This window comes from Anabrus simplex, chromosome 7 (assembly GCF_040414725.1).
Source record: "Anabrus simplex isolate iqAnaSimp1 chromosome 7, ASM4041472v1, whole genome shotgun sequence".
Taxonomy (NCBI): Eukaryota; Metazoa; Arthropoda; class Insecta; order Orthoptera; family Tettigoniidae; genus Anabrus; species Anabrus simplex.
This window is the reverse complement of record NC_090271.1, coordinates 18021107-19174539: the sequence shown is the minus strand read 5'-3', so window position 1 is coordinate 19174539 and position 1153433 is coordinate 18021107. Positions and strand designations below refer to the sequence as shown.

Below are 1153433 nucleotides of genomic sequence, written 5' to 3'. Positions count from 1 at the left end.
ATCGAGGATATGCTGTGTGGTGTCCTGAGAGACTGCTTCTCACCACTGCGATCTAGTCAGCTGTCCAGCTATTGGAGACGTTTGTCTCCTCTGTGCAGAGTGTCCTGCCCGCTCTGTTTACCTGATATGAACTCGTATCGACAGTCGGCACACCTGGAGTGTGTGTGTCGCGTGCTGGAAAAACCGGTTGGGTAACTGACCTCGTCAGCTCCCTCCCAGAAGTCTCGCTACGTGTATATCGACAGCTACTGTGTGAAGTGTTTTCTTTGCAATTCACTGCTACGCCTGTGTGTGTATTGCATCCCCAATGGACTAATAAAAACATCTGAAGTGTGTTGTATGGGCTTAGCCCAGTTTCAGGCGGGGAGGATATCACAGATATTTTCATTTAAGAAATATTTTCATTTTATATTTAAGAAATTGTGTTACGAGAAACTTCTATTACGCTCTCTCACAAGACTCTTACAGAAACTTGAAGTGCGCCTGCGCTGTGAGTGAGTTTCTACATTGGTTGTTCCCCCTCCTGTCCCTTCCCCTTCCCTTCTCAAACGTAGTCTTGGTGGCTGGTTGCATCCAGCGTTAGACTCTCACTAATTATTTGTCGCTCTCTTGAGCAACTACTGGGAGGTTCCTTTCGAACCCAAGGCTTCTGGGCTGCGAACATCGGAGCGTAAGTCGTGAGTGAATGTTGTATGTGTGTGTAAGTGGATTTGAGTTGTGCTTCTGTGTGTGCTGTGCTGTTTGGATGGGCCGGGTTCGTAGTCCAGGGGCCTATGGCCAGTTGAAGGCCGTTTCTTTTCTTTAATGCTAACTACTTGTCTCTGTTATATTTTCTGGGGATAACAGATCTCCTGTTCTGTCTTATACGTAAGAGGCCAATAGAAGTTTATTGGTTTACCTTTAAAGAGTGTTTCAGCTATAATGTTATACATAATGTTGTACATATGTTGTTGTCAGTGAATAAAAGACGGATGGATTTACAGATGGAAAGCTCCCTCACCTCGGTCCACCTAGCTTCCTCTCTGGGAATGTTCTTATATTCCTAGGCCCTAATGTTAGCACCTTCTCAGTAGCTTCATGCGGTTCAAGCAGTGAGCGACGTTATAATTTTGTACACCGTATCTTTCATTTGTTTTATGTTTCAAAGTATTATTATATTAGATTCTAAATTCTCAGAAGAATAATTAATTTGTGTCGCATCAAGGAGTGCAGAGTCAGTGTAATTGATAAGTTAGCATTTAAGTGAAGAATTTCACCTATCATTATGAGACACTAAATCGGAGGTTGCTGGCTTGCTAAATGCAGCCAAAATGACGCCACAACAATCAACGCAGTTACCACAAAAACCAAACCAAACCAAACCCCATGGCACTACAGCCCTTGAAGGGCCTTGGCCTACCAAGCGACCGCTGCTCAGCCCGAAGGGCTTAAGATTACGAGGTGTCGTGTGGTCAGCACGACGAATCATCTCGGCCGTTATTCTTGGCTTTTTAGATCGGCGCCGCTATCCCACCGTCAGACAGCTCCTCAATTCTAATCACGTAAGCGCGGCTGTGAGCTTGCATCCGGGAGATAGTAGGTTCGAATCCACTATCGGCAGCCCTGAAAATGGTTTTCCGTGGTTTCCCATTTTCGCACACGCAAATGCTGGGGCTGTACCTTAATTAAGGCCACGGCCGCTTCCTTCCAACTCCTAGGCCTTTCCTCTCCCATCGTCGCTATAGGACCTATCTGTGTCGGTGCGACGTAAAGCCCCAAGCAAAAAACTAATCACGTAGGCTGAGTGGACCTCGAACCAGCCCTCAGATCCAGGTAAAAATCCCTGACCTGGCCAGGAATCGAACGCGGGGCCTCCGGGTGAAAGACAGGCACGCTACCCCTACACCACAGGGCCGGCAAAGAGAATTGAGCCAACGGCACGTGGTGTTTCCAAGCGATCACCCATCCAAGTACTGGCCACGCCCTATGTTGCTTAACTGGGGTGATCGGACGAGAACCGGTGTATTCAACATGGTATGGCCGTTGGCCAATGCAATTACAGGTCTGTCTAATTCCAATATGATGTATTTGTAGTTAGAAATGTAAATGCTTGTCCTCTTAAATAAGTTAATGTATGTAGCGTGTGTAGAATTAAGTGTGTTGCGATGATAATTTTGTGTCATATCTACGGAAAATGTACCAGGAAACACTGTAGGTGCAATTTAATTTTTGGCCGTGTGTAGCCGCGAGGCGTAAAACTGTGTTAATCTTCTTAAAATGTGAAATTAAATGTTACAATAAAAATCACTTAAATATGTTCACGCCGGTAAAGTTTTAATAATGATAAAGTAAAGATAACACTTATGAGTGCGATAAAGTTAAATAATAATAATAATAATAATAATAATAATAATAATAATAATAATAATAATAATAATAATAATAATCGCGTTAGAATAAATTGAGATGATTAATAATGCATTCAGCAGTTGCGTGAGCGAGGTTTATAGTTTCATATCGAAATCCAGTGAAGTGAGGTAAATTTTGGCACTTGGAAATTAATTTTGCGACACCGTGTATTGAAGAGAGAGAATCATGCATGCTATTTTGCTGTTGGGGCCTGGGAAAATTTAGAGAAGCTACTGTGAGACTATTATTATGAAGTTGTTTGTACTTAAAATATGATCAAACTCAAGAAATGAATCGGAATATGGAATGAAATATTTATGAGAATAATTAGGAAGAAACAAAATACATTCTTACACACGGTCGAGGTAATACTTGATTGTTGGAAAAACATCACGAATTGGAAACATTGCGGGTGACGAGTGAGTTTACTAAATTAAGAGTTTACCCTGCGTATTGAACCCATGACCTTTGTGCCCTAAGAACATTATGCATAAATCGACAATCATTTAAAAGTTGGATTCTTGATAGCATGGATTTGACACGGGGCGAGGGGATGATTACTTTCGGTCCCACGCTCTGGGGTACGTGACGTCAGCCACACGTGTCAACGGCGGAAGAATCTCAAGTCATTTTTGTGAACTATTTCAAAGCGCATGTACATGGCGTGATCCAAGCCAAGTCAAAAAAATATAGTGCCTATCAAAGGAGGTCAATCATCTCACAAATCGAACCCGTATAAACTTTAAATGTCCATGAACACAACCACCAGAAATGTAGCAAGCATGTAGTCACTTTCAAAACTCTTGAAATTACAGTTTAGATAAGTCAGAAAATTTATAGAAATTTTCTTGGCGCAAAGGGAGAGATCCGAAGAGAGGGGGTAACTGCTATAAATATGAAGGGACGCTATGACGAAGTCTCCTTCTCCGGCATTTGTGATACAAAGCGGACGAAAAATTGTTGAGCTGCTCTGCGAAATCAAACAACGAAAGTAGACTGAGTTCAACTGCAGATTTCAGCCAGTGTGGCCAGGTCTTGAGTCCATGAGGAGATAGTTTTCTTGAGTGAAATAATTGTACCAGATAGGACGGTCAAAGTACTGAATAAATTCTAATGTGATTAAGTAATTCGTGTGCCGAAATAATTATAGTCCATCGTGTGCGCCCAGCAAACAAGTGAAGGGTATTTTCTTTTATTTTTATGCTTTATTCCAGGAAACCTGGAGAAACATAATGGTTTGTAAAGCCATGAATGTAAAAATGGCTAAATAAAATGCCAGGGTCGCAGGTGAGTCCTATGACGAACACTGGCGTGACTACATGAGGTAGGTGACTTTCCATCTTACTACCTCTTATATCTTGTCTCATGATCTCTAAAAGTGTATTTGAATGGGGATATACGTTGCAGTGGTCATCCCTACTAAGTTTTGTAAATGTGAGAGTACGACTAAAAGAGTCATTTGTTTTATTTTCCACTTGGATAAATTTTTGAAGTCTTGCGAGTGCCGTATAATGTTGTAAAAAGTTATTGAATAGGGTTCCGAAGTGATATCACGTCCAATGTAGATCGTCATCCGTGTGAAGTGTACTGCCTATATTTTGTGATGTCAAATTAAGATGTTCATTCGACGTAAATTTTTCCTGTCTGCAATTTGACGTTGTTAATAATAATAATAATCCATGGTCACTTATTTTCAATCGAGTGGAAGCGCGCTGTCGGGTGAGAACCTAGGGTGATGAATTTGGTCACGGAGAGAAACGTTTTTCTATGCCCATTTTAAACTGTGTCTGACTGACAATAAAAAGATCTAGTAGAATGTTTCAGTCATTTCTCGTAAAAATCAAGTTATTAAATACGATATCATTTATGCGAAGTTATTCATGATTAATGCATTGTGCGATATTAGACGTCGAGATTTCTAGTGAGGATTTTATTCCAGTTCTTTGTCGATGATAATTGTGGAGCTGGGAAACAGAGGTTAGTTTTGTTGATATGTGATTTGTGAATCAGGTTGGACCTGTCATTGAAGCCGGGACATGATAGCCCGAGGAATATTTTATAATGTTGAGAATGGAAAGAAATTCATAGAAATCCATAGCGGTATTAATTGGCGACGCGTATAATTAGTGTGGGCATCTTGAAGCATAATCTGTGCATTTTGTTGGTTAGAATATCGTATTTGTTTAATTATGTCGGCAGAGTTTAAAGGGAGCATTTTGAGAAATCAGTCAGGTAGAACGAACCGGGTGTTTCATGTAACTGCCAAGCGAACTTGGGGGTGAGAGGCCTCAACTGTGATAACGGGACAAGCGTGAAATTGAGATTGTACTGTATTCTCGGCCAGGGAAAACGTTAAAATTCTGGATTTAGTTGAAATTCATAGCCGGTAATGATCTGAGTATTGTGAAATACTGGAATTGGGGACGTAATGAACATTTGAAATCACGAACATTGAGTATAAGGAACAGAGTAACCAAATTCAGGGTTGTCCAAAGTATAGAGCGATGGTTGTGATGATCGGTTTGTCTGTGAGGGGTGTGCAAAATTCATAATGGTATGACGAGATATGACATCGTAATTATATGGCGAGTTGTTTGGTTTGTACGTAGATTCATAGGATATCCAAGTTTTAATAATGGTTAAGACTAGATTAGATTTTAAAGTGTGAAATCATGAGACAAGATATATAACTGGACATGAATTATGTAACAATTCTTTTCCAGCCAGATAAACATCGCAATATTGAATTTACATCACAGCTGCGTAGGAATTTGTGAAGAAACCAGAGTCCGCGGACATAAAATTTACTGATCTTTAACATTTCGTTAAATCATTTAAATTTATTTAATTATTAAATTCAGTGAAACCTCATTTTGAAATAACTTTAATCAAGCGAATAACTTGGAGATGCATTCTGGAAATTTTAGTTTGTTTTTCTGGGGGAATATTAAAATATAAAGTAACGATTAAAGGGACATATCCGAAGGAAATGGATTTTACTGCCACAAAGTTTGTGAGCATTGCTATTGTTGTAATTATTGAACTTTGATTGATTGAGCAGTGAATGTGCTGGGGATAGTAAAGTGGAAACTTTGGTCATCAACCGATGTAACTTAATTGTGTTTAGCCTTCAGCCTAGAAACTTGGATGGTCAGGGGTCATCAACATCAGTGACTTAGATTAGGGCCATATGCCATTGTAGCATCATTTCCTAGCGGTCATCATCCACAATGACTTTAAAGTAACTTAGAAGATTAGATGTCGGTCCATGACATAGACGCAGGTCACATCGTTTCAATTAAGGGTCCATGCCGTGGAACCACTGTGTTGCACACACCGATTGGACGGCCTTAATTATACCCAGAGTCCAGAGTTCGTTTTACGAGGACTGGACCATAACGAATCACTATAATGGTACATGTGGTCTCACATGGAAGCCGAATTTAAGGATTTCCAGACTTTCCTTTCTTAAATAATTAATAATTGAGACAATGGTTTCTAGTATGAATGCCCGTCAGGCAGTTACGTTAAAGTCTCACACCAGTGTTCTGACGTTTATGTAAAAATGATTGTGGTGTCCAGTGGACACAATTGACTTCTATGATACCGTTGACATATCGGAATGCTTCAGAATTTTCCTGAATAAATAGGAATCTTTTAAATAGACCTTTCATTCCAGTAGATAGATTAGAATTACTGAACCCTACCTTTACCTCAGCAAGTGACGAAGAACCCGATACGACCCAAGAGACAGATCTCATGAACTTTGCTGATAGGTAAGAAAGGTAGCTATCCCTCAATATGGACCTAAAGGGTTCAGTATGTTGATGAGAATTTACTTCACGGGAAAGTTTACAATGACACACGTTTGGAGTGTTGACATTGCAGGTTTTTTGGAGCCTCACACTCTAGGCTATGCCGCGAATATCTTGGTGGGTGTGATTTTTGTTTTCAGTAATATCACGTACTATCAGATGAGATTTGAGTTTGCTTTTATTTAGCGAACTTTACTGTATGTGTTTAAATTTTAATGAGTGATAAATGAAATGGCGTATATCTTTTACTGCTGGGAGTGTTCGAGGACAGGTTCGGCTCGCCAAGTGCAGGTCTTTTGATTTGACTCCCGTAGGCGACCCGTGCGTCATGATAGGATGAAATGATGATGAAGACGACACATACACCCAGCCCCCGTGCCAGCGAAATTAATCAATGATAGTTAAAATTCCCGACCCTGCCGGGAATCGAACCCGGGACCGTTGTGACCAAAAACCAGCACGCTAACATTTAGCCATGGAGCCTGACAATGAGTGATAGATGGAACTATTCAAACCCGTTATTTATTTTTGATTTCACACTTCATCGTAGGAAAGGGATATAGTTAATATTATTCCAGATTCGAGTTAATTTCCGTAGAGGAGTTTACTCCATGTGTTTGACTCTCTATGAGAATTAGATTGAAATATCCGAACATTGTTTTAAATTCTCGATTTTACCCGACAGTATCAGTGATGTGTAGATACCATAGTGTTGGTTCAACGTTAGGTTCGGGATGCCGTGTGTACATAATTACCGTCTGAGATGTGTAGACAATGTAGCGTTGGTACAACGATAGGATCAGTACGCCGTTTGTACATAGCCAAGTCATAGGTTAGGAATTTTTAATGAATCGACTTGAACCATGGGCGCCCATATGATAGTTTGTAAGTGGTGGGGGGCTAGACCTTGGGGTAATGTAGTATTTTTAATATTTTGGAAGATGAATGGCGACTTGTATTCCACGGTAGAGAGCCACACACGGTATCCCCTACAACTTCTACGTAATACCGATTGTTAAACCATTTTCTTGAAAAAAAGAACCCTGACTAAATTAGATTTTTTCCTTTCCCTGAGAGTTAGTGGAGGGGGGAGGCGTCCCCACCTTGCCCCCAGGCATGGGCGCCCATGATTTGAACGATGAGATCGTCTACACTAGCGGGCAGGAATGGAAGACATTAGCAGATACTATTTAGGCCACGTTTCGGCTTAAGCTGGAAAGTGCTTCCATAAAAGCATTACATCAGCAATGGTTTAAATGTAAGGATTGTCTCACGTGGAAACCTGGCTAATGGAGACTGCTTAGCCGCGTCCGTTCCAGCTCGATGGCCTTTCATTTTATATTTTTCATTGTTTTTTTCTTTTACTTCGAGATTTATAGTTCGGGTGTACGGTATGTTACGATAGTGCAGTGTGTTGACACTTAGTTATTTGTTTTCTATTGGGGAATTTACACTACGAATGCGGTTTCGATTCGTCAGCTGTTACAAATATTTTATTTCATTTTACATTTTTTACATTACTTAGGTGAGACGTTGGTCTACCGATCACTTGTAGTCCAGTTTAAGGGGACAAGTGTAGGTAGACAGATTTGTAATTGTAGTTGTAGTTATGTAGAATTGGAAAGATCTCGTGATTTTTTATGCTGTGGAACTGTATTTTAACTAATTTATCAACGTAATTGTTTCTTTACCGAAATTTGGTTTAGTAAGAAGGAATTTCGAGTGAGTTACCACTTTTATTTAACTTCAGTGTTTGGCGTTTCTTCAAAACACCTAGTGGGTTAATGATTCGCTGCATTTCGCAGTTTTGTTCCTTCAGAGCGGAGTGACGTATGATCCTCTCGGATCAAGTGTTGTTGGTTCATTCTGAACAACTGTTCGGGGTGATGCATATTTCGACATCGGGATTTACCTGTAGCTTAAGGATGTCACGAGATGACAACACATGCTGTGGTTTTATTTCAGATTTTGAAAATTGATGTTAACTAGTAATAAACACCATGCTTTCAAATAATATTTCAAAACCTATCCAGAGCAACGGATAGTTAAATTGGTTCGATTAAGGAACCATTCGGGAGATATTCCAGTATCCGAGAGCATATTCCACCCTTGGATAACCTTAATTAAATGTAAATCTTCAATTCTTTTTGTTGAATGTCAGATGGTCCACGGATCCTGCGAGTTAACTCTCAATTATCGTTTGGATCAATGTTGCCCGATTTTCAGGTTTTCTGTTCCTTTTCTGGTTTTGCTGCGTCCGAATCTTATACTGAGTTTTCAAACTTGAGAAGACACTAAGGTAAATAATTTCAAGATACTTTCGCCGTTCACGTTATGTAATGTGACTGTTTTATAACCTTTTGGGGAAAAATTAATTTGTTCTTTTGGGTTATTCAGAAAATATTATTGTCGTAATTTCGTTCAATAAATTTTTAGTAAACACATTTTCGCTTCTCATTTGATGTAGTTACGTTCTCCTCTGAACACTGTCGATCGGTCAATGAAATGATAAAAAAGAATCCTACACGACCCTAAGTTCTAAGGATCAATATTGTTCCACCGAAGCAACCGAGGCAGACGACCGCCGATGGAACGGTAAGTTCAAGGGTACATTTATACATTGTTCAGTTTCCTCTGATCAAATTACATTATTTTCAGTTCGAATCCCACTGTAGACAGCCCTAAGGATGGTTTTCCGTGCTTTTCCATTTTCATACCACGCAAATGCTGGGGCTGTACCGTATTTTTTTTGCTAGGGGCCGACACAGTTAGGTCTTATGGCGACGATGGGCTAGGAAAGGCCTAGGAGTTGGAAGGAAGCGGCCTGGCCTTAATTAAGGTACAGCCCCATCATTTGCCTGGTGTGCAAATGGGAAACCACGGAAAACCATTTTCAGGGCTGCCGATAGTAGGATTCGAACCTACTATCCCCCGGATGCAAGCTCACAGCCGCGCGCCTCTACGCGCACGGCCAACTCGCCCGGTGTACCGTAATTAAGGCCTCGGTCACTTCCTTACCAGCCCTATCACTTTCCTATTCCATCGTCGCCATCAAACCTATCTGTGCCGGTGCGACGTAAAGCAAATTGTTATACATTATTTTCTATCGCTAACTTACAATCAGAGTTTTAGAAAATGTTATTGTTTGAGAATGATAGCATCGTATGGGTGCACCGCAAGATTTTAAAATACTCCTTTAATGTGCAGCAGGTTGGAAAAAAATTTCAAAAGTCCAGTGAGGAGAAGTTCAACTAGATAACGCCCGCTCTAACATCTAATCAGAACAGAAGAGTGTTCAAATGCAGCTGTGTTGAAGTTTTGGCTGAAAGTGTAGTCGCAGAATACGTCCTGCGTAATGGGTATTGTCGAAATGAGGTATTTAGCCACTATAGGTGTGGAACTCGATTGTTGACAAAATTTATTTCTTAATTTTATGTTCGTGATAACTTTAAGGGAGCATCGTTTTCACCACCATGCAGCCCATGTGCTCCAGCTGCGTGGAGCTTGCCCTTTGACATTCGACATCGTCCATTGTGGAGTTTTTGGAATTCGTATATACTGCTCTATCCTTTTGAGTGCGTTTCTGGTATTTTGAATGCATTTATAATTCACGACATTTTGGGAAAGAAAGATATTTTTCTAAGTTTTTCGCACTACAGTTCTCTCCAGTGTTCGCTACTTGATTATGTTTTGGCTGAGACGAACCAAGCGACGCCTCAGACCAAGCACGTGCGCGGCGATTGGCTGCGTCATTGTTACACCTGATGACGTCGTACCGAGATCAGAATTCTCGTACTATGTACACTGGTCCCTTCTATTGACAGCGATCTATTTAACACTATCCTTGTACGCGTTGTATAGAAATTATTAAAATTATTTATAACTTGAATGTTCCGAAAATATAGACGTATTGTGTGTTCGTCAGTACTATGACATGTAGACACAGCTGAGCGATCCTTATTTGTGAATAATTCGACTCGGATGAGCAAGAACTAAAAGCCACTGTGTTTACTTACATTCTCATTTATGAATTTATTTAATCCGGCTACGTGTTGTAGTGGTTAGTGTGAATAGTTCCATCCCCGAAGGCCCGGGTACGATTCCCGGCTCTGAAGTGTGGTACTGTGACTAGCTCACAAAGACATGTTACTATTTATTAACGAAACAGAATTAGAATATTCATGAAATGAAATATTCAATCGTCGGACTATGTACTTACACTTAGTACTTACCTAATTACTTACGCATGTATTTGTTGATGGGCGCCAGCTACAAATAAATGTAACGATAATAGAATGAGAGTCTTGAATATATCTAGGGTGTGAGATAATAAGCTTACTTTGACAGCATAACATATAGGTTCTGGGAAAAGGACATGGTCGCTTGGATTCCCAATTAAAAATTTACGTTTATTTAATCTACCATTGAAATAAAGCAATTGTCAAACCTAATTTGGTGATGTATCCTTTTACTTTCACAAACGAGATATAGCATGGCTGGAAATTATATTCACACTTCACAATCAAGTTTACGACGACTGACGATTACCGTATCCATATCACTGTTCTATCTTCAACTTACTGACTGTAGCCTTACTCTTCAAATGACTATCCATTGAGCAAGGCTCCATCCATCAGACTAAAACACTCCATAGCAAGTCTCGCCTTCCAACCGACTCCCTGACTAACTGTGGTTTCACTCTCCTTCCAACTGTCTCTAATTGAATAGCTGTCATAAGATACAGCCTTTATGTAGACATTCGTTTTCACATGGCCACGTCAGAGTTAAAAACAGACATGATGTTACTCCCACCCAGCTGCTAACGTTACATGTTGTGTTGAAATAACCTCAGGCAAATTAGGAACTCCCTAAATATTATCTCATCGCCAAAAGCATACTATGACAGTGCAATGACTCCGCAGTTAATGTAACAGTATTACACAATATGTTGCAATGTTTTAAAGTTTTTTCACAAAATATATCCATATCTGATATTAGCCAGCAAATCTCATTCTACGTAAGTTTAATGCTAACATATATATACATAACAAATTAAATACAATAAAGAAAGCGATAATTAATTAATACATAGCGAAATCAGATTACAAAATTGAATCAAACAATACAAACAATAATAGTAGTTACAGTAATAATAATAATAATAATAATAATAATAATAATAATAATAATAATAATAATAATAATAATAATAATAATAATAATAATAATAATAATAATAATAACACAAAGAAACATTTGTAACGGGATTTGAACTGTTACAATTCGCCTCCCTCATAAATAAATCGAAGAACAAAGAATCGATTGATCTATGAACAACTTAATATATAACACTATACTGACACATACCAATACTATTAAATGAGTATACAACAATTATTATTTTAACACATCAATAAATTTATAAAATATTACTTATATGAGAACTTCTATCGCACATTGTCATCATATATGACCGTTAAGTGTCCCGTTCTCTCCTTAGCATACAATTCACATCAATATAGCCGTTATTTTTCCGTGGGCTGGAGTTCGGTGCACCAATACAACACTTGATTCACACGCAAATTCACAGTAGTTAGTTTTTTATGCCAGCTTCTTATAAAAACAACAATCATCTTTTTAATATCTCAACAACTGTCACGTGACGTACTTCTTTAAATTTCTGATGTTGTAAGTATGGACAATATTCCCTTCCTCATTTCGTAAGGAATATGCACACTTCCCGATACGATTCACAATCGTGAAATCCCCCTGAAACAAAAGAAAGAATTTGGACATATTTCCCACCTCGGCTGATGAAGGAAATCGAACCCTGAGTAGCACCTTGACGCCCAAACTGAATTCGTCCAGTTTTGCCCTTATTAACTTACATATCTTAACAGATCACTTCTTATGTCTAATTTACTACTACCATTAATTACTTCATTAACTATGACCACGTCATTATTTAAAATATCTCACTTAATATTGCGTTGGTCCCAATCACACTGTTCTCTCATATATATTGGTACTGCACACTTATTTATACTACTTACCTGTTCAAGTACTACCTTCGGCCGGTCCACGTGACCTACTTTATCCGATCCCCTGAAAGTTTGAAATACTCTGGCTCGATAACTACTCCTGGATATCATTCATATTCGGCCTATCATTATCTCTCTGATAATTCAAACTGACACGCCTCCGATCCTCAGATTGTCTCTGGTAAGTCTACTGATCCCTATCACCATTCAAATTACTATTAATCCCCCGCTGATCATAATTACTACCCCTCCTCTGATAATTATCCAACATGTTTCCCCTTCCCTCTACTGCTCTACTTTTATCAAACATAATGCGTTCTCTCTCACGACCTTGCGTATATTCATCCCAAAACTTGTCAATGAACTTCTCTTTAAATTCTCCTAAATTAGACATATTATTCCGATACACATCAAACCATATTTTACTTTCACGGATATCAACATTCGACAAGAGTTCCAACACGTACTCCCACTCAATTATATTATTCCTTAATGTTATTCCTCAACTTACTTGCAAATCTTTTCTCAACTAGTTTTACAAATTTCATACGATTGAACTGTTTTCCAGAAAACCTAAGTAAATCTTGGTCCCTACTGAACAAACCACTCACTACTACCACTTCTCTAGCCGTCTGACCTCTAAATTCTTGCCTTAGTACACTCTGGCAATTCAAAACTTCTTCTTCCGCTACTCTCTCAGCATTCCCTTTCACTATTCTCATTTATTCCTGTGATGTCACTCCCACCCAGCTACAAATGTTACATATTGTGTTGAAACAGCCTCAGGCAAATTAGGAACTCCCTAAATATTATCCCATCGCTGAAAGCATACTGTGACAGAGCGAAGACTCGACAGTTACTGTAACAGTATTACACCATATGTTGCAATGTTTTAAAGTTATTTCACAAAATATATCCATATCTGATATTAGGCAGAAACTCTCACTCTACAGGAGTTTAATTCTAACATACGCACATATGTATATACATAATAAATTAAATACAATAAAGCTTCGATAATTAATTATTACATAGCGAAATCAGATTACAGAATTTAATCAAACAATAATAATATTTACAATAATAGTAATAATAATAATAATAATAATAATAATAATAATAATAATATACAGAGAAATATTTGTAACGGGATTTGAAGCGTTACAATACGAAAACTGGAACGGGGTCCACTCACCCTTGGGAGGCCAACTGAGTAGAGAGGACTCGATTCCCAACTCAGCCATCCCCGAAGTGTTTTCCGAGGTTTTCTACTTGTTCTCCGGGCAAATGCCGGTATGGTACCTAACTTAAAGCCACGGCCGCTTCCTTCCACCTTCCTTGTCTACCCCTTTCTATTTTCCCATCCCGCACAAGGCCCCTGTTCACCATATCAGGTGAGGTCGCCTGGGCGTGATACTGGTCCTCCTCCCTAGTTGTATCACAGACCTAATGTCTAACGCTCCAGGACATTACCTTTGAGGCGTAAGAGGTGGGATCCGTCGCTGATTCCGAGGGAAAAGCCAACCCTGGACGGTAAACTAATTAAATTATTATTATTATTATTATTATTATTATTATTATTATTATTATTATTATTATTATTGTTGTTGTTGTTGTTGTTGTTGTTGTTGTTTTCGTTTCAGCCATCTATGGGCGGCGATTACGCAACTTCCATTACTTTCTCGAGTTCTTTCTCCTTCCTCTTTCGCCAGTATTCCTTCATCCGTTGGCTTGCTCGTGCTCGTTCTTCTGCCGAGAATACCCTATTCTTCCTCGTTTTCTCATCAGCTAGGTCCTTCACAATTTTCTAAATCTCGGTGGACTTCTTTTACCCATGGGACTTGTGTCTTCCTGTTCTCCTGGAAGGTGAGGATCCTATTGGCGAGTCTCTCTGATCTCATCCTTCTAATATGTCCGTAGAACGTCAATCTCCTCCTTTTCATTGTGGGGGTGATGTTTTCAAGTTGTTGGTATAGTTCTCGGTTTGGTCTCATGCGAAACATAAACTTGTCTGATGATTTAATGGGTCCAAGAATCTTTCTAAAGAACCTCCTTTCTTTCTTTTCCAAATCTGAGAGTCCCTTTGTGGTTATTGTCTGAGCTGCGTATAAACATTCAGATTTGACTATCGTGCTGTAGTGCTTGAATTTGGCCTGGTAGGAGAGTGACTTAGATTTGTAGGTGTTCTGACATAATCTAAACGCAGTTTCGATCTTTCTTACACGTTCTTGAATTGCTTCTTTCTCATTCATGTTTGGAGTCAAAATCTCTCCTAGGTACTTGAATTTTGTAGCTCTTTTTATGTCACCGTACTTCGTACTCATTGTCCAAGTTGGGTCAGTGGTATTTATGTTCATGTACTCCGTCTTCTCAAAAGATATTTGCAATCCCTTTTTGTCTGCTGTTTCTTTGAGGACTTCAATCTGCTATTATTATTATTATTATTATTATTATTATTATTATTATTATTATTATTATTATTATTATTATTATTATTATTATTATTATTATTATTATTATTATTATTATTATTATTATTATTTGAAAGTACAGAGACTGTAGGCCCGATTCAGTACATTCTTAACACACCAATACGTATAGAACATATGTGGTTAAAATAAATAAAAACAAAGACAATTATTACAAGGAGAAGAAGCAGAAGAAGAAGAAAATAGACATGCAAAGAAAATAGTGATCTAAAGTGCATCAAGGTTGTTTCCATACTATGACAATACACGAATTAATAGTTACGGTAAAATCAGACCAAAATTTATTAAAAGACAACAATAATAAAAAGTCTTGACTGAAAACGTAACGTGACGTGTTTCTCCACCGATTGCTCATACCGACGGTGCTACTGAGGCTCTGTGAGAAGACGAGTTCGCGTGAAAAGTTGGGGTTATTTTCGACGTTCCTAACATATCGAAAGATTTCAGTGACGCGAGGTGGGAAAGGGAAATTATTGGGAAGCAAGAAGTAGGTCGTGGTTGTAATTAAGGTAATGCCCTTGCATTTACCTGGCGTTAAAATTGGAAACAACAGAAAACCATATTGAGGGTTGCAGACTGTAGTTTTCGAATTCACCACCATCATGTCTACATACATTCTTTACTTTGAACATTTAGTTCCACTTTCTTCAGCCACAAGTGACTGATAATTAGAGATTATGTTATAAAAATAAATTTTAATATTAATATTTTCCTGGTTCATTAAAGATTACATTGAATTTTTACTGAAATAGATTCATTAATGGAAAGTTATTTTGGTTATTTTTTAATGCAGCGATATTAAATAATCTCAGCATGTGAACTGTTTCGTTGTGGTTGCATTTTAAATGCTTTATTTCATTATTTTTGTCATTAACTGGGACATTATATATTATATATCTGCGGGCTACATCAATTCGCTTGTGCAAAGAGGTTTCTATAATGTTATTTTTATCGTAATATGGATATTTCATTAACGCCTGCACAGATATTCAGTATTTAGGGCAGTTCGGGAGAGAAATTAAAATACACCGCACATCATTTATCGCTGTAAACATCAGTGATCTCCTATTGGGTACCAGCAGTTCTCTGTCCGGCTCAATGGCCACATGTTAAAGGGGTACCGGTATCGATTCCCGGCATAGTCTGGGATTTTAACCTTAATTTGTTAATCCCGATGGCTCGGGGGCTGGGCATGTGTGTTACCTTAATCATTAGAAATCATCCTAGGTAGCGCCCCATCGTTAGAGACGGGCAGCTTGCCTAAACAGCGAGGCCACACGCGATTACTATTATTAGCGTTTCTGTACCTGTTATATTCTGTAACTGAAAGTTACGAGTCGCTACACAAGACACAAAGCACGCGTCACCTAATGACAATAGTTAGACAGTTCTCTGTTCAGCTCACACTCACCTGGTATATGAATAAATGCACCACCATAAATATATCTTTTGGTATTGTAACGTGTCTGGCCTGGCAAATAAATTAGTTTTTTCTTTACAGTTTGAATTTCCGTCGCACCGACGCAGGTAGGTATTATGGCGACGATTGGATAGGAAAAGGCTAGGAGTGGGAAGAAAGCGGTCGTGGCCTTAAATAACGTAGGTACAGGCTGGTGTGGAAATACAGATACCACGCAGGATTGCCGACAGTGCGGTTCGAACCCACTATGTTCAGAAAGCAATGTGGCAGGTACGTGACCATAACCGCTCAGCCAATTGCTCATTGGTAAATAAACACACAAGGGTGGGTAGCGGTAAGTTCGTATGACTAAGATATAGTAATTACTATGAATTGTCTAAACACCGTACAGTGAACTTAAATACGTCATTTCGTTCACCTAACTCAGTCACACTGGTTGTTTACTCAGTCCCTTACAAACTAAAACAATCACATTACACACAGTTATTCTCACTGTACACTATCACAACCACTTTGTTCATAGCTCGTGAACTACGCATTCTCACAATTCTGTACGTCGTACACAGTCCGTACGCTCACAACAGACATTGTTTACCGCCCTTTGTCGACCTCCCCCATGCTGCACCAGAGACCCCCACGTTCATTCACACGACCTGGACACAAGAGACTCGATTTCTCGATGACATGCAGAATAGAATGACAGCTTATGTTCCACTCCCTGCACTGCACTGATTAGCTGCACTGGACTTCACACAACTCAAACTGAACCTTTGAACCCCTTGAGCTCGTCCTATCAGCCTTAAATAGGGAGGCCGGTCCCTTCCGGATACTTCGCGATTTGAGAAGTCTCTAGATTCCTCTCGGTTCCTAGTACTCTGACTTGATTTTCTAGTTCTTTCTACCACCGTTGGGAGGACTTAAGTGAAATAACGGGGTGGTCCCAGAGAGGGCTGTCCTTGTGCACCTGTTCGTTTCTGACTGGTTACTGCACCACGAACCGGTTTGGCTCTAATCTGGTGACGTCACTCGCGACCAGGAACAGGCTAATTTGCTCCTTCCAAGATTTTACAATAAAATTGCAGGCAGCGACACATTATTGTCACTTTTGTTTCGTCCCACCTGTTTTTATTAAAATCACCAGAATAGTGCACTGCAACACCTATGGCCACAGACCGCACAATCAACAATAATTAAATGTGTTGTTCTGATGAAGCCGATAGAGACTGCGGCCAGAAAAGCAGCGTATTTCCATTCTCAGTTGCCGTCAGCCTGGAAGCTGGTTGAATCCTCAGATAGCATCATAAGAAATTATGTGACTGTGGGAAATCACACAAACCAATGTCGGCTCCAAAATGAGACGTAGTAGGCAAGATGAGGAGTGAGGTAGTTTGCCATTGTTTTCCGCACTGGGCCAGCAGACCATCTCTATGAGCAACGCCTTTCATAACACTCAGATACACCATTCATACTCCGAATGTCATTACTCTGCTCCACCCATATCCGAGCAGCTTCCTTTTTGTCGCAGCCATGAATGAGACTGAGACAAGGGTAGAAGCTACATTTTGCTCTAACCTGTGCCGGAAGACAGGCTCGTTTTTCCAACCTGAAAATCATATACTCTGCATGCATTTTACTTGTTTTAAATTTATCCACTTTAAGATCATTGCTTATTTAATTTTGTAGTTATTCACTAAATAGTCACGATATACACAACCCCAGCTTCTGATTCTCCCCAGAGCTCCCCTTATATTATTATAGTTAATTTTTAGAAGTACAGGACATTCTTAATTCTCACATTCAATTTTCTTCCGCCTTGGCGATATTAGTCCTTTCACCCCCGCACAGCTCCACGACTTATATTATGGTTGCTCTTTACCTAATTCTTTGAGCAACCATTCCATCATCTCATTAGTCATTTTCATTGTCGTCATGGTGAACCATGAGTATATTCGCGAAGCATTATCGTGTGCCACAGTTTGTTTCATTTATGGCACTACTGAAATAAGTGCTCCATGGTTAACATGAGACATATTAACTTGCTCACCATACACACATAAATAATGAGAGTACAACACGTGATCCCTTCATTGTTTTCAGACAAAAGTTTATTTAGCGAATTTACAATGTCTCAAATACCTGTTGTATCACTGAATCTACCCCTAACGACACACGATACGAATAAGGCAAGAAACAAATTGTTCATAGTGGAAAATCTCATTAGCACGGTTGAGCAATGGAGACATGCGTGGTGCACAATAGTAAGTTCCTGCACTACACTTACGGTGTGCTATAGCAAAGCACACTGTTCAAAAAGGAAACGTGAACCTGACTGATATTGTGCAGGAGATAAGTGAGGAAGGTACACAGGATATCAAGGTCACTAGTGATGCCACTTCTTGGCAACACCGAGCGAGATGGCTGTGCAGTCAGGATCGCGCAACATTCGGGCACAAACATTGAGCTGTACATATTTTCAGATTATATTTCGAGATAACGGTACCGGTTTTACGTCCCATAACTACTTTATCTGTTTATGGAGGCCTAAGTCGAGATAAATAAAAAGTATGAGGCAAATATTTTACGTGTACAGCCAAAATTACAACTATATTTACAGTCTAGGATATGGAGAAATTTTTTCGACCAACGGGATGTGAATGTAAGGAAAATCACTGCTGCACGTATGAAAACGCTTCGCCAACAATTTCCTACCATATTTAATAAACTAGAATCACACATATTCTACCAGAATAGACGGAGAATAAAAGAGAACAAGGAGCTAATTATTTAGAAATTGCACTTAGTCAAATAACACCCGGTTGGTGTCCATGATTCTTACGGCGACATGGTGGTTAACCGGATCGAATCCCATTGGTCGAAAAAATATTATCCATCAGAATGTTGGGCAGCAGGATAGGAGAGATGGCGATATACACTTTCTAATCACTACATTGCGTGCCAAAACCCTGGATTCAATTCCAAACTTCTCTTACTTACTCCATGGCTCTACAGTCCTTTAAGGACCCTGGCCTCCTTGACCACAGCTCTCCAGTCGTCCCGGTCTTCAGCACGCCTGCGTTACCTCCTGACTCCAACGGTCCTCAGAACAGTCTCTACATCCTCCAGCCATCTCATCCGGGGCCGACCTCTCTTCTCCTGCCCCCAGGGCAATGTTCAAATTGAGTGAGGGCACATGACGCTGTTGATGTTGATCGTTCGTCGGATGGGGACTTTAAGCCTTGAACAGAGCCCTTACTGCTATTCGACAGGATTAGGCTATGTGCTGCACCGGGTTTCACCCCCTCCCTTCCTATCATATATCACGCCATTCATTTCATCTCATTAACTCGTCTGATGTGGTTTGGTATCAAGGAGGTCACCCGGTCGTAAAAACTCACTGCGAAGGTTCATCTCAATTCACACCCGACCCTGCAGAGAATTGGGATAAAGGGAACGTTTGACGTCGCTCGATAGATGGAAATACATGGGAAAACTGTTCGAATCATATTTATAACACCATTTTGAATTTTTTTAAAATGAATTAAGAATTTTCTTTCTTTCTTTCTTTCTTTCTTTCTTTCTTTCTCTTTTTCTTAATCTGCTTACCCTCCAGGGTCGGTTTTTCCCTCGGACTCAGCGAGATTTCCCACCTCTACCGCCTCAAGGGCAGTGTCCTGGACCTTCAGACTCTGGGTCGGGGGATACAACTGGGGAGAATGACCAGTACCTCGCCCAGGTGGCCTCACCTCATATGCTGAACAGGGGCCTTGCGGGGGAATGAGATGATTCGAAGGAATAGACAAGGAAGAGGGAAGGAAGCGGCTGTGGCCTTAAGTTAGGTACCATCCCAGCATTTGCCTGGAGGAGAAGTGGGAAACCACGCAAAACCACTTCCAGGGTGGCTGACGTGGGAATCGAACCTACCTCTATTAATTTGACCTCCAGAGGCTGAGTAGACCCCGTTCCAGCCCTCGTACCACTTTTCATATTTCGTGGCAGAGCCGGGCATCGAACCCGGGCCTCCGGGGGTTGCGGTTAATCACACTAACCACTACACCACAGAGGCGGACAAGTTATGAAATTCCCCAACTTATTCATTCTCTTGAGAACCATGAGATATAACGTGTCGCCTTACTTTCGAAGTAGTGGACAATTTCCTATGTTCAGCACCTAATGAGAGGAAAGTACTCCCGAAATAATGAGCTAACCTAATTAATGGCCCTGGTGATGCTAAGACTTCATTTTTGGAAACTCTTAAAACATATGCTGACGTGTAGCATAGCAACACCCCTCGCAATGATGGTAAAATTAGTAATGAAACGTTCGGACAATAAATATGTAATAGATCTTTATCCAGTGACGGACATGTATGCAAAACCTCTATTGAACCTAACCATTGATTTCTTTAAACATGGACGAGCTTCATTTTCATGTAGTCGGATTGATAGCAGTTAAGCACAGCATCAAAAATCAAATTGACGTATGCACACTACTCCTTTGTCATTGACTTCATAACAGTCACGATGTATATTTCTAATACTCTTCTCTCGTTATGTTTTATTCCTTACAAAACTGTTGTATGAGATGCACCGTAGTTCGACTTAAAGGCGGTTCACAACACGATCAAAACAAACTCATTCTAACATTACTGCATAAACGCAGTTACACATCCTGACTCATATTGAACCCGAGTGACTTAGGCCCAAAGTCAATCATGATTTGATTGATAAAATAATATATGGTACATTTATTGAAATACAGAAGTGTAGTTGAAAATATTTCATCTGTGTCGAAATAGGAGCGAAGGAAGGACGACAGACTGGAGCCTGACGGATTAGCTCGACACACCAATATTTAGCTACTTCACAGCAGGGGATCTCATTAGTTGGCGAACAAGGAAATACAAGTCTACAAATAAGTCTTGGTCAGAAAGAGAAAGGGATAGGTGATACAAAGGAAACTCACAACATGAGTAATGCACTGGGATATTTTTGGCAGGATGGAAATTCCGTGACGTCATGGAAAGCTACAGCGGCTGCGAGGACATTCGCTAGCCTAGGTTCGGGCAGGTGGAGATTTAAATCACGTGACCGCTTGCCGGCCAATCGTAAAAATTTGATGGAAGACTCAGGGATACCATCTTAAGGAATGATGGATGAGATATTCTAGTAACTTCAAAAGTAATCAGTAATAAATTATTGTGAGTACACGGATCGATGTAATGAATTTATTAGATGTCACGCATGGAAAAATAATCAATAATTATTGGCAAATTAAATAAATTGGAGGCTGGATTTCTTGGAAACCAGACAGCTTGAATGTCATTGGCTGGACGAAGACCAAGTTGTAAGGGACGCTTCCGAAGGCGCGAAATGTGAGGAGCTAAATCCAGCCGTATCTCCTAAATCTGTGATCGCCAGGAGTTCATATTTAATCCAGCAAATATGCTAGCGGAGTGGATTAATTTGATGTAAATTTTAACGTCCAATTCGGAGTGCAAGTACCGATATTAAAATTCCACCCCCTCCCTCAGGAGTATGACGTCAATGAATCCGCGGGAGAAAGCATCATCCATATATACGGGACAAGGTATCCTCGCCAACACACTTGAAATGAATCTCTGGAGGTGAACCGTCGGTCGCAGCTAACTTCGAATTTTACGGGCATACAGTAACTCAACATTTAATGGCGCGAGCATCCGCCAGTGTTTGTAAAATGTGATCGCGCTCAAGCAACATGAACTGGAAATAGTTAACGTAGGACAGTGTTTGTCAGTTATAAATATCAGTGAAGTAAATTAATTGCACTGTAAGAGAGTAATATAAATTGTACCACAATAAGTACGTAAATAACCTACCGTGTGACGAACAGTACTTTAAGGGAATAGTAGCCTGTACTTTGCAATATCGAACCGCTATCATGAACACTTCAAGAGTGCCGTATGAAACGGGCGTATCGCGTCGGACGACATAAATCGCGACGGGCGTAAAATTTGACACCTCGTCGTACGTGTCCAGGTCCATTGTGCGGTAATTGGACGAAGATTAAAATAGTGTAAATATTAAATTTTTGGGTCTAGGATATTAATTTGTAGTATAAAAGTTAAAGTATTCAGTGTTAACGTTGTCAATGGTGAAGTTTTGGTGATAATTAAGGTATTAGTGTAAAATGGTAATGTGCCAGGAAATCTTTTGTGGAACTACGCCATCAAGAATGGAGGAGTAAAATGCAGAGAGGGGCCGAAAGGAGCCTCTCATCTGCAAAGCTGTAATGGAATACCGAGAAACTAAGATGAGTACATAATGTATATAATATTTGGGAAATGTTAGCGTGATTGGGAAAAATGGGAATAATTTGATTAGACTTGGTTATCTTCTGTAACAAGATGAGTCGCTTAACGACCCCATCCTAAATTTGTAGCACGGACAGTAGTAAATAATAACAATGTAAATAATCGGGTCTTTTATGTATTCAGTTTGTTGGAGATGTAAATTTTGTAGATATAGGGTAGTACGTTAAGTCATGCATGTATTCTTATTTTCTTTGTATTCAAGAATAATTTTCTTTATATTTGATTTTGGTTATGATAGTTAAATAGACCCGATATGTGCTTTTCTGTTTTGTCATTTTAACGAGCTATGTAATGACACTGAAGGAAAATCCAGCTTCGCCATACCAGTTGTGTTTTGTTGTGATTAGTATGTTCATATTTTCAAAGTGAAGTTGTTCAAATTTGTGAGAAGCGATTATAATAATAATATTCCAAGTAAATCGTATCTGGAGTTGGTTAGTGCCAGAATGAATCGAAATTGTAAAAGGGGTTATGCGTTAAACATATTAAGAGTGGACTACCGTGTAACAGGCGAAAATTATTTTTTTTAAAATTAATAATAATAATAATAATAAATAAAAATAAAACTACTTTTTTAGAAACATTTTTTTAATATAATTCGGAAATAATAATAATTCATGAGATATCGGAAATTTTTAGTGATCAATGCGTAATAATAAAATTTAAGTGATCAGGTGTTGAGCTTGTCGGAAATCATTTAATGACGGGATGTCGTTTTTAATTCGGAATTAAAGTGTGTGATAATTTAACTTGATAAATTAATAATATTGAAATGTAGATCGATGCTAATAATCCGTACATGTTAATGAACGTGTGGTTTAAATTACGGTCCAATATATTTTTTACGTATAAATGTCGTGTCTTAAATTTGCAATTCATTAGCCGGAACACGTAGGACTAATATTACGAAACCATGATTGTCAAATTTTGGTAAATATAATTTCAAGATGTTACGATTATTTGTGGAGAATGAACTAAGGCGTAGATCAAAATTTGATAGAAAAATGTTAAAGAATCTGCAGTCAGATAATAAAAGGTCGTACGATGTCAGAAGTAAATAAATAAGTCAGTTGATAATTCTGTGAGAAATAAATGAAGCAAGGAATATTGAGATAGAAAAGGAAATAAATTCCGTACGAGAGACACTTAGGATATTGAAATGAGTGTAAAATGTACGGGCAGTGTCACAGAGAAATACTGAGTTACGTAGCGGGTAGAATTCGAACCCGTGACAGCATGTACGAAATAAATAGACTGCACAGCTATTCGACGAGATACTACGGATCTAAGGATAATGAGAGTTCAGAGTCCACATAAATGATCGTATATTGTAATCATTGTAATGACGAGCGATGACAATCATGATGTCGTGATAATAATAATAATAAATATTGCAGATAAAGGATTGGACCGCTTTAATTAATTGAGCGTTGATAAAGATGTTAAACGGGAATCTAAATGATAATATGCAACCGATAATAATAATAATAATGTAAGGACGATGTTAAATCATCGCGGTCAGTTTAATAATAATTGTCATAATAATAACAGTAATGATGCCATTGGTTGATCAGTGAAATAATTATAATTGCGACCGATATCTTAATATATTTGGCGGAAGTGACCGGTTCATAAATAATAATAACCTTTTGAGTGACGTGAATAATAATAATAAAATCTGGAGTCACCTATTTAATAATAATAATAATAATAATAACCACAAGAGGGATATACTAATAATAATAACATTAATAACCATTTGTGTTTGCATCCCGCATAATAATGACGATATTAATCAAACGTGACAGTGCCAGGAACCGTTGAGTAATAATAATAATAATAATAATAATAATAATAATAATAATAATAATTTCGAGGGTGATAATTTCATGGATAAATGAATATTTCTGACGATAGTTAATTAATTAATTGGTGACAACATCCCTCGATTCGTATGTTTGAATAATAAGAGTGATAAATATTATAATCATTTTGTTGCCTCGTTATCGTACGGTTTCCGCACGGGACGAGTTACAGTAATACTTGGTGTGTTTGTTTACTTCGCCCGCGATGCGAGGGGAGGTCATTGCCACGGTATTTCCCACCGCTTCTCGTTATCTCATCTGTGGCAGTAGTCTACTGAGGCTACTTTGTAACATTTCAGATCATATGTAAATAAAATGTAAATGCTAATTCTGTGGTATGGCATCAGCTGGACATCGTAAGATAGGAACTGTCCGTGTAATCCATTTTTCGTAATTCACGAGAAACATTACCCAGTCCGAGCACCGGTCTCGGAAAAATGTATATAACCGGAGTACATCATCTTAGTTAAATCGAGAAGCCGACCGTAACATGGGTTATGCTCCGGCTCCCGATAGAAGGAAGCTATATCCTTGAACAACGGTTCGATTCAAATGGAATCGATCCGTAAATTATACCTCAAAATGTCATTTTATTTCAGAAGCAACCCAGCACGATATTGATACCACTTGCGGTATAGCAAGTGATTTGTTTATGTAACATGTGTGGAAAATTTAAATATCGTTGCCAAATGTATCAAAGTTTCGTACGTCGGATGGCGTAATAAACTGCTTTTTTCTGGCAAATTATTTCAAAGGAAACCATTCTCATAATCTTTTTATTGTAGTTAGTTGATGCCCTTTTTAAACTTAACAGTCACTTCCTAGTCCTATCATGGAGTCCTTAAATTCAAGTTTACAATCGAGCCTTCCCCATTTTAATTTTAAATTGCTCCGTTCATTCCCGTGTTCATTGATGCCGCTATATTTATATTTGATGACTTAAATAATGAACCGACACCCCTGAGATAAATGCTAGTCTGGGACTCTGGAGGTGGACGGGTGCAATATGTACACTCGCAAAAGTATATACTACAAAGAAAGTCAACTTTTATGCAATTACACCGACTGCAACATGGCCGGCTTCTCGATTCGACATCTTACAACAATCGAGAGTCGCATTAAGGTCTGAGCGTCTCAGGACTGGAGTCGGTCTTGGTCTTCCATTGCCATTTCATGGAGAGAATAATATCACAGATGTTGACTGTATCATCAGAACTTTGTAACCTCTCTGATGTAGTTCAGTAAGCTCTCAACAGATGACACTGGCGGTCTGAAATCGCGCTTTTGTCACAACTCCATTTCTTTCGTCGCTAGCATTACAGAAACGGAGAATACATCCAAACTGTCTACCCTTCGCATTCCTAGTGTTAAAAGTAAAGCATCACACTTTCACGTACTACATTACATTTAAAAATATACACGCACATCCGCTCTTTCCATTTCAACAAACAGAAGAAGAAAAAATAATATACTCATATCGTACTACATCTTTTATTTACCGTACTTACATCCAGACGAGACTACACTTCTAGACTTTGAACTGTGCGCGGGCATGAATGCCACAAGAAGTATGCTTGTCGCATTTACATCGACTCCTGAAGACCAACCTACTCGAGGTGCGGGAATTATTTACACCCATAATTCCATAACAAAAGTTAGGAGAGTAGAAAGATAGATAAACGTATTCATTGGCGTAGTTAAGGCCATCTCTTACATTAAACCAATTATTATAAATGAGAATGATATCAATGCTATCATAATTAATCAAAATAACTAATACCAAATGATAAATAAATAATACTAAATAAAGCACAGGTGAGGAATGACGAGCAGCTTTGATGTATGAGTCCTTGTATCTCTGTTATGAACATTTGAGAAGTTACGGAAAGGCGAAGAAAGGTAAGAACTCGATGGAGGAGAAACAAAATATGATGGTTACGACGAACATGGAGTCGCGACCACTCTAGTTCTAGTAAAGATGATGACACATGGTCATATTTTTTAAATTGAAATAATAATAATAATAATGATGATAATAATAATAATAATAATAATAATAATAATAATAATAATAATAATAATAATAATAATAATAATAATAATAATAATTGAGATGGCCTTCAGACTGTGTCATGACACCTACAGGTCCAAGTCAATCACCATTCCCGTCCGCTCCGTAGCGTAACAGTTAGCACTATTAGCTGCTGTCCTCGGGGGCCCGCGTTCGATTCCCGGTACTGGCAGAAATTGAAGATTGGCAGGAGGGCTGGTATGTATATGCAGCTCACCTCCATTGGAGGTGCACCACCTCGGTATGAGGACACGAGTTTATTTCCATCTCCATTCAAGCCAAGTTAAATTATCACTGGGGCGTGCGCTCAGGAGCACGCGGCTGTGAGCTTGCATCCGGGAGATAGTAGGTTCGAATCCCACTGTCGGCAGCCCTGAATATATTTTTCCGTGGTTTCCCATTTTCACACCAGGCAAATGCTGGGGCTGTACCTTAAATAAGGCCACGGCCGCTTCCTTCCAACTCCTATCTGTGTCGGTGCGACGTAAAGCCACTAGCAAAAAAATATGTAATTCACAGTGGTCAGAACGGAGTGCCTTTTTGGAGCGAAAACACCGATAAGGGTGACAGACTCAGACCTTGAAAAGAAAAGAAACAAAAAGAATAATCCGTCGAAAAATGTTTGGTCCAAAAAGGGATATTTTGGGGTTGAGATCCAACTAGGAACTCTAGAAAACCGTCGACGACAATGAGGAAAAGGAGACTGACCTTTTACGGACCCATTAAAAGAATGAATCAAGACAGGTTGGCCAACAGAATACTTCTGCCGAAAAAAAATGGGACAGCCTGGGTGACTTTCACAGGTGCACAGGACCTGATGGAAGTGGATGTCAAGGAGGAAGACAGAACAACATTTAGTAAAACGGATTGCAGGAGTGAGTGATGCACTGGCTAAGCCACGGAACATCTCGGTGGAATAGAGAGAAACGAGAAGCCAAAGACGTAAGGAACTTTGGCGAGAGTGCAAAAACAATGGACTTTAACTTGTGATGGTAGAACACGCGTAAATACTACTTTGTTTATGTATGCATTTATTTGTTCCTTCATTTAATTATTTAATTTAACGATGTAATTGTACAGTAGTTATAGGACACAGACGAAGCTGAATTGCCTTTCTGTTCTTTATTTTAAAGCGATAGACCACGTGCGACTATTTTTTAACCTGGATATCGTTAAGAGTCGTGAATCTCTGAGATATATTTATTGTAGTTTTTGTGTCTGATGTCTATTTGTAACATTAGGACTGTTTACGCAGCACTGTAATTGTTTATATATCCTTCTCTTTGCCATAGGAAATAAAATAATGTTTAAAAACGTACAGTAGGGCATTAGTCTGCGTGACAGAAGGGTAGGTTGATATGTAAACATGGTCTAATGATGGTCGTATCCATTACTACTACTAATAATAATCATCATCATAATACATAGGCAATAACGTTTATAGCTGTATTCAATTCCATTCACAATATAAATTTACTCCCACACCTCTCGACAATAATTCATTATAAACGAAGTCTAAACATTGCCACCTTTGTATCCCTCTACTTCTCTTACGTTCGATGGCTGAGTCTATCATTTCCAGTCATTCCACCGGGTCAGGCATGAAATGAATGAAGCCCCCATCTAGCGGCGAGGATAGGAATCCTGTCGCCTGCCCATGCCTGTCCCATTCCTCTGGAGCAAAGATTAATGACTCACAGATGAAATGAAATTTGATAGTGTCGCTAGAATGAAAGATGACTTGAAAAATCTCTGAGTACACGGAGAAAAACCTGTCCCGCCTCCGCTTTGTCCAGCGCAAATCTCACGTGGAGTGATCAGGATTTGAACCGCGGAACCGAGCGGTGAGGGGCCGGCGCCCTGCCACCTGAGCCACGGAGGCTCTACATTATTATTATTATTATTATTATTATTATTATTATTATTATTATTATTATTATTATTATTATTATTATTATTATTATTATTGGACTGGGCTACAAGCTGATCGTAACTGTACAAGACGTAGGAGATTCCGAACATGTGTCTTTGCCCTCAACTGCGAGGAGTAATATTCTAAGCTACGTAAGAATCATGAACGAAAGTTCATTGAAAGGTATGATAAACGTTAGGAACCCTAGAATATTGGTGAATTCGTGACAGATACATAATGTAATTCTCAGCCTATAATAGAGTAATATTCGGAGGAATGACTGCGTAAATCTTTCTTCAGACAATAGAAATGTTAAAAGAAGGTACGAGAGAGATCTCTCATGTCCGATGTCAGTAAATCGAAGAAGGAAGACAGGCCCAGTCCGCTGAGCTCCTGGCGCGAGAGAATCCTTTACCCTGCGAGTTTGCAGTCGAACGATCTAATCAGATGAAGCAGAAATCATTTCGACTGACGAATGGGTGTGCAGGGCTGTGGAATACTTCCCCATTTTGTTACGTCCAAATGCGATTTAAAGGAGGAATGTCGAATGGGATGGGAGGCTCCGACACGAGACTTGTACTGGTGCCAATTCTGTTACAAGCCCCCTCGTTAAGATTACAAGACACTCTTGTTCCATTAGACTACTTTGTTTCCAATACTTAATGAGGCTGGTCACTCTCGCCAGAGAACGACTGCTTTCTCGGAAATTGTCAACATATTTCAGTCGTTCCGCATCAAATTGAACAGATTTAAGGAGCGAAATATATTTATCGGTCAGAAAGGAATTGTATTTTCAAACTTATTGAGGTGTCCGTTAACAATTTTTATACATCCAGATTTTAATGTGTTGATTTCTAGTCCTACATCATTAAAACCTTATATGACCATCCTTGTCAAATTCCAGTGCGAAATCCTTGTCTTTTCCGATAATAACTGAGCCGTCAGCAAATTCGAAGGCTGCTAGAGGTTTCAGACCAGCTGCTAGTGATAAACCGTATTTGGTTCCTACATTTTCTTCCGAATGATCGTTGAGAATGTGGTCTGTAGCTAATTCATACGGAGCGGTCGAAAGGGATTGAGCCTGGCATTACACCTCTCAATAATTTAATGAGTTTTCCAGTTGAATGATTAATCTCGATTTTTGTCTCATTTTCCTTCTTGTAGTGCGGACAGTTAATTTGGAAGGACTACATCGTTTTCCGTGGTTCAGGCGTCAGCACGCCAGCCTCTCGCCGCTGGGTTCCGTGGTTCAAAACCCGGTCACTCCATGTGAGATCTGTGGTGGACAAAGCGGAGGCGGGACAATTTTTTCTCCGGGTACTCCGGATTTCCCTGTCATCTTCCATTCCAGTAACACATCATGTCATTTAATATGTAGTCATTAATCATTGCCCCAGAGGAGTGCGACAGGCTTCAGCAGCCGGCACAATTCCTATCTTCACTGCTAGATGGGGGCTTCATTCATTGCATTCCTGACCCGGTAGAAAAACTGGAAACAGGCTGTGGATTTTCATTTTTATGGAATTTTCCAAATTTTCCAATTTCGTCAAAGTCTTTACGTACTATATATCAACAAAGATGGCTGTTACTAAGGACTTGGTGTCTTTGGCATTCTTTAAAATGGATTGCATTAATACTGTGTTTACGTCAGTGCCTGAGGTATTGGTGAAACCTCTTTGATATTTATGGAATACAACGACTTCACGTAATTTCCGATCAAGGGTTAGTTCGATCACTGAGCAGATGCTAATAGGTCGCCAGTTTGAAGAGCTCTCTGATCTCCTGACTTGTGTATGAAGACGGCCCCGTGCCAACGGAGATCGAAGGAAGTTTACCCGTGACATTTAAAGCCATAACGTCCGCGACTGAGGCCTTAACACTATTGGATCTCACATCAACAAAATCACAAAGATGACCAAGTCTAGAATACCCTACACCCAGTTACAAGATCCCGGCATTTCTCTCCTCACACGGTTTATAAGAACCAAAAAAACCTAACACAAAGATTTCAATTTCGGCTTTTTTGAAATTAAAAAAATTCTTCCGATAATAAATTAGGAATTGTTTCAGAACAAAGAAGACTCCCTAAAAAATTTCAAAACTCAAATTATAAAATTGCCTTTGATAACTCAGTGATGAGGGGGTTTCTTCTCTGATTTGGTACATGACAATCTCTAAAACAGAATGTCTCCCCACCCCCCACCCCCAGCCCAGTGGAAGTGACAGTGATTTTCCGACGCATCGTGTATTCCTTGGAAATAGATTGGTAAAAAATCATAGTTTTTCCTCCCTGGAAATCACAACTACTTGTCCCCGCCACAAAAGAAGGCTGATTTCTCTCTCAGAACTCGCATTCAAATATGCTCGGGACCACGGGATGTACCAACTGCAATCTTCTTTTTTTCTTATGCTGTTTGTTCGGGACGTCGACCCGTGTGGATCTTCTGTCCCTACTGGCACCTTATTGGAATTGGAATGGCGGTAGTGCGGAATGTTCTGTGTGAGAAAAGGAAGATTAAGGACGTCACAAACACCCAGTCCCCAGACCAGGGATATTAATCATTACACTTAAAAACCCGTGACCCGGCCGAGACTCGAACCCGAGACGCGTTGTCCCCTGCACCGCGGGGCCGGACTGCGATCTTCTTAATAGCTGAGCCTATTTCTTCATCATCATCATCATCATCTGTTTACCCTCTAGGTTCGGTTTTTCCCTCGGACTTAGCGAGGGATCCCACCTCTACCGCCTCAAGGGCAGTGTCCTGGAGCTTCAGACTCTTGGTCGGGGGATACAACTGGGGAGTATGACCAGTACCTCGCCCAGGCGGCCTCACCTGCTATGCTGAACAGTGGCCTAGTGGAGGGATGGGAAGATTGGAAGGGATAGGCAAGGAAGGGGGAAGGAAGCGGCCGTGGCCTTAAGTTAGGTACCATCCCGGCATTCGCCTGGAGGAGAAGTGGGAAACCACGGAAAACCACTTCCAGGATGGCTGAGGTGAGAATCGAACCCACCTCTACTCAGTTGACCTCCCGAGGCTGAGTGGACCCCGTTCCAGCCCTCGTACCACTTTTCAAATTTCGTGGCAGAGCCGGGAATCGAACCCGGGCCTCCGGGGGTGGCAGCTAATCACGCTAACCACTACACCACAGAGGCGGACTGAGCCTATTTCTTGCTCGATAATAATGGCTGAGTAAGTTTCATCTAGGGCTATTCTTTCGAGACCTGTGATTGGACGAGTGATTTCGTACGCTTTTATTACTGGTCGATCCCTGGCTGAGTCTGGAGAGTATACGGGTTAAAAATAAAATTATAATCCTGTGTTGTACAAAATTGCCGGCCGCGTGGTGTAGGGGTAGCGTGCCTGCCTCTTACCGGGGTTCGATTCCCGGTCAGGTCAGGGATTTTTATCTGTACTTGAGGGCTGGTTCGTGGTCCACTCAACCTACGTACGTGATAACAATTGAAGAGCTATCTGACGGTGAGATGGCAGCCGCGGTCTAGAAAGCCAAGACTAACGGCCGAGAGGATTCGTCGTGCTGAACATACGGCACCTTTGGGTTGAGCAGCGATCGCTTGGTAGGCCATGGCCCGCGATGGGGTTTAGTTGATTGTATGTCGAACCCTCTACGGAGCCGGTTATGAAGTCCGATGGATCTTCTGTGGCGAGCTTTTATGACCGGATACCCTTCCTGACGTGAGCCTCATCAGAGGAGATAATGAGATGAAATAAAGGACGTGATATATGGTAGCATGAAGGGAGAGAGTGAAACCCGGTACCGGCACATAGCCTACTCCTGTCGAAGAGCACCAAGGCGTCCGCTTAAGGCTTAACGTCGCCACCCGACGGACAACTCACCATCAAGAGCGGCATGTACTCCCATTCCATATGAGCATTGCGGAAAGATATGGAATTGAATCAAGACTTTTGGCACGCAATCTAGTGATTACCACCACCGCCACCAGGCGAGCTACTGAATAACATAGATTAAATGGATATAATAGCATGCAAAACACTCTGACCTATGATACAGAGTAATTATCTACAACCGGAACCAAAAAACCAAATCCCATGGCACTACAGCCCTTGAAGGGCCTTGGCCTACCAAGTGACCGCTGCTCAGCCCAAAGGCCTGAAGATTACGAGGTGCGTGTGGTCAGCACGACGAGTCCTCTCGGTCGGTATTATTGGCTTTCTATTCTATACCAGGGCCGCAATCTCACCGTCAGATAGCTCCTCAATTCTAATCACGTAGGCTGAGTGGACCTGGAACCAGCCCTCAGGTCCAGGTAAAAATCCCTGACCTGGCCGACAATCGAACCCGGGGCCTCCGGGTAAGAGGCAGGCACGCTACCCCCAGATCACGGGGCCGGATATTTTCTATAACACAGGATTATAATTTTATATTTAACTCCTTTACTCTCCAGGGTTGGTTATTTTCCGAACTCAGCCAGGGATCCCACTTCTACCGCCTCAGGGCAGTGTCCTGGAGTGTGAGACTTTGGGTCGGGGAGGAGGATCAGTACCTCGCCCAGGCGGCCTCACCTGCTGTGCTGAACAGGGGCCTTGTAGGGGATGGGAAGATTGGAATAGATAGGCAAGGAAGAGGGAAGAAAGCGACCCTGGTCTTGAGTTAGGTACCATCCCGGTATTTGCCTGAGGGAAGCATGAAAAACCACTTCGAGGATGGCTAAAATGGAAATCGAACACCCTCTACTCAGTGGACATCACGAGGGCGAGTAGACAGTCCTCATACCACTTTTCAAATTTCGTCGCAGAGCCGGGAACATAGTGCGTAAACACGGAGATTCCCTAAATATTAATGATAAAGAATTTTTTCTGATAGGACAATGATCACTGCGTCTCTTCCCAGGAAAAATAATAAAAAATATTCGTACCTATTGGGGAAATTAGGGCTGAAAATCTTAAGTTACTTGGTGACGGACACATGGGTTATACACTTAAGAAAATGGAAATTGCAACACCATGAAGGCATTGGTCGTTTGTATTGATTTTCAAGATATTTAACGATGAGGCATGTAAACGATCGAATTTTCAGACCCATTGGATTGTTGCTACAGGTCTCCCCACGTGATTGGTCGCGGAGGAATCAACTCCAGTATACGGACTCTGGTGTAGCGTAGTTGACTTGCAGTCTGCACAGTGAAGTGTTCCCCGTCAAACATGCCTCGAAGACAGAGAAGAGCACGCTATCACAACTGTCGCCGTTTGAGAGGGCTCGGATAATTGGGCTGCGTAGACCTGGCACAGGCCCAGCGCGACAGACAACTGTGAGAGAGGATCGCCGCATCATTCGGATGGCCCGGATGGAACCCCATGCAACAGCAGCGCAAATTCGAGCAGCTGTGGCACCCCACGTTACACAACAAACAGTTGGTAATCGCCTGCGTGCAGTTGGCTTACGAGCCCGTGTCCCTGAAGAAGGTGTTCCATTGACCCCACAACAGCGACGTGAGTAGTATAATTGGACAGTTCGGCGGCCACCTCCACCTCGGGCTCTCGGAAGAGGCCTCCACCTCCCGCGGGAAATTTGAATTTTGGCGGGAGATTTGAATTTGTAAACAAAGCCACGTGCTTTTTGACAGCTGTCATCGACAACAACGCAACGCTAACCTCACTGCTGCCATCTTGACGGGTCTAAACCTCACTAGTGCCAACTTAACCTAACTAGCGTGAGGTAAACAAACCCACGTGTTTTTTGGCAGCCACGTGCTTTTTGACGGACAACAACGCATCGCTAACCTCAGTACTGCCATCTTGACGGGCCTAAACCTTAATAGTACCAACTTAACCTAACTAGCATGAGGTAAACAAAGCCACGTGCTTTTTGACAGCCACATGCTTTTCAACAGATTTGTAAACAAAGCCACGTGCTATTTGACAGACAACAACGCATCGCTAACCTCAGTACTGCCATCTTGACGGACCTAAACCTTAGTGGTACCAACTTAACCTAACTAGCGCGAGGTAAACAAAGCCACGTGCTTTTTGACAGCCACGTGTTTTTTGACAGCCACGTGCTTTTTTTGACAGCTGTCATCCGCCATCTTTGAGCACGGTGCTGCCCTCTTTCGTCACCTATCATCGGCAGTGCTGCCATCTTGACGGGTCTAAACCTTAGTGCTACCAACTTAACCTCACTAGCGTGAGATAAACAAAGCCACGTGCAGCTGTCATCCGCCATCTTTGAGCATCGTGCTGCCCTCTTTAGCTACTTACCTTTGAAATGTGGTACGTTATCCGCCATCTTGCATCCGAAACCTCAGTGCTGCGCTCTATGTAGTGGCGGCAAATTCCATGTGCTCTTGTTTGGAAACAAAGCCACGTGCAGCTGTCATCCACCATCTTTAATCACCGTGCTGCCCTCTTTAGCTACTTACCTTTGACAGTTGTCATCCGCCATCTTGCATCGCCAACCTCAGTGCCGCACTCTATGTAGTGGCGGCAAATTCCACGTGCTCTTGTTTGGAAACAAATTCACGTGCTATTTTTCTGACAGCTGTCATCCGCCATCTTTGAGCACCGTGCTGCCCTCTTTAGCTACTTACCTTTGAAATGTGGTACGTCACAGCTGTCATCCGCCATCTTTAATCCAGAGAGAACAGTGCTGCAATCTATGTGGTGGCGGCAAATTCCACGTGCTTTACAAATCAACATGCTTTTTTGACAGCTGTCAACCGCCATCTTTAATCACCGTGCTGCCATCTATGTGGTGGCGGTAAATTCCACATGCTTTACAAACCTATATGCTTTTCTGACAGCTGTCATCCACCATCTTTAATCCAGAGAGAACAGTGCTGCCCTCTATGTGGTGGCGGCAAATTCCACGTGCTCTTGTTTGGAAACAAAGCCATGTGCAGCTGTCATCCGCCATCTTTGAGCACCGTGCTGCGAGCAATTTCGTCAGTTGTCTTCCGCCATCTTTAATCTACAGAACACCGTGCTGCCCTCTTTATGGCTACTACCTTAAGCACGTAGTAGCGGGCAATTTGAAAAGTTCTGTTAGCTATCATCCGCCATCTTTAATCACCGTGCTGCCATCTTTAGCTAGATACCTTTGAAATGTGGCGGCGGATAATTTGAAAAATGCTTTTTGACAGCAGCTATCTTTGAGCACCGTGCTACCCTCTATGTGGTGGCGGCAAATTCTACATGCTTTACAAACCCACGCGCTTTTTTTTTGACAGCCATCTTTAAGCAACAGAGTACAGTGCTGCCCTCTTTGTTGTGGCGGCAAATTCCACGTGCTCTTGTTTGGAAACAAAGCCACATGCTCTTTTGACAGCTGTCACCCACCATCTTTAACCAACAGAGCACTATGCTGCGGGCAATTTCGTTAGCTGTCATCCGACATCTTTAATCAACAGAGCACCGTGCTGCCCTCATGCGGGGTAATTTCGTTAGCTGCCATCCGCCATCTTTAAACACCGTGCTGCCCTCTTTATGACTACTACCTTAAGCACGTAGTAGCGGGCAATTTCGTTAGCTGTCATCCGCTATCTTTGAGCACCGTGCTGCTCTCTGTAGTAGCGGGTAATTTGAAAAGTTCTGTTAGCTGTCATCCGCCATCTTTGAGCACCGTGCTGCCATCTATGTGGTGGCGGCAAATTCCACATGCTTTACAAACTCACGCGCAGCTGTCATCCACCATCTTACATCGCAAACCTCAGTGCTACACTCTATGTGGTAGCGGATAATTTTAAAAAGAAAAATTCTACAGCAGCCATCTCTCGACGCTAATTGCACAAGATGGTAGCTATACATGACTCCTTAAAGGTGCTCATGCAAGATGATCGCTATACATAGACGCCCTTGGGATGCTTGCGCAAGATGGCGGTTATACAAGGCTCCTTATGAGGGATGCTTGCGCGAGATGGTGGTTGCTCTTATGAGGCGGCTCAAGGATCCATGGCTAGAGACGCCCTAAGGATGCTTGCGCAAGATGGCGGATGCAAGATGGCGGCTATACATAGCTCCTTATGAGACAGCCAGTACAACATGTGATCAGAACATTGATTGATGTGTTCAGAACACAAAATAAGTAGAATCGAACACTGTACTCGATACAACATGTGATTAAAACATTGTGTGGTGTGTGCAGAACACTAATCGAACGCTGTATTAGGGGATACCTTTGTTTAGATTGAAACATAACAAGACTAGAATTGAACACTGCACATTGATTGATGTGTTCAGAACACAAAATAAGTAGAATCGAACACTGTACTCGATGTCGTTAACTTCAACATGTGATTAAAACATTGGCTGGTGTGTTCAGAACACTACATAAGTAGAATCGAACGCTGTATTAGGGGATACCTTTGTTTAGATTGAAACATAACAAGACTAGAATTGAACACTGCACTCGATGTCGGAAGATCAGATTGAAACATAACAAGACTAGAATTGAACACTGTACATTGATTGATGTGTTCAGAACACAAAATAAGTAGAATCGAACACTGTACTCGATGTCGTTAACTTCAACATGTGATTAAAACATTGTCTGGTGTGTTCAGAACACTACATAAGTAGAATCGAACGCTGTATTAGGGGATACCTTTGTTCTAAGAAGATCAGATTGAAACATAACAAGACTAGAATTGAACACTGCACTCGATGTCGTTACATGTGATCAGAACAATGATTGATGTGTTCAGATCACTAAACAAGTAGAACCGAACACTGTACAACATGTTAGGGGGATACCTTTGTTTAGATTGAAACATAACAAGACTAGAATTGAACACTGCACTCGATGTCGTTACATGTGATCAGAACAATGATTGATGTGTTCAGATCACGAAACAAGTAGAACCGAACACTGTACAACATGTTAGGGGATACCTTTGTTTAGATTGAAACTAACAAGACTAAAATCGAACACTGCACTCGATGTCGTTACATGTGACCCGATACAACATGTTAGGGGATACCTTTATCCTAAGAACCGAACACTGTACAACATGTTAGGGGATACCTTTGTTTAGATTGAAACTAACAAGACTAGAATCGAACACTGCACTTGATGTCGTTACATGTGATCCGATACAACATGTTAGGGGATACCTTTGTTTAGATTGAAACATAGCAAGCCTAGAATCGAACATTGTTTGATGTGTTCAGTACAACTTCAATGATTAACATACACACTGTGCACATATCGCATAGCTAAAAACACACTGTGCACATATCGCATACCTAACACTTCAAATGATTTGCTTAGTACGAAAATAAAAATAAAAAATCTATACCGCGTAGCTAACTCGTTCATCACACTGCTAAGACGCTTAGTAATTGTGAATACACTCATACGAAAATCAAGAAAGCACACTGCATAGCCAACTCGCTCGGCACGAAAAAAATCTATACCGCGTAGCTAACTCGTTCATCACACTGCTAAGACGCTTAGTAATTGTGAATACACTCATACGAAAATCAAGAAAGCACACTGCGTAGCCAACTCGCTCGGCACGAAAAAAATCTATACCGCGTAGCTAACTCGTTCATCACACTGCTAAGACGCTTAGTAATTGTGAATACACTCATACGAAAATCAAGAAAGCACACTGCGTAGCCAACTCGCTCGGCTCACTCGCTTAGTAATTGCAACACACACGGATAAGAATGTTCCGAGATACTTACATGTTTTTTAAGGGGGGTGAAAGATCATAAATTATATGTACACACATGTTGTCTCCTCCAAGTTGTAAGATGAAATAGACGCAGTACTGCGAGTTTCCACTCTAGCTGGCGAACGGAAGTAGCATGATATCTCAGCAAAAAATAAAAATACGCGTGAGCTTGCAAGTCAGACACAATGATGGATACCGCGATTCAAATCCTGGCAACTTATGCCGTCGGGAAGGGTATCCGGTGAGCATCTAGCTGTAAATCCCCGATTCTCGACAGATTCTTAATCCCAGTTCTTTGACGTCAGGAAGGGCAACCGGTCGAATACAATAGTGTATGAAGTAAGAGGTTAGATACTACCAGTTTTGTGTCAGGAAGGACAACTAGTCTTAAAACAAAACAGATTCTTAATCCGAGTTCTTTGACGTCAGGAAGGGCAACCGGACGAAAACTATAGTGTAAGAGGCTAGATACTGCCAGTTTTGCGTCAGGAAGGGCAACTCAACAAATTCTTGCGATTTAAAATCTTAGTCAGGAAGGGCATCCGGCTGTAGTGATACTGCGATTTAAAATCTAGCTGTAAATCCCCCGATTCTCGACAGATTCTTAATCCGAGTTCTTTGACGTCAGGAAGGGCAACCGGTTGAAAACAATAGTGTAAGAGGCTAGATACTGCCAGTTTTATGTCAGGAAGGGCAACTCAACAAATTCTTGCGATTTAAAATCTTAGTCAGGAAGGGCATCCAGCAGTAAAACAATAGTTCGTGATTTAAAATCTAAGAAGTGCATCTAGCTGTATATCTCCCGATTCTCGACAGATTCTTAATCCGAGTTCTTTGACGTCAGGAAGGGCAACTAGTTGAAAACAATTATCGAACACGCATCGCGAAGGCAAGAGTGTGCAGCGATATGCTTGTTTAGACTTGCAGATTACGAAAGAAACATAACAAGACTTGAGTCATAAAACAAATTCTTGCGATTTAAAATCTTACTCAGGAAGGGCATCTGGTAGTAAAACAATAGTTCGTGATTTAAAATCTAAGAAGTGCATCTAGCTGTATATCCCCCGATTCTCGACAGATTCTTAATCCGAGTTCTTTGACGTCAGGAAGGGCAACTAGTTGAAAACAATTATCGAACACGCATCGTGAAGGCAAGAGTGTGCAGCGATATGCTCGTTTAGACTTGCAGATTACGAAAGAAACATAACAAGACTTGAGTCATAAAACAAATTCTTGCGATTTAAAATCTTAGTCAGGAAGGGCATCCAGCAGTAAAACAATAGTTCGTGATACCGCGATTTAAAATCTAGCTGTATATCCCCCGATTCTCGACAGATTCTTAATCCGAGTTCTTTGACGTCAGGAAGGGCAACTAGTTGAAAACAATTATCGAACACGCATCGTGAAGGCAAGAGTGTGCAGCGATATGCTTGTTTAGACTTGCAGATTACGAAAGAAACATAACAAGACTTGAGTCTTAAAACAAATTCTTGCGATTTAAAATCTTAGTCAGGAAGGGCATCTAGTAGTAAAACAATAGTTCGTGATACCGCGATTTAAAATCTAGCTGTATATCCCCCGATTCTCGACAGATTCTTAATCCGAGTTCTTTGACGTCAGGAAGGGCAGCTGGTTGAAAACAATTATCGAGCACGCATCGTGAAGGCAAGAGTGTGCAGCGATATGCTTGTTTAGACTTGCAGATTACGAAAAGAAACATAACAAGACTTGAGTCTTAAAACAAATTCTTGCGATTTAAAATCTTAGTCAGGAAGGGCATCTAGTAGTAAAACAATAGTTCGTGATTTAAAATCTAAGAAGTGCATCTAGCTGAAAATCCCCTGATTCTCGACAGATTCTTAATCCGAGTTCTTTGGCGTCAGGAAGGGCAACCGGTCGAAAACAATTATCGAACACGCATCGCTAAGGCAAGAGTGTGCAGCGATATGCTTGTTTAGACTAGCAGATTACGAAAGAAACATAACAAGGCTTGAGTCTAAAAACAAATTCTTGCGATTTAAAATCTTAGTCAGGAAGGGCATCCAGCAGTAAAACAATAGTTCGTGATACTGCGATTTAACATCTAGCTGTAAAACCCCCGATTCTCGACAGATTCTAAATCCGAGTTGTCAGGAAGGGCAACCGGCCGAAAACCATAGCGTATGATGTAAGAGCTTAGATACTGCCAATTTTGCATCAGGAAGGACAACTAGTCTTAAAACAAAACAGATTCTTAATCCGAGTTGTCAGGAAGGGCAACCGGTCGTAAAACTATGGTGTATGAGGTTAGATACTGCTAGTTTTGCATCAGGAAGGACAACTCAACACATTCATGTGATTTAAACACATTTTTATCCCCAGGAGAATCGAACCCGAGACTACCGGGTGAGAGGCATGCATACTGTAGGCTATAGGTTTGTTCTACTGTCCATGAAGTCGTATCAGCGCAGAGCGAGCAGCGGAATGCGTGTGTTAGCTGAAATTGTACACGTATCTTCCGGCTCGGCCTTGAACGAGGACACTACATGCTGATAAGCGGCTTGTAACTCGCGAAGGTCTTCTTAGCTGAGTACCATTCAAGCTCTTAAAACACAGTACCAATTAAGGTTGTAAAATATTCTGAAATAGTCCTCCTCTGTGGTGTAGTAGTTAGTGTGATTAGCTGCTACCCTTGGAGGTCCGAGTTCGATTCCCGGCTCTGCCACGGAATGTGTAGCATTTAGCCTATGTAAGTTCCTAACGTAAACTATCATGATTGTACGGAGAGGTTAAAACACACACAGTGCCTACTCCTATCGAAAGAACCTGCACGGTTCCGGCATGTAGGCTTCTCCTGGTGAAGGAGCTTGCACATGGTTTAACGCCTCCTATCAAGAGCCCTTACTTAATGCTGGCTTTTTTGCACACGCGCCTCACACCATAGTTTTATACGACCGGCTGCCCTTCCTGACTAGGATTTTAAATCGCAGTATACGCGATAAATTTGTTGTAGCGGGTTTTATAACTAGATATCCCGGTACCGATACATAGCCTACTCCACTGAAGAAGCCTGCACAAGGCTTATTGCCTCCATCCGACAAATGAATCAGCATCAACACTCTTGTACTCAAAAAATAATTTTCGACCGAGTTCGATTCCCGGCTCTGCCACGGAATGTGTAGCATTTAGCCTATGTAAGTTCCTAACGTAAACTATCATGATTGTACGGAGAGGTTAAAACACACACAGTGCCTACTCCTATCGAAAGAACCTGCACGGTACCGGCATGTAGGCTTCTCCTGGTGAAGGAGCTTGCACATAGTTTAACGCCTCCTATCAACAGCCCTTACTTAATGCTGGCTTTTTTGCACACCCCGCCTCACACCATAGTTTTATACGACCGGCTGCCCTTCCTGACTAGGATTTTAAATCGCAGTATACGCGATAAATTTGTTGTAGCGGGTTTTATAACTAGATATCCCGGTACCGATACATAGCCTACTCCACTGAAGAAGCCTGCACAAGGCTTATTGCCTCCATCCGACAAATGAATCAGCATCAACACACTTGTACTCAAAAAATAATTTTCGAAGGAGTCTGCACAAGGTTTAACGTCCCCATCAACAGCCCTTACTTATTGCTAGCTTTTTTGCACACCCCGCCTCACACCATAGTTTTACGACCGGTTGCCCTTCCTGACTAGGATTTTAAATCGATATCCCGACATAGCCTACTCCTACCGAAGAAGGCAGCTTAACGCCTCCATCCAACAAATGAATCACACTAAAACACTCTTCAATCATTCTCGCTACTTCGGATGATAGCGGGTTCGAACTGGAAGCTGTAAATGCTAGGCGTGGGACCTGTGCGATCATCATTACATGATCTAGCCGGATGCCCTTCCCGACGGCATAAGTTACCAGGATTTGAATCGCGGTATCCATCATTGTGTCTGACTTGCAAGCTCACGCGTATTTTTATTTTTTGCTGAGATATCATGCTACTTCCGTTCGCCAGCTAGTGTGGAAACTCGCAGTACTGCGTCTATTTCATCTTACAACTTGGAGGAGACAACATGTGTGTACATATAATTTATGATCTTTCATCCCCCTTAAAAAACATGTAAGTATCTCGGAACATTCTTATCCGTGTGTGTTGCAATTACTCAGCGAGTGAGCCGAGCGAGTTGGCTACGCAGTGTGCTTTCTTGATTTTCGTATGAGTGTATTCACAATTACTAAGCGTCTTAGCAGTGTGATGAACGAGTTAGCTACGCGGTATAGATTTTTTCGTGCCGAGCGAGTTGGCTACGCAGTGTGCTTTCTTGATTTTCGTATGAGTGTATTCACAATTACTAAGCGTCTTAGCAGTGTGATGAACGAGTTAGCTACGCGGTATAGATTTTTTTTCGTGCCGAGCGAGTTGGCTACGCAGTGTGCTTTCTTGATTTTCGTATGAGTGTATTCACAATTACTAAGCGTCTTAGCAGTGTGATGAACGAGTTAGCTACGCGGTATAGATTTTTTATTTTTATTTTCGCTCTAAGCAAATCATTTGAAGTGTTAGGTATGCGATATGTGCACAGTGTGTTTTTAGCTATGCGATATGTGCACAGTGTGTATGTTAATCATTGAAGTTGTACTGAACACATCAAACAATGTTCGATTCTAGGCTTGCTATGTTTCAATCTAAACAAAGGTATCCCCTAACATGTTGTATCGGATCACATGTAACGACATCGAGTGCAGTGTTCGATTCTAGTCTTGTTAGTTTCAATCTAAACAAAGGTATCCCCTAACATGTTGTACAGTGTTCGGTTCTTAGGATAAAGGTATCCCCTAACATGTTGTATCGGGTCACATGTAACGACATCGAGTGCAGTGTTCGATTCTAGTCTTGTTAGTTTCAATCTAAACAAAGGTATCCCCTAACATGTTGTACAGTGTTCGGTTCTACTTGTTTCGTGATCTGAACACATCAATCATTGTTCTGATCACATGTAACGACATCGAGTGCAGTGTTCAATTCTAGTCTTGTTATGTTTCAATCTAAACAAAGGTATCCCCCTAACATGTTGTACAGTGTTCGGTTCTACTTGTTTAGTGATCTGAACACATCAATCATTGTTCTGATCACATGTAACGACATCGAGTGCAGTGTTCAATTCTAGTCTTGTTATGTTTCAATCTGATCTTCTTAGAACAAAGGTATCCCCTAATACAGCGTTCGATTCTACTTATGTAGTGTTCTGAACACACCAGACAATGTTTTAATCACATGTTGAAGTTAACGACATCGAGTACAGTGTTCGATTCTACTTATTTTGTGTTCTGAACACATCAATCAATGTACAGTGTTCAATTCTAGTCTTGTTATGTTTCAATCTGATCTTCCGACATCGAGTGCAGTGTTCAATTCTAGTCTTGTTATGTTTCAATCTAAACAAAGGTATCCCCTAATACAGCGTTCGATTCTACTTATGTAGTGTTCTGAACACACCAGCCAATGTTTTAATCACATGTTGAAGTTAACGACATCGAGTACAGTGTTCGATTCTACTTATTTTGTGTTCTGAACACATCAATCAATGTGCAGTGTTCAATTCTAGTCTTGTTATGTTTCAATCTAAACAAAGGTATCCCCTAATACAGCGTTCGATTAGTGTTCTGAACACACCACACAATGTTTTAATCACATGTTGTATCGAGTACAGTGTTCGATTCTACTTATTTTGTGTTCTGAACACATCAATCAATGTTCTGATCACATGTTGTACTGGCTGTCTCATAAGGAGCTATGTATAGCCGCCATCTTGCATCCGCCATCTTGCGCAAGCATCCTTAGGGCGTCTCTAGCCATGGATCCTTGAGCCGCCTCATAAGAGCAACCACCATCTCGCGCAAGCATCCCTCATAAGGAGCCTTGTATAACCGCCATCTTGCGCAAGCATCCCAAGGGCGTCTATGTATAGCGATCATCTTGCATGAGCACCTTTAAGGAGTCATGTATAGCTACCATCTTGTGCAATTAGCGTCGAGAGATGGCTGCTGTAGAATTTTTCTTTTTAAAATTATCCACTACCACATAGAGTGTAGCACTGAGGTTTGCGATGTAAGATGGTGGATGACAGCTGCGCGTGAGTTTGTAAAGCATGTGGAATTTGCCGCCACCACATAGATGGCAGCACGGTGCTCAAAGATGGCGGATGACAGCTAACAGAACTTTTCAAATTACCCGCTACTACAGAGAGCAGCACGGTGCTCAAAGATAGCGGATGACAGCTAACGAAATTGCCCGCTACTACGTGCTTAAGGTAGTAGTCATAAAGAGGGCAGCACGGTGTTTAAAGATGGCGGATGGCAGCTAACGAAATTACCCCGCATGAGGGCAGCACGGTGCTCTGTTGATTAAAGATGTCGGATGACAGCTAACGAAATTGCCCGCAGCATAGTGCTCTGTTGGTTAAAGATGGTGGGTGACAGCTGTCAAAAGAGCATGTGGCTTTGTTTCCAAACAAGAGCACGTGGAATTTGCCGCCACAACAAAGAGGGCAGCACTGTACTCTGTTGCTTAATGATGGCTGTCAAAAAAAAGCGCGTGGGTTTGTAAAGCATGTAGAATTTGCCGCCACCACAAAGAGGGTAGCACGGTGTTCAAAGATAGCTGCTGTCAAAAAGCATTTTTCAAATTATCCGCCGCCACATTTCAAAGGTATCTAGCTAAAGATGGCAGCACGGTGATTAAAGATGGCGGATGATAGCTAACAGAACTTTTCAAATTGCCCGCTACTACGTGCTTAAGGTAGTAGCCATAAAGAGGGCAGCACGGTGTTCTGTAGATTAAAGATGGCGGATGACAACTGACGAAATTGCTCGCAGCACGGTGCTCAAAGATGGCGGATGACAGCTGCACATGGCTTTGTTTCCAAACAAGAGCACGTGGAATTTGCCGCCACCACATAGAGGGCAGCACTGTTCTCTCTGGATTAAAGATGGTGGATGACAGCTGTCAGAAAAGCATATAGGTTTGTAAAGCATGTGGAATTTACCGCCACCACATAGATGGCAGCACGGTGATTAAAGATGGCGGTTGACAGCTGTCAAAAAAGCATGTTGATTTGTAAAGCACGTGGAATTTGCCGCCACCACATAGAATGCAGCACTGTTCTCTCTGGATTAAAGATGGCGGATGACAGCTGTGACGTACCACATTTCAAAGGTAAGTAGCTAAAGAGGGCAGCACGGTGCTCAAAGATGGCGGATGACAGCTGTCAGAAAAATAGCACGTGAATTTGTTTCCAAACAAGAGCACGTGGAATTTGCCGCCACTACATAGAGTGCGGCACTGAGGTTGGCGATGCAAGATGGCGGATGACAACTGTCAAAGGTAAGTAGCTAAAGAGGGCAGCACGGTGATTAAAGATGGTGGATGACAGCTGCACGTGGCTTTGTTTCCAAACAAGAGCACATGGAATTTGCCGCCACTACATAGAGCGCAGCACTGAGGTTTCGGATGCAAGATGGCGGATAACGTACCACATTTCAAAGGTAAGTAGCTAAAGAGGGCAGCACGATGCTCAAAGATGGCGGATGACAGCTGCACGTGGCTTTGTTTATCTCACGCTAGTGAGGTTAAGTTGGTAGCACTAAGGTTTAGACCCGTCAAGATGGCAGCACTGCCGATGATAGGTGACGAAAGAGGGCAGCACCGTGCTCAAAGATGGCGGATGACAGCTGTCAAAAAAAGCACGTGGCTGTCAAAAAGCACGTGGCTTTGTTTACCTCGCGCTAGTTAGGTTAAGTTGGTACCACTAAGGTTTAGGTCCGTCAAGATGGCAGTACTGAGGTTAGCGATGCGTTGTTGTCTGTCAAAAAGCACGTGGCTTTGTTTACAAATCTGTTGAAAAGCACGTGGCTGTCAAAAAACACGTGGCTTTGTTTACCTCGCGCTAGTTAGGTTAAGTTGGCACTACTGAGGTTTAGGCCCGTCAAGATGGCAGTACTGAGGTTAGCGATGCGTTGTTGTCGATGACAGCTGTCAAAAAGCACGTGGCTTTGTTTACAAATTCAAATTTCCCGCGGGAGGTGGAGGAGGCATCTGGGAGGCCTCTGGCTGAGGTGGAGGTGGAGGAGGCATCTGGGAGGCCTCTGGCTGAGGTGGAGGTGGAGGTGGCCTCTGGGAGCCTGAGGTGGAGGTGGCGGCCGAACTGTCCAATTATACTACTGACGTGTAAGGCTGGCCTGGTGTCGAGAAGGATCGACGTGGGTCGACGAATGGCATAGGGTCGTCTTTAGTGATGAATCGCGCTTCTGTCTTGCCCGCAGTGATCGCCGGAATCGTGTGCGCCGACGTACCGGGGAGAGGGGCCGCCCAGATCTTATTGTCGAGAGGCACACAGGGCCAACACAAGCATTATGGTCTGGGGAGCTATTGGCTTTCATGTGTAGTCACAATTAGTGCTTGTTGAGGGCACTATGACTGCTCGACAGTACGTTGATAGGGTACTTAATCCAGTGGTTGTCCCTATGATGGCGAACATTGATAATGGGATGTTTCAGCAGGACAATGCCCGGAATCACACTGCACGCATCTCCAGAGAAGCTCTCCACGACATCACAACCTTAGAATGGCCCGCCAGATCCCCGGACCTCAGTCCTATTGAGCATGTGTGGGACATGATGCGTCGACAAATGGCCAACCGTCTTCAGCCACCCACAACTCTGGACCCGTGCAGTGCAGCAAGCATGGGCCACAATTCCTCAGGAAGCGATCCAGGGCCTTATTGACACCATGCCTCGACGAATTCATCAATGTATTGCAGCTCGTGGTGGGCACATCCTGCACTGATTGTTTTCCAAACTTGCAGTCAGAGGGACCTGAAAGTGTATCATCGAATCACAACCGAACACTCGTCCTGCATGTTCAATTGCAACAATGTAGCACTAATCCTTCTGGATGTTGCAATTTCCATTTTGTTCAGTGTATACGCAGTCCGCTGAACTCACAGCATTTTGCGCCAACACCACATCGCGCAGGCAGTAATGTGTTGTTTGTCTCTGGCTTTTATGGTTCGTGTTTCACAACCATGTAGAAATATGGAGAAAACAACGCGCAACATTTATGTTGTTTTTATTGCTTTGTTCTTCCAATTCCTATGAGTTTCTTTACGGCAACTCGCCCTGCCTCAGAGTTACTAGTGCTGCAGACAGTTGATACAAGATACGCAAAATCAAGTCTTCTACCTGTGCTACTCGGTCACTTTGCACTTACTGAGGTTGATGTTCAGTCACATTTTACACTCGTGCCATAAGGCGTGATCAAAAGTTTCCGTTTGAGGGCGTTGCTGCAGTGCACTTGCAACGTAGGGTCACTCCGATGCGGGTATAATAGGACAGACATATAGGCAAAGGGATTAGTGTGACAGTCGTGTCGTGCCGAGGTGCAGCCACGTGAACTATGGTGACGTTATTGCCAAATGCGTCCAAACAGGACCAACGGGCTGTTATTCTTTTCTTGCATGACAAAGGATAAGCACAGGTGGACAACCATGAAGACTGAATGGGGACTGAATGAAGACTGTATGGAGCAGCTTGTCTGTCGAAAACCACCGTTGTGGAATGGTGGACCAAGTTCCGTGCGGGTCGCGTTTCGACATAAGACGCCGGTCAATCTGGGAGGCCAGCCTCAGACATTACGTATAACAAGAAGTGGGCGGTGGATGAGGCCTCTAGTCCTGATCACTCCCCATGCGATCATCACGCCTTCGGTCCCCTCAAAAAGGCCTTGATGGGTCGACGCTTCCTGTCGAAGGAGGAGACTGTGTTTTAGCACGCGGAGATCTTCAACCAGGTGCGTCGGTGGGAATTTTTTCGCATCTCATTTATTTACATATAATAGGTAATACATAAAATTATTTTAACTGTTTAACAAACGAACACACATTTAGATAGAGAAAAACACAACAGGAACCGTCTTTATAACTTCTTATAGCCTAATATTCATTAATTATTTTAAGTCTCAGAATATCACAATAATGCTCATCTGTATTTGACAAGAATCAACAAGTAACAAACGAACGAATCACACAAACGTATATCACATTTTTATACAGTCCCTCTTGATTTTTTTAAATGTACATTTACCCTTGGCACTTCTAACACTTCACACTTACAGAACTCTACTTCACTGCTCTACATATTCTCCCAACCATCGCTTCCTCTGCGGACACTGAATGCACATTAAAACATAGTCACTTACCTCGGACATTCTTTCAAGTTCACTGTAAGGCTCAGAAAATTTCAGCACACAGTCGACGTAACAACCTAACAGTAACACGACAGCACTGTTCAGTTGCGGTAGTTGTAAACTAAATACAGGGCGGATCACCCATTCAGGTGCGATGTATGTGTTCGGACGTCCGATGATTCACTTCGGCTTCTGTTTAAATTTATTCCATGTCGGTCGAATCTGCGCACAAGTTGTAAGACGGTGTTGGATTATATCTTTATATTGACAGAAGTTGCACAAATCCATCTCCGTCATATTAATGTTTGTCGGTATAATGTCATGGATTACTTTATACCAGCTTTCTTTTACTGCGTCTGGAAGTATGAGATTGGAGATATTCCTCCATACTCCATTCCAGTTGATTATCATAGCTGCTTCGTTACGTTAGGGGCTAAATACTGTTGAGACAGTATACAAATATAAACCTTTTTCGTTGAGACATCTAGAGATGTGACGACGTCTTTTGGCATATAATTTAGCTCGACTCTCACATATATTGCGTGAGGTGCATGATGATGAATGTCATAATAAGCTGGCGGGTTAATGCATTGTTGAAGCCTGCACCATCTCGTGAGGAAATTCTTCGATTTATGATCCCCTGCTTTGTGAAAGATCTTTATGTTTCTTGCTAGGAACAAGTTTGTTGCTTTCTCTTCGACGTCAATTGGTCCCAGCCCACCCTGGGATTTAGGTAATGTGAGAGTACTTCTGGGAAGTCGTATTAATGATCCTTGCCAAATGAACCAACCAACAACCGAAATTATACATTCACCTTGGCATGGGAAGAATTTGGCTCAGATACCATATTTTGCTTCAGCAGTACATATTCACATACATTATTCTTTGTTACAAGAGGAAATATCGATACCTAACCTGTTGCAATATGCCCCTGACTGAATGCAAAGCATCGGCCCAGTTCTTTTTGGTCATCTTGTGCACACTGTTAAAGCAGGTTATTCCCAGAATTTTAATTTCTTGTGCTAATGTTACACACTCTGGAAGTGCCCATTGGACACGGCCCATTTTCCCAATCCACACCGCCTTTGTCTTCCTCGGATTTAGCTGAGCCCCAGAATATCTTCCGTAATCCTCGATTACCTTGAACAATTGCTGGATATCAATGCGTTGATCGAATATTAAAGTAACGTCATCTGCGAATGCGACAATATCTAGATTACTAGGACTGAAAGTTTACTGTAGATTGCTAAGAAGGGGTTCTAGGGAGAGAACGAAGAACAACATAGACAGCGGACACCCTTGCCGTACTCCTCTTGTTAAATAACCATTTAGGTTAATCTTTGAAGAGCCTCCATTAAGAATTTTGCCCATGAGAGTCATGAATCGAGTGTCAAAACCAAGGGCATTTAGTGTTTCAATTATATATTTGTGGTTTACCCTGTCAAATGCGTGATATCAGTTTATTTTTATTGTTGACCAATGACTCGCTTATAATATCCCGAATGACACATAGAGAATTTTTACACATCTTCCTTGTATCACACCAGACTGGTTTTCGGATGTGGCGTCCTCCATAAACGCAGTTAGTCTCTTTTTGACACATTTAGTTAATAGCTTACAGTCACAATTTAAGAGCGTTATCGGTCTAAAGTTAGATAACTTGGTTGGATTTGTCATCTTGGGAAGAAGGACCACAAGCCTTTTTTCATCTTGTCGATGTTCTTTTCTGGATTACAGGCATCATTCATTGCTGCAACAAGTTCATCTCTAATGATGGACCAGTATGTCATGTAAAAGGCTCTTCCTAGACCATCGGGACCAGGAGATTTGTTCGGTGCGCTTTGTAGTATTGCCTGCTGGATTTTTACTAAGGTGATGTCTTGGGTCAAACTTTTTTGTTCCCTATGCTGAATTATTCCTCTTATACCATCAAAGAATGTGTGTTGGTGATTCATGATGGCGGGCGGCTCTCCGTTATACAAGGACTGGAAAAAGCTCTCCGCCAATTTTTATTATTTCGGGGCTATTCGTTATTTGTCCATTAGGTGTTTCGATGTCATGGATGTATTTTTGACGTCCTTTCCTGCAATTTCTTGTATGGTAACTGGAAGGCGAATTGTTGCCAAGAACATGATGATCTTGCGCTTGAATTTTCAAACCTTCCATTTCTCTTCGCTGTATCGTTAGTAGCTGCGCTCTTGTTTTCTTTATTCTTCGATAGGTATCAGGGTTGGTAGGATCCTCCTTATACAGCTGTCTTAAGCATTTATAACATAATTCTGTCGTTGGGTTTAACTGCCTTCTCCTCTCGGCACTGTATGTCTGCAATGGCCAGGTCGTGCGAGGTTTAGTGTATAACAGCCACCAATCAAGAGTATCTCTATACCGGGGTATGTATGTTTTCCATTTTTACCATTCAGCGCAAAAGCTTTCTTTTAAGTCCATGTTCTTCAAAATAGATTCATTTAACCTTCAAATTCCTCGTCCGCGTCTTGGTCACCACTCAGGTTGTCGGATCTTACAGATAAACGGACAATGGTTTGAAAATTCCACTGGGCAGACATCTGTTTCCCTCATTTGTTCTTTCAGTCCCCTGCTGATATTTATTCAATCTAGTCGAGAAGCGCCACCTTGGTAATAATACGTATATCCAGCTGACCTCTGTGGCTTCACTTCCCATGTATCTTTTAGACATAGCCCTTACATTAAATCAGATAGCGCGGGACATCCCTGGAACTGTTCTGTTTGGTCTTTGGGTGATAATACTGCTTTAAAATCACCCCCAAGGATCATATTGTCTCTATGTGTGCAAATAGGTGGAAGGATGTCTGTGGTATAGAACAGCCGTCTTTGCGTCCTTGCTTGTGAGCCGGATGGGGCATAGATGTTTACAATTAGTAATTCCTGAATACGTATGCTGATTTCTCGAGAATTTGGCAGGAGTGCTGTGTCCGGATATTGTATATTGTCCTTAATGTATATGGCTGTACCGCGTTTGTGCTCGTTAGCATAAATAATTTTATGGTATCCAGGAATGGGAGCAAGATCTTCGGGTGCCACTTCTTGCAACGTAACTATATCCACGTCCTGGTCACGAATAAGGTGTTTAAGAAGCGACTGCTTACTTGCAGTTTGAACACAAGTTATATTTAGTGTCATCAGTGTGCATGTTAACAGCATACTCGTGAAAATATACTTACATGTTTCTTCTCCTAATAAATTCAACGGGGATGGGGGGAGGGACTCTGTCGTCTATCTCCTACTCTACTCCCCTGTAGCCGCGGGTCTCTGCTGTTGTATGGCTTCTGTGTTTCCTCCCTCGAGGGTGTACGCGTTTTTACTTTTGTTTTGCTTTTCGAAATTGCAACTTCTTGGGTTTGTCTTCAAGCTGTCTTGATTCCCTGACCTCGTCTCTTGTATTTCTATAAGATTTGAGGTTTCCGCTTCGATCTCATCGGCCCATTGCATGCTGTTAGTCGTAGTGTCTTGAATAACGCTCTTGTTCAGTGGTTGAATACCTATGTCCCTCTCTCCTGGTTTCTCTAGCGTCCTAGCATTTGTTGTATTCTCCGCTTCAGTGTTGACAGGTGTGTTTACAATTTCTTGTTCGTGGTTGTGTATTAGAGAAAGTTCTGTTCCGACATGACCTTCATTCTTGTGTTGACTACTATCGGATGTTTGTTGTTGCTCTTGTTCGTCTTGTGTTGATAGGTGCATTTGTTGCTGTGTGGATATGTCGTTCGGTGAGGTCGCCTGGCTGACTTGTGTTGGCGATAAGGCATTGGAGTAAGTAAGTGGTTCATCAACTGCGTGTTGTTCTGCGTCCTGTGTTTGTACTGGGGTAGGTTTTTCCGTGTGAGGTATGCTTGTGGGTATTGTGTCCATCTCTAACACAGCGGGTGAATCAGTGTGATGTTTCGTGTTCGCAACTATATCACTGAGTAATCTTGGCTCTGTTTTGTTGTCGTTGTCACCTCGCCGTATGGGGCAATCTTGTCCAAAGTGATCCATAGCGTTGCAGTAAAAGCAAGATTTAGGTTGCCCTTCATATATATTAGCTGCGCTTTATGTCCCTCTATGGCCACGATGGGTTGTATGGCAGATTTAAGTTCTATTCGCATAGGTCTAATACCACTGTAAATGTTATAGATGTAAGTTGAAGACCATCTTTCATTTCTAATTTCCCTGACTTTCCGATACTTGTTAAAAATGACATTATTTTCTCGTTCGGCATTTCTATTGGTAGGATCATTATTCAGACCAACTTACTGTCAACATCTGCACATGTAATAACAACATCAGAGAAGGAACCATTAAATTTTCGTACCTGTGATTTTCCGTTTGTAGTCAAAGTGAAACTCATACACCACTGTAACCAGTATGTGTTCATGAATAGAAATGTGGACAATAATTTATGTTCGCATTTTATGTCTTGAATTATTAAGTCACCGCGGGCTAGTTAGCGTATCCCTTAACTTAGCAAGATATAACAGATTCTTTGTCTATATGCTGCTGGGAAACGTTAATATGAAACTCATAGAGTCCCGCATGGGCAGATAAGAAGGCAGTACAAATGCGGCATGTTTGTGTTTTGACACCACATTCAGTTTGTTGTGGAGAGTTGTGAAGTACAGACACGTTCCGGTGCTCTCATGGGGTTTCAAAGAGGACAATATTCGAGAGAAGAAAGAACTGATGATTTTCCACCACAAGAGAGGAAAATCACTTCGAGAAATCGGTAAACTTGTAAACAGAAGACATGCAACTGTACAGTGCGTTATACATAGATATAAAAGTACACGTAACATTGAAAGTAAAGACGAAGTGAGTGGGAGAAAAAATGTAAACCTCAGGGAGAAACGTTCGATCGTAGGACAAGTGAAGAAAATTCCATCGATTAGTGCTCCGTGACTGGCTGTGATGGCTGAGAAACATAGCAACAAGAGAGCACATGGACGAATAGGTAGGGGGAAAATATTTGTTGGGAATAAACGGTTAAGCTTCGTTAAGGAGTATATACAAAAAAGATTTTGACTTCTGAAAGACCGTTATTTTTGCAGATGAGAGCAAATACAATCCCTTCGGATCAGATGGAAAGGTTAATGTCTGGAGGAAACAAAATGAGGAGTTGAAACTTAACAATCTATGTCCAAGTGTCGAACATGGTGGAGATAGTGTAACTGTTTGGGTGTGCATTGTAAACTAGTGGACCAGGAGAGTTTACTTTTATTGAAGGGACCATGGATCAACATGTGAATGACCTAGTGCTCAAAAGTGGATGTGGCTGCTGTATAATTATCCAAAGGTATTCGAGACACCTCCACAGTCACCATATTTCATATAAAATCTATGGCATTACTTGGAAGTAGCGATAAGAAAACACCGGATTTCATAGAAAGATTGTCTGAAAATGGCTTTATGTGAAGAATGGAAGAAAATAGATCCATCATATTGAGAAAACTTAGTACAATCTGTACATAACCATTTAAGAGCCGTGAAAAGTGCTAAAGGGTATCCAACAAAGTATTGACTGTTAAAAATATTGTGTTTTTAGAGATCGCTCTGGAAATACTTGAAGGTGTATGGGTTTTACTTTAACCTGTTTCATGTATGTTTAAGAATAAGGTATTAATTTTCTTTGTAAGTATGCGAAATAGGAGATGATTTACTTTGTACCTTAATAGAGAAATGTGTATTTGTTAAACCAGAACCAAGACTAAAATAAAGTAATGGTTATATTTTTTGTTGACTCCAAATAAACAAGCTTTCCTCTAGTGTATGAGTTTCATTTTGACTCACTGTATCTTCTCCATCAGTAGCTTTTTGTTTAACTTATTGTAAACAGCGGTTTCCAGATTGTCGAGTTGAATGGCTTCCAGTTGATCCACTGTGAGTTTTAAGGTTTGCTGAATCCACTCATGAATTTCTAGTGGCCCCGGTTTATTTGTCTTGTAGGTAAATGCACATTTTATTGTATTTCTCCTAATGCTGTTGGTTTCCATTGCCACTTTACTGTATTTTACTGGAAAATATTAACGCACCAACGTCACACGCAATGAATGCAGAGTACAGCGAACCGCTCTCTGCCACAGCTCAAACCGGACTCGTGGGATAAGAGCCCCAGTGCTCACGGCGAGTTTCCCTTATTAGTATCCCGATTCAGGACGGTACGACCGTCGAACTTAAACCTTTTGATCGGGCCTTATGCAGGTCAATTCACTGCTAGTGAGGTGAGCAGATCTTATCTATATATATATAAAACTAGCAAGATACCCGTGCTTCGCTACGGTATTATACTGAAATTTATAATTGAATGCTTATTGTTTTAGATATATAATCCGCCGAAATCCGCGATCTGACTCGTTTTCTGTGAGAATCCACCAAAATTCCCGATCTGACTCGTTTTCTATTATTTTACAGCACGTTTCCTCCCATATTGCAATCTTCCTTTCCAGCAATCGATTTTGTACTTCCCGGGCTAGGCTCAGGTATTCCTCCTGGTCAGTTGGGTCCGTAAATCATTGCCATCTTTTCCTTTAATCATTTTTAGTATGGATAAAATCCTTCAGGAGATCCGGCGTGGTGTCATATTGGGTGCCTTAGCGGCACTGACCCCGCGGCCGGACTCCATTCTTAGTCATTACCCGTCCAGGAGCCGTTACCAGCGCGGTCCGCACATTTGACGACGGTCCAGAACATTATTATTATTATTATTGTGTGTTGCTGGAATGGCTGATGACAGGGAAAACCGGAGTAACCGGGGAAAAACCTGTCCCGCCTCCGTTTTGTCCAGCACGGATGTCACATGGAGTGACCGGGATTTGAACCACGGAACCCAGCTATGAGAGGCCGGCGCGCTGCCGCCTGAGCAACGGAGGATCCTTATAAGTACATTAATCACAGTAAAACCAATTGGTCTCACCTCCTTCCACACCCCACCGCCGTTAAGTTTATTTACCGCCACCCCCCCCCCCCCAAATAAATAAAAGAAGGCTTGTTTCTTTATGTTTAAGGGAGATTCCAAACACCAATGTTCACGTCTATTACCTTCAGTTTGAGATATAAGTATCCCCATAAATGTAATTTACTTTTTTCACCTCATTTCACACTACCCCCCCCCCCCAGTGAACTTTCCCGCAAAAAATACTTGTTTCTTTAATAGTAAAGGATCTTCTAAATACCAATTATCACGACTCTAACTTCTTCAGTTTTTGATTTATGTGTCCTCATGAAAGGAATTCAACTCCTTTACACTCCCGCCCTCCAAGATGGTTTCCCGTCCAAAACGCGTTTTTCTTTGTTTTTAAAGGAGATCCAAATACGAATTTTCACGTCTGTAACATCTTTAGTTTTTATTAGATGTATGTATTCTCATACAATTAAGTCAATTAATTTTTCAACTCTTTCATCCCCCCCCTAACCCTTCATTGGATTTTCCGAGAATACGTGTTTCTTTACTTTTAAAGCAGATTGCAAATATCAAATTTCACGTCTGTAACATCTTCATTTTTGAGATATCAGTAGCCTAATTAAAAGAATTCAACACCATTTTCAGTCACTTTAACCCCCCCTTCTCCCAAGTGGTATTTCCGAAAACTAAAAATACACGTTTCTTTATGTTTAATAGAGATACAAAATACCATTTTTCACTACTGTAACATGTTAAGTTTTTTTAGATATACTGTAAAAATTCTCATTTTAAAATTTCACCCCTTTTGAGTTCCCCTTAAGTGGAGTTTCCAAAAACAAATCACCTATGTTTCTTTACATTTTCAGGAGATTCCAAACACCCACTTTTTACGTCTGTAACATTTTACGTTTCCAAGATATTCTGTAGATATAGTCTTTCAAAAAATTCACCCCAATTTGTCACTCCTGTTTAACCGCCATTAATTGGATTTTCCAAAAACTAAAAAATACGTGTTTCTTTATTTTTAAAGGAGATCCCATATACAAATTTTCAGTTCTGTAATATCTTTCGTTTCTGACATATATGCATCCTCATTAAAGGCATTCAACCCATTTTTCACCCTTTTACACCCCTCCTATTGGGATTTATAGGAAACAAAAATACGTGTTCCTTTATTTTCAGAGGAGATTCTAACTGCCAATTTTTACATCTGTAAATTTTAAAGTTTTAAGATGTAGACACACTCATTTTTTAAAATTCACCCCCCTTTCACCCGCCAATATATGGATTTTCCAAAAACGAAAAAATACGTGTTTCTTTACTTTTAAAGTAGATCGCAAATACCAATTTTCAGGTCTGTAATATCTTCAGGTTCTGAAATATAAGTAGCCTCGTTAAAGGCATTCAACCCATTATTCACCCTTTTACACCCTTCCTATTGGGATTTTCCGGAAACAAAAGAATACGTGTTTCTTTATTTTTAAAGGAGATTCTAAATAGCAATTTTTACATCAATAAACTTTAAAAGTTTTGAGATATAGATACACAAATTTTAAAAAATCATCCCCTTTTCACCCCCCCCCCCCCCATTAATTGGATTTTCCAAAAACAAAAAGTACGTGTTTCTTTTTAAGGGAGATCCCAAACACCAATTTTCAGGTCTGTAATATCTTCAGGTTCTGAAATATAAGTAGACTCATGAAAGGCATTCGACCCCTTCTTCAACCTTTTCCACCCTTCCTATTAGGATTTTCCGAAAACAAAACATACGTGTTTCTTTATTTTTAAAGGAGATTCTAAATACCAATTTTCACATCTATAACCTTTAAAAGTTTTGAGATATAGATACACTCATTTTAAAATATTACCCCCTTTTCACCCCCTCCCTTAATTGGATTTTCCAGAAAAAGAAAACACGTGTTTCTTTATTTTTAAAGGAGATCCCAAACACCGATTTTCAGGTCTGTAATATCTTCAGTTTCTGAGATATCAGTAGCCTCATTAAAGGCATTCAACCCTTTTTCCGCCCCTTTTCACTCCTCCTATTGCGATTTTCCGAAAACAAAAAAATACGTGTTTCTTTATTTTTAATGAAGATTCTAAATACCAGTTTTTACATCTGCAAACTTTAAAAGTTTGGAGATATAGATTCACTCATTTTAAAAATTTACCCCCTTTTCACCCTCCCATTAATTAGGTTTTCCAAAAACAAAAAAATACGTGTTCCTTTATTTTTAAAAGAGATCAAATGTACCAATTTTCAGGTCTGTAATATCTTCAGTTTCTGAGATATAAGTACCGGTATCCTGATTGAAGGCATTCAACCCATTTTTCCCCATTTTCACCCTTTTTCACCCCTCCTATTGGGGTTTTCAGAAAACAAAAAAAATACGTGTATCCTTATTTTAAAAGAAGATTCTAAATACCAATTTTTACATCTGTAAACTTTTAAAGTTTTGAGATATAGATACACTCTTTTTAAAATTTCACCCCCCTTTTCACCCCCTTAGCGACGGAATATCAAAAAATCCTCTCTTAGCGAGCACCTACATCTTAATATGAATATATCCCCAAAATTTCATTTCTTTATGTCCAGTAGTTTTGGCTCGGCGATGATGAATCAGTCAGTCAGTCAGTCAGTCAGTCAGTCAGTCAGTCAGTCAGTCAGGACAAGTTCCCCTTGATATTCCGTCGCTAAGGGGGTGAAAAGAGGGGTGAAATTTTAAAAAGAGTGTATCTATATCTCAAAACTTTAAAAGTTTACAGATGTAAAAATTGGTATTTAGAATCTTCTTTTAAAATAAGGATACACGTATTTTTTTGTTTTCTGAAAACCCCAATAGGAGGGGTGAAAAAGGGTGAAAATGGGGAAAAATGGGTTGAATGCCTTCAATCAGGATACCGGTACTTATATCTCAGAAACTGAAGATATTACAGACCTGAAAATTGGTACTTTTGATCCCTTTTAAAAATAAAGAAACACTAATTTTTTTTTTTGAAAATCCAATTAATGGGAGGGTGAAAAGGGGGTGAATTTTTAAAATGAGTGAATCTATATCTCCAAACTTTTAAAGTTTGCAGATGTAAAAATTGGTATTTAGAATCTTCATTAAAAATAAAGAAACACGTATTTTTTTTTGTTTTCGGAAAATCGCAATAGGAGGAGTGAAAAGGGGTGGAAAAAGGGTTGAATGCCTTTAATGAGGCTACTTATATCTCAGAAACTGAAGATATTACAGACCTGAAAATCGGTGTTTGGGATCTCCTTTAAAAATAAAGAAACACGTATTTTTTGTTTCTGGAAAATCCAATTAAGGGAGGGGGTGAAAAGGGGGTAATATGTTAAAATGAGTGTATCTATATCTCAAAACTTTTAAAGGTTATAGATGTGAAAATTGGTATTTAGAATCTCCTTTAAAAATAAAGAAACACGTATATTTTGTTTTCGGAAAATCCTAATAAGAAGGGAAAAAAAGGTTGAAGAAGGGGTCGAATGCTTTTCATGAGTCTACTTATATTTCAGAACCTGAAGATATTACAGACTTGAAAATTGGTATTTGGGATCTACTTTAAAAGTAAGGAAAAACGTATTTTTTTCGTTTTTGGAAAATCCAAATATCGGGGGTGATTTCTTTTTTTAAATGAGTGTGTCTACATCTTAAAACTTTAAAATTTACAGATGTAAAAATTGGTAGCTAGGATCTCCTCTAAAAATAGAGGAACACATATTTTTTTGTTTCCTGTAAATCCCAATAGGAGGGGTGTAAAAGGGGGAAAAATGGGTTGAATGCCTTTAATGAGGATACATATATCTCAGAAACGAAAGATATTACAGAACTGAAAATTTGTATATGGGATCTCCTTTAAAAATAAAGAAACATGTACTTTTTGGTTTTTGGAAAATCCAATTAATGGCGGTTAAACAGGAGTGACAAATTGGGGTGAATTTTTTGAAAGACTATATCTACAGAATATCTTGGAATCGTAAAATGTTACAGACGTAAAAAGTGGGTGTTTGGAATCTCCTGTAAATGTAAAGAAACATAGGTGATTTGTTTTTGGAAACTCCACTTAAGGGGAACTCAAAAGGGGTGAAATTTTGAAATGAGAATTTTTACAGTATATCTAAAAAACTGAACATGTTACAGAAGTGAAAAATGGTATTTTTTTATCTCTATTAAACATAAAGAAACGTGTATTTTTAGTTTTCGGAAATATCACCTGGGTGGAGGGGGGTGTAAAAGTGACTGAAAGTGGTGTTGAATTCTTTTAATTAGGCTACTGATATATCAAAAATGCAGATTTTACAGACGTAAAATTTGATATTTTCAATCTGCTTTAAAAGTAAAAATACACGTATTCTCTAAAAATCCAATGAAGCGGGTGTGTGTGTGTGTGTGTGTGTGTGTGTGTGTGTGTGTGTGTGTGTGTGTGTGTGTGTGTGTGTGTGTGTGTGTGTGTGAAAGAATTGAAAAATTAATTGGCTTAATTGTATGAGAATACATACATCTAATAAAAACTAAAGTTATTACAGATGTAAAAATTCGTATTTGGATCTCCTTTAAAAACAAAGAAAAACGCGTTTTGGGCGGGAAACCATCTTGGAGGGCGGGAGTGTAAAGGAGTTGAATTCCTTTCATGAGGACACATAAATCAAAAACTGAAGAAGTTAGAGTCGTGATAATTGGTATTTAGAAGATCCTTTACTATTAAAGAAACAAGTATTCTTTTCGGGAAAGTTCACTTAGGGGGGGGGGGAGTAGTGTGAAATGAAGTGAAAAAAGTAAATTACTTTTATGGGGATACTTATATCTCAAAACTGAAGGTAATAGACGTGAACATTGGTGTTTGGAATCTCCCTTAAACATAAAGAAACAAGCCTTCTTTTAATTTTTTGGGGGGGGGGGGGAGGGGGCGGTAAACAAACTTAACGGCGGTGGGGTGTAGAAGGAGGTGAGACCAATTGATTTTACAATTATTAATGTACTTATAAGGATCCTCCGTTGCTCAGGCGGCACCGCTCCGGCCTCTCAAAGCTGGGTTCCGTGGTTCAAATCCCGGTCACTCCATGTGACATTCGTGCTGGACAAAACGGAGGCGGGATAGGTTTTTCTCCGGATACTCCGGTTTTCCCTGTCATCAGCCATTCCAGCAACACATAATAATAATAATAATAATAATAATAATAATAATAATAATAATAATAATAATAATAATGTTCCGGACCGTCGTCAAATGTGCGGACCGCGCTGGCAACGGCTCCTGGACGGGTAATGACTAAGAATGCAGTCCGGCCGCGGGTTCAGTGCCGCCAAATCAACCAATATGACACCACGCCGGATCTCCTGAAGGATTCTATCCATATTAAAAATGATTAACGGAAAAGATGGCAAAGATTTACGGACCCAACTGACCAGGAGGAATACCTGAGCCTAGCCCGGGAAGTACGAAATCGATTGTTGGAAAGGAATATTGAAAAATGGGAGGAAACGTGCTGTAAAATAATAGAAAACGAGTCAGATCGGGAATTTTGGAGGATTCTCGCAGAAAACGAGTCAGATCGCGAATTTCGGAGGATTATATATCTAAAACAATAAGCATTCAATTATAAATTTCAGTATAATACCGTAGCGAAGCACGGGTATCTTGCTAGTTGCTAATAAATTCTCCGCGAATTGAGATACCTACTCTTCATCCATTAACACATTTTGCTGGTGGCATATTGAAAGGACACAGGTGTTAATTAGTTGAGGAGAAATAACACATTCCTACCCAAGTCCCTTCCAAACTTTGAAACTATCATTGTACTATTGGAATTCATGTTTTGTCTATCTCATTCAACTCTGGTGTTGAGGTTTAATTTTTGATATAGAGTACTTACAAGATTCTCAAAATCTAAAACGTATAACTGCATCTCATAACTTATATTCTACGTGTATGTGAAATTTCACAATGAAATATGCATCAATAAATTTGCAATACATTTTCGTACCCTGCCAGATGCAGTGTCTGTCACTAGACCACGCTATATGTCACACTGTGACAGAATGTTATTCACCATGGTGTCAGCTGAAAAAAACTGTGTAAACACTAACGTTGAGCATAGTTGAGACAATATTCCTCAGAAGTGAACAACTGTAACATCAGTAAAAGGGGAGTATCGTTTCAAATCGTATTAATCGCACGGATCATATCGTGAACATAATACGTTTTGAACCGTTCACCGTGGTGTACATAATACGATTTGGTCCGAATGATGTTTTTCAGGACTAAATTCCTATGGGAAAGAATACAAATTGACCTTATCTAACTGATGATGATGATGATGATGATGATGATGATGATGATGATGATGATGATGATGATGCTTGTTTAAATGGGCCTAACATCTAAGGTCATGGGCTAGTAATGGTACGAGATGAAGAACATGACACGATAACTAAAATTTTAAAATATCCACTGAATAGAATTTAAAACAAATGAAGATGAATAATGATGGTGAAATTAATCAGAGGATCTAATTCGTAATGGCCTGTTTTCGGTAAAATGAAAGATGATAGGTTTCGGTAGAATAAGACATTGCCTTAAAATGACTATTTTAAAAAACACATTACAATAGACAAACACATACTAAAATTAATTTAATTAATTAATTAAATTAATTAAACGTCATGAACAATAATACAAAAACTAACACGAAACACGACATTTATATACGATAAAACATACCACCATCCCTCGTAAAACGGACGACGAGGTCTGCTGACTGCTGGTCATCCCTCAGGATGACGGAGATGATACTCGGCGCAGATCGACCAGGTCCACGCACACCGCAAGGATGTGTACCGCGGTAAGAGATCGCCGCAAGTTTGTTTTGAAACGATGATCCTTAAATCATTCGAATCAATATACGTTTATTAATTTCTGTTCGTTAAGAACCTTTGGGAGGGAAGCGTGGATTCTTGAAAAATACGAAAAGGACAGGCTAGAAGCAGCTGAGGTGTGGTTCTGGAGATGATTTAGGGCCGGCATTATAATAGGGGTTTAAACTGCTGGTTCAGTTTAAACTTCGGTTTATCTGTTAGTCGTGTATTATAAAACTTAATCTTAAGTTTAACTAGAGATTAATTTTACTGCCACTCATCTACCGTTTAAACTGAAGTTTAAGAATACATAACCGTACAAAATGGCAAAACGAATGGATCTCGAAGATATTTTTGAAGTGTTTGAAGAAATACTAAGCGATGATGAAGAAGTGGTTCAAATTATTGAACGACCACGGGCACCACGAGTTTTTCGAGCAAGGGCACGTCACTTTCATATATGGAATGAAAAATAGTTTTTAAATAGGTTTAGACTTACAAAACAGACTGTCATAACCCTATTTCAGCAAATTGGTGCTAGAATAAAACATGCAACGTAAAGGTAAGAATGTAAAAATGACTTTTTTAAAGGTTTGAATGTCAAAAGTGTAAATTTTAGAAGATAAAGTAATCTCCTTCTATTTCAGAAATCATGTTGTAGAACCCCTACTAATAGCATTGCGGTTTTATGCCTCCCGTACTATGTTTATTACAATGGGAGATTTCGGAGTAATTCATAAGGCCACTGTTTCACGGACCATATAAATATTCCTGTACTAATTGCACAAGCAATTCTATTTCCTTACAAGTAAAATTAGGACAACGTTTATTGCTTTTATTCGCCATTTTACCTACAAGAAGTAAACATACATTATCGATAGTCATGTTTTCTTGCAAGTCACTGCAAAACATTATCGAAAGTCACCTTTTCTCGCAAGTCACTGCTACCAAGATCGTATATTTCCTTCTTCACCTCAGTTTAACGTAGGTCGGCCATTATAAGACTCAACATTGGTTTAAACTCAAGTTACAGTTTAACTCAATCTTCAGTTTAAATGCGTGTTATAATACCGGCCCTTAACCGAACAAGCCGGACTGAAAGAAGAAGACGTAACATCGTAGTGTTGAGAGAAGTCTCATCAGAGGAAAGGAAAGTGAAATTGTTTGGCTTTATAACCAGTCCGCGGAGCTGTGAGCTTCCACCTGGGAGATAGTGGGTTCGAACTCCACCGTCTGCAGCACTGTTGTTTCCCATTTACACACCAGGAAAATGCTGGGGCTGTGCCTTAATTAAGGCCACGGCCACTTCGTTCCCATTCCTCGGCCTTACCTATCCCATCCTCCCCGTAAGAGCTATCTGTGTCGGAGAAACATAAAGCCGATTGTAAAAAAAGCGTTCTTGGAAAAATACGGAAGAGGGAAACCAAGACTTTGATGATGCAAACGAATTGCAACTGCTATAAGGAGATGGAGGTCGCGTCAGTGGATAGAGGAAGTTGGTTGCAGCTACAAGAGGCAGTCTTTAGTAAATAGTCCTTATAGCTTATCTTTCCATTCATAGTCAAAATAAGTGAAGGTCTTAAATATTTTAAGGGCTGCCTGGCCGCGGCGGTAAAGCCGTGCTCGGTTCACTCGGAAGGACGTGGGTTCGATTCCCCATCAGGAGGTCGAAAATATTAGGAAACGAGATTTTCAATTCCGGAGGTGCTCATGGGCCTGAGGTTCGCTCAGAGTACCGTACCAGGTTAGTTTGAAGGGCCGAGCGTAGAGCTAGCCACTCTATCCCATCAACTGCTGAGGCTACGGATAGTGGAAGCCTTTACCTTCCACCCCTCCAAGGACCTTCATGGCTTGTACGGAGATGACTTTGCTTTGATTTGCTTTGCTTAAATATTCTCCCCTAAAATGTACATAGGTTGCAAGCAGTTCAATCGATGACGTAGTTTTATAAAACCACTGGTCTTGTAAAACCAATATTAAGATAATTCTTCTAAAACTCCCGTACAGTTCTTTGTAATTTATGGAGAAAGGTTACCTTCTTTCGTTCAAGTTATCGCTGCAATTACTAAATCTGCATTCAAGCAACCGTGAGATGGTCATCCCATTGCTGGGTGTACTCAAGCTATTGGCTGCTAATAGAACGAAATGAAACAAATTACCATACTTTTCAAACAAAACTACTGAACTCTAGCTTGAAAAGAAGCAAAAGGGCCGATGACCTAGATGTTAGGGCCCTCTGAAGAACAAGCATCATCAACATTATCATCAAAATCAGCAAAAACCTACGATAATAAGTAAAAATTCTCCTCTATGAGGGGCTCAAACGATAGAGCGCTTGCTTTCTAAGCCAAAGCTTCAGGTGGTATTTGAAGGTGCTCAAATGCGGCAGTTGCGTGTCAGTACATTTTTCCTCATGCGTGACAAAATTTCAGAACCTCGGCGCCTCCGTAAATTCCACACACAAAATTAGTGGGAGATAATAACCAATAACTGTTGGTGTTTTGCCACTCTCGGGTGAGATCATCGCTGCGAATTGGCTCGTATATTTGGATTTGGTCCTGGTTTTCATCCGAATAGCCTTCTTGACGCGAGGATGTATTCATTACTATACTGAAAGTCAACTCAAGAGCTGAGGAAAAGTATCCTTCCACATGTGAGCACGTCCCCTCTCGGTTCCCCATCACCGCCACAGCCGTGCGTCTATCTGGCCAGTACTTCATTCTCAAATAGTGTAGCATAAAAAGAAATCACATCCTTTCATATAGTTGCACTTTGATTACGCACCATACCTATTTATTCCTTTCTTGACCATGGAAAACCTGCACATTACTGGCGAATACCGAGGCAAGATAAGCAAGGTTTATTTCATAATATACCGGGCGAGTTGGCCGTGCGGTTAGGAGCGCGCGGCTGTGAGCTCGCATCCGGGAGATAGTGGATTCGAATCCCACTGTCGGTAGCCCTGAAGGTGGTTTTCCGTGGTTTCCCATTTTCACACCTGGCAAATGCTGGGGCTGTACCTTACTTAAGGCCACGGCCGCTTCCTTCCTATTCCTAGGCCGTTTCTGTCCCAGCGTCGCCATAAGACCTATCTGTGTCAGTGCCAAGTAAAACAAATAGCAAAAACAAAAAAAATCATAATGCAATTTGTGTGAGGCTCATGGGGACTTCAATGACAAGTATGACGACGTAAGTATACCATTCCTGTCTCGTGCAACAACTGTCAGTGGCAGTTTCTCACAGTTCAACAAGCTGAAACCCCACCTATGAGTAGGACTGCAAAATACAGTGTTTCCAGGAATTTTGTAAATATTGTAGTCTCTTCATTCGGAAGATAAAATCGCACTCATGATCACCTCATGACAACATTTCTGCAGATAGAGAGCACTTATGAAAGTAAAGTACAAATTATTACTATTTTTATTTCGAGTAAGCTAAACCGTTCCTGTTTTACGGCGAGTGCATAGTTCGAACTGAACTGACACATGGGCCTACTGACAAACAGTCAAACGAACAAACGTTTTGTGTCACATAAATCTGGCATACAGCTTACGTAGTTGAGTTACATTTTGTTTCACTTTCCTTATCGCCTTGATTGCTTGTGTATTTAATTCAGACACTTTTTTTAAACTAAATTTTCAGCGACTTTAGGGAGACGTATCGTCAGAAACCCTCACGAGATATATAAAAAACCACAGGCCAGCATATACGATATGGTACCACAAGAAAACATACGAATTCCTGTAAATTCCGCGCGAGCCATGTAAACAATGTACATAGAAACGGCGGTCAGCTGCGCGGTTTTTTCACCACTTCTTCCACAGTCCACAGCGGATTCTCATCTCGTAGGCTACTGTAAACGTTCATAACAATTTGTTTAGACTTCCTACTTAATTCCCACTCCCTGTTTTATTAGTTTTAAAGTATTGCGCTTGCGACTCAAGCGCCACAGCATCACCCATGTGTTGCTCACAGCCGGCAGACATTAAGAATATTGAGCATGCTATTGCAGCCAGAACTGCCAACCGTTTTCTTGGATCCATCTTCAACGACGTAAAACGTATGCGAACTGTACAGTAATGGAATGAACTCGAACAAAGCTTAAAGTACCCAATGCAATAATATGTCAAACTCATGTTAAATAATTATTTATTTTGTTACATACACTACCGAGAACAATAACTATTCGCAGCCGTCTACGTATGAAATGTAAGAGTTGGTAACAAACCCGAATAACATACAATTTGTGAAATATTTTCCACATTTATACAGCGCAAAAAAATTTAATTGGTCACGTCAGTTCACCATAATATCTAACCAAACTGAGGGAAGCTCCTTACTGCAGCAACAAGCAACAAACATAGGGACTATTTTCCGCTGCGGAAACCTCTTCACTGACCAGAAGTCTGGCTAACATCAAAGGAACCGCGTAGGTCTTGAGTTGACTCTCAGTATACCTTTCTCTCTTGTTGTTGGTGTGTTGCACCCATCAGCCCTACAAGGGTACAGTATGATGTGGTACGTATGTATGAAAGACAGTATGTTCGACATGTGCAAAAATTATTATTATTATTATTATTATTATTATTATTATTATTATTATTATTATTATTATTATTATTATTATTATTATTATTATTATTATTATTATTATTATTATTATTATTATTATTATCTGCTTAAAGTAGATGGCATGTAGTGGATGGAAAACGTGTAGCCATTTAATTTTCCTAATAGCAGGCAGATGGTCTGGTAATAGGAAGAAACATATCGGCAATTAGAGTAACGCGACAGGTGAATAGAGCTGTTCTCGGAAAAGGCCATTTTATGATTAGAACACACATTTCGTCTCTTTCAGCATTCCTCTGAGGGCACAATGCTACGCATCAATCAGTGTGGAGTAGCCAATCTGCCAGCCCTTTGACGAGATGGGAAATATCTCTGCTTTTACATTATCCCTCATGTTACAAACTTTATATTTCCCTATGAGGAGATTTGATTTTCTAAGGCCAGTGTAATAACTGATTCATAAGGAATAACTGGGGTTTAAAGATGTAGTTAGTTAGTTAGTTAGTTAGTTCGTTCGTTCGTTCGTTAGTTAGTTAGTTAGTTAGTTAGTTAGTTAGTTAGATCGTTCGTTCGTTAGTTTGTTCGTTCGTTCGTTCGTTAGTTAGTTAGTTAGTTAGTTAGTTAGTTAGTTAGTTAGTTAGTTAGTTAGTTAGTTAGTTAGTTAGTTAGTTAGTTAGTTAGTTAGTTAGTCAGTTAGTTAGTTAGTTAGTTAGTTAGTTAGTTAGTTAGTTAGTTAGTTAGTTAGTTAGTTAGTTAGTTAGTTAGTTAGTTAGTTAGTTAGTTAGTTAGTTAGTTAGTTAGTTAGTTAGTTAGTTAGTTAGTTAGTTAGTTAGTTAGTTAGTTAGTTAGTTAGTTAGTTAAGGTGGGATGAGGTAAGTGCGTACTATTTCAGTACTTCTTGTGGAACTTAATGGTGCTTCCATCTCTGTGGAACTAACACACTACTTGCTTTCAAATATTCATCCGTGCGTTAGCATATGTAAGCATAATTTCCTGGAAAACCACCAGATTTACAAAGAGTTACCTGTGACCTGAATTTCAAGTACGCACTCTGGGCTGTAGTTCTGTTAATTAACTTACAAATTATTGGACGCAAAAATTACTGAACAGACTCGGATTTGCACTGAATATCTGAGATGTATCCATGCCAAACTTCAATTCAATTAGTCCAGGACTTTGGCACCGTTCAGCGAAAAGGAAACAGGCACAACCTCACTTTAAGCTATTACGCGGATTTCTTTGCAGATAATGCACTTTAACACCGTTAGTGATACGAGTCTTCCCTTTGAGAACGTGTGTCCAAATATTCAATATATTCTGTTGAGTGGTCTGGGCGTGATGTTCTGTCGGATTGATTGATTGATTGATTGATTGATTGATTGATTGATTGATTGATTGATTGATTGATTGATTGATTGATTGATTGATTGATTGATTGATTGATTGATTGATTGATTGATTGATTGATTGATTGATTGATTGATTGATTGATTGATTGATTGATTGATTGATTGATTGATTGATTGATTGATTGATTGATTGATTGATTGATTGATTGATTGATTGATTGATTGATTGATTGATTGATTGATTGATTGATTGATTGATTGATTGATTGATTGATTGATTGATTGATTGATTGATTGATTGATTGATTGATTGATTGATTGATTGATTGATTGATTGATGTTCAGGTTGTGCACTAGGCTGTCTATACAGTGGCATAGCAAGAGTGAGGGGCCAAAATAGCAAATATCAAATTTCTCCGTTAATAACAACACTATCAACATACTGAACATAATAAAAGTTGCGCTAAATATAATTTCAGCTCCATTATCTCTCTTTTTTCTTACCGTGCGGGGAAAGGTAACGGAAATATTTGTAATTATCGTACAAATATGTCTGGAAATATTCTGTCTAGAAACGATGTATTAAAGAAATACAATTTCAAATCTTTTACCGTTAGAACTGAAATCATTGATATATTCAAACTGTTGGATTATGGTTGTTGACTTGCAAGGACCACTGACATTGTTGAGGAATTCGTCAGCGACAGTTAGCACCTACTGCTAGTCTATATTAAAATTATAAAGAGGAATAATTTGTATATTTGTTTATAACGGATAGACTCAAAAACTACTGAACCGATTTTAAAAATTACTTCACCCATAGAAAGCTATATTGCCAATGAGTAACATGGGCTGTATTTTATTTTCGGAACAATTAGAGGTGGGGGACCCGGGGGTGAGATATAAAAATAATAGGGTAATATAGATAAAATATCGAATTTGTCGTACAAGAACGAGACAATGCTGAATTCAATCCAGTTGACGCAAAGAATAAAACTCGGGGAGCCCTACGGGCCCGAAAACCGTGTTTTAAGGTCCTAAAATCAACCGTTACGGAGATATTGGCACCCCACTACCCCTGCTCGAGGAATCGGATAAAGTAATGGACTGCCGTAACCATGGCAACGTCAGCTCCAGGATTCTACAGCAGCAAAATTATCTGCAATATATCACAAAAACATAACATGTTACAGGCATGAAAACTGGTATTTAGAATCTCCTTTAAAAATAAAAGAATACAAATATTCGTTTTCAGAAAATCCACTTAAGGAATGAAAAGAAATAAGGAGGGAGTTGAATTATTTATATGAGGATACATATATCTCAGAAAATGAAGATGTCACAGATGTCAAAATTGGTACTTGGAATCTCCTTTAAAAATTAATATACTTTTTTTTCGAAAATCCACTTAAGGGGGCGAAAAGAATAAAAATGCGGGTGAATTTTAAAATAAGTATCATGTTCTTCTACCGCTTTACCCACACCTGTGGGGTTGCGGGTGCGAACTGTGGTTGGTAATGTGTTGTGTTGTGTGAATATGAAGAGGAGAATGTTGGAACAAACACAATCAACCTGTCCCCGAGCTAGAAGAATAAATCACACGCGATTACAAACCCCGACCTAGTCCGGAATCGAAGCCTGTGAACCGAACACCTCAACGCTGACCACTCAACCAAGGAGTGGGGCAGGTTTTATAATGAGTACACCTACATAAACGTAACATGTTACAGACGTAGATTTAATCTGTAGTCTCCTTTCAATATGAAGAAAACTTATTTTCAACATAATAGAGGACTGTGTCTCACCATAAAGTTCCATGTCCCGTGTTCCCGTGTAGCCTGGTCATCTTAGCCCCAAGCTAATGCCACAGACGTGGATTACAAAGAGGTTCTGGGGTAAATGAAATGCAATTTTTCTGTGAGTTTTTATACTTTAGGGATTTACAGATAATGTCTTAGTTCAGTACCGAGGAACAAGTAATATTTATCGAATTACGAAATCCTCGCGAGCAAAGCCGTGGGTAATAATATATAAAATATTTAAAATAAAGTAAATAACTGTAGCATTATGACCAGGGCTAGGAGTTTGATGACATTGTTCACAACAGATCATAGTTCCCACATTGTAGAAATGCTCATTTATTAGGTATTTTTTGTCATTTTTTGCCATTTCGTATTTTTAGGACAGTTCCTAAATTTATGTCATTATTTGATCATTTTATGAAATTTATTAGACTTTTGAGTCATTTTCTTAAATGTGTGAGGATTTTGAACCATTTACGCGTGTGGTATTGGATATTATCGCAACTTCAAGTGAGGATGAGTACGGAGACTTGAGAATCTTCACAACGCTTTGTCAATCTGGGGACTACAGAAGCTTTGTTCCTTACTTACTTCCTGGAAATGTCCTCATTCCAAGAGAGAGAAGTCTTCCTCGTGAACACGTGAAGACGTGGAGCGAATTTCTCTGCGAAACATAGAGTCTCACTTTGTTTTCTTAACGTGACAAAAGCCCAAATGGTTATTATAATGTCTATAACATAAACATAGGCTATATCAAGTCGATTGATTGTAGAATTTCATTTTAAATTTGTCATTTTTAAAGTTCATTTTGCGTCATTTTATAGATCACTTTTTAAACATTAGGTCTTCAAAATCCTGGCGCTGAGTATGACTATGTTCGGAACAGTTGTTCAGCAGTTCAATAATGATCAGCGTGGTTGAATACATTGTATTGTCATATTGTTCAAATATGCGCCCGAACTTGCAGATGGATTTAATAAACATCACGGAAAATGGTCAGTAATTTCGTTCTCGAAAAGGGGATCGTGAGTGCAAGACGTTTGGGAATCTCTCGCATAGAATGTAAAATCTTGCGGCTAATTAACCTTATTAACCGACAAACTGAGAGCAGTCTGCGGTCCCATGAGGTGTGAGTTCGACTCTCATGGCGCCTGCTCGTTAATTAAGGAGTTGGTGTAGTGCCCGGGACCACGGCCAGTAATTATTATGGTAATTGAAGTAGGAAACGTTAATCCGATATTGCGAAATGAATCGCTGTTTCCTTCCTCCCCCGGTGAGAAGACGAGTGGCCGTTACCGAGGAAGTTGATAATCTATATTCACCACAGTGACCCAGATCGGGCCGCAGGTACTGTTCACCATACGGTTCATCGTTGTTTACGTAGCGCTGGCTCTCTGACAATCTTTAACCCTATAAATATTCTTTTAGTGTGTGAAAATAGCCAGTTACTGTACAAGGGCTGTTCAAAAATTTACATAAATTTGAAAACGGTTTTTTAGGGGGCTTACCAGCAGCCCACCCAACGTTGTCCCTTTCGAAGTACGCACCTCCTCTATTAACACAACGCTCCATTTTAGGAAGCAGTAACGGTAGGAAATTTGTCGCGGAGAGAGGACGCACCCAATTCCTCTTGCGATTTCAATTTGATCTCTTTATGAATGAAGTCGTCGTCCTTTCAGGGCGAATTTCAGTTCGGCAAATAAAAGAAAGTCCGCTTGGGACAAGGTCAGGAGAGTAAGGTGGAAGGAGATATATAGTGGTCTTCGTGTTCGTCAAGATTTGCCCGGTTCTTTGGCTGAATGGTTGGCGTACTGGTCTTCGGTTCCGAGAATTGCGACGTCGGTTCTCGGTCAATCCGAGGATTTTAATTGCGTATGGTTAATTCCTCCGTTTAGGAGACTAAGTATCTATGTTCGTCATAATACGCAACACACTACACTACCACAATGAATACATCACTGTTCTTAGAAAGGGCACTTGACAGTTAAACTGGACTAACTCCACATCAAGAGTCTACCTCAGTAAGTTCGGATTAAGGCATGGAAGAAGAAGAAGTGTTCGTCAAACTTTTACGAATCAAAACGATGCAAATTCATTTTTGCGAAGCAATTTTTCCATATGAATGTGTTCTTTTCCGAAACCTGTCCATACGAAGCATTCTTTTCGAATATATTATGTTTTGTTCAACCATGCTACAATACGCTAATTGCGTGTGAGGTAACTGCACCTTAATGACATACCTTGTCCGAGCAGCTGGCTGTGAGGTTTAGATTACGTAGCTATCAGCTTCTATTCGGGAGGTGGTGTTCCGTGCTTTCCCATTTTCACACCAGGCAAATGCTGGGGTTGTACCTTAATGAAGGCCACGGTCGCTATGCCAACGCCGCCATAAGATTTATTTGTGTATGTACGCCGTAGAGCAAACTGTAAACAAACAAAACAAAAGACATACATTAAAGTACTGTTGTTATTCCAACAATCGACTTCCCGCTATATCGCCGTCAGTGAGTCATGCTGTAAACGTTTATTGTTTGATGCTACCGCAGAATGCCTGCGTGGAAACATCGAAATACAGATCATAGCATAATGCGATCCTACGTGCACAATGTACAAAATATAAATTATCAGATAATTTTAATCAGAATAACATGCAAGAAGCGATTTATTGTCATTCATATAAGCAAGTAATCCAATCTGAAGAGCGCCCTCATGCTTCACCCGCCATGTTGAATCCCTAGCCTCCATGACATCGTCTTCTCGCGCCGTATTGGATCTTTAACCAAAATAGCATCGTTTGTTCACCAAGGCTGGACGGAAACTTCACATCCATTCGTCTTCATTGAGTTGGCGTGGAGCGTGGTAAAGTGATATGTAGCGCGTAATAATAAAACTTGTAGAAATCAGAATATTTACGAGACAGTGGTGAGTAACAGCTGTAATGTGACGTGCCTTGTATCACGTGGTGACGGAAGAGCTGAGATTCTGGGAATCAAACTGTCTCTGCGACAGGGGCGAAGCGTCAGGGGAGACAGCGAGTACCCTTAACATTTTGTGAACGAAATACTGTGTAGTTAATTCAATTATTTTTAGAACATTAGTTATTTTCACATTCATGACATTATCGTATTCCCCGCTTTACTTATTTTCGTCGCACTTCGGCAATGTCAGGGCTCGCGTCAGTTACGCGAAGCACGTAGGCGAAAGTAGACGCTGTCCATTCTGTGTATGTTCCCTTTGATTTCAGATAGAGCAACACTAACGCTATCTGTAGGTGCTGACTGTGGAACCATGACTTTCTTATAGCGAGATTTCTCAGCCCAGTAGACAGACTTACCAGCGTCTCTTCTTGCTCTCATTGGCTAGTATTTGGATCCCAGGTATAAAGGTGCTCTTATTGGCTATCATCTCAGACATGCTTTTAATGTAGTTAATTGGAATTTATTTTATTATAAGACAGTCTAGAAATAAAATAATCATATTCAAATGCGAAATATAGCAAAACCCCCACAACTACTGGCTTACATTCTGAATAATGAACCCCAGTGTGTGCATACGGAAACAACAAAATTGCTTAACTAGATGCCGTATATTCCGTTAACGTCAGTTTCTAGTGAACGCGCTATTAATGCCTTGAAACGAATTAAAACCTATTTAAGGAATTCAGTGACCAACCAGAGACTTCAAGACGAGGGTAATAGATATATTTGCTGAAATGAAGGACAGGCGGATTGAATTTATTTACAAGTACATTGTTTAAGGTGACTTGTACGAAAATCTATTTATTTCTTATTTTTCTTATTAAATCTACATAGCAATATATGACAACTTCCACTGCCCATTTAGTCTATATTTAAAAATAAAACGAGTGCATGTAGGATTATAGGTTGTTATAGGATTTGTCTTTCTTTCAGTCATTAATACAATTTTGAATGTAGATCTGTATGCGTCGAAAACAAAATTCCATATATTCACTAATGTGATTAAAATAGTTTAAATCTTTCAAAAATCTCTGTCTGCCCCCTTACTTACTTCACGCTTTGCCGCTGCTCTGCGATATAACTGTCGATCGTCCTGTCATTAATCCCAATCATACAAGCAACAGTGAGAAAGAGGGGAGAGAGAGAAATCCGACTTGGAAGAAGTTCGTTCCTTACGAGGTTCTAATTAGATAAATTGCGTTTTTAAACTGTCTTTCATATTGCCTTTTCAGAACTATATTTCCCTTCTAGAATTTAATTTAATTTAGATATTAAATATCAAAAGTGTGATTTTTCCTTATATGTGCTGCTGTGAATAATTTATTACGTATTTACATTTTTGGCATAACCTCAAATCGATCAACCTTCCTTAATTTATTTCCTTTCACATCCAGATGTGGTGTAATTCGCTTGTAGTTTATTCCTCGGGGACAGTGAATATAATTTGCTTCGTATCCACCATCTACATGTTGACATCAGTGGCATCCAGTAACATTCTGATGTAATCGTAGCAATTAGACAAAGTAGTGACACTTTCTAGACAACCCCACGTGGCCAGTGTTGCCAACTTAGCGGATTTTCCGCCAAATTTGGCGGAATTAGAAGACTCTCGGCGGAGAAATATATCATTTAGCGGACAGCGGATTTCTTGGCGGAATTCTAGAGTTATTAAAGCGGAATTTAGTATTTTATCCATTTTACGTTTTTTCTAAATTTGTACTCCAGTCTGTCTCCGAGATATTCCGTATTTATTGTCAGGAGCTAGCAGTCACATGAGGAAAACATGTTATTTGGATTTGATATTATGAGATCATGGTATCATAAACTTGTAATGCGTGGGGAAAGGGTACTTATCTCTTAGTTGACGAATGAGGCAGATAATGAAATTGTGAGAGAGTAGCATTTATATTTATGCTATGCAGGAAGACCTGTTCTGTGTGTGGCCCTTGAGGTAGGGGATTCACCTAGTTTGCACCCGGCAGTAATACGCCTACAAGTTCTACCTCGCCGGCTCGCAGGCAGGGGGTTAATCCCAGTGAAACTCAGAGATCAGGTGAGTACAGACATTTACTTTTATTTTTAGTATTATTTATTATTATTTATTATTATTATTGCTCATTATTTGAGATCGGATTTCTTGGCGGAATTTTAGCGGATTTTTAGTAGTATTTAGCGGATCTTGAAAATATAAGTTGGCAACACTGCACGTGGCTCCTGTCATGTGCTCGGAAGTACCAATCAACGCGAACCCCGCGGATGGATACATGATGTTCATTGTTTACATCATATTCGGTTTTCTCGATGATGGCAGAATAACCACATCCATATCGATTAATATCGAACGCTGTAAAAACGTGAAGCCTTGAAAGCAGCGATCCAAAATGGCAGTTATGGCTATAACATGTTTTATCAAGTACCGTGCGGAAAAATAAGATCTAAGAGCTAACGCATCCAATTACTCATGTCAGTTTTCTTTCTTGTTGTTACATTCTCAGCTCATCCCAGCTACTCCCTGTGTTTTAACCACTGCCTCTTCGATATGCACCCGATCAGCTGCAGATCGAGCAGGCAGCGGTTTTAACGCGTCTTGCTTTGAGTTACCATCTCCAAACCACTGCGCTACTCTGTAGCGACCATTTGTTGAAGTAGTCATGGTCAATATACACAGCTTGACAAAAAGAATGGAAGCACCCAGAACAAATGGTTGGACGTCAATGTAACTTCGTACACACCATTGGTGGGTGTGTAAATGATTAGACTTGCAATTTCTCTGTGACACTTAGAGAGGCCGCCAGAGTGCACCAGAGTTGTTCGTGTTTAGTGTTGTTACTAGCCCGGTAGGTTTATATGGGGCGTGAACAGCGTCAGATCACGGTGAAGAATACGCAGAAGCCGCGTTCTGGTGTGAGACACGTAATCTTCACCTGGCAGAATTTGAAAGAAGACTCATTGTAGGTTTCAATTTGGCCGGCTGGTCGAATCGTGCAATATCCAGGTTTATGGGGATTTCGGAAGTGACAGAGACCCGATGTTAGACTGCATGGGGGCGTATGGGGAGCCATACTCGTCGTCAAGGTTCCGGTCTGCCACGTCTGACCACCGTAAGGGAGGGTCGTCGAATTGTGCACCAAGCACACCGTAACACCTTCACATCTGCGTCTGCCATCCGAGAACGACTAATGGACTCCCTGCAACATTATGTGTCATCCCGCTTAATTGGTCGAAGACTAGAAGCAGCAAGACCGCGCAATTACCGGCCCATATGTAGGCCGCCGTTAATAATACGATACAAACAGCTGCGTTTTGAATGGTGCCATGACTGGGAAGCATAGATTGTTAATGAATGGCGTCACATTGTGTTCGCGATGAATCGCGGCTCTGCACTACCCCGGATGACAATCGTCTGCAAGTATGGCGCTAATCTGGGGAGAGGTCCCATTCTTCCAGCGGAGTTACTAGTGGGTTCATGGTGTGGGGAATAATCGGGTATGATTTCAGGTCACGGCTGGTAGTGATTGAGAGAACTCTGGGGGCACAACGTTACGTCATGGACATCCTGAGGCCTCGTGTATTACAGTGGTGCCATTTTTCGACAGGACAATGCTCGTCCACGCATGACACGTGTCTGTATGAAATGTCTGCTTAATGTTGAGGTAATCCCGTGGTCAACATGAACCCCAGATCTGTCCTCGGTAGAACATGTGTTGACCAGCACGGACGTCAACTCCGTCCGAGTGGCAGTATCCAGGATATCAAGGACCATTTACAACAACTGTGGGCCAGTTTGCTTCAGGTGAGGACACAACGGCTTTTTGACATCCTTCATTGCCGAATCAGTGCATGCATCCAGGCGAGAGGGTCTGCAACGCCATACAGATAAGTGAGCTCGCATTTGATTTGATTTTGTATTCACTGAAATAATATCACATACCCTCCCAACACGTGAGGTTTCATTTCGTGTCGTGTTCCCCTTCTGGGTGCTCTGGCTCTGCCATCTGCTGGAATAATCGGGAATATTATCCTTCAAACTTCGAAGCCGTATATATTTCAAACTATATCCCATATGCCGGATAATTAAGTAATTTCTGATAAAACCATTAAGGGTATTTTACGGATATTTATATTTTCAATTCAGAAATGTTCATCTTGTTACGAAGTACTTTTTTAAAAGATTGTTTGTTTCTAGATTATATAAAAGATTTCACAGATGGTATAAACATAGTTCGAATGTATAGTAACAAGGTAACATACATTATGAAACCTCAAAACTCTACTACTCACTTATGGTCTTATCATGAATCTGCTCGTGTCCTAATCTATATATATAAGAGTTTTGTCTGTACATTGCTCAGAATTTTAAAATAATTGTATTTCTGTATCGGTCGGATCCACAGTAACAAGGAAATGTACTTTGTAATTTTCCGTAATTTATGTATGGGTGTATGTACGTATGTATGTATGTATGTATGTATGTATGTATGTATGTATGTATGTATGTATGTATGTATGTATGTATGTATGTATGTATGTATGTATGTATGTATGTATGTATTGCACCCCTCTATAGGGTGCAGTATGTATGTACTGTATGTATATATGTACGCGCGTCACGAGGAAACGGCTGAAGAGAAGTTAATGAAAATCGGTATGTAAAGTCTGGGAATAATTAGCTACAATCTAGATCATAAATAATGTTAATCACGGTGAGTGAAATGGTAGTTTAGGGGATGGCCTAAAATGTAATTCTCGAGTATTTATGTTATTAGTGGTCCTATCGATAAATACTAGATACTAAAGTTATATAGTATTAAATTTCCGATCAGTCTTATACATTTTTACCGTACCGGCTATGATAACTGAGATATTCATGAAGTGGGATTTTTGTTGGTAAGTCGACATCAGCGCCGAGTCACGAGAAGATGGGTAAAGAGATTTTAATAAAAATCGGTATGCAAAGTCGGGAAATAGGGAACTACAGTCTACGCTATAAACAATGTTATAAGATGCCCTAATATCACAGAGTCGGGAGAAAACTGAATGTGGAGGCCTAAAATGTAGCATAATATCGATCAACAATAACATTACATTGACCATTGTTTATTATGACGAGCTTGATATCTTCTGCTACCACTCATCTCCGATAGATGGGATTACATCTGCGTACCGAGTATAACAGCTTTCCTGAATATTGGCCAAAGTAGCTGGGGAGTTATATCTTTCATCTTTAGCTTGCCACTCCTTTCCTCTGGTTCATAAAACTTCAAATACTTCTGGTACGTAACACACTGGTTCATCACAACATTCCAGCTCTTTTCAATCCCTACTCTGAGGTACTGATTAGAATGAGCAGTGTGCACATTTAACGGGATAATGACAGATGAGTGCTCGCGGCTGTCTGTTTCCTGCGCATTCCAGCACTGGAACCCAGGACTGTTAGATCGGCACCACCGAACTACTCTTCGTTAAAAGTGAGAAAATTGTGGTTTTCATTTGATCGAGTATTTTATATAATAACATTGCTTTTAATCGCTATATTCCTACTGGCCTCATTGTAATGATCTATGTTGACTTCAGTTGCGAAAACCACAAAGACAGTTTTTTTCTGAGAATTTCGTAGTGAAGCACGGGTACATCAGCCAGTAGATTTTAAAATAGACTTGTTGGCGTTGTATAATTTAATATTTGAGAATCCTTTCCAAATCTCTGACAGAATATACGAATAACAAACAAGACATTTAAACAACCCGTTATTTAGTTGCTCAAAATTTGCCCGTCTGCTCGGCTGAGTTGTCAGCCTAGTAGCTTTCCTTTCGGAGGGTCCCGGCTTCAATTCCCGGCTGGGTCGGGGATTTTCACTTTGTCTAGTTAATTCCTCCATCTCCAGGGCTGGAGTTCATGTTCGTCTTATTACACATAACACAGCACATAATGATGAGTGCATCCCTCCACGTCAGAAGACTGGGCTAGCTCCGTAATTCGTGCCGAATCAAGGGAATTTGAAAAAGTGTGGGACGGAGAAGAATACCTGATGTTGCATATCCTTGTCCATTTTCCGAAGATTAATTATTAGATTCAAATTACAGTTTAGTATTTCAAGAGTGTAAAAGCTACAGTAAGCACAGGACAGTGAAATGTTCCATAACGGATCTAAACTATTTGAGTTTGGAACGGCGTGGAGAGTGAGGGCAAAGCCGAGACAAGAATGTATAACCCTGCAGGGGTGGAAAAAAAAGGTATTGCTATCGAGTACACCGCTTACAATCCAGACACCGCACTGGCTGGATTTGGGGCCACCACCTCACATTATAATCCTCTACATCGGCAATTGTTATTTAGTCATTTTGTAACGCAGAAGAATTAATGTTAAATGAAGAAAATTTGAATTTAATGAGTTTCGGGAAAAGTAACGTTCGGAAATTTTGTATTCAGTGAAATGCACGGAGCAAACCTTGACCCACAATCGGCGCCTCAATTAGTTATTTCTCCGGCTCCATGGCTAAATGGTTAGCGTGCTGGCCTTTAGTCACAGGGTTCACAAGTTCGAATCCCTGCAGTGTCGGGATTTTTAACCGTCATTGGTTAATTTCGCTGGCACGGAGGCTGGGTGTTTCTGTCGTCTCCATCATCGTTTCATCCTCATCACGACGCGCAGGTCGCCTACTGGTGTCAAATCAAAAGACCTGCACCTGGCGAGCAGAGCATGTCCTCTAACACTCCCGGCACAAAAAGCCATACGCAATTTCATTTTTTTCCACAAATCCGATATTTTATCTCCTGCATTTTGTCTCGGAACTCTCATGTATACGAGGATACTACTCTCGGATAGGAATTCAGGTCGCACAACACCACTGATGTGAAGAGAGACCAACAACACGTATCACGTTGGGCATGACCTGGCGCGCCTTCTTCAGTTCTGGTGAATATTTCCACACCACTGTGTATGTAGTTGAGGCGGTTGTAGTGGTAGTGACCATTGTGCTACCATCGTCTATTAACCCTAATCAGACGAAATGTGGAAAAGATCCGACACTTCGTAAAATGAAGCCATCGGCCAAAGAAAGACAAGGGCCACGAAGGGCGTGAAAATGAAAGACGCCTTAGGGCGACAAACCTACTATAATATCTTCGGAGAAAATAACAAGAATCGGCCAAGGTAGGTCGGATATGGAAGTTAAAATAGAAGAGACTGACATAAGTAAGAGGAAACTATGGCAGGCTCATCTAGGGGACCAAAGTCACTAACTCCGAGTTGAGAACTCCTGGTCGCCCTTCTAATCGCCTTCTAATCTCCAGAAAAAATCCTCCCATCTGGAAGCAGAAGGGAATGAAATTAAGATTAGAATTAAGTGTAGTTATTTCTTATTTTTTGGATACGGTAGTATCTTGCTTGCATTCTTTAGTGATGTGTAATTCTTGTGTATTCCTTTAGATGTTCAGTATTTAACGGCAATTTCTGTTACTCCGTAGTGGGATAGAATATTAAACGCCATTGTGCAACAGCCCCAAAGTGCCTTGGCCTACCAAGCGACCGCTGCTCAGCCCGAAGGCCTGCGGATTACGAATTGCCGTGTGGTCAGCACAACAAATCTTCTCGGCCATTATTCTTGGCTCTCTAGACCGGGGCTCTATCTCACCGTCAGATAGCTCCTCAACTGTAAACACGTAGACTGAGTGGAACTCGAGCCAGTGCTCGGATCTAGGTAAAATTACCTTCCCTGGTCGGGAATCGAACTCGGGTTCTCCAGGTAAGAGGCAGGCACACTACCCTACACCGTAGCGGTAGCAACAGTAATAATTAATATTATTATGCAATACGCCTAAGTAGCATTGTAGTGTATTTATTGTGTAAGTTAGTATATTGCTTACTTTAATGTCGTGTGATCCTAGACAATGTTCCTTTCGTGTCCTTTGAAATTCACATAAGTTATTTTATTTTTGCCATTTTTTTATTTTTAGGCAAAGAAAAGTAAAGAATGGCTAAGGGATGCATGCATGAGTACGGACTGTGAGTGTGAGTAGATAAAAAGGAGTATGAGGGAGGCGTTGGAGAATTTGAGGAAGATGATCATGATTCTCACGGAGGACAGAAAGGAAGTTCTAGGGGATACGATAGGAGTGCAAGAGGGACTGAAAGGAAAGGGTAAGTTGTAGAAGACGGGTGGGATAATGTATTAAGAGGAAGAGAAGAGAAAAGGGCTCTATTTAGGGGCAGACTTCAGGACAGGTATTAAGGCAGAATCCGATTCCAAAAAGGACATTCCGGGAATCATTAATGAATGTGGATCAGCGGTAGAGTGTCGGCCTCCGGATCCCAAGATAGCGGGTTCAAACCCGGCAGATATAGTCGGATTTTTGAAGGGCGGAAAAAAGTCCATTCGACCCTCCATGTCGTACGATGTCGGCAAGTAAAAGATCTCTGGTGACACATTTGGTGTTTACCCGACAAAATTCATTAAATCTCAGCCATAGACGCCCAAGAGAGTTTCGGTTTACTCTGCCTGCCATCTAGTGGGAGCCTAGAGTAAAACGGAACGTCGAAATTGACGAGCAGACAGCCAGATGGCGTCAAATTGAAATGTCTGCACACGGTAGCTGAGGCCATACGATTATTATTATTAATTTATTAATGAACAAGAAGGGGGGGGGTATTGTATGTGAGGATTTATAGAAAGCAGAAATATTCAGTCAGTAGGTATGTAAAGATTTTTGGTTACATGGATAATGCCCAAGTAGATGGTACCAACATAAATGGTCCGTTATTGGACGTTATAAATTTTCCAGCTAACTGATTCCCGGTTGCCAGCGTTTCGCCCTCGTGTACCAGGCTGGGCTCATCAGTTGGCACCCAGCACACCCACCAAGACGCTGGCTAGTGCATACCGTGCAGGCCACTGCGTAGGCTAATTGTACCTGGGCCAGTGCCTACAATTACGAACCTCAGCAGAGGTGTGCCTGAGCCGGAATTTACGTACGGTAAGTGGGCCAGTTACTTTCCGCTCCTCCATTCCCTTACCCCCACCAACAGCGCGTGGCAACCCATCCAAATCTTGACCACGCCCAAAGTTGCTAAACTTCGGAGATCTCACGGGATCCGGTGTTATGAAAGTGTTGCAAACTTGGGACTGTGAAGACTTGGAAGTAAGGAGACGAGCTGTTTGACTAAGTGGCATGTTCTGAGCTGTTAGTGGAGAGACGACATGGAATCACATTAATAGACGAATAAGTTTGGTGTTTTCAAAAGTAGGAAAGATCACAATAGGAAAATAAAGTTGGATTTCAAAAGGACAAATTGTCCAAAATATTATTTTAGAGGAAGTGGAATTATGGATTGGAATAATTTACCAAGGGAGATGTTCAATAAGTTCCCAAATTCTTTGAAATTATGTAAGAAAAGACTAGGAAAACAACAGACAGGGAATCTGCCACCTGCGCAACTGTCCTAAATGCAGATCAGTGGTGATTAATTGAACACTCTGTTTTAGGCAGAGTGTTACAAATTTAACAGTTGACAGTTGAAAGAACAAGTGAGAAGCGCTCAACGTAGCTGCATCTTTGTGAATAAATTAAAACCGGTCTTATCACAATCTATACTGTATGTGTATATTAAACAGTTTACTAGAATCAGCTTTGGCAAATCCGCCCGTACGTCCGTTCTACTGGAGCGATTAGCTTCATTTTTATTTTATTCTCTTCGGAATTACGTGACGGTGAATCAGCAAGCATTGATGGATCTCCAAGTTCAGTCAACTTTGAGTAATCACAATATCAAATCATTAGTTGATCACTCCAATAATTGGAGGCGAAGACTTAGCCTAGCCCGCAATACATTCTCTACTTAGCGGGTTGCATACAGTTAAGGAGCAATCTCTTAACGTAAAGATATCGAAGATAAACCATGAAAAATGATGGTGGCTGTAGGAAAACGTGTAATTATATATATGACTTAATACTATCTGGAGGACATGTAAAAATAATCGAAAACGACACATATTAGCGTTGAATCCATAGTTAACGGTGTGGCAGAGATGATTAGTGTCACTCCGGATGACATTTCAGGTTTAAGTCCAATTTCAGTCACCATCGGCATTGAGGGGATGGAGGAAGGGACGAAAAGGGAATTGTCCAAAATAACCGAAATGATGTATGTGTTTGTGTTCCAGCATAACTCTCAATCAAACTTGGTACACATACATTATGTCTTGCTATCTGGAGCAAAATAATGTGGTCAGCGCATGCAGCAATTTTATATGAAGACACGTTATTTGACCTATTCATAACGAATACCACGGAGCAGCGCGGTCCTCAAGTTTGTATAAACATCAACTAACTATTTAACATTGATAATATATCCTAAGTACTGATAAATAGGGTTTCTTGGGGCGCGCAGCTGTGACTATGCATTCTGCAGATAGTGGGTTCGAACCCCACTATCGCCAGCCCTAATGATGGTTTTCCGTGGTTTCCCATTTTCACATCAGGCTGTACCTTAATTAAGGCCACAGCTGGTTCCTTCCATTCGTCGCCATAAGATATATCTGTGTTGGTGCGACGTAAAGCCAATTGTCTAGACGACTAAATTTGGAAACGGCTGCTTGTTACTGATCTCAGCAGTATGAAGATGACATTAAATACTCCAGAAACAGCTCAGTGTGAATACCAATCACTATTTTAACACAGCGGGTTTGGACTTTTTTCCCAAGGTTTTCTGGTGTAAACGTTTGCCTCCTTTTATTCAGGATATTTGTAGATCCAGAGAATGTCCAATGAGATATATCAAATCAAAAAAAAAAGGTTACGAGGTAAGTGCTTCGTGGTTTAAATTACCGTAGTCAAGTCCTAGTTCGTGAACCCAAGTCAACGACTGAGTGGCCTAGTAAGTGGTCCTGGGAATCGGGGTACCAGTTGCTGTGGAATGGGAGTAGGTATCTCAGACACATTGTGAATCGTGACCCTCCTTGTGCTCAAGCGGCTAGGACCGTACAATCCAACGAGGGTCCCTGACCCGTTAGAACAGAGATACTCTCTGGGACCATGTGTAAGTGATGGTAGCATCCTGCTTCACAGAATTCACCGAGCTCAGTACGTTTCAAGGAAGCCTCCACCTATGGGAGTAAGGAAGTCCCACAGAGGACTCCTCGAAAAAACCTGACGAACGGAATTAAATATTAATGGGGCTTGTGGAAGGAAGAAATTAGAACTGGTTGAGTCAACAACGAGGGTATGTCTGCATGTGTTACGAATTAATGATACTTCCGTACGGGGAGATAACTAGGAGGAGATAAGAAATTATAACGTGATTTCAACAGGTTTTGGGAAGGGAAGAAGTGTGGGGTTGGGCTGTTCATCTGGAATACTATTGAATGCAACATAGTTTATTTTGGGCACGTAAATTATCGAATAATAAGGCGATGTAGGTAATCTGCCTTGAACTGATGTTATATAAAGAGCTAGCTAGAGCGACGCATCAAGTCGGCCGTGTGTTATGCAAAATACTTGGATTTTCAACCGCTAGATATCTCTATCATCGGTTTAATTGCTCCCCACAGCGGGTGGAGCTCTAATGTATTTAAAAAATGTGCATTTTCAAAGTTGGCTAACCTTAGTTTTTGAAGATTGTTTTGTTATTCTGTCAAGGTTGTCAACACTTCTTCCCCCTCCACCTCCTGTATCCATCAACCAATCAGATGTTTTGTGAATATTTTCTATAGTCAATTAAAATTGGGGGATGTGAACAGGCATCTAGCCCATCTGTAAAGAGTTCTGGAAACATCCCCTCGAAATACTAGGCAACAGTCGTTGTTCGTAAGGCCCAGCAAATCAAGTGTACCATTACGTTACATTCGAGGCGCTTATACGAAAGAAAAGGGGTCAGACAAAATTGCGTGCGGCAACTTCAGGCAGTACAAATATTTAAAAATTGTCACCGAAACTCAGATCAATCTAAGTCTAGAAGGCGCAGAATTATAAAGGCCATGCTAAGGAACTTTAAGATGGAACATATATTCTTTTTAAAATAAATGAAACTAATTCATTCTTTGCTTGAAGAAAAAAGGATTTCACTGAATAAGTCGTCGTAGAAGCAAGAAGACGGAATCTGTCGTCGTTGTGGATTAAAATTATAATTTAAACTAGAAGATTGAGGCAAAGTTAGCGAGCTAGAGCAATCAAGACAGGAAAAAGATCTGAGATCTTTAAATTTAAATATTGACGAAAGGTGATATTGAGACAACCGAAAAGAAGAGATGGGAAGGCAAAATTTCGTACTACAGGAAATATAGTACACTGAAGAGTGATTAAATTAGCAATTGAAATCCACAATTAGCCAGATAAAAATATATTTATTAACAAGAAACAATATCTGCATTGTAATAGAGACGCAATTCTACATATAAACAATAATACATGTAGATATATTGAGAGGCTAAATGAATATTTCAATTGTGTATTCTGCCAATACAACGTTCATTTCTACTTTCATGAGCGACTGTGACATCATGAAATCCACCTAAGCTGAGGGAGAATATTACCTGGGATGCCATAACGAGGCTGAGCAGCAGCATGCATTGGGACCAGAGATGACGTCTGGAGAGGTGGAAATCAGCCGCATGGAGCTCGCATAACATTCAAGGAGAAGGCAATAGCCCAAGAGGAGAGACGAGATATAAGTTTCCTGTGTAAAGGTATTTATGCCATTTGCTAGAAATAATTTCAGTCGGTGAAATACACTGACTGACAGAGCAAATGCAACACCAAGAAGGAGTGGTTCGAAAGGGATGAAAGTTGGGGAAAAAACAGAGACGGCACGGACGAATAATTGATGTTTATTTCAAACCGATATGCAGGTTACACAATGCGCACGGCATCGACTCAGTAGGATGTAGGACCACCGCGAGCGGCGATGCACGCAGAAACACGTCGAGGTACAGAGTCAATAAGAGTGCGGATGGTGTCCTGAGGGATGGTTCTCCATTCTCTGTCAACCATTTGCCACAGTTGGTCGTCCGTACGAGGCTGGGGCAGAGTTTGCAAACGGCGTCCAATGAGATCCCACACGTGTTCGATTGGTGAGAGATCCGGAGAGTACGCTGGCAACGGAAGCATCTGTACACCTCGTAGAGCCTATTGGTAGATGCGAGCAGTGTGTGGGCGGGCATTATCCTGCTGAAACAGAGCATTGGGCAGCCCCTGAAGGTACGGGAGTGCCACCGGCCGCAGCACATGCTGCACGTAGCGGTGGGCATTTAACGTGCCTTGAATACGCACTAGAGGTGACGTGGAATCATACGCAATAGCGCCCCAAACCATGATGCCGCGTTGTCTAGCGGTAGGGCGCTCCACAGTTACTGCCGGATTTGACCTTTCTCCACGCCGACGCCACACTCGTCTGCGGTGACTATCACTGACAGAACAGAAGCGTGACTCATCGGAGAACACGACGTTCCGCCATTCCCTCATCCAAGTCGCTCTAGCCCGGCACCATGCCAGGCGTGCACGTCTATGCTGTGGAGTCAATGGTAGTCTTCTGAGCGGACGTCGGGAGTGCAGGCCTCCTTCAACCAACCGACGGGAAATTGTTCTGGTCGATATTGGAACAGCATGAAGAATGCACATGCTGAAGAATGGCGGTTGACGTGGCGTGCGGGGCTGCCACCGCTTGGCGGCGGATGCGCCGATCCTCGCGTGCTGACGTCACTCGGGCTGCGCCTGGACCCCTCGCACGTGCCACATGTCCCTGCGCCAACCATCTTCGCCACAGGCGCTGCACCGTGGACACATCCCTATGTGTATCGGCTGCGTTTTGACGAAGCGACCAACCTGCCCTTCTCAGCCCGATCACCATACCCCTCGTAAAGTCGTCTGTCTGCTGGAAATGCCTCCGTTGACGGCGGCCTGGCATTCTTAGCTATACACGTGTCCTGTGGCACACGACAACACGTTCTACAATGACTGTCGGCTGAGAAATCACGGTACGAAGTGGGCCATTCGCCAACGCCGTGTCCCATTTATCGTTCGCTACGTGCGCAGCACAGCGGCGCATTTCACATCATGAGCATACCTCAGTGACGTCAGTCTACCCTGCAATTGGCATAAAGTTCTGACCACTCCTTCTTGGTGTTGCATTTGCTCTGTCAGTCAGTGTATTTAGTTCAGATGTATCCTATGTGCCAAATTCTAACCGTTAGCGGCAGGTCCTGGTCATAATAACCACGAATATTAATTATTTTAAGTAACATGTGAACAGTAACTCAAATGTGAAGTGAAATGGTTATGTTGATGTTTGTAGTGAGTATATATCGATTTATCATACCAATCTACCCGGGAGGCTATTCAGTTATGAATCTGGAGACATTGGGAAGAATGCATGTTTTATAAAACGTAGATGAGCTTTAGAAGGAAATCAGATTGTCACTCATGACCGCACCTATCTGAAATAACGGAAGAGATGGATCCTATTTGGATTATAAGAATAACGTAGAAGGAGGTTATTAGCGTAACAAATGTGATGTTATAAGGAGGAATAATGAGATGTTATATGAGAAAAATGATAACTAAGTAGAGACGGATTTGAATTGTGTGTTAATAGAGATGTTGAGATTTAATGTTTACTCTCCGAGAGGTTATATGTAAGAAGATGTTACGATGTTGTGTGATACATGTTGATAAGAATGTATTAGCAAGAGACACATTGTGACAGACTATGAGTAGTTGTTAGCCTCCGTATGCTTAATGCTGAAGATATAGGGAGTTATGTCAAGAGTTATCGTCGTATTTAGGATCATTCTTTCTCAAGCCAACAGTAGATTGAGATATTGAGTTAATTCGAATTAATGGCACAGCGGAATATGAAATAAGGTTAAACTATGACTGACGGTAGAATAATATGTGAATATTTGCCACATCTTTTCGTTTACTACACTAGTGGATGATTAATGAAAGGTATATTTAGCTTGTTTATGATTGATAATATTGCAAATGAGTTAATATACGATAAATGAATATTTCATTTTAACAACATTTTCGAGCATATGGCAACAATCTTTTGCCATGTTAAGGAAACTTATCGAAAATCTCGGCTCATACAAATCAAAATAAGTCATAAGAGACCAAGTATGAAAATTTTCCCCACAATAAAAAATAACAAAGATTTGTATAGGAACAACAGGAATATCAGGTATGAATGGATTTACGTGGAAACTAATCAGTTTGCGATAATTATATGTTCAGTAGGGCATCCTATTCACATCATTAGACTTAAATCTTTCGACAGAGGAGTTGAATCGTGATTTGGAAGTCACACGATGATGTTAAATAATTCAGCAAAACGAAGCTCAGTATTAAATGAATGAGTTAGTATAAAAGAGGAGACCCATTTCAGTTATGTTATGTAAAATATGTTTGATTCTATATGAAGCATCTTGTTCTATTCTCAATTTATAACAATTTATTTTCATTTTATTCAGATTAGCATGTTAATAAACTAGTATGATGATAATTTGGAATTATTATTTTTGAAAATAGTATAAGGTATGCAGCGATAAGGTAATATAGTAATTTGTGGTAATAATTATTCACATTGAATGTCGAATGAAGAAGTCCACCGGCAGAATTGGTTTAGTGAGCGATACTTAGAAGACTTGCAAGCGATCTTTCTCGGAACCTACGATGAATGAGTAGGATACTGATGAAATAAATTTTTTCCCTGAGATGCTACCGGGATTATCTACACTCCGACTTGGACGCATGTGGGGTACACAAGGTAATGGCAAAATTTTCTTAACATATGATAGCTCCAGGCATAGCTTGAGGGGAAGGTTTCAAACTTATTTTATTCATGTATAGTTCTAATTTCATAGTTTAGATGTAGAATTTTCGGGAAGTCTGAGGACTCTGTTCAAATCACTGCTAGGAAACATGTAGACTAAGGAAACAAAGCGTGATTCCCATTCAGATTGGTATGGGCTGACTAAGGTTTCTTATCCCCTAATTTTCTTAATACGATTTTGGAATTTAATATTTTTAATTTAGTCGCCCCAGGCGTAGAATAGGCTTAGTCTCTGTATCTTAGGGCCATAAGCCCACTCAGGGTTTTAAAATATTCTAGAAGGAGTGCAAGTGTTTTTATTATCCTAGCCTTTTGTTCATGGCCAATCCTTTTCTTTTACATTAAGGCTGTTTAGGATGGGCACTCATTCCCCCTGTTTGTTCAGTAATTGTTTATGAACCTGCATGTAACAAACTGTTGAGCGATAAATAAGCCCATATCAGGGCAGCGATGTGTAAATACTTTAATTAATTAAGAACAACCTACAGGTTGTGAGTGCGCTATTCAATGTTGATGCGTCTGTGAAGCTGGACGATGATTTAGCTGGAGCCCAGACTCGCTTGTAGTGTGAACGATAGCGAAAATAATGCTCTTGTATCGTTTGTACCCACCAAGAGCAATCAAGCCCTTTTCTCTGGAAATTATTATTTATACTTTCCTTAAGTTGTACCTGACTTTTTTGGACTTTAAGTCATTGTTGTTGGAGCTGACGAGCTCATTGTTATTCTATTTAACTGTTATTTGTTCAAATGTTTCATCTATCAAATTTTAAATTCAAAAGAAAAGGAAGGAAAGAAATAAAATTTTAAAATTTAGTGCATTAACTTATGCTCTGATCAATTCCTTGTCCGCCCATTCACCCCAGCATCTTCCTACACATCTGTGATCCACGAAATGCCCGTGACAATAATAATAATAATAATAATAATAATAATAATAATAATAATAATTTCCTGTGGCTATTCCTTGAACACTTTGTACGGCAGACCCTCCTATAAGAGTGGGCGGCATCTGCCGTATATGAGAAACTGCATGTTTTTGTGGTAGAGAATAGTGTTGTGTTAGACGTGTGACTTCCATGAATGTTGGGTACAGCACAAATACCCATTCCTCGAGCCAGCTCACAATAAGGGGAGCCTGCCCTGCCTATCTTAGCAAAACATTTTGTGCACCTAAAATATAATTGTTTTCAACAGCATAGTTTTGAACACCCTTTTTATATGTAACTTGTAAAAAAAAAACATGAAATTAAAAATACCATGTCAAAATGTAGCTCGTTATCATAATACAGTAATACGTGATAAAAGTTTCATGCTTCTATCACCGATAGTTTCTGAAAAAAAATGTACTGAATTTTAAAATATCAAGCTTTCGAAAATATAAGTTCAAAGAAAACAATCAAATTCTAGTGCATCCCTGGTTCGATTGATGGAGCCTCCTCCATGTCATCAGCTAGTTTTCTTTTGACACTCTTCTCTTGCTCCTAGAAGTCTTCCCTAAATCTCTTTTCGCCCTTTTCGCATCTCGAATCCTCTCTATGTCACAGCGTTCCTTCCAGGTTCGATGCCCTGTTTCCTCAGAGTTTTACATTTCCCTCTATGTCCCTGATTGTGGGATGCTATAGCATCATAGACACCAAAGTGAAGAGTTTTAAACCCGACAAATACATTTTTTTAATACGGCTCCATATTACATTATTCACGCTTTGATTTTGGTTTTGAGTTTTTCCGTGCTTGCATTTCCCCTAGAGAACAGAATCAGACAAAAATCGGTCTTACTTCTTCCATAACAGCAGGCGCTAAGCTGTGGACATGATATACTTGATCTTTTCCTTTGTATCTGCCTGTATTTACACCATGTGTTCGGAGAGGATGGACATTTCATATGTTGAAATAGAATGATATTAAGTAGCCCACACAGCTAATCTCATAGCTTCTCTACTATAAGTATTCTCCCTAATAGCTAACCCATTATACCTTTGCAGTCTATCTATTGCTTCATCTGTCAATCGTCCCTTACCACCAACAGGTTTACTGTCTGACAACAGCCTACGACCAAGTGAAGTTTTGAGGCTTCGTAATCTGTAATATTTTTTAATATGGCCCGCACGTTCCAATTTTATTTATTTTATTTTTTTGCAATATCGGAACCATATGGTTGATTTTCTGAAATTGCTTTGTATGCTTTCGATTCCCCATCACGTAGACAATTCAGTTTTGTACATCTTCTCAAGAACAGTTTGTTGTTTATTGTTTGTTTTTGTTTGTTTTTCGTTTTTTTTTTTTCCTGAAGAAGAAACTCCATCGTCCTGAACAACTTCAGTCATGTTCTCAGGTGAAGTAGTGGGACTTTACGTTTCTGGAATTAGAATATCTTTCGGTTTTCCGACATATCGACGTTTCTCAAAGACCATACCAGTATTTTTGCCCATATTTATTTCAATAAATACATGTGTAAACAAACAAAAGAAATACTACATTTCCCCGCTTATTTGCAATGAACAGGTCGACCACTACACAAAATTTCCCAACAGATGAGCTGGCCACCACACCAAAGTTCCCTCACTCCTCTGAGATGCTTACTTGAGCGGCAAATTCAAACTCAGAGATGTATTACCTTCATCTGTCAAACAGGTCGTCCACCACTCGCACTCATTGATTGCAGTATGTAGTTCAAAAATGAATTCTGAACGTTTTCAAACAAACATTCCGTACAAATTATATGTCAAATTAATCACGAAGTTCGGCACTGCATTTTAAGGCGATAAAAGAAATTGATTCTTTTTTTAATATTTTCAGGGGCCGGCTCCCCTTTAAATTCCTCAAATTGGCTGGAAATGGAACTTGTGTCCCTATGGATTATAGTCGCGGCGCTGAACACTCAGCCACACGTTTAAAGATTACAATAATTCCGGAAAATCTCATCATTAAAATGACCTCCGCTTTCTCCGGTATTATTTTTCCCGCTTGTCGCAGCGTCGTTGACACTGAACATTACAAAAAACGAAAGTCTCTCTCAAGGTAGCGTACAGTAACTGTGTGAGAGCAAGGCAGGTATTATGGTTATTAATGTCATAAGTTTGCAGAGCGCTTCTAATTAAAGTTATGGTCATAACAAACAAAGTCTTATTTCAGTGTGAAGTTCCGCGCTGTACGTTCTGTGACTTGTTCCGCTTGAACTATGAATAAACAACACAACACAGCTTACCCAGTGTGGTTTCAATAATTGTTTACACAATAATACAAATAGTTGTGTAGTTAACTCATCATTACTCACAGACGTTTTAAACTACGATTGATTTATTTGCGTCAGAAGCACCAAAGTCAGCTACGTATAAAGGACAAAGTTTATATACATATTAACAACAACAAACGTAAATGAGAGGAAAGAAAGGGAGCCTAAGGTGTTGGATCTTAACGGGAGCGTTGTCCCATTCCGACAGAAAGAATCTACCCAGGACGACAAACGCGCCGGGTGGAAACCTCAGTGAATTAAGAAATAAGAAGCAAAAGAACCTAAGATATATTATTTTCTTAAAAATGTAGTTCTTTTATACAAAATATTCGTACATGCAAACAATTAACTTCATGTTTATGCAAAACTATCCTATAAATACGTTTTAGAATGGGGAGTAGGATATAATAAAACAACTCACAAAGTTTATTATAGCTATCACAAGTAATTTTTCAGATACAGAAACATTAACTGTAAAAAACGGAAGTCAGAAGTCATTTTGAAGAAATATGCTTAAAATTTAAATTGATACAAACTGACTCATATTTTCAAATGAAGGCTCAAAGCGCCCGGCAGCATAATCAGGATCCTGATCCTCTTCCTCATCCCTCTCCTTCTCTATAAACATTTTTATTTTCCGACTCACCTTGCTTATTCGGTGTTCAACTGCCTTGGCAATTCTTAAATTTTCTAAAATATGAAGATACTTTCCAGTTTGTTTATTTTTTTATATTTTCCCGTCATTAAATGTTAAGAAAGCACCACTGAATCCCCATTTCGAAGTTTTTAAAGCCCACAATTATCTGCATCTGTGGATCAGTGGTAGAGTGTCGATCTCCGGATCCCAAAATAATGGATTCAAACCCGGCAGAGGTAGTCGTACGATGTCGTGAAGTACAAGATCTCTGGTGACACATTTGGTGTTTGCGCGACAAAATTAATTAAATCTCAGCCTTAGACGCCCAGGAGAGATTCGGTTTACTCTACCATCCAGCAAGCCTAGAGTAAGACAAATCTCGAAAGTGACTACCAGACAGCCAGTTGGCGTCAAATTAAAATATTGGCCGTAGGCTGTCGGTATTGCAACGGCCGCAGGGTTTCGAGGGTTTTGTAGAACTACTTATTACAGGGTTATTAGCTTAGAGCGAGTACATACATTATCATTATAGACTGTTATAGCTGCCTCTGTGGATCCGTGGTAGAGTGTCGGCCTCCGGATCCCAAGATAGCGGGTTCAAACCCGGCAGAGGTAGTCGGATTTTTGAAGGGCGGAAAAAAGTCCATTCGACACTTCATGTCGTACGATGTCGGCATGTAAAAGATCTCTGGTGATACATTTGGTATCTACCCGACAAAATTAATTAAATCTCAGCCATAGACGCCCAAGAGAGATCCGGTTTACTCTGTCTGCCATCTAGCGGACCTAGAGTAAAACGGAACGTCGAAATTGACGAGCAGACAGCCAGATGGCGTCAAATCGAAATGTCTGCACACGGTAGCTGAGGCCATACGATTATTATTATTATTATTATTATAGACTGTTATGCCTTTCAGCGTTCAGTCTGCAAGCCTCTGTGAATTTACTAAAAGTCGTCACAATCCTCGAGTAAATATATGAAATTTCATATTCTGAACTATAAGGAATCCTCAAGTGGAAACCAGATATCTTTACTTTTATGAAGTCAGCAATAAAAATCCACCAATAAAAAATTTCATATTACATAACATTTTGATAAAATCTTCATATTTTACGAATATTTTCATATTTATTCATATTCTGGCATTTATGAAATTCTGTATAATTATACATTAAGTAGTTATTCAAATAAATTAGAAACAGACAATACGTGTTTTTTCATTCAAGTTTTTATAAGCAATAAATAAAAAATTGGAAAATAAATTGCAAAAAGAAGTTAATTTGTATAAATTTAGTATTAAACCCAATGACATTAATTATGTACGAAATGTAGAATTGAAAGAATACTTATTATATCTGTTAATACGGATAACATAATTTCGTACATATGTCAATTAAACTTTATATACCATGTCATATTAAAATTTATGTCACAGTTAAATATTAGTGTTATCTGTTTTGAGTACAGTTTTGCGTATGACATAGTATACTTAAAAATAGCGTACCCTATTTCAATTCAGATCCCCGCAGCTGAAAGCGTATCAAAGCATATTGAAAATGTAATACGCTTTAATCCCGTTTCTTTAAATAAACTGAAGAATCAATTCATTGTTTTGAATACAGATGCGTGTATATAACTGGATGGCGTAATATACAAAACAAAATACGTATTGAAGCAAAGTACAATGTTGCTACTTATATATGAAAATTAAAAGGAAACGTGATTCATTGTGGTACACGCTTGTATGCTTTAATACGCTCCGGCTGCTGGGTTGGTAACAGTGTGATCCATTGTTGACGCCTGGCTTACAGTTACTTTCTGCATTCATAGTGTGGTTATCGAGTCGTGAAGATGTCGAAAAGTGGGCTGAAAGTTTGGCTATCGGAATTTAAGTGCTACACAAGTTATGGAACAGTCGTCTTCAGCACCTATTATAACAAAGAGCTAAGTTTCATATATTTAATTTGTTGAAGCATAAATATGCATAAATATAACAATATATGGCTTAAATTATTGACATTAAACTTATAAAATATATTCAGGTGAGTGCTAAAGCAAAATTCCAACTACAGCAGCATCACAAAAAAGTGCAATGCATGAAAAAATTATCTGAGACAAAGGACTTCCAAACAGACATTGCTCACTAATCAAAAGTTAGCAGTCAAAAAACCAATTTGCTGAGGATTTATGTGACGCGCCAATATCACCAAACATCCCAATTAAGAAAACAAATACCTCTAAATTCAGAGAGATTTGCAAAATTACTGTAACAGAGATATTCCTTCAGAATCAACATTAAGACAGAAATATGTGAATGTGATTTACAACAAGCTAAGTGAGAAAAATTTGAGTAAAACCATACTTTCACTGTAATATTACCGCCTTAAATTATATTCAAAGGAGCAAGGATGATACTGGCGACAATGATATATGGATAATAGTGAACGAGACGACAGATGCAACTGGGCGGTTTGTTGCTAACCTGATTGTTGGTAAATTAACATCCACTGAAGATAGTAGGCCCCCATCTCCTGAGCTGTAAAATGCTCGAGAGTGTCATCAATGTAACAATAGCAATTTTTCACAAATGAATCTCTCCAAAAGTATTTATTATTTTTTATTAATTATCTTAATATTAGTTGTCCTCATTCTGGTAGCACATAAAAAATGAATACGAAAATATCTTAGAAATTATATAAATATATATATTTCTAATATGTTCTTTTAAATTAATATTAAAAGTTGCCTGGGTGTTTACGTATTTCGACCGCCTCCCTCATAATTCTTGGCTGATATTGCTTTATACCGGCGAGAACATCCACTTCTTGTAACAAGACATCACGAACAGGTGATTAGGCATGATCAGCAACAGCTGATTTATCAGGTTGGTTGAGTCTGATATATCTGGTACGTTCTTTGATGCGAGTACACACCGTTCTCGAAGTCTGCCCAATATAAACCTTGCCACAAGTACAGGGAACTCTGTAGACACCAGGTTGTTGCAATTTAGGCAAACTATCCTTAGTTGGTCGCAGGAGTTGCCTAATCTTAATTGATGTTCCAAATACAGTTCGTACATGGTACCTACGTAAGATTTTATCAATACGATCCGTCGTGTTATGTATGTAAGGTAAGTAAGCAGTTCTTTTTACATTTTTTCCTTAACAGACCTCCGATTATGTGTAGATTTCAGAACACCTGAGATCAAAGCTCTGCTGTAACTGTTGTTCTCAAAGTTGGTTCTCAAGGTGTTAATTTCTTCTTGTAGAGCTGACACTTCACAAATCCTCCTGGCCCTGGTGGTCAGAGTTGTAAGGATACCATGTTTCTGGACAGGGTGATGGTGAGAATCTGCGTGGAGATATCTATTGGTGTGTGTAGGCTTACGATACACGCTGTGTCCTAAAGATCCATCATCTTTCTTGGTGACGAGAACATCTAAAAATGGCATTTTGCCGTCAGACTCCATTTCCAGGGTGAAACAAATGGAAAGGTGCTGGCGATTAAGGTGATCCAGAAAGTGACCAAGATTGTCTTCACCTTCTGTCCATACGACGAACGTATCATCCACATATCGTCACGACATCTTCGGTTTGCAAGGTGCCGACGGCAAAGCTTTCTCTTCGAAGTTTTCCATGAAGAAATTACCCACAACAGGAGAGAGAGGACTTCCCATGGCCACACCATATGTCTGTTCATAATATTTCCCATTCCATAGAAAGTAGGAGGAGGTCACGCAGTGATAGAAAAGCCTTGCGATCTCTTCAGTAAAAATATCATTAATGAGAGACATAACACCATCAACAGGTACTCTTGTAAACAGACACGCCACGTCGAGACTCACCAAGATATCGCCTGGATGAAATGGTATAGTTTTTAATTTCTCAATGAAGTGTGTGGAATCCTTAATATAGGAAGGGGTGTTACCCAGGTGTGGTTGAAGTAGACTACCTAAATATTTAGAAAGGGCATATGTCGGGGCATCTGATCTGCATTTAGGACAGTCGCCCAGATGGTAAATTCCCTATTAACAGATAACCCAGACTTCCGTTGAATGACGTCAAGTTGGAAATTCATAAAACATCTCTATTGAAAAATGATTCCAGTATCTAAATCCACTTCCTATAACGTAAGATTTGTCCCAATCTGTCCTAGTGAATTGCAACTTTATTTTCCTTATCTTTATGTTTCGTTCATTAATAAGTCACTACTGATCTGCATTTAGGGCAGTCGCCCAGGTGGCAGATTGCTTATCTGTAGTTTTCCTAAATTTTTTCTTAAATAATTGCAAAGGAACTGGAAATTTATTGCAGATATTCCTTGGTAAGTTATTCCAATCCCCAACTACCTTTCTATAAACGAATATTTGCTCCAATTTATCCTCTTGAATTCAATCTTTATCTTCATATTGTGATCGTTCCTACTTTTAAAGATACCACTCAAACTTATTCGTCTATTGATGTCATTCCGCGCCAACTCCCCACTGACAGCTCGGAACATATCACATAGTCGAGCAGCTCGTCTCCTTTCTCCCAACTCTTCCCAGCCCAAGCTTTGCAACATTTTTCTAACACTACTCCTTTGTCTTAAATCACCCAGAAGAAATCGATCTCCTTTTCTTTCGATTTTTTCCAGTTCTTGAATCAAGTAATCCTGGCCAGGGTCCCATACACTGGAACGATAATCTATTTGGGGGTCTTACCGGAGACGTATATGCCCTCTCCTTTACATTCTTACTACAACCCCTAAATACACTCAAAATCATGCGCAGAAATCTGTACCCTTTATTAACAATCATATTTATGTGATTACCCCAATGAAGATCTGTCTTTATATTAACACCTAGGTACTTACAATGATCCCAAAAATGAACTTCCACGCCATCAATGCAGAAATTAAAACTCAGAGGACTTTTCATATTTGTTAAACTCACAAGCTGACTTTGAACCCGTTTATCATCACACCATTGCCTTCTGTCCATCTCACAACATTATCGAGATCATTTTTCAGTTGCTCACAATCTTGTAACATATTTATTACTCTGTACAGAATAACATCTTCTGTAAAAAGCCTTACCTCTGATTCCACTTCTTTACTCATATCATTTATATTGAACCCTTTGGTCCATATTGAGGGATACCTACCTTTCTTACCTATCAGCAAAGTTCATGAGATCTGTCTCTTGGGTCGTATCGGGTTCTTCGTCACTTGCTGAGGTAAAGGTAGGGTTCAGTAATTCTAATCTATCTACTGGAATGAAAGGACTGTTTATTCAGGAAAATTCTGAAGCAATCTGATATGTCAACGGTATCATAGAAGTCAATTGTGTCCACTGTACACCACAATCATTTTTACATAAACGTCAGAACACTGGTGTGAGACTTTAACGTAATTGCCTGATGGGCATTCTTACTAGAAACCATTAACTCAATTATTAATCATTTAAGAAAGGAAAGTCTGGAAATCCTTAAATTCGGCTTCCATGTGAGACCACGTGTACCGTCATAGTGATTCGTTATGGTCCAGCCCTCGTAACACGAACTCTGGACTCTGGGAATAATTAAGGCCGTCCAATCGGTGTGTGCCACACAGTGGTTCTACGGCATGGACTCTTAATTGAATCGATGTGACCTGCGTCTATGTCATGGACCGACATCTACTCTTCTAAGTTACTTTAAAGTCATTGTGGATGATGACCGCAAGGAAATGATGCTACAATGGCATATGGCCCTAATCTAAGTCACTGAGGTTGATGACCCCCTGACCATCCAAGTTTCTAGGCTGAAGGCTAAACACAATTAAGTTACATCGGTTTATGACCAAAGTTCCACTTTACTATCCCCAGCACATTCACTGCTCAATCAATCAAAGTTCAATAATTACAACAATAGCAATGTTCACAAACTTTGTGGCAGTAAAATCCATTTCCTTCGGATATGTCCCCTTAATCGTTACTTTACATGTTAACATTCCCCAGAAAACAAACTAAAATTTCCAGAATGCATCTCCAAGTTATTCGCTTGATTAAAGTTATTTCAAATGCGGTTTCACTGAATTTAATAATTAAATAAATTTAAATGATTTAACGAAATATTAACGAACAACAAATTTTATCTCCGCGGACTCTGGTTTCTTCACAAATTTCTACGCAGCTGTGATGTGAGTTCAATATTGGGATGTTTATCTGGCTGGAAAAGAATTTTACATAATTCATGTCCAGCTATATATATCCTGTCTCGTGATATCATGCTTAAAAATCTAATCTAGTCCTAACCGTTATTAACACTTGGATATCCTAATAATCTACGTACAAACCAAACAACTCGCCATATAATTACGATGTCATATCTCGTCATACCATTTATGAATTTTGCACACCCCTCACAGACAAACCAATCATCACGACCATCGCTCTATATTTTGGACAACCCTGAATTTGGTTACTCTGTTCCTTATGCTCAAAGTTCGTGATTTCAAATGTACATTACGTCCCCAATTAAACAAATTTTACAGTATTTCACAATACTCAGATCATTACCGGCTATGAATTTCAACTAAATCCAGCATTTTAACGTTTTCCCCGGCCGAGAATACAGTACAATCTCAATTCCACGCCTGTCCCGTTATTACAGCTGAGGCCTCTCGTCCCCAAGTTCGCTTGGCAGTAACATGAAACACCTGGTTTATTCCAGTTGACTGGCTTCTCAAAATGCTCTCTTTAAACTCTGCCGACAAAATTAAACAAATACGATATTCTAACCAACAAAATGCACAGATTAAGCTTCAAGATGCCCACACTAATTATACGCGTCGCCAATTAATACCGCTATGGATTTCTATGAATTTCTTTCCATTCCCAACATTATAAAATATACCTCGGGCTATCGTGTCCCGGCTTCAATGACAGGACTCTAACCTGATTCGCACATCTCATCTCAACTCATATAAAACATTCCTCGGGCTTCCGTGTCCCGGCTTCAATGACAGGTCCAACCTGATTCACAAATCTCATATCAACAAAACTAACCTCTGTTTCCCAGCTCCACAATTATCATCGACAAAGAACTGGAATAAAATCCTTACTAGAAATCTCGACGTCTAATATAGCACAATGCATTAATCATGAATAACTTCGCATAAATGATATCGTATTTAATAACTTGATTTTTACGAGAAATGACTGAAACATTCTACTAGATCTTTTATTGTCAGTCAGACACAGTTTAAAATGGGCCCAGAAAAACGTTTCTCTCCGTGACCAAATTCATCACCCTAGATTCTCACCCGACAGCGCGCTTCCACTCGATTGAAAATGAGTGACCATGGATTTCTACATTACTAACGTCAAATTGCAGACAGGAAAAATTTACGTCGAATGAACATCTTAATTTGACATCACAAAATATAGGCAGTACACTCACACGGATGACGATCTACATTGGACGTGATATCACTTCGAAACCCTATTCAATAACTTTTACAACATTATACGGCACTCGCAAGACTTCAAACATTTTATCCAAGTGGAAAATAAAACAAATGATTCTTTTAGTCGTATTCTCACATTTACAAAACTTAGTAGGGGTGACCACTGCGTCGTATATCCCCATTCAAATACACTTTTAGAGATCATGAGACAAGATATAAGAGGTAGTAAGATGGAAAGTCACCTACCTCATGTAGTCACACCATTGTTCGTCATAGGGCTCACCTGCGACCCTGGCATTTTATTTAGCCATTTTTACATTCATGGCTGTACAGATCATTATGTTTCTTCGGGTTTCCTGGAATAAAGCATAAAAAATACCCTTCACTTGTTTGCTGAGCGCACACGATGGACTATAATTATTTCCGCACACGAATTACTTAATCACATTAGAATTTATTCAGTACTTTGACCGTCCTATCTGATACAATTATTTCACTCAAGTAAACTATCTCCTCATGGAGACAAGACCTAGCCACAATGGCTAAAATCTGCAGTTGAACTCAGTCTACTTTCGTTGGTTTGATTTCGCAGAGCAGCTCAACAATTTTTCGTCCGCTTTGTATCACAAATGCCGGAGAAGGAGACTTCGTCATAGCGTCCCTTCATATTTATAGCAGTTACCCCCTCTCTTCGGATATCTCCCTTTGCCGCCAAGAAAATTTCTATAAATTTTCTGACTTAACTAAACTATAATTTCAAGTGTTTTGAAAGTGACTACATGCTTGCTACATTTCTTGCGGTAGTGTTCATGGACATTTAAAATTTTTACGGGTTCGATTTGTGAGATGATTGACCTCCTTTGATAGGCACTATATTTTTTTGACTGGGCTTGGGTCACGCCATGTACACGCGCTTTGAAATAGTTCACAAAAATGACTTGAGATTCTTCCGCCGTCGACACGTGTGGCTGACGTCACGTACCCCAGAGCGTGGGACCGAAGGTAATCACCCCCTCGTCACGTGTCAATTCCATGCTATCAAGAATCCAACTTTTAGTTTAATTGTTAATTTATGCATAATGTTCTTAGGGCACAAAGGACATGGGTTCAATATATAAGAAAAGGTACAATAATACTGCCTTGAGGAATTCCCCTCTTAATTATTATAGGGTCAGATAATGATTCGCATACTCTAATTCTTTGAGATCTATTTTCTAGAATATAGCGACCAGTTCAGTCACACTTTTTTTCTAGTCCATTTTCTAGTCAATTTGCCAGTAGTCTGCCATGATCCACCCTATAAAATATCTTAGCCAGGTCAATCGCGATACAGTCCATTTTATTTCCTGAATCCAGGACATCTGCTATATCTTTTTGGAATCCTACAATTTCACCTTCCGTGGAACAGTGGTACTTTTAAATCACCATTCAAGCTTATTCGTCCACCTATATCATTCCGTGCCATTTCGCCGCTTTCAGATGCTCAAGTATAATAATATTGTATTCATATAAGTTGTAGTTACAGTCAACATTTACCTACATTCAAAGGATTTCAAAGTCCTGGTCCGTGGATAAATGGTTAACGTGTGGGCCACTGCTACAAAGGGTCCCGGATTTGATTTCCGGTCGTGTGGGGGATTTTAACCTTCACTATTGAATTCCGAAGGCTCGGGGACTGAATGTGTGTGCCGTTTCCAGCATTATAATTCACCATAGCTAGGACCCCAGCCTCATAGACGCGCAGGTCGCCTATAAGTCCTGCAGCAGGCCTCTCCGGAGACCTCGCGCCATTATTATTATTATTATTGAAAGATTCTAAATTGTTGTTCTCTCATTTCTTGCACTGTTTCATGTTTTCATGTGACATGTCACTTATCTCGTATGAAGTACGCAAAAACAATTGTTATGCAGTGGACAAGAACACTTTTTGCAAGCACTGACTCTATATAGGAACATAGCGCACATCCTTTGCGTACGAGCACTGCCTACGCAATATTCAGGCCGTACTGTAGAATGCATGTCAAGCCAATCAGCTGATCAACTGAGGCGAGGTAAGTGAATGTTACAAGTTGCACTTGTGAATGCAATTCATAAGGATTGAGAACATTCTTTGGATAATTCTGACTGTGAAGGACAGCACTTTATATTTAAGTATATCGCATGTACCCTCTTTAAATTTATCACATCAGGATTTACGTAAACAGCTGTTATTAAGACAATGAGTCCTCATAGTTGTCAACAACAGGTTACTGGATTTTTCAAGTATGTCTATAGTTTTACACAAGAAGCTTAGATTGGCAGATATAAACGCCAAATCATTTTTCAAAGAGCTGTCTTTTAATATCTCTTGAAGAATCTCAATTGATGACGCGTCGTTTTTATGTAGCACGTTCACAACGGATGCAAAACTTTCGAAATTGTCTGCGTAGTATACCACAGTGCTAAGCCAGGTACCCTACCGCGTAACAATAGGCAGAGGAGGAAGCGCAAGATCGATTCTTGAGGGTGCTTTTACGAAGGCTCTTTTGCCATTAGACACTAATTTATCCACTTGAGGATACTGAGCCCGCACAGTTTCACATAATCTGTGTAGAGCATGAACAACGCAAGTTACGTGTATCTTTTTCGGAAAGCTCACAGAAAGGCCTTCGGCTGCCTTTTTCATGTAAGCTGCACTGTCAGTAAGGAAAAGCAATACATGGTCGTATTTTATACCTTTTGGACAAAGTAAGTGCATGGCTTCATTGAATAGCCTAGCTACAGTGACATGGTTTGCAGCAAGCATTTCTTTACACGCTAGCAAATAAGAAAGTTTGCAAGCAGTTTTGTCATCCTTCAACACACCAACTACAACATTTCCTACTTTTCTGCCACTTGAATCAGTGGTTTCTTCAATGCTCACCCACAGTTTTTCGCTATCACATACTGCCCGAAATCTCTGTAAAGTTTCTTCGTAACATTTTGGGTGAGAGTTTTTCCTTAATGTGGATTCGTCTGGAGGCTCAAAATTAATGTACTTTGTTAGGAAATTTCTCATCCCCGGATTATTTATTTTACTAAGAGGAATATCGGCGGAAACAAATGCTCTCCACACATCTAAATAATACTGGGAATATTTAGATGGGCCTGCATTTGAAGTAGCTGGTTCAGCTATTAGTAATTGTCGCGAACGCACACGCGAAGCAGCCGCAGTATGCTTATTTCCAGACAAATGCTGGATTACTTGAGAACGTTGATCGACACTTACTGTTTTACCACACGGTTGTCAAAATAATACTTTTCCATCGGTAGTGAAAATGCTTTTAAATTCCACTACATATTGTTGAAGACGCGACCTTGTACTTCTCTTTTGGCATTATTTTGCAGGTTACGACACACGCATTTACGGTGAATCACTGTTTCAATAAAAAGAATAGGAGCATACACTGAAGGAAATATTTCTTATAAATCCATACAAAATCACACGACCACGGGAAGGATATATGGACCCGAACAGCTAAGCTTACTCTTAGGAGTGACGAAATTCCACTACCTAATGGTGGGGCAATATTCGTCCGAGTTTCCCACGTCGTAACGGAATTACGTCGCCTTATCTCTCGGTGATTGCCTTTCGCTGATATTCTATAAAGAAAACCCGAGAGGGCTGACTCATAAAGAGTTGGAATGACATCATGCAAGGAAACATCTTGTGCAGCAAATCAAATCGCTGTCTAAATGTAACGACGTAGCCAGTGACCAGCAAGTTTTAGAACTTATGGAGGGAAGTCCATAAACAGCCGAAACATTCAGATACATTATGTTAAATACACTGTTAAAAACAATACCGTAATCGTAAAATGAAAATATGAGCATTGATTTATAACACAGAAGCATTTTAAATTTTATTGATCAACAAATATTGCCGATTTATGTGCTTATTATAGATTTTCTTAAAATATGTATTTACATTTTAAAAATGTGAAAATATGTGTTTTTATGTGAAATAAGATTCAGTTTTTACACTTGGGGATGCACAATAGGAATAATGAACTTCGTAACTTGCGTTAAAACTTACGCAAAAAAATATGTAATTACATAAAAATCCGCTCCCTAGTTATGAGGGTATTTATGGATTGTATTAGGATATAAAGGAGAGAGCGTAAGACCTCAGTGTGTATGGTTCCAGTGTATGTGACCCCACACAAGGAATACGTGATACGAGACCGGAAAAATCCAAAGGAAAGTAGCACAGTTTGTTCTGGTTAATTTTCGACAAGAGTTTTTTGTGTAGTTCTTACAATTTTGCTTTACGTCGCACCGACACAGATAGGTCTTATGGCAACGATGGGATGGAAAAGGACCAGGTATGGGAAGGAAGCGACCGTGGCCATAATTAAGGCAAAGCCGCAGCATTTCCTTGGTGTGAAAATGGGAAACCACGGAAAACCATCTTCTGGGCTTCCGACACTGGGGATCAAACCCCGTGTCTCCTGAATGCAAGCTCACAACTTCGCGACCATAATCGCACGGCCAACTCGCTCGTCGACAAAAGAGTTGTGTTACAAATGTTGGTCTGGGAAGCTTTGGAGTAAGGAGACGACCTGCTCAACTACGTGGTATGTTCCGATCTGTCAGTGGAGAGATGGCGACGAATATGCGATAAGAATAACTTATCAAGGGAAATATTCCATGTTCGAAAACGTTTAAGAAAAGGCTAGTAAACAGTTGATAGGGAAGCTGCCACTTGGAAGACAGCCGTAACTGCAGATCATTGATGAGTGATGTTTCAATGAATCAGGAACAAGTCGCTCATTCATTCGGCATCCTGTCGCCAACATTAAAGATTCATGATTCAATCACTACAGGTGCGTCATTCGGACGGAGCAATGGAGAAACATTTAGTTGAATGTCTTCATCAGTCCTGACTGCACGTCCGCTTAACACGCGATCCCGTACGGAGCGTTTTACTGTCGTGTGGTGATATGTCTCCTCGATTCTCAGTTCTCTTTAGCTTTCAAACGAAAGGCAGAATAAAATGGGATTTCTAGCAACCGATGGGATTCAAAAAGAGAAATAGGGGAATGTTTATCACGTTGTGTCTGTCTCCGGGGAGGGCCCGCTGACGGACATGCTTGATTGATTGATACCACCGGCGAGTTTCTGCGCTGGGGACTGTCCTATCTCTATGACATATGACGCTACGTCACTAAAGACTGCTAAACTGATGTCCAATCATTTCCCAGCTACTCGATGTTTGAGGTGGAAAGATTATAGGAGCTTCTTGGGAACAGGAAGTTCATAAACAACCTGCGAGAAGTGTCTCTCATCATTCGTCAACTTACCGTGCTAGCAACAGCATGACTTACTCACGTGTCCCCTGAACTACCTGACTTACAAAGAAACATTAGTGAAACGGCCTTGATATGACTCCTTACATAAGAATAGATCACCAAACTGAACCCCGATGCCCCAACAAACCCGCTGCTACCTTGCATTTTATTAAAGCATGTCTATGAAATTACAGCCAAACTGCCACATACCAGAGCGACTGTTAAAATTATTCTCAGTAACGAACATAGGAAATATCATTTCAGTCAATCAATCAATGAATCAATCAATCAAAAGAAAATATTACGGCCAAACTGTTTCACATCAGAGCGCTTGTCAAAATTAATTATTCTCAATACCGAACGTAGGAAATACAGTTCTAGTTAATAAGTCACCTCAGATCTCCATTTAGGACAGTCACCCAGTAGACAGATTCTCTACCTGTTGTTTACGTAGTTTTTCTTAAATAACTGCAAAGAAAACCGACCCCATGGTACTACAGCCCTTGAATGCCCTTGGCCTACCAAGCGACCGCTGCTCGGCCCGAAGGCCTGCAGATTACGAGGTGTCTTGTTGTCAGCACGACGAATCCTCTCGGCCATTATTCTTGGCTTTCTAGACCGGGGCCGCTATCTCACCGTCAGATAGCTCCTCAATTCTAATCACGTAGGCTGAGTGGACCTCAAACCAGCCCTCAGGTCCAGGTAAAAATCCCTGACCTGGCCGGAAATAGAAGCCGGGACCTCCGGGTAAGAGGCAGGCACGCTACCCCTACACCACGGGGCGGGCAACTGCAAAGAATTTGGAAATTTATTGAACATTGGTAAATTACTCTATTCCATTCCCTAACTCCTCTACCTATATTTGGCCCCATTCGTCCTTTTGGATTCCAAATTTATCTTCATATTGTAATATTTCCTACTTAAAACACCGCTGAAACTTATTCGTCTACTAGTGCCATTCCACGCCATCGCTCCATTTGATAGCTCGGAACATGTCACTTAGTCGAACGTCTCGTCTCCTTTCTCCCAAGTCTTCCCAGCCCAAATTTGCATCATTTTTGAAACGCTACTCTTTTGTCGGAAACGACGAAGAACAAAACGAGCTGCTTTCCTCTGAATTTTTTTTCCAGTTCTTTAATCAAGTTATACTGGTGAGGATCCCATTCACTGGAAATATACCCCAGTTGGTGTCTTACCACGGATTTATATGCCCTCTTTTTACATCCTTACTACAACCACTACCCTCATAACCATGTGCAGAGATCTGTAACCTTTATTTACAATCCCATTTGCAAGACCTTGCATCCTAGATTAATTATTAACCCATTAATAATTTGATTACAAGCATGAAATTGTGGGAAAATGTTCTTTCGTGTAAAGATGTTTTAAAATGCATTTTTCAGGACGTTCTGCCATAATTTCTCCTTAAATACCAAAGTACTACATTTAGGATCAAAGACATTATATTGGCAGAGAATTCGAATGTCTAGCCAGTTACGCTATGGAGCCGGTCAGTCCCATGCTGGATCTTCATCGGTTGTTCACTATTTTAGGGAGAAATGTTAAGACGCGTAAGCTAGGTCACACGTAGTTTCTGCCAGGCCGAGGAAAACAATTCCCTTCATGAACTTAGTTTTGAATACTCTATCCCTATTGATAACGATTTTCCACCTCATATACTGTATGCGCTGTATTTTCTGACACAGCGAGAAAGAACACAAATGAACGTGTATCATTTCACAAAAATTGAAGTGTAAGTATCATAGATAACGTAAACCAATGAGTAGACCCCTTGGTGTATGGCCGCGGTAGCTTTCTCCGAACTCCTAGGCCTTTCCTATCCCATCGTCACCATTAGATCTATCTGTGTCGGTGTGACGTAAGGAAAATTGTAATAACTAACTAAATAAATAATAAATAAAGGAAGAAATGAATAAATAAATAAATAAATAAATAAATAAATAAATAAACAAATAAATAAATAAATAAATCGTCGCGCTACACAGTGCAAGATTATCTATTGACAAGAAAATGTAGTTTCAGTCATTATGGTATGAATTTTAAAAGTCCGCGGTGGCATAAGTATTTGTGACGAGTTATTGTGTGGAGATTTACTGTGGTATGAGTGAACATTTATCGTGTAGGGGCATCAGTATTAGTAATAATTTTTCGTATCAAATTTCTCATCGGGAAATATTAGTAAAATATATTATTGGGACAGATAACCATAATTATGTTGTGGAATACTATACAGACGATTGTGGTATAGGTCTGCCAATAGTCCATAATTTCACCTCATTTATATAGTACACGCGCTGATAATAATATATTCGCCATCACAATTAGAACTGCTGGTATATAACAGTAACTACATCGTAGCAGAGAAGTTAAATAGCGCAGCTAGAGGCTGACCGGTTACGAACGTCTCCTTCCTTACGAAAACTCCGCTAAACTTGAGGTTAGTTACCTATTGTTTCCTTTTCTCAAGCTTCTCTCTATTTTTATTCATCGCGACGTCTTCCTTCTTTTCAGCTCTTTTCTCGCTCCCTCTGGACTTTGCTCTCAGACTTTGTCGAGCTGGACAGACAGTTTTTGAAAGATTTCTTCCATCTTCTTTTTATTGTGGAAGTCTAATGCAAAACCTCCTATTTATCGTCGGAAAAGTAAGCCAACTCTGAATTCCTTATCCACAACAGATCATTCAAAGAGGCTGCTTTGTTACCTTAGCTTTATTGTAGTCGTTGCTTCCCAATCTGTGGTTCACAAACCACCGCACAATGCGTTATCCCTTTTGGAAGAATTTAATATTTCAGCGCGGCCACTTGTTCTACCTGGTCTAATATTTCTAATGTCTGATAACTCCACATGAAAAGGGATTAAGTCTTCCTAAATACCGTTTCAGATTGCAGTGGTGCACGTCTCAATGGTAGGAAATTGTTTGATTCCCTAACCATCGAGGGTGCTAGGAAAGCGAGTGTAATCTCGTTCTCCTTTATAATCGATGGTGTGATGGTTATGGTTGAACGACATTTACCTTATCGCTCAAGAGTTCTGAACATTTGTAAGGAGCCCGTCACAAAAACACTGATCAATAAAAAATGACTTTCGTCGGATATCTTGGTATCCAACACGCGTTCTGAGACAACTGAAACATGTTGATTCAAAATATGCAAACCATTTGTCTCTATCGGTCAGATTTATTGAGATATACAACGTCAACCATTTACATATGTTTAACATTGTATCAAGGAAAATAGCTCACAGACAGAAGATTGCTACATGGAGTACTAATGAGCATGGCTTTAACTAAGATTAGTGAAAATGCGCGACATGGATTTGTTTGTTTCATAGCCGCACACGTAGTAAAACAGATTTGGTGAATTTACGCAACTTCTAGACAACATAATGTCCACTGGCACTGATAATAAAGAAGATCCAAATGAAAATGTTCGGGTTTGCATGAAAAATAACGAAAAACTATGAAAACAATTCTCGATGAACGCTGTTCTATGAAAAATAAATCTTTGTCAGCATCTTCAAAATTTGACGTCATGGAGCAAAACGGTTTTCAGATTTGAAATCAACATGAGAAACTTCACTAGAAGCAGTAAACATCATGTCAGATATCTTCTCATTGTAAATCAGTGTAATCATCATCATAAAACCCCTCTGGCGTGCCGGGTAGGGTGGTGTTGAACCATTCTTCACCATCGTTGTCTATCCAGAAATACCTTCTCTCTCACCAGTTCCCTCCTCTTCTCTGCACATCCTCTTTCAGCTGGTGTAGCCATCTCTTCCTAGGCCTTCTTCCTTCAACCATTCTTTCCAGGCAAGCATGCGGTGTTTTTGTGCCACGCATTCGCTTTACATATCCATACCATGTCCCTAGCTTCTCTTCTATCGAGTCCACTTTGAGTTCCACTCTGATGTCATTGTTCATTACGTGGTGTGTACGTGTTCCTTGGAACTTCATTTCACATGCTTGCAATTTACTAACTTCTCTCTTTCAGTGTCCATGTTTCTAGACTTTATGTTAGAATGGGCACAAAGTATGACTTATACAGAGTCGTCACGTTCTAATGGGCACTTTGTTATCCCAAAGTAGATGTCTCACGAGGTTATAGAAGTCGGAACTATTAGCCACTCTGTTTACTATTTCTTTATCTGGAGTACCCCTGTTATAAATAATACTCCCGAAGTATTTGAATACCTGTACACACTGAATGTTTTCACCTTCAAACTTTATGTGGCAGCTAGTATATTTCCTAATCATTTTCAGTGCAACAGTTTTTGTTGGCTAACTATAATCTGTGTCCCTCTACTTCTGTCTCTCCCCAGGTGGCAACATCGTCATAAAACACCATCATAGTACAGGTGAACATTCTGCGCCATGTTTTGACAAATGTCTCGTAAAGATAATCTGTCGTTATAAGTCTATTTACTGACGTACTCCAAGGGTTTAAGTTCCCTCTAGTGCTGCTGTTCGTTTTCTATATCAGTTAACTTCAGGTAGATAAGAACGAAATAGGTTCTGAAACAAGATATGCGTTCGTTATTGGCTGAACTACGTTTCTCAGGTTGTAAACAGGTTGAACGCACGAACGTTAACATCATTCGCAGTGTGGATTGGTTAAAACACATGAAGAAATCTTTCGGAGTTCAACCAATAGAACACGTTATATATTTTAGTTCATCTACCTAAAAAAGCCTATTTTGTTCTAATCCACGGGAGTTATCTGGCACAGAAGAACCTAGTAGGGGTGGCGTGAACATTTCTCTTGAAACCTCAGGGGCACGTTAGTCTAAATTTGAAATGGACTAGGGCTTCCTTCGCGGCTGCATTATGCTATGCCGGTTCGATTTCACTCTCTGCCAGATGAATTGCCAATCTCGTGTCATCAGACTGGAACTTCTTGCAGACCACGCAAAGTGAGCCTGTGAATCTTTAGAACATTTCCTATTCCGTCGCTCGGATGAGGTAATAACGCACGGGCAGCACGAAATCGCCAGCCCCCCCCCCCCCCCCATTCTGCCACAGGAAGACAGCTTCTTCGATACCCATTTGGTACCAATCCAGAGATATCTGTTCAGTAACGGAGTCTAGGTAGTACAAATGACCAGAAATTGTGTTGCACTCAATTCTGTTAACTATGTCGCGTGCAGCTCTTTCTAATAACGGGTGTTCTCCTTAGATCAAAACACGACGTTACGAAAATGGGAACTACGACTAATCACACACTCATCAGTGAAGAGTACTGCTTCACAGAACGGAACGATTTAACGAGTTCTATGCTTGCTTCATTCCGCATGTATTTGTCAGCATCACTCAGCCAGTTCTTTGATATTCTACGTTTACCTCTTAACTATTCAATTCCGTCCGCTTTTCACGGTATGGACGCCCGCATTATCATGGCCTCCGTGCATGCTACAAACCTACGTGGCGCCTCATTCAAACCGGTCTCCCAGTCAGAATTATAAAGACCTTGTCATTCTATCGGCATGTCCTTGGAGATAAAAAGCTTAGCTACTGCATAAAGTTTCCATCTGCGAATTATTGTGGTTATTAGATGGCTCCAAGCAAGCGGAATTTTACGGAGCGAGTTGGCCACGGCCTTCCCACTCGTACACCTTTCCTATCCCATCGTTGGCATGCGGCCTATCTGTGTCGATGCCTATTGTCATGTGGAATTCGCGAGCCGATGTACGGAATTTGCGTGGTACTTGCTTTGATGATTGATGTAAACGTTTGGCAGGTCCGTGTTGGAAAGAGTGGTTTATCTCTGCAGAGGTCTTTGGCAATGTTATACAAGAATGGGAACCTGCACAGTGAAAGTTTAACTTTCAAACAGTGCTTCTATCCTTCTCAAGGAACGCTGCATACTGACCTCAGAGCTTACTTGTTTATATGGCTTTTAGTACCGGGAGTCTCCGAGGACCTGTTCGGCTCGGCTGGTGCAGGTTCTTCTGTTTGACCTGCATGTGCGACCTTCCATTCTGCGCGTATGATGACGACGTATGGAGAGGGTGAATAGCGATGTAGGCACATAGCCTATTCCTCCCTAATAGTGAGAAGGGGTCTGTTCAAGGCTTAACGTCTCCATCCGAGGGACGAATCACTAACAAACTTTCTCCACTTTATCACAGTTATTTCTGGGGTCGCTGAAGTCACGCAGGTTGACTTTTAGTTTGGTCGGCCGACCCTCGTGACGCCAATTGAATTTTGCGATGAAACTCTCAACACAGAATCAACCGGGATTCGAACCTCGGGCTTTCAGATGGGAAGCCAGCAGCTAATCCACTGAGCTAACCATGCCCCACACCCACCCAAATCAACGGGCGAATCGCTGTCACTCCAAATGAATAGTGCGGAGAAATTTGGAGTTGAATCCAGGCTTTTGTCATCCAATCTAGTGATTAGAAATTGTATTCCACCACCTCCCCTACCCTGCCGACCAACATTGTGATGGCGATTTTTTGTCTAATAGACCGTGAAGACTTGATGCCTTAACGCTCATAGCCACACGGTAATCACGTATTAGTTGTTTACCTAATCCTTCCTTATATGATTTCAAAGAAGTTGGAAATTTATCGAATTGGTGTAGATATTGTAGGAGGCACCCTTGGTGAATTATTCCAGACCGTATAATTATCTTCTTCCTATAAACCAATACTTGTTTTAGAAATGCATTTATTTGAATGACGTTCCTATTACCATTCGCTTTTAAATATAATAGACCGAGCTCGATAGCTGCAGTCGCTTAAGTGCGGCCAGTATCCAGTATTCGGGAGATAGTAGGTTCGAACCCCACTGTCGGTAGCCCTGAGAATGGTTTTCCGTGGTTTCCCATTTTCACACTAGGAAAATGGTGTACCTTAATTAAGGCCACGGCCGCTTCCTTCCCACCCCCATTCCTTCCGAGTCACATCGTCGCCATAAGACCTATCTGTGTCGGCGCGACGTAAAGTAACTGTATGTTGTTGTTTAGTCCTCAAGCGAAGGCTGGTTGGATCCTCAACAGTTCCGCCATCAGCTGTCATAGATGGCCTAGGCATCACTGAAGAGGCGTACTAGGGAAATGAGGAGTGAGGTAGTTTCCCGTTGCTTTCCTCACCGAGCCAGAAGTTGCTATTACATATCAGTCTGCCAAGCCCACTGAAATACATGCACCATCTGACCCTATGAGCAATATTTTCACACCATTCATAGCAGGGACTGGCTGCAGAAGGAATGGCATTACTAGCATCACTCATACCTCATACCTCAGTCACTAGCAAAAAAAAAATATATATATATATATAATAGCCTATCTCGCACAAAAAATTATTAGAAACATAACTTTGTCATAAATTTCAATTCACTCATTACAATGATTCTGATAATGATTCACGAAACTGCTATACTACATCGGTTTCACTTCAAATTATTCACTGACCTGCGAATTGAAACTTTTCGATCATTGCAACAAGTTTATATAGTGGTCTTTTATATTTCGGGCATTCTGATTCCGGAACTGAAGTCAGGTTTCGCCTATTACATCAGGTTTTCGTACAAATTCGAAATGAAAATGTGATAAATATGCAGCACGCGCACATGCAAGATTACTATTATCACATGTAAAGAACGCTTTCTTATTTTTTTTCACCCATCTGAACACTCCTATCTCACGCTGGTATACTTATGAACATAATATAAAGATATGTAGTCTATTGTGTTAACAGATCTGTGGAAAAACACAGCCAAACGGACCAAAATTTACCACGCATTAAGCCTCATAACGTACTAAGAATGGAAAGTCTACGGTTTCAATTTTAATATGTCCTACCTTAGTATGAGAAATGTCTTCATCTTGCTTTTCGTGTGTGAGGAATAGTTTGACCTTCTCACTTTAGTAACCAGCAGTAATCTGCCAGCATGTTTTTTTTCCATTTCCCTTGATATCTGCGTTCGATTTCCCCTGGATCCTGATGGAATCTTCTTCCTTGCTCTTCGCTCAGCATTCCTAGGTTCTCAGGGAAATAGTCCAGATGTGAATGTAACATGTACACTTTCAAGCTCATTTTGAAGCCTAAATCTTGGAAAGAAACAAGCAATCTATCCACCATTTGTTTGTAGTCTGAATCCTTTGTGTTTCCAAGAAAGTTTTTAATCACATTCCGGAATGCTGTGCATGCCGATCGCTTTGCAGCGCACATAACGTCTTTAAAATTAGCATCAGAAAGAAGTTTTCTCTTATCTGGACCTGTGAAAATACCCTCCTTGATTTCTGTTATCTGGACCTGTGAAAATACCCTACTTGATTTTTGGAATTACTGATGGCCGGGAATCGATGACACAGGTACTGAAAACATTCACCTTCATTGTTTAGGGGCTTAACGAATTGCTTCATAAGCCCTAGTTTGATACGAAGCGGAGGTAACAGTATTTTGCTCTTGTGAACAAGAGTTTCTTGTTAAGTGTCTTTGGACCATACAATCCATTGTCTACATGACCATTCTTTTTGAGTCCAGTGATGTAACCTTGCTCGAACTGTGGCACTCACACAGAAGGCAGGGGTGCTTTGTGTAACCACACACTTGCCACTTTTTTTCCTGGTACTTTAGTTTACACAACAGCATTTCGAGATTTCCATACGATTCTCGCATAATAACTGAATGAGCAACGGGAATGGATCCAAGTTTGTTTTCAATGTGAAGAAGGGAGCACTTCAAAACATGCTTGGAGGCGTCGATGAAAAGTCTCCCGTCAATAGGGTCATACTGTGGTGCTCCTAGTTTTAAGTTAACCTCCGGAATGTTGTTGCAGTAAACCAAGGTTCCCTCTTCAGAAAAGAAGGGTGTAAATTCTTGTTCGCGATGTCTGTACTAATAGTACGTCGTTTCTGGTGCCAACATGTTCCTTTCCCGAAGTCTGGACATGAGTAACACGGCAGATTCCTTTGTAAGCCCAAGATCTTGAACGAAGTCATTTAATACACTTGGCTCGAACATTCTCGGTTCTTTTTCGACAAATTCAGGGGAGAAATCACAGTCAGACTTAGTGCCCGCCATTTCTGCGTCAGATTCAGAAGAGGGACAATCCTGTAAATGTTCTGGACTGTGGTACTGGTGTATCAGGGCTATGAGGAACGGGTAAAATTGCACATCTAATATTGCTTGGATACACAATGTTACTTTGTTGCTGCTGTTAATTCCCTTCACATTCACAGAACCGAAGTCGCAGTGAGTACTGTGGTCTGGGGGTTCTCGCCACACCATTCGAATACCGAATGACAACGCAGTTCGCTTACCGTTCACCCATTGCTGTAACTGCTCTATACAGGTTTTACAAGCCTTATGTGCTGCCCAGGGCTTGTCTTGGTCTCCAAGTTTCAAGCCAAAGTAGACATAATAGGCCTTCCTCACCAACTCGGTTACATTACGCCGCTGTCTCTTCGGCACGAAACTTCCACATACATAGCAGAATGTTTCTGGATTGTTCTTGCAGAAACGTCGTGGCATTTTCATAGATGTACGTTCAATAAAAGTATTAACACAGTACGTCACTCACATATTAGAACGCTTATGAAGACAAAAATCTCTTTTCACAAGCAAGCGAAACACAACTCAGACTGCCGCGGGCGAAGCACAACGAGACAATGACGCCAACCAGCCAAAACCGCGCGTTGCCGGCTCTACACTCTGATAATACAGGACTACGAGATTGCTGGAGGGCGTCGAGTTAATAAAATAAATTAATAAAATAATATGTAAATCTAAATTAAACAACACTCTTCCTAACAACGTAAGAAATGCATTAGTGCATATGGTGAAATAAACATAATATAGGATTTTTGAGAAAATGTGATGCGATTGGGAAAAATTAACATCATATCCTGATTCAGAATGCAGAAGTCATCCTAAAAAGCAATAGAGGATGGTGGCAATGAAACCATCGCAGGACAGTTAATCAATAGGGGAAATGATTTGAAGTTCTCTGGTGGCATATGCATTCTCGTATAAAGCATTATAACACCCAGATCGTTGGCAACGTAAATACGTACTGTAAGTGACAGTATACCTCGTCCTCTAATTTAACAAAGAGAACACAATCCTCATTAACAGACAAAATAAATAGCTTTAACCTCACTTTTTAAAACCTCAGAAGGTATAGTAATTCAGAAATGTACTAGGATAGGCACCAACACAGCTTTTTGGCCTTATCCAAAAAAACTCATCAAGTACACGGAAAACATCATCTCTATTCATAAATGTATACTCAAATCGTTTAATGCAACCTAATAAATTATTTGTAACTACGAAATAATCACAATGCATTAAGTACAGTTGATCTGAATGCGAGTGCATCTGCTTTAATATGAATTACATTCAGGCATACAATACGATCGACACATCCTAATATATCAAACTTTTAAAACCAAATTTCAATAAATACATCTCTACACTAACCTTTCCTAATCAAACCAAACCAACAGAAAGGACTAAAGTGATGATTCGCACATGCTCATGTTTACATTTGAACAAACCGATTGCGGCGCCATTTTAGCTAATATCGATAGCTGCATTAAGGTCTGATATATTGTAGTTGGTCTTGCATCGACATAGAGAAAAGATATCGAGCAGATAATCGATGGCTAGATCGACCTAAGATATTTCAGAGGGATTTCCCGTTATACTTCATTTTGTGGTTGTACCTCTCCACAGGCCTACCACGAGGCTTCTTCATGGTGTCGCTGGTGTAAGGATTTTCATGAAAGCAAATTGCTGGAAGCACCCTTTTTCTCGATGGTGTATGGCTCTCTTTGTATGTGCACTCCAGGATCACCTTAATGTGTCACGCCACGCTGTTTCGCCGAGAATTAGCGTGGTACCACGGCTCAAGCGTCAAAATGTGTCGTGATGAAGAGCCAAGGTGCCGGAATTTTGTTCCGCAGGAGTTCTTTCACTTGCCAGTAAACATACCGACACGAGACTGGCGTATTTGAGCACCTACAAACACCACCAGACTGAGCCAGGATCGAAGCTGCCAAATTGGGATCAGAAGGCCAGCACCTCAACGGTCTGAGGCATTCAACGCAGACAGATGCACCGTAATGGAAAGAGTGCTGCTGTTGGTCGGTGCTACTAATTAACTCATTAATCTAGAATTCTTGCCTACTGCAAATATTTAGAAATTTAAAAAGTGCAGAAGAAGAAAAAGGTAGGGCTTCGTTTACGGCTGCATTATGCTATAGCGGTTCGATTTCACTCTCTGCCTGATGAACTGTCAAGCTCATGGGCACTTTGGAAATAGGAATTCGCTATACTTTTGAATGTTAATGCAACTTTCTTGGTACTAATGCGCTCAACTGCAGCTCGTACCCACATCAGCTGACTCGGTTCACGTGATACAGCTGAACCAACCGTACGGACTTGTTGTCGGATAACATCAGAGACACTTTCTAATATCTTGTTTTTTGGACATGTCAGGTTACTTTTCCTCACGAGGTGCAACACTGTCTTACGCGGGGTTGGTACGCCTGATTGGCAGAGTAGAAGGTGTCCGTTCAGGCCTGCTCATTCACGTTCGCACACGAGGCGTGATCACGCCTAGCCTTAATTTACGTCTGTTTTCGACCGTGATACAACGCTAATGTAAACACCGCTGAAATATTTTTCGAGATGTATGGGAGTACGCCTCAGCCGATGTGTGGTTTTAGCACAGTGGCATTAGCGAACTATGGCTTTAGCATGTATAGCATATCAGCTCGAAGGTCTTGCACAATGATGTGGGCGTCTCTGGAGGCATCGCCATCTGCTATGCTTTGGAGGGAACTTCATGAACTAGTCCTTGCTTGAAATGTACTCCATGATGTTCATAGAATATTCTGGCGAGTTACTTACTGTAATTAAAAGTTCACTCGCGTTTGAGTATATTTAAGCCGACACACGCTCAACCGTGTTATCACACTGCACACCGGCTCGTCGAATCCCTGGTCCGCGCCACGGCTCCTCATGCTCCACAACTGTTCTCAACAGAAAGGCTTGTTGAACTCCGCGTGGCCGTGTAACGGATTCACTCCCCATTAACGACTCGCCACGGACACGCGACCGTCTCGTGATTGCTATTGACGCACTCAAGACTGACTGAGGTCGGAAGATGCAGAGTGGATCTCGGCCCTCAAGTGGCCACGGCTGGTCCGTGGTCCAACAGCTCTGCACTCTGACCGGCCAACTGAGCAGAGGAGCGGTGGCCACGACTCTCACGCGGCTCTACACCTCTATATTCGGGAGACGGGGCAGGGCTGGACTTCACGACTGGCCCCAAACATCGGCTGCCGTGCGAATGGTTTTCCATGGTTTTTAATTCTCCTGCATTAAGGCGAATGCTGGGACAGTTCCTAGTATAGGCCACGGCCGCCAACCCTCTCGCTTTCTCCGTGCAGATCCTTCACAGTACCCAATCTCCCGGCCTGAGAGACGGCGTTACCGTGAAAGAGGCCTGCCTCCCTCTTCAGGATAGAAATGAAATCGCTTTAGTAGTAAGAATGAAATGGCGTATGGCTGTTAGTGCCGGGAGTGTCCGAGGACATGTTCGGCTCGCCAGGTGCAAGTCTTTTGATTTGACGCCGGTACTCGACCTGCGGGGCGTGATGAGGAAGAAATGATGATGAAGTCGACACATACACCCAGTCCCCGTGCCAGCGAAATTAACCAAAGATGGTTAAAATTCCCGATCCTGCCGGGAATTGAGCCCGGGACCCCTGTGATCAAAGGCCAGCGCGCTAACCATTTAGCCATGGAGATGGAAGTTTTAATAGTAGTAGACTGATTGACTTTGCATCCCACGGTTGCGCTCTTGTATAGGCGAATGGTCACTTCTGGTAGCTTCTACCTCCAGATCATTGAATATGGGGATGAACGTTCGTCACAGCAGCAACACGATAATGCTTGGCCCCATATTCGTTCGGATGAAGATGACGGATGAAGCCGGAGCTGGTGAAGCAGCTTAAAAAATCAAAGATTTCTTCTAAGGAAACTATGTACATTGTAAGCACTTGAATTGAACGAATCAGAGACTATGGAGAAAAATGATACAGTTGTGTAGCACTTCCGCGAAAATAAATTGAAAGAATCATTTAAGGTTTTTATTTGAATCGCCCTCGTAAACCAGGAGTACTTGAAACGAGAAATGGAGAAGATCCAAAGGAAAACAGCAGGATTTTTGTGGGGTATTTCCGAAAAAAGAGTAGTGTTAGGAGTTGCGCGACTATGTGGTATGTTTCGATCTGTCAGTGGAGAAATGGCGTGGAAGGACATTAGGATACGAATAAGCGTGAGCGGAGATTTAAAAAGTGGGAAATACCACAATATGAAGATAAAATTGGAGTTCAGCTGGACAAATTGGGGTATATCTATATAAATAATATCGTAACGACCGTGTTTCTCTACATTGACTATTGTGGCGAAATTTCCGTACAGTTGTCCGTTTCAGGTGTAATAATGACCATATGTATATTTTTTAGCTTTGGTGTCTGTCTGTTTGTCTATAACTTGAACACTACTGGATATATTTCTACCAAATTTCATATCTAGAATCCACCTGTCCTTGGGTAGGTTTTAACGCCAATATTATTTTTAATACCTGCACTGACTGGAGGTTTATACGAAAGCGAAACCGTGATTTTGCACGTCTACAAAATATACACAACCAAACTTAGCGGAAATCTACCTGTTTTAATGGAAATCAATTTCTAAATATTTTTTCACACGTGCATCGTTTCGATACGAGGATTAATAAGGGAGATATCCTTAACGGGTCGGTTTTAGGTACAAGTCCACCGGGCTTAACTCAAGAGCGGGTGCGTGTAAAGCGTATTTCTTATAACTTGAAAACTACGGGAGATATTTCAGTCAAACTTCATATCATGCATCCACTTGTCCAAAGGTAAGTTTTTAGGTCCCTTCCATGTCAAATTCCCGGAATGTACTGGGGGTGTATAGGGAATCGAAACAGTGATTTTACTCTCCCACAATATGTACAAGACCAGCCTGACTAGAAATCGACCAGCCATGATGGAAATCCATTTCCAAAACTTTCTTCTCATGTGCATTTCTTCGATAGGAGGATAAATAAGGGATATATCATTAACGGACGGTTATTCAGTGCCGGGCTGAGTGGCTCAGACGGTTGAGGCATTGGCCTTCTGACCCCAACTTGGCAGGTTCGATCCTGGCTCAGTCCGGTGGTGTTTGAAGGTGCTCAAATACGTCAGCCCCGTGTCGGTAAATTTACTGGTACGTAAAAGAACTCCCGCAGGACTAAATTCCGGCACCTCGGCAGCTCAGAAATCCGTAAAAGTAGTTAGTGAGACGTAAATCAAAGAACATTATTATTATTGGTTTTTCAGTACATGTCCCACCGGCCTTAATCAAAAGCGGGTTGGTGTAAAGCGTATTTCTTATAACTTGAAACTACTGGAGATATGCCAACCAAACTTCATATTTAGCATCCATCTGTCCAAAGGTAGAGTTTTAGGTCCATACCATTTCAAATTCCCGGCATGGATTGAGCGTGTATATGGAAACGAAATAGTGATTTTACTCTCCCACAATATATAAAACACCAACCTGACTGGAAATCGACCAACCTTGATGGAAATCCATTTCAAAAACTTTTTTCCTCGTGTGCCTTTTTTCGATAGGAGGATTAATAAGGGAGATGTCATCAACGGTCGGTTTTGTCCAGCGGACATAGCCCAAAAGGTGTTGTACGTAGAACAGATTCCTTATCTATATAAATAAAATCGTAATGACCGTGAGTATGTATGTAAGTTGGCGAAATTTTCGTACAGTTATCCGTTTCAAGTGTAATAATGACCATTTGCATATTTATTGGCTTCAGTTTCCTGAAAGTCTTCATTTTACCCCCCCGCCCCCAAACAGGATTGAGACACAATCTGCGAGACGAGCTCGAAAATTGAAAGTTGACAAAAAAAAATTGTCTTAGCCTGTAATCGCCGGAAAGTTTCCAAGATCTTTAAATATTTCATTTTTTACCTCCGGAAAATATCGGAATAGTGAGGCAATTTTAATGTCTTTGCAGACCTTCGTTTCGAGGTATTTCGCGGCTAAACGGTAAGTCGTATCACAAAGCGGATGGCACAATCTATGTTCAATTTGGAGTGATCTACAACTTTGGTCCTATGACGTTTCATCGTATCTCTATTCCTTATATGTCAGATTTGTCTTTTTTTCTCAATTATACCTAAATTTGCTCTTTGTACACGTATAATACATAGTTCGAATCACTCATACGAAATATAGAACACGAAATATAGAATCTAATGCTGCACAAACATTGGCCCATCCAGTATCCAATGTCAAACACACCAATTCTACATCGCTACAAATCGACTTCAATGAATATACAGTATATAGATCGACATGTTTACAATATTGCAAGCCTTCATTTACAGATTAACTGCTGCTAAACAATACATCATATCGACAAACGGATTGTACCATAAGACGCCACATTTAGCGGTCTGAATGGCTGGTCTTAAGATATATTCTCCTGCCTCATCTATTTATGGGTTAAATTGAGTTACAAATGTTGAATAAAGTGAAATTTGGGTAAGGTTCTCTCACAGTGCATTACTTTCGGGTGCTAATATGACAGCTACAAACACAGAATTTGGCTCGCGTATGGATCCCCCTCCCCACGTGGTTTCCCATTTTCACACCAGGCAAATGCCGGGGCTGTACCTTAATTAAGACCACGGCCGCTTCCTTCCAATTCCTAGGCCTTTCCTATTCCATCTTCGCCATAAGGCATATATGTGTCGGTGCGACGTAAAGCAAATAGCAAAAAAAAAAAAAAAAAAAGAGAAGGATCGCATTCCTACTGCCAGTCAAAGTCGATGTGGAGAGTAATCATTACAATAGCTGACGCCCTCCTGCTGAGAGTCACTATCGATAGGATTGGAATAATTTATCAAGGGAAGTGTTCAATAAATTTCCAACTTTTTGAAAACATTTAAGGAAACGTTACACAAACAATTGATAGGGAATCTGCAGTAGATGTGTTCACGGCCATCTTAACGTTCGAAATTGGTGATTTTAACACTCTCACAGGCTGCTCTGTTTTCTCGAATGCGTCTCCGATAATTCTGAAGCCATTTGTTGTCCATATGTCGTGACATTTTACGAAAGAAAGGAATTCTCTCACTTCTTCGCAGCAGAATTTTGGTGGTGGTGATTATTATTGTTTTAATATTACACCACCTACCTACCTAACTACCTACCTACTTATCACTATGAATCGGTCAAAACTGGCTAGAAACTGCCAGGAGCTGAATTCGGGCCTCTTAGACAAGAGAAAGGCAAGGAGACAATAGCATATAGCAGAGGCACTGCCTTCATAATGTCCAGGCCGTACTGTACCTCTGATGACGTCACGCTTTGGGGGGGACTTGAAGGCGATACGCATACGCTCCGCTTGAATAACACACTCGTTTAAATTACTTAACGAACTGTTAACACCTAATAAAACCAAAACCTATCCTCAAATATTTGTTAATTCTGACATACAATACATATCCTTCTCCGTAACGTTCTATTTCTCGCGTATATACGTTCGTTTGCGTGAGTACAGCCTAACACTTTGAGACATATTCTTGCGATTTTATCCATTTTCTGGTCAACTGGAACATTCACATCATACACACTGACAGAAAACATGCAGCCAATTACCATTACTATTTATTACAAATATAAATTATTTCTGTACCTCACTGTTTCCACTCCATGAACACTGCAGCTTTCCTGGACCTCTTACAGGAAGTTACACCAGAATGGAGTAGGTCTGCTCTCTTTGAAGCACTTTTATGAATACACAAGTCGGTGTGAATTTTGGAAAAGTTATTTAAAAATATATTTACCCAAATATATATAGGCCTACACGGTCCGGCCAGGTCTTCCAATTTCTTCCCGCAGTCACAAATTACTAGGGAATCTGCCAACTGCATTGACTCCAAAGCCAGGGATTTTGTGACACACTTAGGATCGTCTGAATTTAGAAATACCATCTTATATATATATCTGACACCAACACACAAAATACTTTGTACACCTCAATTCCAGGTTCTATTAACATGTCTGATGGATACTTTGTCCGACTCGATGGCTGAACTGTCAGCGTACTGGCCTTCGGTTCAGAGGGTCCCGGGTTCCATTCCCGGCCGGGTCGGGGATTATAACGTTAATTGGTTAATTCCAATGGCACGGGGGCTGGTGTAGGTGTTGTCTTAATCATCATTTCATCTTCATCACGACGCGCAGGTCGCCTACGAGAGTCAAATAGAAATACCTGCGCCTGGCAAGCCGAAGCACTAAAAGCCATACGACATTTCACTTCATTTCATGGATACTTTAAGCCCCCTCGATTTAGGAAATTCAGAAATCTTACTTCTGGAGACAGTTCATAAATAAGATCTGAATCTGTCAGAAGATAAGATTTACATAAATCACACTGCTGTTTGATACTCATATTTTTTTTCTATTTGCTTTTCGTCGCACCGACACAGATAGGTCTTACGGTGAGGATGGGACAGGAAAGGTCTAGGAATGGGAAGGAAGCGGCCATGGCCTTAATTAAGGTAGAGCCCCAGCATTTGCCTGGCGTGAAAATGGGAAACCACGGAAAACCATCTTCAGGGCTGCCGACAGTGGGGTTCGAACCCATTGTCTGCCGAATACTGGATACTGGCCGCAGTTAAGCGAATGTAGCTTTCGAGCTCGGTGATACTCATAAATAAGACTTGCATTTTCAAATACACCAAATTCAGATAAGCCGTAGGTCTGATTACATAAAAATATAGGGCCTACCTAATGTTACCCATGTTTATGACATAATAAAAAAAATTAACTCACCATCTGGACGGGACACTCTTATTTCTCTCAGGATGTGTTTTCACACAACTGTGTTGTGATTAACTATTAAATTCTCCCTGGGAATAGCCTTCTTCCATAACATAACTCGTTCTTCATCAGAAGGAAACACTAATACCGGAGTGTACTCTCCTTGTTTATAATTGGCTTTGCAGCCAGGCACACAGCAACTCTTAGGCATGGTGATTTCCCTCACTGATCATCTTAATTTAAGTATATACAATTCGTGGTTAATAATAAAACACAGAATGCACTAACTCAATTAATTTTACACTATAAATATAACTTTACACAAATAAACTACGAAAATAAAACACTGAAGAACGATCTTCTTAACCTATAGCTTCACATAATACACGCTCACACTAAGTTTTCTTCACTAATTAAAGACTTTCCACTTAATAATGCAGTCGATGACGACTCATTCTCACATATATCTGAGTGAACACGCGGTCATCGTTAAAAATTTCAATAAAACTGCGAAAATCTATGTTTAACTCTACTAACTCAAGTGCTAACTTCCCCCCTAACGATCAGGTGATTGCTTTCCCGCGCTCGTTACAGTACGGCCTGGACATCACGAAGGCAGTGGCAGAGGTCAATTAAAACGAATAAGGTTTATTAAAATAAGCTTGGCAAGAAAAGATTAAAATATGGGTATAGAACAAGTAAAATTGGGAAATACAGGGAGTCGAATGCTCACATACAGGGTTCGCGAAGATATATCAATCACAATTGAGTGGTTTGACTCATCAAACTGGATCTCGTGAAATGTTTACACTGTCGTAACAGAGGCATCGTGAAAGGCGATACAACCACATTCAATAATTACCAAACAGTGGTAATCAAAATTTGGTTCAAAGTATTTCTTTCTTAGAAACCAGACGCTATAAAGAGTTGAAAGTAGCAGTTTTCACGCAAGAAAATATTATCACGGCTCCCCAGATAAAGTCAAGGCCAATATCAATTTATAAAAGAAACATGGCCCCCATCAATCTCCATAAAGACTGTATCCACAGAAATAAAAAACGCCAGTGAAGCAATGCTGGCAGAAAATAAAACAAATATGGAACACAAGGAGGTTAAATAGGAGTTGCCATAGTTACGGAAACGAACAAACATGAGTCAAATTAAACAAGTAAAATTGAGAGTAAAATCCCCATATAAGAATGTAAATCGGCTGAGCAAGCCGTGAACAAAAGTGAGATAAAATTATAATAATGATAATAATAATAATGAAAGCAAATATCCATAAGATACTGAAAAATAACACAAGTCCGGTAATCCTACAACGCCCCCCCCCCACACACACACTCACACAGAGACCAAATATGCGAAGTGGAATAAATAAAAAATATAGTATCAAGACAAGTTACGTAAAAGTATGAAGAATCAGTCGATGGCTCATATGAGCTCGATCTGAGAGCACAGATCAGATACCTGGGTCGCCACAAAAGAGGCCAGGCTCACCCAGTCAACACCATAACCATTAACTTACACGCCGCATCACACACATTCATATGGCATATCAAGGTGAACATGTATCGTACAGCATCAGCGTTAAACCATATTACAGAACATAAGCTCAAGCCAGACGTTGAAGCCGAAAAGAATTAAAAGGTCTCGAATAAAGCCCACAAACAAACTCATCACACACACGAAACAATCGGATCAGTGCTACCTTTCGCCTAACGTAGGAACGATAACATAAAAAGCAGACATGAAGAAAAAGGAAGGACACTGAAATAAGTCTGCAGCAAATAAATAAAAGAATAATACAAAGAACAGGGATCTCTCAATAAACAAAACCAACATAACTATGGCAAGCCAAGGAAGGATAAATAGGATAATTACCTGGAGATTGAAGTAATCAATCGCACTGATTCTAAGTAATCATGTTCACTGACTCTGCATACCAGGTACAGCATGAATCTTTTAAAGAACCGTACCAATTAAATGAGTTGAGAATCATCTCGTAGACTAACGCCTCCATCTTTTTCATGAAAGCAATTATTTCCACTTGAGTCTAGGGAATGTCGAGGAGCAGCCATCATCGGCTTTGCTCGTGACTGCTCGAGAAACCTCGGCGTTTAGCACCTCCTACCTATCATGGCGATTTCGCGCCACGTGTGGAGCAGGAGAAGAAGGAGAAGAAGAAGCTTTGTTTTGCTGTCAGGCATTGTCACTTGAGTCTAGGGAGTGACTGCTCGAGAAACCTCGGCGTTTAGTACCGCCTACCTAGCTATTGCGCGCCACGTGTGGGGCAAGGAGAAGAAGAAGCTCTGTTTTGTTTGTTGTTGAAGTGCAGCCATAAAGCATTTCCGCGAGGTGCAGCCGTTGCAGCTTTTCGCGAAGCCAGTATTGCTTGGTTTGTGATAGTTTACTGTACGAGTCATTACGCCGAGTTATTTTAAATCGTGCTGCTGTGAAGTACAGACTGTAAAAGACGCTTTATTTCTTCTGTTGTCGAAATGCAGCCATAAAGCATTTCCACGAGGTGCAGCCGATGCAGCTTTTCGCGAAGCCAGTATTGCTTGGTTTGTGATAGTTTACTGTACGAGTCATTACGCCGAGTTATTTTAAATCGTGCTGCTGTGTACAGACTGTATTAATAGACTTCTGCAGTATTTGGGGGTCCACTTCATGAAACAGTGAATTAGTTACGTGCATGAAGTGGTTTATTGCGCATTGCAGTGAACTTTTTGTGCTTGCACAATCGACAATTTCGTATGTAGTGAGTGTAATAAATTTTTCAATTACAGGAAAAATTTAAATCATCACGTAAGAACAAAGCACACTAACAAAAACCCTAAATTTTCGTTTGATTTGTGTAGTTTTACCTCTCACACAAAATACAATTAAGAACGACATAAAAATTCACAACATAAGACTGCGAAGTGTGAACAACCTCAAGTAAAATGTCCGCTTTGTGTAGAAGAATGTGCTACAAAATCCGATATGGTGGCACATTTTATTAATTTTCATGAGATTCGTATCGCAAAGGAAAGTTTAAAATTTGCGAATGAAGAGGATTTCCTTAAGTGGAAACGTGAAAAAGAAAATTAGCAAGTGTGTGAATTTGTTGTATGTCGCTCCAAGTACGAATGTAAGATGGTTCCTCTAAAATGAAATACAGGTGTCACAGGGATGGGACCTTTAACTCAAGGGGTAATCATGAGCGTCACCAGAAAGTACTTGGAAGCAACAAGATAAGTGGTCATTGTCCAGCAAATATTGATGTTACTTTTCAGTCTGGAGAAGTGCATGTTTCATTTTGTGCAACACATGTAGGCCACCAAGAAGAGTTAGGTCGCATGAGATTATCGCTGTCGGAAAGAAATGACTTAGCGAGGAAGATTGCGATGAAAATTCCTTTCGATAGAATCCTTGATGAGGTTAGAGATTCTATTGGTGAAACTGACATTGAACGCATTCATCTTCTGACCAGAAAAGATCTATTTAACATTGAGCAAGAGTACAATTTAAAATCTGAAGCTGTGCGGCATGAGAATGATTGTACGAGTGTCGAAGCATGGATTCGTGAAATGGACGAACGTGGAGGAATAGTACGCTTTTACAAGGGTCAAGACATGTCTTCTATGCTGTACCCTCAATTAAAACCAGAGGACTTCGTTCTAATTATAATGAATGAGGCGCAGCAAGAAACGTTACTACGATACGGCGACAAGTTCACTTGTATTGACAGCACACATGGTTTAAATAAGTACGAATTTGAACTAACTACCCTCCTAGTCGTAGATGACAAGTTCCAAGGTTTTCCGTGTGTGTTCATGCTATCAAATAGGACGGATGCATTTGTGATGGAAGTGTTTTACAGAGTTATTAAAGAGGCTCTGCAAGTGACACTACAGCCAAAAGTGTTCATGTCAGACATGGCAGAAACATTTTACAGTGCCTGGCTATGCGTAATGATGCCTGCCAAATTCCGCCTGTTCTGTTCGTGGCATGTTGACCGTGCTTGGAGGCAAACCTTTCTAAAGTTAAAGGCCGAGAGAAACAGGTGGAGGTGTACAAGGAGCTCAGAGTATTGTTGGAGGAAAGAGACGAGGCTGCTTTTTCGAGACTGCTCTATCAAGAAATAAATAAATTAAAAAGTGACCCTTGAACACTCTGCAAGTAGCTGGGCTTATTGTAAATGTCTCAATGCCGGCCTCAACACTAGCATGCATCTAGAGCGCATGCATGGAGTAACTAAACACATATACATGGAGGGTAAGAAGCCTAAGAGACTGGACATCGCAATCCATATCCTCATGCGATTTGTGAGAGATAAACTTTATGACCGCCTTATTTACATGAATAAAGGCAAACTTACAAATAAACTCTCACAAATAAGACTAAGGCATGCCAATTCATTATCGTTACAACCAGGAGAAATTATTTGCGGTGAGGATGTATGGACTGTTCCATCCACGAAGAAAAGTGAACTGTACGAGGTCAGAAGAACGGGTGAAATGAATTGCGGCTGTGACCTGAAGTGTACAGAGTGCAATACCTGCATTCATTCGTACGTTTGTACATGCCACGACTCTTCAATTAAATTTAATATGTGCAAACATATACACCTAGTGGCTAAATATATTGGTGGTGCTAATGAACACATTTTAGAATCAGATACAAATTTAGTCATTCAGGAAGCACCTTCAAATGAAGAAAAGGACATTATTCTGAAGGAACTGCGTAATCCCATGAAAAGAAGGCTAAGTGAGGACATAGAAGAGCGCAAGGCCAAGCTCCGAAAAAAGTTTGAAAGTATTCTCGCAACAATAGAATCACCAGAACATGTAGATATAATTGAGAAACAGCTCCAACCAATAATCCCAACTATACAAGCCCATAGCACAAAAGCAATGATCAGCACACCACCTTCAACTTCAAAGGAGATAAAGTTTGAAACACAGCGACGATTATTTTCCACAAAAAAGCCCCATAAGAAAACTTCTTCGTCCTTGTCAAGGCCTACCGAGAGTGAACAGCAGGCAATTGCTGCAAATTTGTTACTCCAGTAAGAAAAATGTGTTATAGGCCCTCCGTCAGTAGAATAAACTCTTTCTTCCGCTTTCCTCGAAATAAATCAGTGTAAGGAAATTCCAATATTGTGAAATATTAGTGGCGGTGCAGAGATTGCACTCATAGGTTTGACTTTAATTTGGCTTTTTTTATGTTTTAGGTATGATCAATGGGTTGTCAAATTGAGGAGAAATGATCTTGAGGACATCAAGAAAAGGGACCTACCTACATACATACAAGATATGTTGAGATCACTTCCAATCCACAGATTTTAGGAATCCTCGGCACTTTAGTCAGGGGTAAGTCATGAATCAATCACTCAGTCTCTTAATCTGCATTTAGGGCAGTAGGCCAGGTGGAACATTCCCTATTGGTTTTTTTTTCTAGCCTTTTCTTAAATGATTGCAAAGAAATTGGAAATTTCTTGAACATCTCCCTTGGTAAGTTATTCCAATCACTAACTCCCCTTCCTATAAATGAATATTTGCCGCAATTTGTCCTCTTGAATTCCAGCTTTATCTTCATATTGTGATATTTCCTACTTTTAAAGACACCAGTCAAACGTATTCGTCTACTAATGTCATGCCATGCCATCTCTCCACTGACAGCTCGGAACATAACTGAGATTCAGTATATGGACCCAACATGATTTTTATCACTTGTAACATACCACTTAGTCGAGCAGCTCGTCTCCTTACTCCGAAATTTTCCCAGCCCAAACTTTGCATTATTTTTGTAACGCTACTCTTTTGTTGGAAATCACCCAGAACAAATCGAGGTGCTTTTCTTTGGATTTTTTCCGGTTCTTGAGAATCAAGTTATCCTGGTGAGGGTCCCATACGCTGGATCCATACTCTAGTTTAGGTTTTATATGCCCTCTCCTTTACATCCTTACTACGACCCCTAAATACCCTCATAACCATGTGCAGAGATCTGTACCCTTTAGTTACAATCATATTTATGTGTTTATCTCAAATAAGATCTTTCCTTATATTAACACGTAGATACTTACAATGATCCCCAAAAGGATCTTTCACCCTATCAACGCAGTAATTAAAGCTGAGAGGACTTTTCCTATTTGTGAAACTGACAGCCTGACTTTTAACCCCGTTTATCATCGTACCATTGCCTACTGTCCATCTTACAACATTATCGAGGTCATTTTGCAGTTGCTCACAATCTTGTAACTTATTGATTACTCTGTACAGAATAACATCATCAGCAAACAGCCTTATCTTTGATTCCACTTCTTTACACATATCATTTATATATATAAGAAAATATAAAGGTCCAATAATACTGCCCTGAGGAATTCCCCTCTTGATTTTTACAGGGTCAGAAAAAGCTTTGCCTACTCTAATTCTCTGAGTTCTATTTTCTAGAAATATAGCCACCCATTCTTGTTTTCTTCATGGGGCCTCTAAATATTAGTTCCTAATTAGTGTCGACCTCTAAGATCTTTTGCTACCATGTTTTTCCTTCATTCCCACCTAGATATACCTGCTCCCTTCACAAAGCAGCAGGTTGTTCTTATTGGGTCTTCTTGGATTTGTCCTCTCACTTCACCTGGTAGTCCTAGAGTAGAGAGTCTGATTATACCCAACGCCTCACATTCGAAAAGTATGTGTTCAGCTGATTCCTCTGCTTCATTGCATTTCCTACATATGTTGTCTCTTATTACTCCAATTCTATGTAGGTTTTTTTTTCAGATGGCAGTATCCTGTCAACAGTCCTACTACCCATCTTATATTTCCTCTGTTGAGTTTCAACAACTCTTTAGTATGCTTCTTGTTTAGTCCTTTTTCAGTTCCTTTGCAGGCCTGCATCCTGGAGTAGTTTTCCAGTTTTCCATCTGTTTCTTTTGTATGCATTTTCCTATGTAGTGTCGGGCTTGTCCATAGGAAATCCCGCATACAGGTTCCGGGCCTACAAAATGTGTTTCTGCCATTTTCCTGGCCAGTTTATCTGCCTTTTCATTTCCTTCTATACATTTATGCCTGGTACTCATGTTATTTTGACGATGTTGTACTTTGAGAGCTTCAGAAGAAATGAGTGGCAATACCAGACAATTCTGGATATTATCCGGACTGCCTCTAGTGCCTTAATGGCCGCTTGGCTGTCCGTTAAAATGAAAATGTTCTTTTCCTATAGTTCATTTTCAGATGTTCTTCAAGACATGTGATTTATATGGGTTGATTTCAGAATCTTCTGGAGCCTTGCTGTTTCATTGTGTGCTTCCACTTTCTCACAGAACGGTCTCCAAGATTTTCTTTTTGCTTTCCATATCTCTAGGTTATACTCAGTGAGTTTCCTATGATATACGTCCCACATACCATTTCTAGATGATATTCTATACAACATCCTAACCTCTTTTTTCATTTTGGCTAGTTTGTTGTTCCACCACCTTACTTTTTGGTGTGTTTCTTGTCTTTGAGAGGACAGTTGTCATGGAATGAGTCTATTATGGCCTCTTCTAATACTTTCAGTGCCCATCCAATTCTTTCTGTCCTCTCACATTAGTTTGAATTTCTTGTACAGCCTTCCCTAGAATTTCTCTGTATCTATCCCAGTTAGTTCTTTTTTTACTCTGTACATGTCAATCCCACATAGTCTCGCATCTATTGCAAATTGGATGTGCTGGTGGTCTGCCAATCATGGTTTCTCCAGTACCTTCCAGTCTTTAATAAAGTTTGCAATATGCGTAGTGCTGAGTGTAATGTCTATTACCTCCCGACGATTTTTATTTATAAACGTAGGCTTGTTTCTTGGTTTTAGTGTCGTCAAGAGTTCCAATAATAAACTCTAGTAAAGACTCACCTCTTGCATTGCTGCCCCATGCCGTGTGATGTGAATTTCCATCTGCTCGAAGGACTAAGTGTTCGCCTTTCCTCTTTGCGTTGCAAATTAGGTTCTCAACTTCTTCTGGTGGGGACAGATTAGTTGAGTCATATGGGAGGTATGCAGAGCCTATGGTTATATCTCTGGGAGCTTCCCAATTTCCAAGTTTTATCTTTTATCTTGGCTGCCAATAAGTCCTTGGAACAATGTTCCTGCATCAGAAGCATTGTAGTCTTCTGCTCACAAGTAAACATGTTCTAGGCATATTCGATGTAGTATCGTACATTAACTTACCTCCAGATTCCGTGAGTCCTGCTATTCTGCCCTTAACTACCCGTTGCTTGTGTATAAAAGCCACATCGATAGCCTTGGACTTGAACTTCCTGACGAAATTGGCAACAGCTGACTTTTTATGTTGTAGGTTGGCCTGTAGAACTTTCAGTACCATCCTTGCCAACGCTAGGTTTTGTTTTTCCCTTGATTACTTGAAAGTTGATCTGCCCAAGTCCAAGCTTGGCCTTAAGGCCTCTCTTCTTGAGCTCTTCAAAAGCTCTTTCATTAAGGGCCAAAACAGTTATCCTTCCTGTGTCATCAGTAGTTGTTGCATTCAGCACTCTCCACTCTTTCGTCGGAAATTTGGTGTCATGCTCATGTATCCTGAAAGGCACATCATCAACCTTCATCTTGTCATATGGAGGAGGAAACTTGGCGATGACCTTTGTAGTATTCAGCACCTTCTTGACTTCTGCCACCTCCAAATTCTCCCCTTTCCAAGGGTAGCAATTGGCCACTGTCTGTTCCAGCCAGCTTTTAGTTTCTGGATTTACACAGATCAGTACCACTGCTCCACTTTCCAGCCTCGGAGATTCGAGGAAGCCTGAAAGGCATCCATCTGACAGCGGTTTCATTTGCGCTATCAGAGCAAATGTAAGTTCCTTCACGTCATCCTCCTTCAGTTTCCCATCTGGACAGGTTTTAGGTATTATTGCTACCTTGATTGAAGTTACTCTTTCCGAAAAGGACATGACCGTCTCTTCTTTCTGGTTTTTGGCGGGCGGTTTTGTAGCCGAACTTGATGGCCTCAGCCTTTTGGGCATTGTCGGAGGGATAGCCTCTCGCCGATCCCTGTTCCTTGGCTTCTTCTCCGTCCAAGTTCCAGTCGCTATTTTGGCCTCCTTCCTCGCTCCCTTCCTTTCCTTGTAATATGCACTGTTGCGAGGTGGTCTGTCGATATGAAATCTGTTGATTTTCGAGGCAGAAATCTTCAGTTCTGTTTCTATGGACGTTCTGCTTTGCTTGTAGTAGCAGTCTGCTCTACTGGAGCTTCTGTTGCCATTTCTTGTTTTGAGTCAGCGACAGCCTGTCCAATTGGGACTTCTGTCTCCATTTCTTCATCTTGGGCTTGCTCCTGGATATGCTCTATTGGAGCTTCCATGGCTTCCCTTGATATCGAAATTTTTGAAATTGGCTCTTTTTAAGCAAACATATTTCAATCAATCATAGGTTTTTTGGCCCTTCTAGGGTCCTGAGCGTCGTTCTTACCATCCGTGGTGAGCCATACAGCCATACATTGTCCTCCCACAACTTAGGCTCTCCGTAGCAGAGACCACGCCCCTCAGTCGTCCATCCAGCGGTCCGCCCCTGGCCCGAACCTAGCCAGGTTTGTTCCCCCTTCAGTAGGCCTACTCAGGTGGTCTCCACTTGGCATTATCATGACTGAGTTCGGGCCAGGCTACGTAGAGCAAAGTGATGTGTTGGTTCCAGCGCCCCGCAGTGAGCCTTCACCTCAGTCACCAGCCCCACTTCACCTGAACCACCGTATCACCCAGGTGGAGGAACCAAGGATGCCTCTCTAGCATGTGTGGGCGAGGCCTCCACTCCTAGCCTTGACTTGGGCTTGTAACAAAAGCCACCCATTCAGTCACTCTTTTTTTCTAGTCCAATTGCACTCATTTTTTCCAGTAGTCTCCCATGATCTACCCTATCAAATGCTTTACATAGGTCAATCGCAATAAAGTCCATTTGACCTCCTGAATCCAGGATATCTGCTATATCTTGTTGGAATCCTACAAGTTGAGCTTCAGTAGAATGACATTTCCTAAACTCAAACTGCCTTCTATGAAACCAGTTATTAATTTTGCAAACATGTCTAATATAATCAGAAAGAATGCTTTCCCAAAGCGTACATGCAATGCATGTCAAACTGACTGGCCTGTAATTTTATGCTTTATGAAGTTAAATAGTTCTTGTGTATAAAACTTAACTTCCCTTTATTGCTTGAAATAGAGAAAATGAATATTACATACATACATAGCTACAGGCAGTTATGCCCTTCAGCGTTCAGTCTGCAAGCCTCTGTGAGTTAAATAATAATAATAATAATAACTTAGTATTTTATTGCAGTTAATGGTCATAAGATTAAATTACAGTTCATAAATCCTTTAAGTTACACTAGAAAACATGAGCATTATTTGAACATGAATATTTTGCACATTACAGCATAGTATCTTGCAATTTATTATTATTATTATATAATAAAGGCACCAAACAACATTTCACTACTCACAACGGGGAGTAAATATTAGTTGCAGCAGAAACATGTCAGCAATTATTTTCTCTGAGGACAGATAAGTGTGCGATACCTATCACAAGCTCCTCCGCATGGAGCACAGATACACTGAGGACTTGGCCCGTGGTAACTGAACGCTGAAAACTGCCTTCACTCTGTCATTCCGACAATATTTTGCTTTTCACTACCTTTAGAGAGGGTTGTTCCTAGGCATTTCCTTCCTGCTTTTACTGCCGCGTCACTGTATGCCACCCATTCTTTCTATATTGTATGCCTGTATCCTGGACTCCGTTACTTCCATAGGTCCGAGGCTTACTTGAAATGTCCCAAGGTAGGTCGATTCTGTGAAGCAGGATGCTACCTTACTTATAGTCCTAGTGACGACCTCTCCCCTGACGGGTCCTAGCCACCTGAGCACAAAGCAGGCCATGACTTGGAATATGTTAGGGTATCTCGAGTCTGAGGACCATGTTATAGGCAACTCAGCCGTTGCCTGTGGTTCTCGAACTAGGCGGTGACTGCAGTAACCCACACCATGGACCACAAAAAATAATAGTATAATAATAATACATCTTGGGCTGTTACACAACTACTATGAAATTGATTGGTATTTCATAACAGTTCATCATATTCTTGTAATTTATATGCTGTATTATTATAGCCTACCAGTTTTGCATTTCATAGTACTATAGCATGGGCTTATTCAAAAAGCAATGTGTATAATTAATATGAATATTAACTTTGTTTCAATAAACTTTTTTTAGGCTAAAACCCAATTCTGTGCCAACACAGAATCTTCCCAGCAGCAGCATGAAGGGCGCTTTGGGATCAAGAAAAAGAGGGAGTCCACACAAGAGGGAGAGAGAAGTAGAAGAAGAAAAAATGGAACATCTCCACCAGTACTGCTCAGGTGCAGCCAACAATTGTACTGAAGTAGGGCCTATAACACATTTTTCTCAGTGGAGTAACAAATTTGCAGCAATTGCCTGTAGGCCAGTAGGCCTTGACAAGGAAGAAGAAGTTTTCTTATGGGACTTTTTTTGTGGAAAATAATCGTCACTGTGTTTCACACTTTATCCCCCTTGAAGTAGAAGGTGGTGTGCTGATCATCGCTTTTGTGCTATGGGCATGTATAGTTGGGATTATTGGTTGGAGCTGTTTCTCAATTATATCTACATGTTTTGGTGATTCTATTGTTGCGAGAATGCTTTCAAATTTTTCTCGGAGCTTGGCCTTGTGCTCTTCTATGTCCTCACTTAGCCTTCTTTTCATGGGATTATGCAATTCCTTCAGAATAATGTCCTTTTCTTCGTTTGACGGTGCTTCCTGAATGACTAAATTTGTATCTGATTCTAAATAGTGTTCATTAGCACCACCAATATATTTAGCCGCTAGGTGTATATGTTCGCACATATTAAATTTAATGGAAGAGTCGTGGCATGTACAAACGTATGAATGAATGCAGGTATTGCACTCTGTACACTTCAGGTCACAGCCGCAATTCATTTCACCCGTTCTTCTGACCTCGTACAGTTCACTTTTCTTCGTGGATGGAACAGTCCATACATCCTCACCGCAAATAATTTCTCCTGGTTGTAACGATAATGAATTGGCATGCCTTAGTCTTATTTGTGAGAGTTTATTTGTAAGTTTGCCTTTATTCATGTAAATAAGGCGGTCATAAAGTTTATCTCTCACAAATCGCATGAGGATATGGATTGCGATGTCCAGTCTCTTAGGCTTCTTACCCTCCACGTATATGTGTTTAATTACTCCATGCATGCGCTCTAGATGCATGTTAGTGTTGAGGCCGGCAGTGAGACATTTACAATAAGCCCAGCTACTTGCAGAGTGTTCAAGGGTCACTTTTTAATTTATTTATTTCTTGATAGAGCAGTCTCGAAAAAGCAGCCTCGTCTCTTTCCTCCAACAATACTCTGAGCTCCTTGTACACCTCCACCTGTTTCTCTCGTCCTTTAACTTTAGAAAGGTTTTTCCTCCAAGCACGGTCAACATGCCACGAACAGAACAGGCGGAATTTGGCAGGCATCATTACGCATAGCCAGGCACTGTAAAATGTTTCTGCCATGTCTGACATGAACACTTTTGGCTGTAGTGTCACTTGCAGAGCCTCTTTAATAACTCTGTAAAACACTTCCATCACAAATGCATCCGTCCTATTTGATAGCATGAACACACACGGAAAACCTTGGAACTTGTCATCTACGACTAGGAGGGTAGTTAGTTCAAATTCGTACTTATTTAAACCATGTGTGCTGTCAATACAAGTGAACTTGTCGCCGTATCGTAGTAACGTTTCTTGCTGCGCCTCATTCATTATAATTAGAACGAAGTCCTCTGGTTTTAATTGAGGGTACAGCATAGAAGACATGTCTTGACCCTTGTAAAAGCGTACTATTCCTCCACGTTCGTCCATTTCACGAATCCATGCTTCGACACTCGTACAATCATTCTCATGCCGCACAGCTTCAGATTTTAAATTGTACTCTTGCTCAATGTTAAATAGATCTTTTCTGGTCAGAAGATGAATGCGTTCAATGTCAGTTTCACCAATAGAATCTCTAACCTCATCAAGGATTCTATCGAAAGGAATTTTCATCGCAATCTTCCTCGCTAAGTCATTTCTTTCCGACAGCGATAATCTCATGCGACCTAACTCTTCTTGGTGGCCTACATGTGTTGCACAAAATGAAACATGCACTTCTCCAGACTGAAAAGTAACATCAATATTTGCTGGACAATGACCACTTATCTTGTTGCTTCCAAGTACTTTCTGGTGACGCTCATGATTACCCCTTGAGTTAAAGGTCCCATCCCTGTGACACCTGTATTTCATTTTAGAGGAACCATCTTTACATTCGTACTTGGAGCGACATACAACAAATTCACACACTTGCTAATTTTCTTTTTCACGTTTCCACTTAAGGAAATCCTCTTCATTCGCAAATTTTAAACTTTCCTTTGCGATACGAATCTCATGAAAATTAATAAAATGTGCCACCATATCGGATTTTGTAGCACATTCTTCTACACAAAGCGGACATTTTACTTGAGGTTGTTCACACTTCGCAGTCTTATGTTGTGAATTTTTATGTCGTTCTAAATTGCATTTTGTGTGAGAGGTAAAACTACACAAATCGCACGAAAATTTAGGATTTTTGTTAGTGTGCTTTGTTCTTACGTGATGATTTAAAGTTTTCCTATAATTGAAAAATTTATTACACTCACTACATACGAAATTGTCCATTGTGCAAGCATAAAAAGTTCACTGCAATGTGCAATAAAGCAGTTAATTCACATAACTAATTCACTATTTCATGAAGTGGACCCCCAAAACACTGCAGAAGTCTATTAAAGCCGATTATGGCTGCTCCTAGACACAAGTCCGGTATGTTTATTTTGATGATGAGGATCATCTCTGAAAAAATGCTGTCTTCAGTTTTACCCACAATTACTGTACAGTAGTAATGCCTTTATGTAAGTTGTCCTTGATTTTTTGTTTTAGGTGGTTAAATTGTTTGTTAGCTACTGATTAGTTATTAATTTCTTGTTTTTTGTGAAAATGAAGAAATTTATGTTTATATTATTTGATGAAAAATTTAAAATAAAATATATAAAACAAAAAATATTATTCTTCTTCTCCTGTTACTGCTTTTCCCACATATGTGGATTCGGGGGTGTGACATGTCTCGCTTCATGGCGCCAACTCTGTGGAGGGATGTAATCACCAGCCCTCAGATTTTAGGGAAAGACGTATTTTGTTCTTGAAGAAATGACTAAAAATGAAGTTGTATATACACGTTTCATGTATTTATTAAGTTAGAAACTGTACTCCTATTGTGCTTAAAAATGTCTGAATTGACGTTAAAACCTATATAATTCTTATTTTTATCCCTAAATCGGTTAAAAATGCCTTTCAGTATATTTCGAGAAAATAAAATATTTGCTGGCTTATGTTCAGTCTTTACGAAAATTTTAAAATCGGGAAGCTATAAACCACTCTCTCCGAAATGCCTTAAGAACCTCCTGCAGTGAACACTCCCGTAGTTTGTCACAAGGCAGAAGATGACACAGTATCCGTTGACTTCTGGGGAAAAGAACTGCATTTCATTCTGTGAGAATATTTTGGTGTTCCCGTTTGTTCAGTGTATGAATTATGCTGAAAGTGTCAGGTTACAACTCGTCTTTAATTAAAAAGTGGTTACAGGAGTTGCTCCTGTGACGTTTGCAGCAAAGAGGTGAATAAAGTTGTTTATTTCCCCGTAACGAGTTATTAACTGCAGTTAAGAATTGTTTAATTCTTCTGCGTTATTCTGTTTGCAGTAATAACCAGCAATTTTCATCCTGTTAGGGTGTTGTAGGAATTTAAAAAATCACACAAATAAGTAGTATAGTAGTAGCCTATATCAATTAACTTATTAACGGGCGAGTTGGCCATGCGGTTAGGAGCGTGCAGCTGTGAGCTCGCATCCGGGAGATAGTGGGTTTGAACCCCACTGTCAGCAGCCGTGAAGATGGTTTTCCGTAGTTTCCCATTTTCACATCAGTCAATCGGCAGCTCCGCCAACTCGGCACTTTGAACGAACCAGCTCAAAGGTGGTGTTAATGCAGACATAATGAAGCTGAGGAGAGTCTGATGTCCTTATATACCTACGCGGGGTATTAATACTCTTTAAATTATGCAAGAAAGCTTTCTAGAAGCGACCTTTTAACTCTGCCCAATTTCCCCTACCTTATAGTACAACTGAAATCCGTCTGCGAGCAAGGCTAACGTTAGCGCAGCCCGTCGCCAGCCGGGCCAACGTCAGCGGTGCCCGCAGTAGCGAGCCCGGCCCCCGTCGCCAACGGTGCCAATTTAATATATATAAAACAATTGTTGAGGAATGTAAAAATAGGTTTGTACCTTTAAAGGTAGTAAGGAATGGTAAAGATCCACTATATTATCCGCTGGCTGGCTCGACTGCTGGTACGGATCTCCCAAACATACGCTCTCCAGATAGTCGCATGCAGTGTTGTGTTTTGTTATAGTTGGAGACCTTTGTCTATCCTGATTGTTTTTAAATCTTTGATTCTCAACAAACAAGTTCATCTATTTCTTCGGTTGAGTGGTTTATTTTGTGTGTGCTTCCATATACAGTATACTCATTTCAAGACTCATGCCGCCTATAAGACGCGGGCGGAGCAACTTTGGTCGAAGAACTCCACATGCTACAAGCCAAGCTAATTTTCAGTTTAATCGAACTGCACAACAACGTGAAGAGTGAAATGAAACTGAAAGGATTGGGATATTACAAACCCGTGCAGCGCGTCGTTCAGCTAATAATCTTGCAACTTTGAATCGAGCTGCTTTCAGTTACGATGTTTCGATTGACTACAGTGCCTACCAGTGCGTTGCTATTGTATCTATGAACTCAGTGTGCCAATATTGTAAGGCAATGAAATACAAAAATGAAGCCGCTGGATTGTGTTGCGCAAATGGCAAAATGAAATTAGTGCCAGATCACCAGATCCATTGTACTCATTAGTTTCAGGAACAAGAACAGATTCCATATATTTCCTTACAAATATCCAAAAAATATAGACCTGCTGAACAGTTCACATCTATGTTAGTCTATCAGGGTAATTTCTAGGTAGTGATATGCTGTGACCTATTTCAGCATTTCCTTATTCACAATCAAGATATTCATATTGCAGGTAATGAAAATACATTTTTCCAGTAGTTTGTTATTAACTTTTGGTAGCAGTAGAAAATTAACTCATTCGATGTTGATAACGTAATCATTTGCATTATTCTGATTTTTGCGTGCAGTACAGACTGAATTAGAGTTCGTTCCATTGTAATTTATTTTTGTCAGAACAACATTTGTCGGATCAGCTAGTTAAAAATAAATGTGTAAGAAAGGAAGATATAAAAATTAGGACTATTAAGCAGTACCATATGGCTGATAAAACAGGCATGAGGGAGTTTTTAATAAGTAACTATGATTGGTGGGAAACGGTAAATAAAAATGTAAACAGACTCTGGGATGGGTTTAAAGCAATTGTTGAGGGATGTGAAAATAGGTTTGTACCTTTAAAAGTGGTAAGGAATGGTAAAGATCCACTATATTACGGTATAACAAAGAAGTAAAGAGACTAGGAAGGAGTTGGAAAGAGATTGAGTTAGAAATGGCTCTGGAAGTAAGGAGAAATTGAAGGAACTTACTAGGAAATTGAATCTAGCAAAGAAGTCAGCATAATTGACAGCCATACAATTTTAGTGAAAAATGGAAGAGTATGTATAGGTACTTTAAGGCAGAAACAGGTTCCAGGAATCATTAATGAACAAGTAGAGTGTGTATGCGAGGATCTTCAAAAGGCAGAAGTATTCTGTCAGCAGTATGTAAAGATTGTTGGTTCCAAGGATAATGTGCAGACAGAGGAGGTAAGTGATACTAAAGAAGTGTTAAAATTTACCTAGGACAAGAATGACATTTACAGTAAGATACAAAAGTTGAAAACTAGAAAAGCAGCTAGAATTCATAAGGTTTCAGGGGATATGCTAAAGACAATGGGTTGGATATAGTACCATGTCTGAAGTACTTATTTGATTATTGTTTGCATTTAGGAGCTATACCAAATGAATGGAGAGTCGCTATAGTAGCCCCTGTGTATAAAGGAAAGGGTGATAGACATAAAGCTAAAAATTACAGTCCATTCAGTTTGACATGCATTGCATGTAAACGTTGGGAAAGCAATGTTTCTAATTATAAAAGACATGTTTGAAAAATTAATAACTGGTTTGACAGAAGGCAGTTTGGGTTTAGGAAAGGTTGTTCCACTGAAGCTCAGCTTGTAGGATTCCAGCAAAATATAGCAGATATCCTGGATTCAGGAGGCCAGTTGGACTGTATCACGATTGACCTATGGTGGGCATTTGATAGGGTGGATCATGGGAGACTACTGGCAAAAATGAGTGCAATTGGACTTGAGAAAAGAGTGACTGAATGGGTGGCTCTGTTTCTAGAAAATAGGACTCAGAGAATTACAGTAGGCGGAGCTTTATCTGTCTCTGTAATAATTAAGAGGGGAATTCCTCAAGGCAGTATTATTAGACTTTTACGGTTTCTTATATGATATGTGTAAAGAAGTGGAATCAAAGATGAGGCTTTTTTCAGGTAATGTTATTCTGTACAGAGTAATAAATAAGTTACAAGATTGTGGGCAACTGCAAAATGACCTCGATAATGTTGTGAGATGGACAGTAGGCAATGGTATGATGATAAACGGGGTTAAAAGCCAGGTTGTGACTTTCAAAAATAGGAAAAGTCCTCATTTTCAATTACTGGGTTGTTGGGATGAAAGTTCCCATTGGGGATCATTGTAAATACCTAGGTCTTAAATTAAGGAAAGATCTTCATTGGGGTAATCACATAAATATGATTGTAACTAAAGGGTACCCATCTCTCCACTTGGTTATGAAGGTATTTAGGGGTTGTAGTAAGGATGTAAAAGGAGAGGGCATATAAGTCTCTGTTTTTTTTTAATTTCGTGTTTGCTATTTCTAGCCGAGTGCAGCCCATGAAAGGCAGACCCTCCGATCTGCCATGTGTAGGTGACTGCGTGTTGTTATGGCGGAGGATAGTGTTATGTGTGATTTGCAGGGATGTTGGGGACAGCACAAACACCCAGTCCCTGGGCCATTGAAATTAACCAGTGAATGTTAAAATCCCCAGCCCGGCCGGGAATCGAACCCAGGGCCCTCTGAACCGAAGGCCATTACGCTGACCATTCAGCCCACGAAGTCTCTGGTAAGGCTGCAACTAGAGTATGGTTCCAGTGTATGGGACTCTCGACAGGATTACTTGATTCAAGAACTGGGAAGAATCCAAAGAAAAGCAGCTCGACCTGTTCTGGGCAATTTCCAACAAAAGAGTAGCGTTGCAAGAATGTTGCAAAATTTGAGCTGGGAAGACTTGGGAGAAAGGAGACGGACGAGCTGCTCGACTAAATGGTATGTCCCGAGCTGTCAGGGGTGAGATGGCGTGGGAGGACATCAGTAGACGAATAAGTTCGAGTAGTGTGTTTAAAAGTAGGAAGGATCACAGTATGAAGATAAAGTTGGAATTCAAAAGGACAAATTGGGGCAAATATTCGTTTATAGGAAGGGGAGTTAGGGATTGGAATAACTTACCAAGGGAGATGTTCAATAAATTTCCAATTTCTTTGCAATCCTTTAAGAAAAGGCTAGGAAATCAACAGGTAGGGAATCTGCCATCTGGATGACTGCTCTAAATGCAGATCAGTAGTGATTGATTATCAATTTAGCAAAATAAGTATGGTATTTTAATTAACTTAATGCCTATCAAAATACGTACAATTGAAGCTGCCTAAAAGTATTTTAGAAACTACTTGACAGTCTTTTAGGCAGCTAAAATGACCTTTTAACATCTAAATATCCGAAGTCTAGTAATCACTATTGCATGTTTCTGTGGTGGTTGGGAGTGCAGTGTGTGTTGTCTGAATTTAAAAAGCTACCTTCTGTTTTCCTTGACCGGATCAAGGATGAAATGAATTAAGCATATTTAGGCTATTAGTACGATGGGATCGCCACTCCCAAGGTGATTTATTAATGACTAATAGATACTATGAAATGAGAATGGAGAGTGTTGCTGGAATGAAAGATGACAGGAAAAAAGCGTAAGTACCCGGAGAAAAACCTGTCCTGCCTCTGCTTTGTCCAGCACAAATCCCTCATGGGGTGACCGGGATTTGAACCACGTTTTCCAGCGATGAGAGGCCGACGCGCTGCCGTCTGTGACAGGGAGGCTCAGTGTGTTGTCGGAATATTAAGAGAAAAGTGGTGGAACAAACACTAACACCCAGTCTATGAGCCAGAAGTAATTAGGCGTGATTAAAATCTTCGATCCGGATGGAAAACAAATCCGGGACCTTCTGAAATGACGGTCACAGCCAATGATTCGAACAAAGTGAAATCCTTATTGAGTTTTATTAGTATTACTATCAGTATTAACATTCAACTATTGTAATAGAAAGAAGCAAAAATCATTATTTAGTTTATCAATTTTAAACACGTACCGGTAACGTTCGTTGTTCAATCTTGCCGCCTGATTATTTTTTAGGGACTTGAAAACGCTTTAAAAATATAGTTAAGTACCGTAGTTAAAACTCTAGGCTTTAAAGTTATACAAACATGTACGGCGTCTGGAGGGACAGATTTTATTTGTACTATTGCTCAAGAATGAGAGAAATTCATACTTTAAAACGTGGGAGCGGCTCCACGCGCTGCGCTCACGAGACACAGTGCTGGCTTCACGAAAAGCTGCATCGGCTGTACCTCGACAATACCTGACAGCAAAACAAAGCTTCTTCTTCTCCTTCTTCTCCTGCTCCACACGTGGCGCGAAATCGCCATGATAGGTAGGAGGTGCTAAACGCCGAGGTTTCTCGAGCAGTCACGAGCAAAGCCGACGATGGCTGCTCCTCGACATTCCCTAGACTCAAGTATTATTTCCCCTCGATCAGAGATCATACGAATCAAAGATAAGTTAGAAAGAAATGCTTTGACAATCATTCGTTACATGAGGTGCCATCTGTCCAATCGGGATGAACTACACGTCAAGTTAGGCATAGAGAATACTAACAAGTCTCAGCAGACTGATCTGTGACATCGTAAAGGATGCGATATCAGAAAGTAAGATATGAAGGTAAAGAGGAGCAGCACAATATGACGTACATCTCCCGATACACTAGTCAGAAGGAAAGTTGAAGAGGTCCAGACACTTCAGATAATGTAGGCATCGGAAAAAGAAAGACACTAAGGGCGTAAAAATGAAAGACTCCCTAGGCTTCACAAACCTAATACCGTCGGGAACGGAAGAGAGCCAGTGTTGACCAAGGTAGGTCGGATAGGAATGAGCCCGGTAAAAGTGAGTGAAAGCAATGCCACAGCTTTGTCGCCAACACACGCTCCCAAATTCAGAGGCCTTTGTTCCTCTTTTAGTCACCTCTCACGACAAGCAGGAAATACCGTGGACACCACCCTGACCCATAGTACGAACAGTGCCAAGTCTGGAATAAAGTGTGAGGGGAAATCGAACGAAGACGTTCGTTTCCGGAGTTGCTAAAGCCACAGAAAAGGCTGTGGTGCTAATGTCATAGGGCCGCACTGGCCATCCTGTAAAAACATTAAAGAACAGTAACGATCAGGTTCAATATTCAGAATATGAACTCAATCATTCTGAAAATATGGATGGATGGGGACAATATACTGGTTAACCCTGTCTCGAGCACTCGTTCCTCTGGTATCTTATTTAAATGTAAAGCTCCCGGCAGCAATGGATGTGAGCACTTTATTACTCAAACTATTTTCTGAAGGTATTGCAGGAGATTGGATTGAAGAAAATATAGCAAAGGAGTGACTTCATTTTATAAGAGACATGACTGGTAAGTAATAGATTGTGTTCTAGGAGTGCACTTTTAAAAACTTTGTGTCGTAAACTCGAGCTTCATTGATAAATTGCATCCGTCCCGTTCTTTTATGAACTCAGGAAAGAAGCACTGAGACAGACGGCTCATCACGCTTCACGTGCCCTAAAATACAACGACGAACACTGGTCTCTGGACACAAGGAAATATCGGAGACCGCAAGTTTTGTCCCCAGCTAATAATATCTCGTAACTAGCGTCCCAGCGTCCATGTACATTATGGGTTTTTGTTGAATTACTAGTATGATTTCTTCAATTTGCTTTACGTCACACTGGCACAGATTAGGTATTACGGCGACTATGGGATGGCAAAGGCCTAGGAGTGGGAAGGAAGCGGCCGTGGCCTGAATTAAGGTACAGCCCAAGCATTTGCTTGGTGTGAAAACGAGAAATCGCCAAAAACCACCTTCAGGACTGCCGACAATTGAGTTCCAGCCTACTATCTCCCGGATACAATTACTACTATGTAAGCCTCTCTTCGACAGTCAAAAGTACTACATGAAAGGTAACTGGAAATTTGAAATGAACACGTTGAGGTACTCCCATATTACATACATGTCATTTTTTCCGATTGAGGACGAGTATAATACTGTAAGATTATAAATATTATACAATTGTCTTATAAACCAGTGTGTAGTTGTCTTACTTCTGAGATGGAATGTCTGAAGCATGAAAAGAGTTGAGTAATTCAACAGGATAATGTACTTCGTTATTTTACATCATGGCATTCTACGCACGCTGTTCTGGCAAATGTTACGAATCTGTTGGTTGGTGACGTTACTCCTTAACTCGTTCGTTTGTTGCTCATAAAATTGCTACTTTCAGAAAGTTTGATTTCTATTTTTAATGCCAAAAAGAAACGTGTACATCCGTTAAACATGTTTTTGAAAATCTTTATAATGTCGTTTCGACCTATTTCCATAATGCCAAGTTTTAGAAGAGCCATCCAATGCAGTTGGAATCTACAGCTCTTCTAGATTAAAAATAATTTTTCGCCGTAAGAAAGAATATTTTAAACTTTAGTGAACAGGTGTCGGGATTAACTCGGCACTGACGATTTTAAGTCACATGAAGTGGTTCTATTCCTGCCATTTAATGTAAATTTCTGATTTTGTTTCCTTCCTTTTTTGGCTGCAACTGGTTTTAACATCCCGCCAATTCACATCATAATACGGAATTATCATGTTTACTTCGTACACTGAGCAACTGGCCCAAACACGTGTGATGTGTTCTACTTTATTTCGCGTCCTTCAACATGGGGAGACAGAGGTAGATGTGGGCATTTGGGCTTATACCGTGTCAAGAAATTAACGTGAAATTGTTTGTTTTTCTTGACACACTCAGTTTACATGCCTATGAAAATTGCTTCTGTGGGCGGGGAGCAGTAGAATAACATCTACCATACGTAAGAGGCCACAAACGGGGACCAGGGCCTCTCCTGGCATTGCTTTCACTCACTTGTTCCAGGCTTTCTTGCTTCTTAAACGATTCCCCAAATTCACCTTGTTTTATATATCATAATAATATATCATGTGTACAATGACGGGCCGTGAAAACATCAGAGGCGGATGTAGTTCAAACAGAAGCCGATTTGGCGAATACAGCGCAAACAGCTCAGTGAAGGAGACGTTTCTTCTTCTTCTTCTTGATGAGTGAGGGTCATTGTTGACACACTTGTTAGCAGACAAAGTATGGGTCCCCGTACTACGGAAAACGTAAATTAAGCAATTCCCTCAATTGCGCTGAACTTTGAAGGCCTAAATGGTCTTGGATAGCTGTAGCAAACTAAAAAAAGAAGAAATTTCGAAAATCACATCCGGCTTAAGTACAGTCCCGGAAAAACAGCCTAAAATAGCTTGTTTCTTTATTCGTTTTCTTTTCATTCATATCCTAGCCATATTAAGTTATTTGCATATTTTTTCTATATTGTGTTCCTTGGTTCAATACCCTCAGGCGTTTTTGATTTTTAAAGTAGTGGACAGAGTGAAGAAGAGGGAAGAAATCTGGCTCGATTTCTACACAACGGAGGCGATGATGAAGAGAACATGGACAAAGACCGATCAAGACATGCGACATTTCGTTAACTCGATGGCGGTCCATGGGTATCACCATAAACTATGCAACACCGAGTACTTCCATGACCCCGACGAAACCTGTGTTTGCAAGCTGTGCAATGAGCATTGCAGTCGGTATCACGTAATCACATGCAAAAACCGGGGATTATCTATTGTGAACTTTTGTAATAGTGAGAAGTGACAGTACATATGACAAACTTTGTTTATACAATCCACAATTTGTGTGCTGTATCTTTATTAATTATGATGATTAATAAAGTGTTTATTATTAAAAGTAGTTATAAGGGCTTAAGTGAAACTCTGCATTGACTCACCTTAGCGCTCGTAGTGGTAGAAAAAAGGCAACTGCTAATCTAATCGACCGGGTAATGATGATTAAGAAAAGGATTGTAATTTTTAGAATAAATAAAGAATATATTTTGATACTTTATTATATTTTATTTACAAAAAAAATCGTAGCTCATATCCCTAGGATATTTTCAACATTGAGTTGCTCGCCTGTATACAGCCTATTTAGCTATTGAAGAAAAGGAAGAGCCATGCAGGATGTGAACTCCCCAGGCCTCGCAAAGCTAATAACGCGTCGGCATCAGAAGAGAACAAGAGTTGACCACGGGAGGTTGGTTCATCTAATATGTTAATTATTCTGCTGAACAAGTGAATTAGAGATACCTAGCTACTTGCGTGTTGCAGTTCATTTTGCCCTGATGAGGCGTTGCGTTACACTTTACAAAGATACCGGAAGCGTTCGCTTCGTAGATTAGTTGGAGCAGGGCCTAGGGCGCGCACATCTCTCTCAACAGGATCCCAAAATACGCTCGACAGGATTGGATCGGGTGACATTGGCGTCCAGGCAAGCATCCCCATGTTCGTTGCTGTTCAGCAAACCAATCAGCGACATTTCTGGGGCGATGAGGCGGTACATTGTCTTGCTACATGTACACGTTGTTGGAGGTGAACAAATGGGGGGACATGTTCTGAACGCAGGTTCCTGTACAGCTCAGGCACAAGTACCGGGGTCCCATTTCAGTCCCGTACTAACCTGCCCTACATCAGAGCCACGTGGCTAAAACGCAGCCATCCCTTATTCAATGGTTCATCAGTGTGGATTCATTCACCTTTAGTGCTTCCAGACTAGATTATATTTCTTCACAGAGTTGTCTCTTGGTATGTAGCTACAGGAATTCCGTGGTTTACAGAAGTGTAAGGAGTTGCCGCGGTGAATGGGTGGACAGAGAAAAGGTCAAAACATAATTTAAAACACTAAATTCTGAAATTTTATTTATTTCCTAACTTTGTTTTGAGTTTAAGGTTTGATAGATAATCTGAATTAACAACAAGAAATAACAGTTAAATGGAATAAAGATGAGCTTGTAAAAAATCAAAGCAAAGTTATCTCCGTACAGGCCATGAAGGCCTTTGGAGGGGTGGAAGGTAAAGGCTTCCACCACCTGTAACCTCGGCACTTCATGGGGTAGTATGGTTAGCTCTACGCCCGGCCGCCTTTGCCCCCAGGAATTAACCTAGGACTCATTTTTGGTGTAGGCTGAGTGAATCTCAGGGCCATATACACCTCAGGAAGTAAAAATCGCATTCCTTAAATTCTACGACTTCCTGACGAGGGATTCGAACCCAAGTTATTCCGGGCGAACCGAGCACGCCTTTACCACCTCGGCCAGGCAGCCCTTGGTGAGCTTGTCAGCTCTGATAAAAACAATGACTTAAAGTCAAAAATATCAGGTTCAATGGGGAAGATCATACACACAATAATTTACAAAGCTCTAAAGTTACACTATTTCAAAGAGCACAATTGCTCCCCTCATATTCCAAAACTTTTATACAGTCCAGCCTCTCAGAGACACGAGCTTTCTGAGGAATTTTACTCTAGATAGGCTTCAAAACAGTGTTTATTGCCATTTCTGCTCGACAGTCTCTCACACACTCCCCTATCCATAATACAATTTAACAGGGGCAGTGAGCGCCCATAATAGAAGGCCTAGAAGTACAAAAGGGGAGTTTTAAGAGGAACGGCCATGAACAAAACGCTAGGAGGCGAAACACTAGCACACCTTTCGAAATAATCTAGAAATCTACACGGTTGCTAGGTAACATCGCGTCACACACTTTGTGTCGCTAGTTTCAGACGACCCTCAGCAATAACACACAGACTACACGGTTGCTAGGTGACATCGCGTCACACACTTTGTGTCGCTAGTTTCAGACGACCCTCAGCAATAACACACAGACTACACGGTTGCTAGGTAACATCGCTTCACACACTTTGTGTCGCTAGTTTCAGATGACCCTCAGCAATAAGACACAGACTACACGGTTGCTAGGTGACATCGCTTCACACACTTTGTGTCGCTAGTTTCAGACGACCGTCAGCAATAAGACACAGACTACACGGTTGCTAGGTGACATTGCGCCACACACTTTGTGTCGCTAGTTTCAGATGATCCTCAGCAATAAGACACAGACTACACGGTTGCTAGGTGACATCGCGTCACACACTTTGTGTCGCTAGTTTCAGACGACCCTCAGCAATAAGACACAGCCTGCACGGTTGCTAGGTGACATCCTGTCACACACCTTGTATCGCTAGTTTCAGACGACCCTCAGCAATAAGACACAGACTACACGGTTGCTAGGTGACATCGCTTCACACACTTTGTGTCGCTAGTTTCAGACGACCGTCAGCAATAAGACACAGACTACACGGTTGCTAGGTGACATTGCGCCACACACTTTGTGTCGCTAGTTTCAGATGATCCTCAGCAATAAGACACAGACTACACGGTTGCTAGGTGACATCGCGTCACACACTTTGTGTCGCTAGTTTCAGACGACCCTCAGCAATAAGACACAGCCTGCACGGTTGCTAGGTGACATCGCTTCACACACTTTGTGTCGCTAGTTTCAGACGACCCTCAGCAATAAGACACAGCCTGCACGGTTGCTAGGTGACATCGCGTCACACACTTTGTGTCGCTAGTTTCAGACGACCCTCAGCAATAAGACACAGCCTGCACGGTTGCTAGGTGACATCGCGTCACACACTTTGTGTCGCTAGTTTCAGACGACCCTCAGCAATAAGGGACAGACTGCACGGTTGCTAGGTGACATCCTGTCACACACTTTGTGTCGCTAGTTTCAGACGACCCTCAGCAATAAGACACAGCCTGCACGGTTGCTAGGTGACATCGCGTCACACACTTTGTGTCGCTAGTTTCAGACGACCCTCAGCAATAAGACACAGCCTGCACGGTTGCTAGGTGACATCCTGTCACACACCTTGTATCGCTAGTTTCAGATGACCCTCAGCAATAAGACACAGACTACACGGTTGCTAGGTGACATCGCGTCACACACTTTGTGTCGCTAGTTTCAGACGACCCCCAGCAATAAGACACAGCCTACACGGTTGCTAGGTGACATCGCGTCACACACTTTGTGTCGCTAGTTTCAGACGACCCTCAGCAATAAGACACAGCCTGCACGGTTGCTAGGTAACATCGCGTCACACACTTTGTATCGGTAGTTTCTGATGATCCTCAGCAATAACACACAGACTACACGGTTGCTAGGTAACATCGCGTCACACAATTTGTGTCGCTAGTTTCAGATGAGCTTCAGCAATAAGGGACAGCCTGGACGGTTGCTAGGTAACATCGCGTCACACACTTTGTGTCGCTAGTTTCAGATGAGCTTCGGCAATAAGACACAGCCTGCCCGGTTGCTAGGTAACATCGCGTCACACACTTTGTATCGGTAGTTTCTGATGATCCTCAGCAATAACACACAGACTACACGGTTGCTAGGTAACATCGCGTCACACAATTTGTGTCGCTAGTTTCAGATGAGCTTCAGCAATAAGGGACAGCCTGCACGGTTGCTAGGTAACATCGCGTCACACACTTTGTATCTGTGGTTTCAGATGATCCTCAGCAATGAGACACAGCCTGCACGGTTGCTAGGTAACATCGCGTGACACAGTTTGTATCGCTAGTTTCAGATGAGCTTCAGCAATAAGATATACTTATATGAAAATTTCCCACCAAGTTCCACTTTGTGTAGGAAATGGATACGTTCTTGGGCTAGTGGTCTATCTGTTTCCCGATGGCAGCCAATGTTCGTCACCTATACGTTACTGTAAGAACTCCGCTCACGGAAAAGAATACAACAAATTGTCGATACGTATTTTCTCTATCGTCTTTTAAACCCCAATACCTGTCCATGATTCTATGTTTTTCCGTGTAGCCGTGAAAACGTACGAGTGCGAAAGCGGAGGGTGTATAAGTCTCTGGTAAGATCCCAACGAGAGTGTGGTTACAGTGTATGGGACCCTCACCAGGATTACTTTATTCAAGAAATGGAAAAAATACCAACAAAAAAAAAGCTCGATTTGTTCGGTGTGATTTCCTAGAAAGAGTAGCTTTACGATAATATTGCTAAGTTTGTGCTGGAAGAAAAGAGACGATCTGCTCTACTAAGTGGTGTGTCCCAAGCTGTCAGCTGAGGGATGGCGTGGAGTGACATTACTAGTGTGAGTGGTTTCTTTGAAGATTGTAAGGATCATATTAAGAAGATGAGGTTGGAATTCAAGAGGACAAATTTGGTCAGAAATGCGTTTGTAGGAAAGCGAGTTAGGGGTTGGAATAATTGACCAAGGGAGATGTTCAATAAATTTTCAAATTCTTTACAATTATATAAGAAAAGACTAGGTGAACGACAGATAGGGAATCTGGCACCCGGGTGACTGCCCTACATGCACATCAGTGATTGATTGATTGATTGATTGATTGATTGATTGATTGATTGATTGATTGATTGATTGATTCATTGATTGATTGATTGATTGATTGATTGATTGATTGATTGATTGATTGATTGATTGATTGATTGATTGATTGATTGATTGATTGATTGATTGATTGATTGATTGATTGATTGATTGATTGATTGATTGATTGATTGATTGATTGATTGATTGATTGATTGATTGATTGATTTGAATATACACATTTCATTGTTCAGAGCATTATACTCTTACTTTAATTTACTTTTTAAAACATAAATGTAAACGTAAACACGGTTGTTTAAAGGGTAGATCATAAGGAAATGTGAAACCATCTCTGTAGATCAATGAGACATCTAAGTTGCCATCTCCTGATTCAGAAGAACTTGGAAAGAATTCTTGGACTGAGAATCAGAGCCATCTAGCAGCTACACACCGCAAGCTGGAACACTCGCATGAATTATTAACGCAGCTGGAGGCGAGGAGGTTGCTCGAACTATTTACCCTTTGCTGACAGCATGGCCATTCTACAAAGGGCATAGGGTGCAAATAAACTTACTGTATTCCAGGAAGCAGAAGAGAAAGCTGGAGTACAGACATCCTGCAAAAAATTAATAAATCACCGACAATACCAGACAGCTGATGACCAACTACAGAAAATAATCAAGCTCACGAAATTCAAATACCTGGGAGAAATTATCCAGTTGAACACGTCAGAAAATGAAGCAAGCAAGCGAAACTAAGAAAAATTGAAAACTAGACTACTGTGTGACAAGAAACCCATGTCCACAGCAAAATTAAGAGATTACAACACAGTAACTAAATAAAAGTACCCCTATGCAACGGAATGTTGCTACCGCGGTCAGAATAGCGACTTAATGCAGTCAGAAAGGAAGGCCAGGAAAATGGTGCAAAATATCCTTGGGCCAAGACAAGTGGAAGGGCAATCAACATAGAATGAGAAGTCGAGAAGAAATAAATTGTCATATTTCTTACAGAAAGTTTAGAATAGAGCATTACCAATCAGTTGCATATTACGGCACCGTTTACATTATTAGAAGGACTTATTCTAACGTAATTTGAAGGTTAAATATGTCTACAAAAATACTGAGATAACTAGAGTTTTCAGGGCTAGATGCGGACCTGACGAGAATACATTCCAACAGAGTACCCAAACAAGTTGATCACATCTTTGATCAGAGACATAAAACAATCTTGAAGTGGTTCGAAGTGACCAAGAAATATCTACAGTCAATGAACATAAGTTAAAGCGTACTAATGGATACAAATTCATTTAGGAACTTGGAGGGTTTTCAGAAAATTACCAACGCCAACAAAAACTGGTCTGAGGAAATGAAGGACGCTGCTAGTAAAAGATTGCTGCAAGTTTTGTCACTGGGTGGTTTTGTTCTTTCGTAAGACGACACAAAACGAAGGAGAAGAAGAAGAAGAAGAAGAAGAAGAAGAAGAAGAAGAAGAAGAAAGAGGAGGAGGAATACTTCCTTAAAAGTTCCCAGGAATCGAATTACGAAATTTGTTCACAGTCTGTTCCAAACTACGATGTTTGGGGCACAAGTCATAGCAAGTCATTTACATGGCACTACCACACAATGGTCATATGTCCGGGAAAGCTGGACACATCACACGATGACGGTGCGCTGGGACTGCAGTAGTGAGTGATGGATGAGACGAATGAGTTTTGGACTAGGGCGTATCAACCAGAGCTCTGCAGTTTACTTCCCTTGGTAAACTCTTATTCTGTTACGACTCCGTCGATATTAGATTGGCGAGTACTATGCAGCTCCCATTTTTACACCTTTGGCGGTCATTCCCTTTCCTTTTACCTCGGACCACTTCCACTTTTCCCCTGGGAGTGTTAATAGAGAATGGTTGCCCAGGCGTGGTTCCTCTTAAAACAGTAATCACCACCACCACCCCATCTATATCCTCTTCTGATTCATCTTATTCACTTGTTTCAGAACAGTGCTGAAGTTTGAAAGAACTGTCACTAATATTGGAAACTGAATCCTCAGTCAAATACGAGTCCAACATGTGCTTGTAGGAACCGTCTGGAATTTATTCCAGAAATAAACATGAGAGATGGGAAATTAAATAAAAACTGTTTCGCTAAAAAAAATGAATGCAAGAAACAATGACGTTCTTAATTATTCTGAATTAGAGGGCGGCTGTGCTGCATTAGGTGATTAACCCAGTGTTTCTACTCTCCGAGACCTAAGCAGCTGTATGGCAGGCGCGCGCATAGTGTTCGACCTAGCATCAGCAGCCAGTCTCAATCGCAGCTGTTGACATGGTGAGACAGTTATCATTGCAACACGTATGTTCCTCGCTTTGCTAGAGGCTATACGTCGCACCGACACAGATAGGTCTTATGGCGACGATGGAATAGGAAAGGCCTAGGAGTTGGAAGGAAGCGGCCGTGGCCTTAATTACGGTACAGCCCCAGCATTTGCCTGGTGCGAAAATGGGAAACCACGGAAACCCATCTTCAGGGCTGCCGATAGTGGCATTCGAACCTACTATCTCCCGGATGCAAGCTCACAGCCGCGCGCCTCTACGTGCACGGCCAACTCGCCCGGTCGTATGTTCCTATGTAATAGTAGTAGTATAATTGGATGGTTCGGCCGCCACCACAACCACCGGCTCCCAGAGGCCTCCTCCACCACCACAGCCAGAGGCCTCCCAGAGGCCTCCTCCACCACCACCACAGCCAGAGGCCTCCCAGGGGCCTCCTCCACCACCGCCAAAGCCAGAGGCCTCCCAGGGGCCTCCTCCACCACCACCACAGCCAGAGGCCTCCCAGGGGCCTCCTCCACCACCGCCACAGCCAGAGGCCTCCCAGGGGCCTCCTCCACCACCGCCACAGCCAGAGGCCTCCCAGGGGCCTCCTCCACCACCACCACAGCCAGAGGCCTCCCAGGGGCCTCCTCCGCCACAGCCAGAGGCCTCTTCCAGTGCTGCCAACTTAACCTAACTAGCGCGAAATTTGAATTGGTAAACAAAGCCACGTGCTTTTTGACAGCTATCATCGACAACAACGCATCGCTAACCTCACTGCTGCCATCTTGACGGGCCTAAACCTCAGTAGTACCAACTTAACCTCACAAGCGCGAGATTTGAGTCGGTAAACAAATCCACGTGTTTTTTGACAGCCACGTGCTTTTTGACAGACAACAACGTATCGCAAACCTCAGTGCAGCCATCTTGACGGGCCTAAACCTTAGTGCTACCAACTTAACCTGACTAGCGCGAGATTTGAATCGGTAAACAAAGCTACGTGCAGCTGTCATCAGCCATCTTTAATCCAGAGAGCACCGTGCTGTCCTCTTCAGCTAGATACCTGTGGTGGCAGGCAATTCCACGTGACAGCAGCCATCTTTAATCAAGAGAGCACCGTGCTGCCCTCTTTGTGTCGGTGGCAAATTCCATGTGCTTTACAAACTCTCGTGCTTTTTTCTGACAGCTGTCATCCGCCATCTTGCGTCACAAACCTCAGTGCTGCACTCTTTTGCTACATACCTTTGAAATGTGGTGGCGGCAATTTGAAAAATTCCACATGCTCTTGTTTGGAAACAAAGCCACGTGCTTTCCTGACAGCTGTCGTCCACCATCTTTAATCAATAGCTAACCGTGCTGCTATCATGCGGGCAATTTCGTCAGCTGTCATCCGCCATCTTTAATCTACAGAGCACCGTGCTGCCCTCTGTAGTAGCGGGCAATTTGAAAAGATCTGCTAGCTGTCATCCGCCATCTTTAATCAAGAGAGCACCATGCTGCCCTCTTAGGTATATACCTTTGAAATGTGGTGGCGGCAAATTGAAAAATTCAACGTGCTCTTGTTTAGTAAACAAACTCACGCGCTTTTTGTCAGCTGTCATCCGCCATCTTACATCGCAAACCTCAGTGCTGCGCTCTTTAGGTACATACCTTTGAAATATGGTGGCTGATGATTTAAAAACAAAAATTCTACAGCAGCCATCTCTCGACGCTAATTGCACAAGGTGGTTGCTATACATGACTCCTTAAAGTTGCTAATGCAAGATGGCCGCCATACATAGATTCTTATGAGACTCCCTTGGGATGCTTGCGCAAGATGGCGGTTATAAAAGGCTCCTTATGAGAAACCCTAGGGATGCTTGCGCAAGATGGCGGTTGCTCTTATGAGGCGGGTTAAGGGTCCTTGCACAAGATGGCTAGAGACGCCTTAAGGATGCTTGCACAAGATGGCGGACACAAGATGGTTGCTATACACGACTCCTTACGAGACGCCTTAAGAGTGCTTGGGCAAGATGGCTGCTGCTCTTACGAAGAAAGCTAGCTTAGAGGCTAACGTTTCGTGCTAGTTCGATTCATTAAATTTGGGGCTTAAATGCAAAATGATAAATATCTCGAAAACGGTGCATCGTAGAGCAAAACGGACAAAATTTTTCTGCCCAATATTTAGGTTCGCAGTATGAGGAACAAGAGAAACATAGTCTAATGATGGGATCAGCGGTTCGATTCCTACTTAAGCCCTTTGGCATTGGCAGCTATCTAATTCTACAAGACGGTGGCTGCCCTTATGAGACACAAGATGGCTTGAGACGTCCTAGGGATGCTTACGCATGATGGCGGACACAAAATGGTGACTATACATAGCTCCTTATGAGACAGCCTAGGGGTGCTCGCACAAGATGGCGGCTAGTCTTATGAAGAAAGCTAGCTTAGAGGCTACTGCGCAAGATAACGGCTGCTGTTATGCATGCGGTGGAGGGCAATTTGAAATTCTATGTGCAAAATCAACAGAGCACCCTGCTGCCTTCTTTAGCTGAAATGTGGTGGCGGATAATTTGAAAATTTTTTTTGACAGCTGTCATCTTTAAACAATGGTGACCTTACATAGGCTGTTAAAGCCTTATCATTCTCCTCCTCCTCCTCCTCCTTCTCCTCCTCCTCCTCCTCCTCCTCCTCCTCCTTCCCTACCTCCTCCCCCTCCTCCTCTTCCTCCGCCTCTTATGTCAAGGCATAGTTTTATATCGAACAAATTTAAACCTGCATCGCGAAGGCAAGCGTGTGCAGCGATAACATTATTGTGCATGTTTAGACTTGCGAAACATTAGAAGAGTAGAATCAGACGCTGTACTCGATACAACATGTGAACAGAATATTGATTGATGTGTTCAGAACACAAAATAAGTGATCAAGATTAGAATCGAACACTGTACTCAATACATCATGTGTTTAGAACATGTTAGGGGATACCCTTGTTCTAAGAAGATCAGATTGAAACATAACAAGTCTAGAATCGAACACTGTAATCGATGTTGTTAACTTCAACATATGATCAGAGCATTGTTTGATGAGTTCAGAGCAAAAGTACAATTTTAATGATTTGCATAGTGTAAAATCAAAAACTATGGAAAAACACTGTGCACATATCGCGTAGCTAACTCGCTCAGTAAACGATATTGCAAAACTACAACTTCAATGATTTGCCTAGTATAAAAATAAAAAACTCTGTACACATACTGCGCAGCTAACTCGCTCGGTAAACGAGATAGCAAATTTACAACTTCAAATGATTTACCTTCCATCATTCGTTTTGTGTGAAAATCAATCGAACAAATTATCGCATAAACATGTAACATGAAATATCAGTCAATCTGTTGGCATGGGTTACAAGCATGTAGCTTATGGGGGAAGTAAAATTAAACAGAACGCTAGTGCTATAAGAAATACTCTGCTTACATTTAAGTCCCTTAGCTGTTGAACAAGTTATTACATAAATATGTAACATGAAATATCGGTTCGGAAACATATTGTTTCAATCTGTTGACGTGGGTTATAAGCATGTAGCTTGTAAAGGCGAGGGCTACTATGCAAAATGCTGAGCCGAAAAAAAAATAATCGTGATAGGGTATGGAACCCAGGGGTTACGCCTTATCAGAAGGGCAAAAAAGGATGAAAGACTCTTCAGCCTCCGTACTGCACATTCCTTGGCTAAAGGGCTAATGAGCAAAAGGGCTAATGGGCTAAAGGGCTAATAGGCAAAAAGACTAAAGGGATAATGGGCTAAAGGGCTAAAGGAGCAACAACCTCATCGATCGCTATCAGCAAGAACGCTTGTACTTTGTTAAGTGTAGAAAATTAATCTTTATTTGTAAATGGTTTCATGTTCAGAACAAGGAATGGAACCTAGGGGTTACGTCTTACCTAATAAAATCCCCCAGGTGCGATGAGTTACGTTTTTTCGAACTAGTGTTTGGAACACTGAACTTTTCAAGATGATAGCAGAGAGTTTAGCAATGTTCTGTTGTTGGATTATAAATTCCGCGCTACAACATGCGTAAGGTGGCAGCCTTGAGGTTTACCGCCGTAAAGATGACAAGAGTGAGGTTGGCAATGTTCCGCTGTTGGATTTTAAATTCCGCGCTATAACATTCATAAGGTGGCAGCCTTGAGGTTTACCGCCGTAAAGATGCAGCAGTGAGGTTAGCGACGCTCTATTGTCCTTCAAAGTGAGGTTAGGAATCGTCAAGAAGACAGCTGTCAAAAAAGCACGTGGCTATGTTTACCAAACAAGAGCACGTGGTCGTGACGTCACGGTCACGTAATCAATCCTTAGCTCTACATCGTTAAGAGCAGCACTAAGATTAGCTATGTTTAAGAATCTTGGGAACAGAGCAGCAGTAGAATAGCCATGTTTTAAAGCGTGTACACATCACCTATCGATTTCGCATGCATCAAATATCGCACTAATCTTCTTCCGCTATCTTAGCATAACCTATACGTATGAACTTAAGGTACAGAGAATAGCCATGTTTCAAAGCGTGCACACATTACCTATTAGTTTTACATGAATCGAATATCATATTAAAATTTTTCACTAGATTTTACTGCTATCTTAGCATAACCTATACGTATGAACTTAAGGTACAGAGAATAGCCAAGTTTCAAAGCGTGTACCCATTATCTATGATTTTGCATCAATCAAATATCGCACTAAACTTCTTCCACTATCTTAGCATAACCTATACGCATGAAATTAAAGTACAAAGAATAGCCATGTTTCAAAGCGTGCATATATTACCTATTGATTTTACATGAATCGGCTATCATACTAAACTTCTTCCGTTAGATTGTGCTGCTATCTTAGCATAACCTATACGCATGAACTTAAAGTACAAAGAATAGCCATGTTTCACAGCGTGTACACATCACCTATCGATTTTGCATGCATCAACTATCGAACTAAACTTCTTCCGCTAGATTGTACTGCTATCTTAGCATAACCTATACGCATGAACTTAAAGTACGCAGAATAGCCATGTTTAAAAGCGTGTACACATTACCTATCGATTTTGCATGCATCAACTATCACACTAAACTTCTTCTACTAGATTGTGCTGCTATCTTAGCATAACCTATACGCACGAACTTAAAGTACAAAGAATAGCCATGTTTCACAGCGTGTACACATCATCTATCGATTTTGCATGCATCAGCTATCGTACTAAACTTCTTCCGCTAGATTGTACTGCTATCTTAGCATAACCTATACGCATGAACATAAAGTACAAGGAATAGCCATGTTTAAAAGCGTGTACACATCACCTATCGATTTTTCATGCATCGACTGTCATACTAAATTTTTCCGCTAGATTGTGCTGCTATCTTAGCATAACTTATACGCATGAACTTAAACTACAAAGAATAGTCGTGTTTCAAAGCGTGTACACATCACCTATCGATTTTGTATGCATCGACTCTTATACTAAACTTCTTCCGATAGATTGTGCTGCTATCTTAGCATAACCTATGTGCATGAACTTAAAGTACAAAGAATAACCATGTTTCAAAGCGTATACATATCACCCTGAACTTCTTCCGCTAGATTGTACTCCTATCTTAGCATAGCCTATACGCACGAACTTAAAGCACAAAAAATAACGATGTTTAACAGCGTGTACACATCACCTATTGATTTTGCATGCATCGACAATTTTTTACCGCCAGAGTGTGCAACGATCGCATATGTGTATTGCTAACGTATGTATATAAAGTTAGAGCACAAAGTATAGCTATGTTCCAAAGCGCGTACACATCACCTATCGTTTTTGCATGCATCGACTATCGTACTAAACTTCTGCCGCTAGAGTGTACAACGTTCGCAATTGTGTGCTGCTACTTATGTGCGTGAGATTAAAGTACAAAGAATAGCGTGTACACATCACCTGTCAATTTTGCACGCATTAACTCTTGTACTAAACTTCTTCCACTAGAGCGTGCGATCATTGCTTGTGTGTGCTGCAATCTTAACATAACCTATGTGCACGAACTTAAAGCACAAAGAATAGCCAAGTTCAAAGCGTGTACACATCACCTATCGATTTTGCATGCATCGTCTTTCGTACTAAACTTTTTCCACTAGAGCGTGCAACAACCGTATAAGTATGCTGCTAACTTAGTATAACTTATACGCATGAACTTAAAACATAAAGAATAGCGATGTATACAAATCTTGTGAACATAGCAGCAGCAGTAAGAATAGCAAAATTTAAAAAGCGTGTACGCATTGCCTAACGATTATACACGCATCAACTAGAGTACTAAACTTCTCCCGCTAGAGTGTACTGCTATCTTACCATAACCAATGTGCACGAATTTAAAGCACGAAGAATAGTTAAGTTTCAAAGCGTGTACACATCACCTATCGATTTTGCATGCATCAACTATCGTACTAAACACATCCCGCTAGAATGTACAACGTTCACATGTGTTTATGCTGCTACTTTAGCATGACGTATGCGAACGAACTTAAAGCACAAAGAATAGCGATGTTTGAAAATCTTGCGAACATAGTAGCAGTAAGAATAGCAAGGTTTAAAAGCGTGTACATATCACCTTTTAATAATGCATACATCAACTATCGTACTAAACAACTTCTACGCGAGCGTGCAACCATCGCTTGTACGTGTGCTGCTATCTTAACATAACCTATGTGCACGAACTTAAAGCATAAAAAATAGTTATGTGTAAAAATTTTGTGAACATAGCAGAGTGTTTACTACGTAGGTGTAGACATTGAACTTTGCATGCTGAAGCAGCATACTACGTGACCGTGACGTCACGACCACGTGCTCTTGTTTGGTAAACATAGCCACGTGCTTTCTTGACAGCTGTCTTCTTGACGATTCCCAACCTCACTTTGAAGGACAAAAGAGCGTCGCTAAACTCACTGCTGCCATCTTTACGGCGGTAAACCTCAAGGCTGCCACCTTATGAATGTTATAGCGCGGAATTTAAAATCCAACAACGGAACATTGCTAACCTCACTCTTGTCATCTTTACGGCGGTAAACCTCAAGGCTGCCACCTTATGCATGTTGTAGCACGGAATTTATAATCCAACAACAGGACATTGCTAAACTCTCTGCTATCATCTTGAAAAGTTCAGTGTTCCAAACACTAGTTCGAAAAAACGTAACTCATCGCACCTCGGGGATTTTATTAGGTAAGACGTAACCCCTAGGTTCCATTCCTTGTTCTGAACATGAAACCATTTACAAATAAAGATTAATTTTCTACACTTAACAAAGTACAAGCGTTCTTGCTGATAGCGATCGATGAGGTTGTTGCTCCTTTAGCCCTTTAGCCCTTTAGCCCATTAGCCCTTTTGCTCATTAGCCCTTTAGCCAAGGAATATGCAGTAAGGAGGCGGAAGAGTCCTTTCATCCCTTTTTGCCCTTCTGATAAGGCGTAACCCCTGGGTTCCATACCCTATCACGATTATTTTTCTTCGGCTCAGCATTTTGCATAGTAGCCCTCGCCTGCACAAGCTACATGCTTATAACCCACGTCAACAGATTGAAATAATATGTTTCCGAACCGATATTTCATGTTACATATTTATGTAATAACTTGTTCAACAGCTAAGGGACTTAAATGTAAGCAGAGTATTTCTTATAGCACTAGCGTTCTGTTTAATTTTACTTCCCCCATAAGCTACATGCTTGTAACCCATGCCAACAGATTGACTGATATTTCATATTACATGTTTATGCGATAATTTGTTCGACTGATTTACACACAAGACGAATGATGGAAGGTAAGTCATTTGAAGTTGTAAATTTGCTATCTCGTTTACCGAGCGAGTTAGCTGCGCAGTATGTGTACAGTGTTTTTTTATTTTTATACTAGGCAAATCATTGAAGTTGTAGTTTTGCAATATCGTTTACTGAGCGAGTTAGCTACGCGATATGTGCACAGTGTGTTTCCATAGTTTTTGATTTTACACTAAGCAAATCACTAAAATTGTACTTTTGCTCTGAACACATCAAACAATGTTCTGATCATATGTTGAAGTTAACAACATCGATTACAGTGTTCGATTCTAGACTTATTATGTTTCAATCCGATCTTCTTAGAACAAGGGTATCCCCTGACATGTTCTAAACACATGATGTATTGAGTACAGTGTTCGATTCTAATCTTGATCACTTATTTTGTGTTCTGAACACATCAATCAATATGCTGTTCACATGTTGTATCGAGTACAGCGTCTGATTCTACACTTCTAATGTTTCGCAAGTCTAAACATGCACAATAATGTTATCGCTGCACACGCTTGCCTTCGCGATGCAGGTTTAAACTTGTTCGATATAAAACTATGCCTTGATATAAGAGGCGGAGGAGGGGGAGGGGGAGGAGGTAGAGAAGGAGGAGGAGGAGGAGGAGGAGGAGGAGGAGAATGATAAGGCTTTAACAGCCTATGTAAGGTCACCATTGTTTAAAGATGACAGCTGCCAATATAATTTTTCAAATTATCCGCCACCACATTTCAGCTAAAGAAGGCAGCAGGGTGCTCTGTTGATTTTGCACATAGAATTTCAAATTGCCCTCCACCGCATGCATAACAGCAGCCGTTATCTTGCGCAGTAGCCTCTAAGCTAGCTTTCTTCATAAGACTAGAAGCCATCTTGTGCGAGCACCCCTAGGCTGTCTCATAAGGAGCTATGCATAGTCACCATCTTGTGTCCGCCATCATGCGTAAGCATCCCTAGGACGTCTCAAGCCATCTTGTGTCTCATAAGAGCAGCCACCATCTTGTAGAATTAGATAGCTGCCAATGCCAAAGGGCTTAAGTAGGAATCGAATCGTTGATCTCATCATTAGACTATGTTTCTCTTGTTCCTGATACTGCGAACCTAAGTAGTAGGCGGAAAAAATTTGTCCGTTTTGCTCTACGATGCACCGTTTTCGAGATATTTAACATTTTGCATTTAAGCCCCAAATTTAATGAATCGAACCAGCACAGTACGTTATACTCTCTACCATAGCTAGACCTGATCATGTTACGAAGACTTGCTTCAATACAAGCTAAAACAGAGCAAATGCCAAAGGGCCTAAGTAGGAACCGAACCGTCGATCTCATCATTAGACTATGTTTTTCTTATGCTATCATGTTCCTCATACTGCGAACCTACGTACTAGGCGGAAAAATTTTGTCCGTTTTGCTCTACGATGCACCGTTTTCGAAATATTTATCATTTTGCATTTAAGCCCCAAATTTAATGAATCGAACTAGCACGACACGTTAGCCTCTAAGCTAGCTTTCTTCATAAGAGCAGCAGCCATCTTGCGCAAGCACCCTTAAGGCGTCTCGTAAGGAGTCGTGTATAGCAACCATCTTGTGTCCGCCATCTTGTGCAAGCATCCTTAAGGCGTCTCTAGCCATCTTGTGCAAGGACCCTTAACCCGCCTCATAAGAGCAACCGCCATCTTGCGCAAGCATCCCTAGGGTTTCTCATAAGGAGCCTTTTATAACCGCCATCTTGCGCAAGCATCCCAAGGGAGTCTCATAAGAATCTATGTATGGCGGCCATCTTGCATTAGCAACTTTAAGGAGTCATGTATAGCAACCACCTTGTGCAATTAGCGTCGAGAGATGGCTGCTGTAGAATTTTTGTTTTTAAATCATCAGCCACCATATTTCAAAGGTATGTACCTAAAGAGCGCAGCACTGAGGTTTGCGATGTAAGATGGCGGATGACAGCTGACAAAAAGCGCGTGAGTTTGTTTACTAAACAAGAGTACGTGGAATTTTTCAATTTGCCGCCACCACATTTCAAAGGTATATACCTAAGAGGGCAGCACGGTGCTCTCTTGATTAAATATGGCGGATGACAGCTAGCAGATCTTTTCAAATTGCCCGCTACTACAGAGGGCAGCACGGTGCTCTGTAGATTAAAGATGGCGGATGACAGCTGACGAAATTGCCCGCATGATAGCAGCACGGTTAGCTATTGATTAAAGATGATGGACGACAGCTGTCAGAAAAGCACGTGGCTTTGTTTCCAAACAAGAGCACGTGGAATTTTTCAAATTGCCGCCACCACATTTCAAAGGTATCTAGCAAAAGAGTGCAGCACTGGGGTTTGTGATGCAAGATGGCGGATGACAGCTGTCAGAAAAAAGCACGAGAGTTTGTAAAGCACATGGAATTTGCCACCGCCACAAAGAGGGCAGCACGGTGCTCTCTTGATTAAAGATGGCTGCTGTCACTTGGAATTGCCTGCCACCACAGGTATCTAGCTGAAGAGGGCAGCACGGTGCTCTCTGGATTAAAGATGGCTGCTGTCAAAAAGCATTTTTCAAATTATACGCCACCACATTTCAAAGGTAAGTAGCTAAAGAGGTCAGCACTGTGTTCTATAGATTAAAGATGGCGGATGACAGCTGTCAAAAAAGCACGTGGATTTGTGTACCGATTCAGACCTCGCGCTAGTGAGGTTAAGTTGGTAGCACTAAGGTTTAGGCCCTTTAAGATGGCAGCACTGCGGATGACAGGTGACGAATTTGCATCTACTACGATAAAGAGGGCAGCACGGTGCTCTCTGTATTAAATATGGCTGATGACAGCTGCACGTAGCTTTGTTTACCGATTCAAATCTCGCGCTAGTCAGGTTAAGTTGGTAGCACTAAGGTTTAGGCCCGTCAAGATGGCTGCACTGAGGTTTGCGATACGTTGTTGTCTGTCAAAAAGCACGTGGCTGTCAAAAACACGTGGATTTGTTTACCGACTCAAATCTCGCGCTTGTGAGGTTAAGTTGGTACTACTGAGGTTTAGGCCCGTCAATATGGCAGCAGTGAGGTTAGCGATGCGTTGTTGTCGATGATAGCTGTCAAAAAGCACGCGGCTTTGTTTACCAATTCAAATTTCGCGCTAGTTAGGTTAAGTTGGCAGCACTGGAAGAGGCCTCTGGCTGTGGTGGAGGAGGCCTCTGGGAAAGCCTCTGGCTGTGGCGGTGGTGGAGGAGGCCTCTGGGAGGCCTCTGGCTGTGGTGGTGGTGGAGGAGGCCTCTGGGAGGCCTCTGGGTGTGGTGGTGGTGGAGGAGGCCTCTGGGAGCCGGTGGTGGTGGTGGTGGCGGCCGAACCATCCAATTATACTACTAATAGTATATTATGGCTTCGCTTGTTTTACAAACATACTCGTGTCTTAATTACCATTATAGGCGAGTTGCATACGACTGCTTATGCTCGACGATAATTACATCTCTATTTTTTAAATATTCATAATTTTTTGTCGAGATGTCGCTTGACTGAACTGGCGCAGAGCGCATGCTTCGGGGCCGGGTTATTGATTTTCCGTGACTGGATCATAGACCTTGAAAATGTCATATGTTTTCAACCCTTTGTTAGACGCATGTAATAACTTTGTTTTATTTCAAATACGAATTGTTTATTGTACAGTTGGTGAAGTGAATTTGCGGGAAAGTGCCGTGTGATTGTGGAATATTGGAAGTAGAAGGTGCATTGATGTTAATATGTGTGCTCGACATGTTTGATTTTGCTATCCTTACCTAACTGGTCGAACAATATTATAATAATGGCATATGATCGAGAAGGCAGTGACTGATGATGTTCGCGAGTAAATACCTTGCTCAAGTTTTGGTATTTAATAGATGTTCGTAATCGTTACATTAGTGTAAGAGTGATCAGAAGTAAATATTTAGATCACCTACTATATTCTTGTAAGTAAGATACCTGACATTATTTCCGTGGTCCTTGTGTGAAGTAACGAACTATAGAGATAACCTAAAACCCTTTGTTGACCCACTCAAAATGGCCACCTCTCTTGATAGAGGTCGGCATTTATCGAATTCAATGAATGAAAAAATCAATGATATTTTTCCTCAACAGACACCATGCAAGCCAACAAATAATAATAACAACACCGTAAATAACCCTCCACATCCTAACAGTGCATCAGGTAACCAAATGACAACCGTCACAAGTAGGCCTAGTAACGAACGTAATTCAAGGTTAAGCTATTCTGCTGCAATACAGTCGTACCCCTCCAAAGAACAAGCTATTGTAATCGAATCTCATGACGGGATCAGTATCACGGATTATATGCTAGCTATAGGTAAACTTACAACCCCTAGCAACATTCGGTTTGTTTCACGTATATCGAACGGAAGGATATGCATCTTTCTCTCTAGTAAGAAAAATGTTGAAGATCTGATATTGACAAACCCTAAGAACTTAACAAACAATGTATCACTGGAAATACGACCCCTTCTAACAAAAAACAAGCGTATAATATTATCCAACGTCTGTCCTGTGATCCCAAACTATGTTATTGAAGAGGAATTGTTAAAACTCGGTGTGAAAATCATGTCTAGGATTACCCCAATCAGAGCAGGTTTGTCAATTCCTGGATTCTCCCACATTTTAAGCTTTCGAAGACAAATGTACATTCAGAATGAAGACTTTGATAAACTCCCCGAATCCCTTCATCTCGAATACGATGGTACAAACTACTGGATTTACCTATCACCCGACTCACCCAATTGTTTTCTTTGGCATACTGAAGGACATCTGGCCAAAGATTGTCCTAACAACGTATCACTTCCAAAAGATGAATCCTCTTCCAATAATTTTCCTCAGCTCCAAGAGATTTCACAAACAGACATCGGTACTTCTAGCTCTTCTAGCTCACTTCCAAAAGATAGGCCTACTCAAGAAGCCACTTCAATGACCAACCCTGACTTAGCACTTAGCCAAGTCTGTAATGATCCTCCCTCCTCCAGAATTCAAATTGAGAGATAAATTGCAGCACCTATGGAAACACACGCCACCCCTACAACAGTGAATTTTCCTGGATGTAAAAGGCCAATTTCACTAGCTAGCAGTGAAACAACTAATCCAAATCCTCCTGATGGCAACAAATCCATACTGGCCTCTCCTGAACAAATAGAAAACCGTAAGACAAATCACACTTCCAAGAAACCCAAGACAGACACGCAAAAATCAATAAGTGATATGCTCCTGCCAGTAAAACAAGTTTTGGAAGCCGACCCATCAATATTCCCCCTCAGCTACCTACAGCTCCAGTCCTTCTTTGAAAATACAGTTGGTACCAAGGACATATAAGAAATTGCTTCAAACTACACACAAGACTTAGAAGGTCTTGCTAAAGCCCTTCAAAAACTCTATCCTTACTATACCGATAAAAGCATAAAAAACAAAACACTCGAATAGTAAAAAAACTACTGAAATCCGACAGTCAGAGTGAAGACCCAACGCATATCAACGTAACGCCAGACTATTCCAGCGACGACAATTCCTTCCCAGTATAACAATGGAGATAAACCTCGTTCTGCTTTTGATCATTATTATGGCAACATTACTTCAATGGAATCTTAACAGTTATCGATCACAGTTAGAATATCTACAACTCCTAATAAACAAACACCAACCATCTGTTATCTGTCTCCAAGAAACAAACTTTCAGAACGACTTTGCTGCCAATCTAAGACTCTACAGTGTCTACCACAAAAATTGAACTAATGTGAATCATGCGAGTCGAGGAGTAGCTACTTATATCAAAAACAATATCTATGCCAAAGAAATTACTGTTAACACTAATTTGGAAGCTGTAGCAATTTCAGTCCATCTACCACCTTCTCTATGCATCTGCAATGTTTATATTCCAAACAGTTATTTGTTTCAAGGTGACGATCTACGAAACCTTATCCACCAACTACGTAAACCATTCATCCTAGTAGGAGACTTCAACGGCCACAACACGTTATGGGGTAGCCATAATTCTGATGCAAGAGGAAAAGAGATAGAAAAGATACTTGATGAATTTGATTTAATTAATGATCTCTACTGCTCCAACTCGCTTTGACATAGCCCACGGCACCTGTAGTAGTAGTATAGACCTATCCATCTGCACACCGGACGTAGCAACCCTTTTCAACTGGTCTGTTTATTCAACACTCCAAGGAAATAGTGACCACTTCCCGATACTAATCAATAATGAAAATTCTTCTGTCAACTCCTCATTTATTAATAACTCTAAATGGAACTTAAATAAGGCAGATTGGACAAAATTTAGGCAGACAGTCAATAATCACTTAAAAGACTTAACCCCTCCAAATGATTTACCTTCTAAGCACATAAATACCATTGTTCAAGATTTCACAGAAGTTCTTGTTAAATCTGCAGACATGAGTGTTCCAAAAGTAACCTCAAATTCCTTTAAGAAAACAGTACCTTGGTGGAATGATACTTGTAAGGAGGCTATTAAGAATAAGAATCATGCTTTCTACCTCTACAAAAGAAAACCCACACCTGAAAATAAAGCCCAATTTCAGAAATATAGAGCAATCGCTCGAAAAGAAATTAAACTCAGCAAAAAGAATTCATGGCTATCATTTGTCTCCTCGCTAAGTTCCCAAACACCACAAAAGGAAATATGGAATAAACTTCAAAGAATAAATGGCAAATATAATCACTTCTACATTACTTCCCTCAGAAACTCTGTTGATGGAACCTTCATAAACAAACCTCAAAACATCGCTGATAAATTAGCTGACACATTTGCCGAGATCTCTAGTGACAAAAATTATGATCCCGAATTTCTCCATACAAAGAAATCCAGTGAATCCGTTGATCTAAGAAAAGCTATCTCTGACCCTAACTATAATCTAAACGATGCTTTTCAACTGCAGGAAATAATTACTGAACTTGACAAATGTGGCAAATCTAGTCCTGGCCCAGATACGGTCCCTTATGTATTTCTAAAACAGCTTCCACTAAGTGCAATAAATTATCTTCTGGCCATTTTCAACCACATATGGAGCTCTAAGACATTTCCTGACCAATGGCGAAATGCCATTGTAGTTCCAATACCCAAACCAGGGAAATACAACTCAATTGCAGAAAATTATCGCCCTATTGCTTTAACTAATGCGATGTGTAAACTCATGGAGAAAATAGTCAACAAAAGATTACGCTGGTATCTCGAGCACATAAATTTCTTCAGTAATGTGCAAAACGGGTTCCGTAAAGCACACTCCACAACAGACACTTTGATAAGTCTGGAATCTGAAATACAGGAAGCGTCTCTCAATAACCAACACCTAATAGCAGTCAGTTTAGATATTAATAAGGCATATGACATGGTATGGAAAGACTATGTAATCAAAGTACTAATGACACATAATATATCTGGAAATATCCTATATTTCATTTATAATTTTCTTCAAATGCGCCGAATTCAAGTTAGAGTAAATGGAATGCTGTCAAAGGAAGTAGTAATCAACAATGGAGTCCCACAAGGATCAGTTATCAGTGTAACACTGTTTCTTGTGGCACTTAATGGTATAGTCTCTAACATCCACTCACCAGTTAAGTGTTGCCTTTTTGCTGACGATTTGATAATGTTCTGCCTAGGGAAAAACATTACAACGACTCAACTCCTATTACAAGAATCAATTGTAAATATTCAAAACTGGACTAAAACCACAGGATTCAAATTTTCTAAAACTAAAACCAAATGTATTCTCTTCTCCAAAAATAAACATACTATCGCTAACCCTGAATTATATATGGAAGACCATAAAATTGAATCAGTTAAAACTATTAAAATTCTAGGACTTCTATTTGATAACAAGCTCACCTGGACCCCATACCTTAAAAATCTTAAAGACGAGTGTCAAAGAAGAATGAATATCATGAAAATTCTCTCAGCAAAAAACTGGGGAGCAGACTACCATGTCCTAATGAACACATACAGAGCCACAATCAGAACCAAACTGGATTATGGCAGTATAGTATATTGTTCTGCCAGACCATCTACTCTTAAGATCCTTGATACCATCCAATCGTCAGCTCTTCGAATTGCCCTAGGAGCCCACCGCACCAGCCCATAGCTAGTATAGAGATTGAAGCCAACGAACCACCACTTGAAATCAGACGTAAACAGCTGAGTTTGACATACGCACTCAAGATAGCTGGTACAAGTAACCAACACTTGAAAAAACACCTAATTTCAAAGAGACATAAAGGAAAACTAACTGGATCTCAACCCCAACCCTTTAACATCAGAATATCCGATCTTCTCAAAGAAATTAACCTCAGCCTTCCACCCATTTTATTTCCACACAACTCACTAGATACCCCTCCATGGAAAACTCAATTGCCTCCAGTCAACTGGGAATTGAACAACAATCTTAAAGCTCAAACTGACACAGGAAAATTCCAACAGTTATTTTATGAAATTTGTAATAGATACTCATCATATAGTGCAATTTATACTGATGGATCAAAATTCAATGAGAGAAATGGTTGTGCAGTGAAATATAAAGACGATAGTAAGCTATACAGATTACCAGATCTTTTCACAGTGTTTACAAGTGAACTGTCCGCCTCGTTGGCTGAACGGTCAGCGTACTGGCCTTCGGTTCAGAGGGTCCCGGGTTCGATTCCCGGCCGGGTCGGGGATTTTAACCTTAATTCCAATGACACGGGGGCTGGGTGTATGTGTTGTCTTCATCATCATTTCATCCTCATCACGACGCGCAGGTCGCCTACAGGCGTCAAATAGAAAGACCTGCACCTGGCGAGCCGAACCCGTCCTGGGATATCCCGGCACTAAAAGCCATACGACATTACATTTCATTACAAGTGAACTGTATGCTCTTAAACAGGCCATGATTCACATTTCAAAAGCAAGCTACAATAACTCATTCATAATATTCTCTGATTCCAAAAGTGCATTAACTTCAATACAAAATCCATCAACAACACACCTACTTGTTAAAGAAATTCAAATGCTGTACCACAAGATCAAGATTGCAGGAAAAAATGTTATTTTTAAGTGGATACCATCTCACAGAGGAATACCAGGCAACGAATCAGCTGATCAAGCAGCAAAAGAAGCTACTAGTCTTCCAATCAACGACCGTCAAATTGCCACGCCACATTCTGATATCATAGCTTATATCAAAATCAAACTACACGAACAATGGAAAATGAACTGGCTTAAAACTTCCACTAGCAACCTCCAAAAAATTAAAATGATATCTACGAGAACATATCCTCTCCAAAACCTCACCAGACATGAACAAGTCTTAATCTCCCGACTAAGGATAGGACATACGAGGATCACCCACAACTATCTCCTAGAAAAGAAACAACCTCCCACCTGCAGCAAATGTAACTGCTCTCTCACTGTCAAGCATATCATCTCAGAATGTCAACTGCATGACCATTGGCACCAACACCACAACATACACAAGGAAATGGAACTGACACTGTCTTCTCCAGCACTGAGTCATCAAGTCATCAACTTCCTCAAAGACATTGGCTTGCACTCCAAAATGTAATTACATTATACTTATTTTTTTCTTTACATTTTTATAATTACAATATTATTATTATTATTACCATTATTCTGTAATCATATGTAAGAGTCGAGATAAGACCTTGGAGTTAAAGCGACTATAAACAACCCTAATAATAAAAAAATAATAAAATATTATAATAATGAAAATCAGAAATCTCATTGGTGGAGAACCTGTGAAAAAAAACATGAAAATCTGGTTTCTGATTGGTGGAGAATCTGTATCATAATGGAACTTGAACTATAATAAGCCTCGTTAAGATTCAGTTTTCTGGCATATAATACTTATATTTCGGCATCGTCGAGCACAAAAGTTATTTTAAGTACCAGCCGGCTCGACGGGGACGTGATGCGTTTGTTCAACAATTTCTTGGTGAAGTGCCACCTTCACGAGCACAGATTCACGTTATCTATATATGAATCGTTTTTCCTGAAACAGCACATGTCAATAAATCTTAGTTTGGAGATATCCATCTAAAACGTACAGGAACGGTAAACAATATATATACAATAAACAATATACCCGTTGTAAAAACACTATGCTTTATAGGTAGAGAACATTGAAATCTATGTTTTTATTGAAAAATAAGGGAATTAATATGGCAGTAGTTCAGGTTTATCGGAAATTATATCCCCTTGACATGTGCTGTTTCACCAAAAAAAATGGACGACAAAAATTAATTTGTTAAAAAATATCTTTATTTTCGCTGTTTTACAAAACTGTTTGGTCAGTATTCATTCTAGTCATCATCATCATCATCATCATCATCATCATCATCATCATCGAACACATTATCTTTGGTAACTGGCCAATTAATAATCTCATTGTAGAAATCAAGATGCTCTTGTGGAATATACTGCATTGTTTTCCTTATATCCTGTATTTTCTTCTCCTGAATAGGCAGTCTTTCTCCTGGATATGCTAGCTTTGTAGGGAACGTTATGACACTCATTGAATTCCTGATACCTAGATTGAACGTATGTACCACTAGACCGTCAATGAAATCTCGAGCTCGAACAGTATTCGGCATTTCACTTGAGTATGTGAAGTGACTGAAGAACAACATCTGGAACGATTGTTTTTGGTCTCGTGGAAGTCTGCGATTCATTAATTCCACAGATAGGCATTTTTTTTAAAGAATGAAGGCCACCAATATTTGAAGTCAATAATATCTTTGGATTCAACCATTTTAACTGTAAACTTTCTTTGACTTGTGGACAGTACAATCATCTCTGTATAATCTTTGGGAACGTAAATTCTGTCATTTTTCCTTACCACTCTTTTTACTGCAGCAAAATGCCTGTCATTGGGTAAATAAGAGTGTCCTCTTTGAGGAAAATACTGATTAATTGTCTGAAATCTGCCCATAGTCACCAAAGCTAAGAAAAATCGTATGACCGTGTGGTTACGATTTTGTCCAGGGCAAGAGTCTGAAAACACATGGAGGTGTTGTACCGAATTAGGCATTTCATTGTTAATGAAGTCCAAAAGAAAAGAGACAACCTCATTCGGACCTTTATGCCCTTGCCCTTCATGATATGTATAAAACTTCGTCTTATTAGGACCCAGTGAAGTGACGCTAAATATATTCACTGTTAACTGACGGAAGTAAAATATATCCTGCACAAGGATATCTGGCAGGGGCAAATTTTGCATAAAATCGAATGTAATAGCAGCAATTGAATGGTCTTCCAAGCATTTCTCTTTGACGAATTTCATTTTGGAGTAAAATTTTTTTGCCCTCCTTTTGTGTATAAGTAATTCTGCTACTGGAGCTTTCTTTGCTTTGTCATTTAAGGATGGGTTGTTAATTTTTACTGAGAGTTCTTCACAATGGGAACATGTATCCACTTGCGGACGACCAAAGGACAGGGTGAATCTTTCCTTAAAAACATTTCTGTATAAGCTATAAGATACTTTCATGCTAGGATGTTTTTCTTCAAAAAGTTTGTGCATCAATACTAAGTTTAGTTTAGGATTAAGATATTTCACTTCTTTGCTTGTATAATGCGCTATTTTTGTAGGAAAACTCCTGACATGGTCAATTATTGCTTGTATAACATCACCTGGTTTAGCATTGGCTGGAGTAGACTTTCCTCTTCGATCAATGGCTGGAGTTGAGAGAACAACATGGCTACAAATCCTACGTAGTCGTCCAGCGGTGACAGCTAAAATATGCATAAGTGCCTTTTTGCATACCTGAATTCTACCATGAGAAGTAGTTACACTATATACAAACGTGTGTCCTTTCGGTTTCTCCCTGTCCCCATGTCTTGGACGTTTACTTTTAATGTCCATTCTTGCAACAAGCCCCAGCAGAAATGCGTCTTGTTCATCCTTTGTTTGGAACTGCCGGAACTGGGTATGGAGCTGTTCCCTGTCTTCAGGAGTTGTGCGCTGGAAACACATCCCACAGCACCTATTTGAGAACAGTAATATAATGTATTAGATGAGTATAAAGGCATTTAACACGTTATTTATGTTGCACAAAGAATATAACCTTAAAAATCTTACCTGCAATCCCCTCCTGGTTTTCTTTCAGGTACAATGTTGCCTCGATAATTAACATATTCTTCTCCAGAAATCCTAGTCTTTTTAATTACTTCTCGTTTATATATCTTCCTCTTTCTTTTCACATTCATTTCAACGATTTCCGCATCTGCACTGCACTCCATGTCTGTATATTGCACGTTCCCGCTCATTTCAATAATAGGTGCAATGTCTGCCAGCTGGATGCGTGGAACTGCCGATTGGATACAGCAAGCCAGTTCATTTTACGGATAAAGTGCGCATGTCAGTGACAAGTGTTGTTTCTCCAACAAACTGTTATTACCAGGCAGAGCTATCGGATAAAGCAATGCATTGACGTGTGTAGTTTCTACAGAAAACGATAGATCTATACTTAAAGACTGTATTACATGCCTTAACTCAATTTTGGCAAAATCTTGACATGTGTCGTTTCAAAAAAAAAACGATTCATATATAAAATAACTTGTCCTGACTGACTGACTGACTGACTGACTGACTGACTGACTGACTGACTGACTGACTGACTGATTCATCATCGCCGAACCGAAACTACTGGACATAGAGAAATGAAATTTTGGGGATACATTCATATTAACATGTAGGTGCTCGGTAAGGGAGGATTTTTGGATATTCCGTCGCGAAGGGGGTCAAGAGGGAGGTTAATTTTTAAAATGAGGATATCTATATCTCAAAAACTTAAAGGTTTAGAGTAAAAAAATGGTATTTGGAATCTTCTCTAAAAATAAAGAAACAAGTGTTTTTTGTTTTCGGAAAATCCCATCAAGGGGGGTGAAAAGGGGGGGAAGGGTATGAACACCTTTTATGAGGAGACTTATATCTCAAAAACTGAAGAAGCTGTAGTCATGAAATTTAAATTTGGAACCTCCTTTAAAAATAAAGAAATACATATTTTTTTTGTTTTTGGTAAATCCAAATAATATGGGGTGAAAAGGAGGGTGAATTTTTAAAATGATTTGTATCTATATCTCGAAACTTTAAAAGTTTACAGACGTATAAATTGGTATTTAGAATCTCCTTTAAAAATAAAGAAACACGTACTTTTGTTTTCGGAAAATCCCAAAAGGAGGGGTGAAAAGGAGTGAAAAATCTGTTGAATGCATTTAATGAGGATACTTATATCTCAGAAACTGAATATATTACAGACCTGAAAAAAGGTATTTGGGATCTCCTTTAAACATAAAGAAACATGTACTTTTTGTTTTTGGAAAATCCAAATAGTGGAGGGTTGAAAGGGGGGTGAATTTTTAAAATGAGTGTATGTATACCTCAAAACTTTGAAAGTTTACAGATGTAAAAATTGGTAGTTAGAATCGCCTTTAAAAATAAAGAAACACGTAATATTTCCCGGAAAATCCCAATAGGAAGGTTGAAAAGGGGTGAAAAAAGTTGAATGCCTTTAATAAGGATCCTTATATCTCAGAAACTGAAGATGTTACAGACCTGAAAATCGGTTTTTTGGATCTCCTTCAAAATTTAAGAAACGTGTATTTATTGTTTTTGGAAAATCCAAATAGTGGGGGGTGAAAGGGGGGTGTATATATATTGGGTATTCAGCCCGAAGGCTGGTTTGATCCTCTGCACCTCCGCCAACAGCTGTCATAAATAGCCTAGGCGTCACTGACGATGCGTACTAGCGAAATGAGGGGTGAGATAGTTTCTCGTTGCTTTCATCACCGAGCGAGCAGTTGCTATTACATATCAGTCTGCCAAGCCCACTGAAATGTATGCATCACACGACCCTATGAGCAATATTTTCACACCATTCATAACAGGGACTGGCTGCATATGGAATGGTATTACTAGCATCACTCATACCTCAGTCACTTTCATATTGTCAAAGCCAAGGATGAGACTGAGACAGGTCAATGAAAGTAACAAATTTGATATAGCCCATACCAGAAGACATAGTGCACTGTAAACACTACAACTCGCCAGCAAAGGCATGAAAGGGAGAGGGGGGCGTGTATTTAAAAAAATAGTGATTCTATATCTCAAAACTTTAAAAGTTTGCATATGTAAACGTTGATATTCAGAATCTCCTTTAAAAATAAAAGAACACGTATTTTTTTGTTTTCTGTAAATCCCAATCTGAGGGTTGAAAAGTGTGAATAAGTGGTTGAATGTCTTTAATGAGGATACTTATATCTCAGAAACTGAAGATATTACAGACCTAACAATTAGTATATGGGATCTCCTTTAAAAATACAGAAACATTACTTTTTTGTTTTTGGAAAATCTAATTAATGGGTGGTTAAACAGGAGTGACAAACTGGGGTGAATTTTTAGAAAGACTATATCTACAGTATACCTCAGAAACGTAAAATGTTACAGACGTAAAAACTGGTATTTGGAATCTCCTGTTAATGTAAAGAAACAGGTATTCTCGGAAAATCCAATGAAGGGAGGGGGGAGGTGAAAAAATTGAAAAATTAAGTGAATTAATTGTATGAGGATACTTACATCTAATAAAAACTAAAGTTGTTACAGAGGTGAAAATTGGTATTTAGATCTTCTTTAAAAATAAAACGACGCGTTTTGGGGGGGCGGGGTGGCAATCATCTTTGGGGGCGGGTGTGAAAAGGAGTTGAATTCGTTTCATGAGGACACACATCTCAAAAACTGAAGATAATCGGTATTTAGAAGATCCTTTACTATTAAAGAAACAAATATTTTTTGCCGAAAAATTCACTTAAAGTGGGGGGGGGGTGACAGTAAGTGAAAAAGTGAATTATTTTTATGGGAATACTTATATCTCAAAACTGAAGGTAACACACGTGAACATTTCTATTTGGAATCTCCTTTAAACATAAAGAAACACGCTTTTTTTCTTTGGTGGGGGGGGGGGGTAAATCAACTTAACCGCGGTGGTGTGAAAAAGGAGGTGAGACCATTTGATTTTACTGTTCATAATGTACTTATAAGGAGCCTCCGTGGCTCAGGCGGCAGCGCGCCGGCCTCTTACCGCTGGGTTCCGTGGTTCAAATCCCGGTCACACCATGTGATATTTGTGCAGGACGAAGCGGAGGCGGGACAGGTTTTTCTCCGGGTACTCCGGTTTTCCTCGTCATCATTCATTCCAGTAACACTCTCCAACATCATTTCATTTCATTTGTCATTCATTAATCATTGCCCCAGAGGAGTGCGACAGGCTTCGGCAGCCGGCACAATTCCTATCCTCACCGCTAGCTGGGGGCTTATTCATTCCATTCCTGACCCGGTTGAATGACTGGAAACAGGCTGTAGACTTATTCTGATCATAAACCGATCATTTTTAATCTTTCCTGGGTTCATTTTCAAGAGCCATCTTTTCCTTTGGAGAACCTTCTTAGATTACAGTAGATTCTCCTGGCATATAAATAAAAATGTAAACACATTTGAAATAAACGATGGGAATGAGATTGACCGTGCAATTGTTCACCTCTATAATAAGGTCAATAATGCACGGAAGTATGTCATTCGTATCGTCAGAAATCCTGCGCACTTGCCTACGAGCGACAATGATGCTGGTCATACTGTCATCAATGACAATGGCAGCAGATGCAATTTACCGCCAAGTAGCGATCATGCACCTTGCTGTGGGGTCCAGAACATCAATAATAATAATAATAATAATAATAATAATAATAATAATAATAATAATAATAATAATAATAATAATATTCTGAACCGTCGTCAAATTGTGCGGATCGCGCTGGAAACGGGTTCTGGATGGGTAATGACTATGAATGCAGTCCTGCCGCGGGTTCAGTGCCGCCAAGGCACCCAAGATGACACTACCCCAGATGTTCTCAAGGATTTGATCCACATTAAGAATGCTTATAGGAAAAGATGACAAAGATTTGGGGACCCAACTGACCGGGTGGAATACCTGGACCTAGGCCGGGAAATACGAAATCGATTGCTGGAAAGAAGATTGAAAAATGGGAGGAACGTTGTCGTAATCTCTTAAAAAAAACGAGTCAGATCGCGAATTTTGGCGCAATCTCTCAGAAAACGAGTGAGATCGCGAATATCGGCGGGTTATATATAAAACGATAAACATTCGATTATAAATTTCAGTATAATACCGTAGGGAAGCACGGGTATCTTGCTAGACTATATATATAAAATAACTTGTCCTGACTGACTGACTGACTGACTGACTGACTGACTGACTGACTGACTGACTGACTGACTGACTGACTGACTGACTGACTGACTGACTGACTGACTGATTCATCATCACCGAGCCAAAACTACTGGACATGAAGAAATGAAATTTTGGGAATACATTTATATTAACATGTAGGTGCTCGCTAAGAGAGGATTTTTGAATATTCCGTAGCTAAGGGGCTGAAAAGAGGGGTTAAAATTCAATGACGATATCTAAATCTCAGAAAGTTAAACGTTTATAGACGTAAAAATTGGTACTTGGAATCTCCTTAAAAAATAAAGAAACTCGCATTTTTTGGTTTTCTGAAAATCCCATTAAGAGGGGGTGAAAAAGGGGAAAAATTGGTTGAACACATTTCATGGGGAGACTTATATCTCAAAAACTGAAGATGCTACAGACATGAAAATTGAAATTTGGAATCTCCTTTGAAAATAAAGGAACACGTATTTTTGTGTCTTTTGGATAATCCGAAGAATAGGGGGTGAACAGGAGTGACAAACGGGGTGAATTTTCAAAAAGACTATACCTGCTAATTATCTCAGACACGTAACGTATTACAGATTTGAAAATATGTATTATTTTGGAACTTCCTGTAAATGTAAAGAAACAAAAATATTTTTTTTGGAAAATCCACTTCAGGGAAACTGAAAAAGGGGGTGAATTTTTAAAATTAGCGTATCTACAGCATATCTCAAAAACTTAACATGCTGCAGACGTGAAAACTGGTATTTGGAATCTCCTTTAAAAATAAGGAAAAGCGTATTCTTTGGTTTCCGTTAAAAACCCTTAACGAGGGGGGGGGGGTGAAGGAATTGAAAAATTAGTCGAATTATTTGTATGAAAATGTACATACACACCAAAATATCTAAAGATGTTACAAACGGGAAAACTGGTATTTGGAATCTCTATTAAAAATAAAGAAACACGCATTTGGTGGGGGAATCAACTTGTAGAGGGGGGGGGGTGATGAAAACGGAGATCAATTCCTTTTACGAAGATACATATACCTCAAACACGGAAGATGTTACAGACGTTATAATTGTGATTTGGATGCTCTTTTAAAGAAAAGGGTACTGTCTGTTATTGGAAAATTCACTTGAGTTGAGAGTGTGATAGGAAGTAAAAATTTAATTCTTTTTCTGGAAAAATTTATATCTAAAAACTGAAGTTTAAAGACGTGGAAATTGGTACTTGGAATCCGCTTTAAAAATAAAGAAACACGCATTTTTGGGTGGGGGGAAAACCAACTTAACGGGCGGGGGTGGAATGAAAAAGGAGTTGAATTCTTTTCATGAGGTTACTTATATCTCAAAAACTGAAGATGTTACAGACATGAAAATTCGTATTTGTAATTTTCTTTCAAAGTAAAGAAACACGTAATCTTTTGTATTTAGAAAATCCACTTAAGGGGGTGAATTAATTGAAAAATTAGTAGAATACTCTGTATGAGAATACTTATATCTCAAAAATAAAGATGTAACAGACGTGAAAATTAGTATTTGGAATCTCCTTTAAAAATAAAGAAGCACGCATTTGGGGTGGGGGAATCAACTTGGGGACTGGGGCGGTGAAAAAGGACTTTAATTCCTTTTTATGAGGATAGATATATCTCAAAACAGAAGATGTTACAGTCGTGATAATTGGCATTTGGAAGCTCTTTATAAATAAAGAAACAAGAATTTTTTTGGAAATTCACTTAAGGGAGAGGGTGAATGGAGGTGAAAAAATTTATTTTTTATGGAGAAACTTATATCTCAAAAACTTTAGGTTAAATACGTGAAAATTGGTATTTGGAATCACCTTAAAAAATAAAGAAACACGCATTTTTTCGAGGGGGGTCAACTTAACGGACGGGGGTGAAAAAGGAGTTGAATTCTTTTTATGAGGATACCTATATCTCAAAAACTGAAGATGTTAGAGGCATGAACATTTGTATTTGGAATCATCTTTCAAAGTAAAGAAACACGTGTTATTTTGACTTCGGAAGAACCACTTAAGCGGGGAGAATGAATTAAGAAATTAGTTAAATTCTTCGTGTGAATATACTTATATCTCAAAAACTAAAGATGTTACGGACGTGAAAATTGGTATTTGGAGTCTCCTTTAAAAATAAAGAAACACACACTTTTGGGGAGGGGGAATCAACTTATCAGGGAGGAAGGGGCGTGAAAAAGGAGTTGAATTACTTTTACGAGTATACTTATATTTCAAGAACTGAAGATGTTACAGACGTGAAAATTAGTATTTGGAATCTCCATTAAAAATGAAGAAGCACGCATTTGTTTCTTTTTCGGAAATTCGACGTAAGGGGTGTGGAGTTGCAAATAAGTAAATAAGGAGTTGGAATATATTTATGAGGATACTTTACCTTAAAAATGGAAGCTCTTGCAGACTTGAAAGTTGGTATTTTGAATTTCCTTTCAAAATAAACACGTATTTTTTGTTTTCGCAAAGACCACTTAAGGCGGGAGAGGGGTGGAATGAAGAAGAAGAAGTTGAATTAATCTTATGAGTATACATTTATGTCTTAAACTGAAGGTGTTACAGACGTACAGGCATTAAAACTGCTATTTGGAATCTCCTTTATAAATAATGAAACACGTATTGTTTTGTTTTCGGAAAAACCAGTTAAGGGGCTGAAAATAAATTGAAGAGCGGGTGAATTTTTAAAATGAGTACCGGTATATCTACATTATATGTCATAAACTTAACATGTTAGAGACAAACTTGGTATTTGGAAAGTCCTTTGAAAATACAGGAACCTGTACTTTTTGTTTCCGGAGAAGGCACTTAACAGGGGCTGAAAAGGTCAAAAATAGTTGAATTATCTTTTATGAGGATACTTATATCTTAAAAACTGAAGATGTTACAGACGTGAAAATTGGTATTTGGAATCTCTTTTAAAAATAAAGAAACAAGCATTTTTGTTTTCGGAAATTACTCTTAGATTGGGGTGAGGGTGAGGGAAGGACTGATCAAGGGGTTGAATTCTTTTTATGAATATCTCAAAAACTGAGGATGTTACAGATGCCGGAATAAGTATCTGGAATTTCCTTTAAAAATAAAGAAACATGTATTTACTTTTTCGACTTGAGAGAAGACTCTTTCTCATATGTCCAGTTCTATGTCGCATGGTCGTCTTAGCTCCAAAAGGTAATACCACAAACATGGTTTACCAAGAATTTCTAGGGTAAATGAAATGAAAAGAATTTTCAGATAATGTCTTAGTACAATGCCGAGGATCGATTACTTTGATCAAATTACGATATCCACGCGAGCGAAGCCGCGGGTAATTGCTAGTTGTAAATACATTTGAAACTACCGGCTCAGTGGTCAATAAAAACATGCGGGCACACGAACATTTTTATCAGAGGAAAAGCTAGATGGCATTGGTGCGAATCTTCATCGGTCACCGAATAAAACGCTCACAAAATTAGCGCAACTATGGGTTTCGGTTTCGTTTGCACACAGAGCTACAAAGCTGTTACACAGGTTTACACGGGCCCATTGTTTAAAATCTACTGATGCAGTCACAAGAGTGAGATACTGTGAGTGGTATCTTGCATGTTTGAATGATCGTTTATTCAACCCACAGCTTGTAGTCTATTCGGGTGAGGCTTGGTTTCATCTTAATGGTCGCGTGAACAGTCACAACTCTCGCTGTTGGTGTACAGAACATCCTAATCGTGTTTATGAACTTTATCCCTCTTATGAAGGATGGCACTTCCAGCATCTTTTATAAGGTATTTTACCGTACCCAGGGGGTAAAAACCCTCTAGGACGATGCCTCCATTCCTGTATGAACATCCGACTAACTCAGGGTTGGGCAGAGTGTGAGTTGGTTGTCGGTTGGGTCAGGATAAAAAGTCGAAGTTCTACTCTAAAATATCAATCAATGACAGGAAATGGAGGTATAACACGAATGAGAAACAATCATAGGGGGTAAGATAGATTTATTGATAAATATCCCCGATCATATTACGAGAAAACAATTAAATCAAGAACAAATAAGATGTCAAATGAATTCAAATTGTGGAAAATAAATGGAAATTAAAACGTTACTTGAATGATAATACAAAATTTAAAATCAAAAATCAAGTTCAATAACGAACATTATATACATCAAGACTGAGTTTCTTCTTATAGTTCAATGTTTATATTGTATGGCAACAAGTATACGCAAACACTGACATGTGGTATTTCCGTATGGAGTAACACACTATCGCCTCCTTCTGCTGCATTTGAGCGCTCAACAGCGCGGTCATCCGTCATGTACTTCCGGGTAGATCACGAGCTGAAAAGAAATGTTGAACTCAACACTACGCTAAAGTTTGTATTCTGTCTCCCTAGGCTGTCACAAGGAAGTATGGTCTCCTTCACACCTACAGATAAACACAGGCCAGAAATCAGCTTGCCTTTCGCCGGCTACACGGAAGCTCACGTATATTAATTCCTTCTTAGCATGCTTTTACCATTGAATATCATCAGACTCAATAGTCTGGAATTAATACTGTCCATTCTGATCACAATATACACTCAGAAGACACTTAGCAGGCACACATCCTGCACAATATTCAATCTCTTGTCAGGCATACAATCAGCCTGCATCAATACATTATAACTCAGCATGCAATCTTTATCTCATTATTTCTCATAAATCCCATTGGCCTTCCACAATATGAGACTCAGTTCGTGTCCTTTACAGACCATCAGGTAAAACAGAATCCAACTTAACTCAAAGATCTTATTTTAACAACGACGTTCTGTAGCTCCTTCAGTCAGCTTCCGAAAAATCATGCGTCATGCAGAATATCTATACCTGTTTCTCTAAATAACCGAATGAAATGAACTAATACGTATTGAACGTTGTATAAAGATGAACCTGTCAATCTAGCCCTTCTAGCATATAAATATAAGGAAAACTCGGAATATCCTATACTAAGTAACATACGTAAATAAACAACAACTAATCCTATCAATCCCTCATGTGCCCAATCAACTAATCATAAAGCAAAATGAAAATAAAATAAACATGCATTATTCTCGTATCCGAATCTATCATAGTAACAAAATTAAACAAACACATGCCGTCAGGCTTACTTTACATGAAATTAAAAATTCTATCTACACTGCCCTAGTACCTTAACATAATTTAATTTAATAATTCTTAACTGAATTCCATCCGACGACTCTCGAGATACCAGGATAGCAGCTTACATCCCCGCTGATTGAGGGATTTACTCCATGTTAATCACCGCATTAACATGTGGGAATGCACTTCCTTCTTCTGCATGCATGGCCATCATCTTGCTTGAAAATAATCCACTGGAACACAGAAGACTATAGTTGATAATATCTTCGCTGCTTAATGCTGCGAGCCGAAATACCTTTTCTCTTTACAAGATCAGCTAAACACATTGATTCTCATATATATTACACACTTCACTTAAAGGGTGAGAATACAGTTTAAAAAGCAGCACACGGTTCGCTACGGAAGTTCATCGCGAAACGCGCCCGTCGCGGAATAGTGAAACAATAGCACGTTTCCACTACACTTGTTACTCAGCGGTCACTAAACACCGTCTGTATATATTGAAATTCAACTCTGCCAAAATATACTATTCCATTTACTCAAGAACAGTAAAATCTTCCAACTGCACAATTTAAAAGATTATTTAGAACAGTTACTGTTACGGGAATAACACCACGTTAATCACGATCACCAATCAGAGTTTGTGCTTCCGCACTATCCAAGCATTTAACACAGAGTGACGCTCTCCAGAGCTAGGGTTACTGAGGAGGCTTTGGTGACGCCACATCAATACTGGGGTTCCCGGGTGTCTGAACCAACCACCAATCAGAAAATTCGTCATCTATGGTGACACAGTATTTATTGTGATATATTTACAAAACACAGCTCAAACACTAGCAAATCGCTTCCACCAATTTTTATATTACTTTTTTCAAATATATCTGACTTCTGAAACTGTGGAAAACCGATTACCGACAGAAACTGACTTTAACAACTGAGCACGTTGGTCATTCTGGAATTAAGATTTGGCGCGGTGTGGCCTCCATGTTTCCCAAGTCCTTAATTTCCCATTGGCTGAAATATATTGCTTGGTCAGCATCTACTACACGTGTCGATCCTTGCCCACGCTTGGTTACGCCACCTTTTCTCACAGTCGTACAGAAATATGAAGCAATATCCAGCGACTCACTGTCTTGCTCAACATCCGGTATCAACTATCTTGGGATACGATGCTTTAACATGTTAGACTGTAACTTTTATGAATAAATTTTACATATTGGGTCAAATAATACTGTAATTATTATTATGGGCCGGCAGGATACGGCTCAGTATATTTCATATAAGGTTGTATGCACGCTTAAAGCAGGACGGCCGCTGGGCTGAGGCAGCTGCTGTAGCGCACAGTACAAACACCGCGCGCTCGGTCTGGCTTTATAAGAGAGACACGTGTTAAGTTCTGGAAATGCATCTGGACGTGAAGTTAAATTATGGAACTGGATACGAAATATTTTACAAACTTCAACGAAAATGTTGTACGTGACGTGTGTACTACAGTTGTATCTATCTTTGATAACTCTTTCTTATTCACAACAAAGATGAATTACAGAATAACAAAGATTTACATAACTTCTACATCACTCATTGTTTCATCTTTATGTACAGTATATTTTTCAGTATTATCCCCGTTTTCAAGAATAATATTGTTGTAAAATTTTGAGTTCTGCTATAGATTTCCAATCATCTACATAGTACTTTTTCAGAAGTTTTTCTACACCTTTTATGGGGTTGGGCGGAATCCCTAAACTGAGTACCAGTAGGCCTACTTCAGGTCTAAAAGTGGTAATTATTCTTCTATGTTTAGAAAGACTGTAACACCAGAGTTCCTCCTCAGGACCCACTGCTCTTCACACGAGGGACAACCTTATAAGGAGGTAGATAGGTGTACTGGTCTGTAATTTCATACGGCGGAAAATCAACAGCCGCCCATCACATCGCAGTGTAGTGCTTGATAGACTACAAACATCATAACAGAAATTGTCCCTCTAAGATTAATCTTTATATAACACGCAGGGACAAAGTTTCGGGAGTGCATATTTCAAACCTGAAATCTTTCAATATGTTGTGGATGCCATGTTAGAAATTCCAGAATTGCTGTTATCTCAACTTTCACTGGTGGTGGATATATTTAGTTGTGGAAATGATGTACTCAATTGTACTTAACTAATTTATCTTTAATTTGCTATAATGCATTTTGGTTATTATACCATTTCTTGCATTTACTCAAACTGAATAGCACGTTGAAGACTTGTCGGGTGACAGACGCTCATACGAACAATATCGTATGCATTACATTGTGTGTTCTCGTAAGGTGTTCATAGAGTGCACTGCGGTGCCCATTCCCGTCCTTGCACAACAAACAATGGAATTACACTTCTATATTTATCACCCCGTTTATGCAAATGTCGAAATTCAATAAGTAATGGCAAGGAAAATAATGTGAATTGGAGTCTATTATTGCTTTATTGCTACATAATATAGTTATATCACTTCAGATATTATTATAATACACCTACGGTACTCCATTCTCCTTCGCTCACTCTGCGCAGAAATCAACGACATGAAAGAATGTCGTTGACAGAATTACATGACCTACAACTTAGAATTTAGTTCTCACCACACAACTGTAAACTCCAAGGAAAACTTTGGATGGCGCGTAAACAAACCGCACAACGCAGATGACAATGTGCCACAACAACAAAGAAAAGTATGCATATTCCTAGTCACTGCCTTCGTGATATAGAGGTCGTACTGTAGAAAGCGCGCTAAACCCATCACCTGATCGATTATGGCGGCTAAACGAATATTATGAGTTGTATTTGCGAATATAATACATAGTGATTGAGAGCATTCTTTAGATAATTGTGGCTGTTCAAAGACACACCATTAGTTTTAAGTATATTGCATGTCTGTTTTCTATATATTTCACTTCAGGATTTACGTAAACAGCTCTTATTGAGACACTGAGAACTGAGAGTTTAGGTTAGTATGTTGTCTTCACGTCGTGTGTAATTAAACTTCAAGGGACGTAATGCTTCTCGTGAAATTTATTCAGTGAGTTGTTATTGTATAGGACGTTTTTGTGTAAATATAATGTGTTTTGAATTTAAATAAATTGTCACAATACCAAGAAGTTGTATGCACCACGACGAAAATCCAACTACCGTATACAAATGACTATACACCAATATTCATATTTCCTTCGAATGATGGCAGGAAACATATATGCAAGAAGAATATCCTAACCAAAAATGTAACTATTACGAGTTTCACTCATTTTTCCTAGCTGATGGTGAGTTCTACTTTTGAATCTCCTATTCTTTTAGGTACAAATTTATAGCAGTGCGATTTTTTGTGGATACATAACAAGTCGAATCGACATTGTTGGATGAGCTTGTGAACGGGCGGCTGTTGAGAGAGCCCTTGCATTATTATAATGATAAAGTACCGGTAGTTAAAACCTATTGACATTGTTTGATTGTATATGTGTGTGATCCATTTACTGTTATTTATATATTGGTGTTTAGTGCTTGTTGGTAGAAATAGGGAGTAGTGATATTTATTAGAATTTTATAACAAGTGCGCCATATTTCATGGCACGTTACTCATTACTCGTGTTCTGGTTCGTACTCGAACCTGTACACGCTATTTGTCTTATGCTTTACTCAGTCACTCTACAAAACTCAGTATTTCCTAGTTTTGTCGCCAGATGGCAATTCTACGCCATCTTTAATTTCCAGGCCATGCTTCCTGTCGTAATGATGCAATGATGGTTATTCCTTGGTTTTTTAAATGGGATCGAGTGATAAAAACAACAAGCTGGACTCCAAACTAAACGAGACAGCTTTTCTGACCTATCAGAAAGTTTTCAGCAGATTTAAACTGCGATAACCCCTAACTGACTATTTTATTGTTCCTTTATATTTCTCAGGTACGTGCATTTTTATTTTACCTTTTGGTGCGTGCTGTTCTGTCCTCGAGTGCACGGTTGTGTGTATGTAGATGTGTCGGGCGTGTTATTTGCCTATCTGATGTACGGTCCCATTGCTTCGAATTTATGTGCCTCTACATTTATTCTTCGATTACATGAGTGTTGGTCATTCGTGTCAGATCCTGTAAAATTGCATCTGTACGAATTGTGACCTTGAACACACCGTGTGTCTTAGTTTGCCTATCGCATGAACCTTGTGTTCGATGCTTCTCATTTCTACGGAATGCTGTGTCCCTTATATTGAGGCAGTCTGTTTTGGTAGCCCGGCTTGATCGGGAGACCGTTGTATGTGAAACTGCCCTTTGGACCGACCGATACCCTCGAGCCACATATTTATTATTGTGTTCTGGTGAGTGGTTGTGTGTGCGTGGGTGTTGTGTGTATGAATGGGACGGAGCAGAAGCAGAAGCACTGTGTTATATATATTTTGCCCTTATTAATTCATGTGATGTTTTTGTTTCTATGCTCCTCCATTTGTGCTCGTACCTGACCGGGCCTTGTGTATGACATAATTTTGATGGCCGGCATTTTATTTCTCATTCCCGGTTTCATTTTTCTTACTCTTCTGCTTACTTAACTGTTGATGTGCACAAACAATCTCGTGGTTTCCAGCCACAGAAGTACAGAACTGATTTTCTCGGCCCCTTTGTCCCTTTTGACGCATGTTTTTCTCGTTTCTGATGGGTCATCTCATGAATGCTATAATGAACTAAGAGTAACAATATAAGTAAGTGAACATCGACCGTGGGGCGTATTGGGAAAAATGGAGAGAGAGAGAAGCATAATAGTATTGTGTAATTGAACGTTTTAATTTGAGCTTTATTACCGTTCACTATTTGGTGGGAAGCTTGGACGTGAAAAACTTGGATGTCGTGCTCTCTGTGTAGGTATTTCTTTTAACATTTTTGTATTTCTTTTTAACATTTGCTATTCAATATCCTACTTGCATGTTCCGTTGATTAACGTTTTCTTCTCAATTTACTCTTTCAATAAACTGGGAATTTGTACGCTAATTCGCTTTTAATTTACATTAGCGTTGGTCCTTTTGTATTATTACTATTATTAAGTGACTGATCTCCAGTTCAAGGCTGATAAGTTGTCGCCTTTCCCTATCGCGATCACCGGACCTCGTGTTACTGAGTGCACTAGTTTCCTCGCGTTATCCCGTATCAACACTCTCCTTTGCCCTCTTCTTCCGGGATACGAGTGCAGGTATTGGCTCAGAAATGGTAGCAGAGCGTGGTTGATGGGGATGTCTCTTCCGTAATTGCATCGGACGGGGCAGAGCTGGAGATCTTGACGCTACAACTAATGTATCATTCTAACTTGGCAGTACTGTTCTGTTTTACTAAGTGTTATTTATATTCCTTCATTTGTATAAATGGATTTCTCCGTTCACGCATTTTGAATTGTTTCTACGTACGTTGAGCATTTATGACATAGATGTAACATCGGAAAATGCTGACGATATGAGTTTGAGTAATGAAAGTGAAATCTTTACAGGGGAAGTCTTATGTTGAGAATGAAAAATGGAAAAAATTACCTGTTTGCGACAAAGTGCTTGTATCGAGACACGACAATGTTGAGGAAGTTCAGGGTAACGGTGCTGCACATTTTGGGAGCTACATGTTAGTTGAGGGTCCTGCGGGCACCGAAGAGCCCATGTCTAGTTCAATCTCTGAACGAGTCCCCAATGTAAATCCCATTTTCAACATGGTTTGGAAGTGGAACTTGAGTTTCACGGGTGAGGGAGACAGTTCAGCGTTTTGGAATTTCTGGAAAGTGTTGAAGACATTGCCGATTGTCGCTCCCTACCCCCTGACCTTTTTGTTCACGTCATCCCCGGAATTTTCGGTGGCCCCGCTCTAAAGTGGTTTAGGTCAGTCAAGACAAACATCCGGACGTGGGACGATTTCGCAAACCAAATTAAACAACGTTTCGGGTTAACTAACATAGATTATCATCTGAGACAGGAAATATACCGGCGAACTCAGGGGATAAACCAGAGCATCGATGATTATGCAACTGGAATCCTAACCCTCTTTAATCGACACTGCTCGAAGATCCCTGAAACTGAAGTTTTTGACCAATTTTATAGGAATCTCGCCCCCAGCTACAAACTGTACATAAAAAAGGTCCCAAGTTGATAGTGTCGATCGATCCATTGAACTAGGGCGGGAGTATGAATACAGCATCTCCCAGAATAAATTGTATCGTCCCCCTCCCTCCCCATCCGACTGCTCATTTCCTGACGTAGCTTTTCGCACCTTCTCTAAAAGTGTTTCCTTTTCCGAGGACCCGCCGACATCCCGTCGCCCTCGATCCGTTGGGGGCCTTTCTCCTGACCCATTTCCCCGACGAGGCGTGAACGCCATTCAACCCTGTGGCTCCGCCACAAAGGAGGATTCCGTCGCTAGAAAATGTTGGCGTTGTGGCAAATTAGGACACATCTCGCGGCATTGTCGGTTACAGACCTCTGTAAAATGTCGTAATTGTGGTTTACTTGGCGTCTCGTTAGATGTGAGTCCCAGATGTAATCCTCAGAAGAAAAACTAGGAGCGCGCCCTCTCCTACTCCCTGGGCCAAGATATTTTGGGGTTCACGCGTTTTGTACGCGTTGCTTGACACCGGGTCGTGTTTTTCATTCATTAATCAATGCTTGGTATCAGAACTGAAACTGAAACAGCTTCCCGGTTGCGAGAGTTCTAATCGACTCCTGTCTGCTGATGGTCGACACCTGCGTCAAGTTGGACGAGTAGTTGGACATATTCAAATTCACAATCCTTTGTGGAGGTGGACGTTTATGGTGGTGCCCGAATTGTCCGGTCTTGTCATCCTTGGAATTGATTTTATGTTGGCCACTTTATAAGTCGCACCTTTGCTTTCCGATTTAAGTCTGGAACAAACAATACCTTTGAGACTCCTTTCCGGCGAGCAACTGTTTGCTCTGTCCCCGAATTAAAATACCTTAACGCCTCTTGTGATTTAAACGACAATCAAAATCTAATGCTAGGCTGTCTACTGGAAGAATTTTCTGATGTGCTAACGACCGAGTTAGGTTGCGCAAAAGTTTTCACTTAATCTATTGAACTAAAAGATGATACTCCTGTGAGGTCCCCTCCCTTCAGCTGTTCTCCCCCTAAATTTTCTGCTATGTGTGAGTGTGTAAATGATCTCTTAGAGAAAAAGGTCATCAGCCCCTCTAAGTCTCCTTTTAGCAGAGCGGCGTTTCTCATGCCCAAAAGGGATGGTTAATATCGTTTTGTCGTCGACTACAGAAAGGTAAACCGGAACGTGATCTTCGATAGTTTCCCATTGCCCACCATAGAAAGCACCTTCCAACAATTCCACTGGGTTAAATTCTTCACGGTGTTTGATTTCAACTCCGCCTACTGTCAGATACCCTTACATCCCAAAAGCCATCCGTACACTGCTTTCGCTACCCCATTTCGAACCTTCGAGTTCAACAAAGTGCCCATGGGAATATCGATCGGGGGCCAAGCACTCAGTCATGTCCTTGATTCAGTCCTTGGTGATCTAAGGTTCTCCTTTGTCTTTAGCATAGTGGACGATCTTCTCGTGTATTCTGCGACCTTCGAGGATCACCTTGTTCATCTCCGTGAAGTCCTCAGTCATCTACGCAAATACCGATTCAACATCACCCCTAGCAAATTATCCCTCTGTTCTAAACGACTAAATTTCTTGGGGCAAGTTACATCTGATACCGGCATTGCCGTGAATCCTGATAGAATGAAATGTATTCAAGAATTCCCTCAGCCCAAAAATGTCCGCGGTGTGAGGAGGTTCTTGGGCATGGTAGGTTTGTATAGCTGCATTATTAGTGAATTCTCGCACATCTCGGCTCCCCTAAATTTGCTTAAGAGTAAAAACTGCCGCTTCGTTTGGGGAGAGGATCAGAACCGTGCTTTTCATCGGTTGAAACAAGCTCTTTGTGAAGCTGCTGTACTTCAGAGTCCCGATTTTTCAAAGGAATTCGTCCTGCAATGCGACTCGAGCGACATTGCTATCTCGGCCGTGCTAAATCAGAGAAACGACGACGGGAATTTGGCCCTGATACCGTATTTCAACAAACTTCTTCGCGGAGCTGAATTGCAATACTCCTTATACGAGAAGGAATGTTTGGCTGTCGTCTTGGGGGTAGAACGATTTCATTCGTACTTGGAGGATCGACATTTCGTCGTTCACACTGATAATCAGGCCCTGTCATGGATGAGCGCTAATGTCATGAGTCTCAGCAGAACGGCTAGATGGATTCTCCGGATGTCGGCCGATAAATTCACTATAGCACACGTCCGCGGTAAGGATAACGTGGTGGCCGATTCTTTGTCACGCATGCTCGATGGCGCCCATTCGTCTGTCGGCGACAGCCCTGAGGAGTGCACGCCCCTAAAAAGTATTGCTATCCTCCAAAACTACCCTTGATCATTTACCGACATTACTGTGCTTCAAAATGAGGATGATGAATGTAAAAAGTTGTTGGATAACGTCGCCGCTGGGTCCACTTCTGAAAGCCCTTTTTCTACGAAGGATGGGTTCACCGCAATCAGAAACATGGCAATGATAAAATCTACGTACCCAAAAAACTCAGGATCATGAAGATGCACTACTTCCACGATTCATATCTTGGAGCCCATCTTGGACAGTACAAAACCCTGCATCGCATATCACGTGACCATTACTGGCCTAGTCTCAAAGATATGTTTGGGAGTATGTCAAATCTGTGATATTTGCCAGCGTTCCAAACCTGCTCAGAATCTGCAAGTCGGCTTTCATTCTGCCGATGTAGCCTCGTGTCCCGGGGGAAAATGTTTGTCGGTTATTTCGGTCCCCTTGTCAAATCAAAATACAATCATATTGGTATTTTTTCCGTGATCGATTGCTTTTCTAAATTTGTCTGGTTATTTCCTGTTCGCCTGATCAACTCAAAAACGGCCATTCGAATTTTATCTCAACATATATTTGGGGTGTACGGGCCACCTAAAATTTTGGTCTCTGACAATGCCTCCACCTTTAGCAGCCACCAATTCCAAAATTTTTGCTTTGAATGGGGGTCAATCATGTGTTTCTGAGTCCTCATCATCCTCCGGGCTCTCGTGTGGAAAGATTCCACTGAAATTTGAAGTCCTGTCTTTGCGCTTTCCACAGTGATAATCAAAATTGTTGGGATACTAATCTATCCATTTTGATTTTAGCCTTCAATAATGCGGTGCATGAGTCGCACCAGCACACGCCTGCAAGTCTGTTTTTAGGGAGAGACGCGGCCGGTCCTCTACACTTAAAGTGGAATATTGGGTACCTTTCCCACCCTTCCAGAAAAGCGGACGTGGAAACCAGATGGAAAGAAGCGCTGGAAAACCTGAAGGAAGCCCGTGATAGAGTTGCTGCCAAGTTCAATCGTGGAAGGGTAAATAATTCATTGCAAGTTGGAGACCTCGTAGTCACGAGGGTATTTTCCATCAGCTCTGTGGCGACTTAAACGGCCGCAAAATTGTGTCCTCGATGGTCAAAACCCAAGCGAATTGTTCGAAACCTTGGACCTGTCACTGCTCTACTCGAAGAAGTTGGTACCAAGCAAGTGTCTAAAAGTCACGTGTCGATGTTAAAAGTTTATCACCAACGGCGCTCGTAAGCCTTAGTACCCACTTCTTAAGTTGTATGAACAAACTTAATATGATTACGGTAGGAAAAAGTAAAAAATGCTGTGCTTGCACTTACTAAATTTTCTCCTTTTGCAGGAAATGGTACGAAATATATACTGAACTGTGGAGACCTCGCAATATGAGCTAAGTGTACAAATGTAATGGGAAAGAGAGCAGGGCACTGAGGTACAAGCTCACAATATCTAATGAAAATCGTGTAGAAATGACAGGACTTCATCTATTTGTGAATGTTCGACAGTCTTGTCTACTAATTATTTCAATGACACTACTATGAAGACTGATATGATAATCCCTTAATTCGTTTAGTGTTTAGTGCATGGACCTTCCTTCTGTGGAGCTGTTTAATTTCGTCTTTCTGTGATTTTTGAACACAATTTCATGTAATTTTGTATTTAAGTAGGTTTTAAGGTATGTTATTTGAATTTTTGGGCTTTCTTAGGCGCACGTCGTTAAGTTTTATATCACTCATTGAAATGTGTCCGTTTGCCAGATCACCAAAATACCACACATTTCAATGGAGGGGGGGGGGCAGTCGGATAATGCGCCATTGTTTATGGCACGTTACTCATTACTCGTGTTCTGGTTCGTACTCGAACCTGTATACGCTTTTGTCTTATGCTTGATTCAGACACTCTACAAAACCCAATATTTCCTAGTTTTGTCGTCAGATGGCAATTCTACGCCATCTGTAATTTCCAGGCCATGCTTCCTGTCGTAAAGATGCAATGATGGTTATTCCTTGGTTTTTTAATGGGATCGAGTTAGAGATGGACACTATCGACTGAAAACTACTATCAACTAGTCGGGCGATAGTCCCTTCAAACTATCGACTGAATAGTCGAATGTTTTCAGTCGAACAAAAGTATTCATTACTTCCTGTTGAGAAGACTGAACAGTCGAATGATTTCAGTCGAAAGAAAGTATTCATATAACGCAAGCAGTCAGTCCATGAAAAACATTCGAATGTTTCCAGTCGAAACTCTCCGTATCAAAAGTGGAGAGTCGTACTTTTACGAATTCGACTGATTTTAATGCAATTTACCAATAATTAGAAATCACTTGTATAGACACCCATTAGAACAAAAGTAATGTTATATTGAGTGACTTACAAATTACACCACTCCACATTAAGAATAACAAGCTGCACCACCTGGATATCCCAGGTCCGTATTCCATTCACTGACAGCGGATACCATATCCTTAAAGCAGTTTTCCATGGGGTTTTCTACATTCATTCCTGGCAATTGCCACAACATTACTGTACCTAGGGCGCATACCCCAATCCCAGACTAATATAATCACACTATCGAGGAATTCGCAGTTGCGCAGGTTAAAATCCGATTTACGTACTCGTCCGTACACGGGCCTAATAAATAGGGAGATGCCCTTTACGAATCAGCATCATAGGAATGGCCTTTCTTGGTGCTAAATGGACAGTGACACATAGAAAGACGACAACGAGGCTCTATTCCCGAACAATGCTAGCAATAATAAATAATATGTAAAATTTGTTGCTGTAGTACACAATCAAGATATATATGAGAATAGCCAAACACACTACTACTGTATTTTCTAGATTATTATTATTATTATGCTTATGCAGATTATTTTATAGTTATGCCTTATTTATGAATAACGTAATTAATATAAACAAATATGCAACGAAATAAAGAGCACATAAACGACAAGAGAAAATCGCCACATTAATTATGTACATATAAAATTAACATATTATATATTACATATCCGAAATGACCATAAACTGATAGTTCCATTCGCTTCCGCGTCGCTGTGACGGGAGTACGACTGAATTCAGTCGACTTGTTTTTTAAAGTAGTCGACTGTTACGATAGTTTAAACTATCGACTAGTTCGATAGTTATCAGTCGATAGTGCCCATCTCTAGATCGAGTGATAAAAACAACAAGATGGACTCCACACTAAACGAGACTGCTTTCTGACCTATCAGAAGATTTTCAGCAGATTTAAACTGTGATTATCCCTATCTGACTGTTTTATTGTTCCTTTATATTTCTCAGGTACGTGCATTTTTATTTTACCTTTTGGTGCGTGCTGTTCTGTCCTCGAGCGCACGGTTGTGTTTGAAGATGAGTCGGGCGTGTTATTTGCCTGTCTGATGTAGTGATGGGCATATCGAATGTTTCCTGCTATCGATTGTTAAACGATAGTCCAGGAGCACAACCGAATGTTTTTATTCGATAGTTTTCGGTTTCCGAATTGCTGACATTCGTTACGGTAGTTACTAATTACTGCAATATGCACGCTTGTTACAGTGTACGGTCTTATATTTACTCTGATCCTTGCAATTTCGGCTCCCACAAGATCTGTGCTAATCATTAGGAACAATTTATTGAATACTCATTATTAACATTATGGACACTGGGACCACGTAGGCCTACTTATTTTAATATGAAATATTTAATGGTGAACTTTGGTCAGTTTTAGATTAGGTAATCTCTCTTCGTAGGAGGAAGTACAGTAAAATACATTTTTATTTATTTAACTGGCATTATGTCAAACAATACACATGTGCAAACAGCCGTTAAACATAGCTCTCTTCAAAGCTGTCATAGATTTTCAGATACTTACATTATATTTTCAAAATTGCATTTTAACATGAACAAATACAACCAAAGCGCGAACTAAATGAAACACACATGTAATAGAACAATAAGCATTTATATGTGCAGTCACTAATAATAGGTCGTGGTAAAAAAGTACATAAAGTAGTGTAACGGTTCAAATCCCGTTACAAGATGATATCTGTATTTTTATTATTGTATGATTTTATCTGTATTTTATTATTATTATTATTATTATTATTATTATTATTATTATTATTATTATTATTATGTCAGTATTATTATTTTATCTGTGATATTGTTACTATTATTGTAATTATCAATCTTATTTAATTCGATTTTGCAATTGCCTGTTGCTTGCAAGATTGCACTTAGATGTATGCATATATACGTATGTGTAGTATAACACTCAATACCTGTACAGTGAGAATTGTTGTATATATCAGAGATTGGAAGTGACGTTGTTATATTGCTATACCAGTGGAGATTCTGCCAAGTCATCGCCGCGCCATGGCTACGTCATCGTATTTATTTAGCAATGCGCGCACGGACTCAGTCGCCGCGGGGCTATTTCACCACTGTATGTAATATCTGTCGCGTAGGTGGGAGTATGTCATTGTTATTTCTGGAGATTACGTAGCTGTGTCAACCAACGTCTATATAAGGTGGATGCATATTGTAGCGTCAGTCATTAGTTATACGGATGCAGTACAGTGAAGTAGTCTACTAGATCAAGAGGCCTTAGTTGGTCAGTCAACCAGTGTGAACGAGAGATGGTGAAGACTCAGTGAGCCATTATTGGTCATTGAGAGAGTGAGACCAAATGGTTGGTCCGTCACTTAGTGGAAGACGCGGACGCAAGGCTTACCAAGGAGTCAGAGAGGGCAACCCTGGACCTGCCAAGAGGTCATACCATATTGACTTACAAAGAAGTCAGATGATATGGAGAAGAAGCAGTCTCAAGGATGTATCACCACGTTAGGCGTGACACATCTACAGTAAACACCAGATCAAAGGAATATGTCGTAATTACACTAAAAGTGTTGAAGGTACAGTCAAGTGAATCAGTGAGGGAAATATTTCGTATAAATTGTTAAATGTCCGGTCAAGAAGAATTCAAATTCATACCTAGTTTCTTTCAGTTGCAATGTCATAATTTCATATTCTCATCTGTTTTATCGCAACAAGACTCACTATTTTTTGATATATTATTTAAAGAATATATATTGTTCAATCAAACGAGTTCAGAGTTTCATTTCATTGACAGTAAAATATCTTAACCTCAAAATGAATGGGGAAACCGAACGCCAATCTCCTTTTCCCAGAACTTATATGGTATGTTGTCAAAAGTAAGCTTATTACCCCACACCCTAGAGATGGTCAAGAGTCTCATTCTATTATTGCTGTACTGAGTGACAGCTGGCGCCCTTCAAATAATGTATGTGTAAGTAAGCAGGTAACAAGTAAGTGTGAGTACAAGATCCAACAAGTGTGTATTTTATTTAATGAATGTTAATTTTCATAATTTCCATTTTAAATGCAGATATTTAATATTTTTCAAGTTAAATGCAGATTTATATGTTTGTAAATTTAGTCAGCGACTAAGAAAAGCCTCAGTAGCTAGATCAAATGTTTTCATTCTGTGCACATAGAACAGGTTAGGATAACTAAAACAACATATCAAACTTGCAGTATAATTAATCAGCCACTTAGGCTACCACTGTCTTCCTATAATCAAAGATTTTTGTTCAGGAATATTAAAAGATCTAAATGTTTTGCTTTCAGCCTGTTTCTTCTTTCAGTCATCTACCCAGCTTTCGAAAATATTCTTTCTGCTGGAACAGATGTTGCAGGAACTGTGAGATATTTCTGTGACAATGTGTATAAGAGTTCCATGGCAGATTTGTGTTTCCTCCAGAATTCTGCTGGACGGTTTTTTTGCCCATGTAATGGAGGGAATAATATTTACGGACCATCATTGGATAATGTTTAAAATACGCGCGCGATAGTTGCTTTCCTAGACCGTAATACTATTGCATTGGTTCCTATCGTTTCCGTAACATTCGACTTACGTACTATCGTTTTGAGCGAAGTGGGAGCAACTACTGCAGGAGAATTCAGTATCATACAGACCGAATGAAACATCGAATGTTGTTGAAAACAATCGAATGAAACGGTAGTTTGGGACTATCGAATAATTCGATAGTTTTCATTCGGAATGCCCATCGCTAGTCTGATGTACGGTCCCATTACTTCGAATTTATGTGCCTCTACATTTATTCTTCGATTTCATGAGTGTTGGTCATTCGTGTCAGATCCTGTAAAATTGGATCTGTACGAATTGTGACCTTGAACACATCGTGTGTATTAGTTAGAAAACTGTGTCCCTTATATTGAGGCAGTCTGTTTTGGTAACCCGGCTTGATCGGGAAACCGTTGTATGTGAAATTGCTCTTTGGACCGACCGATGGCCTCGCACCACATATTTATTATTGTGTTCTGGTGGGTGGTTGTGTGTGCGTGGGTGTTGTGTGTATGAATGGGACGGAGCAGAAGCACTGTGTTATATATATTTTTCCCTTATTAATTCATATGATATTTTTGTTTATATGCCCCTCAATTTTTGCTCATACCTGGCCGGGCCTTGTGTATGACATAATTTTGATGGCCGGCATTTTATTTCTCATTCCCGGTTTTCTTTTTCTTATTCTTCAGCTTACTTGACTGTTGATGTGCGCAGTCTTGTGGTTTCCAGCCACAGAAGTACAGAACTGATTTTCTTGGCCCCCTTTGTCCCTTTTGACGCATGTTTTTTCTCGTTTCTGATGGGTCATCTCATGAATGCTATAATGAAGTAAAAGTAACAATATAAGTAAGTGAACATCGACCGTGGGGGCGTCTTGGGAAGAAATGGAGAGAGAAGCATGATAGTATTGTGTAATTGAACGTTTTATTTTGAGCTTTATTACCGTTCGCTATTTGGTGGTGTACCATTAAGTTACATTCGAGGCGATCGTACGCATAAATAGTAGCGGACAAAATGGCGCGCGGCGGATTAATGCAGTTGCTAATATAACTCGGTTAGAGGGCGGAGAGTCATAAAAGACCATCGAAAATTAGTTTCAAGATGGAACAACTATTGTTTCGAAAAATAACTGATAATCATCTAATTCTTGATACCGTGTGAAAGAAGATCGCTGTTAAAAATATAATACACTTGGAGGCAAGAATAGGCTGTTATTCAGTGAACAGGAAGAGAACTGCGAAGTAAAATACAAATATTTACGAAGGATTCGATCATACATAGCTAAAGACTAAATCAAGTCGTGAAGAATCGAGTACCTTTCAATTTAAGATATTAGAGAGAAGGAACATACGGGCCGTTACTAGAAAACGTAAACGGACGATTTCCTGCACTATAAGTGACCAACCATAGCCAAGAATATTTGAAATTATAACTAGAAGCAGTAGTCATCCTGAAGAGGCAGAATTATTTAATAAAAATAAGTCAGAATTGAATATATATAGAGGCGCAGTTTTTAAATATAAAACTCTAGTATTTATCCATATCTGTTTAAAGGCTTAAAACTGATGGAATTAATTATTTGTTCAGCCCATGTAATATCGTTTTCTTCTTTCAAGGACTCCCGAAATATCACGAGAGCCACTTAAACTGATGAGAGGAAGATTGCCCAGGCTACCATGACGAGGACCAATGCTGCCTGCCGAGAAACCAGCCATGACGTGTCCGGAGCCGGAATCTAACTACACAGAGATGGCATAACAGGCGAGCAGAAGCCAGCAGCTGCCGGAGACGAGACGAGATATGAGATAAGCTTCCTTTATTAAAATATTAGTATTTGTTGAAGTAAATTTAAATCATAGGAATATTTCCTTTAAATGAATTATACGTGCCAAATTGAGAATGTCAGTGGTAGATCCTAAGCATTTAACCGCAAGTGTGTGCCAATTTAAGTAACAGATATACTCAAACATGTAACCAATGATAGGGTTATATCAACATATGTGATGTGTGTATATCGATTTCAACGTACCAATCTACTCAGAAAGTTTAGTTAACTATGAACTTGGAGGTATTGAGATGTATACATGAATTGAAGAGGTTAGTCTAGTCTTGAGGAATCCAAATCGACAGGCATGGCCGGAATTAATCTAAATAAATAAAATTGTAGGGGGTCCGCTGTCTATAATTTCTTTTGTTTTCAGATATTTATTCGTTTTAGGTCAACTCAAGACCGAATCGGTGGTTTTTACGTTTCGTGTCTGTTTGTCTGTTCCACCATCACGTCGAAACGGCTGGATAGATCTCAACCAAACTTCATATTTAGAGTAAACTCATCCCGGGGAAGGTTTCGATATGCATATCGTTTTAAAATCTTTGAATACACGGGGGGATTATAGGAAAACCAGAATGGTTTTTCCACCATCACGTCGAAACGGCTGGATAGATCACAACCAAACTTCATATTTAGAGTATACTCATCCCGGGGAAGGTTTCGATATGCATATAACTTTAAAATCTTTGAATACACGGGGGTTTATAGGAAAACCAGAATGGTTTTTCCACCATCACGTCGAAACGGCTGGATAGATCACAACCAAACTTCATATTTAGAGTACACTCATCCCGGGGAAGGTTCCGATATGCATATCATTTTAAAATCTTTGAATAGACGGGGATTTATAGGAAAACCTGAATGGTTTTTTCCACCATCACTTCGAAACGGCTGGATAGATCTCAAACAAACTTCATATTTAGAGTATACTCATCCCGGGGAAGGTTTTGATACGCATATTATTTTGAAATATTCTGGTTTTCCTACATTTTCTCTTATACTATTGATTTTCTGTAAACCTGGTTTACCGTACCTGAAACGTCTCTTCATTATAAACAACTTTCGTTATGTTCATAATTTACCTTACTCTTCACATGACGGAGAAATTTACAATTTTCCGCTGGTATCATGCTCTGCATTGAGTGACCGACAGACCGACAACGAACCTACAGGTTACCATGGCAACGTCTCTGACTGCGTGCCAGCAGGGAAGTAACGTATTGCCATTTTCCTCATCATGCCTTTAAATTCGTGGTTGTTCCTTGGGTAGAAGGCAAGAGAGGCGTCAATCGGCCTATCTGCGGGATATTGGCGGAATACCGTTGGATGTTATAACCGCCCTCGAATAGATTAAGTAATAACACCATTAGTCATCTTATTATTATTTGTTTACCTAAGAATCACTGGACCTAAATTTCTCCTCTGTTACCGCTTTATTATATCCATAACTCACACTAGCATAATTTATTGAGGGGCATTTGATTTTCCAATACATTCACTTGGCATTTACATATTTGTCGTCATCCGGCTGTCCTCAGTTATAATCCATTTTTTTTATTACTTTCAACTTTCTTAACTGTATTATTTTCTTCCTTAATTACGCCGTATGTACGCGAGTGCTACAAACGACTGGACGTATTTCCACCAAGACTCATATTTAGAATACACCTGTCCTTGATAGGTTTTAGGGCAAATATTGTTTCTAAATCCTTGAAAACCGGGCGAGTTGGCCGTGCGCGTAGAGGCGCTCGGCTGTGAGCTTGCATCCGGGAGATAGTAGGTTCGAATCCCACTATCGGCAGCCCTGAAAATGGTTTTCCGTGGTTTCCCATTTTCACACCAGGCAAATGCTGGGGCTGTACCTTAATTAAGGCCACGGCCGCTTCCTTCCAACTCCTAGGCCTTTCCTATCCCATCGTCGACATAAGACATATCTGTGTCGGTGCGACGTAAAGCCCCTAGCAAAAAAAATCCTTGAACTGACTGGGGGTTTATACGAAACCGAAACAGTGATTTTGCACTTCCACAAAATATACACAACGAAACTTAATGGAAATCTACCTACCTTGGTAGAAATTAAATCTAAACCTTTTTTCTCATGTGCATCATTTCGATACGAGGATTAATAAGGGAGACTTAACTCACGAGCGGGTGCGTGTAAAGCGTATTCCTTACAACTTGAAAACTACTGGAGACATTCGAACCAAAACTCATATTTAGCATCCACCTGTCCAAAGGTAGGTTTTAAACGTAAATAACATTTCATGTTCCGGAATGGACTGGCGGTTTATAGGGAACCGAAATGGTGATTTTACTCTTCCACAATATATACAGAACAAGACCAACCTGACTGGAAATAGACCAAACGTGATGGAATTCCACCTCTAAACCTTTTTTTCATGTGCATTTTTCATAAATGGTCACTTTTGCAGGTTACGTCCAGCGGACATAGCCCAAAAGGTGTTTTACATGGAGCAGATTCCTTATCTATATAAATCAAATCGTAACGACTGTGTGCCTCTACACTGACTATTTTGGCGAAATTTTCGTACAGCTTTCCGTTTAAGGGGTAATAATGACCATCTCCATAATTTTTGGTTTAGTTTCCTGAAAGTCCTAATTTTTATCCGCCTCGCCCAAAATCCAGGTTGCGGCATAATCTGCCAGAAGAAAAGGAAGATAATTGAAATTAGACAAAATTATACGTTTTAGCCTGTAGCGAACGGAAAACATCCTAGATCATTAAATTTTTCACTTTTTATCCCCGAAGAATATCGAAATATGCAGGCAATTTTAATGATGGTGCAGACCTTCGGAAATTCCTATCACATAACGGATTGCACAATCTCCGTCCAATTTGGAATGATCTACAACCTTGGTCTTATGACTTTTCGCCGTATCTGTATCCCTTTTACGTTTGATTTTTCTCTATTAGTCGATGTTAAGTCAATTTGGAATTTTCACATGCATAATTCATACTTTCAATTACTTGTATGAAATACAGAATCATCAAACTCTTCACGAAAATTGGCCCACCCAGTAGCCATATGTGAGCCAAATGCTATGTATGTAGCTGTCACATAATTATCCGAAAAGTAATGTAATGTGAGACAATCTTACAAAACCTTCACCCTGTTCCACGTTTCTAACTCAATCTGACCCAAGAATAGATGACATAGCATACGACCAGCCATTTAAGCCACTAAATCCGGCGTGTCTTATGGTATAATCCTTTGTCGACATGACGTACGTTTAGTAGCAGTTAATCTGTAAATGAAGGTCTTCAATATTGTAAACACGCATATACTTTCGTATGTCAATCTTTATATATTCACTGATGTCGATTTTTAGCGATCGAGAAAGGGTGGGTCTGCTATTGTAATCAGTACTCCCCACACCGAATTTGACTGGCAGTAGGAAAGGGTTCCTTCTCCAACTCCTGTGTAACTGTCATTAGTAAGGAAGGCCTACAATTGTAATGAACAGTTCCCTTCTCGATTTGACTTGCAGAAGGCAAGTGAGCATGCAGTTTTGTTTAAAACTTCCCTACCCGATTGTGTTTGGCAGTAGAAAAGGGTGCCCGCCATTATAAAGAAATGTCCTCATCTAAAAATAATGTGACTGGCTTTAGGCATTGTGGCCTGCTATTTTGATGGAAACTCACCAACTTGGTGTGACTGGCAGTAAGCTGGCTGGCAGTAGGAAAATGGGCCTGGCATTATAATGATAACTGCACAACTCAATTTCGAGTGATAGTAGGGTAATTGCCTGCCATTATAATAGAAACTCCTCAACTGTAATCTGTCTGGAAGTAGGAAAGGGTTGCTGCCATTTTAACGAAAAATCCCCAAATCGATTCTGTCGCGTAGTAGGCAATGGGGCCAGCAATTATAATGTAAACTTTCCAACTCGATTGTGAATGCCAGTAGGCAAGTGAGCCTGCCGTTATATCACAAATCCGTAACAAACACTTTACATTGGAAACAACGTACGGGGACCTCCTCATGCCCTTTCTCGGATAACGCTAAGAGACATGCAATTTTAAAACAATCTTATTTACTGCATTTACACTATTTACTTAGATATTCGAATACAATGTAGAAAACCGTAGCGAAGCACGGGTACATTCGCTAGTATATTAATACGAAGAAATGGATCATACTGGGAAATACGTATTATTACGAAGATTATATCGTCGAGGGAGTATCGAACCGTAACAAAGATGATATTTAAAGGAAGCGAAATGAGAGTATATATATTCAGAAGGATTAATAAGAAGAGATGGATGTGAAATATGTGGCAATGAGAGTATTGAGATGTAATGTTTGTTTCGTCGTAAGGTTAAATGAAGGAAGTTGTTGTTACGTATTCTTATTGATAGATATTGGTAATGCGTGGTAAATACAATGAAGGTTTTAAGGTTAGGTCATGTTGAGATGAACATAGAGCAACAGTCCAGCTGGTATAATGTCAATTTGTGACATATCGTAACAGATTGAATATAGTTATTGAGTTTTAGATAAATATTGGTGTAAATGTAGGGACATTAAGAATTATCGTCCTACAGAGAGTAAATGTCTCCCAAATAAATGGTTGATTGAGAAATTACATCACATTGAACTATTGTCACAGCGGTAAATGGAACGAGATTATTCATCATTAATGGTAGGATATGTTTAAATGATTGGCACAATTTTTCAGTGAATATCAATGGATTATTTCATGAAAAGCTTGGATTGACCATGTATATGGTTTCTACTGTCGTAAAAGAGTTGATATAGCAATGTCTAGTCAGTATTTCTAATTATGATATTTTTAGAGTGTGGTAACAGTTAATAGCCAAAGAAAAGGAAACTTGTTGAATATCTCGTATCTCGTAAATTTCACACGAACTCCCAAATATGAATATAAAATATGAAAATAAAGAAATTGATCTTGTAAGAAAATATCCCCAATGACCAATTATCAAATTATGCTAGGCATGTTTGGAACATTGGATGTTATTAGTCATGTTACCCACATGGTTAAACTTTAGCTTTTTCATTGCTTCGAATGCTATATAAGTTAGGAAGGCAAATGGTGGATTCAATTAATTTAAAGAGGCATTTATTGACAAATAGTGTATATATATATATGAGATCAAAAGACCCCATTTCAGCTATGTTGACTGCAAGAATCACTGTACATAAAATGATTATCAAATGTCCATTTTCTTTTGTACAAGAATTATTTCACTTTTATTTTATTTTATTTTATTCAAAGTTAGCATGCTAATAAATTAGTGTAAGGAAAATTTCTGAGTTTTATTTTGAAATATAGGTAAAGATATGTAGATGTAAGGTAATATAACAGTCAATGATAGGAATTATTCATGATATTTGGTGAATGATGAAGTCCACCGGCAGAGTTTAGGGATTGAATATACTTTAGAGGATGTATCTTTACTCTTCAACGGAACCTGCGAGATTTTTATATTAAGAGCGAAATTAATATCTTACCCTGAGGAGCTTCAGGGAATTTTTATACGAATGCCTACTTGCACTCGGGCAGGTGAAGTGGGAAGCTTGGCCGTGAAAAACTTGGATGTCATGCTCTCTGTGTATGTATTTCTTTTTAACATTTTCTATTCAATGTCTTTCTTGCACGTTTCATCGATCAATCTTTTCTTCTCAATTTTCTCTTTCAATAAACTGGGAATTTGTATGCTAATTCACTTTTAATTTAGAGTAGCGTTAGTCCTTTAGTATTATTACTGTACCGGGCGGTACACCTCCACGCTGCTTATTTAAACCTTGCGCCAGTTGAAACTCCCCTACTGGAAGAAGTCTGAACTTTGTCTTATGTGTTAATTTTCAAGTTACCCTGAAGATGCCACTACTTGAAAATTTTGAAGTTTCTGAACTGTGTTGTTTTCGATGTAATTTTGTTTTACTTGTAGTAAGAAGTTTGAACTTTCTCTTCTAGAGGACACTCTTGAAGAACTACAACGGTGCACCCTAGTGCGAAGTGAAAGAACTGTTCTTTTGGAGAAAATTTAATTTCAAAAGTTTGTTCTTTGCTAAATTTCTTTCAGTCATTGTTTAAGTTGGCAATATTAACCCTTTCTTTCCCCTTGTTTTGAATCTAGCCAATCCCGAATTTCTTTAATTAATTTTCCACCAATAATGTGTTTCTTCTTCATATTGTGTAGGGGTTTTCTTTATCCACCAATAAAATTATTGTGGGCGGGTGTTTTCCTTCCTGAAACGCCTCGAACTTTCCGTGAGAGTATATAAACTGCTGATTTTAGGGTCTCTGCGCCACTTCAGTACCATCTTTCAGTGTGTAAAGTACATAGCAGGGGGCGGGAAGCGCCTCTTTCTTCGGGGAGCAGTTCTACTCCAAGGTAATGGCCTTTTAATAACTTCTTTTCTTGCTAGCTCAGCAGTTTAACTCTCGGGGCGGGTCCGAAGCGTTTCTACCATGTAACCTTTTCCTAAAATATAACTACTCTTAGCATCTATTATCTTTTAAGGCTACATATTGGGATAGAGAGTGCTTAACCCTCTCGAGCTCCCACTCATTTTGTTTTGAGGTGAACTTATTTCTCACAACCGATTCTTCCTTAATGTAAAGTAAATTGTTCTTTTCTAAAGTCACCTCTGTAGTATGGGATTAGCCCTTGCATTAGTGGCCTAGAGCCAGATTAGGTTTTAAAACAAATGCATTAGGAGTGCAGATCGCCTCCTCTCAAATTGTTATTTTAGAGGTCATGTAATTAACTTTCTTCTCATTTAATAGACCTCAGTAGGTTGGGTATTTTACCCCTGTGTATATGTCCTTAGAGGACAGCTTGAAGGTGGAATTAGGTGTGGCCTTTGACAGGCCTGAATTTTGAGAGCAAGTTGCTCTTTTTTGAAAATTTTGTTTTCTGCGCGCCTCAAGGAGGGCTTACTGTGTAATTTGGAGCAAGTGCTCCTAGGCATGAATGGGGTTTTCTGCCCCTCTGTTGAAACTTGTGTTTGGGGTAAAACTGGGCTAATTGCTCAAGAATTGTGAGGTTGGGGCTCGAAGCCCAAATCCTGTAAATATTGTAATTGTATTTTTATTGCCTTGCTACTCTGTACCTGTCTTTCGTGTTATTTCTGAATTTTGGAAAGAGAATATAACCTTGTTAATTTTACATTAACTTTAATTTCGTAGTTTGAGACCCGTTCACACCCGCACCTTCTTTCACCTCAACCTACCACAAAAAAGCGGTAACAATTACTATTATTAAGGGACTGATCCCAGTTCAAGGCTGATTAGTTGTCCCCTCTCCCTATCGTGATCACCGGACCTCGTGCTGTTGAGTACACCCGTTTCCTCGCGTTTCCCCGTATTAACTCTCTCTTTTGTCCTCTTCTTCCGGGATACGAGTGCAGGGATTGGCTCACAAGTAATTCAGTAGGTGTTCAGTAGATTACGTTTTCTAGGATAAGTAGGCTAGCGAGGTGTACCTTGTTTCGAATATAGGTTTAGGAAATACTTTAGGTAATAATATTAACTTCAAAAAATATTTTTAAATATCTGTAGGTTCGTTGGTATAATACTTACAAAGGCAGAATATCATAAGGAGTTGTACTTCCGCCGCAACTTTTCCGGTATTTCTTATAGATATCCGTTCAAACTATCACGATGGCAATAATTTATTAAATTAAATAACACGATACGCCTGTAAACTTCGATTTAAAAAGAAGTTAAAGAAAATACACGGTAATTTCACTGGATAATTACGGTACTTAACAGTATTTGGATTGTTGACGATTGTTGCTACATGTACATGGTAGTTGTGTAAACAAATACAACATCAGCTGATTACTTTATTCCGATCATTTGTAGTCTAAGTTTCCGGCATACTTTGTACTTTGCACCTTCGTCTATTCATCGAGTCAAAGTTAATAATTAAATTTCTATATCCTAATAATATTGCAGTTCAAGCCCCCGCCTTGTTTTGACAGAAATTATTGTAGACACCCTCTTATTTTTCAGCATTTAAGGACACCTGTATTCTCCGTCCCGCGCAGTAGGGAAAATAATAGTAATCCACCAGCGGTAAAAATCATAAAACCACAGTTCAATAATTGAGAATTGTAGTGTAGATTCGGTATATTTAGATAGTACCTATCTTGCCTGCTATATTCGTGTGTATCTTTGTGTGTGTATCCTTCGTGTGTATCTATTAGAGCATAGTACTAATAATACTCTGTTTTTGTCGGTAATCTTTGAGTACAGTAGTTCTTGCAAATTTCAAACTTGCAATTTTCACTTCTTTTCGTGCTTAATAGTGACATACGGTACCGGTATGATAATTAGGATACGCCTGAACGTAGTTTAAAATTATTGTAGTGTACTGTACAGTAGTATACGAGTAATAACTTATTAGAATTTGCTTCCTTATTTTATTATTGTAAAATATTTGTGTAGCATAGCAGAGGTATCTGTAGAAACTCTCTTACTAGAATTCTGTTGTTGTAATTAGGATAGGCTTAACTGCAGTTTAGAAAATTGTGTAATTCTTGTGAATTCCTTTCGGTATTCAGTAACTAACAGCAGTTTTTTTACCGTTAGGGTGTTGTAGGATAACAATAGAGTACGACTAAGTGGTATTGTAGGGTAGTAGTATATTAATTACCTTATTGTCGTGTAATCTTTGAGTACTATCCTAGACAATATTTCCTTCCGTTCATTTTTTTTGCACATAAGTTATTTTATTTTTGCTTTTATTTTCATTCTTTCCGAAAAGAATGGCTAAGCAGTGCAAGTGCAGGTACTTTTGGTGTATGAGGGAGGAGTTGGAGAGTTTGAAGGAGATAACTAGGATTTTCACAGAAGCCAGGAAGGAAGGTAGGCCTCTCTCAAGCAATGTTACAGTAGGTGAAAAAGAGGGATGGGAAGCAAAGGGGGGAAATTGTAGAAGATAGGTGGTCTAATGTTCTAAGGGGAAGGAGATTGCAGGGCTCTATTCAGGATCAGAATTCAGAACACATGTCTGTGAGAAATCGATACGAGTCACTCCAGGTAGAACAACAGAGGGTAGATGAGGAACAGAGAACTGTTGTGTGTAAGTAGGGGGAAGGGAAAAGGTAGGAAAGGGAAATGTAGAGTAGATAGGAAAAGACAGGTGGAACAGGGTCATGGGAGGGAGAAAAGGGAGGAGGGAGTAGCTTCTGCAGCTATCAGGAAATAGAGGGCTGAGCAGCAGTGGAGGGGATCAAATGACGTGGGTAGGGTTGAGGGTCATGGTGGATTCCATCGTTAGACATATGGGGAAAGTGTGTCGAGGAAAGGGAACCAGGGTAGAGCGTTATCCAGGAATTAGGTTGGGGCAGATGTTTAGGAAAGTAGAAGAGAAGGAGGAGGGGAAGGCGAAGGTGGTAGTATTTCACGTTAGTACAACGTAAGGCAAGCTGGTATAAGTACCAATATAGTTGGGGATATGTGGGGTCTGGTAAATGCAGCACGGTTGAAGTTTAAGGAAGCAGAGATTGTTATCAGTGGAATACTCTGTAGGAGGGATACTGACTGGAAGGTGACTGGAGATTTAAATGAGACTGGAGTGGGTATGTGGTAAACTGGGAGTGAAAGTTCTAAATGCTAATGGGTGGGTAGGAGACAGGGGTTTGCGCTCAGATGGCCTTCACTTAAACCGCAGTGGTACGTACAAGTTAGAAAATTTGTTTGGAAGGGTAATAGGGAGGTACATTTAGGGAAACGAGGTGGTCTAGGGAGCGGTGATAAGGGTACACAGATCTGGAAATCAAGTAGAGATGACATAAAAAAAGTTAGTGCTGAACTGTTTAAATATTGTAAAGAAAGGAATAGAAATACGTAATTTAATAGATCTATACTTACCAGATATTGTAATAGGAGTTGAATCGTGGCTGAGAAATGATATAATGTATGCAGAAATGTTCTCACGGAACTGGAGTGTGTATCGCAGAGACAGGATAGGAATGGTGATAGGGCGAGTATTCATTCTGGTGAAAGAAAAATTTGTAAGCTACGAAAATGTTAAAGATGACAAACATGAAATTCTAGATGTAAGGCTCGTTTCTAAAGATAATAGGCAACTTGATATCTGTGGAGTGTACAGACCGGGAAAGGGTAGCGCTGACACGCATTCAGAATTATTTGATAAGCTATGTGGGAAACGACATGGAAAGGAATGTGATTGTAGGAGGAGATCTGAATTTACCAAATGTCAATTGGGAAGGAAATGCGAACGACAGGAAGCATGACCAACAAATGGCAAATAAGCTGATTCAGAAAGTGATGAAACCAAGTAGAGGGAAAAATATCCTGGAAGTAGTACTGGTAAAACCAGATGAGCTCTATAGAGAAACCGAAGTAATAGATGGTATTAGTGATCATGAAGCTGTTTCTGTCGTAGTTAAAAATAAATGTGATAGAAAGTAAGGTCTTAAAAATAGGACTATTAGGCAGTATCATATGACTGATAAAGAAGGCACGAGGCAGTTTTTAAAAAGTAAAGTACGGTAATGTAAACAGACTCTTGGTTGGGTTTAAAGCAATTATTGAGAAATGTGAAAACAGGTTTGTACCCTTAAAGGTGGTAAGGAATAGTAAATGCCCATCTTATTATAATAGAGAAGTAAAGAGACTAAGAAGGAGGTGCAGATTGGAAAGAAATAGAGTTATAAATGGCTGTGGAATTAAGGAGAAATTGAAGGAACTTACTAGCAAATTTAATCTAGCTAGGAAGGCAGCTAACGATAACATGATGGCAAGCATAATTGGCAGTCATAGAAATTTTAGTGAAAAATGAAAGGGTATGTATAGGTACTTTAAGCCAGAAACAGATTCCAAGAAGGATATTCCAGGAATAAGGAATGAACAAGGGGAATGTATTTGTAAGGATCTTCAGTCAGCAGTATGTAAAGATTGTTGGTTATAAGGATAATGTCCAGATAGAGGACTTAATGCTAAAGAAGTATGAAAATTTACATATGATAACAATGACATTTACAATAAGATACAAACGTTGAAAACTAGAAAAGCGGCTGTAACTGATAAGATTTTGGGGGGTGTACTAAAGACAATGGGTTGGGATGTAGTACCATATCTGAAGTACTTATTAATTATTGATTGGTTGAAGGAGCTATAGTAGCCCCTGTGTATAAAGTAAAGGGTGATAGACATAAAGCTGAAAATTATAGGCCAGTAAGTTTGACATGCGTGGCATGTAAGAAAGCATTTTTTCTGATTATATTAGACATGTTTGCGAAATTAATAACTGGCTCGATGGAAGGCAGTTCGGTTTTAGGAAAGGTTATTCCACTGAAGCTCATCTTGTAGGATTCCAGCAAGATATAGCAGATATCTTGGATTCAGGAGGTCAAATGGACTGTATCGCGATTGACCTGTCTAAAGCATTTGATAGGGTGGATCATGGGAAACTACTGGCAAAAATGAGCGCAATTGGACTTGACAAAAGAGTGACTGAATGGGTGGCTATATTTCTAGAAAATATATCTAAGAGAATTAAAGTAGGCGGAGCTTTATCTGTCCCTGTAATAATTAAGAGGGGAATTCCTCAAGGCAGTATTATTGGACCTTTATGTTTTCTTATATTTATATAAATGATATGAGTAAAGAAGTGGAATCAGAGGTAAGGCCTTTTGCGGATGACGTTATTCTGCATAGAGTAGTAAGTTACAAGATTGTGAGCAACTGCAACATGACCTCGATAATGTCCTGAGATGGACAGTAGGCAATGGTATGATGATAAACGGGGTTAAAAGTCAGGTTGTGAGTTTCACAAATAGAAAAATGTCTTCTCAGTTTTAATTACTGCGTTGATGGGGGTGAAAGATCATTGTAAGTATCTAGGTGTTAATATAAAGAAATAATTTCATTGGGGTAATCACATAAATGGGATTGTAAATAAAGGGTACAGTTCTCTGCACATGGTTATGAAGGTATTTAGGGGTTGTAGTAATGATGTAAAGGAGAGGGCATATAAGTCTCTGGTAAGACCCCATTTAGAGTATGGTTCCAATCTATGGGATCCTCCCCAGGATTACTTGATTCAAGATCTGGACAAAAATCCAAAGAAAAACAGCTCGATTTGTTCTGGGTGATTTTCGACAAAAGATTAGCGTTACAAAAATGTTGCAAAGTTTTGACTGGGAAGAATTGGGAGAAAGAAGACGAGCTACTCGACTAAGTGGTATGTTCCGAGCTGTCAGCGGAGACATGGCGTTGAATGACATTAGTAGACGAATAAGTTTGACTGGCGTCTTTAAAAATAGGAAAAATCACAATATGAAGATAATGTTGGAATTCAGGAGGACAAATTGAGGCAAATATTCATTTGGAGTGGAATAACTTACCAAGTGAGATGTTCAAAAAATGTCCAATTTCTTTGAAATCATTTAAGAAAAGGCTAGTAAAACAACAGATAGGGAATCTGCCACCTGGGTGACTGCCCTAAATGCAGATCAGTATTGATTGATTTGATTTGTCCAAAAGTAACCCAGATGATTAGTAACCAAGTGAAAGTATATTTGTGTCATTTCTTGGATTAGGTAATACTGAAAACGTGCGAAGTAAAAGCAAAACCTGGTGTAAAATGTAGAACTACGCGTATTTTATGAGATCCAACCTCGTGTTAACCCTCAATAGACACAGCGTTACATATGTAGCCCTAACTGAAATTCAATCTGAATGACGCGTAGGTTTCTTTGGTAATAATATCTTAAATAGCAGTATATGTAAATATTCTAAGCCAAATTTGAAGACCATATGTAGGTTTTCCTTTTGTTGAGAAGAGAAAATGAAACCCTTGAAGAAAAATTTGATTGCATCTCACACTAAGGGTAATCTACCATGGAACAGACCTAAATACCTACATTAGAACATATTTTCATGGTAGATAAATAAAATCAATGTCTGGTTAAAAATCTGTCTTAGAGTTTCTGTGAACATTTTAAGGAATTTTAACACCCTATCAAAGCAGGTATTTCTGTATCGGTAAATTGTGCATCACGATCACGTTCAAACTTGTCTCTCAATTCACCTATATAAATATGTGTCGCTGCGGTAATTTATAATATATTCCTATCTATAAATGTTCTAAATATTCACGTTCAGTTTTCACACTACGAGCAATTCCTTTAGGGGCAGGAAAGTGCACGATCATTTGATGGGCTCTTGTACGCACACGGATGATCCCTTAGCCAGTTGAAATTGTCCTTGCCAGTGACTCATCTGGGATTATGTCCGACTCGTTGGCTGAATGGTCAGCGCACTGGCTTTCGGTTCAGAGGGTCCCGGGTTCCATTCCCGGCCGGGTCGGGGATTTTAACCTCCATTGGTTAATTCCAATGGCCCGGGGGCTGGGTGTTCGTGCTGTCCCCAACATCCCGGCAACTCACACACCACACATAACACTATCCTCCACCACAGTAACACGCAGTTACCTATACATGGCAGATGCCGCCCACCCTCACAAGGGCTGCACTCGGCTGGAAATAGCCACACCAAATTATTATTATTATTATCTGGGATTATTGCTGCCGGTGCCTGCATCGTCATTTGTCGCTGGACACCTTCCTCACTGCTTGTACCTTCTTCATATTCAGTTTGGTGTATTTCGTGTGTAATTATACCGTGTTCACTACCGTCACTATCACCGCTAACAGTACTATAATTACTTTCATCTAACCACTGACTGTTTTGAAAGTCATCTACTTGGCCGCCTGCCCGGTGACGTTTCCTTTGCTCGCTCACTGTGAGCACTGAAACAGCAATACTCGCGCGGGCTACTATTGTAGCCCAGACCACTTCTAATCCGTCTGGTGCCAAAATGGCGAGCCTAGTTAAGCCGGAAACACACTCGCCAGATAATTGCAACATTGACAGGCAGCTATAGAGAGTGTAAATATTCCTAGCAGCTAATATACTCTGTACTACGCCGAAATAAATCACGCGAGTATCCGAGGCTTAAATGATTTTGGCCTTAATATACATACACTTTGAATAAACTAAATTGAAGTGTTCCTAGTAGACAATACTTAGGTGTAACAAGCAATGCAACTTAATTAGTTGAAGGATAGTGGTAGAAGTTCCAAGAAAAGAAACCCACGAAAATATTTATGATCATCTGGAGGTATGGTGGCAAAACCTTATTATTATCAATTATTTTGGTACGTTCGTTGTCTCCATATTTTATTAATGCACAATAATTATTAATTGTTTGGTGCATCGTGGGGTAAATCATCGTTATGCATTCCCCAATTTGATCACAGTTTAAGCCTACTTCTCCTAAAATTAGCTAGACGTAACTTACGACATATAAAACGATTACAGGTGTCAGTGACCTCACCTGTTAATTGATACAACATTTGGGAATATTTCTTGACTATAAGGCACAATCGTAGCATGTGCTTGCACTGGGCGGGTCGGTGGGAAACTGTTCGCCTTTTTGCGTGACGTCATCGGAGCTAGAGTACAGCCTGTACAGTGTCCTAGCCCATTACAATCAGAAATACGTACTACATATCGCATTGTAGCAATTTACCACTAAAAAGCAACTATTCACCTCGACGTTAACATGTTAAAGAAACAAACCTTTTTACGTTAAACAAATCTAACAAAATTAAGATCATGAACAAAATCATCGCTACTTGCTTTTCCCGACTCTTGCTGCTATGAAACTCTCCAACAGACGCAGCTGCAGCTGTGAATATATATTCCAGATAAGTATAACTTAAAGAATGTTTAATGATCATTATCTATTTTTGTAGGTTCGTTGTCTCCATATTAATGCACAATAATTATGAATTGCTGGGTGCATGGGGTAGTAAATCATCGTTTTCTGTGCAAACCACACTGCACTGAACCTAGCAGAGCACCTTTACCTATCCAGCAACTTTGTTGCAACTAGACCCATAATGAGAAGGTTGTTGTTCGATTCTCTACAAAGATTATCATGTCAAAAAGCTTCTTTTTAAAAATTGTGATTTGTTATACGCAAACCAAACGCAGGCATTTCCATAGTGCACTGTCACTCGATGTACATCAAATGAGGCCTGTGGTGGTGTCTCAACGGCGTGCTTAGAGGCGTGGCAATCCAACTGACACCGTCACCCTAATTCCTTGTTGATGTTATACTTTTAATTGGTGAAATTAAATTATGATTCCCTGTGGGAACTTAATTGTCAGTATAAAGGGTTATATTTTTCACATCTCTGACACCAACAAAACATCAGTATGTTTTAAACTAAATGTAGAATGCCCATTGAAGCAATTCGAGTGTCTAGCGAGAGTATTGAACTGACGTCCTACAGTATACTTTTACAGACTCTCCATTAGTCAGCTGTTACCTCTACTCATATTGTCTCACTGGTCTTCTTCATACAGACATCGTCTTTAACAACAGAATATCTCCAGATATTTGTTTGTCATCTTCCAGGTGGTGACTAGTTAAAGATTCTTTAAATATATCGAACATCTCCATCCCACCTTAAAGATCGAGCATCACAAGTTCCTCGCTACGCCTACAAACTCTTTCCTCAGTTGATCCAGGAGAATATCTCATACTCTTGCGTATGCAATCACTTTCAACTGCCTCAGTATTGCCCGTTGTGTATCATACAATGTCCTACTGTCTGATCTACATACCAATAGACTTCCGACCACCACATGAACGAGTACTGGTACCCTATTTGTCCTCTATGGTATATGCTGACTCCAAATATTCCATTCAGATATCTTATGGCAACCATTGCTTCACATATTATAAAGTGCACAGGAAAAAGTTTTCATATTACGATTTCACACGATATACACTGGCGGAAAGAAATAATCCAAACAGCAAGAAGGGATTGTACTAGGTTAACGAACGTTGGTAGGCGTGTTTATAAATCTGAAAGATGACGTTGATTCAAATCTCCCGCAAATCGCATTAGCATGGCGCTAGTAGGGCCCCCATGATGTTGTCTTTAAAGAAGGGCTGTACTGTGGGAGAACGTTAGTTACCTGTGAGATTGGACGGAGTGACTGTGGGTGGGTGAAGAAAACCTTTACGACGACGAAGGGGCCTTTGTCAATAGCTCATTGCGGTTGAACGAGGCCGTATAAAAGGGCTACGTGAAGGTGGCTTTTCCTTTCGCGCTATTGCAGAACGACTTGGCAGGAATATCTCCACTGTACATGCGAGCTGGCAGCAGTGGTCAAGAGAAGGTACGGTCGCAATACGACCGGGCTCCGGACGTTCCCGTGGCACATAAATTGCTAGGCGACGTCCGTGATTTCTTTATAGTGCTTGTAAAGCTCTTGGTTGGGTCATCTTTTGTATCACTTCCCTTCCTTGACTGGTCCTAATTTCTTCCTCAATATTCCCCTGGATGATTTCGAGCTTGTCCACGAGTCCCTTCCTGTTGAAGGGAAGCATATAGGGCTTCGCGGCGGATGACTGTCTGGTAGTGCTTTATTTTAGTGTTACGGAAGATGCGTTTTATTGCAGGCGTTCTTTGTCTGTTGGTATGCCAGTTCTAGCTATTTAACTCGAGTTGATAATGCTACTCCTTCGGAGATATTGTCCGGTTCCATAGCTAAATGGTTAGCGTGCTGGCCTTTGGTCACAGGGGTCCCGGGTTCGATTCCCGGCAGTGTCGGGAGTTTTAACCATAATTGGCTAATTCCGCTGGCTCGCGGGCTGGGTGCATGTGTCTTCATCATAATTTCATCCTCATCACGACGCGCAGGTCGCCTACGGGAGTAAAATCGAAAGACCTGCATCTGGCGAGCCGAACTTGTCCTCGGACACTCCCAGCACTAAAAGCCATACGCCATTTCAATTTTTTTTTTTTTTTTCGGAGATATTAGCTTCTACCCATTCTCCCGAGAACTTAAACCTGTTGGTTTTCGCGATTGTTCCCTGCCCTAGATGCAATGTACAAGGTTATTCACTGGTGTTCGTGATGTATTATGTTTCTCAAGTGAAATGTATATCCTACCTTTGCTGTTTGTTGTCTGAGAACATTGGGTTGTTTCACTGAAGTTTCTATTGAATTAGATAGAAGTGCCAGGTCGTCGGCGACTGCTCGGGAATCAATATCGAGTCCATTGCGCTTCTGTCCCAGAGAAGCCTCTGTCTTGGTATCTCCTTTCGCCACTCTCTTATTACCTTTTCAAGTGCACAGTTAAAGAGAGATCGTCTCCCTGTCTTTCTGAGAGCGTTCCTCCGAACTTCACTCGTGACCTGGTGTTATTTAAAGTTTGGTGGATATGGTTATCTCCAGCCTGCTTCAATAATTCGGCTACTATTGACTCTTCTCTCGATGTTTTGCTGATTTTCAAGGACTGGATGATTGTTATCACTTCTTTAGTCGGTGGTTGAGAGTTTGTTTGCTTGTACAGTTCTGTTTCTTGCAGGATTTTCATGAGAGTAGGTCTGTCGCTTACTCTTAAGTCGACAAAGACAATGATATATTTCTTACCAGCCATTTTTACCTGTCACAGCACTGACTTCAGGTTGAGTATCTGTTCAGTACAAGAACACCCGTTTATGAATCCTCGTTGGTATTCTCCCAGTTGTGGATCTAGATAGGATTCAGCTCTGTTTAATAAGGACCTGGAGAAAATCTTGCATGTGACGGTACTAACTTGGTTCCTCGATAATTATGTTTAGTCTCCTTTCTTGTGCAAGGAATGAATCAAAGCAGGAGTCCATTCACTAGGCGAAGTTTCATTCTCCCAAATGTTTTGTAGGATCTCCGTCCAGTTGTTGACAGACATGTCTCCAGCCTGCTCCCACAGTTCGGCTACTAATGAGTCTTCTTCCGATGCTTTGTTGGTTTCCAAGGACTGAATGATTGCTATCACTTCTTTAGTCGGTGGTTGAGAGTTTGTTTGCTTGATTGTGTCTTGATAAGCGAAGAATGTATCAGGCGATTCAAAATTAAGGAGATTCTCAAAGTAGTTTGCCACAACGTATCATTATAAGCAATCTTTCCATCTGACCCTCTGATGTAGAGGCTGGATGGATTATAGTGGCTAGGGTTCCGTTTAAAGCTTCTGTAGAAGTTTCTGCAGTTGTTCTTCTTGAAGTCTTCATTCAACTGTATAAGTTGATCCTTTGTGGACTGATTTTGCTTGTATAATGGTCCTGTCGTTCTATGAACTTATCCCTATTGCACTGAGTCCTTGTCTCCACTTTTTCCCAGGTATTTGTCCAGTAAGCATGTTTCCCTGTTTTAACAATGGAGCAGACTCAATGGAAACTTTCACTATTTTGTTTCTTAATTCATTCCAATTGATACATTCCATTGCTTCCAATTTCTCTGTGAGCATGATGCAAGTTGAAAGCTTCTCTAAAGAAAACTTAGTAAACTTGAGTGACTTCGTTTTCTTAGAGTTCGTAGGTTGGAAAGTTTCATTTTGGAAAGGTAATGGTATTATTATTGTTGTTGTTATCAGTATTATTACAGTATTAGATCTTTAGAAATGATTTTAGGATAAGATTTTCAGTATACGTCAAAAACTGCTAGGAGAGGAATAGACAATTGGGTTAATCTTTCGTAGATATGAGCAGGCACATGACCAAGTACTAAAGCAAAATATATTATCCGTAATGAGGGACAATGGAATTAAGGTGAGGTTATTATAGGTTATCAAAGACAATTAGATAGACAATCGAGCCGCAGAGTAAGGTAGTTACAAGGGTTAGATAATTTTACTCCTTCACTGTTCAAACTATTCAGGGATCATTTACTGAGTGGTTGGATTCAGTTGGGTGGAAATGCAGTAAGCAGTTTGGTCTATGCCAAAGATTTGTCCTAATAGCAGGCCGCGCTGAAAACCTGGAATCGAACATATTGGAGCTTGAAAATATGTGAAAATTAGCACTGCCAAGACTAAAGTGCTGCCAGTAGGGAAGAGACTTAAAACAGAATGGAACGTCAAGTCGGAATTCAAAACTGGAACAGGCGAAACATTTTTCAAGTATTTAGGATGGTGTCTCCGTGGCTCAGGGGGTAGCGCGCAGGCGCTCACCGCTGGGTTCCGTGGTTCAAATTCCAGTCACTCCATGTGAGATTTGTGCTGGACAGTGCGGTGGCGGCACAGGTTTTTCTCCGGGTACTCCGGCTTTCCCTCTTATCTTTCATTCCAGCAACAGTCTCCAATATCATTCCATCTCATCTGTCAGCTATTAATCATTGCCCCAGATGAGTGCAACAGGCTACGACAGCCGGCACAATTCCTTTCCTCGCCGCTTGATTCCTGCCACGCCTTAATGAGTGGAAACAGACTGAGAAATTTTCAGAATAATAAGTTAAATTGAATCAAGGTGAACAAAACCTTATGAAGTGAGCTCACAGTGTTGTGATCAACCTTATTCTAAAGTCAGTTCCTGGGTGAATTATTATCTTTACAACGATCTCTTTTCAGACCTACCTCGTTGTACGGAAATGAAAACTGTGTAGATTCATGATATATTTATGCATAAATTAGAAGTAACAGCTATGAAAGTAGTGAGAGTGACTGATGGTACAAACATGTGGGAACAATGGCAGAAGAGTACTTGTAATGAAGAGTTAATACTGTTAGAATAAACCGAACTGTACCCATAAACTGGCCTGTATGAGGGGAGAGGGGATCATATGAGGCGAATAGGGGAGGATACGTTACCTAGGAGAATAGAGGACTCGGCATTGGAGGGTAGGAGAAGTAGAGGGAGACCAACCCAACAAAGGTTAGACCCAATTCTTAATAATTTAATGAAATGAGGTGTGAAACTAAACGAGATCACGAAGACAGTTGCAAACAGATGATTATGGATATCTTTAGATAATTCACTGAAACATGAAGACTGAAAGCATAACAGTCCATAATGAAGATGTTATTATTATCGTATGGCATTTACACGCATAATGTGTAAAAATATACAATGAACATATAAGTTAAAGTAGAGAAGTAATTGAAGTAGAATGTCCAGCTTCGACAACCAGTCCACTGCACTTGGTGTCAATTCATGCAGAGCCCGTAAACCGTCCTTAAACGCTGACAGTGGACAGCAATGTCTCCTTCTCAGCACCACACTCACACGCAGCACTTTCACAATATCCACACTTTTTCATCATATATCGGCACCTGCCGTGGCCTGTTCTGAAACGGTTGAGTTTTGACCACTCCTGTCGAGGAAGATCGAAACCTGGCACTTTCTTCGTTGGGTCTTTAATCAGAAAGACGTTGGTGGGTGGATATTGTTCCCATCGCTGTCTACATTCTGCTGTTACATTGAATTTTTTATAGGAGTGTAGATCAGTCCAGAGTGGATTCCGGGATTTTAACCTCATCACAGGTGGATCTCGTAAGGCATTGAACAAGAGTGAGTTCCTGTGTGCAAAGGTCTTCTTGAGCAACTGTACTTTTGTTGCTTTTCTCCTCAGATCTGGAGGAGCAATGTTTGCTGAAACAGGCAGCCACTGAGTAGAAGTGGACACTGTACCAGTAACAACTCTCATGGTTTCATTGAGCTGTACATCAATCTTGCTCGAATGTACACTGTTTTCCCACACAGGAGCGCAGTACTCACCAGCCGAGTATGCCAGAGAAAGTGAAACAGTGCAAAGAGTGTTTGCATCTGCACCCCAGGTGCTGCCTGCTAGTTTATGTAGCAGATTTACTATTGTACTCAGCTTCTTTGACAGATTCAAGCAATGCTGTTTGAACGACAAGGATCCATCCAGTGTGACACTCAGATACTTTCGGAAGAAGTTGTGGGAGACAATGAAGATGTGTGCATGTATGATGAAAATGTTTTCAATCGGACTTTAATAAAAATCAAATAAACAAAAATCTGATTTATGTGATTTTTAACAACAAAATCATATCGCTTAACCAACCCTGGAAACTGGTATATCAACCGGATGAACTGTGTAATACAGTCCTCAACATCTTCTTGTAGTGTTTCACATTTTACCTTCAAAAACAGCACGATCCATTCCAGCGACCGGATGAACATGAAGATCTTCCAAGTACACATTCTTGTAAAAGGTAGAAAAGGAGCAGGTCAGGAAATGAGAAAGTAGACTGAATATTTTTCTTAAATATATTTTATTGTTATTTTTTAGAGTTGGCAACTTTTCAAGAGGTTTATGTACAAAAGAAACAGTATATACAGATACGTGGGTACGAATACAATGATTTTGAAAAATAAGAGAAGTTCCCTGCCTACGTAAATATACATATAAACAAAACAAAGGGAACTTATCACGCTGCCGGTAGGGTTGGATCACAAATAGAAAGACTCATTCTTCTCTATTAGGGAATAAAAGAAACCATTCTCCTGCCATAAAAAACAGAGTGAAGAAGGATATAATTTTGAACTTCACTTCTGACATATGAAAGAGTTATTATTTGAAAAGAAAACAAAAAATACCTGTTCGGTTAAGGCACTCATTCTCCAACAATATTCAACATAAAACAGTGAAACTTATCACGTATAGAGAATAGTATCCTCTTAACCCAAAATGGTGCGCATCCATGTTCTTGGAACATGATACTTAAATTTCACAATTAAAATGATTATGATTTCTAGGTACACTTCTCTCAGAAACCTGTGAATCTATTGATATATTTCTTGTGGTTATCCACAGGGTTCACTTCTATGTGGCAGGTGAATTATATTTTGATAACTAATATTCTGATAAAGTGTTAAATGTTAATATCAATAAATGGTTTATAAAGAACATTTTTTGTTTGAATGACCAACTTATATAACCTTTCACCTACTGCATAAAAGACAGAAGTCATAGGTCTGTTAATCCGGAGAAAGGGCACCAAAAACATTTGTTGATTTCTGTAGCACATTCCACTTACCAATGTATTTGATGAGTGACATTACGTTCATTGCCTTAAAACCTCAATAAGTATTTTCGGTAATTTTCTTTAATACGCGACTGTTTTTATGCTTCCATTAAGCATTTTAATATTTTCTGCACGTTGCATTCTCTAAATTGGGGAAGCCTTACAAGCTAATAAATATGCATGTGTACAAAGTTTCCTAAATTTCTGTTTGTTATTTTCTGAGAAAAATGCTCCTAGAAATTAACGTACATTTAAAATATTTCTATTTGGAATTTAAAAATATTTTTAGGAACGTGGATGCAGCCATCATTTCCATATTTTTTGGTTTTGGGTTAGGAAGATACTATTTGGTGCAAGCGTAAAGTTTCACTGTGGGAGAATACGAGCCTCAAGTTAACGTGTATTTATGAGCTTGGTTGAAGTCAAACTCTTCCATGTGTACTTAAGAACAGAATAATTGCACTGGACGATGTTTTAGAGTCTTATCGTGACGTCACTCTCAAGTAATACAATAAACAAGTAAAATAAAAACAGAAAGAAATGAATGATAACATTAACGAAGATTTCCAAGCCAGCCTGGAAATATTCGCCAGTCACGAAAATTGTTTCATTTTTTTACTCCACAATAATTAGAAGGAACACACTTACTTACACTATGTTTATTTTCAGATTTATAGAAAAAAGCTAAAATTTAATGGGATATTTATATATTTTTCTGTGTATTGCTTTTCAATTAAGGCGAGGCAAACATGAGAACAGAAAGCGCAGACTGCAGCCAGGTTCTCATGCCGTACGATCAAGAAGGGGGACACCATACGCGAGAAACACAAATATATTTACAATTATATTACAGCACACTGTGGAGATAAGGATTTAAAGGATTACCTGACGCCTAAAACCTACAAAAAAACAGACTGACTATGATGTGATGTAGTCCAAGCTATAGCGCTGCCAGATCCAACGAAATTTTGGAAGACGTTCCGATTTCTGAACAATTTGTACAGAAAAAGAAATTAGATGAGAATTACGAATAAATTTCCGTCTTCATTTCATAGATACACGGGACTGAGTGGAAATATCATCTATCATAGATGACTGCACTAATTTATGTTTCCAGAAATGAAGTGACATCTGCCTACTTACCTAATCATGTCTAAATATCTGGGCGCACCTGCTCAGAGAGAACTGCCACATGTATAATTATGTTCTATTTCAAACTATTTGCAACATTATTTCAATAAATCTTGTATTGGTTTAAAACGAGATACTATCCATTTCTTTCTCCCTCAGCCAGACCTAAACTACGGAACGAATCGAACTGAAATGTGGTATGAATATAATTTGGATATTCAATTCAAATGCAAGCCTCTGCTACTTATTCAATAGTTAACTGTTAATGTACTTTCCGCAAAACTTTAAGTTATACTTCTTTCTACGGTGTTGAGAGGCCTGGTTCCGGTATTACTGACAATGGAATGAAACCGAAAACTAAACTGAAGCGATATGCTGAAAATGGCGTCGGCTTCACCGAATTATCATTGTTTAGCGTTCTGTGATGAAACCTACTTATTCCAAGGAATAAGAAGCGGCCCTGAAATATGAAACTCTTGTGTTTCCGGAATTGCCTCAGCCATTGCAACATTTTTGAGAGTTCAGCTTTGACCTGTATTTATTTGCCATGCTGTATGAATAATGACAGCGTTCGAAGTTTTGCGATTATACCGCCAAATGCCACGGCGATGCATAATCGACTCATCTTTGGTGTTGCCATTCTAGATAACAGAACACTAGAGAGCCGCAGTATCAAGTTTCGCGAATAGTAGCAATTGACTCAACTTGCAAGTCTTTTAACCGCTAAAACCCAAATTAATGGGCAAAAGGTTAGTCCAGCATATATACTTAAAATTCCGTTTTCTACCCAAACTCTTTCGATTCTCCAGTAAATTACACTTTTACCATTCAGGGTCTCTAAAACAATTCAACAATAACATTATATTGACTGTCTTTACTGCCGCAATTGTACTAAACTCGCCCGTTCGAGGTAACACCAGGTACAGCAACTGGTGTAATATACTTCTCTTCAGCTGTTGACGCTCGTAAGACAAAGCTGGTTTGTAGGCATATTGTTTTGACAATAAGTTATTTAACTGTCAGTAATATGGATATGTACTCTTAAATACCACCCGACTGTCCCGGGATATCAATACAAGACCTATGCTGTCATTCGTAGAGACACTGGAAGGAGAATATAAGATATAGAATTTCAAATATAGCGCGAAGTTTTCCCGTCTGATCGAAGAAACACATCCCTACGGTCAAGTAGGAAAAGGAAGAAGCTAAATGAGTGTAAGTTATGTTTTCCTATCCCTCAAGGATAACTGAATGACTACTTAATATCAACATTATATTTCTAAACATCTGCTGAAATTCTGATATTCTTCTTCTAGTGCCTCCTCCTCAAAGAAGGTTGTCTACAACTGATCGAGGTTCTGCGCCCAGAATTTTTACCAATCTTCCGAAATTTCAGTCTTATCTGTCGGAATATTACTTTTGGATCTGGAAACACTCGCAATGTACTTCCATGGATATAAGAAGTTGCATAAGCATGGCAATTCCCTGCCTCTTACTTTTTCATTCTTTATTTCCCACGCAACTCTTTTTAGATAAAATGTTCTGTCTGTTCTTTTATAGATTCTTGGATTTATCTGGGTATTTCAGGTACATGTCCTTCTTCTAATTTGTTAAAGAATAGTTACAAGTAAATTTTCTTTCAATAAATAGTAACAGAAAAGTCAGTAGGTACTTGATTCGCAACAAATTGAGATATTTTGTAATATGCCGAGGTACTTCCTTACAAATACCAACGTTTAAAAATTGCCCGTTTTCTTAAACAGGTCCAAAAATTTCAAAGTTAACAGGTAGTAACAGAATATAAACAGTGAATAGAGGAAGAGCCACCGCACCGGGTCGGAAAATAAGTCATGTGAACATTGAGAACAAATGCGGAGCACTGATCGCAGAATATTGAATGTTCTGAATTGTAAAGAAAAACAGCTCAGGTCTCCACAGCCAGAATCACGATGAAGACTACAATTTTCCGATTCTGTCGGTCATCGTACAATTAGGTTTTGATAACCAATCTTCGGAGAAATTTGATCGTTGAACATGCCCTGCACAGTACTCTTCGAAACGTTGGAAACTATACCCTAAATTGGACCACGGTCTAGAAAACTATTATAAGCATAGTGTATTTATGAGCTAAATTTCCAATTTCAAATTTCAAACTTCCTACGCACTTGTTACACATAACAGGAGAACATAGAGCCGATAGTACGACCTAAGTAAAGTTCACATGTCGGTCCGCAGGCTGGTGTGGAGCTCGTTTTTACTGACCAAGAAAGTAAAACTTCAAACCATATCTCTTTTTTTTTTTTTACTTACGCAAGCTGCTAATTTATGTTTAACTCGTTTAATTTACATCATGTAGACAAGGCGAAAAACACTCAAGAAAGTACAAAATATTGTGATTTGTCTATCAGCTGCTGAAATTCTGTAAATGTTATCCAGTGCTTGAATTATTAGATAACATATTCAGTTTTAGATTAACCAACGAAGTACCCCTCTTTCCTCATTGACAGGCATCCACACGTAATTATCCTTCTCAATAATTTAAGTTTAAAAATATTCATATTAAACGGTGTGAAAGTAGATTAGTTAGTATAGGAAACAAGCACCAACATTTCCTCAGATAGTCGTCAAGGAATAATTATTTATGATACAAGTTCGCAAAGTAGTTGTTTTGCTTTACCCAAATGCGATGCTTAAAGTTCGAGGCAAAAGCCCAGTTCCTCAAGCGCATTATCAACGGGGAAATTCAGGTACCAGCGAAATATGTATTTTCTGAACTGATTCCAATTAAGACCACGATAAGTGTATAGACTGTCACTATTTTAAGCATATTTGGTGACTTTACGCACTACCGTAGAAAAAAGACAATTATTACTTAACTTATCCATTACAAGAAGAAATAAGACGCAGTAACTGAAATACCCTTTACATGTCAATTCTTGTGCGTTCATACAATTCACTGGGAGGTAATGGAAACAATTACATCGGGAGAAGGATGTAAATAAACTTCACTAGATTGGACAGAATCCCTGCCTTAAAATCCACAGACTACTCTCGTATCTTTTGCTATGGACATGTTCATTTAGCTCCATTATGTAGAGTACCAAAATCCGGCGATCCTCACATCTATACTGTTTGTTTTTAGACGAGGTAAATGACAAAATTTAGTTCAACAGTAGTCTATTTGCACGATGAAAAACATTTCACAAATCTTTCATTCCAAACTGAAAATAAACTGGATAGGTTTTGAACCCATCATACAGAACAACAGATACAACATACAAACAGGGAGAGTTTTCGTTTGTAGCCCTGAAATGCAATAACCATACGAGTAGAAAGTCGCGCATGACATTTGGCCATTTTCACCCATTGTCATGCTCGGTACACGTACTTTTATATTAGGAACAATGCAAGGCTCAAATATGAGGATATGTCAGCAGAATATAAATATTATAATATTTTGATATCACAGTCACTACGAAAACAAATCGTGGGTTGAGCCACGAATTCATAAGATACAGTTCTATTAAAGTAGGCCTACACAAAACTGAAACTTTAATATGACAAAGGAGTAGTTGCCATTGTATTCATTAATTTCTATTCGTTTTATTGCATCCATTACCTCCTAGAGAACCGCAGAAGACCAATGAATCATACAATACCACAGCTTTCCAACAGCATCTTTCTGTAAAACAATCTCACTGACAACACAATTCTTGACGAAGGAGGACAACAGGGAAGGGAATACATAGTATGTGAGGCCTTTTTTGATTAGAACGGTGTTCTCATCACAGTCTTCTTTAAGAAAAGGGTAGTAACATTGCATTGCGTTCACCCCACGTGGTGGTCAACTAATGTGATATGATCTGTTCACGACAGGATGTGCATGTTGAAAGACAGTATACTTTGACAAGTAGGATTATCTCCGGTAAAGCATGAGTATACATACGGTAATGCAAATTAGACAGCGAAATAAAATAAAAGCAAAATACATGTTTTATTAATGAAATCGATGGTCTTGCGCTAACCTGAACCAAGTGGCATTTTTAAAAGTAGTTAGTGACACTTTCTTACGCCAGAGAGAACCCTCTGTTATTTGTACTCCAACAGAAGGAAGTGCGACCACGCCAATGCAAATTAACCTAAGATTCAGACACACAAGGATATTTAGTTTGCAGTGTCAGTGATATTACGAAACATAATTCAGTGATTCTAAAGAATGGTTTCACTTTTCTTTGATCACTATTGTTTATGTTGACATGTACAATATGAATGCGTAATTCTTACAGCAATACTAAATATGTGCACTGCAATACACACTACCTGCTCAGAAATGTTGTGTAGTTTACATGCTGTATATCATTAATACATTGATCATAAACTAATTAAAATCAAGCACAATTTCGTATTATTAGCGAGGTGTTCCACAAATTCTGTTGTATGTAAATGAGATCGAAAAAATGGCCGAAGTTCTCTTCAGTTTTTCTGGAAATCATGTTAATGTCACTTGGTTCCTTTTAGCATAAGATCATCCACACAGCATAGTCTTGGGGTGGCTGCATACGTCAACAACGTGAAGCACACGCATCTTAACATGATATTTTCGATACTCAATTAGCTCTCAAAGATGTGATATGGCAACATTCCCTAGTGTACATCAGAAATAGTATCTTGAGATGAAAGACTGGGACCAGATAATTTTATATACCTTGCACATATTACTTCTATAAATATCTGCGAAACTATACCAGCTAGTCAACACCGGCAAAAATAAATTACTTTCTATCAAGGGAAGCTGGAACTTCCGAAATGAAAAATGTTGATATTTTTTAAAATTCCACCCACGAAGAATAGGAATTCCCTTTTTAAATTTGTATGCATGTTAAGTCTTCAGCCCTACGGCTGGTTGGATCCTCAACATCTCTACCATCAGCTGTCATAGATGGCCTAGGCATCACTGAAGAGGCGTACTAGGGAAATAAGGTGTGGTGACCTAATTCACAAGCCCACTGCTACGTATGGAAGAAACGCTAGTAATTTCACGATTGGAAAAGCCTAAAAAGTTTGAATACTTTAATTTTTGAAATGCAATATTCAGCAATCACACGCCCCTCCACTCCAGGTGTCGTCGAAGCCGAGAGGAATCAGGTCTTTCCCAAGGTGATTTATCCAGCGTAGAATAGGCCTACACACTCTCAAATTAGGCCCATTCCTAGTTATACATCTATTTGTGGAAATACTTTTAGAAGGTCGTCAAACGTTAAAAGACGCCGGATTCCACACACTGACAGTAGGCCTGTCCGGTATATTCCAGAAACATATTTTTGAAGTCTGAGAAGTTAAATCAATTTTTTCAAGTACTTCTCTTGAAACGTCAGTATTTCCAAAACCAAGTGACATAGAATGATATCGTCTCAACTAATTTGTAGAAACATCTCATTTATTTATTTAGGTACCATGAATAAGTTGTGGAAATCACGGTCTTCTCTGTCACTTGCTTTTTATAACTCAAGATTTCAAGAGGAGCATGTGAAAAATGAAGTGACGTACACTGTGAATTAGTAAACATTACGAACTTGTCTCTGGACGAGTTTCTTAGTAACTGATACACCAATTTAATAAAAACATTAACTTTATTTACGAAAGGAAAATCTAGACATGACCGAGCGATGGTTCGAACTCCACAGTCGGCAGCGATGAAGATCATTTTCCACGGTTTACCATTTTCACACCAGGAAAATGCTGGCCACAGTCATTTCCTTCTCAGTTCTAACTCTTTCCTACCGTCGCCATAAGGCCTGTCTATGTCGATGCGACGTAAAACAAATGTTCTAATGATCCATTTTTAGGAGATTATTTCCTTACTTTGATTAAGAATTTTGTAACACTGGTTTTACATTTTAGATTCTTTGCTTTAAACGTAAGTCTAAGTGTTATCGTGCTTTGCTGTCCCCTGAATATCCCAAAGGAAGAGAATTTTTCTTCGAAACACGAAAGAGGCCGTGTCTCTAACAGAACCGCAATGGTTGTTCAACGCGTCATCAGCGTCCGTCTTTTCAGTTATCAACGAGAAATTGACTACTCTCTTTTCTCTCTAGGCCTAATGTCAACAGTAAACCTAATGTAAAAGAACCCCTGCAGGACAATATCCCAGAGCCTCGGCGTTAAAGTACAGTAGTTAGTGGGTCGTAAAACCAATGACATTATTATTATAATCATCAATCTTCCTCACGTTGATAAAACGTTATTTTTACTCTCCCAAAATTGCAATGCAAGATGGGAAAGTGAATGATGTAGATTTTTATAGAGCAATGTATATCTGCGTTAATACGGTAGTGCTCAAGAGCGTGCAATGTAGGCGGACCCGGCACTTTAAGGGGCCCCGCAGATATATATAGCCTATTGTCACTCTGCACGCAAATCATTCCAAATAGTTTGTTTTACAATTTGTACGTAGAGGAATTGCCGTGGTTATTACAGCACAGTTGTTAACAATACTCGCCCTTGTTCTCTCACGCAACACGTTCCTCACAAAAGACCTGCACCAAATCATTTTAAAACAATTACAGCAATGAAAATTGATACCAAAATATCATATTTTAATTAGAAAGTTATACTTTCTTGACGTATAGTGCATGTAAAATCGTATTATGCACAAATGTTGAGCTTCGCACGAGCGCTTTGCGCGAAAGGCTTATCAGTTATCACATACGCTGTTTGATATTTTTCAAACTTTACTTGAACAGTTTTTAATTTAATTTTGTTCGTATATTTTTCTGTCTTATAATGGAATAAATGATTATAACTGTGACTTCGGTATCGGTTAAACAGTGAAATTCCGTAGTTACTATAAAAGGAAACCAATTTTAAGTTCGAACAACTAAGTGGTGAATGGTTCAGGAGCTTAGTCGTTAAACCAGGGAGGCAGCCAAATAAAACAAACTTATGTTTAAAAATCTTACAATAGTAAATACCCTTTGTTTATATACCTGTAACTTGACGATATAATGCATATTATCTACCTGCTGTAATTAAATTTACAGTCGAACCTTGATGCATTACACGAATTTTCATTATATAATTTGGTGTAGCTATTTCTAGCCGGGTGCAGCCTTTGAAAGGCAGACCCTCCTGTGGGAGTGGGCGGCATGAGCTATGTATAGGTACTGCGTGTTAGTGTTGTGGAGGACAGTCTTATGTTTGGTGTGTGAGTTGCAGCGATGTTGGGAACAACACAATCATTGGAACTGACCAATGAAGATTAAAATCCCCGACCCGACCGAGAATGGAACGTGGGACCCTCTGAACCGAAGGCCAACGAGTCGGACGAATTTTTAGTACCTCGAAGTAACTTACATTTCCCGGCTGTTTGTCCTATTCTTCACGTGTATTTATTTATCTATTACTCGAAATTCGGCTAAACGAATTTCTCGATTTCTAGAAGCAAACATTTCCTCACTTGAAGCAAAAATTCTCTCTGCAACTGGAATTTTGTGCAACGTAAACTGTGCAATACTGCTTTTGTGGTTTGAGAGGAACAATTTTTTCTATTTGTTTTACGTCGCACCGACACAGATATGTCTTATGGCGACGATGGGATGAGAAAGCCCTAAGAATGGGAAGGAAGCGGCCGTGGCCTTAATTAAGGTACAGCCTGGTGTGAAAATGGGAATCCGCGGAAAACCATCTTCAGGGTTGCCGACAGTGGGGTTCGAACCCACTATCTCCCGATTACTGGATAATGGCCGCACTTAAGCGACTGCAGCTATCGAGCTCGGTGAGAGGAACAGTGATGCTTGGGAGCTAATACGACGAGAACCGAAAACCTAAAACTTCGAAAATCGGCGAAACTTCTTGGGTGTGAATTAATTACCGGTCACGTACGAAAGCAACCCCCGAAGTCGCGGATGACAAGCTCAATTTACGAATCTCGACAGCGTGGTATCGACGAGAAATTTCAACATGAAGGGAGTAAGTGTTAACAAACAGACGCGACTAACTGATTTTTTCCAAAGATGTGAACAGAGGTATGTTTCTTGCTTCACTACTGTATGTACTGTATCCTGTCTTCCAGAAAGTTACTTTAATAAGGGTTGTAATTAAAGTGATGCCGTGAAACAGAGTTTGTTTGTGTATGTTTGAATACTGTCAAATACAATATATCGTCGCTGCCGGGACAAAACCTCCAATGTGAAATATTTTAGCTTAGAACTTTGGCCGGTAATGTTCTGTCATCTAAGGTGCAATATTGTGTGAATATTATCAAGGCATTCTCGCTCTTCATTGCATACCGTGGTTCAAATCCCGGTCACTCCATGTGAGATTTGTGCTGGACAAAGCGTAGGCGGGACAGGTTTTTCTCCGGGTACTCCGGTTTTCCCTGTCATCTTTCATTCCAGCAACATTCTCCATTATCATTTCATAGCATTTATCACTCATTAATAAATCACCTTGGGAGTGGCGATCCCATTGTAATAACAGCCTATATATCTTTCATTCATTACATCCCTGACCCGGTCAATGACTGGAAAACAGGTTGTAGGTTTTTCATTTCTCGCTCTTCATAATGTATGTGGACCGAGCTCGATAGCTGCAGTCGCTTAAGTGCGGCCAGTATCCCGTATTCGGGAGATAGTAGGTTCGAATCCGACTGTCGGCAGCCCTGAAAATGGTTTTCCGTGGTTTCCCAGTTTTCACACTATGCAAATGCTGGAGTGTACCTTAATTAAGGCCATGGCCGCTTCCTTCCCATTCCTAGCCCTACCCTGTCCCATCGTCGCCATAAGACGTATCTGTGACGATGTGTCGTAATGAAAATTGTAAAAAAAAAAAAAAAAAAAAGACTAGGTAAAAAAACTGCTAGGGAATCTACCACCAGGGGGCGTCCTAAATGCGGATCAATGATGACGGTCAGATAGATCGCAACACTGATCTGCCAGCCCAACGTCTCTTCATCAGTAAAGATTGGATAGGAAGAGAATACCTTCAACTAGCAGAAGCAACGTATATAATAGCGGAGACACCGTACAAGTCGTTAAAATTTGGAGCCCATTAGATCAGTAGTTCTACTGTTTACGGCACACTTACTTTGTGGCGAGTTAATACGGTTCGATTTGGCCACAGTACGGGGTGCTGAGTCTTCCAGCGCGCACAGATTGCACTGAGCAGTTCGTAGCCTTGTAAATGAAATGCGATTTCGTCCATGTTCCAAGGTTTAAGTTCTCTGTGGATAAATTTCTAACTGACAGGAGAAAATCTTAACATAAATCACCGACAGTAATAACGAGAACGAACTATTCCAGGTGCGATTGTAAAAGTTAGAGGAAATGTGTGAGCACAACAAATTAAACTTTTGTGCAAAAGCAAGCTCGAGTTTCTCATAAATAATTCAAATATTTAATCAAAGGCCTGGATCAACAAATCCCCATTAAAATAACTACATTTAAAACATTGAATATTGCTCTCTTGTCCCTTTATAAAACGAAATTCCCCTCCCCCATAGCACTATAGCCCTGATGGGCCTTCACGTACCAAGCGATCGCTGCTCAGCCCGAAGGCCTACAGATTACAAGGTGGCGCGTGGTGAACGCGACGAATCCTCTCGGCCGTTATTCTTGGCTTCATAGACAGTGACTGTTATTGCACCGTCAGATAGCCCCTCAGCTGTCTCCTTTAAGCTCGGTGGAATCTCGAACCAGCCTTCATATCCAGGTAAAAATCCCTGACCTCACCGGGAAACAAACCCGGGTCCCCTAAACCGCGAGGCTGCCAAACCAAAATAGTCATTTCTTTTATTTTACCAGTATCATAACAAAAGCGAATCTTGCGGCGCAGTACTGTACTGTTGAGAACCACCGCGTCAGAGCTTCGAATCTGCTTCATTTTATGGTTATGAAATGGAATATGGACTGTTGTCAACAGAGTGAGAACATCAGGACACCCAGTTGAAACAACCCAAGTCTCCAGAATATAGAGGAACTTCGACGATATTGCTACTTACTGCTAGCCACTTCCTATCTATACCTGCGTGTCGTATAGAGAAAAGTACGAGCCTTTGGGCAGTGAATATGTAGGGAATCTTGATCAAAGTGTTTACAAACCAATCACCATCACGGGTCAAAATAAATCACGCTGAAGCATCCCAGCACCACTCGACCGAGATACTGAGAGTTGCCGCAACGCTCTTGAACAATCGATGAATATTCCCTCTCTCTACCACTCAGCGCTAAAATACGACTACTTTTATAATCCAGCCATCTATCTTCACCATGTGAAGCAGGAATTCCAAAATATTAGCGAGGTAACGTTAAATGGTATCCGTCAGTAACTGATGTTACCTTTACAGTCCCAAGGCCGAGTTTGCTCGAATTATAAGATCGCTTTCTCTCCCAGTCACGAATATCGTGTGGCGCTACAGTTCTGTTGTTGAATACGAAATAGTATCATCTGACATGTTTGTATCTGTCTCCTGGCATAGGTCAGATCAAAATGTAGCTTCCACTGAAGGCTGTCTCAGTTATGGCTATGAGGGTATGGAAGCTCAAGAGCACGACTAGTGCGTCTAGATGTTCGTGCTGTAATAGCACTTTCTGACTCAGGAAGTAAGCTGCCTCATTCGTCGTCAAGTCTAGTACGGCTCATTTCGACACCGCTAAAAACGCATAACATTTGAGGATCAAAGCATCCTCCGGGTTGAGGACTGCACAGAGAGACGCAATGAATAAAGATGCTGTTTCTAGAATCATTTATCGCCAATGGCATGGTCTACATCTTCTTCAAGTATAAGTTACAATTTACATCTAAGAAAACAAGACATACACCACGATAAGGTAGCTAGTAGCCTTCGCAGACAAATGATAAACTGTTTCATGGGCAATTAAATATACAACTCGCGCCTCAAAGCCTACACGTGCGTCGTAAAACGCCGTGTTAGAGGTAGCCACGGGCCGTTAATAGTGCATGTCAGCCCAGCACCAGTTGAGTCAAGGATCGTCTTTCCTTTGACACGGAAAACAACATCCTGTTACTTTCACTCACCAGAATTACATGTTTTATGTACAGGTTTTGATATGCTGCACTGAGGTATTACGTTCAACCACAGTCACCCTTAAAGTAGGCCATGTTCTGCGAAAGGTGGCAACGCTGCGCTCAAGTCCTACAAGGACAAGCTATTAGCATGCTGAAAGATGACGCTTTCTTCAGGACTAGACACATTATTGGAATTTTGGAGTTTGGAGTTTGCAGTTTTAATTCAATTTTCGCGGAAATGGCCAAATGTGAATTAGAGATCTTTAACAAGCCGGCATCTCACGACATGGAGTAAAAAACTGGACTTCGTTGCGCCCTACATAAATCCGACTGCCTCTGCCGGCTTTGAACCCGCGGTCTCAGGGTCCAGACGCAGACACAGATATGGTGTCGTTTCTGACATTCCCAGGCTTGTTTTGTCCTAGACTACACGTTGCTACTCCATCAGTTACTTAGTTTTGGATTACCCAGTATAACGGTAAGCTTGCAGACTCGGAGTTTTTGGTGCATATTTGGACATTTTATGAATAGCTTTTTCATACATATTTTAGAATTGTTAGTGCATATAAGATTCAACACTAGGAATACCGTGCTAGTTCACAGCAGCGGAATTAGCTACACATTACACAGCCGGTAGGTAGTCAGATACACAATATGATAGGTCTATCCCGGAGCAGTTCGGACTCGCAGCTCGGGGGCCTGCTCCTGCATCTCACAGCGGCCAACGATCGATATCTTCAGCGACTTAGCTTGCTTCAGCTGTCACGAAGGCTCTAAGTGAAAAAGAACTCCCGTCCGTGATTTTTATAGCAATTTCATATCGTTCTCCCACACAGCTCACTCAGTATGAATTCCCTGTAAATATTTCCTCCTGCACTTTAATTAAAAGTAAATACGATTAACATTCTTCCAAAGAACACTAGAAATAAAATATACATGAATCAAAATTATATTATTGCGACAGTTATTAAAACAATAAATGTTTAATAATAATAATAATAATAATAATAATAATAATAAAGACTAGGGGGCTAGTGGTTACACAGTAACGGATGGTTGTGAAAATGTCCCTTATTCTTCGGAGATAGCTACTTCTGTGGATCATTTATAGTGTCGAGCTCTGGATCACAAGATCGTGGGTTCAAACCTGCCAGAGGTAGTCGAAGTCTTCAAGGGGGTAAGATGTGGGCTTGTAAAAGATCTCTGGTGAAATATTTGGTATTTAACCGACAAAATTAAATAAAACTCAGGGCTAGACCGTCAGAGATAAAGATCATTTTCTCTAGCATGTGGTAGAGCTAGACAGAGCTTCCAACTGACTGCACTCAGATGACCGAAATGGCGCCAAATCAAAATGTCGGCACACGGTAGCTGAGGTCAACGTTATTAGGTTTACTATTATTATTATTATTATTATTATTAATATTTTAAAAGGATATTCTTTGAATGACAAAGGGGGAAATTTTTCTCGCCGAATGACATCATTTCCCAAAGTATGAAACATTTAAAAATCTACATACTGATGATGAATGGTAAATACTAAAGCTCACCCTTGAATGTCATCCCACTGAAAGACGAAACATTGGTACACCCATGAAGAGGAATTCAGGGGGAAAATTCGACGGAACTTGACCATGAACTTCAGGGAAGTATATCTCTAATTTACCGGGCGAGTTGGCCGTGCGCGTAGAGGCGCGCGGCTGTGAGCTTGCATCCGGGAGATAGTAGGTTCGAATCCCACTATCGGCAGCCCTGAAGATGGTTTTCCGTGGTTTCCCATTTTTCAAACACACTGGGGCTGTACCTTAATTAAGGCCACGGCTGCTTCCTTCCAACTCCTAGGCCTTTCCTATCCCATCGTCGCCATAAGACCTATCTATGTCGGTGCGACGTAAAGCCCCGAGCAAAAAAAATATCTCTAATTTTTAAGGGAACACCAAAAGCTGGTCTGAGCGACAGATTAACAGACGACTTTGTCTTTAAAATTTAAGCAGTTCCACCTAAAGTTCCTCGTGGACATATCGGGAAGAAATACGTGGAGTTCATGTAGTAGGCCAAGTACAGGAATGGAGGATACTCAGGAACGCTAATCGCATTAGGGTCGGAAGAAACCAAGAGTTGACAAGTCGATCAGATCTAATGAAATACGAGCAGACAGAAATTTTTCCTTCATCACATCCTCATCTTGTCAGCCGAGGGAGTCCTTCCCTTTCTTCTGCCGATAACTTTACTTTTCGAAGTGTCGGGCCTCTTCCACTTTTCCCTCGGATTACTGTTAACAGAGGATGGTTGCCCAATTGTACTTCCTCTTAAACCAATAATCACCATCACCACCTCATCTTGCCAGTCACGAAAGTCCAGGTAGGCCAAACACAGGGATGCCAACCTGTACGATACGTATGGGGCCATGTGAAAATATCGATGTACCCCTAGCAACGAGCTAGACCCCTAGGCTGCACGATACTGACGATAATTTTGAGGTTACGATATTAGGTTGTTCAATACTGACGAAACGTAGAAACGATAATTTTGTAAACAGATGATATCATCGCCCATGAGTTTTCGTACGATTTTATCTTATTCGTACCCTTAGGGCGGTCAGGTGGTTGATGATTACGGCGATGTAGATACTATCAACATCAAACACCGAAGGAATCAATGGCAGTGGCAACGGCAGCCCTTAGCTCTTGCTTTCAATGACACTGCTGAGTTCATCACTGCGTATCTTCATCGGTGATTAATATTTTAAAGTATTTTTTGACAACTGTACTTCTGCCGGTAAGTGTTACAAAATCGTGAAAGTTTTAATATCGAAATATAATTTCAAGTCAGCACGTGGGATAACAAATCTCATTGTTAAGAGGAAGGGCCTTCTTCCCTCGGTATGACGTCATCGCGCCGCCATGTTAAGTTACTAGGATGGAACGGTTTGTCAGAATTCCTTAGAGTCCAGAATCACCAGTTCCAAGTGTCAAAAGGTTTATCAAGGCGGCCGAACGTTTTGAGGCGAGATCATCACTACTGTAGTCCCAGGGGTGACAATAGATACCATATTTCGACAATACCTAACACGATACGTATGACCCCAACACAGCTTCCTTCGATTTCCTTCTAAAACGTACAATAATATTCATTAAAAAATCCATTATATCCAAAACTCAGTACGATACGTTCGTAATCCCAATTAGTCAATCCTTACCAGATATGCACATAGAGTGGAAACTTCTAGGATGGTCAGTTTTTGTCCGGTCCGCCTTGCCCTGGTTCAAGGATTCGTAAAATTACTTCGCAATACACTCATAATAATCGCGTGCTCGATAACAGTATATTACTGAAAAACTATGGAATGTGAGGCGAAAAGGAATCCAACGATCCAATAATCCAACATTTTGACAGAGCTGGGATCTGTTTAGCGCACAGACCAGCATAGGATATCACCCAGCCTTTTCATTTTTGACTGTAACTATAACGCTTTGACATTCATTTGTTGATCGAACCAATCGTAGCCTCACAAAAAACAAAAATGTAATTTCTGGGCATGAGCCGTGACCGTGCGATCGCCGGAAATACAAGCCGCACTGATCCAATGGTGACGTCACGTGTGCATTGACCTATGGCTGTAGTGCTGGCATCAGCTGGAGCCATGTCGATACTGCAAACATTTCTCCAATGAAAGGGCTCCTTTTATCTTCAGCAAGGACAGCACATGTCGCTAGACGTACTGCCAACTCATTAGATTCAGAAATAACTCGGGCATAGACGGATGGCTTATTTGGTTTCATTAACAGCTTGGTCCATATTTTTAGAAAACAGAACTCAGAGAATTAGAGTAGGCGAAGCTTTTATCTGCCCCTGTAATAATTAAGAGGGGAATTCCTCAAGGCAGAATTATTGGACCTTTATGTTATATATATATAAATTATATGAGTAAAGAAGTGGAATTAGATATAAGGATTTTTGCGGATGATGTAATTCTGTACAGAGTAATAAATAATTTACAAGATTGCGAGCAACTCGATAATGTTGTGAGATGGACAGTAAGGCAATGCTATGACGATAAATGGGGTTAGGGCTGAGTTGCCCAGACAGTTGAGGCGCTGGCCTTCTGACCCCAACTTGGCAGGTTCGATCCTGGCTCAGTTCGGCGGTATTTGAAAGTGCCCAAATACGTCGGCCTCGTGTCGGTAGATTTACTGCCACGTAAAAGAATTCCTGTGGGAGTAAATTCCGGCACCACGACGTCTCCAAAAACCGTAAAAGTAGTAGACGGTCGTAAACCATATACATCATTATTATTATTATTATTATTATTATTATTATTATTATTATTATTATTATTATTATTATTATTATTATTATTACTATAAACGGGGTTAAAAGTCAGGTTGTGAGTTTCACAAATAGGAAAAGTCCTTTCAGATTTAATTACTGAGTTGATGGGATGAAAGTTCCTTTTGGGGATCATTCTAAGTACAAGTGTTAATATAAGGAAAGATCTTCATTGGGGTAATCATATAAATGGAATTGTAATTAACGGCTACAGATCTCTGCACTTGGTTATGAGGGTGTTTAGCGGTTGTAGTAAGGATGTAAACGAGAGGCCATATAAGTATCAAGTAAGACCTCAACTAGAGTATGGTTCCAGTGTATGGGACCCTCACCAGAATTACTTGATTTAAGAACCGAAAAAAAGAAAAAAAAAAGAAAAGCAGCTCGATTTGTTCTGGGTGATTTCCGACAAAAGAGTATCGTTACGAAAATGTTGCAAAGTTTGGGCTGGGAAGACTTGCGAGAAAGGATGAGAGTTGCTCGACTAATTGGTATATTCTGAACTGTCAATGGAGAGATGGCGTGGAATGACATTAGCAGACGAATAAGTTTGAGTTGGGATTCAAGAGGACAAATTGGAGCCAATAATCGTTTACAGGAAGGGGAATTCGGGATTGGAAGAACTTACCAAGAGATGTTAAAAAAAATGTCCAATTTCTTTGCAAACATTTAAGAAAAGGCTAGGGAAACAACAGATAGGGAATCTGCCACCTGGGCGACTGCCCTAAATGCAGATCAGTAGTGACTGATTGATTGATTGATTGATTGATTGATTGATTGATTGATTGATTGATGGTAAAAAAGCAGAAAGCCTGCAATCTACAGTACTATCTTGGAGCTTAAAAGAGGTGCTGAGAGCATGATCCGAATATTAGCATTTCTAAGACGAAAATGATCTGAGTAGGGAAGAAATCATAGTGAACTGAGTGAGGAGCCGAGAAGACAAAACCGCAACAGGGGGATCATTACAAAAGTGTTTGGGGTGTGATTTCTGCCGTGATGGTAGTACAATCAAAGCATAGCAAATCTAATGCAGTGAGCTCGCAGTTGCGATCACCGGTATCTTGTAACAAAAATGTTAGCTCTTAACGAAGCTAATTTATATCGATCTATTTTCAGACCAATTTTGCTTTACGGGAGTGAAAGCTGGGTGGACCAGAATATCTCAGTCATAATTGGAACGTAACATGTATGAATGTATCAAGAATGATTGCTAGAACAAATAAATGGCAACCATGGGAGGAAGGTACTCGGAATGAGGAGATTAACGGCTAATTTAGGAACATTCTTGTTGTACGAAGCTGTACGTATATACTGCGTTCAGTGGTGCGGTCATGTGAGGCGAATCGAGCAGGATAGCTTACCTAGAAGAATAATGGAGGTTAAGAAAAGTAGAGGGAGATCAAGGCGATGACGGCCAGATTCAGTTTTTAAGGATTTACCAAAAGATATGGAACAAATCGGGGGCATAGAACTACATATATTTAAAGGATTGTTGAGGAGCTTATTCAGTTCACATAAGTTGCAGACTTAACGCTGAAAGACGTAACAGTCTATAATGGAGATGATGTATGTTTTTATAGTATTGTGGAATAGCCACGCAAGCAACTCTCGCACACGAGAATAAATTGTTTGTTATTCATTAGACCCCATCTGCTATATGACTCGAGTCAGCCTCCTTCTCAAGGCAGATCTGTTTTCTGTTATGAACCAAGTAAATAAGCTGAATGAATTTTTGTATTAAATTATGTGCTGATCATTAGCCAATATCACCATGTGTGATAATATAAACAAACACGAATCGAAATAATTGCTTACCTTAATGACCATAGCGCTCCACCCTTCAAAGGAGAGGAACTTCCTACCTCGTTGATATGTAATAATAAACAGGCCACTAAGTCAGGCCAGAGCCCCCCCCCCCCCCACACACACAATTGTGAGGGTATATAAATATCGATGTAAGCTGTATATGACCGTTCAGTGTACGAGCAGGTCTACGGTACCTCGTATGCTGAGAGGACTTCAATTCGTTTTCTAATAAATCATCTGTACCTTTCATCTTTAATAAATCTTATTATTCAGAAGCCGTCAGAGTATCATAAGAGCTGCGAATACGTTAGGTATCACGAACTTGGAACTTTGAATAATAAGATCACCATTCTTCGACTTGTGATTTGACATCTTCCATTGGTTTTGAGTTACGACTCAGGTTCGAACCCAAGAAACCTTCATTCGAGACATAATTCAAAATTGATTATCGTCGCACCTTCGGCTACGCGACAAGGGGTTTAGTCAGTTCACGGAAGTTTGCAGACTGAACGCTGAAACATGTAACAGTCTATTATGGAGATGGATGTATGTTTTAATAGCATCATTTTAAGAGCCCTGGATGTGAAACCTGCATATTTTAGGGGACAACTCAGGGAGGAGGCAAACGTTAGCACGTGGAAACCTTTGCCAAATTCTTCCAAAGAAGTATGAATTCAAACAGTTCCGCAAATTAATACATTTGTAAATCTATTTTTAAAAGCCACGGGAGAGACTTTAAATGGAAGTCTAGAAACGGAGCTTGGGACAGGATGCCTGTCCTAATCAATAATGATCCCATTACGAGAGACTGCCCTTGCCCTTAAAACTAATATCTTCTGTCTAAAGGTTGAGTCCTGTGCAGCAATAAGACATCTCTCTATCCTCTAAAGCCTTCCCCGCCAAGCGAAAGAGATCTTTTCAAGTTCTCTTATACAAAATCAATTAAAGGAATGGCGTACTTTTTCTTATATTTTACGTCATCCAAATATTAAAAAAGAACTTTTAATTGATGGAGGCGGGGGAATGGGAACAAGCCACTTGCTTTTAATATTAACAAAAGACGAACTTAGCGAGAAATAAGGAAAGTATGAGAAAGTTTTGTTAACTGTATTTGATAGAAAAAGCCTGTGTAAACAAGCAGATGTTTACCCTCAACTCCAGCAACTGCAGTGAATGGAGTTCATATCAGTCTCCCCGCAGACTGAACATTTAGTCATCCACTTTCCCTATGATTAGTAACTACACAGTAATCACAGAAGAAGAGAAGGAGAAGAAGAAGAAGATGTAAGCATTTCCTTTAACAAAACAGAATATATGGACTCGGACAAAATAAACCCTGGGGACATCAATCATGTTTAGAAATGTAAATACCTGGAATAAATTCTCATCTGAAAAAGAACTTGCCAAGCCATACACGTCTCAACATCTCAGTGGAAGAGTGAAGCAGGAGACGTAAAAAACTTAAGGGCATTGATGACTATACGTGATAGAAGGGAAGGTAGATTGTCTAAACGTGGCCTGCAGATTGCTGTAACGATGAATGAATGAATGAATGAATGAATGAATGAATGAATGAATATAACAGGACTTTCAGAATGTGAATACAGAGAGAAGTCGGCGAGTTAGTCAAATGAGAACGCTGGGTATTCGAAAAGGTTAAAGGCAACATAAATGTTGTCAAGAAGGTGCGACTAAAATATAAGGAAAAAGATAACCAGAGACATCATCAGATTATTGACTAAGAAAATCTGGAGTCTCGCATAGCCCAAACTAGCAAAGTTGAATAGTCCCAAGAGGGTGAGTAAGATCTGAGACTTGGGTATGCTAGAAAATAAAATCAACGTCAGAGAGGAATTTAGACAGATGGTCAAAAGTTAAAGCAGCTTTAAAGTGGAATCCCAAACCAGCAGGTAGGGGAGGGGGGGGGGAAGGAGGAGGCGGGGTTGCCACTGCCAAAGGGCAAAAGAAGGCACTGACAGGATGTCAAGGTCAGCAGACGAACAACATCTACAAAGTCAAGATTAAATTGGTTGTCAAACACGTAGTCTAGAAAGGTTCAAATTGAATGTAAGATTAATAATAATAGTTCGCTAAATAGAAATTCCTATAAACTAAAATTAAGTTTTATCTGTATATTATGAAAATGTTCGCTTTGTTTGACCAAAAACTTCTTCGAAGTCGTTTAATGACGTTAGAGATCAGCGGGCCAATGTCTGTCAATATTATTGTTCGAGTATCACGTGAAAACAGAAGGGTCTGCTTCGACACTGAATTTATAGTTGTGGAAGATGCTGTGTTAGTTGGCATTATGATATTCAAAGGCGAAAGGGCGTTGCTATGGTTTCCTGCTGTTATTTTGAAAACGACCAGCTTTACCGCCACTAAAATTGCTCACAGTCTGAGTAAAACCAAGGACAAATTGTCCTCACTTTTACATCCTGAGGTATACGAAATTCCCTGTACGTGCGGCAAAGTATACATCGGCCAAACATGACGGTCCATTGGTACCCGTATCAAACTACATGAACGTAATATTCGTCACAACCAACCTGACAAATCGGCAATAGCTGAGCACGCTCTATCGTCGGGTCATGATGTCATGTTCCAAGGTGCTCGAGCTCTTACGCACACTAGACACTACAGGTCCAGGATTATACGGGAAGCTGTGGAAATACGTAGAAATCCTAACAATTTCAACAGGGACACCGGCTATCAATTAAGTAATACCTGCTTGCCAGCCATTAAGAATTTACGTAGGTAGTTCCCTCCCCTGCCCCTTCACTATCGTTATTTCGTCTCGATGTTTTTTCCAAATTCGTACGTTCCTCGTCGCCAGATGTTTCATTCCAGTCTTATGTCTATGTCTTACACCTGTCATATGTCACGCAAACACGTTATGTCAACCACTTAGTCTGATTGTGATAGTTCGGTCAGCTTCCGCTTCGAACGCTAGCGTTGTGCCACGTCCTGGGGGGCCATCTGGTGGTGAACGAACGTACCATTTCCACTTCTACTTCTATTATAACGTTCCAAATTCAAAAGTGTCATTGTTTAAGAAGCCTTTCTCGCGGACAGTCGAGAATTCTTCTGAGGACGCAGAGCACAGTTTTCTGCGAAACGTTAAGAATTTCACCTTATTTTCTTGACACGGCACAAGCCCAAAAGCCTATTTAATATCATGCCTATAAATAATGTCATTGTTAGTTGATGAAAAGACAATTATGTATTTGCATACAAATCCCAGTCCTGTTGATAACTTATCGGCGATTTAGTTACAGGCGTGTTAAACAAGCTACATCATTCTCGTAGAGAGTAGAACAAGAATTGCCAACGCAGAAATAATTTTAATGACAATGCTGTTTTTTACGTCCCACTAACTTCTTTTTCTACAGTTTTGGAAGACGTCGTTCTTCCCCAAAATAGTTCTTTTAATTGATGTTGAATCTTAACTTCACGAAGCCGGTATATTTGGGCACCTTGAAATATTAGTAGACTGAGCCGGGTCGAACCCGCCAACTGTCTGAGCCACTCAACCCGGTGAACCTGGGTGTCCGAAAAATGCCGTGCGATGTTAGCAGGCGGTGATAAAGGGGGTGAGGACAGCAAACAGCCCTCTACCCCGGAATTTTCACCCACACTCAAATGCGAAAACGTAATGTAGTTTTAGGCCCACCTGCTTCGAACGGAGCCTCCACGAGTAATGTTGCGAAACCCGCTTTGATCCGCGTCAAATGGTCAACAAAATTCAAGATCCGCCAAAAGTTCGATGTCAAATTTTGCACAGATACAATAGTCCTGCCATAGTTCGAACTGAGACCAAGCAGAGACTCCCCACCTGGTTGTAACGTTCCTCCATTTGACTATGAATGAAAACTGTGAGTTCGGTGCATAGTCCTTTTTCTCATTCAAACTGCTCTGAACCCATTTAGGACGGTCTATTCCCGACAGCATTTTTGCAACACTGCATTCAAAAAAATTTTCGACCTACCCTCATTACAACATTGAGTGTATTTTAACTTGCAGTATCGGTTTAAATTTCGAAAAATAACAAAAAAGGGATGAAAGAACACGCAGCTGAAAGACACTTTGGGAATACCGCACGTCAATACCAAAGACCAAGACGTTGTTGACGGCAGCCCCTTAAGTAAAGCAGGTTTCAATCAGACACAGAACTGCAATTAACCACAAGTACTGTATATCTAGATATGAGTGTGTTTACTTAATGCTTGTTTTCACGTGAATTGAATATTGAGGGAATGGAGAGAAAAATCACTGGATCACATAGACCTATTTCTTTTACACAAAGAATGTAGAAAACCTGATCATAAATAGTATATCACTTCACTTGCGTAAAAAGTTCCCTCGAATACACTCGTCCTGCATAGATATCTTTATTTAACAATGTTTTAGTGTATTTATATATTTACTTATATAGCATACCATTAAACTTCTTCATACAAATCGACACAAGCTTTGTTGCTCCCAACTACAAGTCACCGAGTTCTGTGGTGGGGCGCGAATTTAGAAATACTTGTAAGGAAGAGAGATCGGAGCCTAAAAGTCTTATTCCGCTTCAACGTGGCACACGCTCACTACTACCAGGATACGGAACAGGAAGAATGAGAAACTTTTCCTCCCTAATGTACACTCACATTTCACAGCGTGTCATGTTCGAGTGATGATGGTCCACTTGCCAGTTGCTCAGTTCGAACCTTCTCATCGTGGTGTTTGGTTACACATTAACCTACAAATTCTACACAACTCTACAGTACTTTCATTTAAGTCTCCAGTTTATTTTCATCTTTAATGACAGTTAGTTTGTCAGACTAGTACAAACTCCAAAACACTGGAGTCTCGTGGAATGAATTCAAAGAATTAGTGTTAGTTATTTTGGATGGCAAAGAGAAGAAACTGTTCGTTGTCAGGGCGCTATTTGCGATGGCCGTTGACATAGTGATGCTCTGGTGCTAATTCAAAGTGGCCATTGTTGAGTGGATGACACTTGGCTCTGCAGACGTCGCCATTACTGGTGCCGCACGAGAAGCCATTAGCTGCCGGGCCGCCACTGCGATTGCTCGAGGAAGATCTGTGGCTACTTCGTGGGGCTCGCCTCCCTGTGCCGCCCCCCGCTCCATCAGCCCCCTGCAAGAAGAATACGCTGGGGGTGGGCGTAGGGCTGGAGGCGAATAGCTCTAGCTACAGTTCCGTAACCGGTATAGGCTTGAGATTCTGCTGTTGGGCAGCACGGACGATGTACTCGTCATCCGAGAAAGTCTTCTGGTACTCGTGTTCCTTGCGGCTGATGGCGCGGTTGTTCCACTTGTAGTCTTTGAGGGCATCCTGTACGCGGCGCCGATAGCGGTACAGAACCAATGCAAGGATGGCCACCAATGCCACCCCACTGCCACACAACGCTCCTATGATGGCCTGCTGCCGTGTATCGTGCAACGCACACCCCAGCTCATCTCCAGACAGCGACTTGAGCGGTCGCTCCTTCAAATGGGGAGGTGACGCACAGAGAACTTGGCTAGCGTTCCGTCCCGCTAGTAACTCCTTCAACCACATAAGAGTACACCGGCACTCTATCGGGTTCTCTGCCAGATCTATCTTGCGTAGTTCCGGCCATGTAGCAAGTGACTCCGGGAAGGTAACAAAAGCATTATCCCTCAGGACCAGATGTCGAAGATTTGGCAAACCTGTCAATGCACCTTCTTCCACAGAAGATAATCTCTTGTTACTGCTCAGTACTAGCGTCTCCAAGTTTAAATTGTCCTGAAACGTCCCTTTTTCCACCCTCTCCAATTGGGATGCCCCCGTAACGTCCAGTCGGCGAAGGTAAGTAAGTCCTTGAAATGCGTGAGCTTCAAGAGCGGCGAATTCATTCTGGCCCACGGTAAGTTCCTCCAGTCTTGAAAGTACTGCCAACTGTTGGGTGGGTATACTTTTGAGACGATTGTCTGCTAGTCCCAGGCTTCGGAGTCCTGATAGTCCTCGGAAGGCATTCTCACTAATATTCACCAAGCCTGCGCCGCTGAGGTCCAGGACGGTGAGTCTGTTCAGACCCTGGAATGCATCATCAGGTAAAGTTGTAAAAGCGTTCAGGCCGACGTGTAGCTCCGCCAAACTATCAAGTAGCTTAAAGGACGGCGTAGGGACAGAGCGAAGTTGGTTGTCATCCAGGTACAGAACTCGAAGAGAGGCCAAGCCAGCAAATGCGGCAGAATGAATGCGTGATATGCGGTTTTGCCCCAGGTCTAGTTCTTCGAGATGAGGAAGAGAACTAAATAATCGTTCTGGCAACTCTTCAAGGAAGTTTTCCCTAAGACTAAGCACTGTAAGGGCTCGAAGACCTACAAATGTCTTGTTATTTACGGATGATATCTTGTTACGGTCAAGATGCAGCTCTACTAGCTTGCGCTGAGCCTCGAAGCTGCGAGTGGGTATGCTCACTAGATGATTATAAGATAAGTCTACATATTGCAGTCCACCGTAGAATTGGAAAGCTGCGTGAACAGTCTTTATACGGTTACACTTGAGCACTAACCGCTGAATGGCGGGGTTCAGAGTTATGGGGATCACGTCAAGATTCGCCTCGATGCACGTCACCACCAAAGTGTCGTCATCGCAAGTGCAGCCCGAAGGGCAGAAGTCTGGGGAGCGCGCCGCCGACGCCAGAAGGGACGCCAAGCACATCAGAAGCAGCAGTTGGGCTCCCACCATCCTGCTAGCGACACCACATCTCATTCTCGGTATTCTCACCTGGAACAAAAAAAAAAAAGAAGATTAACATCGACCATTCATGAAAAATTGTACAATCAGTAAAACACAAAGTGATGCTTAGTTCACGTAGCACTCTTACTGATGGCCCTAAATGGGAACTATAACTTCCGATTTACATGAAATTCGAGGAGTTGATTAACATGGAACGCGGTTCTGTACGCGGCCGAGAGGATGAAATTAGGAAAGCATGGGCGGAGCAACTAGAAAAACAACAAAGAAAAATCCTGAGGAAGATACTGGGACCAAATGAGGAGGTGAAAAGTGGGACGAAATGGGACCGAAACATGTGAGGACGATCTCGGAAGAAATAAAACTCAAAAGAGCAAGATTGGCAGGACATGTGATCAGGATGAATATGGAGAGAATGATCAGAAGAGTATGGGAGACAATGGGTAGGATGAGAGGAAAGACGGGAACAAAGTGGGATGTCGAACTCCGGAAGGAATGGACTAAGGTGGGGACCAAGCTGGAAGGGACGACAGAACTGGAGAAATAAATATACAGCAACCAATATGCCAGAGCTCAGTGACAGAGAAAGGATAGAGAAGCACCAGTGAGGGAGACAAAAGAGGACACTGCAAATCTCAGCTGAAGAACGGAAGAGAAGATGGAGAGCTGCTGGGAGGAAAACAAGAACACTCAAACCATGACAAAGTCTTTATCACTCCAAATATCCTAATTCGTAAACACATAACAATAATTTAACTCTAGCTAATGAAAAGACAAATATGTATTTACATTTTAAAAATCCCAGTTCTCGTCTCCGAACTCAAGGGCTCGAAGTTCAGTTCCTGGCAGAATCGCATAACTTTATCAATATACGGTTAATGAAGGGTACAATGTATATAAACTATAGAAGATGTGTCAGTCTTCAAGGCATAGTGGCATAGCCTGGTGCAGATGAGAGGAGGTTACATTCAACCAAACAACGCGTCAAGTTAACAGTCAGTCCGTATGGCACTAGCTAGTATCGCCACTCTTTTCAGCAAAAATAAGGTGAAAACATCTTGATTTGCTCTTTGGATGAAACAATACTCATGTTTCTCTTAGATTTCACATGGAGATGCCAGTCATTGCGTCTTCCATGTTTAACTGTAATGTCACGCTTGTATGTTTCACAAGATACGTGGTTCCGTAAAATTTGCGATGGTTCTGTTCAAGAAAACTCTTCGGTATACTGCTTTCAGTAACGCTGATTTGTCAACGGTCACTGGGTTCTTCATTGTCTCTACGTTATTTAACGTTGTTCTTCACTTCACCTAGCCAACGGCCGTAGCCGTGTTGAAACACCGGATCCCGTGAGATCTCCGAAGTTAAGCAATATTGGGCGTGGTCAGGAGTTGAATGGGTTGCCACGCGCTGTTGGTGGGGGGTAAGGGAATAGAGGAGCGGAAAGGAACTGGCCACCCTACCGCACGTAAACTCCGGCTCAGGAACACCTCTGCGCAGGTTCGGACCTGCCTTTGGGCAGAATAACCCTTACCTCACTTCACCTAAGTAGGTGCTTGACTTTACGTCACACTGCAACAAAAACAAGAAAAAGAAGTACAAAATCAGTTTGTTGACTCATTATTGAATCAGAGGTAATAAAACAGAAATTGGAATTTGCATTCTCTGAATGTTACGCTCACGGTCAATGATTGTAGACAAACGTTGCTATCTCGTTTTTTTTTTTTACGAACGATATTCTAACAGCGAATCTCCACCGAACGAAACTTCTTTTCATGTTAGCAGGAGAAATGGAGAATTTATAAAGAGCATTTCAAATTCGTAAAATCCGCAGTAATCAGTACCTCTTTCGTGTTGATGTGAGAAAGCCGTAAAAACTACGGAAAGTCCTTAGTAGTTGGAATCTCTGAGTACAGCTTAAAATAAACTGTAAAATTAGAGCAGCAGGTCACAAGGATCACTATCTCTCATTGTTTTGTAGAAAGACCGTCGATAAGAAAGAAAGCATTTACTGTGTGAGTTCAGTGAGCCGCGCGCCTGGGACACGGAAGTAGGCCATGTATTTCACGATATGCTGGTGAGAAGTGAAATTGAAATTCTTGGAAAGCTGACAACGTACTAGGGATGATTTCTTCAGGGATATAGAAGTGAACGACACTCCCGCGTCAAGCAGGAGACAAAGTCTATTGATCCAACTTGTATCTTGGTTAAGTCATGCGGGAGAACATAGTCTAAGTTACTGTAGCAAGTAAGTTCTGTTTGTATCGCCGTAAGGAGACATAGTGTTTGGGTTCAGAGTTCGCTGTTCCAGAGTTTGCAAGTCTTGGCTAAGTTGTCGACCCCGCACCCGCCCGCGGCACGCCCCAGCTAATTGCTCTGCCACACACCATTGCGCATGCGCTATCTTCGCTACTTATTACGGTGCCACATGACAAGGCCAACAGTAATTAGCGAACACTTAAACTATTGTTAGCTAACTTCACCAACCTGCCTTGTTTCATCTCTAATTCATGGTTTTAAACAACTTTCTCTCCGCCATAAATATAAGCTAATGGGGGCAATAAACACAAGTCGCAGCTCGATTGCAATACGTCGTAAGGATTAACAAGTATTATTAAGTGAAGCGAATATGAATTTTCCTAATGTAATTTGGGGAGAAGATTGACGAAATGTTAAGTAAGTAAGTAAGTAAGTAAGTAAGTAAGTAAGTAAGTAAGTAAGTAAGTAAGTAAGTAAGTATTCCGTCTTTATTCAGCTATACAATTATATAATAGAAATAGTAAAAATGACAACAAATCATTAACATTAAATAATATAGTAGTTGTGATTGGAAACATAGAGATAGTAATAAAAATAATTCTAGAATGTACATGTTAATATAAATGAATATAACAATAATTTAAAAAGTAACATTAACAGAAGGAGATGGGTGCAGAATCAGCAAAACAAGGAACTGTACAGTAAAATAGAGAGCATTACAACGGCTATGGGGAAGGGAAAACTAATGTTCTATGGTCACATAGTCAGGATGGGCAGCCAGACACTCACTTCCAAGAATCTTCAACACTGTATCTAGAGGGAAAGCAACAAATGTCAAATGGACGAATTTAGTTCTGAAAGACCTACAATACATAAACATTGATCACACTGACATTTACAACCCAGATAAGTTCAGAAAGATAATCAAGACATCTGACTCTCTCCAGTCACAGATAATCACTTCGTCCAGGAGTAGGAGTGACATCATAGTCTCAAGAAAGAAAATATATGCATAGCGCTAAAATGAAGGAACAGTGGGCTAAGAAGAAGAAAAAAGCTCACCAGCGTTAAGAACCAAGTGGTCCATTGTAGGCCTAAACGAAGCAGAAGAAGAATAGAAGGAAGTGCAGTAAAAACCTGTAAATAGCAAACAAATTGCTAATTTTTATGGTAAATACGCTCATGCACACTTCACTCAGTATACAAGTCAGCTGGAAGCATTCAGCAAGTGATTACGGCAATCCATCGATCGTTTGCCATGATAATGATAGATGAGATATAATTAAAATTTGAAGAAAGACAATTCGGAGATTGAGACGCACGTACACAGGTGCTTAAACTCCATTCGAGCATCTTATTGCTGTCTTGAGATATGTCTGCAAGTACAGTGTCGCAGTAGTCCAGAGCAGGGAAGAATAGGGATTACATCAGTTGTATTTTAAGGTGTTTGGGTAATATAGTAAAGTAGCGTTCAAGACGTAAAGGGATTTTTGAATTTTACGGTATGTGTCACTTGATCGGTCCAATTTAGCGTCTCAGTCTTTATAACACCTACGTTTCTTACAGACGTACAATGGAGCACGAGAGTAGGCCTACATGCCTAGTTTTTAATGAGTTGTTTCTTTTTTGTGCCAAATATTACAGTCTTAGAGTTGTTAGGATTTATCAACAAAACTGTATGTTTGATGTAGGCACCGAGTCGTCGTAGGTCAAATTGTAGTATGTCAAAGGCTACAAGTACGTCTTGTTTTACATACATATGTCTTATAGCTGGGAGGTCATCGAAAACTTTGTGTAACGAAACAGTGTCACGTTACGAAATGTGTGACGCCATGTTACCTGACAACAGTACCTTGAAAGCTGCACAGGCCGTGGATCTGTATAAAGAGAGCTGCACAGGCCGTGGATCTGTATAAAGAGATCTGCACAAGCCACAGATCAGTATAAAGAGGGCTGCACAGGTCGTGAATCTATATGCCATGGCCATCCATCACATCACAGCCTGCACGACTGCTAGGTAAACAATTTATTTCAAAGAAATATTTATGATTACTTGATTTTCCCAAAGGAACTTTCACGATACGACAAAACGACCGTTCAACTGAACGGAAATCGTGAAAAGTGCTGCCAACATGCGAGTTAAAATCTAACTGAAATATGCTGTATCGGCAAGTAGTGTTCGGGTTCCTATGCAATTAAACAGTTCTAAAATAACAGTAAATCACTAGCCTTGGGAGCATAGGGGAGAAATGGTGAAGCTTCTTCCAAAGGGACAACTTCGTATATTCTACAGAATTCGATTTCCTTTGTTAAATATTCGGCTGAAATATTCCTTTTTAATTTAAAAATGTGGCCCACGAAGTCGATTAGTCATCCTCTAATAGCATACAGTAACACTACTTAAAGAAACCGTTTAGCCCCGGTGTGTCCAATAAAACAACAACAAAAATTGAACACTTCTATTACAGTTAAAAAACTAATCAAAGGATCGTTCCACAAAATCCATTCTCAACTCTGTGCTCTCGTCAAGCGATTAAAAAGTGCTACCGAGCACTTTCAAGTCAAACTTTATTGCTATCCATCCAGAACAATATTTTCGCGATTTAGTAATGTAGGTGTTGCTGAATTGGTTATGTTACTGGCAGTCTGGTTTTATCAGAAAGATTAAAAAGAAAAACCTGAATGATACATTTCTACAGCAAAATAACAATTAACTGTAACAATCCCCAGAACTTGTGCACACACTCTAGTCTTAGCCGAGCCTTGTCCAGCTAGCAAATCGAGATTTTTCTATTTTGGAAGTAGTTATTTATTGTTTCAATTCAGTGTGGACTTAATCTGAAAAATCAAGGTTATTCGAGAGGATAACACGGCTGCTTATGCCGAAGTTCAATTGATGGATCTCGGTCCTGTAAAAACTGAAATATCGGTTCGAAAAGGAGAAATACAAAGTCTTTTGGGGAGCAGAAGATAACAGAGGGTTCTAGATACTGCGCAGTGTTTCTCTCAAACCTCTGACTATATTCGAGACGACCTAATTACCTGTGGGAGAACATTTTCTCACATTGAAGTAGCTTATCTACAAAGCACGGTCACGATTATCTGATTATATGCGACTTCTGCCTGGTTATCATTGATATTCTAAGAAAAATTCAATTAAATAATTCAGTTAACGTGATGAGTGTTTTTTTAACATATTTATTTTACAAACCAAAGGCCGTAGCCGTGTTGAAACACCGGATCGCGTGAGATTTCCGAAGTTAAGCAACATTGGCGTGGTCAAGATTTGGATGGGTTGCCACGCGCTGTTCATGAGGGGCAAGGGAATGGACGAGCGGAAAAAAACTGGCCAACCTACCGTACGTAAATTCCGGCTCAGGCACACATCTGCGGAGGTTCGGACCTGCCTTCGGCAGAATACACCCTTCTTTATTTAATAAAGGTAATTCACTTATTTTCATGGTGCTCGCATATGGGCAGTGATCGCAATGTTTTTGAGATATAAAAGGAAGCCAAAATACACAGTAAACGTACAAGGAAATTCGCTGCCGATATTTTCTCCTTTGGTTCTATCTTGACTTACAGATGGCAACGGAGACATATTAAACACAACATTTAGGGGAGAGGAGATATTATTAATTTCTTTGCCTTTGACACAATATTACTAGTTCTAAATTGTAATTTAACTCTTTAAATTCATGTACTAGGAAATACGAATACCGAATACAACGAAAGGTCTTCGAAGATGAATAGGCTACTGAATTACAATTGTTTTTTTCACTTTGTTTCCTAACGGTCCATCTCTTTCAGGTATCCTTTAGGCTTTGATTAAACTTAAAATTACCGGCCTGAGACGATAGAAGCGCACGCCTTTTGATCCCTAGTTGGCAGGTTACTGGCACAGGACTATTTGATGTGCTCAAATTCGTCAGCCTTGTGTTGGTATATTATAATGATAATGGCGTGTGGCGTGTGGCCTCCGAAGAGGCCCGTATGCGACCTGCGCGTCGTGATGAGGATCAAATGACGATGAAGACGACAAATACACCCAGTCCCCACGCCAGTAAATTAATCAATCATGATTAAAATTCCCTACCCCGCCGGGAATCGAACCCGGGACCCTTGTGACCAAAGACCTGCACGCTAACCATTTAGCCATGGAGCCGGACGTCGGTAGATTTATCAGCGCGTAAAAGAACTCCTCTGGGACAAAATTCCCCGACCAAAGGGTTTCCAATATCTGCAAATATACCGGTAGTTAGTGGGACGTAAAACTAAGAAAATTATTATTAAACATCATATTTTTACGGCAATGCAAAGTAGTTAGGAGGTATAAGTTAGTAAAATATCTAGCCTTCTTCCAAAATAAATTGAAATCCTATCAGGGAAGAAATAACTCATTTACGTTTTTTGATAACGGGATTAAAATTTGAAAATTCGTCGAGCTGAATGGACTCTTCAACAAGAACTCGTCTTCGTAGCATTAAGTATACAGTGTGTAAAGGAAAGTTATATCGAAAACGTGGGGGTATAGGTGTATTTAATATAGTATGGCACAGCTGTCGACATGCTGTTACTGTCCTAAAGGACATGAGTCGATGTTTTCCGTTTTGTTTTACGTCGCTGGCGTGGAGAGTGCACACAGGTAACCGCTAAGACAAACAAGCATGGCACAGGTATCTGTGTCTATAGCACAAAGCGAGTGTTTGTAAACATCAAGTCGCATAACCAGTTGATAACTTTGTTGTGATTTACTCTACTACTCTGACCTTTGTCCAGGTGTGTTGTGTTAGTCGCTTGCCCTTGCGTCTGCAGTGACACAGCATACAGGAGCAAGCCAGTGTACTACAACGCATGATCTTGCCTACTGTATTACCTTACGTAAAAGTATTCAGCTTTATGCTTCTCAACCGCACCAAAATAGGCCGACAGAGAAATATTTAATTTTATACATTCTCGAAACGCGAGGATATTCGTAAACTGTGGCTAGAATGTGGCCGAAGGCGTGATTCCTACCACATGCACAATATGTTCTTCCTATTTCAAACAAGAGAATTTTGAAAGAACGTCATCTTCTGCGACGCCATTTTTCGTGAGCTGGAGTATAGCATCACAATTCGTAACAGTATGTCCGACAAATAACAAAAGGTTTCCATATACGCCTTGCAAATTCTCTCTGCTATCCTGTATGACCGCGGTACAAAATTCCCTTTCGCCCTTTATATGATTCTGAATATCTGAGAAATTGTGTGGAGCTGTTGGAACTGACCAAAATACTTAGCCCAGTTTTACAATGCTTTGCTGTAAAAAGGTTTTGGAAGTCACGTAACGAAAGAAAAATGGCACAAAATTTCTACGTCAGCAATGCTTAACGATAATGGACTTCGTTGTAAAAAATTAGTTCTAAAGCGTTTCCGGACCCATGTTCACATAACATGTGTTTCTCTTCTATGCGTGAGGAATTTATCCTGAAAGGTTGTTCGTACCAATTGCTACCGATCTTCGAGAAATTTTGCTAAGACGTTGTATCAGAGACAGAAATTGAACTGAGTGTTGCATAATTAATCCCAAATAAATACGAACCTTGAGACAAAAGTTGGGGTACAAACAAAATTACAATTTTGCTTACATGGACAAGCGGCCTGAAATCAAACAACAAACACAAGAATCCAGCAAAACATTAAGAACAAATAATCGATTTAATGGACGTAATTAATGTTTCTACCACTGAATGACTCACAGTTCAAGCTACAGACTTTCTACGGAATCTGTTATCAAAATTTAGCCTTGTTATAAACAGCATAGTGTGTGGTGAAGGAAGGGTACGAAGAGGAGGGACTAAATGCAGTGCTGAAGAGAGGAAATAACATGGTGTAAAAATATCTCACCTTACTCGCAATTCATACAACGAACAATTCTTTTCGCATTCCTATTGTTTTGAAGATCCTGACAAGCAAGTTATTTGAAATTCAAATAACGCATTCACCAAGTATTTAATACTCTCAGGGAGGAAAAGCATGAGAATGGACCGCTCCTTTGCATTACATCATTAGTTATGAAATTTGAAAGTGTAATGAGTGCCAGCCGCTAATGTTAAATGAAATTAAATCTGACATCAGAATATTTTGAGGGATATTACAGTCAGAATATATTAATTTGCCCAAGACACACTGACACATAAACGCACATTCGGTCGCCGACGCTTCATAATTTCTGTAATTATTTCACTTGTCTTCACAGCTCCACTGGAGGTTTATTTTATGCAATGGCAAACACACCACTGTGCCCCTGTTTTTCTATTATTAAATTAAGCGTGAATCTTCAACACGTTTCTTAATAACTACCGCTATCAGACAGGGCTGAGAGTTAAAGAAAATGCTTAACTCGGGCGAGATTCCCATCTTCACATCACTTTTGCCACGGCATTGGAGTTACAGCAGTCACTAAAATAACTACGAGAGCCAACATATTGTTAATAACTGCTCTCTTAGCATAAAATAATCCATGAAACATCATTAACTATCTTGAATATACTGGACAGTCCCCAAAATTTCCTGAATGCTTTAAGATACCGAAATGAGATTTTCACTAAATGATAGCATGCAAAGGGACACGTAATTTGTCATTATATACGGAAATTTTTTAACTAATGTACTTTTGTTAATAGAAGCATGCCTTTTTCCCAAAGCACCTCGAAGATCTTGATATCGCATTTGCAATGAATATGTCTTAGCAGAGCGTGCAGGATGGGGAAGGTGAGTTTACTTTCTTTTATAAATAACACACTCAGAACGTAATCGTGCTGTGTCCATCCCCAATTAGAACCCCTCCCTCCCTCCTTTACGCTTTTTCCTTAATTTGCAATCGTTGGGGAATTCCAGAACCTTACATGGACAAGATCAAGAGTTTTCTGCTGACTTGCTTTATCTCCTACATTCGTTACCTTTAGAGTATATAACCTAGGATGGACCTACATGTACATCAATATCATTGCAAAGTGTCCAGCCCCTGCCGAGTGACGACAGAACAACTGTATACAACAGGTTTCGACTACTCAGAACCAGCCTGCTCGGCTTTTAGAAGGGGCGGGAGCAAGTACGCATGGAAGTGCGTAATGTACTGTTGAGAAATGACCTGCTGGAAACAGGTTAAATAGAATCGTTCTGCTGTCCTTTCCTTACCCATCGGCGCTACAGCTCATGAAGAACCCGGGCCTTCCCAATCACAATCGTCCATGCTTCGCGGTCAAGAGCGAGTCTTCTCCACCCACGAACTCGCAGTTGTCGCACGTCCGCCTCTACTTCATCCAACCATCTCTTGCGCGGTCGTCCTTGCTGTCTTCTTCCTTCAGGATGTCGGTGGAATACCTGGCGTGCTTGTCGCTTCTCCTCCATCCTCTCCAGGTGTCCTGCCCATCGAAGTCTTCCTCTTCTTACTTCTACTGATATCCGTGGTTCTCCATACAAGTCGTCTTTTCTAATAAACGGTGTATAACTTTTATACAAGGTTTATACACCGTTTAGGTGAAATTCGTTACTAATAAACCGCGTATAAGCCTCCTGTGTATACATCTGTTATAGTTATTCATTGAACTGCTTATACAGACCAAGACCCTTGTATAAGTGTTGTATAGCAGCGAATAGCGGAAAAAGAAACGAGTGAGTAGTTTATTTTCGTGGTATTTTTGTCTACAGTAATATAATCGTGGTGAAATATTCGACTTATCCATTTAACATTGAACAAAGATTGAAAGAATGGACGATAACGTTGATGAACTTCACGATATTTTAAACATAGAAGACATACAACATTCAGAGGTTATGGAGGCTAGAGATCTCCGTAAAGTAATACACTTTAAAGAGACGGAATGACAATGAATAACTATAAAAGATATGGTTGGGCGTATTTTTGTGTAATAATGTGTTACTGCTTAATAGACTTCTGAAATTGCGATTTTACTGTACATTATCTGCCTGTACAAAGTTCTCAAATTTGAGTATAAAAAGGGACATATTGCTCGACATAAAACACGGTATAACTTGAAAACCGTACGTAATATGATTTCCATACTTTGTAATTGAATACGCAGAAATATAATGTACAAATGCCTAATAGAAACATTTTTGATCAAACCTTTCTTTTAAGCTACAAAACAGTTTTTCCTTTCTCCTGAAAAGTAAGGATTTTGGAATGTGTACACTTTTCAACTCGCCGATTCCATTACAATTGCTTACGTTTTCCGAACTATCCCAGTTAGGAGCTTTTGATCTTTTCTTAAGCTTTTCCATGTCTTTTTTTGGCGTTCATTACACAAACAAGCTAAAAAAATATTGATATCTTCCAGCTGTCTCACGGAATGACAATGAATAACTATAAAAGAAATTATGGTTGGGCGTATTTTTGTGTAATAATGTGTTACTGCTTAATAGACTTTTGAAATTGCGAGTTTATTATACATTATCTGCCTCTACAAAGATCTTTCTCAAATTTGAGTATAAAAAGGGACATATTCCTTGACATAAAAAATGGTATAACTTGAAAACCGTACCGTACGTAATATGATTTCCATACTTTGTAGTTGAATACACAGAAATATGATCTACAATTGCCTAATAGAAACTTTTTTGATCAAACCTTTCTTTTAACTACAAAGCTGGTTTTCCTTCCTCCTGAAAAGTAAGGATTTTGGAATGTGAGGTACCCATTTCAACTCACCGATTCAATTACAATTGCTTACATTTTCCGTACTATCCCAGTTACCGAGCTCGATACCTGCAGTCGCTTAAGTGCGGCCAGTATCCAGTAATCGGGAGATAGTGGGTTCGAACCCCACTGTCGGCAGCCCTGAAAATGGTTTTCCGTGTTTTCCCATTTTCACACCAGGCAAATGCTGGGGCTGTACCTTAATTAAGGCCACGGCCGCTTCCTTGCCATTCCTAGGCTTTTCCCATCCCATGGTCGCCATAAGACATATTTGTTTTGGTGCGACGTAAAGCAAAAAAAAAACTATCCCAGTTAGAAGCTATTGATCTTTTCTTAAGCTTTTCCATTTCTTTTTTGGCGTCCATTGCACAAGCAAGCTGAAGAAATGTTGATATCAGTATAAGCCAATTTCCAGCTGTCTCACTTTGTGTTGCCATTGCCTTTTCGATATGCCGTGCTACTGCGCGATTTTCCGGAAAGATTTGCTCGTAGATAACCCGCAGAAGCGGTCATAAAGGTTCCGTATGAGTTGCGCTGAGTAAAATTTGCGCCGTGGAGATTCCCCGACGGGAGTAGAAGTGGTTTGACAGCTGTCTTAAGTATCTGCTACCTGCGCTGCACCGCAGGGGGTTATTTCCAAGTTCAAGGAATGTCTGTGAATATCTGTAGTACTGAGATTTTGAAATTAATATATAAAAAATATTATTCACGCTATCTTTTTTTTCTTGCTAGTTGTTTTACGTCGCACCGACACAGATAGGTCTTACGGCGACGATGGGACAGGAAAGGGCTAGGAGTGGGAAGGAAGCGGCCGTGGCCTTAGTTAAGGTACAGCCCCAGCATTTGCCTGGTGTGAAAATGGGAAACCACGGAAAACCATTTTCAGGGCTGCCGACAGTGGGGTTCGAACCTACTATCTCCCGAATACTGGATACTGGTCGCACTTAAGCGACTGCAGCTATCGAGCTCGGCATTTACTCTATCAATGTTGGTTTCTTGCACATTTAGAAAACCTGCATCGTATTTATATCAGTGGGTGAAATGTGTATAACTACGTAGTTTGACTTAATTTACAAAGCAAGTGTGGAAACATGGAATCAGTCTTTCAGTCTTATGAAGAATATCCACAGCCTGTTTGTAGCTAACTGACAGGGTCAGGAATATAATGAATGAAGAATGAAATACCGCTAAAGGAAGAAAATACTGCCGAATGCGAGATCTGACGTGCTTTTGCGGACAAAGATTAATGAATAGCAAATGAAATGTAGCGAATTTGTTGAATAAAGAATGACCAGTGAAAATAGAAAAACACTGTCTCACCCAACGTTTCCCCGACATGCACCCCTTATGAAGTGATAGGGCTCAAGAATGAACCATAGCTATCGCCAAAGAAAGGAAATTGTGTGCCCTGGCGAGGCCTGTCACATTTCCCTGGGTTTAAAAGATTAATAAATGACAAATTAAATTGTTTCAAACAGTGATGCTGATATAAATATGAAGAAATCAGAAACAATATTTTGAACGCCAGCTTTGTCCAGCATTAACGCTATCTAAAGTGATCGTAGATTTAACCCCCGGAGCAGTGATGGGAAGCCTACGTTCCATCAGCGTCATGAAGAAGCTAAGAACAATAAATGAAATTTACAGTTTTCCGTCGCAAATGTTGATTCTATCCGCGTTGTTTGATTCCCTGTGGAATTCCCAAACAAGACCACGGCGCAAGTTTTACTGATTTTAACACGGCGCAACTTTTACTCGGCGCAACTCATACGACACCATCATAAAGCCGGTGAACGTGCGAAATACGTCAGTGAACTGCAGGAAGAGATTCCTACGCCTTGGAACGAGCGTATAGGTGCTGTATAGTAATACAATGCGTATACCACGTTTATTAGTACGAAAAATATACAACGCTTATACAGCGTTTACTCACTGTATAACTATACAAGTGTTAAACAACTGTATGAGGACTTTTTATTAGTAAGAGGGAAGCTGTATAAGTCTCTGTTATTTCGTATCCGCCAGATTCCATTTTCCTGGACTGGACCGTAAATCTTCCTAAGAATTTTGCGCTCCCACGTATCCAATGTTTCCTCACCTCTTTTGGTGAGCACCCATGTTTCACTACCGTACCATGTGTGACAACCGGCCTAATTACTGTTCGATAAATCCTTCTTTTGATCTTACGGGAAACTGTGCGTGACTTTAGTACTTTTAGAAGGCTAAAATATCTACGATTTCCATGCGCAGTTATCTTCCTGATTTCAGCCATTGCATCATTATCTTTAGTAAGTTTTGATCCTAAATGCTTGAAATTATTAACTTTTTTTCAAACTGTTTTCCGTTGATAATCATCTTAATTTCCCTTCTCATGCGATAGAAGCATATATTTTGTCTCTTCAGTGTTAACATTTAGGCCTGCTTTTCCTGATTCTTTTTCTAGCTCTTCATATGCTGTGGTTATGGCTCTTACCGTTCTTCCCAAGATTACTATATCATCAACATAGGCTAAATATTGCACTTCCTGATCATACAGCGCCCCGGCTTGAATAGGGTTTCTACCACGGTTATATCGTGCCAGCGCACATTCCCTCACATCAATACCTCGTACAACTCGTTCCAAAGTAAGACTGAAAACTAAGTACGATAGGGAGTTACTTGCCGGAGCCCCTTGTTTGTTTGGGATTCATTTGAGAATTAATTTTGGGCTGTAACTTTACAACTTGAGATGTTCAGTGCCATCCTTACTAACCGCGTCAGTTTCCTTGGTATTCCCAACTCCTCCAACGTTTCATACAGGTACCTTCTATCAAATGAGTCGGATGCCCTCCGAAAGTCAATATATAGTTGATGGATAGGTTTATTGCATTCATAGAACTTCTCTAATATACATCGTAATGTAAATATATGATCGGTTGCGTTTAAATCCACTTTGATAATCCCCAAGTATCTGTTCCGCGTATGGCTCTATCTGTCTCGCTAGGATTTTAGTGAATACTTTGTACCCCAAATTGAGCAATGATATACCCCTATAGTTATTGCAGCACACTTAGATCCCTTCTTGTGTATTCTTCTGGCATCTGTTCCTCTCACCATCTCCTTTTCATCAATTGGTGTATCTGCCACCATACTTTAGTAGCTCTACATTTATATTGTCTTCTCCGGGCGCCTTATTATTCTTCATTCCCTTGATGGCTTTTTTGTTTCATTCAAACTTAGTTCTTGCATCTCTAAGTCAGGTCGTGGCAGATAATATTCTTCTTCTTGATCTTCTTTCTTACCTACTCCTTTCAGAATCTCTTGAAAATATTCCTTCCACCGCTCAAGCACTCTTCTTGACTCAATAATCAGATTTCCATCTCTCTCCTCTTCCTTCAATAGCGCATACATTTGTCTAAAATCCTTTACTCTTGCTGCCTCCTCCACTTTCCCATTTTCACCTTTTCCCATTCCCTTTTCTTTCTTGTACATGTGTGTTTTCCTATTCTTCTTGCCTCGATATATTGGTTTCTATTTCCTCTCGTATCATTTTGCAACATTTTAATTCTCGCTTGGTTTCTGATATTTATCATCCGTTCACATTCCTTATCAACCCATTTCTCTCATCTCTCTGGCTGTTTGTATCCTACCACATTTTTCGCAGTGCCCTTAATGGCCTCCTTAATACTTCTACAATGTTCATTTATATTTCCTGCTACATTAAGATTTGTCAATAGTTTCCTTTCCAAAGTCGTTGCAAATTCATCTGCTATCTTCTTGTCTTCGATTAATTTCTGTCCATAATTTTTCTGTACTCTATCTGTTCTGCTATTCTTAATTTTACATACGCGTTGCTTCTAGCATGCCTTAACTAGAAAGTGATCCGAATCTATATCGGCACCTCTATAGGTCCTTACATATTGTATATCACTTCCATGCCTCGCATCTATTATTATGTGATCAATCAGGTTCCTAGTGAAGCCATCTTGTGACCGCCACGTAGCCTTGTGTATGTCATTTCTAGGGAATCTTATACTAGTCACTATCATTCGTCTACTCACAGCAAAGTTTACCAGTCGTATCCCATTCCCATTACATTTTTCATGTAGGCTGTTTCACGCAATGATATATCTCAGTTCTTCTTCTCTTCCAAGTTTAGCATTAATATTACCTAGTACGATTTTAACGTCATATCTAGGCGCTGCATCGTATTCCTTCTCTAGCTGTTCATAGAATGTGACCTTGTGACTTTCGTCCGTCTCTTCAGTAGGGGCATGTCCACATGTAAGTGACAGAACATATTCTCTCATTTCCTGGCTTAAACTCCATCACTGCATTCACTATGTTATTACTCACTATAAACCCTTTCATCATGACTACTATAAAAGATCGTAAAGTATTTCCGTTTCAATATATCTGCACCTGTCTACCGCACTTCCTGGATTGCTACGATACTAATGTTATATTTCTTCATTACATCTATCAAGTTATCCAGTGTTCCTGCTCTATACAGGCTTAGCACATTCCATGTCCCCATATTCAGATCATTGTCCTTGACACGCAAGAGTCGTGTTCGTTGATCCGTCCGGTTATCTTGTAATTGGGATTTCATGACAATTGGGTTTTCCGTTGTGAGGACGTCAACCTTCTGGGGGCTGCCCCACTCAGCACTCCGGATTGCTGCCCATTAACACCGGGGTGGGTCCCCCCTACATACTGCAAGGCAGCACTTGATGACCAATGGTTCTTCCACCTTTTCCGCCGTTGGAATGTTATGAGCCATCCTCCTCGGCCTTCCTAGCTGTTGACCCTAAGGTTCACCAGAGCCCCGTTAGCCGTTACTTTTCAGGGTTCCTGTAAGGCTTCCACAGCTACCGTAGCGGTCCCGGGGCACACACAGTCCCCACTGTACTTCGCCCTTACAGGCTATCCCCTACTTCATACCGTTGCCCGTCCCTCACGACGTGGACGACGGGTTAGACTCACGGGGGACTCTGTTGTACTTTGCAACTGGAAAAGATCCAAAGGAAAGCAGCAAGATTTTTTCCTTGGTGACTTCCAACAAAAGAGCAGCTTTACGAAAATGTTGCCGAGGAGACGAGCTGCTCGACTACGTGGTATGTTCCGAACTGTCCAGGAGAGCTGGCGTGGAATGACATTAGTAGATCAATAAGCTCAAATGGAGATTTTTAAAAGTAAGAAGGCGAAATTGGAATTCAAGACGAAAAATTGATGCAAATATTAATTTATAGGAAGAGGAATTAGGAACTGGAATAAATTGTTAAGGGAAATTCTTTCAAATCATTCAAGAAAAGACTAGGTAAACAACTGATAGGAAATCTGAACCTGGGCGACAGCCTTAAATGCAGGTCAATGATGATTTTTTTTTTTTGCGTGTAGCCTTCGGAGAGACCTGGTGCAGGTCTTTTGATTTGACACCCTTAGGCGACCTGCGTGTCGTGAAGAGGATGAAATGATGATGAAGACTGCACATACACCCAGTCCCTGTACCAGGGGAATTTACCAATTATGGTTAAAATTCCCGAACATGCCGAGAATTGAACCCGGGACCCCTGTGACCAAAGACCAACACGCTAACTACTTAGCCATGGACTGATATACCGACTGAAATCTGTTTCTTATCCATTGATCTAATTATGTTAAAAATGTCGTACGTTGTATGTTGGGTATTCAGCCCAAAGGCTGGTTTGATCCTCTGCAACTCCGCCAACAGCTGTCATAAATAGCCTAGGCGTCACTCAAGAGGCGTACTAGGGAAATGAGGAGTGAGGTAGTTTCCCGTCGCTTTCCCCACCGAGCCAGCCGCTGCTATTGTATATCAGTCTGCCAAGCCAATCGACCCTATGAGCGATATTTTCACACCATTCATAACAGGGACTAGCTGCATAAGGAATGGTATTACTAGCATCACTCATACCTCAGTCACTTTCATACTGTCAAAGCCAAGGATGAGACTGAGACAGGGCAATGAAAGTAACAAATTTGATATAGCCCATACCAGAAGACATAGTGCACTGTAAACACTACATTTCACCAGCAAAGGCATTAAAAAATACCAACAGTACAATTTGTTGTCCTTACTTGGCATTCTCTCCGAAGCCACTTAAAATATTTTACACTTCTATGTCAAACAATGGGAAAAGTTGGTAAGAAACAGTTTCCAGAACAAATATGGCAGAAATCATATTTTTTTTGTATATTTTCTCTATTCCAGACCTATTCCAAAATGTGCTTTAAAGAAAAAACGCACGAACATCTTCAGGGCTCGGATTTTCATGACCCAATAAAATATCGAAGAATAACCAAAAAAGTGACATTAAAATCCTAAAAAAAAAAAAAAAAAAAAAAAATAATAAACTGAGCGGCAACGTACCGGCCTCTCACCGTTGGGTGCCGTGGTTCAAATCCCGGTCACTCCATGTGAGATTTGTGCTGAGCAAAGCGGAGGCGAAACAGGTTTTTCTCCGGGCATTCCGGTTTTTCCTGCCATCTTTCATTCCAGCAACACACGCCATTATTACTTCATTTCCTCTGTAAGTCATAAATCACTGCGCCGAGGAATACGATAGACTTCGGCAGCCAGCACAATTCCTATCCTTGCCGCTAGATGGGGGTTTCAGTCATTCCATTCCTGACCCAGTCAAATGACTAGTAACAGGTTGTGGATTTTCTTTTTCTTTAGTAAATGTGTGTACTGTCCACATTACCTTTAACTTGTAATGGAGTAGATGTCATTAACTCATTAATAAGTGCCATCAAATAATAATAATAATAATAATAATAATAATAATAATAATAATAATAATAATAATAATAACAGATATAGGAACACCCAAGATAATAATATTTCAGTCCTTCTTTAAATGCACTTCTTCATGCCTTTGTTGGCAGGACCTAGTGTTTACAGTGCACTATGTCTTCTGGTATAGGCTAGAGCAATTTTGTTACTTTCATTGACCTGTCTCAGTCTCATCCTTGGCTTAGACAATATGAAAGTGACTGAGGTATGAGCGCTGCTAGTAATGCCATTCCTTGTGCAGCCAGTCCCTGCTATGAATGGTGTGAAAATGTTGCTCATAGGGTCGGTCGGTGCATGCATTTCAGTGGGCTTGGCAGACTGATATGTAATAGCAACTTCTGGCTCGGTGAGGAAAGCAACGGGAAACTACCTCACTCCTCATTTCCCTAGTACGCCTCTTCAGTGATGCCTAGGCCATCTATGACAGCTGATGGCAGAGCTGTTGAGGATCCAACCAGCCTTAGGGCTGAAGACTGAACATACACACACACAACCAAAATAACTGAGCATCATTATCATTATCATTATCAGGATATTATTCAATCAATGCAATCCACTGATATTGTGGATACCACGTGTTTGTCGATACCATCGTATCCCTGAATAGTAAAGCTTTCCGCTGCTGTCCCTTTCACTACGCATATTTCTCAGTAACGTATCTGACCATCTGTACAAAAAAATAATAATAATACTGTCGGCAGCCCTGAACATGTTTTTCCGTGGTTTCCCATTTTTACACCTAGCAAACATTGGAGCTGTACCTTAATTAAGTCCACGGTCGCTTCTTTTCAACTCGTGGCCATTTCCTGCCCCATCTTCGCCATAAGAACTATGTGTGACAGTGCAAAGTACAGCAAAATGTTAAAAAAAAAAGTCCTTGCCGAATTTTGAAATCATATTTTTTCTTCAATGGACTTCAAATAGCCTTACGATTGGTTGTCTAGAGGTACGGGTTTTCAAAGAGTACTTTGAAGGTTTGTCGAAGTTTACGTTATATCACGGTATTGATCATTTTGAGTATTCTCGTTTACTGGAAGCTTCGACAATATTAAAATAAGTTGACGACTCTACTGAAAAAAAAAAAGACTTAAAAGTGAAAAAGTGGCAAATTGATGAAAAATGACTTAATAATTGCGTATTTCTGCACTCAGGGTCCATGAGAAGGATTTAGGTACAAGTTAGCAATATGTGTGATTCAGCAGTCAAAAATTCCAGGCTTGGTTATCACGATGCCCCAAAGTCCCTTATTTCAGAGCTCAATAGCAATGTCAACATAATATTACCTATGTTTGAGACTTGGTCAAATATAAGACTGAATACAGCGGGGTCACGTTAAACCTATTAGAAAACATGGAAATTAACGACAGCCGGTAACTCATGATTATGTTATCCTCAAAAAGAAAAACACATATTCTGTTTCCGTCGGGCAGCATTATACTCTGCTTTTTTCGTCTGCTCTAGCGAATCTGATGGATGGGAGTGTAAAGTAGCTCAATGCTAGCCTTTCGCAATCTGATAGCGAGCTTCTCTGATTAAGAGCGAAGATATTTCTGCTTGTAGTGATCCATCTAGCTCACAATGCGCGTCATTCATTCTGTCTCAAGACATTATCGGAAAGTTTTCTCTTTTCTTCCATTACCAAATACTTTTTCTTTTAATTCAAAGCCATCCCATTATCTCTACAGGGCATACTGAAAACGTCGGTCAAGTATTCCATTAGCATAAAGACATTTATCGTTCAGGATTCAGGATCACAGAACTCGTTCATTGAACAAGCAACGAACAGAATGGACATCAGGCTGGTGAACTTATTTTTAACGGGATATAGGTCGCGGTGGTGGTGATTTTTGTTTTAAGAGGAAGTACAATATTAATCAGAGGGAACACATGGAAGCGGTCCGACACTTCGAAAAATGAAGGTATCAGCCAAAGAAGACAAGCGCCATGAAGGGCGTGAAAATGAAAAATGCTTACGCCTCGAATCCTCTAATTCCATCGGGGTCAGAAAAGAACAAGAGTTAACCAAGGGAGGTCGGATAGGATACATGGAAGTGAGGAGCCTGGCACAAGTAAGTGGAAGCAATGCCAGGACTCAACTAAGGGCCCCGTAGTAGCCAACCTACGCTCCCGTGTTAAGAGCCCCTGGGACACGGGATATTGGCCTACTGGTACTTTTTTCATTGCTTATGATGCTGTCTATATAAAATTTTGAAATATATAGCATGAAGAATACGAAGAAAGGTCAGCGTCGCGACCTAAAGTCCAGAGCGTACGGGGTACGCGTCCCCTGGCTCGGGGACTGGGTGATTTTGTTTGACTCGTGCATATTTCTTCAAATACACACAATACGCAGCACCACATTCCTCCACATACGTTTGCGTCAGAAAGAGCATCTGCAGGTAAAAGTGCACCACACAAAGAACTTGAAGATGTTAGTTTGCCTTCCTTTGTGACCATATTTCTTTCATTATTTTTCTGTGGCTTTCTTTTCTATATGGTTAAGTTGTTCTGGTCAAATTGGCAATGGTGATTTTTTAATCTAAAGATATCTCTTGTTTGATTCATGGGTCAGGGTTCATTATTTTGATGAGCCCGTAACAATTTTATATTCGTGAATGTCCGTGTATTGTTTTATGTCTTGTCTGTTTCTGAGACAGTTTTGTTCACTTGTAAGATCTGGCTCTACAACATTCTTTGTGATCTGACGCTTTTGTATGTTTTTAATGTCTGCTTTTCTAGTGTTTCCGCCGAACCGTAGATACATTCTGCTTCAATGGCCGTATTGTATTGTCACAGTTTTGAATTCTGAAATGCAGTTTTAACGTGGATATGTTAACATGGATGTTGAATGGTTCTGAATTAAAATTATTATTGCCTAATATAATAAGAATGCAGTGTTTGTCCGTACATTAGCTCTTTGTCACCTATTTGAGAGGGTAAAAACGATGCTATGAAGAGACGATATTCATCAGTTTTGAATGTCTGTCTGTCATTCGTTTTGGAGTGAATAAATACAACGGACAACTCATTTTTTGTGAATCTTGCCAATATTAAAATATCTGTAAATGTTCGTTTTACAGTCAGTCGGACCTATTTTATGATTTTTAAACACGAAAATATTAACAAACAGTTATTCTATTTTAATTATGTTGTTTATCTTTCAGAAAAAATATGTTGTTGAATGTTTTCTTTTTAAGGTATTTTCTAAACAGTTATATCATAAATTAGTTTTGAGAGACTGAAGAACCGAACAATTATATATTAATTCAATCGAAATTGAAAATAAATGACCTCCACTATAACTAAATATTAGAAGAGACACCTTCGGAATTTCCCTGCAGTTATTATAATTCAAATCTGCTAATTAGGAGCTGAGAAATACCTATTTTAACTTCGAGAATACCGCCTCTCGGCCACAGAGAAGCGAACAATCAGATAGCAGCTTCCGTTGTAATACCAATAAGTTGCGTAGGATGTGCATTCTATTGTCCTGATCAATATGAAGCTCAAGGTTTTCGTTTGCCAGAACATATTTCTATCTATGCAGCAGAAGCTATTGCCATTATAGAAGCGCTCAAATATGCCAGACGATTCTACCGCTAGAGTATCACTATCCTTACAGATTCATTGAGCGTCCTTTCCACACTATCTACACCGCTTATCCTCCAGAAACCCAATATCTACCACATCAGTATTATTCAAAAATGAACTCCAAAGATGCGGTTCAAGGGTAAACTTCGTATGGGTCCCAGCCCACATCGGGATACCACATAATGAATATGTAGATGACTTAGCGAAGAAAGCATGTGTCAGTGGACAGGTCCTGGATACTCCCAGCAACTTCGTGGATTATACAGTGATTATGTTCCAACGAGCCTATAGTCAGTGGTCACAGAAGTGGGAAGAAACAAAGAAGTTTTAGAAGTCACCTTTATCGCATAAACGTAGTGGACACACTATACTGTTCCTGTGATGGTCAGTCGATTCAGGAACTAAACCATCTCTTTTTTGCATGTGCTCATTACCACCAACAACAAAATGTGTCTCTTACAGCTCTGCTTCACGCTAAGCAACAGTTACCAACCTGTGTAAATACACTACTGGCGACCAAAAACAGAAAAGTGTATACTATTATTGGGAACTATTTAACAACAACTTGTCTACAAATTTGATTGATTTTTTGTGAAATTATGTGATTTCAATGTAATGATGTGCAACGTCTATATCTTTTATATGTATATATTTCACACTGTGACAATTACTTGTAATGAATTGTAAAGTTCAAACCAGCGTACTGTAATATCCAGGTGGCTGTTTGGTCTGTAACTGATCTAAAGCCAAATACATTTTTTTTAAAAGCTTCCGTTGTGTGCCAGCGATTACACACCTAGCTCTACTGTTTTAGCGGTTGCGTTTTGTACTTTCTTACCCTCTGCGCGCTGCATGGAATTCTTAGTTGTGCGAAGAACCTTATTCTAGTATTACACACGGTTTGAAACCTCACTTCTAGTTGTGTGCTACTTGGAAGCGCCGATCGTCGTGAGTCACGGGCTCAGCTTTGTTTTCGAAACAAATCAACAGAAACCAACATTTTAAAACATTACAAAAATATATGGAACGCTTCCAGGATTCACCAGTTCTATAATTGGCCATAAAATCAGATTTCCACACATGAGAAGTGTCGGCGGATGCGAAGGTCTCAGCCCACAAGTGGCCACTGCTGGTCCGAGAGACTCTGTATTCGGAAGACAGAGAGGGGCTGGTCCTCACCGTCGGCTGTCCTGAGAATGGTTTTCCGTGGTTTTCCATTCACCTGCACTAAGCCAAATTCCGGAACAGTTCCTAGTATAGGCAAACCCTCTCACCTTCTCCGATATAAATCTCCTGGCCTGAGGGGCGGCCCGCCTCCCCCTTCAGGAGAGGTATGAAAACATTAAGTACTAATAGTACATGAGAAGCAGCGAACAAAAGCTATTTATTATTATTTGACAGTATCTTACTTCAAAAGGAGTAGTTACTGTGATGTAAAAAGCCCGATTAAAGGCTGACGAGCATCTCTATGCGCCGGATATTATCGCTCGCCGGAGATGAGAGTCTGCGTGTCCCGAGGCCAGTTTTCAGCGGAGAAGTAATTACGTGCTCTTTAAAACTGTTTTCAACCAGCGTAGCGCGATTGATTCTGACATTCACTAAAATATTTACGTGGGATTCGCAAGATATACGGCGCTTCTGCAGCAGATATTTGAGCTTGTGAATTTCGCCGCCTAGCTTTCAGTGAACCCGGCTTAACTGATATAAAACGTTCCAGTTCAGCAAGATCATCAGAGAGTGGACTGAGATTTTTAAGAGAATGGATTTATTTCGTATGCGCTAATTTACCGAGGAATCCCCTTTCCCATTCACGTCATAGCACGTCGTGATCCAAAATATTCGCCCTAAAATTGCAGTGATGCAGTCTATTTTGGGTACATCTTCGGAATGTCAAGTACAGGGTGACTGAAAAGGTTGTTCAGAAACTGAGGTAAAGGGGATAATACATAACACATTTCGAGTAGAACGATGATGATGATGATGATGATGATGATGATGATGATGACGACGGATTTTTTTAAAGGTGTCTAACATCTACGTTATTGCCCCTCGAGTAGAAATAAATCCTTTGTAGATGTGATGTCTGGTGGTGGGTTACAGTTCCAAGAGCTTTATAAAGAACATTCAGTGTTAAAGTTCACTTTGTATACTAACAACTGGCACTTCATCGTCAATTCTGCGTTATCGAGGAATGTAGAGCATTGTCCATTATATTGGTCCTGACATCCCCAGGTCTGCGTTCTTAGACTACATGTTCTTATTCTAAAGTTATTTAAAAAAAAACACCCCAGTATGGGCTTCCTCAGTTTGTACACAACCTCTTGAATCACTTGGTAAAGTACGATGCAACTGATCACAGAAGGGAAACGTGGACCGGGGCGGGGAATCTCCTGCAGTGTTTCTACCTCCACTATACGACAACCTGGATACGGAAACACAAAACTGGAAGAATCACGTATGATGACCGCCAACCTTTTGCGAGGAGACGGTATCATTAGAAGAAGAAGGAGAAAGGTTTATGAATTCCGTTAATCCAATATTTTTTCCTGGATCAGTCCGATTATATTTTAAGGTGTTCAGATAGGTCAGCATCGTGTCCGTATATTTACCGCCACGTAAAAGAACTGACACAGCGAAGAAATATACACAAATATAAATTTTCATCTTTTTCCTAAAGATCCGAGTTTAGGGGACAAATGGAGGCTTGCTATATCTCGACAGGGCAGCAGAAAAGAATCTCTTTGGGCTCCTATTGATAACTCCAGAATATGTAGCTTGCACTTCGTCGAATCAGATTACAGTGTAAGTACAGTGAGGGGAATTCTGCTCCCCGACAAAGTGCCGGCGCAAATTCGTCTTCTTCTAAAAATGTATTAATATTTACAACGCGGGCGTTAGGATATCTTGTCCGAATGCTGAAATTCCTTACCGCTCCAAAGTTTAAAGAGACGTTTCAGTGCCGCGACTGTGATCAAGCACACATCACATACGTTATAGAAAAATTTTCAGGCCTGTTCTAATGCAAAGAAAGATAATAATGCAATGAAAGTGACTAAAGACTGTGATTTATTAAACAAATTCAAGAGCAAGCCTCTGAGCAGAAAAGTGTTGAAATTATAGAAATAGCTAAAAATCATGTAAGTACTTCTATTTAGGCCTATTTCCCTATTCTTTATTCTGGTGTGATAATCAAGTGCTAAATAAAATATATATATGAAGTGTAGTGTGTTCTAAGTTGTTTTATATATTTATATCTGATTCACACCGGGCATAATGATAATAAAATGTATTATTTCGCGTTATTGTATGAATCTTCAATATAAAGATATAGACAGAACATGAGAACAACAGAACATAAACGCGATCCAAGCGGCCATTGCCTGAACTACTTTGTTCGCCCAGAAATGTGTCGGCTTGTCCAGGCCTTCTATTATAGCGTAGGCAACGATAAAGTTGACTCTTTACCGACCATGGCCACCAAGTGAGCTGTTCTATCTCATGCTTATCGATAGACATAAAGCCTAAGATGAAAAAAATGTATTCATTTCACCGAACAGTTTTTTAAGTATGATGGTCATCATTGCATTGTTCTTATAACCCATAACTGGCAGAAGTTTAAGTTTCTGTGGGGGCCGATGACCTTAGATGTAACGTCTCTTTAAACAACAAGCATCATCAAGTTTCTGTGGAAGGCAACAGAAGTCAGGATTTACGCAGTTCGACATCATGCCGATAGATATAGCTGTGTACCTACGACATCATGGCGAATATGCGACAACGACTTCGTAGATAGAAATGTATATTTATTTTTAAAGTACAGAAGTCTTGGTCGTGAGAGGTTTATTGTACATTTCTTGTCTGTCTGTTAGATCATCAGCTCAGAGGCTGGTTGGATCCTCAAATAGCACCACCAAAGGTTATGCGGTTATAAGGAAACCCCAAAAACCAATGGCAGTACCAAAATGAGGCGTACTAGGCAAGATGAGGAGTGAGGTAGTTTGCCAATACTTTCCTCACTGAGTCAGAAAGTATTATTGCAGCACGACTGACCTATGAGCAGCACCTTTCATAACACTCAGATGCACCAGCCATGCTCTGAATGTCATTACTCAGCACTACCCATACCCCAGCAACTTCCATATTGTCACAGCCATGGATGCTGACTGGGACTTCAGTGGAAGCTACACTTTACTCTAGCCTGTGCCAAGAGATGGATACAAAAGTACTGTATCCATCAAGAAATGACAGCAGGCAGAAAGAAGGCATAACAGTATATAACTGGTACCAATTTCAGCTGTTGGAACCTCGTTTTCTCAACATCGCTGTGAATGACAGGCAGAATTAGGGATTTTATATAATACAGAATACTGTAGATAGATAGGTCTAGACATGTCTCTCGGTCATGGCCGTCTATCCACGGTTGCTAGGTAACACAGCGCTACACATTTTGCATCACTAATTGCAGATGATCCCCAGGTGCTAGCAATAATGCTATTGGTTTGCAGACTTACTGAAGTGATACCTACCAATTTGGATATTCCCACAGTCCTGCAGTCTAGTAACGAAGTTCTACAGGACGGTACCCATGAGTCAGTCAATTTCATTTTTTCAGGTGACACTGTGATGGAGTGGATCACCCTTCAAACATCGACTACCTCAGCCGAGCCCACAAACTTGGAACTATGAGGAGGAACGGTCTACCACTGATTCATCGAAGAAGCGTTGAATTCGATGACGTGCAGACAAGTTCTTAGTTGAGAGCTACTAACAACTCTAACTGCGGCAGGCTCTAAACTACACTAATTAGTAGAATCGTGACTTCCTAGTCTGAATGAAACAAAGAAACTGGCAGTGGGGAGATCAAACTCAGTTCTAGTGTGTGGAATTAAAACCCTGCCTTCGATTCTGCCAACCACATGGCTGACCTGTCAACGTCTTGGCCTTCGGTCCTCAGAGCCCCGGGTCCAGTGATTTAGATCGTAAGTTTACTTTCCTTGGCTCGGGGACTGGGTATCTGTGATATTCCTCATATTACTCCAACTCGCACACAACACTATCCTCCACTACGTTAATATGCAGTTTTCTGTCAACAGCAGATGTTACCCACCCTCGCCGGAGGGTACTACCTTACAAGGTCTGCACCAGGCTAACAACAGCAGCATGCGATTATTATTATTTTAGTTGAACCTCAAAAACCAATGACACACGAGCTGTGTAACCTAGCTACTTAACGAATCGGGATCGAAATGTGGCGCAGCCGGGTCACATCTAAAGGCGCATAATCGTTAGATACTTGATCAGTAAATTTACTGGCATGTTGAAGCCAAAATCCCGATATATAGGCGTTTTATTATTATCATCATCAACAACATTCAAACGCAGCAACAGTCATCGGATTTCTGCAGGGCAGGAAAAGGTATATTCGTTACTACACGTCGTACTCCGGCATTATGGGTAACTCTTCAGCATGCTGTCCTTTGGTCCAAAGTGTTCCCAGTCAGATTCCCGGCCGGAGTGGGAATTTTAACGTTAATTGGTTAATTCCTCTTGCTCGAGGACTGGGAGTGTGCCGTCTTCAACGTAGAATTCATCATAGGTACAGTCCCATCTTCGCAGACGCGCAGGTCGCCTGCTCGAAAGACCTGCACCAAGCCTGTCTGGACCCATACTCCATTATTGTTGTGACGACGGCATTTAGTGTTTATCCGACAAAAATAATTAGAACTCATCCGCGCATAGATCACACAACAGATTTCCAGTTTTTCTGCCATCTGGAGGGGTAATAATAATATTGTGTGGCTATTTCTAGCCGAGTGCAGCCCTTGTAATGCAGACCCTCCAATGAGGGTGGGCGGCATCTGCCATGTGTAGGTAACTGCGTGTTATTGTGGTGGAGGATAGTGTTATGTGTGGTGTGTGAGTTGCAGGGATGTTGGGGACAGTACAAACACCCAGCCCCCGGGCCACTGGAATTAACCAATGAAGGTTAAAATCCCCGACCCGGCCGGGAATCGAACCCGGGACCCTCTGAATCGAACGCCAGAACGCTGACCATTCAGCCAACGAGTCGGACATCTGGAGAGGTAAAAGGAAACAACGAAACTGACACACCGGCAGCATAAATGGCACCAAATCAGCATGTCTGCATCACGCACCAGTAGTAGCAACAGTACTATTAGTGGTAGTAGCAGAACCGAGCGACTTGGCCGTGCGCAGCTGTGAGCTTGCATTCGGGAGATAGTGGGTTCGAACCCCACTGTCGAGAGCCCTGAAGATGGTTTTCCGTGGTTTCTCCATTTTCACAGCAAGCAAATGCTGGGGCTGTACCTTAATTAATACCACGGCCACTTCCTTCAAGCTCGTAGTCATCTTCTATCCCATCGCCGCCATAAAACCTATCTGTGTCGATGCGACGTAAAGCCAATACTGTAAAAAAGAAACATAAGAAGTCCAATACGCTATATAACTTCATTATTTAAACGTCGGGAGATCGGTTAAGATAATGAATTATAATTATGATACTTGTTTTAAGGGGCCTAACATCGAAGGTCATCGGCCCAATGAATTATAAACAGTCTTGTTCGCCCCAGGCCTATACAAGTATTTAGGCTCATCAGACGAAAGCCATCGTATATGCCAATTCCAGCCATTAACAGTCCAATCCTGGATGGTGATTTCTGTAAAATTTACGACGAGCACCTCGCATGTGTAATTAACGATGCTGCCTGTATGTCCCTCAATAAATATGTGGACGGAAGGGAGATTTACGATCCTATTCAATTAAAAGATACATCACCCAGCTACAGCTTATCTGGGGATCACGGGGACAATCAAAACTAATCCCATTCTACATAGGAATCATAGTACGGTACTTAGTTTATTAAATACCTGCATGCTCCTCCGGGATATTAGGGGAGTTTTCTTCTCACCTTAACCCTGTATCACTATGAACACATGTTAGTAAGAATATTTGTTGTCGACCTGAGTAGTCCAGACGGTCGAGGCGCTGGCCTTCTGACCCCAACTTGGCAGGTTAGATCCTGCTCAGTCCGGTGGTATTTCAAGGTGCTCAAATACGTCAGCCTCGTGTCGGTAGACTTACTGTCACGTAAAAGAACTCCTAAATGACGAAATTCCGCCATCTTGGCGTCTCCAAAAACCGAAAAAGTAGTTAGTGGGACGCAAAGCCAATAACATTATTATTTGTTAGATTCAACCCGTCTCTTTTAACTCTAAAGAGGTGTGAAAATAATTGGAATAATTGAAATCAGCCACAACCTATTTGCTTCGTCTCGTAATCACATGCACTATATGAATTAGTTTTATTTAAATCGTTAATAGTATTAGTGCTTAAGTGTCTACGCCTCTGTATTAGGAAGATGGAGACGAGCTGGCCCCACCGTCGGCTGTCCTGAGAATGGTTTTCCGTTGTTTTCCATTCTCCTGCACTAAGGCGAATGCCGGGATAGTTCTTAGTATATGTCACGGCCACCAATCCTCTCTCCTTCTCCGATACAAATCTCGTGGTCTGAGAGACGGAGTCGCCGTCTAAGAGATCCGCCTCCTTCTTCAGGGAAGGAATGAAAACAATTTATTATTATTATTATTATTATTATTATTATTATTATTATTATTATTATTATTATTATTAGAAGTAGTAGTAGTAGTAGTAGTTTTCCTTTACTTGAGAATGCTTATACATGCTTTATGTTACTTAAACTGTGCGTTTCAATCAGCCGATTTCAGAAGCGATTTTACGCTATAATTTCAGTTCTTTTACGGGAAAACAACTTAAAATTGACAAGAGCCCATATCTACACCCTCCTGATAACCTCTGAGCCATTCTGAAGAGGAAATTCAAGAAAACTAACACTACAATGAATACAGTACTTTGTTTCCTTATTATTGACTGTGATTTATATCTTAAACTCCTCCATAATATAATTATTTATGCCCAATGCTGCCGCACGTACATGAAGCATTCTTGTCAAGCATCACACTTCAAAGGAGTCAATTCTCTTCAAATCTCATCACGAAGAGTCCACGTTTCGGGCCCGTACAGGAACAGATCTAACTACCCGCATTTCTAGTTCAATAATGATAGAGCATGGAGAGCTGCATCAAACCAGTCTGTGAACTCATGACCCAAACAACACAAACAACAAAGGCGATGCTTCCATAAATTAGGACCATAGTGTTGGCAATTCTCTTCCCGATTTCAGTAACGCAGTTACCATTACTAGAGGTTACTTTTTTCACTATTTGCTTTACGTCGCTCGGACACAAAAAGGTCTTATGGCGACGATGGAATAGGAATGTGAAGGAAGCGACCTTGGCCTTAATTAAGGTACAAACCCAGCATTTGTCTGGTGTGAAAACGGGAAACCACCGAAAACTCCCTTCAGGTCTGCGGAGAGGGGTAGAGATACCTGAACCAAGTTAGCCTATGCCATTTCTGTGAAAGACTATTTCCTCGAACACCGATAGGAAATCCACGTATATGAGTGAACAAATTATACTAATTGTCACATTGTTGAAATATGCCTATGAAATTGACGATACAGGATTATACAGCAGGGAAGTGAATGGAGGATGCCATTAATTTCAATGCTGTAGAGACGGTCGTGTGTGGAAGAAGTTCGTGAACGGCTGGTCTAAATCATGCACGTTAATCCTCGTACACAAATATTGGATATAGAACTACTGTATGTACAAAAGTCAGTGGGATCCAGTAACTCCAAATAAACCTTATTCGCCTAATATATTACGTTTGATTGTTGCACTGACATGCTCTGAAACAGTTCTCTGGAATTTCAGCATAACTTATTAAGAAAGGAAATGAATTCTTCCTCCAACAAGTTTCGCGACGGGAAAACTGATGGCTGTGTACGGACTTGTGTATGAAAGGTAATTTTCAGGTAGCACGCAACCCGCAGTAAACAAGCAAGGAACGGAACGCACAAAATCGCTCCATCATCAGCCATGGACGACTCATGTCCGAGTTCACCACGCGAACACGAGCTCCATTCATGTGTCTGACGACAGATTGCATCTCTGTTGCTGTTAGAAGTTCAACCGATCCTGATAATGTAAATAATTGGGGTTTCCTGTCTTGAAAATCCTAATTACGGTAGAAATAGCTCGCTTATCCACTAGACTAGAAGGGAATAATCGTCCCACCATACAGTACAAAACTGAAACTACTGAAGGTAATAAATCATTGTTAAAAGGGAATACTTGCAATTGTGTTGGTATTTCCATAAATACATTAATATTTAGTTATGGACACTAAAATCATTATTTGTTTTCAGATGCAAGCATAACATATTCACATTTATGTGCAACCGGTCAGCTAGTTGTTATAAATTCGGGAAATGACCTTCCCGATATGTCCATCTAGACTCTAGAAAAACATTGCATGACCTTGAATGAATTCCGGTTTTTTCTCTTTTAGAAAGGGATACAGACAGATTCGTTGTATTACAGCCTTGAATGGGCCTTCTGGGATATTTGTCAATAATCGATATCAGAGCCTCGCCTGCCTTCAGCACTTTACGCTACAATTTCAATTCTCTTGGGCATATTAGTTCCATAGCTCTCACTTACTGGTAGTTCGATACTACACAGGTGATTTGCCGCCCCGTGCAATATTTGTAAGTACCATCCCAACCCCATCCCACTCACACGCAACCTATTATTTATCCGCAGTATTACACTGTTTAATAACAATGTTTTTGTTTGTCCCACTTCTCTACGGAGTCTGGTATGGAGTGAGATGAATCTGTCGTGGCGGGTTGTTATGACCGGATGCCCTTCCCGACGTCAACCTTATAAGATGAGTTAATGAGATGAAATGAATGACGTTATATATGGTAGTACAGTAGGAAGGGAGAGGTTGAAATCCGGTGCCGACTCATAGCCTACTCCTGTTGAACAGCACCAAGGGATCTGCTGAAGTCTTAAGGTCTCTGTCCGACGGACGAATCACTATTAACAGCGTCATATGCCCTCATTCCATACGAGCACTGCGAAAGGAAGCGGCCGTTGTCTTAATTAAGATATACAGCCCTAGCATTTGCTTGGTGTGAAAATGGGAAACCACGGAAAACCATCTTCAGGACTGCCGATAGTGGGGTTCAAACCCTCTATCTCCTAGATGCAAGCTCACAGCTGCGCGCCCCTAACCGCATGCTCAACTCTCCCGGTAAAATAACTCATAATATAGAAAGTATTTATACTTGCGTTTTAAATAATTTGTTACCAATACTGGGCAATTTCAATTTTAAAACAGATACATTAGATCTCTTCTCTGCAGTAATATAACAAGAGCTCTAGAGAGAGTAGGAACACAAGTTGTACTCCCTTCTACAACTTAGTAAATAACTAGAAAATTAAAATAGTAATAAGTTAAAAGTGCACAGATATGAAACAAATCAAATTCATAACCTATACAGAGTACAGATATATATACTGTTTTACTTTTGCATTTATACTATTTGGGCTGCAGTCTACAAATATGTAGGTTTCATCAGATTAACACTGTTACGCCCTGTTCTTTGAGTGTATTACTGAAGATGTTTTGGTGCGCTGTTCTGATGAATTTATGTGCAAATCATTACAACAAAATGAAAATAACATGAAAACCATCCAACAGTGGTGAGAGACAGCTGAAAGTTCCTGATATAGCGGATTGATCATTGGAGGCATGATGCAAATAGTCATTTTAACTATGTATGTTGTAGTTGTTCAGCCATTTGTTTGAATATTCCCTCCTGTAGATCTAGCTCACAACTTTTCAGCGACATTTTAACCCAAGAGCTCGCACGGGACAGTTGGTCACCAGTTCAGTGAGACAACCAGCTGTAACTGAAGAATCAGGTTCACGAGTAAGGTCAGCCACAGCCCTGACCGAGGCCTGCACAGAGACCACTGAAACTTGTCTGACTGCCGAGATTCCAACACGTTTTTCCTCCTAGACGGCTGCAAGGCCAGTCGGCCTCAAGGCGCACCTGTTCTCCACATGCAGTCTCTCCATAGAACAATCAATATTCATTGCTGTTCATACTCCACATTACATGTTAAATTAAACGTGAAACGTCAACAGCTCACCAAGAGCGAGTCTCCTTGTGGGCCGTCAGTGGTTATTACGTTGTCCCACCCGAGTGCTACTACTATCATTCCCTATGACGGCTAGATACTTGTGTACTTTCTTAATATTAAGCTGAAACTGTCGTTCTTAAACACCAGAAACGGTAAAAACTATCCTATGTCGTAGTCACTTTAATTTGTGCCTCGTAATTTGTATGTTACATCATCATGGTAAACTGCATAGGGGGACGTTGACGAAACTTGGTATTCAAGGGCGAGTGGGATCTCACCTATATGCTGTTGGACAAAAGCAGCACAAGGGGGGAGGGGGATTCGAAGGGAGTCTAAGGCACGGCTCCCATAAGACTGCTAGACAAGCATGCATCCGAATATCTCCCTTTGGATACAAGAGCATAAATCACTTCTGTCAGGATAAACCAAGCAATACTTTCAAATTCGCCTAATGCGACCCGATCGCTCTGAAACGTCTCGTAGCAGGTATACATTGTCCGGCACTGTAGGCCTATCCTCTATTCTTCCACGACCAAAAAACAAAACCCCATGGCGCAACAGCCCCAAAAAGCCATGGCCTACCAAGCGACCGCTGCTCAGCCCAAAAGCCCGCAGATTACGAGGTGTCGTGTGGTCAGCACGACGAATCCTCTCGGCCGTTATTCTTGGCTTTCTAGACCGGGACCACCATCTCACCGTCAAAGCTTCTCAATTGTAGTCACATAGGCTGAGTAGACCTCGAACCAGCCGTCAGATCCAGGTAAAAATCCCTGACCTGACCGGAAATCGAGGCACGCAACCCCTACACCGCGGGACCGGCTATTCTTCTATAATAACATCTCTCCTAATACCAGAAGTGTAATGTTGCTGCTAACACGTCTGTGCCCACTAGTGTACCCAGCACAGCCAACACGAAGCGGAATAAAAAGGCTACACGAGAATCGCTATCTGAATGTTAACCAGACCCCAGAAAAGCTAGTAGCAAGCGATGAAGGCAATAATGAAGCTAGCCATAATAATGGAATGGAACATGTTCCTTTAAGGTATACGGGTACAGAGCAGGATTATCTGTAAGATCACAGCTGTAAAGCATTTCGCTACATATTTATGAAGTGACTCAAATCTGTATACAGATTAACACAACATTACCATAACGACTTACCTCAATACGTTAACGAGCAGAGCAATCTTCTTGGCAGTATAGTTAGCAATAAGGTCAGACCTACGATTGTCGTATGTACTTTATATCGCTTCACGTACAGATCTGAAGTCTTTGAAGAAATGCGCTGTATCTCTGTCGATGGATCCAGTAAACGTGCACACATTGTCGCAATTGACAGGAAAAGAAATATCGCTGTTGTTATTGATCCAACAATCAGGTTTCAGGGTAACAATTCACAGGCCAAAGAAGTTAACTCTGAAAAGAACAACACTACCACCGCCGTCTCAAATATCTATATACTGTCTGCTCTATGCTATGGCGGTTAACATACAGCCAAATACAGTAGAGACAATCGCGACACTTCCGGATTTAGCCTTGTTAAAATGGGAGGCAATTCGCAAGTGGCGCTCCTAGTGGCATGACCTGAAAATTCGCGCTAAAACCAAATATCAATGGAAATGTATATACGGAAATTACGTCTAGAAAGAAAGTGTTGCTAAAATATTAACTTCAAAGTTGCTAAAGCAATTCTAAAGACATGAATGAAGAATCATTTAACAGGTTATCATTTAAAGACTGAAATTAAACATATAATCAAGATGTGAAATAAACTGCTGTGAAAGGGCTTGATCTTTCATTTATGCATTACTTTTTCAGCTTTAGCATACCTGCCTGAACGTTCACGGCTAGATTTATCTTTTTTTTTTTTTTTCATTTAAAAGCATCGTATATCGTACATCACATTAGGACACTTGTTAATAAAAATATCGGCGCATTCCTTACACACATGATTCAATGAATTTACATTTAAGAGCTTTCCTTTTAACTTGAAGCCTTCTAACAGAAAGAAAATCTATAAATATAGCCGCAAAATCATTCACAATTTCCCTATAAGCAATACTTGGCATTACATTAGGGTAAAGCAAATTTGCATCATCATCGTCACATTTCTTAAATCACGCATATTTTCTTCAGTGCTTGACAACGCATTACGGCATTCCAAATAGGGTAACTTGGAACACAACCAGTCACACACATATGCATATGCATTTTACTGAATTAAATCAAAACCCACAGATCACACCCACAACAACACATTGGTATTGAAGGTTAACTGCTGCACTAATACAATAAAATAAGCTTATTATATTTTAAGCCAGTTAAAATATGGGTCGCGTAGGTCAGAATTTTAGGAAGTAGGCCTTCTATAAAAATGTAACTAGAATATATATATATGCAAACACAGTATTTACATTTTCTTGTCACGAGGGAAACGGAAGAAAGATCGCGATTCCTTCTGCACTTCACAGTTATTGCTGCCAAACGCAGCACTTATTTTTCCACTCATATTGACAAGAGATATAAAGGAATGATACACGCTACTATTTACTTATGTCAACTTGCAAACGCATAAATAACCCCAACAACTTCACAAACAAATACACGTGCTCTTATGACAGAATCAGTAACTCTCAGGTCACTCCGCTAGACAGAGCTCTAATCGCTGTCCCGCGATATCTCGCAGAGTGTCGCGTCTTGTCTCTACTGTATTTGATACAGCTTAGCGTGAGCGCTCAGTATCACAAACCTTCGCTATAGGCGCCAGGTAACGCACACAGCTTATCTCCGTACCGACGTTCTTGAGTCCCCGCGCGTTTACTTCGAATATTTATGTGTGTGTTTCTGGCTGTAAAATGGTGAATTGTTGTGTTCCCCTCTGTAAATCAAAGCAAGGTAATCCAAATTCTTCAGGTGTGAGGTTTCACGAAATCTCCTCAAGTAAAAGACTTCGGAGAAAATGGCTTAACACACATCAAGACAAGGATCAAACAAGGGTAGTGAATGGATTCCGTACGATTGTTCACGTGTTTGTAGCCTGCAGTTTAGTGACGGAGATTACCGAGAAAACTGTTAGAGAAAGATACTGAAGCCAGATGTTGTACCTAGCCAGTTTTCTAAATTATCCGTATTACCTTCAAACCAGAAAAGTACGTAAACGAAAGACCAGACAGCGATTTCTTCGGAACAAATCCTTGAGGGAACAAGCTCGTCAACTATAGGAAACACATTTGATATCGAGCGCAAGATCCATGTGAACAATGATGTCTCAATCCAAGTCGATTTCCCAACGAGTAATAATGACAGCAGTCATCAGAAGATCATCCATCAGAAGCTCCGATAGAGAATTCTGAGATTGCTAGAAAAGCTGATGAAGAAGGACAATGGACTCAAAAGACTACAGAGAAAATTCTAAGACAACCCAGAAATTGATCATAAAGGTGGTAAAGATAGTTTTTATTATTATTATTATAGTTTTTTTTTTTTTGCTTTACGTCGCACCGACACAGATATGTCTTACGGCGACGATGGTATAGGAAAGGTCTAGGAATTGGAAGGAAGCGACCGTGGCCTTAAGTAAGGTACAGCCCCGGCATTTGACTGGTGTGAAAATGGGAAAACACGGAAAATCATCTTCAGGGCTGCCGACAGTGGGGCTCGAACCCACAATCTCCCGATTACTGGATACTGGCCGTACTTAAGCGACTGCAGCTATCGAGCTTGGTAAGATAATTATTAAAAGACCGTTTATCATTTAGATCAAATCAGTAATTTTCGCAGGACAATACCCGCGTTGTCAAAACAAACCATAAGGTACCGTGTGGCGTGGAGAATAGTATCCCCAAAAGGTTACGAATAGAGAGGACTTAAGTCTAGTGTCAGCTCCATCGCGAAGTACTCTGGACAGGTAAACGGGAAATGTTGAGTGTGTTGTCGGGATTTCCCAATTAGTGGCCTAAATTCGAATGTGAAACTCTGCAACCAACAAGAGAGGGTTGTAACAGTGATTGCCGTTGAAATGACTATTAAGGAACGGTTCTTCTATGACCAAACCGGCGATAAGTTCGTAGGCGTGGTCAATGCTGAGGGTGTTAACGCCATAGATAGTTACTGGAAAATCTCCTGCATTCGCGAATAAACTGTTGTTTTTTATTGTAAAAGGTCATGAGAAGGTCACTATTCCTTCTGCTTACCTCCAGTGGGCTGATGTTAATGTAGCCTACCTACCGTAACTGGTAAGATTTTAAAAATATATTTTACGTTTCTATATCTTAAATCAGACTCAAAGATCAAATGTTAGCTTCAGTATGTGCATTATTTTCTCAATTAGTAGCATGTTAAGGATTATTTCTCATTTTATGTTGCTCTTACGGACGAAGTCTCATTCAACTAACACATTATGTTCCGGGTGCGGTAAGTGCTGCCATCTGTAATGTCACTGTAAACACAATTCTCGCGGCACAGAACAGGCAGTATATACAGATTGAGACGGCGGTGGACACTACGAACCCCTGTTGGTTTTAAGTACTTAAACAAAAGTATTATCCGCCAGTTGCTGGGAGTTGATTAGGTTACTCTTCGGTGCGCGAGGATGAATTTTTAAGAAATCAGGTTATTTTTTTCCGTTTCGGTACTTCCGTTTCGTTTTAAAAATATATTTGTTTAGATGTTTTACGTAATTCACTGTCAACATTAAATCACCATTTACACTGTATATGCCAAGAAAAAAAGCTGTTCAACAAGGAAATTCCAGAATTAAAAATATATAGCCTAAGCTTATTTTATCCTATAAATAGTGCGAAACATTGAACATTACTATCACTTTGCCCCTTGTTCTAGGGCAGCTATTTCTTGTGAATGTTCTCTCTAATAACGAGCTGAAGATGATGAACTTTGTTTGAAATTATCTCGCACTGGGGAATGTTCTTGGGTAAGATGTTGGCTACCAACCCGACATCTCCTTGGAGATCGAGCGGGAAAAAACATGATATGCAATTTCACAGGTATTAAAACACATGTTTTATCTTATGAGTCGCCCTGGTCCCTAAGGACCATTCAGCTTACGGCAATTACGTTAAATGAGTCTATTCGAATAACTTTGCAAACTACAAGTTTGTTTAATTTGATAGCAGTTAATTGAGCGTAAAGATAGTCTGTGTTAAATAATATGACAAACATCCCGTGCAATGCTCTGGATAAAGTATAATTCGTATCAAAAAATATGTGTAAAACATTGAACAACAGCAACGGCCTCTAGTGCACCTTCTGTAATATCTCGAGCACCTCCTTGAGCCCATTGTTCACAATAGTATCACTTTCTTCAATCTCTATGCATGGTCACTTCCGCTTTATTCTTAGAAGTGAGCTGGCCTTACCGTAAACATTATCACCCCGTCACCAAGCAACCTTACTCTCTCTCTCTCTCTCTCTCTCTCGGCGTTCTTCTCGCCTGATTGCGAAGTCCGCAGATGTGCAATGTCTGCGTCACTTATTACGGTTAACGGGATCCTCGGGGATGGCATTCGCTTTCTTCATATCTTCGTTAATTTGGTCCATCTACCCGCTTCTCTGGCCTTCCGCATGATCGCAATCCACTGGATGTGCTGTGATGTGAAGTATTGATGGATGGCCATGACTGAGAGACATCAGAGAGCACTCATCTCATGACACTCTAGAGAAATGATCATTTCATTTGTGGCTGTTTCAGGCCTGAGTCAGCTTCCCCATTTCAGTGCTCTGAATCCTACACTTGTCGAGATGTCCCTCGAAAACGATTCGTTTGATGCAAATAAATTAATCGCTATCAATTGAGTTTAATTTATCGAAAGACATATTTACAATCATTTGATTTACCTCAAGCGAATTTAGGCACCGTTTAGAAACATTAATAACTATAAAGAATGTTTTGAAAACGCAGAGAATGTAAAGAAAGGAAAGGAGTGTAGAAAACGCGACTCGAACCTGCGCACACTGCATTATACAGCGAATCCCTTAAACCACTATTTTTTGGGTAGAGTGTGAGGTTTGGGAAACGAATCACACATTTCTTCTACTACACTATAGTTTCGAATTAAAGGAAAATTAACATTATTTTAAGTTGATTTTCAAACTGTAATTTCAAGTGTTCATGGTGATCAATGGGACAGTTATGAATTACTCTTCTTCCTCTTCTTCTTCTTCTTCTTCTTCTTCTTCTTCTTCTTCTTCGTTTTGCCTCATGACTGAGGCGTCGTGGCTATCATAATATTCAGCCCTCTAGCCGATGAGCCATACTCCGCCATTCTTCCCTACCTAAAGCTTTCAATGTGGTTACTCTGAGAGAACACTGTAGGGGGCCGCTCACCATGTCAATCCAATAATTTCCGATAATTTCGTTTCTAGGCTGAAATATATGGTCTCGTCCTAAGGGATGAGCCAAAAATATCCCTAGCTATAGTCTTTTAGAATCTTCATATAAAATATAGTATTATAATTATCATCAATATTTATTTTGCAGTACCATGAAAACAGACTGGCGGGAGCTGTTTTAATAAGAGTGAGAAGACCAGAATAGCACTATGTCTCCGACAGTCCAATTTATGCAGCAAATTAAAAGTCCATTTGATTCATTTCCTGGCCGCATCCCTTTCCCCCCACCACCACCCATTTCCCCACTAACCCCTTCCCATTCCACCGAACGTAATAAAACAGGGGGGAGAAGTAGGTTTATTTACTCTTCAGAAAAAAAACTCATAATCAATTTCGCATTTAAACTCGGTAAAGTATGACAAACTAGCAGTGTATATTCCAACCCTGAAGGGGTAGGCTACTTTCCCTACTGCAGACTGAAAGGCTGAATGACAACAACAACAACAACAATAATAATATGTTTTTCCATTGGATTTACATCGCACCGACACAGATAGGTCTTATAACGACGAGGGCATAGGAAATGCCTAGGAGTGAGAAGGAAGCGGCCATAGCCTTAATTAAAAAATGAAAATGGGTAACCACGGAAAATCATCTACAGGGCTGCCGACAGTGGGGTTCGAACCAACTATCTCCCGGATGCAAGCTCACAGCTGCTCCTAACCTCACGGCCAACTCGACCGGTAGAAGAAGAAGAAGAGGAAGAAGGCTTTACTCGCGAGTCGTGTAAGAGATGTAATGCTTACTGCTGGCATTCTTATGTATGATGATGACTCTATGAATGGTTCTAAGACATAATTCATCAACGTTTTATCCCTGAATTCCACAGTATCTAGAGGATGGTTGCCTATTGTACGTCCTCTTAAAACAGTAATCAAAACCACCACCATATCTAAATTGAAAAACATGGACTAGTAATAAAATTACATGTTTCTCGATCCTTCTTCGTTTTGTAAATTATGTTTCTGCTTCGCTAGATACAGTGGTTCAATGGAAAAGAATTTAACACAGTAGACCACGAGCAACGCAGAAAACCATCGACCACAAGGATCAAATATGAAGCCGATATTATTTTAGTTGTTCAATGACGACCTTCTGAAAGCTGCAGAAAGTTACCCTACACGTAGATCAATGAATGAACTAAAAATGGGGAAAATAAACATTTTTCAGGCTGGTTCTGAAACGGTGGTAGTAGTGTACCGATTGCTGAGTGGACAAAATCGAAAAAACAATTACAGGCTAAGTACTAAAACATTTACGGCAAAGATGTACATTACCAAACTGAAACATAAGTAATATTTTTAAGACAAAATGGCAGTCGGATCGAGAACACAGTCCCAGTTTTCCTCTCGTGTCGTGGACCATTTCTTACTACGGGAGCATATACAACTTACACTACTGAAAAGAAGAACATTTCTATACACTTTGTTTTTGTAATTGTACAAGCCCTATTTCAACGAAATTCAGTTGCTCTTCAATCCATAGAAAAATCTTAAACCTTTTTGACTGCTATATTTTTGAAATTTCCACTGTAAAATTTGCATTAAATCAACATTTCCAAAATTATTATTACGATTCTTAACATTTAAGAGTACTTTCTTATTTGTTCTGAAGTATCCAGGGAGATTAATAACCTGAACCTCAGTGGTTTGAGATATTTGCACTGTAAGAGAAAAAATGTCCTTTTAGAAGTTTATAATTATGACATAATTGATCACAATTTTTTTTATACAAAACTTTCTCCTATAGATGGGTTTAAGATTGAGGTTCGGGTTATGGACAGTACTAAAAAGGACTCAAGCATCATTTATGTGGTTAGAAAGAAATACAATTTTGAGAAAACAAGCGATAAATGTAGGCGGACCGGGCGAGTTGGCCGTGCGGTTAGGGGCGTGCAACTGTGAGCTTGCATCCGGGAGATAGTGGATTCGAACCCCACTGTCGGCAGACCTGAAGAGGGTTTTCCGTGATTTCCCATTTTCACAACAGGCAAACGTAGGGGCTGTACCTTAACTAAGGCCATGTTCTCTTCTTTCCCACTCCTAACCATTTCCTATCCCATCGTCGCCATAAGACCTACCTGTGTCGGTGCGACGTAAAGCCAATTGTAAAAAGAACCTGGCGTGACAGCTGGACTTGGTTTAAATGTTTACCGACTATGATCACAAGGGAATACGTTTTGATACATGACTCGATCAGTTTTATAGACACGTGAATTAGTTTCGCTGATATGACTCTTTGATTGAATGGTTAGCTTACACCCTTCGGTTCAAACGTTCCGGGGTTCGATTCCAGGGCGGGTCGAGGACTTTTAATAGCTTGTGATTTATTCTTTTGACTTGGGGACTGGCTGTTTATGTCTGCCCCAACACTGTACACTGGCTGTTAAACAGGACCAAATCCATATGTGCGACGCAGGTTCGCAACCCACAGAAGTGGGAAACGCGCTAGAAGAAGAGGTTAGTGTTAGAAAAGCTGTTTTCAATATCGCGCGTTTAGAAGCGAATACTTCTCAGAAAAACGGTCTGAAAGTTTTCACTCTAGCTTTGGCAATATCTGCTCTGTCCGATTCGTTGGCTGAATGGTCAGCGTACTGGATTCCCGGCCAGGTCGGGGATTTTAACCTTCATTGGTTAATTCTAATGGCTCGGGGGCTGGGTGTCTGTGCTGTCCCCAACATTCCTGCAACTCACACACCACACATAACACTATCTTCCACCACAATAACACGCAGTTAACTACACACGGCAGATGCCGCCCACCCTCATCGGAGGGTCTGCCTTACAAGGGCTGCACTCGGCTAGAAATAGCCACACGAAATTATTATTAATATCTGCTCTAAAAGAAATAACGATATTTATCTTGAATAGTATGCAACAGGTTTTTAGAGAACCGAGAACAGCGCTGAACTGTATGAATACCTGTCTTGAGACTTTCATGAAGATGCAAATTAGAAAATTTTGTAACCAAAGCGACCTCATACCAGTTAACGGATATCGCCAGTGAACAGAGCAAAAAAATAAAAAAATCACTTAGGGAAGTGTGAAAATGTCACACATAAAAGTCGTTGAGGTTTGCTTGTAAACCCACGATATGTAGAATATCTTGCCAACCCAACAAGCATACGGGAAATTCGTTAAAAGACCAGCGAAATGACACATGAGATGCCCACCCACGAACTTGAACAATCCGTGGAAAAGGTAGAATTGTCGGTCGGTAAAGCATCGTTTAGCTGCGAGAGATAGAGGGTCGCCGCAGAGACAATATTCAAGACCATCTTCACGAACTTGAAACCGTACTAATTTGAATAATTAGTTCCGAGTTAATTGCTTCCACGGCAAGTTGTTGCTGCAAGTAAATTATCCCACGACGAGTCTGTGGCTGAAGGTGAAAGGTTGTCTCATTATTCCCAAGGTCTCGGTTACTCCCAGAGACAGTCAACTGCAACGCCAGGGAACCACAACTTGTGACAGCCGAGACGCACACTTGGAGCCGGGCTGAGTAGCTCAGCCGGTAGAGCGCTGGCCTTATTCGCGGGTTCGAACCCGGCTCAGACCGCTGGTACTTAAAGGTCCTCAAATACGCCAGCCTCGTGTTGGTTAATTTACAAAGAAGTTAAAGATCTCCTGCGGGACAAAATTCCGAAATCTCGGCCTCTCCGAAAATAGGAAAAGTAGTTAGACAGTCGTCAAATCACTAACATTAGGAAACAGTAGCTGTTTTCGTACTCCGGCAGTCTCGGAGGCCTATTGAGCCACTTTTCCGCTTTTCACGAGATACACCCCTGGGTGTGGGGACGGTAGAATACACTCACGTGAAAGTCGTCTAAAAGGGGGACCAGGTTCTCTCAATACGAGAGCGTGGCTTGGCAAGCACCGTTCCGCTAGATGAGAGTGGCGTTGCTTCCACTTGTGACAGGTCCCTCTCTGTCATCTTTCCTGTCCGACCCGCCTTGGTCAACTCTCGTTCTCTTCCAACACCGACAATATTAGGTTTGAGAAACCCAAGGAACTTTGCATTTTAACGCCCTTCGTGTCCCTTTGCTTTTTTCGTCGATACCTTTAATGTCCGAAGGGTTGTGGCTGTTCCTTTCTATTAGTGTTAACTGAGGACGATTCCTCAGCAGTACGAGGTACCGTGATACGAAAACTGCAATATTGTGACGATACACAGTTAATGATTGGTTGATGTTCTTGACATGTCCTTTTTTTACTTTCCAGTCTGCTTTACGTCGCACTGACAGGTCATATGGAGACAGTGGGATAAGTAAAGGCCAGGAGTGTTAGGACTTACAGCTTTCCTGGTCAGTTAATACAAAGAGGCTCATCTATACTTGGTCAGTAACAAGGTGAAAGCCGGGCTGAGTGGCTCAGGCGGTTGAGACATTGGTCTTTTGACCACAATTTGGCAGGTTCGATCTTGGCTCAGCCCGGTGGTATTTGAAGGTGCTGAAGTACGTAAGCCTCGTGTTGGTAGATTTACTGACACGTTAAGGAACTCCTGGGGGGCTAGATTCCGGCACCTCGGCGTCTCTGAAAACCGTAAAGGTAGTTAGTGAGACGTAAAGCTAATACCATTATTATTTAACGTGGTGAAAAACTGCGCTTTTAAAACCAGTTTAAATTACATCATTCGCAACAAATTGTCGTAAATGCAGTTTATCACTTTCCTAACATAAAGGAACTACTCCGGAGAGGTCTCATAGGCCACCTGCGATGATGAATTCCAATGCTGAGGACGGAAACCCGAGGGATCGAAATTAACCAATGCAGGGAATCGAGCCGGAGAGCCCTTGCACCAAAGGCCAGCAGCTAACCATTTAGTCATGAAGCCGGTGTGTCACTTAAGAGTTGCCAGGTGCCTTTTATCTCGAGTTTCGGAGCATATTCTGAATGCCGTATTTGTCAAAACAAAGACGTACTTAGTGTGTACCTGGGTAGGTAACTCATGCAATATCCAATGCCAATGGAAAACGTCGTTTACGTTGGAACTGCGCACGAATTGTTACTTAATGTTTAATTTTATGTGCCCAATCGTTAGCGCAACCTCAAATTTACTCTATTGCGATATATCGTTCAAGGATATTTATTGACGGTGCCAGCACAAGAAGCGGCTGGGTGCATGACAGCACGGCGAACTACAAGGCAGCGCGACCAGGGGAGCTGTACTGTCACCGGAATAGAACCAGCTTTTGGGTGGTTAAGGCGTGTGCATTATGCAGAGTTTCGTCCAGACGTGCCATTTGGGCTCATCAGTTGGATTGGCATGCCCTTCCAAGACTCTGCTTAGCAGTGGCAGACCAACTGCCTGGTCCCGCCGTGTTAGCAAAGAAGAAGTGAATTCTCCGTTCTCAAAAATATGTAGTCCCCATTGTACTGGTACCGTATGAACGGAACTCCATACTAAACAAATCTGAGGTTGCTCCATCGACTGCGGACACAAAATTGCACTTTAAATAACATTTAATTTGCAGTGGGAATATGTTTTTTAAAATTTGCTTTACGTCGCACCGACACAGATAGGTCTTTTGGCGACGATGGGACTGGAAAAGGCTAGGAGTGGAAAGAAAGCGGCCGTGACCTTAATTAAGATACAGCCCCAGCATTTACCTGGTGTGAAAATGGGAAACCATGGAAAACCATCTTCAGGGCCGACAGTGAGGTTCGAAACCACTATCTCCCGAATACTGGATACTGCCGCTCATAAGGGACTGCACCTGTCGAGCTCTGTCCGTGAGAACTTAAACGATGTTTTCCGTTGACACTGGATGTTATTATGACGTACAAGACGAGCAGTTCTACTTTGGGCTGACTACCAACACCTTACAGAAAGTAAATTGAAAATATCTTCCGATACACCAGAGAAAAAGCAGCTGACGAATTTTAGGCGACACACCCAGTATACCGGAAAAACTCGACTGCCCCTAAGTACACTCTCCAAATTGAAAATTTGTTAAACTGCGTTTTGTATTGCAAATTCTATGTGTATATTGGCCTACTTTAGTGCAATAGGAAGAAACGCCCTAGAAAGCATCAACTAGCGTAAACAAGCAACATAATCTGCCGACAGTATGCAGCAGTTCCCACGTAATTGCATGAAGATTAAGAAATAATTTACAGTTTCCAAAGTACCGTATATGTAGGGACAGTCGAAATGTATAAGATATGAAATACAGTATTTTATTGCGAGAAAACATAGAAGTCAGAATCTTACCCTAACATCAGTCATTGTGAGAATTTAATCTTGTCTTTCGTTTGTGCTAGATAGACAGGAATTTCGAAGGAAGTAGTCAACCATAGGTGATAATTCTTCATCTAAAATACAATTCCCTTTACTCTTTACGCTCGACGGTGATGAGATATAAATAAAGGAGGTAGCGAATGTTTTCTTTATTTTATTTTTAAATTAGTCAGTTTAGCGTCAATTAGGGATCCCACCTCTACCGGTTCAAGGGGAGTGTTCTAGAGCCTAAAAAGTATGGCCGAGGATACAACTGGAGAGGAGAACAAGTACATACCCAGGCGGCCACATCTCCTGCGTTGGGAGATGGCAAGATTTGAAGGGATAGGCAACGAAGAGCGAAGGAAGCGACCGTGGCCTTAAATTACGTACCATCCCGGTATTTTCCCGGAGAAGAAGTCGGAAACCACGAAAAATCCCTTCGAAGATGGCTGAGGTGGGAATCGAACTCCCTTCTACCCATTGTCAGTTGAGCTACCAAGGCTGAGTGGATCCCTTTCCAGTCCTCGTTACACTTTTCAAATGTCGTGGCAGAGCCGGGAATCGAACCCGGGGCTGGCAGCTAATAACAGTACCCACTACTCAGAGAGGCGGACGGTAGCGAATGGAAAGAGCCAACACCCACTCACCTACTCTTTCGAAAGGTAAATGTTTACTGTAACACAGCTCATTTCTCTGATAATAAACGTTGTCAGTGATGATGTAAACATGGGAAAGTGGAACAAGGACGCTCGCATACGTTATCACTTCCCAGTTAACAATACCGTCTCTAGAAGCAACTAAACGACTTCAACACATTCCCCTCACAAGGAAACCGTCGGGGTTGGACCAGACATCGCGGCCGAATGATCAATCATTTAATAATAATAACCAGTCTACCGTAAAATAAATGTCGGTGTTATAATTCATACCTGAATTATACAGGATCATAAAAATAATTGCAGAGCCGCAGCTATCACTTCCCGCCCTCCGGCAATACTGACTAATAAATTATAATGCACTTAAGTACGCACACCTAATTTTTCGCAATGAAGAGGATCCTCAAGGAGCATACTGGGTTTTCCGGCACTCCAATATCGACTGTTTTGAGAATTTATTTAAACACATACGTGAAACTACGCTTCGTATAAAAAGGTAATAAGATTGGGATCAATTTCTCGGTCATGCACAATATTCAAAATCCATTCACTAAAACTAATCCCACACACAGGATCACAGGATGTTCTATGCATCACAGTGCATTTGTAGGGTTCTAACTTAAACTTCGTAGGTCTTTTTACGGAAATGTAAGAAATCCCCGTTTGCTGAAAAAGACGGCTAAGAGTTTTCTTAGGAGAATTTTTGAGGCGTTGTACAGTGTCCTCAAGACTTTTTACATCACAGCCTGCACGATTGATAGGTAACATTGTCGGTCCATCCTCTTCATACTTAACATCACTGCCTGCACGATTGATAGGTAACATTGTCGGTCCATCCTCTTCATACTTAACGTCACTGCCTGCACGGTTGCTAGGTAACATTGTCGGTCCATCCTCTTCATACTTAACATCACTGCCTGTACGGTTGCTAGGTAACATTGTCTGACCATGCATCCTTACCTTACATCACATGCTGCACGGTTGCTAAGTAACACTGTCTGACCATGCATCCATACCTTACACTAGAGCCTGCACGGTTGATAGGTAACATTGTCTGATCATGCATCCATACCTTACACTAGAGCCTGCACGGTTGCTAAGTAACACTGTCTGACCATGCATCCATACCTTACACTAGAGCCTGCACGGTTGCTAAGTAACACTGTCTGACCATGCATCCATACCTTACACTAGAGCCTGCACGGTTGATAGGTAACATTGTCTGATCATGCATCCATACCTTACACCACAGCCTGCACGGTTGCTAGGTTACACTATCTGACCATGCATCCATACCTTACACCACAGCCTGCACGGTTGCTAGGTTACACTATCTGACCATGCATCCATACCGTACACTACAGCCTGCACGGTTGCTAGGTAACACTGTCTGACCATGCATCCATACCTTACACTAGAGCCTGCACGGTTGCTAGGTAACACTGTCTGACCATGCATCCATACCGTACACTACAGCCTGCACGGTTGCTAGGTAACACTGTCTGACCATGCATCCATACCTTACACCACAGCCTGCACGGTTGCTAGGTAATACTGTCTGACCATGCATCCAAACCTTACACTAGAGCCTGCACGGTTGCCAGGGTTATATTTCCGTCACACATTTTGCGACACTAACTTCCGTAGCGCAAATTTTCAGATGACCCCCAGCCATAAAACACAGTTATGTAAAAAAATAGTTGTCCAAAGAGGGCGCAATGAGATGGCGAAAATGAGCAACCTCTCCTAGGAAACGAAGTGTAAACAGAAATAAAGGTAAATATATAATTTGCATTCAATGATATATTTTTAAAAAAGGAAGAAGAAATAATACATAGATGATTTTAAGTCCGAAATGGACACACTCATACATACCAGAAGATCCCAGAGCAACAGGATAGAATATATATCCACTTTCACATATACGGTGTCATCGGCTAGTATGAGTTGGAGTGTTTCCGGCAGGCGGCGCTAGCGTCTGAGGTCAACCTTGAAATGCGACAAGGTGAAATTAGAACCATTTCAACACACCGTACAGGCCTTTTTTATGTATTTTTTAAGTCTACGACAGTGTTACTAGCAATGGCTCCAAGTTAAACGTAAACTTACCTAGTTTAAGCGTATATAGGCCATTCTCAGCGTTGGAGTAAGAACTCATGACAAATTTTAAAGCACTTGAATGAAAACTGTTCCACGCCAATGGTTCGTTTCAATGTCTGCTCGTATTAATCAACTGAATACAAGAGAATGATTTCCGAATCTAATTATTCCATTTCAAAACATCAGAAGCACTGTTCTGTCACCACACTTATGTTTCTGAGTTATTTCCCATACATTTCATGGAACACCATTACCGGTTTTCATTGGTTCGCGAATGCAGCAATTCAGTTTTCACTCAGGTGTGAATTAAACTGGAGTGACAAATTGGGCGCGACAATTCTTTTCCACACTGACTGAACATCACATCGCTTTTATTACGACCGAATGCAACAAGCTCCGGAGATGCGAAACGGTGTGCATTACAACTGGTCACAATGAAACTAATAATTCTGAAATCTTCTGAGCGGAAAAAATATGATCGTTCAACTGTTACACATTCTTTCCATAAAAACCGAAGTAAACATATCAATGAATCCTTAACAACACCAGGAAATTGAAAAAAAGAAGTATTCCATTTAAAGAACAAAGTATTCGCGCTATTCAGCAACTTACAAAAGAAAGGAAGCCAACCTTAAGTATTAACCATGCCAGGTGATCAGTCTGGGTGCCTGGTAGACACTTCTATCTTTTGTATTGTTTTACGTCGCAGATCTTGTAACAATTATGGATTAAGAAAGGGCTACTTCTGTTAAGAAGCGGCTGTGGCCTCAATTAAGGTTTAGTCCCAGCATTTGCCGGGTGAGAAAATGTAAAACCATGGAAAATCATCTTCAGGACAGTGGCGTTCGAACTCGCAAGCTGAGAGGTAGCAACGGATAAAGGACAAACCTCTGGTCGGACAGCTCTGCATTCCGACCGGCCAGCCGAGTAGAGGAGAGGTAGCCACGGCTCTACCGTGGCTCTGCGCCTCTGTATTCGGGAAACGGAGATGGACTGGTCCCCGCCGTTCGCTGCCCAGACAATGGTTTTCCGTGGTTTTTTCCATTGTCCTGCTCTAAGGCGAATACCGGGACAATTCCTAGTACAGGCCACGGCCGTCAAACCTCTCACCTTCTCCGATCAAATCTCCTGGCCTAAGAGACGGCGTCACCATCTAGGAGACCTGCTTCCCCTGATGCAAACTACTATTCTAATTCTTCGCGTCCTTACAAAGGCATTTGACTGCGTAGACACAGGCATTTTACTAGCGAAATTAGAAATTAAGAAATCTGAAGCGAATGACAGACAAATATGGACAAAACCTTCAAAAATTACGAATACTGCCTCCGGATCAATCCTCTGAAAACTGCGTCAAAAACAGACAAAATATTCGCAACTTCGTCTCGAGGTCATTCGCCAATTTTTTTAGACACCCGAGCAAAGTAGGTGAATTGGGTGAACTATTTTAAGCACATGCCAGCACTGCTCCCAATCTTAAATTTCTGGCAGTGCCGGGAATCGAACGTGGACCAATGAGAACTGCATCTAATACGCTGCGGAGGTAGACTAATACAGTGGCTACTTTCAGGACCTTCATTATTATACGTGATATCCTTCCGGTTTTTGGCGTGTGGTAGAGGGAAACAGCAGGGAAATCACGGGTCTGAAGTGTTCTTACAGAATATTTAGATGACTGGCAAAATACACTCCCTGTAATGACAAAATAAGAGTGGTTAATAGACATGTTGAAAACGTGCAGTGAAGTGCAATGTAGGCTGTCATTTGGTGGTAACTTTCTGAGGTGAGATCCCCAGTGAAGAGAGCCAGCCTGGCCCGCGGCTCTTCCAGATATCAAGTTGAAAAGTTAAAGACGACCCCCAAGACGGCCGGGAAGCAGATTACTTTGGTAATCTCCCGAAGAGGCAGCCACATCACATAACATGCGGGGAGTTCTCTCGAATTAATAATGAAGGATATATGTCCCAGGTGAATGTTTAGACTTCCTCATCTCAAGAACACTCCAAATACAGTGATCCTATTGACTAAAGGCGATCGCTAGTAACAGACTTGGGAGGCAAGTCGATTTAACTTCTTTGTAAGAAGCCTTCCCGTTGAACAGATATAATGGCAGGTAATTTTGAAAAATGCCATGCCCGAAATAAAATTATTAACAGATGAATTAATCTAAATTTCGGGGTCATGCAGGAGCCATGCACACTGCTCTGTCAAATGTTATTTTCTATGTTTTATTTTCAGAAAAAGTCCACACGCAAGCAACTGAATGCTGAAAACATCCTGGGGATATGAGCTACGAATTTTAGGTAAATAAAATATTATGATATATTCTTGATTTATTCCTGAAATCTATAATCCTTTTCTTAATCATCGATTAGATTAGAAGTTTGGCTTTTCCTACCACTACGAGCGCTAATGTGAGTGAATGCAGAGTTTCACTTAAGCACTTATAACTACATTCGGTGTGGACATTTTGTTTTTCAAAAACCAAACAACGCGTGAGGGCATTGAACCAAGGAACATATTACAGAAAGAATTATGTAAATAAGGTAATATGGCTAGGATTTAAATCAAAGAGAGAGCGAGTAAGGAAACAAGCGATTTTAAGCTGTATTTCCGGAACTGCATTTAGGCCCGCAGAAATTTTTGAAATTTGTTCTCTTGGTTTGATAGAAACTTCCCAAGACACAATTTGAAACCTTTCTGGGCCTTTAGTCCTTTAACTTCCGGTTGTGATAAGTGGTTCAGTCATGAATCCCGTTAACTAACTGAACATATAAACATTGTATTCTCACTTGTACTTCACACAACAGTCCGTGTCAATTAAATCTGTCGTAAGTGAGAAGGGCTGAGTGGCTCAGTGCTGGTCTTCTGAGTCCACCTTGACACCTCCAAAAGCCGTAAAGGTAGTTAGTGCTATGTAAAACCACGGATGAACCGTATCGCACATATGGATCTGGTCGGGTTTTTTTGCGGTCGGAAGAGCTTCCTGACACAAATTCTGTGTGTGCTCGTATGGCTTTCGAAGATCGTTGGTACTGTGGTATGTGTGTGTATTGAATAGATATGTGCAGAGAAAAAAATTATAAGTACCCAAGCCACAGGAATTAATCAAAAAAGCTAAAATCTCCGACAGGACCAAGAATCGAACACAGAATCTTCTGAATCGAAGACTGTTACGCTGACGCTTTGAGAGATGTATATCCACAGTAAATATCATGTTGTGCCCTTAGTCTGTCATTTCGGCTGCCTGTTTAACAAATTCTGGTTTACTCTATAAGATGACAAGCGGTGGTGGTCGTTTTAAGAGGAAGTACAACTGACCAACCATCCTCATTTACAGTAATAAGAAGGAGAATGGAAGAGGTCCGACAATCCAGGGATGGAAATATCAGCAAAAGAATGAGAAGGAAAACAAAGGGCGTGAAAATGCCTCGCAAACCATTGGGGTCGTAAAGGGACAAGGTTGAGGAAAGGAGATCGAATAGCAAAGGTGAGGAACCTGACACAAGTAAGTGGAAACAAGCTAGGAGCCCTGTGGACGCTAAACCACGCTTCCAACTTGAAAGCCTCTCTTACAACACCGACCCTTGAACTTCAGTCAATTTTATCGAATAATCACCAGCGGACATCGTATGATATGTAATATTGAACGGACTATTTTCCAACCTTCAAAAATTCGGCTATCTGTGCTAGATTTGATCCCGCGATATTTGGATCCAGAGACACTCTACCACTGATGCTTGGAGGGAGCTGCGCAGACCTTTCAAACACTAAAATACTGCGAGAAGAAGACACGCTGTATGAAAGGAGAAAGTGGTTCGCCCGCGGAAAGGCAACACATCCCGGTTCAAAAGAGTTGTCTAAGGCACACAGGGTAGGGAAGTTGAAAGAGAAACTTGATACGAGCAATTTGAACCAATTTCAGTCCTACTCACTGCCCACATCTCATCTATAATGAGTCGCTTGCGGCTGTAGTACGCGTATGTGGCTACAATCTCCTGGAATTTATGGAGTTCAGACGGCAATTCCTCGTTAGAAAAGTTGTACCTGTTCTGGGAGAGCATTGGAAACATTAAATAGTTCGCAGGACTGTTAAACTAAGTTAGTACGGGAACAGTTTACTTGTTAATAATAACAACAATAATAACTATTATTATTATTTAAGCTGAGTAACGTAGTTGATCAGTTGCTTTGCCAGAAGGCATGACTGAAACGATAGAGTGACTTGGCATGTGATAGAGGTTAAATGCAACAGATCTTGTCAGTGGAACCCTTCTCGACAGCAAAATTCCGGCACTCAGACATATCTTACGACTGACATTAAGCACACTTTAAGAAACAGAACTAATTTTCTTCAAGTGCCGTGTAAGTTATGTGAATGATTTACGCTCACCGAAATAAACGTGGTCCCTTATTCTTCTGAAGCAGCCAAGAGGAAATAATTAATGGAGGTAAAATATTGTTCTAGTTGTTATCTTGTTGGATTTGGCCTTGTTTTTAATGAGTGTTCCGTGGTTTGTCCCTACTCCTATCTTGGTCGTTCACCCTCATGACTCTCATAATAGCTTTCGTCCCCTTCATTCCTGCTCTTCCCTTTCGTTGATGAGCGGGGGCGGGAGTAGACACAGCTTGCTTTCCTTCCAAAGCAAAACGCGGACGGGAAACTGCACGATATTTGAAAATATATAATATTGAAGATGGCGCACAAGCCTCTGTGCCTGGTTTGTTATAAGGTGATCACTGAATCGTTGTTCTTTTTGCGTGTATGAAACCTTGAGAGCGTGATGATTAGGGCACGGAAGTTGAAGACTTATAAACTGCCTAGAAAGAAGACATGCAGAAAGACCCAAAAATATTCAAAAGATGACCTAAAAACTAGTAAAATGGAGGTATTAATGCGATCCAAATTCATTGATAACTTTAGTTTTAATCCTTCTTCTTGTTCTTTTCCTACCGCTTTTCCCACACCTGTCGGTGTGCAGATTCGACCCTGTTTTACGGCCGGATGCCCTTCCTGACGCCAACCCTGTATGGAGGGATGTGATGTTTTAAAATGCAAAGTTCTGGTGGTTTGCAACATACAAACCAAACCCCATGGCACTACAGCCTTTGAAGGTCTTTGGCCTGCCAAGCGACCGCTGCTCAGGTGTCGTGTGGTCAGCACGACGAATCTTCTCGGCCGTTAATCTTGGCTTTCTACATCGGGGCCGCTATCTCACCGTCATATAGCTCCTCAATTCTAATCACGTAGGCTGAGTGGACCTCGAACCAACCCTCAGGTCCAGGTAAAAATCCCTAACATGTCCGGGAATTGAACCCGGGGCCTCCAGGTAAGAGGCAGGCACGCTACCCCTAGACCACGTGCCTGGCGGTTTGCAACATACAGTCCAAAAAATATATGAGTGAAATACTTCTTCTTTCAAACATATATTTTTAGATTAGCATAATGTAGAAAAAGAAATTCCGTCTTTGTTGAAAAAAGTACTTGCAGAATTTAGAATGAAAAGCTTTTACCATCAAGAATGAATTCACCCGCAATGGACATCCTGGAGAAATAAATTGAAATTGGTATAAATACAATCATATTTGGCTTAGCCGGTGTAGGGTTTGGAATTAGGAAACCTTACCTCAGTTGGCTTTGCAGTGTATCACAGTAGTCATCTCCAGGTTCTTAAGTGTAAACGATCATCGGTTTACAGAGAGCACGTTGCTAAACATGGAGAAACTTCTCTCCACAACAACGGATTTTCCGGGTTCATACTTGAAGCAAGTAAGATCTTCCTCTTCAAACACACGCACTTCAAAATATTCTCCTTTCAATATTTCTCTTATCTTGCACATAAATTGGTACACCTGGTTTCTTTCAAGCACTACTTTCTTATTTTAATTTCATTTTCTCCCTTACTAAAGGAAAGATGTTTAAGAGGTGATGGATGAACTGAGAATGGGCAGTAGTCGAAGGAAGCTGAATTTGCAACAAAAAAAAGGGCCGTTAAAAGCTAAAATAAGGCTAAAAAAGACAAATCAAACCGACAATTTTCTGGTTTACAATAACCCAGAATGAAGAGATATTACGTTGGGGCTCGTCTTCGAACACTCGAGAATCCGAGCCCTAGTGATCGTGAGTTTGTTTACCTCGCGGTAAACCGAGTGGCATTTTCTTACCGAGTGAGTTAGGGTCACACAGCTGTGAGCTTGCACTCGGGAGATAGTGGGTTCGATCCCCACTGTCGGCAGCCCTGAAGATGGTTTTCCGTGGTTTCTCCATTTTCACACCAGGCAAATGCTGGGGTTGTACTTTAATTAATGTCACGGCCCCTTCTCTCCCACTCCTAGCCCTTTCCTATCCCACTGTCGTCATAAGACTTATTTTTGTCGGTGCGAAGAAAAGCAAGTTGTAAAAACAACAAAAACTATCACATTTCGGCAATATGAAACACGTAGAATCTTTCGCTTTCAACCAGCAGAACGCACAATGAACGCTACTTCCCAACTGCTTCATCTCAAAATATGATCTGCAAGTTTAAGATAGCTAGGAGCAGAATACTGTATGCGATATAATAAGATTCATTTTACTTGTGCCTTAGAAAATGTCAACAGAGAATCGAGAAAAGCCCTCGAAGGAAAGGAAGTACAAAGTGGACTCAGTTTTAAGGGACCTGATATTAAACTTCATACAGACTGCCTGGCTTTTGCAATCCTAGCACCATCCATTCAAGAAGATCAGCTACAGATTGAGGAACGTTATAATCAGACAGGCAGAATAGGTCTCAAAGTCTCGACTGAAAAAAAACAAAATATATGGCCAATGTTAAGGACAATCCATTTAATATTTAAAAAAACACATAGCGATGTTCGAAATGTTGAAGTTGAGATATTTAGGAGAGTGGCTAGATATGAAGAACGATGAAAAACAGGATGTGAAGGCAACATTAATGAAAGTGAAGGGAGTATACCTGAAGACTCTTGAGATATACAATAAGAGATCATTATCATCCGACACTACCAGACAGTCGTACGACCAAAAGTTTTATATGCATCAGAATCACTGAGCTTGAGAAATAAAACCTCAAAACGAAAACTGGAAAAAATACAACGAAGGACCCATTAAAAGGAAGTAAAATGGAAGCGCATAAGAAATGCAGATGTGCATAACAAGGTGGGCAAAGTAACAGACATCAGGAAAAGGAGGCTGACTTTCTTTGGTCATGTGTTCCGTATGTCTGAGGAAAGAGATCCTAACACAAGTCTGGAATCCCAAAGGTAAACCCAGATGGCACCAAGGAGACGCTGACGATTTGAGGCTGGGCGTGATAACAGAACAAGACGTTCCACATAGACACATCTTTAAACAGAAAACCCAGGATTGGAGGATACCTGAAGATGAGGTCAAACCAGCGAAACGACTTTCCTGGTCAGAGGACAGAAGAAATGCTAATATTAAGAGAATAAAGAACATGTGCGCAAGGATACGTAAACACGGTTGTAAACCTAATTAATAAATGTGGTCCAGTGAGGCCGTAACGATGTTTAAAAAAAGATTCGACAAGGCTGAAGTCAGTTCCTCAAAGATCTTAGCCCAAAAAAATACACTGAGCGGAAAGTACGGATACTGATTAGCAAACTTAGTGCTTCCAAATTGGTACCAAGAGTGTAACACTTTGTCTAGTTATGTGGATACGGCGGTAGAGCTGGCTGAAATAAGCCCTTCATTGAAGAAGTAAATAAAAAGAAGAGATACGACATGCATAAAGATCCGGCTATCTCTTTTCCCGACGAGAACAAATTTAATGTTTTCGACTGAGATAGCAAAGTGTGTGTTTCGTGGCAGCCACCTGAAAATCTAGAAAACAGCAGCCACAATAGGGACAGCATTGTGATCTGGGGCTGCATATTATCAGGTGGAGTTGCAGAAAAGATCTGAATTGATGGCACTATGAAGAATAAAGACTATATCAGCATTCTGAAAGAATATTTGCGTGAAAGTACAGACAAACCGGGCGTGAGAAGCAGTCCCAAATTCTATCACAAAGGCCGAAATAGCAAATCATTAACTGTGTAAAGTTCGCTATTGAACAATAGTCCGCACGTAACTGAAACTCTTCCCCAAAGCACACATCTCAACCCAACCGAAAATCTATAGACTGGGCTGAAAGAAAGGACGTGCAGTACACCACCATATTCCAAGAATAAGCTAGGAAGAATTCTGTAGAAATGATATCGTATTCAGAAAACTGTAACTTCAAAACTACCATAAGTCTTACGGGAGGTCATGCGCCGAAAGGAATGTGCTAAAATATAATAGTATACTATTCACAAGAAGATACATTTATTTTATTTTATATTATGCCTCGAGAAGAATGTTTCGTACACTACACAAAGCCAACCAAAATTCAGTATCCTAATTTGACACGTGGCCGACTATAAAGCAGAGTCGATGTATCAACAAATACATGCGATCAAGTACGAGGTCCTTGACTGTGCAGCACGTCACACTCTTCAGGTTGGCGGGTAGCATGCTCCCCAAATGTTCAGGCGCTCCGTATTCGCTGTTGCGGATATTCATAACATTTCAGTTGGCAACATACGTACCGAGGGTAGACGGAACATAATAGAACAATTTCGAATGGGGAGCATTAATTTTTTAGGTAACCGTTTTAAGACCGAATTCTGCGTATTCGCACATCAATAGTGTGCTACATTTGCATATCTTAATGTGGTATCTGCGACACAAGAGCCATTAGTACCACGAATTCGTTTACTGAAGGAAATAGCGTTTGGGAGCAGTGGCATGCAGACCAGCTCACATCGGGTCTTATTTATCCGAATCCATCCTCGATTCAAAATGCTGTCAGTGCTAGAAAATGATGATGAGATCCCTTATGGATTCTTCTTCCTGCTGTGATCTCCGACGCAGTTCTACATACCAGCAACACAGCTTCGATTTTACTCCTCCATTTACTCACTGCGTACGTAACTTCTTCCAGTTTTCGAGATTTGTTACTTCCATTTGATCCCATGTACGACCTGCTTTGAATGCCAAGAACCATATGGATAAGTCTCATTCTAGTGTATGCAGACAATACCGCAAGGCTGCCATCTTCTTTTAACAGTAATGCGTCTCGGCTTTCGGAGGCAATCACATTTCTGACGGCCAAGAAATATTCGAATTGGCACTTGTCGGTATTTAAGAGTTCGCTATCGAGCTCGATAGCTGCAGTCGCTTAAGTGCGGCCAGTATCCAGTAATCGGAAGATAGTGGGTTCGAGCCCCACTGTCGGCAGCCCTGAAGATGGTTTTCCGTGGTTTCCCATTTTCACACCAGGCAAATGCCGGGGCTGTACCTTAATTAAGGCCACGGCCGCTTCCTTCCACTTCCTAGGCCTTTCCTCTCCCATCGTCGCCATAAGACCTATCTGTGTCGGTGCGACGTAAAGCAAAATAGAAAAAAAAAAGTTCGCTGGTGGTGACACTTGAAGTTCACTCGAGAAAATGAATTAAAGTTCAGACATAGGCCGCCCAGTCGTAGGCGTAGCGTATCTGCCTACCATCCGGAGGCCCCAGGTTCGATTTCCGACCAGGTCAAGGATATTTACCCAGATCTGAGGGCTGGTTCGAGTTCCATTCAACCTACCTGATTACAACTGAGGAACTATCTGACGGCGACATAGCGGCTTCGGTCTAGAAAGCCAAGAATAATGGCCGAGAGGATAAGTCGTGCTGACCACACGTCACCTCGTAATCTGCAGGCCTTCGGGCAGAGCAGCGGACGCTTGGTAGGTCAAGACCCAGCAGTGCTGTAGCGCCATGGGCTTTTTGGTGTTATGATTATTATTATTATTATTATTATTATTATTATTATTATTATTATTATTACAATTTTGCTTTACGTCGCACCGTCACAGATAGGTCTTATAGCGACGATGGGATAGGAAAGGGAAGGAAACGACTGTGGTCTTAATTAGGGTACAGCCCTAGCATTTCCTAGTTATGAAAATGGGATACCAGGAAAAACCACCTTCAGGGATGTCGAAAGTGCGGGTTTATTATTATTATTATTATTATTATTATTATTATTATTATTATTATTATTATTATTATTATTATTATGTAGTATTACAATTTTGCTTTACGTCGCACCGTCACAGATAGGTCTTATGGCGACGATGGGATCGGAAAGGGAAGGAAACGACCGTGGTCTTAATTAGGGTACAGCCCTAGCATTTCCTAGTTATGAAAATGGGATACCAGGAAAAACCATCTTCAGGGATGTCGACAGTGCGGGTTTATTATTATTATTATTGATGCCAGGGCATCTATTGCAGCAGTTACTGCGCCATCACACTGAGCACAACTAGAGACATGGATCCATAATCTAACACCATCTGACATTGCATATCGATCAGATGATCGTAAAATAATGTGAATGCAAGTCGCACTATGAATTTATCACAAACTTGTAGAAGGGAGTTACAAAAAATCTGGTGCGTCAACCAAGGGTTTCTCTGAGTTAAGAACAGCAAATGAATTAGCTATGAATGTAAGACTTTTTCACAAATCCGTTCTTAGTTCACTTTCAGATGAATTACCACAAAAAACATCGGGTGAATATTTTTGAATAGTGGGTGTTAGCATCGAATAGCATTGCGCAACTGGTTTATGGGGCTTAAGTCAGTGGAGTGAGCGCAGTGTACCATTTCTCCGTGTAATCCTGAAATCCATTCAGCATTAACCCAGTAGTCGACTTGGGAAACAATCGGGTCCGCGTGGGACTTGCAGCACGCTGTCACTGAGTGGAGCTCATTTCACGGTTCACGAAAACACCACCACAACTCGCATCTTGTATCAATTTTGAATTCTCTAAGTTAGAGGCACAAAAATTAGGGGACTCCCCTGAGAGACTAAGTTACGGACGAGGAGTAATTAAATTAGCAAGCTCCGCAGACACCTGCGACAATTCTTTTACCTGAATTTATACTTCGTCATATAATTACGTTTCATCTCCTCGCCAAATTCAGTCTTACGAAGAAGACTATTCAGGTCAAAGATAGATGACGTACAGCAAGTTTATTTCACACAAAGAAGCTCCTCCTTTTTCAAACTAGCTGTAGTATGGTCGGGTTCTTTCCTGAATTTTTTATTTTAGGATTTGTTTTCCCTGCTTCAAGCGAATACTTGTAGATTTCTTTATTAGTAAATAATAGTAATGTTATTTGCTTTACGTCCTACTAACTACTTTTACGGTTTCCGGAGACGCCGAGGTGCCGGAATTTAGTCCCACAGGAGTTATTTTACGTGCTAGTAAATCTACCGACACGAGGCTGACGTATTTGAGCACTTCCAAATACCACTGGACTGAGCCAGGATCGAACCTGCCAAGTTGGGGTCAGAAGGCCAGTGCCTCAACCGTCTGAGCCACTCATCTCGGCGATTTCTTTATTGTGTAGTTAGTGCGTACTTAACGAACTTATTCTTAAGTGTTTCATTCCAGTTTGAGGTAATTTAGTTTAGTTTCGCGTTAAGTATTGTCCTTGTGACAGCTGAGATTGTCTGAGAAGAAGCTGGCCCTGAAGTTAAGTTATCACTGAATATATTTACACTTTGCGCTATAGATACGGTGTACACGATTCCAGCCGACACTAAACCTGTAACCAATCAGACAAGCGACCCCGAAAACTTGGTATTTAACACTTATATAAGTCATTTAGGGCATTTTTTTCAACCCTTCTCAACACCATGCCGAAGGAGCCTGACGTGGACATCTAAGGAGTGTCCTTGTCCCACAGTATTTTCTGCAGATAGTAGGTCATATTTGTACCATGTTTGGTACTGAGATATGCTGGAACATAAATCCATAATCTCGGTCATTTATGGACATTTTCCTTTTTCACCCCTTCTCACCTCCCAAGCCGATGGGGGATGAACTTTGATTTAAACGACATCCGGACTGTCACTTCTCATCTCAGTGACTCCGAAAACTATGGACGCAACACTATTTTAATATGACACCCCCTCCCCACCACAACTCCTAAGGGTGCTAGGGGTAGCTTACCCCCACAGAGCTCGTCTCCAGATAGAAAATCATAAGTGTACCAGGTTGGGTTGAAATTGCTTCTGTGGTTTAGGAGGAGATGTGGCAATTACATACATACATACATACATACATACATACATACATACATACATACATACATACATACATACATACATACATTATGTAGATGGTTTAATGCCGCACTAACAACGCAAACGTTTTCTGTGAGGTTAGAAAAGGTTAAGGACTGGGAAAGAAGCAGTTGTGCCGTTCATTCCGAAACACTGTGAAGCAAGTCCATCTGACCATATTCGAAGCCTACAAGCTTTTAATAGATTGTTAAGATAGCAATGGAAATATTACAATATTAAAATAATAAACCATATAAGTAGAGCCTCCGTGGCTCAGGTGGCACCGGCTTCTCACCGCTGGGTTCCGTGGTTCAAATCCCGGTCCCATGTGAGATTTGTGCTGGACAAAGCGGAGGCAGGATAGGTTTTTCTCCGGGCACTCCGGTTTTCCCTGTCATCTTTCATATCATTTCATTTCATCTGTCATTGATTAATCATTGCCCCAGAGGAGCAAACTAGCTCGCCGCTAGATGGGGGCTTCATTCATCCCATCCCTGATCCGGTCGAATGACTGGAAACAGGCTGTGGATTTTCATATCTAAATATAAAAAATGGCAATAAGAAGAGAAAACTGTCAAGTTTAATGAACACTGTCATCTCTCCTATCCGACCTCCCTTGGTCAACTTTTGTTCTTTTCTGACGCCGACGGTATTATGTTTGCGAAAATTAGGGAGTCGTTGCCCTTGGAGGCTCTTCTCTTTCTTTGGCCGATACCTTCATTTTAATGTTGAAAACATTTCTTAGCAGACAAAGTAGGGTCCTCCACACTACGAAAAACAGCCTAAAATCGCGTGGTCCTTTATTCGTTTTCTTTTTTATTCAAACCCTAGCCAAATTAACTTATTTACATCATTCTTTCTGTAGTGTTCCATGGTTCAATGCCCTCAGGAATTTTTTTTAAATATGTCCACATCGAATGTAGTTATAAAGGCTTAAGTGAAACTCTGCACTGGCTCACATTAGCGTTCGTGGCGATGCTTAAGTGAAACAATGCACTAACTCACATCAGCGCTCATAGTGGTAGAAAGAGGCAACCTGCTAATCTAATCGAGTGAATGATGATGATTACGAAAAGGATTGTAATTTTTAGGAATAAATAAAGAATACTTTCTCATGCTTTATTATATTTTATTTATCTAAAATTCGTAGCTCATATCCCTAGGATGTTTTCAAAACTGAGTTGCTTGCCTGAAGGGGCAGAAGTGTGGATTTTTGAGTGTCGGACCCCTTCCTTTTTCTCTCTCTGATTAGTGTTAACAAGGGTTGGTTGCCTAGCAGTACTTCTTCTCAAAACAATGATCATCACCACCCCCACTCTATTCTACAGTTAAAGATGGTATGACGAATCTCTTCATCCCTCATGTCCCTCAGACGTAAAACTGACCGTACAATGTTATAAAAGTCACCATCAGTTCACTGACGAGACCAAATAACAATGGAGTAGTATTTTCACATTAAGAGTGTACTCATAATATTCTGTAATCAACTCCACATGCATTGTTTGCTGTTTGCATTTTCCTTTCTAAAGGGAATTCTATGACATTATTTGAGACAGAATAAAAGAGTTATTGAAGCACATTTAATTGCAGCTGAATGCGTACAACGATTTTTTAGTAATTATATCCTTTTGCGTCAGCAGTCAGTCATAATAGTGTTCGTTAGCTCAATAGCACGTTATCCCTACAGTCTGTATCGAACAAACTATCACCTCATGCTGTTTATGCGGCATTTTTCTCTTCATCACGTTCTGACTTTTATGAAATATTTAAAATAATTATTGAGATGATCATGACGAAGATGGTAATGATGACTGGTGCTCAGAATTCTATGACCTAAAAGCATTGGAATATGTACGCACTTATATCACATACAAATTTGAAAATGTGACGTGTCCAAAAATTGCTGAAGAGACTATCTTTCTACAAAATAATTTCGGTGAATATTAATTAATACTGGCCACAGAAAATAGAACGGACTGAATTATTTTTTCCAAGAAGACTAAAAAATATATTTAAGTGAATTCACAGTGCTCTGCAGAGAAGATGAAAGGATTCTGAGAGCAAATATTTGTAAAAAAAAAAAAAAGTCCAACGCCTGTCTTCTGCACAATTATATAGAGTACGTACGAATGGCCTTTTTATAGAACTTGCTTTACGTCGCACCGACACAGACAAGTCTTACGGGGACGATGGGATAGGAAAGGCCTAGGAGTGGCAAGGAATAGGCCGTGGCCTTAATTAAGGTGCATCCTCAGCATTTGGCTGGTGTGAAAATGGGAAACCACGGAAAACCATCTTCAGGGCTGCCGACAGTGGGACTCGAACCCACTATCTCCCGGATGCAAGCTCAAAGTTGGGCGCCCCTAACCGCACGGCCAGCTCACTCGGTCGTACAAATGACGCCGTGTTTTAAACACGTTTCCACATGATACATGGTAAAGACCTGCATTAAAGAGGTATAAGAAACTGGTGCTGTTACCACGCAGCCATAAAGTTACTAGTTATTACACGCCACTGAAATATTCCACAGTGCATAAAATCCTGTTCCTCGGGGCACAGATATTCCCACATGCCGCTATCTTCATCTTTCATATCAGCACCATCGCTTTCATCTCGCGTGTGCACTGCTCATAAATGTCGCCACACCCACCAATTTTCATATCCGGTGCACAGAAAATTCTATGCAAAATCTAGATATTTCCACCTCCAAATACAAATGTCTCGAAGAAAATAACCACTGTAATAGGTCTTCCCAATAGATGTATTCGTGATGGATCTGTAATCTTTTCTAAAAAAAAAAAAAACAAAAAAAAAAACGATAAACTTTTCGCTATGCGAAAAGCTAATGATCAGAACTATGTCCTTCAATAAAAGAAACTCAGATATTCATAACGAACGATTTATTTGCATCATTTCACAGAGATGGAACTAACTTCTAGCCGCAGCATCTTTGGCGACCAAGGTCTACGGTAGCGACTAACGTGACGTCACTGACGGTACACTTTCTATTTCAATACACGCTATTTACACAAACATACAGCCACAGCATCTTTGGCGACCAAGGTCTACGGTAGCGACTAACGTGACGTCACTGACGGTACACTTTCTATTTCAACACACGCTATTTACACAAACATACAGCCACAGCATCTTTGGCGACCAAGGTCTACGGTAGCGACTAACGTGACGTCACTTACGGTACACTTTCTATTTCAATACACGCTATTTACACAAACATACAGCCACAGCATCTTTGGCGACCAAGGTCTACGGTAGCGACTAACGTGACGTCACTTACGGTACACTTTCTATTTCAATACACTCTATTTACATAAACCCACAGCCACAGCATTTTTGGCGACCAAGGTCTACGGTAGTGACTAACGTGACGTCACTGACGGTACACTTTCTATTTCAACACACTCTATTTATACAAACCCACAGCCGTAGTATCTTTGGCAAGCAAGGCCTACGATAACGACTAATGTGACGTCACTGACGGTCAAACATTTTGTCGCGTCACGTCACAAATTTTCGGATGACCCCCAGCAATCAGCCATTCCATGTCAAAATAATATATCACAACTGTTGGCTCCAGAATATCGTAACGTGAAATCGAAAGGGTCTGTGTGGTCGTAGTCTTGTTTGGAAGTGCTGTGATCAAGAGGATGTTGCTTGTGCTCCGTAGTTGTCCTGTATTTTTATGGTATTTCCTTGTGCCAGTGCTACTTCAAGAGTATATTAATGAAATGTAGGCACTTTCGTTGATTTTTTTATATATGAAATAGAGCAAACGAGCGGTTATCAGTGTAAAAATGTCTTAAATGAGATTTAACAGTGCATTTGGTGCGTATGTAAACACAAGTGCTGCCAACACCTATATCATTGAACTGCTCGGAAGTTATAGCGGAACTATCGATAACCTGGTTCAAGATTTACTATCTCTGCGTATTGGACAGGGGGAGCAAGTGTTCTCATTGCGATATCTCTCTCCCTTTATCTTTTTTTGTTGTTGTTGTTGCCGTTTCTTTAAATTTTCATCAATATGAGTATCTGTGCAGAATGTTCTAAGTCAGTATCAGGCCATGATTTAAATGCCAAAATTCAGTGTTGTGATAGTAGTCAGTGGTTCTATGGCACATGTGTACAATTAAAGGAAGATGACATTAAATTCTTACGAACTGAAGAAAAATCTTGGCGCTGTTTTAAGGGTTTAAAATCTGTGGGTGAAAGTGGAAATTGTGAAATGTCGATTATCGAGGGTGAATTGGAAACTGTTACAATTAACGAATTATACAAACTGCTTCGTTCCATAGACCGTGAAGTAAAAGTAATAAAAGAATCAAATCGCCGATTGGAAGAACTTGGAAAATCAATTCAAGGAGCACATGAAAAATTAGATGAGAATTCTGATCTTCTGAAAAAGTAAGCTGAAACCATCGAGGTATGTTTAATTTCTATAGAGAATTTTAAAAGCGAGAAAGCTTCCCTGAAAAAGGAGATATGTGAGTTAAGATTGCAAATAGATGACCAAAACAGTATGGAAGAAGAAATGCATTAGAAATTTATGGAATTCTTGAGAAGCCAAATGAGGACACTTGTGACACAGCGAAAAAAGTAGGACAGGCATTGGATATTTTTATCACCAACGACACGATTGATGTTTGTCATCGTTTGAAGAAAAACCCCGGTCAGACAAGCAGAGGAATCACCGTTAAATTCGTCAGACTCAGTGATAAAGACCAATTTCTTCAGAAACGTAAAGTGAAAAGAAATCTAAGCACAACTGGCATTGGTTTCAGTACTCCCTCGCCAATTTATATCAACCAAAGTCTCGGCAGAAACAGGAAAATTATATTTGCTAGTGCAAGAAGAAATACGCCTATCTGCGGGTAGACCATACTGGTGCTATTCGCCTAAGAAAAAAGGAGTCTGATAATTATGTTTTCACATTAAGGACACTGGATAACGTGAACTCTAAATGTAAAAATGTTTTCTGAGAACAAAACTTCATTATTGTATTATCAGAATATTAGAGGTCTAAATTTCTCTGATTGTTCGGGAATATTTTGGTAACGAAAGATACGTATACACCTTGAGGACGGTAGGAGATGTAAAGGGTCTGACGGTATAGATGCTCTAATGAACGAAATTAAGGATAGTTTATTAATATATTATCTGTGAATTCCGTGCATAATTCATATATACTTCATTTTAACAAGTTTGGCCAGTATCACAAATATAACCAGATAATTTTTTCCTTTAATACCTGAAGACCGTTACCATTCTGCTCTGTCGGTTGAATTATCTATTGAACGAACCAATTCTCCCATTAAACCTCAAATGGTTGAAGGTTTCAATTTTCATTAGACTAATTTTTATAAACTCTATGTTCAACTACGAGAGGAATCGTGGAGGGAATTGGACAACCTCAGAGATCCAAATGAGGCACTTACTTGTTCTTAAGAATAATGGAGAATGCTGTACCAAAGAAAAGGTTTTATAAGAGAAGAACTTACCCATGTTGGTATACTAATGACGTTATTTCTTTATTAAAGCTGAAAGAATATCACAGAAAGCGATCTAAATTTTCGGAGCATCGTTTAAAAAGATACAAGGACATCATAAGAAAATCTAAATCTCTGATCCAATATGCATATATTGCCGAATCTGAGAAAACATCAGAACTTGTCCTGAAGATTTTTGGAATTTCATTAAATACAGAAGGAAGACGAATATGCTTCCAGATTCAATGACATTTAATGAAACATCACTAAATAATAGTAAGGAGATTGCAGAGAACTTTGCTGAGTTTTTTAAAAGTGTTTATTCAGACCTTCTTACGATATTACTGAAACAGATAAATTGCAAGTATCTCACATTTTGTCAATATATAGACTAGTATCAGCCAGTGTAAGTATAAGAAGGCAATTAAAAATCTAAAGTCTAGTAAGTCAAGTGGACCTAATGGTATACCTATGCATGAATTAAAAGGAAGTTCTGAAATACTTATGAAGCCTTTATGTAAAATATATAATTTAATTATAAGTACTCAAATATATCCGGATTTACGGAAGCTTAGCAGATTATGCCTTATCATATGGTAACATTTCCGAGCGGCACAACTACAATGCCGCCACGGTATGCAACCCGCCTGTCCGCTGCTCTCTTGTCACGTGACTGACAGCCGTCCCGAGCGGAGCAAGTAACACCGGCTCCCTAGAGCAAGTACGTGATGACGTCTGGTGAAAATGACTGTCAAAACGAAAACAAAATCGTGAAGGAAAGAACGCTTGAAAAATAAGACAAGTGGGAGTCAAGAAATTAGGAAGAAGGACTCCCTTTACACGGGATGCCCTAATATCACAACGTCGGAAGAAAACATCCTTCTTTCTTTCTTTCTGAAATCCGACGAGACACTGCGTGGCAATGTGTGTTCAGGTGTACTTTGCAGTTTCGTCCGCGCTGCACAGTCCTGCACTACTCTGAGGCCAACGGCGTCTTAATGAGCGCCCGCACGTAAGCGGCGATGGAAAATTGGATGTGATACACGACTCCAACGGGTATTTAAATAGCATTATTATTATTATTATTATTATTATTATTATTACAGTAAAACCTGTCTTAACGGACACCTCTCACCGGCGGACACCCCTCATTGGCGGACGATTTTCTAGGTCCGTAATTAAATGCCATGTTGTGTATGATTAATTTACCCCTCTTATACGGACACCCTTTATTACGGACACGGACACACCATAGCCACGAGAAACTCCAATTAAACCTCTCTTAACGGACACTTTCTTTTTCTAAAAATTCTGTATTTATGTCCTGTACAGTATGTATTCGCTTACTTTTTGCACAGGCGGTACTTCCAAGAATCACAGACACCGTAACTTTTGATTCAGGCTGTACACATTATTTAAAGGCAACACTAAGCTACGCTATCACTTCCGGAAGTTGTGTGATCTGACATGCTCGACAGCGCTGGAATTCGTACCTTCACTGTCAGGTTACTTTTCATTGACTCGTGGGCTTTTGATGTGTTCAAATTTACGTTAGTAAGTTGGTGTAACCATGGCTCCGAGGAAGTTTTTAACTTTAAAAGAAAAGGTAGGCATAATAGACTATCATAAACGTGAGAAGTGTGGTGTGCGTAAACTGTCCGAATTGTTTAAGATTGGAAAGACACAGGCAGCTGAAATTGTGAAAAAGCAAGAGGAACTAGTGGAAGAATGGCATTTAAATGGCAACGAACAGCGCATAAAACTGTTTCAAAGTGGTAGTGGAGCTCTCATTGACACGGCAACGCTAGAGTGGTTCGCTAAAATAAGAAGTCAGAATGTCCTGTGTCAGGACCAATGATACAAGCAAAAGCGTTAGAATTCGCGACAGAATTAGGTATTGGAGATTTCAAAGCCTTAAGTGGCTGGCTAGAAAGATTCAGAAAGCGACATGGTGTCAACTTCAGAGTGATTTGCGGAGAATCATCCAGTGTTAATATGGAGATTGTTGACAACTGGCAAGAAAAAATACCTTCAATCATAGACGGGTATGCTCCGGAAAATATTTTGAATGCCGATGAAACTGGATTATTCTTCCGTGCTTTACCCGACAAAACTTTGTGTTTCAAAGGAAATCGTTGTACTGGTGGAAAAGTTGCGAAAGAACGTCTTACGGTCTTGTTATGTGCAAGTATGAGTGGAGAACGGGAGGAGCCCCTTGTGATAGGAAAAGCTGCAAATCCAAGGTGTTTTAAAAATATGGACGTTACGAAGTTTGGCATTCAATGGAAAGCGAATAGGAAAGCATGGATGACCAGAGAAATAATGACAGAGTGGCTAGGACAATTGGACAGAAAAATGATACGCCAGGGGCGAAAAGTGTTATTATTCCTCGATAATGCAGCATCGCATCCGGATACAATTAAGTTGCAAAATGTGAAGATCGTCTTTCTCCCACCAAATGTAACATCAGTTTCTCAGCCGCTTGACCAAGGAGTGATCCAGAACTTCAAGGTTATGTACAGACAGTTAGTGATGAAGCACATAGTATCAGAACTTAACGGGAATGAAGTAACCCTTCAAACACTGACAAAGGGGCTGAATGTTCTCCAAGCAATTTCATGGATAACCAACGCATGGAAAAACGTCACGGCCTCAACAATTCGTAACTGCTTTCTGAAAGCTGGGTTTCCCGCTAGTGGTGGACATCCCGACATAGAATCGGATACCCTTCCTGACAGCATGGAAACAACACAAGAGTTGATTAATGCAGCAGGTTACAGTGTACAAGTGAACACCTATATCGAAATTGATTCAGATATTCCAGCAGAGTGTGAGAGTGGAGACACGAAAACGATTCTTCAGTCAATCCAAGGGAAGAAAGACAAAAATGAAGATTCTGACGAAAGCGGGAGTGAAGGTGATGCCAATGACGACTTTGAAGAAAATACGGAAATGAATGTGCTAACAATAACTTCGTACAGTGAGGCTCTCGGCTTTGTTAAGCGACTGAAAAAAATTATATTATAAACAAAACGATGAAAAAGGTGTAAATTTGACCCAGGATTTAATTGCACATAGTGAAAACATCATTGCTAAACCGAAATGGACAAAACAAACGAACATTAAGGATTTTTTCAAGTGCAAATGTTTTACTGTACTGTGCTAGAGATTGCTACATCTACATACTGATTTGAAGTTTCAAAAACTCATACGTTCTTCTTAATTTTAACATGGTGTACGGTAATAGTGTACAGTGTGCTCAATAGAGGTTTCCATAGAAGTGTTTTTGTCTCTTTAATACAGTGCATCGCAGCTGCAGCATCCCATCTACAACTTTCTCATGTGAGTACAGTGCAGTATATTGTACAATACTGTATACAGTATACAATTAAAGGTACATTTGCGAGAATTGTTAACACATACATTACATGGGTTATTGTGTTCCAACTTACGTTTAATGGTACCGGTTTCATAACCTCTCGCGGGCGGACACCCCTTCATAACGGACATTTTTGTCGGTCCCGAAGGTGTCCGTTATAGGGAGGTTTTACTGTATTATTATTATTATTATTATTATTATTATTATTATTATTATTATTATTATTATTATTATTTTTATTCGACAGTCCCATTGACGTTCATATTTTGTACTACTGAATACCACATCCTCGTTGCTAAGTGCCGAACGTCCAGTATAGCGTGCGCCGAGCTACCTAATGATCGGTAAACACAGAGGGCCTTGGCAAACAGGCGCCATTGATGAAGCAATGCGATGACATCGTGGGCTACTTTCGCATCATGTCCGTGACTGAAAGAAGGTAAAATAACGGCTGAGAAAGCTGGAGACAATTAAGTTTCACGGCCGTTGTCACAGGAGATCGGCGATGAGTGGTGGTGGTGGTGATTACTGTTTTGAGAGGGACTAAAACTGGGCAACCATCCTCTATTAACACTAATCAGATGGAAAATTGAAGAGTAGGCCTCGAATAATGAAGGAGTTGTTAAAGAAAAGACAAGGGACACACCCCAGGCCTCGGAAACCTGATACCGTCTGGGTTGCAAAAGAACAAGAGTTCACCAAGGGAGTTCGACAGGATAGATGAAAGTGGGAAGCCTGACACAAGTAAGCGAAAGCAATGCCAGTCCCCTGGTCGCGAACCCACGCTCCCAAATTAATCAGCCCCTGGGGCACTATTTTGTCACCACTTACGGCAGGCAGGGGATACCGTCGATATTATTATACCACCCCATCCACAGGGGTCAGTAACTGAGCTCACACAATCGTTACTGCTATAATAATAATAATAATAATAATAATAATAATAATAATAATAATAATAATAATAATAATAATAATAATCATTGACAAAAATAAGACCGAAGATGTAATTGTTTATTGTACACGTAATATAATATGAAAATGAAGTATTCGAACTGTACAGATAGCAGGATAATTGTACACATATAAATAAGTTGGAGCTCATGAAAATACAGTACTATAATTACTTTGTCCCGTGAATAACTTACAACGCATGCGATGCGATAACCGTTATAAACTTGGCGCACAAACTGGGAATAAAACAAGAACAGAAAAATACCGCGCGCTTAACTTACAGAGAGAAATTATAGGACTAGATAAATACAAAATATGTAACAGCAGTGAACTCTTCCGTGGCCCAAAGTGGTAGACATATCCTGAAATAAGGACACTCTTTAGCCACTTACCATTTAGGCGAAAAACATGGGAGGCCACTTTTATCAAGTAAAGTACTCCTATAAACTTAGAGAACATTTCTCGCTTATCTCATGCCATTGCGGCGAGTTGGTAGGACAGCGCGAGGTTGGCTGCCCTGCTGCGGGCCCTCAGGCAATTTATTTTCATTCCGTAGCGCGGGCACCATCTGGGGAGGACCTCAGTTCGCCCGCGTTACACTATTCCAATACGACAGACAAGCAGGCAGAGCGCGGAGGTCACTAACAGTAGGAACACCAACACTGTGATCGGCCTCATGATTGACATCTCATGTCTCCATTAGAAAGGCAGTCACACTTCAAATCACTTGCTTCCGATACTGTCATAAGCATTTCTCAGACACACGATCTATTTTTTACAAAGCTGAGAAGTATTTCCATTCGCTTTAACCACAGTAATGTTATCTTGTGTTTTTGTTTGAGTCATCAGGCCACAGACTACTACAATCTAATCTGCTTGTCATATTCATACCTTGGTCTACCCCTACCGTTCATACCGCCTACACTTCCCTCAAAAACCAACTGTACAAGTCGTGGGTGTCTTAAAATGTGTCCTATCATTCTATCCCTTTTTCTGGCCAAATTTATCCAAATCGATCTTCTCTCATCAATTCGATTCAGTATACATTCAATCGTGATTCGATCTACTCATCTCACCTTCAGCATTCATCTGTAACACCACATTTCAGATGGTTCTATTCTCTTTCTTTCTGAGCTACTTTTCATCCATGTTTTACTTTCATACAATGCCAATTCTTACATGAATGTTCGAAGTGAGGAAATTTCTTTTCCTAAGAAAGACTTTCCTTGCTTGGGCAAGTCTGCATTTTATGTCCTCCTTACTTCTGCCATTGTTAGTTATTTTACTACCCAAGTAATTCTTACCTAATTACACATTCGATTCCTTTACTCGCTCACAACTAAAAATGAAAAATGTCGGCGAATTGTGATTATACCTGAATTTCATTTTATATACGTTAGTAATATTTCATATGTTTTACATATTATGTGAAGAATGTAACATTTTTGTACTTATCTAAGTAATTATTTAAAAATGTTTAAAATTTGTGCCAGCTCGTTTAATTTTCAGACTAAGTACAGTCAAATAAGTGACGAATTTCATCTCATATATAATATATATTTCAATTGCTGAAGTAAGCTTTAAAATGCCTTAACAAGTGTTATTTCTAACTCTTTGCATGTGAAATACAGTAGCACCGAGAGCCTCAACTGTGCTAATCCTGTCTCATAATCTTGGATGGGTACGTGGCTTTCATTCGTCTAACAAACTCCTCGCTGTCTTGAAACGAAACCTAGATTATTCGAACTCTCTATCTGTTTGCAAGATCATTAGTGGCGAACAAGAAGAGCCGCGAAATACATTCCACTCAACTAGATTTTTCTTTTAAAATATGCACCGGTGACTTCCTGCGGTGTTCAATGGTCCTTCTCAGCCTACAAGGAAACATCGCAATGGAAAACATGAAGAAGTTCTTGGTGATACACTGCGCATCACGGTAATACGTTACCGTACCGTACTATTTGTGTTACTTAACAGGGGTTTAAAGACAGATTCTATACTAACTTTATTCAGTAGCATTCATTTGTTTCATTTTCAGAGCATGAGGGCAAGTGGAAGTTATATACAGCCATACACTGTGTAACACACTCTGCGATTTACAGTGCATAACATTACTTTTAAATATCTGAAGTATTTTGATTCAGTTTGATTGTTTAGTACAGTCAAAATTAGAAAACGGTAGACAAAATAAATGATCTAAACCAACAACGATCACTTTGTCATAAATTTGGAGGAATTTTAAACAACGTCAATTCCTCATATCATAACTGTAAGTTATAATAAAACGAACATACGGACAATTTCATAAATTTAGTGCATTAATACTATTAGATTAGAGAACAAATGGATGAGAGATCACAGAGAGTTACCCTGTTCGGAATGGAGAGAGGCCATCAAGATGACGGCGAATGTGTGCGCCGTTCGCTCCGTCCCGGGAAGATGCCAGGACAGCACCCTCTGCCGGCATTGCCAAGGGGAGCACGAAACCCTTACCCATGTTCCGGGTGCCTGTCCCGCCGTCATTCAATAGGACACATGGTCGCGACCTCACTGAGAGATCACGGTTTGAGAGTGCACGAAGAGGTTTCTGGCCCGGCTACCGATGGGACTAACAGGACCGATCTTAGATCCCACAATACGCTTCGAGTCGCACATTGGCCAGGCCGAAGAGGTGGACGCCGAGAAGAAGTCGATTTACCAGCCAACCGTAAACGTAAAATATTATGAAGGCAAATACAACCTAGACTAATGACTATAGCTCGAGGGACAATCCCTAATTTTCTTGTACAGTTGTGGGATTATCTCGGTCTGAACCGGACACGAATTCAAGACATCGCTATCGCCGTAATACGAGGTTCAATAACCATACTCCGCAATCATCAAGCCACATTCCAAATTTACTTCTCAGCCTTTTGATTGTCGTTATTTATATCTGACACACTATCATATTCACCAATGACTGGGAAGACACAATACTATGTCCTTGTAGCAGCCTCATCTTGGGGGAATTTGTATTAATAATAAAATCATGAATATCAAGTACATATGTTTAGAATATTACATATTTCACGTACATTCACTTACACATTTCGCACTTTGAAATTACATAAAAGTGTGCGCTCTAGTTGTGTTATGAAAGGCGCTGTTCATAGTCGGTCGTGCTGCAAGAGAACTTTCTGGTCCCAGTGAGGAAAGCAATGGCAAACTACCTCACTCATCTTCGCTTTGGTGGTGCTTGCTGAGGATATAATCGTTCTCCGGGCTGATGAATTATGAGACGGAGTAAAACCGACTCTATCTGCACTGAGATACCTTCTAGTGTCAGCTACAGGAAACTTGGTACTTTGCGCTTTCGCTTTGACAATATGAAACTCACATCCAGTTCTTGTGATGAATAATTTGAATGAGTTAGTTCAGAGGTTTGGCAGATCGATATGTAGAATCTGGATTTTCAGCCACTAAAAGGTTAGAATGCACACTTACTGAAGGGAGTAACGAGTATACTCTCTCCTGCATATGCTATGCTATGAGCTTTGCATAAACATCAGGAGTGCATCCCAACAGGACCCCTCGCTACATTACGGAAGAGGGAACTAGAGGATAGCCCCTTCCAAATTATTTTGCATTCTAGACTGATCTATTACTCCTTGAAAACTCAGGGTTTAATGATATGCAATACCAGCTTCTGGTTCTGTGTGGAAAACAACGGAAAACTATTTCGCTCTTTAATTACCTCGTATTGCTTTTCAGTGCCACTCAGGCTATCTGATTGCAGATTGTGGAACTGTTCGGGATCTAACGAGCCTCGGGGCGGAAGTCTCAGCTTCTAAATTATGTGCGACAATTTGAACAAAATCTGTAGATATATTTTAGTTGCAAGGGTAAATCTCGCTCACACTGTTCAACGTATTGGCGAACGTTTTTGCTCCATTGTAACCGTACAATAGGGTTACAGATTCCATTCAGTATTTATTATTATTATTATCATTATTATTATTATTATTATTATTATTATTATTATTATTATTATTATTATTATTATTATTATTATTAACCAGATTCATTAGATTTTATATATTCTGTTTCTCATCACTTAGACTGTAATAATTAGGTATCACGTATATTATTGTATTTAATCATAGGTTAAGTGAAATATGTTTGTAATTATTCTGTATTGTAGTAAGTGAGATTTGTTGGTTTCATATTGTCATGCTGTGGCTTGTAACTTTGGCTAGATGAGCTGGCATAGTATTTTGCAATCGAGGCTATGTTTAACTGGGAATGTTGTGTATAAGGAGATTTCCCGGTGACGCATTCGGTATAGTCATTCTCGGACCGCTTGGGTACGCTTAGACGACACATGACTGATGACATCAGTGCGTGGACACGTGATTGCGACCAAGTGTCAGTATTCGCCAGCTACTGTATGTGGAAGTGGAAGGGATGAACAGGAGTAGGGAGAGGAGTCGTCATCGCGAGGTTATATAAAGTCAAGGCGACGGTGGGGAGAGGTATTCTGTTCTTACTCAGTTCATAAGCAGTTGATATCGTGCAGATCATATGTTACAGTCAGAGGTATCAAATGGAAGAAGTGGTCTTAGTGTGATGGTAAGAGCTACGAGTTGTGTTTTCAAGAGGTCCGGTAATAATCGAGGAGGTCTACAAGTGGTGCTTGTATCCGAGCAGAGACGGGTACTATGCTGATAAAGAAACATCATCTTCTTGTGAGGATGGACTTCACAAGATGTCTCCATAATATTTTCAAATCTCTTATAATATATTGAGTGGACGTAATTACATTGGAGCTCCCTACACGCGTACATGGTATGTAGGCCAACTCCTTGTTATATAAGAAGATAACAACAGACGGCTCCCGACTTCAGCTCACAGGTTTTCCCAAGAATTTTCAAGTTCAACAGCGGTGTATGCAGACAACAGGTAATTAAAGCATCAGACATGTTATGCATTCATAACATGAAGAAGAGTGTAATCAGCGGCGATATCACATCTCACTTCAAGTTCATGCCAATAGCTTTTTTTGTTTAGATTAACTTTTCCTTTTCTTTGTACCGCAAATCTCACGATATATTTCTTTTGTTAAATTAAAAGACGTAAATGATTGTTCATTGTGACGTAAATTTAGTCATAAACTCAGTTTTATTTTTAATTATAATAAGTGATTCCAGTTCCATGTACAATCCTCAATTGTGGAAATGCAACAGTAATTTAATATTGTCCTGATCCATATCCCTGTATATTGCCAGATATGTGAGTTTATCACCTCACGCCTTGAGATAATTGATATAAGAGGTATGCTTTACCGAATTTTGTTGTTTTTCTTAAAAAAGCAACTGGCGCTCAAACAAATGTTATGTATATTGTGTGAAGGAGATGTAAGTATAAGAGTAGTGGTCAGAGTAGCCACACCATAGCTATTTACGTGCAGCTTTTCTCTGTGCAGTGCAAATTAGATTTGTAATAACTGTAATAGAATTGTTTGCTCAATAAATATATTCATGTATGTGACCAGCACGTTGTGGAGAGGGGGAGTTGTGAACCTGTACGAAGGGCTAATGTTTGCGGTTCCTATATCACAGGGGCTTAAGTCTCGACGGTGAGGGAATGGAAAACCACTTCTCACCTTCATCGCGCGTATAAATCAGCCACCTGCACAGCGATGACTGTACAATCCAATCTGTAGCGACCAGTTTTACTTTCCTATCAGCGGTTCATATCGGATGCTTACGATGAAAACATCCTACTTTTTTTTTTACATGCATCTTTTCGAAACAAATCGGTTATATCACCAAGGCCCAGTTCCTTCAACGAACGTTAAGTGTTAACACTGCTGGTAAGGACACTTAACACATAATTTAACAAAATGGCCGTCTCATCAAGAATATTGTTAATAGACCTACTTGTGTTAAATTAAGATGACAGCAGCCCTCTGCTTAACCTCTTAGCAACTGTTAAAATTTCAAAATGGCAGTATGTCCTGTAGAAGACGTAAGTTTCAAGGTATGAAGAATATTTAAAACTGAAGAAGGCAAAGGATGACCCAAACTAAGAAAAAAACTAGTTTTTAGAGATGTCAGAAGAAAGTTTTCTCCAAAGATACCTAATTACCAAAAGAAGAAATTGAAAGCAGTTTAGAGTTTCCCACAGACTAAAACTTATCAGTGTCTCCAGTACAGTAGTTGCTTATACTTCTTAGATATTATGCTTCAGACTGTTTAAATGTAATTGTAGGCGGCTACGTTCAGAAGTGCAAGACAAGAGTGTGTAGAATTCTGCAAAGAATTCCTGCTACCTTTGCAGCATTGGCAAGGCAATAATGTATTCTAGATAGTATTCCTCGCGGTAAAAAAAAAAAATGCTCGAAAATCATTCAAGATATATCAATTATCACATTTTCCCGGAGATGTAGGAACCCTAAATTGCACTCATATAACAATATATCGAACGCTGTGATATAACAGGCAGTTCTTTTATTTTTCAAGCACACTTGCATACTTTCAAATTAAACCTATAACAACATTTGTCTCGCATTCATCATAATAACGCTTTTGTTGTCTCTTACATGATATGTTTACGTCTTAGTGTCTGGCTCCATGGCTAAATGGTTAGCGTGCTGGCCTTTGGTCACAGGGGTCCCGGGTTCGATTCCCGGCAGGGTCGGGAAGTTTAACCAACATTGGTTAATTTCTTTGGCACTGGGGCTGAGTGTATGTGTCGTCTTCATCATAATTTCATCCTCATCAGGACACGCAGGTCGCCTACGGGAGTCAAATCAAAAGACGTGCACCTGCCGAGTCGAACTTGTTCTCGAACACTCCCGGCACTAAAAGCCACACGCCATTTCTTTCTACGTCTTAGCGGTCTCTGATAACCATAAACTTTAACCTGTAATAATGTCAACAACGTGCGACAAAATAGTATTCTAATATACCGCTAGGTGCGCTTTATGCAAAGAAACAAAAGACGCTCACTGCCAAACGCCTTTAGAAATCTCACGGAAGCGTGTTAATTTGTCTTTAATAATTGTTTCGTAAAAAAGGAATGTGTTCGTGAAACAGGGTACTTTTAGCCGAAGTGTTAAATTAATAACAATTGTTATTTAACATTTGTTAAGTAAAATTTAACACAGAGTTGAAGAAACTGAGCTTAAAGTTTGAAAGTAGGTTTCGGTATGACGGGTGTTGCAGACTATTTGGTAAGTCACTGTTTTATTTCGGTACTCGATCATCAGACTTGACAAAACCAAACGATAAACTATTTCTAGCATTCGCTGCCTGCACACAAAACTTGCGAGTTGCCAACGCTGGGAGAAGGAGTGGACTGTTTAATGCGTATGTTCTATCTCCACCTTATAAGTCCTACAAGTACTGTGTTTCTAGATAGAACACACGTTCTCTCAATGTAGATGGTCGGCGAATAGCACTCAGCTCCAGAACACATATAAAGGGCAATTGACGTGACGACCTCAAATACTGTCCAGATGATACTGTTGCGCAGTATTGTCAGCTGGCGAGGTAATGCGGGGGTTTAAATAACTGCGAAGAGGCGTCAGAAAGCTGGCACACCTTCAAGGTTGATACCTGCGAGCATTTTAACTCGGCCAAGTGCAGTGTATAGCGTTCATCTCTCTTCAGACAGAGACTTAGGTCGCTAGGCACTCGGGAGCGACCAACCCTGATGATGAGGTTCTTCATACCAGGACGATGTCTTCGAAACAAAAAGAAAAAAATATTAATTATAATAATGCACCAATAATTATTTTCTCATTAAATGTCTTTTTTACTTAGAAAAAGACTGAATTACACTTTGGTCTCAAATGTTATTTCCTAGGAAAAGTACTGAAAAAGATCGTTCTCCAATTTATCGTGGGTATTTTTGACGTCGCAGAGCCACTCGGCTCAATGTGGGTTTAAGGACGGATGCACAGCCTGATGCCCAACATTTTTCTAGCTAAAACGTGCTGACCATTTTCTGAATGTATGTACACAAGTTTAGTTTGGCTGCTGCTGGTGGTGGTGATGACTACTGTTTTTAGAGGAAGTACAGCCGCGCATCCATCCTCTATGGCTACAATGGTCAGAGTTACAAACTTCCGTTCAGAGGGCCCCACGCTCGATACCCGGCCAGTCAAGGGATTTAACTGCGTATGGTTAATTCCTCTGGCTCGGAGACTGGGTATTTATGTTCGTCTTAATGCATATCTTCATGCAACACATTACCACAAAAATATCAAAAAAGAGTTAGCGTCAGGAAGAGCATCCGGTCGTAAAACTGGGCCAGAGTATTGGAAATGGCCAAGAAGAATAGAAGTGCGCTAAACTGGCGGGCAAAGTGTGCAGTTACACAAATTTATGTATATTAAATAATGAAATGATAAGGGAAGGGGACAAGGAGTACACTGCCGGCCAAGCAGTGAACTGTTAAAGAATGGACTGAGATTAAAGGAAAACTACATAGCTATGCAAGGAATTGACATATATGTGTTATAAAACTAATATTTTACAATAAAACTAGGTTTTTACATTGTATCTCAGCAACAAATAGACAATATGTACACATTTAATCACCAGAACATATCAAACTCTCTTCTCATCAAAGAAACCACGCTTTGCTGCAAGTACACTATTCTCGGCATTCTCAGAACAAGCTTTTCTAACACTGATGCAGGTATACTTTGCCAGGCATTCTGCAGGAGACCCCACAGTTTTTTCGATGAAGAAGGACACTCTTATCGGACTTGCCGATCCAATCCTCCATAGCAGCTCATTTAAATTTAATTTCGTGTTTGAAGAATGCAAAGGTTGTTAATATGTCAATATCGGCAGTGAGTTACCAAGAGTAGGGAGACGGTGGAAGAGAGAGCGTTGTTGTAAGTTTATACGCAGACGGAACACATTATGAGTGGGTATGCCGGTTGCGTGTTGGGGGGGGGGGGGGGCGGGGAAGGGGACGTGTATAAGGAAGTACGTTGGAAGAGTACTGCATTTGGTACAGCCATTGATTATTTTACGTAGGTAACAAAGTTCGAAGAACAGCAAACGACTTCACAGGCCAAGTATCTTATACCCAGGTAGTTCAAGATGTTAAATTTAGTTGTGTTCTTAAAAACAGGATTGCGATCTTAACAATGATAATGAAATATTACCTGTATATTTAGTATTGAAAAAGAACTATTTGAAATAGAATCAATATTTCAAACAAGGAATATCTTGTGCACATACGGGTTGAAACGATAATCACTCCCACTACTCGTAGTGTATATAACTATTGAGAAAGTTTCAATTGGAGCAGATATTCACGCTGAAGACATCGACAGTCAGCAACTAGCGCGGTAATTATCTCATTTCCCCTAGATTTGCTTGGAGAGAGTATGAAGCGCAGTGGGGGATCGTACCAAGCTTTATAAGCTGGTTCCAAATTGCTGGCTGGCGTGCCAGTGCCACACACAGGACAATTTGAATCCTCTCGCCATCCTCCCAGTCCGCGCGGCGTACAATCTCGGTTATGTCCCCCACGTGGGCTGTAAGCTCCTTACCACCGCCGAGCCGACGTGCTTGACGTCAGCCTATTTTTCTTCAGACCTGTCAAATGAATTTAAAGGAATCCCTTCTCCCTGAGCTCCAGAGAGAGAGAGAATTTGGCAATTATACGATTGTAGCCGAGCACTTCCATTAATTACAGGAAGACCAAACATCGTATATCTAGCGTTCCTCTGGACACTTCCACGCAGGGGTGGGTGCTACTTCGAGTCGTGGGGACAGCACCTGAACACGATTTTTGATTTCGCTTCAGAAGAGAACAAAAGTACTTCTTCTTCCCTCTCTCTCCCTATCTCCCAACTGTTTGGGGTCGGCACTACATGTGCTTTAAATCCAGTTTAATGGCCGGATGCCCTTCCTCGGGCCAACTTATGAAGAAGGGTGTGTTCACTATACACACTCGGAACTGGTTATAACGAGTCCGAATGGACCGCCAATTAATGCTCGTTATAGGCGATAGTCGCACAAACCGGTGTTTTATTTGTTTGTTTGTTTGTTTGTTTGTTTGTTTGTTTGTTTGTTTGTTTGTTTGTTTGTTTTTGCAAACATTGTCATATCTGTAATTATGTTTTTGACTGCACACTTGTATGGCTAAATAACAGAATAATACTTCAACAAACATACGTGAATTAAGTACTGTGTTTGCAATACAGTATTTGAGGAATGGGACTGGGAGGTAGTTTTCTTCTAATGTTTACACAGTAATAATATGTCAGCAAAATATAAAATAATGAGTCAGGAAAGAGGCAGCAACAATGTAAATTGATCAATAATGTCACACACGGTCCTGGCTAATAAATTGGATGTTCTCTGTGGTCTTCTGAATACGCCGTTAAGAGCGATGTCGACTGTATTTACAATTTGATTTAATTCGCAATGACACGTCTTATGGCCATGATGGGATAGGAAAGGGAGAGGAGTGGGAAGGAAGCTGCTGAACCTTAATAAAGGTACAGCCCAAGCATTTGCCTGGTGTGAAAATGAGAAACCACCGAAAACCATGTTGTTCGAACACACTGTCTCCAGAATAAAAGCTGAAAGCTACGTGACACAAACCACGCGGCTACTTGCTTCTGCAGTGGTTGGTAGTGTAATACGTTGTGTGTACAGAGAGTTTCTCTTCTCGGTTGGCCGTCTGGCGTGTCCAGCTTATCTGCCTCCCGTTGACTCCCCGTTACACAGCGCAGGGACAGCACGGGAATTCCCGCACTTCGCAGTTCAGGTCCGTGCTTAGGACGTATATTAAGTGTTGATGTGTCGCTCCAACTGTTCTCGAGATGTGAAGTCCACATGAGTACATGGTTGGGGAAAGGGTACTTATGTACCATAATTATGTGAAAAGAGAGTCTTGCAGGGAATTCTTTGGGCGATTTGTAACATAATATTCACGTGAACGCCCTCAACATACAGAGACCCTGCGGAAAGTCGCAAACAAGTTGAGAGGAACTTGTTCTTTACTCTATAGAAAACGAAGTGTTAATAACGTGTACTTAACGAGGAAAAAGTAAATGAGATAGGAGAAAGATTAGAATCCCTAAGATGACTTGGATGAGAAGCCGACGTTTCGAAAAGCTCCGTATGGCGGGCTACGAAGATGTTAAAATTGAAATAAAGTGTATGCACGAAACCCTCACACTTTGGATGAACTTAAAGAACATATCTGGAGATATTTAGCCTCAATTAAGGAAGATGAACTTATGCGTGTGAATCGGAGTTTCCTGAGACGATGCCAGAAATATGTGGATGCAGCAACATCTCCTGTCATAAAGTACGAGCTTATTTTCTTAATTCTTAATTACTAATTTTCTTAATTCTTATTTTCTTAATTGTAACTGTTATCTCATGTTATGCACAGATAAAGTGATCGAAGTGCTGTCCTTGTTGCTATGACGCGGAGCGGGCAGTGATGAGTCAACGGGAGGCAGATAAGCTGGGCGCGCCTGCCGGCCAACCAATTAGAGAAACTCACTGATGGGTGTGTTGTCCGCCCCCGTAGCGTAACGGTTACTGTTTTTAGCTGCTGTCCTCGGGGGCCCGGGTTCGATTCCCGGTACTGCCAGAAATTTAAGAATGGCAGGAGGGCTGGTATGTGGTTAAAATGGTACATGCAGCTCACCTCCATTGGAGGTGTCCTCACTTCGGGATGAGGACACGAGTTTACTTTTACTTATGTGTAGCGATCACAAACATTAAGGCTCTGAGCCTAAGGAATGAATTAGAGGCGGCTGAAATCCACAGCCTGGCAGGAATTCGAACCTGGCGGCTTATGAACCAAGTCCACAATTGTGAACACTTAGCCAAATGTAATTTTATTGATAGTGCATTAATATCTTGGAGGATGAAAAGAAATGCAGTGAGTCATCATCACGGAATTCCTTCCAGCGAGCTGGAGAGGATGTTTAAAAACGATGTGCCTCCATTTATTACGTCTTGGTATGCTTCATTTCTCTTTAGGGCATCCTATGTTTCTCCTCTCTTCTCTAGGTCTTCTCTTATCCGATCTAACCACATTTTCTTGGGCGTCCAATTGGTCTTCGTCCTGGAACGATGTTTTCAAAATACCTCCTTGGTGTTCGAGTCAGCTGCATCCGTTCAACGTGTCCTAGCCACTTCAGCCTGACGCAAGTGTGATAAACTGATATAACTTGAAAACAATATTATTTAACCCATGGGTAAATAATGCAAGTATCGAGCTCGAACTATTATTATTATTATTATTATTATTATTATTATTATTATTATTATTATTATTATTATTATTATTATTTACGTTGTCAGATGATCGCATTGTTTGTGAGGTTATGTCGTGAAACATGTAATGTATATAGACATTTATATGAGTTCAGTTAATGTAAGAACCTGTAATTAATAGTATATAATGTATTATTACCTGTATATATGATTTGTAATACCCTACAGTATTGTGAAACACACTATAACATCCAGAATGGCACTAGGTAAGATGAGAACTATGGAGAATATTCTTTACATTATACCTGGGCTTTAAGCACTCTAGAACCTACGAGAAGGTCCGTCTTTCTAAAAGCCTGGCCAGGCACATATATAAGGAGGTGGCCTTGATGGTGGAGACGAGCTAGGGCCATTTTCTCCAAATCGAGTTAAACCTGGTATAAATTAAACCCGTTTAACTTTAGTACCTAGTTTAAAGTTGCGTCCATTTTCTCCACCAATTTCTGACACTCGTTTGGTTTAAACGGGCGAGCTGTCGTTGGCGCTAACGTTGGCTGCACTGAAGGAATAGTCGAAGGCATGGTCGATTGGAATTGGCCAATCAGAGCCAAGTAATTCAATGACCGACATTTTTGTAATAATATCAGCTGTTTGTGGCGAATTAATGCTATCGTACGTAGTGAATAAAGAACAAATTCGGCGGGATATTAGCTTTACTGATAAATAAATTGTTTACATTTGTGCGAAGTGTTGTATCATATAATTCTACCTATTGCTGTCTGCAGTTTATTGGAACGCACTTTTATTTCTTATTTTTCTCTGTCATGTTTTACCATAAACAAGTACCGTGGGCCTAATACGTGTCTTTTGATGTCTGTATTGTCTTACGGAACACCCGGGAACGTTGAAATATTAAAATCCTGGTCTTTCAGCAATAGGCCTACGGTATTCCTTTCCTCAGAAAATCAACATTTATGTGAATTTCAAGTAAAATTCCAAGCATGCTCGGGATCTATCTCCTATCAAGATCCAGCGCCCTCGGCCGGGATCAATCTCACAAACCTTGGATCCAGCAGACAGACCACTGAGGATGTATAATTTGGAGATGTATTACTTGATTCCATATTCGTTTATAACATAACCAAGTTCGCGATACGTCGTACTGTATGCATAATACTCTTCTCCCTATAGCATTAATATTTCTATTGCTGGTATGCTGGCAATAGATACGATGAAACATTCTTAACTATAATCTATTCTATTACAAGTTTACTAGCAAGCATGAAATACTTTATTGTTTTTCTGATCCTATAAATATATAATCTAACGATTAGAAATTGCATACCACCGCCTCTCCTACCGTGCCGGTCAACATTCTGATGGTAAAAATATTTTCGACAAATTAGATTCGAACCGCCTTGTCACGGATTCGGACGATGCTGACTTCACGCTTTAGCGACCACAGCCACCAGGTACCGCATGAAGAGCGAACGTATTACACGACTTAAGTAGGAATATTTTTATGCTTCACATTACAGTATTCATACCACGAACAGTATTTTACAGTATATAATATTATAAGGAGACTGCAATTTAAGATCTGTGGTCCCCGTTGTTAATGAAAAAAATGCCTGCTGCATCATATCTTAAAGCAACCAGAATCATTGCTTCTAGCGAAATAGCATTATTTCGTGCAGTTGACGTTTTAAATGAATCCTTCTTCGATACTAGACAATCCTTGCTGTTCGCTTATGAATTATAAATCCATCAAAGAACTCCGTTACATCCGATTTTCCAAGATTGTAAACTTTTGTTGGAACGCGGCTTCTTAACCTCTCTTGCACATCAAAATTATTTCCTATTTAACCAAAGACTTCAATAAATTCTCCCATTTTTCTAATGCTAATACTAGGTTATAATTTTAGTACGTTTTTCATTAAAGTGCTGCAGTACTGGTAGTCAAAACTAATCCTTCTATTAGGAAAATCACAGATACGTTAATAAAATGTCAAGAAAGTTGAATATAAACAGCAGTTTAAACCAACAATATAGAAGGTTTAACTCTGAGCCAGGTTTAAACTTGATACAAAGTTTAAACCAATATGGGGAAAATGAATGTTAGTTTAAACTCAGACTTAAACCAGATTAAAATAAACCTAGTTTAAACTCATTTGGGGAAAACGGCCCTTACTGTTAAGTAAGAGTTATGTATGGTTTAACAGGAGTTATACTTGTGAGCTCGTGTTGTGGCGGATATGCCTGTACGCAGTCAACTGTTTTAAGGTCGATTCACACATCTCCGGGACGTGACGGCGCTTTCCGTGCCGTGACGGCATCTTCCGTGAAAATAAAATATCGTCGCCATGTAAACGAAGGGATGAGTTCATACACTTCCGTTGACGTCATTCGCCGTGACCTTCAGTGCTTCTCCGTGATCCGTGCCGGCAATACGTATTCGCTCGCCAACGATATTTTCTTGTTTTCACGGACGTGATTTCTCTCATCGCGCCTTCCTGCTTCTCTGCTTTCGTAGAGTACTGAGGTTATCTGTGTACGTTTGAACTTTATCTCCCAAAATGAAGGACGAACTGCTGATTGAATTAGTGAAGGCACACTCTTTTCTATATAATTTAGCTGATTCGAAATATATGGATAGTGGTTTGAAGAAGCGTGTATGGGAGGAAATTGGCGAGAAAATGGAAGCTGAAGGTAGGTAACCAATTTTTTCTGCTTTTAAGATTAAGAAAATCAGTCTATCTGTACATAGGCACCGACTTTATCGCGACAAGGCACTTCCTGCCCCCAACCTACAAAGTCAGAGGCATTAAAAATTAATCAACAATTTCATGTATTTCATTTTTCAAGTAATTAAAAGCAAATGTAGTGTACTAATACCATTAATACCTTCTTCTCTAGTAGTTGTAGTAAATAATTTACTAATACCTCACTCTATTGCACAACCCCCCCCCACCACCACCACCACCACTTTCTAAATGTTTAACAAGTCGACGCCTATGTACCTGTGACAATGTGAATATCAATCCAAATTTAATATAGTTATAAACATAACATTATAAACAATTGTTATAACAATTATACGAGTATAATCATATACAGTAGGCCTATATAAAATAATATAATAATCATAATATACTAATTATGTTACTAAAAATTGACATTCTCAGAACTTAATATACTAGCATATCGGAAAGGTCTTCAGCCACTCACTAAGTGACGTTATCGACATCTTTCATATGTGTTCTTGCCACGGTACTGAACCAGCTTCTGAGCAGAAATAATCTTTTAACTTATCCCTTATGCAGAAAGCCTCTCTGGTCGAATTCCCACCACGAGGGGGTAAGTTTTGGAGCTGTGGATTGACAAACTCTTGGTTTGTGGAATCACTTGTTCCTTCCTCTCTTTCTCCTCTTCATCCAAGATTATAGCTATCATTAACAGTTCATCATCACTAAGAAAACTCATCATGGAACACTTGATTGCCGACTTATAACTGCACGGAACTGAAGTGTGAGAACAGACGTGAAATATTCATGTCGGAAAGGACGGATACGGAAACGGAGAGCGCCGTCACGTCCCGGAGATGTGTGAATCGACCTTTAAGGTTGCAATCTCCATGTGGCATGTGTTTGGTGATAGGCTGTTTTGTTGTGACAGCAGTTGATTAGGTTATGTGCCTGTTTAACGTGTAATGTGCAAATGAGTTCTAAATACATAAGTGTACCAACTGACAGCAGTCTATGTGCGTCTTTGTGGAGACATCAAGCCTTGCAAAAATCAGCCTTTTTCCCACGGTCAGGTTGACCTCTTCGTATCTGATAATTCCTCACGGCAGTAAAGGCGTAAAATGAAATGCAGCGGGTATGATATGGAAATTACCTTTTTCCAAGGCTTAAGACGACTGTAGAACGCTTATAACACACCGAAGAGGGTAACAATACGGTACCACAAAATTTTCGGGACACAATTCTCACACGTAGAAGGACATAGGACCTGAAATGGTTTGTTTCCATGTTAGAACACATTTCCTACAACTCTACGTTAATCTTGGGAAAGAGAGAGGAACAGAAGATGGTAGCATATCATATGAAATGTTCAAACTGCCCTACGTTAGCATCGACACTCAATACTCCAGGGATACAACAGAGCATCAGAGATTCACTGCTACGCCCTGATATTTCCTATGGCCACATATGCCGAGGAAACATGAACCATAAAGGACGCAGACAGGAACAAGATCGAAAATTTTGAAACGCACGAACTATAAGGGGCGATCAAAAAGTTTTCGTTCGACGGCCGTACAGTCCTGAATCGGGATGCCAATGACCTAAAATAGCCGTGAACATTGAGGAACTCATCCGTGTGTGGCAAAGCACAGTGTCCTGCTGCGTGAAGAAGTCCGCAACCGCCTGCTGAACATCCTCATCCGACAGGAAGCGTCGGCCCTTCAAGGCTTTTTTGAAGGGACCGAAGGCGTGATAATCACACGAGTGGTTGGTTATACGCCGGTCCGCCCTAATCGCCTCATGCACCGCCCGCTTGTTGCTGCCCGTAATGGACGAGGCTGGCCTCCCAGACCGACCGGCGTCCTGTGTCGAAACGCGACACGCACGGCGCACCATTCCACAACAGTGGTTTTCGACAAATATGCTGCCCCATACACAGTCTTCATGGATGTCCACTGATGTTTGACCTTCGGCAGCCAACAACAGAATAACAGACGTTGGTCCTGTTTGGACGCATTACGTAATGAGGTCGCCAAAGTTCACGTGGCCGCACCTTGGTACAACACGACTGCCACACTAATTCCTTTTCCTACATGTCCGTGCTTAGATACCCGCATACGTTGCATGTCCGCTGCAGCAACGTCCTCAAACGGAAACGTTTCGATCACGCCATATAACGCACTAATTCTCAAAAATCTTCAAGTGTGTGATAGGTTCATTAGAAGAAGAGACCATGCGTGTCTGAGATTCTTCGGACTCATCTCACGAAGACAGAGTACCATGTAAACCATGGTGGCGCATGGAAAAGAGGGTAGATGTTCCAACAGACGGGTTGACCAGCTGAAAACCTTGATTTGAAAATCACTCCATGAGACGACACAGCTGACACAGAAACAGAGAAAATGGCGTTTGCACTCCAATATCGCATGACATGCCGCAACATTCCGGCAAGGATATATGGACTGAGGGGCGGTGAAGTGAAATGGCGTACCGTATTGTTTTTAGTGCCAGAAGTGTCCGAAGACACGTTCGGCTCCCCAGATGCAGTCTTCTGATTTGACACCCGTAGGCGACCTGCGCGTCGTAAATATAATTTCGCGAGGCTATTTCTGGCCGAGTGTAGCCCTTGTACGGAGACCCTCCGATAAAGGTGGGCGGCATCTGTCATGTGTAGGTAACTGCGTGTTATTGTGGTGGACAATAGTGTTACGTGTGGTGTGTGAGTTGCAGGGATGTTGGGGACAGCATAAACACCCAGCTCCCGAGCCACTGGAATTAATTAATGAAGTCCCCGACCCGACCGGGAATCGAACCCGGGACCCTCTGAACCAAAGGCCAGCACGCTAACACGCTAACCATTTAGCCATGGAGTCGGACTGAGTGTTGGTGATGATTAAGAAGAAGTATAACCACGCTTCCTGTTAACACTAATTTAAAGGCAAATGGAAGGGTTCTGACACTTCGAAGAATGAGATTATCGGCAAAGAAAACAAGAGTCACGAAGGGAGTGAAAATAAAAGAGACCTTTAATAGTTTAACACGTGGTCACTCGCTTCGCAGTATCGTCGCCAGAAATCTATGTTAGTGCAGCGACACATAATGCCCGTGATTTGGCAAAATTCTCGGTAGACACTATTTGATATGTATGTCATTAAGTACCATTATGTTATGTAAAATGTATGCTTCTGATACGAATACGAGGGATTGCAGGAAGGAAGGAAAGGAGATGGTGGAGAACTACTTCACGTATTCCGCTGTGAAAGCATATGTGGTGAATACCAAAGCATGTTTATGATGGAGAACGGGCAGACTTCATTAACATACGAACAAAGGTAGATATTTAAATATGCAGCCCAGCTCAATCTTCACGTAGCTTGTTATTATTAGTAGGACTTGCATGTAAATATCTCGGTGTCATTGTTGAATATCTATACAGGGATTTAAAAAAAAACTACGGTAAGCTCAGAACAAACGCATGCATGTGAAGTGATATTTCATTTAATGCGAACAGAGAACAACAAAACTGTCGAAGAAATTGCTATTTCTTTAAAAAGATGTGATAGCAGATTTTTTGATACCGTACTTCATTCTTACATATAAAGGCTGTTATGCCTTTCAGCGTTCAATCTGTAAACATTTGTGATTTAACAGAGCACCTCCACAATACTCTATTTGCAACTAGCTCTGTGATCTAGCTACAGTAGTTCCACAGCTCGTATCATTAAATCATTACAAACTGAGTCTGATCACCGTCGCCTTGATCTCTCTCTCTCTCTGCTTTCTTTACGCCCCATAGCCGAATACGTGATTCTCCTACGTATTATCTTTATTCCATGGCAGAGTCCATAATTCTCCTTGGTATTATTATCATTATTCCATGGCCGAGTCCATAATTATCCTAGATATTATTATCATTATTGCCAGTGGCGTGCGGTGAACATACTCATTACCCCAGCTGCTAAAAGGTTTTTTTTTAATATAAACAACCGTAGCCCCACTACACACTCTAATGTGAACATCACCATTTTATAAGGCTGTGTTTTTCGTGCAAAGGTATACCTGAAAAAGATCTTTCAAGAATATTTTCAACCACACGTTATTTGCTTTTAACTTAAAAAGCCTAATCTAAACTAATCATCAAAATTTAACTGGTATTTTACCGTCGCTGAAGTTTTAGAGTTTCACTCGCATATTGAGCGTGCGTGCATCAACGCAAACGAGGAAAAATATTTGTCACGACGTATAACACACGTTATATTCATGAAGAATGCCACAGAACTCGCGAAACCTCCACCTATAATGCAAGAGGAACACTACAAAAAGTCACTATATACCACCATCACAGACAACCATTCGCGCTTAACTCTATGTTCATGCTGGGCAACCTGCGGCTATCGGAACACATACTCTGCACGTGCCATCAATGAATTGCTCGAAAAAACTGTTTACATGCCGAAACCCAAGACTAAAATATATACTTCTATATTACAATTGATTACATATACTGGCTCTTTTTTTTAGCAAAACAATGTGCAAGTGGCTATACTGTTAAGATGTTGATATTTCTCTTGCAGTCTGTAGTGTGTGGCGCTCAAGACTTCCGAGTGCCAAGTATTAAAACTAACATTACGTTACCTAAGCTCGCTGGCCTGTCGAGGAGTGCTCACAACCCCGCCCCGCTCCCAGGACAAGGAAGCTTCAAGTGCATGCGTCATCCAAGCGACCTTAAATTTCGCTGGGGTAGCGCTCGCTGGAGAAACTGAACTGCGGTAGTGCGAGCGAATTGTCAAGACAGCTGTACTTGGCTTGGTTTAGATGTTTGCAATTTTTTAAACATCATGAAAAGCGTTCTAAGGAATAATTAGAAAATGTTAATACCAAGTTCATTACCCCAGCAGCGCTGGGGTAGATGGGGTTCAGTGCACGCCACTGCATTATTCCATGGCAGAGCCCGTAATTCTATTCCATTACCAATTCCGTAATTCTCCTATAAACACTCCTGTTCATAAAATCCAGAACTTCTTGAAAGACTAGAGATAAGAAGTTCATATTCACAGGGCATGTGCATTAGTATGTTCTGAAGAAAGCGTTTGAACCATGTCGGCCCTCAGGTTCAAGGTCCACATCGATATATCTGCGCATCACCACCGACTGGTAAAATGTAACCTGCGGTTCTGGTTGTCGCTATAAACCGAAGGTAATGGATCAGTGTGACTTGAGCGGACATGCAGGATGCCTCGCAGACGTATGCGAGAACCATACTGTCAAATAATTGCCTTTGAAAGAGAGCGCATTATTGCCATGAGAGAACGTGATGCATCCATCCAGGAAATTGCTGCTCGTGTGGGACGAAGTGTGTCGGTAGTGCAACGGGCGGGTACAGAATGGTTCATAGAAGGGCGTAGAACACAACGTGATGATTCTGGTCGCACCACCCAGACCATCCCGCGAGAAGATCGACACATCTTCCGAATGGCATTGCAGGACAGATCTACGTCCTCGTCGTCTCTGGCGCAACAGTGGAGCAGTGCAACACATCGTACACTATCAGAAGTGACATTCCATCGCCGTTTATTATGGTCTGAGTACCGGCGCGTCCTCCACTTCTCCGCCTGCCTTCGACTAATGTGCACAAACATGCTAGACTGCATTAGTGTAAGGAACGACGTCACTGGGGACAAGAATGGCAGCAGGTAGTGCTTTCGGACGAATGCAGGTTCTGTTTTTTTTAAAAAAAAAGTGATGGCTGCATTTTGGTGCGCCGCAGACAGGGGGGGAGTCACCACAGTGACTGCATTCGCACAAGACATACAGCACCCAATAGCACCCCACACCATAAGGCCACAAAACACAGTTGATACGTGTCCAGGGTACTGTGACCAGTTTGACCTACGTGAACGACATCCTGCGACCCGTAGCCATACCCTTTCTGCACGACACCTTAGGCGCCATATTTCAACAGGACAATGCGGGACCACGTGTTAATGCATGAACACGTGCCTTCTTGTTGTCACAGGATGTCAGACTGTTGCCGTGGCCTGCCCAATCACCGGAGTTGTCGCCAATCGAAAATGTGTGGGATGTGGTGTAACGACGGATTCGGCGCTGTGATCCGACCACCAAAGATGAACAGTGGAACCAGGTGAATGCAGCATGGATGGCTGTACCCCAGGACGCCATTCGCGCCTAATATGCGTGAATGCCATCAATCACGCATGGAACAAGTTATCAGTGCCCATGGAGGACCCAGTGCATACTAGGCAACAGGACACATGCTGAACCTAGGTGATTAAAATGCTAATCGTTTCTGCAGAACATACTAATGCACAAGTCCTGTGAATATGAACTTCCCATCTCTAGTCTTTTAAGGTGTTCTGCTTTTTATGAACATAAGTGTATTATTATCAGTTTTCCTTAACCGTATCCGTAATTCTCCTAGGTATTATTATCAATATTCCATGGCAGTCCGTAATCCCCCTAAGTATTATTATCACTATTCCACGGCCGAATACGTACTTCTCCTAGGTATTATTGTATCATTATCCCATGGACGAGTATATCATTCTCCTTATTATTATTATTATTATTATTATTATTCCAAGGCCGAGAACATAATTCTCCCAGGTATTATCATTATGCCATGGTCGAACACATAATTCTCCCAGGTATTCTTATCGCTATTCCATGGCCGAGTACGTAATTCTCCCAGGTTTTATTATCACTATTTCATGGCCGAGTACATAATTCTCCCAGGTATTATTATCGCTATTCCATGGCCGAGTACGTAATTCTCCCAGGTATTATTATCACTTCCATGGCCGTGTACGCAATTCTCCCAGGTATTATTATCATAATTTCATTGTCGAGCACATAATTCTCCCAGGTATTGTTATCACTATTTCATGGCGGAGTATTTAGGTATTATTACCATTATTCCATGGCTGAGTCCGTAATTCTCCTAAGTATTATTATTCCATGGGCAAGTATGTAATTCTCCTAGGTATTATTATCATTCCATGACCGAGTATGTAATTAGGTATTATTATCATTATTCCATGACCGAGTCCGTAATTCTCCTAGGTATTATTATCATTATTACATGACCGAGGGCCGGTTCTACCATCTGCTGGTAAAGTAGCTGGCAGCTGCCCGGGGAGTAAACTACCTGGGGGTGTAAATCAGCTGGTACTTTGCCTTGCGTGCAACCATCTCCGCGCAAGCGCTGGGTAGCTATCCGGAGTTAGACACCGATATACGGAGTTGGCTAGACTGATTTTCAGCGACTTCTCGCTTTCGAGTGTGGTGCTATCTATCGTCAGATGTATGAAGCTCATTTCGATTGTCTTATTTTCCTGTGCTTCCATCTGTTGATTATCATCAAAAAGCCTAATAAGGAGACTCTTAAGAGTTATGGACAACGATTTATGTCAAGCTTTCGTGATTTTAATTTATGAGCTTCAAAATTATTACCTAATTGGGATTAAAATCTCGAGATTACATTTTCTTACGTCAGTTATAACCTGTCATATAAGGCAGCGTTTTTGGAAAGTATTCTCTTAGTAGATTGGTAAAGTCGCTCGCTCCGTAATAGAAGGTACGCTGGTTTTCATCGTCTTTCTAATTTACATTAAAAAATTTATTTTCGTTCCCTGCCGTTGTTCTTAACTCTTTTTCTTTCACGTGCTTCTATATACGTATATACACACACATCTTCCTAACGGACTTTTTGCCTATGATAATTCTATACGCAGGCTTCTGTGAATTGATTAAGTATCTCCAACATCCTCTATTTGCAACTAGCTCTGTAACCTCGTTTAGTTCCACATGCTTCCATTTATTTATAATGCATTTCCTTCTAATGTTTAACTTTATGAAGATAAAGTTGGAAGGTACCGGTACTGTTAAAGAACTAATCGGAGTAAATATCCATCATAGGAAGAGGAATTCAGGAATAGAATAATTTCCAATTCCTTCGAAATCATTTATAAGAAGACTATGTAAACAACTGGTATGGAATCTGCTACCTGGGCGACAGTCCTATATGCTATATTAATCGTAACATCACTTTCTATAAGAAGCACACATATAAAGCATTTTCCTAGCAGATATAATATTGTGATTAAACATTTCAATGAAATATATTATTAGCGAAAGAACGCATGTAAAGAGGCATACAGATTAATACAACGCTAATAATGAAAATAAAAAAAGATTCGTCATAATCAAGACTCGAACCTGCAAACCTCGTATTGTGAACTGAGTGTGCTACCCATTGCGCTACGAGAAACCTTGGGGTGTTTGTGATACTTAGGACTATCTGAAACCAGAAAACGTAGAAAATTAAATCCCATTTGAAATTATTTCCGAATAGGTTTTGATTTTATATCCTTTTAGAGTTTTTTCGGAAGCTTGACGTATAAATCAATGCGAGAGGCTGGTGTGACCGTTGCAACTCAGAGGAAGCAATAATGTTCAAAACCCTGCAATACAATATCGGTCACTGTTGCAGTATAATGCTTTTTTCAGTATACTAAACTAATTTGAGTTGTATGTCACCACAAATGCAGCTAATAATGTTCAGCTCTCAAAACTTGCCCGGCAGGTAAAATCTTATCGGGCCCTTAAAGTGGCCGATAAATTACGCACCGGGTAACGACGATACATGCTGCCGATAGTGCTACCTGGGTGTGGTCGAACGGAAACATCCTTTTACGCGGAGGGCAAGTTACGCGCTACTTTACCAGTAGGTGGTAGAACCGGCCCCGAGTCCGTAATACTCCTAAGTATTATTATTCCATGGGCAAGTATGTAATTCTCCTAGGTATTATTATCATTATTCTATGGCCGAGTCCGTAATTCTCCTAAGTATTATTATTCCACGTTCAAGTATGTAATTCTCCTAGGTATTATTATCATTGTTCCATGGCCAAGTATGTAATTCTCCTAGGTATTATTATTATTACTCTATGGCCGAGTCCGTAATTCTCCTAAGTATTATTATTCCACGGCCAAGTATGTAATTCTCCTAGGTATTATTATCATTATTCCATGGCCGAGTATGTAATTCTCCTAGGTATTATTACCATTATTCCATACCTGAGTCCGTTATTCTCCTAAGTATTATTATTCCATGGCCAAGTATGTAATTCTCCTGGGTATAATTATTCCATGGCCGAGTCCGTATTCTCCTAGGTATTATCATTATTCCATGGCCGAGTATGTAATTCTCCTAGGTATATTATCATTATTTCATGCCCGAATCCGTAATTCTCCTAGGCGTTATCAACATTATTATTATTATTATTATTATTATTATTATTATTATTATTATTATTATTATTATTATTATTGCCAATTTCAAGGACAGCTTCTGAGAATTGTTTTCGAATACACTTGCGACTCAGCTATAATCTACTATATAAAGTGAGTAGCTTATCTGTTCTTTGAAGCAAAATGGAACCCAATTGTGTAATGAAAATGTCAAGCGTAGTAACAGTCGCAGGAGACCTCGACTGAATGCGCTGGCCAGACCAGCTGCAGGTTAGAATCGAATTGTCGACGTACGTCATCACGTCTTATCCCGAGGAGGTGCAATAAAAATCTGTTCTCCTGTTTTAATTAAAAACGTGGAAACAAAAAAAATACCTTGCAGAGTCTTTTTATGCTTCCTCCGTCTCCGTTTTGAAATGAAGTCTTCGCCCTGGCGGAGCAACGTTATCGTAGGAAATGTGACGTCTGCTCGTTTATTCCTCCCCGTTGTCATATCCGCGTGGGCTGAGTGACACAGCTGATGATCGATGATTCTCTTAAGTAATTAATAATATTAATTAACCACACGGTCCGCCTCTGTGGTGTAGTGGTTAGCGTGATTAGCTGCCACCCCCGGAGGCCCGGGTTCGATTCCCGGCTCTGCCACGAAATTTGAAAAGTGGTACGAGGGCTGGAACGGGGTCCACTCAGCCTCGGGAGGTCAACTGAGTAGAGGTGGGTTCGATTCCCACCTCAGCCATCCTCGAAGTGGTTTTCCGTGGTTTCCCACTTCTCCTCCAGGCGAATGCCGGGATGGTACCTAACTTAAGGCCTTGCCTATCCCTTCCAATCTTCCCATCCCTCCACAAGGCCCCTGTTCAGCATAGCAGGTGAGGCCGCCTGGGCGAGGTACTGGTCATACTCCCCAGTTGTATCCCCCGACCAAGAGTCTGAAGCTCCAGGACACTGCCCTTGAGGCGGTAGAGGTGGGATCCCTCGCTAAGTCCGAGGGAAAAACCGAACCTGGAGGGTAAACAGATGATGATGATGATGATGATTAACCACACGAGGAAATAAACAACAAAATTTTATTTGCTTTAATGTTGACGTGCATTTCGTCTGCAGGAAGTTACAAGAAGTGAAGGCTGTTTCTACTCCCAAAAAAGGTCAGTAATATTAATGAACGTAGGTTTTCGTGGCTCATTGTCTTGCTTCATATGCTTCATGCTGATGAAAACCAATTAAACTTGGCAGAAAGCACGGCTTATTTTGTTAGATTCGTTAATTAAAAGTGGTTTTAATCTGGATGTGATTTCTTTATTTAACTCGTTTATAGGAAGAGGAATCGGCGATTGAAATAATTTATCAAGGGAGATGTTTAATCGGCCTGCTGTCATTTATTGATGGATACAGTACTTTTGCATCCATCTCTTGGCACAGGCCAGAGTAAAGTGTAGCTTCCACCGAAGTCCCAGTCAACATCCATGGCTGTGACAATATGGAAGTTGCTGGGGTATGGGTAGTGCTGAGTAATGATATTCAGAGCACGAATAGTGCATCTGAGTGTTATGAAAGGTGCTGCTCACAGGGTCAGCCGTGCTGCAATAGTACTTTCTGACCCAGTGAGGAAAGCAATGGCAAACTACCTCACTCCTCATCTTGCCTAGTACGCCTCATTTTGGTGCTGCCATTGGTTTTGGGGGTTTCCTTATAACCGCATAACCTTTATTGGCGCTATTTGAGGATCCAACCAGCCTCTGGGCTGATGACCTAACAGACAGACAGATGTTTGATAAATTTTCAACTTCTTTGCCATCATTTAAGAAAAGCCTACATGAACAAATGATAGAGAATCCGCCACGTGGTCGACAGCCCTAAATGCAGGTCACTGGTGAATGTCTAACTCATTGATTCATTGTTTGATTGCCCTGCAACTTATACCTGAGAATATTTATAAAATAACTTAAAGCACAATTTCATAACGAAAAAAAAAATCCTTTTGCGAAAACCTAATGATCAGGAATATGTCCCTTGTAGCCGGAGCATCTATGGCGACCAAGGCCTACGGTAACGACTAATGTGATGTCGTTATTCCATTGCCGCACCCGTAATTCTCCTAGGTATTATCACTATTCCATGACTCAGTCTGTAATTCTCCTAGGTATTATTATTATCATTATTCTATGGCCGTGTTCGTAATTCTCCTAAGTATTATTGTTCCACGGCCAAGTATGTAATTCTCCTAGATATTATTATCATTATTCCATGACTGAGTGTGTAATTCTATGTATTATTATCATTATTCTATGGCCGAGTCCGTAATTATCCTAAGTATTATTATTCCATGGGCAAGTATGTAATTCTCTTAGGTATTATTATCATTATTCCATGACCGAGTATGTAATTCTATGTACTATTATCATTATTCCATGGCGGAATAAAATAATTTTCAGGGCTGCCGAAGTGGGGTTCGAACCCATTATCTCCCGAATGGAAGCTAACAGCTGCGCGCCCCTAACCGCACGGCAACTAGCTCAGTATTTTAAACACGAATGAAGAATATTTGAATATTATATTTTGCCACGTTACCCAAATGTTCGATTGCCGATACTGTCAGACATTTAAGACGGACAGGAGGGCTACTATGTGGTTTTAAATGAAAGGTAGTATCTTTTAAAATTTGCTCTACGTCGCACCGACACAGAAAGGTCTTATGGCGACGACGGGATGGGAAAGGCCTAGGAGTGGTAAGGAAGCTGCCGTGGCCTTGATTAAGGTAGAGCCCCAGCATTTGCCTAGTGTGAAAATAGGAAACGACGGAAAACCATCTCTAGAGCTGCCGACAGTGGAGTTCGAACTCACTATCTCCCGGATGCAAGGTCACAGCTGCGCGCCCCTAACCGCACGGCCAGCTCGCCCGGTAAGGTAGTCTTTATGACGCTCTGCTAGAAAAGAGCTGCACCATCTCGCGAAATACAAGTATAAGAGTATTAGTTTCACCTACCACGAAAAAAAATAAACACGCAATCGTCAATTCATCCCTCCACACAGGGTTGACGTCAGGATGGGCCTCTATGGCATTCCTTACAAATGAAATGGCAGGCAGGCAACGCAATGAAAGGACAATTCCACTTTAGATTTCAGAGAACTGAAAATGGATGGGGCCCTTGTGTACAGCAGAAATGTATGGAGAAGACAAGTGAGAAGAAACACTTTAGACAGGAACCTGACTAATGTTACAGTACCACAGGCCAGCTCAAACTCTGGATTGCAGGGAGACACTGTGTGATACGCAACCGGTCGTGGTGCTCCGTTACAGAAAGGAAAGGAGAGATTCCTGCGTCAAATATGCCGGCCAGGCATCCTCAGGTATGCTTTGAGATCAGAGGCTCACTCCCTTGACAGGGCTTCTCATTCAGACAGTTGCTGGCACACTTCTTGGACCTAGGCAAAATTTGCGCCACACGAAATTGATCTTCCTACTTCATTCTCCACTTATGCGTCTCTATAAACACCAATTGTAAAAGAAACATTAAATAGTCAACCACATTTAAATATTCTAGAAAAGTGTGAAGTTGGGGATTACATAGACAGGGAGATGAAACATTCAGAAACTTTTTCTACGCACTTTCATATAAACATGTTTTCTTTCTGAAGTTTCTCTGCACAATTTATTACTAAATAAAATGTGAAACATTTGATGAGTAAGTAAACAATAGTCCACCACTGCGGTGTAGTGGTTAGCGTGATTAGCTGCCACTCCACGGAGACCCGGGTTCGAATCCCGGCTCTGCCACGAAATTCGAAAAGTGGTACGAGGGCTGGAACGGGGTCCACTCAGCCTCGGGAGGTCAACTGAGCAGTGGTGGGTTCGATTCCCACCTCAGCTATCCTCGAAGTGGTTTTCCGTGGTTTCCGAATTCTCCTCCAGGCAAATGCCGGGATGGTACCTAATTTAAGGCCACGGCCACTTCCTTCCCTCTTCCTTGTTTATCCCTCCCAATCTTCCCATCCCCCCACAAGACCCCTGTTCAGCATAGCAGGTGAGGCCGCCTGAGCGAGGTACTGGTCCTCATCTCAATTGTATCCCCCGACCCGATGTCTGACGCTGCAGGACACTGCCCTTGAAGCGGTAGAGGTGGGATCCCTCGCTGAGTCCGACGGAAAAACCTATCCTGGAGGGTAAACGGATTAAGAAAGAAGGAAAGAAAGTAAACGATATAACACAATATAATTTAACACATTATTGTGATAAACCTGAATTAATTTATAAATTAAACCTACATTTATTGTTGAATATAATGTTCAAATATTCTTCATTAGTTTTTGAAATACTGAGCCAGTTGGCCGTGCGGTTAAGGGCGCGCAGCTGTTAGCTTCCATTCGGGAGATAGTGGGTTCGAACCCTACTGCCGGTATTCCTGAAGATGATTTTCACACCAGAGAAATGCTCTGGCTGTACCTGTCACGGCCGCTTCCTTCCCACTCCTAGCCTTTTCCTATCCCATTGCCGCCATAGGCCTTATCTGTGTCGGTGCGACGTAAAGCTAATTGTAAAAAATGAAGTGTTTGAAATCGCGTAAGTAAGGATATTTAAGACCAGCCCTGCGGTGCACGGGGCAACGCGTCTGCCTGTCACCCGGCAGCCCCGGGTTCGATTCCCGGCCGGGACAGGGGTTTTTAATTGTAAATGAGTAATATCCCTGGCCTGAGGACTGGGTATTTGTGTCGTCCTTAACGTTCCTTTCCTCACATTCAACACTCTACACTTCCACAATTCCAATTACACGCAGATTAATATCATATGGTGCGAGTAGTGGCAAAAGATCTCTGGAGGTCGACGCCACGAACAAATATCATTTTTTAATTAAAAAAGATATTTATAGTCACTCTAGCAAAAGCTGTAACATTTTATACAAGTCAATTACATGCATCCATCACTTCTTGAATAAAAATTCCAGTATTACAACAATTAATGATCGCAGCAGAAATTTTGTGGTATTTACTTATTATAAAAAGTTGTAGATGGATTTGTACAACAATTACTCCGAATCAGGGAGTTATGTTTCGACATTATTTAAAGTCATCCTCAACATTTTGCAGTGAGGAGGTTTGCCGTCAACACAAACTTTCTATAGATCATTCCACGTTAAGAAAACAGTATTGCTCATATGGACCTACAAGGAGTGAGCACACCCCCTCTGAGACACCCGTACGTAATTCATCGTGATTATGGGTTATTATACCGTACTTTATAATGAATTATGAAACACAGATAAAAGGGATGAAACATTTTTGCCCGTGAGTTATTAAAATAACCTCTGTGGTGTAGTGGTTAGCGTGATTAGCTGCCACCCCCGGAGGTCCGGGTTCGATTCCCGGCTCTGCCACGAAATTTGAAAAGTGGTACGAGGGCTGGAACGGGGTCCACTCAGCCTCGGGAGGTCAACTGAGTAGAGGTGGGTTCGATTCCCACCTCACCCATCCTCGACGTGGTTTTCCGTGGTTTCCCACTTCACCTCCATGCGAATGCCGGGATGGTACCTAACTTAAGGCCACGGCCGCTTCCTTCCCTCATCCTTGCCTATCCCTTCCAATCTTCCCCATCCCCCTACAAGGCCCCTGTTCACCATAGCAGGTGAGGCCGCCTGGGCGAGGTACTGGTCATACTCCCCAGTTGTATCCCCGACCAAGAGTCTGAAGCTCCAGGACACTGCCCTTGAGGCGGTAGAGGTGGGATCCCTCGCTGAGTCCGAGGGAAAAGCCGAACCTGGAGGGTAAACAGATGATGATGATGATGATGATGATGATGATGATGATGATGATGAGTTATTAAAATAAATACATAACATTTTCTTTTTCATAAATATATTCTTAGGGAGAAAGCGCAGTGGCAGGAACAGCCATCGCTTCGTTGCCTTCCTTCATTTTCCGTCTGTGTTGCTCTGGTACAAGGCTAGTGTAGTCCCCCACTCTGTGAACCGCCGGCAACTCAAACTTTTGTATATTATTTAAAGTCATCCTCAGCCTTCTGCAGTGTGGAGGTCTGGCGTCAACACAAACTTTTGTACATTATTTAAAGTCATCCTCAGCCTTCTGCAGTGTGGAGGTTTGCCGTCAACTCAAACTTTTGTACATTATTTAAAGTCATCCTCAGCCTCCTGCAGTGAGGAGGTTTGCCGTCAACACAAACTTTTGTACATTATTTAAAGTCATCCTCAGCCTTCTGCAGTGAGGAGGTTTGCCGTCAACACAAACTTTTGTACATTATTTAAAGTCATCCTCAGCCTTCTGCAGTGTGGAGCTTTGACGGCAACACAAACCCAAATCCCTGAATTGGAGTAACTTGTGGTGAGAACTACGCCTAAAACTTATCACACACACTACGTTATTAATTATTCCGGCTTTTTTTTCTCACAAATTTACCATTCTTGACTTCGGGAGTTTTAAAAATTAGGAACATAAATTTATCGATGTTCGTAAATGTGGCATCAGCCCTGTAGTGAACAAGTAGCGAGTCCGTCTTTCATTCCCAGTGGTGGTAATTGTCTTTTAATGAGGAAGTAGAACTGGGCAACCATCCTCTCTTAAGGAATGGGCTACACCTTTGATTGACTGAACATTCATTTATATTTTATAACAATATTAAATGTTATCTTTCAATCAGTGCAAAAACTTATTTGGTTTCTATAAAACGCCTGGAGTTCTGACATAAAACGTGCAGTGGAAAATCAAAAAGGTCTCCACCTCGCTCGGATATTTCTTTTTTCAAAATCGTTTTCCTAACATCATTTATAATGCAGTTTTTTATGCATGTGTTATTTTGTAAAGGAGGACAAAATGCTCCAGAATTATCGCTTTAACTCTCGTTGTTAACTTCAAAAAAATATGTTATGCATGAAAACCCAAACAAAAATTGATTTCTTGATAATACTTCGTCAAAAAATATTTGTTCTTCAAAGAATTTAATTTTTATACTACAATTTGTAGCTATAGCACTAGTGAGTACAGTGTAGAAAAAAAATGAAAAATGTTGATATTCATGACAAATAAACTGCGAAATAATAAACTATGCAAAATTACACAGCTACGATGTTTAATAGATATTTTTCTGTACAATTCATGGTAGGCGATGTCTAAATGCTGAGAAAGCATTGGGTGTTTCCTATAGAAGATTTCTGTTACAGAGGATGCCGGGCTGAGTGGCTCAGACGGTTGAGGCGCTGGCCTTCTGACCCCAACAGTCCGGTGGTATTTGAAGGTGGTCAAATACGTCAGCCTCGAGTCAGCACATTTACTGGCACGTAAAAAAACTCCTGCGAGACTAAATTTCGGCATCTCGGCGTCTTCGAAAACCGTAAAAGTAGTTAGTGGGACGTATACCCAATAACATTGGTTTCTTTTACTATTTGCTTTACGTCGCACTGACACAGATCGGTCCTATGGCGACGATGGGATAGGAAAGGACTAGGAGGTGGAAGGAAGCGGCCGTGGCTTTAATTAAGGTACAGCCCCAGTATATGCCTGGTGTGAAAATGGGAAACCACGGAAAACCATATTCAGGGCTGCCGACAGTGGGAAACGAAAGCACTATCTCCCGGATGCAGCTCACAGCTGCGCGCCCCTAACCGCACGACCAACTCGCCCGGTTGTTATTATTCTGTTACTGAGGTAAGAAAGGTGAAATACTCCCTATATTTTCACGAGTTAAAGGTATAGGTCGCCCCTTGACACTCAGAAGGGCAAAAAGGAAGACGTCAAAAATTAAGGTGACACCAGAGAAAGGCAAAAGCCACGAAGGGCGTGAACATGAAAAACTCCCTCGGCCTTGCAAACCTAATACCGTCGGGGTCGGAAGAGAACAGCAGTCGACCAAGCGAGATCAGACAGGAACGATGGAAGTGACTGGCATTAGCAAGTGAAGGTAATGCCAGACTCAGCTAGGGTTCCGCTTCCAAGCTGAGATCCCCTGGAGACATATTCTTTTAGTCGCGGCAAGGGATATCGCGGATTCATTTTACCGCCCCCACCCACAAGAGTATCGGGTGTTATTATGCCTTGAAGGTATTCCTAGACTCCTATTAATAGTTCTTTCTGAGCTTCTTGACTTATCCGTTTCTGAAGAAAAGTTGATGAGATTCAAAGACAACGTGTCTTGTTACTAGGAGAGAAACTTCCTCAGATCGAGATGGTGTTCACATCTTGAGCGCTGTTAGCGAAGTTCCCAGCTTCACTCGCTCGGCGCCGTATTGAGAATTTTGCGCTAATGACATCTGCATTAGAGGCGAGTTTTAGCACCGTACTTCATTTCCGATCAAAATACGAGTAGTGTTGTGGGCTTTACAGGTAAGCCCCTGGCATTTCACACTCTGCGAGCATCAGCCAATAAATTCTCGTTAAGAAGACGGAGGAAGGTAGTCGCCGAACACAATACACACCTCCAAGCTACAAATATTAATGCAACTTTATAAGCTCCACCCCATTTTCGATATTCCAAGCCAACACGTTCAATTTTATGTCCTGATTTTCACGATAGGTAAATCGAAAATCCATATCTATAAATACCAAATTATATAGTACTTTATAATATTTGAGCTTTTGAATCCATACAGTTCGGATGTAACTATTTCTTGATAGGTGCAGTATTTCTGCAGAAGAAAATGTAGCTTCCCCGAAGTCTCATTTCGACAGTTCAGGGCACTATCGTACCTAGCATTTTTACATCGACAAAACTTCCGTATCTGCTGATCAGCATGACCAGTATTCACCAATTGTATGTACGAAACAGCGTCTATTCACCCGGAAGGACGTGGGTTCGAATCCCCGCCAGGGAGTCGTAAAATTTAAGAAACGGGACTTCCACTTCCGGAGGTGCAGATGGCCCTGAGGTTCACTCGGCCTACACCAAAAATGAGTACCAGGTTAATTCCTGGGGACAAAGGCGGCCGGGCGTAGAGCTAACCACTCTACCCCATCAAGTGCCGAGGTTACGGATAGTGGAAGCCTTTACCTTCCACCCCCGCAAGGGCCTTCATGGCCTGTATGTGGAGATGACTTTCCTTTGCTTTTTTTCATGAAGTTATTTTCAATTAGTCAATTTTTCATTGATTTTCATTTGAAAATATTGTTTTCAAACTTAACCAATGAAGTTAGTTCAATAATTCTAGCACATATTCTTCTTCTCTATGAAGTATACATGCATACAAAATTTCATTATAATATCTTTAAAACTTTCAGAGTTATCAGGGAAACGGTTCTGAAGAAAAAAAGTTACGGGAAACGAATGGCAACGTTATCGATAAAAGGCTTGCTTGGGTGACAGGGCTTCACGCTTTTGGTCACAACTCTGAAAGTATTGGAGATATTAACGACAATGCTGCACTGTTATAAAGAGAAAAGTTCAGTCAAAGGTGTTGGTCTCCCCTTAAATGGTATTGAACGAAAATGTTCGCGAAATTATTATTATTATTATTATTATTATTATTATTATTATTATTATTATTATTATTATTATTATTATTGTTTTAAACGGCGTCGTGAAAACATAAACTATACTGTACGATCGTTAACGAAGTGAGAGGCTTTAAAAAGACACGTTCCCATGGTGGGTTTAAAATTTCATCACTCCTCCCACACCAGAGCCGAGAAGAAATAACAGTGTTCCCACAAACCACATTCGCTGGCGCTAAGCTCTTTCACGAAATTATGGCTTAGGTACGTTTGAAGTGGCCTAGAACCAGGAGGAGAAGTTGGTGACACGGCAAACACTTGGTCGTTAGTATGCAAGTACTTGAGCTGATTTCTCTCCCAGTTCTTCTCGGGGGTTAATCCATTTAATCAAAGTGCAGTGCTGCTCTCTAACGCCACTTCCAGCAATTACTGCTACTACCTCGCTCATTCACTTGTTTTCCTACCAAACAAATCCTACAGGCAAATCAAAGGAGAAAAAAGTCAAGTTACATTGCAAGAGGAACTGTAAAACAAATGGGAAAAGTCCTGGTTCATCTCTGTATAGCCAGGAAAAGAGAAGGGCATGGTGTGGCAAATGGCTCGCTGCTTCTGATCCCGGTCTATACAGTTTTGACGTGAATACTTCTCGGGATGTCAGTTTCAAAAATCTCAGCAAGACGAAAATAGGGACCGGACTGAGTAGCTCAGACTGGCCTTCAGAGGTCAAGTTGGAGGATTCGATTCTGGCTCAGTTCGGTGGTATTTGAAGGTGTTCAAATACGTCACCCTGGAATTGGTGAGTATACAGCTGTGTAAAGAGCTTCAGTGGAACAAAATTTCGGCAGCTCAGCAAACCGCGAAAGTAATCATTGGGACGTAAAACAAATAGCATTGTTATTCGAAAATAGGTAAGATTTTAATGGAAAAATATCCACAGCCTGTTTCCAGTCATTCGACCGGGTCAGGAATGTAATGAACGAAAACCCCATGAAGCGGCGAGGACGGGAATTGTGCCGGCTGCTGAAGCCTGTCGCACTCCTCTGGGGCAATGATTAATGACGGACAGATTAAATGAAATGATATTGGAAAGTGTTGCTGGAATGAAAGACGAGAGGGAAAACCGGAGTACCCGGAGGAAAATCTGTCCCAACCCCGGTTTGTCCAGCACAAATGTCACATTGCGTGACCGGGATTTGAACCAGAAAACCCAGCGGTGAGAGGCTACAGAGGCTCAGGGAAGATATCAATATGGTATAAAATACAAACCGCGCATAGCACAGGGTGCATCTACATTTTTGTTGTCGTTGTTTAATACACTGAAGGTTTTCGGCGACGCAAGGATGGGCAATGGCTGGGGTTGCTTGCTTTGAAAATGGGAAACCACGGAAAACTATCTGCAGGGCTGCCGATAGTGGAATTCGAACCCACCATCTCCCGAATGCAAGTTCACATCTATGCGACCCTAACTCTACGGCCAACTCGCTCGGTTTTGAGCGTTCACTACGCAGGCCAATAAGAAAGGTTTTTCAAAACATTAAGTTCACAACGAGAAATTGTCGTTCTCATCGAGCGTTTGGTGTTCCATTCAGGGTGGTCAATATACTTTGAGAAAACGTAGTGAACACATTCGATAACGTGAAAGAAAAGTCATCTTGTAAATAATAATAATAATATGGCTTCAGCTACCCAGTGCAGACATTTTAATTTGACGTCATCTGGCTGTCTGCTCGTGAATTTCGACGTTCCGTTTTACTCTTGGCCCACTAGATGGCAGAGTAAATCGAATCTCTCCGGGATGTCAATAATTTTTTTTATAATTTTGTCTACTAAATACCAAATTTCTCACATTCCGGCCCCGCGAGACGTGGAGTGTGGAATGGAGTTTCTTCCGCCATCCAACTTGACTACCTCCGCCGGGTTTGAACCCGCTATCTTGGGATCCGCAGGCCGACACTGATCCATAGAGGGAGCTCCAGAATGTACACAATACACTTCAAGAGTTAAAATTAATGTGATGCAAAAACACAAAAATTAGAGTAAAAATTTCACAATGCATATGGCGGAATTATACGTGCGGAATTTCACAGAACGGCAATCAGAAGAAAAAACAGCTCGTGGCAGTCCCAAATAAAGGTGTCATTTGCCGGTGCCGAATAACACTCACGGTATCCCCTGCCTGTCGTACGAGGCGACTAAAAGTGTTCCCTCCGGGTCCTTAGCTGAGAAATGACATTGCTTCCCCTTACTTGCGCCAGGCTTTCCAGTTTCATCTATCCTACCCGACCTCCCTTGATCAGTTCTTGATTTTTCCGACCCCTGTTTTTTGCTAGTTATGTCTTGCGGCGACGATGGGACAGGAAAGGGCTAGGAGTGGGAAGGAAGTGGCCGTGGCCTTAATTAAGGTACAGCCCCAGCATTTGCCTGGTGTGAAAATGGGAAACCACGGAAAATGTTCAGGGTTGCCGACAGTGGGGTTCGAACCTACTATCTCCCGAATACTGGATACTGGCCGCACTTAAGCGACTGCAGCTATCGAGCTCGGTTTTTCCGACCCCGACGGTATTAGGTTTGCGAATCCTAGGTAGTCTTACATTTTCACGCCCTTGCGCCCTTCCTCTGGCCGACACCTTTATATTTCGAAGTGTCGGACTCCTTCCTGTTTTGCCTCCGTTTAATGTTAATAGATAATCTTTGCCCAGTTGTACTGCCTCTTAAAACGATAATCACCACCACTATGACTCTAAAAGTGAACGACCTTTTTTCCAATAACATTATTGGCTTTACATCCCACTACGACCTGACTACTTTTACGGTTTTCGGAGACACCGGAATTTATTCCCGCGGGAGTTCTTGTACGTACCAGTAAATCTACCTAGGCAAGAGTGACGTATCTGAGTATCTTCAAATACCACCGGACTGAGCCAGGATCGAACCTGCCAAGTTGTGGTCAGAAGGCCAGTGCCTCAATCGTCTGAGCCACTCAACCCGGCGAAAGTGTGTGTTCCATTCAGAGTGTACACCCTTCATTCCTATCAGGCTCTCAACAACACAGAAATCGTAAATATTTCCGTTATTATTTGTAAAAGGATCAATTTTTCCTGCACTTAAGTTTGAAAATGTTATTTCTGCAAGTACTATGTAGCATTTACCGATAGGACCAGTATTAACAGAAATATTTAATCCATCTTTTACTGTATCACACAGAATGAATATAATAAGTTAGCGCAGCCTAGATTGTAGTGCCTTCTCCCTTGACCTTAAATACCGATGTTCAATAAATTCCATTTAGCCGTTTCCTCATGATGATCATGCATACACGCATACATACGAAACAGACAGACAGACAGACAGACAGACAGACAGACAGACAGAGGGAAATTTAAAAACTGCCTTTCCTTCTTACATTAGACATGACCGACACAAATATCAATTTTTTAATATTCTGACCAAACAACAGATGTAACTCTCATGTTGTTTATATAGAGAGACGGCTTTCGCTCCACCCAATATTAGATGCGATCTTCATGTAAATGAACTTCCAAATTAACTGCAAGTGTCTTAGTTAGCAAAATGTCTCCGCTCCCTTAACTAATATAATCTCACGCTCAGAAATGGAGAAACGCTGCAAGCTACTGCTAACTTACTCTAATTTCTTGTTCTTCAATTATAGCCTCCATATCCACATCTAGTTGGTATTCAATACAGGTTTACAACCTAAACGATCCCGAGGGGACCGAGCGGCCGATCTCACAACTTATCTCATTACATCCCCAGTTCTCACGGCATGATATTCGCAACATTCGCCTCCGCTACACCGGGATCTTTCTCTTCATTAATATACAGAAAAGTACGGGGTACTCCTGATAACACATATACGGGTACGGTTCTATTTTCGTGCATCATTTGCCTCCCTAAGTGGTGCTTCTGAAAGAAGTGGAAAGAGAACATAAATGAAATCCAAGACCCGCCAATTTTGGACACATCTTCGGAATAACAGAGTGTAACTGGAAAGAAGAAAAATCAAAATTAGAATAACGAATGTCAACAGGTATTACATTTTTCTTTAATAAAATTATACTGTCCAAAAATAATTACCGGCACATGTTTCTGGTAAATTACAGTCATTTTGACACAAATGGGATAAGTGGGCTTATTGCACCTCGCGCGGAAACATCTGAATCATACTGCCTCTATAGCGCAGTGAAGTGCCAGGAGATCCCTCAAAACAAAGTGAATACCAGTGTGTCAGCGTGTCGTAGCGACGTTAAACAGACTGAAGTTGTCATTTGCGGAGTTCTTATAGCTTCCACTATGTACAATGAGGTAAGTACAAGTCGCTAGAACAGTCAGTTTCATCCAGGAAAGTGAATTTGTCGTCGTAAACACGAGGACTTCAATGTCTCCCCGTCTGCCATTTATCGGTTATGGAATAGATACTGCGAGACAGGTCTGTTCACCAGGCAAGTTGGACAAGGTCGTGAACGCATCACAACCCAAAGTGACGACCGATATCTGGTCATATCAGCGTTGAGTCGTCACACCGCCAGTGCCAGAAAACTGTGGGGAGGCATCGGATCAGGCTATAAGGAACAGGTCAAGCGAACGGAACTTACGACACGGACGACCTGTTCGAGTTCCTCGCTTACCGCGGCAACATCAAGTAGCTCGCCTTCTGTTCGTCCGTAGCCACATCAATGGGCAACTTCGCCACTGAAGAGCTGAATTGTTCACTATTTCCCTGACTCAAAGTGATGGCCGTGCACGTATATCGCCAGGTTCTGATGAACGTTACTCAAGTGTACAGCATGCGGGCAGATTCGGGCAAGGTTCTGTGATGGTATAGGCTGGAATGAGCCATACAGGTCTTGTCGTCCGTGGCCACCGTACCGGCAGGGAGTATCAAAAAATACAGTAGAGACAATACGCGACACTTACGGATTTAGCCTTTTTAAAATCGGAGACAATTCGACGGTGGCGCTCCTAGTGACTTGACCTGAAAAGTCGCGCTAAATTTAAATATCAATGGAAATACATATACGAAAATGGATAAATAAATCACGTCTAGAAAGAAAGTATTATTGAGATATTAACTTCAGAGTTGCTAAAGCAATTCTGGATAAATGAATGAAGAATTATTTAAAAGGCTATTATTTAAAGACTGAAATTAGACATATAAACAAGATGTGAAATGGACTGCTGTGAAATGGCTAGATCTTTCATTTATGCATTACTTTATTTGCTTTAGCATTCCTGCCTGAACTTTTACGGTTAGATTTTTTCTCATTTAAAAAAACATTGTATCATTATATTAAGACACTTGTCAAAAAAAATATCGGCACATTCCTTACACACATGATGAAAGTAATTAACATTTAAAAGCTGGGCAATTTTCCTCTTAACATGAAGCCTACTGACAGAAAGAACATTTATAAAATCCCGGCTTTAATCTGATTTTATCATTTAAAAAAACATTGTATCATTATATAAGACACTTGTCAATAAAAATATCGGCACATTCCTTACACACATGATGAAAGTAATTAACATTTAAAAGCTGGACAATTTTCCTCTTAACATGAAGCTTACTAACAGAAAGAACATTTATAAAATCCCGGCTTTAATCTGAGAAGAGGGATAAAAGAAAGAAAAGTATGAAAATTTTGTCGTTAGTGATGCTTTGAGAAATATTTACGTGCAATTAGAGTAAAAATATAACAGACCCATGGCTGTATAGTGTCGAGTATTTCTAAAGTCGCTGGCCTGGAAATGATCTGAACAGATCTTATAATTCTTATATATGCGTAACGTCCCTACTTTATCCAAATCACTTCTGTGACATTTTAAAACCCACAGATCACACCTACAACAACACATCGGTATTGAAGGTTAACTGCTGCACTATACAATAAAATATGCGTATTATATTTTAAAATAAAATATGGGTCAAGCAGGTCAGAAGATTATGAAGTACTATAAAAATCTCTTTGTCACTGGAAGAATATATATGCAAACACAATATTACTTACATTTTCTTGTCACGAGGCAAACGGAAGAAAGACCGCGCATTCTTCTCTAATTCATAGTTACTGCAGCCAAACACAGCACATACCTTTCCCCTCATGTTGAGAGGAGATATCAAGGAATGACACACGCTACTATTTAATTATGTCAACTCACTGAAAACGCATAAATAACACCAAAAACTTCACACACAAATACACGTGCTCTTATGACAGAATCCGTAGTTCTCGTGTCTACCCGCTAGAGAGCTCTAATAGCTGTCCCTCGATACTTCGCTAAGTGTCGCGTATTGTCTCTACTGTATTTGGTATCAATTAGATCTTGTTAGACCATGTGGTGGATGCAGCATTCGGTGTTGGCAATGAATTTTCTCTCATGCACGGCAATGCCCGGGCGCATGTAGCGGGCGACGCCAGGGACGGCCAGCGGTGAATCCCGATCTGAATCGCACTGAATACGTGCGCGACATGTTTGACAGGGGTGTTCGTGATGGTCCTGTTGCACCATACACTCCCCAGAAACTCTCACGGGCTCTCAATGAGGAATTTGAACGGATAGCGCAGAGTGACTCCCGCAGACTTGTCTCACATAGGTGTCAGGCTATGAAAAATGCTTACAGACGTCATACACGATACTAAACTTGTCAAACTCGTAAGGAAACCAAACTGAATGACCGGATGAGCAGCTATTCCCACTTTGTTTTTGACTAATTTATAAGGCATATATTCTAGCACCGCTAGTTGTAAATGTTTTTTCTAAGCAGTATGGAATACATTCAAAAACGTTTTCACTAATTCTTGTGGAAAATGCATTAACTTCAACATTATTGTCCTGAAATACAACATTAAGGTTATACAAAACAATTAACGATGCTACTCTTTGGCTCATTCCAATCTGCCAGGACAGCATTTTGACCTATGAAAGAAACAAAACCTGAAAACTACGCAGCAATCAGGTCGTATGAACGTTACTCTGATATAAGCACCATAATCCGTAGTAGACGTCCGAAATGGTCTGAACGTATTCTGCAAAATTGGATGTTTTTTGGGCTTAGAAGATGAGAGAGCAAGAACAGATTATTTGGTTGCTCCCCTCCTAGTAGCCTCTTACGGCAGGCAAGGTGTACAGGTAATGCATTCTTTCACTCCACCCATAGGGTAGATAAAAGTGTTGCGATAAACAGAAAGAAATGTTTAACATTCTGATCTAGTCCATCAATATGGCACACAATTGTATGGCCATAAATATTCTCAAGATACGTGTTATGAGAACACTTGTGCAGCCTTCGGTGACGTTACCTGGCGTAAGGGGCTTTGCTGTGATCTAGACGAAACGTCAGTCAAGGGCAGTGGAAACTCGATTAAAACACGGCGCCATTTGTACCTACTGTATATAGAAGGCTGTGTTCTGGCGCACGTGAGGAAGAACATGACGAACACTCTTGTCTGGTTATCACGGTGTTGGTTCAATGCTCACGCTAAACTGATGACTCTAATTCCAGATAGGTCCCCAGTTCACTACCATATTCATCTTAACCGTCGTTCTATCTGGTTCTTAAACAAACTGTTCTTTCCCGTTTCTGTATCAGTAACTATTCAACGTCAAAAAATGCACTATGAAGAGAAAGAATGGCGAAGATATTTCCAACCGATCCAAAGTTATGCGACAATAAAGTTAGTAGTTAAATCTTCAGCACATTCACCGCCACCGAGACACAACGCCAGTACCTAACATGCAAGAATAATGTAGAACATCCATGAAAATTGTTTAACAACCGCGGCCCTGAAGTCTAGATGACACAGCCTACCCCAATATTGTGACACCGTAGAAAACGCTCTATAACAGTGAAAAGAGGTCTACATCTGAGCCAAATTTCAAGAAAATCCGTCAAATATTTGCTGAGATGTTTTAGGAAATCACGATCCGCAAGTGTAAAGTCACTTAAATTTCGGACAAAGGGTGCTTTCTTCTTAAAACATCCTACGACATGTTTTTGTCTTGACAACGGGACAAACTCCGTTAATTGGCACGTACGCTCTCGCTGTTTCCGACATATTATGTACCGGGCGAGTTGGCCGTGCGGTTAGGGGCACGCAGCTGTGAGCTCGCACCCGGGAGATAGTGGGTTCGAATCCCACTGTCGGCAGTCCTGAAGATGGTTTTCCGTGGTTTCCCATTTTCACACCAGGCAAATGCTGGGGCTGTACCTTACTTAAGGCCACGGCCGCTTCATTCCTATTCCTAGGCCTTTCCTGTTCTATCGGCGCCATAAGACCTACCTGTATCGGTGCGACGTAAAGCAAATAGCCGACATATTATGTTCAGATTCATTCATCATTTAGGTATAGAAATAAAGTTGAAAAAGAATGGAGATTAACCCAAATATAATTAAAATATTTCACTGGACACATCACAATGATAATTAGTTTAATGGAAAATATCACAGGGTTTCAATGTGGACTGAAAAGTAATGTGAACAACATGGCGCGCTGAACTCAGCGACCTTGCGGCTTTGTGTGAGTCGAATCCCTCTTAATGCCAAATTCGCCCGTTATTTGTAGCTCTTTTTGGCAGTACCGATTTTTGTACCTCTTCTCTATGAGAACTATCATTTTATTGCAAAAGACAATACTGATGGCGGATTTTTAAAAATGTCTATCTTCAATTTATTTCTATACTGAAGTAATCGTTTTAATTTAATCCCTTATTCTTCTCTGTTTTGAATTTTGGAAGTTTTGTAGCGTACATTTGTGATAAGGTCATTACTACAAATATTCATTCGCATAAGAAGTTTTTGTTTTAAAAATTGCGACATTATTGCCCTGTAGAACGTCGTTTTTCTTTTGTTTTTTCACTGGGATCGAATATAAACAAAGGGAGCTATAAGCGTTTCAAATTACCCCTGTTCCCATAACACTGCTAGAGTCGATGTGTGTGTGTGAGAGTGCGGGGACTATGGATGTACGTTTTAAATTACATTCACATTTCAACAAGTGATGAACTTAAATTTGTTCTTTGTAAAACACTGCTAACTGTAGTAAGAAAGCTTACCCCGACAATGTTCAATTCTGTATTAGTAAGTTTCTGTCTTGAAGCTTGACAAGTAAGTGGTAATATTTAGTCTGGCCCGGTGTTCTGTGAGCTTCAGAAACCGCTGTAGAAATAATCGCTATGCAATAACAAGCAGAGCTGGCCACTTTCTTGTTCTCGTCTCGCCACAAGACGGCCTGCTCCGCAGCCACTGTGGCCTGTTCCTGGAACTTGCTTCCTCCATTTCGTCTCCTCCAGTTGCAGTTCAGATCTTGAGGTTGTGGTTAATCTACTGGCATCGTCCTTAACCCTCCAAATGTTTTGCCATTCATCTCTGTGGGAACACGCACTGCCTGGAGAATTATTGTAGAGCCATGTCACCACGAAATGACCTACAAAGTACAAATTTTGAAACATCTCTATGTAAAACGCGCTTCAACCTGCACAGTAGATAGATGCCATTATCGCTTCATCCAATCAGAAGGTATCTTCCTCATATTCCATACTCTACGAAGCGGCTTCAGACCACAGAGTGCTTGTCAATTTCTTGGAAAATGCCCGGTTCCTTTACTGAATGGTCAGCGTAGTGCTCTTCGGTTCAGAGGGCCCCGGGTTCGATTTCCGGACGGGTCCGAGATTTTAACATTAAATTGTTAACCCTCTTGGCTCAAGGACTAGATGTTTATACTGTCCCCGACATCCCTGCATTTCACACACCATGGACGACACTATGTATCCTCCACTACAACAGCACTACTATTCGACAGATTGCGCCCATCCTCGTCGGAGGGTCTGTCATACAAGGACTGCACCACGCTAGAAACAGCCATACAAAATAAGTATTAGTTGAAAAATGCTACTAGAAGATGCTACGTAGATCTAGGGAAAGCTTATGACAGAGTACCAAGGGAAAGATTGCAGGTTACGTCATCAAAGGTAGGACATTAGAAGGGAATTCCTTAATACCGGAACTCAGTGTGTGGTTCTTGATACGTTCAGTTCTACTCCTGTTATGGTACACTCTGACGTCCCACACGGAGTGTCTTTGGTCCCCTTCTTTTTGTCCTATTTACTGACGAACTCGTTAATACTATATTCTGCTTTTCTTGTGAAATTCTATTATTTGCAGATGACTGTAAAATACTCAAACAAATCGATTCTTTATCAGACGCAAACTCCTTACAGAGAGCACTTCTCTCTCTCTCTGAACGGTGCTCTACATGGTGTCTGAAGCCAAATCCTGCCAAGTGTTTCTCTGTTTCGATCACACTTCGTATTCTTAGTAAATACTCCCTCCTCGGTAACCCCTTCCCAACTCTAACAGAACATAATGACTTACGAGTGTTGTTTGATAGTAAATTGTTATTTGTTCCCCATATACAAAATATAACCTCGCGAGCAATGTCACTTCTCGGTTTGTTGTATAGATTTCCTGACATCACCGATATCCAAGCCCTCAGAGCCTGCCGATAATTGAATTCGCGCCTCCAATTCGGTCTACCTCTTCACCCACTAATCTGAATCACATTGACTGCGTGCAGTCATTCTTCTGTGCCACTGTTAGAACCCGAGTATCTGATTGTCGAAACCTGAGCAGCAACCAGAAACCTTCGCCCGTTATCTACCCGCAGAAAAGTAGCCAACCTTAGATTCCTGTATAACGCTGTTAACGGTTTGTTTCGTTCTCCTGAACCTGGATTCTTCTTTTCCCTATATGTCCGAAAACCAGGATAAATCCACCCCTTCATATTCGGTATTCTCGCCTCTCCCTTGTTCAAATAACTTTATTTATCCGCATTCCAACCCTCCTTAACGCTATCTTCTGACAGGAACTTCGACGGTTTTCTTCGTATGTCTCCTTTAATCGATTCTCCCATAACCTAGCTCATTTTTTTCATATTCCTGTCTGTCTCTTCTCATTGCTGTCTCCTGTATTGTACACAATGTAATATTTATGTTTTATTGTACTACATCGTTACTTACGTTGCATATCTGTATTTATCTTACTCTCTTCGTTTTACTTTCAATATTTCACTTGCCTCGTTCTTTTCTTTTGCATTTATGTTTTACTGTTAACTGTTGTGTCTCTATCCGCCTCATGTGATCTGCCACGCAAAGAATGGGAAGAAAAAACATTGTCAGCTAGTTGTCGGTGGGGAAAACATCTGATCCACGAGGCGTGGCTGGGAGTGGTGTCACTGGCAGGATGGGCAGGTTTCCTTACCACGGGGATACCACGACCAGCCGGTTCTTTTAGATTAGTATTAGGCAATAGAGATTTAGTTAGGGGTGGTGCCTTACATGATGTCTAGTATTCCGCCCGTGTGAGGGGCCACCAAGTTAGTTGTAAGATTAGAGGGTGGTAGGGTGGGCCCTTACACATGGACTGGTCATCCGCCCGTGTAGGGGTCCGCTTAGTATTAAGTTTTAGACTACATTAGTTGTAGATTTAGTTGTAGTGAAGCAGTTAGTCTAGCCATGTACTATTCTTCTTTATTTCCTTATACCGATATTTGTAACTATGGTGGGGTAATAAAGATGTAATGTAAAAAAATTTAAATGTTGTGTCTCTACAGTTATTCTGTTAGTTTTTAATTTTCTTCCGCTACTTTTGTCATTAGATGATTTTCTTCACTGTTCTTTCATTTTGTTTGTTTGCATTCTGCTACTCCATTGTAAATAAATGTTTCAGTACGAAACTCTGTAATTCGGCTTCTCGCTGTTTTGGTTTCCCAAATAAATAAAATGCGCTAAAAGTTTTTAAAATATTTGCTAAAATGAATAAAATCCCTTCATTTCTTTTAACATAACCAAGTAAGTTATAATCCGGAAAAAGTGTGTAAGTACTCACCAATAATGGCCCGTCACTTGGCTGTTGTAATATTCTTCTCCATCCCCAGCTTCCCACTATATTTCACCATTTCAATTATAGAGGTAACTCACTGATCAGTAAACCAGGCAAGGCGTTCACAGGCATTTCGGAAAGTGGTTGCGAGTAAGTTAGATTAAAACAAGTGTGGTTTCATACTGCAGGACAAGATTTTCAGTATGCGTCAAGGGTGGTCGTGCGGCCGTGATTACTGTTCTAAGAGGAAGTACAAGATAGGAGTCAAGTAACTGAAAAGTGCCTCGAGAGAAATAGACACTTACGTTAATGTTTTGAAAATCTAGATAAGGTATATGACAGAAAGTTGTGGGATTAGGTGCAGGCTGTTACAGGCAATCAAAACGCGTTTATGCTGACAATCGGATCACTGTGCGAATGACTTCGTGGTTCAAAGTAGTTACAGAGATTACACTAGCTGATAAACATGAACATAACAGCTGACTGCTGCCTCTTATGGCTATTATCGGAGCTAGCTTTTTGGAAGAAGTATTACAACTAATGATACCTATCACATCGAACTATCTACAGTCCTTGTGGCATACTTCCTAGTAGAGGACATTAATGCAAGGTGACCCATTTGATATCTGTTCAGACAATTTCATGCAGCGAGCCGTTCGAATCTGCAGCGAAGTACACGTTCTAATTCATTCCATCGGTCTCAATGGATTTACGCCAAAATGCTGTTTACTGGAGGTCAACAAACGATAACGAAAATTATGGCAGTGGTTTCGAGTCACTTCACAACTAGTGCTCCTCGACAAGGGGTACATGGAAGAACAAATTACAAGACGCTTTTAGTGTTTAGGAAGAACGTATATATCAACGAGAGTATTTAACTTATACATCTCTGTGGTGTTGTGGTTAGTGTGTTTAGCTACCACCCCTGGAGGCCAGGGTTCGATTCCCGGTTCTGCCACGAAATTGAAAAGTGGTAAGGAGGACTGGAACGGGGTCCACTCATCCTCGGGAGGTCAACTGAGTAGAGATGGGTTTCGATTCCCACCTCAGCCATCCTCGAAGTGGTTTTCCATGGTTTCCGACTTCTTTTGCAGGCATATACCGGGATGGTACCTAACTTAAAGCCACGGCCGTTTCCTTCTCTCTTCCTTGTCTAACCCTTTCTATCTTCCCCTCCCCCAGAAGGCCCCTATTCAGCACAGCAGGTGAGGCCACCTGAGCGAGGTATTGGTCTTCCTCTCCCGTTGTATCCCCCTTCCCGAAGTCTCACGCTCCAGGACACCGCCCTTGATGCGGTACAGGTGAATCCGTGGGAAAAACCAACCCTGGAGGGTAAATGATTAAAAAAGAAATAATAGTCTTTCTTTCTTTCTTTCTTTCTTTCTTTCTTTCTTTCTTAATCTGTTTACCCTCCAGGGTTGGTTTTACCCTCGGACTTAGCGAGGGATCCCACCTCTACCACCGTAAGGGCAGTGTCCTGGAGCGCGAGACTTTGGGAAGGGGGATACGACTGGGGAGGAGGACCAGTATCTCGCACAGGCTGCCTCACCTGCTATGCTGAACAGGGGTCTTGTGGGGGGATGGGAAGATTGGAAGGCATAGACAAGGAAGAGGGAAGGAAGCGGCCGTGGCCTTAAGTTAGGTACCATCCCGGTATTTGCCTGGTGGAGAAGTGGGAAACCACGGAAAGCCACTTCCAGGATGGCTGAGGTGGAAATCGAGCCCCCCCCCCCCACCAACTCAGCTCTCGTGCCACTTTTCAGATTTCGCGGCAGAGTGTGGAATCGAACCCGGACCTCCAGGGGTGGTACTTAATCATGATAGCATAGGCAGAAAAACGTTGACTTGTTGTAAGCTGTCTGGGAATACCTGCTAAACCGCCTGCCACTCTACCACCCTCGATCTGAATCTCTCTTGCGTATTGCAAAAGCAACCGTCGTTGTTGGGACCTAAGGATCATTCGGCAAGCATTGTCTAAGTACACGTAAGATAATAAAAGTAAAGGTTCATTTACTGTCGTGTCGAGATGTTCCTTTCTTGTGAATGCACTCATAGCGCATGACAGACTTCATGTTTGTCTGCACACTCCGCGCAATTTCCGTGAAAGACTAGGTAAAATGACGTCTCACTTTATCAACTTTAATTAGTGCATAAAAAGGATTAATTAAATAACTCTACTGCATGCTGCACATCGAGCAATTAGAAGTAAAAGCTCCATGTTATGGATTACATGTGCTCTGACTACAACCAGATCTCTCTGTTGACTGTTCACTGAAAAGCAAGGGAAAGAAACCTTAGGCTTAATTCTACCATCACTTCAGTGCTATTACACGCGTCTCTATTTTATAATAATAATAATAATAATAATAATAATAATAATAATAATAATAATAATAATAATAATAATAATAATAATAATAATAATTGAGTTAGACTTGTATATCTTGCAGGGAATACAAAATCTGGGCAAGCAGTGAATCTTTTCAACTATTTTGGATTGTAGTATAGCAAGTGAAAATTAATCAAGGTGTGGAAAAGGAAACAACGGTTGAAACCAGCAGTAAGGTCCAGCCCTGCTCCGTCTCACGAATGCACAGGCGTAGAGCCGTGACCACCCCTCCTCTGCTCCGTTAGCCGGTCGGAGTGCAGAGCTGTTGGACCACGGACCAGCCGTAGCCACTTACGGGTCGAGACCCACTCTGCATCTGCCGACCTTGATAAAATCTGAGGATGTTCTTGGAGAACGAAACATATCATTCTTCCTGTAATAACGTGTATTTCTTACAGGTATGTTATAGTTTTATGCTTTATATTGAAATTGTGTGTTTGACAGACTGGATAACTTTTAAGTTACAGAAAAATGTCAGCTCCCGAACACAACTATCTTTAGACAGGTATATTCTCAGACCGACTTTGCTGGACGGAAGTGAAATTCGGGTAGACACAAATTGGGAGTAACGGACATGAAAGTAGTGAAAATGATTACCGATGTATTTTAAATGGTCTGTACAGACTGTGGAGTCTCCTATAGAAACTGAAGCCCTTTGTGCCCAGGAATTAACCTGGTAGTCTACTGATTGTTGACGTAGGCTGAGTGAACCGCAGGGCCCATGAGCACAACCAGAAGTGGAACACTCACTTTTAAATATCTCCTGGACGAGGAGCTAGAATAATGCGTGAACACATTACATGTCTCTCTCGCTCGATGTTATTCGTATCATTTTAATTTTCATGAATATGTACATCGAAATGGCGGCATAATCTTATACGTCCTCCGAAATGTCCCAGATGCTATCTTCCAAAATATTAATTTTTGATGAGGCATCGTAGGTCAGAACATCATAATAACAGCAGCAACAACAACAAAAACAACAAAAGACCAGCACAATGTGCTGCCAAGCTTAAAACAAAAAGGAATATAAAAGGTTTCTTACTTGATTCGGTTGACCTGGAAGTCTTCTCACTGCTTAAATGCGGAATACACTCTTCTCAGGGACAACGCTGGAAAAGAAACGAGAAGAATAATTATTAGTAATGCTCTATCCGTAATCTAAATTATTTACATTTTAACACATATTAACCATCTATAAAAAGAAAATTATTTTTTATGTATAATTCTAATTCTTGATTCATACTTCGGACATACCTCGAATTAGGTATTAAAGAAGTCAAAAAGAGTTTCGCCCTGTTTGTTTGTTTGTTTGTTTGTTTGTTTGTTTGTTTGTTTGTTTGTTTGTTTGTGTTGACATCGCAGGAGAGCGACGAAAGCGAATTTCTTGAAAATCGTTAAGTTCACGAATATCCGAGGAGCGCAGTGGCAATATTAAGAAGCGAAAATAGGAAATGTCAAATTTATAACTTAATATTAACAGTACCGAAAAACTGTATATAATAAAAATTGGGTTAAATATAATTTTCTATATTTTATTTTTCGTGCAATTTTACCGTACGCGGAATAGTAATGGAAATATCGACATATTTGTATTTTTCACACACTTCCAAGTTAGTAGGCCTATCTCGAGAACTGCCAGCTCTATCTAAAAGGTGTACGCTAAATAACATTATCCATTTCTACACCATAATAACAGAGATGGTATAGTCGTATTTGGTTTCTGAAGGCTGCAAAACCACGTGGTCATTACCTCCAATTGGCCAGAAGGTCATGAAGAAGACAAGAGTAATAAGGAGAAATAACTCGCAACAATTAGGGAAAAAGGAATCCTAAAGCGTGAATGCCCTAGCATCGCCGGAATAAACCACCAAAATGTGATGCCTTACTGTGTCCTGAGCTCCATAAGCTTATCAACAATAACATGCTTGTCTCTCATCTCCGCTAGATGGCATTACTGCTGCAATGACGAAAAAATAACCCGTCAAGTACGGGTAAACAGTGTGAGTCATGTAACTGCATATTTGCACAGTGAAGAAGGTGAGATCAAATCCACCGAGCCAATGGTATCACACATTCACATGACGCTCCATTTCTTACTGTTGCCTGTTGCCGCAATACTTTTACATGTCTCTTGGCACCGGCCGAAGCAAAAAGTAACGTCCACTGAAGTCAACTACCATAACAAAATTGCATTTCCCTTTTAGAAAAATCGTAAACAACCATGCAGGCTATGATGTAAAGTACTGATGGATGGCCATGACATACTGATCCACGGCCTACGAAGCTCTAGGTACTGTTGCTAGGTAACAGCGCCTCACACATTTTGTAACATAGCACTACTCCGTTACACCGAACGAGTTCGCCGTCACGCTGAGCTTCCATTCGGAAATAGTGGGTTCGAATCCCACCATCGGCTGCCCTGGTGGTTTCCCATTTTCACACCAAGCGAATACTTCCCATCCTTCTTTGTGTTAGTGCGACGATAAACCACCTCCACTACTTCCTTACACAAGACCCCCAGCTCTAGCTGTTTTCGAAACAAAAGTGACCTTCTCAGAACACTCTGAAAAAACATTATTTCATCGCACTTTTCATGGCCTCCTCTACCACGTCACAGCCTTCATAATTCGCCCATAAACATCGCAACTGGTACTTAATACCCTTTGTAACGTACTTAACTGTTCCTCCGGACAGTTCATGGCCGACTCTACATTACAGCTTCAGAAGTCACGGAATAGTATGATACATAAGTAAGTCTTTATACTTACTATATAGACGTAAACGTAGAAATTCTAACAATTACAATATGTCAGGCACAACCTTACTGCTTTTGACATAAAGGTCTTATCGCTGGGGGTCACCCGAAAATTTGTCCGACTCGTTGGCTGAATGGTCAGCGTACTGGCCTTCGGTTCAGAGGGTCCCGGGTTCGATTCCCGGCTGGGTCGGGGATTTTAACCTTAATTGGTTAATTCCAATGGTCCGGGGGCTGGGCGTTTGTGCTGTCCCCAACATCCCTGCAACTCACACACCACACATAACGCTATCCTCCACCACAATAACACGCAGTTACCTACATATGGCAGATGCCGCCCACCCTCATCGGATGGTCTGCCTTACAAGGGCTGCACTCGGCTAGAAATAGCCACACGAAATTAAATTAAAACCCGAAAATTTGTGTAACATGACGCGACAAAATGTACGATGGAAGTGTAACCACAGTAGGTGTAGGGCGCAACGCGTCCGCCTGCCACACGGCGGCACCCGGTTCGATACCCGGCCGGGTCAGGGGTTTTTTATCGTAAATTATTAATATCCCTGGCTGGGGACTGGGTCTTTGTGTCGTCCTTAACATTCCTTTCCTCACATTCAACAATGTACATTTGCGCAATTGCACTTATACGCAGGTTCCTACCATATGGTGAAAGTAGAGCCAAATATCTGCAGAGGTCGACGCCACGAACAAATATCATCTGAAATTAGCAGCCATCGGTGAATGGCCATTACCAGAAGAGATATTTATGATCATTTTATTTTCGCCATTGAAAAAGTGGTTTATTTGTAATATGTTTCTTTCCTAATAACTAATACGTTTGTTACGATGTATGTTCAACGCTTGTCCCATTTCTCTGCGCGGTCGTTTTACGACCGGATGCCCTTCCTGACATCAATCTCATCAGATGAGTTAATAAGAAGAAATGAATGACGTGATATATGACGGAAGGAAGCGAGAAGGCGAAACCCGGTAAAGGCACATAGCCTATTCAAATTATACTTTGTGACGACAAGATATTAAATTATGTATGCAATTTATGCGACGTAAAATGTTTGCATTCGTGTAGTTTAAGTGTCTTCTACTTATGCAGTCCGCTGTCCAAATTGCATAAATAAATATTATTTCTGTCACTGACAGTCGTCGAAATTCTATGGCAGAGGTTGTATTGTTGTAAGAGTGACATCACCTCAAGGGATCACAGCTACCCACACACTGTGGTACACCTTTCAGTTCCTCTCCCACGTACGTACAGACTTGAGAACGAAGGACGGTGCAGCAATTACAACCGAGGTCACCCAAGTGTGAATGTAGCAACGAACCAACAGAGAACCAGTTTTTTCTCTTAAAAAATGTTCAGCCATTTCCTGTCTTTTTTCCGAACTTTACACTCACCGACGATTTATTTTTATCGTGTAACTGTACACAACACCAATAACAGAGATAAAGCCACTCAGGAAGTTTGCTGGTATCGTCTGTGTTTGCATTTGATGACTCACAGAACAAGAAAACATTCTCAGCGCCTGTTGATAAAACCATTTCGTAAACCGACTTCCAACGAATGAACTTACAGGTCAGGTGTCAGGGTCCCGTGAACACGACTACCGCATTTAAAACGTCCGCTGTAGTAAAGGAAACACCACCATCTCCAATTAGCAATAATCGATACTGTTCTAGGTCTTCCCCGAATGTAACACAGAGAAACCTGCCTATAACACGCCTTGAAGAACTAGGAAATCTACCTTAAATAAAATACTCTTATTTTATTTTATAGCATGATGCTACAAGGAAACAGTAATATACAGGAGACAAATGAATGAATCAAGCAGAACGACACCTATGTAATCCAATAAATAATTGATATTCTCGGGCGTACAAAACTCACATCACATGCCTTTCTTCACTAACTTCAATTTAAACCTCATTGGAGCTGCGTTAGAAGTTACACCTAAATCCGAGAGAGGGGAACGAAAATAGTATGGCAACCTCTGGAACTGCTCACATGCTAGGTAGGTGCCCATTAAGTAACTGTAACTGTTGAATACAGAGTTTTCTATAGTAGAAATATATCTTCTTTCCAATCATCCTAGTATTCTTATCAAGCACGCGATATATTACTACTATATTCTCGAAAAATATAGAGGAAGACATATAGAATAAAATTAAGCAGTAATTCACTATTTTATTTTTTAGAAAATGTTAAGAATTTTGTAAGCTATCATTGACAAAACAGATATGGCAGAACATTTCTGCCGACGTTAGTTATTGTTGCTGTGAATTATTTATTTTGTGCGGTGGGCAGAAGAACTTCGTCCATTAGGCCCGTGTTGGGCCTGAATTTCAGTAACGACAATGTACGGTGTACTATAGTTTCGAATACAAGCTTCCAAACATTTCAGTAAGAGTTTTCGGGGTCACCTAATTCCTGTTTAGAGAGGTTTCATAGAAATTACAAGAAGTATCAATATTATCAGACATTTTACGTTACTGAGTGGACCCTGGATTTCTTTCTGCATATTTCTTCAGTGTTACCAATGTTCATATTGTATTACTTAAAACAGATAAATATTAATTTCTTTCACTCAGTAATTGTCCAATTGGGGAAGTTTCATATTGCAAAAGAGTTCGTCTGTACGGCATTGGCATATGTCATGAATAGTTTTGTATTTTCCTGCTCTGACTCGAAAAATGTGAAGCTTTTCAAATGAAGCAGCGTACGTTCTCAAGGAAAACACTCAGACCTCGAGATAAGGGAATTAACGTGGTTTTTTATGTTGTACAGACACAGATAGGTCTTATGGCGACGATGGGACAGGAAAAGCTTGGGAATGGGAAGGGAGCGGCCGTAGCCTTAATTAAGGTACAGCCCCAGCATTTGCCTGGTGTGAAGGGGAATTACCTGTTCACGATTCAATACCAAGACCCAGTTCGAAATCGAACCCATGACCCAAGGTTCAAAGATGAAGTCGATGACCCGACAACCTCGGTGTCAAACATGTGTATTAGAATGATAAAAATACACTAAAATAATAATAATAAATATCGTGTGGCCTCAGGTACCGTGAACAAGTTTTTCGATTTTACGCGATCTAAGTAGCTTGCGTGTCAATTTCTATCTCGTCTTTTACTCTACCAGGTTCAGAGTTTAGCGAATATCTGCTGAGCTATGTATGATAATTAATGTTGCCGCGTAAACACCAAATGTGTCAGCGAAGATATTTTACATGCCGACTTCTTATGACCTTCAAAAATCGGACAACCTCTGCCCGGTTTGAACCCGTAATCTTGGGATTTGGGGGCCGGAATTATATTATTTATCCATAGACACTAATTATTAAGAAGAATTACAGAGCACGAAAGTTGTTGTTAGCTGTTTAGCGGAGTAGGTCCTATTATTATTATTATTATTATTATTATTATTATTATTATTATTATTATTATTATTATTATTATTGCATACTTTTAAGAAAGTTCGTTTGTTTTCTGGAGTAGTTTATATCATGCGTGTTTAATTCTTCAGAATAAATCATACTTTTGGCTCAAGAACTTTGCTCAGAGAGATAGTGGGCGAGTTCCCACTCGATCGTCGAACATTATCACGAACTGAACAGGGTCGAACTTCTCTGGTGCAGCACATCTGGCCAAGGATCGCAAGAGATGGAGACAACTGAAGGAGAGCCTCGTCGGAGATCACGATCCTCAGCACTGAGGGAACGATAAGAGAGAGACATGCTTGAAATATTTATTAGAGCATTCAGTAATAATAAGCGAGCTAAATTCCCGCCCTGACAGAGCGCTTAGCCATCTTTTATCCGAAGATCTCTTCTTAGGGAGAAGTTGTTTAAACTGCAGTTTATGAACACCAGCTCATTACGAATATGACTCGCGCAGTCCGGGGGTATTTTACCAGCGTACAAAATAACTCGTATAAGACAAAATTTCGACATTTAGTCGTCTCCCCAAACCATGATAACGGGATGTTATTTTTATTATTACTCATTATTTTCATTATTTTATTGCCCTCCCGGTGGCCATATTTATCGTTTGACCCCGTGGTTAGCCGGTTCGAGTCCCACTGGTGAAAAAAATACCACCATCACAATGTTGGCCGACGGGGTAGGAGTGATGGCGGTACACAATTTATAATCACTAAATTACGTGCCATAAGCCTGGATTCAATTCCAAATATCTCCGCAGTCCTCGTATGGAGTGAGGGCATATGACGCTGTTGATTGGAGACGTGAAGCCTTGAACAGACCCTATGGTGCTATTCGACAGGAGTAGGTTATGTGCCAACACCGGTTTTCACCCTCTTCTACCCGGTTATCTTCATCATACATCCAAACACGGAGGTTACCCAAAAGCGTCAAATAGAAAGACCTGCGCCAGGGGAACCGAACATGTCCTCGGGCACTCCCGGTACTAAAAGCCATACGCTAAATAAAAGATACAATTCTTCTTCTTTCTTCGTTATGCCCAATTACAGAGCGCGTTAGAACTTGTTAGCTTAGTCAGAGGGCTTCTTCTCCCAGAATCTCTTCACGAATTCGCTGTGGTGTTTATTTTTTCGTTTTTGTGTCTACTGCTTTCCAGTGGTCGTTTTTAGCATTTACCACGAATGTGTGATTCGCAACCAGAATTTCACAAAGACTACGATTTTTATGGAATCGTCTGTAGCGCTTATTTCTTGTAAATCTGTTTTTCAATTTCTTCCAAACAATTGATTTTTACTTTCTTTGAAATGATTATAGTTAATAGGTTTTTGGTAAATCTATTATCACCCATTCTACAGCTGTGACCACAGAATTTCAAGCGTCTCCTATGTAGAGCATCAGTGACCTTATCTGTTGCTGTGCACAGGTCTGCTGTTTTTCTTGTAATCCAAAAGCCATTTACATGAGTGAGACCATATTTTCCTAAAATACAAATTATCATCACCATCAAGGTCATATTCATGGGAATGTCAATCCATTAGCCCCTGTCAACCATTAACTTCAGTTTTGGTCCCTGTGTTTGTATCGGAAAATTCTCCTGCAAAATAAACGACCCCAAACGCCTGAAAAATTCCGCCAAATACAATAACATTGAGAAGGAAAAAAAAATTTGTCAAATGGCGTGATCCTTCATCAGTTTAACAGCACATTAAATGCAAACGCGTATCTAATGGCAACTTAATTTCAACTATAATCTTCTACAATTAATGTTTAATACCTTCCACCATTCATAACAAAAACACAAGTCTGTACACATCATCTGAAGAGAAATAAAACCACTTCATTATGAGAAAATGTTTGTATAAGATCCGCTTCGTCCTTAATACAGTCATCAACAGAGAAGCTGTCATGCCAGATGCTCACAGAAGAACAATCGCCTTATTCATGGGTATCAGTATCGTGAATGAGCAACGCAATGGATGGGGAGAAGTTTCATTGAGCGGAACATTTCTTCCGCAGCCATATGAATTTCTAAGACATGCTCATAAGAAATTTCAGTCTAAAGCGTGCTACCATTGCTGGTCGAAAATGATCCCTTTACGAAACATTAGCTGCAGATTTAGCATGACTCTGGAGCCATTAATGTTCATCGCGACAAGCAAGTGATGTTTTTTCCCGTAGTTTTTAATGTCGCATGACCACTGGTTGGTTATCGTCGACGTTGGAAGAGGATAGGGCAAGGAATAATAATAATAATAATAATAATAATAATAATAATAATAATAATAATAATAATAATAATAATAATAATAATAATGCCTTGTTTAACGTGCTACAGGGATTCGAAGTTGACAAGAAAACAAGAGAATTGATGAAGCAAACGTTGAGCGACACAACATTGAAAGTAAAATTTTAGGAGAAATTTCTGAACTATTTGAAATCAAAACAGGATTCAGACAAGGGTATGCGTTATCTGTCTTACTGTTTAATTTAGTTCTGGAGAAAGTGATTAGGATAAGGTAACACAAAACTAAAGTTATAAATATTGGTAGATGTATCCAAAAACAAAATTTACCTTAATTGCCTAGTATTTGCTGATGACATTCCTATCCTACCCAACAATAGACAGGAAGCAATCCAGTCCGTAGAAAAACTCCCTGAAATAGCAGCCAAAACAGCACTCCAAATTTCTTATGAAAAGACGAAGTATATGGGAGGGACTAGGTCAGGTTTCAGCAGTCAACCGTTAATCACCAAATATGGAAATATCGCTCAAGCAGACAAATTTAAGTATCTTCTTCTTAGAGTAATTCAGTCTAATGATTGGTTTGATTTAAGTATCTGGGTGAAATTACTGAAGCAGCAGGGTTAAATCAGCGAGCTAACAAAGAAAGACTTGCAAAGCTTCAAAGAGCATACAAAATTAGTTGGAACAGATATGTCGCGTAGCCGAAGGTGCGACGATAATCGATATTCTTAGTTATATCTGGAATTAAGGTATCATGGGTTCGGAGCTGAGTCGTAACTCGAAACCAATAGAAGATGTCAAATCACAAGTCGAAGAATGGTGGTCTTATTATTCAAAGTTCCAAGTACGTGATAGCTAACGTGTTCGCAGCTCTTATGATACTCCGACAGCTTCTGAATAATAAGACTTATTAAAGATGAAGGGTACAGATGATTTGTTAAAAAAAGAATTGAAGTCCTCTCAGCATACAAGGTACCGTAGACCTGCTCGCACACTGAACGGTCATATACAGCTTACATTGATATTTATATACTCTCACAATTGTGTGTGTGGCCTCTGGCCTGACTTAGTGGCCTGTTTATTATTACTAAGGCTCGGAAGTTCATGCCCTAAAAAACTAAGAAATATGCATGCAAATATGCCAATAAATATGCACTATTAAAATGAAAAAATGGCTGTAGACAAGTCAGGTTAGTATTGATAATAACAAACTTACATTAATTTGTTGGAGGTTGAAGCAGAAATAGTCCCACTGTCAATGCTGAGTGATGAATTGCAGTTCACTTTGCACAAACTTTCAACTGTAAAACATCATCTCTTGTCTCGCAAAACACGTTTGTAACGTGAAAAACTACTTTCCACATCACAAGATGTATTTGGTGCATATTAAATGATGATAACTGCTCCACAGAAAGAGGCAAATCGATCTCCCAATGGGAAAGAATTGCGTATTGTCTCAGCAATGCGATTAAGAGCATGTGCCAAACAAGTTATATGAATTAAGTTAGGAAAAATATCTTTCAGTGTTTGTCCAGATTTTAACATATAACTACCTGCATCGATAACAAATAAAAGTAGCCGGTCGTATTTGATTCCAGATGGCCATAATAATTTCAATGAGTCCATCACACACTGCGTTACAGTTACATTGTTAGTGGCCGGCAATTCACACACATTAAGAAGATATGGTATCGTCTTTTGTTCCTTATTTAAGGCGCCCACAATTACTTTAGCAGTAAATCGGCTCTCAGGATCAGTGGTTTCATTAATAGACAACCACACAAACTGATCCGCTCATTCAATTTGACAATCGGTTATTGTAACAACGTCCTACGTAAGTCTTACGCAATGTACTTGCTTCAGGCACATGTTGTCGAGTGTATTTGTCAAGAAAATGTTTTAATGTGGCGTTATTAATTTTATACAAGGAAATATCAGCAGCTAAAAATGCTTGGCACAAGTCGTAAGAAAATTCACTAATCCTACTTCCAACTTTTTGAACAGGCTCTTTATTTGCGAGTTTGTTAGTTAAATTCTCCTTATGTTTTACTGTTTTTATGCATTGAACTATTTTAAACCTTTTCTCACTCCCTATAGTTTTCTCACATGCTCCACAGAGCAGTACGCTATTATCTGTAGATATTAAGTCACCTGAAAACTCCTTCTGTAAATGAGTTAATCTACAATTCGAAGCTGCTCTTATTTTCAGCATTTAAATAACTGTTTAACAGACACTTTATACGCGAAACATAGTTTAGTCACAACCAGTTCGCAACACAGTTACACGACTCTATGGACAGCCAGTCGACACCTAGGCACAAAACGTGAGGGCAGATGATGAAACAGGGGATTCACTACGTGACATCATAACTCCTTACCACATGACAAGTTGCGTCATAATGCGCAACATTACTGCCAACATCAACCATACGAAAAAAGCTGATTTAAAATACTGTAAAAACCATTAAACTGATTATAATATGCCACATAGGCGCAAAATATTAAAATCTGATGCATTTATGAAAATCACTCAAATATGCAGTTATATGCACCATAAAAACACGTTCAAATGACTGAAAATTCCATAATTCGTGCATATATTGTATAAGCATACATTTTTAACCCCTACGAAAAAACATGCAAATGCATTAACTTCCGAGCCCTAATTATTACATATCAATCTGGTAGGAAGTTCCTCTCCTTTGAAGGGTGGACCGCTACGGTCATTAAGTCAAGCAATTATATCGATTCGTGTTTATGTTATCACACATAGTGCTATTGGCTAATGATCAACACATAATGTAATACAATAAATACTTTCAGCTTCCTTGAAAAGGAGGCTGACTCGAGTCATATAGCAGATGGGGACTAATGGATAACAAATAATTTATACTTGTGTGCGAGAGTTGCTTGCGTGGTTATTCCACACATACAATAAAAGTACTATATCAAAAAGGCAAAATTACGACATTATAACACAGTAGTTGAAACAGGAGCATCGAAACTATTATAACTGGTGGTAAATCTCGAATAAAGGTGATCGAAAAACAAGAAAGAAGAATCCTCAGGAAAGGCTTAGGACCGAAGTGCGAAAAAGGAATTTGGATGAAAAAGAAATCACATGAAGTGTATCAAGTTACAGAAAAAACACAGATACAATCAGGAATCGGCGATTCGAACTTTATCGTCACTTATACAGAATGGCCTCTCTAAAGAACCAGAGAAACAAGGAATGCCATTTGGTCCTTGTTTCAATGACGGTGAAATCCTGACATTCACCTCCCCGCGGTAGAGAGGGGGCAACGACTGCATATAAAAATAATATTTTATAAAAATAATATTTTATATGCAGTCGGCTAACGAATGAAGGGACCGATTATCTCCCGGTATAAGGAGATCCCCTATACCAAGTGCCAACAGTCTCTTTGAGAGTGGATGAGCGGGTATGGGTAAGGGCACTATTGTCCTGGGGACAAGAAATTGTTCCCAAAGGCGGAGGAACCAGTTTGGTCAACGGCATTAGGATGCAGAAGGCAACGGGAAACCACTGCATTAAAGATCCTGAGAGATATTCCAATAAACTCACATGGCATGGCTGCAACGTCAAGGACGGAGCTGGCGGTGTGGATCGTCTACCTCCGTTTGGAGACGACGGCTTAAGAAGAAGAATACAGAATGGATAATAACAGGCTCACAAAGAACATTTTAAACTTAGCCTTATCAATGAAAAATCACAATAACAGGCTAAAAGAAATCAGTGAAGACCTAAATGAAACTGGAATTAATGAGAAAATCATTCACAATAGAATAAAAATTCAGAACCTTAATTCACAAACACAAATTTTCTGTAAAGCCACCCGACTAAATAGAGGATGGACTGAACAACGTAAAAAAAGAGCACAGCGAGAGGATGAGGAGATATTGGGAAGAGAAAAACAACCAAAAAAGTGCTAATAAGTTCAAAAGTGCTCCGTAGCTGGGCATAACGAATTAATAATAATAATAATAATAATAATAATAATAATAATAATAATAATAATAATAATAATAATCCTCAGCTACCGCGCAGAAGTCAATTAATTTGACGCCATTTAGGCTGCCCCGTGTCGATTTCGACGTTCCGGTTTCCTCTACCAGATGGCAGAATATACCACAGCATGTCGACCCTGACCATGGGGTCTGGTTGGATCTCCAACTGTCAGCAATGATAGCGAATTTAGTTTTCACTGAAATCACATACTCGAAATATGAGGAGTGAGGGGTGAGCTTGTTTTTAGTTGTTTTCCTTACCAGGCTAGAATATGCTACTACATATCAGTCTGCTAAGCCCCACTGTCGGCAGTCCTGATGATGGTTTTCCGTGGTTTCCCACTTTCACGCTTTAATAAAGGCCACGGCCTTCCCACTCCTAGGCCTTTCCTATTCTTTCGTTGCCATAAGACCTATCTTTGTCGGTGTGACGTGAAGACAATTGCAAACATTGTGCTAAGCCTAGAGAAATGCAGACACAAACTCGCGGAATATTCGTACCATCGATTACAGGAAGAGGCTGCAGGCATCATTAACATCGCCCATACGTCACACAAAGCTTTGCAACTGACGAACTTCCCTGAACCCAAACCAGAAAATACAGTGAACTGCTAGCACTGCGTCTTATCATAGTTGGACAGTAATGGTGTGTAAAAGGGAAAATGCAGAAACTCAGTTGTCTCGAACGTAAATGCCACTGCTACACAATCTATACCGTGTAGGCGACTCATTCGATTAAACTCTCTTCGTTGGCCCTGCCAATGTACCAATGCTGTCGCTAGAGACCAAAAACTTCTGGAAGAATAAATCACGTCAAAGCTTCGACTTAAAGACATTAGAAGTAGCTGGACTTATGACACGGGCGTGCACAACATTAGCTGATATCCTGTTTCATTGCAATTTCATTCATGAATTGAACTGAAGTAAGGAATAATCCAGAACTTCATCTGAAGTAATGAAGGGAAAAAAGAAAAAAACGAAGAAAAGGAAAAATTAACGCTTAGTATAGACAAGATCGGAGAGAATCCCGATCGAGAGAAGTGTGCGACAGGGTGACACCATGTCTCTGAAATTGTACGCCTTGGCAGTCGAAGACATTTTCAAGATGCTCTCCTGGGAGGGGACGGGCTCAGTATCGACGTCGTGGTAATCAGCAACAATCCAGAGGAACTGAAGATCATGCTCAAGCAACCTAACGAAGCGTCACCTAGAGTCGGCCTGAAGATGAACCTGAAGAAAACGAAGATCCTAAGTCTGGACATCGATCGAAGAGAAGTGGACAACAAAACCCTCGAAATAGCCGACCACTGCGTTTACCCTAGCCACAATGTCGACCTTGATGAAATTAACCGAGATGGAATACCTGAAATGGGCGACTTCCGGGAAACTCGGGTTCATCCTCAAGAAACCCGCCATGACTACCAACCTGTGTTCTGTGTACTGCCGGTCACCACAGATGGTCTTGAGACGGCAACACTCAAACAGAGCAATGTCAAGTGCCTAAGAGCTTGCCAGCATGTCATGGAGCGTGATATACCTCATGCGAACGAGGGGATCCGGGGGTACACTGGGGTAACAGACATCGTGCGACGCATCGCCAGCCTCAAGTAGCGCTGAGCGGGACACATCGCAAGACGGAGCGACGAGCGGTGGACGAAGAAGATCCTCTAGTGGCAGCCGAGGACGACAGCAGCTGAGATGGCGAGGTGCCATCAGGACAGTCATATGATAAGCGATGTAGGAGGCTCACGTGCAGGAGTGGACGGCTATGGGCGGCAGACGACGACGGTAAAATGATATAGGAAATATCAAATACAGTATGACACAATATATTGTATAAGACAGGACAGAAGGGGAAACGCGAACGTGGACATTATGGACCAAGAACCTCCGACAGTAGTTGGACAGTAGTAGGGCAGCACAATCCTGATTCCGGAAGCGCAGAATAGGAATTATTACTCTATGACGTTTGCCAATCTCCCGTGATAAGATGGCACTGGAGGAAGAACTGACATACGAGGATTCTGTCTAGACAACATTCAGTGCTCATATTCAAACTTTTAATACGGATATATTTCTGGACTGGGGGTCAATCTGGAATTTTAGTTGGCAGAATACCGACAGCGTGGCAACTATGGCAACCAGTATACGCCATAGATCTGTACTAAGCCTCACGTTATTAGCATGTACCAGAACACAGCCTTCTATATACAGTAGGTACAAATCGCGCCGTGTTTAAAACGAGTTTTCACTGTCTTTGACTGGCGTTTCGTCTAGATCACAGCAAAGCCCCTTACACACGGTGACGTTACCGAAGGCAATCGTCTTCAGTGCTCATATTCAAACTTTTTAACACCGATAAGTTATGCTTTAGGACTGGGAATCTGCGGGGAATTAGCGTGGACAGAATACCGACACTGTGGTAACCAGTGTTCGTCATCTTCTTCCTCAAGTTACTTTCGTGTGCTAGAACACTGCCTTCTATTTAGTACAGTAGGTACAGACACTCGCACTACACGGAGAAGCATATAATTGTCGATATGAACTCTGTCCCTCATCTTCTAAGCAGAACAATATATCCACGACGTTCATCTTTTCCGTGCTTATTGGATTGCCGTAAAGATGTCCGACTCGTTGGCTGAATGGTCAGCGTACTGGCCTTCGGTTCATCAGAGGGTCCCGGGTTCGATTCCCGGCCGGGTAGGGGATTTTAACCTTCATTGGTTAATTCTAATGGCTCGGGGGTTGAGTGTTTATGCTGTCCCCAACATCCCTGCAACTCACACACCACACATAACACCATCCTCTACTGCAATAACACGCAGTTTCCTACACATGGCAGATGCCGCCTACCCTCATCGGAGGGTCTGCCTTACAAGGGCTGCACTCGGCTAAAAATAGCCACACGAAATAATTATTATTATTATTACCGTAAAGATATGAGAGAAACTCAAAATGCCACGGGAAACGATTGCAAGTAGTCCCAGGGGAGATTTTTCTTTTAAGGGGAAGTGCAACTAGGCAACCATTCCCTTCTGACAGTAATCAAAGGAAAAATAACAAGATATTCGACTCTTCAATGGATAAGGTTACCGCCAACAGTTTTTTTTTCTAGTTGCTGTACGTCGCACCGACACAGATAGATCTTATGGCGACGATGGGTTAGGAAAGGCCTAGCAGTTGGAAGGAAGCGGCCGTGGCCTTAATTAAGGTATAGCCCCAGCATTTGCCTGGTGTGAAAATGGGAAACCACGAAAAACCATCTTCAGGGCTGCCGACAGTGGGATCTCCCGGATGCAAGCTTACAGCCGCGTGCCCCTGACCACACGGCCAACTCGCCCGGTACCGCCAAAAGAAAATAAAAGGCTGAGAAGGGCGTGCAAGTGAATGACAGCCCCGCCCTCAAAAATCGAATAACTTTGAGGTCAGAAAAGAACAAGCGTTGACCCAGGAAATTCAGATAAGAGACATAAAAAAGAAATTCATTGCACAAATAAGTAGAAGCAACATCAGACTCAGCCTGGGGCTCCAAGGTCAGCAACACACTCTCTCAATTTGACAGCCCCTCGAAAACCAGTAAGCCAGAGCAAACTATACGAGAGGTCTAGCGACAAATAATTAATCGGATGAATAGAATTACCATTAAATGTGTTGTTTATTCGCAGAAAGTAGAATGGTACTATTTTAAACACAAGCAGGGGCATGGTATATAGATTTAATAAAATGAGATGTGAATGAATGGGTATAAAACCCGCACGCTTGCTTTCATTACGGCCCACAAACCGTAAAACAATTACAGCATGTGTAGGCTATCGTGGTTACGACCAAATCCAATGTAAAGGACTCAAAACACGAAATGTCGAAAACGCTAATAATTAACTTGAATATAGCGCTCTTTTATTTTATTTTTACGGTAGCACACAGTTTTACAATGGTCAAACATCACACAGTCAGTTTACACAAAAACTGCGCGTTGGGCATCCACCAGGGACACAAACATTGAGAAACCGGGCGAGCTGGAGCGCGCGGCTGTGAGCTTGCATCCGGGAGCCCCACCGTCGACATTCCTGAAGAGGGTTTTCCGTGGTTTCCCATTCTCACATCAGACAAATGCTGGGGCTGTACCTTACTTAAGGCCAAGGCCGCTTCCTTCCCACTCCTAGGCCTTTCCTATCCCGTCGTCGCCATAAGACTTTTGAGTACTGGGCGAGTTGGCCGTGCGCGTTGAGGCACGCAGCTGTGAGCTTGCATCCGGGAGATAGTAGGTTCGAATCCCACTATCGGCAGCCCTGAAGATGGTTTTCCGTGGTTTCCCATTTTCACACCAGGCAAATGCTGGGGCTGTACCTTAATTAAGGCCACGGCCGCTTCCTTCCCAGTCCTAGCCCTTCCCTGTCCCATCGTCGCCATAAGACCTATCTGTGTCGGAGCGACGTAAAGCCCCTAGCAAAAAAAAAAAAAAAGACTTTTGAGTCAATAAACAGAGATCTTGAATGTAGAGGATTTTGTTCGAGTGTGTACAAGGTGTCAAATGGATAACCATCCTCTCCTAACAGCAATCAGAAGGGAAAAAAGTAGCCGGGCTGAGTAGCTCAGGCTGTAGAGCGGCCTTCTGAACAGAAGTTGGCGGGTTCGATTCCGGCATACTCCGGTGGAGGGGCATACATAGTGCTGGGGAGAAAGTTCCGGTACCTCGGCCTCTCCGAAAAGCGCAGAAGTAGTTAGTAGGACGTAAAATGAACAGCATTCTTCTTATTCTTATTACTACCATTGTACGCGCACTTTTTAGTGATAGATTTTTGTACTGGATTGAGGAGTAAGGAGGGAGCACTGTCGGTTCCGGTAATACTGCCAACTGAATGGAAATGAAACCTGAATTGAATCGATAATATGATCGATCGATATGAATTTTCTTAACCTTCATTATCTTAGGCCAACAACTGTGTCACACACAATATATATATATAAATAATAATAATAATAATAATAATAATAATAATAATAATAATAATAATAATAATAATAATCGTATGGCCTCAGCTAGCGTGTGCAGACATTTCGATTTGACGCCATCTGGCTGCCTGCTCGTCAATTTTGACGTTCCGTTTTACTCTAGGCCCACTAGATGGCAGACAGAGTAAACCGGATCTCTCTTGGGCGTCTATGGCTGAGATTTAATTAATTTTGTCGGGTAAATACCAAATGTGTCACCAGAGATCTTTTACATGTCGACATCGTACGAGTGGACTTTTTTCCGCCCTTCAAAAATCCGACTACCTCTCCCGGGTTTGAACCCGCTATCTTGGGATCCGGAGGCCGACACTCTACCACGATCCACAGAGGCAGCTCCATAATATATAATACTGTATTATATAACATTTCTCGATGCGAAACTTGTTCCTAGCATGGATTCTATAGTTTGGCTTTGCTGTAAACAACAGTACGAGTACGTAAAGTGTACGCCAGATGTCGCACAGCGATCATAAGCGGTTCTTAGTTTGTGTTTCAAAGGTTGCCTATACGAATCTCGAAGATAACCGAGGTCGACCGATTCAGCACTAGTGTGTCCATCTATCACTAAAAGGTGCGCGTACAGTAGTAGACACGCGCTGCATTGGTCAGATACTCGTCTTGATACGTCTGTCGTAGTCCTATTGTTTTGTGCCCTTTTCAATGGTTTTATGAGCATTTAATATAGGTATACAATAACTAATTCTTTCTATACAATATTCTCCGTGCTTCGACCATTCAGCCGTATTTGGATCTTAACATTTTCGAACGATCTTACCCGTGATAATGCAACACACAGTTGGCGGTGGCTGAATACTGGTTCGAGTAAGTAGACTACCAACTGCGCTTTAGTAATGGTCATACACAAGGCTAGTCGACTTGATATCTTCCCGTCTGTGCGTAGTCGACAGTTTTCTCCTAACAGCATAATAAGTTATTAGGAACGTTCTACCATTTTTTGAGTATAATTATTTAGAAGCTTGGGAAGATTAGAGAATCAAAGAGTATTTAGCAGAAAATAGCATTCTTCGATGATCAGAGGACAGGCTTGACAGGTAGTAGTCAAACATGGCTGCATGCAGTCACATTACTAAGGATGAAAATCGCACATAATATAAGAATATTAAAGAAAGTGTTGGTCGCTTAGCAACCCGCTATGTACAGAAAGTATTACGGGCTAGGGTAAGCCTTCGCCTGCAATTACTGGAGTGGTCATTTAGTGATTTTATTTTAGGATAAGTCACAGTTCACTGAATTTAGAGACGTATGAATGTCTGATGATTCAGCGGCAGATAATTGCGCAAAGAATAAATAATGAAGCAAATCGGTCCAGCAGACAAATCTGGACTGGACCATATCTGCTTTTAGTACACATTTTAAATATATGTTATTATTATTATTATTATTATTATTATTATTATTACGGACTTATCCGTGGTAGTTAGATGTGAAAGAAGGTGCGGGCGGGAATAGGTCTCAACTACAAAATTAAGGTTAATTTAAAACTTTAACAAAGGTTATATTTTCAAAACTTAACAATGATGACATAGAATTTGTAAACTTAACAAGTCAACAACAAGCCAAATTTAGATACAAAGAAATCACAAGATTTAGGGGGTAATTACAAGATCTGGGCTTCGAGCCCCAAAAATAATTTCTGAGCTCTCAGCTCACAATAACAAGATACCAAAGGGCAGAACACCCTTAATTACATGGAGCATTAGCTCCCAATTTTACATCTCAAGCCTCTCTAAGGCACTGTTACCACAACACTATAAAGAGCTGTCCCGCTCTCGATTTTACAAGCCTATCAAAGGCTACCACAAACTTCATTTCTATCTGCCCTTAAGGCACACAAGGAAACAGGGGTAATTAATACCCAACCTACGGGGCCTTCGCATGAAGAAAACAAACAGGTTAAGAAAAATGGCCCAAAATACAAAATGCATGGAGGCGATAACTTGCACTCCTACATCAAGGTTTTGTCTAAAAACCTATGTGGCGCTAGTCCGATGATACAGGGGCTAATCCCAATCTATGGAGGTGACTAGTCGGGAAAATAAGTTTAAAACTTTAAGAAGGAAGAGAAAAACGGTTGCGAAAACATAGACACCTCAAATTCAAAATGAAGGGGAGTTCGAGAGGGTGAAGCACTCTCTATCCCCGCTTTACAGATTTGTAATTTGTAGATAGACAGAAAAGAATTTACATTTTAAAAGGGTAGGTTACATACTAAAGGTTTCGAACCCTCCCCGAGAGTTAAACTGCTGAGCTAGCAAGAAATGAAGATGTTAACAGGCCATTACCTTGTAGATGAACTGCTGCCTTGGAGAAGGAGGTGCTTCCCGCCCCCTGCTACCTATCCACACACTAAGAAAGATGTTACTGAAGTGGCACCGAGACAAGAAAATCAGCAGTTTTTATACCCTCGTGGAGAATTCGAGACCTTTCAAGAATGAGTAGACACACCCCCTCAATTTTATTGGGTCGCTAAAAGTTACACATCAACATCGAGAAGGAAAGACACTATTGGTCAAAAATTAATTACAAAAATTAGTTATTGGTTAAATTCAAAACAGGCGGAAAGAAGGATAACTGTTGCCAACCCCCCAAACCACAGAACAAAATTTAGTAAAAACAAAACTTATGAATGCTAAATTTCTTCAAGAAAGTTCATTCCTTTACACCAGAGTGCGTTATCAACGTTTTGGTAGAGACATCTGTTAGAGAATGTCAAAACTTCTTGATACGGAGCAAACAAACACAAATCAAAATAGACACAGTTCAGAACACTTCAAAATTACCGAATTTACAATAGTGACATCTTCCGAAAAACCGTTGAGTTAATTCAGTTTATTAAAGTTCAGGCTTCCATATAGGGTTAGCGTCTGGAAAGGTATCCCGTCGTAAAACGGGGCCAATCAATACCTGTGACACAGTTCGCACCCGCGACCCCTAATGTTTGGGAAAAGCTGTAGAAAAATAATTATTATTGGAGAAAAAATAAGAACCCCGACACTTCAAAGAATGGAGGTATGCGCAAAGAAAAGTAGCCTCGAATAAGACTCCACAGACGCAAACCTAATACCGTCGGCGTCTGAAGAGAACAACAGTTGACCAAGGGGGGTCGGATACGAAAGATGAAAGTGAGGAGCCTGACACAAGTAAGTGGAAACAATGCCTGTCCCAGCTAGAGAGAGAGCCTCGTGGTCGCCAAAGTTGAGAAACTCTTTTAGTCACTTCTTACAGCAGACAGGTATACCCCCAAAGTATTCTTCACCCCGACTCAAAGGGCAAACGATCATATTTGTTATGGTACAGCTCGGTCTTCAGTGGTAGCTACACAGCTGATTGCCCTAAGTTATTCCGTAAATTGAATCAAGAAATGCATTCAAAATATTAACATGAAAAATATCTAGATCTCACCCGCTAAGACAATCTTGGAGGTTTACAAATGAACTTTTCGAAACCTGATTTTATTCAGCCAAAGATGAATATTTATTTTCAGAAATCAAACAGCCCTCTAAAATTCGGTAATTAATAATAACTAAGGTTCTTATTTCTACCACATGCCTTACTTTATCCTGGTCTCTTGCTAACTTCAGTTAAATAAAACGCGAATACGGTGGCTCGGCTTTCATTGATCAATTAAAGGCATATTGTAATATATTTTATCGCACCAATAAAAGCACATTTTGGTCATACAATGGTTTTAACCATCATTCCCATGTTTCATGCTGATAATGCCACGTCTTTGGTTATTTTGGATTTCCTTCCATTAGAAATAATTTTGTTTAAATCAAGTTTGATGGTGACGGATTTCGCGAGTTATCAAATGTAGGGGACCCACCGTGGCTAAGGCGGCAGCTCACCAGCCTCTCACCAATGGGTTCTGTGGTTCATATCCCGGTCACTCATTGTGAGATTTGTGCTGAACAAAGCGGAGGCGGGACAGGATTTTCTCCGGTACTCCCGTTTTCCATGACATTTTTAATTGCAGCAACACTCTCCAATATCATTTCATCTGACAATCAGCAGTGCGACAGGCTTCGGCAGCCGACACATTTCCTATCCTAGCCGCTGGATGGGGGCTTTATTCGTTCAATTCCTGACCCGGTAGAATGACTGGAAACAAGCTAAGGATTTTTCATTTTTGACGAATGTAGGATGGTGGCCGAATTTCTGCTGCTCTTCTAAACAAATTTTGGACAATATTCAAATTCTTTTGCGTTATATTTCCAAGTTCTTTTGTCATATTTGGGTATATTTGGGGCATACGTGCTTGCATCTTTCCAGAGATCTATTATCATAGAAATCCCGCCCTAATAATAATGCTAATGCTTTTACGCTCTACTAACTACTCTTTTCGTATTTCGTACACGCCGAGTTGTCGTAATTTTGTCCCATATGAGCTTTTTTATCTTCCAGTAAATCTACGGCCATGACCCTGGCGTATCTGAGCACTTTCAAATACCACTGGACTGAACAGGGATCGAACCCGCTAACTCGGAGTCATGGTGTCAGCCCAGCTCACTTTTGTTTCAACGTTGCTTTACGTCGCACCGACTCAGACAGGTCTTATGCGACGATACGACAGGACAGGGCTAGGGGTGTGAAGGAAACTGCCATGGCCTTAATTACGGTACAGACCCATTATTTTCCTGGTGTAAAAATGGGAAATGGGAAACCACGGAAAACCATCTGCAGGGCTGCTGACAGTGAGGTTTGGACCCAGTATCTCCCGAATGCAAAATGTTAACTACGTGACCCAAACCGGACAGCCACTTGCTCGGTCTACGTACACTTTAACGACTATTGGGTTTGCATAGGTTAAATTACAACAGTAAGTTCTAGCAGGCTGGAACAAGCCGACAACACTGAAAATACGATCATATTAATTTTACGAGGTGTGGACAAAAGTATTTACTCTCCTCTTTTACAATCGAGATCTGACGTATCGCAGGCTGCCGTGCTCAGGGGACCACCAAATCACTCTCGGACATTGATAGTAGCGCCGACAGCCCCACGGGACCACTACTGCACTAACTCATTGCTAATTGAGTGAAGGAGATTAACGGGTATGTCCATTAGCGAGACCTACACTTGGCGTTACATTTTATTTCACGCGTAATCGCTTCATCCAGTAAACTGATGCCACTGTTCCAAAATATACAGAATTAATAACAAAGAAATAACTGTGTGCTTTCGACAGTGATTTATACTCCGAGGACTTGCCGATTTGCCTTCCATCTTAAACTACAACCCTCTTCTTCTCCTTCATCCTCACGACAGAGCTATTCCCTCCAGTACGCTCGTCCATTATTGATGCCCGGCATAAATTATGTTCTTGGTCTTACCTTTCTCCTTTTGGCCCCCATGCTTAGCCTACTGATCCAGGGTATTTAGAGCATGTGGCGCCGCCACCACCACATTTCAGATGCTTTAATATTTTTTTATCCCTGTTTAGGAGTGTCCAGCTTTCTGCGCCATACAATCGAACACTCCATACAAATGTTTTAGTGTATTACTTGCGAACGTCTATGCTAGACACCTTAGATGTCAGCAATGATTCTTTTCTTACTGAAAGCTTACTTGGCTTGTGCTATTCTGCTTTTCATCTCCTTTTCGCTCCTTCCATCAGATGAAAGTAAAATGCGAAAGTAAGGGAAATTTTTCACTTGTGGCAACTTTTACGTGTCCAACCTCACTTTTGCTTTCCCTTCTCCATTTGTGGTACATTTCATTACTTTTGGTTGATTCTTTTTTTTTTTTCAGTTTGCATTTTTCGTTGAAGAAGTTGTTCAATATTTCTAAAGCGATCTCCATATCACGTTCGATTTCTATAACCAGTGCAATATCGTCTGCAAAGCAAATTACAGCCTAAGATGTTGAATACATCTTCTTGGAGCCAATAACAGCCAACTGTTACCAGCTTCAGTTTCCTTAAAGTGCATATTTTGTTTACAAACGTCACCTTCAACTAAAAAATCACTTTAAACTGTATTCTTCAGTATTTCCTTAGTGAATATATCATGTAGATTTTTAACCGTAAGTGGACACAAATTAATTCGGATAAACTATCGGAGTTTTTTTTTAATATTGAATTTTCACGACCGCATTGTAATCGAAATCGACTCTCAACCTAGTGTTACATACACTTAGTACGAGTCGAAGAGATATTAAATACAGAACAAAAATGGCCAACCGGACATTAGTGGGATCCGAACCCACAACCTCCCGCTTTCGCGTCGGTTACTCTTCCAATTGAGCGATTACAATGCGGTCGTGAAAATACAATATTCACTGACTTGGCACACAACGGGCGCCTTGCACACACTCTACAGTGTGACAGTAGTAGTGCCAGACCCGTAGCACGGCCGACTGGATCCCTCGCTGCGCTAGAGCGACGCATCAAGTCGGCTGTGCCTGTAGCTTAGATCCTTTCCAATAGAGCAAAGATGACGTAGGTCACCATACCTCAATGGGTAGAGCTACGGACGCGAAATCGGGACGTTGTGGGTTCGGATCTCACTGGTGTCCGCTTGGCCATTTTTGTTCTGTACGTAACATCTGTTCAACACATATCAAATGTACGTAACACGACCTAAGAGGTTGAAAGTCAATTTCGATTATTGGATTTTTTCTCATCTCTATTTACTTTCCCTAACATCATCATGCTGATATGTAAGTGGCCAAAAGTGACGTGCCTCGCTGTTCGCGAGGTATTTCCTGAACAACGTGGTTTGGGGAGCAATCTTGCGCGGGGTTTCTGAAAATACAGTGCGTTTTAAAACTGCCGCACAGTCCTACAGGAAGTAGGCTAGTAACAATACAACAGTCTCTTAAATCAGTCAGCTGAACTTGTGCAGTGAGGTGTCAGAGCAATGTTTACAATCTGCTTTACATCGCACCGATACAGATAGGTCTTATGGCGACGATGGGACAGGAAAGAGATACGACTAGGAACGAAGCGACCGATGCTTTAATTCAGGTACAGCGCCAGCAATTTGCCTGGTGTGAAAATGGGAAATCACGGGAAACCGTCTTGAGGGCTGCCGACAGTGCGGTTCGAACCCACTATCTCCCGGATGCAAGCTGATAGCTGCGTGACCCAAACCGCGTAGCCACTCAAGCCGGGCTGAGTGACTCACACGGTTGAGACGCTAGCTTACTGACCCCAACTTGGCAGGTTGCATCCTGGCTCAATTCGGTGGGTTTTGAAGGTGCTCAAATACGTCAGCCTCGTGCTGGCAGATTTACTGGCACGTAAAAGAACTCTTCCGGCACCTCGGCGTCTCCAAAATCCGTCAAAAAGTAGTTAGTGGGACGTAAGAACAACAACATTATTAGCGATTCTGTGCAGTGTTTACTGGTACCAACACTACCATCGGTGCACTGCAAACTAAACCAATCGGAAATGAGCAATGAACTTCAAGAGGAAGACAACCTACACCACGAGTCCGGCTCCACGGTGTAGGGGGCAAAGCGTTCGCCTTTCACCCGGCGGCCCCGCGTTCGATTCCCGGTTTTTATTTATAAATGATTTATATCCCTGGCCTGGGGCTGGGTGTTAGTGTCGTCCTTAACGTTCCTTTCCTCAAATTCAACACTTCACACTTCCGCCATTTACAAAATACACGCAGGTTCCTCACATATGGTGCAAGTAGGGACAAAAGATCTTTCTAGGTCGGCGCCCCGAACAAATAGTATTTTTTTTAAACCTACATCACGAAATACTGCAGTTACTCGTCACAAGTAAAGTGGCCCATATCTCAACAGGTATTGGTTTCCGAACATACAATTATTATTGAAGTAACATTTATTCTAGTACGACCTTCCGTAGGAAAATGGGAAATTTTTTTAAAAAAATTCTTGATATTTACACATGATAGGAATCAGGTTGCATAGAAACGAAGAACGTTTTTAGAGCAGAGGTTCTCACACTTATATAAGATTGTACTTCTCACTCATAACTCACAGGTCAATATACCCCCACGAAAAATCTCTAAAAGATAGTTTCAAAAATATCAGTACCTGGATAATTTATTAAAGCAGTTTTAATTATATTTTAAATACACATGGTAAACAGGACAAGATTGTGAAATGCAATACAATTTTTATAGCACATCATAAGAAATTTGTGACAGCGTCAAGTGTTACGCAATGATAGTAAAATTACACAGCATTCCCTGTTTGTGTAGAAGTCTCAATATCATAATAAAAAACTAAGAATTAATATTTTAAACCTAAATTCTGGAATTCAGTCATTACGCGCATGGTGAGACAGTTTTCTGATGCCTGGTTCCCCTTGGAAAATCTTTCAAGCGAGATATGACCGAAATTTAGCTTACTGAGGTACCGTATTTATTTTTAGGTGCACCCTGGATAACAAAAAAAAACTTCTTTATCGATAGTTTATTGAAAAACAGGTCATGAATTTGATGACGAGCTCAGCGATATGGGGGAGTTTTAAATAACTATTTCCTTCAAATTTTTCCTTGAAGGCTGCTCGCGTAGCACAGTTTGAGAACTGCACTGTGCAGCTGGGACAAAGAGGACTATGTCACATATTCAGCGCAGGGTGAAATAAATACTGAAAACATTACAGATATTATTCTTTTCACGCCATCCAGGCAGCTTGCGTGTCGATTTCTACGTGTCATTTTATTCTGCTAGAAGGTATAGAAACAGGAAATCTGTTCCGGGCGATCAATGGCTGAAGTTTAATTATTATTTTCAGATAACACCAAACGTGTCACTAGAGATCTCTTAAATACCAACATCGTACGACGTGGAGTGTGGAATGGACTCTTTTCCCGCCCTTCAAATATCCCACTACCTCTGCTGGATTTGAACCCAAGATCTCGGGATACGACACTTTACCACTGATCGACAGAGCGAGCGACGATAATAACGAAGAAGGGGAGGGTTATTGTTCCATAGAGGCTAAGCGACGTAGCGGAGACAAGTGAAGCCTGATTTGCGTATTATTAGGTAATGCATGATGACAAAAACTAAACAAAAACGTGTATCGATCAGTAGCGTTCTGCTTGTCCACATGAACGACATAGCTGGCGTGGCACACAATGAACAGGGCACCACAGCCCGCTGGGAGGAATCAAATGAACGTCATATTCGCCTGATCCTGTTCCCTGTCTCTGATCAGACCAGTTATGAGGCTGGCTTTGTTGACACTCATGATATTTAAATATACTGATCATAAATATGTCTTTCAACAAATGTAACTCAAAAATTGATAACGATAGCCGCAGCATCTTGAATGACCAAGGCCTACGGTAACGACTAATGTGACTTCACTGACGGTACACTTTCTATTTCGACACGCTCTATTTATACAAATCCACAGCCGCAGCATCTTTGGCGACCAAGGCCTACGGTAACGACTAATGTGACTTCACTGACGGTACACTTTCTATTTCGACACGCTCTATTTATACAAATCCACAGCCGCAGCATCTTTAGTGACCAAGGCCTTCGGTAACGACTAATGTGACTTCACTGACGGTACACTTTCTATTTCAACACGCTCTATTTATACAAATCCACAGCCGCAGCATCTTTGGCGACCAAGGCCTACGGTAACGACTAATGTGACTTCACTGACGGTACACTTTCTATTTCGACACGCTCTATTTATACAAATCCACAGCCGCAGCATCTTTAGTGACCAAGGCCTTCGGTAACGACTAATGTGACTTCACTGACGGTACACTTTCTATTTCAACACGCTCTATTTATACAAATCCACAGCCGCAGCATCTTTGGCGACCAAGGCCTACGGTAACGACTAATGTGACTTCACTGACGGTACACTTTCTATTTCGACACGCTCTATTTATACAAATCCACAGCCGCAGCATCTTTAGTGACCAAGGCCTTCGGTAACGACTAATGTGACTTCACTGACGGTACACTTTCTATTTCAACACGCTCTATTTATACAAATCCACAGCCGCAGCATCTTGAGTGACCAAGGCCTACGATAACGATTAATATGACGTTACTTCCGTCACACATTTCGTCGCGTTACGTTACACAAACTTTCGGACGACCCCCAGCCATAAGAAGGGCTGACGACTTAGATATTAGGCCCCTTTAAAGAGCAAGCATCAGAAAATATCAGGATGAAAAGCATGTCCTCGCATGACATGTATATCTGATATCTATCTCGTCGTGTTCGTACTTATCGTCTAAATTATTTCCATTGGCTATTTGCTCTCTTTCCACGTTGCCACTCTTAAGTGCCCTATAATGCCTTTCAGTACTTGGAAGTCTGAAGATTTCGTCCTTTGACAACGTCGTCAATCTCCATGGAACCCCAGAATCCTTCTTACTTTATCAGACAGAGTAGAATGGCAGTTAAGACTCCACAACACTGCTTCAATTGTGCCGGGAGAAGTCTGTCGCATGGTCGTAGTGATGATGAAGAGGAAGTACAACTAAACACTCATCACAGGAGAAAACGAAGAGTTCCAAGCCTTCGAAGAATGCAAGTATCGGCATTAGGAACAGAAGGGACACGCACGGCGTAGCAAACCTAACATTCTTGGGGTCGGAAGAGAACAAATATTGATATTGATCAACGATGTCAGATAGTAAAGTTCTCCGAATTTCAGACCTCTGTTTCACACCTCGTTGGCCTGAGAGATGGCGTTACCATCGAGGAGGCCCGCTGTCCTCTGTACCCACCCGCCTTCCCACTTTTAATGAAGAGTTATACGGGTCAGTAATGCGTAAGAAGTTCAAAACCGTGAGCGCATAGAAAAGATCACTACGAGTTGACTGTTTGGGCTATTTGCTTGTAAGAAAGTTTAACTAATAGTGGCTTAAGGTTGTATCTTGTGTACATGATAATTAACAGAAATGTGTACTTATGATTACTTCTCCTTGAATTGATTTGCATTCGTCTTGTTTTGTCGTCTTTCTTTTTCTTCTTTCTTAATCTGTTTACCCTCCAGGGTCGGTTTTTCCCTCGGACTCAGCGAGGGATCCAACCTTTGCCGCCTCAAGGGCAGTGTCCTGGAGCGGGAAACTTTCGGGCGGGGGATACAACTTGAAAGGAGGATCAGTACCTCGCCCAGGCTGCTTCACCTACTATGATGAACAGGGGCTTTGTGGGGGATTAGAAAATTGGAAGGGACAGGTAATGAAGAGGCCGTGGTCTTAAGTTAGGTACGATCCCGGCATTTTCCTGGAAGAGAATTGGGAAACCATGGAAAACCACTTCCAGGATGGCTGAGGTCCAATCAATTGACCTCCCGAGGCCGAGTGTACCCCGTTCCAGCCCTCGTAGCACTTTTCAAATTTCGTGGCAGAGCCGGGAATCGAACCCGGGCCTCCGGGGGTTGGCAGCTAATCACGCTTGGAAGATGACGGTAACGAATTCAGCGACCCACTAATTGACAAATTTACCGCAATTCAAAAGAAACTCTACGTGGATTCCAACGAACCCAGTAGTTTTCGGTAAATTTTGACACTTACCAATGGGGCTAGGCCTCAAGAGATTGTAATTAAAACTAGTTTTAAAAGTACTTACAAAATGGATAACGGATATGAAAGATCTTATTGATTTATGATATCAAAATAGCGGATTATGAAAACCTCGAGATTTATAGCCCCTTGAACTACAGTATTTATTTCTAGATCACGTGTTCACCGTTTCAGCTATGCCCCTATCTAGTCCGTATTCTGTGTTACTTTCAGTTCCTTGTCGATATCGACCAAAATTCTCGCGCCTGCTCCAGTGATTGCAGTAGCAGGTAAATCAGCTGATCCGCACGTGGTGGCGTGGCCTCAAAGCACTTGTCATTGACTGCCCCGCCCACAGTTCACTTTGCATATTCCACTTCAAAGTATTGAGGTTGTAAATATACTGGGAGATTAAATCTCCAGGGAGTTCAAGTACATACTCCGTGTCTCTGGGGCACTAAGCTGGACTAAGTTATGTCGGCGCTTGGGATTAAACTCTGACCGCAGTACTTTGGTCTTAGGGGACAGGAAATTCATGGAGATTCTCTACTTCCTCTTCTCCAAAGCAACCAAGCTTGTAGCTTTACGTGGCTGTTGATACCGTGATGGCCACAGGACCTCCAGTTTTACGTGCAATCCGAACCATAGCAACAACACAACATTGCCTCATTTATTTACCCCAAGCTCTTCGTCTTCAATTCTGTCCGCATTCGTAGCGTAACGGTTAGTGTCTTTAGCTGCCGTTCTCGAGGGCCCAGGTTCGATTCCGGGTACTGCCACAAAATTAACAATGGCAGGAAGGGACCTGCACCAGACCTCTTCGGAGGCCACACGCCATTATTTACCTTCGATTCTTTCTTTATTCTCGTTGATTTCGGTTCGTCAGTCACACAGAGTCTTGCATTTTTACGCCCGTCCTTTCCTTTACTCTTCGAAGAGTCCGACTTCCACATTTCTGCACTTCCGAGTAACCTCAAATGGCACAAGAAATTAAATTAAGCCGGGGTGAGTAGCCCAGTAGTTGGGAGGTTCGATCCTGACTCAGTCCGGTGGTATTTGAAAGTGCTTAAATACGTCAGCCCCGTGTCGATAAGATTTACTGTCACGTAAAAGAACGCTTGCGGGAAAACATTCCGACACCTCGGCGTCTCAGGATTTAGTTGGACTTAAAACCAATAACATTTTTCTTCTCCTTTTCGTTTGGGCCTACTTAGAATCGCAGGGCTCGTTTTGACTCTGCTTCTTCACGGCCCAGCTGGCTGTGTGCCAGTTTCCTCTCCTCTGTCCACCTCCGTATGGTGAGGGACACTGGGAAGACGCCCTGCATAGTGTTTAGTGGAATTTCTAATTGTTCAAGGCCCGATTTCACTGCTGTAATTTATTTGTTACTGGACGCTTTCCCTCTACGTACTGCGCTGAAGATGCTGTTGGTGATGCTGCAGGGGGTGCGGGCCAGGTGGTCGTTGAAGGCTATTTGCCTTTTCCTCAAGGATGTCTTCCTGATGAACATAGAGTTCATTGTTGTGCTTGATTGTACATGTGTCATCCCCTTCTCTTAAGCCTCCTAATATCTTCCTTAAGATATTCCATTCCATGAGGTCCTTCTTAAGCTCCTTTTCGCACATCCTCGCGGAGTCGTACCTCACGACAATTTCCAGAAAATTCTCATCCTAACAGACTGATTCAGCGTTTAAAACAACATGACTGGACCACTAGGACCAAAAAGTATATCTTTGACATTCTGCAATTAGTGAGAAACGCAGAACTCCGAGGAATAACAGTTCACTTTCTATGGATCAAGGGTCATGCCGGAATCGAACACAATGAAACAGTAGATGTCCTTGCTACACACAGTACAACTTCAGCCAAGTTACTGTACGAGCAATCCAACTCCCTTATACAGACTTTCTCCCCATTATCCGTATGAAAGCTCAAAGAAAATTGTCAACGGAATGGAATACATAGGATCTGCACAAAGGATTATATTATGCTGATATTATCCCTAACAAACTATGGTACGACAGCATCAAACTCTCCAGACGTCACATCACATCCCTCGTACGCATGAGACTCGGATACGGATGTTACACCAACCATCTCTACCGTATAAAAGTGTTGGGCTCTCCCACATGTGAGTATGACCCTCCGTGTGTGTCGCAGATTTGAACCGCGTTGTATTTGTTTGTTCAAGGTACAGTGCTGCACGAGCAAACTGATTAAAATTGGATTTCCATTTCTTTCTCTTGTCAAACATGTTACAAGTGAAGTATGTAGTGTGAGTGGAATGAATTTTTTTAAGACTTTATTGGCGAAGTACTATATAATGTTTTATTTATTATGACCTAACCTGTACTGTTATTTACGTGACATAACTTTTGTACAGGGTGTGTTACTTTGTTTGGAATGTATTCTAGAAAATATTTCTGACTGTTCTGGAAATACGATATTCGCGATCAGGCGTATTCTAGAATGTTAGTCAAAGTTCGCGATCGAAAGTAAGGTTGTGATTGGTGAGTCTAGGTGGCGATAGGGAACTCGTGCACGCTGATTGGCTGCCTCCAAGGCCGGAATTTCCTATATATAGTGAGCGAGGCAGTGTTCGAATTAATTCGCTATCCTGAGTTCTGTCAGTCTTGGTCTATCTGTCTGCGAGCAGCCTATCTGGTTGACGTCCCCCGGTTTCCGGGATGGCACTCTCCTCGGGTAAGCACTCTTGAATTCCGTTCCGCTAAAATTTCGGTAATGTTCCGATTTGCTTTTCATACAGGAGTCTGCCCTAACCTCGCCTAGATTTACCAAATTAGTTACTTATGACGGCTTAGTTTTTTCAGCTGGACTTACCTGTTCCTTTCTGAGGCATTCCCATTTCTTGTTTCACTAAAATACGTAGGTTGTAGTTTAATATTATTTCCCTTGGGGTTTGCCTCTGGTAGTGTTCTGTATCACTTGAGGTACGCTAGATTTTGGAGAAACTTTTCCACTTCACTGTGTATTGCATTGTACAACTGCTTTGGTAAATAGATGTATAGTTGATTTGAAATTTGAATTTACACTGCTACGAAATAAGCTATGTATATCATTGAACTTATAGCTCGTATCTTGGAATCGTATGTGAAATGTATTTGTAAAATTATTTGGTAACAAAACAGAAAGTATATGCGATTTCAGCCCGAATTCTCAAAAATAGTTATTTGAATATATAGTTTGTGTCTTTTTTACCTCTCTTATTTAATCATACATTTGTATTGATTTTAATCATATTCAAAAAAGAAAAAAGTGCAAATCATGAATTGTGAATGTCAGAACACCCAGGGAGTGTGTGGTGAGAAAGAAACTGTTTCACGTGATTTTTTCTGCCTGCCATTTCTGTCATTCCTTTCCTGTGTCTGTCATATTTACATACGCGTTGTTGTGTGTCTTGTACATTTTTAATGTTTTGCTGGCTGTATGGCTGATGGGGCCAAAAGCCAAGTAAATAAATTTAAAATGTGCTCGTGATGTCGTACGTATGGAATGACCTACCCGACGCCAGCTGTATGAGGAGGGAAGTATTCACTATTACGACACTGAGGTGCGCTGTGTACATTACGATGAATACACGCTCTGTCCCCAAGTCATAGTAATGACTCAGATGCGGCTAAAATCCTCGCCCGGCCGGGAGCCGAATACGGGATCGAAGACCGCTACGGCGACCATTCAGCAAAGAAGCTGACCTCATTTCAGACGGTTCATATGCTATTAAGAATGTCTCACAACATGCCGAGAAACGAACCTCTTTTCCTCTTGGCTACGGCTATTATAAATGAGGAAGGCTGTTCGCACCTGAGCACGTGCTATGGAATGGAACACAGCTCACGTCTCCTCGTATAAATCCTCCACAACGAGCCTCTCTCGCTTTCCAACATCGATCGTACGCACAACCACACAACAAGCTTGTTCTATCCTGGAGCAGAATTCTTCAACCTCCATCAAGAGAAGGAATGTCTTGGATCAATATCTATGAGCGCGGCGGCCGCCCTCTAATAACTGATAAGCGAGAGTAATCTACTGTAGATGTAACTCGTGGTCACTCTATACCACCACTGCCCAGTCAGTTACCTATTTTCTTCCAAGCACGAACTAAAGATTAGACTGGCTCTCATTGAGAGGATAGTTTCTATAATTTCAACAGTAATGCTATCTAGCGGAGATGAGCGAGAGCACAAGGGACAAAGCACACATCATTTAACAACATTAGCCGGTCAGTGCACTGTCATTGTTGGTAATCAACTTGTAGGTCATCACATTTTTTTTTCTTCTCACTCGGCGAGGCCAAGGATTTCAAACCCCTCTCTTAATTAATTAATTAATGCCTAAGAAAAAAAGCGAAAAGAGGAGATATACCTCCAGAATTCTATGGATCTGAAGCCATGATGATAGATCGGACGTAGATAACACCCAACTGTGCGGTGAGACACATGTTTACAAGATTGGCAGTACACGGTCTTTACCATATTATTTGTACGAATACATCTTACCATGAACCAACAGACATGTGGACATACGTGTGAACGCTTTAGAACTCTGCACCAAAAGAACAAAATCAATTACAGATTATACAAAACAAGGCGTAAGGGCAAAATTTTCGTGTATTCTACCTCTCTTTTTATGGCTATTTGACTCCACTGAAAGTATAATTATTTTGTACCCTCATTCTTTGAGTGATCGACCGTTCTTATTATTTTTGTTGTCGTTTCGATAGTCATCTTCATTCCCGACGAACTGAGGCAAAACACGCGGTTTTGCAGCATACAAAAACAACAACAACAACAATCAACACGATCACCAGTTTTTTTAACGCTATTTGTTCGGGGTCTCGACCTAGAAAGATCTTTTGCACCTGCGTGTATTTTGTAAATGGCGGAGGTGTTAAGTGTTGAATGTGAGGAAAGGAACGTTAAGGATGACACAAATACCCAGGCCAGGGATATTAATCATTTACAATTAAAAACCCCTGACTCAGCAGAGAAGTGTACCCGGGGCCGCCGGGTGACAGGCGGACGCGTTGCCCCCTACACCGCTTAGCAATGAATGATAACTTAAATTCTTGAAAATCTCCATTGAATATGTATTCGCTATGGTAGTGTAAGATGGTTTCCCCACTTCACACCAGGATGTACCTTAATTAAGACCACGGTCGCTTCATTCCCACTCCTGGCCTTTTGCTACCCCATTGTCGCCGTAAGATCTGTCTGTGTTGGTGCGACGTAAAGCAAATTGCAATATATACCAGTCGGCTCGCCGTACTTTCTACTTATAAATGTCCCCGCATACACAAATGATGAATGGGGTGTCTACTAACTGATTTCACACAGGCATTACTGCCAGCAGGCAGATTACGTCAGAATATGACGAGATAACCGGACGGTCGCTTGCAGCATGTTCCTCAGCGCTACCCGTCTACTGCAACCCCTTGGATTAGTAAACCTCGTTTACGACCGCATAATACTAGACTGGTGTGTGTACAGCAGCACTACATTTGCTGTCTGCATATCGGCAATGGCTTATGTGTTCAGCAACGACGAATACACAGACATCATTTTAATATATGGAGAATCTGGTCGGAATGCAGCCGAAGCTCCAAACAGATGTCTGCTTTCTAAACACGTATTTTGCCCAACAGTATAAGATTTTGTTTCATACAAACAATTCTTTTATAGAGTGGAATGTCTACACGTGTATAAATGAATAAGTTATTAAATTTTCTTTTCTGCACCTTAGGCGTATTTACAAGTGCACCCTGTTATTGGAATTCATTGAATGTTTACGTGATAACTACTATTTGTTCCATAACATCCACAATACAGCACGTTGTAGTACTCCTTCGAAAACAAGTGGTTAGGCATCCCATGCACCACTAGTGCATGCGGGACAATTGTAAGTAGAAAATACGGCGCTCGCGAGCCGTCTGGTATATCCAGGATGGTCGGAAACAACGTGAACCTGGTATTGTTACCATTATCATGTAGTTTCTCGATACAGCTAATATTACCAGTGACTTTTACGTTTCCTGTTTTGGTCCGCCTGTGGTTCTGGGCAACAGAATTCACCCACTGTATCCCTAAGAGCTTCCGTGCCTCGAGCGGCAGCGCGCCGACCTCTCGCCGCTGCATTCCGTGGTTCAGATCCCGGTCACTCCATGTGACATTTGTGCTGGACAAAGCGGGGGCGGGACAGTTTTTTTTCTCCGGGTACTCCGCTTTTCCCTGTTATATTTCATTCCAGTAGCACTCTCCAATGGCATTTCATTCCATCTGTCATGCACTAATCATTGCCCCAGAGGAGTGCGACAGACTTCGGCAGCCGACACAATTCCTATCCTCGCCGCTAGATGGGGCTTCATTAATTCCATTTCTGACCCGGTCAGATGACTGGAAACAGGCTGTGGATTTTCATTTTCACTGTATTTCTAGTCTCGCGAACCTAATACCATCGGGGTCGTAAGAGAACAAGAGTTTCCCAAGGAATATCGGACAGCAAAGGTGACTGGGAAGAGCCTGGCACAAGTTGAGCAAATATTTCTACCTTTCATGTTTTCTGCATTTTTCGTGTACGATGAATATTAAAAAAGGAGGTATTCACGATTATTGCATTTTGACAAACTTTCTACATAGAACAGTTGGATGAGAAACCACAGGCAAATAGGCAGATAAGTCATTGAAGGTACTGCTTGTTTATAATGTTTTATTATTTCGTAGCGGAGCACTGAGCTACAATAAAGCCATACCGGCTGTGGACTTCACCATGTGCACCACACGTCCTTGATTACTGAACGAAATGCACTGAAGAAAAGCCAATTAACAGAACTTCTCCACCCAATGTCCGTCTGAATAAAGAGTTAAGGAGCACACAAATAACAGGAAGAAGGTGCACGGGCTTTCAGCGTTAAAGTGGACCAGCAGGTGTAGCGTGTAACAAGGAGGAACGCCCTCACTTCCGCTCTGCATGAGGATGTAACAACTTGTGTCTTCAACCGCCAACACACACAGCATGTGCGCTCTGCTTTGAGGAACTAGGTTCGAAAAAGAGGACTATATATCGTGAAAAAAATTAGAGGTCACTCTTTACGGCGTTTAGCTAACCACAACTGACATACAACGTTTACAAAGGCATTTAACAAATGAATTACAAAAACAAATATGAATATTATTAATAAATAAATGGGTATAATAACGGAAACAAGATTGCATTAATTAAACAAAATACAAAGTCCCTTCCTTATTAGAATATTTGTGGATTTTATCTATCTCATTTCTGACGGGATATCTCAACAACAGCACAAGGGTGAACTATAACAAACAAACAAAATTTAGTAGTAGTAGTAGTAGTAGTGTTATGTGTATTTATTGTACCATCTGTAACTGGAGTAGTAGAGAATCTGCTGATGTTAAATATTCACTCCGAAAACCGTAAAAGAAAAGTTAGTGGGACGTAGAGCAAATAACATTATTATTTAATAAAAGTTAGTGGGACGTAGAGCAAATAACATTATTATTTAATAATGGTATTTGCTTTACGTCCCACTAACTACTTTTACGGTCTTCGGAGACGCCGAGGTGCCGGAATTTAGTCCCGCAGGAGTTCTTTTACGTGCCAGTAAATCTACCAATACGAGACTGTCGTATTTGAACACCTTCAAATACCACCGGACTGAGCCAGGATCGAACCTGCCAAGTTGGGGTTAGAAGGCCAGCGCCTTAGCCGTCTGAGCCACTCAGCCCGGCAAACATTATTATTATTATTATTATTATTATTATTATTATTATTATTATTATTATTATTATTATTATTATTATTATTATTATTATTATTAAAAATAATATTAGCAACACTACACATGATGTGTAGCCCACGTGCTATTGGCCAGAGGAGGAGCGGAAAGGGACTAGCCACCCTACCGCAGGAGAACTTTCGCTCAAGATGCCTCATCGAAGGCTTCTTGCCTAACCGAGGGTAATGAATACGCCACCACCGTCCTGGTTTGGAAAAGACACTTGGTTATTATTAAATGGGGTTTGTACTATAAATACTGGAATTCATTGAATGTCTGCGTGATTCTGTTGTTGAAATTCAAAGAATTATATCAGAAAAATACTTCAGAATGTCTACGATATTCCTGCATTAATTCTCACACAACGTTATCCAAGTTTTGCACTGCTCTTTAAATTAAATTAGATCTACTTGTATTTAGCCACAGGACACCTCATAATCTGCACGTCTTCGGGCTGAGCAGCGGTCGCTTGGTAGGCCATGGCCCTTCGTGGCTGCTGCGACGTGGGGTTTGGTTGCTTGTATTTAGATTGATACATTAATTGGTCAGAAAACAAGGTGAAATTCTCAAAGTTTCGCAGAGAACTTGAATCCGTGTCTTCAGAAGAAAATCTAGACTGTTCAGGAGCAAGACTTCTCCAATAATGAAGGTTTGAATTTAAGAATGCTTTACCATTGATCTATAGTTTTGTCAGTAGATGGATCACTGTGCATTAGACTTCCGAGTGGGAAGTAGTGACACCATCTGAACTCCAATTAAGATGTTTCTTGTTCCATCGTGTGTGCGTGCCAAGTAAACAGCAAGCTCATCAGAGGAACTGCGGACGAATGTGATAGAAGAAATAAATAAACTAAGATGAAGAAATATACAATAAAATAAAGTGCAACGAAGGACTCACAAGATAGAAAAGTAGAGCCGAAGATGGAAAAAGAAGTGTATAACAGAAAGAAAGAAAAAACGAGAAAAATGTGTGTGAGTCAGGCATATTTACAAGCTCGTTGTACAACGTCCCTCTTTCCGCGTTAGGGAAAACTGATCGTGGTGGTTGTAGTTTTAAGAGGAAATACAACTAGGCAACCTTCCTCTATTAACTCTAATCAAGGAGAAAAAGCGGAAGTAGTACCGACAAATTGAAGAAAGGAATTAAGAGAAGGGTCACAAAGAGCAGGAAAATGAACTCCCTAGGCCTTCTAAACCTGATACTGTTGGGGTCAGGAGAGAACAACAGTCGACCAACGAGATCATATAGGAAGTAAGCAAGTAGGTAGAAGCAATCGAGACTTAGCTAGAAGGACAGTCTCCCACTATGAGAGCCCCTTTACGTCACATCTTACACTTGGCTGAGTGGGTCAGACAGTAGAGTACTGGCTGCTAAACCACGTTGGTGATTTCCATCCCGGTTCAGTCAGGTGGCATGTGCTCAAATCGCCAGCCTCGGGTCGGTATATTTATTGGCACGTAAAAGAACTCCGGCGGGACAAAATTGCAGCACCTTATCTCCGACAACTGAAAGAGGAGTTGCCCGGACGAGAAAACGATATTATTATTATTATTATTATTATTATTATTATTATTATTATTATTATCATCATCATCATCATCATCTCTTACGACAGACAGGGATACCTTAGAGTAATCCCCCAACCACAGGGTATTATGACTGGAGGAAGAAAAACAATGAGTATGAAAATCGGGCTTTGCAAAAGCATAATAGGACCGTCTAAAAATTGGAGGAAAATGCCCGCCATTCGTCATCAAGTTTAGAATCCATGTAAAGTTCTTCGTATAATATCAGAGCTTCACAATATGACACGCTTTATACCACGTGGTATAGCTGGTTAATACCTGGCATTAACTGAGAAATGGTGTAACGTGGAAGTCCTGGCTTCTGAAGTAATAAACAGCAAGGTGTTGTTTACCGCGGAGCCAGTCCATATCAGACGGACAGTTATTAAGCATTAACTCACACAACTACTTTATGAGGTTATAACATGATTTAATATGTTGTTTATTTAAGGTTTAATGGTTTCAAAATGTACAGGAATACAGGGGGAAAAACCATCACAATAGCGGAATGTAAATCACAAGACTGTTGATGTCATAAAAACAGTTTTAAAACACTCGTTTATCCTGTGACTTAAAACGCAACATATGCGCGCCGGATTAGCAACTGACGGGGGTTTTTGTTATAGAGCCAAGGAGAGTCTTTGTGCTCGCCAATACAACACACCAAAACAAGAGTTGGCACCGGACTGTGCGCGTGACAATGGCGGGTGGGAACAACCCTCCCTCTAAAACATGAAAAAGTCCGCCCATAAAATATCCACCTTTTGTACTGATAAAAAAAAGATGAGGGGGTGAGAGAGATCTCCCTTTTGTACTTCTATTTGAAGTCAATGACGAAAGAGAGGAAGAGGAGGGGGTTGACGGCATTAAACAACAGGATGGACAAATGTTGTACACGGACGTACATGCCACAATGATGATGCCAATTCGAAGAGATTTTACATTCGAGCTTATTGTTCACACAAACTGAACTGCACACTGCATTGGATGATGGAGTGCGCCTGCCTGATGCAACCCGCTTTACAACACATACACACCAGATGCAGTGATTCACTGGCTCAGAGCGCGCTACAGAGTGCTAAGGAGGACCATGCCAACACACACACATAATAATAATAATAATAATAATAATAATAATAATAATAATAATAATAATAATAATAATAATAATAATAATGTCCGCCTCATTGGTGTAATGGTTAGTGTGATTAGCTGCCGCCCCTGGAGGCCCGGGTTCGATTCCCGGCTCTGCCACAAAATTTGAAAAGTGGTACGAGGGCTGAAACGGGGTCCACTCAGCCTCGGGTGTTCAAATGAGTAGAGGGGGTTCGATTCCCAGCTCAGCCATCATTGAAGTGGTTTTCCATGTTTTCCCACTTCTTCTGAAGGCAAATGGCGGGATGGTAGGTAACTTAAGGCCACGGCAGCTTCCTTCCCTCTTCCTTGTCTATTCCTTCCAATCTTCCCCTACACACGCAAGGCCCCTGTTCAGCATAGCAGGTGAGGCCGCCTGGGCGAGGTACTGGTGTTCCTCCACAGTTGTATCCCCTGACCCAAAGTCTCACGCTCCAGGACACTGCTCTAGAGGCGGTAGATGCAGGGATCCCTCGCTGTGTTCGAGAGAAAAACTATCCCTGGAGGGTAAATAGATTAAGAAGGAAAGACAGAAAGAAAGAAAGAAAGAAAGAAAGAACGAACGAAAGTAATAATAATATGGCGTCAGCTACCCCTTGTAGGCATTTTAATGAGATGCCATTTAGACTGCGTGCGCGTCAATTGCAACGCTCTGTTTTACTCTACTATAACTTTTTTTTAAGATTTGCTTTACGTCACACCGACACAGGTCTTATGACGAAGGTGAGGTAGAAAAGGGCTAGGAGTGGGAAGGAAGCGGCAGCGGGCTTAATTAAGGCATTTACCTGGTGTGAGAATGGGAAACCATCTTCTGGGCTGCCGACAGTGGAGTTTGAACCCACCATCTCCCGATCGCAAACTCATAGCTCCGCGGCCCTAACCGCACGGCCAACTCGCTCGGTCACTCTAGTGTACCAAATGACCGAGTAAACCGGATCTCTACATGGCGATCTATGTCTGAGTTTTAATGAATTTTGTCCGGTAAACACGATATGCGTCGTATGGCGACACCATACGATGTAGAGTTCCAAATGGATCTTTCTCTGTCTTCCTTTACCAATTTGAAGGCGCTGAAGACTGGTGGTGAGAAGGAAGTAACCGTCCTCTCTTACATTAACAGTAATCAGAAGAATCACATTTTAGGAGGACGCACACTACAACTGGGGCTCCCTTAACACTAATCAGAGGGGGAAAAAGGGGAGAGGTTCGTGAAAATGAAACTCATTAGGCCTCGCAAACATAATAGGGCGTACCGTCAGGATCGGAAGAGAACAAGAGTTGACCAAGTGTGACCAGACTGAAGTGAGGAGTCTGACGCATGTAAGTGGAAGCAATGCTAGTCTCAGCTAAGGGCCCTGTGGTAGCAACCCATGCCCCCCAGTTTCGGTCACCTCTTACGCCAGGCAGGGGCCGCGAATGTATCTACCAACACTAGTAGGCGGAGTGTCCCCAAAAACTACATGGATATGCTCAGGGATAGTTGCGGATATGTTCGCAGACTGTGTTTGATGAAATACACAGAAGTGCTAACAGAGAGTTGACCGAGAAATATATGAATGTGCTTGCAGAAAGTAGTCGAAGAAATACATAAATGTGTTCACAGACTGTAGTTGAAAGAATATAAAGATATGGTCATACAGAGTGGTCGAAGAACCATATAGATGTATCCATAGATTACATAATAAAGAGGTCCCAGTAGAGGGCTGTGAGGGCTGTGAGGGCACGACGAAACTACTCTGACACTTATACAAGTGCCGCGATCGATTTGAAGCCTACACTGACGATTATATGCTATGTAAATTGAATATTGATACCACAAGTATGTGGCTTGCAAAACTATATTAGGCACTATAGTATATCCCCGTAGAAAACCGGGCGAACAACCAGGACTGAAAAAATATCTATAATAAATAAAATTATATTTTTGTCTGTAGACATAAAAAGTTTACCTCATACTTCGTTTTTATCTCGGATTTGCTCTGTTTGTTTGTTTATTTGTTTGTTTGTTTGTTTATTTATTTATTTATTTGTTTTGATATTACTGGAATTCCTCTAAATTCGATATTTACTTTCAGAGGTATCTGGGTTGTCCGTTAAGCTACATTAGTTTTCAGTATCGTAGGAATATTACTTCCATAACAAAATTACCTCTTCATTACAGACCGTTATGCTCTTCAGCGTGCAAGCACCTGTAAATTTCTTAAATGCCACTACAATTCTCTATCTGTAACTAGCTTTGTGCCTTCGTTTAGTTCTATACATCTTTAAATCGTTAGAATCATTTGGTCTCCCTCTAATTGTCTTACCATCCGTGGCTGAGTCCATTATTCTCCCAGGAAACCTATCCTCCTTCATTCGCCTCACATGATCCCAGCACCGAAGCCGGTTCATGCGTACAACTTCACCAGTCGAGATCATTCCTAACTTAGTCGTTATCTCCTCATTCCGAGTACCCTCCTCCTATTGTTCCCACCTGTTTGTACCTACTATTGTTCCTGCTACTTTCATGTCTGTTACTTCTAACTTAAGAATAGTTCGCGGTGTGGGTTGCTGTAGTCTCGTCCTAGTTCGTGAACCATCGGGAACGGCTGAGTGGCCTAGTAAGTGGTCCTGAGAGTCGGGATACGAGTTGATATGGAATGGGAGCGGGCATCTCGGACATAGTCAACAATCTACCGGTGCTCCCTTACCCGTTAGAGGAGAGATCCTCACTTGGACTATGTGTAACTAGAGTAGCATTCTGCTTCACAGAATTTTCTTAGATCTCAGAACATTAATATTCTAAGCAAGCCTCGCACCTAGGGAGTAACGGAGACTCAGGGACTCCTTGGAATAAAAAACATTACAGGAAATTCAACTTTCAGTCTTTTATGTCTTGTAAATTTGAATCTCACGAACCATAACAATACAGAAAAATATTTTTAATTTATTGTGCCTAAACAATCAGCGGCGAGCAGCTGATCCAGCACACAACATTCCCATGTCATGTCACAAGATAGCTCCACCTATCAAGATCTACGTCCAGCAATATGGCAGCTGATCCAGCACACAACATTCCCATGTCATGTCACAAGATAGCTCCACCTATCAAGATCTACGTCCAGCAATATGGCAGCTGATCCAGCACACAACATTCCCATGTCATGTCACAAGATAGCTCCACCTATCAAGATCTACGTCCAGCAATATGGAAGCTGATCCAGCACACAAAATTCCCATGTCATGTCACAAGATAGCTCCACCTATCAAGATCTACGTCCAGCAATATGGCAGCTGATCCAGCACACAAAATTCCCATGTCATGTCACAAGATAGCTCCACCTATCAAGATCTACGTCCAGCAATATGGCAGCTGATCCAGCACACAAAATTCCCATGTCATGCCACAAGATAGCTCCACCTATCAAGATCTACGTCCAGCAATATGGCAGCTGATCCAGCACACAAAATTCCCATGTCATGTCACAAGATAGCTCCACCTATCAAGATATACGTCCAGCAATATGGCAGCTGATCCAGCACACAACATTCCCATGTCATGTCACAAGATAGCTCCACCTATCAAGATCTACGTCCAGCAATATGGCAGCTGATCCAGCACACAACATTCCCATGTCATGTCACAAGATAGCTCCACCTATCAAGATCTACGTCCAGCAATATGGCAGCTGATCCAGCACACAAAATTCCCATGTCATGTCACAAGATAGCTCCACCTATCAAGATATACGTCCAGCAATATGGCAGCTGATCCAGCACACAAAATTCCCATGTCATGTCACAAGATAGCTCCACCTATCAAGATCTACGTCCAGCAATATGGCAGCTGATCCAGCACACAAAATTCCCATGTCATGCCACAAGATAGCTCCACCTATCAAGATCTACGTCCAGCAATATGGCAGCTGATCCAGCACACAAAATTCCCATGTCATGTCACAAGATAGCTCCACCTATCAAGATCTACGTCCAGCAATATGGCAGCTGATCCAGCACACAACATTCCCATGTCATGTCACAAGATAGCTCCACCTATCAAGATCTACGTCCAGCAATATGGCAGCTGATCCAGCACACAACATTCCCATGTCATGTCACAAGATAGCTCCACCTATCAAGATCTACGTCCAGCAATATGGCAGCTGATCCAGCACACAAAATTCCCATGTCATGTCACAAGATAGCTCCACCTATCAAGATATACGTCCAGCAATATGGCAGCTGATCCAGCACACAAAATTCCCATGTCATGTCACAAGATAGCTCCACCTATCAAGATCTACGTCCAGCAATATGGCAGCTGATCCAGCACACAACATTCCCATGTCATGTCACAAGATAGCTCCACCTATCAAGATCTACGTCCAGCAATATGGCAGCTGATCCAGCACACAACATTCCCATGTCATGTCACAAGATAGCTCCACCTATCAAGATATACGTCCAGCAATATGGCAGCTGATCCAGCACACAAAATTCCCATGTCATGTCACAAGATAGCTCCACCTATCAAGATCTACGTCCAGCAATATGGCAGCTGATCCAGCACACAAAATTCCCATGTCATGTCACAAGATAGCTCCACCTATCAAGATATACGTCCAACAATACACTGAGCTACTGATATGTCCTGTTGCCACTCATATCCAGCACCCAGCATTACTGCTGCAGTTGTACAGAAGGTCACTGACGGGTTCAACGCCTAGTATCAGATAATTCTTGCTCGTTCCTCACTCATAATAAGTATGCGGTAGGTAAAACTAATTGTTAAACACGAACACCTGGGCACGCAGTTCGACATGTCCCGAGCGATGAACTCCGCGATGGCTGGGCAGATGGCACGCACCGTCGTACCTGCATCCGGAGTAGACTACACCTTGGCTAGAGAGCGGAAGTGGAGTGCGTGGTCAGCTTGAGGTAGGCTGTCTTCGTTCTAGAACAAGTGGCTGAGAATTGTCTCATTGTCAGTGAGTACAATAGCAGCCTACTTCCTCTCTGCTCACAAAACTGGTGTCCCGATCCTTTCTGAAGACTCTTTCGAGTAACCGGAGAGTTCCTTAACATCAATCAGAAACTAGTGAGGTATTCAGATGTCGTCCAGTCAGACTGACGGTTCATATTAATGACTACATGAAAAAACATTCGCTTTTGGCGCCCAGGGAGGAAATTCAATACAATTTAACAAGTGGAACAATAAAATGCCTAGTATAAGTCTGTGTGGTGCTGGTGTAGAGAGGGTGATAATTGCTTTAAGAGGAAGTACTACTGAGCTACCCTCATCTTTTAACACGCATTAGAGAGAAATATATGTAAATTTCCCTGCTACACAGGAAAGCATAGAATCATGGGTATGGTTTTCGGATTAAAAGACGACAGTGCGAGTACAGATTATGTGGTTGTTCCCCTCTTAGTAGCCTCTTACGACATGCAGGTGGTACGGATAACGCATCCTTTCACTCCACCCACAGGGAATATTAAGACTTCCGATAAATAGAAAGAAATGTGTAATATCATGGTCTACGTCCAACAATATGGCAGCTGGTGCAGCAAACAACATGCCCATGTCATGTCACCTATCAAGATCTACGTCCAACGATATGGCAGCCGATCCAGCACACAACATTCCCATGTCATGTCACAAGATAGCTCCACCTATCAAGATCTACGTCCAGCAATATGGCAGCTGATCCAGCACACAACATTCCCATGTCATGTCACAAGATAGCTCCACCTATCAAGATCTACGTCCAGCAATATGGCAGCTGATCCAGCACACAACATTCCCATGTCATGTCACAAAATGGCACCACCTTTCAAGATCGACGTCCAACAAAACGGTCACTGATTTAGCACACAATTTTATGTCTACAAATATTCGCAACATATGTATTTCAACCCTCCAGTCCTGTTCACGCAGCGTTGGTACCTTAGATCACCACTTCCATCGCCTACATATACGCGCGGTATAACTGTCGGATGTTTATTTCTCGCGGACGACGTGATCACCCCATGCACAAGGCTGCCAACTTGTCTACTTGGGAAGGGTTTTCTTTGCTGTGCGGACAGAATGGACCGCGGCCATATAAAAGAGTCTCCCGAAGGGAGTGTGGCCGCCAACGGGCCACTGTTCTCACGACAGAGATTAAATTGGCCTGGTGGCCTGCAATACAAGCGCGTTCTATGTAGACTAGTGGTGAAAACCTTAATTGATTTAGAATGCCGGATAGTTACAAAGCCTACTAAATAGCACCTCGAGATCGAACACGGCACCATTTGTACCTACTGTGAATAGAAGGTTCTGGTACACGGTAATAAAGACGACGAGCAATGAGGAACGGTGTCGGTTTTCTGTCCACGCAAAATTGATGACGATAATTTCAATTAGACCCCAAGCCTATAAATCCATGTTATAAAGGAAGACTTCTGATACTTTAGTGATATTTTAGTTGCTTTAGTTATACTTTAGGTTGTAAAAATTTCATATGTTTAAATTTTATGTAAAAATATTACATTGTATGTACATGAAGTGGTTAAGTGTAAGAAAGGGCCGGGAGCCCTAACTTCGCCACAATAAAGACGCTTTAATAATAATAATAATAATAATAATGAAGGATCGCGTAGTGCCACGAATAACCTCGCAACCTAATGCCGACGGGGTACGAAGACAACGACAACCGACCGAGGAGATCGGATAAGAAAGACAGGAGTCTCATTCAAGCAAATCGAAGCAATGCCAGGATTAGTTACACCATCGTGGTCAGCAACCCACACTAGAAGTTCAAGCCAAAAAGGGATGGCGTGCTTTAGTATCCTCTTACGACAGGCAAGCGATACTGTGAATGTATTCTCTGCCACGGCCCGCATGTAAGTAGAAAATATTAATGCTAGAACGCTTAGGAATATCAGTAGTAGTAACGAACTTTTAACCCAGCTACCGTCATGTTCCATGTAGCGGGAGTCGGATTATATTTAACTAGCACTGATAATTACGTTACTGATAACACATACTGTGTACCCTAAAATTGTTTGATATCCTTCTCCTGCACATCCACCAGTTCGAAGGATATGAATTTCATTATGGGGAACAGAGACCCTCCCCAATAAATGAATTGGAACTATTTTATTCTAATCATATACCATTTGTTTATGTCCGCCTCTGTCATGCACTGTAGTGGTTAGGTGTGATTAGCTGCAACCCTTGAAGGCCCGGGTTCGATTGCCGGCTCTGCCACGAAATTTGAGAAGTGGTGCGAGGGTTAGAACGGAGTCCACTCGCTCTCGGGAGGTCAACTGAGTAGAGGGATCGGGTTCGATTTCCACCTCAGCAGTCCTCGAAGTGGTTTTCCGTGGTTTCCCACTTCTCCTCATGGTAAATGCCCGGACGGTAAGCAAGTCCACGACCCGTTGTTACCCTGTTCCTTGTCTATCCTTTCCGATCTTCCCATTACTCCACACGGGCCTTGTTAAGTATAGCAGGTGAGGCAGCCTGGGCGCGGTACTGGTCCTGCTTTCCAGTTGTATCCCCCGATTCAAAATCTCACTCTCCAGGAAACTGCCCTTGAGGCGGTAGAGGTTCGATCCCTCGCTGAGTCCGAGGGAGAAACCAACCCTGGAAGGTAAATGGATTAAGAAGGAAATACTATTTGTTTATTCTTTGCGTTACTGTGCCTACGCTTCAACATGACGGCTACATATTCGCCCACAACTTAATCACTGCAATCAATGGACAAATATGCCATAAAGTGTTTATAATTTTTAAACAGACTGCAAAAAAATCAAATTAATTTTATAAAAATACCCATACATTTTAAAATAAAATAAGGTGTCAAATTTCCAGTGCGAAAATCAAGTGTATAACGATTAATTTATTTGCATCTAATGATCGTCTTCGAGAGACATGTGTATGGAATTCAGTGCATCGAAGAATTTTTCACGTCACATCCTGCAAGATCACATCGACCACGCTCCTCTTTGATAATACGTCTCTCAGTCCTTGAAGAACAGATTGGTGATGTGCTATTAGTGATCTAGATGTAATACGGATTTCGATAAGAGTGTGGTAATTATTCCGTGTGGTATTTATTTTTAATAGCACCTCATGGCTCGAGAGAGTGTCGTTATTGGTAAGATGTGTGTGTGAGCATTATTCAAAGAATATCTTTCAGTTAATGGAGTCTCAAAAATTTAACAAGATTTTTTAAATTGTCATAATCATTGTGATAATTTTAAATGTGTCATCATTAACATACTATGTACATTTTAACATCTAAGACATCGTACAAGGACTGGATATTATAATATGTGCACCATAGTTTATTCTATGTTTTTAATGCTGATGATGGCTCAAAGTTCACCTAAAAGCATTAACTAAATCAACCAATAGATTATTCCATTGTATATGGTATTGAATAGGTGGAAATGATACACTTTGTTGTAAATACCAGGACCTTGTAATCGGCTCTAAGCCATGGGTCCTGAATCTGAACTACAGGTAGGTGACTTTTCATTTCAAAATTCTCACATGCATTCTCCGAGAATCGAACTGAGGCCGCCTTGGCGAGAACCCACTCGATTATCGCACCCTCCCCCAAAATGTAAGACACAACCTTCATAGAGGACATAGTTAATTCTTCCAGAGATCCTCCAAAATAAAAGCTGCAATCCGAAGTGTCGGAGAGAAAATAAAACTGAGGGAGAATTCCATTCTCATTTTCTGGAAGCCCCACCATTAACAGCGCTGCTGTGAATTCATGCCACTCTGTCTCACCCTAATGCTATTACAAAGCCAGTTGGAACTCTTTCACTCACCCTAAGTTGCAATTGGAATAGCACAACCTCCTCTTTGACGCGATTAAATTTGCGAATGGTGCAATGTAGTTAGAGAACAGAATTGGAAATTAATTTTAAGATTAGTTGAGTAATCTCTAGAACAGACGATCGAGGAAGTTTGAGTGAATACTTGAAGGGAGTTAGTTATAGGGAGCAATTGCTAGCCACAGCGATGCAGTTCGACTGTCGGTTGTTTGTAAACACAAGAAGGCGACGAGGATAATGAATTTGCTTCAGTCGACTGAGCTGAGCATCGAAGATAATAATAATAATAATAATAATAATAATAATAATAATAATAATAATAATAATAATAATAATAATAATAACTAATAAAAGCCACGTACATGGAAAATCTACATCAAAATAGCAAAAGAACTCCGCTAGAGGTGAAAAACGGCAGAATTCCACAGGTGTCCTCCTTCAAATACCTTGGAGAAATCACACTACGATCGGGACTAGGCAGTAGAGCCAACACAGTGACACTAAACTCAATAAGGCGCACAGACTAACGTAGAATTACAACAAGAGAGTCAAATCTCGTAATGCAAAATTACGACACTACAAGACAGTTGTTTTGCCGAAAGCTTTATACGCCTCTGAAACCATATCCCTTGGAGGTCATTCTAAAATTATTATAGAAATTGAAAAAACAAGAAAAGAAAAAGAAAATTCTCCGGAAAATGTATGGTCCCACGAGAGAAAATGGAATGTGGATTAAGAGGAGAACAGCAGACCTCTACTCATTAACTGACAGGTTCACTGACGCTGTACGCAAGAGACGACTGAAATTACATCGCCATTTTCATAAAATCGACAGCGACAGACTCACCGAAAGATAATTTAAAGTAATCAACTCAAAGAAGGTCAAAACAAACTCGCTAGAAGAAACTAAGGCGGACCTCCAAGAAATGAACATCAGGGGCGACATCACAGAAGATCGTGGAGCCTTTAAGACAATAGTAGGCAAGCACAAATTCGTGGAGAAATCCAAAAAGAAAACTGGTAGGAATAGGCCAGAGAACGCAAGATGCAACACAGTGCATTCATGAAGAGATTCTGGGAGGATAAGAAGGCGAAAACCATCAGCCAAGGAACAAGTTCAAACGCGTTCTTTGGGTGGGCATAACGAAGAAACAATAATAATAATAATAATAATAATAATAATAATAATAATAATAATAATAATAATAATAATAATAATAATAATAATCAGAGAGTGGAGAAAAGCAGGTGCACAATGTCTCCGAATATGACCAAAAATTAAGGGTGTTGACATAGACTGTCTAGCGTTTGCTGATGATATGGCACTAATAGACAAAGATATCTCTGGTGCACAGAAACAGATCTCTATACGGGAAGAGCAAGCAGAAAAAATGACTTAAAATCTCATATGGAAAAACTAAATTTTTGACAAATATAAAAACTGCTCCAGTTCAACTTACCATTGATACGAATAAACTTGCACGCTTAAGGAATTTAAGTACTTAGGTGAATGGCTCGCTGGAAATGGCAATGGAAATAAATCAGTAGCTTCAAGAATTCAGAAAATGGTCATTTCTTTTTAACACACAAAGAATGTTATTACAAAAAATGATTGTCCTGGAACAGTAAAATTCGTCAATAATCGACAGGGATCAAACCTGAAACTCTTTATGCTTCAGAAACACTCAATTTACATCATACAAATTTAAAGGAACAATTATTAGAGATTAGAAAAGGAAAATCATGATACAAATCTTAGGGCCAAGAATTAAAAATGGAATACATTACCCGAAACCCAACTCGGAAATACATTTCAAAGTACAAAGTACCGATACAATGAAACTGCGACGAATTCAATTTATAAGGTATTTGGAGAGAATGAATTACAACAGACTTGTGCAGCTCAAACGACGAGATCGAAATGGTATAAGCAAGGATCACCAAATCTGCAGGATAGGAATACAACCAGGAAAATTGTTCACACAAGGGGATTTGAGGAAGATGAGAAGAAAGCAACACGACGTACTTGGTGGAGGAACAGAAATTACAACAATCGATGAAAATAAAGAACTAATGGACAAGGAGGAAAGCTCGACAAATGTGACTCATTCCGCAGAAGAAGAAGTGTCAGGTACTGAAAATGAAATGGCGTGTCTGGAGTGTCCGAGGAGAAGTTCGGCGCACCACATGGTCTTTTGATTTGACACCCGTAGGCGACCTGCTCGTCGAGATGAGGATGAAATGATACTGAAGACGACACATACACCCAGCTCCCGTGCCAGCCAAATTAACCAATTATGGTTTAAATTCCCGACCCTGCCGGGAATCGAACCCGGGACCCCTGTGACCAAAGGCCAGCGCGCTAACCATTTAGCCATGGATTCGGACGTATCAGGTACTGTGCGTAGGTAATAATTTCGTGTGGCTATTTCTAGCCGGGTGCAGCCCTTGTAAGGCAGACCCTCCGATGAGGGTGGGCGGCATCTGCCATGTATAGGTAACTGCGTGTTATTGTGGTGGAGGATAGTGTTATGTGTTGTGTGTGAGTTGCAGGGATGTTGGGGACAGCACAAACACCCAGCCCCCGGGCCATTGGAATTAACCAATGAAGGTCAAAATCCTCGACCCGGCCGGGAATCGAACCCGGGACCCTCTGAACCGAAGGCCAGTACGCTGACCATTCAGCCAACGAGTCGGACTGTGCGTAGGTGTTTCGATATGACGCCATTTAGGCTGCTTGTGTCCCAATTTTGACTTTCTATTTTATTCTGCTAGATGACAAAGAAACGGATCTCTGTTGGGCGACCTATGACTGCATGCTATTATTTTGATTATTTTACAAGTTTTTTACGTCGCACCGACACAGATAGGTCATTTGGCGATAAGATAGGGAAGGCTATCAGTGCGAAGGAAGCGTCCGTGGCCTTAACTAAGGTCTAGCCGCAGCCAGCATTTGCCTGGTGTCAAAATGGGATACCACGGAAAACCATCTTCAGGGCTGCCGATAGTGGGGTTCGAACCCATTATCTCCCGAATGCAAGCTCACAGCACGGCCAACTCACTCGGTGACTGAATTTTAAATAGTTGTGTAGGATAAACACGAAATATGTTACATGCTGACAATGTACGATACGCATTTCCATGCGATATTTTTCTGCCCTGTCCCACGACTGATCCACTGAGGAAACTAAAGAGTAGAGTCTCTGGACGTTGGGAATTTCTTTACCGACTAGTTCTTGGCAACCATTCCACCCCATCCAACATAGATTTACAACTACGGTCGGCTATCCCCTGATGCAAGGACTGGAATTTGAAACTCGCTGGAAGCAGCTCTCACAGTCACCTTAGCGTTCCGACACACGGCAGGTGATAGGAAGAACAGACGAAGCCTGTTCTCCAAACAGCAGCTGAGTAAACAGACGAGTCTACTTGCGACTGGCCCACTTCCTACATCACCACTATTAATAAGCAATACAGGAAATGCCATGTCCAGCCACATATTTTGTCCATTATGGCGTCATAACAGGAAAGATTCAATGACAGTATTATTCCTGCCAGAGCCCCACATGCACATAATGATCGTGCAGGATCTCTTTTTGATCAAATGTGGAAGATGAAATATTGCCAGTTAAAATTAACAGTTTGCTTTGGCATTATTTTTGTTGTACAGATTAACTACTGTTCACGGTGTTTGTTTAACAAAATAACATCTTGTCAGTAGTCATTTTCTCACCTCACTCAAAACTGGATAGAACAGAACAGAATCCACCCTTCTCTTAGTTTGTAAACACCAGAAACTGAGGAGAGAGTTTATTGTAATCCAAATCGTTTTGATACATGCGTTTTATGATAATCATTATCATAATAGTCTGCCTCTCTGGTGTAGTGGTTAGTGTGATTAGCTGTCATCACCCGGAGGCCCGGGTTCGATTCCCAAATCTGGCACGAAATTCGAAATGCGGTACGAGGACTGGAACGGGGTCCACTCAGCCTCGGGAGGTCAATTGAGTGGACGGGTGTCCGATTCCCACCTCAGCCATCCTCAAAGTGGTTTTCCGTGGTTTCGCACTTCTCCTCTAGGTAAATGCCTGGATGGTACCTAACTTAAGGTCACGCCTGCTTCCTCCCTCTACCTTGTCATCCCTTCCTATCTTCCCATCCCCCCTCCTCCAAGGCTCCTGTTCAGCACAGTGTTACTGGGCGAGTTACTGGTCCTCCAACACAGTTTCATTCCTCCACCCAAGGTCTCACGCTCCAGGACACTGCCTTTGAGGCGGTAGAGGTGGGATCCCCCGCTGAGTCCGAGCGAAAAACCAACCCTGGTGGGTAAACGATTAAGAAAGGAAGTAAGATTATACCAATAATAATTAATTATAATCATATTATGATACAATCATTATTATTGATGTGATAAACTAGTTTATTTGTAAAAAGTAGCGGCAAGGAGGCTCTTTATGGAACTAACCGATCTGTTTACGTACACCTAATATTAACTTTCTTCAGATTATTCCTGTCACTGGACCTACCTTTTTTTTTCTGGGATTTTAAGGCCGGATGCCTGACGCCACGAGATTATTGAGATGAAAATCTCAATCCAGAATGAACCACGATTCGAATCTCAGCCTTCCGGGAGGAAAGGCAGCACTGAGCTAAACAAATAAATATTTGTGCCAATTACTACATTACAATTAGATTTCGCGAAGCTTACCTAGGGTAAATAAAATGCAAATGTTGCTATACGTAATAGGAGATTGCTAGGATAAAGACATCCCGAATAAAGAAAAGTAAGAAGGTAACTGCAAGAGTGAAACATATTGAGAAACAGGTGATCATGTCAGAATTTAAGGCCGAAAGAATGCATGCATGTATGTCCAACCCTTGTCCCGTTTCTCGAAGGGGTCGGGTATGAAGTGAGTGTAATTTTCGCGAGGTTCCTGACATCATCCTCATCAGAGGAATTAATGAGATGAAATGAATGACGAGATATACGATAGCAGAAAGGGAGAGGGTGATACACGATACCGGCACATAGCATACTCCTGTCGAGTAGCATCATGGAGTCTGCTCGAGGCTTTCCGTCCCCATCCGACGGACGAATCACGATCAACAGCGTCATATGCCCTCACTCCATATGAGCACTGCGGAGAGGTTCGGAATGAAATCCAGCCTTTTGGCACGCAATCTAATGCTTCTGACGTTGCCATAGTTCCGGGCGGTCTTTCTTGATTCGATTACTAGAGCGGAAGGTAATTTGGAACGAATATCTCCAGAACGGTTGGTTTTAGAGCCTTAAAACGCGGTTTTCTGGGTGCCTCTTGGGATCTCCCGAAATGTGTTCCTACCGGGCGAGCTGGCCGTGCGGTTAGGAGTGCGCGGCTGTGAGCTTGCATCCGGGAGATAGTGGGCTCGAATTCCACTGCCAGCAACCCTGAAGGTAGTTTTCCGTAGTTTCCCATTCTCATAACAGGCAAATGCTGGGACTGTACCTCAATTAAGGCCACGGGTACTTCCTTGCAACTCCTAGGCCTTTCCTATCCCATCGTCGCCATAAGACCTATCTGTGTGGGTGCGACGTAAAGCCACTAGCGAAAAAATGTGTTCCTCGCGAAGTGAGGCTTAAGATGAGTTTTGTCTCACCCTTGTACGACAAATTCGGTATACCTCCTATATTAACGTGTGCTAAGTGCCAAAGGGCCTAAATCAAGGACTGGAGAGTGCTGTCCAAATATCTTGTAGACAGTGTTACCCGCAGTGTTCTAAAAGGTAAATAAACAAAATTTGCTTCACATTTGTGAAACGGTATCGATTTGTATAACAGATAGTAAGACACATACTTTCTGCAGAGAGAGAGATCACAAATATCTCCGTCATCATTCTTCGTACGGTAAAAATGCATGAAACATAATCGATCGTAAATATTATTATGCACAATTTTTTGATTTTTCACACTGTCTGGTGGTAGTGGTGATGGTGATTATTGTTTTAAGAGGAAGTACAATTGGGCAACCATCCTCTATTAACACTAACCGGAGGGAAAAAATGGAAGCGATTCGACACTTCGAAAAATGAAGGTATCGGCTAAACAAAGACAAAGGCCACGAAGGGCGTTTCACACAGTCATTCGGTACAGATAATAGTGACGGAAAAGTATGACATTTGCTTGGTATGCTAAACACCAATGAAGTAACATATAGCCTAGTGCCCAATATGGCCACCCCTCATCTTAAATACGGAGGTTTGATAAATAAGTATGCTGTTTTCCCGTGATGTCATAACAAACAAACAAAAACTGACTTTAACCTACTTTCGACTTTTGCACATCCAATGCGAGATATAAACAAAGTGAGCACCACCAATCTGAAGTGTTCTGACAATAATTATAATTTTATTTGTACAGAAGATGTGAATTGTTCTGACGAAAATTGTAATTTTATCTGTACAGAAGATACAACAATCCACCTGTCTTAAGTAAAGCTAAATCAGTAGTGAAAATTAATACAAGCTTTCCCTCTTTGGTAGAATTATCAGCGCACTACTATTTTTCTCCCTCCCTATTAGTCAGTTATTATCGTTAAGTTAGCGAGTGCGCGCCAGGGGGCCTCATAAATACACCGTACGTGCGACTGTTATGACTCCTGGCGCTGTGAATATCGTAACTAATTATCATTTATCCATTTATGTAGAAAAATAGTTCAACTGTAAAGGAACCGACCGCAAATTTATCATAGAGAAATATCACAGCAAACCAAACAACATCAACGAAAATAATCCGTAATGTCAGCGCCCGCCATCAAAATTCATATCATGAAGAGGAGGAGACGCACCCACATTTCATGTTTATCACAGAAATAAATTCGGATTCATTGTGTAGGTGATAACTCCCCCGTGACACTCTACTCCATCCCGTCAATGAATTTATCGCTCTCCATGATACTGAAATGGTTCTACTTAATTGGGTACCAATGCAATCAAATATGGACGATTTATTTTTCATTGTTCCTCTATTTACGACTGTTTCTGAAGAATAATACGCACAGTTTACCGTACGACGGACAAAAGAAATTTTCCTTTGTTCCGCCCAGTCCTCAATGGAATGCTTAAAATACAGAAAAAATATATATAATTGAACTGTTCCGTGATATTTATAAAACATAAAAGCTTACTTCCATATATACCACGTTTGAAACACAAACCTCCCTCTGCTAAATATCAATATTTATTAAAGAAGAACTGTGAAGTCACAAAGCCTGAGCAAGCGACTTGACGAAGAGGTTCGGGCGTCGCCGACCTGACTTTAAACTACAAGCAAAAAAAAAAAAAAAAAAAAAAAAAAAAAACAATGAACATTAACCACGTCTCACTTGTGGGCTCAGTAGCCCAGTAGACGTTTTTCTTTGGTTTTCTCCGATATTGTTCATCATTATTTTTGCTGTTGTTCAGGTCATCAATCCGAAGACTGGTTAGATGCACCTCTCCCTGCTACCCTATCCTGGGTAGGATTTCCACGAAAATACTACATCATACCGATTTTTTCTCGCATTCATATCTTGCTCTACCGCTACTGTTCTTAATCCCCTACACTTCACCCACAAACTATAAATGGTCTATCAATCCATGTCTTCTTTCGGTCAAATTTCTACAAATTCGATTCAGTATATCCTCAACTGTGAACTCATCTTCGCATCCAATCTTCAGCATTCTTCTGTAACACCACATTTCAAAAGATTGTACTACCTTTCTTCCTGCACTAGTTACTGCCCATGTTTCACTTCCATACAATGCCACACTGCACAAAAGAGTCTTCAAAAACATATTTTTAATACGGATATCTATATTTAATGCAAGCAAATATATTTGCTGATAAAAGGCCTTCCTTGCAAGTACTAGTCTGCATGTTATATCCTAACTCCATCCATCGTTACTCATCTACTACCCAAGTAACAATAAACACCTGTCCATTTACGGCTTTGTTTTATAATATAATAATTTCTACATAACCTGATTGGATTTCGTTACTTTTATTTTTGATTTCATTTTCATCTGGTACTCCTTCATAAAGAAGGTATCTAGCCAATCAGCAATTCTCCAGATCTTCAGCACACGCATATAAAATAATAAACTGAGTATGGTTAATTCCTACAGCCCGAGAACTGGGTGTGTGTGTGTTGGACCTACAAGAGCTCATATGAGGCATCATTAAATCCAAGGGAGGATGCTTCGATGAAAGCAAACTAGAATGTTTTTGGTTGTATTGTGTATGCCTCATTCTGTATTATTATTGTTACATTCCAGCCCTGTGGTAAGCCCCTTTTGGTACTTCCTGGAACTAGTTTTTGGTACTTCCTGGAACTAGTAAGTCAGACGACGAGGGAGCTCCCTGCCGGCCTGAAGGGCATGGCCGGGGTTTTAATGGTCTCTTCGGTTGGTTTCTCCGTGCGTTTCTGGAGATGCAACGAGAATGCTCCGTTTCTAGGCACATTGCGAATATTCCGGTAGTCGTCACCGGAGCTAACCGCGAAGAGTCAGCCAAAGTTGGGGTCAGTGTGTTGGGGTGAGTGTTGGAGTTCAGTGACTGGGCGCCAGTGTGCTACCGGAGCCTGAACGAGGAGCTGTTGTTGCGTCCCTGTGTCGAGTGAGTAACTGAACTGAGGACGTCTGCAGTAGTGGTGGCAGCCGCCAGTGTGCCACCGGAGTCAGAGTATCGTCGCGTATGGAACGGAATACTGTGAGTACTGCCTTGGAGTACTGCGTGTGTGAAGCAGTGATGTTAGTAGAAATGGAGCAGTGTTAACAGCCGTTTTCTTGCGGAATATTGTAGTGCTGTTGAGCGGTTGGTGTTTGGTTGGCAGTAATAAGTAGCTCACTGTATCTGGCTGTGTGAATTACTGGACTGTCTCTCAAGTCGAACCAAGGAACAGTCATCGTGAGTTGTGGGGATCAGCAGTCTTGTGTTCAAATCTATCTTTCTGCACGCAGCTGCTGCACGAGGTGACTGACTTGCGAGACGAAGTGAAAGTAACGTGATCTTATCAGTGAAAATTATAGCCGTCTCAGGAAATACCAACAAGCCGGACTGTCTGCTCTGTGAACAGGACAGCGACTTGTAAATACAATTTAGAGAGTATGATCATTCATGGCTGAATAGATTTGTGTGTGTGTGTGTGTGTGTGTGTGTGTGTGTGTGTGTGTGTGTGTGTGTGTGTGTGTGTGTGTGTGTGTGTGTGTGTGTGTGTGTGTGTGTGTGTGTGTGTGTGTTTATAGGGTCATCGTGGAATACATTAGACTGATAAAACAGTAACATGATTATTCGTAACATTATAACTGTTATAAAAGCAAAGTCATCTCCGTACAGGCCATGAAGGCCCTGGGAGTGGTGGAAGGTAAAGGCTTCCACTATTCGTAATCTCGGCACTTGATGGGGTAGAGTGGTTAGCTCTACGCCCGGCCGCCTTTGCCCCCAGGATTTAACCTGGTACTCATTTTTGGTGTAGACTGAGTGAGCCTCAGGGCCATATGCACCTCCGGAAGTGGAAATCTCATTTCTTAAATTTTACGACTTCCTGACGGGGATTCGAACCCACGTCCTTCCGGGCGAACCGAGTACGCCTTTACCGCCTTGGGCAGATAGCCACTTTATAACTGTTATGGTGTATAGAATTTAATGAGCGACAGTGTATGTATGTATGTATGTATGTATGTATGTACAGTATCTATTTGCCAGACGTATAACTTCCAAACAAAATTAACAGACCACTGTTAGTACGAGTAGTTGTTTGTTCGTCTTCAAGGTCCCTAACTGATTCGAATCGAATGTTTTTGAATGCAGAGAACACGGCATGTGCGTGAAGGACGCATATCGCATCTGAAAGGTGCCTTAGCTTCCGTGCGTAGCTTAATTACGTGCAGCTCAAGTATCGTCATAAATATGTATCGCACGGGACGAGCCCTATTTCATTTCCATAACCACACAGCTTCGTGCCGTCGTGGATTCTACTTCTAAAGCACGTGGCGATGGAATTGGAGTTTCTCCTTTCTAATTAGGACGGAGAGGTGTGAAAATGAATATCGGAACTGACTGCCGTCATTTACTTAGGTCTCTCTGTTATTATACAACACAGCAAGTGTTATTTCAGAGCGGTTTCTTTCTTGTTGATGTATACTAAGGGGCATTAACCTCAGGATCACTAGCTCTTTCGCTGAGGAAGAAAGAAACATGGTCTCCTCCTCGAGTAAAGAAAGGAAAGAGATATTTCCCCAGCTTCGTAGACAACATGTAATCAGATCGGAGGGAAAACGAATGTTAAACAAAATACTGTTCTCAGGATGTCACACTTATGGCCAGGAATTTGAGTGGGAGGTACTTTCATAATGGGTCCCATACACTAGAACCATTCTCTAGTTGTCTCTACCTAAAAATCCACAGCTCTAGCCCTTGAGGCAATCAGCTCAATGAGCTACGAATGTTAGGTAAATAAAATATAAAAAAGTATGAGAATATATTCTTGATTTATTCCTAGAAATGACAATACTTTTCTTAATCTCGTTATCTGGTCGATTAGATCACGGCCGACTTGATGCGTCGCTCTAGCAGCGCAGCGAGGGATCCAGTCGGCCGTGATTAGATTAGCAGTTTGCCTGTTTCTACCACTATGAGCACTAATGTGAGTCAATGTATTGTTTCACTTAAACACCACTACGAGCGCTTGTGTGAGTCAATGCAGAATTTCACTTAAGCCCTTATAACTACATTCGGTGTGGATATTTAAAAGAAATCAAAACACGCCTGAGCGTATTGAACCAAGGAAAATATTACAGAAAAAACTGTGTAAATAACTTAATTTGGCTAGGATTGGAATCAAAAAGAAAACTAGTTAAGAAACAAGCAATTTTAGGCTGTGTTTCCGGTACTACATTTAGACCGGAAGTGATTTACGCGTATTTTTTAGTTTGATAGAGCAATCCAGGACTCACAATTTGAAATCTTTCCGGGTCCTTTACTCCTTCAACTTTAGGAACAATTGAGGAAATTGCTTAATTTTACATTTTTTGTAGTAGGGAGACCCCTACTTACTCTACTAAGAAATGTTTTCAATATTAAAACTGATCTCACAAAGAGCATTCGGTCTCAAAACTCAAAATGGGCCAGGGTAGCTCCAGTGACTCCAGAAATAATAGGGAAGAGCTGATGAAAGCTTTACTCTGTCGTCATATGCAGCAGTTTTTTTACAGAGGATATTAATAAGCTTTCACAATGCACTGCCTCTCTGATCGTAATATGCTATTAAATGTTCTATTAATGGCGTATAAGGCTTCTCAAATATAGACCACATGCAACTTTTACACATTAGATAGATCTACAAATTTTCACTACAACAATATTCTCGAAAACACTCGATCCGGCGCAACAGAATATATATAATTGCCATTCTTAAAAAAATGTACGTTTTAGGTCCACTTATTCAATACAGTCAGATGTTCACTACTTCAACTGAATGTTTGTACAATCATAACATCTAAAGGACATGTTTCGACCTTGTGAATGTTCATCTTCAGCTTATAATGTACCAGCTGAAGTGGTGCATAATGTGATTGTAATGAACAGTTGTACCTAAATAAGTACATTCTTTTTTTCAAGAATTGGCATTATATATAATCTAGTCAACACGGAACCAAAATGAAATATATCACTAGTCAAAACCGAATTTTTTGTAACTGTAATTTTTGGGATCCAGATTCAAGGAAGATGCCCTGCGATGTACCCTGCCAGCATTTATGTAAACAAGCTTTGATAGTTACGTCAAATCCGTTCCAGATGGACGACTTTCGATTCCAAAACACTCACCGCTATTCGAACGGCAGACGCATTCCTTGGAAGCTAGCAATTACCACTTAGCTATTTAGCAAACTATGCCAGAACCAATCAGGTGTGCGCGTTTTGGCCAGGTGAAGATGAACCCCGAGGGACCAAGACACTCAGAATAGCCGCTGCCAGCCCCGGGATTCGCACCCTGAGCCTCCCAGCGGTGCAGGGACCCAATCCTGCAGAGGAGCAAGCTTAACTCCGCGACCATTTATGGTCAAACGCTTAAAAGATCATTCAAGGAAATGGAAGCAAATGAACTAATTTCATCATTAAATATTTTCCTTCCTTCTTGGCTCAGACTAACTCGGGTAAGTTTTCGAAGACGCAGGCAAGGGAAAGCCTTGTATTGGCACGGTATTTGTTTGGTATAGTAAGCCATGGAAAACTTGCACCCCCAGATGCTTAGAAGCGGGACGGGGTGATTGGTATTTTGTAACGAAGAGGCAACCAACCTCCATTAACACCAATCAGAGAAAAAGAGTAAGACGAATGAAGTTACCGGGAAAAGAAAGTCAAGGGCCACGAAGGGCGTGAAAACGAACAAACCTAGTACCGTCAGGGTCGCAACCCACAAGCCCCTGAACTCCCTTTTAGTCGCATTTTACGACAGATAGGGGATACCATGGATGTATTCTTCCGCCGCCGCACACACAGGGGGATTAAACGTGGAAAGCGCATTTGTACAGGTCACTGACAACTTGCTCCTATAGTATCAGAATTTATGCGAACACGGAGCTTCCCCTGAGGCTGGCAATATATGTAGTTACATGTGACAGACTCCTCTCATTCATCCTTCCATCTTTCCCTCTCCCTTGGGCCAGTGTTCTTAGACGCCACAGCGAAGAGTATGAAGCCGTTTTGGTCCGCCACTTCCTTTAAGCAACGTTCCTATTCTAATAAGAACCTAAACTCTAGCTATTCTTTCAATCATTAATACTACAAAGGCCTGATAATTTCATTGCTTTATTCCTTAAAATAAAAATCCGCATTACCACCATCACAATGTTCGCACATTTTCAGACCCACAGCACACACACCAAGTCCCCGAGACATCGGAATTAACCAATGAAGTTTAAACTCCCCTATCCGGCCTGAAATCGAACCCGGGACATACTGGACGAAAGGCCAGGACGCCAACCATTTAGCCAAGGAGCCGAACATTCAGGCTAAGACATAATATAGCAATTACGGGTGGAGTTCTTAACGACCCTATATTCATCGGTACGTTATTTTAAGTTGGAACATTTTCTAGTTTCGTAATCTCACTATGGAATTGCTACGCACCAGTTCTAGCAGCCAAGGGAGTTTTTCAGTCATGGAAGTGTTACACTTACCAGAATTGTTAAACATCTTGCATTAAGCAATGTAAACTATGTTCTTTATTTGAGATGTGAACATTTTCAGGCACTGGAATGTTAAGCAGTCTATATGTAGTAACTGTAGCGTCAAGTATAGCTTCAAATTTCCAAGCATTGAAATATTGCTGTGAACGGTGAAATTATAAGCCATTCTGGGTTTAGCAAATAAACGCGAATTGTTTAATTCACGTTCGAACATTTCCAGCGATTGAACTGTCACCGTCAACGATGCGATTGGTAGGCACCCTATCCCGGTGGTGGTGGTGGTGGTGGTAGTAGTGGTGGTGGTGGTGGTGGTGGTGGTGGTGGTGGTGGTGGTGGTGGTGGTGGTGGTGGTGGTGGTCGTCGTCGTCGTAGTGGTGGTTATTGGATTAAGAGGAAGTACAACTGGGCGACCATCCTGGTCGTCAACCCACGTTCAGAGCTGCTGGACCACTTTACGACAGGCAGGGGACATCGTGGATGCTATTCTACCACCCCCACCCACAGCAGGACACCCTATATTCACCTGATCGAATAATTTAGTTCAGATTCGAATCTTCTCAGGGACTCAGTTGGAGCTGTTCACGGTGTTGTAGCTAGACACCTAATATTTAGCAGACAAAGGTAAATTCGTTACTGCAGGCACTGATATGTTACTGGTCAAGTGTGAGCGTACATCCTCCCAGCTATGATGATGCATCACAGCATCACTAATCCAAGATTTACACTGGCAGGGCGGAGGAAATGCAAGCCAAGATAATCTCCATCAATCAATCCACAAGTTTAACTCTATTAAATTCCTATCTGAGACACTAACGATGACGGAGCCACTCATTAGTGTGATTTACTGTAAGGTCCTCTCCGTCGCCTAACAGCTTGCCGCTCAATAGACATTCGGTACGTTTAAAAACTCTATATAGTTCATCACTGTAGCTGCAGACCTTAAGTTTTATAAGTAGTATTATTTAAATAAAACTAGTTTATGTGATATCTGCTCGCTCTCCAGAAAGAAGTGCTTTTATAAGTTCGACCACCCTTAAAAATCGGGGCATCGAACCAGTGAATATCGTAAAATATAACACACTACATACTACCGAGCATGTTGCTGCGTGGTTTGGGCCACGTAGCTAATAGATTGCATTCGCGAGGTAGTCGGTATGAACCCCATCCTCGGCAGCCCTCAACATGGTTTGGTGTGGTTTCCCATTTTCACACTAGGCAAATGCTGGGGCTGTGCATTAATTAAGGCCAAGGTCGCTTCCTGCTCACTCCTAACCCATCCCTATCCATCGTCGCCGTAAGACCTACCTGTGTCCGTGCGACTTAAGGGGGGACCTACACCTCTGATCATAAAGTAGAAAAAGGACGTGTATTAAACTCTCTTTTTCCGCAGCACTGGAAATGAACACTAAAAAGAAAATTAGTATGACAAACACATTATTCCTTAATAATATGCCTACATATTTTGAAATCATATAAACCTATGCCATTATATATAAAAATTATTCAAAATGGCGGTGTATCATGGCCACTATTTTGCCGTTCCCCTGATAATTTCCAAACACATGAATATTTTTCTATGATTCATTTCTTATTATAGTTAGTAATGTTATAGCTACAACATGGCCTTGAATCAGTGAAGTCGAACAAGTATAAATATTTTTTTTCATGAAGTTATTTTCAAGAAGTCAATTTTTAATTAATTTTCATTTGAATTTTTTTAAAACTTAGCGAATGAAGCTAGATCAATAACTCTCATACATCTTCTCTACGAAATATACATACACGCAAAATTTCATCTTAGTATCCTAAAAATTTCGGAGTTATCAGAAAAACGGTTCTGAAAACCAGAAATTACAGGAAACGAGCAACATACTTACCGATAAAGGGCGCTTGGGTTACAGGGCTTCACGTATTTGGTCATAACTCCAAAAGTATTGGAGATATTGGCAAACATTTTGTACTGTTATAAAGAGAAAAGTTCAATTTTAAATGAATAAAATTAATTGAAAAATCGAATTTATTGTTGGTCAAAGGTGTTGGTTTCCCTTGAAACAAATTGTAAAATAATAATAATAATAATAATAATAATAATAATAATAATAATAATAATAATAATAATAATAATAATTGGCCTTTTGCAGTGTCAATAAAACAAGGTGAAATTCTTTACGTTTCGCAGAGAACTCCAGAAGAACACACCTGTTCTCTAATAATGAAGGCTGATCTATTGTTTCGTCACTAGAAGGCTTGCAGAGCGCTAGCCTTGTGAACGGGAGATGATGACACCATCTCAGCTACAATTAAGTTCTTTATTGTTCCATCGTATGAGCGTTGCGAAGTAAACAGCAGTTACTCTCTTATTCTTACTCCTTTTCACTCCCGTGTCTGCAACGTCTTTGGAGAACGTCGTTCTTCCCCCGTCTGACTCACACTCTTTGGGCGGATGCAAAGTGAGTCTCAGCCACGGCTGATCCGTGGTCCGACAGCTCTGCACTTCGACCGACCAACCGAGCAGAGGAGGGGTGGCCGCGGCTCTACCGTGAATCTACGCCTCTGTATTCGGGAGACGGAGAGGAACTGGACCTCACGGCTTGCCCCAACCGTCGGCTGTCCTGAGAATGGTTTTCCGTGGTTTTCCATTCTCCTGCACTAAGGCGAATGCCGGGACAGTTCCATCTCCTTCACCGTAGCAAATCTGCCTGGCCTGAGAGACGGCCTTACCGTCTAGGAGGCCCGCCGTCCCCTTCAGGGATGGAATGAAAACATTTCAGTAGTAGTAATCGATCTTCAGCTATCGATCTCATCCTATCAGTCTTTCCTTACACTTTATTTTATTTTTTATTTTATTTTATTTTTATTTATTTCTTCTACCACATTCTTTTCTCATTCGTCTAATGAGCTTACTGTTTACATCGCAACGTGTCCGCGGGCACACCCTGTACTAAAAGCCACACGATAATTAAATATATTATGAATCACAATCCAAGGAGAGGAAATCAAAACCCTGAGATTTGCGATGATATTGATACTTTATATGAGACTGCAAAAGATCTGGAGCTGCTGAATGGTATGGACAAAGTCTTCTGTAAGGAGTACAAGACGAAAATAAATAAGTCCCAAACAAAAGTAATGGAGTGCAGTCAAAATCAGTTGATGCAGGAAATATTAGATCAGGAAATGAAGTCTTAAAGGAAGTGGATAAATATTGTTACTTGGGTTGTAAAATAACTAATGATGGCAGAAGTAAGGAGGACATAAAATGCAGGCTAGCACAAGCAAGGATGACCTTTCTTAAGGAAAGAAATGTTCTCACTTCAAACATGGACGATAACTAGCTCAGAAAGTGAGAGAATAGCTTTTGAAATGAGTTGTAACAGAAGAATGCCGAAGGTGAGATGGATAGATCGAATCACGAATGAAGAGATGCTGAATCGAATTGGTCAGAGGAGATCGCTGTGGCTAAATTTAACGAGAAGTAGAGATAGAAAGATAGGACACATCTTAAGACACCCAGAACTTGTACAGTTGGTTTTTAAGGGAAGTGTAGTGGGTAAGAACGGTAGAGGTAGACCAAGGTATGAATATGACAAGCAGATTATAGCAGATGTAGGATGCAGCAGTCATGTAGAAATGAAAAGGTTAGCACAGGATAGGGTGGCATGGTGGGCTTTATCAAACCAGTCTATGGATCGATGACTAAAACAACAAGAGCAACAACAACATCAACAATAATAAATCCACGCAACATGAAATGGCTACCGGGGCCGATGACCTCGATGTTAGGCCCCTTTAAACAACAATCATCATCATCATGAAATTGCTACCAAGAGGCCAAACAATACACACTGGAGTGAAAAAATAATATAAAATGCACCATTTATGCAACAAAAAATCCTACTTGCAAACATTTAAACATATATTATTAAAATGAATGAATCACACATACCCATGGTGTTCCTCACATAACGGTACTACTCACAGGTAACGCATCCCATGGTGTTCTTCATATAGTGGTACTAATCACAGGTAATGTAGAAGGTAATGTGGACCCATTGTGTTTCTCATATAGTGGTACTACTCACAGGTAATGTAGACCCATGGCGTTCCTCATATAGTGGTACTAATCGCAAGTAGTGTAGACCCATGGTGGTCCTCATATAGTGGTACTACTCACAGGTAATGTAGACCCATGGTGTTCCTCATATAGTGATACTAATCACAGGTAATGTAGACCTATGGTGTTCCTCATATAGTGGTACTAATCACAGGTAATGTAGACCCAGGGTGTTTCTCATATAGTGGTACTAATCGCAAGTAGTGTAGACCCATGGTGGTCCTCATATAGTGGTACTACTCACAGGTAATGTAGACCCATGGTGTTCCTCATTTAGTGGTACTAATCGCAGATAATGTAGACCCATGGTGTTCCTCATATAGTGGTACTAATCGCAAGTAGTGTAGAGCCATAGTGGTCCTCATACAGTGGTACTACTCACAGGTAATGTAGACCCATGGTGTTCGTCATATAGTGGTACTAATCACAGGTAATGTAGACCCATGGCGTTCCTCATATAGTGGTACTAATCGCAAGTAGTGTAGACCCAGGGTGGTCCTCATATAGTCGCACTACTCACAGGTAATACTGACCCATGGTGTTCGTCATATATTGGTACTAATCACAGGTAATGTAGATCCATGGTGTTCCTTATATAGTGGTACTAACCGCAGGTAATGTAGATCCATGGTGATCCTCATATAGTGGTACCAATCACAGGCAATGTACACCCATGGTGGTCCTCACATAGTGGTAATAATCACAGGTGATGAAGAAAGTAATGTAGACCCACGGTGTTCCACATATAGTGGTACTAATCGCAAGTAGTGTAGACCCATGGTGGTCCTCATATAGTGGTACTAATCGCAGGCAGTGTAGACCCATGGTGGTCCTCATATAGTGGTACTACTCACAGGTAATATAGACCCATGGTGTTCGTCATATAGTGGTACAATCACAGGTAATGTAGATCCATGGTGTTCCTTATATAGTGGTACTAATCTCAAGTAATGTAGACCAGTTGTGTTCCTCATAGTGGTACTAATCACAGGTGATGCAGACCCATGGTGTTCCTCATATAGTGGTACTATTCACAGGTAATATAGACAGATGGTGTTCCTCATCTGCCTAGAAGAGTGAATAGTTTCAGTTCTTTTAATACACAAACCAACACTAACGCCCTTGTGTTAAGAAATCACAACATTTATTTGCGAAGAAGTTAGTAACCTCAAGTCTTTATCAACATTCTTTCAGTTTTTCTTCCTTTAAGCTTTTGTTTCTGTCAAGACCATTTTCTAAACCTGCTAAAATCATATTTTATAAAGTTCTTTGACGAAGGAAAGATAAGGAAGGATTGGTAGCCTGTTAATTATGATTTCTTTCCTTTGATGTTTCAGGATTTCATCTTCCAAGCACGTCTCGTTAATGAAGTACTGGCAATCGGAACATTACTGAGTCGTTCTGTTCCGGTGAGAAATGTTTCCGGTGCGGAAGAAAGTACATTTTATATTATTTTCTAAACTTCATCATGGAGGAAGCAAATTAACATTTTTTTTTATTTTATAAAAAAAGGAGGTCCGGTTTGATAAATAGCTTTCATAAATCACACAGAATACAGAGAGCAGCGAATATTGTGGGTTTGTTTATATAAAGCTGGCCTGGTTCCGCTACACAGTCCCTTTGTTGGTGGCTGGCCAGGCCTATTCACCAGTACTCGTGTGAAAGGAGGCAAGGGCAATGACGAATGGCCGCTTCTCGGACTTAACAAAGGCCTGTTCCTGGCCAGGACAGTCGTCATGCCATGTTCTTTCGCGAATGAGAATATATTCGATCTTCTCTACTGTGGCATTTCTCGACAGCTTCTTTCTAGTACACTTGATTTCTAAGGCTACACTAATAAAGAAGCACATGACAAACCTCGACAGGCTTTTAAACACCTAGATCGATGACCTTCACTATGAATCGGAAATGTCTGCATTAATGTTCTCGTCGAACAATGTCCGAAAGGAAATAAAGGGAGAAGTCAGTATTCCCTGAATAGTATAATGTGAACACACACATGCAGGCTTCAAAATCCATACTGGGACACCCACATCACGTCGACTGCTACAATGACGTACGCCAGGGAATTTTCTCCGCAACGATCTGATCTGCTGATATAGAAAGCATTAAGTTGGCTGCAGAAGCTATACCGGGTTAACAGCAAGACCCTGACAGACAAAACCAAAGGATATCATATTATTTACGTCCCACTAACGACTTTTACGGTTTTTGGAGAGGCCGAGGTGCCGGAATTTAGTCCCGTAGGAGTTCTTTTACGTGCCAGTAAATCTACCTACACAAGGCAGACGTATTTGAGCACCTTCAAATACCACTGGACTAAGCCAGGATTGAACCTGCCAAGTTGGGGTCAGGTCAGCGCCTCAGCCGTCTGAGCCAGAATTGAACCTGCCAAGTTGGGGTCAGGTCAGCGCCTCAACCGTCTGAGCCAGGATTGAACCTGCCAAGTTGGGGTCAGGTCAGCGCCTCAACCGTCTGAGCCAGGATTGAACCTGCCAAGTTGGGGTCAGGTCAGCGCCTCAGCCGTCTGAGCCACTCAGGCCGGTCCAAAGGATATGTGCAGGGAAGATTGTTTCAGTGCAATGTGCGTGTACTTAATCACAAAACTGGTGATAGTGCGAGAAAATGCTGGCGGTAATTTAAAAAGAGCGTTATTGGTGGACACGTTTTCCGCGAAGGTACCAGTTTACCGAAAATATGAAACTACAGTTTAGTTCGTGTTTTCATAATTCCAGCTGTCTAAATCGCGATACTACGCTTGATTTGCTACGCAAAGTTCTCGTGGCCGATTCAACTCACGACGAACCATGAAGTGACAGGGGTACCATTCTGACAAAAGGACATAAAGGATCAAATTTCGAAATTAGCGTTGCGCAGTCCTATGAAATCAACTCCCAATTTATAATACGCCTCCGGAATTTGTAACGGTCTAGAAAGCCAAGAATAACGGCCGAAAGGATTCGTCATGCTGACCACATGACACCTCATAATCTGCAGGCGTTCGGATTGTGTAGCGGTCGCTTGGTACGCCATGGCCTTTGGGGGCTGTTGCACCACGGGGTTAGGTTTGATTTTACCGGTTTTTGCAAGTGTACAGTAAACAAAGCTGTAAGAAAAGAACTTCAATTGTAACCCTATAACATTACTTTATTCAACAAATAAAACAAAAGCGAAGATGTCTCTGAAGAAATTATTGCATCGACATGATGCTATGAACGAAACTTTCATCACGGACAAGGCATTGTGTTTCACTTAACCGGTAATGTAAACTTTCGAAATTCAAGGATATGGTCTTCAGACAATCACAAAGCATAAGGGAAATGCCATTACATTAACAGAAATTCGGCGTTCTCATGCGTGAGGTAGTGCTACCAACATACTCCCATACAACTGGACAGATCTGTACAAGTGCCTCGAACTTCAATCCATTCTCAATGCCTGTAGAAGGTCGGCAATAAAGATGGTCTATAAAGGCTTCACCGGACTCATACATGGGGATTACTCTAGAATGCGCTGCCTTTAAGATGATGTCCAATGTAGTCCGGAACAGAATATTTGAACGATTAATGGAGGCCATGCCAATAGAACAGTATCGTTCTTACCAGGGACGTCAACAGTACAAGCAGTGAACAGTGTTATCGTCCGCCTCCGTACCGTAACGGTTAGCTGCCGTCCTCGGCGGCTCGGGTTCGATTCCCGGTACTGCCAGAAATTTAAGAACGGGAGGAGGGCTGGGATGTGGTTGAAATGGTACATGCAGCTCACCTCCAATGGGGGTGTACCTGAAAAGAGCTGCACCACCTCAGGATGAGGACAAGAGTTTTTCGTCCGGCTCCATGCCTAAATGGTTATTGTGCTGGCCTTTGATCACAGGGGTCCCGGGTTCGATTCCCGGCATGGTCGGGAATTTTAACCTTAATTGGTTAATTCCCCTGGCACGGAGACTGGGTGTATGTGTCATCTTCATTATCATTTCATCCTCATCACCACGTGCAGGTCGCCTACGGGTGTCAAATCCAAAGACCTGCACCAGGCCTCTCCGGAGCCACACGCCATTATTATTATGCCGTGTTATCAAGTATATTACAGCCTCAAAAAGTCAACCAAAAGGACATGTGTACGTGGCTTCCCTAGACTACAAGAAGTTAGGATCGTGCGGAGAAAATTCCCTGGCGTACGTCGTCATAGCAGTCGGCGTGATGTGGGTGTACCAGTATGGATTTTGAAGTCTGCGCGTGTGTTTATATTATACTATTCAGGGAACACTGATTTCTCCTTTTATTTCTTTTCGGACGTTGTTCGATGCATACATTAATCCATACATTTCCGATTCAGTCGATCTAGGTGTTTAAAAGCCTGACAAGATTTGTAAATAGAAACATCCTCATCCAGAAACTTGAAGCGATCGTAGGTCCAGAAGACTAATTCCTTAAACTCATAATCAACACCATGAAAAAAAAAAAATTAATATCAGTGACGGCCTGCTAGAATCACCGAATACCACGCAAACGAACGTTGTCATACAAGGTGATCCTGCAAGGCTTTTTTTTTTTTTTTGCTATGGGCTTTACGTCGCACCGACACAGACAGGTCTTATGGCGACGATGGGATAGGAAAGGCCTAGAAGGTGGAAGGAAACGGCCGTGGCCTTAATTAAGGTACAGCCCCAGCATTTGCCTGGTGTGAAAATGGGGAAACCACGGAAAACCATTTTCAGGGCTGCCGATAGTGGGATTCGAACCTACTATATCCCGGATGCAAGCTCACAGCCGTGCGCCTCTACGCGCACTGCCAACTCGCCCGGTTGCAAGCCTTTTAATGTTCAACGTAGTTAGACGTGATGTAATACAGAAGATGACAAGCAAAGACATCAAAATGTACCCAAATAATAATAATAATAATAATAATAATAATAATAATAATAATAATAATCGTATGGCCCCAACAGTGTGCAGACATTTTAATTTGACGCCATCTGGCTGTCTGCTCGTTCCGTTTTACTCTAGGCCTACTAAATGACAGAGGAAACCAAAACGCTCTTGGCTGAGATTTCATGAATTTTGTCGGGTAAACACCAAATATGTCACCAGAGATCCTTTACATGCCGACTTCGTACGACATGGAGTGTCGAATGGAATTACTTCTGCCCTTTAAAGTTCGACTACGTCTGCCGGGTTTGAACCCGCTATCTTGGAATCCGGAGGCCGACACTCTACCACTCATCCACAGAAACAGCTACCCACATGGTAGCCTTATACCATAGCCTTATGGTCATTCTAACTAACAACAGCACATCAATACAAGAAGCGCTCAACAATCTAGAGGAATGTCTCAAGCTAACGACATAATAAACCAGAATAAAACGAAGGTCATGAAGTTTCTTAAAAGAGGAAAGCTGGCGACATATGGCACTCTCGTCTGTGCAAACCAGAGACTAGAAAGAAGTGTCGTTTACATGTTTAGGTGTGAGCCTACAGGTCACGAGAGTTACTTTCACTTAGGCGACCTGCGCGTCGGGATGAGGATGAAATGATGATGAAGACAACACATATACCCAGCCCCCGTGCGAAATTAACTAATGATGGTTAAAATCTCCGACCCTGCTGGGAATCGAACCCGGAACCCTTGTGACTAAAGGCCAGCACGCTAACCATTTAGAAATGGAGTCGAACAGGTTCAGGATGTGGAGAGAGAATGAGCGGCATACATGGATACTCTAGTAGAAACAGCAAGGAAATGCTTAATAGCAACTGTGTGTAAAAAATGGGAAAATGCTAACATCTTGGTGGAATGATTAAACGAGAGCAGCTTGTAAGTGTAAAAAGAAGGCGTATCAGAAATGGCTCCAAACAAGGACTGATGCAGACGGTAGATGGAACAGACCGAAACAACTGCAGTAGTTGAGTCGTGAAAACGCTAAGTCAAGCAGCAGGGAAATCATTCTGGACAGTGATAAGGAATCGTAGAAAGGGAGAGAAAAAGGGAATGAATAGTGCGTTGGGTAAATAAGATGAACTCATAGTAGATCCCACGGAATCAGTGGACGGATGGAAGGAATGTTTTGAAAATCTTCTCAGCGTAAAAAGGAAATCTTCCTGTTGACGTCGCGTACAAACAAGTTCACGGGGAGGAAGATAATGATGTCGGTGAAATTACGCTTGAGGATAAGGAAAAGATGGTAAATAAACTTCATTGTCATAATGAGTAGGAATAGATTAAATTAGACCTAAAATGGTGAAATGTAGTGGAAAGGTAGGGATGAAATTGCTTCATAGAGAAATAAGATTAGCATGGAGTGTTGGTAAAGTACCTTCAGGTTGGACAAGAGCAGTAGTGCGATCAGTGGTTGAGAGTAAGTTGGATGAAAACCAGTGTGGATAGCCCACATATTTTAAGTATGTGCCAGGTAATTGAAAAGTGCTGCGAGAGGAATAGACTTCGCTGATATAGAGGTATTTCTAGGACGGGCATTGCGCTTACGGCGGGCAGGATTTGACACCCGTGTCTTACAGTAAAGCAGATGAGGTGGATGGAATGCATATCAAACTGAAAAGAATTCATTGTGTGTACGCCGCAGGTGAAGTTTGCCTTGATCATCTGCATTTTCCGTATCGCTGATTTGTACAACATCTGTAGACTTAATATCTACAACCCAGGGTTGAATACCACTGCCCTAGACAATCGAAAAGAAGAGTTAAAAAGAAGGAAGAGGCGTAATATGTTTCTGAATTCAGCAAACAGTTGAATACTGGAGAGATTTAATTAAAGAAGCAGTGTCCAGCAACAAGTACTGACAAATAATGTGAGGAGCGCATCATCTCTGTAATAATGGCTGGTGCTTGTTGCGAGGCTAAGCTACTTAATGTTCGCTAATGCTCCATTTACGATACATCTGAGACTCATTTAGCGAATGCTTTTCCACCCCTAATCACAGTAAAGGTTGACTTTACTCGCTGTGAAATATTATTCCTACCAACAACATATTATCAGCAGCGCTTATCACTCAACGCAGAAGTAGTAGTATCAGTAGTATCAGTAGTAGTAGTAGTAGTAGTAGTAGTAGTTACCGAATGGCTTTCGGTGCCAGGAGTGTCCGTGGACATTTTCGGCTCCCCTCATGCAGGTCTTTCGATTTGACGGCCAAGTGGGACCTGTACCCCTAGCTATGGGAAGATGATGAAGTAGAGAGAGGGTGAAACCCTGTTTCGGCACATAGCCTACTCCCGTCGATTAACACCCGAAGATCTGCTCAAGGCTTAACGTCACAACCCGACAGACGAATCACCACCAACAGCGTCATACGCCCTCACTCCATTTCAACACTATGGAGAAGTTTAGAACTGAGTCCAGTTTTTTTTTTTTTTTTTTTGTACGCAACCTAATGATTAGAAATTGCGCACTACTACCCCTCCTATCAAGCTGAGCAACATATCGAAAACTGTTACTAATTATTATTATTATTATTATTATTATTATTATTATTATTATTATTATTATTATTATTATTAGCGGCTCCATGGCTAAATGGTTGGGGTGCTGGCCTTTGGTCCAAGAGATCTCGGGTTCAAGTCCCGGCCAGGTCGGGAATTTTAATCTTTATTAGTTATTTCCTATGGCTCGGAGGCTATTTTTCGCTTTTGTTTTTATAATCGGTTTAACATCACACCGACACAGACGGGACGGGAAAGGCCCAGGAGTGGGAAGGAAGCGGTTGTGGCCTTCATTAAGTTACAGCCCCAGAATTTTCCTGGTATGAAAATGGGAAACCACGGAAAACCATATTAACGGCTGCCGACAGCGGAGCTCGAACCCACTATCTCCCGGATGCTAGCTGATAGCTGCACGCCCCTAACCGCACGGCCAACTCGCCCGGTGAGGGTGGGTTTGTGTGCCGTCTTCAGCTTTTAGAATTCGTTATAGGTACGACCCCATACTCACAGACACTCAAGCCGCTATAAGGTGTAAACTCAAAACATCTACACCAGGCCCCTCAGGAGCCCTCACGCCAACACACCACATTACAAACTATCACACAAACACGCATTAGCGGATGCATTACTCGACATGGCGTTGGAGTCAGGAAGGCTAGGCAACCGTAAAACAAGGCCAAATCCACAGGACCTGCCGAGATCAAGTAAATGGGGAAAAGGCGAGGAAGAACCAGTTCAGGAGATACCAAATAAATCAGCAGCTGTTTCCATCACGAAGCCCCCTGTGGGTTGGATGGTATCGCCAACACTTCGTATGATGCGACGTCCAAGGATTCTGAACATGTGAGGCCCCAGGGGCTCTTAACCTGGGAGCGTGGGTTGGAGACCAAGGGGCCCTTTGGGTTTGCCCCGGCATTGCTTTCACTTACTTGTACCAGGCTCCTCACTTTCATCTATCCTATCCGACTTCCCTTGATCAACTTTTGTTATTTTCCGACCCCGATGGTACTAGAGAGTTTGAGGCCTAAGGGTCTGGCATTTTCACGCTCTTCGTGGTCCTTGCCTTAGAAATTGTACACCACCGATAACTTCAATTTTCTAGGCCTAAGTACTGGATCCCTTACATTTATTCTCTCTGATTAGTGTCAATAGAAGATTGTTACCTGGTTGTACTTCCTCTTAAAACAATAATCACCACTCTCAACATGTGAGTCTGGTATTGATTCCAGCTGCTTGTGCTGTGTTGAAAACGTTCATTTTATCCTGCCCAATGCATCCGGATGATAGTGGGTTCGAACCCCACTGTCAGCAGCCCTGAAAATAGTTTAGCGTGGTTCCCCATTTTCACACCAGGCACACGTAGTAGGGTGCATCTTAATTAAGGCCACGGCTGCTTCCTTCCCACTCCCAGACCTTTCCCATCTCATCGTCATCTATCTGTGTCGGTGTGACGTAAAACAAATTGCAAAATAAAAATTCTATCCAAACTGTCTAATTAAACTCTTGTTATTTTTTCAACACCTAAAGTATTAAATTTGTGAGGCCTCCCAATTGTTACATTTTCACGCCCTTGGTGGTCTCCTGGCCGGCCTCGCGGTGTAGGGGTAGCGTGCCTGCCTCTTACCCGGAGACCCCGGGTTCGATTCCCAGCTAGAACAGCGATTTTTACCTGCATCTGAGGGGTGGTTCGAGGTCCACTCAGCCTACGTGAATAGAATCGAGGAGCTACCTGACAGTGAGATGGCGGCTCCGGTCTAGAAAGCCAAGAAGAACGGCCGAGAGGATCCGTCGTGCTGACCACACGACACCTCGTAATCTGCAGGTCTTCGGACTGAGCAGCGATCGCATGGTAGGCCAAGAACCTGCGGGGCTGTTGCACCGTGGGGTTTTTTTTTTTCCTTTCTTCTGTCAACACCGTTCGCGTCTCCGAGAACCGAAAAAAGTAGGCAGCGGACGTAATAGCAATAATATAAATGACTAGAAATGCGACGAACGGGTTACCTTTCCCCACTCAGCCTCGTGCACCATCTCCTCTTCAAGCGAGCGCAAGCATCTGCCGTGCAGGAAGTGCGTTAAACACTCCGTACAGCGATACTACTGATCGAAAATCCGTATTGTAGCATTTATTATTGATCATTATTAACTGGAACTGGATAATGAAAGAAAATACGGGTACAGACAAGGGTCCGAGCATTTTTACTGACTTTCCGACACATGAGGAAGTTCAAAATGTGCATCCTAATTCCCTCTACATTGTAGTTGTGCTTAAAAATATTAGAACTCCGAAAATTCTCCAGAAATTCTTTAAACAATAAGATGTTCGGTGCTCTCTCGCAAGCAGATTGTTCCGCCAGTTGACTCTTGACTACAGCTAAAGCGAGGGCTCTTCGCTATCAGGTGACACAAGCGTGCAGTATTCATTCTCCTTGCCTTGTTTTCATAGAATGTGTGAACCAATATTGTAAAAACAAACTCAAGATCTTCAGATAATGAACTGCACAATAAGCGGCGGAATTTAATCTACGCAGTAAGCTTTCAACTGCCTGGCCTTCAGGTTGATTCTGCCAGTCTGTTATAACGCACCAAGACAGCACTCTGTCCTCACGTTCATCACATCACCACGACTTCCGGAAACACTCACAGGAGATGGTGGTGGTGATTATTGTTTTAAGAGGAAGTACGACTAGGCAACCACCTTCTATTTTTAACACTAATCAGGGAGAAAAAATGAAGGGATCCGACACTTCGAAAAATGAAGGTATCGGCCAAAGAAAGACAAGGCCACGAGAGGCATGATAATGAATGACTCCCTAGGACTCGAGTGCTCTAGTAGCGTCGGAGTCGGAAAAGAACAAGAGTTGACCAAGTGAGGTCGGATAGGATACATAAAATTGAGGAGCCTGGCACAGCAATGCCAGGACTTAGCTGAGGGGCCCGAGGTCGCCAACCCACGCTCCAAATTTCAGAGTCCGTGGGGTCCATTTTAGTCGCCTCTTACGACAGGCTGGGGATACCGTGGGTGTCATTCTACCAACCCCACTCACAGCGGATACCGTGAACGCTGAAGTCCTCATCGGACTTTCAAACTAAGCACATCACTGAACTTATCGCTCGATTCTTGCTTGTTCTGCTGGGTGAAAAAAACCGAACTTATTACCGGTTTCTTAGTAATTACGTACACGATGGAGACAAAATGGAAAGAGGTTTGTGAGTCCCTCAACGTAATTTAAGCATTTTAAAAGAGAATGTCTATATCTTTAACAGACCAGAAGATACAGTATTTAAGGTGGACAACTCAGCTGGATAACCCTGTATACAGCTTATGCCAATGTCGAAGGGCGATCTCAACCGCAGTTTGTTTAACTGTGGCCTCTCGAAGCCGCTATCTGAACTATACCATCTACAAGTGCCGTTCTCGACCAGCGCTGCATTGGTGTTGCAAGGTGAAAACAGTTCAGATCTTAATGCTGTGGTGGACATTTTGAGAACCGCGGATATAAAAATTATACTTCGTGCTCATCGCATTGTTGCCAGTGTTTTGTTTGTTCTCCCCCTCTCCTCCCGGAAAAGAGATTCAGTGTGATTTTACGTACTTGATGGATGTGGACGATTTGGTTTTTATTTCTTATAAGTACTTTGCGCTGACAATTAATAGTTTTGTAATGTATGCTATGAGTGTTCATTGTACATGGAGGATGACCAAATGTTGTTGAAAAAAAAAAGGTCATTTAAATAAATACATAAACATAGAAATTAGGTTTGTGATGGTTAAAGAATTCCTGAAATCCGTAATGTGATCCTTCACAGACAAAGAGACTCAGTATAGATGTGTCCTACTATCGATCACTGTTCAGCATCTCCGATCTAAACGAAACCGTGAATCTGGTTAAGTTCAAAAGGTCGTGAAGTTGGCAGCACTGGCCGGCCGCAATCGGAACATATTGGTTCCATTCAATTGCACTTTAACTCTGGCTAGGCTCCAAGCTGTGTCTTGGTATGTTACATGCCAAATTAGATATCAGGTCAAGATGTTGGGTCGGGCTAATAGGAACTCTAAACCATTGAACTACAGTCATCAACTCTCTCTCAAAGTTCATGAAAACTTTTTACATTCAATTCCTTTGTCTAACTCCTCGAGAAGAACAAACTGGCATGGTTATGAACAAGAGAGAGACTTGATAATAAATTCTTGCCTTCTAGAAAGTGTTAAAAAGCAACTAACGTGGAGGAAGGGAATAAATCTCGCTGGCCATACGAGGATAAGTCGAAATAAATATTCGGTTTCATTTTTCATTCTGCTGATCCCGTTTCCAACTCCGTGTCATACAAAGGCGCAGATTAAGCGCTGTGTGTGTACAGCGAGGGTAGTGCGGTGTTAAGGAGTGTCTGGGATCTGTTTCTCCCCAAGGAGCTCCCTCTTCAGCTAGAAGGATGATGGATTTTCTCGTTATCGGAAATTATTAGGGTTCGTTGACGATCTAAGGGATGTCAATAACAGAGTTTGCAAGTAGCATTTGAAAAGCCTGACGATGAAGTTGTTCATGTGGCTGTTTGATCACATAATAATAATAATAATAATAATAATAATAATAATAATAATAATAATAATAATAATAATAATAATAATAATTTCTTTGTTAATCTGTTTACCTTCCAGGGTTGGTTTTTCCCTCGGACTCAGCGAGGGATCCCACGTCTACCGCCTCAAGGACAGCGTCCTGGAGGGATGGGAAGATTGGAAGGGACGAAGACGAGGCCCAACATAAAAATGTTCATTCTGGGTCACTGTAGGCCAGAAGACGTTAGTTTTATTTGTCCTTGTTTGCCTTTTTCGGCGTATTTTAACTTAATGGTCTTGTTCACCCTTTGTTTAAATCTTAACGGCTTTTTTGTGCAACTTCACCTTCGTTCGACTACATTTTTACTGTCATTCTCAATTCAAATCATCATGAGTACATCGATCACAGCTTAAACACCTCTCTAGTATATACACTACGTATATCTGAACCGTATCTGAAAAAAGAGAAAATGAAATGAAAAAATAAAGTAGTGCTTGCAATAAACTGGGGGGTATCAAGTTGTGTGTAAGATAAGTGAAACACTGAAAGGAGAAAATCTGGATGTGAGTATTTTTTAAGAGAAAGATCTCATCCGATGTTGTCGAGGGAAGTTCCTCGATGATTTGCAACGTGCCGTCTGAAAACCGACGATCTTCTATACCCAAGACCCTGCAGATAACTATTGTGATATACTGCAAAGCCAACTGAGGTAAGGTCTCCGAATTCCAATTTCTGTGGTTAAGCCAAATATAATTCCAGTTATAGTAATTTCAATTTTTTTTTTCTCCAGGATGTCCATTGCTGGTTCCCTGAATTCATTCTAGATGGAAATGATATTTCATTCTAAATTTTGCAAGTACTTTTCTTAAACAAATACGGAATTACTTTTTTAAATTATGTTCATCTAAAATATATACTGAATGAAAGAAGAAGCAACTTATTTCACTCATATATTTTTTGCACTGTACGTTGCATACCACCACAATTTTGCATTTTAACACAATACATTCCTTCATTAAATATGTAGTTTAAATTATGAACGAATTCGCATTGCCTTTTTTACATCTTTTTTGCTAGTTTTTGGGTCCTTTTTCGATATTTTTAGATCTTTCTAAAGGTCTTTCTTAGGCAATTTAGGTCTTCAACTTCCGAGCCACACATAATAGTAATGTCGCAGTGTAATTGTAACTTCAGCCCTTTTTACAATCAGCCGCCTATTTGTAGAAAAAATGTCGATTACTCAATTAGACTGGCAATTCTTGGTCTTTTCACAATAATTTCTTACGATTTAAAGATAAGAGGTATAGAACTGAATGAGGCCACAGCACTAGTTGCAAATAGAGGATTGTGGCGAGTTTTAGCAAATTCACAGAGGCTTTGCAGACTGAACGCTGAAAGGCATAACACCGAGCTCGATAGCTGCAGTCGCTTAAGTGCGGCCAGTATCCAGTAATCGGGAGATAGCGGGTTCGAACCCCACTGTCGGCAGCCCTGAAGATGGTTTTCCGTGGTTTCCCATTTTCACACCAGGCAAATGCTGGGGCTGTACATTAATTAAGGCCACGGCCGCTGCCTTCCCATTCCTAGGCCTATCCCATCCCATCGTCGCCATAAGACCTATCTGTGTCGGAGCGACGTAAAACAAATAGTTGAAAGGCATAACAGTCTATAATGATAATGTATGTATGTATGTATGTATGTATGTATGTATGTATGTATGTATGTATGTATGTATGTATGTATGTATGTATGTATGTATGTTTCACAATAAGCCTCATGCACTCCAGCCTAATTTTAAAACACAGTCGCGTGTAAATGACAATTGAAAAATTTATTTGGAAGCAGTATTATCGTTATATTTACTATGATGATGAATTACTAATTTCACTTTTTAACTTGAATCTCCTTTGCGGGTTCTATAAAATAATAATGTAAAATATTCAGTAAAGATTAAGAAAATTAAAATCAAAACAACAAAATGAGTAGCAAATGACAGGTTTCGATTGAAACAAATCCAGAATATAACTTACATTATTATTAATCAATAGTAATAATAATGATCCGCCCATGTGGTGTAGTGGTTGGTGTCATTAGCTGCCATCCCCGGAGGCCCGGGTTCGATTCCCGGCTCTGCCACGAAATTTGAAATGTGGTACGGGGAATGGAACGGGGTCCTCTCAGCCTCGCGAGTCAAGTGAGCATAGGTAGGTTTGATTCCCACCTCAGCCATCCTCGAAGTGGTTTTCCATGGTTTCCCACTTCTCTTCCACGCAAATGCCGGGATGATACCTAACTTAAGGCCACGGCAGCTTCCTTCCCTTTTCCTTACCTATTCCTTACGACCTTCCCAATGCCCCACAAGGCCCCTGTTCATCATAGATGAAGCGAGGTACTGGTCCTCCTACCGAGTTGTATCCCTCGACCCAAAGTCTCACTGCCCTTGAGGTGATACAGATGGGATACCACGCTGAGTCCGAGGGAAAACCAACCGTGGACGGTAAACAGATTAAGAAAGAAAGAAAGAAAGACAGAAGGAAAGAAAGAAAGAAAGAAAGAAAGAAGTTATTTTAACAGTGAAATCTGAAATGATTTTTCTAAAAGACATTTTGAGTTGCATTGGATATATTTTGAAACAAGCATATCGATTTTTAGCAGGTTTGGACCAACACTTTTGAAAAGTCTGTCCACCGAATGGTAACTGCTTTGATATTGCTTCTCTTAAAGAAGAAGGCCTGTCTTGAGTTCAGTGCAGCGAATACTGTATTTCGTGGCGTGGAAACATGTTTTTAATAATTCCCGAAGTGGTACATATTCAACACACTCCATTCCAGAAATCTACGACCTTTCCTACAATATTCTATGCTACTGCCAATTTCTATCGGCTGGAGCTGCAAAGAACTCATTTACTAGTGAATCGCCACGTGCGGACAAGAAGAGAAAACACGTTTTACAATTTGGCTACCCATATTAGGATAATTATAACAGGGCTGAGATCGCGTTCGCCTTTTTGTAAGTTCTACAATTAGGCTGCAATGCATCAGGCTTATTATCAAAAGACCAAGGCTAGCCTTTTTATAAAAAGGCTGAATGTACAATTATCCTGCGACAGTAATAAAACTTTAATTCTTATATTTTATTATCAGGCTTCATCAGGAATCGGGTGAGAAAGTGAATGGAATAGTTCTCAACAACAATAAAATTTAGGTTTTTATCCAACAAGATGGTGGATTATAGGAAGAAATAAAGAGCCGGGAAGAATGCACATGGCTGAACTAGAGAAAGGTGTTCGGTGTATCGAGTGACAGTAGTCAGAACGGCTAAGATGACATGAAAATGGGCTGATAGTCTGAATGTGGCAGAGATGATAATGCTAAATTTTGTAACCGGACAGGAAGTAAGAGACGAGGTAGTAAAAGGAAGTCTGAAAAAGTCCGTGAAGCTTGGTTCAGATCGTAAGGGCGCGTCAAAAGAATGTACCAGGTCCTATGTGGGAAGCAGTAAGCTGGAAATCCTACCAACAGGAAGAAAGAAATAATGGAGCATCACAAAAGACGATAGACCGACGGAATTCAAGACATCACTGTGGAGAAAATGGTTCACGACAGACCCTTTCGGAAGAAGAAAATCTGCACCAGTGACGAATTATATTTCTACGGTTTTCGCAGACAAAGAGGTGCCAGAATTTTGACCTGCCGGAGTTTTATTACGTGCCTATAAATAGAGCTCTACGCGGATATACAAAATAATATCCGCATCCGCAAATCGTTATCCGCGGACATTGTAAATATTTAACTACAGTATATTACACCCAAGGTACTGAAACGGATAGATCTGTTAACATAATACAATAGGCCTGACACCTGGCACCAGGACCCCTACAGTCGCAGGTTTATGAGAGATTTTCTATTGCGACAACTACCGACGTATTGACATTTGTTCCTTCCTTCCATTAATTGCGAACAGGAGTCAGGTAGACTCAGGTCAGATTTACGGCTTTATGGTCTCAAGGCTCTTTATATATCGCCTAACCACAAGCAAAAAATAAGAGTATACCTGACTGGAAATCAATAAAAGTCATTATTTAGAAATTATCAGCAAAAGTATCCGCACTGCCATAGAGTCTGATCCGCCAAGACACTAACTACGCGGATATATGCAGGGCTCTACCGACAGCATTCCGGTAATGTCACGAATTGTTTCATTTTTGTTTAGCTTGATCAGTAATCACTACTATTATTCCATGCACTAACAGAATTACAGTGTCCCTCATAATCACAAATAAATAGGGACATTATCTTCTCAAAAGTGTTGTACATCTTATGTTACTATAATAAGTTTTGAGTGTGAAGTGCTGAAGTTCGAAATCATTTGTACATTAATCACAAAATAATTAAAATTAATAATTAGCAAAGCGTTTTAAAAGTTTTGTTGTGTGCAAAAGGTAAGTAAATCCTACTTCTACAGTTGAGTGTACTGTAAGTAAATAAGAGGGGCTGCCTGGCCGAGGCGGTAAAGGCGTGCTCAGTTCGCCCGGAAGGGCGTGGGTTCGAATCCCCGTCAGCAAGTCGCAATTTAAGAAACGAGATTTCCACTTCCGGAGGTGCATATGGGCCTAAGGTTCACTCAGCCTACATCAAAAATGAGTACCAGGTTAATTCCTGGGGTCCAAGTTGGCCGGGCGTAGAGCTAACCACTCTACCCCATCAAGTGCCTTTACCTTCCACCCCTCCAAGGACCGCCATGGCCTGTATGGATATGACTTTGCTTTGTAAGTAAATAAGTTGTAGAAATGTGCCGAAGTTAACGATAACGTCACTTCGTTCGCTTTAGAGTAAGACCATCCATGTTATCACAATGTCGACATAGTAGTTTCAGACTGAGGCATAGAATGGTAACTTCTTCAAATAAGAAACATTTCCAGCTTTTAGAAGCCCAAATGAAGATTTAATCAGGTTATGAGTGCAGGAGACAGTTTATAAATACTTAAATCCTCCCATTTAGAAACCTCTTTATCACACAATTCGCCCTTAATGACATTAGTAGCAGTAACGAGCGATTCAATACGGTTTACTGAACACAGTGAATCACCTCATCTCTCCCTCAGGGCGAGCTCAGGGATTAATACGATTTCGCTGAATCACAAAACAATTTCAACTGAATCGATCTTCCTTTCTTGTTGCTCGGTTCACTCTCACACCCCTTCATAGCCGAGCGATGTGGGACTGGAAACTGCCCAAGGATGTTCAACATTATGCTAGGATATATACCTCAAGCAGTCTACACCAGCTGTTTCCAAACTTTAAATGCCACCATCCCCTGGACTTATAAACTCATCGTCATTGCCCTCTACCTTACCTGACTACACCCTAAACTCAGAAAAGGAATTCAACAATGCACAAGGAATGATGATAACAATGGCACCGATCATTTTGCACGTACTGACATAAGTATGTCTTACAGCTGGAGGCCATCTGAACATTTGCGTAAGGTCACGCTACAAAATGTGTGACGGAAGTGTAACCAGAGCAACCGTGCAGCTTATGTCTTATGGTTGGTTGCCATAGCAGCCGCTGACGGATGGCCATGGCCGAGAGATATATTTATGATCATTTGATTTTCGCAAAGGGAAAAGTGGTTTCTTTTTTAATGTTGAAAACATTTCTTAGCAGACAAGGTAGGGGTTCCCATACTGCAAAAAACGTAAAATAAAACAATTTCCTCAATTATGCCGAAAGTTGAAGGGGTAAAGAGCCCGGAAAGGTTTCAAATTGTGAGTTTTGGATAGCTCTGTCAAACTACAAAAACAAATTTCGAAAATCACTCCCGGCCGCAGTTGCGGAAAAACAGCCTAAAATCACCTGTTTCTTTACTCATTTTCTTTTTTATTCAAATCCTAGCCAAATTTATTTACATCATTCTTTCTGTAATGTGTTCCTTGGTTCAATACTCTCAGCGCATTTTTTTTTTGAAAAATGTCCACACGAACTGTAGTTATAAGGAACTTATGCGAAACTCTGCATTGACTCATATTAGCGCTCGTAGTGGTACTTAAGTGAAACAATGTTCTGACTCACATTAGCGCTCGTAGTGGTAGAAAAAGGCACGCTGGTAATCTAATCATGGCCGACTGGATCCCTCGCTGCGCTCCTTATCGGCCTTGACAATCGCTTTTGAAGCCCAGCATAAAGCTGCAATTGGAAAGTTTCACCATAATGCCGCTGGAGCGCTGGACTCCTAGTCACTGACAGGAAGCTGTATACCGCAAACTGCCGCATTTCCAGTTTTATTTGTATCGTTTTGCTGTCGTAAATGTTGGCAGTGTGTTCGCAATGAGGTGCTTGTTGGAGTGATATTGAGAGCTGATAGCTGGCGCTAGTGAGTTTAATTTGTGTGTAGCGTGGTGATTTTCGTAGTTTTTAAATTATGTTTACAAATCTTGAAATTTGTGACATTATTGTGCGCTTTTTGGTACTTCGCAGAAATTTTCTGTAAACAAGAACAAATGTAATGAGTGGCTCAAAGTGATTTCTCGGTGTAACTTCGTCCTAAACAAGAATTTTAATTTATGCGTAAATTCGTTTTTTAATGGTGTAGTGATTTGCTTTTCTTTAACCGTGTTTGGAAATATTCGAATATGTATTGCTGTGTGCCTTTTTGTATTTCGAACAGGAGAAAAAGAGCAAAGGGATACTATCATTTCACGAATTCTCTGTAGACCAGGACAAAACTACGGAATGGCTCAAAGCAGTTAGCACTTTCATCTTGGTTTTCCGTTTCTTTTTCGGGTATATTTATCTTCCTTCCTTCTTTCTTTCTTTCTTTCTGTCTTTCTTTCTTAATCTGATTACCCCTCCAGGGTTGGTTTTTCCCTCGGACTCAGCGAAGGATCCCATCTCTACCACCTCAAAGGTAGTCCTGGAGCGTGAGACTTCGGGTCGGGGGTACAACTGGGAAGGATGAACAGTACCTCGCCCAGGCGGCCGCAACTGCTATACTGAACAGGGGCCTTGTGTTGGGGATGGGAAGATTGGAAGGGGTAGACAAGGAAGAGGGAAGAAAGCGGCCGTGGCCTTAAGTTAGGTGCCATCCCCGCATTTGCCTGGATGAGAAGTGGGGAACTATAGAAAACTACTTCGAGGATGGCTGAGGTGCGAATCGATCCCCCCTCTACTCAGCTGACCACCCAAGGCTGAGTGGACCCCGTTTCAGCCCTCGTACCACATTTGAGATTTCGTGGCAGGGCCAGGAATCGAACCCGGACCTCCGGGGGTGGCAGCTAATCGGGAATTTTTACCCTGAAATTTTCTTTCATTGAATTATCCTTTAGGCGGAGTCGTTTTTGCCATATGACAGCAACACAACACATTTTTATCCAAGATAATCTGAACTTTAACATGTAAACACTGATAAGTAAGAACCATTACTGTTATGACGGTAAGGCCAACGTATGAAGTGTTGTTACATGAGTAATGAACAGTTAAAAATGTATTTACTCAAAATACTTTTCTCTCACTGAATTGTTATTTAAAATTCTTCTTCTTTTTGCTCTTTTTTTTTTTTTTTTTTACGTCGCACCGACACAGATAAGTCTAGCTAGAGCGACGCATCAAGTCGGCCGTGATCTAATCGAAAAGGATTGCAACTTTTAGGAATAAATAAAGAATATATTCTCATACTTACTCTATTTTACTTACTTAAAATTCGTAGCTCATATCCCTAGAATGTTTTCAACTAGGGATGGCGAAATTTTTAAAAATGCCGATGTATTGATATTGCGATATACTGAAAACTTATTTTCGATAATCGATATTTATTGCACATAATATATCGGTATATTCAAACGATATCGATATATCGCTAATGATAATCCAAGAGTCCAAGACCTCAATACATATATATCAATATTGGTCTATTCTGCCTGTGCACGCAATTGGTTGGTTGAGTTTATTTTGCTACTGGAATTCGCGGTTTAATTATCCATGGAATATATCCATCAACGGCTGCTAATTTCAGATGGCCACCAGCCTGCTAGGGTTATACTTCCGAAACACATATTTTCATTGTCCCCCAGCCACAAGACTTATAGGCGCTTGCAGTCGAGGCGCAGGTCCTGAATAAATGGCTTTTTGAAATAAATAAGTACATCTGTAAAAGAGAGTGAAAAAATAGTGTCAGTAATGTTTGATAAAGTTCATATAAACCGCGTAAATTAGTACGAATGGTTGAAAATAGTTAAGAATATGATGCCGCATCTACCGCGCAAGTATTTAGGGCTTTATCATTGCATTCTAGGAATAAAGATGTCATTGGTCTTTTTTCTGGTGAATAACATTAGCTCAGACACTTAAAGTGTTAGAATTTATTGTTGAATTAGGTTTTGATGTTTTCTACTTTACTGGTGATACCATTTTACACAACATATTTCGGTCATTATATTATATATTCTTTTAATTATCTTGTTTTTCTTGGAACTGCCATGATCCCCATTTTATAGAACTTCAATATAATTTAAAATCCTTGTATTTTGGAAAAAAATATACAATTTGATATCGAGATATATCGATATTTTGTTCTGATAATAGGATAATATCGGCATGTCGATATCGAAGAAAATATCGATATTTAGGTATATCGGAACAAGACCTACTCCAATCCTCAGACCTTAATGCTACTCTCGATCGTTCAAAGATGGCGAATCGAGTAGCCGGAATTGTTTGAAATCTGGGTTTGTTTTGGTTTGTTGTTATCGTATGGAGTCTGTATAATTTCATGAAAGTTGACGATAAATGTCAGTTTCTTTGTAGAATATAAGTATGCGAGTGTATTTATATGAGTCAGTGGACACATGTGATCTCTAATTTATACGCAGTAATATGAGAATATGCTTGTTTTAATCGTTTTTTTTTTTTTTTACCCATTAAAAAACATAAGTGCACTAGGTGGCAATGTCTCTCATACAACTATTCTTAAGTTTCCTACAGAATAGAACATTAAGATAGAAATGGATTAGGAATATACATCGTAATTATTTTGAAGTCCATGACAAAACTGTAGCGCGGATACTTCATTTTGAGAATAAGTCTATGGTTAGGGAAGCCATTTCTCTACTTCCAAACTATTCGTGTTCCTCGAAAACTATTAATTTAGATAGAATATAATTGATATTGTGTTATTCCGTCAGTGTCTATGTGCTTCAAAGTGTCGAGTGATTTAGATGCAAGTTTATTTTACAATAATCTGTGCTTTGCCTGCGGAAATGTTTGGCTGGAGTTTGGAGTACAACAAAACTTATAAGTGTGACAGTTGGAGCAATCTGTATACCGTTACACAGAAGAAATAGTGGCTTAGAGGGATTAGCTGGGTTTGTAGCGTAGGGTTTTACACTGCCAACACCTTCCGATTCATGCTGTGGTTATCTGTTTTCAAGCAGATTGCGCCGAACTGAAGCTCGTGCATGTGGTTAAATATCAATGTTTAGTCAATAGAGTTTTTGCACTCATGTTCTTTAATGGGTTAAAACCTATTATGTCTTTAGTGTCTGAACGTTTCATTACTACGGTTACTATCATTGTGTGAAGTGCTGTTAGGTCATATGTCAACATTATGTTAACATTATCAGAGCCGTTCATTGGGTTAACGGAATCATTTCGGGTGTACTTGGGTTGAGTGACTCAGACGGTTAAGGCGCTGGCATTCTGACCCCAAGTTGGCAGATACGATCCTAGCTCAGTCCGGTGGTATTTGAAGGTGCTCAAATACGTCAGCCTGGTATCGGTAGATATACTGGCATGTAAAAGAACTACTGCAGGACTAACTTTCGGCACTTCGACGTCTCCGAAAACCGTAACAAATGTAGTTAGTGGGACGTAAAGCCAATAACATCATTATTTCGGGTGTACTTCCTATTCGTTGGGTGCTGAATTTAAGAAATTGTCCACCACTTCAAAACTAAAACAACAAATTGTGTTTCACAGTTCTCATGAGAGTGAATAAATCGAGGAATTTCATACCTTAATTTATTTTGAAACATTCAAAATGATGTTAGAAGTATCATTTTAACAGTTTTATCGTGTATTTTCATCTATCCAGCGAAGTGAAATCTAAGAAAAAGCTTTATTTGACGAATTGAAATTTCTAAATAATCAGCTTGTTGGTCTCTTTTCTAGTAGAATATATGTGATTCTTGTTGGTGAAACGTTTTCATACGTGCAAAAGTGATTTTCCCTATGATGTTACATTTATCATGTTAATTTACCGCCGTTTATATAATAAAATATGTACGTGATATTTTCGTGTTAGCCAATACCAGCAATCCGTCTACTTCGGCCGCCATGTTTTTTTTAATATTACGGTTTGAGGATTGGAGTCGGTCTTGATCGGAACGTTCCTAGGTGTTATCGTTGCCTACGAGAGAAGTCAAGGCCTCTGCATGCACGGTCTCTTCAAGTACTGAATTGACAGAGTACCCCCGCTGGATGTCAGGTTTTCCCTCCATTCCTCAGCACGATTCCAATTGGCCTTACAAGAATAACTTGCACATAAAAGCACATTACAAATATAAAACATTGCGTTTTGAGTAGGAAAGTGATATTTCTACGCCAAGTGGGTCTCAGCCCACAAGTGTCCACGGCTGGTCCGTGGTCCCACAGCTCTGCACTTCGACCGGCCAACTGAGCAGAGGAGGGTGGCCACGGCTCTTCCGTGGCTCTTCGCGTCTTTATTCGGGACGGAACAGGGCTAGACCTCACGGCTTGTCCCCGGTGTCGACTGTCCTGAGAATGATTGTGCGTGGTTTTCCATTCTCCTGCACTAAGGGAATGCCGCGACATTTCCTAGTATAGGCCACGGCCGCCAACCCCCTCACCTTCTCCGAGCATCTCCTTCACCGTAACAAATCTCCCGGACTGAGAGACGGCGTCACTGTCTAAAAGGACCGCCTCCTCCCTCAGGGGACGAATGACAACATTTTAGTAGTAGTACATAGCCTAGTCTTGCCATGCAAATACGATGGATACCCTGAAAAAGTGTTGGCATTCATTGCGGCTAGTTTTAGTAGAAATGCTAAAACAGGTGCATTCAAATAATGTTCACTACATACTACAGACTTCGAGGAAGGTTGCCACACACTATTTTTCTCGTCACCCCGACATGATATCATTTTGACCCATTTTTCTCGTAGTAATACATTTGCTCGTGGAAAGAAATGTCACTACCTTTCTGAAGTTTACTATGGCAGAATGGTACACAGCAATAAACATCATGTGAATAGAATATTTATAACAAAAACTCTCTCGGCTCTTGTATATTTATCAATATGCACAAAACATTTTCTTAATGTAAATCCATAGCTAGCTTAGTCATTTGATCGGGTCAGGAATGGAACGAATGAAGCCCCACCTAGCAGCGAGGATGGGAACTGTGCCGGTTGCCGAAGCCTGTCGCACTCCTCTGGAGCAATGATTAATGACTGACAGATGAAATGAAATGTTATTGGAGAGTGTTGCTGGAATGAAAGATGACCGGGAAAAATCGGAGCACCCGGAGAAAACCCTGTCCTGCCTCCGCTTTGTCCAGCACAAATCTCACATGAAGTGACCGGGATTTGAAGCCAGCGGTGAGAGGCTGGTGCGCTGCCACCTGAGTCATGGAGGCTTCTATTTTCTTAATCTTACGCTTAGGTATAACCCGTATACTCACCACAAGCTGAATGCACAAATCAACGCCTCTCATAATTAATTTTAAGGCTTATCTCAACTTTGAGGTGCTTGCCTGAAGGGCTAGAACTGTGAATTTTTTAACATTTAAAATATAGTTATTCCTTATCTTACGTAATGTCCAGCAATAACTCGCTGGCCGAATTGGCTTAGGAAAAGAGCTTTTATTTTATTTTGTATAAACTGAATTTCAAGCAATATACATACATGCTGGGCTAATCTTTTGCAAATCAATTTGGGTTTTAGCGGATAAAAGATTTGTAAGTTTAGTAAATTAGTACTAATCGCGAAACTTTTTAATGATACTGCGGCCCCTTAGTGCCCGAATCGGAAGGACTGTTTGTTATCTGGAATAGCAACCTCTTAACACGAAAGATAAATCGATTATGCATCGCGGAGGCATGTAGCGGATTAATCGGAAAACTCAAACGCTATTATTATTTATACAGCACGCAAATCAATAGGCCTACAGGTGAAAACTGAACTTTGAAAACATACTGAAATGGCTGAGGCAATTCCAGATTACCTCAGGAACACCTTAGTACATGTGAGTTTCATACTTCAGTGTCGTTGTCCGTTCGTTGCAATAAGTAGAGAACCCTTAAAACTAAGATGGCTCTGTGATGCAGACGCCATTTCCAGACCTTCGAGAGGCATACAGACAGCTGACCACTAAGAATAACATAAACATGACGGCGGAAATAGTGAAATGGGAGGAGAGCATATCCATCAACCGTACAGTACCATCGTTTCAGTTCAGTTTTCTTGTATCTATGAAGTTTGAAACAATGTTCCCAGTCATGAATGATCTTAATCGTGAATGTGGTAAAGATGGTGAAGCAGTATCAGTGAAAATAAACAAGTTGTTAGATAAGAACGACAGGTACAAAATATTCTGTTCAGCTGGCAAAATTTTATCAGGTGAAAATCGAGAACTATGCTGGAACATAAACACATTCATCCGTAATTTCGGTCAATTTAGACATTTTCTTCCTCATCCCTTCTCACTCCACATTCCGATGGGACTGAACTTCGACCTAAGCGTCCTCTGGAGTGTCACTACTCATCTCAGCGACCGCGAAAACTATGGATTCGGCACTATTTTCGATTATTTTATGTCACCCCTGTCCATCCCACCATTACGGGTGCTGGAAATGTCTTACCCGCAGGGTTTTCTTTATAGTAAGTAATATATTGTCCTAAGTTTTGTTGAAATTGGTCAAGTGGTTTAGGAGGAGATGTGGAACTAACCCACATACTAAGATATAAGAACTGCAACTTAAGTCGCCTACCTCTAATGTGTGCAGGCACTTCGATTTGACGCCATAAACGCTGCATGTGTGTCAGTTTCGACGTTCTGTTTTACTCTATCAAGTGGCCGAGTAAACCGGATCTTTATTGAGCGATGTGACTTGAGTTTTATTTAATTTTGTCTTGTAAACAGCAAAAGTATCACCAAAGATACAGAGATCGTACGACATGGACTGTTATTCACTCCTCAAAAATCCGGCTACCTCTGACGTGTGTGAATCTGCGATGTAGAGATTCGGAGTTCGACACTCCATTATTGATCCAACATATGAGGTAATGTTTAACTAAATGTTGAGGAATCCTGTCTGCTTGACACATGTTTTAACTTGGGGCAAAATAGTGGTAATATTACTATATTCTTAGTTAAATACTTCTACAGTCTACCGAAACAGGAAAGGTTTGGAGCTTTCAGAGCTCACTGAGATAGCACCTAGAACGTCAAAGTAGCTGTGGGACGGAAATGCACCAAATCAGCATTCCATGATATTGTCATTTCACTAGCCCCAATAACGCACAGAGTGAGGTTAAGACAGGGTAAATGGGATCTTGGCGGATTACGCATTAATGTTTCTGGTGCAAATGAAAACGGAGAAATCCCAGCCTTATCGGTTTTTGGTCTTGCAAATGCAGCGACATTACTACTCGTCTGCAAATGGAGACATTCCGACGGGCCCGGAGGTAATGGCCGTTCAGCACAGCAGTTTACATAGGAATAGGGTCCAAAGTAGCGAGCCTCTGTAATGACTGGGCTCAATGGAAATTACTTGCAGCCAGTGAACAACGTACCCGTGTAGGATCGAGTGACCTGATAAGGGGATATGTCGCAACTGAAAACGACAGTCAGTAATACGCCGCAGATCCCTGTATACGTAATGTGGCCTAACGATCACATTCTAAAAATAGCACGCGTTATTACAGTCAAGTCCATAAATCTTATGAGTGATAGTCAAATTGAGAATACCCTTGTAGGTGGGGAAAATCCACAGTAAGAGGCGACTGAAAGGGAGAACTGCTGTGTTTCTGGTCTGTGCGATACACAGGGTGCTCGGAAACATGTACGTTATAGGGTTGGTCATACTGACAAAACCAACGACATGAAAGATATAGACTGCTAAACATACTCGCTACAGCACCCCTGGTTGAAGCAAAGCGAACTAACTTTTGCCTGCAACTGTCATGGCGGCTGCCACTTCTTGGTCTTGAGAGCCCTTGTCAGTTCAATGAATTGATGAAATTATATGTTATTGCAAATTAAAGATTTATTTAAAAATAAACACGACATTTTCAAACATGCTTAATATTGCATTGATGTTATAATGAAATAAGCGCAGTGAATATGGTGAGCATTTGCTTGGTTAAAACAAGAATTACGTATGTAGAAGAATGGATAATTCGGCGTCATGCACTAACAATAAAGTCATTCACTACAGAAAGACATGTTATAAGTACAGCAGTTCATTGAGGAATTCACACGCGTAGAGAAAGATACCACTGCCTTTCCATGACATACCTTCAGTGTCACTCTGGTATAATTTTTGAATTTTGCTTCTTTGTCTGGTTTATTATGTTTTATGCTTTTTGCTACTTATGGCTACTTTCTAAGAACTGCTGTGCGACATGCAGCACATACGTCCGCTGGTTGCGGTGTAGAATATCTCTACGGCATCCTCTGCCTGTCGTAAGGGGCCACTAAATGGGGTAACCACAGATTCTAAAGTTGAGAACACCTGACCCCTGGTGGAGTGTAGCATTCCTTCCACATACGGTATCCTACCAGCTTTACCACTATAATATTTCTACCGGACCTCTCTTGGTCAAACCTCGCCTGACTTCATTCTACTAAATTCATAGCTTACATTTCTTTCTTTCTTTCTTTCTTCATTTATTTATTTATTTATTTATTTATTTATTTATTTATTTATTTATTTATTTATTTATTTAGTTAGTTAGTTAGTTAGTTAGTTAGTTAGTTAGTTAGTTAGTTTAACCTTGCACACCTCTCAAAGACTGTACTCCGTCCCACAACAACTTCTGCAGATCCTTTCTATGGCAGATTCAGAAGAAATAAGCATGTTTTGCCTGCAAGTGTCATGGCTGCCAGTGGTTCAAGTAGATTCAAAGATGGCCATCATATTGAAAAAAATGAAAAACCTACAACCTGTTTTCCAGTCATTGACCGGGTCAGTGATGGAATGAATGAATCAGATATAGGCTATTAGTACGATGGGGTCGCCACTCCCAAAGTGATTTAGTAATGAGTGATAGATGCTACGAAATGAGAATGGAGAGTTGCTGGAATGAAAGATGACAGGGAAAACCGGAGTACCCGGATAAAAACCTGTCCCGCCTCCGCTTTGTCCAGCACAAATCTCACATGGAGTGACCGGGATTTGAACCACGGTATCCAGCGGTGAGAGGCCGACGCCCTGCCGTCTGAGCCACAGAAGCTCTGGCCATCAGATTAGCAGTCTATATTTTTAATGTCGTTGGACAAAACGAATTCGACATCTGGCGCAGTTTTCATTATATTTGCTTCCGAGTTAGCCAATCAGGTCGCTTCGCGGGCGAATTCAAGTAGGCTTTGAGAGGCGGTGTTGCTGAATCTGCTCGCGACGTAAGAAAAAAAAAACATGTAATAGAGAAGGCAACATAAGCAGTAATGGCAATACATGAATTAAGATACATAAGATCTCTCAGCCAAGCGGCTGACATGATGTCATTATGCCAATGCTTACGTATGGTATAGAACTTATCTGGCCACACCTTACTGTAAATAACCCGTCCACAGAAACAGTGAAAGCACTACACATCAAAAGAGTTATTGGAGTTTCAAACATTACAAGATCCAAGACTCGTCTACCTTCTGGCAAGAAAAACTTTCCTTATTGAATACCTCAGGATACATCTGCATCTTCCCACCACCAAAGCCAAAGCATCACTACAAGTACGAAGAACAGAACTTTGGCCAAAATTCTAAGGCACAGGAGTCAGAAGAGACCAAATATTGATAATGGCTAATTTTGAGATGATATGTTTTTATCATCTCATTCTCCGGTTCCTCAGTGTAGTCGCCTTCAGCCTTCCCGGCAGAGTCGGAGATTTTAACCTTAAATGGCTAATTCCCTTGGCTCGGGGACTCGATCTTGTGCTGTCCCCAACATCCCTGCAACTCAAACACAACACTATTCTCCACTACAATTACACGCAGTTGCCGCGCATGCTCCTCGGAAGGTCTGCCTTACAAGAGCTTCATCAGGCTAGGAATAGCCACACGAAATTATTATTATTAGCTCATTTGTAAAATCTCATTTTATCTTTCGTTCTTTCTTTCTTAATCCGTTTACCCTCCACGGTTGGTTTTCCCCTCCGACTCAGCGAGCGATCCCACCTCTATAGCCTCAAGGGAAGGGGGATAGAACTGGGCAGGAGGACCAGTACCTCGCCCATTGCTGCCTTGCCTGCTATACTCCACAGGGTCCTTGCGGGGGAATGGGAAGATCGGAAGGGATAGACAAGGAAGAGGGAAGAAAGCGATCGTGCCTTTAAGTTATCTACCATCACAGCATTTGCGTGGTAAACCATCGAACCCCCCTCTACTCAGCTGACCTCCCGACGCTGAGTAGACCCTGTTCCAGTCCTCGCACCACTTTTCAAATGTCGTGGCAGAGTCGGGAATCGAACCCGGGCCTCCGGGGGTGGGAACTAATCACGCCAAACACTACACCACAGAGGCGGACCTCACTGAATAATGAACCAGTTATGACGTGTAAATGTCAATTATGCGGAAAGTAGTGCGAACGCTATCATAAGAAAGCAAAATCAGTAGCGGATATGCAAATCAAAGAAAAGAACATATGTGTACATGAACGTAATTTTCAAACGAACTTAACTTGTAGCCGCAGTATTTTTGGCGACGAAGACCTACGGTTACGACTAATGTGACGTCACTGACGGTACACATTCTATTTCAACACACACTATTCATACAAATCCGCAGCCGCAGCATCTTTGTCGACCAAGGCCTACTATAACGACTAATGTGACGTCATTTCCGTCGATATTTTGTTGCGTTACGTTATTTTCGGATGATCCTCAGTCAAAAAAGAGAGGAGGGGAATAATCCTTCGGAGAATGAATGACATGAAAAGTAGACCACCTAGGCCTGGCAAACCTAATATCGTATCCAAGGGATATCAAATAGGAATCAGAAAGTGAGGAGAAAGTGGAAACAATGTCAGGGCCCGGTTATTGCCAACGCACTCTTTCAAGATGACAGTCTCCAGGAATACCAACTTGAATTGGCTTTTACAACAAGCAGAGAATACCCCCTCACCCACGACGTTCGGCATGTCAGTGTACACCTTACACCTTCCTTATGGAGAGGATCAGTTATAGATTGACGTTAATTTTATGATCCATCTTTATAAACGCGGAAGCCTTCTAAATGTCAACTTGGTGATCCATCTTCATACTGCCCACATTTACATATAATATAAAAGGCACTGCAGTAATTCAGAGAAAACAAGCCTGTATATTAACGGGAATGTTGATACCGTGAACTTGTCCGCCTCCGCAGCATGACGGGGCTCGGTTCACGGTACAAACGGCAAGAGGGCTGGTTAAAATGATACATGCAGCTCACGTCCATATGAGGACACAAGTTTATCGTGATCGTGCCTACGCGACCTGTAGTTTTACGTGCGATTCGAACCACAGGGACGTGAATTTTTATTTCAAAATTCTTACGCACAATGGCCTCGATTCGAACCATTACCACCGCGGTCAGAATCCTCTGGCAATGCCACTCAGCTATCGTGTCCCTTTCTGATAAAACAAATGTGCAGATACAGTAAAGATAGCGCATATTATTCAAAGTTCGTTTGTTCATAAATGGTCCGATTTCTTTCACTCTAAGAAAGGAAGTCTCCAATAATATGCAACAGCTAGGAAAGACGGAAAAATTAACATTGTCTATTAATTTTAACATAATTTTAGGGAGCCTCCGTGCCTCAGGCGGCCTCTCGCCTCTGGGTTCCGTGGTTCAAATCCCGATCACTCCATGTGAGATTTATGCTGGTCTAAACGGAAGCGGTACACGTTTTTCTCCGGGTACTCCGGTTTTCTCTGTCATCTTTCATTCCAGCAACTCTATCCAACGCTTTAACATTTTATCTGTTAGCTATTAATCATTGCGCCACAGGATTGCGACAGGCTTCGGCAGCCGACACAATCCCTCTCCTCAACGCTAGATGGGGCTTCGCTTATTCCATTCCTGACCCGGTCAAATGACTGGAAACAGGCTGTGGATTTATTATATTAAACATAATTTTAATATTAAGAAAAACCAACGATATGATTAGAATATACATTCCTATCTTGACCATTCTTTCAAAACAGGTTTCGATCCTAATAATAATAATAATAATAATAATAATAATAATTCCTGTGCAGGCTCCTTCATCATCCAGTTCCCTTTCTCACCCTGAAGGCAAGCATATGGGATATTAGATGTAAAATTTAAGAAATTGGGACAGTCACGCCTCGTCACTGACTGGTTGACGCGCGAATTGGCCGTGCGAATGGAGGCGCGCAGCTGTGATCTTGCATTCGGGAGGTAGTGGGTTCGAACGCCACTGAAGGCAGCCTTGAAGATGGCTTTCCGTGTTTTCCCATTTCCAAACCAGACAAATGCTGGGGCTGTACCTTAATTAAGGCCACGGTCGCTTCCTTCCCACTCCTAGCCCTTTCCTACCCCGTCGTCGCCATAAGACCGATCTGTGTCGATACGACCGTAAGGCAAATTTTAAAAAAAGAAAAGAAAAAGAATACCCTATGAACGCCTAAAGCAACCTTGTGTAAATAAATTAATGAATAAATAATACATTAATGAATTAATCCCACGCCTGAAAATAAAATCAATTTTCAGAAATATTGAGCAATAGCACGAAATAAAATAAAATAAAGTAAGAAAGCCTCCTGGTTAACATTCGTCTCCTCCTTAACTTCCCAAACTTCACAAAAAGTTATGTGGAATAAAGTCCAAAGAATAAGTGGTAAATACAATAAATTCTGTATTACTTCTCTAAGAGATCCAGTCGCTAGGTCAATTGTAAATGAACCTCAACAAATAGCTGATCAACTGGCTAAATCATTTTCAAACATCTCTAGCGATAACAATTATGAACCTGAATTTCTTCATATGAAAACAACTCGAGATCCAATAGACGTAAGTGAAACTGTACCTACACCGAACTATGCTTATAATGATACTTTACAGTTACAATAAATTGTTACAGAACTCAACAAATGCGGCAGATCTAGTCCTGGCCCAGACACCATTCCATATGAATTTTTAAAACAGCTTCCACATAGTGCACTCAATTATCTACTTGCTATTTTCAGCTATATATGGAGTTCCAAACTATTTCCACATCAATGGCTATTGTAGTGCCTATACTCAAACCAGGAAAGGACATTTTGATCCCAGATAATTATCGTCCCATCGCCTTGACAAATACAATGTGTAAGCTAATGGAGAAAGTTGTTAACAAGAGATTACGCTGGTATTTGGAACATATACACTTTTTAAGTGATGCACAAAATGGTTTTCGTAAAGCACGTTCAACAACAGATACTCTGATATGTTTAGAATCAGTAATCCGAGAAGCTTTCCAGAATAATCAGCACCTCATAGCTGTTAGTTTAGACATTGAGAAGGCATATGACATGGTGTGGAAAGACTATCTAATTGAAACATTGATGAAATAAAATATTTCAGGAAACATGCTTTACTTCATTTATAATTTCCTTAAAGATCGCCGAATTCAAGTCAGGACAAATGGAACTCTTTCACATGAAGTAACCATTGACAATGGAGTTCCCCAAGGATCAGTCATCAGTGTCACATTATTCCTCGTTGCAATAAATGGCATTGTCTCCAACATTCACCTACCAGTAAAGGCTTGCCTTTTTGCCGATGATTTGACTATACTAAGTGCAGGAAGAAATAAACTAACTACTCAACAGCTACTTCAACAATCAATTGATAATATCCAAAAATGGGCTAAAGTTACAGGGTTCAAGTTTTCCAAAGCTAAAACCAAATGCATACTCTTCTCCAAATGTAAACATACTGTACACGACCCTGAGCTGTACATGGACAATCACAAAATTGAAACAGTAACAACCATGAAAATCTTAGGAGTTTTTTTGTTTTTTTGCTAGCGGCTTTACGTCGCACCGACACAGATAGGTCTTATGGCGACGATGGGATAGGAAAGGCCTAGGAGTTGGAAGGAAGCGGCCGTGGCCTTAATTAAGGTACAGCCCCAGCATTTGCCTGGTGTGAAAATGGGAAACCACGGAAAACCATCTTCAGGGCTGCCGATAGTGGGATTCGAACCTACTATCTCCCGGATGCAAGCTCACAGCCGCACGCCTCTACGCGCACGGCCAACTCGCCCGGTCTTAGGAGTTTTATTCGACACTAAGTTAAGTTGGATACCTCACCTGAAAAACCTTAAAGATGACTGCTTGCGAAGGCTGAACATAATGAAGATCCTGGCAGCAAAGAACTGGGGGACAGACTACCAAGTGCTAATGAACACGTACAAGGCCATTATTAGGGCTAAATTAGACTATGGCAGCATTGTATACAATTCCGCAAGAATGTCTTCACTCAAAATCCTTGATTCCATCCAGTCCACAGCTCTTCGAATTGCTCTAGGAGCCTTCCGTACCAGTCCAGTAGCCAGCATTCAAATAGAAGCAAATGAACCACCACTCGCAATTAGACGTAGACAACTAAGTTTGACTTATGCGCTCAAGGTAGCAACCATGAGTGAATCAAGAATTAAGTTGTATGCTTTTCGTAACAAGCACCAAGGTACACACAATAAATCAGGATCACAACCACAGCCCTTCAATGTCAGAAAAGCCAAGTTTCTTGAAGAATTAAATTTAAATATCCCTCCAATACTCCTCGCAGACAACTCTCTTAATGTCCCACCAAGGACTATTAACCTTCAACAATTAACTTTGAAATAAATTACAGTGCCAAAGATGAAATTGACAGATCTCACTACCATCAATTATTTCTTGAAATTTCTAACAAATACCCAAGGCACACTGTAATCTTTACTGATGGATTAAAATGTGAGGAAAGAAATGGATGTAGGATTATATATCCTGAACGTACCATGCTATCCCGATTGCCTGACTACTATACAGTCTTCTCTAATGAGCTGTTCGCAATAAAGCAGGCTATGCTACATATTTTGAAAACCAGCACCTGCAATAACTCCATCATTTTTTCTGATTCAAAAAGTGCATTAAATGCAATAGAAAGTCCGTCATCGAAACACATCCTTGTACAAGAAATACAACTGTTGTTTAACAACATCATGAAAGAAGGCAAACAAGTCATCCTTGTGTGGATACCCTCTCATAGAGGTATTCAACTCAATGAATCTGCTGATCAAGCAGCTAAAGACGCTACTTACCTCCCGCTAGGCGATCTAACAATAGCTACCCCTCACACTGACATTATTGCCTATGCTAAAACGAAATAATACCAATAGTGGAAGATAAAAAGGCTTCAAACTTCAAACAGCAAACTCCACGAAGTAACAACGAAATCTACAGTACAAAACTATCTTCACAACCTTCACAGGCAAGATCAAGTCCTAATATCTAGAATACGGATCGGCCACTCCAAGATAAGTCACAGCTACCTCCTTGAGAAGAAACTGCCTCCCATCTGTACAGCATGCAATAGTGTGTTGACTGTGAAGCACATTATTACAGACTGTTCACTTATGACAAATGGCGCCAGTACCACGGTATACCTAAGGATATTAAGAGGGCACTCTCATCTCCTTCACTGTGCAAACAAATTATCAAGTTTTTTAAAGACACCGGTCTGTATTAAAAAAAATAACTGTTCATTTTAAACTACCAAAATATTTTATATTCCTTTCATTCTTCAGTCTACTGTAATTTAATGAAAATTCTACAGTTAGAAGTCACGATAAGACCTTAGGGTTAAAGTGATTCTAAATTAACTTAATTTAAAAAAATTTAATACAAACTATACTAATTAAGTAAATATTCCTAGGTTGAAAGTGAGAGGGTGAAATTATCAAATATTTGGAATATTTTCAGAGCATTAAAAGCATATAGCTGCAGCGTAAAAATTGTCACACAAACTAATAATGAATGAATGGAACAATATTATCTCTCAGAAAATAACCAGAAGTTGAGGAGAGAACATTCGTTTACTGCTATCATAACCAGTATTATGTAATTAGATTTGAGTACAATATACTAAACATATTCCAAGTAACAAAATGTTACAAAAATAATTAGAATATAATTTACTAATATCCTTATAGCCTATACAGTGGCCACCAAATATACGGCAAACTCAAGCGAGGCGTGGAGAGAGAGCTGATGGGAAGGAGAGGCTTGTATACCCCAGAACCCTACCCGTTCTTCCCGCTAGAGATGGCCGCTGTTCTCATCAACGAGAATAGGAAACAGTTCCCCATTTTAAAAAATACACAAGAAAAATGAAAAGCATTTTCCTTTTCCTATCTTAATGTCAGAGCAGCGAGATAACACACTCCTGTGCTAAACTGCTAGAAGGTTTACGAGAGAGCTAACCTGAAGTTTGGCTCGCTTATCTTCAAATTTTTCGTCCGTTAACACCGTCTTTTCTGTTTAAGATCCGGCACTTTCCAAACAAAACCCGGAGATATGGCCGCTTCGATTACGGTATATAAAACCTTCTCCGGAAATCGTTTCCAATACTTACCCACACACCTATCATGCGATTTCTTTTTTTAAAGATATATGTATATTCTCTTCCACACAGAAAAGTATAGACTCATGGATATGTTCGTTCCCCTCTTAGTAGCCTCTTACAACATGCAGATACAGATAATGTATCATTTCACTTCACCCACAATGGAGGTAAAGAGTTCCGATAAATCGAAACACATAATATGTAACATAATGATCTACGTCCAACAATATGGCAGCTGATACACACCCTTACCTTGCCTTCCCATCTATACATTGTTTAACAGATTTTACTCGTTTCTTTACAGTATTTTAGTTGGTGTGTTACTTCTACCACTTTATTGTATAAAACGCATTGATTTACCTTTTTATAAATTAATTTTTCCATTATGCTTTTATTCTTACACAAGCATGCACCTGCGGCTTCACCCGCGTTTATTAATTCAACCGTTACATGTTTTAAACAATTTATTTAAACGCAAAATTAAAAGCAATGTATTTTTGACACACACACAGTTTTTATATAAATTGTATTAATTACATTATTTTTAATTATACTGTTACTTTCAATGCCGATGAACCCGGGTTGGTGGATGCTACAAATAATATTAAAAAAATATAAAATATCATATTGTATAAAAAACAAAGTATTATTTCCTTATTGAGCTTCCCGATAAACTACATTAAGTGTCCTTCCATTTGGAGCTAAGATGTAGGCTATAGTGTTGGCCTTTCCAACTCTTGAACAATCCACGCACAGTCGGCCATGGTAGAAGATCGGAGTCCTTGTGCCTTGTTGATGCGAAATACAAACGGACGGGGAACTGCAGACATCTAAACTAAAACGGTATAAGTGAATATCGGGTAAATATTGAGCCTTACACTTACATGCAATTCGAAGTATTTATTTGCAAAGTCGTTGCAACTAAAAGATATGGTAATGAAATGTATATCAGGTAAATATCAAATAAATAAGTGAAACGATGAAAAACAATAAATAATGAAGACAGGTCTTTTACCAGTACAAAAATTTATCTAAGAATACGCCTCTGTTAAAAATTTCAGATCTCTGCCTGCTGCAGATTTGGCTGGTCATCGCACACATACACACAGACAAACAGTTCCGGATATTACATACTGAATATGGTTCCTCGTGTCGGGGACCAAAAATGGCTTCATCGCCATGGATTTAAAATGGCTCCTTGACTTGTGTTCTCTACCTATCACGTTGCCTAGCGACAGCGAACCTATGGATTTAATATTCTGGTGACAGCACGTTGGAATGGCATATCCCGATACCTACATCTTTTCTGTCAGTTTTTCGCTCATAACTCACCAACGAAAGCGAAAATTAAAAATCCGGCTTCGAGGTTCATTCGGAACCCCTTCCAGCTACCTATGTTAAAAATTTCAGATCTCTGCGTGCCGTAAATTTGCCTGTGCATCGCAAACACACACGCACACACACACACACACACACACACTTCCTTTTATTATTATAGATAGAAGATAGATACTCCTATCAACCACCATCTATTTGTTAACATTTCAGCCCTTATTGCCATATCTTACGAGGTTGACCGTACATCAGACGACTATACGACGAACTTGTTCATTTCGGAGCCCAGAGTCCTGCCCACCCCCAATTCCAGTGTGACATTCCCCGAGACCAAGTGCCGTCCTATTGAATTACAAACAAATTTATTTATCTTCTCCGTAAAACTTGAGACAAGCAAATGACCCTCTCTTCCAGCCCCTCTTCCCTTCTTTTCTTTTCTTCTTTTCAAGCAAGCCCACCGGAAAGGAAAGAAAGAGCGACGCAGTGTAGTAGTCACTTGTTTGATGAATAGTGGGAGGGAGCCAGCTCAACTTACCGCCGTGAGATGTCGGAATACAACTTCTCGGTCCCTATCAATATGAACTTCCCACGTAAATGTGTTTATCACCCCCTCGTGAAGTGTAAACTCAGTCGCTCATCACAGGTATGCAAAACCAAGACGCGCACGAATCTTGAAATGATGCAGCGCGGAACGGCGACGTCAACTTTATCACACAACGGAGTTCTACTACAAATGCTTGCGAAGATCCAAAAAAATCCTTTAACGTATCAACGCATTAACTTAACAGTGCCCCGAAAGAAAGGAAAAGGGGTAAAAGAAAAAATCCGCTCCAGAAATGAACATAACAGATCTACCGAAGTACCTTCTCTATAGTAAGAGTACAAAGATGACAATATCGTCAGAAGAGCATTCAGAAACTCGGAATACCGTCCGAAGAGGAGAATGCGAGCCATCCGGAAGTTAATTAAAGATGCTGCTGAAAGCTATTTTTAATCAGTTTGAGGAGACCTGACATTAGGATGTAAACCCAAACCAAACTAAACCCCATGGCGCAACAGCTCCGAAGGACCATGGCCTACCAAGCGACCGCTGCTCAGCCCGAAGGCCTGCAGATTACTAGGTGCCGTGTGGTCAGCACGACGGATCCCCTCGGCTGTTATTCTTGGCTTTCTAGACTGAGGCCGCCATCTCGCCTTCAGATAGCTCCTCAATCGTAATCACGTAGGCTGAATGGACCTCGAAGCAGTCCTCAGCCTGACCTGGCCGGGAATCGAACCCGGGGTCTCCGGGCAAGATGCGGACACGCTACCCCTACACCACGGGGCCGGCTTTAGGATGTAAACAATCAACATACATTATTTGATGTCATCCGAGGAAAAGTAATAAATCGCCAGGAAGAAAGTTTATTTTTTATTTTACAATGGACTTTGCGTCTCACCGACACAGATAGGTCTTATGGCGACGATGGGGCAGGAAAAGGCTACGAGTGGGAAGGAAGTGGCCGTGGCCTTAATTGAGGTGCAGCCCCAGCATTTGCCTGGTGTAAAAATGGGAAACCACGGAAAACCATCTTCAGGGCTGTCGGCATTGGGGTTCGAACCCACCATCTCCCGAATGCAAACTCACAGCTGTGCGCCCACAACTGCACGGCCATCTTACTCGGTGGTGAAATTCTCAGAGCCCACCTGAGCAAGGAAAAAATTAACGAAGCTATCCGAAAGAACTTAACTAACAAATCACTACGCCCTGGCACTTTCAGGCCAATTACACAAGAACTCGTCCGTGCTCTAAATGATGCACTTGAATCGAAGTCAGACATAAAACACCTCAATGATGGACTAATTGTACCGACACCAAAGAAAGATCTCTGAAGATGGAAGTTTTTAGAGCCATATTCATACTTAACTTTAATTACAAAAGACTAGATGCGTGAAACAAAGGCTACCTACATTCATGGGAGGCGCCGTATTTTAACACCAATCATGTGAAGTCCCGCGTAGATCCATCAGTGTGCGTCATTCGAGACAAAGTGAGCGAATCCTCGATCAAAAGGAAACAATCGCTCTAGACTTTAATCATGCCTTTTTACCGAGTCGATCATGCCTACTAATTGAAACACTTAAAGAGTCCCAGGATTTGCAGAGAAATTCATCACAGCCAGAAGGAATGTCCTGCAAGAAGCATCTTCAAGAGTCCGCTTCAACGGTTACTTTGCCCGAGCTATAGACATTAACCTCTCGCCCGGACGCCACGGATTCGATTCACGGCCAGGTCAGGAATTTTTCTCTCGACCTGAGGGCTGGTTGGAGGTCCAATCAGCCTATGTGATTAGAATTGAGGAGCTATCTGACGGTGAGATGGCGGCCCCGGTCTCCAAACCCCAGAATAACGGCCGAGAGGATGCGTCGTCCTGACCACACGACCCCTCGTAATCTGCATGCCTTCGGGCTGAGCAGCGGTCGCTGGGCAGGCCAAGGCCCTTTCAAGGGCGTTAAGTGCCGTGGGGTTTGGTTTGGTCATAGACATTAAAGACAAGTATGCCCACTGTCAATCCTCCCGTTTGTTTTGTCTCTTCAGCCATTACTCTGTGGTCTCACTTCTACACGCTGCCCTTACACCCTGGGGTTTTATGCTTATGCAGATTGCGTCACTAAAAGGTTGCATATGCCAGCACTAGATGGCAACAAACGTAGAAAATTCATCGAGCTGGCTTAACCTTGAGGAAGAAGTGAAACTTTTAAGGTTGGCATTTTTCAAGCGTATTCAGAAACTGATACTGTGAAACTGGACAAAGAAACTAAATTCACTCAGAGGTCTATTTCCTCGGGAAAAACAGCTCGTTGTCACTCCCAGACAGAATGTCAATATGTTTGTCGTGAGCGAGATACGTTACTTTGCCAAATTCTTCCTATGGCCCGCATGATAAGTGCCACGGTTACATCACCTATAGGCTGGTTTCTCTGACAAGGCTCACTTTTAAGAATAGCACACAACTCGTTCGCCATTGAGTGGTCTTAGTATTATTAACGTTGTCATTCACGTGAGGTTCCTTGTTCTAAAGATAAACATCATGGCATTGAAAGACCTAGGCCATACGGGCTCTCAAAAATGTGTAGAATGGTGCAATCTCCGAAAAAAATGTCTATCCCTCAGCATACGACGACGCTTATCACCTAGCTCCCAATGTAAGAACTTAGCCACCTCCTTCCTGATATACTGACTACTGGGAAAACTTCCGAAGATGTCTATTACTTCACACAACGTAATAATTGCATGGCATCAAGAAACATGAAGAGTGCACTTGTCGTGAACTGGAATCGAGTCTGGAGGAACATTATTAATGAAGTCCTTCCAGGCATAGTACGCGAACACTGCTATATGGCAGTGCATGAATCGATCCCAACCAAGAACAAATTACATCGTATCCGTATCCAAGTTTCACAGTGTGCAACACAGCGCTCACAAGTTCAACCAGAGTGGCGGACGGTGGGATCCTCGCCAACCCGAATGGATCATACGATCTAACTTCAGCCTGCACAACTCCAGGCTCTCCTTGGTGTAAGATCTTATACTCGATCATTTATTTTGGAGTAATTAGCAATCCCTGGAATGAGATGCACTCTGGCTTTGAGTACAGTCTCATTAAAATCAAGCGAGACCCCAAGAGTGGACACACACTTTCCCGATGGCATTTAATTTGACAGAAACGAACCAGAACATATATTCAGAACATTTTAGTGAGAATAGCTGTGAAAGGGGCCTGAAGTAGGATTTCTGAAATTGATTCCTAAGAGGAAACTTAAAAAGATTATATCTTCTTTTGAATTAAATAACGAGAAGAAATTATAGAGTCGCGAATGCAGTGTAAGCACGTCCGTAATCGAAGAAGAGTGTGATTATAATAAAATTATAACAGAACAAAATTGTAACTGGTGTTCGCAGGAGGAAATATGAAAACGTTTTACAGCTGGAAAAAATAATCGAAGAATTTCACTCTTAAACTGAAAAGTGGTGAAAACGTTCATTCGACAAAAGAACATCCATAGGAATCAAGTGTCAATACCAGTGTCAACACAAATGAGCTTACAAGAGAGGGTTGAATATTCAAACTACTCACAATAAAATGTAAAATATAAAATTTTAAGTAAAGCTCTTGAGTACTTTGTGTAGACGTACACGCTCATAAACAATGACGATAGGGGTACATAATATCTCACATTTCTCTTCCGCAACTTGGCAAGTTTAAAGCTAGGAACACAAACTGCGCTACATCTTGTTGTTCCTGTCGTATCCATCGTTTGTTACTTTGTTAACATTTTCCTGTTTTATGTTGTTTCTTTTTTTGGTAAATATATACACATATGTTTGTGTTTCTCTTCCATTCTACCAGTAAATTGTTTAAAGTAATTCCGAACATGACATCTGTCATTCAACTATACACTGGTTTGATGTATAATATGTCGGATTTCTACAGCTGCTGTAACATTTACTAACTGCGTATAATTCTGAAATCAATGGTTGTAACAGTTTGAATGTTATGATTTTATAATTGTCAGTGTCTCTCTGTCACTTCGAGTTCATCCGTTTGTAGCAGTAATTATTATAGGAGCTAAACTACATAATCGGCTCTCGTTACTTCTTAACATTGGTCCCGCTCTGCCACCGAGGCAGCACTGTTCCCTGGGAAACAGGTGTACGGCCCCGTCAACCTCCAGCTGGACGTGTATGACTGCCTGGTCAATTGTACAGGATATCCAGATAAGAAAAGATTTATAGGTGACAAACTGTACGAACTTGAAAATGAACAGGAAAAATAGTGAAATGAAACAATAGGGGCTCAATCATGTTTTCGTTGCATTGATTTTCTGCTTTTTTTTTTTTTTCTGGCCCCAAACCGCCCGGTTCTTAAAGAATACACCTGATCGCAACTGTGCTGCATTAGCATTCTTTCATTCGATTCCATTTACTACTTCCCCAGCCTGACAGAATTAATTTCTTTCCTAGACTTTTTCTAATCACCTTGGGTCGGCTATAATGCGGGTTAAGCCCAATTTCATGACCGAATGCCCTTCCTGACGCCGATGTATTCGCAATCGCGTGTTTCTGTGGTGCTTGGTATTGTGGTTTGTTGCCCGAATATTAAGATATGTTTTAAAACTCTCATGAACATCTATTTCCCGAACTTGATGAATTAATTATAAACCGTTACAATCCTCTACCCGTTACATTTTCATTTTCTCTATCTGGCACTGGATCCTCATAGATTTCTTTCTTGCGGGGAATCATACCCATCTCCAAGATGAGCCCGCCTCGTGGCCACGATCGTTAAGGCTTAGCCGGTTCGAGTCCCGTTGGTCGAAAAAAAATCACCATCAGAATATTGGCCAGTAGGGTAGGAGAGGTGGTGGTACACAATTTCTAATCACTAGATTGCGTGCCAAAAGCATGGACTCAATTGCAAACCCCCCGCAGTATTCATATGGCTTGAGGATATATGATGCTGTTGATGGTGATTCATCCGTCAGATGGGGGCGTAAAGCCTTGAGCAGACTCCTTGGTGCTATTCGACAGGAGTAGGCTATGTGTCGGCACCGGGTTTCCACTTCTCCTCTCCCACTTTCATATATCACGTCATTCATCTCATTAACTTCTCTGTTGAGGTTGACGTAGGAAGGGCATCCTGTCGTAAAACCTCGCTATGAAGAGTTCATCCCACTTCATAAACGACCCCTGAGAGAAACAGGACACTCACCTCCAAGATATTATTATTATTGTCCGACTCGTTGGCTGAACGGTCAGCATACTGGCCTTTGGTTCAGAGGGTCCTGGGTTCGATTCCCGGCCGGGTCGGGGATTTTAACCTTCATTGGTTAATTCCAATGGCACGGGGGCTGGGTGTCTGTGTTGTTTTCATCATCATTTCATCCTCATCACGACGCGTAGGTCGCCTATGGGCGTCAAATAGAAAGACCTGCACCTGGCGAGCCGAACCCGTCCTGGGATATCCCGGCACTAAAAGCCATACGACATTTCATTTCATTTCATTTCATTTCATTATTGTCCGACTCCTTGGCTGCGTGGTCAGAGTTCAGACCTTGAGTTCAGAGGGTTACGGGTTCGGTTTCCGACCGGGTCGGAGATTTTAATTGCATCTGAATAATTCTTCTGACTCGCAGACAGGGTGTTTGTGCTTGTCCCAACACTTTTCTCTTCATATTCATACAACACACCACACTACCAACCACCACAGCAAAACCAATTACGATTACATCTTTCCATATAGGGTTAGCGTCAGGAAGGGCATCTGGTGGTAAAATAGGGCCAAAACCACATTTGCGATACAATTCGCAATAATAATAATAATAATAATAATAATAATAATAATAATAATAATAATAATAATAATAATAATAATAATAATAATAATATTTTAACGTCGATACGGCATCACTGGACCACGTGCATTTAAGTTTCCAACCATGTTTACGTATCCTTGCCCATATGACCTCCATCGTCTTAATATGAGCATTTCTTCTGTCCTTAGACCAGGGAAGTCGTTTTGCTAGTTTGACGTCTCTTCAGGTGCCCACCAGTCCTGGATTATTGTTTGTTTAAAGATGTGTCAGATGATTTTTTGTGGTTTCCCATGTTCTCACCAGGCAAATGCTGGGCTGTACCTTAATTAAGGCCATGGCCGCTTCTTTTCCACTCCTAGGCCTTTCATACCATAAGATCTATCCGTGTCGGTGCGACGTACATCAGGTGTACAGAGGACATGAGCCTCAAATCATCAGCCACTGCTTCTTGCCATCTAGGTTTGCCTTTGAGATTACAAACTTCTGTTAGGATCTGTTTCGTCAGCCTCCTTTTCCTGATGACGTCAGTTACTTTGCCCACCTTGTTATGCAATCTCTCATTTCTGAGTTTCCATGTTCCTTTCTTTTTAATTGATCCTAACATAGATCTTACGAAGTACGACTGATTATTATTGTTGATTCGTTATGGCAACTAATGAGCACGCTTGAACTTAGTAGCACCTTTTTGTTTTTCTTCTTCTTCCCTTCCCAGTATTTGTTCATCCTTTCGTTGTATTCGTTTATACGTTCTTCAGCCCATCCTGTATTTAAAATTTGTGTTTGTGAATTAAATTTCTGAATTTTATTCTGTCCTTTCATTTAGGTCTTCCCTGATTTCTTTTAGCCAATCATTGTGATTTTTCATCGATAAGGCTAAGTTTAAACTTTCTTTGTGAGCCTGTTTTATATCCATTCTATACTTCTAAGACCTGCCCTATATTAAAATGTCGCAATCGAGGACATTGGTACTTCGAACCTTAGAAGTTATATTATATATATTGAAGTTATATATATATTTACTAATGCACCAAGACCGGTTGTGATAAGAACATAAGAGGACATTCAGGGCTGACATCTGGTGTATTTGGTCCATGTGACATTGTGAGTGGAGCGAAAATGGCAACACGTAAAATCAGATGTAATAAATCCATGTTTTTATTCGGTATTTCTAAATAATTCAAAGAAATATAATAACTACGATCGTTTGTGTGTTTTTACTGCTGTCTTAAATTAATTTAACAGTGTGATTAATGATAGTAAGTGATAAAACAAAAATGTGTCCAACTGAGGACACTATAATCAGCTCGCTGCAGATGAGATCTTCGACATCATTTACAGTGGAGAGGTGTCAGGTTTTGATAGTGAGTTGGAGCAGGAGAAGGAAGAAGAAGGTGATGAGTGCCTGGAGATAAATACGAGGTATAATGGAAGAAGAAGGAGGAGGAGGAAGAAGTGAAGACTTGCAACAAGCAGAAAGTGGCATTGTCAACTCAGTTCTATCACCAGAAATGCCAGTGAAAAGAAAGAAGTGGACGAAAAGTGAATCATTTTCTTCTGACATTCCTATCCGTGACGAACCCATTAGAGAAGCCTAAATTCGTAAAGATTGGACACCACTACAGTACTTCTCACAATATGTAAGGGAACTCAACCATTTATAATCTTACAGTTAACATAAACATAAGACGTGTGCAGGAAAAGGGAGAAAGTTTGACAGTAACAAACTCTAAAATGAAAAAGTTTATTGCAGTCGGCGTAATGACGGGAAGTTTACGACTCAGTATACCTGGGTCTTACAAAGGATAGAAAGTGCTTTGTTAGCTTCTATTCCCAGTAATAGATTACTTAATTTACTTAATGTTAGTGAAATAGCGCAATTTTTGTTGTTAATCATCCAATAAAATGATTCTAAAACCATATCGATGGACAAAATATTTTTGTAACTTGTGACCTAACCTGCTCAATTGAAGGCATTACAAAAATGTGTATTATAATCTGTTGGAATGGTTTACTAATTTATAAGGTGGTGGTGTGGAGAATTCATAGATCAATAAAAGATAATTTGTTAAGTAACAATATATTAGTAACAAAAGCATATTCAGGTCCCAGGAGACTATATAATTGTAATCGTCGTTTCCTGATTGTATCTGTGGTTTTTTCTGTAACTTGATAGATTTCATGTGATTTCGTTTTCATCCAAATTCCAGTTTCTGCACTTTGGTCCTAAGATCATCCTGAGGATTTTTCTTTCTTGTTTTTCGATCATCTTTATTCGAGATCTGCCACCAATTATAATAGTTTCAGATGCATAAAGTGCGTCTGTTTTAACTGTGTTATAATGTCGTAATTTTGCCTTTTTTGATATATTTCTTTTATGAATTATTATTATTAATTGGCGTAATCCATTGTTATCGCCGCCCGGCACAGAGCGGAGAGTGTCAGAACAGTTTAAATGTCCCGACCACATGGTTGGCTCTTATTAAAGCTTTTCTATTAAAATGTAAATACAAGTACTGTAGGCCCACATGACAGGACTCTGGTTGTCAGCATAATAATATACGACTTGTGAATGGCTCCAGCGGGGTCACAACAAAAACTACTTTCATGTTAATAATGAATAGTCTGGATTGCTAAAGCCATGTAACGCATCACTGGGGCGATTTAAAGGACGATAATAATTCATTTGTCCATTGATTTAGTGGCCCAGAGTTTTGACCACTCTGCCAGTGGCTAGCGAGCGACAATTACGGTTAATATTTCAATTCAGAACAGGCGAGTTCGCAGATTTTTTTAGTATTTATTTTCTGACAGCCGAGACTCGTAAACTAATGAATGAGGGAAGCGTTTGAGATATGAGTAGAGGAATTCTAAACACAGTACTCCGGTCCTAATGGCTGATCCGGGGTAGTTTCCTGGTGAGAACTGAATAAATGCTACGTATTCAAGTTAGAGTCTGCTTTCAATAAATACCTACAATGGCAGGGAGGGGTTCATTTTGTTTAAGAAGTAGTAAGCACTTCGCGCTATATCGACGACTTGGTCTTAACGGTGGACTGTGCTAAAGTATACTCGTGTCCTCGTTCCGAGGTAGTGTACTTCTTTTTAGGCACGCTATCAATGAAGGACAGCCATTTTTAAATCTCTGGTAATACCGGGAACTGAACCGGGGCCTTCAAGGATGGTAGCTAATAGCGCAAATCGTTCCGCTACAGAGCCGGACGCAGACTGTGCTGAAGAACCCGTAATCTTAATATCTTGGAATAAAAAAACCCATGGCCTTGGCCTACTAAGCGACCGCTGCTCAGCCCGAAGGCATGCAGATTACGAGATGTCGTGTGATCAGCACGGCGTGTCCTCTCGGCCGTTATTCTTGGCTCTCTCGACCGGGGCCGCCATCTCACCGTCAGATAGCTCCTCAATTGTAATCACGTAGGCTGAGTGGACCTCGAACCAGCCCTCAGGTCCAGGTAAAAATCCCTGACCTGGCCGGGAATCGAAACCGGGGCCTACGGGTAAGAGGCACGCACGCTACCCCTACAACACGGGACCGGCATCTTGGAATAATAAGGTGTAATTAAACTAATGCAGCGAACTCACAGTTGCAATCAACGATAGCCTGTAAGAAAGAAGTGCCCTTTCGGACAAAATTTGATTTATATCGGTCTGTTTTCAGATCGACTTGGTTCTACGGGAGTGAATGCTGGATGGAATCAGTCTAAGCCCATCGGTCTAAGGTTAGTCACCCTAGTACGCACGCACAGATGCATCGTTAAACCTGTTGAAGGCGCAGCAAACAAGTCCCGTGCTCTACGTGAGTACAAGGCAGTAGCGATCAGTGAGACATTCATGTTTCAAGCGGACAGTGTACGTCAAAAGGGTAGATGTAAGGGTGTGACAGAGTGGCTAAAAGGGGCAATCGTGTTTGGCCGTGCCCATGGTCATACGGTGCGTGATGTTGCTGGATTTGCTGGTGTTCCGCAGAGGACTGTTCAACGGCTCTTCAAACAGTGGTGTATTATACGTGGCCATGAAACACGTTGTCAGAGTTGTGGTCGGAAGGAGATCCTGACTCAGAGGCACCGGAGATGCGTTTCACGGGTTGTAAATCAAAATCGCTTCCAAACCCGACAGGAATCACTGCAGTCAGTCAGTGAAGGCCCATCCAAACCTGATACCGAGAGAATATTGCTATGGAAAGTGCGGTCACCTCGCGAGAGACCATTGCTCCCCAGGCATAGAAAGCTGCGCGTCTTCAATGAGCTAGAAATCATCGGACGTGGACAGTAGCTGACTGGCGAAACGTAATGTGGTCTGACGAATCACAGTTTGGCTGTACTCCAAGGAAGCACGAGGTCGAGTGCACAGAAGACCAAATGAAGCATGTCATCATGGATGTGTGCAAGGTCAGGTTCAAGTTGGAGGTGGGTCTGTCATATTTTGGGTCCGCTGACTGAGGTGACCACAATATGAACCCGCATGTTTATTTAAACATTCTGGATGATCAGGCGTTTTGTCTTTCAGCCAACATCTACATGATGAGTATGGAATTGATATCCTCATTTTTCAATCTGACAATTGCAGAGTTCATCGGGCTGGACGCATATGTGGCTGGATTTATGAACACTCACCTACCATCTTACATCTCGATTGGCCTGCAAAATCACATGACTTGAACCACACTGAAAATCTGTGGGACATGTTGGAACAGCGATTAATAATAATAATGGCGTATGGCCTCCGGAGAGACCTGGTGCAGGTCTTTTTCTAGTAAGCGACCTGCTTGTCTGTGAAGATGAGGATGATTTCTAAAGTTGAATACGTCACATAACCCGCCGTTTGGTGGGAAATCCACGATCAAATCTTCAGCGAGTGGCTTAACCTGGATGCGATGTACCTGCACAACCTTGTGGACTCACTTCCTAACCGAATCCAGGCGGTTATCAAGTCCAGAGGAGGAGTTTAACACGGTATTAATTGTTGCTTGTAATGATTTCTCCAGGAATGGCTAATTCTTTGTCCGGTGAGCTTTTCTTATTCACAATTTGGAAGTAACATATATCAAAGTAGAGATAATAACTGTGGGTACAGACAAGTGGGAACAATGGAAAGAGGGTATTCGGAATGAGATAAAAACTAAGTTGGGAATGATCTTATTGGCTGAAGCTGTATGCACACATCGGCTTCAACGATGGGGTCATGTGTGGCGAATGGGGAGGACAGGTTAGACGATGATGATGCTTGTTGTTTTAAGGGGCCTAACATCTAGGTCATCGGCCCCTGGTGGTACGAAATGAGACGAAATGCAATGACAAAATAAAAATCCAAAATCCTCCAATGACCAGAATTCAAAGCGTGAGGACGAAAAATGAATGGATGGATATGAAGTTAAAAACAATCAGTGGAGCCGACCCGCAATGCCTCAGTCTCAGAAACTGACGGAAAAAATAGTAATACTGACCAAGGGACTACTTCTATAGCTCAATACTGATTCGATGATGCTTACAAGCTAAAGGGGTCCAAAATATAGGTAATCGGCCTCTCATAATGGTACTTATCGCTTGGAAAGTAGAACCATGGTATTTAACATGGTGCGGTACTAATCAAAAGTATCGTAGACTCGCGGTATTCCACAAATTATGGTACTACTCACAGGTAATGAAATTCGCACATGTAATACAGACCTATGGTGTTTCACACATAGCGGCGCCATTTACAGGCAACGTAAAACCTGTGGTTTTTCATCACATAAGTATACTAACTACAGGGACTCGTACTATCCCGCGGTGTTTCTTATATAGTGGGTACTAATCATAGGCAAGCCAGAACCCTGGTGTCGCTCATATAGTGCTACTAATCTCAGGTACCGTAAAAGCCTGACCGCACAGTGCTCCTGATTGCTACTAATCACAAACCTATTTGGTACCTAACATAGTGGTACTACGCGCAAGTAATAACGACCAATGGTGTTCCCCGCGTGGTGGTACTAATCACAAGTAGTTTCATGGTTCTAATCCAATCTCCCTTGGTCGCCCCTTTTAGTAGCCTCTTACGACAGGCAGGGGATACCGTGGGTGTATTTTTCGTCTGCGTCCCCCACCCACCGGGGGTTGTGTGTTTGGTCCGCGAGAGGTATTTTATTTCCCTCAAGTCCGCCGCCAAGCCGGTTAGGACCCCCTATCCGCCACCTGGGACGCGCCACGTGGGAGTATCACCTCTCCCCCTGCTACGCCAGCGTAGTAGGTTCGTGGAGGACAGGTTAATTACGAGAATAATGGACTCGACCATGGAAGGTACGAGAAGTAGAGGGAAACAAGAAGGTAATGTGACTATTTCGAGTTTTTAATGATTTAGAAAGGTCACGCAGCGTGGCAAAATTTGATTCACGATTACATTTTGACTCGGTCTTATATCCTCACCACCCCAAACCCCAACTCCCTCTCTGGCCGATAGCAGACCTCGTTTTCATTTGTATTTGACGTGCTGCTAGTGGTCAGACTGTTGCCGGGATTCCTCCCTGTAGACAGGTGCCATGGACGTTGCAATACGAGGGGAAACAGTGACTAGGCGCACTTGCTTTGTATTCCTCCAGAAATATTGGCTAAAAAAATTAACTGCTCCAGCTATCAGATTCTTTACAGCGCCTTATCCCGACTCTCGCCATTGCGAGCTAGTACAGTACTTACCGAGTGGTGCGCATTCGACACTTCGTAAAATTTAGAAGCCGCCAACCCGAAGCGTTTACATATTGAAACTCATTTTACAAAACATGTTGAAAATTAACGAGAATTCGTCAAGACGAAAGTTCGCTACGAAAGCTTCAAGCTTGCCAACATGAAAAGAGAGAATCAAAGATGATAAACTGGAAATACCAATTGTTGACTTTGGAACGATGATCTTTGAATGATGCTGAAATGTTAGCACAAATAAATAAATACATAAATAAATAAACAAATAAATAAATAAATAAATAAATAAAACTTTCATAAACAGGATGGAAACCATGATCAAATACGTGAGATGGGTAAAATAGGGAAAACCAGTAAAATACAGGAGACCCGGTAACCCAAGGAACACTGCTCCGAAGGCGTGGAAATAGGTACAGTAGGTACAATTTTCTCTATTTTATAAAAATTTATAAAAAATTTTTGATTTCGTATAATATTGTTTTTATATCATAATAATTGTATTTATACATTAATAAAACCGCTTCAAATGATACGTTTAATTTTATAGCCTACAATATGCAGTTCCGTCCAAATGGAAAGAAGATACACAACTGCATAAGCATCTCACACTACATGGATGGAATTGAAATATTCTCTTTCAACTCAGATGAAAATAAAATGTATTTCTTCCTTAATGTTCGCTTCAGAGGAAAATATTCGTTCCCTTGGATAACGAAGAGTGCCAACCTCCTCGCTTTAATTTTTCCTATCGAAGGTGCCTTAGTAAACGTCGCTTCTCTTCAGCACACCGATGTTTAGGAATGCTTTCAAAATTACGCCTTTCACAGACCTTCCTTTTCTTCAACAGATATATTCTTATTGACATAAAATATGTTTTGTCGGGACACGGGCAGCGAAATAAACACGACAGCAGTAAAGCGCATGCGTGTGGTCATGGTTACCATAAACCATTGTTGACAGCAACCAGTGTTAAGCATAACTTCAGGGTGAGAAAAATAAACATATTAGGGCCCATATCCCACCTTTCGATTATCTATTTCAGTATTTTAAACAGTGTAAGAGCAGATTTGAAGTCTTTGAAGAAGTGCACTGTATCTCTGGCGAAGGATCCAGTAAACGTAGAGATATTGTCTGGATTGATAGGAAGAGAAACATCGGCGTTGTTTTTGATCCAAAAATAACAGTTCACAGGCCAAAGAAGTTGATTATGAAAAGAAGAGACACTACGAACCCTGTTTTTAGTCCTTCCACTTTGGTATTCCTGTTTCGAGAGGTTTGTTTAGACGTTTCACGTAACTAGTTGTCAATGGTAAATCACCCTTCATACGGTATATGTAAAGAAAAATAGTTTTCCTGTTCGGGGATAGCTGTGCAACAGGGGAATTTCAAAATTTAAAAATATGTAAGTTCACTTTATCCTAAGATAAATAGTGCGAAAATTACTATCTATTTGATGCTGTTACCGTACGGTACCCCTTGTTCTAGGGCTGCTATCCCTGGTGGATTCTCTCTCCAGTGTCTATGAACACATTGTAAATAGTTACATAATATTAGTTAAACAATAAAATCCGAATTTAATCACTGATCAGTTCATACTTGGGATGAGAGAAGTTCCTCTCAGAAGGAGTGAGTGAAGTCGGATCAAAACAGTTGTTACACGATCAAAAAATTTGCGCAACAAAGGGTTTGTGCAACGTCCTGTTTGCGCAAACTTTGGTACATACACGTTGCAGTGGTTTGTGTGAACCTCAGTTCATTTTTTGAAGTCCGGCTCCATGGCTAAATGGTTAGCGTGCTGGCCTTTGGTCACAGGGGTCCCGGGTTCGATTCCCGGCAGGTTCGGGAATTTTAACCATCATTGGTTAATTTCACTGGCACGGGGGTGGGTGTATGTGTCGTCTTCATCATCATTTCATCCTCATCACGACGCGCAGGTCGCCTACGGCAGTCAAATCAAAAGACCTGCATCTGGCGAGCCGAACATGTCTTCGGACACTCCCGGCACTGAAAGCCATACGCCATTTCATTATATTTTTTTTAAATTCTCGGGAGAGGATGTCCGACACAGAAGCTGCTTGTGCCGCGATAGTTGTTGCTTGTTTGGCGGAAAAGGAAGCAACAAAGCGAAAAACAAAGCAGAGAATATGTCTGAAGGAATGGTTGAAGAAGTGGAGTGACTTTAGCCATGACCGTTTAGTAGCAGAGCAGTAGATTACAGAAACTATCTTCGAATGGATTTGCATTTGAGTCTCCTGGTCCCTCAGAAAATCCATATCGGTGAAATACCATAAATTGGGTTCATACACATCTTCACTTCCTGCACCGGATTTTTTGCTGCTATTGAGTTTCTTAAGTTCTCTACGGTACGAAGTACGAAAGGTATTAATTTTGATACCCACTAGGGCCCTACCTGCTTTGGCATCAATCTCCTCCATCTTCTCCAGCAGTTTCTCATACGCCGCATCCTTCATATTCCTATTTTTATACACCTCACTCTTCACTTTCCAACTCGCGATAAACTGAGATGAACTCTCGCGAGAATTATTTATTATCATTTTTTGTTGACGCCATACTAAACCGGACTCAGGTAGATAAAGGAAAGGTCACACGGCCAACTGTCGTCAAACACTGCCATAGACGTTCAAACCGCTTGTCAAGCAAAGAGTGTTACGCAAATTATTTCGGCCTCTCTCGATTTCTTTCAAACAGTTGTGCAACTAGTCAATCCGTGCCATAACACCATCAAAATGTTTGTGCAAAATCCTTTGTTGAGATGTTTACGAGGAATTTCGAAACGGGTAACCGTAAACCTATCACTTTAGCGTCTGTTACGGACAATATTTTGTTGCATACTATGGTGAGTTTACGTATTTTAAATGAAATATATTTATGTATACATAATTTTCACACGTCACTTAAATCTTCCACATTTCACTCATGCAGTGAAGTGTTTTTGTTTTGTTGGGAGTACACTGCTAAGGAAGACATAAGAGGTGTGTACACGGAGTTACATTAATACGAGGGCAGATCAGAAAATAAGTTGCACTTTCCAGTTATGATCATTTATTACACCACCTATACTACAGCAACACGACTATAACGACATGCACTGTAACGTCACTTTTCCATATAGTTTCCAAGAGACTCCAAACATTTCTGCGAACGCACAACTAACCTGTCGATGCCGGATGCATAGAAATTTCCTCCAGCGTTCTGCAACCACTCGAAGACAGCGGCCTTCACCTCCTCATCGGTCTGGAAACGTCGACCACCGAGCTCCGTTTTGAGCTTAGCGAACAAATGAAAGTCACATGGCACTAGTTCGGGACTGTAGGGGGGATGTTGCCAGACCTCCCACTTGAAACGCTGCAGCATTTCTCTCGTTTGGCGGGCCTTGTGAGGTGTTGTGTTATCGTGCAACAAAATCACACCGGCGATCAATTCCCCCCCCCCCCCCGCGGCGCTTCTCTTTAATCGCTTTACGCAACCGGTGCAACGTTTGACAATACGACGCCGCGTTGATCGCCGTTCCTTTCGGCATGAATTCCACGTGCAGCAAACCCTCCATGTCAAAGAACACTGTCGCCATAACCTTAGCGACTGAAGATTGAACCTTGGCCTTCTTTCGTTGTGGTTATGAGGGGTGCACCCATTCCATTGATGTTCACTTCGTTTCGGGGGTGAAGTGGTGGACCCACATTTCGTCGCCTGTGACGATTCGCCGCAGAAACCCGTTGCCGTCTGCGGCATAGCGTTGCAAAAATGCCAGGGAGGATTGGAAACGTTGTCCCTTGTGCTCATCGGTGAGAAGACGTGGGGCCCATCTTTGACACAGCTTACGATATCCAAGGTCCTCGTGAACAATGGCGAACACACTGCCATACGACATGTTCAGCTGCGTCGCGATTTCTCTCAGTTTAATGCGCCGGTTCTGCCTAATGATTGTATTCACACCGTTGACCTTTGCACGGGTCCTGGACGTTGCGGCCTGCCTTCGCGATGGTTGTCCGTGATATCCGTGCGTCGCGCTTCGAATTGCTGACACCACTTTACGATACCTTGCCGGGAAATGGCCCGCTCCCCATACACAGCACTAATTTCACGATGAATGTCCGTGCAATTCTTCCTTTTGGCCCAAAGGAATCGGATTGTCCACGCACCTCATATTTGGGGCGAACGTCCAGTTGACGCGCCATTGCATTTGGCCGCTATTCCCACATTACTAGACAAGACACCACAGCGACCTGTCTAACAGACGTGTGGGCAGTGTGTGCCCCTTTCTCCGCTGTGCCCACGTTTGCGACACACAGCGCGCTGCTGCGACGCGTTAGTGCAACTAACCTTTTGAACCACCTACGTACATTAATATTATTTGAAGCAGCGAACAGTCCACGAAGCTACCAGAGTCATAAGCATGGTTACCCGGTCCTGGACGTACGAAATACACGCGATATTTATCTGTCGGAAATGGATTAACCAATACATTAGTCAACGTGGTGATGGCGGCAGTTTGGAATGCAGACATGCTTTTTCTGCTGCAGTTGGATACGGAACGACGGTGCAGCAATCAGACGGAGAACACTGCAACAAGGTTAAGTTTGGACAAATACAGTAGAGACAATACGCGACACTTCCGTATTTAGCCTTGTTAAAATGCGAGACAATTCGCAAGTGGCGCTCCTAGTGGCGTGACCTGAAAATTCGCACTAAATTCAAATATTAATGGAAATGTATATACGGAAATGGATAAATAAATTACGTCTAGAAAGAAGGTGTTGCTAACATATTAACTTCAAAGTTGCTAAGGCAATTCTGGATACATGAATGAAGAATTATTTAAAGACTGAAATTAGACATATAATCAAGATGTGAAATGGACTGCTGTGAAAGGGCTTGATCTTTCATTTACGCATTACTTTTTTAGCTTTAGCATACCAGCCTGAACTATCACGGCTAGATTTGTCTTTCTTCTCATTTAAAAGCATTGTACATCACATTAGGACACTTGTCAATAAAAATATCGGCACATTCCTTACACACATGAGTCAATTAATTTGCATTTAAGAGCTGGACAATTTTCCTTTTAACTTGGAGCCTACTAACAGAAAGAAAAATCGATAAATGTAGCCGCAAAAATATTCAAAATTTCCCTATAAGCAATACTTGCCGTTACATTAGGGTAAAACAAATTTGCATCATCATCATCATCATCATCATCACATTTCTTAAATCACCCATATTTTCTTCAGTGCTTGACAACGCATTACGGCATTCCAAATGGGGTAACTTGGAACACAACCAGCCACACACACATATGCATATGCATTTTCCTGAATTAAATCAAAACCCACCGATCACACCCACAACAACACACCGGTATTGAAGGTTAACTGCTGCACTAATACGAAAAAAAATAAGCTTATTCTATTTTAAGCCAGTTAAAATATGCGTTGCGCAGGTCAGAGGTTTAGGAAGTAGGCCTTCTATAAAAATATCTTTGTAACTGGAAGAACATATATGCAAACACAGTATTTACTTGCATTTTCTTGTTACGAGGGAAACGGAAGAAGGACCGCGAATCTTTCTGCACTTCATAGTTATTGCAGCCAAACGCAGCACATATCTTTCCACTCATACTGACAGGAGATATAAAGGAATGATACAGGCTACTATTTACTTATGTCACCTTAATGCAAACGCATAAATAACCCTAAAAACTTTACAAACAAATACACGTGCTCTTATGACAGAATCAGTAACTCTCAGGTCACTCCGCTAGATAGAGCTCTAATCGCTGTCCCTAGATATCTCGCAGAGTGTCGCGTATTGTCTCTACTGTATTTGGTTTGGATGTTCTCTGATTCACGATCTCTACGACTGTCCGTGTTTACATTACTGTGAAGCGGATTTCAACCAATCCGACGATTTCTAATGAAACAGTGAGAACACTAATTACAGTGATGTAAAGTGACCCTTCCCGTACTCTTCTGAGTACGCAATTACGTCGTTGTATGAAATACAATATTATAAATACTGTGACTTTTTTCATTTACATGTTTTAAGAAAACATTCTCATTGAAAATTGTTTAATTTTTTGCGAAAATTTGGACCCCTCTCTTCTTTAGTCAATAGAGGCTGATGGTCTTTTGGTCTGGTTCCCACAAACAACAGCCATAATTACATTACTCTCGTATGCATGTAACTGTCGAGATTTTTCCGAACTTGTTCCCAAACGTGGTGTTTGGGATCAATTCCCTGTTCGGCAAGGAGCAATATATTGTAGAAATTGGTATTTATACGACGAGTAATGAATGCAATACATCAGTCACTTATACCTGGTGTCCTGTTATTTATATCGTTCTAAGCGTGACAGAGTGCAGGTGTATTTCAATGATGTATTGACCGTGTCTCAGGTTTCACGTGATTGAGGGGCCGCTTCCAAACTTTGGAGGGGTGCAGTGATATACGGATGTCACAAAGCGCGCAGTGTTCGTTCTTTCTATCTCCCGGTTATTTGTTTACGTTTTGCCATAAACAACAGTTCGCTGCCATTCGACATGAATTTGTGATTATAGTAACAAATCATCGTTACAGCCTTTTGTGCAGAAAATATTGCGAGGATGATGGGCATTCTAAACGCTGCCCCGGCTGGCAACGCCCAACGGAAATGTTTGCTGTTATCTTTATCCTTGTCTTACTTGCAGGTCTAAACTGGATGTTAAAACCTCTTGAAATTAAATAAATGCTTTCCTGGTAATAGAAGAAATTTATGTCGATATTAAGTATTTCCGAGTTAGTATATTAACATTCAATTATCACACATCGAAGCAAACTAGATGCCTGCTTTTGTAAAAAATAAATTTCAAGTTATCTATTCAACCAGATGTAACGTTCAAGTAATACATTAGTCTAGTAAGAAGCGAGTTAGAATATAGAGAGCAATAATTCCAGATCTGTTTCATAAAGTTCAAATTTATTTGATTAAAAATTGTACAAAATAATGTTTTAAGGTCTTGTAAGGCATTTGATACATTCTGTCCACATGACACTTCCTACCCACCCGTTAAAAAATATTTTTTAAATTTAACTCATTGAAAAACAGAAGAACAATAATAGCAATGCAAACATTGAGGACAGTACTTCCTGGCAAAATTCATTTTTCAGAATTGCTCAGTCTCATCGCTTTTTGTGTTGCTCATGTGGGCTCAAGCCAGGAGATTTTATTTTACATCCCGAGATGTAGATGTGCATATCATAAGAACTCCCCACTTCTGAAAATTAATTCATTTTACGACACTGTAAATACTAACATAGAGTGACACAGTCCATACAGCTCTAAAGTGTTACGTTTGAAAATAACAAAACAGAGATTCCATCTCACTGGATATTTGGAAGTTCATATAGCCTATTGCTTTTTTGTTTGATTTCCACATTAGGTACTTTATTTAAGTCAACAGAGTACTGTACTGTTTGCCATTTTTGAGTTTCACTATTCTTACCTTGTTTAATCCAAGTTTACCTTGGGAGACAAAGTCTACCAAAAATTATAAATGTGAAGGTACAATATTAGGGAGAAAAGAACGCTCTGGAATTTACACCACATTATCAGGAAAGTAAAGGTGGCTCCAAAAGATGGTGATTGTGTACCCGTTACTTAATTAAGTCTATGTTCTCTTGTCTATCGTCTGAGTTTGTCTCCTGAGGAAAGGGTGTAAAGGCTCGTCGAAATGAAGCTTCCCTGCAGTTTGTATCTTCCACGCGGCAAAAACGTAGACATCATGTCTACTCCCAAATATATTTTCCTAGCCATTTCAACAAGGCAAGAGTTGGCAATCCTCCCAACGAAACTGCAAGTTTATTTTTGTTAAAGTTATTCACACATCATAAACACAAATATGTATGGTACATTTTATGTATTCATTTGTATATACCGGGTGCTTCACTAGCACCTCATTTTTTCGGAGACAGGCAAACCAAATAACGTGCAAAAGCTAAAGATCCTTATCATTTAGTTTTTTGAACACCAAATAACTTGAAATTTCCCTTGTGATCGATAAGGCTCTCCCCTACCTCTGTGTCATCGGTGTAAATTGATCCATGGACCTAGCAAAGGTAAAACTACTATGCACAAGTCCGAGTCAAACACTAAGGACCATTATGCAAACATGTGATTTATTGCGCCTTGAAATAACGCAGGTACCCGCAATACGATCGATAGAATAGGTTATGCCACGTGCTCTGTAACGTAGAAAAGTTAAATGAACACTGTAAACCATCATTGAAGACTTTGGCACGGATATTAACTTTCGAGGTAGAACGGCCATACTTAAGTACTAAACCTCTAGCAAGCAGCATGTTAGCCTACACTGACTTCGTGTCCGAATCGGTTAAGGGTTGGTGGACAACGAATGTGAGTATCGGTACCGTAGTGGTTCAAATCCAGCAAGATGCATATCTTATTAACGACAGAGGCGCTCCATTTGAGCGGGAATACATAATAATAATAATAATAATAATAAATTGCTAATGATTTTAAAGGGTGCGCTCTGATTTGGCGTCTTTCCTCTAAGGATAGTTTGGGAAGGAAATAGGCTTTGGTCTTTTATTAAGGTACCATCCCGGCATTTGCCTGGAGAAGTGGGAAACCACGGAAAACCACTTCCAGGATGGCTGAGGTGGGAATCGAACCCACCTCTACTTAGCTGATCTCCCGAGGCTGAGTGGAACTCGTTCCAGCCCTCATACCACTTTTCAAATTTCGTGGCAGAGCTGGGAATCGAACCCGGGCCTCCGGGGTTGGCAGCTAATCGCACTAACCACTACACCACAGAGGCGGATCAACTGAAGCAATTTGATTTGGCTTCACGTCCCACTAACTACGGTTCCCTGTGACGATGCAATGCCGGAAGTTTGTCCCGCAGGAGTTCTTTCACGAGCCGACACGAGGGTGCCGTAATTGAGCGCCTTCAAACACCACCAGACTGACTCCTCAGGATCGAACCTAACAACTTGGGCTCAGAAAGCCAGCGCCTCAAACGTCTGAGCCATTCAGCCCGGTTGTTCTTCTTTTTCATATTATTACTAAACTAATAGATATAGGATGTCCCCAAAATCGATGTGAAACAGGGAATAATTCAAGAAATGTCTTAGGCATATGGTTCTGTCCAGTTGTGAAATTATATCTTCCGGATACTGAAAATATACCGTCTTTCTCCTCAACGTTTGACGCATCCAAGCAAATAGTTTAAGAAGGACTAAGATATTCAGAATTATATTTCGTCTTCTTCGTAAATTTTTCCAGTTGTCTTGGGTGGTGACTTTGCACGAATTGCGTCCACTTTTACGACCGTATGCGTTTCCAGATGCCAATCTTAAACGCCGGGATATATTCAATGTTACGTGCTTTAGTGGTAGTTAGTAGAGCTATGTGTTGAATGTAAATGAAGGTAAACACAAACACCCAGTCCCCGAGCAAGAGGCATCAACCAAATGCCGTTGGTAACCCCCGGCCGGGCTTCGAACCTGGGGATCTCAGAACCGAAAGCTAGTACGTCCAAGAAGAGGGAAAAATATTCTTCACCTTATCCCGGTCACTACTATGGTTGCTGGAACCCTCCAGTTTCATCCGGATGCCCTTCCTGATACCAAGTGATTTTTGTGATGAAAATCTCAACCTACAATCGACCAAGATTCGAGCCTCAGCCTTTTGGGTGGAAAGCTTGTAGTTAAGCTACTGTGCCAATCACAACCCCTAGAACTTGCTTTACTACATAATTCTGTAATTATGTAAGCACTTATGCACGCATACCGCCATACGATCGGAGCTCATTCTGCAAATTTGATACGACACGTTCACCGTTCACTATAATTCTATCGACAGCCCTGCTAATCTCATACTTTCTCGTATTAGGCAAGCAAATCGCCTTCTCTGATGACAACATTATTATAAACCCGCTGGGTAATCAGGGCCTCATTATCATCCACCCATCGCGTCACCACGGATCAATGCGGGGATTTCAGCGATGATGAGATCCGTGTGTAGGCACTAGTTCCTAACCGATCGCTTGGCTCGCGTGCATCACCTCTGTCACTCCCGAAATATCTCTACATATGACCTGTATCAGGGTGCTTGAAAAATCACCAAATTTCCACACTACAGTAGAGCGGAACTCTCAACGATGGAGTCACGGCCCAGTAAACATGGGATGCTGAAAATCCTTAAAACACTTCTTTCTTGACTCCAAATTATAATAGTATATTTCCTACACTAATTGGACACTTAACTGTAGAAAGGTGCAAAGTGTCAAATTTATGAACACAAGTTATTAAAAATAACTGTCTGTAGTGCATTGTTTTAAACCTCTACTGTATGAATTACGTTTAGTTTCCATTTGGTGAAGAAAATTTAAAGTTTTAAAGATCAACTTACGTTCAGTATTTTAGATATACCAACAATTATTAACCTTAACACTCTTATGTGATGTGATTTGCCATAACGGAATATATATACGATTCTTCGTGATTTTACCCTAAGTTTTGAACATTCGAAGACAGAACATTACTGCCTACTGGCCATGGGTATGTACGACAGTAGGTCGGAAATGTCTTCGAGGTGACAAGTTATATGTTCCTGATGGCAACATTATGCAAAAGAGGGCCAATCATTTACTCCTCAAACGTTTCAAAGTTACAAATGAGAGTTTATTATCATACATTATTGGCAGTTTCATGACAAAGTTGGAATATTTTGGTGCTGAAGGAAATTCAAACTTAGACATTTATAAAAGGTGCTAAGTCCCATCAAATTATTCTAGGTGCTGTGTTATCAGTCACTCTTCACAGATCTGCATTTAATATTCTTTACGCTCATTGCTTTCCAGGTAAGGGATCATAGCCTTTAAATCCTTTTTTTTTTTTTTTTTTTTTCGTCTGTAATTGAGTTCATTGAAGAACTAGATTCAAGATAGCAGATTGAACGTTTCTTGGATGTTTCCCTTGTTTGAGGACTTTCACCTCACGGACCCTTTCTTTGTCGGTGTAATATTCTTTTACTGTTACACTTTCTACATCTGATGAATAGTATGTGATGCTGACAGCTTTTGGAATGTTCAGACTGTTTGCAGATATCATCTCGTCTGTCACAGCTTAAATGTTTAAAAAATATGAACTATTCACGGATATCAGTGTGAACGATTTAACAACTTCGACGATATTGCGGAGGATACTGAGTACAAATGCCTTCGTCACTAATTTCCTTCTCTCTATCAAGGCAAACTCAGAGTCACAGGAAATATTTATACACATACCTTGTAATTTGAAGAGTAATTTTTTTTCTAAAAATAGGACAGAATAGAAGTATATGCATACACTTATCACGCCAGGAAAGAGAAACAAAAATAATTGAATAGCATTGCACCATTCTTAAGAAATCATCATGCAACTTAGCACTATTGCCATCTAGAGGCGGCATTTATAACCGCTTAGAATTCTCAAGCGAACAAAGCCCTTTTCACATGTAATCTTCCTCGGTATCCTGCACCTTTCAAACTACTTGTCACATTTTCATGAATTTGGCACTTTACATCTTTCTACAGTTAAGTATCGAATTTTAGTTTTCATTTTTTGTACATCTTGCCTAAAATGGGAAACATTGAAAACAAAGTACTTTATCTTTTATCACCACAAAAGCAGGGCGTTTCCTACACACTTTTGAATTTGACAAGTAGCCCTTTCTTGTGAAAGAAAAGTATTTTACCGCACATTTCATTGTCTATTGTACTTCATCGAAATGGACGTATATCACTAAGTTAGTGGTTATTTCCTGTTCAAATAAAAAAGCAGATAACACATACCGTGACCAAAATATTGACATAATAAAGGAATATAACTCAACAATTTACCCAAACTGCTTTACAGTGTCTATACACTGAAGAAAAAAATGAACATTTCGTAATATTATTGTTCTACTCGACATTTCTTGGTCTACTATACATCACCATGTGCTTCAAAAGACCCGCAATTATGGCATATTACCTTAATTCTTAATACAAATGTTTAATAAAAATAAATATTTGTGTTATAGTAACAGATAACATTATTTATGCAACTTGTGTGGCTTGAACGTTTCTGCACTCGAGTAATTTATGCACGAAGCATTGTATATTCACAGAATAATATTATTATTCAACTTATGAAGTTGAACAATATTCACAGAATAATATTATTATTCAACTTATGAAGTTGAACATTTGGAGATGCAACTTCCTACGTTTCTTCTTCTTCAGTCATTTTTCAATATAATATGCATGCTTTCTTCTTACTCCAAGCTTAAGTTCGAATAAAGTGGTTAATAGAAATGAAGTTAAACTCAAAAACCTAGTCCAAAGAAGTCCGTAACAACTAGTTTTTTTATCGGAAACGTCACGTATGCAACACATTTACATTTCGATGTTTGTTATATAAACAGAAATTTAAAGAATTTATTCAAGTAGCAAATTATCTCTCTCTTTATCTGTTCACTCTCCAGGGTCGGTTTTTCCCTCGGACTCTGCGACGGATCCCATTTCTACCGCCTCAAGGGCAGTGTCCTGGAGCTTCAGACTCTGGGTCAGGATACAACTGGGGAGGATAACCAGTACCTCGCCCAGGAGGCCCCACCTGCTATGTTGAACAGGGGCCTTGCGGGGGGATGGGAAGATTGGAAGGGAGAGACAAGGAAGACGGAAGGAAGCGGCCGTGGCCTTAAATTAGGTACCACCCCGGCATTTGCCTGGAGGAGAGGTAGGAAACCAAGGAAAACCACTTCCAGGATGGCTGAGGTGGGAATCGAACCCACCTCTACTCAGTTGACTTCCCGAGGCTGAGTGGACCCGGTTCCAGCCATCGTACCACTTTTCAAATTTCGAGGCAGAGCCGGGAATCGAACCCGAGCCTCCGGGATGGCAGCTAATCACACTAACCACTACAACACAGAGGCGGACAAGTTGCAAATATTTTTTTTTTTTTGCTTTACGTCGCACCTGGACCTGTAGTGTCTAGTGTGGGTAAGAGCTCGAGAGGATTATACGGGAAGCTGTGGGAATACGTAAAAATCCTAACAATTTCAACAGGGACACTGGCTATCAATTACGTAATACCTGGTTGCCAGCCATTAAGGATTTACGTAGGTAGTTCCCTTCCCTGTCCCTTCACTGTCGGTATTTCGGTGTTTTCTTATCGCCAGATGTTTCATTCCGGGGTAGTGGCAATGTCAGAGCTTCATATGAATGCGTACAACTGTTTTATTATGTGACCCTCGCAGGCTGATTCTGATGGTTCCGTCAACTTCCGCTTCGAACGCTAGCGCTGTACAGCGTCCGGAGAGCCATCTGGTGACGAACGAACACACCATTTCCACTTCTATTACAACGTCTAAATTCAAAGCCTTTCTGGTGGACGGTCGAGATTTTCTTCTGATGACGCAGAGCAAAGTGCTCTGCGAAACGTAGAGAATTTCACCTTATTTTCTTCACACGGCATAAGTACAAGAGCTAATGGATCGTTCAAGACACATAGCACATACAAGGAATTTTTTGGTAGAGTTGAATGCCTGTATAATTAAGGAATAAATTATTGTTTGTATCTTTGGTGTTTATAAATGCACCCTGTTACAGAACGTGTGTGGTAAAATGACTGCTATTCGTTTCACATCCGAAATACAGAACGTTGTAGCACTCCTTTGTAAACCAGTGATTAGGCATCCCGTTCATCATTAGTGTATGCGGGAGACTTATAAGTAGAAAGTACGGGGCTTTAGGGCCACGTGGAATATAATGGTTAATTTTCAGATGACTTAGAAACTGTGCAGTCAAATAGAAGAGTAGAATGTAGACATAAGAAAGGAAGGGCAAATACAAGAATGAAATGAGACTAACAAACAACATGGAGATAAATTTCAACAGTATAAGATTTATAAGAAAGTATTGCATACCCATTCAATTTTGGTTTTATTAATACAAAATATATAAGCATTATATATAATTCATTATAATGTTTGAGAATTCTACTAGCAAATGTACCCGTGCTTCGCTACGGTATTCTACATTGTATACGGATTTCTACGTAAATTACTGTACACGCAGTGAGTAATATTTTATTAAATTGCATGTCTCTTAGTGCAATCCGAGACACAACGGAGAGGACCCAATACGTTGATTTCGATGTAAGGTGCGTGTTGGGTAGTTTTGATGATAGTGGCGAGCCACATTTCCTACTGCCATTCAAAATCGAGTTCGGGAGTTTCTACTATAACGGCAAGCTCACTTGCCAACTGCCGTTCAGACAGAGATGGGGAGTTTTCATTATAAAGACAGACCCATTTTCCTAACGACACTCACAATCGAGTTAGAGATTTGATTACAATCGAGCAATGCAGCTCTATCTAACTTATAAAGAATCGAGATACGACCAAAGTTGAAGATCTCCCCAAATTGAGCGGCGATTTTGTAATCTGTTTTGTGATATGGCCTACCATTTAGCCAGGAGTTACCCCGAAGTCTGCACTGTCATTAAAACTGCCTCCATATTTCGATATTTTGCTGGGCCAAGGAGTTATAAATTTCAATAACTTGGAATCATTCTTCAAAGGAAAGAGTGTCCAGGTTTCCGGATTAGCAATCGCATACATACGGATAGATTAAGGAAGAAAATAATAGAGTTAAGAAAGTCGACATTAACTGAAAATAGGATAATAACTGAGGACAGCCGGATAGGACAAATATGTAAATACGAAGTGGGTGTATTGGAAAATGAGATGTCCCTCACTACGAGTTACGGATTTAAGAAACCAGTAACAGAGGGATTCTTAGGTAAACAGATAAGACTTTTGGTGTTATTACTTAAGCCTAGGGAGGAAAGGCAGAAACAAGGAAATGAAGCAGAAAACGGAAGTAGAAGAGAAATACTGTAAATATTATAGCAATTGCCAGAAAACACCTTATGGTGTGAAGTAATGGGCTACACTTCGCGGTGGAGTGAAATGGCGTATGGATTTTAGTACCGGGAGTGTCCGAGGACAAGTTCGGCTCGCCAGGTGCAGGTCTTTTGATTTGACACCCGTAGGCGACCTGCGCGTCGTGATGAGGATGATATGATGATGAAGACGACTCATATACCCATCCCCTGTGCCAGTGAAATTAACGAATGATGGTTAAAATTCCCTGCCGGGAATCGACCCAGAGACCCCTGTGACCAAAAGCCAGCACGCTAAAAATTCAGCTATGGAGCCGGACACACTTTGCGGTACTGTTAAAATATTAACAGCTCCCCCTTAGTGGTATTCGAAGACGATTTTAACCTCCAATGGAATTTCGCAAATACCCCGCAGAATGGCTGCTTGACGTCTCTCTTCCCTTCTAGCCAAGGAACAGCGACGAGTTTACAGGAATAATGACGAAAATGGCGTGATGCTACTTCCCTGCTGGCAAGCAGCCAGAGATGTTGCCATAGCAACCGGTAGGTTCCTTGTCGGTCACTCCGTGGAGAGCATGAAACCCGCAGAAAATAGTAATTTTCTCCGTCATTTGAAGACTAAGCGAAATTATGTACATACCAAAAGGTGTTTAAAATGAAGGGCGTTTCACATATGGTACACGGATTTTATAGAAAATCAACAGTATAACAGAAAATTGAAGAAAACTGTTCTGGTTTCCCTTTAAACCCCCAGTCTATTCAATGATTTTTTAAACCAGATGCATATGTAAACCTTCCCCTGGATGAGTATACTCTAAATATGAAGTTTGGTCGAGATCTATCCAGCTGTATCGCCGTGATGGTGGGACAGATGGACAGACAGACAGATAGACGGACGGACAAACAGACACGAAAGCTAGAAACCACTGATACGGTCTTGAGTTGATCTAACACGGATAAATATCTGAAACATTGGCAAAAAAAAAAAAAAAAAAAAAAAAAAAAAAAAACGATATTGCAGACAGCGAATTCCTTACAAGTTTATTTATTGGGATTAAGTGGAGAATTCTTATGGGCTTCCGAGTGGCACTTTTTAATGTAAAATACATTCTTGAACCAGCACTATTATAACGGCTCATAACTGGTGTTTGAAAAACAAAACGCGGAACGTTCGAAATTTGAAGCTCATTCGAGAGTTTTCAAATATGTTTTGATTTTTTCCCCCCTGCAGATTAACCTCAACAAAATGTGGCACCCCCATTGTAGACTCCCCTTGCAAGCCAACAGCATTCTGAAGTTCAAGAACAGAGGAATTCGAACTCGTGGTCACAATACAGGAAGGTCATGACGAGAAAGTCCCACGATCACGACGAGTACCAGTAACATGACAGACGCCGAGGAATGCGACAATGTATTGCAATAGAACGGCATGTCATTGGGACGAGGTCATGGGAACGCACTGTCCTCTATTAATAAACTTATTCTTCACTTTATAGACCGCTCTAATGAAACGGAACCAAGTCGAAAGGGAAGAAGCAATTATCATTGAGGTGGAGTACGGTTCATAATTCTTGGAGAACACACACACACACTCCACGAACCAACCCCATCCCGCACGTCTCAAGCCTATAGAAGTAATTGAAAGGGAGGAGGAGAAAAAACTAGATAAAAGAATTTCATCGTAAGTAATGCCTTCCTTCGTAGCTGTCCCTCCACTTACAGACAATTAAACGGCCAGTTCTTATAGCAAATGAACTGCGCGCGTTATTTCTTCCCAAGCGTGCTGTGTATTTGTACGCAGAAAAGGAAGACGGAATGGATCGTTCCTTCTTCTTGCAATAGAGTCTGCTGCTCTTTCAAGAAACTTGTGATCATCAGTTCTGCGTAGATGGAAGCTTTCATTTGTCAATTTACAACACACTAAGATTTGACCAGAGTGACCTCTCGTGTTTAACGCGCCTTCGGAGGCGAGTGGGTTCGCCTGTCCTGACAATGGTTTTCACTTCCAGGGAAATGCCGGGATAGTTCCTATTCATAGGCGACAACCGGTTACTTCCACCCTGTATCGAGTTTCATTCACCATCATTCTTCATCTCCTAAACTATGGTTGGCGTCAGGAAGGGCATTCGGTCGTAAAACATGCCTTATAATTTCATCTCACCTCATTCCCGACCCCGTTACAAGCAAACAAGGATTTGGTGACTTAGATCCAGCATTCCTACCCAGCTCAAGAACACAAGTGTAAGGCTATGTGCAAGCTTCGAACATATCCAAGTGAGTGGTTTAATCACAGGAGTTCGGGGTAGCATTCCTCTTAGCAGGTCCAACCATAACTGTGGCTTCCGTACCTCTGTGTCTTGTATCCTTTCCTTAATCATTGCATATCCTTCCTTTCCTTTTCTAATAATGTAAGCAACTGCGAATTCCTAACTCCACCATTAAGTGAAGCATTGTCCTAAAAGGGACCTACCTTGAGTTATCATTTACGTGAAGGATGTTTATTAATATCTCGGAGGTTCTTTTTACGGTTACCCTATTGTACTCTGTTTAATAAGCCAATAATGTTCTACACTGTTCCCTACTTCAGACTGGTTTTTGTTATGTTTTTGCTTTATTTTGTTCATTGTCTTTTGAATGAGTTTTGTTCCGTCGTTCATAGTAGAAAGCATCTATCTTTTAACATTTAAATTCAAGTAGTATAAAATGTTATGCTTTGTCCTTCGTTCTTTCTTCTGCCGTTCTTCGCACACCTGTCGGGTCACGGGTGTGAACTGAGTCGCACATGTGAACTTTGCCCTGTTTTACGCCCGGATGACCTTCCTGACGCCAACCCTTTATGGAGCGATGTAATAACTATTGCGTGTTTCTGTGGTGATTGGCAGTGTGGTGTGTTGTCTGAATATGAAGAGGGAAGTGTTGGGACAAACACAAACACCCAGTCCCAGAGCCAGAAAACTTAATCAGATGCGAATGAAATATCCGACCAGGCCGGGAACCGAACCCGGGAACCTCTGAACCGGAGGCCTCAACGCTGACCATTCAGCCAAAGAGTTGGATTAAAATGTTATGCTTTAACAATCTTGGCAAAATTTATAAATCAAGAAAGCAACGAAATAATAATAAGAAGAAGAACAGAATGGATTTCTATAGACGCGTCGAAAGAATGCATCCAGAATAGATAGCAAATATGATCTTCGTCATCCAGGAGAAAAGATACCCCCGTGGTTGTTGGCGGTAAAAAGGCCGCAGGGGACTCTCAACTTGGGAGCATGGGTTGGGGACCACGGGGCCCTCAGCTGAGTCCCAGCATTGCTTTCACTTACTTGTGCTAGACTCCTCACTTTCATCTGTACTATCCGACCTCCCTTGGTCAGATCTTGTTCCTTTCCGACCCCGACGGTATTAGAGTACTCGAGGCCTCGGGAGTCTTTCATTTTCACGCCCTTCGTCGCCCTTTCTATCCTTGGCCGCTACTTTTATTTTCGAAGTGTCGGATTGTTTTACTTCACCAGATGGCAGAGAAATGATTTAAGACTGTGTTTTATTTTTGTCAGGTAAACATCAAATATGTCACCAGATATATTTTACATGCCGACATCGTACGACATGATATTGGTACTCTCCCCCTGTAGTGAATGTTCTGTGAAAATTATACAGGAAAATGAGAGCAGTTCAAATGAAATTTGAAATTCAAACTTAGAACATGTTAACAAAATATTCGATAAAATGTTTCTTACGATCATCAAATCGATGGGGTCTCATTCTTGGTCTGGTCAGTCTGAGTAAAAGTTACAACACCGGAGAAAGTGTCGCCCAGGTAATGTTAGCGAGAGAGGTTAATAAGTTAGAGCAGGTGAGTGTTCTAACGACATCGCGCACTTGCTTTCAGCAAATTTAAATTGTCCTCTTTAAGTACATGACAAGTGAGAGAGTACCATAATGAAGTCCATTAGAGGCCAGGCAGAGTAATTTCGCCATTAGCCACGCTAATTGGTCATTCACTGGATATAATAGCTGTACTCTCAGAATACGGTATCTTTCAATAGCAACTTTCTCCTAAATATTATCGCCTTCCGACGGGAGGCGTAATTCAAGTCCACCCTCATTAAGAGAGAACTTTTTTCTGACACAGTGATTTCACTCGGTCGCCTGAGTAATTATACATCGGTCGGCACAACGTGAATTACTGTATGTCTTCACGTCCTTTCACTACGAACTACAAGCAATCAATAAATTCCGTGTCCGTCCCTCTCCTATAGGCTCGGAGTGATGTCCACTGTTGTGCTGAATGAGACGCTTACGCCAGCGGTTCACCAAGTGCGGCCCACGACAAAGTTTTAGGAGTTCCGCGGTTGACATTTACTAACCAAAGTACTAATTTCAGAACCTAATGCAACGTTTTACATAGCTGTTATTTGACCAGTAACGAATTTCAATAGGCCTACATAGATCTTCCTTGCTTATTTATTTCTGTCGTCGGTGCGACGTAAAGCAAAAAATAAAAATAAAAAAAATTCTGACACATACCTGTAACAGAGTTGCACTCTAATTACAACAGACATTAAAAATATTATAATAATAAAACTAACCCCATGGCACTACAGCCCTGAAGGGACTTGGCCTACCAACCGACCGCTGCTCAGCCCGTAGACCTGCAGATTACGAGGTGCCGTGTGGTCAACACGACGAATCCTCTCGGCCGTTATTCTTGGCTTTCTAGAGCGAGGCCGCCATCTCACCATCATATAGCTCTTCAGTTCTAATCACTTAGGTTGAGTGGACCTCAAATCAGCCCTCAGATCCATGTAAAAATCCCTGACCTGGCCGGGAATCGGACCTGGCACCTCCGGGTAAAAGGCAAGCACGCTACCCCTACACCACGGGGCCGGCATACAGTAGCTAATGCAAATTAGGAAAAAATCACGATAACATTAAGTACATATTTTAAAAATAAAATACTTAAACTTATTAAAAAATGACGAAATCAATAATAGGTTTAAACAATATACAGATCAGGATTATATTCTATCACGTTGCACTTACTGGCTCTGATAGTGAAAGTGAGAAATAACTGTGCAGGCAGTCTGCCCGGTGACGTCACTATGATCTGACACTGTGGGTAGGCACCCTTGTTCTTTTCCGACCCCAACGGTACTAGTCTTCGAGATGAGATGAAATGAATAAGGAAAGGAGAGGGTAAAGCCTGATGCCAGCACATAGCCTACTTCATTTTCACGACCTTCGGCGATATCATAATTTTTCGAAGTGTCAACCCCCTCCTATTGTCAAGAGAGGATGGTTGCCTAATTTTACTTACTCTTGAAATATATACCGCCACCACCACTAGGCCACTCGAATCTCGTTGGAGGAGAAAATTTCCACCATCAGAATGTTGGCGGCCGAGTTAGGAGATCATTAGATTGAGTTGCTGAAAGCCTGAATTCAATTCTAAACCTCTCCGCAGTGATCAAACGGAGTGGCGGCATATAATGTCTAATTCCGTAGCGTAACGGTTAGTGTTCTTACCTGCCATCCTCGGGGGCCCGCGTTCGATTCCCGGTACTGCCAGAAATTTAAGAATGGCATGAGGGCTGGCACATGCAGCTCACCTGTGCCTGAAAAGAGCTGCACCACCTTGGGATGACGACACGAGTTTACTTACGGCGTATGACGCAATTGACGGTGAATGGTCCGACGGATGGGGACGTTAGCCTTGAGCAGACCCTTAGTGCTATTCGACAAGAGTAGGCTATGTGCTGGCACCGAGTTTCATCCTTTCCCTTCCTAACATCACATATCACGTTATTCACTTCATCTCATTAACTCCTGTTATGAGTCTGACGTCAGGAGGGCCATCCGGTCGTAAAAAACTCGCTATCAAGGTCCATCTCACTTCATACCGGACAATACTTGGCTATCGGGGCAAAAGACGTGGAAGTGTATGATGCTTGTTATTCAAAGGGCCTTAACAGCTAGGTCATCGGCTCGATGATGGTGGTATAAAATTTCTAATCAGTACACGGAGTGCCAAAACCCTGAATTCAATGCCGAATCTTTCCTCAGAGTTCAAAAGAGTGAGGTCATATGACACCGATGATGGTGTCTTGTCCGTCTTATGGAGTCGTTAACTCTTGAAGGGAACCCTTAATATCATTCGACAGGTGTAGACTAAGTGCCATCGCCGGGTTTCACCTTGTTATCATCACATCACATCCAGACGCGCAGGCCGCCCATGAGCGTCGAATAGAAATACCTGTACCATGCGAGCCGAACACGCCCTCATACACTCCCGGCGCTGATAGACATGACCTAAATATAATAAATAAATAAATAAATAAATAAATAAATAAATAAATAAATAAATAAATAAATAAATAAATAAATAAATAAATAAATAAATAAGAGTATATTGCTGTCTCTTAGCGCGCAGTATGCTCGCTTTTGTGAGTTAACTATATACTAACATTCACGAAAAGGTTGGCAACCTTCATGGAGTGACTTTCCTACTTTGCGCTTCTCGTACCAGAGTGGATGTGCAACCACTGTCGGACGTTCCACGTCCAGGATAACCTTCTCCTTTCTGCCTTCCATTCTAGGATCACTTGCATCAGGCTGTACTATCACTTCGGAAGATGTGAACGAAATAGCTTCCTTTCCTGCGTTTTTCGCGAAGATGAGGACTTCGTACGATTTTCTGCCACGGTGGAGTACCTGCTTGCTTCTGACGTGTTCTACACATGGGAAGTAGACCATTCTGCGTTTCACCCTTGTTGAAAAGATCTACAGTCGGTTCCTTGACGAAACCTTTAAGGCTGATGCACACTGTACGTTACATGCTTTTCCGTTCGCATTCCATAACCCTTCCATTAAAATGTGTTCTGACATCACAAGCTGAGTACTGAATTTCTGGAGAGATAGAACGTATGGTGAACCTAAAACTTAGTGCTTTGTGCAATCTTTTTGGACAAGGAAGAACGCAAGAGGTGAGGACCGAAAAAGAAACGAACAACATGAGTTCATAACATGTTGGAAGAACGAAATAAACGAAGGAGAATATTGTATATTATTCAAAGAACTGACTGATGATAGAAACAAACAGTATTTTCCAATGTCCACATTTTTGACACGAATATTTCTTAGGGCTGGGGGTCATCCGAAAATTTCGCGACATGACAACAGTGACCTTCAGATGCCCACGAGCTGTAGATTTGTGTTGACATACAGTAGAAGGCAGATACGTAGTGCAGTACCACGGCCAGCTAGATCTACGCTGCATCAAGTCGGCCATGGTAGTACTGACATTCAGATCAATGGCCTCCCTCTTGCCGTACATACAAGAACCCATACCTAAATCCACAGCCACCTGCTTAGGCTATGTCTTCTGGCTGGCGGTCACCTGAAATTAGCACTCGTTGATGGATGGCCATGACCGAGAGACAGATTCACGAATATTTTGATTCTCACGAAGAGAAAAATGCTCTCCTTCTTCTTCACATTTACTATCCTTGTATTTACTACACCGCTCGTTGCTCTTCCTTGAAGAATTCGGTAGTTTTGCGTCTGTCTTTCGTATGGGTCAGAAAATGTTTTAACTTCCATTAAAGTCTCAGTCACATTTAACTGTAACGGTATGGAGCTGTTGAAACATGACGTGCAGATTTACAGAACATAAGAAGTGTAACTGGATGTTATGAAAGGCACTACTCATAGTGTGAGCCATGCTGCAGCGGGACTTTCTGGCCCAGTGAGGAAAGCAATGACAAACTACCTCACTCACGTTTTTGCCTAGTACACCTCATTATGGTGCAACAACAGGTGTTTGTGGTTTTCCTATAAGTGCATGACCTTTGGAGGTGTTCTTTACTCCCCTGTAGAAGGGGGTCGCAGAACACACCCACGGTATCCCCTCCCTCATGAGAGATGATATAAGTGGGAATCAGAGGCTCTTAAGTGGGAACGCGTGTTGGCGACCACGATTCTCCTAACTGCGTCTGCCATTGTCTTCGCTTAGGCCTTCCGCACGTGGAGCTTCACGCAAGCTGCGCGACACGGGAGCGAATTGCTAGCTGTCTGAAGGTAGGCTACAAGCGACCTACTTTTACAGCGTGCATCCGCCAATGGAGCACCACAACCTGGGAAGTGATCGTTAGATTTGTGTATTTCCGTCTTGTAATTTGTGAACCTTGTCCAGTGATCTTCCGGATTCTTGATCATGTCCAGTACATCTAGTGATGAAGAACATATGGTTTTCTACTATAATTATACTCTTTTACGGCGGTCGGAAAGGAAATCAAGAAAATACTGTGTTCACCCCTACTTAAAATTGAATGTGCATTATAGGCTATTCGTAGCAGCCATTAGTAAGCATGATACGTTTTGATAATAATAATAATAATAATAATAATAATAATAATAATAATAATAATAGTAATAATAATGTTATTTTGCTTTACGTCCCACTGACTACTTATACGGTTTTCGGAGACGCCGAGGTGCCAACATTTAGTCCCGCAGATGTTCTTTTACGTGTCAATAAATCTATCGACACGAAGCTGACATATTTGAGCACATTCAAATACCACCGGATTGAGCCAGGATCGAACCTGCCAAGTTGGGGTCAGAAGGCAGCGCCTCACCCATCTCATGCATTCAGACCGGCGCATGATACAATTTACAGAATGCACAAGCAATATGCACATTCTTAAGAAACAACATTTTCATGTTTCATCTCTGTAGAAAATGTCCCTCTTCTCAACTTCCTGGTGCCTGACGTAATGCTTGACTCCAACGAGCTAGAGTATCATTATATGACCAGGTGACATGGAGATTGTATTTTCAATATTTTTCGTCATTCGAGAGCCAGCCCACTAGCTTACGTGACAACTTAGAACATCTTATTCTAGTTCGTTGCTTGGCCCAGAACACGACAATCAAGCGGAGCGCATTCGAGCTCGCGACTTGCACTGCATGTAGTTTGTGACGCGCATCCTCCTCTTCGCCTCCTGCATCCTCGACCCTCCTAACCGCGTGCATGAAGCGCCGTTGACGGATCCCCGTTCCCTTAACAGAGGAAGCGTCGCCAGAATTCCGCTTGCGCGAAACTTCGTGTGCGGAAGGCCTTACTAGTGTAAGACTCCTCAATTTCATCTTCCCTATCCGACCCCCCTGGTCAACTCTTCTTCTCTTCTGATCCCGACGATTTGGGAGGCCTGGGATGTCTTCCATGTTTATGACTTTCGTGGCACTTGCCCTTTCTTTTGCCGATACCCTCATCCTTCGAAAGATCGGACCCATTCAATTTTTCCTCTGATTGGTGTTAAGAGAGGACGGTTGCCCAGTTGTACTTCCCTCCGTTCCTCTTAAAAGAATAATAACCATTACTATCACTTTTTCCATTTCCACAGAAGACAAATGCCGCTACCTTCCCAGTCGTAGCCCTTTCTCATACTTGCACCGCCATTGTTAAGGCAATGTTAAACCACAAAACAAACAAAACACTTTTCGAGTAGGAAAAATTTACGGACTGTAGTAGATATTGAACTACAGTAGGTTTCGGCTCTAAAAACAGGCAGGACGAAGATTTTTAAAGATTATAGAACGCATACGACTATTCCGCACCAAGACACCATCTAGAGGCAAGCCACAGGTTTCTGCTCAAATTTCTCGCTTTGGTAGAGCTGCGCACTAATGATTCAACAAGCAGCTATTAAAGTAATGAAAGAGGATTTATAATACTTACTGTTAAATGTGCCCCCTTTCTTCTACTCGGGACCTGGAACGAAAAAAGAAAACCAGCCATTAGCTACATTTAACGGATATCTGCCCCTTCTCCTCGGTAATGATGATGATTTACTGGCCCACCCGGGGTTGGACCCGCCCCCTCATCTCTTGATGACACAGCGGTCACGCAAAGCTCAGTGATACCAACTCTATAAAACAAAATGCATAAGAACATCTGCAGTCACTAAGGATACGTAAGATGTCAACTAACAACAATATAATTTGTAGCAAGTAGTTCAATTTCTACGAGAGTGGCTTCTGGCACGTAATAAATTTAAGATACTTCAAGTAGACTTTCAGCTTATATTGTGCTGAGTACATATAATAATAATAATAATAATAATAATAATAATAATAATAATAATAATAATAATAATGGAAAGGTCTGAAGTACCTGCTTCCAGACTTTCTGAAGTGGTGCTGCTAACCAATTTCGACATTCTGGCTGTGTTCCTGTCTATCATTTCTCCTCTGCACTTAACAGTTGCTACTGTAGATCAATAGTAGAGTGTTCGTAAGTTCGTGGGTTCGATCCCGGCAGACAAAGTTGGTTTTTGAAGGACGCTGAAAAAACTTGACAGAGCACGCTGTAATTGTTGGGATGTTTGAGATCATGTTTGTTTTACGTTGCAACGCCACAGGTCCTACGGCGACGATGAGACAAAACAGGGCTAGGATAAAGAAGGAAACGACTGTCACCTCAATTAAGGGCCTCCTGTGAAAATCGGAAACCACGGAAAACAATCTTCAGGACTGCCAACAGCAAGCTCATAGCTACGTGACCCAAACAGGGTAGCCAACACCTTCGTTGATCTCTGGTAGCGCACTCAGTGTCTCCCACGAAAATTAAATTAACTCAGCCACAGGAACCGCTCTGTAGAATTCCACTTCCGTTGCTAGATAGAGCACAATCAGAATACTGAACTGACAAGAAGGCTACCAAGGTGGCATACTTCAAAAGGTCTGCAAAGGACACCTGGTCATTGTTATTATTAATGTTACAGATTGTACGCCCGACTAACTAGTTCTACGATTTTCGAAAACGCTGAGGTATCCGAATTTTGCCCCGCAGGTGTTCCTTAACGTGCCAGGAAATCTACTAACACCAGGCGTCGTCGGCGGTTGTAGAGTAGGCATCGCCCTACAAGTAACCACGGCTGGTCCGTGGTTCAACAGCTCTGCACTACGACCGTCTAACCGAGCAGAGGAGCGGTCGGGAGACGGAGAGGGGCTGGTCCCCACCATCGGCTGTCCTGATAATGTTCTTTCCATGTTTATCGTTTCTCCTGCGAATATCGGACATTTCCCAGTATATGCCACCTTCTCAACACATCCCCATGATACTACGAATCTCCGTGCCTGAGAGACGGCGTCACCGTCGAAGAGGCCCTCCTCCCCCTTCAGGGAAGCATTTAGTAGTAGTAGTGGGTGGCCCCGTGGTGTAGGGGTAGCGTGCCTGCTTCTAACATGGAGGCCCCGAGCAGGTCAGGGATTTCTACCTGGATCGGAGGGCTGGTTCGAGGTCCACTCAGCATACCTGATTAGAATTGATGAGCTATCTGACAGTGCGATAGCGGCCCCGGTCTACAAAACCAAGAACAACCACACGACACCTCGTAATGTGCAGGCCTTCGGGCTGAACAGCGGTCGCTTGGTAAGCCAAGGCTCTTCAGGGCTGTAGTGCCATGGGGTTAGTAGTGACGTATTTGAGCATTTTTAACTACCATCGGACTGAGCCAGAATCGAACCTGCCAAGTTCCCTCTGAGCTTCTCAACCCGGCATCATTATTATTATTATTATTATTATTATTATTATTATTATTATTATTATTAATATTATTATTATTATTATTATTATTAGTCCGTTTACCCTCCAGGGTTGTTTTTCCCCCGTACTCAGCGAGGTATCCCAACTCTACCGCCTCAAGGGCAGTGTCCTGGAGCGTGAGATTTTGAGTCAGGGATACAAATGGGGAGGAGGACCAGTACCTCACCCAAGCAGCCTCACGTGCTATGCTGAACAGAGGCCTTGTGGGGAGATGGGAAGATGAGAAGGGATAGAGAAGGAAGAGGGAAGGAAGCGGTCGCGGCCTTAAGTTAGGTACCATCCCGGCATTTGCTTGGAGGAGAAGTGGGAAACCACGGAAAACCACTTTGATGATGGCTGAGGTGAAAATCGGACCCCCCCCCCCTCTACTTAGTTGACCTCCGACGCTGAGTGGGCCCCGTTCAAGCCCTCGTACCACTTTTCAAATTTCGTGGCAGGGCTCATTTCTGTTGTAGGCTCGGTGAACCTCAGGACCATGTCCACCCCCCACAAGTGGAAGTATAGTTTGTATATATATTAATGAGTTCTGTTAGGCAGGTGTTCGTTTTAAGAGGAAGTTCAACCATCCCCTATCAACACTAATCAGAGGGGAAAATGGAAGGGGTCAGACACTTTGAAAAATGAAGGTATCCAAAGACAACGACCGCAAAGGGTCTTAAAATGAAAGATACAAACCTAATACAGTAGGGGGTGGGAAGAGAGCAAGAGTTGAGCAAAGGCCGTGCGGTTAGGGGCGCGCAGCTGTGAGCCTGCATCCGGGAGATAGTGGGTTCGAATCCCACTGTCAGCAGCCCTCAAGATGGTTTTCCGTGGTTTCCCATTTTCACACCAGGCAAATGGTGGTGCTGTATCTTAATTAAGGCCACGGCCGCTTCCTTCCCACTCCTAGCCCTTTCCTATCCTATCGTCGGCATTAGACCTGTCTGTGTCGGTGCGACGTAAAGTCACTAGCAAAAAAAAAAAAAAAAAATGAGCAAAGGAGTTCGGATAGGAAAGATGACATTGAGGATCCCAGAAGAAGTAAGCCGCAGCAAAGCTCGTAGCCTGCTAAACTTCCACTGTCAAAATACATTCTTTAGGTATTATCGCTTCTAAACAATCAAAATAAAACACGTAAAACTTTATACATGGCAGCGAAACAAACATGTTCAATGGCTGAGCAAACAGTCCTTCACAGTACAGTATTTGCTGTTCTCTCGATGGTATTGACAAATAAGGCAAGCACGACTCTCCGGGGAGCGTGGTTCACCCCGTGATATTTTTCCATATTCATTCGAGGAATACCCGGAATGTATTTTATATGAATTTTCAGGAGAAGGCATTTTCACAACAACTTTAAAATGTACGAGTATTGTTCTTTTGTTATTGTGTAGCGTCATTTTATGAATGGTTTCTCAGAAGAAAAAAAAAGTCGGCGTCTTTTAGGAGGACATATCATCTTCGTGCCTTGTACAGAAAGCTTCCGATCAGAGTGCCGACTCAGTCATGAGTTTAAGACGCTCTGAGACAGGGTGAACTCAACGCTGACGAGCTGCATGATCTCAATGGGAAGCAACATAGTTCTCGAACAATGGCCTAGCGATGGAATAATCGAATACTTTTAATAATCGGATAACCTCCATCCGATTATTTAAATAACCAAATAAATAACTGAATAAAGTAATGAATTTCAAATATCATTCACCTGTATCGCATAGAATAATTGGATACGTCATGAATAAAGTTTTCGGTTTTGAGCTCGATAGCTGCAGTCGCTAAAGTGCGGCCAGTATCCAGTATTCGAGAGATAGGAGGTTCGAATCCCACTGTCAGCAGCCCTCAAGATGGTTTTCCGTGGTTTCCCATTTTCACGCCTTAATTAAGGCCACGGCTGTTTCCTTCCCACTCCTTGCCCTTTCCTGTCCCATCGTCGGCATAAGACCTATCTGTGTCAGTGCGACGTAAAGCAACTAGCAAAAGAAAAGTTTTCGGTTTAAGTGTGTCGGATGGATAATCAAATGAAATAAACGAATAGATGAAATGAAATGGCGTATGGTTTTAGTGCCGGGAGTGTCCGAGGACATGTTCGGCTCGCCAGGTGCAGGTCTTTTGATTTGACACCCGTAGGCGACCCGCGACGAATAGATGAATTCGTATGAAAAATATAAATAGAAAAATAAAAATACAGGATGGTTGTCCAGTTGTACTTTCACTTAAAATAGTAATCACAACCATCACCACCACCACCTTGCCCTTCATTGTTTACTACCGACACTGTTTTTTATTGACCATTTACACATTTTCCTGGCTGGGGAAAGAACCACTATCCCAACTTTAGGGATCTGGAGTCTTTTTGAAGTTATTTAGCGACAGAATTTCAAAGATAGCGACTAACGACTTTGCCAATTAAATACAATTCTGGAATTCTGGTGAATTTTAATTTATGACTAGACAAATTTGGTGAGTCAAGCAGTAACGCTTCGCGTAATCGGGTGAGCGAGTGATGCAACATATTGATCCGTGCACTTTATTTATTATTTGGAAAGCATTCATTTTTCGATTGTCTCATTCATTCGAATGGATAACCGATAAAATAATCGAATCGAAATAAATAATCGAAAAATGAGATAATGGAATAAGGGATTACTTTGTGTTCGATTATGACATCGCTACAATGACGAAGATCTTGAAATTCATCACACAGTAAATAGGTTAGGAGCCTCTCTCATGGTCTAGGGGTAGCGAGGCTCTAACTTCGACTGCTGATGAAGTAATGAATTTTTAACTAGTCTGACAACTGAGGAGTTATCTGACGGTGAGACAGTAGCTCCATTCTTCAAAGCCAATAATAACGGCCGAGAGCATTCGTTGCACTAACCACGGGTCAGGCCTTCGGGCTGAGCAGCAGTCGCTTGGTAGGCCAAGGCCCATCAGGGCTGAGGTACTATGGAGTTCGTTCGTTCGGTTCGCTCGTCTTGTAGTATCAGGCAGATTTTCTCATAGTTATATAGTAGTGGCTATTTGTAGCCTCTTGCAGGTCCTTGTAAGGCAGGTTCCCGACGAGGGCGGGCGGCATATGCCGAGTATAGAAAACTATCTGTACGTTTATTGTAGTGGAGCGTAGTGTTATGTGTGGTGTGAGAGATACAGGGATGTTGGAGACAGCACAAACACCCAGTCCCAGAGCCAAGGGAATTGACTATTTATGATTAAAATCTCCGACCCTGGCGGGAATCGAACTCGGGGCCCTCTGAACCGAAGAGCACAGCGCTGACCATTCAGCCAAGGAGTCGGACTTCTCATATTTGAAACTATGTAAAATTTCCTTGAAAGTGATATGACAAGACTACCAACTGGAATAGTTATCAGCCATGATCGTTAAGGCCTGGTCTGTCACAATGTTTAGCCGGTCCGAATCCCGTTGTTCGAAAAAGATGTCACCATCAGAATGTTGGCCGGCAGGGTAGCAGACTTGGTAGCACACACTAGATTGCGTGCCAAAAGCCTGGATTCAATTCCACACCTCTCACAGTAGTCATATGGAGTGAGGTAATGGTAATACGTCCGTCGGATGGCGGCTTAAAGCCTTGAGCAGGCTCTTTGGTGCTACTCGACAGGAGTAGTCTATGTGCCGGCACCGGGTTTCACCTCTCCCCTCCTATTATACACCACGTCATTCATGTCATATCGTTAACTCCTCTGATGAGATTGAGGTCAGAAAGGGCATCCGGTCGTAAAACGTCGCCATGAAGATTATCAAACCTGACCTCGTAGAGAAACGGGACAAGGGTTGGACGTACATCATTAATTCAATGCAATTAGCAATAACGGAGATTCACTTGCGTGAGTTCATTATTAATGAAACTTAAGATGTAATCCTACACCAGCCAGGTTATGAATCACATTATTCGTACATGACGTCAACTGAAGGTTCCATTAGACTCATTGATAGGAAATATAACAACGGCGTCATAATCGATCCAACAGTCAGATTGCAGCGAGATGAAAAGCAGTCCAAAGAAGAAAAGGCACTATAAGCCTTGCTTTCGTTACTTGCGACGCAAGTATAAAATTAAAGTGGGAAATTATTGGTATGTTGTTTGGTGATCGGGGAACAATCACGAATCTCTCTGTGAATATTTTCAAACGGTTTCGACTCCCTAGTACTGTTCTACAAGAAATGTCAACTGCGATTTTTTGAGATTAATTCCAAATAGTACAAAATCATCTGTAGGCTATAACTTGTAAGTAATTTGAATTAATAAAAGCCATCAGAGGTAGCTGCCCTAAAATTAATAAATATTGCAATATTAAAAAATCCATTGAAATTTAATTAAAAGTATTTTCTTATTGTCCTTGTGGAATGATCAGTAGGCGGAACGTGTGTGGATTTCCTAGTATTAGGGCAGCTATCCTAAGTGGATTTTCTCTCTACCTGCTCTTCCCTTAATAGCCTTACAATCCTACAGGCCAGGAAAGAAAATGTTAATCTATTACACTCCGAAATGTGGCAGCAGTGACTTTCATAATACAACGTGCACGTTGACAATATACAAAATGTAAAGACAGATGACGAACACAGGTTGCCCACTCTAGTTCCAGACATATTCCGGCCCTAAAACATAGCCGTGTTAAAAAGCTGCCAACGTGTGAGTTGCAAGGTAGCTACAAGATCTTGAATCGGTAAAACTGGGTCTGGTGTCAACGAACAGTGTAACCAAACAATTCGAGCAGAACTTTCTTTTTCTTTTTTTATATGTCGGAGCGACTCAGACAGGTTTTGCGGCAACGACGGAATATAGCAGTGCTAGGAGTGAGAAAGAAGCTGTCGTGGCCTTCATTAAGGTAAAGCCCCAACATTTGCCCGTTGTGAAAATAGGAGACCACGGATAACAATCTGGAGGGCTGCCAAAAGGGCGCTTCAACCCAGAATGTCCTGAATACAACGCATCGAACCGCGAACGCGAACGGCATTCCCTACTCACTCAGTTTCGAATAGAACTGTACGTCACTAACTTCAGTATTAACGTGGCAGAAATGATAAGGTTTCACCTTTATGCATGGCAAAACCAACCACACGTGACTTCTCTCAAAAATCCACAGTTCTACCCTTCAGGCAACAACTCCTAGGGATATGAGCTAAGAATTTTAGGTAAATAAAGAATATATCCTTTATTTATTCCTGGAAATTACAATGCTTGTCTTAATCGTCGTTATCCAGTCTATTCGATCAAGGCCGACTTGATGCCTCGCTCAAACTAGCAGGAGCGCGGCGAGGGATCCAGTCGACCATGATTCGATTAGCAGTTTACCTTTTTCTGCCACTACGAGCGCTAACGTGATTCAATGGATTGTTTCACTTAAGCATCGCTACGAGAGCTAATGTGAGTCAATGCAGAGTTTCTCTTAAGCCCCTTATATCTACATTCGGTGGGGACATTTTTTAAAAAATCAAAAAAACTGAGGATATTGAACCAAGGAATACATTACAGGAAGAATTATGTAAATAAGTTAATTTGGCTAGGATTTTAATAGAAAAAAGAAAATGACTAAAGAAATAATAGGCGATTTCGGGCTGCTTTTCCGGAACTGCATTCAGGCCGGATGGAATTTTTGAAATTAGTTTTTCTTCGTTAGTTAGAGCTATCCAAGACTCACAATCTGAAACCTTTCCGCCTCTTTAGCCCATTAACTTTCGGCACAATTGAAGACATTGCTTAATTTTACGTTTTTGGTAATATGGGAACCACAACTTCGTCTGCTAAGAAGTGTTTTCAACGTTAAGAATAGAGGCAGTGTATTTTATGGAGCCGATAGGACTGAAATAACGGTACACTGTCAGTTACAAAGTAGGCAATTCGATACACACTTTTGTTGCTGAAACAGTGTGTGTTGGTAGCAGTTTTGTAGGAGGAGATCTTACAACACTGTTACTGAAACCAATAACACTGTGGCCTCTACGCTGGCCAGCAACTGTGTCAAGTTACTAATTGACGGAAAATCAATATTTGACTGTGGAACATGAAAATGCTCCAGTTAAAAATATGCTGAGAAAAATGTACATCAAATATCGATAGAACCGCGTTGTTTGCATATTGATTATACTGTGGAGCTGTTCCCTGCAACGAATCGTTGTAATCTACTGTACATCAGAGAACATTAAAAATGAATTAAATAAGAATTCGCTTCAGCTGATGTGTCCTCAGAAGTACTTCTGGCAAAATGAGAACATATTCCAGCATTGGTTGCAAAGAAGAGCATTTCGCAGTTCTGTGTGAAGGAAAGTATCGTCTACGAGTTGCGGGACAAAAATATTGTCACCATAGTCATTTAAAGCAGTAGTAGCAAATTGTATATAACCACAAGCACTCAGCGTCCAAGGATAGTTATCAACAGAGCTGTGTTTTTGATGGAAAGTCGTCTTCTTTTGTGAATAATCTGATGTACGGTCATGAAAAAAATTAGCAGATGGTTTTGTATGTTCCCAGCATTTAATATTTTATTAGACTTAATTGTAATTGTTATCAAAATATCATCCGCCTCCCATGCCGATACAAACCCTGTCGATACCCAAAATTACAGGCAGAATGCTCATGGGAAGAATACAATTCATGTAGACGTAGAAAAAGTGGACTCCAACAGACCGACTCACAGAATGTACGCATTCTTAAATAACAAAACCACTAGATCAAATTGGTTCAAACAGAGAAAGACGTGAAGAAATTAGGATCACCAACTCTACTGGAGCGAGATGAAATGAGAAAACTTACACTCACATGGGGTTTTGAGGATGATGAGGGAAATACTAACCGACATGTATTTATTCCTTCTTCGTTTTCTTCTTCGTTTAGGCCTACAATGGACCACGTGGTTCTTAACTCTGGTGAGCTTTCTTCTTCTTCTTCTTCTTCTTCTTCTTCTTAGTCCATAATTCCTTCATTCTAGCTCTATGGATGCCTTTTCTTTCTTGAGTCCATGTCACTCCTACTCCTTTCTTGCTATTTGTTTTACGTCGAACCGACACAGATATGTCTTATGGCGAAGATGGGATAGGAATGGCCTAGGAATGGGAAGGAAGCGGCCGTGGCCTTAAGTAAGGTACAGCCCCAGCATTTGCCCGGTGTGAAAATGGGAAACCACGGAAAACCATCTTCAGGGCTGCCGACAGTGGAGTTCGAACCCACTATCTCCCGATTACTGGATACTGGCCGCACTTAAGCGACTGCAGCTATCGAGCTCGGGACTCCTACTCCTGGACGCAGCGATTTAGCTGTTAGTGACTGGAGAGAGTCAGATGTCTTGATTAACTTTCTGAACTTATCTCGGTTGTAAATGTCAATGTGATCAATGTTTCTGTACATTAGGTCTTTCCGAACTAAATTCGTCCATTTGGCATTTGTTGCTTTCACTCTAGATTACAGTGTTGAAGATGCTTGAAGTGAGTCTCTGGCTCTCCATCCTATGTAAACACAGAACAGTAGTCTTCTGCTCCTCATAGCTGTTGTAATGCTCTCTATTTTACTGTACAGTTCCTTGTTCTGCCTTATTCTATACCCATCTCCTTCTTTAATGGGACCCATAATCCTTCTGAGGATCTTTATCTCTTTCAGATCCAGGTTTCTGAGTTGTCCTTTCCGGGTCATGTAGTGTCCAAGATTCATTGAGAGGGATTTAGACTTGTATATGTTCTTACAAAGATGATAAGCTCTTTCTATTTTAATGCGTCTACTCTTCATTGCAAGGTCCTCCATTCTCCAAGACATATGGTTGAGTTGGCCTTTCGTATTATTTTGTCGCCTGAAGAAATGAACTGGATGCTTCTCTGAATCTGGTCAGAAATTCTGTTTTGTTGACAGCGATCTTCAGCCCTACTTTAGCTGCTATGCGTTCGAGGGAGGATAGCTGGTACGTAGCTTCTTCCATACTTCAAACTAAGAGTGTGAGGTTATCTGCGAAGGGTAAGGAAGTGACTGTTAACTCGTCTTTTTTTGTAGCCGATTTTTAATCCAGAGTTGTCAGCTAGTGTATACGTCCATTCCCGAATGAAGACAGTTAAACAGGATGTGGGACAAACCATATCCTTGTCCAACACCTGTTTTGATCTCGAAGTTTTTTGATAATACCCCTCTGAATTTGACTTTGGACATGGTATTCGTTAGAGTAGCCTTCGCAAGATTCAAAGTCTTCTTATCCAGTCCCATTTCAGTTAACGTCTCAGAGCGGGACTCTCTGTCTACCGAGTCGTAGGCCTTCTGGAAGTCAACGAAAATTGCTACATAGGGTGAGGCGCTGAGGTTTTTGTAGGTAAAGATAGTTTTGAGGTTCAGAATCTGCTCTGTGCATAACCTTGACTTCCTAAATTCAGTTTGGTGCTCTCCTATGCAGGAGTCTACTTGTGGCTATTTATTTACTAGCTGATGTACCCGTGCTTCGCTACGGGATTCTCAGAAAGACTGACTTTGTGGTTTTCTTAACCTGAAATCAACATAGGTCATTACAAAAACGTAAGTATGAATGTAGTGATTAAAAGCAATGCTATCATATAAAATACTCGATCAAATGGAAAGCCGCATGTTTTATCACTTTTAACGAACAGTGCTGCGGTTAGATTGCGGTGCCAATCTAATAGTCCGAAGTTCCAGAGCTGGGATGACCAGGCCGCAGATTGCCATGAACACTCATCTGCCATTATTCCGCTAAATATGCACACTGTTCATTCCAATCAGTGCCTCAGAGTAGGGATTGAATAGCCCGAATGCTATGATGATCCAGTGTGTTACGTACCAGTAGTATCAGAAAATTTATAAACCAGGGGAATGGCATGCTAAAGAAGAAAGTTATCTAACTCCCCAGCTACTTCCCATCAATATCAGGCAGGCTGTTACACTCTGTACGACTGGGCGGGTTGACCGTGTGGTTAGCGGTGTGCAGCTGTGAGCTTGCATCCGAGAGATAGTGGATTCGAACCCCATTGTATTCAACGCTGAAGATGGTATTCCGTGGTTTCCCACTTTCACACCAGTCAAATGCTGGGCCTGTACCTTAATTAAGGCCTAAGGCACTCCTGGCCCTTTCCTATCCCATCGTCGCCATAAAACCTATCTATGTCGGTGTGACGTAAATCAAATAAAAATACTCTGTACGCAGCAGTAATCCTATCAACCGGAGATGAGGGGCAACAGAAGACACAATGCACATCACGCAAACAATGGTCAATGTAATATTATTGTTGATCAATGTTATGAGCTTTCTATATTGTAGGCCTTCACATTTAGTTTTCTTTCGACTCTGTGATTTGTAAAATATTTTATACCATAAACTGTAGTTTCTTATTCTCCGACTTTACATACCGATTTTCATTAAATACTGTTTACCCATTTTCTGGTTACTCGGCGCTGATATGGACTTAGTAACAAAAATCCAAAATCATGAATATCTTTGTGATCATAGCCAGTACGGTAACAATGTATAAGACATGAATAATAGGAAATTTAACACTATATAACCCTAGTTATGTAGCATTCATCAATTACACCTCTAATAAGAAATATTTGAGAATTACATTTTAGGCCTTCCCCTAAACTACCATTTCACTCAGCGTGAATAAAATAATTTACAGCCTAGACTATAGCGACTTATTTCCTGACTTTGCATACCGATTTTCATCAAGATAGGACTACTAATAACAATATTTGAGAATTATATTTTAGGCCTTCCCCTAAACTACCATTTTTCTCAGCGTGAATACAATTATTGACAGCCTAGATTGTAGCAACTTATTTCCCAACTTTTCATACCCATTTTCTTTAAAATACGACCACTAATAACATAAATAGTTGAGAATTCAATTTTAGGCCTTCCCCTAAACTACCATTTCACTCAGCGTGAGTAAAATGATTTAGAGCCTAGATTGTAGAGGCTCATCCCCCGACTTCACATACCGATTTTCATTAGACTACTAGTAACATAAATAGTTGAGAATTCAATTTTAGGCCTTCCCCTAAACTACCATTTCACTCCGCGTGAGTAAAATGATTTATAGCCTAGATTGTAGAGGCTCATCCCCTAATTTCACATACCGATTTTCATTAAATTCTCTTCAACCGTTTTCTCGTGATGCGTGTACATACATACATACATACAGACAGACAGACAGACAGACAGACAGACAGAAATTACGGAAAAGTAAAAAGTGCATTTTCTTGTTACTATGGACATGACCGATATAGAAATAGCATTATTTTCAAATTCTGAACAATGTACAGACAAAACTCTTATTATATATATATAGATTTATTTATTTATTTATTTATTTATTTATTTATTTATTTATTTATTTATTTATTTATTTATTTATTTATTTATTTATTTATTTATTTATTTATTTATTTGACTTTAACAGTAGCGAAGTTAGGGCTTGTGGCCCTGTCTTACACTTAACCTCATAAATTACAAGATATGAAAACCTACAACCTGTTTTCCTGACCGGGTCAGGGATTGTATGAATGAAGCTCCCAACTTGCGGAAAGTATAGGAATTGTGCCGGCTGCCGAGGCCTGTCGCACTCCTCTAGGGCAATGATTAATGACTGACAGATACAATGAAATGATATTGGAAAGTGTTGCCGGAATGAAAGATGACTGGGAAAACCGGAGTACCCGGAGAAAGACCTGTCCCGCATCCACCCCACATAAATTTACATATATTAAAGAGATATACTTTTGTATTATAAAATGAAGGAGAACTAACCTAAATAACACGTCTAGATAATATATAAAGAAGAATGAAAGCAAAGATAAAAAAAAACAAGAGGAAAAAATTCCCAAGCATAAAAGTAAGAAAGAATGAGAAAAGGTTATATACAAACTGAAATACATGTGCAATGCATAAACAGAACACAATATATAATAATGTAACTGAAATACAAGTGTGACAATAAACAGTGATCAATGTACATGAGTTAAAAGCTAAATATTATGCACATTTACTCTATAACAATAACCTAATATTAATTATAAGAACAAGAGTGTTCTTCAGCTGTACAGTAAAATGGCCTACGTACCATAATCACACAACCTATCGAACGTCATTAATCACACGAAACAATCAGTGGCTTCGTAATCTCTGCATGCAATTTTAAATGTTCTTGTTCAGTTAGAGTTACTAACAGAAGCTGGAAGCGAATTCCAAAGTCGTGCCTGCGACAAAACACATGCTACGTATGAAGGAATATTGGGCTAAAAGAAAAAGCCAACAAATGCTGATTCTAAGAGACCCATTCGCAACGAAGAGTTATCACATATAAACATCCTCAAGTATTTGTGTTTTTACCACCGACCTCGGCGAGGTTCGAACCCTCAAACGAATCATATATAATTTGTGATATCTACAGCCATTTCTTTCCACTTTCGACTCAGTTTTAGGTTCTTCAGTCTGTCATAAATAATTTTTGTCGGTGATTTCCGGCACCTTAAAGAACTGTGGGAAAAAATTCCTGCATCCCGGCGTCTCTTAAAATCAGTAACAAATGGGTATACGTTGAACAACAGAACCTTATAAACAATTATATTCCTCAATATTTAATTTTAAATGTTCGTTGGTTGCGGCGAACCTTCGTCCTCGTGGTAACTCGGAAACTACGCCGAGTTTTTTCTCATGCTTTTTAAAAATATTGCGTAACCTTAATCCACCGTGAAGGCTGCGTCTTCACTTACATTTTACACCATTTATTCATTATTTAATTCATAAAATGGTAATGTAGGCTGCGATATATCACAGCCTTGGTAAGCCCATTGTAATTGCTATCACCCTGGAACAGGTTCTACAACGCCCACGCAAGCAGATTAAGTGTGCTCGCCAAATTCATAAGCTATTCAATAGGCAAGACGGGACGTTCATAAATCGGAAACAAGTTCAGAAATCAGGTCTGCTCTCATCATTCTGACAGTTATTCTTTCTTTTTTAGCCTTCTCAAACATAGCCACCATTAATAACCTCGTATATTCTTCACCACGCATCTACCCTTTCTTCTTATTCTACTTTCCCCCTTTTCTCACCTTATTTATGTCCAGCTCCATGGCTAACCGGTTAGCATGCCGGCCTTTAGTCCAGTGAGTCCCGGGTATGATTCTCGGCAGGGGCGTTTTAACTTACGCTGGTTATTTCTTCTGCCTCGGGAACTACTGTATGTATTTGTGCCGTGGTGAACATTAGATTTCATCCTAATCAGGGCCCCATCCTCGCAGACGTACAGATCGCCCACAGGTGTCAATTTGAAGGACCTACACCAAGCCTCTCCAGAGTCCACACGCCATTAATGCCTATATGCTCCTTCTTTCTATCATTACTTTCTTCTTCTTTCATATTCTTCGTATTCAATTCCCTTTCTGCCATCCTTCCTGTTGTCAACGTGGTGCCAGTCGCATAACTGTGAATTTGTATTCGGGAGATGGTGGATCTGAAACGCGCCTTTTTTGTGGCTTTCTTCATTCATACCAGCCTGCGACCACGGTAGGGCAAGAGGTTAGTCATTGTCCTTCTGTCCGGCTCGATGGCTGAGTGCTGTTCGTTTTCGATCCATGAGTCCTAGATTCGTTTGCCAGCCAGGTCGACTCACACACAACACACAACTACCCTCCTTTATTGTCACATGCGTGCACGGCAAGGGTTGCACCCGGGTAGCAACAGCCACACTATTAAAAATATATATACTCGTGCCCTTCTATTGCCAAGATATTGAGTTCTACCACGGTTGTCCCTAGTCATGGCCGGATTGTGCTAAATGCGGCTCTTTAGCTACCATGGTGTCTGCGATCATGTGCACATTTTATAATCATGGTCAATAGCTGTGCAGTGCGGGGAGGGGGGGGGGGTATCAACTACGATGTGTCCGTAAAATTTGAAGGCGACTTTGTCATGAAAACCCAGCGGACAGTCTCTTCGCAGTCCATTTTCCTTAAGACAAATTCATAAACGAGACTTCCGTTCCCAGCCTAATACAGAAATAAATACCCGGTTAATTCCTGGAGGCCAAAGTGGCCGAGCTTACCACTTAGTGCCCGGATAGTCGAAGCTCTAAGGATTGTTACGGCCTGCGCTGAGATGGCTCTGCTCTTATTAAATCGAGCCTAGCTCCGTGCCCCGTAAGTGTGTTGTCTCGAGGAGAGCCGGCTCTTTATTTCCCCTTCATCACGTTGTTAGTTCCCAGGTCAGCTGTGTGTGCGCTATAGTTCCTCCGTTAGGTAGGTCGTCCATCACGGTAACGTATGCCCGTGCGAGAACACAAGTTAATTGCAACGCGAGAATAAATCCATCCTCTCTAGAAGTAAATCAGTACGGGCTGGCTACGGCAGCCCACTGGCCTCTATTTTAGCAGTAACAAACATGACTAAATATAAAGTACAGTGGAATGAAAACAGGAGTGTGAAATACACACCTAGTATAAGGGTTGTTCAATAGAAACACCGACAGAGCTGAAAATAACTAGCAGGACACGCTCAGTCTCAGACTGACAGTATATCTGCTAAGAAAAGGAAAACACTGAAACAAAATTCGTATTTAATAGTTTGGTTCAAACGAATATGATGATTCCAATTCGTGTGCAATGAAGGAACATTGACCAATAAACCTGTCACGAAGTCTGCTTGTGCTCGACGACAATGAACGTCCGCACGCTGTCCACGGAGCAATGGGTAGTGGGTGCCGTTTTCAGCGGGATCGTAGGGATCACCCGCGTTAGGCCAAGATCTCTCCTTGCAACAAAACATAGGGCCTATATCTAGTCCGCTGAAAGGGGAAGGTTCAAAAGAGACAGGAATTCACTGTTACTCAAGTGGTTCGTGATCGTGTGGAATAGTGGCTCAACCAGCGGCCTTCACTGCAGACGGTAAGTTATAGAGAAACATTATCAGCGCTGGGAAAAGTACCTGAACAGTGGCGTGGTTATCAGCGGATCCTGTTGAATTCTCGCCAGCATCTTGCTGTTGTGATACGGTGATTTCAAATATATACAGTGAAAGACCCTAGACACTACTTTATCTTTCGATTAAACAACCATTATACTTCCGCATGCAATATGCGGCATGAACATCAAAAACGGTCGAGAAGTGACCCGTACCAAGCAAGGTATACAGATTGCGAGGTACCGTGTAGTCTGCACGCTGAATACTTTCGGCCGTTATTCTTGGCTTTCTAGACCGAGGGCGCTTTTCACCGTCAAATAGCTTCTCACTTGTAATCACGCAGACTTAATGGACCTCAAACCAGCCGTCAAATCCAGGTAAAATATCTCTGATCTGGCCGAGAATCGAACGCGGGTCCTTCAGGTAAAAAGGCAGGTACGCTTGAGGTATGCTTCAGTTATAATGAAATACACTGCTGTTTGTAGAAAGTGAAACACCAAGACTGAGAGCTGTGATCACAATACAATTTATTCCACATATTAGGGAGATGACAAGACACAAATGATTACAATTACAGAACTGTACATGTACGGTGACCGTGGAAATTCAGTACGGTGTAGCGCCACAATGCGCTGCAATCAGAGCCCCTAGACATCGAGGCATGCAATCAAAGAGCACCTGAATATGCTGCTGGGGAATACTCTGCCACGCGGTTTGTAGGCGCGTCCATAAATCAGCAACAGTGGCTGCAGGAGGACCTGAACGAACAAGGTGCCGACCGACCATATCCCAGACATGTTCAATGGGTGACATATCCCGTGAACGGGCAGGCCAGGGAAGCAGTGGTATCGGTCGTTCTTCGAAGAAGGCTTGCACATTCCTCGCCACATACGGCCGGGCATTGTCCTGCTGGAATATGGCGTCTGGAACGGCCTGCAGGAGGGGCAATGCTTCGGGCTGTCAAACCTCTCTGATGTAGCGGTAGCTGTTCAGATTGCCCTCAAGACGTAGGAGGCGAGATCGCATGTTATACGCAATTGCGCCCCCAAACCATCACACTTGGCGTTTGTCCGCTGTGCCGCTCAACAATACAGTCTGCCTGATGGCATTCACCACGGCGGCGTCTAACGCGTATGCGACCATCACTGTAGGACACGTTGAAGCGGGACTCGTCCGAAAACACCACATTTTGCCACTCAGCACGCCAGTGTCGGTGTTCACGTGCCCATTGCAGTCTATGACGTTGGTCGTTGCTGGTCAATGGAAGCCGGCTCATTGGCATGCGTGCCACCAGTCCGGCCCTCAGAAGACGGCGTCGAACCGTCGATGCAGACATCCTCACACCCGTTGCAGTGCTCCAACGTCGATCCAACACCGTGGACGAAGCTGTTCTGTCCGTTACGGCCAAGCGGACAATATGGCGGTCACCTCGCGCTGTGGTCACATTGTGTCGTCCAGTACCCTGTCGGCGCTGTGTAAAGCCCTCTTCTTTCCACTGGTTCCACACACGCCTCACTGTTGAAGCAACGTACACTGTACGAGCCGCAATATCACGGTACGACAGACCCATCTCCCGGAGCCCTATCATTCTGCCCCGTTCGAACGCACTCACATGCTGATATTCCCTTCTGTGATGTCGGCGAGACATAGTGGCACTGAGGTACACGTTTCCACTTCGTATGACGGCTCCGCACTGACTGAGCGTTGCGTAACACTTCCCTGACCGGTTACACACAGAAGAGCACTGCTGGGCCTACGTGCACGCCATCTCTCTGCAATTTTAAACACTTATTATGGTTCCACTGTTCTACACGTCTTCTGATTTTGGCGTGTTTCAGACCATTGCTTCTGAGTGTTTCACTTTCTACAAACAGCAGTGTACTTAAAATGTTACAAGGAAAGGTTTTTAAGGATCGTGCTAAATAATCTCCATTCCCTTTCATATATTTATGTCGAATGTATCGTCCTTTGCTTCTTTATATTTCCAATGTTTTTTATAGCGTAGATCAGGGCCTCTCAAACGCCCAAAATCTCACGCGTGCAGAGCGAGGCGCAAGAGCTCCGTGCACTGTGCATCGGTGTCGCTCGGTGCCGCTCGGTATGGCTCGGATCAACGCTTCGTCTCTGGGCTACTCGGCTATGCTCGGCTCTACTCGGCTATACTCGGCTCAACTCAGCCCGGATTTGGAGCGCTACGGCGCAAGTGGGGGAGAGGGAGACAGGCGGAGCGAGCGAGAGAGGCGTGAGGAAAGAGAGAGAGAGCGCTATTGCTCCAAATCGAGGAGTGGGGGGTCTGCACTCTGGTCAACCAAGCCAAGTCGTCTTTTGCACCGTGCACAGTGCATGCACCACGCGCATGCACCCTGAGAGGCCCTGGCGTAGACTATATAGTGTGTTTTTAGTGTCTGATATTTATAGTTATTTATCAGACGGTGTTTAATATTATACTGTGTGTTTAAATTTATTTTTGTTACCTTTGTTATAAACTTTGTTCGTGTAGTAGTCCAGAATGTCTGGAACGTCGCTGAGTTTCTAAATAAACAATGGCGTGTGGCCTCCGGAAAGGCCTGGTGCAGGTCCTTCGAATTGGCGGCTATAGACGACCTACGCGTCAGTGAGGATGGCGCTCTACCGAGGATGAAAACTAACACGGCACTAACTCCCAGTCCCCGAACCAAAGGAAAGTTAAAATCCCCGAGCCGGTCGGGAATCAAACTCGGGATGCCTTGAATCAAATGTCAGTATACTAGCCAGTAGCCATGGCGCTGGACAATGCTAGAAGTAGTGTGACGGGAATGACACAAAGAGACTGGTGGAAGGAAAAGAGCACATTATCTGCTGTGTAGGCCTACAATCCGTATGGGAATAAGCCGGCTTGGGGAGAGTTGAGCAGAAAAGCGCACGGCCGATCATGATTATTCACGTTAAGTGATTCAATCTCATAAACCAGCAACAGTTCCTATTTACCGTAGTTACGATTTCCCCTTGTGAAGAAGTTCAAAATTCAGAGCAGGCTTTCCAGTCTACAACTAATACGAAGTCTCTGCCGGCTGGATTAAACAGACTCAAGAAAATACGTATTAAAGTCAACGTTTAAGAATCAAGAAACGAAGAGGGATGTAAAACTATGGTACTTGTACATACGATTGAAGCAAGTAATCCGCACCTGAAAGCAATCATTCCGTACTCATTCATGGAACTGAGGTTAATTTCCCAGAGAATAAGTCACTAGTTTCTATCATAGAGCAGAATGCAAGGATGTACCAACGAAGAGTAGTCTTGTACCTCTATGAGGTTTGACTACATTCCTTGCTAGTCTTTCTACGTTCCATGCTTTTCGTGTGTCAAGTCTGTTTCATAAGAGCTTTGGTATCAAAAATGGCGTCAACACATAAATTCTTCTACCCGTATATCACATTATTATGACCACTTATTAAATATTTGATGATAAACAACCTCTACGACCCGAATATCTCATGAGCATTGATGCCAATTTTACTACTGATCAGTGGCAGCGTGTAGATTTGTATAGCGAACAAACAAACTTACTTTTGATTTTATTGCTTAGTATTAATTCAAACTGTTCTTAATGAACTTTTCAGCTGCTCTTAAGACACTAATGAACACATCTTGGAGTATGTAAATTTAACATTTGAAAAACAAAGCACTATACAGTATATATATTGAAACTGAGGTTGCACTGAAACTAAATCAGAGACTATTAACACCAATTTCATCACTGTTCATCTTGAGAGAGCACTGAACTAAGGCAGTAATGAAACTTCATTTATCCTTGTTCAGCTTCTGAATCAGTTGCGGGGAGGACAGGGGCGCAGCCGAGGGAGGATTACTGGGGGTTAGAAACCCCCCCCCCCCCGCAAGAAGTTTTCAAAAAATAAACTGAAACTGACGATAAACAAACATTCAGAGACATAATATTGTAAAATCAACGGATCTGTTGAATCTATTTTCTAAGAAGCCTCGAAAATTGCATTTAGATTGTAAACTAAACATACAATTAGCTGTAAAACTGTTGACCTTGGTCGTATTGTTCTTGTTCTGTATTTTAATATAAGATTCTGTAGTGTATTGCACGAACATAATTCTCTTGTATCAGTGTCCTCATTATGACGAAACATGCATGCGCGTGCCTTCATTATGTTCTATCAGCATTTTGTAACTACACCCCGCCATCGCTATATTGGGAGGGAGACGAGGATTCAGTCGATGGCAGGTTTTCGTTTCAAGTCCAAGCTCGTAATACGTAGCACCAGAGACATTTATTACTGTGGAGAAGAATTTTTGAGCCAGTTTACGAATGTCTCTCCGAGCAACAATGCACCAGTAATGTAGTTTTTCACGGGATCACCAATCATTACCGAAATACATATTCCGATAAAAAAGGTAAAATTAATTAAATTTTAATTACAATAAGTTAATGTACTTAATAGCCATTAATCATTGCGCAAACGACTTTCATTAAAGGCTCGCCTGTAATAATTAATACTTGTTGAACCTGTACAAAGGAGTAGGTTGTATCGGCCTACGCTCGCCACAACAGGTTTTAGCGCTTGTGTTCCGGCTGCCTGCCTGGGCACGGCCCACCTCCCACGCGCTCCAAGTCTACCTGCACAACTCACTCAACACACGCCACTTTCAGAAACGTAATAGAGATCGAACTTTCAACACTTATTCCGAATGGACCTTCTGAATCATTTTATGCGTACAGAAATCCTGTCTTAAGTTACATGCATTTCATTTGGCACATTAAGTCACCTGCAGACCCGGGCGGTAGTAAATTTCACTGAACAAGGGAAACGTGCGCTGGAAAAATAAGCGAAAAATGAATTACCATGTAAACTGCATTGGAAAGCGAAGAGTGATAAACGAAAATTGCAGTGAGGAAACATACTGATACATTTTCCACGGACTGTAATTTTGTCTGTACCTTCGAAACATAACAACCTCAATGAATTTCACTTCCAAAATAAAAACCAATCCCCACGGCACAATAGCCCACAAGCGACCGCTGCTCAGCCTGAAGGCCTGCAGATTACGAGGTATCGTGTGGTTAGCAAGACGTATCATCTCGGCCATTATTCTTGGCTTTCTAGACAGGGGCCGCTATCTCGCCGTCACGTAGGCTGAGTGAACCTCGAACCAGCTCTCAAATCCAGATGAAAATCCCTCACGTGACCGAGAATCGAGTCCGGGGGCTCAGGGTGTGGAGGCAGGCACGCTACCCCTATACCATGGGGCCGCCTTTAAATCCACTTCAGTAATATCAATTATTTAGAATACATAATAGCCTACAGTAATGGTTCAATAACTTATGATCGCTGTTTTCTTTTCTTTTTTCCTTACTATTAACAGTATCATCATTACTATTATAAATATTCCTGTTATAATTTCTGTCAATTTCTACTTAGGTATTATACCATTATCGTATTCAAGAAGTAGTATGTCATTTTTGTATATAATATAGGGTTCTTATTACAATTTGTTTTACGTCGCACCGACACAGCTGCCACCATCTCCCGAATACAAGCTGACAGCTACACGCCCCCTAACCACGTGGCAAACTCCCTCGGTTGTACACAATCTGACACACACACACACAGAGTGCTTTGTATACGCGTGCCCTGTTATGGTCTTTCATAAGAAAATATTAAATGCCCAATTTTTAATGTCCATTTGTCCAATACACGCCGGCCCCGTGGTGTAGGGGTAGCGTGCCTGCCTCTCACCCGGAGGCCCCGGGTTCGATTCCCGGCCAGGTCAGGGATTTTTACCTGGACCTGAGGGCTGGTTCGAGGTCCACTCAGCCTACGTGATTAGAATTGAGGAGCTATCTGACAGTGAGATAGCGGCCCCGGTCTAGAAAGCCAAGAATAACGGCCGAGAGGATTCGTCGTGCTGACCCCACGACACCTCGTAATCTGCAGGCCTTCGGGCTGAGCAGCGGTCGCTTGGTAGACCAAGGCCCTTCAAGGGCTGTAGTGCCATGTTTTTTTTTTTTGTTTTTTTGTTGTTTTTTTTTTTTTTTTTTGTCCAATACACCCGTGTTAAATGCCAGCAAAGTCACTTCATGACATTAAAAAAGTATGATACATTCATGGAGAATGCTCTTGCTGAATACTGGAATAAGAGAAACCTTCATGGCTGCAGAGACACAAACAGGAAATAGTCGTTCGAGTGTTGTTCACGTTGTGCCGTTTTATCCCACGCAAGACGGGATCTCACACTCGTTAGAAGAATAACAGTCTCAGCTTTTTCTGTAGGCTGCATGGCGAGAAAGGCAAAGTTCTGCACAGAAGAAAAAGTTGTTCTAAGTATACAATGGGTCTTCTAGTTGTATCCGCTCTTTTCAGGAAACATGCAAATTACTGCTATAAGATGTACATATTTTTGTAGACATCGGAATACATAATGACAGAGAATTATTTAGAAATACTCCCAGTGAGGTGAACCGTTCGTGCAAGATATTTTCTACACTACTTCCCTTTATCACACAACAGTTTAGCAAACTTTATCAGTGTGTGTGGTAGATAGGATGAGCTCAAGTTTGGAATAAACAATAATGAATCCCCTTCTTGGGGGGCAGGGAAAGGGGCCATAACATACACCCTCCGCCTATTGTAACAGGCCGCTAAAGGTGCCTCTCAACCTGGGAGAGTGGGGTAATGATCACGAGGCCCATAGCTGAGTCTCTTACTACTTGTGCCAGGCCTCTTAATTTCACCTTTCCTATGCAATCTGCTTCTCTTCTTCCGAGCCCCACGGTACTAGGTTTACGAGGCCTCGGGTGTCTCATTTCCACGCCCTACCCAGTTGTCTTCTGCTCCATACTCACCCTAATCTTTCTCTTCCTCTTATGGTCCATTTTTTCCCTTCTTCTAAATTTCCCTTCTGATAATTCACCTCTGCTCGGTGGATCAGTAGTAGTGTGTCCGGCTGATGATCACAATTTCGCGGGTTCGATCTCTGCTGACTTTTGAAGGTCCGTCAAAAGTCCTCCAAAATTATGTATGCTAATATTCATTCAATTAATAAATGTACTTATGTTTAGATTATGTTATTTTAGTCTTGCAATCATTTACTCCAATTAGATGTTTTAATGTATGGCAGGTTTTTATCGTTAACTTCTCTAGGTTAGACTCTTCTACCAATAGTATTATTATTACATCATTTGTCATGTTTCTTTTATTATCACATACATTATTTTGTTGTATTTGTTACTAGTAGAAGAAGAGCCTGCGTGGCTCAGGCGGCTGTGTCTCATCGCTGGGTTCCGTGGTTCAAATCCAGGTCACTCCATGTGGGATCTGTGCTGGACAAAGCGGACGGAGACAGGTTTTTTCTCCGGGTATCCCGCTTTTCCCTGTCATATTTCATTCCAGCGACACTCTCCAATATCATTTCAGTTCATCTGTCAGTCAATAATGATTGCCCCAGAGGAGTGGGAGAGGCTTCGGCAGCCGGCGCAATTCCTATCCTTGCCGCTAGATGGGGCTTCATTCATCCTATTCCGGGTCCGGTCGAATGACTGGAAACAGGCTAAGGATTTTCATTTTTTACTCTTTTCAAGCACACCCCCATTGGAGGTGGGCTGCGTGTACCATTTGAACCACATACCAGCCCTCATGCCATTCTTAAATTTCTGGCAGTAGCGGGAATCGAACTCGGGCCCCCGAGGACGGCAGCTAATAACACTAACCGTTACGCTACGGAGGCGGACATTTTTTACTGGTAGAAGTGTATTAGGTTTGGTCTTACTAAGTGTAAGGAAAGGAATACGTCCCTACGTTTGCCAAAATAAAGAAATAATTATATCTAATTTTAGTTTAAATTTTTCCCACAGTATTTGCAGGCTCGTACAAAGAGAAAAAACCAGTAATAATTTTAGGGTTCTTATGCGTGCTTCCTCAAAATGGGGATTGAAACTTTTACTATGCTAATTGCAAGGGCAGTGATGAAGATTTTAGAAGTCTGAGCTGCTAACTGAAGTCTGCAGAAGGTTTGGGGATAGTGCATCTCGCTTCAGCATCAAACCAGTGACTGATACGTCTGTAAGGTGATACTTCTCTTTGAAATGTTTTCAATATATATTCCACTTCAAGAACATCGAAACAATAAGTTAAAATATGAAACGTGTTAGTGCTACAATGCTGTCTTGTTCGGATTACGGCGCTCCTTTATTTTTCAACTAACTTAAAACCGGCACCTCATGTCACAGCCTTCTAAATGGCCCTAGTTCAAACTGCTCCACAGAGCAATAAAGAACAGAAACCGCCCTATCAGTGTTTTCACACCTGTAATTCATTATTTACCCACCAGGACACCGAGCCGCAGGGTGAGTGATGTAATGAGATAGAGTTACACAGCAATCTTGGCACACTTGAGCAGATCAATGATGTCAACTAGCGAGGCTAAAAACAAGGATAAGTTGGAGAAAATTGATATAGTGTGCGTGTATCTCGAGGAACTTGGCAACGGTCCGTTTGAACATCATAAATTCCACTTTCAGTAAGGAAATGTATCCGAGAGCGCATAAATCACACACTGGATATTATTCGTAGCACAAAAATACGGGCCATGAATGAACTGTAAGAACGCAATGAAATGGCAGTACACATTCTCAAGAGCTGAGCATTTAAAATGAACCTAAAGTTAAAGAAATGAGTAGGTTGATCAAATTTACGTCAATAAAATAGTCTGTGTAAATTATAATTTTATCAGTGCATTCAAAATTTATAATCTCATACTGATCTCACAAAAATCGAAAATAGGTTGAGTTAAACTAATATTTGTCTTTCTTTTTCGTAGTGATGGTGACTTTTCTTTTTTTTTTGGCTTTGTTTTAAGTACGACTTGGTCTGTTTGTTACCTAAATGGAAAACGGCTTAACACAGGTTTTCGAGACTCGGTATTAAAATTTCACAGATGACGAGTTCGAATCCCACCTTTGGCAGCTCTGAAGGCCTTTTGTCGATGTTTCCCATTTTCAAACTAAGAAAAATGCTGGGGCTGTACGTTAAATAACGCCATGGCCGCTATTTGCCCAATCCTAACCATTTCACATTTTTGCGCCACTGAAAAACTTCCATGTGTTAGTGCGTCGTTCAAGCACTAGAAAAAAGCAAAAAATAAAAAAATCACGGATAGCCGGGGTGTGCATTGTACGGCCTAGACTACATATATTTTCTAAGTGTACAGTGGAGTAGCAATGTAAAAATGGCCAAAAAAAGAGAGCTCAAATTTTTCTGTTAATATTAGTGGTATCGGAAAACTGTACATAACAAAACTTGTGTAAAACGTAAGGTAAATCCGGGACAGATGCCGCCCCGGTAGAGATGCCGCATACACTGTAGCTAAAGGTTCCCATCGTTACAGCTAGATGGCAATATGTGTGATTTTTCAGTTTCGAAGGAAGAACTACTGTCTGCGAGTGTGACGAAATTTGCTCGTATATTACGCCAATTATAGCCGATATTATGAGGCGAGTACATGTTTCCTCCTGACAAAGTTTTTGCGTGTGTTAATTTATTGTATATTAAGTTGGCTTCAAATGCTTAAATCAGACGTTTTTAGTACAGTAGACGTCAGAAACATAACTGTAGTTGAGAGTAAGCTAATTTTGGGCCATGATAGCCTTGAGGTATGAAAACAGGAGGGTGCGGCGTCTCTCCCTGATAGTTGGCCTTCGGGCTGAGCAGCGGTCGCTGTGCAGGCCAGAGCCATTTCAAGGGTGTTAAGTGCCGTGGGGTTTTATATAACACAGTGAAGAATCCATTGCACATGCACATTTATAGTAAATCGAAATTAAAATATGATTTTAATGTTGTAAATTATCTGATAGATTTTTTCCATTGAATGATTATATAATGTGGATATAATTGTCTTGTAGTACGTTCTAGCGTTCGGTTATATTAAAGTTGAAGAAATTGGCTTAAATTCGATTTTGTCATTAATTATTTTACTCTCGGCATCTCTCCCGAGCAAAGTCGGCATCTATACCGGGATCCAGGGAGAGACGCCGCAGATGCAACAATTCCTTTGTTCACTCCTTTCTCCCATTTACTTTCAATTGCCAATATTTTGTTCATCCCTGATCAAATGTACATGTTTTCAAATTATGCTCGATGAATTTGCAACAATTTTTAAAGTAAATATACCGAGATATAACAGAAGACATAAAAAGTGCGGCAACTCTCCCGGAATTACCCTAATTTCCGATCTGTTCAGTTTCATGCATTTTTACAAATATCAAGTACCTTTGGAAGTATTAATTGTGTCTGAAACGTGTTTACCGTACGATCCATAATACTGGAAATATTCACGAATTTAGATTTTATTACCAAGTCCATAGACGGCGAGCGTTCAGTGGTTACGGTAACAAGCGGTGGTGACGGCTGTTGTTATTGGTTTCACGAACCACCAACTATTCTTTCGGAGATGCCGAGGTTCCAGCAATTTTACCGTCAGAATTTCTTTCAGGTGTCGATATATTTACCGAGCCTAAGCTGGCGTATTTGAGCAGCACCAAACACCACTGGACTGAGACAGGATCGAACCCACGAATTTGGATTCAGAACGGCAACGCTTTACCGCCTGAGACACTCAGCCCGACATATCATTATTATTATTATTATTATTATTATTATTATTATTATTATTATTATTATTATTATTATTATTATTCTTCTTTCGAATGCGCCACCAGAGGACCACGTGCCAATTTCAATTCCTTCTTCTTTGTTCTTTCCTTTTCTTCCAGTACGCTTTCATCTGTTCACTATGTTTCTTCTTTCTGTCTTCAGACCACTTTGAACCAGTCTTTTTTACTTTCCTACCTTGGAATCCTTCTATTTTCAATACTTTTTCCCGAAAGCCTTCTCTATTATTTATTTCTTCTGTTGTTATATTGTTTTTTTCTAAATCCTTTCTTACTTCATTGACCCAGCTTGTCGTTGATTTCTTACTCCACAAATATCTGAAAATCTTACTGGTTAATCTACTATCTTGCATTCGATATAAATGTCCAAAAAACATAAGTCTCCTTTTCCTAATTACATCTGATATATTTTCTATTTTTTGATATATTTCAGCATTACTTCGTAATTTCCAACCTTCTGCTGTGTTTTGTGGGCCTAATATTTTCCTCATGATTCGCCTTTCTAGTATTTCTAGCTTATCTAAATTATAGTTTAATGCCAGACACTCGCTTGCATATAGGCATTCTGGCTTCACTACTGTGTTGTAATGCCTTATTTTTGCATTTTTGGATAGGCATCTTTTATTGTAGATATGTTTGGTGACACCATAAGCTCTCCATTTTATGTACCCTCTCCTCTACTGCAGATTTTTCTAAACCATTTTCTTGGATTATTTCCCCTAGATGTTTGAATTTTTTTTACCCTCTCTATTTGGCCAATATCTGTTTTCAGAAATTTTGGTGCATCCCAAATATTTGTTAAAAATTTTGTTTTTTCTGCAGAAATTCTTAAGCCAGTTCTGCTGGCGATTCTTTCCAAGACATTTACTTGGGTTACAGCAGATGTCACATTTTCAGAAATTATTGCAAAGTCATCTGCAAATGCAAGACAATTTATTTCAATCCTTTTGTTTCCTCTTCCTAACCTTATCGGTGAAATGTTGAGTTCAATAAGTTTTTCGTTCCAAATTCTCACTATTTTCTCTAGGACAAAATTAAAAAGAATTGGGGATAGTCCGTCGCCTTGTCGTACACCAGTTTTTATTTTGAAAGGCTGTGATATTTCTCCCAGAAATTTCACTTTAGAGACTGTGTCTGTAAGTGTTTCACGGATTAGATTTGCCAGTTTAGACTTTATGCCAAATTCTCAAATTATTTTATATATAGTTTCTCTGTCAACAGAATCAAAAGCCTTTTTGAAATCTACAAACATGACTACAATGTCCTTTGAATTAAGTAACCTGTAGCGAACTATTGACGTAAGATTAAATATTTGTTCTGAGCATGATCTTCCTTTATTATTATTATTATTATTATTATTATTATTATTATTATTAATATTATTATTTCTCCGTTAGGGTCTTCTAGGGATCACAAGATGTCATCCTTTGTTGTTCCTTCTTCCTCCTCAAATACTCCTTCAGCTGCTCACTGTGCCTCCTTTTCCTCTCCTCGGACCATATTGAGCCTGTTTTCTTTCCCTCACGACCTTGGAATCCTTCCATTTTAAGACTTCCTTTGTATAAATATTTATCTCTGTTGGTTCTTCTTCCTCTTTTTCTGATTATTATTATTACCGTATTTACGCGAATAATCCCCGCCACCGAATAAACCCCGCACCCTAACTTTAGGAAGGCTGATTTAGAAGAAAAATGCCAACATTGATGCAAATAAAACCCGCACCCCAATTTCGTGCCTCATTTTTAATGTGCGGGTATTATTCGCGTAAACATGGGTATTTACGCGAATAATCCCCGCACCCTAACTTTAGGAAGGCAGATTTTGAAAAAAAATTCCAACATTGACGCAAATAAAACCCGTACCCCAATTTCGAGCCTCAAGCTTTTTTAAAAATATGCGGGTATAATTCGCGTAAATACGGTATTATTATTATTATTATTATTATTATTATTATTATTATTATTATTATTATTATTATTATTATTATATCTGAACCTGCGGGTGACTGGCCCGTCTGCATGTGGGGATGACGAGAATGAGATAGACAGATGGCACATAGCCAGTGGGTCTGATCAAGGGTTAAAATCCCCATCCGACGGACGAATCACCATCAACAGCGTCATATGCCCTCACTCCATACGAACACTGCGGTTAGGTTTGGAATAATGAATCCAGGCTTTTGGCGCACCATTTAGCTACCTATTAGAAATTGCACATCGCCATCTCTCCTACTCTACTGGCCAAAGATCATGGCCACCTGGTGAATAGTGCGGACACACTTTTGGAGAAAGATGACATCTGAAACTGTAGTAATGGAATCCAGTCGAAGGGAAACAGTTATGGAGAAAATGTCTAATTAGGAAATAAAGACATAAATAAAATACGGTGGACAAATGCATGTTATTTCCTAAGGACTGTTTTGCCCCTTTCTAATTTTACTTTTATAAAGTTTGACAGTTCATCAAACCTCCTATATGTTAACATTTTTGGAGATATACTGACCCGCAGTACATACATTATGAAGAGCGAGAATGCCTTGTAACTGTCACACAATATTGCACCTTAGATGACAGAACCTTAGCGGCCAAAGTTCTAAGCTAAAATATTTCACATAGGAGGTTTTGTCCCGGCAACGACGATATGAACACATTAAATTTCATTTTACTTACAAACATATGCACAGTCACTAGAAGAACATAAATGAGCGCATGGTCCTGTATAAGTTCCTGAGGGTACACTTTTTTCAAAGGGAACTGAATCTATACTTGTTGTTGGTATCCAGAAGGTTTGCACCAACACGGGAAATTAATTCTATTTTGATAGTAATTAAAGTTTGAAAAATATAAATGCGAGGATCATACAATATCATGCGCTCATTTTTTGAGCGAGTGCCCAAATATAAAAATAAAAAGTAAAATAAAAAATAAAATGACAAATTAAGTCCCCGATCAGTAAAAATATAAACTGTCACAAATCAATGTCCAACCAGCATATTTTTAAACAAATGCATCATCGTCCTTAGCATCATTAAATTGTTGAAGTTATCAGTCCATTGCGATTGGTCTGAGCCCCGTTAGCACAATCACAGTGAGGATTCTCGGATACTTTGTACTGATGTTTTCAGTAATTGCATCTACCATGCTGTATTCTCATTCGAAGCGTGCAGGCTGTGATGTAAAGTATGTATGGATGGCCATGCAATGTTACCTAGCAGGCTATCCCTTATGGCCGGTAGTCATTTGAAATTAGCAGCCGTTCGTAGATGGCAATGACCGGCAGATATATTTAGGATCATTTGATTTTCGCTAAGGGAAAAGTGGTTTCTTTTTCAGTACCGTTTGTCCTCGGAGCCAAGGAGCTGACAGGTTTCACAAAATTGGTATCCAATGCAAAGATGAGGACTTAACTTGTCAATTAAGTCCGGGTCCTGCTCAGTGATATCTCATCCCTTTCCCTTACACAGGTGGCGAGCCATCTTCAGAAGAATGATGGCTCTCAGGTGTAAAGGTATATTCTTTGTTGTAGACTTTACAAGGCGTGCCAGAGGACGTAGGAGTGTCCCGTTGCTTGCGACGGGCGGATCACGGTTTTGCGTTGCGGCCAAGGACATTGCTCGACCCAACCCAGCTGTAAGATCGTTAAGTCCAGTGCACTTACAAAAAAAACTGTTGCCTCATATTTTCTCCATGTTTTGCCGTCGCGACTTCTGCACATCTGGGGCACAATGCCACTGTACAAATGTGATCGGTTTTTGCGAAGTACGAAAGCGTGAGAGATGTACAATATATATTGTTCTTTGTAATTCTCGCTGTTCCAGTTGTAGTAGATACAAACGCCACGATAGTCTTATAGTTTCTACAAAATGGAAAACCTTATTATTGGCTAGATTCAACATTGTCTCAATGTACGGAAAAAAGGACCATCCACATCGCGTGATTCAATAGTTCGCGCAGAAATAGAAGTCCATAGATCGGTCAAAATACAACTTTCAATAAGTAATAATAATAAAGCCGTGAGGCTTCGTGTAGGTGACTCCTTTAGGAGACTTGCGTGTCTATGTGGATTGAATTGAGTGAGTTGGCCACGCAGCTGTAACCTTGCATTCGGGAGATGGTGGGTACGAATCCCACTGTCGGGAGCCCTAAAGATGGTTTTCCATGGTTTCCCATTTTACACACCAGGCAAATCCCGAGCCTGTACCTTAATTAAGGCCACAGCCGCTTCCTTCCTACGCCTAGCCGTTTCCTGACGCATGTCTGTCTGTCTGTTAGGTCATCAGCCCAGAGGCTGGTTGGATTCTCAAATAGCATCACCAAAGGTTGTGCGATTATAAGGAAACCGCAAAAACCAATGGCAGCACCAAAATGAGGCGTACTAGGCAAAACGAGGAGTGAGGTAGTTTGCCATTGCTTTCCTCACTGGATCAGAAAGTGCTATTGCAGCACGACTGACCCTATGAGCAACACCTTTCATAACACTCAGATGCACTAGTCGTGCTCTGAATGTCATTACTCAGCACCACCCATACCCCAGCAGCTTCCATATTGTCACAGCCATGGATGTTACTGGGACTTCGGTGTAAGCTACACTTTACTCTGGCCTGTGCCAAGAGATGGATACAAAAGTACTGTATCCATCATGAAATGGCAGCAGGCAATCCTGTCGCATAGTCGCCGTATAACCTATCTGTGACGGTGCGACGTAAAGCGAAGTGTAAAAAGAAATAGAGGATTTGGCCCCGTCTGATGAATTCCAATGTTGAAAAGGGCATACACATCCTGCGTCCGAGCCAGAGGAACTAACCAAGTAAGATTAAAATCCCCGACCCGCTTAGGAATCCAACTCGGGACCCGCTGGAGCAAAAGCCAGCCGTGAAGCCGAACAACGTTGTTACAGGAATGCATAGTCTAGTACGAAACTCCAGTCTCGAAATGCCAGGAACGACACAACGGTCAATTTATTTTACCAAATTGCTCTGCATTTCTAAACAATTCTGAGCTGAAGATAAATGAGGTGATAGTCGTTCATCCACACCGGGAAGTTAGGCACTGAATTAGGTTTACCAAAGGTGATCGAACTGTCGTTGCCAGTTTCGAAAGTAAGCTGTTGCACAAATATTATTTTTATTGCGGTACCGAATTCTTATTTTTTCAGTGAAGAAAACAGGAAGAAGTTACGGAAACAGGAAGGTCTCGGTAAAAAAAAAAAAAAAAAAAAAAAAAAAAAAAAAAAAAATGCAATTTTGTATTTGTATGAAAGCAACCCGCTGTTCCTCATTTATAAAGCACTGTTAAATGCCAACTGTCTCAGCCTGGAACTTCGCAGAAATCAAAGGGGATTCTTCACAATGATGAACGCAGGTTTCTGTGAAAGATCCGAACCGATCTGGCCAGAGCGAAGGCGTTACCTTCTAGGTCACCCGCTTCATACCCTCAGGGAGAGGAATTAAATCTTGTAGCTTAGGTCCGAATCAAATGGATTACAAGCCCGGAAAAAGTTTAGCAACGCGACATCGGCTGCGAAAGCTTGAACGGTTCCGCTCCCTACTATCCTCAATAGTAAAGAGTTACCAAGAACTCTTTGCGTTCTTAGAACAGCCGAGAATTGAATCCAAGACCTCCTTGTTAATATCCCATTTCATTGTGCTCTCTACTGCAACTGACTTCCACTATAGTCGTAATAAAGAAAGATGCATTCTGACAGTTCTTACAATAGAGGGAGGTCCGTTTACAGACTGTCTGGGTGGGAAGAAGTGAGTAGGGGGTATGGTTGCCATGTAAACGTGGGCACTACTGCGGTTGCCATGGAGATAAGCCTGCTGGCGGGGTCGAGTTGCTCGGAGTTGCCAAACCTCTCACTTCTGAGTCACGTACGACAGAACACAGCGGTCTGAACGAACACAAATGAGCTGGAAACGAGGGGATGGAGAACGGAATACATAACTGTGGCAACACCGTACAATCCTCCTCCCTCCAGCCCTATCTGTCAGAAAGCTTCTTTAAATATTACTGGCATAATATTGGAGTTAGCAGACCACTTCTAGATCAGAATGACACTTAAATCCAGATAGTGCCTTTACGTTAGTCAGAATTGGAACTCCACGAGATATTCTAGACATAGCGCTTATTGCAGCTGTAATTATCCCAGTAATTGCGTTTCTTAAACGAGTTGTACATGGTTCTCTTATGAGTCTGGAAATGTCTTCATGATCTCAAGATTGTGATGTCAGCGAAATAAGATTACAGACCAAAAGAAGTGGTTACTGCAGTTTCTTGAGTTTGCCCTCCTTTTAACTACGAGTGGCGCAATTCTCACAAATGAGAAGGCAAGAGAGGAACACACTAGTTGAGTCAAAGCCCTGCTATTCCAGGTACAACAAGCCAATTTCTTAGAGGACAAATGGTTATCCTAGCCGTACATTATTGCCATGGAGTTAGTTGGCCCCGTCTTGTTGAGATCTAGAATTGCTTCCTTGGATCTAAATTCCCCAGAGTGAGAGACCAATCTCCCCGCCCTCAGCAGCAAACATCACAATCATGAATAGTAATTTCCCAGATAGGATGCCAAGACGCTGTATATGAACTGAGTCACCGTGCTCAAATGCCTCGTCCTTTTTGGGTTAAAAGTATCTATTGAATATATTTCATCCTCCCTAAGTTTGACTGTAATTATATAATTAATTTCGTGTGGCTATTTCTAGCCGAGTGCAGCCCTTGTAACGCAGACCCTCCGACGAGGGTGGGCGGCATCTGCCATGTGTAGGTAACTGCGTGTTATTGTGGTGGAGGATAGTGTTATGCGTGGTGTGTGAGTTGCAGCGATGTTGGGGATAGCACAAACACCCAGCTCCCGAGCCACTGGAACTAACCAATGAAGGTTAAATTCCCCGACCCGGCCGGGAATCGAACCCAGGACCCTCTGAAGCGAAGGCCAATACACTGACCATTCAACCAACGAGTCAGACTTGTAATTATATCAAGGATATATTTAAATGTTTCGTGGCGTGATTAGCTCAGTGGCTTAGTGCTGGCTTCGGGCCCAGAAGACTGAGGGTCGAAACCCGGTCAATCCTTGGTTGAGATTTTCTTCTCAAACATCGCGTGGCGACCGAACGAAACCAAAATGAGCCTGGGTAACTCCAGCACCCCAGAAACTACTGGGTTAATTTGAAGGAAGAAAAGTAAGATTCACAGTATTTAATTTTATCTTTCTTCTTCTTTTCCTTCTCCTTCTTCTTCTTCTTCTTCTTCTTCTTCTTCTTTGTCACGAATAGGTCACTAGGATCTCGCGGAATCAAAATTTGTTGGCGTTTCCTTTTAACCCAGTATTCCTTCATACGTAGTGAATGAGTGTGTTTTCGTTGCAGCGACAATACATGTCGGTTAGTCTTTCTACCATCATCCTCAAAACCTCGTGTGGGTGTGATTTTTCTGATTTCATCTCGGTCCAGTATTTTTGGTGATCCAAATTTCTCCAGGTCTTTCTCTGTCTGCTTATATCAATTTTATCTAGTGGTTTTATTCTTTAAGAATGCGTAAAATTCTAGAATCAGTCTCCGTTTTCATACATTCAGTCTTCAACAACTGGCTTTACGTCGCACAGACACGGATAGGTCTTACGGCGACGATAGGGTAGGAAAGAGATAGGAGTGGGGAGGAACCGAACGTGCCTTTAATTTAGGTACAAACCCAGCATTTACCTGGTGTGAAAATGGAAAACCACGGGAAACCATATTCACAGCTCTCGACAGTAGGGTTCAAACCCACTATCTCCCGAAAGCAATCTCACAGCTGCGCGACCCTAAGCGCACGTCAATCTCCTTCAGTCTTCAGGTCAAAGGCTGGGATCCTCAACAGCGTAGTTATCAGCTTAGGTGCCACCTGAAGAGGCGTATTCGGGAAATAAAAAGTGAAGTAGTTCCCCGTTGCTTTCTTCTCTGAACCAGGAAGTACTGTTACGTGATAAGTCTGCCAAGCCCATGGAACTACACAAGCCAACCGACCGTATATGTGACATTTTGACACTTTTCCTCAAAGAGAATGGCTACATGTATGTACGCTCAGTCCTCAGCGCGAAGGCTGGTTGGATCCTCAACAGCACCACCATAACCTGCCATATATGGCCAAGGTATCAGTGAAGAAGCATACTAAGGAAACGAGGAGTGAGATATTTTGCTTTTGCTTTCCTCACTGAGCCAGAAGTTGCTATTACATAACAGTCTGCCAAACCCACTGAAAGACATGCACCGACCGATCCTATGAGCAACATTTTCACACCATTCATAGCAGGGACTGGCTGCATAAGGAATGACAGTATTAGCCTCGCTCATATCAGCACTTTCATATTACGAAAGCCTGGGATGTAATTGAGACGGGTCAATGAAAGTAACAACTTGTTCTAGCCCATAGCAGAAGACATACACTACTATACACACTGTCTCGCTGGAAATGGATCTGGAACTACATGAGAATTAGGAGTCACAATATTAGAAGCAGAGAATGCCTTTACATCCTTCCTATTGATTTATGGAGTTGGAAACAGAGTTGGCAGCCAACTCAAAAGATCTAAGGAGGAACGAGCGCTGAATAACATACAAGAAGGAGCCATGAATCACTCGGTTAGACATGTGTTTTTTGAGTGAAGTGTTTTCGTTTTGGAAACAGTACAGCAGATACTCTTCAAACTAAAAACCAACCATTCAGTCCATAATCACACACGCACGAAGACACATACGTTTAATCCTTGCCGATCGCAGTATGTATAACAGGCTCTGAAATATGTTGGAAATGGGGAAGGGTTCCACGTTCCGTAACCTCGGTGCTAAGGACGGAAATACCTGAGCTCGAGAGCTCCCAAGGAAGGGCATTACTTAAGATGATTTGTGCAGTGCTGTGGCTCTTGTCACATGTGGTCATTGTTACGGTGCATTGCGCTTCAAAGACTTCACTAAAGAACCTCATCTTCATTTTAATACTGATTGGAGATGTAGAGAGACGCGTCTCGTCCCTATCAACACTAGAGTACGTAACCGCCTTATTTTGAATTAAATGAATTATAAATAATTTCGATTTGTCGCGATGCAAGTCCTCAATGTTTGATTCACGTACTGACGTTTTCTTGTTTTGTCGTTCGTGGCGCGCTTTGAAAGAAATAGGAGATGTGTACACGGGGTTACGTTGTAATAAAACGGCAAAAGTAATGTTATTTGAAGTAGGGAACAGTCCACTAAGCTACCAGAGTCATAAACATGGTCCTCTGGGCCTGGATCAATGAAGGAAATACGAACTCTATGATATATGCTGTATTTATCTGCTGAAAATGGATTAATCTGCACATTAGTTATAATGATGGCGGCAGATTACTTGAGCTGGGAATGCAGAGACGCCATTCTTTTGTGCAGGTGAGTTCGGAACCACGATGCTACAATCAGGTGAAGAAACAAATCAACAATGTTAAGTTTGGTCTTCTTCGATCTGTTACCAGTGTTTACATTACTGTGAAGCGGAATTCAATCAATCAGTCAATCAAACAGAGATTATCTATATATATAAAATAAGAGTTTTGTCTGTACATTGCTCAGAATTTGAAAATAATGGTATTTCTGTATCGGTCATGTCCGTAGTAACAAGAAAATGCACTTTTTACTTTTCCGTAATGTCTGTCTGTCTGTCTGTCTGTCTGTCTGTCTGTCTGTCTGTCTGTCTGTCTGTCTGTCTGTCTGTCTGTCTGTCTGTCTGTCTGTCTGTCTGTCTGTACACGCATCACGAGAAAACGGTTGAAGAGAATTTAATGAAAATCGGTATGTGAAGTCGGGGGATGAGCCTCTACAATCTGGGCTATAAATCATTTTACTCACGCTGAGTGAAATGGTAGTTTAGGGGAAGGCCTAAAATTGAATTCTCAACTATTTATGTTATTAGTGGTCTAATGAAAATCGGTATGTGAAGTCGGGTGATGAGCCTCTACAATCTAGGCTATAAATCATTTTAGTCACGCTGAGTGAAATGGTAGTTTACGGGAAGGCCTAAAATTGAATTCTCAACTATTTATGTTATTAGTGGTCGTATTTTAAAGAAAATGGGTATGCAAAGTTGGGAAATAAATTTCTATAATCTAGGCTGTCAATAATTGTATTCGCGATGAGAAAAATGGTAGTTTAGGGGAAGGACTAAAATTTAATTCTCAAATATTGTTGTTATTAGTAGTCCTATCTTGATGAAACTCGGTGTGCAAAGTCAGGAAATAAGTCGCTATAGTCTAGGCTGTAAATTATTTTATTCACGCTGAGTGAAATGGTAGTTTAGGGGAAGGCCTAAAATGTAATTCTCAAATATTTCTTATTAGAGGTGTAATCGATGAATGCTACATAACTAACGTTATATAGTATTAAATTTCCTATTATTCATGTCTTATACATTGTTACCGTACTGGCTATGATCACAAAGATATTCATGAATTTGGATTTTTGTTACTAAGTCGATATCAGCACCGAGTAAAGAGAAAATGGGTAAACAGTATTTAATGAAAATCGGTATGTAAAGTCGGAGAATAAGAAACTACAGTTTACGGTATAAAATATTTTACAAATCACAGAGTCGAAAGAAAACTAAATGTGTAGGCCTACAATACACAGTAGAAAGCTCATAACATTGATCAACAATAACATTACATTGACCATTGTTTGTCGTGATGTGCTTTGTGTCTTCTGTTGCCCGTCATCTCCGGTAGATAGGATTACTGCTGCGTACAGAGTATTTTTTATTTGATTTACGTCGCACCGACACAGATAGGTTTTATGGCGACGATGGAATAGGAAAGGGCTAGGAGTGCCTTAGGCGTAAATTAAGGTACAGTCCCAGCATTTGACTGGTGTGAAAATGGGAAACCACGGAATACCATATTCAGCGCTGCCGATAATGGGGTTCGAATCCACTATCTCTCGGATGCAAGCTCACAGCTGTGCACCGCTAACCACACGGTCAACTCACCCAGTCGTACAGAGTGTAACAGCCTGTCTGAATATTGATGGGAAGTAGCTGGGGAGTTAGATAACTTTCTTCTTTAGTATGCCACTCCCCTGGTTTATACATTTTCTGATACTACTGGTACGTAACACACTGGATCATCATAGCATTCGGGCTATTCAATTCCTACTCTGAGGCACTGATTGGAATGAACAGTGTGCATATTTAGCGGAATAATGGCAGATGAGTGTTCATGGCAATCTGCGGCCTGGTCATCCCAGCTCTGGAACTTTGAACTATTAGATTGGCACCGCAATCTAACCGCAGCACTGTTCGTTAAAAGTGATAAAACGTGTGGCTTTCCATTTGATCGAGTATTTTATATGATAGCATTGTTTTTAATCGCTACATTCATACTAACGTTTTTGTAATGACCTATGTTGATTTCAGTTAGGAAAACCACAAAGTCAGTCTTTCTGAGAATCCCGTAGCGAAGCACGGGTACATCAGCTAGTTTCTAATAAAATACTGCAGAACGTAATCACAGTACGGTAAAGTGTCATTTTCCGTACTCTTCTGAGTACGGGAAGAACGTAATTACGTCACAGTATGAAATAAACTATTATTCTACTATTTCATGCGATGACTGTTTTCTTGACAAGAACTTGTGACTTTCGAAACATGAAAATAAAAATCCACAGCCTGTTTCCAGTCATTCGACCGGGTCAGGAATGGAATTAATGAAGCCCCTATCTAGCGGCGAGGATAGGAATTGTGTCAGCTGCCGAAGCCTGTCGCTCTCCTCTGGGGATATGATTAATGAATGACAGATGAAATGAAATTATATTGGAGAGCGTTGCTGGAATGAAATATGACAGGGAAAACTGGAGTACCCGGAGAAAAACCTGCCCCACCTCCGCCTTGTCCAGCACAAATCTCACATTGAGTGACCTGGATTTGAACAACGGAACCCAGCGGTGAGAGGCCGGCGCGCTGCCGCCTGAGCCACGGAGGCTCACTTTCGAAACATATCCCTTTTAATTAGAAAGTGCTCTTCAAATTTTTCAACAAGGTCCTCAAAGAAAACATTGTCTTCATCTACACTAAAAAGATTTAATTAATTGTAGAACTTTCACCGATTAAACGTAGTAAAATGGCTACTTAACGTAGACCGGAATCTTCACTATTCCAATTTGCCTTCATATAAAGTTTAAATGCTTGACACCTTCCATTCGACGCCATCGGAAACGCTATTTAGTGATGAGAAATTTATTACAACCACCTCTCCTACCCTTCAGGCCAAATTACTGGTGGTGAAAGCATCTTCCACACACAGGACTAAAAGCGGAATGAGACTTCAATGGCCACCAGTCGGATTTACTGTTAAACGTTCGCTTGCTCACTAGCGATAAGTTAATATTCAACTTTTCTGAAAACGTGTCTGGTAATAAATTGCTTCCCCGTGCATCAGTGTTAGCGTGTCGGCATCCGTACTCAGAGATCTTGAGTTCTAATCCGGCAGAGGTAGTCGGATTTAGTTTGAAGACGTACCGGTATCTGCTCAACTGTTTCCAAAACGGAAACACTTCACTCAGAAACACATGTCCAACTGAGTGATTCATGGCTCCTTCTTGTATGTTATTCAGTGTTCTTTCCTACTTACGTTAGATCCATTGAGTTAGCTGCCAACTACGTTTTCAACTCCATAAATCAATAGGAAAGGTCTAAAGGCATTCTCTGCCTTTAATACTGTGACTCCTAATTCTCATGCAGTCCCAGAATCATTTCCAGTGAGGGCACATGTACTTGAGAAAATCGCTCCTTTGAAAATCCAGCGTCTTTCGTGGACACTATAGGGTCTAATACGCGTTACCTAACCTCAAGAGTCTCGGAATGATAGCTATCGTGCTGGCAATTATTTGAGTGCAAAACTAATAATCCCACTACTTCCGCCGGGTTATAACCATGTGACCTTGGAATCTGGAGGTTACTATTCAGCCACAGAGGGGGGGGGGGGCAATTTATTAACAGTCACGTTTTCAAAACAGTTAAATATTTATTTATTTATTTATTTATTTATTTATTTATTTATTTATTGTATGGCGTTTAGTGCCGGAAGTGTCCGAGGACATGTTTGGCTCGCTCGATGCAGGTCTTTGTATTTGATGCCCAAAGGCGACTTGCGCGTCTCGATGAGGGGGGATAATGATAATGAGGTGCACCAGATGTCAGCACGTAGCCTACTCCCGTTGAATAACACCAAGAGATCACTCAAAGCTTTACGTCTCCATCCGACAGACGAATCGACATCAACAGGGTCATAAGTCCTAACTCCATACGAACACTGCGGAGAGGTCTGTAATTGAATCCAGGCTTTAGACATGCAATCTAGTGATTAGAAATTATATACCAACAGCTCTCCTACCCTGCCGGCCTACGTTCTCATGGTGAAAATTCGTTCGACCAACGGGACTCGAACCGGCTAACCTGTCAGACTTCACGCCTTAACGATTAGGCGGGCGGTTGAATATTAACTTGACGTAAGTAAGCAAGCAAACATTTAAAGCAGTAGGTCCGACTGGTGGCCAGGCTTGAAGTTCGATGCTCTGAGAACGCGGTAATCCGGTTCAAATTCCGTATGCGGGAAATATTTTCGCCATTAGAAAGTTGGCTGGCAGGTTAAGAGAGGTGGTGGTAAACAGCATCTAACCATTAAACAGCGCGCACAAAATTCCAGAATTGTCCATAATGTTCATATGGATTAAGAGCAAATTATAACACTGTTGGTGGTCATTCGTCCGTGAGATGGACCCGTTAAATCTTGGTGTTATTCGACAGGTGTAGGCTATTTACCGACACCAGGTTTCATCCTTCTCCTGATTCATAATCATCACATACTACACAGTAATTATACTGTACACAGGAGCACAATATACACTTGCGTAATGATCTTCTCTAAGGCAAGGGGCAAGATAAAGGGTCCGTGCATAAATAAATGAAGGTTGCAAACCGCCCATCATCACGACCAATGGAATCGAATCCAAGTGCTTGACCATAGCAACAGCAACAACAACAACAGCAAATTACGCACACACCGTTGGTGCTACAACCCTTAGGGGCTTGGCCTACTAGGCGACCACTGCTCAGCAGATTACGAGGTGACATATGGCCAGGGCGACGAATCCTTTCAGCCGTCATTCTCCCTGCCATGTAAGGGCATACACTAAGGGTATTCTACGCTATTAATACTGAAGGTAGTGATTTATAGTTATTTTCTAATCGTTGAGTACGATTCAGTGTCGCTAACCAGACAGTCACGGTTTATTTCGTGACTTGAGAAAATTACAGTAAGTATCGTCACTACCGTATTGTCAAAATCATTAGTGTTACATTTGCGGCCATAATTAAAGCATATTTTCTTTTTCTGTGGGATTGTAAATCTGTTTGGGTAATACCAGGTGAGTAGAATTGTGGCATGTTCGAATAATGCATTTAATAACAACATAGTTTGTGTGAAATGACGTACGAAACATTTTATTAATTAGGTCTTATTTAGTCCAATATTTAAGTACAGAATTCGGTTAGAATATCTAAGAAGCAAGAATTCCTCCGAAAAGGAAAGCAGCATTACCACCTCTATAAAGATCAATTCAGTTTAAATGGAAGGAAATTTCGTTACCAATCTAAACTTCTCTTGTCACGACTTTGGTACGTTTTGCCTTTCTTATTGACTTACTTGTAATATATTTGCTTGTGTGTATCATTACAGCGTGGTTTCTCTTCAGTCAGACAAGTAATAGCAAATTTCAAGAAGGGAGCTGAATTATTTACACCGGGCAAACACCGAAGAATACGGTTATAGCAATGCGTATATCGAAATAAAGACAGAAGTATATAAGATGAAATTGAGCGAGGATGACAGAGTGTGTGTGCATTTCCTTAATTCCTCATTAAGCTTGAAAAACGACATAATTATGAATATCTTGATCGATCATGTACTGTACTTGGGTAACGGAACCTCTATTATTGATAGTTATATTGATGTTAGTTTGTTGATGTTTACGTCTCGTGACTTCAATATGTACCTAGTCAAGTTGGCAGCAGTGATGAGCCATTACAAAGAAAAGAGAATAGGACGGCCATATTTGCCCTTTAGCCTTGCGAGTGCTATACTCTTCGCTTTCTAGACTGCGGTTGATATCTGACTGTTCTCACGAATGCTGACTGGACCTCGATCCAGCCCTGAGATTCAAGGAAAAGTTCCTGTTTTAGCTTGAAATCGAACCAGCAGCATCCCGGTTGCTACCCATAAACCACGAGAGGGACAACATCTAACATATACAACATACATATAAAAGTAGGGTTCAGTACGAATTCATGTATCTTAATGTGATTTCCAACACACATTCAGATATATTAAACATGCAAATTCTAGCAATCAATAAAGGCTAACCCCAGTATGTGCAAATTCGATAGAATTATATTTACTTACTAGATTTATTTGCGAGCCAGGCACATTTTCTTCTATTAAAAAAGGGTGTAAATGCTAGACATTTAATATTGCACAACAATATAGCTAAATGCGTGTGGAATCCTCCGGATATTCTCGCCAGCACATGTTGCATTACGACCACCATGTCGTTATCACATCGCATGGCTACAGCATGTGGTACACTAATACGCTGCTACGGCAAAATTGGTCGCTGTTCCGAGTCATTCCTGAAATCTACTTTAATCCCGCCCTCTTCTTTTTTTATACAGCTATACAATTTATTTTAAATTGGAGTGTGTGGAAATGGTGTTCAGAGATGGAAAAGCTGTGTTCTGTACTGTTTTCATATGCAGTAGCACAATATTTGTTAATGTGTTCTCTATCCAGAATATGAGGCGTTTTCTAAATATCAGTGAATAAAATAAGAACTGTCTAAGAACATACAGAAACTCCCAACAGTCTTGCAAACAGTAAACACTGATCGTATCTTGCGACTGACACTCAATAGCTGCGAACAAAGAATACAATCATTGGTTTCAATTTCAATGGAGTTGAGTATATTTTCCATTACTTTTCTCACGCTCCAGAATTGCAGTTATCCGCCTTTAAACCTACACTTCCGTTTTGTGACTATACGCATGCAACGTTTTATCTTTAACCTTCCCAATTTATAGAATTTTCACAACGAATTCTGTTCGCAAGACTTGAATCTATCACATAAAGCTGACCGTATGATGCTCGGCAATGTTCAGTAAGCAGTAAACCTGAAATGTACCTATGAATCATCCCCTGAATCTTGAAACAGTAAGGGCCTAATCCTGGTATGTGGCTACGGTTATCAGAGAAGAATGCAAAGGACTACCTTACATGGATCATGAAATCATTATTATGTAGCATAATTTACCATTTCCGCAGCGAAATGTCGTGTTTGGCAGTGCATACAGATATCATTTAATACCCCTACACTGAATAATTCAATACAAGTTTCGTAATAAACAAACTTTTTGAAATAGTCATCTATCAGACTAACATAGAAGTATCTGCATAGACAACTTTCACAGAGCCATCTATCGGACTGGCATAGAAAGATCAGCGGAGACAACTTTCACAGAGCCATCTACCTGCGGATACAGTTAACTGGAAGGACCTAAGCATTATATTATGCAAATATATATATTAAAAATAATTATGAAAACTAAAGTCAGTCAGTCCGGCCATTCTATCCGGTCGATTTCCTTCATTTCTCGCGCAGGTCGCCTACGGGAGTCAAATCAAAAGACCTGCATCTGGCGAGCCGAACTTGTCCTGGGACACTCCCGGCACTAAAAGCCATACGCCATTTCATTTTCCTTCATTTTTTTAAACTGAAAGGTATTCATCACAGATTTCTCACCAGGTACTATAAATCACTTAACTTCCGCCTTCCTCAAATTATTTGATTTTTTAAATTTTTTGTCTCTTTGAAGCAATCATATCTTCGGTTCTAATTGAGGTACGGAGTTCGTTTTGGCCTAAGAACACTCAGTGGATCAAGCCCTTTCATTTCAGCTCTTAACTATTCAAATTGGTTGATTCTGAAGAAAGTTATGAGTGCACATTCAATTTTACGTCTCATTTCTTCAACATTTTTTCTCATTGAAGCAATCATATATTTCGTTCTAACTGAGGTACGCAGTTCGTTTTGTTCTAAAACCACTCTGTGGATCAAGCTCTTTCTTTTGAGGTAATAACTACTTAAATTGGTAGATTCTGAGAAAAGTTATGAGTACACTTGTCTCCATGACGAAGATCTTTGAAGGACTATTAACAATTCGGCGCGTAGTGTTGTTCCAAGGAACGTTTAATTCAATGTATTTCTGTGATGTATTTTCAAGTGTTTTGTTGACATAATATTACATTCTCAAAGATCTTCGTCATAAAGCACATGCTCTTTATTTCATTAACTCGAAACTTTGCAAATAGCCTACATCCGTGAGGATAGTAACGAACAACACCATACTTCGAACATTGCGGGCGGAGCCAGCGGGAAACGGCTAGTAAATTATTTAACTTTAACAGTGGACAGCCGATACAAATCTTTAATTGTTTCTACCTACTTTACTATGTTGCCAGTTTTAGGTGCCTTAAACATACTTCTTTATCATACCTAAGCTGCGTAGGTCTGGCGATCTTCATCAATAATGAGAACGGAGTCTGTACGTTGGTTATTTGTTGTTGTTAGTCGTTTGGTCGATTCCCGCTCTCCGTGACCCCATAGACGAAAGTGCGCCATTTTTTTCCTGTCCTGCACTATTTCCCAAAGACTTTCTAAACTGAGATCTATGACTTCCTTGATCTACCTCATCCGTTGCCGTTCTCTTCTCCTGTTACCATCAGTCTTCCCTAGTATTAAGGACTTTTTCAGAGAATCATTCTTCTCATAATATTGCCGAAGTACTTCAGTTTTGGTTTTATTCAACGAGTTAGGTTTTAGTATTTGTCCTTCCAAGGAGCAGCATGGATTGATTTCATGTAATATGGTTTTATTAGATCTCTTCGCAGACCACGGAACGTTTAAGGAAATTTTTCCACCACCATAGCACGAATGCGTCTATTCTTCGACGTTCAGCCCTTCTTATTGCCCAGGTCTGGTTTCCGTACATCGCTACTGGGGAGACCACAGCCTTAAGAATACGGATCGTTGCTGTTGAAACAACTGTCGAGACTGGCCACTGCCTCTCTCATGGCTGCGGTCACCGTTGGCAGTGACCTCGCATCCTAAGCAGATGAAACTAGGAACTGCCTCCATTGTTTCTCCCTCTACATACCATGATTTTTCGTTCTTTTTTTTTCTTTTCTTTTTCTTTTTGACATTCAATATTAGTTGACCCTTTGTAAGTTCTTCTTTCACCTTCAGCAGTGGATATTTGAGCTCTTCTTCACTTGCTGCTATGAGGGTCGTGTCATCTGCATACCTAAGGTTATGTAATTTTAATTCCGATTTCTGTTTCATCTACCTTGATGTTCCTCATAATATAGTCTGCATATAAGTAAGTTTGTATCTAACGAAATGATGCTGTTCGAAGTCTGGATTCTTAGCTAAACGTTAACACCGCGGTCTTGGGTTCAGAGGGTCCTGGGTCGACTCCGGGCCGGTCTGGGGACTGACTGAGCATCTTCATTTACACACAACACATCACACTATAAGCTAACGCAGAACCATCCTTCCACTTGAGATCTGGCCGTAAAACACATTAGCGCCAGCCGTAGATAACTGTGGAAGGATGAAGAAGGCCACTAGTATAAACAGATATTTTAAGGAGAATTATGCTGAGATCGAATGAACTGTCTTCCTCGAGTTAGTCTAATCTACTGCACTAATTATGTGAGGTAAACGTGAACATCATATTGGTTCTGCTGAGGCAGAGCAATTACTCTTGGAATTGGAAGTCAAGTCGTCCTTGCGGAGTGGAGGTGAGTTAGTTGTGGGCACTGAACTCTGAATACCTCATTAGCATTACAAATTAAGAAGAGTTTACTCTGTGTGTACCGACCAGACTGGTTTACTCGATACTCGGCAGACAGATTATCGACCGGAAGTGAGCGACTGGGCTCCACTGGCCCCGAAAAGTCTTGGCTTACTAGCTGCACATGTCAATCAGCTGAGGAAACAAAGTGGATCAATACTGGCATGTCAACTGGCAGTATCCCCTCCGCCGAGCGATTGGGAGGCATTGTCAGCCACTCGAGACTGACATATCAGCAGTTGCCAGCTTCTTAAAGATTAGAGAACAAACAGCGGTTTCCAAGAACTTCCGTCGAGTTGTAGAGAGCGACTTGGAGAAATACTCAGAAAATCTAAAGGAGGCACTAGACACAATCTTAAGTTACGAGGAAATGTTTGTTTAACATGGCATTCCGAACAAAACTGTTGGTAATGAACGTAAGTGAATAAATTAACTTATTCATTTCTCTTTCTTTCTTTAGCCTTCGGGCACATTTACAAGTACCGTGCGTAAATAAAATTTAACAGTGTCGGTATATATAAGTTGTCTGCCATTATTTCGTTTCTGAAAATCTCGGATTAGGTACAGAAATGTCGATTGAAGGTTCAGTTAGGGTCTAACTGTTTGTTCGTTTGTTTGTTTGTTTGTTTGTTTGTTTGTTTGTTTGTTTGTTTGTTTGTTTGAATATCAAGGGGAAAAACGGCGCAAAAGAACTTCTCGAAGCTCACTATTTCATTTCAGGGTATACAGTGTTGTGACAGTATTAAGCGGACAAAAACCGGAAAGATCACATTTCTCCGTCAATATTAACTTTATCGAAAAACTGTACATAAAAACTATTATGCCATCTATAATTCCGAACCTTTAATATTGCATGTATTTTTACCGTACTATGAACTCCACATAATACGATGTTTGCATATAAAAGATCTCTGGTGACTAATTTGGTGTTCACCCGACAAAATTCATTGAAACTCAACCGTAGACGCCGAAGAGAAATTTGGTTTGCTTTGCCATCTAGTGGGCCTAGAGTAAAACGGAACGTCGAAATTGACGAGCAGGCAGTCAGATGGCGTCAAATTAAGATACGATTACATTACTACTGTATTAGGAATAACAAAGGATATATTCGAAATTAGTACGTTTATCACAAACTTTCAAATACCTACGGAAAAATTGGTACATAACAAAAATTATAGGCCTCCGACTTCCATTTTCTAAAATTCAATTGCTTAACACTACTGCTATAGCCTAATAAGCATCATCTCGGCAAGAAAGATCATGGATGAATTGAAAGCAGAAACATGGAAATAAAATCACTCATGTGAGACGATGCAGTTAAAATGACAAATTTAAGACGGCCTTGGTTTCGATCAGTTGCTGTCCTTAAGGAGTATCTACTGTAGCACGATCATCAGACAACGCCAGTGATGATAGCAAACTTTGATACAGTGGTAACTACACTTAACAGATGGCATGGATGTAAGCATAAATCATCACCAGTAGCATGATGTCCTGCATTATCAATGGCTTTCTGCCATCCCTGGAGTTATTTTTCATTTCCACGCCTGAAGAAATCTACTCTTTTGCCGTTATACGAGACGAAAGGTCAAGTTTGAAAGTCATTTTCATCATGCACAAAGCATCCTTGTAAACTGTTCGTTAAATAACAGAAACGTTGAAAATCGGAAGGGGCAAGATCGTAAGAATAAGTGCGGTGTGGGTGAACCTCCTAACCAAGACGCTGGATAACAGTTTTCGTCACGTTAGTCGCATGAGGGCGGGCATTATCGTGCAATAGCAATGCCCGATGTCGTCCAGGTCGGTTTCCTTGCATTATGGTCGCAAGACACCCCAGTTGCTGACGATAAACATCAGCCAATAACGGTAACATTTCTTGGAAGCAACTTCCAGAACACGATACCCTCCAATAGCCTTCCATTACGAGAATTGTCTTTCAGATCAAAGACACCCCGTTTAAACCATTTCCGTGCCGCACTCCCCCCGTACACAGTGAAAATAGTTCGAGCCGCATCAGCTGTTTTTGTTCCACTGTTAACATCAAGCACGACAATACGTAGGAAATAAAATCGTATTGGAGCTGACGATAGCCTATATCGATTGATTTAGCTCGAACCTGCCACTGTCGATATCAAGCAATAACTCCCATGATGTTTGTTATTCCTGTCGTCAATGATAAATCTCGGGGAATACGATAATATGCAGGAGAAATATTCCCGTTACAACATTCCTCCTTTCAAACGTCGCTCGGTTCTCTGCTCAATGATCATCAGCGAGGCCTTCGGTTCGATTCCCAAACGAGCCGGACTCTTTAGCCGCATTCCGCAATAAGTGAGAATGTGCCCCTCGTTTCCTGATAAAGAACGTTGCAAGTTTATTGCGTAGTACAAGACTGTATATTATTACAATGATCAGCAACGACGATAATAATAATAATAATAATAATAATAATAATAATAATAATAATAATATTAAAGTACACAATTTAGTTTTCAAATCCGAAGGAATTAAAATAACACTTATATGATACGCACGCACGCACGCGCACACACACACACAAGAAATGTATATTCCAATGATAGTAATCACGACAGGCTGGCCGTCACAATATTAAGAAATAATCTCGTTCCTAGAACCAAACTATTTACAACGCAGCCATCCATCGTAGGCCTACTTAGCTACGCTGACTGCCGAGAATTATAAACACGCTCGAAACTTCAGTATTTAGAGTTTAGATGAGGAGGATGTCCTTGTTCCCGCATCTTTGCTGAGTACTGACTTCCCTGAACTGGCTAATTACTTCAAAAGCCTTGTTGATTGTTGTGAGTGGCAGCAAGGGAGGGTTATTATTGGAACAAATTGGGAAACCCACATTCTTTCACAAATAATTACCGTATTCATATCAACGAAAGCAGCTCTGCACTACGACGGACAAAGTTTGAAATAACCCTGGCTATGTAATGCAAATAATACTGTGTTGTGTGCTGTAGCTCTGTCAATATGTAACTCTTCAGCTACTGAAGTAAGAAACAGTCATGTGCCCCCCCCCAACCCCAATCCCACGGGATCTGCGGGGTCCTTATCGCCGCTAATGGTGATTGCGATCGTCTTAATGTAGGCCTCATCCTCATACACACGCAACATATCAACCACCAGAGAAACATACAGCACCCGGCATAAGTTTGGCATCAAGAGGGACATCTGACCACAAACTGAGCATAATCTACATTGCTGCCTATCCCAGATATCTGGGAAAAAGGCCGTTGAATAAGAATGGTTTACATTCTTCAATAATCACTTTTTTCTTGGAATGAAAATATTACTGTCTTCCTTTAACTGAATTTGTATTCAAAGAAACATATTACAACATCTGTTTCAATAAAAATATTTTTTATTCTGCAGTAGACTGTATAATTGACCGAAATAACCCCACATACAAAGGCAATACCTCTCCGAGTTGGTTTATTTAAGTTTCCTATATAAATTAATTTACTAACAAATAACATAATTAGATACAATACACGTAGTCGTATGTGCTGGACCGAGCACGGTAGAATCAGTGCAACTGCAAACAAGTATTCCAACACCAAATAAAACTGAATTACCACGAGAGTGAAAATTTGCATGCTGTAAAACAATAATACGCAGCGCGAACGCATGGGCAGTTTAGGTCCGAGCTGTACAGTAGCAACAAGAGCCACAAAGGGATGCCATAAGCTATTCTTTATAATATCGTTTTACACCGCCAGAGTGAGAAAGAAGAGGCAGTGGTGGTAGGGGTATCCCGTTCAAACAATCCCGTCTGTACGGTTCAGTTGTCATGATTAAATGTCACAGTTGATTGAGCAATTCTTTAATCGCAGATTAATTTCTATCGCTTGATCGATGGACTAATGAAACCAATTTCGTATCTAGAGTTACACACACAACCACTAACACTCCAAGTATGTGTGTAAATACATATATGCAATTATAACCACAGTGAGGCAAGCATCCATCAACATTGGAAAACTATCCGTATGATACGTGCCCTTAGGATAAAAAAATACAAGCTGATCTGTATCAAACCCACGTTCATCACTGAGGCGCTGCCATAAATATGTTGAATTGAAATCGAAACTTCACAGACGGGAACCGAGAACATACACACGAAATGTAAAGAAAATGAAGTAAGTCAAAGGAAAGGCAAAGCACTATATTACTATAACGGCTGCACTGGAATTGTAAATAAATAACTGTAATTTCATATAGCTAATTCAGTCTGCAATTATAGTGGGCGGCGTCTGCCGTGTATGGGAAGCTGCGTATTATTGTATTAGGACTGGCAATGAAAATAATTGGGGGATTTTGACATAAATATGTCTTTTGGCTTTTAAATTTCATTCCACATCGTTTAACTTCCTCTTCCTGCGCATCTAACTGTTCTTGGATATCCTCTTCCTTTTCTCCCCAAACTAACAAGTCATCTGCAAACATCATCAGTTTCATTTTTGCTTCCCCAATTGTCCTTGCCACTTTTGCCATTAGCTCGTCCAATATTACAACGAAGAGCAAAGGTGACAGAGCACTTCCTTGTCTTAATCCACTTTTTTTGCTTAAACCAGCCTGTTCTCTCTCCTCCTGCTTTCACGCAACTGACACCCCTTCACTCTTTCTATTGTCTGTTTCTCGACACCTTTTATCTATAAGGCTTCCCCATACCTTACATCTGCACACATGATAATAATGCTTTCTTAAAGTCCAAGAAGGCCATCAGAGGGATAATGCTTGGAGGGAACAGCTTGGGAAGGTAGAGAGTTTCAAGTACCTGGGACGTATCATAGAGGAAATTGGAAAAAAAAATTATAAGGAAACAATCGAGCGTGCAAGATATGAGCATTCCTGAAAAGTGTGAGAAGCCTGATTTGGAGCAAGGATGTCCCTCAGAGAAGCAAAAGAGTGATATACAGGACGTACTATGTACCTATTTTGATGTATGCAGCAGAAACTTGGGTAATGATGTAGACAGCCGTAACTAGGATACAGGCAAGTGAAATTTAATTTCTGAGAAGCAGGATAGGAGTGGCAAGAATGGATGAGAAACGAGAAAGTTAGAGATATAGTAAAAGAAGAGCCACTACAGAACTGGATAGAGGCATCTAGACTTAGATGGCATGGCCACATGAAAAGGAAAGGATACCGAGGAGGATGCATGAAATGGAGATAACAGGAAAAGGACCGAGAAGAAGACCAGGAGACAGGTGGCTAAAAGGAGAGGAAGAGTGTGTACAGAGAAGAGGAGAGGACTGGGCAAGAGCGACAAGGGAGAAATGGTGGGAAGACAAGAAGAGGATGTTCAAAGCAGACCTGGCCAGCGGCTGGAAACTGCATATGATGATGATGACGACGACGACGACGATGATGATGATGATGATAATGTATTTTGGCTGGGGGGTCATCCGAAAATTTGTAACGTAACGCGACAAAATGTGTGGGAGAAGTGTAACCATAGCAGCCGTGCAGGCAGTGATGTAAGGTGGTCAGACAATGTTACCTAGCAACCGTACAGGCAATGTCTTATGGTTGGTTGCCATCTGAAATTAGCAGCCGTTGATGGATGGCCGTGATCGGGAGAAACATTTATGATCATTTCATCATCCCAAAGGGAAAGATGGTTTCTTTTTTGTTGTTTTCGGTGTTGGTTTATTTGGAATATGTGAATATTCAGGGAGTAAAGAGCGAAGTATGGGTGAATATAGTCACCTTGTCGGTTGAAGCAAGTGTGTCAGCGGTCCATATTATGACGGATACCCCGACTACTACTAAATCCGTGGTTGGCGAAATAGCCATTCTTCAACGGCGTCTCGGAACTCTAGGGTTGCTTACGAACCGGCATCACTTGATTGTCTACTTTTCTCATTTTCTCGCCTGGCTGGCAGAGAGCAGCATGCCGTTACTCCCAACAGAATAACTGAAGCTTGGCAATTCTGGGCGAATTCATGGCAAACCCGTACCTAGTCATTTAACTTCCTCACGGTACCAGATTTCTTCCTGATACACGTAGCCATCCACCGATACACGCGCAATGTTTCCTTTCTTCCAACAACGACGCTCGTACTGAGCTTATAGTGCAGTGAGTGGTATACCAGTTGCAGGAATATTAGGGAGAACACTAACACCCAGCGCCGAGTCAAAGGAATTAACTACTTACGCGTAAAATCCCACGACATAGCCGGGAATTGAACCCGGGGCATCGAGATCAATATACTAATCACTCAGTCGTGGTGTCGAACAACATCCACTAAATCTAATCAAAATGCTACAAGGTTATAATGTCTTAAAAAATCCTATCTTAGTTATTGTTCGTTCAGGCAGCCGCGTCCCCCTGTTGGTGGGGGCGGAAGAATAACACGCACGGTATCCCTTGCCTTCCTAAGGGGCGACTAAAAGGGGCTCCGGGGCTCTTAACCTACGAGCGTAGGTTGGCGACCACGGGGCCCTCAGCTGAGTCCTGGTATTACTTCCACTTACTTGTGCCAGGCTCCTCAGGTTCATCTATTCTATCCGACGTCCCTTGGTCAACTCTTTATTCTTTTCGACCCCGGCGATATTAGGTTTGCGAATCCTAGGGAGTCTTTCCTTTTCACGCCCTTCGTAGCACTTGTCTTCCTTAGGCCGATATTTTTATTTTTCGAAGTGTCAGATCCCTTCCATATTTTCTCCCTGATTAGTGTTAAGTGCCTAGTTGTACTTCCTCCTAAAACAATAATCACCACTACCACCACCACCATCAGGGGATCGCGCCCGTTAGATCGAGCAGGAGCCTTCCAGATATAAGAATCAGAAAGGGATAGCATAGAACGCCAAAATACTATTATGTGTTAGCAGGATTTTTAAAATTTATTAAAATTTCTACTCGCAGAGGAAGAATCTTTTACTATCCACTAAATCCATTACACTACTAATACAAGAGTCGCGTTTGGCTCCAGGAACGAACAAGGTATTCCGAAAGTTTCTAATTTTGACGTCAAAGGGTGTTTCACTGTACAACGAACAGCCTACTGCTCTATGACTATATATCACCAAACAATTCGTCACATATTTACTGTCTTTGACTCTATACCTCACTTGTTTGAAATACGCCCAATTCACTCCCCTCCTCCGTACGGCTCTTGTGATGGACCATCCGGGCGCACGCTCACTACCGGCTGAGTGACTGTTGTTACCTGTTTGTTTGATTCGTTTTGGATGTCATTTCAGAGGTGAATAGGCATACACTCCACAAGAGGTGATAACTTGTGACAATTCTGTGTTACTAATTCTAAGTGAAAGTTGATTCTTCAGGGTAAAAGTGACCGTTGGGGTCTATATCTCTCTCCCTATTGTATGGATACCGCTGAACATATTTAGACCTCATCAAGCCAAACAGGATGGTGAAAGAATCATCGATATATCTCCATTCGTTCAAGAGATATGGGCTCAAAAGTTTTATAATAGTTCGTCCGACGCTGACATGATATCACTTGTAGCGCCATCTTGTTACACGCCCCGCTTGTCCACTACAGTGATGCGGCGATGCTGAGCGAATATTGTGTTTCATTCAACTGATTTCGTGACTTACGAATACATGTGTTACATTCGATACGTGCATTTCATTTCACTAGATGCTGTCACGCCTAAAGCTTGCAGTCTGCGCGATTTTTATCGACTTCATGAATGGGAATCAACCATACAGAAGGATAAACATTTTATCACAATGAGTGCTAAAGTAACATATTTCATTTTAACACAAAAAACAGGTCGACATATGTTTTTCATCGGAACTATGAGATTCCACACCACGCGCGGTCAAACGTAGAACGCACAGGCTAATAACGGTCTACTATATAGGTACCATTCTCCATAGCCAACATCTGCCCTCACTTCTTTAATGTAAAAGACATTATAGTCATTCCCCGGCTCCAGTAGCTTAAACCTCTTGATACGACAAAAAGCAATAACACGAAGAATGTGACACGTAACCTCCCCCCACTGCGCCTTCATCTACATGCAGCGGCTCCCTTTGATGTGCTGCCCGTTAGAAATCCAACTCCAGTTCGGATTTAATCCTTTCACACACCGCACCGCCAGGGAGCGCTGCTCTCCTGAGAGACACATGCGCGTCTGGTTTGGCGCTAACGTTCAAGTCCCCCGGGGATGGATCCTGCAACCTCAGTGCTTAGGGATAGCCACAAAGAGAATTTGAGATGACAGCTGCACTAAGGCTCCGCACAAATGTGCATATTCATGATCGCCAACATCTAATAATAATAATAATAATAATAATAATAATAATAATAATAATAATAATAATAATAATAATAATAATAATGCAATGCAGTCTTAGTAGAAATATGGGAAAATGAAGCGATCCCGCAGGATTGGAAGTGCGCATTAATACACTCATTGCACAAGAAAGGAGACAAGGCGGATCCAAACAACTACAGAGACATATCCCTTCTAACGATCACATACAAATTTCTTTCTATAGCTCTCTTAAACCGTTTAGAGAAACACACAGATCATCTGATCGGCGAGTACCAAGCAGGTTTCAGGAAAGGTCGATAATGTGCTGAAAAATATTGAATTTGAAGACGATATTAAGGATCCGCCGAGGTAGCAACACGGTCGTCACTTCTGTGGACTTTAAGAAGGCGTATGATTCAGTGGACAGACAGACAGTTGTTGATACTCTAGAATAACTCAAAGTGGACAGGAAGACCAGATAACTAATCCGGCAAACTCTCACACATACGACTTCTGAAGTGAAATTCCTTGGGGACATTTCTGAGCCTTTTGAAATATATACGTGCGTTCGTCAAGGTGACGGCATCTCCCCTACTCTGTTTAACTTAGTTCTAGACAAACTCATTAAAGAGTGGGAAAGGGACGTCAAAGGTGTGAGCATGGGAAGCAAAGTCAAGGTAAAATGTTTAGCCTTTGCTGATGATGCAGCAATCGTTACTAAGATCAGAGATTAGAAACCACAAACGCCGAACAGAGATTACACAATATAGCATCAAAGGCAAGACTCCAGATGTCGCTCAAAAAACCCAGTTTGTGGAAAATCCACATCAACATAGCAAAAAAAAAAAAACTCCGCCAGTTGTGGAAAACGGCATAATTCCACAGGTGTCCTCCTTCAAATACCTTGGAGAAATCATACTACCATCGGGACTAGACAGTAGGGCCAACACAGAAAGTGATACTAAACTCCATAAGGCGTGCAGACTAAGTAGAATTACTACAACAAGAAAGTCATATCTCGTAATGCAAAATTACGACGTTGCAAGACAGTTATTTTGCCGGAAGCTTTATTCAGTGTTGTGTTGATGTCTGCAATTATGGTTCTCACAACAGAGGGGGTCCGACTCGTTAGCTGAACGGTCAGCGTACTGGCCTTCGGTTCAGAGGGTCCCGGGTTCGATTCCCGGCCGGGTCGGGGATTTTAACCTTAATTGGTTAATTCCAATGGCACGGGGATGGGTGTATGTGTTGTAATCATCATTTCATCCTCATCACGACGCGCAGGTCGCCTACGAGCGTCAAATAGAAAGACCTGCACCTGGCGAGCCGAACCCGTCCTGGGATATCCCGGCACTAAAAGCCATACGACATTTCATTTACAACAGAGGGGAGCTGATGATATAGATGTTAGGTCCCTTCAAACAACAATCATCACCATCAGCCGGGCTGAGTAGCTCAGACGGTTGAGGCGCTGGCCTTCTGACCCCAACTTGGAAGGTCCGATCCTGGCTCAGTCCGGTGGTATTTGAAGGTGCCCAAATACGTCAGCCTCGTGTCGGTAGATTTACTGGCATGTAGAAGAACTCCTGCGGGACTAAATTATGGCATCTCCGCGTCTCCGAAAACCGTAAAAGTAGTTAGTGCGAGGTAAAGCCAATAACACTTATCATCATCACAACAGAGCAGAAGGTGTTTGTCATAGAACATTATTTCTGGTCATGCGGAGTGTGACGTCATAATGGGCCGAGTTTACTTCGCGTTAAAGAACATTACGAGGAGCGATTTAATAAGGACGAACTAAATAACAGAACAATGTTAGTTCCGTTATCGAGGTCAGTCAGTAGACATTAGCTATATCCGGCAGAGCAAGTTCTAACCATTCTTATAACCATCTAAATCCAGTGAAGAACATAGTTTCTACTCTATAAGACAATAACAAGTGAATGCCCGATGATGGGCGACCTCCAAACTCACCGGCAGGGTCACCCAGAGGAATTTACATTGAATATGATGCGCGTGGGATCAGCCCTTCCTGCTTGCTTTAAGACTCAAGCAGGCGTTCGACCGGGTCTCACTTTCTGCCACAACAAACTCTCATAACCTCCGACTATGGACTAAAACTCTCCCAAGGAAAAGTCGCTGACGAACTAATGTCCGAGAAGCTCTTCAGTTGGTTCTTTCAACAAAGATGCAAATTCTTCCATGTTCAACGTCATCTGTTCAATTAAAATGAGAATTTAAATGGAAAACGCATGCGGCACTGGACCAATTTGTTCTAATTGCTTACCACGGATATACATATATATGTGTATGTCTACCCCTTAGAACCTTTTTTTCCTGATACGGGGTTGCGGTTAAAGTGAGATGAAATTATGTGGCATATGTTTACGGCGGGATGCCCTTCGTGACGCCATCCTCACTTGAGTAACTAATGAATGTTCTGAATTAAATTGGGTAACGAGGTGGAAGGAATCGGCTGTGATCTATGAACAGAAACTGTCCCTGCATTTGCCTGGAAGTGTAAAGCATTCTCAGGACAGCCGACGGTGTGATTCGAACGCATACACCCCCGCGAATGCTGAGGTTGGCTCAACAGCCGTAGTGCGTTAACACGCGGCCACTGGGAATATACAGGGTAATAATAATAATAATAATAATAATAATAATAATAATAATAATAATAATAATAATAATAATAATACGTAATCTACGGCGCACGGCACTAATTCGCTCAGAAATACTGCACGGAAGACTCATTTTCGTTTCACTTTACCCCACCACTAAAGCCAATCCATACACACATTTACATCCATCGAGTTCTTTCATTCTGCTGCTTTCATATCCAATATTTCCAGTTTACGAATAAGACTAGTGACCCTGGCTTTTCAATAGCCTATTGAATTCATGGCGATAGGTCTTATTAGATATTGTTATAGTGCATTGAACGCCGGCCCCCTAATGTAAGGGTAGCGTGCCTGCCTCTTATGGGAGGCCCTGGCTTCGATTCCCGTCCAGGTCAGGGATTTTTACCTGGACGTGAGGGCTGGTTCGAGATCCACTCAGCCTACATGATTAGAACTGAGGAGCTATCTGACGGTGAGACAGCGGCCCCGGTCTAGAAAGCCAAGAATAACGGCCGAGAGGATTCGTCGTGCTAACCACACGACACCTTGTAATCTGCAGGCCTTCTGCCTGAGCAGCGGTCGCTTGGTAGGCCAAGGCCCTTCAAGGGCTGTAGGCCATGGGGTTTGGTTTTTTAATAGTACTTAATATTTACAGCTCATCTCTATTCACGTTTGTCATCCGGGTGGCAGATTCTTAAATAATTTCGAAGAAGTTGGAAATTCATCGAACATATTCGTTGGCAAATTATTCAGATAATGCTACACTTATTCTAATTCTCTAAGTCTCATAGCCCTCATTTTGCCTCAGGAGTCTCCCATGATCAAAAGCCTTGGACAATTCAATAGCGATACAGTCCATTTCGTGTCCTGAATCTGAAATACCTGCTATGTCTTCCTTGAATCCTGTACTTTGAGCCTCACTTGTAGATGTCGTTAGATGTTTCTCTTCTAATGTATATGCGCGTTCACTGTCCGTTAGGTCATAAGCCCAAAGGTTGGTTGGAGCCGTTGATGGATGGCCATGACGGAGACATAGGTATTTATGATCATTTGATTTTCGCAAAAGATAAAGTGGTTTCTTTTTATGATGATTACTTAATTAATCTCGAAATGTGTCTTCTAATTTTAAGGTTAACCTTTTAGAGCAATAAACAACATGAAACTCTTACTGCGGGCTACTTTTACAGGTAGGTACACACCGTCATGGACTCATTTGTAGGTCCTTTTATGGTCAACCATTTTCCATACGTTTCGAGTGTTTATAGTTGATGGTTTGTACAGGGTAAGCCACGAAAGCGCTAGGATGGCCATGTTTTCCTGTGACGTCCTTCACTAAATTTACCACTACTCGGCTCCTTTTTCTCGTAGACTTCTTCATACACACGAACCTCGCTTGATAATGCTCTTTACAACAGTACAAAGCGCGTCAAAATCCGTTCTGTGGTTATGGGGATTAGCCGCACAGGCTGCAGGGTCAGGCTACGTTTTCCTTTACGTCGCATCGACAGATAGGTCTTACGGCGATGAAGGGATAGGAAAGGGCTAGGAGTGGGAACGACGCGACAGTAGTCTTAATAAGGATACCGCCCAAGCATTTGCCTGTGTGTCTATAGTTATGTGACCCGAAACACGCAACCCCTCGCTCGGTGATAGGCATATTCTAGGGACTTCATTTTGTAATATGTGTATGTCTACCCAGCTTTCCCTACAGTACAGTCTAAAAACAGGACGATATAAATATGATTTCGTCTGAGGGCTCACTTACTCTCTTGTATAATATCGTTGTTCTCAAGTGTGAGCTCAGTGTATTAACTTGGTACCTTCATTCGTTTATTCTTTTTTTCAATGTAACACTGTATTTTAATCCCTCGCGGAGAGGAATAACCCTGAAATCTGATCCGCTCCAAGTACAGTAGTCAAGTTAAAGGCCTATGTCAAGGCACGACAGACAGAGAGGTCGCTGACCGACCCTTAACCCAACCCCTGCTGCCAGGATAGCGATCATTCCAGGCCGCCGCGCACCACTAACTCCGAAATTAATTTCTCAAGGCAGCTTATCCCTCGCTAAAAATAACCCTACCACTATACCCTAAAGACAGAGAAGCTCCAGCTGAAGAATTACATTTTCATTCTGTGGTTAAAAACCGAGATAACCATTGTTTTTGTTTGAGAACATACTAAGGTTACTGCTTCACTTAAAATACATAATTACTTATTATTATTATTATTATTATTATTATTATTATTATTATTATTATTATTATTATTATTTCAGTAGCTCAGGCGATAGAGTGCTGGCCTTCTGAGCTCAACATGACGGGATCGATCCTGGCTGAGACTGGTGGTGTTAGAGGGTGCTCAAATACGCCAGCCTCTTGCTGGTAGATTTACTGGCACGCTAAAGAACTCTCGCGCGACGAAACTCCAGCACCTCGGCGTCTCTGAAAACCGTAGAAGTAGTCATTGGGACTTGAAACTATAACATTTATTTACTTATTTATTTATTTATTTATTTATTTATTTATTTATTTATTTATTTATTTATTAATCGTATGGCTTTAATTGCCGCGAGTGTCCGTGGATATGTGCCGCTCGCCTGAAGCAGGTCGTTGTATTTGACTCCCATGGGCGATCTGCCCGTCTGGATGTAGGATAATAATAATAATAATAATAATAATAATAATAATAATAATAATAATAATAATAATAATAATAATAATAATAATAATAATAATCTGCTGCCTCCAGAGAGGCATGGTGCAGTGCAGGTCTTACTGTGTGACGCTTATAGGCGTCCTGTGAGTGTGTGAGAATGGGGTAGGAGTAATATTTTTTTAAGGTAAAGCCCATACAGTAGGTACAAATGGCACCGTATTTTAAAAGAGTTTCCACTGTTTTTGATTGGCGTCTTGTTTAGGTGCGGGAAAGCCCCTTACGCATGGTAACGTCACCGAAGGCAGCAGAATTGTTTTCGTAATACGTATCTTTGCAAATATTATTATGGCCATAAATTTGTGTGCTATATCAGCGACCATTTTGCTAGACGTACATCTTGATAGGCGGTACTATCTTGTGATATGGCATGGGAATGTTGTGTGCTGTATCAGCTGCCATATTGCTGGACATAGAGCTTGATAGGCGGTGCTATCTTGTGACATGGCTTGGGAATGTTGTATGCAGTATCAGCTGCCATATTGCTGGACGTAAATCTTGATAGGAGCTGATATCTTGTGACATGGCATGGGAATGTTGTGTGCTGGATCAGCTGCCATATTGCTGGACGTAGATCTTGATAGGCGGTGCTATCTTGTGACATGACATGGGAATGTTGTGTGCTGGATCAGCTGCCATATTGCTGGACGTAGATCTTGATAGGAGGTGCTATCTTGTGACATGGCATAGGAATGTTGTGCTGGATCAGCTGCCATATTGCTGGACGTAGATCTTGATAGGAGGTGATATCTTGTGACATGACATGGGAATGTTGTGTGCTGGATCAGCTGCCATATTGCTGGACGTAGATCTTGATAGGAGCTGATATCTTGTGACATGACATGGGAATGTTGTGTGCTGGATCAGCTGCCATATTGTTGGACGTACACGTATTTCTATCGATTATTCGGAATTCTTCATTCCCCCTGTGAGTGGAGTTAAAGAGCCTAATAAGAGGGGATCAGCCAAGGAATCTGCATTCGCTCTCTCGCCCTTTAAGCCCCAAAACATATCCACGATTCTATGCCTTTCCTTGAAGCGGGGAAATTGAGTGGACAGATCTTTCGAGTTGTCGCCGTATAAGCGAGGTGCTCGCTGTGAGGATGGAGTCCTATCTATGATGAATTCTAATGTTGAAAATGGCAGAAGCACCCAGTCCCAGAGATGGAGGAATCAACTAATAAAAGTTAAAATCCCTGATCCGGTCAGGAATAGAAAATCCCCGATCCGGTCGGGAATAGAACCCGGGCTCTGTAATGGTGGAAGAATTGCTGAAAGCGATTTGGTGGTGCCCAAGAGTATTTTCCGCATATAAACTCCCAAATTGGCTCTCTATGATATTAGTATAGATTTGTGTAGGATAATATTGTACAACTTCAATTTAAAACATACGATATTACGTTCGCTATAGCTCTTGTCAACTCAGCTCATTGACTACGGCTTTTACGTCCAAGTCTTCCTTCAGTCGTTTTTAATACGATTTAGCGTTGAGACTCCCTCGTCTCACTTGTGATCTCATCGAAATGAAAGGAGATGATGATGATAATGAGCGCAATGGAAAGGGAAGGTACATTAAAGTAGAAATATCGAGAAGAAGTTGAACAAAGGGAAATTAACGAACTAAGATATCTGTAAGGTTTAAGTAATTGAATGTAAATGATCAAAGGAATTAGGAGGAAGAATTTAACTGTAATTTTAAGTGCTGAAAGCAGACGTTAGAGTGCGTTCTAGCTTCTGGCCGGCAGCAGTGGGAGATTCCGAGAAGCTCCCGCTGGAGTCTGACTTCATGGTGCTGTACAAACATTTGGGGTGTGGCTGGCGCAACACGCGCCGTCAATTAACAGAGTTGCCAGTTTGATGCACTGGACTGAGTAACGGCAATCACTAACAATAAGTGAGACACTGTTTATTTATTTATTTATTTCTGTGATTTGAACTGACTACAAAACTAAATATTAGCTTGAGACTCCCATTCTCCCACAATATTCAGCATAAAACAGTGAAATTTTGCACATGCAATAAACAAATCTCCTCTACCTGAAACCAAAAGTATGAAATAATGCATACCGGTACATCCGTGTTCCTAAAAAATGATTTTAAAATTAGCGCAGAGAAACCTTTTAAAATTTGATTAAGATGTCTAGGTACAATTTTCTCACAAACTACAGAATCTATAGATATGTTTGTTGTGAGTATACGTAGTATTTATATCTACATGTAGGTGAACAATATTTTGATAAAAACAAAAATTAAGTCCGATAAAGCTTAATGTTGGAAAATTATTACCTAAAATGATATAGCAAGGATAAACATTTTAAAGGATCAATTTATAAAAAATAAGTACAATCTCTCACAAACAAATTGAACTGAAGTACAATAAAGTAAAGTTTAATAGGGGAAGGTTTTCGTATATCGGATACTGTTTTCAAAACTTCATTTTTGACATAAATATGTCTTATGGCTGAGGTCATCCGAAAATTTGTGTAACGTGATGCGACAAAATGTGTGACGGAAGTGTAACCATAGCAACCGTGCAGGCTGCTTTATGACTGGTTCCCATATGATATTAGCAGCCGTTGATGGACGGCCATGACCGGGAGACACATTTATGATCATTTGATTTCCGCAAAGGGAAAAGTGGTTACTTTCTTCTCCTTTACCCTTGGACATTAGTTATATATTTGTTTAAGTAAAATGTGTATTTTTATATTGCAAAATTAGCACGCTACACGGCTTAGTAACAATATTTGCAGCACTTTAAATATTTCGCATCTTGGTACCTTTAGACAAGACCATCTTAGGGGGAGAAATAACTAAAGCCTAATATAGATTATCCGACTGCCCTTTAATGTGGGAAACCACACTTTAAATAATAAACAACTAATAAATGCATATATACTTTACGTATACATAAGAAATGAGTTATATGAACATATCTGAAATGCAAGCATTAAAACTGTATATAACAGCAAAACCGTAAGTATTTACATTGAGTTGATACCTTCAGATTCACTAAGAGCTGCAAGTTTCAACTGCGTCCACTCAATGACTGCAGTATCACTGCAAAGAAAATAGTTTTATCTTGAAAGCAGAACAAAACAAAGCAGTCATCGACTTTTCTGCGGGAATGCAGCACGTACTGGATAAAGAATCTTACTATCTGATATTCAGAAACCACCGGGCACTCTCCCCTGAGGAAAGGGTACTTAGAAATCAAAACAAATTACAAAAAGTATTTTTCGTAAAATTTAAAATTCATATTTCAGGGACATGTTTCATCTTTTCATATTTTTGGTTTTGTGTTAAGGAGACACTAAATGTGTGAAGTTTCATTGTTTTATGTTGAAAGTTGCGTGAGAATGGGAGCCTCGAAGTAGCCTAATATGTATTTTTGTGCTCAGTGCAAATCTCAACTATTTACTTTGTTTATTTATGTACTGTGTGTCTGTGAACATTTCGAATGATAATTATATAGTAAAAGCACGATACAGCGCCGCAGATAACAAACAGTGTTCGTAGTACATGAGGAAAGGGCATAGTCGTTTAGAGGTAATGCAGAATTATCTGGTATTTTTAAAGAAGCAAAACACAAAACAAACTTTCATTTCTCGACTTGGGCTGGTTAAAATCTTACAAAACACTAATATCACCTCTTTTCTTCTTTCTTTTTTTTTTTTTTTTTTTTTTTTTTGCTAGTTACTTTACGTCGCACCGACACAGATAGGTCTTATGGCGACGACGGGACAGGAAATGGCTAGGAGTGGGAAGGAAGCGGCCGTGGCCTTAATTAAGGAAACCACAATTAACTCTAAACTTTCTTCAGCTTACCCCAGGTAGCCACGTGAATCATTCTGGGTTTTGGCCAGCGATTTAAGGCCGGATGCCATTCTTGACAGCACGTGATTTTTCAGGTGTAAATCTCCAACTCGTATCGACCGGGAATCGAACCTTGGCCCTCAAGTTGGAAAGCTAGCAACTAAGCTAATATATTAATCAGGCCCCATCTCCTGTTTTATTTTAATTCTAGCTGGATGAAAACTGGGTGAGTTCCAATACTTTGAAGAATGAAGGCCATGAAAGGTCTGTGAATGAAAGACGTCAGAAACCTAATGTTACAGGGCGAGTTGGCCGTGCGGTTAAGGCCACGCAGCTGTGAGTTTGCATGCGGAACGCAGTGGGTTCGAACCCCACTGTCGGCAGTCCTGAAGGTTGTCTTCCGCGTTTTACCATTTCCACTCCAGACAAATGCTGGGATTATACCTTCATTAAGATCACGGCCCCTTCCTTCCCATTCCTAGATCTTTCCTGTCCCATCGTCGCCATAAGACCTATATTTGTCCGTCCGACGTAAAGCAAATTGTACACTGAAAAAAAATCTAATATTGTCGGGTTCGAAAAATGACTGACGTTGATCAAAGGAGATCGCAAAGGAAATGCGAATGTAAGGAGGTTACAACAAATGGCTGGAAGTAATATCAGACCGATCTAGGGGCCCTGTGGTCGTTAACTCAATCACTTAATTTGGGGGTTATTCATCACAGTAGCCTCTTACGACAGTAAGGATATGCCGGTATGCCATCGATGGATTCAATGCCCAACCTTTAATAATAATAATAATAATAATAATAATAATAATAATAATAATAATAATAATAATAATAATAATAATAATAATAAACCTGTCGGTTTAATGAGAACCGTGCAGTTTCCTAAGAAGGAACACTGAAGCTCCAGGCAGCCTTCTAACACACAATAAGAGGTTCAAGCATTCTGCACGGAGTGTACATTTCCTTCCATTTATCGCCACATAAAATTAATAAATAACACACTGATTTAAATGACCCTCCGAATTATTTCTTCCTGCACTACAACATACTCATCAGTTCACTGCCAAGCTTGATCATTTGACGGTAATCAGCCTATTGTTTTGCCGGGGAGACTAGTAACTCATGTCAGGTGTACCTCAGATGGTAGACAACTCATAGGGCATTCACCTTCCATCCGCTCGAGCACGAATATCATGCACAGGAAACTTTGATCACACAGCACGATGATAAATAAGATCCTCTGCTGTGAGATTACAGATAATAAATAAATAATATGAATAAGCATACAGTTTTTTTCTTCTAAAGGATGGTAATAAAGGAAGAAGCAGACTCACAAATGCAGAAGTTAGAGGTATGGTGCTCAGTTCAAATCTCAGCTATTAACTTTATTTATGTGCTGTGTGTCTGAGCAAATTTCGAACGATAATTATACAGTAAAAGCACGATACACCGCCGCAGATATACAGACGTGTTCATAGAAAAGGGTGGAAGGTGGTGCTCTTTGAGGAATAAACTTTTTTTTTTTTTTGCTATGGGCTTTACGTCGCACCGACACAGACAGGTCTTATGGCGACGATGGGATAGGGAAGGCCTAGGAGTTGGAAGGAAGCGGCCGTCGCCTTAATTAAGGTACAGCCCCAGCATTTGCCTGGTGTGAAAATGGGAAACCACGGAAAACCATCTTCAGGGCTGCCGATAGTGGGATTCGAACCTACTATCTCCCGGATGCAAGCTCACAGCCGCGCGCCTCTACGCACACGGCCAACTCGCCCGGTGAGGAATAAACTAGCCTCCGGGCTGAAGGCATACAGTGATATACCACACGTCGTTCTTCCGGAAATAAGACACCACTTTTCCCTTTGCGCAAATCAAACGATCGCGGTCATGGCCATCCATCAACGGCTGCTAATTTCAGATGACACAGACACAGCCTGCACGGTTGCTAGGTAACACTGTCTGACCATCCATCCATACCTTACATCACTGCCTGCGCGGTTGCTATGGTTACATTTCCCTCACACATTTTGTCGCGTTACGTTACACAAATGTTCGGATAACCCCCAGCTATGAGATATATTTATGTCAAAATAGTCGTCAGTTCAGGTGTCCGCTAGCTTACGGTTGAAAAAATTTGGTGTCGGAGAAGAGGTAAGTTATATTTCGTGCCGCAACAGCCCCGAAAGACCTTGACCTACCAAGCTACCGCTGCTCAGCCCGAAGGCCAACAGATTATGAGGTGTCGTGTGGTCAGCACGACGAATCCTCTCGGCCATCATGATACCGGACTAGAGAATGACATTTTCTTAGTTCTCTTGATTAACACTAAAATATTTCAGCGTGATGTGCACTGTAGTATTTTCACGTCTCTTTTTACCGGCACATGTTTCAAAGATTTTAAAATGTTAATTCAGATGGGACCCTGTATTCTTGTCGTACTGGTAATAAGCGTAACAGTACCATCTTATCAAAACATTATTACAACCAAAAGCACCTCGCCGCCTCATTCAATATCACAGATAATGTATATGTTGTTCTACTCAGAGGTGCCAACCTTTGAAATGGGTTATCAGTCATCACCCTCCGCCCCTTAAAAAATGTTCGAGTCAAGTCCAAAGCATGCTCCTTCCTTCTCGATGATACCCCCTCTTATCCCTTCCCGTCAGCAATCTATTCTAAAGTAGATCATATTTCACGTTTGCACACTGCCTGTTAATTCAATGAAAAAACATTGTGACTTGTTTTGCACCCAGCAGCTGCTTTTCTCTGTAGGTATCTTGAAGCACCCCTTCCCGTGTGATGACATTTTCGTCTTCTGAACCACAAGTGACTCCAGTGTACCTACCTGTGCTTTATGTAGCCCTCATTTCTGTAAATTCAACATTACTCAAGGATTTATAGTGGAGAACAGAATAGAGCACCTTCATTCACACAATGAATTTCACAACGCTTGTGGGTAGCAAAAGTAAGTGACGATCTAATATAAATATCAATGCCAACTCACAGGCATTGAAACGAGGAAGGTTGAGCAGAAATGCTTTCCTTCTTTAACAAATTATTTTTTGTGTTAACGTAACTTTTCCGTAATAATTTCCCCTTTGATCGTAACGCAGTAATCATAAGATGAAATCCATAACAATTACGGATAACCCGTAATAGTCCGGCACCTCTGTCCACGGTTCTGTAGATTCCGTGTTGCTTGTTCGATAGCGGATGATGTCACTGGATGACGGTGATAATACCAAAAATAACCTTTATTTAAAGTTCCCTTCAGCTACTAATGGTCTTAAGAGATGCCAGACTATTGGAATTTTTACCTGAAAACCTGTTCTACGTGTAGAATGATGCCAGTTGGAAAGACATCTAGGAGGAAGTAGACAGCAAATATAAAAATGGAACACGTGGATCATTTTCAAGTACTTAGGATGTCAGCTTTTTTGTTTTGTTTTTTAACAATTTGCTGTATTCGATGGGGTAGGAAAGGGCGAGAAGTGGAAAGGAAGCGGCCGTGCCCTAAATTGAGGTATACCTGGGGTGAAAATGAAAAATCACGGGAAATCAACTTCAGGACTGCCGAGAGTGGGGCTCGAACCCACTATCTCCAGAATGTAAGCTGATAACTGCGCGACGCTAACTGCACGGTCAACTCGCTCGGTGGATGTCAGTTCTCCCACGGCCATAGTACAGGTGCAGCAAAGTTAATACAGAGAGCTCGCAGTTGCGATAACGGTACTCTGTCAAAAGAAACAACGTTTCTCTTTGCGAAAATCAAATCATCATAAATATATTTTCCGGTCATGGCCATCCATTAACGGCTGCTAATTTCAGATGGCAATCAGCCATAAGACATAGCCTGGTAACATAGGTAGCAGTGTCTGACCATCCATCTGACCATCTGACATCACTGCCTGCACGGTTGCTAGGTAACATTGTCTGACATACTATACCGTATTCATAACTTGGAAGTATCAGATATGAATGTAACGAGAAAATTACAAGGTGGGAACAATGGTAGGAGGGTAGTCAGAACTAGGAGAAAAAACGTCAGTTAGGGTGAACTCCATGGATGGAACTGTGCATATAAACAGACTTCGGAGGTGGGATTATGAGAGGCGGGTGGAGGAGGACAGGTTACTTAGCAGAATAGTAGACTCGCCATGCAGGGTAAGAGAAGTAGAGGTATTAAGACGACGATGGTTGGAGCCAGTATTTATTGATTTACAGATAAGAGGAGTGGAACTAACCGAGGGCGCGGAGTTAGTGGCAAATACATATACTGTATGTGCAAGCGCTGAAGTAATACACAGAGGCGAGCAGACTTCAAGCTGAAATGCATAATAGTCTACAATGAGAATTTATACAGTATGTGTGTTCTTCTACGTAGCAATATTTTCATCGAGGCGGTCTCTCAGATTTCAGCACACTTAAATGCCAGCCGACTCTGCCGGGATTTCTATCCTGCAGTCTTGTATATTCGAGGCCAGCGCGAAGTAGCTATGATTTAACAGACCTGGTCAGTTTTCACTATTAGTTACCAGAGACGAAGTATCTTTATCTCGCCAGTACAACCTTTGTGAATGTTTAGACAATTTAAAGCAGACGTATCATACCGGTGGAGCTAAAAGGTGCCTGACTAGCTCTGTTCGAGCAAGCTCTAAGTATGTCAACACACCGCAGGATTCTCCTCGACGTGGATATGTAATTATAGCTAACACGACGTTGTAATGAGTTCTGTATCAGTTACGAAGTACGTGGGAACTCAGCACATGGCTCCGTGTTTGTTCTGAAGATGGAAAACCTGGCTCAATAACGAAGCGAAAAACATCTCCAATCATTTATAATCTCATTTTTATCGTCATTACATGTCGGCAAATAACATGAAAAATGGTGTAGCCTCCTTATGAGACCTATTCCCTTCTTCTGATTAATACACTCTGTCAATTAATCTCCTCTTCCTAACATCGACGTCGCTAAAGGTAATGAATAGCTTCCAAGCTCATTGAGGATGTAATGAAACATGTGACGTATTCTTCTTTTTAACAGAAGCGCTGAACAATAAACCGACAGTTGCCAATGGAATTCGAATCACAAGCCTATACTAAATGTTAAAACACCCACTCCTTTACATTCTTATGTATTTATTTTATCATCGAAATGGTTGTAAAAGATTGGACTTCTATATTTTCATTTTTCACGGAAGCAAACTACTGGTTTCATGTGCTTTCAATGAGATAACATGTGAAATTTAGTAAAAATGCGATATAAAACCGACACGGAAGATTTCTTCGAATGAAACTTTATTTGTGTTGTTTCTTCTGGAAACAGCTTCTGGATGTTAAGTTGAAAATTCACAGAAGATGATTGCCTAGTTGTACTTTCTCTTAAAACAATAATCACATCTACCACTGCTAAGCTCAAATATCCAGACCTTGCCCAAGCAGCTCTGCAATTTATTTCGGTTCTTACCAACAGTAGGTGTTTTAGCAAATATAATTTTGTTGTAAGTGTTACGACAGCATGAATGGTAGAACAAAATTTTCAGTATAGTCTGTGATTTCCTTCCGCAGTGTCACTGTTTCTTGAAAGTATATTTTACTTTTTGCTATTCTGATTTTGATATAAAAGTATTCTTTTTTATGTTTTGCTTTAGCCTGTATGAGTTTTAAAAATGCATAATTACTGTATATTATACTTGATGCAATTTTATTTTAACTCTATTCGGATGAGATTTTAATTTCACATTAATATTATCATGACAGTATATATTCATCAAAATTAACTCTAAATCTATATTTTCTTTATAATACTGTAAAACGCTAAATTACACATATCTAAGCGCTACAAAATGCTAAATATACAAATGAAATCACTACATTTCTTTGTTCAAAACTCACTAATTAAATACATCTTGTTTTACATTTGCCCAAAACACACTTTGTGTAGTTCTGTTTTGATCGTCCCTATGTAACTTATGTTTGTTTGTGAAAGCTTCCTTGTCTCTCGGATTAGGGCGAGGAACAAATTCAGCAATCCTTTTGAGTGAATGAAAGGCCACGGCGAAATAATTTTGAGGACTGCAAAACTTCACCGCCTATGAACGAACCATGTAGAGAACGATTTTAATCCCACTGGTAATCACTGCATGTGGCAATCAATAAAAATAAATTGAAACTGCTCCCAGTATGCTGAGTTGAGCCTCGAAAAGACGCTCACAGTAAGCCTGTTTTCGCTGACATGAGCGTCTTGTTGATGTTATTTAGAACTAGGAAAATACAAAGCTAATCACAGGGCTGCCAAGTAATTATTAAACAAAAAATAAGATTTTGAACACTATATCGACATTTTAAATGGAATTCGAATCACTTGGTACCACCTAGTATCAAGACTCTTTTGCACTTAAAATGTATCTATGTAACGTACAGATGTACAAGCTAAATTTCGTTAGGACAATGGTTTTGAGAAATGATCCAACTTTTTTTTAAGTCGCACCAGTACAGATAGGTCTTATGATGACGATGGGACAGGAAAGGACTAGGAGTGGGAAGGAAGCGGCCGTGGCCTCAGTTAAGGTACAGCCTGGTGTGAAAATAGGAAACCACAGAAAACTATCTTCAGAACTATTATTATTATATTCGATAAGGAAACGAAGATAAAATTTCTACGGACCTGATAAAAATATAAGGAAACAAATCTTTTAAATACTAGATAACAGGAGGTCGAGAAGGACCTGAAGAGAATTCGCCTAAATCAAAAAAAGGCATTTCAAAATCAATAAAGTACATATTACGCATGATAAATTTCAAGGGCTTGCAGGAGAAAAAGAAAACAAGAGCGGATGGACAGAGGGTAGGAAAGAGTCTGCCAGAGACTGCGATTTTGGGCTGCAGAAATTACTTCGAAAAATGTAGAGTATTTAACATGATTTGTAAATGTCTACCAATACTACTACTACTACTACTACTACTACTACTAATAATAATAATAATAATAATAATAATAATAATAATAATAATAATAATCGCATGGTCTCAGCCATCGAATTGCAGACTTTATGAAGTGGTGCCCTCTATATGTTCTCCCTACCAATTTGGACATTCCGACAGTGCTCCTGCCTAGCAACGAAAAAGGTGAATTCCACTGGACGGTTCTAATGGCCGAATTACCGCCGTCTCAATCTCTAGGATTGAGACGGCGGTGGGCCGAATTGATATTAATTTTTCGACCGGCACTAGAATGCGCCACCAGAGATCGTTAACATGCCGACGTCAACGACGTAGAGAGCTAAGAATTTTGACAATAATAATAATAATAATAATAATAATAATAATAATAATAATAATAATAATAAACGATTATGTTTGCCGTGTTGACTGACTGAAAAATCTGTTAGTAAATATGGCCGGACAACACCACGTGACAAGAAGTTCGCCCTAAAAGTGCCTGATAGCCTATCGCCAAGCTGAGTGACTTAGACGGCTTTCAGAGCCGAAGTTAGCGGGTTCGATCCCGGCTCGGTCCAGTGGTATTTGAGGGTGATCAAATATACCAGCCACGTGTCGGTAGATTTACCACCTTGTAAAAGAATTCTTGCGGGACAAAATTCCTACACATCGACACCTCTGAAAACCGCAAGAACAGGTTTATGATTAGTATTATAGTAGTATTATTATCGATAACGTTTTCTGTCCAAATGTAGGTCTTTTCCACCGCTTTTACTGATTTCTCGACGAGTTAGAACTTCAAATTTACCATATGTGCAACCTCTGCATTGTCGTTTTGCTCAAGAATAACGAAACTGCCGAAAGTTTGAAAACATTATTTCAGTACTAGGGAAAACTCTGAGTACATCCCTGTCTCTCATTTGCCGTTCCTTCTGTCTCGCTTCCACGCAAGTTATTGCCTTGCCCTGTTACCTATTGTATTTCCTCTTCCCTATCAGGCGCCCCCAGCTGAAGCGAGCAGTTTTTCATTCTGGGCCTACCAAGCGACCCCTGCTCACTCGAAGGCCTGTGGATTACGAGGTGTCGTGTGGTCAAACCGACAAATCCTCTCGGCAATTATTATTAATTATTCTCGGCTTTCTAGACCGGGGTCGCTATCTCGCCGTCAGATAGCTCCTGAATTGTAATCACGTAGGCTGAGTGGCCCTCGAACCAGTTCTCACATTGAGGTACAAATCCCTGAACTGGCCGGGAATCGAATCAAACTCCTCCAGGCTAAAATTCTGGGTGCCACTAAAATGGACAGTCCACTCCTCTAAATACTCTGCCCAGGTATCCTTACATCAAAAGGTGCTTTGCAGATGCTTTCCATCTAGAAATATGGGACTGTTTGACGTCGCGACAAAATAATGTTTCCGGGACAACCGGACGCTTCGTCAAAATACGGAACACCGGGCGAGTTGGCCGTGCGGTTAGGGGCGCGCGACTGTGAGCTTGCATCCGGGAGACTGGCTACGAATCCGACTGTCGGCAGCCCTGAAGATGGTTTTCCGTGGTTTCCCATTTTCACACCAGGCAAATGCTGGGGTTGTACCTTAATTAAGGTCACGGCCGCTTCCTTCCAATTCCTAGGCCTTTCCCATCCCATCGTCGCCATAAGACCTATCTGTGTCGGTGCGACGTAAAGCCACTAGCAAAAAAAAATTGTAACTGTCCCTTACATATGCAAAGCAAAGTCACCTCCGTACAGGCCATGAAGGCCCTTGGAGGAGTGGAAGGTAAAGGCTTCCACCATTGTTAACCTCGGCACGTGATGGGGTGGAGTGGTTAGCTCTACGCCCGGCCGCCTTTGCCCCCAGGAATTAACCTGGTACTCATTTTTGGTGTATATAGCACATATGGCCTTATCAGTTTGCTAGTAAGGAACATTCAATACTATGGATCTCAAGAACACAACTGAATATTGCCTGTTACTAATAAAATGTGTATCATCTTCATATCTCGATTCTAACTTCCCAAGCAGTCCAGCGACAACGCCAGGGGCTTGCCCGCAAAGAAGCGAAGCTATGTGTCTTGCTTGACAGCTGACAAATTTTCTATAAGAAAAACAGCAGGCACAAGAGTACAGCAAACGGAATAAAAAGCCAGAGGGGGCTACTGTTTGGGGTTCTACCGCGGAGCACGCCCCGCCCCTACACAGGCGAATATATTGCACTTGGTTCCCTAGGGGGCCACACTCCCTGACTGAGCATTCATCTTCATAAAATGAGAGTAGATAAATAATATGTAAACATCAAAAAATATAAATAATCTCCCCGCCACAAACCCTTCCAAATTGTAACCACCAGCCATAAACCAAAACACAGCTACAATATTTGCTTCGATTACAGCAGAGAGGAGTACAGTTTATATTCACACCACCATTCACCCCAATTTCATCTCGACATTGGAGGGTCGGACACTGCCGTGCGATATGCGGCTCCGGCCCTGGAGTGGACGTATTTATCTGTCCTCCAGCGAGTGGAGGGAAGCGCTGTTATTTTACAAAAATAAAGGAGAAAGAGGGGAGCACGAGGATACACCTTGAATTGAGCGAGGATACAGTTCCTACCACCCAACCTCATTTATCCTTTCATAATTATATTAGGATAGCAGAATGGATATATGTGTTCATCAGACAGAGGTCACAGGAACCTATTTAAGGGGTCGTGTTGATTACATTCATCAAACATGTGAGCTGCGAGTCGCATGCTGTTTGACACGATGCTGAACAACCCAATCACAGCTATTCAGATGGAGTGTAAGTTATCAAAGGAATACAAGATGAATAATATATCCCCTCTCAAAGGCAATAACCACGGATAGGATCTCCTACTGAGAGAAGGGAAGCTCATATCTCGTCGCTTAAGAATGGAAAACTAACGAAAAACAAGATTTAACATACTTTGGACCATCTGACCAAGTAATTCATCCATCATCTCCCTATGGATGAGGGCGGTAGAATAACACCCACCGTACTCCCTGGCTGTCGTAAAAGTCAACTAAAGGGGCCCCAGGGGTTCTTTACTTTGAGGAGTGGGTTGGCGACCACGACACCTTTACCTGAGTCCTGGCATTTCTTCCACTTACTTGTGCCAGACTCTTTACTTGCATCTATCTTATCTGATGTCCCTTGGTCACATCTTGTTCTTTTCCGGCCCTCACGGTAATAGAGCATTCGAGGCCTATTAGAGTATTTAATTTTGACGTCCTTCGTAGCCCTTGTCTTTCTTTGACCGATACCTTCATTTTTCGAAGTGTCGGGTCCCCTCCATTTTTTGTCCCTCTGATTAGTGTTAATAGAGGATGGTTGCGCAGTTGTACTTCCTCTTAAAACTCACCACCACCACTTTCCGCAGTGTTCATATGACGCTGTTGATGGTGATTCGTCCTTCGAATGGCGAAGTTGAGCCTTGGTGCCGTGGTCAGCACGACGGATCCTCTCGGCCGTTATTGTTGGCTTTCTAGACCAGGGCCGCCATCTCACCGTTCAATAGCTCCTCAATTGTAATCACCAGCCCTCAGATGTAGGTAAAAATCCCTGACCTTGCTACAAATCGAACTCGGGGCCTGCGGGTAAGAGGCAGCCACGCTACCCTCCGGGATTTCACCCTGTCCCTTCCTACTACCATACATCATCTCATTATTATTATTATTATTATTATTATTATTATTATTATTATTATTATTATTATTATTATTTTGCTACAGCTTTTCCACACCTGTGGGGTTGCGGGTGCGAACTGCGTCGCACATGTGGATTTAGCCCCGTTTACGGCCGGATGCCCTTCCTGCCGCCAACCCTATATAGAGGGATGTAATCACTATTGCGCGTTTCTGTGGTGGTTGGTAGTGTAGTGTAGTGTGTTGCGTGAATATGAAGAGGAGAGTGTTGGGACGGACACAAACACCCAGTCCCCGAGCCAGAAGAATTAATCAGAAGCGATTTAAATCCCCGAGCCGGCCGGGAATCGAACCCAGTATCCTCTGAACCGAAGGCCAGTACGCTGACCATGCAGCCAACCGGTCGGACATTTCATCTTATTAACTCCTCTGACGGAGTTGACGTCAGGAAAGACATCTGCTCGTAAACACTCGCACGAAGATTCATCTCACTTCATACCCAACCCCTTAGAAAAACAGAGCAAGGGTTGGACACACTCATTAAATTACGAGGGGGGGGGGGGGGCGGGTAGCACAACAATACTACAAAGCAATCGCATAGATATTCAATCATAACTTAAATAAGTGAAGTATCTTACCACTACAGTAGACTGATCGCATAATGACTTACTGCTAGCTTAACGTTGTATTTTCAACATTACCACATGCAAACATAATATACAAAATTACGAGGATATTGCACTCCTTTCTTGTAGCATCTAAGACTACAGACGTGGCCAAATTATTAGAATAAATTCAATTTCAGTCTAATGGTGCCTAAAATGGCTGAATATGCCCATAAGTAGATAAATGGCGGATTAATTCTGATAGGCATAATGGTACTTGATATATTTTCTACCTCTGAGATACTTTTGCTTGACAACAGTTGGCAAGAATGAAGAACAAATGAATGAGGAAGTGCACATGTTGTTCAGCTGAGATTTCCCGCCCTGTGACTAGTGCTGAATGTTCATAGCTTTTGTGTTTCTGTTCTTTTGTACTGCAATTTAATCATTGTTTTTGTGTAATACAGTTCAACTAAAAGGTATTTTGAAGTATTCAAAGTGTGTTCTAACGCTGATGAGACAGTGGTGTTCCATTATTGTGTGACTGAAATATTTTGAGGTTATGGGGAAAAAGTGTGACCTTTCCCCAAGAAAAATTGGCATAGTAAGGACCTTACTTGCTGAAAAGTCTTACACACAACAAGCAATAGCCTAGAAATTAGGTATTACACAAATTCAGTGAACAGAATTTTTAAAAATGAAAATGGTGGACAAATATACACTCAGGACCGTGCAGGCAAGTGTGGACGGAGCAAGATTTTGAGCCCCAGAAGCACGAGAAAACTTAAGAATCTTGTGATTAGTAATCATAAACTCACAAGTACTGACCTGAACAAGACAATGGAACAATGTGGGGTTAATATATCCCCCAGATCTGTACGAAGGGAGTTGTTCAACAACGGCTTGAAAGCAAAGAGACCACGAAAGAAGGCTAAGATTACACCTTTCATGGTTTCCCAGCGACTTCGATCCGCCAAGACGCATCAGAACTAGCCGGCGGATGAATGGAAGAAGGTGTGTAGTATTTCAGAGGTTTTAATCATTTTCTGAGCTAAAACCTGCTAATATATTCGATTTAATTTTATGATTATATGGAATACAAAAATACCTGCCATTGTTTGCTACATTTTGCAACACTGTAATGGACAAGTTATTAGAGGAAGCTTTATTTCTTTCATCAGGTATGCTTCAGCGATGAAAGTATCTTCTCCATCGGAGAAGAGACCAGCCAATGTGTGAGACGAAGGGAGGGAGAGGCATTCTAGGTCGACTGTATACAACAAACTATGAAAAATCCTACGGCAATTATGGTGTGGAGTGTCATGTCATGGCATGGTTGCGGGGAAATCTACTTTGTTGAAGGGACAATGAAACAGGACCAGTACATAAAAGTGCTGAAAAACAAGTTGATACCGCAAATGGACCGGTGGTATGGGAGAGAAGACTGCAGCTTTATGCAGGATTGTGCCCCATGCCATAGAGCAAAATAAAGTCGGGGACTTTTTGACCAGAAGGGCATAGAGTTACTGGATTGGCCTGGAAATAGCCCAGAAATTAACTCCATTGAAAATCTATGGATTATTGTCAAGAAAAAATTGAGAAAGGCCAAAATAACAACACAGGATGAGCTCATTGCTAAGGTCCAAGAAATCTGGTTTGAGGACGATGACGTCAGAAATACATGCCAAACACTAATTAATGGGATGCCAAGACGAATCAAGTCCCTCATTCAGTCTAAAGGGTGGCATACAAAGTACTGACACAACAATCTTCCTAATTTATCAATGTAACAAAAATTTATGTCAATAAATTTTGAAAATCCAATTTTATTCTAATAATTTGGCCACGTCTGTACTGCAGGTACATGTCTCATGGCCGGCGATCATCCGAAAATTTGTGTAACGTAACGCGATAAAATGTGTGATTGAAGTATAGCCGTAGCAACCGTGCAGCAGAGATGTACGGTATGGATGGATGGCCAGACAATGTTACCTAGCAACCGTGCGCAGTGATGTAAGGTATGGATGGATTGCCAGACAATGTTACCTAGCAACCGTGCAGGCAGTCTTATAGCTGGTTGCCATCTGATATTAGCAGCCGTTGATGGATGGCCATGACCGGGAGACACATTTTTTTTAAAAAATTAATTTATTGGCTTTAGGTGCCAGACCAAACAGCCAGCTAGATATACATTAGATAACAAAGCATATACATTAAATATACACTTAGAATACATATACACCTATGAATCTTCCACAGTATTATAATGGTATTACGTTCCGAGCCTGTACAGAATGCGCGCACACACATACGAAGAGAGAAAAAAAAAAAAAAAAAAGAACAAATTGGGACACTGCAACTGTAGTATGTTTGCGTAGTTTTTCTGAAGTAGTATCACATCAAACTTTATAATCTTAAATCAGTGTCTTTTAAGAATATGGCGATTGCATTATACGCTTCTGGTTGTTGGGATGATAAAATGCACTGGATGTTGAGTGGTAGTTGGAAGTTCAATGAGAGTAAAGTTGTTATAAATTTTTCCTGCTGTACATTATAAAGATGGCACGAGAAGAAGATGTGGTTGAGGTCAGCGATTGCTTGGCGGTCACAGGAACAGTAGGGCGAGTTTAGGACTCCTATCCGATAGAGATGATTTGCAAAACTGCCGTGGTTGAACCTCATGCGAATAAGAGAAGTGATGTATCGGCGACAAGCATTCCATTTGGAGAACCAAGGTGAGTGAGGAGGGTATGGTTGGACTGCAGCGTATTGTTTTCCCCGTTGCCCTTTTGTAATATACCATTCTTCTTCAATTTGCGTCCAGGAACGCTGCTTGATACGTGGCACGTAGTCTCGAATAGACACTGGTGGATCTAGCCGTTCGCCCAAATGCGTTGCTGCTCTAGCGAGCCGGTCAACATACTCGTTGTGTTTGATACCTTTATGACTAGGTATCCAAAGAAAGTGTACAGCAATATTGAGACGAGTAAGTTGTCGAATTCTCTGAATGATCTGAATTTGATGAACCGTTAGTTTGTATGTAGCAGGTGACTGTAAAGTCTTCAAGACACTGAGAGAGTCAGTAATTATAAGAACTGCAGAAGGTTTAACTCTTAAACTGTATGCTAGAGCTTCAGAAATAGCGACAGCTTCTGCTGTAAAAATAGACCAGTCATTTGGTAAAGTGAATAAACGAGATTCTTCAGTTGCGGGACAGTAAAAAGCGCATCCCACTGCAGGTGGTGAGGGTATTTTTGAGCCATCAGTGAAGATTTGAAGAGCATTGGGCCACTGTCTTTGAGTATATTCCACAAAGTAAGATTGAACTGTGGTTAGAGGAAGTAAGTCTGTTGTAAAAAGATGTATTGGAACAGAAAACAATAAGTAGGAGTACGGAATCTCAAAAGCAAGGCAAGACTTGTGGGGTGTTGACGATGGAAGTATGGGGCGTAGAAACTGAAGACTGTTCAGAAGGCATATATTTTTCATCCATTTTCGGTGTCCGTGTTCTCTCATAACTGTTTCTAAATCATCCAGACTGCTGCAGATTGGTGGTTCATTGTTGTGCATCCTGGATAATACAAATTTGTCTGCTAAATATTGTCGACGTACAGCAAGAGGAGGTTCGACGCACTCTAGTAACAACGCATTTGTTGGGGTCGAAGCCATTGCTCCAATGCAGGTTCTGACACAGCTATATTGTATTCTGTCCAGCTTGCGCAAAGAGATTTTGCTTCCGTTATGATAAAACATACTCCCATAATCCATTTTGGATCGGATCAAACTGCGATATAGGAGGAGGAGAACACAGGGATCAGCCCCCCACCATGTTCGGGTGAGAGCACGAAGAATATTCATAGATCTTTCCAGTTTTGGTGTAAGCTCAGATATATGTGGCGACCATGTCAGTCGAGTGTCATATGTGAGACCTAAAAACCTTGCCTGAGGTTTGACTCTGATGTTGTATGGACCCAAGTTCAAGGTTAAGGGTAGGACTCTCAGGTATTTTCGCGTAAATATCACTACTTGAGACTTGGAAGGCGATAGGGATAAATTATTTTCAAGGAGCCAATGGTCTAATTGATATACAGCTAAAGCCATGTGGGCTTCTACAGTCTGGAGAGAGCTTCCACTAGTATATACACACACATCATCAGCATATTGTAATATTTTAATCCTGGGTGAAAATATGGTCTCTAGATCACTGGTGTAAATGGTGTAGAGCAGGGGACTAAGCACAGCACCTTGAGGCAGACCTTGTGAGACTTTCCGTGGGCCAAGTAGTTTGTCATGATAACGCACATATATCCATCTGGTGTGTAGAAGATTGTAAATGCCCTTGATGAGCGGATGAGGAAGGCCGAGGTCCATCAATTTAGATAATAATTTTGAGATATCAACATTGTCGTATGCAGCAGAAATATCCAGAAAAAGGGCAAGCATATAACTGTTCGAAGCAAATGTCTTATATATGTCTGTAGTGAGCAGTGCATGACTATCATAGGTACTTCTTCCTTTTCGAAAACCATTCTGAGTTCGTGGTAGAAGACTGTGAAATTCTAGCCACCATTCGAGTCGAAGTTTAATCATACGCTCGAGGGTTTTCAGTATACATGAAGACAAGGCGATAGGACGGTAAGCGTTCGGATCCTCTGGTTCCTTTCCGAATTTGAAGATGGGTATCACAATCTGTGTTAGCCAGGATAATGGAAATTCTCCTTGAGACCATATTTCGTTTATGATCCGAAGCAGCCACTGTAGAGCATGGATTGATAAATGGGCCAGCATCGGGTAACAAATATTATCAAAACCTGGTGCAGTACTGGAGGACTGTTTTATTGCATTTTGCAGCTCAGCCAATGTGAAGGGAGAGCATAAAAAATGAGTACTCGGGTTCGTGTTGAACTGAAGGGGTTGAGAATCAACAAACGGTGGAGCTATTTTGTCAAAGAATCCCTCTATACAGGCTGGTGAGATCGTATGGGATCGTGGACTATGATCTTTGTGGCGGAAGGCTTTGATTTTGTTCCAGACGTCGGAGATGTTGGCATTCCTATCTAATGATGCACAGAATTCCTTCCAGCTGTGTCTTTTCCTTTCTTTCAAAAATCTCCTTACTTGAGCTGTAGTGTGCAGACATTGCTGGTACCTCTCAAAAGTGGGTTGTTCCCGGTATTGCCGAAGCGCTGTCCGTCGTCGTGCAACAGCTCGAGAGCAGTCTGGGGTCCACCAGACAGCTGGTCTTCCCGTGTGTATAGATCCAACTTTCTTCAGGGGAATCGACTCGGATGCAGCTTTCTCCATAGCGGAGATATAGAGGTTGTAGCTGACACCACTAGGATTTTGCAGTGGAAGGCGTAATATCTCTTCATCCATATTGGCTGTAAATACTGGCCAATTTGCTTTAGAGCAGTTCCATTTTCCTGTTGACACTTTCTGCTGATGAGGTGGAGGAGAAGTCTCTATTGTGATCAAAATGGGAAAGTGGTTGGAACCCCCAGAATCAGTAAGGACGGACCAGTTGGTGGACAAGGATAAAGAGGGGTTGGCAATAGTGAGGTCAACTGCCGATTTCTGCCGATTCGGTGAAGGAACCAATGTAGGGGAATGATCATTCAGGATGACTAAATTATAATGTTCGACCATATTGACTATATCATTGCCGTAGCGATCGGTGGTTGGACAACCCCATGCTGTGGAGTGAGCGTTGAAGTCTCCACAGATGATCTGTGGGGGAGGAAGTTGCGACATGATTTCTTGCCAAATATCCAAGGTGACTGCTGTTCTCGGTGGGCAATATCCAGATGCTATCGTAAGAGTTCAAGAAGGTAGTTGTATACTAGCTGCAATCAGTTGAATTGGCGATGGTACACTACGTTGGATAGTTAGCTGTCTGTAAGATAATGTCGTGTGTACCAGAATAGCAACGCCACCATATCCATCATCACGGTCTTCCCTTAAAATGGTATAGTTGCGAAAATGTATATATCTTTGAGGTTTGAACCATGTTTCTGACAGGACAACAACGTGAGGGTTTATATTGTGAAGTGTATTATCTAGACTCTCTTTGTTTGAAATAGCCGATCGTGCATTCCATTGAAGAATTTTAAATGCCATTATGAGCTTGGAAAATCTGTCGCAGAATATACTTGATCGCCATGGGTTGTAGAGAGTCAGATGGTTGAGACGAAAATAGTTGGATCAGTAAAGTAAGTAGCCATGTCCCAGATAGTGCGATTATGGATGCATTTTGGCTTTGAATCTCACGCTGTAGAACACCTCTGTTCGAGATCACCGACCGGCCGTTCCACTGTAAGATTTTAAAGGCCATTTTCAGAGGCGAAAATATTGGTAATCATGTCGCGGATTGTTGTTGGATGAATGTTGCTGGATGCTGAAGATTGGAGCTGACCTACGATGAGCATAATAATATTGAATATATGCTCAATGAGTTGTTCGTTGTTTTGAGCAGGATTTGATGTTACGCGATGGGGTTGGGGAGGGTAGGGATTGTGAGTAATCGGAGTAACAGGTAAATGTGGAGGAATATAGGCCAGTTGAGAAATTGGTGGGAAATGGGGTTTGAAAGGTTGTACCGGACGTCTTGACGAGTTTACAGGAACTGAAATTTTACGCTGAGAGGCGAGTGGATGGTCGAGTTGTTGGTTAAATGTTGAATGGGGAGAGATCTGTTGTGTGATATTCCATGGGGTATCTTCCTTCATTGGTGGCTCTGCTGTAACACTTGGTGTCAAGGGCTCATGTTGTTTTGGAAAGTTTCTTGCTGTTGACATGTTAGAGGTTGCAGAAATATTAGGTAGCGGGGGAAATTCCACCTGATTTTGATAATTAACTGGTGGGCGTGCCGCTGAGTCCGCGTACGCTCTGTTGTTATAAATATCAAGCGCAGCCACTTGAGAGATATTGTTAAATGCCATAAGTTCCCGAACAGAAATCCACTTTTTATATTCTGTGCAGTTTTTATCAGTGGAGAGATGAGCTCCTTTGCAGTGAACACAACAGGGAGTAATTAAATCTGAACACTGACTAATATCGTGAGGCCCTGAGCAACGGCTACAGCGTTGAGCACTTCGGCATTGCAGGCTAGAGTGATTGAATCTGAGGCATCGTTCACATAATCGCACAGACATCACAAATGGTTGCACTGGGCACCTAGTTCCGAGTAAGTGGATATATGCTGGCAGTTGTTGTGCCCGAAAAGTTAACAGACAAACTGGGATAGGCCTTCTCTCCCCGCGAATAACCTTACTGAAGCGCTTTACACGAACAACTGGTAACGGGGTTTGTATCTCCCGTAATATTTCATCTTCACTAAGTGAGGGGTCGACATTTTTAATTAAACCTTGTCTTTGAATAACACTAGACGGAATGTAAGCTTCTAGTTTTTGTTTACGAAAAAATTCTGTTTCCACTAGTAGATTCGCCACTGCTCCTGAAGTGGTTTCAACTCGAAGTCTGTTTCGCCCTATGGGTTTTATGTCCAGGATGTTTTGACGGCTAACGACCTGCTCGTTAAATAAAAGCCTACCAAGCGCCATTGGATGGAGACTACCTACGTCTTTGTTTACACTTTCAACGATAACAACGAAAGGGCCATGATCATTGGGATTGTATCTATTTTCGATACTATTGCGATATATAACTCTTTGATTAGTGTTGGGCTGATTTACAGATGAGGATAAAGTATTTATTTCTCCCACATCTGCACCATTAGAACTATTCGTGGTATGAGTTGAACCGGAACTGTTTGTGACATCAAGGATCATGTCAGACTCCTCAGTAGGACGGGGTTCACTTCCACTAGGACGCATTTTTTTGCACTGGGGATTGAATTCACTTAAAAATTCAGAGTCAGAATTACCTGATTTGTTGGCTGGTTGTGCTGATGCAATGGATACTGGTACCTGACCTCTTTGAAGTAATGCGGCAGATGCTCCTTGCATCTCTGTTGAGTAGGTGTTGACAGGTTGTTGAGTCGACAGAAGTTGATGTGGATTCGGAGGAATTTTAGCATTTAAAGTAAAGTCTGGAATCATCGATGGAGAGTTGCTGTAGCATGCTTGTAAGGCAGCGTTAATTACCTGACCCGTGTCAGGAGGATCGTTCATGATGCACTCACATAAACACACACAAAAGGAATTTTCAAGCTGCTGTTATTCTATTTACTGCAGTTGAGATGATAGTAATTCCTCAAATTCGCGTAACTTCTACTTTCCCGTGAAAATGGATTAATATTCTTCAAGCTTTCTACTATTTCGTTTGCAGAAAATGAAACTTCTCTCTTCTACCAAGGGGGCTATCTTGTGACATGACATGGGAATGTTGTGTGGAGACACATTTATAATCATTTGATTTTCGCAAAGGGAAAAGTGGTTTCTTTTCCAATTACCAGTTGCGCGATATAAAGGGATATTCACCACAGAGTGTTTCGTGGTCCTTCTTTCCCAGTCGGTTGTGCAATTCCCCTGAGCTGACTTTCTCTCCAGCCTCCAGCGACTCCAACCGAAGATTCTGAATAAACATCCTGAGATTAACTGAATTCGAATCCTTGAACAACATTAATTACTTACCGGATCTCTTAAAAGCTTTTGTTGACGTATAACCTACACTGAGCGAAATTATCATGACTAATTGTTACTAAACTTATCAGAGATTTTTGATCCTGAATCAGTTCGACTTAGCGGTTTCTTGCAACGCAGAGGGAACATCGTGAGGTTACTCTTTATCCCTCGTCTAAAGGGGAAGAATATACATCAAAAATGTTTTATAGTCCATGGAGGACATAAAATACAAGAAAAGTCATCCTTGGCAAAGCTATATTTTTCAATGAAACTTTCTGAAGATTTACCGGTTCCAATGGATCCCTCCTTCCCTTTATCCGTCTATTCTGTTGCAGAGGCATCATTTTCTATTCACGTATTGGACCTCCTGCTGTTCTCGAAATAGAGGGAAGCATAAAAATCTCCCCGAATGGTAAACAGGCTATAAGGGATATAATTTCAAAATTTCATCAGAATGTTCGTCGCGGGACGTCAAACAATTGAGAGTATAACAGTTTTCTTATCTTTGGATTATTTTAGAAGGAAAATCTCAATACACATTCTTCATCTGAGTTAACAACGTCTCGAGGATTTTGCATGTTCTCTGTATCTACCACGGGTACACCGACGCAAATAACAAAATACGTCATGGCAATTAACGTATCGTATAGCTACGGCTAAGTATCAATATACAAAATCATTTTTAAAAATATGAATAATTTTAGGAACTATTTTTGTCTTAGTATGCCAGTCAATTTCAGTGTCACTTTATCTACATCACTTTTGATAACTTTCCAAATTAAAACCTTTCTGGATGTAGTAAAATGGGTGAGGACAATGGCAAGAGAGGCTAAGATGCTATACTCACAATCCGGCGCCGGTGGTGAAGTCATGTCGGGTGAATGGAGGAGGACAGGATTTAATGGAATGATTTAAAAATAACAGGCGTAGAATTAATCGAGGCCACAGATCTACTTGCAAACAGAGGATTAATTGTAGTGGTGGTGATTACTACACTCATGTTCATAAAAAGTAGAACGCCTTGAAAGATTAGAGATAGGAAGTTCATATTCAGAGGACATGTTCATTAGTATGTTCTGCAGAAACGATTAGCATTTCAGTCACCTAGGTTCAGCATGTGTCCTGTTGCCTACCAGGAACTGGGTTCTTCATGGGCACTGATAACTTGTTGCATGCGTGATGGCATCGATGCGTATAAGGCGCGAGTGGCGTCCTGGGATATAGCCATCAATGCTGAATTCACCTGGTTCCACAGTTCATCTTGGGTGGTTGGCATTGGGTTACAGCGCCGCACCTATCGTTTCACCATATCACATACATATTCGATCGGCGACAAGTCCGGTGATCGGGCGGGTCAGGGCAACAGTCTGACATCGTGTGACAACAAGAAGGTACGTGTTCGTGCAGCAACATGTGGTCGCGCACTGTCCGGCCGAAATACGGCGTCTGCGGTGTTCTGCAGAAAGGGTATGGCTACGGGTCGCAGAATGTTATTCACGTAGGTCAAACTGGTCACAATGTCCTGGACACGTACCAACTGTGATTTGTTGTTATACTCACTAGCATCCCACACCATAAGGCCTTGAGTTGGCGCGGTATGTCTTGTGCGAATGCAGTCAATGTGATGCCTCACCCAATGTCTGCGGCGAACCAAAATGCGGCCATCATTTTCAAACGAACTGAACCTGGATTCGTCCAAAAACACTATCTGCTGCCATTCCTGTTCCCAATGATGTCTTGCATACATCATTGCAGTCTAGCATGTTTGTGTACATTAGACAAATGTAGGCGGAGAAGTGGACGACGCGCCGGTAAGCCAGACCGTAATAAACGGCGACGGGCTGTCACTCCTGACAGTGTACGATGTGTTACACTGTTCCACTGCTGCGCCAGAGCCGAGGAGGACGCAGATCTGTCCTGCAATGCCATTCGAATGTGTCGATCTTCTTGGGGCGGGGGGGGGGGGGGGGCGGGAAACAAGACCCATCTAGTCGTGTTCTACGGCCTTCTGTGAGCCATTCTGTACACACCCGTTGCACTGCCGACACACTTTGTCCCACACGAGCAGCAATTTCCCAGATGGATGCATCACGTATTCTCATACCAATAATGCGCCCTCTTTCAAACTCACTCATTTGACGGTACGGTTCTCGCATACGTCTGCAAGGCATCCTGCACGTCTGCTCAAGTCACACTGATCCATTACCTTCGGTTTATAGCGGCAACGAGAGCCGCAGGCACATTTTAGCAGTCGGTGGTAGTGCGCCGAGATGTCGATATGGACCTTGAACTTGAGGATTCTTCAGAGCAAACTAATGCACATGTCCTGTGAATATGAACTTTCTGTTTCCAGTCTTTCAAGGTGCTCTGGTTTATATGAACATAGAGTGTATCGCGCAACCATCCTCTACTAACACTAATCAAAAGGAAAGTTTAAGAGGTCCAATAGTTCGAAAAAGTCGGCAAAAGAAAGGGAAGGGTGTGAAAATGAAAGACTCACAAACCTAACATCACCAGGGTCGGAAAAGAGCAAGAGCTAACATAGGGAAGTCACATAGGTTAGTTGAAGGTGAGGAGCATGACACAAGGGGAACCAATGCTAGACTTAGCCAAAGGACCCGTGGTCGACAACCCACGCTCCCCAGATGAGCCTATGGGTTCCCTTTTAGTCAACAGACAGACTACGAACATTTCTAAGTATTGCGTAAAGTAATTTTCTCCTGGTACCTCTGAATTCAGTGCACTTGCTCAGGGGTACACAAGGAAAATAAATTGGTGCTCTATCGTGTTATCATCTCATACTGACTCTTCGCTTCATGCTCCACTATGAGAGTTACCCTAAAGACCAACAGCATTCTCATCAAATGGCGCACTGACTTTTATTTCGGTAACAATATCAGATTAATTGTATTTACTACGCAATTCCTGATTAATCCTTATACGCCAACCACCGTTACCTTTAAATGATCCGGATATATTCCTTATGATTCTCCACTCCTATGATTTGAGCACTTCTGCAGTTTCCCGTCACTATTCATGCTTCTGCACCGTATACGTCTTATTACCGTCTTGTATAACTATATAATTATATATATATATATATATATATATATATATATATATATATATATCTTACTTAAAACATTCGGCAATAACAGTAGCGTCTATTACCAGCTTTAATTCTATTTTTAACTTCTTCGTTGAGTTCGGCCCTCCAAGTTACCACTAAATGCAAGTATTTAAGTTTCCTACGAGCTCTTCTCCTGGCCGAGCAGCATTCTTACTATAACCACATACCCACAGTATTGTAAGCCGTAGTGTTAAGCACTGCAAATACTTAAGTTGTGTGTGAATTTGTATATGATGATGCTGGATTTAGAATGATAAACTAGTAGTATTTCTAGTAATATTTTCTTTCTACGGAATTGTTGTTTTTGTAGTAGTAGTAGTAGTCGTTGTTGTTGTTGTTGTTGTTATTGTTTTGTAATTATGTTTTAACTTTCCTTTATTGTCACTTGTAAAGTTAAGCTAGTAGTAAGCTCAACCTATAGTATTGTAAGCCGTAGTGTTAAGCACTGCAAATACTTAGGTTGTGTGTGAATTTGTATATGATGATGCTGGATTTAGAATGATAAACTAGTAGTATTTCTTGTAATAGTTTCTTTCCATTGAACTGCTTGTTGTACTCTTGTTGTTCAGTTGTTTTGTTGTTGTTGTTGTTGTTGTTGTTGTTGTTGTTGTTGGGTAATTATGTTTTAACTTTACTATCACATTACTGTAGGTGACCATTGCCATCGAGATTTGTTAATATATATTATACACTCAGAATAAAGAATAACTACAGTAGGTAGTTCTGGTTCACCACCGCTCTTGTGGTTCACAACACAATGGCGATCACTTTCGAAACGAAGTATGAAGTGAAGACAGTTCTAAGTTAGAGACAGTGGACACTGCTTCGCGTGAAATGAAGTCGGTCTTCGCTCAAGCCTGAGAGGGACTCCTGGAGAACACTCGTCTCTGTGTAAGCACTTCACATCAAAGAGAACTCACAAGCATTCCTTCAGAACACTAATGATGCGCGCTGTACAAGTGTGACATCTTTGTTTGCACTACGAGTTGGGAGGAAGTAAGCCACACCCGACAGCAGTCACAGTACGTCCTGAGATTACTTTGGCTCATGAAGAGGTACACAAACTATGGGTTCTTCCATGTGTTTTTAAAGTAGAATACAGCATGTTTTTTCCGATGATATAATTGGTCGAGCCACACACATTATCCCTGTATAGAACATGCTTGTGCTCTAGTAGAGTAGTAAAGCTACCGTGGTACAAAAACAAATGAAAGCGTAGACAACTGTATTTTTCCTAGTACAGTAAAACACCTCACTTTGGACACCCCTTTTGAGTGGACATATATTGAATGCACCGTTCAATTCCCTGTACATTTACATGTTGAAAATCATCTGTACTTAGACACCCTGGACATCGGACAGCTATTAAATGACAATGTGGACAGTTTCAAAACTATTTTGTTTTGTGTTCTACAATGACATCGGGGTCCGAAAAAGAACAAGAGTTGGCCAAGAAAGGTCGGATGGGAATGATGAAAGTGATGAGCCTCGCACAAGTAAGTGGACGCAAGGGATCCGTGGTGGGCGCATGATAGCTTCTGGTCCCCACTCCTCACGACTGGCAGGGAATACCCTGGAAGTGCTCTATGACTCCGACCTACAGGTGATCAGCAGATTTAAGACATAACCTTGTTACACTCAAGATATTAGCTGCAAGGGTCCCCAACCTGAAGAAGGAGAACTGATTACCACACTTCTAATTACTTGAATCAGGCTACATGCTGTAATTTCCTATCTGACCTCACTTGGTCAAATCTCCATTTCTTCCTACCCTTGCAGTATTAGGTTCACGAGGCCCAGGGGATCTTTCATTTTCTACCCAAAACACAGAAATGCAATTTAACATAAAAATGTCATCCGAAAATTTGTGAAATGAAATAGTGTCATGTAACAAAATGTGTGAGGCGATGTTACCTAGCGACAGCACCTTGAGAGCTTCATAGGCCGTGGATCTGTATAAAGAGAGCTGCACAAGCCGTGGATCTGTATAAGAGAGCTGTACAGGCTATGTATCTGTATAAAGAGAGCTGCACAGGCCATGGATCTGTATAAAAAGCGCTGTACAGGCCGTGGATCTGTATAAAGAGAGCTGCACAGGCCATGGATCTGTATAAATGGAGCTGTACATGCCATGGATCTGTATAAAGAGGGCTGCACAGGCCATGGATCTGTATAAAGAGAGCTGCACAGACCGTGGATCTGTATAAAGAGAGCTGCACAGGACATGGATCTGTATAAAGAGAGCTGCACAGGCCATGGATCGGTATAAAGAGAGCTGCACAGACCATGGATCGGTATAAAGAGAGCTGCACAGGCCATGGATCTGTATAAAGAGAGCTGTACAGACCGTGGACCTGTATAAAGAGAGCTGTACAGACCGTGGATCTGTATAAAGAGAGCTGCACAGGCCATGGATCTGTATAAAGAGCGCTGTACAGGCCATGGATCTGTATAAAGAGAGCTGTACAGGCCATGGATCTGTATAAAGAGAGCTGTACAGACCGTGGATCTGTATAGCATGGCCATCCGTCAATATTTCACCTCACAGCCTGCGCGACATCGCATCACACATTTTACTCAAAGACTTACTTATGATCATTTGAACTTCCCAAGGGAGTTTTAATCGTCCTTCCGTTATCATGACTATTTTGTTTTATGAAATTTCTCGTTTCGATGCAATTTCTTGTCATATATTGTTTTCATGTAATTGTTTGTTGATTTTTCCCTGAAAAGTTGCTAGAGTTAGGAAGTAAACGCGTATGAACAGTTTTTGTAAATTGCTGAAGTCTAACCGTTTGGGTAGCATATTCGCCTCTGTCTCAATCGTACATTTTTCTCTGACTTGCTTCACATCGCTGCATGGCCCCGTTAAGAGACAGCGTGATAGAAAGTACCCTATAAGTTATCCCAGATAATAATCTTAACTGTGTGTGGAATTCAACCCAGCTGCATCAAGTCATTCAGATGTGGTAGTGCTACAAACATACAAACATGTTATTAGTAGTGATCATTGTCCGGCTGCGTGGCTGGCCTTCGCTTAAGAGCGCACAGGGGTCTATTCCCGTCCGGATCGAGGATTTTAAGTTAGCATATTTAATATCTCTAGCTCGGGAATTGGATGTTTGTGTTTCTATGAATACACATCTCTACATATTGACACACACACACAGTTCCAAGCACGCAACAGTGTATACACCCCCCCCCCCCGATAGGGAACGCATCCAGACGTAAAACTAGGCCATATCTACATTAGTTGCAGACAAATTGGGGTAAAGGCCAGTAAGAAGATTAGCAGGAAACACTGAGCGTCTCGTAGACATACAGCAGCATGTTGTTATTCACTATGTGTGTGTGAGGGGGGAATTTCTGGGACATGATTTGAAGGATGAGATCTTAGTCTATGAAAGAACCGAAAACCCATTAAAAGATGACCTAGTATAGAAGTATAACCCTGACTCTCGGTTCAGTCGTCGAACCCGCGAGCCAAACTGGGACCAATTTGAGCAGGAAACTACATTACAAGCACGTAGTCTACTAGGGCTCCATAATTCAAAACCAAATGTTACTTCTTTTCTACCAGACAGTTTTACGAACAAAGCGAACACTTTTACTACTATTTGAATTCAAACTTTACAACGTGATGTATTTGAATCTATTCGAGAGAAGCACAAAGAAGTGATATACAAGGGTACCACGACACCTACCATTTTTCAAACTGCACATTAAGCTCCTGAGAGGCAGAGAGAAAAAAGAACATTCCGTTTTCCCAGAATATAGGAAAGTCATTATTATTGTGAAACTGATAAGATAGACGGTGCCCAAAGCCAAACATTAACATTTTATCGCGGGGCGCCACGACAAAGGAGAGCCATGCATTATTTTACAACCTGCTCTACACAAATTAAAAGGTGCGTTTCTCTTCGAAAGCAATTTGAATGATGAGATCGGCAATGCGAGCACGCCGAGCTAGAATTTTCTCCGCCCCCTTTCACCGACCACATCAATATTCGTAAAGAACTTCCACATCTATGAGTGTGAGTACGTGGGAGGTCCTTCCCTCCGAGGCACGATTGAAACAGAAAGTTAGCTATTTATCATTCATTGAAATATCATCCGTGTTAACCAGTAGGGAACAGCGTTTCCATACTATAAATTTCTTATAGAAATAAAACTTTATGACTCTCTATCTCTTAATAATAATAATAATAATAATAATAATAATAATAATAATAATAATAATAATAATAATAGTGCGACTCTTTGGCTGAATGGTCAACGTTGAGCCCACGGTTCAGAGGTTCCCGGGCTCGATTCCAGGCCGCTTCGGGGATTTTAATCGCGTCTGATCAATTCTTCTGGCTCGGGGACTGGGTATTTGTGTTTGTCCCAACACTCTCCTCTTCATGTTCAGACAACACACCACACTACCAACCACCACAGAAACACGCAATTGTGATCACATCCCTCCATATAGGGTTTGCGCCAGGAAGGGCATCGGGCCGTAAAAGAGGGCCAAATCCTCATATGCGACACAGTTCGTACCCACGAGCCCACAGTGGGAAAAGCAGTGGAAGAGGAAGAAGAAGTATAAAATGGTGCATGATTGGTCCACAAGATCAAACAACTACATGAAGTACGTGGAGAAAGATCCTAAGGTACTGACTAGGACCGTACTACTCATACAACCTGGCTGAACAGCACATACGAGATATACCGAGACTGACAGAAATGTGGTACATAACAGATCAAATGTCACTCTACGGGACCGCGCTGTCTAACTTGCTTCATACAATAATCACGAATATATCTGTATCGCACGGTAAAAATGTGTGAAACATAAAACACCCGAAATTCAATTTTACCCAAATTTTGTTGTGTGCAGTTTTTCGGCCCCTTAACAATTCTACCCACTGAATACAAATCAAATAGTATATAACCTGGTGCGCACCTCATCTATCACTGAATCCAAATACCGAGCTGTGAGAAATTCTGTTTAGCCGCTCCCCGTGATGTCGACACAAACAAACAAACATAAATTAAACTGAACTTCATTTAGTAGAGACAAATAATTTTATTTATATAGGCACGGAGCCCGGCCTTGCAATGCCCTGAGAGTAAACTTCATAACTGGAAAATAAATGAGCGAAATTATGCCAGCTGTGACTGTGAAGGTCTGAACAGTCCTCCCTAGCAATCATCTTCCCACAGAGGTATAGTGAGACTAAACTCTGAAGGAGACACACAGTTACTTCCGGGAAGGCGCACTCCTCGTCACTGTGTTCAATTGGTTCAAGGTAGCCTTTCCGTGTGTTACAAAAATTAATAGTCTCGAGATTTGTGCATTTATTAATCTACAGATGACAAGTGTGGTGACAAACACGAGGTGAGATAATTTTCCAGAGAGGAAACAACATCTTGCTGAGTGTCGGTATATCAAACAAACCTCAAACGAAGTTCCATGCGCATGGAGGAGGGTCGCGCTGTCAGCGTGGAACAGTGCAGTCATACGTATTTACTATCTTGATCTCTGTCTGCCAGTGGTATTTTTATCTCTTTTCAATTCTTCAGTTCGTAGTTCAAAAGAATTAACGGTTAAACTGATAGAACTCTATAGGAGCGTGGATAGTAACCTGAACCTGAAGAAGAATGACTCTTGAAATGAAACAGCAACAGAGATTTCGGTCGACGCATCGCATGAGATTCCAATCAATGAGTACCTTCATACCATAATAAAATGAACACGTTCATACCTGTACCTAGTCCTTCAATTAATGTCCGCAAACTTCTAACACAATACTGCTTACTGCTTGTTTTGAAATCTTAGACTGATTTATGAATCCCCCAAAGCAGGAAAACAGACAGTCACGGCTAGCCTTTCCTGTAAGGATATGGCTTCTCCCATGACTGAAATTGACCGTATAATTTTTGGTCGAGTTCCATTCAACAGGATATAGAAATGACAGGACTTAATTATCACAGAATTATGAGAATGCCCACTCAAATCTTGTGTTCTCAAGTGATGTAAGAAAGAACTTCCTCCTAACACTAATAAATAATAAAGCGTATGGCTTTTAGTGCCGGGAGTGTCCGAGGACATGTTCGGCTCGCCAGGCGCAGGTCTTTTGATGACCTACGCGTCGTGATGAGGATGAAATGATGATGAAGACGAGACATACACCCAGTCCCTGTGCCAGAGAAATTAACCAATTAAAGTAAAAATTCCCGACCCTGCCGGTAATCGAACCCGGGACCCCTGTGACCAAAGGCCAGCACGCTAACCATTTAGCCATGGAGCCGGACCTCCTAACACTGATCTACACGCACACAATCGAAGCGATGCGCCGAATAGGAGTCTAACCATCAAAATCTCTATTATGAGTTAATTGTGAAAAACGCCATCATGGACTGAAGTTAGATCCCTTTTCTGCGCGAGACAGAATTTCTCTACCCTTTAGCACAGCAACAAGTTCCAAATTCTTCCACATGACTACGCCACTATGCAGGAACGGCCATATAGATCCTTATTCCGATGAAACCTCACTTTCAGAAAATAATGTTGGTTAGATCCCTTTTCAGCTCATCGCTTCATTTGAGTTTGGCACCATTTTCTTTGTTTCTTAAGAATACTTTTGTTCTTGAAGGTTTCCAGGAAGATGTCCACTCGATATAATGGCTCGGTTGAACTAAATGGAAGAAGATGAGCCTCGCCATCTTCTGTCCCTGGTTCGCGGTACCGTTCACCGTACCGCTCGCGCTCGGCTCGGTTTTTCAGTCGCAGGTGTGTACGCGGCAATAGATTTACCGGCACATCAAAAAACTCCTACGGAATAAACTATCCGGCAACTCAGCGTCTCCGAATACCGTAAAAATGGTTAATTTGGCGTAAAAACAATAGCATTGTTATCATCATCATCATCATCATCATCACTTGCGAATAAGCAAAATCAGGACCACACAGAATACTTGGAGGCGTTTGTTTGTCGCTTTTAATGCCCATATTTTTTTTCATTCTTTTGCTGTAGTTTATTTTCTTTCTTAGGTCTAAGTTTCCTTCGGTTTGTCCTCTTGCTCAACATGCTATTTGTACAGTTCGAATTTAAAAATCTCCCTGTTCTTCTTGTGTGATTCGTGCCCATTTAAGGCCCCCTTTCTTTTTCACTGATCTATTTCATACTAATTATTATTATTATTATTATTATTATTATTATTATTATTATTATTATTATTATTACTTTGCTGGCGGGATGTAGTGTTTACAGTGCACTATGTCTTCCGGTATGGGCTAGAATAAATTTGTTACTTTCATTGATCTGTCTTAGTCTCATCCTTGGCTTTGACAATACGAAAGAGACCGAGGTATGAGAGATTCTAGTAATACCGTTCCTTATGCAGCTAGTCCCTGTTATAAATGGTGTGAAAATATCGCTCACATGGTCAGTTTGTGCATGCATTTCAGTGGGGTTGGCAGAGTGATATGTAATAGGAACTTCTGGCTCGGTGAGGAAAGCAATGGGAAACTACGTCACACCTCATTTCCCCAGTGTGCCTCTACAGTGACACCTAGGCTATCTGCTACTGGTGGAGCTGTGGAGGATCAAACCAGCCTTCGGTCTGAATACCCAACATACATTATTAGACCCTATTATTATTATTTCCACTTAGAATTAGCAAACGAATACCACAAATTATCTTGTAGGTCCAAATAAATAAGAAATGTACATACTGTAGATTCCTTTGACTCTTCTCCAAAGCAGCTATACGTTTTGTGATGTGATAACTATTGCGATGTAGGAATATTGGTCCGGGATATTTCTCGCTCCTTCCTCGTCACAGACAACGGTTAGTTATATTTGTCGACCATTCCCCGAGCTCAGAACTCGCCTCGTCTCAGCAGGTACAACGCCTGACAAATTACACTGACAGTGCTCTGACGTTGTTACAGCTTATCAAAGAAGGGCGTGTTTGAGAGGAACGTACTGTGACAACGCTGACGGACACTGGACAAGGACAGAGAAAGCTGGAATTAACTTTGTGTTCGATAACAAAACCTGGGATCAGCCTTCTGCACCATCGAATAGAACGCTATCAACAAATGCTCTACTTCGGAGGTACAACACCTTGAAATTAAAACCCTCTTAGCGAACACAAACGACCACACTACAGACAGGCTAACCGTTTTATGAATTGTACGGTAGTGGGTTCGAAGCTCACTGACGGCGGTCCTAAAGATGGTTTTCCGTGGTTTTCCATTTCCCTTAACTGACCCGCTTGATGTTGAAAGGAGACCTCTGCAGTCCACATCAAGGCTGTGCCATGCTTCTGAAATATCAGTGTGATGTTAAATGGAGACGTCCAGTAAATATGCCTAATATCAGTATTGCATTGGCATTACTTCATTAAACTGAACTGCTGTTATTGGAATTGCCTTCTGTGTTTCAATGATTCGTGCATTGATATTGCACTTCATTTTCATATTATTGTCCGGCTCCATGGCTATATGTTTAGCGTGCTGGCCTGTGCTCACAGGGGTCCCGGGTTCGATTCTCGGCAGGGTCGGAAATGTTAACCATCATTGGTTAATTTTGCCGGCACGGACGCTTCGGTGTATGTGTCGACTTCATCACCATTTCATCCTCATCACGACGCGTAGGTCGCATACGGGCGTCAAATCAAAAGACCTGCACCTGGCGAGCCGAACATGTCCTCGGGCACTAAAAGCCATACGCCATTTCATATCATATTACTATTAAGTTAGGCATTACTGCTTCACTCTTCATATTGAGAACTGGATTTATAAATTTCGAAAGCAATAACAACATATTTTGTAATTCTCTGCCCCCGGTAAATAAATGAACTTATCTGGTTAAACACATAATCAGATATCTAAAAATGTAGATGCATACATTCTCTGTATGTGATAATGTGAAGGGTGAGTGCTAACCTGTTTATGCACAAATGTGGAGGATGTATAGGAGAATAAATTGGTGTAGATATCTCATTTTTGCTAATGTGACTTATCAGCTTATCCATTGGGGTCAGATAATTCGCTCCATTTCATGTACCTTTTGCAATAATAACAATTTATTTTTTAATTCTATGAATTGCATGTTGTATCTTAGTGCACTGAAGTCGGCATAAGTACAGACATCATGCACTGGCAGAAGCGCAAAACATAGATTAACACTTTCCATCACCTTTTCCCTCCCCTGTAAAATTTAGATATTGTCAGAGGTCCCCCCCTTCAACATCAAGAGATACAATTAAGGCCACTGCCACTTCCCTCCCACTGCTAGCCCTTTCCTATCCAATCGCCGGCGTAAGACCTATCTGTGTCTGTGCGACGTAAATGAAAAGAAAAACTACAGCCTGTTTCCAGACGTTCGAACGGGTCAGGAATGGAATGAAGCCCCATCTAGCGGCGAGGATAGGAACTGTGCCGGCTGCGAAGCCTATCGCACTCCTCTGGGGAAATGATTAATGAATGCCAGATGAAATTAAATTATATTGGAGAGTGTTGCTAGAATGAAAGTTGACAGGGAAAACCGGAGTAGCCGGGGAAAAACCTGTCCCGCCTCCGCTTTGTCCAGCACAAATCTCACATGGAGTGACCGGGATTTGAAACACTCATAACTCTACTGTAACACAAAGGCTCAAAATGCCACGTGGCTGAAGGAAGCAGACGGAGATAAGTTGACAGCAAAGAAGTGCGGTAGTCTTTTTAATAAGGTACGGAGGCGGAAAATTTTTAAGGAAAGAAAAAGAAGTCCATCATCATCATCGCCATTTCCCTTTATCCAGCTGTAGCCGGGTTCACTTCTCCTCCAACACTGTGCCCAGTCCAGGTTTTTCTATAATACTGCGTTGGACTGACTGTGCCCTTCCATCTCAGTCGTGCTCGTACACTGCCTCTCCTTCCTTGCATTTGCATTTCCATCACCAGTTTTTGGCATTCTTTCGTCAAGCATTCGCTTCATGTGCCCAAACCATCTTAGTCGACTCTTCTCTATTCTATCATTCATTTTTTCCACTCCAATTTCTTCCCGGATTTTCTCATTCCTTACTTTGTCTCTTCTACTCTTCTGTATCGTACTCCTCAAGAACTTCATTTCGGCTGCCTGTATTCAACTCTCATCCTTCTTTGTCACTGTCCAAGTTTCTGCTCCGTAAGTTGTTATGGGTACGAAATGTATCTTGTACATAGTTTCCTTTGCTTCCATTGGCACATCTTTGTCCCATAGCATGTTTCTTACACAATGATAGAAACAGCTTCCAGCTTGAATCCTCTTATTAATCTCAGCATCCTGTCGAGTATTCTCCATTAATTCACTCCCCAAGTATTTGAACGTCTCCACTACTTCCAGGAGCTTGTCTGCAAGTCTAATTTGACCTTTCCCTTCTTTCTCCCCTTTAGTCATAACACGAGTTTTATTTTCTACACTTATTTTCAATCCATATTCTTCGATTTTCCCATTCACCACATCCAACTGTTCTTGAACCTTCATGTCCTCTTCTCCCCAAATCACAATATCATCAGCAAATAACAAAATGTTCCTTTCTCTTCCTCCACATGCAGCTTTTGATGTTCTCATGATGTCATCCATTGCTATTGTAAACAGGATTGGCGATAGAACACTTCCCTGTCTCAGCCCACTAGTTATTTTGAACCAACTTGTCCTGCCAACTTGTGTTTGCACGCAACTACAACATTCCTTGTACATTGCCATGATCATTTTTATTAATCCCTGTCCAATTACTTTTTGCGCCAGACTGTCCCAAACTTTAGTCCTGGGGACACTGTCATATGCCTTTTCAATGTCAATGAATGTCATCACCATATACTCCCACTGCTTTTCCATTAGTTGTCTCATAATGAAAATGGGCTCTATTGTTGACCTTCCACTTCTGAAACCCAACTGATTTTCCTGCATCTGATTTTCAACCCTCAACCTAATCCTAGTTTCCAGTATCTTTTCCATTATATCAGCAACATGGGATATTAGAGTAATTCCCCCGTAGTTCTTCAATACTTTCTTACCGCCTTTCTTGAAAATTGGGATGATTATTCCTTTTTGCCAATCCACAGGGAACTCCTTATTCTCCCAGACAATCCTGAGAACTCGACATGTCCACTGTAGGCCTACAGCTCCAGCTGCCTTTATCATCTCCACTGAAATTTCATCTATTCCAACAGGTTTTCCATTCTTCATCTTTCTTACTGCCATTTTAATTTCATTCATTGTAATTTCTTTATCCACATTCCTTCATCAACTAATTGCCTTTCCTGGTCGTCCACTGAACGACTGTTATCAGTTCTTATGTTCAGCAACTTCTGGAAATACTCTCTCCATCTATTTCTTATTTCTTTTGGCTCTGTTAATATTATGCCGCCTTCATCCTTCACAAATCTGGTGTTTACTTGAACTCTCTTTTTGTTTCTTAAGATACCATACAGTAATTTCTTGCTGCCCTGCATATCATCTCTAGTTCTGTGCGAATAAGGCCCAGCTTTTCCTCTGTTCTTCCTCCACTACTTTCTTGGTCAAATTCTTTGCCTCCACATAGTTTCTACTTTCTTCGGCCTTAGATGTTTTCCATGATTTCCAAGCCATTTCCTTTTCCTTCATTTTAATCTTTACCCTATCATTCCACGAGTGTGTCTCTTTGTCTTTCACATTTCCTGATGTTCTACCACATACATTTTTTGCACATCCAACTAGTGCTTCCTTAAATCTTTTCCATTCATCTTCAACATTCCCCATCTCCGTCCTGGGTACCAAGGGTATTATTTCCCTTTGAAATTCTTATTGTATGCCTTTCTCCTTCAACTTCCATATTTTAATTCTTTTCTCTCTTCTTCATGAGGTTTCTTCGATCTTTTCCACTTTCAATTTTCCTATCACAACTCTTATGATCTCCACCAACGGCTTCTTCAGGCATGGCTGTAACATCTGAAATGTTTGTGCGGTGTTCTTTCTCTATGATTATATAATCAATCATGGTCTTTGTTCGTTTGTCTCCCCAACCATTACCTTGTAATCTTCTGACTGCTCTTCTTCCTAAACCAGGTGTTTCCAACAATCCTCATGCAAAAATTCACCAACAACTCGCCTTCTGTATTTACCTTTCCATATCCAAAGGGCCCTACAACATCTTCCTTTCCTTGTCTTTCCATTCCAACTTGTGCATTTAGATCTCCCATAGCACTTCCTTATTTCTATTTGTCTCTCCACTTCCTCTAAAAAGTCCTCTAGATCTTCATCTATGCAAGCCGTTTGTGGGCCATACAACTGGAGTCTCATCACCATCATCCTATCGCTGACGCATTTTATATATTCCACATATTCTTGGATTTCTTTTCTAAGTATGATGGCCACTCCATTTTTTGTTTCAGGTCCTCCCACATCCTTCTTTCAGAGGAATCTCACCCGTACACCTCTTCTTAGTCTCACACAGTCCAAGTATGGCTATATCTTTTTCTATCATGAAGTCAACCAGGTCTTCTGTCTTTCCCGTCAGTGTCAGGACATTTACTGTCGTAATCTTGATGTCGTTTGGTGCTGTTTGCCCATTTCTCACAGTTCCCCCAGCAGCCGCAGAGCTGCGCATCGCTTTTAGCAGGGGACGCCCTAACCTTTTCCGAGGCACCATATCTGGTTTGTCGATATAGGCTATTGTTACGATGGGTTCGCCACACCCAAAAAACATTTTATACCTGCTGTCAGATTCAAAATTAGGCCGCCCCTAACATGGAGACAGCCGCCTTTCGTAGCCGTCCCTCTGGAGTGCAGCCTTCCGCCATCTCCACCGTACCGAAGTCCAGCTTCTCCGCCGTAGATGCTATTGAGATCTTCACTCGTAATTCTGAGCTGGGACCCATACTAGACATTACACACCGGGTCAATCAGAAGTCCAGAGATCGTATTTTGGGGCTATTATTCGCATAATGTTAATAATTATGACTTATTCTTATTTGCTGTGTTCCATTTCGTTTTCTTTCGGTAAGAAATACACCTCGTCCGCCTTTGTGGTGCAGTGGTTAGTGTGATTAGCTGCCACCCCCGGAGGCCCGTGTTCGATTCCCGACTCAGCCACGAAATTTGAAAAGTGGTACGAGGGCTGGAACGGAATCTACTCAGCCTCGGGAGATCAAATGAGTAGAGGGGGTTCGATTCCCTCAGCCATCCTCGAATTGGTTTTTCGTGGTTTCCCACTTCACCTCCAGGCAAATGTCGGGATGGGACCTAACATAAGGCCACTTTCTTGTCTATCCCCTTACGAGCTTCCCATCCCACACAAGGACTCTGCTGAGCATAGCAGGTGAGGCTGACAGGGCGAGGTACTGGTCCTTCTACCCAGTTGTATCCCCGACCCGAAGTCTCACGCTCTAGGACACTGCCCTTGAGGCGGTAGAGGTGGGATTCCTCGCTGATTCCGAGGGTAAAATCAACCCTGGGAGTAAATGGATTAAGAAAGAATCTTAATTTCGAATGATTTACCCATGTAATGCACAGAAGCCGTTTCCTAAGCATTTCGACAATTTTAAAGTTAGTTTTATCGCAATCACAAAATTAAAAAAAAAAGCCTCTATATGTTGAATCATTCTACTTTGGCTCTCGAATCCTCGCAAATCGGTACGCACACTTTTGAAGGTAGCTTCACTTTTCGATCGTGGCAACCTGCCATAACGTTCTCCAACTGTAGAAGAGTTAATTACCTTTCACTTACCGGTTCAGGAATGGAGAACAACAGGAGTCTCTTCACTGACACTCGCAAGCTTCTCTCCATGTGAAAACCGATAACACGTGTGCTCTCTCTGCGGGATTTAATTGTACTGCATCCGTTTGCTACAAGATTCTCCTATTTGCGGTTAATGCGTAGCATACCATTACGATCGTGTATCAGAGAAACATTACACTTCCTTAAGCATACCTACCTACACGAACTACACGGCTGGAATTTGTGTCCGACAGAGAAACACGCGTCGTCTCGCGAGCGGATTCTCATAACATTCCTAAAGACAGCCAGCATCAATACCCAACATACCTGACAAGCAGTCTCGGTTCAGATGTCTAAGACCATCCTTATAGGACATTCTTTCGTAGTCGTGGAAAAGCGAATGTTTCCTTAAGCCAGCACATATCACAATGGCACGTCGTATAAAGTGAATTTACACATTTGAGTGCCCACTTTCACCGGGCAAGAAGTCGCTAATGGATCACATTACACTTTATTTTACAAGTTCTTTTACGTCGCACCGACACAGATAGGTCTTATGGCGGCGATGGGGCAGGAAAGGACTAGGACTAGGAAGGAAGTGGCCATGACCTTAATTAAGGTACAGCCGCAGAATTTGCCTGGTGTGAAAATCGGAAACCAAGGAAAACCATCTTTGGAGGGTTCAAACGCACTATATCCCGAATACTAAATACTGGCCGCACTTAAACGACTGCAGCTATCGAGCTCGGTTTGATCACATTAGAGCCCAAGCCATGACGTAATGATACCCCATCTGAAAACGTCTCTTTTTTTTCCCTTCAAAAATACATTTTAGGGAAACTTACATAGTCTGAGAATGCGAAAAAATACTTTTAAAATATTTCTGTCAGACGTAAGAGTGCGATGTAATGCTGCTTATTTTCCCACATTTTGGGCTTTAAATGGTTTGATTTCGCACCCAGAAATCATCGGTAAAATGTAACTGTAGCAGATTCAGGATATAACCAGTCGAGAGGCAAGCGGAAGCTATGCTCACTCAAGATAGACTTAGGGCCGGTATTATAAAGAGGGTTTAAACTGAAGATTGAGTTAAACTGTAACTTGAGTTTAAACCGATGTTGAGTCTTATAATGGCCGGCCTAAGTTAAAATGAGGTGAAGAAGAAAATATATGATCTTGGTAGCTGTGACTTGCGAGAAAAGATGTCAATCGATAATGTTTTGTTTACTTCGTGTAGGTAAAATGGCTGATGAAAGCAATAAACGTTGTCCTAATTTTACTTGTAAGCAAATAGAATGGCTTGTGCAATTAGTACAGAATTATTTATATAGTCCGTGAAACAGTGGCCTTATGAATTCCTTCGAAATCTCCTATTGTATATAAACATACCACGGGAGGCATAAAACCACAATGCTATTAGTAGCTGACTGAGAGATTCTACACTATGATTTCTGAAATAGAAGGAAGTCACTTTATTTTCTAAAATTCACACTTTTGACATTCAAACAGTTCAAAAAGTCATTTTTACATTCTGACCTTTTCGTTGAATATTTTATTCTAGCACCACTTTGCTGAAATAGGGTTATGAGAGCCTGTTTTGTAAGCCTAAACGTATTTAAAAACTATTTTCATTCCATATATGAAAGTGACGTGCCCTTGCTCGAAAAACTCGTGGTGCCCGTAGTCGTTCAATAATTTGAACCACTTCTTCATCATCGCTTAGTATTTCTTCAAACACCTCAAAAATATCTTTAAGATCCCTTCGTTCTGCCATGTTCTAAGGTTATATATTCTTAAACTTCAGTTTAAACGGTAGATGAGTAGGAGTAAAATTAATCTTTAGTTAAACTTAAGGTTAAGTTTTATAGTACACGACTAACAGATAAACCGAAGTTTAAACTGAAACAACAGTTTAAACCTCTATTGTAATACCGGCCCTTAATCAGGTCTAGATCCGCTAAAGTAAATTTTCCATTTAAAAAATATTTCAAATACAAATCACAAATTAGGTTCAATTTTTTAAAATAAACGTCATTGGAACAAAATTTTCTGTGAGGCGTTGGTATACAATTTCTAATCACTAGATTGCGTGCCAAAAGTCTGGACTTAATTCCAAACCTCTCCGCAGTGCTCATATGGAGTTTTTTTTTTTTTTTTTTTTGCTTTACGTCGCACCGACTCAGATAGGTCTTATGGCGACGATGGGACAGGATAGGGCAAGGAGTGGGAAGGAATCGGCCGTGGCCGTAATTAAGGTACAGCCCCAGCATTTGCCTGGTGTGAAAATGGGAAACCACGGAAAACCATTTTCAGGGCTGCCGATAGTGGGGTTCGAACCTACTATCTCCCGAATACTGGATACTGGCCGCAATTAAGCGACTGCAGCTATCGAGCTCGGTCTCATATGGAGTGAGGTCTGTAGAAAAGAGATGGTTATTCGTCCGTCGAATGGAGACGTTAAGCCTTGAACAGACCCCTTGCTACTATTCGATAGCCCAAGCAAGTTGGCCGTGCTGTGAGCTTGCATTCGGGAGATACTGGGTTCGAACTCCGCTGAGGGGCTAAACGCTGATTTAAGCGGCACGGTCACTGATAGCGACAGACAGGTCAGCTGATAGGGCAATTACCAGCATGGAAATGTTGGCAAGACAAAGGACGAAATATACTAAGAGAAAATTAGGTGTGTTCGTAGAGCATGAAGAAAAACCATCCTATGCAGCTGTTATATAGTAAAAGTTAATCTCAAAATGTGTCGCTTGATTCCTGAAAACTTACATTTTGTTGCATAGTTTACTTTTTCTCAGGATATTAATGGATTTGCTTCAACTCTTTGTAAGGTAAGATTACCAACATCCTCTCCTTACGTTAAACTGATCCCTAAAACATATCATTGCTGAATTTGCTCGACAGAGTCATAAAAATCATATCAAATTATCATAGAAGCAAAAATCATAATACATAATGAAAAAGACGCATTAAAAGTCCTCATTCTCTTAGAACATCGATCTGTATCCTGTACAAATTTCAATCTCACATTCCGAATAATTTCCGAGCAAACGTACGCTGTGTAAGTATTGTGTCAAACATTGTCATAATTGAGATTTTCCGGACCCCTTTAATAATATGTCAAGCGCTCTCACGTGCACCGGTATAGTTTGTGAGGCCCTGGAATATGGCACAATTTGTCATCCAGAGTTCCGTGATCACTGCACATAAAATGTATAAAACATAACATTTCCGGTTGTATTAATTTACAAACTTAAGTGAGACTGTCACGTTTTAGTGAGTGAATTACGCGGTCTATGATTACAATAATAAATAGAAGGCAGGGTTGCAATAATATTTTTCAGTGAGTCATCGCGTGTCAAGAGGGTTACTCACGATGACATATTTAGCTTGATTGAACTCGGTCACGCATACTACTTTCATCAACTGCAGATGAGCACTATTTATCCCCGATATCCACCAATCTCACGGAGTGACACTCACTCGGTCAATAACAACTCAGAGTTCATAATTAATAATAATAATAATAATAATAATAATAATAATAATAATAATAATAATAATAATAATGTTATTTGAGTCATCAGTCCGTGGACTGGTTTGATACAGCTCTCCATCCCACCCTATCCTGTGCTATCTTTTCATTTCTACATAACTCCTACATCCTACATCTGATCTAATCTGCTTGTCATATTCGTACCTTGGTCTTCCCCTACCGTTCTTACCGCCTATACTTCCCTCAAAAACCAACTGTACAAGTCTTGGGTGTCTAAAGATGTGCCCTGGCCAAATCGATCTCTTCTCATCAATTCGATTCAGTAACTCTTCATTTGTGTTTCGATCTATCCATCTCACCTTCAGCGTTCTTCGATAACACCACATTTCGAATGCTTCTATTCTCTTTCTTTCTGAGCTAGTTATCGCCCATGTTTCACTTCCATACAGTGCTAAGCTCCACACGAAAGTCTTCAAGAACATCTTTCTAATTCCTATATCAACGTTCGAGGTGAAAAAAATTTCTTTTCTTAAGAAAGCTCTTCCTTGCTTGTACCAGTCTGCATTTTATGTCCTCCTTACCTCTACCATCATTAATTATTTTACTACCCAAGTAACAATAGTCATGTACTTTAAGACTTCATTTCCTAATCTAATATTTCCTGCATCACCTGACTTTGTTTGGAGTTACTTATTTCATCTTGTATTCCTTGACTAATAATAATAATAATAATAATAATAATAATAATAATAATAATAATAATAATAATAATAATAATAATAATATTGGAGGCAGATCACTATGAAGACAAAGAAAAGGAGAAAAGAAAAATCCTGAAGAAAATCTTTGGCCCTCTCTGCAGATAGAAAATATGGATGAAAAGGAAATCTCGCGAGATATATCGGTAGCACTTCCACTGATCAACAGTGGATGAAAAATCATAGAAAAATGATATGAAACGATTTGTGAAGTAACGAGCAGGAGAGATCCCTTCTTTATGCCTGCCAGAGCCCCATCAATTCGCCCCTGGAAGTATTCTTACTTATGTAGAGGAATGAAAACGGAGACTGTGCAAATCCGAAAAATCCGACCACTTTCTGTGTTTCTATTTGCCGGCTTGGGTCAGCTGTGATGAACAATTAATTCTCGGTTGCCTTCGATAGATTTCGCATCATACCTGGCCACAGGGCTGCCACATTCGATAAAAATAAGAAAACCGTTCAGCTTGAATTTGTCATATCGTGCGCCACATACCCTTACTTTTTGTCAATTTCTAATTTTTGTCACATTTTAGCTGAGCTCGAGGGACTGTACAGGCTTACGCTCCGAGGCCGCCATCTCTCGCCCCGAGACCAATGACCCTGGTCTTGGCCAGAACGTTCTTGCACCATAATCTGAATCATCTGTGTATCTCCTACACCATTAACGTGTCCTTTGTTTGTTTTTCAGATGAAAGTGATGGAGATTCAGTATTAATTCTAGTGCCATGCATCCGACGAGATGAGCACATGACGACGTTATAGGCAACATTAACTCGAAATATTACTACCATCACCAACATTTTTATTTACACAAGGAGGATTTCTTATATACAATGATTTTATGTAAACTTCCTTCTCCCAAAATGCTTCATACGACCCACTGTGTAGTAAGAATGCAAAAACACAACTACAGCAGATTACTGTTTACAGACAAGGACGGACGCTGCCATTGTTGCCAAAACCAACATGAAGAGCGCGCGCTTTAGACAGCTGAACTTCTGTGCGTTCAGAAATCTATCTCCAATAAAATTTGGGAGTTCTAGGTATTAATGATAGACCATTCACGATGCAGCATAGCGATATATGTTTCAGAGAGTGCTCATTTTTTCTTATTTTTAACGCATGGGTGTTCTTTTCATCTTAAATATTAATAAAAATTGAAAATTATAATTGCGATTTTTTAAACTCGTAAAATGTATCGTAAATTCCTCATTTTTTCTTATTTTTAACGCATGGGTGTTCTTTTCATCTTAAATATTAATAAAAATTGAAAATTATAATTGCGATTTTTTAAACTCATAAAACGTATCGTAAATTCTTGAATATTAATAAAAATTGAAAATTATAATTGCGATTTTTTAAACTCGTAAAACGTATCGTAAATTCTTGTCCTCGTCCTGAGGTGGTGCAGCTCATTTTCTCAGGTACTTCTCCAACGAGGTTGAGCTGCGGGTACCATCAGCCCTCCTGCTACCACATTAACCACTACACCACAGAGGCGGGCTATTATTATTATTATAAACTCCATTGTCATAAAGCAGCAGGAATATATGAAATTAGACCCGAAATGGCAAAGTATAGTTGGAGGACAAGGGATGAAATGGCTTTATAGAGTAGTAAGATTACCATGGAGTGTTGGTAAGGTTCAGATGTTGGGATCATTGATAAATAATGTTTTATGAATCCTGAAGCAGCAGAGCAAATATCCTTCCTCGATATCAGGCAGGGACCAACCTACCCGCCCCCAAAAGTATTCTTACAATTAAAACAGAAACAGCCTGAAACTAATTAATGCCACCATTTTCTTAGTTCCTATGGTCTTGTCACCAGCAGGACTTAACCAATCCAGACCAACAGTCTGTAGCTCTAAGCTATCTTTACCGTTCACCTTTTGTGTTATTCAGTATCTGTACGCTGACGTTGGCAAGCCTGTTTAGTGCATTGCGAACCAGCACTATGTTGGATTTTTGATATTTAGAGAACCAACGTTATACATGGATGAAAAACAAGTATTTTGCAGAGTATGCGATAGTGCTTATTTTGCTGTTTTAGTGCATATACCAGTCCGCTCTCTACTCATAAATCTCTCATAAATCTCATCCCAGCAGCGAATATTCCGGTTTCGTTTCTTTATCACTGTTCATCCTTCACGGCCGTGTACATGTGCAGTCATGTACTTTCTCTGGACTCAGAAAAAAATAACACAGAATTGAAAGAATACACCTAAAAATTAGAAATAACAATGAATAACGAGTAAACTAACTAACCTAATGATTACATTTTCTGTAATCTAGGAGCCATGATTTTTCATATCAGTCAGCAATGCCGACGATGAGCCAATTAAAAGATATGTCATCACAAGGTCCTACTTATGACAACATGAACGTGATTTGTTTGTTTGTTTGTTTGTTTGTTTGTTTGTTGCTAAGATGGAAGCCGTTTTTTTTCAGTGTACATTCAGTTAATACATTTTAAAAGTTTTTCAGCTGTAAAAACGTTATCAACAGAAACTGGGAGAATTCAAGCTCTACGGCTTTTTCAAACGCGAAATTAGCAGCCATTCGTCCGAGTGTGGCAGGCTCAATATTTGAAATATAAACTTTGCTGATATGCTTTCACAATTCCTCCAGCGTCCGAGCTAAACATTTAATTAATTTTCAAAGTTATAAAAATCAACTCAGATTACATGAAGTTATTCAGGGTGAAAACTGTAACAGAAACCTGCCTGGTGGCCATCTGATTTCACCATCAGGATGTTCGGAGGCACACCGATAATTAAATTACCTTCGAAAAGCCAGGGTTCAATTCCAAACCTTACCGCAGTGTTCATGTGGAGGGATAGTGATTCGTCCGTCGGACGAGTATGTTGAGCCCCTGGTATTAATCGCCAGGAGTAGGCTACATGCCACCACGAGATTCACCCTCCCCCTACCTCCTTTCCACCACCACCGCACACCTACACATGGGCCTGCTATCTGGCGAGCCGGACACTCCCGGCACTAAAAGCCATATGCTACCTAATTAACTAAACAGAAGTGTGACGTCCCCGACGAAAACAACTGCTGTCAAATGTTCCACACACGTGTGTTATGTTGAGAAACAAACAGATTAAACGGGGGTCGTCTGAGAATTTGTGTAACGTAATTAGCGATACAAAATGTGAGACGCGATGTTACTTAGCAACCGTGCAGGCTGTGATGCGAATTGTTTATAGATGGTCATGGGTGAGAGACATATCGTCGTTGCACCTGCGGTGTTACCTAGCAACCGTGCAGGCTGTGATGTGAATTGTTTATAGATGGCCATGAGAGAGAGACATATAGCCTAGTCGCTGCACCTGCGGAAACCGTTATGTGAAACATTTCAGCTTAGAACTTTACCCGGTAAGCTTCTGCCATCTAAAGTTTGATATTGCGCGAGTACATTCAAAGAATTGTCGCTCTTGTACTGCGGGTCAGTATTTCGCCCAACACAGCGATTTTCACAGGCGCAACGGAGACATTATCAAAGAGGGGCGTTGGTTGACTGTGATCGTGCAGGCTGTGATGTGAAGTATTGGTGGATTGGTGGAGGGCCATGACTGAGAGACATATAGAAGGCTCTAATAATAATAATAATAATAATAATAATAATAATAATAATAATAATAATAATAATAATAATAATAGAGAGACATATAGAAGGCTCTAATAATAATAATAATAATAATAATAATAATAATACTGTTTTACGACCCACTAACTACTTTTGACGGTTTTCGGAGACGCCGAGGTGCCGGAATTTTGACCCGCAGGGGTTCTTTTTACGTGCCAGTAAATCTACCGACACGAGTCTGACGTACCGAATTGAGCCAGCATTTCATCATACTCCAGAGATTTAATTACAGTATTTCATTCGTGGTAGTTTCACGACCCTGAATCAGTTTCTCCTTTTCGAAGCATTTTCCTTTGTTGACTCCCAGTTCCATACGGATGTCTTCCGAAAACGATTCTCGTTAGATGCAAATAAATTAATGGTTATCAATTTCAGTTTCATTTATTGAAAGAAAAATTTTCCCAAAGGGGAATTTGATACCATCATACATATTATTTTATTAGTATAGATCCTTTTGGCGGCGCTCACAAGTAACCGATCGTGACCAATTAGCATTCAAACGAAAGAAAATAGACATTAGTAGTGACGAATTGCACTCTCATTTCATAAATATCGATAAATAAAGAAAATAAATTTCGTGTGGCTATTTCTAGCCGAGTGCAGACCTTGTAAGGCAGACCCTCCGATGAGGGTGGGCGGCATCTACCATGTGTAGGTAACTGCGTGTTATTGTGGTGGAGGATAGTGTTATGTGTGGTGTATGAGTTGCAGGGATGTTAGGGACAGCACAAACACCCCCCCCCCGGGCCACTGGAATTAACCAATGAAGGTTAAAATCCCCGACCCGGGCGGGAATCGAACCCGGGACCCTCTGAACCGAAGGCCAGTACTCTGACCATTCAGCCAACGGGTCGGACATAAATATCGATCATTTCTTTTAAAAATTAGTATAAAAATGTTTACGAAGTGTGCGATTTGCAAATACTGTTGATGTAGGAAAATACGCGCCATCATTCCTGTCCACTTCACATTCTGGCCGCAAGAACGCCTGTTTTATGTCATTATAATACCAGGGGGCTACTCCACCACATATTTATGAACATGCAAGATTTCTCGCACGGGTCTCCTACTTTTTCATATAATTGCTGCAGCTGTGATAAAATTGTCAGCAGTACATTTTTTGTTATTTTATATTCTCTCTCTTCAAAAAAAACAGGAATCAGCCATTTAAAATATCGTAGTTTTATTATTTTGTATCGAATAATATGGAAACCCGTTCAATAAACACCTAATGAGCACATCCAAATATGCAGTATTTTTGAAGCATTGTTTTCTTTGGGTTTTTTTAATTTCGTATTTTTTCTCTTTCCCAGATCTTGTGCCCATTCCAAAAGTATTTAAGAAACGAAAGAAAATATTCTGGTGGGGAGGAGAGAAATATAATTATTGTAGTGCTTGTGTCATTCTCATCCTGAGGAGGTGTGTAGAGAAGCACACAGTGCCGCAGTATGGCACGAATCTGAAACCAAAGAGCGACTGGAATGTTAGCGCTAAGCATACAGTAACATCTCCACAAGTACGCCCCTTGAACAGGAGAGACACGACTCGAATAGCCCAATGTTATTTGGAAGGAATGCAAAGCTAGCAGAAACGTCGACCAGAACAAGGGGATGAAATTCAGGACTGGTATTTCATCACACCACCACCTCTACTCTCTCAGGAATGTACTGCAGGGCTCACAACCAGTGAACCCTCTGTGGGTGGGTGCAGCAGAAAATATATCCCCTGTCTTTTTTTTCCTTTTACAAGATGCTTTACGTAGCACCGACAAGGATGGTCACGATGGGATAGGAAAGGCCTAGGAGTGAGAAGGTAGCGGCCGTGGCCTTAATTAAGGTACCTCACAAGCATTTGCCTGGTGTAAAAATGGGAAACGACGGAAAACAATCTTCAAGGCTGCCGACAATGGGGTTCGAACCCACTATCTCCCGAATGCAAGCTCACAGCAGCGCATCCCTAATCGCACGGTCAACTCGCCCGGTATAACCCCTGCGTGTCGTAAGAGGCGACTTAACGGAGTAAAGGTCCACTCAACTTGGCAGTGTGGTTGGAGTCCGACACTGCTTCCACTTACTTGTGTCTGGCTTCTCACATTCTTCTTCCCCCATCTGACCTCTCTTTGTCAACTCGTGTTCTTTTCCGACCCCGACGGCATTAGGATTGCGAGGCCTAGGGAGTCTTTAATTTTCACTCCCTTCATGGACGTCGTCCTTCATTTACCGATACCTTCGTTGTTCGAAGTGTTGATTGGGGTTGTACTCCCTCTAAAATAATGACCACCACTCCCAACCAGTGCCATTTAATTAGGTTTTGTTGAACATGTGAGGTCAAGGATTTTTATCGGGATCTCAGGGCTCGTTTTGAAGTCCACTCAGCCTGTGTGAGAATAGGCGAGGAGCTATCTTACAACGACATAGTGGCCCCGGTCGTGAATGCCAAGAACAACGGCAGAGAAAAATCGTCGCGCTGGCCATCCATCACTTCGTAATCTCCAGGCCTTCGGGCTGAGCAGCGATTTCTTGGTAGGCCACCATTAGGGCTGTAGTGCCGTGGGGTTGGTTTTAGGGACACCTTCTGGCTGGAACACCTAGTGCTCGAAAGAAAACGTGTATCAGCCACGTAGAAGCTGATGCCAAGAGACTGATGTCAACGACAGAACAACTGAAGGAAGATGAAGTTTTAAGACCATCAGGCAGGGGCCCTGTGCCTCTCTGGAGAACACTAACACTGTGGGTGGTGGAATCTGTAGCTGTTGCTTTACTTCAACGACGGGGTAATGGGCGTTGTGTTTACCTATCACATCTCACTACTAAAATGACGAAGAGGATTTCTTCCTTGGTGTGTGCTCATTACCAGTCTCTTTACTTTGGCGCACAGTTAATCAGCGGACGCGCCCCGACAGCATATCCACTAATACCGACTTCTTTTCATTATTTTCTACTATGCGTGAGTGCGTCCGGCTGTCAGCCAACCCTCTCTCCCTGTCAGGTAATTTCCGGGCCCCAGCAACATACACGTGAGGTAAGGGGATCTCCCCAACACAGCTCACCCTTCCAGTGCAGCCAACGCACGAAACTTGACACAACTTAACAAGAAAACAACTAATTTTCTCTGGGAATAAGTTCGCGTGTGTTTGTGATTTGAACTTGAAAACTTTTGTTATATAGTGTTGCTGTGTGCATGCCTTCGTAGTCAGGCTGGTGTTACTGCTCTAAGCCGCTCGCGTGCTGGGAACACGTGTTCGTGACTTCGCCCATCACAAGGCACAGTAGCTACGTCTAGGCGTTTACAGTTCATTTTTCTCAGAATTACTGTGCCGTCAATAGAACCTGCTGTAGATTTTTAATCACTTCCCAGCTTTTCCTTTTCGTTTTTTTCTTCTCCTTGTGTGTACATGCGGCCTGAAAGATGCTTGCTAATAATTTACGGCTCATACGCATGAATTGTATGCGTGTCACGCAGTCCCGAACACAATGGCGGCACTGACAGTGTTTGACAAGAGGATTTCGACGCTCCATCTCCCCGACCCGACCCCTCCCCAGTTTGTGAGCGGCTGAATGAAAGCATCGCGAATCTTTTATCTACCGTACGTCCGCTTTAAGTTTGCCTGTCTTATGAAAGGCTAGTCGTGAAATCTAATGATATTTTTCCTGCTTAGACAGGTTGCAGTCGTGGTGCGCATTTTAACGAAGTTCAGATGAGAATGAAATGCCGCGTAATGATGCGATAAAAGAACTTGAAATTTTTTGCCGTACTCACATGTGTTCATTAAAAGCGTGTAAGAGAGTATACAAAAGTTCCAGTGTCAAATGCTACGCTCTTCTAGGGGCTGCCTATCTGAGGTGTGTTCGGTTCATACGGAAGGACGTGGCTTCGATTCCCGTCAGGAAGTCGAAAGAGGTATTGTCGTAATCACGGTCACGTACAATATGTACCGTGTGGTAAGCGGAGTTGCCAGGTCAACTAGTTGTAAAATAAGGAAATTCCATTACGAATAAAAAGTAGATTGCAATAGAATTTCGAGCTGACTCACCTAATAAAGATGATAACTTTCTATTTATAAAATATACTTCGGGGCGGGAACTTATGCATTTCAAACTGTACAGTGGAACCTCGTTATCTCGAATCGATTTATCGAAATATAGAGAATATCGATTTTGAGCCTATATAGAGCATAACTGAATCATACGCAAGGTCTTATTTTACGGCCTCGTTATTAAAGCCACTTCTTTAGAAGATAGAATACAGCACATACAGTAGTGAAACAAAAATATACCTTCGTTAACACCTTCGGAAAAAAATCGTTAGTCTCTTCCATTTTTTGAATGAATGTTCTCTTCTTTTCCTGGTCAATTTCCTTGGTTTGAGATAAGTCTCTGCTGAACCGGATGGTTGGATCACGAATAACAGCTGTCCGAGTCTGCTGGTGGATGGTCTTCTGCTGGACCCCGTGGAAGAGCTACAGTGTACTTCTTCATAAACTCTCCACTTCAAGAAGTTAAGGCTGCTCTCACTTTGTGATGACGGGTGTTCCTGACCAATTGTCCTTTGCGGCAGTAGACTATCCTAACAATACAGACGGAAATGCAATATTACGTCTTTAATTTTAGTCCATCTGCTAATCGGTTTTAATAAAATTTAGAATGCACATAATGCTGGTAGACCCTACCCTGATTTGAAAACAGGTCGATAGGTGCCATCGCATGTACTTAGTCTTAAGTGCCAGTTTGTCGAACCAAGATATCAATACAACATCGATCGCGACATATTAAGTGGAATGTCGAAGATCTAGGTTTCAAACTTGGAAGAGTTTTTTTTTTTTTTTTTTTTTTTTTTTTTTTTTTTTTTTTTTTTTTTTGCTAGCGGCTTTACGTCGCACCGACACAGATAGGTCTTATGGCGACGATGGGATAGGAAAGGTCTAGGAGTTGGAAGGAAGCGGTCGTGGTCTTAATTAAGGTACAGCCTGGTGTGAAAATGGGAAACCACGGAAAACCATTTTCAGGGCTGGCAATAGTGGGATTCGAACCTACTATCTCCCGGATGCAAGCTCACAGCCGCGCGCCTCTACGCGCACGGCCAACTCGCCCGGTAAGAAGAGTTTCTACGTCTGACGAAGAATTGGATCTATAAAGACGGAGAGTTCAAAAAAGTTGCCTAGATTAATGAGTACAAATTATGGAAATCAGTCTTTCAATGTTGAGTATGACTATTTAGTTTTAAGGTAAATTTTACAATTTGCAGTCTATCGAACACAGAAACAAATTTATAGAACACTAGTACATACCAGCTCACCATTCCGCCAAGGAGTCAGTCCCAAGAGAACAGGGATGATGATAATAATAACATATCATCACTGATGTTCAGAAGACACATAAGTACCGAGATTTATTTGCCTTTCCGGAAAGCCTGCTGACAGAGATCCGAGTCAGGAAGCGAACAAGTAGCCACGAGATCGAGAGCATGATAATAAAGATGTCACTTCAAGTTGTAGTCGATTAAAATGATCATCTCGACTGCCAGTGGAAACTAATCAAAATTCATTCCGAACACAGCGACAAGACGTGTGTCAATAACACGTCTGATGTCAATACCACATGGTGTGGTGCTTTGTCCGTGCAATGAGCAAGGTGGGTGTTATTTACACTCTGCCTGCAGGAGTTCAGAAGCTATAACACAAGACAAATATCCGCGGAAGACAAAATTTAAACTCAAAGACGTGGCAAGGACTAAAGATATATGATACAGGAATATAAGGAAGGAATGATTCACTTAGGGGAGGACGTAGATTAAATTTTCACAAATAGACATTTTTTCTTTGGCTCTAAAAATAGTATGTACGTTTAACTTTATAATGCCAAAGTTTAATTTCCGTATTCGAGTTCTACGTGCATAACAATGAAAAACAACAATATGGTGCCACGCCCCTATTTTGCTGTCACCTGTACAGCTTGACATAAATTTGTAAAAATCTTGTTACTCTGACAGTCATTTCTGGGATATATTTGAAATTATCGTTCAAAAGGCTGTGGACAACATGGCTGCACTTCCGGTTTCCTTTCAATGTAAACAAAGCATGGATACCATGTGTTTAGTACAAATTGTTTACTTGTGAGAAGTGCTTCTACCAAATATATTTTGTTCTAGTTGTGGTTTTGTGTCTTTTAGTGGTTTTTCTTATGAAAAAGGGAGAATTACTGGTAGAGTGTTCAAGAGAGTGAAAAGGAATAGGATTCAACGTGTAAATATTGTGAAAGTCGTCCCACAAATTTTGATAGTAGTGCATCTTTAAAAAAAATCAGTGAAGGTATTTTACCAGACAATACTTCGAAGGAAACATATACTGGCTTCAGACTGAGAGACATCAAACTACTTAGTGATGCAATTCTAGTGCATCTAAAAGTGTTCTAGACAGCCAGCCCTATGGCCCAACCTGCAGTATTAAAAAACTTGAATATGTACGGCACATACAGAAGAGAATGGGGGTGGGGGCTGGGGAGTGGGGGTGGATGGGCAGACTCTTAAAATTAGAATTGAAAAAGGAAATGGGTAAGAAAAGACTTGCAGATGGCAAACCAATAGGGGGTCAAGGCAGACTAACTGCCAAAGAAATGCTGTACATAAACTTCAGATCTACTGTGGAAGTGTTATAAGAAATAACACTGGGGATGTAAAGAAAATGCAGCATGCTGTGTGGGCCACATACTTTCACAAGCTGTCAACTGATGATAACCCTGTGTGACATTTCATGGTGTGGCTATAAAAAGGCACAGGCTGATGAGTAAAATTTTCACCACAAGAGCCTGCCAGAAGCAGTTTTAGATGTTGTGAAACCAACTTACCAGTTCTTGGCACATCCAGACCTTCTGAAGAAATGTGTACATGGGACGACACAAAGAGCTAACGAGAGTTTCAATCGATTGATCTGGATACGTTGCCCCAAAACATCATTCATTTCATCAAATGTACTGAAAATTGGGGCTTATGATGCCTGTCTTGTATTCAATAGTGGAAATATTGGCAGGATTCAAGTATTAGAAGACCTCGGGGTTACACCAGGTGCATTTACAAATATTCTGAAAGGCATCAACGAGGCGAGGATAGAAAAAGCAGACACTGCAGTGGATGTTTCGAAGGTATATGCCCGTTAGAACCAACAAACAAACAAACAAGCAAACAAGGAAAAAGGAAATGGTAGATTCAGAAGAAGATGAGGAGTATGGGTATGGCCAGCAGTGAAAACTTTAGCACCAGGTCCAGTTATTTCACTGCAATCTCAAATTAAAACTTTAAACCAAGATTCCCGTAACTTACATTTTGTTTACATATTTGCCGCATTTTCTCAGAAACTACTGCATGTAAAACAATGAAACTTGGTAGTCTTCTTTAGAAGGGCACTGTACACTGTCTGAAATTAGCAGTCGTTCGTTGATGGATGGCAATGACCGGGAGACATATTTATGATCGTTGATTTTCGCTAAGAGGAAAGCCGTTTCATTTTTTTTTTTCGCTTTACTTTTTCTTTATCTTCTAGTTTCTCGCTCAGTCCTTTTCTACTCATTGCACGGTATCCTTAAGGCCACCACAAACGCTACGCAACCCAACGAAAAAATCGCTCCAATGAAGTTACATGGAAGATTGCTACGTTAAGCGACGCTAACCAAAGCAATGCCAAGCTAAATTTTACAGAAGGCGATTTTGATAGCATGCGCACGGTCACTTTTTTGCCCGGCGTCTAGCAAACAGTCATCTGATGTGTGTGGCATTCGTGAAGTACCTCAATAGAGCAGCTATAATATTGCTTAATTGTTTCTGTGTTTGTTAATTATCATGGAAGGCAGAGCAAAGCATTAAAGACTGACTGAAGATACAAAAATATACAATATCAGATTATTAGAGGCAACCATGAAAGAAAACTGTTGGCAACAAATAAATTAACCTCTGGAAATTGATTGTACATATTCATTTATTGCGTTTACATACATTTTTACCCTACATTCTATAATTTGGGTACTTTATGTTTTCTATCCTAAGTAATAGAGGGAAGTTCATGAACCTGTTCCTGATTTCGATGAAAATAGTGTTTAATTCTTCATTATTCCCATGCAATGACTGAATCAAATGATGGAATTTGCCATGAATTATTCTTTTTCCAATTTCACATATACAGAAACTTCTCTTTCTATTTCTTTCTCCTTCTTCATATTTCCACGATAGCGGCAAATAAAGAGGGGCTCCTCTTCAATTAATCCGCCATGTTTATACGCTCGCCTATCATACGTAGTTTAGCTTAGCTTTTTATTCGTGACACAGCACAACATAGCTTGGCATCATTTAGCATAGTGTACCTTAGCTTTTTATTCGTGACACAGCACAACATAGCTTGGCATCATTTAGCATAGTGTAGCTTAGCTTTTTATTCGTGACACAGCACAATATAGCTTGGCATCATTTAGCATAGTGTAGCTTAGCTTTTTATTCGTGACACAGCACAACATAGCTTGGCATTACTTAACATAGTGTAGCTTAGTTTTTTATTCGTGACACAGCACAACATAGCTTGGCATCATTTAGCATAGTGTAGCTTAGCTTTTTATTCGTGACACAGCACAACATAGCTTGGCATTACTTAACATAGTGTAGCTTAGCTTTTTATTCGTGACATAGCACAACATAGCTTGGCATCATTTAGCGCAGTGTAGCTTAGCTTTTTATTCGTGACATAGCACAACATAGCTTGGCATTATTTAGCGCAGTGTAGCTTAGTTTTTTATTCGTGACATACCACAACATAACTTGGCATTATTTAGCGCAGTGTAGCTTAGCTTTTTATTCGTGACATAGCACAACATAGCTTGGTATTACTTAGCATAGTTTAGCTTAGGTTTTTATTCGTAACACAGCACAACATAACTTGGTATTACTTAGCATAGGTTAGCTTATCTTTTTATTCGTAACATAGCACAACATAACTTGGCATTAATGAGCATTGTTTAGTTTAGCTTTTTATTCGTAACATAGCACAACATAGTTTGGCATTGCTTAGCATAGCGTAGCTTACCGTAGCTTATCTTGCCTTTCTGTGTGTGGCGGCCTTAATGCACACAGGACTTCCGGCTGACGGTGTAGAAGTGTCTGTGCTTGGCGCTGAGGGACACCGATCATCTTTGCTTACGGGGTGTGTGAATTCTGTCTTGTTGTTCCGTGATGTGAAAGCCTATTTCTCAGATACGTTGGGTTGCACCCACTTATCTCCTAAGGACTTAAATTTTTGTGCTCGCTTATTTTTTTTCCTAACAAACATGCAGTTCTTTGGATGCAGACTTGATATATGTTTATTGTTATTATTATCATTATATAAAAGTTGTGTTCCTTCAGCTTACAGGAAGAAAATTCCCACGCTTCGCCCATGTATGTTAGAAATGCAGAGAGTCGTAGAGCCCAAAGCTCCTGTCTTTAGTAATTAGTATCCACCATGCATTCCCTTGTGTCGTAAACTTAAACTTCCCTTTTAATGCAATAATCGTACAGAAGTTGGTAGGCAAAGACTGGAGTTGTTTCTCTGTTCAGATACCAGCATCAACAGAGTTGAATTTAAATACATACGGTTGTTAGAGAGAAATGTAAAAGAAAATATTTTGCTTTGACGATCAAAACATCTTTAAGCCGTCCTGTTTTCTTGGAACAATCTCCACCTCCCTCCCCTTCGTCGACACTCGGTTCGTTACATACCGCTGTCTAATTCCAGGAAATTTTAGTCAACACGAAATCTTCTGTTCTGCAGTACGCTAAAAACACTCCACTCTCACTAGTATTAATTATGAATGATATAAAGTTGCCGCAAATACACGAGCACGTTTACAGTAACAGGAGCGGAAACTTTGGAGCACGCTCGCAGCCTGTACGTGGAATATCTTCTGGCAAGAGGAAGGAAGAGCAGTGTTCCTCTTCGCGTGACTGCAAAGAGGAAATTATTTTTTTTTACTAATAAAAATTGTGCTTTTACATTAGTAACGAATTACTTTTAATGCATACATACAGAAACCCCGTAAAATATATGTTCCGGGCTTGTAGGTCGTGGTCCACTTCCAAGGTTTCCCAGGAAACTCAGTCCGGCATTAGTAGTTCCCGAAATATTGCAGATGGCTCCCCCTTCCTAAGCTCAGTAAATCTTATACCGAGCTCGATAGCTGCAGTCGCATACGTCCGGCCACTATCCAGTATTCGGGAGATAGTAGGTTCGAACCCCACTGTCGGCAGCCCTGAACATGATTTTCCGTGGTTTCCCATTTTCACACCAGGCAAATGCTGGGGCTGTACCTTAATTAAGGCCACGGCCGCTTCCTTCCCACTCCTAGCCCTTCCCTGTCCCATCGTCGCCATAAAACCTATCTGTGTCGGTGCGACGTAAACCAAAAAAAAAAAAAAAGGAAATCTCATGCTTTGCTTCGAAACAGTATTTGAGAATAATGGAGAATAAAGGGCACGAATTGAAAATTCAAAATAGTGCATTAACTAAGCTCACAGGATACGGAAACAACCATAAAATATGTGCCGATTGGAAAAATATCTACTGGACGACTAAGAATGTAACAGAGGATGATGACGAGGAAGAAAAAGAGAAATTAAAAAAAACCTACTCACTCACAAATGTAATGTCGTATACATATTTAGGTAATGTATACATTTATCAGGTTACATGTCCCATTTTTCTTCTGAGTAAGTAAACTATAATTCTCTCACGCCCCACCGAGCTTCCCCTCCCCGTTGGGAGCCACCACTGCTCTACATTCATCCTACAGAGGCAGTCAGATTTGTTCAGTGTAGAAAGAAGTCCATTCGGCAGTGTACGTTGTAAGATGTCAGAATGTAAAAGTATTTTAGCGACACATTGTGGTTTAGCCGACAAATTTAATAAATTAATTTTTAAAAAAGCATTAGGTGACCAATAGAACGCTCACTTCTGTCATCTGGTAGGCTAGAGTAAAATGGAAAGTCGACACTGACGAGTATTATAAATGGAGTCAAATAAGAACGCCTGTTCTTAGTGGCTAAGGCCATAGGATTATTTAAGAAATAGATGTTGTGCACTGGTCGTTGACGGGTTAACTGAAGCAATAATGCCCAGTGACGGCAGAGGAGACAGGGCACAATTGGCAGTGTTTGATACGTTATAGGAGCCAAGACACTGCAGTTGTAGGCTCTCACATTTTGTTTGTTCTCTCTCGCTCAGTGATAATCGAGGTTTTGGCTACCCAACATCTCTAACCCCCCCCCCCCCCCCCGCAACACACAGAGATACACACTCATCTTTATGATTTTTTTTGCCCCTAAATCTTCCAGTGAGTGTTCCTTACAGGTTGTCTTTTCATTTTGACAGTCGTCATATTTATCTTCCTGATCAAGTCTTGCTGCTTGTACGAACCACTAGCTAGTTCGTCACCATGACGACTGAACAATATTGTCCACGTCAGCGATGCTCGGCCTTGGTAGACTTATCTATCAAAAGAGAGATTTACTAACGAAATAAAGCGTCCACCCTCCAATGAGGGCCACCGTTCAGATCCGGAATACAGTTTAAAAACATCAAAAAGTGGAAACTGAATTGTTAATGCTGTTATTACCTTCTTCATTCCAGGGGGATTGGGGGAGGAATGTTAATCACGTTCTGAGGTAAGGATGGAAATGAATCATTTTTATTATGATTATTATTAACAAATACATTGCAAATGGGAAATATCCCGGTGGCAATGGCCACTTACAGTAGTGTAATAACAAAGTAAAGTTAACATAATTACCCAACAACAACAACAACAAACAAACAAACATAGAGTACAACAAGCAAATATACGGAACGAAAATATTACAAGAGTTACTACTAGTTTAACGTTCTAAATCCAGCATCATATATACAAATTCACACACAAGTAATTCTAGTGCTTAACACTACGGCTTACAATTTGTAGAGAGTCCCTCAGTATCTGTATTACTATTTTTCCTATTTCGCAGAATGGAACTTTTAAACGTTGTACGAGAGCTGATCAACAAAGCCTAAGACTGACCTTTTTTCACAGATGTTTATTACTCCATTTCAATGTTTAAATGATCTTTTTCAAAGTAGTACCCTCCTATTTCAGTGCGCTTTTTATAACGTTTCTGCCAGTCCTTAAACTCATGCTGCAGACCATTCTTTGTCAGGTCCTTGAGAATCGCCTCACTTTTCTTGAGCACTGCTTCAGAGTTCTCAAATCGAATGTCCCTGGCTCTGCCTTTAGTGATGGGAATAAAAAAATCACAGGGTGCAAGATCAGGTCTATAAGGTGAATGCGGTTCACAGGTAATGTTCAACCGAGAAAGCTCTAATCGTTTCTTTGCAATGTGCTTCCTCCGATGATCCTTACGGACAATCACAGCAGCTGTGTTGATGTTGACTCCAGTCACAGCAGAAGCCGAAACACCAGGCCTACCTTGCTTAACACAGAAAAGTTGGCCTTCTTTGGAGTCCTTGAACCACCTAAACACTGTTGCACGAGGTAGTGCATCTTCACGTTTCTCGCGTCACCTCCATTGTCTGGTATGCGAAATGCACGTACCGTCTACACAATAGAGCATTACTACCAACCTACCGATAAGAGAGTGCTGCCGCCAACGGACATTATACATAGAAACCCGCTCTTTCCAAATATTTGTTACAGATAGGATACTATCACGGAAGCTACAGGAAAAAACCAGTCTCACTCTGTGTTGATCAGCCTGCGTAGTAACGTCGATGTCTGAGTAGGGAGGGTGCTTCTTGATCGGACAATCCACCGATCGATAGGTATTGTATATTTTTAGATAGGTAGGGCAAGCATTGTCGTCACTGTCACCGTTATTACGACTCGCACGGTAAAATGTGTCACATATGATTGCAAACTGGTTATTCTATATTTGTGACCCGTTGCGCGGACCTAAAGTCGGACTATTCATTTTTGAGATTTTCCACGTTGTGAAAATGGCACAAGATACTGTACTGAGCATTATAAAAAAGAGTTCATGCTTCCCGGTGCAATACTCGCCCAAATAGCATGTCTGGGCGAAACTCTGCAAATGTACACGGCCTAACCACTCAAAACCTGGTTCTATTCCCGTGACTGACTGTTTCTATTAAGGAAACTGCATTGCGAGAAAAACGTAGTTACGGTTTTGACTAATTTTCTTACCAACTGTACAATGTTTTCATGACATCGACTGGCGAAGACTCTAACTGCTGCGTAAGTTAGTTTGTTAAGAAGACCATAGGTAGCGCAAGAAGACAAAATATGGGAGTCCAACTTTTACAATATAGACTCTTTGGTTCAGCTCAACTGCAAAATTTCCATTGCCCACTTTGGGTCCCTTTTCGCCTAACGAGTCACATTTTTGTAACGTACACATTTTAAACGTAACTAATACTTCGGGCGATTTTGGAAGTTTGTTAATAACTTTGTTATTATTCCTCGTAGAGTACAAATGCATGAAATACTGTATGAAAGATTTGAAATTATATTTTGCGAATCTTTTATTACCAACAATTGTTCCACACAACTAATATTAACGGAGAAATTCGATATTTCCCATGTTGGTCCCCTTCATATTGCTGCGCCACTACGGCACTACAACCTGGCTATCCCTGTATTTAAATAACGAGCTTCGAGAAATTCTGCTCATTTGTTTCTCCGTTAAGTCGTGAAAAGCAGAGACAAACAAACAAAAATGCACTGAGTCTTAAACGAGATGAAATGAAATGAGAATAGAACCAGCTTTTCGGTGGTTACGTTGTGTGCATTTGCAGAGTTTCGCCCAGACACGCCACTTGGGCTCATCAGTTGGATTAGCACGCCCCTCAAGACTCCGATGGGCCCAAATAGCACGTCTGGGAGAAACTCTGCAAAATATACACGGCCTAACCACTCAAAAGCTGGTTCTATTCCCGTGATTTTAAGACATGCGGCCTTGAAAGCCATTTCTGAAACAAAATCAAGTATGACAAAAAAAATGAAGTGTACCAATAAAATTATAAGTTTATGTACTGTAAATAGATATTTCTTTCTTTCGTTCTTTACCAAATCTGTTTACCCTCCAGGGTTGGTTTTTCCCTCGGACTCAGCGAGGGATACCACGTCTACCGCCTCAAGGGTAATGTCCTGGAGCGTGAGAATTTGGGTCGGGCGACACAACTGGGAAGAGGACCAGCACCTCGCCCAGGCGGCCTCACCTGCTATGCTGAACAGGGGCCTTGTGGCGGGATGGGAAGATTGGAAGGGATAGACAAAGGAAGGAAGCGGCCGTGGCCTTAAGTACCATCCCGGCATTTGCCTGGAGGGGAATTGGGAAACCAAGGAAAACCACTTCGAGGATGACTGAGGGGGGAATCGAACCCTCCTCTCCTCAGTTGACCTCCCAAGGCTGAGTGGACCCCGTTCCAGTCCTCGTACCACTTTTCAATTTTCGTGGCAGAGCCTGGAATCGAACCCCAGCGTCCCGGGTTGACAACTAATCATGCTAACCACTACACCACAGAGGCGGAGACTGTAAATAGATATTATTATTATTAATTCATGGAGAATTAAAAGTATGAGGCATTTCAAAAGATATTTGGTTCAGATTTGTGTGAAATTGTAAACGTGCAGCAATAAAGAGAACTGATCAGGAAGGATGATCACATATAAAATCAGCACAGAGCAAATGTTTGTAAAAGGATGGAACGTAGCTAAAAGCATGCTATAATTAATGCCTTTGGTTATACAAACAGCGTGCAAATCAATTGCACAAATATTAATCCAATGAGCACAATAAACGAAAAGGGAAAAAACTTCAGTGAACCACGCAATATAATCAGGTATGAGAGATATTTTCTAATGTAGTTTGTATCGTGAACATGAAAATTAATGCAGTCACATTATTGATGAAGTGTGGTACCTTCGTTATATCACAAAGATTTTCTTGTGAACGTCAATACGTTTTGAGGAGACAACAGTCTATGAAAAGAAGATCTGTAACGTGACAAAAAATAAAAGCTTGAATAGGATTAAAGAAGTGGATGAGTTGTGCATTGAAAGGATAGAAAATATTTTACGTACTCTGATAGCTCTACCTTGAGGTGGGATGAAAGAAAAATGACAAAATATTATAGTTATATCAATAAACAGATTTACAAGGGAAATTATTCTCTATCATTATTACAGATAAATTCTAGATTAATCAAGTTTTTGAAAAACAACTGGCATTATGGGAAATATTTCTCCTGAAATTATGATCCTCAACTTAAAATATACAGTAGGTATAAAAATAAATTAAAAATTCTTAAGAAATACTGTATTCCTGTGAATAATATCTTAATTGAAAAATATCTTAACTCATAAACTGTAATCTAAATAAATATAAGTTTTGTAAATTCAGAAATACAAAAAAACTAGAAACGATTTTATTCAATTAAATAATATCATGTAAAATACCTATGTTACCTTTTTTTGACATAAATATGTCATGGTTGGGGTTCATCAGAATTTGCGTAATGTAACACGACAAAATGTGTGACGGAAGTGTAACCCTTGCAACCGTACAGGCAGTGATGTAAGGTACCGGATGGATGGTCAGACAATGTTACCCAGCAATCTTGCAGGCAGTGATGTAAGGTATGGATGGATAGTCAGGCAATGTTACCTAGCAACCTTGCAGGCAGTGATGTAAGGTATGGATGGACGGTCAGACAATGTTACCTAGCAACCTTGCAGGCAGTGATGAAAGGTATGGATGGATGGTCAGACAATGTTACCTAGCAACCTTGCAGGCAGTGATGAAAGGTATGGATGGACGGTCAGACAATGTTACCTAGCAACCTTGCAGGCAGTGATGTAAGGTATGGATGGATGGTCAGACAATGTTACCTAGCAACCGTGCGGGCTGTGATGTAAGGTATGGATGGATGGTCAGACAATGTTACCTAGCAACCGTGAAGGCAGTGATGTAAGGTATGGATGGAAGGTCAGACAATGTTACCTAGCAACCTTGCAGGCAGTGATGTAAGGTATGGATGGACGGTCAGACAGTGTTACCTAGCAACCATGCAGGCAGTGATGTAAGGTATGGATGGACGGTCAGACAATGTTACCTAGCAACCGTGAAGGCAGTGATGTAAGGTATGGATGGAAGGTCAGACAATGTTACCTAGCAACCTTGCAGGCAGTGATGTAAGGTATGGATGGACGGTCAGACAGTGTTACCTAGCAACCGTGCAGGCAGTGACGTAAGGTATGGATAGACGGTCAGACAATGTTACCTAGCAACCGTGCAGGCAGTGATGTAAGGTATGGATGGACGGCCAGACAGTGTTACCTAGCAACCTTGCAGGCAGTGATGTAAGGTATGGATGGATGGTCAAACAATGTTACCTAGCAACCGTGCGAGCTGTGATGTAAGGTATGGATGGATGGTCAGACAATGTTACCTAGAAACCTTGCAGGCAGTGATGTAAGGTATGGATGGACCGTAAGACAGTGTTACCTAGCAACCGTGCAGGCAGTGATGTAAGGTATGGATGGACGGTCTTATAGTGTTACCTAGCAACCATGCAGGCAGTGATGTAAGGTATGGATGGACGGTTAGACAATGTTACCTAGCAACTTTGCAGGCAGTGATGTAAGGTATGGATGGATGGTCAGACAGTGTTACCTAGCAACCATGCAGGCAGTGACGTAAGGTATGTATGGATGGTCAGACAGTGTTACCTAGCAACCGTCCAGGCTATGTCTTACGGCTGGTGGTCATCTGAAATTAGCAGCCGTTGATGGACGGCCATGACCGGGACACACATTTATGATTTCCGCAAAGGGAAGGGTGGTTTGTTTTTTCTTTCTTTTTTACAATTTGCTTTACGTCTCAACGACACAGATAGGTCTTATGGTCACGACGCGATAGGAAAGAGGTAGGAACGGAAAGGGAGCGACTGTGGCCTTAATTATGATACAGTCCCAGCATTTGCTTGCTGTGAAAATAGGGAACCGCAGAAAACCATCCTAACGGGTGCCGACAGAGGGGTTTGAACCCATTATCTCCCAAAGGCAAGCTGATAGCTACGTGACACAAACCGCGCAGTCATTTATGCTGTCATTAAACATTTCATTCAATAAATAGAAATTATCGGCAAGATGAAACACACTCGTTGTAATACCGTTGAAAATAAGTGTTTTTGTAAGGCATGTCTTACTCTGTTCTATATCCTACTCCTTGACAAAACTTTCATTGTTTTATTTACTATTAATCGTAGCTTTTTGTTGAATACAACCAAATGCGGTTTTTCATTACAGCTTTTCTCTGTATTATGAAAAAGATGTAAAATAACCGACTATTAAAATACACAATTTGTATTTTTTGAACACGATGTGCTGCACGATGATATAGTAGGTCTCCGGATGTAATACGATACTGAATGATTTGATGGATTTTGTGTATATATATGTTATGCAGCCTAATAAACCGGACGTTACTCCTAGGTGTAGGGGTGGCGTGCCTGCCTCTTACCTGGAGAACTCAGGTTCGATTCCCAGCCAGGTCAGGTATTTTGACTTGGACTTTAGAGCTGGTTCGAGGTCCACTCAGCCTACTCGATAACAACTGAGTACCCATCCGATGTGAGATAGTGGCTCCGGTCTAGAAAGCCTAAAATAACGGCCGAGAATATTCGTCCCACTGACCACACATCAGCTCATAATCTGCAGGTCTTCGGGCTGAGCAGCAGTCGCTTGGTAGGCCAAAAGCTCCTCGGGGTTGCTTGCGCCAGGGGATGTATGTTTTATTTAATTAAAACACCGGAACAAAGGAAGACGGTCTATTCTGGTCATTTCAATCTTCGGAGTTCTTCCTGACATAAGAACAAGTGGCTGTGCGGTTTGGAGATAGTGGCTTCGAACTCCACTGTCGGCAGGTCCGAAGTTGATTTTCCGTGGTTTCTCATTTTCACACCAGGCTGTACTTAAATTAAGGCCAAGGTTGATCCCTTCCCACTCGTAAACTTTTCCTATCACATCGTCGTCATAAGACTTATCTGTGTCGATGCGACCTAAAGCAAACTGTAAAACCTACATACTACGTGAGTGACTTTATCACCAGATGCACAGACAAAATTAGATATAGTTTATAATTTCAGAGTACGTTGTAACAGTTTGCCCTACCTAAGAAGGAATCTTAGGATCTGTAAAAATAATCATAGGTTCTCTAAAACGCTGCATTTATCCAAAACTTTGCCTTGCCAATCCCTTCAATAGATGAATTCGTTGAGAACCTATTTGTTCGCTGGTGATGTGTCCATTATTGCCTTATATTGTGAAAGAAAGTCAAGGCCTCATGTACTCGTAGGTACAAACGGCTGATAGAATCTATTCATTATTGTAATCATCGCGTCATCATGGTGATCACATCACAGTGTTTCCTAGATACGGTATCATTCTTTTACTTTTAAATAATGATTTAGCATCCAGATTTTAAATGCTTACATTTATTTCTGTCCACGTCGGAGTCACAAACTTCCAATTAAGCCATGACGGAATGAACGGAGTAGGAATAGCAATATCAGATAAAAAAATAAGCTCAGCACAGTAGTGTCACGCTTTCTGCTCTATAGTTTCACTAATAATGCTGCGTTCCGTATCACAACCTCAACCCTGCATATCCTCTATTGCAGTGCTCATATCGCACATACTTTTGGTTGAATTGAACCAGCCTTTGTAAAGTTAAACGAGATTCCCAATAAAATTTGGATTCAAATATTCGTATCGAATATAACAGTGTGATTAATTTATTTTAAGCAGTAATTTGATTGAATTCATTTCATACTCTTTTCTCACATATACGCAATACAGTACTGTAAAGTTTCTCTGCAGTTTCATTATTTCACAAGGTTAAAAAATATCGTGTCTAATACAGTCAGGCGTAATGGCGAAGAACTGAAATGAATGTCCACTTGTATGTCTGGATGTGGGTCTATCTGACAGGTAAGGCGAGGATTCACAGGTACTAAAATAGCCAAAATAGGCAGGCAGAACAGGCACTAAAATTTGCAAAACTAGGCATTAAAAACCAACCCGAAAATACCATCTCCTAAGCATTTAAAATTACTCAGCAGATGTACATATATTATGCCACTTCGTTCTCAGCTAAAGGTTATACGCCAAGGATAAGTGGTCACCAAAATCAGGAAAAGGTAAAAGCAATAATAATTATTATTATTAATACAATTGAAGACACTTAACTCTTCCAGACAATAATTATGCCAACAGGACACTTCAAATGAATCTTAGTCAGCACATTTTACAATAGACAAGCAGATACTGTTCCAAATTTTGAACAGTCAGCTAATATATTTTTAAACTGAAAAAAATGACCTTTCCACTTCACGTGAAATTAGCGGACAGTATGTAAGAGCTGGGGTGAAAGCAGGTCTTTCCCTGCGAGAACAGCAGCAATGGCCAAGCATCCTTCCAGCACGGAGTCCTCTGCATTGTACTGTGAAATCTGGCACATATTTCAACTCCTATCCTTTCTTTAAGGTTGGCAATGGTCGCCTCTGCTTTACGAACAATCCCTACAGCCTTGACAAGACGTAAATTTCTCTTTTCCAGGTGCTTTATTTTGGAAGGTAGGTGTTCAAATTTGGAAGAAATGTACGTGAGATCGCCGAAAATCTTGTCGTTGGCCAGTGCAGGGTGCAGATTCACGGCCAGCTCTCTGTAAGTAGAATCAGAGGACGGAAAGAACGCCGTTGTCCTTTAATCACATTTAAGTGCCTATCTTGGGTAGCTACCTGCAACGAATTCCTGCTTTCAGCGACTATCTGGTAAAGAAAGCTAAGAAAGTAAAGACAGGTGGTAAAATCTATCTATATATATATATATAAGGGCTAACGTGTCCAACCCTTGTCCCGTTTCCCTACGGGGTTGGGTATGAGGTAAGATGAATCTGTCGTGGCGGGTTTTATGACCGGATGCCCTTCCTGACGTCAACCTCATCAAAGGAGTTAATGAGATGAAATGAATGACGTGATATATGATAGTATGGAGAGGGTGAAACCCGGTGCCGGCACATAGCCTACTCCTGTCGAATAGCACCAAGGGGTCTGTTTAAGGCTTAACGTCTCCATCCTACGGACGAATCACCAACAACAGCGTCATATGCCCTCACTCCAAATGAGCACTGCGAAGAGGTTTGGAATTTAATCCAGGCTTTTGGCACGCAATCTAGCGATTAGAAATTGTATACCATCACCTCCCCTACCCTGCCGGCCAACATTCTGATGGTGAAATTTTTTCGACCAACGGGACTCGAACCGGCTAACCTCGGTGTCAGACCATTTAGACTTCCGCGCCTTAACGATCATGTTTCACAAAATCTTCCAAATCGTCTCAATAGAATAGGAAAAATCTTGCATTTGTTGAAAAGTCTACGGGAATACATTTATTTTCAAGATGAAATAGAATAGAATCACGAAATGACCATTCCTATAATCGCAGGCGAAGGCTTATCCTAGCCCGCAAAACATTCTGTATTTAGCGGGTTGCTAAGCGACTTCATTAGCATTCTCATAAAATGTGATTTTCATCCTTATTAATGTGATTGCAAGTAGCCACGTTTGATTACTACGACTGTAACTACAGAGTATACTTTCTATGATCACTGAAGTATACGATTCTCTGCTAGATACTCATTGGTTCTCGAATCTTCTCCAGTTTTTAAATATACTCAACAGATTGCGAAACGTTTCTAATAACTTACATGCTGTCAAGAGAAAACAATCGACGTGCGCTCAGACGGGAAGGTATCAAGTCGGCTAACCTTTTGTTTGACCATTAGAGGTGCCGCAATCGGTTACTTCTGTGAAACTGCTACATCTGTCACTGCTACAATAAAGTAACTGTGAAAAGTAACACCTCAAAATAACGTCCCACGTTACTCGCCTTTTTTTTTTTACAAGTTGCTTTACGTCGCGCCGACACAGATAGGTCTTCTGGCAACGATGGTGTAGGAAAGGGCTAGGAGTGGGAAGGAAGCGGCCGTGGCCTTAATTAAGGTACAGCCCCAGCATTTGCCTGGTGTGAGAATGGGAAACCACGGAAAACCATTTTCAGGGCTGCCGACAGTGGGGTTCGAACCTACTGTCTCCCGAATACCGGATACTGGCCGCACTTAAGCGATTGCAGCTATCGAGCGTGGTACTCGCCTTTTATTGGTCACAGCCTGGTCACGGCTTCAAGCTTGTCTGTGTTGCGAAATCCCATTCATTCACTCGCACATGCCCGCACTCATTACTACACTGTGCAGCAAAACACTCATTCCTATTTGCTATAAAGCAACGGATGAAATGAGAAGACAACATAGCGTCTTTTTGAAAGCTAGAGGAGTGAGTTTGACAATGCCCCGATCAAGGATAGAAGACAAGTAAACATGATGATCAGTCTGCCAAACCTCGACACAAATCGGTACAAGAGGATCGATTAAGTAAAATGAAGTAATGTTATGTTATCTATAATATCAATATGGAAAGTTAGCATTCTAATTTATTTATGGTGCGTGATGTCTGTGCCCCTGAACAGTTGAGTATGTCATAACAGTTTACACTTTAGTTACCGCACGACAGCAGAAACTTAAATACACTATAGAGTATATTACACACTATAGTGTATTTGACTTAACGCAATCTCCTACGAAAGCGCTCTCACTTGGAACACATGCGTACTATCTGAACACTGAAGATCACGTTCTGCCTGTGAGCTGCTACTAGTGACAGTTATCAGTGTTATCACTTCCCAGTTACTGTTTTCACTAGTACGTTATTCTATTGTCGTTACTCGGTAACCTGTTATTTTTTGTCCTCGTTACATTTGTAACAGTGACAGGCATGCAGCTGTGACAAAGTAACTGCTACGTTATTTTTCAGCCATCTCAGTTGGTAGTCCACTTACCCGAACCAGTATTCAGTCACGGCTAGTTGTATGTTGCACTCTCTCGAGCAAGGTGTTTGAAAATGTTAAGATCCAGGTACGGCCGAATGGTCGAAGCACAGTGATTATTGTATGGAAGGAAGTGTTATAAACTAAATTACGAGTGAATCAGTTATGTACCTGTATTAAATGTTCATAAAACTATTTAAAAGGACAGGTAAAACATCAGGACTCCTACAGAGATATCAACACACGTTATCTGACCTATTTATAACGACGCAAGCGTCAACTAGTCCTATTTAAAAACTAAATTGTTGTCATTTTAGGCATTTAACATGCAAATATCTTCAAGATTGGCATTAGTGCACGAAAAAGGTATTTACTGACACCATAAAACCTAACTATTTCATTCACAAATCGACTGAAACAGATTTTAGACTTATGAGCCTGCCATTTTGGGTTGAGGATAAAAATAGGCATTTATAACGAAATCCCCCCCTCTAATGATAGGTACAGGTATCGTCAGTATGACACTAGTTCCAGACAGAACCCCAGCCCAAAAACATATCCATATAAAACCCATAATTTTGTCTGTAAACCTCAAATTTTGATCTTATGCTTCGTTTCGATGTCGGGTTAGATATTCGCAAGTACGGGTAGTTTCAGTTCAAATTTTGTCGACCTGTCTGCTTGTCATGATAGCACGGGAAAATGGCTTAACATCCATTTAAGGCTGTCACGAGAGAGCATTGCGGTATATTTCCTCTTTGAAGTATGCGGGGCAGAGCAGGTGGTTCCCACCCTTGCGCACCTGCTCACACCTACCACTCACCGTTCCTAAGTTCTACGCTGGCCATGCGGCAGAATGGGCAGCTCATCGGCGCTATGACAGCGTTAAAAAGAAGAAAAAATCGGCCATAAAACTATCTCTCTTCTTTCTTAATCCGTTTACCCACCAGGGTTGGTTTTTCTCCCGGACTCAGCGAAGGGCAGTGTCATGGAGCGTGAGACTTTGGGTCGGAGGGATATAACTTGGGTGGACGAGCAGTACCTCTCCCAGGTGGTCTCACCTGCTATGCTGAACAGGGTCTTGTGGGGGAATGGGAAGACTGGAAGTGATAGACAAGGAAACGGCCGTGGCCTTAGGTTAGTTATCGTCTCGACACTTGCCTGGAGGAGAAGCGGGAAGCCACGGAAGAAACACTTCGAGGATGGTTGAGGTGGGAATGGAAACCCTCTCTATTCATATGACTTCCCGAGGCTGAGTGGACTTCGAATCAACCCTCTGATCCAGGTAAAAGTAATCCCTATAATGGACAGGAATTGAACCCCGGGCTTCCAAGTAAGAGACAAGCTCGCTACCCATCCACCGTGGTCAACCCTTGGGCGTGTGACCACGTTTTCGCTTACAAGGTTTGTGAAGGTAAGGAATACAAACTAGGGCTGAGGTTGAAACACCACTTTTTGGATTCATGGATCCGCGGGTACATACACTCCGTGTGAACACGAACATGCACTGAACGCGTAAATACAATTTCACTCTCGTTCAGGAGCGAGCCAGTTGTCTCCAACGTTCTTACCATCCATAACATTGTTGGCCTGGTTGGAACATTACGCACACCGAACGCCCTTTCTGTTTCAGCCAAGGAATCTGCCTTCCACCGAGCGAGTGGCTGAGCGGGTTCCAGTCGCATAGTCGGCAACATTGAAGATACTTTTCCGTAGTTTTTCACTTTCATACCACGCAAATGCTGTAATTTAATTAAGACCAGGGTCGCTTCCTTCCCACTCCTAGCCCTTTCTTGTACCATTGGTGCCATAAAACCTATCTGTGTCCGTGTCACGTAAAGCAACTTGTAAAATATGTATTCCAGTACGTTTTCAGATTATAAGAAGCTGCCGAAGAGAGCAGCAAGTACAGTGATTGGGAAAATGTAGAAACTTTCAGCTATAGCATTCATACAAGAAGCTAAGTATAATAACTGGGAGGCGTATATAACAGTTGACACGAAAATAAGTGTTTGAAACTATGAATGAATGTGTAAAAATAACCATGAAACCTTTTACATCATGTGTCATGCGAGTACAGTTAACTGAGGAACGGTAGCTTATTACCCGTATACATGTTTATTCGTACGCATGAATAATCAGGAACTCTAATACAATCCGATGTAAGTTCGACATTTAAAATACAGTATAAAAACAATTCCAAATACGTTCATAACTTCTACAAAATCTACAACTAGCTCGCCGGACTCCGCCACCACTCTCTGGACAGACAGCGCCGCATGGTCCTACGAAAAAAAATCGCAACAGCCCCGAAGGGCCATCGCCTACCAGCTCGAAGGCCTGCAATTTATGAGGTGTCGTCTGGTCAGCACGACGAATCATCTCAGCCGTTATTCTTGGCTTTCTAGACCGGGGCCACCATCTCACCGTCAGGTGGCTTTTCAGTTGTAATCGCGTAGACTCAGTGGACCTCCAACGAGCCCTTAGATGCAGGCCAAAATGCCTGGCCTGGCCGGGAATCGAACCCGGGGCCTCCGGGTAAGAGGCAGGCACGCTAGTCCTACACCACGGGATCGGCGGTCTTTAGCACACAAAGGTAAAATGCCGCACCATAGGAAATGTTTAAAGCAAAGGTGGTTAAATAACGTTCTGTGATGGAAATTTAATTTAACAGTACCTTAATCTCTTCTATAATGTACAGCATACTGCAACTGAGTACTCACCTGTAAAAAACAGAGAAAAATATATAATTAAGAACAGCTTATAATAATAATAATAATAATAATAATAATAATAATAATAATAATAATAATAATAATAATAATAATAATAATAATTGTACCGGGCGGTACACCTCTACGCCGCACATATAAATCTTGCGCCAATTAGAACTCCTCTACAGGAGAAACACAGAACTTGGAACTAGATCTACTTAAACGTTCCTCAGAAGATGTCACCTCCTTAATTTTGTGATTGTGAAGTTTCCAGTACTGTATGAAATTCTACGTGTTTTGTTTACCATTTATCAAGAAGTTTGGACCTTCTGCAACAGATGTCACTACAAAAACTATGATCATGTACCCTGGTGCGAAGTGAAGGAACTTTATTTGAAGAAATTTTGTATTCATAAGTTTGTTCTTTACTAAATTATGTTCATTCATTTTTGGGTTGGCAATACTGATCTTTTCTTTCCGCCAGTTTTGAATTCAGCCAATCCCTAATTTCTGTGATTAATTTTCGGCCTATCACAGGCTCCTTCTTCGATTTGGTGTGTAACTTTACGCTAGCCAATAAAAGTAAGAGGGTGTGGCTTGATTATTCATGAAAGGTCTTGAACTTTCCCCGAGGGTTTATAAACTGCGGATTTTCACGTCTCTTGGCCATTTGATCAACATCTAACTTAGTGTGTGTGTCAAGCAGGAGGCGGGAGCCGCCTCTTTCATCAGGCCGCAGGTCTTTAGTAAGGTAATGGCCGTCTAACATTTTTATTTCTTACTAGCTCCGCAGTTTAACCCGAGGGACAGGTCCGAAACTTTTACCATGTAACCTAGTTTTCTAAAAATGTAATTTTCTGCCGGCTTATGTAAAAACTTCATAAAACCTGTAACTGTAATTCGGAGATAGGGAGTGATTTACCCTCTCGAGCTCCCTTTTATATTGGTTTGAGGTAACTACGTTTTGTAACTGGTTTTCTTCCTTTCCGTAATGTCTTAAATTATTCTTATACGAGTCACCTCCATAGTTCGGGAATAGCCCCTGTGTCACCGGCCTAGTGCCCTTTAGGTTTTAAGAAGTCACATCGAGGAGTGCAAGCATTCGCCTCCTTTCATTTTGTATTCGGGCCATTTATTTAACTGTTATTTCTTTTACACGAAGGCCCTGTAGGTTGGGTACGAGATACCCCTGGTTCATTTTTGTAAGTTGTGCCTTGACGGCAAGTAATTGTAAGGTTCTGATATTGCCTTGAATAGGCTTGAAAAAAACTGAGAGCGTGTCAGCTCTTTTCTAATGTTGTAAAAGTGCCTCTGGGAGGCTTGATGTTAAGAATTGGGAGCAAGTGCTCCATGTATTGCGGAGTGTTCTGCCCTTGCATTAAATGGTGATCTTTGTAAAGCTAAGTGTGTAGCTCAGGAATTGTTAAGTGAGGACTGTTTATACCACCCATCTTGTCTTTACTAGACTTGTTTTTGCTATCGGTACCTGTGACATTGTTACTTGTTGGTTTTGTTTTAAAAGAGGAAAACAAAAAATATAACCTTTGTTACAGTTTTAAATTAACTTTGGTTTTGTAGTTAGACCCATTCACTCCGGCACCTTCCTTAACCTCTTTCTGCTCCACGGGTATCCCCGGAATAATAATAATAATAATAATAATAATAATAATAATAATAATAATAAAATGCACGAGGGGATCAGTTGGTCTTAATGGCAGACTGTGGTGAAAGTATCCAATCTAATAACTTCAAGCGTGAAATGAGATGCAACGAGTGTATTTCCAAGACAAAAATGTTGTTGTGTGCTAGTGCTCAGTGACACTTTTCTATCTATTGCCCAGTTAATCTTTAGTTATTTGTTCAAGGAAATAGGCCTACACTTTGCTCGAAAAGTGTTAATTGGAAACTGGTTAATCCCCTAAAAGTTAATTTTGTTTTTTCTTGTATCCTTATGTAATTATATTTTGAAATGCATACGTCCTACGAGTGGGCGTCATCTGAAAACTCGCATCAAGAAATTAATGATGCAAAATGCGTGACGTGATGTTACCTAGGAACCGTGCAGGCTGTGATGTGAAGAACTGATGGATGGCCATGACAAGATACATAATATTATGGAAGTGGGGCGTTAGAATTCTGATTGTCAATGTAGTGGATGGCCATGACTGAGAGGCATTTAGGAGGCTCTTTCATCAAAGATGCCTCATCTCATCATTCTCTAGAGAACTGATCGTGGTAGTTTTAGAGGTCATGGGCCAGTTTCCCCCTTTTGAAGCACTAAATCCTACACCTGTCAACTCCAAATTTCAAACAGACATCTCTCGCAAACGATTCGATACATGCAAATAAATGAATCGATATCAATTTGAGTTACATTTTGCAAACACATTGGCTATTTATGATCCTTTGATTCTCCCAAAGGGAAACATGACACCACTTTTTACCGGTCGCATTAAACTGAGAAGACTGGCGATTAAATACCATCAGTTTTAAAGTATTTTTTCTCATTCCTTGTCTTTCCTAAGTCATCACGTTCGAGGTCCATTAAAGCTAGGAATGTTAGAACAAATGTTCTTCGTAGACTTTCTCATTACTCATCAGTACACTTGTCACTATTTCAACAACGCACCTAGAACTCTGAGAGAGATTCGAGGGAATGCATTTACTTGGTACACAGCTGCAGAGAAAGGCATAGTAACATTTCACACAGTATCTGTGATCAAATAAAGAGTATCACCTTCCAGGACATTCACATTTAAATGTTGGCAAAGAAACGAGATCGTTAATCCAGCAGCGCACAAGTTACGTCTAGAAACTCGATTATGCAAACAATTTCGAGTGTTTCTCTATTTAAATGTGATGGTTATGTTAATACGTTCATCCGTCATGTTGTAAGACCCGCGTTACAAGTTTGTGTAGAGGTAAATAACAACGCAGTATCTTCTCCATCTCTTTACTGGAGCAAAACAGGAGGGAGCTTCGTCACGTTGAAAACTCCATTCAAAGAGTGCGGAACAGTCCCCTGCGTAAGCGTCTCTTAACATTGAAAGCAAATGAAGTGATTTACAAATATTATTATTATTAGTATTATTATTATTATTATTATTATTCCGGTTCTTTAACTGAACCGTCACCGTGCTGGTCTTCCGTTCAGAGGGCTCTGGGTTCGATTCCCAACCGGGCCGACGATTTCATTTGCCTTTGGAGGTAGGACGATTGCGTCCATCTTAATGTACTTCTCACTATCTATAGACTATACAACACATCACACTATCAACCATCACAAAAAAATTAGTGAATACATTATTTCTCAACGTAGGGTTGGCATCGAGAAGGACATCTGGCCGTCAAACTGGGCGAAATCACCATCAAAAGTCGACCTCAAGTAATTGAGGAAAAAGCCTAGTAATTATTATTATTATTATTATTATTATTATTATTATTATTATTATTATTATTATTATTATTATTATTATTATTATTATTCTATGACTTGGTCTTAATGACAGAGTGTGCTGAGAGACTACAATCTAATATCTTGAACCTTAAAACAGCGCAGCGAGTATAACATAAAAATTAGTATTTCTGTCCGCCTCTGTGGTGAGCGCTTAGTGTGATTTGCCGCCTCCCCAGAGACCCGAGTTCGATTCTTGGTTTTGTCACAAAATTTGAAAAGTGGTACGAGACTGGAATGGGGTCTACTCAGCTTCCGGAGGTCAAATGAGTAGAGGGGGTTCGATTCCCACCTCAACCATTCTCGAAGTGGTTTTCCACGGTTTCATACTTCTTCTCCAGCAAATGCTGGGATGGTACAACTTAAGCCACGGAGGCTTCCTTCCCTATCCCTTCCAATTTTCGCATCCCCCACAAGCCCACGTTCAGCATAGCAGATGAAGCCGCCTAGGCGGGGTTCTTGGTCCTCCTCCCCATTTGTATCCCCGACCAAATTCTCACGCTCTAGGACCCTGCCCTTGGGGCAGTAGAGGCGGGATCCCTCGCTGAGTCGGAGGGATAAACCAACCTTGGGCGGTAAACTGATTTAATAATAATAATAATAGTAATAATAATAATAATAATAATAATAATAATAATAATAATAAAAATAAAAATAATCATCATCACCATCATCATCATCATCATCATCATCATTTCTAAGACTTATTTAGCGTATGGCTAGAGATACAGCATCTATTGTTATAAGATCTACACTATACAGACTACGCATGTCCAAAAGCACACACTGATGGATCATTTCAAGAATATACGATGCTACTATGTTAAGTGACACTGAATCAAGGTGCAGTAAAACTAATGCAGTGAGCTCGCAGTCCGGCTCGATGGCTAAATGGTTAGCGTGCTGGCCTTTGTTCACAGGGGTCCCGGGTTCGATTCCCGGCAGGGTCATGAATTTAACCATCGCTGGTTAATTTCGCTGGCACGAGGGCTGGGTGTATGTGTCGTCTTCATCATCACTTCATCCTCATCACGACGCGCAGGTCGCCTACGGGAGTCAAATAAAAAGACCTTCACCTGGCGAGCCGAACTTGTCCTGGGGCACTCCCGGCACTAAAAGCCATACGCCATTTCCATTTCATTTCAGTGAGCTCGTAGTTGCGATCAACGGAATTCTGCAAGAAATAAGTGGACTCTGGGGCAAAACTATATTTTCATCTGTCTGTTTTCAGACCGAATTTGATGAACGAGAGTGCAAGCTACAGTAAAATAAATTCTTGTCCTCATCCCGATATGGTAGAACTGAGCTGCGTGTACCACATGACAGCCTGTGGGTAGGTGCGGTAGAATACCTCCACGGTATCCCCTGCCTGACATTAGAGGCGACTAAAAGAGGAGATCAGGGACTTTCAACTTGGGACCTTACGTTCGGGACCACAGTTCTCCTAGCTGAGTCCTAACGCTGCTGTGTCAGGCCACTCACCTTCATCTTTCCTCTCCAACCTTCCTCTGTTAACTCTTGTTCTTTTCCAGCCCTGACGGTATTAGTCTAGGGAGTCTTTCATTTCCCCGCCCTTCGTGTCCTCCCCTTCCCTTTCTACTTCCAAGTATCGGACCTCTTCCATTTTGTTTCTGATAAGTATTGACAGAGGATGGTTGCCCAGATGTACTCCCTCCTAGAACAATAACCACCACCACCACCACCAACCTTTCCGGAATCGTAAATGTATGGCAGTAACGGGATTCAAACCCGCCCCGAGGATAGCAGCACCTAACAGTGCTAACAACTACGGTACTAGTCCGGCTCCACGGCTAAATGGTTAGCGTGCTGGCTTTTGGTCACAGGGGTCCCGGGTTCGATTCCCGGCAGGGTCGGGAATTTTAACCATCATTGGTTAATTTCTGTGGCACGGGGGCCGGGTGAATGTGTTGTCTTCATCATCATTTCATCCTCATCACGACGCGCAGATCGCCTACGGGTGTCAAATCGAAAGACCTGCACCTGGCGAGCCGAACATGTCCTCGGACACTCCCGGCACTAAAAGCCATACGCCATTTCATTTCATTTACTACGGTACTGTAGATTACCTCCTTAATATTTTGCAAATTTCCTTGTACACTTTTTCGGAGTCTGGTGATAAAATTAATTCACACTTTCAGGTAATCATCAAGCCGACGAAACCTATAGGTCATCGCTTAGAAAAAAAAAACCGTTCAACACTGGCTGAAAGATGCGTATGCTGGCGTGTTTCTCTTGGTTTACTTTTGAGCTCCAATTTCGATTCCGCTCACCCCTTTTAATTTCGCTTGAGTGGTCCCAAGTTTTAAAAAAAATGTAGGATATCTGGAAGTGCCACGTTAATTCTACGTCTATTTTTATTTTTATACCTACTTGCATGCATGACAACAGTTCGACTTCCGTATACTGTATTAGTATATTTGTTTTCAGCAGACTGGAATTTTTTTTCGCACTCTCTATTTGTAAGTCACACCGATCAATATAATTAAATCAGAACGGCGAGCTCAGAGATTTTGATGTTAGTCTTGAAACACCTTTATTTCTCACAAAATCTTCCATGAGAAATCAACCTGTGGTCGTTTTGGTGGAAAGCAGCGCCAGGTACGAAGCGCCGGCATAATTACCTAGTCTTTTTAAAAGAGGCAGGCTACTCGCTGGCTATCCTCCCGAGGCCGTACTGCTGCAGCCAGGTGCAAATGACGGCACGGGCTCTCTCTACCGTCACTCGTCACAAACAAAAACAAATTAATGCCTCTCCTTATTTGCGTGCTGTTGTGAAATCAACGGCGACAATGTTAGCGCTTAACGAGAGGTTGCGGCGTAACCTGAGGTGCACCCAAGAGTTGCAGTCAAGGCCTGTCGTTTCCGAACAGTACCTGCGCTGACAATTCGGTACAGACAAATCAATCATTTAAAATGGAAATCATTTCTACAGAATACGGGCAATGATGCCTAGTTTTCACGATACCAGTTGATGAGACGATTGTCAGAAGACTGTTATTATTGGCTACATGTGAACACTTCGGTCCACTTGTCTAGGCAATTGCCCTCACAATTGCCCAGGCAATCAATTGTCCCCAGGGGTAGACTGAGGACAGCCAACTGGGCCCAGCTACAACAGCCCCACCCGGAGTTCAGTATTCGCATACCTGCCAACTTTCAAAAAGAGAAATCCAGAAAATGCTAAGCGGAAAATTTTTAACAACACGCGCATGCGTCGCAAAGTCTTGAGACATAATGAAAAAAGGATGGCAAGGGGGGAAATTATAAACAGTACTAATACAAGTCAAATATGTATGTTATGATCACCGCTGAATTTAAATACTGTACTTACACAAAGTTAGACCTTGATGAGTGCTCATCTGTTTCCACTTAACACTGGGAACACTTTCCATGATCGTATAAAACAAGGAAATTAAGCAGAACATGCCTCCGTAAAAGGCTGATAATATCGTTTCTTAGCTGAACTCATTAGGAACACCACTAAAAACACTAAATCGCTTACAAATTCGTCACACAATTCCGCGAGTTTCAGAACTCCCGCCAATGTTACTCACACCCACGTATGAACAAAGCCTTTCACAATTGCTAGGAAGCACGATGCAGTTACTAAAGTTGTATATAAATTCGCAGTCTGCTACTTTTCATGGATTTTCTTCAAAATAACAGCCTGCTACTTGTTTGGGAAAATCTGAGTGAATTACGTACCAGTTGAGGTTGAACAGGTGACAAAAGCACGGTGATAATCGATAATGTGATTATCGATATATTTACCGGTCGAATTTCAAACACTGCATCTCGTATTATCAGCTACTACCGAAAGTCAAACCAATCCGATTCGACCGCAGAAAATAATAATGTTATTTGTTTTACGTCCCACTAACTACTCTTTTACGGTTTTCGGAGACGCCGAGGTGCCGGAATTTAGTCCCGCAGGAGTTCTTTTACGTGCCAGTAAATCTACCGACACGAGGCTGACGTATTTGAGCACCTTCAAATACTACCGGACTGAGCCAGGATCGAACCTGCCAAGTTGGGGTCAGAAGGCCAGCGCCTTAACCGTCTGAGCCACTCAGCCCGGCGACGACAGCAGAAAGCGAAACCAAGCGCGGATATTCAAAATCCGTTCATAAACGTTGTTCATCCGTACAACCGTAAAACACACTCAAAATCCGTACATTTTACGGAAAAACCGGAATACTTGGCAGGTATTGAGACAGTTGCCCTCTAGTGAACGTGACAGGCCGGTAGCTGTATATTTTGTGCCAGTTCGCTAGTGTCAACAGCTACGGAAGGTAGCGGCTGTGGTCTTAATTAAGGTACAGCCCCAGCATCTGCCTGGTGTGAAAATGGGCAACCACGAAAGGGAGGCGGGACAGGTTTTTTTCCGGGTTCTCCGGTTTTCCGTCATATTGCTTTGTGTTCACCGCACGCCACTGTTGTAATCACCGTGTACAGGAAAGTTGCCATAAGCAATGAAGTACAAAATAATAGGCATTTATCTTTTAGGAGCTTAACTTGCTGAACTCCCCTATGAACATTTATGAAGCAGAATAATACCGATATTATGCCGGTATCCTGGGTTCCGTGGTTCAAATCCCGGTCACTCCATGTGAGATTTGTGCTGGTCAACGCGGAGGCGGGACAGGGTTTTCTCCGGGTACTCCAGTTTTCCGTCATATTTCATTCCAACAACACTCTCCAATATAATTTAATTTCCTCTGTCATTCATTAATCATTGCCCCAGAGGAGTGCGGCAGGTTTCGGCAGCCGGCACAATTCCTATCCTCGCCGCTAGATGGGGTCTTAATTCATTCCATTCCTAACCCGAGGTCAAATGAGTAGAGGTGGGTTCAATTTCCACCTCAGCCATCCTAGAAATGGTTTTCCGTGGTTTCCCACTCCTCCAGGCAAATGTCGGGATGGTACCTAACTTAAGGTCACGGTCGCTTTCTTCCCTCTTCCTTGTCTATCCCTTGGAATCTTCCCATCCCCCCCACAAGGCCCCTGTTCAGCATAGCAGGTGAGGCCGTCTGGGCGAGGTACCGGTCATTCTCTCCAGTTGTATCCCCCGACGCAATGTCTCACGCTCCAGGACACTGCCTTTGAGGCGGTAGAGGTGGGACCCCTCGCTGAGTCCGAGAGAAAAACCAACCCTGGAGGGTAAACAGATTAAGAAGAAGAAGAAGAAGAGTTAGCAGTGCGGTTACTCGCGCAGTTGTGAGCTTGTATTCGGGAGATAGTGGGTTCGAATCCCACCGTTAGCAATCCATAAAAATGATTTTCCGTGGTTGCCCATTTTCACACCGGGCAAATGCTCTACCTTAATTAAGACCACAGCCGGGCGTGATTTCAGAGGTTCTGGTGATGTTGAGAAAGAGCTGCACTCATAAATTTTAATTTGACAGCTACAAAAATGACTAAGTACTAAAGTCTCCGAGCTAAAGGGCACAGTATCCCCGAGCTCTCAACGCGGTAATATTCCAGTGTATGGATATAATATTTTTATCCACCGAAAATTTAATTAAAACGTGTGGGATTAATGTCTGAGTCTCTCTTGTTAGAGAATCGCAGACTTAACGCAGGCTGATGATGTGGGGAGTTGGATATGACGGGACAGTCTGCGGGCATGCATGACAACTCCTTTCAGCGGGGGGTGAAAATGTGTTCATTTAATTTTATATATAAAATGAACACTGAGTTTACCTCTTTTTTTATTAAATGCCAACACAATAAAAGCGTAGGAGAAGATTATTAAGCACCCTTCATACAGCCCCAGGTTACATGCATGTTACCTAGTAACGGCTTAGTGGTCTGCGTAAACCCGCCTTTGTAACCGAGCGAAGCTGTCTTGCTTCATGATAGGACTAGTGGAGCAACCGACCGGCTCAACACTGCAGCTTCCCCGCGAATAGACCGGGTTCGAATCCAGAGATAGTTACTACCGGTGACGGCACAGCCAAGAATGGCGGGTTCGATCTTGGCTCATTTCGACCGTAAGTTTTTTGAAGGTGCAGATATTATAGCACATAAAAAAACTTCTTTACGGGCCGATGAGGTAGATGATGTTAGGTTCGTTCAAACAACAAGTACCATCATCATTATCATCATCAGAACTTCTGGGGGCCTAATTTCGGTTCCTAGGCGGTCTCCGAAAAACATAGAAGTATTTAATGGGACGTAAATTGATACCATTTATATTTTTATTATTATTATTATTATTATTATTATTATTATTATTATTATTATTATTATTATTATTATTATTACGGCCAGGCTGAGTAGCTCAGATGGTTGAGGCGATGCCCTCCTGATCCCACCTAGGCAGGTTCGATCCTGGCTCAGTTCGGTGGTATTTCAAGGTTCTCAAATACATCAGCCTCGTGTCGATAGATTTACTGGCACGTAAAAGAACCCCGAGGGACAAAATTCCGGCACCTCGGAATCTCATAAAAATGTCAAAAAGTAGATAGGGGGACGTAAAAAGAAGATTATTATTATTATTTCAGTCCTCACAACTCAAGAAAAATCTCCATGCGAGTTAAATGATAGAATGAGCAAGCAGGGTGTGTTCACTGTACGGGAACACGAGGGTTGATCAAGAAGGATTCAGACGGATTTTACTTTCACAGCGGGTTTTCCTCACGTTGTGCTTTCCGTCCTGCGGCCACACAGCATTCAAGTGGGCGGCGTTCAGTGTGTGTGCTTCAGCCACAGTGACGTTGTGCTTACGTCAAAAGGCATCAAAGTCAATGCTGGAAGAAAGTCGGCCAGTCAGTTTCGATCATCCCGAGTTCGAAATGGATGCACAAACTAATGAAAATTAACCCTTTCGTATCTAACTGCAGAGAGCCAGTGGGAGGAACGATACTTTATTTCTGTGCAAATAGGAGACTGCGCAAATGTCTACTATATGGGCAGTCGGTTAAATCGAAAAGGTATAATGCAGAACGCCGCTATAAAACGAAACCTACCAATTCACATCAGGCAGTTGTAGAGGATGGGCGAATGAAAACGGTTAGAGATAAGTTTTAAATACTACTGTCTGAAACTCAATGATAAAACTGCTCAAATCAAGTATAAAACTTGTTGAATTAAGCATTACGTTTTAATGAATAAATAACAGGAGTTTTATATTTTAGTGGAAATTCCGTCGTTCTCATCAAAGAAGTTGTAAATCTTAGCTTGCACACTTCGACACCGTATCTTTGCAACCCCCCCCCCTCCCACCACCACCACCGCCGAAAAAAAAAAGCACATGGTGTTGTTTAAGTAGCTCGCAAGTACAGTACACTACTTTTCTGACAATCAATCGAATGTATAGATACGAGGGTCGAGTCATAAGTCATCGCAGCTACTTTTTTTTTTCTCGCGAACAGGAGACAACACGGAAAATCTAAGATATGCATTTGGAAATATAGGGCATGTGCTTATGCATAGTGCCCGGACACACATTCTGACTTCAGGAGATTCTCGTAGGAAACTGACAGAACACAGGCCATTGGTAAACATTGTTTTATTATGGTATAGACAGCGAATACACAAGACTGCGTATAAAGGACGGGTCTCCACTGGATGCAGACCTTCGAAATAATCACCCTAGGTTTCCACTGTGCGTTGCCAGCGGTGGGGCAGGCGCTAAATACCATTCGCTGCATGTGCATCGCTAACGTGTGACACCTCTCTCCGAAATGCTGTTACGATGTCATCTTTGTTAGCAACCCGTTGTCCATGTAATGGCTTCTTGACTTTGGGGATTAGATCATAGTCACACACCTAACGCTTCCCGCAGCTCTGCATGGCATTGGCGTGCATTTCTGCGGCGGAGAACTGCTATTTTAATATACGATCGTAGCTCCTGCTTGTTGACTTCCATTTTGTGACACTCTCACTCAATCACTGAACTTGGGGACATGCTTAGACCCATACTGTTGTTTACATACACCATCTAGTTGCATCATACGCAAGTACATACCGTACGTTTCCAAATGCATATCTTAGATTTTCCGTGTAGTCTCCTGTTCGCGAGAAAAAAAATAGTTGCCATGACTTATGACTCGACCTCCGTATAATGTTCTTGTGGGTGTCCACAGGGCAGCTGAATTTGATATAATACAGTAATTAACATTCTAGCCCTCAATTCCTCAATACAAGGCAATATACAACTTAGAAAGAATAAATGTATTGCAATTTTCAAACAAACAGACAGACAAGTTCTAGTTTTTCAAAATCAAAACTTCAGGAGGCTGCTCATTAACAGAAGCCATTCATTCTGTAGCATACAAAGGCGTTTTAAGTCGTTCCGTTCTTATGCTAAAATGGTAAATATTATTAACTGAAAGGAACACACATACCATCCGCTTACATTTTTTAGTGATAACAGATGGAGTCTTCTGATTATAGGCCTACATGAGATTATAAAACCGTTATTCGGACGTCTGAGAGTTTACCTGTTAGATGAAGCCGTTACAGACCATGAATCTATCCAGAGATTGACACGTTAAGCTTTCTGACATTACACGGGACAATTTTCTTAGGTCACGCAAAGTTCCATAATCATCTCCAAGTGTCATGAAAGTTAACTTTGGCGTTAGGCACGTCACAAAAGCGCCACTTACAGACAGGGTAGATAAAAAATCATCGCTCTCTAAACTACTCCCATCCCACACCCAAGCCTTAATGCAAGCTGTAACAGCATTACCGTAGGAGATTGTATTATCGGCTGCCATCACCACCTCCAGGTTCGCAAGAGTGGAACACAACACGAATTACGTGAACCATGGATGTAGTCGTAAATTAATTCGCGAGCACAGAGGGGCTCTGAAATTATCCAGTTCTTTTGATAACATTGTCAATACAGCATCAAAATATCGCAACTGTAAAGAAGTTATATTTTGTTACCTTCCTTTTTGGTAACAGGGGCTATTCTGTAGCACACACAGCCTTTGAAGTCATCCCGTTCTAGCCCTAAAATCCTCAATACAGGGTGATATATACCGTATAAGGAATAAAAGTATCGCAATTTTCAAGCAGACAGAAAAATTCTAGTTTCTCAAACGATGCAGTGTCACCTGCTCGCTTACTCGAGTACGAACTCACTCCTGACGGGAAAAATGATGTAACACATGCGTTTCAGAAAGTTCACGCCAAACTTGTAGAATTATAACTACATAATAAATCTTACAAGATAATACGAAGCTTCAAAAATCCAAATGTTCACTGTATACTGTAATGAACATTTTTCGGCGATTTTCTTTTAATTAAAAAACTGTGGTGCAAGCAGCTCTCTAGGGTGGTGGTGGTGCTCCCCAGTTAAGAGACCCTGAGGTCTCTTAAGCGGATAAAATGGATGTTATTCTACTGCTCCCACCCACAGCGGAAACCATTCTCCATTAAGAATTATCAGAGAGGAAAAAGAAAGTAAAGGCCATGAAGGGCGTGACATTGAAAGACTCCCTAGGCTTCGTAAACCTAATACTGTCGGGGAAGGAAAAGAACAATAGTTGACCAAGGGAGGTCAGGTGGAAAATAATAAAGTGAGAAGTCTGGCACAAGTAAGTGGAAGGAATGTCAGGACTCAGCTATGGGTCCCGTGGAGGCCAACCCACGCTCCCCAGTTAAGAGACCCTGGGGTCCCTTTAGCGGATAAAATGGATGTTATTCTACTCCTCCCACCCACAGCGGAAACCCCTTTAAGGCCTGAGCTTGGCAAGACGACTGGAAATTGTTTGAATTTTATGACCGAGTCCAGTGTCTCTCATATCACGCAGCTCCCCCGCTGGCCTCATAAGGCTGATGGAAATCCGTTCCAGCCCTCAGTCTGAAATTAATATCCTTGCAGTAACCGGAAATCGAACTCGGAGTCGACGGGTAAGAGGCCTTACACCACGAAGATGACCATTTTAAAAATCATTAACTACAACATTCATGAGCAGTATATCGATGTTTCTGGCGAAGAGTTTCGGGCAGTTCTGAGGTAGTGTAGACGCGGCAAGCATCGAGTCACCAGAAATAGGAGTGAGAACTGCTTATGGGTACTTAGAGAGAAACGAGAGGGAAAAGTAAAACTCCTCCGTTTGTTTCTTATAACCTAGAATCAACACACTGTGCTACGGCAGTAAATTCCAGTGGGAATGTGCCTTCAGTTCGCACTTTACCGTCTGATCGCACGCGAAGAGTGGGTGGGGGAGAGACCAGCAGAACAAATGTCTCGCGGACCCGCCTTTCTCTAACACGCGCGAAGAAACTCCCTTTACTTCATCCATTTCTGTCCCTACATCGGTAATGATCAGACCTAAGGGAGCAGTTCAGCTTTGTACCAGGCCAGCCAGGAAGTGAGAAGGACCAGTCGGAAATATTTTGTGGAAGACATCCTATGAGAACTAGAACAGTAAATGCGTAAGATGGTTCCAAAATTGACTCCGTTCCCGTAAATTTTGTGTACATTTCTATGTCGTGGTATCCAGTTTAAATGTTAGGCTCAAACTACAGTAAGTCGTAGTGTTTAGGCATTGGAAATATTGAAGTTTTGTGTGAATTTGTATGTGACTGTCTGCTTTGTACTTACGTTAGGCTAATTGTAAGGGAACATTTTCCACAAATTTCGCATTAGTTTCCTTACGATTGCTTTCAATTTTAATGTTACACTAACCCTATATCATCCTTAATTGTTAGTTTTTGTTCCTTGTTTTAATGTACTTCCTTGTTTATTATTTCATGTTTCAATATATTTTTTGTACTATTTGGTTTTCATGGAATTGTTTGTTGTATTTTTGTTATTATTGTTGTTGATGTTGATATATAATGTATAAAGTAAGTAAGTTTAGCAAAGAATTTGTTAATAATAATAATAATAATAATAATGAAATGACTTTAGACGAAAGTGTAACAGACTAAGATAACTTTAAAGCAATATTATTTAACCCATGGGTAAATAATGGAAGTATCGAGCTCGAATTATTATTATTATTATTATTATTATGATTATTATTATTATTATTATTATTATTATTATTATTATTATGACTTGTGAGGTATGGCTATGAAGTGTTTACATCCATTTATTACTATGAGTATTATTACAATTATTTACGGACGATCGTATTATTTGTGAGGTTATGTCACGAAACATGTGCAGTATATATTATGTATAATCCACTACAATATTGTCCAACACTGTAATACCCAGAATAACATATCTTTGGCACTAGATAGTTGTAGAAAGTACTTTACATTATAACTGTATGAGAAAATATGTTGCGTAATATTTTTCTAGAAGCTTGGCCAGGCAAAATATATAAAGGGACAGTCTTGTGAGTGAGAGTTGAGTTGTTTTTGTGAACTCTTGTGATTCTGTCGACATGCTCCTGTAACAGTCAACTGTTTGAAGATTGCAGTCTAGTGTACGCAACTGACAGCATTTTGTGTGCTTCTTTGTGAATACATCACTTTTAGTGTCTGGAGTGTCCAAGGACATGTTCGGCTCGACAGGTGTAGGTCTACTGATTTGACGCCCGTAGGCAATCTGCGCGTCGTGATGAGGATGAAATGATGATGAAGACGACACATACACCCAGTCCCCGTGTCGGCGAAATTAACCAATGATCGTTAAAATTTCCGACCCTGCCGAGAATCGAACTCGGGACTCCTATGACCACAGGTCAGCACGCCAACCATTTAGCCATGGAGCCGGAAATAATAATAATAATAATAATAATAATAATAATAATAATAATAATAATAATAATAATAATAATAATAATAATAATAATAATATTAAATACTCCAAGCTGGGCAAATCAGATTTATTTTAATATACTACTCGTTTTACCCGTCGTGAACAAGCTAGTTGCAGCCAAAAGTCCACAAGACCACAAAGCGATTTCCAGGATAACCAAGCTAGGGGAAGATTATCAGCACACAGATGATCACACCATACTTATGCAGATAAAATTTAGGAACTTTAAAAATGGGGTAACTTATTTACGAGTAAATTTATGTACAAGAAAAGGAATTTGTCCGGCCGCGGTCTCTCAAAGTTTGGGAGGGAATGGCTAGCTTAGTGCACAACCTGGCTTCCCCTCAATTTAAATACCGAATTTCAAGAAATTCTGTTCAACCATTTTCCTGTGATGTCGCAACAAACAAACAAACAAACAAACAAACAAACAAACAAACAAACAAACAAACAAACAAACAAACAATAGAACTCAGCCTTTTTTGTATACCACAAAGTATGAGGCAACAAAATTGAATAGTACAGATACAATTATAATTGTATTTGCATAGATTATTATCTTATAAAAGGAGGAATAATTGATATCAAACTGCTTCACAATATTTACATATATATAAGCGAATCTCGCTTGTGATGAACTTTGCGACACTAATTTCAATTAGTAAGTATCTCCGTTCAGACTGGTTCCCTCAAAAAGGCTGCCATGATATAAAATGCTCAACGTTAAATTCAAAGAAAGTCTTGTTTGGAACTTTTCAATGTAAAGCTATTTTCGAAATATCAGCAAGTAATAGCCTAATTATTTCAACCCCTCCTCTAAGCACCCTGTCTCCTTAGAACATCGTGTGCCATATACCCCAACGTCTAAGGTAACACAAATGTAAAATTCGTCCAGTTTCATGAAAGAATGCCCAGAATTTTCATGGAAAACTTTAATACCAAGTGCGAGTCTCACAAGGGGGCATTCCCTACTCGTCACCACCGATTTCGCTCGAATTTATAGAACATGCAGGGCTTGGCTAGAAATGAAAGTACCCGAAGCGGGAACTCCAGATGGCCAAGCGTATAGAAAATAAAAATAAAAATGTTGACGCGGCTCTCGCACCGTGTAAGTCTCTTACGTTAGTGTGCACGCCGAGCAGTAGTTGGCGTAGCGGTAAGAGCTCGGACGGATAATTCGATGGTCGTAGATTCGACTCCCCGTGTGGAGACTAGCTTTCCTGTCAACTTTTATTTTCCAATTACGCAAAGAGGTGAAAAATTCATTTTATTCATTTATTTATTTATTTATTTATTTATTTATTTATTTATTTATACGCAAAAGGCATAGAAAAAGTAAAAAGAATGGGATTTCATTGTCATTGTCTACCTGCGCCAAGACTCTATTGTTTGTGTACAGCCGCCAGGAGCAACCTTCACTTGTCAGGTGAAAACGAATCTTACAGCGAAACGACTATTCACGTTTATGGCACATTCCCCAAGGAGGGGAGATAGCCAATAAAGGAGAAAAAAAGAATTTCTGTTTGAACACGTCGGGAAAATTCGCAACTTCAAGTTTTCTACAATTGTGCGCTCATTAAAAAAATGACGTCCTATATGCCTTTTGCAAATAAATAAGTAAAGTAAATTAAAATAAATGAATAGCATAAAAAGTGAGAAAAATATTCTCCACACGGGGAGTCGAAGCCACAACCATCGAATTACTAGTCCAAGCTCTTACCGCTACGCCAACTACTGCTCGGCGTGCGCACTAACGTAGGTGGCTTATACGGTGCGAGAGACGCGTGAACATTTTTAAAATTTTCTATACGCTTGGCCATCTGGAGTTCCCACTTTGGGTACTTTCATTTCTAGCCAAGCCCTGCATGTTCTATAAATTTGAGCGAAATCGGTGGTGACGAGTAGGGAATGCCCTCTTGTCAGTCTAGTTGCCGGTTATTCACTGGGCCGTGTCTCAGCGAGTGGATGATGCGATAGCTGTGTGACGCAGCCAGCCTGCGATAAGCTCCCGTACACCGTTCAGCGTGATTGCCTATTCCACAGCAGTAATTGATCAATTTAATGCTTTTCGTGGCTTCAGAATTAAGTGTTGAACAACGTATATTCGCGTGATGTTGATTTTTAAGTAAAATTAACACCGAAATGTTGAAGAGACAAAAGGCTGTATTGCAGACAGTGAACCAGAATATCATCAGGCGCTACAACGCTTTATCTACAGACTGAGCGAGAGCATTTTCAACTCTTACTGTATTAGTGCAAGTTTTATTGGTTTTCAGCCTGATTTTCAGTCTGATCGAAATTGACGAATTTTCTACGGGCGTACAGGAACAATGTGACGGCAATCGCGGTCTCGCTTACAGGCAGGCACCGTGCAAAGAAGAACGACAACCTTTGTGGGACTCGCTCTATACAGACAGACAGACAGACAGACAGACAGACAGACAGACAGACAGACAGACAGACAGACAGACAGACAGACAGACAGACAGACAGACAGACAGACAGACAGACAGACAGACAGACAGACAGACAGACAGACAGACAGACACAGCGGAATTGAACCTACCAACTGAGTAGGCGGGGCTCACTTGTGACTTCACATTTGGGAGACTGTGCGTTCGAATCCCCCGAAGATGGTTTTCTATGGTTTCTCCTTTTTCACACCAGGCTATACCTTAAGCCTCCGGCCGCTACCTTCGCAATTATAACCCTTTCCCATCTTTATGTCGCCGAAAACCTTCGATGTGTTAGTGCCACGTTGAAACATCAGCAAAGAAAAGTTTTCCTTTGCGAAAAGCTAATCATCCTGAATGTGTCTTTCAATAAATTAAACTCAATGTTATACTGAGGTGAACTGCAACTCTACGTCAAAGGAACTTAACTTGCAGCCGCAGCATCTTTAGCGACCAAGGCCTACGGTAACCACGAACGTGACGTAACTAACGGTACATCTCCTACTTCAACAAGCTCTATATACAAATCCAAGGCCTACGGTAACGACTAATATGACGTCACTTCCGTCACACATTTATCGCGTTAAATTACATAAATTTTCGGTTGACTCCCAGCCATAAGACATAATCATGTCAAAGAAATCAATCAATTTAAACTGGAGCTAACCTAGTCTTCTTCTTCTTCTTCTTCTTCTATCGCTTTTCCCACATCTGTGGAGTCGCGTGTGCGAACCGAGTCACACATATGTGGATTTGGTCCTGTTTTACGGCCGTACGCCCTTCCTGACGCCAACCCTATATGAAGGGATGTAATCACTATTGCGTGTTTCTGTGGTGATTAGTAATGTGGTGTATTGCCTGAGTATGAAGAGGAAAGTGTTGGGACAAACACAAACACCCAGTTCCCGGGTCAGAATAATTAATCAGACTCGATTAAAATTCCGGGAATCGAACCCGGGGCCGTCTGAACCTAAGGCCTCAACGCTGACCAATCAGCCAAATGAGTCGGACTAGCCTAGTCTGCCTAAAATTGAATTTTCTACAAAAATATTCGCATACAATTTCTGTATAACTCTAGCAGTTTTCCACGAAAAAAAATAATGTGTGTCCAAAATTAGTAGCCAGGAATGCTAGTATCTCTTCACACAATCAGAAGTCAATTAAAGCATAACAGGACTCACTTTCTTACCGCAACAGGATGAAAAGCGGCCTGCATCTCTGAGATTATCACCTCAAGAAGAGAACACGAGGTAAGCCTCAGTTAAGACGAAGAGCAGCACTGTACTATCTTCTTGGCACACTGTATACACACGATGTGTTAGCAGGCTTGCAATCAAAACTGTAATGCAAGGTAATCTATGAGGCTTATTGTGGCGCAGGTAATTGTAGCGTAGACGTGCTTCTAACATAAACAGCTTATCAGACCACGCAGCCAGCCTCAGAGGGGAGGTAATGCGCCACCCAATGATTGTTTATTCACGACGACCAGCTACTCGAGATACTGTACAGAACGTGGACTAACAACTCTAAACTAGTGAGCTAACCTAGACTTCATACTTCCTTAGAATTTTCCTCCACAACATTCGAACAGAAATAGGTGTAATCGAATCTTTGTAACCACTGCGTTATTTATAATCGAGTTACTTCTATAACGTTGGAATTCCACACAAAACTGGAGGTCCCATGGCTATGATCACGATATAAAGTCACATATAACTGGAGTTCCCATGGCTATGGTCACAATATCCACAGTCCACATAAAACTGGAGGTCCCATGGCTATGATCACGATATGAAGTCACATATAACTGGAGGTCCCATGGCTATGATCACGATATGAAGTCACATATAACTGGAGGTCCCATGGCTATGATCACGATATAAAGTCACATATAACTGGAGGTCCCATGGCTATGATCACGATATAAAGTCACATATAACTGAAGTTCCCATGGCTATGATCACGATATGAAGTCACATATAACTGGAGTTCCCATGGCTATGATCACGATATAAAGTCACATATAACTGGAGGTCCCATGGCTATGATCACGATATAAAGTCACATATAACTGAAGTTCCCATGGCTATGATCACGATATGAAGTCACATATAACTGGAGGTCCCATGGCTATGAACACGCTATGAAGTCACATATAACTGGAGTTCCCATGGCTATGATCACAATATCCACAGTCCACATAAAACTGGAGGTCCCATGGCTATGATCACGATATGAAGTCACATATAACTGGAGGTCCCATGGCTATGATCACGATATAAAGTCACATATAACTGGAGGTCCCATGGCTATGATCACGATATAAAGTCACATATAACTGAAGTTCCCATGGCTATGATCACGATATGAAGTCACATATAACTGGAGGTCCCATGGCTATGATCACGATATGAAGTCACATAACTGGAGGTCCCATGGCTATGAACACGCTATGAAGTCACATATAACTGGAGTTCCCATGGCTATGGTCACAATATCCACAGTCCACATAAAACTGGAGGTCCCATGGCTATGATCACGATATGAAGTCACATATAACTGGAGTTCCCATGGCTATGATCAGGATATAAAGTCACATATAACTGGAGTTCCCATGGCTATGATCACGATATGAAGTCACATATAACTGGAGGTCCCATGGCTATGATCACGATATGAAGTCACATATAACTGGAGGTCCCATGGCTATGAACACGCTATGAAGTCACATATAACTGGAGTTCCCATGGCTATGGTCACAATATCCACAGTCCACATAAAACTGGAGGTCCCATGGCTATGATCACGATATGAAGTCACATATAACTGGAGTTCCCATGGCTATGATCAGGATATAAAGTCACATATAACTGGAGTTCCCATGGCTATGATCACGATATGAAGTCACATATAACTGGAGGTCCCATGGCTATGATCACGATATGAAGTCACATATAACTGGAGGTCCCATGGCTATGAACACGATATGAAGTCACGTATAACTGGAGTTCCCATGGCTATGATCACGATATGAAGTCACATATAACTGGAGGCCCATGTCTATGATCACAATATCCACAGTCCACATAAAACTGACATAAAACTATAAAAACGTTTCTTCTTCTTCTTCATCATCATCATCATCATCATCATAATCTTCTTCTTCTTCTTCTTCTTCTTCAACACTTACTAAACTGAAGTGTTTACCACTGGGCCTGAGAGCGGAACTCAGGAATGAGTACCGGTAACGGGACTTGAACTAAGCTACCACTACCAAAATATTTCCCTTGCGTACCCTGAAGGGGTACGGCGGGCCTCCATAGGGCTTCTCTCAAGGCATGGAGATTTGAAGCGCCGATCTGAGCTGCGGTGAACGTGAGGGGTTGCCAGCCTTGGCCTATAAAATGATCTGTATCGATATATGATATAGTGCAGGAGAAGAGAAAACCACGGAAAGTCATTCTCAGCACAGCTGACGGTGAGGACCAGCCTCTCCACGTCCAACATGCAGAGCTGCAAGGCTAGTTAAAACCAGCCGCTGTTATGAACAAGAACATCTCAACAAATGTACTCAACAATTCGGCCACATTCGGAAACACTGCAGTCGTCTTACGCATTGCCGTGTGCTGCTCTCTGGTTACGAATCATGTCTGTTACGACACGCGACTGAACTTCTGAGGTATCTTCGGGCATCAACTACAGATTACAACTGAAGAGTTTCTGGCAAAAACAACTGTCAAAGATATGAAATGTTGAGGAGAAACTATAAACTGTTCTGTCAGAATGAAACCACGCAAAATTTCCATAAAATTTCTGGTAACGGGGCTCGAACTAAGCTACTACTATCAAAATGTTTTCATTACGTACCCTGAAGGGGTGTGGCGGGCTTCCTATAGATCTTCTCTCAAGCCAGAGGAGATTTTAAGCGGCGATTAGAGGTGCGGTGAACGTCAGGGGTTGTCCGCCTTGGCCTATAAAATGATCTGTACCGATATATGATTTAGTGCAGGGGAATAGAAAACCAAGAAAGAAACAGTTTGTCCATGTTTTTGATGTTGACAGTATGAAACTGTCCTCTTAAAAAAATAAAAGATATTCTGATAGTTCTTTTTGTCCGAAATTGTCAAAACAAACATAACATTATTTACATTAAATTTTAATGCAGCAGAATTTGTCCTCACAGATGCATAAGTCAATGGCAATATTATCGCACTTTGTGAATTAATATGTTTGTGTTATAGATATTTGTTAGTTTTCTTTGTTTACATCACATGGTATTGGAAACGGATTAAGAAAATAACACAGTAATGTCATGGTTCTCTAGAACGTTTACACTCGGAGCATCCATCACTGTTGTCATCTCTATCTCCAATATCACTTTGAGCAACACATTCCGGGCTCACTTGCAGCTGTATGTAGAACAGCCTACCCTATCGATTCTGAAGATATGCAGGCAATCGTTTTTAAGTCCTCCAACTTTGCTGGTGGAAGGGGGGTGGGATCTTCACACAACGGGGTTAATTCTACACTGTGTCCTACACGGTTTTGTTGCGAACGTTACACTCGTCACTCTGGTCACAATACGTATCCCGTTTCAAAATAAAGGGGCAGTCATCTGCAGTAACAATGATAGCCCAAACACAAATTGTGTAAAATGTTATGATTTGCAAGCAAACACAACCAATGCCATTTGACTCTGGTTGTTCTTGCTGGAAACCCAAATGACATTGGTCGTTCGTACAGAAGTCACCTGTAACTGGGTGACTTCGGCTGATTTTGTGGAATATGTGATGAGCATCTTGTTACATTCTATTAATAACTCATTTCAGGTAGTTTTTTACATTGCGAAAAAACCCTTAAATTCCTCGGGATTGAATTAACGAATTACATGGTAACAAATTCCATTATTAATCTCTTTTCCCTGCTTTAAATTATGATAAAGATAATAGGGTGTTTACAATTAAATTACGTAAGTTTGTGTTCAAAAGTACACTCCTGTTAATGTTTTAATTAATTGTACAGGGTGGGCAAAATAAAACTTCCCCTTCTTTTTCTACCGCTTTCCCCACTTCTGTGGAGTCGCGGGTGCAAGTGGGAACGCACATGTGGATTTGGCCCTGTGTTACGGCCGGATGCCCTTCCTGACGCCAACCATATAAATAGGGATGTATTCACTACTGCGTGTTTCTCTGGTGGTTGGCAGTGTAGCGTGTCGCATTGAATATGAAGAAGACAGTGTTGGGACAAACACAAACACCCACTCCCGACCCGGTCGGGAATCGAACCCGCGACCCTATGCACCGAAGGCTTCAACGTTGACCATTCAGCCATGGAGTCGGACGAGACGTGCCCCCATTCCCCTTCCACCAGTGCCCGACGAGCCAACTTTCAAAAGTCAAAAATCAGTTTTTTGTAGCATATCCCGACATGATATGACACATCATTGATGACACAACTTTGAAGATCCTAAAATACTGCATTTATCTCAGCTTTAGAACACATGACACTTCATTGTAACTGCCTTAGGCCTCTTCATAAATTTCTGAACTAGATTTATGCTCGAAGCACTGGCTTTGTTGAACTGTTTTTAAGGTTCAATATTTTTTCCAGAACCCTTCTTCGGGAAGCTTTGACCTGAAGTGAGTTTATGTCCTTGTAAATATGCTAAAAATAGTTACACAGTCGGCATTGCTATGTGGAAATGATAACATGAAAAGCATTTCGTTAGAGATTCTGTCACATTTAAGAACACCAGCTAATTGCATCGGTCTTGCCGGTGCCTACTGACCTTCAACTATCTTCATATACTTAAAGAACGAGGAAAAACCTGGGATTTTCAAAAAATATAGGAATGCTAAATCTGTTCTCAAAACAGGGAGATAAGTCTCTGCGATCAGGAAAGAGGGAGGTAGGACTAAAAATAGGGAGTCTCCCAATTAAATCGGGGAGTTGACATGTCTGTAGCACTAACGCGGCATTCACCCAGCCGGAAATGCTGGAAATGGCCTCATCTCAAGAAATAAAGTCCTGACTCACTTCACTCCGCCAGAACTCAACACGCGAAGCCTCCTCTGGACGCTTCAGCGCATCCACAGCAGTAAATTTGTAAGGATACAGATGCAGGTCCTTTTTCATGTTTCGACACGACGATGTCTTAATTCCCACTTACCGGGCGAGTTGGCCGTGCGCGTAGAGGCGCGCGGCTGTGAGCTTGCATCCGGGAGATAGTAGGTTCGAATCCCACTATCGGCAGCCCTGAAAATGGTTTTCCGTGGTTTCCCATTTTCACACCAGGCAAATGCTGGGGCTGTACCTTAATTAAGGCCACGGCCGCTTCCTTCCAACTCCTAGGCCTTTCCTATCCCATCGTCGCCATAAGACCTATCTGTGTCGGCGCGACGTAAAGCCCCTAGCAAAAAAAAAAAAATCCCACTTGCACAGATAAACGGCGTTGAGGTTTCCTCGGACTTCGTTCCAGGCTTTCATTCACTCGAGTAATATTTTCTTGTGTTCGAACTCTTTTCAGAGAGTTACAGTGTTTATTCTCGTTTACGCCATTTTGCATTGCAGACTTTCCTGGAGGTTCTGCCGAGACACTCTTAAGTTTTCCACGAATCGTGCAACTCTTTTATCGTGAGCACCATTTTGTGTTGCATTCAACTGGTCGCCAAACACGTCTGCTCCTCTCTCTCATTCACGCTAATGACACAGTGACGTACTCGGGAGATGCGCATGCGCATTATGTGGCAGCAACCAAGGCACCATTTCCTGTGGTCGGCAGTTCTCCTGTTCATTAACAAGTGTCAATTCAGCGTCAGTTGGGCCATTTTTATATTGCCCATCCTGTATATACTAATTTCATGAGCCTATCTTTTCATGTTATGTCAGTGAAAGTTGTTTTTCAAAATTATTCCTTGTTGTTTAAGAAATACTGCCCGTGGTAAGAGAGAGCGATACAACTTGCCGCAATAATAATAATTAACACAGCATTTTTATCTAATTATACGAATAAGATGTTGGAGTTTGCCTTAAGGTCTCGCAATGAAGAGCTGCTAAAAGCAGCAGTACATGGTTTTATAAACATCAGGAATTTCTTACATTAAAATTATTTAATTAGCGATGCTTGTCAGTTAATATAATACGTGATAAAAGAATGTGCTCGCTCGTTAAAATGCTACACAATCCACTCTAAATATTCACCTCTTGTTTTTAAACAAGTCGAGTTTGCATGCCGCTTGTACAAACCTCGCTGGCTTTCTTCTCAACACGCACGAGAAGGCAGGCACTGGGAAGGGAGTTCTTTAAATCACGGCAGGTTCTTGCGTCTGGGAAGTCAACGCCCAGTTTTCTGAATTTATCAGACAGTTAACCCGCACCGGAGATGTTCGTAATAATGTTAGAGCTACGCTGTTATTAGTCACATCTTCCACTGAATCAATGACAAAGTGAATAGTTACAGTAGAGAATTGTGGTGCTGGTTGTTTTAAGAGGAAGTACAGCTGGGCAAACATCTCGTTATAACAATAATCAGAGGAAAATGGAAGAGGTCTGACCCTTTGAAACATGAAAGTATATCGGGGAAATAAAGGAAAATGCAATGAAAGACACGCTGAGTATCACCGTCAGGGTCAGAAGAGAATAAGAGTTGAGCAAGGGAGGTAAGATAGGGAAGATGAAAGTGAGGAGCCTGGCACAAGTAAGTGGAAGCAATGCTAACGGAACCGTGGCCGCCAACGCAAACACCCATTTTGTTCTTGCTACTAGTCGACGGGCTGCCTGACCGAGGCTCCGTTTGCCCGGAAGGACGTGGGTTCGAAACCCCGTCAGGAACTCGTGAAATTTAAGAAACGAGATTTCCACGTCCGGAGGTGTACATGGCCCTGAGGTTCACTTCAGCCTACACCAAAAATGAGTACCAGGTTAATTCCTGGGGGCAAAGGCGGCCGGGCGTCGAGCTAACCACCGAGGTTACGAATAGTGGAAGCCTTTACCTTCCACTCCTCCAAGGACTTTCGTGGCCTGTACGGAGATTACTTTGCTTTGCTTTGCTAATAGTTTAACTCGCACTAAAACATCCCAGATTTTCGGCGACACAAGGAGAAGAAAGGTAGCAGCCGTAGGCTTTATTAACCTAGTGTGAAAATGGGTGAATATGGGAAAACACCTTCAGGACTGCCGACGGTAACATTCGATCCCAATATCTCACGACCTACTCGATTGGTACACTCCCAAGTTGACAGCCCCGAGTCCCGTTTCATTCGCCCCTTGCAGCAGGCAGATGATACCGTAGGTCTATTCTACCGTCCCCACCCACAGGTGGCGCATATAGTACAGTTAGTGGTAATTATTGCCTTACGGGGTAAAACAACCAGATCTTTTGCCCATCTTAACTCTGATCTACACTGACACTATAGAGAGAAAATGTTTGTTTGTTTGTTTGTTTGTTTGTTTGTGGAGGTTAATCTCAAGAACTACTCGCCCGATTTTACTAATATTTCAACATTAGAAATATTATTTCTTTCTAATTACTAGCTTCTTTGGAGAAAAATAGTTCTAAACGGCGAAGGAAGTGGAAACCTGAACTGTTAATCCTTTTAAAACTGGAGCTCACGTAATGTGTCTAGAATGAAATTTTCTACAGTTTTTCGGAAAAAAATGCCTTCCTCTGCTTTTGATACATGCTTCATCCGATAAACCAAAATAACTGGTAAACTATTGGTAGTATCAAAAAATCCACAGTTCTTCAGGCAAGCAACTCAATGTCGGAAACATTCTTGGGATAAGAGCAACGAATTTCAGGTAAATAAAATTTAATAAAGCATAAGAATAATATTCTTTACTTATTCCTAAAAGTTACAATCCTTTTCTTAGTCATCGTTAGCTGGAGCGCAGCGAGGGATCCAGTCGGCCGTGATTAGATTAGCAGTTTTGGCAGTTTACCTTTTTCTGCCACTACGAGCGTTAATGTAAGTCAATGCATTGTTTCACTTTCGCACTACTACGAGCGCTAATATGAGTCAATGCGAAGTTTAACTTGAACCCTTATAACTACATTCGGTATGGACATTCTTCAAAAAATAAAAAAACACCCGAGGGAAGGAACACATTACAGAAATAACTATAAATAAGTTAATTTGGCTGGGATTTGATTCAAAAGAAACCGGGTAAAGAAACAAGCGATTTTAGGCTGTTTTTTCCAAAACTGCATTTAGGCCGGTAGTCATTTTCGACATTTTATTTTGATATTTTTTATTTTTACTTTGATTGCGCTATCCAAGACTCACAATTTGAAATTTTCCGGCACCTTTATACTTTCGGCACAATTGAGGAAATTTCATAGCATGGGGACTCCTACTGTTTTTAAAACATATCGACATTAAAATCAAGGGATGGCAGTTCGCAACCAATGATGAGTCTGAGACACACATACCAACTGGCGAACACACCAATGTCGCGCACGCTTCAACAGAAACACTACCGGAAGTCGAACACAATAGCACTCCACCTCTGCCTCCGTCGGCGCTGATGGAAAACATGGCTTTACAAATTCTCGCATGGAACGGAACGGGAAAGTGTAGTTAAAATGTAAACATCTTATGATGAATTTGAATTATTTATCAAACGTACAAGCGAGCAAGAAAGCAAAGAGGGAAGAAAGCAGGCACGCTGGTAAGACGGGCTGTGGAATAAGGATACAGAACCAGCTGAGCTGATCATTACTATTTAAGCCTCAAACACGCAGCGCAGCAACTCATATGCACAAAAGAGAATTTGCATCCACGTTACACAGTCGAGTATTGTTACAACAAAATGAGACATGAAAAGTGATAGGTTACTTTCGATCGTATGATATAGCTGTGATAAATGATTGGATTTTTGTAAGGAGCACGAAATACATCGAAGCAAGCAATTTCAACCAGAAAAAGTTAATCGCATTGGTCTTGCGCGAACCCTGTGTTAGATTGGAAAATGGAATTTCTAGCGATAGACATCACGTTCGGACATCACTGAAGAAAAGAGAGCAAAGTTACGAGTCCTTGTATATGGGGGTAACCTAAACCTTCTTCGAATGGGAAAATTGTAAAGAGAACCTTGAAGGAATATTGTTTCAGGGCTTTGCATGATACTTTGCCGGAGAGAAGTGTAAAGATAAAATCTGAACTAAAATATTGATTATCTCAGAACAGTGACGAGCATGGGATAGAACTGTACGGTAGTAACACAGCTTTGCAGTGCTAAACATTCAAACCTCGTCATATTTTAACTTCGAATTAACATTTTTTAAATCCTCATTACTACATATAAGTTTTGTAATTACGAAAATAATGTTAAAAAGAAATAATAAACTGCGCATTTAACGTTAAAGTTTCTTAACTTGCCGAGGAAAAAACATAGGCAATAACTGTTTACGTTTCCTAGATCAAGGCAAGTCATATGACGGAGTACCAACGGAAATATATAGATGATTTGAGAAACTAAGGGTTTCGGAGTAAGTTATTATTGCGGCTGGTGGTAGTGGTGATTATTATTTTAAGAGGAAGTAAAACTAGTTATGCCTAACCATTCTCTTTTAACACTAATCAGAGGGGAAAATGAAAGGCGTCCGACACTTCGGAAAATTAAGATGGCAATTAAAATATTTTTTTAAAAAAATAAGGGCAACGAAGGGCGTGGAAATCAAAGACTCCCTAGATCTCGAATACACCAGGGCTGGGATTTCCACGTAAATAAATATTTGTTTTATTATCAGCAACAGTTTAAAATGTTGTCATGTTTAGGAATTTGGAGTGACTAAAAACATGTTATTTTCCACATTTGAGTAAAACGTACATATAACATGTTACTTCAGAAATGCTCACCAGGCTGCCCTTCCGAGTCCAACTTGGCAGGTTTGATCCTGGCTCATTGTGGCGGTATTTGAAGCCATGCCACTACAGCCCTTGAAGGACCTTGGCCTACCAAGCGACTACTGCTCAGCCCGAAGGCCTGCATATTACGAGGTGTCGTGTGGTCAGCGCGACGTATCCAGTCGGCCGTTATTCTTGGCTTTCTAGACCGCGGCCGCCATCTCACCGTCAGATAGCTCCTCACTTCTAATCACGTAGGCTGAGTGGACCTCGATCCAGCCCTCACGTCCACGTAAAAATCCCTGACTTGGCCGGGAATCGAACCTGGGGCCTCCGGGTAAGAAGCAGGTACGCTACCCCTACACGACGGGGCCGGCAAAAGTAAACTCGTGTTCTCATCCCGAGGTCGTACAGCTCTTTTCAGGCACAGGTGAGCTGCATGCACCATTTCAACCACATACCAGCTTTCCTCCCATTCTTAAATTTCTGGCTGTACCGGGAATCGAACCCGTTCCCCCGAGGACGGCAGCTAATAACACTAACCGTTACGCTACGGAGGCAGGCGTCAATAGGTTTACTCGCACTTGCAAAGAACTTAAGAAAACGCCTACGGGACAAAACTCTGGCACCTCGGACAAAACTTTGGCACTTCGGCGTCTCCGAAAACCATAAAAATGTAGTTAGGGGGAAGTAAAACCAATAAATAAGCTCCGTATTTTGTGGCTTTTGTGAGAAAACCATTCAAAACTTAATTTGCTAGCATCAGTACTTCAAAGCTGGGTCCCGCTCCGTGGCTGAATGTTCGTAGTGTAGCCTTCGGTTCGGAAGGATCCAGGTTCAATGCCCTGCCGGTCGGGGAGGTTAACTGCGCAAGGTTAATTCCTTTCGCTCGGGAAGTGGGTGTTCGTCTCGGTCTGAATACGCAACACACATCACAGCACAAACAAGCACAATTACATACAACAGCGAATCCAGTGTTGACGTCAGGAAAGGCACTTGGCCGTAAAACTAGAGCAAATCGACATCAAGTACCGACCCAAGGCCTAGATGATGATAAAGAAGAAGAATATTTCAAAGCTGGATTCTGGTACTTGTATGAAAAGTGGAAAGCGAGTTCTGCACATTCTTTTCTTTCGTGTTGGCTTTGGCCTTGTCACTGAACCCGCTGACATCGATATCAAAAAGGTTAAACTCTTGTTCTGTGACTTTCATTGAAATTCTTATTTTGTGGCTTTCATATTTAAGAAAAATTTAAGGAAAACATCTTTAACTCTTTTCATTTTATAAGTTTGCACATTTGATACAATCTTTCATCAAAAAGAATTTTATGGTCATTTTGCAAGGTGTTGGAAATATATTGTGTTGTTATGCCATTTAGAGGTCATGAACGACTAAGTTTTAAGATTATTATAACCTTTCCGAGAGCCTCCGTGGCTCAGGCGGCAGCGTGCCGGCCTCTCATCACTGGGCTCCGTCGTTCAAATCCCGGTCACTACATGTGAGATTTGTGCTCCACAATGCGGAGGATTCTCTGGTTTTCCCTGTCATCTTTCATTCCGGCCACACTTTCCATTATCATTTCATCTGTCAGTCATAACATATTGCCTCAGAGGAGTGCGAGAGGCTTCGGCAGCCGGCACAATTCCCACCCTCGCCATTAGATCGGGGCGTCATTCATTCCATCCCCGACCCGGTCGAATGACTGGAAACAGGATGCGGATGTTCATTTCTTCTGATAAGCATAATACTAAAGTCTATAATGAAGTAAGTTTACTTTTTGAAAAAGTGTACAAAAGTAATTTTAATAGTGTACATTATTTATTTCTGGCAATGGCATTTGAGAGCCACACGAGATCTACAAATCGATATCTGCTCGTCCCTTAGTCTAATCTTCTCCCGGCCGATCAGTGTCGTGGTAGGTTGAGTTCTTCGCCCAGTAACTTATATCTGTCGGAGACAATCTCCTGGCTCCTCGATAGAGAAGTCAAATAAACGTCACACACCAAGGTAAATATGACAGATGTACGCAATGCCCAGTGTGGTGACGTTCAAACAACACACACACAGTCCGCTAATAGACTGGTAAACAGCGAGGCGCCACTCGCCTTGAAGTTCAGCCTCCACTGCATTCAGTCTACACAACGGCCATCGGTTACAGTAACCTAGAATGGATATTTGTCATTCAAATGTGAGTTGGGGGGGGGGGGGGTCCTCAAGCGAAAAATTGATGAAACGCTTTTCAAGAAATATTTTAAAATATTATAGCTCAAAAAGTATTACATACATAGTTTGTGTATTATTTTGAGAGCAGAAGTATGAATGCAGAAGATGTGACAACGGTATCTGACTTAATCCTCCACATGACGTCTTCCTGGCAGTCGGTTACCGCGTGATGTAGCTTGCACAGGCAAGTGAGGTGTCACCTGACTTGTATCGACGAGATCTATCAGGAAAATTAAAATGTGGCCGCAAATAAATAAAATGTTAACGGTTTTCTGACGAAAAATTGACCAAGTCTTAACAGATTCGTTACTGAGTTTAGTTTCCTCACTTATACGTTTTGTTAGTATTTTGATTTGGATATTTTAGTGATGTACGCGACCGACTCGTTGGCCGAATGGTCAGTATACTACCCTTCGGTTCAGACGTCCAGAGTTCGATTCCCAGCTGGGTCGTGGATTTTAATCGCTTCTGATTAATTCTTCTGGCTCGGGGACTGGATGGTTTTTGTCTATCCCAACACTCTCCCCTTCATTATCAGACAACACACCACACTACCTACCACCACAGAAACGCTCAATAGAGATTACATCCCTCCATATAGTGTTGGCGTCAGGAAGGGCATCCGGACGTAAATCAGGACCAATTCTACATGTGCTAAGCAGTTCGCATCCGCGACGCCACAGGTATGGGAAAAGCGGTAGAAGAAGATTTTAGTGAAGTACACTAAAATTCGTCAATTTTTTGTCACAAAAACTTAAACATTTTCCCAAAAACAACACACTATAACAGAAAAAACGAAAAAATTTATTTCATACTATGACATAGTTGCCTTCTTTCTGTACTCAAAAGAGAACGGAAAATGAGGGCTAAGGTCTCCCAGTTGTTAACAACAAGGCTGTGATGTAAGGTATGGATGGATGGGTGTTACCTAGCAACGGTGCAGGCTATGTCTTATTGCTGGTTGCCATTTGACTTTTTTCTTCTTTTTATTACATGCTTTACGTCGCACGGACTCAGATAGGTGTTATGGCGACGATGGGATGGGAAAGGCCTAGGAGAAGGAAGGAAGGAAGCGGCCGTAGCCTAAATTAAGGTGTGCCTGGTGTGAAAATGGGAAACCTCGAAAAACCATCTTCAGGGCTGCCGACAGTGGGGTCGAACCCACTATCTGTCGGATGCAAGCTCACAGCGGCGCGCCCCTAACCGCACGGCCAAGTCGCCCGATCCGTCTGAAATTAGCAGCCGTTGATGCATTGCCATAACAGAGAGATATATTTATAACCACTTGATTTTTGCAATAGGAAAAGTTATTTCTCTCTTTTTTTTAAGACATCTGCTGTACAGATCATAAAAGTATAGTTGTCTCACTCTAAAATGTAGTTTGTAAGACATAACATTATCTTTATACACTAACGCAACGAAAACTAGGCGTTTTCTAAACAGCTTTCGGTTTGAAAAGTAGGCACCTTTTCGATAATGCGAGATAAAGTTATTTCACCACATACATCATGAACTACTGTATAACATCACTACCTTCACTATTCGGCCATAAACATCTCAACTCAAGCGGGCGCTTGTAACGCACATAACTATTCTGTTCCTCTGGATAGTTCATGGCCTTCTATACATCACAGCACTCTCCATGTGTTAAAAAAAAAACCTGTAATTCTTCTTCTTCTTCTTCTTCTTCTTCTTCTTAATATGTTTACCCTCCAAGGTCGGCTTTTCCCTTGGACCTGAGTCCGATCCCACCTCTACCGCCTCAAGGGCAGTGTCCTGCAGCGCTAGACATTGGGTCGGGGATACAACTGGGGAGGAGGACAAGTACCTCGCCCAGGTGGCCTCACCTGCTATGCTGAACAGGGGCCTTGTGGAGAGATGGGAAGATTGGATGGAATAGACAAGAAATAGGGAAGGAAGCGGCCGTGGCCTTAAGTTAGGTACAATCCCGGCATTTATCTGGAGAAGTGCAGTCGCTTAAGTGCGGCCAGTATCCAATATTCGGGAAATAGCAGGTTCGAACTCCACTATCGGAGTACCTCAATTAAGGCCACGGCCGCTTCCTTCCCACTCGTAGCCCTTTTCTGTCCCATCGTCGCCATAAGACCTATCTGTGTCGGTGCGACGTAAAGCAACTAGCAAAAAAAAAATGGGAAACCACGAAAAACCACTTTCAGGATGGCTGAGGTGAGAATCGAACCCACCTCTACTCAGTTGACCTCCGAGGCTGAGTGGACCCCGTTCCAGCACTCGTACCACTTTTCAAATTTCGTGGCAGAGTCGGGAATCGAACGCGGGCCTGCCGGGGTAGCAGCTAATCACACTAACCACTACACCACAGAGGGGGACTTAGCGCAATTTAATCAACTTAAATATTTCAGGTCATGTAAAAATGAAGTACATTTTATGCACAAGTTGCATAAATAAGTATTAAAATATCAATCATAACCTAATTATAACTAAAAATGTGCAGTAGCAGAAACATTTTAGCAGAGCCCCGGGAAACTACAATGTGAGAATAAATGCCACAGACTGAACTGCGTTACGTTACACTGCAAGAGATACGTAGCATACGTTCAAACATTTTATGAAAAGTTGTGTCCAGAACAACCTCGAATAACATAACACAAAGTGAGTTCGAGGTTACGATTTACTTTGTTTCTCCAGTGCTCTTGTACATCAGCGCTCCCAGGTATAGCCTACATGTAGCGACGACGCCAGCAGTTGAAAGTGAATGAGAGCATGTCAGAAGTAAAATAAAATGTAAGTTATACTGTTTGAAGTATTAAATTGCCACAAGCGGAATTACCTGTTCCTCGCACAGGGGCTTCACAAGAGCTTTGTTTTTCTTTTGCATATAAGAAAAATTATTCTTGCTTTTAGGATGTCACAAGAAACACCAGAGGAGTTGCCATGATTTAGTTCTTTCTGGGAGTTATCTTTTACTCCACATTCTCCGCCAAACCGTAATGAGTAGCTCAGATGGTAGACCAATGGCCTTCTGAGCTTAAGTTGCAGGGTTCGATCCCTACTCAGTGCAGTGGTTTCGTATGTGTTTAAATACGTCAGGCTCCTGCCGAGAGACATACTGCCTCGTGAATGAACTCGGGCAGGACAAAACTGCGAGACCTCAGCGTCTCCGAAAATGGGAAAAGGAAACAGAACGTAAAACAAATATCATCGCTGATGCGTAAAGTGTTCTGCTACGCAACATTTGAATAAATAATACTGTGATATAAACGAGTACAATGCTGTGTAAGTGAGTTAAAATTTGAACAACCATTTTACTGCTCTGTGGTTGATGACTAATTGTTATTGTCTATGGTATGAATTACAGTGTTGAACTTCACAGAATCACTTACTGAGTCAACAAGAGGTTTGCTACACATGCACTGGCGTGTAAATGGCTTTCAAGTGCATTATTCATGGGTTGTGACCACATAGCAATGTTAAACACGTGTCCATATGTGAATCCCACAAGATATAATAACAATCCAATCAGCTCGACAGATAGACGTGCATCACAGGTATACAGAAACGTGCTCCGATTTCCCAAGATAAGTTTTAGTTCCGAAAAGAAAAGAAGAAATTTAACAGCCTACAGAGAATCTCTGTTATACAGTGTTAAGAATGAAGCTTTTTTAAAATTATTTTTAGGGGCTTTACGTCGCACCGACACAAATAGGTCTTATGGCGACGATGAGATAGGAATGGCCTAGGAGTTGGAAGGAAGCGGCCGTGGCCTTAATTAACGTACAGCCCCAGCATTTGCCTGGTGTGAAAATGGGAAACCACGGAAATAAGAATGAAGCAGCAAAATGAAAATTATACAGAATGAAACGAAACCCCGGGGCTAACCGTCAAGAATGGACATCTCATGTAAAGAGAATCTTTTCTTTATAACGACCTGGGTTCGGAAATGCATAATTACTTGAGTTATCAGACTTTATTCGTGGTGCTCTCCAACACATCTTACTGATCAGATACTTAACATTACGTGAATGATGTTGCACTGAATACCACCAACTGGAATCCCCCTGTGGATGGGCGCGGTAGAATATATTCACCCCCCCCACCCCCGCCCGTCGTAAGAGGTGTTTGAACGGGTCCCCAGCGACTCCCAACTTCGGAGCGTAGGTTGGAGACCACGGGGCCACCAGTTGAGACTGACACTGCTTCCACTTGCTTATGTGAGGCTGTTCGCCATCATCTTTTCTATCCGACCTCCCTTGGTCAAATCTTGGTCTTTTCCGGCCCCAAAGGTTTACGAGACCTAGATAGTCTCATTTCTACGCCCTTCGTGGGCCCTGCCTTTCTTTCAGCATACCTTCATTTTTCGAAGTATTGGACCCCCTCCATTTCCTTTCCGGTTGGTGTTAAGAGTATGATTCCCCTGTTGTTCATTATGGCAATATTTTAACTACTTGTGGCGTCTTTAGGACATTTTTTTGCCGGGCCGAGTGGCTCAGACGGTTAAGGCCCTGGCCTTCTGATCCCATCTTGACAGGTTCGATCCTGGCTCAGTCCGGTGGTATTTGAAGGTGCTCAAATACGTCAGCCTCGTGTCGGTAGATTTACTGGCACGTAAAAGAACTCCTGCGGGACAAAATTCCGGCACCTCGGCGTCTCCGAAAACCGTAAAAGAGTAGTTAGTGGGACGTAAAGAAAATAACATTATTATTATTATTATTATTAGGTTTTTTTTTTACAATTTGCTTTACGTCGCACCGACACAAATAGGTCTTAAGGCGCTGATGTGATAGGAAAGGGCTAGAAGTGGGAAGGAAGCGACTGTGGCCTTAATTAAAGCACAGCCCCAGCATTTTCCAGGTGTGAAAATGGAAAACCATCTTCATGGTTGCCGACAGTGGAGTTCGAACCCATTATTTCCCAATTCGCAGCTGCACGCCCCAACTCGCTCGGTTAGGAATCCTCACGTGCCTTAAATTATATTATATCAATGAATATAAAGGAGGTATTCAGACAGGTATGAAGTGTGTAATGTAAAAATCAGTTACAAACATAGCAGAAAGTGAGCAGACTACAAATGCTACAGACCTACAGTTCGTCTGGAGTAAGTGTGGGTGAATGCTTCCATATAATCTAAGGCCTTTAGAGCGCATTGCTATCGAAAGAACCTTCGAGAAAAAGGCACTCAGACTTATATCAATAGCAATAGAAGACTGCGCGGTTTATTATCTTCATGTTGTCTCATGGACGACCTTACAATGACCGAATTATCGCTTTATTGAGAAAGCGCTGATTACACTGTAGACGACAAAAGCGCCGTATCAACACGAGACGACATATACGGTTAAAAGAGCTCGCTACTCTACAAGTGCCATGTTTATGTTACACTTTTCTACAGTTTGCAGTTAGACGGATACAACTGTAATTATCTAGTCGTAACAAAAGTCTGATGTTAAAAATGTTAGGTGGATGAGGGAGAAATGGCACAATTAGTTCATCACGAGGAATCATGAAACTTAGAGCGAACTAGCGCCTCGTCGAAACTGGGATATGCTTAGCGACCAGAATTAAGTATTTAAGGAGACTCGAGTAATGAAATGACAGCGCAGAGGTCAGCGGATTCCTCACCTAACATCGACTCCAAGTAGAAATAATGTTCTGCGCCCTCTGAGGGTTAAATGTATTCGATGACACGCACAATAGTGAATTATAACTCTCAAGTCGAGTTATGTAAGAACGCTTCGGTAAACAAGTTAACAATGTCAACTGTGACGAATGACCCTCCAAAGAATGGATTGCTCAATACTATTATCTGCTGCATTCTCTCTCCCCACACACCAACAAGCTGCAGAGATTTACAAGACATTTTGATTCGTAATGTTGTGATGGTCTGCCTCTATGGTGTAGTGGTTAGTGTGATTAGCTGCCACCCCCGGAGGCCCGGGTTCGATTCCCGGCTCTGCCACGAAATTTGAAAAGTGGTACAAGGGCTGAAACGGGGCCCACTCAGCCTCGGGAGGTCAACTGAGTAGAGGTGGGTTCGATTCCCACCTCAGTCATCCTGGAAGTGGTTTTCCGTGGTTTCCCATTTCTCCTCCAGGCAAATGCCGGGACGGTACCTAACTTAAGGCCGCTTCCTCCCCTCTTCCTTGTCTATTCCATCCAATCTTCCCATTCCCCGGCAAGGCCGCTGTTCAGAATAGCATGTGAGGCCGTCTGGGCGAGGTACTGGTCATCCTCCCCAGTTGTATCCCGACCCAGAGCCTGAAGCTCCAGGACACTGCCCTTGAGGCGGTAGAGGTGGGATCCCTCGCTGAGTCCGAGGGAAATAATAATAATAAGAAGAAGAATGTTGTGAAGATGTGTAGGAGAGACCATTGAACCGAAGAATACTTTTCAACTTAAAACAATAATAATTGAGAAGTAATCTAGTTCTTATAATAGTATAAATGCTGACATAGATTTCGATGGTCCATTTATAGCTTTCTTTTAATTGAAGCTATACTGTATGAACCTGCTTCGGAGGTGGGGTCATATGAGGCGAATGCAGGACGATAAATTTCTTAGGAGAATAATGATTCGCTCATGAAGGGTAAGAGAATGAAAGTGAGAGGAAGGCGACCACGTTCGACTCAGATTTTAGTGATTTAACGATAAGAAGTGTGCAATTAAAATGATACCACAGAGGTCGTAGCAAACCATCGTCGTCAAAAGACCTAAAGACCTAAATGAATTGGTTCAATGTCACAAAAGGTCACCTGGAAAATTATTATCATTATTATTATTATTGCTACCCGACTTATTAAGCATATCAGGTGAGACAAATAAGAAAGTATTCACCCCGTTCAAACTCTTGAACTGGTACAGTAGAAATAATCTACGCTGTGAAAGGGATTCAAACCCGGGGTCTTCAGCGAATGATAGGCATCTAACCGTAAAAGCCATTGAAGGTTTCCATTAGCTACAGATTTCCCACGAGGTCAGTGGAGATAAGTACGTAAACAACAGTTTGTAACTGTCAATGAGAACACTGTTCGCCACATTGCCTTGCCCAGCACGCAGCCTTGTGCCGAAAGATCGACCAGCAAGTCTGACATCACGCACGGCGCGTGTGCCTGGCATCACGCAAAGAGGTACACGTGCGATGTATGTGCCCCGCCTTTCGAGGGGCGAACGGGTTGAATGGAACAAACAAGACCCAATAACTAACAAAGCGTGAACAGGGATCAAATAGGAGGTAATATGTGCAGACAGCTGAAATCTCACGATAATATTTTTCTGGATATGTTTAACGACATTGCAATTAAAATAAGAATAAGTTATCTTCGGAGGACCTACTGTATGTGGTCAATCGCGACAACCGAATATGGCATGCGTGTACTCAACCGTGCTCATACAGTAGTTGAGTAAACTTCGGAGTGTGAAAATAAGCCTATTATGTTAGATATTTCGTTTATCTATGTGTGTACTTTAACCCTCTACTGCAATGTATAATTTTTTGTTCCCATTTGGCGAAGAAAATTTGAAGCTTTAAAGTTCACTTACGTTCATTGTTTGAGATATACCAACAATTGTTAACTGGGGCAAATACCTTAACACTCGTATGTGATGTGGTTTGCCATAATGGAATATACATTATATACGATTTTACGCGATTTTCCTTCCCCATCTACACTCTATACGTCTTCGCTTTAGAAGCAATTAACCTTTCCCCTCTCTTACAAACCAACACTTTTATCAAACACCTCTTCCCACCCTCGTCCTCAACCCACAGATAAAGCTAAACGCAAAATAAAATTATGGACCACTGGAAATCGCGCAGCTCTGAACGAGGTTCTTATTCCGGTTATTTTTCTACTGCCACCTTACACATTTAGTGGAATTAATGGCGACACCACCGCCATCTCCGACTACATTAGTGTTCAGTGTATGTGTGACCTTCTCTCAGAACTTATGACGACTTGGCTTCTTCACTTGGACAATAATATTATGCCATTGATTGTATATTTAAATTTAGATATTGTTCATCATTCCATATTCTTTCACTTCAAGAAAAGCAATTTTCGCTGTTCTTTAGTTAAGTTTGTAGTGCTTAGTACTTCAAGAAAAAGGCTTTCATTTCTGATGACGTGTTCTACAAAAGAAGATTGTTTTTAATTTTCGTAAAACAAATATTTGTACATGTCATCGGCCAAAGAGTCCCTTTGTTGGACTGATGGCCCACTCCCCTAACGGGGAGAATGAAATAATTATTTGAATTTTTTTAAAAAAATCGCGATTTTACGCTAAAGTTGGGTTTGTATTTCAAGGTGCAAATATACTTGCACGACCGTAGGTTGATAATGTCTTTGAAGTTGAGCCAGAGGTACTCCTGAAGCCTGTGGTAATGTGATGGGGGAGGGCCCCACGTAAAATAAACAGTGGTTGGTACGCGTGGATGTTGACGGGGTGAATTGAAGGAGTACCTTTGGTTGTAGGGTTGTTTTGTCATCTGTTATTTTAACGATAACAAGGCATCACTGATATATGTGTTTGACTGTAGAGTTGAAGGTGCCATAACATTATCTCTGTCCACAATCTGTATCCATTCAGACAGGTGAAAAGTTATATGTTGCCTCATGGCAACACTCTGCAGTAGAGGGTTAAACACTGTTACAACAAATAATATTGTAATAGTTATTTAAATATTGCAAATCTGGAGTAACCTTTAAGGTTTATGCGAATCGGTAGGTTACAGATTTCGGATTATACAGCCTGCACTTCCGATGTTGTTTGCAATTCATCCTATCATCCACATTAGACGGTTTTCTATCTTCATATTTTTGTTGAGAATGCCCATCCGCCGCTGTTTCCGTCTCCCTTGAGGTCTTTTTCCCCGTACTCACGAATTCAAAGCTGTTGTTGGCATACTGAAATGGGTTGTTTGTTGTAGTCGAGTGTGACGTCAGTTCTGGTCAGCCCTAAATAACGCAATCCATTATTCATTTATTTTAATGTGTCGTCCTCTCTTTTTTTTCCTCCCTTACGTGCTCACGTGCGCGTATGTTTGTTCCGCATGGTTGCATGAAGTTGCATGTCAGAACGCCAAAGTAACATCCCCCATCCCACCCCCTTCAAACACATACAGCTGTTAAAATTAATTTTGCTTTGATTAATTAAATCAAATTCGTTTCCCGTCAACGTTCCATGCGTTTTTTAAAAATTCAGTGAATCATTCCAACTGCGTGATGCACACAAAGGATTTCCTCTCCTCTCTACCGGACAGTGAAAGCTAATGTTGTCATCATTTCTGAGTAAAAACTGGTACAGATTTATTTTATTTCAAAAATTCTATTTACTGTCGCTTTGTTGTCAATTTAACAGAACCGTAATAGTAAAACATTATTCGAGCATTCCGACGTACAAAATATTGGAAAATTCCTCAGCGTCCCATCATAGGTTGTCGCAAAACTGACACGGTAATGTTTAAACCGCGACGGGAAACAAAATACTTTCGAGGAGAACGTTCAACTACTCGTAGTTGCCGCAGATGAAAAATTCGAACCCAGAAGAGGAGACTTATTTATTTACAGTTATATTTATTTGCCGGCCCCGCGATGTAGGGGAAGCATGCCTACCTCTTACCCGAAGGCCCGGGGTTCGATTCCCAGTTATATCAGAGATTTTTACCTGCATCTGAGGGCTGGTTCGAGGTCCACTCAGCCTACGCGATTACAACTGAGGAGCTATCTGAAGGTGAGATGGCGGCCCCGATCTAGAAAGTCAAGAATAACGGCGGAGAGGATCCGTCGTGCTGACCACACGACACCTCGTAATCTGCAGGCCTTTGGGATGAGCAGCGGTCGCTTGGTAGGCCATGGCCCTTCAGGACTGTTGCGCCATTGGTTTTGGTTTGGTTTCTATTTATTTATTTAATTAGATACTCGGTGCTCCACCTCATATTTTTCACTTCTGATATTTTGTGGTCCGTCTCTGTGCTGAAGTGGCTAGTTGATTAGCCGCCACCTCCGCAGACCCGGCTTCGATTCCCGGCTCTGCCACGAAATTTGAAAAGTGGTACGAGGGCTAGAACGGGGTCCACTCAGCCTCGGGAGGTCAACTGAGTAGAGGAGGTTTCGATTCCCACCTCAGCCATCCTCGAAATGGTTTTCCGTGGTTTACCACTTCCCCTCCAGGCAAATGCCTGTAGTAAAGAAAAAGCCACGGTCGCTTCCTTCCCTCTTCGTTGTCTATCCCATTCAATCTTCCTATTCTCCACAAAATCGCTGTTCAGCACAGCAAGTGAGGCTGTCTGGGCGATGCACTTGTCCTCCTGCTCAGTTGTATCCTCAACTAAAAATCTCACGCTCCAAGACAGTGCCCTTGAGGCGGTAGGGGTGTGATCCCTCGCTGAGTCCGAGGGAAAAACCAGGCCTGGACGCTAAATGGATTAGGAAAGAATGAATGAAAGATATTTTGTGACTACTGATACAGACTGGCAGTTTTCACCAAGCTGAGTGTGTGTCCTGTGCTTCGTCTATAGTAGATATAAAATAAGAGTTTTTTCTGCATCAGTCGTGTCAACAGTAACAAGGAAATGAACTTTTTTTTTAAATTTTCCGTAATGTCTGTCTGTTTGTCTGTACACGCATCACAAGAAAAGTGCTGAATATAATTTAATGAAAAATCGGTATGCAAAGTCAGGGAATAACTCGCTACAATCTAGGCCAGGGCCTCTCAAACGCCCAAAATCTGACACGTGCAAACTGAGGCACAGAGTTCCTGTGCACAGTGCATCGGTCCCACTCGGCTCGGCTGGGACCAACGCTTCGTCTCTGGGCTACTCGGCTAAGCTCGGCTCAACTCTGCTCGGATTTGTAGTGCTACGGAGCAAGTGAGGAAGAGGGAGACAGGTGGAGCGAGGGAGGCAAGCGTGGGGAAAAGGAGAGAGAATGCTATTGCTCCAAATCGAGGAGTGGGGGTCTGCACTATGGTCAACCAAGCGAAGTCATCATTTGCACGTTGCACAGCGTAATGCACTGATGCATGCATCCTGGGAGGCCCTGATCTAGGCCATAAAAATTTTTACTCGCACTGAGTGAAATGGCAGTTTAGGGAAAGGCCTAAAATTTAATTATCAAATATGTATATTAGCCTTTCGAAGACTAAATTGATGTTAGTAGGTAAGAAATTTGAGAGAAATGAATGTCAGATTGGTGATACAAAGCTGCAACCGGTAGATAATTTCAAGTATTTAGGATGTGTGTTTTCCCAGGATGGTAATATAGTAAGTGAGATTAAATCACGGTGCAGTAAAGCTAACGCAGTGAGCTCGCAGTTGCGATCAACAGTATTCTGTAAGAAGGAAGTCAGCTCCCGGACCAAATTATCTTTACATCAGTCTGTTTTCAGATCAACTTTGCTTTATGGGAGCGATATCTTATTCATAAGTTAGAAGTAACGGACATGAAAGTAGCGAGAATGATTGCTGGTACAAACAGGTGGGAACAATGGCAGGGGGTACTCAGAATGAGGAGACTAAGGCTAAGTTAGGAATGAAATCGATGGATGAAGCTGTACTCATAAACCGGCTTCGATGGTGGGGTCATGTGAGGCGAATGAAGGAGGATAGATTACCTAGGAGAATAATGGACTCAGTTATGGAGGGTAAGAGAAGCAGAGAGATATGGAGGGCCAATCCATGGTCGTAACGTCGCTGGAGTGCTCCTCCAGCTACCTGAGTGCCTCCACAGAACGGTGACATGGCGCAATGTCCTGTTGAAACATGGCATCTCCACCAGGGAACTCTTGGACCAGAGAGAGATGCAGATGGTCTGAAAGAATGTCCACATAACGTGCACCTGTCAGCGCCTGCAGCCGGACATTGGGGCCTAATCGCGACCATGAGAACGCCGCCCAGACCACAACTGTGCCACGTCCCGCCTGGACACAACCTTGTTGACATGCAGGATCCATACGCCACACTCTAACGCGCCCATCAGCTCGATACAACAGAAACCGGGATTGATCGGACCATACCACACGCCGCCCCTGTCCCATGGTTCATTGCCGATGTTCGCGGGCCCATGCACGTCGTTGAGCTCTGTGTCGAGGTGTCAGCAAAGGGACAGGAGTTGGTCGACGGATGGTGAAGCCTATGTGGTGCTGTTACCTCTTTACAGTCCTGGTAGAAATGGGTTCCTGACTCTCAACATTCAACTGGGCGGTGGTCTGACTCACAGTAGTCCTTCAAGCGCCCAGTATGGTTCTGCGGAGGCAACGTTACGTCCGTTCGGTAAACACCTGTGGTCTTCCCGTGTGGCGGTTTACCCGGGTGGTAACATTATCTCTGCGATATTGAAGATCCACCCTCGACACTGTTGACCACGGAAACCCGAATTCATGTGTAATCTCCGCAATGTTAAGGGCCATGCGCGGTGTGCCGATGATCATCCCACGTTCAAAGTCGGTTAACGCGCGACTTGTTGCCATCTTCACGACGGTGGTGTCTGTGACAGACTGCTCAGCTACGCCGCAGCTAACCGCAACACTCAGGGGTCATACATGGGACATTTCCTGATGGGACACCCCTTCCCGTGAATTTTGGCCACTTAGCACATATTTAAATAATAACAAGAAAGGGAAAATCTTGGTAACAGTTTTGAGTGACACCACTGCAGTCAAAAACAACGCGAAAACGTCAAAGATTTCATCCGCCTTCTATCAAACATCCAACGAGACGCAGAATCCCAACCTGAAATAAAGCGTCACACAGTCTTTTGCTGCAGTGACATGCAAATTATGGACAAATAAAGATATAATTAACGCCATCGTCTTCCCCTTCACAAACTATGACGATGAAGGAAGGAGAAGACTCCTGTTCATTGCGTCGGCCGCAAAAATCGTCCTTGACCGCATCACACCAAGGATGTCTCCAGAGGGCTGAATAACAAAACAACGGCTCTCGTATTTCGGCCAGAGCTTCACTCGAGTAATCAATTATGCTGGGAGAAGTCAGCAGTGAACGAAGACGAGGTCACCCAAGAACCCACGGGATTTACACCAACTAAGCAGACACCAAGGTAGGAATGGAACAACTGAAAGATCGCGTGCAAGACAGAGCAGCGTGGAGAATCATGCTCCTTCAAGTGTCCGAGAGCTGACCTCGACAGAGCGGATGGTGATGATAATTATTATTCCTAAATTAAAAAGCCTGGTGAAAACTTTACATGAACCAAACCAAACTAAACTCCATGGCGCAACAACGCCGTAGGGCCATGGCCTACCAAGCGACCGCTGCTCAGTTCGAAGGCCTGTACAGTAGATTATGTGGTGGCATGTGGTCAGCACGACGAATCCTCTCGGCCTCTCTAGACCATGGAAAACTGTACATACTGCTCTATAACTGTACAAGCTAAAGTTACTTTACTAAATTTAATGTTGCATTTTGTTATATTTACACTCTCAGCCCCAATTAAGTTTTGTTCTGCACTATTTTCCACCTCACTCGAGAAGCAGCATTTACGTCACTCGTTCCTTCACCAGGTCCGCTTTTCTTCAAGTTGCTTTAGGTCGCACCGACACAGATCGTTCTTATGGCGACGATAGGATAGGAAACGGCACGGAGTGGGAAGGAAGGAACTGTGATCTTAATTAAGGTACAGTTCGATTCAGTACTTTTTCATTCGTAAATCGATCGATCTACCCATCTAATTTTCAGCGTTCTTGTTCTATTCTCTTTCCTTCTGACCTAGGTGCTGTCCATGTTTCATCTCCATACAACGCGACGCTCCAGACGAAAGTCTTCAAAAACATATTTTTAATTCCTACATCAAAGTTCGGAGCGAGCAAATTTATTTTCTTCAGAAAGGCCTTCGTCCATTTCATGTCCTCCTTATTCCTGCCGTCGTTAGTTATTTTACTACAAAAGTAACAGTATTCATCTACTTCCTTTAAGACCTCATTTCCCAATCTAATATTTCCTGCGTCACCTGACTTGATTCGACTGCACTCCATACTCTTATTTTCGATTTAAATATTTTCATCTTGCACTCATCTAAGACTGGAGAACGAGAAAACCGAGAAAGGTCTGGTATATAAATCGAAGTCAATATTTAGCCCTTCGAAGTCTTGAAACATCTTCGAAATTTGACCGGCTGCATGGGGTAGCAAAGCGACTGTGCTGCTCTCACGCGGCCAAATTGCTAACCTCTCCTTCCTCCTTCACACCTAGCCACCACTGAGTTCGGCGCGCAAGACAGGAGTGCAATCGGCCAGGCCTGGTGAAAGTAAATTATATCTGGACACAAAAATGTAGAAGTGATGTAAGTAATTACCTACGGTACAGCGGCTTATAAATACGACCTCTTGTAGGCTACATTATTTTTTATGACGGCTAGGTACAATTTCATAGCTATCCTCTTACAATAGAAACACGTTTATGATCGTTGTATATTGAGTTATAAATCTGATATAGGGATCGAGTTAATTGCGTATGCCGCTCTCTAAAGTGCAGGTCATAACACAGATGTGATGTATAACTGCCTTTCTGTTGTTACGGTATTCCTGTCCCCGTCCACTCGCGGACAGCAAATAAAAGATCACAGAAATACCACCAGTGAATAGATCGCTCAAACTAGATCCAATGCCGTTATGTCGGGACATGTTTACATTGCGAAATTTCATTACGCGTGAAAACCCAAGACTGGAGCAAGCACGGTAAGCTTGCGTCTTTATGTGACTATTGATACTGTTATCATAGAAATGGGAACCTGTTGTTTTACATGGAATTGCACACGTGTGGCGGCCATGATCAATTCTAGTCCCGCTGGAGGGACCACCATCAGAATGTTGGCCGACAGGACAACTAGGTTGCGTGCCAAAAGCCTGGATTCAACTCCCCCTCTTCCAACTCCATCAAATCCTCCAAGCCCGCTAAATCTGGCCAGAGAGAAGGCGTAAGCTTCTAGGTGGCCCGCCCCTTCCCTTCGGGAAGAGGAATGAAAACTTTCCCCTTAGATTCAATTCCAAACCTCTCCACAGTGGCGTTGTTGACGGTGATTTGTTCGTCGGATGGAGATGTTAAGCAATGAACGTACACCTTGGAGTTATTCACCAGGAGTAGGCTATCTGCCGATATCGGGTTTAACCCTGTACCTCCCACATCATCACCATTATCACATCACATCCACATGCGCAGGTCACCCATGGAAGTCAAATAGAAAGACCCGTACCAGGCGAGCGGAACATGTCCTCGGACACTTCCGACAAGAAAAGTCATGCGTCCTACATGAAATTCGGACGTGATTTTTCATTTTAAAAATCATCCATGTACTAATAATTTTGTGTGGCTATTTCTAGCCGAGTGCAGCCCTTGTAAGGCAGACCCTCCGGTGAGGGTGGGCGGCATCTGCCATGTGTAGGGAACTGCGTGTTATTGTGGTGGAGGATAGTGTTATGTGTGAGTTGCAGGGATGTTGGGGACAGCACAAACACCCAGCCCCCGGGCGATTGGAATTAACCAATGAAGGTTAAAATCCCCGACCCGGCCGGGAATCGAACCCGGGACCCTCTGAACAGAAGGCCAGTACGCTGACCGTTCAGCCAACGAGTATCCATGTATTGATCAGGAGTGATGTCCATATTTATTATTCATTTTATTGGCTTCGCGGATTTTCCATTTAAAAATTCGGTAGGCTTTGTGGACAGGCCACTGGATACTGTGGTACAATTTCCCGGTCACTCCATGTGAGATTTCTGCTGGACAAAGCGGAGGCGGGACAGGTTTTTCTCCGGGTACTCCGGTTTTCCCTGTCATCTTTCATTACAGCAACACTCTCCACTATCATTTCATTTCATCTGTCAGTCATTAATCATTGCCCCAGAGGAGTGCGACAGGCCTCGGCAAGTCGGCACAATTCCTAACCTCGCCGCAAGTTGGGGGCTTCATTCATCCCGTCCCTGATCCGGTCATTGACTGAAAAACAGATTGTACGTTTTCATTTGTGGAAAGACTCGGCCTAGCATGATTGTTCGTTATACATGATAAAAATGAATAGGTAACTGTACTAATAAACTATATGTACGTACAACCAGCCCCTTGGTGTAGGGGTAATGTGCCTACCTCTTATCCGGAGGCCACGGATTTGTTTCCCGACCAAGCCAGGGATTTTTACCTTGATCTGTTGGCTCGATCGAGGTCCACTCAGCCTATACGAGGAGCTATATGACGGTGAGATAGCGGCCCTGGCCGTCCACACGGCATCTCGTAATCTGCACGCCTTTGGGCTAAGCTGCGGTCGCTTGGTAGGGCATGGGCATTCGGGGCGGTTGCACCATGGAGTTTGGTTTGGTTTAGTACTGTTTGTTACAATATATAGTTTCGTCATTCGATATAAAAATAAACAGATAAACAGGTAAATAAGAGCGTGAAAGGGAATTGGCCTCTAACCTAAGTGCATAAATGTACTGTACCTGTATGATTATCCGCAAATGATTAATTACAGTGGGTGACTGTATTCTTCGACCGAGCCAGTGCAACAAGTTCACCGGTCTAATCTCTAAAAACAGATAATAAGCATTACAGATGCAGCAATGCAAGTCAATCTTCTTGAAAAGACAGCCAACATGACAGGCTTGAGAATCTCTGCCGAAAAAACAAAATTTTTGACGAATATAAAAAGTGCCCCAAAGTTTTTAGTAACGGATATTGGTCAAATAGAAAAGGTAAAGAAATTAATTCAATTATATGGGTGAGACAATTCAAGAAAATGGTTTAGAAAAATCTGCTATAGAGGAGAGGATACAAAAGATGGAAGGAGCGTACGGTATAACTAAGAATACTTACAACAAAAAGTGCTTATCAAGAGAACTTAAAATAAAGCACTACAACACAGTAGTGAAACCAGAATGCCTTTATGCCAGCGAATGTCTAGCACTGAGCTACAAGCTTGATAAATTAGAAATATTAGAAAGAAGAATTATAAGGAAAATATTAGGTCCTCTAAGAATTGCAGAGTTTTGGAAATTAAGAAGTAACAATGAAATTTACCAGAACGTAGAAAACATATCAGAAACAATAAGAAAAAGGAGATTGCTATTTCTTGGACACATTTACAGAATGGATGACAATAGACTAACTAAACGAGTCTTCAAGTACCTTTGGGAAAAGAAATCAACTACCACCTGGATTCAAGAAGTCAAGAAAGACCTGGAAAGGAACAACATACGAGAAGAAGAATTATTGGAAAGAAAGATTTTTAGGAAGAAAGTCTTACAAATGGAAGGATTCCAAGGGAGGAAGGAAAAGAAAACAGGCACAAAGTGGACTGAAGACAGGAAAAAGAAACACAGTGAAACAATGAAAGAATACTGGAAGAAAAGGAAAGAACAACTAAGGAGGAACAATTGAAATTGTAACGTGGTCCTTAGAAGGCCGGAACGCAAGAATAATAATAATAATAATAATAATAATAATAATAATAATAATAATAATAATAATAATAATAATAAATGATAGCCAAGAAGACTTAGCTTAAAATTTCTGTTGAGAAGACTGAGTTCATGACCGACATTAAAGAGGTCCCTCAGCTGCTCAAGCTGGGAGATGGAAATATAAAGCGAGTTAAGAGCATTAATTATTTGGGAGAAAAATTGTAAGAGAATGAGTCGAAAAAGAACGCCAATAAAGAGTGGGTGGAAGAATGGAAATGGCATTTCAAGTGACGAGGAACACCTATAACAAAACGTTTCTATCGCATGGGGCTAAACTATGGCATCTGAACGCTGTTGTTAATCCTGGATGTCTGAATGCAGCAGAAACACTGGATATGATTGGTAAAGGTAGGCTTGAAGATATTCGGAAGAGAGAATGAAAAGTTTTCCGAAAATTTCCAGGCCCAAATGTAAAAAATGTGGAGAGGAGACTCAAATCTAGAACACAAGAAGTGGTGCAATTGATGAGGAAGAGATGGGTACGGTTCTATCGTCACTTGTTGATGATGCATAATAACAGACTGACAAAGAGAATCGTTGAATTATTCAAGAAGAGGGAAACAGAGCTGGAATAGTTACGTGAAGTGAGGTTGGACTTCACTAAGAATTGATTTAGACAACTCGTCAAAACGTTCCGCACCGGGCGAGTTGGCCGTGCGGTTAGAGGCACGCAGCTGTGAGCTTACATCCGGGAGGTAGTGGGTTCGATCCCCACTGTCGGCAGCCCTGAAGATGGTTTTCCGTGGTTTCCCATTTTCACTCCAGGCAAGTGCTGGGGCTGTATCTTAGATAACGCCAAGGCCGCTTCCCATTCCTAGGCGTCTCCTATCCCATCGTCGTCATGAGACATACAGTATCTGTGTCGGTGCAACGTAAAGCAAAGTGAAAAAAGAAATGTTCTGCAGTTTCCAAGAGACTGGGGGGATACTTGTGAGGAAAGGGAGGTCCTGTACAGAACAAACGTAGTAGGAAAAAGGCTAAAAGATACTGGCACAGAGCGAAGACAGATAATGCAAAGATTGTCGAACGTTGTCCATAGATGGCCGAAACAAAATAATAATAATAATAATAATAATAATAATAATAATAATAATAATAATAATAATAATAAAGAAAATTACCAAAGATAAAATAAAGAGGTTTCAGGACAGGGTGAAGCCCAAACGACTATACAGACTTTCTGAAGAAGAGAGGAAGGCAAGATCTGAAAGGATGAGAATGTACTGGGAGGACAGGAAAACACGGCTCGCTAACCGTTGATAGATATATTGTACCCCAAAGAGGATGAAACGAATAATAATAATAATAATAATAATAATAATAATAATAATAATAATGTTTAAGCTAGGATCTGTAATCATTCCCACATCGGCTTTGTGAACTTCAGATGAAGGAAAACATCATGAAGAAAGGTACATCAATCCAGCTTAATGGTTCATCGCACAGAGAACTTGAGAATATCCCGGAAGGACAGAAGAAAAGAAATGTTTTATTGTGCACGTCAGGACTGCCGACGGCTAGTGATGTGAAAAACACTGGTCTTAAACTAACACTGTAAGACCTACGCTCTTATCCCCTCCTATGACAATTTCAAGGGAAAAAGCGACAAGAAAAAAGCGAACGTCTTTACATTTGCCGACCTAGAGCGATGAGTGCAGATAACAGCGAGAATGAAGTCGTTTGGAAGAAGGCAGCAGAGAAACACAAGTGACAAATGAAAGACACGAGGTAAACAGAATTAAGATATTTCCATAGATAAATAAACATTTTAAGGTGATGCATTCCAGCAGCCGACAGTAAAGAAAAAAGGAAAAGTATATTTTAGATCTGTTGACAGTGACAGTAAAAAGGGGCTCAGTCGTAATGGAGACTTCGTGCCCAGAGAAACAGAAGGAACTGTTCACCTCTGCAACAGAGCGACAATAATCAAACACCAAGATTATAAGGGTCACTAAAAGAAGTGCGCGTCACTTTAATAAGAGATGTTAGAATGTTGATCTGAACAGTAGAGCCGTCAAATCTGTGACACATATCTACTGCCTTGTCTTCACAATTGACAGTAAATAATTTGGCGATTGTCTTATTCGACTCCTGGGCGAATGGTCAGCATACTGTCCTTAGGCTTAGAGGGACACGGGTTCGATTCCCAGCCGGGTCGCGCTTTTAACCGAGCATGGATAACTCTTCTGGCTCGCGAAGTGAGTGTTCGTGTCCGTCTCAAAACACTTCCCTTCATCTACATACAACCACCACAAAAACACGAAACAGTGAATGCATCCCTCGACATAACAGCTGATGCCAGGAGGGGCATTCGGCCGTAAAACTGGGCCGTATATTAATTATCCCAAGTGAATGGGAAGAAGAAGAAATAGGCGATTTTATTTAGCTTTAAACTCTCTACAGGGTTAATTATCCCACTTGCAGTGTGTCATTCTGAGCTTACAACATTATATTCATACCAATAATATACGGTAATAGTATTCTAAACCAATAATACTAATAATTAAAGATTATACTAATGCTAATAATATATTTATTTTTACAAGTTGCTTTACATCGCACCGACGTCGACGATAGGACAGGAAAGTGCTACGAGTGCGAAGGAAGCGTCCGTGACCTTAATTAACACCAGCATTTGCCTGGTGTGAACATGGGAAACCACGGACAACAATCTTCACGGCTACCGACAGTGGGGTTCGAACTCACTGTCTCCCGAATACTGGATACTGGTTGCAGTTAAGCGACTGCTGCTATCGAGCTGGGCAATATATTAATATGTTTTATTGTTGAATGTACATTAATTAATATACTAACAACGTACATTACATTATATACATTTTTAGAGGAATGTGGAGGAATGTACTGTACAATAATTCATAAATTTGCAAGTGGATGAAATACTTCTACGATCTTTTAGAAGCTGTGAAGTGTATTGTGAAAGCTTTGAATGATTAGCTGAAATCCAGTGAGTCGTTTGAGTTCCGTGGCGCGTTTGAGATGGCATTGCGCGGTTTCTGGTATAGCGCAATGGAGCAATGAACCTCCAGTTTATATCAAATTGTACTCAACTACTTAATATTCATAACTCCCTTGTCAATCTCGAAGCTCTTGCTTAGCTCATCTATCCGTAATATACTCGTATTGGCTTTCAATTCATGTGAAATGCGCACGTTCCGTGGCTGGATACTTGTCTGGAATGAAACCCCTTGGAAGGCGATCTCTCCGTCCGTACCTGGGCGAAAGAAGTGGCCAGGTGCGGGGGGACATCGGCCGGCACGTAGAAAAGACCAGGATATCGCAGAAACAGATACAGAGCTTTACGCATGCGCAATATGCCACTCTCTCAAGTCGTGTTGTCGGGGCTGTTGGGGTAAGTATGTGCCTGCCATCTGTTGCCCTTACAGGAATTCAACTACGTAGCAGGAAATACTGCACATAATTAGCGCTAGTGTTGAAGAGCATCATTACTGCCAGCAGTCACATTAAACTGCCAAATTCCAATTGATGTCTTTTCCCAAATACATCAATACTTACTAAACATCTATTCATTTGCCTTCTTTGGAATAATTACTTTTTGGAGAGAAAATTCAATTAAAAGTCACCGAGGCAAAGAGTAGCGGGAATGTAATACCAATGAAAACACTAATTGCCTAACCATAGGAGTTCTTAAAATTGAGTTACCAACATTGTGAACAGTGCGAACATACATCCCTGAAGTTTACTCGTGTTTCTCAAGTGTGATGCTAGTGTTTACAAAAGTTTGCAATAGTTATCATAATTCATAATATTATTGTACGCTGTGCAAGTGTGTGAGTTTTTCTGCACTGTTGTGCCGTTCAGAAACTTAATTTTTAAGATATAAAGAAGTTACAATATTTTGTCCGTGTGTGTATTTTTGTGCACTGTAGTTGCGTCCATAATCTTTGTTCCCGGGAAAGGTAAGGAGCTACATAACGAGTTTGAACAGTGATATGATACTTAAGAAAACAAACTTTTCTTCTCTCTCTCTCTCTCTCTCTCTCTCTCTCTCTCTCTCTCTCTCTCTTGAGCGTAAACTTAAGATTAAGGATGCCCGACGCGCAATGCCTGATCTTGATGTAACGAGGCATCCTGAAAGTAATGAAATCGTGCGTAAATTCAGAATGGATATATATAAAAGAACCGAGTGGATCTGTGGGTGCGAAATTACTAACATGTTGATTTGTTTTACTTTGTTGTAAAAGTTATTATTATTATTATTATTATTATTATTATTATTATTATTATTATTATTACAATTTGCTTTACGTCGCACCGATACAGATACCTCCAAAGGCGACGATGGGATAAGAAAGGGCTAGGAGTAGCAGGGAATCGGCCGTGCCTTAATAAGTACAGCCCCAGCATTTGCGTGGTATGAAGATAGGAAACCACGGAAACCTTTCTTCAGGACTGCCGTCAATGGGGTTCGAACCCACCATTTCCCGAATGCAAGCTCACAGCTGCGCGATCCTAACCTCGTCGCCAACTCGCTCGTTACTGACCTCGATGAAGAAGGCTGGTACAGAACCACGAGCTACAAGCATTCATTAGTCCTATTACCTCGACCTCTTCAAGATGGTATTTTCCTTTGTAGTAAGGAATCGTTGGGTTCTATACATCAACTTTTTCGGTGTTTAGTTTTTTGGGCTGGCCTAGATGATGTTCAAACCTGAATGTTGTCAGGCTGCCTGGCTTACTGCCTTCGGGTCAGAGGACCCCGGGATCGATTCCCAGCTGGGACAACGATTTTAATTATGTATGGTCAATTTTTCTGGCTCGGGGGATGGGTAATTTTGTTCGTCTTAATCACTTATCTTCACCTACATATAACACAATACACTATTAACCATCTCAGAACACGCAATACATCCCTGAACATAGAGTTGGCGCCAGGAAGGGCATCCAGCCATAAAACTTGCCCACATCCACAACAATTGCCGATTTAGCAAGTTCGGAAAATGGCCAAGAAACAGAAGAATTATTAGTATTCTTCTTCTTCTTTATCTGTGTACCCTCCAGGGTCGGTTTCTCCCTAGGACTCAGCAAGCGATCCCACCTCTACCGCCTCAAGGGCAGTGTCCTGGAGCTGCAGACTCTGGATTGGGGGATACAACCGGGGAGGATGACCAGTACTTTGCCCAGGCGGCCTCACCTGCTATGCTGAACAGGGGCCTTGCGGGGGATGGGAAGATTGAAAGGGATAGACAAGGAAGAGGGATGGAAGTGGCTGTGGCCTTAAGTTAGGTACCATCCCGGCATTTGCCTGGAGGAAAAGTGGGAAATCACGGAAAACCACTTCCAGGATGGCTGAGGTGGGAATCGAACCCACTTCTATTCAGTTGACATCCCGAGGCTGAGTGGACCCCGTTCCAGCCCTCGTACCACTTTTCAAATTTCGTGGCAGAGCCGGGAATCGAACCCCGGCTTCCGGGGGTGGCAGCTAATCACACTAACTACTACACCACAGAGGTGGAGGAATTATTACTATTATTTTCATGTACATTTTCATGTTATACATTGTAACACGTAGTGGTCTATCATGACTGATTGAATTCGCGAGATACTGGCTTCGTACCCCACTGTTGGCAACACTAAAGATCCTTTTCCGTGGTTCCATGGCCACTTCCTTCCCTCCCTAGCTCTTCCCTATCCCTCCATCGCAATAAGACCTATCCGTGCCGGTGCGACATAAAGCAGACTGTGAAAAACAAGAATATTACTGATAGATGCTATATCTGCTTCTTGGCACAGGCCAGAGACTGAAGTCTCAGTCTAAGTTATGGCTTGGATAGTGTGGAAGCTAACATGTCTGGGTGTAATGAAATGTGTTACTCATAGGACCGACCATGGTAGAACAGCAGGGAGGAAAACAATGGCAAACCACTTCGCTTCTCAACATGTCTTCTAACATCTCATCATAGGACCAGCACAGGTTACTGCGGGTCGCCAGTAACAGCATAGCCGTTGGTGATGATATTTGAGGATCCAACCAGCCTCCATTTTGAAAACCTTAACAAACGTAATCTGAAATGTTGTATATCCTACTGGTTCAATCAATCAATCAATCAATCAATCAATCAATCAATCAATCAATCAATCAATCAATCAATCAATCAATCAATCAATCAATGATCTGCATTTAGGGTTGCCGCCAAGGTGGCAGATTCCCTATAAATTGTTTACCGCTTTTTCTTAAATATGTTCAACGAACTTGGACATTTATGGAACATTTCCCTTGATAATTTACGCCAATCCCTTACTACTCGTCCAATAAATGAGCAGTTGGTCCAATTTGTTCTCTGGAATTCCAACTTTATCTTCCCTACTTTGTACAGCACCACTCAAGCTTATTCTTCTACTAATGTCATTCCATCGCCGACTCACCACTGACGACTCGAAACATCTCGTCTTCTTACTCCCAAGTCTTCACAGTCCAAAGTCTGCAACATGTTCGTAACACTGCTCCTTTGTCGGAAATCACTGAAAACAAATCATGCTGGTTTTCTTTGCATTTTTTCCAGTTTTCGTGTGAAGTAGTCGTGGCAAGGGTCCCATACATGGAGCCGTACTCTAACTGCGGTCTTACCAGAGACTTATACGCCCTCTCCTTTACATCCTTACTACAACCCTTAAGTACTCTCATAACCACATGAAGAGAACCTCGTTACTATGAATAGCCCAATGGAGATCATTCCATATATTAACACCTAGATACTTACATTGTTCCCCATGAGGTACTCTCACCCTGTCAACACAGTAATTAAAAAAACTGAGAGAACTTTTCCTCTTGGTAAAACTTACAACCTGACTTGTCATCCCAATTCACAATTATTCTGCAACTCACTCACTACTCTATACAGTATTACATCATCCGCAAATATCCTTATCTGTGATTCCAGATCTTTAAGTGGTCAAATGTAAGAGGGGCGTAATGCCCTAACTCACCACTATAAACACCTTATCGATATCTATCTCGCTTATTGAACCAATCTCGCTTCTGATAGTCCAAGGAAAGTGGAAATGCCACGGTGTTCTTCATTTAGAGAAATTCACTAAAGTCCAAATAGAGCTAAATATCGTGATATTAATTTCACGCTGCGGATGGAATCCTTTGGTAATGTTATTATGGTACTTGCCGTTGAGAAGTTCATTAAGATATAACGAGGCCTGTGCATTAATCTTCTTGCTGCAGAGAGAAAGGCCAGTCCAAAGGGAACTTCGTCTCAATAAAGAGAAGCAAAGTAATACTTTCTAAAACCGTTCCTGGAAAACATGGCTGTTCCTGAAAGCTTTTTCCCTGCTGAATTTGAAAATGTAATTTTCTTTTCTGTTTCAAGTTCCAGTTATGAGAAAAAAACGATCATTTGTGGTTAGAGAGTTTACACTTACGAAGAAACTGTTTGGATTGTTCGGGGTGAGTAGCTCAGGTAGCCCAGCTTGGCAGGTTCGATCCCTTCTCAGTCCGGTGGTATTTGAAGGTGCTAAGGAACTTCTGCGGGACATGATTTCAACACCTCGGCATCTCCAAAACAAGTAAAACTAGTTAGTGAGACGTAAAGTAAATAACATTATTACTGTAGCGTGTCAGCCACTGAGCACACATGTTTCGTATGACAGGTGAGGTTTGAAAGCTTGTGTGATTGTGGTATGTACGCCAGTATAATGATCATGATTCTGTACAACTAAAGCAGCCTATAAAATAATATTATGTTATTACTGTATTATCAGTGGTAGAGTGTCGGTCTCCGGATCCCAAGATGGCGGGTTCAAACCCGGCAGAGGTAGTCGTATTTTTAAAGGGCAAAAAAAAAAAAGAGGCCATTCGACACTCCATGTCGTACGATATCGGCATGTACAAGATCTCTGGTGACACATTTGGTGTTTACCCGACAAAATTATTATCATTAGCGAATTCTCCCAACATTGGAAGCCGTCAAGCAAATAACTCTCAATCAATTCCTCTGTGGGTTCTTCTTGTTGTTTCATTCTTTCCGAGGCGGCTTGTTGACGTTCTTCGGACCACTTTGGTCTGTGCTGGTTTTGTTGTGGTTGCTTACTTTGTGTCTAAATATGTCTCTTTCTAGAATGTCTGTTGAACTTATGTTTGCGTTCTTGAGGTCCTTAAGCCAGGGTGTTGAGTTCTTAAGTGAGGTGTGTACACACATGTTCTGAAGGTATGACATTTCACACATACCCTGGAATGAATGGAGAGTGTTGTTGGAATGAATGATGACAGGGATACCCGGAGCACCCGGAAAAAAGCCTGTCCCGCCCCCGCTTTGTCCAGCGCAAATCTCACATGGAGCGACCGAGATTTGAACCACGGGACCGGGCATTGAGAGAACGGCGCGCTGCTGCCTGAGCCATGGAGGCTCACGGTAAAGTGATTATCACGATTTAATGTATCATATGCCAATTTATGATTCCCCCAAGTTTCATTGAAATCTGTACGCTGCAACCCCAAACATTTCCTTTGTGAGTTACCTGCTACACAGAACGCTCACCATGGCACCAAAAACACAAACGTCGCGACGGCAGGACAAAGACGCTCCGTGTTGGGGAGGGAAACCTGACACTGCCATGTTAATTACAGTAAACTGAGGGAAGTGTCAAGCTTTGGGCCCTAACAAGCTGCAAGACGGCCACACCTTCTGATTGGCCCCTCAACATGCGAGGTACAAACTAATCCTATTATAAAGCGCACCATGTCATTAACTTTCCTCAATAATTCAACACGGCCATCGCGAACACAGAACACAACGGCAGCAGTGGCTATTTCTCGTTACAAGTACTACAAATGTGCCTTGTATACCATATCAAACACGGTGTCCGGAAAATTTTCGAATCAGGCTACACCGCGGAGTTACTGAAAAAAATTGAAAGTTTACTAGAACAATACAATTTCAAGCCGATATTTGACTGCGTCTCTCAGAAATATTCAGCTCCAATCAGTACAAACTGCATGTAATGGATAAACTGTTAATATAAACAGTTGATTCTACACTCGGTCAACACGTGATAAATTTACAAATTATTTGTTGATGACAGACCAATTGAAAGAGGATGTTTACCCTTCCTCTTAAAATAATAACCACCACCGCCACCTCCACTGACGAAGTGAAACAACCGTGAAACATAGGCAACGGCAGAGTGGCCTAAAAAGTGGTCCTCGTCCTCAGAGTCGGGATGGCAGTTCCTATGGATTAGGAGTGGGCATTCCGGACACTTTTTGAGTAGTGGCCCTCCTTGTGTTCAGGCACTTTGGGCTGTACAATCCAGGACGGGTCCCTAAACCGTTAGAGGAGTAATAATTATTCTCACTGGGACTACGAGTAAGTAAGGCTAGTCTGTGCTCTACTTCACAGTAATTTGTCGAGAACACGCGGAATGTTTCAAGCAAGCTTCGGATCTATGGGAGCGACGGACTCTCATTACCATTTGACAGTTCCAGGACTCCCTGAAAACCATTCAGTGAAGGTAATCGAATGCGATGGTGTGCTATCAATATTAACAGGGGTTATGAAAGAAGAAAGTATAAATGGCTGAGTCAGGAAATACGATGCGACTCGATGTGTTAGCAGTAAAGGGAAATAACGAGGAAAGGAAAGGAGATTATAGTGTTTCTAACAGATGTTAAAAGGGTAAAGTTAAGAGTGCTAGGTAGGACTGTTCATCAAGAACGCCATAGCACACAACACAGTTTCTGTTAGGCATGTAAATGAACGAATAATATGGACAGGTTTAGCGGCTGCAGAGATTAGGATGAGAATCGCTTTAGCGTATTCACCATGTTAGGGATAAAATGACGATGAAAAAGACTAGTTTTATGTAGCACTGAGTATAATCATCGTAGTCGGGGTCAACAGCAAGGATAGGATATGTGAGAATTGAAAAAAAAGTTTTAAACGTGGAGAAGATATGAAGTGGACTCTTCTACTAGTATGGGAGTAGCGGTTGCCAATTTATTCTTCTCTGAAGAAGTGACTGTGCGGTTTGGGTGACGAACCTAACAGACTGCATTCGGGAGATAGTGAGTTCGAACCTTCCTGTCGGCGCACCTGATTTCCCAATGTCAGACCATGCAAATGCTGGGGATGTACCTTCATTAAGCCCACGGTCGCTTTCTTCCCACTCCTAGCCGTTTCCTATGGCATCGTCGCCATAAAAGCTGTCTGTGTCGGTGCGATGTAAAGCAGTTTGTTATTAAAAAATTTGGAGCATAATCTTCACTGTTATACATCGGAGGGTAGGGGAGCAGATCCATATTAGATCACGACAGATTTCGAAATGAGAAAATATTTCATAAATGTAGAGGTTTTCCGCGGTATTTTTCTATTACTAGACCTAGGATAGAGAAAGTGAAGTCTGTCTGCAGATTGATAAGCGCAGAAAAATTACACAGGGGTCCATTGGTATGATTCCCGGATAGCTCCAAGGAAAGTTCAGGATATAGGAAGAGAACGGTTGCCGCACGGGGTCCACTAGCTATTTATGGAAGTTCCATCAAACTTTCATAACAGATCAACAACTTCTGTTATTTAAGATCCTTGACAGCGTAGCAACACACTTAAACTTGTAAAATATGCAAAGTTATCGCTACAGATGTGGGAATAATATCTGACACAATGGCCGAGGACGAAAGAGTGCCCTCGTCTCTCCACACTTCCCTGGAGCACATGGAAGGCGAGTGTCAAGATCAGTGCTGTGTTTCTGTGACAAGCGCTCTTCAGAGCTTTTTGTTCCTTGTTGTGTCACATGACGGACACCCGTCACCACACATCCCTCACTCACACGCAGGTGATGACTGTCCATTTTTAAGAGGAAGTATAACACGGCTCTAAGCGGAATGGAAAATTGGAAGTAGTCCGAACACTCGAAGAGTGAGAATATAGAAACAAGGAAGAGAAGGGCGTGAAAATGAAAGACACCCTCGGCCTCGTAAATCTAGTACACCGAGCGCGTTGGTCGCGCGGTAAGGGGCGCGCAGCTGTGAGCTTGCATCCGGGAGATAGTAGGTTCGAACCCTACTACCGGCAGCCCTGAAGATGGTTTTCCGTGGTTTCTCATTTTCACATCAGGCAAATGCTGGAGCTGTACCTCAATTAAGGCCACGGTCACATCGTTCCCACTCCTAGTCCTTTCCTATCCCATCGTCGCCATAAAACCTATCTGTGTTGGTGCGACGTAAAGCAAATAGTAAAAATAAAAATAAAAACTAATACTGTTGGGTTCGGAAGAGAACAGAAGTTAACAAAGGGAGGTCGGATACAAAACCGAAAATGGGAGCCCGCACAAATGAAGCAACGCCAAATTGACCTAGCGGCTCGAGGTCGCCCACCCCACGCTCTCATACTGAGAGCTACTGTACTCATGGCAGGCAACGAATAGCCTACCGCGGATATTATATTCTACCGTCAACGGGTAGACCTCGCCCATTATTTCCACGCTGACCAGGGATCAATTCTTCGGATGCGTGGTCTTAGGTAAGGACATGAAATTTGAAGGCAGAAGGCAGTAGTATCCAATTAAAATACTTTGATCGCCTCTAAGTTTATTCCTCACAAATACAACCGAAGTTACAAAATATTATTTTCTATTCTACAAGTGAAAAAGATCAAAACACATTACGATATACAAATCGAAATAGGTTATATCGACTCCAAATGGGGCTGCAAATTAACTGCCGTTATGGTTGATAGTCCCACAAACTGGTTTATCTTGTTGCTAAAAGTGTCATATCTGTAAGTTACAGGCTGTACACTATCATGGTTAATTAACAGGATGAACTTGAAACTCCTAAAAATGTAAGTGAAATAAGTATTTTATTTGGAATACAGTATTTTTGAGTGGGACAGCAGAATTTTTCCTCTAATGTTTACACAGTACGTACAGCAATGACATGAAATGGCTTATGACTTTTAGTGCCGGGGCCTGTTCCACGAACGAACTTTGCAACTTTTCACTTTGCACTTTTCAGTTCAGATTTTGTTCCACCATCACTTTTCAGATTTAGCTTGCAAAGTGAAAAGTGAAAAGTTAGGAATCCTTTCACTTTTTAAGCCTGTTATGTTCCTCCATTGGTACAGAAATGCAAAGTGCAAAGAAATGAAGTGAAAAGTTTTCATAAATCTTGCAAAGAGATGATTCCCTTTTCATCTGTTAATTAACAAGTATGTACACTAGTTTCTCGGCGTAGAATTTTGTTTAGTGCTATAAACACGTTACGACGTGAGCTTTTGTTAGCATCAAGTGAGGACAGTGATGATCTGATTAAGAATCCAATAAGAGAACGTACAAAGACGAGATTAATTTTCATAACCTCACTTCGAAGGACTTTCGCGAATGATTTCGTATTACCCTAACACAGGCTGACTATATTCTTGAAATGATCGGTCATTTATTGAAACATGCAACAAAAAGAAGTCAATTCCTTTCCGAAAAAGCACAAATTCTTATATGCTTATATACATGGGTTAGTATATGGTGCCCAGCTGCACGGTGTAGCACCAATGCATGGGACATCAAAATCAATTCTTTGCACAACTGTTACCAAAGTCGTAGATGTTACAGTAAATGCAATATTTCCTAACAGTACGTTGGCCTGATAATCCACATAATATAGCGACGGGATTTCTAATGAAGGGTGAATTTCCTTCTGTGTGTGGATGATGTGTATCATCATTTGAGAGGTTATCTTTAAAGTTGTCAAAAAGGATGTCACGTTTCTCCTTGACAACTTCCAGCACAGCCAGCTTCTTCTAATACTAACCTTACTATCCCATGATAAGAACTTAAACGGTACCACAATCATACCGTCAAGTTCGCCGCGAAAAGTAAAGCATTAAAATCATAGAGTATTAGGCCTATACAGTTTGCTCATGGATCACTCATTCGCAAAGACTTTTCACTTTGCGAAGAAATTGAAAAGGACAACCTAGATCATGGTGGAACAGAAAGACTTTGCACTTTGCAAGAATTGAAAAGTGAAAAGTTGCAAAGTTCGTTCGTGGAACAGGCCCCAGGTCTTTTGATTTGACTCCCGTAGGCGACCTGCGCGTCGTGATGAAGATGAAATGATGATGAAGACGGCACATACACCCAGCCCCCGTGCCAGAGCCAGTGATGGTTAAAATTCCCGACCCTGCCGGGAATCGAACACGGGACGCCTGTGACCAAAGGCGCTAACCATTTAGCCATGGAGCCGGACCGTACAGCAATAATATGCCAGCAAAATATGAAATAATAAGTGAGGAGAGAAGTGGCAACGATATAAATTGATCAAGAATGTCGCAAACGATCCTGATTAATAAACGAGATGTTCTCTCTGTCCTTACAAATTGTAGGATAGTTCAGCCTGATACACTCAATTTCTTCGCGATGCTGACATTCGTTTCACTGTGTGCGATTTTTCTTCAATAAAACACTTCCGCTTTCTTTTGCGACAAGTTCACAAGGATGCCTGCCTTGACTATTTATCGGACAGACTCATTTGAAATGTACAATCTACTGAAAACAAAAGTTCGAAAAAAGTTTACATTGTTGTCAGCATTTGCAAACGCGTAACAATATTGGACGTTATAGTCGATACATTTCTCCGAAAATGTGATAAAAAAATACGTCGCTTAATATGTTGTAATAAGCGAGTTTTTAAAATACAGTGTTTATATAGGATTTAGACGGGACCGTTATATCCAATACATCGTCGGAATAAACGGTTCTCGACAATTTTAAATACGAGGTATTCTAAAACATAACGATGCTAGGAAATACAAATCTTACAATACAAAGAGCACTTCATGTTTGTAAAATGTACAAAATCACTGCAACAACGCTGGGCACACAGTGGGCGGGAGAACGAGCGATCAATGTGCCCGCTTCAAGAGTGAATGTTCATTTGAGTATTACGGGAATAATGGCTATTTTTCAATGGACAGAAATCCATATAATTTTCAATATAACTTACATTATAAGAAATTAGTTATTTCTTTTCTGTTTACGTATAGTCATCATCATCATCATCATCATCATCATCATCTGTTTACCGTCCAGGTTCGGTTTTTCCCTCGGACTGAGCGAGGGATCCCACCTCTACCGCCTCAAAGGCAGTGTCCTGGAGCTTCAGACTCTTGGTCGGGGATACAACTGGGGAGTATGACCAGTACATCGCCCAGGCGGCCTCACCTGCTATGCTGAACAGGGGCCTTGTGGAGGGATGGGAAGATTGGAAGGGATAGGCAAGGAAGAGGGAAGGAAGCGGCCGTGGCCTTAAGGTAGGTACCATCCCGGCATTCGCCTGGAGGAGAAATGGGAAACCACGGAAAACCACTTCCAGGATGGCTGAGGTGGGAATCGAACCCACCCCTACTCAGTTGACCTCCCGAGGCTGAGTGGACCCCGTTCCAGCCCTCGTACCACTTTTCAAATTTCGTGGCAGAGCCGGGAATCGAACCCGGACCTCCGGCGGTGGCAGCTAATCACACTAACCACTACACCACAGAGGCGGACTGTTTACGTATAGTCACTGGATATAATCAAGGCTTTGCCGTACCTCAAGATATGTTTGTCTCTAAGGAATGAATTACAACATTCACTATTATATTTTAAAAGGTGTATGCTTTAGAAGAGCCTCCGTGGCTCTAGCGGCAGCACATCGGCCTCTCACCGCTGGATACCGTGGTTCAAATCCCGGTCACACCATGTGAGATTTGTGCTGGACAAAGCGGAGGCGGGACAGGTTTTTCTCCGGGTACTCCGTTTTTTTCTGTCATAATTCATTCCAGCAACACTCTCCAGTATCATTTCATTTCATTTCATTTCATCTGTCATTCATTAATCATTGCCCCAGAGGAGTGCGACAGGCTTCGGCAGCCGGCACAATTCCTATCCTCGCCGCTAGATTGGGGCTTCATTCATTCCATTCCTGATCCGGTCGAATGGCAGGAAACAGGCTGTAGATTTCTATTTTCATGCTTTAGAAAGAATCCTAATGCAATAAGGAGTAAAGCGGATAAGCTGTGGCTTGCTGTTGCCTGAGTTTAAACGATCTGATAAGACTCAGCAGCAATCCAATCGTGTTTACCGAGAATAACATTTGTTAGATCATTTATTTGAGGGCAATGCTAGTTATTGCGTTTAAAGTGTTGTTGTAATAGGATAGTAAATAGTGATGGAAACTCACTCAACAATTAAATGCTAGCAATTATCAAAGGATGTCTGATGATAAGTTCTAAATACTATTTTTCAAAAGCTGAATTAACAGTGAAAGTCACAGCATTACAAATTGCAAAAGCATTAAACTTGTTGAGATATGTAAATATATAACGTTTTACTGAATGAATAACGGGAATTTTATTTTTGTTAGTGGTAGTTCCGTCATTCTCGTCCAAAACATTGTAAATTGTAGCTTGTACACTTCAACCCGGCATATTTGTACGTTGTAACGTGACAGTTTTCTTTGTATGTGTAAATATAGGAAAATAAAACCATATATATAACAGTAATATCGAGCGTAGTAAAAATCAACTCCGAACGTTTTAAAATGTCTTTTTTGTTGCAATTATTGTGTCTTTTTTAAAATACTGTACTCCTATCAATGGTGAAAGTAGAAATTCGTAGTCGCAATCGAACGTCGCTGCTCCTCTCCAGTACCGAGTCAGTTCGCTCTCTCGCTTGACTGTGACGACGCTTGGCAGGTAAGCTGCCCGCATTTCAGGGAAGCGAATTCGGTTGCACTGGGCTAGCCTCAACCGGCGCCCAACTGAGCAAATGTGCTATAAGACGTGAAACAAAATAACATGCAATACTTATAATAATTCTCGACTTTATTGAGCAATGAATTAGCAAAAAGTACCGCTAACGAATGATTCTTATGTCGAAATACAGTATACGTGGTTATGTTTGAGACATGGTCAGGAGTTTCACCAATTTATAAATTAAATAGATACACAAATAAGTGATAAACCAGACACGTAAACCAAATAAGAATTCGCTGTCGACATTTGTGATCCAATAGGCTTATTTTATAAATACTCTTTTATTTTGAAAACTGCTTAGCGTCACACTTGCACAGTTAGGTCTTATGGTGACGATGGGATAGGAAAGGGCTAGGGATGGGAAGGAAGCGGTCGTGGTCTTCATTAAGGTACAGCTTTAGTATTTGCGGGTGTGAAAACTGGAAACCACTGAAAACCATCTTCAGTGGCGTCCAAACCTGCTATCTCCCGAATACTAGCTCACAGCTGCGCACCTCTAACCGCACGGCCAACGCGCTCGGTAAATATTAAAACTTGTTCGTCTGTATCGAATTCTAGCGACAGTAAATTTCGACCCTTGTAGACTTCGGTGTTCGTAATATCCTGGCAAGAGCTCAACTATTCTTATTACAAACTTCAGTGATATTCTTTCGCTATCATTGTATGACGTTAGGTATTAAAACATGCTCACGAGTGTACTGCGCACTACTACGCAGTGACCTCCTGCCACGATTGTAATGAAGTGCTATCTTGCAATGACTCACAATCAGCCGGGTAAAATCTGCCATCTGCTTCCCTCAGAGTGACGTGGCGGGACTTAATTCTCCATCATAATCAGTAGATAAGTTACATCTGTTGGGTACATCAGCACTAAATAAGCCATTCGCTGGCGCAGAACGTGTGTTAATGTATGGTAGTTAATTTCGACCAAGGCCTCCACCACAGCAAGCACACTAACGTCCGAATATATCGGGCGTTGATGAGTTACTCTCTAATGACATTGATTACAACGGTTCACAACCAGATCTTCGATTTTGGTGCATGTAATCTATTAACTGGTGCATCGTAGACAAACATCTTCATTATACAGGGTGATCGGAAATAAAGTGAACCAGATATACGAGCGTTATAGGGTTGGTCATACTGATGAATTCTAGTCAGTTGAACAGAAGAGGCACGTGCAATTTTATGAACACACAGCACAAATGGACAACTCTCGACTGACCAAAAAATCTTTCTCATCATTAACAGAAACCGACAATCCAAAATACTCTGGTTGGTAGATACTCAAGGCGACCTTGCAGAAATTAATATTGACCAACTGGCAACTACATGGACCACATTAAGACAGAAAATCAATTCACATCCAAGAAACCAACAGCCAGGGAGTTGAAGCTGGACACAAGAGAGAAGACAAGCCCGTAGTGAAAGGATGAGGAAGACAAGAAGAACAAGAAGTCCAGTTCTACATGCTGCTTAGAAGGCAAAACACGTTCGACTACACACTATTACTTTTGTTTTGTCTGCCTCCGTAGCGTAACGGTTAGTGTTGTTAACTGCCGTCCTCAGGGGCCTGGGCTCGATTCTCGGTACTGGCAGAAATTTAAAAATGGTAGGAGGGCTGGTATGGTACATGCAGCTCACCTCCATTGCGGATGTGCCTGAAAAGAGCTGCACTATCTCAGGGTGAAGACAAGAGTTTATTTACTTTTGTTTCGGACTTGTTTAGTTTCATCTTGTATTCCTTCCCCAAGACTCTGTCCATACCATTCATCAATTTCTCCAGATCTTCTGCAGACGCAGATCAAACCACAATATCATCGAAAAATCTCAGCGTTTTGATTTCGTCTCCTTCGATTGCGACTCCTCTTTCCGAATTCCCCTTTGACTTTCTTTACCGCATGTTGTATATAAACACTGAAAAGGAGGGGAGGGGGCGGGGAGGAGGACAAACTTCAGCCTTGCCTCCCATGTTTCTCTTCCTAACTGACATCACTTTAGTTTTGGAAATTCTAAATTTCATATCACAGTCGCTGCACAAAGAAATAAAGTAAATAAATGTCTCCCCGAACAATACATACATTCGGAGCAGTCATGTGACAGACAGTGCATGCGAAGCGGCGTTGAGAATAACAAAAAAGTATGTTTGTCTTCTGAATTTAAAACCGGAAGGTCCTCATCGCATTGTCGGCATTAGACCCACTACTGTGTACACGATCACGTCTGGGATGCCTGTCCTTACAAGAAGACCCATCAGAGAGAACCGACACGTCCGTAAAAGGAAAACGGGTACTAATGCTCTCAGAAACATGAGATGTTCCGTGGGTTGAATGCAGATGAAGTGTGCTGAATTGACATCCGTCCTGACCTAACGCCTGCCAGAGGACTAGCCCTACCATACGCTCATGAGACTTTCATTAAATATGTTTTTAAAACGACATTAACTCGTAAACCATACATGCTGTAAAGGGTAATAATAATACGATTTTTGAGGCAAATAAACAATTTATTTTGATAACGATTACTTAATTCAGCACAAAATATCGCTTCTAATTTTTACTGCAAACTATAATTTAAAAGCGCACATTGATTGCTACCCTTTATAGTTGGATGTACAAGGTATTTCTTATAAAGCCAGACCGTTCAGCGGCGTTTTTGCTCTCCGAGACCTAAGCAACTGTACGGGAGGCGCGCGCAAGGAGCGTGCATGTGCTGGTTCTACCATCAATAGCCAGTCTGAATCTCAGCTGTTAACATGGTTAGACAGTTACCATTGCAACACCGTATTTTCATATGTGAAAGTTATTTTAAGTACGACTCGGCTCGACAAGGACGCGCTGCATTTGTTCAGCAATTTCCTAGTGAAGTGCCACCTTCAAGAGAACAAATTCACATTATTGTAATTAAATTTGAAACTACTGGCTCAGTGCTCAATAAAGAACACATGTGCACACGAACAGTTTAAACAGAGGAAAAGCTAGATGACATTGGTACGAATCTTCAACTGTATCCGAATAATTCACTCACAAAATTAGCACAAGTAGCGGTTTCGGTTTCTTCCGCACACGGAGGTACAAAGCTGTTACACATCAAACCGTACAGGTTTACACGGGCCCATTGTTTAAAACTTGCTGATCCAGCCGTAAGACTGAGATATTATGAGTGGTATATTGCATCACTGAATGGTCGTTTATTCGACCCTCAGCTTGTGTTCTTTTCGGATGAGGTCTGGTTTCACCTTAATCGTCGTCCGACTCGTTGGCTGAATGGTCAGCGTACTGGCCTTCGGTTCAGAGGGTCCCGGGTTCGATTCCCGGCCGGGTCGGGGATTTTAACCTTCATGGGTTAATTCCAATGGCTCAGGGGCTGGGTGTTTGTGCTGTCCCCAACATCCCTGCAACTCACACACCACACATAACACTATCCTCCACCACAATAATACGCAGTTACCTACACATGGCAGATGCCGCCCACCCTCATCGGAGGGTCTGCCTTACAAGGGCTGCACTCGGCTAGAAAAAGCCACACGAAATTATACCTTAATCGCCGTGCGAACAGTCATAACTCTCGCTATTGGTGTGCAGAAAATCCCAATGGTGTTTATGAAGTCCGTCATTATGAAGGATGACACTTCGAGCATTTTTTAAGGGAAGATTTCAAATAGAACTGTATACGCGCTTAAAGCAGCGCGGCAGCGCTGAGGCAGCTGCTGCAGAGCAAAGTACAAACACCGTGCGCTCGGTTTGCGTTTATAAGACAGATCCTGTGTATAATCGGGGGCTTTGCTGTAGAGCACTTTATGTTCAAGAATATTATTTCTCCACGTACTTGGGGTCTATCGCTGACAGATTAAACAGCTTTCACTGAAATTTTCGCCAATCAGTTTTCTTTTGCCATACATTAATTTTCCATATTCCATAAGTTTTCATTAGCCTCCTCATAAGCTTATTATATAGCATGATTTGTTTATATACCTGTTTCTGTTGTAACACAAAAGGACTACCCATAAGCCGGTTATCGACAAGTTTAGTGCATTCCTAATCCCATGATGAAGTTTGGCTGAGGGCTAGGGTGATCTCTTTAGAACGGACACTGTGGAGTGAAGCTCTTAGGGTCTGTACCTCTACGCAGCGTTGCTGTGACCTTTCTAAATTTCTTCCCGGGACGAAATTTATTCCCGCACTGTGTTTCTGTTTAATTCTGTTTGCTAGGAAGTAATATACTTCGATATAATCAAAATGTGAATATCACAACGATGTGCCAACATTCCAATCCTCATTAATCGCAAAATATGTCAAGAATTTCAGCAAAGCTTCTTCGAAGCAAAATTTCTAAACTTATTTCGCGAAAATATGAGGCGCATCCCACGATTATATTGTTTAAATTCACGTAATCTGGAAAGAACAACTAAGAGAACATAGGAAGAATAGAAAAATATATATATTTCTACCAGCTAACTCAATATCAATATTACAATCAAAATCGTAAAGCTCTGTGCTCCGATCTCATGACTTTCCTGTACTATCCACACTGATATTTTAAATATTTTCTCTGTGGCTGATATCTCTGAGCGAGATGGGCATTCTTCTAAATTAAACAATCAAAATAATATTTTTGATTAGTAAAGAAGACATGGACCGCCTCTTTGGTGCAGTGGTTAGTGTGATTAACTGCCACCCCCGGAAGCCGGGGTTCGATTCCCGGCTCTGCCACGAAATTTGAAAAGTGGTGCGAGGGCTGGAACGGGGTCCATTCATCCTCAGGAGGTCAGCTGAGTAGAGGTGGGTTCGATTCTCACCTCAGCCATCCTGGAAGTGGTTTTCCGTGGTTTCCCATTTCTCCTCCAGGCAAATGCCGGGATGTTACCTAACTTTAGGCCACGGACGCTTCCTTCCCTCTTCCTTGTCTATCCCTTCCAATCTTCCCATCCCCCACAAGGTCCCTGTTCAGCATAGCAGGTGAGGCCCCCTGGGCGAGGTACTGGTCAACCTCCCCAGTTGTATCCCGCGACCCAGAGTCTGAAGCTCCAGGACACTGCCCTTGAGGCGGTAGAGGTGGGATCCGTCGCTGAGTCCGAGGGAAAAACCTACCCAGATAAAGAAGAAGATTAGTAAAGAAGACAGTATACAAAGTCGCAGTAGACGCAGCGTCTGGACCAGACCATGAAATAGTATGTGCGATCAAAGACGGGATAGATTATGACATCATAGCTTGTACTGCTTCCAGGATGCTCAACACCAGGAAAGATCCTGATTGTTTCAAAATATCTCCAACTAGGCCTATTCTTATATAAGGAGATCCGGTACAACATGGAATTTGGCGCCCAATTTCGGAAAGTTCCGTTGTTCGCCGTCTCGTTGTGAAAATATTTAATTCTCGTACTAGGAATTATGTTGTTTTCAATCAACATCAAAAAGGATTCACATCGTCACTCAGCACACATCTTAACACCTCTATTCTTTCTGACGGAATTTTTTTTAAAGTAACAGCGCCTGTATTGTGCTATTACACATAGAAACTTACTAATACTGTAATGGCTTTGGAGGGAGCAAATCAAACACACATTCTAACTGCCAGTGGAAAATCTACAGGCCACCACACACAGAAAGCTAAGGTAAGCGACGCTATGCTACGCAACCCAACGAAAATATTGCTCCAATGAAGTTAGATGGAGCGGCACACAAACTGTTATGCTAACCTAAGCAATGCTCAGCTAAATTTTACAGATCGCCCAGGAGACGATTTTCATAGCTGTAGCTATGACCTTAATAGTAAATTCCCTGAGAAGGACATCTTATAGTCACCGAAGACGTATTCAGAATTGCCGATAATGGTAGCAGCAGTACTGCCGATTAGGGTCGCACCTACGCACTTTGTGGGGGAAAATTAAATTAAATGTTATTAATTGTATTGTTTTAAATACATAATTAAATAATATTATTTAGCATAAGCAATATACCTAACGCAGTATTTTGTATTATTCCTTGCACATTTTGTAGCGTAATAAGATATCAATCAAGGTCTTGAGTAGACTTATTGACTGGGCTTTGGCAAATTATCAATTTTTAGAGTAAATTTTCAACAAGTCATACTTTTGAATTTTTTTTTTTTTTTTGCTAGGGGCTTTACGTCGCACAGACACAGATAGGTCTTATGGCGACGATGGGATAGGAAAGGTCTAGGAGTTGGAAGGAAGCGGCCGTGGCCTTAATTAAGGTACAGCCCCAGCATTTGCCTGGTGTGAAAATGGGAAACCAGGGAAAACCATCTTCAGGGCTGCCGATAGTGGGATTCGAACCTACTATCTCCCGGATGCAAGCTCACAGCCGCGCGCCTCTACGCGCACGGCCAACTCGCCCAGTATTTTGAAATTGTTACTGATCATTTGTGAATTCTCAAAGTACTTCTATTTAACTGTAATACATGTAGTACACGGTGAAAGTTTTATTGTATAGTATTAATCAAAATCTCAAAAAATTCTATTACCGCAGCTAAGGTGGTAAACTGTCAACTTATCTGTAAAACTTCGTTCAGAGAGCATCGAAACCTTACTATTTTGTAACTAGTTTTCTTCAAGTTTGTTGTCTACTCCCCCATACCCTTCGTACTTTTTGTTTATATATTGTTCTCTCCCCCCCCCCCCCCCCCACACACACTTCTAATTCCCAATCGCCACCACTGAGTAGCAGTAGATGAATTGTTACCAACCTACAAGCAATCAGGTGGGTACAGGATATGTAATATATACCACAGTTCGTTTTGAAATCTCATCAGACCAGCCAGAAGACGTTGCTATAAACCGACCACACCTTATTATAAAGATAAATTCGTATTGAGAGACATGAAAGTGATAATATTAATGGTACGGGCTCGATGGACTATTCCTCGATTCATTATACTTTTTGGAAGCAATTTAATTTAGACTTTTCAGAATTGCTAACTATAATCTTTGACCGTTATCTTTACGAGGTTTGATTTCGTTGCACAGAAATCATTGCTATCAGTTATAATTCTTATATTTTACGATATTATGAAAATAATGTAATAACAAATTACAATAATAATAATAATAATAATAATAATAATAATAATAATAATAATAATAATAATAATAATAATAATAATAATAATGGCGCGTGACCTCCAAAGAGTCCTGGTCCAGGACTTTCGAGTTGAAGCCGTATAGACGACCTCCTCGTCCATGACGATGGGGCCTTACCTATGATGAATTCTAATGATGAAGACGGCACACACCCCCAGCCCGCAATTAAGGTAAAAATCGTCGATCCCCCAGGAATAGAATCCGGGACCCCTAACCATTTAGCCATGGAAAAGGACAATTACCAAAGTAAGCCGAAATTATAAATTGTATTGTTTCTTTGCCACTTGTGGCAACCTTCAACTAAATGAAGTTTTGTAAATAAATAGGATTATTTAATCACAGCCTGAACTTCTACATTTAAAACACTGTTTATGGAACTATAAGCACGGCAGAATACACGCTATCCGGTATCAAAAGTATAAAACGTTGAAAGTTAAATTTAAAGCAAGTTTTATCTGAAACACGTCTAAATAAAGTGACAGCGCTCGGCCGACCAAATGGGTGGATCCGACGCTGTGCGCCCTCTGTTCCAGGAACACGAGTTACGAACTAAAGATGAGGATGAGTCATCTTGTATGTTTTGACATATTAAAGAATGCCTCATATATATTTTAGAAAACCCAGTGCCTGTGGTTCCTGGCAGCAGGCTCCAACGTAACAATTGCTCAGCTTTTCAAAAGAATGATCGCAGACTTGTAGCTTAGTTGTTGACAAAGAGCTGTGTGTCTTTATGCCCACGGACACAAGTTTCAATTAACGCCGGGTAATTCTTTCCCCTGTTTCACTCCCCTCTTTGTGCTTCCCATGCCCGGTGGATACGCACACAATCTGATCAACCATTTACAATGACTTGCCCGAAACCCATCACCGCCTCTCCACCCCCTTCCACCCCTACAATATCAAGCCTTCATTTTGTCCTTTTCACCGGAAAAGTATACGAAAACATAATTGTGAAATGATTCATTTCTCTTTTGTGTCGAAGGATGAACCGTCTGTGGAAAGAAGGCCCTATGTTATAGTGCTTTCTCAGAAGGGAAGTTGAGAGCATCTCTATTAATAAATTTTATGCTCTGTCCATACATTTGAAAATTATCACATATTTGGTCAATTGATAAGAACTAGCATCCTTCTCCTCCAGCAGCTTTGGAATCCTTATTTGCTAAGTAGGTAGGACGCGTAGAGGCGTGCCAGTTCAAACTGACGAGCCCAGCGGCACGCTCCGGGCGAAACACTGCACACACGGACATACACATGCATTACCTAATAATCCTAAAAGTCCTTTCCTTTTCCGTGATGATTTATCTGTGGCCGTAAAAGCCTCAACTGGCAACATTTTGTTTGATTAAAAAACAATTGATTGAATTTTTATCTGTCTGTCTGTATGTGCGCGTTTGTATGTCTTTGTTTGTTTGTTTGTTTGTTTGTTTACGCATCACGTGTAAACGATAGGGCATAAACTCGACATATTGTATATTTTACAATTATATTACCTAACTATTAGATGCTGGACTAATTGGAATTACAGTATTCAAAGGATGAATGGGGGCTAAGAGGCGGTTTGAAATGGTTCCTTACTGATCATTTTGGTTGATATAAATATGTCTTTGAGCTGGGGGTCATCGGAAATTTTTTTTTAACGAAATAGTGTAATGTAACAAAATGTGTGAGGCGATGTTACCTAGCAACAGTACCTTGAGAGCTTCATAGGCCGTGGAACTCTATGTCATGTAACAAAATGTGTGAGGCGATGTTACCTAGCAACAGTACTTTGAGAGCTTCATAGGCCGTGGAACTCTATGTCATGTAACAAAATGTGTGAGGCGATGTTACCTAGCAACAGTACCTTGAGAGCTTCATAGGCCGTGGAACTCTATGTCATGTAACAAAATGTGTGAGGCGATGTTACCTAGCAACAGTACCTTGAGAGCTTCATAGGCCGTGGAACTCTATGCCATGTAACAAAATGTGTGAGGCGATGTTATCTAGCAACAGTACCTTGAGAGCTTCATAGGCCGTGGATCTCTATGCCATGTAACAAAATGTGTGAGGCGATGTTACCTAGCAACAGTACCTTGAGAGCTTCATAGGCCGTGGATCTCTATGCCATGTCACAAAATGTGTGAGGCGATGTTACCTAGCAACAGTACCTTGAGAGCTTCATAGGCCGTGGAACTCTATGTCATGTAACAAAATGTGTGAGGCGATGTTACCTAGCAACAGTACCTTGAGAGCTTCATAGGCCGTGGAACTCTATGCCATGTAACAAAATGTGTGAGGCGATGTTACCTAGCAACAGTACCTTGAGAGCTTCATAGGCCGTGGATCTGTATGTCCTGGCCATATCAATACTTCACACCTTAGCCTGCACGGTTCGGTTGCTAGGCAAGATCACTTCACACGTTTTACTGAAAAACGTATTTATGATCATTTGATTTTTCGAAAGGGAAATTCTCCAAAACACTTTTCTAATACCTGGGGGTTGAGGGTAGTGTTTACCATGAAAGTATAAGTGGTAACACAATGAAGTTAAGGGGTGTGTGTGCCGTCTTCAACACTAGAATGCATCGTACGTAGGGGCCCATGTTCACAGAGGCGTAGGTCACCTATGAGGCGTCAACTCTACACCAGGCCTCTCCAGAGGCCACACGCCATCATCAGTGTAACTGGTTGTCGTCGGAACGCTGACCTCAAAAATTTCGAACAGCCCTTAAAACTGTCTTAACAAACGGGAATTATAACCATCATTATCGGTGACCATCTCCAGTGTGGTGTACTCCCTCCATCACTGGCTGTCTCTTAAGCATTCTCTTGTTTCACAATCCTCTCCCAGTTGTGTCCTCTCACCTCAATGTCCTTCTTCACTAAATTAGGACATTTTTCTCTAGGGTTGTCCAATGGTCTCTTGCTCTTTACTTTTTTTTTTAATATTCCTTTATTTCAGTACTGCTGAATCGTCTCATTTAGGTGAACAGAAACAGTTCGGTGATGGCTGTTGGATCCTTTGTAGATCGTTTTAAAATGTAACTTACTACTATATTTGTATATAAAATGGGCTGTTTCTTTAGAAAAATCTGATCTTCTACTACCTTCATTAATCTTGTGACGGGACTGAGATAAATAACTATTCAAATAAAACCAAAATGCCTCTAGAGATTTCGTGGGAATTGGTCACCAGCTACACTCCTCGGGGTACAAATCTGCTCTGTGTGCTCAGCATCGTTATTGTCGGTTCCCTACGCCTTTCCGGGCCAGAGAACTCCAAAGTCGTCCCCACGTTGCAGAGTGCGCTCCAGTAAAGCAGCCAGCAACACTGACAGGATCGTGTTTATAAGGCACATGTTATCGTGAACCAACCTCTATGTGGATAAAGTAAATGAAAAAGAAATCTGATTTGTGGTTGGAATGATTATTATGATCGAATGTTGTTATTATACGAAATGTAAAACGCACAAATTCCCACTTTTCGCTACATACACTTGAGATTCTTCTTTTTCGTGATGTTTATGGGTACACTTGAGATCTGCGAATGCCAAGTTCCAACGCTGAAATCACCTGGCCACGGGAAGCGTTGAAGATTGCTCTGCTGTGTTCTGTTCAGTGTGTGAACTCCCCAATTCTATCAGCGTCTTCACAGCTCGAATAATATGAAGGGACAGTGAGTAACGTGCCAGTGGTTCTAAGAAGAGATATGATCCAGAGAAATTGCAAGAAAAGAAAGAAAAAAATGTAACCGCCCAGTTCCCCCCCCCCCCTAGTATTCCCTGCGCTCGTTCCAGTTGACGAGGTAACTCCCCTAGATCGCGCTTCATGCCGACTTCCGCTCAAGGCCCACTTTGGGACAGAAAATACATGTCTCGGGACGAGTAACCTTTTTACTACGATAAAAATAAAAATGTAATAGGCTTGGAAAATCAGAATATAACAAAGAAATCTCCAAAAAAAAATAGCATTAACAAGCAAAGGATGAAGGAAGTAAATAGGAAACGTGAAATCATAAATATTTTCGTCAATATTCGTCGTAGGATGAATTTGTACCACGCATAAGGTTTTGTTTCTTAAACTTCTATTATGTAGTAGGCCTATTTATCGCCAGGACCAGTACTGGCGGCAATATTTAAATTTCAGACCTTGGCCTAAACCACCCAGCGTGAATAAAATTATTTATGTATAGTCTAGATTGTAGTGCCTTCTCCCCTGACGTTTGAAACCGATTTCCATTACATTCGGTTCAATCGTCTGCTCGCGATGAATAAACATACACACATATCAAATCAAACCAAACCCCATGGCGCAACAGTCCCGAAGGGCGATGGCCTACCAAGCGATCACCACTCAGCATGAAGGCCTGCAGATTACGAGGTGTGCTGTGGTCAGCACGACGGATCCTCTCGGCTGTTATTCCCGGCTTTCTAGACCGGGGCCGCCATCTCACCGTCAGATAGCTCCTCCGTTGTAATCACGTAGGTTGAGTGGACTTCGAAACAGCCCTCAGATGCAGGTAAAAATCCCTGACCTGGCCGGGAATCGAACCCGAGGCCTCCGCGTAAGAGGCAGGCACACTACCCCTACACCGCGGGGCTGGCATACACACATACATACATTCTCGACAAAGACCATCTTGTTTAAAATTGTGCTTAAAGCACAACAAAATTATACTTTTATTTATATAGATGACCGCCTCTGTGGTGTAGGGGTTAGTGTGATTACCTGCCACCCCCGGAGGCCCGGGTTCGATTCCCGGCCCTGCCACGAAATTTAAAAAGTGGTACGAGGGCTGGAAAGGGGTCCACTCACCCTCGGGAGGTCAACTGAGTAGATGTGGGTTCGATTCCCACCTCAGCCATCCTGGAAGTGGTTTTCCGTGGTTTCCCACTCCTCCTTCAGGCAAATGTCGGGATGGTACCTAACTTAAGGTCACGGTCGCTTTCTTCCCTCTTCCTTGTCTATCCCTTCGAATCTCCCCATTCCCCCACAAGGCCCCTGTTCAGCATAGCAGGTGAGGCCGCCTGGGCAATGTACTGGTCCTTCTCCCCAGTTTTATCCCCGACCCAATGTCTCACGCTGCGGCACACTGCCCTTGAGGCGGTAGAGGTGGGATCCCTCGCTGAGTTCGAGGAAAAACCAACCCTGGGGGGTAAGCAGATTAAGAAAGAGAGAAAGACATAATTTATATATAGATACTAAAGCAAAGATTCAACGGAAGTTTTCCATATTTTAGTCCAATTATTTCTTCTGTGACTCTGTAGCCGAAGGCAATAGTCGTTGTGGCAATCGTATGACGTCAGTTTTCATGTAGGTGCAATAAGCCAAGGACGACTATTAACAACTGACCTTGACGACCACCACTTCACATCAATACTAGTAAGTTCAGTTTCCTCATTTATTAACTTTACACAATTAATATAACACATATTTTAAAGCAAGACTGAAAATACCATAAATGAATTCTTTTTATTACGAAAAATAATCGACACTGCAAAAGTGCGGTAGAAAAATGCTAGACAGCTCATTTTGTGCTAAACCTCAGAGCCCATAAGGTGGCATAGTTACTAGTAAGGTGCCGATGTTCAGAAAAAAGATATATGCAGTTTTTTAAAAAATTCCTGTATTACCTTTTTTTGTTGGTGGCTTTACGTCGCACCGACATACATAGGTCTTATGGCGACGATAGGATAGGTAAGGCCTAGGAAATGGAAGAAAGCGGCCGTGGTCTTAATTAAGGTACAGCCCCAGCATTTGCCTGGTATGAAAATAGGAAACCATGGAAAACCATCTTCAGGGATGCCGACAGTGGGATTCGGACCCACTATCTCCCGGATGCAAGCTCACAGCCGCGCGCCTGTAACCGCACGGCCAACTCGCCCGGTGATTCCTGTATTAACAGGCTGCTAAGAATGGCAAAATAACAGAGATCACATGTGATAAATAGAAACATTACAGACGAATACATACAAAAATAATGCAATTTCTAAAGTATAACAAACCTAAATAAGATAATATTTTCCCCAGTAACGAAATTATGCGTTAAATATAATATGGTACCCATGTCTTAGGTTTTAGTCAAAATTCAAAGCGATCTCTCTTAAAGTAAAAGCTGCCTCAGACCCATGTGGAATAAAGTGGCCACTCCAGGAATTAAACTGGGAGGGTTTGGTGTAGGCTGAATGAGCATCAGGCCTTTCTACCAGTAGAAATCTCGTCTCAAAATGTCTCGATTTCTTCTCGTACTCACGTCCTCTCGGTTAAAACGAGCAAGTTTTTAAGCCTCGGTACGCGGTCCCTTAAATCCATGATTAACATTAAGTAGATCATATAAACGTCCGCCTCTGTGATGTAGTGGTTAGTGTGATTAGCTGCCACACTCGGAGGCCCGGGTTCAATTACCGGCTCTGCCACGAAATTTGAAAAGTGGTACGAGGGCAGGAACACGGTTCACTCAGCCTCGGGAGGTCAACTGAGTAGAGGTGGGTTCTATTCCCACTTCAAGCATCCTGGAAGTGGTTTTCCGTGGTTTCCCACTTCTCCTCCAGGCAAATGGATGGCACCTAACTTAAGGCCACGGCCGCTTCCTTCCCTCTTCCTTGTCTATCCTTTCCAATCTTCCCATCCCCCCGCAAAACCCCTCTTCAGCATAGCAGGTGAGGCCGCCTGGGCGAGGTACTGGTCATTCTCCGCAGTTGTGTCCCCCTGAGGCGGTAGAGGTGGGAACCCTCGCTGAGTCGGAAAGAAAGAAAGATGATATAGACTTTAAACCATATATAAATGTATAATTTAGTCAGTTTCATTCCTTTGGTCATAATTCACATTTTAGTTGTACAGAGTTACGGAAACGCACTCTCGGTAACTGGACATTCCCTAAAACTCGACATCTGCACCGTTTCTTATTTATTTTCTTCACCAAATCATGTAGTAAACTAGTAAATCTACCAAACACCATGGCCAAACAGCTCCGAAGGCTTATGGCCTACCAAGCGACCGCTACTCAGCCGGAAGGCCTGCAGGTTATGAGGTGTCATGTTGTCAGCACAACGAATCCTTTCGGCCGTTATTCTTGGATTTCTGGACCGGGGTCACCATCTCACTGTCAGATAGTTCCTCAATTGTAATCTCGTAGGCTGAGTGGACCTCAAACCAGCCCTCACATGCAGGTAAAAGTAACTGACCTGGCCAGGAATCAAACCCGGGGCCTCCGGGTAAAAGGCAGGCACGCTACCCCTACACCGCAGGGCCAACTCGATATGGCATGTAGTAGCTGCAAGAATTTATTTCAAATAAATTTTACGTGGATTGTACTTTCCATTTCTAAGTGAATCGTTGTGCGGGGAAGCGTCCATATGCTGTGCTGTTTTCTTCTTCTTAATCTGTTTACCCTCCAGAGTTGGTTTTTTCCCTCGGACTCAGCGAGGGATCCCACCACTACCGCCTCAAGGGCAGTGTCCAGGAGGGTGAGTCATTGGGTCGGAGGATACAACTGGGGAGGATGACCAGAGCCTCGTCCAGGCGGCCTCACCTGCTATGCTGAACAGGGGCCTTGGTGGGGAATGAGAAGATGGGAAGGGATAGACAACGAAGAGGGAAGGAAGCGGCCGTGGCCTTGAGTTAGGTACCATCCCGGCATTTGCCTAGAGGAGAAGTGGGAAACCACGGAAAACCACTTCCAGGATGGCTGAGGTGGGAATCGAATCCACCTCTATTCAGTTGACCTCCCGAGGCTGAGTGGACCCCGTTCCAGCCCTCGTACCACTTTTCAAATTTCGTGGCAGAGCCGGGAATCGAACCCGGGCCTCCCAGTGTGGCAGCTAATCACACTAACCACTACTCCACAGAGGCGGACTGCGTTCTTTTACTAGTCAAAATGTCCGCTGAAAAGAGGAAACAAAACAATATGACTATGAAACTGAACTAAAGAGACTGGATAAAGGAAAATGAGTATTTTAATATAGTCTGAAACGAGTTGCATATAACGAGTCCGTAAAACTCGACATCTCTGTAAATAATAATAATAATAATAATAATAATAATAATAATAATAATAATAATAATTGTACCGGGAGGTACACCTCAACTTCGCTCATTTAAAATAAGCGCCTTGATGAACTCCTCTATCGACCAAAAGGTGAAACGGATAATACATGAAGTTGGAACTTTAATCGGAAGATGTCACTATTGAAATATTAAGTAATTGTGTTATGGTAAAGTTTCCTAAACTGATTGAATTTCTCCTTGTTTTGTTTCGCTATACATGAAGAAGTTTGGACATTTTTCCACAGATGACACTACCAAAAACTCTCATCATGCACTCTGGTGCAAGGTGGAAGGACTTATAACTTAAAGAAGTTTCGTATATTTAGGTTTTCATAACTGAATCTATGTTCATTTATTTTTGGGTTGGCAACACTTCCTTTTCTTTCCGCCAGTTCTGAATTTGGCCAATCATGAATTTTGTAGTTAATTTTCAACCAATCCCGCATTTCTTGTTTACTTTGAATTAACCAATACAAATTGAGAGGGTGTGTCCTGATTAGTCCTGAATTCTCTCGAACCTTTCCTAAGGGTATATAAGTTGCGGCTTTTCGAGTTTCCTTGCCTATTGATCGTCGTCTTTCTGAGGGTGTGTGTTAAGGCAGGAGGCGGGGCGTGCGCTGACTACGAATTAGTAACTGTTTTTTTAAATGTATTAAAGTTATTTCCATGCGAGCCAACTCAGTAGTTTGGGACTAGCCCCTGTTTCATCGGCCGAGAGCCCTGTAGGTTTTTAATATTTCATTATCTGGGAGCGCAGTGTACGCCTCCATTCAGCGTGTGTTCGGGCCGTTTATTTAAGCTGTTCTTTTCCGCAAGGCCCGGTAGGTTGGGTACTAGATACCTCTGTGTAAAACTATTTCCATTTGTAATTCGTGCCTCCTGAGGCCAGAGAGTGTAATATTTCGATGTAATGTTGCCTTGAGTGGGCTGTAAGAAATCGAGAGCATGTAAGCTGTTTTCAAAGTTTTGTAATAATGAAGAGTGCCTCTGGAAGGCTAGATATTGTAAATTTAGGGAGCAAGTGCTCTTGAATTAGAGGATTTTTGCACTTTAAATTATTCCTCATTTTGTAAATTTTGTAAACTTAAGCTTGTAACTCAGAAATTATAAATCGAGGGCTTGAAGACCAAAATGGCGGAATCTTGGATTTTTCCAAGTCTCGTTTTAAGATTGGCATTGTACTTGACACTTCATTGTTATTCTACCGAGTGGAAATTTGTTAAGTTTTTATTTTTTCATAATAAAAGAAACATAACCTTTGTTAAACTTTTAATTCAATACTTGGCATTGTAGTCAGACCCATTCAAGCCCGCACCTTCTTTCACCTCTGCGTTCCACAGATACCTCGGAATAATAATAATAATAATAATAATAATAATAATAATAATAATAATATAATCGTTTTTACGTCCCACTAACTACTTTTTGACGGTTTTCGGAGACGCCAACGTGCCGGAATTTTGTCCCGAATGAGTTCTTTTTACGTGCCAGTAAATCTACCGACACGAGGCTGACGTATTTGAGCATCTTCAAATACCACCGGACTGTGGCTGGATCGAACCTGCCAAGTTGGGGTCAAAGCCAGCGCCTTAACCGTGTGAGCCACTGAGCCCGGCGACGTTTCTGTAACTCGACACCCTCTCGACACTCGATGAACTCAAAAAATTAAATGTCTTAACGAAACCGAAACCGAAACGAAACTCTCTTCCACTTTAATAGAGATGGGGAATCTGATTCTTTTAGAAGAACCGATTCATTTGAACCGATTCACTAAAATGATTCGTTCATTTGATTCGTTCATTTAATTCGTTCATTCCAATACCACGTGACGGAGAGCCGAAAGCGAAACCATGGACTCAGATGAACCATTCCGTTATGTTCTTTATTACTGCTACTGCTTTACATGTTTGCAGGTTACAAGAAGTGAAATGTTCAAGTTATAATAATAATAATAATAATTGATAGCATATTAACAAGAGTACTATCCTTTTTTAGAGGTTACAGTCGAAAAATGCTACACAACTGTCTGACTAATCCTTTCCAAACTTAAGTAGCTACCATTCGAAACTATAGGAGAATCGAATTTGAAATTTATAGTAGATATGAACATTTTGTCGCCTTGTTTCACACGTTAGTTCAGAGAACAAGAACGTGAACGGGAACCTTGAGATAAACTTAACCTAACATTTCGCAACGAGCTGGAAGTTGAGTGTATATTAAAGTTCCGAGAAGTGTGTGACTTGAAACTACGTGATAATTTATTATTTAAAAAATATATTTTTTCCTGTAAGGTTAGGTTAGGAGTATTTGACTTGTGGACCGGACTTTTAGTTCAGATTAAATAAAAAATAACAGAGTCGTTCTTCACAAGTAGTCATTGATTCAAAAATGGTGGATACCCGATTTGGCGATATGAATCAGAACGAACGAGGAACCAAGGAACGAGTTGCGGCTGCCATCTCTCGATTCAGATTTCGATTCACAAACGAGTCGATTCATTTCGTTCACTGAATCATGATTCAATCGTTCAGTGCAATGATTCGTTCATTTTGAATCACTCGTTCAGAATCTCCCCATCTCTACACTTTAACAAACCATTCACAATTGCCATATCTGTATGGCGTGGTGATTCACTGTGTGTTCTACAGAACACCTGGTCTATAGAAACATGGTACCTTAGCAGCTCCACACACGGTCCTTCTATACGTTCCGAAATGGAATCTGGCTTTTGTCTGCATTTAACTCCGTAGAGCAATATCCTGACTTTATAGCACGCACATCCTGCACAAACATTCGATAGGAAAGCTGAACAATTAATTGTTGGGTTGGAGCCCCATGTAGTGCACCTCACTAGGGGGCGGCGCATGAATACTTCTTGTGACCTCCTTTCAAGGGTGTTCGCTGAATGAGGGGAGGAGCCCAATATTTCCATCAGCACAACAGGCCAATTATTCTTCGCTGCAGGATTTAACTCTGAATACTGCAGCCATTCTAACGCATTATTAGTCTGAAAGAAACCTCACAAACTTTGGCAGTTGCTATTATTCAACAATATAGCCTTTACAGAACTTCATTCGGGATGCCACTTTGAACTTGCAAACGAGAACCCGCTGTGTTGCGTCACTTTGAATTACTGTATTCTTATTCTAATTTGTTCCGGCCAGTTATAGAGCACATCACTCCAACTGCTTCCTTCCTTGAGCTTTAACGTTTACTCAGTTTTCGGTGAGCACCTGTTCCTTTTTCACTCCACGTCTTGCCTGTTTCCAGCTGTCTTCTCCTGGAAAGCTTGGTATACTTGAAGTTTCTTCCTCATTAGGACTACGTCCCTGGATGTCTTTAGTCCTGATACTATCTTCCTGCAAGTCCTTCTCCAACTCGGTGCACCGAACCGCCCCTCCTCCTCTCCACCTCGTTTAGAAAGTAGAAAATATGCGATTGGTCTCTCCGGGTTCAATCGTGTTATGTGCCCATAGTACGTAAATCATGGTCGTTACTTTCCCCACGTGTGCGTAGCTCGTGACTGTGCCATCTGTATTCACCATTCTCTTTCACTGGGCCTAAGATTTTTATCATGATCTTTGTTTCCTTAGCTTCTATGTTATTGTTATTATTATTGTTATTATTATTATTATTATTATTATTATTATTATTATTATTATTATTGTCCGCCTAAGTGGTGTAGTGGTTAGCGTGATTAGCTGCCACCCCAGGAATTCCGAATTCTATTCCTGGCTCTGCAACGAAATTTGAAAAGTGATACGAGGGCTGAAACGGGGTCCATTCACCCTCGGGAGGTCAACTGAGTAGAAGGGGGTTCGACTCCCTCCTCAGCCATCCTCGAAGTGATTTTCCGTGGTTTCCCACTTTTCCTCCAGGCAAATGCAGGGATGGTACCTAACTGAAGGCCACGACCTCTTCCATGTCCATCCTTTCCGATCTTACCATCCCCCACAAGACCCCTGCTCAGCACAGCAGGTGAGGGCGCCTGGGTAAGGTACTGGTCCTCCTTCTCAGTTGTATCCCCGACCCAAAGTTTCACGCTCCAGGACACTGCTCTTGAGGCGATAGAGGTGGGATCCCTGGCTGAGTCCGAGGGAAAAACGAACTCTGGAGGGTATGCGGATTAAGAAAGAAAGAAAGAAAGAAAGAAAAAAGATTATTACTAACGATCTTTATGCTAAAAATAACTTGAACTATACGGACAGTTTTAACCATACAGTAATGTGAAGAAAATCCTCACCAACTGCTGAGTATTATGCTGATTTTGCTTATTATGCCCAATTCCTAACCCCACAGCACAGCTCCGCGCGGAGTTTTGGGAATTTTCGATTTTCCTAGGGACTTTAGGGGTAACAGATTATCTGGGAGCGAGTTTTAAGTTTCTCATTAATTCAGGTTTATTTTCATGTTTTATATTTTACTTTCCTTCATAAATCTTTATATTTTGACTTTCATTTTTCATTTATTACCCCCACTTCATGGAACTGCAGCCCTGATGGGCGTTAGCCTATCAAAAGACCGGTACTCAGTTCCAAGGCCTGTAAATTGCAAAGTGACGTCTGGTCGAAGTGACGAATTCTCTCGGCCATTATTCTTGGCTTTCCAGGCTGGGGCCGCTATCTCACCATCAGATAGATGTAGTTCCTTAATTGTTCGCACGTAGGCTAAGCGAACCTCGAACTAGCTTTAGACCCATGTCAAAATCCCTGACATGGCTGGAAATTGAACCGGCACCTCTGAATGAGAGGCAGGCACACTACTCATTGAGCCGAGCTCGATAGCTGCAGTCGCTTAAGTGCGGCCATTATCCAGTATTCGGGAGATAGTGGATTCGAACCCCACTGTCGGCAGCCTTGAACATGGTTGTTCATGGTTTCCCATTTTCACACCAGGAAAATGCTGGGGTTGTACCTTAATTAACGCCACGGCTGCTTCCTTCCCACTCCTAGTCCTTTCCTGTGCCAGCTCTTTGACCACAGAGCCAGAATACAGATTATTCTGGATCGACACTTTTGGATGCTCACTGTTAACAAGTCCGCAGATTTTCAAGACACAAACTGTTTCGGGATTCAGACTTACGACCTCTAAAAGCGGCAGCTCTCCTGTTGCATAGTTGAACGGACTCAACACTTGCAGAAGAAGCAGCAGGCCCCCTCCTGTGGGCTAATGCCCGCCCAATATCTCAACCAGCGCATGCAGTAAATATTTCATGGCTAATGAGCCAGGCAGTCACGCAGCACCTATAAATCCAATACAGCATGAATACTGCAACACTGATGTGAAGACACAATATCTCATGACTGTGAATGTTGTCAATAGGATGTGCAATACAGAGACACTTGATCGAAACACTAATTCTGTTTGAACAAGCGAACGAACTTTTTCTGATCGCAAGGAGAAGGAGCGAGACGACAACACATGGTGTAGGGATTAGCCTGCGTACTTGACCTTCCTAGTGTTATCTGAGGATTACGTCTATCACTTCCGAGTAGACCATATGAGGCAAAGCAAGAGCTAAAGAGGAGGTAGCCGTCATAGCCTGTTGCCCAATTTCCACACCCTTGAATATGAAGAAACTTTCACCGAGCAATTTGGCAACGCGGTTAGGGTCGCGCAGCTGTGAGCTTGCATTGGGAGATAGTGAGTTCGAACCCCATTGTCGGCAGCCCTGAAAATGGCGTTCCGTGGTTTCCCATTTTCACACCACACAAATGCCGGAACTGTACCTTACTTAAGCCCACGGCTACTTCCTTCCCACTCCTGACCCTTTCCTATCCCATCGTCGCCATTAGACCCACCTGTGTCGGTGCGACTTAAAGCAAATTGAAAACAAAACAAAATATTTTTCTGGAAATTTATAAAATCGAGTAGGCTACTTGCGATGTGTATTCTCCCAGGGTGGTAGTATACTAAGTCAAACCGAATCTAGACTCAACATAACTGATACAGTAAGCTTGCAGTTTCAATTGACCGTAAGAAGGAACTAGATTGTCGGACGAAATCACATAGAGCTGTTTTCTGACAGACTTAACTGAACAGGAGTGAAAGTTGGGTAGACTCGGGATATCTTATTCATAAGTTGGAACTAAAAGAAGTGAAAGTAGCGAGAATTGTTTTTATCATTCTTGATTCGTTATGTCCAACTAAGAAGCGCGTATGACTATTTAGTACAATGCTTCTTCTTTTCTTCCTTTCTGTGTTGTACTGTCCATCCTGTATATTTTCTTTTAGGTTCATCTGCAAATTTATGTTCACTCACTAAGCTTCTAAATGTTATTGTATCTTGAACAGTTTCTTCGGTAATACCAATTTCTTGTAGATCTTTGTTTTTATTTCCACTAACCGGTTATCGCATTCATTCAGAGATAGTGATGTCATCCTGTTGTTATCCATTATGTGGAAGTATCCATAGAATATTACTCGCCGTTTTCTAATTGTACCTCTGATTTCTTTCAGTGATTTCATGAATTTATTGCGGTTTCCTTTTCATCCAAATTCGATTTTCGTATTTTGGTCCTACGATGTTTCTGAGAATTTCCCTTTTTTGTTGATGTTTTTAATTTGTGACGTGTCACCAGTTTAAAATAATGTTATTTGCTTTACGTTCCACTAACTACTTTTACGGTTTTCGGAGTCGCCGAGGTGCCAGAATTTTGTCCCCCAGGAGTTCTTTTACGTGCCAGTAAATCTACCGACACGAGGCTGACGTATTTGAGCACCTTCAAATTCCACCGGACTGAGACAGGATTGAATCTGCCAAGTAGGGGTCAGAAGACCAGCGCCTCAACCATCTGAGCCACTCAGCCCGGCTATCAGGGTTTCGGATGCATAAGGTGCCTATGGTTTGATAACTGTGTTGTACTGTCGTAATTTTGCATTTTTTTGCATAGATTTTTTGTTATATCTGTTCCAAGGGATTTTGTAAGCTCTTTGCAGTTTAGCAGTTATTTATTTATTAGCTTCCTGATGTATCTCTGCTGATTAATAATTTCGTCTAAATACTTGCATTTACCTACTGGAAGACGTTGCTGAACATAGTGATTAATGGTTGATTGTCGAATTATTATTATTATTATTATTATTATTATTATTATTATTATTATTATTATTATTATTATTATTATTATTGGTTGAAAGGCGAGCGTCAAGCCATTCGGATCAGTCGGTCCCAGGTTGGATTCTCGTCCGGGTCGGGGAATTTAATAGCCTCAGTTTGATTCCTCTAATGTGAGGACTGGTGTACATGTTTGTCCCAACACTCGTACACAACACGCCACAACATCCCCCACATATGAGTGGCGTCAGGATGGGCATCCGGTCGTATTACAGGGCCAAATTCACACGTATAATACAATTTGCACCCCACAAGGGTGTGGCAAAGGTGGTAGTCGAAGAAGATATTATTATTATTATTATTATTATTGTTACGGAGATATCCGTGGTAGGTAGAGGTGAAAGAAGGTGCGGGTGTGAATGGGTTTCAAGCTACGAAATTAACGTGCAATGTAAAATTAATTTAAAATTTAACTAGGTTATATTTTCTTTTCAAAAACAAGAGATAACAACCATAACAGGTACAGAGTAGCAAAAATGTAGGTACAATATTACTGGATTCGGGCTCAGTGCCCTTACTTCATAACTCTTGGGTAATCAGCCCCGCCTTACTCCAAAAAAAATTTTAGCCAAGGGGCAGAAAACCCCATTCATGCCCAGGAGCACTGGCTCCAAACATTACACATAAAGCCTGCACGAGGCATACAGAAACAAATTTCAAAGAGCGATCCGCTCTCAAAATTGTAAGCCTATCACAAGGCCACACCAAACTCTACCTTCAAGCTGTCCTCTAAGGACGTATTCACAGGGGTAAAATACCCAACCTACGGAGGTCTATTACATGAAAAGAAGGTTGATTACATGACCTCTAAAATAACAATTTGAGAGGAGGCGAACTTGCACTCCTAATACACTTTGTTTTTAAAACCTAATCTGGCTCTGGGCCGCTAACGCAAGGGCTAATCCCATACTACAGAGGTGACTTAGAGAAGAACACTTTACATTACATAAACGAAGAATAGTTTGAGAAAATAAGTTCACCTCAAAACAAATGTGAGTGGGAGCTCGAGAGGGTTAGCACTCTCTATCCCAATATGTAGCTTTACAAGAAAAAGATGAAAAGAGTAATTACATTTTAGGAAAAGGTTACATGATGGAAATGCTTCGAACCCGCCGCGAGTGTTAAACTGCCGACCTAGCAAGAAAAGAAGTTATTAATAGGCCATTACCTGGTGTTGAACGGCTGAAGAAGAAAGAGGCGCTTCCCGCCTCCTGCTATGTACTTAATACACTGAAAGATGGAACAGAAGTGGCCCGGAGACCCCAAAATCAGCAGTTTAAATAATCTCGCGGAAGTTTCTAGGCGTTAGGGGAATGAAAACACCCGCCCACAATGTTTTTATTGGATAGGACCCCGCAACGGATACAAGTTGGGGGAAGATACACCAGATTGGTCAGAAATTACTAAAAGAAATTCGGGATTGGATAAATCTAAAACAAGGGGAAAAAGAGGGGTATACAGCCAACTTAAACAATAACAGAAAGAAATTTAACAAGAAACAAACTTTTGAAATAAAAATTTCTCCAACAAAATAGTTCTTTGACTCCGCACTAGGGTGCGCTATTGTTGATCTTCAGTAGTGTCCTCTAGAAGAGAAAGTTCACACTTCTTACTTCAAGCGAAACAAAAACACATCAAAAGTGACACAGTTCAAAAACTCAAAATTTTCCACGTGGTGACATCTTCTGAGAAAGTAGAGAATTAATAGAATAGATAAAGTTCAACCTTCCTCCAGAAGAGGAGTTTCAACTGGCGCAACTTTTAAATAAACGGTGTAGAGGTGTACCGCCCGGTACAATTATTATTATTATTATTATTATTATTATTATTATTATTATTATTATTAAGTCTATTATTATTGTTCGACTGCTTGGCTGAATGGTCAGCGTTGAGGATCCAGGGTTCTACTCCCGGCCGGATCAGGGATTTGAATCGCCTCTTATAATTCCTCTGTCTCGGGGACTGAGTGTTTGTGTTTGTCCCAACGCTTTCCTCTTCATATTCAGACAACACACTACACTACCAACAACCACAGAAACACGCAAGAGTGAATACATCCCTCCATATAGAGTTGGCGTCAGGAAGGGCATCTGGCCGTAAAACAGCGTCAAATCCAAACGTGCGACACAGTTCGCACCCGCGACTCCACAAGTGTAGGGAAAGCGGTATAAAAAGATTATTATTATTATTATTATTATTATTATTATTATTATTATTATTATTATTATTATGGCACGAATTCTTATACGTGTATGTAAATCAACTGACGACAGGCTGGCATATTTGACCCCCTTCAAATACAATCGGACTGTGCAAAGGACACATGTCATCAAACCACGCTTCCAAACCGAGAGCCTTTTAGTCACCTCTCACGACAGGCAGAGCATATCGCAGATGTATTCCTACCCCGATCCACAGAGATAGTCCAGGCACGCCCTGTAAGTTCAGCTGAATAAAAACAACAAAATACAAATCTAATAACAGTGTAATTTAGAAAGCAGGACGAGCACATGAAAGGAGCACATGCGGGTAGTTAGTAATTCTGTCAGGACACTGTTGCTTCCCTCGACAATACACAACAGTAACACGTATTAACATTATACAAGTAAACACAGGATTTATCAGCAGCAGAAAAAAATAGAGACGCTTCAGCAATCCCATCCATTATCGATAACTAATAAGAGGCCAGCGCTGTGGAACACAAAATCACAAGTACGCAAAGCAAACACGCGTCCAATCAACGCTGTTGACGCATTGGGTTCGAGCAACCGTTAAAATTTGTTTTTTACATGAAAATAGCCGAAGCGGCTGGACACGGCGCATTACTGATCAACTCTTTCGCAAGAGCCAACTTGGAGATTGATTTCATTATAGCGGAAATGCTCACAAGATTATTATTTAAGCCGAACAATGGAAGCAAGCCTGGCAAACACCGAGAGTGGACTCGAACATCTGTGTGACGCCAAACCACCGATATGTCAACTCATCTAAAGGTAAGGATAAATAAACAACCCTATGGTCGAATTTTATTTTGATTACTTGTCTTCATCACGAGCATTATATTCTCTTGCCCCATTCAAACCGTCATCCATTCTGCTACCTTGCCTGGAGTATATTTTCCAAGGGGATCGCCGTATCATTATAAAAGAGTTCGTGAAATAAAAATAATGTGTATAGAAAAGTTTTTACTAGAAAAACGAACACACAACAAAATACACATATGGAAAATACTACATAGTTCAATTTGTAAAGCTCTGTAAACTCTTTAAGAAATCTAACGCGTAGCGTTAAGAGTACCTAAGATGTGCAAGCCACGTAAGCTTGTAGGATAATTTCAACAAACTCACGCATCACATTTTTTATAAATGGGACTTTGGACAGCAATGTAAAAATTAACGTGTTTTTAGAAATGCATTTTTATAAATATAATTTTAACAATATTCATTAGCTGACACATTCAATGTAACGGTAAATTCAGATAGTAAACAACGTTAAATTATTTATGTTACTTTCGGAGGTTGCACAATAATAATAATAATAATAATAATAATAATAATAATAATAATAATAATAATAATAAATCTTAAACATTACAACTCAGTAATAAGACCCTCTGTGTTCTACGCCTCTTAATGTCTGGATGACCAGAAAGGCTCCTTGGAGGAAAATGAGCTCAAGGAACGGAACATCTTAATTGAGGATATTAGGATCCATAGGGTGCCTTTGCTGGTGGGACCTAGTGTTTACAGTGCACTATGTCTTCTAGTATAGGCTAGAGCAATTTTGATACTTTCATAGATCTGTCTCTGTCTTATCCTTGGCTTTGACAATATGACAGTGACTGAGGTATGAGCGATGCTAGCAATGCCATTCCTTCTGCAGCCAGTCCCTGTTATGAACGGTGTGAAACTGTTGCTCACAGGGTCGGTTGGTGCATGCTTTTCCATAGTCTTGGCAGACTGACACGTAATAGCGATGTCTGGCTCGGTGAGGAAAGCAACGGAAAACAACCTCCTAATTTTCCGAGTACGGCTTTTCAGGGACACCTAGGCCATCTATGGAAGCTGATGGCAGAGCCGTTGAGGATCCAACCAGCCTTCGGGCTGATGTCTATACATACATGCATACATACATACATACATACGTACATACATACATACATACATATATACATACAAGAGAAGAGAATGGTACCTACAGAATCAGGCACGACAGTGAGCTCTATGATCATCAGGAAGACATAATCATACCATTGACGAAAAGGCAAATTGCCTTCTACGGCGACTTGACCCTCATGAATCCCTGCAGGCTCACCAACAAGATCTTCAGCATGACATGTAGAGGGAAAGTCTGCAAGAACAGCAGTAAAATCGGTCCTTGAACAATTAGAAATTCCACTAAACACTATGCAGGGCGTCTTCCCAGTGTCCCTCACCAACACAGGGACCACCAGACCGAAGTAGACAGAGGAGAGGATGCTGGCACACAGCCAGTTCGCCTCTGTGGTGTAGTGGTTAGCGGGATTAGCTACCACCCCCGGAGGCCTGGGTTCGATTCCCGGCTCTGCCACGAAATTTGAAAAGTGGTACGAGGGCTGGAACGGGGTCCACTCAGCCTCGGGAGGTCCAGAGTAGAGGTGAGTTCGACTCCCTGCTCAGCCACCCTCGAAGTGGTTTTCCGTGGTCTCCCACTTCTCCTTCAGGCAAATGCCGGCCGGAATGGTACATAACTTAAGGCCACTGCCGCTTCCTTCCCTCTTCCTTGCCTATCCCTTCCGACCTTCCCATCCCTCCGCAAGGCCCCTGTTCAGCATAGCAGGTGAGTCCACCTGGACGAGGCGCTGATCCTCCTCCCCAGTTGTATCCCCGACCCAAAGTCTCACGCTCCAGGACACTGAGCCCGAGGGAAAAACCAACCCTGGAGGGTAAACGGATTAAGAAATAATAACAGTGACAGTTGTGTACCATTCTAGTCTACTAGATCTCAGAGAAACGTTTCCCCGATGGGAACTACTTCAATTAATTTTGTCGTCCAAACAACTGATATATCACCAGAGGTCTTTCACATGCCCACATCATATGGCCTGAAATACTTCTTCTTCTGAGTGGCATTACTCCACTTTATTGGGGTTGGCACTTGATACGAATTCGGCCCAATTTTCTACTGGCGGATGCCCTTCCTGACGCCAAACCTTCCGTATGTGGACGGATTGCGTGTTTCTGTTGTGGTGTTTCGTGTGCAGATGAAAATAAGTGTATCAAAGCGAACACAAGCACCCAGTCCCCGTCCACAGGAATTAATACACAGTTAAAATCAGCGGTCCCATCAGAAATCGAATCCGGATACCTCTGGACCGAAGGAGCGGGAGGAAGTGCGGAATATACTTGTTTCCACTCTTTAACTCAGATCGTGAAACACATTACACATAGGAAGCTGAAGATGGGAGTGTATCCTCGGTACACCGTTCATGTCGATAAGCTGCAGTCACATCGCTACATTAACAAAGTAACGTTATTAAAATGTAAATCTCACACGAGCTATGCTATGCTGCGAGCAATAATTTCCATGTAAAATAAGGAACAACTTTCACACATTTGTGTAGGTAAGGAAACTGACGAGGTCAACGATTATGTTAATTGCTTCACCCATTACCAACTCAACTGCCTGCTTGTATAATAATGAACCGAGAGAGTGTTCCCCGGTACTTGAAAGAAGCACACCTAGTCTCAAAACAAGTGGACTGGGAGGCGTGTCTTATAACTGTTCGCAAGTGTGAACAGAATATCTATACGCACCTCCTTGAGTTCGGGTACGCGAGATGACCATCTCCTGAAACTCGGAGAATAGTTTAATTATTTATCCAACGCGAAGACGTAGATAGGAATTAACATTAACGGACAACAAATCCACTGTATACGGTTTGCCGATGACATTGCACTAATTGCAGATTCCGAGAGAGAAATGAGTAAAACGCTACAAGTTTTAACATCAACACTACAAGAATCAAAACTGAAACTGAACACCTCGAAAACAAAAGTATTAGTTGTCAAGAAATCAACTGAGGAAATACCAATAAACATTAAGGTAGGCGATGAAAATGTACAAGTAAGTCAATTACTCAGGACAACAGGTGCACCACAGAAATCAGGAGGAGGATTGCTCTAGCTAAACAAGCCTTCAGTAACAAGAAACAGCTTCTGACAAGCAGGAACATTAACATTAAAGTGTTTGTGTGGAGTGTTTTGTTGTATGGTTGTGAAACATGAGTCTTGGCAAAACAGGATATAGAACAACTGGAAGCAATGGAAATGTGGATATGGAGGAGGATGCTGAAAATTAGTTGGACAGAGAAATGCCAAACAACAGGGTCCTTAAGGAAATAGACGAAACAAGGGAATTGATCACCACTATAGAAAAGAGGAAAACCAAATTCCTTGCCCACACACTTAGACATAACACATTCCTTACGACTCTGCTGGAAGGAAAAGTTCTGGGTAAGAAGGGAAGAGGAAGGCCGGGGAAGAAGTATCTGGATTCCGTCATGGACAGGCTGAATTTGAAAAAATATGTTGACCTGAAACGCTCAGCAGTGGAGAGACAAATGTGGTTGCAGCGACAAGGTCTTGCCTTTAGGATATGAATGAATGAATGACGAATGAGACGTAGATTGTAAAATGAAAGTAATTACTTCGAATTGTGAAAATTATTTTAACTTAGTAAAGAACTGAGTGTTTTTAAAATTAGAAAATAGGTTTTTATTATTTGCTTTACATCGCACCGACACAGACAAATCTTATGGTGACAATGGGTTAGGAATGCGTTAGGAGTGGGAAGTGCCAGTAGCCTTAATTTATATACAACCCTAGCATTTGACTGGTATGAAAATGGGAAACCACGGAAAGTCATCTTCAGAGCTGCCGACAGTGGGATTCGAACCCACTATCTCCCGGATGCAAGTTCAGAGCCGCGCGCTTCTAACCGCACGGCCAACTCGCCCGGTAGAGAAATTTACCTCGACAACAACGGATATTACGAGTTCATACTTGTAGCAAGTGAGATCTTCCTCTTCAAAAACACTCGCATCAAAATGTTCCTCTTTCAGTATTTTACTTATCATGCACATACTGTAATTTGATACCTCTGGTTTCTTTCAAGCATCAGTTTCTTATTTCCATTTCATTTTTTCTCTTACTACAGAAAATATGTTTAAGAGGTGATGGATGAACTGAGAATGGGCAGTACAAATGTAGTCGAAAGAAGGTGAATTAACGTTAAGACCTAAAATAAGTCTAAAAAGGAGCTGTTGTTGTATGTTTGGTATTCAGCGCGAAGGCTGGTTTGATCCTCTACAGCTCCACCAATAGCTGTCATAGATAGCCTAGGTGTCAATGAAGAGGCACCCTAGGGAAATGAGAAGTGAGGTAGTTTCCCGTTGCTATTACATATCGGTCTGCCAAGCACAATAAAACGCATGCACCACAACCGACCCTATGAGCGATATTTTCACACAGTTCATTACAGGGACTGATCGCATAAGGGACGCTATTAAGCCAAAAAACGCTCATAAAGTCTAAAAAGGACAAATAAACCCCACCATTTTCTGGTTTACGATGACCCAGAATGAAGAAATATTATGTTGGGGCTCGTCTTCGGACACTCGAGAAGAAAAGGACTTTACCTCAACATCCGAGCCTTAATTATGACAAATGATAACGAAATTAATTTGAATTTCAAAAAATATGAAGATCTACTCATATTAGTGAACTAGTATTCTGTCATTGCTTTTATTGTACTGATAGTTATATCCAGAAAAATATGTTCTAAATTGGAGATGGTATGGTGGAAATTGTGTCCATTTGATATGGAATGAGCCTCCGGTTTACACGATGGCCAGTGAATTATTTGTCTCCTTGGTCCTTCCTGTTACTCGAGCTGTATCTCAGTGGTGTGCCAGCAGGAGTGCCGGGTTCCGCCAACTCCCATTGGAAATCCCATGGCGGCGGGCTTGCAGGCAGGGGCGATATTTCAGCTAGTCTCTCGACCGGTCGATATAACGTGGACGACAGACACCCCGGGTGGTGTTGCCATGACGATGGAACATCCAGTAGCAAGATCCAGCCACTTTCTCCTAAATTGCCACATTGCCAAATACTCTCTCCGACTTCCCCCGTCTCCTCACAATACGGCATTGTCTGCGCAGAAGACAGACTACACGTGTCTCCTGTTGTTGTCTAAACACAGCGCACATTTCAACAGCAACTATTACTCTCAAGTGTTTCCCGAGGATTTCAAACTCACTAGGTCGAGTCGTGAATGAGTGTTCTATGACAAAATACTCCATGGAGCAGGCCATGTCTTCTCAGGTCTGGCCGAGTGACATCGCGGCTGGTTTCACACCAATAAATGCAGTGGGAACTTTTCAATTATATTGAACAACTGTTGTGTACAGTAATGGCGGCAGCAACGGCTTCTACCGGAGATGTGTGAGCGCACACCTCAACTAACAATAATAGCTAAGACAGTGAAATGTTATAGCTGATAAGATTTTGGGGCTTAGGTCATTGTAGGTCGTGTAATGCATCGTACTGGACAGTTGACAGACAACACAACCACTCCGACCCCTCCCTTTCCTTAGCTGTTGTCTAGGTACGAATTGATAACAATAATAATTTCGTGTGGTTATTTCTAGCCGAGTGCAGCCCTTGTAAGGCAGACCCTCCGATGAGGGTGGGCGGCATCTGCCATGTGTAGGTAACTGCGTGTTATTGTGGTGGAGGATAGTGTTATGTGTGGTGTGTGAGTTGCAGGGATGTTGGGGATAGCACAAACACCCAGTCCCCGGGACATTGGAATTAATCAATGAAGGTTAAAATCTCCGACCCGGCTGGGAATCGAACCCGGGACCCTCTGAACCGAACGCCAGTACGCTGACCATTCAGCCAACGAGTCGGACGGTACGAATTGATAATATAATATAATATAATATAATATAATATAATATAATATAATATAATATAATATAATATAATATAATATAATATAAAAAATTTAATTTCGTGTGGCTATTTCTAGCCGAGTGCAGCCCTTGTAGGCAGACCCTCCGATGAGGGTGGGCGGCATCTGCCTTGTGTAGGACACTGCGTGTTATTGTGGTGGAGGATAGTGTAATGTGTGGTGTGAATTGCAGGGATGTTGGGGACAGCACAAACACCCAGCCCCCGGGCCATTGGAATTAACCCAATGAAGGTTAAAATCCCCGACCCGGCTGGGAATCGAACCCGGGACCCTCTGAACCGAAGGCCAGTACGCTGACCATTCAGCCAACGAGTCGGACAATATAATATAATATAATATAATATAATATAATATAATATAATATAATATAACGCACGCCTGACTTTGGCTTCGCATCTATTTCTTTCTAAATGTTGAATAACTAAAAAATGATCACAAGTAGTATGACTGATTATTATTATTATTATTAATAATTTATAATAATGTCCGGCTCCATGGCTAAATGGTTAACTTGCTGGCCTTTGGTCACGGGGGTCGCGGGTTCGATTCCCGGCAGGGTCTGGAATTTTAACCCTAATTCGTTAGTTCCGCTCGCATAGGCGTTGGGTGTATGTGTTGTCTTCATCATCACTTCATCCTCATCACGATGAGCTGGTCGCCTATGGGCGGCAAATCAAAAGACCTGCACCTGGCGAGCCGAACTTGTCCTCGTACACTCCCGGCGCTATATTCAACTGCCATTGACGATTGTTCTAATGCCAAAACATTATAAACAATCGACAGCGCTCTTTCTGCCGACCAATGATGCTATTGAAGATGATCCTGTACAGACCCATTAGTTCAAGGAAGTGACTTGCGAACAGCTATTTCTCGTCACAGTTCCTTTAAAACAGATAACAATCGCTGCCACTCCATTTGAAAGGTGGCCGAGAGCTAGTATTATTCCGCAATTCATAAAGAAGGTGAATGAATTAATCAGGAAGAAATTCCAAATTTGAATTATTTTTCGGGTGACCGCGACAGACTAACTCGAATGTTTCTGGACTATGGTCACCGTAAGTAGAGCCTGAAGTTTTCAAATCTTCTTTTCCATTATTCCTTTTCCCCAGTCATTCCTCGCGTTATCATTACTTCAAATTATCTTTTTCATTCTGATAGTCATCTTCATATCTTCCTGTCCAATGATCACACGGTTTCGAAATAATCACGACGACGCCAACGCCAGATAGTTCGTAACCATGACGACCGAATTATAATTCCACGTCAGCGCTGTCCGCTGTTGGTGGACTTAGCAGTAAAAATCTAAATTCGTGAGTATCTCCATTATTATAAGCTCCTGCATATAGTTCAGGTTATAAACGCCTTCCAGTACAATCTACTTCAGGTCCTAAACGCCTTCAACTACAAGCTACTGTAGTTCAGGAACGAAACACCTTCAACTACAATCTACTTCCGTGTCTAAAACGACTTCCAATACAAACTAGTTCAGGATCTAAACAGCCTACTGTAGTCTAGGATCTAAACGCCTTCAACTAAAATCTACTTCAGTGTCTGAAACGCCTTCCATTACAATTTAGTTCAGGAACGAAACACCTTCAACTATAATCTGGTTCCGTGTCTAAAACGCCTTCCAATACAATCTAGTTCACGATCTGAATGTCTTCTACTACCATCTCGTTCAGGATATAAAACGCCTTCCACTACTATCTCGTTCAGGATCTAAATGTCTTCATTCATCTCGTTCAGGACCTAAGCGCCTTCCATTACTATATCGTTAATAATTTAACTGACTGGTGTTAGGAAGAAATTTCTAAAATACTATTTGTATCGCCTGAAATAGACTAGGACGTGGGTTCGAATCCCCGCCAGGAAGTCGTAAAATTTAAGAAACGAGATTTCCACACCAAAAATGAGTACCAGGTTAGTTCCTGGGGGCAAAGGCGGCCGGGCGTAGAGCTAACCACTCTACCCCATCACGTGCCGTGGTTAACAATGGTGGAACCCTTTACCTTCCACTCCTCCAAGGGCCTTCGTGGCCTGTACGGAGGTGTCTTTGTCTTTTGAAATAGACTAGGCAGTCTAACAGTGGAACTGGTGAATGGCAGCAATGGGGATCAACATTTACTGTACCCAAAAATATGTATAACACATCAAGTCTCAAATTCCATTCTTTGTAACTATAGGAAAAACAGAATATATTTGAAGTTAACTTACGAATGTCAGTCTACTTCAACAGCGATGAGACAACTTACCTGGAAAGAAAAAAACAAAACGTATTAATAAACACATTACAAACAGTTCAATAAGATGGAGGTATTTTACAAACCAGAGACTGTGAAATATTATGGTGACTAGAGGAAGGGTTGGCACAGGGGAAACTGAAAGAAAGGAAATAAATCCTAGTTATGACTTGACGAGTTAACATAAAGTTAGTAAACAACACAATACAAATGATGGATCAGTGGTAAAGCGCCGGCAGTGGTAACTAGATCGGAGCGAAAAAATGCAGGGTAAAGGGAGGTAAGTTCGTGATAAATCTTTGAATAAGTTTCATGTATCTGCTAAACCCATGAAGACCAATGCAAGTGGCTAGAGACATCTCTTGAGAACTGAGGGAACTAGTAATAATATTGAAATAGGGAAGGTCATGATACTCTTATTCAAATATTTATCACGATCTTACCTGCATCACAAACATAACTCCGTTTACCCTACATAGCCTGACCAGCAGTATTGGGGTAGCATGCTTGTCTCATAAGTTATGGGGGCCCTGGCTTCAATTCCCTGGGGGTTGAGGCTTGGAAGGAGGTTCATTTCTTACTTTCCGAAACTCGTTGGCGTGCCATTAAGTGTTACAGGTGATGCTTTACGGTGTCAAAGCCTGGGCACTATAGGCTTCACCTATGCAGCGACTGAAGGGTATGTTGAAGCTCCAATGTGTAGACCACATTACCAACGAGGAGGTACTCCGCACTGTCATGTTATCACGCGAAGTATTTATCCGAGTAAAAAGCAGAGAAGCAGTGGTTCGACACCCAACATCGGCAATCATGATAAGCGAAGCGCAAAGTAGGAAAAATGAATCCATGATGGCCGCCAACGTTCTTTGAGAAGACTGCACAAGAAGATTAAGAAAGATAATAATACGAAGAAAACTGCTATGTTTTCTTTAGACAAGCTGAAGTGTAGGGATTATTTATCGTGTCATTAAATCCAAGAACGCAGTTATCTCGCACTCCTAAATGTCAACTAACCTGTTTCGAGATGTGATTCCACTACCATCAGTAGCACCTGACCTCCCAATATTCTTACTAATCATATGGTCTTTCTTTCTTTCTTTCTTTCTTTTTTTCATTCCTTCTTAATCCGTTTACCCTCCAGGGTTGGCTTTTCCTCCGGAATCAGCGAGGGATCCCACCTCTACCGCCTCAAGGGCAGTGTCCTGCGATACAACTGGGAAGGAAGACCAGTACCTCGCCCAGGCGACCTGATCTGCTATGCTGAACAGGGGCCTTGTGGAGGGAAAGGATAGGCAAGGGAAGGAAGCGGCCGTGACCGTAAGTTACGTACCACTCCGCCATTTGCCTGGAGCTGGAGAAGTACGAAACCACGGAAGACCGCTTCGAGGATGGCTGAAGTGGGAATCGAACCCCGTCTACTAAATTGACCTCCCGAGGCTGCGTGGACCCAGTTCCAGTCCTCGTATTACTCCTGAAATTTCTTGGCAGAGCTGGGAATCGAACCCGGGCTTCCGGGGTTGGGAGCTAATCACACTAACCACTACCACAGAGGTGGAAACCATATGGTAATACAGGACACGTTTGTTGGCGCTACTGACGCCTTTCCACCATAGGATTACCAAGCTCGATAGCTGCAGTCGCTTAAGAGCGGCCAGTATCCAGTATTCGGGAGAAAGTGGGTTCGAACCCCCAATGTCGGCAGCCTTGAAGATGGTTTTCCGTGGTTTCCCATTAATTAAAGCCACGGCCTCTTCCTTCCCACTCCTAGCCCTTTCCTGTTCCATCATCGGCATAAGACCTATCTGTGTCGGTGCAACGTAAAGCCAACAGTAAAACAAACACAAGATTTACTCAATCATCGCAAAGTTTCTATAAGATTCTGACAAAATAGTATGAGTTCCCAGCATTCAGACACAATACAATACGAAGTGCGTGACTGTGCTTCCTTATAAGAGCAAGATTATTCATTTCAACTACTGCAGTGTCCGCAATCAATCAATCAATCAATCAATCAATCAATCAATCAATCAATCAATCAATCAATCAATCAATCAATCAATCAATCAATCAATCAATCAATCAATCAATCAATCAATCAATCAATCAATCACCACTATCTGCATTTAGGGCTTTTACCCAGGTGGCAGATTCCCTATCTGTTGTTTACCTGGACTATTCAAGGGGAGTAAGTTTGGTGAAATTGGACAGGAAGTGATATTTTCTTAATTATTATCTCTTAATAATATTTGATCTCTCCAGAATAATTTGACGTATTATTTGTCGAATAATTCCAATTGGATGTGTAGGTTTGAATGATTTCAAAGTTAATAGTGCAAGTGTAAAAAGTCCAGTCGTTCTGCATTGACTTGGTTAAGTATCTCTGGAACTAGTCAATCTAAAAGGCTGTGGTTTTCAGCTAGTTATTCCTTGATTTCATGTTGATGTTCATATTAAGAGGTTGGATGCACTGCGTAAAGAGAAAGGGTGGTATTTCAGGTGCATCTTGTGGATTTACTTTGTGCTTCTAATGTTTTATAGGTATTGAACTATAAACATAGTGGTTTGTGTACTTTTACGAATTCTTATACCTCTTTTCAAAATGACGCAAAGAAAGAGTTGTTTTAAGAAACGACTTTTCTATGGAAATCAGCATACGACAGGATATTAATCCAGTGCTGATGTTTCACAGTAACAAGGTACGCATAGTTTAGGTTATGTTTTAGTAAATTTGAGTGTGTTAGGACAAGTTTTACAAGATGTTTTCATGTATGCCTCTATATGTAAGCTGCTACGAAGTGAAACTTTAAATTTAATTTCTTGAAAATGACTTTCTTTTTAATATTTGACCCATTATCTCAAGAACTATTATAGATATATATATATAATTTTACACTGTTTACCTCTTAGTGTACTGCAGCTACTGAACCACCAAAACATTTCTATTTCTAACGGTTACGAAAAATAAGTGGACTTTTAAAAGAAAATACTGAACATAACTTTAAACAAGTAATAACTAACAAATTATTTGTCTGTATATCCTGATTCCGGTTCAGTAATCAGAAAAGGAGTGATAATATACCTCCAAAAATGTCAGATCTCTATCTATCAAAGATTCTGATATAATGGGTTATCAGTATTGCAATTTTAACACTGTAGGTATAAGGCGTATATACTCCCCGTAAATGATTTCAAAGAAATTGGAAATTTATCAAACACCTTCTTTTGACGTGTTAATACAATCACTAATTCCTCTTTGTAAAACGAATATTTGCTCTTGAATTCCAACTTTAACTTTGTATGGTCTTTCTTACTTTCAAAAACTCCACTCACTCAAGCTTACTCTGCTACTAATGTCATTCCAAGTCATCTCTCCATTGACAGTTCGAAGCATTCCGCTCAGTCGAGCAGCAGGCCTCCTTGTGTGTATCTACTGTAGTTGCATTTCCGTATGCAAAGATTAATCAGTGTCATACGTGTTAATGTTGTCCCTGGCAGTATGGTCGATTGGCCAAAAGCCATATAGTATTACGAGGTCTACTTAACATTTTATTTCCACATATTTCATGACACCATTATTTCTTCACATATACCTTCATTCTAAGAGAGACAGAACTATTACTTTTTTTCCTTCTCACATTACGGTTCACAAGGGTTGATAATCTAGTAGTTTTGTACCACCACATTTGAACTATACTTCCCGGCTTCCCTCCTCACACTGGTTCAGACTAATCTGGTGAACGTACATCGGCTGCAATTCAAGAACGCTTTAATGCACACAAATAGACGACGCAACAACAGAACAGCACAAAGCAAAGTTCGGTGCATGTTATAGAGAATGGTACATTAAACACTGTGCCACAACACCTGCAGCATCGTCACTGAACTCCACCAACTCAGTAGCCTCATTTCATCCATGAAACAATACGATATTTTTTAAATATTGAAATCATGCACAATAAACAGCCGGCTCCACGGTCTTGGGGAAACGAGCTTGCCTCGTACCTGAAGGGCACGGTTTTGATTTCAGTCCAGGTCAGGGATTTTAATGTTGAAAACATTAAAGTAGAGGACACCATAGTACGAAAACGCAAAATTAAGCAATTTCCTCAATTGTGCCGAAAGTCGAAGGGCAACTCTATCAAACTAAAACAAATCAAATTTCGAAAATAATTTCCGGCCTAAATGCAGTTCTGGAAAAACAACCTAAAATCGTTTGTTTCTTTACTCGTTTTCTTTTTGTTGCAAATCCTAGCCAAATTAACTTATTTACATAATTCTTTCTGTAATATGTGCCTTGGTTCAATGCCTTGAGGCATTTTTTCATTTTTTTAAAACTGTCCACACCGAATGTAGTTATAAGGGCTTAAGTGAAACAATGCATTGACTCACATTAGCGCTCGTAGTGGTGCTTAAGTGAAACAATGCATTGACTCACATTAGCACTCGTAGTGCTGCTTAAGTGAAACAATGCATTGACTCACATTAGCGCTCGTAGCGGTGCTTAAGTGAAACAATGCATTGACTCACATTAGCGCTCGTAGTGCTGCTTAAGTGAAACAATGCATTGACTCACATTAGCGCTCGTGGCGGTGCTTAAGTGAAACAATGCATTGACTCACATTAGCCTTCGTAGTGGTGCTTAAGTGAAACAATGCACTGACTCACATTAGCGCTCGTAGTGCTGCTTAAGTGAAACAATGCATTGACTCACATTAGCGCTCGTAGTGCTGCTTAAGTGAAACAATGCATTGACTCACATTAGCGCTCGTGGCGGTGCTTAAGTGAAACAATGCATTGACTCACATTAGCCTTCGTAGTGGTGCTTAAGTGAAACAATGCATTGACTCACATTAGCACTCGTAGTGGTGCTTAAGTGAAACAATGCATTGACTCACATTTGCGCTCGTAGTGGTGCTTAAGTGAAACAATGCATTGACTCACATTTGCGCTCGTAGTGGTGCTTAAGTGAAACAATGCATTGACTCACATTAGCGCTCGTGGCGGTGCTTAAGTGAAACAATGCATTGACTCACATTTGCGCTCGTAGTGGTGCTTAAGTGAAACAATGCATTGACTCACATTTGCGCTCGTAGTGGTGCTTAAGTGAAACAATGCACTGACTCACATTAGCGCTCGTAGTGCTGCTTAAGTGAAACAATGCATTGACTCACATTAGCGCTCGTAGTGCTGCTTAAGTGAAACAATGCATTGACTCACATTAGCGCTCGTGGCGGTGCTTAAGTGAAACAATGCATTGACTCACATTAGCCTTCGTAGTGGTGCTTAAGTGAAACAATGCATTGACTCACATTAGCACTCGTAGTGGTGCTTAAGTGAAACAATGCACTGACTCACATTAGCCTTCGTAGCGGTGCTTAAGTGAAACAATGCATTGACTCACATTAGCACTCGTAGCGGTGCTTAAGTGAAACAATGCATTGACTCACATTTGCGCTCGTAGTGGTGCTTAAGTGAAACAATGCATTGACTCACATTTGCGCTCGTGGCGGTGCTTAAGTGAAACAATGCATTGACTCACATTAGCCTTCGTAGTGGTGCTAAAGTGAAACAATGCATTGACTCACATTTGCGCTCGTAGTGGTGCTTAAGTGAAACAATGCACTGACTCACATTAGCACTCGTAGTGGTGCTTAAGTGAAACAATGCACTGACTCACATTAGCCTTCGTAGTGGTGCTAAAGTGAAACAATGCATTGACTCACATTAGCCTTCGTAGCGGTGCTTAAGTGAAACAATGCATTGACTCACATTAGCCTTCGTAGTGGTGCTTAAGTGAAACAATGCATTGACTCACATTAGCACTCGTAGTGGTGCTTAAGTGAAACAATGCATTGACTCACATTAGCCTTCGTAGCGGTGCTTAAGTGAAACAATGCATTGACTCACATTAGCGCTCGTAGTGCTGCTTAAGTGAAACAATGCATTGACTCACATTAGCACTCGTAGTGGTGCTTAAGTGAAACAATGCATTGACTCACATTAGCCTTCGTAGTGGTGCTTAAGTGAAACAATGCACTGACTCACATTTGCGCTCGTAGTGGTGCTTAAGTGAAACAATGCATTGACTCACATTAGCACTCGTAGTGCTGCTTAAGTGAAACAATGCATTGACTCACATTAGCGCTCGTAGCGGTGCTTAAGTGAAACAATGCATTGACTCACATTAGCGCTCGTAGCGGTGCTTAAGTGAAACAATGCATTGACTCACATTAGCACTCGTAGTGCTGCTTAAGTGAAACAATGCATTGACTCACATTAGCGCTCGTAGCGGTGCTTAAGTGAAACAATGCATTGACTCACATTAGCGCTCGTAGTGCTGCTTAAGTGAAACAATGCATTGACTCACATTAGCGCTCGTGGCGGTGCTTAAGTGAAACAATGCATTGACTCACATTAGCCTTCGTAGTGGTGCTTAAGTGAAACAATGCACTGACTCACATTAGCGCTCGTAGTGCTGCTTAAGTGAAACAATGCATTGACTCACATTAGCGCTCGTAGTGCTGCTTAAGTGAAACAATGCATTGACTCACATTAGCGCTCGTGGCGGTGCTTAAGTGAAACAATGCATTGACTCACATTAGCGCTCGTAGTGGTGCTTAAGTGAAACAATGCACTGACTCACATTAGCCTTCGTAGCGGTGCTTAAGTGAAACAATGCATTGACTCACATTAGCCTTCGTAGTGGTGCTTAAGTGAAACAATGCATTGACTCACATTAGCACTCGTAGTGGTGCTTAAGTGAAACAATGCATTGACTCACATTAGCACTCGTAGCGGTGCTTAAGTGAAACAATGCATTGACTCACATTAGCGCTCGTAGTGGTGCTTAAGTGAAACAATGCATTGACTCACATTAGCACTCGTAGTGCTGCTTAAGTGAAACAATGCATTGACTCACATTAGCACTCGTAGTGGTGCTTAAGTGAAACAATGCATTGACTCACATTAGCGCTCGTGGCGGTGCTTAAGTGAAACAACGCATTGACTCACATTAGCACTCGTAGTGGTGCTTAAGTGAAACAATGCATTGACTCACATTAGCCTTCGTAGCGGTGCTTAAGTGAAACAATGCACTGACTCACATTAGCGCTTGTAGCGGTGCTTAAATGAAACAATGCATTGACTCACATTAGCGCTCGTGGCGGTGCTTAAGTGAAACAATGCACTGACTCACATTCGCCTTCGTAGTGGTGCTTAAGTGAAACAATGCACTGACTCACATTAGCGCTCGTAGTGGTGCTTAAGTGAAACAATGCACTGACTCACATTAGCACTCGTGGCGGTGCTTAAGTGAAACAATGCACTGACTCACATTCGCCTTCGTAGTGGTGCTTAAGTGAAACAATGCACTGACTCACATTAGCGCTCGTAGTGGTGCTAAAGTGAAACAATGCACTGACTCACATTAGCCTTCGTAGCGGTGCTTAAGTGAAACAATGCACTGACTCACATTCGCCTTCGTAGTGGTGCTTAAGTGAAACAATGCACTGACTCACATTAGCACTCGTAGTGGTGCTTAAGTGAAACAATGCATTGACTCACATTAGCCTTCGTAGCGGTGCTTAAGTGAAACAATGCACTGACTCACATTAGCGCTTGTAGCGGTGCTTAAATGAAACAATGCATTGACTCACATTAGCGCTCGTGGCGGTGCTTAAGTGAAACAATGCACTGACTCACATTCGCCTTCGTAGTGGTGCTTAAGTGAAACAATGCACTGACTCACATTAGCGCTCGTAGTGGTGCTTAAGTGAAACAATGCACTGACTCACATTAGCACTCGTGGCGGTGCTTAAGTGAAACAATGCACTGACTCACATTCGCCTTCGTAGTGGTGCTTAAGTGAAACAATGCACTGACTCACATTAGCGCTCGTAGTGGTGCTAAAGTGAAACAATGCACTGACTCACATTAGCACTCGTAGTGGTGCTTAAGTGAAACAATGCATTGACTCACATTAGCCTTCGTAGTGGTGCTTAAGTGAAACTGAACCGTGTGTTTGGTCTCCTCCCGCCTTAAAGGACTTGGTACCTGTGCTGTGCTCCTAGCGAGCTCATTGAAAATTTACTACCATCATTGTGCGTATTTCTGAATGTCCTAGGCATTGATTGTGTAATAAATGTGTCTCTCCCTGTTCCTCACTTATGGCTCCATGGACAAGGAATTCTTTCCGTCCTGGGGCGTCCCTCCGTATTTGCATTTCTTTCGTATGTCGATCGTCTGCCATGCTCCCTCGCGTGTACTTACCCCCTCCCGGCTTCTCCGAGAGAGGGGCGTGATGACGTTGGTATCGGGACCTACCCCTCCCGGCGAGCCAGTGTGCCTCGCCGGGCGGTGGTCCGTCTCACTTACCTGCTGCTCTTTGTGGAGAGCACTACTCTTGGGTCGAACCAAGGACCGTGAGAGGGGCATGGGAGGTAAGATCTACTGGCTTGCTATGTGTTGGTAGGATGATGGGAGGAACTAGGAACTTGAACAGTTATGTAACGCCATGTATCTGGTGGTAATTGATAAGGAACGGCTTGGTGCCGAGATATTTTGTGAAAGTAACGTAAAGTAACTTAAGGTGTTGTACGTTTCTTGTAACATGAAAGAAAGGTTCCAGAATGTTCTGGACGTGTAGTTAGGAAGTATGCGTGTCATTGTGAGTTCACTGATAGAAGAGTTTTCCTTACCTTGTAACTGGCGAGCTGTATATACGTTGTAGCGCTGTAGTGATTAGTAAGACTTTTATTTGGTACCAAGGTGCGCAGCTTACGTTATGTTAAACCTTTTATTAGAGGAGTGGAATTCCTCTTATACTTTACAAGGATGAGAAATGGAAACGGGTTAAAACCCTTCTTTAGGTATGTTATGTTGATTTTCGTGCGCTTCCGAATTGGTTTGTTTTACATTGTCTATGAATAAAGTTGTTGTCAAGCTGTTTGAATTGGGACTTGACATTATCCTCTGGGTTGGACCTTACACTTATATCCAGATCCCTGGCCCGCTCTCCTTTGGGTCATCCTGCCGGGGGTACGGCATAGTGGTGGCAGCCAGGAGCGTGGTTCGATCTGGATTTCCTTTTTTTTCATTTACTTGCGAAATTTGAGCTCCCAGAGCTCTCTCGTCTCGGTGCTTGTAATTTTGCCTTGTGTGTTGTATCATTTACACGATGTCTGCTCGCGACATTATTTATCCGGGAGCTTTGCGGAAGGAGGAATTGCTGTATGAGTTAGCAATACGTAATTTGGAATCGAAAGGGACAGTTAAGGCCGATGAACTCTTGTTGAGGAACAATTTACATCGGAATGTCTCAGCGCCCTGTTATACCGAAAGCGAGGTCACGAGTTCGGTATCCCTTATTGAGACTAACCTCTCTGATATCGCCTCAGTGATGGATTTTCTGGAGAGCGACGTCGCTTCGCCCCATCAACTTAAGAGAGTGCAGGGTCGTTTGATGCATTATGTTCATCGTGTAGGTGATTTGCTGTCATTAGACTTAAAGGAGGAGGTGTTAAATCAGGTTCAGGATTTACAAGTCAAATCTTCTACGCTTTTAGAGAAAGTTGAGACTTGGCTAGCTGACCCGTCCATCAAGACTAAGCCAGTGTTACCTTCCACTGCGGCGGTGGTAGGCGAGTTAAACCAACCCACTCCTGACCTTGGGCCTGACGGGCAGCGAACTTCCCTCGAGCCGCATTTCTCATCTTTAGAGCGTTCTTCAAGACAGACTACGAGGCAACAGCCACCTTTGTCGCCGCAGGTTTCACCATTTTCGAGTATTCCTCACCCATTGAATAACATGCTGAAGGACAGCCCGCGCTACTCAGTGAATTCGGCGAGTGATGTGGTTGCATTTCTTCGTTTTCTTGTCGAATTCTTGGATCACGCTCAAGTATTTGGGTTGACGCATGCACAAATTTTACAGGTGATCTATCCGCATACTGTCGGAGTTCTTTCTGATAAGATTGTTAATGCTATATCGGAACAATTATCGTTGCATCAGTTTCATGCCCATATACTAACTCACTTTATCCCCGCTAGGGCTCTTAATTCCTTGGTGCAACAATTCTACTTTCGTGTGCAACGTTTAAATGAGACCTTATCAGAATTTATTTCTGACATTAAATTTTATGCCAGGGTATTCGCACTTGATTATACGGAGGAGCAGGTGGTTTCGACTATCGTGGAAGGGATTACTCCGTCGTATCGTTCTTGCTTGTGTTTTGTGTCTCAGCCTCGTAACTTTGCCGAGTTGGAAGCTATGGTCGTCTCGGCGGAGGGCATTCGACATGCCGACTCGCTTCGCGATCCTGGTCTTTCTTCTGGCCGGGGTGTATCTGAGCGTGCTGTTACTCGTAAACCCGCCCCGTTAAAAATATGTTTTGGCTGCGGCGCGTCTGATCATCTCCGTAATAAGTGCCCTTCTCGATCTCTTCAGGCACAAGGGCCTAGCCGTGGTTCGAGTACCGAGGGGCCGCCTAGGGTTTCGAAGGTTGTATGTTTTCGCTGTGGGACCCCGGGTCATGTAGCGAGGGATTGCACGAAAGGGCCGAAAGGTATCTGACTAGACCGGCAAAAGGCCAGGGACAGGCTCATTAATTCGCCGTCGCCTAGTCAAAATCATCGTACGACTCCAGGTGAACGTTTGTCATCCTGTCCTGCCGAATGTTTGCAGATAACGACCGAGAATAAGGGGGTAGCTCCATTTGTCAAGGCCGAGATTAATAATGAGCCAGTGACGGCACTCTTAGATACTGGAAGTGTTGTTTCCTTTGTAAGCGAGAAGTGGTTTGGTCTGCATAAATCTGTGTGTAAATTTCCCGTCGTCCACCCGGTTTCCTTTTCCTGTGTGGCTGCTAATTCTTCTAGAGTTGAAGTCTTGGGAGTTGTGAAGTGTAAGATTCGTGTTGCTAATTTTTCGTGGAAATTTCCGTTGTATGTGGCCAAAGATTTACCGTGTCCTGTAATCTTTGCATCTGATTTTTTCGCTTACTCAGGCTTGGTTTTGGATGTACAGGAAGGGTCCTGCTGGTTCAAATTTTGTCGTGATGTTCGGATTCCTGTATTGCGGTCTAACTCGAGTTCTTCTTTTGCCGTGGTGCCCTCTGAGGACGAAAAGGGCTCCGATCTTAGCCATTTGCCCGAGGATCAGGCCAAGAGCATTAGGGAGTTGTGTGATGCCTTTCCCGAGGTTCTGACGGAAAAATTGGGGATGACTAACTTGTTGGAGTACAAGATAGAGGTCTCAGATTCTATTCCTGTTAGGAGTCCGCCCTATCGTCTTTCTCCCCCAAAAATGCGAGCATTGAAGGAGATCATCGATAACATGTTGCAGGAGGGAATAATTCGGCCTTCCACGTCCGCTTACTCCTCACCCATATTTCTCGTGCCTAAGCCTCAGGGAGGTTACCGTCCAGTTTTGGATTATAGGTCGTTGAATAAGAAGGTGATATTGCAATCTGTTCCGCTCCCAGACTTGCATTCCTGTTTTTCGTGGTTCAGAAAGGCTCGGTATTTTACCGTCCTGGATTTAAACCAGGCATATTATCAAATCCCTTTGGCAGAGGAGTCCCGTCATTTGACAGCCTTCGCAACCGACTGGAACCTCTACGAATTTTGTCGATTGCCCTTTGGCATTTCCACTGGCGCTGCGGTGCTTAGTAGGCTTCTAGATCAGTTGTTTTCGGATATTAAATTCAGTTATCTTTATCATTACCTCGACGATGTCGTCATCTATTCGGAAACCTTTGAGGAGCACCTTGACCACCTGCGCGAAGTGTTGTCTAGACTGCGTAACGCTGGCCTGACGGTTAAATTGTCGAAGGTTTCCTTTGCAAAGCCGCAGATGTCCTTTTTAGGCCATATAGTGTCATCTAATGGAGTTTCAGTCGACCAGTCTCGCACCCGGGCCATTGATGAGTTCAGACCCCCTCAGGACGTTAAAGGCGTCGCCCGCTTCATCGGGATGGTAAACTTCTTCCGTAAGTTTATCCCTAACCTTGCTAAGCGTGCTGGGCCTCTTAACGCCCTCCGGCGTAAAGGGGTGAAGTTTGAATGGGGTACTTCACAACAAGCAGCCTTCGAGGATCTGAAGTTGGCTATAACTAATGCTCCCATACTTGCGATGCCCGATTTTTCCAAAACCTTCATTGTTCAGACCGATGCTTCAGCCTCGGCGGTTGCAGCTGTCTTAATGCAGGAATCCGACCTGGGCCGACGACCTGTTGCTTACGCTTCCAGGACCTTGACTCCTCTTGAGAGTAAATATTCAGTCTATGAGTTAGAGGGTTTGGCTGTGTTGTTTGCCCTAGAGAGGTTTCGAATGTATTTAGAACATGTAAAATTCGAGCTTGAAACCGATAACCAAGCGTTGAGCTGGGTCCTGGGTAAACCTAGGAAAACGGGCCGTCTAGCTCGGTGGGCCATAAGAATATCGGCGTTTCAGTTCGATGTACGGCACATTCGAGGCTCGGACAATGTTGTGGCCGATTCGCTTAGCCGCATGTTCACTGGTCAGCCTATTCTGGATGATGACTCTTCTGACCCTGAGGTCATAACTTCCTTACCCCTGGCTGGAGCGATCTTGACTGATGCCCCGTTGTTATACCATGATCTTGCAAAATTCCAAGTGGAAGATCCTATCTTAGGGCCTATTGTCCAGCAGTTGAAAGAAGGCAAGATTGTTAACCCATATGTGTTAAGAAATGGTGTCCTTTGCTGTCCCTCCCGCTCTGATCACAAGATGAAAGTTGTTGTTCCATCGGTATTAGTACCTATGATATTTAAATATTTCCATGAAACTCCTTTGGCTGGTCATCTGGGAGTGTTTAAGACCAGGGAGAAAATTCGCGAAAACTTTATTTGGAAGGGGCTGGATGCTGAAGTCCGTGAGATGCTCAAAGCGTGTAAGATTTGTAGGATGAGCAAGCCTGCCCTTAATACTCGGGTCGGCCTGTTGTCTTCTACCCAAGCTACGCGACCCATGCAACGTCTATTTATAGATTATGTGGGACCCCTCCCCAAGTCAAGGACGGATGGCAATAGATTTATATTTGTTTGTGTCGACGGCTTCACTCGTTTTTCTTGGTTTTTTCCGACGAGGTTAGCCACGGCAGAGTCCACCATAAGGTGTTTAAAAACCATATTTTCTTCTTTTGGTCCGAGCCAGTACTTGGTGTCCGATAATGCGAGGGCGTTCACGTCGAATTTGTTCAGAAAGTTTTGCTTTAGCCTGTCCATTACGCATGTGACAACGTCCCCGTACCACCCCCAACCCTCTTATGCAGAGAGAGTCAACCGCAATTTGCGGGCCGCTCTCATCGCCTTCCATCATGACGATGTTTTGAGATGGGACACTTCGTTGCCATGGCTGGCTTTCGCATTTAATTCTGCTGTACATGAAGCGCATCAGTTTTCTCCTGTGTCTCTTATGTTCTCCTTCGTTCCCAACTCTCCACTCAGTAATCTCTGGAACATTGATGAACTGTTACCAGAGAGGATTGACCCCCTTAACATCAGGGCAATTTGGAAAAAGGCTAAGGAAAACCTCAAGGTGTCCTATGAGAAGAAGAGAGAGCGTTACAATGAGGGGCGCCGACCGACCGATCTCGCTGTAGGAGATAATGTTTTTGTTAAGAATTTCGTGCCTTCCGGGAAGCTCGCTCCTAGATTCCGTGGACCGTATGAAATTATTGATTTCTTAACGCCGGTCACCTTGTTGGTAAAGGATCCGGAGACGGAGAGAGTCTTCCGAGTTCATCTTTCGCAAGTAAAGCCTGCTTAGCGTTTCAGCTACGGGTACCTTGGTTTCATGTGGTATGAAGCTTTAACCTGGTTATCTGGAGAGTTTTGACTCATTTCCATTCTTGTCGGAGATATGCTCTTCCCTTAGTTAGTTTAAGTTTGTTCTTTTTTAAGAAAAACAAATCTGGATGTATTATTTATTTATTATGAATGATTTAATGTGAGTCCTCCCGGAGTCCTATCGCACCCGTTCTGCTCCCATGCCCCCCGGTCCGGTCTCCTACACTGCAATGGCCCCCTGTACCCTGTACCGGTGGATGGATATCTTTCGACATCTTTGCTGGCCTTCTGCTTTATTTTACAGTGGACTGGAGTATCCACCTACGCCCACTGCTCCATGAGAAGGGCCCCTCGTGGCTGCGATTCCTGGCGATCATTGACTCCAGCCGCCGTGTCTTACGGCTACCGAGTTCAGAAGGATTGGGATTTCCAGCGTCTGAGTTGCCTAAGGAGGCTCCGAGACGGTCCGCTACTGTGACCGTTGTCCTGCATGCATGCCGCTCAAGTTTGGTTGGGTTGTATCCCAGCTATGATGGTTGCCGGCCCTGATGGCCCACCTTTCCCCTGGCGATTGCTGGGGACATCTTCATTGAACTGAATGTTGCCATATCCCGGGATATACTTGTCAAAGACTCGCTACTTCATTATGGTGTATAGTAAGAAAGTAATTTCAGTGCTAATCTTGGCAAGAACTCGCTATTTCATTTAATGTACAGCAAGAATGTAAATTCAGAGATAATCTTGGACTCACTACGTCATTTTGGTGAACAGCAAGAGTATTAATTTTATATATTATCTGGGCAAAGACTTGTTTCTTCATTTTTATGTGCAGCAAGATGTTACTTTTGTATATAGTTATTTATTGTAAAGCAAGAACACTATTGTATATCCAGCAAGTATTCAAGATAATGAACTTTATGCGGCTGATCTTTATGTAAGGAAAACACTTTGGTCAACCCTGGGTTGGTGTTTTGGGGGGGAGGTCTGAACCGTGTGTTTGGTCTCCTCCCGCCTTAAAGGACTTGGTACCTGTGCTGTGCTCCTAGCGAGCTCATTGAAAATTTACTACCATCATTGTGCGTATTTCTGAATGTCCTAGGCATTGATTGTGTAATAAATGTGTCTCTCCCTGTTCCTCACTTATGGCTCCATGGACAAGGAATTCTTTCCGTCCTGGGGCGTCCCTCCGTATTTGCATTTCTTTCGTATGTCGATCGTCTGCCATGCTCCCTCGCGTGTACTTACCCCCTCCCGGCTTCTCCGAGAGAGGGGCGTGATGACGTTGGTATCGGGACCTACCCCTCCCGGCGAGCCAGTGTGCCTCGCCGGGCGGTGGTCCGTCTCACTTACCTGCTGCTCTTTGTGGAGAGCACTACTCTTGGGTCGAACCAAGGACCGTGAGAGGGGCATGGGAGGTAAGATCTACTGGCTTGCTATGTGTTGGTAGGATGATGGGAGGAACTAGGAACTTGAACAGTTATGTAACGCCATGTATCTGGTGGTAATTGATAAGGAACGGCTTGGTGCCGAGATATTTTGTGAAAGTAACGTAAAGTAACTTAAGGTGTTGTACGTTTCTTGTAACATGAAAGAAAGGTTCCAGAATGTTCTGGACGTGTAGTTAGGAAGTATGCGTGTCATTGTGAGTTCACTGATAGAAGAGTTTTCCTTACCTTGTAACTGGCGAGCTGTATATACGTTGTAGCGCTGTAGTGATTAGTAAGACTTTTATTTGGTACCAAGGTGCGCAGCTTACGTTATGTTAAACCTTTTATTAGAGGAGTGGAATTCCTCTTATACTTTACAAGGATGAGAAATGGAAACGGGTTAAAACCCTTCTTTAGGTATGTTATGTTGATTTTCGTGCGCTTCCGAATTGGTTTGTTTTACATTGTCTATGAATAAAGTTGTTGTCAAGCTGTTTGAATTGGGACTTGACATTATCCTCTGGGTTGGACCTTACACTTATATCCAGATCCCTGGCCCGCTCTCCTTTGGGTCATCCTGCCGGGGGTACGGCACAGAAACAATGCATTGACTCACATTAGCACTCGTAGTGGTGCTTAAGTGAAACAATGCATTGACTCACATTAGCGCTCGTAGTGGTGCTAAAGTGAAACAATGCACTGACTCACATTAGCGCTCGTGGCGGTGCTTAAGAGAAACAATACATTGACTCACATTAGCCTTCGTAGTGGTGCTTAAGTGAAACAATGCATTGACTCACATTAGCACTCGTAGTGGTGCTTAAGTGAAACAATGCACTGACTCACATTAGCACTCGTAGTGGTGCTTAAGTGAAACAATGCACTGACTCACATTAGCCTTCGTAGTGGTGCTTAAGTGAAACAATGCATTGACTCACATTAGCGCTCGTGGCGGTGCTTAAGTGAAACAATGCACTGACTCACATTAGCCTTCGTAGTGGTGCTTAAGTGAAACAATGCACTGACTCACATTAGCACTCGTAGTGGTGCTTAAGTGAAACAATGCATTGACTCACATTAGCGCTCGTGGCGGTGCTTAAGTGAAACAATGCATTGACTCACATTAGCCTTCGTAGTGGTGCTTAAGTGAAACAATGCACTGACTCACATTAGCCTTCGTAGTGGTGCTAAAGTGAAACAATGCACTGACTCACATTCGCCTTCGTAGTGGTGCTTAAGTGAAACAATGCATTGACTCACATTAGCACTCGTAGTGGTGCTTAAGTGAAACAATGCATTGACTCACATTAGCCTTCGTAGCGGTGCTTAAGTGAAACAATGCATTGACTCACATTAGCGCTCGTAGTGGTGCTTAAGTGAAACAATGCATTGACTCACATTAGCACTCGTAGTGCTGCTTAAGTGAAACAATGCACTGACTCACATTAGCCTTCGTAGTGGTGCTTAAGTGAAACAATGCATTGACTCACATTAGCACTCGTAGTGGTGCTTAAGTGAAACAATGCACTGACTCACATTAGCACTCGTAGTGGTGCTTAAGTGAAACAATGCATTGACTCACATTAGCACTCGTAGTGGTGCTTAAGTGAAACAATGCACTGACTCACATTAGCCTTCGTAGTGGTGCTTAAGTGAAACAATGCATTGACTCACATTAGCCTTCGTAGTGGTGCTTAAGTGAAACAATGCATTGACTCACATTAGCGCTCGTAGTGGTGCTTAAGTGAAACAATGCATTGACTCACATTAGCCTTCGTAGCGGTGCTTAAGTGAAACAATGCATTGACTCACATTAGCACTCGTAGTGGTGCTTAAGTGAAACAATGCACTGACTCACATTAGCCTTCGTAGTGGTGCTTAAGTGAAACAATGCATTGACTCACATTAGCACTCGTAGTGGTGCTTAAGTGAAACAATGCATTGACTCACATTAGCCTTCGTAGTGGTGCTTAAGTGAAACAATGCATTGACTCACATTAGCGCTCGTAGTGGTGCTTAAGTGAAACAATGCATTGACTCACATTAGCCTTCGTAGCGGTGCTTAAGTGAAACAATGCATTGACTCACATTAGCACTCGTAGTGCTGCTTAAGTGAAACAACGCATTGACTCACATTAGCCTTCGTAGCGGTGCTTAAGTGAAACAATGCATTGACTCACATTAGCCTTCGTAGTGGTGCTTAAGTGAAACAATGCATTGACTCACATTAGCGCTCGTAGTGGTGCTTAAGTGAAACAATGCATTGACTCACATTAGCCTTCGTAGCGGTGCTTAAGTGAAACAATGCATTGACTCACATTAGCGCTCGTAGTGGTGCTTAAGTGAAACAATGCATTGACTCACATTAGCCTTCGTAGCGGTGCTTAAGTGAAACAATGCATTGACTCACATTAGCCTTCGTAGTGGTGCTTAAGTGAAACAATGCATTGACTCACATTAGCACTCGTAGTGGTGCTTAAGTGAAACAACGCATTGACTCACATTCGCCTTCGTAGTGGTGCTTAAGTGAAACAATGCACTGACTCACATTAGCGCTTGTAGCGGTGCTTAAATGAAACAATGCATTGACTCACATTAGCGCTCGTAGTGGTGCTTAAGTGAAACAATGCACTGACTCACATTAGCGCTTGTAGCGGTGCTTAAATGAAACAATGCATTGACTCACATTAGCCTTCGTAGTGGTGCTTAAGTGAAACAATGCATTGACTCACATTAGCACTCGTAGCGGTGCTTAAGTGAAACAACGCATTGACTCACATTAGCACTCGTAGTGGTGCTTAAGTGAAACAATGCACTGACTCACATTAGCCTTCGTAGTGGTGCTTAAGTGAAACAATGCACTGACTCACATTAGCCTTCGTAGTGCTGCTTAAGTGAAACAATGCATTGACTCACATTAGCACTCGTAGTGCTGCTTAAGTGAAACAATGCACTGACTCACATTAGCCTTCGTAGTGGTGCTTAAGTGAAACAATGCATTGACTCACATTAGCGCTCGTGGCGGTGCTTAAGTGAAACAATGCATTGACTCACATTAGCGCTCGTGGCGGTGCTTAAGTGAAACAATGCACTGACTCACATTAGCGCTCGTAGTGCTGCTTAAGTGAAACAATGCATTGACTCACATTAGCACTCGTAGTGGTGCTTAAGTGAAACAATGCACTGACTCACATTAGCCTTCGTAGTGGTGCTTAAGTGAAACAATGCATTGACTCACATTAGCACTCGTAGTGGTGCTTAAGTGAAACAATGCACTGACTCACATTAGCACTCGTAGTGGTGCTTAAGTGAAACAATGCATTGACTCACATTAGCGCTCGTAGTGGTGCTTAAGTGAAACAATGCACTGACTCACATTAGCACTCGTAGTGGTGCTTAAGTGAAACAATGCATTGACTCACATCAGCGCTCGTAGTGGTGCTTAAGTGAAACAATGCACTGACTCGCATTAGCGCTCGTAGTGGTGCTTAAGTGAAACAATGCATTGACTCACATTAGCACTCGTAGTGGTGCTTAAGTGAAACAATGCATTGACTCACATTAGCGCTCGTAGTGGTGCTTAAGTGAAACAATGCATTGACTCACATTAGCGCTCGTAGTCATAGAAAAGAGGCAAACTGCTAATCTAATCGATCGGATAACGATGAGTAAGAAAAAGATAGTACTTTAGGAATAAATAAAGAATATATTCTCATACTATATTATATTACATTTACCTAAAATTCGTAGCTCATATCCTTAGGATGTTTCCAAAATTGAGTTGCTTGCCCGAAGGGCTAGAACTGCGGATTTCTACCTGTATCTGAGGGCTACCTGACGGTCATATAGGGGCAACGGTTTAGGTCACGAGAAACTACCGAGATAATTCGTCGCGCTGACCACGCACAACCATATCGTCTACAGGTCTTTGGACTGAGCAGCCGTCGCTTGGTATGTCAAAGTACGTCACGGGGTTGTTTGTACTGTTTCTATATGCAAGAACATTAACAGAAAGATTCGTTTCCATTTTTCTTGTTCATCTTCATCCTCAGTCGCTTCTTGGTTCGTTATGTGTCTCATTGAACATGAACCTATTTTACCACCTGGTACCAGGCGAGGTGGTGTTTATTGTTTTAATAGGAAGTACCAAGCATCCTCTCCTAGCACATATCAGAAGTCTGCCTCCACAGCTGACTGGTCAGCATACTAGCCTTTCGTCTGGGGGTCCTGGGTTTTAACCTTCATTGGTTATTTTCTCTGGCTGGGACTGGGTGCTACTGTCCAATATAGGGCTCGAACAGATCCTCAGACACTCGCGGCGCTAAAGGCCGTAGGTTAAATAAGGACAGTAAAAGTACAACTCAACCTTTCGTCCTTTGAATGACGAGCCCGACGTCAGGCTCCATAACTTGTTTTGTATGTAGTTCTAGAACAACGCTGCACCTATCATGACGGAGTGGAGCTAGGTGGTCTGTGCACGGGCAGTCAGGATTGGGCAAGATGTTGCCTTCTCGTTTACAGGTTGAGATATGAAGAAATAATGTTTACACTGAAAATTAAAGGAATGGAGGAATTACGAGTTGTTTTTTTCAGGCTTCTAGCTAACGGTGAGTTAAGATTGCTGAATAAAACATCACGTTATTCAAACAGAGGGATTATTAGACGCTTAATTACCGACCAAGTGGCTGCGAGATTTGGGTCACGTAGCTATCAAATTGCATTCGGGAGATAGTGGGTTCGAACCCCACTGAAGATGGTTTTCCGTGGGTTCCCATTTTCACACCAGGCAAATGCTGGGGATTTACCTTAATTAAGGCCACAGTTGCTTCCTTCCCACTCCTAACCCCCGCCCATGGCACTACAGACCTGAGGGCCTTGGCGTACCAAGCGACCGCTTCTCAGCCCGAAGGCCTGCAGATTACGAGATGTCGTGTGGTCGGCACGACAAATCCTCTCGGCCGTTATTCTTGGCTTTCTAGACCGCGGCCGCTATCTCACCGTCAGATAGCTCCTCAATTCTAATCACGTAGGCTGAGTGGACCTCGAAACAACAATCAGATCCAGGGAAAAATCCCTGACCTGGCCGGGAATCGAACCCGGGGCCTCAGGGTAAGGAGCATGCACGCTACCCTTACACCACGGGGCCGGCTCTCCTTCCCACTCCTAGTCCTTTTGTATTCCGCCATCACCGTAAGGTCTATCTGTGTCGGTGCGATGTAAAAAATTTATTATAGTAACTTTTGTTGCAGGAGACAAATTAATGACGTGAAATAAAAGTACTACAGACACACTTTTAGAACAAGCAATCCGCTAACGTAATGCTAACGTCAAGCGCAGAACTTGTGTTAATCTCTGGAGAACGGAAATGAGATGAAGTTATTGTTACAGCCTGATTCAAGACAGATATATTTGAACAACTACCAGGACGCTTACTTCCTTTATCTTTCCTGGAATTATGTCTTCAAGTGGAAAGAGAAAATACACTGTTTGCAGAGTGAGATTGTGGGAAGAACGTTGACACTGCTGGCGGGCGTCGATTTCATTCCTCCGAACATTTTAGCTTCATGATGCAAGATGATGTTATATCAAAATGTTTTTGGCACGGCTGAGTGGGCAAATAGCTTTGCTATTATTAATGCCATTGGCTCAACGTCCCAATAACAACTTTTACAGTTTTCGGAGACGCTGAGGTGTCGGAATTCCCGCAGGAGTTATGTTACGTGCCAGTAAATCTAACGACACGAGGCTGATGTATCTGAGGACCTTCGAATTCCACCGGACTGAACCAGGATCGAACATGTCAAGTTAGGGTAGGAAGGTCAGCGCCTCAACTGTCTGAGCCACTCAGCCCGGCGATTCAAGATCAACTGGTAGTATTTAAGTCTTCACCAGTCATTAAACTGGTCAATCTACAGTACGTTGTTCTTGTCCTGACCATTATTTGGCAGGTGGTAAATGGAGATAAAGTATAATGAAAATCCTCAGCCTGTTTCCAGTCATTCGACCGGGTCAAGAATTGAATGAATGAAGCCCCCATCTAGCGGCGAGGACGGGAATTGTACCGGCTACCGAAGCCTGTCGCACTCCTCTGGGGCAATGATTAATGAATGGCAGATGACATGTAATGATATTGGAGAGTGTTGCTGGAATGAAATATGACAGTGAAAACCGGAGTACCCGGAGAAAAACCTGTCCCGCCTCCACTTTGTCCAGCACAAATCTCACATGGAGTGACCGGGATTTGAACCACAGAATCCAGCGGTGAGTGGCCGGCGGTGCCGCCTGAGCCACGGATGCTCCCAGATAGAGACTAATTGTATCGTAGACAGGCTAACAAGTAGAATTTATACGGTGAGGACAAGGGATCCCGGGTTCGATTTCCGGCCAGGTGGGGTATTTTAACTTTCAATGTTTATTTCCTCCGGTTCGGGGACTGTAAGTTTGTGCCTTCTTCAACACTAGATAGGGTCCCATTCTCATAGATGCGCAGTTCGCCTATAGGGCGTCAACTGGGAAGACCTTCCCGGAAGCCACACGCCATTTTTAGTGAAACTCTAAACTTTGTACATACATACATACATACATTACATACATTATTATTATAGACTGTTATGTCTTTCAGCGTTCAGTCTGCAAGCCTCTGTTTGCAACTAGTGTTGTGGCCTCATTTAGTTCTATACCGAGTCTAACCATCGTCGTCTTGGTCTACCTCTACTTCTCTTACCCTCCATAGCAGAGTCCATTATTCTCCTAGGTAACCTATTCTCCTCCATTCGCCTCACATGACCCCACCACCGAAGCCGGTTTATGCGTACAGCTTCATCCATCGACTCTAAACTTTGTGCGGCGAATATTTTTATCTAACATTTCCAGTACTCTTCACACTTCACACGGTGATGACAAATTTGGAGATACTGCGTATGGAGTATTATTGTGTACAGCTATATATTGAGTAGTCTGTCCAAGAGCTCGGTGGATCCCAGTAGCTCCACAATCACCTCCACAGACAGTCTAGGTGTCAATGAAGAGGCGTACTAGGGAAATGTGGAGGTAATTTTCCGCCGCTTTCCTCGCTGAGTCATGAATAAGTCTGCCATGCAAACTCAAATGCACACACCAACTCATCCTGCATAATAATATGGCCTCAACTACCGCGTGCAAGCATTTCACTTGACGCCATCTAGCTGCTTGCTCGTCAATTTTGACGTTCCGTTTTGCTCTAAGCCTGCTAGATGGCAGTGTAAATCGAATCTCTTTTTGGTGTCTACCGGGCGAGTTGGCCTTGCGGTTACGGCGGAGCAGCTGTGAACTTGCATCAGGGAGATAGTAGGTTCGAATCCCACTATCGACAGCTCTGAATATGTTTTTCCATGGTTTCCCATTTTCATATCAGGCGAATGCTGGGGCTGTACCTTAACTAAGTCCACGGCCGCTTCCTTCCCACTCCTAGGCCTTTCTTATGCCATCGTCGCCATAAGACCTGTGTCGGTGCGACGTAAAACAAATCGTAAAAAAAATCTTTGGTGTCTATGGCTGAATCTTAATTTAATTTTGTCGTGTACTGGTGGTGGTGATTATTGTTTTAAGGGGAAGTTCAACTACACAATCATCCTCCCTTAACACTAACCAGAGGGAGAAAAATGGGAGGAGTGGGTTCAAACCCGGCAGACGCACTCAGATTTTTGAAAGATAGAAAAAGTCCGACGTAAATGCGTATATATTATACAAACATCACGGTCATAAGATAATATTTTTCTGCGTATTCTAGGTACGATTTAAACAGAAAACATGTTTTCCTTGATACTGATCAGAGAGTAGACGAAGCTCTTATTCTATTAATGTAGATGGAGACTACGTGTGTGTTACATACCCCTGTATTCCATCGTTCACGAAATGTTATGGCTCCATGACTGCTTCTCGCACGATCTGCACCACCTGTGTTTGAAATAACAAATTGCCTGCTTGATATTGGCCTGTTAGTCTCTCGATAAGGCAGCATTGGTGTCAGAACGTATCAGACAAATAAACACAGGTCAAGCCCAAGGCTCATAAAACGGCGAGCAGTGCTCGTAAGCTTCCAGAACATCCGTCCAGAGAGAACCGCTAGTTCTTGTATTAAACGTAATGTGTGTATGGCACGGATGACGGGTTCCAGGGAAAATACGAATATTCCCCAATATCAGACTTCCAGCTTTCTTTCAAATGCTGTTTCACCTCTCAGCTTTTACATATAAATCTTCATTATCAACTGCTACACATTTCAACGCAAAGTCTGCAACCCTCTGTGAATTAACTGAGCCCATCACAATCATCTATTTGCTATTAACACCGTGGCTTCGTTTAGTCATACAGTACCTCTTATTATTATTATTATTATTATTATTATTATTATTATTATTATACAGCCTCCGCAGCTCAAGCGGCAGCCTCTCACCGCTGGGTTCCGTGGTTCAAATCCCCGTCACTCCATGTGAGATTTGTGCTGGACAATGCGGAGGCGGGACAGGTTTTTCTCCGGGTTTTCCCTGTCATTTTTCATTCCAGCAACACTCTCCATTACCACTTCATTTCATCTGTCATTCATTAATCACTGTCCCAGAGGAGTGCGACAGGCTTCGGCAGTCGTCACAATTCCTATCCTCGCTGCTAGATGGGGCTTCATTCATTCACTCCATTCCTGTCCTGGTCGAATGACTCGATTTTCATTATTATTATTATTATTATTATTATTATTATTATTATTATTATTATTATTATTATTATTTAATCAGTTTACCGTTCAGGTTTGGTTTCTCCCTCGGACTCAGCGAGGGATTCCACCTCTACCACTTCATGGCCACTGTTTTGGACCGTGAGACTTTTGGTCGGAGACAAAACTGGGCAGGAGGACCAGTACCTCGCCAAGGCGGCCTAACCTGCTATGCTGAAGAGGGGCATGGTGGGGGACGAGAAGACTGGAAGGAATAGACAAGGAAGACAAGGAAGGGAGCAAGGAAACAGCCATGGCCTTAAATTAGGTACCATCCCAGCATTTACCTAGACAAGAAGTCAGAAACTACGGAAAACCACTTCGAGGATGGCTGAGGTGAGAATCGAACACCCTCTACGCAACGCAACTGACCTCCCGAGGCTGAGTGGACCCCGTTCGAGTCCTCGTACGACTTTTCAAAATTTCTGGTACAGCCGGGAATCGTACCCGGACCTCCTAGGGTGGCAGGTAATCACACTAATCACTACATCACAGAGGCGGACACTATTTATCATTAAATAATAAAAAACTGAGTTAAAACACCGTCACTTTTGGCGACCTTTACTTCTCTTACCCTCCACGGTTCAGTCCATTATGTTGCTAGGTGAACTTTCCACTACCGTTCTCCCCACATGATCCCATCACCGCAGCCGGTATATGCATCATCCATCGAGGGCATTCCTAACTCAGCTTCTATATCCTCACTGCGAACATCCTCCTGCTATTGTTCCCACCCGCTTGTACCAGCAATCATGTTCACTTCTTTCATACCTAATACTTCTAACTTACGTAAAATATATTCTTAGCCCACCCAACTTTTACTAAATTCGGCGAAGTCGGTCTGGAAACAGATCGATATGAGGATAATTTAATTCGTAAACTTCCTTCTTACGGAATTCAGCTGATCGCAACTGCGAGCATACACCATTAGCTCAGCTACGCTCTCATTCGACTTCACGTAGTATATTACGAAAACCAAAAAGTAAACCCCATGGCCAAACAGCCCCGATGGGCTATGGCCTGCCAAGCGACCGCTGCTCATCCCGAAGACGTGCAGATTACGAGGTGTCGTGTGGTCAGCTAGACGAATTCTCTCAGCCGTTATTCTTGTAACAATGTAGGCTGAGTGGACCTCGAATAAGCCGTTATATCCAGGTAAAATCTCTGACCTGACCGGGAATCGAACCCGTAAAGTATACCGTAAAGTGCAAAAATAAATTAGGGAAATACTTCTTCTTTCAGACATTATACATATTATGATTAACATAATTTCAAAAAAAGGATTCCGTGTTTGTTAAAAAAATACTTGCAGAATTTAGAATGGAATGTTTTTTCCACCTAGAATGAATTCAGCGAAATCGCAATGGACTTTCTAGAAAAATAAATTGAAGAGGCAGACACGCTATCCCTACACCGCAGGGCCGGCATAGTATTCAGTACTACCATCGTAAGGAAATATAGTCTAAATCATAAGAACTTGAAATGATCTACCTGATCATGTTCTCTATGTAACCTTCAATCTTAAGTTTCTTCTTTACTGACATCCCTTTAGTCTTGGGAATATTCGCAGTACTTTGTTTCTAACTCCAAGATATTAGATCACTGACTTTCAGTCTTCGATACACTGTTTACTACATTTTCATTCAACTGAATTCTTCTCTGCCTTTTTTATGCCTTTCGGTCTGTGCTGATAAGACTTGGTGTTTATAGTACACTTCAACTTACGAGCCTCAGTCTCATCCTTAGCTGATAAATATGAAGGTGAGTCAGGCATGAGCGAAGCTAGCAATTCCATTCCATATGTAGCCAGTCGTTTGATCGCTCTGTGGATCCGTCGGAAGATAGCAGGGATAATTTCCTGGCGATGGCCTATACGAATACACCGGAATAAAGTCGTAGGGACGCTTCTCGGAATCCATATATTCGGGGCTGCTATCTCACCGTAAGCACGTAAAAATGCGATCCAAATTCATTTATAATTGTAGTTTTAATTACATATTTAATGAGGAATGTGATGTTTTAAAATGCAAAATTCTGGTAATAATAATAATAATAATAATAATAATAATAATAATAATAATATAATAATAATAATAATAATCGTATGGCCTCAGCTACCGTGTGCAGACATTTCGATTTGACGCCATCTGGCTGTCTGGTCGTCAATTTCGACGTTCCGTTTTACTCTAGGCTCACTAGATGGTAGACAGAGTAAACCCGATCTCTCTTGGGCATCTATGTCTGAGATTTAATGAATTTTGTCGGGAAAACACCAAATATGTCACCAGAGATTTTTACATGCCGACATCGTACGACATGGAGTGTCGAATGGACTTTTTTCCGCCCTTCAAACATCCGACTACCTCTGCCGAGTTTGAACCCACTATCTTGGGATCCGGAGGCAGACACTCTACCACGGATCCACAGAGGCAGCTATTGTGGTGGTATACAACGTAAAGTGCAAAAATAAATTAGGGAAGTACTTCTTCTTTCAGACATTATACATATTTAGATTAACATAATTTAAAAAAAGGGATTCCGTGTTTGTTAAAAAATACTTGCAGAATTTAGAATGGAATGTTTTTTCCAGCTAGAATGAATTCAGCGAACTCGCAATGGACATTCTAGAAAAGTAAATTGAAATTATAACTGGAATCATATTTGACTTAACCACGGTAAAATTACAGAAATAGGAATTCGGAAACCTTAGCACAGTTGGCTTGCATTGTATCATCCCCAGCTTCTTAGGTGTGAAGGATCGTCGGACTGCAGACGGAACATTGTAAAACAGCGAGAAACTTCTCTCCACAACAAAGGATGTTACGGGCCCACACTTGAAGCAAGTGAAATCATCGTCTTCAAAAACACTCACTCACATCAAAATGTTCTCCTTTCAGTATTCACGTATCTTGCACGTAATTTGATGCTCCTGGTTTTTTCAAGCTTAGTTTCATTTTCATTTCATTTTATCTCTCACTACAAGAAAAGATGATTAAGAGGTGATGGATGACCTAACGATGATTCGAACTGAGAATGGTCACCACAAATATGGTTGAAAGAAGGTGAAGTTACACAATAAAGCTGTCAAGACAGAAAAAAGGCTAAAAGCCAAAAAAGGCAAAGAAGGACAAATAAAACCCGCCATTTTCTGGCCTACAATAAGCCAGAATGAAGATATGCTTTGCTTTGCTGGCGAGACCTGGTGTTTACAGTGCACTATGTCTTGTGGTGTGAGCTAAATCAAATTTGTTACTTTCATTGACCTGTCTCAGCTTTATCCTTGGCTTTGACAATATGAAAGTGACCGAGGTATGAGTGATGCTAGTAATACCATTCCTTATGCAGCCAGTCCCTGTTATGAATGGTGTGCAAATATCGCTCATAGCGTCGGTTGGTGCATGCATTTCAGTGGGCTTGGCAGACTGGTACGTAATAGCAATTCTGGCTCGGTGAGGAAAGCAACGGGAAACTACCTCACTCCTCATTTCCCTAGTGACATCTAAGCTGTCTCTGACAGCTGTTGGCTGAGCTGTGGAGGATGAAACCAGATTTCGCGCTGAACACCCAACAACAACAACAACGAACATATATTATTCGGACATTCAAGAAAAAAGGATTTTTCCACAACTTCCCAGTCCTAGTAATCATGTAAGCTGAGTGAACTTCGAAAAAGCCCTCAGATCAAGGTAAAATCCCTGACCTGGCCAGCAATCGAACCCGGGACCTGTTGCTAATTTTCGACAAATAATATGTTAAATGCTAGAATTGTATGGTTTTTAAAACCACTGACCACGATGTCACATTTCTCCTCTCCCAAGATAAAGTCCTCACCATGTAAGCTACAATCTTACCCTCTCTCCCCTGCCAATAATGAAGGTAGTGATTTATAGTTACTTTCTGACTGTTTAGTTCGATTCAGTGTCGCTAACCGTACAGTTTAGGCACCCTACTTACTGATACGACGTCTTACAGTACTGTTAATCTTGCAGGTTAGCACTATCTAGTCACGCGATATTATACGTACTGCCGTATAACGAACATCACTTGCGAGAATAACTGAACCATATTTTATTTTTCTGTAGGATTGTAAATCTTTTAATGGGTAATTACAGCTAAGCAGAATTGTGGCATCTAATAACGTATCTGGTCTTAAATGACGAACGCAGCATTTTATCAATACGGTCTTATTTCATCCAATTCCTATGTTTAGAATTCAAATAAGGATGTATAAGAAGTAAAAACAATCTGCAAGAACTCCTCCGAAAGGGAAAGCGACGTTACCTTCTCTATAAAGATCAGTTCGACTGAAATGGAAGGAAATGCCGGGATTAACCTAACTTAATCTAATCTTGTCACGTCAGGACTTTGATACAATTTGCAGATAGCCTTTGTGTATTCTTACTGACTTCCTGTCCGACTCGTTGACTGAATGGTCAGCATACTGGCCTTCGGTTCAGAGGGTCCCGGGTTCGATTCCCGGCCCGGTCGGGGATTTTAACCTTAATTGGTTAATTCCAATGGCCCGGGGCCTGGGTGTTCGTGCTGTCCCCAACATCCCTGCAACTCACACACCACACATAACACTATCCTCCACCACAATAACACGCAGTTACCTACGAATGGCAGATGCCGCCCAACCTCATCGGAGGGTCTGCCTTACAAGGGCTGCACTCGGCTAGAAATAGCCACACGAAATTATTATTACTGACTTCCTTGTAATATATTTGCTGGTATGTATTATTACAGCGTGGTTTCACTTTAGTCTGACAAGTAATAGCAACTTTGAAGAACGGAACTGAATTATTTACACCAGGCAGACACCCAAGAATACTGTTCTAGTTATGCGAACGTCAAAATAAAGGCAGAAATGTATAACATTATATTGAGTGAGAGTGAGCCAGAGTGTTTGTTTCCTTGATTCCTCACTGAGCTTGAAAATTGACATAATTATAAATATCTTGATTGATCATTTAGTTAGGTACGGGAACTTCCATTATTGACACTTACATTGAGGTCAGTTGTTTATGGTCATGTTTCGCGATTTCAACATATAACTAGTCAAGTTTGCAGCAGTGATTGCTTTTTAAATAGTGAAGTTTCCTCTACAATTATATCATGCAACTCACGTACTGTTTGACGAAAGAGGAACATATTTACGTACCTGCGTGCTGTTGCTTTTTGGGGAAGGCACACCCTTGGCAAACTCCCCCCCCCCCCCCCCACAGCCATACGACACACTAATCAGCTGATAGAAACACACATCTGCTCCCTAGCTTTCGCAACCAACTGCCTAATTTCATGGTTAACTTTCAAACGAGCTCATTGTCAGATGATGGGTGGCAGCCGCAGGCATATGGAGGGATAAGGCTCCAGACGTCACACAGTAATGAAGGTCTGAAACCTTACACGGTACTCCCAGCCAACAATGAGGAAGCTGATTCACTCACTGATAGAAGTCAGGACACTCCATTAATACTCACCGTACCCTGGCCATACCCCTCATGACGACAGATGTGCGATGTATTTGTCAAAAATGATTGTAGTTTTAAGGCAGGATGATGTTAAAATGGCCAGTTGGAAAGAAAGAAAAGAAAGAAAAAAAAAACTAACCGCAAGGGAATGTTGCGTGATCCTGCAGATAGCTTCATCTGAACTATGAGGGACAATGACTGATTGATATACAGGAATACCAACACTGGCGCTATGCTCACCAGTATCTTAGAATGGGATTCAATCTTGCAACAAAATTCAAATACATTTATTGTTACTGTATTATTATTTATTCATTCTTCCTTTCTTTCTTTCTTTCTTTCTTGATCTGTTTACCCTCCAGGTTCGGTTTTTCCCTCGGACTCAGCGAGGGATCCCACATCTACCGCCTCAAGGGCAGTGTCCTGGAGCGTGAGACTTTGGATTGGGGGATACAACTGGCGAGGAGGACGAGTATCTCGCCCAGGAAGCCTCACCTGCTATGGTGAACAGGGGCCTTGTGGGGGAAATTGTAAGAATGGAAGGTATATACAAGGAAGAGGGAAGGAAGCGGCCGTGACCTTAAGTTAGGTACCATACCGGCATTTGCCACGAGAAGTGGGAAACAACGGAAAACCATTTCCAGGATGGCTGAAGTGGGAATCGAACCCATCTCAACTCAGTTGACCTCCCGAGGCTGATTGGACCCCATTCCAGCCCTCGTACCACTTTTCAAAGTTCGTGGCGGAGCCGGGAATCGAACCCGGGCTTCCGGGTGTAGCAGCTAATCACGCTACACACTACATCACAGAGGCGGACTGTATTATTATTGATATGCTTATGCTTTTGAGTTGGCCTAGTAAATAATGACTACTGAATCAGTACAGATGTTTAATGTTTTTTGAGACTCGTGTAATTTTTACAATACGTGACTAATTTTGTTCCTTTTGTTTTCGACGTTGGTGACGGCCCCGCGATGTAGGGGTACGTGTCTGCCTCTTACACGGAGGACCCGGGTTGTTCGATTCCCGGCCAGGTCAGGGAATTTTACCTGGATCTGAGGACTGGTTCGAGGTCCACTCAGCCTACGTGATTACAATTGAGGAGTTATCTGACAGTGAAGTAGCCGCCCCGGTCTAGAAAGCCAAGGATGATGCCTGAGAGGATTCGTCGTGCTGACCACACGACACCTCGTAATCTGCAAACCTTCGGGCTGAGCAGCGGTCGCTTGGTAGGCATTGCCCCTTCGGGGCTGTTGCGCCATGAGGTTTGTTTGTTTCCGACGTAAAAAAAGAACATTTGAAGGTTTTAAAGAGTACTTCCGGATATATAATTTCTGAAACGGTAAGCCTATTAAATAATAATAATAATAATAATAATAATAATAATAATAATAATAATAATAATAATAATTAGAGACCGGATGTTTTGACAGTAAGAGGTTAGAATGACAACTTACTGAAGCGAGTAACAAGTATACTCTAGCCTGCACAACGGCTACGCTATACGTTTTGAATAAACAATAGGAGTACGGCCCCCAGAATTTATGTAGCACTCGTTGCAATACGGAAGAGCGGGCTAGACGATGGTGATGTTTATTGTTTAAATAGGTCTAGCAGGTAGGTAAACGGCCCCAAAAGGTACGCGGTGCAACGAAATGAAACGATAATTAAAACTTCAAATTGTATCCACTGACTAGAACCTAAAATGAATTATGGGGAGATATGACCATGGATTGCCTGCTGCCATTTCTTGATGGATAAAGTACTTTTGTATCCATCTCTTGGCATAGGCCAGAGTAAAGTGTAGCTTCCACCGAAGTCCCAGTCTCATCCATGGCTGTGACAATATGGAAGCTGCTGGGGTATGGGTGGTGCTGAGTAATGACATTCAGACCACGGCTAGTGCATCTGAGTGTTATGAAAGGTGTTGCTCATAGGGTCAGTCGTGCTGCAATAGCACTTTCTGACCCAGTGAGGAAAGCAATGGAAAACTACCTCACTCCTCGTCTTGCCTAGTACGCCTCATTTTGGTGCTGCCATTGGTTTTTGCGGTTTCCTTATAACCGCATAACCTTTGGTGGTGCTATTTGAGGATCCAACCAGCCTCTGGGCTGATGACCTAACAGACATGACCATGGAATCCAAACCAATCAGTGGATCCAGTTCACAATGCCTTATTTTATGGGATGATGCTTGTATTCCAAAGTGGTCTAAACTCCAGGTCACCGGCCCCTCCTAATAGTACTGATCACTGGTAAAGTAGAACGATGGTGTTCCTCTTACAGTGGTACCACTCACAGGCAACAAAGACCCATGGTGTCCTCACATTATGGTACTACTCATAGGTAATGGACTGGCGTATGGCTTTTAGTGCTGGGAGTGTCCGAGGACATGTTCGGCTCGCCAGGTGCTGGTCTTTTGATTTGACGCCCGAAGGCGACCTGCACGTCGTGATGAGGATGAAACGATAATGAGGACAATGCATACAGCCAGTCGCCGTGCTAGCGAAATTAACCAATGATGGTTAAAATTCCCGGCCCTGCCGAAAATCAAACACGGGACCCCTGTGACCAAAGACCAGCACGCTAACCATTTAGCCATGGGGCCGGACAACTCATAGGTAACGCAGAGCCATTCTGAACATAGTGCAACGAACCCCGCTCGGCACCTATTCCCACTAGACGCTAGCCTGTGCAACCGAGCGCTGCGCTCTCCTGCCTCGGTGGAATGCACACAATGGTGGTGCTCTTAGGTATCGTAAACCCATGGTGTTTCTCACAAGGTGGTACTAATCACAAGTACTCTCATGGTTTTATTTCCATCATCCCTTGGTCGTCCCTTTTAGTCGCCTATTACCACAGGCAGGGGATACCGTCTCCCACCCACAGGGGGTTAGACGACATTTCCCAATAACCAAATTAGTTTGCATTCTAACCTGTTACAGTTTAATAATAATAATAATAATAATAATAATAATAATAATAATAATAATAATAATAATAATAATAATAATAATAATAATAATAATAATATGATTCGATAGACAGACCCTCACTATTCCAAATTCTAGAAGAGAGAGGACTAGATCCCAAAACCCTAGAACTCATAAGACAAACACTAACGGGCACAAAATCTAAAGTGAAATTTATGGGAGAAATTTCAGAACCCTTCGACATTCAAACAGGTGTGAGACAAGGTGATGGACTCTCTCCTATTCTGTTCAACGTCGTCCTAGACAAGGTTATGGAAGAATGGGAGAAGGAACTCAAGAAACGTGAATCTTGGAAACCGATCCGATTGGGCTTTCCCAAAAATCACCTCTACGTACCATACCTTGCATTTGCGGACGATCTGACGATTTTAACAGAGGATGAGGAGACTGCCATCAAGCAGCTTGAGATACTTAAGGAATCTGCAGAAAAAGTGGGACTACAGATTTCATTTGAGAAAACTAAATTCTTCTGTTCAAAGACAGATATCACGAGCCTGAGAACAAAATACGGTAAAATCGACCGGGTCTCGTACTTTAAATACCTCGGAGAATTCATCGAACCGACAGGCCTTGAGAAGATCTCACAGCAAAACCGTCTCCAAAAAGTCAAGAAGGCATTAGGGTTAGTTCAAGACATCTACAACAAAAAAATGCATGTCAAGACAGACAAAAATTCGGCATTACAACACAGTCATAAAACCAACAGTCCTTTACGCAAGTGAAACATTGTCACTTAACAGTAAACAAGAATTAGAAGAAATAAAAAAGCAAGAGAGGAAGATCATCAGGAAAATCCTAGGAGCAAGATATACCCAAGATGGTTACAGGCTACAATCAATCAAAACAACAGAAAAAGTTTCAAACATTGAAATTGACATTAAGAAAAGACGAATGAAATTCTTTGGACACCTCACAAGATTACCAGAAAATCGACTGTCAAAAAGAATATTAAATTATGTTAGCTCACTTAAGAATTCAACACCTTGGCTGGACGAACTTCGAAAGGACCTCAAAAACGCAAACATATGTGCAACAGACATTTTAGAAAGAGACACCTTCAGACACAAAGTCAACAAGTGGGAAGTTACATCAGAGCAACCAAAGCAAAAACAGTGCAGACCGAAATGGTCGGAAGAACGTAAACAAGCCTTCTCAGAGAGAATGAAAGCCTATTGGAAGAACAAGAAGAACTCAAAGAAAGCTTGATTGAGTTGTTTGCTTAACGTCTTCCATTATTGGGAGAATACGCTAATAATAATAATAATAATAATAATAATAATAATAATAATAATACTAATAATAATAATATAGCGTCAGCTACTGTGGATGTGCAGGCATTTGGATCTGACGCCTTGTCCGAGTGTTGACTGTGACGTTTCTTGTCACTGAGATGGCAGTGAAACTGGACTCTAGAGGACAGTGGCTGAGTTTTCATTAATTTTGTCGGGTAAATACCAAATGTCACTAGTAATTTTTCACATGCTGACATCGTACGTCATGGAGTGCCGAGTTCCTCTCCCGCGCCCGATCTGGAACCCGACACTTCACAGCTCTATCGGTAACTGAATACTCTAACATGATGGCTGAGTGTCGGTATTTCAGCGAACCGTCAAAGGAAGTTGCACGCGCGTGTTCTAACTATTGTGGACGGGGTTCGCGCTGTCAATATGTTTCTGAGCGTAGGATGGCTGTGTCATACTTAATTACAATGTCTTTGTCTTCGAGTGGTATTTTTATTTGTTTTTAATTCTTCAGTTCATAATGCACTGCAGTGGTCAACTTACACTGTCAGAGCTCTATAGGAGGGCGCAACGTTTCTGGAATCCGAAACATAAGGGCCCTTTTAATTATATTAAAAGGAATGACTCTTGGAATGAAGTAGCAACAGAAATATTGATCAGCGGATGGTGTGAGATAGCAATCGATGAGTGCCTTCATACCATAATAAAAATAACACATCTATACCTGTCCTTCAGCACTTCAACTACAGCTCCACACACTTCTGGCAAAATACTGCTAAGTGTTTGTTTTAAAATCGCAAAACAATTCCTCAAGACTGGTGTATGAATCACTCAAAGCAAGAAACCAGAGAATCACGGGTAGCCTTTCCTGTACGGATATAGCTTCTCCCATGATGCAAACTGCCCGTGTAATTTCTGGTCCAATAGCATTTAACAGGAAATCAAAATTAAGAAAGTGTCCACTCAGTTCTTGTGCTCTCAGGTGATTTAAGAACGAACTTCGTCCTAGTAACCTCATGTCCTCATCCCGAGGTGGTGCAACTCTTTTCAGGCACATACCAGCCCTTCTGCCAATCTTCAAATCTGGCAGTACCGGGAATCGAACGCGGGCCCCCGAGAACACTAACCGTTACGCTACGGAGGCGAACAACTTCCTCCTAACACTTATCTACTTGCATACAATTGAGTTCGCAACCATATTCTTCGTTTCATAGCAATATGTCTTTTCTCCAAGGCTAAATGAATGTCGCAGCTTCCAGGGACATGCCAACTCGATACAAGGGCTCGGTTGAACGAAGTGGAAAACAGACCAACACCCCAACTTTCATCTTTGGTTCGTCGTACACTCAACGGACCGCTCGGCATCTGACACTGTGTACGCAGCTTTAAACTCCATAATTCTTTCATGGACCGTCATATATAGTTCGTTTTCTCTCTGCTTACTGAAGGTTACGCCAAAAAATGTGGGTACAATATACCCCTACCCACTGGCCTTGAACCGTACTCCGGCCTGAACACTCCAACTCTTCCTCTATCACTTTTGCATTACATTTCGGCACATTATTTCTTCTTTTACCTGGCCATTATTCGAATTTATTTAGGCTGATAGTTGGCGATGATTTAGCACACTTTTACTTCTGATGGTTTGTGGTGTGTTGTATGTAGATGAAAGATGACGAAAATTCTATTAACACAAACACCCAGTCCCCGAGCCATACGTTAAAGTCTCTGGCCCGGTCGGAAATAGAATCCGATGCCCATTGATCATTCAGCCAAAGAAATCGACTAATTTCCTGTAAAGGTGACGCACATAAATTTACATGCGCACAAGAGCAACCTGTGAGGGGTTAAACCAATAAATTTCTGTTCATGTATCTTAAATCTCATGAGAAATTGTACACTAGAACCACGGACTTCAGGATAATCAAGTACAAAATAAAGGAAGAAGAAACTGGTCTTCATGCTGAAGTATGTGACGTACCAATGCTAAAAGAGTGCTGACTGCTAATCTCTGGCCAACAACATGACCTTCAACGTCTATTTAGTTCATTAAAAACAAAAACAAAAATGTATGCATTCACGAGCTCGAGCGATCCACAAAGAAGTATGTCCCGCCTTGGACCTTGCTCTACTGTATTTCCACAGCATGACTCACGATGCGTATTGCCAGACTCAGGAAACCCATCGAAACATTATCCCTGCATCGATCTAAAGTGATCAGTCGTTTCCAAACTTTTCCAGCTGGCGTTCCTCTATGCAAGCTCTGCAAATCCCAGCACCGTAATTACAAAACTTTATTTCCCAGAAACCGAGCGAGTTAGCCATGCGGTTAGGGTCGCATAGCTGTGAGCTTACATTCCGGAGAAAGTGGCTCCAACCCCACTATCAGCAGCCTTGGAGGTGTTTGATTTTCCGCGGTTTCCTATTTCACACTTTTTTTTGCTAGTGTATTTACGTCGCACCGACACAGATAGGTCTTATGGCGACGATAAGATAGAGAAGGGCTAGGAGTGGCAAGGACGCGGCCGTGGCCTTAAATAAAGTACAGCCTGGTACTGGTGTAATGAGAAACCACGGAGTAACACATTCAGGGTTGCCGACAGTGGGGTTCAAACCCACTATCTCCGGGATGCAAGATCAAAGCTGAGCGGCCCTAAACGCAAGGCCAGCTTGTCCGGTAAATTGTAAACTAAATAAATATATATATTCTCAGGAATGCTTATATACGAGTAATGTAGAATAAACGAAGGGATTTCAAAACTCGCAATAGTACAGCAAGTGATTTTAACAAACACTAGGATGTTTGGCTGAAACCAGAATGTAAATTGAAATCATTACTAATTTGTACAGCTTATAACACCTGAAGCCACCCAGGCCCATTTTGGATTTGGTTGGATGCCCTCCCTGGCCCCACATGATTTTTGAGGTAAAATTTCAACCCAGGACTGATCGGGATTCGAACGTCAGCCTTCTGGGTGGGAAGCCAGAAGCTAAGCCACTGAGCTAACCACGCTTTGCGTAAATTGAATTAATTATATAAAAGTATTCCTACATCAACAGAACGTCCATTACTGAAAGTTGGCCTCAATCACAGAGATATATGCACAATGTTCGGCTGTCCTCATCAGTCTACTCGAATCTAGTCCTGTCCAATCCCGTAAGATTCTCAAGCAAGTGCGTTTCCTTCGACCGCAACCTCTATGTTCATCAATTTTAACCAGCATGATCAGTTTTAGTCGGTTGTACTTTTTAATCCTCATAATATGCGCATGGCAGGCTGTTTTTCTTCCTTGATTGTACACATCATCAACATTCGTCCCTCCTCATCTGCCTCAGTGCGACAGCATTGGAGACGTGAACAGTCCACGAGATCCGTAATATCCTTCGGAACACCCACATCTCGAAGACATTTATTCTCTTAATGGTGTTACATTTCAGAGTCCATGTTTTAGCTCCTTACAAAAGCACTGAATATACATAGCATCTGATGAAGTTGTGACGTGTCTCCAAGCTGAGACTTCAGTCACACAACAGAATTTTCATTTTCAGAAAACTACCACGAGCCATTTCTATTCATACACGGGTCTTTAAATCTTCGTCCAAGTCCTCAGTAATCCCGCTGCCAAGGTATTGAAAACTACTGCATCAAATTCAAAGTAAAGAAACTAAATTAATTAATTCCACTGGCGTTATTTTATCTGATTTGTAATTGCATTCCAGAATTGAACCTATGCTTCAGTACATCAACACTCAGAGACAAAACTGAAGGAGACATGTTGGGAGAATGTATAAAAGGTGCATACGAAACAACCCTACAATATGTGTCCATTGGCGAAATATTTATTTGACGTCAAGTACACTCTCAGCAGCCATTTTCCTGTTGTTTGTTTTCAATCTCCTCTTACTGGCAAATTTAAATGCCACATGTATATTAGACTAACTTCTCTATTAATGAGGTCACATGCTTCTTCTGATGAATCCGTCCTTATCCCCCTTGCAAATCACAGGGGCCACGGCCCGCAGTCTGGGAAACATGGCCCTAAATATTACAGGGAAAAGAAAAATAGAGGGAATAATCTATGACCTGCACGAAGGGGCGTTTAGGATGTTACTCTTCGCCCACCAAACAGTTGTTCACGAACGATAACAACAACACGCCAACATCACGTAAGATATAGTAATAACTCCCAGACTAAAGATATGACTCAAGGTTGCGGCTGAATAACGTCGTTATCAGAGACTTTTCCTCTGCTGAGGAACTCCTCTTAAGGAGGAAACGGAACATAATTACATCTCCACTCATATCCGCCTGTGCATCAATCATTCGGCGACAAGCCTCCATCGTCATCATCATCATCGTCATTAATCGGTGGATCACAGAATGAACGTCCAAGTCGTCATTCCAAGTTTGCCGGTTTCATTGCGTCCGATATAAATAGTCATTTTTAGTTTAGAATTTCTTCTAGAAATATAACTGACCATCCGAAAAAGTTACTTACTCAGCGTTAAACACTGTGCAAAAGAGTCCCACTATTTCCCACTAGATGACAGTTCAAACAGCTAATCGGATATAGTACGCAGGAGGCCATGCAAAATTCACCGGTTGCGTGCCAGATGCGACCGTGCCGCATGCGATCTGTGCCACTAGCGACCGCATAATCTGTAACCGTGCCGGATGCGACCGGCGTTGACAAACAAATTGTCATTTGATAAGTTGTGTCATCACCCAAGATAAGGTAAGCTAAACGAAGTGCAATGCCATTTCAATAAATCCTATAAGCAGCTACTGCCCCTACTTTACATAACACTTCTGGGGGAAACTTGTTTTACAACACGAAATATGGTGATGCGTTTACGTTTTTACCGGGCGAGTTGGCCATGCGGTTAGAGGCGCGCGGCCCTGAGCTTGCATCCGGGAGATAGTAGGTTCGAATCCCACTGTCGGCAGCCCTGAAGATGGTTTTCCGTGGATTCCCATTTTCACACCAGGCAAATGCTGGGGCTGTACTTTAATTAAGACCAGGGCAACTTCCTCCCCATTCCTAACCCTTTCCTATCCTATCGTCGCCTTAAGACCTGTCTGTGTCGGTGTGACGTAATGCCACTAGCAATAAAAAAGATCCTAATTCTCTGAAATTATTTACGACTTAGGCCTACTTATTTATCGTATCCTATTAATACTAGGAGTGTCCGAGGACGTGTTCGCCTTGCCTGGTGCAGGTCTTTCTACCAGACTCCCTTGAGCGGCCTGCGCGTCTGGATAGGGGTTTATAATAATGAAGTAGGGAGAGATGAAACCAGGTTTTGGCACGTAGCCTACTCCTCTCGAATAATACCAAGGGGTCTGCTCAATGCTTTACGTCGCCATCCGACGGCCGAATCACCAACAACAGCATCATATCCCCTCACTCCATTTGAACACTGCGAAAAGGTTTGGATTTGAATCCCGGCTTTTGGCATGCAATCTAGTGATTAGAAACTGTCTACCACCAACTTTCCTACCCTGCCGGCCAACATTCTGATGGTGAATTTTTTTTTTTCATTCAGGCTAAGTGGCTCAGACGACTCAGACGGTTGAGATGCTGGTCTTCCGAATCCAACTTGGCAGGTTCGATCCTGGCTCAGTCCGGTGGTATTTGAACGTGCTCAAATACGTCAGCTTTGTGTCAGTGGATTTACTGGCACGTAAAACAAGTCCTGCGGGACTAAATTCCGGCACCTCGGCGTCTCCTTAAACCATAAAAGTAGTTACTGGGACGTAAAGCCAGCAACATTATTGTATTTTTCTTTCGACCTAACGCACTCGAACCTGCTAACAACGGTGTCAGACCTTTATTTTAGAAAAGACCAAGTTAGCTACTTATAAGCAATCTGCCACTTGGTGACAGCCCTTAATGCAGATCAATTGTAAGTGATTGATGGGTCGCATGCGGCACGCTGCTTATCCGCTCGGTCGCTATTGGCACGATAATGGCCGGGTCGCATCCGGCACGGTCGCATGTGGCACGTAACCAAATTCACCACCATTTCAACAGGAAGTCTGTAACAAACTAGGTAAGCCCATAGATTGATGGATATACAGTAGATGATGATGATGATGATGATGATTATTATTATTACTATTATTATTATTATTATTATTATTATTATTATTATTATTATTATTATTATTGTTCCGAGGTATCTGTGGAACAGCAGAGGTGAAATAAGGTGCAGGGGTGAATGGGTCTAACTACAAATGCCAAGAAAAGAAAAAAAAATTAAACTTAAACTGAAGGTTATATTTCCTTTTTTTTAAAATTCAACTTTAGCAAATGTTATAACAATGAAGCGTTAGGTAAATGACAAGGCTTTAACCAAAACAAGAAAATCCAAAATTTAGAGACAATTTAACAATATGGGCTTCAGCCCCAAGTTTTATAATTTCTGAGCTCTCAGCTCACAAACACATATTGACCAAAGGGCAGAAATCCCCTAATAACATGGAGCACTTGCTCCCACCTAGCAATGTCAAGCCTCCTAGAGGCCATATCCAATACTTAAAAGAGCTGACCCGCTCTCAGTTTTCCAAGCCTATTAAAGGCAATACCAGGCTTTACACTACATTGCCATCAAGGTACAACTTACACAAAATGAAACGGGGGTATCTTGTACCCAACCTACTGGGCCTTAGTAGAAAAAGAATAGGTTAAATGGCCCAAAATGCAAAACTGAATGGAGGCATGAATTTGCACTCCTACATGAAACTTCTTAAAACCTAGGAGGCACTAGGCCGATGAAACAGGGGCTATTCCCAAACTATGGAGGTGACTTGTATAATGAATAAATTTAACATATTAAGGAAGAGTAGAAAATCAGTTACCAAAACGTAGTCACCTGAAGTCAAAATGAAGAGGAGCTCGAGAGGGTAAAGCACTCTCTATCCCCGATTTACAGTTACAGATATATGCAGTTTTTACATAAGCCGGCACAAGTTTACATTTATAGAATGGTAGGTTACATTGTAAAAGTTTCGGACCTTTCCCGCGGGTTAAACGGCTGAGCTGGCAAGAAAAAAAGATGTTAAGCGGCCATTACCTTATTGAAGAACTGCTGCCAGATGGAAGAGGCGCTTCCCGCCTCCTGCTACACGTCCATACACTAAGTTAGATGTTGATGAAGTGGCCGAGAGACAGGAAAATCAGCAGTTCTTATACCCTCGGGGAAGGTTCGAGACCTTTCATGAATAATTAAGACACGCCCATAGGCGTTTATTGGGTAGCTTACAGTTACACATCAAAATCGAAGAAGAAAGACACGATTGGTCAAAAATTAATTACAGAAATTCTGGATTGGCTAAGTTCAAAACTGGCGGAAGGAAAGATTAATATTGCCAACCCACAAATGAAAGAACGAAATTTAGTAAGGATAAAACTTAGGAGTACAAAATTTCTTCAAATAAAGTTCCTTCACTTCGCACCAGGGTGCATGATCATAGTTTTTCAGTAGAGACATCTATGAGAGAATGTCCACTCTTCTTGATAAATAGTAAACAAAAACAAGTCGAAATTCACACAGTGACATCTTCAGAGGAAAAATTTAAGTAGGTCCAGTTTTAAGTTCACTGTTTCTCCTGTAGAGTACTTTAAGGCGGAAAATTCGAATGTGCGGCGTAGAGGTGTACCCCAGTACAATTATTATTATTATTATTATTATTATTATTATTATTATTATTATTATTGCTGCTGTTGTTGTTATGGGTACAAGGGCAGAAGAGGGGAAGAAGTGACACGGCCTAGGATTCTGGACAAATGACCGCACAAAAATCTTTAAAGTTTGAGTATATTTCCTAAATATTTGTTTCTATTCTTTTCACCCAAAAACAATACCAATGTTTTTTTTTTTACTATTGGCTTTACGTCGCGCCGACACAGACAAGTATTATGGCGACGATGGGATAGGAAAGGGCTAGGAGTGGGAAGGAAGCGGCCATGGCGGTAATTAAGGTACAGCCCCAGCAATTGACTGGTGTGAAAATGGGAAACCACTGAAAATCATCTTCAGGGCTGCCGACAGTGGGGTTCGAACAACAGTATAGGAATTGGTTGCGTCCTCATCCAACATGTGAAGAAAGGGCAAAGTCTATGTTACATTTTCTTACTTCTAGTAATACGTTTCAGTTAAGTATTCCTATTTGATGTTATTGCTATTTGCTAATATTAGTACTGTATGGTTTTAGAATAAAGAATGCGGTTTATTTTGAATTTCTGTACCGTTTTTCAATTTTCGGATGTCGGAAACGTGGCTTAGAACTGGAAATCTCACTAAATGTTACGAATGCCGGACAGTAAACTGGCCCACGTCCTTCCACGTAAACTAAAAACAGCTTTATCACAACGGCCACAATTTAACTGTTTTATGCTTAATATTCAGATCGAATGCAGGTTAATTCCTAAACAGCAATATAGATGGCCTAGCCATCACTGAACAGGCATACTTGGGAAACGAGGGTGAGGTAGTTTCACGTTTCTTCCTCACCGAGCCAGAAGATGCCAAGCCCACTGAAATGCATGCATGCACCAAACCTGTGAGTGACATTATTCATAACAGGGACAGGCTGCATAATTAATTATTGCATTAAGTAAAAGCCTAGAGCCAGAACAGAATTACTTTCCTGCTCTCACGCTGTTACCTTGGATTGTTCGATAAACAAACTCCATGGCGTTCCAGTCCTAAATCACTCTGACTTAACAAGTGACTATTACTCAGCCCAAAGACCTGCAGATTGCGAGGTAACCCGTGGTCAGCGAGACGAATCCTCAGAGGCTCTCTGACAGACTCACGGGGCTGGCAGTATTGCTCAATTAACTTCCTTAAATTCCACAGAAGCTAACATTAGAAATGTGATAAACGACTGAATAAAATGCTACGTACAGTAACATCTGACCACGATGTTTCCGATGACGACAGTGCAGTCCCGTAACGAGCACAACGGAAGCACGACCCGCCTCCACATCTACAGCCGTGATGTAATCAAGGGAAGTACTTCAGGCACTTCACTTCACTTCACGATAAAGTACAATTTCTCCACAGGAAAAATAACACTGCTCTGAACCTACGATTTTCCGAATGTTTCTGTTTTGATTGTTATCACATCACATTTTCCTGAAAATAAGGACAAACATTCGGGCAAATATTAGAGACTGGAATAGTTTACCACGGGAAATCCTCAATAAATGTCGGTTCACCCGGAAGGACGTGAGGGTTACGTGCCAGATGCGACCGAGTGGATAGCATCGTGCCGCATGCGACCCATCAATCACTTACAATTGATCTGCATTAAGGGCTGTCACCAAGTGGCAGACTGCTTATAAGTAGCTAACTTGTCTTTTCTAAAATAAAGGTCTGACACTGTGGTTAGCAGGCACGAGTGCCGTTGGTCGAAAGAAAAATATAGTAATGATGCTGGCTTTACGTCGCAGTAACTACTTTTATGGTTTAAGGAAACGCCGAGGTGCTGGAATTTAGTCCCACAGGACTCTTTTCTCTCTGATTACCGTCAACAGAGGGTGGTTGCCCAATTATACTTCCTCCTACCCCACTGTCAACAGCCCTAATGTTTTTCCGTGGTTTCTCATGTTCACACAAGGAAAATGCTGGGGCTGAACCACGTCATAAGTTTATTATTATTATATTATTATTATTATTATTATTATTATTATTATTGTTGTCCGCCTCTGTGGTGCAGTGGTTAGTGTGATTAGCTGATACCCCCCGAAGGCCCGCGTTCGATTCCCGGCTCTGCCTCGAAATTTGAAATGTGGTACGAGGGCTGGTACGACGTATACTCGGCCAACCTCAAAGTGGTTGTTTCGTGGTTTCTCACTCCTCCTGCAGGCAAATGCCGGGATAGTATCTAACTTAAGGCCACAGGCGCTTTCCTTCCTCTTCCTTGCCTATCCCTTCCAATCTTCCCATCCTGCCACAAGGCGCCTGTTCAGCATACGAGGTGAGGCCGCCTGGGCGAGGCACCGGTTCTCCTCTCCAGTTGTATCCCGACCGGAACTCGCCCTGGATGGTATACGTATTAAGAAGAAAGAAAAGTTTATTATTGTTATTATTATTCATATTATTATTAATATTAATATTATTATTTGGTTGTATAATCGCTCCGAAGTATTTCAAACTGCAGACACTCTTAATTCTAAGGCACTCAGGCTTGATGTATTATTATTAGCACTAGTAATCACGTAATAAGCCGTCAGGCCGAAGTCTGTATGCAATGATGAGAGATGGAGCACTCGGTCGGTGAATGAAACACGTGCGAGGCCACATTTATTACTTCATCACGAATCTAATAACGCTGCTTATTTTAATTAAAAATGCAATTAAAATAGATATCTGTATGGAATAAATTATGAGCTGTTTTCCCTTTGTCTAGCTACATCAATTATTTCCGATCAGTGAGACGGCGAGTTGTGACCAACATTGTTTTTTTTTTTTTTTTTTTTTTCCTGTTTTAAGAATTAACTTTCTACAAGGCCAAGAAACGAAATAAAAGATCTTTAAAATGCGTCAAATATTATTACTACTAGCTCTTGCTCAAAAAGAAAAGTAAGTACCGAGCAAGCTGGGCGCGCAGCTGTGAGCTTGCATTCGGGAGATAGTGGGTTGGAACTCCACTGTTTCCGTGGTTTCCCATTTTAACACCAGGCAAATGCTGTGGCTGTACCTTAATTAAGGCCAAGGCCGCTTCCTTCCCACTTCTAGCCCTTTCCTGTCCCATCGTTGCCACAAGACCTATCTGTGTCGATGCGACGTAAAGCCAATTGAATCATGAATTGTTAAAAGGGCGTAAGTCTATTGAACCTAGTTCTGAGGAAACTTTGAAAAAGTGTTTGTATCCTGCGTATTGCATTGCGGAAGCAAAACCTCTTGTAATAAGTTCGCTAGTTCTGTCCGACCTACTGTATATTACTCCAAAAATTGAATATAATGTTCACTTTTTTCATATTTTTATGCTTAATGTGCATTGAATTAGGTCCAATTAGTAATTCATTGAGTTTTGCTTATTGCATTTTCATTTTAAAAGTGCCATTCTTTGAAGATTAGCCTTTATTTGGGATATGAAACAAAGTATTTATTGGTAATTGTAGTGTACAATGCGTTTACATAAACTGAAACACAGTCAGTCCCTGAATATTAAAAAAATACTTTTTTTTCTTCAAAGTATGAAGTTTCTCTAAGCCAACAAGTGTTTACATTATCACATACTAAAGTATCACCAGAAGGGATAGAAAGAAATCAAGGAATATTTACATTAACCAAAACTCCTTAACATCTATACAGAATGTTTTTTTTAGTGTTACCCTCTTTATTAAGGGGCTGCCTGGCCGAGGCGGTAAAGGCGTGCTCGGTTCGTCGGAAAGGACGTGCTTTCGAATCCCCGTCAGGAAGTCGTAAAAATTTAAGAAATGAGATTTCCACTTCCGGAGGTGCACATGGCCCTGAGGTTCACTCAGCCTACACCAAAAATGAGTACAATGTTAATTCCTGGGGGCAAATGCGGCCGGGCGTAGAGCTAACCACTCAACCCCATCAAGTGCCGAGGTTACGGATACTAGAAGCCTTTACGTTCCACCCCTCCAAGGGCCTTCATGGCCTGTACGGAGATGACTTTGCTTTGCTTTTTACCCTTTTATGAGTCTCTGTGGCTCAGACGGCAGCGCGTCGGCCTCTCACCTTTGGGTTCCGTGGTTCATATTCCGGTCACTCCACGTGAGATTTGTTCTGGACAGGTTTTTCTCCGGGTACTCCGGTTTTTCCTGTCATGTTTCATTCCAACAACACTCTCCGTTATCATTTCAATTGATTTGTACGTCATTAATTATTGACTCAGAGGAGTGCAACAGGCTTCGGCAGCCGGCATAATTCTTATCCTCGCCGCAAGATGGGGGCTTCATTCATTCCATCCCTGACCCGGTCATTGACTGCAAAACAGGTTGTAGGTAAAACCCTCTTTTCATTATTTTAAAACTGGCAATTAAAACCCTGGATAATATAATCAGTCTTCATCACACTCATCCTCCAAACCATCCACATTGTTCCATTTTAGAATATCTTTAAAAATCGTTTTCCTCCTTATCCTGAGGAATGTATGGTAGGAGCTGCTCAATATCATTCAAAGTTTTAGTGTGGATGGGAACAGAATCCTCAGGGTAGGCCAAGTTATGTGCAAGCGTAATGTCCCCTACACCTGGCTGAATTAGCTTAAATGTGTGTTTCACAAAACTCCCATTGTAGGGAGAAACAACAACACACCTAGGACTTACTACCTTTTAACACTCCATGAAAGAACTGACTAGCCCGAATAAGCTTGTGATTGTCCCGGATTTAATGCCGTTTAACACTAAAGGATGAGTATAGCCCAGAGGAAGGGATTCATATATATACGTGAAAACCGCCAAAAATGTTGACTTAGGCCCTTTTAGCAATTCATGATTCAATTTTTTAAAGCAAGTTGTGGCAAGGACAATGACTACCAGTAGAGTAAAGATGAATGCACATTTGGTGTCAATACATACATCCAATATGTTACAGAGTCTGAAAGTATTAATGTACAAAGCGTAACAATGAGTTAAACTTAGAGGACACATTCCTCTCACGTACAAGAAGAAAGTACGAGGGCTGTAAATAAAGTGTCAAGACTGATAGAATGCAATATTTAATGAACTAACACGTACATTCCTTCAATTTAGTCACCCGCACTCGCCAAACTTCAGGAAGTCATTGGGGACCGATGGCAAGGCGTTGTCTGATGATGACAGCGACAGAGCGCCCTACTGCGCGGAGTACAGATGCCACGTCAGGAAATCGGCGGCCTCAGAGGGGTTTCGTTAACTTCAGAAACAGGTCGAAGTCACAAGGACTCATGTCTGGTGAGTACGGAGGGTGTTCCAAGACCTCCCTCTGCCACCGTTGCAATAAGAGCGTCGTCATGCAACACGATAGTCCGATCGTCTCGTAATAAACGTACACGTTTGCGCCGCATAGCCGGACGCAAATGTCGCTCCAGAAATTGAATTTAATCCATAAACGCAGATCAACTTCTGAAAACATGCGTTAGAGCGGTGAAATCGACACTCCTCACTGCAACGCCACACAGCAACAACACTCCCAGCTGGATGCCCATCAAATGCATAATACACATTGACAACAGCGCCACCTTACGGTCTAGATCGCAATTATAGGCACGAATAGGTTAGAATGCAGACGTATTTGAACAAGGCACAAGTATCATCTAGCCGCTTTACAGTTATTTAGTTGCATAAATTGTAGGGGTTATGATAGTACAGATCGCTAATATTTATGCACATCTCACAGCAGAACCGTTGTGCGGGTAGAAGACACGTTAGGGGTTCTGATAGTTCAGATCGCTAATATTTATGCAAATCACACTGCAGAACCCTTGTGCGAGTAGAAGGCACTCCAGGGGTTCTGATAGTTCAGATCGCTAATATTTATGCACATCTCACAGCAGAACCGTTGTGCGGGTAGAGGACACTTTAGGAGTTCTGATATCTCAGATCGCTAATATTTATGCACATCTCACAGCAGAACCGTTGTGCGGCTAGAAGACACGTTAGGGGTTCTGATAGTTCAGATCGCTAATATTTATGCAAATCTCACTGCAGAACCCTTGTGCGGGTAGAAGGCACTCTAAGGGTTCTGATAGTTCAGATCGCTAATATTTATGCACATCTCACAGCAGAACCATTGTGCGGGTAGAAGACACGTTAGGGGTTCTGATAGTTCAGATCGCTAATATTTATGCAAATCTCACTGCAGAACCCTTGTGCGGGTAGAAGGCACTCTAGGGGTTCTGACAGTTCAGATCGCTAATATTTATGCACATCTCACAGCAGAACCGTTGTGCGGGTAGAAGACACTTTAGGGGTTCTGATAGTTCAGATCGCTAATATGTATGCACATCTCACAGCAGAACCGTTGTGCGGGTAGAGGACACTTTAGGAGTTCTGATAGTTCAGATCGCTAATGTTTATGTACATCTCACAGCAGAACCGTTGTGCGGGTAGAGGACACTTGCGCCTTGGTTAAATACGTTTGCATTCTAACTTATTAGCGCCTATAATTCCCATCTCTACTTATCGCTCCCATATTCTATTTGCGCATGCCCGATCTCCTGAGAGTGTCTGGATTACGTTGCCACTACTTTACTTACAGCCCTCGTACGTTATATGATATGCGTCCGAAAACGCTTCATTTCCATGTTAGAACTCATTTTCTACAACTGAGCTTCGGTTTACTCGGTCTGCCATCTAGTAGGCCTAGAGTAAAACGGAACGTCTAAATTGACGAGCAGACAGCCACATGGCGTAAAATTGAAATGTCTGCATACGGTAGCTGAGACCATACCATCGTTATTATTATTATTATTATTATTATTATTATTATTATTATTATTATTATTATTATTATTATTATTATTATTCCACACAGTACATTAATCGTGGGGAAACTCTCAGGATAGAACCAGCATACGACATGAAACTCTTTCTTATCTGGAATGTCAAAAACGCCCTCCGTTAGCATCAACCCGCCGTGGCATTGAATCCAGAATCCCTCGATGCATGTGGAATGTATCCCCTGAAAGTTCGGCTACACCTTAGTCCCGTTTCTTGTTACGGGGTCGGGGATGAGGTGAGATGAATTCATACGATATGTTTTACGGTCGGATGTCCTTCCTGGCGCCAACCTCAATTGGGGGCTCCCTGTGGGTGCGGGCGGTAGAGAGTAACGACCACGGTATCCCCTGCCTGTCTTAAGAGGCGACTAAAAGAGCCCCAGGGGTTCTTAAGTTTGGAGCCTGGGTAGGCAACCACGGGGCCTTTACCTGAGTACTAGCACTGCTTCCACTTGTGGCAGGTTCCCCACTTACATACACCCTATCCTTTTCCGACGGCGACGGTATTAGAGCATTCGAGGCCTAGGCAGTCGTTCATTCTAACGCCCTTTGTGGCCCTAGTCAGTCTTTGGACCATACCTTCATTTTTCGAAGTGTGAGATCCCTTCCGTATTAGTGTTAATAGAGGATGGTCCTCTTACAACAATAAACACCACCAGCACCATCTCACTTGAGGAGGTAATGAATGATGGTGAATGAAACTGGGTGAGCAGGTAGAATGAACTTCTTTTTTCAAGTTGCTTTACGTTGCATCGACAGAGATAGGTCTTATGGCAACGATGGGACAGGAAAGGGGTTCAGATTGGGAAGGGAGCGGCTTGGCCTTAATTAAGGCACAGCCCCAATATTTGCCTGCTCTGAAAATGGAAAACCACGGTAAACCATCTTCAGGGCAGCCGACAGTGGGATTCGAACCTACGCATCTCCCGAATGCAGAGCTTGGCTCCATAGCCGTAGTCGTTAACAAAGTCAATATGAATAGTCTAATTCACCACCGTTTATTCTTGCTCCAATCAGAAGATACTAGTTTCTAGGTGGTATTCGTATTCACGTTTCTTATTTTCGTTAACCGCTTCAGGATGAGTTCGTGTCACTAGAACCGGATAGGCCTAGTTGGGTCTATTATATGCCACTCCCGCAAAGTCAGGTTTCAAAGCTAGAATGTCAGTCCTCCGATTACTGCCTTCTGTACAGAGGAAGTGGCTGCCCGGTATGCGTCACGTAGCTAACAGCTTATATTCGGGATACAGTGGATTTTTATAACATATATTGTTTTAAGTCTTTATTGATATTTTCTTCTTTTTTCTCATTTCCTTGTTTTCCTTTTTATTTTTCCTAATTTAAAGACGACACTCATACCCAGTCCCCGAGCCGGTGGAAATAACCAATTAAAGTTAAAATCCCCGACCCCGGCCGGGAATGGAGCCCGGGGATTCGAACCCCACTTCGGCATCCCTCAAGATAGATTTCCGCGGTTTCCCATTTCCACACCAGGAAACTGGCCATGTTATTAAGGCCATGTTCACTTCCTGTGGGTGGGGGCGGTAGAATAACACCCACGGTTTCCCCAGCCTGCCGTTAGAGGCGACTAAAAGGGATCCCACGGCATGTGAACTTGGGAGCGTGGGTTGGCAACCACGGGGCCCATAGCTGAGTTCTGGCATTGCTTCCACTTACTTGTGCCAGGCTTCTCACTTTCATCCATCCCATCCGACCTCGCTTGGTCAACTCTTGTTCTTTTCCGACCACGACGGTATTAGAGCACTCGAGGCCTGGGGAGTGTTTCATTTTCACGACTTTTGTGGCCCTTAACTTTCTTTTGTCGATACCTTCAATCTTCAAATAATCGGACCTCATGGATATTCCCAATGATTGTTATTAAAGTGAGGATGGTTGTTCAATTGTATTTCCTCTGAAAATAATAACAACCACCACCACCACAATGACCACAAAACGTCATCAACCGAAGGCTGTCTGATATAATAACAGCACAAAGCACAACACAATATAAGAATCAGTTTCGAGTAGTTTGGCAAAGAAAACAAGAGTATGCATCGCATGTGGGTTTAATTGGCGCGTCTGTAAAATCAAACGCCGTCGCTAGAGACAACACAAACAGTCCTGGTAGACAAACAAAAATCCTGTGTACTTATGCTAATGACTTAAATAGCACAGTGCACAACTCACAGCATGTCACCACACAGATTTACCCACCAACACCACCTGATAAGCTAATGCGGCGAAAAAGGACGTGCACACACTCGTACAGGGTGCTTCACAAAGGCGTGCAAAAATTGAACACGTAATAGTTGAATATTTTGGGACAGGTAGTCCAGGGTGTGAGAAGCCAGCTTAAGGAGATACGTTTATTACTTGGAAATGAAGGTCCGAAATCCCAGGGGAATCCAGGTCTTTTTGCACTTCTTGAGCCAAACGTTTTCAATCTTATACATTTTTGCAACTAATAATAATAATAATACACATTAAGTGAAGCGTCTTATCATCTCTTTTACTGACGGTAGATGCCGGGCTGAGTGGCTCAGACGGTTGAGGCGCTGGCCTTCTGACCCCAACTTGGCAGGTTCGATCCTGGCTCAGTCCGGTGGTATTTGAAGGTGCTCAAATACGTCAGCCTCGTGTCGGTAGATTTACTGGCACGTAAAAGAACTACTGCGGGATTAAATTCGGGCACCTCGGCGTCTCCGAAAACCGTAAAAGAGTAGTTAGTGGGACGTAAAACAAATAACATTAATTAATGACGGTAGATGGCTCCGGTCCCGCAGTCCCCGGGTTCGATTACCTGGATCTGAGAGCTGGTTTGAGGTCCACTCACACTAAGTGATTACAATAATTGGGGAGCTGTCTGACAGTGAGATACTGGCCCCGTTTCAGAAATCCAAGAATAACGTCCTAGAGGATTCGTCGCGTTCACCACGCATCAGCTCGTAATCTGCAGGCCTTCAAGCTGAGTAGCGGCCGTTTGCTAGTTCACAGCCCATCAGGGCTGTAGTGCCTGGGGTTTGTTTGTTTGTTTGTTTGTTTGTTCACAGAAGAAGGCGGCTTAAGAACGCCAAATGACGCGTTAAGCAATTGTGACGGATCTACGGGTATGTCTATCAAAAAGCAAAGAGTTAAAAATGAAATCGTTCTCGCGAATCGATAGCGAATTCTCCTCCATTAGGACCGTCAGTGGACGAAACTTCACAACACTCACAGACTTCAGGTAAAAGGTCAGAATTTAAAAATTAAGTCAGATATTTCTGATTGTCAAATTAATAATTTAATGTGCACATAAATAATCGCTCATTTTATACACTAGCACTTTAGGAAGTGCAAGGGGGATAGGGAGGGGAAGGGGTAATAATAATAATAATAATAATAATAATAATAATAATAAACATGGCGTGTGGCCTCCGAAAAGGCCTGGTGCATGTCTTTAAAGCTAACGCCTTATAGGCGACCTGCGCGTCTGTCAGAAGGGGTCCCAACATATGGAGTATTCTAATATTGAAAACAGCGCACACACCGAGCCCCCGAGAAGTCAGAATTAACCAATGATGGTTAAAATCCCCGAACCCGCCGAGAATCGGTCCCTTTACCCCTTAGACCAAAGGCCAGCACGCTAACCATTTAGCCATGGAGCCGGATGGGGGAAGGAGGGATTAGTGTAGTGGCGAAGCTCCTAGGTAGAAGTGTGAATTCCAGATAATTCTAGAGAGCCCAAATTGAGCCAGGATAGCGCAATGGTCCCAGAAATAACTGAAACAAGTTGAGTATAGGTTTGGTATGCATTGGTCCCCTAGAAAATATAGGGTTTAACTACAATGAATGACAAATGCAGCTTCTTCCTCCCTCTGCAAAACACAGCACACTTTTGAAACGATGATCATATTAAAACATGACGCAAATACAAATACAGAGCCATAATTGTTTTGCAGCCATTCATATTCTTAATACCCAGAGTCTTTAATAGCAACCGCTGTTGCTTCTTGCGGCGGCATTAGACAATAACCGGCAAGAGGTCTGCTGAGAAATCTCATTTCTGCTGTCTTCATGATTTCTTTTTTCCCTCCTCGCTCGAAGCAGCCACTTCCATGCAATAACAGCCTGTTCGGACACGTCATTATTCAGCGCTACAAAACATTGGCTCGTGTAATTGCACTGACGTAGGCGGCACTTTCTTGTAACCTAATTTCAATCTCTGCCGACTTAGTTATGACGGAACGAGGGGCAAGAGGCTCTGTTATTACAATAACCAACTTTTTGCACCTTTCTTCAGCATCGTTATTGTTATTATGCCCGGCTCCATGGCTAAATGGTTAGCGTGCAAGCCTTCGTTCCAAGTGGTCCCCATTTCGGGATCGGGGACTTTAACCTTGATTGCTTCATTTCGATGGTTCCGAGTGTGTGTGTGTGTGTGTGTGTGTGTGTGTGTGTGTGTGTGTGTGTGTGTGTGTGTGTGTGTGTGTGTGTGTGTGTGTTTGTTTACCATTAGGTAGGTTCACATCCTCTCAGATGCGCAGGTCGCCTGTAAGCGTCGATTCAAAAGACCCGCACCAGGCCTCTCGGGAGACCACAGTCCATTTTTATCAGTAGCTAGGGGTACCTACCTGCCTGCCTCTCGACGGGAGGTTCTGTGTTCGATTCCCGGCTGGTAATGGATTTGAAATCGGGATCTAAGGGCTGTGCGAGGTCCATTGAGCTTAAATGATCACAAGTGAACGGCTATCTCACGGTGAGTTGGCAGCTCCGGTCTGGAAAGCCAAGAATAACGGCCGAGAGGTTTCGTCGCGTTTGTCACGCGTAATCTCGTAATCTGCTGGCATTCGGACTGAACAGCGGTTCGGTGGTAGGCAAAAGGTCCATCAGTGCTCTTGCGTCATGGGGGATTTTTTTATTTTACTTTTTTGCTATTTGCTTTACGTCACACCGACACAGATATGTCTTATGGCGACGATGGGACAGGAAAGGCCTGGGAATTGGAACGAAGCGGCCGTGGCCTTAATTAAGGTACAGCCCCGGCATTTGCCTGGTGTGAAAATGGGAAACCGCGGAAAACCATCTTCAGGGCTGCCAACAGTGGAGCTCGAACCCACTATCTCCCGATTACTGGATACTGGCCGCACTTACGCGACTGCAGCTATCGAGCTCGGTATTATTATTATTATTATTATTATTATTATTATTATTATTATTATTATTATTATTATTATTATTATTGGGGCTTCCTGGTCGAGGTGTAAAGGCGTGCTCGGTTCGCCCGGAAGGACTTGGGTTCGAATCCCCGTCAGGAAGTCGTAAAATTTAAGAAACGAGATTTACACTTCCGGAGGTGCATATGGCTCTAAGGTTCACTCAGCCTACACAAAAAATGAGTACTAGGTTAATTCCTGGGTGCAAAGGCGGCCGGGCGGAGAGCTAACCACTCTACCCCCATCACGTGCCGAGGTTAACAGTGGTGGAAGCCTTTACGTTCCACTCCTTCAAGGGCCTTCATGGAGGTGACTTTGCTATTATTATTATTATTAATATTATTATTATCATCATCTTCATCATCGTCATCACCATCACATTCCAATGTATTGCATATTAACAACCAATTTCATTTTCATCGTTTAGATCTTGTTCGTCTGCCGTTCTTGACATCCTCCCAGTTTCTCAAGTTTCTTATGCTCTTCACATAAGGTCTAAATTCAGCCATGTCGCTGATTTTGGTTTCAGGTATACCGATCTGTCTCACATCTTCCTCATATTCCTAGAACCAACTCAAATGTGTTGTCTCAAATTACAGATTTTCTTAGTCGGTCGGTCACTTAACATATGAACCATTACATTTTTATCGAGTTCTCAAGTTGTTCACGATATTCTGAGGGACGTCAGCGGCTTATCATGAAAAACTCGTTCCCGCCTCTCTGTAGCCTTCGGAGGTTTTTTTTTTTTTTTTTTTTTGTCTTTTCAATTTGCTTTACGTCCCACCGACACATAGCGAGGACGGGATAGGGGGATAGGAAAGGTCTAGGAGTTGGAGGAGGCGGCTGTGGCCTTAATTAGCGTACACCCCCAGCATTTGCCTGGTGTGAAAATGAGAAATCACGGAAAACTATTTCCAGGAGTGCGGACAGTGGGGTTCGAACCCACTATCCCCAGAATGCAAGCTGAGCATTTTCTGTTTGCTGTTCAACAGAACAATCATTTGACACGAACTGCTTACGATTTTTAATAATTACGCACACAAGTCAGAAGAAATGTTTGCACCCCTCAATTCGCTTCGGGTCTCAGGAGGTTTTAAATCTGGCGGGCTTTCTTCTTAGCCCAATACTTTCTCATCCTCGTGCTGTTTCGCCTGTTAGTGACCGGAGAGAGTCTGGAGTTCTGATCAGCATTCTGCACTTATCTCTGTTGTAGATTTAATGGCGACCATGAAACAACACCTTACCTTCGGATAACCACACTAGCCTTTTCCATAACTCTCGCAACATGGAGCAAACGATTAAAATAGAAACATTCAATGTATAAATAGGCTTACATTCCGAAGTTATACTTAACAGTGGTTTATGGTATCAATGACTGGGACAGTAGCATGTTGCTATTTGTTGATGAACGCAGTATTTTGACATAAATATGTCTTACTACGGCAGGGGATCATCTGAAATTAACGATACGAAACGTGTCACGCGATGTTCCCTAGCAACCATACAGACTGTTATGTGAGAGGGGCGTTAGCGTACAGGTGGTCGATGTGATCTTGTAGGCTGTGATGTGAAGTACTGATGGATGGCCATGACAAAGACATTTTATAAAAGAAGGGCGTTAAAGTACATAATCGATGTGATCTAGTAGGCTGTGATGTGAAGTATTGATGGATGGTCATGACTGAGAGACATATTATCAAAGAGGCCTCATCTCGTCATCTTTCTAGAGAATGATTTACTTCTTTCGTGTTAGTTTCACAGACCCTGAGTCAGTTTCCCCCGTTCGATGCAATGAACTCCTACACTTGTCGACTCCAAATTCCACCAAGATGTCTCTCGAAAAGGATTCGTTAGTTCCAAATATCGGTATTCTACTGAAAGGCACATTCATGATCATTTGATTTTCTCCCAGGAAAATCTGACACCATTTCTTTTATTCGTCTCTTGGCTGAGGCCAAAGCTGCTGAGGTAAAGGTTATTGAGGGCACGACTAGAGTGTCTGGATGCAATGACAGATCTACCAGTTGTGCTGCAACAGCTTTTTTTTTGGCCCTGTGAAGAAAGCAACGGCAAACTACCCAACTCCTCACTATGGCGCCACCATACGTTTTTCCAGTCTCCCTACAGGCGTATAACATTTTGCGGTGCTTTTTTGAGGATCCAACCAGCCTTCAGGCAGAAGACCCACCAGATCTCGACAGAGTGAACGCATGTGTCATACGGCTGTTGATAACGCTGCCCGTAAGTTGCGTTTGAGTAAACCAAACTGAAAACGGAAAACTTCAGATGGTGGAATTCGAATCACCATCACCCGACTGCAAGGTCACATCAATCCAAACCACTTCTCATTACAAAAATAATGCATATCGATTGATCGATCTTGTCGAGATGTAAACCAGGTGAAGCATTACACAAATCGAGTATCCAGTTATGAGGAAGCCTGATTGAACTCTCACTTGAGCTGTACCTGGGCAATGCTCTGAAATAAACTGGATGTTATTGTCGTGCGCTGAAGGCCGAAGGCTGTGTTGCTAGCCGGACTGGGAGACTGCAGACATACACACAGCCTCAAGGTGACACGAGAATATCGCTCCCCTGCTTTCCAAGAGTCTCACGTGCCCTGCAAGTGAGCTGCAGCATGAAGCGCACATATGGTCGAATGCAGGCCTTATTTCATACAAATTTAGTTGTCGGTAAATTCTGTACACTATGCGGAAGAACGGAATGGCGGCTGACGAAGTCGAAAATCTTGGCACTCCTCGCTGAATGGTAAGCGTACTGGTATTCGGTTCAGATGGCCCTGTGTTCGATTCTCGGCGGAGTCAGAGATTTTACCTGCGTATGGTTAATTACTCTAGCTCGGGGAATAGGTGTAGGTGTTCGTCTTAATATACATCTTGTATGAGCCGTCTTCATCCTCATCACGACGCGCAGGTCGCCAACGGGTGTCACACGGCATTTCATCTCATCCACACACAACACACCACCAATCACCATATAAACACCCGATAGTGTATAAATCCCTTCACATACGATCGGCGTCAGGAAGGGTATTCGGCCGAAAAACTAGGCCAAACCCACTCAAATTGCCGTAGCCATGAAATTGGGAAAATTGGCAGGAAGAAGAAGACGCCTAATCATTGTCTGGTGGCACACTTAACTGTCGTCCGACAAAATTAAATTAATTCAGCCCAAGACACCGTCCAGGCCGCTCCGCTGTTTAGGTGTAGCGTGCCTGCCTCTTTCACCGAGGAGTCGGGTTCGATTCTCGGACGGGTCACGGATTTTACGCCCGGGCTGAATGGCTCAGACGGTTGAGGCGTTGGGCTTCTGACCCCAACTTGGCTTGTTCGATCCTGGCTCAGTCCGGTGGTATTTGAAAGTGCTCAAATACGTCAGCCTCGTGTCGGTAGATTTACTAGCACGTAAAATAACTCCTTCGCGACCAAAATTCCGGCACCTCGGCGTCTCTGAAAACCGTAAACAAGTAGTTAGTGGGACGTAAAGCAAGTAACGGATTTTACTTCGATTTCAGGGCTGGTTGCAGGTCTACTCAGCGCATGTGAGAACTTTTGAGCAGCTATCAAATGGTGAGATAGCGGCCCGCGTCTAGAAAACCCAGAGAAAGGGCCAAAACCATTCGTCGTTCTGACTTCGCGTCACCTCGTAATCTGGAGGCCTTCGGGGACGAATTTAGTCAAGCAGTTCTCACAATAATGCCGTGGAAACAAACGTTCCAAGAAAGAAGAAGTACAATCAGAAATTTTGATGAAGATCGTTGTGGGCATCTAGCTACGAATGTAAATGAAAGCGGATAGGATGAGAACCAAGCGGTCCAAGACCTTGTTACAAGATCATTTATTCTTGAGTTAGACGATGAAGATGATCCAGAAGACCGGCAATTTTCGGTGAGCGACTTCATTCTTGCGATGTTCTTATTACTTTCATATTACAAAATAATAACAAATAATAATAATAACAAACACACTAAGACATTAATAATGTTGTCATTAAATCAGAATGTCTCTATAGGTTTGGAAAACTAATTTATAACATCAAAGACTATGAGAGAAAACAGAACGTAATTACAAGGAAAACTGTGGTGTCAAAACTCAGAGGGGAACACTGCAGACTCGGACACAAACAGGAAATGTAAACAATACACAGACATTCACAGTGACACTGGAAATTACAGATTAAATTTCTGCGGACACATCAAAAGGACGAATCCTGTCAGACTCACAGAATAAACTGTTGAATTCTATGCAAACAGAAGTAAGGACGTAACAGACACTATGAAATGGATCGGCGATATCGAAAACTACCTTAAATTGGCAGGAATCACACGAAAAGAATAAGCAGATGTTTAGATTCAAAATTCACAAATGACAAGTTGACCAAGAGAAAAACCGAAGAAAAGGACGGTCCAAAAGGAAAACGAAGTCCACAGAATAATAATGAAAGAAATATGGAGAGACGTACGAACAATTCTGTGTAGTCTGAATGGGCTTATGGACAAAATACGACAAAGAATTCTGTGTGGTCTGAATTGGCTTATGGACAAAAATATGGCTAACTATTCTGCGTAGTCTGAATGGGCTTATGGACAAAAATATCACAAACAAACAATTCTGTGTAGTCTCAGGGCTTTTTGGAATAATAATAATAATAATAATAATAATAATAATAATAATAATAATAAATTAACGTCCCTTCAATCAATTAACATTTGTTTTACGAGTTACAGCGATGTCAGCAGATGGTTAGGAGTTCGTTAGTGTGTTGGAAGATAAGGCAATTGTCTTACTGAAAAATTATATCCATTTTAGGCAGAATCGAACCCGCTGCTTTAGGAACAGAATACCAGCGAATTCTACCCTAGAGGTCTGGTATAGCAGTTCCATTCGTCTACATTCCAATCAGGGCCGCTAGAATTTTGTCCATGTGGCGATTGTTTAAATAAATGTAACGGCATATAAAAAAAAGGACCCTTAAATTCTGACCGACCATTCAGTGATTCGATCCCACGATGTCAAACCTTTAGGTGCTGCGCCAGGGAAGTGACTCACCTACTAACAACTACAGTATACCTGGCTAAAGATAAAAGAAATCCCTAGCCTGGAGACACCCACGTATACATTCTTCAGTTTGTCAACACTGCATGACATCAGCATGTCAATACAGACCAAGACTCACGAATGACGAAGGTAAACAACGTTCTCATCCCGTGGAGCAGCAACGTGCGCCAGCAGTGACTGCGTAGGGACTTAAGTGTCTGGAAACTTCCTCTTTGTAGACTACACTGTGGACTTCGAGAACTAAACTAAAGAGATATTCAATTTGTTATATTTTAAAAAATCATGTTTTTATAAAACTTCATACATACGTAGAATACCTATTTTCAATAACAATGAAACGACACACATATAAATGAAAAAATGTGCTAACAGACTTTCACTCCTCGCACGTATCAACTACCATTACTCACACATTTCCACAAATTTTGTAAGAAATTTAATTTGCATAACCAATTTATTAAGGACATTGGGTTAGCAGCTCCGAAAGGATCGTTAGCAATAGTCAAAAATCATCTATACTCTTAGCTACATCTTTGTCCTATGAGGAATCCCTCATGGATTTCAAAATTATAGACTGATACACATTTTTAATTACTGTATTAAGTAGGCTTTAATATAGTATACCTGTCATTTATGGACATACTACAAACAACCGTTGTAGTTATTAACCAAATTTTCATGTAAGCTTTGTCTTTTTGGCAACCTCCAAGTGGGGGAAGCAGAAATAAAAGCATTTCTCCCCCTCAAGATCTGATATTACACAACAATTTACAATGTGTGTAATTATTACCAGTACTATTATATTCTAAGATTTGCTTTGCTTTAACAACTCTTAAATAGCACATATAGATGAATGAAACATGTAATATACAAATGGGCTTATTTTCCACTTAACAATGGTCTATGGTAACTGTGGCCAGAGCACAGTGCACGCACGTCCTGCACGACTGCTGATAACGCTCTCAGTGTGCCGTTAAAAGTTCTCAGATCCGGGAAAATGTTTGTAGGCTACACCACAATCTACGCCGTACACATTCCAACTGAATGTCTCAATTGGAAAACGCCCCAACTCCAGGAGACTACCTTTTTTTTTTTTTCCAGAAGAAAGAACGAACGTACATTTCGCAAACCACTTAACATAAGTAGTAGTTGGGGGGGGGGTCTTTCGTAACAGCGGTAAAACGTCAAATGTTTACAAAAGGTTCTATTTTTGTATTTTCTTTTCTCACGACCTTGAAACAACTTTTAATGTGTTTTGAAAATTCTGTAAAATACAAAATTTACTTAAAGAGCGAAATGTACACTAAAAATGCTATATAAATGTGAAACGGGCCTTTTTTGTTTTTTAAACAAGGCTCGATGTTTTCTTCTCGAAACTTAAGCCGAGAGTTTGAGCAATACAGTGTACAGTAAGTGATAGGAACACATGAATGACAGAACAAACAATTCAGGAATGCACTATACTTTCCTTCAACAGTGTCAGTGATTTATGATCATGATTTTGTATTTGTTTTCTATTAAGCTAATTTTGCATCAGTACACACTTCTTTTTTTACAATTTTGCTTTACGTCGCACCGACAAAGATAGATCTTATCACGACGATGGGATAGGAAAGAAAGCGGCCGTGGCCTAAATTAAGGTGAAAATGGGAAACCACGGAAAACTATATTCATAGCTGCCAACAGTGGGGTCGTACCCACTATCTCCTGAATGCAAGCTCAAAATCTGTTTGTTTTTTCTTTTATGCTTTAGCTTATACCAGTTTTAAATAAATGTACAATTGTATTATACTATATGCATTTTTGTTTTACTACTAACTCTATGCAAATGCCATTTAACTCTACATTAATATTATCAAAGGAAATTACAATTCAAATTCTGTCTTTCTTTAAAAACGTGATAAGACGCTAAGTTACAATTGTACATTATCAGTATTACAAAATGCTGTACGTACAAAGCAAAATGCAAAATCTAAAAATTAAAAAAATGAGTACTGTACTTCGTAACTGGGACCCGTTTGTTTATATCAGGGCCTCTCAAACGCCCAAAATCTCACGCGTGCAAACTGAGGCGCAGAGTTCCTGTGCACAGTGCATCGGTCCCACTCGGTTCGGCTCGGACCAACGCTTCGTCTCTGGGTTACTCGGCTAAGCTCGGCTCGGGTTTGGAGCGCAACGGAGAAAGTGACGAAGAGGGAGACAGGCGGAGCGAGCGAGACAAGCGTGGGGAAAGAGAGAGACAGCGCTATTGCTCCAAATCGAGGAGTGGGAGTCTGCACTCTGGTCAACCAAGCGAAGTCGTCTTTTGCACCGTGCACAGTGCATGCACCCTGAGAGGCCCTGGCTGAATGTTTTTTGCAAATCTTACATTTACTCACCTTCCTAAGTACAAGTTTAGATGCAAAATTGTATAGTCAAATGTTTTTCGTCCAGAAACGACTTATTTCATGATTATCTTCCATCAGTTCGTGTGTTGTGCACAGTGTACGACTAAACGGGTGCTGCATTGTTTGACTGTACTGCACTTCCAACGCTACTCGAAGTCTGAAGAGGAACCTCCAGATTTCCCAGGCGGTAACACGGCCTGCAGGAAGATATTCTTTAGCCCTCATCCACTCTGACGCAGGTCGAATGGTGAATTGTCATTAACCGTATCCTGGCTAGTCTCCGAGTGAGGACTGTTGGGATCAGTACAAAGCCTTGCCTTGATCTGAGTCGTCCTCTTGCGACGCTGAACGACTAGTAAGAAATCATAACTCAGACGTAGAGAAGAATAGATATTTCGTAGAAATGTGTTTTTAAAAATTCCTTCCTACAGACCAGTGGTTACCAAAACCTATACTCTTAATTTTCCTTCGTGCCAAGAATATTGTACAGTTTACAGATGCTGTTTGCTTTACATCGCACCGACACTGATGGGTCTTACGGCGACGATAGGACAGGAAAGGGCTAGGAGTGGGAAGGAAGCGGCCATGGCCTTAATTAAGGTACAGCCCCAGAATTTGCTTGGTGTGAAAATAGGATACCACGGAAAACCATTTTCAGGGCTGCCGACAGTGGGGTTCGAACCTACTATCTCCCGAATAGTGGATACTGGCCGCACTTAAAAGACTGCAGCTATCGAGCTCGGTATGTGTGGCCTTAATTAAGGTACAGCCTGGTGTGAAAATTGGAAACCACGGAAGAGTTTAGAGATGAACCGACTATTTTTACGACCGCAGATAAAGCAAATGAAAAAAACAGCAATCTCCACAAACTGTACATTTTATTTTGTGTGTTCAAGGAACATGAGCATGACCCTCCGTGTGTCACAGATTTGAAACACAATGTATTGTTTGTTCGAAGTACAGTGCTGCACCAACAGTAATGAGGTGGAGTTCCATTTCCAACAAGCGTGACTGTACTTCTATTTCCTGTCAACCAGAGAATATACGTGATTTTAGCCGAATTTCTCAAAAATAGTGATTTAAATACATACTTTGTGTACTTTTTGCCTCTCTTATTTGATCAAAAATTTGTATTGACTTTAGTCACGTTAAAAAAAAAAAAAAAAAAGTGCAAATCATGAACTGTGAATGTCAGAACATCCAGGGAGTGTGTGGTGTTAAAGATACTGTCTCAGGTGATACTTTCTGTCTGCCATTTGTCATTTCTTTCCTGTGTCATATGTATATACGAATTGCTGTACCTATGGCTGATGGGGCAAAAGCTAAATAAATGAAAAAATGGAACGTGAGAAAATATAACAATTGGGAACGACAGCACCGTTTCTATGACAGCTATCGAGACATTCATACAAACACAAACAGATCCCTGTTTCGAAGTACTGACGTCACTTCGCTCAGCAGTAATAAAAACTCCCGATCCCAAGAACGCGAGCTCAAATGTGAACTGTTCCGAAATGCCACCAATAAGTGCGAAAGAAGGAGATAGATTGTGTAATCCTCTCCATACATCAACGGAATACGAGCCATTCTTGCTGGTTAAACGTTATTGTAATTTCTCTCTCAGTCTCTCTCCTCAAGAAAATCTCCTTCTTCGAGCGGACGCAACAGTTTCCCTCTACTATTGAGAATTATTCTCAACAGGCAACACGTAATGAGTCAGTTTCTCTTTCAAGTGGTCAATTTAAACAGAGAAGAAAAAGTGGTTCACATTATCGAACCGTCAGCCCTACTGTAGTGGGTAATTCAGTGAAGAAGCAGCCGGTATTCTTATAAACGTTCTACGATAATTGCTCAGTGTTGAATGGTAGTAAAAGAAACACTCAACTCTCTTAACACTGGCCTAATTCTTGAAATAACTAGGCTGCACGCCATCACTTAACCAAAGAGAACTACTAACCGAGAAAACAAGAGCCGCTTCGCCCCTTACCACAGGCAAGAGGACACGGAGTTTTAAACATGTCACTGATGTTGATGGTATTATTGTCAACGAGAATGATAATAATTAGAACCCCTGTGAGTGGGGACGGTAGAATAATATCCACCGTACCCCGACTGAAAGGCACCCCAGGGAGAGTGGATTGGTGACCACGGGGCTCACAGCTGACTCCTGGTGTTGGTTCCACTTGCTTGTGCCATATTCCTCACCTTCCTCTCCCCTATTCGACGTCAACACTTGTACATCTCATCTGTCCTCGACAATATTAGGGAGTCTTTCATTTTCACACCCTCCGTGGTCCTTCTGTTTCTTTTGCCGACACATTCATTCTTCAAAGTTTCGGACCTCTTCCATTTTCCCTCCGATTATTGTTAATAGAGGATGGTTGCCCAGTTGTACTTCCTCTTAAAACAGTAATCACCGGGCGAGTTGGCCGGGAGCTTGCATCCGGGAGATAGTAGGTTCGAATCCCACTATCGGCAGCCCTGAAAATGGTTTTCCATGGTTTCCCATTTTCACACCAGGCAAATGCTGGGGCTGTACCTTAATTAAGGCCACGGCCGCTTCCTTCCAACTCCTAAGCCTTTCCTATCCCATCGTCGCCATAAGACCTATCTGTGTCGGAGCGACGTAAAGCCCCTAGCAAAAAAAAAAACAGTAATCACCACCACCATGACAATTAGAGCTCAGAGATCTAATATTTGTCACATTTTGGTCCTGTTTGCTTCCTTGTCTGAATGGTCAGCGTTGAGGCATTCTGTTCAGAGGATCCCGGGTTCGATTCCCGGCCGAGTCGGCGATTTTAATCACGTCTGATTAATTCTTCTGGTTCGGGGACTGGGTGTTTGTGTATGTCCCAACACTCTCCTCTTTATATTCAGACAACACACCCCACTACCAACCTCCACATAAACACATAGGGTTGGCGTCAGAAAGGGCATCCGGGCGTAAAACAGAGCCAAATCGCCATATGCGACAAAGTTTTGGGGAAAACCGGTAGAAGAAAATAAAAAAATAAAAAATATACTTAGTGTAAGAAAAGAATAGAAAATAGCAGACTGCTGCACTGAAGAAAGTAAGAAAGAAAGAAAGAAAGAAAGAAAGAAAGAAAGAAAGAAAGAAAGAAAGAGTAGAAAAAGTAGACACGACCAAAATGAGTACATGTCCTCTTTACGAAATATCTCCACGTTTTCATTAGGTTATGAGAGCACGTATAAATCCAGAGCCATAGAAAGCCGATGTTTTACCGTTAAACATTAAAGTACTGTGCATGAAGAGCAGAGCCCTACAAGCCGCGCTGTGGCAGCGAGCCGTGTTAAAATAGTTTTAGTTACACTCACGCACGAACGGCACGAAATTAATTAGTTTCGTAGCAATATTTTACGGTGAGTGGATGATGGAACCAATCAATCTGATGGAGACTGATCAGAGAGGGGACGGACTCTTCCTGTTTATTTCCTCTACTGTGAGGTCTTAAAACGCTCTGGCCTGGACATTACACGGGATCCTGTTTACATTCATATCGGTGTGCCAATTGCAGCTCGAATTCCAAACTCTTGTTTTTCCTAGCGGTTTAACGTCGCACAAACACATCGAGGATTTGCGGTGACGCCAGGATGGGAAAAGGTTAGGACTAGGAAGGAAGCTGTACAACCCCAACATTTGCCTGGGAAATAATAATAATAAAATCGTATGACCTCAGCTACCGCGTTTATTTTCATTTGTCGCCGTCTGGCTGCTTGCTCGTCAATTTCGGCAATCCACTTTACTCTAGGCCTCCTAGATGGCAGAGTAAAACGAAATATGGGTTGGGCGTGGAAATGGGAAAGCACGGAAGACCAGAAGTATGACTATAATGCGTTCAGAAGGAAAACTGCTTCTAGGAGAAGAAGACAAGGCAGAAAGATGGCAGGAACATATTCAACAATTGCATCAAGGCAAGGAATTAGACGATAAGGTTCTTTCCTTATTCTTTTTACAAGCTGCTTTACGTCGCACCGACACAGGTAGGTGTTATGGCGACGATGGGATCGGAAAGGGGTAGGATTAGGAAGAAGTAGCCGTGGCCTTATTAAAGGTACAATCACGGCATTTGCCTGGTGTGAAAACGAGAAAGCACGGAAAACAATCTTCTGGGCTGTAGGCAGTGAGGTTCGAACCCACTATCTCCCGCGTAGTGGATACTGGCTTCACTCGGTGATAGAAGAGCCTGTTGATGCTAAGGAAATGGGAGGTCAGAATACGACAGAGATTTGAGAGATCTAAATAGGAACAAGGCACCTGGAATTGATGACATACCTTCAGAATTACTGACTCCTTTAGTAGAAACCGGCATGGCAAGGTTAATGTATTAGACAGAATGTTGTTATACCTATTGTCAAGAAAGCAGGTGCTGACAAGTGTGAAAATTACCTCACCATTAGTTTAGTACCTCGCGCTTGCAAAATTTCAACACGTATTATTTATAAGCTGGTTAGCAAATGCAAGAAGCGTGAAACAATGCTGACTTTACATTTGATCTTAGATTTTCGGTTTAAGATGGACAAGCCCACGTACATGGCATTCGTAGATCTAGAAAAGGCATTCGGTTATGCTGATTGGACCAAGCTATTTGACATTCTGAAGGCAATCAGGATCAGACACAGAGAAAGAAGGATGATCTACAATCCGTACAACAATCAGGCTGTAGCGATAAGAATCAAGGGCTGTGAAAAAGCAAAAGCAATCCTCAAAGGAGGGAAGCAAGGATGCAGTTTGCCTCTCTCCTTTTCAATGTTTATATAGAACAAGCGGTGAAGGATATCAAAGAGGAATTTGGAAAGGGAGTCACAATCCAACGAGATGAAAACAAAACTGTCAAGCTTGACGATGGTAAGATTATTTTATCCTGAGTCTGCAGAAGACTTGAAGATCTACCTGGATGGTATGGATGCAGCCCTGGAGGAATACAAGATGAAAATAAATAAATAAATAAATAAATAAATAAATAAATAAATAAATAAATAAATAAATAAATAAATAAATAAATAAATAAATAAATAAATAAATAATTAATACAAAACAAATGTCATGGCGTGCAGTTGAACGAAGTCAGGTGTTCCAGGTAATATTAGATCAGGAAATGAAGTCTTAAAGGAAGTAGATTGTAACATACAAACTTTCCATTCTGTCAAACACACACAAATTTCAATATAAATTACAACACAACGTACACACTATTATACAAAGAATGACATGCTTGGGGACAACGGACTAAACTTCGGCAGTCTAGATAAGTTCAGACGTTTTTCATTATGTTAATACAGTGATGTTGAATACTTAGAATATCATTACTTGTTAATGTATTTGTTAATATTATCACCTAACTGTATCACTGACAAGTTTACGCAACGTAAACAACACTGAAGCCTACATATATACACATGATTTAAGTGATTTGATAGAACCTGAGGATGCCCTTGTAGAACGAAACTTTGTTATTATTTGTATAATAGTGTGTACGTTTTACAGGTATGTTTATAGTGTTATAATTTATATTAAAATTGCTGTGTATTTGACAGACTGGAAAATTTTGATATAACATTTTACTAAGTCGACACTGGGAAGTATGGCCTCCTTCTTAACAAATTAAAGGAAGTAAGTTAGATGGATATTGTTACTTGGGTGGTAGAACTACTAATAATGGCAGAAATAAAGAGGGCATAAAAAGCAACGTAGCACAAGCAAGGAAGGCCTTTTTTAAGAAAAGAAATTTGCTTACTTCGAACATTGATACAGGAATTAGAAAGTTGCTTTTGAAGTCGTTCGTCTGGAGGGTGGTATTGTATGGAAGTGAAACATGGAAAATAATTAACTCATAAAGCGAACAGAAGCTTTTGAAATGTGGTGTTACAAAAGTAATTGTGCAGCTAAGATTAGTAGATCGAACCACGAATGAAGAGAGGAAAACGATTTGGCGCAATTTTAGCAGAAGAAGAGATCGAACGACAGGACACATATTGAGACACCCAGGAAGTAGTTTTTGAGGCGGTAGGAACGGAAAGGGTAGAGCAAGGCATGGATATGACAAAGAGATTAGAGTAGTTATAGGATGTAGTAATTACGTAGAAATGAAAAGGTTGGCATGGAATAGGGAGCAATGGAGCGCTGCATCAATACAGTCTATGTACTGATGGTCCAAGCTACAGCTATATAGTGACGACTCAGACAAAAGCAGGATCTACTTCCTCCCTCCCATTTCCCATTACTTGAGGCTGACAGTAACATGTTTAACTTAAGCCCAGTTTTACGCCAAGCTTATATGGAGGAATGCGCGTATCTGTGGTGGTTTGTAGTGCAATGTGTTGTACATAAGTGAAGACATGTGTTAAGAAGAGCACAAACTCTCCGCCCCCGAATTAAGCAGACGCGGTTCAAATCTCTGGCCCTGCCTGGAATCGAACCGAGGGCCAGTGCGCTGATCATTCAGCCAAAGAGCCGGACACACAGAAGCAGTATATGGAAGCTGTGAGATGCCATGTACTCGGTATGGACTTCAGAGGCCACACAGAGCGTCCTCTCTAATTTGTATGCCCATGAGCTCTGACTCTCGACTGAATATTCTAAAGCTACCACACGACTGCTGAAGGTAATAAGTTTGTATTGCCGGCCGTACCGTTCTCGATTAATCGATGTGCCCCGCTATACCTCATCCGCTTGAATCAGACAAGGACCACTTGTGGGACAAACGTTCAATCGTACGATGTTAGATATTCCTGGCGCGACACTACTACCACGAACGACAATGTGACTGCCAAGGAATACATCAACAGCTGATCCACTCTGCTCCTATATAGCTCTACACCCCGCTACACATACAGTAATGTCCCTTTGTCTGTAAAGCTGAATTTCTGCTCCATAATTAATTTTAACATGGATATGTTTTGAGCTCGGGATCTATCTGGAATTAGAGTAGACAATTTAACGTGGACATCGTGGTAATCAGGCAACCAGTGTTCGTCATCTATAGTATATGTCTTCGTCAGAGCTAGAGCACTGCCTTCTATATACAGCAGGTACGCCGTGTTTAAACGAGTTTCCGCTGTCTTTGACTAGGTCTAGGACACAGCAAAGCCCATTACACACGTTAACGTCACCGAAGGCAACAGAAATGTTCTCATAACACGAATCTTGCAAATATGTATGGCCATAAAATTGTGTGCTACATTAGCGACCATTTTGTTGGACGTAGATTTCTTGATGTGGCATGGGAATGTTATGTGCTGGACCAGCTGCCATACTGTTGGACGTAGATTAAGATGTTGCATATTTCTTTCGATTCATAGGAACTCTTTATCTTCCCTGTGGGTGGAGTGTACCCCCTGCATGTCGTAAGAGGCTACTAAGAGGGGAACAACTCGCTCTCTCGTCCTCTAAGCCCAAAAAGATTTCCATGATTCTATGCTTTTCTGTGTGGCGGAGAAATGAACATTGGTATATCTCTTTTTTTTAAATCTCGGTCTGACTCCTTGGCTGAATTCTTAGTGTACTGATCTTTGGTTCAGAGATCCCTGGGTTCGATTTCCGCCTTTGTTTGATTCTTCTAGCTCGGGGACTGGGTGTTTATATACAACTTTATTCACAAACAACACGTCACACAATCAACCACCAAAGAAATACGAAAGCGTAAAAACATCCCTCCACTTAAAATTGGTGTCACGTAGGGCATCCGCTGTCCGTTCAACCAAGGAAGGAGTCAGACAAAACTTTCTTTTATTTTTGGGATCAATGGGGCTCGTTTAGGTCGCCACATAATTTTTGAGTATCGACGGGAATTCGAAACTCTGCATTCCATGTGGGAAGTCAGAAGCTAAACTACTGAGCTAATCACAGATCCAGTGATTGTCTTCAGCTGCACCATGAATTAAACTTGTCTTTAAGAAACGACAGGATGTTTTGTTAATTAATTACTCCGTCGGGAGGTCCTAAATGATCTTCCTTCCCTTGGGCCTAGAGTCTAGTAACCCAAATAGGTGACTTAAGTATCAAAGAATTCACCAATAGTGTTACAGATCCCACCACATGACTAAAAACGAATGTGTGGTTTGGACTGAACCGACTGGGGTCAGATGCAATACTTCCTTGCATAAATGTGGACTCAGCACTCCCCTTCCTACGAGCAGACTGTACGTGCCCACCACGGGTTGTTACAAGACCTCATCAGTGCGACACTCGGCTGCAGCTGCCACATGTCAAGTTATGATGTATTATGTCTGTATTGCTATACCATACTGTTTCGTTTATTTCAGAGCTGTAGTTCTGCTATACGTTAAATAAATAAATAAATAAATAAATAAATAAATAAATAAATAAATAAATAAATAACATCTGTCCGCCTCAGTGGTGTAGTGGTTAGCATGATTAGCAGCCACTCCCGGAGGCCCGGGTTCGATTTCTGGCTCTGCCACGAAATTTGAAAAGTGGTACGAAGGTTGGAACGGGGTCGACTCAGCCTCCGGAGGTCAAATGAGTAGAGGTGGGTTCGATTCCCACCTTAGCCATCATCGCAGTGGTTTTCCGTGGTTTCCCACTTCTCCTCCAGACAAATGCCGATATGGTACCTAACTTAGGCCACGGCAGCTTCGTTCCCTCTCCCTTGTGTATCGCTTCCAATCTTCCCATTCCTCCACAAGATCCCTGTTCAGCATAGCAGGTGAGGCCGCCTGGGCGAGGTACTGTTGTATCCCCAGACTCAAAGTCTCACGCTCCAGGGTACTGCCCTTGAGGCGGTAGAGGTAGGATCCCTGGCTGAGTCCGAGGAAAAAACCGACCCTGGAGGGCAAACAGATCAAGAAAGAGAAGAAAGAAAGAAATAAAATCTATTATAGTAAAACGTAAGACAACAAATCCGACGTAAAATAAATGTTACACTTAACCACTTTCAATATTATTTACAAATTTCAAATAAAAATAAAAGCAAGACAAAAACTAATTACCAGGGACAGACAACCAGTATTGTTGATACTTAATACTGTACAAATAATTTTATCTAAATACATGCACCAAACAGTCAAGTGAAATGAATTCATAATAATATTCTTATAAGTGATAGCAGGAAATATAAACTTCTAAACTACAGCTGAGTGTTTTGCACCAAACAGCATGATGTTGAAACAGTTTGATGAATACTAATAAATAATAATAATAATAATATATCATAAATAAAAATATCTGAATAACTTAATAAAATCATAGGAATAATTAAATTAATAAACATAATTAACCAAAATGTCCGTAGTATGGGCACCAGAGTTCACCAGAATGGATCCCTCGAATTTAGATAGAGCATGATAATTCTTTATATCCCAGGGCGTGTACATAAAAGCTGCGTATTGGTGCATCTGCTACAGGCCTTACCTAACCTTCTGAAAACGACTAAATAGGTAGGAACTGCACCTAGGTTCATCAATAACTCCACTGATTCTAAAATATCTAAGTATCAAATCGATATCATAATAGACTACTGCGGCACACCCGCTGAGAACCACTGATGACAGACAGACAGTACATGGTAAGGAGAGTCACGTCTGAGAAAGATGATACACTCTCTCCGTGTGGGAAGAAATGTGTGACCCGCTGGCAAGATACTTAGGCCAGTTTGGGGGAATTGTCTCCGAAACACGTTGCAAAATTTTTAAATCACAACTTTTACTGATTCAGGGGTGAACAGAGAATGTTTAATATCAACTCCTTCTTCTTGTAAATTTCTCACAATCATTTTATTAGGTGTAGTGTGTTGGTCGTCATGAGATTTATCGCAGTTCAGTTTCTAGAACATGGTAAATGTCACTTACAGAAGGATGATCACGAGGAAAAGATTTCATTCCTTTCCTTTACTCATCAGTCCACTGACAATCACAGAAGACTTACAACACTTATTTGCGCAATAAAAACTAATTTGACCATTCTAAGCTATATATTTTCCTAAATTTATAGTTATAACTAAACATTTCTTTCATAATTTTGTTAAAGTTACTCTCTCTATTTTTAAGTCCATGACGTCTTTGCTTTGGCTCGCTGGATGTGTTGTGCAGAAACGGATTACGTCCAACTGTGTCCTCTCATCACCACTCTCAGTCGAACATGTGCCTTCCGCAAAACAACTGAAATGCATGTTGCGTAACGATCGCCAATATTCTTCAGCCCTCTTTTCTTTGAACAATCGTGACGGATTCCAGTGTCTAAGAGTAATTTTCAAAGTTTCGCAAACGATTCCTGCACATCTGTCGCTACCGTATAGAGTTTTTATCTCCATGATGAGCTGTCCTTTCGAAAATCTAACGTCCCCACTTGGTAAAAATTGAATTGGTTAATTAAGAAAGGGAATAAATCAATTTTTGGCGAAATAGAGTTTTAGCTGTTAAACGCTTCTTTGCTTGTAAAGGCATCTTTTAGTTGTGAAAAGATGTAAGTCTGACCCTTCGAAGTGTATGAAACCATCCGTCTCTTTTTTTCCGTTTATTTATGTAACGACTTAAGTCAGCAGACTTATGTGCTCATGATAGGGAAGATTAGATCTCCACTCTTATGTTGCTTTCCGTTTCACAGCTGGAGGTACTGCTAAATCTTCTGTAATATGGAGGGAATCATCGTTAAGTTTACTGAATGTGTAGAAGTATGAATTTTAAACTTACAGTTTTGTTGTCATTAATGCTTTCACGGCCTGTACTTATAGACATGATATTGTATAGGCTTTTGGGCTTGTGCCGTGTCAAGAAAATCAGGTGAAATTCGTAACGTTTCGCAAAACTGTGCTCTGCGTCTTCAGAAGAATTTTCAACTGTCCACGAGAAAGGCTTCTTAAACAACGACACTTTTGAATTTGGAACGTTATAATAGAAGTAGAAGTGGAAATGGTACGTTCATTCACCACCAGATGGCCCCCAGGACATCTTGCGTCAGAACGCTGCGTTGTGGCACGTCCTTGGGGGCCATCTGGTGGTGAATGAACGTACCATTTCCACTTCTACTTCTATTATAACGTTCCAAATTGAAAAGTGTCATTGTTTAAGAAGCCTTTCTCGTGGACAATCGAAAATTCTTCTGAGGACGCAGAGCACAGTTTTGCGAAACGTTACGAATTTCACCTTATTTTCTTGACACGGTCCAAGCCCAAAAGCCTATACTTAAGCTTTATTTATGAAAAGGCGTAAGCCAATTATTCTTCAAAATTGTTTAGGCCTGTATGCTTCTGTTATTAAACTGCATCGTTGAGTTACAAACTTGAGTTGTTAAAACTCACCAAAGACGTGAACAAAAGTTAATGGTAATAAATTTATAATTCATTTTAAACAAAAATATATAGGTTTATTTATGAAAAGGCCCAAGTCACGCATTCTTCAAAAATTTTATATGCTTCTGTTATTAAGCTACATTGTTAAGGATCAAATGTCACCGTGCAAATTCGCCAAATATGTGACGGGAAAAGTTTACGGACTTTGTTTTCATCAATGATGATCGGACGATTTATTAAGGGTTTTTTTTTTTTACCATTTCCGAGCAGTTGACGTTTTGGCTTATCATCAGCATCAGCTAGCCCAAGGACATATTACACTGAAAATAGCCCTGCCTAGCTCTCAACGAGCAGAACGTCAATATGGGGGATTTTATAATAACGATTACCGCATCGGCGCTCGAGGATCCGTAGTCACTAATGCGGTAATGTAGCTTGTTTGGTTGGTCTGAGTGGGTAACCGGCGGCCACGAACTGAAGGAAAAGTTGGACTACTCTATCTCCCGAATCTGAAAATTTCCTCCCTGTTGTCCCTCTACTTCTGAAATTGAGCATCCGTGAATCAGGCGGCAGCGTGCCGGCCTCTCACCGCTGTGTTCCGTGGTTCAAATTCCGATCATTCCATGTGAGATTTGAGTTGGAAAAAGTGGGGGGCAGGACAGGAATTTCTCCGGGTACTCTGATTTTCCCTGTCATCTTTCATTCCAGCAACAGTCTCCAATAACATTTCGTTTCGCCTGTCAGTCACTAATCATTGGCGCAGAGCAGTGCGACAGGCTTCGGCAGCCGGCACAATTCCTACCCTCGGCCCTAGATGGGGGCTTCATTCATTCCATTCCTGACCCGGACCACGAACAGGAAGCAGGCCGAGGATTTTAATTTTCACTTCTGAAATCACTGCAGCTACAATTTCGAAATATTTAGACCTGTTTCTGACATGTACACTAAGTTCGTTAAAGCAGAATGAAATGAGCTTTATATCTGAATATGACGTGCGATTTCAATTGTTTAAAGGTAGTTTTTGAGAGAGAAATATTATGAAAGAGTGTCAAATTCAAGAGTTCCGTTCCTGGGCTGAATGGTGTGTCCTGTACTTTCTACTAGTTAGTTAGTGACTTTAGGTCTCACCGACACAGATAGGTCTTATGGCGACGATGGGATAGGAAAGGCCTAGGAGTTGGAAGGGAGCAGCCGTGGCCTTAATTAAGGTACAGGCCCAGCATTTCCCTGGTGTGAAAATAGGAAACAACGGAAAACCATCTTCAGGGCTGCCGACAGTGGGATTCGAACCCACTATCTCCCGCATGCAGCCACGCGCCTCTAACCGCACGGCCAACTCGCCCGGTCCTTGCACTTAAAGAAGCGCACTTGGCCCGGTGTAATTTCTAGATAACAGGAGTGACGGTGTGTCGACAGTGTTTAACAGCTAATTCTACAGCGAAAAGACCAAAGTGATATTGTTGTGGAAAAAGAAAAAAAAAAAAAGAAAAAAAGGCCTGTTTTACACCATCAAATGTTTGTCCAATTCGAGACTTCACAAGACTTCACACGTTTACTTTTCAAATCTCTTCGGAAGTCTTGAGAAGTCTTCAATAGTCTTGGAGGTGAATTATAACATGTTCTAATCGATCAAAGAATTGACAATTTTTTGACAGAATTGACCAATGGAATTCGAGCTTTAACGGTGCGCTAGACATGCTGTGATTGCTGGGAATGAAAACATCAAAAATGGCTTTGTCTTCATGAACGAGGGATCTTGTGTATGTATTAATTGTTAAGTGTAAGGTACATCTCTGCCTATATTCAGAGGACTCCGTAGAATACCAAAATAAAGTGAATAAAACGGCTGCATACGAAGACATTGCAAGAAGTATCTCCAGGAAGTGTTTCCTTTCCGTACGGCGACTTACGTTATCAGCAATGTTCTATTTGTGCCCATCTTCGCATGTTATTATTATTATTATTATTATTATTATTATTATTATTATTATTATTATTATTATTATGGAATTCCTAATATGTCTTCATGTAATAAGACATGAGTTTCCGTGCATTGCTATCAGTTTTACTCAACTCATTGGACTAAATACAATTAGCCTATAACATAACCTCTGCAAATGATGATATTGCAGTAAATACATTGATTTCTTTTTGTTGAAGACAACCACATTAATATTTTCCCCATGCAAATTATGGTTAATTGCGCGTTTCTCTTCTTTTTAAGAATAGTCCTATTTCCTACTGGTAATCCTAAAATACACAACTGCTGTTTGCCTTTCCTCCATGTTGAAACAAAATGCTATCAAACCTTGCCAAATCTTGTCAAACCTTCAACAATCTTTGACAATTTTTCTTGTGAAGCCTTGAATTGTAAGAACATTTTGATGGTGTACCACGTGCATGAGAATGTAACGCATGCAATCCGTGCCTTCAAGAAATGTTGATAGTTGTGTTAGTAACGGTTTTCTTGGTCTTCGTCCGCGGTGTCGCTTTCTCCCAACTGTATTACGAGCTTGGTTTTGTCACTCGTAGACTGTCACATATGACTCATTGTCCTTACTTGCTTAATATTCTTGCTACATCCCGAACTTTCCTCGCCTACATCGTCTCTCGCACTACAAATTCTGGATCCCCTTCACGCAGATAGTTTGCAGCACTGTGATTATTATCAACAACATTCTCATCGTTGCTATTTGTCACGCTGTCATTTATAGGGTCTTAATGGAACGGAACACACTTAGAGCACCCCACAATCGACTACAAAACTTTCTAAGCAACTTCTCTGCTGAAGAGCTCACTACTCCGAAGGTTCATTGTTTAAGGCTGACCTCATTCAGTGTTCGCTTTTGCAGACATCGGTTTCCTGTTCCGCACATGTTGCAATAGCGGCTACTCTTGAGGGAGACATACACCTGTCATATGAGTCAGGCTACGACGACCGAGTGTGATTAGTGCGAAGATAGGTGTCGTCTCAGAACTCACGAAACTCACGAGTATCAAAATTCACGAATTTCAAGAAGAGGATTGGTAAGAGTAGGTTTCTTTAGCTGGGCCAGTCTCAGAACTCACAAGCCGGGCCAGTTCTTCTTTGAGTGGATAAATGCCCACCCTACTCACATAACTTACGTAGATATTTGAAAATGTGAGCGGATTTGTGTGAAAAGGTCCACTGTTAGCGCCAGCCAAAACTGCCTGACCTCTTGTAATTGGCACCTCTCTCCTGTTGTGTAGCCTCGCACAAAGTATACGCGACCGGGGGTTGAGAGACCCACGCACGTCAGGTACACACCGGTGACCTGTTTCACTTAAAACGCTATTGTCACTTGCAATATAACTTTACCGGGACATGCGGATGGCAGTCTTTTATGACAAAACCATACTATTTCACACGACTAGGTTTTTTTTCGCTGCTTATAAAACCTATAACAGATGTACACTAAATTGAGCTTACCCTTTTGCGAAGTAATGAATTCTATGTTGTGCACTGCTCGATGACACTAAGCAGAATCACTGATAAAGATCAATGTTATACTTCAAGAATTTGGTCTGTGGTACGACGATAACTCCTGTTAACAATACATCGGATACCCCATTCTAAGAGTCGGTGGATAAACATGGGTTGAAGGGCAGGGTGAGTCACCGCGAACCTCATCGCTTCTGCGGTCACCTATAGTTTGTAGTCGTGGATTTTGATAGTATTTTCTACTAATTTTACCTCGTGAGTTTTAGAGACGTAACCGCGAAGGTACGAAAGGACTCGTCGTCAACAAAAATGCAATATCAAAAGCATGGTAAAGTTTTGGGTGCGGCGATAATACCCAGCAACAAGAGACTGATCCCAGTTTGACGTCATCGGGTGACACATTGTATTAAAATCGTTGTGCCGCGCGGCTAACAAGTGTAGCTCTGGACTCCGGCATGGTAGCAGATCGTGTGAGGAGTCATTCGATTAATTTCAGTGAGTTTTGCGAAAACAAATCAAACAGACAATATTTCACGAAAATATACCACGATGGAGTGAGAAAAACGTCTGATTTTCGCGAAAGTAACACTGCATATCGACAATAAAATTACCGAAAACGCACTCGAGGGGATAGAAGGGCTTGTCAGAATTCGTCTCAGAGTCGTCAGGCGAGTTCAGCGCAGCTGTCGAGCGCATTTACAGATATGGTGTCACACTGTTCCACACCAGGCGAGGGAGTGGAGGAGTAGTGCTGAAGGCCACTCCATTACCGAAAAGGAAGGGAAGGGAGCGAGCGGGTAGTGCTGAAGGTACACTGTGTATATTGCTATACAGTACTGTACATCCACCACTGTGCCTATTCTTTATTTACATCGTAACACCATTTCTGTGCACTCGTGTACCAGAAGTAAGTTACATGAAGTAGAAAATATCACCTGAAACTGTCTCTTTCACACTACAAACTCCCTGAATATTCTGACATTCACAATTCATGATTTGCACCTTTTTTAATTTGACGAAAATCAATGCAAATAGCATCCTTGCTTGATAGCGGCTACCTGCATGCAAACCTACAGCTTCCTAGTCTTAGAGATCCTTTGTCTGGCCAAGGGAACTGGCTATTATGATGTTGTTTGTGTCATCAGTTCAAAGACAGCTCCATTCCATCTCGTATGGTATTAGCCGTTACATTCCTACATTTGTCATACTCATGCCTTGGCTCAACCCAACTATTGCTACAAAATGCATTTCGCTCAAGAACTAACTGAATAAGACCACGGTGTCATTCTACTATCACCTGTCCGACTCACTGTCTCTTCATACGTGATTCGATCCGCCCACGCCACATTCAAGATTCTTCCGTAACACCACATTTCAAAGCCTTCTACTGTCTTTCTCTCTGGGCAAGTTTTTGTCTATGTTTCACTTTCATACAATACCACACTCGATAAAAAAAAGTCTTCGAAATATAATGTAAATTATATCTATGTTTGATGTGAGCAAATTTCTTTCCTTAAGAAAGACTTTCCTTACTTTCGCTGTCTGCACTTTATGTCCTTACTCTTTTGCCGTCGTTGGTTATTCTAGTAAGCAAGTAACAATATTAATTCCATAATCTAATACAGTAATTCCTGTATCAGCAGATTTAATTTACCTAAATTCTTTTATTTTTGTTTTAATTTTTAATTATTTACTTATTTTCGTTTTGTACTCCTTCTTAAAGAATATGATCATACTATTCAGTGATGTCTACACATCTCCTGCAGACCCACATAAAGTAGCAATATCACTGGCAAATCACAGAGTTTTGATTTTTTTCTCCTTGAAACGCGATTCTTTTAACAAATTGCTCTTTCATTTCCATTACAAACTGTCCTGTGTAAACAACGAAAAGGAAGCACGCGGTGGGGGCCACGACACAAACTACAGCCTTCCCTCACTTTCTTCAGATAGTTACTTCTTTTCCGTAACAGTTATTAAATTATTATTATTATTATTATTATTATTATTATTATTATTATTATTATTATTATTATTATTACTATTTCTTCGCTAGGGCCGTCGAAGACCACGCTAAGTCTTGTTACATTTGCCAGTGAACTTAGGTTTCTTTGAGCCCAGAATTCCCTCATTCTTTCTCAGTGGGTCTGCTTGCGTTCCTCTGTCTAAGGGACGCTGTGTCTTCTTTTCGGTTGTTCGTCTCGGTTTAGCCCGTTCGTCACTATCTTTTTCGAAAAAAGATCTCTGTCAAAGGCGTCTTCTAGTTTGATCTGTAGCACTTGAAGGTCGTCTTTGGTGTTTCTAAACCAAGGCTTGGTGGTTTTAAATTTTGAATCAAATAGGTGAAAGATCTCTTGGTTAACCTGTTTCCGTCCATTATTATTATTATTATTATTATTATTATTAACATTTCACATTTCCATCGCAAATCTGCCACACCCTGATACCCACAATCTAAATGTTAGTCGAGTTCAGAGAGCTGATGGAACATTCGACACACCGCGGTGTGACTAATCTCCAGAGAACGCGACTAATGTGAGCCATCATATTTTCTACTTCCCAGTTCATAAGCAATTATCTTCGCCTCTCAGTCTTTGACCGTGTAATAAACTAGCCAGTCTATGAACATTCCTGAGAAAAAAAAAGTCCTTTTTACTTGGTGAGGAGTCCATTTTTCGACTCCTGGTCTCGGCAACCGAGTATGGCCTGCATGAGTGGATCATATGTTCTCTTTTCCTGCTCTAAACTCCAAATAAATTGCTGGATACGGAAATTGTCGGAGATTATTTGTTACAATGCAGAGAGAAATTAATTCTCATTTTAGGTCTATCTTCTACATATATAAAATAAGAGTTTTGTCTGTACATTGCTCAGAATTTCTGTATCGGTCATGTCCACAGTAACAAGAAAATGCATTTTTCACTTTTCCGTAATTTCTGTCTGTCTGTCTGTCTGTATGTATGTACACGCATCACGAGAAAACGGCTGAAGAGAATTTAATGAAAATCGGAATGTAAAGTCGGGTGATGAACCGCTACAATCTAGGCTATAAATTATTTTAATCACGCTGAGTGAAATGGTAGTTTAGGGGAAGGTCTGAAATTTAATTCTCAAATATTTATGTTATTAGTGGTCATGTCTTAATGAAAATCGCTAAACAAAGATGGGAAATAATTCGCTACAATATAGGTTATACACGCTGAGAAAAATGGTAGTTAAGGGGAAGGCCTAAAATTTAATTGTCAAATATTTATTTTATTAGTGGTCGTATCTTCACGAAAATTGGTATGCAAAGTCGGGGGGAATAGGTCGCTATAATCTAGGCTATCAATAATGTTATTCGCACTGAGTGAAATGGTAGTTTAGGGGAAGGCCTGAAATGTAATAATCTATATATATAAAATAAGAGTTTTGTCTGTACATTGCTCATAATTTGAAAAGAATGGTATTTCTGTATCGGTCATGTCCACAGTAACATGAAAATGCATTTTTTACTTTTCCGTAATTTCTGTCTGTCTGTCTGTCTGTCTGTCTGTCTGTCTGTCTGTCTGTCTGTCTGTCTGTCTGTATGTATGTATGTACACGCATCACGAGAAAACGGCTGAAGAGAATTTATTGAAAATCGGAATATAAAGTCGGGTGATGAACCGCTACAATCTAGGCTATAAATTATTTTAATCACGCTGAGTGAAATGGTAGTTTAGGGGAAGGCCTGAAATTTAATTCTCAAATATTTATGTTATTAGTGGTCCTATCTTAATGAAAACTGGTAGGTAAAGTTCTAAAAATAAGTCGCTACAATATAAACTATAAATAATAAGTATTCACTCTGAAAGAAATGGTAGTTTAGGGGAAGGCCTAAAATGTTATTCGCAAATATTTATGTTATTAGTGGTCCTATCTTAATTAAAATAGGTATACAAAGTCGACGAATAAGTCGATACAATCTAATAATATTATTCACGCTGAGAGAAATGGTAGTTTAGGGGAAGGCCTAAAATTTAATTATCAAATATTTGTTATTAGTTGTCCCATCGTAAATAAAATCGGTATGCAAATTCGAGGAATAAGTCACTACAATGTAGGCCATAAAGAAATTTATTCACGCTGAGCGAAATGGTAGTTTAGGGGAAGGCCCAAAATGTAATTCTCGAATATTTGTGTTATTAGTGGTTTTAGTGACAATTACTATATAAATAAAGTTACATAGTATTAAATTTCCGATCATTTATGTCTTATACATTTTAACCGTAACGGAGATATTCATGAATATGGATTTTTGTTGCTAAGATCATATCAGCGCCGTCACGAGAAAATGGGTAAACAGAATTGAATGAAAATCGGTATGTAAAGTCGGGGAATAAGGAACTACAGTCTACGCTATAATTAATTTTATAAGACGGCCTTATATTACAGAGTCGAACGAAAACTGAATGTGAAGGCCTACAATACAGAAAGCTCATAACACTGATCAACAATAACATTACATTGACCATTGTTTGTTGTGATTTGCTTTGTGTGTCCGTTGCCATTCATCTCCGATAGATGGGATTACTGCTGTATACCGAGTTTTTTAAAATCTGCTCGACGTCGCGCCGACACAGATAGGACTCATGGCGACGATGGGATACGAAAGGGCTAGGAGTGGGAAGGAAGCAGCCCCTATGTTAAATACTTTACAGCCCCAGCATTTTCCTGGTGTGAAAATTGGAGACCACGGAAAACAATCTTCAGGACTGTCGACAGTAGAGTTCAAACCCACTACCTCCCGGATCCAAGCTCACAGCTATGTGCCCCTAACCGCACAGCCAACTCACCCGGTCGTACCGAGTATAACAGACTGCCTGAAAATTGGCGGAAAGTAGCTGGGGAGTTAGATAAATTTCTGATACTACTGATGCGTAACAAACTGGTTCATCATAGCATTCAAGCTATTCAATTCCTACTCTGAGGCACTGATTGGAATGAGCAGTGTGCATATTTAAAGGAATAATGGCAGAGAAGTGTTCACGGCTGTCTGCGGTCTGGTCATTGCAGCACTGGAACTTTGGACTGTAAGATCGGCACCGTAGTACTGTTCGTTAAAAGTGAGAAAATATGCGGTTTATTAATTTTGATTGAGTATTTTATATAACATTGCTTTTAATCACTACATTCCTTCTGACGACTTCAGGTAGGAAAACTACAAAGACAGTCTTTCTGAGAATCCCGTAGCGAAGCACGGGTACATCAGCTAGTCTATATATAAAATAAGTGTTTTGCCTGTGCATTGGTCAGAATTTGAAATGAATGATATTTCTGTATCTGTCATGTCCACAGTAATAAGGAAATGCATTTTTTACTTTTCCGTAATGTCTGTCTGTCTGTCTGTCTGTCTGTCTGTCTGTCTGTCTGTCTGTCTGTCTGTCTGTACACGCATCAATAGAAAACGGCTGAAGAGAATTTAATGAAAATCGGTATGTAATGTCGGGTGATGAACCACTGCAGTCTAGGCTACAAATTATTTTATTCACGTTGAGTGAAATGGTAGTTTAGGGAAGGCCTGAAATGTAATTCTCAAATAAGTTATTTATGTTATTAGTGGTCGTATCGATAAATACTACATAACTGTAACTAACATAACTTTAGTTATGGCGTAAGTTAGTAGTAGTTATGTAAGAAGTTATTAAATTTCCGATCACTTATGTCTTATACATTGTTACCGTACCGCATATCATCAGAGATATTCATGAATTTGGATTTTTGTTACTAAGTCCATATCAGCGCCGAGTCATGAGAAAATGGGTAAACAGAATTTAGTGAAAATCGGTATGTAAAGTCTGAGAATAAGGAACTACAGTGTACGATATAAATAATTTTGTAGGACACCCCAGTATCACAGAGTCGAAAGAAAACTAATGCGAAGGCCTGCAATATAGAAAGCTCATAAACTTTATCAACAATAACATTACATTGACCATTGTTTGTTGTGATGTGCTTTTTGTCTTCTGTTTCCTCTCATCCCCGATAGATAGGATTACTGCAGCGTAACGAGTTTTTTTAAATTTGCTTGACGCCGCACCGACACAGGTAGGTCTTATGGCGACGATGGGATAGGAAATGAATAGTGGTATGAAGGAAGCGGCCTTGGCTTTAAGGTACTGACTGGTGTGAAAATGGGAAACCACGGAATACCATCTTCAGGGTTGCCTGCATTGGGGTTCGAATCCACTATCTCCCGGATGCAAGCTCACAGCTGCGCGCCCCTAACCACACGGGCAACTCGCCTGGTCTACCGACTGTAACAGCCTGCCTGTATATTGGCGGGAAGTAGCTGGGGATTAAGATAACTTTCTTCTTTAGCATGCCATTCCTCTGGTTCATACATTTTCTGATATATCTGGTACGTAACACACTGGTTCATCATAGTATTCGAGCTATTCAATCCCTACTCTGAGGCACTGATTGGAATGAGTAGTGTGCATATTTAACGGAATAATGACAGGGGCGTGTTCACGGCAGTCTGCGACCTGGTTATTCCAGCTCTGGAACTTTGGACTCTTAGATCGGCACCATAGTACTGTTCGTTGAAAGTGAGAAATTATGCGGTTTTTCATTTGATCGAGTATTTTATATGATAACATTGCTTTCAATCGCTACATTCCTACTGAGGTTTTTGTAATGACCTATGTTGAATTCAGTTAGAAAAACCACCAAGTCAGTCTTTCTGAGAATCCCGTAGCGAAGCACGGGTACATCAGCTAGTATGAAATATAATTTTCTACGCACAGAAAGTGCGTTGGGTGTCTACTTTACTACGGCGGTATCAAATACCTTTACCGAGAAAGGCGCAAGGCAAATGCTGCAGACAGCACATCTGTTCGTTGAAAACTCCTGACGTGTTCCAAGTGAAAAACAAGTTACCACTGCAGTTTTTATCGCTCTCCTACGCGCTGATTGGCTCACGGCGCATGAACTGGCGAGTGCGTGCGTACTAAAACAGCGTCTCCTCCTCAATTACACGGCATCAGCTAAATTACAGTTGGAAGCTCGCATTCGATGTTTTAGGTTATAATTGTGACCACCAACCTAGAACACACTAAACATTCTTATAACAGCACGTAATTAGCAGACACTTCTGACCGAGTCCATAGGCTTGCAGCAATAACTGGACTGTCGAGGGCCGATTTTGACACATTTGCATTTGTTTGTTTCAAGATATAATATGCACATAAGAAATAAAGGCGATTCATACCATTTGAAGTCGAATGGCTAAGTTTTATATTCCACGTTGTCTGTTGCATATACACGCATAAATGTAGATTTTATTATTATTTATGTATAAAACAACATATAATATTGCATATAAATTTTATAAAATCGGTATAACAATGCAAGGATATGAATAAATGTAAACCGAGCTCGATAGCTGCAGTCGCATAAGTCCGGCCAGTATCCAGTATTCGGGAGATAGTAGGTTCGAATCCCACTGTCGGCAGCCCTGAAAATGGTTTTCCGTGGTTTCCCATTTTCACACCAGGCAAATGCTTGGGCTGTATCTTAATTAAAGCCACGGCCGCTTCCTTCCCACTCCCAGCCCTTTCCTGTCCCATCGTCGCCATAAGACCTATCTGTGTCGGTGCGACGTAAAGCAACTAGCAAAGAAAGAAAAAAATGTAAACATTGCTTTCGCTGCCGGAAGCCTTTACAGTGCATTGTTTGTTGACAGTCGGCAATATCAACAAGATCTTGAAAATGTATTATTTTTACGGTGGCGTTTTGGTATTCGGTTCGGATGTTGGAATCATAGAATAATAATGTTTCACGAGACCTGAAGTAGCGGAGAGGAGAGATCCTTTCTCGATCCTAATTAAACAACATTCATGACAAAACGCTGACACAAAACTCCAACAAAAATATCTAAAAATCCAGTTCTAGAATCTCCAAGCGAAAGTTCACATACAAAAAAGTACGTCTACCGACAAGCGGCTGCACAGTTTCGGTCACGTAGCTGCGAGCTTGCATTCGGGAGATAGAGGGTTCGAACCCCGCTGTCGACAGACGGGAAAGATGGTTTTCCGTGGTTTCCGATTTTCACACCATGCTACACAAGTGAATAGTAGACAAAACAGACTTAATGAACATTTATACAATGTGGGAACTATGATCAGGATTTCTGCACAAGTTGCAATGTTTATTGTGAAACAATTAAAAGATGAGCTGTCATCAAAATCCTAGCCAAGGATTTTCTGGCCACCAACGACCTTCTGTCTGTAGCAATACACAACGATGTTAATAGACTCGTCCAAGTTTATGTAATAATATTAATTAATTAATTAATACTTCATTTAAAAACTGTGTGCATTTAAATTCCACCCAGGCTTAAGTATTAATCTGTAATGCGTTCACACACCGACTATCAATCTGCTGATTGTGAAATTTATTTTAGGGCATTCATTTTCTACAATTTGAATAGAATGGCATTTCATAGTTTCCGGGCTAATCTACCTGGCAAGTAATTAGTCAAATAGAGCGACTGGCATAATGGAATCGTGTGCGCCCTGGAAATTAAAGGGGTCAACGCAGGCCACTCAGGTGCCTTTGATATACGGAATTAATTAACAGTAAGCAGGCAAAGACAGTTACTGTATCTCTCTCAGTGCATGAACTGAGAGCATAATGCTTCAAACGTCTCCCTTCACAAGTGGCGCTAGGTAACCCTGCAATAATATGAACATTTTCAGAGGCCCTTTAGGGAATCCTCCCGCTATCATTCAGTGAAAAATGTCCCTACAAAGTCAGAAACCCCTTCCCTGTAGATTTTTGCAATTTACAGCTCAGCAAGTTAAGGTAATACATTCATACCTGCAACCATACGCTCCTGGAATACCCTTCCCGCTGTAATTTGACATACTAGAAACAAAGGAATAATATTTGGTCCTCATTTGTGCTGCTGTCTATCGCCGGCAGGTAGCACTGACGGTAGTTTCGATTTATGTTAACAAACGTGGATGAGGTACACAAAACAAAATGTACAAGTTTAATATTTCCCTCGTTTTGTATGCTCTGTAACAGAACAATGAAACAGTCACCTGCTGTGTATTCCTTACCATCTGATGTGTGAATTTGTACACTGACTCCAATGATAACTTCTAACTTAGGGAGTCATATTTGCTGAAACGTGCATCTTATTGCGCCACGAAGGACACAAAATCGTGTACCATTGAATACGCTATCGTTTCTTTCTTTCCTTTCTAAATCATGTCCAGAAGTAAGTCGATTCGGGTGTCTTGAATTGAAGAAAAAGGGTAAAGTGGCTACTCTAGAAAAAAAACATTTCTAACAGAAAAGCTCACAAAGTGTATACTGTTAAGTTAGCTACTCCGGGAAGACGCTTGCAAAAATTTCAAATTTGTGAAGCTAAAACCTTCCGCTATAACCCAAAATCTGATAGCATAGTTGTTAAAACAAATCGCAAAAATGAACTACGATTTGACCAAAAACAGTATGAAGGAACTGCCCGTTCCAACAATAAGAACTGCCCCGAGTTGTGGAATAAACAAGAAATAGATGGGCCAAAGGGAGGGAAAAGCTCCATTTTTGATTTTTACAATTGCAACTGAGAAGCAGTTCACTTTATATGTTTTAAAAAATCGTGTGTTTTTAGCCAAATATCATGTATTTATATATTTCTGAAAAGTTTCATCACAATGGTTAATGATGAATAAGCATGATTTCAAACATTTACTTACACACGGAGCCAGTGGCCACGCGCATCAGGACTGCCGACAGCGGGGACCAGCCCCTGTCCGTCTCCCGAATACAGAGGAGCAAAGCTACGGTAGAGCCGTGGCTACACTTCATCTGCTCGGTTGGCCAGCCGGAGTGCAGAGCTGTCGGACCACGGACCAGCCGTGGCCACTTGGCCACATAGCTACCAGCTTGCAATCGGGGGATAGTGGCTTCGAACCCCACTGTCGGCAGTGCTGATGATACATTTCCATGGTTTCCCATTTTCACACCAGGCTGTGGTCGCTTCTTGCCCGCTGCTCGTCCTATCCTATCCCATCGTCGCCATAACACCTATCTGTGTCGGTGCGACGCAAAGGAAACAAAACACCGAGGTATTCATAATACGGAAATGAAACTGCGTTTATTACACTGACTCTCTGCTGCGTGTTTCCTATTATATGATGAGTTCAGCGATTTGTTATATTCCCTAACTTACGGAGCGATACATCCCATTGTGCCAGGAAACACACATCATAGTATATAAAGTTCCATGAGTTCTCTACGTTCCAAGTTACATGATCATGTCGCTATTACTAAAAAAAGTTTAAAATATTTCAGAGTACAACGGTTCGAACAAATTGGTTGCGCATTTCGGGTAACGTAGTTGTATGGAGATGAGGGATTCGAATCCCACCATCGGCAGCCTCGAAGATGGTTTTCCGTGGTTTCCTATTTTCACAGCACGACCGTTACCTTGTCAATCCTAGCCCTTTCTCTTCCTAAAATCGCCTATGTGTTAGTGTGACGATAAACTCGTAGCAAAAGAAAATCGTATGAAATTTAGATTAAATAGAATTAAGAACATCAAGACGTTGTTGTACAGTACTGTAGGTGTAATAAATATGGCTTGATATAAGAGCAGGTTTGAAGGCCTGGGCCACGTTAATTAAAATAAGTCGATAATAAATAAAGTACAGTGAATAGAAAAGAATATGTATTCTTCATATCTGACATATCGCTGGTTAGCCGCCGTGAGTGTTACCACACCCTGGTCATTGCTCCCACCGACTCGCACCTGCTTCAGTCTCTGAAGAGTTCTATGAACGCAAACACATTCAGTGATTTCAAAACTGTCAAAAGACCTTCGAATCCAAAAGCAGCACAGGAATGTTATGAAACTCCCGGAAGAGTCATTACAAAAACTGAGTCAACTATGACGAGTAAATGATTTTACCTAACCGCATAAAACTTGTTTAATCTACATCTGGTGGTGGTGGTGATGATGATGATGATGATTAGTAAAAGAGACACGACAAACTGAAAAATGAAGATATCGGCAAAAGGAAGGTAGTACCACGAAAGGGGTGAAAAGGAATGCCGTCGGAGTCGGAGAAGACCAAGAGTTGACCAGAGATGATTAAACAGAAAACAGAAAAGTGAAAAACCCGATTTCATCATCATCAGTGTATCTGTCTGTAGACAGGCATCAACGAAACTGCGCTCTCCAAACGCTTCGATCTTGGGCGCCTTCTTTCAACTGAGCACACAGTAATCACTCCAATTCTTCTTTGTCCTCGACCTTTCTTTACCTTTGTTTTCCCCTATACATTAGCGTTTGCATACTACATACCTGCCAACTTTACAAAACCAAAAATTAGGAGATTTTGATACGAAAATCGGAAAGTTCTTGAGATACAATTGGTCAAAACGGCTTATTCTACATGTCTTGCACAATACAGGAGTACTATGGTATTGTCTCAAAAACCCGTCTGATGCTCTACGAGGCTACAAGGCTAAAAATGACACATCTCTATTTCCTCACTGGGAGTATGTGAGTGAGATGATCGGTATCTGATAAGCCTCCCGTTAATAGCATGTTCTCATGCTCGCCACGTCATGAACTTAGATGCCATTACTTAGCAAATGCATGGATTAATACATTGCATCACGAGCCCAAGCGATTATATTAAGCCCAATGTATATCAAGTAATGTACATGACACATCTCCGAAACCACTGGAGCAAAATAAACGAAACTTGGTACACTCATAACTTTCTATCTGGAGACGAGCACTGTTGGGGTGGGGGGGTCAGGGGCGTTATATATAAAATTAATCGAAAGTAGTGTGGACCAGCCTATGCTGTTTCTCGGATATCGCTAAGAGACATGGGATTTAAAAAATCTTATTCACTGCATGTACAGTAATTTACTTCGATATCCGTATACAATATAGAATACGTAGCGAAGCACGGGTACATTTGCTAGTCAAGTAATAAATTAAAATTCGCCAGCATTGTCTCCAAATGGCTCCTAAAATCTACAGAAAAATCACTAGTCGCTATCTTTGAAATACTGTCACTAAGTTACTAAGAGACTCCAAATCTAGCGACTAGTCTCTAAAGTCGACTAGACTGTGATGTGAACGAACACGAACATAGCACGCGAGAACGAGAGACTGAAAATTGATATACAGGTTTCAATAAACATCGCACATTCGCGCGCATTTCTCGTATTAATAAACGTGGATATGTTATTTGAAAGCGGCCAATGAGCGAAGGACTTCCGACCACTGACGTACCAAGCTGAAATGGCGGGATATGGAAACAAATGTTTGAAGTTCACTAAAAATAAGTTAAAATCGGGAGAAATAAAAGAATAATCGGAAGGTGGGGGAAACTGTCGAAAATCGTGAGGCCCCCCCCCCCTCCTAAATCGGGAACGTTGGCAGGTATGCTGTCCTATCCAACTAGCTTTCCTTTTTTTCTCACGGCCTTCAATATGCTTCTTTCTTCGTTAATAAACCTCTTGAGAACTTCATCATTCCTCCTCTTATCTGTCCATTTTATTCTCCCCGTCCTTTGCGATACTCACATTTCAAAGTTTTCCAGGTATTTCTTTCCATTTTTACAAAATTCTACATTTCTTTACCATACGAAGCGACACTCGAGAGTAAATATTTAACATATCTTCTCCGTAGCTTGAAGTAATCCTGCTTCCGTTAGTTCTTTCACTTTTCCATGTGAAGATAGATAACATCATTTATTCGTGGCCAAGTTAGGCTCAAGTATCTCCCTTACACTTACCGACAGCATTAAAATATTGCAAATCTATAACAAAAATGGTAACAATTACATATTATAGTACTATAATATTAATAGCAAACATGGAGATAGTAATAATTATAGTTACAGAATGGGTATCATAACTATATAAATAAAGTAAACAACAATTTTAAAATGAAAATACTATTTAATAAAAGAAGAAATTGCAGTATAGCCTACTGTAAATCTATAACAAACATTTTTTTTTCTAGTTGCTTTACGTCGCACCGACACAGATAGGTCTTATGGCGACGATGGGACAGGGAAGGGCTAGGAGTGGGGAGGAAGCGTCCGTGGCCTTAATGAAGGTACAGCCCCAGCATTTGCCTGGTGTGACAATGGGAAACCAGGAAAACCATTTTCAGGGCTGCCGACAGTGGGATTCGAACCTACTATCTCCCGAATACTGGATACTGGCCGCCTTAAACGACTGCAGCTATCGAGCTCGGTAACAAACAAATTAATTTCTAATTTGTAAGAAAATATGCTAATTTAGTCAGTCAAAGACACATCACTCAACTGGAAGCACTCAAGCAAATGATTTCGGCGATCCATCTTAAATTTCCGTCGAGAACGTAAATCTTTGATGGTGGCAAGGAGGGGGTATTCCACAGTGGTTGTAAGCGCTGGGAGTTAGGAGCCTGACTGTGAAACGAGGGGAGCTAAAACGTCGCACCGACACGGATATGTCTTATGGCGACGATGGGATAGGAAAGGCTTAGGAATTGGAAGGAAGCGGCCGTGGCCTTAATTAAGGTACAGTCCCAGCATTTGCTTGATGTGAAACCACGGAAAACCATCTTCAGGGCTGCCGACAGTGGGGTTCGAACCCACTATCTCCCGATTAGTAGATACTGGTCGCACTTAAGCGAGGTAAAAGTTTGAAGAGAGGTAATTCGGTAGACCTGAATGGGACATATGGCGCTTTATTTGTGCTGTACAGTTTCCATTCCATGTTGCAACACTTCCCAAATATTTAAAAGACATTCTATCTCCTGAGGTTATATTGCGATTTTCATCACTTTTGACTAGTGATCTTAATCTTCATTCTGCGTCGCTCGTCAATTTCTCGCAATTCTTCTTCACTTTCCGCTGATCATGTGCGTAGTTGATAGCCGTTATTCTTTTTTTTTTCCGACTACCACCTCACCAAAGCTTTCCAAGGACTCTTCTATCAGCACAGCAGACAAACAACTCCCTTGTCTTACACCTCCTCCACGGGAAATGTGAAGTAAAAGAGAACGCCATTATTATTCATTTATTTAGCGTATGATGAATACACTATTATGTACAATATGTATAACAACCATCTTAAGCTCAAAATTAAAGTTCCATATCAAAAGTTGAGAGCCAGAAAAGAGATATTATGGGCATCTCATCGCAGCGCTTCTCTGAACATTCTAAGAATAGCAAAGGTTTCTGACATGGCTACGGGTCAAATAAAAACTTGCTTTACGAAATTGGCGATTAAAAATGTGTGACGCGATGTTACCTAGCAACCGTGCAGGCTGGGATGTGAAGTACTGATGGATGGCCATGAGTCAGAGACAAATTATCAAAGAGAAGCGTTAGAGTACAGATGGTCGATGCGATCTTGTAGGCTGTGACATTAAGCACTGAAGGATGGCCACGGCTGAGAGACATCTATTTTGTTTCCTTTTGTTAACTTACTTCTTATATTGCAGAATATGTTTCAAAAAATATTTTTTAAAAACACTGCGAAGATCGGGTAAATTTTCCCCATGGGTAAGCAGATCAGAAACTAAAATCACATGTGCCCCACCTGCGTCACACATATACGAGAGGCGTTGTCACACCGGCATATGGAACACTACACAAAGGAAATACACGGGGAGAGCAGAACTGCATCTGTCAGTTCAAAGTTAGACACATGCCAGAGCAACAGATATCGCAGAACTAATTACAGGACGTCTTAATAGCAAGCGAGGAATGTCCGGCGGGAACAGAACAGATGATGGACACGCAATGAAGTAAATTGAGACAAATAACAAGAAATGACGTACCAGAATTTGACAAAGAACTTCAAGATTCTTTCTAGGAATATGAAATGGAAAGGATTTTTTTTTCTTTTTTTGGGCTACTTGTTTAACGTCGTACTACAACACTGAAGGTTCTCGGCGACGAAAGGATGGCAACGGACTGGGACTGGGAAGGTAGCGGCCGTGGCCTTGATGTACAGCCCCTAAATCTGTTTGGTGTGAAAATGGGGGAACCATGAAAAACCATGTGTTGCCGACGGTGGGGTTCGAACCCACTATCTTCCGAATGCAAGCTCACAGCTGCGCGACCCTAATCGCACGGCCAACTCATTCAATAGGAAAGGACTCAGCCCGTTGGCTACGCAGTACGGTGCGTACATCTTATAGGCTTATATTCGAGAGATGGAGGGTTCGATTTCCACTGTCAATACCCCTGAAGATGGTTTTCCGTGGTTTCACACCAGCTCTATGTTAACTCGTCAAATGCAATGTCTTCTTCTGCTCATTTTATAATTTAGTTTACAACTTATGAAATGGATTGTATCGTCACGAAGTACATTTTCTGTTGAGTGCTGTATGCCGAACAGGTTATGTTATAATTACATTATTTTATTTGCTTACTAATTATTCGCAGGAACTGACCGGGAGTCCAATCCATTAGGAAGAGCTACCTATTCCAGACATTCTCTCTTCTTGTATTTCTTTGCTTGCACATTTGGTAACATAGTGGCATGCGTGACTAGAATTGCCTTTAACCAATACAAAAAATAACGACTCCGAGGCCAAATTATGCCTGTTGCGCCCGTCAAGAAATGGCAGTATTTTTTCATCTGTATGTTTGTGCAGTGCAGAGCAAAATGTAGCTTCCACCGAAGTCTCGGTCTCATTTATGGCTGTGACAACATGGAAGCTTAACGGCAGGTGTGGGCGGTGCTAGGAATGTCATTCGGAGTACGACTAATGCATCAAGGTGTTATGAAAGATGCTGCTAAATGCGCCGGTCGTGCTGCAATAGCTCTTTCAGGCACAATGAGGAAAGCAATGACAAACTACCTCATTCTCCATCTTGCCTCGTATGCCTCATGTAAATGGCAGCATGGGATTTTGTGGTTTCACCACCAACCCGAAGACGTAACAAACAAGGCCAAATAAATTAAAACTACTACCACAATGTGTTTGAATATTGATTTTCATAACTGAGCAAGTTGGATGTGCGGTTAGGGTCGGGTAGCCGTCGACTTGCATTCGGGAAGTGGAGCGTTCGAATTCCAGCGCCGCCAGCCCCGAAGATAATTTTTTGTAGTTTTCCCATTTTCACCCCCTTTATTAAGGCCACGACCGCTACCTTCCTAATCCTATCACTTTCCCATACTTCCGTCGCCGTAAACCTTCCATGGTTGGGCTGAGTGGATCATACGGTTGAGGCGCTTGCCTTCTGACCAGAACTTGGCAGGTTCGATCCTGGCGCAGTCCGGTGGTATTTCAAAGTGCTCAAATACGTCAGCCTCGTGCTGATAGATTTACTGGAACGTAAAAGAACTCTTATAGGACTAAATTCCGGCACGTCGGCGTCTCCAAAAACCGTAAAAGTAGTTAGTCGGACGTAAAGCATATAACATTATTATTATTATTATTATTATTATTATTATTATTATTAATTTTTCGTTGCAGCTGTCTATGGACCACATTTGACAACATTTGCAGTATTTTTAGCCTTCTCTGCCTTCACTCTTTACCCGTATCTTTTCATTCTCCAGCTTCCTTTTTCTGCTCTTTCGTATAGGACCTCCCTTTCCTCATTAGCTATTCCCCAGTTTCCTGGAAACCACGGAACGTTTTGACGAGTTGTCTAAATTAATTTCTATCCACGATATAACCTTCCGGAACCCCGATCTTCTTGAAGTCTAACTTCACTTCGAGGAACCATTTCAGTTGTGTCTTCCTCTTCCTGAAGGACTCATAAATTCTCTTCGTCACTATGTTATTATTATTATTATTATCATCATTATTCAATGTGTTAATACAACGTTAAACAACTAGCAAAATGTTTATTTTTATTCATAAATCGATAAGTTCATTACGAAAGTACTTTGCGGCGTTGCCCCATTCAATTCGCCCTTTAATAGGTTCGTAATTTCTTCTCGACGGAATTCAGTCGAACGGAAAACCGTCCATCATTTACTCCAAAAGCAAAGGCAAATAACCACAAAAAGAAAAATCAACAGACTTGATTTCTTTCAAGGGCTTTCTTCAACAGGTATTCGATAAGCTGAACTGATTCTAGACCTACTTCAAAGATTTTAAAAATGTCATATAGTTAGAGCGTTGTCGTCGAACTAACTCAGAAATGCTTTCGGTGATGATGGGATAGACAAGAGCAAGGACTGAGAAGGAAGTCTCCTAATAACTATTTTAAGGGCTGCCGATGGTGGGGTTCGAACCCACCATCTCTCGAATATAAGCATACAGCTCCGCTGTCCGTACCGCGCAGTCAACACTCTCAGTACATTCATGATATTCCGCAAACAGAAAATCATCCAAGCTGTTATCATCCTGGACACAAAGAGACGCATTTCAAATACCCAGTTTACTAACTGATACAAGAATCATCCGGATGTAGAAATCAAATTCAATACACAGCAATTGTGTTTCTGAAATTAAATCATCTCGTGTGTAAGAGTGACCGATCTTTAGAGTGACGTGAAGTGTCAAGTTATCGGTAGGGCCTACGGTATAACCATGTTGAAGGAAAGATACTAAAATCTTCCACAATTAACTATGTGCAGGCATTCGAAACGTGCACGTATCGCACATTGTTGAACACATTACCAACGAGGTTCTTCGTCGCGCGGGAAATCACGCGACGACTTAAACCTCGCAAAACGCAGCAACAATCACATTCTCCTAAATGACAAACTGAGCCTGATATTATGAGTTTAGAATCATTCGGAAAAAGAAAAAAAAAACTCTTTGCGAAAATCAAATGATAATAAATATGTCTCTCAGTCATGGCCATCCATCAATGGCTGCTAATTTTAGATGACCGCCAGCCATACGACATAGCTGGTACGGTTGCTAGGTAACATTGTCTGACCATCCATTCATACCTTACATCACAGTCTGCGCGGTTGCTATGGTTACACCTCTGCCACACATTTTGTCGGGTCACGTTGCACATATTTTCGGATGACACTCAGCCATAAAACATATTTATGACAAAAAAACAAACAGAACTAAACACCCTATGTGAAAGATGGCGACCGAAGGAAAAGAAGAGAAGATTAATATTACTTGGCGTATATTTCCTAGGGAATACCTATTCTTCTTCTTCTTTATCGGTTTACCCTCCAGGGTCGGTTTTTCCCTCGGACCGCCTCAAGGGCAATGTCCTGGAGCTTCAGACACTGGGTCGAGGGACACAACTGGGGAAAATGACCAGGCGGCTTCACCTGCTATGCTGAACAAGGGCCTTGCGGGGGGATGGAAAAATTGGAAGTGATAGACAAGGAAGAGGGAAGGAAGCGGCCGTGCCCTTATGTTACGTGCCATCCCGGCATTTGCGTGGAGGAGAAGTGGGAAACCTCGGAAAACCACTTCCAGGATGCCTGAGGTGGGAATCGAACCCAACTCCACTCAGCTGACCTCCCGAGGCTGAGTGTACCTCGTTCCAGCCCTCGTACCACTTTTCAAATTTCGTAGCAGAGTCGGGAATCGCACCAGGGCCTCCGGGGGTGACACGAGGCGGAGTCCTAAGAAATACTACAACACATTTTCCGGGACAACGCTGAAAAACGTAAACTCAAGAATATATCCCATACTTGGAATCACACTACAGTAGAGTCCCGCTTAAACGACTTTCACTTATCCGACATTGTTTTATCCGAGACAACTTGCAATTCGTGGAGAGATTTGTTAAGTGAGGAGAAGTCAAAGAAAAACAATTGACAGTGGAGACAGTAGCGTGGTAGACGTGGACAGTATGTTGCCATCGCTGAAACAAATCCCTGGATGTGCAGATGTAACGGATGAAGACATTGTCAGCATTTTTAACAATGACAAGAAAAAAGAGGAAGTAAATGTAGTTGAAAAAGTTGTGCGAAAATAACACACAATAAAGGTTTCAAAGACCTTCAAGCAGCACTGAGAGTAACATCCCCAATAATCCGACGTCCCGCCGGCCTGTTTTTACACGCTGCTTTATGTCACTCCGGCACAGATAGGTCATATGGCGACGATGAGGTAGGAAAGGGCGAGGAGTGGGAAGTAAGTAGCCATGGCCTTAATTAAGGTACAGCCCAAGCATTTGCCTGGTCTGAAAACGGAAAACCACGGAGACCATGTTCAGGGCTGCCGACAGTGGGAATAGAACATACTATCTCCCGAATGCAAGCTCATAACATAAGTGGGATTCTACTGTACTATAATACTGATGTGAGGCCTCCTGACAGGACTAATGCTGGTCTTTGGAGTTGATACCTCTGGGCAATCTGCGAAAATGTGAGGATGGGGCCCTACCTAGGATCAATTCTAATGATGAAGATGGTAGCACACCCAGTTTTCGACTACATCTTTGGCTGTCAAATACGGCAAATAACAACATATATTTTCAAGATCCTTGAACGAATAAGCATGAACAAAATATGGTCTGACAATAATATAACATTCTTACATCGAAGGAAGTCGCTAAATATCTTTCTGACTGAAACTAACTGAGCAAAAGTGAAATACGACATGTTTAACTTACAAGTGCCAGACCAGATCCATCGAACAGCTTGAACTTACCTGAAAAGAGAAGACACAAGATTAGTTAAATTACTAGCAATAATAATAATAATAATAATAATAATAATAATAATAATAATAATGAAACATACTTGATACAGAGACCTTCATGGCCAGAGCAAAAAAAAAAATGGAGGTAGCTTTCCAAGCCTCCCGGAATATATTTAACTAAAGGGGCTTTTCTACTAATACCAAAATTCATCATTATAACGCTGTCGTTAAGCTGGTATCTCTCTATGCGTCTGAATGGCTCATCCACTCTCAGAAAAGGGCGCTCGCTAGATTAGAGCAAAAGGAGAAAAAGGTTCTCCGCTACATACTTCGCCCAATCTAAACAAAAGAAAAACGGGATCTACATCAGAAAATCCAGACAAGAAATTTACTCTACGGTCAGTTACGACGGATGGACGACTCTGGATGGACAAAACGCATTTTTTAAACAATGCCCTGGCACGCCAACGTCAAGGAAGACCTCCAAGAAATTGGCCTACGACGAGATAACGCGCATAAACGAGACCTTTGCAGAACAAGCACAGTGACTTGACTAAGCCTCAATGGCTCAGGCGGCAGCACATCGGCCTCTGAACGCTGGGTTCCGTGGTTCAAATCTCGGTCACTCTATGTGAGATTTGTGTTGGACAAAGCGGAGCCGGCACAGATTTTTCTCCGGGTACTCCGCTTTTCTTTGTCATCTTTCATTACAGCAACACTCTCCAATATCATTTCATTAATCATTGTCCCAGGGGGGTGCGACAGGATTCGGTAGCTGGCACAATTATTATCTTCGCCGCTAGATAGAGGCGTCATTCAAAGTGACCTGGGACTTCCGGATGAGAAGTAGGCAACTGGTGCAAAGTGGTCGCATGAACGCCGTGCTGGACACAGCGAACTAATGGAAACCTTCTGGATCAATCGAAAATTGAATAAACGCCAGAATGTATAATGGAACTTGCTGTGGTCCCTAGTTGGCCGATTAGCGAATAATAATAATAATAATAATAATAATAATAATAATAATAATAATAATAATAATAATAATAATAATAATAATGTCCGCCTCTCTGGTGTAGTGGTTAGCGTGATTAGCTGCCACCCCCGGAGGTCCGGGTTCGACTCCCGGCTCTGCCACGAAATTTGAAAAGTGGTACGAGGGCAGGAACGGGGTCCACTCAGCCTCGGGAGGTCAACTGAGTAGAGGTGGGTTCGATGCCCACCTCAGCCATCCTGGGAGTGGTTTTCCGTGGTTTCCCACTTCTCCTCCAGGCAAATGCCGGGATGGTACCGAACTTAAGGCCACTGCCGCTTCCTTCCCTCTTCCTTGCCTGTCCCATCCAATCTTCCCATCCCTCCACAAGGCCCCTGTTCAGCATAGCAGGCGAGGCCGCCTGGGCGAGGTACTGGTCATTCTCCCCAGTTGTATCCCTGACCCAAAGTCTGAATCTCCAGGACACTGCCCTTGAGGCGGTTGAGGTGGGATACCTCGCTGAGTCCGAGGGAAAAACCGACCCTGGAGAGTAAACAGATTACGAACGAATAATAATAATAATAATAATAATAATAATAATAATAATAATTTAAACACTGAGTACAACGGTTGAATTGAGAGAGTCACCCAACATGGTTCCGTTTCTCTGTCATCAGGTAGAGTAAAACACAACGTCGAAACTGATGCGCAGGCAGATTAAATGGCATGAAATCAAAGTCCCTTCATTCGGTAGCTACGTACCTGCCAACCTCCGAACACCAAAAATGAAGAAATTGTGGGATCATCGCTTTTAGCGCTACGCAATGTCGAAAAGTCGCACCGGCAAATAGTAGAGAACAGCGTTTTTCGGTTCATTAATAAATGAAAACAGTTCAAAAAACCGTTTCAGAACAAGGTAATATCAAATGCCACGCCGTATCGTAATGATAAGCAATAGGGTAAATTAAACTGCTTCTTACAAGAAAAGTAGCTCTGTCGCCGACTATTACATGAACAAACACTTGTTAAAATAAAACAACTGATCACAATAGCCACTCTCTGAACAGTACAACAATAACGACCACGTCAAAAAACACCATGCAACGCAATGGAGAGAACCCCCCCCCCCCCCCCCCAGCACATTCACTTTTCATTTCAAAGCTGTCAATAATGACAGGACTTCCGCTAAAACGTCAGCTAATAAGAGACGCGCCTTCAGCTACTCACAGATATCGGTAGGAGAAGAACTTTCGGCATTCACAGTGACCCTTCAGCCACTGAAGCAACATCCTGTAAAGGTGGGAGTTTCAAAACATTCTTAAAGTTCTGCAGTCATTAACTTAAAATCAGCAGAAATAATTAACTTATTGGAAGATCGGGAATAATGTAAAAATCAGAAGTCTCCCACATAAATCTGGAGAGATGGCAGGTATGCATGAACGTACTATTATTATTATTATTATTATTATTATTATTATTATTATTATTATTATTATTATTATTATTTTATTCATTCTGACACCAATACATGTTTGCCAAAAGGCACAGAATAGCTCACACGTTCTCTGAAAAAATAATTGAATTGTTGGCTTTGTAAAAGAAATATCAATGTTGTTCAGAATATGAACATTTTAATGCTGTCAGGAGGAAGTTAAATACTATGTTTTTCATACAAATGGTTCCGCACTATTGTAACTGAGAATTTTATAACTGTGGTAACAATTTTGTCTAAATTTCTAGGGATGGTCCCACTAGCACCCAGAAGCAGCCTTCTTACTGGTACGTTCCTGACGCTGTAGATTCTCTGGAAGAAGGGTATTGTTGGTGCATATATATCTTGTTTTTCTTGATCTACGTCATCTGGCTGGGAAAGAAACTCTTCAAACCTTATCGTAGGGTCAATGATATTTGCTTTGTTTTGTCTCCGATTCATGGCAATTATAACAATACGGCGGTTAGTTCCACCTTCTGCTACGCAGTGGACTTCTACATGAACCTTAATTCTTTATTATTATTATTATTATTATTATTATTATTATTATTTCGTTATGTCCATTCATAGAGCACGTTGGAACTTGTTCATTGGCTTGATGACTTTCGCCTTCCTATTCTTCCAAAATCTCTTCATTAACTCACTGTGTTGCCTCTTCCGTTCTTCTGACCTCTTTGTACCAGTCCTGCTGCTAGTTTTTTATTATTATTATTATTATTATTATTATTATTATTACTATTACTATTATTATTATTATTATTTCGTTATGCCCATTCATAGAGCACGTTGGAACTTGTTCATTGGCTTGATGACTTTCGCCTTCCTATTCTTCCAAAATCTCTTCATTAACTCACTGTGTTGCCTCTTCCGTTCTTCTGACCTCTTTGTACCAGTCCTGCTGCTAGTTTTTTATTTATTATTATTACTATTACTATTATTATTATTATTATTATTATTATTATTATTATTCAGCCCGAAGTCTGGTTTGATCCTCAACAGCTCTGCCATCAGTTATCATAAATGGCCTAGGCCTCATTAAAGACATACTGGGGAAATGAGGAGTGATGTAGTTTCCCGTTGCTTTCCTCACTGAAGTTGCCATTACATATCAGTCTGCCAAGCCCACTGAAATGCTCGAACCAACTGACCCCAGAGCGACTTTTCCACATCATTCATAAGAGGGACTGGCTGCATAAGGAGTGGCATTACTAGCATCGCGCACACCTCAGTCACTTCCAAAGCCAAGGATGAGACTGAAATAGGTCAATGAAAGTAACAGACTTGTTTCGGCCCATACCAGGAAACATACTGCACACTAACTCTCACCAGCACAGTCATTTTTATTATTATTATTATTATTATTATTATTATTATTATTATTATTAGCATGCAAAAGTTATCTGGTAAAACATTCAGTTTCTTCCCTCTTTTTCTTAATCTGATTACCCTCCAGGGTTGGCTTTTCCCTCGGACTCAACGAGGGATCCAGCAGTTATGTACCATCCCGCCATTTGCCTGGAGGAGAAGTGGGAAACCACGGAAAACCACTTCCAGGATGACTTAGGTTGGAATCGAACCCACTCTACTCAGCTGACCTCCCGAGGCTGAGTGGACCCTGTTGCAGCCCTCGTAACACCTTTCAAATTTCGTGGCAGAGCCGGGAATCGAACCCGGGCCTCCGGGGGTGGCAGCTAATCACACAAACCACTACACCACAGAGGCGGACTTCAGTTTCTTTACCAGGTAAAATTAGTTAAAAGCTGAGCAAAATTATATAGTTCCCGTTTCTTTTGGTCTCTGCTGGAGTAAAATAGATAATCTCAATCAACACGCAGGCACTCTAGACTAAAGGTCATCATAAAAACAAACAATGCAGCGCCCCAAGACCTATCGTGGAGGAAGGCGAATGAAATCCAGACGATGACACACTCCGCACCGCTCACAAAGCAAGCTCCTGTTTTCTTCCTTCCTTTTTCTGTCGTATCACAATGTTTATGAGAAGACAAAGGGGATTATACTACCAGCAGATGTTGGAACACTGTACCAGGTGACATGACTCTACCCACACTGCTCGTGAATATTCATTAAATCACAGCATTCCGCCCCGAGAAAGTTGGCACTTCTGTGGGCGGAACTAGTTTCTGCCACAAACCGTCATGACGAAATACCGTTTGCACCATAAACTGAACTCCGTTTGAAAATTCAATACGCAGTCTCCTCATTCAATCCAAGAGTTCGCTGTAGTAACTCCGTAACCCTGATTAGAGGCTTTCCCCCTTTATTTCATCACTGAAGTCCTCTTATCCCAAATAAACGAATAAAATATTTCAAAATTATACTATTAATATACAGAATGCTTCGTAAGTCACTGTCATAACTTCGTGTGTGTTATGTGGAGGCAAAAATAAAACGAAAATGGTATATGCAACTTTGTGTGAAACTACTTTATTTCAGAATTACGCAACAAACAAATAAACAAAAAACATTCCTTTTGAGTTTTTTAATATAAGCACCAGAAATTAACCAAGATACTGTACGTAATATAAACTTGGGGTAAAATCATTCTGTCGAGAGCACAAACAAAACGAAATCAATTCCTCTCAGAGTTCCACTATACAAAAAGTTCACGAATTCAATACAAACGACGTACAGTACAGTACATTCAAAATATGTTCTGACGCCCATGGAAGTGATCCTCGACGTACTGCTCTTGGAATGTCACCGACGCCGTTCATATCTAAGTATACGAAGCCCTTTCCTGTCTAAATCAACTGTGCATAGTAGGGTGAACAAACATCTACTGTACCGCAGTCGCTAGTGAGCGAAACAAGCTCTTTAAAAAAATTAAACACAATGAACAGGTGAAACCCAACAGGGAAGATTTTAATTGATGTTACATGCATTCTGGCCGTGCAAGAATTCTCTTCTACAGGCCACGCGAAGATTGAGCTTTTTAGCAAGTTTGAATCGCTATGTAGATAAACATGGCACGTTCGAAGGCTGTACTGGCCCACGTTCTTAGTCTTATTTTTACCTTAACATTACACCCAGAACGTTTATATACTGACATGAATCATTCTGTATAACGCGGAATGGGTTATTTTGTAGGTCGCAAAATAAAATAAATGGTGAATATTTGAGAAAATTATGATGGAAGGAAGTGCGAAAATATTTTCGTTTGTTAAATGTCGTGACATCTTTTTCCTAATCTTCTTACCCTCCAGGGTTGGTTTTTCCCTCGAACCTCAGCGAGGGATCCAACCTCTACCGCCTAAAGGGCAGTGTTCTGGAGCTTCAGACTCTGGGCCGGGGATACAACTGGGGAAGATGACCAGTACCTCGCCCAGGCGGCCTCATCTGCTATGCTTCGTGTGGGGAAAATCATTTGGAACGTACGGTTTCAAAGATACGTAAATTTGTTTAGGATTGCGAAGTAAAATGTTAAAAATAAAATTTCAAATTCATACTGACTAAATATTTTACTGCGACGTAATTTTACAGTGCGTCAAAACTTTCGGCTGTGACCCTGACACACTTCAGTTTTTATTTCTCTTAATGGAGGAAATATGGACTTCTTAATCAACGAAACTGAACAAGTTGTTGAACAAATGTATAAAATTTTTGAACAAAAAGAAATGCTACCGTTCGTCATACATTGAGAGAGTTACGTACAGGTAACTCTTACAGGAATTGAGGATGGGTGACCCGTTGTACTTCCTCTTAAAACAGTAAGCACCACCACCACTCTTACTGAATTTTTTTTTTTTGCTAGTGGCTTTACGTCGCACCGACACAGATAGGTCTTATAGCGATGATAGGAAAGGCCTAGGAGTCGGAAGGAAGCGGCCGTGGCCTTAATTAAGGTACAGCCCCAGCATTTGCCTGGTGTTAAAATGGGAAACCACGGAAAACCATCTTCAGGGCTGCCGAGAGTGATTCGAACCCACTATCTTCCGGATGCAAGCTCACAGGCGTGCGCCTCTAACCGCACGACAAACTCGCCCGGTACAGATATTCCATTAACAATTATCAGCCAAGGGTAGATATCTATAAACCTTACAAAATAAAGTCCCCGGTAGGTGCCTGAGTTTATGCAGGCTAATCTCGAGAACTACACATTGGATTTTGATGTAGTGTTCATTGTTGTACAAAACAGTTATCGATGAAGATTTAGGTGCATAAAATAATAATCTACAATAAAAGGGAGCCGAGAAGCGGCAGTGTTTGTGAAGGAAATATATAATCCAATACATTTCTTAATATTTTCAATAATCTTATTAAAATACCCTTTACAATATGTAATTTGTATGAATGGTTTAGGATTGGCACGAGGTCTAGCATGTGTTTGAATAGGTAAATGTAGCTCACCTCCATTTGGGGTATGCATAAAAAGAGCTACACCACATCGGGACGACGATACGAAAATGCTTGCTTAGTTATCATTGAATCATTAAAAACTTCGTAGCCCTGGTCTCCCTGTACCCACTTCTCTTACCCTCAATGACCGAGTCCATTATTCTCCCAGGTACCCCACGTTCCTGTATTAGCTTAACATCACCCCGATACCGAAGCCTTTTATCCATCAAGTTTATTCTCAGTTTAGCCTTCATCTCCTCATTTCGATGCAATTCCTCCATAAAAAAGTCACCACCACCACCATCATCACCGTATCTCTCATTTCGAGTACGCTCTTGCGATTGTCTCCACATGTTTCTACAACCAGCCCTTCTCACCACTTTCATGTCTATGACTTCTAACTTATGAATAAGATATCCTTCTACCAAGCTTTCACTCTCGTACAGAAAAGTCTGTCCGAAAACAGACCGGTGAAAAGATAGTGACGTTCGAATTCTCAGTTATTTGTTACAGAATACTGTTAATGGACTGCGACCTCGCAACATCGACTCTGTTGCACGCTGATTCAATTTCACTTGTTAGGCATATACAAAACTACCATCCTGGGAGAATACACATCCTAAGATCCACCTGTTCTGGTGTATTCCCGCCCTACTTTCAATCCTCTTAGGTTGTGTCGCTACTGACGTAACTTCGCTTTTGGAAACACTAATTTATGTCATACTAGGTGCCCTTCGTTTTCCAAGCTAGATATTAAACTGCAGGCTTTCAGTATAATCTGCAATATCGTAGATGGCCATGTAATAGAATAATTCTTTCCTGAAAAGTACTAAAAAGTACTAAAAGTGTAAGTCAAAATTTATCCATTTCTTTATTAAGGTAGCTTTGATTTAATATTTTCAGTTTTTGTTATCCTAGGAGTACAAGTCAGTGTTGCGTGCCATTGTTGATATACTGATATAACAATGTGTGAAGTGGCTTCTGCTGACGAATTAAAGTTTCAAATGGTTCTCCTGAAAAGTCAATTTTTTTAAACTAGTACTCTTAGTACTTTCCACGATAGAATTTTTCTGTAGTCCCTCCTCGAACTGAAGTCCATTTGAGATACATAAATGATCAAAATGTACCGTTTTCCTATTCGTATGTCACATTCGTTTCAGCGGAATTCTTCTCTCACATCTTAAGCCCGACAGAAATTCAGCAAACCATTCGGAAGTCCATCTGGTGGGATACAAAGGCACAATATGAACTCCCAGATTAATTTTCATACATCTGCAAATGGATGCTAAAAGGGGAGGATTTATCAAGGAGGTACAGACTCTCTATGAAAAGTGAATGTTACGTACAATCTAGTGAGCGTGGAGCCCTGCAGTGATATATGGACCGACAGTTCGCAATAATCAATTAACCATGGTTTTTTAATTCCATCATAAAAATAAAAGGAAAGGCCATTGACAAGACTAGCACACAGTCTATTGTGAAACTAATTAAAGTGCCAGTGTGTAAAGGCTTACTGACCCTTGACCGGATCAGCCCTGATTGGAAACCGATCGCTAGCCTCATGAAGACCTCGCCAATTACTAGGCTGCCATCAGTTGTTTGTATTCCGAAACTTTTCAATTACACGGCTCTAGCAAGAGAGTGTTCTGTACCTAACCTGGGACTGATGGCACCATCAAGACAGCGAAACACAGTCTAATCACCGATCCGATAGTAGTAGTCCCAGTAGAACATAACCAACATTGTGATTTTTTGAAGAGTAGAAATTGAACCAATGACCAGGCAGCTAAGGCACGCGATTAGCGATTCTTATGTAGCGTGCCTGCCTCTTACTCGGAGGCTACGCGTTCGTTTTCCGGCCAGATCAGCAATATTTACCTGGATCTGAGGGCTGGTTCGAAGTCCACTCAGCCTATGTGATTACAATTGAGGAGCTGTCTGACGATGAGACAGCGACCCCGGTCTAGAAACCCAAGAATAACGGCCGAGAGGAATAGTCGTACTGACCACACGACCCCTCGTAATCTGCAAGCCTTTGGGCTGAGCAGCGGTCACTTCGTAGGCCAAGGCCCTTCGGGGCTGTTCTACCATGGGGTTTGATTGGGTTTAGTTTGGACAGCCAAGTATTTTCTCTACAGTGTCCGTAAATAAACTCTCATTCATCAATTTATTTATTTATTTATTTATTTATTTATTTATTTATTTATTTATTTATTTATTTATTTATTTACTTATTTATTTATGGCTTTTAGTGCCGACAGTGTCCAAAGACAGGTTCGGTTCGCCTCGTGCCGGCCTTTCTATTCGACGGCCGTGGACGACCTGGGTGTGAGATGATAATGATGATGATGATGAGGTAGGGAGAGGGTGAAACCCTCCTGTAGAATGACGCCAAGGGGTCGCCCAAGCCTTAACGTCCTCATCCGATGGTCGAATAACCAACAGCAGCGTCATAAGCCCTCACTGCACATCAACAGTGCGGGCAACTACCTGTGACACTGTCCACAAAGGGGACTTGAACCAGCTAACTTCGGTGCCTGACCATTTGGTCCTGGAGACCATGTACACTATGAGAACAGTGCACGATTTAAAACTTTCAAAATCGCCGTAGGGAAAGCCAAGAGAACCCGAATATCTGACGGCTTTTAAAGGAACAGGGCGACTCACGGGAAGCGAACGAAGCATATCCGAAAACATGCCATTTTATGGAGAAGTACAAATGAGATCTTGAATTTGCAATGTTCATACCTCTAAGGTTAGGTGTAGAAAACAGTTCAGTTTTTAAACAAAAGTTAGTTTAGTGATGTCAGGAGATGGTACAAATTTACCGATGGAGATGTTCAATAAATTTACAAGTTCTTTGATACCATTTAAGAAAAAGTTAGGTAAACAAATGATATAGAATCTACTACGCGGGCGACAGCTCGAAATGCAGATCAGTGGTGAATGACTGACTGACTGATTAATTGACTAATTGGCAGTAAGCGCCACTAAGCTTCATTCGAATCACAGAGCGCATGCACAGTTAGTCCATGTTTCATTTTCAACAATTTAAACGTTTATGTAACTGCATTATTCTCAAACAAGCACAAACTGACTCTGCCTATCTCTCAGTCAGTACAGTCTCATTAGCGATTCTTGAATTTCGAACTTGGGCAAGGTTTCCTAGTGTATGGTAGAAACTCCACCCTCAACAAAATATTAACACTCGACTAGCTGTTGAAATATCCCTTTAACCAGCAGGACGAGGGAACTGTTTGGACACACAGTTGCATTGTGCCCGACAAATATGTAACCATGTGTGTACTTTATTTACATGCACGGAGCTAGAATATAATATTTAGATTTTTTACAAACATGACTGATCGTGTTCAATTTCACAGATACAGTATATTGTTACTGCGGAGTTCGCATGCACACAATATGTCACCAGTCTGTGATTTCACATTTTTAATATACAAGTTATTATTAGTGATTTGAAACAAAAACACAGCTACATGCTTCTTCTATTCTCAATGTGCTCTCGCGTAATTAACTCCCAGGGAGCGAATACATGAATACAGTGAAGTGTTCTCGTTACTAAAGACCCTAACAAAGCACCTTACTTCTATAATTGTAATGGAGTGCATCCGCTGGGAACAGCTATGTAGAATTCGAACATTACATTTCAGTAACGTCGATTAGATCTTTACGGACTCCCGTCGTACTGATACATACAATATATGCGTACATACGCGGGTTGGGGCATAACTTGTGACAACTATTTTTGACATAAATACGGTATGTCCTATGGCTGGGGGCCATCCGGAAGTTAGCGTCATAAAATGTGTGATGAAAGTGTAACCCTAGCAACCGTGCAGGCTGTCATGTAAAGTATGGATGGCCAGACGATGTTACCTAGCAACTGCGCAGGCTGTGATGTAATGCATGGATGACCAGGCGATATTAGCAACCGCGCAGGCTGTGATGTAATATATGGATGGCCAGACGATGTTACCTAGCAACGGAGCAGGCTGTGATGTAATATATGGATGGCCAGACGATGTTACCTAGCAACCGAGCAGGCTGTGATGTAATATATGGATGGCCAAACGATGTTACCTAGCAACCGAGCAGGCTGTGATGTAAAGTATGGATGGTCATGCATGTTACCTAGCAACCGAGCAGGCTGTCTTAGCAGCAGTTGATGGATGGCCATGACAGAGATTTTGGCAAAGGACTGGTCTCAAAATTTCACGATGCTACCATACAATTGGTCATATGTAGTGGTAAGCACGACACTCATAGTACATGGACACAGCACGAGATGGCGGTCCATTGGACGGGCACCATGCACAGGGCGGTGAGACAGCAGTAGTGAGTCATAATCCGTGGAGAATGGATATGACGAATGCATTTTGAGCCAGGGCGTATGAACTAGAACTCAGATGACAGTTTGCAGAATGGCTACATGCAGGATCACCACGAAGACAGAAGTTCCGGCAAAACCCCTTCCTCGGTGAAGCTGATGATCATTGTCGCTCAAGTCAGAGGCATCATTGCGTGTCACTTCGTTCCACATGGCTCAAAAGTGACAACAATTTACTACATAACCTTCCTCAGAGCCAATAGGGACAACCGCGGAATCTTCGCAACAATGTCATCCTCTCCATGACAACGACATGCAGCAGAGGCTCTACGGAGACAACTTCAACGCTGGGGGGCGGGAAGTACTGGAACGCCCACCATACTCACTGAACTTGTCTCGGTTTATTTTTGACTTCATCCCCAAAATGAAAGAACCCTTGCATGAGAGACGGTTTGGGACTTCAGAGGACAATGCCAACGCTGTGAAACATTAGACTGCAAAATTCACTCATAGTGAGGGGAGTGGTATCGGACGTTGGCAACGTGCTGTGGACATTCCAGTGTTTACTGTACTCTCTGAGAATAAACATTACGTAACTGACAGTTTCGTCGCTTATACATTACACAGAACCTTACGTTCCCCACCCCTAATTGTATATTTCCATTATTTCTTTTGGTACCGGTACTTCTCACATTGGTGTGAGAAAAATAATGTTGCCATGACTGATGCCCCATTCCTCGCACGTGTATACATACTGACCGTATGAAGATCTTCATTATACACGGTTATATCTTACAGAGTTCAGTCTGCAAACGTCTATGAATTAACCACCTGTCTCGACAATCTTTTGTTTGCAAGTGGCTCTTTGGTTTCGTTCAGTTCAACACCTCTTAGCATTTCTTTCTTTCTTAATCTGTTTACCTCCAGGGTTGGTTTTTCCCTCGGACTCAGTGAGGTATCCCACCTCTACCGCCTCAAGGGCAGTGTCCTGGAGCATGAGACATTGGATCAGGGATACAACTGGGGAGAATGACCAGTACCTCGCCCAGGCGGCCTCACCTGCTATGCTGAACAGGGGCCTTGTGTGGGGATGGGGAGCTTGGAAGGGATAGACAAGGAAGAAGGAAAGAAGAGGCCGTGGCTTTAAGTTAGGTACCATCCCAACATTTGCCTGGAGGAGAAGTGGGAAACCACGGAAAACCACTTCCAGGATGGCTGAGCTGGGAATCGAACCGACCTCTATTCATTTGACCTCCCGAGACTGAGTGGACCCCGTTCCAGCCGTCGTACCACTTTTCAAATTTTCGTGGCAGAGCCGGGAATCGAACCCGGACCTCCGGGGGTGGCAGCTAATCACACTAACCACTACACCACAGAGGCGGACACCTCTTATCATCAAATCATGAAAACTAAGTTTACAGCTATCGTCGCCTAGGGCTTCCTGATGTAAAGATAATTTCGTCCTAGAAGGCACTTCTTGCTAACAATACACAGTTGATCGAACTCACTGCATTAGCTTTCCTACAACTACATTCGTTTTCACTTACTATATTGCTATCATACCGGTAGAGTACACATTAGATTGCAAGCTTTTATTACAGTATGTCATTAAGACAAAGTCGTCGGCACAGGCCAAACTGCTTAGTAAATTTCCATTGAACTGAATCTCTCCCTGTCACTGTATCGCTGTCCGACTCCTTGGCTGAATGGTCAGCGTACTGGCCTTCGGTTCAGAGGGTCCCGGGTTCGATTCCCGGCCGGGTCGGTGATTTTAACCTTCATTAGTTAATTCCAATGGCTCTGAGGCTGGGTGTTTGTGCTGTCCGCAACATTCCTGCAACTTACACACCACACCACACATAACACTATCCTGCATCACAGTAAAACGCAGTTACCTACACATGGCAGATGCCGCCCACCCTCATCGTAGGGTCTGCCTTACAAGGGCTGCACTCGGCTAGAAATAGCCACACGAAATTAAAATTAAACTGTATCGCTTTTAGTAAAGGGTCCTTATAAACTATGAGCAATATAATAATAATAATAATAATAACACCTGGTACTAAACTATAGATTAGATAAACTTGAGGTACTAGAAAGGAGAATCATGAGAAAAATCTTAGGCCCTGTGAAAACAGCAAAGTATGGAAATTAAGATCTAATGATGAAATATACAGGAACATAGACAACATAATAGAAACAGTAAGAAAAAGTAGATTGCAATTTTTCAGACATATTTACAAAATGGATGATTCCAGATTAACAAAAAGGATTTTCAAGTACCTTTGGGACAAAAGGACAACAACTAGCTGGATTCAAGAAATAAAGAAACATTTAGAAATAAATAATGTAAGAGAAGAAAATACTATGGACAGAGACATTTTTAGAAAGAGGGTAGTAAGTATCGAAGGATTCCAAGGAAGACTGTACAAGAAGCTTGGTGCGAAGTGGTCCGAGGACAGAAGGAAACAGCATAGTGAAAGGATGAAAGAATATTGGAAGGAGCGGAAGAGAAAACAACAAAGTATGAAGAACTGAATTGAAATTGGCACGTGGTCCTTAGCAGGCCTCGCTCCATGGCTAAATGGTTAGCGTGCTGTCCTTTGGCCACAGGTGTCCCGGGTTCCATTCCCGACAGGGTCGGGAATTTAAACCATCATTGGTTAATTCCGCTGGCCCGGGGGCTGGGTGTATGTGTCGTCTCATCATTTCATCCTCATCACGAGGCGCAGGTCGCCTACGAGAGTCAAATGAAAAGACCTGTATCTGACGAGCCGAACTTGTCCTCGGACACTCCCGGCACTAAAAGCCATATGCCATTTCATTTCATCGGAAATAATAATAATAATAATAATAATAATAATAATAATAATAATAATAATAATAATAATAATAATAATAATAATGTCCGCCTCTGTGGTGTAGTGGTTAGCGTGATTAGCTGCCACCCCCGGAGGTCCGGGTTCGATTCCCGGCTCTGCCACGAAATTTGAAAAGTGGTACGAGGGCTGGAACGGCGTCCACTCAGCCTCGGGAGGTCAACTGAGTAGAGGTGGGTTCGATTCCCACCTCAGCCATCCTCGAAGTGGTTTTCCGTGGTTTCCCACTTCACCTCCAGGCGAATGCCGGGATGGTACCTAACTTAAGGCCACGGCCGCTTCCTTCCCTCTTCCTTGTCTATCCCTTCCAATCTTCCCATCCCCCTACAAGGCCCCTGTTCACCATAGCAGGTGAGGCCGCCTGGGCGAGGTACTGGTCATACTCCCCAGTTGTATCCCCCGACCAAGAGTCTGAAGCTCCAGGACACTATCTCTGAGACGGTAGAGGTGATATCCCTCGCTGAGTCCGAGGGAAAAGCCGAACCTGGAGGGTAAACAGATGATGATGATGATAATAATAATATTGTTTTTTTTTTTTTTTTTTGCTATTTGCTTTACGTCGCACCTACACAGATAGGTCTTATGGCGTCGATGGGATAGGAAAGGTTTAGGAGTCGGAAGGAAGCGGGTGTGGCCTTAATTGAGGTACAGTCCCAGCATTTGCCTGGTGTGAAAATGGGAAACCACGGGAAACCATCAATAATAATTTATTAATCGTATGGCTTTCAGTGCGAGAGTGTCCGAGGACATGTTCGACCCCCTGGTTTTCATTTAACGCCGATGGGCGACCTGCATGTTTGGATGTGGGGTGATGGTAAACAGGTCGGAAGTGTCGGTACAGCCTACTCTAGTCAAATAACACCAAGAGGTTTGCTGAAGGCTTGCTTTACGTCCCTATCCGACGCACGAATCACCATTAACAGCGTCATATGGTCTTCAGTTCATATGAACATTACGGCGAGGTTTGGAATTTAATCCAGGGCCTTGGCACGCAATCTAGTGATTATAAATTGTAGGCCTATACCATCACCTCTCCTACCCTGGAGGCGCACAGTCTGATGGCGAAAATGTTTTCCACGAACAGGACTCGAACCGGCTAACCACGTTGTCAGACCTACGACCACAACCGTAATAATAATAATAAGAAGAAGAATGAGAAGAAGAATAAGAAGACGACGAAGAAGAATTATATGATTCGTGTTCGATTCCGAATCAGTCTGGTTGTATTTGAAGGTGGTGAAATAGAGGACGCCAATCTCGAGTCGGTTGATTTCCTGGCACGTAAAAGAACTCCTGTGCGACAGAATTTCGGCAGCCCGGCGTCTTCGGAAAGAGTAAAAAAGTAATTAGTAGTAGGCCTACATAAAACCAATAACGTTATATATTTATTTGATTATTTGATTTCTTGTTCAGGAGCCTCCGTGGCTCAGGTGGCAGCGCACCGGCCTCTCACCGCTGGGTTCCATGGTTCAAATCCCGGTCACTCCATGTGAGATTTGTGCTGGACAAAGCGGAGACGGGATAGGTTTTTCTCCGGGTACTCCGGTTTTCCCTGCCATCTTTCATTCCAGCAACACTCTCCACTATCATTTCATTCCATCTGTCATTCATTAATCATTGCCCCAGAGGAGTGCGACAGGCTTCGGCAGCCGGCACAATTCCCGTCCTCGCCGCTTGATGGGCCTTCATTCATTCCATTCCTGACCCGGTCGCAGGACTGGAAACAGGCTGTGGACTTTCATTTCTTGTTCAACAGTCATTGTGTTCACTCTCAGAACATTTCCCACGTCATAGATAACAACAATTTAACTTAAAAAATATTATATTCTAAAATATATGAAACTTAATGAACTACGTACAGTGGTGTGTGTTTAATTGGTATATTTTAATGTTTTTGAACATATCGCTCGTGGGCTTCAAAAGCAGCACAACTCAAAAATAAAAATAAAACAAGTTCGGAAATAAATGAGTGTAACATTTCTGACGGACTGCAGGCAATAATTAAATTTTTCTGCAACACAGGCACAACTTACACTACTGATAAACAAAATACGCTACGCAACTGCCGAGCTCCAGCTAGCTGACTGATAAAAGACAATATTGCAGCCAAAGTAAACAACAAACCAGAGAATGCAACAGCGGCAATCCTGCCATTTGTTGGGGGGGAATATTGAACTACAAGATAGGTCGGCGTTGCTGCTGGAAGGAAGATTAACTGCGATGCTGCAGAGTGCATTAACTCCAAATTCGTATTTTTTGGGTTGTGCCACTATTACAGCGCGCGAGCGATATACAGGCGCATCTTAAAACGGGATTAAATGACAGTACTCCAAGAAGTAAAACTATACATATTAATGATATGCAAGGATATGTATATGTTTAATTTACGTCTACTCTTTGCGGGAGTTCCCTTCTGACTGTCCACATTTGGTATTTTAACAATTAGCTGATGCATGCCATTTAAAAGTGAAGTCAGATAGCGATGTGTGTTTAAACTTTTAATAACGAAATTATTTCTCCTATTTCCAGAGGGTCCATTTAAATCCAATTGGTGAGATAATTCTCGATTATCTACCTTACATTTGAGAAGTCTACAGTATGTATAAGACGTGATCAAAACCTTTCCGTTTGAGGGCGCTGCTACAGCGGACATGCAACGTAGCACGACTCCGATGCGGGTATACTGTAGACAAAGGAATCAGTGTGACAGTCGTGTCGTGCCGAGGTGCAGCCACGTGAACTATGGCTACGTTATTACCAAATGCGTCCAAACAGGACCAACGTGCTGTTATTCTGTTCTTAGCTGCCGAAGAACAAACACCGGTGGACATCCACTGGGGAATAAAGACTGTGCATGTCTGTCGAAAACCAACGTAGTGGAATGGTGCACCAAGTTCCGTGCGGGTCTCGTTTCAACACAAGGCGCAGAAGGTACAACTCAAGTGGGAGATACTCGATCACTCGCCCTATAGTCCTGATCTCTCCCCATGCGATCATCACCCTTCGGTCCCCTCAAAATGGCCTTGAAGGGTCGACGGAAGAGGATGTGCAGCAGGCGGTTACGGAATTCTTCACGCAACAGGACATGGTGTTTTACCACATGGGGATCTTCAACATGGTGCGTCGGTGGCATGCGTGCCCCAATACTCACGGCGATTTTGCCTGATTGCTATTCCCATTCAGGACTGTACGGCCATCAAAGGACATTTTTGATCACCCCTTATATATTTTTTGTTTCGTCAATGTTTCCCTAGTATGCAGTTCATCTACATCAAAAGTTTGTGTTTTGCCACAAATTTTGAATTAGTTTTTGAGACGCAGAAATAAAGATATCTTAGAAATTTGGCTTGGACATTTTAGTTTCTTTTATACTGTATATTTATTAAATGATAGATTCGAGACTATGGATTCAAATACAGTATTGTATATTATTTGGGGGCTCTGTTTCCTCCAGCGAGCTAAATTTAATGTAATGTACGAATTCCAAATTTCTATTGCGTTTTAAAATAATAAACTAAAAACACAACGGAGGAGGCAAATCTTATTTCTTTGAGACTTTTGAGTAGCTTTGAAGATTTTTAGCACTCTTGAAGTTGCCCAGGTCAGTTACGAAAGATAATTTACTAAGGAATATTTGTGGTGAAGGATACCTGTACATAGGTCGCCATACTTTCACCGCTCTCGGCAAACCACAGACTAGCAATATGTCGGCTATCTGCTTCATGTCAATGAACTTAGGTTATTGCTATGTTCACTGCTTATTTCCGAGTAACCAAAGCATACTCACCACAATAGCAAAAATTACAAAAACAAGGCATCATACCAATGACCCGGACTAATGACCATATTCATCTTTAACTCCTAAAATATCACCGTCATTCCCACCCAAGCAATTATATTTACATCCAAATTCTCCGCGCAATGAGTTTCTTCCAATCAGGAGCACAGATACGTTTAAAAAAAAACATTTCGCGTGTCTTAAGTCGTTTCACTGAACAAAACAACCGGTGGGACTGTTTTCTTGGGCAGAGCAACCGCCGTTGGGACGCACCATCGAAGTTTCATTGCGCTCCTCGTTATGAATTTATGCAAAATTACCCCCCAGAACGCTCCTGACACACGCTAAATCAATTTACCCGTCAACTGCAAACTTGACCGATGTGTTGACTCACGCTCCAAAGGTGACTTCAATCACCGCAAGTGGTAATAAACCTTACCTTATCACAAATTAACCAAACAAGGTATAATGAGCTTGATCAAGATTATTCAGCTAAATGTACTTCTCTCTCGGACACACAGTTTGACGAGTATTTAACTAACAAGAAAATGATCACCACTTAATTTTTTTAAAAGCACAGAGACGCTGCGAGAATGAGATTTTCAGTATGCATCAAGTAACTGAAAATTGCTACGAGATGAAGTTTATGTTTCGCAGATGTATAGAAAATGGATGGTAGAGTACCAAGGGAAAGATGCTGGGAAACTGTTGGGAAACTGATAGTTAGTGGTAGCTTATTTATTACAGCCAATCAAAAGTATTCATACCTGCAATCAGCGGTGATGTCCCAAAATGTTTACAGGGTCAGAGTGTCCGACTCCTTGGGTGAATGGTTCAGCGGGAACAGGCTTCGATTCCCGGCTGAGTCGGGGATTTTGATCGACTTTGATTAATTATTCTGGCTCGGGGCCTGAGTGTTTGTCCCAACACTTTCTTGTTCATATACAGACAACACGCCACACAACCAACACCACAGAAACATGCAAAAGTGATCACACCCCTCCACATAGGAAGGGGATCTGGCCGTTAAACAGGGCCAAGTCCACATTACGACAAAAGCTCGCATACTTGCCCCTACAGATGTGGGAAAATTGCCAGAAGAAGGCACTAAGTCAGAGCATGATAAATCCAGGATGCCAAACAACCCTGTGGTCTGAAATTAGTGGGTTACAGCTACAGTACTGGGTCTGTCTTACAAACCCAGACAGAGCGCACTGCGCTACAGCTGCCTCGCGCGCGGCCGCCCTGCTTTAAGCGTGTATACAATCTTATATGAAGTCTTGCCTAATAAAAGATTCTGGAAGTGTCCTCCCTCATAATGAGCTTCATAAACACCATTAGGATTTTCTGCACACCAATAGCGAGAGTTATGACAGTTCACACGACCATTAAGACGAAACTAGGCCTCATCCGAAACGAACATAAGCTGCGGGTCGAATAAACGATCATTCAATGATGCAAGATACCACTCACAATATCTCACTCTGTGGCTGGATCAGCAGGTCCTAACAATGGGCCCGTGTAAACTTGTACGTTTGATGTGTAAAAGCTTTGTAGCTCTGTTTGCAGAAGAAATCGAAACCCCTACTTGTGCTAATTTTGTGAGTCATTTATTCAGTAACCGTTTAAGATTTGTACCAGTGTCATCTAGCTTTTCCTTTGTTAAAACTTCGTGTACGCGCATGTTTTTTATTGAGCCAGTAGTTTCAAATTTATTTACAATTACGCGAATCTGTGCACATGAAAGTGGCACTTAACCAGGAAATTTCTGAACAAATGCAACACGTACCCGCCGAGCCGACTCGTACTTAAAATAACTTTCACATATGAAAATACGATGCTGCAAAGATCACTGTCTGACCATGTTAACAGCTGAGATTCAGACTGGCTATTGATGCCAGGTCGAACACGTGCTCGCTCCTTGCAAGGTCAAGAACTATGCGCGCCCCACCCGTACAGCTGCTTAAGTCTCGGAGAGAAGCAATGCCGCTGGACGGTCTGGCTTTATAAGAGAGATCCTGTATTTCCCTCAATTTGGCATGAAGAGGGCATATAGAAGATGAGAAAAGAAGAAATATGTGCTTTAATCCACTAGTTTGCGTAGACAGTAGTCTTCTATTGAACCTACTTCCACCTATTTAATTTTTAAATAAGCTCTCAAGTGTGTCTTTCTATTGGTGATCTTGCTTCTCACTGGAACAAACTCTTGCAATGGCGTGCGTTGTTGCAGTGGTTTTTCAGCCTCGCCTTTCGCATATTGCACAGGCTTAAATCGGCCAACTGATGGGGCAGTTGAATCAATAAGGTGGAGGCGTAAGCAACGAACATCGATGATCTTAAATCAGTGACGAACGATGTTCGCGATTACAAACGTAGTCGGAGAGTAAAACTTCACCGACAGAACTGTAAAATAAAAAAAGAAACCAAAGCAGAAGATATGCGTAAGAAATCAGAAGGCATACTCTAACGAGTGGAGTTAAGCAGAGGGCATATACCGTCGACTACACCCTTGCCTACAATCGGCCCGCAGTAAGAACTGAATGTAGAATGAGTTTTTGGTTCAAAGTGGTTAAAGGGCACAGACAAAGTTGTAACATTTCAAGCTTATTTGTCATAGTATACACGGATCATTTACTGAAAGATGTAAAATGGGAGGGGGGGATTCAGTTGGGAGGAAAAGTGCTATGTCGATTACTTTGTTTTAATAGCAGAATGTGATGAAAGCCTGCATTGGTACGTCTTGGAGTTGGAAAAGAGGTGCAGTGAACGTTTCCAAGACTAAAGTGATGTCAGTAGAGAAGAAACCTAAAGTAGCGAAGAAGAAACTGGAAAAGGTAGATAATTCAAGCACTTGGAATGTGTATTCTCCCAGTGAACTCGCAGTTCTGTAAGAGAGAAATGAGCTCTAGGAAATTTTACATTTAACTTTGGCTTCACCTGTCATCTTTCATTACAGCAAAACTCTCCAATTTCATTTCATTTCATCTGTCAGTCGTTAATCATTGCTCCACAGGAGTGCGACAGGCTTCGGCAGCCGGCATTAACGGGTTGGACAGGAGGGTACTCGGGATGAGGAAGTCTCGCCCAAGTTAGGAACAAACTTCGTGGATGAACCTGTACGCATAAACCGAGGAAGTACAACAAGGCAACCATCCTCTATTAATACTAATCAGAAAAACGGAAAAGACGTCCGACATTTCGACGAATGAAGGTGTCGGTAAAAGAAAGGGAGGAGCCAAGAAGGGCGCGAAATGAAAGACTCGCTGGGGCTCGCAAACGTTGGCCAATGGCGATCGGATAGGAAAGATGAAACTGAGGAGCCTGACACAATTAACTGGAAGCAATGCCAGACTCAGCTAGGGGAAACGTGGTCGCTAACCCACGCTCCCATGTTCAGGGCCCCTGATCAACCCTACTTTAGTCGCCTCTAACGACGGGAAGGGGATACCGTGGATGTATTCTACCGCCGCCTCTCACAGGACGGAGGACAGGTTACCTCGCAGAACAATGAACTCGACCATGGAGAGAAAGAAGAGACGATGGTTAGACTGGGACTGAAAGAGGATACAGAACCAGTTTCGGAAAGGACTGCGCGGGTTCTTAGGCAATTCACACATGCTTCCTAACTGAACGATGAAAGGCAAAAAACTCTATAACCAAGATGAATGTGTAGTCCAGAGCATGGAATGGTGATAATAGTGTTCCCTTTTCTAATGTTGGCAGAACCTCCTTATCATTTGTCGGGCACATCAGACCCCTGATGAGCCAGTGCCTTATTTGTTTGTAGAGCGCGATTACTATCTGATGGCACAAACCTTTGTTGCGCACTAAATGAGTTTCGTATACGGACAAGTCCATGCGTTGCAGGGGACGAACGCTCACTTCACTGGTTGCTACAGTAGTGTTCACGTCGGCTCCACGCTCCTCCTTCAGATGTCAACAGGCCAGCCGGCGACTAAATTGGCGTGACAAGTCTTTTCGCTCATAGTAACACAGCAGTAGTTACCTCCTCCACAACCTCCAACCCTCCCCTTCTTTGCCACCAAGCTCGTGGCGTCGCGCAGGTTTGTGCCATCAGATATTAATCGCAGTCTAGTAAATTCCAGGACACAAACACTAAGCTACGAAGAAAGGTCAGTTCTAGGCGAGAAATTAAAGGCGAGGAGTAATCACAGTGGTTGAAACGCATTGCCTTGTAAAAGTCCTCCCTACCAGCAGTAGTAGCGAGGTCGACTGTAGCAGTGGCGGATTCTAGAGTCACATGAGTTATAAACCTACCCTTTATTTAGGACTTAATACTTAGGATGTATTATATTTATTTTAATCATTACCTTTCTTCCACAACAAATCGTTCCTAACGACAGTTACAACTGCTTCTTCTTCCTCCTCCTCATCTTTTTCCTATTATTAATTAAGGGTCGCTATTCCTAGCTTTCCTCTTCCATTTTTTCCCTGTCCGGTGCGGCCTCCCTTATCACTTCTGCACGGCCTCCCTCTTGTTCGTCTTCCCACCACCTGCAGGCTGCTTACAATCCTCCTGTCTCCCCATAATGTGTCCAAACCACAACAGTCTTGATCTTCCTTGATAGAGACACAACAAACACTGCGGTTTTCTCGTATTGTCTCATTCCTTATCCTATCCATTTGTGTCTTCCCAATCTTCCACCTAAACATCCTCATTTCCGTCACATTTAGCTTTTTCTCTTGGACTTTCTTTACTAACCCTGTTTAACTGTCTTATATCTTGGCTGGCCTCAGAAATGATTTCCGTATCCCTCCCTTCGCCCCGCCGACCTACCAACACACCCGTCGTCTTCTTCCAATATCTCCATCCAACCTCAATCCTGTCACTGATTTCTCTGACCAATCATCCATTCTCCATAATGTACGAACCCAGTTACCTAAACTTTCTGTATCATGCCAGTCTATCCCCTAGTAGCCTTACATGTTCGTCCCCGTCCAAACCACACGTATTGAGTAACATACGAACTAAATTCAATGAAAATGTATTTTCTCATCTTATAAATTAATAAAACTATTCCAAATTATTAGTTTAATTCTTTAGGCTGTATTCAAGCGCGTCCATCCCGAATGGAAATCAAACAGAGCTTTTCACACTACATACAGGGGATTGAAACACAGTGTTTACTTTCAACTAGTTTTCTTGCAAACCACCTATCCACTTAAAGGAAGATATATGAATAATTATGAATATTGGTTACGGTTTCCAGTCTATCAAATTGTTATAACTTGATGGTTTGGCTATCTTGATCTCATTAAACCGAGCGTGGAAGAAAAAGTGAGGGTATGCTGCCAGTCAACACAAGTGAACTGCTAGACCCAGATAACAGGTTGGCCCTGGGCGGGGCAGAGATGTTGTAAGATTCCATTACCAACATAAACTGCTGTTTCATTTTTCGGCAAAATTTCGTGGGTTTGGCTGGGCGGGTGTATGTTATTAAGAAGAAGTTAAAGAAAATCCTCGTACAGAGAACAGGGTATGACGGCACTGTATATTCTGTAGTTCGATTACGACATGCTTCTATTCTCGTAGGAATACACTTGCGTCTTGTAATAGTCTGTTCCCGATTCGAGGATGACGGACCGCTTGGCACTGCTACCACGATGAGCGGCTGAGATAGTGGTAGGTCAAGGCTGGAGAGTCTGGCAGCCACAACTTTCTGACTGGTGCCAGGACCAACTCATAGCAGAAACCATTCCCAAACCATTCAGCAGAGAATTCCCTCAGCGACAGTGACTTTAGGACCCTCCATAATTTAAGTACACGATGTCATTTCAGAGATGGCACAATCAGAGTTGGAATTATATTAGATATCGTCTTTATGACACTTAAATTGCCACATTCAAACAACTACAGTAAGAGGGACCGGTGACCTAGATGTTAGGTCCCTTTAAACAACAAACATCGTCATCACTAATAGTAAGAATAATAAAAATAATGTTCATAATAATAGAAATGAAACGGCGTATGGCTTTTAATGCCGGGAAATTCCGAAGACATGTTCGGCTCATCGGGTGCAGGTCTACTGAATTCACGCCCGTAGGCCACATGCGCGTCATGATGAGGATGAAATGATAATGAAGACGACACACATACCCAGCCCCCGTGCCAGAGAAATTAACCAATGATGATTAAAATTCCCGACTCTGCCGGGAATCGAACCCGGGGCCCCTGTGACCCAAAGGTCTGATTAATTCTTCTGAATCAGGGACTGGGTGTTTGTGTTGGTCTCTTCACATTCAGAAACACTCAATAGTGGATGCACCCTACAGATAGGATTGGGGGCCGATGACCTTAGATGTTGGGCCCCTTTATAGAAGAAGCAAGCAAGATAGGATTGGCGTCAGGAAGAGCATCCGGACGTAAAATAGGGACAAATCCACATGTGGGACACAGTTCGCACTCGCGACTTCACAACTGTGGGAAAAGTGGTAGAAGAAGACTTTAATCTATTCACTTGAGTAAGACTGTATGTACCCAAGCTATTAACAGAATAACTAAACAAATGGAATATCAATTTGCAGTTGCGGTGGTAGGGATGGTGCACCGTTTGTTACGAAGTCCAGTGCGAAGTGCGGTGCTCTGTTTCGACCGCTACCATTTAATAACACGTGTCATTTTGTGAAGTGGGGGACTAACGGTTGTGTGCTGGGTCCGATCTGCTGTGTAGATGGCGCAGTACATCGGGCGCTGGTCTCCACACGGCACAATCTGCTCAACCTGACCTGGCGAGCCCTGCTCTAAAACACGCGCGATCATTTTGTAAGTTTAAAAAAAATAGGAATTGCATTGACTTTCTTGACACCGAGCCGGCCCCGTGGTGTAGGGGTAGCGTGTCTGTCTTTTACCCAGAGGCCCCGGGTTCGATTCCCGGCCAGGTCAGGGATTTTTACCTGGACATGAGGGCTGGTCCGAGGTCCACTCAGCCTACGTGATTAGAATTGAGGAGCTATCTGACGGTGAGATAGCGGTCCGGTCTAGATCTAGAAAGCCAAGATTAACGGCCGAGAGGATTCATCGTGCTGACCACACGACACCTCGTAATCTGCAGGCCTTCGGGCTTAGCAGCGGTCGCTTGGTAGGCCAAGGCCCTTCAAGGGCTGTAGTGCCATGGGGTTTGGTTTGGTTTGGTTTTTTCTTGTCACTGAAGTCGATACGAAAGAGAAAAAAATATTGGGCTAAAAGTGGTCATTACAGAGAATTTTTTTTAGACAAACGTTATTAAAGAACCAGAACCATTCGATTTTAGGAAAGGATATCGACAACCGCCCTACACACGACCCAACTTGCAGAATGTCGCAACAGTGAGTTGGGGGATTGTGTGGTCGCCCCGATTTGTCCCGACAAGCTCACAAACCACCCGATCGGCAGGGATCCTGCAGATCAGGCCCAACAGATTGGATAGTGTGTAGGGGCTTTAAGAACGGTGCAAAGGCAGGTGCGTAGCTTGTTACAAGAAGTGCTGTGCTCTGTGAAAACTGTCATGATAATGCGCCTGATCTGGTAGTTAAGTGCGATGCCTCACAGGGGAGGAGACCTCTTTAATGATGACCAAACCCCATGGCGATTCAGCCCTGATGCACCAAGTGAATGTTGCTCAGGCCGGAGAACTGCATATTACGTCAGCGCGACGAACCCACTCGGCCGTTATTCTTGGCTTTCTATACCGGGGACGCTATCTCACCATCAGTTAGCTCCTCAATGGTTCTTCAGATTTCGGTTAAAATCAATGACCTGGCCGGTAACAGAACCCGAGGCGTCCAGGTTAGAGGAAGGCTCACTACCGTTAAACCGCGTGGCCGACGTGGGGTTTAACAACACAAATACAATCAAGCAACATAATTTTTTTCTTGATTGCGGAAAAATGAAATATTCCCATTCCCCATTACATTCGATAATTACGTAGCCTAAATTGTAAAAATATGTTACTCCACACAATTTTGGTAATAATTAATTAACATTAAAATATTACTCAATTTACTCTTTCGGTCGCGCAATCCACCGCGACAGACAACATAGCGCCGCACTCTCACACGTGACTCCCGACCATGGCTTGTTTTTATATTCAATTACCAACTAGTAATTAACTACGCAGCTCGCAGGGTTGGCGACGCAATGAAGTGGCGTGTCAAAGTCTGTTTATATTGTAGTAGCTGCAGAACAGGTGTCAACTTTAGAACCACGAATACGTGACACGTTCTAACCCGGAGGGGTCGATGACCTATACCTTAGGCCCGTTTTAATAATAATAATAATAATAATAATAATAATAATAATAATAATAATAATAATAATAATAGATTCTCCGTGGCTCAGGCGGCAATGCGCTGACCTCGCACATCTGGGTTCCGTGGATCAAATTCCGATCACTCCATGTGACATTTCTGCTGGACAAGGACGGGACAGGTTCTTCTCCACGTATTCTGATTTTCCCTCTCGTCTTTCATTCCAGCAACACTCTCCAATATCATTTCATTTCATCTGTCAGTCATTAATGATTACCCCAGAGGAGTGTGACAGGCTTCGGCAGATGGGGCTTCATTCGTTCCATTCCTGACCCGATCGAATGACTAGAAACAGGATTCACCGAGCTCGATAGCTGCAGTCGCTTAAGTGCGGTCAGTATCCAGTAATCGGGAGATAGTGGGTTCGAGCCCCACTGTCGGCAGCCCTGAAGATGGTTTTCCGTGGTTTCCCATTTTCACACCAGGCAAATGCCGGGGCTGTGCCTTAATTAAGGCCACGGCCGCTTCCTTCCACTTCCTAGGCCTCTCCTATCCCATCGTCGCCATAAGACCTATCTGTGTCGGTGCGACGTAAAACAAATAACAAAAAAAAAAGAAACAGGATTCGATTTTCATTTTTCAATAATAATAATAATAATAATAATAATAATAATTACACACCATCATCACCATCAACATCATTCCAGTCTGGAAGAATAGGAGTTCGATTGCCGGTACTATATGGTACTAGGGAAGTACAACTATTAGTAGGTATCGCCCACGAAGGGCATGTACATGAAGGACTCTTAGGCTTGTTTCGTCTTGTTTCAGCGTTGTTCTAGTTCGACGGCGAACGAAGCTCCGGGGGGCCGAGCACGGCTGGCGGCGCGATCTTACAACAGCTACGTCACGAAATTATTATATTATCCTCTTCAGTAGTTCGCCCGGAAAAGTTCCGTGATTGACGTTTATGCCCAACTTGAGGTCGTCCGGAAAAATTCCGTCCACAGCGCAATGCCGTATTTGTCGGCGCTCCAGAAATGCCTGTTCACATGGTTCTTAGATACCTCTACAAAACCATATCTCATTTCACTGTCTTCATAATCTCGTTACGATAGATTTGACACTTATACCGAAGAATGTTTCTAAATTAGAAATCAACGGACCAAGCCCACAAGCCAGGTAACAGAACAAAATAAAAATCAACAAGAAGGATTCTCGCGTATTTAGAGATGGGTTGCAAATCTGATAGCCTCGTATCGGTAGATAAATGGCAGCTAAGAGAGCAAAAGGTGGATCAACAGGAAAGATTCTCGCGTAATTAGATATTGGTTCTAAATCTGTCAGCCTCGTGTCGGTAGAGTTATCGGCACGTACAAGAAGTCCTGCGAGACAAAATCCCCGGCACCTCGGTGTCTCCAAAATTTGTAAAAGTATTTAGTGAGACGTAAAACAGCTAAAATTATTCGTGTTTCGACTTCAAAACTGTGAGCCCTATGAGTGTGTAATCCACTTGGCGTTAACCATGGTTAAGTTTATGTGGTGCGAGCAACTATTTCATGAGGTGCGACCTGGCAATTAGGGGTGCTTAACCCAGATCACGGAGGAGGGAGTTCAGTTCACATCGTCTAATCCGCTGCTGCTGATTTAAACTCCACAAGAGATGAATGCTTATTAGTCCTTGTATGGTGCGACCTTAAATCCAAAATCGATATCACTGTAGCGAGCATGAATATCGCGCTCCCTCCTCGAGAGTTTGCGGTCTTATCTCCTGTGATGGGGCCATAGGGTCAGCGTGCTGTATCTAGCGGAACACGACGTGAGAAGTGTTCTTCACTCCTCCATTTCTCGCCAGAACGACTCGACTTGTAAGTGTGTTAGTGAAAGGGTCAGGAAACAATCCTAGCTAGAGGGGTCCGATCACCACAGATAAGTTCAAAGTGTTTGTGTTACAGTGTCATTTCTTAACTACTACGTTTCAAACACATTGACAGTGTTTTTTTTTAGGATGTTGTGGTAATACGGTATGCGCAAAAAAAAAAAAAAACCCACAAAGTATTGCTCATCTGCTGATCACGTTTCCCTAGCAACGAAGTATTTATTTATTGATTGTAATTGACATATTGTGAATTCAGTGTTGTGTTGATTTCTGCAATTCTGGGTCTTAACATCAGAGGAGAAAGTGTTTATCTTTGAAAATTATTTGTTATAAATATGTCGTATGGCTGGGACTATGTGAAAATTTGCGTGATGGTAGTTAGCAACCGTGCAGGCTGTGATGTAAGGTACGGGTTGTTGGCCAGACAAGGTTACCAAGCAACCGTGCAGGCTGTGATGTACGGTATGGGTGGATGGCCAGACAATGTTACCAAGCAACCGTGCAGGCTGTGATGTACGGTATGAGTGGATGGCCAGACAATGTTACCAAGCAACCGTGCAGGCTGTGATGTACGGTATGGGTGGATGACCAAACAATGCTACCTAGCAACCGTGCAGGCTGTGATGTAAGGTATGGGTGGATGGCCAGACAATACTACCCAGCAACCGTGCAGACTATGTCTTATGGCTGGTTGCCATCTGAAATTAGCAGTCGTTAATGAATGGCCATGGCCGAAAGACATATTTATGTCTTTTTCGGCTACAGAGTGAGGCGTCAGTTTGCTTCACGTTATAAAACAGTATAAGGAGCGACTTTATAACAAGGCAAAAGAATGTTAGCCATCGACATCAAGTTCCGTCATACACGATCAGCCTTATTATCTACGAAAGGAACAAGAGGGCGCGCAAGAACCGTCACCACCAACGAAAATCATCGACGACTTCTCCAACAGGTGCTACAGCCTCCAGAGCGCAGTCTGCATCGAACATAGGTTTGAGCGATGTTTAAAGAGCTGAGTTGATTTGCATACCGCATTCAAGTTCCTCAGCGTCTAACAGAGACCTCACTATTACCCCATTCGTGCGGGATGTGCACCGTTTTTGTCGCATCAGAAACTTACCCCCTCTAACGACAAGGGACGCAGCAAGATGGAGTTACAGTTTACACCGCGGGGGAGTCACTTACCGTCCTGCAACGGCACTGAGGAGATCACCTAGTTTCCCGTATACTTCATGCTAGTACCGTAGGCCCCGGATCTTACGGCTCCTCATGCCTAAATATAGGGCATGTTGAAAGAATCAGTTTTTAAGACAGACGGAACAACCTACAAATGTTTTGTGCCACAGCTAAGTAAAAAGTAGCTGCATTTCAGGACATACGTTTGAATTTTTAAAAACGGAGACAGGATTAATTGTAGACGATTTGAAATGAATACGCTTATATCAACATATTTCAGAAAATTGTATTTTCATTTTGACATGAATATTATGTCTTATCGCTGGGAACCATCCGAAATTCTGTGTAACGTGACGCGACAAATTATGTGACGGAAATTACGTCACATAAGTCGTTACCGTAGGCCTTGGTCGCCAAAGATGCCGCGGCTGTGAATTTGTACAAATAGTGTGTGTTGAAATGACAAGTGAACCGCCAGTGACATCACATTAGTCGGTAACGTAGGCCTTGGTCGCCAAAGATGCCGCGGCTGTGGATTTGTACCAATAATGTGTATTGAAATGGCAAGAGAACCGCCAGTGACATCACATTAGTCGGTAACGTAGGCCTTGGTCGCCAAAGATGCTGCGGCTATCGTTATCAATATTTGAGTTTTCTTTACTGAAAGACATATTCGTGATCATTAGCTTTTCGCAAAGGAAAAAGTTTCTTTTTATCAGAAACCCATCACATAATTTTCACTTAATGGTAACTGAAATATTTGTTTATAGTTGGGGACAAAACATGACTACCTCAGTTCCTAAAAGCGAGCTGGAAGCCAGTAGTCAATCACACCATGCACCCTGCTGAGTTAACGAGTTTTAAGTGATCCTTGTTTGTTTTGGAGAGGTTTCCAAACCACTTTCTTCCTCACTCTCTCATGTAGAGTGCAGTAGCCGATTTGGCAACACTGGCTGCAGTAGAGGTAGTAAATCCGTTAAGTCGCTAATAGACACCGAGCTGTCGCTGGAAAGTAGTGACCCCAACTATAACTAGCTCCAGTTTAGATTCTATAAATGTGAGTTTATATTTAATAATCGTTTTCACTTCACCTAACTGTTGAAAATGAATCAGGGACTTATACTGTGAAGAGCCGATATTACCTGTTATCTTACTCCCTAGCACGAAAGGTGTATTCAATGTGAATTAAGCTCTATTCTTTTCTTTCTGAGGAAGAAAACAGGGAAACTTCTCTTACTTTATGAAGTCCAGAAGAAAAAATCCAAGGCAGGCGTAGGGATGGGAACCACAAGCTGCTTTGCAGGCCACGCCGTAATGTAAACAGGCAAAAGCGTGATCGTCCATCGTTTTCACTATTTTTCAGTAAATCCAGAGGTTTTGTGTTGAGTAAAATGTGTGTGCCCTGCAACGTCCTCTAGCGTAATGGCAGTTTAAAAATTATCTTTCTACACAGTTTTAATATCTATCAATTAACATAACACATAGAGCTGGCATTGTAATGACTGGAAATACGTCATCGTTTGAAAAAATCACACATATATTCATCGTTTAGCGACATGCATTTACAATTTAAATGATATGGTTACCGATAATGTATGCATGCGATGTGAAATATATATGCGCACATGCAGCAATGATTTATGAGTACGTAGCAACAGGCTGCGAAATATCACCGCGAGAGAATAATGGCGGGATGGCGTATTTCATACCAAGATACTCTAGCTTCAGACGTAGAAAACTGCCTAAAATTACAGGTGATCACAAGAATCATGCAACAAATTTATATATATGTTTCAGGTTCCATTAAGGTCCAACAAAGAAATATACAGCAAGATAGAACCAAACATTACAGCAATTAAATAGAGAAGATTGCCATTTTAAGGGCATATATTCCGTATGAATAACGAACGATTCACACACAAAACCTGGAATTTTCTGAATCCAAAGGCATCTAAGTTAAGATGTTTCGTAGAGTGTGAGAAAGATCTGCGAATTATAGATATTTCGGAGGATGAAATCACTGACTGGGATACTTTCAGGAGGACTGTGAAAAGACATCATGGATTTATAGTGGTCAGAACCCAGAAGACGGAAAGGGTCTTTACCAGGAGAGCGAAAGAAAGAGCTGATTGATGGGTTCAAGAGATACTGGCAGGATGTCAAAGTCGGCAGACGAACAAGATCTACTAGAGGTTGGCTGTTAACACGCAGTACATAGAGGCTCAATTGGAATGTTAAAAAAGCAAGGGATTGTCCTAATGAAGCGTTGTTATTCGAAGAAAGAGAGCATTGCGCATGCGTCGATGAATGGCTACATATGTGGGAAGAAATCTAGAATTGTCGCATTTTAGCGTGCTGTTTGTACGTACGGAAGCAAAGTAACAAGGTATTGTTTCCCCATGAATTCGTCCAAAAACACCTAGCGTGAGTTATTCAGTTTATGTTAGCCGAGCAAACATTTACCGTCCTATGAAGGATCTATTCTTTTCTGATCAGCAGATGAGCACTCCGTATAGTGTTCACGTGGTGTTGGGAATTTCATTATGGGCGAGTAAAGACGTGCCAAAACAGGTCAGGCACAGTGCGCCACATGGCGGGAAAAAATGAAAACAATCAGAGGATGCCGGTTAGCAAAAATGGTGAGTCCAAGTCGCCGTTGGAGAATGATTCCGCCGCCAACCACGGACGTTGAAACAATAAACCATTAAAGAAACCAATATACGTCTTTAAGTTTAATTTCTACATCCCCTACATTAACAGCCTGCTAGACCCGTGCAATGAGTGAGTCTGAGTTCACTCTGTCTTCACTTCGACTACCCGGATCGTTTGTACAGAGAACAAGTCTGCTGCTAGAACGAACAGGAAGAGACTCATGAATGAACGAGTCTCGACAGACTCACTGCTGCGCAGTCAAAATGAGCTGTCGAGTCCACCTAAACTCAGAACACGGTAACAAGCTCAAGCACAGGGGAGATACATCGAAAGAAACATGTAACTTCATGATCTGCGTCCAACAATATGGCAGCTGATCCAGCATACAACTTTCCCATGCCGTGTATCCTATCAAGATCTACGTCCAACAATATGGCAGCTGATCCAGCACAGAACATTCCCATGCCATGTCACCTATCAAAATCTACGTCAAACAACAACATGGTAGCTGATGCAGCATACAACATTCGCATGCAATGTCACGTACCAAGATCTACGTCTAACAACAATATAGCAGCTGATGGAGCATACAACATTCCCATGCCGTGTCATCTACCAAAATCTACGTCCAACAATATGGCAGCTGATCCAGCATACAACATGAGTCAGACAGTCGAACTTCCGAGTTCGCGAGCTGCTCGATCTGTCCAGACTCGTTAATTCTCACTGTGATCAGACAGCATTGACTGTTCGGCAGACTCATTTGTTTAGTGAAGTTGAACACCTTTACGAGTTCGGTCCTTCCAAACATTCACTGAACACAGTGCTTAAGCAAAAACTCTGAACTCATTTCTTGTGAGTTTGAGCGAGTCTGCACGCCTTTTTGCACAACTCTATAGCCTAAAACAGTTATGTACAAAGGAAATGAAATACGAAAATCCACAGCTGTAGCCCTTCAGGCAAGCAACTGAGTGTTGAAAATATATTAGGGATATGAGCTACGAATTTTAGGTAGATAAAATATAATAAAGTATGAGAATATATTCTTTACATGTTCCTAAAAAATTACAATATTTTCTTAATAATCGTTATCCGGTCGATTAGGTTAGCACTTTGCCTTTTAGTACTACTCCGAGCGCTATTGTGAGTCAGTGCATTGTTTCACTTAAGCACCACTACGAGCGCTAATGTGAGTCAATCCAGAGTTTCACTTAAGCCCTTATAACTACATTCGGTGCGGACATTTTTCAAGAAATCATAAAACGCCTGAGGGTATTTGAACCAAGGTATACATTGCAGTAAGAATTATGTAAATAAGTTGATTTGGCTCGGATTTGAATAAAAAATTAAACAAGCTCGGGAAAAAGCGATTTTAGGCTGTTTTTTCGGAACTGCATTTAGGCCGGAAGAGATTTTCGAAATTCGTTTTCTTAGTTTGATAGAGCTATCCAAGACTCACAATTCGAAACCCGTCCGGACCCTTTAGCACCTTAAACTTTCGACACAATTGAGGAAATTGCTTGATTTTATGTTTGTCGTAGTATGGGGACCCCTACATTGTCTGCTAAGAAGTGTTTTCTACATTAAAAAGAAATGTATCATTCGCGAACCACTGAGTGTGTAAGCGTGAAGATGTATGTGGTGATGGTGATCGTTGTTTTAAGACGAAGTACAACTAGGCAACTGTAAAGTGAAACAAATCCACCCAGATTGTTAAAATTAATTTAACTTCATTGTCAATGCTACCTGTCAGCAAGGACAACTGAACTTCACAGGATAAGAATCGCTGATAGCGTCTGAAAAGATCGAAAATAAAACAAGAAAATAAATGTTGTCAGTCTTACCCCAATATGATTTACGAAGTGCGAACACAACAATGTAATATACTTTTTTTAGCTCCTATAAACAACAGAACATCATGACAGCAGGTATATGGCGTAATGAGTCACAATAAATCGATCGGTCGGCGCTGCTGCGCTCACAGAAAGGACGATCACGCGACCATTAAATAATTTGCAGGTTCTTTTTTGTGCTGACACAAATTTCCTCTTTCGTACCACCTTTATAGAAAAAAGCGAACGATCGATACAATACTGTCTTGCCACGCAGGTCTAACAACAACAACAAGCAGTAACCCCTAACTACCATGTTGATTTGAAAATTATACAACAATAAGGTCATGGGATCGATCCCAATACAGTGATTTTGCTTACCTCACTCCTGCTACTCCTACTGACTTAAGGAGTTCTTGAGCACCTTCCCGAGATCATACACAGCCTATCACGGTACATTCGTGTATCACCGATATCGTTGTTGCTAGAAATTCTTACGCCTTCAGCACACGGAATGTTGAGCGATCTGCGTACCGAGTAAATTGGATACAATAAGGAGACGAGCATATCCAAGCGGCATCAACGTGAGCCGTCTCGTCTTTTCGAGCAGGAGAGTTAGCAATTCCTACGCTACAAGGGAAAGCATAGAATCATGGATAAGTTTCTGGGCTTAGAATACTTTGGTTGGTCCCTTCTCAGTAGCCACTTACGACATACTGCATCCTTTCACTCCACCCACAGGGGAGATACATCATGGCCTACGTCCAACAATATCGTAGCTGATCCAGCACGCAAAATTCCCATGCCATGTCACCTATCAAGATCTACGTCCAACAATATGGCAGCTGATTCAGCACGCAATGTTCCCATGCCGTGTCATCTTCCAAGATCTACGTCCAACAATATGGCAGCTGATCCAGCATACAACATTTCCATGCCGTGTCACCTATCAAGATCTACGTCCAACAATATGGCAGCTGATCCAGCATACAACATTACCATGCCACGTCACCTATCAAGATTTACGTCCAACAATATGGCAGCTGATGCAGCACACAACATTCCCATGCCATGTCACCTATCAAGATCTACGTCCAACAATATGGCAGCTGATGCAGCACACAACATTCCCATTCCATGTCACCTATCAAGATCTACGTCCAGTAACATGGCAGCTTATCCAGCACACAACATTCCCATGCCGTGTCACCTATCAAGATCTACGTCCATATCAAGATCTACGTCCAACAATATGGCAGCTGATCCAGCATACAATATTACCATGCCACGTCACCTATCAAGATTTACGTCCAACAATATGGCAGCTGATGCAGCACACAACATTCCCATGTCATGTCACCTATCAAGATCTACGTCCAGCAATATGGCAGCTGATCCAGCATTCAACATTCCCATGCCACGTCACCTACCAAGATCTACGTCCAACAATATGGCAGCTGATCCAGCATACAACATTCCCATGCCGTGTCAATTATCAAGATCTATGTCCAACAATATGGCAGCTGATCCAGCATACAACATTCCCATGTCATGTCACCTATCAACATCTACGTCCAACAATATGGCAGCTGATCCAGAATACAACATTCCCATGCCACGTCACCTATCAAGATTTACGTCCAACAATATGGCAGCTGATGCAGCACACAACATTCCCATGGCATGTCACTTATCAAGATCTACGTCCAGTAATATGGCAGCTGATGCAGCACACAACATTGCCATGCCATATCACTTATCAATATCTACGCCCAACAATAAGGCAGCTGATCCAGCATACAACATTCCCATGGCGTGTCACCTATCATGATCTACGCCCAACAATATGGCAGCTGATCCAGCATACAACATTCCCATGGCGTGTCACCTATCATGATCTACGTCCAACAATATGGCAGATGATCCAGCATACAACATTCCCATGGCGTGTCACCTATCATGATCTACGTCCAACAACATGGCAGCTGATCCAGCATACAACATTCCCATCCCGTGTCACCTATCATGATCTACGTCCAACAATGTGGCAGCTGATCTAGCATACAACATTCCCATGCCGTGTCACCTATCAAGATCTACGCCCAACAATGTGGCAGCTGATCCAGCATACAACATTCCCATCTCATGTCACCTATCAGGATCTACGTCCAACAATATGGCAGCTGATCCAGCATACAATATTCCCATGCCGTGTCACCTATCATGATCTATGTCCAACAATATGGCAGCTGATCCAGCATACAACATTCCCATGCCGTGTCACCTATCATGATCTATGTCCAACAATATGGCAGCTGATCCAGCATACAACATTCCCATGCCGTGTCACGTATCAAGATCTATGTCCAACAATACGGCAGCTTATTCAGCATACAACATTCCCATGTCATGTCACCTATCAACATCTACGTCCAACAATATGGCAGCTGATCCAGCGTACAACATTCCCATGCCGTGTCACCTATCAAGATCTATGTCCCACAAAATGATCGCTGATTCAGCATACAACATTCCCATGTCATGTCAATTATCATCATCTACGTCCAACAATATGGCAGCTGATCCAGCATACAACATTCCCATGCCACGTCACCTATCAAGATTTACGTCCAACAATATGGCAGCTGATTCAGCATACAACATTCCCATGCCTCGTCACCTATCAAGATTTACGTCCAACAATATGGCAGCTGATCCAGCACACGACATTCTCATGCCATGTCACAAGATCTACGTCCAACAAAATGATCGCTGATTCAGCACACATTTTTACGGCCATTAATGTTCGCAACATACGTACTATGAGAACAATTCTGCTGCATTTAGTGACGCCATCGTGTGTAAGGGGCTTTGTTGTAACCTAGACGCAACGCCATTTGTTCATACTATATACAAAAGGCAGAGTTCTGGCGCACGGTAATAACGTGAGGAAGACGATGACGACTTACTTGTAAGAAACATGCAATAGTGAACGCATCCCTCCACATAGGGATAGCGTCAGGAAGGGTACTCAGCCGAAAAACTAGGCTGAGACAGTTCATACCCGCGACCCCATCAGATTCCTGTAGAAGGGAAGGAAGAACAAGGTTGGTTAACCTACTCAAAGTGTGACATTACTTGTTTGTTTACCGCTCAGTACTGCTCCTTGATATGGTGTCGGGGATGATGGGATATGATTTTATATAGCATGGCTTTACGACTGGCTGCCCTTCCTGACGCCAAGCTCACTTGAGGAGCTAATGAAGATGACATGAATGAAATTCGGTAAGGAGATGGAAGGAATCGAGTGTGGCCCATGAATAACAACTGTGACTGCATTTACTTGGAAGTGAGAATGTGAAACCACAGAAAATATTCTCGGGACAGGCGACGGTGGGGTTCGAACCCACGCGTCTCCCGAATGCAGAGCATGGCTCCATCTTCTTAACTCTAATGTGGGGGAAATCCCTATGCCTGGCCAACCTAAAACCGTCGGGATAGGAAAGAGAAGTCGGAGAGGATAGGAGCCTGGCACTATGTCAGACTCTGCCCTGGTCTCCGTGGTCGTTTACCCACCTTCCCAAGTTAAAAGCCGTTCATTTGCCTCCTGTGGCGGCAGAGGATGTTGTGGAAGTATTTTATCTACGGACCGTGGAGTATTACTTTCAATATCGGGCGCTAACGGTCTCTACGGAAAGGAAATGTAACACCGCAATTGGAGTAATTAAATTCGCAGCCCGTTGCATCTGAAGCGCCAACTGAACTCGAACCAACATCCGTTCTACGTTCAAATAACCGTAGGAAACAATCAAAGTAGCCAATAAACAGACTAGTACTGCCCAAGCGTGAACCCGCTCTGCATTGCCCAGGGCTATACTAGAACGTGGATACTTTCTTCATTACACGTGTTCCACAGGTCTCACTTCGGAAAGCGTCGCCAATGATAATTTAAAATCACCTCCCCGTAGTGATTAAAAAAAAAGATAAGAACTTTGCTTTCGTGTCCTACAATTTCTCCGCTACACAGAAAAAGCAGATAATCATGTACATGACTTTCGGATTAGAAGTCAAGAGAGAGAGAGAGAGAGAGAGAGAGAGAGAGTACAAATTATTTGGCTGTCCCGCTTACTCATGGGATAATCGAATACAAAATAATCGATTATTCGATTATTTCATTTTATCCGATATTTCCCATTCGATTATTTTTCGATTATTTATTCGAATGAACGAGGCAATTGAAAAATGAATGCTTTCGAAATAATCGTATGAAAAGTGACGTTATTACGACAGTTGATTCACTTATTTAGTTTCAACATTTGGAGACACGTTTGGAAAAAGGCGTATTTCTATTTTTCATAAGAGTTGATCTATTCGCTTATTTCAATTGATAATCCGCCACACACTTAAATCGAAAAATCGATTCATGACGCATCCGAATATTCAATGTGATACAACTGAATGATATTTGAAACTCATTCGATTATTTTATTCTATTATTTACATAATCGGATGGAAGTAGCGTCTTACGACATGCAGGGGCTACGCGGTTTTGGGTCACGTACCTATGAGCTTGCATTCGGGAGATGGATTCAAACTCCTCTGTCGGCAGTCCTCAAGATAGTTTTACGTGGTTTCACATTTCAACACCAGGCAAATGCTGGGCTTGTATCTTAATTAAGCCCTTTTCTATTTCATCGTCTGCGTCGGTGCTACATAAAACTAATTTTCTTTACATGATGCTTTACGTCGGAGCCACGCAGTTAGGTATTATGGCGACGATGGGATATGTTGTAACCCAAAGATGAAGTTTACAAAACACAACTTTTATTGCTTCACTTTATGATATTTACACAAATAACAGAAATTTATTTTGAAGCAAAAAGGAATATTGAATCTTGAGAAAAGGCTGTCTTTATACAATATGTACAGGTTTGCAGTCTTTATATACACTTCTATCTTGAAAAGATAGTCTTTGTGAATTGACACGTTGATAGTCGAGAACTATCTGGCACACTAACATAAATGTCTTTGAGAGTCCTTGTTTGTTGAAGTGCCTGAATTCTTAAAAAGCAAGTTCAATTGATTGAAGAAATTCCACCTAGCGAAACTAAGGGAGCTTGCGTAAATTAGGGAATGACAATGGCTTGTAAAAGAATTACGGAACATAGGCAGTGGAAACAGGTAAGGGAGCGGTGACCAGAGGTGAAACCTCGTACTGCCAGAAATTCAGTCCACCTGGTCGAAGCACATTTTCAAGAGGAGTAGCCTCCGTGCTCGACGTAGGGTGTATTCTGGAGCTGGACACCGGGGCAAGTGGGCAATTGAGCAGGCAGGGAGCTCCTATTTATAGTACACTCGATGGTCAGGCACGCGCACTGAGGGCTGCGCGTCGAAGCTAGCAGAATGATACACAGGCGCGCGTGCAGCTGGCTGGTGGAGCGAGAAAGGGAGCGCCGGACATACAACACCCTCCCCTCCTAAATACGCCGGTACGGCGTGAAACGGCGGCGGCGCTGGCGGCGACTGCGATGCTGGGGCGGAGCTGCTGATTTCTCTGTTGTATTGTCCGGGGCTGGAACTGGGCGGAGTGGCGCTGTCTCGTCCTGAAAGGAACCCATTGTTATTAAATGATCTAAAGCTCGTTCAGCAATAGATTTATCAGGTTTAGCAATAGCATCAATAGCTGGACAGGGGCGGTAGCGCAGACGGATCTGATCTTGATGGCGGCAGATACGTTTCTCCGTAGTCTGTATCTCGTATAGACGATGACCCAAAGATCTGCAGATGACTCCAGGTATCCAGAGTGGGTTGGATTTGAATGTCCTGGTGTAGACCTTGTCGTTGAGGGAGAACTTCGTTGGTGATGTCTTATGCTGGGCCGGAAGAGGCTGTAACAGAGAAAGTAAAGTTCTGTGAGGTCGTCCATGGAGCTTCTGTGCAGGAGTGATATTATCAGCGCCGGGTAGAGTTCTGTAGTTGTTTAAGAGTTGGAGCAAGGCTTGGTCTTTAGTTAAGCCTGAAGAGACAGCTTTCTTCATACTTCTTTTAAATGTTTGTACGAAGCGTTCAGCTTCACCATTAGATTGAGGGTGAAAAGGTGGTGCTAGGATATGACGAATGCCATTATGTGTACAAAAGTTCTGAAAAGCAGTAGCTGTAAATTGAGGTCCGTTATCCGAAATGAGTACTTGCGGTAAGCCTTCTGTAGTAAAGATTTTCTGGAGAGCACGAATGGTAGCTTCGGTTGTAGTAGTCGAATGCATATCCACGACATATGGAAAGTTTGACAGTGAATCGATGACTATTAACCACATGGAATTGAGGAAAGGACCTGCGAAATCGATGTGAACTCGTTCCCATGGAGTAGTAGCAGGAGGCCATGAAGCAAGATCAGAAGACGGGGCGTTCTGATTCGTTTGACATTGCTCACAATGACGTATTAGCTTTTCGATGGCGGCATCAATACCGGGCCAGTAGCAGTGTTGACGGGCGAGTTGCTTTGTTCTGGAGATACCCCAATGGCTTTGGTGTAATAATCCGAGAACTTGTTTCTGTAGGCTAAGTGGGATAACCACTCGGAAGATGGTGCCTGCTTCTAGTAATACAACTCCGGCACGAGTCGTGAGACGATGCTGCATACGATGATAAGGTGCCAGGTGGGCAGGAAGTGTGCTCTGAAGAGGCCAACCGTTGCGGATGTAAGTACGTACAGTAGCAAGTGTACTGTCCTTATCCGTAGCTTTAGCTATGCAGGTAGCATCAATAGGAAAACTGGATACAGTATCTTCAAGTTCTATGTCCAACTGAAGACATTCAGATTCCTGAGAATCGAAGGCAGTATCAGGACCAACGGGTAAGCGGGAGAGGGCATCAGCATTACAATGCTGGGATGTGGCTCGATAGACAATCTGATAGGAATAATCAGAAAGGAACATGGACCATCTTTGAAGCTTTCTGAGGGAATTCTCTGGGATCTTATTACCAGGATGGAATAAGTGTACGAGAGGCTTATGATCGGTAATGATCAGGAAATGGTTGCCATAGAGATATTCATTGAAACGGCGAATACCAAAGATGATGGCTAAAGCTTCTTTCTCTATCTGTGAGTATCGACGTTGATGGTCATTAAGTGTTTTCGAAGCGAAGGCGATGGGGCGTTCTTGTCCATGACGATCCTTCTGGGAGAGAACGGCACCGACACCGTAGTCTGAAGCGTCAGTAGCTAGCGTGATGATCTTGTCGGGCTGAAAATGAGTGAGTTGTATAGCTTGAATTAAGGCGTTGTTGATTGTTTTCCATGCCTGTTGGCATTGCGGAGTCCACTGAAACTTAACACCTTTTGTACGTAGAGCGTTTAATGGAGCTGCCACTGTAGCGAAGCGTGGAATGAACTTATTATAATAGTTCGCTTTGCCTATGAAGGACTGAAGCTGCTTGAGGTTCTGAGGGGCTGGCATGTTTACTATCGCTGAGACATTCTGGGTACTAGGACGAATTCCATTCTTATCAAGTATATGTCCTAGGTAGTGAACTTGAGGCTGAAAGAATGTACATTTAGCGAGATTCGCTCGTAGGCCATTGTCTTTCAATTTCTGGAGAAGGAGGCGTAGATTGGTTAGATGTTCCTGATGATCTTTTCCAGTAACAATAATATCATCCAGGTAGTTAGCACAACCGGGAATGGAGGCGGTGAGTTGAGCCAAATAGCGCTGAAAAATAGCCGCTGAGGATGAAACACCGAAGGGGAGTCGCTGGAGCTGTAGCAGTCCGAGAGGAGTGTTGAGTGTGAGAAATTTCTTAGATTCTTCGTCTAAAGTAGCTGGAGATATGCTTCTTTAAGATCAACTCGAGAGAAGAATTGTCCACCAGAGAGACGACGGAATAAGTCTTCTGGACGTGGAATAGGAAAGATATCTGTGTCGAGTTGTGCGTTGACTGTAGATCGAAAATCGCCACAAAGTCGAACATTACCATCAGGTTTCTTGATTACCACGAGTGGAGTAGCCCATTGACTGGAAATAACTGGTACAACAATTCCAGTTTGTATCCATCTTTCTAATTCTTTCGTGACCTGGTCTTGAAGTGCTAGGGGTACTGGACGTGCCTTGAGGAAGCGAGGCTTAGCTCCGGATTTCAGCTGTATGTGAGCTGTGTAGTCTGTGGCTGTTCCGAGCTGAGAGTCGAAGACTTCAGGAAACTGCGCTAGGAGAGCGGTAACGTCAGAAGTAGGATGCAAAGTAGATACGACGTTAATGTTGTCATGTATCTGGAAACCAAATAAGTTAAATAGATCCATGCCCATAATGTTTGATGCAGTGTAGTTGTTAACTACGAGAAGAGGAATGGCCTTCTGAATTCCTTTATAACTAGCCTGAAGCTTGATTTGACCTTTGATGTCAATTTTCTTCATGTTAAATGTCACGAGCTGGATGTCAGCTGGAGAGCATGAAGGTGAACCTAAGTCGTGGTAGGTAGTAAGGTTAACAATAGAGACAGGTGATCCTGTGTCTAATTGAAAATCGACAGATCGATCAGAGAATGAGAGAGGAATGATGATTTTGTGAGAATCCTTTGTGGGAAGAATAAGATTGATCTGATCAACTTCCATGTCTTGGCGGGGCTGTATATGCGTCCGGCGTGCTGCAGTAGTCTTAGCAGGGCGGAGCGAACTTTGACAGACAGTCTTAATGTGTCCAAGTTTATTACATCGTTCACAAGTAGCTTTGAAAAAACGACAGTCACGACGTTCATGATGCTTGAAACAGCCTCGGCAGGAAGGCAGGAGTTTCGAGGTGCTTTTAGAATTGGGCTTCCGTGGAGCATTACGAGAGGGAACCTGGCGAGAATGCTTGGTGGAGAGCGCCTTATCCGTACGGTTCACTGTAGCAGAGGACTTGCGGGCCTGAGGCGAGACTTGTGCAACTTCGTGTGGAGAAGCTATGGCTGCGGCAGTCTTGGTAGTAAGCTCATAAACCGTAGCAATACGCTGGACGTCTTCTAAAGAAGGGTTACTCTGCTTGACAGCGTCAAAACGTATTTTGTCTTCAGGAGTATGTAATATTATCATGTCCCGAATGAGAGAATCAGTGTAGGATGAACCACAACCGTCCTTGGAGCAGATGAACTGGCAGGGTTTAGCTAGACCACGCAATTCAGTTATCCATTCAGTATGTGTCTGATGGGGTTGCTTTCTGCACTGAAAAAATTTATAGCGAGCAGCCACTATGTGAGGAGCTTTGGCATAGTGTTCCGTGAGACGGGCCAAGAGCTGCGTGAAGGGTACCTCAGATAAGTGTTCTTCCGGACTTAATTTACGTAGTAATTCACACGTAGCATTGCCAACCGAACTAAGAAATAGTGCGCGGCGGCGTTGATCATCTGTGACAGAATGGCAGATGAAATGCTGTTGCAAGCGGGCTAAATAAACTGACCATTCTTCCTTAGCCGGATCAAAAGCAGAGAACGGAGGAATAGCTGATGGCTGTGTAGAGACAGAAATAGCTTGAATAGCCTGAATTAATGCTGCCTGTTGTTGTTGCATAAACTGTTGTTGTTGCTGCTGTAAGGCTTGGAAGACCGTAGCGAGTTGTTCCGCAGTAGCCATTGTGAGATGCGTGCAAGAAAGAGTAAGGTAAGCTGTGTGTCAGAACTGGTTGGAGTGACGTTGTTGTTTAGCACGTCGCCGTAGAGTTGACAACTGGGCCTGTTGAATTGTAGTGTCGTGTTTACCTCGTTGCTATAGAGTTGGCGATTGGGGCTGATGACGTGTAGTTTGTTGCTTTTTTTTACCTCGTTGCGATAGAGTTGGCAACTGGGGTCGAAGAATTGTAGGGTTGCTGTTTTACCTCGTCGCCATAGAGTTGGCAACTGGGGTCGAAGAATTGTAGGTTGTTGCTTTTTTACCGCGTCGCCATAGAGTTGTGTTGTAACCCAAAGATGAAGTTTACAAAACACAACTTTTATTGCTTCACTTTATGATATTTACACAAATAACAGAAATTTATTTTGAAGCAAAAAGGAATATTGAATCTTGAGAAAAGGCTGTCTTTATACAATATGTACAGGTTTGCAGTCTTTATATACACTTCTATCTTGAAAAGATAGTCTTTGTGAATTGACACGTTGATAGTCGAGAACTATCTGGCACACTAACATAAATGTCTTTGAGAGTCCTTGTTTGTTGAAGTGCCTGAATTCTTAAAAAGCAAGTTCAATTGATTGAAGAAATTCCACCTAGCGAAACTAAGGGAGCTTGCGTAAATTAGGGAATGACAATGGCTTGTAAAAGAATTACGGAACATAGGCAGTGGAAACAGGTAAGGGAGCGGTGAGCAGAGGTGAAACCTCGTACTGCCAGAAATTCAGTCCACCTGGTCGAAGCACATTTTCAAGAGGAGTAGCCTCCGTGCTCGACGTAGGGTGTATTCTGGAGCTGGACACCGGGGCAAGTGGGCAATTGAGCAGGCAGGGAGCTCCTATTTATAGTACACTCGATGGTCAGGCACGCGCACTGAGGGCTGCGCGTCGAAGCTAGCAGAATGATACACAGGCGCGCGTGCAGCTGGCTGGTGGAGCGAGAAAGGGAGCGCCGGACATACAACAGGATAGGAAAGATCGTGGCCTTAATTAAGGTACAGCCCCAACATTTGCCTGGTGTGGAAAGCTACATAAAACAAACAAGTATATGTTCAACTTCCTCTTTTGAACCCCCTGAATATTGCTACGCCACTGTATAATATTTATTTATCGTCTGGCTTTAAGTGCCGGTTGGTCCCGCGAGTGTCCGAGGGCATGTTCGGCTCGCCTGGTACAGCCCTTATAAGGCGTAGGTGGGCAGCATCTACCGCGTATGGGAACTGCGTGTTTTTGTAGCGGAGGATAGTGTTATGTGAGCTGCATGAATGTTGGAAACACGGCAATAACCATTTAAGGTTAAAATCACCGACCCGGCCACGAATCGAACCTGGGACCCTCTGAAGCTAATGCGAATCCACTGACCATTCAGCCAAGCAGTCTTACGTATTATTTATTATTATTATTATTATTATTATTATTATTATTATTATTATTATTATTATTATGACAAAGAGATTAGGAGGCGTATCACCTTAGGGCGTGTTGCCATGAGCAAACTCACAAAAATATGGCAGAGCAGAGCAATCACAAACAGTACAAAGATTAGACTAGCTGATTCTCTTGTGTTCTCAATCTTCCTTTATGGTTCTGACACCTGGACCCTCAAGGCAAGACATAAGTACCGCATCGACGCCTTTCAGATGTGATGTTGGAGAAAGATGCTTCGTGTACCTTGGGCGGAAAGGAGAACTAATGCATCTACTACTGAAGAACTATATATTTCCGATGGTCTCTGTTTTGACGTCATACGGAGAATCGTCCAATTCTTAGGGCATATTTTAAGGCGGGATAGTGAACATGTGGAGAAGTGTATCATGGAAGGCAATGTTGTTGGCAGAAGCCCACGAGGAAGGACATCGAGCAGGTGGATTGATCAAGTTCTGCGTAACACCGGTCTGACTCTTCAGCAGGCTTTAAGACAAAATGAACATCGTCAAAGCTGGCGCCGCTTAATCAAGAATATTGTGTGCAGTCAAATGGGGTCACGACGTTCAGCAATGAGTTACGCGACTCATGATGATGACTATTTATTATTGTAATGCCGCAACCCTGCACGATTAGTTTTTCCCTGGGACTCAGCGAGGGATCGAACTTCTGTCGCCTCAAGTGTAGTGTCCTGGAGTGTGCAACATTTCGTCGGGGTTGAAACTGGAGTGGAGGACCCGCCTAGGCGGCGTCACCTGCTATGCTGAACAGGGGCCTTGTGGGGGGGATGGGAAGATCGGAAGGGATGCGCAAGCAACGGCGAACGAAGAGGCCGTGGCCTTAAGAAGGTACCATCCTGGCATTTGCCTGAAGGAGAAGTGGGAAACCACGGAAAACCACCTCGAGGATGGCTGAGGAAGGAATCGAACGTCCCTCTACCCAGTTGACCTCTTGAGGCTGCGTGGACTCTGTTCCAGTCCTCGTACCACTTTTCAAATTTAGTGGCAGAGCCGGGAATCGAACCTCCGGTCTCCAGGAGGGGAAGGGGGGCGGTGCAGCTAATCACACTAACGACTATACCACAGAGGCGGACTTTTCTTTTTCTCTTTATAACACACCGTGGCATTTGTAAGAGACTGAAACATTCCATGCAGACGCGAGGAGGGATGCATGGGGTGCAGGTAATGTGAGGTCACAGCCCAGTGTTAACGCTGCGGCTCGGGGTAGTCATGTGTTACGAGGTCCGAACCCGGAAGAACGAGCAGCCAGCTGGTGAGGCAATGTTGAACTTGGCCGATTACGTCACGGATCACTTGTTGGCCAACTTTCCTTCTCCATCCGCAACTACGCGGCTCACGACTCCGGCCAGCTAGTTCCAGTTCGCCTCGGCTCGATACATGCTTTACATCAGTGTACACTTAGCCCCGTGTCATGCTACGGGTTCGAGGATGTGAGACGAAGTTTACATTGTATGCTTTTACGGCCGGAGGCCCTTCCTGACGCCAACGGAGCTAATGAATAAGAAATGAATTATGGTGTACGAATTGGCTAAGCAGGAGGAAGGAATCAGCTGTGGCCAATGAATAGGAACTGCCCCGGTATTTGCCTGGAAGGGGAAATGGCAAAGTACAGAAAACCATTCTCAGGACAGGCGACGGTGAAGTTCGAAGCTTGGCTCCATAGACGTAGCGCATTAACGCGCTCGGCCATCACATAGCTCGATTTACCTACAGTATTATGAGTAATAATAATAATAATAATAATAATAATAATAATAATAATAATAATGCATCCGGGAGACAGTAGGTTCGAATCCCACTATCGGCAGCCCTGAAAATGGTTTTCCGTGGTTTCCCATTTTCACACCAGGCAAATGCTGGGGCTGTACCTTAATTAAGGCCACGGCCGCTTCCTTCCAACTCCTAGGCCTTTCCTATCCCACCGTCGCCATAAGACCTATCTGTGTCGGTGTGACGTAAAGCCCCTAGCAAAATAATAATAATAATAATAATAATAATAATAATAATAATAATAATAATAATAATAATAATAATAATAATAATACAGTCAAATATCGATATCTCGATATTCCATTACTCGAATTTTCAGTATTTCGATATATAACTTCAATTTCCCGGCCGTTTTTCATGTGTATTTATTTCCCTATTACTCGAAATTCGCTTACACGAATTTCTCGACTTCTCGAAGCACAACTCGAATTTTGTAATTTTGTAATTTTGCAATACGTGGGTTGTGGGGAACAGTTAACACGTAAAGAAAGGTTTACAGCGATGCTGGGAGGTAATATGACCAGAACCGAAAAACTATTAGGCTACTTCTAATGATCGGAAAATGGAGGAAAGGTTAACAGTAACAAACAAAAGAGAGTGACGGATTTTTTCCAAAGGTGTTAACCGAGTTCTTGTTTCACAACTCTATGTACTGTATTCTGTCTTCTAAAAAGTTACTAGAATAATGGTTATAATTAAAGTGATGCCGTAAAATAGAGTTCTTTGTATTATATTTTAAATAATGTCAAAACTAATGTATTCAGTATAAGCCCGTAGATATGATTCAATTATGTGCTATACATGCTCAAAACCAGTATTCTGTATATTCGAAATAAAATAAAATTTAGCTGCCGAGCTGATTCGAGATATCGACGTTCCACTGGAATAATAATAATAATAATAATAATAATAATAATAATAATAATAATAATAATAATAATAATAACTAGAAAACTCCACTACACGGAAGGATCTCTTCGTACCTAGATGAACAACCAATGAGAACCCAATATGGCACAATATCCCGAGTGTCTAAATTCGAATACTTTTTTTTCTAGTTGCTTTACGTCGCACCGACACAGATACGTCTTATGGCGACGATGGGACAGGAAAGGGCTAGGAGTGGGAAGGAAGCGGCCATGGCCTTAATTAAGGTACAGCCCCAGCATTTGCCTGGTGTGAAAATGGGAAACCACGGAAAACCATCTTCAGGGCTGCCGACAGTAGGGTTCGAATCGACTGTCTCCCGAATACTGGATACTGGCCGCACTTAAGCGATTGCAGCTATCGAGCTCGGTAAATTCGAATACCTAGGAAAAGTGATCCAACCTTCAGGACTCAATCATCAAGCAAACAAAGAAAGGATCACTAAACTACAAAGAGCGTGCAGACTCACTTGGAACAAATATAATAACAAATTCATATCCCGAAATGCAAAATTAAGGCATTAAACGTCCGGCTCCATGGCTAAATGGTTAGCGTGCTGGCCTTTGGTCACAGGGGTACCGGGTTCGATTCCCGGCAGGGTCGGGAATTTTAACTATCCATGGTTAGTTTCGCTGGCACGGGGGTGGGTGTATGTGTCGTCTTCATCATCATTTCATCCTCATCATGATGCGCAGGTCTCCTGCGGGAGTCAAATCAAAAAGACCTGCATCTGGCGAGCCGAACATGTCCTCGGACATTCCCGGCACTAAAAGCCATACGCCATTTCATTTCAAGGTATTAAACACTGTAATCATGCCTGCAGCACTATATGCATCTGAAACACTGTACAGTGGAGGAAGATCAGTGATCAAAAAGCAAGAAAGAAAGGATCTTAAGTAAATTTTTTGGACCAGTCTGTAAAAGGGGACTCTGGATGATACGGAAATCTCGTGACTTATAAAACACCCAGAGAAAACTTCAGACACATTTAGGAAAACACGTTTGAAATTTTAAGGACATATTCTCGAAATTAATAATCCTAATCAGAGACTGACCAAAAGAATTCTGAACCTTGCCCATTCAATGAAAGTTAAAAAAAAAAACTGGCTGCTTGAAATTGGAAAAGATCTTCAGGAAATAGGCAACGCAGATGACTTTGCATTAGACAGATCTAAGTTCAGAAAATTAGTCGACAATCACGCTTTACACACCATCGAAGCACTATCACCAAAAGAATATGGACAGAAGATCGTAAGAAAAGCCACAGCGAGGAGATAAAAGAGATTTTGGGAGAAGAAAAAGGCAACGCGTTAGCTAAAATAAGTTCCATCGCGTTCCTTAGTCGGGCATAACGAAGAAAGGAATAATAATAGTAATTTATTTATTTACCGTATGGCTACACATTACATTTAGGCATGCAAAATTAATAATACTTCTTTTACATAATAATAATAATAATAATAATAATAATAATAATAATAATAATAATAATGATAATAATAATAATTTCTTCTACCGCTTTTCCCACACGTATGGGGTCGCAGATGTAACCGTGTCGCACAAGAGTATTTGGCCGTGTTTTACGGGTGGATACCCTTCCTGACATCAAGCTTATGTGGAGGGATGTACTCACTATTGCGCGTTTCTGCGGTGGTTGGTAGTGTGGTATTTGTCTGAATATGAAGAGGAGAATGTTTGGACAAACACAACTACCAAGTCCCCGAGCCAGAAGAATTAATGAGACGCGGTTTAATCGAAAGGGAATCGAACGTGGGACCCTCTGATCCGAAAGTCTCAACGCTGACCATTCAGTCGGGGAGTTCGATAATAATAATAATAATAATAATAATAATAATAATAATAATAATAATAATAATAATGAGAAGAAGGTATGCTTATCACGAAACACCAAAGTTTGACATTATGTCATCAAACCAGAAACCTTGTATGGATCAGAAACATGGTCTTCCGCAGGGAAAGTGAACTAGAAAAGATCACGAAACTAGACAGAAAAATTCCAGGATGCAATAAGACAGAAGAAGGATACAACTGCGGAGTAGACAGGACGCCGAACAGAAATGGAACATAATACACATGTTGAAACGTCGACTGAAATGCTACGAGCATATCAACAGAATGCCGGACATCCGACTGACTAAACAGACTACAAAGTATGAAGTGGGTCGCCGAAGTCAGAGAAGACGTGAAGGACGCTGGTATAACAGACTCAGACATACAAGACAGACAAACATTCAAACACAAAGTACGCAACTGGAAAGTAAGCCGAGATGTCAAGGAATTGAAGAACGAAACAACTTGGTCTAAAGAAAGTGCACAATGAGAAGATTAAAGAAGTGTAATGCCTGAGAAAATCTCACATTATGTAGACCCTTCTCGCCGTCCATTTACCGGCTCATACGTGTCATAATAATAATAATAATAATAATAATAATAATAGTCCGCCTCTGTGGTATAGTGGTTAGCGTGATTAGCTGCCACCCCCGGAGGTCCGGGTTCGATTCCCGGCTCTGCCACGAAATTTGAAAAAGTGGTACGAGGGCTGGAACGGGGTCCACTCAGCCTCGGGAGGTCAACTGAGTAGAGGTGGGTTCGATTCCCACCTCAGCCATCCTGGAAGTGGTTTTCCGTGGTTTCCCACTTCTCCTCTAGGCAAATGCCGGGATGGTACCTAACTTAAGGCCACGGCCACTTCCTTCCCTCTTCCTTGTCTATCCCTTCCACTCTTCCCCATCCCCCGCAAGGCCCCTGTTCAGCATAGCAGATGAGGCCGCCTGGGCGAGGTACTGGTCATTCTCCCCAGTTGTATCCCCCGACCAAGAGTCTGAAGCTCCAGGACACTGCAGTGTAGGCGGTAGAGGTGGTATCCCTCACTGAGTCCGAGGGAAAAACCGAACCTGGAGGGTAAACAGGTAATAATAATAATAATAATAATAATAATATATCGAATAGGGCCGCTGACCTAGACATTAGGCTCCTTTAAACAATAAAAGTTGCTGTATATTAGAGGGTGATGGTAGTACGAACCATCAAACGATAAATACGTGAATTAAATGTTACGTACATCTAGTCTTCAGAAGACAGGAATTACTGGTTATAAGTTTTCAACACACGAATAACAGGATATTGATATGCCTTGAAAAAAGAAGAAGAAGAGGCACAAAAGTGAAAGCTATCCCATGATACAGTGCTTGGCCCGTCTCGTAACCTGCTCACCCAAGCTGTACTCTACAGCTACTATCCCCTCAGTCTAGCCTGCCACACTCCCCTATCTACAGACCATGAACGTGAAGTTCATCGGACCGCGAAAGATCCCATAACCTGCCAAACCAGTTGCTTTAGCGTGCGCCCGAGCCACAGAGTCAAAGTCAGGTTAGCTTCGTATCAATGGCACCAAGCAGTAATTCTCATAAGGAAGGGTATGAAGGGACCACACCCTTCCTCGTTGTTTTCCCTTTCCAGTATTGCTTATTCTTTTCTCCTCAGAGAACTTTCCACCGGGTTTCCTTTCATTATTCCTTGGAATCGGTCCATTTTAAAATCCTTCTTTTCAAAAGTAGCTCTTCCCATAGTTTTCTCTTCTCTTATTTTCTTTCTTTCTAAATATTTTTTGACGACTGGGCGAGTTGGCCGTGCGGTTGGGGCCGCCCAGCTGTGAACTTGCATCCGGGAGATAGTGGGTTCGAACCCCACTGTCGGCAGCCCTGAAGATGGTTTTCCGTGGTTTCCCATTTTCACACCAGGCTGTACTTTAATTAAGGCTACGGTCGCTTCCTTCCTATTCCTAGGCCTTTCCTATCCCATCGTCGCCCTAAGACCTATCTGTGTAGGTGCGACGTAAAGCACAAAATACTTTCTTGACGTCTTGTACCCGCCTCGTTGTTGACCTTTTCTCCCAAAGATACTCGACTCTCTGTTTTGTCAATCTGTTATCATCCTTTCAATAGATATGTCCAAAAAAATATAGCAGTTTCCTTTCCATTATTGTTTCTGTTATACTTTCTATGTTCTGGTATATTTCCTTATTACTGTTTTCTTGTTTTCATTGGACCTAAGATTTTTCTCATTCTTATTTCTAGCATTTCCAGTTTATCTGAACTATAGTTCAAAACTAGGCATTTACTTGCATACAGACATTCTGGCTTCACCACTGTTGTAGTGTCTCATTTTCCGATCAGCATTTCTTGTTGTAAAAATTCTTAGTGATGCCACATGCTCTTTCCATCTTGTGTAACCTTTCTTCTACAGCAGATGTTTCTAAACCAATTTCTTGAATTAATTCTCCGAGGTATTTGGATTTCTTTACTTTCTCTATTCGACCAATGTCTGTCCTCAAAAGTTTTTAATGTTTGTGTTATTTATTTGCCGGTCTAGAAAGCCAAGAATAACGGCCGAGAGGATTCGTCGTGCTGACCACACGACACCTCGTAATCTGCAGGCCTTCGGGCTGAGCAGCGGTCGCTTGTTAGGCCAAGGTCCTTCAAGGGCTGTGGTGCCATGGGGTTTGGTTTGGTTATTCATGTATTTATTCAAAGAGATATCACTTCACCTAGACTAAATGACCACATGTATACCAAATTTTAAAGAGAAACCTGTCGGAGACTGCATAATAAAGAACAGGGCTATTACTAATCAAATTACTGTTGTTGCAGCCCTTTCACGTTCATATTCTGCAAAACACTTCCCGCGATATTGAAATGTTGCTCCGAAATACTAAGTACAGCAGTAGACGAATGCTGGTTCATCCCGCATCACTCGCAGAGTGTCGGCTTCCGGTTCCCAAGATCGCGACTTCACACCGCAATCGAACCCGCACCCCCGAAGACGGCAGCCAACAGCGTTAACCGTTAGGCTACAGAGTCGGACAGGAGGTTGATAATCCCTGCTGTATATGATGCTAGGTTATGCATTCATCTGCAGCTATATTTCGCTTCCTATAGACGCAGAAAATATTTATGTAAAGCCTCTAACAGTAGGGACAGACAGAGACAGCGCCTGTATGGATGGCAGAGCCCAGTGATTAACGCGCGGGATAGTCTTATCGTGTTTTAATTTATCGAAACAAACGACCCGAAAACCCCACCCCCCTTGACTCTACTCATCAATTTTCGTTGACGTGCACGGCTTCATAAATCAATTCGCCGAGTGACAGCCACGATACAAGGTTTGCTGAACACTGGCCAGCTTCTTGGTTACAGCACCCTAAATATTCACCTCACACGTTTATCGAATATTGATTTGCCCGAGCCCCATGCTCTCATCATACTAAATAGGATTCCCAGACGCGCGCTCTTCGAAGGAACAGCGCATTTTTGTTCCGCGGGAGGTATAAAGTAGGTAAAAGTTCCTTGTTTTTGGTGTTCCAGATAATAATGAGAATTATTTTTTAAATATTTAAATTCATAAACGGAAAAAATACATTATCTTGACATTTTCCATTAAAAAGCGGACAGGCTGAGTCAGGTTTATCTTCTAGAGTACGCCTTTCTGACAGAAATGAAGTAGATGTAACTACAAAATGCAACTTGCCAAGTCCTGTCAAACTCGACGCGCCTGCTCCGCCAGGGCTGCTGGTGGTCGTCCCAGTCCACAGAGTACAGGGCGCGGTGGAAGTGCTAGGCTGGAGGGCCCACTTCGCGAACGAATCCACCTTGCTGCGCTGCCATTCTGCTTGGCGATTACTCAGATTTCCCTCTATCCTCCTGAACGCGTTCACGCTAGTTTCTAATCCATTTAGACCAAAGGCATTTAGAGATTTCGCAAAATTTAGCACAATTTTCAGAATTTCAATTCAACTGGTCACGAATTTATGGAAGTTGTGTTCAGTAGTGGTATGATAGAGAACTTCGAGACAAATGTAAATATGCCACTTGCAATATTCTAGCGCCAAGGAAGTATGCTAATTTTACAGCGATCCGACAACCTCGAATTCAACACACGGACGCCCCAATCACTCGTCATGACGTCACCAATTATTGAAATTAATGTCAAATAACATTTCCATCCTTCGCCTTTTTAAAAGCACCTGCATTCAGATATTTAGGAAGCACAATCAGAAGTGATCTATATTGTTTGGACGAGGTGAAGAGCAGAATCGCAATGGCCAAGGAAGCAAAGGGTACTGATGAGTGCATGATTGTTGTTTCATACTGGTGAGTGGGAAACTGAATATGAACCCACCAAGCTCGATAGTTGCAGTCGTTTAAGTGCGGCCAGTATCCAGTATTCGGGAGATAGTGGGTTCGAACCCCACTGTCGGCAGCCCTGAAGATGGTTTTCCGTGGTTTCCCATTTTCACACCAGGCAAATGCTGGGGCTGTACCTTAATTAAGGCCAAGGCCGCTTCCTTTCTGCCCTTTCTCCAGTTTCTTTGGTTCGGCACTTCATGGGGACTCCAGCCCAGTTTTACAGACTAATGCCCTTGCTACCCTCAACTCCGTGAGGAGGGATACATTCACTATTGGATCTTAGGGGCGCGCAGCTGTGAGCTAGCATGCGGGAGATAGTGGGTTCGAACCCAATTGTCGGAAGCCCTAAAGATGGGTTTCCGTGGTTTCCCTTTTTCACACCACGAAACTTTAATTAAGGCCACGGCCACTTCCTTCCTACTCCTAGGCCTTTACTGTCCCATCGTCGCCATAAGACCTATCTGCGTCGGTGCGACGTAAAGCAAATTGCTGAATGAATAAAAAATACTCAGTCTCCTAGTCAGAGGAAATAAATATAACCATAAATATAATTCATAAGGTCCCGGGTTCGATTCTCGCCCGGGACCTTCTGAATCGAATGCCCCTATATTCGTCATTAAGCCAAAAAGTCGGACAAATATTATACACAGATATAATGTAGAAAACAACATCATCTTAGAACCACGTCACCGGGCGAGTTGGCCGTGCGGTGAGGGGCGTGCAGCTGTCAACTTGCGCCCGGGAGATAGTGGGTTCGAACGTCATTGTAGGCATTCTTGAAGATGATTTTCCGTGGTTTCCCATTTTCATTTTCACACCAGGCAAATGCCCGAAGGCAGATCCGAACCTCCGCAGAGGTGTGCCGGAGTTTACCTACGCTAGAGTGGTCAGTTCCTTTCCGCTTATCCATTCCTTTACCCCCATCAACAGCGCGTGGCAACCCATCCAAATCTTGACCACGCCCAATGTTGCTTAACATCGGAGATCTCACGGGATCCGGTGTTTCAACACGGCTACGGCCGTTGGCCAAATGGTGCGACTGTATCTTAATTAAGGCCAGTAATCGGCCGCTTCCTTCCCACTCCCAGGCCTTTCCTATCCCATCGTCGCCATAAGACCTACCTGTGTCGGTGCGACGTAAAGCAATTACAAAAACATGTCCTCTAATAACCAACCGAGTAGGCAGAGCGGTTCGAAGCGTGTAGCTGTTAGCTTGCATTCGGAAAATGTGGCTTCGAACCCCCATTTGTGAGCGGCTCTGAATGTTGTTTTCCATGGTTTCCCATTTTCACAGCAGGCAAATGCTGGTAGCCATGGTCAGGGTCGCTTCCAAAAGTCGATGCGACCTATAAGAGAGAGAGAAAAAAAGAACCCCCTCCTCCTTTAATAGGCTAGATGTATAAAAGCTGAAAACTCGTAACTGGAAATTTTAATCTTCAGACATAATAAATCACGTCTGGGTCCTTATCCTGAGATAAGGTCTTGAAATTGGCCGCCTAGACGCCCGAACGTATTGACATTTGACCTTCACTGCTGCAGACATAAAAAGCACTTGTTTGGACAGCCTTGACGAAGGGCATGTCGCTTATAACGCCGGCACAATTGGTAATTAGTCTGCCACTTGGTAACTTGACACAGGCACAACCTTGTTGGTCTTCATTCTAGCGCGCGCACACAATTTGCGGTTCTCCCAGAAATCACGTGGCAAACCGCACAAAATTACAACTCTCTTCTGCTTCATGGAACATCCATCCATTCAGGCAATATTTCCGGGTTTGAATCAACCATTTCAATAATTCACCAATATGAATTAGGTACAATCGTTGGCAATTACTTGCTTCTGAAAAGCCGACACGTTAGAATATCCACCGTGTGGAAATTGAAACGGACGGTTCCATTAGAAAGGTTATTCCATATATTCTCCGTTTATACGAACGGTATATATAGAAAACAAATCTACATGATTCTATTAAGAAGTCCGACTCGTTGGCTGAACGGTCAGCGTCCTGGCCTTCGGTTAGGAGGGTCCCGGGTTCGATTCCCGGCCAGGCCGGGGATTTTAACCTTAAATGGTTAATTCCAATGGCACGGGGGCTGGGTGTCTGTGTTGTCTTCATCATCATTTCATCCTCATCACGACGCGCCTATGGGAGTCAAATAGAAAGACCTGCATCTGGCGAGCCGAACCCGTCCTGGGATATCCCGGCACTAAAAGCCATACGACATTTCATCTATTAAGAAGTCGTGCGGTGTCCTTCTGTGTCTCCATCTGCCAGCCTGAGTGTTCTAACCAGTGCTAGATTTATATGAAATAAAAATGGCTAAATATATACATACCTAACAGGGGAGAAAATAAGCGGTCGCGCAAACGCCTCGGGCGTGTAAATTATTTCCGCGGGGCCCTAAGATTCCAATAACACGGGCGACAGAATTTAAAAGAAAATCGCCGAAAAATGTACATCCTACAATAAATGTTCCGAATCTTTTAAGCTTCGTATTAGCTCTAGATGTCTATTAGACTATATACTGTATTTATAATTCTACAAGTTAGACCGGAAGTTTCTGATAGGCGTGTGTTACATCATTTTCTCCGCCAGAAATCTTGGTCTACTATTGAGCGCGTACTGGAGTAAGCGAGCAGGCGATAGACAGGCTATTGCGTCGTTCGTGCCGTCTCTCTCTCACGAGTTTTGTTTAATACTTTACGTATACCGAGTTAGTTTCAGTAATCAGCAGTGACATCAAACAAACATTGTTGTCCATCTTTGGGAAGAGGCGAAGTAGAAAGCACTGACTTAGTAACTGTGCCAGATAACGTTAGATAAGCTACATCGTCAACGAACGGATGGAAAGCTTTCAGGTCGAAAGTACTCTACCAGTAACGGAGGTAGGCCTAGACAGATGCAAAGACTCGGTAAAGAAAATTGATTGGCTTGAAGAAAATAAAAATCATTCAAAACTGGTATCTCAAGAATCACTATAAGGAGTAAATCAGGTACGGAAAGTGGGCCTGTAGATTTTTTTTTTATTTTATTTTTTACAATTTGCTTTACGTCGCACCGACACAGATAGGTCTTATGGCGACGATGGGACAGGAAAGGGTTAGGAGTGGGAAGAAAGTGGCTGGCCTTAATTAAGGTACAAAGCAAAGCCACCTCCGTACAGGCCATGAAGGCCCTTGGAGGAGTGGAAGGTACAGGCTTCCACTACCCGTAACCTCAGCAAGTGATGGGGTAGAGTGGTTAGCTCTACGCCCGGCCGCCTTTGCTCCCAGGAATTAACCTGGTACTCATTTTTGGTGTAGGCTGAGTGAACCTCAGGGACATATGCACCTCCGGAAGTGGAAGTTTCGTTTCTTAAATTTTACGACTTCCTGACGGGGATTCGAACCTACGTCCTTTCGGGAGAACCGAGCACGCCTTTACCGCCTCGGCCAGGCAGCCCCTCTTAATTAAGGTACAGCCCCAGTAAAATGGAAAAATGAGAACCCGCGGAAAACCATCTTCAGGGGTGCCGACAGTCGGGCTCGAACTCACTATCTCCTGCAGATTATTTGCCGGGCCTCTAAATATTCTATGCTGATTTGCATTGCTGATACAGAGTGATTCATAATATGTGGGACGCAAGTTACCAGGGGATAGGAGACACCAAAATGAAGAGAAACTCTAAGTTATATGAACCTGTGATCAACTGGACCTTGGTTCCGACAAAAGCATCCAGGACCCTCTGGACCAAAGGCCAGCACGCTAACCATTTAGCCATGAAGTCGGACATAGTTTGTGCTGCAACGACCAGATGGCGCAAGTAACGCCAAACATTTCTTTCTTTCTTAATCCGCTTAACCCTCCAGGGTTGGCGTTTCCCTCGGACTGAGCGAGGGATCCCACCTCTACCGCTTTAAGGGCAGTATCCTGAAGCGTGAGACTTTGGGGCGGGGAATACATCTGGGAAGGAGGACCAATACCTCGCCCAGGCGGCCTCACCTGTTATGCTGAATAGGGGCCTGGTGCGAGATAGGAAGATATGAAGGGATAGGCAAGGGGGGAAGAAAGCGGCCGTGGCCTTAAGTTAGGTACCTTCCCGGCATTCGGCTGGAGAAGAAGTGTAAAACCACGGAAAGGCACTCCTAGGATGGCTGAGGGGGGAATCGAACCCCCCTCTACTCAGCTGACCTCCCGAGGCGGAGTGGACTTCGTTCCAGTCCTCATACCAATTTTCAATTTTCGTGGCAGAGCCGGAAGTCGAACCCGGGCCTCCACGGGTGGCAGCTAACCACACTAACGTTTACAGCACACAGGCGGGCCATTAGGCTCTGTTTAGATACGCGGCCCTTCACTAGTTGTAACTGAGAGCCGTGCAAGCAGCTGTGGGCTGTGGCTGAGCTACAGCGCTGATCATTGAGATGAACTGTGGCCGCGTTTGGTCGACGCCACCCTGGAATGAATCGATATCATTCAAGAATGAGTCGAAGATGCACTGCCTCGCCCACATAATGCAGTGCAGCCGCCTCTTAAAACAAGCACTGAAGAAGGTTTCTGATGATATGCGTTTATGCTTGTTGAGTGTGGTAAGTAAAGGTCCGCTTTCTAAGAGTTTAAACATATGAAATTCGACGAAGTATGAAATAAACGGAGGTTTCCAGAAAACCCCGCCAGTGCCTCTGATAGTTGCAATATGGACATCCCGCAGATGCTCACAAAACATAACCCGCACCCAGTTATCTGCTCCGGCTCGGGGAGGAGGCTTTTCAGTTTCTCTCATTGCATAACTCACAGTGGCGTAGGCTGGGATCAAGACGTGGGCTACCACTAGACTTAAGTTATCCCTTTTCGATAGTTGGTTTAGTGAACGTCAAGCCTTAAGCGTTTTGAGCTGCAGCCAGTAGCCTGCTGTGTTGTGAAGGCTGTTTCACAAGCTACTGCTCTGGCCTCTGCTACTGTCAGTAATCAACACCTGATCACTGGAGATGGTAGCCTAAGGTTTAGCAAACTGAAGTCCGGTTTTGTGTTTAAATGGATAGAATGCTTGCCTTTGTTCCGATGGCCCCGGTTCAATACTCACAATCAACCTCTTGTACTCTTTAATTCCCCTGGCTTGGAGTTTGGGTGATGGATGTCTATACAGATGCTATGCACTATTATTATTATTATTATTATAATAATTAAATTAAAAATTTAAATATTACAGTATTACCAGCGGTCTTATTCATCGTTCATTGGTTTATTAGCTTCCTCGAGAGATCAGCTGTGCTGTCCGGCCCCTGATCATGGGTTCTATTCCAGTCAAAAAAGAGGGCACTAAACCTGAAATATTGCATTTCATTTGAGCAGATCTACTTATTAAAAATCTATATCACTCCTATAAGAGCAAGAATGTAGAAGTAAACGGGAGTGAAATACCAACACTCTGTTACGTATATAATTAAGTCGGAAGTATGAGGTGAGGAAGTATTACGATGAGTAACGCATGGTTGTTCGTTAGCAGTGGTGATCTGACGGAACGAGGCCTAGCACCTATCGGACATACAGCAGCGTGCCACGCGAGGTGGGGCGAGGGGAGAGGGACGCAGCGCTTAGAGTCCAATATCAGTCTCCGATGCTTTGCTCTCAGAAATACGTGCGACGTTTTTCCTCATTGCTTGCAAGTTTTGTAAATGGAACAATATGTCAGATGCTTACATTATAATGTGCTTTAGATTTCAATCATTCTCATTTGAGACATGATATAGGCTTTTGGGCTTATGCCGTGTCAAGAAAATAAGGTGAAATTCTTTACGTTTCGCAGAGAACTCCCTCTCAGACTGATTCTGTTGGTTCCGTCAGCTTCCGCTTCGAACGCTAGCGCTGTACCGTGTCCGGTGAGCCATATGGTGCCGAATGAAAGTACCACTTCCACTTCTATTGTAACGTCTAAATTCAGACCTCATTCTTTGAGATACCTTTCTCGTGAACAGTCGATATTTTCTTCTGAAGACGCAGAGCAAGTTCTTTCGAAACGTAAAGAATTTCACCTTATTTTCTTGACACGGCATAAAACCAAAAACCTATATCATGTGTGTAAGTCCGGGACGTGAAAGCATCAATGGCAACATCCTCATTTGAGGTTTGGGCTTCACCCATAGCCTTGGTAGCCCTCAGTATACGCCACTGAACACTTCAAACAGACTACACACACCAACAGAACACACTGCAAAGTACTATAGAAACACGCAATAGTCATTATATCCCTTCATATAGCGTTGGGGTGCTTGATTTATTTGTTACTAGCTGATGTACCCGTGCTTCGCTACGGAATTCTAAATTTTATACAGAATTCTAGGTTAGGTAGTGTAAACGTTGTGAGCAGGATTGCATTAAGTTGCATAGCTCTTAACGTTGCCCTAGAAGCACGACGGGCAAGTCACCAATGTCTTTTCTCATATGAAGACTGGGTTGGGTAATTTTAATTGTAATGGTAGGCCAGCTTGCCCACCGTCAGTCACAATCAGGTTGGGGAGTTTTCATTATAATGGCAGACACTCACTCTCCGCCTGCCTTTATAGATTCTCAGAAAGACTCTCTTACTGGTTTTCCCAACTGAAATGAACATGGGTCATTACAATGACGTCAGTAGGAATGGCGCAATTAAAAGCAATGCCTTCATATGAAATACACGATCAAATGAAAAACCACACATTTTCTCACGAACAGTACTATGCTGCCGAACTAACAGTCCAATGCTACAGAGCTGGAATAACCAAGACGTAGACATCCGTGATCCGGGAACAATCTTCTTCCCTTTTTTCGGTGGGGGGGAGGTCAAATAGTGGAAAGTCCCAGGGCAAAACTATGCCCGTTTACTTATCTGTTTCTTGGGAGTACCCGATTAGTCGGAAAATCTCAATTCACTACACTGGCGGAGGAGAGAACTATCTGACGCGGAGGTAATTTTTCCTCCAAGCCAGAGAAGAAACCACGTCTTCGCTGCTAATTTAGAATAAAATGTATGTAGATTTAATGAAAGTGAAGAGGAAGAAGCTTTTCCTAAGAAACGGCTCTTTTCAGGGTTGAATTTTGAGTTATTTAGTGAATTGTAACAATGTATCCTCATGCCATACGAAATATATATATTTGGAATAGGGCTAAATTGTAATTCTAGACCAGTTCATACTACTACTGCTACTACTACTACTAACTGAGCCACTGACTTAAGTGCGCACACTGCTCATTCAAAACAGCGCGTCAGAGTAGGTATCTAATAGCTGGCATACTATGATGAACCAGTGTGTTACGTACCAGCAGTATCAGAAAATATATGAACCAGAGGATTGGCATGCTAAAGAAGAAAGTTATCTAACTCCTCAGCTATTTCCCGCCACTATTCGGTTAGGCTGTTATACTCGGTACGCAGCAGTAATCCCATCTATCGGAGTTGAATGTCAGCATAAGAGACAAAGAACATTACAACAAACAACGGTCAGTGTAATGTTATTGTTGATCTATGTTACGCGCTTTCGATATTGTAGGCCTTCACATTATTAATTGTCTTTCGGTTCTGAAATACCACTCTTATCATAGTCGGTACGGTAAAACCGAATAAAACAGAAATGATTGGAAATTGTATTCTCTATAACTTTTGTTATGTAGTACTTTATGTAGTACTTTTCCATAGATATTTAAAAATTAAATTTTAGGTGCCTTCCCCTAAACTACCATTTCACCCAGGGTGAATAACATTGTCTATAGCTTAAACTGTAGTTTCTTATTCCCCCACTCTATATACCGATTTTCATTAAATTCTGTTTACCCATTTTCTCGGGACTCGGCGTTGATATGGACTTAGCAACAAAAATCCAAATTCATGAATATCTGTGTTATCATAGCCGGTACGGTAAAAATGCATAAGAAGTAAATGATCAGAAATTTAATTCTATATAACTTTAGTTATGTAGTATTTATCGATATGACCACTAATAATATAAATATTTGAGAATTGAATTTTAGGCCTTCCCCTAAACTACCATTCCGCTCAGCGTGAATAAAATAATTTATAGCCTAGATTGTAGCGGCTTACCCCCCGACTCTACATACCAATTTTTATTAAATTCTCTTCAGCCGTTTTCTAGTGATGCGTGTACATACATACATACATACAGACAGACAGACAGACAGACAGACAGACAGACAGACAGACAGACAGACAGACAGACAGACAGACAGACAGACAGACAGACAGACAGACAGACAGACAGACAGGCAGACAGAAATCACGGAAAAGTAAAAACTGCATTTTCTTGTTACTGTGGACATGATCGATACAGAAATACCATTCTTTTCAAATTCTGAGCAATGTACAGACAAAACTCTTATTTTATATATATAGACTACAATTTGGCAACCATCCTCAGTTAACACTTATCAGAAGGCGAAAAGGAAAAGATCCGATCCTTCAGAGAATGAAGGTATCGGCAAAGGTAAGGGAAGGGACGCGAAGGGCATGAACATGAAAGACTCGCAAGGCCTCGCAAAACTAACATCGTCGGGCACGGAAGAGAACAAGGCTATACCAAGAGAGGTCGGACAGGAGAGATGAAAGAGTGGAGTCTAGCACAAGTAAGTGGAAGTAATGCCAGACTCAGTTATAGGGCCCACCGCCGATCTAAGCTTCCAACTTGTGAACTCTTGGTTCCTCTTTTAGTCGCCCATTAACAAGTACTCCGTCAACTACGTGACGGTCGCTTATTGTCATAGTTTCAAGGTCGTGAGACCAGCCTCTTTATATCCGTGATGTCCGACTCGTTGGCTGAATGGTGAGCGTACTAGCCTTCGGTTCAGAGGGTCCCGGGTTCGATTCCCGGCCAGGTCGGGAATTTTACCCTTCATTGGTTAATTCCAATGGCCCGGGGGCTGGGTGTTTGTGCTGTTCCCAACATCCCTGCAACTCGCACTCCACACATAACATTAGATATCCTACACCACAATAACACGCAGTTACCTACATATGGCAAATGCCGTCCACCCTCACCGGAGGGTCTGCCTTACAAGCGCTGCACTCGACTAGAAATAGCCACACGAAATTATTATTATTATTATCATCCCTGTTATAGCATATAGAGGGATTCTCAAACGGCCGATTCATAGACCCTATGTGAAACCTACATTATAGAACATCGGACGAAACCGTTTGACGAAATAAACAACATTTTACCAGTCGCAATCCAAATCTAAAGAATGAATTTCAAGACACTTATAGAGGAAAGCGGTAGAAAATAATTCATTGTATAGTATTAGGATAATTCTCTACTTGGAGAATCGTGAATGAAAGACTAATTTCACTACAAATTAGTTGCTGAATGTCGTTAGTTGCGCGGTCTACAGAATATATGAGCATAATAGCTCGTGAAAATGGTCCTAATTACGAAGAAGTTGGCAAACAAGCCATTTCCACAAACGTTTTAATTCTAAAGGTGCCACTTGTATGTTGTTTTAAGCGAGCGTTTATTACTATAAATATGTCTGCCTCTACAAGAGTTCCGTTATGTTATGACAAGTGAAACAAGCCACTTTAGCCCATACGAAAGCGGTGATATTTTACATGTAGTTCATGCCAATATCTCAGCAGGTCCATGTTAAAAATACCGATTTATGTTCCCGAATGCTTCAAAATTCTCCACTTTTTGGCGATACCCTACTTTATTGTACCAGGATTACGTTATCATTATGCTTTAAAAGAGATGAATGTTTTTCTTCTTACCTAAAACTATTTTTTTAAGGGAATGCATATTGTATCTCTCTATTTCAGGTATTTAAAAGTAATCTACTCTGACACCCAAAATAACTCTCCGTATACAACTTCAGGCACTGCAGCGTCTCTAAAGGCCGTAATTAGTAGATACATAGGACTGTAAACTACTACTAATAATAATTGATGACGATAAGACTTTGAATCGGACTGACACAAATCACGAAAACTGTCATGAACTGTGTAACTAGTTAGGTTCAGTGCAAAGGAAGGTTAGTAGGCTTTAAAGCCACAGAGTTTTGTTTCTTTGTGGCTCGGCCGGAGTTGGAAATCGTAACTAAACAATACGAACTCAAATAATCCATGTTTAAACAAGGACGGAACCATATCTGAGTTGCGGTAAATTAAAGCTGACGTACATGGGTCTATTAATACGACAGGGTGGTTGGCACTAATTGCACAAATCTGACCAAGAAGAGCGCGGATCTAAATCAGTCGCAGGAGGGGCTGATGAAGGCAGCTTCTTATTTCTTACTCCGAACAAACCCTCGCCTCGTTCATCCAAGCGGCACATAGCTGACTCATTCATTCATTGTGTGTACATTTCGGCTCCCCTAGATCGATTCTGAACATAGCCAGGCTCTCTCTTTGTTTCGCAGAATTCACGGTATTTGTAGAACAAGTTTAAAATGCTTGTGAACCTCCATTCCGTATTTCCGTTGTTAGTTTCAGAGCAGCAAATTCAGTATTAATACTTGCTTTTACGTCCCACTAACTACATTTTCAAGGTTTTAGGAGACACCGAAGTGCCGGAATTTTGCCCCACAGGAGTTCTTTGACGTGTCAGTGTACTCACACGAGGCTGAAGTACTTCAACCCCTTCAAATACCACCGGAGTGAGCCAGGAAGTACTCGACATGGAGGCATTATTATGACGAACGGCGCAAGTAGAAGAATGCAAACAAAATGAGTAGCAGGAAATAATTACAGAATAAAGTAGATTAGAAAGTGCAAAACAGCTAAGGTGGAATGAATGAAAGAGAAGTGCAAGGATTTGAAGGTTGTATGGGTGTAGAAAAAGTAGATTTTTTTTTTTTTTTGCTTTACGTCGCACCGACACAGATAGGTCTAATGGCGACGATGGGACGGGAAAGGGCTAGGAGTTGGAAGGAAGCAGCCGTGGCCTTGATTAAGATACAGCCCCAGCATTTGTCTGGTGTGAAAATGGGAAACCACGGAAAACCATTTTCAGGGCTGCCGACAGTGGGGTTCGAACCTACTATCTCCCGAATACTGGATACTGGCCGCACTTAAGCGACTGCAGCTATCGAGCTCGGTAAAGGTAGATGGTGCATACACGAAAATCAAAGAAACCTTTAGAGAAACGAAAAGTGAAGTCGAAATCCTATATAAACACTGTATTTTTAAAAAATCGCTTAATACGACATATCGTATAAAACAACTCATTTTGATGACATTTTCCGACAAATGTAGCGGTTATAACGTTCAATGTTGATTTTTGTTTGTTACGTATTCGGGGATTGCTGACAACAATGTAACTCCTATTATTGTAGATTTCAAATCAGTCTGTCTTTTAAAACAGTCGCTGTGAAGGTGTCGCAAAAGGAAAGGAAAGTGTTTGATATTGAAGAAAAGTCACACCTAATATGGCGTCTAGAATATCGGGAAACAAGTGTCAGCATCTGGAAGGAAGTGTGTGTGTATCGTACAGTTTGGAAGGACAGATACACTCTCTTTCAAAATCAAGAGGGTCATATCATCTGACCACAAAGTTAAGATGGTTTAAGCAGCAAAGAACAAAATAACAATGGGCCAATCAATGGACGTACTCTTCAAGGGAAAACCAATGGAATTCCATGCACTCCCACTCCACTAATACTGCACTGTAAATGAAAATGAAAACCTACAACGTGTTTTCCAGTCAGAGACCGGGTCCGCGATGGAATGAATGAAGCCCCACTCTAGCGGCGAGGATAGGAATTGTGTCGGCTGCCTCCTCCGAACTTGCAGATGAAATGAAATAATACTGGAGGGTGTTGCTGGAATGAAAGATGACAGGAAAAACCGGAGTACCCGAAGAAAAACCTGCCCAGCCTCCGCTTTGTCCAGCACAAATCTCACATGGAATGACCGGGATTTGAACCACGGTATCCAGCGGTGAGAGGCCGGCGCGCTGCCGCCTGAGCCACGGAGGCTCTACTGTACTGTACATACAGTACTTAATTCAATTACCGGTACTTTTTTTTTTCAAATTCTAAGTTAATTATGTTCATCAACTAGGTAAATATACAGCCTAAAACTTACAGATATGACATTTTTTGCTTAAAAAACAGTTTGTGCGAGTATCGCCTATAACGACGACTGACCGGCGGTCGGTCACTTCGGGTTTTCGTCTGTAGATGTGAGCTCAGGTGGAAAACCACTTCCAGAGAAAGAAGACAAGGCAGAAAAAGGGCAACAACAAGGAATGACAAAATTTTAACTTTAGCTAATAAAAAAATACTTATGTGTTTACACAGAAATCCGAGACCCTATTCATATTATAGCATGGGTTATACGTTACTTCATTCGGACTTCTAGGTGCATACATTTATTTCGTAGCCATAATGATCTTCCATTCTTCTGTATATAACAATCGTGAGCTGTCAACCTCCACAATACACTTACATTAATCAAATCGCTACTGACTATATCCCTGTTCGTTTAGCCGGGCTGAGTCAGTCAGACTGTTGAGGCGCTGGCCTTCTGACCCCAACTTGGCAGGTTCCGCCCTGGCTTAGTCCGGCGGTATTTGAAGTGCTCAAATACGTCAACCTCGTGGCGGTAGATCTACTGGCACGTACAATTAACTCCTGCTGAACTAAATTCCGCCACCTCGGCGTCGGAATTAAAGCCAATAACTTATTACTATAATCACTTCGTTTATTGAGAATAAGTGGATCACATTTTTTTAAAGGATTAAAAAATATACCAAGAAATCCAATCTGCAGGATTTTATTGTTACTGTTATGCTTTTTTAAAGTAACAGACGAGACGGCGCCATAACTCATGAACGTGCCGGTTATTTCCTAATGGACTGTATCAGTAATTAAGTCATTGAAACCAACGTTTAACATTTATATAACAGGATTTGCATACTTGATTTAGATTGGCTTTTAGCAAGCTAGACCTTGTTAACACCACATGATGGATAACTTATATAGCAAACACTTTGCAGTATTGTTCTCGGTTAATTTCTAGTTGCGGCTCAATTAGCTGCATCTATTATTCGTACAACCACGTGCATTCAAGTTACACGTGAAACTCTACATCGTTGTTTTGGAGGTCTGTTTAGTAGTTATTCAGAATACAAGAGGATCAAACTCAGACTGAGAGTTCCAATAATATCGTCAGGATTTGCTATGAAATTTACAGACAGTAGATAATAATAATAATAATAATAATAATAATAATAATAATAATAATAATAATAATAATAATAATGCTGGGCTGAGTGGCTCAGACGGTTCAGACGCTGGTATTTGAAGGTGCCCAAATACATTTGCTTCGTGTCAGTAGATTTACGTAAAATAACTCCTGCGGGACTAAATTCCGGCGCCTCGGCGTTTCCGAAAACCGCAAGAGTAGTTATAGTGGGACGTGAAGCAAATAACATAATAATATTAATAATAATATGAATAATAAAGCTTACAGTGATAATTTCCTGTCATTCGCAAAATACATTTTTGCCAGTAGTTAGAGGTTTTAGAGCTTGATTGGAGACGAGGGTTTTTAATGTCGTGGAGTAGGTAACCCTGGATGTGAGTTAGAGGGCGAGTGGTTCTCGCTCGTGAACAAGCAGGGAGATGGGAACGTAATAGAGAAATCAACCAGCGTGTTAAGAGTCCAGTAATGAGGATGTAAGCTGGACAGTAGTGTAGAACTACACAAGGTACTCTCAACTCTGCATTTTTACTGCCCGACGACGGAAAGAGAGGATCACTCCGAACGATATTTTACATTTTAGTGCTGGTTAAATACGAATAATTTATCACTGTACACAGATTTTAAATCTGGCCTGACTACATACCGAGTGTAACAAAATTCAGTACTCAAACTTCCATGGATAATCCAAGAGACCAAAACAAACACGTTTAATAACACAACTGTATATCGAAAATTGATAAATGAAGTACATTTTGATTTGTTTGAGAATTAAATGATTAAGTTTCAATTTTATGGAAATACCATTAAAAATCTGTTCCAAACTGCGACCTCCTACTGTAATAGAAGCTCATTCTACAGATACATCCCGCTAGACATTCTGTGAGGGCAATTGAAGAGTCCGGTGTCTGAGACTCAAACTGAATCAGAGGGAGAACTGGTCGCTCGCAAGATTTCAGTTACTTAAACTCTACAGTATTAGCCACGATTTTCTGAACAGGCTTTGGGACATCGTTGCAGAGTAGTAGTAAATGTCTTTTTTTTTTCGGAATTCTTCGCTTATTTCCAATCCAATAATCTCGAAAGGGTGCAATACATATCAAGCATACCAAATAAAAAGTACCTGATTGTAATGAGAATCGCGGATTCGCATTAAAACTCAGCCAGGCATGGATTAAGAGGCAAGGATCAGAATATGGCAAGTCATAAAGACATGGTTATACAGCTTGTTAATTGCTCTTTACAGCTTATGATTGTAAAAAAAAAAAAAAAAAAAAAAAAAAAAAAAAAAAAATCGCAAGTCCCCTTGCACAGTAATCATGCATCTTTCACTATTAGTTCCTTTGCTCACAATGTTTCACATTACATTCCCAATCAAATAAAACCTACATATCTGTGGTAACGTGTCCAAGGCGTTGGCGGCTAGTGCGCTGTTGAGACACCACTGCAAGTCTCCTTTGTACGACGACACTGTGACGGTGCATTACGGGAGTATACACCTCCAGTTGCATGAATATCTGACTTTGTCAGTTCAACTGACGAGGCCACTGCCACTATGGGGAGAAACGCTTGTAATTTTAGGACTGAAAAACCCCGAAGTCTTGAAAACATGAATATTCGATATCGATGAAATTAAATTATGCTTTCCGTCTGCGAATTTAATTTGGTAAAGTAAAAACACTCGTTAAATACAGTATACAGAATAATTCCATGTGGCTATTGCTAGCTTGTAGCAGTGCTTGCAAGGTAGACACTCCGGCGAGGGTGGGTGGCATCTGTCATTGATGGGAAACTGGCCTGACTACATACCGAGTGTAACAAAATTCAATACTCAAACCTCGATGGATAATTCAAGAGACCAAAACAAACACGTTTAATAACATAATTGGAGGATAGACTTTTGTATGGTGTGTGAGTTGCAGGGATGTTGGGGACAGCACAAACACTATGTCTCCAACCCAAAGGAAATAATCATTTAATATTAAAATATCTCGACCCGGTCTAAAATCGAACTTGGGGCCCCGAGGACTAATGACTAAGACGCTAACCACCCAACCACCGAGCCTACGGTTCCTTAAATCATACATACATACATACATACATACATACATACATACATACATACATACATACATACATACATACATACAAAGCAGCCACCTACATGCATGGTAACAGAAAGGATTACAAGTATCGAGTATTTCACTGATCAGATTGTAAGGGGGATCCAATCAGTGGAGGAGAGTAAGCTGAATGACAACCAGCTTGGTTTGACACCACAGAGGGGTTGTCAGGATCATATTATCAGTATGCTTCAAGTAACTGAAGAAAGAAACCACTTTTCCTTTTGCAAAAATCAAATGATCTTAAATGTCTCCCAGTCATGGCCATCCATAAACGGCTGCTAATTTCGCATGGCAACCAGGCATAAGATGTAGCCTGCACGGTTGCTAGGTAACACTGACCTTCCATCCATACCTTACATCACAGCGTGCACGGTTGTTATGGTTACACTTCCGTCACACATTTTGTAGCGTTACATGACACAAATTTTCGGATGATCCCAAGCCAAAAGATATATTTATACAAAGTGCTCATGATTCGTAAATTTAGAGAAGTTATATATGACAGAGAACCAAGGGAAAGGATGTTAGTTGTACTGAGAGATTACAGGAAGGTTATTACAGTCAGTATGTCAGTCAGACAGTCAAATACATTTATGTTGACAATCGTAGTGAGTATTGACAGTAGAAAGACTTCTTGGTTGAAAGTAGTTGAAGGAATATAGAAGGCTATATTTTTCCACCTTCGTTGTTCATAGTATATTGTACACGGATCTTTCTCTGAAATGTATAAAATGGCAGGTAGGGATTCAGTTGGATAGAAATGTAGTACGCAAGTTGCCCTATGCCGACGACTTGATTTTACTGGGAGAATTAACTGAAATTCTGCTATCTAATATCTGGAAGGTAGAAAAGAGGTGCAGCGAATATGACATGAACATACTTATCAAATAAAATTTCCCCCACCCTGATAAGGTGCCCATTATTTTCTACTTTTCTTCCTTACACATTTTCAAGTCCACTAACTGTAGTGATCTGTTTGTGATTTCCTTGTAATTGAAAGCTCCACACTTCACTTAACGAAGAGGACAGGTTAATAATGATCTCCCGACTGCTGGGAAACTTCCGAACTCATGTTGACATTATTCTTATTTAAAGCGATTAACTGCACTGCCCCCTTGAGTCAAGCTGACGACAATTAGAAAGGAAATTCAAACCTACATGCAATCCGTTTCAGGTTGAAGCTCATTTCGTAACAGGTGATGGTGGTGATTGTAGTATTGAGAGGAAGTACAACTTGGTAACTAATCTCTCTTAACAACCTCATTGTAAACAAACTAATTATATGTTAAATGGATGAATTTTGAAAGAATGTTTTTTTACATAAATGAATTTTAAACGGGCCGAAATGGACACTAATACATTAAAAGGTAACGAAGTACCATGAGTAAATGAACCATTGAAATGCAGATAAATTTGAAAGCAGTAAATAGTTGAAGCATAACAGCGAAGAGGTGGTGGTGGTCATTATTATTGTTTTAAGAGGAAGTACAACTAGACAACCATCCTCTTTTAACGCTAATCAAAAGGGAAAAGGGAAGAGGTTTGTTCCTTGGATGAAAGAAGATATCGGCAAAGAAAAGCGAGTAAGAATGTTATTGGCTTTACGTCCCACTAACTACATTTTTACGGTATTTGGAGCCGCCGAGGTGCCGGAATTTAGTCCCGCAGATGTCCTTTTACGTGCCAGTAAATCTACCGACACGAAGCTGACGTATCTGAACACCTTGAAATATCACAAGACTGAGCCAGGGTCGAACCTGCCAAGCTGGGGTCAGAAGGCGAGCGCCACAACCGTCTGAGCCACTCAGCCCGGCACGCGAAGAACCACGAAGGCGTGAAAATGAAAGACTCCTACGCCTTCTAAGCTTTAACATCCAAAGATCGATATTACAGCCAGGGGTACGTATTGTAAAGGCAAGTATACTTGCTAGACCGGAGGCCTGTAATGTATTTGAGGTTGATGCCGGATGTACAGTACTTCTGAAGCCTGTGGTAATTGAATGGGGACGTCCCTCGGAAAATGCTCGTGGACACTGACTGGGTGGAAGGATGTACGGCTGTTATGGAAAAACAAGGCATCTTTGGCTGTACAGTTGAAGGTGTGCCATAATCCGACTAACAGGAAATCTATCTAAAAATAGTTGGGCTTTAGGGGATTATAGAAATTATGGTTTATTAGTATGATATATTGCAAATCTTCCTTTTCTCTTTCGTAATAGGCAGATCACCTGGATACAAAGGAACGACGTCAAAAACTGAAAATATCTCACTAGTTATCACATTTGATCACAAACCACCTGGATGATATTTAAACAGAATTTACTATATGTGTTGTGGGACTTCCTGACGTATGCCAACGTTACTTGTTCAGCATTTCCTTTTCGTCAGTCTGTGTACAGCACTCGGCGACAACTTTACACTACGATTATCAGTCTCGTCTGATTGCAAGTCCATTTTGTTAATGAGAAATGATGTCTTGACTAGAGTAAGCATGAAAAGCTATTTTCACTTCGTAACACTGCTGTAGTAGGTTGCTAGGAAAGCCTATTTAACACAGATTTTCCGTGCCCAGTTTTCAAAAGTGCATTTTCCTGCAGAATACTCACGCTAAATCTTGCAATATGCTCAAACTAAGTGCAAATGTAGATCAAGGATACATTAAGGATACACATTTTCTTCTGGTGCCGTTTCCCCAAACAAGGTTGGCGACCATCATCGAAAACGTTTTCCTATCTTGTTTCCCGTATCACCCCGACCTCGTTTCTCTTTTGTCTTGTCACCTATGATCAGCTGTATTACATAGTATTTGTCATTTAGGAAGGTAGGACCGAAATAGGCTGTTTTGCTGCGTTTAGGGAGGGTTGAGGCCGTGCGGTTAGGAGCGCGCACCCACTGTCGGCAGCCCTGAAGATGGTTCTCCGTGGTTTTCCATTTTCACACCACTCCTAGGCCGTTCCCGTCCCGTCGTCGCCATAAGACCTATCTGTATCGGTGTGACGTAAAAGAATGGAGGATTAAGATTTCATATGATTCCCGGCACAACGGAGTACCTCCTCGTTGGTGGAGTCTTCAACATTCCCTAGTACATCCACACTTCAGAGGCGGTTCACTGGTCAACTTTCGACACTGTAAAGAAGCATCGGTGACATATGACTAGATTTTTAGGCAGTAATATTTTACAATACAAACTAATTTGGTTATTAGGAAGAGTCGCCTAGCCCGCTTTTACGTTATGTAGTGAGAGTAACATAAACTTTAAGGGTTCTTCTGTGCTATACCCCTATGTTTACGTAAAACCGTTGTGTAGAGTTGTTACCCGCTTTTAGTCCGACACTTCACGACACGCCAGCACGTCTCTGATCAAATGTCATTGCTGCACACAAGGCGTTTGACTTTCACAAACACACTCTTTGTATCGCAGATTCTGGTTTTGTTTTCTACAACCGGATTTTATTTTAGTGTTCACCAGCATTCCAGGCATTTGACTTGTGGCACTCTTTGAATGATTGTTGTTGTTTTTTTTTTTTACGTCGCACCGACACAGATACGTCTTATGGCGACGATGGGATAGAAAGTGGCTTGGAGTGGGAAAGCAGCGACCATGACTTAATTGGGGCACAGCCCCAGCCAGCGTTCGGTCTAGTGTGAAAATAAGCAACCAGGAAAACCCATCTTCAGAGTTGCCGACGGTGGGGCTCAAACTCACTATTTCCCGAATACAAGCTAGACAGCTGCGGGATGGTAACCGCACGGCCAACTCGCTCGGTCTTTGAATGACTTGATCACTTTCTGTTTGCTGATTATCATGAATTTAATTTTCTGTCTAAGGCCAAACACCTATGACCCGTGTAACGTCTCGGAAACCACAACTCTGAACTGTTATTGCTTCGTAATTGGGCTTTACAAAATAGGCTCAGAATCAACCCTGAAGAGACTCACATCATGGCGAGGTCAACCACTTTTTAACTTACTGTAGGCTAGAAGCGGGAACCCACCTGATGTGGCATCGCACGACACACAATTTTCACTGAGTAAAACAGTAAAAACTCTGGGGGTCATGTCTGATGAAGTCCTCTCGTAGCCAGAGCATACCTGTTCACGAGTGTATCGATCCCTCCATACGATGCAAAGCTCAAATAAATTTCTACCTCCAGCAACAAAAACCAACGTAGTCAAAACTCTAATAAATGTTCCTACTTGATTATTGTGATGTTCTATAAAGTGACCTTAAATCACAGTCTAATATATATAGTCGCGAAGCTCTAATAAGAGGAAGGTTCATCCACTTGACAGCTGGAGCGACATTAGCACCTCTAGCGGCGAGGTAGAGGCAACTTGCTAGCAGACAACAGAGAACGAATTACCACCACAGTCTAAAACGGTCATAAATTCTGAACTATTCATGCAAATAATGTCCAGACAAGGTCATTGTAATCCTTATGAAATAGTGGAGGAGGTCAAACAATTTATTTCGATGAGAAGTTCGAGGATAATATCGAAATATTTATTTAATCCTAAGGAGTTATGTTTTTTCACCGCGGACTATAACCTAAAATCGCTTCTAGAGGCCAACCGGTTCGAAATAGGTATATACCATCGCCGAACTTTTTGTAGAGGTAGAGGAAGTGACCCACCATGGTAGAGCGCTGGCCTTCTTAGACCAACTTGGCAGGTTCGATGTCGGTCGGTCGGTCACTTGCTTTCTTGGCTCACGCTGCCTGAACCGTCAACGATAGACCCCCAAGTGTAAGTGTACGAATTGTAGAGCATAGAAACCTATACAAAAAAGTCCGGGATGGTATATACTTATTTCGAACCGGTTGCCCTCTAAAAGCGATTTTATGTTATAGTCCGCGGTAAAGAAAAATAACTCCGTAAGATTAAATAAATATTTCGATATTATCCTCGAACTCCTCATCGAAATAAATTGTTTGACCTCCTCCACTATTTCATAAGGATTACAATAACCTTGTCAGGACATTATTTGAATGAATAGTTCAGAAGTTATGATTTTAGACTGTGGTGGTAATTCGTTCCCTGTTGTCTGCTAGCAAGTTGCCTCTACCTTGCCGCTTGGAGCGCTGTAGTCGCCTCGGATGAAAAATATCATCAGAGCTTCGCGACTGTTATATTAGACTGTGCTTAAATCACAGTTAGCCAGTACACCACAGAAAAATAAAAATTCCTACATTCCTTTAATCTTCCCGTGAGACCACGTCAACATATCACCTCCATATCTTAAAATTTAAAAGCTAACCTTGCAAAGGAGAAGGCGCCGGGCTGAGTAGCTCAGACGGTTAAGGCGCTGGCCTTCTAACCCCAACTTGGCAGGTTCGATCCTGGCTCAGTCCGGTGGTATTTGAAGGTGCTCAAATACGACAGCCCCGTGTCGGTAGATTAACTGGCACGTAAAAGAACTCCTGCGGGACTAAATTCCGGCACCTCGGCGTCTCCGAAGACCTTAAAAAGTAGTTAGTGGGACGTAAAGCAAATAACATTATTATTATTATTAAAGGAGAAGGCAACTTCATATCCAGTGTCAACTACACAACATTATAAGTTTGTCTACACCTCTCTACCTAACGTCCAGGTTTACCAATCTCTCAGAGACTCATTCATACAATACCCCCTCCCACAACAGAAACATCAAGTCCATCCCCGCGCGGTACACTCCTTCCCAGTGGCGCTGCGCGGGTCTGGAACTCGAGTCGGGCTCGTCGCTCACAAAACAGTGTAGGCCTACTTACTTTCCATTTACTATTATTACTGTTAAAATACAACTACAACTTCTGCTTCTCCCAACGCTTTCTTCCCACACTTATGGGATAGCGGATGCGAACTGTGTAGCACACGTGGATTTGGCCCCTGTTTTACAACCGGATGCCCTTCCTGACGCCAACCCTATATGGAGGGACGTAACCACTATTGCGTGTTTCTGTGGTGGTTGATAGTGAGGTGTGGTGTCTGAATACGAAGAGAAAAGTGTAGGGACAAACACAAATTACCCCAGTCCCCAAGATAGAAGGATTAATCACCCGCGATTAAAATCCCCGAGAAGGCCGGGAAAGGAACCTGGGACCCTCTGAATCGAAAGTCTGAACGCTGACCATTCAGTCAAAGAGTCGGACAAATTATGACTACGACTACCATAATTAATTAATTAATTAATTTGACTTTAGCACTGGCGAAATTGGGGTTCGTAGCTCTCTCTTACACTTAACCACGTAAATTACAAGATAATACAAATACGGTATTAAAAAAATGTACTAGGCCTATTCTATTATACAATCAAAGATAACTAAGTTAAATTACAGATTTGACGAATATATTATAATAAAAAAGCAAGTAAAGTTCGAAAAATGTATTATTGTTACTATTAACAACATCAAATCGTAATAGAGTTACCTTTATGTTGTGGGTCAGTTCTTAAAATTATTTCCTAGTTACTTCAGTTTCAGGGCCGATGTCCTAGATGTTAGGCCCCTTTAAACAATAAACATCACTTCAGTTTCATGTAATTGTTAACCTCGGTTTAACGTAAGAGAAGGATTTACAGCCTTTAACTACGCCAAGCAAAACTAAACAAATACATAAATACAACTCCTTGCCTAGGGCCGATGAACTTCGATGGTAGGTCCCTTAAAACAACAAGCATCATCATCATCATCATCATCACTCCTTACCTACTTCACTGTGCTGTTCATAAGGAACTGAAGTTCTTCTAAATTGTCTGAGAGTGTCACGGTGACACCTGCAAGATGTTTATTTGCTTTACGTTGATCTCGATTCGTTTATCAACTTGAAGAGTGATTTGAAAAATGAATGTTTCTTAAATAACTCCATTTTCACAACAACGTAAATGTTTGTTCGCGCATATGTTTCAGTTCTTAATAGCCGTAAAGTGTTCCGACACAACAAGTACACTACGCTGAAGGTCGGAGGTTAAAGTTAAAGCAGTTTCACAACTGTCTCTGCTATTGCAAGGTCGTACGTACAGTAATGCGTTCTTTGTCACATCAGAATAAATCAGTTCTATGACATCACTGTTGCGATACCGTATTGAAAGGGCATGAGAACACATGGCTGCGTTCAGAACAAAGTAGTTCGCTCATTTCATAGCAATAAACATTCCGGTCATTCCTACCATTTCAAGAGCAATCAACAAGAAGGATTTGAAGGCCAACAGGAAGTGTCAACACATTAGATGTTTTTAACACAAGCAAATGTTACAATTTATTTTCATGAAAAGAGCTGCCTCTGTGGATCAGTGGTAGTGTCGGCCACCGGATCCCAAGATAGCGGGTTCAAAACCAGCTGAGGTAGTAGGATTTTTGAAGCGCGAAAAAAGTCCATTCGACACTACGGTGACACATTTGATGTTTACCCGAGAAAAAAAATTAATTAAAACTCAGCCTTAGACGCCCAAGAGAGATTCGGTTTATTCTCCCATCCAGTAGGCCTAGAATAAAACGGAACGTCGAAACTGAAGAGGAGACAGCCAGATGGTATCAAACTGCACTGCACACGGTATCTGAGGCCGTTCGAGTATTATTATTATTATTATTATTATTATTATTATTATTATTATTATTATTATTATTATCAACCACCTCTGTGGTGTAGTGGTTAGTGTGATTAGCTGCTACCCGCGGAGGCTTGGGTTCGATTCCCGGCTCTGTCACGAAATTTGAAAAATAGTACGAGGGCTGAAACGAGATCCACTCAGCCCCGGGAAGTCATCCTCGAAGTAGTTTTCCACTTCTCCAGCTAGGCCTAAATGCCGGGATGGCTAGTTGCTTTACATCGCACCGACAAAGATAGGTCTTATGGCGACGATGGGGTAGGAAAGGAAGCAGCCGTGGCTTTAATTAAGGTACAGACCCAGCATTTGCCTGGTGTGAAAATGGGAAACCATGGAAAACCATCTTCAGGGCCGCCACAGTGGGGCTCGAACCTATCTCCCGGATGCAAGCTCACAGCTGCGCACCCCTAACCGCACCGCCAACTCGCCCGGTAAATGCCGGCATGGCACCTAACATAAGGCCACGGTCGCTTCCTTCCCAATTCTTTGTCTACCCCTTCCAATCTTCCAATCCCCCACAAGGCTCCTTTCCAAAATAGTAGGTGAGGCCGCCTGGGCTTGGAACTGATCAATCTCCTCAGTTGTATACCCGACCAAATGTGTCGCACTTCACAAAAATGCCCTTGAGGTGGTAGAGGTGGGATCCCTCGCTGAGTCCGAGGGAAAAACCAGCCCTGGACGGTAAAGGTAATAAAAATATTATTATTATTAATTATTATTATTCCTATATGTCCGGCCCCGCGGTGTGGGGGGCAACGCGTCCGCCTGTTACCCGGCGGCTCCGGGTTCGATTCCAGGCCGGGTCAGGGGTTTTTAATTGTAAATGATTGATTTACTCTTAGATTGATTTACTCTTGGAAGTACCCTTAAATTTTAGATTATTGAGTTAAATGAATAAAATGTCAATGTAAGGTTAGAAACATTATAGTTTATATTTTTCGAGATATAGCTTTAATAATAGTAAATATTATAAATTAATTTTAAAATGTTAAAATGATTTTTATGGTGCTTTACATTTCATACAAATTACATTTCACATTAACTTTAAATTATAATTAAATTATTTTTTAAGTAGTTATAATGTTCAGTATATTATGTTTATGCAGGTGCATAATTATATGGTTTGGCATAATAGCAGGCTTCATAGCCTGAGCCCCGCCATGTACAGAAAGACATAAATAAATAAATAAATACATAAATAAATAAATAAATATCCCTGGCCTGGGGGCTGGGTGTTTGTGTCGTCCTTAACGTTCCTTTCCTCGCATTCAACACTCTACACTTCCGCAATTACACTTACGCGCAGGTTCCTATCATATGGTGAAATAGTGGCAAAAAATCAGCAGAGGTCGAAGCCACGAACAAATAAAATATAAAAAATATTCCTATTTATTGAATTTGGAACCAATGAGCTCCGACAACTTAAAAAAAAAACACGCGTTGAGTCGAATATAATGTAGATACCAAACAAAGGACAGTTTGCTTACGTTGAAGTTCAACCGAGACAGAAATCAAGATGCGAGATAAAATCTATTGGCTGTCCAGGAAGTAAGGGGCGTTTTTGACATGTTCGATCGTTCGATATGCAGGGTACGGTTTAAAAATGTTATTACGGAGCATTATATAAGCAACTGAAAAGCAACGTTTGGAAATAATGCTCTGTTGCGAAGAGTAAAATTTGGGCATTTTTATTCGACTTTCCAATACAGAGGATGTTCCAATATTCAGAGGGGAAGTAGTATGCATGAAAACAAGAAATGAAAGTCCTACAAACATCTATCCTATGAATAATAAAATAATGTTATTTGCTTTACGTTCCACTAACGACTTTTACGGTTTTCGGAGACGCCAAGTTGCCGGAATCTAGACCGGCAGGAGTTCTTTAACGTGGCAGTAAGGCTACCGATACGAGGCTGACGTATTTGAGCACCTTCAAATGCCACCAAACTCCGCCACGATCGAATCTGCCAAGTTGGGGTGAGGAGGCCAGCGCCTCAACCACCTGAGCCACTCAGCCCGGCAACATCGATCCTATATGCAACTACACAAGATAAAATGTAAAGGAAAGATTCACTTGAAAAAGCGCCCTTGTATGTGGTTAACTGGCATTGGCAGTACACACACGAAATACTGAAGCATTAATGAATTAGCATTAGATAGTCCTAACTATGATAACCAGTAATATAAGTGTGGAAGGAAGGAGCTCAACTAACATTAACAATTCTTGGATAAGACGAGAATCGAATCGAGAACGGCAGGCACAGTTTTTCTATACCAAGAGGCCATTGCTGAAATATTATAAAAATCGCAGGAAAATGAACACATTTCCATCTCCTCAGAAAAGGCCCGTGCCAACAAAGCAGTGTTGTGTAGCTTCCTAACGCACTGCTTCTGTTCCTAGAGGTGACCTGCCTTCTCAGTTCAACGCCCACGTATTACTTCTATGGGCTGTGTTGCATTTGAGCTCAAGTTTCAACGATCAGCATTACATTGCGAACGATCCTCACGCTGAAACCATCCTTTAAGGCGTCTTGGTTTACTATCAGATGAAATCAACCCCAGGGCAACTAACAATCTGTTCTCTGACCCTTCACGTAGTTCCTCTCCTCCAACCATTATGCAGCCTGTGAGAATGAGGCCTCACGAAATTCTACTCCCGGGCTGAGCAGCTCAGACAGCAGAGCGCTCGTCTACAACTTAGCAGGTCAATCCTGGCTCAATACGTCAGCCTTGTATCGGTAGACTTACTATCACGTTAAAGAACTACTGCGGGACAACATTGTGGCACCTCGGCATCTCCCCAAACCGTAAAAATAGTTGGTGGGACGTAAAAACAATAACATTTTTTTTTGCTAGTTGCTTTACGTCGCACCGACACAGATAGTTCTTATGGCGACGATGGGACAGGAAAGGCCTAGGAGTGGGAAGGATGCGGTCGTGGCTTTAATTAAGGTACAGCCCCAGCATTTGCCTGGTGTGAAAATGGGAAACCACGGAAAACAATTTTCAAGGTTGCCGACAGTGGGGTTCGAACCCACTATCTCCCGGATGCAAGCTCAGAGCTGCGCGCCCCTAACCGCACGGCCAACTCGCCCGGTAAATCAATAACATTAAATTATTATTAGAAATTCTACCATGTACAGTGAGCCTCGATCAACTACTGAGCAGGGGAGGAAAACTTTCTTTCAGAAAGATTCTGCTAACCTGTGGGCTCCTAATTCCTTTTCTCTGCGACACATGCCATCGACTTACATAATATCGTTTACTTCTTGCTTTCGCCAATAACGTTGAGAAGAAATGCTGTATTGTAGACAAAATGACCGTACTTCGTTTAGCGCTGGTCTTATGAGCTCACACTCGAATCTCAGCAAAGACGAGTCGACTGGCATTAGAGAGTCCTAAGTTGCGATGGACAAATAACAGCACAGCGAAATAAAGGAACTAAGTCTGCCTCTGTGGTGTAGTGGATAGTGCGATTAGCTGCCACTCACGGAGGCCCGGGTTCGATTCCTGGCTCTGCCACGAAATTTGGAAAGTGGTTCGAGGGATGGAACGGGGTCGACTCAGCCTCAGGAGGTCGACTGAGTAGACTTCAGCCATCGTCGAAGAGGTTTTTGCGTGGTTTCTCACTTCTCCTCCAGGCAAATTCCGGGATGGTACCTAACTTAAGGTCTGGCTGAGTCCGAGGGAAAAACGAACCCTTGAGGGTAAGGGGATAAAGAAAGAAAGAAAGAAAGAAAGAAAGAAAGAAAGAAAGAAAGAAATGAAATGAAATTAAAAGTTGTATTGTAACATCTGGAATTACAGCCCAAGACTTACCAAGACCACTGTGCACAGGCTGTGCTGCGTAATGAGCGGGACGAAATCCAGGGTCGTATTGCTTGGCTCTGTAACCAGATCCACCGGATCTCATACCAAACTGCAGGTCAGCTGAGTGAATCCCATTCCAGTCCTCAGTCCAGAATTAAAATTCTCGGCTGACCGGGAATCGAAACCAGAGCTTCCGGATAAATCGCAATGCCAGGGACAGGCATAATCATCACTAGGGTCCGGATGTTTGTGACATGTCTTATTTTATTTCTTGATATTATTTCCATGGAAAATACGAGTTAAGCATTATTTTATCTAGGGTGACTAAAAAATTATGCATTTTTCACGGGTCTTTTGGCTCTTTTAACAGTTTTTGTCATTTTCCAATAATTTTTAATATTAAAGTCATATTTCGCCGTGAACTTTCATCTTTTGTCTTATTTCTATATTTTTATTCCATTATCACAAATCTGCTTTCAGTTGTCTCAAAGACGGATTTTTCACATCCCTTAATTGTTGTCTGTAATTTTCTACAATTATCTTTCTTACACGAAACAAACCAACAACACGCATATTTTCAACTGAGGGAAGGGCACGACGATTGGAGCGTCTGAAGAAGTCTGGGAGGACCGCAAAGCCCGACCAATCCCTTCAAAGAGACCCCTAACGATGGACTGTCTAAAGTGATCCTATGCGGTCATAAAAGAAGAAGAAATGTAAATTTATGTGAATTAGGGGAATAAGCTGTATAAAAAGAGGCAGATACGTATAAAGCGACAGAAAGGTGAACCTCAATATAGAATTCTAATGCTTTGACATATTTCAAACATGGCCCACTAATATCGTGTGATGTTGAACGGTGTTTTTCACGTTACAAGTCAATGTTGTGTGAAAATAGACCATCGTTCCTATCTGAAACCTTTAAAATATATGTAATTTGCTATTGTAATTCTACCTAATCGCCGGTCTGAGTGGCTCAGACGGTTGAGGCGCTGCCCTTCTGACCCCAACTTGGCAGGTTCGATCCTGGCTCAGTCCGGTGGCATTTGAAGGTGCTCAAATACGTCAGCCTCGTGTTGGTAGATTTACTGGCACGTAAAATAACTCCTGCGGGACTAAATTCCGGCACTTCGGCGTCTCCGAAAACCGTAAAAGTAGTTAGTGAACGTAAAGCAAATAACATTAATTAATTATTTCTAATCACCCATGAAATCAGTCTGTAATGAAGAAGTGTGTATTGTGTTTAATTTAATACAAATTAAGAGATTATTGCTTGTCATTTTTAATTATAAATGCTCTATTAGTTTTGTGCTTTTATGTCATTTCATTATACTAAATCTAGGTAACCTCCAATTATGGGGAAAGCGGAATGAATGTTTATAAAATATGAAATATGGTGTGCTATCATTCGCCTCTGTGGTGTAGAGGTTAGTGTGGTTAGCTGCCACCCCCGTAGGCCCGAGTTCGATTTCCGGCTCAGCCACGAAATTTGAAAAGTAGTACGAGGAATGGAACGGGATCCACACAGTCTCGGAAGGTCAACTGAGTAGAGGGGGGTTCGTATCCCACCTCAGCCATCCTCGCACTGGTTTTCCGTAGTTTTCCACTTCTTCTCTAGGCAAATCCCGGGATGGTACCTAACTTAAGGCCACGGCCGCTTCCTTCCCCGTTCCTTGTGTATCCCTTCTAATATTCCTATCCTTCCACAAGGCCCCTGTTCAGCATAGCAGGTGAGGGCGCCTGGGCGAGTACCGACCCTTCTCCCCAGTATTATCTCCCTGACCCAAAGTCTGACGCTCCAGGACACTGCCCTTGAGGCGGTAGAGGTATGATCCCTCGCTGAATCCGAGGAAAAACCATCCCTGGAGAGTACACGGCTTAAGAAAGACAGAAGCGTATGATCACTTATGCCATCGAGAAAGTCAAAGAACAAATGAAACCCTTTCCTACTTTCAAACGTCACTTCTTACAATAATTTGTCATGAAAATACGGTATTTGGTAGACTACCAGTAATTCACAAAATGCAGACTACAATATGTTGTATATAACTTTCACAGATACGATATTATCTGATTGTACATAATGTTGAACGTATGACGTGCTGCTATAAAGCAATGGGGGATAGAGAAGGTCAGCAACTATCTCTGAACACTATGTCCGGCACGCCCTTCATGCCGTTCTATCACCAGAAGAAACGTTACTCTTGGTTCGCCTGATGGCCACGATCGTTAAAGTCTGACACCGTAGTTTCCTGGTTCGAGTCCCGCTGTTGGACAATATCTTCACCATACGAATGTTCGCCGGCAGCGTACGCGAGGTGATGGTATACAATTTCTAAATACTGGATTGATTTCGATTGCAAACCTCTGCGAAGTGTTCATATGGAAAGAGGGCATTTGATGCTGTTGACAGAGATTCTTCCGTCGGATGGAGACGTAAAGCTTTGGACAGACCCCTAAGTAATATTCGACAGTAGTAAGCTATGTGCCCACACGGGTTTCACCCTTTTCCTACCTCACTGTTATTACCACCGCACACCCAGAGGCGGAGGCCGCCCGTTGGGCATCAAATAGAAAGACCTGCACCAGGTCTCTCCTGAGGCCCCATTCAATCAATCAATCAATCAATCAATCAATCAATCAATCAATCAATCAATCAATCAATCAATCAATCAATCAATCAATCAATCAATCAATCAATCAATCAATCAACTTGACACTTTGTTCACGTCAGTAAGCACGCAGGGAGCATCCAACATTCTTAACGCGATTTATTGCGAGTGCTTCAATCTAGATAAGGAATTCAGGATGATATCTGCCAAAGTCTTTGCTCGGAGCACGTTACTGAACGGAAATGAGGTTGTACAAGTAGCTAAAAGGACAGAACATAACAAGAAGCTTTAGATAAGTGGACATGACACGAACAGAAAGGAAAACAAACATCGAAGTGTTCAAAGAGAAGAGAAAATTGCTGGACATAATGGAAAAGAATGGACCGGATGACGATGATTAAGAGAAGGATTATAATGTTTAGGAATAAATAAAGAATATAATCTCATACTTTTATTTACCTAAAATTCGTAACTCATATCCTGAAGACGGTTTCAATATTGAGTTGCTTGCCTGAAGGGTGGATTTTTTCGGTGACAAATCCCCCCAACGTATTTCGAGACGAGGAACATTTTCAAAGTGCCCTCCAGCTTCACCACCACAACTGCCACATATTGTACGACCTTGATATGCATCCAGAGAAGTGTGGTGCACATAGTGACTCAGCTACAAGTGTTCTACCACAAATAGACGATATTCGATAGGACGTTGAAATTTAATTTTCACTTGAAACAAGATAATCACAATACTATCCGGCGAAACTCCAAGGAGGCAGGGTTGCTCCAGAGAGTGGAAAAATAACTGGGATGACCTGAGCAGTAGTTGTGGTGGTAGTGATTACAATTAGGCAATTATTCCCTCTTAACACCACAGGCAAAACTTCAGCATATTGATATCGGTAAAAGAAGGGGAAGGGTCAAGAAGGGAATGGAGATAAGACTCCCAAGATCTCGTAAACCTAAAACCGTCGAGGTCGGAAGAGAATATGTGTTGACCAAGATAGGCCAGACACGAAAGATGGAAAATAAGGAGACTGACACAAATAAGTCGATACGATTCCAGACTCAGCGCATCAATTCACCTTCCCAAGTTCAGAGCCCCAGGTCCCTCTTTTAGCCTGCACTTACGACAGACAAGGAATACCGTCGATGCATTCTATCACCCGAACCCTCAGGGAATAGTGAACTGAAGAAGGTTTATTGCTACATTTCCAGAAAGAGGATGCGGGACCCGCTCTGAACAAGGAATCAAACGTAATGAGCATGTGGCCAGCTTGCAACGTAATCAGAGAACATGCAGCAACACCTCCCCAATTCAGTTCATGGAACGTGCTCGATGGAACCAGAAATGGACATCATCATTAACATTGGAGGACGCTATTACTGTACATCTATAACCATAACACAGCCAAGTCACGGTTTCCAAAACGGAATTCAAACAAAAGATTGATCAAAACTGATACCAGGACGACCTTCAATCATGGTAGCTTTCCTAGCCACTTCTATCGCATAAATGTTGTACGATCTCTGTGTGGGAAACAATTACAATCTGAGACATTAATTACTTGTTCTTCGTCAGCAGAACATTCCAAAACAACAGGAGAAGTTCAAGAAATTAACAGGTTAACATTAAGAGCAGTTCTCAACATCGATATCAACACTACTTGCTCCACAAGACAAGACATACCTAGCAATAATTCAATATCTCGGAAATATCTTTTATTGCATTATAAACGTTTCTTTATTTTCTCTTCACCTGAACTTTATTGTTAAACTTTAGTGTGATGCTCCTTTTGTAGGAACAAACTAATTAATTTTGTTGGTGGCTTAACACATTCTTCTAAAAAAACAGTCATTCATGTCAACAGAAATTTAGGAATATAAATTTCAAATAAGTGTAGCTGGATGTACGGTCTAACCGTCAACTGCCAGTAAATAAAATAAATACTTCCAAAAGATAATAGTGAAAAATAGGATGCATTGCACTAGGTTCAGTTGTATCACAAGCTATGCTATTATGCCTAGTGCAGATCATGTTTTGCAGTTATAGCTGTAGTGACCAGTAATAGCCATAAAAATTCGCATTCTTTGAATAAACAGCTAATTACGCAAAACACCTGCATTACACGGCGCTTTGTGTGTCTGGCATGCCCCGATACGATACTGCCACAAGCGAGCTGCAACAAACGGAACGCCAGAGGGCTGTAATAGAGCTGACATTGAGACACAAATGAGACGAGTTTTCTCTGTCTGGCGGATTATACCGAGGTGTAAGAGCGCCAGGCAGGGCGACGACGGATAATAAACATCTCGCGATCTTAAAAAGCTGCTTCCGTAAGCAGCACACAGCTTCTGAAATGCTAAGGGAGGGAAAGGAGAGTGGTATTCAACTAAAGGTATGTGAAGACATGTCAGGGTGTACGCACCTAGTTTTAATACCATTTCACTTCGCCGGTCCGACAAGGAACATTCCCGAAGTGACTGGCTGATAATGGTATAAAATCAAATACGACGGAAAGTTCACCTGTAATCAATGTTTACTGTCCAACTGAGGTAGACAGATATTGTTATAGCTATTCATATAATACTCATAGACATGGCGCTGTATAGGCTTTTGGGCTTATGACGTGTCAAGAAAATAAGAAGCCTTTCTCGTGGACAGTCGAGATTTTCTTCTCATGACTTAGAGCACAGTTCTCTGCGAAACGTAAATAATTTTACCTTATTTTCTTGACACGGCATAAGCCCAAAAGCCTATGCAGCATCATGTCTATAACTACGGGCCGTGAAAGCATCAATGGCAACATATAATACTCGTTCCTTATTCGTATCAGAATACTAGAATATGGAAGCATAAACAACATTCTGTACAACATTAAAATATAGGACGGTCGGAAACAACGTGAAGCGGATATATGAGCGTTACAATGTTGGTCATACTGATACGTAATATGAAAAAAAAAAAAAACATCGATATCTCGCACCGTTCTCATCACCTGATGAATTTAACCAATCAGATCGCTTCGCGGGCGAATTCAAATGGGCTTTACGAGGCGATGTTGCAAAATCTGTACTTGGCTTGCTCGGGCTTGAGAGCCATATCGAGAAATGAGCATCAAACACTAACACACCGCGGATTTCAGCCAATGCCACCGTAGTGTGCTTGGTTTGGGCCAAGCCTATCAGCAGGGAGGTCCTTGTTCATGTCCATCCCCTAGAAAAGGTTATTTCCTCTGTTGGCGCTATTAGGCCGGCCATAAGCTTGGGGTGAAAATTGGAAACCACGGAAAACCATCTTCAGGGCTGCCGACAGTGGGATTCGAACCCACTATCTCCAGAATGCTGGATACTGACCGCACTCAAGCGACTGCAGCTATCGAGCTCGGTGGTTTAATATGTAGATACCCTGGGGAAACAAGCAGCGGAATGAAGCCAACCTCTGAGACGTACCTTACATCCACTGGATCTCATTTTTAGGGCAAAACGAGCATACGACATGGGGAAGGAAGATTGGAATATATCCAAACAACATCGTGGACATTAGTATTACCAGATACAGACTCATCTACCGCCGAACCCTGGTTCTGTACATTATTATTATTATTATTATTATTATTATTACAACTGGCTTTATGTCACACCGACACAGATAGGTTTTATGGCGACGATGAGATAGAAAAGGGCTAGGAGTGGGAAGGAAGCAGCCGGGGTCTTCATTGAGGCACAGCCCCAACATTTGCCTGATGTGAAAATGGGAAACCACGGAAAACTATCTTCAGGGCTGCCGACAGTGGGATTTGAACCCACTATCTCCAGAATGCTGGATACTGACCGCACTTAAGCGACTGCAGCTATCGAGCTCGGTGGTTTAATATGTAGATACCCTGGGGAAACAAGCAGCGGAATGAAGCCAACCTCTGAGATGTACCTTACATCCACTGGATCTCATTTTTAGGGCAAAACGAGCATACGACATGGGGAAGGAAGATTGGAATATATCCAAACAACATCGTGGACATTAGTATTACCAGATACAGACTCATCTACCGCCAAAGCCCTGGTTCTGTACATTATTTATTATTATTATTATTATTATTATTATTATTATTATTACAACTGGCTTTATGTCACACCGACACAGATAGGTTTTATGGCGACGATGAGATAGAAAAGGGCTAGGAGTGGGAAGGAAGCAGCCGGGGTCTTCATTGAGGCACAGCCCCAACATTTGCCTGATGTGAAAATGGGAAACCACGGAAAACTATCTTCAGGGCTGCCGACAGTGGGATTTGAACCCACTATCTCCCGAATGCAAGCCCACAGCTGCGCCCCAATAACCGCACAGCCAACTCGCTCGATGGTTCTCTAAACTGAATTCGAACAGACGATGCATTACAACCATCATCAGAATCAGATTCAACCATGGTAGCTTTCGTAGTCGTCTTGCCGACGCTCCGTATTGCTCGCCTGACAAGAGTGTCGATGGAGAATTCAGATATTATATTTCTCCAGTGCAACCGATTTCCTTCTCAGCAACAAACATTTCTAAAGACCATAGTAGAATTACATGAGGAATACATGTCTCTGTTTATAACATACTCTTCGATCATTTCTTATAATACACTCGTCAACCTGTATGCAAGCCTAGGACCTCAAGCATGACTTTAACAACAAGAGCTAACTGTGTATATTTTATGTGATATGTACCTCTTCTGTTCATTTTCTGTGTATTTTGATGTGTTTCAGACTATGCATCTGTGCTGGCTGTACAGTAAATATCAGGCCAAAAGTCATAAATAAACTGAACACACACACAAAAAAAAATCCGGGTTTCTCCACATGCACACAGTACAGTATCGTCATTTCCCAGATATCCCGATTTCTTAGTCTGTTTGGGGTATAATAATGAATACGACAGGAAAGTCAGCTACAAATAATGATTATTCTATTCATTTTAGCTGTCCTTGCATACACTTAAAATACGTTTGTGGGTCTTGACGTAGAACTCTGCTAAGCAAAAATGTAATCGACAATAAGCACACTGAATGAATGATGCATCTCTGCAGTTAGGAGTTGAGCAACTTGAATCTTCGGTGTCCAAGATAACATTGTCAGGAGCATCAAAGGCATCACATACAACTGGAAATGTAGCTTTATTCCAGGCATGCTTGATCATGTCACTGAATAAGGGAGCACTGAAGTTACTATGGATAAGCGCTTGAAGACTGATGACAGTGCTACGGAAATATTATACATCTAAAGGTTAAACAAGGTAAGTTGGACCAGGTGGAATGCTTGTTACCCTGTATGTGTTTATCCCGAATTAAGAACAGATGTTGATGAAGTGGAAGTGATCGAGTCAGGATGGGCAGCTAAAATTTGCGTTTCTGTACTCCATTTAGTCTGTTCCCCACCGGGCGAGTTGGCCGTGCGGTTATAGGCGCGCGGCTGTGAGTTTGCATCAGGGAGATAGTGGGTTCGAATCCCACTGTCGGCAGCCCTAAAGATGGTTTTCTGTGGTTTCCCATTTTCACACCAGGCAAATGTACCTTAATTAAGGCCACGGCCGCTTCCTTCTAACCCCTAGGTCTTTCTTGTCCCATCGTCGCCATAAGACCTACCTGTGTCAGTGCGACGTAGCCACTAGTAAAAAAAAAGTCCGTTCCCCATGTTAGGGACGGCTGAATCACAGCTCACCAACACGTCTGGCAAGCGTGGTGTTTTATTGCCGAAAACCTTCCATAAACTCCTATGACTTCGAATTTTTAAACGAAACTACCCCAGGTGAGTAGAGTGAAAGAAGACTCCATTTAGTGGAACATTTACAAAAGACCAGATAAATACCCGCCAAGCATTTTGAGTATTTTGATTATGTTTGTTTATAAAATTAGAAGACTGAGAATTATATTTTGTACAACTTGTATTATGTAGTTTTTTATACAACTAATATTAACAGATACATTTTGACATGTCCTATCTTTACTCCCTTAATGTTGCTATACCACTGTCAACTAATCAAATGACGTAAAGCCTAGTTCATAACCCAGTATTTCGAGATTTGCAGTTAAGCGGCTTTCCAATGATAAAACGAATACAGACAGACAAAACTTGAACTGAACCTACTTGCGATTTTTACATACCGAATCCGAGATACGGAGTGGCGCAAACATTTCAAGTAACGTTATTTATAATATACAGCTGTTGAGCCCGTTGTTGACTGGTTAGTTCTTATACAATTGCAGCAGGAATGCCAGTAATGGCAGCCAGAACACTTAACGACCTTCGGTGTAATGTTATTGTTGATCAGTTCTATGGCTTAGAACGTTTCCTTCCAGCTCGGCGATAATAGGGCATGTGAGGTCAAAGGAGTTCTTCATTTCACCTCCTTTTATGAACTCCCTTTTCTCGTATTATTATTGTTCCCATTCTCATTTCGATGGTTATCGTTATCACGTACCTGATCAGTATGGGCTCGTTACAACTCGTTACAATGGCAACTGAATAGTATTTTCATGTCAGCGATATTCCGCGATGATAAAGTTCCTGCTCTAAATGTCTAAATTAGAAAATATCGCTGTTATGTGGTAAAAAATGTATGAGACATCATGGTGGGAAATTGTAGTTTTATTACTTCTGTTATGTAGACTTGTTTAGACATAACTAATATTTCTGCAGATATTTGCAAGTTTGTGAAAAATGTAATAATCACGCACATCTTCCTTATTAATTAACCCACAGTAAAATGTGTGAAAGGCAAAGTATGAAACGTATTATTTTGCACAGCTTTTACATGTACAGTTTTTCGATATAGCCAATATTAATAGAAAAATTTTGACATGTCCTATTTTGGTCCACATCTCTGTATATAACCTGTCCCATCGTCGCCATAAGACCTATCTGGGTCGGTCCGACGTTTGCAAAAAAAAAAAAAAAAAAAAAAAAAAAAAACCCAATCATAGTGCAGCTGACGAATAGATCCAAGGTTAAATATAAAATATTTAGTTCGAAGACGATATTTTCCTTCCAGCTATCTACAGTATGAATATTGGCCTGCGGCGATCATCTTACCGTGGTACACATCCTTACGGAGTGTGTGGACCTGGTCGATCTGCGCCGCAGTATTAACCTCCCGAGTACAATCTCCCTTATCTTGCGAGATGACGAGCAGTCAGCAGACCTCGTCATCCGCTTTATGAGGGATAGTGGTCTGTTTTATCGTGTGTAATGATGCCCTTTGTCCTAGTGTATTTGTGTTAATTGCGCTTTTATCCCATTGACTTCATTTTAGTTTGTGATGCGTATTTTAATGTGTTATTTTAACGTCTAATGTAAATTATGTATATATATCTGTACTACTAGGCAATGCCTTATTCTTTTGTTTCCTGTATTTTCTCTGATTTTATTAGAAAATAAGGCATTGCGAATTAGATCCACTGATGGTTTTCATCTCATACTCATTTTTCTTCATCAACATTTTTTTAAACTGTAGTCAGTGGATACATTTTAAAGTTTTAACTATCATATATCGTGTCGTCCATCTCGTTCCATTAGGGGCTGATGACCTTCGATGTTAGGCCCCTTAAAACAAGCAGCATCATCATCAATACTGGCCATTAATGAAAGTGTGAATGAACAAACTGTTTTCTTAAAATGAAGACTGAGATGAAAAACACATTCAAAAATTATTTTCTCGAAAACTAGCGAATTGGGAAATAGCCATTCTAAACAGAATAACAATATGTTCAGTCAGCTCTTAACAGATATGAACTCTGTTAAATCCACCTATACCTGTATATGTCGCATTAATTATCTCCAAAAGTGTGGAGGTTACATACTAAACGCAGTAATAGTGGTTCACAATAATATGGGAAATCATGATCTAGCACTGGCCAAGTTGTAGGCAATCCACATGCATTTTCTTCAAAGTTCGATGCTTTTTCATAACCAAACCCAAGCAGTGTCTTCCCTATTTTAACATCACTATCTCCATTTCCAACACTGTTCTAGTTAACATGAAGGATACATTCGCCTAGATTATATTCTTTAACGTTTTGTAATGTCATAAAGTTTATAACATCAAAGTGCGATCATCATTCTTCCGTTAATTTAATGAGGTAATCCGATATACTGTTAAGCTATTAGAGGAACCGACGAGTTGTTCCATCAGTCAAGTATTATGCGTAACGAAATCAATGATATTTCACTTAACTGGCAACGCAATCTCATCCGATTTCATTTCCGTAACTCGCATGGGAAATGATTAATTTTAGAATACTTCGTACTTTATTTTAATTCAGAATTGTTATTTCTAATAAACCCTTTATAAGTTATAAACCCATTTCTGATAACTCTTCTTGAGCATTTAATGTATTTGCTAAATTGAGTTAAAACCATTAAAATATATCGCAAATACAGGGAAAACGTGTCAAAAGCAATCTCAGATATATTCAAAGATAAATTAATATAAATCACGGGAGTAAATACAGTTCGACTCCTTGGGTGAATGATCAGAAGAATTCCGGGTTCGATTCTCGGCCAGGTCAGGGATTTTAATCCTGTCTGATAAATTCTTCTGGCTCAGTGCCTGGCTTTTTTGTGTTTGTTCCAACACTTTCCTCTTCATATTCAGACAACGCACCATGCTACCAATCAGCACATAAATACAGAATAGTGGTTACATCCCTCCACATAGGGTGAGCCTCAGGAAGGGCATCCGGCCGTAAAACAGGAGCAAATCCACATGTTTGACACAGTTCACATACGCATCCCCATAGCTGTGGGAAAAAGAGCCGTACAAAATAAATTATCTAACACGGAGGATGGCAAGAAGATTACTTCAAGTTCTCTATGGTCATCTAGGATAGGTGTAACTTCGCTAGTAAATTACACTGCTGTTAAAATCACAACGCAATGAATGCATTTTCGATGCTGTTCTGCAAACAGATTCACGACAATTTAAACAGACCATTGCTGACATCGTTATTAATTTTAAAATGTCCTGCTGCGATTATTTCTGGTTTTATAGTATAATGAAAACCAAATATCTAGGTTATGTCATGATATAAATACAAGTACGTAGCCTACTAATTTCTTGCTGAATGACTTCGTACAGTAATGATGACCTAGGTCATTTCGTTAGAAATTCCCGCATACGAAGTTTGAAAACGAAAATCAGACTTTCCCCTTTTATTGGGCGAATACAGAGAAATATTATACCTACACACTATGACCATCATTGTTTATTGTTAAAAGCTGTCTACCACGGAGGATTGCTAGATGAAACCAGAAACATGTAATTCTGTTTGCAAAATTAACAGTGATCATCTACGAGGTTTTCATGTTTAAATTCACTAGTATATTATATTCCTGTTGAAACTACAACGCAGAGATGTATTTTCAAGTCGTGTTCGGAATGTGCTCGCTGTACGCTCGCTAGCTACATATATACACAGAATCTCTAAATTTTATTCGATACATGACTTACTATTTAATAATGTTTTAGAACACAGAGTTTATATACACAGAGCGAAAGAATGATGTGAAGAAATAATAACAAATGACGAAGGGAGTAAAAGATCTCGATAACATTTTTCTTCGATGTAATCATGAAAGATAAACGCAATTCGAACATTAGCGTCAACATGATCTTAAGTTATGTCTCCCAATAACATTTACGGCCGTAACGAAGATTTTTCATGGTTTCACAACTGGCCGTCAACCTCAGGAGAAAGCTGGGTTACGTTCACTTGTACAGAAACAACATCCGACTGGACAGATTCCTAGGATACCAACATCCTTCTACAGTATGTTCATTATCTCAGGTGAACACGAAAGAAAAAACGAATTTGTCTGTAAATTAGTAACGTCTTGCGTAATTCTATGTGAAAGTTATTCATCACGGGGAAGTTCAAAGACTAAACCTGACCAAGAAGATATTCTACAATCAAAATTAAAAGCTAGACAATCACTGACAATAACTACCAGCAATGAGTGGTAGATTCTGAGATGTCCAGTTACTTGGCTGAGTGGCTTTCGGTTGAGAGAGCCCTGTGTTCGATTCCCAGCTGGGCCGGGGATTTAACTGCAGATGGTTAATTCCTCTGGCTCGGAGACGGTGTATTTGTGTTTGACTCAATACACTTGTCTCCATTTACATACAACACACCACGCTACCAATCACCACAAAACCACACAATAGGGTATTAAAACCTCCTTCCATAGTGGGTTAGCGTTGGGAAGGGCGTTCAGCCGTAAAACTGACACCTCAATTGCTGACCCCAATGAATTGGGGACAAACCTGATAATAATAATAATAATAATAATAATAATAATAATAATAATAATAATAATAATAATAATAATAATAATAATAGATTCTGAGTTGTTTTCAGTACAACACAAATGCAATGTGGAGATTTATTGTCACATTAAAGCACTTAAGAGCTAAACTCCAACATACTGCAGATTCTTTAAACTATCAGCTGTTAGAGGGCTGGGTGTTTGTGTGTGTCCCACCACTTTCCTCTTCATATTCAGACAACGCTCTACACTACCAGCCATTACAGAAACACGCAATAGTAATTGCATCCCTCCATATAGGGTTGGCGTCAGGAAGGGCATCCAGTCGTAAAACGTGGCCAAATCCACATCCTCGACACAGTTCGCACCCGCGACCCCACAGATGTGGGAAATGCGAAGGAAGATGATTATTCCTCTCTTTCTCAATCCGTTTACCCTCCAGAATTGGTTCTTCTCCGAACTCAGCGAGGGATCTCACCTCTACCGCCTCAGAAGCAGTGTTCTGGAGCATGAGACTTTGGGCCGAGAGAATAAAAGTGGGAAGGAGGACCAGTACCTCGCCCAGGCGGCCTCACCTGCTATGCTCAACAGCGGGCTTGTGGGGAGGGTGGGAAGATTGGAAGGGATAGACAAGGAAGAGGAAAGAAAAGTGGCAAACCACGGAAAACCAGTTCGAGGATGGCTGAAGTGGGAATCGAACCCGGACCTCCAAGGGTGGTAGCTAATTACAATAACCTCTACACCACAGAGGCAGACTATTATTGTTATTATTATTATTATTATTATTATCATCACCATTCCTGGGATGCTTCTGAGTTGTATAGCAATATAAATTAAAACTTATATACATTATTATTATTATTATTATTATTATTATTATTATTATTATTGAATATCCTGTTACAAACCCATCACATTAATGGTGAAAGTATATTATTCTATTATTTCTTCCTACTTGTAACAATTATCATATCATGATCATTACATTGCATTCGGGAGATAGTGGTTTCGAACCCAGTGTCGGCAACCCTGAAGATGGTTTTCTGTGGTTTCCCATTTTCAAACCAGGCAAATGCTCGGGCTGTACCTTAATTAAGGCCACGGCCGCTTTCCTTCCCACTCCTAGCCTTTTCCGATCCCATCGTCGCCATGTAAGACCTATCTGTGTCGGTACGGCGTAAAGCAGATTGAAAAAATCATCATTACTGTAATAAAAAGTAAGCAATAAAGCAGTAGTAGCACTGAGCTGTGGTTCCCTGTTTAGTTATCCTAATCCCGATCTATATTTTGTAATATTTTTCGCTAACAGCTGTAACACCCTCCTCATCGTGGGGAATTTCTGGTATTGGACATTACATTCTAAACAACAGTCGGGTTATCTAGATTATTACTATTGTACTTTATTTTATTTTAATTTCTTCGTAGGTATTATAATATTACCGTAGTTAGGAAGCAAAATATCCATTTACTTAATATTATGTAGTATATCCGATATTTTATATACGGTAAGATAACACAGCAGCATAGTAATTTAGTTTCAAATTTTTATTTCATGTTATTTATGTATTCACTGGTTAACTGTAAGACAGTGACAAGTGCCCCGTAACTTTGCCATCTATCCAACACTTTTTTTTTAAATACCAGGAAGATGAAGAGGAAGGTAAATTCATTAAAAAAAAAAAAAAAAATACCGAGCGAGTCAGCTACGCGGTATGTCTCGTCTAGCTGTAAGTTTGAAGGCAGAATATGAGGGGTTCGAATCCCACTCTGAATAGGGTTTATCCCCGGTTTCCCATTTTCACACCAGGTAAATACTGTAGCTGTGCCTTCTGTAGGGTCGCGGCTGCTATTTTCCCCCTCCTATTCCTTATCTCATTGTCGTGGAACACCTGTACGAATTAGTGCGTCGTTATAAAAATGGAAAATATTCGGCCCCTTGGCTGAACGTGCAATAGCAGTGTAGTGGCCTTCTGTTCAGAGAGCTCTGGGTTTGATTCCCTGCCGGGCCGAGGATTATGTAGCTGTTTAATTCCTCTACCTCGGGGTCCGGTGTTCGTGTTTGTGTTCATTTACATAGGCCTACTACAAACCACCACAAAAACATGCAGCAGTGAAACATATCCCTCAACGTAGGGTTGGCGTTAGGAGGGCATCGGGCGTAAAACTGGGCTTCAACCAGATGAAGTGCCGAGCCAGATAATTGAGAGAAATGTTAAAACACAACAAAAATTAATTCTCAAATTATATCACAACGAGAATACCAGGAAAGAGGAAGGTGGTGATGATCGTTGTTTTCAAGAGGAAATCAATGAGAATAATGGTTCCCAATCAAGAGAACGACGAATTTCCTATATGGGAAAGTATTTTTGCGGTGGCGCCTTCAACGCATTAATATTACGTGAAAATCCAAGCAAATGTATCTTAAATTTTAAGATATATGCCGGATATAATTTAAGGTAAAAACGAATATCAACTGATACAATAAACAACACGACTGGTGTACTAAAGGAAAACATTACTGACATTTAAGGGTATTGTTTGAGCAGTCGTTGTCAACCGCAGTTAAGATCGGCCAGCGCTGCTGTTGTTATTGTTGACGCTGGTGATCGCTCGCTAATCCCGTGGAAGGGGAGTGTGGTAGCACGACCAGATTTACAAATAACAAGACAATGAATCCAACAATGCGATAACTGTTTCCTGATCACAAGTAGATAACAGTTGTTCGCTTCTAGGTTTAATTGAATAGATCAGGATGTTTTTACCTTACTGTCCACAGCATTCCAAAACATACACGATTTGAAATGATTATTTAGATTTTTAATTTTTTAATACACTCGCTTAACCTTTCTCATGTCATCATTTCAAATCACGCAGTTAGGATAAACAAATCTCTCGAACGTTGTGAAGATGATAAGGTAAACAAACGAGAATTTCAAAGGAGGATTTTAGTTTCAGCAATGAATGGATGGAAACAAAATTGCAATTTCTTCAAAATAAACACTGCGCGGACTGAGTTCGTCTCTTTCTTTTCGAGAGTTTTTAACCGCAAGCAAAGCCATATTTCCGATATGTGAGATTAAATACTGAACTTGCAGTAACACTTTTTAAGCAGATTTTTTCTTCGATTCGTAACACGTAAATTTTAAACTCACCACATAACTCTCTAATCATGGGTTGCACAAAAAAAAAAAAAAAAAAAAAAAAGCTCGGCATCTTCCTCCTGCTCCAAATATGATTTCTTCCGTCAGTGCAAGATTTATAGTAACTTAACACTTGTTTTCCATCGTACACTGGACCAAAACATAATACGAAGTTCAGAAAATATCCTGTACTTACATATATTTCGGCATTTCGTCCATTTTCCCGAGTCGAGAGAGTGTTGATGTTAAGTTGAGTATCCGTTTCTGTTGGAGTTAACACCCTGCCGAGGCGGGGTAAGTTAGAAGAAAAAACACATCCATATCCTATGAGGAGCACCAATTATTATTGTTGTATTGAAATAATTCACTTTTTGCACCGAGTATAATGAAGTAACACGAGTTATAACCTAGCACACTGTAGCAGTATATAATAACAAAACACAACCTGCGAGCGAGATAGAGAGTGAGAGAGACAAAGCGAACGAGCGATGATCAACCGCTCACGTCTGCAGCCACTGGACTGGTGATACTGAGCTGAAGTGTGCACTGGAGTGGCGGGTTGGGCCTACCTCCTTGTGGCGTTCGTCCGACCGCTACTCCGCCTGGCGGATGAGCGCGTAACCTCTCGCCTGCCCGCGACTTGTCCTGCGCACTGTTGCCAGATCCACTCCCTGCTGCTGCTGCTGCTCGGAATGCACCGTAATATGAGTCATCTGGATGCATTGAAGATCACACAGCAGCTAGCGCGGTGGCTCAGAAGTAACCTTCCTTCGCAATAACGCATACATTTCCTGATATGAACAGTCTGCTAATGTACACATCGCAGTACAGTTGCAAAAAACAACGTTTTTCAGGAGTTTATTTACGTCCAGCAATGGCTGATTAACAGGCTTACTCTCTGCTGATACTTTCTGCCTATATACATGATATTTTTTTTGTATTAAAATAATAATAATTATTATTATTAATCAGGTTTTCTCGGATTTTGCCCGGAAGTTTAATTTTAAAATCATCACATAACTCTCTAAAGTACGGCTCCATGGCTAAATGGTGAGCGTGCTGGCCTCTGGTCACAGGGGTCCCGGGTTCGATTCCCGGCAGGGTCGGGAATTTTAACCATCATTGGTTAATTTCATCGGCACGGGGACTGGGTGTATGTGTCGTCTTCATCATCATTTCATCCTCATCACGACGCACAGGTCACCTTCGGGTGTCAAATCAAAAGACCTGCCCCTGGCGAGCCGAACATGTCCTCGGACATTCCCGCCACTAAAAGCCATACGCCATTTCAATTTACTCTCTAAACAAGGGATGCCGATCGAAAACGCTAGACATCTTCCTTCTGCTCCAATGATTTCTTTCGTCAGTGTGGGATTTGTAGATTTATATGCGCGATTAATATCCACACCCAGTAACATTCTGAATGTCTACATTTAAGGGTCCTTCGAAACCTCATTCAGCATTTTCGTCATAATGTTGCAGGTTTCTAAAAACCACTGTCTTCTGCAGCTCGATTGAGATCTTAAGCTCCCGTCACTTTTGGAACTGCAACTCTATCATGATACCAAATCTCCTGTGTTTCATTTGCCAGAGCAGGTACTTGTGGACTATTTCTCTGATCTGGATGTTCTCAGGCCATTATTATTATTATTATTATTATTATTATTATTATTATTATTATTATTATTATGTGTGGCTCCATGGCTAAATGGTTAGCGTGCTGGCCGTTGGTCCAGAGGGTCCCGGGTTCGATTACCGGGCGGGTCGGGGATTTTAACATTCATTGGTTAATTCCAATGGCTCGGGGGCTGGCTGTGTGTGCCGTCTTCAGCATTACAATTCATCACAGGTAGGGCCCCATTCTCATAGACGCGCAGGTCGCCTATACGGCGTCAACTCGAAAGACCTCCACTCGGCCTCTTCGGAGGCCACACGCAATTATTATTATTATTATTATTATTATTATTATTATTATTATTATTATTATTATTATTATTATAGCCCGCCTGGTGGCCATGATCGTTAAGGCGTTGAAGTCTAAACGGTCTGACACCGTGGTTAGCCGGTACGATTGCCGTTGGTCGAAAAAAATTCACCAACAGTGTGTTGGCCGGCAGGGTAGGGGAGGTGGTGGTATACAATTTCTAATCACTAGATTGCGTGCCAAAAGCCTGGATTAAATTCCAAACCTCTCCGCAGTTCTCGTATGGAGTGAGGGCATATGACGCTATTGATGGAGATTCATCCGTCGGATGGGGACGTTAAACCTCGAGCAGACCCCTGTTTGCTATTCGACAGGAGTATGCTATGTGCCGGCACCGGGTTTCACCCTCTCCCTTGCTACTATCATATACCACGTCATTCATTTCATCTCATTAACTCCTCTGATGAGGTTGACGTCAGGAAGGGCATACGATCATAAACACCGCCATGACAGATTTATCTCACCTCATACCTGATCCCGTAGAGAAACGGGACAAAGGTTGGACAAACAAACAAACAATAATAATAATAATAATAATAATAATAATAATAATAATAATAATAATAATAATAATAATAATAATATCGTGTACATGGGTAAATAGTTAGCATGCTGGTCTTTGGTCCAAGGGATCCACGGGTTCGATTCCCGCTCGGGTCGGGTATTTAAATTTTCATTAGTATTCCTCCGGCTCGAGGGCAGGGTGTTGTATCGTCTTCATCATTAGAATTCATCTTAGGTAGGGCCCCATCCTTACAGACGCGCAGGTCACCTATAGGAGGTCAACTCGAAAGAACTGCACCAGTCCTTCCCGGAGGCCACGCGCCATAATAATAATAATAATAATAATAATAATAATAATAATAATAATAATAATAATAATAATAATAATAATCTGACGTTGCCATCATGCTAGTAAGTTGAAGAGAACCAAAGTTCGAAAACGGAATTTGGATGAAAAAGAAACCACACGAAATTTTTCAATTCACAGAAAAAATCACAGATACCATCAGAAAGAGACGACTAAAATTCTACGGACACCTACACAGAATGGATAACAACAGGCTGACAAAGAAAATTCTAAATCTAGCTCTAACCCTGAAAATCCGCAACAATTGGTTAGCAGAAATTCATGAAGATCTACAAGAAATGGGTATTGAGGACGAAACCATTCAAGATAGAATGAAATTTAGAATCTTAGTAAACAAACATAAATTTGCAGAGAGATCAACAAGAAAAAAATACAGGCTGGACAAAAACACGCAGAAAGGAACACAGTGAAAAAATGAAGAGATATTGGGAAGAAAAGAAGAAACATTGTGCAAAATAACGCGCTCCACAGTTGGGCACAAGGAATCAAAAATAAATAAATAATAATCTGCGAGCGAGAAAGAGATGGATAGGGTCAGAGTGAATGAATGATTGAGATGAATTTCATTATCCGTTTACCCTCTAGGGTTGGTTTTCCCTCGGATTCAGCGAGGGCAGTGTCCTGGAGAGTGAGACTTAGGGTGTGGGAGATAAAACTGGGAAGGAGGACCAATACCTCGCCAGGCTGCCTCAGGTGCTACGCTCAACAGGGGCCTTGTGGAGGGATATGAAGATTGGAGGCGGTGACAAGAAAGAGGGAATGAAGCGGCCGCAGCCTTAAGTTAGGTACTATCCCAGCTTTTGTCTGGAGGAGAAGTGGGAAACCACGGAAAATCACCTCGAATGTGGCTGAGGAGGGAATCGAACATCCTCTTCTAAGTTGAACTCCTGCGGCTGAGTGCACCCCGTTCTAGTCCTCGTATCACTTTTCAAATTTCGTGGCAGAGCCTGGAATCGAACCCGGGTCTCCGGGGGTGGCAACTAATACGAATTAATTCTGTCCCAGTCACGAACGATAACCAGCTTCATTCTGATTAGCTCCGCCATGTTTTAGTCAAATGTCCAGTCAGCTGATTTAAACGTCTGTATTCCGCACAGGGTAAGGTCACTCTTTATGCAATTTCAACGAAGTACAGGCTACATGTTTTAACTTTAATACTACCTAAAATATGTTTTTATTAAACACGGAGGATTATATAGTATTGTTAGTTTCGAAATGTGTGTGAATTTACGTATTTCTGAGATCTGAGTTTTGAAGAAAATTACGCCAGGCTGTTGTGCTTATGGATGCAAAAATAGGCCCGGAAAGGATTTTAAAATGAAATTGGACAATTGGTTGTTTTCAGCTCTGAAATAGCACGTTATAAGATGCTTCCAGCAACGAGTAGAGTTGTGTCATGCATTATAATGGAACAATAATAAGAAAATGGTCCTGTTTAAAATTTTATGGACTGAGCTCGATAGCTGCAGTCGCTTAAGTGCGGCCAGTATCCAGTATTCGGGAGATAGTAGGTTCGAACCCCACTGTCGGCAGCCCTGAAAATGGTTTTCCGTGGTTTCCCATTTTCACACCAGGCTGTACCTTAATTAAGGCCACGGCCGCTTCCTTCCCACTCCTAGCCCTTTCCTGTCCCATCGTCGCCGTAAGACCTATCTGTGTCGGTGCGACGTAAAACAACTAGCAAAAAAAAAAAAATTATGGAGGTCAAGGCATTTCTCCGTTAATATTCGCCGTATAGAAAACCTGTTTTTGTGGAATTTTACCGTGTAAGGAGAAATAACAGGCATGTTCTCGATTATATCTGTATTTTTCACAAATTTCCAAATATCCCCGAAAATATATGTTTTATCTAAAACCTGTACATAAGAAAAGTTACAGGAAAGGTCACTCCCGACCATTTTCACCGTATAAGATAATGATTGATATATTCTCGAATTCAAACTTTTATGGCTATTCATCTCGTAAAGGACGTGGTTATAAGTGCCGCTTAGTATGAAGTTGAGTTTTCCCATATATTATAACGATAAAAATAATTGTCCGACTCCGTGGCTGAATAGTCACCGTACTGCCCTTCGGTTTAGAGGGTCCCGGGTTCGATTCCCGGCCGGGTGGGATATTTTAATAGCTCGGGCTTGGGGACTGTAATCTTGTGAATGTTCCAACACGCTCCTCTTCATATTCAGACAACACACTACAAACCAGCACACAAACATGCAATAGTGATTACATCCCTCCATATAGGATTTGCGTCAAGAAGGGCGTCCGGCCGTTAAACAGGACCAAATCCGCATGCGTGACGCAGTTTGCACCCACAACCCCACAGTTGTGGGAAGAGAGGTAGCAAAAGAAGAAGGCAATGAAAACAGTAATAACGTGTTAGCAAGAGCGATAGTAGCAAAGAGAAGGTTTACAATAGAGCGGATATCTAGGGTGATCGGTAACCGAGTACTCCGGGACCAGAATAACTGCTTGTTTTCACCACTAAAGAGTAGCAGGTTTTCCATTATTATGTATATTAGTACAAGGAGTAGAATGGTACAGTATATTAATGTTAACTTATGTTAACATAAATATGGAGCTACCCACCGCTTAACTAATCATATTATTTTCTATCTTCTGTGTGTGTTAAGAGTATACACATACCCATAAGTAATACATAAGTGCATTTCTATGCATAGTTTGATGATACTGCGTTGTATATTTTCATATGTAAAACTATGTAACCTGGAAGGCAATGTTAATTTTTTAAATTTATGAATTTGTGTGATGACTGTAAAGTAACACCTGTCATGGCACGCATTCACATTCTACTATTTGCAGCACAACTTGGCAATTCCTTTATTATTTTGCCAGATTTACTTACGACTGCATCCAACCATATAATTCCATCATACACTCCCCAATATTCTGATCCTTACAATAACTTTGCTTTAACTGCTGAATTAAATTCGTTTTTCTGAACTCCATATTCCATGTTTGGCATCTTTGTACCCACTATGTTTATACTAGCCAAAGCACTTACTACCTTCATTTTTGTTCTTATTGCTCTGCCCATCGACCACTGCCGGTTATTCCTATCCCTAAGTATTCAGTAATTTTAACAACTACATTATTGTCTTTCCAATCTACCGCTGCCCTAAATTTGAAAACGTGTCACCCCTTTCTCAAACCATGGCTGTGGATTTCTGTGGATTAACTTTAAATTCCATTCTTTACAACAGTTTTCTACTTCATTAACAATATCTTGTATCTTGACAGGTGTTAAAGTGAGTAGAAGAATATTGTCCGCGAAGATCAGTCACCGAATATCTTGGTTCTGGAATTGTGGAAGGCCCTTTTCTCAATGCGTTCCGATTGGAGGATATATAAGTTTTAAATTCTTCAGCTTTTTCCAGTTTTTCTGACGTCAGTGAAGCCATTCAGGCTTATTTTGGTTTCGACGGGATTGCCATCCTGATGTCACGTGATTTTTGAGATGAAAAATTTCAACCCACGATCGACTGGGATTCGAACCTCAAAATTCTGAGTGCAAAGCCATTGAGCTAATCAGGCCTCGCAGTAAGACATCACTATTAAGGAATAAAAATTATGTTGGTGACTGTTTGAGATCCAGGCTTGAAAATATTTCTCCCCCAACTACCCCATCTTTCACTTCGATGGAATATTTGAATTCCGAATACGTATTTTCAATTGCTCTTAGCAACTTCCTTGATATTCCAGTCTGGTTCAACATATGTACAACAGCCCGTCTACTCACGGAATAAAGAGCTTTCTGTAAATCAATTTGCCGTGATGTAGTTTGCCTCTTTCCTTCTTCATGTATTTATCCATTATTGTTTTCATTACCATTATATTAACAGTTGTCTTTAGTTTCTTTGTGAATCCTGGTTGGGGTCTCGACAGGATCGAGCATCCCTCTGCCCAGTTCATATGTTTTTTGTTGCTGCCAATATCCATGTATACAGAATGTCCTTGAAAACGTTTCCAATAATTACAGAGAAGTCAGCACGCAACAAACGAGAGAGAAACGGTCCTATGATCATTGGTCGCAAATCCAATATCTTCGCAGTTATGTGCGTTGCCACTGGCATGATGTTGCAGTAATCTACGGAGGGGAGTGTGCAACAAAAGACGGAAATACGTTCTACCTAAACATTGGTTGTACATGAATGATGAGGCACCGGCCCATTTTCATCCTGGGTTTAGGTGACACTTAACACGGATTTTCCATGAGCGATGGGTTGGTCGGGCCTGCCCGCTCGCTAGATCTTAACCCTTCAGATTTTTGGCTTTGGCGACATGAAAAGTCAATGGTTTATGTGGTCCCCGTAAATGATGCGGATACACCACGGGAACGTGTGTTCAATGCTTGTGATGCAATCCGGCACCAGTCACGGATGTTCCAACGAATGCGACGAACGCTGTGTTGCAATGGATGGCAGTCACATGTTGTGAAGAGTAGTGGTAGCGGACCGTAACTCCGAAGATTCTGGGTTTGCTACCAATGTATATACGACCTTTTTTCCTTCATTTGTTGTGTCTATCCCCTCTGCCAATACTGGAGCCTTTTTCAAGAACAACTTGTATACACTGCACAGTCTATTTAACGACGTTATCCCTCCACAGTTTCTCCGATTTGATCTTTCACCACGTTGCTGTTGTATACAAGAAACTTGGAATACAAGGCACAACATAAAAGTTTATTGCTTCAACACATTTATACAATATGTACATAAAATAGAACGAAACTTTTCTTGAAGCTTGTTGACTTGCACACGTTTAATGTTAATATAAGGTAATAGGCTGAGGGCCTGAATGATATTTACATAGGTAAGAATTGGGATTCCTATATACATTCAATCTTGTCTTGATGAGACAGTCTGTTCAAATGAGAGAACGTTCTTGATAGTCGAAAACTATCGGCCATGTATAATAACAAGTGTAACTTGTAGAGAGAGTTCGTATTAGCAGAATGCTAACAGGAGGCGTATAACTTGCAAGGAACTTGCGTCTAGTGTTCATATATAGCAGAATGCTATTGTTGGAGTCAGAGCACTGTACGGGACTTGAGTAAGTAGCAGAATGCTTGGATGGGTGCTCGACGTGGCTACGGGATGCAGGATGAATGAGGCAATGTCCAGAGGTGAAACCTCACGGCCAGGAATCAGTCCACTTATTCAGAACACATTTTTAAGAGGGTACCTCCGTGTCTGACTTGCGGTGTAGTCTGGTCGTTGGACACTGTAGGAGTCCTGGAGAGGCGAGAAACGTTGCTCCTTTTATAGCGCTGGGTGACGTCACAGACGATCACGGCAGCGCAGTGCAGGCCGCCTCTTGGTCTCTGGAAACGTCGATGTGTCGGGCGGGCTGCGGAGATTGTAGGCGCGGAGGACACACACAACAGTTGCCTATGTTTATGGTAGATGAATTCCTCCTGCCATGTTTCTTGCAGTCTCACACCATCGAAAATCTTATTGAAAAATTTCACTATGCTTTCAAGGAATAAGTTATTCTTACCTGCTTCCTCCCATAATTCATTATTGATGCATTTTTCACCCTTTCTCTGTTAATTATCTTACACTTTCACAGGAATTTCCTCGTCTACAGTTGGCAGGTTGCACTCCAGTCCTGGTTTCCAAGTATCCTCCCCTGATCTGCTTTCAGGGCTCTCGTCCAGGTGGCCGATTTCCTAGTCTTTTCTTAAATAACTTCAAAGATGTTGGACATTTATCAAACACAATCCTCGCTAAATTCATTTACTCTCTTCCTATGAACGGGCATTTTCCCCAATTTGTAGTCTTGAATTCTTCTTCATCTGTTTACCCCCAGGGTCGGTGTTTCCCTCGGACTCAGCGAGGGATCCCACCTCTGCCGCCTCAAGTTCAGTATCCTGGAGCTTCAGACTCTGGGTTTGGTGGATACAACTGGGGAGGATGACCAGGCGGCCTCACCTGCTATGCTGAACAGGGGCTTTGCGGGGGGATGGGAAGATTGGAAGGGATAGACAAGGAATAGGAAAGGAAGCGGCCGTGGCCTTAAGTTAGGTAACATCCCGGCATTTGCCTGGAGGAGAAGTGGGAAACCGCGGAAAACCACTTCGAGGATGGCTGAGGTGGGAATCGAACCAGCCTCTACTCAGTTGACCTCCCGAGGCTGAGTGGACCCCATTCCAGCCCTCGTACCACTTTTCACATTTCGTGGAAGAGCCGGGAATCGAACCCGGGCCTCCGCAGGTTGCAGGTAATCACACTAGCCACTACACCACAGAGACGGACGAATTCTATCTTTTTCTTCATATTATGATCCTCCCAACTTCAAAAACTCCAATCAAGCTTAATCGTCTACTGCCATTCCACGACATTTCTCGACCGACACCTTGCTCGTCTTCCTTCCTACCAAACATTATTGCTTTGTCTGAAATCACCCAGAAAAAATCGTGCTGCCTTCATTTGGATCTTCCCCAGTTCTCGTATCACGTTATCCTGGTGAGTGCCCCATACATTAGAGCAAAGTCATTCACGTACAGGTCATGAAGGTCCTTGGAGGTGTAACACGTGGGGAACGGTGGTCATTTCTATACTCGGCCACCTTTGCCCGCAGGAATTAATCTGGTACTCATTTTTGGTGTAGGCTGAGTGAAGTTCAGAGGATGTGCACCTTCAGAAGTGGAAATCTCGTTTTCTTAAATTCCCGTACACTAGAACCATACTCTAATTCGCGCCTTACCAGTCAATTGTACACGCTCTCCTTTATTATTAATACTATTATTATTATTGGCTTTACGTCAAACGTAGTACTTTTTACGGTTTTCGTAGACGCCAAGGTGTCGAAATTTAGTCCCACAAGAGTTATTTTACGTGCCAGTAAATCTACCGACACGAGGCTGACGTATTTAAGGACTTTCAAATGCCACCGAACTGAACTGGGATCGAACGTGCCAAGATGGAGTCAGAAGGCCAGCGCCTGAGTCACCCAGACCGGCCTTCACCTTCACATCATTCCTATAACCGCTAACAACTCTCATAACCATGTGAAACCCTTATTTTCAACCTCGTGTGAAGTGTTCCATCAGTTTATCATTACTTTTTCTTTCTCTACAGATTTTATTCTATTCCACACTTCTGTTCGCTCCTTATTTTTAGAAAATATGTTTACGTTATCAGCTCGTTTCTCCTGTCATAAGTACTTAGTAATTCCCAATAGTTCTCTATACTCCCTTCGCTTGCTGTTTCTTTCTTAATCTGTTTACTCTCCAGCGTTGGTTTTTCGCTCAGACTCAACGGAGGATCCCACCTCTATCGCCATAAGGGCAGTGTCCTGGAGCGTGAGACATTGGGTATGGGTATACAACTGGGGAAAATGACCAGTACCTTGCCCACGCTGCTATGCTGAACACGTGCCTTGTGGAGGGACGGGAAGATTGGAAGGGATAGACAAGGAAGAGGAAAGGAAGCGGCCGTGACCTTAACTTAGGTACCATCCCGGCATTTGCCTGGAGGAGAAGTGGGGAACCACGGAAAACCACTTCCAGGATGGCTGAGGTGGGAATCGAACCCACCTCTACTCATTTGACCTCCAGACGCTGAGTGGACCCCGTTCCAGTCCTCGCACCACTTTTCAAATTTCGTGGCAGAGCCGGGAATCGAACCCGGGCCTCATGGGGTGGCAGCGAATCGCACTAACCAGTACACCACAGATGCGGACTTCTTCGTTTGCTACAGAATATAATTTTTCTTTCAAGATCCCCTATCTTCCTACGTTTTTAACGATTTCGCTTTTCCGGCTCCATGGCTAAATGGTCAGCGTGCTGGCCTTTGGTCACAGAGGTCCTGGTTTCAATTCCCAGCAGGGTCGGGAATTTTAACCATAGTAGGTTAATTCCACAGACACTGGGGCTGGTTGTATGTGTCGTCTTCATCATCATTTCATCCTCATCACGACGCGCAGGTCGCCTACGGCCGTTTAATTAAAAGACCTGCACCTGGCGAGCCGAACATGTCCTCGGACACTCCCGGCACTCAAAGCCATACACCATTTCATTTTTTTCCCTGACAGCCTCATCCATTGCACATGCATATTGAGTTCTGCTATCAATATTTTTCTCTAAGCTCTATAGTCGCACCTATTTGGTTATTTTAACAATAGCCACTCCTATTCCTAACGTGATAATTTCAAAACTTCCCCATTATTTAAATTAATCCTTGCCTTCTTCGCTAAGGTTTTTCTTTCCATCTATACAGCGTGATTCAGCCTCCCTTTCCAATGTACAACCCACAATATTCATTCCGCCCTGAAAACATCTGCCCTGCCGGGATGCTCAGACAACACAACCGGATATCTTGGTATTTACCCCGTCATCATGATAGAATGCCGCAATGCTACACTCGTATTAAACACCGGAAGACATGCATGTGCCTTCTAGATCATATGAACGTGACACGCCGGCGAATAATAATGTCGTATGGCCTCCGGAGATGCCTGGTGCAGGTCCTTTTCTAGTAGACGGCCTATTAGGCGACCTGCATGTCTGTGAAGATGAGGGCCCTACCTAGGATGATTTCTAATGTTGAATAAGCCACACACACCCAGCCCCCGAGCCATTGGAATTAGCCAATTAAGGTTAAAATCCCCGACCCGGCCGGGAATCGAACCCGGGACCCTCTGAACCGAAGGCCAGTACGCTGACCATTCAGCCAACGAGTCGGACAGTGTCCAGTGTGCTGTTCGGAACCGCAGTGTAGTTGGAAAAGGGGTGACGGAGCGGGCTTGCATGTCAGGTGGGAGATTCAAGTCCGGGACGAATATAAATTATTGAAATATTTGTTTAATACGTACCGCACGCTATGTAAGTTTCATTCAAATTGTGTGTGAATTAATGTGTTTGTGTCCCTAAGAAGGGCCGATTAGTTAGCAGGCCGCACCGGAAGTAATAAGAATACAACTGCCCTGACAGTGTTTTATCCCAGCAACTGCTCGATGTGATGATCATTTGGTTTATGCACATTCGGACACGATGTCCAATAGATCGTCTTGAGCACTGAAGTATTCCAGGTATAATTACTCGGAAGGCGTCCGTGATGAGTTGCCGGAGCTGGTCGGGGTTTTCCGGTGCTTGCGTGTAAACGACGTTCTTCAAATGTCCCCCCAAGAAAAAGTCGAACGGCTTTAAATCCGATGATCTGGCGGGCCAAGGAATAGGGCCTCCTCGTCCTATCAATTTCCCTGGCAGTTCCTCGTTCAGATGGTTACGAACGGGCAAAGTTGAATGTGGTGGAGCTCCATCCTGCTGAGAATACATCGTGAAACGACCGTGCAAGGGCACATCCTCCAGCAGCAGTGGGAGTTCCTGACGCAGAAAGTTCAGGTAGCGTGGGCCCGTCCAATGGCGCTCAACGAAATTAGGCGATCAGGCGATCCCCCAAGATTCCGCACCAAACATTCACTCCCCTTCGTATATAATGGGCCGCCTGGCGCACTCAGTGAGGATTGTCCGGACTCCAGTAGTGCATGTTGTGGCGATTGACATTCCCATTATTGTGGAAGCGCTATTCTTCCGAGAACAAGATGTGCGATACGAATGCTGCATCATTGTCCAGCCTGCCTAATAGCCACCGACACAACTCCACTCGATCTTCGAAATTCCGGCCATGGAACCCTTGGTATAGTTCAAGATGGTATGGGTGAAATTTATGTTCATGCAGTATTCGCCAGACGGACGACTGGCTGGTGTCCTGTATTATTCTGCTGTTACAACAATATATAATATAATGACATGACATAATCATTCTGCATCGTTATGTTACTTTAACCCTAAAATTATTTACATTACTCATAACTATCTGTGTGGTCCACTAACCAGCCAATAAAAAATACGTATAAGTCTAGCCGCAATCATTACGTCTTTAACAGATCACTACTGTATAACTCCAACACCCTGATGGGCGCTCAGACAACCAGAACTGACGCCATCTAATAATTAAACCAAAATCCCGATTGTGGGTGCGTGACAGACGAGTGCCGTCATTTACCCGTACCATTCGATAAATTCGCCACAACACACATTAACAATCTACTGCCGCACTAATTGTGTCAAGATTTCGCCGTAACAAACTCTTCCAGATTTCAGAAACCACGAATCCAGTATACAAAATATCATCTCTATCAATTACGAGGTTTACATAATATTATTTCCTTCGACCGTCTTAAATCTTCCAGGCAGTCGTCTGATAACGGCTCGGAGTATTCTAAAAATATCTCACCCTTCCGGCTAGCGGTTTGTCCGTCATCCCGTTACACCTGTCATGTTTCTACCTGCGGTGAATACACATGGAACAAGCCAGATTATAATATACTCGTTTCAATTGAATTTATCTCTCATAACATCCAGCCTTCTGAGATCACATAATTCTTGAAACCAAACGATTCTCGAAACCTGGACATTACACACGCCTCCCACGGCATTCTAACACATTATTTCCTCGGGGCATTTCCTCCTCCCGGCATTATAGCACATTATTTTCTCGGGGTATTACATCTTCCCGGCATCAACATATCCTGAGTTCGATTCTCTCTCGGAGCATTTCCATTCCGGAATCTAACTGAACTCATTTATTTTAACATTGTCCCCTGCTGGTTCGTCATTTCGCATCATGGCTATTGGATGTCTATATGATATCATATTAATTTCTCATACAATGTTATATGGCCTAACTTGATCTCATTTTATTTTACACTGACTTAGCATATGTCACGTGATAGTCACCTAATAGCGTGTGGGGCCATCTCTGGCCCTGCGAACTGCAGTGAGACGTCGTGGAAGTGAGTTGACGAGTCCCTGGTAGTCCTCTGAACGCAGCTGACACCAAATCGTTTGCAGAGCGGCTGCCAATGCTGGTCTGTTCGTGGGCGCATGATCCATGGCACGGAGCCTGCGTTCCAGGACATCCCAGATATGCTCGATAGAGTTAATTTCGGGGCTCCTGGGTGGCCATGGCAGTCGTTGGACCTCCGCTGCATGTTCCTGGAACCATTCCCGGGCGACGTGGGAGCGATGTGGCGGCGCGTTATCATCTTGAAACACCGCAGAACCGTCTGGGCGCTAGAAGGCCAAAAATGGGTGGAGATGGTCTCCGAGCAGCTCAACATACCGCGCATCATTCAAAGTCTCTTCCAGAACAACTAGGGGGCCCATTCCATACCAGGAAAATGCACCCCAGACCATAACAGAGACACCAGCGCCCTGGACCACACCTTCGAGGCAGGCAGTATCCATCGCTTCATGTGGTCTGCGCCATACATGGTGCCTCCCATCGGCATGGTGCAGTTGAAATCATGATTCGTCCGACCATATCACGTTACGCTATTGTTCCAGTGTCCATCCCTGGTGACCGGCGACAAATCGCGTCGTTGTGCCCGATGACGTTGGGTTAACAGTGACACCCGTGTGCAGCGCCGTCTCCCATACCCCATAGAATCCATGTTCCTACGGATTGTCCCCTGGGAGACGTGTCTAGCACGGCCTGTGTTGAATTGAGCCGTGATTTGTTGCACGGTTGCCCGTCTGTCACTATTGACAATCCGTCCCAGATGTCGCCGGTCACGGTCATCGAGGGTGGCTGAACGGCCGGTCGTTCGTCTGTTGTGGACGGTGACACCCGCATTCAACCATTCACGATACACCTTGGACACGGTTGATCGTGTAAAGCCGAATTCCCGCACCACTTCCGAAATAGCACTTCCCATCCGTCGGGCACCGACCACCATACCCCGTTCGAACGGTGTCAGTTCACGACGACGTTCCATGTCACACCTGTCACATGCACAGCCACTGCTCAAAAGGTCTCCTATACAACTGCCGCTGGCACAGGCGGCATTTGGTGCGCAGACAACCCACCTGCGCATCAGTGCTCCGCTATCCCATGACATTTGCTCAGTCAGTGTATATTTCATTTAAAATCCGTGGCTTATTTCATGGATTCATCATCGAACTGAAATTACGTAAGTATTGAAACAAACTTCCAGCAAATATTAAACTTTAAATGATGGGAAAATAACGCCGACATTGACTTAATGTAGATATTACGATATTTCTACCCGATACCCACAAAAATAAATTTTCCTACACTGAATTATATTTTACTTTATGCTTCGACACGGAATGTTGACACACAAATTCTATAACGACAGATTGGCGTAAAACGTATATTTACCCCATACCTTTTTTAAATCCGTTTTAACATAATCGTCAGAAATTTTGAGATTTCAACATAAAATGTGCGTAGACTTCCCATAATATCTCTGTGCCACACGGTACTTCATATTTAAACCAAAGCAAAGCAGAACAACAAACTATCGGCCTAAAATTTCGGCCCTTATTTACACAGAATATTACAATGCAGAATACACTTTTAAGAATGTAAATCATGTCACCCACCTGGATTTCTGCTGAACAATGGCATGTTCACAGATATTACCATTCGCCGCACGCTGAATTAAGGCTTAACGCACCATGTCAATACGCACTATACAAACTTCACACATTTCTTCTCGGAGATTCTTAATTAACAACATTATTTAATTTTATTTTCTTACATTCTACACACTTAACAAATATATGTGAATATTCAAGTTTATATCACATGTCTCTTCTTGAATTCTCTTACCTTTATATGGTATTTTAATGAAACACTGTATATTTACCACCTAGATTTTTTTTTTTGCTATTGGTTTACGTCGCACCGACACAGATAGGTCTTATGGTGACGATGGGACAGAAAAGGGCTAGGAGTGCGAAGGAAGCGGCCGTGGCCTTAATTAAGGTACAATCCCAGCATTTTCCTGGTGTGAAAATTGGAAACCACGGAAAACCATCTTCAGGGCTGTCGACAGTGGGGTTCGAACCCACTATCTCCGGAATACTGGATAATGGCCGCACTTAAGCGACTGCAGCTATCGAGCTCGGTCACCTAGAAATTATTATCAATTCACTTCTTATTCATATTTCAATATTTACACCATCTGACACATTTAACAGGCAAAGGACTATATTAATCTCACCGTGCCGAGATATGCAGTTAATTTACCGTTTCATCACCAAACGCGGGCAGATTTTATATTCACACGAATGTGATTATTTATTTTATTTCACATACCACTAGTTCTTACCATAGACTAGTATTTCACTCTTACCAATAACCAATTTTGGATGTTCAATTTGCCGACCGCACATGAATTATTCGCCCAGAGCGACACAAACTCGCGTATCACCGAAGAAGTAATGAATCTTGCTCTCTCGTCATCCTTAGTGTATCTGGGCTTTTGGCGAATGTAGCCTGATAACTTCATCCTCTTCATAAACAGCTACACTCATGTTGATAAAAACTAGAACACCTTGAAAGACTAGAGATAGGAAGTTCATATTCGCAGGACATGTTCATTAGTATGTTCTGAAGAAACGATTAGCACTTCAGTCACCTAGGTTCGGCATGTGTCCTGTTGCCTAGTAGGCACTGGGACATCCATGGGCACTGATAACTTGCTCCATGTGTGATGGCATTCAGGTGTTTAAGGCGCGAATGGAGTCCTAGGGTTTAGCCATACATGATACATCCACCTGGTTCCACAGTTTATCTTTGGTGGTTGCCATTAGATCACAGCACTGCACCCGTCGTTTCACCATATCCCACACATTTTCGAATGGCGACATGTCTGGTGATCGGGCAGGCCAGGGCAACAGTCTGACATCCTATGACAACAAGAAGGCACGTGTTCGTGCAGCAACATGTGGTCGCGCGTTGTCCTGCTGAAAAATGGCCTCTGGGGTGTCGTGCACAACGGGTAAAGTTACGGTCGCACGATGCCATTCACGTAGGTCAAACTGGTCAGAGTGCCCTGGACACACACCAATTGTGATTTGTGGTTGTACCCAAGAGTACCCCCCACACCATAAGGTCTTTAGTTGACGCTGTATGTCTTGTACGAATGCAGTCAATGTGATGCCTCTATCCCTGTCTCCGGCGAACCAAAATGCGACCATCATTTCCAAACAAACAGAACCTGGATTCGCCTGGATTCCGCTGCCATTCTTGTCCCCAGTGACGTCGTTCCATACACTATTGCAGTCTAGCATGTTCATGCACATTAGTCAAAGGTAGGCGGAGAAGTGGACGTCGCGCCGTTAACCCAGACCGTAATAAACGGCGACGGACTGTCACTCCTGATAGTGTACGATGTGTTACACTGTTCCACTGTTGCGCCAGAGCCGAGGAGGACGCAGATTTGTCCTGCAATGCTATTCGATGAGGTGTCGATCTTCTCGGCAGGTGGTTTGGGTGGTGCTACCAGACCCATCTCATCGTGTTCTACGTCCTTCTGTGAACCATTCTGTACACACTCGTTGCACTGCCGACTTACTTCACCCCATACGAGCAGCAATTTCCTGGATGGATGCATCACGCCCTCTCATGCTAATAATTCGCCCTCATTCAAACCCACTCATTTGATGGTACGGTTCTCGCATACGTCTGCGAGGCATCCTGCACGTCTGCTCAAGTCACAGTGATCCATTACCTTCAGTTTATAGCGACAACGAGAGCCGCAGGTAGATTTTACCAGTCGGTGGTGGTTCGCTGAGATATCGATGTGGACTTTGAACCTCAGGTCCGACGTAGTTCCAACGCTAATCATTTCTTCAGAACATACTAATGCACATGTCCTGTGAATATGAATTTCCTATCTCTTGTCGTTCAAGGTGTTCTTGTTTTTATCAACACGAGTGAAGCTATTTATGAAGAGGATGAAGTTATCAGGCCACATTCGTATGTGCAAGTAATATTGGTTCGGGGATTGTTCACGCAGTGGAGGTTATCACCGGACAAAACATTTTTCACACTAGTGCGCACGCTCAGAAGGGTCGTTAAGCCTATACAGATGACTCCCGTACTCAACTACGTGACCATAGGGCAGTGATCAGTGAGACATTGATGTTTCAAGTGGACAGTGTACGTGAGCATGTATAGATGTAAGGATATGACAGAGTGGCAAAAAGGGTCCATCGTGTTTGGCCGTGCCCATGGTGGAATTGCGCGATCAAATCCTCAGCGAGTGGCTTAAACTGGATGCGACGTTACTGCACAACTTTGTGGACTCACTTCCTGACCGAATCCAGGTGGTTACCAAGTGCAAAGGCGGAGTTACTTGGTATTAAATGACGCTTCTAATGACTTCACGGTGCTGTTGGTGCTGATGTGAAAATCTACAGTGACCTTTAAGATACTGTGTTCATATTTTTTAAAACGGGAAGATTGGTTGCCGGAAGTTTACTAACAGTCAACAGAGAGCAGACGTGACGAATATTCAAATAAACGTAAGAAAATGTCCAGTTAACGAAAAATTTTATGTTATGAAGTTATCAGGCCACAGTCGTATGTGCAAGTAATATTGGTTCGGATATTGTTCGCGCAGAAGAGTTGAGTTCATTCACAGAAACTTTCAGCCTTACTGTTCTTGCGCAGTTTGTACTGAGGCGCAGGGTCACAAACATTGAACATGTTAATTAGGAACTCGAAATTTCTCTCATTTTACTTAAAGGACTCGGTAAGTATACATCTATGTTCCTGAGGTATCTTTCTTTTGTTACTTTTTTTACCTCTTGTTCCCTGCTTTATGATTTTGATGTGAAAAAAATATTTGTTTAGAGTGTCTTCTCTGTTCTAGAAAGTAAATTGCCAAAACACATTCGAACATGACGGCAGTCAATCAACAGCGCGTTGTTATTAAGTATAATTTGTCGGATTTCTACACCTGCCATAACATTTATTGATTGGGTATAATTCTGAGAGCTAGGGTTGTAACCCTTGTAATGGTTTGTATATCTGTCATTTCATGCATTTATAGCTGTAATTACCGCGCTGGCTTAAATACACAATCGGCTGTTGTTACTTTTTGCGATCGACTTTACTGTCATAGCAGAGCAGTCCCGCTTTGGTCTGGCAGAGCTGTTTCCAGGGGCCTTATAGTAACGCGGTAACCTATATTCTACTAGTGTAGCATGTCGCCAGCGAGGAGGTACTCCGTCGAGCCGGAAAATCAAGTGAAATCTTAATCCTCACAAAAAGTAGGAAAGCATCCTATTTCGGTCACATCTTGGGAAATTGTAAAAACAGCCTGATACAACTGATCAAGACAGAAGAGAAACAACGTGCGTGTAGCAGACTGTCCGGTGCGCAGAACCTCCGACAGTGGAGGAGAAGAAGAGTTGAGTTCACAGAAACTTTCAGGCTTACTGTAATGGTAAAAGGCTCTACAAAATCAACTTGTAGTTTTAGTGACTGCTTATGTCGTGGTGCCTCCACTTTTTACGAGAATCCAAAACCAGAGGGACGTGAATTTTCATTTCGAACATTCCACGTACATCGGCCAGATTTTAACTACGATCGCACCGCTGAGAAGTCAATCCCTAACCCATTTGTCTATCACAGACTCGAAAGGATTACCAATTCATAACAATACAGGGATGAATGTAAAGTACCTGTATATTATACTGTATTTTAAGATTTATGTGGGGGTACTTTTTGAATAAACAAATATGCTTTAGCCGAAATTATTAGCATAACTCTATTCGCCTTCAAAAATCTGGTATTAAAGCATCAATAGTTAATCATTTATCATAAATAATAACATCGGTGCGCGGCCACCAGTTCGAACTCACACACTCTAACTCCAACAGCTGCAGCTTACAATTTATGTCATATTTTATTTCCTATTTTATGCCATTGGCACAGTATTTGTATTGTTACAAATAAAACACTGTCTGCTTTATTGATCTCATTTAATCTAGCATAACCAATTAGCACGTACACAATTATACTTGGCAATTCATGACAACAATTCATTATTTAATAACTATTTACAAAGGTCTCTTCTCACAGCTGGACAGTCTTTACCTGGAATGAGTTATTCTTTCATAACCTTCTATGACAGGCGTACCCTTTCACTTCGCTCTGCCAGTACTACAATCACTTCAAAGGGCAGCCCCGTTAGAGAGGTTCGAACACAAATCCCTTGACTATCATAGCACACAACTGCTGTTCACTTACGTAGGCTCAAGGCAAAGCCGGTACCTCGCACAATTACACGACTGCTGTACACTCGGCTCGAGTCCAAACAAGGCCCGATAACTTTCACAATCACTCTTCACTCAGCTCGACTCCCGATAAGTCCGACAACTCGCACAATCACAGGACTGCTGTACAGATGGCTCGACTACAGACAAGGCCGAAAACTCACGCAATCACACGCCTGCTGTACAGATGGCTCGACTCCAGAACACTGTTCACTCGGCTCGAATCCACATAAGGCCGGTAACTCACACACTCACACGACTACTGTTCACTCAGCTCGACTCCAGACAAGGCCGATAACTTGCGCAATCACCCGGACTGCTGTACAGATGGGTCAACTCCAAACAAGGTCGATAACTCGGACAATCTCGCGACTGTTGTACAGATGGCTGGACTCCAGACAAAACCGAAACCTCATACAATCACACAACTGCTGTACACTTGGCACGACTCCAGGCAGGCCGACAACTCACACAGTCACTGTTCACTCGGCTCGAATCCATATGAGGCCGATAACTCACACGACTACTGTTCACTCAGCTCGACTTCAGAGAGGGCCAATAACTCGCACAATCAATTCAACACAGTTAACTAGTAATAAATGTGACTGCTCAGCACTCGAAACTATTCAACGCATATAACTCAGCACGACCACACTCCAATACACTCAACGTTGCTCTCTAACATCACTCGAGCAGTCCACCACAACGACATTCTCTCAGCACTCTCACACTGACTCGCTCTTATTCGCAGCTAGCCTCCTTTTACATCCCTGGTGAGGAAGTATTAGAATCTTCGGGGTGCAGCTTTCCAGAAAGTCCACATGCCAGCAGGCGGGCACCTGCCTGAATCACTCATCCCTTACAGGAAGTAGTATAGGGGCTACAACAGCGGTGAGGGTCACAAGGGCACGTAACAGTATTATATCCGTGATATATCTCATTATATTTACACTACCGAATGATCTGTTCAGAGCGTCCTGCATTCGATTCCTGGATGGGTCGGACATGTATTGTATATGCGGTTAGTTCCTTTACCTCGGAGACTAAGTATTTGTGTCAATGCACGTACAAGCTCCCTGTGCGGATCAATAGTTGTGTGTAAGGTCCCGGGTCCAAACTCAGAAGAGCTTGTGGGATTTTTGTTGGGCAGAAGGAAGTCCGTGTGAATGGAGTATGCGATGCGTATGTTGCGAGAATCGTGCAAGGGGTGTTGGTGGAGAAGTATTGGGAAATTCTTGACCGCCCTCACTACAGCCCTGACATTTTATCTTCAGACTTCCATTTCCTCGAGCTTCCGAGGAAATTTCTGAAGGGAAAACATTTCTACGACGATGATGAACTCAAGGTTGCTGTACTCGAATGGTTCAAGCAACAAGTACGATCCTTTTGGAAGGTATTCGAAGCTTGGTGATGCAAATGAATGCGTGTCTGAACGCACAAGGTGACCTTCTCCTTGCGTTTCCTTTGTATCTTTTTACACATTTACTTTGTTTCTTTTTATCGGTATGCATTGGTTCATAAATGCGCCGTGGAAGGTTTCAGTTGATAGTGCCTCAGCATTTAACATCTTTTGTGTAGTCATAACATGTAGTACATGCCTGTGATGAATCATTCCCAATCACCGTTGGTGTACTTCAGGGCTCAGCATTATCTCCTATCTTGTTCATTCTTTTATGGATTCACTCACTGTTAGCACCCATTATGTTGATCCATGGACACTCCTGTACTCCGATGATGTTTCCTCTCACCAAGGAGACCCGGCAAGAACAGGAACACGGAGTGCAGGGGTAGCATGTTCAGTTGTAAGAGTACGGCATGCGCTTAAATCTAGTGAAAACGGAGTATACGTATATGGGTCTCAAATTAAAAAATAGTACAGTTGACACTTGCAGGAGAAAACTAAGTTTAAACAAATTGAGGGACTAAATTGGGGTGCGGGTTTTATTTGACATTTATTTGGCATTTCTTTTTCAAAATCAGCCTTCCTAAAGTTAGGGTGCGGGGATTATTCGGTGGCGGGGATTTTTCGCGTAAATACGGTATCCACTTATCAGTGATGGCCTATATCAGGCAGAATGTTGGCCTGCAACTGTGAGACATGCTCATGGAAGTGTGGATGCTGTGCTGGACCCTGGGAATGAAGACGTACGGAAGTGGGTGGTGATAGCATCTACTGATGAGAAGATGCGCGAGAGGAGGTCATGTTATCAGAACCAGTCAGACTACAGTTGCGAAGACGGCGTAACACATGTCATCTGATAGACAACGTCCGCGTGGTCGGCCTAGAAAGCGATGGCTTGACCGCTGCATTGAAGGCAGGCGTGCGATGAATCTCAACCCCGACGACGCCTTGGATTGATTGAAATGGCAGAAAGCAAGCAAATAAGCGGACCATTTGCCTGTGAGGGATATACGCCAGTAGGAATAATAATAATAATAATAATAATAATAATAATAATAATAATAATAATATGTCGTGACAGACAGGATTTGAGCTTATAGATGAGCTCTTAGGAAAAGTCAGATTGGTTGGAAGGTTGGTTGGATCGTTCCCGAGCGGTTGGAACGTATAAGGTTGGGAAGTTTCAACTAAGGTGCAGATCAGGAGGAAGACGAAGTGGATTCCCACGAAGTTAATATATTCTGATACTGAAGGTTGACTACAATATGTACACTATGTACAATATAAAATAAAGACTTATGTTGGCAAGTCTTGAGCGAGAAGTCTGTCTACTAGTCGTCCGTTGAAGTATATAATACTTATTATTATTATTACTGATTGCGTAATCGTCCTACCGACCGGCAGGGATTCTGCTGACAACTGGTCCGCGAAGTGAATAGTAGAAGCCCTGAATAAGGGCTTACTTGCCTTTATATAGCCTCCGGGGCCCACGCCCAATGTTCTCGAAGCTTGTCGTAACCTGCGTACGTGACTGCTTCATCTTTCGAGATTCTGGCCAATCAGAGCCCGTGTCCAAAAGACCTTTCTAGTATATTCTACTGCGTCTATGCGGCTGAACCATGCCCTGTCAACATGAGTCACTTCCTGTATGACAAACTTCTCTGCTACTCAAGATTTCCTAACATGTACGAAACATGATTTCCACTCTTAACTGACTATTCAGTTCCATGAATATAATTATTTTACATCTTTTAATTATTATCAGGTACGCCCATTAGGTATGCTTATACCTGACTCCTAGCCTCTTATGACAGGCTAATTCCTAATACATCAGGTACAGCTATTCCTCCTACGTTCCCTGGGTTCGATCCTCGGAGGGAATAGCAGTCCTGGGTTCAAGTCCCTGGGAGGACACGACACCTCCCTCCCCTAGGGAGAAATGAATGCAAACATCTCTTGCATTCATTTCGCTACTCTCAAACTGTATTCTTTACAGCTTATGAATTACAACCTTTTGGAGCTTACTCTCCTACTAGTGGGACTACGCTGTGCCAATATCTCTTCCGGTAACACCCTTGATTCCGGTGTTTCTATTAATTCTAACTCTGATTGCAAATCAGGCTTACTGGGGGCCCTTCCAGTAGCCCTGTGTTGCTTAAATTGGACGGTAATGTCTTCGTCCGATACCCTTGCCTTACTGTTGGCAGTAATTACATTTTGATAGATACAGAGATTGGGGCAGCGTTCCTTGTAGTCCTCAATACACTTGGGTTTATACTTACAACTTTTACAACAGCCACAGCAACAACACAATATTACTATCATTATGGTTAAAACACTCCAAGTTACAATTTGGTATACACTTATATATCTTAATGCTATATTATGCTTGAGTTCAGTCTCTTGCTGCTGCACTAAGCGTTCGACCTCGCTTACTTTCTGGCTTGTCCATTTCAGATCGTTTACATGATTTAATAAGTTACCTACAGTCACTTTGTTTAACTCAGGAATTTCACTGAGTTTTATATTACTATAACTTGATTCACAACAATCATATTCCAACGCAATTTCTGGTATAATGTCCTTTTTCATGGTGGAGTTTATACTCCCGGAACTTTGTATCTTACTATCTACAGAATATACAGTACACAAATCCATGAAACTTATTATACCTAGACCATATAATTTTACATCACTAGTTGATTCCTTACAAATGCATGTCACTTGGGTTTCATTAGGGGATATGTAAATGTATTTATTATCATTCACAGGGATCCAAGTGAGCTCGAAAATTGGCAATACCCTCTTTTCACAGTCTTCGGGAAGGTGATTTACACCTGTTAACAAACTAATTATACAAGGTCTCTTGGTAATTACATTTCTTAGAGGAAAATTATATTTACACAACCTTTGATTGTCCTCTATTAATTTGCACTCTTGCACTTGTTCCTTACCTAGTTGTGCGTAAGTTTGCTTCTCTTTGTCTAAGATTACATACTCTTTTTCTTCCTGTAGGTATACAAAATGGTTGGGATTGTTCTTTATTTTCGTAGGGAAGGGAACACATTTATACAGGGAATATTTAATTCCGTTTGTCAATGGAAGCTTTAAAATATATACCAAAGAGTCTTTTGTTAGGTACACGCTCACTGTTGAAATTTGATATGTGAGATACCCATAACTTTCTCTTATCTCTATTGGCAGGTCATAACCTTTGGGAAATTCCCCTTGTACCTTCTTGTAAGCCTTTAAAATATCATCTGGACTAAGTATTCGTACTTGTACTAGTCCTAACCTAGCATTTATAATACTATCTAAGATTATCTGATAGTGTTCATGCAGCTGAAGTAACACACCTTGCAATTCAATCAGGTGTTTATTTAACATTATCTGTAATTCTGAATGTCGGAAGGCCTCTGAAATTTGCAAAGTTTCATTCTGTACATATGTCTTTAGCTGCTCAAAATTTTCGCTCAATTTCAATTCGTTAGCTGTGACATCATATAGCGTGCTGTTAACCGACTGGAGAGTAGATCTCACTACTACTAATTGTTCCTTGGTCGATTTTATAAGGGATAATTGTTCCTGTTCTAGCTCATTAATTTTACCTTGGTAAAATTTTGCATCCTCGTCATCAAGGGTTCCAAATAATGTTTTAGCTATGGTTCCTACTACGTTAATTAATCCCCTTTTATTTCGTTTACTGTCTAACATCCTTCCCTTAGAAATTTTCTTTATTATATCCTTTAATCCCTGTATGCGTGCTAACTGGAGCTCTACTAGCCTTATGTCGTGCTGACATGATAAGTGCATTTCTCTTTCAATATCAATACAAAGAGTCTGGGTCCTTTGTAAATTCTTACGGGCTAAATTATACATCTCGGACAACTTATTTAACTGAACGTACGTAACTAGTGTCCATTCGGTGCTGTACAGCCTTACTTCTCCCTTATCTTCAAAGTACACTCCGGGTGTGTTGTCGTAAGGAGTTATTTGTAGATCTAACGGCTCGCAGGCGGCTACCATCGTTATCAGCACCAACAAGGTCGCTGTCCTGGACATTGTGCCTGCAAATGAATACGGTCTCTCTTATCTTCTGACAGAGTAACTTCGCGCTGTCTTACGCCTAATCTCATCTTACATTTAAGTTAGATAATCACAACACTTGAGTGTTAACACAACAGGTCATCACTACTCATTTCCGAATGATATCCGAATAACTCTACGGAGATTATTGTTTACACTGACCGCACGCTGGCTCGCGGAGCCAGGGTCTCGGGTTCGGTTCTATCCTATGAGTATGGTATTCAACTCATTTTTCCTCTCACGGCAATCTTCGGTATCATGAGTTCTGAGTTCGCAAGAACCTTTTCCAATATGCTATTGGATGCAGATTATGGTTCTTCTTACCTGGCTTATCCATAAGCACTCAGGTAACTACCCACCTTACGGGGTCTTCTCAAGGGGTGACTCCCGGCCGAGGGTGGCTCACCTTCTGCCTTCAACATCCTCTGATAGGAGACATAGCGTTGCCGGCCCAGGGTAACGGCTATGTAATTTGAAGGTCAGAATTTTACCTTGAGGATAACGTCTTATGGGACATACATTCCCCAGTTATTCGCTGTGCGCAGAGTGGCACAGAGTAACCGTGCATGGAGCTTGTAGGGTGGCATATGATGCTCTGGTATGGATTCACTACAATTCATGTCCACAGTATGACTTTTCTAACAACAGCAAAACCTGGTTGTAGTTCACAACCTCTTTGGGTGGTTTTCTGCGCTTGCAGATATCACACCTCCTTGAGTAGCCACCGGCTCAATGGTGACATACCCCAGGTGGAATCCGTCCCAAGGGATTCACACCTCCCATAGGGCGCCCACACTTGTGCTAAGACAAAATGCAAGGCCGCTCCCTATGAGGATCCATTTGTCGCCTCCTACGACAAGCTGGATCGGCTGTGGTGCTATTCTGGTATACAGGACTACTTATGTTGATCCCCGGCACCACACGGGGTTTTTCCGTGTGCCTTACTACAGGACTCATTCTATTCCTTCCTTCGTGAGAGCATTACCGTGTATTTGACCGTATTGTTTAATTTCTTAACACCGATTTGTGACTCTGTGACTGTACCTATTCGCAATTTCCTACCTTTCATATTAGTGATTTTTGTGTAGTCTTTTCTCTATCCTGCCCGTTCAATAAAATACTATGCTGCGTATTAGCAATGTTCCTATTAACTCTGAACTAAATTGTAAGCCTTCTGCTTTCACTACATGAGTGAGCCTTGTGCTCAGCTCAAGACCTCGTGGGTCAAGTTTGGCGAGGGTTGACATCTAGACTCACAGCCTCGCCACTGTGGTCTTTCTGACGGGTACTGAGGATCGTGCACTGTTTGACGTCCCGTACCAATAATCCTTGGCTCTGAAATTTCTAGGTTAAATTTCTAACATCTGTATCCCTAATTTGGCACGTGACTTGACAGGGTATTTCAAACTAACCTTATCAGCAGTCATCGAAAGTTTACAATGCCGTTGAGGTAAAGGGAGTGTGTTTACCGCGGCCGAAATCAGAACCAAATACAACTATTTATGCCCGTTTCTAATCAATATAGAGCTTCAATCTATTTTTATGGACAGTGGTTCGTTTTCCTCGCTTATTCAGCTCCAGTGTGCAGTTCACACCATTTACCCTTATGACCTTATAGGGGCCTTGATATGGTGGCGATAATTTTGATTTGCTACGCCCTCGTCTTAGAGCATCATTACGGAGCAATACTAGGTCTCCTTCCTTAAAGGAAACTTCGTTCTGTGATTCATCGTACCTACACTTCTCTTGCTCCTTACTCTTAATTAGAGTTTTCCTGGCTATTTCGTGACTCTCCTGGAGTCGTTGTGTTAATTCTTCTACCACATTCTGATATTCATTGTAAGTTGGCTCAGGTTTTCTCTGTAGTACGCCTGGAATATTGGCCTTTCTTCCGAATATCAATTCAAATGGTGTGTAACCAGTGCTAGTATGTTTGGTAGTATTATACACAAACATAGCCATTGGGAGATACTTATCCCAGTCATTCTGAGAGCTACACACATAATGTCTCAGAAATTCACTTAGCACTCTATGTGACCTTTCTAGGCTTCCGTTTGATTGTGGACGGAAAGCGGCTGTGTGTACCTTCTTAATCCGTAGGGTTCGACACAGTTTCTTAAACATGTCCGCCATGAAATTCGCACCTTGATCTGTTAAGATCGTTCCTGGTATTCCAAAAATACTGATCACACTATTTATCAGTGTTCTGGCTACTGTTTCTGTAGTCTGATCTGGCATTGCACTCACGACCAGGTACTTTGATAACTGGTCCTGACAGGTGAGTATATATCGATTTCCGGCCTCTGTTAAGTCTAGAGGGCCTACGATATCTAATGAGACCTTATCAAACACTGTCGCTGGAGTGTCTGTTATTACCATTGGGGCTTTCACTTCTGGCCCGGTAATCTTATTCTTTTGGCACGAAGGACATGAACGAATATAGTTTTCTATGTCCTTGTGCATCCCATCCCACTGGATGTGGTCTTTCACCCTAGCATACGTCTTGGTAATGCCTTGGTGACCTCCGACCAGCGAAGCATGCGCTTCTTCAATTATGTCCCGTTTTTCCTGCTCTGTTAGCTCAGCCTTCGATTTGCTTGTAGCAGGCGTTCCTACCTCATTCTCAGGCTCTGTCACCTCTACCGAAGCGTCCTCGGATTCAGAGCTGAGTCTGTCTGTCTGCTTACTTTCCCCGTTCGACCTAGTGTTAGGAGTCGACGTCCTTTCGTTATTTCGTTCCCCATTGCCTGCCATGTTTGGCTCTTGGCCTTCAGAGCTAACTATTCTCACTTCCTGTTCAGAGGTAGCAGGAATTCTACTCAGAGCATCTGCGTTGCAATTACGCTTGCCCTCCTTATACACGATATCAAAATCGTATTCGGCTAGCTTAAGCCTAAATTTCAGTAGCCTAGAAGATGGGTCTCGTACACTGAAAACCCACTTTAATGGTTTATGGTCGGTCACAACTGTGAAATGACGTCCAAACAAATAAGGACGAAAATATTTCACACCGAATACAATGGCCAATGCTTCTCTTTCAGTGGTACTGTAGTTTCTTTCTGCTTTATTTAGTGTCCTACTAGCATACGCCACCGGTAAATCCTTGCCTAGCGGACCCTGAGACAGTATAGCACCTAGCGCTTCCCCACTTGCGTCTGTGGTTAAAATGAATGGCTTCTCAAAGTCAGGGTACTGTAAAACTGGTTTTTCAATGAGTTTCTGCTTCAGTACCTGGAACGCATGTTCCTGCTGTTCTGTCCACACATACGGTACGTCCTTCTTTAGGAGTTCGTACAGTGGCTTCGCTATCTTACTATAATTAGGTATGAACCTGCGGTAATAACCTGACAACCCTAAAAATCCTTTCAACTGTTTCGTGGTAGTGGGTTGTGGAAAATCCCTCACTGCTTGGGTTTTCCTCTCGTCGGGTTGGACTCCGTCCTTCGTAATGACGTGACCTAGGAATGTGACTTCAGTTCGTAAGAACTCGCACTTGTCCGGTCCTAATTTTAAGTTGGCTTCTCTTAGCCGTTCCAATACGTCTCGTAGCTTCTGGTTATGGTCATCTATCGAGCTACCATATACGATGACGTCATCTAAATAACAGAGGCACTTTATGCCTTCTAGGCCTGTTAATACGGTTTTCATTAACCGCGTGAACGTCGCGGGACTGTCCTTGAGCCCCATGGGCATTCTTAAGTACTCGTAATGCCTCCCTAGTGCAGAGAATGCGGTCTTTTCTCTGTCTTCTGGCTTCAACATGACCTGATGATAGCCATGCGCCAAATCCATGGTGGAAAAGTATCGGGCCTTTCCTAAAGCATCTAATATCTCCGTAATTAACGGAAGCGGGTACGCTGTACCGATTGTAATGCGGTTGAGTTCACGAAAATCAACTACCAGACGGTACTTTTGCTTCCCAGAGGCGTCCATTTTCTTGGGGATTAAAAGTATGGGCGAGGACCACGGAGAAGTAGAAGGAGCTATAATTTGATCATTTAACATTTTATCGATTTGTCTACCTATCTCCTCTTTCTGGGCTTCGGGCAATCTATATTGCCGTAAATGTATGGGAGGTTGATCCGCGGGTGTCGGAATGGCATGTTGCAGCACATCCGTGTGCGTCAACTTATCACCTTCCAAGTAAAACACATCTTGGTAGGCGGTACAGATCGCACATATCTCTTCGCGATCTTTAGGCGCTAAGTGGTCTAAACGCAACTGTTCTCGCAATCTTTGAGCCCTGGACTTGGTGACGGGAGACCTGATCTCCACTTGTTCACCACTGACATTATTATTATTATTATTATTATTACTACTGCCATTCCTCGAGTGCTCTTGCGTTCCGCTGCTTGTTCTAGATAAGGCGGCTCGCTCAACCGTATTTACTACAGTGGGTGATTCAGCTGTCTCTTTCCCTACAGCATGAAGTTCTACCACTGGACTCAATAATCTCCAAGCCTTATCAGTAGTGTTCAACATACTGACAATAGCCGTGTAATCTTCCGACTTGGTCAAGCACTCTGCTAAGTAAACGCCCGGTCTTACTTCTTGCCTTTCAACAAGGCCTTCGGCATTATTCTTATCTACTTCGATAGCCACTATCTTTTCGGTTCGGGGTTCCAAAGTGACCCATACGGCTTCTCGTGCACCAAAGGGATATTTCTTTCCTGCTATTAGCGCATAACCGTCCTGGTAATTTAATATGCTATTATGCAGGATATCCTTCCCAATGATCCCATCTTGCTTCAGATTGAAATCATTGTCTACCAGGTGGAATTCTAGGATTTTTCCTCCTATCGGGATTCGAACTTCCCCTTTCGTGAATACTACGTCTCCACTGATACCTTTCAGCTGGAGGATCTCCTTTCGATTCACGAAAACGTCCTTAGGTGCACACTTTTCCTTAATGAGAGATACATCACTACCTGTATCTATTAAAAATCTAGTAGGGATCTTCTGACCGGCTAAACCTATTAAGATTGAGCCTTCTGTCTTAGGTAATTCTGTTGTGGCGGGACTTGATACCTTCGGGGTTGTCACAGCAGTCCCTTGCTCGTGACCCCTTGTTAGTTTAACGTGTCCCGGACATTGAACCAACAGTCTTTGCTTTCATGAGACCATCGCTTACATATTTTACACCGTGTCTTATTAGGACTATTCGGCTTGTCTTGGCTGTTTTGTGTTACACCAGCCTGAGTTACTACCTTCCGACCCTTTTCTTGAGGGCTAACTTGTGCCTCTTTGCCTTGCTTGCCCCTTCCTTGAGGGCTTACTTGAGCCTTTCGGCTTTGCTTGGTGGTACATTGCCACCGTAAATGGCCTTGCCTCCCACAGGCATAACACCGCTTACGTGTGCGTCCACGGTCCTTACTTCGTCGTGGGCACTCGGGCCTCTTATGGCCCACTTCATAGCACTCATAGCATCGTATGACGGGCTCAGATGGCCCCTTACGATTTCCTGCTCCCTGCGCATGCTGGGATTGTACCCTGATTGGTACTTTCGTAGACCTGACTATCCTTACTTCCCCGGTAGTAAGTTTCTCTTGGTCTTTTAATTTCCTTCTACATTCTCGCTCCTTGTGGCCTAGCTTTTTGCAGTACGTGCACTTAGGAGCCGGTGTGTCGGACTTGGTTCTTGGCCGTTCGCACTCTTTTGCGATATGGCCCTCTTGCTTACAGTTGAAGCAAGTTACCAATACGTTTCGGGATTTGCCTTGCTTATTTCCCGTTGCCTGACGTCGCCCTAAATTGCCCTTAAAGCTGCCCTTTGTAGGCACTACCTGCCAACCTTCCTTACGAGGGGTTCTAACCAGTTGTGGCTTGTACAGGGCTTCACGCTCTTCCTGAGAGAGCAGTAATGCCTCTTCCTGCCTGGCTGTGCTTACAGCCTCTTCGAACGTCCTAGGATCTCTGTCTTGCACCTTGTGCTGGATCCTCCTATTTCGGAGCCCTTGAGTGAAACCGGCTATTGCTATTTTAACTATAATTCGGCGCTGATATTCGCGGCCTTCTATCGGTTCTTCCTCTAAGATCGCGTTTCTGAACATGACTACTATTTCTTCGACCTCGTGAGCCCATTCCGCCACGGAATTCTTAGTCCCTTGCTTGGACTGAAATAGTTTGCACAAATATAGTTCAAACGTACCTTGTTTGCCATAGTATTCCCATAACGCGTTCTTTGCGTTCCTCCAATTTATTATATCCCCCCGTGATAGTAACTTCTCGCGAGCCGGACCCGTTATTTTCGTTAGGATGTATTTAAAGAATAATCCTTTCTCATTGGGTCTTACCATGCAATGTGCGGCTTCTACATTTGCAATAAATTCGCGGAGGCGTTCCGGCTTACTGCCGTCAAATTCATGACCGATTAACTTATGGCCTTCTGATGCCGATATAAACAATCGTTCCTCTGCATGCACACTACCCGTATCCGAACCTGCGTCACTGACATTATCTACCAGGTTACCCGTTACATTTGACTCTGCCATTAGTGAAGAGAAAATTATAAGCACTCACCCTTAAGGTTGATCGGTGCTGAAGATGGGCTGGATCCTCGGTCTCTGGACGCTGTCTGCTACTGCGCGCTGGGCTGGCTCAGTAGGCTGCTGTCGTGCTGCTGGCACCTCTCACTGGAACGGGAACTCTGCTGGGCCGTTACTTCTTTCTTGAGCTAAGCCTCTTCTGCGGGGCTTTCAAATAAATCGTCTCCTTCTCTGCTGAGGTTGTCTGCTTCCCACCTCACAGCTGCACACCAAAAATTTTTTGTCTTCTGTCGTGACAGACAGGATTTGAGCTTATAGATGAGCTCTTAGGAAAAGTCAGATTGGTTGGAAGGTTGGTTGGATCGTTCCCGAGCGGTTGGAACGTATAAGGTTGGGAAGTTTCAACTAAGGTGCAGATCAGGAGGAAGACGAAGTGGATTCCCACGAAGTTAATATATTCTGATACTGAAGGTTGACTACAATATGTACACTATGTACAATATAAAATAAAGACTTATGTTGGCAAGTCTTGAGCGAGAAGTCTGTCTACTAGTCGTCCGTTGAAGTATATAATACTTATTATTATTATTACTGATTGCGTAATCGTCCTACCGACCGGCAGGGATTCTGCTGACAACTGGTCCGCGAAGTGAATAGTAGAAGCCCTGAATAAGGGCTTACTTGCCTTTATATAGCCTCCGGGGCCCACGCCCAATGTTCTCGAAGCTTGTCGTAACCTGCGTACGTGACTGCTTCATCTTTCGAGATTCTGGCCAATCAGAGCCCGTGTCCAAAAGACCTTTCTAGTATATTCTACTGCGTCTATGCGGCTGAACCATGCCCTGTCAACATGAGTCACTTCCTGTATGACAAACTTCTCTGCTACTCAAGATTTCCTAACATGTACGAAACATGATTTCCACTCTTAACTGACTATTCAGTTCCATGAATATAATTATTTTACATCTTTTAATTATTATCAGGTACGCCCATTAGGTATGCTTATACCTGACTCCTAGCCTCTTATGACAGGCTAATTCCTAATACATCAGGTACAGCTATTCCTCCTACGTTCCCTGGGTTCGATCCTCGGAGGGAATAGCAGTCCTGGGTTCAAGTCCCTGGGAGGACACGACAAATAATTAATAATAATTGTACGCGTGGGATATTTTTGTTAGTGGTTTAATGTCGCACTAACACATCGGAGGTTTTTGGCGACGCAACGACAGGAAAGAGCTAGGAATGGGAAGGAAACTGTCGTGGTAGTAATTAAGGTACAGCCCCAATGTTTATAATGTGTGGAAATGGGGAACCACGGAAAATCATCTTCAGGGCTGCCAACTGTTACTATGTTTCTGTGTTGTTGTATGATATACAGGTGAGTCAGTACGAACATTCAGCTCAAATATCTCCAGATTCGTGTTGAAATATCGATATTCTATTTCCATATTCTTAAATTGTATTAAGGGGCTCGTAAAACAACATGCTCGCATTTTTCTTGGAATTATTAATCAAGGAGACATAAATAACAGCTTTTTAAAAGTAGAACTATATAGGTGGTGATTATTAATGTTTTAAGAGGAAACACAAGTGATCTACCATCCTCTGTTAGCATTAATAAGAAGGAAAATGGAAGAGGTCCGATCTTTCGAAGAATGTAGTTGTCAGTAAAAGAAAGGGAAGTGCTACGAATAGCAGTGAGAATGAAAGGTTCCCTCGGGCTCTCAATCCTAACAGCGTAGGGTTCGGAAGAGAACGAGAGTTGACAAAGGAAGATCGCATAAAGTAGATGAAAGTGAGGAGCCTGCAACTAATGAATGGAAGCAATGCCGGGCTGAGCTAGGGCAATCGTGCACGTCAAGTTCAGAGCCTCTGGTCACCCTTTCAGTCGCCTCTTATGACAGGCAGGGGATACCGTGGATATATTCCACCGCCACCATTCTCTAGAGGAAGGAAGTATACAGTTTTCATTCGCCAGCACAGTGGTGCTGAATGAAGCAAATTCAATGGTGTACGTGTATTCCTTCGGGAGAAAGTCAGTGGTGCACTGTGTTCGATGTTACTCAGCAGAAGGAGGTCGTCGCGAGTCACGACGTGTGTTCTGATACATGACGGCTGTCGACAGATTTCCACCTCTGGGACAAAAGTCTGGCATCACCGCTCTTCCGAAAATCAAAAAGGTAGGTAGTGATACGTAAAACCAGTAACATTATTATTAACCCGCAGCTTCGCCCGCGTAATATTATTACTCGAAACAAATAGAAGATACGCCCGTTGGCTCGGGCGTGGAATATATCCACGGTTTCCCCCGGCTGTCGTAAGGGGCCACTAAAAAGGGGTAACCCTAGCCTCTGAACTGGAAACCGTGGAATCCCTAGTCATGTCTGACATTGCTTCTACGTACTTTTACCAGCTTCACCACTTTCATCTCAGTACTATTGCATTCTGTATATATTGATTATTATTAGGAGAAGATTAATTTGGTTTCAGAAGAAATATAAGAAGACGTGAAGCAATCCTGACTTTACGTCTGATCTTAGAGGATCGAATTAAGAAGGACAAGCCCACATATCTAGAAAGAACATTCGATAATGTTGATTGGACCAAGCTGTTTAAGATTCTCAAGGTGATTGGGATCAGATACCGAGAACGAAGAATTACCGAAAGTCTGTATAAGAATCAGTCTGTAGTGATAAGAATCGAGGGATTTGAAAAAGAAGTAACTACGCAGAAAGGAGAGAGGCAAGGCTGCAGTCTGTCCCCCCTCCTTTTCAATGTTTACAGATAACAAGCAGTAGAGGAAATCAAAGAGGAATCTGGAAAAGGAATCACAATCCAAAGAGATGAAATAAAAACCTTGAGAGTTGCCGATGATATCGTTATTTTATCTGAGACTGCAGAAGATCTCGAGAAGTTGCTGAATGGTGTGGATATAGTCTTGGGGAAGGAGTACAAGTTGGAGATAAATAAGTCCAAATGTTTTGTAAAATGAAGTGTCCCTCACTAAATTGTGATGATATGAGTTACGGATATAAGACGGCAGTTGCAGAGAAGAAGTTTAGGCTCAGGCATTCTTAGGTAAACAGGTAAGAAGACTTATGGTGTTATTGCATAAAACTAAAGAGGCAAGATAGAGGCAAGAAATGAAAGCGTAAAACAGATGTAGAAGAGAAATACAGTAAAATTTATAGTAAATGACAGAAAACACCTTACGGTGTGAAATCATGGGCTATACTCCGCGATACTGTTCAAATATCAACAGCCCGTTTAGAGCTATTCGAAGACGATTGTAACCTACAACGGTATTGCGAAAATATCCCGCAAAATGGCAGCATGGCGTCTCTCTCGCCTTCTACTCAAGCAACAACCATGATTTTGCAGGAATGTTGACGAAAATCACAAGATGTTACTTCCCTGCTGGCAAGCAGAGACGTTGCCATGGTAACCTCTAAGTTCGTTGACAGTCAGTCGGCCAGTCAATGCAGAACATGAAACACGCAGAAAGTAGTAATTTTTTCTGTCATTTGAAGAGTAAGCAAAATTATGTATATAACAAAAGTTGTTTAAAATGAACGGACGTTTCACATGCATTCCATGCATTTTACAGAAAATCAATAGTGTAAGATAAAATGAAAGAAAATTCTTGTGGTTTCCCTATAAACCCCCATTCTATTCAGTGATTTTTAAATCATATGCATATCTAAACCTTTCACTTTATGTGTGTGAAGTTTGGTCGAGATCTCTCTAGTCATTCCGCCGTGATTGTGCAACAGACGAACAGACAAACAGACACGAAAGCTAAAAACCACTGATACGATCTTGAGTTGGCCTGAAAAATTGGCAAAACAAGCAAAGTTACAGACAGCGGATCTTGTAAAACTTTATTTATGTAGATAGATGAACTGAAATTCTATTTGAAGCATTCGTAGTTCCTCGCTGGTAGTTGTGAGCCCGAAGGCTGGTTTAATTCTCAGCTGCTGTCATAAATAGCCTAGGCGTCACTGAAGAGGCGTACTAGGGAAATGAGGAGTGAGGTAGTTTCCCGTTGCTTTCGTCGTGAGGGACAATAATGACAAATTTTGTGAGTTGTTTTGTGCTGACATACTATCAGTAGTGGCACAACAGGGGATGCACTATTTTAGAAACAGTTGCATTATAGCACATTAGCGACTGTGCGAAATACTGTATATCAATCACAATTTATAATGAAACTCACAAATTTGCGTTCCGTCCCGACCTGTGAATAAAAGGAACTAATTCTAAATTTCTTGCAATATCTGAAGCCATCCCTTTTCAGTTTCGACTCAGTCTGACGAAACTAATTTTGAGTAAATACATTTATAAACTACGTGAGAAAATTAAAATACAGAGGGGTCCAGAAAAATGTAGACACTCTTTGATAGTTAATATCTTTGGAACGAAATTACATATCGTTGCAATTCTTGCGCAGTGGTGCAGTCCATTCTTTTCTCAACAGATGATGAAGGTCAAGTGAATGGCGCCACAATCTTAGCGCGCGTTTTCCAGCTACGAATGAAGTAAGAGCAACGCACGGCCGTGCTGAAATGGTACTGTAAGTACGAAAACATGATGGAGGTAGAACGGCAATGGCTTAATGTGTACGGAACTCAGCCACCCACACGTACAACAATTTATCGCATTCGGTATAAGTTTGAAGCCGACGGTATGCATAAGGAGAACATCAACAAGTCCATCTTCCAGCACTGCTGTGATGCAACATTTTACTAGGTCAGCTCAAAAATCAGGGTGTACTTCTATCTATGAAGTTTATCGACAGAACCCGGCTACACTGAACGAGCTACGAGAAACCGCCAACACTGATGACCGTAGTTCGGTCAGCAGTTCAGCGGCATCGACGTTGGTTTTAATACTTGACACTCGAAGTCTTCAGTGCCACACACTAGAGACTGCAAGAAAAATATCAACATCTTAACAGTATAGCCACTTGCACACCGTCTTCCTAATAAAAACAGAGCCAGTATATGAAATAAAGTGTAATATAGAAGAATATATTTTAGCCTTGAGTTTTGGCATGTATACAGTTTTTTCGAGCAATTCATTGATGGCACGTGTAGATAGCCGCAGAAAAATATTTAAGTTGCCCAGCATGAACACAGAGTTAAGCGCGAATGGTTGTCTGTGATGGTGGTATAGGCTATAGTGAATTTTTGTAGTGTTCCTCTTGGATTATAGGTGGAGGTTTCGCGAGTTATGTGGCATTCTTCTTGAATATAATGTGTGTTATACGTCGTGACGAATATTTTCCATCGTTTGTCGTTGATGGATGTACACTCAGTATGCGAGTGAAACTATAAACCTTCAACGACGGTAAAATACCAGTTAAATTTTGCTGATTAGTTTAGATTAGGCTTTTTAAGTAAAAAACAAATAGTTAGTTCCAGTGTATTTTTGTGAAAACCATGACTGTACTAACACGAAGCATCGCTGGATGAAACTGTAAGCACATTGTTTAAAATCTGCTAGATATTAAGTTGTGATGGTGTTTTTACTGCCGTGAATATCAATTTGGAAGTATGTGCGAGCATGTGGTTGAAATTAGTCTTGAGAGATCTTTCTCAGGCAGACCTTTCCACGAAAAAAGCAGCCTTATAAAATGGTAATGTTGACTTTAGAGAGTGTAGTGGGGCTACGATTGTTTATATTTAAACAACGTTTTTGCAGCTGGGGTAATGAATATATTCACCGCACGCCATTGATTTGAACTCTCACTGTTCAGAATTGCGCTCGACAAACCACTGAGGCAACGATAATAGCAATGAGGACATCCAATATGCTGAACGGATAAAGCAGACTAGGAATAAAACCGTGCTCTGTACTATGAATCTTGGTAGACCAGTAAGCATGTCTCTACTCTCTGTCACGGGAATCTGCAAGTTACCGCCTTGTAAGAAACAACATCCCTCTCCCTTGTGCGCCCTCCTTGACTTCCCCGAGGTGCTCACAGGACGGTGGTCAGCATTGTTGTGGCTCTTCGCACTCCAACGGTTGGCCTACTGAGGCGAGACTTCGAGAGTGTACTGGATACCTGCAGCTGGAACCGCAATATTCTTTGTATGTTCTCGAGTGATGTCCCTTTTGCGGACGGATTATGAACCTGACAGTTCAGTGAAAAATACACATCTGTTCTCCTGGGACAGACATGCTGTCACTGCGCCTTTGTATCAAGTGCTCTAGTATGGCTTGTTTTTGACAGGCAGTGTTGTTGTAGTTGTTTCATTTCAGAAGCAGGGGCTTTCAATGAGTACTGAAAATATTAACAGGTACCGGTACAGAACTGTATACTGGGAAGTATACGAGTCAATAAAGACTTCATCCGAATGGACGTCACAAAACTTTGGAACGAAATTTCGTGATCCATTGTCACGAGTGTTCAGAGTGATTGTGATCATTAAGCCGCAAGCCCCTTTCATAAATAACCATAAAGTTGATCAACAACGACATTACTACCAGATCTTATTTTTTTTTAAATTCGAGAATAATTGACAACATACAGTGTTTTAACTCAGTGCCCTGTATAGGAATGCAAATATACTGGGGTAGCTTGTTGTTTGAATGGGATGTGAAATGAGGTAGAAGAATCATTTTCATCAGGTAGATGAATAAATATTTTTAGAGGAATTTTTAGAAGAATGTTCTTAGTTGGTAACTTCTCATGCAGTTATCAGGTTTGGCAACTAACTAACATCCCCTGTACAGATACTGACAGGAGTGAGACAAGGTTGTCTGCTCTCACCATTCCTGTTTAATGTCTTTACTGAGAAAATCATCAATTAATCTTAACGAAAACCAAGCTTGGGTTGAAAATAGGATCATCAATCGAAACAGACTTTCAACGTAATACGTCGTGTTACTTACATGTAGTACGTGTTGAAGAGATGTTAAGTACAGAACAAAAATGGCCAGCCGGACACCAGTGGGATCCGAACCCACAACCTCCCGATTTCGCGTCGGTTGCTCTACCAATTGAGCTATGGTGGCCTAAGCCATCTTTGTTCTGTTTGAAAGGATCTGAGCTACAGGTCTGGCACTGCTGCTAGCACACTGTAGAGTGCGTTTAAGTCGCTATAGTTGCGAATAGTCCAACAAATTTATCCAAAATATTGCTAAAGCTGAATGAAAAATCTAAGGAATTTGCTATGAAAATGATTTTTTATAAAACAGAAGTCTTTCTTTAGTGTGAATGGGATGCATGAATGAGAGTGAATATGGTTGTTTATTGCTATGTGTTCCTGTATACAATTTAGTTATACTTTACTCACCTTAGTTTAGTTAGTGATACTTTAGTTGCTTTAGTTCTACTTTAAGTTGTAAAAATTTCATATGTTTAAATTTTATGTAAAAATTACATTGTATATACATGAAATGGTTAAGTGTAAGATAGGGCCGGGAGCCCTAACTTCGCCACAATAAAGACGCTTTAACAATAATAATAATAATAATAATAATAATAATAATAATAATAATAATAATAATAATAATAATAATAATAATAATAATTGTTCCGAGGTATCTGTGGAACAGCAGAGGTGAAAGAAGGTGCGGGGGTGAACAGCTCTCAGGCTACGAAATTAAAATTAATTTAGAATTTAACAAGGTTATATTTTCTTTTCAAAATCAGGAAATAACAAGCATGGCAGGTACAGAGTAGCAAGGCAACAAAAGTACAATTACAGTATTTACCGGATTTGGGCTTCGAGCCCCGAACTCACAATTCTTGGGCAATTAGCCCAACTTTACTCCAAAATAAGTTTTGACAGAGGGGCAGAAAACCCCATTCATGCCCAGGAGCACTTGCTCCAAATTACACAGAAAAGCCTCCTCGAGGCATACAACACTCAATTTTCAAGAAAGAGCCACTCGCTCTTAAACTTTAAGCCTATCAAAGGCCACATCAAACTCCACCTTCAAGTTGTCCTCTAAGGACATAAACACAGGGGTAAAATACCCAACCTACTGAGGCCTATTAAGTGAGAAAAGGTTAATTACATGGCCTCTAAAATACCAATTTGAGAGGAGGCGATCTGCACTCCTAATACATTTTGTTTAAAACCTAATCTGGCTCTAGGCCGCTAATGCAAGGGCTAATCCCATACTAAAGAGGTGACTTTATAAAGAAACAATTTACATTACGTTAAGGAAGAATCGGTTGTGAAAAATAAGTTCACCTCAAACAATATGAGTGGGAGCTCGAGAGGGTTAAGCACTCTCTATCCAAATATGTAGCTTAAAAGAGAATAGATACAAAGAGTCTTTACATTTTAGGGAAAAGTTACATGGAGGAAAAGCTTCGGACCCGCCCCGAGAGTTAAACTGCTGAGCTAGCAAGAAAAGAAGTTATTAAACGGCCATTACCTTGTTGTTGAACTGCTGCCCGAAGAAAGAGGCGCTTCCCGCCCCCTGCTATGTACTTTACACACTGAAAGATGGTACTGAAGTGGCCCGGAGACCCTAAAATCAGCAGTTTATATACTCTCGCGGAAAGTTCGAGGCGTTTGAGGAATGAGAACACCCTCCCACAAAAACTTTATTGGCTAGGGTTAAGCAATATATCTCCTCTGGGGAAGACACACCTGATTGGTTATAAATTAATTAAAGAAATTCGGGATTGGCTAAATTCAAAACAAGGGGAAAGAAAGGGTTATACAGCCAACTTAAACAATAACAGAAAGAAATTTAACAAGAAACAAACTTTTGAAATTAAAATTTCTCCAAAAAACAGTTATTTCACTTCGCACTAGGGTGCACCATTGTAGTTCTTCAGTAGTGTCCTCTAGAAGAGAAAGTTCACACTTCTTACTACAGGTAAAACAAAAATACATCGAAAACGACCCAGTTCAGAAACTTCAAAATTTCCAAGTAGTGACATCTTCTGAGAAACTTGAAAATTAATACAGTAGATAAAGTTCCGACTTCCTCCAGCAGAGGAGTTCCAACTGGCGCAAAATTTGAATTAGCGGCGTGGAGGTGTACCGCCCGGTACAGACCTCCCCCGCCCAAAAGTCCCTCCAGGGATGACACATGAAATTTGTTTGAAAACGAGGTCCAAGTTATGATGTTGATATAGAAGTAGATAGCAGAAGTATTTACCAACAAATGTTCTTAAAATGATTGGATCCGGTTTCAAATTTCTTGTAGTAACAGTTGAAGTAATGTCTTTATGTTTGTAGAAGTTGAATTCAGAAGGAAACATTTAGTTTTTAAAGTTGAGGAAAAAAATTTTCTATGTCCACCAGATATTGCAGTAAAATCCAAAAAGGTAATAATGTTGAACTGGAATGTCCATATAGCTGAATATGTACTTTAAACGTTGATCAGTTTAACGGCCAGACCAGCCGCCACTGCTTGAGTTCAGGGGAGGCCGCTCGGACCCCTCAAGTACCCTGAGATACCGCTCGCCCGCACTATGAGAGGAGTAGTGGAGTTGAAGCACGCCGCGCTCGCGGCGAACATGCAGGTCGCGGGCCAGTTACAGGTTGTGCGCCGCACATCAGCCTTGGCCGGGAGGAGGACTCCGGCTCGCCGTACACAGGCTGGCCTCGCTGGGGAAGGGCGGGCCCTTACCCTGCCTCAGGAGCGGTCCGGCGCCGCGCTGCTGCGGGGGCACTGAAACATTAAAGCTTGGCGGCAGAATTTTGTTGGACCATCATCATTTTTAAGGGCACAGGCTTTGTGGAGAGGTTGAGGGGCCAGCGGCGTGCAGATATTCATGGCATTTATAAGCCACTGTGTGTAGTGGAGCAGGAGACGGGAGCGTGGTAATGGCCGTGGCAAGGACAGGATGGCAGTTTAACTGTGCGGGGAAGGTTTACAATAAATAATTACACACAAAGGAAACTGATTCCAAGAGCAGAAGGCCTTAAAAGTGAAAACTCTCAAACAAAATATAACCTTCATATTTCTTTCAAAATTATATGAGGCAAGTTAACACAGAAATTACACCGGTTTCACCTGTGACAGGTGAACCCTAAATATCCTCTCGGTGGCTGGATTACTTAATAACAACGTAACCGGCGTAAGGAAATCTAGAATAGTACACGGCCCATGAAATCTTGGGGCAAGCTTGCCCGCGGGAACAAAATTATTGACCATCACCTGGTCGCCTACCTTCAAATTGGTGGGTCTCCGTCCACGATCATATCTTTCCCTAACCTTTTCATGAGACCCCTTAAGATTGGCTTTAGCCTTCTTCCAAAGATCTTTAATATTATCTGGCTCTATTGTCTCGGGTAGAATGTCACTCAGAGACCAGAGGTTAGACAGCGGCGTGTTGGGAACGAACTTGAACATCAAAGAAGCTGGAGTAAACTTATGAGATTCATGAACCGCCGAATTCAAAGCAAAGGCTAACCAATGCAGGGACGTGTCCCACCTGGAATGATCTTCATGATGATAGGCAATAAGCGCGGACCTGAGATTACGATTAACCCGTTCAGCCAAAGATGGTTGAGGGTAATAAGCAGAAGTTGTCACATGAGAGATGGACAGGTCAAAACAGAATTTACGAAATAAATTAGATGTGAAAGCCTTAGCATTATCAGACACAATATATTGACACGGACCAAAAGAAGCAAAGATAGAATTTAGACAAGTAATGGTGGACTGAGCGGTAGCCAGCTTAGTCGGAAATAACCAGGAAAATCTTGTAAAACCATTTACACATACAAAGATGAACTTGTTGGCATTTCCCTTCGACTGGGGGAAGGGTCCTACATAATCAATATACAGGCGTTCCATAGGGCGCGACGCTTGATGACATGGTTGGTTTTCTAAGCAAGCAGGATTTACAAGCCTTTACTAGTTCACGGATTTCACCGTCCATACCTTTCCAGATGAACATTTCACGAATCTTCTCACGAGTTTTAAAGATTCCTAGATGCCCCCCTAATGGGGTCTCATGATAGTACTTAAAGATCATAGGTACAAGAACAGCTGGAACGACAACTTTCATCATCTTATCATGCCTCGAAGGGCAACATAAAACACCATTCCTCAGTACATAAGGGACGACATGTTCCCCAGAAGAAAGGGTTTCCATTATCGGAGCCAGCGTCGGATCTTCACGTTGATATTTCTCGATATCCCTAAAGAGCATGGGAGCATCTGTTAAGATGGCATGAACACCAGATAGTATGGACTCGGGAGGTGATGAACTGTCGACCGGTTCATGGTTCTCAACGTCGTTGGAAAACATACGGCTGAGTCCATCAGCAACAACATTTTCGGTACCTCTGATATGCCTGACATCGAATTGGAAGGCAGAAATACGAATGGCCCAACGGGCTATACGACCAGTACGACGCGGCCTACGTAAGACCCAGCTTAAGGCTTGATTATCTGTCTCCAGGTCGAATTTGACATGTTCCAGATAGAGACGGAACTTTTCTAAGGCAAATAAGACTGCCAAACCTTCGAGCTCATAGTGTAACTGGGCCCATGGGAGTAATACACATATATTATGTATAATAGTGCCACTGAAAAATCTAAGGATAGTTTCCCTCGAGTAGTAAAATTTATGCAGTGGAGTAACAATCAAATTAAGAATGGAGGCCGTGGACTTAGAAATCTCCAACGAGCATTGCAGAGTTACAAGACATTGGGCAAAGGGAGTATGCTACATAACCTGGAAAGTTAAAGAGAAATATACGAAGGAATAAGGGACATAAGTGAAAATAGATCAGAAACCAGTAGAAGATTTAAAAATATATATATATATATATATATATATATATATATATATATATATATATATATTGAAACAATAAATCGAACATCTGACAATTTACATGAAATGAGAACTACATAAAATTTTCCCAACCACTTACACGGATTACAAAATCATATATCAACAACAACAATAACAACAAAAAGAGATAAGATGTGCAAGAGAAAGAAAGGAAAAAGAGAAGATGCCGCAGGAAAGGAAAAGGGCAAACAAGGAAAGAATGAATACAGCGATAAAGAGAGAAATCGAGAACGACAAGAAAGGGAAGATCTTCAGTTAGCTAATTCGAGTACACCAGCAGAAAAAATTATCTGAACAAAATGCAAATACAATATCCAGGTCACCATTACTTCAGTTATCCCACAGATTAACACTAGGTAACGTAGTTCTACAGCCGAGTAATCACCATGTAGTTTCATAGCACCAGTTTCACAATATCCTGAAGCACTGAATGAATAGAAGTACGTGTACAATAGAAGCCGCACAGTTGCCAATACACCACACGCACATTTCAAAAGAAAGTTGTGGCGAAAGGTCGTGAATGAAAAGTTTTAAATCCAAAAAAGGCAAGTGAAATTTCGGCCTGGAAATGCCATGCTCCCAGCTTAATTTTGCAGGCAAAGTCTATCCCAATGCGATTAAAGGTATTTACAGTAAAGAAATCAGTTTGTCATACCTCATCTGGAACAAATTGAACTGCCCGCACATGAAGTCTTCTGGGCACATATAACTAAGGACGAAGTTGACGTAGAATGGTGCTCCCTCCACACAGGCCTAAGTCCATCTCAATGTTTCCAGAGGAAGGCCAGGTATTTATAGTGTGGAGTAGAATGAAAAATATATCTGGAAGATTCCAGAGATTAGTGAAGCATGCGCGAATAAACCAGGCGGTCACATGACTTCAGCCGGCAAAAAGGAAGTTAGTTTATCGAAGATGGTGAAGATGAATTGAGTAGAGTTCATGCAAGGTATGAAGTATGCAAGTTCCAGTTGGAGAAAAATGCAGTTATATCCTGATGAGGGTAAGTCCATACTAATCGTAGAAAAAAAGGTTATGTGCGTGGCGAGTTTCATAACAGTAGTTGCTGATGAAGTGAAGAGTCCGTTACATTATCCGCTGGGCACCAGAAAAAAATCCAAAGGATTTTTTTTTCTTGTTGGTTGTTATTTGGTAGTTACTGTAGTTGAAGTTGAAGTAGTTGATATGATGGAAGAGTGAAGATTGCTGGGAGCAGACGAAAGGCCGAAGATACAGTTGGATGGCGACGGCGAGACGGCCCCAGGAACAGCGATGGAGGGCCCTTCCAAAAGCTGGAGCGGGGGTCGACGGCAGCCGCAACAGTATATCAAAAAGGAAAAGTACTGCAAAACAAAATAAAAGGCGGCAGAAAAAGTATCCAAACACAAAGAACATGCGTAGTCAAAAAAATAGGAAGACACACAGAGGTAGGGGAAGAAGAAGAAAAAGGAAAGGGCTAACGCGTTAGCAAGGGGAGAAGGGAAGGAGAGGAAAGTAGTTATAAATAGAAATATATATATAGATATATAAATGTAAATATCACAAACAACAATAACAACAAAAAGAGATAAGATGTGCAAGAGAAAGAAAGGAAAAAGAGAAGATGCCGCAGGAAAGGAAAAGGGCAAACAAGGAAAGAATGAATACAGCGATAAAGAGAGAAATCGAGAACGACAAGAAAGGGAAGATCTTCAGTTAGCTAATTCGAGTACACCAGCAGAAAAAATTATCTGAACAAAATGCAAATACAATATCCAGGTCACCATTACTTCAGTTATCCCACAGATTAACACTAGGTAACGTAGTTCTACAGCCGAGTAATCACCATGTAGTTTCATAGCACCAGTTTCACAATATCCTGAAGCACTGAATGAATAGAAGTACGTGTACAATAGAAGCCGCACAGTTGCCAATACACCACACGCACATTTCAAAAGAAAGTTGTGGCGAAAGGTCGTGAATGAAAAGTTTTAAATCCAAAAAAGGCAAGTGAAATTTCGGCCTGGAAATGCCATGCTCCCAGCTTAATTTTGCAGGCAAAGTCTATCCCAATGCGATTAAAGGTATTTACAGTAAAGAAATCAGTTTGTCATACCTCATCTGGAACAAATTGAACTGCCCGCACATGAAGTCTTCTGGGCACATATAACTAAGGACGAAGTTGACGTAGAATGGTGCTCCCTCCACACAGGCCTAAGTCCATCTCAATGTTTCCAGAGGAAGGCCAGGTATTTATAGTGTGGAGTAGAATGAAAAATATATCTGGAAGATTCCAGAGATTAGTGAAGCATGCGCGAATAAACCAGGCGGTCACATGACTTCAGCCGGCAAAAAGGAAGTTAGTTTATCGAAGATGGTGAAGATGAATTGAGTAGAGTTCATGCAAGGTATGAAGTATGCAAGTTCCAGTTGGAGAAAAATGCAGTTATATCCTGATGAGGGTAAGTCCATACTAATCGTAGAAAAAAAGGTTATGTGCGTGGCGAGTTTCATAACAGTAGTTGCTGATGAAGTGAAGAGTCCGTTACATTATCCGCTGGGCACCAGAAAAAAATCCAAAGGATTTTTTTTTCTTGTTGGTTGTTATTTGGTAGTTACTGTAGTTGAAGTTGAAGTAGTTGATATGATGGAAGAGTGAAGATTGCTGGGAGCAGACGAAAGGCCGAAGATACAGTTGGATGGCGACGGCGAGACGGCCCCAGGAACAGCGATGGAGGGCCCTTCCAAAAGCTGGAGCGGGGGTCGACGGCAGCCGCAACAGTATATCAAAAAGGAAAAGTACTGCAAAACAAAATAAAAGGCGGCAGAAAAAGTATCCAAACACAAAGAACATGCGTAGTCAAAAAAATAGGAAGACACACAGAGGTAGGGGAAGAAGAAGAAAAAGGAAAGGGCTAACGCGTTAGCAAGGGGAGAAGGGAAGGAGAGGAAAGTAGTTATAAATAGAAATATATATATAGATATATAAATGTAAATATCACAAACAACAATAACAACAAAAAGAGATAAGATGTGCAAGAGAAAGAAAGGAAAAAGAGAAGATGCCGCAGGAAAGGAAAAGGGCAAACAAGGAAAGAATGAATACAGCGATAAAGAGAGAAATCGAGAACGACAAGAAAGGGAAGATCTTCAGTTAGCTAATTCGAGTACACCAGCAGAAAAAATTATCTGAACAAAATGCAAATACAATATCCAGGTCACCATTACTTCAGTTATCCCACAGATTAACACTAGGTAACGTAGTTCTACAGCCGAGTAATCACCATGTAGTTTCATAGCACCAGTTTCACAATATCCTGAAGCACTGAATGAATAGAAGTACGTGTACAATAGAAGCCGCACAGTTGCCAATACACCACACGCACATTTCAAAAGAAAGTTGTTACGAAAGGTCGTGAATGAAAAGTTTTAAATCCAAAAAGGGCAAGTGAAATTTCGGCCTGGAAATGCCATGCTCCCAGCTTAATTTTGCAGGCAAAGTCTATCCCAATGCGATTAAAGGTATTTACAGTAAAGAAATCAGTTTGTCATACCTCATCTGGAACAAACTGAACTGCCCGCACATGAAGTCTTCTGGGCACATATAACTAAGGACGAAGTTGACGTAGAATGGTGCTCCCTCCACACAGGCCTAAGTCCATCTCAATGTTTCCAGAGGAAGGCCAGGTATTTATAGTGTGGAGTAGAATGAAAAATATATCTGGAAGATTCCAGAGATTAGTGAAGCATGCGCGAATAAACCAGGCGGTCACATGACTTCAGCCGGCAAAAAGGAAGTTAGTTTATCGAAGATGGTGAAGATGAATTGAGTAGAGTTCATGCAAGGTATGAAGTATGCAAGTTCCAGTTGGAGAAAAATGCAGTTATATCCTGATGAGGGTAAGTCCATACTAATCGTAGAAAAAAAGGTTATGTGCGTGGCGAGTTTCATAACAGTAGTTGCTGATGAAGTGAAGAGTCCGTTACAATAGATAGAATACTTGGCTTCTTGAGCCGATAGAGTCCTAGATGCATAGGCGATGGGTCGCCTCCCTAGTTCAGTCTCTTGAAGAAGGACTGCAGCTACCGCCGACGACGACGCGTCGGTTTGGACGATGAATTTCTTTGAGAAATCAGGCATAGCAAGGACAGGGGCATTACAGAGAGCTAATTTAAGATCTTCAAAAGCGGCTTGTTGAGAAGGTCCCCACTCGAATTTGATGCCTTTCCTACGAAGGAGGTTTAAGGGCGCCGCTCTATTAGCGAAGTTAGGAATAAATTTCCTGAAGAAATTCAACATACCAATGAACCTGGCGATACGTTTGATTTCCTTGGGAGGTTTAAAATCACGGATGGCCTGTGTTCTAGAATGATCGACTGCAACACCATCAGGTGAGACAATATGCCCCAGGAATGACATGGAGGGCTTAGCGAAGGCAACCTTGGACAACTTAACAGTTAACCCGGCCTTACGAAGGCGATTGAGAACTTCTCGCAGATGATCTAGATGTTCTTCAAACGTCTCCGAAAATACGACGACATCATCCAGGTAGTGATACAAGTACTCAAATTTGATGTCGGAGAAGACCCTATCTAGCAATCTAGTGAGTACAGCTGCTCCCGTGGGGAGCCCGAAAGGCACGCGGTTGTATTCATACAAATTCCAGTCCGTGGCAAACACTGTAAGATGTTTAGACTCTTCGGCTAGAGGAATTTGATTGTAGGCCTGATTCAGGTCCAAGATAGTAAAGAACTTGGCCTTATGAAACCATGAAAAGCAAGAATGAAGGTCGGGAAGGGGCACAGATTGTAACAACACCTTCCGATTGAGAGCCCTATAATCAATGACAGGCCTGAAGCCACCTTGGGGTTTCGGGACTAGAAAAATAGGCGAAGAATACGCCGACTTAGAGGGCCTAATAATACCATCCTTCAACATCTGATCGATGATTTCTTTCAGAGCCTTCATTTTAGGTGGATATAGCCTATAAGGTGGAAAACGGACCGGAATCGAATCCGTGACCTCAATTTTGTATTCAATAAGGTCAGTAACACCAAGAGTATCAGAGAACACCTCTGGAAACGACTGACACAATTTACGAATACTATCAGCCTGCTCCTCAGGTAGATGTCTAAGGTCTAATAACATCTCATCCTGGGTAGGCGAAATAGATGAACATGATGCAGAATTACATTTCAATAATGGAATTTTACCATTAGACGCAAATTTGAAGGTGCACGACCTACTCTGAAGATCGAGCACAAGACCAGTGTGAGAAATGAAGTCAGCTCCCAATATGATGGGGCAAGACAAGTGCTTGGCCACAAACAATTTGATTTTCCATGTAAATTTAAAAATACGAATTTTGACATATAAGGAACCTAAAATTTCTAATGGAGAAGAATTAGCCGAAACATATTGAACAGACGATGAACAATAATCAGGAAGCTTACAAACAGATTTCAATTTTGAATACCATTCAGCCGAAATAATTGAACAAACACTGCCTGAATCTAATAGAGCTGTTATAGGCTCATTATTTAACTCAATTTTGAGAAAAGGCACCGGTGCGGGGGTATCCGCCGCAATCCTAAGACTTTCTTTGGGGCATTCAAAAGATGAATTTGAAGACTGAACTTTCCCTGAATTTTCGACCTGTTTACCAGGGGCTGAGCCTCGGAAAGATGGATTAGTCGACTCAGCCGAAGCCACTAGTCAGTTTTTATTATTGGCATTGGTGGAATTTGCACCAGAAGTTGAGCAGGAGGGGGTGCTATTTGAATTTGGGCAATTCTTGGCGATATGTGAGAAAGCCCCACATTTAAAACAGCCTTGTGATGAACCAGCTCCATTATTTGCCCTACTAGATTTGATCAATGGGCACTTATTGCGAAGATGGTCAGGTGACCCGCAAGCATAGCATTTACGAGGTGTGACAGGTCGGCGAGGTGGAGGCCGAGGATTACCAAAAGAAGTAGGAGGTTCTTTCGCGACACGCATGGAATCGGCGTATCTAACTCCTTCCGCTGAGACAGCCAATGCTTCAAGTTCAGAGAAAGTTTGCGGGCACGCCGCGAAACACAAATATGACCTATAGGGTGGTGAGATACCTTCCACAATAGCTTGTACAATCTGATCCTCAGGAAAGTGAAGAGCAAACACCCTAGTATAGAACTTAATATGTTGGATGAAGTCTGCCAGGTTTTCATCCAAGCGCTGTACACGATAATAGTACTTCTGAATAAGGGAGGACCTTGCCCCAGCCGGGATGAATTTAGCTAGCGAGTGGGCGTGGAAGTCCTCAATAGATGATTGCTCGGCAATGGCTCTTACTATTTTGTCTGAGAGAATACCAATTGCGTAGGGATAGATGATTTGCAAAATCTGACATGGAGAAAGAGAAAAAACAAGAGCATGGTCCTGAAACTCAACTAAAAACCTTAAGAAAGAAATAACTTCACTGGTGGTATTAACAGAAAACTTAGAGATACCTCTGAGCAACATTGCTAATGGATGCGGCAAGCTGCTGAACCCAGGTGACATAGTAGGTAAAGGTTAAGTGGCAAAGAAGTTAATTCAGAACGTACATTATTCAACGAGGTACGGCGTTCAGACTCGTTGTCCAATGGGGTAGAGGTTGTTTGAGCAGCAACGGTTTTCCTATTAACGTCTCCCTTAGGAGGCTCTTCCTCGCTACCTACATTCACCGTGACGGGTTGATCAGTTTTGGGAGGAACTTCCCCAGTTAACAATTGGGTAACTTTACTGGACAATTCAGAAAGATTTTCGAGAACCATACTAGCTTCCTTCCTCTGAACGTCATTGAACTTCAGAGACAAGAGATCGTTAACTCTATTTGGAAAATGAAATAGCCTGGCTTGCACACGCTTAATTTGATTAGGAGAAGGATCGTTTTCTTCAAAAAAACTAACTACGGATGCTAGCTCTGTAGTATTGTCAGTGATCGTGGAAAGAGAGTCGTCAATTTCTTTCTCTCCCAAAGTGGGGATGGAAATGGGCAAATCAAGGGACTCTCTAAGCTTATTTGTGTCTACCGCAACCGTGCCTCCAGATTGCACATTTCTAATAGTTAACTCATAGATCAACTCCTCCTTGCGCAAATAGTTAAGATGGAGAACATCGCGAGGGCCGGGCAGGATATCAGAACAATTTTGAAAAAGGAGAAATCAACAAATTCCAGCAACTGAGGAAATTGTTAGAGTTCGGATCAAAGCAATGTTTAGCCGTCAAAAGGGGCTAAATTGAGACCCATTCAACCACGCTCTGCTGCCACTTGTTCCGAGGTATCTGTGGAACAGTAGAGGTGAAAGAAGGTGAGGGGGTGAACAGGTCTCAGGCTACGAAATTAGAATTAATTTAGAATTTAACAAGGTTATATTTTCTTTTCAAAATCAGGAAATAACAAGCATGGCAGGTACAGAGTAGCAAGGCAACAAAAGTACAATTACAGTATTTACCGGATTTGGGCTTCGAGCCCCGAACTCACAATTCTTGGGCAATTAGCCCAACTTTACTCCAAAATAAGTTTTGACAGAGGGGCAGAAAACCCCATTCATGCCCAGGAGCACCTGCTCCAAATTACACAGAAAAGCCTCCTCGAGGCATACAACACTCAATTTTCAAGAAAGAGCCACTCGCTCTTAAACTTTAAGCCTATCAAAGGCCACATCAAACTCCACCTTCAAGTTGTCCTCTAAGGACATAAACACAGGGGTAAAATACCCAACCTACTGAGGCCTATTAAGTGAGAAAAGGTTAATTACATGGCCTCTAAAATACCAATTTGAGAGGAGGCGATCTGCACTCCTAATACATTTTGTTTAAAACCTAATCTGGCTCTAGGCCGCTAATGCAAGGGCTAATCCCATACTAAAGAGGTGACTTTATAAAGAAACAATTTACATTACGTTAAGGAAGAATCGGTTGTGAAAAATAAGTTCACCTCAAACAATATGAGTGGGAGCTCGAGAGGGTTAAGCACTCTCTATCCAAATATGTAACTTTAAAAGAGAATAGATGCTAAGAGTCTTTACATTTTAGGGAAAAGTTACATGGAGGAAAAGCTTCGGACCCGCCCCGAGAGTTAAACTGCTGAGCTAGCAAGAAAATAAGTTATTAAACGGCCATTACCTTGTTGTTGAACTGCTGCCCGAAGAAAGAGGCGCTTCCCGCCCCCTGCTATGTACTTTACACACTGAAAGATGGTACTGAAGTGGCCCGGAGACCCTAAAATCAGCAGTTTATATACTCTCGCGGAAAGTTCGAGGCGTTTTAGGAATGAGAACACCCTCCCACAAATACTTTATTGGCTAGGGTTAAGCAGCATATCCCCGTTGAGGAAGATACACCTGATTGGTCATAAATTAAATAAAGAAATTCGGGATTGGCTAAATACAAAACAAGGGGAAAGAAAGGGGTATACAGCCAACTTAAACAATAACAGAAAGAAATTTAACAAGGAACAACCTTTTGAAATACAAATTTTTCCAAAAAACAGTTCTTTCACTTTGCACTAGGGTGCACCATTGTAGTTCTTCAGTAGTGTCCTCTAGAAGAGAAAGTTCACACTTCTTACTACAGGTAAAACAAAAATACATCGAAAACGACCCAGTTCAGAAACTTCAAAATTTCCAAGTAGTGACATCTTCTGAGAAACTTGAAAATTAATACAGTAGATAAAGTTCCGACTTCCTTCAGCAGAGGAGTTCCAACTGGCGCAAAGTTTGAATTAGCGGCGTGGAGGTGTACCGCCCGGTACAATAATAATACCCGTGTGGGGATTTACCGGTTACCTCCATCGGGCGCGTCCCATTGGAACTGGGGAAGCTCACTGGCTCTGCCGCCAGCAGAGTCAGAGGGTAGTAGGGAAATAAAATACCACCGTGAAAAAAAAACTGGTCCCTTGCCAGGGTTACGGCGAAGACTGGTAAATGACCAGAAGCCAGAAAACATCTTGAGGCAACCTCTAGGGCTAACAACCCTAGTTGTAAAAGGATGGGTACCCGTCCAAAGCAAAGTCAAGTCAAAAAGCATGATGGCACAACATTTCAAGAAACATACCCCAGGGGGTAAATCTTCGGATAAATCCCTCGTCGTGAACGCCAGGGCGCACGAGTCTCGTTCGGATTCTGGGGGAGACTCGACATCATGCAAGAGACTAGTCGGAGCGTCTCGGTGTACCCCGAAGAGTCAAAAACTCAGGCCAAAATCTAAAACCTTTCTAGCAACTTTCAACATAAATTCACTTACACAAACTGGCAAGCTGCAAACCCTCACCAAAGATCTTCACGAAAATCAGATATCCATAGTGGCCCTACAGGAAACAAGGTACCCAGATGAAGAGATTTTTGAATCTGAAGGCTACCGATTTTTCAAGAGCAAAGCGCAAAGAGGAATCCTCAATGGAGTTTGGAACCGCGTTTGCTGTTAGAACCAAGATCCTTAAATCGGTTGCAAATTTCGAACCTGTGAATGACAGATTGTCTATACTCACAATTAAATGCGCGAACAAAACCTACGCCCTAGTTAACGCACATGCTCCTACAAACGATAAGAACAAGTCTGATCCAGACGAAGTTGATAATTTCTGGGACCTACTGGATGAAAAATTGAACAAAATCCCCAAACACCATGTCAAGCTTCTTTTGGGTGACTTCAATGCCCAACTAGGTCGTGAACAGAAGTACAAGAAAGTTATAGGAAATTACCCTGCTCACAAAAGAACCAATCCCAACGGCAAAAGACTGGTGACCATTTGCGAAAATCACAACCTGCAGGTCATGTCGACCCACTTTCGCCATCTACCCAGAAAGCAAATGACTTGGCGTTCTCCCGTCCAAGCTCTCGGAGAGTTCCAAATTGATCATGTTGCGATCTCCAGGAGAAACAGCCCTGAGATTATGAATGTCAAGGAAAAGAAAGGCATCAATGTGGCCTCAGATCATTATATGTCTCTTATCAAATTCAAACCAATTCCCGCAAACACAAGGAAGACAACCAAACAGATCACACGCTTCGACAATGATAAACTTCGGCAAAGGGTCGAGGAGTTCCAGGAGAAGGCTAGACCAAATGACTGTGACTTTAACAACGCCAAAAGTCTCCTTGTTGAGGCCGCCAAAGACGTTGCAGAAATCAAGAGAAGCAAAAAGCATGCCTGGTGGAATAGTACCTGCGAATCAGTCCTCCAAGAAAGACTCAATGCGTGGAAACAGTACAACTCTACGAAATCAGAAAATGATTGGGGAACCTACAAAACCCAACGTGCCCAAGCAGCTAGGGTGTTCAGAACTGAGAAACGTAAATACGAAAAATCTCTCATTGAAAAGATAGAACAAAACTTTAGGAAGAATGAAAGCAGAGAGTACTACAGAGCCTTCACACGCAAACTCACTGGCTATAAACCACCATCTCTATGCTTTGAGCGAACGGACGGCACACTGGCGACGTCAAATGAAGAAAATTGCAGCATTCTGGCAGATTACTTCAAGAATTTACTTAATTGCTCTAAACCGCAAAGCGCCATTGAGACCAAGGAACCCTTACTCAGGTACCCAGATTCCAGACCACCCGACAGAGATGAAATCAAGCGCCACATTGCCCGTCTCAAAAATAACAAAGCGCCGGCTGAAGACTCAGTAGTAGCAGAACTATGGAAATTTGCCCCAGAAGAATCACTTGATATCTTGCAAAAGCAAATAGAAGAAATTTGGAACAAGGAGACCCTACCCGAAGATTGAAAAATAGCTTTGATCCATCCATTACACAAAAAAGGCAGCATGAAGAACATCAACAACTACAGAGGCATATCTTTGCTACCCGTGACTTACAAAATTCTATCACTTGCCATCCTGGAGCGTTTGGAAGCACAAGTCGAACATCAAATAGGTGAATACCAAGGAGGGTTCAGAAAAGGTCGCTCAACAGCTGAACAGATCCAAAATCTCAAAACGATCATCAGATATTGTACACTAAGGTCCAAGCAGTATGTGTCTGTCTTTGTGGACCTTAGGAAAGCGTACGACTCCATTGACCGGGAAGTCCTGCTAAACATCTTAAATGAATTTGGAGTTGATTTGAAACTGCTGGCATTAATTAGAGCCACCCTGACCGATACAAAATCCAAGGTGAAGTTCCACGGATGTCTCTCGCATTCCTTTGACATCAAAACAGGAGTCCGACAAGGTGATGGGCTATCCCCGATACTCTTCAACTGTGTTCTTGAAAAGATCATCAGAACCTGGCGGGTGAGATTACAGAAAACCAACTACAGTCCATTGAGAATAGGAACCAAATCCAAGGGGATCGCAACAGACTGCTTAGCATTTGCCGATGATATTGCTGTTCTCTCAACCGACATAGAAACCGCTAGAGCTCAAGTTGAAATTTTACAGGAAATTGCCGAACAAACTGGTTTGCAGATATCGTTTGAGAAAACAGAAGTAATGACTAACATCAAAGAGGCTCCACCAAAACTCCATACAAAATACGGGGACATCACCCGAGTAGACAAATTCAAATACCTGGGTGAGATCATCATGAAAAATGGACTGGACAAAGAAGCACTTCAGGAGCGAGTACGCAAACTGGAAATAGCCTACCAAACATCCCGCACAATCTACAACAAAAAATGCCTTTCCCAAAACACCAAGATTCGTCACTATGAAACAGTTCTGAAGCCAGTAGTTCTATATGCAGCCGAAACCCTGTCTCTAAATGCCAACAAAGGACTACTTGAAGAACTGGAGAAAAGAGAACGCAAAATTGTGAGAGGAATCTTGGGATCAAAGTACAGAAATGGAATCCATCAAAAGAGATCCAACAAGGAAGTCTACAGCAAAATAGAGAAAATTACCGACACAATCAGAAAAAGACGGGCACGATTTTACGGTCATCTGAAAAGAATGGACAGAAGAAAGTTAACTAAAGAAATCTTTCACTTTTTTGATTCAAACCCCAAAACCACAATTCCCTGGTTTAGAAATACCAAAGAAGACCTGCAAATGCTACATATCTCAGCTGAAGACGCCTTTAACAGAGATCTCTTCTGCAAGAAAATATTGACGAACGGGCTAAACCGAGACGAGCAACCGAAGAGAAGACACGGTGCCCCTTGGACAGAGGAGCGTAAGCAGGCCCACTCACAAAGGATGAAGGAAATTTGGGCTCTAAAGAAGGCCAAGTTCAGTGTCAAATGCAACAAGACTTAACGTGGTCCTTGATGGCCCCAGCGAATTATATATATATAATAATAATAATAATAATATTTAGTAGGAACCCGCGTCCGTTGCACGTGATGATCAGTGGTGAGCTTGTAGAATAGGTAGCACAGTTCAAGTACCTTGGCCAGATCATAACAGAAAACTTTCAGAGCCACACTGAAATGAAAACACGAATAGCCTTCAGAGATAAACAATCCCACCTCTGTCAGAAAACAATGTCCCTCACCTTACGTAAAAAAATAATGAAATGATACGTTTGGTCTGGTGCGCTGTATTGTGCTGAGACATGAACGTTTACCAGGAGTGATATTAAGAAGCTAGAAGCCTTTGCGATGTGGTGTTGGTGTCGGCTGCAACTTATAAGTTGGGTGGAGAAGAAGACCAACACTCAGGTGCTGAAGATTGTCCAAGTAAAGAGACACCTGTTGAGTCAGATTAGGAAGAGACAACTTTCTTGGATTGGACATAGGCTTCGACATAGAAATGTGCTGATATATAATTTCGTATGGCTATTTCTAGCCGAGGGTAGCCCTTGTGAGGCAGACCCTCCGATGAGGGTGGGCGGCATCTGCCATGTGTAGGTAACTGCGTGTTATTGTAGTAGAGGATAGTTTTATGTGTGGTGTGTGAGTTGCAGGGATGTTGGGGACAGCACAAACACCCAGCCCCTGGGCCATTGGAATTAACCAATGAAGGTTAAAATCCCCGACCCAGCCGGGAATCGAACCCGGGACCCTCTGAACCAAAGGCCAGTACGCTGACCATTCAGCCAACGAGTCGGACAATGTGCTGATGAAAATTTTTGAAGGTAAAATATCAGGGAAACGCCCTGGTGCAAGATAAATAAAGACATTTATGATGACATTTCTTGTGAGTTCAGGATGCAGGAGCTATGTAGACGCAAAACGTACTGCACAGGATCGATCCAGTTGGAAAAAGCTCATCGCAGGAGCAAACCAGTCATTAGAATGAATTACTCAAAGAAGAAGAACATCTCATATTTCGGTCTTGCAGTATGGATGCGATTTACTGCCCTATTCCCAGATTGTGCTACCTGCATGATGAGGAATTGAGGAAACAGGTGAGCTTATGTCACTTAACAATTCCGTATTGCGGTTTCATACACGAGTAAATACACGAGCTTCACAAAACACCATAAAAATAACCTTCCAGATACTTTTACCTGGAGAACGTGGCACAAAATAAAGTAAAGCTGTATTTCAAGAGGGAAGTCTGATCATTAATGGGTCCCATTGTCACCAAGAATGTGGCGGCTAATACATCATAATTACCATTTCCTGTACGATAAGAGTTTAAGTGGTGACGGTGAGAGAAAGTTTGGAGTTAAATGTTTAGATCACTTCATCGGGCAGAAAGCAGTGATGGACCAGTTATGCCATACAGAGAACTACAACTATTAGTTGAGTAGGAATATTGCGTGATGTGCAAAATATTTAAGGGCATTCTATTGGAATCTATGAAAATTTTCTTCTCGTTTTAACAACAACTAGGGCACTTTAAATTCATAATATCAACTGTCTGTCGCCATTAGATTATCAACATGGATGCAAAGAGAAACAGATCACATTTACAAATTCGAAGTTTTGCCACAATTTCAGGTGCAGTTTTCACTGAAGAGATTATCTTATGAATCATAATTCTTTCTGTGTAAGTTAATAACTCTACCTGCTGCCAGTTCTTGACAATAATAAAAATGATAATAATAATAGTCCGCATCTGTGTGATTAGCTACCACCCCGGAGGCTCGGACTCGATTCCCGGCTCTGCCACGAAATTTGGAAAGTGGTACGACGGGTGGAATGGGGTACAGTCAGTCTCGGAAGGTCAACTGAGTAGAGGGGGTTCGATTCCCACCTCAGCCATACCGGTAGGCCTACTCGAAGTGGTTTTCCGTGGTTTCCCACTTCTCTTCCAGTGAAAATGCCCGGATGGTACGTAACTGAAGGCCATGGTCGCTTCCATCCCTCTTCCTTTCTATCCCTTCCAATCTTTCCATCCTCCCACAACGCCCCTGTTCGGCATAGCAGGTGAGGCTGCCGGGCCGAATACTGGTCCTCCTTCCCAGTTGTATCGCCGACCCAAAGGTTCACGCTCTAGGACACTGCCCTTGAGACGGAAGAGGTGGGATCCCTCGCTGAGTCCGAGGGGGAAAAACAACCCCGGAGGGTAAACGTATTAAGAAAGAAAGAAAGAAAGAAAGAAAGAAAGAAAGGTCAGCCCGGCTCCATTTCTTGACGGATGCAGTACTTTTGCATCTGTCTGTTGGCACAGGCCAGAGCAACATGTGTAGCTTCCACCGAAGTCCCAGTCTCATCCATGGCTGTGCCAATATGGAAGCTGCTGGGGTATGGGTGGCATTCAGAGCACGACCAGTGTGTCCGATTGTTGTGAAAGGTGTTGCACATAGATCAGTTGTGCTGCAATAGCAGTTTCTGGCCCAGCGAGGAAAGCAATGGCAAAATACCTCGCTCTTGCCTAGGACACCTCATTTTAGCGCCGCCAACTGTTGTTGCGGTTTCACTATAACCACATAACCTTTTGTGGTACCGTTTAAAGATTTAACAAGGCTCCGGGCTGATGACCTATTAGACAAAAAATGTGGATACGTTTAGTTCCATACCAACTATATTTTTCAAATCCTCCTTGTAGATTTTAGATAAAAAAAGAATTTGATTGTTGTAGCCCTCGAAGTTTCTGGGGAATATTTGGCTAAAGATTAAAGTCACTTGCTGTGTTAGCTGCCAACTGAGCAGGAGTAGCAGTGGTGCCGACTTAATAATATTCAAAAAATTAAAATACAGAAACATTGACACATTATATATATTCAGGAGAGCTTACTCTATTAAAAAGTAATAACAATATTAATTTTTCTTGACTTCAAGGTCTCGTGGTATTAATAATTTTGTGGGAGGAGTTCCACCCATAGCTCGCTGACGAGTTCGGGACGTAGGGATGAACGTGACACATAGTAATTTGTGTAGCCCACTTCTTATTCAATATCATCAATGCCTGAACAGTAAGGAAAGCGTACGGAAATGGACATTGCACGAAGTCTGGCACAGTAGTGATTCATCAAATGTAGTAAAGAAATGGAACCTTGAGAAAATCTCAGAAATCCTCGCCAAGAGAGTGCAGACTGAGAGAGTACGGACCTCTCAGCTGAATGTAACACTGTTTGTGCCAGGTTCCTCAAGAGAACAGGAAGGGCATCTGGCCGTGAAACTGGGCTTAATTAATGTATAGTACCCATCGTAAGTAGTTGGGAAAAGGCCAGAACAGAACATTTTCATTCGATCATTTATACGGCCCTATATACCTACCCTTCTGTCACACGGACTAGCGCCTTTTTCTTTGTACTTGCCTCAAAGATCCTTAAGTCTATGTCTTCTCCTTTCTCGCTCTTCCACCGAGATGTCCCGTGGCTTTATTATTTTTATTACCATAAACAAACAAGTTCACACAGAAGGAAACCATAATTTAATTTCATCGAGTGCAAATGTTGAAAATATTCAAACTCTTTAAACCTTATTTCTTCGATTTTTTTTCCTCATGTTTCTGTATTTTTCTTTATTTTCGGTCTCTCCAGTACTACATTCTTTCATTGTTCTTTTATTATTTCATCTACCCAGATATTTCCACGCTGTTTGCCTTTCTCCGCAAACAAAGAATTTTCTAATCCTATTGTGCAATGTGGGTCTTTAAAGATATGAACTTCATTAATGTTTCCGTATTGAATTGAGATTAACGATAAGATATCTATTAGGTTCAACCTTTTCAATACTAATTATGTACGTGCTTATGTTACAAATACCTTTTATTCAGCTTTGGGACCGGTTTCGACATATATAATGTCATCATCAGCCAATGTCAAAACTGTCAACCCTCGTACATTAGTCAAACAGGGAGGAACTTCAAAATCAGATACATGGAACATGTTAATGCTACAAAATATAATAGATACTCGGCAGTTGGCCAGCACATTCAAGATTCAAAGCGTAGCTTCAGTAACATAAAACAAGATATAGAGGTGCTCATGAATATGGACAAAGGCCCTAATCTTGACGTCGCAGAAAATTGCTTCATTCACTTAGACCAGTTCTTCAACTCCAATTCGAATCTGAACGAAGTCTCAGAAAAAACTAATATTCTATTTGATTTTTTAATTAAAGTGTACCGGGCGGTACACCTCCACGCCGCTAATTCAAATTTTGCGCCAGTTGAAACTCCCCTACTGGAGGAAGTCTGAACTTTATTTATGGTGTTAATTTTCAAGTTTCTCAGAAGATGTCACTACTTGGAAATTTTGAAGTTTCTGAACTGGGTCGTTTTCGATGTATTTTTGTTTTACCTGTAGTAAGAAGTGTGAACTTTCTCTTCTAGAGGACACTACTGAAGAACTACAATGGTGCACCCTAGTGCGAAGTGAAATAACGGTTTTTTGGAGAAATTTTTATTTCAAAAGTTTGTTTCTTGTTAAATTTCTTTCTGTTATTGTTTAAGTTGGCTGTATAACCCTTTCTTTCCCCTTGTTTTGAATTTAGCCAATCCCGAATTTCTTTAATTAATTTATAACCAATCAGGTGTATCTTCCCCAGAGGGGATATATTGCTTAACCCTAGCCAATAAAGTTTTTGTGGGAGGGTGTTCTCATTCCTCAAACGCCTCGAACTTTCCGCGAGAGTATATAAACTGCTGATTTTAGGGTCTCCGGGCCACTTCAGTACCATCTCTCAGTGTGTAAAGTACATAGCAGGGGGCGGGAAGCGCCTCTTTCTTCGGGCATCAGTTCAACAACAAGGTAATGGCCGTTTAATAACTTCTTTTCTTGCTAGCTCAGCAGTTTAACTCTCGGGGCGGGTCCGAAGCTTTTCCTCCATGTAACTTTTCCCTAAAATGTAAAGACTCTTTGTATCTATTCTCTTTTAAGCTACATATTTGGATAGAGAGTGCTTAACCCTCTCGAGCTCCCACTCATATTGTTTTGAGGTGAACTTACTTCTCACAACCGATTCTTCCTTAATGTAATGTAAATTGTTCTTTTCTAAAGTCACCTCTGTAGTATGGGATTAGCCCTTGCATTAGCGGCCTAGAGCCAGATTAGGTTTTAAACAAATGTATTAGGAGTGCAGTTCGCCTCCTCTCAAATTGTTATTTTAGAGGTCATGTAATTAACCTTTTTCTCACTTAATAGGCCTCAGTAGGTTGGGTATTTTACCCCTGTGTCTATGTCCTTAGAGGACAACTTGAAGGTGGAGTTTGATGTGGCCTTTGATAGGCTTAAAGTTGAGAGCGAGTGGCTCTTTCTCGAAAACTGAGTGTTGTATGCCTCGAGGAGGCTTTTCTGTGTAATTTAGAGCAAGTGCTCCTGGGCATGAATGGGGTTTTCTGCCCCTCTGTTAAATCTTGTTTGCCGGGCTGAGTGGCTCAGACGGTTAAGGCGCTGGCCTTCTAGCCCCAACTTGGCAGGTTCGATCCTGGCTCAGTCCGGTGGTATTTGAAGGTGCTCAAATACGACAGCCCCGTGTCGGTAGATTTACTGGCACGTAAAAGAACTCCTGCGGGACTAAATTCCGGCACCTCGGCGTCTCCGAAGACCTTATAAAAAGTAGTTAGTGGGACGTAAAACAAATAACATTATTATTATTATTAAATCTTGTTTTGAGGTAAAGTCGGGCTAGTTGCCCAAGAATTGCGAGTTCGGGGCTCGAAGCCCAAATCCTGTAAATACTGTAATTGTACTTTTGTTGCCTTGCTACTCTGTACCTGCCATTCGTGTTATTTCTGAATTTTGGAAAGAAAATATAACCTTGTTAAATTTTAAGTTAACTTTAATTTCGTAGCCTGAGACCTGTTCACCCCCGCACCTTCTTTCACCTCTACCTACCACAAACACTTGGTAACATAAGTATTTAAGTATTTTAATCTTCCAAATAGGAGGTCAATATTTACTGCGAATCACAGTACCATATCATGTTACAAACCCCCACGATATTGTTCACAAGACCCACCTTAAACCTACTAATCCCCTAACAAGATCTTTTTCTTCCCCCATCTTCCTCCCCTCCAGACCTACCACATTTTATATCTCCTTCCCACAAGACTAACGTCTTTTACCACTGACTGATTTCATATTCATCAGTATTAAAATTTTATCAGGTACTAGCTGTAGTACCCGGCGTTGTCCGGGTAGCTTTTGAATGTTTACCTTTAGTATTTTTATCACCAGTTAGTTAAGTGTGAAGTGGATGCTTGTTGATTTAGTTTTGAGATGTTGATATTACGACCTATTATGTAGTTTTAGAGTTATTTAGATGTATCTGATTTCAAGTTTTAGATTATTTAATATTCGAGTAAAACCTTGTTATTGTGGAAGCTAGAATTGACTGGGAAGTATTTGATTCATTCCAAAAAAATAAAAAAATAAAAATAATCTTAGCGACCCAGAAAATTATGGATTCGACACTGTTTTCGATTATTTTCATATATCACTCCCTCTCGCTCCCCACCCCAAAGGAGGCAGAACTTGGACTCTAAAATTTTCAGGAATGTCACCATTCATCTCAGCGACCATAGAAAGTATGAATTCGACACTACTTTCAAATATTTTATATGTCACCCTCTTGCGTCCCCACCGCCCTTATGGGGACATGGGGTGTCTTAACCCACGCGGTTTATCTAAAGAAATCCGGAATATCACTATTCATCTCAGGGACCCCTAAAAGGATGGATGCGACACTATTTTCGATTATTTTGATATCTCACTCCCCTTCGCCCCCACCCCAAAGGGGACTGAATTAGGACTTTAAAAAATTCCGGAGTGTCAGTATTCATCTCAGCGACCCCGAAAAATATGGATTCGACACTATTTTCGAATATTTTTAAATTTCATTCCCCCGCCTCCCCCCGCCTCTAAGGGTACTTCGGGTGTCTTACCCCAAACGCGGTTTGTCAAAAAATCCGGAGTGTCAGTATTCATCTCAGCGACCAAAAGAGTATGGATTCGACATTATTTTCGATCATTTCGATATATCACTCCCCTCTCGCCCCCACCCCAAAGGGGGCTGATCTTCGACTTTAAAACAATGGGTACATGTGGTATCTTACCCCCACGCGGTTTGTCAAAAGAAATCCGGTGTGTCACTATTCATCTCAGCGACCCCGAAAAGGATGAATTCGACACTATTTTCGGTCATATTGACATATCACTCTCCCCTTGCCCCCACAAAAAGTGGACTTTAAAAATCTGGAGTGTCACTATTAATCTTAGCGACCCCGAAAAGTATGGATTCGACAATATTTTCGATAAATTTCTTATATTACTTCCCCCCCCTCACCCCCACCCCAAAGAGGACTGAACTGGGACTTTAAAAATTCCAGAGTGTCACACTTCCTCTCAGCGACCACGAAGAGTATGGATTCGACACGTTTTCGAATATTTTATATCTCACTCCCCTCCCCCCTTCGCCTCAATGGGTACGTGGGGTCTTACCCATCACGCGGTTTGTCATGAGAAATCCGGAGTGTCACTATTCATCTCAGCGACCCCAAAAAGAATGGATTCGACACTATTCTCGGTCATTTTGTTATATCACTTCCCTCTCGCTCCCACCACAAAGGGAGCTGAACTTGGACTTTAAAACAATGGGTACATGTGGTGTCTTACCCCCACGCGGTTTGTCAAAAGAAATCCGGCGTGTCACTATTCATCTCAGCGACCCCGAAAAGGATGGATTCGACACTATTTTCGGTCATTTTGACATATCACTCTCCCCTCGCCCCCACCCCAAGAAGTGGACTTTAAAAATCCGGAGTGTCACTATTAATCTTAGCTACCCCGAAAAGTATGGATTCGACACTGTTTTCGATAATTTTGTTATATCATTCCCCCTCACCCCCACCCCAAAGGGGGCTGAACTTGAACTTTAAAAAATTCCACAATGTCACTATTCATCCCAGCGTCCACGAAAAATATGGATTCGACACTTTTTTCGAATATTTCATATGTCACCCCCTCGCTCCCCCCGCCTCAGTGGGTACGTGGGGTACGCATTTTGTCAAAAGAAATCCGGATTGTCAATATTCATCTCAGCGACCCCGAAAAGGATGGATTCGACACCGTGTTAGGTTATTTTGATAAATCACTTCCCCCTCGACCCACACCCCAAACAGGGAGAGAACTCGAACTTTGAAAAATTCTGGAATATCACTATTCACCTCAGTGACCATAAAAAGTATGGATACGACACTATTTTAGAATATTTTATGTCACCCCCTTGCGCCCTCCGCTCCTATGAGTAAATGGGGTGTCTTATCCCCACGCGGTTTGTCAAAAGAAATCCGAAGTGTCACTATTCATCCCAGCGACCTCGAAAAGGATGGATTCGACGCTGTTTTCGATAATTTTCTAATATCACCCTCCCCTCGCCCCTCGCCCCTCACCCAAAAGGGGGCTGAATTTGGACTTGGAAAAATTCCGGAGTATCACTATTCATCTCAGTGAATCCGAAAACGATGGATTCGACGCTATTTTCGTATATGTTTATATGTGACCCCCCTCGCCCCCCACCCAAAAGGGAGCTGAATTTGGACTTGGAAAATTCCGGAGTATCACCTTTCATCTCAGCGAACCCGAAAACGATGGATTCAACACTATTTTCGTATGTTTTATATGTGACCCCCTGGTCCCCCACCCTGTCGTCGGCTGAATTTGGACTTGGAAAATTCCGGATTATCACCTTTCATCTCAGCGAACCCGAAAACGATGGATTCAACACTATTTTCGTATATTTTATATGTGACCCCCTCGCCCCGCCGCCTATATGGGTGCAGGGGGCCTTACCCCTACGCAGTTTGTCAAAAGAAATTCAGAGTGTCACTATTTATCCCAGCGACCCCGAAAAGGATGGATTCGACACTATTTCCTATTACTTTGATATATCACTCCCCCCTCGCCCCCACCCAAAAGGGGACTGAAATTGAACTTGGAAAAATTCCGGAGTATCACTATTCATCTCAGCGAATCCGAAAACGATGGATTCGACACTATTTTCGTATATGTTTATATGTGACTCCCCTCGCCCCCCACCCAAAAGGGGGCTGAATTTGGACTTGGAAAAATTCCGGTGTATCACTATTCATCGCAGGGAATCCGAAAACGATGGATTCGATACCATTTTCATATATTTTATATGTGACCCCCCTCGCCCCCCGCCCATATTAGTGCATGGGGTGTCTTACCCCCACGCATTTTGTCAAAAGTAATCCGGAGTGTCACTATTCATCCCAGCGACCCTGAAAAGGATGGATTCGATACGATTTCCTATTACTTTGATATATCACTTCCCCCTGGCCCCCCACCCAAAAGGGGGCTGAATTTGGACTTGAAAAAATTCCAGAGTATCACTATTCATCTCAGTGAATCCGAAAACGATGGATTCGACACTATTTTCGTATATTTTTATATGTGACCCCCTCGCCCCCTCGCCCCCCCCGCTTCTAAGGGTACTTGGGGTGTCTTACCCGCACGCAGTTTGTCTCCTGATACTAAGTCGTAAGTGTAACAAGTTTGGTGTAAATCGCTCCAGTGATTTAGGAGGGGATGTAATACATACATACATACATACATACATACATACATACATACATACAATGACATTTATATACTGTATATATACAGTAGATAAATTACAAGTGACTCAAATATGTTCTCGACACTCTGGTTGACGCATATCACGTGTGTGTGTGTTTTAAATGACTCTTTACTTTTGAAGCCTATCGGAGCCTTCTATTGAACGGATGCACAAAGACTACATATTGAAGAATCTTCTTTTATTCCTTGTATAATGAGAGACTTCATGTTTACTTCAATGTGTCACTGCGCCAGATTTAATTATTAAGCCGTTACTCTTCTGTTATGACACATGGTGTGAATTGTCAGTTACAGATTGTGTCTTTGCTTATATATTGTGATCTTTTATGGCTGATGATGACATTATATATGTCGAAACCGGTCCCAAAGTTGAATAAAAGGTATTTGTAACATAAACACGTACCTAATTAGTATTGAAAAGGTTGAACCTAATAGATATCTTATCGTTAAATGTAGGTCTGTCACGAATATCTGATTTTGTAATTTCATTTCTGCCAAATCTTCTTCACAACGATGAACCTACTTATTTGTGTTTTGGTATTTTTCCAAAATGGGAAATATTTTTTCTAGTCAGTCTTCCCTGATACCAAGTGACCATAAAAAGAAATTCTTCTTTTCCTGCGCGCAACCTCTTAAAAAAAAAGTTTTACGTCACACCGACACAGGTAGATCTTATGGTGACGATGAGATGGGAAAGGGCTAGGAGTGGGAAGATAGCGGCTGTTGCTTTAATTAAGATACAGCCCCAGCATTTGCCTGGCGTGAAAACGGGAAACCACAGAAAAACATCTTCAGGGCTGCCGACAGTGGGGTTCGAACCCACTATCTCCCGGATGCAAGCTCACAGCTGCACGGTCAACTCGCCCGGTGCTGAGGGCAACTGATAACTTTTCAGTTTGACTAGATACTTCTTTATTGCTGCTTCTCCTCCAAGTATTCCAAACTTTTCATCGTCCATTTTTATTACTTGGTCTACTTTCCTTTTTCTATAATAGTTCAATTTTTTCTTTCTTGATATCTTATGGCTGGGGTCATCCGAAAATTTGTGTAACACAACGCGACAAAATGTATGACGGAAGTGACGTCACATTAGTCTTGGTCGGCAAAGACGCTGCAGCTGCAAGTTAAGTTCCTGTCACGCAGTGTTGCAGTTCTCGTTGATATAACATTGAAATACATATTCATGATAATTAGCTTTTCGCAAAGAGAAACGTTTTATTTTTTAAGTTTAAACATTCCAGATCATAGAGACATTTCGGTTCTGTGACGAGTATTATTATGATTATTATTTCGAATGGACCACCTGAGGACCACGATGTTCAATTTTTCCGCTTAGAGAGCTTTGCCCAGGACTCGCGCATTCTTGGCTATGTTTCTGCCTTCCTTCCTTTGTGCAGAGAGCGTCTGTTTTCTTACAGGGTGGTCTCTCCTGAAACCTCTTTTGTTCTTCTTCTTCTTCTTCTTCTTCTTCTTCTTCTTTCAGTTACTCCCAGTTCCTGTATGTCTGTTAGCCACGGTGTCCCAATCTTCCAGTAGTTGAGAAGCCGGTAGTTCATCCTCGTGACATGTCAGACGTCTCTTCCTGGCTATATCTGTGATTTTTTCAGTATAACTGTATAGCTCCTGGTTTGGTCGCCTTCTGTACTCGCCAATTACCTTGATCGGTCCTAGTATCTTTTTCAAGATTTCCCTTCCCTGGACCTCCAGTTTGTCCAATAATCCTTTCCTGTTCATTATCAAGAATTCTGTGGCGTAAAGCCAAATAGGTTAGAAGGATAATGGCTCACTCTGGAGGCTCGCAATGTAGACGTAAAACTGGGCATCAACAGCTGTGAAGCAAATCAGTGACAAATGTTTATAATATTTCATTGTTTAAAAAAATATGTCTGGAATAGGCAGTAGTTGCGCTATGTCTGTCTGTTAGGTCATCAGCCCAGAAGCTGGTTGGATCCTCAAATAGCACCACCAAAGGTTATGCGGTTATAAGGAAACGGCAAAAACCAATGGCAGCACCGAAATGAGGCGTACTAGGCAAGACGAGGAGTGCCATTGCTTTCCTCACTGGGTCAGAAAGTGCTATTGCAGCACGACTGACCCTAGGAGCAACACCTTTCATAACACTCAGATGCACTAGTCGTGCTCTGAATGTCATTACTCAGCACCACCCATACCCCAGCAGCTTCCATATTGTCACAGCCATGGATGAGACTGGGACTTCGGTGGAAGCTACACTTTACTCTGGCCTGTGCCAAGAGATGGATACAAAAGTACTGCATCCATCAAGAAATGGCAGCAGGCAAAGTTGCGCTATATATGGTGGAAATAATAACAGAGAGCCATGTGGGTCAAAGTATTTCTTCAGATTTCCGAAAAATTAAGAAATATACGTACGAGTTTAGATGTTTGGTTAGATTTATGTTAACAAAACTTCAGTTTATATAGAATGAATACTTGATTTTACGGCAGTAGAAAGTGATGTACTAATTGATATTGCTGATTTTATTAGATGCAAGCAAGGAGTTACTCAGATCATTTTGTACAGAAAGACTTTTGAAACAGGAAATTACTAAGTCAGGGGTAAGTGCGGTATTTCGAACACATTAGAATTTGAGATGATGTGACCTACAGGAGTTGGCCAAAGGAGGTTATACACAACAGCTTAGCATACATCATACCTAGGCTCAGCTAATGACCCCTAGTTCGCTAACACTTGCTCTTTCAAGTCAGGTATCCCTTTTAGTAGCCTCTTTCGACAGTATTCCATAAGATAACGACATCCTATTTTCTGAAGGTGTCCGAGGACGTAGCGCGTAGCTAGAGGTAGATTGCGCGTGGCGGCCATCTTGCGCGGTAGCCCTAGAGGTGGATTGCGCGCGGCCGCCATCTTGCGCATTAGCCCCTGGCCCAGAGTCCCCTTTTTATTACTTGCATACTACAGCTTTATTACTTTTTAATTTTTAATTGATATTTTCAGACTTTGGCCTGGATCTATCCCCTCAGTTTTGCCATCTGCGAAGGGAATCAATCCCAGGAGAAGCGCAAAGAAAAGGAAGAGAGAAGAGGAACTGCAGTGAATCTGGTAGGTAAACAAAAGCGGTGAAAGTGAAGTGGTATGTAATGGCACCTTCAAAGTTAAGGAAGAGTGTAGAAAGTGTTCACAAATGGCAAAAAAGTGCAGAGCGTTGCAAAAAAATGTCCATATATAACAAAAAAGAATTGTGGGTTGAAAGCTAGGCTAAGTAGTTTAAATCATACTAAAATGAAAAGTAATACTACAGAAAAGAATATTATTAGTGATTGTGAAGGCAATTTTTGTAGTTGTAGATAATTTTATAAAACTCCAGGCTAAACTTAAGGACAGAAAGGCTCAGGAGGGAGGGGGAATACTCAGATAAGGATAAGAGTTTTGCTTTCGCCCTGCATTTCTGTTCTCCAAAATCATATACGTTCTTGTAAACATATTTTTGTTTACCTACAACTGCGTCATTGAGAAGTTCGCTACAAAATTTCAGAGGTAAAGCCTGGTATGAATGGCATTGTTCTTGATTTGTTACAAATTATGTGTGAAAATATGAAACTCCAAGAAAAAGTCATATCTGTGGTAATCGATGAAATGTCTCTTAAGTGTCTGTTGACCTATAGTGCTCAAAATGTCGTGTTTGAAAGGTTTGTAGACACAGGTTCAGAAATCTTGTCTGACTTAAATGTCACTGAAAGAGAGTTATGTAATCAGGCTATGGTCATAATTGTTAAAGGTCTGTACCTCAATATCAAGCAAATTGTAGGATGTTATTTGACCAGAGATGCTATGTCAGGGCAGGGCATTAACGATATGTTAATTAATGCATTAGTGAAAATTCAGGACACTGGACTAGTACCCAAGACCGTAGTTTGTGATCGAGGGGTAAACAATGTTAAAATGAGGAAAATTCTGGAGGTCAGTCCAGACAAACCATATCTTGAAATAAATTATGAAAAAATACGCTTTTTCTATGATGCCACTCACTTGATTAATTAATTGAGAAACAATCTAAAGAAGTATGATTTCAGTGTAGGAGGGGAAATTTGTAGCTGGTCTCATATTGAAGATTTTTATAACAAAAATTCAACCATTATGCCCAGACTATCCCCCATATTAACAAAACAATGTGTTTCACTTCCCCCATTTTCACCAATGAGAGTGCATTTAGCTGTTCGGACATCGAGTCATTCTGTTGCTTGTGGCATAAATGTGCATGTTCAGTTTGATTCTCTACCAACCTCTGCAGCTGTTACAGCTGATTTCGTTGAAATGTGTGACATACTGTTTGACATCTTCAATTCCTCAAAATGTGGTAGCCCTAAGCAGTATAGAAAACCCCTTTGCAGTAAGTCTAATCATTTAGAAAAATGGTAAGAATTGCAACATATCTGCTCTTAAGCTTTTGTGGTCAGAATTGAAGGAGCGATTTGATTTTCAATTTCTTTTCACTAGAAGACTGACACAAGCTTGTCTGGAAAATGCATTTGCCATTGTCAAGGATGAAGGGGGCAATAATGTCACTCCATATGGATCTAAATTTCGCAGTGCATTGAGAACCGTTATGATAAATAACTTACTATCCCCATCACATGAGAGCAATTGTTAGGCTGATGCTGCAGTATTCCTAACCAAATACAATTATTTGAAAATGAGTTACGCTGTGAATGAAAGATTAAATATTTGTGATAAGAGACCTAATTGTAATGAAGGATATGAGATCATCGACAGTAATTTGCAAACTACACAGGCAAATGCAGACAATTATATTATTGGTTGGGCAATTTCAGGAGTGCCACAAAATGAGTGTAAATTTTTTTGATGTCATTTGAAATTAATTCCCATGCCCCTGAAAACTTCCTCATATTAGTGATTTCGTCGCCATAAGACCTATCTGTGTCGGTGCGACGTAAATCCCCTAGCAAAAAAAATATTAGTGATTAAATATGAATCAAGTAACGTGACTTTCCCCACTGAATGTTTTCACATGTTGTGTTCTGAAATGTCCAGTGTTTTTCAGAATAATGTAAATAAATTCAGGTTTGAAAGCACTCAAGGTGTCAAAGACAAGTTAGTGAAGACCGTAATGAATGAACATATTAGTGTAGAAGGTATATGTGACAATTGTTATTCTTTTTTGGCACGATAATATTTTGCAGTCCTCAATAACGCTTTTGTAAGTAAAACAAATGGTTCCTACACATCTCAGCAGAAAAAAGATAAATGCCAAATTACAGAAAGCAACGCACATGTAATTTCATGTTCAATTGCATTTCGATGTGCATAATATAATATATATATATAATAGTGGTATGTGCATAGGTGTCAGTACATTTAGCTGCCTGGCCTGTAGTTGCATGCAAATTGTTACAGAAATTTGTCATGATTAACATTTTAATTTGTGGAAAATAGCATGTGTACAGTAGGCTAACACATGAAAAATCTAGTAGTTTTGGTCTAGTTGTTGGCCTAAAATGGATGTTATTTTCAATGCCTTATTTCGTGACTAATAAAATGTTATAACCCCAGATCAAACACTTTGTACTTGAAAAGCTATTCCATAATTAGTTTAAAACTTAAAACCAATACATTTTCGTGTACAGGTAAAATTTCGAAATCTCTGGTTCAGGTATTGTGTCGTAACAGCCACAAGGAGCAGTTGCCAGCTGTTCGTTTTTACACTGCGAGCCGCTAGATAGTGCTAGTGGCACTGTCACGTCAGAAAACTATGGACTTTCGAGAGAATTTCTGCTATTATCTTCATAACCTATTTGGTATAGCGCTTCTGGGCGGATACCTGTCTGGTAGTGCCTCAATTTCGTGACATTTCTTGTTATAAAGGTTCTTGGTCAGTCGATATGCTAACTCTAGTTTGCTAACCCGGGTTCTTCGTGCTACCCATTGTGACACTATTATTATTATTATTATTATTATTATTATTATTATTATTATTATTATTATTATTATTATTATTATACCGGGGGCACACCTTACCCGGCCAATTCAGCTGCGCGCCTGGTTTTAGAAGCAATCATAGCACAACTACTGCACTGCTTAAAGTTACAAACGACATAGGAGTAGCTATGGATAAGGGAGAAGTTACTGTTCTAACTCTTCTAGACCTTAGTAAGGCCTTTGACTGCGTTGACACGGACATACTAATAGCAAAATTACGTGCTCTTAATTTCTCACAAAGCACACTATCCTGGATGTATTCCTATCTCTCTGATCGCCGGCAGTGTGTATCTACAGGTGAAAATTTCTCTTCATGGCAATCTGTAGAGACTGGAATACAACAGGGGTCAGTGCTAGCGCCACTCCTATTTTCGATCTTCATTTCAGGACTAACACAAGTAATTAAACATTGTCAATATCATGTGTACGCAGACGACATACAGATATATACACATGCACACCCTCGTGACTTACCGACTGCAATAAATAATATGAACGACGACCTAGGAAGATTATGTAGGTGGACCGATGACCATGCACTAAAAATCAATGCCCAAAAATCACAGTGTATTCTTTTAGCTACCCAAAAAACCCACGCACGACTTACAGACATCCATACCCACTCAGTAACATTAAGAGGCACTCAGTTACAATTCAAAGACACAGTTAAAAACTTAGGGATGATAATGGATAAAAACCTTAGTTGGAACGATCATGTAACAGGTATATGTCAGCGAGTGTTTTATTCCTTACATTCCCTTAAAAAACTCAGAGATCTACTCCCCCAAAATGTAAGAAAACTGCTTATCCAAAGTATGGTAATGCCAATATTCGACTACTGTGACGTAGTATACAGTAACCTGAATGCCTCACTTTCCATCAAGCTCCAAAAGGCACATAACGCATGCGTTCGATTTATTTCAGATATACCAAAGTTTAGCCATATTTCTCCCGCATTTGGTAGGCTTTCATGGCTACGCTTAAGAGAGCGACGAAATTTACACACTCTTTCCCTGTTACATCGTATACTGAACCTTAACACACCTGAATACCTTGCCACACAATTCCATTACCTAGCATCACCTTCTAGTATTCCTACCAGATCATCATCCACCGCAGTACTAAGCATTCCCATTCACCGCTCAACTGGCTACAGTAGATCATTTATAGTCGCCGCCAGCCGAATTTGGAATTCCCTACCTGCTGAAATTAGGAGCGTGTCAAACCACCTCCGCTTTAAGAAACTCTGTCAAACCTGGTTAATAAATAATAATGATTTCTTATAACATAGTAGGATTAGATCATAGTTAAGTTTTAGATTAATTAAAACATTTAATTGCTACCTTAAGATATTAAACTGTAGATAATTTAGTGTATATTTAACTCTTCATGTAGGTGTATGTATGGTCGGACAGAATAGCAGGCTTCATAGCCTGAGTCCCGCCATATAAAACAAGACAATAAATAAATAAATAAATAAATAAATCTGTGTAAACAAACTTTAACTGGTGTACTACAACATACTTTGGTCTTCAACTGTTAGATGTCTCTACCATAGGTTTAATTTCCCCCTCTAGCAGGATAAACTTTCATTATTTCATAAATACATTCGTATTTTTTATGTTTGTTAACCTGGTTATGAGGATTTTTTTGTGTAAGTTACCGATATTATCAACACTTCAGCTGGTTCCTCCTCGATTGTAATGCACCTATCAGATCAGCGATGTGTATAGGAATCCAGCCTATCAGTAAAGAGTTCTCGGAGCTTCCCCTTAAAGTACTATAAAAGCAGGGCGCTTTAGGGCCGTATTGTCTGAATTGCTCCAGTTATTGCGAGTACGGCGTGTCCGGAGTTAGGCAGGGGCGCGGCCTGCATGAAGAAGGCCGAGCGACTCAAGGTAATTGCAGAATTTTCAGAGACATGTTATAGCTCCTGCGGATGGTGTGAGGGGTGGTTCAAATGTAGAATTTTTGGCAAGTCTGAGGACACTGTTCCATTCCCTACTGAGAAATATGTAATGTAAGGGAACAAAGGGTGATTGCCCCCTGTTGGTTCCCATTGACTTAGCATGGGACGACAAAAGTTTTCCAACCTCTAAATTTAAGAAAACGTTTCTCATTTAGTCACCCCCGTGTAGTCCGTATCTTTGTGCCATGAGCCCAGGAGTTCAGGTGTTTCGCCTCCTAGCATTTTGTTTATGGCCGATTACAACCAACCTTTTTCTTTTGTCAATAAGGCCATTTAGTATGGGCAATCATGCCCCTGCTTATTCGGTAGTTGTTTCTGGTGTTAGTTTCCTTCGGGAACATTGGACCCTGTAACTGTTGCAATATATAAGCCCACATCGGGGCAACTTGGTGTAAATAGTTTAATGGAGGACAACCGATAGGTTCTCAGGTGGAACTTGAGTGCGCCATACGAAATTGATGCCTCTGTGAGGCTGGACTGTGATATAACTGAACCGCAGACTCCCACGGAGTGCATTTTCCTTGATCATTTCTTGTTCTTATAAAATATTGTACCTGGGAAGAACAATTCAGCTCTTTTCTGTGCATGTTAACAATTGCTAGTTGTCTCAAGTTTTGTACCTGATGTTCGGACATCTACGTCCCCCATATTGTTAGAGCTGAATAGCTCTTTAATATTGTTAATAATAATAATGCTATTTGCTTTACGTCGCATCGACACAGATAGGTCTTATTGCGACGATGGGATAGGAAAGGCCTAGGAAGTGGAAGGAAGCGGCCGTGGCCTTAATTAAGGTACAGCCCCAGCATTTGCCTGGTGTGAAAATGGGAAACCACGGAAAACCATCTTCAGGGCTGCCGACAGTGGGGCTCGAACCCACTATCTCCCGATTATTGGATACTGGCCGGACTTAAGCGACTGCAGCTATCGAGCTCGGTTTTAATATTGTTGTTATTCATTCAGATTTCCTATTTGTTAAATTTTAAGCTAGAAAAAAGGAAAGAAATAAAATTTCAAAATTTGTTGTATTAAGTTCTTGTCCACCCATTCAACCCTCACGCTTCTTATCGCTTCGCGAGCCACGATATTACCTTAACAATTCTCATCATCATCATCGTCTTCATCATTTGTTGTTCTCTGAAACGATTGCTAGACTTGGGGATTGAATAGACAGCAACTCTGCTTTTCAAATGAGAACAGAAAACTGCACTGTTCATGATTTGTTTGAAGGACACCTTTAACGCGGATATATTCAGCAGATATCCACTGACAGTTTCACGCTCACTGCAGCTGTGGACTTCACAGGAGCGAACTAATGCACTCACAGCTGGGCATGACCCTTCCCCTCAGCTCCCAGTTCTAATTGTCACCCCCTAGTTATTAGCAAGCCACCCCTTCTCTTTATCGGCCGCCGACACGGACCTATGAACCTACAGAGGAGGTCAATCAGTGGCTTGCCTAGAACGCACACTCTAAACATCTGGTTGTAACATTCTTTGCAGATTATATTTGATTCAAAATGAAAAGAGTCGTCAACTGCTGAGTGCCTAGGACTCGCGATGGACAATCCAGTTACCTTATTCGGAATAAGCTGAGTGGAAAGCTTTACAAAATACTCTCCCCATAACACAAGCTACGCGATTTGAATGTGATGACTTGTATGGCAAGTAGAGAGCATGTATACCATATAAAAATGCCAACGAGTTTTTTTTAGGCAGGGATTTCTTACAGCAGGGTGATCAGTTCGTTTCAACAACACAGCACAGTGTTTAATATAGCTAGCACAATTTTGGGAAGATTATTCATCTGCCGTTGACATTGTACAAATTCGTCAACATATCTTCGTCAGTTGCTTCTCACTTAATTCTGAGGTCGCTGTATTAACCTGACTCATACTTTTAATTAACACAGATTTTAGTCTCATGATTTTCCAGAAGAAAACGTTCTATGGGATTTTAACCTGCGGTCGTCTGCGTGGAAAGTCATTAACTGCTAAACCTTTGCGATGATTACGTCACGGAAGCGTACTGTGGCTATGTCACAATATAGGAGTAGTCCTATAATAATAATAATAATAATAATAATAATAATAATAATAATAATAATAATAATAATAATAATAATAATAATAATAATAATAATAATAATAATAATAATAATAATAATAATAATAATGCCTAACAAGACAACGTGCTTGTCAATTCCGACTCTGCTCTCACTTAACAGACCGTACCACTATATGTAACTACACTCAGACCTGCCATCAGCGAAATCTAAAATGTATCAAAACCACCACCATCATCAGATAGATTTGAATGCTGAGAGAATTTGTATGAACCCTTAGTGTGTTCTACAGAGATCTTACCCGCGATCTTGGGTACATGAAAACAATACGCTAACTACTTGATGTTGCTTAATTTTACACTGTATATTTATAATCATATTTGCGTAAACACCCCAGCTGATACATACATGAATACAGAGTCAATCAGACCGAACCCACGGTGTTTGTACTTTGCGCTATGGCACCGGCAGTATGGGAGGCGCGCGCATAGTTCTTGGCCGTACAATCAGCCTCCACGTGCTCGACCTGGCAAGCATCAGTCGCCAGTCTGAATATCAACTGTTAACATGGTGAGACAATTACCACTGCAACACCGTATTTGGGTTTCATCTTAATGGTCGTGTGAACAGTCATAACTCTCGGAACTGGTGTGAAAAAATCCTAATGATATTTATGATGTTCCTCATTATGACAGAGGGATAGGTTATTGGTGTGCTGTTAATGCAAGACGACAGAAAATGCCGTCCCTCCATCAGTTAACGGAAGAAGAAAGATCGCGTGGTTGGTTTCAAGAAGATTCAGCCCCTGCTCATACAGCAGAAGATTCCCTTCTTACAATCTCGGAATTGTTTGCAGACCGAGTGATCAGTGCTGGTCTATTTCCCTCTCGTTCTCCAGATCTAACAGTGTGTGATTTTTACTTGTGGAATAAACTGAAAGAAACAGTGTATCGACAAATCCTCACACAATGGAGGAACTGAAAGGAAACATTACGATTGAAATCACAAATATTACAGTGGCAGAACTCATTCGAGTGAGCCAGAATGTGGTTACCAGGTAAAATGCCTGTATAACCCAGCAAGGACGATACTTCCAGCATCTTTCAAAGGTAAAGCAGCTGCCCTAGCCCAGAGTACAAACACCGTGGACTCGGTCTGAGTTTATAGGGGAGACCCTGCATATAATATTATTGCACGAACAGTACTAATAAATTAAAGAATGCAAAACGCAGCTCTGTCCATTCAGGCTGTGGATTTTCATAGTTCCATAACTCATTTTCTTCAAATTGAGGATCAATGTATTTCTATAAATGATCGGTTAAACTGCAGTCCAAGCATTTCACTTAAGAAGGTAGACGACAGAAAGAATGGCGTACGACTTCCGAGTTGTCGCTCAATAGGTGGCCTGTGGGTCTGTGACGAATTCCAATGATGAAGACGACACAATAATCCATCCCCCGAGCCAGAGGAGTTAACCAATGAAGATTAAAAGTCCCTACTCGGTCTGAAATCGAACCCGGGGACCCTTGGGCTAACCATTCCTCCATGCCGCCTGGCATAGCAAGTGGTGGGCGTGTGTCCGTGCAGCCGGACACAGTAAGTGGTGGGCGTGTGTCCGTGCAGCCGGGCACAGCAAGTGGTGGGCGTGTGTCCGTGCAGCCGGGCACAGCAAGTGGTGGGCGTGTGTCCGTGCAGCCGGACACAGTAAGTGGTGGGCGTGTGTCCGTGCAGCCGGGCACAGCAAGTGGTGGGCGTGTCCGTGCAGCCGAGCAGAGCAAGTGGTGGGCGTGTGTCCGTGCAGCCGGGCACAGCAAGTGGTGGGCGTGTGTCCGTGCAGCCGGACACAGTAAGTGGTGGGCGTGTGTCCGTGCAGCCGGGCACAGCAAGTGGTGGGCGTGTGTCCGTGCAGCCGGGCACAGCAAGTGGTGGGCGTGTGTCCGTGCAGCCGGACATAGCAAGTGGTGGGCGTGTGTCCGTGCAGCCGGGCACAGCAAGTGGTGGGCGTGTGTCCGTGCAGCCGGGCACAGCAAGTGGTGGGCGTGTGTCCGTGCAGCCGGGCACAGCAAGTGGTGGGCGTGTGTCCGTGCAGCCGGACACAGTAAGTGGTGGGCGTGTGTCCGTGCAGCCGGGCACAGCAAGTGGTGGGCGTGTCCGTGCAGCATTGTCAGTTTACTAAGTGCCTCCACAATTCTCTGTTTGCAAATAGCTGTGTGGCTTTGGCGAGTTTCACACCGCTAATGCTGAAATGATTCAAAATCGAGTCTAACCAGCATTGTCTATCCCTTCATGGGCCTAGTCCGTTATTCTGCTTGGTAACTCATCCTCCTCCATTTTCCTTATACTATATGACCCCACCACTGAACAGTTTAATCCACTACGATATAAGATGTGTATAAACACAGGGAGGTAAACGAAGGGCTCAAAGCCCTTGTCGCCCAGGAGAAGATGGAAAGATACCAGGTGTAGACTGGAGGACGTTCTTGTCTGATTTACCCAAAGCTTATTACTCTATGTTATGGTGTAGAGCCACTTACATGGAGCGTTCAACAGCTCTTGTGGGGAACAATACCTCGCGCTCCACCTGAGGTCGAGAGGCTGCTCACCGCCATTGTTGACGTCATCGCTTATCTAGGACTTCATTAACCTGCACCTCTCTGTTTCTAATCAACGCCAAGTACTTATTACTCGCATGGATTTTCAACATTTGGTTGCAATTTCACACCAGACCAGGATGATCACCACGCTAAGGGAAACTTAACTATTCGTCAAAGGAAGTAATAACTGAAGCCTTGGGGAAATGATGAGGCTGTATGGAAAGTGTAACGGACATATTACTAGGCTAAAACTGCAGATGTACGCGCTCGGTTCTGAATTTCGGGAGATCTAGATATGAAATGGCGTATGACTTTTAGTGCCGGGAGTGTCCGAGGACACGTTCGGCTCGCCAGATGCAGGTCTTTCGATTTGACCCCCGTAGGCGACCTGCGTTTCGTGATGATGAGGAAATGATGATGAAGACGACATATACACACCGTCCCCGTGCCAGCGGAATTAACCAACTATGGTTAAAATTCCAGACCCCACCGGGAATCGAACCCGGGACCCCTGTGACAAAAGGCCAGGCCGCTAACCATTTAGCCATGGAGCCGGACACCTCAGTGGTAAACGCATCCTTCACACAGAAGGACGGAAATTTGTTTCCCCATCACGAAGTTGACCAATTAGGCAGAAAAGTTCAACCAATGGAGGTGCATAGGGCCCTGAGGTTCACTCAGCCTACACCACGAATGAGTAGTGGGTTAATTCGTGGATGTCATTACCTACCACTCCTCGAAGCTATGATCCTAACTCCTACGTGTGATGTACATGATAAGAAACTAACAAGACAGGGGGCCCATATTCCGTTCCCTTAGCAGATTTGGACTTGTAGAAATTCAGGAATATTATGGACAAGACTAGAAATTGGTTTATGTATACTTTCCACTTACGGGCTACTTACAATGAAACTGTTGTAACGTAAGGTAGTCAATATTTGACATAAACACTACAAAAAAAGGTTCGTATTTTCATCCCCTACCAAATTTATGAAAACCGGGCGAGTTGGCCGTGCGGTTAGGGCCGCGTGGCTGTGAGCTTGCATCCGGCAGATAGTGGGTTCGAATCCCACTGTCGACAGCCCTGAAGATGGTTTTCCGTAGTTTTCCATTTTCACACCAGGCAAATGCGCGGGCTGTACATTAAATAAGGCCACGGCCGCTTCCTTCCAACTCCTAGGCCTTTCCTATCCCATCGTCTCCATAAGACCTATGTGTGTTTGTGCGACGTGAAGCCAGTAGCAAAAAAATAAATAAATGAAAAGTACAATTAAATTTAATATGGTTTTCCTTTCTAACCTTACCAAACACTTTCCCTATAATGAATTACTTGAAGGCCATTTATAAAAAATGTTTTCTTGGTATTCTTTTTAACAAAGTTCTTCAACGTTGCTTGTGGGATGTTAACCGCTTTATTTGCACGTTTGTAGCCTATTATCTTGTCTCTCACTGCCTTAATAGCCCTTTCCACAGCCTCCCTATCCCATGCTTGCGTTTCCTCGTCTGAAAATAGTAATACACTTCATAAATAACGAAGAAAATGAATGGGGACGAAATTTCGAACATTCCCTGATTTCTTTTAATAGCCGCTACAGTACCTCACGCCAGCCACCTCATTGTAGCGATTGCACGCCAGCAAATACCCAACACGACTGAAATGCAGTCCAATATTTTATACAAATATCAGTGCTCACTCTAGGAACAATAGGCTCATAGTTTGATGCTGCAGTAATTCAGCTCATCATTCAAAATGAATCCTTCTTGTACACGGAAACTAAACGTAGTGGACACAACTAGACAACGGGATGAGGCTATGCGTGTGCGCGCGGCTAAACATTAGATACCAACCGTGCAAACTGGAAATTCCTAGGGGGACGAAATTAGGTGTGGGGACGGAATTTGGCCCCTCTACCTTACGCCCTTCAATAATAATAATAATAATAATAATAATAATAATAATATGGCCTCAGCTACCTTGTAAAGCTATTTTGATTTGACGCCATCTGGCTGTCTGCTCCTCAATTTCGACGTTCCGCTTTACTCTGGCTCACTAGATGGCAGACCGATTAAACTGGGCGTCTGTGGCTGAGATTTAATTAATTTTGTCGGGTAAGCACCAAATGTGTCACCAGAGATCTTTTACATGCCGACATCGTACGACATGGAGTGTTGAATGGAATTATTTCCGGCCTTCAAAAACCCGACGACGTCTGCCGCGTTTGAACCCGCTATCTTGGAATCCGGAGGCCGACACTCTACCATTGATCCACAGAGGCACTGAGAACCTGGCTTGCAAAATTTATCCACTGGAATGTTTCTTTAGATGACGCTGTGGCGGATTGTGAGGAAACAGAATAAAAGAAAACTAGAATTGGTAATGAATGTGGATATTGGGGGAAATGGACGGAATTAAATGGGAATACAGTGGCTGAAGAACCATTTTCTTTGTCTTTCTTGCCTTATTGCCAGTTTATCGGGGTCGGTACGTGAAAGTGATACGGCCCAGTTTTACGATCAGGTGCCCTTCCCAATCCCAATCTTATATAAAGGAATGTATTCACTATTGTGTGTTTTGATGTGGTGTGCTGTGTATCTATGAGTAGAAGTGTATTCCGACTAACACAAGCACCCAGCCCCGAAGGAGAGAAATTCACCGTACGCAATTGAAATCATCGGCCCGGCCGGTAATCGAACTCGGTTCCCTGGAGCCACCCAGTCTCATTTTGGCTTTACGTTATTGTTTTTAAGTCCCGCCAACTACTGTTGAACGTTTTTCGGAGACGCACAGATGCCGGAATTTTGTCCAGCAGGAGTTATTTTACGTGCCATAAATCTACCGACGCGAGGCTGACGTATTTGAGCACCTTCAAATACCACTGGACTGAGCGAGGATCAAACCGGCCAACTTGGACTCACAAAGCTAGCGCCTTAACCGTCAGAACCACGCAACCTGGCTCATTTCGGTTTTGACCGGGTTTTTAAGGCCGGATGCGCTTTCCGACACCACGTGATTTCTTAAATGAAAATTTCAACTCAGGATCAACCGGGATTTGAACCTCTGCTTTCTGGGTGGGAAACCGGCAGCCAGAATTCCGAGCTAATCACGCTGCCTGAAAAAAAAAAACCGAGGAAGTATGAAAAATATTAGAAAAAGGAACTGCGTTGAGCATTGCTTGAGAAGAGATTGTTGAAGAATGATATCGAAATAGACTACCTCTGTGGTGTGGTGGTTAGTGCGATTAGCTGCCACGCCCCGCGGCTGGGGTTCGATCCCCGGCTCAGCCACGAAATTTGAAAAATGGTCCGAGGTTGGAACGGAGTCTATTTAGCCTCGGGAGGTCAGCTGAGTAGAGGGGGTTCGATTCCCATCTCAACCATCTTCAAAGTATTTTTTCGTGGTTTCCCACTTCTCCTCCTGGTAAATGCCGGGATTGTACCTAACTTAAGGCCACAGCCGCTTCCCTCCCTCTCTCTTGTCTATCCCTTCCAATCTTCCCATCTCCCCCACAAGGACCCTGTTCATTATAGCAGGTGAGGCCGCCTGGGCTAGGTACCGGTTCCTCCCCAGTTGTATTCGCAGCCTAAAATCTCACGCTCCACAATACTGACCTGGAGGCGGTAGAGGTGTGATCCCTCGCTGAGTTCGAGCGGAAAACCAACCCTGCAGAGTAGACGGATTAAGAAAGAAAGAAAGAAAGAAAGAAAGAAAGAAAGAAAGAAAGAAAGAAATATTGAAATAATGGTAGATAGTACCGGTAATATCAACCAAGACACAAATATCGGCGTAATGGAGTGAAGGCAACTGACTGCTGATCAGTTAGGAAGTTTGGCCTCTTAAGAAGCAACAGAAGCAGGAACTCCATGTCAGAGTTTTTAAACTGCTAAGATGGAGTTGTGGTGTATTATGAAAGCATTCGAGGAATTTTTAAGATGAACCCATTTCTGAGAAGGTGATCGAATATCACTAATATTGCTTTGGTCAATTTTTAGGAAGACAATATGACACGGAGAGTCTTTCTATCTCTCTCTTTCTTTCTTTCTTTCTTTCTTAATCCGTTTACCGCTCAGGGTTGGTTTTCCGCTCGAACTCAGCGAGGGATCCCACCTCTGCCGCCTCAAGGATAGTCCTGGATAGTGAGACATTTGGCCGGGGATTCAACTGGGATGAAGGACCAGTACCTCGCCCAGGCGACCTCCCCTGCTATGCTGAACAGGGTCCTTTTGGGGGGATGGGAAGATTGGGAGGGATAGACAAAGAAGAGGAAAGGAAGCGGCCGTGACCTTAAGTTAGGTACTATCCCGGCATTTGCCTGGAGAGGAAGTGGGAAACCATGGAAAGCCACTTCGAGGATGGCTGATGAGGGAATCGAACCCTCCTCTACCCAGTTGACCTCCCGAGGCCGAGTGGACCCCTTTCTAGCCCTCGTACCACTTTTCAAATTTCGTGACAGAGCCGGGAACCGAACCCGGGCCTTCGGGGGTGGCATTTAAACCACACTAACCACTAGACCATAGAGAGAGTCCTTGTTATTCCCACAAAATCAGGAAACATGGTAGACCCATGGCTTCGTGAAAGTTCTCAGTCCACAAAGACACTACAGACATGACCCAGGTCCGTACGCTTTGGAACGTCCATTGTAGGCGAGCCGACTACAGGTAAAATGGAATAGGTGAGGATAAAGAAGAACATTGGCAGTGTTGCAAGAGGCTGTGCAAATTGATGAAGTTCCAGAAAAGTATATTCGAACGGTACTGAACCTTTCTTTATTGCTAAATCTGCCTCATTGAGTCGTATTTCTCCCACAGGACAGGTGCCACACCCGTAATCTCGGAATCTCCAGTTTCGGTATTCAGCAACTGTACCTGCGTCATGCGTTCGAGTGTTTGTTATCAGACTCACTAGCCATGAATACACAATTTATACGAATATTTGAAGCGAAGAATCGTGAGTTGAAAGTCTGCGTCTATTTTCACAGTATACTGTATTTTGTTCATAGCTGTGATGCCACCACATATTCAAGCAGAATGTTAATGTCTTATCGTTGGTAACGTGAGGTACACGGCAGTTGTTTTGCCGCCCCTCAAGTTGTACCCTCGATGAGAAAGACAACGTTTCGATTTTTCAACATCGTGTAAATGTGACCGTAACAGACACAAACTACACAGACGATGTTTACTTCTCAAATGTAGACACTCGCCCTGCTATACATAAACTACTCTTTATGTTTCCCACGTGTGTGTGTATACTTCCCAATATATCTTGTTGTGTAATAGCAAGAAGGGAGTGTTTTTCTTATTAATAACAAACAGCCGTATTCTCACGAAAAGTTAAAAGAACGTATTTTGTGCTGAAGAAGAAATCTGAGTTTTATTGCTTGATAAATGAAGACCCCGAACTGATAACTACCGTATGAAACTCCGTTGTCCGCCCCTGTGGTGCAGTGTTTGTGTGATTAGCTGCCACTTCCGGAAACCTGGGTCCGATTTCCGGCTGTGCCACAAAATTTCAAAAGTGGTACGAGGGCTGGAACGGGGTCTACTGAGCGTCTGGAGGTGAACTGAGTAGAATGAGGGGGTGGAGAGGTTCGGTTCCCTACTGAGTCATCCTCGAAGTGGTTTTCCGTTGTTTCCCACTTCTCCTCAAGCAAATGACGGGATGGGACTTAACTTACGGCCACGGCTACTCTTACTTGTCTATCCCTTCCAATCTTCCCATCTCCCGACAAGGCCTCTGTTCAGCATAGCAGGTGACGCCGCCTGAGGCCTCCTACCGAGTTTCATCCCCGACCAAATGTCTCAGCCTCCAGGACGCTGCCCTCTAGGCGGTAGAGGTGGGATCTCTCGCTGAGCCCGAGGGAGAAACCAACCCTTGAGGGCAAACGGATTAAGAAAGAAAGAAAGAAAGAAAGAAAGAAAGAAAGAAAGAAAGAAAGAAAGAAAGAAAGAAAGAAAGAAAGAGTGAGGTTAAGTCACTAGCAAATAAAACACCTAAATATAGACGTAGCGTATTCAAGGTAGTTGAAAGGCGTTTCAAAGAACGTTCTTCACTGGAGAGTACAGTGCACCGTTAAATGTCACATTGCTTCTTTATTTCGAAACGAATGTGCAAGCTACAGAAGAGGTGAGTTACGTGGATGAGTCAAGCTTCGAAATGGCAATTTGATGCTGAAAGGTGCTGTATGCTGCGATGGAAGCACATTCGAGGACCTGAAGGCCGTGAACTGTACAGTGCTGTTGGACTGTACAGGGGCAAACCGGTCACGAGACAGCGATGCTCCTTACAGTAACACGCACGAGGTAAGGGAACTAGAATGTTTCCCTAATTAACTCCTCAGTCGTTACAAATATAGGAAATCTGTCTCCAATTTCAGAAATGCTACCAAGGGTTTCATATTCGAACTTACATTAAATTTCCAGAGTGCTTGTCATTTCCCGGGCTGAGTAGCTCAGGCCCTCTGCGCTCAGGTTGGCAGGTTCAAGCCCGGCTCAGTGAACGAGTGGTAGAGTGTCGGCCTCCGGATCATAAGGTAGCCGGTTCAAACCCGGCAGCGGTAGGTGTATTTTTGGACGGCTGAAAAAGTCCATTATAATCATCAGATTGTGTGCAAAAAGTCTCGCTTCTTTCCTGATGCATCTCGATAACCCCATTTTCTACCAGGATAATGCTGGGTCATACCCCTCACGGGTATCTCTAGCCGGCATTCGTGAGGCGAACATGCTTGCTTGGCCGGCAATCCTTCGAGAACGTTTGGGAACAGGTTAGACGACTACTGACGCGAATTTACAAAGTCAACTGCACCAGCTGTGGCAGAACCTTTCTCAGGAGAATATCTGATGTCTGTATGTCTACGTGCCAGACAGTATCGCCGCCTGTCTCCAAACCGTATTGTTTGTTACCCTGCAATAAATGTTTAGTGTGGTTCAATATTTTCATGTTTACTTTATACTGTGTCTGTATCTGAACCCACTCACGTCCCCCTCATGGTGGGCAATTCTTTTTGCAGGTGCGAGTGTTTCGTAATGTGGTCTTGAGGGCCATAAACTAGTAAAAGTAAAAATAAATAAATAAATAAATAAATAAATAAATAAATAAATAAATAAATAAATAAATAAATAAATAAATAAATAAATAAAATACACTCACAATTTTACTTAACATAATTAAAGACAAAATTAGAATCGAAATAGAACAACAATTGGATGACGATCAATATGTCTTTAGGACACAAAAAAGGAACTAGGGAACCTATATTAGTATTACGTCAAATTTTGGAAAGAAGATTAGAAATGAACAGGACCGAGCTCGATAGCTGCAGTCGCTTAAGTGCGACCAGTATCCAGTATTCGGGAGATAGTAGGTTCGAACCCCACTGTCGGCAGCCCTGAAAATGGTTTTCCGTGGTTTCCCATTTTCACACCAGGCAAATGCTGGGGCTGTACCTTAATTAAGGCCACGGCCGATTCCTTGCCACTCCTACCCCTTTCCTGTCCCATCGTCGCCGTAAGACCTGTCTGTGTCGGTGCGACGTAAAACAACTAGCAAAAAAAAGAAATGAACAGGAAAACGTATGTGACATTTATTGACTTGGAGAAAGCCTTCCATAATGTTGAGTGGGAATTGCTTTTTCAAGTAATGAGGAATATGGGACTTGACTGGAAAGACAGGCGCCTTATTATGAATCTGTATAAAGCTCAAACCACGGAAGTTAATGTTAATGGTACTACAAGAGAAGCAAAAATTAGAAGAGGAATGCGACAAGGCTACCCACTGTCACCATATCTATTTAACCTGTTCATAGAAAATGCAGTTAGAGAAATGAAAGGGGTGAATTTTAATGGTATTCAGGTGCACAGTATTCGCTTTGCTATCTTAGCAAATTCTGGAAAGAATATGAATAAGATGATAAGAACATTCATCAAATCCTTAAAAAAAAAATTTAACTACAAATAAGTATGAGTATGATAGTAGACAAAAAAACTACATGTAGAAAAAACTTAAAATTAAATAACAGACCGATAGAACAAGTTATAGAATTCTGATATTTGTGTAGTGTAATTACTTGTGATAACAGGTCCATTTCGGAAATCAAGAAAAGAATAATCGTAGAAAAACAAGCCTTCCGAAATAAGAAAACTTACTCTTAAACAACCATCTCGAATTGGAGACCAAAAAGATCATTTCCCAAGACCTTTGTTTGGAGTGTGCTACTATATGAATGCGGAACCTGGACGTTAGGGAAATGGGAAGAAACAAAACTTGAGGCTACTGAAATGTGGCTTTGGAGAAGAATTACAAAAACAAGTTGGATGGGTTGTTTTAAAGAACGTCAAAGAAGATCGATGTTTATTAAATACGATAAAGAAGAGGGAAAACAAATTTCCTTGGACACGTACTGAGACCATCGTCGGGAAAGAGATCCAGGGGACGAGCAAGGATGTCATACGTCAGAAACTGGCATAGCAACATGAAGAGCCTAGCAGAAGATCATCAGATGTGGCTACAGCGACAAGGCATTGTATTTAGTAGATGATGATGATGGACTCACAATATTAGAGATTCGCCCACAGTGCTGAACGCAGAGTATGGGAAAATCAACCAGGTTAATAAATGTAAATACTGAACCCATGACCTTTGTGGCGTAACAATTTTAAGTATGAAAAGTTACTCCGAGATGTGACGTCATCCGCACGTGTCGGCAGTGGAAGGATACGGAAGAAAGTTTATGTCGAATAAATATAATTAAATGAAATTATCAGTGGTGAACGCAATATAATGAGGGTTCTGTATTTATCTTTAAGACAATTGGTCTCTAGTAAGACAGAGTTGAGACTGCTAAGCCATTTTGGTGGATTATTTCAGAAGGGCGCGCGTGTCTAGCGTCCCCACGCGAAGTCTATCAAATGAGGTCATCTAACCAGTTAATTTAATATGCATAAATTTTAAACGTCCAGGAACACTGCCGATAGCCATGTAGCAAGTATGTGGTTACCTCCAAAACGTTTTCAGATACGGTTCATTTAAGTCGAAAAAGTTACACAAATTTTCTTGGTGGCAAAGGGAAAATGCCTGGAGAGAGGGAGTAATGGCTACAAATATAGAAGGGACGCCATGTTGAAACCCCTGCATTGTGTTATTGAATCTTGAGCGAGAGAGTTAGACTGCTCTGCAAATCAAGCGACAAAAAGTAGGCTGAGTCCGACGAACAGATTTTGGGCCGATGTGGCTAGTGTCTTAAATCCAAGTGGATTTAGTTTGATAAAAAGACGGTCAAGATACCGCAGAAGTAGAAGTTGTAAAATATATTTGTGTTGTAAAAAGTAATTCGTCTGCGGGCAGTAAATACCATCAGTCGAGTGCGATCAACGGAGACACGTGTGAAGGGTATTTCTTTTTTTTAATGTTTTATTTCCAGGAAAAATAAATAAATATTATGATGCACAGCCAGAAATGTAAAATGGCTAGATAAGCGACGAAAGGTCACGGGTGAGCCGAAAGATGGAATCCTACGAAACCTAAGGTTTGCCACCTTACCACCTACTATATCTTGTTTTCTGATGTCAAACTTATGTGCATTTGAAATGGTTTTTTTTTTTATGAGGCAGTTGGTCACCCATATGTTTTTTTGTCGAATGTCAGAAATTTGACGAAAGGTCATTTGTTTTATTTTCTCCTTGGATAAATTTTTTAAAATATTGGGAGTGCCGTGTGACATGTAAAAGTTATTAGTGAGAGTTTCGCAGTGATATCACGTCCAGAGCAGATCGTCATTTTCGTGAATTTATTGCCTATGCTTTTGTGATGTCAAATTAAGACAATTTTATCTGACGTAAACTTTCTCGGTTTGAATTCTGACGTAAACGATGTAAGAAATCCATGGTTACCCATTTTCAATCGAGTGGAAGCGCGCTGTCTGGTTGAGAAATGTAGAGTGGTGAATTTTGTCACGAAGTGAAACGTTATTCTATATCCATTTAAACTGTGTCTAACTGACAATTAAAAAAATAGTAGAATTTTGACAGTCATTTTTATGAAAATCCAGTTTTGGAAAATACGAGATCATTATGCGAAGTGTTCATTATTAATGTATTTGTGCGTATTATGCGTCGTGGATTCTAAGTATTTTTATTCCAGCTTTTGTCAGTGAGAGCCGTCGAGTTGAGCCGAGAGTTCAGATTTGTCGTATGAGTTGAGATAGGATTTGTGAATCAGGTGACTGGAAGCCTGTAAATGTGCCGGGATATGTATAAGCCCGAGGAAGATTTTGTGTGGTGTTTGGGATGGAAAGTAGAACTAGAGAATCCATGCCGGTATTAATTTGCGACGTGTACAATTATTGTAGGGCATTTTGAAGTATAATCTATGTGCATTTTGCTGGTCAGAAATATCGTATTTGTTTAATTATGTCGGCGAAGTTAAACTGTCATTCTTAGAAGCCAGTCAGGCAAGACGAAACAGACGTTTCATATCACAGCGGAGCGGGGGTCGTATTTCAATGCCGTCAGCTGGTAGGAGTTCACAGCTCGAGTAACGGGATTTGGGTAGTGTGTTAGAATTGAGATCGCATTTCTTGGCAGTGGATATCAATAATTACGGAGTCTAGTTGAATTTTTCATCCGGGAATAACGTGTGTGTTATTAGATACCGTAAATTTGTTTAATTGAAATTGTAATGTACATTTGAGACCACGAACTTAGAGTATAATGAGTAAGGTTAGCCAATTTCAGGGTTGTCCAAAATATAGAGCAATGGTAATGATGATTGTTTTGTGTGTGAGGGGCGCACAAAGCTTCACGGAAATGTTATGACAAGATATGACATCGTAATCGGTTTACATTGTACGGAGAGTTACTTATGGTTTCGCACTTAATTATCAGGGTTATCCAAGTAGTAATAATGGTTAGTGTACCGGGCGGTACACCTCCGCGCCGCTAATTCAAACATTGCGCCAGTTGAAACTCCTCTGCAGGAGAAAGCCTGAACTTTAACAACCATGTTAATTCTAAAGTTTCGCAGAAGATGTCTCTACTGTAAATTTTGAAGTGTTCTGAACTATGTCAATTTCGATTCGTGTTTGTCTGCTCCATAGCAAGAACTTTGAACATTCTTTAACAGATGTCTCTACCAAAACTAATAACGCTCTCTGGTGTAAAGGAATGAACTGTCCGGAAGAAATTTAACATTCATAAGTTTTGTTTTTGCTAAATTTTGTTCTGTGGTTTGAGAGTTGGCAATATAATCCTTTCTTTCCGCCTGTTTTGAATGTAGCTAATCAGGAATTTCTGTAATTAATTTTCCACCAATAAGGTGTTTCTTCTTCGTCTGGTGTATTAGTTTTTGCTGTTATCCATTAAAAGTTTGTGGGCGGGTTGTAATCATTCATGAAACGTCTCGAATTTTCCGCGAGGGTATATAAACTGCTGATTTTCTGGTCTCCTGGCCACTTCAGTAACATCTTTCCTTGTGTGATTATATAGCAGGGGGCGGGAAGCGCCTCTTTCTTCAGGCGGCAGTTCAACCATCAGGTAATGGCCTTTTAATAACTTCTTTGCTTGCTAGCTCAGCAGTTTAACCCTCGGAGCAGGTTCGAAACTTTTAACATGTAACCTTCCTTTAAAATGTAAAAGACACTTGGTATAAAGTTCTATCTCTTTAACTACAAATTGGGATAGAGAGTGCCTAACCCTCTCGAGTTCCCACTCATGGTGTTTTGAGGTGACTACGTTTTCATAACAGTTTCCCTTCTTTTGTAATGTAATAAAGTTTTCCTATCGTGTCACCTCCGTAGTATGGGATTAGCCCTTGCATAAGCGGCCTGGTGCCAAATAGGTTTTAAAATGGTGTATTAGGAGTGCAAGTTACGCCTCCCCTAAAGTCGGTATTTTGGGGCCATGTAATTGACCTGTTTCTTTACTTAATAGGCCTCAGTAGATTGGGTATTATTACCCCTGTTCTTATGTGCCTGGAGGGCAGCTTAAAGGTGGAGTTTGGTGTGGCCTTTGAATAGGCTTGAATGAGAGCGGGTTGCTCTTTCTTAAATTTGGTTTTTGTGTGCCTCGAGCAGGCTTAACTGGTAATTGGGAGCTAGTGCTCCTTGGCATGATTGGGGTTTTCTGCCCCTTTGTTGAACCTTGTTCATAAGTAAAGCTGAGCTCATTGCTCAGGGATTGTGAATCTGGGGCTCGAAGCCCAAAATCCATTAATAAACTGTAATTGTACATCCTTAACTTGTTGATATGCTACTGAGTACCTGTTATTCTTGTTATTTCTTGAGCTTGAAAAAAAATATAACCTTTGTTAAAGTTTTAAATTAACTTTAATTTTGTAAGTTGAGACCTATTCATCCCAGCACCTTCTTTCACCTCTAACTACCACGGATAACTCCGTAACAGTTAGTATTAAATTGTACTAAAGTGTGATGTCACGAAACAAGATAAATACTGGAAATAAGTGATGTAAATTTTTTCTAGCTACAGGGATAAACAACCGATGATATACATCCAACATGATTAAAATGAATTACGTCAAGACTTGTGTAGGGACTTGTGAAAGAAACCATTCGTCCGCGGAGATAGAATTTGTCGTTCATTAAGATTTCATTAAATCATTTAAATTTATTTAATTATTAAATTCAGTGGAAAACGTATTTTGAAATAACTTTAAATCAAGCGAATAACTTGAAGATGCATTCTGGAAATCTTAGTTTATTTTCTGGGGAATATGTAAATGTTAACGTAACGATTAAGGGGACATATCCGAAGGTAATGGAGGTTACGGCCACAAAGTATTGTGAGCATTGTTGTTGTTGCATTATTTGACTTTGATTGATGGAGCAGTAAATGTACTGGGGTTAGTAAAGTGGAAACTTTGGTCATCAACCGATGTAACTTGATTGTGTTCAGCCTTCAGCTCAGAAACTTGGATGGTCATGGGGTCATCAACCTCAGTGACTTAGAGTAGGGCCATATGCCACCGCAGCATCATTTTCCTTGCGGTCATCATCCGCAATGACTTTAAAGTAACTTAGAAGTTTAGATGTTGGTCCATGACATAGTCGCAGGTCACATCGATTCAATTAAGGGTCCATGTCGTATAACCACTCTGTGGCACACACCGATTGGACTGCCTTAATTATACCCAGAGTCCAGAGTTCGTGTTACGAGGACTGGACCATAAAGAATCACTATGATGGTACATGAAGTCTCACATGGAAGCCGAATTTAAGGATTTCCAGACTTTCTTTTCTTGAATTAATAATTGAGACAATGGTTTCTAATAAGGATGCCCATCAGGCAGGTATGTCAAAGGCTCACACCAGTGTTCTGACCTTCTGTGTAAAAATGATTGTGGTGTCCAGGGGACACGATTGGATCCCAATGATACCGATGATACATGATTAATTCTCCAGAGATTACTTGAATAAATAGGAATATTTTTAAACGGACCTTTCATTTGAGTAGATAGATTAGAATTACTGAACCCTACCTTTTACCTCAGCAAGTGACGAAGAACCCGATACGACCAAGAGACAGAGCTCATGAAATTGTGCTGATAGGTAAGGAAGGTAGGTATCTTTAATAGTGGACAAAAGGGTTCAATACGTAGGTGAAATAATTTAGATTGATTGACTCGATAAGGAAGCGAAGATATCAAGAGCAAGAAAACTGGATTAGCATACCAAATGACTAACGATATCGACAATAAGAAGAATCTCTCAAGGAAAACTAAAATAAAACCCTGCAGCACAGTAATCAAATCAGAGACTATGCCACAGAATGCGTGTTCTCTATGAAAATCGGTGAAATAGAAGAGATAGAGAAAAAAAAGAAAGACAAATAATGAGGAAAATGTGGACTATTGAAAACGGAGGCAAGAGTGAAAGGAATAAAGATCGATACAAGGAAGAAGAAAATGAAGGGATGTTAGCCGCGATCAGAAAGGGGAGAATTATTATTATTATTATTATTATTATTATTATTATTATTATTAATATTATTATTATTATTATTATTATTATTATTATTATTTTGGTTACATAATGAGGATGGATAACAACAGATTGCCAAACGAGTGCTTAACAATGTTTATAAGAGGAGGAGTGACAACCAGTGGATCCAAGGAGTAAGGTAGCATATGACAGAGATTGGAATAACAGACGTTACACACCGAGCGAGTTGGCCGTGCGGTTAGGAGCCCGCGGCTGTGAGCTTGCATCCGGGAGATAGTGGTTCGAATCCCAATGTCGGCAGCTCTGAAGATGTCTCGGTGCGACGTAAAGCCACTAGCAAAAAAAGAAAAATGAAACAGACGATACAGTACAGCAGAGTGAAAGGATTGAAAGTCAAGAAAAGAAGGATCAAGACGAATGCACAGGGTTACTTTCCGTGGTCCTTGGTTGGTCAAAATCAAAAGAATAGAATAGGCCTACTCGTAGGGAACAAACTGTTCAAAGTATTCTGAGCTTTCGGATAAGGTGCTCTAAATTAAAATTCTGCAAAACTCTATATTCAGTTACTGGTACCTAAAGAAAAATAATTCATAGCCATTGTAAAAGTGCCTTTGACAAAACGTGCTGAGCTAATGTTGAAGTGCTGTGTGGTTACTGAGAAGGGCGCCTCATAATTGACTCTTTTCCCCAGTCGGAGAGGGGTGCGCTCTCGGAAAGGGGTAAGCCAGGATCATAGAGTGCGCTATTACCCGGAGCGAATTAGGGTGATTATTGAACGTGTAGGAGGGAGTGAAGCAATGCAAATGAAATGCGAGGAAAGGAAACAACGTTATTGGTTGAATATACGTGTTGTAATTAGCTAAAGGGATGTTGCGTAAGTTTCTTATAAGATTATTACAGTATCTTGTTGCCGAGGTGTTCGTTTCATCTTCTAACTCGAGATTAATAGAGTCAGAGATTGTGTGAGAGTATTTCAATTGGCTGGTAATCTTCGTTCGGGCATAGTAGTTGCTTCGTTAGCCTTTTTGATAGCGAGGATCGTCTTCGCGGTCTGATACTCAGTTAGCTGATTCGAGTCCCGTTGGTGAAGAAAAAACAAATTACCAGCAGATGTTGGCTGACAGGTTAGAGAGAGTGGTGCAATGCAATTTCTAATCGTTAGATTGCGTGCCAAAATCGTGGCTTCAGTCCACCGTGTTCATACGGAGTGAGAGATATGCCGCTATTGATGGAGAAGTTAAGCCTTGAGCATACCCCTTGATGTTGTTCGACAGGAGTAGGCTATGTGCCTGCACCGGGTTCCACTATCACCACCACCACCACCACCACCACCGCCACCTGACATCATTCTCATGCGTTCATTAGTATCAGCTACTTATTGTTAACTAGCTGTAGTGACACCTTCATCCAAGCTACGTGCAGTTTTCATACAGGCACGGTGAAAAGTTCGAGTACCCTTACTTGACCTGCTTTCCCTCCTGTCAATCGCCTCCTTGTCTAAACAAAGCGATGTCACCTTCCCACCGCCCCACACACAGCAAGCCAACCAATTATAAAACATAAAATCAAGTGACCATCGTCGACGTCCTCCCCAAACACGACCCCATAGCCCACCATTCGACACCCAGCACCAATCAAACCAATAGTTATAGTAGGTAAGGTAAGGTAAGGGTTAGTCTGCCCGAAGGCAGGTCTGAACCTCCGCAGAGGTGTTCCTGAGCCGGAGTTTACGTGCGGTAGGGTGGCCAGTTCCTTTCCGCTCCTCCATTCCCTTACCCCCCACCAACAGCGCGTGGCAACCCATCCAACTCCTGACACCGCCCAATGTTGCTTAACTTCGGAGATCTCACAGGATCCGGTGTTTCAACACGGCTACGGCCATTGGCAATAGTTATAGTGAGAAAAAGATAATAAAATAATGTACTCTGTTCAATATGTACTGCCCTGAAGGTATTCACTGTAACCAACTTGTAAATATCCACGTACAAATATTATCCATAATATTCACTGTTCCATGCTAAAAAATGTTCCCCTGGAACGCACATCAAACCTTAACATACGAAAACAGTAAATTGTAAAATAAAAATTGTAAAATTATATCTTTATATTGTAACACATACCGAAAAACGTAATTTTAAAAATATAAGTCAACCTCTGTGGTGTAATCGTTAGCGTAATTAGCTGCCACACCCAGAGGCCCGGGTTCGATTCCCGAATCTGCCACGAAATTTGAAAGTGGTACGAGGGCTGAAACGGGGTCCACTCAGCCTCGGGAGGTCAGATGAGTAGAGGTGGGTTCGATTCCCAACTCAGCCATCCTCGAAGTTGTTTTCCGTGGTTTCCCAATTCTCCTCCAGGCAAAATGCGGGGATGGGTCCTAACTTCAGGCCATAGCCGCTTCCTTCCCTCTTCCTTGCCTATCCCTTCCAATATTCCCATCCTCCCACAAGGCCCGTGTTCAGCATAGGAGGTGAGGCCGCCTTGGCGAGGTACTGATCATCCTCCCCAGTTGTATCCCCCGAGCCATAATCTGAAGCTGCAGGACACTGCCCTTGAGGCGGTAGTGGTAGGATCCTTCGCTGAGTCCGAGGTAAAAACCGACCCTAGACGGTAAACAGATAAAGAAGGAGAAGAAGTTATGTTAGGAAGAGGTGAGAAAATGTATGGGAGTGAAAGTTTTCTGTAACTGAGGAATATGTATACATTATACTTTGTTCTTTCACCTTCAAATAGTGTATGGTACTGTTTTAGTTTAGGAATTAGGTAATTATTTCCAAAGGTCAGGGCACACTACGTGTCCATTTCCTCTGGCCTCCCATAGATACTGTGAAGTTTTATGGTAAATAAATAAATAATGAATTAATGAATAAAATAAAATAAATCCAGTTGTCTACGATGGATCCAAAACAACCGAATGAATTCGCACATGTTCTGTCGGGCTGAGTGGCTCAGACGGTTAAGGCGCTGGCCTTCTGACGCCAACTTGGCAGGTTCGATCCTGGCTCAGTTCGGTGGTATTTGAAGGTGCTCAAATACGTCAGCCTCGTGTCGGTAGATTTACTGGCACGTAAAAGAACTCCTGCGGGACTAAATTCCGGCACCTCGGCGTCTCCTAAAACCGTAAAAGAGTAGTTAGTGGGACGTAAAACAAATAACATTATTATTCTTATCGCACATGTTCTTTGAATGCGCAGATTTGTCTTCACGCCCATTTGCTCGTTTAACATATTATTTGCGGCCTCACCGTCGTAAAGGTATTGCGTACACCATTCTCTGTCTCATCGCTTGTAACCGAGGACATTCTGCTTTCTGATTCCCCAATTAATTAATTAATTAATTAATTTTCTGCACTAGTGGCATGAAGAGCCTTCGTAGCTCAGGCGGCAGCAGGCCGACTTTTCACTGCTGGGTTCCGTGGTTCAAATCCCGGTCACTTCACGTAAGATTTGTGCTGAACAAAAGCGGTGGCGGGACAGGTTTTCCTCCGAGTACTTAGATTTTCCCTGTCATTTTGCATTCCAGCAACACACTCCAATATCATTTCATTTCATCTGACAGGTATTAGTTACTGCTCCAGACGAGTGCGACAGGCTTCGGTAGCCGGCATAATTCCTGTCCTCGCTGCTAGATGGGGGTTACATTCATTCTATTCCTGACCCAGTCGAATGACTAGAAACAGGCTGTGTATTTTCATTTTCAATATGACAATGAAGGCCTAGAATCAGCTGGTATGGTGCGATCTGGGTTTCATGGTGGTCATGACAAAGATGAAGGACGGTTCACCTGTTTATGAAAAGCTCGTGAAGACGCAATCGCAGTGATGGCAAAATGTTCTGGTTCGTCACCTTATTGGGGCACACAGTCAGATATGCTTACTTTCTTGAGTTTATTAAACAACCATTAATTCAACATACGCATATAGGTCTCATGATTGACCAGGATATCCATGAAATGTGGTCCAAGAAGACGCTATTGTTCTTGTTGTTCCTACCATGTTAACTTTCCTCAAACTCTCGTTTGTAGGTTTTTGCGAGGTAAGGCCTGCCATCGTAATTGGATTCCCGAAACCCCGGGAACGACCTGGGATTCTCTTAAGCTCATATGTGACGGATTTATATTATATTTTATTTATTCTTATGTTTTCGGCGCCCAACATAATATATCTTTCGCTATATTTTAAACGGACACCACCTTGCCTTCGGTTATGTTCGTGCCTTAGCAAATGACAAAAATGTGTTGTCCTTCTCTCTTTGAATTGTACTTATTCAATGCCTCTTCGCAGCGTAACGGTTAATGCTATTAGCTGCCGTCCTTGGAGGACCGGGTTCGATTGCCTGCACTCCCAGAAATGTAAGATTGCCAGGAGTGCTGGTAAGTACATGGGGTGCGCCTGAAAAGAGGTGCACAACCTCTGGACGAGGACACGAGTTCCATAGTCGAGTGGTCAGCGCCTTGGCCATAGACACTCGGTGGCGTGGGCTCGACTCGTTGTTACCTATTAATTAAACTTAGCTCGGGGAGTCGGTTCTTGTGCTCTCCACTAGGTTCCTGAAATTCACACTATTATCCACTAAGCTAACACCCCCTTTTCGCTACACGTCAGAAGTCTTATAGTCTGTTAGGTCACCATCCCAGAGGCCGGTTGGATCCTCAAACAGCACCACAAAAGGCTATGCAGTTATAGAAAAACCACAAAAATCAATGGCAGTACCAAAATGAGGCGTACCAGGCAAGGTGAGGAGTGAGGTAGTTTGACATTGCTTTCCTCATTGGACCGGACAGTGCTATTGTAGCACGACTAACTCTATGAGCAACACCTTTCATGACACTCAGACGAATTGGTCATGCTCTGAATGCCATTACTCAGCACAATCCATACCCCAGCACGCCATGCGTGAGACTGGGACTTCAGTGGAAGCTACACTTTGCTCTGGCCTGTGCCAAGAGATGGATGCAAAAGCACTGTATCCATCAGGAATGACAGCAGGCATTAAGTCTCATATGCCTACGTTCTCTGACTACATTTAGGATATTTTCGTTGCTTTTCCTCTCTGTCCAACAAGATCTGGCCATTTTTCTCCAATCCACACGTCCATTGGCTCCAGATGTTTGTGGGCTTCCTTTAACAACTCTAGCTCTCGCAGCCGGACAGCACATATGAAAGTGCTTTCGTAATTCCATGTAGAGTAACAAAATTTGAATACCATGCAATTCATGCTCGTAATCATTTGCAATGTATCCTGATCTCGAAAACTTCAGGGTTCTGTTGAAGCATTCAGTTATTATTTCCGACTGACTGAGGACTGACTAATACCACAAGTAGTAAAGTACTTGACCGCAACTGTCTTTATTCGATTAGAGCTTGGCCGGAACGAAGTTATCTCTTTGCGGGTCAAGTACGTGATGCAGTATTTCTGTGAACGACGATATTAAACAGTTTTCCATCAGATCTCCTCTGCGATACGAAATATTACATTTTTTTTTGCTAGGGGCTTTACGTCGCACCGACACAGATAGGTCTTATGGCGACGATGGGATAGGAAAGGCCTAGGAGTTGGAAGGAAGCGGCCGTGGCCTTAATTTTGCCTGGTGTGAAAATGGGAAACCACGGAAAACCATTTTCAGGGCTGCCGATAGGGGGATTCGAACCTACTATCTCCCGGATGCAAGCTCACAGCCGCGCGCCTCTACGCGCACGGCCAACTCGCCCGGTACGAAATATTAAAGTGTCTATGCTCGTTACACTATTACGATGAATTGCACGTATTAACCGTAAAAGAAGTGATTGTTAACGTAGTGTTCAAGTTGTTTCTTGAATGTCACACCACCACAGGTCGATTTATGGCGATGATGTAGGTTGGTGTGATTATCTGATGTACAGGCAGTGACGTTCCAACGCACCATCTCCCAAATGCTAGCCAAGAGATACATGGCTCATAAGGCGTGGCCAATTAATAATAATAATAATAATAATAATAATAATAATAATAATAATAATAATAATAATAATAATAATAATAATAATAATAATAATAAAAATAATGTTTGTCCAGTCCTTGTCCAATTTCTCTACGGGGTGGGGTATAAGGTGAGATGAATCTGTCGTGGCTGTTTTATGACCCGATGCCCTTCCTGACGTCAACCTCATCAGAGGAGTTAATGAGATGAAGTGAATGACGTGAAGTATGACAGTAGCAAGGGAGAGGGTCAAACCCGGTGTCGCCACATAGCCTACTCCTGTCGAATAGCACCAAGGGGTTTGCTCAGGGCTTAACGTCTCCATCCGACGGACGAATCACTACGAACAGCGTCATAATCCCTCACTCTTTATGAGCACTGCCGAGAGGTTTGGAATCTAATACAGGCCTTTGGCACGCAATCCAGCGATTATAAATCGTATTCCACCACCTCTCCTACATTCTGAAGGTGAAAATATTTTCGAGCAACGGGACTCGAACCGGCTAAACACGGTGCCAGACCGCTTATACTTCAAAGCCTTAACGATCATGACCACCAGGCGGGCAATGATGGTAATAATAATAATAATAATAATAATAATACTAATAATAATAATAATAATAATAATAATAATAATAATAATAATAATAATAATAATAATAATAATGTGTGCAGTAGTCAGGCAAAAGATTGATTTCATTCTCAATAGCTCCAGGATCAGCTCTCATAGATGACCTAGACGTCACTGAAATGAGGAGTGACGTAGTTTCCCGTTGTTGCCATTGGATCTCAGTTTGCCAAGCCCACTGAAATGCACGCATCAATTGACCCGTTCATAGCAGGGACTTGCGGCATAAGGAATGACGTTACTGAGCTCAGTCAGTTCACATACACAACGCCCGGCTCCTTCACTGGATGGTCAGTGGAGTCGTCTTCGGTTCAGAGCACCTGGGTTCGTAAATGATAATTTCGCCTGTCTCGGGGACTGGGTGTTTGTACTGTCCCCAACATTACTGCAAAACTCTCCTCCAATGCAAAGACACGCTACACGGCAGATGGCACTCACACTCGTCGGAGGGTCTGCCTTACAAGGCTAGAAATAGGCACACGAAATGGTTGCTATAGTCATAACATTAAAAGAAGTGTTCTGACAGTTCTTAGAGACAGGTTCGTGTACAGCCTGCCTGGGCGGGGAGAAGGGAGTGGGGGTATGGTTACCATGGAAGCGTGGGCGGACCCACAGTGGATGACGTGGAAATAAGCCTGCTGCTCTGCGCTCGTGTTGCCAGGGAGTAAAAAATACAGGGATATGCCTTGGAGCTCTGAAAGTGTTCTACATAGGGGGCGTAAATAGGCGCGAAAGCGTATGTTTTTTTTTGACAGTCAAACCCATTGCAGCTCATTCAATTGAATACGGTGAACGCAAATTGTAATTGCGGACATTTTCAAACATGAACACTGTAAGACACACTAAAACGTAAAAGCGATACTAATATTAAATTGGTGTTGAAGCTATTATAATGTGTTGTGCTTACGGTTGCAGAATCGGAAAACCAAAAATGTTCCTGGAATAACATTTCATAGGCAAGATTCTAATTGTAGCTTATAAGTGTAGTACAGTATATTATATTACCTCCATTGTTATTGTGCTTGTATTTCGGAATCGCAAAACTACTGTCCATATTTCGTAAGAACTTTTAGGTTAGACTTACTTACCATCTCCGAAATATGTACCCCCTTGTGGGCGGATACCGTAGAAAAACGCACAGTATCCCCTGCCTGTCGTAAAAGGCAACTAAAAGCGGCCCAACGGGCGTTTAACTTGGGAGTGTGGATTGCGACCACGGGGCCCTTAGCTGAGTCGTTCCTCTTCTGTCAGGCTCCTCACTTTCATCTATCCTATCCAACCACCCTCAGTCAATTGTTCTTTTCTGATCCGGACGGTATCGCGTGTGGAGGCCTACGGAGTCTTATTTTCACGCCTATCGCGGCCCATGTCTTTCTTTGGCAAATACCTTCATTTTTCGAAGTGTTGGACCCCTTCTATTCTTTCCTTCTGATTATTGTTAATAGAGGATGGTTTACTTGATAATTGTACTCCTATTAACACAATAACCACCACACCACTGCACAAAAATATGTATGTTACTAAGCCCAGTTTGGCGATATATTGCACATTCCCCTCAATCAATTCAGATTGCGTTTTTCCGTTATTAATAGCCTACTCCTTGTTTTTAGCGATATCTGGTGAAGATTTACATCTCCTACTTTCATGATGCTCAATTTATAGTACCGATAGTCAAGTAGCGAGACAGTGGATTTAAGCCCGCGAGTAGAGCTTAGTTGGCCAGATAATTTTGTTACAGTTAATGGCCGTGTTATTTTGAAACGATTATAAATAATTATGCGATTCGAAGTTTCCCTACTCCCGAGAGTTCGTATATGTCCACAACGTAAGAACTGCCATATTTTGCTAACCATGGGGGGCGTGGCCGTTGGCTTCAAGCGATAGCCACAGCAAATAGCATAGCGGACAGCTCCCTGTATTCTTTACATCCTGCGTGTTGCTTGGGGTTGCCAAATCTCTCACTTCTCGGTTAGGTGCAACAGAAGACCAACAAGTGAGACGGAAGCGAGGGGCATTTCACGACTCAAAAGGCCTAAAGGGCTTAAATGTGTTCAACATTTTCAATCGATAAAATTAAACTATGCTCCTCTTCTGGGAACTTTATTTTTATCCAAAGGCAGGCATTTATACAAGTGGAGGTAGGTGCTTGCCCTAGGGCACTGTCACTGCACTCTCCTACAAAGCAGGCTTGTGGTGTCTCAACGGTCTTGGAAAGGTGTGGTAGCAATCCAACTGATGAGCTCACTGCTACACCGGGACTCAACTCTAGTAATGTCATGACTGGAAAGGCTTGACGAGTTTAAATGTGTTGACGATGATAATATTTTAATTTCCATTGTGAACGAGTCAGCAGTATTAACACCCTACTATTGTGATATATTTACGTATTGTAACGTGTTAACAAAATAGGTTTATAGAGTGCAAAATTCTGCTCGTGTTGTCAGCATCTCATGTTGAGTATATTGTTTTGTTTAGCATACAACTACCGGCATATTTCTATACAGCATACAACATCGTCAGCTACCTGTACTCAGCCACCCTTTCCAGTCCAGAAATGACATCATGATATTTCTGAATGTTTCAGTCCGTTTATAATACCTTGCAAGTCATGTGTCATAATGATGACTTGCCTTGTGGTGTTAGATGATAGCTGTTGACACTGCAGAAGCTGAGAAAGTGAACATTCCGAGCTATTCAACAATTTTCAGGACCTAAAATATAAACAGGAGACCGTATTTTTCGAAACCCATTACTCACATTAGGCGTGCATATTCACTTAAATACATTGATTTTGATTTAATTATCACGGAGAGAAGAGATTCAGTATAAACATGTTTTTTTAATATTTAGTTATTCTTTGCTGATCTAACGGCAAGAATTATTTTTTGCAATTCGTATGGAATAGTTAGAGGACAACTACATTTTTCTTCTTCTTTTCAGAATCTATATTTCTTTCTGATTTACTTAGACCTAACTTTGGTACCATGTGTTTTCGTATCTTCTGATTTATTCTACTTTTCCCTTGGTTGTAGTTCCAATTTCCCTCCACGCGTACTTAATAACTACTAATAAATCGTGTGAACAGGTAATTCCGATTTAAACATCTACAATCCTGTTTTACAGAATGTTTATTGAATCTGCGTTATGATTCCACATTGAAACACTGTCCGGCTCCATGGCTAAATGGTTAGCGTTCTGGCCTTTGGCCACAGGGGTCCCGGGTTCGATTCCCGGCAGCATAGGAAATTTTAACCTTAATTGGTTAATTTCGATGGCACGGGGGCTGGGTGTATGTGTCGTCTGCATCATCATTTCATCCTCAGCATGACGCGCAGGTCGCCGAGGGGTGTCAAATCAAAAGACCTGCACCTGGCGAACCGAACATGTCCTTGGACACTCCCGGCATTAAAAGCCATACGCCATTTCATTGAATCACTAATATTTAAACTCAAAGAAACGTGAAAATATGAAATATATTAGCACCATATTAAGGATCAATCAATCAATCAATCAATCAATCAATCAATCAATCAATCAATCAATCAATCAATCAATCAATCAATCAATCAATCAATCAATCAATCAATCAATCAATCAATCAATCAATCAATCAATCAATCAATCAATCAATCAATCAATCAATCAATCAATCAATCAATCAATCAATCAATCACGACTGATATGCATTTAGGGTGCCATCAGGTGTTGTTTTCCTAGCCTTTTCTTAAACAATTGCTAAGTATTTGGAAATTTATGGAACGTCTTCCTTGGTAAATTATTCCAATCTCTAACTCTCCTTCGTATACACGAATATTTGCCCCAATTTGTCCCCTTGATTTCCAAATTTATCTTCATGTTGTGATATTTCCTACTTTTTTTCTATTTGATTTACGTCGCACCGACACAGATAGGTCTTATATCGATGATGGGACAGGAAAGACCTAGGAATGAGAAGGAAGCGGCCGTGGCCATAATTTAGATACAGCCCCAGCATTTGCCTGGTGTGAAAATGGGAAACCATGGAAAACCATCTTCAGGGCTGCCGACAGTGGGGCGAGCTCACAGCTGCACGCTCCTAACCGCACGGCGAACTCGCCCGGTTTTTCTACTTTTAAAACACCACTCAATATTATTCGTCTATTACTGTCATTCCACGCCATCTCCCCACTGACAGCTTGGAACATGCCGCTTAGTCGAGCAGCTCGTCTCCTTTCTCCCAAATCTTTCCCGCTCAAACATTCCGGCATTTTCGTAGCGCTACTCTTTTGTCGGAAATCACATTGAACAAATCGAGCTGATTTCCTTTGTTTCTTTTTTCAATTCTCTATGAAAAGGTTAGTAATTTTTCATGAAGGAGCGAGTGCCTTTTCTTCTTGTTCGGAATAATTTGGGCTGAAAATGGTTGTTCATAACACTATCGTTGATTTTTACATTGTATGAATTCATTCCAGTCGTAAAGCCGGATGCAAAGGTAATTCTCGGGTCACCAGAGCCACCCAGATACATTTAGTTTCGGTCAACGGTTCAAGTCAGGAGAGTGTGGTGGCCAAAGGTCCTGTTTTTAATAGTTTGTTCGTAATGTTTCTGTAAAAAGTTGAACTTCAGAAAAATAAACTATATTCCTAATTTCATATAATGAAGAATGCTGAAGGAAGACAGTTGATAGTGTACAGAAATGATTATGTCCCTCCACTTTATTATATTACTTCAAAAAGTTCAGACAGAATGTTCTATGTGTCAGTGAATCGTTCACCCAAATTTCATTGAAATCTAATGTAACAGTTCTCTAACTCACCAGCCCAACTATCTGATCTGAAAGTGTGTCTTTTTCTGATACATAGCTTTGATTGTAGGAAAGGGCTCTGTAGAGAGGATGTAGAAGCACATCTGTTTTGTATCGCCATTGTGCTGGTTCGTACTCCCACGCACTGCACTCAGCACTTCTCACACACCGCATGGCGCAGTGCAGGGCGAGAAGCCTCTTGAGGAGGATTACTCATAGATCAAGTCCATCATGTGGCCAGCCTCCATTGTGTTCAGAGCAATAGAACTTTGCATACAACATCTCGTCATTCAAGAAGCACAACTCGTCAAAAAAGCAAGGTTCTGCGATGTATCTTTCGATACTGGGTGCTGCGATTAAAATAATCCGCGCGATTAGCGTACAGGGAAATATTATACCTCTTTCATCTTTATAACACATTTAAGTTACTTGTTAAGTATTTGAAAGATAGAATTATTATAACTAATATTTTAATTTTTAAATATTGCACTTTATTCCCCTTTCTTTCATTCTTGCGAACCGGCCAAACTTACGACCACGCCAATACCACTTCACTTCCTTCTAATCATCCCTTCTTCCTTCCACTTTCTCCACAGTGCCTTCATTCTTTCAGAATGTTGCGCTCTTCTCTCTTCAGTCCATCTTCCTCCTCTGCGCTCTTTCTTTTCTTCAACCAGAAATTTTATGTTGGAAAGTCTTTTCCTGAATTGGTCTCTATCACGACATTCTTCATCTGCAATTCCTAACCTCTTGAGTTTTTCCTTCATCTGCTTGGCATATCCCCCACCCCCTGGCTCTTCAAGTAGTATATTTTATTAAAAATTTGTTTATTTAACCTTGTTGGATACATTCTGACCATGTGTCCATAGAATCGCAGCCGTCTTTTCCTTATTGTTGTTTCCAGGTCTTCTGTTCTTTTGTATATTTCCTTATTTGAGCGTAATCTGTAGTTTCCCTCTACCACCCTTGGGCCGTAAATCCTCCTCAATATTCTCCCCTTGTTGAAACACTGGTACGTTGTTTGCTCTTCTTGAAAATTTTGGACAGCCGCCTCAAGTGCTGCTGTCATGTTAATTTCAAAATTTCGAGGCTTCCCCTTTAATTGGATGGCTTACACTAAACTTACGGTGCAGCGTCTCAAGAACTCCACTGCAGTGATAGGCTTGTTTTAAAAACCGCGAAGACGTCCGAATATTATTATACTTCACACACAAATGCAGAGCGATACTTGTCTGTTACTTATAGAGCGGGTCAAAAGAAATATATCTGTTTTCTTTGTTTGCAAATAATGATTATTTAAAGATAATAAAGACAGATTACTCGATTCGAGTGTTCAGGGACTGTTTGTTTTATTCCTGCTTGTTCAAAGAAGTCAGTATTAAATGTTTTAAACTTATTTTGAAGTTTTATTTTAACCATATTTAAGCTCATCAACCACATTTTTTACCATACAAGTATTTTTTCCGAATAATTTACGGAAGCCTGTACAGTCCTATGTAAATTGAAGTGAAAATGCGGTCATGAAGGGGAGTAAAGATGAGATACAGTTTGATCTGGGGACACAATTTATCGTCTCCGTTTGATAAGTTCACAATTTACTGTTTGTTCATTTACCAAGCGAGTTGGTTTCGCGATAAGGCTCATGTAGCTGCGAGCTTACAATCGAGAGGTGGTCGCTCAAACTCTACCGTCAGTAGCCCACAAGATCGTTTCCCATTTTCATACAAGCCTGTAAGGTTACAACTGCTTGTTTGCAAAGTCTTTGTCTTTTTCATTATTAGTACCACTGATGTTAGAACAACAGTCCGACTCGTTGGCTGAATGGTTAGCGTACTGGCCATCGGTTCAGAGGGTACCGGGTTAGATTCCCGGCCGAGTCGGAGATTTTAATCGCTTCTGATTAGTTCTTGTATCTCGGCGACTGGGTGTATATGTCCGTCTCAACACTCTCCTCGTCATATTCATACAACATACCACACTACCAACCACCGCAGCAACACGCAATAGTGATTACATCGCTCTCTATAGGGTTGGCGTCAGGAAGGGCATTCAGCCGTAAAACAGGGCCAAATACACATGTGCGACGCAGTTCGCACCCGCGACCCCACAGCTGTGGAAAATAGCGGTAGCGGGGGAAAAGAAGAAGAAGAAGAAGAAGAAGAAGAAGAAGAAGCTATTAGAACAGGACTGAACCACTACATCAAAGATTCTCAAACTTTTATAACATTTTACCCGTCACTCATTACTAGGAGTTCAATATACCTCCCATGAAAAGAAATTCCTACATGATAGGTTTAACGAGATATGGTAAGGTAACGGTTATTCTGCCCGGAGGCAGGTCCGGACCTCCGCAGAGGTGATCCTGAGCCGGAGTTTACGTGCGGTAGGGTGGCCAGTTCCTTTCCGCTCCTCCATTCCCTTACCCCCCACAACAGCGCGTGGCAACCCATCCAACTCCTGACCACGCTCAGTGTTGCTTAACTTCGGAGATCTCACGGGATCCGGCGTTTCAACACGGCTACGGCCGTTGGCTAACTAGATATGAGTACCTGTCTAATTATTAACTGATTAAAACACTTCTTTTAAATCCGCATAGTAAATCAGAGAAGATTGTAAAATGAAATTCAATTTTATACTGATACTATGCATTACGCGCCGGCCTTAATATCAAAATAATGAAAATTTTTAATCTTACTTCTGGAATTGAGAGATTACGAATGATCAAATGTTCAATGGAATTTGTGTGCCTATGTATGTTACTCCAGGTGAAATTTTCAAGCGAGATTTCGCTTTAAATTTAGCTTACTGTGGTATCGCACTTACTTTTTAGGCACAACATAGATGAAAATTCACTGTTGCATCGATACGTTATTGAAAAAAGGATCATAAACATTTTAGTTACAAGCTCCTTCACGTCACACCGATGTAGGTAAGTCTTATGACAACGAAGGGATAGGAAAGGGCTAGGTGTGGGAAGGAAGTGGCGTGGCCTTAATTATGGAGCAGCCCCAGCGTTTACCTGGTGTGAAAGTGGGAAACGACGGATAACTATCTTCAGGGCTGCCGACAGTTCCGCAAATGCGTCCCTAACCGCACGGCGAACTCACTCGGTCTCTTTCTATACTAACATCCATCCTCGTGGAATACATATCCTAACTATCTGAACTAATCTACCTGTCCCAGTTTCGTATTCCCTAACTGACATTCACTCTTCTTTGGCTTCTTCCCTGCTGACATCACCTCAGTCTTGGCAATGCTAATTTTTATAGCCCTTCCTTTAGATATTAGACTGCAGGCGTTCAGCAGAGTCTGTCAGTAGACCAAGCCCTAAACATAGTCTAAACTTCTTACTGCACTTCTGCTCAACTGAATTTCTCCATTCGCATCTTATACCTTTCAGTAAATGAACCATGACTGATTGCTTGTTTAAGTAATTCATTTATTTAAGTTTACTTTGTGCTGTTGGCAAGTTCCTTGTCCCTTGTTTGTTATATACTTGGTATTCCACTGAGCGCTTCACTTTCACAAGTTACTCAGCTCATAATTCAAGCTCACTTGCGTAGCATCCTATAATTTATTTCATCGCATGATTATCTTGAAGGTTTCTCACCTTGGACATCTCTAACCTTCGAGACGAATACTGTCTTACACTAAGGTCAAGCAAAAGAACGGGTCAGTTCTGGGAATTGTACGCGATCAATTACCTGAGAAGTACAAAATAATCAAACAGCATTTTTTCAAGGTAGAAACAAGAAGTGTCATGAATATGCCGACAATCCAGTGCCATGAAAACAAACTTAAGTTCATTCTGCTCAGAATCTGGGAATAACAGACTTGCAAATCATCTCGCTCCCTCACCTTATCTCTTCTTATGTTTAAAATAAATTAACTTCACTTCCATCGACCCTATTCCCTGCTGAAGGGAGTAGCTTCGCTGTGATTTCGTGTTCTGGTTCTATGTGGATGGTTGATTGGGAGATTATTATTTTAACAACTGGTCAACCACATGGACGACATATGGGTCCTGTTTCATTAAACTCGGCAGGTGCGACAATTTCGACAATTATGTCAGACTAGCAAACGTACCCGTGCTTCGCTACGGTACTCTACATGGTATACGGATATCGAAGTAAATTAGTGCACATTAAGTGAACAAGATTTTTAAATTGGGTTTGTCTTGGCTTTATCCGAGAATCAGTATTGTGAAAACCACAGACGTTGTTTCCAATGAAAGTGTGATTTGCGGAATTGCGATGATAACGGCAAGTCCACTTGTTTACTGCAATTCACAACGAAGAAAGTAATTTTCATTTAACGGCAGACCCCATTGCCTAGTGCGCGGCCAAAATCGATCTGGGGAGGTTTCATTACAATGGCAGACTCCATTTCCTACTTCCAGATAGATTACAGTTGAGGAACTTTTATTATATTTGCAAGGACCTTCCTTACTGCCAGTCAAAAGTGAGTTGCGTTCTTATCTTTATAATGGCAGACGCATTTTCTAATGCCAGTCAGCTTCCTGCCAGTCACACCGAGTGGGTGAGATTCCATTATAATAGCAGGCCACTATGCCTATCGTCAGTCACATTTTAGATGGGTCAATTTATTTATAATGGAAGACACGCTCCCTAGAGTTCTGCTAGTCGAATCGAGAAGGGATTTATGCATTAAAATAGTGCACAAGAGATGTAGGACGACCCCATTCTTATTGCCTGTCAAAGTCGATGTGGGGAGGACTGAAAACAATAGCAGAAGTCCTCCTTCTGACAGTCACTATCGATTTGCAATGTATTTAATACCAATGGCAGACAAACCTTTCTAGATTGCTACAAATCGACGTCAATGAAAGAATATAGTCGTCATACAGAAGTATAAGGATGTTAACCATCATTTACAGAATAACTCCTGCTAAACGGTACATCAAATCGAAAAACGGATTGTACGATAAGACGAACTTTCTGGCCATATCTTGGGGACATTAGTTTCCCCCGTACCAAGTTTCAAATTTCTGAAATTTCTGGAAGTGCCTCATTAATTCACGTCTTTTTCATTTTTAAATATTTATATATACATCGCTCCAGCCCGACTTGCTTTTATATATATAGATGACGGATAAGCATGAGTACGTTGAAAAGTGCAGACTTCCACTTCGAGATTCATATCTCCTAAACGGTTTATGATATTAGGAAACGGGTTGCGCCATCAGACGCCTCATTTATCGCTCTACATGTTTGTTTTTAACCATATCCTCGTATCTCCCATATTAAGGGGGTAAATTGAGTTCAAATTTTGAATAGGGTGAAATTTGGGTGCATTTTTAACATTTTACATTACTTTTTGCCTACTTATGTATCAGCTAGAATCATGAAATTTGGTCCACATATGTCCCTTAATAGTAAAAATGTGCGCACCCAACGTGATGATCCTATCATTCTTATAAGTGTGTCAAACAATGAAATATACTTGTAAAATTCACCAATTTTACGAACAATCCAGAAATACGGCCAAATTTAACGTATAAGGGAGAGAGATACGACAAAATGTCACAGGACCAAAGTTGTAGATCACTCCGAATTGAACGGGCACTGTGCCATCCGTTTTGTGATACGACTTACCGTTTAGCCAAAAAATAGCTCAAAAGGAATGTCTGCACAGTCATTAAAATTGCCTCCATATTTCAATATCTTTGGGGGTAAAAAGTGAAAACATTGAACTTCTTCGAATCTTCCCGTCGTTTAGGGACCAAAAGCTATAATTTCACCAAATTTCAATTGTCTACCTCGTCTGACAGGTTGTGCCGCCATCTTGATTTGGGGGGATGGGGGATAAAAATGAGGAAATTCCCGAAAATTTTTAAGCCCACGAAACCTGTAGGTTATCGTTTTGGATATTGTATACGACTGTGTTCTTATGCTGAGCCCAAAATTTGAGCCCCCCCAGCGTGCCCCCTTCAGGGAATTTTGAGAATTTCCGATTTTTCTAGGGATCCTGGGGTCATCAGTTTCTCCCGTACCAAGTTTCAAATTTCTGAGATATCTGTAAGTGCCTCATTAATTCACGTCTTTTTTCATTTTAAAATATTTATATATACATCTCTCCAGCCCGACTTGCTTTTATATATATAGATCTAACAAATTTGTAAATATGTTATTGCAATTTTCGGTTTCATAATTGTTACAAATTTCACAAACTTGACAGTCAAACTTAAAGAACTTGTTTGATAAACGCGACAATTGTTTGTCAGACGTGCCAATTTTATGTCGGGCCTAGTAAGTTTACTGTATTACACTCTAGATGGCTCTGAAGACCCAATATCGATCATTGGAGGCGATGAATACTCACTGAAATTGAAGGTTAGGTTAATCATTTGCCTAAAAACCCGGTGTGGTCTCATTTAAATCTATTCACTACTCTCACTACTGCTGTTTTAAAAAAATGCTATTTGTTCGGGGCGTCGACCCATGTGGATCTTTTGCCCCTGCTGGCACCATATTGTATGAACCTGCGTGTAACTGGATTGGCGATAGTGTGGAATGTTGAGTGTGAGGAAAGGAAGATTAAGTACGACACAAATACCCAGTCCCCAGGCCAGGGATATTAATCATTACAATTAAAAAGCTCCGACCCGTCCCGGGATCGAACCAGGGGCCGCCGGGTGACAGGCTAATGCGTTGCACCCTACACCGTGCGGCCGGACGACTAGTGCTGTTACAGGAGTCGATTATCCATAAGAGAATTTAAATCACATAACATTCACGAAAATAAACTCCCAAGTTATACAGGGTGTTAGGTGTATACGTGCAGATATTTCTTGTAGCAATAGAGAACGATGTGACGAACCACTATATATCAAACTTTTAGTAATCCGCGGAAGTTATTTCCGAGAGCAAAGTCATATGATGTTTTTAGAATAGGTAGTATGCCTCGTTCTGCGAATGAATAGCTTTCCGTTGATAACAGGCAAGTCACGCGCCATCCGTGCCAAACTGGTTTCTGTTTATGTTTCAGAGCAGATATACTACTGTAACAGCTGAACGCTACCTTTGCAATGCCACGACATGTTACGTAATATACTTGCCAAACTGGTTTTATGTTTACGAGCAACTGAACTACGATAACAGCTGAAGGCAGCTACCGGTGTTCACCATGTTACGTTACATTCTCGCCAGACTGGTTTTGTTGTTAGTATTTAGTTTCCGTCAGACAACCCTAGTTATCGGTTTCGGACCCTGGAGCTGTATCGAATTGTCAGCGTTAATACTGGTTCATTTGCTGTTACGTCATTTAGGGGATTGGGATATCTGTGGTCGTCAGCCCCGTGGTCTAGTGAGTATGGAAATGACCTGAAAACCTATGTCTTTACGCCAACGGAAGCAAGCATAGGATTGAATTGAATTAGGCAAGCACAGCCAACGTTTTACTTCAAACGAATAATGGACATGTTATACAAATAAATAAATTAAACGTACCTACATTTCGTGCCTCCTGTCGGGCTGTGTGGCTCAGAAGGTTGAGGTGCTGGCCTTTTGACTCCAACCTCGCAGGTTCGAACTTGGCCCAGTCCGGTAGTTTTTGAATGTGCTCAAATACGTCATACTCGTGCCGGTAGATTTAGTGGCACGTAGAAAGAGCCCCTGCGGGAATAAATTCCGGCACCTCATCCTCTCCAAAAACCGTAAACGTAACGCAAATACCATTATTATTATTATTATTATTATTATTATTATTATTATTATTATTATTATTATTATTATTATTATTATTATTATTATTATTATTGAATACTCGCCAATAATGTCTGCCTAGAAAATACTTCTCATCGTTTATAACTATGGATCTCGACAGTTGTATAATGTCCTAATTATGATGATTTTCAAAATTGGCTTTAAGTCGCACCGACACAGATAGGTCTTATGGCGACGATGGGACAGAAAAGGGGTAGAAGTGAGAAGGAAGCGTTCGTGACCTAAATGAGATTCAGCTCCAGCATTTTCCTGATGTGAAAATGGGAAACCACGGAGAACCATCTTCAGGGCTGTCGACAGTGGAGTTCGAACCCAGTATCTCCCCAATGAAAGTTCACAATTTCGCGCCCCTAACCGCACGACCAACGTATTCCAAGCTCTAATGCCGGGCTGAGTACCTCGGACGATAGAGCGCTGGTATTCTGATCCCATCTTGGCAGGTTCGATGGAGGCTCAATTCGGGGGTATTTGAAAGTGCTGAAATACGCCAGTTTCGTGTCTGTAGATTTACTTGCATTAAAAAAGTCCTGCGGTACAACATTCCAGCACCTCGGCGTCTCCAAAACCCGCCAAAGTAGTTATTGGGACGTAAAAAGTTACATTATTATTTCGTGCTTGCAAACGAAAAGCATATGTGTAATGGTAAAATAAAGCAAAATAAAAGTGGCCAGTCTGAGTTGCTCAGACGTTTAAAGCACAGGTTTCTTGTTTCCAACTTAGCAGGCTCGTTCTTGGGTCCGTCCGGTGGCATTCGAAGGTGCTCGTCAGCCTCATGTCGTTAGATTTACTGGCACGTAAAAGTAACTCCTGCGGGACTAAATTACAGCGCCTCTAGAAACAGTATGAGTAGTTAGTGGGACGTAAAGCAAATAACATTACCGGTATTATTATTATTATTATTATTATTATCATTATTATTATTCAGTCTTATTATTATTATTGCTACTACTCATATTGAACTTCTTCTTATTACTCTTTTTTCTCGTTTGATTATTATTATTATTATTATTATTATTATTATTATTATTATTATTATTCACCTGTTCATACTTTCATCTTATTCCTCTTTTTACTCTCCTTTTAAGTCGTATACTTGTTATTCATATTTAATGTTTTGTTATTAATATTATTGTTATTTTTATATTATTATTATTTTTATTATTTAGTTTATTTCGTTTATTTATAACATCTCTTTAGCTTCATATGACACAATACTTTTTCCGTCTTTAATTCACCTTTTGTGTCGTGTGCCGGTGTACTTCTATGTTTCTGTCCTGTGCCCGGGTGTGTTTCGTTTCTCATGTGACAGAGTTACATCTTACGTTCTGTTACATGTTTAAGTTTGGCCTTGTGATACATCGCCTTTAATCTGCTCTGTAGCCTTTAAAAGTGTAGCATGGTCAATGACCTCAGTGCTTGTTTTGTTCACATATCTGGACTAAGGATTCGTCTCACTCGGCACAGCAAGTTCAAGGCCAACCACTTCTATCTGTTTGTTTGTTTATTTATTTACCCAGGTATGTATGTCAACATTGTACTATGTCAACATCGTACCATGAAAATGTACTCAATAAACGGGGTGTCTGGGGGGTCTCTGTCCTGGGTGGTGTGTTCTGCGGGCCTCCTCTGGGGTCCGTGTTGTTGCTGCGGTTATCTCTCTGCGCGTTCAGGTATTTACTAACATGTTCAATTCAACTTATTGTATGTACAAGACATACCTCCAACTTGAATTATTTCATCCTCACAACTCTACTTCCTTACTCCATGGCCCAAGAGCTACACGCATAGCTGACGGCCCACACACCCCTCTACGAGTGTGGGAATGAAATAACTAATTTGATAGGATTTTTTTCATAGTTCAGTAGTGATGAATATAAAACAAGCATTTTTTGAATTTTTATACGTGTTAATGATGATGATTGCTGTGTTAAGGTCATCGGCCCTTAAAAACATAAAGTGTCTTCTGTTTTAACTCGTAGTGAATAAGAAACAAAATATAAATTTCTCGAACACACGTAAAGAACCAAAAGACCGAGCTCGATAGCTGCAGTCACTTAAGTGCGGCCAGTATCCACTATTCTGGAGATAGTCGGTTCGAACCACACTGTCGGCAGCCCTGAAAATGGTTTTCCGTGGTTTACCATTTTCACACCAGGCAAATGGTGGGGCTGTACCTTAATTAAGGCACGGCCGCTTCCTTCCCACTCCTAGCCCTTTCCTGTCCCATCGTCGCCATAAGACGTATCTGTGTCGGTGCGACGTAAAGCAAGTAGCAAAAAAAAAAACCAAAACCACATGCAGTGTAGGATTGAGCAACTGCCGAAATGCGTTCAAGGTCAATGTCTAGCGTTTTAACAAGCACGTCTTCCGCACTCGCGCACTGAAACTCTCGATTTATAATTTTTGTTACCGGTACATCAATTTCCCTGCTCGGATTTATGAGAATATCGACCTATCGAGACTCAAAATACTATAACGATACTGTACTGTACTCCCAAGCCATTACGTTGCAGAAATGGCGTAACATCTGACATACCAAAGTAAAACTCGTAGCAATTGTTCAAAGTGATCACCCTGGGCTTCCCTGCAGGCTTCACTTCTCCGAATCCAGTTGCGACGCATTCGAGCCAAGACACCAGGGTTGTGTCCGACTCGTTGGCTGAACGGTCAGCGTACTGGCCTTCCGTTCAGAGGGTCCCGGGTTCGATTCCAGGCCGGCTCTGGGATTTTAACCTTAACTGGTTAATTCCAATGGCACGGGGGCTGAGTGTATGTGTTGTCTTCATCATCATTTCATCCTCATCACGACGCGCAGGTCGGCTACGAGAGTCAAATGGAAAGACCTGCACCTGGCGAGCCGAACTCGTCCTGGGATATCCCGGCACTAAAAGCCATACGACATTTCATTTCATTTCATTTCATTTCATTTCACCACGGTAGTTCAGAATATCCTCTGCTGCTTAAACAATACTTTCAAGGAAGTCGTCCGAAGTGGTTACTTCAGTTCGATATACTTTGTGTTTCATGTTACCCCAGACATTAAAGTCCATTGGAATAAGGTCTGGAGATCTGGCTGGCCAATTGATAGTTCCACATCGTCCTGTCCACCGTTGAGGAAATGTCTGCACCATCGTGTAAAATCCACGTGGTTCTGCGTAGTCGAAGCGACACGTCCTCTGAAAGCTCAAGAAACGTACTGTATCTACAGGAGCAAGGTAACATTAATAAAAAGATGATTAGTCCACGTAACCGACTTCCTACTACACCCATCCAGGTATTAATTCATAACCGGTGCTGGAAATTGCCTTCTCCTACTGAATGGGGATGTTCCACAGCCCATGAGTGGGATATAGTGGGTTCGAACTCCTCTGTCGGCAGCCCTAAAGACGGTTTTCCGTGGTTTGCCATGTTCACACCAGGAAAATGCTGGTGCTGTTCCTTAATTAAGGCCACGGTTGCTTCTTCACGATCCTAGCCCTTTCCTGTCCCGTCGCCGCCGTAAGATCTATTTGTGTCGTGGCGACGTACATCAACTCGTAAGAAAATGGTAATCAGCTGTCAAAGACACTGCACCCGTTGAATATGGTCAGGATGCACTCGTTCTTCATGCAGTGTCCTACGTATGGTACACCAACGGCACGTGTTAAACTACGCGTACGGCGCCCGGGATCATCGTTTACTATTGTTAGGATGCCCGGCTCCATGTCAAAACGGTTAGCGTGCTGGCCTTTGGTTACAGGGGTCCCGGGTTCGATTCCCGGCAGGGTCGGTATTTGAACCATTATGGTTATTTTCCCTGGCATAGGGCTGGGTGTATGTGTTGTCTTCATCCTCATTTGATTATCATCAAGATGCGCAGGTCACCTACGGGAGTCAAACCAAGAGACATACACCAAGCGAGCCGAACCCGTCCTGGGATCTCCCGGCACTAATATCCATACGCCGTTTCATTTCCATTCCCAGGATGTCTTCTTCCGGGTCTAGAATTACACGTGGCCGTTTAGGCCATCGCTTCTGAAAGCGTGATGTAACACAACCTGGATCGTGAATACGCTGCAGTACAGCAAGTATCGTTGCTGGATTCGGCACCCGTCTGTTGGGAAGCCTTTTCCGATAGATTCATGGAGGGCGACCCGTGTTCTGTTCTGCCACACGATACACTAGCAGCATATCATGGTATTCGTGGTATCCATACACTGGCATTATTCAAATACTACTACTACTACTACGAAGTAACTCGCGTACTAGTTAGGACGATCATTCGCCTCTCTGACAGCTGTTATTCAGGTCAAGGTCAGACAGACAGCTCATACCTCTAGTCTGGTGGTTTCATGTAGGGGCGGGAACCCGTCCCACCACATCCCCGTCGTTAGAAATAGCAGACGACCGAACCGGCACGTGACAGGTCTAGTGAATTTGTCAAACTGCTTACGTGAAATATTCTCCCACAGTGTGATTTCAATACCATGGATTCTTGGGAGACCAACTCGCCGTATGCAGAAACACCCCGTGTTGACGTGTACGTAAATAAAGTTTCTTACGTCAACGAAAGAGTGCGTGGGATAGGATTTCCAAGTGAGTAGTATCAGAATTGAATTGTCAAAGCACATCGAACGTTTTGCTTCATATCAATAAGGGACATGTTATAAAAATAAATAAATTAAACGTTTAATGGTAAATTAAAGCATTCTGCTTTTGTAGTGCCTATTAAACGTATCAAAATAAACGTTGCCAGGCTGAGTGGCTCAGACGGTTCAAGCTCTGGTTTCATGAACTTAGCAGGCTCGATCCTGGCTCAGTCCGCTGGTATTTGAAGGTGCTCAAATACGTCCGCTTCTGATCGGTAGAATTACAGGCACGTTAAAGAATACCCGTGGGCAAAATTCCTAAACCGCGCGTCTCCATTGGCACGTAAACAATTATTATTATTATTATTATTATTATTATTATTATTATTATTATTATTATTATTATTATTATTATTATTATTATTATTATTATTATTATTATTATTATTATTATTATTATTATTATTGAGCGAGTTGGCCGTATGATTAGGAGCGCGGCTGTCAGCTTGCATTCGTCGTAAAGCCACCTACCAATATTATAATAAAAACTGTGTTAGTCCATTATTACTAACTATTACGAAAATAAAAGTTAAACGCCCCACTCAAACTTCGTAGCTGGTAATCTGTCAGAAAACACTAAAGAAAATAGTGAACTTTTAACAAGTCCGAGTTATTATTAATCTTATAATTGCGGACATGTCTCCGGAATTACCGAAACATGTACTTACAAATTGTTTTACGTCGCACCGACACAAGTAGGTCTTACGGCGACGATGGGAGAGAAAAGGGATACAAGTGGGAAGGAAGCGTTCGAGGCCTTAATAAAGGTACAGTCCCAGTATTTCCCTGATGTGAAAATGGGAAATTACGGAAAACCATCTTCCCGGCTGCCGACAGCGGAGTTCGAATCCACTATCACCAAAATGCAAGCTCACAGCTGCGCGCCCCTAACCACACGACCAACTTATTCCAACCTCTAATGCCGGACTGAGTAGCTCGGACGATAGAGCGCTGGTCTTCTGATCCCACCTTGGCAGGTTCGATGGCGGCTCAGTTCGGTGGTATTTGAAGGTGCTCAAATAAGCCAGTCTCGTGTCTGTAGATTTACTTGCATTAAGAAACACTGCGGTAAAAAATTCTGGCATTTCAGCGTCTCCGAAAACCGTGAAAATTAGTTAGTGGAACGTAAAGACGTTATTATTATTATTATTATTATTATTATTAGTAGTAGTAGCAGTAGTAATATTATTATGATTACGGAAGTTCTAATTAAGCGGGTCCATTACAGTCATCACTTTACCTATCGGCACTTACTGTCCAGTAATAAGCCTTCTGTCCGCCTCTGTGGTATAGTGATTAGTGTGATTAGCTGCCACCCCCCGAAGGCCCGGGTTCGATTTCGAGCTCTGACACGAAATTTGAAAAGTGGTACGAAAGTTGGAACGGGGCCCATTATGCCTCGGGAGGTCAAATGAGTAGAGGTTGTTCGATTCGCACCTCAGCCATCCTGAAAGTGGTTTCCCGTAGTTTTCCACTTCTCCAGGCAAATGCCGCGATGGTACCTAGCTTAAGGCCACGGCCGCTTCCTTCCCTCTTCCTTTTCTATCCCTTTCCATCCCCCCGCAAGGCCCCTGTTCATCCTAGCAGGTGGGGCCGCTTGGGCGAGGCACTGGTCATTCTCCCCAGTTGTATCCCCGACCCAATGTCTCACGCTCGAGGACACTGCCCTTGAGGCGGTAGAGGTGGGATCCCTTGCTGAGTCCCAGCGAAAACCAACCCTGGAGGGTAAACATATTAGGAAAAGGCAGAATAAGCCTTCTATTACAAATGCCCGGCGGCAATTGCACAGTAGCTCTTTTTCCTTCGAGCAATGTTCACGATGGTTGAAACTACGGTTTTTTAAATTTGTCTCATTAATAACAATTTCACTGAATACTTATAGCCTTTTCTTTCAGTGTCCACCGTCCTTTCATTGACCTGAAAAGTTTATGAATAAGCATAGACAACTCGCATTGTCTATTGTCAGAAGTTCATCGTAGACTGTCGCAATAACAGCACAGAAATGTTGCGTCCATTTTTCATTTCTTATTAACTATTTCCTTTAATTTAGTCAGCTTGGATCACTGAGTAATGCCAATGACGTCTAATAAATCACACACAACTACACAACACTTGATTCGCACGTATGTGCTTGTACGGATCTTCGACGTCACTGTAAGGATTCTGTGTACTTTTCACACAGAGTACCCTACACCGGTTTTCGAGTACAGCAAGTGACCTGGCACGTGAGTCATCCTCGCCTACTTGCCAAGCCTTTAGGGGAAGTGCACAACAATATGTGTTGGCCTGCGATAAGAAACAGGTTCAACAAGCCCTATACTCTGCTACTGTACTTCCACTACGCGTGGACAGAATGACGTAACCGGCGCATCCTGCTACGGCCGTTCAAAACACATTAGGTCCTGAAATACTTGGCTCAGTTATGGGCAAACTAATAGGACAAGGTAAAAAGTACATAGCATATATTGTGAGATGTATTTTTCTTTGCCGACTAGCTTAATATCTGCACGTATACCCCTAACAGCCTGTATATTAAAATTGAAGAATGGAAAGAAAAGAAAATTTGATTCCAATGTACTGTGTTAGGCCTAGTAATAAAGAAGAACATTTCATTTTAACTTAATAGACAAAAATACCCTTAAATAAACGAAATTTTAATATTACACAAACCCCTGCTGAAAACTCACCTCACAAGCCAAATTGTTGAGAGGGCCGCCAGGTCCCGTTCCTACGTAAGGTTAAGTGGTGGTGATGATTATTGTTTTAAGAGGAAGAGCAACTTGGTAACCATCTTCTATTAACAATAATCAGAAGGAAAATTGAAGAGGTCTGACACTTCCAAAAAATGAAGTTATAGGCAACAGAAAGGACAGGGTCACGAAAATCTAATACCGTCAGAGTCGGGAAAGAGCAAGAGGTGACCAAGTGAGTTTGGGTATGAAAGATAAGAGAGAAGAACCTGACACAAATAAGTGGAAGCAACGGCAGACTCAGCTAAGGGAACCGTGGTCGCTAACCCAAACTCCAAAATGAGAGCCCTTGTTCCCCCTCGGTAGTCACCTCTTCCGACTGGCGGGGATACCATTGACGTTATTCTATCACCCCTACCCACAGGGGGACGTAAGATTAAGTAGTAGAATGAGACGCAGATGTGCATTAAATGACTTACATTAAACCATCATTATTATTTCAGTGCCCATTTTTGTCATTATAAATGCCACATTTAATTATTTCACTGCCTATATCCTAAATTATAAGTCATTTATTGCCTGCCTATTTTAGCCAAAATAAATGCCTGAACTTCTGGTTTCCAGTCATGGCATTATGAAACAGGACATTCTCATATACACTGACTGACAGAGCAAATGCAACACCAAGAAGGAGTGGTTCGAAAGGGATGAAAGTGGGGGAAAAAACAGAGACGGCACAGACGAATAATTGATGTTTATTTCAAACCGATATGCAGGTTACACAATGCGCACGGCATCGACTCAGTAGGATGTAGGACCACCGCGAGCGGCGATGCACGCAGAAACACGTCGAGGTACAAAGTCAATAAGAGTGCGGATGGTGTCCTGAGGGATGGTTCTCCATTCTCTGTCAACCATTTGCCACAGTTGTTCGCCCGTACGAGGCTGGGGCAGAGTTTGCAAACGGCGTCCAATGAGATCCCACATGTGTTCGATTGGTGAGAGATCCGGAGAGTACGCTGGCCACGGAAGCATCTGTACACCTCGTAGAGCCTGTTGGGAGATGCGAGCAGTGTGTGGGCGGGCATTATCCTGCTGAAACAGAGCATTGACAGCCCCTGAAGGTACGGGAGTGCCACCGGCCGCAGCACATGCTGCACGTAGCGGTGGGCATTTAACGTGCCTTGAATACGCACTAGAGGTGACGTGGAATCATACGCAATAGCGCCCCAAACCATGATGCCGCGTTGTCTAGCGGTAGGGCGCTCCACAGTTACTGCCGGATTTGACCTTTCTCCACGCCGACGCCACACACGTCTGCGGTGACTATCACTGACAGAACAGAAGCGTGACTCATCGGAGAACACGACGTTCCGCCATTCCCTCATCCAAGTCGCTCTAGTCCGGCACCATGCCAGGCGTGCACGTCTATGCTGTGGAGTCAATGGTTGTCTTCTGAGCGGACGCCGGGAGTGCAGGCCTCCTTCAACCAATCGACGGGAAATTGTTCTGGTCGATATTGAAACAGCCAGGGTGTCTTGCACATGCTGAAGAATGGCGGTTGACGTGGCGTGCGGGGCTGCCACCGCTTGGCGGCGGATGCGCCGATCCTCGCGTGCTGACGTCACTCGGGCTGCGCCTGGACCCCTCGCACGTGTCACATGTCCCTGCGCCAACCATCTTCGCCACAGGCGCTGCACCGTGGACACATCCCTATGGGTATCGGCTGCGATTTGACGAAGCGACAAACCTGCCCTTCTCAGCCCGATCACCATACCCCTCGTAAAGTCGTCTGTCTGCTGGAAATGCCTCCGTTGACGGTGGCCTGGTATTCTTAGCTATACACGTGTCCTGTGGCACACGACAACACGTTCTACAATGACTGTCGGCTGAGAAATCACGGTACGAAGTGGGCCATTCGCCAACGCCGTGTCCCATTTATCGTTCGCTACGTGCGCAGCACAGCGGCGCATTTCACATCATGAGCATACCTCAGTGACGTCAGTCTATCCTGCAATTGGCATAAAGTTCTGACCACACCTTCTTGGTGTTGCATTTGCTCTGTCAGTCAGTGTATATTCACCTGTGTGACAATTTCCTGTCACCTGTCACCTGTCACCTATAAAATTGTAACTTCTATGAAATAGCGCCCTGGTGGCGGTGACTTACAAAGAACACCAAGCTCTATCTGACCGATGCACTTACCTTCCCCATTCAACTTTCGCCGTCGAAACGTGGAGCATAAACCAGACAGATGGAAATAAGGTACAGAGCTTCGAAATGTGGGTGAATTGGTGTACCCTCACGACCTCCTGGACCAACACCTCCCTGCTGGACAAGCATTAGCCGACCATACCTGACACACTTCGTATACATCTTCTTCTTCTACAGCTTTTCCCACATCTGTGGGGTCGCAGGTGCGAACTGCATCTCAAATGTGGATTTGTCTGGCCTGGACGTCATTACTCAACCAATGTCTTGTAAAAACATCAGTAGCAGAGAAGTGGAGATATGCCATCATAAATGTACCATACAAGGGAAGAGGCCAGACCGAAGACCCAAACTCCTACCGAGGCATAGCGCTAGGAAACACAGGACTCAAGCTTCTTACGTCCCTACTGACGAAGAGGCTGACAGCCATAATAGACTCTGATGTACGGGAAGAACAATTTGGCTTCTGGAAAGGACGGTCCACAGTACATGCAATACAATACCTAATGGAAGACATCAAGGGCACCCGGAAGGGGTGAAATTGAATTTTTTAAAAATATTTATTTTGCAGTTGGACAACCTGGACGGCAGAACGATTGAGAACATAACTGCGTGTGTTTATTGCTTGTTTTGGCGGCTTCTTTTACAACAGTATTCAGCTGTGACTTTCTTCTTTCGAATACATTTGGTTTCAGACCTCTGCGACATTTGAAAGGGTGTTAATTTTTATATTATCTGGAGTGCTGCACATGTCCTCGAACGGATGTGACATAACATTACCTTCCATTTGTCACCAGTGACAAAGACTCTGTGGACGGTGTTCACGTTTCAGAACTTGGTCATTTTCTGCGAGAGGATATCTTTGCTGCAGGAAAGTACAACTTTCAATTGTTGGACAACCTGGACGGCAGAACAGTTGAGAACATAACTGCGTGTGTTTATTGCTTGTTTTGGCGGCTTCTTTTACAACAGTATTCAGCTGCTTCGTTTTCGTTCGGTTTTATACATTGAACAAAATTCCTAGACATAGTAATAGGGTTTTCAAGGTGCGCAAGAATGTGGGAAAGCCGAAAATTACTGTTGTTATTCCGAATGTTACAAGTGAGTGTGCAAACGTATGTTCCCCATTTGACTACAAAAAAGATGCAGAATGAACAACCACAGCACGGTTTGTGTGCAAAAGGAAAGGACACGTGGTGCAAATACCATAAAAATGAAGGAAACTGCGACCACGACCACAAGCGCAGTCTCGCGTATGCAGTCGTGGAATCCATAAGGCCAGTCTTCAGAGACTTATCCCATGAAAAACCCCCCTCCGGAAATGCCTTCACGGTAAAACCCAAAACCCTAACGAATGCTGAAATAATTGTATCTGGACTCGGATACCCAAGAGAGTATTTGTGAGTATAAAAACACTCCAGTTTGGTGTTTATGATGCCGTGGCAGCCTACAATGGAGGCAATATCTCGAAGAGCGAAGTTCTACAAAGACTATGAATACTTCCAGGACACAACACTGAAACAAATGTCAATTAAAGATAAGGAAAGGGAAAGGAAAGCAGATGCAGCAGAAAGGGAGCTAGCGAAGCTTGGAAGACAGAAGGAAAGAAGTGTAAATAGAAGATTACAAGATGAGATGGAAGAGAACCCAGATGATCCTCTGTATGGAGGTGGATTGCATAAGGAACTTTGAGGCTCGTTTCCTGAAAAGCAGTTTTTTGTGTATCTAAGGAACATTTGCTATTGAACGTACATTAACCAAACTTGTAGGTGGTATGTACCTAATCATTCTACGTATTTTTACACGAGATTTTTAAAATAAAAGGTACAATTTCTGAATTATGGAACAATAAGTCTCATTTTAAAACCTAAAATTTTTATGTTCAATTATAAATGTATATTTTCGAAAAAACAGAAGATATTAAACAATTATGTCGTCAAATAAATATGTATACAAAAATGACTTTCCTTGGATCATAACTTTACGAGAAAATGTTCCTTAAAAAGGCCCACTTTAACATGGCAGACATAACCCCTGGACTACATGTGGTGTTCATTGACTACACCAAGGCATTCGACTCGATCGGTCGAGCCACACTGATTGACAAGCCAGGATCAATCATAGGTCCAGAGCACTACTTATATAAAATGGCAGCCAGCCTACTGTCAACAAACTTCCTGCATATAGACGATAACGTCTCCAGATCAGAAGCAATACAACTGATAGAAGGGGTGCTTCAAGGAGACCCGCTAAGCCCGTTAATGTTCAATATTGCAACGGCGGACGTAGTTCCAATGACAGCAACAGCAGAGGTCTCTATGTACATCTATGCAGACGACATGGCCCTGGTGTCGAAGTTACAACAAAAATTGCAAGAAGCCTCTGATTAGCTCGTTAGTTGGACACACACCAACAACATGACATTGAACCCAAAGAAGACGGTACGCATGATATTCAGGAAAGGCGGAAGAATTCCAACGTCAACCATCATAATGTACAAGAATGAATCAGTAACCAGAGTAAACACATTGCAGACGACTGGCACAATGACAGGACAACTGAGGCGATCGTGGCGATGAACGACATTAAAGTATTACGCCAACTTTCCATCACGACAGCTTAGACTTACTTCATATCAAGGTTACACATATCATTACATACGGAATACACGTCATATGGGAGCACCTGAGCAAAAACGACTTAATAGCCACAGAACAAATCAAATCCACCTATCTAAAGAAAACCGTATGCACTGCAAAGATTGCACTGTCAAGATTAACCTATGAGCTCACATCGAGGAGATCGGAGCGTACTCCGAGAACTGCGACCGAAGAAGTCTGACATCTGGGGAGATTTTTATGTAACAGATGCAGTACAAGAACCGAACACCAGAGGGAATAAAGTCGTTGGATTTGGTCTGAACTGTACAGTTCTTACCAATAATGCGCAAAACGGCAATAGACCGCGTGCCGCTATCGTAACAACTTCAACGTCCATTTTACAGTTGATAAAATACTGTTCTCCTGACAGAGTTGTATTAGGTGTTGACTTAATGGTAGGACTTCCTATATACGTAGGTACTGTGAATCTAAGGATGATTTAAGTGAACATTTCAATGACCTCAATGAACTTTGTGTTGATTTGAAAGGCAAGCCCCGGCGGTGGTGATTATTGTTTTAAGAGGAAGTACAACTGGGAAACCATCCTCTGTATAACACTTGTTGTTGTTGTTGTTGTTGTTTGAGTCATCAGTCCATAGACTGGTTTGATGCAGCTCTCCATGCCATCCTATCCTGTGCTAATCTTTTCATTTCTACGTAACTATTGCATCCTACATCTGCTCTAATCTGCCTGTCATATTCATACCTTGGTCTACCCCTACCGTTCTTACCACCTACACTTCCTTCAAAAACCAACTGAACAAGTCCTGGGTGTCTTAAGATGTGTCCTATCATTCTATCTCTTCTTCTCGTCAAATTTAGCCAAATCGATCTCCTCTGACCAATTCGATTCAGTATCTCTTCATTCGTGATTCGATCTATCCATCTCACCTTCAGCATTCTTCTGTAACACCACATTTCAAAAGCTTCTATTCTCTTTCTTTCTGAGCTAGTTATCGTCCATGTTTCACTTCCATACAATGCCACGCTCCACACGAAAGACTTCAAAAACATCTTTCTAATTCCTATATCAATGTTTGAAGTGAGCAAATTTCTTTTCTTAAGAAAGCTCTTCCTTGCTTGTGCTAGTCTGCATTTTATGTCCTCCTTACTTCTGCCATCGTTAGTTATTTTACTACCCAAGTAACAATATTCATCTACTTCCTTTAAGACTTCGTTTCCTAATCTAATATTTCCTACATCACCTGCCTTCGTTCGACTGCACTTCATTACTTTTGTTTTGGACTTATTTATTTTCATCTTGTACTTCATCCATACCATTCAGCAACTTCTCGAGATCTTCTGCAGTCTCAGATAAAATAACAATATCATCGGCAAATGTCGAGGTTTTGATTTCCTCTCCTTGGACTGTGATTCCCTTTCCAAATTTCTCTTTGATTTTCTTTACTGCCTGTTCTATGTAAACATTGAAAAGGAGAGGGGACTAACTGCAGCCTTGCCTCACTCCTTTCTGGATTGCTGCTTCTTTTTCAAAGCCCTCGATTCTTATCACTGCAGACTGATTTTTATACAGATTGTAGATAATTCTTCGTTCTCGGTATCTGATCCCTATCATCTTCAGAATCATAAATAGCTTGGTCCAATCAACATTATCGAATGCCTTTTCTAGATCTACAAATGCCATGTACGTGGGCTTGTCCTTCTTGATTCGATCCTCTAAGATCAGACGTAAAGTCAGGATTGCTTCACGTATTCCTACATTTCTTCTGAAACCAAACTGATCTTCTCCCAACTCAGCTTCAACTTGTTTTTTCATTCTTCTGTAAATAATACGTGTTAAAATTTTGCAGGCATGAGATACTAAACTAATGGTGCGGTTGGTTTCACACTTGTCAGCACCGGCTTTCTTGGGAATAGGTATAACAACATTCTGCCTAAAATCGGATGGGACTTCTCCTGTCTCATACATCTTGCACACTAAATGGAATAACCTTGCCATCCTGGTTTCTCCTAAGGCAGTCAGTAATTCAGAGGGAATATCATCAATTCCAGGTGCCTTGTTCCTATTTAGGTCACTCACAGCTCTGTCAAACTCTGACATCAAAATTGGGTCTCCCATTTCATTAGCATCAACAGCCTCTTCATGTTCCAGAACGAAATTATCTACATCTTTACCTTGATACAACTGTTGGATATGCTCCTGCCATCTTTCTGCTTTGTCTTCTTTCCCTAGAAGTGGCTTTCCATCTGAGCTCTTAATATTCATGCACCTAGATTTCCTTTCTCCAAAGGTTTCCTTGATTTTCCTGTATGCAGTATCTACCTTTCCCAGGACCATATAGCCTTCGACATCCTTGCACTTCTCCTTCAGCCATTCTTCCTTAGCTACCTTGCACTTTCTATCCACTTGATTCTTTAATCGCCTGTATTCTTTTCTGCCCTCTTCATTTCTAGCATTCTTGTATTTTCGTCGCTCATCAATCAGGTCTAGTATCTCCTGAGTCATCCACTGATTCTTAGTTGATCTTTTCTTCCTTCCTAACATTTCTTCAGCAGCCGTACTGACTTCATTTTTCATGACTCTCCACTCTTCCTCTATAGTGTTTCCTTCAGCCTTTTCATTTAGTCCTTGTTGAACATGTTCCTTGAAACAATCCCTCACAATCTTTTCTTTCAACTTGTCTAGATCCCATCTTTTTGCATTCTTTCCTTTCCTCAATTTCTTCAACTTCAGATGGCATTTCATGACCAACAAGTTGTGGTCAGAGTCCACGTCTGCTCCTGGGAAAGTTTTGCAATCCAACACCTGGTTTCTGAATCTCTGCCTAATCATAATGAAGTCTATTTGATTACTTCCAGTGTCTCCAGGTCTCGTCCACATATACAGCCGTCGTTTGTGGTGTTTGAACCAAGTATTGGCAAGGACTAAATTATGATCAGTGCAGAATTCAACCAGCCGACTTCCTCTTTCGTTCCTTTGTCCCAATCCAAATTCTCCTACTGTACTACCTTCTCTTCCTTGGCCTACCACTGCATTTCAGTCTCCCATCAAAATTAGATTCTCATCACCTTTTACATATTGTATTAAATCTTCTATCTCCTCATATATTCTTTCAATTTCTTCATCATCCGCTGAACTAGTAGGCATATAGACCTGCACTATTGTGGTGGGCATTGGTTTGGTGTCTATCTTGACGACAATAATTCTTTCACTATGCTGGTCGTAGTAGCTTACCCGCTGCCCTATTTTCTTATTCATTATTAAACCAACTCCTGCATTTCCCCTGTTTGATTTCGTGTTGATAATTCGGTAGTCGCCTGACCAAAAATCCTGTTCTTCCTGCCAACGTACTTCACTTATACCAACTACATCTAACTTTAGCCTATCCATCTCCCTTTTCAGATTCTCTAACCTACCACAACGATTCAAACTTCTAACATTCCACGCTCCGACTGAATGTCAGTATCCATCTTCCTGATGATCGCCCCCTCTCGTGTAGTCCCCACCCGGAGATCCGAATGGGGGACTAGTTTACCTCCGGAATATTTTACCCTGGAGGAAGCCATCATCAGTACATCATTCATACAGAGGGAGCTGCATGTCCTCGGGACGTAGTTACGGCTGTAGTTTCCCATTGCTTTCACCCGTGTAGCAGTATCAACACAGCAAAGCTATGTTGAGTATTATTACAAAGCCGTATCAGTCAATCATCTAGACTGCCGCCCTTGCAACTACCGAAAGGCTGCTACCCCCCTTTCGATGAACCATTCGTTAGTCTGGTCTCTCAACAGATACCCATCCGATATGGTTGCACTTGCGGCTCGGCTATCTGCATCATTGGGATACGCAAGCCTCCCTACCGCGGCAAGGTCACATGGTTCGCAGAGGAGGATATAACACTTATCAGAGTGAAAAATGAAAGGGGTCCGACACTTCGAAAAATAAAGGTATCGGCCAAAGGAAGACAAAGGCCACGAAGGGCATGAAAATGAAAGACTCCCTAGGCCTCCATACGTAATACCGTCGGGGTCGGAAAATAACAAGTGTTGACCAAGGGAGGTCGGATAGGATAGATGAAAGTGAGGAGTGTGGCACAAGTAAGTGGGAGCAATGCCGGGACTGAGCTGAGGGCTCCGTGGTCGCCAACCCACACTCCAAATTTCAGAGCCCCTGGCGTCCCTATTAGTCCCCTCTTACGACAGGCAGGAGATACCGTGGGTGTTATTCTACCGCCCCCCCCCAGCCACAGGGGTAAGGCAAGCCCCTCTTAATAATTGTAGATACAGGGTCTTTATTTATGCTTGGCAAGGTCTTTCTCGCTCGACCTTGGCCGCCAGTGTCGGTTCAGTTGCCGGCTACCGCTCGTGCGTATGTACGGCAGAATAGGGCGCTCAAAATCATTATCATGCATTTTACTCACCATTTTTACAGTTTATGCTGAAAATGTTCCCCATGCGCTGCCAAACATAATCGGCATCTCCTAATGAAGTTTTCGGTTACTCTACCAAGTTCTTCAGCACCGATGGATCCGATTGCAACTCGTATATTGTCTTTAAGTTCATCTAGTGTGTGAGGGTTGTTCCCATAAACTACATTTTTTAACATTCCCCACAAAGAAAACTCACATGCCGTTAAATCTGGGCTACGAGTGAGCCACAGATGTTTACATGATTCTCGTACCAAACACGCTTCAGTAAGGAGATAACGACCTTTACGTCTATTTTTATTGTTTACTGAACCTGTACGTTTGAATCTCTTGGCCAGTTGTTTTATTGTCCGATTGACAGGAATGGTTCTCCCTGGAAATTTCGCTCGAAATTTTTGTCTTGTCTTAGCGCACGATTTTCTGCACTTAATGTAAGTATTATGCAGATATACACGTTCACGTAACGAATATTTCACATACATTACAGCACTATACACAATCACAATAAAACACTATACAATACGACATACAGTACGCAGTAGCTTCATTGAACACCCTACTATCTCGGAGTTCAGCTCTCAACAGCTGCAGTGTCGGAAACCGCGCGCGCCAGCGGCCGGTAGCGACCTGCCATCGGCGCCCAAGGTCGAGCGATAAACTCCCTTCCAACCATAAATAAAGTCCCTGTATTAATGCTAAACGTAGTGCACGGGGAAGTTCTGTGACAGATAATCGTGGAAATCAGTTTTTCGATTTTTGCTCCTCCAATAATCTAATAATACTTAATGATGGACGAATTCCAACTTTCAGTCGAAATGATAGTAATAATTTTTATAGATGTTAGCGTCTGTTCACCCGCACTTTTAAAACACATTGTGAAATGGGAAGTGAGTGAAGTTCCTATTCTTTCTGATCATAGACTTATTACTATAAAAATTTACAGACGTAAATATAGTTAGGGCTAATGATTCCATTACAGGTATTTTTAGATAAAGAATGTTCAGTGGACTCATTTTCAGATGGATGCTCGGAAACTTGAAAGAATAGCGGAACAGGTGCTACAAGTGACTGCGAGCAAACAACTTAATATAATGACAAACTATTTATAAAATCTGTGAACCGCATCTTCTGAAATAGTCGGAGAAATCTGTAAAAATTACTGCTGGAACTCTGAACTAGATCGGATGAGAAAGAGGGCTTTAGCTACATACAGAAGATACAAGCGATCTCATTGTGAAATACTTCGTCGACAATATGAAGAGGCTTATAACAAAATTAAATCGGATTATAAAAATTAAAAAAATCAAAACAAAACGTGAGGAATGGAAAGCTTTTTGCTCTGCACAACAGACCAGTAATCCTTGGAACATTGTATATAAAATGATACGAAGACCTGAAAATTTCAATACTACTATAACAACCTTACAAACAGCGAGTGGGTTCACAACAACCATTCAAGAAACAGCAGAGGTACTTTTGGAAAAATTCTTCCCCGAAGAATCACAACATAGTAATTTTCAGAAATATGTCAGAAATTCCACAAAAACTGCACCAGACACGATAAATGATTCTCCCTTTACACTTGAAGAAGTTCAACGTGTAATCAACAAAGAATGTGATAATAAATCCCCAGGAATAGACGAAATTTCAGCCAATATGATAAAAAATAACCAAATGTGTTGCCCAAAATTACCTTGGAATATATTTAATATATGCCCGAACCTTGGTGTGTTCCCTGACTGTTGGAAGGTGGCTGCAGTGAACATTATTCCAAAACCAAATTCTTCAAACAAGGCTAGTTCCAAATCTTATAGGCCTATATATCTATTGCCATTGTTAGGAAAAATATTAGAAAAGCTATTAATTGATCGAGTTATGTTCCACCTGCGCAGTAACAATCTTTTAATTGAAAACCAGTTTGGGTTCACAGCACAGAATTCAACAGAGGGTGCAATGCGGCTGGTAGTCGAATGGATAGAAGAGGTATTCACAGAAAGGAAGACCGCTCTGCTAATCTCGCTAGATATTTCAGGAGCGTTTGACAATGCCTTGTGGCCAAAAATATTACATCACCTGCAGAAAGGTCCTGTCCTAGAAACCTGTATATAATAATCAGAAACAATTTTAATAATCGAAAGGCAAAGCTGACAATGGGCAGTACTACATTGAGCAAAAATGTCATAAAAGGCTGTCCTCAAGGTTCTGCATGTAGTTTAGGATTCTGGACAATTCTCTGTGATGATTTACTGACTTTGGAATTATCTACTGACTGTGATGATGTTTCAAGTTTGACTTTTCGAGCTAATACAGCGCTGAATATAATTTACAAGTGGGGATTTGAAAATAAATTGGAGTTCAACCTTCAAGAAACGAGCGGCATGTTCATTACGAGGAAGAGGAAAGCTAAAACACGTGTAGTTCACATGAATGGACAAGTTATAAAACTGGTGGATCAAATGTCATACTTAGATGTTGTTTTAGCGGGAAAACTAACATTTAGAGCTTACTTCAACGGTCTGTCTACCAAAGCTAGCAAATTGCTGTCTGGCTTCACTATTGCCACTGGGTTGACGTGGGGTCTTAATCGAGAACTGGTAAAGACAATGTATCATTGAGCTGTTGAACCGTTATTACTGTATAGTGCATCTGCTTATCATAATGTATTGAAAAGGAAGTGCGTTAAAGCCAAACTGGCCCACATTCAAAGAGATTTTGTACTCAGAATTATTCGCGCATACCGCACAATATCCACGGAAGCAGCCCTTTTTGTGGCGGGAATCCCACCTCTACATTTAACAGCCATTGCCAAAGCCGAGCTCACATTAACAAAAAAGGAGTTTTTAAAATCCTCATTGGACCTTAAGGGTTACTGCTGAGCTGCAAGCTAATGCAGTGACAGCAGGTCACCCAAGTAAATTTGTCAATAATCTTGTACAAGAAATGTGCAACACACAACATCATTACAATATTTATAGGGATGGGTCCCGAGTTAGCAAAGAGAAAGGTGGTTGGTTTGTAGGATGTGCTTTTATAGCGCTACATAATAACTGTGAGGTGCATGCTGAAAAATTTAAAACAGATTCCTCTTGTTCAGTCTTTCAAGCAGAACTGTGCGCTATACAACAGATAGTTATGTGGATTATAAAACACAGTTGTGCTAATATTGAGCGATTCTCGGGCAGCTTTGGAAGCAATCCAAGAAAAATTTAACTTTCATCCGGTAGCTGTTAATATAATATCACACATATTGGGCTACAGTAAACATCTCTGCATGAAATGGGTCCGAGGTCATGACGGAGTAGAAGGAAATGAGAGAGCTGATGAACTTGTCAAAGCAGCTACAACTTCTTCTCACGCTTTGTTGATATATGAAAAGTGCCCTGTGTTTCTTGTAAGAAAGAAACTGAGAGAGTATACACAAGATATGTCGAACAACCAATGGATCACCAGCACAAACGGCCGGCTAACAAGGGACTTGTTCTTTCCAAATATTCAAGACAGACTACAGAGTACGTTATTGCAGCATGGGCATATTATAACTCAGTTTCTGACAGGCTATGGAAAGTTGGAATCGTACTTCGAGAGGTTTAGAATCAATATTCAGAAGCCCAACAGCTGTACGTGTGAAATGCCACAAACTGTTCCACATCTTTCATTTTAAGTGCCCAATTCTTGACAGGAGTAGATATGAATTCATAATGCATTTAAACATGTGTAATATAGAATACTAAGCACCTCTTCTATGGTATTTCAGAGAAGATGCTGCAATAAAGTGTTTATAAAATTTCTCCACCTCATCTCCATTTTAAATTCAATTGTCATGTATTAACATAGTCTCACTATCTGTAGCCCTAATATACTACTTGTAAAATAGGGTTTGCAACGGGATATTCAATAATAATGACGACATCCGAGTGGAAAAAGCCAGGGTACGAACTGAGACACACCATGACAGGATTCGCAATCCATGGGTTCCATTATAAACCATGCCATATGAAATCTTTCCATGATCCGGAGGAAGGCTATATAACAAATGTGATCGTTACCACGCGGAAGGAGGATAAATCTGTACTAAATAACTTGTAACTTTATCCATACACATTGTGCGAAATACATATCTATTATTAAATGTGGATTTGGCCATGTTTTACCCCCGGATGTCCTTCCTGACGCAACCCTATATTGAGGGATGCAGTTAATATTGCGTGTTTCTTTGGTGGTTGGTAGTGTGGTGTGTTGTCTGAATGTGAAGACGAAACACAAACATCCAGTCCCGAACCAGAAGAATTAATCAGACGCGATTGAAATCCCCGACCCGGACGAAATTCGAACCCGCGACCCTCTGAACGGAAAGCCTCAACGCTGTCCATTCAGCCAAGTAGTCGGACAAGATGGGGTAGCATTAAGAAGTTAATTTTAATGGGCTAGGTCAATGGCAAAATGCCCGGAGGAATGGATGACCGGCTGCAGTTCCTGCTGGGGAAGTCTCTTCATGAGGCGATCAACAAGGCAGCAGAGAAGCGCGCTTGGAAGAATCACTTCAAGTGAGTTCACGAGATGCTACCACGCCCTGCAACCATCTCCTCTTGACATGAATCATAGGAAATAATAAGAAAGGTCTGGTGACGGTAATTATTGTTTTATGAGCAAGTACAACAGCATTTTTAAAAAATTAAATAATTTGGCCAATAGACCGCTTGGAACCTTAGACTACGGCACAGTATTTTATTTCTATTTTCCCAGAACTTCTTCGTACGGTGGGTGATCGCTTACTTCTCTTCCTCCGAGGTTGACGTCGAAGATGTAATCAAATATCTTCTTAGTTAGCCCGTCGTTGTTGACTCACTGATCGTGCTCAGAACATTGTAGTCTTCGTCTTTTAATTGTGCCTGCATTTTTCTCTGTATTTTTCGTCCTTTCTTTTCCAGGTCCTCTTGGCCACCTCTTTCACTTAACGTTGAACATTCTGATCCATATAATGCCTCTGATTTAATTACAATTGCATAGTGCCCGATTTTTGCTTGGAAGAACTGTATTATTATTATTATTATTATTATTATTATTATTATTATTATTATTATTATTATTATTATTATTATTATTATTATTATTAGTGAAGAATGTCCTGCTCGTTGGCTAAATAGTCACTGTCTTGGCTTTAGGTTCATAGGGATCCGAGTTCGATTTCCTTCAGGGCCGTGGATGTTTACTGCGTATGGTTAATTCCTCCGGGTCGGGGATTGGGTGGTTTTGTTTGTCTCAGAATACTTTTCTTCATCCACACACAACCAACACGCTAAAACACAATAGAGAATACGTCCCTGTATTTAGGGTTGACGGCAAGAGTGGTAGCGGGCCCTAAAACTGGGTCAAATACAACCAAGTACCGACCCCAGTGAATTTGGAGAAATGGCAGGAAGACTAAAACGACGCGAATGAGCAAATTTAGGACCACACGAAGTACTGAAGGGTGATTGTTTGACTTCCTTTGTTGTGGGCTTCTTTTCTCTTCGTGGCCCACGTTTTTCCTCACTGTCTTCTCCAGTGATTTCTGCGAAATTAAGTCGATTTTCATGTTGGCGATCCATTTTTTGTTTCTTGATTAGACTTTTAATCCGTTTGTCATAGAAACCGACGATTTATTTCGTAAGTTTGTCAGAGTTCATTCACTTGATGAGTCCACAAAATGTTAGTATCACTGTGGATGTCTATTTGATTTCTGAGTGTGTATTGTTCGCCTCAGAGTTTACCTTATTTTGTGTCTCTTTTCTCAACGCTTTCGATGTCTGCTTTACTTTTCAAAATGAGTGTTTGAGATCCTTAACTTCATCCTGGTTTAATGAATGTATTGTAATGTATTTGTATGTGTGTATGGAAATGAATCGTTTTGTAAACATTTTGTGTAAATCTGTATGCTATTTCCACTTTTTGGACACTTAATCCCTTTGGCTTTATTAGTGGAGAAGTTAGAGATCTGTGTATTTTTACCCTTAACCAATGTTTTATAATTTGATAAAAATACAACAAAATTACATTATAATTTATTATGTAGGAGATTTCTCCAATACAATAGTTTTCCTTTGACCAATAGGTGCATATATTTTCTTCATCCATAATATTCCCCATGTTCTGCATCTTCCTCATTTAACCCCTTCTACCCATGCTCCGGTATTTACGTCATTTAGCCGACTTCCTCTAGGATTACCTCGTTTGCTCTTTTCCTCATCTTCCCAATTCAACTTCATCTGCGGGATTGTGTCATCTGTCATTGTTTAACATGTCTAAGCCATTTTAGTCTTCTTTCTTCAATCATATCTAATACATTCTTCTCTGTCCTCATGACTTTCTTTCCCGGCTCTGACACGAAATTTGAAAGGTAGCACGAGGACTGGAACGGGGTCCACTCAGCCTCTGGAGGTCAACTGAGTAGACGGGGTTCGATTCCCACCTCAGCCATTCTCGTAGTGGTTTCGTGGTTTCCCACTTGTTCTCCAGGCAAATGCCGGCATTGTAACTAATGTAAGGCCACGGTCGCTTCCTTTCCTCTTCTTTATTTATCCTTTCCAATCTTGCCATCCCACACAAGGCACTTGTTCAGCATAGCATTTGGTGGGGTATGGGCGAGGTATTGGTCCTCCTCCCCGGTTTTATCCCCGACACTAAAATATCTCCCTCCTGGTGATGGAGGCGGTAGAGGTGGGATGCCCCGCTGAGGCCGAGGGAAAAAGCAAACTTGGACGGTAAACTGATTTTAGTACAATGATTCTTCTTTTCTTTCGTTCACTGAGTTTCTTTCTTCACTCCATCCTGATCATTTTCTTTTAGGTTTTCTTGTAAATTTATTTTTTCTTACTATCTTTCTAAATTATTCTCTACCATGAAATGTTTGCTCGGTAATACCAATTTCTTCTACATCTTCGTTCGTTTCCCCTAACTAATTGTTAGATTAAATGCTCCTTTGTGCCTGTTGTCAAGCACTCTGCGTAGGGGTCCATAGAATTTTAGGGACCTTTTTCCTAATTGTATCCGTGATTTATCTGTAATTTCAAACATTTTCTTTTTCATCCAAATTCCATTTTTGTATTTTGGTCCTAGGAATTTATAGATAATTTTTATTGTTTTTCAATGTTCTTTTATTTGTGATCTGCCGTCAGTTATCAGGGATTTGGATGCATAAAGAGCCCGTTGTTCGGTTATTATTATTATTATTACTATTATTATAATTATTATTATTAGAATGCCCAATAAACGTGTATCTCGATAATGCTCCCTTCTCTCGCAGTAAGATTAAGGGCTCGCGACTCAATCCACATCACTACTCTACTATCGAAGTCGTTCTTTGTAAACCAGGAGCAAATGCACGAGTTGATCCAATTGCAGTGTCGTCCATGGTATTTGTGTAATACAGTAGACTGACAGCGGTCGCTAATTCTAATTGTAACCGCCATGTCACCCAACACTTCCTAACAAAGCCGGCTTACTCCATCAGCATTGCTTTGTGGGGACTGGATGTGAAATCAGTGTAACAGCGTCAGAGTAAACAGCAAGTTTATTAGAGTGGAGGCCACTCCTCAAAATAGGTACATTTCATTGAGCAAAATAAATAATAACTCGGCTGAGAATGAGCACAGTTCATATGTTAGAACAACGCTGAGTTCTGTTTGGATTAGTCCGCACAGTTCCGTTTAATTACGTTGCTCTAATTGTTCAGTGCATTTCCATCGCGCTTTTGGCGTTCCTGTCCACGGAGAATGTTCGATGCAATAACTTATATGTGCATGGTCTGATGATAAACTAAACGCAGTTAATGTCTCTGAACGAAGCTTAACCCTTAAATGGCAGCTTTGCATATGCTTGCTAACCACTCATGGTGGTGGCAGTGGTTAATGAAGAGAGAGTAAACCATCAACACTAATCAGAATAGGAAAGGAAACAGGTTGAGTCGTTCGAAGGTTGGGGCTTATATTATTAGTATTGTAAGGATTTTAAGGGCAACACCTTTCCAAAAATACAGGTATATTCATACAGACAGGTCACTGTATGTATTTGGAGATATGAAATGAAGCGAGTCCGCCTCTGTGGTGTAGTGGTTAGTGTGATTAACTGCCCCCCTCCCCGAAGGCCCGGGTTCGATTTGCGGCTTTGCCACAACATTTGAAAAGTGGTACGAGGGCAGGAACGAGGTCCACTCAGCCTCGAGCTATACACTGAGTGGAAGGGAGTTCGATTCCCTCCTCAGCCATCCTGGAAGTGGTTTTCCGTGGTGTCCCAGTTCTCCTCCAGCAAATAGTGGGATGGTACCTAACATAAGGCTACGGCCGCTTCTTTCCCTCTTCCTTGTCTATCCCTTCCCATTCCCCCGAAAAGCCCCTGTTCAGCATAGCAGGTGAGCCCCCCTGGACGAAATACTGGTCCTCCTCCCCAGTTGTATCCCGACGCTCCAGGACACTGCCATTGAGGCTGTAAAGGTGGGATCCCTCGCTGAGTCCGAGGGAAAACCAACCCTGGAGGGTAAACAGATTAAGAAAGAAAGAAGGAAGAAATGAAGCGAAAATAACACAATTTGTTGCACCTTTTGCAGCTTTGTATGAGATTAGTACATTTTCCCCCTTTTACCTTCTATTTCATGTTTCAGCACCTTTCAACCCACTTTTATCTTTGTTTTAGAAAAATGACAGATTTTTTTTTCTCTTACTAAACAGATTTTTGAAATTTTGGTTAATCAGAAGTCAACAATAGTGTAAATGCACACTAAAATATAATTTTTAAAATCCACCAGTAATTCATGCCAGCCCCGTGGTGTAGGGGTAGCATCTCTGTTTCTTACCCGGAGGCCGCGGGTTCGATTTCCATCCGGGTCAGAGATTTTTGCCTGGATCTGAGAGTGGTTCGAGGTCTACTCAAACTACGTGATTAGAATTCAGAAGCTATCTGACGGTGAGATAGCTGCCCCGGTCTACAATGACAAGAATAACGGTCGAGAGGATTTGTCGCGTTGACCACATGACACCTCGTCATCTGCAGGCCTTCAGGGCTGTAGTGCCATGGGGGGGGGGCGCGGGAGGTTACCAATAATTCATAATCCAGAAACAGTGGTCAACCTCGAGCTGTGATATCAAAGTAAAATTTAAACAATGGTGGCTCTACAGTTTAAACTAAGTTCAGTTAGTACTGGCATGAATTTAACGGTTCCACTTATCGACTGTTGTTGGTCGTGTTTGTGTTTTACCAGTCCGAACAAGAACGTATACTTCACAACACATCATGTCGATATTGTATGCACTTTCAGAATAATTCAAGATGCAGTTTATCGAAACTGATGGCATCAGTCTTCGATGCGCCCTTCGCGAAATACTGTAAATATTGCATTCGATGACAAGCATCAAATGAACAATAAATCATCACATCCAGTACAGAAAACATATACTGTACCTTCGAAGTCGAAACCTAAGCAGACGCCTTCGCTTCAGGATCTGAAAAGCATCGGTCATTGCATGATTTCAGTGCGGATTTTGCTATGGCAAGATTCTTGTAAAGGCTTCCTATATTCTTCTTCTTCTTCTTCTTTCTTCGTTTCGGCCTGCTGTGGACCACGTTATTTCAACCGTTTGCATCCTTGAGCTTTAATTCTTCCCCAGTACTCACGCATTCTCGTTCTGTGAGCCTCCTTCCTTTCATCAGTCCACTTCTTGCCTGTTTTCAACTTTGGCCTTTCTTGGAACCTCTTGTATCCCTGGAGCTTTTTCTGGAGAGGAGCACGTTTCTGGATGTCTTCGAGTGTGATTCCTATTTCTTGAAGGTCTTTTTCAACTTCTATAAACCAGGGTCCCTTGGTTTTCTTTTTAAGAAAGTAGGAAAAGATCCTATTGGTTTGTCTCTGTGTGTTCATGCGTGCTATATGGCCATAAAAATTAATCCTCCTTTTCCGAATCGTGTCCGTTATCCTCTCCATATGCTGGTACAGATCGCTGTTGTGTCGTCTCCTGTACTCACCATTTTCTTTGATTGGTCCAAGAATCTTTCTCAGGATTTTTCTTTTTTTAGCTTCTAGCTTCTCCATCAGACCTTTTCTGTTCATTATTATTATTATTATTATTATTATTATTATTATTATTATTATTATTATTATTATTATTATTATTATTATTATTATTATTAACATCATCATCCATGTATTAATATTCAGTTTGAGTGAAGTATTATGCATCCTCTGAAGTTCTGCCGTTATGGATCCTTCAAGGATCTACTGAGCTCAAAGCGTCAGCGACTTACTGAAAAAAAAAAAAAACAAAAAAAAACAAACATTTAAATGTTGTGTGTAATCCAACATAACAAGATTATTAATCATTAGAAAACAGTGAATGGGATAAAGACAGTTCATGTAAAGTGTTAAAACCCAATAAAGTAATTTCATCAACGTCTTTTTTGCACCTTTTTGTATGTATGTATCAGAACCTTTTCTTCCCATTTCCTGACGATACTTTGCACCTTAAAATCCTTTCCTTAATTATTAGCGTATGGCAAGAAAATTATATAATGTATACACAACAACAAAAACCAAATGGCGAAAAAGCCCCGAAGGGCCCTGGCCTACCAAGCGACCGCTGCTCAGCCCGAAGGCCTACAGACTACGAGGGGTCGTGTGGTCAGCACGACGAATACTTACGGCCGTTATTCTTGGATTTCATATAATATATACACAATAACAAAATGCGTTGATTCACTTCAGGCAGTAGTGGTATTTGTTATCATGTCTGAATGTCTCACTTTTGAATCTCCTGTAGTGCTTCCGCTGTTTGTGACGGGAAGTCTTCCAATCTACCTGGATAAGCCCGTAGTTGACACTCGCTTACAGTATGGGGAATGATCAGGCGAGGGTCTCCACAATCACATTCTGGAGATGGTAGAAACTTCCACTTGTAGAGAGAATCCCTGCACCTTCCATGATCTGTCCTGGTCCTGGTCGGTCTGGACCAAGTTGCACGCGGCAGTTGGGATCCGTTAGAAATGTTTTCCGCTCTGAAGATGTTATGCAACGGCAAGTCAGGAGAGTGATTCCAGCAGCCTTTCCACTCCTCCAAAGCATTGAAGTTGGTGGACCTCTTCAGAGCAGCATCACAAAGGGGTGGATGTCGTGATTTCAGTCTTTGGAGACTAAGAGCTAGTATGTCATTTAGAACAGCTACCAAAGGATTCTTGGAGATCTCGTTGTACTCTCGAACAAGGGCATGGGATCTTCGTAAGTTAGGTGGCATTATTCCAGACAACAGTGGAAATCAGTGGACTGGGGTTGATCTGATGGTGCCAGACATAAGAAGCACGCTGGTAATCAATTGTGGGTCAATATACTTTCTATACGGATTATTAGGCCACAATGGAGCACAATAGTCGGCAGTAGATAAGTTAAGGCTGAAGAGCGCAGGATGTTTGGAGTAGAACCCCAAGTAGTACCAGTTAGCTTCTGAATAAAATTCTTCGGGTTTTCAGTTTCTTCGACAAGTTCAACAGATGTTGCTCGAATGATATACAGATATTTTTGGACGCCTATTGCGATTAAGTATTAGCAGAGGAAAGAAGTTGTTAAGAAAGATGTGAAAAAGACACTCTATGCCTCGCAATTCTAATACCGTCGTCGTGAGGAAAGAACAAGAGTTGTTCACGGCAGGTCAGATAGGTTTTTATCCTAGTGGCTTTTACGTTGCACCGACACAGATAGGTCTTATGGCGACGAGGGGATAGGAAAGGCATAGGAGTTGGAAGGAAGCGGCCGTGGCCTTAATTAAGATACAGCCCCAGCATTTGTCTGATGCGAAAATGGGAAACCACGGAAAACCATATTCAGGGCTACCGACAGTGGGATTCTAACCCACTATCTCCCGGATGCACGCTGGCAGCCGCGTGCCTCTAACCGCACGGCCAACTCGCCCAGTAGGTCGGATAGGATAGACGAAAGTGAGGAGCCTGACACAAGTTAGTGGAAGCAATGATAGGGCTCACCTCAGGGCGCTGTGTTCGCCAACCAACGCTTCCTACTTGACAGCGCCGAGATTTCCCCTTTTAGTAGCCTTTTACGGTATGCCTATGCAGGACAAGGGAGGAATTTTGATCATCCTGTCGACCGAATTTAAATGGTAAATGTTCAGTTGAAGCACGGACATATCCAGTTTTGACATCGGAAGAAAGAATTTACAGGTACTAGACTATATATTTTCAAATTTCTTCCTTCCATACGACAGGTAGACCGAGACATAATTATCTCCGAGTTCCTGTCATTTTAATTAGATTCTCTACATATCTTTAAATATATAAAACTCAATATGTATTAAATAGCTTTCACCTGCGGCTCGACAGGCATCGATCAACTTGTGTCAGTCAGTCTAGAGCCAGCAGGAAACCATGACCTAACCTGGTAGGGGACCCCACTGCTTCTGTGGTGTTCGTCGTAAGCATCTTCTTGATGCTCTTCTTCCAATTCAGTAATTTTCTGCTGCTTTCTCCAGTTTATATCGTTGACCTCAGACACTTGGCCTCTGCTTCCCCTTGGCCGATCCAACATTTTCTTTGGAAAACTGCGTACAATTTTCGAACCAAGAGGAAGACAGCGATCCAATAGTTGTTTTTGAAGTGGAACTTCCTCCATCCTGCAGATATGTCCAAACCAACGGAGTCGTTGATAAGAACACACGGTTCTAAACTGTGACCTTTACCAACTGTTAAAAGCAACATTGCAATACTACGGGAACCCCCAGCTTACGGAGGTCTCGAGCTAACAGAGTCCACGTTTTGAAACAGATTGGAAGAACTGGAATAATAACACCATTATAACCCCTCAGTTTGGTCGTCAGGCTGAGGCTTTTATTTTCCACACGTAACACTTTAAGCTGGTAAACGCAGCCTGGACACTGCCCATCCGGACAGTAAAATGAAATGGCGTATGGCTTTTAGTCCCGGGAGTGTCCAAGGACAATTTCGGCTCGCCAGATGCAGGTCTTTTGATTTGACGCCTGTAGGCGACCTGCTCGTCATACTGAGGATGAAATGATAATGAAGACAACACGTACACCCAGTATCGGTGCCAGCGAAATTAACCAATTATGGTTAAAATTCCCGTCTCTGCCGGGAATCGAACCCGGGGTCCCTATGACCAAAGGCCAGCACGCTAACCATTTATCCATAGAGCGGGACATCCGGGTAGTGATATAAGTTGAGGCAGCCCCTTTCAGGCTGAGATCAGGGAAACTGGATACTTGAAACCATCTACTTGTTCAACAGGCTCACCGTTCGCAGTCAGTTGTATGGATACAGATGTATTTGTTCTCTTTGCATTTACTGTTACTAATAGCCTCGCCAAATCTTTGAATTTTTTGTGAATCCAAGGGATTGTGTACTTTGAGTTTCTTAAAGTGTCGCTATGAGGAATACAAAGATAATAATTCAGTGTGGTTATTGTTAGCGCAGACCCTCCGACGAGGATGGAGTGGAGAAAAGTATTGTGTGTGATGTATGAGTTGCACGGATATTGGAGACATTACAAACGCACAGTCCCTGAGTTAGAATAATTTACCATTTAAGGTTAAAATCTCCGACCTGGCTGGGAATCGAACCCCGGTGCTTCTAAATCAAAGATCACTGCACTGACCATTCAGCCAAGGAGTAGAACAATACAAAGATGAACCAGTTAGATAATTCTTACTCACACAGTTTGAGGATATCTTTAAGCCGAGCCTCAGGAATGTTCTTCTCGTATCCATGGCAGAGTTTCTACTGTTAAAATACATCGCTCTAAAGTTCAAACCATTTCATCGCACTTCCAAACTTTTGGCTTTGTGTTATTATGGGCTACCTTTTTAGGAGAATTAAGTGGTCCCGTGGAACTTCTGCAGAACTTTTAGTGATTTAAAATCCTTAGGCATGTAGTTTGTGGATGTCTTTGACGGTTTAGGCAGACGTTTCTTGGAATACGTCACTGCTCGGTTTCAGTCACTGTTCAGAATAACATGCACAGATTAAATTTGAAATATATAATACGAAGCTTAGTTTTCTACTTAATTGCCAACCTTCATGCCAGTCACACCTGTGCATTTGTCACAATACAGGCAAAACGAAAATGAGATAGTTAAGTATGAGTCGAGATGTACTCACGAAAGAACAATTTCACCATTTATTGTGTTGGCAAGGAAATAAATTCCACGCAACCACGGATATTCGTCTGGTGAATATGCACACCCGCTATACAGCCGGGGCAGAGAAATCATCACAACTAAGGAAGGCTGTTCATTCGGTTCATACTGTGACACCACAAACATCTCATTACACTCTGGTTAATTTAGTGTTTGTCAACGTGGAGCACTTTAGAAACCTTATACTCTTTTGCTAACAAAAGGTAAAAAATGTGTACAAACCCAGAGGAAGATTTGTGTCGTTTATGGCGAAGATGCTTTAACCGATTCGAAATGCCGGAACTGATTTTATAGATGTCGGTCTGAAATGTTTCTTTCTATGACAAGTTTCTTGCGGGCAGACCAATGAGTACTGACTGACTGACTGTGTAGTTGTACCCGTGGTTGTGGCGATCTCGGCAACATTCCTCGCCTCGGTTGTAAAGTGGGAGTGCAGCTTCACCAGGCGAATATTCGTGGTTGCGCGGAATGTACTATTACCCACTCAATACGTAGAAGATAACACTGAACCATACTGGACTTTTTCCGTTTACTTAGATATACTTCACCTCATCTATCTTTTCATCTGTACTGTCCATGCGTATTTGTTCTCCTTCTTTCTTCGTTTCACCATCTTTGGGGTAAGTTAAAGCAGTCATTTCTCTGTGCGTTGTGCACAGTATTTCTTCATTCTTTCTGATCTTCGTTTTCTCTCATGTTCCGAGATAATAGGTTTGGCATTTAATGTAGATTTTTCTAGGAAACCTTGTATTGTCGTCTTTAGTTATTACTTTAGCTGTTCGGTGGAATTGTGAATTTTCTGTAATTTTTAATTATACTAGGTCCTTTTCAGTTTCTTTAAACCAGCTGGCTCTAGTTTTGCGGTTACGGAAGAAGTCAAAGGTTTGTTTGGTTAATATATTACAGTTCATTCTGAGAAGTTCATCGTAAAATATTATCCTTCTTTTTCCCATAGTATCTAAGAGTTTTCAGTTTTATTTTAGTGTGTTTCATTCTTGATGTATATGATCTTATTAATCTGAAATGTTGTGCCTGGTTGAGTAGCTCAGACGGCTAAGGCGCTGGCTTTCTTACCCCAACTTGGCAGGTTCGATCCTGGCTCAGTCCGGTGGTGTTTGAAGTTGCTCAAATACGTCAGCCTCGCCTCGGTAGATTTGCTGGCACGTTAAAGGACTCCCGCGGGACAAAATTTCGGCTCCTTGGCCTCCTCGAAAACCGTAAAATATTAGTTAGTGGGACGTAAACCCATTATTATTATTATTATTATTATTATTATTATTATTATTATTATTATTATTATTGTACCGGGCGGTACACCTCTACACCGTTTATTTAAAAGTTGCGCCAGTTGAAACTCCTCTTCTGGAGGAAGGTTGAACTTTATCTATTCTATTAATTCTCTACTTTCTCAGAAGATGTCACCACGTGGAAAATTTTGAGTTTTTGAACTGTGTCACTTTTGATGTGTTTTTGTTTCGCTTGAAGTAAGAAGTGTGAACTTTCTCTTCTAGAGGACACTACTGAAGATCAACAATAGCGCACCCTAGTGCGGAGTCAAAGAACTATTTTGTTGGAGAAATTTTTATTTCAAAAGTTTGTTTCTTGTTAAATTTCTTTCTGTTATTGTTTAAGTTGGCTGTATACCCCTCTTTTTCCCCTTGTTTTAGATTTATCCAATCCCGAATTTCTTTTAGTAATTTCTGACCAATCTGGTGTATCTTCCCCCAACTTGTATCTGTTGCGGGGTCCTATCCAATAAAAACATTGTGGGCGGGTGTTTTCATTCCCCTAACGCCTAGAAACTTCCGCGAGAGTATTTAAACTGCTGATTTTGGGGTCTCCGGGCTACTTCTGTTCCATCTTTCAGTGTATTAAGTACATAGCAGGAGGCGGGAAGCGCCTCTTTCTTCTTCAGCCGTTCAACACCAGGTAATGGCCTATTAATAACTTCTTTTCTTGCTAGGTCGGCAGTTTAACACTCGCGGCGGGTTCGAAGCATTTCCATCATGTAACCTTTTCCTAAAATGTAATTACTCTTTTCATCTTTTTCTTGTAAAGCTACATATTGGGATAGAGAGTGCTAACCCTCTCGAGCTCCCACTCACATTTGTTTTGAGGTGAACTTATTTTCTCAAACTATTCTTCGTTTATGTAATGTAAAGTGTTCTTCTCTAAGTCACCTCTGTAGTATGGGATTAGCCCTTGCGTTAGCGGCCCAGAGCCAGATTAGGTTTTAAAAACAAAGTGTATTAGGAGTGCAAGTTCGCCTCCTCTCAAATTGTTATTTTAGAGGTCATGTAATCAACCTTCTTTTCATGTAATAGACCTCCGTAGGTTGGGTATTTTACCCCTGTGAATACGTCCTTAGAGGACAGCTTGAAGGTAGAGTTTGGTGTGGCCTTGTGATAGGCTTACAATTTTGAGAGCGGATCGCTCTTTGAAATTTGTTTCTGTATGCCTCGTGCAGGCTTTATGTGTAATGTTTGGAGCCAGTGCTCCTGGGCATGAATGGGGTTTTCTGCCCCTTGGCTAAAATTTTTTTTTTTGGAGTAAGGCGGGGCTGATTGCCCAAGAGTTATGAAGTAAGGGCACTGAGCCCGAATCCAGTAATATTGTACCTACATTTTTGCTACTCTGTACCTGTTATGATTGTTATCTCTTGTTTTTGAAAAGAAAATATAACCTAGTTAAATTTTAAATTAATTTTACATTGCACGTTAATTTCGTAGCTTGAAACCCATTCACACCCGCACCTTCTTTCACCTCTACCTACCACGGATATCTCCGTAACAAGTGGTAGCAGAGCGTGGTTGAATGGGTCTCAATTTAGCCCCTTTTGACGGCTAAACATTGCTTTAATTCGAACTCTAACAATTTTCTCAGTTGCTGGAATTTTTTGAGTTTTTTTTTATTGTTCTGTCATCATGTCCGGCCCTCGCGATGTTCTCCTCCTTAACTATTTGCGCAAAGAGGAGTTGATATACGAGTTAACTATCAGAAACGTTCAATCTGGAGGCACGGTTGCAATAGACACTAACAAGCTTAGAGAGTCCCTTGATTTGCCCATTTCCATCCCCAATTTGGGAGAGAAAGAAATTGACGACTCTCTTTCCACGATCACGGAGAATATTACTGGGCTAGCTTCCGTAGTTAGTTTTTTTGATGAAAATGATCCGTCTCCTAACCAAATTAAGCGTGTGCAAGGCAGATTATATCACTTTTCAAATAGAGTTAATGATCTGTTGTCTCTGAAGGTGAATGACGTTCAGAGGAAGCAAGCTAATACGCTCCTTGAAACTATCTCTGAATTGTCTAGTAAAGTCACTCAATTGTTAACTGGGGAAGTTCCTCCCAAATCTGATCAGCCCACCATAGTGAATGTAAGTAGTGAGGAAGAACCTGCTAAGGGAGAAGGCAATAGGATAACCGTTGCTGCTCAAACTATCTCTGCCCCATTGGACAACGAGTCTGAACGCCGCACATCGTTGAACAATGTACGTGCTGAATTAACTTCCTTGCCATTGAAACCTTTACCTACTATGTCGCCCGGGTTTAGCAGCTTGCCTCATCCATTGGCAATGTTGCTCAGAGGTATATCCAAGTTTTCCGTTAATACCACCAGTGACGTAATTTCATTTTTAAGATTTCTAGTGGAATTTCAGGATCATGCCCTTGTGTTTTCTCTTTCCCCATGTCAAATTTTGCAAATTATCTATCCTTATGCTATTGGGGTTCTCTCAGATAAAATAGTAAGAGCCATAGCTGAACAGTCATCTATCGAAGATTTCCATGCACATCTGCTTGCAAATTTTATTCCTGCCCGCGCGAGGTCATCTCTTATTCAGAAATACTATTATCGGGTACAGCGCTTGGATGAAAACCTGGCAGACTTCATCCAAGATATTAAGTTTTATACTAGGGTGTTTGCTCTCCACTTCCCTGAGGATCAGATCGTGCAAGCTATTATCGAAGGGATTTCACCACCCTACAGGTCATATTTGTGTTTCGCGGCGTGCCCGCAAACCTTCTCTGAACTGGAAGCATTAGCCGTCTCTGCGGAAGGAGTTAGGTATGCCGATTCCTTGCGTGTGGCAAAAGAACCCCCGCCTTCTTTTAGTAATACTCGGCTTCCACCTCGCCGATCAGTCACCCCTCGTAAATGTTATGCTTGCGGGTCGCCTGACCATCTGCGCAATAAGTGTCCTCTGATCAAGTCTAGTAGGGCAAATAATGGAGCTGGTTCATCACAAGGCTGTTTTAAGTGTGGGGCCTTCTCACATATCGCCAAAAATTGCCCAAACTCAAATAGCACCCCCTCCTGCTCAACTTCTGGTGCAAATTCCACCTATGCCAATAATAAAAAGTGACTAGTGGCATCGGCTGAGTCGACTAATCCATCTTCCCGAGACTCAGCCCCTAGTAAACAGGTTGTAAATGCAGAGAACAATCAGCCTTCAAATTCATCTTTTGAATGCCCTAAAGAATGTCTTAGGATTGCGGCGGATACCCCCGCACCTGTTCCTTTTCTTAAGATTGGGTTAAATAACGAGCCTATAACAGCTCTCTTAGATTCAGGCAGTGTTTGTTCGATTATTTCGGCTGAATGGTATTCTAAATTGAAATCTGTTTGTAAACTACCTGACCATGTCTCAGCTCTTATTCAATATGTTTCGGCTAATTCATCGCCATTAGAAATTCTAGGTTCCGTACTGGTCAAAATTCGTATTTTTAAATTTACATGGAAAATCAAACTGTTTGTGGCTAAGCACTTGTCTTGCCCCATCATATTGGGAGCGGACTTCATTTCTCACACTGGTCTTGTGCTCGATCTCCAGAGTAGGTCGTGCACATTCAAATTTGCGTCCAATTGTAGAATTCCCTTGTTAAAGTGTAATTCTGTATCATGTTCATCTATTTCGCCTACCCAGGATGAGATGTTGTTAGACCTTAGACATCTACCTGAGGAGCAGGCTGATAGTATTCGGAAACTGTGTCAGTCGTTTCCCGAGGTGTTCTCTGATACTCTTGGTGTTACTGACCTTATTGAATACAAAATTGAGGTCACGGATTCGATTCCTGTCCGTTTTCCACCGTATAGGCTATCTCCACCTAAAATGAAGGCTCTGAAAGAAATCATCGATCAGATGTTGAAGGATGGTATTATTAGGCCCTCTAAGTCAGCGTATTCTTCGCCTATTTTTCTAGTCCCGAAACCCCAAGGAGGCTTCAGGCCTGTCATTGATTACAGGGCTCTCAATCGGAAGGTGGTGTTGCAATCTGTGTCCCTTCCCGACCTTCATTCTTGCTTTTCATGGTTTCGTAAGGCCAAGTTCTTCACCATCTTGGACTTGAATCAGGCCTATAATCAAATTCCCCTTGCCGAAGAGTCTAAACATCTTACAGCGTTTGCCACGGACTGGAACTTATACGAATACAACCGCGTGCCTTTCGGGCTCCCCACGGGGGCAGCTGTGCTCACTAGGCTACTAGATAGGGTCTTTTCCGACATCAAATTTGAGTACTTATATCACTACTTGGATGATGTCGTCGTATTTTCCGAGACTTTTGAAGAACATCTAGATCATCTGCGAGAAGTTCTGAATCGCCTTCGTAAGGCTGGGTTAACTGTCAAGTTGTCCAAGGTTGCCTTTGCTAAGCCCTCTATGTCATTCCTAGGGCATATTGTGTCACCCGATGGGGTAGCTGTTGATCATTCTAGAACACAGGCCATCCGTGATTTTAAACCTCCTAAGGACATCAAAGGTATCGCTAGATTCATTGGTATGGTGAATTTCTTCAGGAAGTTTATTCCTAACTTCGCTAATAGAGCGGCGCCCTTAAACCTTCTTCGTAGGAAAGGCATCAAATTCGAGTGGGGACCTTCTCAACAAGCCGCTTTCGAAGATCTTAAATTAGCTCTCTGTAATGCCCCTGTACTTGCTATGCCTGATTTCTCGAAGAAATTCATCGTCCAAACGGACGCGTCGTCGTCAGCTGTAGCTGCAGTCCTTCTTCAAGAGACTGAACTAGGGAGGCGTCCCATCGCCTATGCATCTAGGACTCTATCGGCTCAAGAAGCCAAGTATTCCATCTATGAGCTCGAAGGGTTGGCAGTCTTATTCGCCTTAGAAAAGTTCCGTCTCTATCTGGAACATGTCAAATTCGACCTGGAGACAGATAACCAAGCCTTAAGCTGGGTCTTAGGTAGACCGCGTCGTACTGGTCGTATAGCCCGTTGGGCCATCCGTATTTCCGCCTTCCAATTCGATGTCAGGCATATCAGAGGTACCGAAAATGTTGTGGCTGATGGACTCAGCCGTATGTTTTCAAACGAGGTCGAGACCCATGAACCGGTCGACAGTTCATCACCTTCCGAGTCCATACTATCCGAGGTTAATGCCATCCTAACCGATGCTCCCATGCTCTTTAGGGATATCGAGAAATACCAACGTGAAGATCCTACGCTGGCTCCGATAATGGAAACCCTTTCTTCTGGGGAACATGCTGTCCCTTATGTTCTGAGGAATGGTGTTCTATGTTGCCCTTCGAGGCATGATAAGTTGATGAAAGTTGTTGTTCCAGCGGTTCTTGTACCTATGATCTTCAAATACTATCATGAGACCCCATTGGGGGGGCATCTTGGAATCTTTAAAACTCGTGAAAAGATTCGTGAAATGTTCATATGGAAAGGTATGGACGGTGAAATTCGGGAACTCGTAAAAGCTTGTAAATCTTGTTTGATCAGTAAACCCACCATGTCCACTAAAGTAGGCCTTTTGTCTTCTCATCAAGCGTCGCGCCCCATGGAACGCCTGTATATTGATTATGTGGGACCCTTCCCCCAGTCAAAGGGCAATGCCAACAAGTTCATCTTTGTGTGTGTAGATGGTTTTACAAGATTTTCCTGGTTATTTCCGACTAAGCTGGCTACCGCTCAGTCAACCATTACTTGCTTAAATTCTATTTTTGCTTCTTTTGGTCCGTGCCAATATATTGTATCTGATAATGCTAAGGCTTTTACATCAAATTTATTTCGTAAATTCTGTTTTGACTTGTCCATCTCTCATGTAACTACTTCTGCTTATTACCCTCAACCATCTCTGGCTGAACGGGTTAACCGTAATCTCAGGTCCGCACTCATTGCCTATCATCATGAAGATCCTTCCAGGTGGGACACGTCCCTGCATTGGATAGCTTTTGCTTTGAATTCGGCGGTTCATGAATCTCACAAGTTTACTCCAGCTTCTTTGATGTTCAAGTTTGTTCCCAACTCGCCGCTCTCTAACCTCTGGTCTTTGAATGACATTCTACCCGAGACAATAGATCCGGATAACATTAAAGATCTTTGGAAGAAGGCTAAAGCCAATCTTAAAGTGTCTCATGAAAAGGTTAGGGAAAAGTATGATCGTGGACGGAGACCCACCACTTTGAAGGTAGGTGACCAGGTTATGGTCAAAAATTTTGTTCCCGCGGGCAAGCTTGCCCCCAGATTTCATGGGCCTTGTATCATTCTCGATTTTCTTACGCCGGTTACCTTATTGCTAAGTAATCCAGCCACCGAGAGGATATTTAGAGTTCACCTGTCCCAGGTGAAACCGGTGTAATTTCTGTGTTAACTTGCTTCATATTATTTTGAAAGGATATGAAGGTTATATTTTTTTTGAGTTTCACTTTTAAGGCATTCTGCCCCTTCTGTAATATTTTGGTTTTAGATGTAAGCCTTGTGTAAAACCTGCCCCGACCCGTTAAACTGCCATCCTGTTCTTGCCACGGCCATTACCACGCTCCCGTCTCCTGCTCCACCTTACACTGTGGCTTCATAATAGTAAATGCCATGGATATCTACACGCCGCTGGCCCCTCAACCTCTCCACAAGCCTGTACCCTCAAAGAAGATGATAGTCCAACACAATTCTGCCGCCTAGCTTTAATGTTTCAGCGCCCCCGCAGCCGCGCAGCGCCGTGCAGCGACTGGGGAGGGGGATGGGCCCCCTCCTCTCCAGCGAGGACGACATGTGCACGGCGAGCCGGAGCTCTCCTCCCGGCCAAGGCTGATGTGCGGCGCACGACCTGCTACATGCCCGCAGCCTGTATCTGTTCACCGCGGGCGCGGCGTACTTCAACACCTCTGCTCCCCTCATAGTGCGGGCGAGCGGTATCTCAGGGTACTTGAGGGGTCCGAGCGGCCTCCGTTGGACGCAAGCTGCAACGGCCGGTCTGGCCATCCGACTCAATCTACATCAACTACATGGACAGTCACCATAAGCAATAACTACACTTGGGAATTCAACAACAATATTTGGTGGACATTGCAAAATTTTTCTTCACCTTTAAGTATTAAAAGTTTATCTTCAGAAATTCAAATTCTACAAACATAAAGACTTTCATTCACCTGCAACAACAACATTTTGAAACTGAATTAAGAAATCTTGTAAATGCTTCTGCTATCTATCTTCGTATCAACATCATTACTTGGACTTTGTTTCAAACTGATTTCATGTGTCACCCCTGGAGGAACTTTTGGGGGGGGAGGTCTGTACCGGGCGGTACACCTCTACACCGTTTATTTAAAAGTTGCGCCAGTTGAAACTCCTCTTCTGGAGGAAGGTTGAACTTTATCTATTCTATTAATTCTCTACTTTCTCAGAAGATGTCACCACGTGGAAAATTTTGAGTTTTTGAACTGTGTCACTTTTGATGTGTTTTTGTTTCGCTTGAAGTAAGAAGTGTGAACTTTCTCTTCTAGAGGACACTACTGAAGATCAACAATAGCGCACCCTAGTGCGGAGTCAAAGAACTATTTTGTTGGAGAAATTTTTATTTCAAAAGTTTGTTTCTTGTTAAATTTCTTTCTGTTATTGTTTAAGTTGGCTGTATACCCCTCTTTTTCCCCTTGTTTTAGATTTATCCAATCCCGAATTTCTTTTAGTAATTTCTGACCAATCTGGTGTATCTTCCCCCAACTTGTATCTGTTGCGGGGTCCTATCCAATAAAAACATTGTGGGCGGGTGTTTTCATTCCCCTAACGCCTAGAAACTTCCGCGAGAGTATTTAAACTGCTGATTTTGGGGTCTCCGGGCTACTTCTGTTCCATCTTTCAGTGTATTAAGTACATAGCAGGAGGCGGGAAGCGCCTCTTTCTTCTTCAGCCGTTCAACACCAGGTAATGGCCTATTAATAACTTCTTTTCTTGCTAGGTCGGCAGTTTAACACTCGCGGCGGGTTCGAAGCATTTCCATCATGTAACCTTTTCCTAAAATGTAATTACTTTTTCATCTTTTTCTTGTAAAGCTACATATTGGGATAGAGAGTGCTAACCCTCTCGAGCTCCCACTCACATTTGTTTTGAGGTGAACTTATTTTATCAAACTATTCTTCGTTTATGTAATGTAAAGTGTTCTTCTCTAAGTCACCTCTGTAGTATGGGATTAGCCCTTGCGTTAGCGGCCCAGAGCCAGATTAGGTTTTAAAAACAAAGTGTATTAGGAGTGCAAGTTCGCCTCCTCTCAAATTGTTATTTTAGAGGTCATGTAATCAACCTTCTTTTCATGTAATAGACCTCCGTAGGTTGGGTATTTTACCCCTGTGAATACGTCCTTAGAGGACAGCTTGAAGGTAGAGTTTGGTGTGGCCTTGTGATAGGCTTACAATTTTGAGAGCGGATCGCTCTTTGAAATTTGTTTCTGTATGCCTCGTGCAGGCTTTATGTGTAATGTTTGGAGCCAGTGCTCCTGGGCATGAATGGGGTTTTCTGCCCCTTGGCTAAAATTTTTTTTTGGAGTAAGGCGGGGCTGATTGCCCAAGAGTTATGAAGTAAGGGCACTGAGCCCGAATCCAGTAATATTGTACCTACATTTTTGCTACTCTGTACCTGTTATGATTGTTATCTCTTGTTTTTGAAAAGAAAATATAACCTAGTTAAATTTTAAATTAATTTTACATTGCACGTTAATTTCGTAGCTTGAAACCCATTCACACCCGCACCTTCTTTCACCTCTACCTACCACGGATATCTCCGTAACAATTATTATTATTATTATTATTACGAAGATATAGTGGTGGACAGAGGTGAAAGAAGTTGTGGGCATGAATGGCTGGATAGAGAAAAGATTAAGTAGCAATTTAAAGCTTTAAAATTTTGGAATATATTTCTTTCTTCCTTGTTTCTTTTCTTTCAAACTTTACACTTTGCTAAGCAATAACAAATAAATCAGGTACAAGGTGAGATCGAAAAACAAAGTTAGAATATCGTAGGAAAATTAGACAACATGATTCAACAACATGAGCTTGAAACTCCCCAGTTACAATTTTAACAAGAGCACCACTGCTCCTTTCAATAGATCCTCAAGAGTTTCAGAACTTACAATGGTAGAAAGAAGCGTCATTGCGCCACACAAACACACTGTAGGAGACTATTCTCCAACATCTACAAATTCCAAGCCTCTAAATTGAACAACCTACATTTTTTTTTTTTGCTATTGGCTTTACGTGGCACCGACACAGATATGGCGACAATGGGATAAGAAGGGCCTAGAAGTTGGAAGGAAGCGGCCGTGGCCTTAATTAAGGTACAGCCCCAGCATTTGCCTGGTGTGAAAATGGTAAACCACGGAAAACGGATTCCAACCCATTATCTCCCGGATGTAAGCTCACAGCCGCGCACCCCTAACCGCACGGCCAACACGCAAGGTCAATCTACATTTAACAAAAACCAATAGCTGCCTCTGTGGATCCGTGGTAGAGTGTCGGCCTCCGGATCCCAAGATAGCGGGTTCAAACCCGGCAGAGGTGGTCGGATTTTTGAAGGGCGGAAAAAATGTCCATTCCAGGCTCCATGTCGTACGATGTCAGCATGTAAAAGATCTCTGGTGATACATTTGGTATTTACACGACAAATTTAATCAAATCTCAGCCATAGACGCCCAAGAGAGATCCGGTTTACTCTGTCTGCCATCTAGCGGACCTAGAGTAAAACGGAACGTCGAAATTGACGAGCAGACAGCCAGATGGCGTCAAATCGAAATTCTGCAGACAGTAGCTGAGGCCATACGATTATTATTATTATTATTATTATTATTATTATTATTATTATTATTATTATTATTATTATTATTTATTAAAAACCAATAGTAGACACTGTCGTATGTGCTCAACAGTCTGATTTACTATGAAAGAAAATGAATAATAGAAGTTGACATTAACAGGGGTAACAAGTAGCGTACCCATTTTACGTGGCCTTATTTAAAAACAAAATATTAAGAGGCAAACTCTGGCGCTCCTTGAAATTCACATGAAAACACTTAAAACCCTATGTGGGCTTATGGCCCGACGTTACGGAGACTGCGGAGGTGACTAGATGAAAGGATAACATTTTAAAGTTATGAGATAGATCTTGAGGGTTACAAAATCATAGTCACCTCAACGCCAAGTTGAAGAGGGTTCCCACTCTTTAAGTTCTTTAGACTTGTTTGACAATTTATATCGAGAAAATAAAAGTTACATTACGAAAGAATTTGAAACCATCCCCTCGGGATATCTTTCAGAGACTATTACATGATTACACAGAGTCTGTCATTATCGTGAGCTGGTGGACCTCCCGGAGATGGACGAGGCAGACCTACCGCGTGCCTCCGCTACGAACACACTCTAAACCTCTCGAATGGAGCGATCGAAAAGACAGCATGACCCGAACGGTCCCAGCATTTTTAGCGGAGAGGAAGATTCCAGATTTCTCTGGACCGAAGCCCGGACACACCTCCAATTTCCATTGGACAATCAAAATTTTTTCATTGGTTAATTAAATAAATGTATAAAATTCCCTATTGGTTACAATCTTAAGTTGACGGGAGGAGATGGAAGTGCTGATAACTTTAGAATACCAAAAATAATCTACAAACAATTCAGTTTTACCAACTAATGAATACCAAATTAATCTTGAATTTTAATTGTCTACCTTTTCATCAGAGAGAGCACCTAGGTTGGCAGTAGAGACCTCTGATTAAAAACATTCAAACTTCTTCTACTAGCAGTTTCCGGATTTATATTATAGATGGCCTTCTAAAAGGCGCTCGTTTTAAATGTACGGGGCGGTTGTACCTCCGATACAATTATTATTATTATTATTATTATTATTATTATTATTATTATTATTATTATTATTATTATTATTATTGAATTTTGGTCCTATGATCTTTCTTCAAAATTTCCTTTCTTTTAATTCGAGTTTCTCCAAATGTACTTTGCAATTCTTATAATCCAGCCACTCAAAAGTTATTAAGCCTAATGAAACAATGGACTTGAAATTACTTTAAATATGATCACTTTTTAACTTGTAAACGTTCTTGTGATGATGGACGTGATTATTCTTTTACGAGGAACTAAAACTGAGTAACCATCCTCTGCCTCTGTTAACACTAACCAGAAGGGAAAAAGGAAGAGGTCCGGCACTTTGAAAAATGAAGGTATCGGTAAAAGAAAGAGAAGGATTAAGAAGGGCGTAGAAATGAAGGACTCCCCACGCCTCGCAAACGTACGTCCATGGGAAAGTAAACATCACTCCTGGAAAGAAAAGCAAATGGACAGGTTTTAAAGGACATGGCAAGAATGTTGATAGTCTCAACTCGAAGAAAGAAAAGTAAGCGGTTGACAGCTGCACGTGGCTTTGTTTCCAAACAAGAGCACGTGGAATTTGCCGCCACTACATTTCAAAGGTATCTAGCTAAAGAGTGCAGCACTGAGGTTTGCGATGCAAGATGGTGGATGACAGCTGTGACGTACCACATTTCAAAGGTAAGTAGCTAAAGAGGGCAGCACGGTGCTGTCTGGATTAAAGATGGCGGATGACAGCTGCACGTGGCTTTGTTTCCAAACAAGAGCATAAAGAATTTGCCACCACTACATTTCAAAGGTATCTAGATAAAGAGTGCAGCACTGAGGTTTCGGATGCAAGATGGCGGATGACAGCTGTGACGTACCACATTTCAAAGGTAAGTAGCTAAAGAGGGCAGCACGGTGCTCTCTGGATTAAAGATGGCGGATGACAGCTGTCAAAAAAGCACGTGGATTTGTTTATCTCACGCTAGTGAGGTTAAGTTGGTAGCACTAAGGTTTAGGCCCGCCAAGATGGCAGCACTGCCGATGATAGGTGACGAATTTTACATCTACTACGATAAAGAGGGCAGCACAGTGCTCTGTAGTTTAAAGATGGCGGATGACAGCTGTCAAAAAAGCACGTGGCTTTGTTTACCACGTGCTAGTTAGGTTAAGTTGGTACTACTGAGGTTTAGGCCCGTCAAGATGGCAGTACTGAGGTTTGCGATGCTTTGATGTCTGTCAAAAAGCACGTGGCTGTCAAAAACACGTGGCTTTGTTTATCTCGAGCTAGTTAGTTTAAGTTGGCACTACTGAGGTTTAGGCCCGTCAAGATGGCAGTACTGAGGTTAGCGATGCGTTGTTGTCGATGACAGCTGTCAAAAAGCACGTGGCTTTGTTTACAAATTCAAATTTCCCGCGGGTGGTGGAGGAGGCCTCTGGGAGGCCTCTGGCTGTGGTGGTGGTGGAGGAGGCATCTGGGAGACCTCTGGCTGTGGTGGTGGTGGAGGTGGCCTCTGGGAGCCCGGTGGCGATGGCGGCGCCAGAACTGTCCAATTATACTACTATATAGAGATACTTGTTAGTGCACATCGTCTGTCTATGAAGTCATCAATGCGGGAGATGGCTGAATCCTCAAATCGCACCAGTGGATGTCGTGCAGTTATGAGTAAACTACAGAAGCCGACCGTTTCGCTGTAATGAGGCATACTATGCATGCAGAACAGCCAGTAGTTTGCCATTGCTTACTGTGCCAGAAAGTGCTGTTGCAACACGGGTTACCCTAACACTACCCATACCTCAGGAGATGCCATGCTGTCCCAGTCGTAAACGAGATGTATTGTTATGGCATGTCTCAGTAGACTGATGAATAGAAATAGCAGCAGGCTGAAGGTGCGATTCTAGGGAACAAACGTAAGAGATTACCTCCAAAGAATAAAGTGTAATAGAGGAGTGATGCAGATGAGTGGATGCCAGGATTAACAAGAAAGAAGAGGTGGGTGCTTGTTCTGACCTCAATGATGATTCATTTTTTTACAGCTTATTTACTTTAATGACCTGTCTCCTTTTTATCCTTGGCTTTGGCAATACTCTAATGTACTAACACCATTCCTTGAACAGCCAGTTCTCGCGCGAGTATTTCGATGGGCTTGGCGAATAGCAACTTCTGGCTCAACGAGAAAAGCAACATAAAACTACTTTTCTCATCCCTAGTACGTCTCTTTAGTGATGTTGAGGTTATCTGTGACAGCTTATGGTGATCTAGCCGGCCTTCGGGCTGAGATCTGAACATGCATACGAACATTATCCCGCCGACAGTAAAACGTGTGAAGAGTTATTTTTCTGAAATTTTATTATGAACAGTTTGTGAATATACTGTAGCTAAAATTAATGGAGAAATTTTACAGTATTGTTTTGCTGCCTTAAAATACGCCAGTCTATACTAGTTAAATAGTATACTGTATAGCATAATGCAGAACCCGGGTGTCGGTGTCCTTGAGCGTAAGTTCCGCGTTTCCAACAATTGTATTGAACAGTTTTTGCGAAAACAATCAATCAATCAATCAATCAAACAAACAAACAAACAAACAAACAAAGAAAAAACAAACAAACAAACAAACAAACAAACAAACAAACAAAGAAAAAACAAACAAATAAACAAACAAACAAACAAACAAACAAACAAACAAATTAAATTCAATTTCAATTAGAGAAATCGAACGAAAATGTAAGTTTCATAACAACATGAAGGCACAATTTTAGTAGAAATTAAACAAAAAATAAATATACAAACCACCAATCAAACAAACATACAAATATACACGTAAATGTACAAAGGCAAAAACAAACAAAACTACAGTTTCATTTATAGACGCTATAAATGAAAAAACAAACAAACAAAATCCATTACATCCGAAAAGACAAACAGGAATTAAGTCCACCCTTAACATCGGAAGTGTGTGACCAAAGACAAGAGACAAAGGCATGGTTGTTAATACTGAGATCGCTGGTCCTAGCAGTATTGTGCCTTGTACGATACAAGGTGATGTATCATTGAAGAACATGAACTGAAACGTCAGCCATGAGCACTGGTGCTTCATATCTGAAGGAATGACGATCGGTCCCTCTGATGCTAGGAACAAAATAATGACACGAGGTAATGAAGATCTGAACAGGACTCCCGTTAATTCTAACGATAGTTCACAGTAACGTGCACACGTAATGTGATCGTTACTGCCTCATTTGGATGAAATGGCCTGCTAAAATGGTCCTAATTATCATAAATTGATGGTTTAATTGGCTAGTGGATAGAGATATTGCAAGGACTGTGATTATCTCCCTATGGATATATCGGGAGGCACTTCTATACATTTCTAACGCGGCTGTAAAATGATCCCATCCGGCTGGATTTTCCTGTCAGCAGCGAGGGTCGAGTACTGTGTTGTGCTTGAGTACATTAGTACTGAGCGAAAAATTGTAATCCCGTGTTTCAATATGTTCATGGGCACTGAAACATTTTTTGTTTCTCAAAATATATGTGAATAATACTAATACTAATACTAATAATAATAATAATAATAATAATAATAATAATAATAATAATAATAATAATAATAATAATAATAATAATAATAATAATAATAATAATAATTGTTTTTGCTAGGGGCTTTACGTCGCGCCGACACAGATAGCTCTTATGGCGACGATGGGATAGGAAAGGTCTAGGAGTTGAAAGGAAGCGGCCGTGGCCTTAATTAAGGTACAGCCCCAGCATTTTCCCGGTGTGAAAGTGGGAAACCACAGAAAACCATTTTCAGGGCTGCCGATAGTGGGATTCGAACCTACTATGTCCCGGATGCATGCTCACAGCCGCGCGCCTCTACGCGCACGGCCAACTCGTCCGGTAGATTATTATTATTATTATTATTATTATTATTATTAGTATTATTATTATTATTAGAAGACAATTTAAATCCAAAATATTGTGCATCGAAATTTTCATTAAGCGAGATTTTTAGGGTTGGTAAATTGTCTGCGAGAAAAATATAGAAAATCATCTGATATATTTTTTGTCTGAAACATTCAATCATGGGGCTTAGTTTCCCCAGAAATTAGCCGTATAACTGTCGCTAACTGAGGGTGTTCGGTTCTATCGTTCCAACACAGGACACGCTGAATACTTTCTGGTTCAATTATTGACCTATATCGGTTATAGTGATGTTAGCTCAGCGGCTTAGCTACTGTCACTTCGCCCATACCTGATGGCAGCGCTGATTTTCCTCACCCGACTGATTTAGTGGCTGCTAATTTAGAATAATTGCACTATTATAAATCCACATTTTTGTCTTCAGGTTCGTGCTTCATCTTATGCTTGGGCACTGCCAATTAGAGCAGTGAAATCACTGAATTACAAACCAAATAACAAAATCTACAGTGCGATAACAGTCATGTTAATGCTCCCATCGTAAAAACCAAAGTTTCCTACACAAATCAAGGTAAAATAATTCGGGTGCTTTCGGAAATACATACGTTGTATCGAAAGTTTTCAAACAGAAACTATCAAAGAATCAGTTGAAACATCAAGATCAAGATTACGGAAGATCAAAAGTACTCACCTTGCATACTGGATGCTTCCATCCGAAACTCTTACTCCTGGCCTAATGGGACTTTGGTCTACCTGATACTCACTTAATGGAGTCATGTTGAACTTCTGTCTGAAAATGAAAATGAAAACCTACAACCTATTTGCCAGTCAGTGACCGGGTCAGGGATGTAATGAATGAAACATATATAGTCTGTTATTACAATGGGGTCGCCACTCCCAAGGTGATTTATTAATGAGTGATAAATGCTATGGAATGATAATGGAGAATGTTGCTGGAATGAAATACGACAGGGAAAACCGGAGTACCCGGAGAAAAACCTGTCCCACCTCCGCTTTGTCCAGCACAAATCTCACATGGAGTGACCGGGATTTGAACCACGGTATCCACCGGTGAGAAGCCGACGCGCTGCCGTCTGAGCCACAGAGGCTCTGAACTTCTGTCTATTACCAGAAAATTTTAACCCTTAATTCAGTACATGTCCTTATGAGAAATTTTGCGAGAAATGTTTGCGAATGTTGTTCGTTCGGCTTTTTACCTATAGATGTTTTTAATGCATTTTACCACGCAACAAAGAAAAACGCTCTTTGCATCACAATTTTTGATTTCTAAGTTTGAAATTTGAACACCTGGTCCTTACATAAGTCATAATGTTAATAGTTACTTTGCATTTTGTTGTCAAGCAAGAAATGAAATAGGTGTATACGTTCCTTACAAAATGTAAAATAAAATAGTGAAATGTTATTTCAAGAAGTGACAATAAGGTGAAATCCACTTGATCAGAAGAATGCATAGTAACGTGCAGTTCTTATACATGTTGAAAGGATCCCTGAAAGTTCCACAGGAATATGATAGAAAATGTGCTTCAACGAACGCATTCTACACGAAAACGTGCTGAAAATGCTTAAGTGAGAAAATGGCAATTGAAGGATGAACTTAGTCTCTAAACGCAAAACCATCTCATTTTAATATTGATGCTTGGACGTTCAAAATGATGGTAAGGTGAATGTAATTGCAGTATATCTTTTGCAACAGGAATAATTAAATATTTTTATGCCCAAAATTAAAATTGGAAATTTCAGACGTAATTTCCCTCAATAGGCTATGTGCTGTGGTTGGTAGATATATTGGGGCATGTCTTGTAATTGTGGGGAGGAACAAACCATGTCCTGTTAAATGAACCGCAACTGTTCTGTTGAGTTGCACATTGGACGATCTTGGCTAAGTATTTGGCAGATGCCATTCAATGTTTTCTGTTCAAGTTGTATTTGCTTATTATGTTAATCATTTTATTTAGCACCATATCTTTTTGTTGCTTTCCTTCCTTTGTTTGAGACAAATGTGTTCATTGTGTGAAATTAATTTACGCCGGGGGAAATAAATACGTTACTGGTAGCTCTAGCTGGACATAACACCAGCTACAAGACGCTACACGTAACTTTTCTGTATTATCTAGCAAAAGGTTGCACCTTATGTCAGTGTTGTTAGTTATTGCTGCAACGAGCTGGCGCCATTTTTATACGTATTGCATGATGAATCACTATTCAAAGGTATTTTCTCATCACCTTTCAAGACCGGCTTTATTGTTCCCATTTTTATGTCTGGAGGAGCTAATGATGTGAAAATGATTGACCTGTGATTACCCCATCACCACGTGTTATTGTCTTTGAAGTTCTAGTTTCTAATTTAATTGAATTGTTGATCAAGTATATTACCATTGGAGACAACATCGATTTCAGCACGGAAGATCTATTGTTAGAAACCTTCTCTCCTTTCAGCATTTTATACTCGATACGTTTGGGAAGGGTGGTCGGGTTGAAACCGTTTATATTGATTTTAAAAAAGCCTTCTCTATGGTCAGTCATAGTCATATTTTAGTCAAATTAATGAGGTATGGTGTTTTGGCACAAATGTGGGACCGGTTCCACGGATGTCTTTCTGAACGCTCGCTTGCGGTAAGATATTATGGTCAGTCACCGGCTCCATGGCTAAAGGTTAGCGTGCTAGCCTTTGGTCACAGTCCTAGGTTCTATTCCCGACAGGGTCGGGAATTTTAATCATCATTGGTTAATATCTCTGGTATGGGGGCTAGGTGTGTATGTCGTCTTCCTCAAAATTTCATCCCTGTCACGACGCGCAGGTTGCCTACGGGAGTCAAATCGAAAGATCTGCACCTGGCGAGCCCAACTTTTCTTCGGACACTCCCGGCACTAAAAGTCAAACCCCATTTCATTTCATTTCATTTCATTTCATTTCATTTCATTTCATTTCATTTCATTTCATTTCATTTTATTATGATCAATTGTCGCAGATATTTACACTTGTATCTGGAGATCCACAGGGATCTCATTTGAGACCGTTTTTGTTCAAACGTTTCGCCAGTAATATTGCTAAATATTTTGACATATTTTATAAATTTTTGCTGATGATTTGAAATGTTTTAAAGCCGTGCATTAGTCTGATGACATCTGCCAACTTGTTGGGCAGAAACTAAATTAGTTACGTATCATAGCAAAACGGATCTTATTCTTATTGCCTACATTCTTGATGGAGTATCTATTGAAAAATGCAACTGTGTTAAAGATTTTGGGATTATTTTTAACTCTTCACTGGATCCTGGGAGACATATTGCAACATTATGTAATAAAGCCTCTCAAATGATTGGTTTTATACTCCGCTCTGCAAAATGTGACCTGAGCAGTAGTGTTTTAATTATTTTGTATAAGTCTATAATTCGCCAGACTCAGTTGTTTGGCGCCTTTACCACCGAGCTCATATTGATCAGATTCAGTCCATTCGGCGATGGTTCTTCAAAATACTTACATGGATGTTCTAGTTTTTGAGTATGATTTCAAATTTTACCCCTCAACAGTTATCTGAGAGGAGAATGACTGCTGATGGCTGTCCTAATTTCTTGGGACAAATCAATATTCATATCTCTGTAGTCACTTGCTCTAAGCAAATCTTGGCCGTAATTACCTATTGCGTAGGGCCCAACCAAGATTTTTGCGTGAAGAGAGTGTGATTTGTTCCCATTGCGACGTTTCAAAGTCTTCTACAGGGCATTTTAGACGTGCAGTACTGGCTCTAACGACAGGCAAAACTATGGCTGAATAACTAGCTTTCCAATTTTCATTAAATATCTGCCTTTTTAGTACGTAACTGCAGGAGGGTCTCTTCCCGTATCGCGCTCACTTGTTTCTCTTCCTGGCCGCCTTCTGCGTGACGTCATGTGGTATGAGACAGCGGTCGCCCGTCCTGCTGACACGTATTACCACTACAGTCTAAAATGGTCATAACTTCTGAACCATTCATGCAAATAATGTCTTGACAAGGTTATTCTAATCCTTATAAAATACTGGAGGAGGTAAAACAATTTATTTTGATGAGGAACTCGAGGATAATATTGAAATAATTATTTAATTTTAAGGAGTTATATTTTTTACCGCGGACTGTTGCATAAAATCGCTTCTAGAGGGCAGCCGGTTGGAAATAGGTATGTGCCATCACAGACTTTTTTGTAGACTTTTCTATGCTCTACATTTCGTACGCGTACACTTGGGGTCTATCGTTGATGGTTCACGCAGCGTAAGCCAAGAAAGCAAGTGACCGACCGACCAACCGACATTTTTATCTCTTTCTTCGTATTTACTGTATATCGCATCACGGATACATAATACTTTTATGGTGGTTCACTACGTGAACAGTGTTCGCGTTGTCAGTATCTGAAGTAGAATCACTGTACTGATTAAAATGCAGTCAACATATTATGGAAACGTGTGTGGCGCTATAAATTGTCGGCACGTAAAAGAACTCCCGTGGGACAAAATTACGGCACCTCGACTCTCAGAAAACCGTAAATGTTGTTAGTGAGACGTAACACAAATAACGTTATTATTATTTTTCATATTATAAAGACAATAACGACAACAACCACCATAGCCAGTTAGTTTGCTACTGTGATGGCATTTAAAGTTAAGAACTTCATTTTGGTCCGTATTGAATCTAGATTTACACTATAAATTGAGGATAATTATGTCCACCTTTTCAATACAAATACAATGTGACGTCATTAACACATCACGAATTTATTACCTTTCAAAAAATTTGGGACCGGTTTCGGCATTATTTGTATGCCATCATCAGCCATAGAAAACCTTGTGACAAGGCTTAAGTACAATATTAACATAACATACAACATAAATATATATAAAAATTGACCATATTCTTACATAACTATTAAATATTTGTTTTGTGTAGTCCTTAAAACTTAAGATTAAAATTGGTAGCATATTATATACAAGCGGTAATCGGAGAGAAATTTAGGCGCAGGGATTCTTAGGTAATCAGATAAGAAGATGAATATTTGTGTTATGACTTAAGCTATTCGTGGACGGTTATAACCTCCAATGATATTCCGCCAATATCCCGCAGGAACAACCACGAATTTAAAGGAATGATGAGGAAAATGGCAATACGTTACTTCCCTGCTTGCTAGCAGTCAGAGACGTTGCCATGGTAACCTGTAGGTTCGTTGTCGGTGTGTCGGTCACTCAATGCAGGGCATGGTATCGGCAGAAAATAGTAAATTTCTCCGTCATTCGAAGAGTAAGGTAAATTATGAACATAACAAAAGTTGTTTATAATGAAGAGACTTTCACATACGGTCCACAGAGTTTACAGAAAATCAATAGTATAAGAGAAAATGGAGGAAAACCGTTGTGGTTTTCCTATAAAAACCCCCGTCTTTTCAAAGAGTTTAAAATGATATGCATATCGAAACCTTCCCCGGGATGAATATACTCTAAATATGAAGTTTGGTTGAGATCTATCCAGCCGTTTCGACGTGATGGTGGAACAGAAAAACAAACAAACAAACAAACAAACAAACAAACAAACAAACAAACAAACAAACAAACAAACAAACAAACAAACAAACAAACAAACAAACAAACAAACAAACAAACAAACAAACAAACAAACAAACAAACAAACAAACAAACAAACAAACAAACAAACAAACAGACACGAAAAGTAAAAACCACCGATTCGGTCTTGAGTTGACCTAAAACGGTTAAATATTTGAAAATTTGGCAAAACAAAAGGAATTACAGACAGCGGACCCCCTACAACTTTATTTATAAGATGTATAGATTTTCATTATTCTTTTTTCCTTTCTTATCTGTTTACCCTCCAGGGTTGGTTTTCCCCTCGGCCTCAGCGAGGGATCACACCTCTACCGCCTCAATGGCAGTGTCCTGGAGCGTGAGTGGGTCGGGGCGATACAACTGGGGAAGAGAATCAGTACCTCGCCCAGGTGGCCTCACCTGCTATGCTGAACAGGGGCCTTGTGAGGTTTGGGAAGATTGGAAAGGATATACAATGAAGAGGGAAGGAAGCGTCCCGTGGGCTTAAGTTGGGTACCATCCCGAGATTTTCCTGGACTAGAAGTGGGAAACCACGGAAAGCCACTTCAAGGATGGCTGAGGGGAGAATCGAACCCTCCTCTACTCAGTTTACCTCCCAAGGCTGAGTGGACCCCGTTCCAGCACTCGTACTACTATTCAAATTTGTGGCAGAGCCGGGAATCAAACCCGGACACCCTGAGGGCTGGCAGCTAATCAAACTAACCACCACAACACAGAGGTGGACTTTATTTATTTTTCTTCTATTTATTTTTGTTTCTACCTCGTAACATAATCCTATTTTTCATCTTCTGTATGATAATAATTTAACGTAATTTTGTTGTAAATGGTTGTACCGTAGATATAAAAACATGCTGTTGTCCTCTAGGATGGGGTGGAAGGCACTTGTTGTGGGATGAAAGGAGACAGTTAGTCAGTGTTGCCAAACTGCTGTTGCAAAGAGTGGGTGTGGTGGTGTCGATGTTTACTGTTTTGAGAGGAAGTAAAACCGGGTATGCATCCTCTCTTAACACTAGTCAGAGAGACAAAGAACGAGGCCCAACAGTTCGAATAATGAAAGTATCTGCAAAGGAAAGGGAAAGGATGAAAGACTCCCTATATCTCGCAAATCTACGACGTTTGGTCGGAAGAGTGCAAGAGTAGACCAAGGGAGGTCGGATGGGAACGTTGAAGACACTAGGAGGCTGGCATTAATAAGCTGAAGCAATGCTAGATTCATGGAAGTTCTCGAGTCACACCTTTTGGTCACAAAAAAAGTTAGTTAATCTCCTTTATCATTTTTATGATTAAAAATTTCCTAATGCATAGTTTATAGGTATATACATTTGTTGAGTTTAAATATACTCATTTAAGTTTCTAATTTAATAAAATATGGTATGTTCAGGTACTAAGTTAGTATATATTAAATATTATTTTTCTTTGTTCTTAATTAATTGTAAACTGTGCCAGTTTTAATCCGCTTATCCTCGAGAATATTGCAGACACTGTAATAAACAATCTCCATACTAACCTTCTTCAATTAGGACAGGTATTGCTACAACAATCTGCCTTGGAAGGAGGAATGGATTAACAGCTCGCCACAACAGCTGCATAGTATTCTCAGAGACAATGTTGAACATAACCTGCTGCGGGAAACACTGAACAGTATTCGAACATATCACGATAAACGTGCTGACTGACTTGTTTTATAAGAGGGACTCTAACATGTAAACGCAGATTTTCTTAAGTTATGTGTGAATTTGTATATGATGATGCTGGATTTAGAATGTTAAACTAGTAGTATTTCTTGCAATATTTTCTTTCCATGGAATTGCTTGTTGTACTTTTGCTGTTGTTGTTGGGTAATTATATTGTATTTTAACTTTACTTTATTATCATACTACTGTAACTGACCATTGCCACCGGGATATTTCCAAATTGCGAGGTATTTGTTAATAATAATAATAATAATAATAATAATAATAATAATAATAATAATAATAATAATAATAATAATAATAATAATAATAATTTAATACTAAAATCATCAAATATATTGTCCAAGATGATGAGTATGATGACGATGATGATGATAACGATTATCATTACTATTATTATTATTATTATTATTATTATTATTATTATTATTATTATTATTATTATTATTATTATGTCCGACTCGTTGGCTGAATGGCCACGGTACTGGCTTTCGGTTCAGAGGGTCCCGGGTTCGATTCCCGGCCGGGTCGGGGATTTTAACCTTCATTGGTTAATTCCAATGGCTCCGGGACTGGGTGTTTGCGCTGTCCCCAACATCCCTGCAATTCACACACCACACATAACACTATCCTCCACCACAATAACACGCAGTTACTTACAATTGGCAGGTGCCGCCCACCCTCATCGGAGGGTCTGCCTTACAAGGGCTGCACTCGGCTAGAAATAGCCACACGAAATTATATTATTATTATTATTATTATTATTATTATTATTATTATTATTATTATTATTATTATTATTATTATTATTATTATTAATGAGGCTACAGCACTAGTTGCAAATAGAAGATTGTGGCGACGTTTAGTAAATTGACAGAGGCTTGCAGACTGAACGCTGAAAGGCATAACATCTTTAATGATAATTTAATGTAATAATATTTTAAGAGGAAGTACAACTGAGCAACCATCGTCTATGAACACTTCTTCTTTTCCTACCGCTTTGCCCACACCTGTGGAGTCGTGCGTGCAAACTGTGTCGCACGTGTGGTTTGGGCCCTGCTTTACGGCCGGATGCCCTTCCTGACGCCAACCCTAAATGGAGCTATGTAATCACTATCGAGTGTTTCTGTGGTGGTTGGTAGTGTGGTATGTTGTCTGAATATGTTGAAGAGAGTGTTGGGACGGACAATACACCCAGTCCCCGAGCCCGAAGAATTAATCAGAAGCGATTAAAATCCCCTACCCGGCCGGGAATCGAAGCCGGGACCCTCTGAGCCGAAGGCCAGTACGCTGACCATTTAGCCAACGAGTCGGACCATCGTCTTTTAACACTAATCGGAGAAAAACCTGAAGGGGTCCGACAATTCGAAAAATGAAGGTATCGGGTAAGGAAACCCAAGGGCCAAGAATGAACTTCCAATGATTTCTCATGCTCGTCCTTCCTGTGCACTTTCAAAATATTATTTTCACTTAGTGTTGCTCCTGACACGATTGCATTAAGTCTGACAGAAAGTCAGATGGTCTATTTCAGATTCAACAGGAACCATATTCTCTTCTAATTTATGACCTCCAACGGGTACAGAATAATGCTTCCTCATCCTGGAGGATACCACCTGGTACCCTGTTCTGAGTACTTGCATGACGCCGAGCATATAACGTTGACTAAGTAGCCAAAGGCTTAGTTCTGGAGACAACAGGTTTCAGTTTGAATGATAAACAAAGCTCTCTTATTCTCTGTGTTGCGAGTTCACCTCAGGCCTTGCAAACCGAAACCGTCGTGGTTGGAACTCCTCCACTTTTCCCTGATTACTGTTAAGATAGGATATTGCTTTCCTCTAGAGACAATAACTACCACAATAACAATAGACCGCATCGAGGAAAACTTGAGACAGATGGCCTACGAGGTGAAGGTCGTTGGTAAGATGGACTGATGCATCACATGGCGACAAGAAACACTCCGACAAGTTCACGAGGAGTCAAACTGGGAAACACGCTGATGAACATACTGTAATTAATATAGACATAAATATGTGTTACGGTTGGCGATCACCCGAAACTGTCTGTAACGTGACGCGGCAAAATATCTGACGGACGTGAAACCATAGCTACCGAGGAGTTGTGATGTAAGGTATGGATGGACGGCCAGACAATGTTACCTAGTAACCGTGCAGGCTGTGATGTAAGGTATGGATGGATGGCCAGACAATGTTACCTGACAACCGTGCAGGCTGTGATGTAAGGTATGGATGGATGGCCAGACAATGTTACCTGACAACCGTGCAGGCTGTGATGTAAGGTATGGATGGATGGCCAGACAATATTACCCGACAATCGTGCAGGCTGTGATCTAAGGTATGGATGGACGGTCAGACAACGTTACCTAGCAACCGTTCATGAATGGCCATGACGAAAGACATATTTATGGTCATTTCATTTTTCAAAAGGAAGGGTGGTTTCTTTTCTTCTACTAATATTTTACCAATACCTTTTTGCAGATATTTTACAGTGATCTAATTGTTATTTTCCATGTTCCAATAGATTCAAAAAGAAAAAGATACTCTATTATGAATTGACACGCAGGCAGTGTAAATGGCTGAATGCCCGAAAACCTACGTAGGATTATTATTGTTATTGGAGGTTGCCTGGCAAAGGCGGTAAATACGTTCTCGTTTCATCCGGGTGGACGTGGGTTGGATTCACCGCCATGAAGTCGAAACATTTCAGAAATGAAATTTCCACCTCCGGAGGTGCACATGGCCCAGAGGTTCACTCATCCTGAATCAAAAATGGGTATCGGGTAAATTCGTGAGGGCAAATGCGGCCGGGCGTAGAGATAACCACTCTACCTGTGGTACCTAACGGCTCTCCAAGGGCCTCATGGCCTGTACTAAGCTGATTTTGCTTTTAAAAATATTATTATTATTATTATTATTATTATTATTATTATCATCATCATCATCATCATAATCATCATAATCATCTAAAAGCAGCTTTGTCCAGTCCATCCAGCCGTTCTACTGCACAGATTTGCTGCATTCCTTTTTTATTTTCTCCGGAATTACCTAAGTACAGTCAACTTTGTGTAATCCTAAAATCAAATCACTAAATGACCACTGCAATACTGTTACGCGAAGGCTTACCCTAGCCCGTAATACATCTGTACTTAGCGGGTTGCTATGCGACTAACACTTTCATTAATGTTCTGATATATGTAATTTTCATCCTTAGTAATGTCATTGCATGCAGCCATGTTTGACTACTACCTGTGAAGCCAGAGAGTAGACACTTCCTCTGATCATGGAACAATACTATTCCCTGCTAAATACTCTTTGATTCTCTGACCTTCCCCAGCTTTAATTATACTAAACACATGGCAGAATATTCTTAACAACTTACACTCTGCTAAGAGACAGCAGTCGACGTACGCATAGACGGGAAGGAATCAGCCTTCTGTAGTACAGTATATCACCGTTAATAACGCGCAGGGACAAACTTTTGAAAAACTAGGTGTCTACTTATCGGAACCAGTATTCAGTCACTGCCAATTGTTTGACCATGTTAAGATCCAGATACGCCCGCGTGGTCGAACGATAGATAATATTGTATGGAAAGAAGTGTTATACACTGCATTACGAATGAATCTGTTATGTAACAACATTGGCTTTACGTCCCACTAACAACTTTTTAAGGTTTTCGAGGTACCGAAATTTAGTCTCGCAGGAGTTCTCTCACATGCCAGTAAATCTACCGACACGAGCTCCTTCAAGTACCACCAGATTGAGACAGGATCGAATCTCTCAAGTTGGGGTCACAAGGCCAGCCCCTCAACCGTCTGAGCCACTCAGTCCGGCTGTAACGGTAGTAAAAGGTCATACGCCTATTGAAAAGGGCAGTCAAAACAATATGACGACAGGCATATCAAGAGGAGTTATCTGACCCATTTATAACGGTGCAGAACGTGTTCACTAGGTTTATTATTATTATTATTATTATTATTATTATTATTATTATTATTATTATTATTATTATTATTATTATTATTATTCCTTCGTTATGCCCATTCATAGAGCGCGTTTGAACTTGATAGTTGGTTTGATGGTTTGTGCCTTCTTATCCTCCCAAAATCTCTTCATGAATGCACTGTGTTGCATCTTGCGTTCTGTCGACCACTTCCTACCAGTTGTCTTTTTGGGTTTCTCCATAAATTTATCATTGGCTACTTTTATTCTAAAAGCTCCACGATTTTCCATGATGTCGTCTGTGATATTTATTTCTTGGAGGTCCGCCTTAGTTTCTTCTAGCCATTTTATTTTGACCTTCTTTGAGTTGATTACTTTGAATAATCTTTTAGTTAGTCTGTCGCTGTTCATTCTGTAGATATGGCCATAGAAATTAAGGCGTCTTTTCCGTACGGCATCAGTAAACCTGTCGGTGAAGGAGTAGAGGTCCGCTGTTTTCCTCTTAATCCACATTCCATTTTCTCTCGTAGGACCATAAATTTTCCTGAGAATTTTCCGCTCCTGCTTTTCAATTTCTGTAATTTTAGACTGACCACCTAAGCATATGGTTTCTGAGGCATATAAAGCTTCAGGCAATATAACTGTCTTGTAGTGTCGTAATTTTGCATTACGCGATATGACTCTTTTGTTGTAGTAATTCAACGTCAGTATGTATGCCTTATGTAGTTTGGTGTTTCTTTCTACATTGGCACTACTGTCTAATCCTGATGGTAGTATAATTTCTCCAAGGTATTTGAAGGAGGGCACCTGTGAAATTGTGCCGTTTTCCATCTCTAGCGGAGTTCTTTTGTTATTTTGACTTAGATTTTCCATGTACTTGGTTTTCTCGTAGGATATCTGGAGGCCTGCCTTTGATGCTATTGTGTATTGTGCTATATAATGTAGTCTCTGTATGGCATACCTTGTTTCATTCTTGGTCTTAGTAATGATTGCGAGATCATCAGCAAATGCTAAACATTTCACATTGACCTTGCTTCCCAAATTTCCGATGTTCACACCCTTGATATCCTTTTCCCACTCTCTAATAACTTTGTCTAGAACTAAGTTAAACAGAATAGGGGAGATGCCGTCACCTTGACAAACGCCCGTACATATTTCAAACGGCTCAGAGATTTCTCCAAGGAATTTCACTTTAGAGGTCGTATTTGTGAGGGTCTGCTGGATAAGTGCTCTGGTCTTCTTGTCCACTCTGAGTTCTTCTAGAGTATCAAATACTGTCTGTCTGTCCACAGAGTCATACGCCTTCTTAAAATCCACAAAGGTGACGATCGTGCTGGCACTTCGGCGAATCCCTGTTATTATTATTATTATTATTATTATTATTATTATTATTATTATTATTATTATTATTATTATTATTATTATTATTATTATTATTATTATTATTATTATTATTGTGGTGGTGCTGTGTTTCGAAGGTGGATCTTGAAGAGGAAATGGTAAACAATAGCTGCACTCGACACTGAGTTTATTGTTTCCGCTGTTGCAAAGTGTTTAACATGATGTCATTACGGAATGTAAAACATATGGAGGCAGTGAATCAAAACGGAATCAAAGCACTGGATGTAGAACTATACGACGTGAATAAAAATAACCGCTCAGCAGTGCAGTTGTAATCCTTAAAGTAACGTTATGCACACTAGCGAGATAAGATTTATGTCAACAAAGTTCGATATGGCAAGTTGTAAACTTTACAAACTTGTGAAATTACTCTGGGCAGGAGCGCAGGAGGCTCGCGCAGGGTGATACCAGACCGGAGTGTTAATCCTAATGTAAATTCGTTGTTCGTAATGAAGAACGGTCGTTCTTGGGATACTGTCCCTTGCGTGTAGCATTTCCCCAACTTGTGTTAGCATTTGTAGGTTCTAGAATACAACGCATTGCCCCTCAGCGGCCCACAGTGAAGTGATCCTCTGTTCATTAGCCTTGCCTCTCATCTCTGTAGCACAAATTTGATCATGTTAGAGAAGCTTAATATATTTCCCGATTAATAATAATAATAATAATACAGTAATGCGTTTGTTGTTTGCATCATATTTTCTTATACTGTTGTGGTGTAGCCTGTATGCCACACTATCCTGTGCTAATATATTCGTTTCTACGTAACTATTATATCCAACATTTACTCTAATCAATTTTATGCCCTTTTCTACCTTTAGAATTCTTACCGTCTACACTTCCCTCAAAAACCAGCTGAATAAGTCGTGAGTGTCTTTTTCAGGTCAAATTTGGCCACATCGATCTCGTCTCAACAATTCGATTCAGTATCTCTTCATTTGTGATTCCATCTACCGATCTCACCTTCAGCATTCTTCTGTAACACCACATTTCAAAAGTTTCTATTCTCTTCCTTTCTGAACTAGTTATAGTCTATGCTACATTCCAGATGAAAGTATTCAAAACTCTTTATAATTTTTTGTATGACTGTTGCAAGTGAGTAACGTATTTTCTTAAGAAAGACCTTCCATCTTCTGCATTTTATATTCTCCTTACTTCTGCCTTCCTTAGTTATTCTGGCTCAGTCCGGTGGTATTTGAAGGTGCTCAAATACGACAGCCCCGTGTCGGTAGATTTACTGGCACGTAAAAGAACTCCTGCGGGACTAAATTCCGGCACCTCGGCGTCTCCGAAGACCTTAAAAAGTAGTTAGTGGGACGTAAAACAAATAACATTATTATTATTATTAGTTATTCTGTATCCACGTGCCAGTATTCGTCTACTTCCTTTAATGCCTCATTGTCCGGCTCGATGGCTAAATGGTTAGCGTACTGGCCTTTGGTCACAGGGGTCCCGGATTCGATTCCCTGCAGTGTCGAGAATTTTAACCATCATTGGTTAACTTGATTTGATTTGATTTTGATTTGATGCCATTTCGGCTGTCTGTGTGTCAATTTTGTTATTCCATTTCCTCTACCAGATGACAGAGGAACGGATCTTGTGTTGAATTAGTTTTTATCACTGAACATCAAATGTGTCGCCAAGGTCCGGCTACTTGGCTGAATGGTCAGCGTCGAGGCATAGGTTTCAGTGAGTATCGGGTTGGATTCCCGATAGGTTGGGGAATTTTAATTGGGTCTGGTTAGTTCCGCTGACTCGGAGGCTGGGTATTTGTGTTTGTCCTTAAGCACACCTTTTCATACAATACAACACATTGCATGACCAATCACCACACCAACACGCAATAGTGATCAAATCCCTGCACATACAGTAGGGTTGGCGTCAAGAAGGGCATCCGGTCGTAAGACAAGGACACAACTCCAACACGGTGTGCGAGAAGCTAATGATGATGACGATGATGATGATGAAGAAGAAGAAGAAGAAGAAGACTGTTCGATGTGGACTGTCCAATGGACGCCCTAAAAATCAGACTGCCTGTGTCAGTTTGAACCCATGTTCTTAGGATCTGTCTTAGGCCGACAAGAATTAGCAAATATAACTGAACGTATTTTTGACTTTGGACTTTTGTGTACCTAATTCAGCATAAAAACGAGGTATGGAGGAATAAATTGAAGAGGTCAGACAAAATATATTTGAATTATGAAAAATAAGAAATCCACAGCCTGTTTCCAGTCATTCGACCGGGTCAGGAATGGAATTAATAAAGCCCCCATCTAGTGGCGGGGATAGGCATTGTGTCGGCTGCGAGGCCGTCGCACTCCTCTGGGGCAATGATTAATGTCTAACAGATGAAATGAAATGATATTGGGGAGTGTTGCTGCAATGAAGGATGGCAGGGAAAACCGGAGTTACCGGAAAAATAAAGAGCGTCCCGCCTCTCTAGCACAAATCCCACAGGGAGTGACGGTATTTGAACCACGTAACCCAGCAGTGAGAGGCCGGTGCGCAGCCGCCTGAGCCACGCAGGCTCCAATTTTGTTTAAATAAATGCGTAATATCTCAATTTTTTTATGACTTAGCTGGCTTACATACTGGGCGTTTCAAATGAATAGGGGTCATTTAGTTCGTTCAATCAGTTCTAATAACCCTGTTCCGGTCGTATTTCCGCCATCTGATTAGAAGTTAATGCTCGCGAGTGCGACAGTGTGTCTGTCTGACCGAAGGGGATGGACCCTGTAATTCCACTCCACTTGCCTTGAAATGTGATTACATCCTTTTAGACCTTGTGTTGTGTTATGCAGTCACGTTCCATGGTAGTAATTAATTATAAAACGGAGGGAAAAGCGCGTCCTATGTGACTAATAGATTTCACATTATTTAATACGTGAAATGAATCAGATTCATTATTAGCTGCAGGTCCCAGCTGTAAAGCGACCAACAATTAAATGAACAGTAAATCAAATTCGATTAGCCAGAGATATCGTTAGTATTAAATCTATGTTTATTATAATCACGATAACAGTGTGGAGTAAATAACATCGACTAAGGTAATGCCACTGAGAGTTGTGATAACGACCACATTAGCTGAGGATGTAGCGCAGACCGGGCAATATGTAGGTTTAAAAATCTCATTAAAATATAATATTTAATCGGACTAACATCTCATTAATTAACATCTCAAGGTAACCCAGAACAAGTATACTATTACTACTACTACTACTACTACTACTACTACTACTACTACTACTACTACTACTAATAATAATAATAATAATAATAATAATAATAATAATAATAATAATCTGGAAACAAAGTATGCGAAAGTCAAGAGGTTAGATACATTTATATATCTTGGTGAATGGATCCAGCCGAATGGGCTTGAAAAGAGGCAAATAAGAGAAGGGCTAGAAGCATGGAGTTAGCCTATAGATTAGTACAGAATAGATACGATAAAAGAACGACTTCTTACGGAGCAAAGACCAGACAGTATAGCACGGTTATAAATCGAGAGCGACTTTACAGTTCAGAATGTCCGATACTGAATAAGAAAGGGGAAATGGATGAGCTAGAGAAGAAAGAAAGAACAGTGTTGAGAAAGATCTCAGGACCGAAAAGAAGAACGAATGGTAGGTACATGGAAGAATATGAAAAATGAAGATCTATACACAGTTTTGTTTTGCTAGTTCCTTTACGTCGCACCCACACAGATAGGTCTTATGACGACAATGGAATAGGAAAGGCCTAGGAGTTGGAAGGAAGCGGCCGTGGCCTTAATTAAGGTACAGCCTCAGCATTTGCCTGGTGTGAAAATGGGAAACCACGGAAAACCGTCATCAGGGCTGCCGACAGTGGGATTCGAACCCACTATCTCCCGGATACAAGCTCACAGCCGCGTGCCCCTATACAAACAGACGGGCAGAGAAGATGACAGACACCATACGTAAGAGGATACTGGAGTTTTATGGGCACCTCACAAGAATGAACGATAGTGGACTAACGAAGAAACCGGGCGAGTTGGCCGTGCGGTTAGAGTCGCCCAGCTGTGAGCTTGCATCCGGGAGATAGTGGGTTCGAACCCCACTGTCGGCAGCAATGAGGATGGTTCTCCGTGGTTTCCCATTTTAACACCAAGCAAATTTTGGGACTGTGCCTTAATTAAAGCCACGGCCACTTCCTTCCCATTCCTAGCCCTTTTCTGTCCCATCGTCGCCATAAGACCTATCTGTGTCGGTGGGACGTAAAGTAACTTGCAAAAGAAAAAAAAGTCATTATATTATTATTTTTGTGACAATTGCTGACTGTGTAAACTGGAATTATATATTTACTTGTCGTAACTATTGCTATCGATATTTTGTTATTATTATAATTATTATATTATTATCATTAGTTTTACTATTATTATGCAAGGTTAAATTTAAGCTCATTTCTGTTGTTTATTAACCGATATGTAAATAACTACTTAGTGATACGTAAGTATTTATATACTGTATATATTTTATAGAAATCTGTTGTGTAGCGTTAGTTAGGAAAATGGCATTTTTTATAGTAGTTAAACTTGGTTCATTCTAAGAGAAGGCTTTGTAGCCTTAACCGCACGAAGTAAAAGAAGGCATTGTCAATAAATAAATACCTTAATTAAGGCCACAGCCGCCTCTGTAGTGTAGTGGTTAGCGTGATTAGCTGCCACCCCCGGAGGCCCGGGTTCGATTCCCGGCTCTGCCACGAAATTTGAAAAGTGGTACGAGGGCTGGAACGGGGTCCACTCAGCCTCGGGAGGTCAACTGAGTAGAGGTGGGTTCGATTCCCACCTCAGCCATCCTGGAAGTGGTTTTCCGTGGTTTCCCACTTCTCCTCCAGGCGAATGCCGGGATGGTACCCAACTTAAGGCCACGGCCGCTTCCTTCCCTCTTCCTTGCCTATCCCTTCCAATCTTCCCATCCCTCCACAAGGCCCCTGTTCAGCATAGCAGGTGAGGCCGCCTGGGCGAGGTACTGGTCATACTCCCCAGTTGTATCCCCCGACCAAGAGTCTGAAGCTCCAGGACACTGCCCTTGAGGCGGTAGAGGTAGGATCCCTCGCTAAGTCCGAGGGAAAAACCGAACCTGGAGGGTAAACAGATGATGATGATGATGAATTAAGGCCACGGTGGCTGGTTTGACAGTCCTAGGCCTTTCCTAACCCGTCGTCTCCATAACACCTGCTTGTGTCTGGGGGACATAAAATAAATACCAAAAGTCATGGCGGTCAAGATGTCTCCAATTTCTGAAAGAGAGCTGGAACAATTTGAAGAACGCGCGGCAGGTATTCTATTGTTCGAGTGCTGAAGTTTTAAACGTACGTGTGATATATTTCGCGATTTATTCTGCTTGTATTGTATGGAACGTTTCTGGGCTCATGTAATTTGATACCGCATTATTAACACATCCGATCCTGTATGTTCTGGACTTTTAATTGCACTTGCACTCCGCAGCTGCTAGCAGCAACACGTGTATGTAACATTGGTTGATCCTCTCTTTACAATAATGATAAGAAAATAATAGGGAGAGCTCCAGTCCTTCGAACAATGACGGTATCAGTAAAAAGAGAGGGAAGGGCCATGAAGGGTTGTAAAACTGAAGGACGCCCTTAGCCAGAACTCGATGGTCTGTGATATTGTGGGACGACCATAACGATTGCGGTGCGGGCCCGTTGATTTGGTGATTATTGTTGTTCATACTTCAGGAAATCAACCTCACATTAGTGTTCTTATTTATAGTGTACCGTCCGTTCATTTTAAAACTAATAATTTAAAAAAATATTTGACGGTTTTGATTTTGATTTTTTGGTTGTTACTGAGGAAAACCCTACCAGTGTAGGGGTGGAAGGCGGAATTCACTCAGCAGTGGTTTTGAAGTTCCCCTTCGAAAACTAAATTGATGTTATATTTTCAATATGAACAACATTAATTAGTTTATAACTCCTATCATGCCAATTATATTTAAATATGCTGTATTAAATAATTTAATAAATAAACAGATAATAAATAAGTAAATGTTTTCATCAGTAACAATTCACCATCATTACCTCTTATTAAATTTCTTACAATTGTATTTGTTACATATCTTTTCCTCTTACCACTACAAGGAATAATAAAACTGAATACAGTGAAGTATTATGTTCTGCAATTAATTTCATCACAAACTTTCATGTTATTCTTATGTCCTCAACCACTGTCAACCCTCTGGTAGCCAACTTCGATATTTCCTGGAAATGATAAGGAAGTTTTTCCGGTGACCTCCCAGTCGCCCTCTTCTTGTATTGTTTTCATCCGGTTTCTCCGCAGACCTTCTGGAATTCGAAACGAGAATATTCCAGTACTTCATCACCCGAGACATACATATGAGGCTGCCGTGAACGAGAAGTTGTGTTGGAGTGCTTTAGGGTACTGAGTGTAGACCTGTGTGTGTACTGCGTGGAGTACTGTGTGTGGAACAGATGGCGTGTGTTGTGAGGAGTATTGCATTGTATTCGTAACATTATAATTAGAGACGAGAATTTGCCTATTTGCCTATTTTATTCCTGCATTCAGAAACGTAGGCTTTTGAGATATAAATCTGTTTCAGGATCCTTTAAGCTAGATTCGTTGGTTTTATTGTGCCTATAAATGCCTATTTCAGGGGTTTGTGCCTATTTGGGGTATACTTGCCTATTTGATGCCTTTTGAATCTGTTTTAAAGAAGTCGATTATCTTCCAGTGCATTATATTGTAACTTATGTGCTCGAAAGTATTATTTTCTCAGTTCTCAAGATCTGTTTACCCCACGAACAAAGAATGGCAATTCTTGGGAGTCACCAGAAATAGTTCTTGGGAAATTTCCGTCAGGAGAAACAAGGAACAATTTGACATTGAAGCCTTCAACCCCTCTAACCTTCTAAGACATATGCGAGAACCAATCAACGTTGAAACCTTACACCTCCTTCTTGAAGTGAACTGTTGTACGCGTACGCTTTATCTTCAGAGCGTGTTGTGATTTATTGTGAAGAAGAAGAGTGTCTGTGTCAATGCCCAAACAAAAATCACTGGGCGAGTTAGCTGTGCGCTTACATCCGGGAGACAGTGGGTTCGAGCCCCACTGTCTACAGCCCTGAAGATGGTTTTGCGTGGTTTCCCATTTATACTCCGGGCAAATGCTGGGGCTATACCTTAATTAAGGCCACGGTCGCTTCCTTCCCACTCCTAGGTCTTTCCTGTCCCATCGTCCTCATAAGACCTACCTGTGTCGGTGTGATGTAAAAAAAATGTAATTGCAAAGAAAAATTGTCGAAGTCCTACTAGCTGAAGCTGTGGATCACAGGGATCCCAATTTAACTACGGATGGAAGGGTAGCCTTCTGCCAAGCTTGCTGTAAAGTTCGTTTGTTCCTTTTTTTTTTTTTTTGTTGACTGAACTACGATCGCATTTCATTGTAGCATTTACAGGACATTAATTTACATACTGAGGTAAGTTGTTTTGTTGCAATGCTGTGTTAGTCGTGAATTTTCAATCATTTATATTGCTAAAATGTAAATAATCATTTAATTACTGAACGAGGAATTAGAACGCCGGTGGTCGTTTCTCACAGAGTGGATGAAAATTAAAAATCGGTATTTTGAACTCTGAACCTCCCAAGGCTGAGTGGACCCCGTTCCAGATGGTTTTGCGTGGTTTCCCACTTCTCCTCCAGGCAAACGCCGGGATGATACCTTACTTAAGCCCAGGGGCCGCTTCCTTCCCTCTTCCTTGTCTATCCCTTTCAAACTTCCAATCCCCCCAAAAGGCATAGCAGGTGAGGCCGCCTGAGCGAGGTACTGGTCATCCTCCACAGTTGTATCTTCTGACCCAGAGTCTGAAGTTCCAGGACACGGCCCTTGAGGCGGTAGAGGTGGGATCCCTTGCTGAGTCCGAGGGAAAAACCTACCCTGGAAGGTAACTTATAAAGAATAATAATAATAATAATAATAATAATAATAATAATAATAATAATAATAATAATACTTTCACCAGCTATGTGTAGGCTATTTGTTTCACGTCGCACCGACACAGATAGGTCTTATAGCGACGATGGGATAGGAAAGGCCTAGGAATGGGAAGGAAGCGGCCGTGAACTTAATTAAGGTACAGCCCCAGCATTTGCCTGGTGTGAAAATGGGAAACCACGGAAAACCATCTTCAGGGCTGTCGACAGTGGGGTTCGAACCCATTATCTCCTGGGTGCAAGCTCACATCTGCGCACTCCTAACCGCACAGCCAACTCTCCCGGTGACGGTAAAAGTAGCCAGGGTGCTACGAGGTGAGGTACAGTAGATCAAGCAGTTGAATTAAAACCAGATGAAGTGGCTTCATTGAAGTTTTGTCCAGTCACTTCTGTGATGCTGAGGGATTTCTCTCAGTACAAAACATTCTGCCCGACAGGAGAACAAGATTGTTACCGGAAAACATTGAAACGTTGCTTGCTGTAAATTCCTTTTATAGTAATTGAGCGTGTTATTAAATTATAAGTATTTTTTCATGCCTATTTCGATGCCTATTTCACACGTTAGTGCCTATTTACGTGCCTATATTGGCTATATTAAGAGCCTATATGCCTGCCTATTTTAACTGTTTTTAGTGCCTATAATTCTCGTCTCTAATTATAATACACTAAGCCACACCACACTTGCCCGCTGGATCCGCACTCTAATAAACAAATGTCTCTCGATGCCCTCTCGCTAGCAGAGAACTTTGCCGACCTCGCCCTCTGACTGCTTTTCGTTGAGTACTGAATCGAGTTGGCCGTGCGGTCAGGATCATGAAGCTGGGAGTTTGCATTCGGGAGATAGTGGATTCGAACCCCACTGTCGGTAGCCCACAACTTCTCCGTTGTTTCCAATTTTCACAGCAGCCAAATGCTAGGGATGTACCTATTCAGTTCACGGCCGCTTCCTTCCTACCCCTTAGCCCTTTCCCATCCCATCGTCGCCGTAAAACCTATCTGTGTAGGTGCGACGAAAAGCAAAATTGTAGAAAAAACTAACTAACCCCTTTAGGGTCGGAAGGCGCCAAATAGGAAATATAGGAGTGAGAATCCTGGCACAAATAAGTGGAAACAATGCCATAGTCACCTGGGCCAACCCACTCCCACTCTAAGTTGAGGCCCTTGGGCTATCCCTTTCAGGCCACTCTTACGACAGGTGGGGAATGCCGCCTCATTCACATGAGTTAATTACTAGTTGGTATCATCCTGTTTCCTTGCATGTGTGTACTGTTTCGTAATTCGAGTTGTTGTGGTGTCAGTGGAAGTTTGTCCATTTGCAACTACCAAGAGTTAATTTGCAGTACGAGAGTGCGGAACAGTTCTACTCATTCGCTCTTTAATCTGCCAATGCAAGGGTCTCTAACCCTTCTCGCCAGAGGGCCGCATTTGCTAGGCAGGAAGCGGGAAAGGGCCACATTAAAAGGGATCAATCAAAAGTAATTTTCAAGAACTTTACAATCACTCACATTTGAACCAACACCATCTACAAATCAGCGTTGCCAACGCAACACGTGCAAGAATGCAGAAGTAATGAATGGTATTCCAGAGTTTGTAGGTAACTGGATCGTATTAGTGACTATGGATCCTTCCGTCTCCGAAAACCTTTCATGTCTTAGTGTGACGTTAAGCAAAAACATTATGCCAGAAGGAAAAAACATCAAGAGCTGCAATAATAGCAAAAAATGAAAAGAAATTGTGAAGGACTAGAGAGAGCCAAGAAGCGTGTACGTCACGAAAACCGACTCACGAGGAGAAACATACCGACCGAGGTGCCTCAGAATCTCAGGAACAACATACGGACCCTTGTTCAGTCAACAGCTACTTAGTGCATGTCTCTGAACTAAAACATCAAGAAATTTTGTTTAGCAGCTTTCCTGTGATATAACAAACAAACAAACAAACAAACAAACAAACAAACAAACAAACAAACAAACAAACAAACAAACAAACAAACAAACAAACAAACAAACAAACAAACAAAACTTCATCTGAACTCATTGTCGACTTATCTATTCCTGTTCTGAGATAAAGACGAATTATGTGGTACACACGTAATTATAATTTTATTTATATCTACTGTGAGATGTGTTTAAAATGATTACCGTCACGTCAGAATTATCGTTCAGATTTAGCTTCATTTGTCCGGAAATTAGTATTGCAAGACAGCCGAATGAATAATAGCGTTTTATTGTAATAGGCCAAAAATAAGAAACCAAATATCGGCAAATATTTGTTTCGATAATATTGGTTTAATATACGGAAGTGTTTTTGTTGAACGAGATAGCGTGTTCTCTCCTGCGGTTGTTTCCGTCACCTGGATTTGCGCAGATTTTAATTTGCATGCGACGCTTTTTATTCGTCTGTCTCTCAGTTAAACTCCATTGATGTACGCTTTGCGTCAAACGATCTGCCCTGTTTCATATTATTGCGTTTTCTCTCGTGTCCGCTAGTCTCTGTGCCACGGCTGCCACCTGAACTCTTCTGAACAGGCAAACGTCACGATGTTTATTCTCCATTTCATATTACAGTTAAACCCGATACAATACCGCCATTCATTTTGTGACATTATGTGGCTTAAGGGGATGGCGGAGCTAGTAATGCAACGTCATGGACTTCCGAATGATATGAAAACTGATTGCTTAAAGGTATATCACAGTATTAGATGGGAATACGCTCATTTACTACTATGCAAAGTACAAGTTCTTTATTTTTCAGTTGTGCAGGTTAAGCGTCATCCTACTATCTACGAGAAGTCGCGGCAGCTTATACGACACTCTAAGCTACAAACATTAGTCACTGCAGCTTGTAGGTATGGCACCGATACTACAATCTAAGCTACAAACATTCGTCGTGAAGACTGTGCAAGCTCTCTGAAAGAGATGCAGGTTCATAATTAGACTGTCCAGTATGCAGTACTTACGACTTTCAAACTTCACATTGATGCATTTTCTGTATGAATGGTTATTTCGAACAGAGTTCCTTGAAAGTGATGTTCTCGTCAGAACGATGTGTTTTCATTTGGGAGTGTTCGTATGCGGAGGGAACTGGTTTCAGTTCATTCATTCAGTTCGCAAGTCATCCCGGACGGACCACATGTTTATTATTGGGCCTTCAGACTTCAGATAGGTTCATGCGCAGCACTCCAGACGACCATAGTGGTCGTATGGTGACGTCACCACACGCAGCCTCAGACCGACAGGTAACTGCGGTCATGTGAGACTGATGTCACCTTGTTAACTTTGGCATCGTTGCCTTCGCTCCATTGATACAGTTTCTGTATGAATGGTTATTTCGAACAGGAGTTCCTTCAAAGTGATGTTCACGTCAGAACGATGTGTTCTCATTTGGCGAGTGTTCGTATGCGGAGGGAGCTGTTTTCAGTTCATTCAAACACTTCCTATCCACCTCCGGCTAGGACTATTAGCTGCCATCCTTGGAGCCCCGGGTTCAATTCACGGTTCTGTAGTAATTTATGGATTGTTTAAAAGGCGCATACAGCTTACCTAGCCGGGATGAATGTCTGAGATGGGTGAGGCACTGCCTTCTGACCCCAGCTTGGCAGGTTCGGTCCTGGCTCAGTCCGGTGGTATTTGAAGGTGCTCAAATACGTCAGCCTCGTATCTGTAGATCTACTGGCACGTAAAGTAACTACTTCGGGCAAATTCTGGCACCTCGGCTTCTGCAAAAATCGTAGAAAAGTAGTTAGTGGGACGCAAGATTTTGGCACCTCGGCGTCTCCACAAACGGTCAAAAAATAGTTAGTGGGGCTTAGAAACAAGAACATTATTATTGTTAATATTATTGAAGCTTATTTCCACTGGGAATGTATCTAAAAAGGGCTGCAACACCTCGGGACGAGGATGTCGCTTCAGCAAGCCTCACACAACAGAAAAACTACAGGAGAATATTCGGCAAGCTTTCTGGAACATCTCACAAGCTAAAAATCACCGACTGTGTGCATTGGTCCTAAACATTTTTGAGAGCTGATAGATGTCACTCTGAGCATCTGAGCTTGTAGTGTCTTAGTTTGCATGCAGTAGCGACTGGTCCAAATGAAGCTAGGAGGGCTGAAAGCAGAATGTTAACGATGCTCCTCTGTTCAGAGCAAGAGCATGTGCTGGTATTTCCTCACCAATAAATGCTATACGGCTCAAGAAAGAAATTCGGTGATTATTTTATATATTCTTACCTAAATATAATAAATAATTTCGTATGACTATTTCTAGCTTAGTCAAGCCATTGTAAGGCAGACTCTTCGACCAGAGTGGGTGGCGTCTGCAGTGTATAGGAAGCTGCGTGTTATTGTGGTGGAGGATAGTGTTGTTTGAGTTGCAGAGATGCTTGGGACTGTTAAAACACCCAATTCCCGGGTCAATGAAATTTAACCACCTCCGATCGAACCCGTGGCCGTCTGAACCGAAGAGCACTAGGCTGACCATTCTGCTAAGGAGCCGGTCCATATCCCCATGATGCGCATACAAAGTGAAAGTTGCCTCATGTATGATCTTGTCGATCTTTTCAGGATCCATTACGAATGATCAGATGATCAGTTTTTGTGTCACACTATAACAGACCCTTGAGAGGCGGCGTTACAGTCTAGGAGTAACAGATCCACTTCCATAAACAATTGTGCAGCTGTCGGATGAAATCACTCCATATGACTTCTCGCATCGCAGACGTCGATTTGAGTGATATAATGGGAAAAAGGATTTATCCGAGAAAAGCACAGGATGCCAGTGCAGATGATCTCCAGTAAACAGCAGTCTCATGCCACGATGTCGTCTGTCCAGTACAGGTTCTTGAACGAGTCGTCCGGATCTTAAATTGGCCACTCGAAGCCTATTTCTGATCGGTGCAGGAACCTGCTCTGGTGTTCGTGCAGTAACTTGGTGTTTTTTTGTTGCTAGTTGCTTTACGTCGCACGGACACAGATAGGTCTTATGGCGACGATGGGACAGGGAAGGGCTAGGAGTGGGAAGGAAGCGGCCGTGGCCTTAATTAAGATACAGCCCCAGCATTTGCCTGGTGTGAAAATGGGAAACCACGGAAAACCATTTTCAGGGCTGCCGACAGTGGGGTTCGAACCTACTATCTCCCGAATACTGGATACTGGCCGCACTTAAGCGACTACAGCTATCGAGCTCGGTACTTGGTGGTTTCGCAGAGCTTCTATACAGACAAACAATCCTGTCACGGGGTTGTTTACCTTTGTCAGTCCATGCCTCTACAGCTCCTGGAAACGTTTTCAGGATAACAAATATCCTAACGTTCTGGCAACATCTGTGAGCAGCCATCTTGAAAAGGTGTGACTACACGAAGAATGGCTTCATTTAACAAGTGCGTCCGCCGAGATCGGTACGATCAGCCATGAACTGTAAACACTGCACTTATCTCTTTGCGCACGCCTTGAATGTAGTAACTCGTACCTTTCAACGGCCACAGAACCTTCACGTCTCCCGAACATCCCGATGAAAAATGAAATGTCGTATGGCTTTTAGTGCCGGGATATCCCAGAACGGGTTCGGCTCGGCAGATGCAGATCTTTCTATTTGACTCTCGTAGGCGACCTGCGCGTCGTGATGAGGATGAAATGATGATGAAGACAACACATACACCCAGCCCCCGTGCCGTAGGAATTAACCAATTAAGGTTAAAATCCCCGACCCGGCCGGGAATCGAACCCGGGACCCTCTGAACCGAAGGTCAGTACACTGACCGTTCAGCCAACGAGTCGGACATCCCGATGACAGACCAGTTGTCTGTTGCGTAAACAGGACATGCTATTGCCGTACAGGCCAAATCCCGATTCCACCCGTCAGAATGCACTAATGATGAATGGGATATCTAATCATTGATTTTCACAGGGGTATTACTGCCCTGCATCGCTGCATGTTCCAGAGTTTCGTCGCCTTGCGTTAGTAAGACTGGAGAGCACAGTAGTAGCATGTCGATGTGTTCAGCAACGACCAATACACACACATAATTCTAATCTATGGAGAATCTGCTTTGAACGCAGCCGAGACGACATTTTCATACCTTTCCGAAAACACACGTGCATTATATACACGTATATCTCCACAACAGGGCTGCAATTAAGAGCTAATGGGACGTTCAAGGTACAGCGGAATGTCTGTATGTATATAAATATATGAGATTAAACTTTATTTTCTGCAACTGAGGCGTATTTACAAATGCTCCCTGTTAGAGAACGTTGTAGCGCTCCTTAGTAAACCAGCGATTAGGCACACCATTCATCAATAGCGCATGCGGGACACTTATAATTGGAAAGTACAGGGGCGGAGAGCCACCTCGTATGTTTGTACAATGTAATTAGGAACATAAAAGGACGTATCCGAATTCCCCTTTTGAGCAGTGTGTAATGAAACCTCAGTCGGTGTATTTATCTATCCTCTGTTATTCAAACTTCGGACGAGGAGCCACCGCTGTTTCTATAACTGTTATTTGACGCTGAATAGTGCACAGGAATCGACCAGCGGATGAGTGTCAGAGACACCTTGCCGTGGCTTGAGTGTTGCATCTATATAGTTAGAAAATAAGTAGCCTGCATTTAGAAGCGTTCTTTGACTTCCTTTGTGCCCACATTTCTTTTACTACAGGCCTCTTTTTTTGGTTCAAGTTGTCCGGCCGTTTTCTACAGTCAACTTTGAGTTGTGGTGGTGATTATTGTTTGAAGAGGAAGTACAACTGGATAACCATCCTGTATTAACACTGATCAGAGGGAGAAAAAGAAGAGTTCCGATCCTCCTGAAAATGAATGTACCGACAAAAGAAAGGGAAAGGCCACGAAGAGCATGGGCCTCATAAATATGAAACGAGAGTTGACCAAGGAAGGTCGGACAGGAGAGTAGAGGCAATGTCAGACTCAGTTATGGTGTCGCCTCTTACGAAAAACACGATATATCGTGATTGAATTTTACTGATCCCACCGACAGGGGGATCTGTCAACATGGCATTTTGGATCTAAATATCTTCCTCATTTTCATGTCCTCTCGTGTCTTTCTTGGCAACTTAAGGTCGTTTCTTATTTCGCCCATCCGTTCTTCCCTATTTATTTTAGGATTTAGATATCCTTTTAGGATCCTGGGATGTCACGAGTTAAGATTGTTAGATCCTCTGCAATATATAGCCAGTCTCTCTATAACATTTATCTGCTTGTAATTTTGTAGTCTGCAGGCCTTCGGGCTGAGCAGCTGTCGCTTGGTAGGCCAAGGCCCTTCAAGGGCTGTAGTGCCATGGGGGAGGGGGTAACTTTGTGGATTAATTCTCGTTTGAGCCATTCTCGTATCACTGTTAAAATTATATTAGGCAGAAGGTGTACCATTGGAGTCAAATTTAAGCTAAGCTGAGGCAATATAAAATAAGATACGATTACTTATAAGAAAAAAGCGTCTATCACCCCACCTGAACCTGAAGCAGTATACGTCAGTCATACCATCACAAACTCTGTATGTCATGGAGTGTCCTTTATTGAACCGAAGAGGTCTGATGGAGAAACTGGAAGTCAGAGAGAGGAGAGATCTTAGGTCCGGTAGAGGAAGATCAAGTTCCGTAGACGGCACAACTCCGAGCTTTACGAACATATAAAGAGGCTCTCTGATTGTGCTAGGAAAAGGAGAGCAGCTTTCTATGGGCACCTTCAAAAAACTGACCAATTGCCAGAACAAGAAGACAGAAACTGAGATGGACACTGAAGAGCTGGGAATATCAGATCTTCAAGATAGACCGTCTGTACGACGTAACCTCAAAGAACTCCACCGAATTCAGGAAAATCCAAGGAAGAATTGTACCCAGTGGACAGAGCGTTACACCGGCAGTAAATGCGAGAATCAAAGCCGAACAAGTGTGGTCCAATGTAGGCCCATTCGTACCAGGAAGAAGAAAAAGAACAAGATTACCTAATTCGTTTCCAGGTTGAATGCTGTTGTAGAATGGTTGTTAAAATTTAAAAGTCTGGTGGTAAACTGTTTCATAAAATCTGAGATTCTGTCTGGCGGATTGTTTTGTAGGTAAATAATCTGCTGTAAAATAACCTTCCCTTTCTTACCCAGCTTCTTCTCAATTTTAGCATGGAGATAATCGACTTCCATCTGCGTATGTTCCACCTCTAAGCAGTTTTATTAACATTTTATTTCTGAAAAGCGCTTTGGACAATTTCATCTCTGTATTTTGACACCCAGATGATCTGTTTGCTAGTTTTCAGCCTGTAGCAAGGTCTATTTTGGTTAAAGTAATGTAATAAAAAAGCTGTAAGTTAACGACTTTTTGCAGCCACCACGACGACTTGGAAATGCTTGATATTTGAAGGGATTTCTTGAATATGACCTCTTTTAGCCGTGTTTCTGAGAATGGCTCCAGAGAGATATAACGTGCCTAAATTTTATACTCGAAATGACGATGGCCCGATCTGAAAGGATGATGAGGTTCGTGGGATATTTTTTTATTTTAATTTCGGAGAGGATGCAGGTTGCGAGCATGCAATGTTTAGAGGGGATGTAACCTTAATTCAGACTGACAATACAAAGTTTTGCGGTGCGCTAACAGTAAATCCGTGTTGTGCTATAATGTCTCGCTATTCACACCTGGCTCTGCAGGGTTTCAGCCAACCTGTGAGGGAGAGCACTGCACTACATTATTCTCCGTCCCTAACTACTTTTCTCACCATATTCATTATCCTTCCTTGTTGCTGGATGTCTTCATGCTCTTTGAAAGGAAATATGGGCTATTCAGAGAACGCAATGACGCGTTTTAGTGAGAGAGGATGAAAAAGACGTGTCTCATATTTCTATTCTCTTCGAAGGAAATCTGGAATGTGTGTTACGGACGATCTCCTCCAGGACTCCTACCGGCTCAACAACTTCTGCTATGAGTTTTAGTTAAGAAATAAATTTCAGTTATTTCTAAAAATGTCAGCAATATTTAAGCTTCTCTTTTGAATCTCAGAAATAGTAATTTCAGCACCAAGGAGTTGAACGTAAACATCTTAGCAGAATGGGTTGCATCATAGGATTCCTTAGTTTAACATACTTTGCTCATAAGTATTAGATTCATTGTTCTAAAATATTCTTTGTTCAATTCTGATCTCCTTTACGAGGTGTGGTGGTGATTTCCTGTCATTGACTTCCTTTATTGGATTATGCAGTGTTCTTCCACATGTACTGGTAATCGGGCTAATCCACCTTATTGGGATTCTTCCTATTGGCCTCAGTCTCTTGGTTTTTTCTGATCGATCAACTTCTCCATATTGTCTTGTCTTCTCTTCATTACATGGCTGAAGTATGTCAGCTGATGAAGCCGAACCTTTCCTTCTTTCAATTGTAATCTCCTTTAGGATAGGGTTATCTGAGCGGTGAGTTGTCCATGAAATTCTTAACATCATCCAGCTAAACACTTCACTTGTATCGATCTCTCCCATGTTGTTCTTTCTTAACAACCATGACTAACATCCGTACATAAGCACGGGAAATACTAGGCAGCTTATCAGTCTTACCTTCAATGTCTTGCAAATCTGTTGGTCTTGTTAATTTTTTCATTGCCGCCTTAGGTAGATTGCATCTTCGTTTTATCTTGTTTCCTGATGACCCAGAATTTCTTATCAGACCTCGAAGGCAGATGTAATAATTGACAGCTTCAAATCGATCCACCCGCATTATTTCTGGATGGTTGTTATTCTGCCTGTCAACTATCATTACTTTTGTTTTCGAGTTGTTCAGTTCACGTTTTTGGCTTTCGTTTTCAATTAACTGAATGATTCTTCTTCAATGTTTGATAATAAAGCTGTATCGTCAGCAAACTACAAACTTTATGCCCATTAACTGAAACACGTCTTCCCCATCTGTCGAGAGCTTTCCTGGTGATATACTCGCCATACGTGTTGAAGAGTCGAGGTGACAGAATACAATCATGTCTAACTCCACGTTCTGGGCGGAACTCGGATAGAGTCTGGAGCACTGTCACTGAATTAACAACATGAAGTTAAAATCACCCACCCGGTCGGGAATCGAAACAGGGACTCTCAGAACTGAAGGACAATACGCTGACTATTGAGTCAAGGAGCCGGACTCCTTAAATAATAATAATAATAATAATAATAATAATAATAATAATAATAATAATAATAATAATAATAATAATAATAATAATAATAATAATAATAATAATAACACCTTCTCGGTGCATATGAACTGAGAGCTTTTTAGGAGGCCATCTGTGTTATCAATGTAAAACTACGTGTTAAAAGAAGTTTGGGTCTTTAATCTTCAGATGCCTGTACTATCGAATTATGTGCTCCCTCTAGCCGAAGGACGGGAATATTTAAGGGAATGTTCTGTTTCCAAGGTTTGTATACCTGAAGCGTTTGTAGATTTTTTTAGTGTGTTGAGGGTGTCAGCACTACCATGCTTCCTTCTTCCTTAAATGATTAGCCAATCAGAAATGTTTGTAAATATTTTTGTAGCCAATTAAAATTGGAAGTGTGTACAGACATTCTGCCTGGAGAGTTCTGGAGAGTTCCTATATAAGCTGGGCGCTTTCGGGCCATTTTGACTTCTTCATCGCTCCAGTCTAGAGTGCATACGGTGCAGGGCCAGTCTCGCCTGTTGTCGAAAGGCTCACCAGCTCAAGGTAATGGCAAACATCTCTTAAAAATGTGATAGCTCCAGGAAGTTAACTTGAGGGAAAGGTTTCAAACTTCTTTTTTAATGTAAATTTCTATAGTTCAATATCAACGTTTAAATCTAAATTTTCGGGCTAGTCTAAGGACTGTCTTCAAATCCCTGCCGGAAAAGATGTAACTTAATGAATAAAGAGTTTCCAGCGTTTATTAATTTCTATTCAACTTGGTATGGGGGCGATTATGATTTTCTAAAGCTCTAATACATTTTATTGGACTTAGTACTTTCGCCATCTAGTCACCCTCTGTAGTATAGGCTTACCCTCTCTAACTTAGGGCCATAAGCCGAGCTAGGATTTCAAGCGTTTTCAGGGTGTATTTCAAAAGGAGTGCAAGAGTTTGGCCTCCTAACATTTTGGTCATGGCCGATTCTCTTAAACCTTTTCTTTTGTACATTTAGAACATTTAGAACGGGCACCCATTGCCCCTCTTTAAATTATAGTTATACGCAGACAACAAATGTGGATCAGACTGCCAAGCAGAAATGACAGAAAAGACTGTTTTCGAAGTTAAATAGTGTAAATTTCGGATAAGAACCTCGTGCCTTTGAGAGGCTGGACTGTTGTAAATTGTGGAGCTCAGTCTCCTGGGGTGTAACTGAGTAAAGCAAACACGCTCTTCGAAATGATGCAGCATTAGAGCTCAGTCATTTGTAAACTTGACTTTAAGTCATTGTTCTTATCAGAGCAGACGAGCTCATCGTTCTTCCATTTAACTGTTATTTGTTGTTGTTCATTCAGATCATTTACCAAAGTAAAAAGGGAATGAAATACAATTTCATATTTTAGTGTTTTAAATTATGCTTTGGTCATTTCTATGTCCACCCTCACGTAATAATAATAATAATAATAATAATAATAATAATAATAATAATAATAATAATAATAATAATAATAATAATAATAATAATGGCTTCATATAATAATAAGATTAGCATGGAGTGTTGGTAAGGTGCCTTCAGATTGGACAAAAGGAGTAATTGCCGCTATCTACAAGCAAGGGAACAGGAACAATTGCAACAACTATCGGGGTATCTCGTTGATTAGTATACCAGGCAAAGTATTCACTGGCATCTGGGAGGGGAGGGTGCGTCAGTGATTGAGAGGAAGCTAGATGAAAACCAGTGTGGTTTCAGACCACAGACGGGCTGTCAGGATCAGATTTTCAGTATGCGCCAGGTAATTTAAAAATGCTACGAGAGGAATAGACCGTTGTGTTTATGTTTCGTAGATCTAGAGAATGCATACGCCCAGGTACCGAGGGTTAACGTGTTCACCATACTGGGGGACTATGGAATTAAAGGTAGATTATTAAAATCAATCAAAAGCATTTATATTGACAAGTGGGCTGCAGTGAGAATTGACGCTAGAATGAGTTCTTGGTTCAGGGTACTTACAGGGGTTAGACAAGACTGTAATCTTTCACCTTTGCTGTTCATAGTTTACATGGATCATCTGCCGAAAGGTATAAAGTGGCAGGGAGGGATTCAGTTAGGTGGAAGTATAGTAAGCAGTCTGGCCTATGCTGACGACTTGGTCTTAATGGCAGATTGTGCCGAAAGCCTGCAGTCTAATAACTTGCAACTTGAAAATAAGTGCAATGCGTATGGTATGAAAATTAGCCTTTCAAAGACTAAATTGATGTCAGTAGGTAAGACATTCACCAGAATTGAATGTCAGATTGGTGATACAAAGCTAGAACAGGTCGATAATTTCAAGTATTTAGGTTGTGTGTTCGCCCAGGATGGTAATATAGTCAGTGAGATTGAACCAAGGTGCAGTAAAGCTATGCAGTGAGCTCGCAGTTGCGATCAACAGTATTCTGTAAGAAGGGAGTCAGCTCCCGGACGAAGCTATCTTTACATCGGCGTGTTTTCAGACCAACTTTGCTTTACGGGAGCGAAAGCTGGGTGGACTCAGGATATCTTATTCATAAGTTAGAAGTAACAGACATGAAAGTAGTGAGAATGATTGCTGGTACAAACAGGTGGGAACAATGGCAGGAGGGTACTCGGAATGAGGAGATAAAAGGTAAGTTAGGAATGAACTCGATGGGTGAAGCTGTACGAATAAACCGGCGATTGGAGGAGGATAGGTTACCTGGGAGAATAATGCACCCTGTTATAGAGGGAGTCAAAGACGACGATAGTTAGGCTCGGTTTCTAACGATTTAAAGATAAGAGGTATAGAACTAAATGAGGCCACAGCACTAGTTGCAAATAGAGGATTGTGGCGACATTTAGTAAATTCAGAGAGGCTTGCAGACTGAACGCTGAAAGGCATAACAGTCTATAATGATTTATGTATGTATATTAATAATAATGTCCGACTCGTTGGCTGAATGGTCAGCGTACTGGCCTTCGGTTCAGAGGTTCCCGGGTTCGATTCCTCGCCGGGTCGGGGATTTTAACCTTCATTGCTTAATTCCAATGGCCCGGGGACTGGGTGTTTGTGCTGTCCCCAACATCCCTGCAACTCACACACCACACAACACTATACTCCACCACAATAACACGCAGTTACCTATACATGGCAGATGCTGCCCACCCTCATCGGAGGGTCTACCTTACAAGGGCTGCACTCGGCTAGAAATAGCCACACGAAAAAATTAATATTAATACGCCAATCGTTTCGGGAAGAAAAAAGGTGTTGAAATTAATTGCCCGGCATCTGAAGACGATTTTGCTGTACTTTCAGAGAGCCTGACAGATGCAACAACAGAAATCAATCTCTTGGAAGAAGCAGCCAACAAAAGGGTGTTGATAATCTCTGTGGAAAAAAATACAAACATAAAATGCGTTCAAAATTTTTTGACAACTAATGCTGGTGGAATAGAGAGAGTAAAAGTATTCAAATACCTGGGACAAATAATTCAACAAAATGGTTTAAAAATTCATGCGTAGAAGAAAGGTTTCACAAGATGAAAATGCATGTGGCATCGCTAAGAATTTTTACAGCAATGGTTATCTAAAACTCTGAAACTAAGGCACTACAAACACTGGCGAAACGAGAATGTAAATCTAGTTTCTAATTATATATTAGATAAACTTGAAAGAAAAAACATGAGAAAAATCTCAGGTTCAATGAAAACAACAGAACAATGGAAATTAAGAACATAGAAAACATAACATAAACAAAAGGAAAAAAAGAGATGGCTACATTTTGGACATGTCTACAGATTGACAAAACAGATATTCATGTATCATTGGGAGAAATCGTTAACAACTGGCGGGATACAAGAAGTCAAGAAATATCTGGGAAGAAATAAAATAAGAGGAGACTGTAGGAAGAGAGAAAAAATAAGGTTTTAAGAATGGAAGGATTCAAAGGAAGAATGAAAAAGAAACACTGTTCAAGTGGTCTGAGGAGGGAAGAATAAGGCGTAGCCCAATGATGAAGGAAAGCTGGGAAGAACGGAAGAGGAAACAAGGAAGGATGAATTGGAAATTGTATGTGATTCCCAGCAAGACTTAACGTAAAGAAGAATAATTTTTCATTTTCATTCTTGCCAACAACGGCTTAGGAATATCTTAGGCCTATCGAGTTTTAAGTGTCTCACCTGATATTCGTTTTATGGAAAATCGTGTTACATAGTGTGAATGACTCAAAATTTAATTTGCAACAGATTTTATCCTTCTTTTAAATTTCCAGATTCCTAGAGGCAACAATACACGCTCGGGAGAATCGAACTAATCTAGCGATTCTTCTTTCCAGACTTGTCAACTGTGACATCTATTATACGATGCACTGGAAAAGTGAAAATAGCTTCAAACCTTGGTGAATTTATTTATTACGAACGCACGAGATAGATAGAGATAGAGATAGAGAGAGATAGAGAGAGAGAGAGAGAGAGAGAGAGAGAGAGAGAGAGAGAGAACTGGCCGAAGTTTAACAGCACATATTCATCTCTCTGCCATGACTGGTAGCAGTCGTATGGTACGCTAAAGACTGTAAAACAGCTTGCAAACACGCGGAATGTAATAACGACGTGGAAACTTTCCTGTCCTCTATTTTGGTACCAGAAGTTTAAATCAATTCTAACGGGAATGATGACTCAACACACGACGAGAATCGTTCACTTTTTTTTTTTTTTACAACTATCTTACATACATTTGGAAGACTAATTACGGTATATTTTTTTAATGTCGTATCACTCCTGTGTGGGCGCTTCCTACTTCCTGGCCTTTTGTCACTAACTTGATGTGATACTGGCCTAGTTCTACCGCCGGAACTGTTCACTATTTCGTCTTCCTGTGGATGATGGTATGTGGCATGTCACAGAGATGGGAATTTTAGGCACGAATACGTTAACCAAGGCGCAATTGTCTTCCTCCCGCACAACGGTTCTGTAGTGAGATTTGCATAAATACACTGACTGACAGAGCAAATGCAACACCAAGGAGGAGTGGTTCGAAAGGGATGAAAGTTGGGGAAAAAACAGAGACGGCACGGACGAATAATTGACGTTTATTTTAAACCGATATGCAGGTTACACAATGCGCACGGCATCGACTCAGTAGGATGTAGGACCACCGCGAGCGGCGATGCACGTAGAAACACGTCGAGGTACAGAGTCAATGAGAGTGCGGATGGTGTCCTGAGGGATGGTTCTCCATTCTCTGTCAACCATTTGCCACAGTTGGTCGTCCGTACGAGGCTGGGGGAGAGTTTGCAAACGGCGTCCAATGAGATCCCACACGTGTTCGATTGGTGAGAGATCCGGAGAGTACGCTGGCCACGGAAGCATCTGTACACCTCGTAGAGCCTGTTGGGAGATGCGAGCAGTGTGTGGGCGGGCATTATCCTGCTGAAACAGAGCATTGGGCAGCCCCTGAAGGTACGGGAGTGCCACCGGCCGCAGCACATGCTGCACGTAGCGGTGGGCATTGAACGTGCCTTGAATACGCACTAGAGGTGACGTGGAATCATACGCAATAGCGCCCCAAACCATGATGCCGCGTTGTCTAGCGGTAGGGCGCTCCACAGTTACTGCCGGATTTGACCTTTCTCCACGCCGACGTCACACGCGTCTGCGGTGACTATCACTGACAGAACAGAAGCGTGACTCAGCGGAGAACACGACGTTCCGCCATTCCCTCATCCAAGACGCTCTAGCCCGGCACCATGCTGGCGTGCACGTCTATGCTGTGGAGTCAATGGTAGTCTTCTGAGCGGACGCCGGGAGTGCAGGCCTCCTTCAACCAATCGACGGGAAATTGTTCTGGTCGATATTGGAACAGCCAGGGTGTCTTGCACATGCTGAAGAATGGCGGTTGACGTGGCGTGCGGGGCTGCCACCGCTTGGCGGCGGATGCGCCGATCCTCGCGTGCTGACGTCACTCGGGCTGCGCCTGGACCCCACGCACGTGCCACATGTCCCTGCGCCAACCATCTTCGCCACAGGCGCTGCACCGTGGACACATCCCTATGGGTATCGGCTGCGATTTGACGAAGCGACCAACCTGCCCTTCTCAGCCCGATCACCATACCCCTCGTAAAGTCGTCTGTCTGCTGGAAATGCCTCCGTTGACGGCGGCCTGGCATTCTTAGCTATACACGTGCCCTGTGGCACACGACAACACGTTCTACAATGACTGTCGGGTGAGAAATCACGGTACGAAGTGGGCCATTCGCCAACGCCGTGTCCCATTTATCGTTCGCTACGTGCGCAGCACAGCGGCGCATTTCACATCATGAGCATACCTCAGTGACGTCAGTCTACCCTGCAATTGGCATAAAGTTCTGACCACTCCTTCTTGGTGTTGCATTTGCTCTGCCAGTCAGTGTATTAGCGATCTGAACTATCAGAATCCCTAAAGTGTCTTTTACCCGCACAGCGGTTCTGCTGTGAGATTTGCATAAATATTAGCGATCTGAACTATCAGAATCCCTGAAGTGTCTTCTACCCGCACAACGGTTCTGCAGTGAGATTTGCATAAATGTTTGTGATCTGAACTATGAGAACCCCCAACGTGTCTTTTACCCGCACAGCGGTTCTGCTGTGAGATTTGCAAAATATTAGCGATCTGAACTATCAGAACCCCTAAAGTGTCTTCTACTTGCACAGCGTTTCTGCTGTGAGATTTGCATAAATATTAGCGATCTGAACTATCCGACTCCTAAAGTGCCTTTTACCCGCACAAGAGTTCTACTGTGAGATTTGCATAAATATTAGCGATCTGAACTATCAGAACCCCTAAAAGTTATGCAACTCACCGACACAACTGTAGAGCGGCTAGACTACACTTGCGCCTTGTTCAACCTATTCGTGCCTATAATTGCCATCTCTACAGGTAAGGTGACGAGAATATAATTGTGATGAGAGACTGGAATGCAGTGGTAGGCCAAGGAAGAGAAGGTAATACAGTAGGAGTATTCGGATTGGAACAAAGGAACGAAAGAGGAAGTCGGCTGGTTTAATTCTGAACCGATCATAATTTAGTCCTTCATTATGATTAGGCAGAGATTCAGAAACCAAGTGTTGGATTGCAAAACTTCCCCAGGAGCAGACGTGGACTCTGATCACAACTTGTTGGTCATGAAATGCCATCCGAAGTTGAAGAAATTGAAGAAAGGGAAGAATGCAAAAAGATGGGACCTAGACAAGTTGAAAGAGAAGAGTGTGAGGGATTGTTTCAAGGAACATGTTGCAAAAGGACTAAATGAAAATTCTGAAGGAAACACGAAAGAGGAAGAGTAGATAGTCATGAAAAATGAAGTCAGTAGGGTTGCTGAAGAAATGTTAGGAAGGAAGAAAAGATCAACTAAGAATCAGTGGATAACTCAGGAGATACTAGACCTGATTGATGCACGACGAAAATACAAGAATGCTAGAAATGAAGAGGGGAGAGAAGAATACAGGCGATTAAAGAATGAAGTAGATAGAAAGTGCAAGGTAGCTAAGGAAGAATGGCTGAAGGAGAAGTGCAAGGATGTCGAAGGCTGTATGGTTCTGGGAAAGGTAGATGCTGCATACAGGAAAACCAAGGAAACCTTTGGAGAAAGGAAATCTAGGTGTATGAATATTAAGAGCTCAGATGGAAAGCCACTTCTAGGGAAAGAAGACAAAGCAGAAAGATGGCAGGAGCATATCCATCAGTTGTATCAAGGTAAAGATGTAGATAATTTGGTTCTGGAACAAGAAGAGGCTGTTAATGCTGATGAAATGGGAGATCCAATTTTGAGGTCAGAGTTTGACAGAGCAGTGAGTGACCTCAATAGGAACAAGGCACCTGGAATTGATGACATTTCCTCTGAATTACTGAGTGCCTTAGGAGAAACCAGCATGGCAAGGTTGTTCCATTTAGTGTGTGAGATATATGTGACAGGAGATGTCCCATCCGATTTTCGGCAGAATGTCATACCTATTCCCAAGAAGGCCGGTGCTGACAGGTGTGAAATCTACCGCACCATTAGTTTAGTATCTCCTGCCTGCAAATTTTTAACACGTGTTATTTACAGAAGAATGGAAAAACAAGTTGAAGCTGAGTTGGGAGAAGATCAATTTGGCTTCGGAAGAAATGTAGGAACACGTGAAGCAATCCTGACTTTACATCTGATCTTAGAGGATCGAATCAAGAAAGACAAGCCCACGTACATGGCATTCGTAGATCTAGGAAAGGCATTCGATAATGTTGACTGGACCAAGCTTTTTAAGATTCTGAAGGTGATAGGGATCAGATACCGAGAACGAAGAATTATCTTCAATCGGTTTAAAAATCAGTCTGCAGTGATAAGAATCGAGGGCTTTGAAAAAGAATCAGCAATCCAGAAAGGAGTGAGGAAAGGCTGAAGTTTGTCCCCACTCCTTTTCAGTGTTTACATAGAACAGGCAGTAAAGGAAATCAAAGCAAAATTTGGAAAGGGAATCACTATCCAAGGAGAGGAAATCAAAACCTTGAGATTTGCCGATGATATTGTTATTTTATCTGAGACTGTGGAGGATCTCGAGAAGCTGCTGAATGGTATGGATGAAGTCTTGGGTAAGGAGTACAAGATGAAAATAAATAAGTCCAAAACAAAAGTAACGGAGAGCAGTCGAACGAAGGCAGGTGATGCAGGAAATATTAGATTAGGAAATGAAGTCTTAAAAGAAGTGGATTGATATTGTTACTTGGGTAGTAAACTAACTAACGATGGCAGAAGTAAGGAGGACATAACATGCAGACTAGCACAAGCAAGGAAGAGCTTTCTTAAGAAAATAAGTTTGCTCACTTCAAACATTGATATAGGAATTAGAAAGATGTTTTTGAAGACTTTCGTGTAGAGCGTGGCATTGTATGGAAGTGAAACATGGACGATAACTAGCTCAGAAAGAAAGAGAATAGAAGCTTTTGAAATGTGGTGTTACAGAAGAACGCTGAAGGTGAGATGGATAGATCGAGTCACGAATGAAAAGATACTGAATCGAGTTGGTGAGAGGAGATCGATTTGGCTATATTTGACGAGAAGTAGAGATAGAATGATAGGACACATCTTAAGACACCCAGGACTTGTTCAGTTGGTTTTTGAAGGAAGTGTAGGTGGTAAGAACGGTAGGGGTAGACCAAGGTATGAATATGACAAGCAGATTAGAGCAGATGTAAGATGCAGTAATTACGTAGAAATGAAAACATTAGCAATAACAACAACAACAACAACAACAACGGGTAAGTGAAGAGAGATTTATTAAGACGTTCAAAAATACACAGATCTCCCAAAAAACGTGCCTCAAAATGGAACCCAGAGCCCTCTGAACTACGCTGATCATTCAGCCAAGGACTGGGACGATTGTGACAGACAGTCTAACATAAATGTGTACAGTAGAATCCCTCTTAACCGACCGTAGCTTATCCAACATTACACCTTATCGGGCATAACTTGCAAATCGTGGAATATTTCGTTAAGTGAGAAGGAGAACGAGAAAAATTCTGACAATAAACAGTTGATCACGGGACACATGGACAATATGTTGCCCTTACTTAAACAAATCCCTGCATGTGCATGTGCGATTGATGAAAACCTCAGTGAGTGATTTTCTCTTCATGAACACTTTTGTGAAGTGACCGATGAACACATTGTCAGCATTGTGAAAGAAAAACAGAAAATGAGGAAAAATTAGTTTAAGAAAGTGGTTCCAAAATAACACACAGTGAAGACTTTTGAAGCAGCACTGAACCAGATGAAACCTCCAGCACTGATGTGTTAGAGAACACGGGAATACAGTCGGCAGGTAAGCAGAAGTCTACTACAGACTTTTTAAAACAAATTGTAGTCCGTTTTAATAATAATGTACATGTGACAAATTCACGAGTGGCTCAGACGGTTGAGGCGCTGGCCTTCTGACCACACCATGGCTCAGTCCGGTAGTATTTGAAGGTGCTCAAATACGTCAGCCTCGTGTCGGTAGATTTACTGGCACGTAAAAGAACTCCTATTATTATTATTATTATTATTATTATTATTATTATTTCCCTTTTAACCGACTTTTCGCCAATCCGACGTCCGGTCGATCCGTTTACGCCGAATAATCGGGACTCTATTATAAACACAGTCGAACCTCCATTAGTGGAATTTTTAGTATCTCGAAGTAACTTGAATTTCCCGGCCGTTTGTCCTATTTTTAACGTGCATTAATTTCTCGAAATTCTTTTCCTCCATTGTGGCAAAAAATACTCTGTAACTCCAATTTTGTTCAACATTAACTGTCTAATACGGGATTTGTGGTTTCTGAGGAAGAGTTAAGAAGTAAAGGAAGCGTTACTGTGATGCTGGGAGCTAACTTTTTAGTGATCGCAAAATCGACGAAGCCTCGCTGTTTCTCGGATGTGAATTCATTACCTGTCACGTTCGAAATCAATCCCGAAAGTCGCGGATGACAAGCTCCATTTACGAATCTTGGCTGCGTGCTACTGACGAGAAGTTTCAACGTGAAGGGAGGAACTGCCCTGCTCATCCCGAGGTGCTCCTTCAGGAGTTAAAGGCAGTACTCCTTGGTCTTCTTGTCAGCTAGTTTGCATCCACAAGAAGAAGAAGTAGAAGTTGGAGCTGTCTTCTCCTGTACATCAGCGGACGAGGCGTTAAGTGCAGTGGATTTTCCTCGATCCTACATACAGAGTCCGTCAAATGTAAATGACAGTGTTTTCACAGCAGTAAATGTTATTGAAAAGTATGTGGAAGAGAAGAAGGTTTAAAAAACGGAAGAGACTAACCGATTTTTTCCAAAGTTGTTAACGGAGGCATGTTCCTTGATTCACTACTGTATGCACTATATTGTCTTCTAAAATGTCACTATAATAATAATAATAATAATAATAATAATAATAATAATAATAATAATAATAATAATAATAATAATAATAATAATAATAATAGTAGTAATAATAATAATAATAATAATAATAATAATAATAATAATAATAATCGTATGGCCTCAGCTACCGTGTGCAGACATTTCAATTTGACGCCATCTGGCTGTCTGCTCGTCAATTTCGACGTTCCGTTTTACTCTAGGCCCCCACTAGATGGCAGACCGAGTAAACCGAAACTCTCTTGGGCGTCTATGGCTGAGATTTAATGAATTTTGTCGGGTAAACACCAAATGTGTCACCAGAGATCTTTTACATGCCGACATCGTACGACATGGAGTGTCGAATGGACTTTTTTCCGCCCTTCAAAAATCCGACTACCTCTGCCGGGTTTGAACCCGCTATCTTGGGATCCGGAGGCCGACACTCTACCGCTGATCCACAGACGCGATGCCGTGAAATACGAGTTTGCATACTTATAAAATACTGTACTTATTATAAGCCAGTACATACATATGATGTCTTCCTCTGTGCTGTAGTGGTTAGCGTGATTAGCTCTCACCCCCGGAGGCCCGGGTTAGATTCCCGGCTCTGCCACGAAATTTGAAAAGTGGTACGAGGGCTGGAACGGGGTCCACTCAGCCTCGGGAGGTCAACTGAGTGGAGGTTGGTTCGATTCCCACCTCAGCCATCCTGGAAGTGTTTTTCCGTGGTTTCCCACTTCTCCTCCAGGCAAATGCCGGGATGGTACCCAACTTAAGGCCACGGCCGCTTCCTTCCCTCTTCCTTGTCTATGTCTTCCAATCTTCCCATGCCCCCACAAGGCCCCTGTTCAGCATAGCAGGTGAGGCCGCCTGGGTGACGCACTGGTCCTCATTTCCAGTTGTATCCCCGAACAGACGTCTGACGCTCCGGGACACTGCCCTTGAGGCGGTAGAGGTGAGATCCCTCGCTGAGTCCGAGGGAAAACCAACCCTGGAGGGTAAACAGATTAAGAAAGAAAGAAAGAAAGAAAGAAAGAAAGAAAGAAAGAAAGAAGGAAAAGTATATATGATTCAATTATGTGCTACACATGCTCAGAAACGGTGTTCTCTATATTTCGAACACGAAATAGAATATAGCTCTCGAGATATCGAGGTTCCGATCCGGTGTACGCAAGTCGCAAGTGGTCGTGCAGCAAGTGTTTTGTACAGCCTGTTCGTTTGACACGATTAGAACCTCGGGTCACGGACCAACAGACATGCGACACCGCATGGCCTAAGGCGCTATAGTGGCGTACAACGGACTTGTCACATGCTCACTGGACAGCTGTCATGCGTGGAACTACTGAAGCTATTACAGCCTCGACGTTATGTTTTTTTTACACATTCCTTTTTAGAGCTTTAAATTCAGCTACTCTGACTTCGGGAACTTGTCTGTGTATCAGCTATCGTCCACTTTAAGGATAATATAAGAGACTGAAATCAAATAAATAGAAGTACAAGTGCTTCGAGTTGGCTAAGCCTGGTCATCATTGCTCTTTACTTTTCTGGGACGGAAATCTTCCTCGAAACTGTAGCAGACTGAGAATTTTCATCGTTACGACTATACATCAGACGCAAAATAAGCAGGTAAAAATACACTATAAATCTTTAAAATAATCAGTATCACAGAAAATAAAGGTCTTTATAACTGGCTATTAAAATAAGTATCCCAACGTCCGATCTCTAGTCATAGGTTTTGGTAACCAGAATTAAATGTAAATTTTACTTCAAATCTTTTTAAAGTTAGTACGGAACTGCTCGACTCAAACATGTGGCTTAACCTATCATCATCACCATCACCACCATAATCATCGTTATCATCATCATCATCATCATCATCATCATATAACTTATGAATCTGTCTATAGAGACGTTTTAACTGCAATCTTTATTCCGGTCTTTGCCGTCCTTAGCAAGAAGAATTTAAGCTCTTACTACTTTCAATTTTCAGATCAGTCAATTTATCAAATTTTATTATACCTTTTCCTCTTCTTCCTAAAATTCTTCTTTCCATTATTATTTTTGAGGGCAATCTTTCCGTAGAATGTGCCCAATCAAATTTGCTTTCCTCTTCCTTATTGCCTTGCTGAAGGTTCGTTCTTCCTTCACTCTTCTCAATACTTCGATGTTGTTCACCTTATCGGTCTACTTGATTCGTAGCATCCTTCTCCACAGCCACATTTCAAAGATTCTAGGTAGTTTATTAATTTTCATTCTTCCGGACAGTCCATGTTTCACAACCATATAGGATCACATTCCAGGCGAAACTTTTGGTGAAATATTTCCTCAGCGTAACGGCGATTTTTTTCCACAGTAGCTCTTTTAGGTTTCTAAAGGCTTCCCTTCCGTAGGTTATTCTTCTTCTAATCTCCTCCGCACAACTTCAGTGACTGATGACCACGCTGCTGTTCTAGTTCCTGACCTCCAGTATTCACGTTCATTGGCCACGGTCGCTTCGTTCCCACTCCTTGCCCTCTTCTATCCGACCTACACCATAATACCTACCTGCGATGGCACGAAGTAAAGCAAATTATAAAAAAAAAGTCTTCGTCTTTACTTATTTTCATAACTTTTGTCTATGTCGGTTTTAATTTTTATTAGCATGCCGGACTCTTTTCTAATTGTTCTTTTTCACTCTCTGCAATGATCGACTGGTCATCTGCTTACATACTATAATTAATATACTGTACGTGAATGTACAAGAGCCCGCCTGCTGGCTGTGATCGTTAAGGCGTTGACACCGTGGTTAGCCAATTCGAGTCCCGTTGCTCGAAAAGATTTTGACCATCGGAATGTTGGTGGTGGTATACAATTTCTAATCACTAGATTGCGTGCCAAAAGCCTGGATTAAACTCCAAACCTGTCCGCAGTGCTCATGTGGAGTGAGGGAATATGACGCTGTTGATGGCGATTCGTCCGTCAGATGGAGACGTTAAGCCTTGTGCAGAACCCTTGGTGTTCTTCGACAGGAGTAGGCTATGTGCGGACACCGGGTTTCACGTCATTCATTTCATCTCATTAACTCCTCTGATAAGGTTAACGTCAGGAAGGGTATCCGGTCATAAACAAACTCGCCACGACAGATTTCTTCTCACCTCATACCCGACCCCGTGGGTAAACGGGACAATGGTTCGACAAACAAACATGTACAATTTACAAATAAGACATTTCTTTAGCTAAAGTATCCATACACTTTTATATAGAACGTGCACATTCTCTACACAAACTCGAGTTCCTGCCATCTAAATATCAAGAGGATATTATTGAACACTTGGAGAAATACCAGATTTCAATGGGTGACGAAAATTTGTTTTTACGCCACGGTAACTACTTTTAGATTTTCAGAATTTAGTTCCGCAGGAATTATTTCACACGCCGGTGGATTTACCGACATGAAGATGACGTATCAGGCGTGTAGATGTTGCGTGGTGTGAACATGGAAAACCATGGCGAACCATTTTAAGGCTGCCGACAGTGGGGTTCGAACCCACTGTCTCCCGAATGCAAGCTGATAGCTTCGTGACCCAAACCACAGAGCCACTCGCTCGGTAAATGCAGGTAGAGAGCCAGTGGGAAGCAGGAGACCGTGAAAATGTGGGCAGTCTGTTATTTCGAAAAGGTATAATGTACTCATAGAGCGCCGCTACAATAGGAAACATTTCCATTCACATGAGACTCTTGATGGGGGTGGTCCAATAAAAGTGGTTAACGATAAGTTTGAAATACAATTCTCACGAATTCAATGAAAAGGAGAAATCTATAAACACAAAGGCTCTGTACAAATACAACCGCAAAACTTGCTGAATTATCTGTTATATTTTTCTAAACGAATAATTCAAAATTTAATTTTCTGACTAGAAATTCTGTCATTAGCGTCCGGGGAATGGTAATTGTAGCTTTTACGCATCAACCCCGTAACTTTGTATAATAATAATAATAATAATAATAATAATAATAATAATAATAATAATAATAATAATAATAATAATAATAATAATAATAATAATAATAATAATAATAATAATAATAATAATAATAATAAAGCTTTATTGGGACACTGCTGTAGTGACAGACAAAACAGTCAACCATAACAGGCCAGACATCATACTGGTAAACAAGAAAACTGGGACGACTTTCATTATTGACATCGCTATCCCCAATGACACCAACATTGACAGGAAGTACAGTGAAAAAATCTCCAAGTACAAAGAACTTGCAGAAGAGATAAAGAGAATCTGGAAGATGAAACTGGTACGAATAGTTCCTGTGATTCTGTCAGTCAACGGCCTCATTCCACATACACTTCACAAGAGTCTGCGAGAACTGCGTCTTCCACCGAACACCTACAAAATTATGCAACATTCTGTCCTCCTGTCAACATGCAACATTGTGCGATCGTTCCTCCCGTGATCTACAGTTTTGTATATACCTGTACATCAACGTTTGTATTATAATGTGTAAATACTTTAATTATGTAAGACACTTGGTGCATCCCGTGCCCCATTACTACCAATATTTCCTGTGGAGAAGTGTATGAATAATAATAATAATAATAATAATAATAATAATAATAATAATAATAATAATAATAATAATAATAATAATAATAATAATAATAATAATAATAATCACAACAACAACCAAAACTCGGTGAATATCAGGCAGGATTCAGACCAGGTCCATCATGTCCAGAGTAAATCTACAACCTAAATCTAATCCCAAGACGTCAGAGAAATTTTAGCGAACATTTAGTCTGCACCTATGTTGATTTCAAAAAGAAAAACCTATGACTCAGCTGATCGCGAATCACTGTTTCCAAATATTGAAAGAACAAACACATACAAACATGAAACAGACGCTTACAGGCATAAAGTCCTAGGTTAAATTCACGGGGAAATCTTAGAAGCCCTTCGAAATCAAAACGGGTGTAAGACAAGGAGATGGACTCTTCAACTGCGCCCTTGAAAAAGTGATACAAGAATGGCACAAATAGAAATTATACCTCGAAATTCACCGTCCAGTCACTCTAGGCAGAGTAAAACTAGCGATAGATTACCTAGCATTTGTAAACATCTAGCAGTTGTACCTCGAGACATTTCAATAGCCCAAAATCGGATTGAACTCCTGAATGATACCGCGGAAAAAGTCGGCTTCAAAATATCCTTCGATAATACAAGTTACATGACCTGAAATAAAGAAGCACCAAAACTTATAAAGACAAAATATGGAGAAGTTGAACGAGTATCAGAATTTAAATATCTTGGTGAAGCAATCCACGAACATGGGCTCGAAACAAAAAATAAATAAATTAAAACAACGAAATTAGATGCCAAAAATGGAAACTGCATATCGACCAGCCCAATATATCCACAGGAAAACAAGTTTCTCCAAGCACAGGAAACAAAGAAAACTTGCAGGCGAGCAGTACCAACTCAGAGGAAAACAGGAAGTGAAGCAATACAAAAATAATCCTAGACTCCGTATTAAAAATGGGTTAAACAAGCAGTAAGGATGTAAAGGAGATGACCCCGTAGAGTATGATTCGAGAACTGAAAAGGATTCAAAGGAAAGGAGCACGATTTGTGAGTGAGACGCACTTGATCGGAGCTCCAGCAGTACGTGAAGTATCGGGATTGTCTTGGTGAGCGCGGCGCCCCCTTACTTGCTTATTTTAGGTTTAACTGTCTAAAACAAGGGAAAAATGAAACGGGTGTGTCGTCATGCCTCCATCCCGTGCATTGTGGTAGACGACGTAATTGAATCAGGCTTCACGGTGAATCACTCTGTCTCTTGAAGTGACGCAGACGAGCGCTGCCGTCCTGACACTGTAGATTCCTCTCGCCACTTTCTGACAACAGTAGACATAACACAACCGAGGCGGTGGTGCACCTCCAGAAAAGTATCCTTCACTATAATTTAGGACAGGGTATGCATCAGGGTCTGAGGCTTGGCACGCGTGCCATTTTATTTTATTCCATACTCTTTTCCGCGCTCAAACGTGAATGTAAAAAGACACTTCAGTAGCAATTTCTCGTGTATTTGTGATTGGCTGAACACCGGTTCGCTTAGTGACAGCTCCTCTGATTGGTTCAAATTTTCGCTCGAGTATTGTTTTTCTGAACTTCGCTCGTTGTTAATCATTTGTTCACGTAGTCACGGCCTTCTCGATCATGCATGATTTGGGTGGTGACGTGTCAGAGTTATTTATAGTAAAATATTTAACTAAACATAAATAGCCCCTCCTGTAGCCTGTGGTAGATGAGATATGAAGTCTATAATGGTCTGACACCGTGGTTACCCGGTTCGAGTCCTGTGGACAGAAACAATTTTCACCATTAGAATGCTGGGCGGCAGGGTAGGGGATATGGCGCTGTTGATGGTAATCCGTCCGTCGGATGGGGACGTAAAACCTTGAACACACCCCTTGGTCCATTCCATAGGAGTAGGGTCAGATGTTGACGTCAGGAAACTCACTTCATATGCATGTCCGTAGGGGAACGGGACAAGGGCTGTACACACATGTGATTTAAAATAAGTATTAAATAATACTTATTTATCCAACAGACACGGGAAGTTGGCGTGTGGTTAGGGCCGCGTGGCTGTAAGCTCCTATTCGGGAGATAGCGTGTTCGAATCTCATTGTCAGCAACCCTGAAGATGGTTTTCCGTGGTTTCCCACTTTCACACCAGACAGATACTGGGCCTGTATCTTAATTAAGGCCACGACCGATTCCTTCCCACTCCTAGGCCTTTTATACCCCATCGTCGCCATAAGACCCATCTGTGTCGGTGCGACGTAATGCAACCTGTAAAAAAGAAAGAAGAAATACCCTTACAAGTGAGATATTTCGGACTTTCGAAACGAGGGACGTAAAGTTATCACTTTAGTGGCTGTTGTGGTGAAATTACTTATTTAATTGTACGTCACCACTCAAATCGTCTATATTTGATTCATGCAATGAAGCTTTGTTGTGAGTATATTTTATGAAACGTATAAGACGTGTATACATGAAGTTACATGGTAATTAAACGTCACAACGTCGAAATCCATCTTATTTGGAGCAGTGAACAATCCACAAAGCTTCCAGATTTGTACGCATGAGCCTCCGGTCGTGGATTAATAGAAGCGGCAGGAAAAAAAAAAGCAGGTAAGTCAACTTTTATCAGAACTTTTAATTTCAGAACGTTACTAGTTAACAAATAAAACGTTATATATGCATTCAATAACTGTGGTTTGAAATGTATTGAAATGAATTATGCTCGGTCCGATGCCCAGTACGTGTATGTTTAGTCCTCAGCCCTAAGGCTGGTTGGATCCTCAACAGTTCCACCATCAGCTGTCATAGATGGCCTAGGCATTACTGAAGAGGCGTACTAGGAAAATGAAGAGTGAGGTAGTTTCCCGTTGCTTTCCACACCGAGCCAGAAGGTGCTATTACATATCAGTCTGCCAAGCCCACTGAAATGCATGCACCAACTGACCCTATGAGCAACATTTTCACACCATTCATAGCAGGGACTGGCTGCATAAGGAATGGCATTACTAGCATCACTCATACCTCAGTCACTTTCATTTTGTCAAAGCCAGGATAAAGCTGAGACAGATCAATGAAAGTAACAATATTGCTCTAGCCCATACCAGAAGACACAGTGCACTGTAAACACTACGCCCTGCCAGCAAAGGCATAATATATTACAACAAAAGGTTTACTTACCTGTTCCCCACCACCCGCACCCTAACCCTTCAACTAAGGTAGTACGAAATATATGCTATACTGCCATGTACTGCGATATTTATCTGTCTAACCTACACATTAGTCAACTTGGTGATGCAGCACATTACATGAGCTGACAATGCAGAGATGCTAAACCAAAGTGATGAAATCAGGCGGGGAAACATTGGGCCGATTGCAGAAACGGTATTTAGACGATGTTTACGGTTAAACAATGCCTAAGTATGGCTGCCGCATTGCAGAGACGTTATTTATCACTTAGACACTGTCTAAAACCGATGTTCAACCGGTCACTGCAGAGAGCACTGTTTAACCTCAAATGAGAGGAGTGAATCAGAATCAGAGGTTATGTATCATGAAACATGTAATCTGTATTGTCATGTTGAGACGATTCCGGGAAGAAAGGTTAGTCCGACGCCCTCTCTGTGGGTCGCTCGCTGCAAAATCGCAGCAATTCGTTTGACATGCACGGGGAGATAGATCTTAAAATAAGGTTTCGCTTTTCGAGATTTGTTTCTTGAGACTGACAAAGTGACAGTCCGGTAACTGTCAACATGAATACAATCGATATCTTTTATTATATACATGGGGTAATTTCCACGGAATTATAGGTCATTTCGACTACTCACGGTACATATCAGAATTACGTGTCCCGATCGTCAGAGGGCTGTCACATACATCAACCGGGAGGGATTCACTTATATTTACTGCTAAGTAAACACACACATAATAGTGAAAACTAACAAGTAGGTTGTATGGGATTTTTATATATAGCTTATGATCGTATAAGTTTTCGGCAACTATCAGGAAGGAAAAGGCAAGTGGTGGTGGTCATTGTTTTAAGAGGAGGATTGGGGAAGAAGAGCCGTGGGCATAACAACAGACCTAGTATTTGCCTGGTGTAAAAATAGGGAAACTACGGAAAACACTTTTCACGGCTTCCGATGATGCGCTTCGAACCTACGATCTCCAGAATGCAAGCTACATCTATATGGCCCGTACAATACACTCGGTTATACATTACTTCATTTTCCCTTCGTCGAAGCTACCGTATTTGTGAATAGATTACACTCAACTGTAACAACGTTATAATCAAAGCTACACTTCCCCGTGCGCTGGAGTGTCGCTTTAGTGTCGATAATATTGTGAGATTTAATTTCCACCGAAAGCGATACTCTTATCTGTGGGCAAGTCATGCTCAGCGATATTTGAGTAATGTGTAGGAAGACAAACAGCTGACTGGCGTTCGGCGCGTGCACCGACGAATTTCATTGGTTGCGACAAGCAAAGAGTTGCATGAAAGATACTTCTGTCTCCATTTTCAAACCAAAATTGAAACTTTAAGCGATGTCTAGTTAAACATCGACTGAACAATGTTTATGCAATGGAAGATCATGCTTGATTTAGACGTACCGGGAGAGTTGGCCGTGCGCGTAGAGGCGTGCGGCTGTGAGCTTGCATCCGGGAGATAGGGGGGTTCGAATCCCACTGTCGGCAGCCCAGAAGATGGTTTTCCGTGGTTTCCCCACTTTCACACCAGGCAAATGCTGGGGTTGTAAACTCCTAGGCCTTTCCTATCCCATCGTCGCCATAAGACCTATCTGTGTCGGTGCGACGTAACAGCCCCTAGCAAAAAAAAAAAAAGATTTAGACGTTGTTTAGGTAGATGATGTCTAAGGCTTAAAACTAGTCATCGTTTCTGCAATCGGCCCATTACGTTTAAACTTGGTGTTCGCTATCTCTGACTATCCATGATTACATTACTCTGAAGCAAAGTTCAACAGTCAAGAAAGTAAGGTAAAGTGTCATTTTCCATGCTCTTATGAGTACGGGAAAAACGTAATTACGTCATAGGGTGAAATAATATTTATTTACGCAGCAGTAGTACATTACGAGTTAAATGTTTACCGAATTTCCTATATCGTTGTTATATTTTTTACCCTTAGAAACACTTATGTTTGAGAATAGTTACAGGATGTACCAGAATTCAACGGCAAAATTTCCGAAATTCTTCATATCCTGTAGAGAGAGGGAAATATGATCATAACGTGCCCCTAGAAATACATAATTACAGAGTTGTTCGCCTGTGTATTTACTGAGTGTATGGCGACTCACCGGTTACATTTGTCGGCCTGACCCATGTGTACGTCCCCGCACATGATATCCTGTCCCCTCCAGTTCTTGGTGATCGCGTTCCTCCAGCCAGGCTTGCAGGACATGTCACTCGATGTATTTCATGCATGATGGTGCTTCTGTACATTTGAGCCTTTTTTCCCGCAGGCACCTTAACGCGTATTATCCTGGGCGCTCGATAGGTAGATGTGGCTCAATTGCTCTTCTGGGCTTTTACCCGTGGAGACACGCGAGGTCTGTCGTGTATTGGACTGCTTTTGATTATGCACCAAGTAAAAAGGTCGGATAACTCTGTAGTTATGCATTTACGGATCCATGTTGGCACATCCTGTTTTATTTTTCACTTAACGCGGAGCGTATTTCTTAAATTTTGTCATTGAATTTCGATATGGTAGGATATTAAAACGAATTTCTCCATTTGTCAGGTCACATGGTTCTTTTCTGTTTTGAGAATTGTTTGTGCTTCCCTTCGAAAACGTCAATTTGCGAACTATTTCTGTAAATGAAAGGCTGAAATGATTGGATATGATGCGTTTGTATGTTGCTGATATTTGATTTTAAAAGACAGAATCTTTCTCTGGTTCCTTTATCCACAAATGTTTAAAACTTCAGCGCCCTCGGCACTTGATCGACGAACCGTCTGCGAGGGGCAGGCCTCTGCGACATGTGGCCGGTGAGGCTGAGACTTTGTCAAATAATTCCGCAATTTTCCCCGCGGGGACCTCGACACGAAGGCAATGCCGAGAACCCAACAAGAATAGCCTGTCCCTCTTGTATTTAGGGGTGGCCAAAACATTTTGGTTTAACCACCCTGAACCAAAACATGGAGTTACATACAGTTCTTCTTTACGATGAGGGACCACGTCTCAACTTCAATTCATCCTTCCTTGATGTTTCTTCTTCCGCTCTTTCCAGTATTCATTCATCATTGCGCTATGCTTTATTCTTCTCTCTTCAGAACACTTTCGACCGGGTTTCCTATCATTCTTCCCTGGAACCTTTTTCTTTCTTTTAACAGGTTCCTTTGTGTCGCACCGACACAGATAGGTCTTATGGCGACATTCGCTGGATTCCTTCCCTTCTTAACATTTCCGTTTTTAAAATATCTCGTTCTCTATTTTTCTCTTATTTTATTTCTTTCGAAATCTTTCTTTTCCACTTATATTCATCTCGTTGTTGACGTTCTCTCGTTGTCCATCTGTTATCATTCGTTCTATAGATATGTCCAGAAAAGCAGCCTCATTTTTTCTTATTGTTTCTGTTACATTTTCTATGTTCTGGTATATTTCCTTATTATATTGCTTCTTAATTTCCATGTTTTGTTGTTTTCATTGGACCTAACATTTTTATCATGATTATTCTTTTCTAGTTTATTTAAACCATAGTTCAAAACTAGACTCACTTGCGTAAAGGCATTCTGGTTTCACCACTGTGTTGTATTGCCTTATTCGGAGATTTTTAGATAAGTATTTCCTGTAAAAATTCTTAGTGATGCCATACGACCTTTTCATCTTGTGAAAAACCTTTCTTATGCAGCAGGTGTTTCTAAACCATTTTGTTGAATTATTTAACCAGGGTATTTGAGTTTCTTTACTTTCTTCATTTGACCAATATCTCTCGTCAAAAATTCTGGAGGTTTTTGTTTGTAATAAATTTCTTTCATTCTACAGAGATTCTGGAAGTGTTTTGTTGACTATTTCTCTCATGAGATTAATTTATGTTGTTGCATCTTTCATGCTCTCTGAAAGATTATCAAAATCGTCTGCAAATGCTTTGTTACTGGCGAAAGTTTTGGTTCTTTTCATTTTTCAATTGCAATCTTCTTAAATTTTCTCTAGGATACATTTGAAGAGAATTGGCAATATGCCATCACATTGCCGTACACCTGTATTTATCTGTATTTGTGATTATTTTTATTATATTTGTTTGTAATACTCTCATTTCCTTATTTAGAAAGTTGTTGGGTTTGGTGAACCGAACCTGTAAGTTTGAAGATTCATACATATACCGGCAGATACAGCGAAATGATACCACCGCATTATGGACCAACAGTTTGTATGCTATCCATCGCTAGACTCGTTGGTAATCTGTAGCAGCACGCGCGGACGTTCGGTACAGGTCCTCCTTACCAGTTTTATCCTCCGACCCAAAGTCTCACACTCCAGGACACTGCCCTTGAGGCGTTAGAGGTGGGATCCCTCGCTGAGCCCGGGAGAAAAGCCAACCCTGGAGGGTAAACAGATAAAAACAGAAAGATTATTATGCAAGAGTTAATAATGATTGAAGCTAAAAACTAATGTAGACCTTGCCTTTCATCAAAGCAGCTGTTAAAATTGATGCCCATCATTCTCTATAGAAACGTGCATGCTCGTAAATAATTACAAAGCTCTGAAATTTCACGTATAGTTCGTGTGCTTACCTTCTCCAGGTCTCATAGAGAACGTATATTCTTCTTTTACGCTTTCTGTATTAATGAAAATCCAGTAATTTGATTGCGTTAGGTATGGAATGAATGAAGTCCCCCATCTAGCGGCGAGGTTATTAACGGTGCCGGCTACTGAAGCCTGTCCCACTCCTCTGGGGCAATTATTAATTAATGAATGAAATAAATGATACTGGAGAGTGTTGATGGAATGAAAGATGACAGGGAAAACCGGGGTACCCGGAGAAAAACCTTTCCCGCCTCCGCTTTGTTCCAGCACAAATCTCACATGGAACAACCGGGATTTGAACTACGGAAGGCAGCGGTGAGTGACCAGCGTGCTGCAGCCTGAGCTACGGAGGCTTACGCTTTCTGTTTTAATAATTTCCACAAATAAAAATCACAGACAGCAGAGAGGATTGCCAAACTCAGAATTGCTAAATCTAGTGCCAAATATTTAAAACTAGCAAGATACCCGTGCTTCGCTACGGTATTATACTGAAATGTATAATTGAATGCTTATTGTATTAGATATATAATCCGCCCAAATTCGCGATCTGACTCGTTTTCTCCGAGAATCCACCAAAATTCCCGATCTGACTGGTTTTCTATGATTTTACGGCACGTTTCCTCCCACTTTTAAATCTTCCTTTCCAGCAATCGATTTCGTACTTCCCGGGCTAGGCTCAGGTATTCCTCCCGGTCAGTTGGGTCCGTAAATCTTTGCCATCTTTTCCTATAATATTTTTAATATGGATAAAATCCTTCAGGAGATCCGGCGTGGTGTCATATTGGGTGCCTTGGCGGCACTGAACCCGCGGCCGGACTGCATTCTTAGTCATTACCCGTCCAGGAGCCGTTTCCAGCGCGGTCCGCACATTTGACGACGGTCCGGAATATTATTATTATTATGATTATTATTATGTGTTGCTGGAATGGCTGATGACAGGGAAAACCGGAGTATCCGGAGAAAAACCTGTCCCGCCTCCGTTTTGTCCAGCATGAATGCCACATGGAGCGACCGAGATTTGAACCACGGAACCCAGCTGTGAGAGGCCAGCGCGCTGCCGCCTGAGCAACGGAGGATCCTTATAAGTACATTAATAACAGTAAAATCAATTGGTCTCACCTCCTTCTACACCCCACCGAAGTTAAGTTTATTTACCGCCAACCCCCCCCCACCATAAAAAATTAAAAGAATGCTTGTTTCTTCGTGTTCAAGGGAGATTCCAAATACCAATGTTCACGTCTATTAACTTCAGTTTTGAGATATAAGTATCCCCATAAAAATAATTCACTTTTTTTCACTTCATTTCACAATAATCCCCCCCCCCTTAAGTGAATTTTCCCGCAAATAATACTTGTTTCTTTAATAGTAAAGGATCTTCTAAATACCAATTATCACGACTCTAACTTCTTCAGTTTTCGATTTATGTGTCCTGATGAAAGGAATTCAACTCCTTTACACTCCCGCCCTCCAAGATGGTTTCCCCACCAAAACGCGTTCTTCTTTGTTTTTAAAGGAGGTCCAAATAAGAATTTTCACGTCTGTAACAACTTTAGTTTTTATTAGATGTATGTATTCTCATACAATTCAGTCAATTAATTTTTCAATTCTTTCACCCCCCCCCCCCTTCATTGGATTTTCCTAGAATACGTGTTTCTTTACTTTTAAAGCAGATTGCAACTATCAAATTTCACGTCTGTAACATCTTCATTTTTGAGATGTTAGTAGCCTAATTAAAAGAATTCATCACCATTTTCAGTCACTTTTACCCCCCTTCCACCCAAGTGGTATTTTAGAAAACTAAAAGTTCACGTTTCTTTATGTTTAATAGAGATAAAAAATACCATTTTTCACTTCTGTAATATGTTAAGTTTTTTTAGATATACTGTAAAAATTCTCATTTTAAAATTTCACCCCTTTTAAGTTCCCCTTAAGTGGAGTTTCCAAAAACAAATCACCTATATTTCTTTACATTTACAGGAGATTTACACCCACTCTTTACGTCTGTAACATTTTACGTTTCCAAGATATTCTGTAGATATAGTCTTTCAAAACATTCGCCCCAATTTGTCACTCCTGTTTAACCGCCATTAATTGGCTTTTCCAAAAACTAAAAATACGTCTTTTTTCATTTTTAAAGGAGATCCCATATGCAAATTATCAGTTCTGTAATATCTTTCGTTTCTGAGATATGTGTATCCTCAATTAAGGTATTCAACCCATTTTTCACCCTTTTACACCCCCCCCTATTAGGATTTAAAGGAAACAAAAAAAAACGTGTTCCTTTATTTTTAGAGGAGATTCTAACTACCAATTTTTATATCTGTAAATTTTAAAGTTTTAAGATGTAGACACACTCATTTTAAAAAATTCACCCCTCCTTTTCTCCCCCCAATATTTGGATTTTGAAAAAACGAAAAAATACGTGTTTCTTTACTTTTAAAGTAGATCCAAAATACCAATTTTCAGGTCTGTAGTATCTTCAGGTTCTGAAATATAAGTAGCCTCATGAAAGGCATTCAACCCATTATTCACCCTTTTACATCCTTCCTATTGGGATTTTCCGAAAACAAAAGAATACGTGTGTCTTTATTTTTAAAGGAGATTCTAAATACCAATTTTTACATCCATAAACTTTAAAAGTTTTGAGATATAGATACACTCATTTTAAAAAATCACCCCCTTTTCACCCCCCTCATTAATTGGATTTTCCACAAAAAGAAAAATACGCGTTTCTTTATTTTTAAAGGAGATCCCAAACACCAATTTTCAGGTCTGTATTATCTTCAGGTTCTGAAATATAAGTAGACTCATGAAATGCATTCGACCCCTTTTTCAACCTTTACCACCCTTCCTATTACGATTTTCCGAAAACAAAATATAGGTGTTTCTTTATTTTTAATGGAGATTCTAAATACCATTTTTTACATCTATAACATTTTTTACATCTATAACCTTTAAAAGTTTTGAGATATAGATACAGTCATTTTAAAATATTACCCCCTTTTCACCCCCCTTAATTGGGTTCTCCAGAAAAACAAAAAAATACGTGTTTCTTTATTTTTAAAAGAGATCCCAAACACCAATTTACAGGTCTATAATATCTTCAGTTTCTGAGCTATAAGTAGCCTCATTAAAGGCATTCAACTCATTTTTCACCCCTTTTCACTCCTCCTATTGCGATTTTCCGAAAACAAAGTAATACGTGTTTCTTTATTTTTAATGAAGATTCTAAATACCAATTTTTACATCTGCAAACTTTAAAAGTTTGGAGATATAGTTTCACTCATTTTAAAAATTCACCCCCTTTAGACCCACCCATTAATTGGATTTCACAAAAACAAAAAAATACGTGCTTCTTTATTTTTAAAAGAGATCAAAAGTACCAATTTTCAGGTCTGTAATATCTTCAGTTTCTGAGATATAAGTACCGGTATCCTGATTAAAGGTATTCAACCCATTTGCCCCCATTTTCACCCTTTTTCATCCCTCATATTGGGATTTTCTGAAAACAAAAAAAATACGTGTTTCCTTATTTTTAAAGAAGATTCTAAATACCAATTTTTACATCTGTAAACTTTTAAAAATTTGAGATATAGATACACTCATTTTAAAATTTCACCCCCATTTTCACCCCTTTACCGAAGGAATATCCAAAAATCCTCTCTTAGGGAGCACCTACATCATAATATGAATATATCCCCAAAATTTCATTTCTTTATGTCCAGTAGTTTTGGCTCGGCGATGATGAATCAGTCAGTCAGTCAGTCAGTCAGTCAGTCAGTCAGTCAGTCAGTCAGTCAGTCAGTCAGTCAGTCAGTCAGTCAGTCAGTCAGTCAGTCAGTCAGTCAGTCAGTCAGTCAGGACAAGCTATTTTATATATATAGATTATGGATTTATTACCAATATCAGTAAGAGCAGTAAATTTCTCCATTGATCATCAATTTTCTGAGTGATGCTGTCGGTGTCAGTATCAATGATCGGGCACTGTCGTCAGATTGCTTCTGAAAGATTAAAGTCGATTTTTAACAGATTCTTATCTCTGCTTTAAATGAGCCCGCCTGGTGACTGTGACTGTGGTAACCGGTTGGAGTCCCGCTGGTTGAGCATTTTCTCCATCAGCATGTTGGCCGACAGGCTAGGAGAGGTGGTGGTGTACAGATTGCGTCAAAAGCATTGATTCATTTCCAAACCTCTCCGAAGCGTTCATGTGGAGCCAGGCATATGCTGCCGTTGATCGTGATTCGTCCGTCGGATGGATATGTTAAGCCTTGAGCAGCTCCCTTGGGGTTATTCGATAGGAGTAGGCTTTCTGCTACTTGTTTAACGTCGCACTAACACATCGAAGGTGGCAGCAGAATGGCATATTCCGGCACCGGGTTTCATCCTCTCCCTTCTCGTCATTTATTTCATGTTATTAACTCCTCTGATGAGGATGACATCAGAAAGGGCATCAGGTCGTAAAACTTCGCTACACAGATTTATCTCAGGAACGGGACAGGGGTTGGACAAAAAACCATAAGAATATTTGACAAGAAAATGACGATTTTTAAGATTTTATTTCAAATTTACTAAGTTCCGCCATCAGTTTTGTACCTGCTCCATGCGCTCTATCTGCGCGCTTTACTTTCACTACGGCCATGTTATGAAGCACACATTTCTCACCCAAATACTCGTATAAAATTCTTTTGTTTGTGAACATCTTTGCACAGCCTGTTGTGTGTTCCTTGTTACCACACTAACGTCCACTTAAGAACGAACACTCTGTGAAAGAGTCATCTCTACTTGGTTTCTGTTCATAGTACTGCAGCTAAATCTATCTATATATATATAAAATAAGAGTTTTGTCTGTACATTGCTCAGAATTTCAAAAGAATGGTATTTCTGTATCGGTCATGTCCACAGTAACAAGGAAATGCACTTTTTACTTTTCCGTAATTTCTGTCTGTCTGTCTGTCTGTCTGTATGTATGTATGTATGTATGTATGTATGTATGTATGTATGTATGTATGTAATGTATGTATGTATGTACACGCATCACGAGAAAACGGCTGAAGCGAATTTAATGAAAATTGGTATGTAAAGTCGGTTGATGAACCGCTACAATCTAGGCTATAAATTATTTTATTCACACTGAGTGAAATGGTAGTTTAGGGGAAGGCCTGAAATTTAATTCTCAAATATTTATGTTATTAGTGGTCATGTCTTAATGAAAATCAGTATGCAAAGTCGCGGTAATAAGTCGATATGATCTAGGCTATCAATAACTGCATTCACGTAGAGTGAAATGGTAGTTTAGGGGAATGCCTAAAATTTAATTCTACCGGGCGAGTTGGCCGTGTGCGTAGAGGCGCGGGGCTGTGAGCTTGCATCCGGGAGATAGTAGGTTCGAATCCCACTATCGGCAGCCCTGAAAATGGTTTTCCGTGGTTTCCCATTGTCACACCAGGCAAATGCTGGGGCTGTACCTTAATTAAGACCACGGCCGCTTCCTTCCAACTCCTAGGCCTTTCCTATCCCATCGTCGCCATAAGACCTATCTGTGTCGGTGCGACGTAAAGCCCCTAGCAAAAAAAAATAATTCTCAAATATTTATGTTATTAGTAGTCGTATCTTAATGGAAATCGGTATACAAAGACGGGGAATAAGTCGCTACAATCTAGGCTATAAATAATTGTATTCACGGGGAGAAAAATGGTAGTTTAAGGAAGGCCTAAAATTTAATCTATGTATATAAAATAAGAGTTTTGTCTGTACGTTGCTCAGAATTTGAAAAGCATGGTATTTCTGTATCGGTCGTGTCCATAGTAATAAGGAAATACACTTTTTACTTTTCTGTAATGTCTGTCTGTCTGTCTGTCTGTCTGTCTCTCTGTCTGTATTACACCCTACCGGGCTTCGAATGGATGACCCACGCATAAGAATGCCTCCACGTAACGGGGTAAACACCCACGGATGAGATTGGATTGAAGAGCGGGTCGAGTTGCTTAACGAGCTTCGAACCGCTCCCCTTCCTACTTTCTGTGCCGGCCCGGCAGCCTGAGCACTTGGGGAAGTGGTACGTTTGAAAGAAAAAAAAACTAATACTTAAGATGGAGCCTTATGTCTATAATATGAAAGTAGGATCTCTGGGTTCAAATGCCTATCGGATACTGCTTAGCACTGCTACAAATGACAAGAATCATAAAATAGGGGTTACGAATACAAATTTATTCAAATATGACAATTAAAAAAAAGTTGACACAGCTCTATACAATGACTCTCCACATATGGGAGGAAAGAAAATAATAATCACTTTAAAATACGAATCGCCCATGGGCGTCGTCTGCATAACGGTATGATTGAGGTTTTGCGACTTGCTATCGTTCATTTTTCCTCATTAATTCATACCGTTCATGAAATTTGTACATTATTCTGTCGATCACACCGTGAGATGACCTGTATACACAAATATTACTAGCTGTTCTAAGCACGAACATAACCGGGGCCTACACTACATAATATCATATTAAAAGACACATTTGCATAATGCACAAACAAACACAAATACCATTTTTGCTAAACGCCGGACTCCTCATCTATCACCAAGACCACACAACGTGCACATAGGTTCTGTTTGAACTCAAAAATATGTGCACATAATTACGAAACATACACAGATATATGGATATATACACTTCATGCACACAGGAGAACCATTCCTAGAGAAAAAAAACAGCATGGTTATCACTGTCTCCGGCCCAAAGCGCGAGCTTGGAGCAGCACGCTCAAAGCGTCATCCTAATCCGGAGTCGAACTGGCCGACTCCCGACCGAGAGGTACTGTGGGTTTCTGTAGATCCCTAGAATAGTTACAATCTCATATCGCCGGATATCTGAGGGGATCCCTACTCATTTATTAAATACCTTTAAAAGAAATCACCGTGATATTATCATTATACAAGTATTCTTAGCTAAGCCCTTTAAACCAAACAAAGCACGCAGGCAGACCCGGGCTCCAAGCCCTAATACAATGGGACACGGAATCCTTTTGTCACGAGGGCGAGAGCCAGACATTCACAAAAAAAAGGAAAGGCCGGCCATTCACTTCGCACGGCCGTTCTGATTCTTCTCTCGCTCACACGTCTACCCTCTCATCTCGGGGACACACACATCCATGGCCCGCTTCATTTGCTTATCCATATTATTATGGAATTCCCATGAAATACTCTTTTTATTCTCTCCCTTCTCATTATTATCACTGAGACTGTGGGCACGATCACTTCTCAATCATCTCATCGTAAATTCCTATTCGGCCCTCTCACTACGCCTCATATCGCGTATCTTCTTCCCTTGGGCCTATGGCTCTCATGGCTCCTCGTTCATACCACATAAAATACACTTATATTTAAACCTTCTGACCAAAGATTAGGGACTCCTGCCCCTGGGTCTCACCCCGGCTATAGATAAAAAAAACCACTCCAAACCATTATGGCCAATTAATCAAAAATCACGGGAGACTTGCACATGGTCCCTCACACCTGTCTAAATCACACAATATGTACCTCTCCCGGTCGGGATTTCTTCTTTCTTGCTGTACATGCACTGATTATATCTGTAAGCTAGGCATGCATTGTCTGACTGACCCATGAGTTTCCCTGGCATATTCGACAACCACGTGGGACAGTGACTACCAACATTTCGACATGTTTCCTTGCTTGCCAACACCATTTTTCCAACCTCCCCTACGGGAAACTCAAATATTCTCCTAACCTTGTTCCCATATTTGCTAGGACATTCTACATATTACTAAAAATATAACCCTCACGATAAGCTAATCATTAAGAAAGAAATATGAGTCGTCCGGGAATTTAGCTCCCTTGAATTTACTTCAACATTATAAAAATCAATAAAATTTCCATATAGGACATGCATTAACTTACAACATTTTGATATTTACAAAAGAACGCTAATCCTATCCCCGGGTTATGTCATGCTTAGAAATTAAATTTGGACATCACTCATCTGTTTGGTGGCCGTTGTTTCTCCTTCCACGGGAGACCCATGGTGAAGTTCTTAGTACTCCATGACCACTCGGCAGGTGGCGGGCGTGCAGTCCTTCATCCCTGGTCCATACAAGTCCGACATCCTGGGGGACTCGTCACAGCTGAAATCATACAGTAATCCAAGTGGGTAACACTTTACACTCGTCACATGTCCTCTATTTTCAGAGTTTACACCACGAATAAGACGGACTTTCAAATTACTGCGGGCGCGTTCACAGTAAGAATCGTGTGGCTCACGAGACTCGAGCCCCTGATTCAAAGCAACACTTTGGGTGATACCAAATTATGAATGTCACTGACTCATTAAACCGGCAGTTTCTCAGCCGTATTCTGCTACTTGTTGGTAAGTTATGCTCGCGGTTTTTACTAGTTTGACACGCAGCACAGAAACAATACCTAGGCTCGTTTGGCCTCCCGTTCACTTCACAAAGGGTGCTGGGCACAATGTCGCTTTCAGTACGCGGTCAAGGGTTTCTGACTTAAACTGGGGCACCGCGGGACGCAGTGTCCTTCTCAACGACCGTAAAAGAACAACTGTCTCTGCAATGGCCTGCCGGCCTATATTATCTTGCCCGCCGGAAGCTTGGGGGCGTCAACGTTCACGGTTCACTAAGAACAAGAGCTCCTTTCACACCAAGAATTGACGATATTTAAACATTGCATCTTGTAGTCCTCTGTCTCCTCTTTCATTTGAGCCAGGCGTGCTGGACCTACGATCAGCAGTTTTTATGTAATTTGCTTCCCGCCTTTGATTAATTCATTAGCGTCCCTCGGGAGGTGGAGTCAACTTTGAGCGCGACTCTTGGCTTGGGTGACGCCGCTGTATCCACATGTGTTAGCGATATGTTACATCTTGACAGTTGGTGACCTCATTTCTTCCCCTGCATAAGTTATTACATATTTTTAGTCTGGGGAACGCAGAAAATTCCGCTCTATTCAATGGTGTGTCTCGCATAATTTTCCTATGTTTGGATTAAAATATCATTCCATTGTTTACGCGCCAAAGTCCGACGTTGGCACCCGTGACACGTGCATAAAAAACCGGAAGTTCCTTATGTTCGTTTGGAACTCTGGGAAGCTCGGCCACACCTCGGGGCGTATCTGACTATTCCAGCATCGCGTCCCCTTCTATCTCTCTCTGCAAGTTGAAAGCGTATTTCCGCGGGGGCTTGGCTCTTGCTTTGTCTTTCCTTTGTTTGGCAAGTGCTCTTTTCGCGGGTTCCATTCTGGCATGACGCCGCTCGATCCCCTTCGCCCATACTGCTACCAATGACGCGACCTTTAGGAGTAATTTTAATGGAGTATAAAGGCCCATATCATTCCCATGAGCTGTACAGGACACTGTACGGTTTCATTCTCCTCCTGCTTCATCAAAGAAAAATCACGAACTCGGGATTTTTCTTTCCCTTTAAACTGTCTCGGAAAGTAGTCACTGATGATGTTCGCGTAATTGATAGACCTTCTCGGTCAACTCTGTGTTCTCCAGTTGTATCTGGTAGCATAGATTAATTAAAGCGTTCCTAAGACCGGTCCTCTCAGAACATTCTGGACAATCTTCACAGGCTGATGCCTCGGACTCGCTCCCTTCTTCCAAAACAATGTGATTCACGGCATCATCTTCTTCATCGGCATCCATGTCTTCCATTGGATCCGGGTTGTCCTCGTCATCCTCGGCTTCTCCTGGTTCTTCTTCCTCCGGACCTTCTTCAGGGTGTTGTCCTGGGGCATGGTAAAATTTGGTTATCTGCAGCGTTGTAAGTGGTCTCTGTTCTTCCGTCCATTGACTGTACTTCGTAAGTGTTATTCTCTAGGTTCCGATGTAGGGTTCTGTAAGCTATGGTAATAATTCCTCGCTCTCAGACACTTCTCGGCCTATGCCTGGACATCTTGCACCGTTGTCTTCACACAAGTTCAGTTTTACTCTTTCTGGGCTCCCGCTGATTCCAACTTGGTCTCATCTGATGCATAATTAATAATATATTCGTGCCCCCTTAAAAATATGTGGCGAAAAAAAATTGCTCACACCGATGGTGAAATTTATTTACATACTATACAGTTTCTCATGCGACCACAATTCGCTATCAATCCTGTAGATCCTCTCTTCGCCCTCCGGGGTCGTAATCTGAGACGTGGGGGTCTAATTGGATGCCCCTGCCTCTGCCTTCCTTAGGATGAGGTTCCCAACTCTTCCCTTCCTTCTTCCTTCCTGCGCTAACGTTCCCGTAGCTGCACCGGTCCTCCTTCTTCCGAGCTCTATTATTACGTAAGGTACGCTGCACGGGTCGCGATCTCATGGTCCTTCCGTAGTGTCGTTCCTCTCTTCCTGACAGCAATTTCCTCCGTCTAGTGAACCATCCGTACTTGTAGCGGTATCGTCTTTTACGTCGACCTAATACATTCTTCTTTCTTCTTCTTGGCTGAGATACCCAGTTCGATTCTCCAGCTGGTTGAGACTGTTTGTTCTCCATCACCTGTTCACTTAGCTCCGTACGAGAATTAGCGCTCGTACTTACTTTTCCCATTCCATTTAAATTAACGACCTTTCTTTCATTACAAGCTAGGGATACGCCTGTCGCCTCTTGTCCGCTCACAATGGCCTGGGTACTTAAATATAGCTCGCACCCTTCTTTCAGCTCTGCTCCCCGATGACCCAATGTCTTCCTTTCTTCTTCGGAGTTCACTACCTGCTCCCAGCAGTTTGTGTCCCTCTGTTCCACGGCTACTGCTATGTCCATTAGCGAGCCGCACTCACTGGCTCCATTCCTTGACCTTTCCATCTCGCACTTCCTTTCGACATCTGGGGTCGCATCTCTTTCCACTAAGTCTTCTGGTTCGAGTTCGATATCTGCCTGATGTACACGTGACTCCATATCTTCGAGTCCTGAGTTCGACTCCCCAGTACCTCCAACTGACGCTTCTATGCCCTTAGTCGTTCTCGCTGTTCCTGCTCCTACCAATTCAGTTTCTACTTCTTCTCTCGCCTCCAGATGGCTTACCACGACGTCATCTATTACCTCCATTATCTCTTCCACTCTTGAGTACACTCCGCCAGCAATGTCAGTCATCTCCGAGCCTGGTGGTCTCCGTACGTCAGTTTCATCTATCTCGACGTCACCCTGGGTTTCGGATGCGTCTACTTCGGTATCCCTTTTAGTGGCCACCTTCTCTAATCCGGTATTCCTATCTTCTTTCACTATATGTTCTGTAGAAACTTTACCGATTCTTCCTACTCCCATTTCTTCGGTCATCTCCTTCCGTAGCTTCTCGACGTCATCGTACATCTGCGTCTGGACCTCCTTGAATTTGGTTGTCGCAGTATCCTGCACTTGGGCTATGCTGTTCCTGAGTTCATTCGCCACTTTGTTGAGGGACTCCGTCGTCTGCGCCCTTAGTTCTCGGACTTCCGCTTTGGTATCCTGCACGTCTCTTGCAACATCCTCTACGCGGGTGCTCACCTTCTCCATCTCTTCCTCGCACGCGCTTACCCTGGTGTCTGTCAGGTCGATCTTATTGGTCACTCTAATCTCTACTTGCTTTATTTGCTGGATGACGTCATCTAACTTCCCCTCTAACGCCTCGGTCATCTTTGCCTCCAGCCTCGCGGCGTTCTCGTCGCTACGTTCACGACCTAACCTCATATCCTCTGCGAGCTCGTCTAACGAAGCCTTATTCGCGGCCGCCTGAGCCTGGCAAAGCTCTGCCTGCGTGTCTAATTGTTCTTTCAACAGTTCCCCCTGCTTCTCGAACTGCGCCTTAAAGTCCGCTGCCTGCTTGCCTAGCTGATTTAATTGTTCCCTTAAAAGTTCCCTGTCTTCCTTTGCCTTTTCTTCGCGTTCTGCCAATAATTGGCGCATCATATCCCTCATGACCTCCATGTCCATATTAAAATCAATCTTGGAGAAAGCGGATCTCCCGTGGGCAGAAAATGACCACCGGTGATCGACAGAAAGCATAGATACATTCAAAAAAAATTTTTTTAAATATAAATTTCAGCGTGACCTAACTTTACTCGAAATTCCAACAAATCAAGCCAAACTGGGCCTTACAAACGGCTTGTGTCACGCCCCCTACCATATTAATGTCATAATTCATTGTATAGGAAATTTCGTCATATCATTTGACAATAATAATAACAATAATAATATTGATTCTACGTTAGCCCTTAACCTGGAATAAGTTTTCCAATCTCGCGCGCGGCCTCCCGTGGGCTCGATTTTACGTATGCCGGAAACATGGCATACCCCAGTCACTAATGGATGTTATCACCTTGAGATTGGTAAGATGACGTTAGCAGACAATTACCCGTCTCAAACTGGCAACATCGCATCCGTCACTGCGCAAAAATTAGAGCCTGGGTTGAGGTACCCTGCTCTATCCGCGGCGTCTACAGCCCTCTCGAAAAACATACTTATATCTGCCAAATGTTGTTACCTCAGCGCACAATCTTTGGCCGATACCCGTAACTGGCGAAATTTGAAGAATTTTGCCGGCCGTTTTAACCTCACACTGAGAGAACCATAACATTGTCTCCCAACGAACTGACAACTTCATAGTCTGTCCCGGGTATCCATTTTGAATTTATGAGCGACACTCATGCGGATTTCCACTTAAACTGGACACATGATTTTCCTGTTCTTGTCATTTTCCTATCCTATTTATTATTCACGTCGCTCCCTTTCATGGCTGATCTTGTGTGAGTTATCATCACGAGTTGTGACTTACGCACACCCGTACGATGACCATGACAGTCCGACTGAGTATCACACAATCAGAACAACCCTTGCAGTATCCAATTTATAATTATGAATCTTAGCACTTCGGACATGTGCTTAACGCCTCCATCCGTTCGGTTACGTGGCGGGTACTCCATTTCAAATAACTGCCAACCCGTTCGATACCAAATGTAATCAGATTGTGGCACGAACCTGGCAATTTGACTCCATCATAGCACACTATCCTCCCTGTGGGCGGCCTATCTATTACTAAAAATGCTCCAGCGTAAACTATAAACAATGCCCGGCCACGAAGGGCGCCAAGTATACACCCTACCGGGCTTCGAATGGATGACCCACGCATAAGAATGCCTCCACGTAACGGGGTAAACACCCACGGATGAGATTGGATTGAAGAGCAGGTCGAATTGCTTAACGAGCTTCGAACCGCTCCCCTTCCTACTTTCTGTGCCGGCCCGGCAGCCTGAGCACTTGGGGAAGTGGTACGTTCGAAAGAAAAAAAACTAATACTTAAGATGGAGCCTTATGTCTATAATATGAAAGTAGGATCTCTGGGTTCAAATGCCTATTGGATACTGCTTAGCACTGCTACAAATGACAAGAATCATAAAATAGGGGTTACGAATACACATTTATTCAAATATGACAATTAAAAAAAAAAGTTGACACAGCTCTATACAATGACTCTCCACATATGGGAGGAAAGAAAATAATAATCACTTTAAAATACGAATCGCCCATGGGCGTCGTCTGCATAACGGTATGATTGAGGTTTTGCGACTTGCTATTGTTCATTTTTCCTCATTAATTCATACCGTTCATGAAATTTGTACATTATTCTGTCGATCACACCGTGAGATGACCTGTATACACAAATATTACTAGCTGTTCTAAGCACGAACATAACCGGGGCCTACACTACATAATATCATATTAAAAGACACATTTGCATAATGCACAAACAAACACAAATACCATTTTTGCTAAACCCCGGACTCCTCATCTATCACCAAGACCACACAACGTGCACATAGGTTCTGTTTGAACTCAAAAATATGTGCACATAATTACGAAACATACACAGATATATGGATATATACACTTCATGCACACAGGAGAGCCATTCCTAGAGAAAAAAACACCATGGTTATCACTGTCTCCGGCCCAAAGCGCGAGCTTGGAGCAGCACGCTCAAAGCGTCATCCTAATCCGGAGTCGAACTGGCCGACTCCCGACCGAGAGGTACTGTGGGTTTCTGTAGATCCCTAGAATAGTTACAATCTCATATCGCCGGATATCTGAGGGGATCCCTACTCATTTATTAAATACCTTTAAAAGAAATCACCGTGATATTATCATTATACAAGTATTCTTAGCTAAGCCCTTTAAACCAAACAAAGCACGCAGGCAGACCCGGGCTCCAAGCCCTAATACAATGGGACACGGAATCCTTTTGTCACGAGGGCGAGAGCCAGACATTCACAAAAAAAAGGAAAGGCCGGCCATTCACTTCGCACGGCCGTTCTGATTCTTCTCTCGCTCACACGTCTACCCTCTCATCTCGGGGACACACACATCCATGGCCCGCCTCATTTGCTTATCCATATTATTATGGAATTCCCATGATATACTCTTTTTATTCTCTCCCTTCTCATTATTATCACTGAGACTGTGGGCACGATCACTTCTCAATCATCTCATCGTAAATTCCTATTCGGTCCTCTCACTACGCCTCATATCGCGTATCTTCTTCCCTTGGGCCTATGGCTCTCATGGCTCCTCGTTCATACCACATAAAATACACTTATATTTAAACCTTCTGACCAAAGATTAGGGACTCCTGCCCCTGGGTCTCACCCCGGCTATAGATAAAAAAACCACTCCAAACCATTATGGCCAATTAATCAAAAATCACGGGAGACTTGCACATGGTCCCTCACACCTGTCTAAATCACACAATATGTACCTCTCCCGGTCGGGATTTCTTCTTTCTTGCTGTACATGCACTGATTATATCTGTAAGCTAGGCATGCATTGTCTGACTGACCCATGAGTTTCCCTGGAATATTCGACAACCACGTGGGACAGTGACTACCAACATTTCGACATGTTTCCTTGCTTGCCAACACCATTTTTCCAACCTCCCCTACGGGAAACTCAAATATTCTCCTAACCTTGTTCCCATATTTGCTAGGACATTCTACATATTACTAAAAATATAACCCTCACGATAAGCTAATCATTAAGAAAGAAATATGAGTCGTCCGGGAATTTAGCTCCCTTGAATTTACTTCAACATTATAAAAATCAATAAAATTTCCATATAGGACATGCATTACCTTACAACATTTTGATATTTACAAAAGAACGCTAATCCTATCCCCGGGTTATGTCATGCTTAGAAATTAAATTTGGACATCACTCATCTGTTTGGTGGCCGTTGTTTCTCCTTCCACGGGAGACCCATGGTGAAGTTCTTAGTACTCCATGACCACTCGGCAGGTGGCGGGCGTGCAGTCCTTCATCCCTGGTCCATACAAGTCCGACATCCTGGGGGACTCGTCACAGCTGAAATCTTACAGTAATCCAAGTGGGTAACACTTTACACTCGTCACACGTCCTCTATTTTCAGAGTTTACACCACGAATAAGACGGACTTTCAAATTACTGCGGGCGCGTTCACAGTAAGAATCGGGTGGCTCACGAGACTCGAGCCCCTGATTCAAAGCAACACTTTGGGTGATACCAAATTATGAATTTCACTGACTCATTAAACCGGCAGTTTCTCAGCCGTATTCTGCTACTTGTTGGTAAGTTATGCTCGCGGTTTTTACTAGTTTGACACGCAGCACAGAAACAATACCTAGGCTCGTTTGGCCTCCCGTTCACTTCACAAAGGGTGCTGGGCACAATGTCGCTTTCAGTACGCGGTCAAGGGTTTCTGACTTAAACTGGGGCACCGCGGGACGCAGTGTCCTTCTCAACGACCGTAAAAGAACAACTGTCTCTGCAATGGCCTGCCGGCCTATATTATCTTGCCCGCCGGAAGCTTGGGGGCGTCAACGTTCACGGTTCACTAAGAACAAGAGCTCCTTTCACACCAAGAATTGACGATATTTAAACATTGCATCTTGTAGTCCTCTGTCTCCTCTTTCATTTGAGCCAGGCGTGCTGGACCTACGATCAGCAGTTTTTATGTAATTTGCTTCCCGCCTTTGATTAATTCATTAGCGTCCCTCGGGAGGTGGAGTCAACTTTGAGCGCGACTCTTGGCTTGGGTGACGCCGCTGTATCCACATGCGTTAGCGATATGTTACATCTTGACAGTTGGTGACCTCATTTCTTCCCCTGCATAAGTCATTACATATTTTTAGTCTGGGGAACGCAGAAAATTCCGCTCTATTCAATGGTGTGTCTCGCATAATTTTCCTATGTTTGGATTAAAATATCATTCCATTGTTTACGCGCCAAAGTCCGACGTTGGCACCCGTGACACGTGCATAAAAAACCGGAAGTTCCTTATGTTCGTTTGGAACTCTGGGAAGCTAGGCCACACCTCGGGGCGTATCTGACTACTCCAGCATCGCGTCCCCTTCTATTTCTCTCTGCAAGTTGAGAGCGTATTTCCGCGGGGGCTTGGCTCTTGCTTTGTCTTTCCTTTGTTTGGCAAGTGCTCTTTTCGCGGGTTCCATTCTGGCATGACGCCGCTCGATCCCCTTCGCCCATACTGCTACCAATGACGCGACCTTTAGGAGTAATTTTAATGGAGTATAAAGGCCCATATCATTCCCATGAGCTGTACAGGACACTGTACGGTTTCATTATGTATGTACACGCATCGCGAGAAAACGGCTGAAGAAAATTTAATGAAATTCGGTATGTGAAGTCGGGGGATGAGCCACTACAATCTAGGCTATAAATCGTTTTACTCACGCTGAGTGAAATGCTAGTTTAGGGGAAGGCCTACAATTTAATTCTAAAATATTGATATTATTAGTGGTCCTATCGATAAATACTACATAACTTAAGTTACCTAGAATTACATTTTCGATCATTTATGTCATACGTTGTTACCATACAGGCTTTTATAACACAGATATTCATGAATTTTTATTTTTGTTGCCAAATCCGTATCGAAGCCGGCGCCTAAAATTTAATTTTTAAATACCTATGTTATTGGTCCTATCGAAGTACTACATAACAAAAGTTATAGAGAATACAATTTCCGGCCATTTATGTTTTATTCAGTTTTACTGTACCGACTATGATAAGGGTGGTATTTCAGAGTCGGAAGAAAACTAAATGTGAAGGCCTACAATATTGAAAGCCCATAACATTGATCAACAATAACATTACATTGACCATTGTTTGTTGTGATGTTCTTTGTCTCTTGCCGCTCAACTCCGATAGGTGGGATTACTGCTGCGTACCGAGTATAACGGCCTGACTGAATACTGGCGTGAAATAGCTGAGGAGTTAGAATACTTTTGCATGTCATTCCTCTGGTTCATACATTTTCTGATGCCGTACTGCTGGTACGTAACACACTGGTTCATCATAGTATTCCAGCTGTTCCATCCCTACTCTGACGCGCTGTTTTGATTGAGCAGTGTGCACACTGAAGGCAGAGCCTCACTTAGTAGTAGTAGTAGTAGTATGACCTGGTCTAGAATTACAATTTAGGCATATTCCAAACTATAGCACCACAATTCACTAAATAACTCAAAATTCAACCCTGAAAGAAGCCGTTTCTTAAAAAAGCTTCTTCCTCTTCACTTTTATTAAATTCTACTTTCATTTTATTCAAAATTAGCAGTGGCTTTGAGGAAAAATTTGCCTGCAAGTCAGATAGATTTTCCGCCGCCAGTGTAGTGAATTGAGATTTTGTGACTCATCGGGTACTCCTAGGAAACAGATTAGTAAAAGGGCATAACTTTTGCCCCGGGACTCACCACTATTTGAAC

The 1153433-nt window shown here is 41.6% G+C and overlaps 1 protein-coding gene and 2 non-coding genes across 3 annotated transcripts; all 3 read right to left on the bottom strand.

The window, feature by feature from the left end:
* Positions 1–1908: 1908 nt before the first annotated feature.
* Positions 1909–2027, bottom strand: LOC136877876 (5S ribosomal RNA). The gene has a single exon (XR_011018615.1). It is a non-coding gene; the product is annotated as a 5S ribosomal RNA (ribosomal RNA).
* A 240915-nt stretch (positions 2028–242942) lies between these two features.
* On the bottom strand, positions 242943–924165 carry LOC136876864 (insulin-like growth factor-binding protein complex acid labile subunit). The gene is made up of 4 exons (XM_067150623.2): positions 923847–924165; positions 502713–502745; positions 364242–364308; positions 242943–245409 (listed from the first exon to the last, which is right to left on the bottom strand). The coding sequence occupies exon 4, from the start codon at positions 245392–245394 to the stop codon at positions 243847–243849; it is 1548 nt and encodes a 515-aa protein (XP_067006724.2). The 5' UTR covers positions 245395–245409; positions 364242–364308; positions 502713–502745; positions 923847–924165; the 3' UTR covers positions 242943–243846.
* Positions 924166–962543: 38378 nt separating this feature from the next.
* TRNAS-CGA (transfer RNA serine (anticodon CGA)) lies at positions 962544–962620 on the bottom strand. Its single transcript has one exon. It is a non-coding gene; the product is annotated as a tRNA-Ser (tRNA).
* Positions 962621–1153433: the final 190813 nt, after the last annotated feature.

What these genes read in the sequence shown, in the direction of transcription:
- LOC136876864 (XM_067150623.2), bottom strand. Translation starts at nt 245,394, where the DNA reads ATGAGATGTGGTGTCGCTAGCAGGATGGTGGGAGCCCAACTGCTGCTT.